The sequence below is a fragment of the Acomys russatus genome, chromosome 14 (assembly GCF_903995435.1).
Source record: "Acomys russatus chromosome 14, mAcoRus1.1, whole genome shotgun sequence".
In the NCBI taxonomy this organism is placed as follows: Eukaryota; Metazoa; Chordata; class Mammalia; order Rodentia; family Muridae; genus Acomys; species Acomys russatus.
In genome coordinates, this window is record NC_067150.1 from 27,827,871 (window position 1) to 28,981,303 (window position 1,153,433).

General features: G+C 45.7%; 10 protein-coding genes and 2 pseudogenes across 21 annotated transcripts; 6 read left to right on the forward strand and 6 right to left on the reverse strand.

Annotated features, from left to right (window-relative positions):
• The first annotated feature begins 74,011 nt into the window (after positions 1 to 74,011).
• LOC127198771 (60S ribosomal protein L10a-like) lies at positions 74,012 to 77,598 on the forward strand (annotated as a pseudogene).
• Positions 77,599 to 139,218: 61,620 nt separating this feature from the next.
• Positions 139,219 to 695,029, forward strand: Kirrel3 (kirre like nephrin family adhesion molecule 3). The gene is made up of 17 exons (XM_051156140.1): positions 139,219 to 139,672; positions 568,380 to 568,457; positions 598,833 to 598,982; positions 604,162 to 604,311; positions 650,669 to 650,826; positions 660,945 to 661,095; positions 666,971 to 667,076; positions 673,081 to 673,229; positions 674,821 to 674,948; positions 675,942 to 676,068; positions 679,670 to 679,770; positions 682,895 to 683,093; positions 684,482 to 684,517; positions 687,639 to 687,746; positions 689,188 to 689,297; positions 693,713 to 693,799; positions 694,390 to 695,029. The coding sequence occupies exons 1-17, from the start codon at positions 139,618 to 139,620 to the stop codon at positions 694,831 to 694,833; spliced, it is 2,337 nt and encodes a 778-aa protein (XP_051012097.1). The 5' UTR covers positions 139,219 to 139,617; the 3' UTR covers positions 694,834 to 695,029.
• Positions 695,030 to 707,277: 12,248 nt separating this feature from the next.
• Positions 707,278 to 750,475, reverse strand: St3gal4 (ST3 beta-galactoside alpha-2,3-sialyltransferase 4). 3 transcript variants are annotated; one of them, XM_051156143.1, is made up of 11 exons: positions 750,310 to 750,475; positions 716,202 to 716,277; positions 715,852 to 715,939; positions 715,364 to 715,444; positions 715,092 to 715,189; positions 714,722 to 714,782; positions 713,959 to 714,054; positions 713,661 to 713,850; positions 712,780 to 712,923; positions 707,765 to 707,908; positions 707,278 to 707,496 (listed from the first exon to the last, which is right to left on the reverse strand). In XM_051156143.1, the coding sequence occupies exons 2-11, from the start codon at positions 716,215 to 716,217 to the stop codon at positions 707,410 to 707,412; spliced, it is 1,005 nt and encodes a 334-aa protein (XP_051012100.1). In that variant the 5' UTR covers positions 716,218 to 716,277; positions 750,310 to 750,475; the 3' UTR covers positions 707,278 to 707,409. The 3 variants fall into 3 exon arrangements, with proteins under 3 accessions (XP_051012100.1, XP_051012098.1, XP_051012099.1); XM_051156141.1 differs by lacking the exon at positions 750,310 to 750,475 and adding an exon at positions 740,475 to 740,632; XM_051156142.1 differs by lacking the exon at positions 750,310 to 750,475 and adding an exon at positions 731,664 to 731,688.
• A 7,504-nt stretch (positions 750,476 to 757,979) lies between these two features.
• On the reverse strand, positions 757,980 to 811,670 carry Dcps (decapping enzyme, scavenger). The gene is made up of 6 exons (XM_051156144.1): positions 811,414 to 811,670; positions 806,041 to 806,215; positions 770,509 to 770,654; positions 763,796 to 763,909; positions 760,147 to 760,257; positions 757,980 to 758,509 (listed from the first exon to the last, which is right to left on the reverse strand). Exons 1-6 carry the CDS (start codon positions 811,609 to 811,611, stop codon positions 758,243 to 758,245), a joined length of 1,011 nt encoding a protein of 336 aa, XP_051012101.1. The 5' UTR covers positions 811,612 to 811,670; the 3' UTR covers positions 757,980 to 758,242.
• LOC127198694 (U3 small nucleolar RNA-interacting protein 2-like) lies at positions 789,227 to 793,253 on the forward strand (annotated as a pseudogene).
• A 9,490-nt stretch (positions 811,671 to 821,160) lies between the features above and the next one.
• Tirap (TIR domain containing adaptor protein) lies at positions 821,161 to 832,699 on the reverse strand. 5 transcript variants are annotated; one of them, XM_051156147.1, is made up of 7 exons: positions 832,604 to 832,699; positions 831,971 to 832,067; positions 825,205 to 825,328; positions 824,957 to 825,017; positions 824,648 to 824,812; positions 822,378 to 823,040; positions 821,161 to 821,616 (listed from the first exon to the last, which is right to left on the reverse strand). In XM_051156147.1, exons 5-7 carry the CDS (start codon positions 824,718 to 824,720, stop codon positions 821,597 to 821,599), a joined length of 756 nt encoding a protein of 251 aa, XP_051012104.1. In that variant the 5' UTR covers positions 824,721 to 824,812; positions 824,957 to 825,017; positions 825,205 to 825,328; positions 831,971 to 832,067; positions 832,604 to 832,699; the 3' UTR covers positions 821,161 to 821,596. The 5 variants fall into 5 exon arrangements, with proteins under 5 accessions (XP_051012104.1, XP_051012106.1, XP_051012102.1 ...); XM_051156149.1 differs by having other exon boundaries at positions 822,405 to 823,040; positions 824,957 to 825,068; XM_051156145.1 differs by having other exon boundaries at positions 824,957 to 825,068.
• Positions 832,700 to 836,553: 3,854 nt separating this feature from the next.
• On the reverse strand, positions 836,554 to 843,795 carry Foxred1 (FAD dependent oxidoreductase domain containing 1). Of its 2 annotated transcripts, none has more exons than XM_051156151.1 (11): positions 843,646 to 843,795; positions 842,745 to 842,965; positions 841,810 to 841,923; positions 841,430 to 841,548; positions 840,460 to 840,554; positions 840,081 to 840,182; positions 838,702 to 838,778; positions 838,200 to 838,360; positions 837,925 to 838,054; positions 837,489 to 837,593; positions 836,554 to 837,257 (listed from the first exon to the last, which is right to left on the reverse strand). In XM_051156151.1, the coding sequence occupies exons 1-11, from the start codon at positions 843,728 to 843,730 to the stop codon at positions 837,003 to 837,005; spliced, it is 1,464 nt and encodes a 487-aa protein (XP_051012108.1). In that variant the 5' UTR covers positions 843,731 to 843,795; the 3' UTR covers positions 836,554 to 837,002. The 2 variants fall into 2 exon arrangements, with proteins under 2 accessions (XP_051012108.1, XP_051012109.1); XM_051156152.1 differs by having other exon boundaries at positions 843,624 to 843,787.
• A 199-nt stretch (positions 843,796 to 843,994) lies between these two features.
• Srpra (SRP receptor subunit alpha) lies at positions 843,995 to 849,203 on the forward strand. Its single transcript, XM_051156150.1, has 14 exons — positions 843,995 to 844,232; positions 844,823 to 844,906; positions 845,187 to 845,350; positions 845,558 to 845,718; positions 845,976 to 846,132; positions 846,250 to 846,403; positions 846,617 to 846,705; positions 846,811 to 846,929; positions 847,049 to 847,135; positions 847,424 to 847,596; positions 847,683 to 847,896; positions 848,384 to 848,547; positions 848,630 to 848,728; positions 848,844 to 849,203. Exons 1-14 carry the CDS (start codon positions 844,116 to 844,118, stop codon positions 848,970 to 848,972), a joined length of 1,911 nt encoding a protein of 636 aa, XP_051012107.1. The 5' UTR covers positions 843,995 to 844,115; the 3' UTR covers positions 848,973 to 849,203.
• A 950-nt stretch (positions 849,204 to 850,153) lies between these two features.
• On the reverse strand, positions 850,154 to 896,810 carry Fam118b (family with sequence similarity 118 member B). 2 transcript variants are annotated; one of them, XM_051156154.1, is made up of 8 exons: positions 896,733 to 896,810; positions 874,062 to 874,148; positions 867,695 to 867,947; positions 857,664 to 857,891; positions 855,705 to 855,833; positions 854,380 to 854,665; positions 850,843 to 850,899; positions 850,154 to 850,641 (listed from the first exon to the last, which is right to left on the reverse strand). In XM_051156154.1, exons 2-8 carry the CDS (start codon positions 874,139 to 874,141, stop codon positions 850,628 to 850,630), a joined length of 1,047 nt encoding a protein of 348 aa, XP_051012111.1. In that variant the 5' UTR covers positions 874,142 to 874,148; positions 896,733 to 896,810; the 3' UTR covers positions 850,154 to 850,627. The 2 variants fall into 2 exon arrangements, with proteins under 2 accessions (XP_051012111.1, XP_051012110.1); XM_051156153.1 differs by having other exon boundaries at positions 850,843 to 850,902.
• A 96-nt stretch (positions 896,811 to 896,906) lies between these two features.
• On the forward strand, positions 896,907 to 906,455 carry Rpusd4 (RNA pseudouridine synthase D4). Its single transcript, XM_051156155.1, has 7 exons — positions 896,907 to 897,095; positions 897,367 to 897,532; positions 899,274 to 899,475; positions 902,098 to 902,191; positions 902,266 to 902,410; positions 903,634 to 903,731; positions 905,609 to 906,455. Exons 1-7 carry the CDS (start codon positions 896,907 to 896,909, stop codon positions 905,846 to 905,848), a joined length of 1,134 nt encoding a protein of 377 aa, XP_051012112.1. The 3' UTR covers positions 905,849 to 906,455.
• A 141,076-nt stretch (positions 906,456 to 1,047,531) lies between these two features.
• Positions 1,047,532 to 1,133,358, forward strand: Cdon (cell adhesion associated, oncogene regulated). 4 transcript variants are annotated; one of them, XM_051156159.1, is made up of 20 exons: positions 1,047,532 to 1,047,698; positions 1,077,589 to 1,077,721; positions 1,078,117 to 1,078,389; positions 1,079,965 to 1,080,111; positions 1,081,165 to 1,081,308; positions 1,082,249 to 1,082,536; positions 1,083,580 to 1,083,849; positions 1,089,957 to 1,090,310; positions 1,096,483 to 1,096,772; positions 1,097,661 to 1,097,835; positions 1,099,983 to 1,100,114; positions 1,103,372 to 1,103,575; positions 1,104,305 to 1,104,486; positions 1,105,642 to 1,105,747; positions 1,110,405 to 1,110,527; positions 1,113,880 to 1,114,101; positions 1,115,988 to 1,116,268; positions 1,119,480 to 1,119,559; positions 1,132,065 to 1,132,324; positions 1,132,965 to 1,133,358. In XM_051156159.1, the coding sequence occupies exons 2-20, from the start codon at positions 1,077,649 to 1,077,651 to the stop codon at positions 1,133,126 to 1,133,128; spliced, it is 3,768 nt and encodes a 1,255-aa protein (XP_051012116.1). In that variant the 5' UTR covers positions 1,047,532 to 1,047,698; positions 1,077,589 to 1,077,648; the 3' UTR covers positions 1,133,129 to 1,133,358. The 4 variants fall into 4 exon arrangements, with proteins under 4 accessions (XP_051012116.1, XP_051012115.1, XP_051012113.1 ...); XM_051156158.1 differs by lacking the exons at positions 1,119,480 to 1,119,559; positions 1,132,065 to 1,132,324; positions 1,132,965 to 1,133,358 and having other exon boundaries at positions 1,047,542 to 1,047,668; positions 1,115,988 to 1,116,642; XM_051156156.1 differs by lacking the exons at positions 1,047,532 to 1,047,698; positions 1,119,480 to 1,119,559; positions 1,132,065 to 1,132,324; positions 1,132,965 to 1,133,358 and adding an exon at positions 1,047,791 to 1,048,704 and having other exon boundaries at positions 1,115,988 to 1,116,642.
• Positions 1,133,359 to 1,137,870: 4,512 nt separating this feature from the next.
• Vsig10l2 (V-set and immunoglobulin domain containing 10 like 2) lies at positions 1,137,871 to 1,147,940 on the reverse strand. The gene is made up of 12 exons (XM_051156803.1): positions 1,147,859 to 1,147,940; positions 1,146,532 to 1,146,882; positions 1,146,014 to 1,146,289; positions 1,144,222 to 1,144,497; positions 1,143,441 to 1,143,689; positions 1,142,598 to 1,142,858; positions 1,140,018 to 1,140,308; positions 1,139,375 to 1,139,671; positions 1,138,588 to 1,138,710; positions 1,138,315 to 1,138,339; positions 1,138,166 to 1,138,218; positions 1,137,871 to 1,138,034 (listed from the first exon to the last, which is right to left on the reverse strand). The coding sequence occupies exons 1-12, from the start codon at positions 1,147,938 to 1,147,940 to the stop codon at positions 1,137,928 to 1,137,930; spliced, it is 2,391 nt and encodes a 796-aa protein (XP_051012760.1). The 3' UTR covers positions 1,137,871 to 1,137,927.
• Positions 1,147,941 to 1,153,433: the final 5,493 nt, after the last annotated feature.

Here is a 1,153,433-nt window from a genome sequence, read left to right on the forward strand (position 1 = left end):
ATTCCTGATTGTTTCATGGTTCTTCTCACTATATATAGTTTATTTTATATATGTGTAATAATATAAATACATATGTAAAAAATTTTTTTAAAACTCTAACTCACCATGTTAGTGTCTCTCAATATATGGACACAGACATGCAGCAGCCCCCAGTTCCCCAGTCCATATGTACAACAGTACATCACAATCTGTTGTCAGCCATAGTTCCTCAAATGACTTCAATGCACAGTAAATCTGAGAGCTAATACTCATCATGTGCAGCGTGCTAACCAGATACCCAGGACAGAACCCTACATGGACCAATTAAATCATAGTCCATAGGAGTGAGTCCCAAGCAATGCCATGATTTTCAGATCTCCTCAGATGGTGCTCATATGCATACAGTGATTGTGAACTCCCGTGTTGGATACATTTAGATTTGCAAACCCAGCTCTCAATTTCTTCTAAGAAAACTTCCACCTACGAGTCAGGAAGTCGTGCAAACAGGGCATGCTGTCAAAGGCCTATGCCATCGCGGTATGGTCACAAAGTCTCCCCAGGCTTTAGACATAACCTCACTCAAAACCCCTGTATTCTAGGCTACCAAAAGCCATTTGTATAGCTACAATTATTCCAGCCATGGTTAAAAATGAGACAGGAATTAAATTAGCTTGCAGTCTCTTTACATGTTTCTAGAGAACATGTCACCTGTCACTCGAAATGAGATGTGCTTCTCCCTCTCTCAGGATGTGGTATAATGAGGTCTCTCTCAGCTATGAATGCAGAAATGTATTTATGGCACAAAAGGAGATTTATGTATTTTCTAAAAATCCTGGCAGCCAATAATAGCCTTGACTGACTCTCTAGGGCTCCAAATGCAACTAGATTGTATTTGGATATAAATCTGGATGCATTGTAATCTTAGTTCTGTTTCTCCCCATTAAAGGCCAGATGGGGCAAAGGGGTTTGGAGGGGGGAAAGAGGTAAAATTATTGATAAAATGCATAAAAATAAAATTGTAAGGCAGGGAAGACCATTTCAGTATAATTTGTGCAAATTCTCAGAGATATGTGTATGCCCAATTCTGGTGACTATGCTAATGAATTCTGAGATAACAAGGATTCTATACAATCACAGCTTGGCGATAACTTATATTTCCCTCCTTAATGTCATGGAAAGATGCAATGTAAATATATTCAGAAAAGGATTTGTCCCAGGGTAAGAAAGAAATTCCAAAACATCTGCAATTAGATATTCCCATTCACCTCTGTCTTTTCAGTATTCTAGAAAGAAATAATAGGAGACTGGAAGGTGAAATCCAGCACATTCCATCCTGGAGTCTGTAATACATGGATGACCTTGGTTCTCCAGCAGACAAGGAGTGAAGACAAAACAAACACATGTGACTCACTCTGGATCTGAGGGTGGCATAGATTCTAACAAGTAATAACAATTATATTATACATATTTAGATAATAATAACATTATTATTACATTATAGTAACAATACTACTAATAATAATAGTTCTGAGAGAAGGTCTGGCAGTGTAGCCTTGGCTGGCCTGAAACTCACAGGATAAACCAGACTGGCCTTAAGCCCATACAAATCTATGTGCCTCTGTCTGCCAATTGCTTGGATTCAAGGCATGTGCCACCATGCCCTGATGAGTAAAATTATTTTAAGTGCTAAATAGGAGTTCAAAAAAAAAGTTAGCGTGCAGCAAAATACATGACAATGTGCTAAGTAAGTAACACAACCACTTAAGGAACTTAGAGGAGGGAGACACATTTGGAGACAGAAGTGAAACTGGAGTTCAAACTACATCTTAAAGGTTCTGGAAAATCCACTCTCAGGAAACCATTGTCCCTCCTCCTCTGCATTCATGGACATGACTTGCGTTAGAAATTAAGCATCTTCCTGGTATTGTTTAGTCGTAACAAATTGTATTCATCACTCACTGGTTAGAACCAGCTGCAGATAGATCCTTGACCATATAGGAGTACAACAGCAAAAAACCAAGACTTGTGGAAGCTGCGTGACAGGAAGCCAAGAGCCATGAGTCCTGACAGAAGACAGCCAACAGCACTGCTGTAAACTCCTATCCTTTTGGATGATAGTGACCTACATTAGTTTTGGCCACTTCCATTTGGGGACTTGACTTTTTTTCTTCAGTGTCCTATAGAGCAAATCCAAGAGTAGCAAAAATGCCCTAAAGACATTTTCCCCAACTAAATTACATGCATTTATTTTTCACCACGGGGGTCAGAATGGAAAAGCTAACAGGCTCCAGAGGGACAGTGCATGCTAATTCCACTCATGTTAAAGGTTCTCTAAAATGCCACTCATGCCCGAAGCACTGATGAGTTTGCGGGTTGCCAGGCACAAGGTATGTTATGCACACTCCCATTGGAACCCATTAGACAGCCTATAGATAGATGGGCGCTGAATAGCCACACGTGCATGCATGCCATTCAAAGGTTTAAAAAAAAAGTTACTCAGCAGTTTCACAGATTCCCCAGCTCTAACAACAAGGCTAATGGCAGCCCATTTGCAATCAAGTACAGTAGATTAGCATGGCACAAAGAGGGCTAAACTGTTTAGTGTAGGGCTCAAAGCTCCCATAGAACTTGCATTCAATTGGAATTAAAGGAAATGATGGGGGGACCTTGTGGCTTATGCTACACGTGCAGCACAGCACACTCATCATGGTGAGTACAGCTCAAACTCCACCCCCACCAACATACATGCACGGAGAGCTTTATAGACGCCCTCCCAAGGGGTTTACAGGGTCTGTGTCCTCTTACACATCAGCAGTATTGTTAAGAACTCAGATTCATTGATACAGGTGCCAGGCTTGGTTTTCCTGCATCTATGGTGCATACAAGGAAACGGATACTTCTCAGTCTATGCATGAACGTGCATATAGATGCATAGGCTTCTGCGTGTATGCGCACACACTACAAACCATGCTGGTGTTAACGTAACTGTCCAGGACTGAATTTTTTTATGTCCTTGAATTCTCTCAGACCTGGGGAAAGCAAAAGATGTCATCACCACAGCATATCTAGACCTGCAATGAAAACAATTGTAAAATCCTGAAAACCGTTTGCATGAAGCATCGTCTAACAAAATTCTTTGAGGGAAATCTAATCCAATTACCCAGGTCTTTTGGAACTAAGAGCAGAAAGTACAGCTTGCCACTGTCTGAGTTTCTACCTATTCTTGCCTAAATCATGGGGTACCAAGGGGGTAGTAGCACAGCACTATGGCAATCGTGGTTAGTGATCTGTTTGCACAATTGTTTCTTCTGTATCTCACTTACTGCCTTAACCTTCAAGAGGACAAAGTTGTGGTTATTACAGATACTCACTGTTTTATTCCCAATGCCTGGAACAGTGCCTGACCTATAGTAGACATTCCATAAATATTTGTTGAATTGAAGGAACAAATTAAGAAGAGAAATGTGTGGGTGTTGTGGTGTGGGAGGAGGTTTAAATGGAGCCACATTGTCGAAGCACTCTGGTCTACAAATAGGAGGCCCAGAGAATACATAGTTGCTGCTTTGCAGGCAAAAGCTGACAGATTGTACTTTCCCACTCCATCTCAATCTTTCTTTAATATGAGCATTATTGCATGGATACAAGGAAAAACTTGAGGCTACATATCTATAAAGAAAAAAGCTTAGTTGGGGTGGTGACATAGGTCTATAATCCTAATATTTATAACAACGAGACATATTGAGGAAGAAGGAATGTAAATTCAAGGCTATGGTGGGGGTATCAACAAAATGAGACACGAACTCTGGTGCCTCATATTTGGCCATGTCCCCTGGAGGGGGAGACCTGGTGGCACTCAGAGGAAGGATAGCAGGCTACCAAGAAGAGACTTGATACCCTATGAGCATATACAGGGGGAGGAAGTCCCCCTCAGTCACAGTCAGAGGGGAGGGGAGTAAGGGGAAAATGGGAGGAAGGGAAGAATGGGAGGATACAGGGATGGGATAACCATTGAGATGTAACAAGAATAAATTAATAAAAATTTTAAAAAATGAGACCCTGACTCAAAAGAAGAGGGATTGGGGAAGAAAAGAGAGAAAAGGAGAGAATGGGAATGGAGGGAGAGGAGAGCAGAAGGGAGATGAGGAAAAGGGGAATGGAAAGAGAAAGGACAGGAGAATGAGGAGGGAAGAGAGGAGGGGAGAAGAAGAGGGAAAGAGAAGGGGAAGGAAGGAAGGAGGAAAGAGGAAAGGGAGGGAGATTTCTTCAGTTCACACTTTTAGGGGCCTGGGTGCATGTCACTGGCATGTGCTTAACTGTGAGGTGTGGGGGGGAGGGGTTCCTCTACCTATATGACCATCATCATGGACGATGGCATAATAGCATAAGACAAAAATATTACACAGTGAGTGACACAGGAAGAATGAATTTGAGATGAGATGAAGGTCATTCTATGACAATTCTCTCTTAAGGGCTAATTTAAGGTCACACCAAAAGCTAGTAATTCCTACCAAGGGCAGTATGCCAATGACCATCTAATAGATCTACCTCTTAAAGGTTCTACCACCTCCCAACATCACCACAAACGAACTCTTGCTAGACACATTTAAACCACAGTCTCACTGCTGCTTTGAACATCAAGGATGAATGCAGGAAGAAGGCTAAGAGATGTTACCTGGCAATAAAGTAAAGGCAGAGCCATCATCCATCTCAGGATAGAATCAGTCTCGTGAAGGATGTATATGTAGGGCACACTTACCACATTTCCCTTATCTGCTCAGTTTCCAGAAGAAATAGGGTAGACCTCATTTGTAGGGGAAAGAGTGGGATAGAGTCCCACCACTATCCTTTGCATGGCATGTAAGGCAAGGCCTGGATTTGACCCAGAAAGCTCTGTGTTTCCCAACTAGTGCCTGCTGGAAACAGCATCCCCAAGATCTAGAACCACAGCCAGCATGACAGAGGAATTCAATGCTGTTTGTTGGTAGCAACTGAGAGGAGGTGAGAAAAGTATGACCAAAGAAGTTACTGAGTAGTGACAGACACAAAACTTTACTTACTGTTTGTTTCCGGTCTTGATAAGGACATAGAGCACGGTCAAGAGTGCAATGACACAAATGGAGAATGGCGATTTCCATGCCAAGCCCAGCCACCTTCTTAAAGTCTGACAGGAAGGATCCAGAGCAGTGCATGCAGTTTCCTTGCACACATGAAGAAATACTACCAAGCCCAATTAGCTCAGCAAATCAGCTAGTGCCTCATAGCATGATATAAGTTACAAAATTATTGACATGGCCTTCACCCTCCACCCCCTCTACAAGAATCCCCAATATCCAATGGCAGCTACTTCACATCTTTTCCCCCCTCCTCTGTTTAATTTCCCCCTGCAAGACCAGCTGCAGCTCAATTGTGGACTACGTAATTCAATAGATTTGCAGATATATCTTGAGTCAATTTTAATTCTATTTAAAGGACAGTCGATAGAGTCATCTCTGGGGCTTTTTCTGAGATGAATTTCATATTCCAAGCACTGAACAGAGTGGAAGGGAGAGATGTAGTTCTCTTTAAAGATACAATGAGTTCAGTTTCTGAAGCGTTCTGTCTCTCCCACTTGTCCATTACAACAAGATTGGGGATCACACTTGTGAAATTATTTACAAAATCTGAATGGATGGTAAAGGGGATATGCGTTTAAGTGGAAAATGCGTAAGTGACCATGGCCTCTTGAGTTTGTCAGAGTGTCGTCAGCAGTTCTTTATCCTTGTGAATGCTATGCACTCCGTTTGGGAGCCACTCTTTGCCTTTCCATAAGGAATCATGGAGCATCAGGAGCAGCTCAGATCCAGCCCCACCATAGAGCCTTCTCCTGTGGTCTTCTATCTTCTCAGAAGTCTGCCGGTGACTTCCCATCAATGTCGCTTCTCTTGGGCATGCACCCGTTTCTTTTTCTTATTTCTGCTGTTAGACAGATTTGCTTTCTTTTCCTACCTCATCTGGGATTTTCTTTGAGGGCAAGATTTATCCACCTTGTTTATTTTAGAGTCTTCTTAGAATAAATAGTCAGACGTGTGAGACGTTGGCTGTATAACAAGCATATCCAAAGATATACTAACCATGCCCAGATTTTCAGTGCCTAACAACAGTGATTCTCTTCATTTGACAGGATGACAAACAGCTGGTACTGACCTGGGGACCTAAGACTGAAGAGGCAGCAGCTTCTTGGAGCCAGCTCTATACAGCCTGTGGTGTATAGCAGAGCAGCAAGAGGTCATGGTGAGGCAACATATCTAAAGCCTCTGTTCTGTCATAACCCATGCCATCTGGTAGGACGAGCCACAAGACCAGGTCCAAAGGCAGTGGTGGGAAGATAAACACTCTGCACTACAAAGCCACATTAAGGTAAAAGTCTCCTGAACTCTGTACCTGCAGATTGTCAGGGCCCTAAGCACTTTGACCTTCTAGGAGGTCTACTGGAGGATCTAGCTCTTCTCAGGAGCTGAAGCATGGCCTTCATTACCTGTCATTGGCTCGGCACAAGTCTGGAAGCTGTCTGAGAGCACGACACAAAAGCAAACGGACATGGCCAAAAAATGATGATCTAAGGCCCTTTTACTCCGTATTCCCCTAGCCCAGTGTGTGCCTACATATGGCAGGAGATGGGGGAGAACAGAGGAGAGAGCAGACAGCCATTGCCGAAATCTCGTTGTACGATTCAGGGGAAAAGTAATCCACTGCAGTCACACCACATCAGTACTAGCAAGAGAATTGTCAGTGGCCTTTAGAAGCGGAGTTCTGCAGATGAAAACAAGATATTTGCTACTTAAGATTTTCATCTGCCCATGCTGCTTTTTCCCCCCACCTAAAGCACTAATCCTCTGCTGGCTACGTCATAACCGCCTCTGCGGCAGGTCTCACTGCAGCATCCAAATACCCACTTGTGGATTCAGGTGGTGAGTGGCCAGCAGGTGTGATTGAAACAGACAAACAACTCTAATCCAGATTTCTCCTGGGCTACAAACAAGAAGAAACAGGAAAGGAAAAACGAATGCTCTAAGGATGGTCCTCTTGCACACGACTGACTTGGCTAAGTACAAGGAAGTCTTCCTACTTGAGCACTGTACTGTAAGTAGATTGGAAAGAGAGGCACACATCTGCTCTTCCTCAACTGGCGCACAGCAGGAACCAGAAGAGGCAAGTCATCCCTGGACAGTCTGTAGGGACTCAACCCACTAGGCACGCCAGGATGCTGCTTCCCAAAGGCCCAATGCTTGTCGTCGGCCCGCAGTGTGCAAAGTGTTATTATTAAAGTACTTACTCCACTGTTGAATTTCATTCCAGCCAGCGTCCAAGTAGGTTTTTAATTGTACAATAAAGTCCATTTGTTTGATGCACAGTCTCAGCTTTCTAAATGGTTCCTATTCCCTCTCATGCACGCTGCTCAGTAATTAGTCAAGTCGATCCCAGCCTTTAGTGCAAATTAACGAGGTTCTACCAGAATGGGCTTCTGAGGTTTTGATGAGACACAAGAATAGCTCTCTCTCCCTTCTCTGACTCCCATGATATATGATCAATTTCTTTAACTCAAAATGCACTTTCAATAGCCCTCTCTTTTCAGAGTCAGCATATCTGCTGTATCTTAGACTTATAAAGGGAGTCTTTGCCAGGGAGTGTGGCTGGAAAAAAAAAAATGAGTGGAAGCAAGTGTTTTCTTGTATACCACTTTGAATAAGAATGGTGACATCTTGAGCAAAGGCAACAATATGGGTAGCAGCCCTAGCCCTCCTCAACCAGTAACAGTATCCTATCAGAGTGGTATGGTGTCCCTTCTCTGCATACTCCTGACATGATAGTATGGGGATAATTAATGTATCAAAACGGAACCTCCTCTCACTGACTGTTCAAACAGTTTGCAGTATGCCCTTGTCAAATGGTTTCTTTTTAATCTCATAGAAACCCCAAGTGAACATTTACTTTCCTATTATGTCTTCGACAGCACTAATAATAGCATTATTTTAAAATATATAGTCAAGGGGACATATTCTCCAGTGTCACCAGGATGGTATATTTGTCTTCTGCTTAATTTGCCCTCACTGTGTATTATTAGGAGTTAACACTGTAGTTTTGTTTAATAACTGGCTTCACCGCCCATGGCTGACTCCAAACTGATCACTCAGGCCTGCTGATGAAAGTCCTAATTCATCCTTGTTAGAGCAATTAGAGGGAAATTGGATAACCGCGGCACTTCTTGCAAAGGTCTATGTGTAGCTATAGCCTATCCCCCAAGAGGTTAAACAAACGCTCACTTTAGCTGCAAGTGAAATAGATACTTACCCTGTAAGTGAGATAGGACCAAATTAATTTAGACTTTAAGAAGTTTTTAAGTGGGAGATGCAACTAGGCTTCCTGTCTCCTTGCTCCCTGCCTTGCTCTGCACATAGCCAGGTTAAGCCTTGCCTGCCATTGGAAATCAATTATGTTTCTTGGCATTTACTGTGGGGACATGAGCCATACTTCAACATGCTAGCTTCAGAGGTCTTTCCACCTTGCCCTTGACAACAGCAACTTGAACACAGAATGCTCATAGGATTACCACACAAACTTACTACATTTTCCTGGTGGGAATTTATTGCTTGACTGATGCATCAGAGGATAACACTTCTTCTGTAGGTAGATTTTTTTAAACCATATTAGGAAAGTATAGGAGGTAAGAAAGGGCATTATGGTGGCTGAGGAGGTTAGGGGGAAAAGGAGAAATGGAAAAAATGGGTGAGATATGAAGGTGATCTGCTGAGAGCAGGATTTGTTTGGTCCCAGAAACCAAAAGAAGAAGAAACAAAAACCCTAAAAAAAAAAAGACCCTAACTTTCCAACCCCTACTCAGATATTTCTGCTAATTTTTCTTAGTCTTGGGTGTGTGATTTAACTTGTTCGGTCTAAATTTTTTTATCTGTGTAATAAGATCCTTGTAATCTTTAAACTCCAGCTGAGTCCCCCAACTAAAATGCTCTTGGCAGTGAGGAACAGAATAAATGGGTTTCTTTGTGTCAAAGCACAGGAAACGCACAGATAAGTGGCTGTTGACCTTGGGTCAGTTTGAAGTCACGCATGTCAGCATCTCTGCAAATCCTTTGGAGGTCTTTTCATCCTGCCTTGGGTGACCACCAAGGCGGCTGCTGTCTCTCCAATGTGATGTGCATGCTCCACATTAGAGAAAAAGGACAAAAAAAGGAAACTTCACTTCCTCGAGCTTTCCTACCAAATTTCTGTCTACATCTCCTTTCTCTGGAAGTTGAACTGGGCACAAAGTATCTGGAAGCCAAGTAATCAGTTTTCCAGCTTGTGAAGGAAATGAGACAGACCAGGAAGGTGCTGAGATGGAAGCTGAGTCAACCTGTACTAGCTACCACACAGTATCTGCAACGTGGTGTTAGATGCTACCTAGCTCTTCCTGCACTTGCTGTCACTTTATGTGCCTTCAAACAAACCCATGATGGGATTGGGTCAGCCTTGATACCCTACAGCCACAGAGGAAAAGAAGTGTCCCCACCACATGAAGCCAGTCCAGACAGGTAATTTGTTTTGCCCAGTCTCTTGCATGCAGCAGTGCTCTGTGCCTGCTGCAGATGAAAAGTGTTTAAACATCAATGTGCAATTACTAATCTCTCCTCCTCCTTTCTTGTCATCTAGAGAGGTTCCAATTTCTCCAGCAGAGTAGTAAGTACAAATAACGTAAGATATTAAAATCCCTTCTGTGTTGATCTAAAGAAATTTGAGAGAGTAGGTCAACTTGGTGAGGCCAAATCTAGTGATGTGGTCAGAATCCAGATGTGGACCTTCATCCACCCAGCTCTGGGGAAGAGGATGAACAGATGAGAGTCTCTGACTGGTACATGGTGGATAGAGCACTGGGTGCTATTATCACATGACTTGGAGCACTCTGACCAAACAAGTTGTTATTGTTGAAAATCCCATAGCTATTGTCAGGCCCCAACCTAGCATCTAGCATTTCCATCTATTTCCTGGCCATGGCCATTACCTTCCTTGTTTAATACCCTATAGTCTGAAGAGCTTCTAAGTAGCCGAGTCCTCCATGGCCTTGAAGACACAATGACAGTGGAAGTGAGCTGAGATGCATGGCTTTTAGAGCTCGGCCACTCTGTGCTGGGATGTGGGACCACATGGTGGGGTTTCTCTCAACAATCTTTTGTTACATTTCTCTCTGGTGCTTCAAAGTGGGAAGAGATTGGGGATCTTCCTGAGCCGCAGCACTTGCAGTCACTTTTGTGCTGTGGCAAATGTGATAATAATAGTGGCGATGGGTTTGCAACAATGCTCTGTGGGCATCATTGTCACCATCATCATTACCACCACCACCATCATTATTGCTATTGTTGACACTAATAGCATTTAACATCCAGGGAGCTCTACCAAAGGGTTGGAGTTCTAAAATGTATACTCTCTTCCCATTGAACATGCATCTTTGAAAAGCCACTGGGATAAGTAACTCATGGAAACCTCAAGAGAAATGGAAAATCTGTGCCTAAAAATTCAAAGAAAGGTCAGGTCAGGAATCGGAGAACCAGAGGGATTAGGCACTTAGGAAATCTAGACCTTATTTGAACACCTTCTCTATAACCCTATCCAAGGCTCCTGTCTTTTTAGGGTTTTAGTTTCCCCAAAGCACTGTTAACTATAAAGAACATAGGATACTCAGATCCCTTCTGCGTCTTAGTCAGACTGAAGAGATAATCATTGCTCTTGAGAAAATCTACATAGAGGTCGATTTGCCAAAGCCAAGTTTGGAGTGTGGTCTGGAGAAACAGTTTTTCTAAAGCAATGGGACCCCAGGCTGTGAGCAATTTTTCCTGCCCTGTAGAAACTGCGTTGTCATTCAAAAGAGAGAAATCAAAGCAATAGAAAGAACTAACACATCAGAACCATCTAGCTGTTCATGGGCTAGAATAGTTCCCTTCTAGCCACACACTTTCAGTCACCACTCAGACACATGGACACTTCGTGACCTTCCCTATGAGGTTTAGAGACTGTGTGAGCATGGCCAGGAGACTTGCCCATGCGTGTATGAGACACAGTATTCCACAGAGCTGTGTGCTTTTTCCCTATCAAAGGGCTGGTATGTTCCATGTTCATAGAACAGGGGACAGTTAGCCCCGTAGTGATGAGTTTGAAGTCCAGCTCCCTTTGCTAAGACCACTTCTCCTCGGTGGGGAGTCCTGGTGGCACTCAGAGAAGGAATAAGAAGGCTACCAAGATAAGACCTGATAGGCTGTGACCAGGGGAAGGAGGTCCCCTTCAGTCACAGACCTAGGGGAGGGGAAAAGGGTGAAAGAGGGAGGGAGGGAGGAACGGGAGGAGACAAGCAAGGGGATGAAAATTTAGATGTAATCTGAATAAGTTAATAAAAAAGAACAAAAAAAACAAACAAACAAAAAAGTTAAGCCATTGAAAAAAAGAAAAAGAAATATGAGCAGTAGGAATCCACCCTAAAATGATTCTTTTTCTTAATCTTTTGAGGATACCCACACATACCATTAACTAAGCCATAGATTCTGTTCCTACTTTCCCAGATTCCTCATTCTTTTGTTGTTGTTGTTGTTGCTGCTGCTGCTGTTGTTGTTAAAGACACCATACTACATTCAGTTGTCGGAGCTCTGCAGTATTCTCTAATCTGTACATTTATCTTCCTTTCCCCAGTTTTCATGACATTGAACATTTTAAGGAATATTGGTCAGATATTTTGTGCATTTATCCTGTGGGGTTTTTTTTTTTTTATGATGGCATTAGAGTTGTAGGTTTGGGCATAAATATCTCAGGAGAGGAAGAGCACACTCCTCATTGGGAAGGAATACGTGATGTCTCCATGACTTCCCACAGAGCACGTCAGAGATGACCTCCTGGGTTGGCAATGCATCACTTCCAATCTTTCTGCACTGTGAGGTGTTACTGTTCCCTTCTCATAGTCTGGTCCTTTACAGGGCATCTCTGGGTCCAACCCACACTTGAAAGCATCGTGTTAAAGCTCCCATAAGGGTATCTGCATAAACCATACATGGTTCTTCTGAAAGAAATACTTGCCTCTTCACCTATTATTCATTTGTATCAATATGAATTGCTAACTGGTGATATTTTTCTTAGTGTATTTCCATTACAGTTATTGGGAGCTCTTTCATGCTGGCTCCTGTGTCCTTTTGATGTGTTTTCACCTCTCTCTTTCCTTCTGTTTTTCCCTTTCCTTTCCCGTCTTATAAATTATTTAGCACGTTTTTGGCTTTCAAACACTAAATTATGCTCTGAGCTCCTATTTCCCAGCCTTGTCTGTACACAGTTTTCCAAAGAACTATGCTCTGTCCATTCAATGTGATATACAGAAAACAAGAGCTGGGTGCTCAGTGCACTCAGTGGTGTGAACTATCCTCCTCTCTCAGCCATGTCAACAGTGCACTCAGTGGTGTGAACTATCCTCCTCTCTCAGCCATGTCAACAGATTAAGCTAGAAACTATATTGAACCCTATCATCGACTTTCCATCCCTGCAAAAATATCTGAGGTGATCAAGTCATACGAAGAAAAAAGGTTGTTCAGCTCATAGCTTTAAGAGTTTCTAATCTACAAGTTGGTGGTCTTGTTTTGGAGTCCCATTGTCATGCACCACACAGGCAATACATAGAACAGAACCACACACCTCATGGACATGATCCGAAAGAAAGAAGTGGAAAGAGTTGGGTGCCCAGCTTTACCCTTTAGTGGCACACCCCAGTGATCTCAGACTTCTCACCCCAGTGATCTGGGATTTCCCGCTAAGCTCCAAAGGGGCTTCCCACTGACCTCCTAAAGGCTCCACCAGCTCCTAGTAGAACCAAGCTGGGACCCAGCCTTTAACACATGGGGCTTTGATGGATGTTTCGGAGACAAACAATAGCAAAAAGTAACCCATACATGCATAGAGAGTTGTAGCCACCTACCTGAACGTGCATATGTGCACCCATACATGTCTGTATATACACACAACAAACAGCAGTGTCTCTTATGTGTGGCACAAATCCAGAATCACAAGGATTCCAGTTTTTTTTTCTATATTTTCTGCTAACTCTTAATTTCTTTCTCTGGCTGTGGAAAGTCTGGCTTCTATTATCCAAAGATCATGATTTACTCAATTTTAACCTCATTTAAAGCTCCCCGCCCCCCCCAATTCTGTAGTCTCAACTGAGTTTCTGTGTTTGAACCTCTCAGTACACGGTACACATCTCCTTCATGATGTCTGAGGAAATATCAAAATGTCTATCGGTGTATTGCCCACCACCCTGACATCACAAGCCACCCAGTGATGCTGTGCTCATGGCTATGTACTGTGCAAGTGTTTCCTGAATAAATGAAAGCAGAAGTAATGAGACTCGCTGATGCCTTAGCTGCCTCTGTAAGTCTACTCCTATGTATGGTCTTCCCTGACTTCTCCCCTACACCCAGGCACATTATTCTGAGTGCTTCTGGCCTTCAAAGCAGTCACCATTGTCTGTTGCTCACTGTCTGTCTTCTTCGCTAGCTGGAAGGACAATAGAGGAAGAGATCAGAGATTTTTGTCTGGTTTCAGTTTGGGGAAATTTTTGTTTGCTATGAGTTTGTGGTGTTGTTTCATTTGTTTGTTTGTTTGTTTACTGGCATCTCCTGCCAATTGGATATATTGCAAAGCAGTCAGCTAGTTTTAAAAGAAATAAGGACTGCATATAAGCAGTCATTAGGGATTATTGGAAGGTCATTGATTTTCTTCTATTTATACAGACTAACTAGGTATGTGGTTTGTGATGTCAGTTTTGATCTAGTTAGATTATTTTACCATACATATGGGCTCGAGCAAAAACAAAAATCAAAAACAAAACAAAACAAAAAAACAAAGGGAAAGACAGAGGAGGGAAGAATGGGAGAAGGAAGGAACAGTACAGAGAGAAGTATGAGGGAAGGAAAGAGAAGGGAGGGTAGAGAGAAAGGCAAAAGATGTAAGGCTAAAATAGCCCGAGTTGGACTTCTGTGAGAAAGTTGTCTTTTAGATGCGGGGAAGATGGCTTGTCTGCTAAGAGCACTTGCTAAACTTGCACAGGAGAGAAGTCTGGCTCCCAGCACCCACCCCAAGCTCCCAATCACCTGGACTTCTAGTTCTAGTGCATCCAATGCCTTCTTCTGGCACCTGGACACACACACACACACACACACACACACACACACACACACACACACACACACCAGATACACCTACTTCACATAGGTGATTTGTAAAGATTTTTGTGCGTGTTGAAAAATGAGAAAGTGTCTATTAAAGGACGTGAGTTTAGAAATACAACAGGGTCCCAGCGAGACCACACACAGCCTGCTTGAGGCTTTCTGCCGTTCCTCTGCAAGGCTTCTCCCACCTTGCCCACAGCCCTGACTGGACAGATGGATATTTATGCTATTTCATGTCCCCTGGTCTTCCTCTATGTTTCTCAGAAAACTAATGGAAAAATACAAATTTTCTAAGTTGCAACTAGCTGGAGACTTACTGTCTAAAATAAAACAGGAAACTATCTGTCGAACGAGAAGACATAAGGTAGGTTGCAGAGAAGTCTGGGATTCACAGAAAACCCTGTTCCTGCTCCCAAATCTTCCAATTTCAGTTTGTTTCATATATCTGTAAGTGGCACCATTTTTAGAACTGAAGTTTTTTTTCTTTCGACTTTCTTCAGTCGAGTTGAGCAGCATTTGTAAAGGCACCATAATAAGACTTCTGCTCCATGCTCCAGTGATGTCCTGCCCAAGTCAAGGTCAGCATCACCTGAGACACTGTTTTGTGTCTGTTTTGGGTTTTGATTTTTGAGGCTGGGTTTCTCTGTGGAGCCTTGGCTGTCCTGGACTTCCTTTGTAGACCAGGCTGGCCTCGAACTCACATTGATCTGCCTGCCTCTGCCTCCTGAGTGCTGAGACTAAAGGTGTGTGCCATCACCCCAGGCTGTTTTTAAAGGCACAGATTCCTGAAAATCATTCCAGACACACTGAGTTGCAGACCCACTGAGCCCTAGAATATGTGTTTTATCAGTTTCCTAGAAGAAGCTCATGACAATAACCCAGAAGTAGACCCACCAAATACATATAACAGAAGGGTAAGCAGGCCATGTTGGCATAGTTTAAACAATATAGACTATTTTTGAGCATTGGATCTTTTAAAAAAACAATAATAATTTTATTTTTTAAGTGCTGGTGACTAAAGCCAGGGCTCGTATAGGATAAGCACACATTCTGTAATATCGTTGATTTACATTCCCACCTGAGTCACTCATAAAGTAATTTTTAGCTATTGTTTTTTAAATATTTACTGTTAATTATGTGTTTTCATGTATACATATGAGTTCAACACCCGCAGAGGCCATAAGAGGGTCTTAAAGCCCCTCGAAAGCTGGAGCTACAGGCTGTTGAGAGCCTCCCCATGTGGGCGCTTGGCACTGACCTTTGTGTTTCCCTGGAGGAGCAGTATGCACTCCTACACACTGAACCTCATATCCAGCTGTAATTCTTAAATATTCCTGTTAAACAAAGGAATGCAAACATCTCCCCCAGAGAGAAACACTGTACATTTACATTATATTCCAGGATGCATGGACCGCATACATACATACATATATGAGCACATGTGATATAGACTAAGAAAAATTCACTTAGAGAGAGTAAAAGGAGATATACTGCATACGCAAGGTGATCTTACAGAAACAAATATCAAATCAACCCTAAAAGTAGTTCCAAATAAACAATAAAAACTATCCTACTCAAAACCTGTTCTTTTCAATCTCATGACCGATGAGTGCAATGAGGTCTTGTGTTTAGAGAATATCCCCAAGTGAATCTGATATTCCTACCACCCAGATCTTAAGCAACTGAAAAATAACAAAACCGCATTTAAAAAAACATCTAAAATTTAGTAAATGTGCCCAAATGATGAGGTGTTACTGACTTTTACGAAACTATTTCAAGCTCTTTGGATAAAAGGAAATATGCTAGTTATGGTGTTTGGCTATCTGGAGTGCCATTAACTTAAAACCTCACAATTTCCCCATTCCCACCACGATTTCCTTACCACTGACTACGTTCCATCCCTCAATTTGAACTCAAGGTTATCTGCTATTATTTTCTCTATAAAGACCAGAGTGGGACTGATTCTGACCATGAATTGTAGACATGTACTATAATCAAGCATTCATGCTCTCCTCCCGCTGTGAGGCACTTCTGACAGATGGGCAACAGTGCCCTTCTCATGTCACATGGCTCCAGAAACCTCCTTACTTGTTAGCTGAGCAAAGTCTAACCAAAGCACTTACCCTGACCTGAACACAGCATCTCCTCACATCCCATCTAAATGCATTCTTGCACTGCGCGCTGTTGGTTCCACGCATCTGGCTACCCGCGTCACTTCATCCTCTTGCCTTTCTTGTTGTGAAGTTCCAAGGCAGCCTCACCTCAGTGAATAAAAATTCTATACAAGAATGCTCAAAATGGTGACTACAGATTGAATTTGTTTCCACCCCCTCTCCAGTACTTTGGGACGCCCTAAACTTACAAAATATTTTAAACTGGAGGAGGTGGGTAACAAAGGAAACACTCATTAAAGTCTGAAGTAATAAATTCATGAATCATTAAAATCTAGACAAGTTTTGCTTGATTTAAAAAAAAAATACAATGAATAAGAATACCTGGGTGTGGTCATTTGAGCGAGAATGAGCGCCGTAAGTGAACATGCTTAAAGTTTTGGTCTCTAGTTCGCAGAACTGTTTGGAAAGGAGTAAGAGGTATGCCTTTGATGGAGAAGGTGTGTCTCTGGGGACTTTGAGGTTTCACATGCCCATGCCAGGCCCAGGGCTTCTCTCTCTAACTCCCCGTGGTTGAGTCTTGAGATGAAAATTCTCAGCTATTACTCCGGCACCTGCCTTCTTCTGCCATGTTCCCCGCCATGATGGTCGTGGACTCTAAATCCCAACAACCTCTTTCTTCTGTAAGTTATCTTGGTCATGGTAACTAAAACACTGGCTGTAATAGCTACTGGATGAGACTTCCTGTGAGACTTGCTGTACCGTCAACAAACACTGTACACCTAGTGTTTTCATTGTTGATCCCAAACAAAACTCAAATCTTAGCTTCTATTATTGACATAGCATCAGCTCTCCTTCATCAGATATTACTATGGCTGCCTTACTTGAGCCCAATCCCAGGGCTTAATGATTAACCAATTTAAAAACCAGCTGACTGAGACTTCGAAAAGCCATCTAGCCTGTGGTGCACAGCTAGTGAGCGTAGGACACACACACTCCTGCCCAAAGCTTCCATCCTAAAGCTCACTTTCTGAATCATCTCATTAACACATTTTGAAGTCTCTGTAAGTAACTTTAAGTCCAGAACTTCATGCAAATCCTCAGGAATCTGGAAGTAGAGTGGTCAGAGTTGCTAAAATGTCATTGTAACTGCCCTGGGATATTGGAAATAAAGGAGTGAATTGCTGGAACTAGCACTGTGGCTTTAGGTTTTGAGAGCAATTCCCCTAAGGATCTTTGTGTTCAACCCTTATAAATATTTCCAGGCCAATTCTTCAGGGACATCACCTGCTCACACCTCTCTTTCATCAAGAGGAGGGTCATTTTGAAAGTTCCAGCCAAAGTGAAGGTACCCTTTGTGAGTTATAGGTCTGAGAAAAATGAACATGTTTTGGTGTGCTGGGGTATTTGTTTTGTTTTGTTTTTAAAAAGTCAAGACCTTTCCCCCCAGCTCCCCCATAAGTCACAAATAGCTTTTCTTTCAAAGTTCAACCTTGTCAGGCCGTTAATCCTCTGTGAGGAAAAACACACCATGATAGGTTTAGAAAGGTTTAGCTTTCAAATAAGGAAGTTATTAACTTTTACATTCCTGTTTGGCTGTTCCTCTGTGGCTATGGAACACTCCTGGGAATTACACACCTGGCCAGAGCTCACTCTGAGGCAAGATGGCCATTTCCTCAGTGAGCTTTTTCTGGCAGCACTGCACGTTCTTCACAGAAGAGATTCCTGGTCATGAGAAGTCACCACAGACAGCAGGGCAGGACAGACAGGGTGGCCCCTGGGAGCCGACTCTGACTCCGCAGATGGGGAGGGTCCAGCCTGAAAGTTGTCAGGCTCTTGTGGATGATGGCTGAAAACTGCTATTCCATAGTAACAAACTGCCCCTAAGTTCTGATATGCATAGCCGTAGATCAGTGTAACTCTCAGCCCTCGTTAGAAAAGATCCCCTTAACAGACACCAACAACTGGTTAACAGGCAGAAAGTAAGACACTAAGGAGTGCTCAGCTCTACGTGGGAAATTTATGCAATACTACATCCTCCCAAGGCTCAGGGATCTGGGCAGAAGATGGGACAAAAATTCGGTAAGAGAAAGAGTGGACATCTGTAGCAAAACGGCACCTGCCAGACCCGCCTACCATTGAACACATGAAGTCATGGCAGCCATGATGCCATGTGGAAGACCTGCATGAGATCAAGCCAAGCAAAATGCCAGAATGGATACGGAAGGGGCTCCTGAAGTGTCCCCCCTGCTGAGGAAATACTGACAGCTGGTGGCTTCTAGAGGAGGAAGAGTTTGTTTTCTTTAAGAATGAGGCCTCTCAATGGCTGCTTCTACTACGGCGGATGGCCCTATACCCATGAGCAAATAGGTAGACTTGGAGATTTTTTTTTAAAGAGCACATCAATTTGGGAAGGAGGTGTGGGAGGAACTGTAGGAAAGGCAGTGGGGTCTTGGATTTGACCAGAGCATATTACTTATACATATGAAATCATTAAGCCATAAAACAAATTCCATCAGTGAAGGTAGTGACCATCCTCACTATTGGAAAATATCACAGCCCTTTCAGAATTATACCTAAACAGAACCGGGCTACAGAACATAACTGTGATCTCAAATATTCCTTGAGCGCATATCTTCCCTTGGTCACATTCCATGAATTAACAAGATGTTGACAGTGGATTTTTTTTTTAAGGTAGCTTTAAGAAAAGCCTTAAAAAGGAAAATGATTTCAAGTAAGAAAGACCTGATATGAAGTCTTCAATATTCCTGAGTGGGTGTAACCCTGAAGTGATGCTGAATAAAAGGGTCAGTCCCTGGATTAGCTCATCCCCATGCTGAGTACCAAGCCTAACAGTACCTTGTTTCCGTAAACACATGAAGAAGCAAGCACCCACCCGTACCTACAGTCCAGTCTTTTGCTGCCCTAATTCCAATGCTTGGAACTTCATCCATTGGCATCACAATCAGAAATGCAGAGACTTAGCCCCATCTAGTCTTTACCAAGCAGTCAGCTGTTTCTGAAGAGAGGCACTGGGTTGGCTTTCCATAACCTCTTTCCACATGTGACCTGATGCCTGTAGGGATGCCTTGACCTATGTGAAGAGCGTCTCTGAAATGCCATGCTCTGACCTCTCAGGATTTTCCTTCCAAGCCATTTGCATAGATGCCCATCTAGGAGGAAGCTCTCCACTTCAGGGCATCCCAACTGTCACGTGAGGAATGTCCCAGCATACTGCTAGGGATGCTCCAGAGCATGTTGTCTGCCTGTGTTCATTTGAGCAGACCTCCTGCTAAGTCTCCATGGCCTTCACAAAGGTCATGGAAATGTTAGAGAAAATGACCACATGAGGCCCGAGGGTATGATTACACAACCATCCTTCTACGGAGGCCTTCTAGCAGCTTCCCTATACTTCCTTTATTTAACTTTTACCACCAGAGTTTTCTTCAAGTCGGAGTCCTGCAGGCTTGACATGCATTCCATGGGTCTTTATTCATATTTGTAGGACTGCTTTAATATTAAAAGAGAAGAGATAGAGAGATTGACATCCAGATTGTCGGCTCATAAAACATTCAAGGGAACTTGGAGATTGTCTGGTTCACCCTTCATATTACTTTATTTTTAAAATTTTATTTGATTGCTTTTATGCTAAAAGGTGTAAGTTCAGTCTGGCCATATAAAGAACCTCAGAAAATGGAGAAAATAAAAAAGAAACTCACTCATCATCTTAATGTCCTATTGTAACTGACATTACCAATTACCCTATTCATATTTTACTCACTTGTAATTGTAATAAACACAGAAGGTTGTTTGTGTCTGTTTTTAAAGTTAGAAGGACAGATGAAGTCACAGGTCACAGAAGCCCTAAACCTAAAATGTATGTAATATCCCCCATTGCAGGTATTTATTTATTTATTTATATTCAAGCTAAGAATGTGTTCTCTCTCTCTCTCTCTCTCTCTCTCTCTCTCTCTCTCTCTCTCTCTCTCTCTCTCTCTCTCTCTGTGTGTGTGTGTGTGTGTGTGTGTGTGTGTGTGTGTCCTCCACTGTGCCATCTCAGAGCCAGTCTCTAGTATGAGATTACTTAGGCTTGTTACCTGCCCATCATCAAATTGTTACCACTGTTCCTTAAACTTGGCTCGGCCTTCTTCCTCATCTGTGAGCCATGTAACGAGACATGTTGACACAGATGCTGGATTCATCGTTGGTCCTCATGCCTTCCGGTTTGCAGATTTGGCCATTGCAAACTCTTATAGGTGACAGAGGGAAAGAGGAGAGTAGGGTCAGGATAGTAATTCTCAGGGTTTCTTCCTGCTTTCTAAGCTAGGGTATGTTGTATCCTTTGGTGAAAGATCTCTCCTCCTTTGCTGGCAGCTCACTCTAAATGCGTTCTCACCAGACAACAGAACTGCTTCTTCCCTGCCCCTTCCTTCACCTAGGTATTAGTTAAGCTACTATTAAGGTGCTGGTGGCTGGACCAGCCTGTGGTTCCCCCACTACCCACACATTGGAAAAAAAAAACCAACCTTTGTAAATAAGCCTTTATAACAGGTTTCGGGACAACATCTGTTTCCTGGCTGGACCCTGACTGGTAGATACCACATGCCTCATCCCGTTTTCATTGAAATGAAATTTGAGTTTTCAAAGGCTCATCATCAAGATTATCTGTTGAATGTGCCCAGGTTTTGAGACTGAAGCTCCTCACAGGATGAAGAATGGGTCAACTAGGAAGAGAGAATCCAGCCGGCATCTGGAGCCTACACTCCAGGGGATGATCTAAGGGCTACCTGGCTTATATTATTTGTAGCTTCCTAAACCACATAAATCTCCATTTATGACTCTCAAGCGGCAACATGGATACCTGAACAATTTCCTGAATCTGGCAAGGGCAGAGCAGACTTCCCCACCCTAGGATGGCCTTGAACCACATCTATAGTTCCCAAATAGTACCTCATTTGGAAGGTAATCAGAAATGTAGATTCCCAAGCCAGGCCCAGGCTCTCTGAATCAACCTTAGATAACATGTATTTGAGGAGCCACTGTGGGTGAACTAGACATAATCTAAACTTGGGGAACCCTACTTTATACAAGGATGCTTGCCCATGGCTTGTCCCACTCAGTCTGGAGGTTACTATGAGAGTCTGGAATTACACTCAGGATGCCACCATTTTGATAACGACAATATTTTTTAAAATGCCCCACAACTTATTATTTATCAAATGAGTTCATACTCTTCACCTGATTCAAAATGCTGTATACCATAGGAAAATAAGCAGGGTTCTTCTGAAGTGTATTAATCGGAAAGTGAATTCTGTCTTTTTGGAAGTTAGTAACCTAGTAGCTAAAAGGCCCAGAATCCTTGTTCATAAAATAAGATTAATAATACTATGTGTCCCCTGTGATTACTGGGGGGTTAAACAAGAACCCCATATGTACAAAGTATTTACACACAACAGTTGCTTAATAAATTCCAGCTATTTTTTTTTTTATAAAGCCTTAAGAGGTAGGGATTAGAATAACTCTTGATAGCTCTCCTCAAACCATGTTTGCCCAGGAACATTAAGTCCACTCCAGACAGGCAAAGGGTCTTTTGCTATTTAAAACTCTATGGAGTCCCCAATGTTGGACTTTGTGTTGGGGACAGACAGAGGTGAATGTGCTGAGAAACTAATAAATCTTAATACCTCATTGTCCCTCTGATATAATCTATTTTTACATCCTCTGAGTAATTCTGTTTGTGACTTTTGCATTCAGTGTTTTGTAGAGGAGGAATCTTCTGAATTGTATACATTTTAGATATTACAAAGTTGTATCCACTCTGTGGATCAATGTAAGGATTTTAGGCTACTCTGGTAGTGTGTAGTCTAACTGTGCTTAGGTTACAATCCCAGGGTATAGAAGAAATCCTGTCTATGAGACTGCTATAACAAAGTTCCATAGGCTAGGTTGCTTATAAAAACAGAAATTGATTCCTTAGGCTACTGGTATGGCTCTATGGTAAAACACTTGCTTAGCACACTCAACGCCCTGAATTCAATCCCCAGCACTGAGAGAAAAAAAGGTTATTTCTCAGTCTGGTGGCCAGAAGTCCAACATCAAAATGCTGGTAGGTTCAGTGACTGGTCAGTCCCTTACAGTACCTACTCAGTGTCCTTGCATAGTGGAAGGAATACAGAGTCTACTTAGGAAGGGAACTAATCTCATTCATATTGCCCCACATGGCCTAATCACCTCTCAAAGGCCTTCCTTAGTATTATCCAAATAGGAGTTAAGTTCCCATATGCAGTAAACACTGAACCCCTACTCAGATCTAGGCAATGGACAGGACATTCTCCACAGCTGTGTGGAGAGCAGGGACTGACTCTGACATGAACTCTGGTGCCCCCTATTTGACCACTTCCCCTTGGTGGAGAGGCCTGATAGCACTCAGAGAAAGGATAAGCAAGCTACCAAGAAGAGACTTGATAGTCTATGACCATATTGTGGGGGAGGAGGTCACCTTTGGTCACAGACCTAGGGGAGGGCAATAGGATGAAAGCAGGAGGGAGAGAGGAACAGGTGGATACAAGTAAGGGGAAAACAATTTAGATGTAATCTGAATAAATTAATTAAATTTAACAAAAAATTTTTTAAAGTTCCCATATTCAAATTTGAGAGGGACATAGACATTGCAAGGAACTTATCTGTACAGTATGTGTTTGATTTTTAACCCTCCCCAACAACCTTACCAAGTAGATGTAAAAAAAGGAGAAGCTGGAATTTTCCAAAAATGTTTAAAGTTGAGAAGTACCTTTTTACAGCAACAGAATATATGTAAGTAAACCCATGAGAAACCAGATCTAATTGCATAAGAGGAACAGTAAATACCAGTTGCCACGACCAATACAGGCAGTAGTAAGTCTAGCACGTTCAGTAAGAATGTGGGTTTGGGAGGACTGGAGAGCTAGCTGATTGCTACTAGTTTTGCTTATCTTTCAGAGGATTTGAGTTCAATTCCCAGCACCCACACAGGTCAGATCATAATCACCTGTCTCCAGGTCCAGAGAACCCTGGGTCCTAGAGAAGCCCTCTTCTGCCTCCTACAGGCAAGCACATGGATGTATATGCACATAGAGATATAAATGAAAGTTTTTTAGGAATGTGATTTTGGGAGGTGGGACAAGCTCTACCTCTAATTTTTTTACCTCTAGCCTCCTTACTAAAGCCTCAATGTTCTCATTTAGAAAATAAGAACTGTGGGCTGTAACTGTAACTCAGTGGCAGGGCATCTGCCTACTAAATTCAAGGCTCTGGGTTAATCTCTAATACTGAAACAAAGAAAGTAAACAAACAAGAGGAGCAATGCTGTCTTGTTGGGTTTTAAAATGGCAAAGTGGAATATTATGTACACCAGTCAGACTTCACACCAGCTCTGCTTGTTCTGGAAACTGTAGCCATGGAATGTCAATCACTGGACCAGAAAAATATCAGGTCACCTCAGTGATAACGGATATATTTTAGTCACCTTCTCGTGCTACTCCCTTGCCCCAGACCTTCTCTCTGCCGTTTCCAATGTATCACTGATAACTATTACAACTTCACAGCTGTCTAAATGTGGACAACATGCCCTAGAACAAAAGACAGAGATTTAAAATTACTTCTTCAAGTTGACAACAAACAGATCTCACCATTGGAACTAAGAAATCTATTCTTAGAGAACACAAATAGTTCATGCTGGCAATCAAAGATTATTCTACCTTATATTTAATTGGTGCCTACTATACACAGGGACATACTTAAAGCACTGGGGAAGTCAAAGGTAAGAGATTTCCCCATTCTGGAAGAGCTTGCAGATTTCTGCAGTGAGGTTTTTGCTGTGAAGTACTATTTAATAGGCGTTATAGGCAAAGGGTACAGCACAGACCAATACGTCATTAGGTTTTGTGCATAGGTTTCCTGGCACTATATCTTCGTGGTGCTATGCTGCACAGAACTGCTTAGCGAGAACAGATACTGCAATGCTGCCTTAACCTATGGGACTAGCATATGAGCTCATGGGTCTGGTGATCCAAGAAGACACCTTGAGAGTATGGGCACCATGAACTGTTCTTGCTGGGTTTGTGAAGAAGAGAAAAATAGGACACAAAGGTGGATGGGTATGAAATGGGGGATGGATCTGGAGGCTTGGAGGGTGGAAATTATCAAAACACATTGCATGAAATTCTCAAAGAACTAATAAAAGAACTGAGGGGAAAAAAAAAAAGGACATTCTGGGAAACACTAGAGCTGAAGAATCACACCAGACACCAGACACACCACAGAATCTCAGATCCAGCTACATTCAGCATATAATAGAAGCTAGCAACAGATGGTAAGGATCTGAGTTAGGAAGTGCCCGGAAAGGTGTTAGTGGAGGTATAGTTAGATGGATCAAATGGTGTGTGGTTATTGACACAGAGGCAAGAAGATCCCATCAAACAGTTATAGAACAACCAGGAGAGGAACAAAGTCAAGAACAATGCAACAGTAAGATGACTCCAGCAGATAAGCAGAAGCAAGGAGAGTGGGGAAAAGAGCACAGGCAATAGTGTAGGGTAGCAGCAAGTCAGGGCTAAGAAGCACTGAAGATGACCAAGCAGAGACCAATGCATCCTTTAGGAAAAGCTTGACAGAAAAGTGAGGACTGGATTGGAGCCTGGGAATTTAGAAAATGGAAGAGCAAGCAAAGGTATCTCATTAATCTCGCAAGAAGTAGTATGTTCATAAAAGAGGTGGCAACTAGGATGCTGGGGCTGAAATATTATAGAGTGAAACATTTTAGTGACAAAGTAGAGGTGACCTGACAGCTTCTGCATGTTTCATCACATTGAGTGACATCTTTTAATGGTTGTAAGTGGTCACGTTGCGTGTGTTACGTTGAAGAGATTGAACACAGCCTAAGTTATTCTCTGCCAGCCTGATGTGGATGAAAAGATGATGAGATCACTAATGGACAGTGATGTAAATTGCCACAGTGAAATATTTCACAGGAAGAACCTGTAAGACTGTGTCAAGCCAGATGGCAGATTCTAGTAAGGCCCCCAAAGTCACCCTGGGGTGGAACTTACCAAGAGGTAGACCTGAAATGCAGCATGCCAATTCCTTGACACTTGGCTGCCAGAGACTTCCCCAAACACTACTCAGTCTGAATTCAAAGCTTTGCAATCCAGAACTCAGACTTTAAACTGCGCCCCATGGTATAGTCTCTGCCGTCTTGTGGACTAATTGGACAAAATCAAGCATGTGCTGTTTGGTGGCTAATTGTTCAGAAGGGGATCAAACTCTATGGGGGTCTGCTGACCTGGGTTTGGCAGTCCCAAGGTGGCTTACTCACTGCTGTTCTTGGGAGCAAGCCTGAACCAAGAAGGCTGCCCAGCATCAGTCACAAGCAGACCTTGCTGCCCCATATGGCGAGCAGCAGATGTTTTCCTCCTTAATTGTTGAATATTTGCAAAGTAGAATGTAAAAGCACTTCTCCCACACAATTAAAGCCAATCAAACCACAGGCCTTGGGAAGAAAGGTGATAGTTGCCACATCCAGGTTCGTTCTGGTGAATGTTTTTCCCTTTCCTGAGTTTATTTGGTCACACATTTATTTGAGTCTCCTTCTTAGCCCATTTTCTGTCCTGGGCTATTTCTTTCCCTAGGAAAACTGGATAGCCATGCACTTATTTACCAAAAACACTATCTTTGCCGAGAAGTGATGGTGCACACCTTTAATCCCAGCACTTAGGAGGCAGAGGCACGTGGATCTCTGTGAATTTGAGGGCAGCCTGGTCTACAGATTGAGTTCCAGGACAGCCAAGGCTACACAGAGAAACCTTGTCTCAAAAAAACCAAAGGAAAAAACAGAGATGGAACACTATCTTCCTTCCTCCTTTCCTTCTAATATCTATCTATCTATCTATCTACCTATCTATCTATCCAGTTCTCTCCTCTATTTATCTATCTATCATCTATCTATTTTTGTATCATCTACCTGTCTATCATTTATCCCCAGTAACTTAGTTTCAATACCCTAATGCAAAACAACATGCTGGATGCAATAAGAGACAAAATAGAAATTCATGTATTTAAACTATAATATCTAACTGCAAGTTGTACCCTTTGGGCTATGCTTGAAGACAAGGAAATTTTTGATAAGCAAACCTAAAAGAGGATTAAAAATAGTATAAGAAAGCAATTGTTAAGAAATTAAAAGTCCTATTCAAGATTCAGTCTCATAAATCAGATTGAAGGCATCAAATGAGTAATTATATGCCATTTATGCCTGAATTATGTGAAGAGATAAATAAACGGATCTTGGATTATTTGCATGGCTGATAAAATAGCAATAACCCTATTTATATTTTGTGGGAAATTTGCACTATCTAAAAGGGCTTCGAAGAATTAACTTGCTTGAAGAACAATGTGCAAAATCAAATTAGAATTTGAATCACACCCACATACAGAAACTCTAATTGTCCTATGAAAGGAGAAAATGGACACATCAACAATTGTTCCTCATTAGACAAGTCCACTTTGCTGTCTGGCCACCCAGCTGGCAGACACACTAATCTTTACACATCTAGACTTGGCAGAAATGAACTATGGCTCATTTTAAATCTCTAAATTTGTTTTGGAAGCATAGATACACACCCATTTGGATGTAATGAGATACGTTCTGAATGATAAATATTGGTTGATTAAAATGTGCAGAGATTCCACTTAATAACTGTTTAACAAAAAAGTATTTGGCTATTGTTAAAGCTTAATAAATGTTTTAAATAATAAATTATCCTGTATTTATGACTAGTTATTAGCTGTCTTACATGTTGTTATCTGCTAACATAGCTCTAGATTTAATGTGGAATTTATCATTGTTGATTTCAACAGTTGTTGCTTAGGCATAGCTCTGTATTTTATTTCTCTGGAGTCTCAAAGTTCATTGCTAATATTAATGATAACTTGTCTCTTTCAGAAGCACAAAAGGCCTCCACCCAAACACAATTGTACCACTGAGCTTCTGCAAGAAACACCTAATCACCTGCAAAATTTACTTAACAGGGTCTGCTGTGGTTCTCTCTCTCTCTCTCTCTCTCTCTCTCTCTCTCTCTCTCTCTCTCTCTCTCTCTCTCTCTCTCTCACACACACACACACACACACACACACACACACACACACACACACACCACAAAACCTCAACTGATTTCCATTTTAGTGATGCTCCAGAAAGTACTGAGGCCTGTGATCGCTGAAGAAGAGGCGCATCTGTTGAGGAGACTTCCTTCATAGCACTCATCCTCCATGTGAACCTGTCTCCTCAGTCCTCCAATAAACATGAGGAGATTGTTCATTTTATAAGGAGGAATCTGAGGTAGCACAGCATGGACTCACAGTACTTGTGTCCCCTGGTGCTAGCTCCTGCCCACCTGTTGGAATATTTTTTTTTTCCCTCTACTTGAACCCTCAGAACAGATCTTGGTTCCTTTAAGAGCCTCCAGTGAAAATTCAATAATTGTCTCTGTGGAAAGTACGAGTTTCCCCTAGTGCAGCGTGATAAATCATGGATAATAATAGCTCTTTCCAAAAGAATCTTTAGGCAGAAGCGAAATCCAGCTGAGAAGGTTGTTCTGAGTCAAAACTAGGACCTGGATCTGTCTCTCTTCTAGCTCTGGGAATGCAGGCACTGAGGCCTTCCTTTGTCACTTCTGTTGACACAGTGCATTATTATTACGATTCAGCTGTTATTCCCTGAATGTCTATATCCCCATCGCCTGTCGTCTGTTTCTTGCCATGCCTTCATTCAACAAACCAACTGTCAACTGTTCACATTTAACTCCTAGCCAGCTGCCCAGATTAAGTTCTGTGCTTTGCCACTGTCAGCACCAAAAGTCAGAACCATGCTTGAGGAAGATGCCTCATACAGCATCTTAGAATGAGTGGAGCAGATGCGAGTTTCTAAATCACCCTCATTTTCACTCCATGGTTGCTGGAATTACTAGAGATGAGATTTTTTTTTCCCCAGACATAATCCTCACAGTATTTGTTTTGTCATTTTCACAGCGTAAAAACAAATTGAACTTTTTATGTCTAGACACAAGGTCCCTCAGAACAACCACTGTTCTAACCACAGCTCTTCATCTTGTACTAGCTGGGACTCTGATTTAATTGCCAGAGCTGTGGAAACCTTTCCAGGAAAGTATATCAATGGCATAACATACTATCCTGGCAATATTTTGGATTCTCAGTAAAGGCCATAACACTCTCTGGAGGGCCTGTTTCCCACTCTTGAGTTACTTGAATCTTGAACATTTATGTCTACAAAATTTTGCCTCTTCCCCTGGGAATAACATCCTGTAATGGAAGAAGTCAAGTCCCAGTGTGAAGCATGCCAATCTGTAAACTAAGTTTCTAAGAGCCCCCCCCCCAAGTCATTGCCTTACCCACAAGTCTGTGCTTTGCTTCTTTTTGATTTATGGTGCAAACCAAATTCATAATTCTATTTTAAACTATCATAAGGCAGATTGTTTCATTTCCTCCTTTAGAGTATAATTATTCCTAATTCCACAATTATTTTGCAAAGTGACAGCACAGTGATTAAGATTGCTCGCTTTTAGCAAATTTTCTTATCACCAAACCCTATAAAAATTTAACTTCCTCCAAAAATTATGACGTTGTTGGGGAGTTTTTATTGGACAGTTTGGGAGACTTGAAAATTCTGTGTGACTAGTCTTCCATACTCTAGCATGTATATAATTATAATTAATTGCTTCTTTCCATATTTCTCCTTTCTCTAGGAGAAAAGATATGGTTTGGGGGAAATAAGAACAGTGGGAAAAGCAGGGAAGGGACCTTTTCTTTGTTAATTGCACAGAGCTCGTGCCTGTCTAGTGTAAAGTCAGCATGTAAATCAGCCATCTTTTCAAAGCCTGGCTCTGAACAGCTGGAATGTGCTATGGGACGTAGGCCAAGGTACAAAGCCATGGCATGGCATTGTTTCAAAACCAGCAATTCATCGCACACACACACACACACACACACACACACACACACACACACACACACACACACACTCAGTGCATTGAACTATCCTAGGGGCTGTAATTATAATCTATGCTCTCCAAGCAGTAGTTGGTAAAAACCTATGCTCTTCGCCTTCTCTAAGCCACAAGTCATGTCTGAAACCTCCAAAATCAGGAAAACTAAGCAGTCCAGTAAGTCAGTCAGTCAATACATCTACCAGGGGCTCCATCACTGTTTGTATACACTTAGCCATTGGAAAATCAAGCTACAAGGCTCAGGAGCCTCACTTCCCTGTCAGTCTGTGGTTGAAGATGAGAGTAGAAATTTAGACACAAGGTTGTATCCAAAGATCATGTGGCTATCAGAAGAACAGATTGGCCTGGTCATTAGGATCTTCGAAACACCGCAACCAAATGGGCTCCTGTTATGAGACAATTGCTGCAGGTTAAAAAGAGGCCCACACTTCCTTGGCCAATCACAAAGGAAGGCTTACAGAAAAATAAGTAACCCTGCATTTGATGGAGATGAGCGAGATTAATAATTCCTTATACTTGGGTCTCTTAATTATCAGAGATTCAATACACTGTGCTTGGCCTTTCCTTCATTATTTCTGACCCTTGCTTCCTGACTTTGGGCAATGGAATTTGGAACTAAAAGCTGGAGAAAGGGCAAAGAGCACAGCCACAAACTATTTCTTGGAGGAAGCACCAGTGACTTTTCCAAAACTCCAGCAAGCCGTCAATGTGAAAATCACTGCCCACTTCTCAGTGTAGGAGACTTACACCACTTCCCCCTTAAAGATGGGCAAAAAGTGCTGCTGTGCATATCATGTGCATTGAAAGTCAACTCTCAAAGTGTGTCCAAGTAAAACTTAAGAAAGGGTCAACGTGCTGAGAGAAGCATTGACAAGCTAACATCTCACTGGTGAATATGGATAAAATCCCTACTGTGTGCCTCAAGTTACTAAAGGAAATGACGGATGTGGCCATTTTTCTTGAGTATTAAAGACTTCTAAGGCAAGATATAAAGCACGATACAAATATACATAAAGTAATGAGGGAAGAAAAATAGGACCACAAAGCGTTGTGCTCATCAGAGTTGGGGTATGGACTCTAACTGTTGTTGAGATCTTTGTGTTCAAGTCAGCCTTGGTAGGAAACAATTGTGGTCCTCTTTTCAGTGACACAAATAAACTGCTGGAAGTGTGCGACAGCTCTCTAGGACTCTGCCTTGACTTCTATTTGCTCGCAAAGACTTCCCGAATGCTTTTTTCTGAAATATGTCCTTAAGATTTGGTCTCCCTTAGATTCCACAAGCCGAAACTTCACAAGGACAAACATATGTCCCAGGAATGGTTGTTGACCCATCAGAGAGACAGGTTGCACCCATGATGTTCTGGAGTGGGCAGATGGTGGCCTGTGGTAGGGAGGGCACCCGTCTTCTTCGGAAATTGATTGCCGCGGTTCTTCCATTAATGAGCCCGAAGATCAAACCGAGAAGCAAAGGTGGAGTGCGTGACTCTCCACTGCCCTCGGCCTCTCACCTCAAGGTTTCGAAGAGGAGCCCCAATGGCCCAGCTGGGCGGGGAGAGGCGTTCCCCCCTGTCTCTCTGTCAAAAAATAAAATAATAATAATAATAATGGTGATGATAGAAAGCCCATTACGGCCAAAGGGTGAAAATAACATTTCCATTCCAAAGTCCATATGAGGCATCAAGACATCTTTCCATAGAAAATGATGAACCTGCACATTGAAAAGTGCAAAGACTGTTTAATCAAAGCCTTTAAGAAGATCAAACCTAATCATAAGATGTTAAAAAAAATATATAAAAGCAGATAAGACGAGCTTTTGGGTGCATGACCAGAATCTAAAACTCAGAAAAGTGCCTTTTAGATTCTTCCACAGCAAAAGAAATATGTCATTTTTTTTCTTCCTCAGCAATTCAATTTATTCACTACAGTGGGTTCGGGATAGAATTTAAACAGCATGGCCAGTCAAACAGCCTGGAGGACCAGGGTGTCCGAGCCAGTACTGCATTCTTCAAAGAGTTTGTTATCGACTATCCCTGCATTTTATATGGGGTGTTTGAGAGACAGAGAGAGAGAGAGAGAGAGAGAGAGAGAGAGAGAGAGAGAGAGAGAGAGAGAGAGAGAATATAAAAAAACTCCACAATTTGTGCCATTAAAAAAAAAAAAAAAAAACAAGTCTAGGCTGAGCAGTCAGGGCACATACCTTTAATTTGAGCACTTGGGGGCAGAGGCAGGGGATCTCTGTGAGTTCAATGCCAGCCTGGTCTACAGGAGAAACCCTGTCTTGGGGAAAGAAAAAAAAAACAAAAGAAAAAAATTCTGAGGACAGTTCAATAGCCATTGTAATGGCTTCTCCATAAACTGTAGGTCTAGGTCTTTACTGTGATTTTTTTCTTTTTTAGCATGTACTTATTTACTTATCTTTGTGTGTTTGTGCATTTTTGTACATGCACAGATGAGATCAGAGTACTACCTTCAGGAGTCCATTCTCTCCTTCCACTTTCTGGATCTTGGGAATCAAATTCAGATCATCAGCTTTAGTGACAAGCTCTTTTCCTCTCTGAGCCATTTTACCAGCCAGTTTCTTCATTGATTTGGCCAAACAAGTATAAGCCACATAGGGTCACCACATAGACAGTGAGACACAAAGAAAGCCCTTAGGCAAGACAACATGAAAACAACACAATAAGGGAAGACTGATGACTAGGTAGACCAAGTTTCAATGCCAAGAGTTTGGCATCTTTTACTATCATTAATATGTCAAACTCATCAAATCCTCTACCCAACTTGTACACACTGCAGGAAATGCAGAGTTAGGATTGTTTAATGCCATTAACAACCAAGCACTTACTGTACACCACATCTAAAGTAGGTGTTTTTCATAAGTTGTATCTATTTCTCTCATCCCTTTGTGGCAGACGCTACCTCAGCTCATTTGGCCTAATTTGTTGAAAGCTCAAATAATTCAATTCCTGCCATAAAGTTAAGGAAAACAAGAACCCATGTCAGGAAAACAAAAATTCTTTTCTTTCAATTACTGGGGACCCATCACTACTTTCAAAAGAAATATCTAGAAATTTTACGGAATAGCAGTTGGGTTTTCATGAGCCTGCTTGTAGTTCATGAAGACACTTAGTAGGTATTTACATTCATACACCCTTAGCCATCTTTCCACCAGTGTCCCTTGGTATCTACCATTCTTCTCTCTCTCACACACACACACACACACACACACACACACACACACACACACACAGTGCCATCCATAAACATCAGTCATGGTCAAGCACTAACACCATCTCACTTCCAGGACAGTCTTGTGTAAAGAGCCAGGGGCTTACGAAGGAGCCCCAGAAGCTCCTCAGTTCCCTCTTGACATCCTCTGTGTCTCAGTACTCTTTTGTAATGCCTTCTTTCTCCATCAAGCTGCCAGAAGACTGCTTCCCAGGCTCCCTTGATGAAGGGCTGCTCTTGTTACTGAGATGTCCATGAGATAATTTTCTGGATCCCTTACATCTGACTAGAAATGGCTCTGTGTACAGTGGAATGGATAGACAAATGCATAAAATGCAATGAAGCATATGTAAAGAATATATATTATCCACAGACATAGGACCTACATTAACAGAACTAACAACTACATCCTAAGATATAAATCTGTGGTAAGGGAAAGAGCAAAACAAACAAATAACAACAAAAATGACAGCCCTGTGAAGCTACTTAAACATCCTAACAAGATAGAAAGAAAGAAAGAAGACAAAATGAACACTCACACAATAGGGAAATAGTCATCAAGTGATAGTGAACCATGATGTAAGGTAGAACACAGACTTTGATGTGTTTACAATTTAACTGAGAAAAATCAATAAACCATAGTTACACAAAAAGAAAAATATTAGAACAAACAACAGAAGACCTCTTTTAAAATGCACTGCCAAGTTTCATGCATCACACAACATTTTCTGCCATATCTGAGAGGAGGGCACTGCTCTGCAGTGGGAGACAAAGGATCTAGAACAAATACTGAGCCCAGACAAGACAAGACAAGCCCAGCAGACACACTGGGCATTGCTCAGTTGAGGAAGCCTGCCACTTCCAAGGAAGGCAGTGAAAACAGTAGTGAGGAGCCTTTGGTGGGAAGGATAGGTTTGTCCTGAGGCCTGAACCCCGAGGAAGATGTGGACCTGAGTAACTGGGAGAGCTATTTCCAGTCTCTTAAGAAACACTCATTTTATGATAAGAAAAGTACATCTGAGAACTCAGGGTGCATTGAAACTTTTAAGAATTCTTTGGGAATTTTAGAGAAGTCAGAAGCCACCTTTAGTCTTCCTATCCTACATACATAACCAAAAGTACTCAGAGATTACGGAGTCAAACCCACAGGAAGCAATAAGCACATTGGAGACCAGGAGAGAGAGAGAGAGAGAGAGAGAGAGAGAGAGAGAGAGAGAGAGAGAGAGAGAGAGAGAGAGAGAGAGAGAGAGAGAGAGAGAGAGAGTTCTGGATTACAGCACATTCAGACACAGTGGCCATCTCAGTGCTACTTGCTGGTCTCCTATCTCAGCAAGGAGGTCTGGCTTAGGCAAAGAAGACTACCCAGGTTTTGTTAGTAGCCTTGTTGCTTTAACACAATCGACACCCATGACTTAATTTAATCCCTACGGCAGCCTTCCATATAGACAGCATCACTACCATTTACTTTATCAAATCAAATCAGCCAATGGGGGTTTGATTCAAGGCCAGATGGTCTAATCTAAGTCCCATTTTCTTCACGTGAAATCATGCTCTGAAATCTAGAACAAAGGTCTTTAAACAGAAGTGACATGAGGATGTCTGGCAGAAAACACTGAGAAAGCAAAATCTGGAAAGTAGAGTTAGGCATCAAGACAGACTAATGGCTTCAGCAATGTCCCGATGACCTATTGGGTCACACTACTTGGTTCAGGACTTGGTTGTTGTTGTTGTTGTTGCTGCTGCTGTTTTCTTTCAGAAAAAAACACTGAAGCAGGGTAGTTTGGTATGTACTTACAGCCACTCCTTTTCTATTGGTCCTTGTGCTTACCACTGTGTTAGAGAGTCAGTCCCAAAGAGGCTACGTCTGTGTCTTTGCTGGTACTTAACTTGGTTGAAAACTTGCTCTTTCTTTGTTTTTCCTCACCTCTAACTTCGGGTCTTGCTTTCATCACTCTCATATTGTCTCCTTTGCTCTCACCAGTACCTTCCCCTTCTTGCTTTGATTTTCTATCAACTTTCCTTTTTAGAGAAAGGAAGAGAACAAAAGATTGAAAATGGGAGCCGCCCTTTGCATCTCCCTGAATGATTCATTATCTGGTTTTTTTTTTTTTTTTTTTCCATTACATTCTTTCAATGAGCTTCACAGGATCTATGGCAACTAGGCACCCCATTTGTGTCAAATGTTCTTTTGATATGTTGACACTGCCTAAATAATCATTGCAGAGCATCTTCATTCTCTTCCGCAGTTTACAAATCTAGTGATTTGGCTTTGAGATGGAAAAAGGAGAAGAAAAAACGAACAGGTTTGCAGTAAGGGAAGACGCAGAGAGAGCATGCATTCATCCACTCCCTAATTTTCTCAGACATCTGTATTCTTTGGGAAGAAGAAGATGTAGGTACTCATCTGTGTACACGTACACACACACACACACACACACACAGAGAGAGAGAGAGAGAGAGAGAGAGAGAGAGAGAGAGAGAGAGAGAGAGAGAGTTGCATAGATGGAAAATCACATTTTAGTGATCAGAGGGCAAGGCGCAGATATGCAAAGTAACATGCTAAGATCATAAAAGCAACTTATAGTTAACTTAGGCCTGGAGTAATGGCACTCTGCTACCAGTACTGCTGTGTTCTTTCGACTGACCCATCGAAAGGTGGAGCTGTGAATCTTCATAACTTCCACTTCTCTGGCCATTTTTGGTTCTATTGTCCGCACACTTGTCTGAAGTCTTCTTGAAGCTATTTCTGTCTTCGGTGTCATGCTCCCAAGCAGAGTCTGAAGCCACTGGGATAGAGGTACATGAGAATGCAGCAGGTTTATTTTTTGTGCTCTCTCAGATCTCTGACCTCTTTCCTGCAGAGGAAGTCAGAGACCTTACCGCTTAGGAGACAAATCTTAAGGTTAGGTGGTCTCTGGGCAAGGTGTGTGTTTGAATTCCCTAAGAAATGAATTATCATTCCTCCCAGAGAAGAAGGCTGGCAGCAGACAGGCTATCAAAGCTCCTCCAGCCCCACTCTGGTCAGGGACACGGGTGCAGCGCTCACATCACAGTCCTTAGCAAGCCTCCAGTTGAGACAAGGCAATGAGTTGTTTCAGCTAGGGACCTCCCCGCCCCCCCACACACACACCACCTGTTTCAGACTTCTTATTAGACCCTGGCAGACCTGGAGCCAAACTGCCCAACAAGGTCTGAAATTCTGGGGAAACAGCCAGCAGAAGCCAGCCAATTGCTTGTCCACATCCAGATCTTGAGATTCAAAACACAGCCCCAAGGGTCTTGACTCGGGCAAGCAGGGCAAGCTCTGGCTTTGTTCTGGAAGGCTTTTCTCTGCCTTTGCCAGCTGCTCAGAATAGAGAGATTTTCAAATTTCTCTTGAAAATCAAAAGTTGAGAAAGGTCTCCTTTTTAATGATCTTGGCCCCCTCCTGTTAATTTCTCAGCAACAGTGGTTTTTTCATCTCACCTCCAGCTCAGTAGAAAAGAGCTTGGCTCTGGTGAAGAAACAGACAGGAGGAAGCAGATAATCAGAATCTCAGGCCCTGGTGCAGGATTCTTCCTACTTAAAGGACAAGATACTAGCTGCCAGAGGGATTTGCATAATTAAAGGAATCTACTAATGCAAAAAAAAAAAAAAAAAAAAAAAAACGGGGGTGATTGTAGATCAGAAAGGCCTTCTAAGGTGTGGAGCAGGGGAAGCGAAGAAGGTGAGGAGTGCTGCCATAAAGAGAAAGTGACAGTCAGAGCCATGGGGAAATGAACTAAACTGTTCCCTTTCTTCTTAAGGAAATTATCATTTCAACTTTGCTCTGTCTTCTGTGTGACCACTTAGAGGAAGGAAGGCTCCCAATCTGCATTTAAATGGAATGATTTCAGGAAGCACAGAATAGGGCATGGGCTTTCAACATCCCACCAGAGCCCCTTAGGGAAAAGGCCTTAGATGCATTAAAATTGACAGCTGCTTCCTATAAATGCAAAGGGCTACACTCTCCCATTTTCCATGGCCCTGATAGGCCATGGGTTTCTGTGATTTAGTTTTGGGGATGGAGACCATGCCCTACCCAACGGAAAAGATCACATCTTACTGTCTGGGTTTCTACTATTCAATTTAATAAAGCTCTTTCCTATATCATTTTGATTTGTTTTTTAAATACGGATGTCCCAGGAAAAAAGGCAAAGCTATAAGGTGCTGTTGTCCATTTACATCTAGATGTGACTAGAGGCTTAAGGAACAGATAGGTTCTCATACCTTGAGCCAATATTTCAAACACACAACTGCCAAGCATGAACTATGCTAGTTTCAGCAACTGCCCCTCTGATCAGGGGAAATAGGAAGTTGCCTGGCTTAAAGATGTTCACGGCGGTCTAGCCATTAAGAACACTAGCTGCTTATCTAGTGGACCTGAGTCCTATTCCTGCCACCCATTGCAGGTGGCTCTTGACTTCAGCCTCAGGATATCCTACATCCTTTTCTGGACCTCATGGATACCCAATTCATGTGAACACACCCCTACAAAGACCACCGTTTACACATAAATAAATAAATACATACATACATACATACATAAATAATGAGACAAATCTTTTAAAAAATGTTCAGAACTGGTGGTTCCCTCCCGCAGGAAAAAGAAGGAAGACTGGAAAAGGGGGTGGGGGTGGGGGGCAGAGGGAGAGACAGCAGGTCATAGGTATGAGAAGACTTATGGAAGAGTGGGAGGAGCCTGAAGGGGAAACCCAGGAGCTCTGAAAATGGCAGGTCCTGTCTCTGATGGATGGCACCCAGTAGGTTTCTGAGGATAAAAGGACCTCTGTGCTTGTCCTTGCTGTCATCAAAAAGAGCAAGGAAAGGGGAAGGAAGCATTACCACACACCAGCATGCTTACCTTCTAGCCATATGATCTGCCACTAAGAGCAAGAGTCAGGGGACCCCTCCCACTGAGATCTTCACACAGGTCGCTTAGTTGGCATGAGAAATGAGCCCTTTCATTAACACTATTTCTAATTAGGACAGGCTTTCAGGTGGGTCAAGGGGCAGATGTCTCTGCCCAAGGCTAGCTGATGGACCTCCCAGCTTGGTTTACCCTGATAATTACCTTGGGGTCTAACATGTAGCTGAGTGTGTTACCTAGGGCAGGGACAGCCCTGCGAACTCCTCTGAAGGTCATCTATATGCAGTGAAGGCAAAGGGTGAGTGGGATGTATGGAGAGAGGTGACGACAAGCAGAGTGAGTCTGTGAGACAGGACCCTGACTAGTACCCATCCTGTCTTCCAGAGACACAAAATACTTTCCCGGGGAAGAGCTGGCCTGATGTTTCTCCCACTGTGGATCATTGACCAGAAGTAATGAAGGCATTCGACAACACAGGTTCCTTGCACTTGTCCCACAGGAAAGGTCTTTAGTTTGATCTTTGAAGATTCTAGTCTCTGGCTTTGTTAGACAGGTCTTAGAATCTTCCATTGGTGTCACAGAGTCTTCCACATGGGAAATTCTGTCTGTCCAGGGACTGTTGTTGGTGATGAGTCTATTTGGGATAGCCCCAAAATGTGACCATGCTTGCCCTGACCTCCTGCTGGGGCCTTACAAGAACTGATCACCTTTCAGTGGGATTTAAGAGGAAGGTACTGGTGGTGCTCAGTAGCCAGGAGGAGCAGCTGCCTGTGAGACAAGATAGAAAGGCTGGAGATCATAGGTATCGGGGAAGGGAAAGGGCTCTTTGTCACTTCGTCTGGTTGAAGTCTATTGGTTGAAACTAACTGAGAAGCAGGAATCCATCTTGTACAGTTAACATTTGCTCTGGAGGTTCTTAACATAGAGATTATATTCCTTTTTTATACAGATATTTAATAGTCACATAGCAATAAACCAGACATAAGGCCTGAATGTATATGATATTGCTTAGGGCCTTATTCCTTCACCCAGACATATTGTGGCTCACAAACAAGACCAATACAGTCTAGGTATTCTGATTGACTTCATTGTCTCTGCCAGGTGAAGCACCAAAAGGCAGGAACATTTGGAGCCTGACAGGTAGCAGTGGAGAAATCCTAAACAGCACAAACAGGAGCAGACAGGAGCAGCAGTCGAAGGTGTTTGTTGAAGGAGAGGAAGCACACATCTGCAGTAGACTGACAGAGTAAAAGACCTTCTGCACAGCAGATGGGGAACTGGGGAATCTAAAATTTCCTATCATTTCCCAGGGGCTGAAGAGTGAAGGCTCTGAAGAGTTTTCCTCTCCTGATAGAGGGTCAGTCAGTCTGAAGGGTGATAGCATGGTTGATGGGCCCACAACTGTTGTGCAATCTGACCTGATCAGGCCTTGTTGAGAGAGGCCATCAACAGTGGGGCCGCTGGCATTTGCTTTAAGCAGCCACTCTCTCATCTCAGTTCAAGGGTGTGAGAAAGAAGCCAGCCATCTTGGAAGTCCACCACCTCCATTAGCTAGCCATGCCTCCTCTCCCTGTTGGTTTGCCTGCAGGGGAAACTGTCCAACTCCTAGTCTCTCAAAGACTATTAACTTTGTTTACAGGGAAGACATCCTATCTCCCGTCATCCCCTGAATCCAGAGGTTTATTTTATCAGCTGGGATCCTATCAGGTGCCTCTCATGAGCCTGATCTCATTTAGGTTCCTTAGCAACCGTTTAAAGACAACAATCACAAACCCACCAAAATCCTATACATGACTGCTGTAAAGACAAAGCAATGTGAATGGGCTTTAAGAAGCTCACAACCGTGCTCCTGGGTGTATCTTACTGTTTTCCTAAGCACGGTCCTTCTTTTAACCCTACTGCTTATAAATTCATGCTAAACACCCTTAAGAACTCCCAACTCCACTACACACTGGCTTGCCCTAAAACCCTATTAATGCCCAGGATCTGGTTTTTACCTGCAATTAGGTCCCAAAATGATTAACAGAATTCTTCAGGCTGCCAGTGATAATGGCAAGCCATGTCTCTATCTCTGTCACCACCAGAGCCTGGAGTAGACCTGCAGGCAGGTAAGGAAGAAGTATGAGATGATCATTTCATATTTTGTGGATTGTTTTTTTAATTTTACCATTGGGACAAGTCAGATCCCAAGAGTCTTCAGGGACAAAAGGTACCACACCCTTGGTCTCCCGGCTTTTTCTACAGATACCTATGGAACCCTTGTTACTCAATTTAGGATGGAAATAAAGGAATTCAGGATTTGGTAAGCTGTGTAGAAGCCACCCTCCACACCTGGGTAGGGAGAAGCAGATGAGGTCCTCTTGAAGTGTCTACTGTAGCTGCCCTGTGTCTTCCTCACTCTCAGGGGCCTAAGGCAAGTTCAGGTTCTGCCAGAAGAATGGTGCCATGTAGGCAAGGGGAGGTATTAGGGAGCAAGCCCTGGGGAAAATGGGACTTCTGAGACTCTTCCTTGGAGAACCAAATGTTTCCAAGGGTGCTTCTCTCATGCACTGTCCACAACTTGAGACAGATATGAGAAGCCCCTTCCTGTGCTTCAGTGGTCAGACCTACTGAGTTGACGTTTGTATTTATTCAGCCATTTATGCTGGGCTCACCTCATGGGTAGATTGATGCAGCCGTATAGGGCGGTTAAAGGAAGACTTGCCTTCTGGAAGCTTCTCATTCCACAAGGGCATGACATTGCCCTGCTGAACCTGAAAGCCAATATTTACAAAGCAAACTCCTGGGGTTCCTGTTTCCTATTAATACATCCTAACACAGAGGCAGGGGTTGAATGGCCCAAGGTCACAAGCCTTGCCAAAGCTAAGATTTGAAACTGGCTCTCTGCCTACAGAGTGTGTGTTTCCAGCTGCCTTCTGAATGCAGGCAGATAAGCAGCTGTGGGTGGAAGGTAGACTCCAGGTGTCAGAAATCACAGTAGGTTAAAAAAAAAGGATGTATCCCTCCTGCTGCCACCATAACTGCCAGATGACTGGAGAGCTGCTTTTCCATGTTCCACCAAAAGCCCTGGCAGCTCTGCTGATCCAGCTTATAGACAGGGACAAAAGACCTTCTGCCGAATCGGCCCCTAGGACCAAAGCAAAGACGAATTTTCCATCTCTGGCTTCTCAGACACAATGTGGGGGTTCTCTGCCTCTTCGGGGTCTGATAAAAGTTTACACTGGCGACGGCTATAAGGACAATGTAGTCAAGGGTCTCAACTCCAAGCCCAGGATACAGGGAGGGAAACTGAGGCTCAGAAACCCGAGGTCAGGTAGAAAGACTTCAGCCCTGGTTCCTAACTTCCCAACCTCAACACTGTTCAGCAGCTGGGAATCTCTGGATCCCTGGGAAGCCTTTCTTCAGAGAGAGAAGCGGTTGGCTTAAGAACATAGCATCTATTAGGTCAAACTAAACCTAAAGATCTAGATCCTGACTGCGGGCCTGGGGTGGTTCTTCATATTTGCCAAATACCAGAACCTGAAAATGCCCATTTAGAAGAAACCTCACCACTGATAGGCTCTCTGGCTTATGCTACCCAGCAGCCTTTATTGAACACACCTTGCAAAACTGGGGTTCTCTGACGAAAGGGTTGTGCTGTATTTGCACTCCTCTTAGGGGTGCTGCTCATCTCTGGGAACATCTGGACAAAACTCCTCTCTCTGTTCTGGTTTTCACCTTGGCTCTCCTCACCCGTATCCAGAAGATATAGTGAGGAGAAATCTGTGTTGAGACCAGTGGACCTGCCTGTGCGGGCTGTATGTAGCCCATGGATGCAAGATTTACTGTGGACACCCTGCGGCCCATAGATGTTTTGAGTGGGGACCCAGAGCCACCTGGGTTTTGAGTCTGGAGAATGCACTTCTGGGGTCACCTCCTTAGTAGACAGGTTCTGTGAACAGTAGTAGGAGCATTACAGAGAAGGCTGTGGTGGCGTTAACATCTCCTACGAGGAGCCAGAGTGATCATTTACCAGCCCTGAGTCTAGGGCCTGACTCAGCACCAGCTCTTTGTTTTATTGTATCCAGTGAAACTTGATCACCCCCAGTGGGGCTTTGCCAGGGAATTGGGGAACCTTCAGGCCCTTGGTTAGGTAAAGATTAAATTGCTGGTGCCAGAAAATGGGAAGTAATGAGCCAGGCTGGTCTCCCATTTACACAAGGCAAAGGCCTCACGAGCGAGGTGGGGGCTTGCATGCAATGAAGAGATAGATCAGATTCTTGGCTGCCAGTGCTTGTTGGACACTTAGGGGCGTGTCCCCTTACCTCTAGGGTTCTGACATTCAAAGGACAGAGCATAGTGTCTTGCTGGGGCTTGGTTTCTTTCTGAGTCGGCACAGTGGGAGGGTGGGAGTGAAGAGGAGATCTGGGGTTTTCGGGAATCTTACCCAAGCATCTTGTGAGCTCTTGTACAGGTGGCAAGTCACTCAATGTTGGCTCCACGCTGGGTCACATTCCTTAGGAACATCTCTACTTCCCTTCAGATAATGCTCAGCAAGAGATTATCCAATCTTTGTTCCCACTCAAGGCTGGGAAGATGGCTGCTCTCTTTAGGGCACATAAATTCTCTCCTTCAAGTATCTCCATCTGAAATGCAAATACAACTAAGGCCAATGCCTCATCAGGCAACACATTAGCCTGGCTTAATAACAATCAACGAGATTTAAAAAAAAAATGAGGCTTAGCATCTGCAATAATGATATTATCTATCATTTATTGAATAATTATTATGAACTAAGTACTATGCTAAGCTCTCTCTCTCTCTCTCTCTCTCTCTCTCTCTCTCTCTAAAAGAAAATCCTTTGTTTCTTTTTTAATCTTCCTAGAGCTAGGGGACTGAGATTCCATGTGTCACTCAACAAGGCTCAGCTGTACCTGAGGTCACATCACAGATTAAAGAATTGTCAAGAGTCCAACCCAGGTGGCGAGGCCACCTTCCCCTTTGGTACAGGTGCTCATGATTTCAGCAGAAGTCGGGGAGAGGGAACACAAGTGTAACAGTGCATATTGTTGTCCAGGTGTCCTTAGAATCCTGTAGCTTCTGAGCCCAACCTAGATTCTGACAAACTCTCTACTTTGTGAAATCTCAAATGACTTATTTGTCACTGACTGTCATTCATGTGAGAGCCAAGCCTCATGAGTGAGTCCCTTCTCTCTCAGGGTCCTTTCAGGGTATCTCCCTTTTGGAAGCCTCCCTGAGCTTTCCCTTCACACCTGTTTAACCATGCTAACACCTGCTCAACTGTGCTCCTGAAGGCAGGGCCTGTGCCCCTCCACTGTTACGTACCCACAGGTTCACGAGCTCTTAACCATTCAGGAAGTGAGTATAGTTACTGACCTAACAATGAGGCCCCGAGTCCAGCAGAGCACAGAACGTACTCAAGAGATGAGCTACATTCCTGCCGTCACAGGACTCAGCTTCATGGTAAATCCCAGAGTCACGATTAGTGCCTCATAAGTTAGGAAGACAGGGAGACAGACTTCCAAAAGAAAAGTACTTGTCACTCTGACTTCCATTGACAACAGTTTCTTGTTGACAACATGATGTTCACATGGACTAGCTTCCAGAAAGCTGAAAGGCTGAGTTGGCCAGTTGTGAAATAAATGCTGAGAGGGCCAGAGCAGGTAGCATTCCTTCTGGAGAGGGTGAAGACTCATTCTGAAGCAGCACCAAAGCCCTGGAGCAGGAGTGAGTTATCCTGGCTCTCCCAGACCAGGGCTCAGAGTCCAGGCAGCTAGCCAGGAGCAGATGAGCCTGTGGGAAGAACCTGATTCATAGAGCCATCCCCTTAGGTCCTGACATTTGCTGCAAAGTAAGAGCCTCCCAACAGCATCCCAGGAAGATACGGGGCAGGTGGTGGAGGCAATCATAGAAGTCTTGTCACTGCTCTAAATATGAACATCCCTGTACACTTTTTTTTCTTTTGTGCTGACCAAAAAAAGAATTCACTCACTCCGCTTGCCCTGTTACCTTCATTTTCATCTTAACATTTGATGCTGTAAAGCAGACATGTTATGTTTCCTTTCTGTAGTTAAACATTTTGACACCTAGGTGGCCTCATTACCAGGTAAGTGGTCACCAGGAAGGAAATAAGATATGCATAATGTTGTGTGAATGAATTTGAGGCAGCGTTCAGCAGTGGCAGGTCTTTTGCTCATCCAGGTTCATCCCTATCTGTCTTTGTGGTATTTTATTTTACAGCAGCTACATGGAAATACAATATAAAAGCAAAACTTGCAAGTATTCAGATTATGTGACATGATAATTTGGTTGACACCCATATGGGTAAGACAAATACATATTTATATCTATATGCATACTGTAAAAATTGTTCCCACACTCAAATTTACCAAAACACCTTACAAAGAGTTACCCTCACACCAGTGGCTGATGGGCATAATAAGGACCTTTACTATCTAATGGGTGAACAAATGTCAAATGAAAAATATAGCGCGTGCGTGCCTCTGTGTGTGGTATGAAATGTGGAACAACAGATACATGCAGAGGCCCGAAGTTAGTATCTGGTGTCTTCTTAAATCACTCACTGTTTTATTTTTGAAATAGGGTTTTTCACTGAACTAAGAGATTACGAATTTGGCTTGCTGGCCAAGAATCCTCCTGCCTATGCCTCCCCAGTGCTGGGATTACATGTGCACACTGTCATGTCTGCCTTTTACATGTATGCTGGCATTAAACTAAGATACGCACACTTGCACAGCAATCACTTTACCAGCTGTGCCATCTTTCTAGCCCTAAATACAACACTGTTAGCTATAGATTCCAGAGTCTACTTTGGATCCACAGAAATTACATTTTTTCCTCCATCTCCCCAAACTCAGGCCCTGGCATCTACCACTCCATTCTCTTCTTCTGTCAGTTCAGTTATTTCAGGTTCCTCATGTGTCAACCTGGCTGGCCTGCAGACTGTCCAGAGACATGGTGACACGTTATTTCCATGTGGCTGTACATGACAGTGTCTCCAGAAACAACATTGGAATCAGTCAGTATAGCTATGGTTTTCATATAAAGAATCTTCAAAAGACTTGGACGTTCAAGGTTTGATCCCCATTTGGTCCCTGTAACTCCTAGTACTACATCCACTCCCAGCATCCTACCAGACCAGTTCTCTTCACCTGGGAGGAGCTGATGATCTTCCATCCTCTCTGTGAATATCAACATACTCCTTCTCCTTCCAACACCAGTGGGTACAAATGCGAATTTGACATTCTGTATGTGGATTCTTCAAAACATGCTCACTGGACTTCCCAAGACCCACTCCTCCCCACTCCCTCTTTCTCTGTACACACACACACACACACACATACACACACACACACACACACACACACATACACACACACACACACACACACATACACACACACACACACATGCACACAAGCACATATGCACACATCCATACACCTCCTAGACCGTGCCACAAATACCAGCTACCACCCTCACCAGCAAGCACCCTGGGTCTCCTTCTGCTAATGGAACATCTCCTTTTCCCTGGTGCCTTCCTCACCTATGTCAGCTTTTGACAACTAGGCAGATATTTTTCAAAGCACTTTTGTTTTTTACTGAACAAAGAAAAAAAAAATGTTCCTGTCATTGTTCAGTGTGCTGTGCCTTCCTCCTATTAGCTCTGCCGAGATGCACCCAAAGAAAAGAAAATACAATTGCGTACAATTAGCAATGGAAATTATTAATAGGAGCAAGAGATTCAATCCATTCTACAAGTAATTCTGCAGTGATTTTGGTAATTGATAGTAATTAAACACTAATTAATTCATTTCCCAAGTAATGTATTTACTTTATTTATGGGTATTCACTTTAATTACACTTGTTTGCATTCCTTGGGTTAAGTAATACAAATTTGCTCTGTTTTCTGAAAATGTTTATTTGGGCTTCTTTAAGCCATTCTTTGAGAACCTGTGGGAGCAGAGACTAATTGCTTTCCATTGCGGTTGGGCACATTGATTTCTCACTTTGGGATGCGATGCTAATGGAAGGTGAGGCTCTGCTGCCTTCCCATTATGGTACTTGGCTCCTCACGCTTAGCATTGGGTTCCTCTGTCTGACAAATGGTTTTTCTGGGTTCATACAGGGAAACGACCCTGACCCTTGGCCTGGGAATAAGGCAACTCTGAGCCTTATTTAGGAATGTATACAGCGACCCTGGGGAGACACTTCAGACTTGTCTGTTCTTGGAACTGAAGGGTTGTAGATTCGTCAGTTTGACTTCCAGATATGGAAGAGAAATGGAAAAAGCCACCTACTCCAGCCCTTGTCTCTGCTGCCGCTGGCTATGTAGCCAACCTTCACATAAGGCCTGAAGGACCCCACCCTCACCATGCAGCTCTCAGCAACTCATCTCTTTGCTGAGCCTAAATCGTTCCCTCTGAGAAGATCTTTCTCCTTGACCTCGCCTCCTTCAACTGCTCGTGAACAGCGCCACAGAGTCTAGGGTTCCTTTCCGGTCCACAGGTCGGCCTATTTGACACTTCACAATTCACAATGTGCGACTAAGCATCCACTATATTTAACCATTCTCAAGAAGGTTTTTATGACTCCTCCACACTGTGTTTGTTAAGGTATGGCCTGCTTTAATCTCCTCTAAAAGATATGAGTGGCCTTGGTCTGACTATCGTAAATGGAACTGACCTCTCTCAGTCACGATTCTGTACCCTTCAACCAACAAGTGAAGTAACTTAGGATTGGACACCTAGCAGGACCAACTCATTTTGAACCACTGGCTCCTGCAAGAAGCAACAGGTGGTGTGCTGCATGCTTCAGAGATCTCCTGTGCATTCTGGGTAGGAGAAAAGTAGAACAGAGACTCAGAGTCATGGAGGAGGTTTGGGAATCCCAGTCAGCCATCAGCTGTGTAAGAAATGGAGTTTTCTTGATCTATTTATCGTGCTTCTTCATTTCTTGTTTATTTTCTTTTTTAAGTTATGTATGTGAGTATTCCTGTGTAGGTATATTCATGTGAGTGACCATCCCCAAGGAGGACAGAAGATGGCATCAGGTCTCCTGGAGCTGGAATTACAGGTGGCTGTGAATCACCCAACATCGGTGCTGGGGTCCCAGCTCTGCCCCTCTGCCACAGCAACAAGTGTCCTTCATAGCTGAGCCACCTCTCCAGCCCTACTTCTTCCCAAGATTGAATATATTGGTGGCACACAAGATGATGGTTTGATATATGCATACCTTGAATAATGATTGTGAAATCAAACTAATTAGCACATTCATGACCGCACATCAATCTCCACATCAAGCCTCTGGACCTTCCCGTATTATAACCAATTGTGCATGTCTTTGGCCCAGCATTTCCCTATGTCTACCATGCTCCAGCCACTAAAACCACCATCTGTTCTCTGCTTCTGTAAGTTATTTTTAATCAATTACTTACTTTATGTGTATAGGTGTTTGGCATGTATGTATATCTATGAACCACTTGAGTGCCTGAAGACAGCATTAGATCTCCTGGAACTGGAGCGATAGGTGGTTGCGAGCCAGTATATGGGTTCTGGGAATCAAACCCATGTCCTTTGGAAAGGCAGCAAGTGCTCCTAAGCACGGAGATACTTCTCGAGCCCCTAAACAATCTGTTATTTTTAAGATTCCACATAAGTAAAGTCCTGTATAACAGTTCTTATTCTGTGTGTGTGTGTGTGTGTGTGTGTGTGTGTGTGTGTGTGTGTGTGTGTGTGTGTTTACTTTAACTCAGTATCCTCTGGGTTTATCAGTGTCATAATAAATGGAAAGAATTTCTTCTTTTTGTGCCTGAACAACATCCTATTATACATATAGCCAACTCCTTTATTTACTCATCCATTGATGAACACTTAATTTTCCTGTTTACATACATAGGAGACCATTATGTGTGTGTGTGTGTGTGTGTGTGTGTATAATATATTTATATTAATTATATCTATAACTACATATGTGTGTGATATTATATATAATCAATCCCATATTTTCCATAACAGATGCAGCAATTTTAACCCCACAAACAGTGTATAAGTGTCCCTTTTCTCTACACCCTCAAAAGCCCTTCTTACCTCTTATCTTCTTGATTAAGCCACTCTAAAGGGTACAAGGTGATATCTCATAGAGATTTTGATTTGCACTTCCCTGGTGCTAAGGGATATTGAGCACTTTTTATATAAACCATATTTTACTCCAGACTACCCAGAAGCAAATTAGTCAGGGGTCAACCACAAATATCTGCATGTGAATTTTGGATTAAAATAAGCCTTCAGTCATGATAAGTTGTCTCGATAGCAATTTGTCCCTGATGTTTCTGCCTTTCTAGTTTTTATCCTGGGGAAAGTAGACCATGGCAGGAGAGCCATTATTTAGGTAAGAAGACACAGAGAAGGGAAGGAAGGACCTGTCCTTTGAGAAGTTCTTAGACTAACCTCTGTGAGAAGTGGATGACAATGATGCAAGACAGACTCATATAAACTCATAATCCCCATAATCCCCAGCCAGGAGGGTCACTTTCCCCACTTTGGAACAGAGGGAAGGCTAACACGTCGAGCTGAAGGCACAATCAGAAGGCGAGTCTTTGTAGCATGCTCCTGCTTCCTTTGCTGGTCCTTGTAGCTACAGTCATCCTGAGCATGAGTCTGAAGCCTCCCCAGAGGAAAACAGTAAGGCACAGGCAAAGGTGAGGTCATGGGCACCAACAAAGAGCTTTCCAGAAGGGCAAGTGCCAGTCAGATGTCACCTCTTGGCACAGAATCCACTGCCAGACCTGACTTCAGGGACTTCGCCTTTGCAAGGAAGGCAGGAAGTGGTGGAAAGAGCCACAGCCTAAACTTTATAGGAATTGGAGTTTGAGATGTCATAAGAACGGTGTTGGAAAATGGGGTGACTCAAAGTCATGGAAGAAATCCATGCCAGTCCTAGAGAACCAGACACTTGTAGAAGATAGCTGATACACAAAAGAGAAGGGCCACCACTCCCTTCCCTGGTTAATGGGGGGTCCGGTGGTGTCTCCTGCGAAGATGACCCTTGATTTCCAACCCTCCTGTCATTGCTGTCTGTTCCTAAGAAACTCTTGTTATTCCACCAAATCGCTCCTGCCTGGCTGCCTTTGGAAACTAGAAAATAAAGGATTTCCAGTTCTGCAGAAGAGAATATTGCAGTAACACTGACGACGTGTCTGCATCTTAATGAAAATCATGTCCACGTGTCTGTGTGTGTACACGCCATCTAGGGATGACAGGCATGTGTGGCTTGCTGTCATCTGCATGTGGCTCAGCATTTGCATCTGCTCATCAGTTTTGGGATCCAGAAAAAGAGCTTTTGATAGAAGAATCCCATTACTAGTCAGCCGGCTGTGAAATACTGTACCTGTGCCATACCTTGTAAATAAAAGCCTGTTTTCTTTCTCTGTATGTATACTCCCCACCCCCTCACTGGCTGCCACAAGGGAAATCAGCTGAGAATTCCTGAAAAAGCCACAGGGGAGGTGCAGAACCCAGGGTTTTGTTTTGTTTTGTTTTGTTTTGTTTTTATGTAGTTTTTGTATGAACTGGAATGAGGTTGAGGAGCAGAAAGTTAAACATGTTTTGTAATTAAGAAAGGAAAGAGGGAAGACAAAGAGGGAAGGAAGGAGGAAGTGACTCCTGCAGATGTGGAGGAGCGTGACCCCAATAAGTCATGCTAACTGAAATAACCAGGACAGGTGTAAGGTACCCAGGACCACAGGTAAAGCAGACTGTCTTCCCTCATCTCATATCCTGTAGTCTTTGAAGGACTAGCATTTGGGAACTGACTGGCGTCACATCCTCTCAGCGATTCCACTTGAGGAGATGGCTCTGAGAGGGTACTGTTAACGAAACTTTAAGAAAACGAGACTCTGAACGGGAAGTGAATCAGAGTGGCAGCCATGGAAGGAGGGTGCTGGCCATTGTTGAAAAGTAATCTCTTAATACATTTGCTGCTAATCATGAGCTTCTGGCCAGGTTTCAGGTAGATCCTCTCTGCATTCAATGTAAGGTAAGTTTTTGATTCATTTTAGATAAGGAGATTTCTGACCCAGAAAAATGGACCAAGTAAATACCCACCATTGAAAGGGAATAATTCAAATTAGCAATTGAGTGACATTTCCACCATTTGGTCTAGGGAGCAAGCCAAAACTTTAGAGCAAATTAAATTTTGTAAACAATAGCCTAATTACTGAAAGGCTCTCATTGCCATGAGAGAGAACTGGGGCAAGCACATGACCCAGTAATTCCCCACTCAGTGAAAGACCACAGCCATGAAGTAAAGCAAACAGTTGAGAATCAGGTGCTCAGTTTCCAACTTAAAGGTTCAATAAATCAATGTAAAAACCAAGAAAATACTTAGTTCAATATATTTGTCCCGATGCATTGATGATTCTGCTTCTTACTGTCTCTCTATGTATGTCTTTATCGAATTTCTTTCATCTCTATTGCTTCTGTAATTCCTGCTCCTCCAAACACCTGGATGAGAGTTGAGTGAATGTGTGTTTGCATATGCTCACATGCTTGTATTCATAGGAGCATACCACTTCCCACCAACAAAGCCAGCTAGCTACCTGTGATGCTTGAGCCTGGCTGTCTCTCTGCACTGGATGCTACTGCCCATCCCACCCCATTCCCACCCCCACTTCCTCCCTTGGTGACTGATGCCCACACTCCCTTGTCTCTTTGTCTTCTCCCAACTGTGGGGAGTTGTCTGTAGTAGCAGGCTAGATCTGTATGTTTTTCCACCTAAATGATGTGCACACACACTGACACCAGCTGCTGATAATACACAGGTGTCTCTTCGTCCTCCTTCCTTTTTTTCCTCTCTTCCTGAACATAGACAGCTATCATCCTACCAGCTCATTAGTCTTTTCTGGGTCTGTTCTCCATTATGCGTTCACTTAGAAGTCACCAACTACCTCTCTCAATATGGTCATCAAGCTTAGCTTCAGTCATGTGATCCTTCCCGGAGTACTGCTCACAATTACCCAATGTCCTGCTGAACTTCTCTAGCCAGATGTTCACGCCAGTGTTACCAACTTCGTATAACACAGAGTGTTTTCCTAGTAGGCGAAATGGCAGGTGCCACCCTCAGCATCATAGACAAACAAAACTGCATACATTCTCCTGCTTTCCATCAAATAAAATGAACTTTCCATATTCCTCCCTCCCTCCCCCCACCCGACCCCCTGTGAACTATGACACTCCTATGGCCTTGTCCCCAAATTTTTCATCCTCCTCCTTTCCACTGTAGTAGATTCACTGTGAATGTTATCATATTGACTTGGTGATATTTTCTTTATCTACTCCTATCAGCATCTAAATTCAAGCCCTCATTATGTTAATCAGCTGTCAGTTATTATGACAAAATACCCAAGATAAATAATGTAAAAAGAATAGAGGGTTATTTTGGCTCACAGTTTCAGAAAAGCCATGTGTACATTTATACATTCAGTGTAGAAGTTAACCTATTCATTTACAATGTGCCCACAGGAAGACCCTTGTGTTTCTGATTGCACGCTCATGTACACCCATGCTGAAAAGGACAATAAAATGAACACTTTGAAGACAGGATCAGTGGCTTCCTCTCCCTCCCTGAGTACTGAAAAACATAGACTTGTCTGATGTTGCTCTGAAGATGCCAGGCCACAGGAAAGTGCTGCTGAGGCTGAAAAGGAAAATCCACAGATAGTAGATAGATACGAAAAGCAGGACCACAGCCAACCTAGGCTTCCAGTGGTGGGGGCTAAGAAAGACCTCCCGAGAATAGGCTTAGAATGAAGAGAACAAAACTCACCCAACCCCAATGTGGCTCAGAAGCGCAAGAAGTCACTTTCCAAGATACACAGCAGCCAACACTGACATGTAGAGAGCTCTCTCTCCTTCTTCCTCTTCTTCCCTCCTTTCATCTGTGTGTGTGTGTGTGTGTGTGTGTGTGTGTATGTGTGTGTGTGTGTGTGTGTGTGTGTGTGTGTGTGCGCACGCGCGCACGCGTTTGGGACCAGGAGGAATATGAGAATGAATGAATGAATGAATTTAGTGCGCCCTGATAAATTCCCCCAGGGATAAAATCCAACGCGTCTGCTTCTCAGAGATAAACAGAAAGCTTTGCTCCTCGGAGGCATGGCCAGTGGCTGAGCACACTAATCTTCTCTGCACCAGGTCCCAGGCACCACAGCAAATGTGTATCAAAAAGAATTTTTTTTTTTTTTAAATTGAGGCAAAGAAGAGAGATTCTTTCTCACTAAAGGCGGTAATGTGAATTCAAATGTTCTTTGCCGTCCGGATGAAAGCAACCAAAACTGATGCTGTTTCAAAAAGAGAGCAGGAGCCCTAGCAGAGGAATAGATTAATTTGGAGGTACTGATGAAGCCCGCTCCCTAGGTAACGGGGTGGGGCTGGGCCAGCTGCCAATGAGCCTGAGCCGAGGCACACTTCCCCTGTGTCATGTGTCCGCCTTTATGAGTGCTTTCCCATCTAGTGTGTCATTTGATCTCCCAAGCACTGCAGTGAGCTGAGGCAGAGAAGCTAGGATTTCACATCCACAGAAGAAGTTAACTGCGGCCCAAAAGATCCCTAGCCAGGATCCATTTCTGTTACTCCAAAACCAGGGCCCCAGGCCAGTGTTCCCCAGCTAAAAAGATAAACATCACCTCCAAGAATATACTGAAAGTCAGTCTTGTTCTTCAAGTGTGGGTGGGCCTGAGCATCTGTATTTGAACTGGTTCCCAGGTGAGTCCAGTGCCACCGGGTTTGGGATCACTCAGTTTTGGAATGCCCAACTATTGATACTGAGTTTGAAAAGATCTTTCCAAAATGTCCAATAACAAATTCTTTCTTTGATAGGACACGGTTTAAACCATTAAGCTGAAGAACAGATGTCACAAGTGGACCCCAGCTAAGATCGAGTGGTTTTCAGCTCCCAGATATATGAGCCAGAGGAAGTGCCACCCAATGGTAGACTCAGTGACCCTGACAGGGCTCTATTCCTTCCCAGGCTTCTGTGGCTACAGCTGTGCAAAATCAGCCTCCCCCCTCAGGTAAAAATGCCCAGAGAAGACCCCTGGTTTGAGTTTGTTTGGCTCTGGTACATCCAAGTCTCCAGAAAAGATCCTCAGTGACCCTCCAGGGCTTACTACAAGAAGGATCTCATTTGTGCCGTCATCACTCCCTGATTTTATTTTCCTTCAAAACTCTCAACCCCAAGGGCCAAGGGGATCAAGGGGATGAGAGAGACTGGTAGAGTGCTCATATTGAAAGCATGAGGGCGTGAATTTGCACCCCAGAACCCACATTGAAAACATCCAGGCATGATGGCTTCTGCTTGTAAACTAACCTCTGGGTAGGAGATGGGTAGAGCTTGAGGCTAGCTGGAAAGCCAACCTATCCTGACTGTTGTTCCAGGCCAGTGAGAGACCCTGTCTCTAAAACAAATGTGCTCAGCACCTGAGGGAGGACAACTGAGGTTACACCACACACCACACACATGCGCGTGCGTGTGCACACACACACACACACACACACACACACACACACACACATGACTTCATACCATCTCACATCACATCACATTTGACACACACAGAATCTTAACACACTTCATCCCAACCTTTGCCCCCTCCTAGGTTAAAAGCCCAGGTAATTGTCATTCTTCTGGTCTCACTTTGCATGTGGGGATGGATGATGCCTAAGGAAAAAGAGTTTTTCACCCAGCATCCTCGAACAGGGTGAAGACTATGCAGGGTGTCCCGTCCTCCCACCGCACACTTCAGTACTGGCTGTAAAGCAGAGGCTTGTGCTCTGGTCCTTCCTCATTAACCAAACGTGTCATCTTAATTTCACCATCTAAAGCAGATTCCTTTGGGATTCTATGTCCTTTCTGGCTTCAAAAACGCCTTTCAGCAACTGTACACATTCCTGAGATGCATGTTTAACACCTTTGAACTAGAATTATCTCTCAGCACTGAGGGAGTTTATAGATAACAGACTCGGTGACAGCCAGATGACACCAAGAAAGTGCAACCGGAATGTGGTAACAGGGAGACAAGAGGTCAGAGATTCCCAAAGCAACAGTGAGGAGTCCCAAAAGATGACCACTGACTCCTGCTAGTTTTGCCAAGGCTAAACTTATTCCTATGTTTTCTCCAACATCCTCAGACTTGCTCTAACATCTTGCCCTGAAGGTCACTAGGCTACAGTAGTACTCCTCCCTTTACACTGTCGCCTTCCTGGGCAATTATCGCTAAGGCTGCAGGGACCGCATGAGGCTGTCTCAAAGGAACCCAATTCAAGCTAGGAGGACTCAGGTCACAGCTTTCAGAGGCCTCAGTGCTGACCAGGCTCCCATCATGCAATCTGCCCTCAGTGGACTCCAGGAGGCCAGGCCTCTATTCCCCTGATCTTCACTCTAAAGTCTCTACCTTGGCCTCCAAGGTAGCCCTAACTGCTCTTTAAAGATTACAAACCTCTAAGAAAAATTAAACCCTCACCAAACAACCTTTAATTTTATCCACTTGCTTTAATGAAGGTTCCGGTGTTAATGACCTCAGAGGCTTTTGTCTGACAGTTCTCCTGCTAACTGAACCCTCAGCTACATCCCCCAGCACTGCAGCCTGGAATCTTGAGTGTTGCCTCTAATCTTATTTTCTATTTCTGGGCTATATTGCATTAGCACCTTTTTATTTCTCCTGGCATGTTTGACAGTGAGTTCAGGCTAGTGAGAATCATCTCTTTGTGCAGGCAAATGGGAATTGCATTGGTTGTTTTAGAATAATGACTTATAGTTAAAATTACCCCCAGGATGTCATAATTACATGGTCTCAGCTTTCTTCTCTGACTAGGCAGAGAAGCTGCACTCAGGTGGTCTGTGGAAAGTTGCTTAGAGTGGAGGGGGGTGTACAGATGTGGAAGGCGTTTCCTCCATAAAAGCAGGCGGATGGGGAACAGGACTAAGTGGCATTCTGTGATGAGGCAGGAAAGAGTCCCTCGTCCTCCTTGATACTCATCCATACAGCAGGTGTATGCATACACTCATCCTGGAGGGCACCAGCCTAGCCAAGGTTGGGATGATTTTCAGGATTCCTGACACTCTCTGGGATTCACAAGCATCTGAAATTCACAGATGAAGCTTGCCTTTAGCCTCACTCATTCAACAGAAGATCTCTGCTAAAAGGCAAATGTGATTTGGAAGGGCTCCCATCATTACCACAAACAACAGGAGCCGGATTAACTTGTGGGTGTTCTGTTGCAGTTACTTTTAGCAATTAAATCGCCATAGCAGTAGGCACATGGTACTGTAGTGGGATTCGGCCCTCGCGGCCACCTGAAAGGACTTCTAATGAGGAAAAGTGCTGTACTCTGCTTGGATACCTCCCAAAGGAGGACCCCTCTGCAGAACTTGGGGCAGGAGAAGATTCAAAATGTTTACTCCTGCTAAGGCAGAAGGGCAAGATCAGGCAGAGGATGAGAGCTCTGATCAAAGAGGGAAGTGATGGTGGCCCCAGAAGAACAGAAGGATACAGGTGCAGTCCACACTGTCAAGGCATATCAAACCAAGAGCCATGCTGTCACCACGACCTGCATTCCCAGGGAATGTTATTCAACTTCTTGATGACTTCATTTCCTCATTTCTAAACATGGGAACCAGCACAGAGTCTAGCATCAAGTATCTGCAGAATCTGAAAGTGAGAACCGGTACTCAGAACAGCACTGGCCTGAGTCTTGCCTTTAAAAGGCAGAGGCAATTAACGCTGTTTTCAGGCAGCTTTTTGTGGGACTTTCCCTCTCTATCCCCAACACATATTTGTCTTGTTCTTTTCCTTTGCAAGAGTCCAAAATGCCATAGTCATCCCTGAGGAAGAAGGTCACGGGGAAGGGATGGAAGCTGAATTGATTGAGTCCCAAGAGACCCCAGTGAAGTGTGATGGGGGAGCCCAGGAGGGTCCCCGGCCCATACTGTTTGTCAAGAAGGTGAAGAAGAGACCAGCCAGTGCCTAGAATAGAGACCAGGTGTGTCGTAAAGATGAGTTTAAAAAAAAAAACATACCTTCTGATCTGTGTAATTATTGCCGCTGGGCCCCAGCACTAGAGAGAAGGCATCTTGCAGACCATCTTCTCTTTGTTTTTCTCTCCATCAGAGAGACCTAAGACTTCCCCAAGGCTTTTAAAACAAAATTACATTTTTTCTCAAAGCAGGCCAGACTCAGCCTTCAGGGATGAGCTGACTCCCAGCCTCCCAGGACTGCAATTGAGGCTGGAGCGGAAGCAAGGGTGCAGTGGGCCTTCTCTGCAAATGACACTAATTAAGATGGGGCTTGCTGGTAAAGCAAATCTACTCCAACTCTTTTGTTAAAACCTTGAATGGTCCCCCAGCGGCTCCCCTTATTCACATGTGGGCTTTTGGAACAACTGTGGAGGCAGCTGTCTGTGGGAAAAAGCACCTTCTTGCTTGATCTGTTGCCCCCATCCCAGATCTGTCACCTCAGCTAATCTGCCACCTGAGAGCCTGACTCAGGTTTTCCATGGCTTCAGGATTGCAATCAGCACCCAAGGTGTGGGCAAAGAGGCCAACGTGATCTCCTGCAAAGATCTCCCTACAGGGTGGGGGGCGAGGAGGCTACGCAAGCTAGCTCTACCTTCTAGGAGTCAGGCTTTCTATTTAGTGTCTTTGTCTGCTGCACTGAACTGCTGTTTGTACACCCTACAAGCTTGGGATACGGAAAGAACGACTGGAAGGGTGCTAAAGAACCTTCAAACCTCAGACCTCGCACAGATAAATTACTATGCCAGGATACAGGAGGGAAAAGTCTGCCTAGCAACACCAGCAGGTCAACAGAAGCCTTGGTGGAGTTGGGGAGCTTCTTTACCTGGCCAGAAGGTCAGTGAACTTCACAGTGAACTTCTCCAGTGACAGTGGATGGACATGTTACCAGAGAAGGCCCTGGATGAGGCTCCTGAGCCTGTTGCTTATTTTTTGAATATTTTAGTTGAGACATGAAAATTTTATCCGCTTACAGGACATGGAGTGATGGCTCCAGACGTATGTACATTGTTTTATGTACCAGTCACAGTAATCCTCTTTCCTCAAGCGTTTATCATTTCTTTGTAGTGAAAGCATCCAAAATTCTTTTGTATGGCTCTTTTGAAGTGCACGACACAATGTCACTATCTGTCGTCACCCTGGTCATAGCACAGCTGAATTCCTATGTGAGAGTAGCCCACTGCCCAATCATTCTCCTATCCCTCTCTCCTCGCTTGTTTTCCTGACCTCTGGCACTCACTTATTTCAGCTTATAGGAGATCTACTTTTTACACCCCACATGTGAATGGGGAAATAAATATAAAGCTTGCCTTTCTGTTCATGGCTTACTTTAGGATGCATAGTGACCCTGAGGCTGGCACTCTTGTGAGGGTCTTCTTAAGCCTCACTTCTCTGTGATGCCACCCTGAGGGCCCCAGGCCACAGGGAATTCTGTATCCCTCTCCAAGGTTGCCAGTGAAGTCTCTCTGGTTCGTCAATGAATTTGCAGATGTCCCTTTCATGTACATAGATGGCTTGGTGTGTCTTTGGGGCTCTTTGCTGTATAGCAAGCATTTCTTTGTGTATGAATGGTTTTGCAGCCCCTAGACTGGGGCCTGATATGATACACTTTTTAGGCTATAACTCAGTTTTTATGAACTGCTTGAGTTGTCCTGGCTCGTTGTTGCAGGCTCTAGCTGTGTGAAGATCCTTGGTGTCTTTATTTCCGAAGATTATTTCTCTCTGACACCCTCCCTATAGATATTGTCTGTTTTGCAATATCACTTTGCAGTTCACAGAAGCACCTGCGCAGGAGGCTCTCCCTGTGCCCTGGTCTCTTGCCCTTTATGGCTCTGAGGTACGCTCCATGTTGCTCTAGTAAAATTCAAAGCCAGGGGGCCTGTAGGGTTGGAAGCTAGTGTTCACATTCTGATTTTTCCTCTTTCCGTGTGTTTTACTCAGGATAGGTAATTTACTACCCTGATCTTCAGTTTAAGCATTCGTTATCCAGATGAAGAACATAATGCATCTGTCTACTAGATCTTGGTGAAGACACACTAAGTACTGTGCTTAGCTGTTGACACACTTTAAGTGCTCAGCAGATGATAGCCCAGGGATAAAAGCGGAGTCACATGAGGGCCACACAAGGAGGTACAGCTTGTGAAGCTGTTTAAGGCATTTGTGCCTTAAAGAGAAGGAATTTTAGACATTAACCCTCAGGCCCCAGAGTCATGTGGGATTAAATGCGAGCTAGACTAGCTCCAAGCCTGATGTCCCAGGACTTCTTAGGGTTCACTTTGTTTCCTAACATGAACTCTAATCCCTCCTGTCTTTTGAAAGCATCATCTTACTCCCACACATACCTCTCTGGAAATGCCCATTGGGACCACGCTTCCTCCTAGGTACCTGCTCTAGGCTGGGGCCCCCTCACACAAGAGAGTAGCATCTGCCTTCTTGGTATCTGAAAGCTGTGCCATGCCACTCTCTAGAGATGGCAGTTTCTTTGCTGATGTTCTGCTGAATGCATTTTTTAAAGACTCCCTTGGTCACTGCTGCCTCCCCCCTTCTCTTTGTGGTTAGATGCAGTGACTAGAATCTCGCACATCCTTACAAGTCAATTTTCCTTTAATGATGATTTTACTTGCTCTGAAGCTTATCAGAAAGGAGAGTTCGCGCACCCGGGGTCTCAGCTTGCCGCTTTCAGTGGGCCAAGGCAGCTGTTCTATAGGCAGTTGCACCTGTTTTGAATGTCATCAATGTAGTGCTATTATGCAAAGCAATTCCTGAGGCAGAAAACCGGAACCAACAGTGAAAGAAACCACATTCTGGATTATAAATCACTTTCCAACCGCCCAGAGGAAGTTCTGTAGGCAAAGGGACCCTGCAGAACTTCTGTTCTTATGTGGAGGGAGAGGAGGGGATCCAGAAGGACACTCTCATGTCTGGGCAAGGAATTGGTGCTGAAGTGGCAGAGAGGGCATTGGCCCAAAGAGACAGGGAAAGGCGTATATTAGACAAGAGCTCCAAAAACAAAACAAAACAAAACAAACAAAACATGCATTTGCTTCTACGGCCATGGCCCACAGCGTTTCCAAAGGATTTAGTGGAAAAATCTGGAAAGGTTCCAACAGGGCTCATCTGAAAATGATTCTAAAATCCTCACCTTTTATTTCAAAATACTTTAGGCTTCTTTTTTTTCCAGAACTAAGGGTAGAGCTCTCAGCCCTGAGTGCAGTGTCCCGCACCAATCTATAAACCCAGTCCCAAAGCATAATTCTGTCCCTTTGAATTAACTTAGTCCCTTAGCAAAGCATGAGGGGTAAATGTTCAGGATCCAGAAAGGAATGGGGACCCCGTCCTGATGGGAACGCTTGGTCTCTTGGCTTCTAGAGTCCAGATGGCACACTGCCTCAACTACCACACTTATAAAATGTATCCAAGCTATTTGATGAGGTGCCAGGCCTTGCAAATTTCTCCGGAAGAAGAGCTTTACTGTTTGTCAAGGCTGACCTCACTCCCTCTGGTTTTACACAAATGTGTGGATTTAGTGTAAAAACAATGAACAGAGACGTAGCTCTGAAAGCAGGCCCTTGGTGTCACTAAAGCGGCAAGCCCTCTTCTGTTTAAGACAAGGCTCAGACTAGACTGGAACCCGTAGACCTAGGCAGAAAGAGCTAACATTTGTTTGGCTGCCCTGGTATGTAAGAAATTTCTGGAAAGTTGGGAGAGAATATTGAGCTGAGGGTTACAGAGGGCAGCAAGAGGTCAAACAAAAGAGAGAAGCAACCCTTGGGCATAAGGTTGCTCTATGACAGGGGTTCTCAGTCTTCCCAATGCTTTGGCTCTTTGATACAGTTAAATACATGTTGTAGTGACCCTACCCATAAAGTTATTTGTTCCTACTTCATAACTGTAATTTTTCATGACATTCCTAATACAAACATCTGTGTTTTCTGATGGTCTTAGGCAACCCCTAATTGAAAGGGTCATCTGACCCTCAAAGGTTCATGACCCACAGATTGAGAACCACTCTTCTGCAGCAAGGGTTAATAATTTGGGTTGCTGCAAGCTATATGTTCCTGTGATAGACAAGGTTAGACCTCTCCTGTGTGTGTGTGGAACTCCTGTCAACCTCCCACCCACAGAGATCTTATTGTAGCCCTACAAAGTGAAATACGGGCCAGGAGACTGAGTGGAAAGCGGAGGTTGGGGAACTGCCTCAGGGAGTGAAGTGTTTGCAGTACAAGGATGGGGGCCTAAGTGCTGATCTGCCTGGGAAAAGCCAGGCACAGCAGCACTTACCTGAAACCCCTGTGCTGGGGAGGTAGAGATAGGCACTGCCTGGGGCTTCCTGAATCTGTGAGAGAATGTCACAAAACAGTAAGGAGAGTGATGGAGCAAGATATGTGACATTGACCTCTGAACACACACACACACACACACACACACACACACACACACACACACACACGAAGCTAAATTAAAGCATACATGCCTAATTGGCATGTCACAAATTTAAGTTATCGGTGCCCTAAAACGCTAGAGGATTTGACAGCAAGCAAGCTTATTATAGTATGGGACAAAGAGAAGAGGGAAATTGACCTGGAGTGCGAATAATTGGCAAAGAAATAGAAGGAATCTAGAAAAATGAATGGCAGAATCAAGTGCGGTGACAAGAATAAACATCACAGCTTCACAGAGTGGGAAGAGCAGGGGTGGGGGCAGGCAGCCTGAGGCCACACACAGAGACACCTTGAATATAGCAGAACACCTGGAGCAGATGACCAAAGCTGTGATGGTGTCACCTTGGAACTTAAAAATTCTAGATCTCTGGTCTCCCCCACCAGCCCTGTGTCTGAGTTACAGGAGATGAACAGGGAACAGAACCCACTCAAAGATTTACCACCCACACCCGTGGGCCTGCTCTGTTGTAGCAAATATTTATCTGAATCAACACTAGAGGGGGTTAGCTGCCAGTGTGTGAACCCGCAGGTGTCTGGGACTAGGGAAGTCCCAGAGCTGTGTATTCCACAGGTGACTCGTGCCTGTGTTTGGTGACAGCTGTGTTTCTTCTGTCCAAATGATAACCATTAGAGTCAACCTGAAAGTCGGGGTGTTACGAAGGTTTCCTGTCTTCATTCCGACATCCCAGTTTCAAAGTACAATAGCATAGGCGTCCCTCTGGATTTCCCAGGGAGAGACTACAGTTATTTACTCATTGGCTTTATTAAAAATGCACCCATTACCTGAATGCCTCTAGGCAACAGCACAAAAATACACTTTCGAAAAGATGAGAATTCAATTAGGCAGAGATGCATATCCACCTTCGGCAAGTAGGCCAGCTGAGAAGTACCCCACCCACCCCCCAACCCCCCCCCAGCCCAAAATCGATGGGAGCCCAAACAAAAGATGCCCCTGCCTACATGCTAGAACATCAGGCACTGCTAAACCAAGAAGCGAGGGGCTGGAAAATATGAGCAACAGCCCATACATAGTTCCAAAAACGGCTCTCAGATCGGGCATTGAGTCTATGATGAGGCTAGGAAATGGGACGGGGTCTCAGGTAACAGAGAGAGAGAAAAACATCCAAGTAGGGACTTTTGAGACGCTTTTAATTAGCTGTCGTGTGTGCTATTTTGACTTTGTGCTTAGCTACAATCTGTAGCGGTTTTGTGAGTCGGCTGAGCCTGTTTCCTGCAGAAATCTTATGAGACAGGCAGTGATTTTTCTAAAACTCAAATCTAATGATGTCACTCTCAGCTAAGAATATACATAGCTCCCCTATCGCTTTAGAACCCAGAACCCCCCCACTATGTGCGACTCTGAGGCCAGACGCTAAGCTATTTCTCTTCCCACCCCTCACCCTATCCCCACTTAGTCACACACATCCCTCTGTAGGTCCTCAAGCTGTGCTGACCTAATCCACATTTTCTAGTCTTTCAAACACGTCTTACATTTGCGTGTCTGGAGTACCATTTAACATAAGGCATGCTGCCGCTGGGACACTGCTGTGGATCACACAAGTGACAGACACCTCTCCTCCCACAACATTTCTCTGCTCTTCCATCCTGAGACAGGTGAGCCTTCCCAAATCCTAAGGAGCCCAATCACACACTATCACACCCTTTGCTGACACTTCTGTCTCTGGCCGAATGTATGTACTCAAAACAGAACCCAGGAGCAAAAAGGCCAGAGCAGAAGGCAGCCTCCCCAAGATACAGCTCTAAGCTGCAAGCTCTTCAAACCACGGCCTCTCCTCTCCTGTAAAAAGGAGCTTATAACCAGAACCTGTCTCAGCCATTTCATTTAAAGACTGAGAGTACAATAAGACTGTACATGGGAAACTCCCAGGTCAGTGTCTCATGCCATGTCCCTGGTCATTGTTGATTGAACTAAGGAAAAGTGCTATAACTAGTGAATTTGACAGTTTACAAGGAAGAGCCTAAGGTCAGAAACAAAGTCACTTGTCCAGGGCTACCCCATTGGTAAGGAAATGGCTGACCCCCACCACCCTCTAACCTTCAGTGTCATCAAAGGCTCTGGAGAGGTAAGACCCCACTCTGTGCCTGGTCTCTATTCAGACAGAAAACCCAAAGCAAAGTGACTTCCTTTACAGAAAAATCACAAACTCTGAGTTCTTCTGCCTTTCTCCACCCTCAGCACCTACAGCAGTGCTTCCTAAATAAAGCCAAACGCTAGAGACATTAATTTTTGATTTGGAAACAAAATGCTATATTTAAAAAAGCAACAGACAGGAAGTTATTATTGCACAGTAATATGGTGCTGTCCAGCCAGTTCTCTGGTTCTTTTTCCTTAGTTTAAAGCTTTTGGAATAAGCCATCTTGCTGGCCCATCCATCTCTAAACCTTTGTGCCACTGTGAAATCAAACAACCATCACACCCTAGAGCAAACATAGTCCTGAGTTGCCAGCTTTTCAGGAGCGTGCAGCTTTCTTGCTTGGTCTGCACTTTAATGGGATCTGGGTACACTGCTGTAGCCCCACTAAGTGAGGTCAGGGTGCTGACGTCAGCTGCACAAAGAAAGCACTCATGCCAAATAAAGGTGGCTCAAGCCTCCTCAGGTTCTGCTGCATTCTTGGGAAGAGGGGGGGCAGTCCTAGATGCAAAGCCTGCAGTTTCTCAACAACCTGAACAGATGTCAGCCTCGCTGCCCACCAGCCCTACAATGGCAATTTTCCTGGGGTAGTAAGCCTGGCAGAAAACCAAGCATCTCCATCAGTGCTACTGCAAGAAACTGATTTTAACTGCCAGCGAGTGACGCCACTAAGAGACAGTTCTCCTGTGGGGATAGCAGCTGTGCTTGCACTAACTGTCTAGGGTGACCTGCCTTCCTCTGAGGCTCCAGCATTCACTCAGCCCCAAAGCTCAGCTCAGAAAGGCCCTCGCTTTCAAGGAAAGAAGCAGTGTTTACCATGGATCATGCTACTGGGAAACTGAGACTTGCTTGACTTGGTAGCAGCTGTGTGCACAAGTGCCATAAACTCCTGAGCAGACTGGTAGATAACCCTCCCTGCTTAGTGCACAGCAAGAATCAACCCTCACATGCTATCTCCCCTGCAGGCTATCCAGTAGGAACCCAGGAGAAAGTCCCAGGGGCCTGCACATAACAACTTCGGTTCCTGGGTGTGGTGGTGCACATCTAGCACTAGGAGAAGCAGAAGTAGGTGGATCTCTGTGAATCCGAGGCCAGCCTGGTCTACAAAGCTAAACCAGAAAAGCCAAGACTACAAAAGAGAAACCCTGTCTCAAAAGACAAACAACTGCAACAACAACAATTTGGGTTCCAGCGGTGCTAAGTGGCTTTCCTCTCCATCACCCGTGCCATCCACGAACTGCTTGGGTTCCAGCGGTGCTAAGTGGCCTTCCTCTCCATCACCCGTGCCATCCACGAACTGCTTGGGTTCCAGCGATGCTAAGTGGCCTTCCTCTCCATCACCCTTGCCATCCACGAACTGCTTGGGTTCCAGCGATGCTAAGTGGCCTTCCTCTCCATCACCCTTGCCATCCACGAACTGCTTGGGTTCCAGCGATGCTAAGTGGCCTTCCTCTCCATCACCTGTGACATCCACTAACTGCTTGGGTTCCAGCGATGCTAAGTGGCCTTCCTCTCCATCACCCTTGCCATCCACGAACTGCTTGGGTTCCAGCGATGCTAAGTGGCCTTCCTCTCCATCACCCGTGCCATCCACTAACTGCTTGGGTTCCAGCGATGCTAAGTCGCCTTCCTCTCCATCACCCTTGCCATCCACGAACTGCTTGGGTTTCCAGCGGTGCTAAGTGGCCTTCCTCTCCATCACCCTTGCCATCCATGAACTGCTTGGGTTCCAGCAGTGCTAAGTGGTTTTCCTCTCCATCACCCTTGCCATCCACGAACTGCTTGGGTTCCAGTGATGCTAAGTGGCCTTCCTCTCCATCACCCGTGCCATCCACGAACTGCAGCACAAACTCAAGCGCTTTCTGTGGAGAGTGAATGGATCCAACCAACAGTATCTGACACCCAGTAAGCTGTGCTCACGGTTCAGCTCTGTTTTCATTCCTTCAGTCTAATGAGCATACGTGGGGGACCCACCAAATGCCTGGAACAACCAGGTCACCAGCAACCTACATGGCTGGAAAACTGCTTTCTCTTTGCCCTTGAGGCACTTCATGTCTTTGGTCAAAATCCTCCAGTGTCTGGGGACCTTCTCCACGGCATAAAAATCTGCCCTGAAGGGGTATGCACATGGACAGTAGTCTCTCAAATCCCCATTTGTTCAAAGTACAAGGCCAGAAATTCAGTGGCCACTTCTGCCTGCAAGGTGAGAGCGACTGGTCCTCCCTCCAGCGCCCAAGATCCTCAGTGTCAATGCTGGCCCCCAAGACTGAGCATCTATCTCCCTTTACCTCAACCCCATATGACTCCTGAGAAGCTGTTTCTAGCCAGGGCCCTTTGCTCACACAGCCATTTCAGTCCAACGACACTGGGACCCCAGCCTATCGGCAAAGTTATCCTTGTCTGGGATAAAGCTACACCAAGACCATCAGCGTCCCCAGATTGGTGCCTGAAAGACCTTGTTGCCAAGTGGACAACAAGGATGAGTCTCCCTCTGAGGCCAGTGCTGTACCTCGGTCTCCTTTTCATCAGATTCAAGGACACTCACTCCCCATCCTCGAGGGAAATCCTTTGGAGTGGAAGGTGCGGCACAGCCTCAGCAAAGTCTACGCTCCTCCAGGGAAGGGGTCCAAATCGCTCATCATTTGGCAGATACTGAGTACATAGTGTTTGCCGGGCACCAGGAGTAAAAAGAATAATAGGAAACATCTCTTCATCCAAAGAGCTGGTGATCCTGCAGGGAGACAAATGTAGATAGCTTACAATACAGTTGGATGGGTCTGATAATAGAAATATGCAGCCGGTGGCTCCTCACTGTGGGTAATTTGTTTAAAATGCTATTCCGTTGCTGACAACCTTTTCATCCTCAGCAATTGCCACTCCATCTTCTCATCTGTTCTCTGGCAATTCCCTGGTTACTTCGGGTTGATCAACTCCCTCACCTGCTACCCCCTTTCCTTTTGCTCCTTGTCCTATTATAAACTCCTATTCATCCTTTAAAACCCTTTTTACAGCTACTCTAACTCCCCTAAGCAGTCCTTATTCTCCATTATTTTTTCCAGTTTTCATATTTCTACTCTTGTACATATTTTTCTATACTCAAGAATATTATTTCTTGCTATAGTGTGGTGGCACACATCTTTAATCCCAGCACTCAGGAGGTAGAAACAACTAGATCTCTAGCAGTTCCAGGCTAGCCTTGGCTACCCAATGATCCCATGCCAGCCGAAGCTACATAGTGAGACCCTGTCTCAAACAAGCAAACAAGAGAATTACTTCCTTATGGCCCAATACAATGTGTCTATTTAACCTTAAGTGTTCATTGAATTGAACTGTGTATAATATACAATAGCAAACCAGGTGAGGTAGTGGACACCTGTAATCCTAGCCTTGGAGGGAAGAGGCCGGATGGTTGAAAGCTGCCGGCCAATTTGGTCTACACAGGAACAATCTAGCGGTGGTGGTGGTGGTGATAGCGGTCAGGTGGTGATAGCGGTAGGGGTTCTAAAAAGAGTGTTGTAGGTTGTAGACATAGCTCCTCCATTAAGAGTGCATGCTGCTCTTATAGTGGACCCACGTTCAGGTCCTAGCACCCGTGTCTTGGGGCTCACAACTCCAGGGCCAGTGGAATCTGATGCCCTTTGCACTTGCATTCACAAACACATATACAGACACACTAATAAAAAACAAAAACATCATTTTAAAGACTAATAAATAGAAAAAAAAAATAGTATAACTACCAATAACCACTATTTTGATCATTTCTGTGAGGCAGGAACTGTGGAAAGTGTTCCACATCCATTTCTCAGGTTTTCCTTTAAACAACATTGAAAACACAAAATGTTACAGATGACTGCTCAAGTAAGTTACACCTGTCCCAAGGTTGTAATAAGTGAATTAGTACTTTCCCTAGACTGCATGGATGTCTGTCTCTCTCTCTCTCTCTCTCTCTCTCTCTCTCTCTCTCTCTCTCTCTCTCTCTCTCTCTCTCTCTCTCTCTCTCTCACACACACACACACACACACACACATATAAACCATCACGGAACCCCACTGACTATTTCTAGGCCTTGGTAGTCTGATGTAGAAGCTCCTTATGAATTGTCACAGTACCTATGTCCACAAAAACATCTGAATCTAGTGTGACTATTGACATGCTTGCTTCTTGCCTTAGACTGTTAATTCCTTCAAGTCAGGGGTGTCTTACCCACATTTTTCCTTTGTTCCAAGTCACTCTCATGGTACCTAGAGAACACTAAGTGGTCAATAAATACATGTGGTAATTGAAGGAAGGAATTAAGAAAGGAGGGATCCAGAAAGAGGAGGAAGGAGAGGTGGAGACAGAGGGGGGTGGAGGGATGCTAGGAGGAAGGGAAGAAAGAAGAGGAGAGAGAAAAAGATAATGTATCCTAGACCAAGTAGGCTATTTAGATAGCAAATCTTCCCAATAAAACCTAAATGCCCTTTAGCCAGGCAAAGGACACCCAGGTATATCAGTGAGCTTTGGGACATCACTTGCTTTGTGTCAAGCACCCTGGCTTCCTGGACTGTTGTTGAATGCCTGGACCCACAGCTATCTGCAGCCAGTCACACTGGCCTCCTGTGCTCTGTTTTGGCAAACAACTGTGGGCAGAACCAATGGAAACCGTGGAAATACTGACTTAATCAGATCTCTCATCTCAGTTTTGTTCCCAGGCTCTGGGAACGTGGGCTTGGCCCTCTCTAGGTTAGTGCTTTCAACACAGGCTCAGTCTTCATGCCTCCCAGACCTCACTCCATGCTGAGTCCATGCACTCAAGCCAGCAAAGCTTTTAGCTCTACATTAGGACTAAAGAAAGGGCAAGGCCAAACCCCAAAGTTGAATTGACCTATGATTTTGGCCTGTAACCTGGAGTGAGCGGGTTCCGAGTATGCAGGGAAGGTAAATAGGAAATGCATCCGCATCTTTTGCTGGATTGTACTTAACAACCATTGTATCCATGGTAAAAACCCTTTCTAGAAAAAGGTCTCCAGATTTATGGGTAGCTATCTAGAGTGTGAAATCTAGCCACCTGTGCTCCCTTCCGGTCATAATTTGCTATCTGGTTTAAAGATCTCATGACAGGAGTTAGCAGCCATGTGACAAAACACATCCTTCTGAAATTCAGAAGGAATTATTAGTGGTGTTTAGTGTTCCTCAAATAGGGGAGGGTCAACAGCAGGCCTTGTGGAGCCCTGTATCTCTGGCCCCATGCTCTCCACTGACAATTACTCTCTGACATCCCAGCATTTCGGTGAGGTATCAATCACCTAGGTCAATCCACTCACCAAAGGGTCCCACTGCCTCCTAGCTGGGGCAATTGCTGCCTAAGAGGAGACCCTGCCCCCTCTCCTTTGGTGAAAAGAGCCTGCACTTCTTCCACTCATAGCTGACTGCTCCCTTCCTCTCTCACCCTGTGAGTCCTGTCACACCTGTGGCCACAAGGCTACAGGAGAATATTCACCTGTCACATCTTATTTTGATACCCTAAGTGTTCCCACCCACCAGGGCTCCTTAGCCAGCAGGAAAGTGATTAGAACCTGTAATTTCTCATAGCGGTTAGCAGGTGACAGGCTCCCATAGCATGGCATCCATATGGCGTCACCCCTTCTGTTGAGCACAATTTTAGGGCAAGATTCATACCGCTTTTCTCTGTGCTCAAAATAGATGCCCAAAATTGGGATAGAATTTACATAAGTTGGCTGAAGAGACTGTGTTCAATTAAAAAGCTTTTGTTGCCAAGGAATTTTTTTAGTTGATACATATGCTCCTTTATTGCAGTCCTCTGAGGAGGAATGATTCTCTCTCTCTTTTTCTCCTCTCTCTCTCTCTCTCTCTCTCTCTCTCTCTCTCTCTCTCTCTATCTCTCTATCTCTATCTCCCACCCGCTCTCTCTCCTTATCTACCTACCCTGAAGGTTGAGCAGACAGGAAGCCCCCTTTCCACACAGAAGTCACAGGGTCCCATGCTATGAAAAGTAGAAGCTGAGGTGCCCTCTTGCCTAGCCTTGACAGGCAAGTCATGAAGTTTTTTTCCAAGTCTGTTCTGGGCCCAGCCGTTAAGAAGACAGGCCATCCTACTTGCAATTACCATAAATTCAATGCAATATGTTTCTAGTTACCCAGATGCAGAAACACGCATATAAAAACTACAAAATGTGCTGGGGGAAAATATTTGGGAAACAGAAAAATATAAAAGGAGGGAAAATTCATTGGTAATTTTACCACTCCTAGAACTTTTAACATTTCTGAGTGTTTCTTCCCAGCCTTTATTAAAACTATGTATATTCACACAAATTTGGATTGCAACATATAAATGCTTTACATCTTGGCATTTTTGCTTAACATTATATCATTACTCTCTGAGCCTTTTTCTATATCAAGCACTTTGCAAGAACATCATTTTTTTAAATGACTGTACTACAAGGTAGCTAAGCCATACTTTACTTGAGATAGTCACTTGTTATTTTAGAACTTGCTGTTCTTATATAGATGTTGGTACAATTAACATCCTCAACTCGTTGCACATGCCTCGGTGACTTTTTCAGGACAGTTTTCCATGGATGTGAGTTGAGGTGCGTATTCCATAGACAAGCTGCCCTGAGCTCTTCACAAGCTTTGAGAATGACTTATCTTATGATTAATGCATGCCTTTTTTTTTGTACAATGCCTGTTTAGCATCAGAAATGAAATCAGTGTTAAAGAACATAACTTGGTGGTGGAGTATTTTCCCAGGAAAAGTTAAACAACCCCGGCTTGGGCATCTGCTGTTTGCGCCTGCTTAGCATCCACCGCCTTCTCTTCTGAGTGAGAATCGACACCTGTTTCTTCTCCCTGCTTCTAGTAGGGGCTCATGACCTTCCCACATAGGAGTAGCCAATCAGATACATGACAAAGGGTCGGCCTTAAATTTGTGTCAGTGTTTCTAGGAAGGGGAGTTTTCTTTCCTCTGCAGTGTCTGAGCAGGTGAAGCAGAAGCCCAGAGATGCTGAGCACCACTTCTATCCTCCATTGCAAAAGACATCCTATCTAAGAATGGAGTCAAGTTGGTGAGAAAGCAGAGCTAAGAGATGAGGACAGATGAGCTCCTAGCAATATTTTCAAACTCTAATCTGCATAGACTAGAGGCTAGCAAAAATACACCACTCCCCATTAAGTTTGCTGTTGTCTGACCTCAAGTGTCCGGCTAAGACAAGTCACTTCACGGATAAAAGCCTTGGCCTCAAAACCTGTGTATTCCACAACACATTGCTGGTACATTATATGGTTGCCTACTATATCCTGCCAAAGGGTTCTGTGCTGAAATGTATAGGTCCTGGCTTCAAGACCCTTAGATCCCAGTAAGGTAATGGGGAAAGAACAAACAACACTGGGAGTCACAACGTGGGATCAAAGAACTAATACAAGTTTCAGAGGGTGGGCCTGTCTGCCTTTCTGAAAAGGAGTGGGTCTAGTTTTACTAGGGAAGACTCAATTTGAACTTAATTCCATGGTACCGTTCAAGGTTGAAGAGTGGCTTGCCAGCCAAGCCACATAGCATGGACTAAAGAGCAGAAGATGAAAGCATTGGGGCAGGTCAGAGTAAGTGCAGAGAGTCCCATGAGAAGTGTCAATAAGATTAACTGAAGAGGAGCCAAACGCAGCCTGCAGTGCTATGATTATGGGCTTGTTATTGTCCTGAATTGCAATTCCCCAGACTTGTAGCCCACTATCATCTCACCTGCTGAAGTGAAGGCTTCCTGAGGCTGGCCACAAGCCCTGTACATCAAGTGTTTAGCATTTTACCCTGTCTTCTTTGGATGGTCCCAAAGAATTTCATTGACCAATCTTAGCATAAGGCTAATTTCACTTTTGGCCTGAACAGGTTCTAACAGACACTGAGAAGCAACATCCTCACCTGGCATTGGCAGCTTCACTTTGGAAGTAGGGCAGTTGAACAAGCAACATAAGTGGTTTGAGACCGCTAAATGACCCACAGTGCTCATCCCTGGCTGCTTTTTATTTTCCCAGAAGGCATTGTTGACCTACCATGCAAGACTGGACAAGGTACCTATTTTGTAAATATGTACCTGTTGCCAAATTTTCGGTGCCGTGAACTAGCCGCCCCTGTTTGCCCCAGCCTTCTCCTGACCTTATTAGGTGTCTCTAACGCAGAGAATACAAGATCTGTGTGCAAAGCTGGGAATCTCCAGGGAGGATTCTCTGGCCCAGACTTCCCCAGCTAGTCCTCATCAACAGAACCATCCAGAATGCTTCAGCAATATACAAACTGCTGGGTCTTTCTTCTGGAAATCCTGACTTAGGAGGTTTGGATCCTATCCCAGAAGTCAGTGTTAAAGCAAATACCTCAAGTTATAGTTTGAGTAAATTTAGGAAGGCCCCGAAACTCAACAGTTATCCTGACTGGAGTGTGTTAATTACCTACAATCATAAGCAACCGTTTCCCTCGAGGAAAAGCAACTCCATCAAGCAGAAAGAGCACTGTCAGGGGAATTGAATATCTTTGACATGAGCACTTGCCAGCTGGGTGACTGCGAACAAATTATATAACCTCCTCGAAGTCATCCTTCCGCCTTTGTGAACTAAGGAAGACATTGCTTGCCTCTTTCCCTCTGAGGAATCCAATTAGATGATGTGTGTAACAGAGTATCATCTACACGAGGAATTTTCAGCGTGCCATCTTGGCTTCAAGCGAAAGCCATGTGACAATGTGCTCAGTGGAGGAGATCGGCCTTGTGACATGTGCCAGCGACTTGTAAACATTAGCACCACAACCCTCCTCCATTGTAACACGCTTCTCCTGCCTTGTGCCAATATACCAAAGCTGGAAGGTCACCTCAATAAACAGCAATTAGCATTTATTGAATGCTTACTCTATTTGACTCAGGATTAATTATTCAGAACCATTAAATTAATCCTCATAACAACTCTCTGGGCTCAGTATTATTTGTATTGCCATTTGTGGAGGGGGAAACTGAGATACGAGAAAGAAAGGAAGAAAGAAAGAAAGAAAGAAAGAAAGAAAGAAAGAAAGAAAGAAAGAAAGAAAGAGCCACAGGTATGAAGGGCACACTTAGCTTGGTACCTCAAAAGTTTCTCAGCAGACCACAGGCCTTCCCATGGTGATAAGAAGTGCCAACAGTAATACAGAGCATATTCAAGGCCTTCGGCTCTTTTTCTTTACATTTCCAGAATACAGAAGCTAACTATTTCCTGTTGGCCACTTCATGGTAGACACTGACTTCCATGCATTTCTGCCTCACCCTGTGAACCCCTTCATGGTTACTGTAGACATTAGAGCTTGGAGCAATATTAGCAGACATTTCATGCCCGAGGCCTCAAACTAAAAGTTTCCAAATGACCCCACAATCTTTACAAGCTTCTGTACTGAGACTAAGCGTACTGCCTACAGAGAAGACGTACACTAGGTGCCTTGCTCTGGTCTACACCTGACCATTTTACATCTGTGTTACCTTCCCAGCCCCCAAAGGGATTTGTGCTTGCTTTTAAAATCCAACATCACCTTTTCCAAGAGTAAACAGATCAGATCGATGAGTTGGATCCCCCCCAAGTCCAAAGCAAGTGCATAGCAGAGTCCACACAGTAGTCTGACACTCAGCTCAGCAACCCCCAAAACATGAGAAAGAGAGGATGAAGAGATAGAGGGACTGGGACACCTCAGAGTCTTCTCCAAGCAGGCCTCTTTACACTCAAAGCCCTGCCCAGCACCCAACAGTGTCTCTGCTCATAGCACCATTGTTCATTGCAGCCCCTGAAAAGAATGAGTGAATGGAAAAAACTAGGCTGCCAGGGCAACTGTGGTGTTTTAGGGAGAGGCAGCCCAAAAGAATACTGAAGACAACTGCTTTCTCTTTGGCCTGGGAAGAAAGAAAAGGCAAGAAGAGCCACACAAAGCTATGCCTCCTGGTCTGCACTCAGGTTGCTGTCTCGGAGTGCCTCGGAGCTCTGGAGAACTTTTAATAGAAATCTGCAGAATGAAATGGGCTACAGCTGTTTGCCTTGATAAATATATTTTATGCTACATGCCTCAGCCCGCCATCTGTTTGCTGATACGAGCACTTCTTCGTGGCAACTAAGGAGAAGTCATCAAAAGGCATAGCAGGAGTGAGGTTCGGAGCAGGTAGATGGGGGCTGAGGAGGGCAAGGCCATGGATTGTGTGCAGGCTGAAAGGGGCCAGCCAGAGATCAAAGAAGATGGGGCCGGGTGCAGAATAGCGAGGCCCACTGCACAAGTCAGCTAATTCACCTACCCAGGAGCTCCTCCATACCTTTCATGTTTCTCTAGCCTCTACAGTTTAAAGATAAGTGAGGATCCAGATTGCGTCAGTGTCCACATCTCAGCCTGTGCTGCCCAGCAAGCACGCCCGTGGGCCTGATCGGAAGAAGCTGCCCACTTACTTCAATCCACGCTGCTTCCTTACACTGACCACCCTGTCTACTAGCTCACCCTCACCTCTTCCTATCTGGGCTAGGTCCTCAGTGGGCACAGAGATGCTCCGTGGCTGGGGGCTCTAGCGGTGATGGGACCTAGTCTTTGACCAAAGCTTCAGAGCCTCAGAGCTGTTACTGAGCAATACGGTTGTGCAGCTCCCCAACCCTACCACCAGTGCTAGAGAAGTCCTCTTCACTTGCTCAGGTTGGACGTGGCTGGGGAAGATGGACCCATTGTTATGGAGTCGCTCAGGCTTAAGTTCCTGCCTGAAAGGAGCAATCGTTAGAAATTTGATCCCTAGTATGGTACTTTTGAGAAGTAGTGGAATCCTTAAGAGATGGGGACTAGTGAGAGACAAGTAGGTGGATGCGGCAACCCTTTGCAAATTGATTAACGGAGTTCTCACAAAATCTGAGTGAGCCTCTGTGAAGGAGTGGATGTGGATCCAAGTTCCCCTGCATTTTACCCACTCCTACCTGTTGTGATGATGCCAGAAGACCCTCACCACACCTAAGCAAATACCAGCATCGTGCTCCTGACTCCAGAGCTGCAGACTAAGACACTTTGCTTTAGCACCTATCTACCCTTGGCGTTGTTTTTATTATAACAACCAAAAAAAGAATTAGAACTCCATTCTAAGAAGCTACAATGCTTTTGTGAATGGAAACATTTTCCTGGATCCTGAACCATCACACCACAAAAACACTGTGCTTGCCATAGAAGCCCGCCTCCTCAGGGACTGGCTTGGGTACCCGAAGATTTCTGCTGATCCAGAGCCTGTGTGAATCAATCCTGCTACTTTCCCTAGAGGAAAATGTGAGAGGCCTGTGTGACTCACCACTGTCCTGAATGGATCCTATTTTCTGGCATCCCATGGGCACATCCAGGCTCTTCTGCCTCCTACCTGCAGCTCTCCTGCCATGTCACTTTGAGAACACAGCCTGCCTGCCAAAATGGAGAAATGGAAGATCCCAAAAAGCAGAGCACAAGAGCAGGGGAGCGCCCAAAGCATCCCTTCTGCTCTTCCCTAAACAGCTGCATCCAAGGGAAGGAAGGTGGGAGCTGTAGCTGATCCTCTTGGCAACACAAAGGCTGCCTACATTCCAGCATCTCCTTCTGCATTCTAATGGAGCTGTGAGCCTCCAAAATGGCTGGGTGAGCAAAGAGTTATGATGTGGGGAGTCAGAAAGAAGCACCCCTCCCAACATTCATGGTTGTGAAGAGAATATGGACACCGTAAACACACCGAAGCAAAAGAACTACTGTGGAGCTGAAAAGGCCACATGCTTCCAAGGACTAATGAGTCAGAAGCAAACCAACCAAGCACCTGCTGCTCAGTGCCACCTCCTCCCAAGGATGCCAGTCGGGTGATGGCTGCTTACATGCTGCGAGATGCTGTGACAGAAGGCACTGAATCGCTGCGTACTGAGTATTGTCCAAGAAACCAAGTGCTTTGGATGAGCATCAGAACTGCTGGCTGCTCGCTACTCAGAGCAGAGCATACTGCAGGCTCCACTGGAGCCCCAGTGCTGGTATTAATAAGTGTTTCCATGGCATTTGTTGGTTTACAAGGATCCTTCCGAACACAACTATCCCAGAAGTGGCAGGACAAAATGTAAATGCATCTGCCTTCCCTTCTGCCTGCCATCATTTGAGGCAGGAGTCCTGGTCTACCATATACCTTGAGAGCCTAGAGCCTTTCTATATTGAAGAGGCCCACACTCACTGTTCTGCCACTCTCCCCTCCACATTTCCAGGCCTGTTCACAACACACTCCATCTGCTTACCCACTTATTCACTCAGTAAACACGTGTTGAGCACTGACTGTGTGCATTACATTTGGCACCAAGATACAGCAGTGATTAAGAGCGAGACAAAGATCTCTTTCCTCGTGGGACTTGAGTAAGATAAGGAGTTAGATAAACAGACAAATATTTAATGCTATAAATAAAAGCGGAGCTGAGTAACTGGCAGAAATAAACAGTGGATTTGATTCTAGATCCAGAAGACAAAGGTTCTTATTTAAGCAAGAGTCTAAGTGGAACGAAGGGTCATGTTGGCCATGCAAAGGCCCTGCGGTGGGATCATAGTGCATGTAGAGAAACAGCAAGCCCAACTAGGACAGGCAGGAACCAGGGAGGGAGAGTGTTGCTATGGCAACATACAGCCAAAAGCCAGAGTGGACCCTCTTCCTGAATACCTGCAATGGACATGTGTCAGGTGGTTCCTGTGACCTTGCCTAGCAGCTGCTCTGCAGTGTCTCTATCAGACATGCTTGTGGATTTTCATCCAAAGTCCATGAAGGCTCCTGGGATTTTTTTTTTCAGATCCCTGTGGCTTCCATTCATTCTCATGCTCTAGCATCCTAGTTTATCTGGATGCCCCCTTTGAAGCCAAATATGTGGCTGAACCTTCCCCTATCCATGCCACGAGCTGGTAAACCACCCAAGTCCTCAGCTGTCCTTGCTTTATTTTCCGTTGGTGGTGCAGCAATCAGATCAGTCTTACTCCGTGACCCATCTTTGAGGAAGGCACACATTCACTTCACAGTCATTGATCCAGTCATTTAACATTCTGTCTGTCTGTCTGTCTGTCTGTCTGTCTGTCTGTCTGTCTCTCTCTCTCTCTCTCTCTCTCTCTCTCTCTCTCTCTCTCTCTCTCTCTCTCTCTCTCTCTCTCTCTCTGCCTGTGAGAGTGCACATGCACAAGCAAGAACAGGTGGAGGTGAACCTCCCCCATTGTTCCTCAGGCACCATCCATTTATTTCTGAAAGACCCAGAGCTCACCAATTTGACTAGACCAGCCTGCCAGTGAGTCTCAAGGGTTTTCCAGTATCTACTTCCTCAGTACTAGAATAAGCCTGTGCTACCATGCATAGCTTTGTACATGGGTGCTGGAGACTGAACTCAAGTCCATGTGCTTGTGAGGCAGGCGTTTTAACAACTGGTCATCTCCCTAGCCACTAATTTATCTTTCTGAAAGAGTTATAACCTACTGCAAACTAGACATTGACTTGGAGGCTGGAGAGAGCCTAGGACATCAGCAAGCCTGTGCACTGAAAGTGGTGATATGAGGAGGAAGTGCCACACAAAAGCACAAGTGCCATAAAAGCAAAGGCAGAAAGCAATGATTGCCTCTTGCTTGAGAAGATGGGAATGCTTTCCAGTGGGGACTAGCATGTCAGTGGGCACTAAAGGATATGTAGGAGTCTACTAAAGACAAAACAGAGAGGAGGTAAGGATAATGCTTCCCACCTTGGTAAAATGTTATCGCCATGAGACATTTGGCAATTCAAAGAGACATTCTGAGTGATATGACTATGGACAAGAATACTGCCTTCCGGTAGACAAAGGTCAAAGGTGGAGTTCAACATCTTATGATGCAGAATATTCCACCCCTCTTAGGGGGATCCTCACTTGGCTTAATATACAGCTGGACACAGAGACCCCATTCGGGTTAAAGAGACCACTGTATAAAGGCATCAACTTGTACATGGGGCAGGCAGGTTGAGAGCCAGTGTGGAACAGCTATGAAAGAAATGGAATCAGAGGGGCAGATGAGGCTGTGGGCTCCATCAGCCAGAGAAGCTTGCTCCCAGACAACAGAGCCAATTAAAGAGAGGCTCAGGTAGGGGGAAGCAACAGCTGGCAATTACTGAGCCTCAGCTTTGCTCAGGGCTGGTGCTTTATGTAACTTCCAGGGGTGGGGAGGGAGGGACAGGGGAGAGAGAAGGAGAGAGAGAGAGAGAGAGAAAGAGAGAGAGAGAGAGAGAGAGAGAGAGAGAGAGAGAGAGGTTGTTTCTGAATTAGAGATCAGAAAACAAGAAGTCAAATCTCAGAAGAGGAAGGAAGACTGTCTGCTGTCTGTTCAAGGTCACCAGAGAATCATCAGCAAAGGATTCTGGTTCAAGTGGAGCTCAGTCTGACTCCTGAGCCAGACACTTGGAGCAGACAGTCAGCCTCTAAGCCTGACCTCAGATGGAGCTGAGAATATACAATGGCCACGATAGAAAGCTCCCCATGGCTACATTACTCTGTAGGAACCTGGCCTATGGGGGCACACAGAGACTGAACCACCAACCAAGGACCAAGCATGGCTAGAATTAGACTCTCTACACATATGTACAGATGTGCAGCTTCGTCAACAGATGGGTCCCCTAACAATGGGAGTAGGGGCCTTCTCTGATCTGTTGCCTGCCTCTAGATCCCTTTCCCTTAGCTGAGCTGCCTGTCCAACCTCAGTTGGAGAGGATGCCATTGGTCCTACTGAGACTTGAGGTGCCAGGGTGGGTTGGTACACCTGGTGGGAGGCAGTCCTCTTCTCTGAGAAAGAGAGTCAAGAATGGGGGAGGGATGTGTGAGAGTGGGACGGGGAGGAGGGGAGGGAGGTGGCTGGGATCAGGCTGTAAAGTGATTAAATAAATAAAAATATAGGCTTAAATCCACTCCTCAACCCCACGTTCTCAGTGTGCATCCTGGGGGTGACCAGAAGCACTGTGATGAGACCAAGACCATGGATACCCCTACATTGACATCAAGGCACTAAAGAAACTTCATAAGAACAAGAAGTTGGTTAAAAAAAAAAAAAAAAACAAAAAAACCCAAAATACTAGCCAAGAAGTATGATGCCTTTTTGGCCTCAGAGTCTCCGGTCAAGCAGATCCTACATATCCTGGGCCCAGGCCTAACCAAGGCTGGCAAGTTCCTTTCTCTGCTGACACACAATAGAAACATGGTGATCAAAGTTGATGAGGTAAAAGTCTATGATCAAGTTCCAGATGAAGAAAGTGCTGTGTCTGGCTGTTGCTGTTGGCCACATGAAGATGACTGATGATGAGCTGTTCTACAACATCCACCTGGCTGTCAATTTCTTGGTGTCCTTGCTCAAGAGGAACTGGTGAAACGTCCAGGCTATGGACATTAAGAGCACTATAGGCAAGCCCCACCATCTGTACTAAGATGCCCCCCAATAAACCTTAGCACCACCATCGCCCCTAAGAAATAAATAAATAAATAAATAAATAAATAAATAAATAAATATTTAAATCAGAAAGAAAAAGAAAAATCCCATGAGTGATCTGAGCACAGCAAAAGCCTGAGGAGGAAGTAGATGCTGGTGACACAAAGTCAGCCAATAATCAGGTGACACTAGTTCTGGGCTTCTACTGCCTGTCAGGGTCTGTGTCTCTATTTCCAGGAAGCATCAGCAGTTGCTGGTCTTTCCATCCTCTTCCTTCCCCTCTCTTCTTTTCTCTCTCCTTCCCTTCCTTCCTCCCCTTCCTTCCCTTCTCTCTCCTTGCCTCCTTCCCCATGCCCCCTTCTCTGCCCTTTTCTTAACTCTCCTCTTCCCTTCTCAACCCTTCCCTTTCCTAGTTTCCCTTCCTCTCTTCCCTTCTCTTTTTTCTGCCCTTCTCCCATTCTTTCCTACTACCTTCCCTCTTTCCTCCCCACTTCTTCCATTTTCTTCTTTTTCTTTTCCTCTGTCTTTGGGTATGTTTTCAAACTAGGATATACTTACCAAACTTGACTCCTTTGCCCTAGCACATATACAGACTGTACTCCCCACCTGCCTTTATAGAGCTGTGACTGAATTCTGGCAATAAATACTGAAAAAAAAAAATAGCATCTATTTCAATGGACCGTGACCTAGGACAAGCTACGATGTGTTCTTCCTGCTCAGTTATCTCATCCTGTGCCTTCCAGATGACACTGTGCAGAGATTTTACTCAGCGGAGGCTCAGGATAGGGGGCATACAGGGTACTCAGTCACAGGAAAGCAGCAGTCAACTCACTTCTTCTACACTGGGCATAGGGTGTGAATGGCCAAGTACTATAAGATTAAACTATTAAGGTTTCCAAGTTGACTTGGAACAGCAGAGAGACTTTCCTGCTGACCCACTGTGGGAAACAGAGAGAAGGCATGTATGTCTCACAGATTTAAGGGCCGCTGCAGGCACAAAATGCTCAAGAAAATGGCTTTGTACACAGAAATTCTAAATCAACAGATTCAGCCTTCCTCTGGCCTGTTCTATGCTCCATGCTCCATGGTCCCCACTGTGCAGTGCTGTTACTGACCCCTTGAGAGCAGACATGCAGACATACAGTTGGGAGGCACATGGAGAAAGGCCTTGCCCCTCTGCCTACCAGTGGCTTCCATGGAAGCCAATGCTTGATGACTTCCTGTGACTGACGTGCAAGAAAGGCTGTCAAGCTGCATCTTCTGACTTGGTTTCTTTCTACTTAAGTCAGATTTGTTTGTAGAGAAGGGAGATTGTTGAGTGGGAAAACAAAGTATATTAAAGGAAGGGAAGGTGTACTGAGAAGAACAGCTCAGATCCATCATGCACTGGACAGCTTTGTCCTTTCTGCACAGGGCTGGTTTCTGACTTCCACAGGCCTTGGGCTACAGGTGGAGGGCTAGAGGTCAGAGAGCAGCCAACTTTCTCAATTTGTCCAAAGACCTACCTAGGAAGCAAGCATCTCACTCACCCCTTCTGTTCAGACCAAATTCCACACGCAGTCATTCTATTTCTCAGGGTCCCTCGTCCCTCTTCTGCCTCTCCACACCATGTCTAGTAGAGTCTCCAGGGCAGAAACACAGCCCTGTAGCAGCCTTGGTGTTCCAGGCTCCTGAGAAGGAGCCACGCTGGCCCCCTGAACACCTCCTGCATTTCCCCTCTTCAAGGTTAACACCATAAAAACACACATCTCCTTGCCTCCGACTCAGCCAATTTCCATGTGGAGTTAACGCTGCTCTCTCTGCCTCTCCTGCTTGGCGTTGCTAAATGCCATTCCCTGTGGCACTCAGTACAAGCCTGCAGGGAGAAAATAACACAGAATTAACCTTGAACATAGGTGTGGGGGTGAACAAAACAACCTTACCAAGACTAGAATAATAAAGGGCCAGTAATCACCCCCTTAATGTTATCTCTCTGGGGGGCCATGTGGGGGGAAAAACCAATGCTGGATTTTTGCCTTTGATAATAGGACTTAGGGCCTGGATTAGTTACTCCCCTTCTTTCCACCCTCATGTCCAGGCAGTGCTGGCAAACATGCCAGCTAAGAAACAGAAATTAGCAGCCTTGGCATCTGTCGCCCAGGAACCAAGCATGGTAGGACAGCCTAGTCAGGAGCCAAAGCTAGCTCCAGGAGCCTGAGACCTTGGCACATATATGTTGGGATTTCAAGGCCAGCCTTCACATGGTTCAGTATAGCTCAGTGGTTTACTGCAAGTCCAACTGACTCCCTTTGCCTTCTCGAATTTCTATTTCATGAGTCTAAACCTTAGAGCAACCTTTAAAGTCAGACACCCTCATTAATGAGACAGTCATGCAAAATCAGATAGTAGAATGGACTCATTTCCAAGAGGCACGTGAACCATATACAGGCTATAAACAGTGAGTGACTCTTAACTCTATGGCCAACTTGTCATGGCTTTGTCCTTCAAGCGTCCTCTCAAAAAGAGAAGCCATAAGCTTCCTTCCTCTCTGGTGTCACCACATGACTGACAGAAACACCCCAATGAGCTAGGAAAAGAAAGGTGGGGTAAAGGTACTTATCAGAAGGCCATTTCCTTCTAAGAGAGTATCACAAGGGTTGCCCAGATGTTGCTGGAGTAACTGGCCAGCCAGCTCTATGTTCTTCATGGCTGCTTTCAGACACCAGACAGCAGGCAAGATCTATCAATGCTGGAGAGAGCTTCTCCAAAGACAACAGGCTAAGTCATCGCATCCACAGTTCTCTGCTCCTCACCTAGTCTGATTCTTCCTCTCCTAGACTCTTAACTAGCTCCTTCAGTCTTAGAGAGTTACCACTCCTGTTTGTTTTGTCCTTGTTTCACCCTTTTTGTATTCGACACAGCCCATTGCCTTCCCAATTACAACTGTGGAAATTCACTTTCTCCTGCGTCTATTTCTGACTTGAGAATGAGCCTGCCATCACCAGCCACTTCAGGTAAGACTCTTCTCTTGTTGCACTCTCCCACATGATCCCACCCAACTCACAGTGTCAACAGCCATCTATGCGCTGAGAGGCCTCAGATCTGTACCATCAATGTTACAGGTTCCAATATCCACACACTCCTCAAACCCTAGGTGGTCTTAAGAATGCTGACTGTCAGCCAGGAAAAAAAAAAAAAGCAAAGAGGAAAGAAAGAAAGAAAGAGTCTGCTTTTGAGTCCTGCAAAGTCTCATAAAATGACAGTTATCTACCAAGAGCCTCCAGCCAGGCACCTAAGGATGGTCAGTTCTTAAGTCCTAAAAATTCTTTATTGTGAATGTATGTGGAACAAAGAACTCATTTTTGATGACCGTTGCCTCTTCATACAGCCTCTTCCCATAGTTTAGGTCCATTTTTCTCCCTTTTAGTAATCAAGTTAAGTTTTTATATAAAAAACAAATTGTAATAAATTTAAATTATTTAAAAATTCAATTAGCATTAGATTAGTATTCAGTTAGTACTAGATCTCATTCTGTAATTTTCAAACAATATTTGCTTTTGTTGATTCCCTCTTCCTCTCTTTCCCTAAGCCCCTAGATCCTCCTTGGACCCTCTGCCCTCGTGGCATCCTTTCCACTTTCATTTCACTTGTGTCTGTTGCCCTCCCTCTATTCTTCAACATCTCTTTTTTTCCGATCTCTTTGCCCTTTCCTAGCTTCATAGCTTGTTCGCATACTCATGCCCACTCACATATACACATATAAACACTGAGAGCTGGGACCAATATAAGAGAACAAACTTGTGATTTTAGTGGTTCTGAGTCCCGGTTCGGGCCTTCCAACTACACCCGTTCTCTTTTTTCTTTTCCTTTCTTCCATTTTTCTTTCTTTCGTCCTTTCTTTCTTACTTTCTTAATTCAATTTAACATTTGTTTCTATTTTATTAAAGATGTTTGTTTTTGTATGTGTGTGTCTGCACACATGTATGCATGTGCACATGCCTATCACCCTAGGAAACTAAAGAGGAGGTCAGATAACCCAGAACTAGAGTTATTGGTGTCCTTGACCTGCCATGTAGATGCTGGGAACTAAAGCCAAGTCATCTACAAGAGCAGCAAATGCTCAAATTCAACTGTAATTTTTTTCTTTACAGCTAAACAAAACTCCAGCTTCTGCTTTTTCTGTACTGGCAATCAAACGCAAGACCTTGCACATAACAGCTCCTCCTCTTTTACATTGGCTTACCAGTAAATGCCTCTGAAGCTACTTCTCAATCTTCCTTACCCTCCTACAGGGTGTTACTACTTGCTGCACACCACTCTTACAGAGTAGCATGAGAAAGCAATGAAAGAATGACAAGGTCTGCCTGGACAGGCCTTTAGCATGTTGGGAGTTTTAACGGGAGCCACATTAGCCTTGGCGTTTATGTCATTTAGGCAGTACTAATGTTTTCCCCAGGAGAGTGACAGCTCCAATTACTCTTAGCAAGAACTGCCCCCATGACTCAGCAGTCAACAGCATACTCCACCCATCGATGCTGGGTTTTTTCTCTCTAGGGATAGGGTCCCTACAGGTGGAAGTTTACCACACAAATCCCCTCTGACTTATTTCTGGTCCATTGGGAAGACAGGAACAATAAAAGATTGGTTAGAAGGGCTTAATGAGCCCTCAGGCTGGTGGTTCAATAGGTTTGTTTTTCTCCTTTCTCTTTTATCTCTCCTCCATCTGCCTGGGAACACTTTTCATGAAGTTTTTCTAGTCCGTACATGAGCTAGTTACTACAGTGCCTTATCCTAAATATCAAAACGCTGTACAGCAACTAGAAAACAATGCATGTAATCTTCATGACTGTGTGCATGCTCAAATATGAAATTTCTAAATGAGACTTCCAGGTCTACTGCTTGTCCATAACAAGAAAGTGGTTGAGTATCTTATCATCTCATGATAAGACATTATGATGCCTTTACTTATAAAACCGACCCCCACAGCTATCATTTTACAAATGGAAATAGTATCTGAATTTTATAAACTCCAGTTCATATTATAAAAAATAAAGGTCATTACAACTGATGATAGTAATGTTATAGATAGATTTTTGAAATTGGTTGGGATGAACTCAAATTATGAAACCAGGTCACTGAAAAGCTGGAAGCAGGGGTAAATTGACAATGGATCGTAAGAAGAGGAAAAGACCCAATGCTGAGTTTGGTGGAGGAGAGGGACTGGCAAGTGACAGTGTGGGAAAGTAAAGTCTCAACTCATGCTGACTTTGAAAGGTACCCTAGGGAGTTTGGACATTTTCTGAAGAGTGTTTTACGGCAGAAGACAATGGTAAAGGTTTCTACTTAAGAAAATCATTTTAATGCATTATGGAAGAGAATAGACTCAAAACACATGAAACCAGAAAGAGACACACAAACTGGCGTAAGACTGTGGTTGTAGGAATTCGTCTTTAATATGACCACTGCCTGGCCAATCAGATGGCCCCACCATGCATTCCAAATGCTATCCAGTCAACAGAACCAACAAATAGTGAGCTGAACACTTAGTGTGGGATGAAGGCCCAAATTGTATCTTGATGTGTACTCTACATGTTAGTGGATTCTGAGGAAGCCAGTGTGCATTCTGATGGCTATGAATCGGGTCTATCTAGCTTAGCATAGAAGATGCTTTCTCCTGCCTTGTGGTAAAGGGATCCACTTCCCTTGTTATCATTCAAGACACATTTTTGTCTATCCTCACATCCATTATAAATTATACTGTATACCTTTGGGTTTGTCTGACTATCTTTGGTTTCTTGGTACCTTGAGTCTTTCTTAGCTGATTATTATACACTGGGCTTTCCCAAGATTCAAAGTGATCCAAGTGAGAGAGGGCAATGGCCAGGGCTGGGATGGTAACAATGGAGATTAAAGAGGGGTGGTTGGATGCACAACTAAATGAACACTGGAATCCAGGGGTTCTCATCTCATCTGAGAAATAGTTATCCAAAATACTGCCCCCAGGAATGTGAACTGGGTCAGCAGATGACATGAACTTCCAACCAGAAGATCTGTTTGATTCACAGCCTTGAAATGTATCAATTAGTTATGACTAGCTACATGAATTGGCTAAGCCACTTAACCGCTCCAAAATCCCAGTTTCCTTATCAATAAGACAGAATAATCACCTGCTTTATCAAGTAGTTGTAGGCTCCAGTCAAATACAATACACAGAATGTTTGTGTATAGTCAAGTACTGCATAACTATTGAACAATGCCACTATTCTTCAGAGACCCAGTCACATCAGACACAAAAGAAATAGACAAAGAGACAGCCATCCATCTTTTCATCCAGGACCTTGCCTGGTGCTTCCTAGGCCCTACCTTGATTTGTAACCACCAGGGCTTTATTTCCATGCGTCCTTAAATTTTATAAAGCCTTTCATCGTGAGAAAACTTCACAAGAATCTTATTAGACACAGCAAAGACCCAAATCAGCACAAAGCTTACATATAAAAGCTATAGCCAAAAAATAAGGCTTTCTCTGGAGGCTCTATATGTGCTTAAATGGCGCGGAGAGCTAAATTGTGAAATTACAAATGAGATGTGGAATGGCATATTTGATTATACAGAGTCATCTGCAATGCCTCATAACACGTAAGAAATCTGAGAGGCTGTTTATCTGGCAGTGAGCCCTGGCAGGGTGTGCAGAAGAGCCCAGGGAGTTCTAACAGGACCTTCATTCCTGCAGCCTGCATCTCACTTTCTCCCTTGATTCTAAAGGTTCACAGAGACATGGAGAGATTTGACTTGATTTATGTGAAAAGAAATGAAAGGATCAGCTCTGTTTCATGGACAAAGAGATAGTGTTATGAAGCAATGGAAAATCATGGTCTCTATTCTCCACCAGTTTACCAAGGGCCTAGGATCACCACATACAGCCCAGAGCTGACAGCGGCTACTTCATTTGCTGAAGATCCCCCCAGTCATTCTGGAAATAAATTCTAGATCCACTGCTTACTAGCCTTGAGGACTTAGCATCCCCTCTGCTGCAAAGAAGAGTTGGTGTCGCATAGTGAAATGACACAGGTGCATAGCCAGCCCCTCCACCCAGCAACCATCCCATAGTTAGCCAAGTGCCTTGAGTTTTGTGGGTGGTGCTATGACAAAAAGATGTGGCAGAAAGACACTCAGTGACCCTTCAGCTGCTGTGAGCTCAAGATGACTTCTGAGTTCTTGATTCAATGTCCCAAGATATACATGAGACAAAAGTATCTTCATAACCCATGAGTTTTGCTTCATTGCTCAAACTAAAGCCAAGAGCAAAAGCAGTAGCTCTCCTCCCATCATCTGTCTCCCACTGGAGCATCCAAAGCCAGACTTTTGGCTTGCCCCTGACCCTGACTTCTCCTCTCTGGTCTCCTAGACCTGCACCAGAGCTTCCTTCTGTAGTGGCATTTCCCTGGAGGTATTGACATGGCTTCAGGCAGGTGTGCGGGAGGCAAGCAGAGGAGAGCAGATTGAGGGGTGTGTCGGGAAGTCCCTGGTCCAGATGCGAAGGCAGAAGGAGAGTTTGTCTCTGTGTTCCATCATCTAGCTCTTAAAAATTCCAGAAGAGGGGCAGGGAACTCCACATCAGGGCAGTGTCTTGCTTCTCCTCCCTCTTACCAGGCCACTGAGGTTGAATCCCTGGAGGTCAGCAGCAAGGTATATTTAAAGCCTTGTGCAGAGAGGTCCACAGCAGCCCTAACTACAAGAATTTATACCCTGCATATAGAGAGCCCAGACAAATCCATCACAGCAGACAAAACACATAATAAATCTGTGTGTGTGTGTGTGTGTGTGTGTGTGTGTGTGTTAGTACAAAGGTGCGCAGAATATGCTGAACAGATAGGATAAGAAGGGAGGTCACTGATGTATTTTAACTTGATTTTGTTTCTTAAGCATGGTTAAATGAATGGGGGCAAAGCATAAAGCAAATATTCTCTCTACATGGACCCTCTTCTTGTTTCCCTCATGCCATAAACCCATTCAAAGAAGACTGTGCCATATATTGCATTCTCTCTCTCTCTCTCTCTCTCTCTCTCTCTCTCTCTCTCTCACACACACACACACACACACACACACACACACACACACACACACACACTTTAGTAACAGCCATCAGTATGGGGAAACACTGTTTATCTACCCTTTTATTAGTGCTTTTGGTAGGAATATACTTCAGGAAACCTCAGTTACGAGATCCCTTGGATAATGAACACAGAATTGTTTTAGGACTTGCCTAACCTCTTACCTAACTCCGTTAGTGGACAGATGCTAAATGGATATCAAGGGATCATCAAGGGATCATACTGCACAGTACTTTGTAGAAGACTCAGGAAAATAAAAATGTATGCACCCTGCACCTACATTCAACCATGAAGCCCCACTGACTTGCTCTGCTGAATTTACCTGCAGTGTTTCCTCTCTCTCCTCTCTCTCTCTCTCTCTCTCTCTCTCTCCATCTCTCCTCCTCCTCTCTCTTCTCTCTCTTCTGCTCTCTCTCTCTTTCGCTCCTCCTCTCTCTCTCTTCTTCCTCGCTCTTCTCTCTCTCTCTCTCTCTCTCTCTCTCTCTCTCTCTCTCTCGCTTGGTGTGTGTGTGTGTGTGTGTGTGTGTGTGTGTGTGTGTGTGTGTGTGTTTCCCTGGTCTGATTCACCCCATAGTCTTGCTCCATGTCCCTTATCTATGTCCACAAAGACCCTGGGTGTACATTTTCACATCAATCTTACCACAAGGTATTAAAAATCATGTGTTTGGGGATCTGTCTTGGACATCAAAATGAAAACAGGGCTTTGTCGCCTTTAAGTGCCTAGGATGTGTCTGTCACCATCAAGGTGTTCAAGAGGCACTGCTGGCCTGCTATGACACATCTTGCGAAGCTATCTGGTGATGTGCCTGCATGTCTCACTGGGCTGGAGGTGGATATACGGGCTTGAGGTCAGGGTGACGTAATTTGGATACTCAAGTGTCTGGCACAGCTCTGGGCACTGTGTTATGAAAAGGAAAAAAAAAATGAGTGAATTTGTGCATGCATAAGCCTTCAGGTTTCCTCCGCATTCTTGAAGGCATTTCCTAATTCTAAAATAATTCTGGTTATAATTGTTATTGTCTGCTCTGTGTGTGCACACAGACAATAAGAACTAGTTCGTTTGGCTAGGGGAAGACGGCTTTCCTGTAGAACAGATGGGAAAAGCTTTCACCTGGGCCTGGAGCATGGCCCTGTGTTTTAGTCAGGGTTTCTATTACTGTGATAAAACATGGTGACTAGATACAACCTGGGGGAGAAAGAGTCTGTTCCATCTTATAGCTTATGCTCCTTCATCCAAGGTAGTTACAGCAGGAATTCAGGACCGGAGCCTGGACGCAAGGTCTGATGCAGGAGCTATGGAAGAGTGCTGCTCACTGGCTTGCTCGCCATGGCTTACTTAACCTGTTTTTTTTTTCTTTTTTGTAGCACCCAGGACCCCCAATCCAGTGATAGCACAAGCTACAGTGATCTGGGCCATCCCACAGGGCAATCTGGTGGAAGCATTGTCTCAACTGAAGTTCTCTCTCCTACAATGTCTCTAGCCTGTGCCAAGCTGTCATAAAACTAGTCAGAACACTATACTTGGGGAGACTGGAGGAAGGGAAAGGATACCCCAGAAGGAAGGGACAGTGGCAGGAAAGGGTAGCCACTCTGGCCTTGGCACTTGTTTTCCCAGTCTGATCTATATGGAAGGGGGACAAATGGGTGTGGCCCCTTTCCTCCTGCTCTTTTCTCTGCATCCACTTCAGGTTTTCAGAGCAAGCATTTCACCTGGCTTGTTCTTTGTGTGAAATTTCTCGTAGCTGAGGATGTTGGGACAGAAGTCAAAGGGTCAATAAGTGAACAAATGTTTTCCCAGGATTAAGTGTTTTCTAGGACTCAAGACTTTTCAAGGCAAAATCAGGAGAATGTCAGGCAAACAAGGATGGGATGGTCACTTTAAGCCTATTAGCCAGATTGAAAAAAAAAAAAAAAGAACGAATAAAAATAACTTGAGACAGCTTTCAGAAAACTCACCCTTCACACATTCTTTATTGTGGGTTCTAGTTTCTGGTTTATTTTCAAATTTGGAAATGGAACCAAACAATTTTGCAACTAAAACACAAAAGTTTCTCCCACCAAGGCGTTTCTTTCCATGACTTCAAAGCTTCTAGGGCTCTGCAGCAGGACAGTCACCACCACAGATTTATAAGCTGTTGCACAGCCACCTTCAGCAGGTAGTACAGAGCATTGCTCTTCCTGGAACTCGTCCTACAGGCCCGGTAACGGAGCAAGCACCTGGCACATATATGGTGCCTGCTCCTGTAGTCAAGTTGACATTCTTGCAGCTCTTGCAGATAGGGAACCTCACCTGAGAGGTTTTCGCTGTTAGACTGCCCTATGGACATGTCTGGGGGCCATTTTCTTCACTGCCAGTTGCCAGGGATGGATTAATTCACTGTGGGTGGTGCCATACATGGGCAGGTAGTAATGGGCTGTCAAGACGCTAACCAGAAGCAGGCCATTAAACAGAACTCCTCCACCCCCTCTCTAGTTCAGTCCCTGTCTCTCTATATGTATACATACAAGATGGCTTCCAGTCTAGTGTTTTTATGGGACTCCTGAGTAATGCCAACAAGTGGGTCTCTGATATTTGTGCCTTTTCTTGAGCTCATTTCTTTCTGCTGATTTTTTTTTTTTTTTTTTTTTTTTTTTTTTTTTTTTTTTTTTTGCCAATTGGGTGTTATGGTTTTGTTTTTATCTTATTATATCTTATTACATTACATCTTTTTAAATGAATGTGTGGGTGGATGGACGGATGGATGGATGGATGGATGGATGAATAAATACCCAACCACTAGGGTAAAGGTTAACAATAGAACTATCACTTATATCTGCTAAGAGAGGGAAAATTGTTTTTCTCCAAAAAAGTGCCAGGCCTCATGTTCAGTAACTGACCAACATACTGGCCTCCACAGTAGTGTGTGTGTGTGTGTGTGTGTGTGTGTGTGTGTGTGTGTGTGTGTGTGTGTGTGTGTGTGTGTTTGGTGTTTTATCTTTTTAGGTGAGAGGGGAATTTGTTTTTTTGGTTTGGGGGCATTTGTTGTTTTATTGGATTGTTGTTGTTGTTGTTGTTGTTGTTGTTGTTGTTGTTGTTTTTTGAGAAAGAACTTAAAAATGGGTAGGTAGAAATGAGGAGGGGATCTGGAAGGACTTGAGGGAGAGAAAGAAAATGATCAAGACACATTTAAATTTTAAAATTGTTTTAAATTACGAAAAGGAAAAAGAAAGTAATAAAGCTGCTTTCTCCTTGCAAACAAAGTAATAATAATAACCATCTATTTTCAGCCCTGTTCTATCCTGAAGGGAAGCTAATTAAGACAGAAAATAAAAACTCCAAAATTGATTCAGGAAGTCCCTGAAACTGACAGGATTCATTCTGCTTAACTCCCATGAAGAAGCTCAGATCATTGATGCTATTTGGAAGAGGCCTTGGCAAACTGAACCACCAAAGTAGGATGCCCCTTAACCAGTAGATATGGCTGCATGTGGCAAGAGTGTCTGAGGCTGCTGCTGTTGTTGAGCAGAAACCTACCCTGTTCCATCATCTTGAGACGCAGATATGCAAGTGATTACTCTGTACGCACAAAGGCCCAGTAGTGTGGCCTTGGAAGCTCTCTGTCACACTCTTGGGTTCAGTGACGGGCCACACAGGTTTCACTAACAGTAGGGTGTAAGTGGAAATGGTTTAGTAATACAATTCAGAGATGAGTGTCTCAAGCCCTCTCTGCTGATTTTGTAGGCCCTGGCACCACTGGGCCATTCAGCTTAAAGCAACTCTAGTTTTGTTCTGTTGAGATTTAAGAAGAGGAATTTCAGCTTAGATTTAGGATAAAGAAGTAATTTATAGATGAACTGATTTCAAAGTTTTACATTTTCTCCAAGTTTTTACTTTTAAAAAATATCATAAAAAGTTTAAAATACAATGGAGTGGAAACTCCTGTGCCTTTCTTTCATTCTGGTTGCTACAATCCTGCCTTATGTGCGTGACATGTCCCCTCTTCAAAACCATTTGAAAATGAACCCTGGATATCTTAACACTTCACTCTTGAAATATTAAATATGTTTTTTTTTCCCCTAAGGAGATCATTATTCCACAGAAGCACAGTGATTTTTGTATTCTCAAGCTTCTTAGCTCCCATGATATTAACACAATAATATTATCTAATGTATTGTTCATATGCAAATTTTTCTAAGTCTTCTTTGTAGCATTGTTTGATCCAGAGTCCAATAAAAAAAATCATTTACTGCATACAATTGTCATTTTCATTAGTCTCTTTAATCTAAAACAATCTCTCTGTTGGGTTTTTTGCTGTTCCTTTGCTTGAGTTCTATTTTTTCTTAATTTTTTAGAATTTTTAAATTATTTTTATTTATATATCTCTACACATGGGTATGTCCATAATTGTGTATGTGCTATCAAGGACAGACATATGGGAGCTCTACAGAGCTGGAGTAAAAAGCAGTTATAGGATTCCCAATGCAGTGTGGGTGTTGGAAACTGAACGTGGGACCTCTGGAAGAGCAGTATGCACTCCTAACGGCTGAGTCATCTCTCCAACTCATTGTTTTCATTTCTTCTAAGGAACTGTACACTGTACCCAGCACAGGATCGCATAAGAACAACTGTCATATAAGCAAATAATACATTCATTTGGTGCTTTTTTGTCTTTCATGGAGTTGATAGTTTTCAATTTGGGACTAGTTTTATTATAGAATGTGCAATAGTCTAAAGTTATGAATTTATTTCTTCATTTTTTGATTTCAACTGCGTACTTATTGTGTAAGTCCCCCCCCCCACTCAGTAGCATCTTCCAAACCACCATAGCAGGGAGTTCCAACTACCTTTCTGTTTCCATACTGGTACACCTCTACATCATGTTGAAGAGTCAGTATCCAGAAATTATGCAATGATTACTTTCTTCAGTAGTTTCCAGGGTGAGACAATGGCAATACCACTTCTGCAAGAGCTTTCTTCCAATGGTGCTACCATCCATGAGGGTCTTTACCTAATCAGTCATTGCAAATGATGGATTTCCTAATAATGTTATTTTTCTCTATGTAAAAAATGATATTCTATAAGGAATACTGCCCCCCTTACACAGACACACACACACACACACACACACACACAGAGAGAGAAAGAGAGAGAGAGAGAGCCCCTTACACAGACACACACACACACACACACACACACACACACACACACACACAGAGAGAGAGAGAGAGAGTGTTTTGTTTTGTTTACAGAGAACAGTATGAAACCAGAAAACTGACATTGACATAATAGGATTAATTCGACCTAACTTAAAACACTTTTAAAGTTTCTCGTATCTCTTTAACTCTCACCTTTTAAAATTGTATTATAATCTGTTGCTATCACTATTCTTTTGGCTGCTCACATTAAGGATGCTCAGCCAGAATACTGCCTTCAAATGTTTCTGAAGTTCTTTGTTTTCCATAGAGTTGTGTTGTAAATTTAATATATGGTTGATTTCTTTTGTTTCATCTTGTGTGCAGCTTTAAGCTCTGTTTTGTATTCATTCCCCTTGATTTGATTTAATTTTATTTTGGCATGCATAAAACAGTCATATGATTTATAAGTCAACATTATATTAAAAGGTCTATGCAGAGAAGTCTCACTCTCAGCCCTATCATGGCCACCCTACTCCTCCATACCCCCAGTAGGCAAGCATTCCAAATAGCTTCTGAGTCAAGCTTTCCACCTTCGTGTAAGTCTCTATAAAAATAGGCAAATGAATACATGTCGGGAGGTATGTTTCTTTATTTCTTCCACTAAAAATGTAGCACGCTACCTGTATTCTTTCACACCTTGCTGTTTGCCCTTAATAACACTTGCTAGAAACCATTGCCTGTCAATTCACAGAGAGCTTCCTCGTTCATTTTTGCATTGTGTGTATGCTGTTGTGAGAATGTTCCAAACTTATTCACAGGTCTATCATAGAAGGGATTTAAGCCTATGCCAATGTTTTCTTACAGTAAATAACGTCTCAATTAAAAAAAACTTATCATAAGTAGTTCACATCTGTGGAGTCCGATCTCAGGGTAAATCTCATCAAGGAAAATTACAAGATTCCCAGAAGAAATGCATAATCTTGCTAGCTATTTTCCTCCATGGAAAATGGCCATTCTACTTACCAGCGATTTATAGGAGTGCCTATTTCTCGGCAACCTCATGAAAACTGAATTCTGCCAAGCCAACAGGTGAAAAAGGAGTGTCTAAAGTACAGTTTTAGTTTGCATTTTCTGAGCAGTAACCTGTGTGTTGTCTCAGTCTTATTTGTATCTATTTTCTGTGAGATGCCTATTTGTATCTATTTTCTGTGAGATGCCTATTTGTTTCTTTTGCTCATATTTCTCTCAGGTTTGAGTGCTTTGATTTACTGATTCCTTAATGACCGTATGTACTAAGAAAATAACAACCTGTAGAAGTACACCACGTGCTTTCTCCAACTTCGTCACTTGTGTTTTGGGTTTGTGCTTTGTCTCACCATGTTTTCAAAAGGGTTGGAATTTTACTAGTTTCAAATTTGGAAGAATTGGAAAGTGTGGGGAGTTTGGAAGGGGAAATGAAGGATCAGGTTTTATTATGATACATTGTATACGTGTATGAAATTCTCAAAAAATGAGTTAGAAAGTAAAATACAACAAAGCAAAAGGAAAGATGATCTATCTTTTCTCGTATTAAACCTGGATCTTGTTTTCTTCCACTACTTGTGTGTGGATTTTTGCTTGTTACTGCTTAATTTTGTTTGTGTGCATGTTTTTATTTTTATTTAAATCTCTGGTCCATTTAGCATTATTTTGGAATTAGGATATGACATGTTTTTGGCTTTTTCCAAGTGGCTGTGCAGGTATCAAAACCTTTAGCTTTTAAAGTCCATCTATGCCCTGGAACTTCAGTTGGGATGCATTCTAGCATGCCACATCTAATGAGGTCTACAGTCAATACCAGGCATGTCAAAACAAAACCAACACGCGCAGAATTTTCTTTCTGTACATGTTCAATATAAACTGCCAATTCAGAAACTCAGAATTTCTAAGCTTGTATGTTTTTGCTTAATTTTGGTTTTATTTTTCCTTGTGTCAGTGCCAATGTAGTCCACTCAAGCCTTGAAGTCATTCTGTAGCAGAGGCCAGCATTGAACTTCTCATCCTCCTGCTTTGACCCCTAAAGTCCTGAGATTATAATCATTTGCCACCACGCCCAATACTTTGTTTTTTGCTGAATATTTTAAACAATACAAGCTAATAGTGAGGCTTCGAGTGAAAATTACATGGCAAAAAGTAAAACCATTGTCTATATCAGATCACAGCCTCTCTACAAGGAACCACACCCTGTCTAGAAGGCTCAACAAGTGGAAGTTTTTGCCTCCAAGACAGATGATCAGAATTTGATCCCAGAAATGCACATGGTGGAAGGAGCTGCCCACCTCTTTCAGCTTCTTCTCTAACCTCCACACAGGCACTGTGGCACATCCATGCCTCCCTGCATAAAAAAGAACAAATAAAAGAAAAATAAAAGCAATTGCTGTGGTTGGTTTCATAGAGATTCATCCATAAGTAAGATATGATTCCTATGCAGAAGGGAGTGGGGAACAGATGAACACAGAGAGAGAGGAGCTTTAAAAAAAGAGAGAAGGATATTAAATATTAATTCATCTACACCAAGGGACTGCTGAAGCACATGTACCCATTATCACAACTTATCATGCCATAGTCGCCCAGGGTTACTATGTACATCATACTGTGTTGATGAAAGGCTGACACTCATAGGGGGCAAAGAAACTTCCAAAGATGTGAGCCAGAATCCAGGTCTGAATCTGCTCTCCCCTCTGTACCACAGGGTGGGCATTCAGGAAGTGTATGCTTGCCTTGTACTGTTGGCCATTTGGAGCACAAGATGCACACTAAGAAGAGTGCGTTCCCCACAATGGCTTGACAGCAGAAACAAAGGGTGTCAAAGGCCTGAATATGAAGCTAACACACCCGGTTATGTTCACATGCTTCTCTGTCAGGAAGCTATGCCGGTAATGGTGGCTCATGCATCGCAGTAAATGCATCCATCCCCAAACATTCGACAAGAGTTTTCTTAAGCAGTACTAGTAGAAGGGGGAAAAAAAATCAAAAGAAGAACAGATTGTGTCAAGTAATGTTAACAGCTATGACTCAAAGACGCACGGGGGCTAGATCTGGTGACTCAGAAAGGTCCATTTCTTAGTCACTTAGCAGTTTCTACTGCACTTTAATCTTTTAGAAAAAGAAGGATTTGCAAAGCTGAGAGGGGAGGCAAAAATAAAGGATGGCAACAGAAGGATTTTGCTTCGCAACAGCAGCTCTCCTGGCAGCATGCAAGGGAAATATAGAGGGGGAAAGCATTGTTATGCTATTCCAGAGAGAGGGCTTTTGAATAGGGAAGTAGATGGGTGTCAATTTCTGTGTATTCAAACATTCAAAACACAGCTCCCTTCTAATAGAAGTCCCCTCTATTGTAGTGGAAATGTGGTTTTTTTTCCCCCTTATCATCTCTAGTAGAGATGCACATGTTAAAAGTAAGAAAGTGCAGCTCCCCTGGAAATGTCATATGCAGTTTTGCTGGAGGTTCAGGGCGATGCTGTTTTAGGACCCACGTCCTTGAATGACTCCACTTCTTGAGATCCTGCAGTGTTTAATTGTGCTGGGGCCCTTCAATGGATGCTTTATTAGGAAACGGTGTAAATCTAGCTCATGAGCAATCCAATGATTCCCACCCCCACCCCCTTCTCACGATTACCCAATTTTCACCACATCCAAAGGAATGTGGAGGCTCTGGGATTTGAGGTTTTCTATCTGTGCTTGACTCTGCGTGCCTTCTCTCTACTCTGCTCACCAACTGCATGTGCATGTCTCTAGCTTTGCAAGCACTCTTATTTTTACCTGGATTCCTACCTGAACAGGAATGCTCATCTGTAGCCAGATGGTCTCATGTGCATGGATTCCCATTTTTGCATCAGTATTGACCCTACTATGAATTCTCATCCTAGCATTAATGCCCGTATTTTCAGAGGTGCCAATTCTTTCACAAACGCCCATCTTTGCATGAATGCACAACCCTGCATAGTTGCCCACGTTTTTGTGGATGGCTACCTGTAAATATACGGCCAGCCTTGCATAAATGTCCATCTTTATGTAGATCTCAGTGTGAATGTATACTTTTATAGGTGCCTATCTTTGCATGAATGCTCAACTTTGCCCAGATGCCCATCTTTGCATGGATGGCCAGGCTGCCGTTAAATACTCATCCTTGTGTGAATTTTATTTTTACATAGACACTTTTGTGTGGATATTATTTTTGCATGAAATGCCCATTTTGCATGTATGCCTATTCCTACATGGATGCCCAAGATTTCATGAATATCCATGTTTGCATGTCTGCCCATCCTTGAATTGATGCCCAGTCTTACACAGATGTGCATCTTTTCATGGTTTCTCATTTTTATTTACATATTCAGTCTTGTGTAAATGCACATCCTTATGTGGATATTATTTTAATATAAATGTCATCTTTCACAGAAGCCCATCTTGTAGATAGCCATTTTACAGGCATGCCCAACTTCGCATGTATGGCTATCCTTGCATGAATGACTATCTTTAGTACCATAGTATACATATACTTAGTATGATAAATAATAATATGGTATACATGCTCGTTCTTGTATGGATCCCACCATTATATATATCCTTCTTTGCATGGATATGAGACCATCAGATAGTTAGTTCCTGAAGGAAAATCTCTAGTCCGGCATCAAACCTTTGACTTCTCAGCTCCTTCCATTAATTCTCCTTTCTCCACTCTTTACATTAAGTGCTTTTAACTGTGACTTTAAGAGTCGAGCCAAGGAAATTACGGCGCCCCGCCCCCCTCAGATTTTCTCATCTCTATAATAAGGAATGTCCCTCTGCTTTTCCTTGCAGGGTTACACCCTCTCACTTAAAAATCCAACTAAAAGTCTGTGATTCAATTTGTTTGTTTGCTTCTTTGTGTGTGTATTCATCTGTCTCTATATGTGTGTGTGTGTGTGTGTGTGTGTGTGTATGAGAGAGAGAGAGAGAGAGAGAGAGAGAGAGAGAGAGAGAGAGAGAGAGAGAGAGAGAATCAGAGGACAATTTGTGGGAATTTGTTCTCTCTGTTTTTTCTCTTCCCACCATGTGCACTCCAGGGATCAAACTCAAGTCATCAGCTTTGGTGGCAAGTGCCTTTACTCACCCCAAGCCATCTTCCTGGCTCCACAAGTGTCCACAATTTATAATAAATTCCCTTGGATTTTGCAAATGTTGAAGGGACTACACTTTTCTCCAATAGCATCAGCTGGCAGATTTAATTGATACCTTGCTATGTGCTGGACAAAGCTAATAGCAGAAGTAAGTGAATTTGTGCAATATATCCTCATCTTGAAGGCACTTCTACATGATTGTTTACATGAGCAGACGGGACGAAATACTTACTAGCCCAATTGCAGACTGAAAAACAGGCTCAGAGAGTCCAATGGTGACTAAGAAAAGGCAGGGCCAAACAATTCGAACACCATTTGGTTAAAAGTTTAAGCATGACGTAGTTACCATACAGCTCTGTGCATGTTCACACATGAGTCCTCTCCCCGATCACCCTCCCCTCCCCCCAGCTATAACCATAATTATGTGTAAGTATGTTTTTCTGGTTTTTTTTCTAAAGTGTTTGTTCTCTCTTCCCTTTAATCATAAGGTCCCTGCGGACAGGATCCCAGAGTGGCTCTGTGGATTTGAGGCTGAAAGTGGTGAGGAAAGTCAAGTACATGCGCAGATCAGGCAGGCAAAGCTGGAGACAGGCTTCAATGTGGAGAGGAGCAACTTTGTCTGAGAGAAGAGCAGGAGGTGGTGGGAGTGGAGGACGGTCGACTCCTCCTCGATTCTTTGCCCGCTTTCTAAGTTTTAGCAGGTTTGGAGTTTCCATCCAGTCAACACAGCACTGAATGAATCAGCTCAGTGCTCTCCAATCCAGCCACACTCCCTCCCCTTGACACGAAAGCCCAGTGCACATGAAAAGCCCCCATAGTGGGCACATAATTATCATCAAGCTGCAAACCCATTTCTCAAGGATCCTTCCCCATTGCTAGAGAGCTGGATTAATCAGCACAGCTCGCAGTGGTTTTGCATCTCTTAATTTACTACCAAACACCCCTTTCTCTCCTGAGAGGAGATGTTTTGTTACGTGTAATTAGACCATGTACGCAATCCTGTGTGGGCCTTGTTATTTTTGCACAGGAGGATTACGGCGCTGTCTCCAGGTGGGGAATGGTGACATGCTGCAGGAACAAAGGTATGCTGTGTGTTCATTTGCAAACCTCTGCCAGCCTGGCGCAAGCTCGGTTAGAGGAGATATTAGGGCTGGAGGCACACACGTGGGCTCAGCTCCTGTGCCTAATTGTCTGGGGCCTGGAGGTGCAGAAGATAATGGCTGAAACATATGCTCTCTACGGCTTCTAAGGTTTTGTGTCTCCTGAGAGCAATGCTGGCAGCAGCTACCACAGAGTGGAATGGCTTGACAGTGACTTCACTGCCTATCCTTCCTCGAACACAGTCTCTCTGTGCGGTGCGACTGGCTCTCAATTCAAAGAACCCTGGGGTGTTTGGTCTTTGGAAAATGAGCATCCTAGAAGGCCTTGAGCCCTGATCCTGGGGTTTTCCATGTGAGTGTCTGCCTCCCTCCTTAACATCCAGCACCATATGAGATGAAACTCTTGAAGTGCCTGACTCCCACAGAAGTAGAGTGAAATACAGCACCGAGGCCCCATCTCTCCTGCTTCCAATGCTCTTCACCAACAGCCTCAGAAAGTCTCTCACAACTCAGGATGCTCTACAGAAGGCTGCTCAGCCTCAGAATCAGTTGGCAGAATGGACACAACTCTTACATTTCTTTTTCCTAAACTGTCCTGACATTCCCAAAGGATGTAGCGGTGAGAACTCCGGGATAGTATTGGTTTCATGAAGGCCTGAGCAGCCTGGCTAGCTGGGAGGAAAAAGATACTTGACACCAACCCCCAGGCCACAGTGAGGAGGCACTGGGTGTGTAGACTATGTTCTGGGTCAGTGCTTTCAGGTGTCTGCTTGTCACCCACCGCTGTGTGACCTTGGCCAAGTCACTCAGCTTCCTCAGCATCCATCCTCTCTGCATCCATGCCTCTGAGGGCGACAATAGCAATACTGTATCTGACTTACCCTCCTGGGGCCTTGGTGAGGATCAAATGTGATAATGGCAGGAAAGAGCTGTGTAAATCGTATTCCAGGGTACAAAGGACAGTCCTTGTTATTAATAATAATGGTTCTTTCAGCTGATTATAACTTTGACCTGGGAGTTGGGTGGGGTTGCTTTTCTCTGATGCTACAACCCTTTGTGAAGAAACTGCACTGAGGAGCTGCCAGCCTGTGCCCTGTCACTCACCAGGGACATCTCAGGAGACAGCAGTTGAAGGTGCTGGAGGAAAGGTGCCACGACACTCTGTCCCTCAGGTTTGACACAGCGTAATTGTTTTGACATATGATGGAATTTGTCCTCTCACAGGTCAGAAAAAAAAGCCCAATACTGATGCTTTTCATCTAATTTCAATTACAGTCATTAAAACCCTTACTACTGAGTCAAACCTTTCCAAAAAGCCATCAACGACAGCCCATTACAGATGAGTTATTTATAGCGGTGCATGTTAATTTTACAGTACCACAGACCGGTGATTCATGGCTTGGCATTAGGGAGAGACATCATTCACGGGCTGAGTGATCCCTGACATGACAAGCATCACTCTGTGTCTCCAAGAGGACAGTTCAAGGCCTCAGGGGCCAGATTCCAGCTATGGCTACAGTGGAGCAGCTGGGCCTCGCCCATCCCAGCCAAGATTGTGTTTGCTGAGGAGGGAAGAAGGTCCCATTTGCTTTAGGATTGGCTAGAGACATCCTGAGAAGTTGGAGACGATCCTTGGCATTGGCCTGAGGTTCAGCTCCTCTTCTCATATTTATAGCTATGAGTGTGAGCAGCCGGTTGACCTCATAGTACTCGCCTCTCCTGCTCAATAACTATGAGGGGATGTCTGATATTCACCTGGACTTGATGGGGGGCGGGGGAAATGATGTCTCTGGAGCCATAGAAAGCCCAGCATCCTTTTATCCAAACTGCTTCAACCTCAAGTTCATAAGTGCCACTTTGGCCGATCAATATTGGGCCTCTTGATTCTTGGTCTATTTGTAGCTGAAATTCTCCCCCTTGATTAAAAATTCACCAGGAGGCAGCCTGATGTGACATTTATGAGTTCCTGGAAGTCCATAAATGTTGAATGTTAGAAATTAGCACCAAGTTGTTTAGATGATAAAAAAGCAATAAGCAAGAAAGCAAAAGGGCTAATATTCAACACTCTGGTGTTTTTTATTGCCTTTCCATGTGGCCTGGTGGCAAAGGGGAAGTAAAACTCCATGCCAAGTCTTCTGCTGAATTTCACCATGACACCAATCCCTACAGCCACCCCTAGTTAGACCCAATGACACTGTCTGGCCATCCTACTTCCTTCCAACTTTGTAGCACTGCGTCAGCTGGTAGCTTGCTCCAAGTCCTTCCTCTATTTTAATGCTGGCCGTGATAACAAAGGCTGACACACTGGGCTCTTTTATCACAACAGCAATAGCTCTGCCAAAAGAGGGGCCATAGATCAACTGGTAGAAATAAATGTATGACCTTGTTATTTTGGAGTTTGCAACGATATGATTGGTTCACATTGTTGCCATGAATAGCTGTTTTCGCATTAGTCTCCGCCCGCATTCTAGCTCTTTCCTGAGTAACGTGTCCCTTATTTTAGTGAGTTTCTTTGATAGAAATTTCTCCCTGTAGATCAAATAAATGACTAACCATGGTTCTGGGAACTTTATACACTTGTAGGCTTTGTATAGTCTTAAGCTGAGGCCAGTGAAGAAACAGAGAAGAGAAAATTAAATGACTGCATCTCCAATCACCCAGCCTGATGGCTGTCCTCCTTCCTCTGCTAATGTCCACACAGAGGGTGGCTTGTATATAGAATATCAATGCTGTCAGGTTGCTGATGAATTTTACAGAATACAGTAGACATTCTTTATGATGCTTATATTGGAAACCAAGAACTCTGGTATTATTATATGCACAGAAGAGAAGTGCAAGGAGAGACCCAAAGCCAAGCCTTCTGGGTTATCCCAAAGCTCTGATGTCTACTAGGTTTGTGACCTCTTTACTCCATCTCTTTCTATACCAATGTCATCTTCTGTGAAAGGGCATCAATGAGAGCACCTTCTTCACAGAATGTGATGAGACTATAAATGAACCACTCTTTGAGGACATTCCCTAGCCCATGGTAAATATATATATATGGTATAGGTCTTTTCTTTTTACTTTAAGAATACCTATAGAATACTCACTGTTCACTGAACACATATTAGACACTGTGGAAGTAGAAAAAACTAGCACAACATTATGCCAGACTTTAAGGACAGTTTTGAGAAGGGGTTAGAATTCTACTCAGATAACATAGCTATTAAGGCTGGTACCTGCTGCATACAGGCTTTGTGTTAACAAATGCACAGGAGATACAGAGATGGGGAGGACTGGGAATCTCCCATGGGAAGCATGTTAGAGGATGCATAGACAATAACTGGCAATCAGCAGAAGGCAATGATAAATGTACTCCGAAGGAGCCTAGAGTCAAACTGTTCCTTTCTGCTCACCAATCCCACCAAGTTCCCTCCACTGGCAAGTCATTGCCCAACTCCTCCTTTACCTGTCTTCCTTCCTTCTTCTTATCCCTTCTTCCATTTGGAAATTGCAGGATCGCCTTTTCTCCTCCATCGATTCCCTCTTACTTCTCTTTCTTGTACTCTCCAAAACAATGTAAGTGTTAAAAAAATAAACCAAATAATGTACAAGGATATAGTGTGAAAATCAGAGTCTTCCTCCTTGGCCTCCTACTCTTTAAAAATAAAGACTGGGTGGTGGTTATACAACATGGTCACAATTTCTTGACACTTCTCTGCGAACATGGATTTCGTAGCCTCTCCATGAATCTGAGGATGCCTCTGACTATGCTGGCCCATGTAGCACTATGGAAAGGATGCTATAGCTTTCAAGAATAATTCATAAAAGGCCATGAAGCAGCCACCTCATTCACCCAGCACTCTTCCTGGGAGCCTCAATTTGATAGCTAAGAAAGTTAGCTTCCCTAACACATTTTCTTTCTGGAAAAGGTATGTTGTGGCCAAGTCAGCCAGCTTCATCTGGCGTGTCTGTAACATTGTAGAAGCACACCACAATTCCCTAGCCACTCTTAATGATAGATATTGTAGATACTTCCAGTTCTGGCAGTATCTACAATACAGCTTTACCCACTCTTTGCCATCTACCTTTATGTATTCCATGGGAACTTCTGCAAGATAAACTGCTAAAAATAAAACTACTGAGCAAAAGTGCAGGTAGGTTTTAAAACATTGCCAAGTGCTGCAAATGCTCAACTAGTTTATGCTTCTGGTGGTCTAGAAGAGTGGAAGTTTCCCTCCAACCTTACCAACACTGAGTATTATCAACCTTTTTAGTATTTCACATCCTGATGTTATCTCTGCCATTGCCGTGATGAGCCCCAGTGTACAAAGTAAAAGCAAGCTGGCCTAAACATAACTTACCCCCAACTCAAATTCAAAGCTGACACACATGTAGAAATGAGGAGTTGGTGAGTACAGTGCATGATGGAGATAACACAAAAGGCCATACTATTAATAGCACAGGTGTCTGAGAGCTCATTTAACATAAAGGTGAGCCACAGCACATCACAGACTTGCCAAGCAAATGTGTCAGGACATAATGAGATTCAGCTCAATGACATTCTGGGAATGGCTGGTGTTATCTGAAGTCCAGAATAACTCAGTTGGGAAAAGACGGATGGGGAACATAAGGAATGCGGGAGAGAAAGAGGGAAGGATGGGAAAGGAAACTCAGTTAATAAAATGCTTGCTGGACGGTTGGATGTAAATGGGACATTTTGCGATGATTGATTTCAACCTAGATGGCTTCAGGAGATGCTCAAAAACAGTGCTTCTCAAATCCTGCCGTTTAACGACATCATCTTGAGTATTCTTTTAGAAAATAGAACTACTTTAACCCCCTCCTCATCTCATCCAAATGTGCACGCACACAATCATTGGAGCTACTGATTCAGCTTGTCTGTGTTTTCATGATCCGATGATTCTGAGACAGAGCAAAGCAAACAAACATTTTCTAGAAAAGAGAAGGTAAGTTTGTAACGCAAGTACACTGAGGACTTATAAATACGGATGCTGGCCTCCACCACCAGACCATGGGTTTCAGGAAGTTTGGGGCTAAAGCTGAGAACTGTTGCCTTTCCATCAGGCTCCCAGGTGACAGAGACCCACATGTTAATGACTTTTGTCATAGCAACAGCAGCAGCAACATCTGGGGACTTCCTGTAAATGCAATGCCACTAGCCTACCTCAGGCCTAATGGATTCTAATCTGTATCTAACAAGATCCCAGGTGACCTGTGTAGACCTTCTAAGTTTGAGAAGTGCTGCCTGCCAGTCCTGCAGGTGACTGTTGAGGAGTCAGGGTGAGGCTGCTGGAGTGGCAGGATGCAGGAATGCCCTCAGAACTAGTATCAGCATAATCATTGATGACATTTGTGATAATAACAAATCCCTCCATTTTATGTGGCTTCACCTTCTTCCACTTAAAAAAAAATAGATGCTGGGTAAGGGGAAATTGCTGTCTGTAGTTGTATATATACCCTTTGATGAGCCCGCTGGGCTCCAATGGGCCAAAACCATGGTCCTGGTTAATCTTGATGGGGCACAGGGCAAAAAGAATAGACATAAAGCTGAGAGAGAGAGAGAGAGAGAGAGAGAGAGAGAGAGAGAGAGAGAGAGAGAGAGAGAGAGAGAGAGAGAGAGAGATCTATGAAGAGGGTGGACAGGAGTGGTAGAAAGGTGGGATGTGAGACTAGTCAGAACACATGGAAAACATGTGAAATTATAAAATTATTGTATTTTGCTATTATTATTTTAAAAGACTGGACTAAATTTGTTTGTTGGCTTGCTCTTTTGTACCTGAGACAAAGTCTCTCTAGGTAGTCCAAGCATGCCTTGAACTCATTATGTAGCCCAGGCTGGCCTTGAACTTTAAACATCATATTGCCTTAGCCTTGAGTCAGAGGATTGTAGGACGGCACCCCCCCCCCCCCGCCCCAACAATGTGTGAGCTTGTTTTTGAGACAAAAAGAGTCTTGTTATACACCCAGGGCTAGCCTTCTGTCTTGTGCCTCTGGCTGGAATAACAGCCACGTACCAGCAGATTCTACTAAAGTCACTGTTTTTCATTCCTCCTTTCTTTCTTGTAACTCTAATTGGTAATTTACATTGCTACAGACTGAATTATATCCATCTACACCTGTATATTGATGTCCTAACTCCCAGTGCCTCAGAACATGAGTTTATGTTTAGATAATGATTTCAATGGGGGTAATTAGAGATGAACACTGAGTTCAAGTGGGGTAGTCCAGAATCCATGCAGACTATTGTTTTACAGGAATGGGAGATTAGAGAGTAAAAAAAAAAATGGCTTAGCAAGTTAAGGGTCCTGCCACCAAGCGTGATGACATGTGTTTAACCCCCAGAACCCTCACACGTTGTCCTCTGACCTTCACTTGTATTACATGGCATGCCCAAACACACACACACACACACACACACACATACACACACACACACACACACACACACACACACACACACATAAGAATAAATAAATAGACAAATAAATAAATAAATTAGAATAAAAATAAAAAAGAACAGGTTAGGACACAGGCTCCCACAGTGCAGGGGAAATGACCTGTGAGACATAGTGAGTGACACAGCAGCCATCTATATGATAAGGAGAGAAGCCACACAAGAGACCAAACTTCGAACTCTTGGAATTGTGATAAAATAAATTCCTCATCTTTAGACGAACCAGTCTGAGGTGCTCACCAAGACAACCTGAGCTGACTCCTGCATACATACCGAGCTTTGGAACTAAATCCAGATCAAACGCTAAGTGCAGAAATCTCACGCTTTATTACAGATCAATCCGCTAGTGTGGCCGGCTGCCCCTGTGGCCAGACTGTCATCAGCACCACTGCTCATGACCTCTAGGCAACACCCATAAATGGTGGACATCTATTCTCCTGATCCATATCCTAGTGCTTAGAACTCCTTGCTTGTCATTCAACACCCATCCCGTCTTCCCCTCTCTGAGCACCATCCCCACTCCTCCAGTCCCATCTTTCCTTTCCACTCCACCAGAATCTAGCTCGAAATGTTTACCTCTGACCTCTGACATCTGGTCGCCTCATTTACAAAACTAGCCAATTGCACTTCTGCTCCCTGGATTGCCTCAGTCTCCTCTACCAGAGAACAGAGGGACATTTGTTATGTTTTTATTTGATTTGTTTTTCCCTCTCATCTGCACTAGAGAACCCTTACAGTGCAAATACAAGTAGAGTAAGGAAGGCAGGGCCCTTCCACTACAGAGCCCTGCTGAGTCTCTGCAACTCCTAGTGTGAAGAAAGCAAAAATCAAGATCTGAGAATCCCTTGGGTAAATGCAGAGACCCAGTCACCAAAACAGAGACACAAGGGCAATTCCTCTTTTAAAAGCCCTAAAGTGAAATAGTCGTTTTTACAAGCAATAAGAACTAGATATTGGGACATTTTTTAGTAGAGCAATCAAGAAAGCACCAAATCAACAGATGTTTAGACGTTTTCTGCCTTATGAGAATACTTTTTTTTTTTCCATATCATGATGGTCTAAGACAGTGGTTCTCAACCTTCCTAATGTGGTGACCCTTTAATACAATTCAACATGTTATGGTAGCCTTTAATGATAAAATTGTTTCATTGCTACAATTACCTTACAATTGTAATTTTGCTGCTTTTATGGATAGTAATGTAAGTATGTGATAGATGATCCCCATGAGAGTTGTGATCCACAAGTTGAGAACTGCTAGTCTTAGACCATGCTTCTTGGCTTTAAATGTGTGTTCATGATACTGAAGGCCTTTGTAACGGGTGGATCCTGAGTCGATGGGTCTGAGGGAAAGCCTGAGAATCTGCATTCTCCAAAAAGTTCCTAGTGGAAACACAACACTTTGTCACTTATTTTGAGTGACAAAGATTCAGCACCATAAGACTGACCACATGGTTTTTAAAGCACCAAATAACAGATGTTTAGACTTCTTCTGACCTATAAGAATATTTTTTTTTCATATCATATCATAACAGAAGTTTGAATACTGACTGTGAAGGTCAATCTCCATTGTCTTCCTGACTGGGTATAAGAATTACCCACTACTCCCACATCTCTGAGTATGTATGTGAGGACATTTCCAGAGCAGTTTAGTTACAAAGGAAAGAGCCACCTTGAGCGTGGCACTATACCATGAACTAAGGCATGGTGTCAGATTGGGTAAAAAAAGAAGAGAGGAAACAGTGAGCTAAGCATCAGCATCCATCACCCCTTTCTGCTTTCTGACTTTGGATGCTTCGTGCTTCTGGCTCTCTTAATCAGAGCCACTGGCACCCTCATAAGGGACTGTATCCCATGCAACTGTGAGCCAACATAAACAGCAAGGAGAAAAGTAACTAACACACAGAATTCTGTTTTGACTGGGTTGTAGGCCACCACCCTCTGTGCAGGGGAGAATTTGAGCGGCCAACACTGATGACATTCACTTAAAATTGACCATCACTTGATCCTTCAAGAGGTAGGTGCCTGTAGGCAAAGACCTGCAATTTGTTGATTAGTATAACAGTCCAGCTTCCTCTCCTGCACCAACATTAATAAAGGGAAACAGATAACTAAGACAACCACGTGCAGAAATATTAGAGCATAACACCTTCACATATCCATGGAGACATACTCAACAACTGGGTAGAAGAGCTCAAGATATTGCCTGCTGGCTCTCAGAAGGCACATAGAGGACATTTCTTTTATTTGGGGGACCCATCAGGAAAGCCATCACAACATCATTTTTATTTCAATGCATTACAGAGTAAAGCTACAAAGCAGTGCTTTCCAACATTATCTGTGCAGTAAAGTCACCTAGAGAGCTTAAAAAAATCGTTGATGTCTAGTCCACAAAATATTGTGATTTAATCAGCCTGGGTTCTGTCCCGGGCTTTGTAAAGACAACCCCCGAGGTGATTGCAATGTGCAAACAAGTCTGAGAATAACTGTTACAGTATATTGATTAAGAGAAAGCAATGAGATAGGAGAAAACTAGTATTCTGAAAGGCTCAAGAGAGCTGCCTCTCAATTGATTGTTAATTTAGTTATTTATTCATGCGTGTATGCAACAAATAATTACTGAGGACAGATTTTTGCAACACTGCTATGTTGGATTCTTATGATTTAAAGAGGAAAATACATAGCCCCTTTCCTGACAGGCCTCTGAATCTAGCAGAAATGGTACAGAGAAGAAAACAGACAAGCAGAGCAGAGGCCTCTGTGAAATAATCACACGTTGCTTGATTACAGGCATGTTCTGAAGAACATGTTTGTTGGTTGATATTGTCATTGTGCACACAACAGAGTGCACTTACACAAACAAAGGGCTACCACAATGTCACTAGTAGTGAAATATCCTTAGGAGACTTTGATTATATATGTGGTCCATAGTTGACCAAAATGCTCTCACACAGCATGTGACTGTTATTCCCTCTGAGTGTCATGAAATACTTGGAGGATAGACACAGAGCCACACAACTTCTGGGCAATCGTGTCTCTCAGGTTCTGGAAATCAGGCAGCAACGCTGGCAGAAAATGCACACTGCATTCATGCACTTTGTTTTCTCCTCCAACAAATATTTGAGGTATCCTGCCTCTATTACTGAGATAGCTGCTGAGTGGCTTACAAATGAAGTGGAGAATCAATAACTCAGGTCTCATGTGCCTTTCGGAATTTTTGAATTGGTTAATAAGAGCAGATGTTGCTTATCTTTACCTGCTTGTCACCCATCCTACCTCTGGGCATCGGTACTTGGAATTTCTGTAGAGAAACAATTCCTCTCTTAGTCCGTGCTGTCCCCAAGGAGAATACTCCTTGGCCGTCTTTGGAGTACCAAATCTTTCTGACTTTCTTTTGGCTTTAGGAATTAAATCCAGATACATGAATGGGCGTGAGACGACTGGATACCATCCTCACTGACAAACAGGGCTAAGGATCAAGCTATTCTGAAGAAGAAAGACAAGAGGCAGACTTCATGACCTCACTGGACTAAACCATGTATGTTCTTCTCTGCTACACAAAGAAAGAAATACTCTGTACAGTCAAATCAATTTAAGGTTCCCTGCTCCACAGTTTTTGCAACCCAAAGTGTCCTAACTACAACACCTAAGATGGATTCATCTGGACTGTTTTCTTTGTGATTGAGGTAAATAAATAAGTCCATTAGTACCCACTCATGCACTGCTCAGCTCCCTGTTTTCTAAAACTACATTTAATATACACCCTGTGCTAATATATCTTCGGGGGTGTAAATGGAATTCTGTAAAGTAAAACGGAGTAAGGGCTCAAGGTGTTCTGCAGGCAGTGATTTACATGATGCTCCAGCCAGTCAGCAGCTGCCAGCCAATGGCTCAAGAGCAGATGGAAAGAAATGTTCCAGGTTGTTCAACTTATCTTCCAGCAAGTGCCTGAGAAAACTTCTGGGTTGGAAGAGACTGCTTGTGGCATCTGACTTTCTGTGTAGTGTTGCTGCAGGAGCGGGAGCTGCAGATGAAGAGGAGGCAACAAACATTTCAAAGGTTGTAGGGCAAGCTGGAGACAGATAGGTAAGCTAAGGCTACCTCTTCACAAGATATTACTGGCCTTTCTCCTAAGCAACTTTTAAAGTGTCCTCTTGTTTCCAGGCGTCCTGGTATTTTTGTGCAAATTCTTGTCATACTGAGCCTTAAAGAATGGAATGTCTTCTTAACTATCCCCAATGCCTCAATTCATACCATTTACTCCTCTAGTCACTGGCCAACTAAAGTGCAGCTGTGTAACAAACACCCAGCTGATGTTCCATGGGCTGAAGCAATTGCCTTCATCCCTAAGTCAGTGCTGAAGGTGACCTGGAAAGGAGTGTTCTAGAAATCTAGGGCAGGATGAAAATTAGGTTATGATGGCACAGATAGTAGCTCAGAATTTGTGATGAAATTTTTCCATGTGTGATCATCTCCAAAAGATTATTTGATCTAATATGTAAGGCTTGCCAAATTTATCTTTTGCATTAGAGGTAATATATTGTAACTAATATCTAAAAGCCATGTATTTATAAAGTGTATATGTTTGAGCTGAAATCCCATAAAATTTTCAAAAACATGTCCCTACTTATATCTAAACACCTTCTCGTTTACCCTGGGAGGAACAAGGGGGATTCTAATTATTTGCCATAATTAAAAATGTAAAAGAGTAAATGTAAATTATGTTCAGAGAGAGAGAGAGAGAGAGAGAGAGAGAGAGAGAGAGAGAGAGAGAGAGAGAGAGAGAGAGATGTCTCAATCCTAAATATACAAAGCTAAGATTAATTCCCTGAGACCACAGGCTAAATCCAAAAGGGTCAATGTGAGCCCAGGAAAGGGCCGATGTATCATCTCTACTCTGCTTGACTCAGGTGACTGCCTTCCTGAGCAAACACTTCAAACAATCCTGTCCAGACACAGGGATGGATCAGGTAGTCCTCTGTATTTCTTGTCTCTGAGCTTACCCTGATTGGACAAGTCCTACTGGCTCTGGACCGTGTTCCTTCCTAGCAACAGAGCTATGGTATCTCTGTAAGTTGGCTGCAGTATACGAAAGGAGACACAACAGCAAGGGGAGGGGTGACTGCCTTGTAAATTGGCAAGGACTTTCACTTGCTTTTCTGCTGGCGCTTTTAAATTCAAGGCTGGTTTTTAATGGTCCGAGAGTCCTATTTCACTACCAACTGACACTCAGTGGAAAAAGTAGAGCATTTGAGGGCAATTCTTTTCCATTTCACCTCTTGTTTAGCATTGCAATTTCCTTGTTAACAAAACAAGATTAGCTGCACTGAGTGTGTAGCCTCCCCCATGCCAAGACCACCAGAATGTTCATAAGCACAATAAATAGGTTAAAAAAAAAAACCTAGCAATCAAGAGACAAATGTAACAACCTGGAATTTCGGGATTTTCCAGCAATCTAATTACAATAGCAGTGAAAGGACATGTACCTAATTAAACTGCCAATCACAGCAAAATGATATGCATCCCATTTATACAAATATTTACTCTCCTGGCTGGAGCCAGACATTTTGGCAGAGAAAGAAGCATCTGGCTATTAAAAAGGAAGTAGGTCACACTTCAGCCAAGTAAACCAACTTTGCCTTCCCTGGAAGCTAAAATGCATCTTACTCCTTTCCCCTCCCCCTAACTTTACTTTTTAAATTTTTCTCAAGGTAAATGTATGTAGTACATATGTGGTTCTGTTTCTTCAAATGGCATACACCCATTTACCCCACACTCCATCTGTTACCAGTCCCTGCAAGACGGCCTTCTCCTCCCAAAGGTATAAGCTATCCTAGCTGCTATCAGCATCACTTGAACTTGCTTGGTTTTCCTCCATATATTTAAATAACAGCCAGCAGAAGGTATTGCTCAGGTGTCTGCTGCCTTTCACTCAGCAGTGGAGTCAACCTTGATGACTTCCCTTTACCCTACCAATTGTTTCCGTTCTCAGGAGCCTCTCAACTCAAGCAGAAAGGCCTCTTTGACTTCCAGAAATGGAATGTTCCCTGGTGCTCTTCCTTGATCTCTGAATGTACAGGTGTCTACCCTTGGCTTCTGGTGGTTGTAGTCACTATTGGTGCTCATGCCTGTGACCTGAGAATTCAGGACACAGAGGCAGGAGAACCAGAAATCCAGGCTGATTCACCATCTGAGGCTACACCCAGTGTGGGCTGAGTGAGAACTTGTCCCATGAGAAATAGTTAAATAAACAAATAAATGGATAGTATACATCACAAACTAGACAAATTTGGAATCCTGGACTTCTCTCTCACTTTCTCCCACTTTGGAAAGTCTTTAGTCATCCACATCTCAGGCAATCCTCAAATTTAGCATTCCTCTTGCTCTGGCTCAAAGCACAGTGTTGTTTTCTCTTCCTTATCCCTTCCATCCTACATCATGCCCATCAGCAAGCCACATGTGCTGGCTTACTTTCAAAGCACAAGCCGACTGTGACCCACCTCACTACCCACCTTGGTCACCTATTCTAGATGGTGTGTTCTCCACAATGATCCCTCTCACCCTGCCCCCACATACTCAAGTGACGATAAACCTTTCTGCTCCTCCTATACCCTTTCCTTTTTACCCTCTGGTTCCTCTTTATTCTGTTTCTATGAGAAAAATCAGGGCTACATGTGGCTTGCATTTTAACTTCTATCCCTGCTTTACAAGATGCATATATAACAATGGTGTGCTGGGGGTGCTTTTGGAAGGTACATGGCTGAGTATTTCTACTTTAACATGCATTACTATACTTTAAACTACCACAGAAAGCCTGAGAGATATTACAGCTTAGATGAAGTCAAACAAATTAGTTTAAGTCAGTTTAAAGTAAAATACTTAATAAATGACGCTTCAGTGTCTGAGGCAGGTAAAAATGTAAGTGGCAGCCAAATGACATGTAAGAAACACAGGATGGACTTTCAAATAAGAAACGTGCTCCATTTTCCTTAAGGGGTGGCTAGCTCTAATGGCCACCCATGGCAGCCCACTTGGGTGGGCCATCCTATCCTTACCATCAATAAACTAATCTCTATGCCCAATTCTTATATGAATTGAATAAGTGCATACTAAAGTAAGCTAGGGCTAACAACCCTTCGTCCTTTTTTGACTCACGCCTCCCTTTTGTCCTTTTCACTGATTAAAGTTTTTAATCCTGAAATGTCTATCATTTTTACTCTTTCCCTTTTAATCTCATTAACATCATCCCAAGCCATGACCCAATTACCTCATACCCAGATCATCATAATGACCTCCTAACTATTCTCCTGACTCCAGCGCAACTCAGTCGCCCCAAAACACAATTTCCATGCTCAAAACCTTCATTAGCTCCCTCTGAACACAGTGTTCATGATCCCTAACCCCGGGCCAATCATTACAAGCTTTTACTAACGGTTGTATGTTAAAAGATGTAGGACTTTTCTTATTTATGCCTCATGACAACAGTATGAGTCAAATACCATAGACTGGGAGCTAAAGTTTGGGAGTCAAGTGATTTGCCGAGAATTGTAACTATGAGAAGCAGAATTCTGAATAAGTAGCCACAGGTCAACATTTCTTCTCTTAAACTGACATCCTCTCCTCTGAGTGTTGACAACTTCACATGTTTTCTCATCACAGACTATCCTTGTGTCCTAGGTTCTATTCTCCTTTCCTTCATTCAAGTAACTCTCATTTCTGTGTCTTGGAACCTTTATTAAAATCCACTGGGTTATGAAGTTCTCACTTTCACCCACAGAAATGCCACCATCTGATACAATGTCCAGAGTGTAGCTATATTTCAGGACTTAATCTAGAGTCACCACTGGAGCAAATAGATACTTTGTCTACCTGACTAAACTGTGCTTGTCCTAGACTCTGGATTGCCCAGCTGCAGTCTTGATAGCAGCTTGACACTGGGCAAATAGGTTGGAAGAAAACAAGCCCACAGCTCAGTCTTACAGAAGAAGGTCTCTTCACCTCTGGATTAAGAACATTTTGGAGTCATGCATGGGGTCTTTTTTTGGCATTTGTTTGTTGGTTTGTTGGTTGGTATGTGCTTGATAGCCATTTGGCAACTACAATAAACAGATTAACTTCCAATCGCACCGATAATTCAGGAAAAAGGGACCAGGTATGAAGCCTGCCCACTGGAGAATTTGACTGACTATGGAACATTTGACTCACTGATTCTTTTTTTCTTCAATTCAACAATTTATTCCTCAAGGCATTATCTACAGAGAAAAGATAGAAAGAAATTTGGTAAACATGCTTTACACTGTCTCTTCTGATCTTTCATGTAGTAAGAATTAACGGGAAATTTAGCCATGATCCTGTCCCTTCCTTTCAGGGATGAGAAAATCAAGACGCTGATCGGTGAAGTGATCCAGCTAAGATCCTGTCATTCAGAACTGACTGATCAAGAATTAGAACCCAGATGCCAGGCAGTGGTGGTGCACGCCTTTAATGCCAGCACATCAGAGGCAGAAGCAGGCAGATTGCTGTGAGTTTGAAGCCAGCCTGGTCTACAAAGAGAGTCCAGGACAGCCAGGGCTACACAGAGAAACCCTGTCTCAAAACAACAAAAAACAAACAAACAAACAAAAAAAAAAAAAAAAAAAAAAAAAAAAAGAGTTAGAACACAGAACTTCAAATATCAAGGTACCTAGCCATTTGACCTTTGTGAGGTTCAGATTTTTTAATATATTTAGGAGGGTAATATCAATGATAGCACCTACTGCAACAGAATAAGATAAAAGCACATTAAAGTCAAGCTCAGTACAATAGTGAGAGAGCATCTCACACATAGTAGGTGCCTACCTGGTGCTCACTTAGGCACTGTCAGCTGACACCCAGGAAGTACTGAGAAAAGACATTTGCTAGGAAGATGACTGAAGTGAACCTCATACCAAATTCCTGAAAGTCTGAAGAAATTAGAAATTAGAGTGGGGACAGGGTAGCAGCAGGAAGGGGAAGGTGTTCAGTGGAAGGAGTGTCTTGGGTGCTTGCTTCTAAAAAGAAAAGGTGTGTGTCAGCACTGTGACTCATGAAAAACACTAATTACATTTTTTATTCTTTTCCTCCTCATAAAACAAGCACACTGCTTTTAGCAATACAGAGCTCTTAGACCCAAGAAAATAATTGCTCAGGTTTCACCTTAATTGCTTTTAAAAGTTGATTTTAAATTTGAAGTTTGGGGTCTGCTTTTCAAGAAGCTAAATAAGTGTTAAAGCCAAATCCTAAATCATGTGGTGACTCCTAGCCTAGAGCAAGGTGGGGGCCTCCCAGCCTCTCTAAGTTAAGATCTCAGACTCCATACTGGCTGGCTGTTTAGCTCAGTGAGTTCATGGTGCCTGCTCCCAGCTGGGACATCACACCCCCAGCTGGCCCTTCACCTGCTGCGACTCTTAGCAAGGCAGTTTTCCTGAGTGCCTCTTCCTGTCCGCATGCTGGAATCTGGCTGTGGATACTGAATGGCCACTGCGATGCTGACATGGAAAAATGCTTGAAGATCTTTCTTTACATAGATCAGGTAGAGATGAAAATACAGAAAATACACAAACACCCTTGTGCTGACTGGACTTAGTATGGCAAGTACCTTTTTTCTGTCTTTTTTGGAAAATAATTAAATAATATGCCTAATGTATTTGAGGGGCTGGAGAGGAGGCATGAGGGCCTGAGTTAAGCACTCCTGTAAAAAGTCAGTACTGGGAGGCAGAAACAAAAGGATCCCCTAGGACTCACTGGTGAGCCAGTTTAGAAAAGCAATGAACTCCAGGCTCAGTGACACAAAATAAGACAGAGAGCAACAGAGGATGGTACCTGATAGCCACCTCTGCCACACACTTGGATGAGTGAACACACACACACACACACACACACACACACACCACACACACCACACACACCACACACACACACCACACACACATACACACACACACACCACACACACATACACACACACACACCACACACACACACACACACACCACACACACACACACACACACGGAAAATGTAACTGAGCCCTTTCCTGTACCGTTTACTCCTCACTTTTTCTCAAAGGCAGCCACCACCTTGAAGTTTTCCCAGGTGGCTATAACAAAACACCACAAACTGGGTGGTGTTGGACAACAATGAGCTCATCAACCGGAAGACGGATAGAATGGAGCCAGCTTGATTAGTTTCTACAAAAGAGAGCTTTTCCTGGCTTGGAGCCAGCCAGATGCCTTCCCTCTGGTTCACACAACCTTGAAAATAATTCTATTTATATCTATATTATTTGTTTTTTGACTGTGTGTTCACAAAAATATGTAAAGGTAATTTGGTCTTGAGTCTTAAAAAGTTATATCTACTTATATACTTTCAAAGTTGCCCTTTTTACTAGTATCATGATCTTGAGATATATTTATGCATTTTCGTCAAGTTCATTTGATTTAACTGCTAATGAGTAATTCTTTATATATGAGAGAACTGCATTTGCTCCATTAATTTATTGATGGACTTTTAGCTTTTATCTAATTTTTGTGATCAGTAATAGGACTGCAGCGAGCATTTCTGATCTCCCTTGATTGGATGCACGTGCAATATTTTCTTAGCCTGCCCATCGGAAAGTCAGCTCCTGGGACATGGCGCGCAGACACTGAGCATCAGTAGATAATGATGAGCTGTTCTCTACACCAGAGCATGCTCCTGCCCCCAGCTTGGCTGGGTCCCTACTCCCTGCTCCCCACTTGATACTCCAAGACTTTTAAATGTTGTCTCTAATTGGAAAGTAATGCAAATGACCTTTCTTAATTTTAACATGCATTTTCTTTTATACCAACAAATTTTCACATTTAAAAATAATTTCTTGGCTGTTTGAATCGCTTCTAGATTTCTTTTCAAGTCCTTTTCCAATTGCTCTTTTCTCATTTTGTTTTGAAAATGCATTTGTAGAAAAATGTTCCTAGGATCTGGCCACAAATCTTTGGTTGAGTGTAAGATACTGGTTTCATTGCTTCTGACCTCTCAGGTTCCACTGGACAGATTCCAGTGCAAATCTGAGGGATGAGGCCTTGTGTTCTGAGTTTCCAGGCTCAGCCGGAACCAAGCAATCGCCGGCCTCTAAGCCACGTGGAGCCGGGGACCAGAAAGCAGCACACTCTAAAGCTCTGAGTTCTAGTGTCAGCGTGACTCTAATTAGCTGAGTGGTCTCAGGTTTCTCTTTTCTCATCCATAAAAATCAGAGAAACCATAACGACCACAAGGGCTTTTTTTTTTTTTTTTTTTAAGTAAAGAACTCAAGATGCATAAAATCGTCAAGCAAATGTTCCACAAGCATGAGCTCTGATTAGCATCAATAACCTAGATATAAGTTCATTGCATTAGTCTGTTCAGGTGGCTATAAAAAAAAAATACCATAAACTAGATGGTTTTAAACAGTAGAAATCAGCACAACCACTGGAAGTCGTATATAAGCGTGCCAGCATGAGTAGTTTCTGGAAGAGGGCTCTCTTCCTGGCTAACAGCCAGCCAGCTGCCTACTCCCTAGGTGTTTCCAAACCCTCTTACTGACCCCAAGGAGAGAAGGAAAGAAATAGTGCGGAAGAGTTCTCTGACGCTGTTGTGTCTCTAAGCCCCACTCTTGAGGCCTCACTTAGCCTTTATCACATTTTGCAAGCTTACTTCACATTAGCCACATTAGGCGATAGGACCCTGACATAGGCATTTGGAAGGACACAACCCAGTCCACAGCAGGTGGGGTAGACCAATGCCCATCATATATTTCCAAACAAACTTAAGTTCCTTTAATGTTCCATTGGTGCCATTAATTTTGTTATCTCTCACTCACTCAATTCAAAGATAATATTGTTATCAAACCAAGGTTTGACCGTTCCTGTGACTGTCACTCGGACGAGACACAATGTGACAGCACCATCTTAAATCTGATTATGTGAAGAGACTAGATGAGCTCCGTCCAATAGAAATTTCTGTCTATAAAATGGACTATATAATCTACCTACCCAGTACTGTCCTCACTAGCCAGATGTGACCACTGAGCACTCAGCCAGTGGTGAATATGACTAAGCATTGTGAACTTTGTTTAACTATGGCTAGAATGTTCTGCCTCTGTGATGTGGGTTAGACTACTGTGTTCCCCAACACACTCCCCTTTATTCACAGAGTCTATGCAAGATGGCACCTTGTGCCTCCCTCTCATACAATGGGACAGATGGAAGAACAAAGGATAAGAAGAGACATTTGGAGCTGACATGGTAACTCCAAGCCTGTGTGATGAAGGAGCTAAGATTTTGGAAGCCAAATAATAGAGGGACTGAGGGACGGTATTGAGGAGGGAAGCCCAGAGCTACAAGAAATGGCCCTGTCCTAGTTATGTCAACTGTCAGCTTGACCACCTGGGAACGGGAGAGCCTCAACTACAGAACTGCCTAGATCAGGTTGGCCTGTGAGCACATCAGTAGGGCATTGTCTTAACTGATGATTGGTGGTGGTGGTGACATTCTCAGAGAGTGGACCTCGGAAATATAAGGAAGCTAGCTGAGCATAAGTCAGTGAACAAGCCAGTGAGTGGGACAGTATATGTGGTATTCTTCCAAGGTTTCTATTTTAGTTCCTGCTTGAGTTCCAGTCCTGTCTTCCTTTAACGATGGGTTGTGACCTGGAAATATAAGTCAAATAAACCCTTTTCCTTCCCTTGCTTCCAGCCAGAGTGCTCTATCATAGCAGCAGGAAAGCAAACTGGAAGAGACTCTGAAGAAAAAGCACAATCCTGACATGTGCCTCAAAGGTCAGGCATTCGGAAAAACATCAAGTTTTTACCTTTCCTATTTCTCTTTTACTTTCAGAAAAATCTATGAAATATTGCGTAAGTACAGAGGACTTCCAGCCTTATGATGGAGAGGTCCCTCTGCAACCACTGTGAAGTAAAACTCAGCATGCCTGAAATGAGAAGAGAAAAAAGCAGCCACTTGTTACTTCAAAAGGTTTCAGCTTTTAAAATGATTTTTGCTGGGTCCAAACAGCAGCAGCTCATAGTGGGAGCTTGCAGGGCTTAGTGCATTCAATCACCAGTCAGGACACACTGGTCCTCTTCTTAGCTCGTCATTTTGCCCTCAGATTCTTTAAGGATAACCAAGGAAGATGGAGAAATGCAAACTCCAGAGCATCTGAAGCCTAGTTCAAGTAAGGAAGGACCTTTGGCCTCCTGGACAGGATGGGTATTCACTGAAGCCTTGATTCTGAGTTATTGGTCAAAGTAGAAGGGAGGGGTCCAAATCTTCTCTGAAAAAGAGCCTCAAAAGTACTAGCTTTTTCATAAGATACACAGAACTTGTTTCTTCTTTATACAGAATTCTTAACAGCAGAAGTAACAGTACACACTAAAATCATCTCTTAACTAATCATATTGAAAACTTCACATAGAAAACTATTAGGACATATTTACATTTCAAGCAGTTATGCTTATGTTATTTTCAACTATCTTCCTGATGAGCTTTCTTTGTGGAGGGGGTTTCAACTTTTCTCCAGTATACATTTATTTATATGTTGACAAAAATAAATATTATAAAAATATGACATCATTATATATTCTGCTTCCATTTTGCAAAACAATTCAATTTCCACTTTTAAATGTTTTTCTTTTTCCTTTTTTATGATATTTTATGAAGATGGCAGTCTCCTGAGAGCTGATTACATAAAGAGGATAATGGAACTTTAATTTTTATTCTTAGTTGACAAATAAAATTGCATATATTTATGGTATATAGAAAGATGCTTTGAGATACATACATCTGTAGTGTGGCTGACTTGAGCCAATTAGCATATCCATTACATCATATACTTATCAATTTTCTGTGGCAAAACACTTAAAGTCAGTTCTCTTAGCACACAATGTATTGTCCTTAACAACAGTCGCAGGGTGTTCAGAATCTTGAGAGCTACTTCTCTCTCCTCAGAACCTCAATTTTCTCCCACTGTCCTTATTCCTTGTCTCACCCCTGCCACTCACACTCCCCAACTTGTACTTATTGCGCTCATGATGGAGACAAATTATTTTTTTAAAAAACTATCTATTGGGGTCAGATCAATGGGCCAAACCCACACTTACTTTTTAGCTCCTAAAACAGCTTCCTATTCTCCCTCTCCTGTTGGCCTTTAACATGCTTGCCCAAAGCCATCAAGCCAGGACTAGATGCTACAGAGCAGGAACAAGAGACCGGGTACATCTTCCTACAACCCCTTAGTCTTGGACCCCGGAGCTCCCTCAAGAGATGTGCCTTTCCAGGGTCTTCATTCCTCCAAGGAGCCACTCAATCAGCCTCCACCCTGCTTCTATCTGCAGATACTTGTGCCTAGAACCCTGAGATTCCTGGGCCTCCTCTGCATCTTACAAGTCGCTGGAGCTTACAAAACAGTATTAGGGTTCAGATTTACTGCAGTGACATGGTCTGGGCACACACTACAGAGACGTGAAGGCCAGAGCACCCAAGTGACTCTTGCAAAGTCTTGTTCTAATCCCATTACTCATTTAACAGACCCAATCCCATGACTTTCCTTCTCTGCACATCCTGACTTCCAGTTTTAAAATAGCAAGAAGAAACAACTCTAAAAGAATGATTGTTAATTGACCCTCATACCCTGACTTACTTGGGGGAAATCTCTTAACCTCTCAGAGTCTGTTCCTCTGCCATCCCAAGGAGATCATAACAGATATGGGCCAGGCCTTGTATTAATAGTGGGATATTTAATAGAAGTGGTGAATATACTGGATCTGTAAAAGAGCCACCTGCAGGCTCAGGTGTTTGCTGAATTTGATTCTTCGTCTCTGTTAAAACTTGCAGCAAGGCGTGAGCTAAAACTGTTTTCTCATCCTCCCCCATCTTCTCACCTAGTCCCAAGAACAACAAATCATAGCAGGCCTAACACCATCCACCGGTGACATTCGAGCATGTCTTGCACCTACAAATTTGAAAGAAAAGAAAAGAAAAAAAGTGTCACTTGGCCAGCAACACAGAAAGACCAGGGCAGAGCTCAGCACCGCCTAGGCACTTTCTGCCTGTCTCCCTCCTTTCCCAGCAGACCCACCTTTGATTGCTTTACAGAGGCACCTGCATGAAGGTGGGTCCCTCAGAGACTCTACACCCTTGGGACCCGTATTTCCTTGCATGCTTTCCAAGGATTCTAATATTTCCTTGCGCTCCCAGGTATCCTCTTTTCTGCACTAAGCTGCAGATCCATAAGCGCTACCAGGCTTGGCATGTAGCCCTCAGCAATCTTGTACCAACCAGCAGAGACAGCTGGAGGAGACACGAGTCACCCGGTCTTACTTTTAAAACCATGTCACTGTGGAGTAAGCAGCTGGACTGTTTTATCTTTGGAAAATGCATGGCTTGTTCCTCTCCACCTCCCATCCACACAGGCTTTGGAAGTAACCGGCCAACGACACACTGGTGAATTTTTCATAGCCATTTCAAAGGATTGTGTAGGGCCCACCAGTGTGCTGGACAGACCTGTGTCCACCTACTGGTGAGAAACAGGAAGAGACCCTCAGACAGAGCTCGGCAGGGGAAGTCTGGCTTTCAGGAGCTGAGGACACCTGCTCCATCATTTAAAGCAAAAGAGAAGCAGATGAAGAAAGCTCTTTCCACAATCAGAGACAGTATGCTTAGGTGGGATTGGTTCTAAATCACCTTTGAATGTGGATGTTTTAGAGAAAATTTCTTTCCCCAAAGAGATAAATTTAAAAAGACTAGGGAAAAAAGGGGAAAAAAAAAAAGGGGAAAAAAAAGAGATAAATTTAAAACATTTGGAAAGTGGGAATATCAAGCTCCCCCGCCCACAAATAATCATAGATTATAAAACTAACCAACCTCACGTTTGACCATGTCCCCTGGAGGGAGAGACCTGGTGGCACTTAGAGGAAGGACAGCAGGTTACCAAGAAGAGACTTGATACCCTATGAGCATATACAGGGGGAGGTAATCCCCCTCAGGAACAGCCATAGGGGAGGGGAATAAGGGGAAAATGGGGGCGGGGGGGAGAATGGGAGGACACAAGGGATGGGATAACCATGGAGATGTAACAAGAATAAATTAAAAAATAAATAAATAAAATAAAACTAACCAATTTTTTAGAGTCTTTTAAATTGATGAAAATGGAAAGAAAGTGCATTTTATAGATGTTTGGCTCCAAAACATCTCCTGTGTGTTTTTCCCTGTGGTTACATACCTATGGCATATAGACAAGGCCCATGCCTGGTCCCAGAGAAGCAAGGAGAAGCAGCTGTTTTTCCCAACACGTATGTTGATATGCAGAAAACAGGACAGCTCTACTCACTGCAAGCTGTCCTATTGAAGCCCTGCTTCCTGTCAATCTTCCTTTTCCCCCCATGAAGCTTTAATTTTTTTTTTTTGCCACAGCGCTTTCTACATTTGAGTTTCCTGCAAACCTCAGGAAATAGACTGAAATTAATATCGTCAGATGCTTCTGAAAGTGCTGGCTTGGCGGCATTGCAGAACGCTTTCCGCTGCCATTTTGGGATTAAAATATACCACTTCTGCCCCATTGTTTGTAAGAGAAATCTGGGGGAAGGAGTGCACGTGAGATTGAAGTGCAGTGAAATGTAGGTTAAGAAACAATTCGAAACAGAGAGCTGACCTTTCAGAAAAAAGTGAAATCAGCAGGTAAGCAAACCAAGAGAGCAAGCCAGAAAAACAACGCCTCCATGGCATCCATCAGTGCGGGGGTCGGGGTTCGGGGAGGAGGGGGGGAGATGGGGGGAACTGAGGCAGAGAAGCCTCGCTCTTGTTCTTAGTGTCTGTGGGCATTTAAAGCTTTGGGTAAGAACAGAGCCTAAAGGACTGACTCGGCAGAGAAGCCCAATGTATCAAAAAGAAAGGAAGCGGCAGCAAGAATTTATTAGAATACGGGTTCAGAATCGTTAATATGTAACAAGGGAACATTCAAATCTTAGCTTTTCTCACATCTCAAATTTCCAGAGGATTCCCATGTCAGGGGTGAGGCTAGCTTATTATATAGTCACTGGAGTCTGATATCAGCTCTACTTTGACCCTGCCTAGCGTTGGCACCGTGGGCAGATCCCTGCTCCTTCACACAACAGTCTTTCTGTCACTCAAGAGAGAGATGACACTTGCCTCTCTTCTCCTTTGTGCAAGGGCATAGCGATGATAAACTTGTAACAACTATATAAACATGCCTTGGGTTCTTGAGGAGGGGACATGTGACATGAATCAAAGTTATTTTTATTATTGTTGCCTTATGCAGCCCTGACTTCCCAAGAGTGTGAGAGAAAGTCACACACTGTTTCTATATCTTATGAAAAAAATCTATTCTAAATTTTTGTAATATCGAAGAATAATCACTCTTTTTGATATTCTTTGTGTTTTATTCACCTTTTGAGTCAGTCAGCTGCAGTTTCTCTGCGCAGCATAGCTTCCACCGGATTGATCTGAGAGACCCATTGATTTCACACCCAGCTCCATTTCCTACATCCACACTCCTCTGGTTCCCCTCACTGTTTTCTGCCTCTCCACGTAGAATAACTGTGTGGCTGGCTGGCTGGCTGGCTTTATACTGTCACTTTGTAACCAGTCCCTATTCTTCCACCTGACACCTCTCCAATACATTGGTCAAGTCAAGACTATGAGGTGGGATGGTCCTTCGGAGACCTCCTACGAAAACCATGGCTTCAACATGAGGATGCTAAGTGAGAGCCCGGATCCACCTGCCCAACAAGGATGAGAGCTAGATTTGCAGTAGCCAGATCCTTCCAGGCCAACTCTAGACTCTTCAGTCTAAGGATGGATGCTCATTAGAGGTAAAGTTCACTCAGTTCAGGTCTGCTCTGTCACTCTCCAGGCTCCAATGACTTCACCATCTGCAATGTAACCTCCAGCATTCAATTTATAGGCTGGTTTAAACAGTTCATTTCTCTCCATCCTCTACACGCACATACACCCCACACCGTGCCAAAAAAAAAAAAAAAAAAAAAAAAAAAAAAAAAAAAAAATGATGACTATGGGTTTCATTTTCTCATAAAATAAAAAATTAGGAAGATGGCACAAGACAGAAGCTGCTGTTCTAGGAAGTGGCCAAAGACCCTGCTTCTTTCTCATTCTTTTTCTGCTCTTCCAAGGACACACGATGCCTGCTCTTCATTAGGCCTCACATTCTACCCAGGAAGATGAAGACAAGAGCTAGAGACACATGGTATGGGCAGCTGAGTCTCTTTATTAAGCATACAGCAGCTTTCTCAGAAACCTTGTCTAGTGGGTATCTACCTCCATGTGAGGGTGCAGTCACATGAGACTTGTGCAGTGGTAAATATACGTGAGGAAGCTGGTAGTTTATATGTATGCATATGTATGTTTTATATAGATATCACCATTCTGAAAAGAAAGTGAGGGCTTTGTTAGTGTGTAACTCGGCCTTCGGTTATGTACAATACTTGATGCAATCTACTTTTAATGAGACAAAGGTCATTTAACCCACACTTTTGATGGTTATAGTCTGTAATCATCTGCACTCATTGTTTATGCTTAGAATAATGTAGCCAGGATGACAGGAGTGCTTGGCAGAGCAAAACCATTCACTTCATGAGCCAAAAAGAAAAGAGGAAAGACCTAAAGTTCCCATAATCCCCTTCCAGGACATTGCTTCAACAACCAAAGGACTTTTCATAATGATACCCACCCCTAAGACTTTAACACATGGGCCCTTAGAGGACATTGCTCCAAACAATTGCAATAAAGATGAAGAAAAGAAAAATGTTTCACAGGCTGTCTCCATCCCATTTACCTCTGAATTGTATTCGGCAGTACTCTGTGGTTCAAACTCTACTGACTTTTTGAGTCCCATTGTCACAGCACCCAGCCACTCCCTGCATCTCAGCTCCTCTATACCCTCCCACACACGACCTATATACAAATCATCACTTCTCTGTTGTCATCCACATCACTGCCCTCTATTTCTGAGATTTTTTTTTTTGTCGACTTGCTTCAGTGTTCATAGTCAGAATCAGCTTCCAACTTTGCTATTCTTCTGGCACATGTTGCATTTGCCTCTGCTGGATCACTTATCCTATCCCAGTTTGAATTAGAATCCCCCACCTCACCTGACTCATTTTGAACAAAGAGCCTCAGAAGAGAAAAAAAATGCAAAGATCACATTGTGCCTGTCACTATACCCAGGGCAAAATTCAAAACTCTGCATGCCAAAGTAAATGAGTAAATGCTTATAATTGTAATCGTTCATTTCTAGTTTGGTTATGTGGCTGATAATGTATCAAAATGCACATCCTCCTGTGTGTCAGCAAAAATGCTGACATTCTCCCATCTCCCTGGAATAGTCTAGCTTTATCCTTAGAGGCAGGGGCCTTGTGTCTGGAATTCGCTGTCAGCCTGTGCTATCTATAGGATCAGGGCTCTGAAGATTCAGTGACAGGTGGCTTACTCTGTATCCTTCTAGCTCCTGTGACACTGAGGTGAAATAGACCGTACTTTCTTTGCCCTTTTTATTTGATCCTGAGCTACATGACACTTGTCCACATATCTCTGCCTTGACCAGTCTTAGTCTCCAGTCTAAATCTCCATTAGAAATGATTATTAACCTGGCTTCCCCACCATCACCACTAAAAGTTTTTTCTCCACCTTCATTTTGCTCTGTGCCCTCTGGTGCTGGCTCCGTGGAATTCAGCTTCAGGCTCCTTTCCTTCTTGCCTTCTGCTCAGATCCAGCCATTAGGAGGCAACAGGAGAGGTGGAAGTACTGGCTGGAAAGAGAGGCGAATGTCTCCTGCATGTTTCCTTCCTCTGGGACAATAGCTCCTGCTGGTGGTCACGTCCCAGTGGGCCTATTCTTAAAAGGCTCAATAACTCTGATCCCTCCCTTTCCCACTTCAGGGTTAGGAGTGATAACAGCTTCCTATTGATTCTGTACCTCTGACAGTGTTCAGAACACTGCCACTCATCCCTTTAACTCTACACAGACCCTCTAAACCAGCAGTTCTCAACCTTCCTTTTAATTCAGTTCCTCATGCTGTGGTGACCGCCCCCCCCCCCCCCCCCCCGCCATAAAATTATTTTCATTGCTACTTCATAGCTGTAATTTTTTCTACTGTTATGTATTGTAATGCAAATATCTGTGTTTTCCAATGGTCTTAGGTGACCCTTTTGAAAGGATAAGTCAGCCTCCAAGGGGGTTGGGACCCATGGATGGAGAACTGCTGCTCTAAACAGTCATCTTATGAGACTTCATTAGAGTCCTATCTGAGTGTGCCTTACCTTTAATAATTATCTATTTCTATTTTATCTGTATGTGTGTGAGTGCATTTATATGTAGCACACGTATGCATGAGCCCACAGAGGTCAGAAGGTGGCATCACTTCCTTTGGAACTGTAGTTACAAGCTGTTGTGAGATGCCTTGTGGGTGCTGGCAACTCACCCCCTGTCTTCTGTACAAGAAATCGTTCTTAAGAGCTGAACCATAATTTCTACAGACCCCAACTACCAAGTACACCATATCTTATGTCAGGAGTCACCCTGACCTCTCTGCCAAGACCACTACAGAGAATCAACTTTGTTTCTTCCACATGCAAAGACTGTCAGTGTTTTGCCAGTAGTTCTCCAGATGTGTTCTCTCTGATAGCTTCCCTAGAAACCCTGGTGTCACTTCCTCTGTGCTCTTCAGGACTTAGTGAACCATCACTGAAGACTTACATGTTCTGCCTGTTTCTCCAGCTACACTAATGTAAATTCTAAGTCAGGTTTATATGTGTAAGACTTTCTCTCTCTCTCTCTCTCTCTCTCTCTCTCTCTCTCTCTCTCTCTCTCTCTCTCTCCCTCCCTCCCTCTCTCTTTTCTCTGTGTGGGTGTGATTGGGTGTACATGCGCATGTGTGCATGTGTGTGCTTGTGTACCACAGCAAGTATGTGAGGGCCTGAGGACAATTTTGGGGAGTTGTTTTTTTTTTGTTTTGTTTTGTTTTGTTTTGTTTTTTGTTTTGTTTTTTCTCCTTTGACCAGGAAGGTCCTAGGAATCAAATTCAGATCATCAGACTTGGGAGCAACTGCCTCTACCTGCTGAACTATCTACCCAGGCTCTGCACCAAGATATTTTGTGTTTCATGCATTCAATCATTAATCTCCTTTACCGATATAAAATCAATGCTACTGAAGTTTTGATTGCTTATGCTTTGGGAGATAAGGAAGGGACAAGATGTCAGGGCTCCGTGGTTAATTGAGTCTAAAACCAAATAAAGCAGAGGGCTTCTCATGACTCAGCCCTCTCCACTGAGGACAGGAACGAGTATGGAGAGCAGATGAGCTTAGGAAAAACTACAGAGACCTTTTTTTTTTTTTTTTTTTTTTCTCTTTCTTTCTGGGTGGCTGAAAAAACAAAGTCATCAGTCACTACATGAGAAGTATCTGAAACTCACTAAAGGCCTGCAGACGGTGGAGGCCTTTCCCCCACTCTCTTTCCTCCCAAACCACCTCACCTTTCTTCCCCCATCTCCTTCCCCTTCCAGGTTTCCTCTCTTCCTCTATTTCCCCCCCCCCCCAACCCCCGCCTCTCTCTCTTTTCCTCCATAGGGGCAGTGCTGGGAAGAACATCACTAAAACACTTGCAATTTTTTTCTTTTGCACATGAAAAACAATCAACAAATATGGACTTGCCAGTGAATAGTTTGAGGTCAGGACTATCTTACTCCCCAAAGCCAACTGATTATTGTCTGTCTAAAAGTTTCAAAAAAAATAATCTTCAGTCAAGTTTCCATTCCCTGTATTTGGACTAGATGTTAAAACCTGAAGGCCCAGTGTGGCTCATATTCTCTCCTCTGCCTTCACCTTCTCCTCCCTGCCCCCTTCCCCTGGGCTGGCCAGCAATTACTGCTACCGTGGGAGCCTGGATCAGATATGAATGAGAGAGGGGAGCCTTCCCTGAGAAAGCAGAGCACAAAAGGAAATGAATGCTTCAATTTCTGTTTCCTCCAGGCATATTAAAGCAGAATATCATTGGGAAAAAAATCTATGAGATGTATTGTTAAATTCAAAGAAGATGTAATTGCAAAATAATACATATTATATGAGACTCCCTTTATGTGCGTGTGTATAGGCACTTATTTTTATATGTGTACAAAAATGCCTAGCAAAAGACTAGAAATGTTCGTAGTAAATTACTAGTAGTGGCTTTCTCTGCAGTTGCATGCAAGGGAAGGTAGGTTTAAAAAAAAGATATTCTCATTGCAATCAATATGCTCCCATAATATTTGATTTTTAAGAAGTGAAAATACTTTTATTACATTTTGCTTATATAACTGCTATGTGGATTCTATCATTGGTAGTAAATCCTCAACATTATTTTAGACCTTTCATTTCTAGTATATTCTACAAGGGGGAAAAAACCTGATTATTCAAAAAAGAAAGTTTAAAAAATTAAAAATTTCTTCTCTTGAAATACATTCCCTGTCATTTCTGGGTGTCATTGTGCTTCCTGATCATGATTTAAAATAGATGGTAATGAATCATCTTCCACAGCAAGTTTGACTCAGGCAAGTAAAAACGCTTCAAAGGAAATCAAAATTAGGAATTAATCTCCTCCGTTACACGATGCCTCTCGCACTCTGCTTCATCATGGTGCTTTGGGAGGATGAGAGGGCAAAGGGTAGCAGGGTCTGACTCAGGTGGGACGAGTTCAGGCTTGAAGCTTGTCCTTTCCTCCTTCAAAGGCCCAGCTGAGGGCAGCTGGAAAACAGCTAAGTGCTTACTTTCCAGAGTTCCTGCCTCCTGGGATCCTTTTTGGCTTCCTGCTGAAGTTTATGCTATCCTCTCACTTTGCTCTCCCTGACTGCAAGGGATCTCTAAGGACACTTGTGTACAGTTTACATTCCTGTATTGCCAGTGGCCACACATAATGCCTGATGCAAAGTTGGTGCTCAGGTGGCTCCATAAATATTTATAGCAAGAACATTTGAATGAAGGCATAAATAGCAGCCAAATCAAATAATGCCTGTTTTTATAGCTTCATACTGAATTGGGAGGTACTTTGCGACAGCGGCCTGTACATCTTGGTTTCTTTTCTTTCTTATTTATTTGTTTGTTTATTTATGTATTTAGGTGACAGGATCTTACAAAGCCAAGGACCAAGGACCTTAAATTTTCTATGTAGCAGTGAATGACCTTGGACTTGTCATCCTCCTGCTTCCCCTTCCCAAGTGCTAGGATTACAGGAACATATCACCATGCTCCAATTACAAGATATGAGCAAGTTGTATACAGGCTTCACACACACACACACACACACACACACACACACACAGAGAGAGAGAGAGAGAGAGAGAGAGAGAGAGAGAGAGAGAGAGAGAGAGAGAGAGACAGAGAGAGAGAGAGAGAGAGAGAGAGAGAGAGAGAGACAGAGAGACAGAGAGAGAGACAGAGAGAGATCTTAGTTTATTTATCAGTCTGCTGTCAAGCATGAAGAACTCTCTTATCTTTTGTTGTAGATAAATCTATTGAAACACACAGGTAAGAAGTTTGGTGGTGGAGATTGGCCGTTTTCTCCCCAAACATTCCAGGTCCAGGCTGCTCTCCAAGGAGCTTTCTGGACTCTTAAGAGTCCAGTGTTTTCCTGCCATGAACTCTTCTCACACGTCAGGCAGCACCCAAAGCTCACTGGGGTCTGTGGCAAGGCCATCTCTGAATTTCATGTAGTTAAAATAGAGACTGGCACTTCCTAAATAGACGGTAATAGCATAATTATTTGAAGGCACCTTATAAGTACATCCCATCCTGCCCCAAGCTTCGTTAGCAACTTCAAATGGAATCTCTAGTTCTGGTCTCCTTCCTTTCCTCTGCTAACACAGTGCCACTAGCCAATGTTGAGCATTCATTAGAACTGGTTGTATTGTATTAAGGGAGAAGCCGCTAGTAGATTCCTCCTAAAGAGCTTAAATCTCTCAGGTGACTGCTGCTACCACATGCTTTAAATCATTTTGCCCAGGTGGGTGAGCATCAGTTCTTTGAGACAGGAAACTTAGAAATCACTGCACAGCCATTTAAACTTCATTAAAGCCTCTTGAGTATTTATCTGAAAGGGACTCCTTGACTTTAGTATACCACTCCAAAGATCCCTCACTGCCATGTGCAATTATTCCTTATTTCCAACTTCCAGTCCCCTGAAAAAGATCTTTACTACTGGTAAGAAAAATCACCACCCATTCCCGCCCCAGAAAGACTCTCTGTGCTTTCCTTGCCTCTTGAGGTGTAATGAACCTCCAAACCCAACAACCTCTGAGGAAGCAGAGAGCAGAGAGCAAACACAGTTGGCTCTGATGGGAGTAGTATGGGAGACTTCAGTCAATAGCATACATCTCCCCCGCCCCTTTGAAAAATAGCTGGACTGAAAGAGCATCCCATCTCAAGAAAGGCAGGGGAGCCATTAGTGAAAGCAAGAAACTCAGCTTTACATCTCATTCGAAAGATGGATTCACTACCTTCCTCCCAGCCCAGGTGGGTGAGTTAGTTCAGAGTGGATTTGTCTGGCCTCACTGAAAACTCCAGTTAGGCAATGAATTATTCCAAGTAAATTAAGTGTATCGATCCCCTCCCCTTCCTGACAGTTTGCAGATATTGCTATCAAATCATGCTCCATGCAAGTGTCAGTTTTTGCTACAGACATCTGAAGGTGGGATCAAATATTCACTTGAGTTTCTCAGCATCTAATAAAAACTCACAGGCATGGCAGGACTTGGGGAGAACAGGCAACACAGCCCCAGGATGAGGTGTCTGTTACGGAAACAGCACATGTGGCTGATGAAAACAGGGTGATGGGTTGGCACCTCCTCATCAAATAACACCTAGTCAAGGTTACGGTTTGTGACTTAACTTTAGCCAATTTTTATACAAGCACACATACCAAAACAAAGCTGGATGAAGGAGCATGGAGATACATTGTGAATATATCCCAGTTCTGGCAAAACAACTGAGTCACATTGTAAGTCACCCCCATCAGCTGCTCTGATTCAGTCTCTTTGAAGGCAAAGACATACATCATTCTAACAAGACACTAAATGGGATGCAATTCTTTGATGTGCATGTAGTTCCTCCTCAATATGGACTGGGTGTTCGTTCCATCCAAAGGAAATTCAAATGAAAATCTAATCTCTGATTGGATGGCAGTAGGATGCAGGACCTTAGATCCATGGGGAGTAATTAGGTCATGAGTGTGGGGCCCACATGGGTGGGGCTAATGAGAAGATGGCCATTGTCAAGCCAGGAAGTAAGGCCTCACCATACACCAGCTCTACAAGCATTTTGGTGTTAGAAGCAGACATAGTGCCAGGCTCCTGAATGGTGAGAAATGTATTTTTGCTGGCAAAGACACCAGTCTATGGTATTAAGCAGTAGCACCCTAGGCTGACTGAGATACCCACCATAATGATCAGACATCCATCTCCAGGTAATAAATCCTTAATCCTCAAAAGGAAAAGAATCTTTTCCTGCCTGACACAGTTGAGATGACTTTTTTTGACCAAAAAACTGTTATATTAAAACTGTTGCATATATTCTAAGAATAGATCATCTAAGGACAAAAGGTCTAGAGATTCTGACCAAGATCTAAGAAATGTAACAATGTTGTGTTTTGTAACACAATGTAACAGTGTTGTGTTTTGTCTATTTTAAAGGCCCTGAGTGTGCAGGGAATACATTTACAGGTGGAAGCATATGATCTGTGAGTTGAATTTGCTTAAAAACAACCCAATAGGATGAAGGAAAACAAAGAAGATACATATAACACGTTCCGATACAACTTCTTTATCGTTGTACTGGGTGATGGCACACAGAAGTGCTCACAACAATAGTCCTCTAACACATCAAGATTATCTGAAAGGATTGTTGAAACACTGAATCAGGAACTCTTATTCTGGCAGGTTAGTGGAGGGCTTCAGGATTCACACTGCAACAAGTTCGCAGGGTGTTGTTAGTGGGGGGGGGGGTTGTTTTTTGTTTCTGTCCCCAAACAAATTCCTGAAAGCAATAACCTAAGGCAGGAAAGGTTTGTTTGGGCTTACAAGTTCAAGGGTCTTATTTCATGCTGGGCAGCTGTGGTGAGGCAGACGGACACGGTGCAAGAAAAGCATTAGCAGAATAGAGCCGCTCTCTCATTAGCAGCAGGAAGGAAGAGAGGAGGGGGCCAGGACAAGACGTGCCCTTTATAGGCAGACCCCCAGTGACTGACATCCTTGAGCAAAGATTTACTTCTTTTTTTTTTTTTTTTTTTTTTTTTACAGTGAAGTAGAGGTGGCAATTTTATATTGAATATGGTTTAACACAGGCTAATAGTAGAAGCTTAAGAGAAAGACAGGCTCCCCGAAGAAAGTTTGACATAACCAAGTGTGTGCTTCTCAAGGGATCATGGGGGAAAGAAAGTGTGAATGCAGGCTCTTCAAAAGGAGGTAAGCAATTAATACTCTTAACACTTGTATGGCACAACATTTTGGTAACCACAGAGTTATGTCTCCGAGGCTTGATGAGAAACATCCCCCGCTACCCATCCCGTCTCTTCAGATGGTTTTAGATGGCCATGGAGAAGCTTGGATGGAATTATAATCCAAGAATATAAACCCAGGAGCCACGGGCTTCCGCAAGGAGTTTAGCACACGCCTTTTCTCTGTAAATGGACTTTCCGGTGTGATTCTTTGAGAATGGTGGATTTCATCTGGGAGAAGAGAAAGGCCTGGAGCAGTTGGTAATTGTGAAAGATCAGAGAATTCCTGCTCTGCTGTTGCTGGAGTCAACCAGACTCCTGACTGGGGAGTGTCTTTCCCAGTTGTCCCTTCTTGTGATTTCCCCGCCTTTCTGGCCTGGTTCTGTATCTCTTGTCACCAGGGGTTTATTAGTTATGTTTGGTGTATGCTGAACTGTAGTGGGTGCTCTTTCTGAATCTATTTAGATAACCCATTTCCGCTTAGTTTGTAAATGTGATTCGTTAACATTGAATTATCTTTGCAACCTCTAAAAAGATTACTGCATCCATGTGTTGATATTTTATTTGGAGCTTGTTTGTTTGTTTGTTCTTTTTTTTTTTTTCCTTTTTTTAATTATTAATTTCTTCAAATTACATCTCAGTTGTTAGCCCATCCCTTGCATCCTCCCATTCCTCCCTCGCTCCCGCTTCCCCCCCCATTCCCCTCCCCTATGTCTGTGACTGAGGGAGACCTCCTCCCCCTGTATATGCTCATAGGGTATCGAGTCTCTTTTTGATGACCTATTATCCTTCCTCTGAGTGCCACCAGGCGTCTCCATCCAAGGGACATGCTCAAATCTTAACGCCTCTCTCACAAATAGCACCACAAACCGGGGAACAGAATAAGAAAACACAAGGCTGTTGAGGAGCATCCCATATTCAAAGCGTAACACACGGATGCAGATGCAGGAGCTCAAGGACTTCCCGTTGAGATTCGCCATATTATACTTACCCTCTAGGTTTATATGATCAAAAAAAGTCAAAAATCAAGTGGAGCTGTACTAAGCTGGTACAAAAAGGCAAGATGCAAGAGGAATTGTCTCTGCTACTGCTGATTTCCGATCTCAGCCAGTCAGCAGCTAAAAAGATGAAGAAGAGACACACAGACTTCAGGAAAACACTGAACCATCAACTCTATTCAAATTGGTTCTAGTGTAGGGAAAATTAATGTTGGTTTTTCTCATTTACTTTGAACCTATGTCTGCATAATTGTTATAGAGTGTGACAGCTTCTGCGCTGGTTTGAAAATGTGTGGTTAAGCAATATGAATAACAGGGGATTCTAGCTCTTTTTATGTGAGTGCTAGACTTGGGTAGTGATTTATACAGACTGATGGCATCACTTCCCACATTTGCCCAAGACTCAGGTTGGGTTCAAAATGTTGTCAGAAGTATTTCTCTCCAACCTTCTCCTACAGTAGACAAATGTGGACTTTTCTGTCTCCAGCTTGCTCAAAAGCCATTGAGTGATGAACGAAGAGAATTTCAAAGCATAGATACTCAATGCGGTGGATATACAAAGGACAGTAGTACTTTGAGCTGACTTTTATTTCCTTTTACACTAACTAGCAAACAATTACGATAGGCCAGACATTGGGTTTTATATACTCTGGGATAGGCAAATACATAGTCAAAAGAAATGGTCCCAAGTCTTGAAGATCTCACATCTAGTTTTTGAAAATGTATAAATATAATTGCAATATAACAGGTGTGTAACAAGAGATTGTAAGGACACTAAAAAAAATCTGTATGAAGACGCTACTTACAACATACATACAAGTAACAGTATAGACCCTGAGCAGGCTATATTTATGTATTTAGTAGTGTGTGTGTGTGTGTGTGTGTGTGTGTGTGTGTGTGTGATAACAACAATGAAAAAAGAAAGGTCATGAGTTTGAAAAAACAGCAAGTAGGTGCATAAGAGAAGGAAGATAAGAAAGGGGGAAACGGTGCAATTATATTATAATCACAAAAGGAAGCCATTCATTATTGGCCAAGGGGAGAAGCAGAGTGGCAACCCTGCAAGCGGCATTTGTTATAGTTTGTATGACTGTCCCCAATGGGCCACTGAGGGTCATACATGGCCATACGCTTTTATAAAGGACCCTGGTCTCTCTTTCTTTCTCTGTTTCCTGGCTCAGGAGGTAAACATTTCTGTTCTGACGCGTGCTTCGGCCATAATGTGCTGCTCACCACTAGTCCAAAAACAATGAAGCCTTTGATCACAGAGCAGAGTCTCTGAGACTGTGAGCTAGGATAATTCCTTTCTCTCTTTGAGTTGATTACCTCAATGTTTTATTGCAATAAAAGAAAGCTGAGTTGCGCAGATTTTTCACCTGATGCAAGGAACACCTACCATTTGCCAAAGGGACAGAATAAAGTGAGGGGGAGAAAAAAAGCATACCAGGCAGAAGAAACAGTACAGCAAACTGTACAGTGTGGATGAGTTCCTTGTTGACTGGAATCAGTGAACTAATTTGGTATGATTAAATTTCAGGTTGCAAAGGAGTATGATGCTGAGACCAGAATGGCATGGTGGCTTGACCTGCCTGATACAGTGCGACATAAAAACGTGTGCTCAGTGTTAAGGACCTGATGGGCTAAATTGTGCCCCTTGGATATTTATGATAAGTAGTACTGTACTTACAGATAGAGCCTTTGGGTAGCAATAAGGACAAATTAGGTCATAAGGTTCAGGTAGCAAAACAGTAGCGTTCATGGCCACATAAGAAAAAAGAAGGTTCTCCCAAATCCAAAGAAAGGCCAAGTGAGTACATTAAAAAAAAAAAAAAAAAAAAAAAAAAAAAAAGCTGGCTACAGAGCAGAAAGGAGACTTTTGTCATAACCTGACTCTGTTTGGCATCTTGGTAATGGACTTCCAGCCCTTCATATCTATGGGGAAAGAACTTTCTGTTGTTCAATTCAGCAGCCAGCAGGCTATTGTTCTAGCCCCCTAGCAGACCAAGTTGGCTACTTTCCACACATTCAAGCCTGAGGAGCTATTACAGAAATGTATTTCAAACAGAGTTAACAGCAGGTTAAACATGGGAGGGGGATATGCATGTCTGGGGGCCACACTACAAGGAGAGGATGTACAGATTCAAGTAGACATGAGAGAAGTTGGGCTGTGAGTTGAGGAGTTTGGGGTGTTGGAATAGGAGCTTCATTGCTAGTGTGTAAATAATAAAGTGGTGTGTGTCTGTGTGTTTAAAATTCTATATTCACATAAACTCAGGCAACTTTGCATATTATAATTTTAATATCTTGTATGTGGAAGTATATCATTTTATTATGTGAGTATGGAAAAGAAAAAAGATTGAGGAAGGGAGAAGGGAGAAAAAGAAAGAAGAAAAAGTTATATAAAACAGAAACTAATTCATAACATAGGCTAAGGTTGGGGTAGCATGAAAATAATAGAGAAAAAGAATAAATGTAGCATAATTTCTCTGACTTTGAATATCAAAAATTAGTCATATAACAGGAATTTCATCTTTGTCTTCCAATATTTTATACATAATTAGCCTATTCATATACACAAAAAGAGCACATGGCATATTCCAAAATGACGCCAGACCTGTTCCAAGCTCTGAATAAAGATGCTGAGGCCTTTTCTCATTGCTGTCCCTGGAGCTTAGATGCAGGTCTTGACCTGTCTACACAGCTACCAATGAGACAAAGCACAGGCACCACCACCTCCTTTTACAATATTCACCCTGTCTTTTCTTCCCTGTAAAGAGTATACTCTTTGGGCCTTTACTGAGAAAGATAATGCCTCTCCCATGTGAACTCAATACCCAGAGCCCTGAACGCATGAGTGTGTCAAAGCTAAACAGGTCTATTGTTCTTAAACGGGGCTGCCAGAGAATCATATTCTTGTGCAGAATGATGCTAAAAAGATAAAAATATCTTTCATTTCTATAGTGCCGTGCATCTTAAAGTGTGTTCCGCATTTCACAAACTATATATAGGCTCAATTCATTACCCATCCCCATAAAATACAGCCAGAGCGTGGCAGGCACATGCCAGATGTTTGACAATGGTCTAATAACAGAACGAGGATGAAGTTAAATTGGATTTAGAAAACAGGAAGCAAGATGTGGGCCACTAGGTAAAGCTTTGTTATTCATTAAGCAGTGTGTGTGGTGTTTCTTGCCTGCTAGAGTGAGAGCAGGGACACAAGTGAACTAGAGTGACATCTTCCCACATGCACGGAGCAGCCAGAGTATCAAAGAAAATATATTTGGCAGTTAAATGTGATTCATGTTAGGATCAAGTGCAAAGTGTTGTGGTCTTCACAGACTTCACAGGAATTCTTTTCCCATCAGCTGCACTGCCATCATCATTCTCGTGTTAATAAAGGGTTTGCATTCAACATAATGATAGGATTTATGGTGAAGAAAATCTATTCTGGAATCCAGAACCCAGATTGCATGTGAGGAGGGGGGGGGGGGGAAGGAGAGGAGGAAAATGCACAGCAAGTTGTGGACCCGGAGTACAATGCATGTGGAGCCACTGAGAGAAAGCTGAAACTCTGAAATCAGAGAAGCCCCAGGAGACTTCATGGGGGCTAATTTCCCAGGAATGTACCGCTGAAATAATCTACCCTAACGCTGATGGCATTGGAGACACTATTGTAAATCTCATAATGCTGACAGCTGTGGCCTCTCAAAAACAGAAGGGTTTTAGGTTTGAGGAGGATCTCAAACATCCATAGTCATTTGGAGTAGTCATTCTGTAAATGAAAGAGACACACCCAAAAAAAGTGTGTGTGTGTGTGTGTGTGTGTGTGTGTGTGTGTGTGTGTGTGTCCAGACCAGAAGATGGTCCAGAAGTGGACATACCCACACAGCTGGACCTAATCTTGGGTGAATCAGGGAGCAGACACCCTGGGCTTTGGAAGATACTCTACAAAACTGCACACCTGGTTCCTCTGGCCCTTTCCACTGCAACAGAGAGACCAACCACAGTGAACAGGGGTTAAGGTCTTATAATCCAGCTACACTGATGTGAGCAAGAAACGTGGCTCAGAGAAATGAAAAAGAAATAGGCTGGAAGATTGTCCCTGTCCAGGTCAGATGGCTGCCACCCAGAGAGGCCTCTATAAACCATTTGGTTTCTGGAAGTGTATATAGTTAGTTTCCAGCCCTTATTAACTTCACCGGCATAGAGAGCCAGCTCACTCTGAACTCCCAGTAGGGACCCCTTCAAAGTGTGTTAAATCTCTGGCAAGAAAGTTTCAACCAAACAGGCAGAATGTGTAACAATCAAAAGACAATACAGTGTATAATGTATCTCTTGCAAAGATGTCATGAGCTGGGAATTCTGTGCTGACTGCCTGACTCTAAAGAATAGCCATTCCCTTTCTTTAGGGGTCCTAAGGATACACATGGGTCCATCAAGTAAGGGTGTGGTGGGAAGCCAGCAGGAAGGAGCAGCAGAGGCTCGGGGCTACAGTATGCCCGCCTCCCCCTATGCCCAACCCCCGTGTCCTGGCATCTTTCAGCCCTGCAGTTTCCTCCAAGTCCTCAGGCAAATCAACTTGATCCAGTCTAGAAAGAATGGTCCTTGATAGACGACCTTCAGGGCAATTTCTGCCTTATTAAAAAGCCAGTAAGGTGTTTTATGGTTTTTCATAGGTATGCACCTGTGCACACCTCTCCCCAAGTAAAGGACAAACTTTCCAAAAAGAGGAAATCATGTATTCTTTCTACAATTCCTTAAAGAACTCAAACCAAGCCTTTGCGGAAAACCCAGGCAATAATCGTTAGTGATTGCAGATGGAGAGCCACAAAGGTCAACCGTAAGGTTGCCACTGGGACCGGAAGAAGCCTGAATCTGTAGGGTCTGTCTGAAGGCCAGCCTGTTCAAGACATAGAGCAACAGTACTCTCCTTTGATTTCAGAAACAAACAAACAAACAAACAAAACCCAAAGGACATGCTGGCTGCCAAAGAACAGGGCTTGGAAGCTATCCCGGTGGAGCTTGACCCTTCTGCAACTTGTTGGCCTGCAAGTAGCAGAACCCAGGGCTAATTGAGATTCTCTGTGGGCACCCAGCTGCGTGCGGCTCTCCCGGAGATCTCCTTCCTGCTTGCCCCGCAGGAAAGTGGAGGTAAGGGATTTTGTTCCTTGGCGCGCTCGAATGGTCTGGGGAAGGGGTCCGAGAGCCTAATGAAGTCCCCCTCCCAGGTTACAAGCCTGGAGAAGAAAGACTGGAGAGGGTGCCACCTGCTGGTGAGGGACCCAGCCTTGTACAGTGGACGCCAAAGAGACCTGTAGTCTGCATATAGGTTGAAAGCTGAATTTGGGCGGCTTCCCAACTTGCTGGTTTTCAGCTGTCTCTTGATAGCTACAAGCCCCGCAGGCTGTGTGCTCTGAAACCCCGACCCATGCATGTCACCCCCTAGATGGTGAGGTTGCCTTCAGGATGGTGCTCGCTCTCCTTGGGCGCGCACTCAGGCTCTAAGGACTCTCCAAGCTTCTCCATCAGGTGGAGCCGTCCTCTCGCCGCCTGCCTCTCTTCTACCTCGCTGCGAACTGCTAGCAGGGCATCCTGCAGCGTCGGGAAGTTAACCGAGCCCGCGGAGGAGGTGAGGCCGCCAGCCTGCGCGGGCGGAGATGGCAGGGCCGCCGTCGGGGCCGGCGCCAGAGCCTGGCAGCCTGTGGGTGCTGCAGGTACCACTCGCGTTCTCTCTGCCCCACGTGGTGGCCGCGGAAGATTGCCGTTGGTTTTCCGGCACTCAGGGCTTAAAAACGCCTCCTGGTCCTTTTATAGGCAGGCAGCTCATTACTTAATCCAAGCCTTTTCTTTTTCTGCGAGAGACTAGAGGCTGAGGTAGAGAGTGAACCGGGTGGATGGGGGGGGGGGGGCGGGTTGAGCTGGGGGGGGGGGGGGGGAGGAATAGACCTGACTGGCTGGAAAAGGGGAGTTCTGCAACCAGCTCTAGAGGTCATGAGGCAGATCTTGGGAACTAGCTCGGAAGCAAAAACGTGATTCTCCCAACCTTGGACTCCCACTCCTCTCTCAAGACTGAGCTTGCCTTCCCTGTGGGATGCGCATACACTGCTATGTGTGTCTGATGTCCGGCTGCGCCTTGCACACTTCACTGGCCTCATGACCCTGTTTATCTAATATTTCCCCCAGAGGGGCTGAATTAAGCAAACCTGGGCCGCAGGCCATTTAGAAGCTTGCAATGAAAATTCACCAACAGCTGTGAGGATAAATCTTTAGTTAAAATATCAAATGCTGCCTGGGCAGGTACATTTCTTCTACATCTTAGCGGGGTTGGTTCGCTGCATGCTTTGGCCTTTGAAGTGGGAGTCAGACCTTTCATCTCCCCTGGCCCTGAATATTTAGTGAAAAACTACTACTATACTATACATACCAAATAATGTACAGCATTATACATACTAAATCCTCACCCTTCGTGTGTTATATGCCATATGCTTCTCGGGATTATTATTCATCCATTTTATGTTTCTGATTTACCTCTTATATTTTATTGCATTATCTCATATGCCAAGCTAATGGACCAAGGCCATACTAATGTTGCTTCTGTGCCTGGCTAATTTGGCTGATGGGATTGCCTCTGTTATTCAGCACCACACACACACACACACACACACACACACACACACACACACCTACCTTTCTTATAGATATCCCTTGGATATGTTCAATACCCTCTAAGAAATGTGGTTAAATAAGCTACAATGTTAAGATTGGAAAAGTCAACAAAGCAGACACCTACTAATTTATGGATCTTTGATGCCAACTGGCGGACATCATCAGCTCGTACCCGTACCTGCTCGGGCACGTATCCCTGCTTCCTTCTTTGTTGTTCATAAATTCTAAGATACATATTTTTTCAGTTAACATCCACATGGAAACTCAAAGTTGGAATGTGTTTTGCAGCCAGCAAAGGCCCCATACCTGTAATACTGATGGAAGGGTAAGAGATTCCTAAAAGGACTCCCTAAGGTCCAAAGACTGCAGAAAGTAATGATTGGTTTTATAATTGAATGTTGAATGGCACACGTTGAGAGAGCATCTTTCATTTTCCTCTTCTCTCCCTTCTGTCCCCTTTCACCCACTCTAGATAACACTCCAGAGTTTTGTGTGTTGCTTTGTAAGATGCTTATAGTGTGTGCCTCATGTGAACCCAACTTCCACTTTGCTCCTAGAGACCTTTCCAGCTGGTCTATTTTACTTTCCCCCATGGTGTGCTTATTCTAGGCATGCCTAAGTGTCTGTCCATCAAGTAAATAGACCTAGATAAATTCATGTTGATGTCCTAGAGGAAATGGAGTTTGATTCAAGTGTGGATTTCATGACAGGTAAAAGACTTGCAGGTTCTTAAGAAACGGTTGCCTATGACCTTGGCCTCTCCTTGGCAATCAGACTCACAGCACCTTTTGGTGAAAAGGCATCCTTAGAGTGATGGAGTGCTCATTAGGGGAGAGGCTCCAAATGCAAAGACAGAGCGCAGCTCCCCGTCCTTGTTAGGAAAGGCACAGACTGGGATAATAATAACAAATAGCTGTGTGTCACAAACCTGCCTGCGTTCGCTCTTGTCCCTGCATTTTGTTTTCTAGGAGCAGTGCAAAGCAAACTAAGATCCAAACAGTCAGGACTTATCAACCCCCACTCCCCCACTCCCCCCCCCCACATATCTACCAACACACACACACACACACACACACACACACACACACACACACACACACCAGGAATGTCCCCCAAATGCAAAGCTTGCTTATCTATTCAACTCTCTTATCCTTGGGCACACACATTAGCCAAGTCCTTGCTGAGGAAAGATGTCCCCCCTCCTGGCCTCTCCCTACTCCCTTATAGCCCAGTTACCAGTCCCTAGTGCAACAGCGAGGCAGGCACATTTTGATGCATGTGCACGAGTCTAATCATCGGTAACTTCACTCCCGTTTAACAACATTACATCTTGTGAAGAAAAAGTCACAGCTCCGCTTGGTTCTCACTAAGCGTTCTGGTCAATAATGGTAACAAAAGCGGAATATCCCTCTGTTTGGGGAAGAGAAGGAAAGCACAGCCTTTCTGCAACCCTCCCGTTTTGCAAAGCGTCCCCCTTTCCAAGTGTTTCCTCTTTAATTATGACCTGTTTCCCCTCCCTCTTCCCCCCGCCCCAGCTTCTGTGAAAGGAGCCCTTCTGTCACTCGTCACTCGCTCGCTTGCTCGCTCGCTCTCTCGCTCGCCGTGGGAGGAGCCCGCCAGAGGAAGCCGTGTGCCTGGGATGCCAAGAGCCAGAGAATGGATCTGCTCCGAGTGGGGACATTGCTGAGGATCCCGGCTTCCCGAGGCGGCTAAAAACAAGCATTTGGTTTTGGCTGCCTGTAGATATCCAGGGACAATAGGAGACCTAAGCGGACCGGAGGAGGGACGGACCGACGAGCAGATAGATGGTCGGCGCGAACCCAGGAGGACCGGCGGGGGAGGCTGAGCACCGCGAGCCCAGCCGCCGCGCTTGAAGAGAAACTAACTGCACGCCCAAGTTGCCCCGCCGGCTGCCCGCGCGCTGAGGAATGAGACCTTTCCAGCTGGATTTGCTCTTCCTCTGCTTCTTCCTCTTCAGTCAAGGTAGGAACCCGGCGCGCCGGAGTTGGAGCAAAGTCGGCGGTGGTGGAGGGCGCAGGAAGCTAAGGGCTGGGAGGTGGGCAGGCTTGGGAACTCGCACTGGCCGCGGGTCTCAAAGCAGGCTCAGAGGCAGTAAATAACGTCGCTTCTTATCGTTCGCAAATGCAACAATATTGTACTGTTGGTTTCCCTTCTGAAGGAAGGGGCTGGGAGAACAGGGAAGGCTGCACTTTCTCCTCTCTGGTCCATGTCCAACTCAAACTCTCCGTTGCAGATGAGTTCTTTATGCACCCGGTATGTTAATTAGGTAGTATCCATGTGGCCAGGCCACGGAACTTCTGGGCGCCCGCTTGTCGTTGCAGCCAGGTTGGGGAAGAGGAGCCTGGCATAGGTGGAGATTTCAGCTCAAATAAGGTCTAACTTGCCAGAGTGTGTTTAAAGCAAATCTACTGTGCGAGCTTTGCATTGCTGCAGAAAAGGATGCGATTATGGAACGTACTGAGGCGGGTATTTACAGTGAGTAGGGGAAAGAAAGCTTGTAAAGAGTTACATTGAATGTCACCCGCTTCCCTGAGCAAGGCTGAATTCTGAATCCTACCAACCACTGGATTCAATGTATGAAATGGAATTTCGCCCCTAGTGCTGATTGCTTCCTTTCTGCAGCCTAGCAGGTGGACTCTCCAGAAAGAACTTTACTACCTCTGGGCTTCTTGCCACTGAGAGCAATGGGGCTGGTCATGGTGGGGGGAGAACTAAGCGCCTACTTAGCTAAAGGCATCAACAGTCACCTGTGGAATTGAGATTGAAGGGGCCAAGTAAACCGGTTCCTTCCCACTCTTTTGGAATGCCAATGCCGCCTCTGCCATCTGAGGCAGCATTTGTGCCAGCCAGCACAGCTCTTGGAGGGACAGGACTCTCAGAAAAATCCACAACGTCCATCTGTTGATTAAATGAAGGGTAAAAGTTTTCGAGAAAGCAGAACATCACCATGGATGGCTGCCTTTGCAAGCAAGCAGCATGTATTCCTTGCTTCTCTTGTCAGGAGAAGACAAATAATAAGTAAAACCAGGCTTCTTTCTGTCTTTGCCTGGTCCCTGTGGTCACTGTAGCTTTCCCCCCTTATCTGTGCAGTTAAAGCTTTGCTGCGGTCATTCCCTCCTGATTAAACTTAAGGGAGTCCTCACGCTACAAGTATGTGTAAAAGCGTGTATAAGCAGGGTTATAATGAGTTCACACACGCATTCATGTTGTTGTGTACATCCGCCCAGGACTCCCTACAGCAACATGAACATAAATAGCGTTTCCACATGTTTGCAAGCTGGGTGAGTAAGAACCATCCCAGAATCCTGCTGTAGAGAGAGGCAAGTTTGGTTATAGTATGGACGGGATGTGTGCACGCTTGCATATAGACACTCCACACACAGACACACTCATATACTGACTCGCATTCTCCTTCACTTCTTAACTAATTCACTTGGGAAGTTTCCTGTAGAGTCCCTGAGGGGAGAAAGGGGACCTTAACACACACACACACACACACACACACACACACACACACACACACACACACTTGCATGGAACTCATGCAAGTTTTTGTCAGTCTTTTTGTATTTTTAGAAGCTTGATCAGTACTTTCTCAGACTGGCATGAGAAGCCCATAGGTGTCTAAGTGCTTCCCTGCCTGCCTGAAGCATTACAGAGTGTATTTTCTACTGTGCTTTTTCCTTTCTCAGTACCAAGCTATTTCTTGACTGCCTCATATGAATCTTTAAATATTTACCTACCAAGGGTAAACGCTCTGTTCCGTCCATTTTTAGCCCTGAGGGCAGTAGGAAGAAACCACAGCCCAGTGCAATTTGTATTATCTCCTTATTCTTGGTGTTCTGAACTTGGCTTGAAATATCCAACAGTGGATGTATTAGTCCATAGAATTCCAAAGCAGGCTCAAGAAGACACTGAAAACAAAGTGGACCCAGGCAATCTAAGTAGCTTCCTGCTCTGAACACTAGGATTCATGAACATAGGAGCATCGCCATACACTTAAGAGGGAAGATATTTGATTGGTTCATTGCAATGTGCTATCAAGATCTTTTTACTTGATTGCCAAACACTTAAAAATTACATGACAATCCATCTACATATTTTTGTGTGCCTGCTCTCATGCTGGGGGTGGGATGTAATAGTGCATGGGTTGGTGTCAGAGGACAACATGCAGAATTAGTTTTCTCCTTCCACCATGGGGTTCCTGGGGGTCACATTCAGTTCATCAGCCTTGGGGGCAAGCCTACTTAGTCATAGAGCCATCTCTCTGCCCTAATACACAGTTTTAAAAATATGGATGTTGTGTGGAGCATTGTAAGTTCCCCCAGAAGATTTTCTTTTATATATATATATATGTACATATATATGTATATATACACACACACACATACATACACACATATATATGTGGGTATATATATATATATACACACACATATACATATGTCATCTCATTGTACCTACTGTTATATACTGGTCAAACTATTAGACACAGCAGATCATGTTTCTAGACAACCCCCACTGTGATTTCCTAACCAAGGAGTGAGGTTGCAACCATAATTGGTGTGCGCGCTCACACACACACTCACACAACCACTCACCTAGACCCTGCCTCCTACACACCAAACCCTCTGGATGCTTTCCCACAGAAATGCATAAAGGGTCAGGACAGTCCTCCAGTCAGAGGGAACAAGCAGTCAGGGGTCTCGTTAGGGCTATATAGGTCATGCTGGTTGCATGACCGCCTGCTACCCAGCACTCATCCCAGTGGGAACCTGTATGTCTTCCTGAAGTTCTGAGAATGCAGTCCCCATGCTCTTTCCCCAGGATCCAGAAAACCCCAGTGTCGTGAAGTTTTCATTAGCATGTGAGTCAATTGCTAAAGCACATCTCAATCATCTTTCCCCTCCAGATTTTTTGACAATGGTTCCACCTTTACTTTGTCCCACAACCCTTAAGAGAGGGCAGAAGTTAATGTCAGTAATGTTCTGTCTCTTTCTCTTGAAAGTTTGGGTTTCTCATGCAGACTGGGATGAGGTATTTCTTGTTAAGGTAGCAGTAGAACGGACAGTCTCCTGTTCCTGTGTGGGTCAGGCCGATGTCTCTGAGTTTGGCTTCTGATAGGGAATGGAGAGCTGCCAGCAGATGCTATTTGTGGCTCTCTCTCTTGCTGGGGATGCCTCTTCCCTCAGCTGTCAGGATGGCCATGCTTTGTATAGAGAAGGATAATGTCACAGCACAATTTGCCTCCCGCAGAGAAACGGTATGTTCTGCCCCTGGGTGGAGAAGAGTCGATTCCCTTGTCATCTGTAAACTTAGAACTTGCTACATTTTCCCCTTTATTATTTGAGTTCACCACAAGTGTTTCCTTCTATGCCCTCCTTAGTCTTCCAGCCTCATTCTGTCTACCCTGCACACGCACACAGCTTAGGTGGCTTTGAAGAAATAGAGTCTCAGCATGACTGAAGACTCCCTGCTTCTCTCACTTCTTAAGTTCCGAGACACTTTGGGCAACGTGCAGTGGTACAGACATGGTGGCTTCTACTGCACATACTCCAGGGAAAGTGTTCCCACCATGTACGGGCATTCCACTCAGTATTCCCAAAGTGTCCTGGCCTGTCCAGTGATGGGATGTTCACAGGATGCCAACTCTGCCCTACCTAGAACGTGTGTTTGCTTTGCCTATGCACCTTGCTCTACTGAACACTTAGGGTAAACACACACACACACACACACACACACACACACACACGCCTTTCCTGTGAGTGCTTTTCCCTAACTGAAGACCAGTCTGAGTCCATTTCCTTAATAGATGCTCTTCTGATGATTGGGACACATCAAAAGGAGAGCCAGGTAGCCATTGGATGGCAGAGTTACAAGACATCCTGAGTCTCCCAGGAAACAGAAGAACATCAGACAGAGTGGACAGAGTGGGTGATGAGAGCTGGCCATGATGCAGGAGCCATCAGGGTGACAGGAAACGTGGAGGGAGAGAAGCCCGTGCAAGAAGCTCGAATTGCCAGGAGCTCTCTTGGGGATGGGAGTGTACAGGAAGAGCTTGGGTAAAGAGCACAAACAAGTCAGGCAGGGCCCCCAAAATGAAGGGGGGAGGGGTTGGTGTAGGGGAGTGGGGGTGGGGGAAGAATCTGAAAAAAGAAACTGGGAGTGAGCCACCCTGGGAAAACTTGTCCTCACCCAAAAATGTCATAGAAGGAACAATAATGTGAGTGATACGGATGGGGCTCCCTGCTGCTGGCACCCCAGTGGCACAGCCTCTAGGGGAGGAAGAACCACTTCTTTTATCTCAAAAGGTCAGAGCACCACTGCCAAGGAGGATGTGTGACCACTCCTTTAGCAAACCTTCTGGGTGGGGGAATGAGGCCCGCCAGTAGGGCATGGGGGTGGCTTCAGTGGTTGCTGCCCAACAGGGAGCCCTCAGATCTATGGGGGAATGAAAAGGAGCTCTCCAGGGGCACAAGAGTGTGTGTGGGGAGTGGGGGGAGGGTCAGCATCTCAGCATGGCACTGAGAGCGCGCCATGGGTACAGGAAGGAGGATCTAGCTCAGAGCATAGCAGCAGTGAGCTAGGCATTGTACCAAGGAGCAGCCCTGCCTGCTGTGTGTGCCTCTGTTGGTGAAAGCCAGGGCCAGCAGGAGATGGGGTGGAGCCAGAGATTAGGCCTGAAGATGCAATTTTTCATTTTTGTTTTGCTCAGTGGGGGTGACTTAGGCAGTATTATAGTGCAGACCCCCAAAAAAAGCACATGAATAATCCCGAGTGAATTCAAGAGATTTCAATAGCAAAATAATAACAATACTAATGATACCTTTGATTTGTGGAATACTTTTCTTCCAAGGAGATAAAAAAAAGATAAACTGTTTTGGAAACAGGAACGAGAAAAATAAAATTGCCTTTAATGGAGGAGTGGAGAGAAGGGCCAAGAATACTTGTTTTAGGGTCTTGGCGGAGATGGTAATGGTGGGAGGAGTGAGGTGCGCATGCACATGATCTCAGCTGCAACCAGTCCTATTCCATGAAAGATGCTGAGATTTCTAGGTGGAAAAACAGTTCAGCCATCTTTAAAATTGGGGTCCAAGAGACAGAGAGGCCCTGAGAGTGACCTGTGCCTATTCCTAGCCATGACCTCATCCATCAGTAGGTAGGCAAAACCATGAGCACGCCTTTATCCAGGGACAGCAAGCCTCACTTCAGTGGTTGTTCTTGCAGCCTCGGGGAGCCATGGTTTTCCCTCAAAGCCAATGAACACCCCAGAATCCTTAGACCCCCCCCCCAGGGTTCAGCTAGGGCTGCTTTGCTAGAGGCTGTCCATTGCCTGGAGTTCCACGAGCCATCACTGATATCTATATACTATCTACCGAAGTACCAGTCAGTGTCCGTGCCTGTGTTCTCACTGCTTCACCTGGGCTGTAAGCGGAATAGGGCTTTATTTCCAGTTAAAGGAATGAAGTGAGAGCCAACTTCACCGGCACATAGCACTATTCCATATGTCATTGTGTGGCATTTTCTTTTCCTAAGGGGAAGTCAGAATTTACCCAGTTAGGTGTGCACATCAAGCGAGAATATAGATGCCTTCTAGATCATTAAAACGCTTCTCTCCCAGGCACACAAGGGATGACAGGCCCACTTTCTACAGAGCTTTAACAGGGAGCACGACAGAGCTTTGACTCCACTTGCACACCACTCCAAACCCACTCTGTGCTATAGAGTGAAAGGTCACGCGTGAAGCCTATGAAGACACCAGCACGCACGTTCATCCAGGTTCTGCTTTCCAGAGCTTAGCATCGAACACCAGGCTTCTCCTTGCCCCCTTCTCTTCTCCCACAGGTAAAGAATGAGTATTCTGGCTGCACACTTCTAGAAGTCAGTAAATGTCAATATTGGATAAGTGTTTCCTTTATATCATGGCAATTTAGCATAAGCTGCTTGGAAACAAATATCTTCCGTAAGCATACAGTGTTTCAGTGAGTACACAGTCAACACCACTATGAGGATTAAATAAATGTCAGCATCCTTTGGGTACACTTGGTAACAAGCATAGACCTTGGAATAGTGGCCAGTGTGGTAGATAATCGTCCAACTCGTTCCTGGCAATACTGGCTAAGACTGTGGCCATACAGACACTTCCTACATACACAGGAAGGTTTCTCCTGGCAACCTAGAAGCCTTACGTGCCCTCCTGCACTCTTCCACATGTACTTCCAGACCTGCCTATGTCTCTAATGTCAAGGTCAAACAAATTTGCCCAACTCTGGCTTTTGGACAGTTGAAACTAAATCCACCAGATTTTTACATGTGTCTGTCTTAGACACGTCAGGCTGAATAGTCTAGGTGGCCTATTCCTTTGAGGAAAAACACCGGATGGCTGTTGCAACTTTAGAGTCTTCTCAACTGATGCTGACATGATGTGAATTAAAAATAGGAGGCCAAAGGCTCTTGGCTTTAACCATTTCACATTCCCCCCAGGAGCTCCGTAGAGTCTGGTGTCTCAGGGGACAAAGCTGATTGCTCCTTGTTTTGTGACATGAAGCTCAGCTCTTGGCCACTCACTCAGGCAGTACTTATTGCAGGCATACTGTGTGGCAGGTGTACAGTGTCAGAGGTTGATATGGAAGTAGGTAGACCATATTTCTGGACAGGAAGCCAACACTTCCACAAAGGTTAAAGGATGGTGCTCTAAGAACAACAGAGACACCCCGGGACATCAGAAAAAGATGTCTAGAGGAGATGCTATGCACGCTTGCTCTTCAAGGATGTATAGGAGCACTCCAGATCACTCCGGAAAGAAGTAGTTCAGGCTGTACCTGGGAGTGTTCACAGACAAGAAGATTGAATACAGCGTGAGGCACTCAGCAGCAGGGGCTAGAATGGGTGTGTCTGAAGTCAGAGAGGAACCCTGGGAAGGGCGAAGCTGGCTGGCTCATGGTTGTGAACAATATGATACATCTTTTAAGGATGGATTGATAGCATGATGTTTAGTAGCTTAGGGTCTGTCATCCTCTCTATATCAGAGCTTTGGGGAATCACTTGTTAGTCTTGGTATTCCCAGTTCCTCCCCGGGGCTGAAAACCTGTAGAATTGAGCAGAAATACACTTACCTCTTTCTAGCTCATCTTCTTTTATGGCTGCTATGTTCAGATATGGGTAAGTGGGCAATAGAAAAACAATAGGGAACCTAGTTAACTGTTGGTCTACCCTCCCAAGCGAAGACTAAGAACGGGTGGTGAAGAGAGCCCAAAGCCCCAGAGGCATGGAATGCTGAGGACACCTGGGCTGTGCGTGGTGGGAGAATATAAAGAATGGTAGTTGACTTTCTCTCTCTCTCTCTGAAGGCTACAGGGATGGAGGGGACACTGAAGAGGGAAGTGAATCAGAAGGAAGGAAGAAGGAAAGTTGTCTGGGGCATTTTGCTGGCAATGCCTTTCTTGTTCTCAAGGGGAGGTAAACTGTAAGCTTTGGGGAAAATAAGGTTACACATTAGATGGATCTACCCAGATGTCAGAAATGCTTCCCAAATCGCCCATGCCAAGGAACCTCTCACTCGGGAATAGAGACTATATTTCAACAGATTTGCCCATGCCTTCTGTGGCCTATCCTCTTCACGAACTGATGGCAGCTATCAGGGAGCTCAATGGAGGACACAAGCCTCAAATGTCCTACAAGAAGTAGTCAGTGACATTTCCAAAGCTGTAGATATCTGAAGGTCCTGTCTGAGGCTGGCCTGTTGAGCAGGACTCTGCTGTGAGCGTCCTCAGAGACAAATTCAGGTCATCAGGAATGCAAAGCCTACTCATAAGAAAGGGGACGTGAGTGTACAAGGTGACCAGGTACCAAACTCTACAGTTCCCAGGATCCTATCTTTTAGCAACAACTGGGTTGTTTTAGATAGTTCTCCCCAGTAGGTAGGTCATGCATTTAAAATCAGTTTGGTACCTAGAAAATTCCTTTGGCCAATGTTCCCGATAATAATAATAGCAATAACTGTTTTCATCAAGGTGGCTGTGATAATTAGCATCTGTGCAAATCTTCAGAAATTACAGAGGTCAATCTGCACAAACAATACCTCATTTTATCACAAGAGCAGTGCAGGCAGGGTTGGATGGCATCAGACCCCCGAAGAGGTGACGTCTGACCAAAGTTCTTTCCGATGCAGTTCACTTCTTTGCGTGTGGGGGTCGATGCTTCTCAGAAAAGCTGGTAGCTTCCAGTTGCTTCAAATCAACATAAACTATGCATGAAAAGTTCAGATGCTTGAACGGAAGAATAACCATGTTCTCCCCCACCCCCACCCCCACTTCCACCCCCACCCACCACCACCCCTCCCTGCACTAGAGATAGAATCCAGGGCCTCACTATACAAATGCTCTCCTACTGCCATCCCTTGCACGTTCATGTAATCCATGGTAATAATCCATGTCCAAGCATAAAACAGGGATTTTAGACCTGTTCCTTAAAAAGATCAGGGAGTTGAGTCCCAGAGCTGACCTTCAGAAGGTAACCCAGACTAGTATCCCCATTTCTTTATAATTCCAGACTCTTGCCAAGTTGGTCTGTCACATTTCTGAAGTTTGCTTTTACCCTAAAGGCTCAAGGTTTCCAGGACACTGGGGCCTGAAAGTAAGTAAGAAGTTACCTCTGCAAATCCTTCTGTCTCTGCCCCACCCCACCTCACCCCCAACTGTACCTTTACATATCTGTAAATCAAGAAGTTGAGGGATCTTTCATAATCAGTTGGTTAAAATACCTTACCTTTTATCATGCTGGTGTCCAGCACACTGATGGATACCTAGAAGTCTGTGCATAAATCAAAACTATCCGATGAAATATAAGGACTGAAGGAAAAAGAGAGGAAAACAGAACCTGTGCTGTCAGGGCACATAAAGATGTTGAGGAGCCCAGCTGCAGTCAAAGGGAAGCTTCAAGTTTATTTAAAGCTATTTCTCCAAGGTAGGCCATGAATGCTCACCAGGTCACTAGGGATGCTGCCAAGAGAAACATCCGCTGGGAAGCCACTCACTCCTGGGCAAGAGACCATTGTGCCCTTCTGTTCTCCAATGCATGTCACTGCCCATTTCTGTCAGTCACCTGCAAGTGTCACAGGTGACTCCACTCTGGTGCAGAGTGACAGTCCACCTGTCACCCTTGGCAATGCTGGGAGCTATGCCAGCCTCGGAATCACATTGGGGCTTAGTTAGCTCTTTGGGGGAAGCAAGCATTCGAGGGACAGAAAGTTAAGTATACATCGGAGTGTTGTACAGGAAGACGCTAGGTCTTGGGCTGCCTTGCTGCCCTATAAGGAGAAACCAGCACTTAATCCCCTAGTGGCTCTGCTCCCTCTACTGTGGGACTTGCACTTTTCTGTGACTCGGTCGTAGATTCTGGGGTCCACTTCATGTTTGCGTTGAACTGTGACTCTTAGGGGAAGCTGGCTTCTGGAGCCATTTTCTTAGACAAGGTGCTGAGCCTTTATGAGGGGCTAGGGTAGAGACCAGAGTTAGCGGAATGTTTGGAGCCTCAGATCAACGCCGGAAGATTGCAGTCCCGAGTTCAGCCTGATGGTGGCAGCAGCCGCGCTTGCAAAGCCCAGGAGTGCGCTCAGAGCAAGATGTAATGGGATGGATGCCCAGTGGTTTTAGGCACAGCAGGGCATCCTGACGCTACACCCTTTTCCCTCATGCCTCCTTCCCCCAGAAGCCAAGCGAAAAGCTGGGAGTGCAAACGCAGAAAGAGCACGATGAAACATTTCTGATAGCAACAGTTCTCCCTCCCAGGGAGAGGCTGGGCTCTGCTCTCCCCAGAGCCCACTAGGTAGCCAAGATAGAATGTTCGGTGGAATTCCTACAGAGAGGCTAGAGCTAGGTGGCTTCAATTAATAATTATCAAAGGGGCTTGGAAGAGCTGCACGAAGGGGAGCGATCAATTTCTGTTCACCAGCATACTAGCATTTTCCTCCAGCGAGGGCTGGTCTTTCTCCTGGATGTATTGAATCTCAACCCTCCCCAAACCAGCACACTTGCTGTCAGTCCTGTGCCCTCTGTCCCTCTTCAAGTTACCAATTGCTTCACATTCAAGAATCAGTATAGGCTATTTCCATGCTGCAAGGGGGCATCTTTATCCCTGGTGTCCCAAGCAACTGTTGCGGTGCATTCTGTTTTCACCTCTGGGAAAAGATACTAAATTCTAGTGGCACCCTTAGAAGAAACTCGCCACCAACTTCAGCTCTTTCCCAGGAAGGTAACAAGGTGCCAGGTGCTAAAAGCAGGTGTCCTGCGCTGTGCAGGACAGATGATAGCAGAGTGTTTGTTGGTGGGCCCACGGACTCCTTGCTGTTGCTCTTTCTATCGATTTCCTGGATCAGTTACTCCTCAGAGTATTTGTATTTGAGCCCCACCCCAGAGTTGGTCCATGAATCACCAACTGAGGTTGTGGAGATAGGCTAAAGGAAAGACACAACCACTGTCAGGGACATACCACAATCTTGCCTGGTGTGCATGACCCAAGTCACTGGTAGCCTTAATGTTGCCTGAAGTCATCAGGTGATATGTGACCATTCTGTAGATATAGGGTGTTAGTGGAATTTCCAGTGAGATTTGCCTAAACCCAAACCACATCCCTCACCTGGCTCACCATCATAGTCCGTTGCTGGTTGCACTGGAATAAGGTGAGCTGCTACCTCCTAAATGTGTCTTTACAACTGCCGTTCCCAGTGTTTAGAGACAGCGAAGTTAGAGAGACAATATATATTTAGTCTTCACAGGAAGATCAAGTGGTGAATGGCAGAGGTCATCTAGAGCATCTTGTGTCAAAGTGGAGAGGGCTTTTGAGTAAAAATGTCAAAGCCTTAATTGAGAACACAGAGCCTTCTAATCCTAGTGTATGCTTTGAGAAGCTGATGAAAATATTAGGTACCCCCTCCTAAATTTAGGTTTGCTGTACCAATAAGACATGTGACCTTGGCCTTGCTGTCCTTCTGGTCCCCCAGTTAGGTCACCTACCACTCATGAGCAAGGTTTACTACTGGTGCTTCGAGAGCTCGCCTTGAAAAGGTGGGCTCGGAAGTGATGAGCAGTGGGGAAAATCAGCCTTGGAATGCTGCTATCTGGTGTTCAGCTGTGCCCTGGAGCCTGTAACTACTGAGTCAGCTGGGCCAGCTGTGGCTAGGTGTCCTTGAGGCCCGGTGACAGGTCCTTTGTTGGGCCTTGCACACTTTCTCTGACTTAGACCCACGGCTTCGAAATGAAGCAGCGATGGCTAAACCCATTTGCTAATGAGGACAGCTGAGGCTTTGCCTGAAGTTCACACAATTGGCAGGTGACAAGACACCAAAATGGCAGCTATGTTCCTGCGTGCAAGACCCCAAGAGCCCCTTCTGCCAGGCCCTTGCGAAGAATAGCAGTCACAATGGTGGTTTGGCAGCTGTGTAAGTGTCGGTGAGCCAGAAAGCCTAGTGTGGCCTGTGATTCTTCTTTGTAACATTGTCTATACTGGCTCGGGGAGAGGTTAGGCTTTTATTAGCTGTATGCTGTGAGAATGGAACTAGTCTATGTAAAAAGGCATTTCAGGACATCAAATCCCTCCTTTTTTTTTTTCCCCAAGTCTGGAATAGTAAAAATGACAGGAGACTATGTGCTTCTGAAATGATTAATAATGGTCATTAAATGGAAATTTAAGAGAGAGAGAGAGAGAGAGAGAGAGAGAGAGAGAGAGAGAGAGAGAGAGAGTGTCTTGGAGCGCAGGAGAGCCTGAATGCCATTCAGCTTACGATTCTCCTCGCTTTGGCTTCAGCAGCTGGCTTACCTGGTGTTAGAAATCACAGTGGAAGTTGGCACGTACCTGCCTAGGCCATGCTTAAAATTGTAATACTGGCTTAAGATAGACACTTATGATAAACTAGCAAAACATGAAAGTTCCTCGAAAGTTTAAAAGCACCTTTAAGATCAAATCAGAAGAAGAATGCATGGTACATAGACGTTGGCATGGAAGACATCAACTTCTGTCATCTTATCCCACAGCGTGAGCCCTTCCCTGGGCCACAGGATCATATCAGCACTGCCTTGTCAGACTGTGGCTGCCCAGGCTCCAAACCCACAAGGACGCCCCAGGCTCGAGCTTTCCTTTGTGTTTACTCTTCAGCAAACCAGGGCAGTGGAATTCACAGATAGAAACCCATGCATTATGGGCAAAATGACTGTTAGAGCTGGTCAGAATCAAGTAGCATTCAGAAACCTCTGTTAGTTTTCTCTTCTGGTCTCCTGCAAAAGAGACAAGCAACCTACCTTTCTCATCAGCAGAAGACATTCTAAGATCAATAATCAAATTCATGCCAAGGAAAATGGAGAAGTTTTGTACTGTTATATAGTTAGGTTTTAGCCCGATTATCCTTTTCTCTCCTGGCATTGATTTTGAACTGATGTGAAATCCATTAGCTTCCTCATTCAGAATTGCAGAGAAAAGGGGATCTAAGAGGTATGGCCATATAGCCCTCTATTTGTAGATATAAACTTAATGTATGTTTTTAGCTAGGAGCTCTTTGATATGTCAGGCCTGCTTAGGACTCTCAGCTTCTCTATCACAGTGCCTTTCAGCATGTTGTCTGCAAGTCAGCTACCTCACCAGTAGCAGCATTTCATGGCAGAAAGAAGATTTCTTAGCCCTCAAACCTCCTAAATCAGAAACTCTGGGGCTTGTCCCAGCAGAATGTGCCTTGATAGCACCCACCCACCCCCGCCCCGACACACAGTGCTGATCTGGACACACGTGACACTGCTTCTCTATTGCTCTGAATCTGGCTTCTGTACCTCTTTCCCTCACTGGCTTTTGCATGAGCACTGCTGACACTGAGCCCACAGAGGTTTGAAAGATGTTTCTAGCCAGAGGATTTAAGGTGACTCGAGGGAGCTACTGCTAATGGTTTTCATATTACATTACCCTCGGGTGATTTGTAGCTAGAGAGGATGGAACGAAGAATTACACTCAGTCCTGAATCTGAGAAACCAAAACTCATGATGAGATCAAGCACAGAGGACTGGGGACATGACGCTTATGTCAGACTGCAATTAGCATTGCTGCCTTCCTCACAGCTTAGAAGAAACGAAGATGCCTTCCTATCAACATGATGTTCAGACCCGTGCCGCCTCCATAGAGCCAGGGCAACTGTGTGGTGATCTGTGCTGACAGGGAAGAACGTAGCTAAGCTCAGGCATAGATTTTCCTCACCTGCACTTTAGAATGCTTATTTTAAACGCAGCACTGTACACTAGAGATGCACGGGTCCAGAAGGGGAGATTTTCTGCTTTGTATAGTGAAGCGGTTCAGAATGTCTATCATAATGCACCATGAGAGTTCTCATTTTATTTTTTAGAAAAAAAAAATCTTCAAGGTCAATACCACCATAGACATTGATATTCATTTCATTGTGAACTGGGATCTGCTAGCTGCTTACTGTTTTATTTTTCAATTCATAAAAAAAAAAAAAAAAATGTTCTCATCACTAGGCCTCTGGGCCTCTTTCTTCAAGTCACCAAAGGAAAATCACATGCCTGAGTTGCTGAATCCACTAGGAGGGTGAGGGGAGCCAGTGATGCTCAAAGGCACTCTTATCCCATTTATCCAGCAATGTGTGTTTTCACTGCCTCACAAAGACCTGGGTATTAAAGCCAGAGTCTCCAGAGCAGTGAAATAGGGAGGTAGTGGGACCTTTAAGAAGAATGGTGTAGTGGGAGGCTTTTGGGTCTCTTTGGGTGTGTCCTTGAGGGAGATCACAAGATGGCGGCCCCTCTATGCTCTTTTACTTCCTGGTGAGGAGGGAAGTAAGGTGAGGAGGAACTGCCCATGCCCCATCCTGATGTGCTGCCTTGCTCGTCATGGACAGGACCCCCTCCCCCAAACCTATAGCCTGAAATATTTTCCTTTATATATCTCAGGTATTTTTCACAGTGGCTGAAAACTGAGAAAAATACTTAAAGATGGCTGAGGAAAGACAAGGGGGAAAGAGGAGAGACAGGTGGACAGGCAAAACACTGAGCAGGCACATGTAGGAGAGAGTCTGGCCAACTCACAGCATTACTTCTCCTGATCCAGACAGGGACCACAAGGCATAACTTACACTCAAAGATGTTTAGAAAAGTCCATAGCCGGGTGTGCAGACATAGAGACCCACAAGAGGTCTGGCTTTAGCACAGGGCCATGAGGCCCATTGGCTTTTAGGAACAAATTCATTCAGGATGGAGTTTTGGACTCCCTGGGTTTATCAAAAGTAGCCTGGGATCACTTTACTCCCCTCCCCAACACTCCCACATCTCTCTCGTACAGCCAGCCACTCAAGCTGCTGCACTCTTCCCTTCCAGAATGCCCCCTCCCCCAGGTAACTCTGGCTAACTCCTGCTATAGATACTAAACTATCCCCACCAAGATGGAAGTTTTCTACACCTTCCTCCCCATAACCAGCTTATGTCCTTCCTGGTTTCCCTTCCAGAGCCCTCAGAAGGCCAGGCCAATCCTCTAGATTTTCTTGGGCTATACCTTTATTGGACTAGGATACATAGTAGGTACTCATCCAATAGTTCCCAGGCAGGAAATGAATCTCACATATCATATGTCAATAACTATGGATGATGCCTTCCTCCTGTGTCACGTGGTAGTCCATTATATAAACAATTAATATCAGTATCAACCAAGACGTACCAGGAAGCTCCTCTCAGGGCAGGCTTTCATTGGGCATCTGGCCACAGATCTTTGCCATGCACAATTTCTATGAAGTGTCAGTCTGTCAACTGATGAAAAACTTTCTGAGAGTCTAAAACTCCCAGTTCAAAGCCTCATCCTCCAAGCATGTAACCCTGGCCCTACACCACTGGCTCTACCTAATGCAGGACTTTGGGCCTGACCCTCCTATGTAAATAGAAATCAGAGCTCCCCTCTTGCCAGCCTCAAATGGTTCTTGTGGCTCTATGAAAATAGTATGTTGGGGCTAGTGATTTGTCACACTGTGAAGGGCTCTCATCACAGGTGAGGTCACTCTGTCTGCATGCTTCCAGATGTGTCAACCTGCTCAGGGTAGTATAGTCTCTTTTGAGGCTAGATTCTGTGTGGCTTTCAGGGGAAAGCAAGGAGGGTTTGTCAAAGCCAAGTTCACAATGATCTCAAGGCATCCATTGTCCACCATAAGGAATTAAATCATTTCCCAGGCTTCTGAAACAGCACCAGGATTGATCTCATGACCTCTAGGGGAAGTGAGGAAAAGTTACTCATAATATTTGCTGAGTCCCCTGCTTGAGAAAAGGAAACCCATCTGAGAAAAGCTGCACAGGAATGGTTTCAGTTTCCTTTCCTTCCCTGCTTTAATAAGCCATGGGAAAGTTATTGGCTTAAAATAACACAAATGATTATCTGACATTTTCAGAGGTGAGCAGTCTCGAAAGGGTCCTGTGGGGCTGCAGTCTGGGTGTTGACAGGGCTTTTTCTTCCTGAGTGCTACAGAGAAGGGGGAAAAAAAACATGAAGAAATCCAGTTTCCTGCCTTTTCCAGCAGACTATCTGCACTCCTTGGCCCGTAGCCCTTCCTCTCATCCTCCCAACTCCCAGCTCGCATTTCACAGCATCCATGGCTCCTGCCTCTCATCCTGGGCCTCCACCTTACAAGGAGCCTTAGTGTTTATAGCAGGCCCAACAGGCTTGACATAATCATGGCCATCTTCTCCTCTAGATCTTTAACTTAATGATGTCCACCAAAATCTCTTTTGTCACAAAGGGTAACCTATTCAGGGTTCAGGGACTAGACATGGAAATCTTTGGGGTCTATTCTTTGTCTACTGCAGGGATCAATGACATAAAGCTGTATGGGCTCTCCTACTCTGGAAAAGCATCCTTCCCTCATGGGAACTCTGCCTCTGTCTCTGTCTCTGTCTCTGTCTCTGTCTCTCTGTCTCTGTCTCTCTCTCTCTCTCTCTCTCTCTCTCTCTCTCTCTCTCAGAGAGAAAGACACCCCTGATCTGCCATTTATACCTATAAATAAAGTACTTGGGGATTATTAAATAAAGGTTGCTGAGTGCGAGATGGTTATTATACTATGAATTGACATAAATTCTGCCTGCATTATTCAATGGAGCCGCTGCTATCATTGGGTTCCGTAGGGGAGAGATTAGGGGCGCATCTATTAGATTCTGTAGTTAAATCACACTAAATGGTTCTTAATAGCAATTGACTTTGCCTTCATTAGCATAGAGCAAGAGAACTCCCCTTTAAAACATCATCTACCCGGGGCCTCCTCCTGTCTTTGGAATAATTGAAGTGAACTAGAGATGCAGTAGCAACAATGGTGCAGGAGAAGGGACAACTGCTCACTGTGGCTTTCTGCATTCAGTCTGCTGCAGGTAGGTAGGGGTTTGCTGCCCACACTTGGACTTTGCCTCCTGGCCTGTGTTTGAGTGTCCGGCTTTTAACTGAGAATCTGGTAAGCGGAAAAGGGCATTTTGATGGACAGGAGGGCTGGAACTGGTGAACAGGTTGGTTTGTCTGCCTTGACTTGGCGATGGAGCATCTCCCAGGACCATCTTGCTCTTTGGAGTCAGTCAATGTCCGTTAGAGCTTTCATGAGGCCTGATTCTCAGTAGAGAGTAAATTTTAGAAAGTTGAAAGTTTAGCTCTCCCCATCCAGGTGCATCAAGGGCGTCAGGTGCTCCAGGTGCAACTGATGCATCAAGCCTCCTTGGGAGGTTTGGGACTGTGAGGCCACTTCTCTGGAAGCTTACACATCAGTTCATTGTGGCTTGCCAAGAGTCAGAGAGATCAACTCTGGCTCCTAAACCTCCCAGAGTCTGCCTCCACTTATCCACAACCCCTCCAACTCTATCTGAAGAGACAGAGAAAGAAACAATCGGTACCTCCTGATAATGTCTTTAAATAGATTTGTAAGGGGTTCAACCTTCAAAGACCCTGTGTCCAGGAAGGGTTATTTTGCCACTAAACAGTCCCAAGTGAGAGCATTAAGGCCAACTCCAGGCCTTGGGGCTTGGGGAATTAAAGGAGAGAGACAAACTCTGAGAATGATTATAATCCCATTATGCACAGCTTCCCCTATTTATTTCTTCATATGGATGAATTTGTATATATTTGCATTTTGTTCTATCTGATAATATGCATAGAATTCAAATTGAAATGACTTGAATAGATTTGAATATTAATGAGGCGTTTAAAGGCTGCCATCCCTGGCAGAGTCCCCAGCAAGGGAATGTGCCAGGCAGAAGCTCGGATCTGTCCTCCAGCACTGCCACCAGAGGCCCAGCAGGCTCAGGGCCAGGAGGCACCCTGAGGAGAGACTGCCTCTGGGGTGGAGCTGGAGGACCCCCCAGCTCCCCAGGCCTGAACTCATGCTGCACTGAAGGGGTCATTGAGAAAAGGCCCTGGAGCATGCGAGCCTGGAGGCCTCAGACATTCAGACCCAGGTTAAACAGCACTGTAAACGGCAAGCTATTTTCCAGACTTACTTCGCTGCTCTCCCTTCAGGGAGTTGGTGGTAGGGGACAGGTTCTTTTCAGAGAGCCTTTCCTCAGTACTCCTAAAAGTGCCGGAGCATCTTCTGGAACACACATGACCCTTCTTCATTACTTTTCAACTAAAAATGCCCATTAGGCTGCATGCTTACAGAGGGTCTGAAGGCCTGGGAGTTCTGCTAGGAAGTCAGCCTATGCCTGTGCCCTGTAACACAGTCAAGCCTATTCTTTGGCCTGTTTCAGTCAAGGGCTAAACCTTAAGAAAAAAAGAGAGAATGGCTTGTGATAATAAAGTCACCAGTACGGTTCAGCTGGCCATTTTCTACTCCATGTGTTTAAAAAAAAAAAAATCAGGGTAATAAGTCATTCCAAGCTGTGGGCCTATGGTACCAGGCTTCAAATATTAAAGTCTTCAAATATTAAAATCAAAAATTGTAGGTCAATCATAGAAGAATATAGTACCATTGTCTTAGGGTTTGTGTCACTGTGAAGAGACACCGTGACCAGGGCAGCACTTATAAATGAAAACATTTCATTGGGGGCTGCTTTAGAGTTTCAGAAGTTTAGTCCATCATCCTTATGGCAAGAAGCATGGTAGCATGCAGGCAGACATGGTGCTGAGAAGGGGCTGAGAGTGCTACATCTTAATCCGCAGGCAACAGAAGGAGACGACTGTGTGCCACATTGCCCATAGTTTGAGCATATGTGACCTCAGAGGCCACCCCAACAGTAACACACTTCCTCCAACAAGGCCACACCTACTTCAACAAGGCCACGCCTACTAACAGTGCCATATTCCCTATGGGTCTATGGAAGCCATTTTATTCAAACCAACACAACCATGTAGTAATTTAAATAGCATTAATGATAGTCTATAGGGAGCTAAATATACCACATTCATTTATAAAAGTTATAGCTTCTTAGGAACCTTTAAATTATGCTATTTTTATACTAACTGGCTCTCATTTAGCGCCAAGTTCATACTCCTAACAGCACTCTGATAGCAAATTTTAAGAGTAACAACAAATATGCACCTGTAGGCCATTCTATTTCTTTCTCGGTGGTGCTCTCTTGTATGCTTCAATGGCTTCCCTGTGGTGTTCTGACAACCAAATTCATGATTTCTTTCCCCATTGTCCTAATTCTGTCACCATATTCCTAATACTCAGCTCTTGGGTGAGAGTCTCTCTCTCCTCCCCGACACCCAGTCATTCTTCCATCATGACACACATTTCTCTGGCTCTTTTCCTTTTCCTTCCATTGCCTGAGTCGACTTCTCATCTTCCTGAGCTGACACAGCATCCCATCCAGTCCCCCTTGTCCCCAAGTCACCCATGACTATGGTCATTCTTCACCACTTGCATCTTCAGAGAACACACGACAGAGTCGCCCTTCTCTTAAGAAGCTCACTTACTACCCTTTGCCTTCCAGAGTAAGGAACCTTGGATCACACCTTCATCCCACGTGGAAGGCCCTCCACCTCTAGGAACAACCACATCCAGCATCCTCTCTTGCTCTCCAAACTCCATCTCCCCAAAAGAGAAATAAATAATTTGCTGTTCCCTGGATGGGGCATGTGCGGCGTCTTTGTTTCTGCTAATCCCTTCAGACTAAAATTGCTTTTCCTCCTCATCCTTTGTTGATGTACTACTTAAACATCAAGGCTCTGCTTAGATGTCCCTTCTTCCACGAAGCTATTTCCTGATTCTTGCTCAGCCATTTTGTTCTTTCTTTTCCCTGGACGATACCATATATATTCTCCTACATCAAATGTCCAACCCCATCCAGCTTCTTGTTTACTTGATGCCTTCCAACTCAACTGAGAGCCCTACAAGGAGAGAAAGTGTTTCAACGTTTATTGTGTCATCTCTGTCAGTGCTCAACACTGCTTGGGTGAATGAATAAACAAACAAGCAAAAGGTTCCAGGATTGTGTATGGCTCCTCCAGTTCTCCCCGGCATTCTCTCTCAGTTACTTTATTCTTTGTTGTGATAAAATACACAACTAAAGCAACTTAAAGAAGAAAGGGTTTATTTTAATTCACAGTTCAAAGCTAGAGTCCATGATGGTGGACAAGTCATTGACAGCATCAGGATCTGCAGGTACCTGGTCTTACTTTCTCCACAGTGAGAAGGAAGCCATGGAGAATACTGTTGCTCCATCCCCTTGCTTCTTTTTTAACATTCAGTTTATGACCCTAGCCCATGAAATGGTGACTCATATTTAAGGCAGGTCTTCCCACCTCAACTAACCTAATCTAGAAAAACCTCTTGCAGACATACCCAGAGCTATGTTTCCATGGTGATCTTATATCCTGTCAGGTTGGCAATCAAGATTAACCATTCTACCCCCTGAAGCACCTGATGCCTTGAAAATACACCAAGGTTACTAAGTACCCTCTAGCCTCTCGGATACTTTTCCTTCTCTGGTGAAAATATCCTTAGCTCAACTTTGTAGTTGAGGAACTGGAATCTCAATGAGGCTAATTTATTTGCCCCACGTTTGGATAGTAGAATAAAAATAAAAGGGTGAGCCTTCTGTCTCCAGTCTAAATTTCCCCAGCCCCCTGGGCTCTTCTGAGTCAGCCCAACAACAGACAGACGCTCACCTTCCCCAGACTCTGAGTCAGGCTTCAGTGCTCCCAGAGAATGAATTCCCTGCGAATCAATCCTGGATGCAGTTATTATTTTATAGGGATGTTGTAAGTTGATAAGGTAGCTGTTATATGCTAATAGCTATTGTAATGTTGTTCTTAAGGCCTATTACTTGTGCCGGTTTGTACTTTAATGTGTGCAAAGGTGATTACAACTTTAATATGAATGTTAAACAGATTAGCTGATTTATATGTAAAATAAATAAATAAATGGAAACTCATACTCTCATTTCTATTCATTTCTCCCTCCCCTTCTTTCTTCCCACTCTGTCCAAAGGCTGATGTGGTCCATCAGGCATTGACAATGGGACAGAAAGAGAGTGTTTGCTGGGTGATAAATAATGGTTATAGATGGGTCTTTTGTAACAGGAAAATTCAGACTTTGTGTTCTTAATAGCTGCTTGTCTGAGAGTTTGTGCTTTTGACTGGATTTTAAGGACTGAGGTTTTGTTTGAGCATTGTGCAGTCTCCCCTCTCCACGACTATGAAATTGTTTCCCACCTCTGGTATGCCACTGATTGCTTAGTATACTCGAGAAAGTTTACCAAACTTTCTGAAAGGCAACCACAGCCCAATGTATGCAGAAGCACAGGACGTAGTCTAGTAAGCAAGTGAGCAGCTCAAGGCAGGCAGGCACTAAGGGACGATGTGTAGAGTTCCTTCTTTGGAGCAGACAGTGGGGATGGTGGCAAGATCTCTTGAGGTAAGCATCCTTGTAAGGCAAACCTCCAGGGATAAACTGAAGTTACATATGCAAATGGGCAGGAAGTGGGATGCAGGAGCATGGAAGGACAAAATGGACTATCATTGCTGGAGTCTGGAAGAAGGAGAGAGTGTAGCCTACTGAAGGAGTGAGGAGTTTGGTGTGTTCCTACTGAGGGACCTGGGAGTCATTGACAGTACCAGAATTTAATTCACTCTGCATAGAAGCCAAAGTCAGGAAGCTTCCTGAGAAAGTAATGGTGTCCTGGATTGATGGCAAAGGAAGCCTTGCAAGGTCACCAGCAGGATTCTCATTAGAAGGCCGTTGCTGCAAAGGATGAAGGGGAAGAAAAGAATGAATGTGGGTTGTTTGCAGAAATTATATAGACAGATCCTAACTGTGCTTTAAACTGATGTTTGTGAAGGAGAGAGAAACACACACACAAAACTTACAAGGAAAGATATGACACACCCCTGAGTGTAGGGAAAAGAATATGTGACCTTCCAAAAAAAAAAGGGTTGGAGAAGAGGATCAGAAGCAATCCTGAGAGAACTGCATTGTTTGTTACCTAAACCTGGTGAATAACAATAAAGTAATGGAGTATGAAAATCTAATGCTGCCGAGTGTCCACTGCAGTGACTTGAACTTCATGTCTGAGTTGGTAGGAGGCTCTTCTGAAGGGGTCACAATGTTGGCAAAGATGCTTGTTCATAGACATACCCAAGAAGCATAGTCCTAGTACAGAAATCCCACAGCGTGGGATGCAACATGGAGAAAAGCTGAGTGGGGACACACACACACACACACACACACACACACACACACACACACGCACGCACGCAGTGGTGGGAGGGTTGAAGTGACTTCTCTCTGATTGTGTCTTAGACTGGTAGACTGGCTGTGGATGCTCTTTGTTTATCCAGAGCATCCATTGGCCCCAGGAGCCAATAACAGAAGGGAGGGCCTTGGAGCTTTGGATGAAGGCTGGAAAGCTCATCCTATTACCATAGAATTCCTGACATATTTTTAATTATCTTAGCAGCAGATTGATGGCTCAGAAAGTTGGAGCGGGGGTTGGGGGGTGCACGGGAGAGGGATCAATAAGACTCTGTTACGTTGGGCTTAAGTCAAACTCTTTTTCACTTTTTCAACAAATATTTATCGAGCACCCAATATGTGCCAGGCATCGTGCCAACAAGGCATAAACTTCTCCACAGACTTGACAGGCATTTAATAGACACTTGAGAGACGTGTGTTGAAGGAATATAGAGATAAATGAATAAGTAGAAATAGACCCTTAGAAAACACATAATAATCCTAGGAATTTGTAATAAAAAAAAAACCAAGGCACTGGGTATGATAAGCTACCTATCCTAGCTTTACAACCATCACTGAAGTCCACAGAAAAGGACAAAGCAAAATGGTCGGTGACATAAGAGAAAAATGCTCTAACATGGCAAATTCAAAAACTAAAGTCTGTTTGGTGCCATATAAGTTATTTTGACTTAGAAGGTAAGAGTGTGGCCTCTGGAGAAACCCAATATGGCTGCACAGATCCCCAGGAGCTCAGGTGTGAAGGTTCCATGCACAAAAGATGAAAGACAAGATACCTAGCAACAGATGAGGACAAAAGAGGAGCAGGTGCCTGTGACAATGGTGCCCAGTGACACGAAGAACCAGAATGAGATAAGGCTAGTAAAAGAAAGAAGAAAAAAAGGGGGGAAAGGGGAATCATGGAAAGTGATGAAAAGGAAATTTTTAGGTTCCAAGAAAGAAGAAAAAGGACAAACAAGCTGCAGATAACTTCTCATATCTCCTTTGCTTTTTTTTTTTTCCCCTCTCTCTCTCTCTTTGGATTTTGTTATTGTTTTGTTTTGTTTCCTACCAATGCTTCTCATAGTTAAGTGAGAATAAGTGTAGTACACACACACACACACACACACACACACACACACACTAATAATAATGATAATAAATGTTTTAAATTATAAATATTTTTAATTAGTACAACAAATTTTAGTTTTAGACCTAATGAAATTATCTCCCAGGATCTTTAAACAATTTGAGGACATGATCTTGGAATTAATAGAATCTGGAAAAAAGAATGCTGTGATTTTTTTTAAAAAAAGTAAAAGTAACAAAAGCAAGGCCATGGTGACACACATCTTAATCCTAGCACTTGAGAGACTGAGGCAGGTGGATCTCTGTGAATTTGAGGCCCACCTGGTCTACAAAGCAGGTTCCAGGACAGCCAGGGTGGTTACAAAGAGGAGCCCTGTCTTGAAAACAAACAAAGGAACTAAAGAACAGTAGACTCTGAGATAGCAGACACATGTACAGTTCCAGAAAAGGCGTCTGTAAGAGACGGCTGATGGTTTGTCCCTACTCAAAATATCATCTATGAGCACTGGAAGCAACCATGGACTCATGAGGAACTAACATCATCTTATAAAGGCAAAAACTGTCATTAATGTACCTCCCCTTTGTGATATTGTGCTGCTCTAAATTTGATAAACACACCTTCTGTCCAGGGTATTTCAGAGTCCTAACTGGGGAGATGGGGAGTTATCCTATTGAAATCTTAACACAAGCCAGCAGTGTGACATACTTACACTGTTTGACTTCCTCTGTAGCAGGTAGTACATTCATACTGAAGATGGTCACACTCTGTGGTGCCTTCCGCTGATGTGCCCACATCTGCAATGGCGGTGTTCCCCTCTGGGAGTAGCATCTTTGAGTCACTTACAGATAAGAATGAACTGGGAAATTTGTCATATGAGAAAAGATAGAATTGCAGGTTCCTTCAGCAGAAAAGATAAAACATAACCTTCCTCCCCCCAGATTTTGAGGATGCTGAGGAACCACTCAGGGCATTTGTTTAAACTAAAGATTCCAGAGATGTCAGTCCCTATAACTATGGAGGGCTTGAGTCATTAATCGTAGGAGGAACCCAGGAAATTGTACTGGAAGGCCAGTCCCAGGGATTCTCACAGCCATGGTGTAAGGACTGGGTGCTTAGAAACACTGGTTTAGAAGAAAGCTGCTGAACTGCCCAGTGATCTCAGCCTGGCTTCCCCAAGTGGCTAAGAAGACAGACTCCTCATCCACAAGCCCTGACCTTGATCATTTCCTACTAAGGGGTGGGTGCGCTGCATCACACTTCCGTATCCCCTCATTTCAAATACACAGTGAGGGTGGAACGCAGTAGGTGGGCAGTAAAAGTCAGGAAAGAAACTGGGAAGAACAAAGGCTTCCTAAAGATGCTGCAGGCCGCCTTGTTAAGCAGCCAGCCTGCCATCCATGCCATCCGTCTTCTTGGGGAGATTGGATAATAAGGTGGCGGAGATGGCAGAAAAGGGGCTTGTTTTCCGGAAGAGAGGTTCAGGGAAGGTGACCTCCAGGACATTACACATTCTTAAAGCTCAGCCGAAGACACTCACATATATTGAGAAATTCTTCCCGAGGTAATAGAGCCAAAGAGATGTAAAAGGCAAAGGACAATGGAGAATAGTGAGTGCTACAGAGAAGAACACGGAACGAATATCAGGACACGAAGAGCCGATCATGTAGGAGGAAGCATGTGATACAGAGGCATTCAGATTTTAGATGCGGCACCTGCAGTGTGTCACATTGCCTGGCATTTAATCTAGCCGTACATGTGCTTTAAGCACCCACCTTGCACAGGCAGGAAGCAGGGTCTGACTTTCCTGCCCCCTCGCCCCCAGAAGTCCATGGGTCTCATTCTTCTAGTTAGGAGAAGTGTGAGAGTCCCACAGTGAGGAACCTTGTCTGTCACGTGTATCACTGTGTTCCTGATGCTCTGAATGGAGCCCAGTGCACAGTGGCATTATCTGTACATATTTGAGCTGGCAAATGAGCAAAAGGGAGAAACTAACATGTGTTGAGGCCCTCCTTGCCAGATACTACAGTATAAAGTTTGTATATGTGTTCCTTTTAATTCTTCTAAACTCTGAAAAAGTATCAGTTTTCTCATTTATGGATGTTTAAGTAGTAATGCATTGAATCACTCCTAAATGGCAAAAGCTGAGGGTTTTTTTTTTTTAACTCAAGTAATTTACCTTCTAAGTCCACATTATGTTTCTCCAACGTACTAGTGTCAATAGCTTCATTTTTCAGATAATTCTTTTACTTAAGATCAGGAGGTGAAAGGACTTCCTTGAGGCCACCGTGTCGTAGTTTGTAAGGGAGTAGGCTCTGGGAGTCAAGTAGCATCTCATTGCAGGTTGCTGATCTTGGACATCCGATGACTAGCTTCTGCTGACCCCACACTCCGACCGCCCACAGGAAGGTCATGTTCCTTGGGCAGCTCTGTATAACTGCATCATGGCACCTGAGGCTAGCTCCGTGTTGGCTGGGTCAGTTAGAACATGGCACTGTGAAACAGATGCTCTCCGTGATGCTGAAACCCTAGCAAGACCCCTCCAGCGTGAAAATGGGCGGAGTGGTACGCCACAGGGCTTTCAGCCTGCTACTCAGAGCTCTGCGACTACGATGCAGATTGACCCCAGCATTCAATTTCTGTCCTCCTTATTTATTCTTTTTTCAAAACTTAGATTTGGCAGCGGAATAAGTTATAAGTCGTATGCTCAGTTATTTTCCACTCTCCCTGGGTCTCGAGCGATGCCTTTAGTCATACAAATACAATTCCCATTGCCTTTGGACTGCATCCTGCTTCAGTGGAAGGGCAAGTAGAACTTAAGGCTATCAACACAATCAGAGCCGCGCATTGCTTTTTTTTCCCTGTCAGCTTTTATGTGGGTGATAGAGAGAGGAAACTGAAAAGGAGGCTGTTTTAGTAAACCCTTGTTTGTTGTTCTGCGCCTACTGCATCACTGCAGGCAAGGAGAGAGGACATTTGATGGGAAGACAAGGGGTGTGTGCATGTGGTACATCAGGTGGGTGGGCACTGTGTCAACCAGGTCCTTAATGGCAAGCAACAGAAGCAACCTGGCTGATATAAATGGAAACAAATATTGGGCAGACCACAGAGCTGCCAGAAGAGCTGAGGGACCAGACTCTGGGTGATTTGATGGTATCCCAAACTACTGTAGGGAGGACGGCTCTGCCAGCTGACTCCAGCATTGGTCACGTCTTAGCCACCAGTGTTTCCATCAGGGATACTCTATTTCTCTGTCTTCTTCTTCTTCTTCTTCTTCTTCTTCTTCTTCTTCTTCTTCTTCTTCTTCTTCTTCTTCTTCTTCTTCTTCACATATACACTTATATTATTCCATGTAAATACAATAAACTACCTATAGCAAAATAACCATGACAACATTGGATATTCCCATGGATGTGCCTGGGAAGTAGAAGGATTATTTGAGGGCATTTTCAGCTTCTACATAGAGCAGAAAGGAGCCAGGACCCCAGCAAGATTAATAGACTGAAGGGTTTCTCTCAGGTGTTGAAAGCCAGAACCACATCTGGAAGATTTGGCATCTTTGGGAGATCTTAGTGTTGACAGGACACCTCTTCTCATCTGTGGAGGAGGTGCATATCTATTATATCCGGAATATTTTTCAGGAAAAAAAAGGGGGTGCCAAGGCATCATGACCACCAGCTCAGCTAGAGTTCTCAGGTACCCAGATGAGAGAAAAAGCCAGAGGAGTTTCCGTGTCCCTTTTGTGCCGCTTTTGCAGCAGCAGCTGGGGTCACAAGCTGGAGGAAGGGCTGCGGCTCTACATCGCTGTTATTCTGTCCGTCTTGAGCTGATCGAATCTCTGGCTTTTCTCTGACCTCACTGAGTTCAGTTTCTGGCTGTGGTGGCCATAGCAAGCAGGTCCTCAGCCCAAGTCACTGGCATCACGCATGGTTGGAAATTCCTTGCAAGAGAATTATTAGAATCTTTAAAAATAGATGCTGTGGGCTTGGGAGGCACTTCCTGAGGCTTCCTGTCCAGCAAAAGTAGTCAGCTTGGCAAGTTCCAGGCCACTGAGAGGCTGCATTTTAAAAACATAACAAAAACAGGTAAACAGCGTCTGAAGATTGTCCTCTACTATGTCCCCACACACCTGCACACATATGGACATGCACATACCGCACACACAATTAATTAATTAAAGGCACCAGAGATAGTCTTGTTGTACCTTGCGCATCCTAGTCAGGCATGCTGTTATGGAACAAAGAGTTTCCCTTTTAAGTTACGAGCAGAATTGCTCTGGTTCCTTTTTAAATGCCTCCCCTCCAAGTCTGATCCTACATTTATGGTTGCACATCTCAGGAAGTAAAAGATTCAGTGACGCCGAAGATCAAATGACAGCGCGGGGGAAAAGAGTGTGTCCAGAGCAGAACATAAAATCCTGCCCAGTCCCCAGCAGCTTCCACATGTCTCATTTTCACACCTAATTGTTACCGCTTGAGAATTTCTGAGCAATTTGTAGCGATCACAATCTTTTAGATAGAGATCAGAGTTCTGAGGTGATAGCTAGGAAAACCAGGGCACCCGAAGCTGCCTCAGCAACCCCTCCTCATTCAAGAATCAGGCAGGTACCTTAATGATTTCTCACGAACGGCGTAACCTTCAAAACATTGCACCTCCTAATGTTTATTCAGTTTTGCTTCTGGAATTTATCTCACTAGAAATGTAAATAATCTTTTCCATTCACAAATAGTCAAAAAAACCCCACCCAAATAAAAATCTTCCTTTGTAAAGGAAGACGACAATAAGGAGCCACTGAGGGAGACAACTAAATAAAAGGGAAGCTAAAAGTGATGTTCAGTCAATGTGTCAAATGCCACATCCTGCAGAACCCTTTGGCACCACTGTCAGAGAGATGACCTCTCTCGATGAGAACCAGCAGAAGGGACCAGAGCTGGGACAGCATGCATTTCTGACAGTGGTTTCCTCAAACCATACACATCTGGTGATCAGTGGACCACTTCAAATCCTCGCTTGCAGAGTTCCTACACGTTCCTTGGCTGCCACTTCAGGACCCAGAAAATATTGCTTTTATAGTAGCAGTGCTCTGATAAATATGCTGCGACCTTTTTCCAGTTCGTGTAATGTTATCTAACCAGGGATGGGGCCAGAATATTCTCCGTTTGTCATTTTACAAGTCAGAAGAAAGCAGTCCAGTCCCACTATCAGTGATCTCAGTGACAATTCAGTAACTGAATAAGCAAAAGGAAAATTTTTTTTAAAAAAACCCAAACTTTTCTGTAGTTTGATACCTAATGAAAATCACTTTTATTTAGGTGATAATATGTTTGCACAGAGTTTTCTAGACTCTGGAGAGCTGGCGATGTGCTTTGGGGGAAAAGGAAGGATAAAGATTTTTACTACTGGTTACTTTACGTTTATTGCGTTCCAATCCTATAGCTTACAACTAGCTGATATAGCTGTCTTGGGTAACCTCACACTTACCTGTCTGTTCACTGTCCAATAAGGAGAACAGGGGAGAACCAAAGTCAGGAAGTCCCCCATAGCGCTCAGTCATATTAAGAGGAGCAAACAGGGTGCAGGCGTGAAAAGCAGAGTATCAGGAATAGAATTGCCTTGCCACTAATGCTGAATATCGTGATGAGGGAATTTTCCTGAAGGGACTTAGGTGGTGTCAGGGAGAGTGCGTTTCCCTACTTAGGCCTGTAAGTGGCAGTGCCAACTTAGAGCAGCTTGGCTGTTCTGTGAACAGTGTGCTCATGGTGGGGGCGGGGGAAGATGAAGGCGGGGTAAAATAGTAATTATACCAAGCGGTCTTGCTTGTATTGTGATACTTTAACGCAGGTGGAGTCTCTCATTTATCAAGTCGGTAGAAAACTGCTCACATCTCCTTATTGGCTTTTCTGGAACTCCCTGCCACATTGCCTTTGCTGGAACTGTCTGCCCCTAAGTGTATGTGTCAGACCTAGCACCTTGTGATAGCACACAGTATGGGAATGGCGGGAGAGGGAGGAACAAACGCCTAGAGATCACCAACTGCCTATTTCCTCTACTCTACACCAGAACCCGGGAAGCACCCATCTCTTGCTTGGAAATGCCATAGAAGTGAGCTGTATGGGCCATGTGGCTCCTTGGTTACGTCCCACACATCGGCCTGCTGTTGAGCTCAGCTGATGGAGCCACTTTTAAAACTACTCACAGACCTTTCTTCCCCAGCCCCATTGTCCTTGAACATGCCCCCTTGTGGGTATTTCTGGTCTTTCTATGAGCCTGATTTATCCTAAACTGACGGGCACCTTTGTCACCTTCCTAGCCTGTCTCTCATCCCCCTCGTCACACCTACCCAGTTCTCCATGTTCTCTTGGCTCTGTAGCTTTCTCCACCTCTCCTGAAGGTCCTCCGGCAGTCTGCACTTAAGTCTGCATTACCTATTTCTGCCCTACCACACAGACCTGCCCAAACCTGCCCCCCGACCCCAGTAAGCCCCCTTCCATGGAAGAGCAATGGCCCTGCAACCTGCCTTATTATTCCCTGTGGCCAAGACGACATTAGGTACAAGATTATGTAGTAATGAATTAAATCAACAATGCCCGACTCCTCATCTCTTGTACCCAACCTTTTTTTTTTTTTTTTTTCACTGACAGTGCCTAGGAGGACTGGGTGGTGGTGGTGCACACCTTTAATCCCTTTAATGCCTTTGAGAGGCAGAAACAAGTGGATCTCTTGAGTTTGAGATCAGCCAGATCTACACAGTGAATTCCAGGATAGCCCTGGCCAGGGCTACACAGAGAGAACCTGTCTCAAAAAATCAAAACAATAAAGAAAAGAAAAGAAGAGAAAGAAAGAAAGAAAGAAAGAAAGAAAGAAAGAAAGAAAGAAAGAAAGAAAGAAAGAAAAGTAAAGTCTGGAAGCACCTCCCTTCTGAGGTCTACTCAAGGGTAAAGCAGGGTTTCAAGACTCTGAAGGGATTGACAGAAACATCTGAAAGGGTTTTTCACATGGGGGAACGAAAGTCTGAGAGGTACAGTCTCATTCCCGGTGTCACACAGCAAACTTGATGTCAGGCTAAAGGTGGGACCTTCTACCTTCTGCCCTGACTCCCATTTCCATGGAAACATCCCTGTGCCTGTGTGTAGTTCCGGATCTGTAGGCTCCCCTGAGAGCCCACTCCAGGAACACATGGCATAAGGGGGCAGTGTAATTGATGGGCTAAATAAACGTAGACTGCCGTGTCGTGTCTTCATCTGAGGGAGGCTTTCTTCGGGAGGGGCTTTACGAGTTTGATGGGGTGCTTGTAAACAGCAGCGATTTGAATAGTTTCTCCAGCACACTGTTAACATTTATATGCGCCCCATTTCATCTGTAATCTGCTTTTACAAGGCGCTGGTGGGCCTTTGATGGCAGCAGCGAATGACCCAGGCGGCTTCCTCCCACATGTTCAAACTGAGAAGGAAATTTGGGAGAATCTAAGGTTCCCGTCTCTGTAAACAACCCAAACCCATCGACTGAAATTGCCCAGCTCCATCCAGACACATGAACTTCTCCTTCTTCTGCCGCTTCCCACCCTCCGCCTTTCATATTTGCCATTACCCTGCTCTGGTTATTGCCCACATCTGGAGTATGGCAGCTGTCCTGTAATGTGCAAGCTGCGGTATGTAATTTGGAGAACTTGAATACAAATATCTGTTAATTAAAAAAAAAAATACAGAAGCGTGTTTGTCAGCTTGTAATTATGTAAAGAGGAGCACCAACTCCCAAACTAATTTAAAAAAAAAAAACAAAAAACAAAAATAACTTTACCAGCGGCTTTACAAAAGATTCCACGGCTCTACATGTAGCTGTTGACTTTCTTCAGAGAATCCCGAAGTTCTTTTGCAAATGCGTGGGAAGTGCTTTAGGGGTGACAGGCGGGGTTAGTAGCATAAGTAGGAAAGCAGGACTGGGGTGACAGGTTTGTGATCTGAGTGTCTTATATGCCTTCAGATGATAAGTGTGACGTGGGTCTTCCCAGCCCACGCACTGTTGACACAGACACCATAACACTGTCATGAAAAGTGCGGGGAGAGGCAGCTTATTTGGCCTCTTCCACTACATGTCAGCAGCGCTCACTCCCTCCTTAGTTGTGACACACCGAAATAATGCCCCGTGGAGCTAAATTGCCCCCAGGTGAGGACTCCTGTCGTTTTCATTTGCTGTATAATATACATGGGTGTAAGTGGACATTTTCTCGTTTGAGTTTATGACCCTGTCTGGGTTACTGGCTTTTCTTCATGTTTGTCTCATCTTGAGCATGGATGTGACAAGTCCCACAATGGCATTTTATGGGGTTGCCATGAAGATCAAATAAAATGTGGAAGATTTTCAAGCTCAGGAAAGGACACGTGGAAGGTGAAGTTTTATCATGGTTACTGTCACAAGATGGACCCTGAAGTGTGATGCTGCACCTGGTCCAGAAAAGCAGCCTGGCGACTTTGACCTTGGTAGCACAGTGGCCTCCAGCTCCCTGGAGAGGCAGTTAGAACTACCTTTGTACATGGCCCAAGAGCACAGAGGAAAGGCCTGCTGCAGAGGAAAAGGCAGAAGGAATATTGTACAGACACAAAAGACAAGGCTAGATGAGGGGCTCAGCCTTCCAGCCCAAGGACACAGGGTATCCAAGCTACTCTGCTACTATTAACTTGTATAAAATGTGGCCTCACATTTTCATATTTTTTCTAGCCCTTTTACCATATCAGAGTATCACATTGTACTCAAAATACAAATTATCATTATTTCTATTTTTATTATTACTTATAAAAACCATTTAGGGGCTAGACAGATGGTTCATCAGCTAGAAGCACTGGCTGCTCTTCCAGAGGACCTGGTTTGATTCCCAGCCCCATATGGTAGCTTACAACCATCTGTAACTCCAGTTCCAGGGGATTCCCATGCCCTCTTCTGGCCTCAGCAGGTACCAGGTATGTATATGCAAACACACATATATAGGCAGGTAAGACACCTATATGCATAAAAAATAATAAAATACAACAATTTCCATAAAAGAGTAAAGAAATGGTTAACTGTCTGGGAAGGCAGGTGATGTCTCAAGAAGATGGCTTCTCAGTGATCTTCTAGCTCAAGAACTCTGGGGTTTCAAGCCGGAGCCTGCCCTTAGTTAGTTAAGATTTGATGCTCAGCATCCATTAATAACCATAGCTACCACTCTTTGAGGACTGTTCTGTCCAGAAGATAAGTTGATCACTGCCCCTTCGTTATCTCAATCTTCTCCACAGTTCCATACAGTGTGTATGTTCCTATTTTACAGATGGGAAAGCAGAAACACACATACTTACGTAACCTGCCTCAGAGCTCATCTGTCAATATGTCAGCAAAGCAAATAAAGAGAAGGGTTTTGGCCTTGCATCTAGACTCAGAGGGTCCAGGGCCATGGAGAGCAGCCGCACTTCACCACAGCGCTGCCCTTTAGGAGAGACAGCTCAACTGTTGGGTGAACCCTTGGGATCTCTTGCTCCACACTCACTCAGCCTCAAGTGTGAAGACTAAAAGGTTCATGACAGTTTGGGAGGTTCTTACCGTGTAGACAATAAAAAAATAAAGACAGGCAGGCGAATCCTACAGGCTGAGTGCTGCGTATACAATCAATACACCCACGATAACAGTTTTTGCAAAAGAGCGCCTCGCTTATTCAGGTCCCCAGGAGACACACACTGCTCTGACAGTCACAGAAATCCTGACTTGCTACAGATCCTTCATCTCCAGCCTGCTTCCCAGCTTTTTTATTTTATATTATTAAATATTAAACCCTGTAAACAGGTTCATTTGGCTGTGTCATACTGCCCATCTGATTAGCCTTTTGTACATATTTCAAGCAGTATTGACATCACTTGTGTCCCTGGACCACAAAGGCAAGCTCCATATCCTACTGTAGGAAGGAACCGCTCCTGCCACAGTAGAGTGTACCAGGACTCCTAAGTTCCCTTTTCAGATCCTGGCATTGGCTCTGCACTTACATCTCTACAAGTCAAATTGTTTCCTTTGAAAGTGAACCCGATAGTCATGCTAAGATTATTCCTTCCCTACATCAGATTTAAAACCTGTCGCAATAATTTTTAACATTCTCAAATTCTGAAAGATGAGCCCTACCCACTCAAGATTTTATTGCGTGAATTTTACAAACCATACATCCCAGCTCCTGACTTGATATCCAGCATGCATCCAATTCCTTCCCCTCCCCCCCCCCCCCGCCCCATCGTTTGCTCTTTCTCTGGAATTGCTCATTATTTCCTAATATTGGATATCCAGAGAAAAACATAATTAGAGCAGCATGGTACATGGGAAAGTAATGTATTCTGAAGTCAGAGGGAAATAAGATCATTGAGCCCGGCTGATGTTTCGATTGTCCAAGGCTCTGTCCTCCCCAATAGCAAAGATAACAGAACCTTGGGAAGCATAATTGCATCGATGCATCCCACTGTGAATGACTTTGGTGTTCTTATTTCAAAATGTTTCTACGTCTCAGCACTCCAGGACCCCACAGTGAAAGACAAGGACTTTCTGAGTATTGGAATCTAGTAACTATTGTTCAAACAGAACAATGGGCCAGGAACTGTTCCCTCCCAGTGACTTTGAACTAACCATTGATGTACTGTCACCTAAGAGTTGAGTACTAATGTTCAAAAGTAAAATGTATGATGTGTGAGCACTCACACCATCCCTCTGAATGACCAATACAGTTGACCAGCCCAAGTAGGTTCGCTGACAATGGGAACTAGATTAACTAAATAAAAGTAGCTCATCAAGTGGGTTTTATTCTTGTGCCAAGGAATTTAATCAAGGCTCCTTCCTGGTAGATCTTTGCTAGTTTCCCTGAAACCCACCCCAAAGCATCTTTATGGCCTATGTTGTGCTTCCTGTGGCCTGGTCAAAATTATTAACTTTTTTTTTTATTCCAAGGATCCAGATGTTGAGTGGGGGAGAGCAACACTTTTACACATCTGGCAGAGGGTGATACACTTTAATGAAGGTTTGGAAAGGACTTTGAACATGAAGTGTTTATATTAATATTGCTTTCCAATGCACTAGGCATTCTACCAGAATGGCATCTTAATCCATGTCACAGCTAATTCATTTTGGAACTGAGTCTACTGTATACAGATTTCAGTGTGTATCGGGGGGGGGGGGGGAGGGGTGGCATCACTGTGAAGATTTCTTTGCCTTGGGGCAAATATTGACTGGGTTTCCATCAATATTTACCTTTTGAGTCAATAAATCTGTGTTGACCTTGATTTTAAAAAGTCGACATTTCCACCAAATCTCAGGGTCTTCCTCATCTGTGCAGTCTGATACCGAATCTGTCACTTAACTCTGTTCTAATAAATCCATATTGACAGGAGTTATGACACAGCTGTTGGCATGCCCTCAGGGGTGAAGTTGCAGGGTGTGTCCCTAGGCATTTGTGTAGAAATGCTGAAGTGAGACTATCATAGTGTTTCTAAAAGAATTTCTCATATTATGTTCTTACAGCACCCCCCCCCCTCCGGGAAGGGGCTTTCTTGAACGTTCTTTCTACTTATTGTAGCATAAAATACCAAGTAGGCAAACTGAGCTGTCAAATAGGACACAGTCAAGAAAGAAGTACTGCCCAACTTGTGTTTGTAGAAATCGGACATCAGGCCTAATCTGGCTACCCTGGGGCCATCACTATGCTCTTCATAGCTAGACCATGCATGGTTCCAAACCACAAATGTCAGATGGGTTTTGCTGGTTTAGAGGCAGATTGTATCACCTGACAATTGTCTGTTTATTGAATAGTTATTGAGAAATTGCTATCTGTCTGATTTTGAAATGCATTATTTTCCCTCTGCACAAATAAAATCCTTCTCTCTTTAGAATCCTATCATGGTCCAACATACTTGCTAGGAGTTGAGAATCTAAAATGGAATAATCAGGCTCCTAATCCTGAGGGGACATCCTAGACACAGTTAAGTGGCATCTTAATTTTTTTCTGTATCTCTAGACACACAACATGTTGTGCACTCACTATTTTCATATCTGCATGGGCATGTCTGGAAATGGCCCATATGAGTCCCTTTCAGCTATCTGCAAACATGCTACAAGCAATATATCTATCATTTCTGGCTACTGGAGTGGTTGTATTGGTTGAAGACATAAGAAACTTGTACCCAATAGTGGGAACTACCCACCTTGGGGGACATATGGAGAAGAAAGGGGACAAGGACAGTTGGGAAATGCCAAATCAATAGCACAGCTGCTGTGTTCATCATATTTTGTCTTTGGGGTTTGAATTTAATTGCTCTCCATATAGATTCTAGTAGAAAGAATGGTTCATCACAAAACATTTTGCTTAGAAATGTTGCACAGATAAACAGATTTCTAGAATAAATATATGTAAAACTCAAAACCCTGTCCTACAGGCCTTTATGATCAATGAGACTTTTTTATGCATTTCCCATTGATTTATCTGCTTTTAATGGGCCCATTTGCAAGCAGCAGTGTATCCAAACTCTCAACGATGGTGTGTGTGTGTGTGTGTGTGTGTGTGTGTGTGTGTGTTTCTGTTTGGTGAAGGATGATAAAGAGAGGCTAGCACTTTATTTCAGGAAGCCTTTAGAAGGCTGACTCTCTCCAGCAACTTCCTATTATTTTATCGGCACTATCAGCAAGTCAAGCCATAAAAACTCATTTTTCATTTGCTTAGATATTTCCAAACAGTTCAGGAAAAAAAAAAATACAAGGATAAGACGAAAAGGAAGGGGCTGCCTCGAGAGTGACACCCAAACTGGGTCCATTCTGTCTGACGTTTTAGCTTCATAGTCAGCTTTCTGTGCATATTTTGCAGGGCATTCTGGGCTGCATCCTTTCCAAACCACAGCCAGCTCAGCAGTTCAGGCTCTGGACTGTTGGCAGCTGCCTGGAACCACGATTCCAATCAAATCCATCTTGATGACTTAGATTAATTGAGCTTCAGGAGTTTTGCTCTGTTCTGGTCCTTTGACCCAAAGCCTTGAGATCCCAGGCAGTGAGTGATCTGACGGCAAACAACTTAAACATACCCACGGGACTCCTTAGGAAGACTGGGCTTGCCTCGGTCCTTGGCTAGATTTCTGAAAACAACAAACAAAAAAGCAAAAACAGACAAACAAACCAACCAGAACCTCTTACAACAGTTCATCCTGGCCCACAGGGGGTCGTTAGATCTTAGCTACCCTGCTTTGTAGAGACTTGTTTGTTTCTGTTTTCCTCACTTCAAATTTAATCAAGGAGAATTTGCCTTTTATTTATTTCTAAAAAACAAATTAACTTCTCATTCTATTTCTTGTCTCCAGAGTCAGGCCAAGGTTTCCTTGTAGCTCTGCCTCCTTCCTGACTCCCCACAGACTTTCAAGCAAACATCATTCATCCATCAATTCATTCCTTCAGAAAATGGCTACTTGTTAGGAATTTGCCATCTGCCAATCTCACACCCTGAGGGTGAAGTGTAGAAGCAATGGGCCCCTGGTCATTCCTATGCAGAACAAATATAGAAACTGACCTCATGAGGTAGGCCTTCATCAACCTGGATGATTAACTCTCTTGACAGGGGGAAGTCAAGAATGGCCTAAGGCTCTGGGAGTGCATATAGGAAGGAAGGTTTAGATTTGAGAGAAGTCAGAAGCAGTATGTGTGTGGTGGTGGTGGGGTCATCTGTTCTAGAACTTCAGTGTTCCAGTGGGTTTAGCAACAGCAGGAGGTATGGCCCAACCCAGGTACCTGAGGAGGAGGTGGCACATTCTCTTATGGGTAGGGAGCAAGACTCCGCTGGGTATTGATGATCTCATTGTCTTCTTCAGAGAAGAGGGCTGAGGAAGACTGGTGAGATACTCAAAGGAAGGATACTATGAGATTGGTATCTCTGGAGTGATCTGGAACTACTGATAAAGGTTGAGACTTTGTGAAATAAGTGATTATTGGAGGGCTGGAGGGATGACTCAGCTGTCAAATGCTAAGACTCACAACCAAGAGAACAAGAATGGTTGTTAGACTCATGGTGGCCAGTGACATGATTGAAGTGCAGTGTGAAGAGTGAAGAGAAAAATTTCAAGAGAAAGACACAAACACACACACACACACACACACACACACACACACACACACACACAAATAATGTTTAGGAGTATGTTCACTTAAGAATGTTCAGATAAATGGAACCAGTTGTGTGTCAGGTTGCAGACAGAAAGACAGACAGACAGACAGATAGGGTAGATGGATAAATAGAAGTTAGAGATTTATTATAAGAAATTGGCTTATAAGTGATTATAGAGACTAAAATACCCAAACTCTGCATTGCTGGAAACTAGAGACGTGGGAGAGCTGATGATGTGGTTCTGTTCTCTGAGCCTTCACTCAAACACCAAGAAGAGCTTTTAGTTATAGTCAAGGAAAGCTGAGAGTCCATGCTCAAGACAGTCTGACAGGAGGATGTCCCTCTGAATGAGGACAAGGAAGGACTGGGAGAAAGGGCTCTCAGTCTTTCTGTTCCACTTCTCCTTTTTGGGCACAGCTCATGCACATTGGGAAGACAGTGTCCTTCAGTCTACTGACTCAAATGCCAATCTCATGGAGAAATAGCCTCACTGAGATACCAAGAAAAAGACTATCTAGATATCTGTGACCTAGTGGAGCCCACACATAACATTAAGCACCACCAGGGCCAGGCAGGGGAGAAAGACAAGATGCAGAAGGTGATTTTAAAAAACAGAAGAAATGTCTCACTTGTGTATAACCATCTGAACCACCTTAGCCACCCTTCCAGGAAGAAGTGTTATATAGGTCTGTGTGTAATTGTGTATGTGTTTTAACATGATGAAGCAGAGAATCTGTGTGAGAGCCACTGTAAGAGACACTGTAGGTGTGCTCTTAAACCATCAAACTTGATGAAAAAGGTAGGGAAGTCCACTGATGAACTGAGAGAAAGAGTAAACATGCCTTTGGGGTAGGAACATGGGCTGATAAGTACAATTATGGCCACCCAAGTCTCAGGATCCTGTCTGTTAACTGCCATCACATATGAGCCCAGGGGCAGAAGGATCCATTGAGCCAGGAAATGGGAGGTGGGGCCAGATGGAAGAGATTCCTACAGATGCTTGGCCAAAGTCAGATGGATAGTATCTCAGTGGAGAGCCAGGCCATGAAAACTCATTTAGGATCTGGCTTCCCCTAGGAACATCCCAGTGCTTCTAGCTTTCTTTGTGCTTGATCAGTGTTCATGATCACACAATTATTCTTTCCTAGTCATACTCCCAGATGTCTCCCAATTTCATTCTTTTTTAACTTTTTATTTATTCTTTGTGAATGTCATATCATGCACCCAAATCCAGATCATCTCCCCATCCCTCCATATCCACTTTCTGCCCCAACAACCTCCCCCACAAAAATAAAGTAAATAAATAAAGACAGAAAAAAAAATCTTGCAGTGGAAGCTGCAGTATGTCACAGTGTGTCACATAGTACACCCTTTTGCCCAAACAGTTTTACTTGCATGCGTGCATTGCAGAGAGTCATTGGTCTGGTTCAAGGCCTCTGGCTTCTGCTCCACTATCACTGTCAATACTAGATCCTCTTGGGGACTCCTCTCTAGTATTCTGCTGTTGCTCTGTATCATGGAGATCCTGCAGCTTTGGTTCTGTAGGACCAACACTTTTATGTGCTCCAGTCCATCACAGATGGAGTAAATGTTGGGGTGGGCCAATTCAAAGCCCTGGATCTGGGCCTGGATAGTAGCTGAGTGGTCAGCCTGTGAGCTCACTTATGCCTGTGTCACCAGGGCCAGCTCTCCTGATTTGCCCAGGTAATGGACAGGGCCAGCTCTTATGCCTACAGCAGCCAGCTCTCCCAATCTTATGTCACCAGAGCTAGCTCTCCAGCACTGCCCTAGTGAGGGTGAGGGGCAGGGCCATCTCTACATAGCCCTAGGATATCAACATGGCCCAGGCCACAGCCCAGAGTAGAGATATTCACATGGCCTTTGGTGGTAACATGGGCCATGAACGTAAACACAGACCTCCACTACTGCAAGGCCACAGACCCACACATGGCCCTCAGTGGCAGCATGGTCCAGGACAACACCATGGTCTCTGGTCTCGCTTTGCCTCTCACATCAGGCTGATGTCCCTCACCATCCTTGCATCTCTAGTTCCACCTCTCTTCACAGTGCACAAACCTTTCTGCTTCTCTTTCTCTCCTATCTCTCCACCACACACTTGTCCATTGTAGTGGTGCCCACCCAGTTGCTATGTGGGGCAAGGCCAGGCTTCTGGGTCTCTTCTACTTGCAGACCCTGGGTAACGTCTGCACTGCCTAGTGAGCCTCATTATTATTATTTTTAAATCCCAAACTGCAGCCGCTAGAAGGAGTCAGCTAGCATTTGTTGAGTGGCCAGCACCATATTCTCAACACACTGTCTCCTGCCAGCTGGCCTTCAAGATGCACCAACAAAACCGCACTGTCAACCCATATAATATATCATAAGAGGCTGCCAGACTTGAGTAACAACAAAAACTTCCCCAGTCTTCATTTGCCTCGTGTGCTGCAAAGTCACATAGCAGCTTCTGGGAACCATGGCACGGCCTACTGAGCAAAGAAGAGATCTGAAATTCTCTGGGATTGTTTTCTGGAAAGCAGTAATGACTGACGCCAAACGTGGGTCTCCATATGTTGACCTAATGATACCCAAGCTTTTACCTACATGCCCTCATGGGCATAGCTCAAGGTAAGTTGGCCTCAGACTGCCTTCTGGTCCTGGCAGAAATCAGTGCTACTCAGACAGAAGCCCCCTGCCCACACCAGAGCCAATCGGGTTTTCTGCTCCTCAGAGACTTCCTTTGTCCAAGACCTTAGGAAATAGTCAGTGGGCCAGCTTTCCTTTGCAGCCTGGGTTTTTCTTTAGGCTGGGAAATCACAAGCTGGTGTGTCCAAAGGCTGTATTCTCAGTATACTGGAGCATCAAGGAGACTCACTCTGAATTCTCACCTTCCCCTGGAAACCTCTGATAAAAAATTAAATAGTAATGCTTGACAACTAAACTCTGATTTGAAAGAATCGCATGTACAATATGTGTAACCTCTGCACATTTCAACTCCCAATCTGAACAAGGAAGAGAACCCCCTGAAAATGAGATGTAATCATCAATTAGCAATGTTCCTCGGGACAGATGGATCTGCAGTGGTGAGCAGTTTTCACCGCCCAGGCAATGGGTGGTTATTCCAGGCAGCAAGAGCATCAGAGGAAGAGGAATGATGAGCTGTCCAGCTTCACAATAAATAGCTGAGGCTGGAAGTTGGAGGACCAGTGTCCATGAAGCACGAGCATCTTCTGTCCTCTCTCTGACTTCATGGGGCTGAGCTCAGGGAATCCATTAGTCAGCATTCGTTTGGCATGTGCTCCAGCACAAAGGTTTTGACTGGGGACCCCAGTAGAGACATGCCACAAGATGGTGACTCTAGCTCCTTCTATGAAGACTTTGTGGGCTGGAACAAGTGCTGGGGAGAATGCTTGCTTGGCATACACAATACCCTAGGTTTGGTCCCTAGCACCACCAAGAAACAGAAGCTGATATCATTCGGTACCCTTCATCCATGTCAAGAACATACCTGAGAGGTATGCGCAGGGGTATAAATTCTTACAGCAACATGTGGGAATCCTGGGTCTGTGTTTCTGTCTTTGTGTCACCAAGAGGGTGACAACTAGAAGTGCCAGGCAGCAGTTGTCAAAAGTGCTTGTAGATCCTTGGTGAGGGGTCGTCGGACCAGAACAGTGCTTTGTGACTTCTTATTATATTTAATGGAAAATTGAAGCACTCGGATATTTCCAAAGTGTAATTTGTTCTGATGGGTAGGCCGACAGTGGATTGGGCTGCTTCACCAGGGAAGAGGCAAAAAATAAATTAAACAAATTAATGACTGTGACGCATTCCAGGGGAAAGAAAATGCAGCTGATAATCCACCCCCACTCTGGTCCCGAACAAAAATCATCATTTTTATTGCAGTCACATCTCCTTGGGCTGCTGATTCTTGTGAGTATTTTTAAAGAAAACTTCCCCTCCAGTCGTTTTCTTTAGCCCAATAAGCACAGTTGCTAATTTTCTCTCATTTGGAGATTTCCCCCCTGGAACCATATGCCATTAAAATGCTTAGACGTGTGGAAATGGACTGATGAAGATATGAGGAGACAGGGAGTTTCAGACGAGGAGAGACTTTGTCAGATGAATGACTCTGACATCAGATTCCTTAACTGAAAGAGAAAGATCCTGTCACCTATGGAAGGGGGGATGGAGGGACTTCCGTCTAATCACTGGGATGGTCCAGCAGTCACTGAGAGAGAGGGATGGAGGAGGGAGGTGTTGTGTCCCTATGCACCTTTCCATACCTCACTTTTAGCAAGTGCGTATAGATTGAGTGAGCAAATGAATGAGTGAGTGAACAAGATGGACAAGTGACTGAAGCAATCAGGGGGCTTGCACACTGGTGGCTGTTCGTAGCCATGACAGCAGAGGGCAAGCCAGAGTGTGCAGGAGGTGAGCTTTGGCATGACTACCTGGTGGTGGCATGGTCTCAGAGCCCCTTGGACCTTTCTTCATAAGGCGTTTCCCATTTCTGTGCAGTTACTCCGTTCATATTTCTATGGTACTCTTCAAAATATTTAAGAACTGATATGTCTGTAGCTCTTACTAATTAAAACATAGAACATCTTATAGCTCTCAGCAATGAAGGCCAGCACCGTGGTTCAGAAGAATAGCCCTGATGGACTCTAACAGGAGAGTGAAGCATTCTGGGAGTACATATCACCTTTGTCTTTCCACTTTGTTAAAGTACCTACCTCAGTGCTATGGGTTAAATCACACTCCTTACTTTAGTCATTGGGCAGAGTAGCCACTCAATAAACACACCCAGCCCTCCTTACTTTTGCATTCTGCACCCACAGACTCAGCCACCCATGGCTAGAAAATGTTTGCCAGGAAACAGTTCTAGCTATAATGAATATGTATGGCTGTTTTCCTCTTGGGCATTATCCCATAAACAATGTAACGATTTCACTAGGATTTAGATTGTTTTAGGTATTACCAGTAACCCAGTCGTGATTCCAAGTGTGTTCGGGGGTGTCTGTAAGCTATAAATGAACTCAAGAACTCCATATGTGATGTAAGCATTGTGGGAGTCCTAAGCCAATCTGCTTTGGGTGCCTAGGAACAGCTGATATGTAGACCAGGGAATGAATGGTATAAAGACAGAATGACTGGGAATGGGGTGAAATGAAACATATCAGGAAATGTTATTGTCCTAAGATACTATCCTACCTAAACTACGGGGTGACTCGTCTTCCCTCTGGGGCCAGATAAGTCTCTCTTAGGACTTGAGTGTGCTGGAAAGGAAGGGCCAGTGCAGACACTGGGTCCACAGGCATCCAGGGCACCATCCTCCAGAGCCTTCTCTGGCTTGGCAAAGTCAATCTGTTAATGCTCTCCAGCCTCCCTCTCTTTGTTAGGGAGCCCAGTGTATTAATTAAAAACTGCAGGCAGCTGTAAGTATCTCCAGAACAAGGATTAAGCCAGCTTTCTGTCAATTGCTTTCAAAGCCATTGCTATTTGCTAGAGCAATGCTTTCTTTAGGGGTTAAAGCAACTTGCTTTTCACTTCTCTGTCTCCTCCATTACCACATAACCCTGCTGCCCCCTTCCCCTGATCGTGCTTCAAATCAACTGCAAAAGGAAGACCATGTGCAAAAGACACAGCAGTCCCCTTCACATAGTCGCACATGTCTTCAAGCAGAGGCAGTGCAGGAGAGCCCCCCGCCTCCCCCCCCCATGGTATTTTTGCCACTCTCTTGCCCTCAGCTGTGTTAAAGTATTATTAGTCAACGCTTAGGTGTGCCAGTGACAGTGAGGAGGGAGGCAGAGTTTCATCCTACATAACCCATTTTTGTTCATTCTTACTTTCACTTCTGTGCCCTAAGAGTTGCTCTCCCTCTGATAGTAAGTGAGTGCCCCAGGACAGAAGGGTGTACCCACCAAGTCAACAGTGGACAAAACACAGGTAGTCCAGCAGGGGTAAGCTAGGGCACCTACAGAGGTGGAGCCTGTCATGGTCGATCTTCAACAAACAATGGCTACTAAGACAAAGTTCCTGCCACGTTCTACTAGAGGGGCCTCGAAGGGCTCTGCCTAGGCTGGAAGACAACACCATGAATCAAGACGTGTTGTTGTCAAGGTTGGTGAAGTTTGGCTTGAAGCCTGCAGTGGAGACAAGCAGGGCCCACGCACTCCATGTCCTTCGCAGGCAATATATAAGCTGGAGGAGGACATGGGGGGTAGGAAGGTGGACATCTACAAAGGCAGGGTGTAATTAAACATCTCAGAGCCCCTAGACGATTTGTAATTTACAGATCTTTCATGTTATCAGCAATGAATATTAATAAAAATCAATACATTCTCTACTGAAGTGATAAATAATCAACAATAATAGCACAAAATCCGTCTGAACTCAACTCTAATGTGACTATAAAGTAAAATGTCAAATCCAAAGCAGGCTTTATTTATTTATTCATTTTTGAGGCCAAATGGGAATGCTCTAGAATTCCTCTCTAATGGTGACTGGAGGCCATTATCCTTCTATGCTTACTTTGATGTCCTCAACACCTCACAGCGCCCTCACTTGGAAGCTTATGGAACTAACTGGATATGAAATAGCCACAGTCCTGAGTGCACACAAGCACTCAATGTGGCAGGCATGTGTCTTGTTGCCATGCTACCCAGCAGAGTACACTGTGAAAACCGCTCCAGCAAAGAAGGCACGGGGACGAGGAGATCTAAATCAGAATAACATAAATAAGCCTGTGGCAGGCGGAGAAACCCAAACATCTAATAACACCAGGGAAAAGTCACTGCAGAATTTATATAAAAACAGTATATCAGAGAAGCCGTTTGAGAGACCTTGGAGAGGCAGAAATCACACACACACACACACACACACACACACACACACACACACACACACACACCATTTCTTGTTTACTACAGTGTGGTTTAAATGTGTAAGAATTACTCTTTTGTGAAGAATTGGAGGTCAATTTGATTATTTGCTGCCACCAATCAATCCTTTTTATCTGACCATCATACTTGTGCTCTCTGCTCCCTCCCTCCTTCCCTCCCCGCCCCTCTGTCTTTGTGTCTTTGTGTATTATATCTGACCTACGTTTGTAATTGTGCATAAACAGTTTCATTGTGATCTGTTCACTCTTGCATCTTTCATCTTCTTTTTTTAGATTTTATTGTCAAACGTCTTTAAGTCATAAACAGACTTTGGGGGAATGACTCAGTAGGCAAAATGCTTTGTGCTCCAACTTGAGGACTGAAGTTCGAGTCTCAGCTCTTACATTAAAGCTTGGGGTAATAGTGTATGTCCTGGGGAGATATTGGAAAGAGGATCTCTAGAGCTTGTATTAAGCTCAAGGTCCAGTAAGAGACTATCTCAAACTATAAAGTGGAAAATGACAGAGAAAGACACCCAGTGTTAACCTTGGGCCCCCATAGCATATAGCTGCACACATAGAGATTTACACATACATATAAGCATGCACATACACAAAGATTAAATAAGTCATAAACAAAATTCCATTTATCCTTCAATCTTCATATTTCCTTTACTTCCTCCAACCCCTTCCAGGATATATAGGATGAGTAACATGGACTAGGTTTTGTTCTTGGTTGGCCCAGTTTGAAGCAGAATTTCTACCCTACTTTCCATTTGCTTGCTCAACTGCTTTTTTCTTCCAGGTAAGCTCATTCATCTAGACTGCGTTAGCATGGCAAGGGTGTCCAAGGAACTTCAGCCAGTCCCCGTGGCTCGATGCAGGAGCAGCTGAGCCAGGCGATCTGTGGCTAGGAGGTTTGCATCTCCTGATTGTATTGACTCCAGTGTCCCATCAGCCAATGACTGTGCAGCTTTTTCAGACATATTGTCTGACCCTAGAGGGCAGTTAGTCATTCTGTAAGGAGAGGGATATGAGCACAAGTTTCACACTGGGGCCTCAGCCTCATCCTAGTGTTCCTAACCTGGTTACATACATGTCTCACTCATCAACAGATCTATACCCGACTTCCAGCAGCAGCTGGCTCCATGGCTTCCTAGAAGCTCGGCACTCTCACGCTGCTTAGTAAGACACCACTGGGCATCTACTGAGTGCCCTCAGTGAACCAGATGCTGCGGGCAATAAACTGGAAAATGTAAAACATGGTTTCTGCCCCTCTGCAGCTTATGTTCTCATTAGAAGAAATTCAGAAATATGAAAATCCATTACTGAACACCCAGAGCATCTCTCTTGATTTGCCACTTTGTTCCCAGTCTTGGCTCTCTTCTGTTTTGTTATAACATAAAGGGCATGGGTGAGCCCTCTCCTCCAGGAGAATCCTTACCAGGGTGTACTGCATCTGTGGCAGGTAGCCAGCCAGCTGCTCCCAGGCAGGTGCTAACATGTGGTTCTTGAATGTTCCTCAAATACCCATGTGTTAAAGGGGCAGTCTCCAATGTGGTTTTCTTGGCACAGGCAGTCATAGGAAGGGATCATTGGAGGCAGACCTTTGACAGAAAGTACATAACTCAGAGCTCCTGTTTTGATTTCTGGGCAATGTGATGGGAAAGTTTTCTCTGCCATACCACCCAGTACCCTTCTCGGTGGCTTAAGATCAACCCAGCCACAGACTGGAACTTCTAAGCATGAACCAATATAAACTCTTTCTCCTCATAAGTTGCTTATCACAAGTATTTTGTTACAGTGATAGAAAACTAACTAACAGAGGACTAAAGGAACACCAAGAAACTTTTTTTCTGAACTAGGTGTGCATCTTTGAATTTTCTCCTACTTGAGAAAATTCTCTGGCCTCCAGGACCATGAATCTTTTCTCTAACTGGTCTAATATCGGCAATTCCCCCTCCTTTGCGAAGGTCAATCTTTGTTCCTAGGTAGGCTTGACTTTCAATCTCTTTAGTCACATTTTAGGTGAAGGAGTTGGCGTGCTGAATACAAATGAGATTCTTGATAGAACACCCTAGCATGCCAAAACTCCTAAGATAAGCATGCAGAAAAGACTCATGCCTTCGCACCCAACCTTCATTCTGTGAGGTGAGACTTGAAGAAGAAGAAGGGAGGGAGAGAAAAAGACAGCGAGGGAAGAAGGGAGGGAGGGAGGGAGGGAGGGAGGCATGGTGTCAAGGAACAGCACTGGTTGGCCAAAGTGTCCCCAGCTATGCCTCACAGAAGGCTATGTCTTCGTGTGTAAGAGGAAAGTGAAAGTGTCTTGAAATATGCCAAGCATGAGTAAGGAAGGACCTATAAACAGAAACAAGAATGAGTGATGAGAAAATCATAGTGAGGGAGCAAGCGTTGTCAGAGCTGGACCATTTATGAGTCATGAAATTAGGTGACTTAATGAGTCCAGATCCCAAAGACCTTAACCACCAAACAATGGCAACAATGGAGGTCAGTGTTGTTATTATGGACATCAGACACCCTTTTATGTTTTAAAGCTGAGAAATAAGCTAATGCTTAGGATGAGAATTGTGGCCAGATGCCTTACATTCCTCTTGGGCCCATTGCCTGATCTATCTTGGACCCCAAACATACTGACATGCAGATTTTCTTGGATTCTTTATTTTGCTTTGGATGTACACAGAGGAGAACTCGATGTGAGCTTGGCTGGCTGGCTGCTCTAAAGGAAAGGGCTGTGTTGCGTATGCATCTGTTGATGCAACTGGTACCAAGACCATCTGTGGGTGGTTCCTGTCATTCTTAGCAGCCTTCCTCTCTTGGAGAATGAAGGCTGCTACATTGAGTCACTTGGTGGCCACCAAAGTTTATTTTCGGAATGTGTCCTAGATACAGCAGGCTTCCCACTCATCAAGCAGAAGAAAATGCCCTTTTGGAAGAGGATCCTTGACAACTCTGTTTCAGCAATCTCTCTTCTGTCAGAGGCTGAATGGGGAGATGCCCAGCCTTTGGTCTCTGCCTGCAAAACAAATTAAGCATCCTGGGGTATGCCCAGTCTGACATGCACCTTCCTGTCACTCCATGCATAGCCATTTCTGTGTTCCAGAAGAATCAGAATACTACAATCTGAGAGCTAGAATGAACCAGAAATTCCAACACGTCATATCACCCCTCTGCAGCAGTTCTAATCTAAAGTCATTCTGCAGAGTCTTACCAGCTTCCCCCATGGAAGACTCACCACCCCACAATGTGGGGAGCAAATCATCACTGTGGAAACACTGAACTATGTATCCAGTGCTTGCTGAAAATCTCTGTGGGTCCAGCTGACTTGTGTCTAAGAACTTGTTTAAATGAATAAATGAATGAGTGAATATGGATAAATAAATGTATAGTATTTGTGTCCATATGCACTAGTAGAGGACCATTTACTAGCTTCAAAGCCTGTTGAAGAATGCTGAATGTTAAGACACAGAACAAAGAATAGCCAACAATTTTGGCCCTTGCTGTGTGCCAGGCACTTTCCTGAAAACTTTCCATGGATTCTTTCATATGTTTTTCACTTGATCCTATATACTCTGTGAAATATGTATTTGTGTGCTTGCAGCCCTTGACAGTGAGTACTCTAGAGATTTTGATGGGCAGCTGGAGGTGCCTTCTTCCTCACATCTCTCCCATATGGAGTCTTGCATTTCTCTTCTCTCTGGCTCCATACTGTTGAACTAACTTGTTGACTCAGCCAGTCACCTTTTCCTCCCATCCAGGCAGAGCAGTCAGCCAGACCAAGTGGGGGCTTTAGCAGGACTTGCGGAGAAGAAAGGGAAACACAGGGAAAGCCTGGAGGAAAGAAACTGAATCTCACTGGTCTGTCAAATGTGTCTTTCTGTCAAATGCATTTTCCTGGTTAATTGTTTCCAATGTCTTAGGAAGCCTGAGTCTTCCAGAGCAATCTTCCTTTTAGCCCTAGAGTGGAGATAACCCACCTCTTAGCATGCTGTATGGTGAGCCAGGGTTTCTACATGGTATTCTACTTTCTTCTGCCTCTCAGCCTAGCGTGGGACCCTGTCTGTGGTTGGGGTTCTCAGTTGCACTGATCTCTCCCATAAAGATTCATACAGTAAGAGAGCTTTTACTTTATTCTGATCTTGAAATTTGACCATTTTTTTACTATCGAGTGTAATTTCAATAATATAGAATTGGTTTCTTATTAAATAATAGGAGAAAGATATCAAGCGTGGTAGGTATTGTACTTTAAGTTGATTACAAAAAGCATTTATTGAGGTTTAGCCACTAGGAAGTGGATAGAAAATCAATTACACGGTAGTTAAGCATCCAATAATATGTGTTTTAATGAACAATTCATATTTAACACCTCTTATGAAATTATGAACTGTGTTGGAGTTTGGGGACAGCCAAGCAGCACTTGGGATATCAGGGCTGACTCTCAAGGAACCTGGCACCATGTTTGATCAAATAGCATCTCAGAGCTTTGGAAAAATGGTGTGTGCGAGCTGGTTCACTGCCCATGCCAGCCTCATGCCTCAGGATTGGCTTCTGGGAGTTTCTCCATACAGACTGAGAAGGAAGCAGAGCCCTTGAATGGGTGGTGCTGTGCTCTAAGACAGCAGCATTCTAGATTTCCTGGGTACACGGCAACTGTAATTCTTCAATAATCTCATCCAATCTGTCACAGCTGCAGAGGCCCCACCCTGCATTGCTGACTACAGTACAGCTGTGGAGGCCCACCCTGCATTGCCAACTACAGTGCCCCCATGTGATGTGTCAGATCCGATCCAGGACTCACTCCCTGGAAGCTGTGTGTGCAATGCACATGTAACTCTGCTCAGTATAATCCAAGCTTCTCCTTTAATGCCACCCCTGAAATCAAATGTGATTTTTCAGGTCAGAAGGAGCTGGAGAGTTTCAGAACCTGCCAAGATCCTCACATTTCCAACCTCACTGAGAGTTGGTCTGGAATTCTCCATCCCTAATTCCATTCTGGGCTCTGTATCATGGGGCTAATAAAATAAAGGAATCCACAGGGTTTTGTTGTGTACTGTATATATTTATCCATGCAGTATAAGTGTGTGTGTGTGTGTATGTGTGTGTGTGTGTGTGTGTGTGTGTGTGTGTGTGTGCACGTGCGCGCGCAGGTGCATAGACATGTGTGTTATTGTGCTTCTGAAAGCCAAAGTATCTTCCTCCATCCATTTTATCTTTTCAGGAAAAATTTCTTACTGAACCTGGAGTTCTGCTGGTTGGCTGGACCTGCTGGCCAGAGATCACTAGAGATCTGCCTATCCCCAACCCAGCCCCAGGACTAGGACTACAGTTGTGTGCTGCCCAGCAAGCCATTTTACATGGGTGCCGGGGATCTGAACTCAGATCCTTGTGCTTAAAGTACAAGCACTTTACTCTGCAAGCAATCTCCTAGCCCCTACTAGCACACAGCTTGTTCTTCTCAAGAGTCCTTCAGCTTATCCAATTCACAGGTATTTGGCAGTTATAGGAGAGGTGAAGGAGAGTGCAAAAGTGGAAGACAAGAAGAAAATAGCTGTGTTCAGATGGCCATCAAAAATGAGAACCAGCAAGCACAGGGAATACAAAATACAAAATGCCCATTCCAAAAGGACCTCCACGGGGAAGGTTGGCCACGAATGGGAAAAGCTGAGGGGGAAAGGGATTGAGGAGTGAATGAGCTATTGATTTAGAAACATTGACTTTGGCTAGCATCAAGACATGAGTCTTGAAACCATGCTGTGGTGTGTCTGAGAATTGGCAGATGGGGTTGGGCCCTTAGTGCCTGGCAGACTGGCCTCCTGGGTCTTTCTGCCACGTGCTTAACTTCTTATACCAACTACCTAGTATAAATCTCTCACATGCTAGTTAACAGGAAATATTGATTGACCAATGTGTGTGTGTCTATGTGATGGTATTCACCTTATATGGTCAATTTGTGAGGATAAATTGAAGAACCTCATGTATTAACTTGTATATAATCAGTACAAAATTAATATAGCAGTTATTATTATTAACTTTGTTATTAGAATATCTAATCACCTGATTTCTGCAGCCATTTAATCTTATTATCTAAGTAATGTCCTTCCTGTCATAGGTGTGGGACATATTTTATGACTTCTTTTCATAGTGACTGACATAAAACATGTTCTCAAGGTATCTCAAGTAAATGAATCAATTAATTCATAGAAATTTACTGTGGGGGAAAAAAACTCATTGAGTGTCTTGCTCTAGCTATAGATTATGTGGACACAACCCATTAGCCCCCTTCTGGCCATGAATAAATAGGTAAGGTAGAATGAAATTTTATTAATGAAGAAGCGGAGGCACAGAAATGTTAGGTACTTTGGGCAAGATGATCCAGCCCATTAATACCATACAGATTTGTAGCCCAGGTCTTGAAAGCCCCAGTTTGGTGACATACTGTATCAACCAAATCTTCCCTTTCAGTGGACAAAGGTGGCTAGCTAGTTTCAAAGCCTCAGTAGCACAGTCTGGCCTGTGCCCACTCATTTTGCAGCCTCAGGGATCTTGAGGCCATTTCATGGGAAGCAATCACAACTGGACACCTATGCTTGAAGTTTTTATGATCGTGGGGATAAAAACACCTATTCTAGAGTTCTGTATTTCCACTTGGAAACCTCAGCAGTTATGCTTACAGCTCATGACCATCTGAATTCCCCCCTGCAACCTCCTTCCAGGGAGAGTAATAGATGCCATAGGCTGTAGAAAGGACTCTTGGCAAAGCCAGATGGAAGGTGGAGAGGGCAATATCATAGTGAAGGACAATGGTGGCTCATCGCTGCTGATTGTGGGTTCTGAAATAGGTTGAAGAAAAAGGATGGTGTGTGTGTGTGTGTGTGTGTGTGTGTGTGTGTGTGTGTGTGTGTAAGCAACAAGAGAAGATAACTGTGGGAAAGGGACTAAACAAAACTGTGAAGTAAGGAAAATGCCTGAAGACATGCATCTTGCCTCATCAAGGCCTCAGGTCAGCAGCTTTTACCAGAGAGGGCTCGACTCATGGTGAGTATTGGATAAATAGATAAACAAACCAATGAAGAAATAGCTAAAGAGACTTTAACAGGCCCCAGGTAATGAATACAGCCATGTCATTGCCCTATTAATCGCAACAAAGTGATGACAAAGCCACTCTTGAAGCACTAGCAGAGGCTTAGAATGCAGAATTTGTGGTCATCAACATGGCGGCCCAACTGGGATACTTCCTCTTTCTTTTTCAGCCATCCCAAGGAAATCAGACCGCTTAAGCACAGGAACTGTGTGAAAGGGAGAACACCTCTTGGGTCTAATGAGGCAATTAGGGTGAGTGTGGGTTAGCAGCATCCCCTGAAGGCACCAGGGAAACCTGAGATCCATTTGCTTACAGCCTGGAGGGACATCTCTAAAGATTTGCTAAATTGCAAGTGCAGATTCAAATGGCACTGAAACTGCTCCAGGCCACATTCTCCTAGGGGCCTTGTGGAGAACAGGGCATGGAGAAAGGCATCTTTGAAAGGCAGTGAACTGGGGCCTGGAACGAAGGTGAGAAAAGAAGCTTCCACACCACCCACAGCCTGGTAGGTGGAATTATTTCCTCCTCTGTGCCAGAGCCATCAGGAGCCCCTGTGTGGTGACTGTCGTTTATAGGCAGCTAAGCATCTAGCCACAGGTGCCAGGACACTGGAGAAGGACGGCGGTGTTTTTTTCCATTGCCAGGACCACAGTGGACAGGAGAGGCTTGGGGGTGGGGTCGGGGCAAGAGTCCAGGCTGAGAACCTATGCACATGTCAAAGCAGTTCTGTCATTGCCAAAGCAAACCCAAAGCGAAGCATAAGGGAGAACCCAAGGCAGATAGAGTCTGTCAGTGAGATTTAATTTGTTTCAGAACTTAGAGAACTGTGGGGCAGGGGCAGCGGCTCTTGATTGGAGTGGACAGCAGCGAGGTAGACAGAATGCGTGTGGCACAGGAGTGATTCATTCCAGATAGGACTGGGGTAAACCAATCCGATAAATCTCTTCATTAGGGTCTTGAATAAAAGGCAAGTGGAAAGAGGGCAGAGCACAGGCTGCAGATTAAATTTGGTCAGAGCCAATATCTGACAATCCCCCATGCTGTTATCCAAATGAAAGCTAATGCAACTATGAATTAGCAGCCCCAGGAGCCATGGAAGAGGGAATTCAATTCACTAAACCGGGCTCTAGCCTAGACTGAGAGAGGAGCCGCAGGGAGTCTGCTATGACTCTCCAAGTAGGCAGGTATCAGGAAGTAGGCAGGTATGGGGAAGAGCTGTACAATGCAAAGCCCTGTGTGCGTCTCTGCTCAAGTCTCAGGGAGTGGGCTGCATGCCTTGTCTTTAGTTGGCAATGGGATGGAAATGCAGACTTTTATGTGCCAATGGCCTGGGAAACCCACCCACACTGAGTGTCGGCAGCCAAGAACCCATACCTGTCCTCTCACCTTCATCTCGCCAACCCTGAGTATCGCTTTCTTCACAGCTTGCTCCATCACTTGAATCAAATAACAGGGAGCCCCAAACACTGAGACTAGTTGCCACCGCCTTACTTTGTTCTGATTTATTTAAATTGGATGGTATTGAAAGTAAGGGGACATAAAGAGTATGTACGACCTTCCATTAGTTACAGAGATCATCCCTTAGTGCTTTCCTTAGAGTATATGCCTGCCCTTGACTCTTGTGGCTGTCGTTCTAAGTCCAGTGACCTTGCAGTCCTGCCCTCTGTCCTGTTCTTCTGCCCAGATGACATGCTTCGTGATGGGCTTGATTTGAATGCATTACTATCCATTTATCTCTGCTGATTTAATCTTGTCCTGAGCATGTCTGTCCTTCCCTGATAATCCGTGGTATGCTGGAAGTATGCCTGGATGCTTCTCATAGGCAAAGCCAGCCATGTGTAGGCTATTCTGTTCCTACAACGCAAAAAGAGGGAGCCTTCTTCTAAGGATGTGGATAATAAGGACATCACATTGTGAGTGGACACACTGAAAAAAACCATGGCATCCTGAGTAGAGGTGGTCCCTTCCTACTGTCCCCAGTCCCACCCCACCCCCACCCCACCAGAGTTTTAACTATAAGCCAGTTGATGAGAAGCAAGAAAGAATGAAGGTGAATGTTTGACCGCAGAAGCTATTCAAGGCCCAGAAGCAGCAGAAAACAATTCTGAGGATCCACAGAGAGTGGACCTCCAGACCAGCCCTGGGTCCTCTCACCCCAGTGAGATCACTCACCACTGAGATCTGTGTGTGCTAGCCTGAGCTCGGGAGTAGAGTCTGGTCTCAGGAGACTGAGTCTGCAGTGGGTAGGAGGCGGAAGTATCTGTGAGTAAGATCTTTTAAAGCTACTCTCCACTGCTGTATTGCCTCCTTAACATGACAAATTGGAGATCCTGCCTTACTCTACTGCCTGCATGTTAATGAGGCAAGTCTTGTAGCTCTGGTAAGGGAAGTTTACAAACAACATGCCTTTGAGGTACTCATGGAAGAAAGAGAAATTGCACAGAACAGCAGCCTAAAGGAAAAAGGCCACTTCTTGCAAGCCCTGGATTCAAGGGGGGACTCTGAAAGGAAAGTGCCCACAGAGTGCCGCCCAGGGGATACAGGGTGAAGGCCAGGACATTCAGACCTCTGAGATCTCATTAGGCTCAAGGACTTCATCTATTAAAATAATAAAGGATACAGCCTACAGCACAATGAATGCTAAGCCACTGCACCTGAGTAACCCTCTGCAGCTTGGAGAACAGATCTGGCCAGTGGGTGGGGCTTTCTCCGAAGGGAACCCCAGTTTTCTGAATCTGGGGTTGGAATAACGACTTGATTTTTTTGATGCCAGGTTGCTGTGTTTATTTGGAGACATGTGGCTAGTGAGAATTTCACCCTTGAGGTACAAGAGATGATGATGATGATGATGATGATGGTGATGATGGTGATGATGGTGATGATGGTGATGATGATGATGATGATGATGGTGATGATGGTGATGATGATGATATTGTGCTAAGTGTGCTGCTTATCATGTACCAGGCATGATGCTAGAGGTATACCATGCATTCCCACTTAATCCTTAGTCCAATATGTGCTTAGTATAACACTTTAAGGGAAAATCAAGGTTGAGAAATGAATAAATTGATCACAGTTACAAAGCTCTTTAGTACAAACATTACTCAATAGGCAAATATGTACTGGATACACTGGAGCATACTATTTTCTAGAGTATTTGAACCAGAGGGGGCTTAGGTATGACATGGCCAAATCTTTCTTAGCCCAGAAAACTGCTTCAAGGCCATGCCACGGGCTGTCGTGTTAAAGTCTGTTTCTCCTAAATTTAGTCCTCTATTGTTTTCCCCTTGGCCCACTTATAACCTCTTTAAATTTCACTTTGGAGTAGTGCAGTATTTTAGTTCTTGGGGAAATTGTTGGTGGCTTCCAGTGAATGGAGTGTGCATTGGAAGGAGAATGTCTAAAAGCTGGATTCTGATCAGGAAAGAATCCACTGAATGACCATACCCATAATAACAGAGATAGCTACCTGGGAGGCCAGCCCTCCTGCTCTGGTGACATCACCCAACTTGGGGCCAGCTACCTCTGAGAAGACTGTAAGAGTTAGAAGTGTCTTGTTCTACTCCTGAAAGCTTTGCTGATCCATCTGAGAAAGAATGACAGAAGGAAAATGATCCTTCTCAGATTTCCATCCATTAGCTCATGGTCTGGGCTAGAGTGCTATCACTGCCGCTGAATTCTCCATGCCAGATTTCATTCTGTAGTCGAGGCTGCTCCAGACTAGCCTTGAGGGAAGTGGAGGGTCACTTCCACCCCTTTTCTCCCCACCCCCATGCCCAGTGCTGGGATTACAGCCATAGACTACTATAGTTCCTGGATCTAGAGAAATAATTTAAATGCATATATGTAAAGACTCTGCTTCTAGAATTTCTGACTCCATTTATACAATGTTTTGGTTGCTTCAGAGATGATTCTGATATTGGTCAGAATTATAGTCACTCCCAAAAGCTTTATTTCTGTCAAGCAAACATGGACTGGACTGCAGAGATGGAAATAGCCCGACCAGTCAAATGAAAGTTCTTGTAGGGGGATCCGTTTACTTGCTTGCTTGCTTGCTTGCTTTGCTGTTTCTAGCACCATAGCTAAAGAGGATTCTTAGGAAGATTCCATCACAAAGGGACATAAGAGAAGTGATATGTACACAAGACTCATTCTTTTCGTGCAGATGAAACATTTAGTCATTACAACTTCTTGTCATACATAAAGGCTCAGTTGAGATAGAATCATGAACATCTAGATAATTCTAGATCAACTGATCCCAATAGCAAGAAGATCAGATTTCCACCAAGCTAGGTAATTATCTGGACAAATACAGTAACTAACTGCAAGCCAAAGCCAACCTCTCAGTAACACAGCCACATGTGAATGCACTGGAACAACCAGTGCCGCAGAAGCAACAGGAGATGTAGGAGCCAGACCCCTAAACATCTCATGACCATTATGGCTTCCTCTGGTGTGTTTGCCTATAAGTACACATGCGTACTCACACACATGCCCTACGTGGAAATGGAGAAAAGTTCCTTCTCTCGGCTGTAGATTTAAATGAAGTCCGGGATAGTGAAGGCCATTTGTAAGGTCTGCTGAGCTAATGGATTCATAATGACTTTTAAAGCTTCACTCGGGTAAGAAATACTGTTCATTTTTTTAATTGCATATAATTATACTTTTTCATAATCTAGGACAGCATAGCAAAAAGTAAATCTACTGGCTTAATTATAAATCTTTTTATTATCTGGAACCCTGCTGAAATAAGAGGACAAAGAAACAACTATTGTTTTTCCAATCTAAGAGAAAGGACTTAAACAGTTCATGTCCTCAGTGTTAAATGCATTAGGTGCTTTTGATGGGGGAACACTAGTTAGTCATACATTCCACACTGCTCTAGGAGGCAATATATAGATGTACTGGGACACTCTGATCTACCAGAATTAGTGCTGCGCCATGGCATGGGGAACCAGACATGGGTGGCCTATTTGAGAAGCTAAGAGTTTTCCATGGTGGGAAAACTTCAGGCTTAAAGGAATCGAGGGTTGATGAATGCAGCGAAGGTGTTGAGAAGTCAAAGAAGATGACGCTCCATGAGCCAAATAAGAGTTCTCATCTTCAGAGTTTTGCCTAATAATTTCTCACCCAGACCCTTAGATGACTTTATAGCTATTCACGCTGCCACTTATGACCCTGGGGAGGGAGACTCACTTCTTAGGAAGGAGCACAGGAGCACAATGCGGCTGTGGGCATTGTCTTTGGAGTAATAAGGTTTGCTGAAATCTCAGTTTCCTGTAAAGTAGAAATGCTGAATCAATCCTACGTAGGACGATAGCGCCATCTCGAAGGATGCTGGGCAAGGTTGATTCTGAACAGTGATGCTGAGGGGACTGAAGGGACACATGCCTCATAAAGGCACCAGCATGATGCCCCTTGAAGGGAGCAGAGCACATGACTGTAATCAGGAGAGGCCCTTCGCAAGAAACCTGGGAGAATAAGGTTGCTGCTGAGTGTACCAGCCACATTTTGTGGAAGGTGCTGAGAACTGTCTTCTTCCTAGCTTTAGGAATCCATGATCTTCTGAAAGGCTCGTCCATCAGTTTTGGATGCTTCAGTATAAGCCAATCAATTATTCAGTCATTGTTGAGGGTGGCAGGGAACCCAGAAGGAAAAACCAATTAAGTTCTTAAAGGTTGAACAACTCATTTGGGTCCAATAGAGATGAATGATGTTGCTGCCCGTCTCAGAGGGAGAGGGGGCTTCTTGTGGAGACACAGCACATTGCAATTAGCATCCTTCATATCCCTTGGAGTAGTTTTGTACCACTCTCCTGTAAATCTAGCCCAACCCACACAACTGCTATAGCAACACAAGTACAAACTACTAAGGCTGCCTTTAGTGTCCCAGCACTACCATAGAGTCTACACCCTGTGCCTGGATACCAATTAATTTCTTCTCACACCAAAGCTTCAGTCCCGGCAGCCACTGGTCTCTGGAGCCTCCTTTTCTTCTCTTCTTACTTCTTCTGGGTCCAAACTGCTGTCCTTGCATCTAGTTCTAATGAGAAGTGTTGTTTGATTTTTAACCCTATCTCCAGTTAACAATTCCCTACATCCTGTAGGTACTGTGAGCTCTTCTGAAAGACACAATGATGATTTATTTTTTAAAGAGCAAAAAGACCATGCTTCTAGAAACTTCTTTTCTGTGGCTTTTAGGATCACAACCACTGTAAACACAAACACAAAAACATTGGAAGTTCGCTATCTAATCTGAATGCCATATGGTAACCCAGGCCTGTTGTGTGGTTTTAGTCGGTGGAGACACAGAACAGCAAGTGCCTCTAGCCTAGGAACAGATCTCATCCCTTAATCCCTCAGAGCACTCAAGGCATGCATGCCTCTAGTTAGCATTCCATTCGCTGTGACCTTCAGCAACAGACTTGACTTTTCTTGACCTCAGTGTTTTCATCTAAAACCAAGGGATAAGGAGAATGCCTCACCTGTAGAGCTGTAAGAATTGGAGGACATAGGGAAGTCAACTGCCCCACCAGTTCAGAGAGAGGCCTGGTGCTCTGGGCTCAGTAGTTGTTACTTCTATTATTAGGCACAGAAACCTGGCTACCAGTCCCTGCTTTTCCTCTCACCGATAGCTTGACCTTCGTTGGGCTGCATAATTTTTTCAGATTTAGTCTTTGCATCTATTAGATAGATGGCTAATATTTTCTGCCTTACCAGTTATGTGTAGGTTTGGCAATAATGAACAGAAAGCCCAACCAAGATGGCTTCAGCAAGCAGAAATCCATTTGTCTCAGCACAGATTCCAAGGAGCTGCCACTTCAGCCAGCCCAGCATCAGGACCCACACCCCCTGGATGCTCTCTTTTTCAGCTTTTCTTACTCATTGATATTCCTTGATGTCCCAGTATGACTGCTCTTCTTTGAAGGTGTCGTTATTGTTCTTGGTGTAGAAAAAGAGGGAGAACTGGGGATAGAGTGTCTGCCTCTTTGTATAAACACACACGCACACATATACACACGCACGCACGTGTGTACTTTCCACACGGCAAATTCTTGCTTTCATCCTGTTGACCAGGACTGAGATGACTGCAGAGGTTATCAGCCAACACTGTCACTTGTACTGACAGAGCTGCTACAAGGATACATGAACTAGTGTGTGTTAAAGTGCTTTGTAAGGACCTAACAAAAGTAAGTTGTTATCCTCACCCACACCCTGTACAAAGGAGAGGCCAGTCAAGTGGCAAGTGATAACTATATGGTTCGGGCCTTTTAACCCACACTGGGATAAACGGAAGGCATTTGGAAGGCGATGGTAGCTTTAGCAGCAGCTGACAGGTCCTGTCTTCTTGTAGGCTAAGCTGGAAGTTATCCTGTTTCACTCTGCTGGAGAGATGATGCTTGGATTGAGTTTGGTTGCTTCAATTGTCTCTGCTTGATGTAACTGGAAGGCTGAAGCCTAGATAAATACAGAGACTCTCTAGGAACAGCAGGAAGTATTCCTGAAAGACTCATTCACCAGTAATGGGATTATGTTAAGCTAATGATAGGTAGTCCTTAATGTGTGCCCTCCCCATTCATGTAGCCTTCTGACATCCTTAATAAGCATCTGCTATTTTTTAACAGCTTTATTGAGGTATAATTTATGTACCACGAAATTCACTGCTTAGTAAATGTACACCATTGTGTGACTATCACTGCAACCCAATTTTAGAACAATCTCATCTCCCCCAAATGATCCTTCATGCCAATTTGAGGACAGCCCCCATTCCCAGGCTTTGCTGCAAATGACAGTCCTATTTTCTACCTCTGTGGCGTTGTCTTTTCTGGACACTTTGTCCCAACGGAGTTGTACAATAATGGAGCTTTGGATCTGCCCTCTTACGCATGATGGGATTTGAGGGTTTGTCCGTGTTATATCGGATAACAGTAGTCTGTTAACATTTGATTGTAGACAAGTATCTGTTACAAAGATTCACCCCATTTTATTTATCCTTTACCAGTTGGAGGACATTTTTGATTTTCCCACTTTACTGCCATTATGCTATGGGCATTTCTGTTCCTGTCTTGGCGGAGATGCATGTTTTCATTTCTCTAGAAACAGAATTGTTGTATATTATGACAGCTTGATGCCTATCATGTTTATAAGCTACCATTTTCATTCCTTCCATCAGTGTTGTGCATTCCCACCTGCACTGCTCCAGAAACACTGATCATCCCAGGTACATCGCATCCTTACCAACAGCTCTTAGGGATCACAGCCATTTTTCTGGGCATGAAGTAGCAACTTGTTGTGGTTTAATCTTATTTCCTTGGTGACTAATGATGTTGAACATTTTCCCCATGTTATTATTCAGTTGGTATATCTTTTGTGATAAGTCTTTTGACTATTTGAAAGTGGACTTGGGGGCTGGGGAGACAGCTCCATTGATGCAATCTTTAATGCACAAGCATGAGGGCCTGAGTTTGGATCCCTCAGAAAAAAAATCTGAAGGTAACAGCACACATCTGTAATCCCAAAGCTGCTACAGTTATATGGGAGGTAGAGACAGGAAGCTTGTAAGCCAGCTAGCTTGTCGATCACAATGGTGAGCAAGAGACTCTGCGGCAAGGTGAACGGTAAAGATAGACACCTAAGGTTGTCCTGTGACCTGCACGCATGCTCTACACTACACCACACACTACACTAACACACAAATCTCTCCCTCCCCTTCCCCCACCTCCCTCTCATACACTCACATATGTGCCACACATACACAGTTAATTAAGTAGATTTCAATTTTTAGAACAGCTTTACATTCACAGCAAAAATCCCCCATGTTGTTGCCCAACCTCCGTCCTGGCAGAGCCCAGAGCCTACTGCTTCTGTTAAGATTAGCTTCTACTTGCTGCTGTGTACACCCTGCATGTTTAGAAAACACATAAAGGACAGGTGACCACCATTAGAGTATCCTACCAAAGCAGTGTCTCTGCCCTGAATCCTCTGAATTCTGCCTATTCATTCTCCCCTCCCCTAAACCCCTACAGATGCTACTGTTTTTACTGCCACCATAGGTTTGCCTTTTCTAGAGTGTCATATACTGTGCAGCCTCTTTAGATTAACTTCTTTTACTCACTAACATGTGCATACATTTCACCCATGCTGTTCTTATGGCTCGATAGATCTGCTTTTGGGGGGGGGGGTTGTTTTGGTGAGGCATTGGCACTGAATAATATTGCATTGTCTGGATAAAATGGTTTGTCATCCATCCATTCATCTACTCAAGGACATCCTAGTTGCTTCCAACTTTTGAAAATTAGGAATAACATCACTCTAAGCAACGATGTGCAGGTCTTTGTATAGACACAATTTTTTTTTTCTGGCTTAGTTGGGTAAATGCCCACAAGCACAGCAGCTGTGTCTTCTGTTACTGACCTCCAAGAGATGGCTTTCCTCATCCTTGCCATCAGTGAGCATCTCCAGTCTCTTATCTGTCAGTGTTCACTTCTGGTGGTATTCTAGATGCTCTTTGTCCAACAACTGTGTAGCTGTGTCTCTTGGTTTATTTTGAAATTCTTTCTTGGCTTATGATGTTGAGATATTTTATTATGCTTATCTGCCCCCTGCTAATTTTCTTTAGGAAATATCCTTAAGATTAGGCACTCGGCCTATTTGTCATTAGGGTATTTGTGTTGTTATTGCTGAGTCTTAGGAGTTCTTTGTCTATTTTGGATAACAATCCTATATCAGATCTCACTTTGGTAACTATTTCCTCTCGTGTTTTGTCTTACCTCCTTCTCTTGACTTTTGCCCAGTTTTAAATTGGGTTATTGGCTTTCTTATTATTGACTTTCAAGAGCTCTTTATAAGCTCTGGGCATGCTATTCATCAAGGATATAATTTACAAAATGATCTCCCAGAGCGTGGCTCGTGTTTTCACTTTCTTAATACAAGTCTTTTTTAAGTGCAAATGATTTTAATCCTGATGACACAGAAAGTCTTGATATGTCCTTTCATAGCTCATGTTTCTAGTATGAATTAAAAGTCTCGAGTACACAATGGTTTTACATTAGAATGTTGATAATGTTAGCTCTTCCATTTTTGTCAGAATCAGTTTTTTGTTTAGTCTGTGGATGCGTAGTGTGACTGGATCTAAACTCATATATTCCCATGCAAATTTCTAAATGAACATCAGACATTAAGAAGACTATTCTTCTTCCCTTACATGCCTAAGCACTTTATTTAAAAATCAGTTAATGGCAAATGCTATAAACATAGGAGTGTATTTCTGAGTAGTAGTTGGTTTTGCCCTATTGACCTATGTGTCTATGATCATGCCAGTACCATACTGTGCAGATTAAAATAGCTTCATGGCCTGTTTTAAAACCAGACAGCATAAGTTTTCAATTTTACTCTTTTTTAGCTTTTGTTCATTTGGCTCTCCTGAGCCCTTTGAATTTCCATATAAATCTTAGGATTAGATTGTCAGCTTCTTAAAACCAATTATCTCAGGGACTGAGATTTTGATAGGACTTGTATTTAATCCAAAGATAATTTAAGAAAAACTGCCATCTTAGCATTTTTCAGTTTTCCTGAATCAGTGTTCATTGTCTCTCTTTTTATTTAGAATTACTTTAATTTCTCTGAGCAACATTTTTAGCGGGAAGTAAAGAAAAATTTCACTCTTTTGCTAAGTTTTTCTCTAGTCTTTTGTTATTTGTATGTTTTGTGAATGGAATTGTTTTCTTAGTTTCTCTTTTGGATCAGTGCTTGTACATGGAATCAAAATTATGCATTTTGCATATTGTCTTACATCTTGTAAACTTGCTGAACTTATTTATTAGGTATAGTGATATTTTTGTAGATTCCTTAGGTGTTTTAATATATATAGATTTTCTACAAATAAAGACAATTTGTCTTCTATCTGCCTTCCAGTCTGGTTGCTAGGCATCTCTTATTGAATTTGAGTTGTTATAAGACACTCTGAAAGAGTGCAGGGAGGGTCCCCAGAGCAGATAATGTGATCATTCTAAGAAGGAAGGGTTTGCAAATTGGGGCTGGGGTGGCCAAAGGGACCAGAGAGTTCCCACTGGGCTGCAATGAGTTTAAGTCTAAGGAACTAACAGAGAGGAGTATGAGAAAGGCAGACACAGACCTGACGCAGGCACCTTGACGAGGACACCGAAGAGGCTGCTGGCCTTTTAGAGCTGTTGAACTATGCCCAATTGTTACTTTGCTCCCTGAAGAAAAATGGTATCTCTTCTTCCCATTAATCTAGATGCTTTTCTTTTAAGCAGGCACAGTCTACCCACTCCTTTCAATGAAGATGGGGTCACAGTGACGCCGGGGAGCCTCGTGTATGTGTGTGAGATCCTATGCCACCACAGCAATAACTCCACATTTAACAAGCCTCCCGCTCTCCAGCGAGATGGCTCTTAAATAACCCCTCATTACTTAATATGCAATGGCTGCTATGGCTCTGTGAGCTGTTATCTGTTTATGTTGACTATTAATAAATTATTAGACCATATCGTGTGGGTTTTAATAACTCCATAGAAAGAGAAGTGTGGCCAGAAGGTGAAATCTCAAGCAATTACAAATTCATAGTTTGAGTGTGGTTTTTTTTCCCCCCTTCTTCTTCTAGTGCACAGAAGCCATTCACTTGCAGGGAAATTAAATACTCAGGCCTTTGCCCTTACTTAGGATTCTGGCCATGCACTGGGAAGGAACTCACAACAGCCCTGGTGGGAGTAGCCTGCTGGGATATCTATAGCAGGGACTGCCCCAGGCACGAGCCTGATGCTTGTTAGGCTCTCTGCCTTGAGTCTCAGCTTTTCCTTATGGACTGAAAACCTCTGTCAGGACAAAAAGGTTGTGGGTAGTCTGTGTGCAGCTAAGCAAGGCTTTAAAATGCATCACTCTAAATCAGCCTTGAAATAGGGCTTCTCAAGTTGGCCTGCTTGACTGCTCCCAGATGAGACCGAGGAAGCTGCCCTGCACCCTCATGCGCATGTCCTTGCTGTTGGAGACAAACAGGCATGAGACCATGTGAGACTAGGATTGAAGTATCACCCTAGGAAGGGGGAACTCCATTGTTATAGCCCTGGGAGGTCTGGCAGAGGCTGAGGGGGTGCCAGATCTCAGCCATAACACAGAAATAGACTCAAATCATTTTGGCATCAGTGTGGTTTTAAAAATCAATACCAAGCCTTTTGATACAGTCTTAATTCTTTTTCTTTTCTTGCTGTCTGTGGAGGGGTTGATAGATTTCCTTCTCCATGTAGCTATGGTAGAAAACATTGATCCTGTCTTTGGCATAGGAGTGCTTTGCTCAACCCTGGCATCCTGGCTGAGGGGCAGCATGCATCTGAAGCTCCCAGAGTACACAACAATACCTCAGTCCATTACATCTTCTGTCAACAAACTTCTCTTTGCTTCAAGGGGGTGGTTTCCACATTACCTATCCCATTGCAACCATCTGGAAACTTGTGGCAATCTGCTCTAGGATGTCAGAAAGGTGAGTGAGTGCAAGTGTCTGCCTACCTATACTCCACTGAGTTTGTGGACAGTAGCACTGCTCAGTATCTCCTTCTTACACTTGTGCCCACAAGTATGTGCAGATGGACCAGCTTCATTCTCTAGGACGGCAATCCTAGAGGGATGAACAGGTGAATAAACAGAAGAAGGCTGTTTAAGATTATCTCAAAGTCTCCCAAATCTGTGTGCCCCTAGACAACAGGGCAATCCCTCTGTGTATCTCCTCTTCCATGTAACTGAATGCTTATGAGGTAATTGGCAGAAAGGAAGAGAGAGTCAGGAGGAGATAGAAAACAGAAGGGAGGGAAGGAGAGGGTGAAGGATGGAGGGAAGGAAAAAGAGAACGGTCATAATGTATTCCAGTCTATTCATTCATTCACTCACTCGTTCAGTCAATCTGATAGGCAGGCATGATGATAGATAGGGTTTGTGATAGAAAGCCAGTGTGGTAGGCAGGCTCCATGTCAGATGCCGGAGACATAGCAGTGCCCAGAAGCAACCCCTTCCTTCTATGAGCTTGCTGACAACCTGAGGAGGCAAGTATCATTTATGCTCACACAACTACGAAACATAGGCTCTATGGTGGGCCAAGCTCTGAGGGTAGGGTGATAACCCCCATGGAGATTCCTAAGAGCAGGTATGCCTATCTTTTCCATATGTGAAAGCATAAATGGACAGAGGGAATAAACCATGCCAAGCTTAGAGGAAAACACCTATGGCATAGTATGGCGATGTTAGGATGACCAGGAGTAAAGGCCTCTGCTGGCCTATGGTGAAATCAAGGCAACATGCATGCCAGTCTTCAGTAGCCTAATAGTCTGGGGCAAGATTATGACACAGTTCTAAGAGAAAGGAGATGCCCTTGATGCAGAGGTGGAGTGTGACCTCTGGTTGCCATGGTATACGATGTGCTAGAGGGGGCATGGAAGAGCACAGGGAGAGGAAGGGAAGTTCCTTGCAGAGGAAGACAACAGGTGAAATGGAGGTTATGACCAAGGGATAGAGAGAACCCAGTAGCCAGCTTTGACCCACTGCAAACTTCCTAGTTAAGGTCTAAGGTTGTGGTAGCAAAGGGCAGAGGACTGGAGCCCAGAAAAACAGATTAGCCATAGACACACATGTTAAGTTGGAAAACCTTTGTGGTCAGGGAAGCACTCTTGCCACAGAATCTTAGTGGGCTTAGGAAGGTGAGGAGGGCTTGCCGAAGATGCTCCTGCAGGGCAGGAGGTAACAGGCATCGGATGTTGTCTTAGGGACCATGCCCAGAGCAGCCTCATTCCAACACACCAAGCACAGTGCTCCCTTGGCAAGGAAGAAACATGCGCATCTCAAATAATGGTGGAGGAGAGGGCTTTGTGAGCACAAAGGGGCTCATTCATGAACTCGCCAAGTTGTGGCTGTTGCCACAGTAACATGTCAAGGGTTTGGCAGATCAGGGAGGGAGGTTAAACACACACACACACACACACACACACACACACACACACACAACTAAAACAAAAACAAAACCCCCTGAGTTACAGTACTCAAAGCAAATTAGGTCACTGTTACGAGTTATTAATTTTAATGCATTAAGAAAAGTGTGTGTGTGGGGGTAGGGAACCAAGGGCTGGTTTTTTTTTTTAACACAGCAAATGGGAAACAGGAAAAAGTACAACAATAATTATGTTGAAAGCAAAGTGAAGTGTTCCATAAAATACAAGAAATGAACAAATTATACACCCCTCCCTCCTCTTCCCTCAAGTGTAGTTAGGAGTTGGTGGGGTGGCTGGGGGTGGGGTGGCTCCCTCACAGCCTTCTGATGCAATTACAAACTCTCATCTTGCTTCTTTGTGTTGTGTCGGTGTTGCTTAAGCCAGACTGAAGCTCAAGGATGAAAAGAAAGCACCACGAGGACCACTTTCTGGGGCAGAGTCATGTTCAGTGTCGCGCTTAGGAGAATGCATACCCCGGTGAGGGGAAACTGGATGCTGTGGACAGATTCTCCGGTGCCTAGGGACTCACAGACAACTCCAGGCATTTTGGTTTTTAGGCCTAGCTGACTCAGTGGGCCACCAGCTTCCCCAGTATAATGTTGTGTCTCTGTCTGCAAAACTGGGTCACGTGCCACTCCAGCTTCTTTGGCTTTTGTTCAAGGCTTCCCCAGGGGATGAAGAATCCCGCTAAGGAAACCTAGGCCTCTCCTCCCAGTCCACCTTTGCGGCCTCTCACTCTCCATCCTTAGGTCTAGTCCAGCCACAGTCCCTGAGCTGCCAAAGAGGCAGGAGCTGTGAGCACTGTGTCTGATTTCTGAGCAATCTTCCCAAAGCCTAGCCCACATCAGGGGATTCCCCAGCTATGCTCTACACATACACACACACACACACACACACACACACACACACACACACACACACATACACACACACACCACACACATACACACACACACACACGTACACTGCCTACATAACAAATTGTGAAGCATTTCTAGCCCAAAGAAATCAGATCCCTTGCCCAATTTTTCTATCCTCTTATCTGGGCATCCTTCCCCCAACCTGTAATGCCGCCAAGGAAATGCCACTATGTTCTGCAAGTCAGAACCTTTGCCCCTTATCGCCCCCCTCTACTGGGAGCCATCCTAGTTCTCTGCTGAACAATCATCTGTCCATCCTCAAGGTCACTGGCATTTTATGCAGAATGGCACTCCCTTCTGTGGGCTCTCTTGAAAAACACCTTGACCATAGTATATATCAGTGGCTCAGGCATCACTACACTCAGCAGCTCCTGACACCTTTGACAAGCTCTGTCCAGCATGGGGAAGCAAGAGGGCACTCAGCAAGCAGTTGTTTTATAGCTTTCCTTGCCTAAATTCTCCACTTATAAATGGGGAAGCTCCCAGGCTTCACCAAAGTCTATTTTAAACTGCAGATGCCCATGCAGCACCCCCTGCCATGTGACTTGGGAATCAGGGTGCTAGAACTTGTACCTGGATAGTCTTCTTGGAAGATGCTCTCTCCAAGGTCACACATCCCAAGAACAGTTTCTCTGAGATTTTGTGAGCACACGAGAGTCTCAAGTGGGTAAAGTGCTTGGCGCATACATGGGTGGTGCTGGAATTTGAGGAGACGAGGCAAGGGGCGCTCATACATGGGTAGTGCTGGAGGCCAGAAGATGGGCCCAGGGGAGTGTGGAAATACTTGAGCCCCTGCTATGTTTTCTACTATGTGGTACCACAGTAGATGGCATGGCCACATTTTCTTGTGCTTCCAGGAAGCAGGGGTTAAAGCAGACCTTTAATTATTTTTCATTTGTTAAAGTGTGTTTTTATTTTTTTCTCTCGCAATAAAGCAGGAAAGGAAGTTGCAAGCCCAGCATGATCTCTTAGAAGCTTGACACATTTCACATCTAGCATTGCAAAATGAAAAGTAATGTGGACTCGTGTGTGTGTGTGTGTGTGTGTGTGTGTGTGTGTGTGTGTGTGTGTGTGTAAATGGACAGTATGTACGCAGACATGAGCATGTCCATGTATCACTGGAAGTCGAGCTAGTGTTTACTGGGTCACCATTGTGTACCAGGTATGCACAGTGTGTGTGCGATGCTTTCACATGCAATCACCTTTCTTCAGCTACCCTTAGTATTTTACAGGCACTATAGGGAAGGGCAGATGTTTTCTCTAAAAGCTAATTTACTTGGTGAGTGGAAGGCTCTGTTTTAATTGATTCTATCTTTCAAGATGCAAGGAACTTGTAATCTCAGCCCAATTGTCAATACTTCGCAGGCCCTCTCCCCCCCAGCCTTTAGCATGCAGATAGGGCAAGCAGAGAGCTGCTGTCACGGCTAAGGATGAAAAAGAAGAGCAGCTCAGGATAATAATCCGCTTTTGATTTTCCCCTTCCTTTCCCTACGCCCTCTCTCAAATCCACTAAAACGAGGGAAAATCCATAGCGATTAGAAAAACTTCTGACCAAGACATCTTTCTCCCTTTCCTTCCATTTCCTCCCCCACTCGCTTTAGTATTCATAAGCTGCCCGAATAGATGAGGTTTCCATAAGGCTTGGCTGTGCATGACGTCCAAACCACAGAATGGGCAAAGTCATGCCTGCTGAAGAATCTGTGATTCCCCTCAGGTGGCTGCCAGGTGGCTTCTGTCACCTTATCCCCTATCTGACAGTCTGACAGCAAGTCACAGGGGTCACCATGGTGCAGTCCAGGGCCATCTACCAAGATAGGGAGAGTATGAGAGTCCCCTAAGTTCCTCCACTGACCACAAGGCCCTTTCTGTGGTCCCCCTGTGTACAGCTACATACCTTGGCAGAGCCTAAGAAGGAAAGCACAAAAAAGACTGGCATGGCTCCAGAGAGACACAGTGAAGGGAACGCGATAAGAAAAATGCTCTGGTATTTCTAGGCCTCAGCATGCTTCACTGAGACGAGGGACTGTCTTAGTCACTGTTCTATTGCTGTGAAGAGACACCATGACCACAGCAACTCTTATGAAGGAAACCATTTAGTTGGGGCTGGCTTCCAGTTTCAGAGGTTTAGTCCATTATCATCATGGTGGGGAGCTTGGCAGCATGGTGCTGGAGAAGTCGGAAGCTGTGAGTTCTACATCTGGGTCCGCAGGCAGCAGGAAGGGAGAGAGAGAGAGACTCTAGGCTTGGCATAGACTTTCAAAACTTCAAAGGGCACCCCCAGTGACACACTCCAACAAGGCCATACTTCCTAATCCTTTCAAATACTGCCACTCCTGGTGACCAAGCATTCAAGCCTATGAGCCTGTGAGAGCCATTTCCGTTCAAACCACAGCAGGAGTATACTAAGTTGGGAATGCTCAATGTTGTCTGGCTTTTCTTTTCCATAGCTGTAGTCACACATTTGGATGCAGGGCAGTATGCATCTCTGACCAGAACACTTCACTCCTGGACACCTGGACCTAGACATTACCTAACAATCTGAGCAGAGAGACCATGGGATGGTACACAAAAGGCAAAGATAAGATTGTATGGGGACATGATACTCTCCACCATTGAGTGGAGAGTGAGATCTGACTCTCACACGAACTCTGGTGCCCCTTTTCTGACCATGTCCCCCGGATGGGGAGACCTGGTGGCACTCAGAGGAAGGATAGCTAGTTACCAAGAAGAGACTTGATATTCTAAGAGCATAGATAGGGGGAGGAGGTCTTCCTCAGTCACAGACATAGGGGAGGGGAGAAGGGGAGAAATGGGAGGGAGGGAAGAATGGGAGGAAACAGGGGAAGGGCTAACAATCGAGATGTAATATGAATAAATTAATAAAAAAAAACTGGAAAAAAAAGATTGTATGGGGAGCAGTGAGGGAAGAGCATTTATACACTTGACCAAGTCATTGTCAGTCATGGATAGGACAGGCAATGCATCCGTACATGGCTGGCAAGTGGAAGGATCCATTTTAATTGATTTTATCTTTCAAGATCGAAGTAGCCTGTAAGCTCAGCTCAAGTGTGCATCTCCGCTGCAGGTTTCACTCCAGTGACAAGCCCTGTTCCCTGAGTTTCACAAGTGGAGGGAGGAGGAAGGAGTGGGTATCTGGTAGGGAAAGGAAGAAGACTCTGTAGTCCTGAGGAAGCTACTGTAGCCTGGAGTAGACACTTGGCCTCTTGGCCCCTGGCCTAGGGAATGGCTAAGCACAGGCAGGAGGGAGAGAGACAACACATCATGACCACAATGCCCTCAGCTTGCCCAGGTACCCATGCCCCCGGAAGTTGTTAGCATCACCTCAGTGAATAATGACTGGCAAGAAATCACAACTTCAAGGGGTAGAGAGCAGGTGGGTCTGAATGAGCTACCTGTCCCTGACATCAGCTCTCCTGCTAAGTTCAGCTGGGATAGCATTTTCTGCTTAATCCACGAACCTCCCAATATTCTCCAGGCAGCTCATGGGACTCTGGTCTGTAGTGCGGGAGAGCCCCTCGGTTCACTGTTCATGCCTAGACTCTGGTCACTGACAGGGGACAGCCCCCTTGTGCTACCTACCACTCTCACTCAGTCAGAACACCTGAATATTAGACCCAGGGCTATCAACATCCTAGGGAATGGTCAAAGACCATCCTGTGAACAGATATGGTGTGGGACAGTGAAGCTACAGCAGAGGAGCTTATCTACCAAACCCTTGGCAAAGCTTTGCAGGAGTCTGTAAGCTCTTTCCTATCTTGTTAAGAAAAAGGTCACACCTCCTTCTAGGGCAAGGGAACCTCCTTTTCCCTTTGCTCTTAGGGCAAAGCTCTCAGGGATGGCTTCCCCCTCCCACTGCCCTCTCTCTTTCACACGCATATACACATGTGCGCAGCACACACACACACACACACACACAGAGAGAGAGAGAGAGAGAGAGAGACTTATAGTGAATAAGCATACTACAGTAAAGTGAGTCGCTCTACTAAACAACCTCTTCCTCAATGAAAAAGAAGCCAGCAGAGTGTTGGGGAGGTGTAGAGGATGCTGGTGACCTCAGATCAGCAGGCAACTGATTGTGTCAGTCAGCACAGTGAATAACAGTAGAGGCCAGAGTGAGCATGGTGCTCATATTTAGAAACGTGTGGATTATAATGGAGCTAATATACTTCTTACCTGTAATTCTTCCACACATCGCCCAAGATTCCTTCCTTCAAGTAAATACTTCTCTGAGGCTGCTTTCTGAAAGGGAGCCAATAGACAGAGAAGAGCAGCCGTGGGTCTAATGTGTGAAGTCAGATACACCCTAATTGCAAATGGACAAACACACACAATGACCAGAGCTAATGGGCATTTATGCTTCCTGCACTCACAGAAATCAAATCCTCTTTAGTGTAGATTCCAATCATTTTTTTTTTCATGAACAAATATTTTTTGAGCACTTAATGAGTGTCTTGCACTATGACATGCGTGTGCGTGAAGAAGGCTTTCTGAAGCTGGGTGTAATCAAGAGAGTGAGACGCTAGTTTATATTGCAAACTGCTCTACTCTCCCTGTAGTATGGAGAGTGGCCAGCTGAACGTGGCTTGTTCTGGGAAACCAAGTGGATACACTCAGCCAGGTGAAAGATGACAGTGGCTTTAACTAGGAAACAGAAGAAATGAAGGCAACCAAGTCAACAGGTATCTGATCAGTCAGCCTAAGATATCTTTGCAAGTATCCTTGCCTAGGGTACCGTGACAGATGCTACATACAGAATGAGGACCAGCAGTCAAATAAGAAGAGTTTAGTGATTGATGGGGTCCCAGGGGATGTGGGATGGGGGAATTCATTGACTACACTATATCCTTCAGTTTGAACAAATGGGGAGATGAAGGAACTGCTCCTGATGCCAGTCAAATGAAAGAAAGAAGGGTTGAAGGGACAAAGAAGAGAATTCTTCATTCGATACACCAAACAAGAACTGACTACAGAGAATTCACATATGGGTGTTGATAAATATGTGGATACGTGGCCTGTGACCCAAGAGAGAAACTTCTCCTAGGATGAAGGGAAGAATCTAAACCAAACCTGGAAGGGATACAGGGAAATGGGAAAATGAGGAGGGATATGCCAGCAGACCAGAAGAAGCCTCCAGAGGAGTAGGCAGATCGAGTGAGCACGCTGTGCGGAAGCCCAGACAAGGAGGACAGTATTTAGTAAGCAAGGGACACCGACACTAATGATGTGTAGGTTTGACCACACATCCAGCAACAAAGTCACTAGCAACCTCAGAGTGTCGTTTAGGAGGAAGGGCAGACATAGACACCAGAATGCTCTGGGTTGTGGGCAGAGCGAGGTCTGGGAAATGAATATAAACTGTAAATAATGCTTTCAGGAAGTTGAAGAGGAGGAAATAAAGAAATAACCACAGAGGCCACTTTGTGGACCAAAGGTGGACTTTTCTGTTGCTGTTGTCACTGCTACCGTTGGATTTTTCTCTTAATTAACTAATCCTATTAAGAAAGTAAAAAGGGTAAAAGTGGTCAGAACAACAGCCCTAAAAGTGGTAAGGAAAGAGTTCTGCAGATAGAATTATTGTCTTTAAGGTAGAGCCCCATGACTGAATACAGATGGCTTTATAAGAAGAAGAAGAGGCTGTAAGAGACACCCATGCTCCCTATCTCTTGAGTGCAGGTGGTGTGGAAGGGCTGAAAATGGGTAGGACACATGACAAATAGAACTCCGATCACAAGAATGGACCCAACAGGATATATACCTGTGAATCCCGGAAATGGATTGTATTAGGACAACTGTCTTGTGCGGTTATGAGTGGAAAAGTGTCATGATACACCGTCTGTGATCTAAGCCAGTGGTATGGCTCAGTCTGAGCCCAGTGGCTGCAGATATAGAAGGACCAGTAGTGTAACTCATCCTGAGGCCACACATCCAGGAAGATAAGTGACAACTATGCACATTCTAGGTGCAAAGTCTGGAGAAACTGTATGTCCAAGGGCAGGGGTAGGGTACCTGAGCTCTAGAGGGAGAGAATTGTTTTTTCTTCTCTGTCATTGGCTCTCTGTGGGATCAGCTAATTGGGTAATGCCCACCAGTGTTGAGGGCAAACTTCCCTATTTAGTCTACAGATCTAGATGCTAGTCTGTTCCTAAAGCATCCTCAGCAACATCCTATTAATGATGCTTTACCAACTGTCTCACCAGCCCTGAGTCTGGTCACACTGACATCTATAAAGTAGCCATCATAAGGCCAACTGAATGCCAGCACCTCTCATCCCAGGATTGGAGAAGTAGGTCGTGATGCAACCTGGACTTTAGTGTGTGTGGGGGCCAGGGGCAGGGGGCATGAGGGTGCCTTGGTGAGTGTTTGTGTTATGAGAACCTGCATAGGTGAAGATTTAGTATGTGTATGGTGGTGATGAGGTTGCATAAGTGAGGATTTGGTGTATATGTGTGTTGTGTGTTGGTTATCTATGTGAGACTGTGTGTGTGTGTGTGTGTGTGTGTGTGTGTGTGTGTGTATGTGTGTGTTATGGTGTGGTGTGGTGTGGCACAGTTCAGTGTGTGCGAGGGGGGCAGGCGCCTAGTCTGAAGTGATAAACCTTAAATGCCCAGGCTGATTAAAGAAGAAAGTATATATACAGAAGTCTGTCTACAGGGTAGGGAGAAAGTAAAGTCAAATAGGGCAACTTTTTGAGAACAAAGAACTGGAGTCAAATTCACAGTGACTAAACTCCAATATACTCCCATGAGTATATTGGCAACACAAATTGGGCTTCTCCTCCTCCTCCTCCTCCTCCTCTTCCTCCTCCTTCTCCTCTGCCTCCTCCTCCTCCTCCTTCTCCTTCTCCTCCTCCTCCTCCCTCACCTCGCCTCGCCCTCCTTCTTCTTCCTCTTTTGGGGGCATTACAAGGATGGGGGCAGACCTAGAAGAACCGAGGATTGAGCGTAATCAGGGTACATGATGTGAAATTCCAAAATAAACAACAACAACAACAACAATAGTTTGGGAAGCAGCCAAGTATTATTGCAAGAGTTAGGTAATGGTGGGCATAAAGTATTAATAAAGCTTCTAAATGGAAGAGAAAAAGCCCCCCAAAAAACCACCAAAACTGAGCAAAGGTAGCAGCTTTTCACAGGACGTCTCATCTGAAAACCCAAACCCACATCAAATGGACCAGAAAGCACACTGCCATAAGGGATTGTTACACACCGGCAGCTTTAGGGCTGCTTTTTGTTCAACAGTGAGGTGATTTGATGGTGCTATGACAGTGTTGGGCATTTGTCTTCATCTGACCACTAGCTCTCATGGAAGGTCAGACACCCCTTACAGTGATGACAAAGTGAGGACATCCTATAGATGAAGTAAATTACAGGGGAGCAGAGCAATGACAAGGTCAGTTAGGAGAATGATCTTGGGAGGGGGTGCCCTATTCCTAACCCATTTACTGTCTAACTCTAGGAAAATAGTTTAATTTTTAAAATCTTTCCTTCATACAAGAGGGAGAATGATAAGTGCTCTGTGGAGTTGGTGTGAAGATTAAACGATAGAATTGGATGACAAAATTAAATGGTATCATTATAAACACATTTAGCAAAATGCCACACATCTAGTAATCTCTCAATAAATGGCATGTAGATTAGCGATAGTACCATTATCGCATATGTTGGAAGTCAAACCAAAGTATATCTCTTTTATCTATATTGTGCTAGCCTGTATGCTTTTAGCTCAGGCTAGTCCCATGCCTCTTCTTCTTACCCCTATGCCCCCTCCAGCTGCAGCTCTTACAGTTTTCTTTCAATACATCAACTCAGAAACTTGTCTGTATCCAGTCTGAAAGCCACGCATGCCTCTGCAGCCATGTTTGTATCAGGAAAAGGGCTTCTCTTCCAGACCACAAAGGCCTCAACTGGCTGCGTGTTCAAAAGAAACAATTGGCAGCGCGGGCACGGGTGCGCATGCGCGCGCACACACACACACAAATAAACAAATAAAAAATAAACAAATAAAACAAAACCCCAGCACGTCCTTGGCCACTGCAGCTTATGTGACAAGAGGGCCCAGCTCCAGCACTGTGTTCTCTAACTGGCGAAGCCGGCTCTCCACTGATGTGTGGCAAGCCTTGGGTGGCAACTCCACATCAAGGACCTAGTTATCAATTATTCTAATTGTCATTCCTAACCATGGCCAGCACAGCCAAGCTTTAAAGTAGTTTCTGTCCTACAGATCTATAAACTTGCCTTTGGCTTATTGAGCCAACCATGCTCATTTAACAGAAGTGATTTTAATTACTCGACAGGAACTTCAGAAAGGGGGAAGTGAGGAGAATACGTGGCTATGATCAGTCTTTAACCAAGGGGCCCATTGTTCTCCTGTCTTAGAAGCAAGGCCGTTAATGAAGGTCCCACCTACCACAGGGCTCTTGCCCACTCATAGCACAAGAGATCCACACTGAGAAATCAGATTTAAGAAAGCAACAAAAGGCCTTAAAGTCTCTAAACAGCCTATATGTTAACCTGGAAAGTACAAAAGAGCAAAAACAAACAAACAACAACAAAAACAAAACACCAACCAACCAAATACACAAATAAAAAACTCAACCTTTTTCCTTTGATTTCTCCCCTTCTTTCTCTTTGTGTAGGAAAAATGTCTTGCAAGCTCATTCCTCACTCCCAGGAATGTGCACAGAGTAGGAAGTCCTTGTAATCAGCCAGGTAATCAGCTGATGGTGGCTACCTGGCATCCAATGCAGAAAAAGATTCTACAAAGTGGCACTCAATTAGTAATGTCTGCATTGGCACAAGGATTAAGAATGAAACATTCTCTGTTTTTATCTGAACCCTGTATCTTATATTTAAAAGAAAGCTCCCAGGAGGCATAGAAATTATCATTTTCGTTCTCTGTAAATGTACCTAATATATGCCATGAATCATTCATGATGACGGTAAAGAATATTTATACAAAAATAGAAGAATTTAACCAGTTAGCTGAAATCTGATGATCACCTCATGCTCTGTAAGCTCACTCATCACCTTGTCAAAGAATAAGCAACTCAGTTTGCAAAGACTTCCTTACACTAAAACTCCTTGAACAGTCTAAAGCACCACAGTAAATATTAGACACAAAATTGTCAAAATAAACGAAAGGGGAAGTTTTGTGGTGTGGCAAATCCTTGTCTTCTGCTGTTAAATCATGTTTATTTGCTTACTTGTAATTCACTGGCTCTCCCCAGCATACAGGTTGCAACTGAGTCCAGCCAAACACAGGCAAAGCAGGGGTGCATCATGATGAGCAAGTGAATGACAAGCATTTCACTGGCATTCCCAACATCCATCTCACTCACTCAAGTCGTGTGTCCTTCATCCACTGGGCCCAGCCTCTCTTCCCTCTGAGAGACATGTATCATGATGGGTCAGACTCATAATTCTGAGAACGTAGAAAACTAGTTTCCCAGGAAGCAATAAACATGCCAAGGATGAGCTCGGAGTCTTACAGAAGCCCAGCTTGCAGAGGTGAGTCACAGGATTTAAATTCTGCCCTGTCACCGTAAGCTGTGTAATCACACATCAAGAGAAACAGGAGTTGAACGTTCATCAGATGCACTGCCAGGCAACTGTACCTGGCACAGCTGGGCTGGAGGAAAAGCAAACCCCTCACTAGTCCACCAGAGTCCCCAGAATCTTCTCCCCAGTGATAAGGAGGAAATAAGTGTGTGTGTGTGTGTGTGTGTGTGTGTGTGTGTGTGTGTGTGTGTGTGTGTGCACGCAAATGAGATTGCAGGAGGCTATGGGTTTTAGTTCACATCTAATTTGGGGCTACACAGGGCTGTGCAGGGAGCACTGTGTGTTGTAGTGTGGTGCAGTTTGGAAAGATTTTTCTGGTTTATAGGTTTGTCTTTATTCTTCTATGTGTTTATTATAACAACATGTATAAAATGGTACACAGTCACCATTCTCAAGTATACAATTCAGTGGTGTTAATTACATGCACAGGATTGTACAAACTCCGGGGCCCCCTAGCTCCAGGATAGTCTCGACATCCCAAAAAGAATTTCTGCTCCCACTAAAGAGTAACTCTTTGGTGGCTCTTAGGAAGAGCTAAGGTTGTTTTTTTCTGTTTTTATAAATTTGACTATTCTAGATGTTGCATTGCATGGATGTGGATTCATAGATTTGTCCTGGTTTGGGTTCACATAATTATCTTCATGGTCCATTCTTACACGATGTGCATGCCAGAATTTCATTTCCTCTTTTGATACCAAATGATATCTGTTGCACTCTATAGGAGGACCACACTTACTACCAGAGAGTAACTGGGAGTCCTGCCTCCCTTTGATTATGGGAGATCAAATGGAAGGAAACGCTGGGTCTCTGGGTCAGGCACATCTTTAAACCTTCATTTCCTTTATAGAGGTGCAGAAATGGGGAAATTGGACCAGCTCACTTCTAATGTCCTCGGCAACTTCAAAATCTAAACCTAACTCCAAACCCAGCTCATCCAAACCTACCTCATCCTGGAGAGCTCTAGGTGGTGATCAATCCACGTTGAAGCATCCTTAATTTACAATATCCTACCGCGTGATCTGCATTCATAGAGGTTTTGTTTGTCATCACCATCCCTGCTTCTCTTCTCCTCCTTTCTCCTTTTCTCTTCCCCTTCTGCTCATTCTTTTCTTCCCCCTTTTCTCCTCCTTCTCTTCCTTGCCTCATTCTCCTCATCTTTCTGCTTCTTCTCGGTGACAGTGGGAATTGAACCCAGGATCCCTCCACACTGAGCTACATCCACAGCTGTTTTACATTTGTTTGTTTGTTACAGTGTCTCACTATGTAGCCCTGGCTGTCCAGGAACTCACTGTATACACCAGGCTGGCCTCGAACTCAGAGACCCACCTCCTTCTGCCTCCCCAGTGGTGGGATTAAACACCATCCCTCCCGGCACTGTTTTACTTTCTAATGAACAGCCTCTTCTGTAATTAGACCACAGAGCTTGTCTTTCTACACTGATGATGAGTTTAGTTCTGTGCTCTGGTCACTGTCTCCAAGAATGTTAGGAACTGTCTGTCTCTTCTGTACACCTTTTGTTCCACACTTGGTAAAGAGATAGTCTTAATGGTTGTTTATCAACCTGGTCCATTGCTTCAATGTCACCTAGGAGCTTTTCAGAAAGAAGATTATTAAAGCTGGATCTACTGAGCCTACACCTTGAGGGAGGAGCTCTACTGCATGCTAAACTGCCAGAAGCACAGATTTGTATAAAAATAGCACTTCCTGAAAACCAGGCAATCTAAAACCTCTACTTTTACTACTGATTAGCCATAAAGTCTTATGTTATACAATGGGCCTCACTGACCTTAAAAATCACCCAAGAATCCCTCTACCTATGTTATGGAATATGGTTGGAACACTATTGATCTGTGAGACTAGAGAGATGGATCCTCAGTTAAAAGCACTGGCTGATCTTCCAGAAAACCAGGTTTAGTTCTAGCATTCACATGGTGGCTCACAACCATTTGTAACTCCAGTCACAGGGGATCTGACACTCCCCTCTTGCTTCTGAGGCCTAGTGTTCCAGTAGTGCACAGACATAGATGCTGGCAGAATCACTTATATACATAAAATAATTTGTAAAAAAAAACATGAATTAGTAAATGTGGAAGTACTGAGAAAAGGTTAAATATGATTTAGATATCACTAGATTATTATTACTTTGTTTATTCCCTCAATAAATACTACACTGTACCAGACACTGGAAAACACTGGGGACAAAGCTTGCAGAGCATAAATGAGACTCTGGTGCTGTGAAGCCTAGATCTAGGTGTGTGTGTGTGTGTGTGTGTGTGTGTGTGTGTGTGTGTGTGTGTGTGTGTGTGTGTTGTGTAAATGGTGATATGAGTTAGCAATATCCAGTTCAGATCTGTCAAAAGAATTAAGAGAATCTGAAATGGATTTGCCTATAAGTAAGATCTAGAATCTCAGATATAAACAGTGCCAGCTGCCAGGAGAGAGGGTATGAAGAGCCTGAAACTGACCTTATCTGGATGAGGGTAGCTGACATGGATGATTGCAACCCCAGGCCTCTCCCACCTTGTAACACTTTGGTTCTATCTTCTTCAGATGACTCAAAGGTTGCAGCTTGCCCTGAGAAAACTGGGTACTACAAAGAGTCAAGTCAAGCATGTAGCTCCTGGACCAGATCTCTACCCTCTGACACACTGGCCCAAAGAGAATAGACAAACAGGTATCAGACTGGTGGATCCAAGACAAATTCTAAGAATTAGAGTTTTAATCCTTAGCCACTATCATGAACAAACAGCTGCCTTTGCTATTTTTTTAAATCCCTTTTGGATCTAGAGCTAAAATTCAATTTCCTAAATTTTGGGAAAAGAAATGAAAAATATGCTTGGGGCAAGGGGGAAGAGTGACTCAGGAGAGTTCTTGGACTTCAAAAACTCTCAAAGATCTTTTAATGATTTAAATGTGAAGGAATCACAAACATACTGATGAAATCACCCTCCCCCCCTTGATATTCACATGGTGCTTACAGATTCTGGAGAGAAGATTCCAGCAATGAAATCTGCTGGGTTTTTTTTTTTTTTTTTTTTTCAAACCTAAAGTATTTGAGATGCCTGGTGAGCTCCAGGATGTAGTAATCATATCTTTTTCCTAACAATCTCTTCTCCCTAAGGCAGGAGAGGAAAGAAAGGCTTAATTAAGGCGCATTGATTTTTAAGGTCTGTCTTAGGAGAGTGTCTAGTATGCAGTGCTGAGTTGTTAGTGATGTTTACATTGACCCACAGATGTGTTGTGAATATACAAAGTTAAAATATTAATTGTCTAATCTTGCATCACTTTTCAACATACACTTGGCAAGACTTGTTGCACACTCAGTAGGAAAACAGTACATTTCCAAGCTGTCACAATATTGAGGTCTCATATGTATTACTTGCTCTGCATAATTAATTGTAAAGTGATAATTTGTACACACAGATATTTTCATTCAAACATGGAAGTGAGTGTCTCGGCATCTTTGCCTCTGGTAGGCAGAAGAAAGAGTGAAGTGGTGTTCATATGCCAACCAGGCACTTGCGAAGCCACTCCTCTCATGGGGCCAGCTGGCAAAGAGGGGGCTGGGGGTGGGATCCCCAAGCTGTACCTGTTCTTAACCTTATCTATCATCTTTAGCATGTATCTGATCGTGAAAGTCATTCTAGTTGCTGTCCTCCTTCCACTGAATTCTAGAGTCCTCTACAGTCTCTGTGTACACTGTACTCCCAAGTTCTAATACCCTCTATACGTCTTCTTGTATTGTGGCCATAAAATTAGAGCAGAAGCCATGGCTCATGATTCATCATCATCCACATTTCTCTGAAGTATTATAGATATGCTAGCATGTCTGGTGTAGACTTGTTAGACTCTCAGTGGTTTACAACATGAAGTGTTTCTATCACACTCATGTCATGAGTAAGTGATGGGACACATGTAACTCTGCCCCGTACCCATTTTATGTGAGGGACCTGTTTGCAGAGCACATCTACCTGACGTACTCTTTCCTCCTGACAAAGAACAGAAATTGACCAAGACAAATCAGACATTTGTGCTCAAAGCTCCTGTTCATATGTGACAGGCATCATGTTCTTTTATAATCCACTGACCTAAGAGACCTGCAAAGCAATGCCCAATACCAACCGGCAGTTGGGAACAAAATATGGCCAACCACAATACTCCTGACCCATGGCACAACATTTAGACACTGTGGGTTTTCTAAGTTGACTATGCAGCCTGGTCATGACTGCCCCCTAAAGGACAAACGTAAGGTGTGACCTACATAGAGTGTCTTCTGTTTGGTCTTCACAAGCATTCCATTCTATTGGTCCACATTGACTGTTCTTCAGTAAGCTCCTGGATGGTGGTTTCTTCCCAAGAAGACTCGAAAGGAACTTCTAAATTCTACAGAAAACACTCATGGAGCTTCAATAACAGGAACAGACTCCAGTTGGCTAAAGCAATACAGAACTGTGCTGGTTAACAGAACCAGAAGTCCAGATTTAGGCACTGTTCAATGCAGGCATTGTCTTAGCCCCTTCCTCCTCCGTGGACTTTTCCCTTTCTCCAAGACAGTCTCTTTCATGGCCATCAGGTAGTGGCCGAGAGCAATTTAGGCAAGATGTTTCTGGCTTTACATCTAATAGGAGCAAACGTGGCTTCTCTTTATGAAGAATAAGTACCAGGTGCCTTTCAGCTACCCTCTCTTGCATGGCTTTGGTCTGAATAGAGACACAGCCTATTCTGAAAGAGTCTCCAAGGGAAATCAGATAGCCCTGAAACCCATCAAGCACATTCAACAAGCTGCCTTGGGCAGTTGTAGAATACTAAGTTAGGGGTGGTTAAGGCCAGAGTTGGATTCTAGATTTCACATCTAACAGGTGTTAATTATGTGTGCATGACTGAGAGCCTCTTTCAGTGAGCTGGTGGCTCCCTAAGGCATCCTTCTCTTGGCTTTTTGAGTGAGAGGTGCACCCCAGATGTCATCACTCATCACCTGGTCTTGTGTCATGAGAATAAAATAGCATCTCTAATTATGCTAATGGATAGGCAGAGGATCCAGGAAAGCTTATCACAGGATCCATTATTGCAACAAGTCCCCTCCCACCCCCAGTTACACTTGACTCACCATGCCAGTGGGAATGAGGGAGAAAGTGGTAATTAGGTGAATGGAGTGGACTGCTTTGTAGTACCACAGGTCGGAGACAGAGGCCCCAGAAACAGAATGCATTGCTACACAGCATGGCTGTTCTTTGGAGAGGAGCAAAGTTCTTCCTTTCCATGCTCACCAACATCATGTTACAAGATAATAGAGAAGACAGACTGCTTCTGTCTCACACTCAGGGAGTGTTGCTTGTTTTGCATGTATCTACAGTGCATCCTTGATTGGAGTGTACAGTATGAAAGGGGTTCAGGCTGGGCCATCAAAGTGCTGGGACTTTTACCAGGACTTTCTGGAAGAGTGTGAGACAGGAAGAAGGAAAGTGATGACTGATGTTAATCTAGGAGAGTAAAGAGTAGGAGATGGTATGGAACAAGGACCATTTCAGGACAGATGTGGTACAGGTAGTCCCTTCAGGGACCGGGCCACATTAGTTTGTCAGGTATGAAATGGGGAGCAACTATTCCCTCCCAGGGAAGATGCTCATGCTGCCTGTTGCTTGTGCTTTCAGCCTACTTTGTCCTCCTAAGAGAAGGTTTGGGCTTTGGACTGGTCTTGCCATAGAGACCTTGCTCCATTTCATCTAGGCCTTCAGACTTGGCCTAGCTCTTGCCATAGGCCCAAACATTGGTTTTTTGCCTCTCTTTTGGCATGCATGTGAGATGAGTAGCCACTCAGGAGGGCTATTGTTAGGCCCTACTGCCTAGTCTCACATCTTATTAGCACACCCACCACCCACCCTGGTCTAGAAGAGGAACACCCTTCCCAACACCCCTTCTCTCTCCTACTGTCCCCTCCTACTCCTGACAAGTTCTAAGGCTCCTCCACCCCTAGATCATTATTCTTAGGAAAAGAAAAGGGGCAACACCAGAAATCTGTGCTGAGCCTCCACCTCTCTGGCTGCCAGTAGCCACAAGGCCATAATTTAATGGCTGGGCAGTTTTAACACAAAGTCCCTGCTTGGTCTCTGCAGCAGAGTACACATTGGATTGGGCCATATGGAGACTTTTCCAGCAGATGCACTGGCGGATTCGCTCTGTCTGAAAAAAAAAAAAAAAATCTCTATTAGTTTTTTTTTTAATTAGACAAATGTCAGTGTTTTATTCAGGGTGGGAAACTGTTTTCTGAGTTTGACAACAATGCCGTTTTCAAAGAATCTCAGTATGGTGACGGCCTTTTCTTTGCAAGCTTCCTTCCCACCTTGTGTCTCCTGCTTAGATAGGCCATGCCTGGAACATAGAATTGGCATACTGTCACCACCAGCACCACCCTCTCTCCTTCTGTCATCCCTTGGAGCTTTATATTTTCTGTTACTCCCCACCTCCCGTACCCTTCTGCCCCATCTCCTTCTGTTCAGAGATACTGCTTCCCCAGAGAAGATAAAATGCAGAAAAGCCATTAGCCTGGGGCAGAGTGTTTGTGAAGCTCACCCTTTCTCCTGCAAATGAAACACATCTTGACTTGCTCTCTGCTAAGCCTGAGGCTTAATCCAGAGTTACCTTTGGGCCCTTCTGCTGCCACAATCAGAGACTAGCTAGCAACGATCTCTCCAGGCTTCATGAGCTTTGAGTTGAGAATTCACTGTACCCTGCTGGGATAAACACCCTGTTTCCTGGGAAGAAGACCATTGTCTTAGCCAGGGTTTTTATTAATGTGGTGAAACACCATGCCCAAAAAAGCAAGTTGGGAAGGAAAGGGTTTATTTGACTTATGCTTCCAGATCATAGTCCATCAATGGAGGAAGTCAGGACAGGAACTCAAGAAACACTAGAACCCAGAGGCAGGAGTTGGTGCAGAGACCATGGAAGGGTACTGCCTAATGGCTTGCTTCCCATGGCTTGCTTAGTCTGCTTTCTTATAGAAGCCAGGACCACGAGCCCAGGGACAGCACCACAGACAATGGGCTGAGCCCGCCCCCCCCCCCCACCCACTGATCACTAATTGAGAAAATACATTACAATTGGATCTCATGGAGACATTTCCTCAACTGAGGCTCCTTCCTCTCTGATGACTCTACCTTGTATCAAGTTGACTCACAAAACCAACCAGTACAGTGTGTTCAGGAAAACACATCAAAATGTTTTATTGACTTTAGACTCCAGCTATCACAGCTGTCTTACTGGCTACCAGGTTTTCAGTCTTTGAGAGACTGGGAAACTGCCCCAATTTCCTTATCCATACAATTGTGATATTATGATTTACTTCATGGGTCTGGTCTAAGAGTTAATGAGTGAGCTTATGAAAATCTCTTAACACGGCATCTGTGCCTTTGAAAGCTATTTGTAAATAGTAGCCAGGGTTTTCATTAGAATGGCCCCACTGGGTCTTACCTTAAGCTTTCCAGATCCTTGCCATGCCTTGTGTTGCATGTACACACCAACTAAGGAGCACTGGTGACAATTTAAAGATTTTTCTGCTTGGCTAAAACAACCAAAAAGGCTTTATGATTCCCCAATTCCCAGATAGACTCATCTGTGCTACAACCAATGTCCCTTGGTTGAACTGTTCCTCTTGTAAACCAAGGTTTCTTTCATCTGATAAGGTATTTATCACATAGCTATACCCTATCTCCTGACCCAGGTACTTACAATCACCTCTTCCAGGAAGGTCTGAGATTTTGTTCTGCAAAGCCCTTTGCCTTTAAGGAGTACAAGATTGAACATTGTGTCAGGTATATGAGAGCTAGGATGCTAAAGAGGAGGGTAACCTGCTTATACACATAGGGCCTAGTCAGGTTTGTTGCTCTGATTTCAGATAGACAATTTAGATGGATTCTAATGACTCTTAAATGTTTCATCTTTTACAACCCCTGAAACTGCTTTGAACCCTTAACAAATTGCCGACTTTCCATCCCTTGCTGGCTGTCATCTTCAGTTAATACAGGGTCCATTAGGACTTGAGAAACTTATTATTGCAATAAAAAAATATATCCTATCCATATCACAGACCATATATCTGAATCTCGCATAACACTCTCCCAGGGATTAATGCATATTTTAGCCAAGTGTTTTATAATGGTGATGTTTTGGCCCCATGCACAGCCATTTCTATGAATACTGTGATGGTGATAGCAAAAGGTCACTACTAAGGTCAAGGCCACCTCTCCAGGCTTTATGGAGGACAAAGGGCTTTTCCCTATCTTCTGCTAGACTTCCTGGGAGACCTCTGGCCAGCTAAAAATGTGACAGATAGTGGAGCCTGGAGTTTCTGTGGCACCTTCAGGAAGCCCACTCTCCATTGTTTCTTTCTTATGTGGTGCAGGGTATGGTGCATTCCTGAGTTCATAACACCAGTTCCTCATCAGAGCCATAGTCTGAGAGCCCATGCTGAGCATGCCCAGAAGAAACGTGTTATTACACTCATTCTTTCAGCACCATGGCTAGCGGGCACTGACTAGGCCAGAAGCAAATAAGCCATACAAGGCTTACTTCAATGAATCCTTGTGCTTTTGACTAGAGAAAATAGCAGGCTCTTGAAGAAGTTCACACCTCTACACACATGCCATTTTCTTGGATACATATTCCTGTTATATCCTATGAAAAATACACCTGAAATCCCCTATTCCTCATGCTCCTATGTCTTCATAGCGTCCATCTACACTGTAATGCATGAGTGAGGCCCTGAGTTCAATCCCCATCCAGCATGGCAAAGCAAAACAAAACAATAACAACCAAGATGCATACTCATGTAAGAAAAGCAAGCAGACAGGATCCCTCCCTTTATGGACTGGCATTCTGATGTTAAGAGGCAGACTCATAAATAAAACCATAGCATGTGTTATCTGTTTGGTATTGATTGGTCTATGGGGAAAAGAGAAAGCAAGCAGGGGGCTTTGAGGGTTTGTGGGTGGCGGTATGAGCTCATGTAAGGTAGTTGTGGAAGATGTCATTGAAAATAAGGTATGCAGATTCACCCTCTTACCAAGAAAGTGAGTCAGAGGAGAGGACATCCTATTGAGACCTTAGGCAAGAGTAGCATGGAAGAATGGGGAAATAGTAGGATCCACAGGGTCCTGGAAACCTACAAGAAGAACTTTATGACAGGCAGATCTGGGTCCTGGGGTCCTCCTCAAACTAAGGCACCAGCCAAGGAGAATATAGGCAGTAAACTTCGAACCCCTACCAAGACCTAGCCGACGAACAGGATATTCTCCACCATTGAGTGGAGAGTGAGATCTGACTTTCACACAAACTCTGGTGCCCCTCTTCTGACCACGTCCCCTGGATGGGGAGGCCTGGCAGCACTCAGAGGAAGGATAGCAAGTTACCAAGAAGAGACTCGATATTCTAAGAGCATAAATAGGGGAGGAGGTCTCCCTCAATCACAGGCATAGGGGATGGGAGAAGGGGGGAAGTGGGAGGGAGGGAAGAATGGGAGGAAACAGGGGAAGGGCTAACAATCGAGATGTAATATGAATAAATTAACAAAAAATGCAATAAAAAAATAAAAAATTTTTCATGATAAAAAAAAGAAAATAAGGTATGCAGTAAAGATCTCAGGGCACTTAGGAACACACAGCACAGCTCATGGGAAAAAGATGAGAAGATACGGTCTGGATGTGGTGGTGAAACTTAGTGCTGTGTGCTTGGAACAGGTGGGAGAAAGGAGAGAGAAGGGCAGCAGAAGGCAGATCTGCTAGCTTTGTGTGTATCACAGTCACACCCATTTTGTTTCTTACTTTTGAGACCTGTGCATCTTCCCTGATAGATCAAGGGAGACATATGCTCAGGTCTGCCGATCAAGACCAGCCCTGAGCCCTGCTACACTTAGTCTCGGGATGCTCTCAGAACAAATTGCAGAGAAGCTGCGTTCTCCTTTTTTCTTCCTTTAATTTTGTTCTCCTGTGCTTTCCAGCTGTCTTTCCAGTCAGAGGTTTCAGGCTAACCCTACATCTGCAGGACATCTTTTTCTTAGCGTTCACTGTTACGTGCTGTGGGAAATGATCTTGCCTTTCAATTTCCTCTCTATCATAACCATCATAAAGTGTTGAGGAAACTATGATACTCTTTGATGAAAGTAATCATAACTATATTTGACACAGATGATTATTTGATAAACTACAGGCCCAGCCTCCTGGCAGGCTGTGCGGTATGTAGGGTGTCTTCACCAGGAATATGGGAGGCACGTGAATCTCAGCGGCACTCATAGAATTCCATCAATGGGGACATTTCCAAGTGGAAGAAGCATAGCTTGGGCTTTGACAGAGCCTCCTTTAGAAATCCAAACATTCGAACAGGGATGATACTGATGCTATTGGTTAGGGTCATTGTGTGATGTTCCATGACATGTGAGCTCATTTGCATGACGAGGGTAATCCAGTAAGAAAAAAAAATCTAAGGAAGCTGAGTGCCCCTTCCTGGGTTTTCTTCCCTTCTATCTTTGGGTATTCATACAATGAGCCTTCTTTAAGGTCTTCTACTGAATAAAATTATTCAGAAGGCAAAATTCAGAGATTCGGCCAAACTATTCTGACTGTAAGTCATGATCCTCCAAAGGTGGAACAGTTCACAACGAAGGACAACAGATGTCCTAGTAGGAAGCAGAAGGCAGCCTGGGACTTTTGGCAGAGAGAAAAGTGTTGGGGACTTAAAGGGCTTATAAATTTTCAGGTTGTAAATTGTTTTATGATACACGAGATTTGCATCTTCTAGTTTTATTACTATTCCTTATTTCTAGTAGGTACGCCCAGCATCATGAAAAGAGATGAAGAAAATAACTACCTTTTTGCTGCAGGAACCCCACCTACTTACTTACTTGAAGAGCAGAGATGGAAATTACTGATCAGGGGCTGGGGAAATAGCTCATTCGGTACTGCTTGCCACCAAAGCACGAGGACCTGAGTTCAAAACCCTGGCAACACAAAAGCTAGTTGTGGCAGCACAGTGTATAATCCCAACATTGGGAACCAGCTAGCCCCCTGAAGCTCAGTGGCTACGCACTTACTGGCCAGATCAACGAACTCCACCTTCAGTGAGAAACCCTGTCGCAAAACAATATGACAGCAGCCATTGCCTTCCACATGCACCTGCATGCATATGTACATGTAACCACCTAAACATGTATGTACATGCACACGTACACACGCATGTACACACGCATGCACACACATACACACACTGTTCAGGAGAAGTAGTGAGATAGTACTTCACGCCCTTTGTCACCTGGCATTGGCTGAAACATGCCTCTTTGAGAGTCATCTTGTATTGATAGGCTCAATTTCTGATGGTATGGCTTACAGTTTTCCAATTTTACCACAGGAAATAAGCTATGAATTCAGCAAGAATCATATACTGAATTTAGAAGGTGGGCTTTTATGAGGATGGTTTTATATATTGTGATCCTCTCTGGAGATGCTAAACAGTGTCAGCAAGCCACTGCTGCCAATCATCGCCATGTCATGACGGGCAACCGTCAGCTCTGCAGCACGCTATGTTGTTCTTCCAGGGTGTGTAGGGGGTCAAGTATGTTACAGGTATTTTCAATTTATAATAGTTCCAAATTACCATAGGTTTATCCATTGTAAGTCAAAGAGTACCTACACTTATGCCTCAGTTTCCCCTTCCTAGCAAAGGACAGAGGGCCTTTCTCTGTATCTGCTACCTTGTAACTAAGCAATCAATACAGGAAAGTGCCTCTGAAGCCGCACAAGGCAGGGTAACTTTGATTTCAGTGACTGGAGATACATCTTTGAATATGCTGCCTCTTGAGTGGTCAGCAGGCAAAAAGGGAACTCGTCAGAGGATCTTCAAAGGCAGTGGGGTGCATGGGGAGAACAGGGAGCCAGTGTCTGAGTGAAGGATTCAGAGAACAGCAGGCTGGGCTAGAGCCACTGCCAAGAATGGCAGCCGAGGGGCTCTGCATACCTCCTAGCCTTGAAGTCGGCCTGGCATTTTGTTCTATAAAGCATCTGCTTCAGCAGATAAAATGGTTTTTGACCCAGAGGCCTGAACTGACAACTTTGTAGACAAACCCCAAGCAGAGCGGCCCTGCCAGTCTCTGGTCTCAGGGCCCCTATGCAGGCACTTTCGTGTACCTCTGTAGCACCAGGAGTGTCACACTGCTGAGTGTGGCTGAAGGAACCGCTGGCGTCGTTCAGGGCCACATTCCCACTCAAGCCATTCCTGGTGTGCTTCTTCGTTCACTGTCAGCACAGACTGACAGGTGTCAGATAGGACTGTTGTCAGGGTGTAGTGTTGGGTGAGAGCTCCAGCTTGCATACCCCTCTGGTATTCTATAGCAGGTTCCTGAACAGACAGAGTAAAAAATGGGTGAGACACCTTTTAGCAAGCTGAACTGCATGCCACTCCAAAGTTCAGGGTAGGCTCTGGATGTGTTTACAGATCATGCATGGAACAGGCCCTGGGCCATAAACAGTGGGTGTAATTAACTAATGGTCTTAGAATCTTGATGAGAAGGACGGTCTGAGAAGTCTTACGTGTTGGAGGTCCCTCTGCTAGACAGATGTGTTGAAGACGTATAAGATTGTTTACATCTCAGGGCTGTTTTCTAAATGAGATGTGAGGTTTCCCCACTGACTCCCAGAAGCCTGTCAGTCAATAACCCTGAACTTTAATCTGCTTTAGGATCACTTCTTTTGCTAGTGCATATGCACCCCTACCTCTCTTTGCCTATGCATGGCAGTGGGTTAGGATGGAGACAAGCCCCGCCTTTGAAAACAGAAGAGTGTGGACCAAGCTTATGTGTCTTCTACAGATGAAGCCAGGTGGCATCAGAGCCTCCTCTGATGGCAATCATTTTCCTTGTGTTATACAGACACCAAGCGTAGTGCTGCCTTTTTTTTTTTTTTTTTTTTTTTTTTTTTTTTTTTTTTTTTTTTTTTTTTTTTTTTCCAAAACCAGAGCACCTCTCAGTCTCTCCCAACTGCCTCTCCCTCCGCAGCATAGCCGCACATCTAAAGGAAGGCCTGTTTTGCCACCCACTGGTTCTGTTGTCGCCGTCACCATAGTCCACAGTCAGTTATTTATCATATACTTTCCTTGGGGCTGTCCTAGGTACAAACCTTCGAAGAACATCTCACAGTTTCTATTCTCTGGGGTCTGAGTGTCTCTAAGGAATCCTGTGGATGCTGGTAGACACAAGGAGAATGCTGCAAATATTTAGTGAAAGCAGCTAAAAACTAGATGAGACAAGATTAAATATGTACATTGTGCGTATCTCCTTCTTGACCTCCTTACCCTGGGCTGTAGCTGTGTTGAACAGTAGCAGGAGACAGATTATTTTCCTGGTGAAGTAAGAAGAGCATTGTAAAACAGATTATTTCCCCTCCTGCTGTCAAAAACATATATTTAAAGCCATCAGTTGGAAGCCATCAACAGCCGAGCTGAGAAGTGTGGCTAAGAAGTTTTAAGGAAATGCTATTAGCGATGACCTCTTATTCATAAGGGATGCTGTGACCACGCAAGGCTGTTACTGCTGTCCTGGAGGAAGTCCCCTTTGATGGCTGCCCTACTCTGACTAGTCTGCTTCGAGTGGGCCATGGAGTAAATATCAAGACACAATTTAACCAGCAACTGTGAGAGCAAATACAAGTTGGGGGGCTCTGGGCCATAAAAATACAGACATTTACCCTGAATGTGGATTTATAGCATCAAGATTTTGCACCAAACAGAGCTTGAAATGGATCGTCTAAAGTCCAACGTCCAAGTGGTAAAAATAGTCCTAAAAACTTTACCTTTGTGTTAATGGGAGGCTTCAAAGGAAAAGGTCCTCTTAGAACAAGGCAGGGTGCTCTGTGCCACCTTTACAAAACCATAGTGGGTGTGAGTTGGAAAAGACCTGTGGGGTCTTAAAGTGCAGCTTCCTCCCTGTGCAGAGATCCTGCCTGAGAATTAGCCCCAGGCCGGTTTTGATATACACCTCTACCAAAGGTGGGTCTACTCCAGAATAGTCGAAGGGACTGCTCTCATTGTTGGGTATGTGAGCCTACCAAGCATAATACTCAAATAACCCGCATCCCTAGAGGGAGCAGTGGAAGGACTTGTGATGTGTGGCATTTTCTTTGATTTAGGACCATCTTCTTATTTTTCCAGCCAGCTACACTTGTTGTTATGTTGACCTATTAAGGTGATTACAGAAAGCGTTGGCGGCCTAGCAGATCTCATTTTCATCATGGCCAGCCTCCTGCGGTTGCAAGCTTCAGAACGTGTCATAAATCCAACAGACTGACCGTGTCCAAGAGCTCAGCAAAGAGGTGGCAGCTTTTTGTTTGTTTGTTTGTTTGTTTCCGCTTAGGCCAGGCTTATGGGTAGTAATAAACTCGGTAGTCAAAGCCAGAAATGTGGTAATAGTGGGGAAAGGAGGAAAAGGAGTAGAAAGGGAAAGCAAAGCCAGAGAACTGCCCAGCTCCCCTGGCTTTGCTGAGTTTCCAAATTCATTAGCAACCTCAATTATTCATTCCCTCCATTTTAATCTCTAATTAAACACTGCCACAGACACTGTATCTACGGAGAGTTGAATGGAAGTGGCCTCTTTTTAATAATTGTGAACCTCTGATCTCTGTATTGTTAACCTGGGGGAAGGGGAGGCTTATTTTAAAACAGGAGAGAATGAAGAGAAGGAAAACTGTGAGTTCTAAAACTTTACAGGAAGTGGTAATTGCAGAAGGATATTATTTTCCCTCCAAATATAGCAAAGATGACTACACAGCTTCCAGCATTTTTCTATACTAATTTCTTAAATCAAAAGCATATTTGCTGACAAGGGAGTGCTTTAACACAGCCATTCTTTTTGGAATAATTAGACAAGCAAAAAAAAATGGGCAGGTACAAATTGTTGCCAAGGAATGATTCTTTTCCCCTTATTTCTCAAGGTTCTTAGGCCCTGGGCTTCCTTTAAAAAATATATTGTTAGGATGAAGTAATGAGAAAAATATAGGCAATGACATTGGAAGGTAACATTTTGCTACCGAGATTTCTTTTTATATAAAGAAAAGACCTTGCTGAGAGATGAGGGCACATTCACAGAGCATCAAAGGGGGTGTGATTAATATATAGGAAGAGGGGAAACAGAATATATAATAGATAGTATGCCTTCCATGATCATAGCCATGGACAAATATTGGCAGGAAGCTGAGTCCTTGTATCCTATCCACTTCCAAGCATACTGCCTGGTAGTTGTTAGCTCTGTTGCTCATCATCTCAATAGGGCGTGAAGCCAGCAGGGGAGTAGTATACACCTGCTCCCTCTGGACTCATGGGAATCAGCACCCACTGGCAGAGAAAGTTCCAAACCAATGGTTGTGAGTCAGGTTCCTATTACCTGGAAGGCCTAATTATTGAGTGCATTCATTCAAATTCCATCCCCAAATTCTTAATGAGTTAGACGAGAAGTGTGTGTTTTTAATTTTTGGGATTATAATTAAAATATTTCTCTCTTCCCTTTCCTCCCTCCAAATCCTTTCATAATCCCCTCCTGACTCTACTTCAAACCTATGGCCTCTTCTTGCTCTTATTGTTATTGCACACATATATGGATATACATATATATTCCTAAATATAATACTTTAAGTCACAAAAATATGAACTTTATACATACACACATATAAATATATGTGCATATATATATATATTTCAAATAGCTAAATTAATTCCACAAAAAGAATCAGATTGAATAAAAGCCAGAATTATAAACAATGGGAAGTGCTCTGCAACAAACATAAAAATTACATTCTATCTGGCCAAGAACAAGGCCTCTTTTATAGATTATCCCAACTCCTTCCCTAGAGTTGGTGCATTTCTGTCAATATGAAAGCTGGGATCCCTTCCTCGGGCCAGTTGATGCTCTCATGAGACCAAAGCCTCGTGTATACTCCAAGCGACCGACACTACTAAAGCGATACTCTGAGGGTCTTTCTGAATGAAAGATGGTGCTCAGGAGAATGCAACCAGAAGGTCCATTGACTATTGCTAAGATTTTCCAGTGTGGCTGTCCCCAAAGCCACCTAGCAAACACTGCAATTGTTTTTTAGTTGAAAACTCTTGTATGACATCAATTCCAGGGAAACTCATTGGCCCTTTTCTATTGGAAGGTAGAAAACCAGTTTTTGAAGTACCCGTCTTGAGTATTCTCAGGAGCACGGATTTGATTGGATATATCAAGTAAGAAAAAAAGGGGTTTCAATCTCTGCCTTCCTGGTGATTATAACCATGTATGGGAGATTAATTACCATCTCCCAACACTGTCAGCGTTGTACATGCTGGCTTATACATCCAAGTCGTGACATAAATACAATAGTGCTATAATTTGTATATAGAATGCTTCCCAAAGGCTGGTGAGTTGAAGGCTTGATATCAAGTTTGTGACATTAGTAGCAAGTGGCAAAACCTTCAGGAGGCAGGACCTAGGAGAAGAAGTTAGGTTATTGGCATTGGCTCTCCATGGGGGGACCTCAGCTCCTTTCTCTCTTTTGCTTTCTGCTACCATTTTGAACAGCTTTGCTTTCCCACTTGCTTCCTGCTATGATGTGCTACATTTCCATGAGCCCAAAATTGACAGGGCCAAATAATCATAGTTGAAATATCGGAAATCATGAGCCACTGTAGACCTTGTCTCCTTTAAAGTTGATCAGCTCAGGTATTTTGTTAGTGGCAGAAAGCTAACATGGAAAATGACTGAAATCACTGATGGGATACCAAGAGCTTCTAGCTGCTGTAAGAGTTTCCCAGAAGGACCACCGTCATCCCATCAGCCTTTGCCCATGTTTCCTCCAGTCAATATCTTCCTTCCTTACTGATCGAACAGTCTCTGTGCTCCCTCTGGCTCTCTGAATTGCCCTCCTGAGAGAATGGGCATTAATTTGCTGAGGCTGTGCAGAATTTTTTTAGACTACCAAGTAACTGTCTCCTCTTAAAGTAGCCCCTGATCCCCAAGGAAAAGGTCACAACTTTTTGCTGCATGGATAAAGATGGTTTCTTTGTCAGCACTTCCAGAGAGAAGGAAAAGGATAAGAGCTGAACTTAAAAACAGTCAAAGCTCGAAGCAGATGCATGAGCTGATTAGAGCCACTATCCCAGAGCGCAGCATCTGGTACCCTGTTTTGGTCTTTACTGGCACCTACTTTAAGTCACTTCTTCTCATCTCTTACCAACTTGCCCTTCTCCCCATAACTAAAAACAAAAAGATGATTACTTGAATGATCTTGAAACTGTTTTGAGCATGTCTTTAAACAGGTGCTATGCTTTCCTTCAAAAGGGACACCCTGGAGGAGCCCCACAGCCCTGAATATATACAATCAATACCTTGCCTGAACCATTGATACCTTGCCCATCAGTTAAATATCATTACAGGAAAGATTTCAACAAGATCAGGGCACATTATACTTTAAAGTTAGACTTTAAAGGATGCCTGTGCTTTGCTGAAAGGCATTAGTAATGGAATTCTTTATCTCTGAGCTTAATTTATTCTGAGGAGAATAGGCCCATTATCTTAAATCTATTTTTTTTCCAACAGAGAAAACAGGCAGGCCTCAGAAGTCCAGCACTTATAAAGAAATCATTGTTTAATTACCTTTTTGTTTAACTCTTTGAGGAAGGGAAAAGGAGAAGGAAGTGACTTCTTAGAAAATAAATAGCATTCCTATTGGACTGCCATTAATAAAGTAGCTTTCTTCTTTTCCTTTTCTCTTTTTTCTTCTTTCAGTCCTTTTTTTTCCTCATGCTTCTTGATTCCATCTCTCAAATGAAGTTAAGGAGACTTTTAAATAGGAGTGCCCTTGAACCCACTTTTGCTGGTGATGAGTGAGTCCAGAGGTTGAAGACTACAGGGCTCACAAACAAAGGGAGATCATGCCAGCATCCCACTACCTGCTGCCAGGTGAATGTGAGCTCTGTGTTTACACACCTACCGTGGCATGTGATCTCTATGCAAATCAGCTGACTTGAGGAGTAAAGAAACAAGTAACCCATGAACCAGCTACATCTTTTACAAAGTACCAAATACCAAGGAATTAATAGGATGACTTGTTGCTTTCCACACTGGCTAACTGAAGACTATCACTGGCCTGGCAGGAGATCAGAGCTCTGAGTAAGTCTCCAAGAAGATGCCATAGCTGTGGGAGCTCTGCTAGCTTGCCCCACCCATACACTCTTGACTGCTTCTTCCAGTTCTAATATGTAAAACTCAACCACTAGGCATCCAAGAGGGTCCCTTGTAAACAAAAATGGTATACTCCGCTGTTGTCAACCTTCAGGGCAGTTGCTTTCCTGGGCCTAGGCTAAAACAACACCCCTATTCCTCCCTTTCACTTGATAGCACCTTTAACCACAGCTATTTCTGGAACCTGATCTAGGATTTGTCTGGCCTGACAAATGACGTGACTTCCAAAGGCTGATCCAGCTCCGAGGAAGTCTCCTCCTACATCGCTACACACAGCTTGAATGGAAAAGAAAAGTGAGCCCTGTTAGAATTCCAGGAACTGGAAGCTAATCAGAGCCCCACATCTGCCTTCCAGCTCCTTTCTGCCTCTGTCAGCAGGATAGGTGACCCTTTCTGTAAATAGTGCCATTATGGGAGATTTGTGTTTAATGGCTACAAGAGCAAATGACTTTGAGGCCCTCTGTTCACTTCTTCTAGGCAATCTGCATGTCTACTAGAAGTGAAAGGCTATAAAGAAGCAAGCACACTCCTGTTTTGGTCAGCTGCTCCTGTTGTTCATTATCCCCGAGTCTGAAAGTCAGTTGCTTCCCAAATCACACAGATAGGGGTATATTTTAATTTTGTACGAGTAGAAGACACACCGTACCCCTCAGTTCTGTTTTCAGTTTAGCTTGGTTTTTGACAAGCCCCCTTCATTCTGGAAGTTATTTATTTGTGGTTGGCTAACTGGCCTTCTACCTTCAGGTAGCCTTTGTCAGCTGCGGCCACAGGGCCCTCTAGAATGAAGAGTTCGCCCCTCCCCCCCAACACCACATCTTTACAGCATTCAGACAAGAAAGGTTTGAGGACAGTTGAAAAGGGGGAAAACTGGACCATAACCATTGACATCACCACTTATCTTGGCACTTACCATGTACTTTGAGTTATGCGCTGTTCTTTTAAGTTGACTATAAACTGGAAAGAACCAAATTAGTCATATTTTTCAGTTTTGACATATTACTTTCACATATATAAAAAATATATACCTTACCCTTACCTCTGGTTCTCAGTTCTATTTCCCTTCTTTATCCACAGGTAACAGATTTAATATGTTTGACAGCTGCCTTTGGGTGTATCCATATATCATTGATATAGCATTGATATGTGATATATATTTATGTATCATTTATGTGAATTTTTTTCAATTAATTTAAGTAATATTGTGCTGCAGCCACAGCACTGAATACTTTTCCCCCTAAGAATTCTCAGGAAGTTCTTACAATTGTTAGACATTGCCCCTACCCTGATCATTATTTCTATTTGTTGCGTCCTCAGAGTTTTATTTATCCACTTCTGTGTGACAGAGATCTCAGTGGTTTCAATTCTTCCCATCCCTATGGACCTACCTGTGTGAAAACCCTAGCACTCGTGTCACCTGAGGAGAGAGATTTCTGTGTCTAAGTGTATTTCCACACATGATTCTATTAAGCACTGCCTGATACACTGGGAAATAACTGGCCACTTTACATTCCCAAAAGTCGTTCACAGGATTCCAGTTTCCCCATATGCTCACGAGTCCCAGGCGCTCCCCACTTTCTAACCCTCACAAACCTGATTGGCACAGAGCAGAGCTCACTGCCATTTTCATTCCCCTCCTTGCTAATAACCTTGATCCTACCTCTTTATTCTCAACTGTCCATATGACAGGAAACAGTGGCATCAGGCACTGGAGTCAGGACACACACTACCTGGCAATGACTGGATTAAAATAACCACATGGATCAGCTAGTGAATCATAGTCCCCACACCAATAGGAGCTGCAACCACACAGTGATCACAGAGAGTCTATGGGAATTCAGTGATGCATGGGGACAACCTGAGCGCCCACCCCCATGCCCCAGCAGAAGGACAAAGCTGCTGGTGCTTCCAGGCCCCGCTGCACTGGGAGGCGCCCTGCATCAGCAGGTCTGTGCAGACTCGTTTGCTTTAACGTTTCTGACAAAGTCGCCCACAAGTGCCATCTTATCAGAGGATCAATTTTATATCAGAGGGTCATTAAATTCTTTTTCATGAGAATAAAATGGGCTTTCTCTGCTGCATGCTGTACTGCTGCTCGGCCGAAACTGGAGATGAAATCAAAGTGGAAGAGATTTAACCAAATTATCCGTCTTCAGAAAATAAGCTCCACTGCAAATGTATTTTTGATGTGGTATTGTGCAACATAGAGAGAAGAAAAATAAAAATACTCTAATGGCCCTGCTATATACAAACAGGAGGAGGCTGTGGCTTTAACTCTCTGTAGGAGCAGCTTTCTCTTGCCCGTCGAAGAGAGGGCAGTTTAGGGAGCTAAGCATTAAGTGATCAAGGTATACAGCTCATGATGGGCTAGATGAGGGCCCAACTGCTATATATCCATGTGTGTTGTGTATGCACGTGGTCATATGTGTGTATTTGTGTGGATGCATACACATGTGTGCTCATGCGCATGGATGCTAAGATCAGCATGAGTATGCTCCTCTGACACCTTGGACTTTTTTTTTTTTTTTTTTTTTTGAGGCAGGGTCTCTCACTGAACTTATTGATTTAGCTGAGCTCCTTACTGAGCACCAGGGATCCACCTATCTTGCTCCCTTCCTGTCCTCAGCTTTGGGGTAACAGACACATACCTCTATTCATGGTAATTTTTTTAACATGGGTATTAGATATCTGAGCACAGCTCCTCATGTTAGGCAGCAGGCACTTGGCCCACAGAACCATGTCTTCAGCCCCAGCTTTGAATTGTCTAGGAAGGTGTAAGTCCTTAACATAAAAGCCTGTGCTGTACTCGGTCTTCTCACCTTCCAAAACGTGTCTCTTCATCTTGAGATATCTTCCTACCCGCAAAAAGCATTCAGCAGGCTCCACCCACCATGGTGGCCCTGTGACCCATTCAGGGCTTTTCTCAAGGAGGCGCACAACCAATTGGACATCGGGGTTTACTGTAGCTATGCAGTTAGTTACAGCCCACATTCATGAACCCTTTTTCTCCCTTCATTTTGATCACATAGCTGGTAGAAAGAGCATGGTATGAAGAGGCCCAGAGAGTTTCCTCAGGATTCCTTAGCTCAGCACAGTATACAAACCCGAAGAGCAAAGTCCATTCCTGCTACATTTGCCCCCATCTTCTTAGGGTCCTTTGACTCTACAAAGTATCTGAGTAACAAAAGAAAGGAGTTAGATGTATCAAAGGAAAAAAAATGGCGCTATCTTTTGAAGCATGTAACATGTGCTTGCGTGTGGTTAGAGGTGGAGATGGGACGAGTAACAAACAAGGAGGACCTATTTGCATAAGGCATAAGTAGGTGCTTCTAGAAATGGAAGCCGCAGTAAGAGTGAGTGAATGCCCAGATGCCCAAGACCGCCATAGGGCATGCCATGGCCTTGCTGCCTCTCATTTGCGGCCGAGCACAGTCTGGATCTCTACAGAAGTAAAGGCCCCATCCAGCTTACTTGGTCTCCTGCACCCTAGACGGTGGTAGGGCGTGGGAAGCTAGGGTTCGCAGTGGAGAACCAGGCAGCCTACCTCCCAGCCCAGAGCCCAGCGCTGGGACATCAGAAGGCACGCACTGGTATGGGCAGGCGGGCTGGTCATTCTGCTCTGTCCTTTCCTCTTTGCAGACTAGCAAAAAGGAGGTTTTGCCTCGGGTAGTCTAGGGTTAGTTTCTTAGGTGTGGAGCTGCCTAACAGTAGATTAGGAGGCTCACGGGGGCCTTTGAGAACGCCTTGCCTCGGATGAATGGGGCCTTGCCTTTCAGAGGTCCGGCTACATTTTATATTTGCCATAAGCCACACATGCGCTCTTTGAGGAGAATGGGAATTAAAAAAAAAAAACTATTTGCAAGATAAGTAAAGAGAAATGTAATCCCTGAGTGGGATGAAGGGTGCTTTGAAATGAATGGGGGATAATCCTTTTGTTGACTATTACAAATGCACTTTATTTCTGCATTATCTGGCTGTGAGCATGTGCCATTCGCTCTAGCAACAAAGCCACTGCAGTTTCTTCTCTTTATGTCATCTTAAGTGTGACTGCAAGTCCTGTTTATTGCCTGGGGTCTGAAGCAGCCAGCTCAATGGGGGCAGCTGGGTCATATGGCCACTGTGGCTCCTGACAGATGGAGCTTTGTACCAAGCTCTGGACAGCAGTAAACAGGAGGTTAGTGGGGTGGCTATGCTGCCATCTAACACCCACCATCACCAGAGGCCATAACCCAACACTCTACAGGCACTTTGAATAGCCAGACTTGTAAGTCTATTCTTGAACAGTCCAGGACCTGTGACTAATGCCTCTCTTTCATGTTTTTGTATTCAGTTCTCTTGAAGGGGGTGGTAGAAAAATTCAGAGGGCTTGTTAGAGAGCATTCATTGGAAATCACTGGGGTAGAGCACATAATTATGTGTGATTGGGGGCAGATCCGTAAATACTAAATAAGAAGGTGGAAATATGCTTGGATGGGGCTGAGTAGATGGTTCTAGAGAGCAAACTTGTGATGGGAATAAGAACCCCTTAACTGAACTCTGATTTTTTTTCTTCCATTCCACCTACACACACACACACACACACACACACACACACACACACACACACACACACTCCTTGACAAGTAAGGTTTTCTCTGAGAAGGCAAGCCTTGTGGAAGCTAGCACTGGGAACAGTCATGGGTTACAACCACTAGGAATGGAGAGTCTCTCTTCCCAGAGGTAGTACCTGAAAATCTCAGGCTTGGGGAGAGCAGTGGAGCTCAGCACATGATTAGCATTCATGAGGCCCTGGGTGCCATCTCTAGCACAGGAAGGAAGGAGAGAGAGAGGAAGAGAGGGAGAGAGGGAAAAAAAGGAGAGATGGAAGTTTCAGTCACCTAATGGTTGGTTTGAAGGGAGGACTCTGGAGCCCCATACCCTACAGACTCTTGGGACCAAACACATTATGAATAATGCTTACATCCACCACTTTGAGCAGCTAAAATGTTGTCAAGAGTGGTACCCAGAGTTTAAGAACTCTATCTTGACCCTGGTGAAGAAAACATCAGTGACAAGGAAAGGCATAAATGCTCATGTTGCTCTCCTTCTCAAGAGTCTCCAGTAGCTTCCCAAGGCAAGGACACAGATGGCACAGTATGATGCGCACATAGACCTCTCCATGGTCCAGCCCCAGCCTGGCTGGCCAGGTACGTCAGCACTACCCTCTCTTGGTCTGTTGGCCATTACTATCTTACTTCGGGGCCCTCATGCTTGCCACTCTTCACCCCAGATCAGCCTTTCTTCCTCTGACTATCTAGTCATTCACCCTCCCCAGAGCATCAGTGCCTCAAGGAGTCCCATGACCCTTCTGAGTAAATAGAGCAAACCAGTCACTTATGCATCATGCATGTCTTTATTATGCTTAACAAATTTAAAGTAAAAACCAGCCCCATAATTAGCTGCTTTCTATGGTCACCCTATACTGCCCTACAAACTCAAGAGGCTAGGATGATGCTTGTCTTATTCCGCACATGTTCCTCTTAGCCCTGGCTAGTCCCAAAACATTACCCAGGGGTGGACAGTCAGAGCAAATAAATGAAATTAAGACCACTTGGCTTCTCTCTCTCTCTCTCTCTCTCTCTCTCTCTCTCTCTCTCTCTCTCTCTCTCTCTCTCTCTCTCTCTGTGTGTGTGTGTGTGTGTGTGTGTGTGTGTGTGTGTGTCTGTCTGTCTGTCTGTCTGTCTGTCTGTCTGTCTGTCTGTCCATCCATCCCATTCATCTCTTAGGTCCTTTAGAAGGAAGGCAGGAAGCTGATTTTTTAATCTAACCCATACCATCCAACAAAGTTATACTATCCAGCTGCACTGAAGGAGCCATCTGCTTCCGGTGTATGAGTCTTACCATCCTCAGACCCATCTTCCTAGTGTAGACAGCCCACCATAAAGTCCACATAAAGTACTGAGTCGCTCATCATCCAGATTAGGTATTTTATAGAAAAACTTGTGGGTTTGCAATCTGCCTCCTGACCACTTACAGTCTAAGGGGGGAGAGGGGCATTGACTCCAGCAGAATAGCCAGAATACATTGTCAGTAGGATTATGTCCTGAATCTGTGGGTGTTCTAGATATTCAGAATATACGCACTTGGGTTACAATAATCAGTACTCTGGTGCTGTGACAAGACACCGCAGGCTGAGTCATTTAAAAGGAATGTGTGCTTAATCGCCTCAAAGTTCTGGAAAACAGGAAATCCTGACACTGACATCCATCAGGTGAGGGTCTTCTCGCTGTATCACAGCCTAGCCCAAGACAAAGCGAGGTGAGACACGGCCAGCAGACCAGCTCCATTTCGCCTCTCTATAAGGACACTAACAACATTGTGGGGCTCCGTGCTCATGGCTTCATCTCATTCTCACAACTTCCCAAATGCTCAGCCCCCGATACTGTTAACTCACGAATCTGATGACTCCGCTTCCCAACACCTGAGCTTCTAGGGGCACACACTGTGCTGGTGTGTTTCTAACAACTTGACACAACTCAATGACCTGGGAAGAGGAAATTTAAATGAGAAAATGCCTCCATCAGAGTGCCTGTAGGCAAGTCTGCAGGTAATTTTCCTGAGTATTATAACTGAGATGCAGGCACAGCCCACTAGGCCCAGTGCTACTCCTGGGCAGGTGGTCCTGGGAGATCCAAGAAAGGAGGCTGAGCAAGCCACAGAGTGCTACCCGGTAAGCAGCATTCCGCCATGGTCTCTGAACCAGTCCTTGCTTCCAAGCTCCTGCCCTAAGTTCCTGCCTTGAGTCCTACCTTGGCTTCCCTCAGTGATGGGTTACAACTGTAAGCTTAAAAAAAAAAAAAAAAAAAAAACCCTTTCCTCACTAAGTGGCTTTTAGCCAGTGTTTTTATCCCAGCAATAGAAAGTAAACCAGGGCATACACCATAGCAGACATTTTTAAAAGAGGGAATGAGCACATTTAAGTATATTTGGAAGTGGGAGATGGAGTTGGAACAACCAGTAGATGACAAAGAGGATGTGGGGCTTGTAAGGCATAGGCAAACAAATACCTCTTGGTAATCCTTAGCTGGGCCTTAGGTAGGATTGGCTGTAGGAGAGTTTAAAACTTCTGGGCTTTCAGGTGCCTGGCTCACTTTTACTGTTAGGGCAGGAGCTCAGCAACAAATTAAGTGAAGTGTCCCAATAAATGCTAATAGGCCCCATGAGGAAGCGGGGGCATTCCCATGCATACCAAATGCACTCATTAGAACCTCTGCCACTATGAAGAATAGCAAAATGACCTTGCAGTCGTTAGGAACTTAAAATGCTATGACTTAAGTTTAGAGAAACACATATTACATTGTAGAACCTAATTAGTGTTACCTTTGCTTAATTGCTGCCTAGCACCAAGCCCGGATGAATAAACGCTTGATGGACATTTGAAGCATCACACATAACCCATCACTATTTTTTAAAGATAGTGAAATTACAGAAGAGCCATTTGAAAAGGTGTTTATCTGAGCTGTTGTGAGTGGTGTGAGGTGGGGGGAGGGGCTGGGCAGTCACAGTGTTTATTTGCATGAATGCTAAATGATGGAATTTTCTCCCGAGAACACAATTTTTCTCCTATCCTTCTTGAATGTGAATGCAGGGATGTCAGACAATGGGGGAAAATTACCGTAGCGCCAAAATCCAACCCCAGCATGAAAACAGCTGCTCAGAGGTATGTATCGCACAGGCAATTAGAATCTTCAGCATTAGCCCAGCACAGCTCTGCAGCGAGGTGTTGGGCAGTACTCTGTGGCCAGGAGCAAGCAGATTTGTTCTCCAGATAAGCGCCACTCATGTCTGTCTTTTGTTAGTGTTTGAGAGTCCAGTGAGCTGCAGGCACTGCCTTGGCACTGGGAGACAATACAAAGCCCCTCTGTCCCATCTCAGTGCTGTAGTTACCAAAGCTCTGGAGACAGAACACAAGCTATGGCACTATCTCTGTACTTGCTACTGAAGATGAAATCAACAACAGAAAGGTTGAGCCTTCCAGCACACCCACTCACTAGCAACACACACACACACACACACACACTACAGAGCATGCCTTACTTCCAGCTGTGCTCAGCATTTGTAATAAGGGTATAAAAAGGAAATCATTTTCTCAGTTGTCATTTTTCTCCTTCTTAAGGGTAAATGATAGCTGATGTTTCAAGGGGGGAAAAATGACTGTACCACACTCAGGGCCCCCAGTTGCATAGATCCTAAATGCTACAGATTAAAATCAGGCCATAAAATTCTATAACCTGGAGCAGCCCTGAAGTCAGCTGAGGGCTGGGGACTCATGTTGGGATCTGAGAGGAACAGAGGTTCTCCAAAACCCCTCAGCTGAGCAGGAAGGAGACAGAGCTGGCACTTTACATATTGAATCCATCCATGCTTTTGAGGGGAAAAACAAGACACTTGCACTACTGAAAACTGCTGGAAGATCACCAAGAGGCCATGGAGATGAAAGAACTTGTGTATCTAGCCTAGAGCCGCAAGAGCACACACTAAGCGAGGACCAGAACCCAGATGGAAGAAAGCCAGCCACCGCCAGCACTCATGATTGGCACAGCACTCACAGCAGCAGGCATCAAACTCTGACCTCATTTTATAGGTTAGCTATCCATAGGTAAGATTCATTTCCTTATACTGGGTTCCAATGACGTGTTCCCTTGAACCATTAGAGGATCACAGATGATCCTTTTGGGGTGTGGCTTGGCTAGGAGGGTCAGAAGGTGCTGTTGCCACTGCTCCAACGTAGCCTGTCTCCCCATGCCCATGCTCTGGAGATAGCAGAACCTGGCAGACAATCTTCTCTGACTGTGCTGGCCAGGGCTGCACTTCAGAATCTAAGCAGCTTCTAGGTGATTGAAGTCTGTGTGTTTCTGCCCCCCCTCATCCTTTCTCATGTATGTAAATGTATGTACAAGTGGGGGCTGGTACACAGGTATGCATGTGCATATGGAAGCCAGAGGTCAATGTCAGGTGCTGTCCACCTTATACTTTTGAGGCAGGGTCTCTCACTGGCCTGAAGCTTGCCAACCAGTCTAAGATCTTACTAGCTAGAGCTACCTCTGCTTCCTCGGTGCTGGGATTAGAAGCGCTCCCCACCACGCCAAGCTTCCTTAATGTGGGTTCTGGGGAGTGAACTCAGCTACAGTGCTTGCATCACAAGCTCTTTTGTCTCTGAGTGACCTATGGAGCCCCATGCATTTCTCTTGATTTCGGGCCACTTGACTCCTTTACAACAGGCTTTTGCTGTCTGTCAGAGGAATGGCTGGCAAGAAAAACTACTACCACACTCCTTCAGCGAAGGACCTCATCTGTCCATGGATAGCGGGGCACTGGAAAAGAGAAATGACATCTTTCCCACATCCCCTCTCCTTTCCCCTTCCTCTCCCTTCTCTCCTGCCCTTCCTCCCAACTGCTCTCTCTGTTCTTGAAAATGCTAAAGATTCAAAAGTGAAAAAAAGGAGCTGCGGATAATTAAAAATTAAATCTTTGTGGCCCCAATGTCTGAAACTCCAGGAAGTCATTATCAGAGTCAGACAGTGATATTTTGATATCCTGGAATCTTTTTGATACAAGGAATAAAGTCCTATGTCATGAGAAGATAGAAAGCCATGCTATTTCCTAATCACCCTTTATAATTTGCAGTGTCTTGGGATGATTTCTCAGATGTTTCCACCATGGCTTATGTACACTTCAAACCCATGTGCCTTTAAATGCAGACGCTCAATGCTGAATTAATGACAGCAGCTTCAAACACCCACCTCACTGGCAGGCTGGAGATCTAAGGACGAACTCAAAGAGGGTGATGGGCCTTTGAAAATCACCATGCACAAACAATAAATCTCATTAAATAAAGTCAGCAGAGTGGGCCCAAAAATGCAGTAGGACATGGGGACATAAAGGGTTTGAGTCAGCCTTAGCATTGACTTTTATCAGGGAATTTTATGGGGCGAGTTGAAGGAAGCCAGCTGTGTTTGGAAAAATCACATGACCCAAATGGAAGCAAAACTGAAGCCAGTGTCAGTAGGATGCAGTGGAGACAAGGTTATCCTTGGCAAGAGAGTGCGCTCCAGGCTAGTGATAGTGTCACAGTTGGCATCGTTAGTGACTCTCACCACAATAGTTTTTATACCAGTTTTGTAGAGTTCAAGGAAGGAAGGGTTTTGAGCAGGGCTGACAAAAGAAGGGCAAAGCACACAAATTAATAGTCATCAGTGTGAGCCACCAGGTCCCAAAATCCTTGGGTGAAATGTGTAGTCACTGTGTCCCACAGAGGCAGACCACCTTCCAAGGTGCCTCTGGCCACAGAGACAGGGGAAGAAACCAAGGTACTGATATTGAGTGGCAAAGAAGTTGAAATGATTCAGTAGAGAGCTGTACAAACACTGGGGGACAGCCATTGCACCAGACATGCATGTGGTATTTCCAGGAAGAAATTGGGTTACTGCCTCTCACATGAGAGATAATATAAAGCCTGGGAGCATGGACAAGGACTGCCAGACATAACAGTATGGGACCAGGCTAACCCAAAGACTCCATGATGACAATGAAGCCCTTGGCTGGCTGCCATTCCTGGTCAGGGGTGAATGGTTCAAGAGCAGCACTCTCTGGAGGCTACTGAGGGAAAGCCAGGTCTCTTTTATGAACTTGCCCAGCCCAATTCCTTCTCTCAATTCTCTCTCTCTCCCCTATCTCAGTTTTCTCCTCCTTCCCTCCCTCCCTTTCCCCAATGACTCTAACTCCATTTTAATGCAAGAATTTAACTACAGAGATTACACTGACCCTTTCCCCAAGAATGAAAGGATGTGGGGTCCTCTACCGGAGATTTATTTGTGATTGTGACTGAGGGTTTATTTAAACTAATTTTATTATTCATGACACAGACAATTTATGCAGTGAATGCAATTAGGGGCTATGATTGGCTGCCACAGCTAAAGGCTAAAAGTGCCACTTCCTTGAATATGCAGGCAAGGAAGGCAAGGAATATTAGAAAAATAATCAGTCGCACCAATGTTTTTATGAAGTGATCCCACAAACCTTCATTTAAAAAAAGCTAATTTAATTTCCCAAACACTCTGCAAAAGATATCTAATTATCCACTTCTAAATTGCTCTCATAATTTTTCCAAAGTTTTCTATTGTTTATACCTTTGTGAGATGTCCCTGTATACAAGTGAAGAAGCTGCCAGATTGATGTACAGGTCCCAGTAAACCCTTTAAGAGGGTCCTCCTGATGCCAAGCACAGGGGCCCTAGTGCAGCCTTTTATGGGTTGAGACACAAGACTGGTTTGTAATGATTTATAATTTTAAGTGGAGAAGAAAGAGAAAGGATTGACTCTTTTTTCTTTTTCTTTCTTTTCCTTTGAAAAGCAATCTTTAGAAAACTATCAGACATAAAATCAAAACAAATCCTGGTGTGTTCAAAGGATGGGGTACTCCTTGGTGCTTGAAGGGGATGAGTTGTAGATGCAGTCAGGTAGAGGTGTCCTGAGAGACAGATGTTAATGACAGAAGCCAGAAAAAAAGGTGTTCATACTTTTTTATAACACTACAGAAAGCACTAGAGAAGCAAACTACAGATAGAAAGTATATTGATTTCCATAGTGAAACAGCTGAAAAAGGCAAAAGAGAGGACCCCTACTTGGATATGAGAAAGGTTTGAAGTTTTGGTCCTGCCCACTAGCTTCATTGGGGTGATGGTTTCCAGAGAGTATGTATACCCACACTGGTCACATTATACAGTATGATGAGGCCTTCTCTGCTTACTCTATGCAGATGTTATACATGCAATACAAGAAAGCAAGATGCACAGTACAGGCATATGTGTAGTCATGAATCCACCCCTGGACACCAATGCTGTCATCCTTGTAGATGTGAAAGAGGAGATGACTATTTTCCTGGGGACTCAGTTATGCCTTGCAATTGTTCTAGGACTCAATGTCTATGGGTCTGAAGTGAGGGATATTTAGTAAACCTCAGTTGGCCCCACAATCTACTAATTTCTTTATTGAACATCTTCTTGGAACCCATAGAATCCTGAAACAAGACATCTTAGGATGTTCTGTGAGGACCTGAAGAAAGCCTAGGCAACATGTCTTATCTTCAGGGAGATGAAACATACGCTGTGTGGTACCTGACGTGGGGCCTATAGTTTAGGCTCTAAAAATGATTAGAAAAGAGAGGAGGAGAGAGGAAAGAAGAGAGAGACAGAGATATAGATACATACAGAGAAATAGAGACAAACAGAGAGAATAGTGTGTGGGGCACACTATGATTATTACTGTTGTAAGAAGAATTTGGAAAGAGCCTTTTAAATCTATAGCACAGCAGGGCAGGCCTGAGATGGAAGACAGAATGACCTCCCTCACTTCAAAGGCACATCTGGTCCCCAAGAGCATCTGGCTCACACCAGACTTTGTGGCTTCCACATAGTCCTCAAACTCTCAGGATTTTCTTCCTATCTTCCTGACAATCAGTTCAGGCCTCTTGATCACACCCCTGTCTCATCCAGTAATGCACTGAACGTGTGTCACATGCCTCCTTGTGGATTTCAAGTGATTTCATGGAATCCCACCATGAGCTTCTCACGTTGGTTCTATGGGGTACATGCAGTAGGTCCTACTGGGATCCCTGATTGTCTGGATCTTGCATTAGCTGGAGAAACGGGGATAAAGCCTTACCTGTTTCCATCCTATCTTCTTCCTTCTTGGAACTCTTCTTACACCCCTATGACGTGGTACCTCTAGTTACTGGTCATAACAAGACTTACATAAAGTCACCTCGCAGTTAAGAAGAGATTATAAATATTTCAAATGCAGCCTTCTGCCCACTAGCCTGATTTCCTGCTCGGTATTTGGTTAATTTCAAACATTACTTGAGCCAGGTGTGTTATCTTTACATTCCTGGACATGTTGGAGACCCTGGTAGAATGGTACAGAAAGGCTGGGAAATGAAAACCCACTCGCCAAATTCCCCCAGATCTCTGTCTCTCCAGGTCCATACTGGCAGTGTTAGATGGATTAGAAAAAAATATAGCTAGCCAAGGGAAAACAATGACCTTTCTGACTTCATGAATTTGAATTTGGGAGCTAAATTGGGTGAGAGAGGAAGACCCTGCTTGGAAAGCTTGCTGACCATGACCATAGCCACGCACATCTTGTTCTCTAATCCCCAAAACGTCTCCTCGCCACCCCACCAGCAAGACCTGCTTGCCTATCAGTCTTAGAATGATAAATGATTACTTGCCCTGTCCTCATAAGCTATGTTCAGAATGGAACCTGGGCAATTATCTTGAGTTTGAGATGTTGCCAGTGACATTATAGCTTAATTATTCATATGCTATCATCTCCAAATTGCCTTCCATAATCTCACATGCAGGTCACTTTGCATGGATTCCTACCTTCACCCTCCCTAGGCCACTCTGCCTTTCCCCAGCCTTCTGGGAGGACAGTCAAGGTGAATGAAGCAAGGTGAGGTAAGGGGCTGATCTCTAACGTATGTGATAACCTTAGGTTTTGACTTTCCTCCTCCCACTAAGAACCATTATCCTTTTTTTCCCCCCCCTTTGAACATTGAAGGTTTCTTTTTTCCCCTGAGGAGACATTTCTAAAACTGATCACCATTGGTGTGTGAATTTTCCTGTCAAAAGTGGGACAGGATAAAGAATGTGACCATTATTCCCTGCCTATAAAAGCAACCTCCTTCCAGCTGTTACTCTGAGAGCAGACTAACCTTCTTGACACCAGATCACCCTGTGCCCTGGCATCCTAGATCCAAGACCAGCCCAAGACTTAAGCCATGGGACCAAGTTGTTGGCAGACTGCAGAACTTGGCTCTCTATCCCAACTGCTCGATAATGCTCTGATTAGCTACTGCAAACTTCAGAGGACCCAGCTAACTAGAATTGAGAGATCAGCAGAGCCTTCATGGAGTTAGATGTGCATACTAATTACTGAATTATCCAACACCTGTTTGGGAGTATAGCAACAGAAATATGGCTTTGTTTCCAAGCAGAAGACCTTTCATTGATGAAGTTTGTCTTTGGTGACCAAAATGGAGCCCACTTCTTGTCTGGTGTCTTTTCCTGGTACTAGTAGGAGTGGAGACCAAGGCATTGATAATGAAACTAGATGATGAAATAGCTATGCAGCCAGATCTCAGGACTGATTCTGAGGGGACAGAATGGGACTGCTGGAAATAGACATTAATGAGAACAGCATCGTCCTGATGGAGGGAGGGACACTCTGCATTGGCCCTTTTAGGTCTATATCTGAACAGCAACATGTTTCTCCATTGTTTGCATCTGGCTCCGTCCCCCGGAACTGGATTGGCACCACCATCTAAAAGCTATTCATGGGTCAAAGCCACTTAGCCTTTTTACTAAGAGTAGAATGAGCCTGCTGCAGGGAGAGAGTGATGGGATGGGAGGAGGGGCAGGGGACATTGTACCCGATCAGGGTTTTGAGCTAGATAAGGGCAAGCAAGCAACAGAACATGAGGTTAAATTGGGAAACAGATGGAGCACGGGAAGAGGTGAAACCTTGCCTTATTCCCATTTCTCATTTTTACCGATAGGTTCAATAACCCAAAATCAGTGAATTCAGGCCAGAGTGAAATCAGAGCTTAGCTTGCACCTCACAAATTTTTTTTAGAGGAGCATTTGTCATCAAATTGAAAGATGACACCTCTGTTTAAAGCTCAAAGAACCTTAGAATTAGACAGTACAGTGGAGTGTGTCTAAGACCTGCAACCTGAGACAGTGCCCATGCCAGTGGCTGCCCTCTGCTGCCCTCAAGGTAGCTCACGCTCTTTTGCTCACAAAAGAGAAAGCTCCCAGTTACCACCTAAGAGCTGCCTGCAAGGAAACTGCAAGGCAGCTTCACTACTGCTGGCTTTTTCTCGGTTGGAACAGTGTTGATGACGGTAATGATAATGAGGTTGGCGGGGACGGTGATAATGATTAATATGATCATCGGCATTCACAGACAATGCAGACAAAACTTAAATAGATCGTGGGTACGCTGAGATTCCGGCATGGTCTAAGTGGGCGCTGTCTTCCCTAGAAACTCCATCCACTTGACAAGTCTATGCCAGAGTATCCATCTCTCGAACACTCTGCATTCCCACGCTGCCATCCCCTTTCCCTGGGAAGGCTGTGCTCATCATAAAGCCAGCATCTACTTAGAAGAAGCCACCGTACTGAGACTCCTTATGTTTCCAACTGACTGCTATGTTTGAGAGCCAGTTAAACTTGACAATGATCTTTTCAGATTTTATACACCTCTGCGTTTGGGGTTTTTCTCATTGTTGACATGTAAAGTTGAGGCCCTGCTTGTCTAAGAATGAAGCACTCTAGTATCCACAGTTATCTATTGGCAACAAATTCTTCTCCCATATGGCAGCCTTTGAAACAACCCTGGTTTCCTTTACCATCCAAGATGAATCTGTGGGCACTCTACTAACTTTAAACTTGCAGAAAGGTTTCAATATGTAAAAACGGCACGACAACATCTTAGCACATTTTTCTTTCACTCATCAGTTATTCACAGAAGGTTGAGTTAAAATTCCTCAAATCCAAATGATGTGACGCTTAGAAAACACTGCTGCATGGACACTATGTAACGTGAAGGTACCTCATTGCCCAGAAAGCACTGTGGGTATATTTTTCAGATACCTACTACCCCTACTCCTCTGCGATGAGTACGGCTGCTTTACATTCCAGATGACTTGACCTTTCCCTCCTCATTAGCCTCTCCAGATAGGTGATGCCATTGCCTTTGAGCTCTCCCACAATCTTGGTAAGTCGTCTTGTCTTTAGGAAGAGACCTCAAAATCTGCCGTGGAGAGGATTGGTTAATTCATCTCCTGAGTCATGGACCTTTCTTTCTTGCACATCTGTTTTATAACCCTGCTGAGTACCATGTTGTCTTACACTTCAGGGAAGTGAGACCTACAGTACTTTTGGGCACATACCTATCCTAGATCTCCCCAACATTTTGCCAGCACTCTCCTAGAGCATTTCCTTAAGGCAGTCCTTCATTCATTTGGCTTGATTGGCTCCCTGTACTTGAACTTTGAACCGAAATTACAATTTTTTCACATGCATGTATTGGGAAACACTTACATTGGGTGAACTATTGCGTAAAAGCGATTTAGGATCCCTTGACATATTCTAGAGAGTGCATCTTCAGCAATAGTCCTAGAGCTGCTGAGCCTAGAGGTTTAACATGGGCTGAGATTGTTTGAGGCGCTCACTGCCATTGACTACCACCACAATAATGAAGTCTTTCTAGGGATGGAGTCACACAAATGAATTTTATATACAACGAAAGCCATGGTGCTAGATACTATTGTCTAACGAGTAGACTTAAGCATGTTTAGTTATTTATTCATGAACCGCTGGTGACTTGTAGAGCCTTGAATTTCAAAAGTATTCTAGGGACCATTGAAGCCATTTGTACACTCTCCCCAGGGAACCAGATAGCCTCCACTTTCATCCTGCTGTAATTGAGAGCTCATGGCTTCCAGAAACTTCCACTGTTGCACTGCTTCAATGATGCTGAAATTCTTTGTGTTAATTCAGAGCTTATTATGTCTTCACTCTCCTTCCCAGTGCTGACCCTGATAAATACATAATTCTTTCATACTACCTGCTTTCTAAATGTGTATGTTTAACTCCAATAAGGCATTTTATTCATTTTTATGAATCTATCATCTGGCCCATTTTAGACTTAGGAATTACAGTCCAAAGTTGTGAGCCTTCTCCTACTTCACAGGAGTCCCATGGTATGACCAGGGAATAGGAGAGTATATCTGCATGGAAGTAAAAGCTAAAAAAAAAAAAAAAAAAAAAAAAAAAAAAAAAAGCGTATGAATGTATCAATGCCATAATAGTGAATTCTTCTTAAAGCATTGAGCGAGATGCCACAGAAATATAACTTTTTGTTAGTTTTTTGTTTTGTTTTGGTTTTTGGTTTTTGAGACAGGGTTTCTCTGTGTTGCCCTGGCCATCCTGGAACTCATTCTGTAGAACAGGCTGGCCTCAAACTCAGAAATCTGTCTGCACCTACCTTCTAAATGCTGGAATTAAAGGTATGCGCCACCACTACCTGGCTTAGAAAAGTAGCTTTTGGAAAACTTGAAGAAAGTATAGGATCTTTCCAGGTAAATAGTGTAGTAAAAGACATTCCAAAGAGAGGTGATGACAGGAGTATATCATAAAAATTATCATGGTAGCCATGTACTTTGGAAGTAATAAAATCCTGGGTGTACAGACCTCATGTAGCTAGAGATATAGGACAGGAAGGTGGCAGAGGGTTAGATGAAATGATAAGATGCAGGGAACAAGCTATAAATACTGGACTACCTAAAGAGCATGCTCTCTTACCTGCATTGCCTTCCCAAGATGCCCCACTTTTCCTCTTTCCTACATCTCATCATCATGCAAGGCATCTCAGCAGTTGTCAAGTACCAGGGTCATTGTGATCATTTCCATGACCCTAGTCATGCTTGAAACTATTTTGGAAACTCCTCCACCCCTTTTCTTTTCCAACCTGGAAACTCCTATCTCCTAATCAGTTGTCATGGAATTTGTCCTCAGGTTCTTTACCTGACTCAGTCCCTTTGGAGAAGTAGGGGCAAGGTAAAGTACAGCCATGGTGTTGCTTTCATGGTAATACCATGCATACCCATAGAAATTGAGCTACTATCCATCAGGATGCATCCCTGCAGTGTCTAAACACTGGGTTCTTATCTGCATTACACTGTCACTGGCTGTCCAATAGGTCAAATTGAGGGAGGTCACAATCTCTGAATTCATGGTCTGTTAAACCAGATACTTCAAAGTTTCTTGCATTTGGGTGAGTTTTACACTTACCACAGAAATGGAAGGCTGTCACTCAACAGGCACCCATTTACCTGCTCAGTAGAGAAATTCCCTCCACTCACTGCAATCAACCGAAATCAACTCTTTGCTATGCTTCAGGCAGTCAGTAATGTCAAAGACTGCCTGATGCCTTTGCAACATTTGTTGCCATCACCAGAGAGCAGGAAAATCATAGAAATAAGACTGTAGAAGAGCAGTGGATTTAGGGAGGGGGTTTCTCCCTGCCTTCGACTTTCTACCGAGATATCTCCAAGTCTTTTCATACCAAGAAGCAGAGCACCTGCCATAGTTACAGGGGTGTGTGTGTGTGTTTTCTTTTTTTTGCAAAGGGCAAGCTGGACGAGCCATTCCAGGATTTCATAATACCAAAGGGCAGATATGTAAGTGTGATTCACACTCAGCTAACCAGGCAGTGGACTATGCAGCATGGGGGAGGGGCGTCTACCCACGAGCTTACTCCCAACTAGTAGCCCCAGTGTATATAAAGCAAAGCTCCACAATGGGTCCCACACTGAAAAGTTCAGCAATCAGAGTCTAGAGGAAAGTGATGCGTGCACCTGTTCACACTTCGGCAGGTGGGTGGCAAATTGTAGATGCATTTGAAAGGATCCTTCAGTGAAAAGTGTCCTCAGAGAAAGTCAAGAGAGCATGAGCTGGGGCAGGCACACACAAAGTTTCCAGTACCAACATCCTCATTTCCTAGATGTGCCAGAGGATACCACAGGATGATAGGAAGTGACACTGCTGGGACTTATTTAGGACTTGCCCCCTTTTCCACCCCAGGAAAGGTCCTGTGTGGGATTCCCGTTTTCCAAGCACTGATCCATTCATTCTGACTCCATTTGCAATTTAAGCAATTTTTCTTCCAAACAAGACTCCTGTTTGGGGGAGGGAGGTGGAGGTTGTTTGTTTACTCTGGATTTTTGTTGTTGTTGTTTGTTTTGTTTTTCAAGACAGGGTTTCTGTGTGGCCTTGGCTGTCCTCAACTCACATTGTAGACCAGGCTGTCCTCAAACTCACAGGGATCCACCTGCCTCTGCCTCCAGAGTGCTGGGGTTAAAGGCATGTGCTACCACCACCACGTGGCAATTTTTTTGGTTTTAAGATTTGCTAGCAGCTTTACGGGAAGCCCATCCAGGCAACTGTAGCAGTGTAGCCTAAGATGTCTCACCTCCATGACCAGGAGGAGCTGTTGCTAAGGGACTGGAGGAAGCCGTTGGCCAAGAGCCTGATCAGAATGCTAGTCTCCTAAGGCCAGCTAATTTCTGGGCTTTATAGTTTGTTTGTTTTTTGTTTTTTGTTTTTTGTTTTTTTCAAATGAGGGCATGTCTCTAGAAGAGCAAAAGAGAACAGATAAAGAAAGTGGGACGGGTAAACAACCCTGAGAAAGGCTTCATTAGCAGATATAAGAATGGATGGGAAAGCCACACACCAGATTCAACCCATCCAAGCCAGTTGGTTCCATTCTAGCTAAGAAAGGATATACCCCTCCTATTAGGTATATTACAGTGACACGGTGATTGGTGGAGGAGAGCAAAGTACTTGTCAGCTGGGTGAGTATTGGCTGTCACTCCTGCTATCAAGCTGCCTGCTTATTTGCGATTTTATTTTCAGATGTGATTGACAGCTGGATGGCTCTGACATTCTCGGCGCAAACATACAGCCTGTTATTATGCTTGCATTAACATTTTGATAAACACACGGTGCAGCATTGGAGAAGTAATTACATGTCATCACTTCAGCGCTTCATCAAAGAAAAGTTTACTGTGTAATTGCGCTGTGATTTACCTATGTAGACTGTGTTACACTCCACAAAAGCTCTCTCTATTTAATAGTTTACATTTACTCTTTAAAATACACAATATCCTTTCCCAGGGGCTTCTTTGGTCTAAAATAAACTTGGCAATATAATTTAGCTTTCCATAAATATACTTAGATATTACTGTGGAGTACTTTTGCATAATAGTTATTTAATGCTAAGCGTAAATATGCTGTGCATTATATTGGCTGAGCTATAAAAAAAAAAAAAAAAAAGGACTTCTGATGACAAGGAAAAACAGGATATTGTTACCTTGGTTTCTACATTAAGGAAAAGGACTTTTGCTCTTATATTTATATCCATGCTTTTCACAATGACATCTAATTTTACAATAAAGTGACTTGAGCTGAAGCGCCTCGCAGTAGAATCTAAAATATTGGTTCTTGTTAGAGTTTAAAGAGCTCTTGTGATGTGCCTCTGAAAGAGGCTTCTGAAGAAAAGCACAAATGATTGCAGGGTACTTGGGAACCGGAGACGAATGAAGGGGTGATTTGACTGACGTTTGCTCGGTGAGATCTGTCTGAACAGCTGGGTATCTAGAAAGTAGAAGGTGATGGGGGGGGGGGGACTGAGCAGTAGCCAACAGTAATTTAAGAGCCCCCAGCAGAATCTCCAGTGACAAATTATATTTTTATGGCTGACGTTGGCAGGGCATTTTGAATTGCTGTGGGCTTTGTGATTATTGATGAGGCAAACCCTTACAGTGGCAGCCCAGGTCAAGTAGGCAAGCCTTTCTAGTATGCTTAAAGATAATGTGAATATTTGGGTGAGTCTCCATTCTAGAAAGAATAGGCAAAGAGGAGGGACAGAAAGGCATAAGGTGGTTGGGAATGCTCTCACTATGGTTCCTAAGGCTTCTCCATAGACACTAAATGTTCCTTCTTAAGTAACTGAGGTGGGCAGAGCTGGGGAGCAGGGGATGGAGCCATAGTGATGAAGTAAGGCTGTGGAGTCCTTGAGGTGTCCTTCACCATTTCTCTAAGCATTCTCTTTACCAAAAGGCCATTCTCTCAAATGACCCACTCAATGCTGCACAGAGGTCAAATGACTGAATCACACAAGTGGAGGTGAATGCCTTGTCATTTTGGGGGGTGGGGGTGGGGAGGGGGAGGGGAGACCTCATATCTGCAGGGAAAGGAGCCTAGCAGTGAGAGAATTAGGACAAATGGAAGAGATCACAGACTGAGCTTGAACATGAAGGTGGAAGCAAGGATAAAGAGAAGGAATGAAAGGATTGCCAGGGGGCAAGGACCATGAACTGAGTCAGGGGACCTGAGTGTCATTTATTCAGCGGGGCACCAGGACCAACGGCAGTCACATCAGCTGCTTCTTCAATTCAGCTGGCAGCTGGGGAGGGGGTAGTTAAAACTTGTATTTCCAGATGTGTATAATGGTTCAATAATTCCACGTTAGTGTATATTAATCCTCCCTGGAAATTGGCATTAACTCAGCTTTAGCACTCGTCTAAATAAACACATCAACTCTGAGAACAGGCGCTCCTTTGCATAACAGCTGCATATGGCATCTGTATCCTGGTTATAGGTTCCCTGTGTGCACTACCTCTGGAACAAGCTCCGTTCCTCCTTAGAATAGTTCCTCCTTTTGCTGTCAGTGCTGGGGGAAAATACAAGATACCATTGTAATTGCCAGTTGGCCTGCAGAGTAATGTCCTGTAATTGACAAAGATTGCTTAGCTGCAGGTAAGAAAGACACACTGATTAGAAAGGATCGTCTTTAATATCGCATTTAACCTGCATTCTTCCTCCGTTTTCTCTTCACCTGAGCCCTGCAAGGGATGTCTTGCTTTTTTTCCCCCCTCCCTTTTCTCATAGAGGGAGAATGAAGAAGGGCAGCAAGGTCCACATGGGGACACTTGGTGACCAACAGTAATTTCATCGATTTGGGAGACTTAAAAGCTTTAACACGAATATATGCTGAACTATCCAAAAACAAAATTTGTTCACCATCACATTTAACGTACCCTTTGACCTGTGGCCCCAGAGGTGCACAAGAATGCTGCCATTTTTCTTCTGTACTTCAAATTACTAGGTCAGATCTTTAGATCTTCATTATTCTTGTTTTTATCCTTTGCTCTGGATTCAGGGTTGTGTAGCTTTTTTTTTTTTCCTTGAGAATCACATTGACTCTCTCTCTCTCTCTCTCTCTCTCTCTCTTTAAGAGAGCTTTAAAAAATTGCTCTGTTAGAAAAAATGCGGGTTAAAAATGCATTTTTCATGTCCTTTCATGCTCTATTGATTTTTTTCCTCTCATTTTTCTTACAAAAGAAAGTTTTAATGCAATTTTAGGGGGGAAACCATCAGCAGTTGTTCTCTTCCCTAGGAGTAAAAATACTGGCCATCTGGCTTATAAATGCAATGTGATGCTATCTAGCCGTTATCCATCTATCTCTTTACCTATCAACTGTCTATCCATTATCTATGTATGTGAGGATTGGAAGTAATATGAAATGCCATCAGTCACCTGTAATACAATTTCCTCACTATGCCCTATTTTACTAGCTATGAAGACTTTTAACTCTTCTCAGTTTACAAAGGTTTAGATAGCCTATAAAGAATTTTGATGCACCCATGAAATAATCTTTCATGTGTCTAAAACATGAATACCATCTAGAGAATGTGTATTTTTAATCTCTCAGTTCCTGTCTGTCTGCCTACTTGTCTGTTTTGTTTGTTTGTTTGTTTCTTTGGAGGGTTAGAAGCTCTTATGGGCAATGGGAAAGTGACAATTGACAGGTCAGAAGTCCAAGCCCCCATGGATTAATCTGAGACCTCACACAAGTTCTTTACACAGCTTGGGATGAAGGCCCCCACTGTGTGTAAAATAAGAAGCATGAGGCCCACTGTGTGTAAGATGAGAAGCACAGGCTGGCTCACTGTGTGTGAGGTGAGAAGCACAGGCTGGCCCACTGTGTGTGAGATGAGAAGCACAGGCTGGCTCACTGTGTGTGAGGTGAGAAGCACAGGCTGGCCCACTGTGTGTGAGATGAGAGAAGCGGGGCAGGTGTGTAAGGGGAAATCCAGGTATGACACTCCATACTGCTTTCTTTCCTTTGCACCGAGAGGCTGTTCTCCCCTGTGTGGATTATATGACTGTGAGATATAGGCTCTCTCTTATTCCATGCTGCTCAGTGTCACTCCTGTGCTGTGTTATTCCTGTCATTTCTGTGGTTTTGTACACCATTCTGTACCCAGAGATATTGCAGTGACAACTCAACCAAGTGGCTTCCCTGTTCAGGTTTTCCTGGCCAGATAAATTTGACAAATGGGGATGATTTTCTAAATAAGTAAAAAAAAAAAAAAAAAAATGCCCACATCTAAATCAATAGATACAGAAATTATTTTATCTCAAACATTCATTTTCTAAGGAAGAGAGTCAGTGCACGCAGGTGTTGGGGGAAGGGCAGGGAAGGAGGTGAATGAAGGTCATCACTGCATAACAAGGTTCTGGTAGGTCACAAGCTGCATGTTCAACCATGATCCCACAATATTATGACTCGGTGACATCATGGGCATAAATAAGCACAGGTGCAATCTATGATGCTCACCAATTACAAAACTGCCCAAGGCCATACCAGACTATATCTCTCAATGGCATGTGGTCCCGCTTTCCACTGTAGGGTTGCTGACCCTCCCAATAGACTGCTTGGGCTTTACAGACCAGATGAGCTGGGCACACGTGTCCATCTGCATTCATGTGTGTCTTGAGAGTAGATACAGGAAGCTCCTGAGGTCTGTACAGAGGAAACCCACTTTTCCTGTCTGAGCCCAGTCCCAGGGAGCCACACAGCTCCTGGCTGACTATCCAGGACAGAGAACTTTTCTCACCAATGGATCCATGCCACTTTCTGTCAACTAGGAAGCGTGACCGAGGTCCTTCTTAATCAGGGGTCTCTTAACGGGGCTGGACATCTGCTTGGCTTCCCTTCTCATTCAACACATCTGCCAGGCCTCCAATGAGCCCAGCAGGGGGTCCCCAGGCCTGCCCTGGCCCAGTGCACACACATAGCTTTTATGCTCGTGCAAACTCAGCAGCAGCTGCTGCTTCTGGCTCTGCCTCCCTTTCTTGGTCCATATTAATCTGAGCCTATTTCATCACATCAGTGTGAGTCCATCTCGAAGGCTTCTGTGATCTTTCATTGGAAGTATCAATTATAATATTTGGGCTTCGTGAAGAATTTATCCATTTCTAAAAAGTTCTCTTTAAAAATATATCTGCCCAGCATGTATTAGGAGCTAAGCACTGACATGGAGGCTGTAGGACGTTGAGCAAACAATGATGCTCTAATGTCTCGAGTGCCCAGCTATGTGTTTGTTACCATTTTGATGGCCTTCTCCTACATTTTAATTTTTTTTTTCTAGTCAATGCCCTTAGCCTTAGAAACTGAGTTCAGGGATCTTGGCATCCAGGAGGGATCCTCCTTACCACATGGCCTCTCTCTCTTTTTTTTTTTTTTTTTTCCATCCACATAAAATTTATTTGGAACAATGGGTTTTAGTACATGACATAATGTTTCATAATAGAAATAAACACAAAACACTTACTCCATGGCTACATATATTTAGGTGTATATATTAACTGATTTATGGTGACACAATTTTTTTTATTAATTTATTCATATTACATCTCGATTGTTAACCCTTCCCTTGTTTCCTCCTATTCCTCCCTCCTTTCCACTTCCCCACATGGCCTCTCTTGAGTCCCACTGTAGCACACCATGGCCCATGAGGAGAACCTGCCAATGCTTATTCTTGGGAGAAAGTATTGTGCCTAATCTCAGTTGCTTGTTAAACAAGTTGTGGGGCCAGAAAGTTCTGAAGGGTAGACAGAAGAACAAACGCACTGTGAAGCGATCACTTCCAACATGAGGTCACCTCTCACACCCCTGCCTGCCCCTCCCATCATCAAAGTCAGGCAGGGCCATGCTGCTCTCACTCCCTCTGGGGAGTCCATGATTTAATTTGTTTCACCTCCAAACCTTTGCCTGTTTCTAATGTCTTATGATATAGGCACAAGTTCTCTCCTGGGATGCCATGTTTCCTCTCAAAGTATTCATTCCATTAATGATCATACTGTGCTATTATGTTTTCCTTGTACTGTTCTATAGATCATTTTTATTATGTAGATACAAACTCTTTGATATTGTAATTGTGAAGTACATATTATGAAGACAAATGCATCGGGCATAATGAGAATGGATTGCCAATGAAAGTGGAAAAGCAAGGAGCAGGGTTTTTTTATTTTTTGTTTTTGTTTTTTAAGTGCTATGCTCTACCCAGAGCACTGCCACTCTGAATGCTCCATAGAAAGGCCCTTGGATAGAAAGAGCTTATTTTTAGTCTAATGTTGATAAAGGCTTGACTTTGGTAGCATCTTAATTATCTGATAAAAGCCAGCCTCCTCTGCCTCGCTCACCTCTAATGTCGAATGCCTTCTGCTGGTATTAAAAATTATTGCCACAGCTCTAGAGAGAAAAGCGAGAGATAGCAGTTGTGTTACATTTCCAAGATGTGAATTAGAGTTTAAAGAGTCACTTGGTTTCGTTTAAACAAATTACAAAAATAATGGGTTGCCCTTAAAAGGTCTGTCTCATATATTGTTATCCATCACTTGTGACACTCCTGTCAGTGTCATTCCTAATATTATGTCTTCCATTAGCTGCTAGAAGAGAAGAGTGATAGCTGGGGGTCCCATTGGTGCTTCTCCACTTTGTCCCTGATTGAAAAACAGAAGGGACTTGAAGGGGACGGCCAGTGAGCCAATGATCCTATGCCCTGGGCACAGGGTCACATATAGAGGGTACACTGAAGAATATGTGAATTGATTAATTGATTGACTGATTGAAATGTTCTTTGCCGTTAGGCAATTTAGAAGCAGAAAAGCACAGGAAGTATGGTTGGCCACGTGACCTTGCTGTAAGATGAAAAGACTGGCCGCTCTGGGAATCTCCAGTCGGCTTCCCCCTTAACGGTTTTTTGTTTGTTTGTTTGTTTGTTTGTTTTCTGAGCCTCTGGAGGCTGCAAGCTACACTGCTATGATTCTAAGCACAGCCAACTGTGCCAGTTTAAGTATTTGAGGAAACATTTTGTAGGGCTGACCCAGTTCCCACATTAAGAAAATAATGTCCAAAAGCCCATATGGCTAATTCCTTCCCAAACTGTTTGTTTGCCATCATGAAGACCTACCCTGAAAATAAAGTGCTGAGGCAACGTTCGGAATCTAAATGGAGCAGAATGCAAATGAGTGTGATAACGGTGAAAAGAACGTTTACTTTGAAAATTCTCGGGGGTGTCACCATCATCGACACAAGCTCCAGCTCCATTGAGTTTTGCAGGATGGACTGATAGCTTCTGCCCTTTGCTTGCGGGCCCTTTACCACTCCATCTGCAGTGTTTGGGCTTCGCCAGTACACCTATCCCGCCTCATGAGCATGCTCAGAGATCTGGGAACCAGGATGTTTTTCTTGCATCTAAATAAAGAGAGTCTTGGACCTCACATTACACCCTGCCCTCTAAGCCATGGCCTGAAATGAAGGGGCCTGAGAAAGCCAGACTGGGATTTCACCTCAAAATCCTGTTTGAGATTCTTGCCAGTTGACAGTAAACAGATGAGAATGAGGTCTGGGTTGATAGTTGATCGTAGAATGTTTGCCTCACATTTACGGGGCCCTAATTTCAATCCTTAGGCCTGCCAAGGGGAAGGGAGAGAAGAAGGGAGGGTGGGAGGAGGGAAGAGAAAGAAGAAGGAGAGAAAGGAAAAATGGGAAGAGCATCTAGAAAATGCTAATCAGGCAGGAACATTTGGGCGAGGCATGCTCCTCTCACCTTGCAACATCTGCTCTGCACAGGAAGGGGGTGTGGCAGTCCAGAGACCTAGACATCAGTAGAGCAATTTTAATGCTAGCACCAGGCTAAGAGGTGGGAATTCTTAAGGAAATTTTCTTTAGCAGGAGAGGGAGAGGTGGGGAGGTGGTCTGGATTGCTTAATTTGTGGCATTGCAGACTGAATTAAACGGGGGGTTTTTTGTTGTTGTTTTTTTTTTTGTTTTTTGTTTTTTTTCTTTTTGGCTTCTCAAGACAGGGCTGCTCTGTGTCGCCCTGGCTATCCTGGATACTCGCTTTGTAGACCAGGCTGGCCTCGAACTCATGGAGATCAGCCTGCTTCTGCTTCCCTGAGTGATGGGATTACAGGCATGTGACACCATGCCTGGCTGAATGAATCTTACAATGTCAGACCACGTGTTCTTTTATACTCAAGAAACCATTCCCCATTCTTTGCTTTTAGAAGCGCTGCCTTCTAATCACACGTGTAGCCACGTTAGAGACTGCTGCTCTACCTGTGAGTGGGACTGGATGGGAGGGGTCTCTTGATGCCTCTCCCTCCTGGGAGCAGCTCCTTGAGCCTGGAGAGGTGTCCTGGAGGCCCTTGCACTCTGTGGCTCTCTCCTAAGCTTTTGGCATATTGAAAAATAATTTTCTATGAGCTGGTAATTACATAAAAATTGCTTTTGCCTAAAAAAAGAATTATGTTTGGATCTTTTGAGCAAAAAAAAAAAAAAAAAAAAAGAAAAGAAAAGAAAAGAAAAGAAAAATGTACAGAGGGAATCATTAATTTTGAATAAAAACAGGTACTTTTCCTGTAGCCAGCAAAGAAGACGAAATGTGAAATTGGTGTTTTCTACAAACAGCTCAGCGTCACTCCCTAATCTGTTTGCTTGATCTATTATCCAGTTGCCTGCAAACTTGAATGTCTTGTTTGGCCTAAATCTGACTTTTATTCTTTTCCCACTCCCTATTTTTTAAGGAGTGTGTTATATGCATAGCTCAGCCTTCATTTGCATCACATTAAAGTAAAACATTTTAAATTTCTTCACAGCAGAAGTAAATCTGACAGACTTTATGAAGCTATTATACCTGCAGGTATTTTATACTTTTAAAATACATTCTTGTCAAGCTATCTTAATTATATTATTATATGTACTTTTGAACTTGTATCCGCTATTCTGTGATATATTACACTTATGACAGAGACGTCCTAAAAAGCTACAATTTATAGCCAAGTTCTTTGGCTGAACAAAGATGTATCTGTTATGGGTTCTGGGGGAGGTTTGTTAATTTCCACGTGGGACTACTGCATAACCATTGTCAGAACCTACTGCTTTAAGTTTCCCATTAAGTTGATTAGAGGAAGCACCTGTGACCTCTGGCCTGTTTAAAACCTTGCATGAGCCAATGAGCACTGGCCCTCACCTAGGCCTGCTTAGGAAGAGGGCTTACTTTCAAATGCTCTTGTCATTCTGGTATTGTTCAGCATGCCAAGAAAATACAGAGCAGACCATATCTAAATGACTTTGTCATTCATATGTGGTACCATCCTGGCAGCACCAGGGCCCATACTCATGAAACTGGAACCCAGGCATGGCTGGCAGCGGTGCGTAGGGGTGGGGGTGGGGCATAAGATGAGAAGAAGCCAAAGAAAGCTGAGCACCATGAGTCTTTCTCAAAGGGGTCAAGGCCTGAACTTCCTTAGGACAGGTGACCATGTAGCTCCTCTCTGGCTAAAGCGCACAACAGGAAAAACGGCAGGCTGGAGCAGCCCAGCCCAGTAGACTGCATGACTGCAGGCCACATTTCCTTTTCTGCTTCCTGATAGCAGGTATCCAGGGGTGCAAATGCCTCATATGGGGACCCAAGGGAATCTTTATTCACCCGTGTTTGGAATGGGTGTGATAAAGGCAGAGCTGATCTCCATTCTGAGTAGTCTGGCCTCATTTACAAACAGTTGGAGAAAAAAACGCCCGCCTTGCTTCTTTCTTCTTGCTTAGGAACACGCAGCCCAAACCTGGAAGTCAGCACAGCGAGTGGAGTGCTCGGCATTCCCTGAGTGGCAGCACACAGCTGTTCGAGGCACAGATTCATTCGAAATGGTCCATTTGGGTGGTTTCGGCCATCATCTGCTTCTTTTATCAAGCAGGCCTTCATGGATGCTCTTGAAGTCTGCCCCTGGCTCCAGAGTCCATACTAGGCCAGCTTCCAGGCCTTGAGTGGGCTTCATGTTTGGAGAAATTAGCTCTTTGTTGCTTGAGGCCAAGCAGCATAGTTCTGGTCCAACCTGTCCCTGCTCAGGGAATATCTGGCGCAGTCTCCAGCACATGTATGGTGTGCTGTGCACAGTGTGATGGCAGCCAGCCTGCTTTTGTTTGCTTCAGACTTTCTCATTTGGTGAGCAGCGTGCCAGTGCCTCCATGGAACATCTATTTTGGCAAATAGGCAGGTGGCAGAGGGTATGCCTGGATGTGCTTAGGGTAAATCTCCTCCTCTGGGTGGCAGGAGATGAGCAGGCCTTGAGGCCTCTTAGAGTTTCTGGACACCTGATCGATGCTACCTTCCCAGATGATCTATGCAAACAGATAGGTGGTTTGGAGGGAGCATCTGTCCATCCAGTTTAGGACCTGCCAAGCCTGGCACCATGCAGGTTTATTGGAGCCAGGAGGGCCCGCCAAGACTATGGTGACATGGACTGGCCAGCAGCCTGCATTCTACTAAGCTGATTGCCTCCTCCAATGTGGCCTCTGATTTATCACAGAAGATTTGCCTTCCAAGAGATTGGCATCTCTAAAGTCCAAACTGGCAACCTTAAGGAGAGCCCTGCGGATCTGGGTAGCAGTTTGGTTGTGACCCATGCATCTCTGAGTGCCAATCATTTGCCTGGATGGGGCCTCTAGCTGGCCTCAGCGCTAGAAACCAGCTTGGCTTAGGTGTCACATTCAGTAATTATACCCTCCCCAGTAGCCAGCTACCTTATGGACCAACAATTGAGTGTGTGGCACAGACAGCTCAGCATTTGGGGATGGCTTCTCAATGCGGCCATGATACTACAGAACGACAAAGGCAGTCCAGACTACCAGAGCATGAAACTGGGGCAGAAAGATCATGGACTGTGGCTGCACATCACAGACAAGAGTCCTACCTCTGTGCATCACACCTGCATTACACATTGATTGGCTCCACACTCACCCCTGTGCATCAGTCAACTGCCCTCAGCCCAGTTTTCAAAGGAGGTGCCAGGCTATACAAAGACCCAGTGAGCCTGAAGGTCTATTAAGGCATGTTTGAAGTGGGTTCTAGAAGGGGTACTCAGGAGACTGAAAGGCCACTCATAGATAAATAAGGCAATGAATGCAGTATGCATTCACACACAGAACCACTGTGGCTTTGGAAACTGACCTTCATTGCTTGGAAAGTAGTGAAAGGAGTAGGGACTAGCTTGCCTTTGTTTGAGGGCGTCGGTGTTCAAGATGACTTACTTAGCGCCATTCTGCACAAGGGATTTACAGTAATGGCCCAGTGTGACACAGCTCCTGCTTTCCAAGTCTTTAAAATACTCTTTGGAAGTGGGCAGAGGAAACAGGTAGATAATCTAAGTACCATGATGAGTGTCCCATGAGAGGGATTCAGTTCACTCCCAGTGGGTGACACCTAAGCTGTTGGGAATACATGGACCTGGTTTACAGTACTCGAGCAGGACCCAGTAGCTCAACTGGGGAGATTTAGCAATTAGAAATATGCCTATCCCTACACTTAATTGACTACAATGTCCTATGTTTGTGCCTGCCTCCAGAAGCAGAGCCAAGCACTTCATACGGAGTGACCCCTGAACACACTGCAGGAGAGTGGGAAGAAAAGCAGAGGATGAAAGCGGCCAGCCCATGGGCAGATCATTATCAACAGGTCACTATCTAGAATCCAGGCTTGACCCAGCTGGGAACAGAGGCCAGAGCCATCCCACAAAGGGCTGAGGAAGCAGTGTCCGTCTGTCATCCCCATCCATGGCTAGCTGGGGACAGCTCTGAGGAGTTAACTCCCCAGAAATTCTGCTTTTCCTAATAGAAAAATAACCCTCAGGCAGAGAGAACTGCCCATGTTTATGATAGCAGCTTCATGGGTTAGATGCCAACCCCCCCGCTCACCTGCCACGTGCCTGTGTTATTCTGCTTCCCCAAAGCCCAAAGCCGCATGTTGAAACCTAACCTCAGAGGTGATAGTATGAGGAGGCAGGGCCTTAAGGAGGTGACTAGCCCTTGAAGGTACAGTCCTAGCAAATGGGATTAATGCCTTTATAAAAGACACCCTTTATGTGTGGCTCCTTCACAACTTCCCGCCATGCAAAGACACAATGAGTAAACACCTGCATGTGAATGAGGAATCACACCTTCACCAGATACCACATCTACCTTGCGCTTGGACTTTATGGCCTCTAGAAAGATCAGAAACACATCCTTCTACTTATAAGGCACCCAGACTGTGGTGTTCTGTGATAGCAGTGCAGAGAGAGAAGAGTTGAACCCTTCTCCGCGGATACAGCAGGACACCAACAGAATCAAGGACCATCGGTGAGTAGACCCTGCTTGTGTCTACCATCCCAGAACATGCTGTACTCTGTCCTTTATCAAATGGTACCTTCCTGGCCAATCCTAAGAAAGCCCATATAGACAACACAGCCTAGGAGCCAGCATGAGTAGAGCAGAGGCCAAATATCCTAGTTGCTGCAGGATGTAACCACCACCAAGCAGGGAGCCAGCTCTTCTTTTTCACTCTCCGCTGCCCATCTCAAAGCCCCAGCAGCCCTCCTTCTCCTGAGCTCTCTGCCCAGCCTCATTGGCGACTCACATCCACCTGCAGAGCCCTTTGCTGCCCCTCCCCCCCCCCCTTGGCCTCTCCTCATCCAGCGCTGCTTTGCTTCGCTCCTCCTGTGTCTTCTTTCAGCTGGAGCCTTGTTACCTTCATGACAGAAAGGTTTTGTTCTCAAGCCCCACGCATGGCCTGCAGTAGTACATGCTTAGCATTCATCCAGGTGGTTTATTTGAAGTGGTGCAGAGTGACATTCCCCTAATGAGGAAATGGTTATGCTCGCCCAGCCCCCCACCCCCACCCCCGCCAGCCCCAGTCTTCCTCCAGAGCTATATTACTTAGGCCTTTCTGTAATGAGAAGAGAGTGCAGATCCCAAGTCTGGGAGCTGTCTGAGCAATCAATGGATGATCAAGTTTATATTGAATGCCTATCGCCTGTCTAGCTCTGAGGTTAGGTGCCGCAGGGGATGCAGACATATAAGACATGCGTGGCCTCCTTGGGGAGTCCACAGTTTTATTGCAGAACTAAACTGAAACCTAAAAATCAATTACCTTAGAAGTAATACAGGACTGAGAGGCAGTAAAAAAAAAAAAAAATAGTGGTTAAAGGATCATAAAGGAGAGAGAGGGAGAAAGAAAGAGGGGGGCAAGGAAACGGAGGGAGGAGACAGACAGATGAGGGCACAAAGTCTGAGTTCAGATGCTGGCAGTGTATTTGCAGCCTGTTGTAGCTGCAACCCCATCCCCCGGAACTAGGAGTTGAACCCAGGGACTCATACATACTCATGACATTCTCTGCCACTGAGTTTACATCCCTAGCCTGGGTGAGGCCTTAAATAAGGGCCTTTCATAATGTTCTACTTGATTTGGGCCCAGGGGTCCCGCTCAAACTAAGGCACCAGCCAAGGACAATACAGGCGGCAAACTTTAAACCCCTTCCCAGATCTAGCCAATGGTCAGAACATTCTCCACAGTTGAGTGGAGAGTGGGATATGACTTTCTCACATACTCTGTGCCTCACATTTGACCATGTCCCCTGGAGGGGGAGACCTGGTGGCACTCAGAGGAAGGACAGCAGGTTACCAAGAAAAGACTTGATACCCTATGAGCATATACAGGGGGAGGTAATCCCCCTCAGGAACAGTCATAGGGGAGGGGAATAATGGGAAAATGGGGGGGGGGAGAATGGGAGGATACAAGGGATGGGATAAACATTGAGACGTAACAAGAATATATTAATAAATAAATAAATAAAAAAGAGTACCCTTAGGAAAAAATAAATAAATAAATAAATAAATAAATAAAGGCCTTATGCATACTAAGCCTCCATCTGTTTCCTTTACCTGGAAATCTTGATAGGCCATCCTGGTGGGGCCGTTGTGAAAGTAAAGGAAGACGACACATAAGCCACTCACTGGTCACCTTGTAAAATTTATTAGAATCATCGTCTAGTGATTTTACCGTTTGTTGTCTCATCATATTCATTGCCGGCTCTAGGGCTGTATGAATAAGTAGGAAAGGCTGGCTTGGTCACAGAGGGTAAAACAGGTAAAGTGAGTGTTCAGTGGATTCTTGAAAAAAGGTTTTGGAGTGGGAGGAAGGAGACACGTTCCAGGCAGAGAGAAGGCCACACAGGAAGCTTGATAGCTGACCCATATAGACTGTGGTACCTAAAGCCACCTGGACCCTCAGGAGGACAGGCGGTCAGAAAGAGTCGTATGGGCCTGCCATCACTAGTGAGCAATGATGGAATCTACCTTGGTACGGGGCTTTTTAGTACTTAAATGGAGCGTGGCATGATAGCGATAAGGTTTGAGGAGGTTAAACGTATCAAGGTTTAGAGTGGATCCAAGTGCAGAGACCTGGGCAGAAAAAGATCTCACGGGCTCTGGAAGAGATGCCTTACACAGCCTAGCTAGGTGAAAATGGAGGCTGGAGCTCTCCATGAGCTCCAAATCATTCTCTGCTCATTGTCTGTCTCCCTCAGCACTGGACAGTCTTTGGCCCCTCGAAAGTGTTTAGGGAAGGACTGAAGCCCAGCCTGCCCTCTTCTCCGTTGCTCTATTAGGTCCTGATGTACAACAGGGCATGCATAATCCCATCTCTTCTTTCTTTGTGTTCAAAGACGGGCTGACATTGGTAAATCACTGCGGCGGGCTTTAAATGATGTATGAAATGAAAAATCCCTTCCCTGTGCATTGGGAGCTCTCTCCGTAGTCAGGGGTTGTCTACTGGGCTGGCTACTGTTTTATTCCACTCAGAGGGGGTAGCTGGAAACTCAGTGGAGGTGAGGGGGTAAGATCAGTAAGAAAAAACAAAAGCAAAATTAAAACCGAAAAGGGAAAAGTATATTAAAATATACATAAGTCCGTCTTATCTTTCAACCTTAATTTTTTTTCTACTGAAGCACTTTAGGAAAAAAATTTAATAGCATGTTAGTTATTTATTTTGTGTATGCATATATATATATATATATATATATATATATATATATATATATATATATATATATATATATATAGAGAGAGAGAGAGAGAGAGAGAGAGAGAGAGAGAGGGTACTCGTGTGCCATGGAGACCAGAAGATAGCTTGTAGGAGTTAATCAAGTCACCAAACTTGAAGACAGACATCTTACCTGCTGAGCCATCTTTTATTTTTTTCTTGCCCTCTTTTATTTTTTCTTTCTGCATTTTATTCTACTCATGTCTATGCTCTCATTCTTTGACATCATCAATAACAACAAAGACTGTGCTGAACCCTCGGGGTCCTGAACAGTTGGGAGTACTTCTCAATGGTTCTCAATGGTCATCTTTAGTTCGACCTTCTCTTTGTGAACTGTTTAGGATGTCCACTGTGATGAAGGTGTGAAAGACTCCCACCGTGGACCAGCTCTCTCACAGCAGCTCCCACTCCAGGGAATTCTGGAAGGGCCCTGCAGGGTGCGGGAGCATAGGGCCTGTTGCAGTAATAACCCAAGTTGGCTGGAAGAAGCCTCCTTATCTATTGCGCGGTACCTCCTGATCACAGACAAAACACATCAATGACCACTCTGCGAATGCCATCGCTACAGAAAGCAGCAGGCGGCCTCCACTCAGAGCAGCCGCTTCTCACATATCAGACTGAGCTACAAATAGACTGAGAGCCTCCTTAGTCTGCAGGGAAGACAAGCTTGATCAATTTGCTTTTAGCCGATGAAATAATCATTGACGTTTAGACGGACTTCTAATCTTGGCTCAGAGCAGTCAAGAGGCATTTTAGCTACAGATGGTAAATGGGTTCATTCAGGGATATATTTACCAATGTGGCCTGGGGGCAGCACAGAAAAATGCTTTGGAATCCAGGAAACAGGCAGGAGCTGGAATGGCCACAATACTGGAGGCAAATCACGTAATTTCATGAGCCTTCTCCCAAAAGCCTCTAGGTAGAACCAGAATTTATGCGCGTGCGCGTGCACGTGTGTGTGTGTGTGTGTGTGTGTGTGTGTGTGTGTGTGTGTGTGTGTGTGTGTGTGTGTAAGGAGGAACCTTTTGAGCTGTGTGCTGGGCTTTGCATGTCTAAGCAAGAATATGCATGTCTTCTGTGACAATGAAAGACAGACAGACAGACAGAGACAGAGAGATACAGACAGACAGAAACAAATCTCTGGACAATATAGAAGATGAGATTCGAGTAAATTCCTAGTCAAGGCTTAGTTTCTTCATGTGAAAATAATAACCCCACTTGCTTGATTTCCCTGGAGAAACAGATGCACAAAAGTCTTCTACGAACTGCAGCGTTCTCTAACTGGGTAGCATGTGCTATCTCACGAGTCCCTCCCTTCAGCCAAGCCATAGAAGCCAACTCGGCCATCAGCAGATTGCCACTGATACAGCCAGATATAAGAGGTGGTTCCAGGAAACTAGTGAGCCTGAAGCCTCTTTTTACTCCATGAGCTTCAGCAGGACAGAGCACAGAGAAAGGAGGCACAGGAGCTTCTCAGAGTCTCACAGAAGCCAGGAGATACCATTTCAAGTGTCTTCAAGAATCTGAGCTACACTGGTTCTGTCCCTCTTCCTTCCTCTAGCTGCACTGCAACACACATGTGCGCATGCACACGTACACACACCAGTTCACATGCATACATATACATGTATGTATATACCTGTACTTACATACAAAGACAAATGCACATCTACGTACACTCATGTGTACATATGAACGTCCACACACACACACACACTTCTGAAGACCCAGATTGGGCTGCACTGTATTTGTTTCTAGGCAGTAGGAAGATTCTGGAAAGCCTGCATAGGATGGCAGATTAAGCAGTCCCCTTACTCTCCCCCAGGTAGTTAGTTCCAAACCAGTAGCTCAGGTGCTGTAGAAACATTTCCATGTCAGCAAGGCTGTAGCAGCAGCAGCTGTCCACAGGAGTTGCTGACAGCCCTTCAGAGGAGAGGAGAGAACAGAACATGGTGGGCCAGTTCCCTAACCATCACACTTCCTAAGCCTTGAATTAGCACCTTGTCATTCACAGCTCTGCTTTCCCAGTGCTGGCTGTCACAGCCACTGCACCAAGTGAGATGCTCAGGCTGTCCTTGGTCAGAGAGCCACAGCTAGCGGACACCGGCAACGCTCCCACTCTGTCTATCTCTTGAGTACCTAGTAGTGCAGACAGGCCTCAAGGGTGTGTACACTGTCAAAGAGATCACTCTGGCAGCTTGCTTCCTCTGACCCTAACCTGTCTTTGGACATCATGGGAGTCCAGAACTGAAGGGACCTTCAACATTGTCCATAGAATAATGAGGCTCAGTGGAGTCGGGTGGAAGGCAGCAGTGACTAGTGGGAGCTGGGAAAGCCAGGTGCCCTGCTTCCTGCAATGCCAGCTCTTGGCCACACCATAGAAAGCATTGACCTTCCTCTTTCATTGGCTCCTCACTGCAAAGAAGAGGTAAAGTACTTCCCATGTGCCCATACAGCTTACATTAGTGTGCCAGGTGTCTGCCCAGATGGGCTCAGATTTATTCAGTGGAAGAAAAGCCACTCCCAGGAGGGATGGAGGTTTTGTCAATACCCACTGCAGAGGGCTGGCTTAATTTCCAGTAAGAGTCAGTGAAGCTGGGAAAATTACTCATTACAATTTTATTGATATTCACTTCACTCTGCAAATGACGTGGGATGGTTCTGACAGGATGTCTTAATGGGACTGGCCGAGAATCCATTTGGGTGGATGTGGGTTAATGGGGCTGAAGAGAAGAGAGGGCTCCACTGCACCAGCCCCATCACCCAAGCCTCTTCTCTGTTGTCAGAAGCAAATAATGCATGCAGAGTGCCCAGCCTGAGGCTGGGCAGGTGGACCAGCTGCTCCATACATGCACAGGTGTCTTCTACACCCCTTCTCCCCATCACCCGAATAGCATGGAAGCTCCTCACTGCTCACTGTGACTCCATTTCTCAGGGGGCACTCACTGCCAGAAAGGGTGGGTGTTGGAAGGTCTCCTTTCAAAGTCCATGTGCCCATGAGCTCTGTCCATGTAAACCAAACCAGCCAGGTACTGAAGGCTTTGAAACAAGTGGTCAGAGGTCATCTGCAGGTGTCACCTGTGGTGGCTCACCAGCTCCCTGATATTGGTGACAGCCTGTTGGATGGGCAATGCCCTGTGTTCTGGCTCCAGAAGTATTCCCACACTCCAGACCCAGGGAGGGAGACAGTTAAGCTTGACTTTCTTTGACTTCCAGTCAAGGCTTGGATCCACCAGCATATATTTGAGTAGAAATTTGTGACTTGTAAAGGCTTTCTTCCTATATTATCCCATTCAGTACTCACTGATAGTCTCTGGGAGAAAAGTAGGCTTGGTGGCTCTCTCTGTCTCTCTGTCTCTGTCTCTCTGTTTCTGTCTGTCTGTCTATCTGTCTCTCCCTCTTTGTGTGTGTGTGTATGTGTGTGTGTGTGTGTGTGTGTTCATGCACAATTATCTTACGTTGGCTATTTCCTTTTGCACAATCAGCCATTCCCCATGCTCCAGCTGCAACCTATACCTCCCAGGATTCCTTGATAACTGGTTTCTATGTAAGTTTATTCAGTGATAGACACTATCTAGGATTGGAGTATAAAGGATAGGAGATGTGAGCTGAAGAAACCTATGTTCCTTCTTGTCAGCTCTGGGTGACTCCTAAAATAATAGTTTTGTCTCCTGGATGGACTAAGGATATCAGTTCCTCCAGGATAGCCTTGGTTCCTGAGTTCCAAAATCACCACCACAGTTCTTTATCTAGCTTTGACAGGCAGCTTCCTGTTGCTAACTTTGGGATGTCTCATCTTCCTGTTATTACCTGAATGCCTCTATGGTCCAGATTACAGCCTCAGTGGTACATTCCCCGAAAATGATATACCCAAGACTCCCCCCCCCCAAAAAAAGGAAATAATTATTCCCAGTGCAATGTAAGAACTGACTATTGTATCATTACTAAAGAACGAAATCTTAAACTTCCAGAACTCCATCTTTTCCTTTAACCATGTTGAGAGCACAGGAAGTGAATACTCTAAACACCATCCATAAACCCAGCGAATCCAGAGTAAAAAGACAGGCAGATCAGGGAGCAAAGGAGGGGGAACAGGTTTGTGCTGGAGCACAGGAAAGGCTTTGCAGATTTAAAAACAAAAACAAACAAACAAACAAATAAACAAAACAAAACAGCCCTTAAGATGGGGGAACATGAACCTATGCCACAGCAGTGAAGGAGATAATTTTGTTCAAAGAATTCAAAAATATATCAAGCAAGTGCTTACTCAGCCTTTAAAGGGTCCCCAGATGCCATTCTGCATCTGCAGCTCTGCTCCTCCCTTGGGGCCACAGAGATTCTCATTCTCTGTCTCTTGGACCAGTGCAGGAGACTCTTATCTGTCCATTCTCCATCTCCATTGTTAGGCAGAATCACAAGGACACACAACCCACCAGGCATTCCTGAATCCAAGGACCCTGGGCCACCTGGCTCTACTGCCGCCTCTCAGCTTGTTCTCTGTGCACACCCACAAAACTGCTAGGTCTTCTTGTTGTGTCATACCTCTTACAGAAGGTAACTTAAAGAAAAAGCCGGTTTACCGTTGGCTCGTGGTTTGTGGGTATAGTCCGGGATGTTGGTTAGAGCAACCTGAGCCTTGGTGACAGAGCTGTGGGACATCAGGTCTGTAGTCAGGAAGGTGCTACTCTTATCCTCTCCTCCTTCCCATTTCTATCCATTCTCGGTTCTAAACCCCACAAAATGGTATCACATTAAGAGTGGGTCTTCCTCCTCAATTATGCCTCCCCAGAAACATTCTCCACCCACAAGCCCAGAGGTATATGTCCACTAGGTGATTCTAAATCCACTGGACAATGAAGACCAACTGTTGGTCAACTTTGGCTCAAGCTCTTCTTCTTCCTGCCCAGAATACTATTTCCCTTCCTCATTCAGTAACTTCTCTCCCACCACTTACTCTTCAATGATTTCACTCCCATAGCTTCTTCAAGTACCTATACCGGAAACATAAATAAAGTCTCCCTTTTCTGTGCTCCCAGACACATTGTCCATCTTTTATTACATTTTTATCAAGATGTACTGTCATGGCACATTCATAAGTTAGTTCTCACACCCTAGAATATTCCAGATTCATGGGTGAGGACTTTTCTTCTGTATTCCCAACATCAACCAACTGGTAGATCATATATGCTCACATGAAAAGGAATCCCGACGTCGGGAACCATCCTCACCATCTTGCTCTCTTTACTTCTTTCCCTGAATTCATTCAATTTACAGTATTAATCAAAAAGGTGTGTCCCCTGGGAAATTGTGTTGAGATTTCTCGAAAGTGCCTGTGAAGCTGGGCGTGGAGACTATCAGGATGCAGATGAAAGGAGCCACAAGGATGCCTGATTTTTGGTTGTTGCTTTCAGGCATTGGCAGGGTGAAGAATGGCAGGCAGGGACTGAGGAAGAAACGTCGAAGGAAAAAAAAATCAGTTTTGAGTTATGTGAAGAGGTTGAAACTGGCCTAGGGTGGTAGACATGACATAGAAGGCCGAAACAGCCACACTTAGTTGAGGTTAGCCCTGCCATGAGCAGTCTCAACCATCAACAGCCCCTTGCTGGGCCTCTGTTCATCCAGGGAGCTAGGGATTGAGGAAGACATGGACTTCAAACTGCCTTTCACAGGCACGCATGCACACATCTACATATATACTCTTATGTTCATGTGCCCGTATACATGCATACACACATATGCACAAAGGAAACACACACACACACACACACACACACACACACACACACACACACTACCTGAATTTGTGTGCTGCTGACCCCCAGTTAGATCAAATCCAAAATTAAAGTGTGTCTTATAGGTAACATATGAAGTCTGTGTCAGGATGGAGAAAAAAGGAGAGAGAGAGAAAGACAGAGAGAGAGAGAGAGAGAGAGAGAGAGAGAGAGAGAGAGAGAGAGAGAGCGCTAGATGCTTAAGAGAGTAGAACTAAAATTACTCTCCTTTGCTGATAATAAACAGAACCCAGAAGCAAACAAGATGCACCTTGCCACATCATCACACACTCCTGCACCTCCCACATCTCTCTTCTCAATATCCCTGATGGATCCATAGAGTGTATTAAGAGGGAAAGTGCATTTGGCAGTGCTGAGGTCTGCTGTGTAAGTCCTATTGCTTCATCGAACCTGATCTCATGATCACAGACTGCAGACAACCTTCCACAGGATGTGCGTTGTCCTGCAAGGTTAATGAGAGAAAAGCTCTGCTGTGAGAATGTTTGGGTGTTTCTCTGTGTGGCTTAAGAGCTGAAATGGACCTCGCCGCTTCTCAACATGGGCGCACAGTCATATTTCTCTGGCTTTCACTCACAAAGCTCCGGGCATGTCTGGCAAGGTGGTCTGTGTGGTAAGTGGAGCACTGGCTAGGTGCCAGTGTGTTAGCGTCGTATGTCTGTTGCTTTCTTTATCTTCATATGAGTGCTGTGTCCTTTGGCTGTCTGGGGACACTGGTGTGGGTTAGTTTCTCTGAGGAGTGTATATAAAGGAATGAGGGGACACCTTTGGAATCTTTCTGGCAGCCTCCCTTCTACTGTGTACAGCCTAATCTAGTGCTAGTCCTATTCCAGGGACCTAGCTGGCCCAGCCTCACCGCAGCAGCCAGGAGAATCACCTCCCACACGTGCCCGCTACCTCCCTTGGAACCCAGCAAAGAGTCATGATGCAAACCTGCTGACTCTGAGGTCCGGAGAACCTGGAAATGCTGCTTCTCCTTTCAACAGAAACTACCAGAAACCACTGAACCAGAGGTTGACCTTGAACAACACAAACGGGCAGAAACGGGCCTCTAGGAGAAACAGGAAGGAGGAAGAGAAACCAAATAGAAACCTGGAAGAAGTCAGGGCACATTTCTGCTCCTGAACCAAGCCACAGGCTCACCTTGATCCTGCGGGGCAGCTCCAGGATGTAAATTACACCCTGGAGTTTATCTGACTTTGGGCAAACATTCATCCTTCTGTGCCAATCCTTGGCTAAATAAATGCGCAGGCATTTCTTATCCTCTGTAAGCTAGGGAAGAAGAGCAAAGCCACAGTCTCAAGCACACGTGTGCCATGATCAGCAGAGAAATGGGGTTAAGAACACCAGAAGCAGAAGAGATGCAGGGAGTGGGAGGAGCACAGCCCCTCTTTGGGTCCTCTAGTCCTTCACTGCTCCATCCCCCTTGGCGTAGGGATAGTACTGCTCTGTATGCCAGGAAGCTGCCAGGTGAATAAAACACAGTCCCAAATGCCAATGATCCTACACAGGTGCTCAAGTTGTTATTAACCTTCCGTTGCCAGGCGAGCAGGACCAGCAGCTTCCTTGCTTCCTGTAGGAGCCCCCACTCAGGTGAGAAACCGAATTCTTAGGTAACATCAAGTGGAGAAGACAAATCTGAATATAAAACCCTATCTTTCAACATTTTATAAAGATATTATGTAATATATATATATATATATATATATATATATATATATATATATATATATATATATATATATATATATATATATATCCACATATACTTAACATTTGGCCTGATAATAGTTATGATCTCGGGCTATTGGAATTCTGGGTGATTTTTTCGGTTTCTCTTTGGGCTTTTCTGATTTCTCTATCATGAGCAAGTGTTGTTTTTCTGTTAAAAATGATACTTTAAAACACCACAGTTTAGAAAGATCAAGTAGTTTAATTAAATACCGTGAGAAAAAAAAAAAAAAACAAATTTAAGGCCATCCTGTTTTCACTTGTTTCCAATTCCTACATTTAGATGCAGAGGCAAAGTCCTGAGGAGATAGGCACTTGCTTTGCTTCATAATTCCTATTCTAGCTGTGTTTTGCATTTTAACAAAGATCTTGTTGGATAGCAGGGCCTAAGTAAAATGAATCCAGTTTCCTTGGTGCAGAATTTCCCAGAAACTTCACTGAATTAAAGTGCATTGTGACCTTCCTGGACACAGGTGACCCACAAAATATCCCCCCAAACGTACCACAAGCATGTCTGGCATCCTTTATCATGGAATATTGGAAGAACTTTAACCCAAACAAGCCTCGAGGCATATCAAGTACAAGACAAATGGGAGGTGGGAGTCTTCAGTGCTCATTAAGGGGATGTTTGGGGACAATCCATAGCTTCCCCATGTTAGCACTTCCTGCACATTCTCACCCCACTTCTACCACCATAACCCAGATTAGGCTCAGCCAACTGAAAAGCCCTGCTGGAGCTCTCAGACTGCACAGCAGTAACACTGGGAGGAGAGAGAGCACAGGTCATCACCCAGAAGTATGGACTTCCCATACCCAGGAGTGGCTAGGGGAGCTACGAAGATTGGAGCCTCCATGCTGCAAGGGCTGCTGGTGAGACTGATAGGCGAGCATGCGCCTGGACCTTCCCACGTCTCCCACAACTGACTGGGCGTAACACTACTGGCCGTAAAGCGGTTCTGAGTTGTAAGCCAGTAAATTTGGAAAGAAAGGTTGCACTCTGAGAGCCATTTCCCCGAGAGCTGCTGTAGCGCTGTGACGATGATAAATGTGTGTCCAAGCTCCTCATCCGACTGCCAGGGAGGATGAAGCCTGCTACTACTCTGCTTCAGGCCCTCAGGCCCTGGCTGAGCATCACTATGCTTCTAACTCCTTGTTTACAACACGGACAGTGCGTAGGGACTAAAATGAATCTCCATCGCTTGTTTTAATGAGGACGACAGCCAGTTATTCCAAGTGGAGATAAAGAGAAATGGAAATCAGAGCAGAGAAGAAGTGGGAACTCTTGTGCAGCGTCGTTGGGAGTGTGCAATGATGCAGTCGCTATGGAAAACAGCATGGCAGTCCCTCAAAAACCTCAACATAGAATTACCATCTCACCTAGCAATTCCACTTCTACATATTTAACCCCAAAGAATTAAAAGCAGGGACTCAGACCGATGTTTGTAGGTCCATGTCCCTAGCAATGCTATTCACAATAGCTAAAAGATGAGAGCAGCTTAAAAATCTATAAATAGACAGATAAACAAATGTTCCACACCATAGAATATTATCTGGTCTTGAAATAGAAGGAAATCCTGACAACGTGAATGTTCTAACACGGATGAGCCTAGAAGACATTATGCCAGATGTAAAAGAACAGATAGAAATGATTCTATCTCTAGGAGGTACCTAGAGTAATCAAATTCCTTGTCAGAAAGTCGGAGTGTGGCTGCCAGGTGCTGGGGACCATGTGTGTGGCAGGGTTATTCTTTATCAGGTGCAGAGTTTCATTTGGGAAAAATGGATGCTTGACAGCAGTGTGGATGCTCTGAACAGCAATGCCCTATACAACTCAACATGATTAAAATAAGAAATTGTATGCACAAGTATGTATCCAGCTCAATCAAAAATATTTATCAAGAATTACAGGCAAAAATAGAAATATTAACTTTCAAAAAAGAAACCAATGGTAGAAGTTGAGGCCATATGTTAATGGAAATTTTTCCTGGTGGGAAAGGGCATCATGGAATATGAAACATGTTTTCCCTTGAGTGATTTAGGAGGGAATGTGCGTGAGAGAAGGTGACATCTGTGAGATGAGGAGATGCAGGTACAATTTTTATTGACGCAGAGGGTTGCATAATTGACCTTGAAGGCCAGTCACCATGTATTCGATTTTGGCTTCACTGAGAATGCAGCTGGCGAGATGGCTCAGCAGTTAAGAGTACTTGCTGCTCTTTCAGGGGACCCATGTTTGACTCCCAGCATCCTCGTCAGGAGGCTCACAATCACCTGTAACTCCAGGCCACCCAGCACCATCAGGTCTCTGAGGTCACCTGCACCCACAGGCACATACCTTCACACATCTTTAAAATGAAAATTAATCTTTTGAAAAATTAAAAAAATAACATCCTGAGGATGTAGCCTTTGTCTCTTAAACATAAAGGGCCTGTATTATTCTACAATGAATTAGAAAAATATTCCTTCCACACAGGTCTAGAGTTTGAGAAGAATAGTCAAGAAAATGTTGATTTAAATTTGTATATCATTTTTGTTCCTTTTTTTGTAGAATTATTTTAGACCATTGTTGTAGCTCCAGAAAAGCATATGCATGGTGACAAAGACTTGGCGGAGGAACAGGTAGATGTGAGTGGCTGTCTTCCGCTAGTGAAGCTGTGGGTGGATGCTTTTTATGCTTTTATTTCTTTTACGGTATCAAATATTGTATTAATAATAAATAAAGTCAACAAAATAGTAAAAAATAACATTTGGGAAAATAAATCTATGAAAAGCATATTAAGACTGACATCGCTTTTTTTTTTCTTACTCATTTAAGACTCAGAAATGAGGAGTGGGTGTGATAAAAAGCTGAGTGTGCCTGCTGCTTATTATAAACAAAGACATTCTCCGTCTATTAGAGACTCAAATTAAGGCCATGAGATAACTTCATGAAATGGCAGTTCAGGGAATCAATAAAACTCCAGTTTGTTTAGAAAGCCAAGTTGCCTATGTGCCAAAATATGTATTTTGCAAATTGCTTCATTTACATTTGAAAAGATCAAACCTTAATTCTTCAAGAAGCTGAGTGCAAGGATTGAGAGACACTGAAAGAACACACACACACACACACACACACACACACACACACACCCCACAACACACACACACAACAGAGAAAGAGAGAGGAGAGAGGCGGGGGGGGGGGGGGGGGGGGGGAGAGAAACTTTAAGCATCTTAGCATCTTTTACAGGTCCTACAATATGCATCTTTAGAATGAAATTGATAGTGTTTAGAAAAACAAACTCTCTTTCCTCTTTGTTGTTGTTGTCTTAAGCTAGAAAAAGCACAACTTGAGCTTCATGAAGTCCTTGTTGCCAGTGCTCTGTTCTGCCTCCACAGGAGTAGCACCCCTCCCGGCCCATGGCGTGTCTGCCTCCACTCACAGGGACACCTGGCAGAGGACCTGGGGGCAATTTCTCCTCCCTAGACCTTCTCTATGTTGGCTCGGTTTTTCAATCCTGCTGAGGACCACATGGCTTCTGCTCAGAGCATCCATGTGCCTTCCAGAACTAGGCAGAGAGGGAAAAGCGAAGGAGCCAGAGCTGAGTGTGCTATCACTAGGCTGAGGGACTCCACGCCTCCATTTCCTTTGAGAAGAAAACACAATGGATGTTCTGAGCTCAGACAAAGCATCTTAAATTTGAGCTAGGATTTTGAATTCATAATTTGCTTCTTCACTGTCACTTGCCCATGATGCCCACATTTGACAGAGAGAACAGAAGTCAGGCTTTGGTGTCACGAAAGCTGGGTCACCCTATCCAATGGCTTATCTTAGAACATGAGTTCCTAGTTGTGGTGAGTACTGGGAAGGCAGGCACACACACACACACACACACACACACACACACACACACATGCACGCACACATGCACACGTGCATGTGCACACACACATAATGCTGTCAGGCACAGACTGAGTACTCAGGAATAGCTGTGCAAATCAAGGTTTTATGCTAGTGGACTTAAGAGAGATTAGATGATTGGTCTCAGGCCAGACAGGTAATAAATAGCAGAGCTGAGATTAAAAAGATTAAAACTGTTATTTTCTGAATGCAACAAGCCCAGGGGTGATCCACCTCCTTCTCTCTGAGGAGCTGTTCTGCATGTAACAGTGGCAAGAGGAAAGCTGTTGGGCTTAGGCAAGGAGGCAGCCTCAGAAAGGCTTTGCACCAACCAGCCCCATCCTCCCCACAGCAAGAGGCCAAGGCCTGCTTTGAAGCTCTGCCTTGCTGAAGCAGCTGAGCTGTCCAGCCTGTTTATTGGAGCCACCTGCCCATGTGGACTTTGATGGTCCTGAGGGAGCCTCAGGAAATGATCCAGCTTTGTGCTGTCCCATCAAAAATGAACAAATAAAGAGCTTGCCTCCTGCCGGGATGTCTTCATTGCTCTCACTAGGGACCTGAGTCCACAATTCGCATCCTGCAGTCTGAACAGGAGAAAGAATACCCTGGGGAGATAGTGTGAGTGGCCTGAATAAAGGCACCTCGGGCCTGGTATGAGGGAGGGATGTAGTCTGGGGCCAAGTGGAGGACATTCCGGATGTTCTGTCTTAAATGCACAGTGTAGCCTGAACTGGAAAGCAGGGTAAGCGCTTACCTTCCATCATGGACAGTCTCGCACACAGTCTAGATGCTTACTTCCCCTTTTAGACCCAGTGGGTGGTAAGTGATACCTTGATCTTTGCTCCAGGATTTTTTTCCCCAATGACTACCAGTATCACAGCTCAGTGAACCCAACACTCAGATAACCAAACCACCGCCCTTTCCTTCAATAGAGCACCTTAGAACACCTCATCTGCATGCACTAGCATGCTAGGCTTGTGTGTGGCCGGATACTGGCAAAATAGTTTGAGATGAAACCACCTCTGTGCAGAATCCTTCTCTTCCCCAAGCTCTATGTCCCAGGAGGCTCACTCATGTTCATCACCATCAGGTGGACAGGCTGCTGGGGGAAGGGGGTGGGGAGGGAGGGTTTCTGCATGGCACTTCCTGGACCAGTGGGGACCACGTGTGCAGAACTCCAGGACTATTCTCTGTTCTGTTTTCTCTCCGCTTCCACTTCCTCTTTGGAAAAGTAGAGATAATAAAAAACAACAAAAAAAAAAAAACAAAATAAAAACCCACTTGACAGGTGGTTGGGAAACTCAAGCGAGACAATGGGACGGGACTAAAACATTTGCAGAAACTCCGAGGGCTGTACAGATCCTGGCTGCTGGATCTGTGTCATGCACCATGTGACTCCTGACAATTCAAGCCCAAGCTGTGCCAGATTGCATGGGCCTCCCCTTTGTCTGGTAGCTAAAGAAAAATGTACTGTCACTCCCTGACAAAAAAATGGATTGTTTGTGGTTGCTATTCACCTCTTATTTTAGAAAGCGAAATGAATAAAACTTATGCAGGTCATGGTCACTAAAGAGCCTTTTCATATCACTTTGGGAGGAGTTGTCAGCTTTGATTTATTAAGTAAAGTTCTGAGACAGGCAGTGGGTGTGTTGTCAATCTCCTGGTAATGGATGGACCTCACACCCAGTTATGCCATTCCTTGATGACTGTGTGCCGCAGCCCTCCGTCTTCGATGGAGTCATGAATTGGAAAAGCAGAACATACACCAAAATGGCCTTAGATCCAGTATGTCCCACTTCCCAGGCCCCTCTACTTTGGGTCTCCCTCAGCTCTCAGTGTTCCTCTACCATTAGGAATGCCACATTTCAGTCTATCCTTTTGTACTTTCCTCTGGTCAGCTACTAGGAAATATTGTAGGGGATTCCAAGTCTGTCTTTTTGTCTGCTTGGCTATCCACCTGTCTAAAGAGATAGGGCAGATAGGAAGACACAAACAGAATAGGCTGCCCCAGAAACTTCATGTTTTTGCCAGTCTTGGTCTCTAGTGCTCGGCACTCCGATGGTGATTTTGTGCCTGTTGGTTGGTAGACAGTTGAGTAAGCTGGAGGAATGCCTTGGGAGGAAGCTAGGTAGCTCAACCCCAAATCCAGGGCATTTCTCCCTGTTAGAACAGACAGGAGACTGAGCGAGCTTTCCCACCCCAACACCTGGCACAAAATCTCTCTTGCTCTAAGTAATTCACAGACGCCTTTACAGCTGGACTCCTTCCAAGTTCCCTTTCACTTGGAGGCAAGATCAAAGCCTATCTCTGGGCCCACACACTTGCCTTTCATGCTGATGGAGACACAGTTTGAACCGCACCAGTGGGTTTTCCATTAGTGTTTCTTCTTGTTTTTGTCTTGCTCAGAAACCATATCTTCCTCCCAGAGAGCAGCTCTGTGACATCTCTTGCTGCTCTGAGCATACAGGATATTGTCCTAAAGGGCAGGAGAGAACAAGGAGACTACCATACAAAAACATGGGCCAGCCCCTTGGCTCAGCTCTGGCTTGTGTGCAGTTAGGCAGGGAGTCTAGGATCAGATGAACTCGGAACTCTCTGGGTCTTCCCAGCACCAAGCAAAGGGCTTGCATTTGCAGATTGAAAAAAATATATATCTGTGATACTTGTTCCTTCTGAACTTGACCCACATTCTCTCCAAATAGAGAGGTCAACTTTAAATCGGACTGAGATGATATCATATGGAGCCATACTTGTGGTCCAGTGCTCTGTCTGTGGTGAGGTCAAAGGGACATTGGCCCTCTGGGATGTATTAGTCCTGATTCTGAAAATAAATGTGTCCTCCTCACTCATAGTGATTACTTGCCCATCACAACCTCTGTGTCTCCATCACCTCTTTGCTTGAATAGGAAGGGTCTGTTTTCTTGTTGTAGGAAGGCCAGAGCCATATCAAGCCATGAAAATCTGAAGATTCTTCTACCTGACAAGGTGCAGACCATCTATTCCAAACTGGGGCTGTGTATTGCAGGGTCTACTCCCAAATGAAAGGAATCCCAAGCAGGTGTTAGGAGATTTAGTGTAAAACAAAGATGGAGAACTTTAATATAATCTGATATTCCAATGCTAAGTGCTAATTACAACAAGAGAGGGGGCAGGATGCTGGCTTTCTCTATTTAAAGCAGTGTTGATGGAAACAATGTATCTTATGGAATCCTTGTATTTGACTCAATCAGTGCTTTTCTTACTGCTTAGATAATTAGATCCTAAAGAAAGTTCATAGATGCTCTTCAGAAATTCATACACACCTAGGAAGCAGCTCAGTGCCAGGTCATAGCTCAGTTAGTAAAGTGCCTGCCTAGTATGTATGAAGCTTGAAGCTCTGGGTTCGATTCCCCAGCACTACATAAAATGGGGATGGTGGTAAATTCTTGTAATCCCAGAATACAAGAGGCAGGTGTAGAAGGTTAAGAAATTCAAAGTCAATCTCAGATACATAGTAAGTTTGGGAACATTCTGGGCTACATAAAAACCTGTCTTAAAAGAGAAAAAAAAAGTTATGTATAGCTGGCTGAGCATAAAGGATCTTGGGGCAGGAGCAGAATGGGCATGACATCATGTGTTAGCCATTTTATCTCAGTCCTTTGCTCCGGACAGAGACTAGGGACAACTCTAGTGTATTCTACTCTTCCAAAACACAATCTCATCAAGGAAACCCCAGCAGGTGTTTTTACCCTGCTCCCCACTTTTCTGTAGAATTCTGTCTTTTCTCCCTAGGTGTAACTTCTTCATTTCTCTAGAACTCAATGGACCTGAGCACACCCAGCCATTCCTCATGCTGCCATACCCTCACTGGACTGAGAGGTTGCCTAGGACTGGTCCAGAGCTGAGGATAAAAAAGAGGAAGACGGCTCCTTTATCCTTTCTTGTTTCAACCCAAAGACCACAGGTATAGCCTTGGTCTTTTCTGTTGAACCTAAGTAGAAAAAAGACAACCAATGGTGTGGTGTAGACATAATAATACTATTGCTGGAGCGAGTTGGTAGAAGTTCAGGAAGACCACTGTCACTGAGAATGAAGAAGGCTGCCTAGACCTGAACATAGCCCTGAGACAAAGATGACAGTATATACTGGAGCTAGTGAGTCTCAGGCTTGTTGCTCCAATCAACTGCAATGCAATGCATATAACATTTCTTTCAATAAAAGAAACATTCATCAAATACTTATGTCACTTGGTACTGGGAACACAAGATCAATAGGAACTTTGCCTTTGAGGGCTCAGTTGTCTTGACAAGCCAGACTTACATGTAAGCAAGCAATAAATTACAGTAGTTCCTCTTTATCTATTGAGGATATATTTTTAGATGTCTCACAGAATCCTGAAGCCATGAATAATAATAAATTTTCTATATATTTTTCCCTATGTATACATACCCATGAAAAGGCTTCATTTATCAATTAGGCATAGTAAGAGATTAACATTAATAAAATAGGTCAATTATAATAATGTACTATAAACACATTTAAGAGTATGAATTTATGTGTATAACTTCTCTTTTAATATGTTTGGACTACAGTTGAGTATGACTAACTGAACTGCAGAAAGTGAAGGCATAGATGGGAGGGGGGGCAACTGTATGGCAGTCTTCCAAGTAGCATAGAAAGACTTATAAAGTAAAGTTTAGCCACAAGAGGGGCTCTGTTCTGAATTGTTCTTCGTGCCCAGAATCATACTAGATACTGAGGAGGCGTGGCAAAAAAGAGGACACAAACCTTGTTCTCATTGGCTTCCAAGACGGTGAACATACCCAGCTCTGCTTGGAAAAAGCAGATTCTCACAGGAAAAGAATTGAGGTTGTATTAGTGAAAGGGGGATGGAAGCTCTGTACATAGGAAACAGAATATACAAAAACACATCAATATGAGAGCAGGGCCTGGAAAAGTTTGAAAACTATTAATTTCTAACTCCAACTACATCTGCTCTTCAACTCAGATGCTCTCTTCTTCTCGGGCTTTGTTTTTTACTTTGTCTTTGTTTTTGCTTGAATGATGAAAAATAACACTGTGTCATAGAGGTGCAGCCTCCAGGGATTAATTGAGGTCTTCTGACTTGACTCTGAGAGCTGGAATGCTCTGGAAAGTTTAGACCAGGATGAGCCAATCTTCATGCCTGAAGATTCTGGTGGAAATCATACACTGTAGCTGGAATCCTAAGTGTCATACAAAGATGCACATGCCAAAGGCCTAGTAGGAGTGGGCCTATAGGAGTTGTGATGAAGTCAGCCTGCTAAGAGGTCTTTGGGGAACTAGGGAATATGCCACTGGAAGGAGTAGTAGGACTCCAAACCCCCCCTCTCTTTCATTTCTTGGCCATGAAGTGAGTGATTTTGCTCCATCACATGTTCAGCACCTGTCCTAATTAGCATTGTCAATTTGACAGAGCCTAGAATAGCCCTGAAAAAAAAAGTCTCAATTAAACAATTACCTTTATCAGGTTGGCCTATAAGCATGTCTATGAGAGATTGTCTTCAGTGTTGATCAACATAGGAGGGCCTACATTGGGAATCTAAGCCCTTGGAGAATGGTGGCCAACACCTTTCTTTGGAAAAGCAGTTCTGGGCTATATAAGAAGTCTGGATGAGCATGAAGCTTAGTGTACCAGAGAGTGAGCTAACAAGCAGCGTTCTTCCATGGTCTCTGATCTTAGTTCCTTCTTGAGTCCTGCATTGATCTCCCTCAAAGATAAGACTATGACTTGGAAATATAAACCGAATAAGTTATTTCTAAGTTGCTTTTGGTCCAAGTGTTTTATCACAGCAAAAGAAAGGAAACCACGACACCATTATAATGTGTTGCCTCCACCTTCTCCAGGCTGAAAAGTTGTCAGTCAACCATGGACTGAAACCTCCAAGCTGTGCACCAAAACAAACTCTTTCACTTTATAAGTTGCTTGCCTCAGGTATTTATTTATGGCGCTTGGAGCTAACACACCATATATAAATCAGGAAGATGCTGGTCTGCATTTCAGTTCATTCTAGAGTTGAAATTTGTATCAACTGTCTGCTTCTACTCAGAGAATGACAAAACTGATAACTTCCCTCGAGCTCTGTGTCTCCACAATTGAGTGAAAAGGCAGCGATTTCCTGTGTCAGTAGACACCGATATAATTTAATCTCCATAATGGATCTCTTTTAAATGTATCACTCTTCCAAGCCAGATTTCTCAGTGTTCATGTCCCTTGTGAGGAGTCAATTTTGTTTCTCTAGCCTTGTTCAATTTCTTTCCTGAAAGCAAGAATGCAGAATGCACTCTGTAAGAAACATAGCAGGAAGATGGTTCATTCTTGTCCACTTAAATATTCATGACAGCTTGCATTTTGGTTCAAAAAGACACTTGTTTATTTAGATAAGATTTAATTTATTCATAATTTACCTAAATTTGCAGGAGCATGCATGTACATTTTAGCGTATAAGTAGCATAATACATAAAACATCGCCAAGGCTTGCAAATTGTACAGTGACAGCAGTGGGATATGCCTGGATGTTTTAGGGAGATAACACATTTTCACCAGAGCAAAGACCTTCACGCAATAGCCTGGGAGTGTGTACCTGTGATATGCTGACTCATCACCATCTTCTTAACCCAAGACAAATTTCTCATTAAAAACAAAATGTACATAATAATATAAAGGGATGTTGAAGAATTGCCTTTTAGAGTCAGTATTGTATTTCTTTCTGTGTGTCCAGAGAGGAGCCATTGCCTTCACTGTTGTATATGGAAAACCCCCTCTCTTCCTTAGGTCTTCCAAATAAACAAAGCAAACTCTTGGGTACCCCTTGTAGCCCCCAAGCTAATTAATGGCAAGCTGACATTCATGTTTGATTAGCCATTCTGCTACACTGTTCACTTGGTGCATGGAAAGACTGTTCTAGACCACCTCATCAGCCTTGTACAACAGGTACCTTCTCTTCAAAAGAGACCAAGTCTGGCCCAGTTCCTCCTTGCTTTGCAGCATCCTGCCCTACCTGTGGCATATGGACTGTGGTGAGGAAATACTCAAGATCTTGCTCAGGGTTGTTTTGGGGGAGCATTTGGAAATTCTTAGAAATAGAAGAAAATTTTCTATTCCTATTGTTTTCTGCATGCTTCTGAGCCTGACATGGTCTTCACCTTGACCCTCTACAAACAAGGAAAAGCTAAGTGGCAGGACCACAAAAAGGACTAAGGCCTGGCCTTTTCGGTTTTGATACACAGCCTCTCTAACCCACGGGGAGCACCGTTTATAGGTTTTGGAGCAGGACTGTGGAAGACGTGAAGCTTAAAGAAAAGGATTTGTTTTGAGTCCTTGCTACCTAAAGGCATTAAAACTTTATAATGCCAAACAAGTCCCGTTTTTCTTTATTTATGGATCATATATTTCCCCCTTTATTACCACTATACATTTTTCCAACCTGACAGCTGATAACACCAAAATTCACAGCTAGAAAAAAAACCCCATTCACCACTCTCCAAGATAATAATTTTAAAGTTAAAGAGAAATGGAAAGAAATGGTGTGTGTGTGTGTGTGTGTGTGTGTGTGTGTGTGTGTGTGTGTGTGTGTGTATGTGTGTATGCAAAACTATCTATCTTTATTTATATCTTCTAAACTGATAAAAAGAATCTTTGTTTTTATTCACCCCCACTGAATACAGATTTGGGGTTTGAAATCATACATTTTGATAAGAGAGGATTCTTTAGGAATATAACCCTTGCACTCCTATAATTCCAGCCCAAGGGAGGCAGAGGCAGGTGGATCTCTGTGAGTTTGAGGCCAGCCTAGACTACAAAGGAAGTACAGGATAGCCAAGGCTACATAGAGAAACCCCGTCTTAAAAAAACAACAACAACAACAACAACACCAAAAAACAAAAGAACATAACCCTTGAGCAACCTTTTGTACCTGTTAACTGTTATCAGGAAAGAAATATCAAAGCATGTCATCTACGTTTCTCCAGAGCTGGTGCAATCTAATTTCAATTTGTCAGATATGGCATGATGGCAAGACTTGTTTTTCCCCTTGATTTATTAGAAATATTTTAAAAGAAGCAGTCTGTCACACAGGTGATTACAGCCAAGCACCTCAAACTTTCTTTTCCTTGGGCTTGCCATGGAAATCCACGGGAAGGGTAAAAACAGCTGAAGAGATATCAGCCACAAAAAGAAGGAGAGAGAGAGAAATCAATGTGCTTTAAACATGATGGCAGGATGGGCTGTTTAAATTGCTTGTGCACATTGATTTAAAGCATGCCCAGTAGAAACCTCTATTATATTAACCACCTTTCCACTTCGTTGCAATCATTGGAGTTGCTATATCTTACTACCTTCAGACAGACGACGTCCAAATATAATGTTGAGTGGGATTTTTTTATTATTGTTATTTGTTGGAGGAATCATGAGCAATGACTTAGAGATCTGGGGACAAGATTAGGAGCATAAATAACATAGATTCTAAATAACCTAAGATAATGATAAATCAACTGTGCACTTACCTGCAGATTATACCTTAAATATATTTCTACAAATGGCAGTTCTTGCCTGCTTTGGGAGTGTCAGGAGACAGGATGTATTCCTGACTACTGCCTGCCTGCGAGTTGATAGGAATGCAAAGCAAGCAGCTGCCCAGTATTCAGTCAAAAAAGCTTCCCATGTGAGAGATAGCACTGGGCTTTGATAAAATCTCCAGTAATCATCAAAAGTTGCTATGGATAACCTCTGCTGGACCACTGACACCTTTGTGACTTTCCTTGGCTCACCCACCTGTTAGGTTAGAGGACCTGGAGCCAGCATTCCCACGCTTGGTAGTTTTGCACCAGAGCGAGTTGCTCAGTGATGGGTAGGCTTGCAACTGTGTTGAAGTCCAGCTCCTTCTAATCTGGACCTGAGATCTGCCTCCCTTCTTCTAGTGTTCCTGGGAATGATACGTGGTACAGAATCTAGTCAATCAGCATCTTAGACTAAATTTTGGCAGAAACTACAAAGACCCAGATACAGCGGCTTCATAGATTTGAGTTCCGATTTTTTGAAATGTCTTAGCAATGTTCGAAACCTTTCTGTTTGGTTGGTTGGTTGGTTTTTTTGTTTGTTTTTTGTTTGTTTGTTTTGTGTGTGTGTGTGTGTGTGTGTGTGTGTGTGTGTGTGTGTGTGTGTGTGTGTGTGTGTGTTGTACTCGGAGAAGAGGAAAGGAATTAATGTTTAGTGAGCATCAGACACAGAGTGTTTTTACGTGCATCACACCTTCCAAGGGTGGCTGGTTACATTAAACCCATTTCACAGTTGAGTTAACTGGGCTTTAGGCAAAGTTGTCATCCAAGGGCACACACCTGCCAAAGATTGAGATTCGATTTGACCTCAAGTGGGTTTTTGCTCCAAATCTCTTTTCCTCTGTGTCATACTACTCCAAAGCTATTGTTTTGTTTACTCACTGAGAATCACAGTAGATTCTGTAAATATATCCAAGTTCACCTGTGCTTAAAGTGCTGAGACTACCAAAACAAAGACCAATCTGCCTGCAAAAGTGGGGGGAGTCTCAGATGTCATCTGGATGCATGGGCTGCTGGACCGGCACAGATGTGGTCTCCATGACCACCAGGCTATCCACAGGATTCCCGGAGGATGTGATCTCAAGCAAGGCTCATGCCTCATTTCCCCAGAGAAATCCACCTTGTGCACAAGGAGGTCATAACCCTTGCATCCACTCACTCTGCAATGGGGTGGGGCGGGGACGCGATCCATGGGAATAAAACAGCACTCTCTCTCTCTCTCTCTCTCTCTCTCTCTCTCTCTCTCTCTCTCTCTCTCTCTCTCTCTCTCTCTCTCTCTCTCTCTCTCTCTCTCTCTCTCTCTTTCTCTCTCTCTCTCTCTCTCTCTCTCTCTCTCTCTCTCTTCTCTCTACAAGTGAAAGGTTGCCTTTTTGTTATCATGTCCTTTCATTCACTGAAGAAAGAAAAGCAACTCCATCCTGGAGGAGCCTCAGACAGACATCTTTAACCAGATTGTCAATGAAGTAAAGACTTTTTGAATTGTTTGGTTTAACTTAAGTTCAGTCAGTCTGTTACCTGCCTGCTGCCTGCTAGGCTCAGATTCTTATCTTGTGCCTTAGAACGCTGGTAGGGGAAACAAAGGCTATTTATCCAGGCTTTGTTGGAGTCAGGATTTACGCCAAGCAAGAACCTTCAAGATACCAGATTTAATAATAGTTATCCTCACAGCACCTTTATTCTTTCCCTAACAAACTCATCTATTCTTGTGTGAATTAAACTATACAGAGACCAACTCACTTCTAACATAAAGTACAAGTCCAGGACAGGTCCCAAAGCCACCCTTTTCCTAGGACCCTCAAGACTCCCCCCCCCCCGAAAGCTACTATATGTGTATTTAGAGTGTGTAACAGAGAAAAATGTTAAAATTGGCTAGAGGAAATAATGTACAGAGCAGAGTCTGCAAAAGAACAGAACACAAAGCTTTGATGATCTTTCTCCTGTCCAGTCAGGGCAAGTTGCTTCCCTGGCATCAGTGATCCCTTGACATCAGCGTGTGACTGACTGTACTCAAAGACTGTTGCCAGCCAGAAAGCTCATCCAAGCCTCAGCACACAGTTTTTAGTGGAGATTTCCCTGTAGAGATGCCTGGATCGATGGCTGAATGACTACCTGTGCTGTTTTTATCCTTCAGTTAAGTAATGTGTTACAACCCCACCTTTACCCTAAATCTCCAAATATGAGCCAAGGTATATGGATCAAAGACAGATAAGATACTACGTCAGTGCTTCTCAGCCTTCCTAATGCTGCGACCCATTAGTACAATTCCTCATGTTGTGGTAACCCCCAGCCATTAAATTATTTCCACTGCTACTTCATAACTGTAATTTTGCTACTCTTATGAATCATAATGTAAATGTCTGTGTTTTCCGATGGCCTTCGGTGACCCCTGTGAAAGGGTCGCTTGACTCCCAAAGAGGTCACTGTCCACAGGTTGAGAACCATTGTACCAGCGACACCAGCAATGGCACTGGCACAGGCCAGAGCCCTTTGGGGACTAGGTTTAATTCTTTATGTCAACCTCCTCTATGCCCTGCCCCTACATGATGTATCCCTCCATGCAGATCTGTGCTCTTGAATGAGTCTCCATGATGCTATGCTTGTTGGTCTCAATTATATTATAAAATGTGAGGCACTGGGACTCATATCTGAATTCTTCTTCTTCCAATACTGTAGAGTAACTGTAGAGTCAAGCATATAGTGTGTATTTATTATGTTTTCATTAGGTTGCATTTTCTCTTTTATGGGAACCTATCTACTCACCCCCCCAAGCCCCCAACCCTCACCCCCACTTCAATTTATAAGAAGCTTGGATCTCTCTAGGTGCTTTTCTTTTCCTTTCTGGCTGACATTTAGTTTATTTTAATGCAGTATCACCCAGACATCCAAGTCAGAGACTGTACACATTTAAATTTTCTTATGTACCTATAAACTGTTTGCCTCTACCAGTGGTCAAAGAAGGGGAGAGACTCACAAGACCCCATTTCTACCTGAAGTAGTTAGTGGCTACTGGGGAGAGTCGGTTTTCTCCAAGAGAGTGGACCCCTGTAGGTTACCTGGACTCCAGTGGCTGGTGTTCCTACATATGCATTACATACAGTCAATACTGATTGACTCAGTGGGTTATTTTGTCTTAAAGAAATAAGGACATGAAGTTGGCAGGGACACATACTGAGGGGGCTTCCTCTCTGGAAGGAGTTGGGAGGAGGCATAGGGCATAGGTACAGTCCCAATACATACATGCATGTATGATATTCTCAAAGAATTCTCAAAGAATAAATAATTTTTAAAAATTGTGACCATGCCAATGGTAGTAATCAGAGAAAATTGTTTTCAAACCCAAAAGGTGTAGACCTCCAGGCAGCCATTCTTTTGTTGTTGTTATTGTTGTCGTTGTTGTTGTTGTTGATGATGATGTTGTTGTTGTTGCTGCTGCTGCTGCGCTGTTGCTGTTGTTTTTCTCTATCTGGTGACATGATTAAAGATAAGTCTCCATTGGAGAACGCAACTCACTGGAGATAATCAAACAGGACTTTGGCGGAGGAAACTCTACTGTAGTTGAAACAGAAATGTTCAAACAAAACTATGGGAAGGCGGAAAGTGGAGGGCCAACTACTGTCAAAGACACAACCAGATGCACCTGTTTCCCTGTTTGTTGTCATGTGGGCGGAGCTGCTATGCTCTAAGCCTGATCAGTGGGAGGCTCTCTCACAAAACAGCAATGATTTGTTCAGTCAGAGCTTCTAATTATGTACCAGCTGTGGACTGCAATGAAGGCGTAGAATAGGGCCCATTCCACCAGCTGTGCATATGACCAAGCAGGCTGACATGACAGGCTCCAAAGTAATGAAGAGGACCTACAAGGACATGGTTGCTGAGACTCTTGCTATAATAATTCTCTTCTTTACAACTTGGAAGAGGGCAGTGGTGGAAGATGGCCAAGAGTTTTAAACCAACAGCATCTCAAAGTAATACTTAGTAATGATGTTCATAATACCCCCAATACTTAGTAACAGTGTTCTCTATACTCCAATACTTAATAACAGTGTTCTTAATACTCCAATACTTAGTAACAGTTTCTCTATACTCTAATACTTAGTAACAGTGTTCCCTATGCTCCAATACTTAGTAACAGCCTTCTTAATGCTCCAATATTCAGCAACTGTGTTGTTATCTGCTGAGTGAACTCATTTCTGATTTTTTTTTTCCTCAATGGCAAATGAATAAGAGGACCTTCAGTATCTCTTGTTGTTCTTTCTACCACTGAAATACCAGAGCCTGGTAAAGAAGATTCTTAGGGCTTCTGAAAAAGAAAGAAACCTCTATGTATTCCTTCTCAGCCAGGTTACTGGGTTAGCCACTTTCTAATTAGCAGTTTCTCCCTGTCTTTGACCCATTCTGGTAGCTGCACTCATCTGAAAGGTAAGCCCTCAAAAGGAATCAAAGAGCAGGTCTGATAGTTCACACCCATAGTCCCAGCCCTCTGGAAGCAAATGTTAGGATTCTGCTCCAGTCTGTCTACCTGTGACATCATTGCTTACCTACCCTGAGAGCGTGGCCCTGCCCAGGGCTTTATATAAAAGGACAAACCCTCCCCATGGTCTCTCTCTCTCTACTCCCCCCTTACTCTCTCTCTCTCTCTCTCTCTCTCTCTCTCTCTCTCTCTCTCTCTCTCTCTCTCCCTCCCTCTCTCTCTCCCTCCCTCCTTCCCTCCCTCCTTTCCTCCCCTCTCCCCTCTCCTCTCCTCTTCTCACCTCTCCCTTTCTCTTCTTACTCTTCCTGTCTCTGTCTTTCTCTGGGGTACCCCTCCTCCTTTCCTTCTTCTCCCCTATGCTCATTTAATAAACCTCATATATTCTAATATCTGGCACCTGGTATCTTATTATCCCTTATATTACATTCTTATATTAATTATAAAAATCGTCATGAGTTCAAGTCTAGTGAGTTCCAGGCTACCCTGGACTATAGAGTGAGACTGTTAAAAATAATATTTCATATCAAACTCCACCTAATCTCTGGGCCATGTGCATTTTGCTGATATCTGTTCCCTGCCTGTTATTTGCAGGTCAGGAGTTGGGATCTCAAAGCCCTAGATCATGGCTCTGGAATTGGAAGGGAGACAGCTCCCATCCACTGTGTAAATCCTGTATTATTGCAGAAAGTGTAATGGTGGCATGTATTTATTTCTAGTGACATACATAATTACACAGTAGAAAAAAAAGAATGAATAGGAAACAAACTTTCTCCTGAAGGCATATGTATGTAGGTGAATTTATTTAGAGACACGGAAACCGAATACATTAGAATTTTCCAGAAAAGGGACTGGGGTAACAATTCAGTCAATAAAGGGACCATGCTAGCCAATTGGTGACCCTTGTCTAAAAAGACAAGGTGAATGAGGAAGGATATCTATCTAGTGTTGACCTCTGTACACACACACACACACACACACACACACACACACACACACACACACACACACACACACTCATGCATGCGGTAGCCCCAAAAGCTAAGAGAGAAGCAGACTTTCAATGGAATAAAGCCTTAAGAAGCAACAGGGTGTCAATTCTTCCTCACAACTCTAGAGTCAGATCTAGGCCAAACTTCATTTTCAGGCAGGTAAAAATCTAATCAGACCTGTACAAACAATGAACAAAGAGAAATGTGAGACTCAACGATGGGGCTGTCTTTGCAAGACTTCAAATCAAGGTGTACTGAACAAGCAAGCACAGGAAGCCCTGCGTGTCAGCAGCCTGTCCTTCCACCTGGAGACACGCAGGGCTTCAGGGCTAAAGGCACAAGGGCAGACATGCTCCCTGTGTGTTATCATGCCACTGGCTGTCAACACAAAGCAATTCTAATTTGCATGTTTCTTCTGTGAGAGGAAACACCCTCATGACTCCCATCCCAGGGCCCTCAGAGTGGAAAGCTGCCACTATTCCGAGGGAGCTGATTAAGTGGGACACACACACACACACACACACACACACACACACACACACACACACGAGTGCACAGCGGGGTGTACGTTTAGCTACAGCCAACACCATGCTGGTGGAAACAGCCACACATAGCTGGCCTCTCTCTGCCAATGGGATATTGTTCATGCAGATCCACAGTGGGCAAACTGGTCCTCAAACTATCCCCAGATCCTAAGCTATGAATTGTTTCAACTTACCTTTGGGTGTGTGGTTTTGTAATATGTGGGTGTGCCTGCCCATCCTTTCAAGGGGGGGGGGGGCGAGTCATTACCTCTGTAAATAAAGCACTTACTTGAGGAAAAGGAAGATAGGACCCCATTAAAGCAAGCTGGCTGTGCCATTTGCAGCAGGGAGGGTGCCACTGTGTGACAAATCACTTCTGTTTGAAATAGTTGGAACGGAGCATCTAGGAGACCAGATAAGAGAACTTGAATGATCCTATTATGAGGCTAACAGCAGTGAGAAGAGTCCATGGACGGCCATACACCGGCACATTCCATTGATTTAAAGGCAGCATGGCAGCCTGAAACGTGAGACTCTCTGCCTGGGATTGCTTCACTGTGAAGCTTTATCATTATTTTAACTTAGCTGGAGCCACACCACAGTGAGGTCTGCTTGAACAAATCCACACTAAAAGGAATATGCTGTCTGTGCACCAAACAGAAACACCAAATCAGGCTCTGTTAGGGCCTTGAAGAATAAGAGCAGAGGGACTGGGTCCAGATCACAAAGGAATCGCTCTCTGTTCCCAGGGCCGCCTCCTGGGCCATGTAGACCCTTTCAGAATCCACTCTGCTCATTAAGATGTTCTCGATTGTGCTAGCCCAGTGCCACCTCTGGGAGGAGAGGACTTTGAAGAGCCCCAGGGAGGATGCATTTTGCAAGAGCAACACTGAAGCACCACACATTTACTTGTACTCAAGGATGAGACACAGCACTGGGTCTCAGAGCAGTTTTGAATATTCCCGGAACCCACTGCCTTGATATTCACTCCTGCCTGGCACCTTCTGAGGGAGAATCTCTGCAACCTGGAGAGGGAACAAGCTGCCTACATGCCCGCCTCCCTAGGGCTCACCGTTGGGTAACAGGTTTATGTTAAAATAATGACAATTTTCATATTGGTTTGTTTATTTTGCCCATAACATTGAGCTCCCACACATGTACTGATTGTGAGAGCCTCTTTCAAAATAAACATATTCTGACCCTTGGCTTTACATTAGCAGCTGCTGGTTACACACATTTAGCACAACACTGAGCTGAAAGGAGAGGCATCTACTCCCAGGGATGACTCACCTATACGTGCCACTGAGCAGGAGATAGCGTGACCTCATTGTTCTATTTGGCTCTCAAGTGGGGCATACCTCATTTCCTCATCTTAAAGGGTGCAGAAATGCTTGATAAGGAAATAACGTTGAATTTTTTCAGAATGTCCGAGGCATAAGTCCTATGAAGCCTATTGCATACAAGGATGTAAGGAGAAATTACTTGGTCAGCTCTGTCCAACCTTTGGCCTGCGGACTGTGTGTGGCTGAAGACAGCGGTGGATGTGCTCCGATGCATCACTGTAAATTATAAAGCATTATGGGATTTTGTTTGGAGTGATGGTTTAGGTTCTTGAGTGTGCGAACTGAAGATAGCAACTTTGTGTGGCAATGCCAAAAGGTGGGTCAAGGGACTGGGCAGATGGTGCAGTGGGTGAAGTGCTTCCTGTGCAGGAATGAGGGCCTCAGTGTGGGTTCCCTATGCCCACATAAAAGCTGTGAATGGTGGCACACCTGTAACGCTTCCCTTGGGTAATAAGGATGAGGAGAAAGGGCAATTTCTGCAGTCACTGGACAGATAGTCTAGCTAAAGTAGGGAAGCCTAGTTCACGAAGAGACCCTGCCTCACAAAATAAGAGGGGAAACAAGAGAGTAAGACACTCAAAGCTATTCTCTTTCCTACACATACACAGAGAGAGAGAGAGAGAGAGAGAGAGACAGAGACAGAGACAGAGACAGAGAGAGAGAGAGAACATATACACATATGAACATGCATATATGTATATATGTATAGGCTATGTATACACATGCATACATAAAAGGTTAACTTGACTAGATGATATATATATGTATATATATATTGACAATAAATAGATAGGTAGATAGATAGATAGATAGATAGATAGATAGATAGATAGATAGATATTTAGATATTTTAATTTGTTTGTTGTCTGGTTATCTGACATAGAGACAATGTCTAAGCAATGTTTTACAAATAAAAAAGGCATTTTCAGATCCTCAGCCATAAGATGAGCTCATCACTGGTTCTTTGGTCATCTCCTATGTTAAGCCACCACTTCAAATTGATTTACAACTCAAAACTGGTGTTTTAATAGAAGGATATTAGAAGCCCCTCAGTCACACAGGTCCACAGCACTTCAAAAACAGACAAGAAAGCAAAAAAGAAATAAAATGTTTTAAGTATTTTGTGTACCCTCTTGCCAGCCTGTAAGTTTGGGGTAGAAGTGATTTGGGGAGACAGTCTATAATCGCTGAATTGACCAAGAAGGGTTGTGTTTACTGTTTCTAATGTGTCTTGGTGACTTCAGAATGATCCGTGAATATTTACTTGAAGAACATGTTTGAAAGAACACCTTTTTTAGGTTGTGTAAAAGTCATCTGGTTAGCACAGGTGGCTATTTTGAACCGAGAGAAGATGGGAGAAGGGAGAAAGAAGGAAGGGAGGGAGGGAAAAAGAGAGTGAAAGAAAGAGATTGACGCTTAAGGTTGAAGTCTGATGTTACCAGAAAGCCCTGAACTTGGTGTGAAATGGCGGGCTTCTCTCCTCAGGGATGCTTCCTTTGCTCTTCCTGACCCCTCACTCTACCTGAGGGATGTCACATAGCCCTTAGGGAAATCACAGGTCCAGCTCCCTCTTAACTAATAAGAACCCAGTCAGCAAGCACCTGGGATTCCTGGAATGCCTCCCTATGCTATGCCCCTCAGCCATGCAGCCAAGGACATTTTCTCACCCTGGATACTCCTATCCTCTCCCCCAAAGTCCTTTATAAGGCTTGTTCAGCCCCAGTAAAATTGAGCTGCTCTCTGGAAACTGAGCCTGGAGTGTTGCCATTTCCGTTTATACTCACGGGGCTTCCAAACTGCCCGTCTGTGCTCCCTTTGCCCTTGTGAACCAATATCAGGGCAGGGAGGGTCACAAGTGAGTACTGACCAAACTCTGCAGAAGAACTGGACTCTAACTTGATTCACTAGCGTTGTTGTGTCCACCACCTTCCTCCTCCAAGAACAGCTCCTTGGTGAAGGTGAGGTTGGTGAAGTAGAGCATTGGTGATCTCTAAATTGTGCCCACTGCAAGAGCTGTCTCCTGCCACGGTTAGATTCTTACCCAGGAACCCAAAGTCAATGACACTGCTCAGGCAGGAGAGGGACTAAGTGACTGTGGCAGTGCCAGGACTCAACTTACCCAAAGTCCGTGCTCCTAACTAATGTGCTGGAGTTCAGCATCTATAACAGCTCAGTGATCACATCCAAAGGGTCCTATAATACGTGAAAGGTATACACAGACCAGCTTTGTCTACTAAGCAACATTCTGGTTATTATAACATTATTTTTTTCCCTCCAACTTTTCTAATAAAGAACCAGGGGTGACAAAATGCATGGAGACCGGGAATCCAGACAGCAGTGACATCAACAGCGATGCCACCACTTGGCACGGGAAATGTGTGGATTGAGATGAAATCATTTCGAGAGCTCACACATTCAGGCGCTATGCTAAGTTAGTTTTGCATCCAGACAGTTAGGCAAAGAGCGCTTCTGGCACTAACACCTCTCTAAATGCTTGCCGGTCCAATCCCTGCTTAGCTCGCTTTTCACAGCCGCGCTAAGATGGAAACACTAAGAGTGCACTGTCACCACCACCAAGCCACCTGTGGAATCCAGGGATGCAAAGGATCAGACCCTCATTTAATTGTAAATGTGAGCTCCTTGCAGTCCAATCTGGAAACCTGTCACTTAGAACTGCTAATGCTAGTCATTGTGGTATGCCTGGGCTGATGGCACCTCGCAACATCTGTTTTCAGTTAAAGTTTCCAACTTGCCTTTGTGAGTACCACCTTGGTAATGATTCAATTCAAGAGGAGGATGGTGGGAAGTGGCAAGTGGGAGCCCAAACAAAATATTATTAATGAATATGTGCAGCTGCTGATGGGACTTGGTAAGAAGCTGCCAGAGCTGGTGACAGAATTCATCTTGTAAAATACGCCTGTGATAAATATCAACTCGGAGTGACTAGCAGCTGTTGGTAATTCACGAACAGCTTCCAGAGAAGCCAGCGGTTTGAGTACAACTAGGGCCAGGTTGATTTGTTTTCTCTCTTTTAAATATTTGGGATCATAATGCGGCCATCGTTGCTATGATCTTGGCTTTCTTTCTGCGCCTTGAGAAGGTTTGTATGTATGGCTAAACAAACAAAATGAGGTAGAAATGTCTGTGTAGTTGGAGAAATGAAGCAGAAACAATAGAAAGGGTCAGGTCAAAACTGACTTCTGCCTTACAGCCTTTCTTGGCAGCGCCAGCCTTCTGGAACCACCTAGGTTCCCATTGCGTGGTCTGACACAGCTGTCCTTCTTGAGTGTTTAATTCATTTTTCTCCTTAATGGTAAAGCTCTTTGTGTTTGTATATTCCATCTTCTAATGACCATAGATACTCTCTAAGAATATCAGTTTCTATTCCTATTTGTGCCATCTTTGCCTCTTGCTCAGTTTCTAGCACCTGGTAGGTCTTTGTTAATGTATGAATATGTAAATTAACAAAGGGAAAAATCTAATGCCTAGGGTGGGGATATACAACCCAAGGGTTTTAAGTAACTGTGGGGCAAATGAGGAAGTAGTTGAAGCACCCAAGAACTCTGAAATTACATCTTATAGACAAACAGTTCCTACTACCTATGAGTTAGATTATACTTTTAAATTATCTATTTATTATCTTAATTGTATGTACCTAAGTGTATGTGTACACGTAAAGTGTGTGCATCATCCTTGGAGGTTAAGAAGTGTGTGTCACAAAGAAAGTTGTTGACCACCAGTGTGAGGTAAGAAATGAGCCTGAGTCCTCTAGAAGAGCAGCGAGACCTCTTAACAGCTGCCCCAGCCCCTGAGCTGGGATCCTTCAGGCCTACTGAATCCAGCTGAGTGAATATTAGTTAAAAAAAAAAAAAAAAAAAAAACATTACACAGGCTCTTTCTGATCAAACTGGACTGATTAGCAAAAGCTATTAATTCATGGCTGCCTCACACGCAAATTCCCTCTCACATCTGTTTCATGTCATGTGACTTTTGCTCTGTGTTCTTAAATGAGGTGCAGGATATCTCTCTTGTCTCAGCAGTCAGTGTCCTGTGACATCTCTCATGGATCCACTTACAAGTTAGCCCAAGCTGGGCTGGACCATAAAACTAAGACTCCCTCTTGCCTCCACCTTAACTGTTCCCTAGCTCAGAGCCTTAGGCAACTCTATGGGGGCTCCTTCTGCCTTCAAGTTGAGCTCCGCCAGAGAGCAGCCACCACAGGGAAGCCACCTCAAACAGTGGTAGAGAAGGAACCCGGAGGTGAACCCTCCAGCTTCCTGTCACCTGAGGATGTGTCTGGAGGCCTTCTGCATACTTCCCGGGAGGTCCAAGAGAGTCACAGCAGTGACCTTACTGACATTTCTCTCCTGCTTGCCTCTCCTTTCTCCCTCTTGCTCTCCTATCCTTTTTCAAGTCTATTTCTGGCTATCTCTCCCCAGTCCACTCCTCTTCTCACCACTGCTGGAAGAGGCACCACACCGCTCTTTCTGATCTTGAAAACTAAATATAAAGAAATCAAATGAAACTCTCAGAACATAGACATCTAAATGGCGGTCCTTTCAAAATCCCTCACGCCAGAGGCTGCCTCTGCTCGAGTATTCTTGAGAGCTCCTGCACCACCTGTCTGCCAGGGTATAGAACGTTAGCGGATAATCCATCACTAGCAGACCAGGTCATTAAGGGCAGGTGACACCTAAGACGGATGCTTCCCTGAAGATCACACCTTCGGTACCCACTTGTCTCCCCAGTACTTCCCCCTGTTCTTTATAAACCATGGTAGACAGCTATGCTCACTGCCTGAATACCATTCCGTGTTAAATCTGCCACATCCTAGGAAATGCAGCACCCTTGTGCAATGACCTTCAAGATCCCTGTGTGGGAAAGAGACAGCAAAGCTCACGGTAGAGAAAGCCACCCCAGCTGAGGCCAGAAGGTCTACTTTATGTGATGGCTTTCCCAGGCACCACCTCTGTCGTTTCACCCCACTACCTTGCCAGCACCTCCTCGGCTTTAGCGGGGAAGTAGTGCCCATTCTACAAGGTAGATGCTGAGATCAGCTGGGACCCTGCACGGCAATGCATGCAGTATACTGTTTAGGAAGCCAGAATCTGTGATGAAGCACTGGGTGTTTAAAACTGCTTCAACTAAATGAGTGTTTACTGCTGTATTTAGTGCTGTACTAAATGTTGCACATTGCTTACTTCATTTAATGCCCATGGTAGTCCTTTGAGGGGAATAATAGTATCTGCATTTACAGAGGAGAAACTAGGACAGAAAACACAAGGAATAGCACTCCCTGGAGGTCACAAAGCATCTAAGATTGAACCCTGCTTGATGTAATTCCTCAGACGCATTGCTCTTTTCACCGCACGAACCATTGGAATACTATGTATTGACAGGAATAGGAGGAAGCAGGACCAGTTCATCCTTTGAGGCAGTTCATGCAAATAGGAGACAGTTGAGGTAGCCATCATTTGGAGCAGTCCTTCTTGTACCCGCAACGCCGTCAGTTTCCTTGGGTGTAAGGAAAAGCAAGAATACATTACCAAAAAAGGGTCCTCAGCTCCAGTGCAGGTACTTTGTGACCTGCCCAACTACTGAATGTTGCTGCTGCACACTGATGTATTAGACAGCCTTTAGAATGAGTTTCAAAGCCGTTTCAAATGAAGCTCCTCTAAAGTGCATTACTATTTTCATCACCCTCCAAGAGGTGATCCTCTAAAGCAAGCCAAATTGCTCAAAGCAAGGAATTCAATAAAACGCCTTCATCTTGGAAGGACTTCAGTAAGTCCTTAATATCTGGGAACTCAGGATGCCCGGATGGTACTTTGCTCCTATGCATTATTGATCTAAATATCAAACAGGAGAGCTGAGAAGTACAGACTAGGCCGAAGGTAGCTGGGGTAGGAAGTACCCCATAAACAGACCAAGGAATCTCCTACAGGCTTACCATAATAATGCCTACAGAAGGAAATGGGGTGGACCCTGCGAGGTAGCCCAAACTTCAAATTAACAGCTCCGGAACTGAAGCCAAACATCTTCTTTTGCAGTAGGATCATAAATGAGATGTCCTCGTGAAGACATGTTGTTTTCAGGGAAGCATCGTAGACACTGTGATAGACACCCGTCGGGTGCCAGCCTAAACATTTGTTTCCTGTCTCTTGGCTTGTTCCTAGAGAAGGGCAGGAACATTGAGATCGGTGGAAATCCCGTAGGTTTCTACCCTGTGGCAGACCAGACACATGGCTTTGGAAGGGAGCCAGCCCTTGTGATTCACACCGTCTCCTGACATATCCAACAGATATTTCCCAGAACATCCAGTCCTGGAAGTTCAAAGGGAAAATAGTGCTTGAAAAAAATTGGAGGAGATTCAGAGGAGAGAAAGAATGATGATCTGAAGGCCAGAGAGGCAAAGGGACCCATTTAATAAGCAGCAGTAAGAGAATCTAGCCATTGGGTGGTTGGAGGATAATGGGGGAAACAGAAGCATCCAGGAAGTCAGCATCATGAGTAAGTAGAGTGTCTCAGGGCTACAGTACATTCATTCTTTTTTTACTCATTCGGCAGGTACCGAGCATCTACAGTGTGCCAGGTAGCTAGGTGGTATAGAGATGCAAAGGTGATGGAGACGAGGCAGAGAGCAGCATCATGCATTCACTATCTAGTGAGAGAAACCAGTGTCAACAATCACACAGAACTAGAGACTCACTTGCCACGGTGACAAATGCTGTGGGTGAGTCTCACATGTGAGACTGTCTAAAAGATGACTAGGAGTTCATCAGGCCCAGGGCAGAGGGCAGGGACTAGGGCTCCCCAGGCCACCCAAATCTCTAGGAGGGTAAGCAACTAGACAACACTAAACTCAACTGGGGAGAATCCAAAAGGAAGATTCTTAGTGAAACAAAATTTCCTCGGTCAAGGCTACAGGATCCAGGAGACAGGGGAAAATGCTGATTGGCTGTATCAACCCAGTAATCCTGTGAAACCCTGAAAAAAGGTCCTTTGCTCCTCTGTGCCCTGTAGGGAACCTCCTTTTGTGCATTGATTTGGAGGAATCAAGAGAGTCATGAAACTTGGGAATAAAAAAACAAAAAACAAAAAAAGAAAATCATGCAATAGGATCGTAGCATTCCCTTTAATAATAAAATATACAACAGATGCAAGAGTAGCAATTACTTGCGACTTTGCCACCTATGGAAATCACAGGCATTTTCACATTGCCTCACTGTTTTTGCAGACATCTCAAAATATTACTCACTTCCTCGCCACTTGAAAGTACGGCAGTTGTTGGAGCGGCGGCGAATATTGCTTGCACGTTAGATGAATAATGAAGCAGGTGTCTTACTACAGCCCAGCCTTAAACATTTTAACAGTTGCAATGCCCTTGCTTTTGTTTGTAATTAAATGTCTTTTGTTTTTACATCTTAAAGCATTGCTGACAGACCGGTCCCCAGACTCACCGGAGTGCCAGTGCCTGTGTGTGGAAGACAAAGACCAACCTCAGATGTGCTTCTTCAGGGCTTGTTCTCTTTCTTTCCTTTGAGACAGGATCTCTCGTGGACCTGGAACTCACCAAAACAGGCTGGCTAGTAAGACCCAAAGGCCTCCCCTGTTATGGGATTACAGGCACTTTCCACCACTGTCCTGGACTCTTAAAAAAAATTGAGTATGAGAATCAAACTCTGGTCCTCCCGCTTGCAAGGCTAGCACTTTACCATCTGAGCCATCTCCCAGCCCTCTAAGCCTAATTTTCAGGGACAGTTTTTTAAAATCCAGGAGCATATTACTCCCTGGACCTGCTCTGAATTCATCCCAGGCTGAGGACTCTTTAGTTCATTTGCAAATTCAGATGGCAGCTTGAAGGATGAGAAGGCTTTTTTGTCTCCCTCCTGCTGGGATGCTCAGAGATGGCTCTGACAGCTAGGTGCCAAGAGGAAACCTGGGCTTCTGTTTCCAGCCATGTCCCCATGGGCAACCCGGGCTGAGCCAGAGTTCACAAGGATTGGCATGAAAAGGGAAAACAATTTGTTCAGGAGCCCTAGAGTCAGACACTCAGCATGCTGAGCTAGTGGGGGTTTTCAGTTTTAATCAGCATCAACTTAATCTTATTTTGAGAGATGCCGAAGAATCCAGAAAAATCTACAGGTAGCTCCAGAAAGTAGGCCCTGCCCCTACACCTGGTCCTGGTCCTGTCTGCTGCTTCCTTTGGTCCTCGGTTCCCTCTTTCTGGCCCTCCTGGAGCCAGCCTGGAAGCAGGTACCTGGCCTGTTCTAGATACAACTGCCAGCATTTGCCCCAAGCTTCACCTGGGCCAACTCAGCAACAGAGCTGTGTCTCTCTTTTTTTACTCTTGTCACATTGGTCGGGGTTCTTTTTTTCTTTCTTTTCTTTTTCTTTTTTCCCTCTGTCTCTGGCTAAATTTCCTCTTGCCCCTACCACTGCCCTCCCCAACACACACACACACACACACAAATCAATTAATCACAGCTAGTTAGATGACAGATAGAACTTGGAGACTGATTGGCCCCTCTGTGTCTAAGACATTATCAGCCTTGTGACAGCAGCAACAAAGCATGCTATCTGTGGCAGAGATCCACCAGTGCAACTGACTAGCCAAGACTCTACTGTCTGAGCTGCTCGAAGCACTTTTGACACCTGAACTCATTTGGGGCCTATTTTGAACCCATTCAAAGTACCTCTGGGTCTTCCCTAGACCCTGATCTCAAGCCAGCCTGCATTTTACTTAGCATTTTCTTCCTGCTTGGAGTTGGGAAAGTGGAGGTACCAAGCCCCAGAACCCTATGCATGTGTGCAGAGCAATGGATGCCCAAAGCTGAAGAAGCCATTTCAGCTGACCCAGTGTCCCCTAGGCTTTGGCTAATATCAATGGTTCTCAACCTTCCTAATGCTGGAACCCTTTAATACTGGTCCTCATAAGGCAGTGACCCTCAACCATAGCACTATTTTTTTGCCACCTTATAACTGTAATTTTGCTGCTGTTATGAATTGTAATGCAAACATCTGTTTTGCCAGTCGTCTTTTGGCGGGTTGCAACTCATAGGTTGAGAACCGCTAGCCTTAGATGGAGCTTTGTGCTTTCATTACAAAAAGTTCAAATAAAGACACTTGGCAAAGTACCTTCTACCTTCAGTAGAAACTCAGGAACTGTTGGCTGAAAGGTTTGGTGGGAGGCATGCTGTGGGCTGAGATGGACAGCTGTGTCATGGCCTCTCATCCCCTGAGTCACCTTTAGTAAGTATAGTCACAGCCACTTTGACATACCTTCCATGAATACATAGGGTCACTGGAGAATCCTGAGTCTGGGCAGACTTTGACCTCTAAGATATAGAAGGTGGAATCTCTGAGACCATCCTGCCTCTACCTTTAAGACGCTGCCCCTGGAAACACTTTCCGGAAGTCCCAGATCTTCTTAATAGAGGTGATGAGAAAGCATCGCAAGCCAGACTCAAGTTCCCATAGCCATCCCAGTGTACTCAGAGCAGGCACATGAATAAATCTAGATTGCCCCTTCACCTGAGACCTGCTGAGTATCTCTGAGTGACCTCAACAGGTGCTGTGTGCAGCAGGAGGCTCAGTGAACCCAGCCTTGTCTGCATTGTTAGCCAACGGCTTGAGAGCTATGTTAATACAATGGTGATTAGAAGTCACTAAGTATTGAGGTTGTTGTTGAGTAACAGCAGAAGACCCCAACACGATGTGAGTGGCAACAGCTACCCAACATCAGACCACTTTCCTTAGAATGACATATAAACTCCCATTAACAGCGATTAGCCAAAGCACGCAAGAGTGGGCCTCCTGGAATCTGTGGCATGTGGCTGTATTACAGGTGTCACTGTCTAGCCTGGGTGCTCCCAGTTTTGTGGTGTCCTTCTTCCTCCAAGAACTGAAGAAGTCACTATATAGGCCATGAACTTGTAGCAGTCCTCCTGCCTCAGCCTTTAGGGTACACAAGTCACCATACCCTAACAAACGACTCTTCCATTCTTAGACTCTCTCCCTGGGCCTACTACTAGGCAGATGTTGGAGTCAGCTGTTGCCCCAAGCCAGCTTCATTTTCTGGTTATGGGCCTTAGAGGGACGGGAAAACTGGCTCTTGGCCACGGTAAGGGGTACAGTTTTGCCACTCAGATAGACTTTGTTGTGACATTCAGGAAGCCAAGGTTCAGAGCTGCAGAGTTGAAGGCCCTGGCTCAGGCCCACATAGGCCATCACATAACCTGTCATAAAGGCATCAAAACCAGCGCGATGCAATCCATCTCCAGGCACAGGATTAGGACTGGCTTGGTTTACCTGCAGTTCTGAGGTAGCCACATCAGCTGTTTCAGAACCTGTTGCTTCATGCTTCAACTCCAAGCCACCTTTGTGACCTTGCTTGGAGCCTAGCTGATGGCTAGTTTCGCCCTCTGCCACCTTTTGCTCAGTGTTCTCGGTCTTGAGGCTATCTTCACGGACCTGCTTTGTGGGAGGACCATATAGTGAATTCCAAGTCAGCCAGAGTTGTATATCAAAAAGAAGTGATTTGAGTCAGTAGCCTGTGCATGTCATATTTGACTGCTACAGAGTTGTCAAGCAGGCCCTGGCAGAGACAGTGAGTACTTCACTATTGTTTTCTCTTCCCTGGGTACACGGGTACAAATCAGACTAACTAGCACCTGCAACATCAACTTTATTATTATTTTTTTTTAATCTGAAAGTGTCTTGGGGAAAAGTTTTTTAAAAAATCAACAGAAATAAAAATATTTGACCAAAAAAAAAAAAAAAAAGAAAAAAAAAAGAACTGAAGAAGTACATACAACAGCTAAAGCAGCAGCGAAGGGTTTTATTCAGAATCAACATGGAAATACAGACTACACTTCCTGCAAGAGAGCAGCAGCCCCTGACTAATTTGCTGAGCGCCTCTAGTTCCAGCCAGTGGCTTCTGGTGAATTGGTTGCTGGGGGCAGGATATGGGTGGTTTCTGTTTATACCGATAGGCATGGGTTATGTAAGCCTTTGTTCATGATGTGTCTGATTTTAATCATGTATACATGACCATACATAGACATAATAGAGGAAATAGGGGTTTCCCCTAACAGTTTGTTCAGAGAGTAGAGGCTGCCTTACTGCACAAGTTCCTAAAAATCCAATCTAAGCTGGATCTCCCTACTGCTGCTAGTTGCAGGGCATGTTTCAGGATTTGTCTGACCACACAAAAAGGAAATTATCAAGATGTCATTAGGGTGTTGCTAGGGTTTTTATGGCAGCGAAACCTGTTGCTTTGGTGATTGGTGTGTATAGTGCATTGCAGATGGCAGTACCAGGATGCTGAGTGTCCCCACAAACCACCTGCCTCACTTGGATTGTAACTGGTGCCACTAGCAAAAAAAAAAAAAAATCCCAAAGCAGTAGCCAAGGCCTCTCACCATGGTTTTCATCCAGTAACCATTGTGTTTGAAGACATGTTACATATCCATGCTATGTGCTCTATAAAATAGCAATGCTGCCGTTCTCATAGCCCTAAGCACATGTCAGTGTTATAATATTTGTATCCTTATCATCTGATTCAGAAAGCAGTCCCACAGACAGCCCTTAGAATCAACCCCATGGGAGAATCAAATGCGGAGGGGGAGGAAAGGAGAGAGAAAATACATGGAGGGACAGCTAAAACTAAGGGCCATTCGAGGGGTTGTACGGAAACCTACTGCGGTTAAAGTTTCCTAAAACATATTATGTATGAACATGATCTAAATGGAATCACCAAATAATGGGGGAGCTCCAACTGGCCATCTCTTGTCACTAAATGAAGGCTCCAGTTCTGGAGATGGGTTATGTCTAGTCAAATTATTGGCCAAGGAGGACCCAGGGAAACCTCCAAACAACCCAAGCTATTGCCAAGGTTACTGATTGCTCTCCACAAGCTGATGGTAAGGCCTCATTGCAGGAGACCACACCTAAACAACCCATTGAACATGGATGAGTCAAGCTGGTGTCTACCCAGCACCTTCACTACTAACTAGTGTTCATGGCGCCAGAAGGTCCTCGGCTCACTACCAAAGGAGAAGGGTAAACACCATCCCAGCTACAAATCTTTCAATCTACAATGGTAGCCTGCTTGAAAAATGTGCTAGGGAGGTAGTAGCACAGAGCTTGTGGGAACATCCAACCAATATCTGATTGGATTTAAGGCCCACTCCATGAGACAGAACCCACCCTCAACACTGCTCGGGTGGCCAAAAACCTGCAACTAAAGAGGCCAGAGACCTAGGGCAAAACCAAATACTATCATTCTGCTAAAGGAAGACAGCAATCAAATGAGTCCTAAAGACATCGAGCTCTACTCATAAATCAGTGGTTTGCTCAGTCATCATCAGATAAGCTTCCTCCTGCAGTAAATAGGAATAAATACTGGGCTCACAGCTGAAGAATGTGCAGAGAGTGAGGGTCCTTGGGACACTAAATGAGATGTCTTCATCAAATCTCTCCCTCCAATGCTCAGGGACCCTGTGGAAAGTAGAAAGTAACAAGGAAACAAGGCCTTCTACACATAGCAGAAGCAATGCACATATGAGCTTACATAGACTACAGGAACATGAACAGAGCCTGTACAGGTGAAGGCCTAATGGGCTCCCAGTGCTGAGGGGGGAAACACACAGAAGCCCCCATCCCTAACCCAGAAGATATCTCCAACTGATAAGCTCTCTTACATGAAAAATTAGTTTTCTGCAACTGAGTCTTCACCTGCTAAACATACTGCTCTTAAGGCCAGGCCAGGCAAAAGATGGCCGGCACGAAACAAAGTCAGTGGGATTTCTGGGCGTTCATTGTCTCATAACACTTGGTCAGAGCTTTTTTTTTTTTTTTTTTTTCCTTACAGATTCTTTGCATAAATATCTTGGTTTCTGGTTTTTATGTTTTTATGGAATTGGTGTGTGTTTCTTGAGCTTTTTCTTTGTCTCTTTTTCTTCTGTTTGTTTTATGCTATTCTGGCTCATTTGATTTTAAATAATAATAATAATTATTATTATTATTAGTCTGTATCCTAATGAGAGAGAGAAAGAAAGGGTATGTATGGACTTAGGTGGGAAAGGAAATTGAGAGGATCTGGGAGGAGTTGGGGGAGGAAAAAACCATAATCAGAATATGCTGGTTTTTTAAAAATCTATTTTCAACGTAAAATTTTTTCTAAAAATAAACCCCATGTAATATGTAAATGAAGGAACAGAGGACTCAGGTCTAACCCAAGACAAGATTACTAATTTAGAAGTGCATTGTCATATTAAATTTAATATTTGCGCAAATCATTTCCTTATTGTTGCTATAACAACTTGCAACAAACTTGGTGACTTAAAATGACAAATATATTAACTTTTTCGTTTGGAGGTTAGAAATATAACACATGTTTAACTGGGCTAACATCATCAAGGTGTTGGTGGGGCAGTGACACTTACAGAGCTTTGAGGATAATTTTTTTCCTTATGACATCCAATTCCTGGAGGTGGCTCCTATTTCTCAGTAGATGACTTTCAACTTCAAAGCCGATGTGGAAGGCGGAAGTGTTTTTCACACAGTGCTACTATCTCAAATTTCTAATTCTCCCTGCAACTTCAATCCACTCCCCGGACAGTAAAACACATTCTTGTGGCCATGGGCACCTTTAAGAGGAAGAAGTTGGCAACTGGTATTTTTCTGCTACGTCTTACATGACAGGAATAATTGCCTTCCTCCATTATGAGTGAGGGGCTGGGAGCCAGGGATGTTGATAGTTAAATCATGTTTTCAAGGTCACAGATAGAACATAACCACCTCTCTTGAAGACAGTGGAGTCCTAGGTTAAAAACGCAGGAGGAATACCCTGGTAAAAGGCTAAGATTTTCTCCCTAAAAAGCTCGGGTGTTATTTGGAAGACAAAGCAAAAGAAGAAAGAAAAAGAGAACAAAAGAAAGAGGAGAGAGAGGAGGAAGAAAAGGAGAAAGAGAGAGTGTTAGAGAGTGGGGGTTGGAGGAGAAGATGGAGGATGGAGCAGGGAGCTTTGTACCAGTCCCTAGAAATGTGCTTTTCTGCCAGCTCTACAGTGGTGAGAGGCAAGGCTGTGGCTTTCCCTTGGCCAGCAGTTTCAGCTTCAACAAAGGGAGGAGGAGCCTAGGCCAGGAAAACTCCCCAGAAACGGCTTGCTCATCTATCCCTAGAATTGAAGAAGGAGCCTTTTCCTGTTCTCTGAGATAAGGGACTCAATGATAAAGGCTTTGTTCACAGCAAAGCTACAAACTGTTACATTAGCTCGTGTGTGTATGTGTGTGTGTGAGAGAGAGAGAGAGACAGACAGACAGACAGAGAAAGAATGTTTTGGAATTATTTAGAAAGACCTTGTGAGGATGTCCCACAGCACACTTCAGTAGCCCGCCCCAGTACAAGACCCTTTCCCTCACTCTACTGTGAGGCCCATGGAAACAGCATCCATAAACCGAGCTTCAAATAAGGCTTCTTAAGTCTGGGGAAACCCTTCAAGTGATTAGCCTTAACCTCCTTTCCATGAATCTCCAGACCTGAGCCATGTATTTCCTATCCCTTTTACCTAAAAGCAGCTTGACAGGACCTTCTACTTCCTACAAGGTGCCTTCATCCCTTCTCTAGTCTTAGGTTTTGTTCATTTTTCCTTTCTGGAAGATGACAAGCCTTTCTGGGTCAGAACCCATGCTGTACACAGAGGTTTGCTTGGCGCCGTCATGAAGTCACCCATAGCATCAGCATCCCAGCCGTTCCCAAGTGTGTCTTCTCGGCAAGTTGGTCAGTTGTTTTCACATGTTCTTGGTGGATTTTTTTATGGTTTGGTTTAGTTTTGTGGTGTTTTGTTTCTCGGTTTTTGTTTTTGAGACAAGGTCTTGATATGTACCTCAACTGGCGTTTACCTCAAGCTCCTCCTGCCTCAGCCTCCTGGAGCTTAGTGTTGCCGGTGCATGCCGGCCTTTCTGCATTTGGCTTTGAAAATTACCATAAAGCTTCATTCAGAAAACTAAGGAACTTATCTAGCACCTATGGCCAGTTTAATACTGAGGCAAACTGAAACTCAGGCCTTCTGCCTCCACTATATGTGGAAACTCCAACTGTGGACTAATGTGCCTCCTAAAGGAAGCAGTCATGTGAATAAAATGAGAGGCTTTCTGGTCACCTGAGCCTTTGTTGCCCCTCCTTCCAGCACCTTCAAGGCTTGCCACATATAGAGGAGTTTGAAAAACAAATGAATGAAAGATTAGATAGGAAGTATTGAAAGCACTCTCAATACATCTGAATCTGGTAATAAGACGACTAGCTTGATTTGCCAGGATCAAGTGGACCCCAAGTGTTCTGGGCCTCCATAGTACGCAGGGACCAGCTCCAAGAGTTCGCAGTGGGCTATGAAGTCTCGGTGAACCACTCTAATATGCAACAATGTTTCAGTGTGGTAGCCTTTAGGAACGTTGATTGCTGTTGTTTCTGAGCCTTCCAAACACTTCTGAGTGCATTGACAGGTTGTCTGAAGGTAAATTCCTTCTCTAAGGCAGGGGCTTGGTCCTTTATCTTATGCCCAGCTGGAAATGTGAGGATGCCTACATCCTCCAGCCCATCTTCCACAAGCTGACATCAGCTCCACCGGGGGACTTCATGCTGCTGTCGTTGTAGGACGAGTTCTGCTGGATGGCTGTAGAAGGGAGTGAGTGCCGTGGGTGATTTGGAGGCAAGCTGGGAGAACAATTTATCACTTCTGTTGGTGGCAAAGAGCAGGAAGACACAGCCTCTGTGGAATGGGTCCACAGTATGTTATGCCTCAAAAATTAATATTCACGTTGCTTTGTCTTGATCAATAGGGTGCAATAACGTCAGGCGGTCGCCCCCTATTTCCCCACCCTTTTTTTCCCCATGTTTCCATGACACCTCTGAAGGAAGAGGTGCTTCCAGTCTTTAAGGCTTCTTGGAGGACAGAGCTGAACCTGGCCAGATTGGCTCAGCATCCAAGGCATGTATCTCTGGAGCACTACCTCTCTCGCTTCTCATTTTCCTCCTTCCCTGGGGCTGGTAGGGTCTAGCTACCTAAAGCCGCTTATGGGTCCTCATCACGCACTTATATCCCATGCACTTTCCCCACTCTCATTAGCCCCAGCATCCTGGCCACTGACTTTATCTAGATCAATTCAACAAGACTTTGAGTACCGTCATGGGCAAGGTGTTATCTGCCCAGCAGGAACAGAGGAGATGGCACCTATGTGTCCCAGCTAAGGAAGTGGAAAGGCTACCAGAATCCCAGCAGAACTTGGAAGATGGAGAACAAGTGAGGCAGACATGAAAACCAAGACAAGAACTTTGTATAGCCCATATAATAAGCAGAAAGGAATGATTCCAATGGCGTAACTGTCCATCAGTGGGGACTTATTTCTCTATAGTACTCCCAGAGACTTTGGATGACTCTGAAGTCTCTTCCTCCAGCACACAGAGCAGCTCCGTACTTACCACTTTAAGAGCACTCATAGTAGAGAGGAGTGGTTCCCATTTCACTGAAGCCCTACAACATTCTAAATGTAGTGTGGATGCGCTTTTATTTCTTATGTGCAAAAGCTCTGTGGAGGCGATGTTATCGTAATTAGGTGAAGATACTGCAGCATAGAGAGATTCTGGATGGGCCACACAGCTAGTAAAGGGCACAGACAGGATTCCAGATTGTTCTACAATCCTTAAAGCCTATTGAGCAGCTCACTCTCTGTCACCCTGCCTCCCCAAAATACAACCTTTCTTCTCTGTTCCTTGTCCTGTATCACTCCCTTGGCCTTTTGATGAACCACATGTGATTACACAGAGCTGGTCTATAATCTGTGCCTTTCCTTCACCCACCTAGCAAAACACTTCATCTGGCTCACGGCTGGCAGCTCCCCTGGATGTGCGGTGTTCTTGGCCCTAGCCATTTAGATGTGCCTCAGGCTGATCTCTGACAGATGCTACTGAGCACCAGAGAGCAGCGCCGCGCCGGTGTCTGCTAAGATGAGACTTCCTTCGACAGTTCCTAAGACCCTAATCAAGATTGATCCACACTTCTGTGGAGCTCAGTGACTGTCCTTAATCAGTGAGGACTCTGAGCCTCTGCTTTTTCTAGGACCACTGATTTGAATGCTGACTGGCTCAGCAAAGGTGCTGAGTAGGAGACGCCCGTAGGGGTGCCAAGGTCTGGGGCCAGGACTCCAGGAGCCTCCTGCCCGTGGGTTACAGTTGGTCCCCATTGTGGCCTATTTCATTCATCCAGATGAAACTGGGGCAGCCAGGCCCACCTGCAAGCGTGGATCTATCATCAGTACCCCCTCCGGGTGGCCTAGAAATAGTCTCACATTCTGGAAGCCTTGAGACAAAGAAAGCAAAGGAGCTCACGGAAACTTGTTCATCTGAGATCTGGCTTGGGTTCAATTTGTCCTTCATTGTGTTGTTCCACGAGTGTCACTTTGCCGTCATTGAGGCTAAAATGGTGCAAACACAAAGCAGCCATCCTGGGCAGGGTCATTGGACCAGTTTTCTGTGGGACCAGCACTTGACTGGTCAGGGAATGGCCCTGCAAGCCTGAAGCTCTTGGCTCCCTGCCATGCTTGGGTCCAGTGCTAAGGGGGTCAGCATGCCTTTGGCCTTTGCTAACTGCCAGAACCACCGCCCTCAGCAGGCTGCATTCACCAGCTTAAAAACCCATTAAGTTCAAGTAAATCCTCATTTCGGTCCTGTTCAGTTGACAGACACAAAAGGGAACCTCACCGGTGTTGTGGGAACTGGTCATCTTCTCTGCTTCCTCTGATCCTGATAAGCTGTTCTATGCACTAGGCTTTGGGGGCCTAGGAGTCCACAGGCTAGCTGCTTCATTTTTGGTTGTGGTTTTGGTTTTTCCTCCTTCCTGTTAATTTCATTAGAGTTGGTTCTTCCGTATTTAGAACACACACACACACACACACACACACACACACACACACACACTTCCATACTCTTTGCCTTATTCCTGTTTTCAGTGCGACTGACTGTCCCTCTCATCCAGAATCCCAATCCCTTTAAATGTTTTTGACTGTGCAGAGAGATGTCCATGTGTTTAAGGAAGCTCTGTCCCCTGCTTCCCTTGGGTGCTGTGCATATGGTTAGAAGGATTGTCTTGCTTGGGCCACGTCTGAAGGCCTTTTCCATAAATGACTTATTTCTCTTCTCTGAGTTTGTTTCCTGGACAATTGATTGTGGTGAGCATCCCACAGCTCCTGCAGCATCTTCAGGCTATTACAACAGAGAGTGCAGACTCTGGAGCACATGAGGGTCTCTAATTCTACTTTCCTGGCGCCAATGACCTCTCCACAGGGCCAGAGAGAGAACGGTTAGAAGGAGGAGGTGACCACCACCACAGGGGCTTTGTGAGCACTTGAGACCTACGCTCTGGTCTCACCTTGAAATTTGGCCCAAGGGATTACAAAATTGACTTTTGCATGGCTAGGCCACACGAGAGCCAGAACTCAGTTTTCCACAGTGAGTGTCTAGCTCTAACATTCTAAACTTTCTAATACACCTCCTTCAGAGTTGAGGCAGAATCCTGAGCACAAAAACATAAAACTCACCCAGCAGTCTATATCGTTGAGACCCTGTCTGTGGTGTCTGCACTCACCCTCCACCAAAATGACTAGAAACTCAGGGAGAAGTCTTTTCCGGAACAGGGAAAGCCAATTTGCCTACTCTCTACACACTTATAGGATAATTGAGCTAGCAGGCATTTTAGTGATAAAGAATAAATGCTATTTACCCACTTTCTAATTTTAACATGTAACACTAGTAATAATTTGCATATTCTATATTTCTAGAAAACTGATTCCTTCTTACAAATCCAATGAGCAATTATTTTTGTACCGTATGTGTTGTTTTTGTATAAACGTTGAAAACTCAGTAATCATTGCTAGAAGGAGCTTCGGCATGTGGACTACAGATACCTAAAAAGAAAAGAGGTCATCTGGCCTTTAATATTCAAAACACACACCAACTTCTCTTCTATGGTGGATGAGCTCAGGTTTGGGTTTTCTGAGGTCTCTTCTAAGCCAGTTGAAACTCTGTAAATGTGTGGTTTTGGTTTATTAAGAGTCAATAAGAGCTGTCTCAGGGAGAAAAGAAAGCAAGCACATTTCATAATAAAAATAATAGCTGCCATTTGTGGAGTGCCTCTCCTGTGCCAAGCAGTATGTGGTTTCAGGGCTGTCCCTATGCATTTGCTCATTGGTTTTATGGGATGGACCCCACTGGAAAGCATGTCTAGAGCTCAGAGAAGCTAACTGTCCATTTCTTTGCTGTTTCTCTCCATCTGAGTCACCTCCAAGACTGTGTTGTATGGTTTTAGACTCACAGTGAGCCTAGGAACCAGTTGGAGCTTCATGTTACCTGTTTAGAAGTAAGCCAACACTGTAAAAATGGGCTTCACTTTTCTTTTTAAAAATTTATATGAGTATTTTGCCTCCTTTTATGTTAGTGTGCCAAGTGGCTGCTGTGCCCATGAAGGCCAGAAGTGGACATCAGATCCTCAGAACTTAAGTTAACAGAGAGTTTTGAGCTACCATGAGGGTTCTAGAAATTGAATCAGGGTCCTCTGGAAGAGCAGCCAGTGCTCTTAACCACTGAGCCCAGCTTTACTTTTCTTAAGGCCTTAAGGCCAAAAGAATCTATGTTGATTTCGGATCCTATAAATGTGAGGCATAGCTTCGGGAAGGGGGTGCTAAAAGAAATCCCCATGGAGATTTTGAATGAAAAGCTTTCGGGTAAGGGCCCTATTACTTACTAACAGTAGAGATACCGTTTGAACTTTATCACCTCCATACACCACACTAGTTGTCTGTGTTCACAGGTCTAAGTAACTAAAGGGTTAATGGTAGACAGGATGAGTAGGAAGATGTGCTCACAAAAAAGCAGGGGAATTCATTCTTCAATCATTTTTTGGATAAATTTGTCTGCCTGCTGTGCACATCGGGTGAACAAAAATCTCAAGATAATATTTTGGTCCCGAATATTTATAACTTTTTAATAAAAAAAATCCTCTTGGCAGTATGGCTTGTGATAAGGAGATGAAGGAGCAACTACCCTAGGAGCGCTACGCTGCAAGGGTCCCAGGTTCCACCAATTTAGTTCCTTCTCGCACACAGATGGTACCAGGTGCTCTGTACTAATGAACGTGTTTTTAATGATTCTGAAGTGAATCCCAGAGTCTTGTTAACGCCTCAGTCACAAAGGAAAAACAAAGCTGCAGATGCCTTCATCTTCGTGAGTCCCAGGTATCTGAAGGCACAGTCCTTGAATCAAGCTATTTTCACCTCAAACAAGTGGCTGAATTATTTTCACTCAATTTCTATACTCCCTTAAAGCCTGGCCATTATTACAAGGAGTGAGTATTATGGCAATGGTGGAAATCAGTTTCTAGGTCTGAACTGAGGAGAAACAGGGCCTGACATGCAGTAAGCCATGCTAAGGACATGGAGAGATGGGCATTAGGACTCATTATGTTCTACAGTGCCATCCCACCAGGCCTGTGGACTGCATCCCATGGTCCCCAGCCAGAACAGAGATGAGTGACTCTGATAGTCCCCTTTTCTTTAGATAGTCTCAATTAACTCAATGGGAAATGGGGAGGCATTGTCCAGACCAGAACAAGACAATTGCCAGACTTGTCTGAAACACACTGATCTACTGCCTTAGCCTGCACCCCAGTGACACAGTGACTCAGCTGCTCATTCCAAGGAAGAAACCTCCTCAACTTCCAGTCTAGTACTTTGAGGACAGAGACCCAACATCAAGGCAGTCTAGGAAAGCCTAGTTACTAAGCCTAATATACCTTGCCTCCAAAATCCATAAATGTGAATCTGGTTGTTGAATAATTGTTTGCATCTACGAAGTGTGTCTGTTTTGTGCCAGGAACCCTGTGAGTACTGAAATGCAGAGTAATGACTCTGTGTGTGTATGTGTGTGTACGTGTGTGTGTGTGTGTGTGTGTGTGTGTGTGTGTGTGTGTGTCCTTACCTTTCTCATAGAAAAGTGCTTAGTGTGCATAATTCTGTGCCCCTGGGCAATAGTTACTGAGGAGCATCTGAGAGATCCTGCACACACGCACACACACACACATGCACACACACACACACACACACACACACACACACACACACACACACACTCAGCTCCATCCTTAGTAGCATCAGCCACATCTACAAAGCAATATTAACAAAGGCCTACTGTGTATACAGAGTTGTCACAAAAGTTCCCCTACTTCCTCAGAAGGGTGAACACGGGCCTCTGACACCCTGCTTCTTATACTTATGATAGAAAGAGTAGGGTAAGTGGTAGCACAAGGCAAAGGGTTTGTTAACTGTGCAGAATCTATTAAGTCTGAACATGAAGATGAACAGTTTTGTTGTACATGAAGTTTGGAAGTTTTGTAGGTCTAAAAAGTATCAGAATTGCTCATATTTACCACTGGGGATAGATGTACACTTCTGTCCATTGGTAGCAGGAGTTCTGGGGTACAACCAAATCTAGATATGCAAAGCACCATTTGGAAGTCTGACTCTGCTTGCTTTTGGAAGCACATTGCTAACATTGTATGCGATGAGAGAAAGCTTAGCTCTCACTGTCTCTGCCTGACACACACCCATCTTTATTTCTTTACTCATCCATGTACTCCATCCACAACTTTTTTATTGAGAACCCTGCATGCCAGGGACTTTGTGAGGTTTTAAGGGACATGGCAGATGCAGTTCCCTACCCTCTTGGATCTTATAGGCCATAACCACATGGACCAGGACTTCCTGGCTCCATAGCAATGCCATCTGGTCAAAGTTTCCCTAGAGGAAGTGGATGGTAGGGAGGAGGAGGAAGAGAGAGCTGAAAAACCTGGAGAAGAGAGGACTTCCCAGAGCAGAAGAAAGAAGACAATGTGGGTTCACACATGGCGACAGCCTTGGAGTTGCCGGCTGGCTGCTTAAGAGTTTAGCTGCAGCCAGAGCCTAGAATAAGGATGGCAACCCTCCCTGCCCAGGGCAGGGACCGCTAGGTGCTCTGAGGTACAGTCAGGGACAGGCAGAGAGGCTGGGTGGCCAGTAGAGTGGAGCAGATGGGGATTGTCAGATGGGCTGCACGGCTCATCAGTGTGCCACCTCCTCCCCGACAGCAGCCAGATGCACAGCAGCAGCACAGCTGTCAAGGGAAGAGCAAGGGGCTTGAAGGGCTTAAGGCAGCCATCGCATCCTCAGAGTTTCAGCCAGGACCTGGACGGAAGGTGGAAGCTGCCCTCTCCACTCGGCCTCCCCGATTAGTTCTGTGTCTCAGACTCAGGAGCCCGTGAGGTCTTCATCTCTTTCAGTTACTCCTCTAAACAGATGTCCATTTTATAGGCCATTCCTAAGCCTTTCCTTAGGAGCCAGTTTCTCCACTTGTCGACACAAATGCCTCTGGCTTCTACAAGCCTCTGGAGCACTCGCGATGATGGCCAGGTAGAGCCAGAGCACAGACAAGCTCTCTGAGCTTCTGGTTTCTCTTTGTTCCCACATTGGGAATGTTTGCAAGCCTCTTATTCTAATGAGAGAACACGGTGCAGATTGGAAATGTGCAGAAATCAGAGATTCTGGAGGACTGATGGGGCTTGAGGGGTTATAGAGAATATTTTTAAATTCCTGTCCAGAAAGAAGGCCTCCCCCAAAGTCCCCGAGCTCTGCAGAAAGCAAACATATGCTAATCAGCACAGTGCGGAGGCTCTGTAAGTTTCCAGGACATAACAAGAAACTTATCACTGTTTTCCGCTGTTGCTGCATATTCCTGGAATCCGTGCTTGCTGGAGAGGCGTGAATGGAAGATTTATTTTGCATTGTTAGACTGTCAAGGCACTCTAGAGCAACAACTTTCAAATGATAACTTCCCAAGCTTACAGAAGTTGTGAATTACATGCTTTTAGTCTAGTGAGAGCGAGAAGCTGACAGTTCTCTCCTTTCCGTCATCCCTCACTCCGCCACTTTGATGCTTGTGTGGCCAGTGACTCCACACGCTGCCCTTCCCAAACCAAACGGGACTGTCATTAAGAATGACAGAAATCTATTTCTAGCTATGAAACAAGCTGAGGGACGGACATGTCATCACAGGAGGAGAACTTTTTCACACCAAAACCCCCAGAGCCCCAGGAAAAAAACATCATTGCCAAAATTCAGAGCATCTCAAGTAAACTGGATGCGAGAAGGGATCCCAGAGGGTCTAAGGAAAGGAGGAGGGATACACCAGAAGAGGGAGGAAGTGATGGGGATACACTAGGGGTGAGAGGCTGTATCAAAGTGCTTTGTCTCTTTTCCATGTTAGCTTGTCACTTGGATCTTGGAGGGGCATAGCTATTCCCTATAGGTAGGAACAATACCAAAGCCTTAAGTGGCGTAGATCCCAGCCAGGGTATTTGCCCTTGACCTGTAAGCGATCTTTATCAAACCCCCTAATTTTTCCAGTTAACATAGAGGAATTGAATCTCATAATTAGTTAGTAAGAAATCTCTCCAATAGGGTAACCTTGCCATGAGGCCGTGGGTCTAAACACAGGGGTGAATACCGGTTCATGTTTTCCTTGCTGCTGGTTTCTCTTAGCATGGGTGTGTTACTCTAATTATTCCACAGGTACTTCAGCTCTACTCACCCACCTCCACCCTTCTGCTAACCTATAGGATTCTTCATGGGCATGCTTTAGTGCCTTATTGGCCTATTCTCTGTACTTCCCAGAATGCATTGCCTCTGGGGTGGCTATTAGATTGGATTAGGGACCCTGATAATAAGACTTGTCTATAGCTCTGTAAATGCCACCCTCCTCACCCCAACCCTCTTGATTTGCTCCTAGCATATATGAACCAGGACTTGTTTTCAGTACCACAAACATCCTGTACTCCTGCACCTCTTAATGAAACTTTGGCTGAAGCCAAACGCTCCAGGTTGTATGATTCTTATTGTAGGCTGCACATGACTGCTGAACAACTGGCCATGCGTTCAAGTTTATTATTTGAGGCCTGAACAGGAGAGCTGGCATTTTGCCTATTTTTCTTTCTCTCCTAAGGCAGAGAACACAGAATAGATGTATTTGTTTGGGGGGGGGAAGAAAAAACAAGAGATTTTTCAAATGGTTCTGAATAAAGGAGAATTGGTTCATTTTGGAACCTCTCGACCTTGACAGTGTCCCTCTAATGCTATATAAACATTTGTTTGGGGTATTTAATAAGCTGCCAGCTGACAAATTGAGGAACTTTTTTTTTTTTCAAGAGCGCCTTATCTTTTCTAGAACCACTGAGATGGCAAAATATGTTCTTCATTTCAACAATCCCCTCTCTATTTGCATGTGGAAATTGGAAAGCAAGTTGTTTTTCTTCGTTTGCATGACAAAACTCAGACCCCAAAATACAATTCAGCATTTAATTTGAGCTAGTTAGAGAGTGCAGAAAAAGGAGCCCAGCCCATTTGGCTCCGTTTTGCTGCTGATGTTTCTGTTGTCACAATTAAAATTGATTTATAAGGCTAAGAACATAAAATACCTTCCACAGCATTGCAGAGAGCCTGGTGGAGTATGAGTCCTCAGGAGGTCACTGGGAGAAAAAAAACCCAAACAAATCCCTGACCATGCCTGTATCTTAGGGCACCAGTGACTCCCACTGTGTCTAGTGGAGGCCCTCAACACAAATGCACACACAGAATTAGAAGGTGGACACTGCTCAGGGGAAAGGATGAAGGCACCAGAGTGACTTTTCAAAAGCTCCCCCACAATCTCAGCTTGCCAAAAAGCAGGTCATGGGGCCTCTAGACAAAGAACGTAAGGCCTTTAATTTTTAACTAAGTGTTCTTTGCTAATGACTCCCCTGTAGGGATGTTTTACTACATTGATGCTGCTTTCTTTTGACTTCTACACTCAGGAGTGGGAGAGTTTGCCAAGCTACCTGCAATTGTTCTCCCTGCCCTCACTAGCAAGGGAGCAACCAGGGGGAAGTGACTCCTGTATGTTCCCAGTCCTCACCAGTTTGGGCAGGCCTTCCTTCCAGTGCTGAGCGAGCAGGGAGTGAACAACTATGCCAAGCATTCAGGAAGTGACCCCAAAATCCTTTCAGAAATGAAATAAAAGACAGCTTTGCAGAATCCAGGTAATGGGTGAGAGGAAAAGACATTCCAAATCGCAGAGACATGCTCAGAGACGTGATGATGGAAATGAACGCAGAGCAACTAGGGACCTGGATGTGACTCTGTGTGACTATGAACAGGCGAGACGTGAGTTTCATGTCACTGAGAGACTCGAGGTGACATTTTTACCTTTCCACATTGAGACCATTTTAAATGTTAATAGTTATCTATGTAATAGGATGGTTAAGTGCATAACTGAGGAGATCTCTGTCACTAAAAGCTATGGGACAGGGTAGATCATCAGTGCCTGAAGAATCTCATTTATCTTCCATAACATCTTTCCCCAGGTATGAGAACAGGCCCCTCACTCCCCCAGCAGCCTCACAGTCCCTGAACTACATTTACCATCTCAGCATCTATAGGTTCCTTTCTCAGATAGGATGTCGAGGTCTTTTTCAGTGGGACTCAGCAGACTAAAAGGAATCAGACTCCTGCAGTGGGCCACCCTGGGGCAGTCAGCACACCGGGCATCCAGGCCACATCCCCTCACAAACATGCTCACGGCCTTGGAAAGTGGAAATTAGCTTCTCAGGATAGAAGCCTCACACTACAGTCGGAAACAGCCATCCTTACGTAGGAATGTTCGTATAGTCCCCCAGGCAAGCAAGGCAATGTTCTTGTAGTCCCTAGCCAATTGTAAGGAGCTGAAGACAGAGAGCACACACTCTCCCTAGGCTCTCTAGTGCTAAGCATCCCTCCACAGTCTGTGAGGAGTGACTGTGGCAAGGAGCTGCCATAGTTGGCCAAATCAAAGACTTTTATAACATAAAAAAAACTTTGTGAGCTCCATGCTATGAAATTATAGACTCTTGGGGCTAGGAAAGTCTAACTCGTCTCCCAGTCCACTCCATTTACAGACATCTCTGCAGGGACAAGATGCTGCTAGCTCATGGCCCCAAGGCTACTTCAGGGCAATGCAAAGCAAAGGATGGGGTGCGGAGGCAATATATTCCTTTTATTACCATCACTATTAGTACTCTTATTATTATTGTGAGCACACGAGGGAGAGAGTATCATTCATGCTTTTATTATCTCCACGAGGCTCATCAAGGCTACAAAATCGAGACAATAGCTGTCCCTGAAGATCTTAGCTGGGCTTTCATCTTACTGATTCCCTCACTTCTCTTGTGTTTTCGCAGTTGGAACTCAAATTCAGATTCAAAGTCTAGATGTTTGTACAACTGCCAGGCAGGTGACTCCTTGGGTGTTTAGCCGAGGTGTGACAGGCTAAGGTGGGTCACAGGACAGCAAAGGATTGTCAGAATGCAGACAGCACTGGGCAAGAAGACAGAGGCTGGGCATCTATAGGACCAGGGAAATCCATTCTAGGATTGGCCCCCCAGCCAAGGCCCTTGTGGAAGGAAAACAGGAACTTGTATGAAGAGGCTAGAAAGAAGGCACTGATAAGGCTTCCTCCCACCTCTCCTTATCCACCTGGCTCTTTGTTCCCCTTTTCTTTACCCCCTTCCCCTTGCATTATTTCTTCCCTCCTTCCCTCCTTCCCTCCCTCCCACCTTCCCTCCCTCCCTCTTATGTTCAAAGGCCTTGATTCTCCCCCTCTTCCTCCCTCCCTTCTTTATTTACCTGTAAATACATATTTGGTATCTGTTATATACTTTGAATGCAAAGCCTTGTAATCGCCTTGGAAATGGATGATCTTCAAGGGACAAGTTGACAGACTGAGGAAGTATTCTTTAATTTGCTCATTAATTAATGAATGGCAACTTGGAGACAGTGTGCATTCAGATCAAGGCTTTCTTCTTCTGAAGGGACACTGCACTTCTCTAAATGCTATGCTCAGATCCAAACCAGATGAGACAGGGCAAGGTTAGTGTGGAGCTGCCCAGACAGGTGCCCTAGGACCTGTGCACAGGATGAGAAGAAACTGCATCTACCCAAGAGGATGCCCAGTAGTCTCATCTCTCTAAACACCCTCGTCATACTTGCTACTGGGCAATAATCTTTTTCCTGACATTCAGTGAGACCTGATTTTTAAAAACTTGTCGTTTTACAGTTTTTTAAACACTTGTCATCAGGACACTGTTTAATGCATTTATTTTGGAAAGCACGGATCTAAATACAGATGGTGTCTGAATGCATTAATGTATAAATATACACATGCATACTGGAGACTATTTCGTTGCAGCTTAAGCCCCACCTACTAGAATGCCTTGGGTTTTATGAATTGCTTTCCTTGAGTAATATGCCAACTGTCTTCAATCCTAATCTCCTTGTCACCTGCCCTCTCTCACAAGCAACTGCCTGGATTCCTCTTCCACTCTGGGAACACGGAATTTAAGGGATCATACAGTCACCCTGAGTACACATGGGGACTATCCTTGGTGTTCTTATTCTCTGTGAGGCTTATTGGAATTGGACAGATGGCCACTGGAAGGTGGTCTTTGACTACTTGTGTTGTGCATGAGTCCTATCAATAACCTTCTTAAATCTGAAATCCCAGCCTCAAAGCACAATTTTTTGAGTTGTTCATCTGCTGCTCGGAATCTGGCATTCTCAGGTTGTGAGTCCAGTCCTGGGGGAAACAAAAAGAGATCATTATATACCTATGCCTTTTCAATTTCTGTTAGTAAATGTTGCTGAAAATGTGATCCATCTATGGCTTTTATGGGGTTTTTTTCCGCCTACAAATGTCCATGAATTTTTAAAAACAAAAAGAGATGACAAATTAAAACTGGAAGGCATATTTCATAGTTTCTTGGCTTTTGTTTTTATTTTTGCTAAAAAATGGTTTCTTCAAAAGATATTTACCCAAATGCCACCTCCAACTCTCCAACCCAAAGCCCATTTGGGGAATCCATTTCAGCCTGACTTCTGGCTCCCTCTAGCATCCACCTATAAGGCAGTAACGGGACTGTTATCCTTGATCTGCCACAAGTAAGAGGAACTTGGCCATAGGAGAGCCTCTGTTCGTTTGTAGACATTTCCCTTCCACCCTTATGTATTTAAGGAGGAAAATTGCCACTGATTTGAACAAAGTAAATTGGCTTGCGCTCCATAATGGGCTTCTCCTTTCTCGCCTCTGCCAGGAAAAGGTCATCTGTAGACTTTTGCTCTGCACACAACTCAGGGATTCTTGACAGCAAGTAAAGAAATCACACACTCCTAAACTGTAATTTCCTCCTCTGATTAAGACCTCAGTGGTCACAGGTTTCTTGGCTGTAGCAAGTTTATTTTCTACTATGTTACTGGCTATTGACTAGGATGTAAATTGTCCCTCACATGCCCTTATTGAAATACAACCAGACACACGCATGGCATTTTGGGGGGCAGGGGACACAGGCAGACAAAGACAGCAAAGCAGAGGCAGAGGCTGCCAAGCAGACACGATATACACATATTTAAAAACATATTAGCAAGCACATATATGCATACAAGCAGGCACACACATACCATACACCATCCCCTTCCTCTGAGTCCGGGCAACTCTTATCTGTGCGCTATCACAAAGGGCCCCTTCACAATTGGATTCCATTATCATCCAGTTGACAATAGATGGAGCTGTATGTGTGACAGTAGCATCCCAGATCCCTGTGGAACTCTTACTCTCGACTGTATCTGGTTGATATCTGGGACAGAATGAGCATAAACAAGCCTAGGACGATTGGTGGAAGCCCCGCTGATGGCACAGCTGACTGCCAGCAACTGCCCAAGGGCTATGTTTGGAAAGTTAACATGACTACGCCGAGTGGGCAGCCTCCTCCCAGCTCTCACACTGCTCCTAATCTGTGGATTGAGTTACTTACAGAGGAATATGAGCATAGCTAGGGTTTACAAGAATTCTCCCAATCCTTTAGGAGGACACAGCCTTTCCTAACATGGCCCTCATGGGCCTAGACCCATCTCCAGGGAGAGCAATGAGGTCTCCATTCCTCTAGACTTCTGCAAGAGCTATGGCCTTATATTGCATTGGTGACCTCAGACTCGTGCTTTGTCCACCTCTGAGAAGCCTTCACACAGGCCTCTGAACAGCAGTTATGGATGACACATTCTTGCAAAGTCCTATGCCGGGTAAGGCTTGTGGGAGCACACGTTGAATTTCACTGGCTGGGCTTGGACACCTCAGACTGAGCTCCTCGGAGAGCCAGGTGTACCCCTCTGGGTCTTTCCACTCTACATAGCACCTGGCATAGTGGCTGGCACTTAATTTTCACACATCCAGCATTTCTGGATTAATGAATGAAGGAATCAATTAGAAAACGCTGCCGTATCCACTTAGGAAGCACCCAGGGAATACAGTTCCTCCTCCTTTCCCCACTCCATGTGGGAGAGGAGCTGACAGGATGAATGTCTTGTTGCTTAGACTGCTCTTGGCCCCCCACACTTCTGCTCCCATGCCTTCCCCCCACTTCTGCTCCCATTTGCCACAGCCACAGCCCACTCACCTGTGGAAAATGGGGCAGTCTTCAGCTCTCTTCTCCCACTGAGGTAGGGCCAAGGCTAAAAGAAGAACCCTAGACAGCCAGGGGCCAGGAGAAATGATCCGTAACAGTATTAAACTGAGTGCCTGGTATCCCTGTGCTATTTACCCACATCATGTTCCACAAGCAAGTGGCAGGCAGAATGTTCTGCCGGTGGAATAAGAGGGATCTGGTTTTAACCCCTTAATCGGCATTTGAGGTATATGAAGTCAGAAAGATAAAATATTTGCTTCTAGGGGGAAAAAAATTCAATGTTTTACTTTTATATGTTTATGCAATGTGTATGTGTGTGTGTGTGTGTGTGTGTGTGTGTGTGTGTGTTTTGCTAGGGATAAAATCTAGAGCTTCATAGATAGCAATCAAGCGTTCTGCCATTTGAGCTACAGCCCAACCCTCAAATTTTATTTTAAACAAGAAGTAACTAAGAATTGGTTTTCTGACAGGTGGACACATGCATGTCTCTTCCTCACTTCTCCTTTCCCACTTTGTAGGGCATATGTTCTTATGATTTTATCTTACAGAGGAGGAGACCTGTCAGGAAACACAGTGTTAGGGGGGATCCCACAGTGGATGAGTTGGCATAGTGAGGATCAGCAGGGTCCCTTGCTGAGGGCCATGTTCTGTCCGTACTCTAACATGGCTCTGATTTCAGTCAGAATGTCTGTCATCTGACTTCCATGTCTTTGGGGTCAATGGCTGATCACCCCACACAGAATTACCTCACAAGTAGGGGAACTTGACTTGGGATCTGTGCACAGAATGTGTACTGTCCCCATTCATGGCTGTCCCCGAGGCTGCAGCACGGTAGCACTTGCAGGGCACTGGAGAAATGTTGGAGCAAATGACTCCATGTAAATGATCTGCCTAGTGTCTCTGAAGACTCTGAAATCATCCATCCACTATAATTCTTAGAAAAGAAAGGTAGTGTATTTAAAGAATATTTTCTATAAAAATTGAAATGGAAGAGGGGTGGAGTTTCTAGTTAATCCTCAATTATGCAGAGTACACTTAGTTAGCCATAAATTTACATACTTTTCAAGCACTCAAGCTAATCAAGGTTTTCCTGGAAATCAGAGAGTCCAATGGGATTGAATTTTTGCAAATATCAGATCTGTGGGCATGCATGCACAAGAGATATTAGCTGTGAAATTAGTGCCCAGTGTTCTGAAAGTCCCTGCCCTCACCAGCCAGCCGCGCATCACACTCCCAGCCAGCAGGCCTCCTGGTAACCACAGAATCCTAAAGCTGAGGTTCAGGAGCAGCCACTCTGCTCTGCATCCCCACAACCCCAACCCAGCTGTACCCCAAATCCTAACTGGTACCTGTGCCATTGTACCTCCCTCATGGTCTGTGAAATGAATAGTCTCGTTCTGTTAGACGCTGGAGTTCTTGCCTGGCCGCAGAGCTGTATTGGTTGTGTCTTAGTCACTAGTGTGACTGCGAAGGTGCCTGGAGCTCATTGTTCCTGAGGTGACGCTGAAGATTGAATAACCACAAATTCTGTGTGCAGGCAGAAAAGAGGGCGGGGTGAGAAGCCTGTCTTAGTTATTTCAGAATTCCAGCACTTTTTTGTGTTCTATATAGGAGGTGTAACGATTTTTTGTTTGTTTGTTTGTTTTTTGTTTTGTTTTGTTTTGTTTTGTTTTATTCCTCAATTGCTGAATCTTAACTGGGGGAAGAAAGCCCTCCCTGGAGGCCTGCGTACCTGCCAGTGGTTCCGCTTGTGCACAGGCCCTAACAAGCTTTTGTTTTTCCCAGTTTCTAGCTTCCCACCTGGATTATTGTAGTGAATCTGTCCCCAGAGCTCCCACAGGTGGCCTAGAGTCCAAATGTGGAGCTGGGGATGCCCAAGAGCTCAGGATCGGCAAGATAAAGACTCTGGCTCAGGTTCTGAGGAGCTTAACTTCATGACTTTTCCACTGGTCTAGGTCTCTTTCCTAGGAGAGTATTATGCCTCCTGATTTAAAAAAAAAAAAAAAAAAATGTTTCTTAGGCAGGAGCTACCTAATTTGTTTTCTCCAAAGAGGTTATCATGCTAAAACCAAGTAAGTGTCCTCTCTGTCAGTCAGAACACAGAACCCAGCAAGGATCAGGGAACTAGAAGGGAAGGACAGCAGTCGCATATCTAAAGATCTGTGTTCCTATTTCAAAAATTTGTGCATCGCCTCTGAGCCCAGGCCATGGCAGATCTACAATCCTAAACTTAGCCCCCATCCGCCACTTTCCCTTCAGCTCTTTAAAGGAGCTTTCAGTGATTCCAGATTCTTTCCAAAGCCTGCCTTCCTACAAGTTGGTTGGTTACGTCTGCTTCTATTTCTGCAGCCTGCTAGAACCAAACCCTGAGCAAGGCCAACAGGGGGTACTTTGAACATTGGACAGCAGCTTAGGAATCTCAGCCAGCCGTAGAGGGAGACTGGACAGACAGAAAGGGAGAATGGAGCTATGGACTTGGCCTCCCCAGCACACTCTGGTACACCAGAGAAGCAGAGTGGGTTCTGTGGGTGTCTGCCTAGGTCTCAATTCCCAGGGAAGTCTTTTCCCTCCACATGGCCATGGTGGGTGTGATATGCCATCACACTGCCCAGTCATCAGGTTTTCCTCACTGTGGGAGAACAGAAATCCAAAGGGCTCCAAAATATTAGCTTCCGTCCTCCTCTCCAGGTGCTCATGAGAGTTGAGAAAAACAGCCCCAGGCATTACTTTGCAGCGTCCATAGGCCTCAGATTGGTGAGTACACGTGGATGAATTCTTTTGAGCAAGTCAGAATGCAATTATTTCATTTTCCTTCCAATTCGGAATTGTTGATGTTTAGAAATAAATTGCTCCCGGTGCTTCTGATTTACAAGGACAAAATGTGAAGGCAGAAAGCAGGTTCAGTGGAGTGATTTGAATTTCCATTACAATTACAGTTCTTTTCAACCATATGATTCTGTGCTTCCCTCGGATGGACGCACCATCCTGGTGCTGACTGTGCTTGGATGCTAATGCTTACACTGCCCGGGGTCCCCTCAGCATCCTCATCACATAGCCCCAGCTGCCACAGGCCACTGGGTAGATTAAACTAAGCTTCCCAGAAGGCCACTAATAAAACTGAAGTGTCCATCAGGGCCAGCTTCTGGGGCTCAACAGAGAGTGGAGGGGTGGTGAGTTCAGCCACATAGGCAGTGGGGGCATGTGGTATCTGCAGAAAGTAGTTTGGGGGACCCCAAACACTGACCAGCAGATTTCTTCCAACCACATAGAACCATGTCAGCAAAGCTAGGAGAATCAAATAATTCTCTCTGCCAGATGTACCCAGCACTGAGTAGCTATGATAGTCACCACAGTGCCAGTAAATAAGACTACTATTGTTAGTTTGTTCTGCACATGAGAAACAGAGTCTTGCTGGAGTCACCAAATGGCAGGGACAAAGGCTAAACTGAAATTAATTCACTCATCAGAACCTAGTTTCCTAGGTCCTGAGTGCTAGGGATCTTTGTGGTCCTCCACCTTGTGGGGCAAGCCCTTTCCTGCTAAACCAGCTTGCCCAGCCCTTTATTTATTTTTTTTTAACTTTTTTAATTCTTTGTGAGAGCCTTTTATTTTTAATGTATAATCAGCTTGTTCTTAATCTCTATCTGGGCCCCAGCCTTCCTCCACCAGTCACCTCTAGCATCTTAAGACAGTGTGTTCCCAGATGGAGCATGGATGCAATAGCAAACACAAAGTAAAAAGCCTGTCCTCCCTGCTCCCAGGATACAGAAGTGTCCCAGTGAAAGGTTAGTCTAAATAACTAATTAAAAGAAGACAGGATAGCAGAGTACCTTATTATTGGCTGAATGAAAAGCGAAATAACCAGACGCGATAATAGTTCGGCATGAAAAACGTGCTGTCATTTTTGATTCATGTTTTTCCTAATCCCCATGTGAGCCTTTGCCTGGAGTGGAAAGGAGCCAGCAATACAGAGGGTGGGCAGGCTGTGGTGGCTGACGTACCCCCACCTAAGAGCTGGCTCTCTCGGGGTACCAGCGGTTTAAGCAGCTCTGTAATTAATGTTTTTAATTAATAAATTTTGTTTCTTGGAGTAGGTTTAGGTGTATAGTTAAAACTGGACTGAAATTGGAGATGAGTCCTCACATCCTCTCCCTCTCCACTGTCCCATCACATTTCACCTGTAAAAAGCATCCTGCGTGAGTGTGGTACTCGTGTTACCACTGGCAAGCCAAGGTCATGCTGTTACCACTAAAAAAAATACAAGTATTGATTAAAGCCCCTACTTGACCTTAGGGTTGATTGGACAAATGTATTAGATAAGAGTGTTTATACAGTATCACGGTGCCATCCCCGTAAAACCCCTGTGGCCCTCTGTTCACATCCCTCTTCCTTCCATTGTCCACTCTCTGACAACAACAACGACAGGTCAGAATGTGACATAGTTGAAATCAATGAGTATTTGTTTGCCTTCGGGAGATTTTAGTACTTCGTTTAGTATTGTGAATCTAGTTTTCTTCAGTGTACTTTGTTAGCTTGGTAGTTCATTAATTTTGGTTGCCAAGTAGCATTCTACTGTATGGACGTACCACAGTTGGTTTATCTATTCTCCTATCGAAGGGCATCTTGGTTGATTCCTGGTTTTTTTACTTACTAATCTTGGGGAAAGCTGCCGCAAGCATTCGTATCAGGGGTGCAAGAAGCAATGCATTTTTCACTGCCTTTGGATGAACACTGAGGCTCTTTGTTGCAGGGTCCTATGATAAGACTATGCTAATTTTATACAAAAGTTTTCCAGTTGTCTTTCAAGTAGTTAGTGCTCATTATCCCATACCCTCACCAGCAATGGGCTTTGAAAAACTTAGGAAACACACAGCTTAAAACGTTTTAACAACCACGCAATTATTTGATACGTTCACATGTATTCTCTCCTTTAATCTCTGCTGCTATCTCTGAGGAAGGTTTTAATAGCCACATTTGATAGATAAGGAAATTAAAGTTCTGAGTGATCCTTTGAAACCCCTAGGATGACCACACACTGCCTGTCAATCAAGCCTGAGTGCCTGAGTTCAATTCCTAGAAGCCATTCAAAGGCAGAAGGAGAAGATCAAGGCCTCAAAAGTTGTCTGCTGACCTCCACGTGTGCACTGTGGCATGTTTGTGCTCTCACACACAAATCAATCAATCAATATTTTAAATCCATTCTCTTAAACATATGTTATTTTCGGATTTTCAAAGAGCCACCGCTGAAGCTCCAGGCCTTGGCAGAGAGTGGCAAGAGGCTGTAAGTATGTCTGGTTGTAGAGTTGCTGGTCCTTACGTAGTCCATACCAGAGCAACCGAGCTTAGTGCATTTCTGTCCATTCTAGCAAACTCCGCTCCATTTGATCACTTCCATTACTCATACTTAATTCTGTCTCCAGTGAAACTGCGTCATCTCAAATTCCTCCCTTCTCCCTCTTAGAAAAGACTTTCTTGACCTGTCACTGGGTCCTCTGACTAATGTCGCCCAATTGACACCAGCCATGGCTATGAGTTTTTCTCTGGACCTTCTGGTGACATCTGAGGCTGGTGTGCCCATTGTCACCCATCTGACTTCCTCTACGTCTGCCTCTTTCTGCCTGATTCATCAGACTCTTGTTTCACCCAAGGAGCTAAGAGGACTGGAAGAGAGCAAGTAAAGCCTTCCTCACCTAGCCCCTTGCCCACACACAGGATGCGCGTTACCTGCTGCATCTGAATGAAACAACCTTTAGCTGTCTCACTAAAAATTCACTTGTGTATTGGGGTAAGCAGGGGTGGGAAGCTAAAACCATATCCCATTACACATGTGGAATACTGAACACTTTGATTTTATTGGATAATACTTGAAACATTAAAAAAGAACAGGTTCAGCCAAAATGTAAGCCAATAGCCAAGTGGCCGTGTGTGCGAACCTATGTAAGAATGGGAACATGTCCACACCACCAACCCTTACTACCCTCCTGTAGCACACAAGAAACTATTTTTATTTCTCTTCTTCTCTTGCACCTTTTCCATGGTCTTATTTCATGTGTATGTACTTACACACAACATTTTAGCTCTGGAACTTTATGAAAATGAATTCAGGCATTATAAAATCTTTTGTAGCCTGCCTTTTATGCTTAGTATTGTATTTAAGATTTATCACATAACTGTCATTCGTAGCAGTGTGTGCATATGCCATCATTTATTTACTTGTTCTCCTATTGCTGGGCAATTAGGTTGTGTTATGCGTTGAATGTGAAATGTTCCCCACAGGCTCAGTACTGAATGTGTGGTGTCCACTTGGTGGCGCTATTGGGGAAAGTTCGGGGAGCTAGAAGATGAGGCTATTTGGAGGAATAAGTCCTTGGAGGTATGCCTTTGGGGGCTATACCTGGTCCCCAGTCTCCTCCTCGCTTTCCGTTTCCAGTCCCCATTAGGGGCACAGTCCCCTCCTTTACACTCTCCAGCCACCATGTTTTTCTGCTTCACAAGGATCTTAGAAGCAGCTAAGCGAGCACAGGCAGGACTCTCTGAAACCATAAGGTGAAGTAAATAATTTCTCTCTCTAAGTTGTTTCTGGCAGACATTTTATCATAGTGATGTACGGACAATAGTAATACTGGTCAGACCCAGCATGGGAGCTGTTATGTAAAGTGCTGCTGAGTATTGCTGCGTAGGTTTGAACATGAGGTCTCATGCCTGGAGGAATCACAGCGTCATTGGGGAAGTAAGGGCCCACAGTCTGATGGAGCAGGATGGTTAAGAACACAGGTTTTGTGGTGCCAGGTTGCCTGCCTCTCATCCGGGCTCTGTCACTGACCAGCTGTGTGCCTTGGAAAGAATCATGAATGTCATGGAGTCTCCATTTTTCCTCACTATAGGATAAGGACGGTGATAGTGTCAGGGTGAAATAAGAGTAGTTTTGCCCACACCATTCATGAGTTCAGCTGCTCCTTAGATGCACCCCCACGGTGTGGCCGTGCACTCCTTTCTATAGCAGAAGTTTGGGTCCAGCCACTCATTTTCAAAAACACGTAATGAACTCGTTTCCTCTGGAATAAAGGTAGGAAAGGGCCACAGATCTGCCTGATACGTGTAATTTTCTGAGTAGCCTATAAAAATCAGGAGTGGCTAGGCTTTCTTTTCTCAAAGCTGGAGCTGAGAGGAAGCTCCCACGAGTGGAGCCCGGTGGCTGTGTCAGCTGGGACCAGTGATGACAAATTGGGGTTTTTATTGTAACACCTGCCCTCTTCTTGGAACGTAATACGAGGACAATTTCCCATCTCATCAGGTCAACAAATACCAATCAGTTGTATGTGCAGGGCCCCAGAACGCACTCTTTTCCCAATGAAAGGCTTCCTAAAAACAGAGCTTTTCTGAGTCACTCGGGCAGCACTCAGGAGATAATTTCTGGTCTTTTGTTAGCAAACATGCCTTTCCCTTTCCCATCCTAACAGAAGAAAAGGGCCATTTAAGGGGTGCTTGTTGTTTTTATTGTTTTCCTCCCAAGAGCTAAGAATTGACCTCCATCTCATTTGCATTCTCATTTGCAACTGCCCCCCCCCCCCCACTGAGTTTATTGTCTTGTTCATATTTTGTAGAAGAGCACAGGTCTTGTCGAAGTAGACACAGTAAGCATTGTTCTTGTCTGGGATGTCCCCATGCGTCATCGGCTCTGCCAGCGGTTGGACTAGGAGACTGCAGAAAAACTAGGTGATGATGGAGGTGGGCATAGGAACAGGGCTGCTGAGAGCAGGGAATACCCACACTAACAGCAGCAGCTGGTTCTCGCCATTGAGTGCCAGTCACTCATCCAGGCCTGGCAAAGCTTAGATCAGGGTTGACCTGACTCTTTCCCATCTCACCTGAGCTCATTTACTCACTGCAGCACATGTTGCTTAGGCTCAGCTAAAGCCAGGGGAGACATAGGCAAAGGCAGAAGGAGAAAGGCAATTGAGCAAGTGGTTGGATATGGGTTTTTTTTTCCCTCTCAATTCCAAATTAAGAATTAACTCCATACTTGGTGGTGTGCTGTTAGAGACTTAGAATATTTCTGTGAGGACTGCCAAGATGGCTCAGTGGATAAAGGCATGGGCTGCCAAGCCTGGGGACCTGAGTTCAATCCCAGAGCCCCTCATAGTGGAAGGAGAGAACTGATTCCTCCTACAAGTTGTCCTCTGGCCGCCATATGTTCGTTGTGGCACCTATGTGCCCACCCCCACATAGATACACAGACAGACAGATAGACAGATGGATGGGTGGGTGAATGGATGGGTGGGTGAATGGATGGATGGTACTTAGGGGGTGGGTTGCTTTTGCCCCTAAGGAGCTCATGGTCACATGGAAGAGACAGATACATATGTTCAACTTTGCTATAGGCTCACATACACCCCATCATGTAGCCATATATGTGGCCTGTATCCCTTCACAGGGATTGGTTGATAGGGTGCCCAGCCTCACCCTCCTAGAGAGGCTTAATACACTTCTTTGTTGATGATAACAGTTATTCAGAATGCTGATTCCCCTACCAATGGAGATCACAGCTTAGGGACTGACATCTCCATAAGAGTTTGTTAGTTCCTGCTTACAATGCAGATGTGACACACTGCTGCCTGGATGACTCCAGGTTGAACTATGACCATTTCCAGGTCCAAACAATCATACCCTTAGATGACAATCACACAGCCTCTGGGGTCACTGACAACAGAGCACTGGTGATGATGGGTCTGGTAAGCCTAACCAAGGCATTATCCCAGGCAGCAAAGAAACCACAGCACACGCTGGAAGAGCAGAGTCTTCTCCTTCCTCAAAGCGGACTTCTCAGAGGCTGCCTTGATGCTGCAAGTGTCTGGCCAGGGAGAGTCACCCTGAAGTGTCTGCATTCACTTGGATCCATTTGGTGGAAAAGTTTGCCGATGTGCAGGGCTCCTGTTAGAAAACCGACCTGTAAGGTAAGGATATGAGCATAGCCCTGTCTCAGGCTCAAAGCCAAAGGCATCCAAGCCCACAGATGTGTAGAGGGCACTTTGCGTACCCTCCCTGAGAAGGACCTCAGACTAGCAACTTGACTCAGTGTTTTATGAGACCAAAATAAATGTCGGAGTGGAGGCTTACAGAGCAGCCGGGAAGAGGGCTTCCACAGGAACAGGAGAGTTAGGAACACTGTCTTCTCTGATTGTGGATTGGTCAGTTTTTGTCCCAATCCTAGCTCCATCGAGTACTGTGCAAGGCAGGATGCTGTCCTGGTGCAGAGCATGGGCTCCCAGGCCTTAAAGCCAAGTTTCCTGTGCTACTGTGAGTTACCTGACCCCTCTCTCTCTACTTAAATGTTCTCATCCAAAGCAGAAATGATAGCGGTAACTGTCCAGCATGGTCATGGGCACACAGCAGGGATCCTTACCTGGAGTACTTAACAAATGAAGCCGGAGGAACACGGAGGGAAGCCGAGTGAGAAGGTACATTGCTGTGGACCCACAAGAGTGCTTCCTCTATGAGGAGCTGAGCCCACTTCCGGCTATAAGAATGGCAAGCTCGGGCGCAAGGCCTGAGCGTAAAGCGTCTGGGCTTTACTGCATAGTGAAACGGGACAGAACTAACAAGAAGAGGGGCAGCCGTATTCTAGAGACTGTCTGCCCATGAAGCACCATCCCACCCACAGAACTGAGGGACTGAACGAACATTTACTTTCATTCGAAATTAATCTTTCCCAGAAAAAAAAATAGTCAGTCATCTCTTTGTTCTAGTGAAAATCAAAACAAAACAAAACAAAAAACGGGATGTGTGTGGGGTGGGGGGGAGGGCGTGGAATATGCCAAGAGTTTGCCTGCCATGTTAGATCTCACTTCCTTCACTTGGGCAGGAAAGGCAATATTAGGGAAGTTCTTCTGGTTTGGGAGTGTGTTTATGCTGCTTTGGGGGTGGGGTATGTTCTACTTGTCTTCAGCATCTGGCCAGGCTTTTACTTACGTTGATAACAAACACTGCCAAGTTACTGCCTCTTGTAATACTCATTGTGCACTCCCCCAGGTAAAGCGGGCTGTTTCTTTGTGGCTCCAAACTACAATACAAAGAATCACAAACTGGGAGTGGGACTGCGAGGGGCTGACAATGCCCACTGGAGGCTGATTAGCTCCACCACCTCATCCTCCTCTCATCCGTTCCTCAGCTGTTCTCTCCTCCGAGCAGCCTCCCCAGCCCAGCTCACAATCCTCCTGAAAACAAGGCTGCCCCCTGTGCTGTCCCTCAGCTTGCATTAATACAGGCAAAAGCCCAAACCCACCATCTTCCATTACCTGTAATGTTTTCCCTCCAGCTTAGACGAAGGTATATGGAAACGGCCATTGCCCTCCCTTCACCCTCCTGCCTCCCATCAGGCACAGAGCCACTGATTTCTTGCTAGAGAAGCCCAGCTCAGTTTGATTTCTACAACTTGCCACCTGTCCAGCGGCTCCAGCACTGTTAGTGACTCAAGCGAGGGTTTCTTTGGGTGCCTGTGAGCTGGAGCAGACCAGCCTCACCAGAGTTCCAGAGTGCTGCCCAAGGACCCCCCAGGGCAGGAATATTGGCAGAGAGCTAAATGGGGCATCTGCTACTTGGCTGCACTCTGTGAGCAGCAAACAAGCCTGAGTTGACCTGTTTTCTTAATCAGACAAAGCTACAGTCACTTTCATAAGAAAAAGACCCCAAAACTGATGCCAGAGGAAGTAGTGTCTGTGTTAGAACTCAGGGTCCCATTCCTTCTCTGGCTGCGTTTCTTTTAATGTTATTAATTTTTATTAAGGTTGTTTTATTATTGATGACCATTATTATGTTTCTCTACAAACATAATAGAACCCTGTTCTACTATTCATATGCTTTGGGAGACAGGACCTGACACAGTTTAAAAATAATTTTTCTATTATAATGTGATATTACCACATCAGTGAAAATTTGGAAACAGAGAAAAGAAAAAAGAATATACCCAGTCCCACCAGTCTAACACAAACACTGTTAGCATTTGGGGGAATCTCCTGTGGGTCTTTATCTTATGTATATTTTAACAGGATAGTAATTATCTCTACTTACATTTTTTATCTTTATTTGTTCACTTAGTATAGTTATCATATGTAATTTCCATATTATGTAATTCTCATAAATGATCATTTTAATGACTCCATCAAGTCTCTGAACCATAATTTATTTAACCATTTCTCAACTGTTGAATATTTTCACTGTTTTTGCAGTTATGCTTATAGGATGTTTTTGTTTGTTTTGGGGCTAGGGTCTTTTGTTTTGTTTTTAGAGGAAACCAACAAAGTCTATTCAAAGTCACTCAGAATTACTGAGTGAAATGGATGACTGTTTTAGAGCTATTGATATGTCCTAAGAGTGGCTTTCTAATCTACAGTCTAGCCTAACATATATATTTGTTAGTGTTTGGAACGTAAACACTTGATGGAGAAGGCAGCAACAAATGAGATTTCTTCTAGCTGCCCATACCGGAAGCCTCAGAAAAACACATACCATAACATTTCTGTGCTAGAGTGAAAAGTAGAAAATTAATTTCATACATAACTCAAAGAGCTTATTCTGCTGTGTGTAGAGGGTGCCATACAGATAGGGACCTGGCTCACTGTCACTGGGCCACAAATAATAATGACAAGCTGCTCTCTGAGGGCAAGGTTTTGGAGAGACACCCTCCCTTTGACCACCATACCCCAAGCCACTGTGCCCATCACCCTTCTGTCCCCATGAGAACTCAGAAGACTGTGCTACAAGTGTTCATCTGCTTTTTCCTTGAGGGCAAATGTGTTTTGAAGACCTTTCCCCACTAAGAACTGCATTCCCTTAGGTCGCTTGACTCTTCTGCAAACAGCTAGGAAGCAGGAGATGTCCTCCAGATTCTGAAAGCCCTGCTCCCGAAGATGACTCTGCTGACCAAATATGAGGTTTTTTTCCCAACACAGTAACCTACCCATTCATAAGGCTTGTGTTTCTGTTTCCAGAAGAAATTAGTTCAGATGCAGAAAAAACTCTAGGCTGAATGTGAGAAAGGGTCAGTTTGGCTTTTGACTGCCACACAGAGCTGTGCAGGTGGTTGAGACTAGGAGTCACATGGGGACAGACACCCAATCTAGGAGCCAAGTGAAGCGTAGCTTGAGGCTGGGTCCACCGCCATAACTTCTCCTCCTCCTCTTCCTCCTCCTCTTCTTCCCCCTCCTCCTCTTGGAGTACCAATTTTAAAATACTTTTTCTTTGAAGATAGCTTCAGATTTGCAAATAATCAAAAATAGTAAAGAGTTCTCATATAATCACATGGGTGTCCATATTGCTAACATCCTACCTGGGTATGGTGCATTTGTCACCATTAAAGAACCAATATTGGTACATTGTTATTAACTTAACTCCATACCTATTGCCATTGCTACTTTTGTTTTTTACATATAGTCTTTGCATTACCTTATTCATGTGTGCCACCCACATGCCTATCTGTTGGTGATAGCCTTGACCTCATAGCCAAGTTGGTGCTTATCTGATTTCCCTACAGAGTTCTCTGTTTGCCCCACTTTTCACACTCCATTTTTTTTAAGGCAATCACTGTGTGACTTGGTCAGACCTGGAGCTCATGTTCTGACCCTTTAGTGGAAGAGTAATTACACAAATCATTTGGAACTTTTGTGCACTGATAGTTTGCTTCCCATTTTTAATGTGTATGTACTGAGGAACGGTACCTGTGGGGGCCAGAAGGGGGCATCAGATCCCCTGGAACTCAGTTTATAGGTAGTTGCTAGCAGCCTGCTGAAAAGTTGGGGTCCTCTGCAAGAGCAGCAAATTCTTTTAACTGTAGAGTTATCTCTCTGGCTCAGTCCTTCATTAAAAAAAAAAAAAAGTATTTATCCAATCATTTATTTAAGCCAAGAAAATAAGTCCATGTGCTGTGAGCATATTATTATGGGGGGGGAGAATCAGGTAGTATTACATTATTTTAGAGCCAACTGCCCCATGTTTAGCCATTGAGAGCTCTTCCCATGGCTTCTTTGTCCCCCTGGAATACTTCATCATTATAGGTCTTTATGCTTTTTCATGGAACATATTACAGGTTAAATTGTCTTCCCCTAACCCAGTGTGTTGAAGTTTCAAACCACGATGCCTCCAAATGTGAATTTGTATGCAAACACCTGCTACAGATGTAACTAGTTCAGATGAAGTCGTAGTGGAATATGGTAGGATGTCAACCCCAAAGCCACTGGTGCCTTTATAGACACACACAGGGAGAAGGTGGTGATGATGGCAGAGACAGAGATGAGGCTTTCCACGAGGAACTTCCAGAGAATGCTAAACATTACTTGAAAACACCCAAAAGTCAGATGAAGAGGGGTAGGATTGCCCCACCCACCCACCCTATAAGTCTCAGGGGAAACAGGGCTCTGCAGACACCTTAATTTTAGTCTTCTATTCTTCCGGACTATGAGAAGATAAACCGCTGCTCTTTCAAGCTGCCTGGTTCTTTGTAATTCACCTTGGGAGACCTTGGGAACAGACAAGGCACTTCTTCACACAGGCGTGTGCCCTGTGTTTCTTACGTCATAAGATGCCCTGGGATCTTCTTATGTACTTCCCGCCACAGTCCCAGAATGCACTCTTCTCGAGGAGCCCTGTTCTTTTCTTTTATAGAGAAAGGTATTAGAAACCAAAATCTGAGGTTTGGGAGGGCTTGTTGCTGTAAGAGTGCTGTTGCTTCCAGGCTTTGTCAGGAGACAGAGCAAGAAAGTACATATGTGCATACTGGCCCTCACACGCCCGCCCACCTCTAAATACTCCCATCTATATTCAGCTAAACATAAGTTCATCCCGATGTCTCCATCTCCAATCCATTACCACATAGATCCTTCTAGCATCCTCTTCTTGCTTTTCTGAAACTTCCCACTCACACCATCTGCCATCCATCCACTTAGTTGGCCAGTTCTGTGCACCTGCATAACAGACAGTATGCTTTCCTAATTTATACGAGTGCTATCTGGTGGCCCAGCAGCACCCCATGTCCATGCACCCAAGCTCCAAGACCTGCACTTTCTCCCCCCTTCCCTAAAACCTAAAGGTCCTCTCACGAAAGAATCTGTTATCAGTTATTGGTATCTTTGTATCAGTCCGGGTAAGCTAGGCTAAGCTGCAGGAACAATGAGACATCAAAGTCTCCATAAGCTTTGCACAGCAAGGCTTTATTTCTCGTTTGCGTGAGAGGCAGTGTGGGCAAGCTTCCCCCACTTTCAGCTTTCTCATTTTGAACTTGTGTCCTCCAGAGTGGGGAGCAGAAAGGAAAGAGAGGGCTGAAGGAAAGCGCAAGCCTGGCTTTTAGAGCCCGGCTTGGAAGTCATTTATATTGCTTCGACAGGCATGCAGTGGTCAGAACAGTGAGTCTTACAGTTTGATCTCAACTTGTACCCAGGCTGAGCATCAGTCCTCTTCCCTGGGGCCCAGGAAAGACAGCCATGTGCCAAGCACATACCCTTGTCTTCATCTCAGTGTGTTAACTTCCCCCAAAAATTATTTTTATTTTAAATCTTAACTTTATAACTAATGGTCTTGCTTTATGATAGAAAAAAATTTGAATATCTGTAGCCAGGGGAGAAAAGAAAGAGAAGTTCAATGGATGTTTTAGTAATCTACCCTTGAGAATCTATATCTAGTTAGTCCCTTCCTTGCTCATGTCTGGTCCTTCCTGATGTTTATTTTTTTTAAAAGCATATTCACAGATGTGCACATGGATGGGGGCCCAATGGCCACTGTGACGTGCTGCAGTGGCAGCTTGTGACGCGTGTGATATCCCGCGTCTTGAGAGCAGTGTCCGGGCCCCCTGCCACTCCCGCCACTGACATGTCCAGCCATTTGGTTTGGGTCAAGACCCGTAGCAGGGCCAAAGATGACATCAAGAAGGTGATGGCAGCCATCTAGAAAATGCAGAAATGGGAGAAGAAATGGGAGACTGTGGGTGACATGTCCCTGAGGATATTCAAATGGGTGCCTATGACAGATAGCAAGGAGGGATTTCGAACTTTATACAAACAAATCGTAGGCCTGGAGAGATGGCTCAGCAGTTTGGAGCACTGGATGCTGTTCCGGAGGACCTGAGTTCAGTTCCTAGCACCCACACCGTGGCTCACGCCCCCCCCCCCCATCTGTAGCTCCAGTTCTAGATCTAATGCCCTGTTCTAGCCTCTTCTGGCACCTAGCCTCTTCTGGCACCTAGCCTCTGCTGGCATTTGCAGTACACAGACATACATGCAAGCAGTGCACCCATACACATAAAATAAAAATTAAAAGAATAAAAAGTAAAAAAATAAAAAGCATATCCATTTGCTGATGCTACCCCAGAACAAGTCCATATCCCCTTTATTCTCCCCCTCAGGTGCTAAATCCAGGTATGTGAGCTCGGTCGTCAGAGGAACCCTTGGCTGCCCTTGAATAATGGACAGGGCAAAGGGACTCAAGAGCCTGTGATGGAGGGCATGCCACAGGGTGTCTGATGCCATTGGGAAACTTAATGCTTTCAATAGCAAAGAAAGGCACCCCATTCTTCTGCGAAGTTAATGTCAGAGGGAACCTCACAAATGAGGCCCAAATAATGTTTTAATGACATAGCAGAAATGCTTATGTAATTTAACATTGGCAAGAAAAAGCATGACACAAAATTGAGTGCACAGTCTGATTTCACTCTCTAATACACTATGCACCAAGAAAGCAGAATATAGCAAAATATTAACAATGTTTTTCTCTGGGTGGTGGGATGATGTGTGGTTTGAATTATCTTAGACTTGTGTGTGTGTGTGTGTGTGTGTGTGTGTGTGTGTGTGTGTGTGAGTGTGTTTCTAAGCTTTCTATAATAAGTATACATGACTTCTGTAATCAGAAAAGGAGTGCTAAGAGAGAAATTGTTTAAAGCATCCAGTCCAGTGCACCTCCTATTGTAGAGATGAGGAAACTAATGGGCAGAGAGATCAGCTGAATTTGTTCAACACTGTGTCATTATTAACTTGAAAGGTCAGAAGCCAAGGCATTCACATAGAGTCGGTTCTTCCCCACAGCTCCCCTGGCAGCTTGACATAGCTGAGCCTTTACCTTATGGGGAATGTCACTCAACTCCCCACCTCATACCACCCACTTACCCTGACCCCAAGATCCCACAGTTGCGAGTGCTTCCCAGAAGCTTGGGAACTCATAACGCTAGCCGAGAAGGAAAAGCAATCTTGTCTTTAGCATCTGCCATCAGCCAGGCATTCTGTTGGAACTCAGTAGGGAAAATGAGATGGCAACAGTGGACAGACACTTATACTCATGGCAAACGGAAACATGAGGCTGTTTCATCCCATTTTGTGGATGGAGAGACCCACGCGCGCTCAGACTGCCAATGGCTTTCTACCTGAGGCCCGTGCATCCTCACCACTAAGCTACCATGTATCTGGCACTAATTAAAAGTCATGGTGTATTAGCTGAATTCTCAGAAGGACCACAACTGCATCCTAATCTTGAGATTGCAGCCAGTTCTCCAACTCAGCCCCAGATCCTCCCATCAGCCTCACCCAGGTGGCTTGTCCTGGGTTCTGAGGTGATGGATCTGTTGGCAGATGTAGACATCTGGGCTCTTCCGAGTCCCTGCTTACCTTTGCACAGGACAGTCCCCAAGCCTGCTGGCCTGTCAGGAAGCTGCTCTGAGAAGATGTATACTGATGAGGAATCTCAGCCCCCAAATTCATTTTTCAAAGAAGCCAAGCAAAGCTGGTGATTTATCCTCTGTCACTCTGATCCCAGCATATGTTCCACATCAGGTAAGTGAGATAGAAGGGATGGTTCAGCAAACATTAAGCTAAAAAGAAACCCTGTCAGGCTTTCCCTCGAAGAGCTGCTTTTTATTTAAAGCCACAAAGTAATTAATTATGTTGGGTAAAAAGCTAAGGCTGTCTCCTCCACCGCCCTTCTCCGTATTCAGCAAGAGATGCTCTCCTGACACAGTCACCGTGCACACGCCCACACTCGCTCTTGGTTGGTGTGGCTCCTACATTTCCTTCTGACTTATCAGCAAACAGGCTCCCCTGTTTTCTTTCAATTGAATTTGACCCCTTGCTGCCTGTCTGTCCCTGTGCTTCTGATTTGGTCCCCTCTCATGCTCTTATATTCTGTCACCTACACACACACACACACACACACACTTTTTTTTTTTTTTGGTTCTAGAAGTACAGGTCTTTCTTCCACACAGAGCATGGGCTTCTTGTCCATCCCTTGTAGAATTGGTGGCAGAGGACTTGTTTCTGTTGATTTGCTTGATCCTAAGAAGGGAATATTATGGTATGTCCTTAGTTCATGAGGTTTGGGAAATCATTTGGTTATGAGAAGTCAATGAAGACTCTAGTATATTTATTACCAACAGTAACAGAACCCTACAGGTGGAAGGAAAGGAGGGAACAAGGGAGGGAAGGCAGCCATCATTTCATTCAGACATGCAGAAAACACTTAGCACCTACTACGTGCCAAGCTTGGAGTCAGGCACTGGGGAGATGGACAGGAGTGAGACAAGGTTCTGGCTGGGGAGACTCCCACACAGACAATAACTACAACACAATGGGAAATGTGCCCCAAATAGTGATTGGGTAAGATTTTCAAAGCTATTCAAGAACAGGATTGCATGGTTTGGGTCAGGCAAGTAGAAGAAACCTACACAGGTTTCCCAAGAGGCACATTTTATAAATAAACAAGGTAGGAAAGGCAGTAAAGGCATTTCAAGGGTGAAGACTATCCCTGTGCTAAAGCATATAGGGGTAAGGGGATGAATCGGTCTGAGTCACCCACTGGCCCTGCATGGCTGGAACATGGGTGAGCATAAACAACTGGAGACCTATAGGAGATGAGGCTGGTCTCTGTACACACGACCCTGGGCCTTCTAGGCTTTACCACGAAGTCCAGTTCTTAGTGTGCCCATGGCGGAGAGCAGCTGAAGATATTTAAGCAAGGCAGGGATGTACTCCAGCTTGTATTTTTGCTAAATCGTTCCAGTACTTGTGTAAATTAGCATATTGGTTTTCTAGGCAGCAAGCTAGAGATGGCTCCAAGGTAAGGCAAAAAGGGCTATCACCACAGCAACAACCATGAGCATGCACAGTAGAGGCACTTCTCCATTTTCTGCCATATTCCAGGTGCTATGTTATGTACTGGTACCTGTGTTTCCTCATGGGTATGTTCCAAAGCATGAAACCAACCGCATGACTCATCACAGCAAAACTGAACTATACACCCCTGTTAGCTGATGGCACAACAAATGGCAGTTCTTCTGTGCTAGAGTTATGGAGATAGGTCATGGGAAGGAGTGAAAGTCGTTTTATATCTTTGTCTAGAAAGCTCTAACAGGAATGCTCTCAATGCAGTGCTGGTAGGATGTCTGTTCATTGGTACAACCATTCTGGAGAGCCTTATGACAGCACTTTTCAAAATCTGCAAAATACGCATTTATTTTGCTCCACCAATTTCTACTAGACAGATTCAAAGTAGGAGAAATTAGAGATCTGTGCAAAGATTTCACTAGAAGGGTATTTATCATAGCACTGTTGTCACAGTAAAATATAAACATAAGACAAGTTCCAACAATTGAGGGCTGCTTTAATACACTACAGCACAACTATACGGCCGTCTGGTTTGCAGCCATTAAATGCTATGGAGTGGAGGTATATTTATAGATATGGAAAGATGTTCACACCGATGGAGCCCCTCTTCAAAGATGCAGCTTAAATAAAAACGGGTGATTGCTATGCAAACATGACTTCAAGACAAATCTCTTAGCCTACCTCTGTGCTAGTTCCCAATATATTTTAAGTGATTAGAAGCTGAGTGCCGAGCAACATGTATAATACAAACTCATTTTAATTAAAGAAAAAATAGATGCACGTGAATCTCATGAATACTGGGCCTCAGCAAGGGTGGAGAGAAGAATGAGCTGTTAAAGACATTTTTCATGGGACAGGGAGATCATTGGGATGAAGTAATTTTATTGTATTCTCTTGCGTCATCTATAGCTTTTCTTTTTTTTTCTACAATGAGCATGTGGGGTTTCTTGTTTTCTTTTGTTTTGTTTTTGTACACTGTGTAGAATTTTTAAACTTATTTTTTTTTTAATTTTTTACAGTTTTTTTACACATAAATACAATATACCACATACAAGAAGAAGAAGAACCACGAAACAATCAGGAATTATATAAATGTTACATTCATAGTATTTTGGTAATTTGGAGCATATGCTTCTTACATGCCAGAAAAAAAAGGGAACAGATTCATTCCAAGAGTCCAGCAGGTTGGCTGCCTCCTGTCGTGCCATTCGTTCAAGCATTGGACCGGATGTGCCTCATGGAAAGGGATACAATTCTTCTACTGAGGGACACTTAGGCTGTTTCCATGTTCTGGCTATTATGAAAAAGGCTGCTATGAACATGGTTGAGCAAAGTTTCTTGTTGTGTGCTGGAGCATCTTCTGGGTATATTCCAAAGAGTGGAATAGCTGGGTCTTGAGGAAGCCCTATTCCCAGTTTTCTGAGATAGCACCAGATAGATTTCCAAAGTGGCTGTACTAACTTTAAACCCCTACCCAGAGCTAGCCAATGGACAGGACATTCTCCACAGTTGAGTGGAGAGTGGGGTATGACTTTCACACATACTCTGTGCCTCATATTTGACCATGTCCCCTGGAGGGGGAGACCTGGTGGCACTCAGAGGAAGGATAGCAGGCTACCAAGAAGAGACTTGATACCCTATGAGCATATAAAGGGAGAGGAAGTCCCCCTCAGGCACAGTCATAGGGGAGGGGAGTAAGGGGAAAATGGGAGGGAGGGAAGAATGGGAGGATACAAGGGATGGAATAACCATTGAAATGTAACAAGAATAAATTAATAAAAAATGCACATTCAAAAAAATAGAGTTGTACACTAAAAAAAAAAAAAAAAAAAAAAAATGACCAGAACTTAGTTCTTGTATTCAGGGAGTTCACAGTCTAACAGAAAGGCTAATCTGAGGTCTAATTATGACCCAGGGTGGGACTTTAACCAGTGCACGGTTAATCTCTTCTGTTGGTGATAAAACTGGACTTGATTTGGTTGCTATGCCTCTGTGCCCCAGGAGCTTACTCCCATATAACAGTGGAGAGAAAACAGTCAGAATGATACGGGGAAAGAGAGCACTGTTCTGGGAGTCACATTACTCAGGAAACCTTTGTAGTCTGAGGAGAAAATCTTGGCCATTGATATATAAGACCCTTCTCTCCCAGGTCCTAACCCTCTTTTCTGCTTCCCCTCCCACTGTTGCCTTCACTAACTCCATATTCCTGCTTCAAACCTGACCTACCACAGTCCCACAGACCTTTAAAAACCTCTCGGTTAGTCTGTTTTCTGTCTCCTTACCTAAAATTTCAGGACACTGAAGCAGATGTGTACTGATGTTCCAGAGGATCCAAGTGCCCACAGCTGTGCTTGGAGCAGTGTTTCCAGAGCCCCTCCCACACCTGAGCCTTCTCCTAGGTGCTGAAAGGTTTGGGAAGGCATTGTGTGCTGTTGCTCTGAGATGGTAGAGAGGATATCTGCGCATCAGATAGCACAATGCCACACACTGGGGTGAGTTAGCAAGAAAGGGGGCCAACATGAGCTCACAGTCCCAGGCCCCAGGTTATACACTGGATGTGGGGGCAAACTTCATGGCTGGCAGAGGCCTGAGGGTATTACACTGCACACAGGAAACGTGCAGTACCCTCTGATCGCTCTCCTTCTAATGCCAGCAGTGTTCTGTACTGGTAAGTTCACCTAATCTCATTGCCTCCACAGGCCCCACCGCTAAACATCATAGTCAACTAAGTGTCCATCCTCTTTTCCTCATGGTAGGGATGCAACCACAGCATATTTCAAGGGGAGACAACTGCATTTCAGTCTTGGCATCCTTGCAACTCAGTTTCTTCGTATGTATTTTCTTTACTCTAAACCAATATTTCTTTATGTCAGTGCTGTTGACACTTTGGACCAGATAATTTGGGGGATGCTATGTATGAGAATGTGTGCACACATCCTTGTTTGTCCTTAATTCACTGCCGCATCTCTGTGGTCACGATAATCAGTAATGTCCCCTGGAGGTCAAAGTTGCCCCAAGTTGAGAGCTGACATAATCACCAACAATGTAACCTGTAAAGGTCACTTAGCATCTCTATGCCCAAGACCTTATCCAGAAAACTAGAACACGGCAGTAGATGAGTGCTGATGTATTGAGGGCTCGGAATGCCCACAGCTATCAACGGAGCAGTATTGTACTAGATGCCAGGGGCTTCAAGAAGGCATTGTGCTCCGGGGTATAGGGGGAGGAAACCTGTCTGTACCAGTTAGCAAGCAATCCATGCAATGCAGGAGTTGTGTGCAGTTCTGTGGCTTTGAGCACCCTGTCATTACAGTACAATTGTTCATATGGCTCAGGACCTATGCAATGAAGATGTTTCTCTCCTAACATGTGAAACTCAGGACGGTGCTTAGAGGACAGTGCTGCTGCCTCCCAACAAGCCACATGGAGGACCTGTGGGTGCAAATCTAACTTTCCATGATCTTGTGAGAAGCCCAGTAGACACCGGGTACTGGACTTTCCCTCTGCTTCAGCACGCAGAGCATGGATACTGGGATACTCCTGGCTGGCTCTGAGTCTCATTGCCCTGGGCTTATCTGGAGATGCTCCCATGGGAGAAAACAGCAACGAGAGGCATTGGTGTGACATCAGATATTCTGTAAGCAAGCCCGCTCCTCTCCAGTCACTGTGAGCTTTAGGCGGCTTGCCCCTGTTGGCCCCACATCTTTGATGTGTTTCAGAGCAGACACACTGAGGGAAGATATTCTGCCACTGGGTCACACTGGTGCCTCTTGTTAAAGAATAACTCTTGTCTCTAGTAAGGGACCTTGGTTCATCTTAAGTGTTGATTCAGCTACCAGTGACACCCATCATAGACCTGCTCTTGCAATCAGCACCCTATATCAACACATCTCTGCCAAGATGTTTTTACAGTACAGTGTGTCACCGCACACAACTCTGATAAGCACCTTTATAAGCTCGGTGTTCTTATTCTGCCAAGAGAGGGCTGTGGTGCACTGCAGTTTCATTGCTTTCTTAAGGCAGACCTCAGCCCCAAGTGTGTGGATCCCTCAGAAACATCCACGTTGTTCCCAGGGCTCAATGCATAGAAGAAACAAACCCAGGGAACAAAGCAGAATTGACTCTGCAGTGACGATGGGAGAAGAGGCATTTTGTGGATAGATGCAGTTTCTGGAGTCCAGGGTCCTGACAGCTGGCAGAGGCTCCTTTGGGAGCCTCCAAAGTTAGGGTCACCAGGTACCCCCTAGGCCAAGCATGACTTCCCTGTAGGGATCTGGGGGAAGTTTCCACATGCTTCCTTGTGCTGGCTCAGCAGCACTACCCCTAATCTGGCCTTGAGTGACATGAGTGACTCTTGCCCACTAGCATGGACGGGTCTCCAGGCAGCCTTTCAGAATTCTTCAAGCTAAAAGAGCAAGGCCATTGTCAGTGTGCCATGGCAAAGAAATGCATGCTTGGCTTCAGGAGACATAAACTCAAGTCCCCATGTCCTTGTCCCCAGCTGGATTCCCGTGTCTATTATTGTACACCTGATTCATAGCTTCACGCTGTGTCCAGGCGTGGCAACACATGCCTGCGATCCAAGCAGTGAGGCGGCAGAGATGGGCAAGTGGAGACTTCAAGGACCTCTTGGGCTACATGGTGAGATGCTCCCTCAACTGTAAAATCCACACCAGTAGCCTATAAATAAGAACAATAATTATGTAATGACAAAAAAAAAAAAAAAAAACCCTTTTGAATACAAATAACAGTTCTACCTCTAAGATCTGAGTGATGCTAAAAGTTGAAGTTATTACATCATTTACCTAAGGCTGTACTCAGTACCTGCTACACAGAAAGCATTGTTCTACTAAAGGCTATGTCTTGAGTACCTACTAATGCATCAAGAATCCTGAATTACCAAGCAGTGAACAAGGACCAAGCTGGTCCGGAACTGGCCTTTTCACACTCACTGGAAAGGTCACATGGAGGAAACGGAAAAGAAGAGTGCAAAGAAAGGCCAGGGCTGCTGTGGAAGGAGAAGGGTGATGAACAGTCCCAGGAGGCATTTCCCGCCTAGGGGTGGGCATCAGCTCCCCATCAAGGAGCTACCAGCCTGCCTCCCTGAACAAAGTTTACTGTACTGGAAATGTCCGTGCTGGCAGGGAAGATATGTAACATGGTGCTTAACTCGGTGGGGCTGGGGAGAATTCCATTTTGCTGCCGGGAACTCACATCTAGCACATCTATCTGAATTTTTAAAATCGATGGACTCCTTAAGTGAGTGCATCTGGCGCACAGCTCCTCGTGCTGGCCTCCCATGGCTTGAATATTCTCTTGCAGAAAAACTAGGAGGTGGAATCCATTGATGTCTAAGAATGGGACGCTGTTCTGTGTTGGTGGTGGGAGGTAGTTGGGGGGGGTGTATTTATTCAGCAGCTTCCCCAGCTGCTTAGGCGAGCTGAAGCCTTGTGGACAGCAGCATGTTGAGCTGTCTCTGTTATTTTATTAGGGCAATCCCTGTTTAGAAGTTCTGGGCCACTGCAGGGGCCCATCCTGGGGTGATGTAGGTTAGAACAGCTTACAGGAATTGTTCAAGACTTGTTAAGGAACAGACAGGAGCATCACCATTAAAAATAGAAGCTTGGGGCAGTGGGCCCTGCAGAGGCCAGGCTGTCAACTCAGTTTCCATTCAGAATGCAGATCCAATAGGCTCAGAAGATGGGCCAGCGCCTGAGAGCACCGTCCTGGAGAAACCCACCAGCCCAGGGGCTCTGCTGTCCACATGAGACTCTTTCCAGCTGCCACTGAGAGAACCTGACAGGAGCCTCCCTTGTTTTGCCTCCATCCTGGAGAGGCACAGGCCCATATGCATGCAGTGGTGGGGTGCAGGAGTATGCGACCCAGTCTGCCAGCATGCCAATCATTTTCACAGAGTGTACACCTGCTATTGGGATGCACATGGACATGCATAGCATCCTTACTGCAGGTTCAGCTGGACCACTTTAATGGCTGTGTCTCTGATGGTACAGTGATCAAAAAGACCACAGAGACCCCAATTCTACTTCCTCAGAGGACCAAGGGACAGGCTTAGGACACTTGAGGGGGTTAACTAAGGTGGCCACTAACAGACTTACTATTCTTGTCCCCTTCTCCTATACATGAGTTCATTCCTGGGGCCTGCTCTCTTACACATGTAGTGTAAGGCGTCAGAGCCTATGTCCCCAGCCTCCATCTCTGCTTTCTATTTCTTCTTCATTGTTTGAGATATATACTTATTCTACACATTTACATGAATATCATGAGTAAATAAATACCCCATGGTTTGAGATCCCCCGAGGCATTTCCTGTTCTTCTCTTTAGGGTTCATTCATTCAGCCCTCAAGGACTCCTGTCATCTCTTCCTTGAGTCAGAGACGATACGCTGCTCTCTCCTAACCTTGTCCTTGTTTTTGATCAGGGCTTTGGGGTGCAGGTAGAAAATAGACATGCAAACAAGCTTCCTGGATCCCTGGGATGTGTTTGGAAGCCTGAAGCTTTGGAAAGTCCTCACAACTATCCACATTAAATTTAGAGACACATAATTTTTTTAACTGTCATCCCTTTGCCTACACTCACTAGACACTGTCTGCCACATTTGGTCTTGGGGGATGGGACAGTGGAGATGGTAAGAGATGTGAGTCCCACCCTCCATGTTATTCACAGGGATAGACCATGAACATAGGTACTAATAATGTATACACACACCTGAACCCTAATGCCCTTCAAGGCAATGATAGAAGCTTGTGACCTTCTCCATGTAGGGAGAACCATGAATGATGTCCTTCAGTCCCACATCTCTGCAGCGATCTGGCATCTAGATCAAACTCTAGATCCTTGAATTAGCTAGATATTTCCAGGAAAACAAGACCAGCAGGGTGTGTGCCCTAACTTGAATCATAAACATCTCCCCCCTTCCCCAACAAAGAGCCATGTGCTAAGAACTGGTTCCTCATCATGGCATTATTGACAGGCAGTAGAGCCTTGGAGGAAAGGAGCATCATGGGAGGCCTTTAGGTCATTGGAGGTGTGCCTAGGCCCTTCTGATTTATGGCATTGCTCCATAGCACATGATATACGTGGTTTTGCCCTAACATGGTGCTATGATGTGCTCCTTAGCCCCTGGGCTAAAATCCATAAGGCTTATTGCTAATAATGAAGTAAAACCTCCAAAACCATGATCCAAGATAAACCTTTTGTCTTTATGGCCTTTATAACAGCTCAGCTATTTGGTTACAGTGATGAAAAGCTGATTAGCACAACATTGTATGTATATATTAGAGAGCTGAGTTTTTTGGGTTTGTTGTTGTTGTTGTTGTTGTTTTTAAGGAAGTGGATGACACAATAGTGGGACCTAGTACGCCTCAAGTCTTACAAGGCAGTCATAGCCTGGAGACTCAGTTCTAATCCAAAGGCTATTTATGGGCAGTATTTCCTCTTGCTCTGGGGAGGTCAGCTTTTTGTTCTATTCTGTCCTGTTCATATCACAGGTGGCTTTCCATATCTACTATCCGTATCCATATCTCACCCAAAAGCAACAAGACAGAGATATTCAGAATGCTTGACCAAGTATTTGGGCACCTCAAACCATCCAAGAGGACAGAAAAGCAATCAATCACAAGTTTATTCAGTGACTTCTTAGAGGACCTCCAGGCCCTTAGATGGTTTCCCAAGGTCAGAGTTCCTCAGTCATTACATGATATGCTTCCCTGCCTCCCCTCAGAATCTGGGTCCTAGTGTTCATAATGTTCATCTGAGGAGCTTCTCCGACAAGCAGCCCCAGGCCACCTGTAAGCATAAGGCTTCTTATGTGTAGTGTGGCTATGACAAAGCCTAACTGTAACCAGCGAGGAAATAGCTACCTGGGAGCTAGAAACACACAGGGAAGGGTGAGACTAGAACACCATGGCTGCAGCCCACAAGGGTGAGTGTGAGGATGACCTCATTCTAGGATGCTACTCTGGCCTGTGCAAAGCATCCAACACTGAAGCAGTGATGGGGAGAGAAGACTATAAAGGATACAGGTGCCTTTGAAAAGCATAAGCTAGCAACTTGTCATCCGCCTCTGCTCTTTCTTGTTCACTGTGTTCACTGCCCCTCCAGCCCCATAAGCCTCACTGCATGACTCGAGGCAGGAGAGGTAGACCACTGCAAGTCCTCAGAACAGCAGCTGTCTCAAAAGTCTGCTAGAAACTTCATCCAGGAACATTCTATTTATTAGAAGCCACCCTTGTTATATACCTCCTCCACCTAAGCCCTGCCTCCTGAAGTCTCCAGAGATGCCAAAACTGGTACCACCATTAAGGACTATGTGTTCAGCATGTAAACCTTTGGGGGAAATTTCATGTTCAATCCATAATTCTTTCCTGCCCTGAATCTTGCCATATTTTGTGTTTTTCACTTGCCTTTTAGCCAGCACTTGGCAATATCATCAAACTCTAGCACCATACACGTCTACTGTTCTAAAACTGACCAGTATTTGGCTAGAGAGATGGTGCAGAGGTTCAGATTATATGTTGCTCTTCCAAAAGACCTGATTTGATTCCCTGCACTCATGTCAGATGGCTAGTAACCACCTGTACCCAGTTGCAGGGTACCCAACACCCTCTCTGGCCTCTGAGGATATGGACTCACATGAAAGAGCAGTGCATGGCAGAAAAACCTGTCCTGCTTCTGCCTGCAAAGCCCAGGGAGCAGAGCAAAGGTGAAATGTACTGCCTCCTATTGATGTATGCAGTGCAGACAGGCTCCCAAACTCTACCTCAGGGGGAGAGTATCGCAAGACAAAGTCTACGAACGCCTGGATTAGCCAGCACCAAATCTATTACTCCACAGGACAACATTTTTGTTTGTTTTTAAAAACAAAGATGTTAGCTTATCATCAGACAGTCTTATATTGGTGCACTTCCATGATTCATCACAGCCGGAGAGAGCCAGTTATTCTTTCAGACAATATTTATTAACTGCCCTGGGGCATCAGCATTATTGCCTCTGACTACACAGCGCTGAATATGGAAGAGCATCTTCCCTGCCCTGGAAGATCCTGCAGCAAGGCTAGGCTGGGAGACCGACAGATGACCAGACAGGCACATAATGAGTGACAGTTTTAAGTACTGCGGGGAAGCAAGCACAGGAGCCTCATCCAGCAGAAAAGATTGTAGGCTCCATAAAGATGTACTTCAAAGTTCAGATTTCATTTCTGCTAACTGGCCTCCAGCAAGTCATTTAACCTCTCTAAACCTCAGTTTCCTCATCTATTTTTTAAGAAGTGAGGGAATAAAACTTCCTTGCCAGGCTGTTTAAGGACGTGCTGCAACATTGGCTGTAAAAGCAGCTAACACGACGTGGTGTGTAATAAATGCATGTTCCTCTTTCCTTAGATGCTGCTGATTTTCTGTTCCCTTTCCAGCCTTGGGGTATAGTGTGGGACTAAGAAAAGAGCTTTTTCCTCACATGCTGTCACTGAGGAAGACACCCAGGGGTTACAGGTTGAAAGCTGAGGCATCATCTATTGCTTGGTGTGTGGCTGGGTGGAAGGACCAGGTCACTCAGAATCTATGCAAAGCAGCCACCTCCATAATTACTTGCAACAAGAGGCATGATGTGCCTTGACTTCCATTTTTTTTAACCATCAAGGCATTTTTAAAGATTCCATTAATTGCCATTTGCAGACGATTATTATCTATTCAGAATCCCCTGATGCAAATGAGCCACCATACGCCTTGCCTGAGCTCTCAGCCCACTCACTGACCCCAAGGGCTCCTGGCCCTCTAGAGACAAAAGGAGAAAAGTGAGTGACTGGCAGGGAAAGGGCAGGAGTCTTGGGTGGAATCCAGATGGCATTTCCAGTGTCAGTGAGTAGTGGGTAAATTGGTGTATGATCTTTCTGGAGTCAAGAGAAGAGAAATGAGGGAAAATGGTAGAGCCTGTTGATGTCTAGAGGTGGCTACAAAGTGAGCCCTTGCGAGACCAGAAGTCCTGAAGCTCTAGGTGCCCTTCCCCAACACAGGCTTCCTACTTGCTCAGGTAGTCACTGTTCCAAGTTGAATCATACTTTACTGGGGCTCTGGGGCCTTGGAGTTAAGAAAAAAGGAGGCTGGGCTCACCCTAAACAGAGTTCAGGCAAGATTTTTAATGAGCTCAGTGAATCCTTCACAGTTTCCATTTCCCAGAATCAGCAGCTTTAGTCTGAAAAAAAAAATATTAAATTGGAATTCCAGAAATAACCAATTTCAGTGTCAAATTGTGTTTTTGTTGAATGACATGATAAAATTCCATATTTGGGCTGTTTCATCTTCCATAGGACATGAGTCGTTCCCTTACCAGCATATCTACGATGTATGTCTGCTCTACCTACCTACTAGTTGCCTAGCAGCCAGAATTCTTATTACCAGTCACGCAGTGTTCATGCCTGTGGGTTCGTGGATCCACCAGTAGTATGACACTGTAGTCTCCATGAAAAGGAGAAGGACGGACACATTACTACCCAGTTTCATAAATGTGGAAATGAAAGGTCAGAAAAGTTAAGCCCATTGCCTGAGACAGACAATACGGCACCTCAGAGAGAATACCCAGAGACACGTTGTCTAATTTCAGAGCTCTAGGTGGAAACCATTGTGCCGTCCTGCCTCTCCCTTGGACTCTGAAATAATGAGTTTATATACTACTTGTTTGTCCTTCATCGGGCCTAGCCCTATGCAAGATGTTCAGGAGACAATTCAAGGTTGTTAAATGAAGGACAGAAAGCAGGAGAGGACTGTAAAGTCTGTCTGTCTATGCATTGCATTGAAGATGAAAATATGAAAAATGCACAAATATCATATGCAAAGCACCCTCTCCCATTCTCCTTAACTGCCTGCGTTCATTGTGCTGCTCTGCAGGAAAGATGAGGTCACATGGCTTTCATTAGGTTGTGCACTCTCCTTCTCCACAGCAATATCTTTCCAGTTATGCCTCACGTTGACTTGAACAGATATTGCAGGATTTGGGGGACTCTGGCTTTTCTTTATTACCTATCAAAATTCCATCCACCCACCAAGATTTGTTTCCATGGAGGCTACCCTGACCACTGGCCCTTAGCAAACTTATTAAGGCCCTACCGTGTCCCAGGCCCTTCACTAGAGGAGACACATGTAAGCAGGTGGTGGCAACGGCTTGAACTTCATGCACTATTAGAGGTATGCTGAAGCATTAGAGCGAGGAAGAGGCAGCGGGGGACAGAACCTGAAGAAGTGGCAGGGAAGGAAGGGAAGAGGTAAATGAGCCGGCATTCAGTGGCTATGCAGAGTGGCAGTTAAAGGTAAGGAAAGGAAGTCCCAGGGGACCACATTATGTAGACACACAGAAATATGTGTATTTAGAAACTCTAAATAGTTACTTTTTAAAAAAACAAAATGGTTATGAAACATGTTGAATGTCTTGTATAATGCCTTTGATGGATCCCTTACAAACGAGAAGCAATCTCAACTCCTTTCCTTGGCTTGTATTGATTTGACGGCCTTCTATACCCAGGCCTACCTTCTGCCCAGATGTGTTCCTGTACCACCTGTCACCCAGGATCTGCAGCTTCAGTCACAACATCCTTGTAGTTGTGCCCGAAGGAAACTAGGCTTGTGTCCACTTCAAGACCTTCACACCTGCTGCTCCATCTACCTGGAACATTTTCTTTACCCTCGTTCCTCCATTTGGAGAGACAGGCTCTCATATTCAGGTCCCAGGCCAAAAGTCACGCTCCTCAAGGGTTTAATCTGACCCTTACACCTAATCTTCCAACCAAGCTCCAGCCACTCTCCATCTCGGGATCTCCTTTCGCTCCTTCCCTTGCCCTTCTCAATGCTTGAGTCTCTCTCTCATCAGTCTTTCTACTTCCGGTCTCCTCTACTCCTTTCAAACCATCCATTCATGAGGCGCCAGCCTGGCTAACTCATTTACAAACTGGAAAACAGTGCTAATATGCACCTGGCATTCAGTAGTTGTGGAATTAAAGGGGCAGGTGGGCGGGCAAGTGGATGATGGATGGATGAGTAGATTGGTAGAATGAGAGGAGGATGAAATGAAAATGGTAGGCTGCTATGGGGAGCTGTATAGTTGTGCGGCTAAGGAGACCTTCAGGGAGCTAATCCCATAAAATGTCATGATTGGGCGCTTCATCCTATAGCCGATGAGGACATTAGAGAAACGGCCATTCTTACCAGTCAAGGGAGCACGCGCTTAGCTTTCTCTTTGATAAGCTTCTGACAGTTGCTTAGGCAACCTTGTCTCCCCATTCAAATTGTCAGCCATGTAACATTAGCCACTTTTTTTTTTTTTTTGGCAAAGAATTCAACATACCCTTTCAGCATCCATTATTTTAGTGGATCCACATGGCAAGTTTCCTCCCTCACACTTCTGTAGCACTGAATTGAAAATATAGGAGGTTCTGAGTAGATATCAAGCGACTGGTGTCTGAGGTAGTCTCTTCCATGAGTAAAAAGAAGGAAGTGTTGTGGTTTGGGCCTGAAATGGCCCCCATTTGGGGATGGTTTTTTTTCCCCAGCTGGTGGTGCTCTTGGGTAGGGGAGGAGCTAGCCACAGGAGGCAGGCCTTTGGATCTTATACCCAACTCCCGCCTCTTACTGTGCTCTCTGCTCCTGGGTCTACCTTCATGCCCTGAGACCTGAGGCCCCCTCATCTTGTTTCCGTTGACTTTCCATGGCATGCCTATCCACATCCACTGCCTTCACACACCCTGGAACACAGGCCCGGTGGTCATGGCTGAGCCAAGAGCTTGATCCTTAATGTCATATTCTCTGTCTCTTGACCCAAAGAAGCCATCAGCATCAGCTTGATACACACTCTCAGTGTCTCCAGGTGCTGTGACTCTTGGACCTACCTGGTGTGTCTAGTAGAAAAAGCAGCAGCAGGCTGGTTATGTGTTCTGCTGTGTGCTGTTAGGCTCCTTTCTCTCCACATTTGCACTTGGCACCACCTCAAAACCCAGTACGCACACTTCCAGTATTGTTCCTTAATGTCTATGCTCAGCAGGAGTTTGACGTGTCCTCTGGGCCTGGCTCATCTTATTGTTGCCTTCAACTGACTCCACATTTGCACTGAATGCACCGCAACTACAAAGCAGCCATCCCCTGTGCAATGCCTGGACCAGTCTCTCATGGTCAAACAGGGCTATTACTTGGTCTTTGACCACAGCTTTGTGCCTTGATTGGACCATACACAAGATGGAGCAATCTCTTTGTCTTACCTCCACAAGGGAGTCCTATGGACTAATTACTGTAGGCAAATCACTTTCATTATCATAATTATCAACAGTACTTTATGATCCCCAGTCAGAGAGATGATCATTAAGTTTTGCAACACCCCATATCCCCCAGCCCAAGGCAGAAAGTTAATTCTGTGCATGCCTGTTGAGATTTCCCAAGCCCCAGCATAGAGCTGTGGTGTATGTATGCTGCCTTTGAGGAGATGATATTGGAATGGCATGTGGAGCTCCACTGGGAGGCACAATGATCTTTCAGATGGATCCCCAAGACCCAAGTGATACTGTCACCTTCTTGAAAATGTGTTATCTGACTTGGGTTACCTGGTTGCTGGCTTGTTTATCTTTTTTTAACAGAACAAAAGAGAAGGAAGATAGCGCCTGCATCTTAGGAGGGGGGAAGAAGAAAGAAAGCAAAACAGCACGTGATTCCTGCCCTGCCCCCTCTCTCCCCAGCTTCCCCCCCCCCCTTCCCTCTGTAGGAGTGAGTGTTCTAATTCTGCAATGCTGTCATTACCGTAATGGGTTTGGCAGGCCCATATTACAGCACTGAGGCTGTCAGGAACGGATGACATGCTGTCTGTTATGAGCTCCTACTGTTCTCAGCCAACCGAGGGCCCAGGAAGACAGGAGGGAGAAGTGAGCGGAGGTAGGGGGAGGGGGACTCCAGCTAGTTCCAACAGCCTAAGAAGAGATGATGGTTCTAACCCACTCACAGCACTACATAGGAAATAGACACCAGGAGAGCTGGCAATAGCATGCGGGGGTGGGGGGAGGGGGACGGCAGCAGGAAACACCAAAGTGAAGTGGTGAACTTGCTACTTGTTAGAGATTAGATTAAGGGTGTCCTCGCAATGTGGCCATGCTGGGCCTACTGAGGGTGATGGGGGGAGGGGGAAGGGCCTCCTTCCCCAGTAGTCAATTGGAGGTGAGAATAATTAGCTGGGAAAAGAAACTGTGAGCTTGAGCCTGGGAGCACTGTAATCACTTCCTTGCTTCTCTTCCAGGCTTTGGAAGGACTGAGTTATATTTACCTCTTCTAGCTGGTGTCAACTTTATGTGTGTGTGTGTGTGTGTGTGTGTGTGTGTGTGTGTGTGTGTGAGGGGGTCACTTCTGAGAGTGCCCGACTCCCTTTGTCTGACCCTTGACCTCATTAAAGTGAGATCGCGTATGAAATTATAGTATTGTGGTCTTAGTGGAACCAGGAGGGAAAGGGCTTTCTTCCATAAAGTAACTGTGGAAGTAAATAATGGTTACCTGGCAATTTTCAGAGTTGCTTATTCTGCAACCAAACATGGGAGGGGATGAGGGGGAAGACCTCCTCCCCGAACCCACCCCCACCGTACTCACCTGCTGAGAGGCCATATTCTAGATATCTGTGACCAGGAGGATCAGAGGCAGGCCTTGTCCTCTGTGAGGGCACCTGGGAAGGTTGTCCTCTGGGGTTGCTAGTCTTGTCTAGATGCCCCTCCTGTCCCCCTGACAGTGTGGCCAAGGTTGAAGTTTTGACACAGGTGATTTCTTTGCAACCTCTGCAGTGTTGGCTGCTGGGGGCCAGCCTGGGCTGGTGGGAGGAAGCGCAGAGCTTCACTCTCTGGCATTTCAGGGAGAGACTGACTCTTATCTACAGGTGTGCTTGAAATGATTTTGACAAGATTCTCCTTTTCATCCCTGGATGACTGCCAGTGATAAGGCCACTGTTTCACAGGTGGTAAAACTGATATCTAGGGAGTGAGAGGGTTTGCAGCATTGTGACTGTGGTTGGACCAGGAGTACTTGATGACATATGAAGCTAGCTTCTCTGCTTCTGTTCTTTTAGCCATAGCTGTCTTGGAAGGTTCCAGATACTTCTAGAGTCTTCTGATAGCTGATGAGTGGTCTTTTGCTCAATCTGTTGGAATATCACAATAGTCCCCTCTTTCACTTACATACTGGGTGTTGCTCAGAATGCCTCAATCCATAGCAAGACCATAGCTCTTGCCTAGCGAAAAGAGCTGCAGTACCTATCGGGAGTGTCCCTAGGCCTAGCACTTGGGTAGTTCATGAAGGACGATCCAAGCCAACAGAGTGGGATTTTGGGGGCTGAGCTAGTGCCAGGAGATCTGCCCCTATGAACATTGAAATAGAATGATAAAAACACCCCTATTTGCAGAGCCTCATAGAGTGACAACGCAGGCCCTAAGTAGCTGCGGCTCTATTCATCTGTGAAACAACATAAAACCAGCATGCAGAACCTACATGATGAGAATGTGTATGCATGTCTCTGAAAAAGTAAGCTGGGGGGGGGGGGGGGGGGGGGGGGAGGGAGGAATCACACGCACACAGACTCGTGGGTTGAGTGGAAAACAGTTTGGGAGATGAAAGCCCAGGTATCAGTGGTTCCCAGTGAGCTGGCAGGAGCCTCAGGATGCAGCACAAGGATGAATAAAGAAGGAAGTGAGACAGATGTGAAAGACACTCGAAGCCAGGCTGGCCTGCTTAGCCTCTGAGATCAGAGGAGAGGGGACCCACTCCGGATGGGGTGTTCCCGGGCTGGAAAAGATCTTTCTTTGCAATCTCTCACTGACCACCCGGCCGCCAAACTCACACTGCTGCCTCTGAGCTCAACAGAAATACACAGAAGCTGCTACGGAGAGAGAGCGGAACTCAGCATAACACAGCCATTTTCCTCTGCCTACACCTAGCTAACAAAGAGGTGGCAAGAGGCAGGACGAATGACAGAACTGACATTTGCCAAGAATGTGCCACTGCCGCTGTCTGCCCACTGACCAGAATGACCTGTCTTCTGATGCCTTTCTTGGAGAAACTGAGTTATGCTTCATTTTGCCCCAGGGTATGTGGGTGAGTCGGTTAGACAGGGGAGACGTTAGCATTTTATTCACTGTGAGCTGAATCCCTTTTAAAGCTCAAATGGCATGCATAATCTTCCCTTAATTAGAGCTTCTGAAATATCACTGGGCATCTGTATAACCCTACCTCTCCTTGCCCTTCCGTGAAGAAAGGAATGATGGGAGAACTTCACCTCAGGTAGGGAGGGGGGCGAGGAGAGGGAGAAAAAAAAGAGAGAGAGAGAGACGCATAAACAGAGGAGGACAGCTCAGGGGGCAGAAGGCAGGGGAGCTTGCTTGGCAGCTGGAAACCAAGTACAGTCTTTAATCAGACAGCCAGTTGCTGTCAAAAGAGTGAGGGCCCAGGAGCTGGAGTTTGCTCTGTGCCTGGAGCCTACTGTGTCAGGTGCCTTGCCAGCAGTCCAGCCCCACCTCTGAGCTTCAAGGGGCTGTTCTATTACTTCACAAGACAGGAAACTGAGGCTCCAAAGCCTGTAAACCTCCCTACATAGAGCATTGTAAAGAAGCTCTAAAAGAAAACAGGCCACAGCCTTGCGCTGATTGAATCCACCTTTGCTCACCTCTTGTATGACCTCACCTTGCTCTACTCTTGCACAGAGGGCACAGTCCAACAGTAAGTTACTATGCTATTCACACAGATTTGTGCAATCTCATTTCTAGGCTCCCCAAAGAAAGGTGTCACTGGACATTTCTGTCAGGCCTCCTACCACCTCCTCCACCGTCTCCTCATCCTACCACCAGGAGCCTGTTCCCACTTAGTGCTGAGAAGTAAGCGAGCATGATGCAAAGTGGCAGGGTGTGGGGATGTGGGGGGGGGGGGGGGGGGGAGCGGGAGGCCCTGATCCATCCTTTAGCATAGATGTGGACCTTTGGTTAATGGATTGAAGGAGCTACCAGAGGCACAAAGCTGGTCATAGATTTGCCGCTCTGTAGGATACTAACACTGGATAGTCTTCTAGAAATTATGTAGTCTCCCTCATTGGACTTGGGGACAAGAGTTGTTCAAGATGACACAGATGTTGAAGGACAGAGCTGGATTGGCTTCCAAACCCTCTGAGGCCCATCTCCTCTATGTCAGACCTTGACACCACAGCTAAAGGTCATAACACAACAGAAGTATCAGGGCCAAATGTGTGTTAGAAAGTTTGGTTGCAAAAGATGACCCCAAACCCGCTGGAGTCTTGTTCTAGATCTTTCTCAGTTTTGAGCCACAAAGAGCCCATTGGGAAGGTTGAGACAAGAGAGTATGACATGAGTTCAAAAAAGGACGCATGTCTCAATCATAAGGATTCTGGAGATGAGCAGCCAAGCAGGACTTCCATCTCTAACCTACAATGGATGTTCTAGATTCCCATTGCCAGGGCCAGATTTCAGTCAGTGGGAAGGCAGAAACAGTGGGAAAGGTCTAGTGCAAAAATTACACACAATCCTACTGCCCACATTCCATTGGCTAGGACTTGCTTATACAACTGCAAGGGAGTCTGGGAAATATAAGCTTACTCTGGGCAGTCATACTTTGCCTATTAATACCTAGAGTGTCTTGTAGTCAATTTTTTTAAAAGGGGAAATGGATATTAAAGAATAGCTATGGCTTTCTTTCTGTTCCTTCCTTCTTTACTCCCTTCTTCCACTCCTTTCTTGCTTCTTCCTATTCTCAGGCTCTTTCTGTCTTTTGTATCAGCATGTATTTTGCCCTGTCTGGAACTCCTGGGTACAATAGTTCTTCCTGTCTCATCCTTGTCTAGAGATATGCTCCATTGCATACCCACCTTGGTGGGCACTATTTCTACTGAACATTACACATCAGGTTTGGAAACCAACCCAGACTCCGTTTCCAGCTAAGTGGTCCCTCTACAGAGTACGCATCAGGAAGTCTGCATAAGGAAAGGCAAATAAGCCAAGATGAACAGCCAGGAGCCCCAGACCAAGTTCAGTTATAGAAAATTCAGAATTGGTTATCAGAAAATGAGATAGAAAACAGGAAGCATCTTCTTGGAAAGGCACCTCCCAAGAGCTTTTATAAGAATGGAGATAAAACTAGTGCAGCCTGGTAAGTGATCCTACCCCCAGAGGCAGAATGGAGCCTACTGGTCTACCTCATAAGATCTGGGGATATACAAAAGCTACATAGTAATTACATTTCTACAAGATGAGTTAAGATTAGCAGTAACTGTGTCCCAAAGCAATAGCAGCACAACCAAATGGGATGCTCTGAGTGTCTTTCTGAATTCTCATTTACTAATCTCAATACCTCAGGGCATTTGCATTCAACTTTCACCTGCAAGCTATGCAAGGAGAGAGGAGGAGAGAGCAGAACTGAAGGTGTCTTGCTTTTCCTCAGCAAAGATAAGACGTGGATACTATACTTTCTTGGTGACTAGCAGGAGATGATTCACTGTGTGCCACAGGCTCCAATGAATCCTAACTCTCCTGAGAAGGCACTTTCTTAAGGTCTTCCCTGGAGAACCACAGAAGTGGGGGATCTAGTAACAGTATTTGCTCAGGAAGAACACAAAAGCCAGATACCTAATCAATACCCTTCTCTTCGGCCTTTCATTATCCCGTAGTCCTCTATGTCCCATTTCTGGCCAGTTTTCCCATTCTTCTCAGACTGATAAAATAGGTGATCAAACCCCAGAAGGTTCTTCAGAAGAAAAAAAAATGGGTTGGAGGAAGTGGGCCACCTTCATACTCATCCTGTGGTCTCCTCATGGCCCAGCGTAGCAGAATGCTCAAAGAAACACCTCCAGCTTCCCACTTGCACTGGTGTGTGACAGCATCCCTTCTAGTGGGCAGTAAGATAAAGCTTTGCCCAACTCTCCCAGGCAAAAATGACCACCTCATTTCTGTTAATAGTAATTCCTAATACATGTGTAACACTTGCTCCCGTACTAGGCATTTTCAAGTCCAGTGTCTCATTTAATCTTCAACAAGTACTATAATTCTATTCTATACTATACTATAGTCATAGCTCTACTTGAAGCCTGTGTGAAGACCTAGGTGTCTCACTAGCAGAACGAGGAGCAAATTTGTTGTTCTGATCTGTTGTTCTCTCAGACTCTGACTTTAGAGCCTGAGAGAAACACTGAAAGCCTCAAAATTGCCATAACTGTCTTAAGCATTGGACAAGTATTTGTTGTTGAACAAATTGGGGACAAGAACAGAAGGCCAATAGGGATAAGGACAGAAATGTGAGGGTACAGGAAGTCTTGGGGGGTCCTTCTGTCTATGTATATAGTCTTGGGATTAGGATAGGGTTGGCACGGAGGGGATTAGTGACAACACATCAAGGCCAGGCGCTTAGACTTCACTTCTATACTACTCTCCCAGCGGCTTCTCCATCATGGCTGTTAGGCTGTTGAAAAGGTCCCCACCCCACCCCACCCCCCCGCCATCTCATTTGTACAACTCGAGGAAGGCAGTTGTAGAGACTCGACTCTATGGTCCTATCTTTGGGCCTGTGATAAAGCAGGACACCATGGCAGAAGAACACAGCCCAGCTGCTCACCTCACCTCACCTCACGCATAGATGCCAAGAAAATGAGAGAAGGGGAGAAGGTGGCGTTTCAATGGTCCCTTCCAGATCACACAGCCAGTGACCTAATTTCTCCTCTTAGTCTCTATCTCCTCAGAGTTCCAGTCTGTCCCCATAGTGCTAACCTGAGCACCAAACTTTTGGCAGATAGGCCTTTGAGGAACTAAGGCCCAAATCTAGAGCTAAACTATAGCGTGTATTGAAGATATTTTTTTCTATCCCCAAAAGAATTAAATCTGTAGTTCCTCACCTTGAAAGACAAATGGTAAGTGCATAGGTTTTTTTTTTTTTTCAGGACAGTACATTTCTTTGAATAGAAGGAAACAAAACGTTAACATTTTCATCCAGGCTTCTTTAGGCCAAAGAAGTACATCCTCTAGCAATATATTTGTGGACATAGCTGTCCTTCTAGAAAGTTCTGTTTAGGAAGCAGACCATGTCCTTGACCAGCATCATAAATATGCTCTAACAATAATCTCCCAATACTTTTCATTTACCACTGACTACTAATAGGGAAAAAAAAAAGAGTCTAGCCTACATCCAGGATATACCCATTGCTCTGCAATGCATACATATGTACTCCAATTCTAAAGATATATATATTTTTTAAAGTACCATCAAAAAATAGGAATAATAGAATTAAAAGATACAATAGCTTCTCTCTGTACCCGCAGAAAGTCAAATGAATTCCTTGAGGTATACTTAACCCACTTGGAAGTTGCACAAGATAGCAGCTGATAAACTCAAAGGAAATAGAATTTTATAAAGCACACATTTTAAATTGTTTTCTTGGTGTTTCCCTTTTCCAAATCAGTGCTCAAACACCTAAGTCCAACAAGCCCCATTCCATTTTTTGAATTAAAAAAAAATAATGACATGTCTTCCTTTATATCTTCCAAAGTGTGTGTGTGTGTGTGTGTGTGTGTGTGTGTGTGTGTTTTCCCTGCTACAGAAGCAGTCTGAGAGAGAAGTTGTCATCTAGCCCCACAGTTATGTAAATCAGATAGTTATTTTTGACACTGTTAAATAATAGTTCTGTGCACCGACGCTGTTTGCCTTCCTTATTGTGCAAGGTCTCAAGTCAGAATTTAGATGTTGGTATGTGCTTAGTATTTTTGGGCTGTGGCAAGCAATTTGTACAGTGTTCTCCATCTATCTTGAAAAGGTGATTAGCTTCTTTGATCAAGGCAAATCAAGCTGTGTGATGAGATGATCAGCTAATATGTGTACACCATCCATACCCTGGGTTGTCCCATATTCGGGTTGGAATTAATGAGATCTGCTTGTATCAGAAATTCATCTGACTTCTCTTTAGATAGTGTGAAAATTACTACCCTACGATAGGATTACTACAAATTACTTGATGCAGAGCAAAAATAGAATCAAAATGTACATGTGACAGTGGCAATACAAAAAAAAAAACATATTACTATAATAAAAATGCCTAAAAGACTAAGACAATGTTTTCAGCCCACTCTAAAAATAGCTAATTGAGAAAGATTCCTTCATGCTAACGTGCTTAATTGCTGGGGCAGTTTTATAGAAAAGCCAGTTAGTTACTGGCTAGTGCTTTGAGAGTCTTAAAAGCCAAAGCCAGGGGCTTGCCTTAAATAACGTCACAGCAGGGGAGCCTTTACCTTCCTGTATGGCTGTACTGGAAGTCTTTCTGGCTAATTAGTGAATCAGTCATTATGCAAATGAGCAACTCCTGATTGGCAACAGCTTGTATCTTTTCTCCACCACCCTTGCAAATGAGGCCAACTGAGTGGTTGTTTGCAGTCTTAATGCAGAATAAGAAAATGATAAAAATCCTACAGATGGGCTCCTTTGGAGATCATGTGGTCTAACATCTCACTTTGCAGATGAGGAAACAGCCCTCAGAGGTTGGAAGTCTTGCCCAGAGTCCCTGACTCAGCTAGGGTAAAACTGAGCTGAATTCCAGGGCTTTCGTTTTTGGTTTGGGGTTGGTTGGTTGGTTTTAACTTGGAAAAGCTTCTATTATTGTGTTTTTTCTGCTGTTTGTTTTTTATCTCAGTTTGTAAATTTGGGATTGTATACACAGAACCTGGAGGTGGAGTGGAGTATAGCAATGGAAAAACGGATAGGATAAAAATGGCACCAGGTCAAGGGTTTTTAAGACCTAAGCTGTTTTGGACTCTGACTTCTTAGTTTCTTTTCTGGGAATTTGGAGCTTTTTCTCAGGGGAAAAAAATCTCTGTGTCTTAGTCCAGTGAGTAAAGCGATGGACGTGACACTCACAAGCCCTTCATCACCTTCCCCACCTGCGTAGGAAATGCCCAGGGCTTCTGTTTTTCCCTAGAGATCTAAGCTGAGGCCAATGTTTTAAGTCAGAAAATGTATATTTTAAACCTCTACACTTCTGAACAGTTGTGGCTGGATCCTTTCTTTCTTCTTTTCTTTTTGTCTTCTTTTTCCAATCCCCTTTGTAATCATCTCAAAGCCAAGTGCTCATTTGCAGCAGAACTTTAAACATTGTGCCTTTATGTAGCACAGCTTTTAATTTTCCTCCCTAACAGAAGTGATTGTTTATGTTGTAAATGCCACATTAGTCTCCATGAAATGGAGATGGAATTGATTTTCATTTCAGAGATTTCACAGCTTGCCCCAGAACTTTATGCTTGATTGCCAATGTTCTGAAATGCACGGGCTTCCGAGAGGCTTAGAAATGATGTGTGTAACACGGCATAGCAAAATGTGAGAAGTGGAGCCACATTTGTCACAGGACAGACCCCTAAGTCTCAGGATGTATCTGGCCAGGAAGTCAAGGAAACCAATGTCCTGAGTGCAGGTGAGGGTGTTGTCAAGAAACAGAGTTCAGTCCAACAGGCATTCAACCCACAGAACCATCAGTTTCCCTGCCCAAGTGTCTGGAGGCTTAGCCACAGGGAGCCTCTTTCCCGAGAACCTATTCAGAGCTTTTCACATCTTGGGAGCAAAAAGAGGTGACATACATCCCTTAAGAAGCTTGCGATGTAGCTGGGGAGAGAAAACACAGGATGCCACCAGAGAATTTGGCAGGGGCAAAAGGATGTGCTCCAAGTTAAATTTTGAACGGGTGCTGCTCAGAGCCAATGAAGGAGATGAGTGCACTGGCACATTGTGAGATGGCATGGGCGGTGGGGGGCAGATGTCAGACTGACCTAAAGGGAAGGTTTTATGCTTGCCTTAACTCCCCCTCTGCCTTTGGATCTGCAGCCCCACCCCCTGGGGGAAACCTGTTGCATTCAGCTGCAAAAGCCAACACTGAGCAGATGGCAACACTCTCTTCCAGGGATGTGAGATAATGCAACTGGCATTCCATGGGCCTGGACCATAATACGTCTGTCCTGGTCTTAGTCAGCTGTTGGCCTAATCATCTAAAGTCCAGGTCTTCCGGAGAACCCAACATGCTTGAGCATGCCCTGTCCTTGAACCCCCAGAAGTCTCTGCAGCTTCAAGAACTCCCCCATAGCTGAAGGTTTCTGAATACAATTGGCATTCCATACAGTGCAATACAGACATTCATTATCTGCCTATGTATCATTTGTCACATCTGACAGACCACTTTCAAGGGTTTCTGTTTAAATAAGGGGTGGGCAGAGCAACATCACCACCGCTCATGGTTTCCATGGCAAGGTTGGGGGTGGATCAGCCTGCTGGAAGACATCAGGGGAATCTCATTTTGAATGATTATCATCATTGTTAATTTGAACATTTCTACTTAATTATGTCTAGCTCCATTGAGTTATAAATATGTATATATTAATGTTAACAATATGAGCTTTATTGGCCAAATACATAATCGGTGATTAAAACAGAAATCTCCTGATGTGTCTGAAACTGCCACCCTAAATGAGTGACACAGTATAAAAGAGCCCCAGTTTTATTGCCAGTCAGTTAATGACACCTTTCCCTCAGCTGGGAGCAACTAGATGTGAGTGCATATTTTTACGAAAGGCTACAAAATTGGAGATTAACACTGACTCTCTCTCTCTCTCTCTCTCTCTCTCTCTCTCTCTCTCTCTCTCTCTCTCTCTCTCTCTCTCTCTCTCTCCCTCCTTCCTTCCTTGCATTCCCTTTCCTCCTCTGCCTTAATGTTAGATAGCAAACACACACACACACAGAGTGAATGTACGGGCAGGCGGGGCGGGGGGAGGTTAGGAAAAAGATGCAATTGCATGGCACAGGAAAGAGTTACATGGAGACAGCAGTCAGACACGTTGTGACAAGGGTAGCTGGAATTAGATCTTGCCAGAAGTTCTCAGCAGGCATAAGGGCAGGGGATGGTGGGGAAGTTGAGACTGTCAGCATGCACTCTTTTTGTATTGCAGGGCCTCCTCTCTGTTTATTCATCCATTCACTCATCCATCCCTCCATTCATTTTGGCACCTTCCAGTGTGGAAGAAGCAGGAGGAGGAGGAGGCCACTCTATCGGCCCCAGTGCTCATTTTGCATCAGAGAGCAGTATTGATTTTTCCACCCATGACTACTGAAATTAGAATTTCTTCATGAAGCAGGGCTCCTTTCTTGTCCTGTTCCTTATCTTTTTAAATATGATTACCTGCACTTCAGGGCTTCATGGCTAAAATTGTAATGAACTTCCCCGCCCACTCTAGTGGAAGGGATCAAGAGAAGCCGCCTGCAGGCCTCTGTTTGTGGCAGGAGGAGGGCAGGCACAGACCTTGGACTAGAATAAATTCTCCTTTGGTTACTTAATGCCCTATCTGTGGGCCACAGACTTATTGACTTCCTGCTAATTTTCTTGCCAGGGTAACTCTTCCAATCAAGATTTAAAACAAACTAAGTTACGAAAGTGCTGGAGATTAAAGCCTAATACTTTTTTTTTTTTAAATATTTGATTAAGATGCCCTTATCTGGATTCTTTGGGCCCAATTTAAACTTCCGCAGAGTTTCCTTAAAGGGCCAGGTCTGTTTGTTTGCAGCACATGCCCGCCTCACACATCTGCCTCTCCTGCTGTGTGTTTGCTCACCAGGAACAAGAAATAGATTATTCCCACTGCATCAACTCTCAGACAGCTGCTCCGTGCAATTTTCTGCACTGTCTTACCATGTAAAAAGAGACCACTCATTTCCAAAGTGGTGATTTGGACTGACCTATATTTTAGGAAACTGCTAGACTCACCGTCAGCTCCTCTCCTTCCATTGTATAGCCCCAAAGCCTTAATAGAGAGTTACTCTTAGGGAGAGAATTGAGGAGCAAACAGCTCAGAAAGAGCCCAGCATGGCCACCTGATGAAGCTTCACAGATCAGGCTCCCTGGTGGCTTTAAAGGTGGTCTTTTCTCTTGCCTCCCCACTCTTGGCTCCTCAGGTGAGTTGGTATCCTTCTGGCCGTCATCTGAAGAAACTTTTGTCTGACATCTAGGCCATGAGCCTGGCAGACACTGGGCATTTGGCTCTTTGCTGTACATGCGCAGTGGAAAGAAAAGTCTCCAAGCTAACACTCAGCTCAGCTGCGTGGTGCGAGCGGAAGTCAGAGAGAGGGGTGCAGGGACCATACAGCCACGGAAGCCAGTTCTATGGAAATCTGGTTTCTGCACCAAACATCTTTATTTTTCCACCAAGTTTTCTTTTAATCCCGCTTTCTATTAAAAGTCTTCTCAAAGCTAATGCAATAAATTTAGATCTGTAGCCAGATGCAGAGCAAAACTTTTGGCAGGAAACACTCCATCAAAAGACATTGCAAATGAAATATGCATTCCCTTGGGGATTATTCTACAGTTTAATTTAATTTGAAATATCAAATTAAATTAATTCAAATGGTTATGCAGTTTCCAGGGAAAGCAGACTTCATTTATGACGTTCCGCCACCAAACTGTTTAGCAGCCATCATGTATCTTAGATTGTTAACTAAGTGATAAATACTGACAGGGCAATGTCCTCCCCTCATTTCCCAGGCCCTGACTTGCATAGAATGTACACAAGCCCTTCCAGCACGATATACCCTCTCCTTGGGCAGCATAAACATCTATTAAGACTATGTGTGTTGAGACAAATATTATCCATAGATCTTTCTATCCACTCCTTCCAAGAAAATAATAAAATACAAGGAGCCTTATGAGGGCCTGGATGCGATGACTCTTATTTTGTAAATGGGAGACAGGTGGCAAAAGATTTATCCAACAAGTTCAATATTTAAAGGTGGCAAAAGATTTATCCAACAAGTTCAATATTTAAAATTTAAAAAAAAAAAAAAAAAAAAAAAAACAGGACAGGAGTCAAGAACTCTGACCTAGGGCTCAGGTTCTCAACCCTCTGTTTCATCAAGTGCTACTGGTAGTTTGTAGCCAGTCTCAAAATTCTTTGCCTCCACTGCTCAAAAATTTAGAAAATTAAGTTGTTATTGAATCAATGAATCAACACAGAATCTGGGAAGCTGAAGAGGAGACCCCCTTCCCAACCTCCCTGTAACTTTCTCTTATTTAATTTTATATCATCATGCTTTTTGTTGTTTGTTTGTTTGTGCTTTTTTTTTCTAAGCAATCCAGAAAAGGGAGCCATCTTTATTCTAGTAGTGCAGGAAGGTCACATCCCATAGTGGTAACCAAAGGATGCTCTGTCAGGGGCTGGAAGGAGCAGCTGCCTGTGGGCTGCAGCAAAGGCCACAGAAGCCTCTGAGAGCTATGATCCAAGTCCTTTTGACTTGAGAGGCATACTCAGGCATGGAAAATTGACAAACAAGAACTTGCTGGGACTTTTATTTTAGGAAATCCTCTTACCTGTTTTTTTCTTTTTTTGGGGGCGGGGGCGACAGGTGGGAGTATAATTAAAGCATTTTCCCCTTCCAGTTCCTCCTTCCAAACCTTTCCATATATTCCTCCTTGTCCTCTCTTTCTCTTTCATTCATTGCCTCTCTTTCTATTAATTTCTATTATTTAATATATATGTGTGCACATGTGTTTACACACATATATGGAATATATTAGGACTAGCTATGGAGCATATATTATAATGTATATATATATACACACATATATATGTATACACACACACACACACACACACACACACACACACACACACACACATCTCCAGCTCAGTCTGTATAATGTTACTTGTTTTCAGTGCTAACCATTTGGTACTGAATAACCACTTGGTGTGTTGTTACCTGGGGAAGACTAATTTTCCCACTCATAGCATTCTTTAGTTGCTTGTAGTTCCTTTTGTAGAGTTGAGGCCTCACGGGGTTTCCCCCTCCACGGTGGCTTGTCTAATTAGTATCATCCTTGTTCAGCCCATGCTTAGGGAGTCATGTTGGTGAGACTTAATGGGTGTAGCTTCTGACATCACTAGGAGACACAATCTCACAGCAAACTCCCTGATCCTCTGGTTCTTATACTCTTCTTCAATATTCCCTGAGGCGTAGGTGCCAGAGTGTTTAGTCAACATATCCATTGGGCCTGGGATTCACAGCTCTGCATTTTGATTGGTTGTGCTTTTCTGTAGTAGTCTCCATCTGCTTCAAAGAGAAGTTACTTTAGCAAAGGCTGAAGGTTTCACTTGTATGTGAAAATATACCAAGTGCAAGCAAGGACTCAGTGAAAACCACCAAAAGTGTATTGGGGAATTAAAACTCCCAGGGTTGACTCTAGGTAAGAGAAATATAGGAGAATGGGGAAATAGAAGGATCCAGAGGGTCCTAGAAACCTACAAGAAGAACATCATGATGGATGGATCTGGACCCAGGGGGTCTGCTCAAACTAGTGCACTAACCAAGGACAATACAAGCAGTAAACCTAGAACCCCTACTCTGTTCTAGCCAATGGACAGGACATTATCCACAGTTATGTGGAGAGTGGGGAATGACTCTGACATGAGCTCTGGTGCTCCATATTTGACCACTTCCCCTTGGTGGGGAGGCCTGGTGGCACTCAGAGAAAGGATAAGCAGGCTACTAAGATGAGACTTGATAGCCTATGACCATATAGTGGGGGAGGAGGTCCCCCTCAGTCATAGACCTAGGGGAGCGGAATAGGGTGAAAGTAGGAGGGAGGGAGGAACAGGAGGATACAAGTGATGGAATAACAATTGAGATGTAATCTGAATAAATCAATAAAATTAAAAAGTAAAACAAACAAACAAACAACTCCCACAGTTGTCTCTGGATCAAGGGGCAGGGAGAATAACAAAAGCCTGACAGGTTAAGGTGGGGATGGCATGTGATCTAGAACAGGCTGGGGACTTGGATCTGTTACACTGTAATAGTTACAGGTTTATTTGACTCAGTCAGAAACTAGATGCCCTTGCCAGAGGCCCTTGGCAGTAGGAGGCAGATAAGGGAAGCAATGTCGTTTCCTGATGAATAGAATGCTGGATTTAGGGAGAAATCCTTCTGGTCACCCGAGCTGAGCCCATTTAGGGGATTGTCAGCGGCACAGCTACTGTGGGGTCCTGCTTTGAACCTAACAGCCAGCTTATCAAATGTGTGCTGTTCCTTGGGTCCATGCTGACCTGAAGAAGGCAGCTCCATCTCCTTCAGATCCCTGAGGAAACATACAGGGCTAGTTCTTCCTTCTCCCACTCTCCTCTTTGGGGATCTGTTTCTTTCCCCTCTATAGTACAGCTAGAAAAATCCATGGATTTGGATTTTTTTCCATCATAAGAAATGGAATTTCCACTTTTTCCCACGCAAATCTTTGGGAGGAGAAAACGATTAGTGATTACAATGTCTGCAGTAGGTGCGATGCCGTTCTGATACTCAGAGACTAGTGAAAAGTCTTTGACTCCTGTGTCAGTTTCCAGGTATAGCGCCCCGGGATCTTATTCTGCCGACATAAAAACGTTATTACGCAATCATCAGTGTTAACACAGTAGTGATAATGTTAGTTCCACAACTACATAATTAACTCATCAGCTACTTAACGTGTAGAATTTCCTTGAACTCAAATAAGACAGATCCCCAGCATCCTAAAACTCTCTTTCCCATTCTGGGGAGAAAGAAGTTCCAAAATTCCAAAAGGACGAATCTCCGAAAGATGATCTCAAAACCCAAGGCCCAGTGATCCTACTTGGCTTGCAGAGAGTGATAAAAGCTGCAGGGTTCTGAGAACCTTCCAGAGCCTGGGGGAATCTTTTCAATGAAGTATCTTCCTCCACTTTCATAACGAAGTGATAGAGATTGCTGCTGTACATATTTTACAAAATTAAAGCAGGGGAGATGGAATAACTGGGCCATGGCCACAGTCAAAGGGGAGTTGGAATTTGAAGCTATGTCATTCTGCCCTAGAGACCACACTCTTACTGCAAATGTTCTGAATTGTGGGTGACATAAAGTGTAGACTGAGAAGCTCGGACTAATGTGTTTTGTTCTTCCCTCACCCTTGCCCACGTTGTCTTTCCATGCTTTTCCTCTTTAGCTTTCTTCTTCCCATCAGTTCCAGATAAACCTTGGAATCTTCTGTTCTACACTCAGAAGAAATCTGAGATAAGAATGCATTCTCAGTGTGTATTGCATAATTACTTGGCACAGCTTTTGAACCAGTGGTCACTCTTGCCCCCTAAGAACTCACCCTCCAAAGTTATTGTGACTCTCCCATCAAACAGTTGCACGTGGAGACAATTATCGCTCTGTGACAAACGCTAACGGAATCAAGTTTACTTGGCTGGCAGAAGAGAAACTGCAGCAGTGTTTTTAAAACAGCTTTCCAGTTCATAACAGAGCTATCGAAACCTTCCCAGCTGCCAGCAAGAACGGAACAGAAGGAAAACGGATTCGTTCAAAGCAATAGACATCCTGATTATGTATAGGAACTTTCTGGCTGTTAGGAGTTATGAGAGGAGAGATAGTCACCGAAGCAGGTTGTCCTTGAAGATCCTCCAGAATGAGCTAGTTGGCTTCCTGGGGTATTGCACTTTGGGGAGTAGACTGAACAAGCTGAGAAGAGAGGTCACCCCACACTAGTCCAAGTGTTCTGTAGGATACATCCAGACCACGTGTGTAGACTCTGGACATGAAGAAAAAGTGTTATCAATTCTCTGGTTGATTCCACAGAACAGACACAACAGAAAATATTTAGTCTAAATAATCCTGATTGATTTCCCTGTCGAAACCACACATGTACACATCCATATGGAGAAACTAGACAAGATCATATTAAGATAACTAACTTAATTGGATTTATAAAAATCTATAAATATGCTTATCTCCTTGGAGAGAGGTTCCCTTCAAATCCAAGCCCTCTCTAGAGGGGGGCAGCGCCATGTGTTTTATTAGCACACTGCTAGGGAGGAGGGTGAGCATGGAGGGACCTGGTTCAGGTGCTGGTGCTGCCTTTTGTCAGCTTGTGCCGTGTGTGGGATATGTCTGCATGCTGTATCTTTCTCTGTAAAAGCAGAAACATTGTACCAACATCCTATATGGAAATGTAAGCCCTCAAATTAGACCAGACTTGTAAATGTCCCCAAAGAAGACTTGGTGCTTCCCCAGTTTAAAAAAAAAAAAAAACAATTCATGGAATGTTTTCCTGCAGCCAGGACCTTATTTCCAAAGAAGACAACAGAGTTCTTTAGCTCTTGGCCCTTGAAACTTCCCTGTAAGCTCTGGGCTCCTGCACTGGGGATCTGTCTATACACCTGTGAGCCCCAACTGATGAACATTTCCCTGGTACCCTTAGGGCCATACTGATGGGAAAGTGCCATGCTACAATACCTGAACCAAGAAATAAAGGCCACAGTCCAGCCCGCAGGTTGCTAGAGTTTCTCTCGTCCATTACTTCACTGTCCATGCCTCCTCAGTAACAACAATTTATTCTGTCCCTACTGTGCACCAGACATGTATCTATTCCATTCATTTTCTTTTCCATGAGCATGATAAACTCCAAAGTGGAGACTGCAAATGCATTCTTCAGATGAGGATCTAGGTAACTGAGGTTTCATAAAGTGGGGAACCTTCATCAAGGGCCACTGGTAGCTGAGGGAAAGCAAGTAAGTGGACACTGGAACCTGGCATGTTTGACATCAAAAGGTGTGGCCCCGGCTTGGTTCCACCCTGTAGAAAATGGTTAATCTGTGATCTCCGGAGTCCTCTGTGGCCCAGATAGAGGAGTGTAAATCTGAAAGCTTCTGAGTCCTGTCAGCCAGACTGAGAACACACAACAGTGGTGTTATAAAAAAAAAAAAGAAAGAAAGAATACAAGTCAATTTCCACATATACCCTCACTGAGTAATATCTTCTGTCCCTTTACAGGCTGGTGTTGGGGCAGGCATTAGAATTTCCTTCTTGGGAAAATACCTGTTGGCTTTTAATTAGGGGCAAGGCCTTTCCCATGGTGCTGGGGTTAGGAACTGAACGGAGTGCTTTGATAAACAAGTTCCTTGAGGTGTGACCTCACTTCCTCTGGCTCTGCTCTTGGAATATAATCATGAGCCATCTGTTAACCTCCTCTCCCTTTGCCTGATCTTCCTGGCTCTCAACAGCAAAGAGCCCCAAGAGAAAAGCCACGCAAATGAGGAGATGAGCTTTCCTTATTGGCACGGAGGGACGGGACAAGCTGAGCAACAGCAGTGAGTGCAGTTTAGAAGAGGTGCGGGAGGGCCCCAGCCAAACACAAGCACCAACAAACGTTCTAGGGATTAGCAGATAAATTGTGTCAGGAGAGAGTGAGAGAAGCAAATGCATGTGGTTGAGAAAGGATAGGCTCTGAGGGAACACACGCAAACAGTATATATGAAGGGGAATCTTGGCTCCAAAGCCTCAGGACATGGTGCCGTCACCCTCAGCTTGGAGCAGAAGACAGACGGCAGAACGGAAGGAGTTCCAAGCTAGGGCCTGCCCGGGGCACCAGGACAAGCTCTGGAGAACAAGGTGGCAGCCACCCCACTGCAGCCTGAAGACCAGAGGAGAGAGAGAGAGAGAGACAGAGAGTAAATGCACCTAGGAGCAGCAGCCAAGGAGGTCAAATAAGATCTGAAGGGTTCTTCCACCTAGGAGTCAATGACCTGAGAAGTAATTACTTGTTCTTGCAAATTGCTTGGTAAATACACTGAGTAAATCAAAGAGGCCAGTTTCAGCCGCTTGCTGGGTAGAGGCCAGTAGACAGAGACTGCAGATTCCGACTACAGCTTGTGCAGGGCCTCCTTTCCCCATGAGAATTTATCAGCCCATCGGATAGCACAGGTGCCCAGTTTAATTCCCAGTTTCTAACACAGAAAGAAGTATCCCCTTTTGTTAGACTGCAGACTGAGCCTGCAGAGGCTTCCAGCTCCCTTCCTCAGCCCTTTCTTCTGCCTCCTCAGGCAGTCCACTTCCTGTCCTTCCTGCCCCACCCTCCCCTCCAACAATATTAATGGCTGCTGCCTGAGTACTTGAGAGGAGCAAGGCCTCTCCTCCACAGAGCCTGTTTAGCGATGGCCCAAAATGCCTGCTGGGAATAATTCTCGCCTTAGGCAAGCGCAAGAATTATTGATGAAATAACCTTTTGGGGCCTGAGTCTGGGTTTTTGCAGATGCAATGGCAAGATTATTGTTTAAGTGGGGACTTGATCAGGCGGTGACCTAGAAAACATTTAGTTCTTTTATTGCTTTCACAGCTTCCTGGGGCGAGCACAGCCTTTCTCACTAGGATGCGGGGCAACTTATTGGGAAAGGGAGTAAAAAGGCACTGGGTGAGACTGGATGATTGTAGGCACACTGCCCAGAAGCCAGGAAGCACCCAGGCAGGGTAAGAGGAAGCCAGACTTCCCCTAGGTCCCCTAAACTAGATCCTGTTCAGAACAATATAGGTTCTGGGGGGCATTTTTACCTTAAAAGATCAACCTCTCTGGGATTCAAGGAACTACAATTGCACTCCTAGGGAAGCTGTTGGTGATGGGACAGACCTGTATAGGGGCCCTTGCACAAGGCATAGCTCACTTGGAAGAATGGAAACTCACCAAAAAAGGCTACATCCAGGCCTCAGGGACAAGAAAAGAAGGTGCCCAGTATCTCTGTTGTATAGCAGAGGCTGGGATGGCTGGGATTTTCCAGCGAAGGGGAGCCACAGAGAGTCTCATCTGCAGACAGACAGATCTGCAGAGAATGGTGCACAGGAGTGTTGTTGTAATTTCCTTTCAGAAGAGTCCTTGCCTCACCCCATTCCTTCATCTGCTCAGTGTGTGCCAAGGGCTTTCTCTACACCAGGCACAATAGATCTGTATTCCAGAGCAAACAAAACTGTCTTTAGACTCACAGAGCTCAAGAGAGATGCACTCCAGGTCACACCAGGTGCCTAATGCCATACAAGGAGAATATCCAAAGCCATTTCTGTGAACACAGCAGCAACAGGAGAGGATGCTGCTTTAGGATACCATGCAAGCAAGCTTTGGAATGATGAAGAGAAGTTTCCTGGCTAGGGAGGGGCAGTCCAGGTAGGCACAGTAGGCTGGAATGGCTTAATGGGTTTTAGAGTGTCCAGTACGGAAGAGCATGAGACTATCAGTTTAGCTTTGTGTTGTGGCCTTGCTACATGCTAGGTCCTGAACTGAGAGCTTTGCTACCACGCTTTAATCCCTCCATAACAATGCAATCATTGTGTGACTTGTCACAGGTCAGAGCTCACCAGGAAGAACATGGATGTGAGGCCCACAGGCCAGGGATGAAGCCAGGCTCTGGTCTCTACGTTATAAGTGGAGTTTGTTCAAAGAAGGGCCAAGAAGCTAGAGAATTAGAAACTACGGCAGCAGAGCTGGCAATCAGTCCAGAGGCCATTGCGATGGGCTCACTCACTTGAGAGAGAAAGAAAGTCAATGAGTAACAAAGCTCAAAGGACTCTGGCTGCTTGACACTGGGCCTTCAAGGCGCATAGTAAGAAATACAAAAGCACCATAAGCTTTTAATCCAAGGCACAACATGCACCTGTCTGGGCTTCAGACCATTCTGTAGCAGTGACAACTAACTAGAGACAGGTAAACCAAAGCAGAGAAGTATCATTTCTGCAGTGAGGATCTACATTCCACTGATTTCGGGGTCCACTGGCCTGAGCCAGAATCTTGAGGGAAGGGGCTGGCGAGTGAAGGTTTGTTATGAGCTCCCTAGAGGGAGTGCCAGCACACTGAGAGCAGAGACAGTGAGTTAAGAGATGGCTAGGATACTGGACACACTCCAGGTTAGAGCTCACAAAAAGCTGGACTTGTGTAGAATGACGGTTACGCACAAGGAGGCAGAACTTACGTATAAAGGTAGCCACCAGGACGTGGTTGAGCAGGAAAGGAGGAGGAGCCCTTGACCCTTCTGAGATTTGAAGGCTGAGGTTGTAGTGGCTGATGATGGCAAGGGCAGAGGCTTAGGGAGACGTGGGAGGTGCTTAGATTTGAAGATTTTGTGGATGGAGCATCTGCAGGACATGCCACTGGAGACGCCTAGCAGTCACTTGCTGCCTGAATGTGTGTCTTGAAAGACGGAGGCAGCTTGGGGCTGGAGATGGGAGTTTGGAAGTTCGGATCTGTGGCTGTCTCCTTCATAGCAGGGTCCTGAGGCGCAGTCCACCCTTCTTCTCTGCACTTCAGAACATAGGGTACAGCTCTGTCTCCCCAAGTGCCTTCTCTGCACCTACTTGTCCACCAACCCCTAGGCTGGTTAAGAGCAAGAACCCAGCACTCAGGATCATATTGCCAACAAATGCCTCAGGTACATATGAGGCTCTTTTTTAAAAAATTGCTGAATAGGGCTGGGTGACAACTTTGCCAGGAAAGTACTTGCAGGTGGAGGACCTGAGTTTGGTTCACAGACCACACATAAGAACCAAAGACTAGTGACATGTGCTGTGGTTCCAGTACACTGGAGAGGCAGAAACAAGGGCATCCCCGGAGCTCACTGGTCAGGCTTGAAGAGAGACATCTCAAAAAACAAAGTGGATGATACCCAAGGAACCATACTCACATCCCAGGTTGACATCTGTCCTCCACATGCACACATGTACACATGCACACAAACTGAATCAATGAATTAGTGAAGGAAAATAAAGAACATAGATAAAATTAAGAAAAATGATATGGCCATAACTTCAAGGGTCATCAACATTTAAAAGGCATGTGGAAGATAGATCTATAAATAAACTAACTAACTTTTATAGCACACAGCTATAATCTCACAATGCTAGATTCTCTAACAAACAATCCAAAGAATAGAAAAAAGAACTTAAGAGACTATGAAGAGTATAGGGGGGAGACGAGGTGGAGTGAAAGAACATAGTGACATGGGAAATAAAGTTATTCAGGAGTAACAGCATAGATTCCAGCATCAGTCGCTACCAAGAGGCCAAGCAGAGCTTCTTTTGGCTGTATCCCACCATTGGGAATGATACCATGATGGCAAGGGTGCAAGAGACTCAGGAGAGTGGAGTAGAAGACAGAAAGAAGAGTAAAAGTAAAAGGAGGAGAGACAAGGACAAAGACCAAGAGATGTTGCCTGGTAAAACATGAAGCTAGAGTCGAGGTGGGGCCAGCAACTCAGCAAGTCTTTCAAATAAATGCCTCAAGGACCTCAGGAGAACCATTTAACCCTTTCAGAGGGCAGAGTGACCAACCTGACTTCCCACTAGACCTCATATTTGAAAGGCCCCACAATCTCTAATATCATCAGACTGGAATCAAACCTTGAATACATAAAACCTTGTGGAAGAAACCACATACAGTGCTAGCAACAGGGACCCTGGGTGGTCAGACCGACCCATCTACCTGAATAATGGTTTTATTGTCTCCTTCATCTCCCCTGGTCTTGTCTTGTTTCGGTGCAAGTATTTGAGAATTCCATGGTAGGGACAAAGGGGCCATAGAAATGGCTGTTCCAAGTGTTTGCAGCCATGCAGCCAGTCATCTGGGAGCAAGTGCTCTCTGGGTTAGTTTTCTTTCTTTTCTTCTTTCTTTCCTTTTGTTTCCCCCATCTTGATCTCACTTCAGTTGCTTCAGTTCATGTGGTCACATTGTAAAATTTCATTTTGATTTTTCTCAGATGTTGAAATGTGAACCAAGTGCTGCTTTTAATGAGCTAGGAGATTGTTTAGACTTCTTTCCCTCCTTTTGAGTTGCGACGCACTGTACTACAAAGCTTCACTTGGAAGCTGCAATTTGAACGCACTATTGTGTGTCGTGGGGATTTTTGCTATGGGTCTGATTCAGAGAGAGTCTCTGAGGGAGAAACCTGGAGAGGAGACGCTGGCTTGGAGGGAGGTCCTCTGTGTTCTCTCAAGTTAAGGGGCAGAGGCAAATGTCTGGGGTGAAAGGAAGCACCTACCAAGGAGCAAGGTCTCCCTCTCCAAACTGCACTTCTAGCCCATAAGACATGACTGTCGGTGGGGATTTCCCACAGACAGGCCTAGCACATCAAACTGGTGTGCTTCAAAACCAGCCTATTGCATCCTCAGTAAGCCAGGGCTGGGACACAGCCAACCTCACTGTACCTGCCTCACAGAACCAACCATCTAGTAGGAAGCAGCAGGCAAAACAATAGTGATGTGGGTATTAGCACTACAAATAATCATGTAAGTGTCCTTCCTTCTCTGTAGCCCCACAGTTTCAGTCACCACTGGTCAACCTATGGTCTAAAATATTAAACATTCTAGAAATGATACGTAAGTCTTAAATCATTCTTACTGTAGTGCATTACCATAACTTCTATTATACTATTTCATGTCACTGTTAATCTCTTATTTCCCAATTTGTAAATTGTGCTTTATCATAGACATGGCTGTAATAGGAAAACATAATACAAACGGGGTTTTGTGTGAGTCACCGGTTCAGAAATCCACTGGGGATTCTAGAATTTGTTCTTTCAGGGCAAGTAGGGTGGCTGATATAATGGATTAGCTGATATTACCAGGTTAGTACTGCTTGACAGGTTCTCTAGCCAGCACCATGGAGCACAGAACAGGGCACCACAGCCCACTGAAAGGCCTAGAAAACTTTGGAGTCTTTTTCCTCAGCCCCATTGGTCCCCATGTTCTTCCTGATAGTCTGAGATTTGATGGTCCGTCCTCCACTCATTCTCCCTCTGTCCCTTGCTCCCTCTCATGTTATCACAACACCTGGCATGTAAATGACCCTCTGCCCTCCCTTCCTCTGGCTTCCCTTCCATGTAGCTTACATATCACTTCCAGGTGAATTTTCCAGAAAGGCAGATTCCCTGTTTGACAGCTGAGTGTTTCATTCAATGAATATTTATAAAATATGTGTGTATGTTTCAAAAAAGAAGCTAAGTTGCTTGTGCCCATTGACTGAAGATGAAATCCCTCTTCATATGTGGTGACCTTTAAAGTCTTCTTCACTCAACATGAGGGCCTTTCCCCAAAGGCCCGCTGTCTGGGATCATCTCCATAAGTAGCCTTTTTATGACTCCCCTCCCCCAAGCGTACCGCTGCTTTGCTGGATCCTCTATCCCTTGTTTTGTTTCCCATTTCTAAGAACACTGCCTGCTGTTCCTGCTTATTAAAATTCTACCTATCTTATAAGTGAGTACATACCACGTGTGTCTTTATGGGTGTGGGTTACCTCACTCAGGATGATTATTCCTAGTACCGTCTATTCGCCTGCAAATTTCATAATTTCTTTGTTTTTAATAGCTGAGTAATATTCCATTGTGTAAATGTACCACAGTTTCTTTATCCATTCTTCAGTTGAGGGCATTTGGTTGTTTCCATATGCTAGCTATTACTGATAAAGCTGCTAGAACATAGTTGAGCAATGTCTTTGTTGTATGGTGGCGCATCATTCGGGTATATGCCCAGGAGTGGTATAGCTGAGTGTTGAGGTAGAACTATTCTCAGTTTTCTGAGAAAGCACCCAACTGATTTCCAAAGTGGTTGCACAGCTTTCATTCCCACCATCAATGGAGGAGTGTTCCCCTTTCTCCACATCCTCTCCAGCATGTGCTGTCACTTAAGATTTTTATCTTAGCCATTCTGGTGTGTCTAAGATGGAATCTCGGAGTCATATTTATTTGCATTTCCCTGGTGACCAGGGACGTTGAGCATTTCTTCAAGTGTTTTTGAGCCATTCAATATTCCTTTGTTGTGAATTCTCTCCATTAGCCACATAATACAGGATAACCACACTACAATGCACAGACCTAAAGAAGCTAAATAACAAGGAGGACCCTAGGGAGGATGCTTAATTCTCATTCAGAAGGGCAAATTGAATAGATATCAGAGGCAGTTGAAGAGAAGGAACAGGATGGGAGCCTATCAAAGAGGTCTTCTGAAAGACTCCATGCAGCTGGAGATTGAAGCAGATGCAGAGACTCACAGACTTTGGAGTAGAGCACAGGGAGTTTTATTGAAGAGTTTGGGGGATAGAAGAACCTGGGGAGGGGGTGGGGGTGGCAGGAGCTCCACAAGGAGACCAATGAAGCCAACACATCTTGGCCAAAGGGGGGTGTGGGTACCCCACACACTGATGCATCAACCAAGGACCATTCATGATGAGGCCCTAGACCCTCTGCTCAGATGTAGCCAATAGGCAGCACAGTCTCCTTGTGGGTCCCATAATATGGGGAGTAGGGGTCACCTCTGACATGGATTCAGGTGCCCACTCATTGATCACTTCCCCTGGTGTGGCAGCCTTGCCAAGGCACAGAGGAAGAGTGTGGCAGGCAGTCCAGATGAGACTTGATTGGCTGAGGTCAGATGATAAGGAAGGAGGGCTCCCCCTTTCTGAGAAACAAGTTGCAGGGGAAAGGGGATGGGGGGAGGGGCTACAATCAGGATGTAAAGTGAACAAATTAAAAAGACAAGAAAACACTCTACCCATCACCAATACTAAGTCTCACTCCATTGTCTCCCAATGAAGCAAAGCAGAAGACCAAAATAGTCTCTTGCTGTGGCTAACTGTCCCCATTGACACTACATGGCCCTGTGTGTCATACATTTGTACATACCTTATACACTTCTGTGGGAATATCTGTCACTGGCAAACATGGCTGTGCTACAGAAACTGTGCTGGGCAACTCGGCCATGTTCATTTAGGTAATAATCACAACTGTAATATGAAGTAGGCCCCATCACTACATCTCCAGAGTCCCGTCAAGAGGTTAGGTGAGATTGCTTGTACTGGGTCATACATCTAGTAAGTGGGAAAGTGAAGAATTCAACCCCAGTGTTGAGGATCTCTTGTGCATCTAATATGACACTACTGTTCATCAGGCAAGAATTCTTCTGTAACCAGGGATGCAGTTATCTTGCAGAGTGCTTTGTGTGCAGTGCACCCTCACAGTTAAATCTCTGCATCTCCAAGATGCGCAGTGATCCCTATGAATGAAAAAGTAAAATTAATGTCTCCGGCTCCTCCTCCAGAGGAGGAGGGCACTTAAAGGGCAAATGTATTGATCTTTACAGCCCTACTAGATGATTCTTATGTGACTAGCTAGCTCCTGTCTACAAACTGAAGCTACAAGAACTAGTATAGCCAGGCTAGACTACAATTGGAAAAACTGGCCACACTAGCCAAAAGACTCGTCTAGGATGATCAGCACGCCTGCCCTCCGCTCCCAACCCATCTCACTGGCTGGATTTATGTTGTCGGCTTTTTGTTTTGTTTTTTGTTTTGTTTTGTTTTTCTCAGCCAGCTCCTCTGATTTTTAGCCTAGCTGAAAGATAAGATGCAGTGCTAACATCAGGCAAGAAACAAGCCCATATCTTTATCTGCCCTGGCTAAAGGGATCTTAAATTGGTTTTCCCAACTCCTCTCTCTGAGGAGGTCTTTACTGATGGCCTCATCTCAGATAAGCTGAGCAGGGGACAGCCCCTGGGCAGCTGACCTAGAAACTCCAAACCACAGAAAACCATGTCTTTGACCTGAAAGTGTCTTGTTATTGGGTTTTGCTTAATGCAGATCCATCATCATTGGGGTCTCCTTTTTGTCTCGTCAGAGAAAAGCCATGTTGCCCAGCAACCTGCATGTCCCTGATGCCCCAACACTGTTTAATCAATACAGTGCTAGCTGCCTAGCCTCTTGTTGAAGTCATATTTGCCTTGGAGTTCCAAACTCCAGCATCTGACGATTTCTTAGCAGCTGGATAAAGTATAAAAGAAAATAAGATTTGGAGTTGAACATCTCTGGATTGACGCCATAGTTCAGCCACATACTGACTGTGTGATGTTGAAAGCCACTTGCCCTCTCTGAACTTCTGTTTCTTCATGCCTGGGTGTGAGAACTTTCATGGAAAATCTCTCTTTCCTTTCAACCCTGAATCCTGTGACCTAGGATGAAAGCTGTTCGTTACTACCCAAGTTCACAGTGATACAGAGACCGAGCTCTGCTTTGTGCTGGACATTTTGTGTTATGTATCCACCTCACTGTGGCATGAAAACCAATCTGGGCCACAGAGAGAGTAGGATACATTCTCTTCCCATGGGTACCCTCTTTTCCCTGGCTTAGATGGTAAAGCTCCCTTGCATACAGACAGACAGCAACTCTCTGGGAAATCGTCAAGAAACACCATCCATATGTTTTTGAGTCATTTACACTGAAACCCATCATAATATTGTTCTTTGAGGATCCATTTACATTTGTTCTAAAGGCTTATTTTAAAGCTTATGCAAATGAACAAGATTAAGGTTGCATTTTGGAAGCTGAAGCTGGAAAATGGGAAGTTCAGTTTAAAGCGGGATGTAAATAGAGCTTCACGTGTGTTCAAAGTCATTCTTCCTTTTTAGCCCAAGTGCCCTTCATTCAACCCCCTGGTGCCCGCAGACCCGCACGATTCCCCACCAACAATCTGATGGAGTTGGAAGTAGTAAGGAGAACAATAGAATGGTAATCCAACTCTGTGGCTCTGTGAGTATGTTCGAGCTGCAGTGGTTTTACTTGGGAGCCACCCAAGACCTCCATGGATCTCAAATACCACCTGCCTTAGAACTGCCTAAGAAGTAGGTCCTTGCACTCTCTGTCCTAGTAACTTGTCATCCTCAAGAACAAAGCTCCAGAATCCCAATCGCTCACAGTCTCTGCACTACAAGGTTTCTCCTCTCCAGCCACACAAAGCTAGAGTATCCTCGTTTCCACCAGCATTTCTCTATCTGCCTCCTAAGCTCGTGCTAAAAGTTCCCGTTCTCCTATAGCTCCAGTATGGGCTCCTTCTTGGGTGTTTTCTTGGAAGATTCATGGTTCATTCATTGGTTACCCTCAGCACACTAAGGTGTGGGGTTCAGTGTCAATCAAAGGTCAGAACCTGCAAAGGTTGGTGTGCTTACCATGTAAATGGATTGGTAGAAAGACACAACAATATTAACTAAGAGGATGAAAAGACCCACAGAGGCTGCATCATGAAAACTATAGGCATTTTTCATATGTGTTTGTGTGTGAATATGAAGGGAGTGCGTGTTGGGGTGTGTGTGGAGACCCGTGGTATCATTTCTCAGGGACCATCCACCTTAGTTTTTAAGACAGGGTCTCTCACTGGCTTGGGACACATCAACCATAGGCTAGGACAGCCTGACTGAATTCATTCATTAGTGATCTGCCTGTCTCTACTTCTCCAGTGCAAGGATTACAAGCACATGGCATCACCAAGCCTGGCCTTTTTGCATGAGTTCTAGAGCTCAAACTCAGGTTTTCATGCCCAGCATTTTACAAACTGATCTCTCCCACCCCAATCGTATGTATCCTAAGGTCTATATGCTTATGTAGGTGACAGTAGCACTATAGGGATCTGAGCTAGAACTTGGGACTGTGTTCCACGGAGTGGGAAAATGATGAAATGGGGACAAAGGGTTCAGCACACACAGAGAAAGAAAAAGGAGGCATAAGGTCCACACATAAGAGAGGACACTGTGTCTTGAACCCCAATTGCCTCTTCCTACCGTTCGAAAGAATAGCCTGCCTTCCATGATGCTGGAGGCAGCTTTCCACCCCAGGCTTGTATTTTGTGCTGAAACCTCTTCTCTGGCCAGGCACTCCTCCTAATCCCACACTCCCCAAAGTAAGCACTGCTCAATGCTACCTCCAGAAGCCCAACACTTGTACCTTGGGGAAGACTTATAGAACAAAATGAGTCTCCTGCTCGGCCTCTTTTATCCAAGGAGCATGACCTCATTTTAAATGTAAATCTAGCCTAGGGGTGTAGTTTAGTGACAGAGCACTTCCCAGGCGAGAGAGCATGATCTTGGGGTTTGATCCTTAGCATCACTAATTAATTAACTAATTAATTAATTAAAATGAATGTAAATCTAGGGAGCATTACCTCTGTGTGCTCCTAACCAAAAAAAAAAGGGGGGGGGCTTGGCTATACCAAAGTGAGAAGTTGCTCTAGAGTTCTAGAGTGTCTTTGTGCACTTTTGTGTTGTGTGTACCAAGCCCTGAGCTTTCCCTTGCTCCACAAAGACATCACATGCTCCCTGCCAGCTTTGGGGCCTTAGATCCTGGGTCAGCCAAAGGCAAGAACGTCTCGTTAGTTTTCACCCCCAAAATAAAAGAAGATGATGCCAGAACACCCAGCTCTGCTGTAGGGACATAGAAAATAGAAGCAAGGTGCTTCCTGGGAGGAAGACATCTGTAGATTGGGTGTATCTGTGTCCCCTGTGCCTCAGGGCGACTCACAGCCACTGAAGGCAGGCCTGGTGCATCCGTGAGAGCTCCCTCCAGATCGCAGACTACTTAAGGAACAAAGGAGGCCATCTCCACTGCGGTTTACATTTCAGTCCTGTTTATAAAATTATATGTAGATTGTCACTTCTTTCCAGTCCCGTCTGCATTCCCTCTCATTAATCATAATAGAACTCCCTTCTGCCGCCTTCATTACCTGATCAAAATGGATGTGGAAAGAAAACAGAACTAGATGCCACTTAAAACAAAAAGAAAAAAAAGCAAAAGAAAAGAAAGACGTGACTTAACTTTTTTCAAAAGGGGAAGGTGGAAAACGCACAGTCTCAATGGATGAGCCAAACTATCCACTTGAGAGAGGCTGGATTTTAAGTGAGTTTTGCTTCCTTTCTGCCCCTGCCCCAACCTCATCCCCTCTAGTGAATTGAGACAAATCTGCAGTTCACCTGGATGGATGATTACATTTCCTCCTCTTGGTTGCAACAATGAAATATTTCTATAATATTAAACCTGTCAAACTGATCAAAGTGCAGTGTCAAAATTTTAAGCATTCCTTCTTGTCCAATGCCCTCAGCTCTGGCAGAATGGAGCACATTTTATTTGCCTGCCCCAAACTCCCTGAGGTTTTTAAAATCTGACGCACATTGTCTCTTCTGTGGCATTCGCTGCATTGCTGTTATAGGTGTCTGCCACTGCTGACACTGATGGCAGGAGTACTCACTCATTCATTGCCTGCCAAGCACGCACACACCTCTGAAAGCTGCTTGCTTTACCATATTCCTGAGTGAGTGAAATAGGAGTGTCAATTGCACATTGTCACTATGTTGTCATGTGGAACCACCCAGCCAGGTGCGGAGCATAGGAGAGGGTCCTCGTTAGCAGGGACTGCTTATGGAACCAGCACACTAAATACATTTTGGCGCCGACTCTCCCAAAGCCTTACTGTCTCCGAATCCCTGTTACTCCGCGTATAAAATCCAAGTCCCACTGATGTCTGTCTGTACATACACACAACATGACACAGACGAACAGGAAGCCCATGACCAGGCCCCAACAAGGTCAGATAAAAATTATTATGACTTGCTTCACGAGATGCAATTCATGAAGTGTGGATCTACACACTGTCAGATGAATCTGACAGAAGAATTCTGCTTTGAAGCCTCATGTGAACTCGGTTGTTTCCATTCTGCCATTTTCTATGTGACCTTGAACAAATGACTTTGTCTTTTTGAAACCTAGCTTCTTCATTGAACAATGGAGACGTCTATCTGCCTTTCGACTGTTAGATCTTAAGAGAATTAAATGAAATATATGTATTATGTATGTGATATACACATGTATTATGTATAACACATACACACACACACACACACACACACACACACACACACACCCTGGAACATAGTAGGTACTCAGTAAACAATAGCTTTATCACTGAGGGTGCCTTCTTTGCAATACTGTCTGGAAAAAAAAAGGAAAACCAGGAGCCCACATCCCAAGAGAAATCACCAGTCTGACACAGGTCTGGCCTGAGAGTGAGGTGAGAGTCTGTCTGCTTCTTTTGGATTTTCATAATCCTCCTTTTTAAGCAGTGGGAAAAAAAAAAAAAAAAAAAAAAAAAAAAAAAAAAAAAAAAAAAAAAAACCTTTCTCTGTTTTTAGTTTTCTGTTCCTAAAACTTGCTAAGGTTAAAATAGTACAGGACATTTCTGGGAAGAATGATGAAGAAAAAGGAGCCAAAGGTGGTGGCGAAGGGGGTGGGGTGGGCGGTAGCTCTGTCAACTTCATTTCTTAACAAATGAGAAGCAGGCTCCAGACTTACAGATTAAGTGCTATTAATTACCACCCAGCAGATATTGAACCACCGTGCTGCGCTCTTAGGAAGAAAGTCAGAAGCTCAACCTGAATACGAAAGACTCCATTAGCACTCTCTATAAGCCCTGCCTCAAAGACAGTCCTTCCACTGTGTGAATTCCAGGGAGACACAGGAAGAGCTAGATGTGGGACATCCTCCACAAACCGCACTTCCTGTGTCTGAGAGTCTAGAGAGAAGAAAGACAGAATGAGATCATGGGTTTAGAGAGCCAGGTAGAGTGAGTGGGGCTCAAGGGGAGATGCCAACATGTGTCCCATAAACATTGAAAGAGATATTGGGTGTTGCTTCTGGACACGGCTTCTAGCTTTACATAGTCCGTATCTACCACATGTAGGAAGATTTGGGCATACAGTTGATCATTGATACCCATGGGGAATGGATTCCCTCTGCAGCTATGAAAATCTGAGGATGCTTATATGACTCCTCCTTGCATGTACTTTAAATGTATCTCTAAATACCCTACAGCGTTTCATACAATGCAATATGTAATCCACTGTGATGTAAACGTAGTGTAAGTGCACACTCAGGACAGAGGTCAAATATTGTAACAAATAAACATGTTGGTCTGTCTTTGGTCAAATCTGTGGGTGTGAAGCCCACAGACATAGAAAGCCAAATGCACTGTAAAATGTCTTGCCTTAGACTAATGTTCTGACTATGTTCCATGCCTAAAGATGCCCTTGCACACCTCAGGGAGAGACTAAATCATGATGAGATTCATGGGTCCTAGCCCTTGGCACTGGGCTATGTTCCCAATGAAGACATTTCTCCAGATACAGTCATCACTGAACAGTAGGGACACTGAGCCTCAGAGACAGTATCATCAAGAATGTCACCCAGACGCCTTCTCTCTCTTCCCAAAGCTGTCCTGGATAATAGTGTCTAGAGGACCAGCCATCTCTGCCCTTCCCTCACTTAGCTCACAATGAGTGCCCAGGGCTTGCTCTGAGCTATGGAACCAGATGCTAATGTCAGGCCATGCTCTGCACTGAAGGTGTGGTCGATAAGTCTTTTTCCAAGACCCGGGCCCCAGCACAATGGCCAGACAGCCACCACTGTCCTTTAGGCCAGCTCCACCAGAGGAAACTTGTACTTCCCCTTCGGCAGGCTTGTCCTACTCCCATTCTATCTGATATCCACAGCAAAAATTAGGAAACATAGGGTTTGACACCTTGGCTTTCACGCCATAAAATCCATATGGAGCACCATTCTGAAGAGACCACTGTCTGCTGTGACACATTTCTAGCTCTAGGATGGCTAGATGATGCCTTTTCACACCTAATGCTTACTAGCACCAGACAAAGGTATATCCCCAGAGGTCTTTCTAGGCTCGAGGGTGAGGGTGGTGATCCCTAGCAGGCTCTGTGCTGTAAGTAAGCAGGACCCTGAAGGATACTGCAGTTTTCTCATCTGTAGAGTTGAGCAGTTGGTGTAGACCTTAGCACTATGACATTAGCAAAGAGACTTTCCTGTTCATTGCAGGATGCTTTATGACAATTTTGGCATCTACTCACCAGAAGCCAGTAGTGAGTACTTCTGTCTGCCCAGTTGTGATAACCTAAGTACCTCCTCACACTATCACACACACTCTTGAGGAAAAATGGCCTCAGTTGTGAACCTGTGGCCCAGGTGATCCTTGGGGAAGGGAGGGTCCTCCCAGCTCCCAGGCTTTAAAGTTGGAAAGTGATATGTGCCCTCACAGCAGCTGGGGTTGAGTCATCATCCATCACCACAGGTGCCAAGCTCTTACATTTACATTTTAGCTTTCTATAACTGGTACAATGGTTTCATCTGTTCGAGTCTCAGTTTGCTTATCTGCAAAGTGGAGGCAGTAATGGCAGTTGTGCTTGGTTGATTGGAACACTAACTGAGGGACCATGTATAAAACTCCCAGCATGTTGAATAGTGCCCCATCTATGCTGCTGTGATTGCCATGACTAGGACTGAAAGTAAACCAACCCATCCACTCCCTCCACAATTCCTCTTGAGATGGAATCCACTCAAATGCAAAGTTTCCAGCAGGTAACACTGTGCAAAGAGAGAAACGAATGGATGCATGAAGCATGTGCTTTGTGCCAGGCACTATGCTAGGCAGTTTTGTAAGATTCCTCAAACTAAATCAGGGCCAATGATGACTGCCAACTGCAAAGACAACTGGTAGACCAACTTGGAACATAGCCACACCAACAAGCCAAGGCAAGGTCTCATAGATACTTGGGTATTTATATGGCACCTTCACAGGAGGAATGATTTCTCTTTCTTTTGCCATTAAATTAAGATGACCAACTGTTGTCTGTGATAAATGCCATCTATAAGGAAGAAGCAATGAGAAAGGAATTTTTAGCGAGATTTGTTCCCTTGCAACGAGTTCATGTCTTCTTTTCTTTTTGGCTCTACCTAAATGGCAATTGACTTCGGCTCATACAGAAAGAGACAAGGAAATAATATCTGTCCTTAAATCTGAGTTACAGGTTTCGATTTCTGCTACTCCCTGATTCCCATTTCTTGGCCTGACAGCTGCCTGTTACCTCCAAAGCTACCTTAGGCAATAAGGCCCAGTTGGCCAGTGCACATCCCTGAGATCACATCCCTGCTATGGCTTGCCTCAAGAGAGGTTTTATTCTTCAGTGGAGTATTGATCTGTCACCAGTTATAGGCCTAGTTTCTATATTAAGTGTCGACAAAGAGTAGGTAAGAGAGGCTACAGACAGGCCACTGGAAGGGCTCCCGTCTTCTCGTCTTGGCCTACTGTCCCTCGGGTCTCTATCACTTCAGGCTTCGGTGGCACTTCCCTGGGATTGTTTTTATCCTGTCTTTGCTGTCACCCCCTTTCTTATTTATCATCCTCCACTTCACGGTCAGCTGATGTAGCCTACAGCCTACCTCCTCGTGTGGCATACTCTAGCTCAGCTTCACAGAAAACATGGAATGACCTTGGGAAAGGCTCGTGGAATGGCAGGCTTACGGGCTGAGCTGAGTCTGCATGTCCCTGTCTGCTCTCCTCCACCCAGGCTACAGGGTACACTCCTCTGTCCTGCAGAAGCTAACTGTAACCCCATGGGAAACCTTTTCTTTCTAATGCCCACCATGAAGCTCCCCACAGCAGGCACTGTAAACACACCAGCCAGGGCACACTGGCTCTGCCCTCCTCACAGCCAGACAGAACCAGATCAGAAGACAATGCCATTCCAGCCACAAACCCCATCCTGCCCCACTTACTATTGTCCTCAAGCAATCCTTTCTGCCTAGGGAAATGTGGTAGTTTGAACAAGAATGCCCTTCATTGGCTCACGTGTTTGAACACTTGGACTCTACTTAGTAGCACTGTTTGGAGGCTTTGGAGGTGTGGCCTGGCTGGGGGAAGTGTGTTGCTGGAAGGGAGAGGCTTTGAGATCTTAGGGCCTTGCCCTGTTTCCAGTTTGCTCTCAACTTCATGTGTTCAGTTCATGATATGAGCCCCCAGCTTCCTGCTTCTATCACTGTGTCTGCTGCTAGTTGACAAACCCCCTCACCATGATGGTGATGAATTCTTATCCTTCTGGATAAGCCCAAATAATCCCTCCCTTCTACAAGTTGCCCGGGTCATGGTCTTTTATCAAAGCAACAGAATAGTAATTACTACAGGAATTCTTTTTCATCCTCCAATAGCCAGTTCCAAAGTCACTTTCCCAATGGAAACATCTCTAACCTGCCCATGATTGTCCACAGTTGCCTGTCTTCAGCATTTCAACCCGTCTATGTTTGTGCATATAATCACACTACCTTCCTTTCTCCTTGACGCATGGTAGTAGGTATGAGATTTCTTAATTGAATGAGTAGATGAATTAAAGCATTGGGTGTGGGGGGGGGGACACCAGAAAGAGGAAGGGGAAAAAAGACAGGGTACGGTAGTATACACTTGTCATCTCGGTGGGGCAGGAAGGTTCAAGAACAAGAGTTCACCTCCAGTTCAAGAACAGACTGATTTATATAAGGACACTGTTTCCTTCACACTACCTGATTCCTTTAATGCATTGCTTCTCAGACTGCAATGGTCAAACAAACCCCATGAGGGGACCCAGTGGCCCCTGGGTAGGGTTATCTAGTGATGTCAGTTTGAGAGGTGGAGTCTGATTTATTCCAAGTTGTACCATATCTGGCCTGATGTCACTGCCCTGCCCTGTGAGCCTCCAGCAAAGCCAAAACACCTCAGCTTCCCTGTGCCAGCTTGCCAAAGCATCTCTTGGTTGCCTTATCTAAGCCCTCCCATTATCACTGCAGGTGGGGGGAGAGGTGGGGACACCAGACACATGCCACAGCTTGTTTACAGCAAGCCTAGGAAAAGAAAAAAGTACAAGTTTAAAAAGAAATGTATCATCAGCTCCTTAGAATCTCACATGGGAGGGAAAGGGGGCTAAAGGAAATTCATAAAATATTAAACGACACTGTGTCAAGACACAGATAGGGGCAGAACAATAATTAAAGTAAACAGCACATCAAAACCTCAGCTAAAACCGTTATTTCAATTGAAAGTAAATGCAGGAACTGATCATGTAGCCTCGTATAAATGTGTTTCCAGGAGCCTTTTAAGAATATTAATGATTATGGGAGTATAATGGCTGAATATCAATGATTGTTTTTACAACAAGTGACAGCTCAGAGGGAAAAGAAAAGAACCCAGATCTTTCCAGAGATGCACACTGGCTTGATCTCCCTAGCACATGCATCCCTTCAGAGGGGCTGGGGGTGGTGACTAAGTATTGGGGCTTAGCACACAGTTTTCTTCCGGAGCAGATGAAAGGCTGTTCAGAGGTGCCTTGCCATGGTTGCGGGCCTCCTCCTCTCAAAACCTATGGAGCTATTACGTGTGCCCCCGGAAGTTGGCAAGCAGACTGTATGCAAGCCTCCTCCTGTAACTTGCCACCATCCACAAAACACTTTCCCATCTTGCCTAAAGCATTCAGAAAAGTTCACACCCCAACACAGAGTGATGCTGTAAAGTGTGAGCTGACTTCTCAACAAAGATGCTTGAAATTATACGTGGGCGTTCTTACCTCCAAGGTCAAATGGTTAGAATACAAGGTAGCTCCAAGCCTAAACTTGGTTTCTTCTGGAGTCACCATGTGAGTGGCTCCCTCCTTAGGCGTGACAGCTTACTGAAAAATCACTTGCAATATCTGTGATGGCAGTGGGAGAACACCTTGCCTGGAGCTTCAAACAAGACACTGAAGTGCTATCCCTGAAGGTGGGGTCCAGCCTACTGCTACCTTCTGATTTGATTCATTTCTGAATAAAATAAGCCCAGGACAAGGCCACCTCTTCTGCCTGCAGCTCCCCGAGGACAGATCTCAAGACTGTCCTTGGAAACAATCTCTACTGCAGCATAAAAGTCACTGTCTTTAGTGGCACCTGCCCCCACCCACACCCCACACCCCCCCACACACCCCCACACCCCCCACCCCCCACCCTCTGCTTTCTTCCAAATGTCTCCAGCATGAAGATGCTGCTGGCCCAATACCAGACTGCCCAAGCCACAGAGACCAGTAATTTAAGGAAAACATTCACTTCCATGGCCTCCCTGTCTCCAGCCACAGGCTACAGCCTTCTTATGTCAGTAACTATACTGGATTGGCTGCTATGAAGCTGGGTAGTCCTAACTTGCTTAGTAGCCATTGCCGAGTCAGCAGACCAAAGAGCTCTGGAGAGATGAGCATATGTCTGGCTCGCTGTCCAGCATCATTTTGCCTTCTCTTGTGAACTTGTTTTCTTGGGGGGACCTCACGAGGACACCTGGCTATTTTGGTGACAGGATCAGGGCACTTCTGCAATCCTGGGCTCAATACACTCATCTACTACGTATTACACAAACTAAAAAAAAAAAAAAAAAAGTACAGTGCTGATAATTTCTTATTAATGATTCTGTTATTCTACTCATCCCTTGTAATTCTCCTCCTCAAATCTCAGCTCAGATTGCCATTCCTGTAGGAATCCTAAATCTCCTAATGGAGCAGATTGTAAAGGCCCGAGGCAGGGCAGCAAGGAGGGGAGATTAATGAGACCCCCACACACCAACTGCTGTGCTTGCCAGAAGCCTGAAGAGAGGCTAGAAGCCCCCTCCCTGCCTGCAATGATTTTCTCACCTTCTGGCAGCTCCTTCTCCTCACTGCTGGGGGCACCATCCCTGGTTGCTTCCTCAAAGACTTGCCTGCATCAAAGTGGCTACTGTTTCCAGTTTTTTCTTTCACAATCCTTTTTGTTCTCTGCTTTTGATCCAGCATATGCTACGGGCCAGGCTCTTGTCTTTCTGCTCGTGAATAAATGGAAACACTTAAGGAGGCAACAGGGCCAAGCGTTTTCCTGTTCTCTCCTAATGAGGAGTCACAGGGACCCCATTACAACCTCTTGGTGTTTTGGGTCTGGCTAGGAGGGTAGATAGTGTGAAAGGCTGGAGACCTAAATCTGGTCCTGGCTTCCTAGAAGCAAAGATGAGCTTTGCCAAAGCCACCTTCTGTATCTGCTCCTCCCCTAGGCCCTGGGTCTGTAAAGATAAACACCATCACGTGTGTGTGACCTCAAGGAATGTTCAGAAGCGTGGGGGGTGGGGGTGGGGAGAGACAGGTGGTAATGGAAGCATAACAAGTAGAAAAGCCTGGAAAGACTGGGTGAGCTCTCATCAGAAGCCACCCCAGGGCGTGGTGTGGAAGACCCTGAGAAAGGGCCATTTGCAACTTGGGAAAGGACCAAGATGCATGCAAGAGCATGAGTCATATAGAGAGCTGTGCTTTGTCTGGTCTTGTGGGAACATGGAGTTGGGGGAGAAGCGAAGGTGGGGGCAGGGAGGTCAGCAAGGCCTCGATGCTGAGAGTCTGGGAAATGGCACTAACTGCTGTATACCAGTTCGTTTGTAGAATAAGAACTATGCCAGAAGGCAATGAACAGAGTGGAGTGAAGGGGAGCCTGCTGTCACAGAGACCAGATCATAAGCCCAAATTTCTTTGCTTGGGTATACGCAGTTGGTGCTTAGCTGTGGAGGAGACTCTCCCGGGATGTCCTGCAGCATCCCCTGGCCTCCAAGCATCTGATGGTAGAGCAGTCATTCAGGTAGGATGCTGGAAAATGCCACAGACCACTGCTAGTACTCTCTGGGGGAGAAAACTCACCCCTGGGTGGAATCTCCAAGATAAGCATCGCTGAAGCTGGGCGTTGGGCAAGTACAAAGATAGGAAGGCAAGGCCAACTGAAGTCAGTTGCAGGAGTTGGGTCAGGGTGGCCCCTGCCTTTTGATGGACACCTAAGGTGTGCTCCACTGGCCAGGTTTGCAGGAACAGTGGACAGACTAAGCCCAAAGAACAAAAGATTCAATAGCTGGGCCCCAGTTGGAAAACTCTCTTGGTAGTGGTGCCTAGAGTTCTGTAGGTCAGAGCAGAGCCAAGGGCCGGGTAAGAGACCCATATGGGAGAATATTCTTGCACACGATCAGAACACCTTCTGGAGACTAGAAGAAGAGGAAGAGGGCTGAGGTGAGAACACAAGATATCAGCATTCAGTGTCTGTGCAGAAGAGGAATTGGCACAGATACCCAGGAGAAATGAAAGCCAGGGGAAGTGTTCCAGAAAGAAGATGGCAAAAGACAGTTTCCAGAAGAATCTATCCAAATGTTGCAGAAGTGGGTTGGGAAGTGGAGGTGGGGGGCGGGGGAAAGTGGAGGCAGAATCTGCTGGATACCTAGAAGGAATAGTTTGGGAGCAGATGGGCTCATGAACAGGAAGATTTGGAAAGGTTAAAAACACTAGACAGACATGCTGCCATGTACACAATATTCCACCACAACTAGGGATTGCCAGGTACCCTCTCTTGAGCCTCAGGCCATATGGTCCTCTGAAGCTCATTAGACAGTAAGCGTTGTGCCCTGGGGCCTGCCTGGGTGGCCATCACCTTCCCTGCCCAAGAGAACAAGTGTTCTGGGCCCTGTGAGTATCCACAAAGCATTCCTCGGCACCCACCTGTAGGATCCCTGACAGCCAGTCTTCTGGGCTCAACAGCAAAACACCAGGGTGCTCCCCTCCTGGTCCAACTGTCAGTCTCATTGTTTACCTGCATGATCCCCTGGCACATTAAGCCTAATCACTCTCTGATGCCATCGAGGAGAAGCACCTATTGACCCATCGATTCACTCGTGTGGCACAGTGAGGATCTGGCTGAGGCTGATTGGCCAGAAAAACTTCCTGTCTTGCTTGCATTATGTCCCTGTGTTTTCTCCCCAGGGCCCGGAGGATGGAACTCAGGCCCTGTGCATATTAGCCACATGCTCTGCTACCAAGCTACATCCCCCACCCCTGCTGATACCATTCATCCCTCACCAGGCTTCACTTGTTCTTTTTTTCCACACTGCACCCCACCATCTCTTTCCTGATTTCCACACTGCACCCCACCATCTCTTTCCTGAAGGAGATTCCTTACTAAAGCAGAATTCTTGTGCTTCTTGGAAGTCGGCTTCCCAAGAAAGACTTAGAAGCCAGGCTCTAGCAGGCCATCCCTTTCTTGTTATTTCTCTGATCCCCACAAAATGTTTTTGTTCTACCTACCAATTCCAGCAACACTAGGGGTGAAGGCAGATGTCCCTCCAGAGGTGAAATGAGAGGGCCAAGGCTCTTGCTTCCTGGCTGGAGGACCTGCTTCCCATGGCCTTGGTTCATTCCACGCCTGCCAGCAAGCATGCCTGACCTCCCAAAGCCACTTCCCCCAATATCTCCTCAGCAGTGCCACAGCTCCTTGCCCAGCAAGCCCGTTTAGCTTCTCATCCTTTAAACCTCTTGGTTTAGACCCTGTTCTCTGAATATAGATAGCATCCTATAAAAGGAGTGGTACCTTCAGCGTAAAGGATTCAAGAAGCAGCTGCAGCCTTGCCCTGCTTGGGTTAGTAGAGGATGGAAGAGAAGCTACAGAATTAATGAAGGAAGCTGAAAGACCCAAAGGTCCAAGTCCCAGGGGATCCTCACTCACTAACCTAGATCGACCCATACCGCTTAAATCCAGCTGCTTTTACTCTACAGATAAGCATTCAGGGCTCGTGTCTTGCTCCCTCTCCTGCACAAAAAGACAAAGCTTTTTTCCAAGTTCCCATCAGTCCTGCATGAGCATGAAGCCAACAGCTGTAGGCACTTGTGGGCAGCCGTGTCCTGTTTATCACCTTGGCTCAGGTGACCAGACCCTACTGAACTCCACGGGATGGGAGCAGACAGGACAAGCACTGGGAATGGATCAGTAAATGAGATGGCAGCAGCCTCTCTAAAAAGCCTGCAGGGGACTAGGGAAAATGTGCCTGTGTGGCGAGGAAATGAGACGTGCCCCTGCACGCCCAAATGGACGCACACACAGCATATGATGACCAAAGCACTGATACCGATAACACCTGTAAGGCATGCTCATCTTATTCTGCAAGTGGCATAACTGAGACTCCCAGCTTTTGCCTTCATGGGACTCCTCCCAGGCTCCACGGCCATCAAGCGGCACTCTGAGTCTGTGCTTCCTAAAGTCCTGGTCACTTCTCAGGTCTGGTAATCATTGGCACAATGGCCCATTCTTTTACACTACTGGCATGGGCTTGCAACATGATGGCCCGGGTGTCCTCCACCTGTGTTAGTGTTTCCAACAATGTGACAAATGCTAGCAGGACCTATTTAAAAGAAGACAGGTGTATTTTGGCTCATATTTTTAACACTTCCGGTCCAGGGTTTCTGCCTCCATCCATTTTTTTTTTTTTTTTTTTTTTTTTTCTGGGCCTGTAGTGAGGCAGGGCATCATGGTAAAACTGTACAGTGAATCATACGATGACAATCAACAAAAAGAAGAGAGGCAGAAAGTGGCCAGACACAAGGTTGCTTTTGAACACACACACACACACACACACACACACACACACACACATATACCACAGTGGCCTAATTTCTTCCACTTAGGTCCCATCCCCTAAAACTCCTCCCGCCCCTCAAAATTTCACTGCCAGCTAGACACTAATCTCCCCACACATCTGGTGGGGCATGCCAGAGCTAAACCATATCATAGCCTGTATAAGTTAGCTTTCCCACTACTGAGATTAAACACTTGAGAGACCAACTTAAGGGAAGAAATTGTGTCAGCTCATGGGTTTAAGGAGTTTAACCTATTGTGGTAAAATATAATGGTTCATTTCAAGGCAGCCAAGAAGCAAAGAAAGGAAAAAATATAGGAAGATGCCAGCTTAAGACAGAGTGCCCAAGACACACTGCCGTCCCATTATCTGTTTCCTCCCCCTGGGTCCTGCCTTTCACCCTTCACCACATCCTAAAACGTCATCACATTATGAATCTATCGGGAATTAACCTATTTGTTACCTCATAGCCCTCATGATCACTAGTGGGCTGTGGAGACTACCTCAGAGGCACACCTAGAAATGCCCTTCTAGATAAATCATTAATCTCATCAAGTGGACAGTTAAAATCATTGATGCCAGTTTTCTGGGACTCTGGTGTATGCCTCCGTATATTGACTGCCTTACATGCTTTTGGGGGATCTAGGCAGCATTACCCTGCTTCTCCCACAGTTCCTGGTGGGTAGGACATGGATAAGGAATGCTCATGTGTGGGACAGCCCCTTTCCAAAGCCTTCCTTGTAGTCCCTCGTCATTGGATTGTGGGACTCAGGGCTTCAGATCCATGTCCTTTAGCCTGCAGAAGTCTTTCCAGGGTCGCTGGGCACTCCCTGAACTGGGAGGTCCTACTTTAGTCCTTTCTTCCTTACAGAGACACTAACTGTCTCAGAAGCAATTGAGAAAATGGATCAAGTGAAGTCGAATCTGATTTTCTTGAGGAAGAAAATCGAATTCTCTACTTGGTGAGGCAGAGAGCGATGAGCAGGAAGAGCATTGGAAATACACAGCTCACCCAGGAACGGAGAGCCAGAGGCCCAAAGGGTGAAGGAGAAAGAGCTGAGAAGCCAGAAATACCAGCAGAGTCAATGCCCACAGCACAGGCAAGCAGCCTTAGCTTTAGGCCTCTGGCTTACACGGATGTCAAGTCTTCCAAATTTAGAACAAACCCAGGGACTTCGATGCATGTCCTCACTGGTTTCAGTCTTAAGCTCTGTAAGCTCCTCAGGTTGAGGCCACCACAAAGTCATTTGGGAAAGTAACACCTTCCCTGAAGAGAAAAGGGGCAGGGAAAGAGCTGAGATTGAGACCCTGGTCCACTGTGTGTGGCCACCCAGGCTGCAATGAGCACCAGCACCCAGCCCAGCCACCAAAGAAGCTGCCTCTTCCGGGGAGCTACCCAAGCACATACCTGTCTTTGCTGTTTCACACTGTCGTTTTGCAAGCAAGATGCAGTAGCTTCTAAGTATCAAGGCCTATGAGAATTCACAAGTAAAGCTGCCTTTAAGGAATTCTTCATTGTCTGGGGAAGGTGGCTATGTAAATTAGCCATGGTGAACTGTGTCCTGGGCTGTACAAAAGTGTGTCTCAAAAGACAAAGCAACTCAGGGAAAGATGAAGCTAGTTGCCTGTGTGGGTGAGTGAGTGATGCTTTTTGTGTTGTTGTTGTTGTTGTTTGGGTTTGTTTTGTTTTTAAGAAAGGGGCATTGAGCCAGATCCTAAAGGATGGGTAGGAGTTTTACGCTAGGAAACTGGGCATGGAATGCCATGGGGAATAGCAGCATAAGCTGAGACAGGGACCCTCAAATGCATATATATGCCCAGAAATGATGCACAGCCCAACCAGGCCTTGTCAGGAGACTAGAAGCTGGGGATAGGGAGAAAAGACAGGTAAGGTGGCCTGGGACTGCTCAAAAACAGACAACTTAAGAAATTTTCATGGCTTTATGAAACCAACAGAAGAGACCCCAGAGAATCCCCAGAAGAAATGCAAGGACATTCCTGAAAGAACATTCTAGAATACATGTGTCAGAGATCGTCCATAGATTGGTGAGGGATTTGAACTTAATGTCTCCCTTTGGTCACTGACTGTCAAAGCTTTAAGGAACTTATGACAGTGGTTGTCACACTGGGTCCCATGGAACAGTATCAGAGACCCACTGTAGGTATCAGGGCTGGGACTGAATGGAGATATTGGGGTTAAGAGTAAAGGGAGGCTTCTTGGCCGGTCTCCCAGGCCCTCCTCCCTGAGCACCAGAGCAGCCCTCTCTTATCTTTGCCTATTTGCTTTGACACATTCAGCAGTGGAGTTGGGTTTTCATTTGGCAACTTTTGCTACCAGAGAAGTGACACCTACTGACCATAGACCAATGGCCTGAGTTTTTGAGGAGGAAAGTGAGGGAGGTAAAGCAAGGTAACTAAATCTCACAGTGAGCTGACAGCTAGATCCCAACCCCTGCTCCCATGTCCTCCACAGGTAGAGCCTGCCTGTGCCTTAGCACAGGCTAGACCAGATACAGGGAGCCACCAACCCCTCCCTCTGCTGACCCTTCCACTAGGGTAAAGCTATAATACCATTCACAACAAACAGGGTGGTCTCCATTTGAATGGCCTAAGGGAAGACATTGAACATGAATGTACACACTCAGGAAGACACAGGAGGCCATCCAGATTTGGAATAAGCTTGGGCAAACTGAGAGGCATGGCAGTGTGCTTGGTGCTGGGCATGCCGCCATGAGGTGTAAGATGTAGCCAGAGAAAACTGATAGGTATGGCGGTGTGCTTGGTGCTGGACATGCTGCCGTGAGATGGAAGATGCAGATGGAGGCAGGACTCTAGGTGAGTGTGAGCACATTTTCCAAGTTATGACGGCTTTCTTTGTGCCCAGCCTCAGCCAGGTAGTCACCAGTGCACAAGACACCATAAAAGGCCCTTTTGTTTTGCTTTGATCCCGTCTGATAGCTGAGTCTGGCACAGGGATCACGTCTTTGATCTCTCACACAGACGGCAAGTCTCGAGCTCACAGAAGCTCCTTGAGTTTAATTCTTAGTGGCATACCCAGCGCCACACTGTCCTCTCCCATACATCACACACTGTCCTGGGTCCTTCTGGCCCGTTGCCTCTGTGGTTAAGATGGACTTGGGAAACAACACCTCTTTCTCTCTCTCTCCTGGCCTCACCTCACCTAAGCCTGGGAAGTGGGGAAAGCCTGCATAAGAAGAGAAGGCTTGGGTTCCTCAAGCAAGTACTTTCTAGATTGACTCTCTTACTTCTCTCAATGTCAGCCTCCTCCTAGGAAAAGCAGGAATGCGTGTGTCTACCTTGGCAACGGGCACACACACTGCCTGGCACTGTAAACAGTAAATGAAGGGCCCATTGACTACTTGCTCGACGACAAAGAGGAATGCAGGAGGCTTGATCCTGTTGTCACTTGAAGTGTGCTAAGGACTCTTGGCACATCAGCAGGGCTCAGACTTGCTTTTTAATCTCAATACACAAACTGGAGCAGAATAGAATGGGAGAAGACTCCAGAAGGAAGGAGGCTAAAGTATAGTCCTGGATTCGTTCCCAGCACGGTCCATTCACAGAACAGCTCGAGAGAGTCCTCCATCCCTCAGGGAGAGAAAGGTTTTGCTCCAGCTGGAAAGATGCAGAGCCCGCCTATTTCAGCAGCAGCAGCAGCCCCTCCCAGAGGCTGCTGGGATCTCTGGAGAGGGTTGATAAGGAGTGACATGGCTCAGAACCTCCAGGGTGTCCATCTGCTAGCTCACTCACTCTGCATCTTGTCCATAAGAGGAATGAACTATGACAACCAGCCTGCCTCTGCATGTGTGTAAGTGTGCCTGTGTTTACACATGTCCTGGACCAGGAGGGGAGGGCTCTCGCTTAGAATGGAGAGTACTACAGTGCTGACTCAAAGAATATAGGCAATTAGCTGACCTCAAAGGAGACAGGAAGGAAGGAATAAGATGGTTCCACAGGAAGCAGTCTTCCTACTGCCACATCAGAAACATGGGGCAGGGGACACAGACTGTGCTGGCCATCTCCAGAAGAAGACTTGATGGCCATGAAGTGCCACAGCCAGGCAAGACAAAGACTTTCAAGAGGTCTCAGCATTTCTCAGGTGATCACACAAGCCCTGTGTCTGCCCATACCTCTGTTCATCAGCACGGAGCTTCACAAGCGCCATCAGATCATAGGGCTAGTTTTTGACAAATGTGATCTCAAATAGAAGAAAATTCCCAGGCGCCTCAGCCTGGGAGAAAACAACGATAGTTTTTTGTTTTTTTGGTTTTTTTTTTTTTAACTTCTCTTGAAGTATTTTGCTGATGGTTAAGCTTGTTACCCAGCAAATCCCAACAAGCATTTGTGAGGATCTCTTTCTCCTCCCCCACCCTTCTCTTCCCCTCCTCCTCCCATCTTCCCTTCTCTTTTCAGATCGCATCATTTATGTAACTCAGCAAAAATTAATTAAGCATCTGTGATAGAATCATGGGCTAGGTACCAGGAATATAAATGAATTAGAGAACTGCTACTCTCGAAGTCTCACAATGCAGAAGGGCAGAGAACGTTCTGTTTGCTCCACTTGGGATCCACGAGGCATCTTTAGTTTGAAAAGCATTAGGGAGATGAGTTCAGGAATGTTTTCTCCCCGGTAAGAAAGCTATGAAGCAAGGACCGGCTTCTGATAGTTTGCAACGCTGCAGGGCAGCTGTATTGGAGGACGAGAGTAGCTCGCTGCAGGGAATGGTGGCTTTGTGTGCAGAGTGGGACGGCAGAGCAGAGTGTTCCCTCCGCTTCTCTGGTTGGCCATTCGCAGCCCCCTCTGAATAGCCCCTACCAGCACAGTGTCCTGGGCTCCACACTGCTCCCTTGGCCTTCTTTTCTCTTCTAGTTAGCCATAGCTACCGCCCAGCATGTCTCTACCAGGAAGACTTGTGGAGGTTTCAGTGAGGAAATCACCTCTGCTCATAGAGACCTACTATGTGCCAGAGTGGCAGGCTTTAGCTAGGTGCTGGGGACAGACAGCAACGATCAAATCAGAAGCCATGCTCATGTGGCTCTCAGTCATCTGCAGATTCTGGGCAAGTACCAAAGATTACCATAGTCCATGATGTGAGCAGCGACACATAGAAAGGTCAGTTTTGTCCTGGGAGACAAAAAAAAACAGCTCCGTGACAGGAGAGATACCTGGAGCTCGCCATCTAGTGGGGGGAAATGAGATTCTGTGTAGAAATCACTGCAATTCAAAGGAACATTAAAACATTGTGAACTCAGAAGGTAGAAGGATCTGTTTAGCCAGGCAATGGGTTACAGTTCTGAACTTCCTAACGCCGCGACCCTTTAATACAGTTCCTCATGATGTGGTGACCCCCCCCCAGCATAAAATTATTCCATTGCTACTTCATATCTATAATTTTGCTACTGTTACGAATCATAATGCAAGTATCTGAAAAGTAATCACCAGGGGGTCGCGACCCACAGGTTGAGAACCGCTGAGCTAGATGTTCAAGGAGTGCAGGATTAAAGGGTGATGCTTCACTGCCTCCTTGCCAGTGGGTAGAATTTGCCACAACCATCACTCCACAGATATTTACTAAGTGGCCCATATGTTATTCTAGTAAGAGAGCAGCCTTGTCATGGTGAAGCTTACATTTTAGTGGAGGTGATAAAAAAATAAATAGAACCAATAAGCTAGAGCATGGGTCAGTAAACTTTTCCTTGGAAGGGCTGGTTAATAAATATTATAGGACCATATGCTTCTCTGATGCAACTACTCAATTTTGCCTTTGTAGTACAGTACAACCATTGAAACACATAAGTAAATAAAACATACAATAAAACTTTATTTGCAAAAACAAAGGGTGGGCTGGCTCTGGTCCACAGATCATAGTTTGCCAACCCAACAGTCAGAAGCACTAAAGGGAAAATAAATGCAAGAAATGTTAGAAGAAGGGCTTGAATTTTAGTAAGGGAAAACATGAGACTTCCTACAGGAAGTGAGCCACACAGGGATCCAGCAGAGTAGCCATCAGGACACGGGGGAAAGCAAGTTTAAACTGTGGAAGCAGCAATGGTGAATCCGCCATGTTCCAAAGCAAACAAGGAAGTGACCACCAGAAAGAGGGAGTTTCCAGGCAGAGAGAACTGGCGTGGAGGACGGATGTGACAGCAGATGCTTGAGGACAACAAAATGCCCTCAGAGCAACTTGACAGGAGTGTGGAATGATAAGATAATGTTACAGATAAAAGAAAAGGCTGGGAAGCGAAAATCCACAGCGTACTGTCCGGGAGCCTCAAGCTCGATGCTGAGGGAGCTCGGACTGGCTCAGAAGGAAGGACTTTCCTGAGAATTCTCTTATGGCCCAAAAGTACACAAATAGTTCAAGGCCCCCAGCAAGCTTTGGCACTGTGAGATGCTGTTCTCTCATCAGCCGTATGGAACTGTCCCAAGTCAGGGACAATGCCCAGGAAACTAAACCCTGTCCCCATCCCCTTTGGTGCACAGACCCCATGCCTGGACCTGGAAGAAAGGGCAGTTAGAAGGCTTCGGGTTCATCCTCTCACTTCTCTCTGCAAGTCCAACGTGAAGCCTTCCCCTTCAGCATACCTCTGTCCTGAGGAGGAACAGGCTCCTTCGGTTGCCGGAGAAGCACCTACTGTGTGCACATAGTGCTAGCTATCTGCCTTGCTTGTCTTCCTTATCCATCATGATTCTTTAAGGAAGGTGGTTTTCCTCTTGTTTTTAGAGGCATGGGAGCTGTGACTGAGTTCCATCAGTGACATTCCCACAAAGTCCGTGAGCACCAGGGCCAAGACCACACCAATCCCAATCTGGACTTGAAGATCTTTCCCAGTCACCGTGATGCTTTCTATTCAGTCTGGCCCGGATAGCACTTTGGCTCCCATGCCAAGGTTTCCTCATTTCATGGCCTTCTCCCTTGTTGGCTCAGCTGGTACCCAATTAGCTTCTTCCTCAGGAATCCCAATTGCTCTTTCCTCACTCAGGCATGTGGCAAGACCCTTCTCCAGACGGTGCTCAACCTTTCACAATGAGATAGTAGATCCTTCTTGGCTGTTCCTCCTGGGAGCTTCGCTCTCCACCTCCTTCCACTCTCTCCCTGGCATCCCCCAACCCTAGCTGACCTGCACCCACTTTGTGTCCCCAGGCAGAGGCCCTCCTTCTCTACCTCCTGTACCAGGGTGCTCATACGCTGTTTTCTGGAGGCCAGTACTGGTGTGTGCATCCCCCTGGGATGTTGTCCTTGATTAGCTATTGATGACTCAGATTCATTCTAGAAGTGTCTCTATCTGAGTGGTGAAGTGTCTTATCTTGCATACAGAATAGGTATAGAAACCAATTTAAACCTTTTGGATTTAAGTTGCAAATAAGTTTCAGTTTGTCACAATCTTCTTTTTCTCTCTCTCTTTTTTAACTCTGTGTGTGTGCGCGTGCGCGCGTGTGTGCGTGCACAACACAGCATGCAAGTGGAGGTAAGAGTTAGTCCTCTCCATCCACCATGTGGGTACCAAGAACCGAACTCCGGTCTCTAGGCTTGGCACCAAGTTCTTTTTTTTTTTTTTTTTTTTTTTTTTTTTTTTTTTTTTTTTTTGGTTTTTTTCAAGACAGGGTTTCTCTGTGTAGCCTTGGCTGTCCTGGACTCACTTTGTAGACCAGGCTGGCCTCGAACTCACAGTGATCCACCTGCCTCTGCCTCCCGAGTGCTGGGATTAAAGGCACGCGCCACCACGCCCGGCCGGGCACCAAGTTCTTTACTCACCCAATGAGCCGTCTCACCAGTTCAATACCGTTCTTATTTGCTTCTGTGTGTATGCCCTGTGACCTAACATATCTTGTTGGGGTCTGATTACTAAGTGCAGTGTTGAACTCCTTCTTGAAGAGATGTGGGGTTTTTCGGGCAGTTACAACTGCCTTCACGAGGGAACCAGGAAGATGCTCTCTTATCATGCCGCCCTCTGTGCCTCCTATTGTGACTGCCTCCTATTGGACCAGGAGATCAAATAAATCAGTGATTCCTGAGACATTTAGTGCCCTTTGTACATATTTATTAGGGGCCTAGTATATTTCTGGTGTTAATACTTCAGTTGTAAACACTGACATATATGGTATAACAATGGACAAAACAAAGACAGTTCCTGCCTTTGGGAAACTTACATTCAGGCTGGACAATATGACCAATTCACAAACAAATGTGATGAGACTAAAAAAAAAAAAAAAAAAAAAAAAAAAAAAAAAACCACAAGACTATACAAAGGATAGCAGGAAGAAAATCCAGGAAAGGCAATATCCTGAGAAGAAGCCTGCTTTGTGGATTTAAGGAACAGCAAGGCCTGTTCAATTAATAGAGAAAATGGAATGGGGAGCAAAAAGAGGAGAAATGTAAGACTAAACCTCATCCCTGAGCGTCAGAGGGTTTGAACGCCAGAGCACACGAAGATTCAGCTTATATGTATAAGGTTGTTCGGGGCTGTAGATTTGAGGAGAGACTCTAGATGACAAAAACAGAAGCATGGCTCCTCCTCCTCCTCTTCCTCCTCCTCCTCCTCTTCCTCCTCCTCCTCCTCTTTCTCCTCCTCCTCTTCCTCTTTCTTTGTGCTCAGACTCAAACTTAAGGTTTTGCATCTGCTAAGCAAGAGCTCTACACTAAGTATGTCCCCAGTCAGGAGAGGCCCTCTTGGGAGCTAAGCGCCCCAATCCTGGTGCAGAATGGTGCTGTTTGGGATCATGTGGCAGCCCACAGAAAAGATGATTCAAAGCAGTTATGAGAGAGAGGGAGAAAGGGGGTGGTGGGGAGGGAGGAAGGGAGGGAGAGAAGGGGGCAAGGGAGGGAGGGAGAAATAATATCTTCTGAGATGATAACCTGAGCAAGAGGAAAAACAATGTTCCTATTGCCTGAGTTGAAGACAATTTTGACAACATCGGGAGAGAGGATTCTGTGGGTATGATACAGGCTGGGAACCAGGAGTGGCTTAAAACAGATTACGAGTCAGATGTTTTGAGACACGTGAGTGTGGATGGGTTAGACATGGCCATGTTGTGTTGATAGTACTTAAAGCCATGGGACTAAGATAACCTAGGTAGACAGAGCAAAGAGCCCTGAGACCCTTCAGCATCAGAGAGCAATAAAGATAGTGAAGAGCCAACAAGAGGGACAGAAGCAAGTCAACCATGAGTAGGCCCAAAAATACCACTTTCCTGTGGGCTATAGGAAGAAAGAGGTCTAACTGGAAGAGTGGATACTATTTGGTATGGTAGCTACCTTTATCATAACTGTGGCCAATATCAGGCAGAACCAACTCAGAGAGAGGGAAGATTGAACTTAGCTCATGATTTCTGAAGTAGCCGTCTGTCACGTGGAAGGGTACAGCCGAGCAAAGCTCTTCACACTAGAGTGGCCAGGAAGCAGAGAAAAGGAATACAAGAAGGGGTCATGACAAGACATAGCCCCCAAGGACATGACCCAAATGCCTCCAACTGTGACCCCACATCCTACTTTTTACCACCTGCCACATGCCAACATATTCCCAATCCATCAAGAGATGAATCCATTCATTCAGTCAAAACCATAACAGACTGCTATGATAAAATGGCGGAGAAAAACAATTTTGAAGGAGTGTCTTTTGGTTCATGGTTTTACTTCATGCTGGGCCTGTGACAAGGCAGAGTGCTGTGCAGAGAGTGTGTAGGAGAAGATAAGTTCTGCCTTCCAGCAGCCGGAAAGCAAAGGGAACGTGAAGAGGACGCCTCATCTCCTCAGAGGGCACCCCCAAGTGACCTAACTTCCTCCTATAGGCCTTACCTCCTTAAGGGCCTACAACCTCTGAAGAGCACCACAAGTTCAGGACCAAGCTTTCAGCTCATGGACTCTGGCGGCCACCTCAGACCCAGCACATAGCAGTGAATGAGACCTTGGCCGTGGGGTCGGCCTAGAAGGAAGCATCCAGCAGAAAGCCTCCTCAGATGACCTTGGGAAAAGCTGTTTCGGTGAGAAATGAGATGAGTCCTGAAGGATGGGCCCAAGGAAAGGTGGCTGAAGCTGACCGTGAGAGGAGAGCCAGCTCCTGTGGGTCCAATGAAAGGGAATGCACAGAAGGTACAGGACAGACAAGCATGGAAGACAATGCCTCCACCTAAAGACTCTATAGCTTCCTTGTGAGGTGATGATTAAGTTAAAGAGCATGGCCATAGCGGTGCTGGCGGGAAAGGGATCAGACCTTTGTCTCTGAGTGGAGGGAAAGTTTAGGACTAAGCATCTCAGGTGGATTTGACCTCCTTCCTCTAGGACAGAAATGCTCCTATAGGGCCATACCAGTGGGAGTGCCAGGCTAGCACAAAGTAGCCCAGAGACCAGGAAGCTCTGTGAGAGAGCAACAAGCAGCTAGACCCATGGATCCCATCTGCCCCTGGTAAACTTGGAAGATTGATTAGTATAGAATTCACAGCTTCTTTATCTTAAATATCGGCTTACCATGCCCACTTCAAATAACTGTGTGAGGACTAAATGAAATCATATAGTAAAGCACTGGAATTATCTCTTGTGAGGATAAGCTGAAATGAAAGCCAACTCCTCCTGCCCTCTCTCCGTCTGTTTGACATCCAGGGTTTCTCTGGGGACCTCTGACTCATCTCTGACTTTGCAATGGCCTTTCGCTCTGATGGCTCCTTAAAGGCCAACTGCAGTGGAAGCAGGACCAGGAGCCGCCAGTGTCCTGAAGCACCCCCTTCCTTAGCTTTCTACCCATGGGTGTGATGAGTCATCTGCGCCTGATGGGGTTTTCTTGTCTGTGCAGCCTCTTGGAGCCGTTTCTGTAATCCCCACCTGTGTGCAGCTAAGATCTTCAAAGAGTTGCTTCCTGCAGAGTGGAGCCCAGCCAGCAAGCTCCATCCCTCCCTCAGAGCTACAGCAGAGGAGAGGTGGATGCCTGGCTACAGCTTCAGGCCACCCAGCCTGCAGGAGCCTGAGGCAGGAGAAGGACCTCTCTCTCTCTCTCTCTCTCTCTCTCTCTCTCTCTCTCTCTCTCTCTCTCTCTCTCTCTCTCTCTCACTCTCCCTCTCTCCCTCTCTCTCTCTCTCTTTCTCTCCCTCTGTCCTTCCCTCCCCCTCCCTCCCCCTCCCTCCCCCTCCCTCCCTCCCTCTCTCCCTCTCTCCCCCCTCCCTCCCTCCCCCTCCCTTCCTCCAGCTCTCCCTCCCCCCCCCTCTCTCTCTTTCTCTCTTTCTTTCTCTCTCTCTCTCCTGACACAGCCTCGAGGCAAACAGCCAAGGAGACAGCCCCATCCCACTGGGTCTTGCAGACCTGCCTCTTTTGTGATGCTACCTGACCCAGGTAGGAGATCACTGAATCCCTGACCCAGAAAGACAGGGCTCTTGTCATAAGGAGAGGGATGTTTTAACTTCCATCCGCGAACCTCCTGAGGAAAAAAATTAAAGTTCTGTCAAAGCAGGTTAGCATATTAGCAATCACGGCTCGGTACCATCTGTATTTGTTCCATTTGCGGCATTTATGACGGTTATCCACATTAATTATTTCTCTCCTAAAGTCCCTTTTAATTTCTGAACACTGTTATTTCAAAGAAAGATGGATATTGGATATGCCACACATCAGCACAGGGTGGCATTACAGCATGCTATTAAATTCAGATGCTGAGGCCCCAGCCGAAATAACTTTGTTATTTGTAATCGCAATAAAACAGTTTATGTTGTGGCTCAAAATGAGAAACAGCATTGGTAGAAGCTCACTTCTTCGTTTGTCAATGACCCCGAATTCACCAAGGAAGACAGAATCTACTTAGGCTGGGGTGGTTGAGCATCCAAGGGACAGCGGTGATGAGGGTGCTGTGAATACACCTCAGTGGGTAGAGACCAGGGTAGCATACTTGAGGCTCTGGGTTGATTCCTCAACACCCCTTAAAACAGGATGGTAGAGACACACAGGTCTATCATGTCATCCCAGCCACTCCAGAGGTAGAAGTGGAGCATGAAGACTCTAAGGTTGCTATGAGGCTCAGGCAGCTCAAAGTCTGCCTGGACTGTGTTACACCTGAGCTCAGAACAACCAAAGGAAAATTAGCCTGAGAGTCCTGAGCAGGACAGAGGGAAGGTGTGTGGAAACAGTTGTTACCAAGCTTGAGGAGAACTGGCAAAGACCAGTTCACAATGAGAACACCCTGAGATCCTGATTCAATAGAGACAGGGTGAAGACCAGAGCATTTCTAGAACTTTCTATTACTGCCGGCTCATATACCCACTTGATGCAGCACCAAGAGGATGGCAATGTACAAACGCCAATCACATATCCGCACACCAGCCTTGGAAGGCACCCCCTATTGCTCTATAAGAAAATAACTAAAATCCCTCCTAATTTCCGGCCATCCGCTCGAACAAAAGGAGTCAGTGGGTTAAATAACCACACGCCAGGAAAGGCAGGCAGCCTTGAATGAAGCCAAAGGGGGTGCTAGAAGGAGAAAAGAAAATGGCGTCTGTGGAGTGAGTTGCCAGAAGTGACATTAGTGCTTCTGAGTTGAGCTAGACTAGGTAAGACCAGATGCCTCCTCAAGATTCCTTCCCGCTCAAGCATGTCTTAGCCTTCCCATTAGCCCATTCACTTGTCAAAAATATTCCGGCCATCTGTGATGCACTGGGCACTTTGCCGGCCTCAAGCCCATTGGTGTTAGTGAGCAGACATGCCTCGGTTGTCAAGGGTGACAGACAGATAACTACAGCACAGAAAGTCCACAGCTGGAAAGGGAAGCAAATCTGCCCTGAGGAACGGGTGGATCCCATTTGGGTGAGGTCCGGGACAAAAATGAAAATCAGTTGACTGGAATCGGCTTACTCTACTGTAGTCTGCCTTGAGCACCCCCAGATGCCCTACATTTTAAAATTCAAGATAGCAAATGATAACTTACTGCTTCAAGTGTCTAGTGCTTAGAGAAACTAGGTTCCTGCTTCTGCTAGAGACATAGCGCCTCCTGGTGGTCGGAGGCCCAAGGTCTCACAGGCTACCGTCTGTCCAGAGTCTCTTCCTCAGGCATGCTCGGTTTAGATAGGAAAGTCCAAAGAGCAAATACAGTCCTGTTTCCATTGGAGGAGGCAGCCTTGAGTCATCCGAAACCTTCATTATACTGAGTTTGAATCCCACCATCCCATCTTGCTTGGCGTTGTGATTTCAGGTGGTTAGTGAAGCTCTCAGAGCAGTTTCAGGTTATTGTATTTGATCTTAGAAAAACAAAAAAGTGACCAAGCAATCCATTTCAGGGCAATGGTGTCAATGAGGAGCTGATAGGAAGATTAAATATGACAACACAATATTAAATATGACAACAAAATAATACCTAGCTTCTGGAAGATCCCGCCACACTGCTTTGTTTTTACCTTAAAGCTTCAAATTCTTTCTTCTCTGCATCCTGCCTCCCCCCCCCCTTCTCTCCCTGCCCCTGTCTAACCCTTACCCCATCCTCTCTTCTCTTGCACAGCTCTTCTTCTTCCCCTCCAGGCTTCCTTGCTTCTTCCCACCTCTGTTCTTTACAGTCAACACACACGTGCGCGCGCACACGCACACACGCACGCACCACACACCTATTCTTTCAATCCACCTCTTTTCTCCACCTTTTTCATCCCCGCCACGTGCCTAAGACCTATCACTGGGTACATTCCGATACTCAGACTATAATTTGCAATGCTGTGCCATGGCAAAGAGGAGCCTTTTTCCATGAGTAGTGAACACTGTGGCTCACTGCCTATTCTTCCAAGGGGCACTGGAAGCTTGTCCGCACGGGTTATGGGTTGCACCGGAGCACGAGTTCCTCCGCCCACCTTTGTCTGTGCTGGTATTTGAACACACTGCCTCCTCTCTAGTCCTTTTGAGGTCTCTGGTATTTGCAACCACTGTCTTTTCGTCCTTGCCTTGCCTATCTTTCCTTTTCTTCTTTCTTCTCACTTCTCTTTTGTATTACTTCACATGCTACGGTCCCTTCCCTCTTGTTTTTGATTTGCACAATGACCCACGTTCCTCCCTATTCCCAAACTGCATTTTCTCAAGCAGCATGCAATAGCTCTTCCCTGTCAGTGTAAAAGCTTTTTCATCTCCATTTGGAGCCATTTGCCCTGATCATGCCTCTCTTGGAGATCACACTGATAAAACCATGTGGTCTTTGGCTGTCAGCAATATCCTAGAAGGACAAGTATGTACTTAGGACGTGCATTTTAATTTGAAGACACCCCTCCTCAAAGGCTAGTGGGTGCAAGCAAAAGCTGCCAATAGGCCCAGCCAGCCCCAGCGGTGCACAGTGCTCTTCCGGAAGGAAACTAAGAAATGCTAAATAGTTGCCTTGGCTACCCCCACAGAACAGATGAGGATGGGATGGACAGGCCAAGGCTGGCTTTCCCAATTGCTTTCTTTCTCAGCTCAGTTCCCTGTGAGGAGGGAAGCAACGGAATTATCTGATGACAAAACAGAAAGCAGCCTGGTTGTCTGGGCATTGTTCCTGGGGTGAAGGGGTAATCGGCTTGTGCGGGGTGTGATTGTGTGCGTGGAGAGTCCCCGTCCATTCAGTTCCACAGGCGGCTGGTGTATGAATTTGAAGCTAAAAAGGGGATTAAACTCAAGTCTGCAGCCTGTGGCTTGAAGCCAGGGAGGGCTAGAAAGAACCCAAACAAACAAAACTCTGCCAACCAGCCAGAGGGAGACTCTTTCTCATGGCAGGACTTGGTACACAGGTCCTGCCTTAGGCAGCTTGGGGATACCCCAAGTTTTATTTAGGCTCTGCTTGGGGCAGGTTCTGAGACAGTAATTCAAAATGTGAGTCATTTGTTGCGGGAGAAATATGGGAAACCCTGCAGAGGAAGGAGAAAGGGGTCGGGAAATGGGCAGAAGGATGTTAACAGATGAGTTTAGCTAGGCACTGGGTACAGCTGCCTCTCAGCCCCGGTGGGAACGTAAAGACTTAAAATAGTCTTTCCCTCTGAAGAAGGATCCACCCGCCCATCGTTTGAGGAGGACAGTTACTCTCTAGTGCCTGTCGCGTGGCTTATACATGAAGCGAGCACACGTCCAGAGCCAGCCAGCCAGCCACCCCGCTACCACCACACCACACCCCTAGAACAATGAATCAGATAGGACCACAGCTACTAGCTGCTTTCTAAAGGTGGTCATGGGGGCCTTGGCCAGTCCTGTGCCCCTGACACACTGCTTTAAAACCCAGGGTCAACCAGCTTTTTTTAAAAATATAAATAAATATTATTAACTTAAAAACTAGAAAGTCTCTCTTATGGCTCTTCTATTCTGTCATTATCATGTGGTGAAGTGGGGAGAAGATGTATAAAGAAAGGCATTGTTGAAGCTTGTGTCCCCTCCTACTGGCTCTGACACCCAAAGCATCAAAGTTCTCACAACCCCAAAAAGTCCACAGAAATGAGTGTGGCTGTGGGTCAATAAAACTCCATTGAGTAAACTCAACAGAGCTGCATTGGGCCCACAGGCTACAGTTGACCCATATCTACTCTAGCCAGATTGACTTATTAGGCCCCCTCAAATACCCTGCTACTCTTATGCCCATCTTTTCAGGAGTTGTTCTCTATCCCATAATTGTCACGGACACCTGGATATTTCCTACTCACCCATTCCTAAGCGCTCAGCCAAATGTCATTACCTGAGGGAAGCCTCACCCACTACCAAGGCAGGTTAGCTTCCCCTGACAGGCCTCCAGACCTTCTGCCTTCTTGAGACCACTTCTCACAGTGGTAATTGCATAATTAATTATGTAATTAGTTATTTGATGCTTTTCTCTCTCTCTCTCTCTCTCTCCAGCATGTCTGCTTCCCTCAGTCACTAAGGCCCATCCTGTGCTTCCTAGTGTCTGCTTCCTACTTTCCCAACCTAACTGCTACAAACAGCACAACCCAGTCTAGACTCTTCATCTCTCCCCAGGACCTCTGCAGCGGCTTCCTCACTCATCTTCCTGGAAGCACCCAGTGGCCCATTTTGCTTTCATGAGAATGCCTGACTTTTAAGAATGGCATCCGAGGCCTAACCACCCCACCCCCCCCACCCCCCACAGCTTTTTCTTCCACACCTAAGCTAATTCCCTTACCTCCAATCATGTCACTCTTCCAACTGTCCTTTACTTTCAAACTCAAAACGCACTCTCAGGCCCCCAGGCCTCTGCAGATGCAATACCTCCTGCCTGGAAATTGAGGATGAAGATAGGAGTGTTACAGTGTTTCCCACCAGTTAGCTTCTGCTTCCTGGGTCTCTGGTCAATTAGCTTGTCTGCATGCTAATTGTCTTTACTTCCCACATCACTCAAGGCCTTTGGCTTTCCAAAGAGGGCACCCAAGACCATTTTTCATCATGTCCCAACTGCTCTAGTCTCAGTTGACCCCAGGGCTTTCCAGATTTTCTGTTTTACACTACATTACAGCTGCCTGTTTGCCTATCTGTTACTCCTACTAAACTCTAACTAAGAACATAGCACCTAACATGTAGCACTGAGAACCTAGCACCCAGCACCAATCTCTTTAGCACCAGGGCAGAGAATAGGACTCATTCAGTAAACAACTACACAAACTCCCGGGACACCTACTATGGTTTCTCTCTGACAACAAGGTAGAAGGGGTTCAGGGCCTCAGATATTACATTTTGTAGGGGGAGCCAGATGAACAAGTGGGGGAGTCTCAGTCAGCATACACTACCTCCTCCCAATGCGTTTATGTCCTGTCAGCCTCTCAGCAGTCACCCACCTCAGACAGCTGCTGTGCCAAGTTCAAAGATCTCACCCACTTCCACTCCTTCTCATGAGCTAACAATGTCACTAGCCGAAAGCATGAACTCTGCAACCCCAGGAGAACAGGGCACCACACTCTCCCTTCACCACCGGCAGGGATACCACCAGAAGGGGTAGTGACCATGGGCTTCCACCTTCTCCTCCCCTTCTTATCCCTAGCAAGCAGAAAACAACTTGCAACTAGACTGCAGCCCCAGAGCTGGAGAGAAGGCCAGGTTGCAGGAAGAACTCCATGGCCTGAGAGATGCTAGCCTTCTGCTATTGATAACAGTACCCAGGCAGAGAGGACTATGAGAGGCCCACCCTTCCCAGCCCCATTTCACTGAGCAAGGCTCACTTAGTATTTGCTTTGGTAAATAAGAACAGCCTGCCCCCGTGTGCACACTCACACCCACACAGGTGCACCCTCCTTCCTTATCTGAAATACTTCCTTCAGGCCATCTGCAGCCAAACATACTATCACTTTTTATGATTGCAGATGATTCACATTCAAACAAACTCACTTGTCAGAGACGCAGCAGGGGAGAAGGCTGCCTAGATGAGAGTCACTGCAGCTCTCTGGTTTTTCCCTCCTCTCCTCTGGTATCTTTCATGTCCGGAGTACCACTGGGAGAAGGTTTTGGCCAGTTGGTAGCTGAAACAGGGATACCAATGCAGGTGTGAAATCATAAGCCTGTAGCACCAGGAGTGGCCTTCTTGAATGCCAGAGACGCATTCTCACTGGAGTTTCAACTTTCAGATTCTCACAAGGCCATTTTCTAACCAAGTGGCTTCTTGTGAATCAATCAGCATCACCTGGAGAAGAGGGCTGTACAAAGAGTGGCTCGCTACCCTGGCCTTTGCTTGCCATAGAGGTTTCAGAGGGATAAAGATGCAGGTTCCCAAAACCCATGACATCACTATCTTATGAAACCAACCCACTCAGCCTACCCCTACTAAAGCAGACTCTCTAACGGATAGGACATAGATCTCAGTGTGTGTGTATGTGTGTGTGTGTGTGTGTGTGTGTGTGTGTTTCTCCTTCACTCCCTCTTTCTTCTCAGATAACCTGATATTAAATCTTTTACTAAACAGTAACCATTGATTTAATAATGTGTTATGTCAACAATTCTCCTTAAATCTGGTTGGCTGCCTGCACAAACATTAGGCAGGATGGAGATCATTACTTTGTAGGAAACCCATCACTCAACTACCCATTTGGCCCCATAAAAAGGTAGAGCAAGGACTTCTCTAAGGACCCCCAGCTCACCGCATTATCTCCCGGGGTTTATCTTGGAAGCCTGGGCAGCCAGAGTGATTGACAATGCTGTGCTTATCTTTATTAGCACAGACCCAGACTTTCCTGGGAACGCAGACCTGGACCACTCAACTTCCAGCCAAGAGGAGGCTGCTGCAGCTCTCCTAGCCACAGGGAAAGGCAACTGAGAGCCTACGCTTCCCTTGTCTGTACTCTGATAAGCATCTTCCTGACAGCCCACAGCCCAGTCGAAACCTGAAGCTGTGAGAAGATCTATCGGGTTGGCACTGTTGCTATGCACTAATTAAAGTTCAATTAATTATTAAAATGGCATTTGTTGAGGTTTAGCAACTTGGAAATAAGATTTGCGTTTGTGGTAGCTGTAGACTTCCGTCATCTAGTCTTAGTAATCAGTTGTGATCCGTTTGATTTGGAATCCCTTTTCTTATTAAATCGAAATCAAACCTTTCTTTGAGACACCTAATTGTAAGTGAAACTAATTTGCTTCCCCTCGGGGCACCAGGGACTCTGAGTCTATGCAAGATGAGGAGACCCCATGTTAGGACAGAAATGGCCCCTCTCCCTGCCAGATATGAGGGGTGATGATAATTCATAGAGAGCATCGATTAGAGAAATGGTCCCCCAAGCGCCCATCTGCACACACGTTAACTGGAGCTTCAAAGGCTGCGTTCCTATCTCATTAGAAATGTCAGCAAACCATGGGTGTCTCCTCCAATGATCCTGAACTGTCTCAGAGTTGCCTTTCCATTCAGGTAACTTCTGGGACTGTGCGGGACTGCAATAGGAGGGAAAGAAGGAAGGATCCTGAGTCACACCTCTGTTCCTCTCGCTTCTCTAGCTCCGAGAAGCCCTGTGAGCTTAACCTCAGGAATCCAGTGAGCATAACTGTTCCTAAACCCCTCCTGGTGGCGAGTGCCTTGATGCTGCAGACAGGTCCTAGGGCAGATGGCCATCAGATGCCTGGCACAGACGCCCTGTAGAATGACTGTAAGCTTAATGGGGGATACAAGAATTGAAACCCCAGATCTGATGCTTAGTATTTGTGACTCCTGGGGATATGTCCTAACATTCATAGCACAGAGTCCCATGTCTCTAATTTAACTGTGACAACAACACCCTCACAGGGTGTTTATAAAGGCCAGAGATAATGAATATGAGGTTCCTGCAAAGCAACCCAGAACCTGATATTTAGAAGATGCTCAACCACTGGGCAGTTGATCTTTTGGGGTTTTTGTTGTTGTTTTGGTTTGGGTTGTTTGTTTGTTTGTTTGTTTGTTTGTTTGTTTTTGTTTTTTGCCTATGGATTATCAAACACCCTCAAATGGTATCAGATAACATAAACACAGAGAAGAACGGAGTGGCCCCATGTGACCAGACCATCACACTCCATGGGCTTCCTGGGAGGGTTCAGAAACTGCTGTATTAACCCCAGATCAGGATAGTATGGGACAGGGAAACAGATTCCAGAGATGCCCTAAAAGAAGAAACCATGAATTCAGGGATCACTGGCTGGAAGGGAGGAGGAAATAAGGTGAGAGTACAAGGAATGAAGCATTTGACAGGAATGGGGGCTTGAAGGTATAGGGACAAGGAAGAAGACAAGGGGAACCTTTCCTAGAAGTCAGGTTGCACTTCAAGCCAGGACCCTCAGCTTGTGTTGGGGATGGTTTTGTGCACTGTGTTTTCAAATGCTGACTTCTGTACCCAGAGAGCTGGTTGCAGTCAGACATTAGCGTTGTTCCTTCTATGGAGCATCTCCTGTCTCAAGGTTGTGTAAAAAGTGTTCACCATCACCTCTGTTTGGTTAATAAAGAGACTAACAGCCTATAGCAGAGAGGAAAGTTAAGGCAAGGCATACGCTCCCAGGGGGAGGGTCCTGGGTTGAGGAGAGAGAATGGAGAAGGTTGCCATGAGGACACAGATGGAGCAGAAGCAGCCAGGGCAAGACTAGTTGGCAGGTAATGGGGCATATGGCTGGGAAGTAGGCCAGGCCAGCACAGTCAGGTTAGAATAGATGAGTATCTCTGCCCCGCTATAGTGCTTGAAGCTTATTAATAAATGTAATAGGTCTCTCTGTGTTGTTATTTAGGCACTGGAACAGGTATAGAAAAAAAACCATTAATTTTACAGGGCTGCTACAAATGTGAAAGAGAAGGTTTAGCACTGCCGACCAAGGAATGCCACACTAAGACTACTGCTCCTGCCTCTATGCATAGGGCCTCTTCAGGACATGATGATTTGTTTCCCAATTATGGCAAGCCGAAACGATATCTGCAGCTGTTCATTATCCTGTGCTAACTAGATGGCGGGGACTCCAGGTCTCATGTACCCTAGGCCAAGGTTTGAGATCCACGGGTAAAGGGCTATCTTGCCTGTCTCTCCTTCCAGCTATTTCTTTTAAAAGGGAAATGGAGCAGACAAGGCAAAAATCTCAGGTCTGTGCTCCCATTTTTCCAAGGGAAACACATAGGATTCCTAAACAGGCCCGGCTTTCTGACTAACCACCTTTGGTGAGTAGGAAATTATCATCCAATCCTGTTTACTCAGATTTTCTGGGCCTTCTCCCATGCTTGATTTCACATACTCATTTTGACTGCTTTAGCTGCAGAACAAACGTTGTAAATTGCTGAGGAGGAAACAGAAGCAGCCTGGGCAGATGGTGGTTTCCTGACTCCTTGACTAGGGTTCTTTTCGCATAGGAGAAGCAGGTGGAAGAGGGAGACTGTTTCTTTCCTGATAATCAGATAGCACAAGGCCCATAGAAGCCCTCCTCTCCCTCAGGGAAATCTGTCCTTCTCCATCCACCAGTCTCCTGTTTTTCTTTTCACTCATTTGCTCAAGTTACCCCCAAGTGACTCTGCAGGTGAGTGAACTGTTGAGAGAGAGAGGGGGGCGGGGTATGTATATGCATGGCCCTCACAGCAGATGAAGAACCTAAAAGCCATGATTAGAAGGAATTCTTCTGGTCCAGGAGACATGGGCCAGATGAAAGAGCTGTTCTACGGTGCTGAGAGGCATGAATGGAGGAGAGATTTACAGATGGGTTAGATTGGAACTGAAATGCACTAAAACCCATTGTGTTGACTCATACCTGTGATCCTGGCACTCAGGAGGCAGAGACAGAAGGATTTCTAGTTGGTAGCCAACCTGGAACAAATAATGAGATTCTTTCTTTAAAAAAATCTTTGAGAATTAATTAATCAGGGCATGTAGCAAAGATAAATGGATTCCCAAACAAAACATCAGTCCCAGAGTAAGTGCTAAGCCAACTTTAAATAAATACATTTGAACAAAAAGATTGATCGATGGAACAAAAAGAGGGTACAGTAATTGATCTAAGTATATATAAGGAGGAGGCCATATATGATAAAGGAGTGTTTCCAAACATCGAGCCACCAACCAATTAACAATCAATGCTCCTGAGCAACAGACTAGGTTATTTAAGGAGAAAAAAAAAAAAAAAACTTAACAAGATTCCCTTTTCAGCTCTCATAGCAAAAACAACTCCCACCTGGATAAAAATGTGACAAATAAAATTATAAATTGAGGAAAAGAAAACTGCATTGTGTGCTCCATGAAACATCCATGCGTTAGTGAATGTACGTACAGCCAAGTGCCAAAGAGCAATCCACATAACACAATGGCAGATGAAGAACTCACTTAATTCTAATTTGACATCGGAGAATTACAACCCAACAAAGAAAGAAAAGGGAATTTTCTTAAGACTCAATAAAGATAAGAGCTCTTACAAGCCATTAGGAAAGTGGACAAAAGACATCCTCCGAAAGGGGGAAATTTTCTTATAAACATATCAAAAGACAAACCACTTCTATTTTCATAGGAGAAAAGTAAAATAAATGATATTTTTGATCTATTAGACAAGATGAAAAGTGTAATTATGTCCTCATGCACTTGTAGATGAGGGAACCTGAAATCAGCCATGTTCAGATACTTTTGGAGAATAAGAGTGAAACAAATGCCCTGAAAGTCTTAAATGTATGTATCAATTGTATCTAAATATACATTTTAATACATATCTAGGTTGCAACACTTGCTCTACAGTGAACACTTACTGCTCTATCTAATATCCATTCTATCACCCTTGCAAAGAACTAGATACAACAATATAAATGTGAGTTTCCCCACAAGTTTGTACTATGCAGTTCTATATTTCCGTGTAACCACCCCAAAATGTAGTAGCTTCCAACAAAATAGTGTTTGCTATCCTTCTGAGCTCCATGGCGAGGCTAAGTTCAGTTGTGGGGGTCATCAGCTCCATGTAATGTGACCTCGTGCTGCAGTCACCCAGACAGAGGCTCTGCTGGGCTGGGAGGCACTACCTGGCCCACTCACACGGCCACATATGGCAGTAGCCCAGCTCACATTTCTCTTTGTGTGCACTGTGGATACTCATCGGGTACCAGCCAGATTCCCAGAGGGAGTGTTCTAAGCACCTGGAAACAAACCAGCAATCCTTAAGTTTTGTCTCCCATGTTTTGTAATGTTGCATGCTTCACATTCCAGCTGTCAGAGTGAGTCTTGGAGATACCGCTGTTCTACAAGAAGAATTATGGGAGAGATGACAAAAACCTGTGTGACCATCAACACTAAGCCACAGGTTGCTCTCTATTTAAACTCAGACATATACATGTATGCATATGTGTTTATGCACATATGCATATATGTATATACACACACATATATTTTTCACTAAGCTTGCAGAATGATCCCTAAAAATAACTGTTTATAAATTTGGCATCAATGAAAAATGAAAAAAGAGCCTGGCATTTTATTGCTGTTTGTATTCTTCCTATGAGTATATATACATACATATATATGTACATTATACATATATATTAACTTTAAAAAGAAATATGTTTTTAAGAAAACCAAACCCATTTATTAAGATATTGCAAGTTTTATTCAGTGGCTCAGGCATAAATTCTCCACCCACATATAGACTGTCATTAGCTTACAAAAGTTCTACCTAGGATTATTCAGCTTTACAATGTTGCCCAAACAATGTACATGTAGCAGAAACTGCACTCCAAATCCTGATCTTTTTTCATGTTTGTGATTTGTGGTGTGATACTGTCTCTTGATGTTGGGCGGCAGCAGCATGTCCTGGACCACAGGAAGACACAGACAGCACCCTTGCATGCACCCAGTTAGGATGCTCTGCAAAGATTTTGCCAACCAATTCCTTTCCCTCTAGTCATGTAGTTCTACCTTCCAAGGAACTGACAGATAGTTTCTAGGAAAGTCATCTGCACCAGGAGGAAGGCCTCCCTTCAGCCCACTCCTCTGTTTAGGATGATACTGTTTCCCTTTGGGTGGTACCCTGGTATGAGCCCTGGTGTCTTCCCTTGGAAAAACCCCATGGCTTATTCATCATTGATTTTTTTTTTTTTTTTTTTTTTGAGACAGCATCTTACCATGCAGCCCTGCCTCTCCTGGAACTTGCTATGTATGCCAAGGTGGCCTCAGGCACACAGTGATCCACTTACCCCGGCCTCTAAAATGCTGAGATTAAAGATAAATGCCGCCATTTCTTGCTGTTTGTCCTTAATTTTGATGTGGTTACTGAGACAAACCTTAGGACTATCTTAGGTACTAGGGCCAAACGTAACTTGCTAAAACACAGAGGCAGAGTTATGGTGGAAACCCAGGTATCAGAGGAGAATAGGACATCCATTTGGCCATATCCTGAGAAAACCAAGATATTCCCCCAAACACCGCCCTGCTTGCGGGTGGCAAGCTAGCTCAAGCCAAAGAGCCACATATATTAGGTACAAGGCATGAGCAGGATGGGCTGGTGGGTCATTAGACTTTCTAAATAGGAAGCTAGAAGCCCTGCAGTCACCAGGGCTGGCTGCTGCAATCTGTTGCAAGCCTCCCATCTCACTTTTTTTTTTTTTTTTTTTTTTTTTTTGCCATACTTCCTCCACTCTCTCCGCACACATGGTCATATGTGTGCATGCATGTGCACATGCAGAGGCCTCCTACAAGCTATTCTGAGCAGGTGTGCTCAATTAACTGTACGGTAAAATAGAACAGTGTGCATGCAGGTGCATGAACATGTGCACCCAGTTGCATGTACTGTATGAGAACCAAATGCCCAGTTTGGGATGGGACATGTAGATACATGGATGGTAGCAGGACTGAAGAGCAGCTTGCTGAGCCTATGTATCACGTGCATGTGTCAGGTTCAAGGTGTAAAGTATGTCAGAAGTGTGAAGGCATATCTGGTGTGTATGTGTGTGTGTGTGTGTGTGCGTGTGTGTGTGTGTGTGTGTGTGTGTGTGTGTGTGTGTGTGTGTGTGTGTGTGTGTGTGTGTGTGTGTGTGTGTGTGTGTGTGTGTGTGTGTGTGTGTGTGTGTGTGTGTGTGTGTGTGTGTGTGTAAGTAGCAGAGAGAGGAATATATTTGGAAGATATAATGGCAACTCTGGAGAGTTAATCCAGATGATCTGAGTGTTGGCTTCATTGTATTTTCCATCTTGAGTGAGGGGGAGCAAAAGCCAGGAGTAGATAATTCCTCAACACACCCACACCTGGCCCTAGCCCTGGCCCTGGCCCTAGCCCTGGCCCTGGCCCTTGAATGGGAGTCACTATCTATGTTGGGGGAAATTCCAAGACAAGAATGGCAAGCTGTGCAATGACCCCTGCCATTGAGAAGGGTTTCTGGCCCAGAATCGCTGGCCCATCAGTCAAAGGGCCCAGATCTATGAGCCCTTCTTCCTGAGCCACTCATTTACAAGAAAACAGATAGCTTTCACACTGACAAAATAAATAAATTAATTAAGACAGACTTCCATGTAGCAGGCTCTGCGTTAGGATCACAGTGCCCACACACCTTCTATGAGTCACCATTGACGAGTTGCTTCTTTTCTCCACTCTCAGCTTTCTAGTCCCTGAAAAAGGGGTAGATGATGCTACCTATACTCTCTAAGATGCCAGGGACAATAAAATGTAAGGGGCTTAGCACAGAGCCTGGCACTAAATAGGTAAGCAATAGTTGGCTAATAAAAATAAATTAATTAAAGAAATAGGGGGAAGCAACCTGTGCCACCGCTGCTGCTGCTACTGCTGCTGTTGGTGATAATGATGATGATGATGATGAAGATGACAATGATGAAGACAATGGTGGTGATGGTGGTGGTGATGATTTAGTCTGAATCTTACAAGGGTACTATGAACAAAACTGCTGGTATAACCCATCAGAATGGCTAAGATCAAAAACTCAAGCGACACCACATGCTGGCGAGGATGTGGGGAGAGAGGAACACTCCTTCATTGCTGGTGGGAATGCAAACTAGTACAGCCACTTTGGAAATCTATCTGGTGCTATCTCAGAAAAATGGGAATAGGGCTTCCTCAAGACCCAGCTATTCCACTCCTTGGAATATACCCAGAAGATGCTCCAGCACACAACAAGAAAATTTGCTCAACCATGTTCATAGCAGCCTTATTCATAATAGCCAGAACATGGAAACAGCCTAAGTGTCCCTCAGTAGAAGAGTGGATAAAGAAACTGTGGTACATATACACTATGGAATACTACTCAGCTATTAAAAACAAGGAATTCCCGAAATTTGTGGATAAATGGATTGAGCTAGAAATGATCATAATGAGTGAGTTAACCCAGAAGCAGAAAGAATCAAATGGTATATACTCACTTATATCTGCATACTAGCCCAAGGGGCATGTCCCACAAAAGCCTTCACTTACCAGGAAACTGGGACAGAGGGGAAGGCATCCTATTGGGACTCTAAATGAGAGACGCATGGGAGAATAGCAAAATAAAAGGATACAGAGGGTTCTAGAAATCTACAAGTAGAACAATATGATAGGCAGATTTGGGCCCAGGGGTCCCACTCAAACTAAGGCACCAGCCAAGGACAATACAGGAGGTAAACTTTAAACCCCTTCCCAGATCTAGCCAATGGTCAGAATATTCTCCACAGTTGAGTGGAGAGTGTGATACGACTTTCTCACGTACTCTGGTGCCTCACATTTGACCATGTCCCCTGGAGGGGGAGACCTGGTGGCACTCAGAGGAAGGACACACAAGTAGCCAAGAAGAGACTTGATACCCTATGAGAATATACAGGGGGACGTAATCCCCCTCAGGAACAGTCATAGGGGAGGGGAATAATGGGAAAATGGGGGGCGGGGGGAGGAATGGGAGGATACAAGGGATGGGATAAACATTGAGATGTAACAAGAATAAATTAATAATAAAAAAATAAAAATAAAAACTGCTGGTATAGCGGTATAGCTCTAGGGAGCCCATTTGACCACAGTGTACCATATACAACCTGCACAGCTGGCACAGCTAGCTTGTAAAGTGGGCCAGACAGGAAACAAGAAGGAAGTGACAAGCCATAATAAGTCCATGTCTCCTGGGTCATCTTGCCATTGCACCTCTTGTCCGAGCACAGCAATGACCAGCTAGACTGATATTTTAGCTTGGAAAAAAATGCAATCCATTCAGCTCCCCATGTGTTCCATATTCACCCAAAATGTCCTCCCTGGCACCCTGAAAAATGAGAGAGAGAGAGAGAGAGAGAGAGAGAGAGAGAGAGAGAGAGAGAGAAACTCCTATCTTTCAGAATCCAGCTAGAAAAGCAAAAAAAAAAAAAAAAAAAAGCGTAAGTGTTACAAGCTTTGGCAAAGAGTCATAACTAGGGTGTGTTCTTTTGTGTAGGCTTGTCCATCCTGGAGACAGCTTGGGCCCAGGGTGGCACACAGGACTCCCTGACTTTCCTTGGGTACAACATGCCTCTTTGTCAATGAGACACATTGAACTATCCCAAGCGCCTGACCTCTAAGACCCCTGTGGCTAGTGTGATTAGTGTGATGCCCCGGCAAGAGGTTGGCAGCACAAAAAAAAAAAAAAAAGGGCAGAAAGCTGCCTCACTTGTGGCAGCATTGCTTGAGGCAAGCTAAAGGCCAATTCATAAGCTAGCATTCTCCACCAAGCAGCCTCCTGTGGTTTTGCTCTAAAAGGACATCAGCACATCTGCTAAGATCAGCAAAAGATTTGCTTCAACGGGACCTCAGCCTAAGGTGGGGACTCTTAACCCTGGGGCGTCCAGGCCTAAGCAGTGTGGCTGCCACCCACAGCCCTGACTCTTTGCACAACCTGTGACGTTTGCAGTGATGATCATAGCAACACGATGTCAGAGATACCTGCATTCTTGCATAGTGTTTCCTTTCTTCAGCTTGCTTCCCAGTACAAGGGTAGTCTTCTACCATCAACAGAGTGTGTCCAAGACAGGCCTGTGCTGACTACCTTACACGCATGTGCCATGATGGAATCCCCACAGCAAGCCTATGAAGTAGGTGATACTTGTCTCCACATACAGATGAGGATAAGACTACGAGACAATGTCCTTATCTGACTTCTGGATGTGACACAGCAAAGCCCCAAACCAAAGTCAGGTGTCTGGCTCCAAGCAAGCCCACACTCACTTTGCTTGTGCATTATATGAGGGCAGAGGAGACTGCTCAGTGGGCCAAGTGCTCGCCTTACAAACCTAAGAACCCATGTAACAAAATGCCAGGATGTCGCCACTTACTTGTAATCCCAACACTGAGAAAGCGAAGGCAAACAGGTCCCTGAGGCTCACCAGCCAGCCAGCCTAACCCCTGAGCTCCAGGCCAATAAGAGAGCATGTCTTAAAAAACAAAGTGTGTGACACCTGAGGAATGACACCACGGTTAACCTCTGGCTAGATGCATGTGCATACATACACATATGCATGCACTCCTGCGCACGCGCGCGCGCGCGCGCGCGCACACACACAATTATACGGGAAAGTTGGTTGTTACTCTGACGTAAAAGTGGGGCCTAAATAAGTTTGCCAAAGCTACCCAGAAGAATGACAAGTCAAGGGCTGAAGAACAGTCACCTATGAGGGAAGGAGAAGCATGACAAGGTCTTGATATGTATAGCTCGGACTGGCCTTAAACTCAGGGTCCTCCCACCTCTGCTTCCCTAGAGCTCGGATTATAGGCATGCACCTCCATGCCAGTTTCATCATATTTTTAGACAAAACGGTACCTTAAAATATGCAATAGCAGCTTTTTAGTGGAACAATATTGTGTTGGAAATGGCTGGAATGGCGTCAACAGTAGTTCAGTTTGCCCGGATATGCTGATGATATCAAACTAAACAAAAATGGGTGAGACACACATTGTTTCCAAGATTTCTTTTCAGGAAACATAAGGAAACACGGAGAAGTTGGGAGGCCTCTTCCTTAGCTGACTGGGATGGTTCCCACCGTCACTGAGAAGACTGTGACTTCTCAGATTTAGCTTGAAGGCATTACAGAGTTGTCTGGGCAAGATCTGGGGAAGGAAGAAAGAGATTCTTGTTGGAAGGAAGAAAGCATCTTTGGGGAGAGTATAGGCATTTGTTCCATTATAAATGGTACTGGGCAGGAAAAGGTTTTTCCAAACCTCAGCAATGAAAATATGGCCTGCCCGTGAAATGGGCTCTCGGAGCTGTCAGCCCACCTCCCCCTTGAGGCCCTGTCTCCTGCTGCTAATGAAGAGCAGGGCTCTGCTGTCCCCTCTCCTCCGCATGCTGGGAAAGCCCTGGCTCAGGACATAAGAGAAGCTACTTTTATAAGGGCCCAACACAAAATGACTCTCCACGGTGCCTTCGGCCTTGGGATGATGGGCCCCAGAGTAAGTCACAGAGGAGAAAGTCATTGGCTCTCAGCGCAGGTGCTGGATCCCTTCTCGCTGCTGCTGCTGCTGCCTTTTCCCAGAAGCCCTTTCCCGGTAGGGTTAATCGTGCCCACCAAGGCCTGGAGAACTCAGGAGCTCATGTTGCTGCCTGAATCACTGATGAGAAATGGGCACACAAACTGATCACCCATGACAGTGACTCATCTAGGAATGTACCAGAAAAACTCCCTTCCCTTTCCTTCCCTACCACACATGCACGCACGCACACACGCACGCACGCACGCACGCACGCACTCACGCTCGCGCTCATGCGCATGCTGTTCATTCAATGCCTGGCTGACTGTGTTACTGAGAAACAAACCTTGATGCTGCAAAGTGATTGAAACCCATTGGGATGACCCCGCTGTGGTTACCTTGTTCAAATAGTCCTTTCATGACAATGCAGTGTCCCTCTGTAAAGGGACACTGACGTATGCGCAGGCTTTCAGAGGCTATTTTAGGATGAATGGGCGGCTGGGCTGGCTTTTGTGGCTTCTCATGAAATAAAATAAATCTGGAGGCCTTAATTCCGGGCTTTGTCTTCATGGCCAGACACAAAGCAAGGAGGATCTAGGACGAGGCAATAACCAGTTTAAAGGGACTGGACTCATTAACCTGACACTGCCGCTGGGCTGAGGGTAGGTAAGATAAACGGCACAGCTGGGAGTAAGATCTCACAGAGATGGATGGCCACCACACCTCAGGCCTCTTCAACGTTGTGGGGCCAGAAGGGATCACAGCAGGAGACCCACTGAAGAGTAGGATGAGTCCACAAAAAAACACAGTGCCTGGGCCCCAGCTCAGCTGCTTCCTGCGTCTTCTCTCAGCCCTCTGAAAATGGTATACACCAGGTATGCTTGGAGCAGAGGGCCAGCCAAAGAGGGAGCTCAGCTGACGCAGGCATAGAGGGAGAGCTAGGGATATGCACGGAGCCCCATGTCATGATCTGGGTTGTCCAGATCTGTTGCTCAGTGTGCTCTAAAATGAGAGGGGGCGGGGAGGGGACTGAAGAGATGGCTCAGCAGCTAAGAGCACCTACTGCCCTTCTGAAGGATCCAAGCGCTCATCTCAAAACCCATTTTGGATGGCTCACAACCATCTGTACCTCCAGGGTACCTCGAGCCCTCTTCCGACCTCCATGAGTACCCACACAGACATATGCACGTAGACATAAATAAAAGGATATCGAGGAGGAGGAGGCTGCAGGGAAGGCCAAAGTAAGCCAACCCAAAAAGTTAAAGGGAGTACATATATCATGGTCACTCTGTTAGGTGATCAAAGGGCTAGAGGGTGTTTACCTCACCGCACTGGACTTTCTCAGGGATATAAATATTCTCAAGATCCTGTGAGCTACTCTGCTGACCCCTTGAATGAGATGGATGAGAGCGAAGGGGTTGTGACTGTAATCAATATTCCTTCATTATAGCTGCAGCAAGGCCAACACTGAATCCAAGATGTGGACATGAGCTCAGCCCCTGGTGAGCAATGCTTCTGCATGTGGCTCCTTGCAAGGCTCTCCATTTATTCCTGAGCACTAGCATGCACTGGGGACAGCACCAGGGGATGGATGGTACAATAATAAGCAAAGAAGACATGTTCCCTGCCCTGGAGGAGCTCACAGTCTAGGGGCAGATATAGACATGTAAGTAGTTCTGATACCATTAAGTGTTTCAACAAATCATCGTGGAAGAGAGAAAGGCGCACGCGAGTGGCTAGCTACTGAATGAAGACAGTCTATGGGGTCTTTGTAAGAGACTGGAGATGCTCTTAAGGGATGAGCCAAGAAGGCAGAGGGAAGAGAAGGATATACTCAAAGGAGGAATGGCATATGTACAACCCCCAAGGCCAGAAGGAGCACAGCACTAGCAGGAATCAGGAGGCACAGTGGGAGCAGTGTTCTTCCCTGACTGAGATCTTCCAGCCAGAGGAAAAGGTAGCCACCAACTGCAACCTTGCCTGATGTCATGGAGCCCATGAGGGCTCTCACACACAGGAGTTTCTTTGATGGGATTTTCGGGGCAGCCCTGGGGGTTCCAGCCCCATTCTACAGATGAGTAATGAGCTTGGGGTAGAAATAACACATTAGCTGCTGTGCTAATGAGGCAGGGGAGGAGGAGGGAGCCACCACAAATTCATAGAGCCCTTCCTCCACTCCAGTGTTGGTCTGGAGGGGGAGGCCATAGGTGGAGAGAGCAGAAGCTAGAGTTGGCCCAGATAGCCTTTTCATTGATCCTAGAAGGAATAAACGCCACCTCGCCACCTCGGGAAGCTAGGTGACTCCCAGTTAGCAAGAAGAGATGACTTAGGAACTGTGTTCTCTTACATACCAGAAAGTGCAAGCTGGAAAGGGAATATTAAGGCACCACCATACTTACTTCTGCCCATTCTGGAAAGTTGAGAGAATGGGAGGAGTCCCTCCAGAGAGGACTTCTCAGGGAGCACGGAAATCATGCCTGCTGGGACTGCCCTGCCTGTGCTCAGAGGAGCACTGTTTCTTGTCCTCAGAGCTCAAGCCATGGAGCCCTCCCTACCTTCCTCATCCTGCAGCCTCTAAGCACAATGAGCTTTTAATGCCTCTTGCATCCATTTCTTTTCTTGTCCACTACTACTTTAGGCCTACACTGCACTAAGAGGCTTCTTTACTTCCTCTGCTTCTCCCTTGTCTCTCATCTGGGTCCACTCAACAGCTGTGATGACATCACTTGACCTAAGGCAAGGCTCTGGCTTCAGTAGGGCATTCCAAGTTCTTAATTAATGTTTGATATATGGAAGTCTTCCGTGGCTTTACAATGGCTATTTGGTGAAGACCATATCCACCTCGCTGGGTCCAGCACTTCATGCAACAAGGCCCTAAGTCACCTTTCCAGCCTGCTCTTCCATGACTCCCTCTCTTAGCCTGTTCTACAGATAACTGAGCAAAGGCTACTCAGTTCTGAGCAGAACGTTTCCCAAATGAGAAATCTCATGACCACCTTCTCCACTCCCTGTAGATCAGCAGTTCTCAGCCTGTGGGGTCACAACCCCTTTGGGAGTCAAACAACCTTTTCACATGGATCACCTAAGACCATCTGTATGTCAGGTATCTACATCATGATACATAACAGTAGCAAAATTACAGTTAACAAGTAACAATGAAAATAAGTTTATGGTTGAGGATCACCACAACATGGAGAGCTAATTAAAAGGTCACAGCATTAGGAAAGTTGAGAACCTCCCATCACCAACATCCTATGGGATGCCTCCTCCGATGAGCCACACTGCCGTCATTCCAGAGAGGTGTGTCACTGTATATGTTTAAGAATGAAGAGAAGGGGCTGAGGAGATAGGTCAGTCAGGGATGTGCTCATCCCACAAGCATAAGGATCTGGGCTTGGTCCCCAGCATCCATGTTTTGAAAAGGATGCATGGTAGCACATGCTTGTATTCTAGTACATGTATGTGTGGTTACCCATGTGTGCACATGAGTGTGCCTGTAACCACACATACATGCACAAGTGTGTGCATGCACAAACACACACACACACACACACACACACACACAAATTTACTTCTTTAAAGTCACAAGCACAAGCTATTTCAGTGCTCTTGTGTCTCGTGTTTATTTATCTGTTAAAAAACAGCAATAACTGTCACCTCATAAAATTGCTGGGATTACATGAGATAATGCATGTGAAAGTGTTTAGCAAGTGGTTGTCTGGAGTTTAACTATGATAATTATCCTACACGTTTAAAAATTATAATTGAGAACACATTTTTTTCCTTCCTTTAGAAGCTCTGAGTCTTCAGTGTCTAGAGAGTAACTATTGGCTACACACGGCCACTGAGCAATGCAAATGTGTCCTATTCCAACTGGTCTGGGTGTAGCGATGGCAGATTTTGAAGGTTTATCATCTCAACAATACTGGAATATCAAATATTTTTATAGTGATTATATATTGAGCTAATGTTGTGGATATGTTAGCTTAAATGAAGCCTAGTAATAAAATAAGTTCACATTTCCTTTTGCTCACTCTGGCTCCTAGGGAATTTTAGATTGCAGATGGGCCTTGCAATGTACTTGTAGTAGACAGCACGACCCTAGAGAATTGGATGCATGCTGTATGCATCTTTTACAGCATCCTCTGGGAACTGTATCAGTATCTGTCCACTGAATTGGGATGCGAGCGAGCGCTCATCTTCATCTGCTTGGCAGTCATGGGAGAAGATAAGCTGTGCTCTTGGCCTGAGTGAGGATAAGCTGGGTGGAGGCTCCAACTATGCCATAAGTTGCAAGGCTTTTCTGGTTAAGCCCAACTCTAGTAAATAGCTCACAGCTCACCATGCCAATGCCACCACACCTCTCAGCCTTCAGGAGACATTCAGGGAAACTGGCTCTTACTCCTTCTTTCTCCTATCACAAACCTCTCCCAGTTAACTTTCCTGAGATGGATTATCTTCCTGAGGAGGAACCTATAGAAGCATCTTAACAGCAGCAGCAGCAGCAGCAGCAGCAGCAGCAGCAGCCTGAGAAAGCCACCCTGTCTATACAACAGGAATATGGGGTTCACTCTGCCTCCGCAGGGGAAAATCAGTGACTTGGGTGGGAAGCTTCTACTGAGCTGCATGACCAAGCCACCTGTCTTCTCTGGGGCTCACTGCCAGGGTATGGAGAAGAGCCAAAGGCTCCCCTGAGCTCAGAGCTGTCCATCACTGCTCAGAGGTCTGGTCAGTGGCACTAGGGAACCCTCTTCAGCCTGCAAGCTGAGCTGTAGTCTATGCCATGGGCATCCATGACCCCTCCCACCTGGCTTCTTTCTTCATTATCACCCAGCCCAAGCTTAGCTAGACACCTGGGACCCACTCCAGACTCTCTCAGACTTACCTATCAGAGCCTATCACCTGGGAACACAAAGCCACTGTCCACCAGACCAAGTCCCGGCCATGGAGTACTAGTCTTTCCAGCAGGATCCGCCCTGACAAGCCCACAGAGGAGAACACCCAAGCTGGAAGACCACATGGACCAACCACTTTGACCCAATGAGAGCATTTGAAGAGATGACATGACTTTTTAAAATAGAGTCATAGAAGGTTTGGGAGAGGGATTTGTCTCTCTAGAGTGTCTTTTCTTCGGGATCTGTGTCAGAGGGTTCTTAAATCTTCAGAAAGCCCTCATCTCTCCGCAACCATGAGAACGTGGTAGCAGCAAGGCACAGTAAAAAACCTGCTGATAGACAGATGGAATGGTGTAATTATACGCAGGAGGGAGAGAGGGAGCGTTTGCTGAAATTATTAGTGTGGGCAGACAATTAGAGGCTTTTCCAGAAGATTACACTTTTCCCTCCCATCTGCGCTCCATTTAGGAGTTTTTACATTCACAATGCTATTTCCTCCTCAGCTGTGCCATTTGCCATTTTGCCCAAATTATTATTGTGCTTGACTTTGCGTTTGTTCAGACTTCACCAACACTGCCGTCTCTCTCTACTTGGCACTTGCCTCGTTCCCCAAGCCGCCCCACACCTCTCCCCTCCTTTCCATCCCTTCTTCCTATGCTTTCCCTCCCGTCCCCAGGTTAACCAAACAAGACCCTCAAATGTGTAGCAAGATGACGGCCACTTGTTTGTAGCACAAGACAGCCTAGTGCACCATCATTGTAGGTGACCATGGCGCTAGGACAGCTCAGAAACCACGAGGGGAAGCCCTGAGCCTGAAAAGAAAAGGTTCCTTTTTTAAAATCATGGCATACTTTTTGCAAATGTTATTGATTAGCATATGCTAATGGTGCACATTGACGGGGTACAGGGTGTACTATTAGTTCAGGGTGATTAGCAATCTCGTCTTCTATCAGTTCCTTCTGTTGGCAGCCTTTACTTTCCAGTCCTCTAGTTCCTAATAAAACATATACTAACTTATGGCGAACTACAGCCACCCACTACACCACATCTCGTCCTCCTCTCTAACTGTGCTTTGATGTCCTTTAGAATCTGTGTCCTGTGGTGAGAGGTGAGAGAGAGAGAGCCCTTGTTCGCTGCCTGTCCAGTTTTACCCGGGTTTCGGTTATTGGGTCTGTTCTTAGCTGAGGGTCTGAAGTTCTCAAGGTCCAGGGTCTCATTCGCCATCACTGTCATTTATCCATGTATCCAGTGGAGAGTTACGGAAAGGATTATATGTCGCCGTAATCTTTAACTCTAAAGAGGCCAAGGACAACCAGCATTGCTCCTGCCACTGAAGGGCTTTCCCGAACTAGTGTCTGTGGAGGTTGCTTTGGCAAGTGGGAATTAGTGTCCTCCTACTACAGACAAAGGAAAAAGAAAGAAAAGAAAAGATTCTGAGAGGTTGGATTGCTTGTTCAAGCTACAGCCATGGCACTGGGTCCTAGATCCTGCTCCACTCAGTGAGCCTCCAAGCTGATGCTCTCTACAGTAAATCCTCTTGCCTAAGAAAACAGAAGAACCCCGCCTTCTTGAAGTTCTATCATATACTGGACAGAGACACACACAAGGAAATGAAGAAGGACTTGAGGAAGGCAGCAGAAGTCACTGAACATAGCTCTATATGCTCCCAAGGAGGAAGTCGCTCTCTAGTACAGTTTCTGTTGCTTTCACAAACTACCTGAGACCAGATAGTTTATAAAACCTAGAGATTTATTTAGCTCATGGCTCTGGATGCTGGGAAGTCCAAGGGCATGCCACTTGGCATCTTACCAAGGGCCCTGATACAGTGTTACAACTAATTGGAGGTTATCACACAGTGAGACAGAGCAAGTATGTTAGCTCAAGTGTCTCTTCCTTGTCTCATAAAATCACTAAAGGCATTCTGGGGACCCCCATCTTCATGACTTCATTTAATCCCAATTATACCCCCAAAGCTCCAACCCCCAAAATATCATTGACATATGAGTTTAGGGATTAAGTTTCTACTATGTGACCCTTGAGGAAAATGTCAAACTATAGCAGCCCTAAGCATTTGTTCTCAAGAGGAATGGGAGGATGCCAGGCAGTTGGAATGGAAACGGGTTTTGAGCAAGGGTAGCAGCACGAAGCAGAAGCTTCAGGTAGGAGCCACCACTGGACATAATCATTTTTTGGCCCTTGTATCTATGTCATCTCATTAAACCCTTGGGCCTACCCTCAAGTGGTTTTCTTCAACACAGATAAAGAAAATGGGGCTAAGGAAAGATACATAATTTTTCTTGAGAATAAAAGGGGAATGCAGAGCCAGAGAAGAAGTCTAGTCACACTTATTCCAGAATGTAGCACTTGTCCTTGGCCTGGTGCTTACCAGTGGGCCAGCCTGCAGTGCATGCAGGAAGGCCTGTATAGCTCTAAGTGGGACTCAGTGCCTTATGCCAACTTGTCAAGGGCCTTAGGGACTACTCATCAGGGCTTGGACCACCTTGGATAACAAAGCATCCTGGTGGATTTTTAGTTATGGCATGATGATCAGTGATGTTTAGCAGTTAAGTGATGTCACAATGAGGATGAAAACTAGCCTAGCAGTCAGGAACTAGGCTACAGTGGAGGTCCAAAAAGCAAGATAGGTGATGCTGTACCCGCTCTGAGGCTAGAGGAGTTTGGAGGAAGATCTGGTACCTGATTAGAGATCTGGGTGAAGGAGGACCAGCAGGAGGCAACAACTCCAAAGAAGTTGTAGTCTGAAGAAGAAAGAAAAAAAATGGATGGCTGCAGTTGTCATTAGCCACTCGAGGGAATCAAGAAGGAGGACCAGGACCAAAGAAAGAAAGGAAGTTTCCCCTCTCTCTGCAAGCCCTCTGTCCTCCCACCCCACACTCCCCACATCTGATTCCCACTCCTGTTTCTCTCAGCACTCCCTCCTCTGTGCTGTTCCCTCTCTTCAACCACTCCCGCTGCCTATTCTATCCCCTTCTGAGTGAGATTCAAACATCCTCCCTTGGGCCCTACTTGTTACTTAGCCTCTTCGGGTCTGTGAATTGTAGTATGTTTATTCTATACTAAGTAGCTAATATCTGCTTATGAGTGAGTACATACCATGTGTGTCTTTCTGGGTTACCTCACTAAGGATTATCTTTTCTAGTTCCATCCATTTGCCTGCACATTTCATGAGTTCCTTGTTTTTAATAGCTGAGTAGTATTCCATTGTGTAAATGGATCAGTTTCTTTATTCATTCTTCAGTTGAGGGGCATCTGGGTTGTTTCCAGTTTCTGGCTATTACAAATAAAACTGCTATGAATATAGTTGAGCAAATGTCCTGTTGCATGGTGGAGCACCTTTGGTTATATTCCCAGGAGTGGTATAGCTGGATCTTGAGGTAGAGTTATTCCCAGTTTTCTGAGACAGCACAAGATTGATTTCCAAAGTACTTTACTTTACAAGTGTGGGCAGGGGCACCTCTGAGACAAGCTGGAGACCTATGACAGGGTAGAATCTTGGGAGGATATGGGGGTGACTCTAGCTGAGACCCCCTAGTGGCAGGTGTCATAGAAGCTGAAGAGGACACCCTCTAACTAGCCAGAACTCCTAGTGGTGGGATGGGGACTCCAACCAAGCCACACAAACTTCTACCCAGAATTTACTCTGCCTGTAAGATGTACAGGGATAAAGATACAACAAGCATTGAGGGAACATGCAACCAGTACCTGGCCCAACCTGAGATCCACACCAACAGAGAGAGCCAACCCCTGACACTATTGACACTCTGCTAAGCTTCCAGTTGGGATCCTAGCATAGCTGTCCTCTGAGAGGCTGCACCCAGCAGCAGATAGAAACAGATGCTGAGACTCATAGCCAAACATTGGGCAGAGCATAGGGAGCCCTCTGGAAGAGTGGGGAGAAAGACAGAAGAACCTGGAGGGAATAGGAACTACACAAGAAGACCAACAGAGCCAATTAACCTGGTCCCAGGAGGCTTGTAGACACTGAGGCACCAACCAAGGACCATTCATGAACTGAATCTAGGCTCCCTACACATATATACCTGATGGGCAGCTTGGTCTACATGTGGGTCCCCTAGTAAAAGGAGTGAGGGCTGTCTCTGACATGGACTCTCTCGCATGCTTTTTAATCACTTCCCCCTAGAGGTACTGCTTTGCCAGGCCACTGAGGAAGAGGATACACTCAGTCCTGATGTGACTGGATTTACTGGGGTGGGTTGATGAGGGTGACGCTCCCCTTTTCTGAGGGCCAGGGGAGGGGGGATAGGAGGAAGAGGGAGGGAAGGTGGGGCCAGGAGAAAAGGAGGGAGGGGCTACAATTAGGATGTAAATTGAATAAATAAATTAATTTAAAAGAAAGAAAGAAAGAAAGAAAGGATAACGGTAATCCAGAAGGAAGCCACAGTCACAGAGGCCTTTGTAGCCCACACCCTTGGGAGGAAGCATGACCAGGAACTGAGAACCCACCATGTATTAGAGGAAACCAAACCCTTTCCCAGCCAAAATTAAAGAGAAAGGAAGGAAGGAAGGGAGGAAGGGAGGGAGGGAGGAAGGAAGGAAGGAAGGAAGGAAGGAAGGAAGGAAGGGAAAGAAAGGTCTTCCTAAGGGTGCGGCTCTCCACCTGTGTCCTGCTGGCATGTCTCTTCGAGAAGTCCAAGTTCTTTCATCCAGATTCCTGTTGTAGTTTCAGGGAGCCCCAGAGATGAGGAAGCCTATGCAGACACACAGAGACAGATGCCCCACTGAGGCACTGACTCAGACTCTGCATCCCAGAACAGGGGCCAGCAAACTACCTCATAAAGCATTCCAGCTGGGCCAGGGCAATCAGTCTCTATTTTAACAGAACGTGAAGAAACAGGAGCAGGGACCAGGGCACAAGGAAGGGACTTAGGACATGTGGAAGAAGCCATTGCCAACTTGACCAGTCAGATAAAACTCAGGTGCATGTGGCTTATTGATGCTCCTGAAAGAAGAAAGACAGACAGACAGAAAGACAGACAGACAGACAGAAAGACAGAAAGAAAGAAAGAAAGAAAGAAAGAAAGAAAGAAAGAAAGAAAGAAAGAAAGAAGAAAGAAAGCCCCCAAAGCTAATCCTGACAGTTTTGGTGTCTCTATGTAAGACAAATTTAAATGATATTTACAAAAAAAAAAAAAAAAAAATCTGGCTTCACTCTAACTCAGGTGACAACCATGCAACAGTGACAATTTACTTTCTTCCCTGATGCTCAGATCCTTTCTGCTCTAATATGTTATAGGTTTTGATTCTTCTGGTCACACATAGAGATCCACAGGAATACTCATGCCAGAGTAGGTGGGGACAATCTTCTGAGAAGGGTCACATGGTAAACATCTTGGTGTTGAGAGTCCCAAGGTCTGTTTTGCCACTACCCTGAAAGCAGCCACAGAGAGTGCACAAACAAGAGGGTGTGGCTATGTTCCAATAAAGCTTTATTTATAGAAACACAGGCCAAGTTTCTCAGGTTTGCTTAACTCTGGAATAGAACAGTAGGCAGTGTGAGCTATGCAACTCATCTTCCAAAGGCAGAGTGGCCTTTCAGCTCTTTGGGAGAAAATGGGGTGGGACTACTGCCCTGCTCTTCCATCCCCCATCCTAGCCAAACCCAGAAGCAAATTGTATGGTTTGAGAGCCTTTGCTGCATTTAAAAGTGAGCGCTTTCACATATAGAACAAATCTTCATTGTCATCATTATTAATAGTCTCTCACTGATAAACTTTTATAGTTTTTTTTTTTTTAATGAGTCATAGAGGTTAGGGAAATACACTCAAGATTGCATTGCTCTGAGTAGAGTCAGATTAAAACTTCAAAGACTTCAAAGGCACACCGTCATCCGCTAACCCCAACATGCAGATTCCTCTTCATCAGAAGGGCTGATCAGTGTCCTTAGGCTAACCACGGGTGCCACTAACCCTACACACAGCCAGGGCTAGATGCTTGATCCAGAGGCTTGAGCCATTACTCTCCACCCTTCCCTTACTCCTTCAGCTGTATTTTTCCCCACTCCCCGTTAAATGCTATGGAGTGTGATGCTGACACAATCAGACAGAATTCCCCAGTCCAGACACAGCCCTCAGCCAGGGGAGACACAACTCTGGCATCTGCTCACTGGGATACAATGGAAAAGTGCAATTCACTTTAAATAGATTCCCATAAATAAGCAATAAAACAGGAACAGCCATTTGCAGTGAGCATTTCCAAGGTTTGATGAGTTAGGAGTTCGGACTGGGGGGAAAACAAAGAGCCTTTTTCATTATTTCCCCATCCCTGCAATTTTCTTTTACTGCCTGATGACTTTGAAAAGGAACAAGTGAATGTGGCTCCCTTAGGGATGGAGCGCCGTGTCCATCGGCTGTGCAACTGCCAAATTGCCCAGGTATTAATTCCAGCGGAATGTCTTTCCTCTACCTCTTCTACCTGTGACTTAGTGCTGTGGCTCTGCGACCTCCTCCTACCATGCACCCAAATATCTGTCTTTAAGTTTCCAGGGTCCTGGAAGAAAAGGGTTGGAAGACCAGGTGTGACCTGGGGCAAGAGGAGAGTAGATTGAGCCCAGATGTTCGGAGCTGAAAAGATGTAGCTCCATGGTGCCTGAAGTGCGGTGCAGCCAGGATAGAGCACAGTGGGAAGTGTCTGCTTCTTCTCAGGTCTTCTCAGATGGCATGTGGAACTTGATCACAGAGTGGCCCTATCTCAATTTCCCTTAACGTGGAAAGCTACAGAGGCTGTCCTCGTAGCTCTCCTCTCACCATGGAAGGAGTACAAGCACAATTTTGCACTTACACACATGCTCAAGTATGCAATACACCATAAGCTTAAAGTTTTCCATGTCATGTCTGTCTTCCACGCTTCTGTGGTCTACTAGCATGGTCTTTATCCTTTATTTCTTTCCTCCCCGCAACCTCCCCAACACAGAGTTTCTCTGTGTAGCCCTGGCTGTCCTGGACTCACTTTGTAGACCAGGATGGCCTCAAACTCACAGCAATCCACCTGCCTCTGCCTCGATGAAGTGCTGGGATTACAGGCATGTACCACCTCACCCATCTCTATCTTTTCTTGGTGATTTTTAAATTCACTCCTCACCTCTCAATGGAAGTTGGTCTACACTGAAACTATCTGTGGGTCCCAGAAAGTGTCCTCCTTCTCTTCTGGTCAGAGTCTTCAGACACTCCTGTCCTCTGACTCCTTACATTAAGTCCTAGCTAAACTCTGCCTCAAACTAAAAATCACTGCAATCAATATCTTATTCCCTGCCCCAACAAATGTCTAGTCACCTTTCCTGTTCCTTTCCTTGAATTCATCATCCCTCTTAGGACTGGTCAGTATGTGTAGAATCCCAGAAGAGCTGTTACACAGTGCAGTTCTCTCCAAGGAATGATACAGGCCAGGCTGCCGGGTCACACAACTTAGCATGTGAATTTACATTCCTTGTTTTGTTTTCAAAGTGGTTATTATTCTGGAATGCTCTATGAAAACAAAAGGCAAAGATTGCATGTACACATGTGCACATACACACACACACAGGAGGAGAAAGAAAAATAGATAGGTAGATAGATAGATAGATACATACATACATACATACATACATAGATACATACATACATACATAGATACATACATACATGCATGCATAGATACATACATACATAGATACATACATACATACATACATACATACATGCATGCATGCATAGATACATACATACATAGATACATACATACATAGATGCATACATACATACATGCATACATGCAATACAGATACATACATACATACATACATACATACATACATAGATACATACATACATACATAGATGCATACATACATACATACATACATAGATGCATGCATACATACATACATACATACATATATACATATAGAGAGAGAGCATTCTCATTTATACTTACAGCATCAATTAGTTATTGCTGAATAAGGAACAATGCCACCCTTGATGACTTAAAAACAAATATTTCTCTTTTTTAATTTAATTTATTTATTCACTTTAGATTCCAATAGTAGCTCCTTCACTTCTTTCCTCCAGGTACCACCCTTCCTCCCTCCCTCTTCCCCCTATCCTCTCTCCCATGCCTCTCAGAAAAGGTGAGTCCCCCACTAGCTCACCCTAGCACATCAAGGTGCATCAGGACTGAGTGCATCCTCTTCCTCGGTGGCCTGGCAAGTCAAAGCCTCTAGGGAGAAGTGATGGAAAAGCAGGCAACAGTGTCCATGTCAGAGACAGGCCCCTCTCCTGTTATTACAGCACCCACATGAAGACCAAGCTACCCATTGAGTACATATGTGTAGTGGGTCTAGGTCTAGATCATGCAGAATTCTTGGTTGGTACTTCAGTCTCTGCAAGCCCTCCTGGGCCCAGGTTAATTGGCTCTGTTGACCTTCTTATGGAAAACAAGCATTTCTTATTGCTCATTTCTCTGCATGAGCTGGATTTTGCTGATGTGAACCAGGTTCCGTGGAATTAGTTGGAGTCATTCATCCAGCACACATTACCCAAGGGTCACCAGGTGGGTGGCCAGCCTAGGATGACATCACATGCCTAGTGTTTGCTGGATTGCTTTTGTGGTGACAGGGTGACTGGACTTTATGATTGTATGTATATCTTTCCTTGTGTTTTTGTAAAGCTGAGTGATAGTCCACTGTGTGTATACGTATGCCACATTTTGTTTATGTAGTCGCCATTGATGGCTAACTAGTTGCTTCCATTTCTTGGAGTTTAGGACTAATGTGACTCTGAACACGAGTGTGCCAATATCACTCCAACACCTTGTTCTGATTAATTCAAATATAATTGCAGCATATTGTAGCAATTCTGTTCTTAATCTTTAGAGGACCCTCCAAACTGTTTTTCATAATAGTTGCGACCATTTTATGGTCTATCAGCACAGAGTCCTGATTACCCTCATATCTCTACAAGGGCTAGCTACATTCTGGGGTTTGTGGTCATGGTCATTCTAATGGGCCATGTTTTGTTGTGGTTGTGATGTGCACTTCAACGACGGTTAGCGATGTCAGACATCTTATCACACGGTCATTGCCACTCTGTATCATCTTTGGAGAAGTGCCCTTTGCCCGTTTTTAATCTGGTTTGTCTAATTTTTTTTTTATTGTTTCATTTATGTGTTTCTTTCACAACTGTAATAACTATCTATTAAATCACCAAACTAGAAACCTAAAGGCTCAACTTTAATCTGTGCAGCATCCTTTCATCTTTTGCCAAGAGAAGCCACTGTCTTGAATCTTACATTTATTGTCAACTTGCTTTCTTTTTTTTTTTTTTCCAAATAAGGTTTTACTACTGTCACGTATATTCCTCTCTGTCTCTCTCTCTCTCTGTCTCTCTCTCTCTCTCTCTCTCTCTCTCTCTCTCTCTCTCTCTCTCTCTCTCTCTCTCTCTGTGTGTGTGTGTGTGTGTGTGTGTGTGTGTGTGTGTGTGTGTTCACACATGTGTAGGTACATCTGTATCTGCTGACTGCAGAGGAGAACATTGTGTGTCTTGCTCTATCACTTTCTACCTTATCCCTGTGGTACACAGTCTCTCACTAAGCCAAGAACACTGACAGCCAACAAGCTCCCAGAAGTCCTCTTGTCCCCACCCCAACACTGCTGTGATTACCGACATACATGTGGTCATACTTATCTTTTTATGTGCCTATTAAAGAAAAGAACTCAGGTCTTCATCCTTGCACAGCAAGTGCTCTCACACTAAGCCTTCTCCCAGTTCCTGACAGGGTCTCACTGTCTATCCTTGCCTGGCCTGAACTCACAGAGTTCCTGCCTCTGCTTTGTGAGTGCAGGGATTAAAGATATATGCACCCATTCCTGGCCCCCTCCATGTATTTTTTTTTTTTTTTTTTTTTAGAAAAAGAATGGTTTTGGTTTGAGTTTTTAACTTTATACAAAGGATATCATGTGGTGTGTATCTTTTGTGACTTGTTTGTTTTGTTTTTTTTTTTCCTCAAATTCTATTATGAGGCTAATCCATATTGCTGCGTGTGGCTATTCTTCATCCAGTTTGAGGTTTATTATTCTATTATATACACACATCATAATATACTTCTCCATTTTCCTGTCAGAGTGCATTTGTATTGGGTTTGCTTCTTACAAATAGCGTCAACACGAGCATTCTCCCATGTGTCAACCAACGTTCCTATGCAAGAGTTGCTCTTGCAAACATTCCCGTGAATAGATTGCTTGAGTTATGAAGTATTCAGATGTTCCATGTCACAAGATGATGCCAAAGTGTCTGTACAATTTCACACACCCACCAGCACAGACAGAAGGTTCTAGAGACCCACGTTCTCCCCAGTGTTGAATCGTCAGGCTTCTTTCTTAACAGCAAAACTGGTGAAGTCAGTATCTCACTTGCCCTTGATACGTCTTTCTCTGATTATTTATGAGGACAGCCATACTCTTCATATGTTTATTGGCCATATGTGTTTCTTTACTCAAATTAAGAATTCTGTTCATTAAAGACATTGCAAAGAAACTGAAAAACAAGTTACAAGTGAAGACAAATTCCTTATCACATACATAGCTGACAAAGTATGCGTGTGAAGAATATTTACAAGGAGAAGATAGACCACTTAATTTTTTAAAAATGGGCAAAAGAAATGACAAGATTTCACAGAAAATCTCCAAGTCGTTACTGTCAGTTGTAAAGATGTGCTGTGTTTATTCCATAAGCTAGCCATACAGGCATGTTTTTCTCAATACTGAATGGAAATATCTTTTTGTGGAGACACAAGCTGTCTTGTTGGGGGTTTTCGTTTATCTGTTTGATTTTTGAGACAGTATCTTGCAATATAACCTAGGATGGCCTCAGTATTGAAATCCCCCTGCCTCGGCCTCAAGAGTGCTAGTCTTACAGCTCTTGCCTGACCATGTCAGGTCACAGCTGTCTAGGCAGTCCTTAGTGCTAGGATTCATCTTATGCTTGCCCCTCTGCTGACTGTTTGATTCATCTGTATCCAGAGAAGGTGCTGACAGGAACAAAATCTTGAAACGAAGATGTGCCTGCAGACAGTTACCGAAAAGCACTCAGATTTCGTGTCCACTAAACCTAAGGGATGAAATAACTGGGACTGGGGAGATGGCTGAACTGTTAAGAGCATGGACTCTTGCACAGGGCCCCAGATCAGTTTCTAGTGCCACATCCAGCGGCTGATGACCACCTGTGCCTCCAGTTCCAGAAAGATCTGATGCTTCAGGCCTACATGAGTGCCTCCACTGACATGCACCCACACCCACACCCACACACGCACAGGCACATAATTAAAAATCAAATGCCTTTAGTCCCAGCACTCAGGAGGCAGAGGCAGGTGGACCTTTGTGAGTTGAGGCCAGCCTGGTCTGCAGACTGAGTTCCAGGACTGACAAAGCTACACAGAGAAACTCTGTTTCAAAAACCAAAATAAATAAACACATAAATACCTAAAATTTTAAAAAGAAAGATGAGATAATTATCTTTCCCAAATAGAAACCAGTAACATTTTCCTAACCACAGTCCTTTCAGAGTAGGAGGTTGAGGATGTCATCACTAGCCTACTCACCAAAAAAGGAAGGACCTAAAATGGTGCTTAGACCAAAGAAAAAAATAAGAATAAAAAAAAAATTATATATATTGCTACTCCCCTACTCAGAACTAATTTCTCTCAAACATTCCCTGGAGCAAAGAAATGGTTAAGCATTTAGACTTCAAAGAACTTCCCTGCTGGAGCAGGAGATACTCCTAAGAAATGAGAAGACAGGGAAAGCTGCCTGCTAACACCCGCATTAAGGAGTGTAGACAGTGGCTGCCGATGATCTCAGATATAAACTGTGCTGAATACTGGGTTCAAACCATCCGTTTTGAAGACATGCCCCTGAAGCAGGGCATGATGGGTGACTCTGGGGAAACATGTCAGACACACACACGACGGCAAAACTTCTTCCCACCCTTGGGGGGGGAAAAAACTACAAGAGGGGAGACTCCACCCAGGAAACGCAGAATGAGATAGGGCGATGCAAATCAGCAGGAGGCGGAGCGCTCACACACCTGTGCCCGCATCACCAAGGAGCTCCCTAAGGTGCGGCTTGCCACTTGCAGGTAACAGCTAGCATCTCCCCACAGGAATCCACTTACCCATCATGGCATCTATTCACTCCCTGTGCAGCCCTGTGAAATCTGACTGGTAGAGTATGCTTTTGTCCTAAGCTGTCATTCCTGTACGGATCCTCCACAGACACTCAGGTGGCCAGAGAGCAGTGAGAGGCAGGGCAGCTAACTAGGTGCACTTACATGAAGGGGGTACAGCAAGGATGAACCTTTCAGTCCAGGACACCAGAGTAGCTCGCTGGGTTTGGATAGGATGATTAGACAGAAGCATGGAGCCTGGCCCTCCTTCACAGCATAGGAAAGTCCCTCACTGCCCTGTGATACACACACACACACACACACACACACACACACACACACAGTGTGGGGGGAGTTCTACACAGTATCCACATACCAAGCCATAAACTATACTAGGAATGCAGGGGGAAATCCCCCCACAATCATTTTCTTGCTTTATCTCCTTCTCTCTCATTTTCCCATTTCTCTTTGGGGCCCAGAGAGCTCAAAAGTAGTTAGTGCTGGATGTTACTGAGCACAAATTTCCTGTGACAGCTATCTTGTCACCTCTAAGTTTTTCAACACTGACAAAGACAAGAACAGAGTTTGTAAAATACACATTTCCTCCATCACAGAAAACTGGCGTGGCAACAGCACTGATAAAATGCACGCCGCCCCTCCTTACAGAGCACTGGCTGCACATCTTCAGAGCAAGCGAGTATCCCATCCTTTATTGTTTAATTATGAGCTGACGCTGTGAAGATAAAGGCCCGACCAATCCAGGGCTCAGGACTGCCAATCATTCTCTGCAGAGAGGCTGAGGCTTACCCGCTCCCTTTCATTATATTTGTTATGATTTTAGTTTGTTCAGCAGTAAATGCAATATTGACATTTAAAACCACGAAAAGGAAAAAAATAATAATAAAAGAAAGAAAAGAAACAGGCAACCAAAACATCATTAGCTTCCAAGATGTGAGCAGTTTCTAACTGGGGGCCATGAGTCCATTTCCACTCTCTTTTTAGATTTTATTCCCCCCCCCCCGCGCCCCTTCCTAACATGTCCACAGAGGCATGTTTTCCAGTCAACAACGTGTCCGCAGTCAATACCTCTTATGTACAGCATGCACGCAACTGTGTTCCAAATGGAAGAGGAAGGCATTGAACGCGCTCAGCCGAGATCGCCTGACTGTGGCCAGAGCTAGGTGAGAAGGCAGCTGGGGAGTGCAAGCCGTGCAAGTGGGAGAGTGAGCTCTGCAGCTCTGTGGGCTGACTTATAAGGCTGGGGATAGCACCAAGCTCTCTAGCTACATCCGTCTTTGGCTCAAATGACTTTCGGCTCTCAGTCCTGACGTGCTAGCAGAGGTGGGAGTTATTCTCAAGGAAAGTTATACATTTCCTTCCCCTTGACATTTTCACAAACAAAACTATTTATCTCTCAAATGTAATCGGGGCCCTGAATACGATTTAGGGGCATTAAAACTTTCATTTTCTTTTCCTGGAGGTTCTGTTACTGGTGAGTAGGGAAGGGGTCTCCCTTGCTGACTGCAGAGCCTGCTCCTCACGCCAGCCCCTCTCCTAGGCCTTGCCCACTGCCATGCTCCACCTCCATCTCTGACTGCCATAATGTATGGTCCTGACCAGCTTTCGCAACAAGCTGTGAGTATCAGATGATAGGGCCTTATAGCACTCATCTTTACACCCCCAACATCCATGACAGGGCTTGGTACTGAGCATATGAAAGGTGGTCTCGGGATAACTTTTTGGGAAATAGTAAAGCCTCTTGGAAGCTAAGAGAAAACCTGCAGTTCCCTCCCCCGCCCCCCCCCCAAGATGTCTTTGAAACCAGCAGCTCTAAAGGACCATGGGGATTCCGGGAGGCTTTTGGTGTGTATTTCTTTGGATTCTCCACAGGAAAGATTCCAGCTGGGTGAGATTGCCGTGTTTTCGGCATTTAATCATCCGAAAGCGAAAATATTTTTAAATATCTTCCGACTAGGTAAATTTGGGGATGTTAAGACTATAAGTGGAGGGGAGAATGTTATGAGTCTAGATGTGTGTGCATGTGCATATGTGTGTGCATGCATATATATGTATGTGCTCATATATGTGCCTGCATCATGTGTATATGTATGAGACTAAGTGTGTGTGTGCGTGCATATTTGTACCTGTGTGTCTGTATGTATGTGCACACAGGCTTGTTATTTCCTTTCTGGCAACTATGTTGAAAACTTTACAAACCAGGAGGGCAAACACACCTGGCCTACTTCCGGGCACCAAGCAAGACTGAGTGACACATTCCATAAGAGCGTGGTAGCCTTCAGTCAGCTCCTTTCTGTCATGGCTCAGAAGCTCACACTTTCCTTAGAAGTGTCTTGAGTCTCTTGAATTCTACTCTCTGGCCAGCCATCTTCTTACCGCTCCAGTAACACCATGCTTCTGAGTGTCATATGTGATAATGGTGTGTGTGGATATTGGCAGTTGATCACATACATAGTATACTTTGCCAGCCTTCCAACAGTTTGGGTCAGAGCCCACCCTTGCAGAGTCCACACCAGCCAGCTCTTAGAAATCCTTTGCCGATCTTGCACTGCATTCCACCCAACCCAAAGTTTTACAGAGCCGGGAAGAAAGCTGTCCCTATAGCCTGCAAATATTTACTGAATATAATCACATGGCCGAATTAATAAAAGACTTAGTACTGTAAAAATCTCGTGATGGTTTTGGGGGTAGGTATCCATGCATAAGAGCCTGCCTCTAGACATGAGCCGTGGGTCAGAAGTCACCTGCAGATAGGCGAGCTATGGCAGAGAAGCTGCAAATGGAGGCAGAGATCCCAGCTGATAATCAGACCAAGAAAGAAGATGGAAACAGAAGGCAGCCTGGCTTCTCATTTCTCATCTGGTTTGTTCAGACCCCTAGCATGATGCCCATGGAGCCAGAGCATGGAATCCCTTCCAAGGGAGTACAGTGGCCTGAGAGTACACACATTCTAGTAAAGAGAGTCTGTCTGGGACCAAGCAGAGGCAGGATCCGCATGAGGGAAGCAGACGCAGCTTTTCTTAGGCACGAGGTGCTCTGTGATAAGCTGACAGGAAGGTGGAAGGTTCGAGAGGTCCAGAGGACTTGCTCTCTGACCTAGGAGGTGTGAAGCATCTTTGGACGTCACTGAATGACGTGCAGGCAACTGCTCAGAACAGCTGCGCTGCTGCCAGCAGCGGGGAGGCATTTGTCCTCACCAGCAAGAGCCCAAAATGAGATGGAAACGACATGTCACAGCATTTTAATCAGCCATTGTATTTTGGAATGTTTTAATTAAGGTTTATCTGTTACCATTATGACTATAATCCAGAGAAGCACCAAGCCTGCCCTGGCAGGGGGAAGAGAGGAGGAATACATGTCACAATTAAAATAATTATTAATTTAATCTCATTAAGTATGGATTATTAATTATTGTTGCTATTCTCATGCACAGGGGGCAAGCCCCTTTCCCGATGGGGCTCATCAGCCCGTGAGGAGGTAGAATGTGCAGCTGTGCTGGAGAACCCACTCCCCCTCTTAGAAGGCAGAGACTTCGCGCCCTCCTTGGAGACTTTACCTTAGGCCTCTACCAGAATGGATCTATGGCTGTACCTTGTACTTGACTAGCACACACAAGGCCCTAGGTTCCTTTCCCACTCTTTCCAAAATCATTGCTTAGTACTGACTGAGAGAGAATCTCCATGTGTGCTTAGTTCATGACACAAGCACCCACCCTGTCCCCCTTTCACTCCCTTGGACAAGGTTAGCTCCGTGTTCTGCTCTCGGGTGCCCAAGCATCCTAGCCCAATCTTTTTGACTCTGGGGTTCTCCCAGATGGCCTCTCGCATTTGGCCATGACTTTGAGGAGGTTTTCTCTGTCCTTCCTCTTTGCGTTTCTCCCAACAAGCACTCTCTCCATCCTAACACCTACAGGGAGTATGTGACTAATATCACTTCAGTATTAGAGGAGGAAGAAGAGGAGAGGGTGGAAGAAGAGGGCTTGAGGAGGGAGAAAAGACAGCATAAAGAAGCCCTTCTTGTCCAGGCTCATTGGTGTCAGGATTGAATTGTCAGCTTCTCCACCCTCCCACACACTGCTGCTGCAATGAGCCAAACCAACCCCTTACCCCCTCCGCACACAAACAGCCCACTCCATCTGTGTGAAATGACTAATGACAGTCAAAGCAAAGCGATTAGGTGGCCTTTACAAGCTTCAGCACCTACCAGCTTTACTATAAGTCACCCTGACATCATAAATGACTTCTCGGAAAATATAAACAAAAGAAGAGGCCACCTCAGAGAGATGAAGTCAATACTAAAACCTTCTCTTTTGTTTGGCCATCAGTGGGTCACATTAGACTGGCCTAGAAAGAGACATTCATCAGAATCATGCAGTGACATAGTAGCCCACAGAATGACCTGCACAGTGGACCTTAATGGCTTCCCAAGCATACCTGAGATACTGGGGTTCTTCTGTGCTGGTGACTTAGAGCCACTTTGGAGGTGACGGGAAGCCAATTAAGTTTAATCAGGAATCTCTGCTTTGATGTGCTTTTGTGTATCTTCTTTGTTTAGTTGCTACTTATAAAAAGGACTTTGCTGCTTAAAGAAAAAGCAGCCCTGAGAGTCCCTGACCTAGTCAACACTTTCTTTTAGAGGGGAGAGGTTGGAGAGCCTTCCCAGAGTCACACAGCAACCTGGTGACAAGAATGGGCATGGGCATGTCACCTGCACACTCTGGTCCATTTTCCACCACAAGACACACACCTTTCCCTTTGTCCCTGTATAGGGAGCCTCCTGGTTGAGGGCTTTGAGTAGCTGTCCAATGCTGGTATCTCCCTGTCTGGAGCATCAGGCTCAGCTGGCCTCACAGCTGTCAGCTGGTTAGACTATACCACACTGAGCTGCCTTACGATGAAGCTGGAAGGCTCAGAGGCCCTTAGCCAAACCTCAGCCTCCTGCTCTCACATCCTGGGAGGCAGCTCTGTAGATGCAGCCCACTGCAGTTCTTGAAAGAGGACCCCAGTAGACTAATGGTAAGCAGACCCACACTTGTCTGAGGTCTGGTCAAGTGTTTCAAACCTGTTGCTTATTTGCATTGGGTTTGTGTTCACCCAGTGAACACAAGAAAAGCTTTTCCTTTCTTTTTAAAATTTACTTTTTGTTTTTTGGGGTTTTTTTTTTTTTTTTTTTGTTAGGTTAGTTAATTTTTTCAGTTTATGTGCATTGGTGTGAGGGTGTCAGATCACCTGGAACTAGAGTTACAGACAGCTGTGAGCTGCCATGTGGGTGCTGGGAATTGAACCTGGGTACTTTAGAAGAGCAGACAGTGCTCTTAAGCACGGAGCCATCTCTCCAGCCCCACCAAAGCTTTTTCAAGTGGAGCTTACTTGGAGACTTGGGTTCCTCACAGACAAGGGCTAAGGGAGCTTCTCAGTTAAAGACACCATCACTTGACTTCCAGCTCCCATGCATTAAGCCCACATCACTACAGCCCCATGGTCCCTCTCTATACAAAGCCCCAGCCCAGCTGGGAGCCCTCTTTAAATGACACACCATTTTTCCCAATCACTTAAGTTCTGCCACAAACCATATTACCTTTTTTGACAATTTCATATGCATGTACTGTGATCATATTCACCCACATCACCCTCTAGTCCTCTTTATATTCCCGCTGGCCCACTTTTCTCAAATAGTCCCCCATTCTGTATTCATGTGTCTCTTATGTATGCCAGGTCTTGTGTGGGTAGCCACAACTGCTGTGTGTTTTACTGAAATGGCCCCGTTACATCCAGTAGACTGTTTTTCAAAACACTCCTCCCCCTTCCCTGACTCTCACAATCTTTCTGTCCCCCTCTTCCATGATATTTCCTGGGCCTTGGAAGAGTTGATATTGATTTCCCATTCAGGGCTGAACACTCAACAGTCACTTAATCTCAGTCTTCTGCCCACTTACAAATCTCTTCTTAACTGGTACCTACTACAAAAGGAAGTTTTTCTGGCTGAGAGTAGCATTAATATAGGGGTATAAACACAAATATCAGAATGCAATTTGACTACATGTCTATTTAGGGAAACAACAGCAGAAATTTCCCCCTTGGGTTTTTTTTTTTTCTTCAAATCTCACCAGTCATAGAGTAAGCCTCTAACAATCAGGAAGCAGTTGGTTACCCCCAAAACGTTCATACCACCATTACACTATTGCATATTGATATTGTAGCAAACGCAGTGTTCACGGCTGAATAAGACAACTGATGATGTTTCTGTCTTCTAGCAGCCTTTATAGTACTTCTGGTGCTTTGAACACAGCCAGCTTCTGTCTCAGTTTCAGTTTGATGTCTTTGTCTGTACCCAAGCAATAGGGTCTTATGATCTAGTTCTGGTGGCAATGGAAATAGCCTATATTGTTTGGGGTAGTTTCTGGGAACTCCCTGGTGAACAACTCATAAGAAAGTCTGATGGCAGCATCAATACCCATACAGGGTTCCTACATTGAAACTCTTCTTTAAATTATATTTTTAATTAACTTATGAAGTAGTAGGTTTCTATATGTTTATTATATATATATATATATATTCAAAGTTTGATTTACCCCCACACACCTTACCTTTCCTCCACCCCCTGCCCTCATCCCTGATTAAACCATTCAACCTCTGGTATTTGTCCCCTAAATTCCCTATCACATATGTCTTACTGTCTGCCCCAAACCTCTTTTTGTCCCTATTTGCTTTTAGATTCTCTACCTCTCCCCACTGTCCTTTCTTCAAGTTCCATCAGCCTAAATGGCAAGACAGTGACATCATAGCATCTGAACGTGAAGCCATTTGCCAGATTTTCCTATCTTCTCTTAGAATCCTGACAATGGCCTCAGGACACAGGGATCATTGGTATTTGTGAGGAGGGCCTGAGGGTAGTGACAGATTAAAGTGAAGCCTACTCAGCCTCCTCCCCATCTCATGAGACACCTGACGCCCTGTCACTCTGGTGCCTCGCTTCTACCCCAAGAGCAGGTATCAGCACCCTCTTTACAGATGAGGAATCTGCTTCAGAGAAGCTGAGTGGACTGTCTAGCATCAACACTCCACTCTAGAAAGAAGAAAGTGTGAGTGAAAGAATGGAGGGAAGGAAGGAGGGCATTCAAGGGATGTTCAGGGAAGAAAGTGGCATACTTTTGTGCCCTGCAGTGCCCACCGATCTAGTGCAGAGAACACAAGGACACACTGTCCACCGGCTCTGTGACCCCATTCTCTCTACTTCCAGATCTTTAGTGTGACCTACCTTTTCAGTGGCTTTGGGTCTGAGAAATATTTTATAGCTTTGCATCAAATAATATATAACATAGAACTTTAAGTTAAGAAACAGCTGCCAAGAGGTTTCTAATCTTGTAATCTAATCTTGACATCTGGCCCCCAATTCCCAAGTAAATGCAATCTTTCTCCGTTCTGGATTATGTATCTTTTCAATACTGAGTGCATGAGGGAAAAAGCAGATTTTTTTTTTTTATTCCATGACTTCATATTTCTAATGTATATTTGATCTCCTCGCAAAATATTTCTTGTCTGTCAAGACTGGAGATTCTGAAAGCAGACTCATCAGGAATATCAATGCAATGTTGTTAGCCTTGAAGGCCTGAAACAGAAGAGCATGGGGGTAGGTTAACTCTATGAAAAAATCAACTCAACTAGCATTGATCGAGCACCTACCGTGGGTGAGAGATGACAATTCGTAAGTCTGAAACATTGATCTCCGGGTTATACTCTGATCTGGTAGGTGAGCGGGTGGGTAGATGTGTGCGCACATGCACACCTGTGCATAAATTCCACGGGCACGAATCCAGGAAAGTTACTGCCCACTCGGCACCCCCCCCCACACACACACACCCATTTTCCCCTAGTGAACTGAAATGAATAAATCCCTATAAACGGCCTTCCCCGTGTGAAACCTTGGAAATAAGTCCTATTTACAAATATTCCACTGGCCCACCTACATCAAGCACCACGCTCCCCTGATGACTCGAGGCAATAACGTGAACAAAGCTCAGAATGATTTATTTCTGCTGACGAATCATCACTCCTCCTGGACAGGTAGGCGAGTGATCAGGCACAGGGCTGCACTTGTTGCTGCTGGGGAATGCCTGCAAATTCCAGGCCAAAAAAAAAAAAAAAAAAATCCCAGGGCTTCTGGCTTTGGATCCTAAAGAGCCTGACCAGGAAAAGAGAAGGTAGCATCCAGACAGGGGACAGCAGCTATCTTTGGGAAGGACCCACCATTATTCTTAGCCATTTGCCACCCAAGAGGGAGATCTAAGTCCCTTTAGTCATCACTGCAGGAAAACGTTTTGACATGAACTCTCATACATCACGGCAGAGGTTAGTTACCAAGACGCACACACTTGCCTTAGCTGGATACATTTACTACCCTTTAAATTATTTCTCAGCCTTGCAAATCTTGCTGTGACAGACAGAGCAAGGAGGGGAGCACTAAGTGTTCCATTTTTTCGTATAATATATTCCAATCCTGTTAGGTCGTGCTGCTGAAGGTAATATTTCTGGCATTCATTTAATGAAATTGACATTGATGAATGGTTAATTATACAAATTACATTCTTATTAAATCCCCTAGAATCAGTGCCTTACATTTTCCTAGCTATGGGCTCCTTACAGTTGATACCTTTTTTTTTGCTTTGCTTTGCTCTGAGTATCTTCTCTGTTGGCTGCTATGGAACTCACTCTGCATATTTTCCCTCCTTTAAGAAACTTTGAAAAGCATTAAAAAAATCCCCTAGTTAAGGCAATTACTGAAGATAAGTTAATCTTCACGGGATGTTTAAGCTCTAGCTCTTGCATATGTTTATTCTGGTTTCTCTCTCCCCTCTAGACAGCTCCTGCCCTGGAGGGGCTGTGGGGAGGGAAGCTTGTCTGTCTCCTGCTGAATAAAAGGTCTGGTGGATCAGGGAGGCTGCAAGGAAAGAGAATTTAGCTGTGTGGCCAAGTCCCTCTGTTGGATGCTACAGATCTGCTATCTATGTATCTTCTGAGGGAAAGTGGAGGAGCCAGGCTAATAGTAAAAGACCAATAAGTGGCACTAAGTAGCCCCTTGAATACTAAGTACCTCGGGCTGGTATGCTCCCAAGAGAGCAGGCTTGGTTTTGCCTTCTCCCTGGGGGGCGTGGAAGGAAGAGTCATGTTCACTGAGTTCGGGGTTTTTTTGTTTGTTTGTTTGTTTGTTTGTTTTTCTGTTACCTGGCTGTTCATAAAGGCAACAGATAGTTACTGAGCAGTTGTTAAGGAGTGAGATCACACTAGGCAACACCAGAAACTGGGGACAGACTCAAAGAGTTGACTCATTTGTGGCAGGAATTTACCATTAATGGACCACTGTCAACCTGGATTGTTTTCTCCAAATGAGAGACAACAGAAATACTCCCTGGAAAAATCAGAGCCAGTTTTCAAGCTCACTTCATTCATCTTTCAAGGTTTCCCAATCTATGGACCAAGATGATTCTTGCTCTGGGTATAAGAGCCATGGGTGGGCTCCAGTGAGCTCCAGAGGCTCAAGTCTAAGGTCTTTTAGCCTGAATTCTCCCTGAACCTTTCTGTCCCATAGCAGGTTCGGTCAGTGGACATCCCATTGCTAGGGTAGGTTAGGCCAGCTTGATTAGTTTCAATGTGAAAATGCACGTGTCTGGTCTGGGCTCCTCAGCAGTGAGCTGTGGCTGGAAATAGCATTCCATATCCAATCACCAGTTAAACTGAGCATCACCTGATTTCAGTGGACCCTTTGGAGAAAGCTCATGGTTTATGCTGAGTACTGTGAAGCCAACCGAGCTCAGAGAAATGGCACGTCTAAGGGTTCCCCTGTTTCTTGAGCGTTTCCAGGGCTTACTGCTCAGTTGACCCATCAAGGAAACTGTAGAGAATAGTGGTTAGTGCTAAGCATTTTGGTTACCACAGAGACCTGGGTTCAAATCTGAGCTCTGCTCTTTCCCAGTATGGGACCTTGCACACACACACACACACACACACACACACACACACACACACACACACACACACACACCTGTGTCCTCATCTAGAAAATGGAGGCAATGATAACACTATCAAAAAAGTATCAGAAGCAGACTGCCCCTCTAGCTACAGCTAAAGCCACAAAGCCATGTATCGCCTCTTCACAAAAGGTCTAAGAGTCAGTCAGGTGGCTTCAGCGTTGCTCTGTCAGCCAAGTGAGATAATCAGCAAGCTAGACCCTTTCAACGTCTTAGGACTCCACCTGTTTCCAGCGCATGTTGTCTTCCCATCCTAACGCTCACAAAGTGGCTGCCAAACTTGAGAGTGCATCCCCGCTAGGAAGGAGCAACCGCTGGCACCAGATAGTCTTTGTGTGGTACCTTGCCTTTTCTTGCCTTTTTCTTTTTTCAAGAAAACCAAGTATCTCCCCCCCCCCACCCCTGCAGAAATCCCTTAGCAGTTTTCTCTATGTGGCTCATTGACCATAACTTGGAAAGATGCCAGCTGTTTGGTAGCAGGCAGGACAGAGACAAATTTAGGAGTGTGTGCTTCAGTTCCCTGCCTTCTTAGAGTGAGGCCACATCTAACCACCACCATTTTTTGCTAATTCTGCTCTGCCAGCCTCTGTATGTGTGTGCACGGCCACACTCCCACCTGAAGGCATGGGGAATGGAATGGATAGGACCGAGCTGTAGAAGTTGCAAGGGTGGGTTGCAGGGTGTTCTTCTGGAGTCTGTTGCATTCTATATGAACAGTCCTTGAGAGGCTATGCCATCCAACCTGCATGAGCTCCCCTCCTGTTCCCCTCCATCACAACCTGGGATGGAAAGTTCTTCTCTAAGTCTTCCCTCAGCCTCTGATTCCATCTCCATCTGGGCCAGAGTCTGCCTGTGCAATCACATAGCACCAGTTTTAATTGTGTAGCCGGGGGGCGGGGGCAGGGGGACGATATGAATCAGGTGCTGTAAGCTCTAAGAGTGAATGTAATAAATAGACTATTAAGTTAACCAAGTTTTCGGCTTCACTAGTGAGAGCTGCCATCTATCTTGTGTGGTTTTCTGCATGCTTCATTACCGCATATAACCATACTGAAAAAAAAAATATGCCTATCCTTTATAATGAGATGATAAGTTCCCATGGTAGTAGGCAGAGTGCCCCCACCCCCATTCTGAGACTCTGTGAGAGAAAGTCAGTGGGTGGTGGTGGGAGGGGGGGATAGATCATCACTCTGTGTCTCAACAGATGATAGTGGGGCAGGATCAGTGATAATAATGTCTTTAATTGTATAGTCCAGAACATCCCTGTAGGTCCAGATGCCTAAGGACACCCTGTCCGCACAATAGAGAAGCACAGAAGAGGGACATTGACTCTGATGGGTGGGTAACTGTGAAGCTGCTCCCAGATGCAGCCCCATCTGCCTTTGACGTGTCCTTTAGCCTCTCTGACCTTGTCTCTCATCTGTAGATAGGGTGAATTAGGACACTCCAGAAAAGCACCCATTATTCTGCACACTACCAGCGCCTTTGCTCCAGAGTCTACAAAACATATTCAGAACAGACAGAGAAATCTATCAGAGTTATGAGAGACCATGTATATTACAGAATTCCTCCACTGAAGTGCCCAGCACAGGAAACACATAGTCAGAAAGTGGATTAGTGGTTGCCCAGGACTAAGGTTGCTGTCTTAGTTCATTTTCTCTTACTATAACAGGATACTTGAGGCTAAGGAGTTTATAAAAACTGAATGTTTATTCAGCTCATGGTTCTGGAGGCCGGAAAGGCTAAAAGCATGGCTCCAGAGGGGACCTCATGCTACTTTAGGTTCTAGCAGAAAGTGGAAAGACCAGTGGCCATGAGGAAACTCAACATGCCGGACTCACGCTGTAATAATTACCCCACCGCAAGAGAGCCTCTACTGACCTAGTCACTGCTTATAGCCCCACGCCCAGGACAGTGGATCAGCAGATGAGTTTCAGAGTAGACAAATGATGTTCAAACGACAGCAGAGGCTAAGTCTAGTAGGGCAGCTAAAGGGTTTTGGGTTTTGGAGAGGTAATAACAAAGCCTCAAATTGACTTGTGGCAGTGACTACACATATTGTGACTACACATTAAATCCCTGGGTTGTGCACTTTCAATTTGTAAATTACTGCAGGAAGTGTATCTTAATGCAGCTGATTTTACAAAAGAGAAAAGAAAAGAAAGAAAGAAAGAAAAGAAAAAGTAATCCAGGCATGTTGACTCAAACAGTTAATTCCAGAACTCAGGAGGCTGAGGCAGAGGAATCACCATGAGTTTGTAGCCAACTTTTGTTATATAGTGAATTCCCAGACACAAAGGAAAAGACAAGGAAAGGAAAGGAAAAAACTACCAGTGCGTGTTAAAATGAAAAAGTTACAGTGGTGAATAGCAGAGCACCTGGCGGCAGGGAATGCACACCTGGGCCACAGCTGCACCTCTGGGTGAGGCAGATAACCTCATGTCTAGGGAAGGAGAGTCCAGGGCCACACCAGAACCCTCTTGATCACTACACTGGCTGAGGGCCTTTCTTCCCACACTGCTAAGGATTAGTCTGTAGGGAACTCACAGCACCAGTCCCTAACACAAAGCTGTGCACCTGCAGGTACAAGTTTGAGAAACTTGGAGAGCTTGGTGAGGGCATTCTCTCGAACCAAACCAGTTATGTGCGGGAGGGGAAGAGGAAGTGCTTCCCTTCTGCCACAGCACATCTGTGACAGGATTCACCACAGGACAGCAGGAGCACTATATCCCACCAGGGGCTGCTTCTCTGTCCCTCCTGCTCCTTGGGTGTGTACTCCAATGGTCCTGTGCTTCTCCCTCCTGGAAGGCTTTTGGCTGGACACTCGCTATGGACAGTCCCTAGTGTGGTCTCCCCACAGTCTCAGTTACATAGAAAACCCACTTCAATACAGTATGTCTCAAGCCTATCCAGCCTTCCTCTCCCTTTCTCCAACTTCTTCATCCTCATGGATCCACCACATAGTAATGAATTAATAAGCAAAGCCAACCCCTTCCCCAATCTTCAAATCTGAAGCATGGATGATAAGACCACTTCCTCTTTCGGCCCCTCCATCAACAGGCTGGGTTGGTCCTGCCTACTGACTCATTTCCTCTCCTCGTCTAGGATTACTGCTATGGATTCCTGAGTGGTCTCTGGGATTCCAATCTCCCCTCGTTAATGCATTACCCAGACCACTGCTAACATGATCATTTTTCAGCTTCAAACAGCTTCCCGTTGCCCATAGAATAAAGTTCAGACTCCTACACCTGGCTTACAAACCCTTGCATGAGTTGACCCTGTTGGTCCGTCTCTTTTTAATCCCTATCTCCACCAGACCAGGCTCCAGCCATCCAGGAAGCAAGCTCTTTGTTCTTCAGAGTGGCAAAGACAGATGGGAGTCATTGGGATGCCTTCATATTACTTGCTGATTAACCCCCTTTGTCCCTATCACTCCCAGGCCCCCAGAGAGAGAAGAATTGTCTAACACTGCTCCCTGCCATCTTCAATACCATCATATCGGACTCCCCTTCCAACATCCCACTCCATCCCTCACCCCATGTGAAAGCAGATGCAAGCCTATGCAAAATGTTTTTTGTTGTAGCCTCAGTCCAAAATGGTAGGCTGTTAAAATATAGAATAGAGCTTTAATTAATAACACGCTCAGTGCATAATCACAGAACAAAACAAGGAAGGTCCGGCCCATTAGATCAAAGCGTGCTGAGTGCTGTGAGCAGCAGAAATCCATTTCTAAAGACTTGAACAGTTGCTGGGAACATAAAAGGTCAGCTCATTGGCTCAGTTGGACTTGATAATATGAGACTAGTGTGTAAATAAAGCCTATGATACGAGGATGATGTGTTCAACAGATAAACGAAGCCAGCAGGGAGACTGCTGATATCATTCATTCCCCATGAAGATCAAAGAGGCTGAGGGAGAGGAGCCTGAGCAGACCTGAGCCCCAGGCTGAGGGTCGCCTACAAGCAATGACCTAGAAAGGGGCCCAGTAGAACCAGGTGCACCTCCTTTTCACACAAGATTGCCCCTTCATATGTTTGCTGATTCACAGGAGCTTGCTGCAGCTGGCTTCCGTTTTCAGGTAGAGCTGAAACATGTTCTGCCATCTCCTCCAGTTGGCTCAACAATGGGGTAGACACGTTTCCATTCTTGCCCAGCTTAGGACACTGAACAAGTGTGCCCACAAAGCACATCAGCTCCTTGGAGCCCTTGACCATCTCTTAGGTCAAAGGTAAAATTAGTCCCCCAAGAAAAAGTGAACTGCAAAGCCCCTTCTGGCCTTTCCTACTAATTCTTTCCGGTGCCCTGACAGGGAAACCTGGAGGAGAAGTGAATCGGTGCTGTTTTCTGAGTCCTTAAGCAGTAGCAGGCTTGTAGGTAAATATTTGTTACTGGAAGATAGGGTCTTCAGGTTAGGAAAAAGAGTGCGCTGGGCAATGGCATCGTGATTCTGAGTTGAACCTGGCAGGTGTCTGAAGCTCTGTCTCCTAAGTGACCTCAGAAACAGCCCTCCTCACACTTGAGCTGGCTGGAACCCTTTTTTTTTTTTTTTTTCCTTCCAGAGCTGAGGACCGAACCCAGAGCCTTGTGCTTGCTAGGCAAGCGCTCTATCACTGAGTTAAATCCCCAACCCCACTGGAACCCTTATATGACACTCTTTTATCTAAATGTCTTCAAAGGAATCAGGACCAAGTAGCACAAAGGTTTGCACATGCATCCAATAAGTACTTGTGATGGCTGAAAACCTGATAGCAGATCTCTTTGCGTGCCTTCAAAACTTCAGTCATCCCGAGATGCAGTTGGAGATTGCTTTGGTCTGAATGTTTGTGCCCTCTGCAAAATGTGTACGCTGAAATCCAATTCCCAATGCCGTGGTGTTAAGAAAGGAAGTACATGGGAGGTGATTAGGTCTCTGTTTCTCTTGAATGACATAAGCTCCCTTGTGAAAGAGGCCTGAGGAAATGGGTTTGTTCCTTCTACCACTTGAGGACACATAAAAAGCACCATGAACGAGTAGCAAGCCTTTAGCAGACACCAAATCTGCTTGCTCCTTGATCTTGGCCGTCAAAACTGTGAGCAATAAATCACCCACTTTAAGGTATTTCGGTATTTCAGCCCAAACTAACACAGGGATAAATCTTTGAAGTCTCTTCTAAGCTACAAAAATCCCAAAATACTCCTCAAAAGCAAATTGCTCTTGGACTGGGAATGTAGCTCGGTGGTAGAGTCCTTTGCCTACCAGGCATGAGGTCCTGGTGATCCCTAGCCATGAAAAATGTAACAACAACAAAAATTGTTCCTGCCTTCTTTCTGGAACATTCTAGCAGAACCATGTGACCTTCTAGTCTTCACATGTAAACCTCTTGTCCACAACTAAAGATACACATGCCCAGCCAGGGCTAAGAGTTCACTCAATATCACAAAGGTAATGACAGAGCCAGGGACAAAAGTATCATCATTCTCAGAGAAGACCTTACAGAGTTAAGAGCCTGCAGGTGTACACCGAGATCCCTTCCCCCGCCCCAGACTCTTGCATTAGATAGGAAGAAACTACATGGCAAGGAGAAAACCCAGTCTACTGTCTCAAGCTTGTTAAAATGCTTCTGTGGGCAGAACAGGAATTTAGGGAGAAGGCTTTCTCAGCATTCCACTCCTATCCACACACACACAGACTCTCCTTGGACTGTGGCGATTCTAAACCCCTCTGCTTTGCTCCAGGAAAGTTCTCAGAGTGTTCATGATGGGTGAGGCTCTGGGCTGCCATTTATTTTTCTCTCTGCAGTTGCTGGGCCAACCCCAATGGCAGGCAATGAATGAAAACACAGATGAGTCTTGAAAACACGTGAAGAAGCAATTATAGATTCATTCCTTTCCCTGCCCCCTCCTCCCTGTTGGCTCCTAAGAATTAGCATAAATTCCTTGGTCAGGAGAAGCTATCAAAATCCCATCCATCTGGATCTAATTTCCAGAGCTTCTGAGCTGCAAAGTGACCAGAGTTAAAGGTCTATACATAAATTTTTCTCTTGCAGTCTGCCAGAACCCAAATTCTGCCTGTAAGCTGTCTGTCCAGGGCAGATAACAGATGGAACTGGCTTGCACTGTGCACACGCAGCACAGCTCTCTCTCTGACCAATGGACTCCATGCCCTTCCCAGCCAGCTGTGGCCTTGAGGCCTTGAACTTCATCTGCCTGACTCTTCTGCTTTGCTCACGTCCTCTGTCTCAGCAAGCTGCCTACAGCTGACTGCCGACCTTGCCCAGGTCTGCTTCTATGGTTGTCCAAGCCTTTGTGGCATCCTTCCCTTTTGCCTTTCCAAATACAATTTCCTTTCTTTAATTGACTAATTTTAATCACTTTAGATACACATGTAATTTATTCTGTTTAATCTCTCCTAGATTCAGGGCTTTTGGTTTTGTTTTGTGGCCCACCTGTGTGACCACTGCATTTGAATTATCCATTGGAGCTATCCGTGAGTACATACCCAAGGGCACTGATTTTCCCTCCCCCATGAGATGGAGGAGGAAGAAACCATTACTGCCTCTAGTTCTTTACCCCAGAGAATGAGGATGAACACAAAAGGGGCAAGGAGACTCTCGCCTTCTTACACTAGTTTTTATAATTTGATAAAGGGCAGACTACTAATAATTGGCCTCTTTAACATTTGAAACTCAACACAAAGAAATCACGGCATTATTCATACAGAAGTGAGAGAAGTAGTTGATGGGTTAGTTGGCTAGTTTGTTAGTTTGGAGGGATAACAAGTCAAGGGAAGAATTAGTTACATAAATCAAGAAAATAATTTCTTCATTCATCTAACTACATAGCAAAGTCCCTAAGTATTGTGAAGCTGTCTTAGTTGTTCTTTGTTTCCTCTTAGCTCTATGCACAAAATAAAGAACATATACCATATACGTGTGTGTTTATGTGTTTGTTCTATTCTATATTATATTAGTTCTTCAACTACTCAGCCCTCACCCTTTCCAGGCCTTTAGCATTAACCACTAGTAGCTGCACTTTCTCCAGTATGATACAGGTGGGGTCGTGTAGTATGTGGTCTTATTCAGACTGGCATCTATCATTTTGCAATGGAGTTATCCATGTTATGGCCTGCCAGCTCTTTTCTTTTTCTTGCTCCATGGTAGTCATCCTATGGGTTTGCCCACCTTTATTTATCTAACTTTGTTACCTGCTGAGGGGCATCTTTGTTGCTTCCAGTTTTTGCTAGCACACGTGAGCTTTCCAATCAGCTGGGCAGATACTCAGGGATGTGGGTGCTTGGTCTCATGGCAAGACTGTGCCTAGCTTGCACAGTGCCTTGCTATGGATGGTGCCTTCCCACCAGCAGTGAGGAGAGGTCCTTGCTTTGCCAGTGCCACCAGCTCTTTGGATTTCAGTTGCTGTAATATGTATATCTCATTGTATTTTTTTAACTTGCATTTCCCTAGTTACAAGTGATGGGGACATCTTTTGTCTCACTTCTTTGCTATCTGCTTATGTTCTTTAGAGCAATGTCATTGGTATCTTCTCCTCATTTTCACATAGGACAGCTTGTTTTCTCACTGTTGAGTTCTTTGTATATTTGGGGCCCAAGTCCTTTTACGGATATCTAACTTATTGATATCAATACTTTTCTCTTTGTCAGTGGTCTCTCTTTTCTGAAGGCAAACACTCTCAAGAGTATTTTCAGCAAAGAACGTTTAGTTTCATAAAATCAAAGTTGCCAACTATTAGTCTTAAGGATCATGGCTTTTATGTTTAAAAATCCATTCCCAAACCCAAGGCCACACAGATTTTATTCCCCTACATTTTTCTTTCGAAAGTATTATAAGTTTCATATTTTACATGTATGTCTACAATTCATCATGAGTTAGGTTTTAATGTGCCATATAAATCTGTGCCTGTTTTCTTTTTTACATTTACATGGCTAATTATTTTTGTTGCCAATACTATCTTTTCTCTATCTAATTGCCTGGCACCTTGGTGTTCTATAACAATTGACCTCACCTGTGTGTGGCTCTCCAGCCTGTTCCACTTGTCTCTCTCTTAGCTCACCAGTACTGTGCTGTCTTGATTCCTGTAGCTTATACTGAGTCTTGAAATCAGATCATATGAATCTTCCAACTTGGTTCTTTCTTAGCATTTTGCTGACTACTCTAGGTCCTTTGCCTTTCTATAAAAAATGTTTGTACTTACTCTGCCAATATCTATAAAACAATTTTCTTGGACTTGTGTTGTGATTATATTGACTCTGTAGATCAGTTGAAAACATAATTCACATTGTAACCAGGTTGGGTCTTCCAATCTCTGAACATAGAGAATTTATCTCCATTTTATTCTTCTCTGCTTTGATGTCTTCTATTAGGGTTTTTAGTTTTTGTTCCCACCTTGAAAGAAAAGAATTAATTGTCCAAAATTGTTCCCTGGCCTTCATATCCTCCACACACCCTGACAGTAACATGTGCACTTCTTCACCCACATCAGACAAACAAGCACAAACTAATAATAGCAAGAATAACAGTTGATTTAAGTTAAAATTTTAAAAGCACAGTAATAGAAAAGCTAACTTCTGAATATCACTTTGTATCTCAGTTTACTACAGCAAGAACTTTTGGTGGACTACATATTTTTATACATTTATTTTTATACGGCTTTTGGTTGTTCTACGTAAATAACCTCTGTGAACAAGAATAGTTGTAATTTCTTTTCCCAATCTTTATTGTCTTTCTACACCACCTAGGGCTCACAGAGCTATACTGAGTAGGATCTGACATCTTCAGTTCCTCCCAGGCTCAGGGCAGAAGCCTTCAGCCTCCTGCCTGGTTTTGTGATGTTAGTTCTGGGTTTTCCTCTTATTAAGTTAAAAAAAAAAAAAGTCTTATATTCCTAATCACTTACCAGCTTTCACTACAAATGGACATTGAACTCATAGAATGTTGGAGTGTTTGCTTGCTTGCTTGCTCGCTCGCTCGTTTGCTGCAGCATTGAACTGCCAGTAATACAGGGCATATATATATTTTTTAGAAGTCAAAAAATATCAGAGAAACTGTTGGAAAGACTAAAGCAGGAACTGAGACAGAAACTGGGGATGACTTAACTTAAAATGGAGGCAGTGGAAGGAAACCAGTTGTAGATACATCTCCAGAGAAAGGGACAACAGGACTTGCTGCCTGTTGAATATGGTGGAAGAAGATAAGACAGACCCCAGGAGACTTTTAGACAAACAGCTTGAATAGCTGGAGGGATCCTGTTTAAACACACTGACTTAGGAAGACTGAGAAAGGCAGCCCAGCAGAGTAAGGATTACCAGTGTCTTTTGGACATCTTACAGTTTTCAGTAGCTATAAGACATCACACACTCACACACACACACACACACACACACACACACACACACACAAAATCAGGAAAGCAGTCGAATCCACAAATCTAGACCTCAGGGGATAGTCCAGGGCCAAATTTATAATTTTAAAAATCATCTGTATCTCAGTGGTAGTTGAAGCCTTAGAATTCCGTGCCATTACCTTGGGAGAAAAAAATATATAAATGGAGAAGAGAGGAAAGCCCAGGAGCCCGCCAGCATTTGCTGGCTGGCTGCGTAATCTGACTCATGGGAGGGCTTGAGTGAGTGAGCCACGCAGAGAGCAAGCATTCTGTATGTGTGGCTGAGATCTGCAGCTGTATACTTGGGAAGATGCATTGCTTCCACCACACCAGGAGCTGAAAATCCGTGGTTAACAGAGCCCTGAAACATCCACTGAAACATTATGAGAGTTTGCTAATGAGGTACAAGGAGGAGGGACTGTGTTCGTGGTTTACTAGGTGGGGCTTATAGCAGAAAGGTGTCTGCAGAGGGAGAAGAGGTGATCCTGTCCAGGAAAGGAGAAAGACAAGCTAAGCATATGAAGCAGCCTGGGGAGAGGAGGCCTCAAGACAGGGAGCATAGATCTCAAGACCCTTATCTTTTCATCTCTACAGTGGATCTAGCAACTCCCTTCATCAGTCAAAAAGGGGAATTTCTGTCCCAAGAAAGGAGAGAAAGGTCCATGTCCCAGAGAAGCAAGGATAGCACAGCCAGACAACTTGAAAGCAGACATTGCCTGCTTAGCTGAGTACTGTCAACACTTTTGCCAGGAGTTGGGACAGGAAGTGCAAGTGACTGAGAACTGAGGCTGACCCCAGAAACTTACTTCTCATTCTCCCAGTACAGGCACCCCACTCCCCCAATACCTGAGGAAGAATTCTTAGCTGCAGTGTAAGGGCTGGGGAGGGGGGTGGTTAAAATGAAACTGGGAGTTATTAAAAGACCAGGTATGCCACTGAGGGCAATTACACAGTTTTTTAAGAACAGCTCCTTAGAGACTTGAGACAGCAAAGGCCACCCCACTACCATGGATGCCGTTGAAATGGGCCTTCTCCCCTGAGGGACAATCTCCAAGCCTGGATACTCAGTCACAGCGAAGGGAAAAGCACTCTGAAGAAAATCATAGTGCAGCCTCCTTCCAAGGCCAGCGCACCAAGGGCTGAATACTTAGTTCCACAAAGCTCTAGTTTTGAATTCTTTGCCTCTAACGTAATGGTAGAGGGCAATGCATAGGAGGCAACTGGGTCCTGAGGAGAGTCTTCATGAGTAGGGTTGCTGCTTATATTTGTCAGCTTTCTAGTAGTATTAGAAAATACATGAGACAAGATAATTATGAAGAAATGGGATTTTTTTTTTTTTTTTTTTTTTTTTGCTCACTGTTTGGGGGACCCATAGGCATAGTGTCTCAGCTCTGCTGAGGGGCCTTTTGGCTGTATTACATCATGGCAGATGGCACGAAAAGAACATATATGAGAGCTATGATCACACCCCAGTACATGAAGATAAAGATAGCTGGGTGGTACCACATACAGGCCTTTACATCAACCCTCTAGTGAGTCCCCGCCCCCTGCCAAGAGTTTTCACATGAACTACTGTAATCTATTCCAAGGGCAGGGTCCCCAGTGAACTACCAGCCACCCACCAAGACCCACCTCTTATATGTTCCATCCTTTCCCAACAGTGCCAGCTTAGATATCAAACCACTGACATGCTGGCCATTAGGGAACAAATTATACATACCTAAGCCAGGGCAGAGATATGTTCTGTCTCTTTCACCAGGTGATGCCACAGCTAGAAGTCACCATCTGTGGGTTTTTATCAAGTCCTGGTCCCACTGTTCCTTTGATCTTAGACTTCTCAGCCTCCAAAATTCTCAAAACGAAAGTTCTGTGTTTTATAGCCAACTCTGTTTATAGCATCTGATCACACGGCGTCCTAAATGAGCTAAGACTCAGGCTCAGGCATCAACAAGGCTCCAAAGTTGTTCAGAGGCAGAGATTCCTTGTGACCCCATAGCCCAACCATTACGGCCACACAGTCCTTCCCCAGCATTATCTGTCTTGTGATTTCTCATGGCTACAGGGGTTCCAAATCAGACGTCTGCCCCAGTCCTCTCCAAAGAAGAGTTTCTCTAAACATCACTGTCTCTGTTTTGCTGTAAAATAACACTAAACACACACACACACACACACACACACACACACACACACACACACACACACACACACGGACGGACGTTGTAAATATCCATGATACTACAAAATGGGTCTCGGAACCCAGGTAGACACCAGTGCAGCTGGGTGGACTATCTGGAAGAGACTCAGGGGCAAAGTAGAAGTTGTTTCAGGCACAGCTCTCTGGGGGAAACTGCTTCTGCAGAGGCGGCCGACCCATCTCTCTCTATTCTCTGCCATTCTTTCTTCCACCTCGCATTGCAAGTCAAAAGTTCACCCTTTAAAAGCCCTGTTTTCCAGGCAATTCTCTTCTGCAAAACTCTGTTAGATGCAGAGGCAGTGTGTGCGAGCAAGCCGACTCTTTCTAAATCCGTGGTATTGCAGCTGCAGCAGCCATCCCTAGGCAGGCAGTTCTGATCCAAAATGTTTATGGGGCAACTTAATACCCACCCATGTATGTGCAGTGCTTCCGAAAGATACTCGTGAGGTGGAAATTGTTTGTGTAGAATCCAAGGGAATAGAAATGGAGTCCGCTTTGATTGAATTCATTAGTGGTACATTCTGGGGTTGTTGGTGTTTTGGATTTTTTTTTTTTTTTTTTTTAACTGTGACTTTCAGCTTTCATAGTCATCCCTTGATATGAATTGTTCTCCATCCTGGAGTCATCCAGACCTTTGTTCTTTTGGTTTTTCTCCCAAAGTGGTATTTCTCTGTGAAATAAATTGGACAAAAAGATGCAAAGCTATTGGCAAATTGAAGTGTCTTGTTCAAAAGGCTTCCTACCTGAGCACTTCCTAGGCTAGACAGTAGCCATGGGAATTGGTAGGACTAGAAGAAGTGAGCCTGAGACTGTCCTCAGAGCCTATCACTCCGCAAGAGTCTCTCAGCAGACGTTAACCCATTCTAGACCCAAAGAGAGCATTGTCACCCCAGCAACACACACAGACCTATACAACTGTGACCAAGACCATAGTAATTTGTTCCTCTGATGGAAGACATCACTGACAACACAAGGGAAAATAGTAAAAGCAGAACCTTCAGCAGAGAGAAAACAGAGCTGTGTTCAACCCACAGAATCAATGTCACTCCACAGAAAGTGAGCCAGGTTGGTGGAAAGAATTGGAAATAGGCAGCATAAATTACTAACACCTTTTCCTGTACCCAAATGTAAGATTATGTCTTCATTGCTTTAGGTGACATGAATAGGTTATATTGTTCAACAAAAGTCACTATTTTTTGTCCCATCTTTGTGAATTCTGAGGGATGTCAACAACCCCAGAGAGCTCCAGAGGTGATGGACCCTCTACCTGCCTTTACAGTTGGTGATGAGCCCACTCCTGTCTTCCTCCCCCCCCCCACCGCTATTCCCCCTGCCCCACCTACCCCCTGTTTCTCGGGTGCTCTCTGATCATACAAGTCTCTACTGGAAGAGGAAGTGATGTCTAGACAGGAGTGAAACCCAAAGCTAGCTCTTACTGATTCAGCAGGGAGATTGGTGAGATCATTTGGAAAAAAAAAAAAAAAATTGGCCTAAATGAGAATTGAGTGCTGGGAATCTATGTTCCCCCGGGTTAACCGAGATCGTATTGCACTTATCTAGTATTGATCTGTGTTTCCTCAGTTTCTGTAATATATGAACCCCAATAAAGAAGTGGCTCTGAATTGAGAGTACGGCCCAGAATCCTTCAAGCAGCATTTCCAAACGAAAATGCCCAGATCATACCTGCAGAATTTCTGATTTCATAACGACAACAATTTACACGGTGCAAATGGTATGGGCCTATGGATGGTATGGGCATCAGCTAAACCCTCATTATAAGTCCCCTCTGTGATCCCCATAGCCTTCCTGGGTAAATTCTATTATAATTCCACTTTACAAATGGAGAAATGACAGACACAAAGAGCAGGAAACCTCCCCCAGGGTCACACTGCTAAATGCTGGAGGCAGGAGGCCAACCCAACTTTCACTTCTGGGTGAAGGGCCTTTGTTGATGGAGATAGAGAACATGCTTTAGGTCATTTAAGTTTCTGTAACAAAAACTCTTAGATCAATGGTTAGTGGATCAGCTTAACTTACCCGTTCCACAGTTTACACCATAAATAAATGCAATTATTGTCAATCAAAGCTGATGTTAATAATAAATAATAATACAGAGAAACCAAGGTTTATGGACATAATTAACTTGCCAAAAAAAAAAAAAAGGCAAATATCTAGTAACGTACAGGGGAGCCAAATTTAAGACAGAGATCCACAGTGACAGCGGATTTTTCACACACAAAATAAATGATGTTTCCATCAGGCCACCACCCCCTTTACATACTAAGTAGATACTGTGGAGTCTAAAAATCAGTAACAACAAAAGCCTCATAACAGATACAGCGGTCAGTTGTAATCCTAACTTGGGACTCTCTAGAGTCACCTGGGGAGAGTCTCCACAGGGAACTGTCTAGGTTATCTTGGCCCATCGCATACTTATGAAGATTTTTTTTAATTGTATTAAATTAGATGGGAAGACTCACCCTGGATGTAGGCAGGAGAACTGCCTGGCTGGGTCCTGAACTGAAGGAAAAGGAGAGAAGGAGCTAAGCGCTGGCAAGCAGACCCGTGCGGGTTTCTCTCCTTTGCGGACTTGACTTTGGCTGTGACGTAGCTGTTTCAACTTCCTGCTGCCTTGACTTCCCCGAAATGACAGACTGTAACCTGAATTTTGTGAGCTAAAATAAATATTCTTGTCCCTGCATTACTTTTGCCGGGGCATTTTATCATAGCAATGGGAGACAAATTAGGGCCCTGAGTCCTTTGGAAACAATAGAAAGTTACTCTCACCACTCTGAAAGCTAGAAGTCTGAGATCTAAGTGAGAGAAGGCTTGATGAGGCGAAGCCATGGCCCCGCCCCACTCCCACTACCACCACCCCTACCACCCCGAAGCTCCCCACCCCATCCCCGACTCCAGGGTTCTTAGCTGGTGTTCTAGCTTGCTTCTCGGTTGCCGTGATCAAACAGTGACCAAAAGCAACTTTGGAAAATCGGTAAGTTCAATAGCATGGAGTATTTCCAACACTGTGGCACCAATACGCTGCCTTGTCAAAGGGCACAGGATAGCTATGGTCCAGCTGCAGTCAAGGATGGAGACCGTTCACTGAGCCATCATTGAGCAAGCCTTCCTGAGCCCTAAAAGAAGTACACATGTTCCCAAGATGTCCCACAAACTGGCTTGAGGTATAGGTAGAGTTCATATAGATGGCAGACCTCTAAGTGGCTCTGCTATAGAAATGTCCCCACGAGCTGAGGCCTAGAATCTTCTGTCCATTTCAGCATCCTCTTTCCCCCTGATGTCCTTCCTCCTGCTCAGACTTCCATGCCACCGCAACAGTCTCTTTTGAAAGATGCAGGTGGGCATGGGTACTTTTCCATGCTGAAAAGATGAAGCCTTCGGACCCTTGAGACCCCTCGTGCCTCACTTTCTACCCCTGCCTGCCTCCTCTCCCACGCTCCCATGCCTGTCACACAGAAGGGGTGGGGCGGGATTCTGGGTGATCTTCTTTGTACTTTTATTCATTCTAGGTAGCAGATGCTGGGAAAGATGATATGACACAGGGGGAAATGCTAATGGCCCCAGCAGAGGTGCACAACCTCACCCCCTGCCCCGCTTCCCCACCACCACCATCCCCATCCTCAGAATGGTAATCGAGTATGAAAGGTGCATTATGGATCGTCTCATTCAACTTGATCTAAACAACCCCAGTATTAATGGAAAATTTAATGAAAAACTAAGCCTTGATTAGGTTGCCATGCGCAATCCCCAGCAATCCCCACAACACACGGAGTCTGGTTAATTTCCCTGATGTCAGGGGCCTGGGCTCAGAAGCATAGACACACACGCAGTCAGGCAAACTCCCTCCAATCCCCAAGCCACCGGCACTCCTCCTCTGGCCAGGCCCTGGGCACTGCAGGATTACACTGTTTCTCTAGGCTCAGGCTGGAGCAAGCGTGGTGGCACTCAGTTGGGGAAAGCCGATTCCTCACCCCTGGCCTTCCTTCTGAGAAACATAGGCAGCTCAAGAGCAGCAAGCAAGCCAGGGGCCGCTGGCTCCAGGGAGTGGTGGGCTCTGAGGCTAGAAATCCAGAGGCTAAAGACGCTGCGCTCTCCTGGGTCACGTGCCACTTCTCTGCGAAGCTGCCGCCCTCAGCTATTTGTACACCTGCTCCCAGGGGGCATTTTAATCATGATAGGCAGACCCTATCCTGTGTAGGAGAAACCACCCTGAGGAACGCCAAGGGCTAAAAGGAAGCAGCAGCCGGCAACTGTCTTGGTAAAGCCCAGCGTGTCGGAGACAGTTTCCCTCGCACATTACTAACGGTTCCCTCATCCCATCCTGTGAATCCTTGTGCTTGAGAATCGCGGTACTTTTTTGCGTGTTTCCTGCCCTACCAAGACAGTATGGCAGACGTGTGCTCTTCCATGGGGAGTGGGTCTGAGTAGAAATATGTGAGGAGAAAAGGAGGGAGGGGTGGAGCATCTACTGAAGAGGTGGACAGAGGGAAATCTTCTACCTAGTAGTCTGCTAGGAAACCTGCTTGAAGCTTGGGTGGTCCAGTCAGTCCTCTCTTACTGCTCTACTCTACAGCTCACTCCTTTGTCAGCCCACACAGTGCTTTGGCACCCCCAGTATTGCCAGTGCATCACATCCATCAGCTTTGTCATAGTGTGGCTGTGTCCCCCACCATGTGGTAAAGGTTTGGTTGCCAGTCTGGTGCTACTGAAAGGTAGTGAAGTCTTTGGGAATCAGGACCTAGGAGAAGGCATTTACTGTCACTGGGGTCACACCGGTGAGGGAGAGGTAGGAGCCTCATCCTAATTACCTCTCTTTGCTTCCCAGCCACTAAGAAGGGGAAGGCTCCCTCGATTGTGCTCCCTCAAATGATAAGGCCAATTAAACCTTTTCTGCTTAAGTTGATTGTCTCAGGCGTTTTGTTACAGTAAAAGATGGCTGAATGCTGCAGGCTTTGGTGCTCTCCAACACTACCACCAACGCCCTTTCCACTTCCATTTTTTTCCTGATTTCTTCTGTAGTCAAGATGCAGATTCCCCAAAGTCACTGACAATTGTTATGGTGATAGCTTTTACTGACAGGGCTGCATTGTTGTTTTTAATGAGTCTTCAAGGTTGCTTCTCACCAGTTGCTAGCAGAAACATTGCTTTGTCACAACCCATATATCTTTAACCAGAAACTACCAGCTTTACCTTTCACACTCTGCTGTAAAAACTACTCAAGCAAAAATCTAACTTATTTATCTCCTAGACTTCCTAATTCTCTTCTTTTTTACTCAACTTTCCTTCTTTCCTTTCTATCCACAACTCACCCATTTACTTCTTCTTCTTCTTTTTTTTTTTTTTTTTTTTTTCCCCTCTCATTTATCTATTTATTTAATCACTTTACAGCCTGGTACCAGCCCCCTCCCTCCTTTCTCCTCAGCCCTACTCTCAAACCCCCTCCTCATATTCCCACCCTCCCTCTTCTTCTCAGAGAACAGGGGCTCCCAAGGGGTACAAACCCACCCTGGGCCCTCATGTTGCAGAAGGACTAAGTGCATCCTCTCCTGTTGAGACCAGACAAGGCAGCCCAGCTAAGGGGAAGGGATCCAGCATCAGGCAACAGAGTCAGAGACAGCTCCTACTCCTGTTGTTAGGGGACTCACATGATGACCAAGATTCATATCAGCTACATATGAGGGGGGTCTAGGTCCAGCCAGTGCATGCTCTTTGGTTGGTGGTTCAGTCTCTGTGAGCTCCCATGGGCCCAGGTTAATTGACTCTGTAGGTCTTCTTGTGATGGCCTTGACCCCTCTATCTCTTTCACCCCTTCCTCCCACTCTTCTACAAAACTCCCTAAGTTCGGCCTATTGTTTGGCTGTGGGTCTCTGCATCTGCTTCCATCCGCTGCTTAATGAAGCCTCTCAGAGGAAAGTTATGCTAGGTTCCTGTCTGCAATCATAGCAGAGTATCTTTAATAGTGTCAGGGGTTGGCTCATTCCCGTGGGGTGGGTCTCAAGTTGGGCCAGTCATTGGTTGGTCATTCCCTTAACTTTGGCTCCAATTTTATCCTTACACTTCTTGTAGGTGAGACAATTTTTGGGTCAAAGGTTTTATGGGTGGGTTGGCATTCCCCTCCCTCCACTGGAAGTCCCACTTGGCTAGGAGGTGGCCACTTCAGGCTCCATATCCTCCACTGCTAGTGTCTCAGCCAGGGTCACCCCCATAGACTCCAGGGAGCCTTCCTGTACCAAAGATGTCACCCACTGAGATCCTTCCCCCAGCACCACCTCATTCCCTACACCTGATTCCCACCCCAACTGCCCCTCCCCACTCCCTCTCCCACCTAGTTTCCTCCTTCCATATACTTCAGATATCTATTTTATTTCCTCTTCTGAGTGAAATTGAAATATCCTTTGGCCCTTTTTGGCTTCTTTGGGTCTGTGGATTGTAGCATGGTTATCCTGCACTTTATGGCTAATATCCACATATGAATGTATACCATGTGTGTCTTTCTAGGTGTGGGTTACCTCAATCAAAATGATCTTCCTAGTTTTATCCATTTGCCTCCAAACTGAACGATGTTTTTGATGTTAATAGCTGAGTAGTGTTCCATGTGTAAATGTACCACAGTTTCTTTATCCATTCTTCAGTTGACATCTAAATTGTTTCCAGATTCTGGCTACTAATGATAAAGTTGCTATGAACATAGTTCAGCAAGTGCCCCTGTGGAATGGAGGAGCATCTTTTGAGTATATGCCCAGAAGATGGTATAGCTGGGGCTTGAGGCAGTACTGTTTCCAACTTTCTGAGAAACTGCCAGATTGATTTCCAAAGTGGTTGTGCAAGTTTGCACTCCCACCAACAATGGAAGAGTATTCTCCTTGCTCCGTATCCTCACCAGCATGTGCTGTCACTTGAGTTTTTTTATCTTAGCCATTCTGATGGGTATAAGATGGAATCTCAGAGTCATGTTGATTTGCATTTCCCTGATGACTAAGGATGTTGAATATTTCTTTGAGTGCTTCTCGACCATTAGAGATTCCTCTGTTGGGAATTCTCGGTTTAGCTCTGTACTCCATTTTTTAATTGGGTTATTTGGCTTGTTGGTACTGAATTTCTTGAGTTCTTTATATACCTTAGATATTAGCCCTCTGTTGGATGTAGGGTTGGTGAAAGTCTTTTCCCAGTCTGTAGGGTTAGGAGGCTTCATAGCATCCTATAAAGACAAGAAGTGTTGCTTCAGAATCTTGGCTTGATCACAGTAGACTGAAATGGAGCCTCCTAGCACTGATGTTCCTCTCACCACCTCCTGGCTTCAGCTTAGCTTTCATTTCCCTTATGCCTAAGATCTTCTGGGTGCTGGGCCAAATGACCCAGGCTGGGTAAGCCAGAATCTTCAGTGGGATATATTAAGCTTTGGGGGCCCTCCTAGGAGAGTCTGATGTGAATCAATGCAAATTACCATATCTAATTCCATACCCAAATCTTCTATAACTGCCCTCAGAACTCACCATGCAATGATGCAGTTCACATCCTCAAGCAGTGACTAGGAAGCAGGTCCAGGGGCTGAGCAGGTACATATGGAGTCAGCTGACCTCTGACTGGTAGAGGATGCACACACACTAAAACTCCTTGAGTACAGTTTAATCCAGAGCATAGATTTTTCTAGCCTTCCTGAGAAATATGCCTCTGAGTCTCATCGCCATCAGCCCAGGTTTTGCATTTCTTATTGTTTGAGACAGAATGCAGAATTGGGAAAGTTCTAGGGGACTTCTTCCTTTCGTCTTGCAAAAGGCATCTGCTCACGAGTCTGTCTGACAATACTATCTGTTGTCTTTGTGATAAACAGCATACAACCAAACAATACTTATCAGAGACCCACATGAGGCATGACCCTCTGTAGCCTGCTATTTATTCCAAGAGACAATGCCTGTGCCATCTGGGAGCTTATGTCATAAGAAAAATGACACCATCTAAAATGTGGTTATATTTTGTGCTTTGTCTTTTTTTTTCCTCTTTTTTTAATTTTTAATTTTTTAAATAATTTATTCAGATTACCTCCCAATTGTTATCCCCTCACTTATATCTTCCCATTCCCCCCTCCCTCCCTCTTTTACCCTATTCCCCTCCTCTAGACCTGTGATGGAAGGTGACCTCCTCCCCCACCATATGATTACGGCCTATCAGGTCTCATCCAGATAGCCTGCTTTCCTCTGAGTGCCACCAGGCCTTCGCACCAAGAGGAAGTGGTCAAATAGGGGGCACTATAGTTTATGTCAGAAGCAATTCCTGCTCTCCACACAACTGTGGAGAATACACTATCCATTGGCTAGATGTGAATAGGGGGTTAAGGTTTACTGCACGCATTGTCCGTGGTTTGTCCAGCAGTTTGGGCAGCACCACCCCCACCCTGGGTCCAGATCTTCCAGCCTTAATGGTCTTCTTGTAGGGTCCCTGGACCCTCTTGATCCTTCTATCTCCCCATTCTTCCATACCACTCTCACCTGGAGTCCCAATAGCGAGTCCTTCTACTCTCATTTCTTGGTTTTGTTGTTTGGTGAGTAGTCTTGTTGTTTGGGATTTTTTGGTTTTGAGTTTTTTGTTGCTATTTTTTTCCCTCAGCATATTTGAGATCTGTTGGAAGTATTACACTATGATGCCCTGAGACAAAAGAATGTGACTAAAGCACACAAACAGAGGTTTCTGTTCAGGGTAGGTTTCTGTAGAAGCTTTGCCCATCCTCGTCTACATAAGTGAGCTCCAGGCCAGACAGAGCTACATAGTGAGACCTTGGGTGATTTCCTAACTGGCCTCAATCTCATCCTCACTATACAGAATCAAATAGAACATATGGCTGTTTGCCTTGTTCCTTGTAGCCTCCAGGAAGGTGTTGATATACAGCCCAAGGAAAGCCACATTGCATCTTTTATTGGTCTGAGGATGGCTTCATCCTTTACTAGCCAAGCCTCATCCTTCTCTGAGTTGTTGTGTGTTCTAGCTGGAGGACAGTTTTACAGTTTACTGACTTGGAAATCAATGTGACATGCCAAACAAGATTGCTTCCCTGGCCTGGGACTGGTTGGATCCTTAAAAGTGTACTCCTCTTCCAAGGGGTGCCCGACTTGATATTCCTCTCTATTTGCTCAGTTCTCTTGGGGCCCTCATATCATTCCAGGCAATGGGTTCCCTGCTTGGCAATGGTCCAAGACACACAGTCAGCTCTCAATTAGCCATGCTAATGGAGAGAGCAGTGGTGCAGAGGATCCAAAGCATCAGATTATCTGAAAATCACTTTTATTGGCTTTAGAACAAAGGCAGTGGTGTGGCACATGTAAGTATGTGTACACAGGAACATGTCCAGTGACAGTGTGCCTTCTGTGGGCTGGCTCTGTGTTTACAATCACTGATGACACATTACTTGGAAGCGAGAGTGAGTGACAAAGGGGAGGAGAAGGCAGTGAAAATACTCCATTGAGAGAGGCAGTGAAAAGAAGAGAGGACCCTGCTGCAGTGGTGCTGTGGACAGCCTCGGCCTCTCTCCTCCCAGATTGCCCCCAAGGTTGACAAGAGTGGGCTATGTGCCTAAGATTCCGGGAGGACCATTGGGAAGTCTCCAAATCATGCTATACAAACTTGTCCCTGCTTGGTAGGAACCCCCAAGCTTCCATTGTCCCTTTCAATACCAGAATGCCACTGGGATATAGAGTTTATTAGGTGCTTTTGCAAGATAAATATTCTACAGCCTTTTGGGGGGGAGGGTTATTGCAAGTTTGGAGTTGACATTGGAGGACCACTTAGTGACATGTGACTCTTGCCATAGAGCAGAATCCCTTTTAATTGCAAATGTCTGAACCTTTCTCAGTTAGTGTAGCTGGGAAGTATGTCCTTTAATTTGCCTTGTTAGCTGCATATCACCCTTTGGAAGAGACGCTAGGGCACTCTGTTTAAAACAGCCATTCGGATCATCTCACTTTTATTTCCTATTGCTGTGCTAGAACGCCCTGACAAAGGCATCTTAAGGGAGAAATGGCTTATTTGGCTCCAGGTTATAATCACTGCAGAGAAGTCAAGGAGGCTAGAACTTGAAGCAGCTAATCCCCTTACATTCAGCAGAAAGCAATGACTTAATGCATGCCTACTCATGCCCTTTTTCTACTCTAAAAGAGTTCAGAATCCCTTGCCAAGGGAATAGTACTACCTATAGTGGGTACATCTTCCCACCTCAATAAACATAGTCAAGATAATCCTCCACATACTCAACCACAGGCTAATCTAATCTAAATAATCCTTCATTGAGACTCTTCTCAGCTGATTCTGCATATGCCAAGCTGTCCATCAAAACTATCACATTGACTAGTCTCCAATATGACTTTGAGAAGTGGCCTGTATGAAGATAAGCATTTGCCTTCTAAGGGCCTCTTTCCCTCCACAGTTCACTATCTTTGGTCCGAACTGACTTGTAGTAGGGACCTAAGGATGCAAATATACAAGGGGAGATGGATGTCAGAGGACTAAGCAAATGCTCAATTACTCAAGCCACTCTAAAAATAGTCAGCAGTTCACAGGCAAACCATGAGTCATCAAGCTGACTAAGATGATACAATAATAATAGCTTCTATTCATTGAGCACTTACTAGGTGGTAAGAATTATGGTAAGTGTTCCACATGGGTCTCCTGATTGAATTCTCTTAATCCTATGAGGTGTTATTCTCAGTTTGAAAAAGCCTATGGAGAAGCTCTCTCAGCCTTTGTGGAGACAATTTTTAAAATAAGAGAAACAAAATAAACAAGCCCAGCATGTTTGAGACTCTTGAGGGAAAGAAAGCATGTAAATCAACTAATTATTAACATTCATGAGTATTTCTATGCAGCCAAGAAGAGGGGCAGGGAATCTGATTTTCTATAGCTCTCTAAGGAGTTTAGGGTAGAATGGTTAGCTAATTGGCCAGTCCAAATAGCTCCTATGATTCCTCTTGATGGATTCCCACCTGCCTCTCCTCCTTGTGTGATAGAACGATAAGGTTAATCCCAAGGTTGTGACCCATGCTCTCAAGCAGAGCTATCAACTGGGAGGGAGCTCTGTGCTCCAATGTTCATGGTAGACAAAGCAGCAAGTCCTATTGCTTATGTGATCAATGACCTTCTAGAACAATCGCTAGGATTCGTAGCCCCATAAAGGATGCCCATCCCAATGTCAGTCTCCAGGCAGAAGCAAATTGATGTGGTAGAGGAGCAGGAGATAGAGTAAAGGCCTAGAAGGGACAAGAAGAGGAAGCTGTTGACAAGGAGCCTCAAAGAAAAGGAAAGAGCTTAACAAGATGCAAAGCCCATTCAGGAGAGCTCTCCAAGTCAGTAATTAAAGTATATCCAGCAATGTAGGGCTGGCAAGGTATAAAAGATCAATAGGTTAAATACTTTATGTTGTTTAATCAGATACTTAGCACAAATCAAATATTACCTTGCTGGGGTTATTAGGCTAAATGAGGGCACTGCTGTGGTGAACATTCATTACCAAGACACCAATGGATCATGAAAATTGCAAGGTACATCCCTGAGTCACCTCCAGCCCTAAGATGAGGAAGAAAGAGCACAGAAAGCCTTTCTCCTTGGGATAGAAGAGAAATCTAAATTTTTTCATAACAATGGCTTAGAAAGTCAGGGTTATGTGCTTCCCTGGAGAATTAAAGAATTAAATATATATATATATATATGTCTCATTAAAGTGAGAATACTTTGTGCACAACTGAGGTAGATGAATTCATCCTTCAGGACCATGGGAAGCACCAATTTGTAGACGGATGACTGATTTTATGTATTACCATGACAGACATGGCTGCACTTGGAACTTGGGCATTCAAGGCATGGCTCCTAAAGAGTCCTTCCCTGGGAAGGGACCCCAGGGCAAGAGAAGCTAACTGGACTCTTCCAGAAGGAGAACATTGACTGAACCACAAGGAGACTGAATAAGGCTCAACAAATGGGCATGTTGTAAAAAACCTTGTAGACAAAACCCCAAATGGCCTCACCAGGATTGACCTTAACCTGATGGAAGTATTTCCTGCCTTTTCCCCATGTCACAGGCAAAGTATATTTGGGATATCACCAAAAGCAAATGGGAAGTAAAATGGAAAGATGTTATGGAACTGTCAAAGTATCATGGGAATAAACCCTGCCTGTGCCCTTGCACAGATGGAACCAGAGCTTTCAGGCACACCTGACACTTCCCACAAGAAGCCCAGATGATTCTCCCTCCCAAGAAGTAACCCCACTGGTCCTCTCTGGGGAGGATTCACACTCTCTCCACCAGTGTCTTCAGTCCCTTACACCATGGCATGTCCAGCCCATCTGCACTTCAGCATTTCCACACTTCCAGGCCTCCCTCCAGATAGGAAAAGGAAGGGACACCGTCCTTCCTACTAAAGAGCACATTCCACTGGGGCTTCTGCCGGCACACACCTTGTGATGCTGTGCCCAGCCTGCCTGCAGGTTTCCCCTGAGCCCCTGGATTGGTTTTCTGGCTTCTACCTTGCAGAAAATGATCCGCTCACTTTGAGGGGCTTTTCTGATGGGCTCTTCAGAGTCTTGGGGTTCCATTAAAGTCCAAAGTGCCTCTACAACCAACGCAGAAGATGAGCAGGAAAGCTGAGGACCCAGCCATCCTGTCCCCTGCTGCCTTGCCCTTCCCTTTTATCAGCTTTGTATGTTGTGATTACATAGCAAATCTTTGAAGAAAAAACTGGATTAAGATCAAGACGTGTTGATGCCAATATTCTGGATATCTAGAGACTTTGATCATAGTATTCATCTTAGTCTGTTCCATCTTGCTATAACAAAATAACACAAATTGAACAATTTATTATGAATCAGATTTAATTCTGACTTTCTGTATCAGAGTGTCAGGCTTGGTTGTCTTGGAGGGCTGCTGTCTGATTCCAAGATGGTGCCTTGTTGCATTTCAGGAATCTGTGCACTCATATGGCAGCAGGATAGCACAAGAGGACACACACCCTCATCAAGCCCTTTTGTAAGGGACCTAATACTACTCAGAGCAGAGCATCCCTTGTAGCCTGATCACCTGGTAATGGCCCCTGTTAACATTGCTACAGTGGTAAACATGGACTTTGGAGAAGACACAGACTAGTATCATTTATTCTACTGCCTTCCTCAAACATGACAAAAGTCTCTATAATTATGACGAAGAACTTTCACAGGCTTGTTGTTTATTGAGGCTTTCCAATATGTTGTCCTTTTTAAAAGCCTTTTGTCTTTAGGAGTTTTTATTATATTTACTTATTTTCATGTGTGCATAGAGGTATGCATGGGACATAGGTGGAAGTCAGAGGAAAAACAACCTGCAAGAGTCGGTTCTCTCCTTTTACCAAATGTGCCATGAATCAAATCCAGACAGTCAGGCTTGCTGAGAGTGCCTTCACCTGCTGAACCATCTCACTAGCTTTGCATTGTCTGATTTCAATCATTTCGCAGATGGCAAAGTGAAGCGCAGATGGAGGAACTGCCCTAAGATCTTAACAGAGAGCCAACAGACATTTCCAACCCTACTAGATAGCATCTCTGACTTCGCACACCTTCACATTCCCTGGGAGGACTTGATGGCTTTCTGGTTTAAGAAACATCTCAATTTTCGCTCCCTGCAGAGCATGGACAATGGTCAGTCTCAGGACAGAGTGGGTTCACAAGAGTTTCCTAGCATGGGGCTCTCCTTTCCACTCATTTCTGGGGGCGTCCTTATTAGCTTCCAGTACCTTTCACCCTCACTCTGTAGACTTCAGGGGTTGTATGACCAGACACTGCCTGAGCAGCGCCAATAATGTAAGAGAAGGGCACACTGTCCTCAAAACAAGGAGTGATGTGTTGAGGTCACCACTGAGGATAGGGCCACATTCTACCAAAGCAAGCAAGATTTCATTCAGGCTTTAGCCACAAAGAAATCTGGGTCATGAAAAGCCTGTGGAAACCGAGCCACAGAGACTCTCTGATACCCAGCCCAGGGCTTCCCTCTGATACTGCTGGCCCCAGCAGGGTCCACCAGCCTTCCTAAGAATGCCAGTCCACACCCTCCTCAGAGTGGCTTCCAGCCCCCGGAGAGATAGCACAGCGGGGAAGGAAGCAAGTTCTGAGGAGAGAGTGCTTGACAAGTGGGGATTTTTCTTTTTTTTCTAAATTCAGTTGTCTGTGGGGAGACCAAAAGAAAGAGAAAGAGCAAGTATGGGCGCTTCGGCAAGTCAGACTTTTCAGGGAAACAAAGGAAGCATTTGTCAGAGCAGAGTACAGAGCCAGCCCATAGAGGATTCAGGCAGTTCATACCTTGGTGAGGCTCTGCCATCACAAGCCCTGACCTAATTGTCAGAGATACTGCTCCTATTGTTTTCCAGATAAAAGCAGGCACCAGCGAAAGCTCTCCTGGGTGACGCTTAACACCAGGAAACATTATCCTGACTGAAGTCACTTATCTCTTTTCCTACCCCTTCCCTAAGCCCCAATCCCACCTTTCTCTCTGCCTCTCACACACCTTCCCAGAGTTGTCAAATCACAAGGCACAAAACAGGACTGGATAGATGACCCGGCCATCATCTGCCCTCAGTGGGCAAGACTCACCCGCCTTCAGTACAGCCTGGGCCAGAGTGAACTAGCAAGTCTTCCATATGTCCTTTACTCATCCCGAAGACGAGGCAAATTGGCAATCTTCTGAAAGCCAAGAAGACAAGGAGTGATGTCTGTGGACTCCTGAATTATATCACCTAATAGATTAATGATACCTCTGGAGGACAAAGGGTAAAACCTCTAAAGAAAAGCATTCTTAAAACATGCATTTTTTTAAGTTAAGAGGTTTTGAGGCAGTGTGGAAGGAAAAGGGGGTATGTACATGTTTAGATATACAAAGCCAGGGGCATGTCAGGGTTGGAGGGGCTCAGACCTCTCACCTGTCATCTTATGGCCACCCCAAGGTGGCCAGGATAAGATTCCCGCACAGATAGACAGGGTGAGGGGATGGAGTAGTCTCTGTCACACTTGATTCTCTTCATTTCTTCATGAACTCTCCTGAAGTTCTTCTGGAAAAAAAATCAATCTGTCTCAATCTTTAGTATTTTAGAGGCATCTCTCTGGAGGAGGAGGAGGGTGAGAAGGAGGAGGAGGAGGAGAAGGAGGAGGAGGGGGAGGAGGAGGAGGAGAAGAAGAAGAAGAAGAAGAAGAAGAAGAAGAAGAAGAAGAAGAAGAAGAAGAAGAAGAAGAAGAAGAAGAAGAAGAAGAAGTAGAAAAGAATGTGTTCCTCATTGAAAATTTCTTTTGGTTAAACTAGCCCAGATCCATCTCCTAGGGGTTGATTCTTCATTCTGTCACTGAATTGGTGAAAGTCCTGGCTACAAGAAAGAAAACTCATTCTCAGCAACTTTTAGCAATAAATCAGTGTCCCCAGTTGGGAAGTTCCCTCCCTGCCCTACTAAACAGCTTAGCCATGAGCCCTCGCTCCTCAGTCTCGTGACGCTGGGTGCAGACATCCAAAACAGTCCAATATCTCAAAGGAGAAATGAGGGAGTCGGCATTTAGAAGCACAGGCTCATGATAGGAAGGTTTGAGGGTGTCAGATTCTAGAATGGAGCGCTATGAGCTCACTCTGGCCAAGGTAGGTTTGTGCCGGGCTTGAAGCGTAAGGCAGTAGAAGATAATACAGTATCTAAAATGTGCCCCTTACCCCACAGAAGCGACACTTCAGGAAGAAACTGTACCAGCTTCCCCTGAAACACACAACAAAATGGGGGCTGTTAGAGGCTTTTAGTTTACTTATTTGATGCAGATGAGTATGGTTATTGTAAAAGTTGACACCAATTGCACAAGAGACTAGAAAAGCAAGAAGCCCCTCCCCTTTCTCTGTCCTACATGCTACTATTTACTCTGGTACCATATCAGGGAAGCCTGGAGACTGGCCTTGGTCTCACCACACCTCACTGGCTTCTCCAACAGTTCTTCCTCATTGTCCTGGCTATACCTCCTCAAAGTCTGCATCCATAGCATTGAGGCCCAGTGTCCATGTGATTTTCAAACAGACCTTCTCCTAAGGATGAACTTAGAATCTGGCCTTTCTAAGAGTAGCACCTGTGGCAACAGGTTTTCTCTCACTGGGGTGATGTTTGGGTTGTTGGGTTTTTGTTTTTGGTTACATCATTCAGTGTCATTTTATATGTACTTCTCTATTGTGGGGATGCTGTGAAGTATCTTTATCTCCATCTTGCACTGGGGTTATGGGATAGCAATTCCTTCCCAAAGTCCAACATCTAGTTATAGACAGAGGAAGGACAAAAGCTTAGTTTTCTGTCAGGGTCCAGCTGGGGGTCCTTCTTCCATCTTGTCCCTGTGCATCCTTCACTGAACTGCCGCATTCTGCTTCCTCTGGAAAGCTTTGCTGGCCCACAGCAGGCCCTGATGCTGTCTGCCCCATTTTGCTGAAGAAAGCTTGCTGTCTGCATCTCTCAGTTGCCTGGTTATTCAATCACCCTCTTGTTTACTTAACTTTTCAGCTATGTACATATATTCTTCACAAGAAAATTATAAACAAGGTGTCTGGCATAAGCTTTATTATACCTGCTCTCTTCCCTCTCCTCCCCCCCGCCCCCACCTCAACAAAACCCAATTAAGAGTGGAGGAGACATTTAACAAATACCGGCTGCTGAATGCATGAATGAATGACTTTTTTAATCAAATATAAATTAAACTGGTGTCTCATGCAACGGCAGAACTTCTTTTCACATTAACCCTTGTGTAGCCTTTCCTAATAGTAGTGGGGGACCATTGGGGTGGCTGGTCCTTGCCTCTCATTCCATGGAGTCCCCCAGGGAAGAAAATGAAAAGGCTTCTGTTTGAGAGTCTGGTGGGATTTCTGGAAAGAGACAACCCAAGGTTAATATTTCAAAGAATTGCCAGGCACAGAGGCATAGTCTGAAAATTCCAGCACTCTAGAGCAGGAGGATGGTGAGTTCAAGGCCAACCTGATCTGCACATGAGTTCTAAGCATCCAGAGCTCCACACTGAGTCCCTGTATCAGTAAGAGTGGTAGGTAGGGATGGGGTCATAATAGCAGGACTGTTATTCTGGGACAGCAGAACTTATTGGAAGCCATGCAAGGCAGGGCTCCCATCAGACACACCCAGGACCTGGCTCCACAACTGGGTAGTTATGGGCAAGTTCCATGAGTTCTTGCGCTTATTCCCTTGACCTCTGGAAACAACAGCCATGTCTACCCCAGAGACCTCTTACCATAAGTGAGATAACGCATGTGAGGAGGTGCCCAACACTTGCTTGGCACTGGTGTGTTCCTAGTTTTGGCATGCTAGGGACTGAACCCAGAGCCTCACACATGCCAGGCACCCACTTTGCCACTGAGTTACATCTTCTTAGCCCTTCCAAACACTGGGAGTGTGCCCAAGGTGTGGCACCTCCTTCCACAGTTTCCACAGAATCCCTAGCTTGCCAGAAGCCTCTACTGCCTTGCTTCCTCCTCATTGTCCTAGCGAGAAAGCTGGCATTCATCACACACAGAGACTACAGGTAGGCTCACAGTCCAGCGGGAGCTAGTACCACATAAATAATAAGAAGATAACAGCAAGGGGATTACAGTCGGGATGTAATGTGAATAAATTATAATAAAAATAAGTAAATAACAGCAAGGTCAGCAAATACCAGAGCCCACTCAAACCTCACTTTCTCTTTGGAAAGGCAGAAATGCTGGCTTGCCTGTGACCTCAGAACCTCGGAGATTTTTTGTCAGAGTCCTCCACACAGATGTGGGCAGCATGAGTGTGCATCCTCCTTCTGACACAGAGCTAACAAACCCCACCTGGTTCATCTTTTCTTCTTGCTCAGCACAAGGTCAAACTCCCCCTTTTTTCCTCATCTTCCAGTTGGCACAATGGCTTCTCCCACCTTCTTTTAAATATCTGAATTCAGAAATGTTAATTAGGGACTTCCCACGACTTTATGGAGGTGTCATGATTAGACCTATTATTACCACCCCAAATGGGAAAATTGAACATCTACTGCTTTATGAACCCTTTATCACAATTAATGCTGTCTCTAAAGCTTCTCATTTATTGGGTTCTGTAGTATAATCATCCCTTATATGTGTTTCAAGACCTTGTACAAGTACAAATAATTTAAACTAATTAGCTTATTATAAAAAAGGAATGAAAACAAATGGCACATGAATGAATTGTGAGGTTTCATATAGAATTAATATCTCCCTAATACCCTCAAATTTGGTAAGTTCATTATGCATCTATAATCAAACCTGATGAATCCCCTAGATAATTCAGAAGTAATTATGCATGAACTCCTGCCACTTATTTTAAAGTGCTACCAAAATAAGAGATTGATCCTCAGGATCCAGTTAGGCTCTCAGATAACTAGCTCTAACCTGACATCTCCTGTCAAGATTGGCCTGGAGAAATGACAGGACTTCCCTTCCCCCCAATGCTCACCGCTCACCACTGACATAGCCTCAGCAGGAGCTCTGTGCAGGACTGGGGGCTGATTCCTCACTGGTGCTGGTTAGTGTGAGAAGTAGGGAGAATGAAGGTGACAGCGGCCACCAGGGCTCCGTGCAACACCACACAAGGTGCCTGGTCACAGGATTCCAAGGATCTTTCTAGGTCCAGTCATAGACTGCTGTATCAAAGGGCCCTCTGTCTCCAGTCTGAAAGGATTATAGCTCCTTCCCGAAGTAACATACCTGTGACTCTAAGGCCCTGTTTTTGTCTGATTCATTCAAGATGGCAAAAAGAATTTTGTACTTTTTGAACTATCACATCTAGCTTTCTTGTAGAATAGCTCCTGTTTCTTTTTAGATACAGTTTCAGATTCATTGTAAATTCCTTGAAGGCCATGATAATGATATTTATTACAAGTAGTGTGTGTGTGTGTGTGTGTGTGTGTGTGTGTGTGTGTGTAAATAGTCAACAAATATTTTTTAAAATGTCTATGTGCTAGTCCTTTGTATATCAGTAAATAAAACAGAAATGCCTGCACATTTGTGGAATTTACATTCTAGTGGAGAAAAACATAAAATAAATAAAGGAAATAAAGTCACGTGAAGGACACCATGGAGACAAAGAAATGTGGAGACCTAGTGCAGAAATAGGTGCGCATTTTAAACCGACTGGCCAGCGCAGAAAAGCTGGCAATGGGGCCATGTCTTGGTAAGGAATAGACATGTGTGTAACTAAAGAGAGAACATCCCAAACAGAAGAATCATAGGTAACCATGGGGCCTGAGCAGTAAGGGCTTGTCTTGTAAGTTTAAGGAACAGCAAAGAAGCGGACGTGACGGAAACAGGGTGAACAGCAGGAAAATGAGAGACCTAGACAGAGAGAGAGGCAAAACCAGGCCTTTCCTCTAAGTGAGGCAGAAAGCTCTGGAGCATTTTGAAGAAATGGCACCATCACAGTTTACATTTTAAATGATCACTCTGCTGTGTTGAGAACAGATAGTAGGAGACGAGGGCAGAAGCAGTGTATATTAGCTACTTTCCTCGTCATTGTGACAAAATCCATGCCAACAGCAACTCAAAGGAGGAAGGGCTCAATTTGGCTCACAGTTTGAGAAGTTACAGTCCATCCTCTCAGGGAAGCTGTGGAGACAGAAGCATGACTACACTACATCCACAGTCAGGAATCGGACTCAGCTTCCTGGTGCTCAGCTTGCCTTCTCCTTTTCCTCCCAGAAGCACATGGCGACAGTGTTAGCCACGTTAACGATAGATCTTCTTCCTTGAGTAATCCTGAGGTCACAACCTAAGAGTCAGTCAGGTTGGCGCAGTTCTCCCTCATCCACAGAGACCAATAAGAAGGTTCAGGCCACAAACCAGGCTAAGGGTCACCGTGAGTGGCCCAAGTCAAAAGCCATGGAGGATCCAAAAGGACCAGATTCCCAAGTTCCTGATAAAGAAAGAGCAGACAGGATTTGCTGACAGATTAGATCTTCTTTGTAAACCAGTCAGCTCCCAGAGGAATAGCTTATAGCTCAGAGGTGCTTGCTGAATGTTTGCTGAACGGCTGGAGCAAACATATGCCTAAATGAAGTACTCAATAATTTGGAGCCCAGCTGGGGGGTGGGGGGGCGTTGGAGTTGAATTTGATTAGAGGAAAAAGAACATGCCAGGTACATCTCAGCTCTCTCCTGGGAACCAGTTTTCTTACCTAGTAGAAACTCATTAAATATTTGTTGAATAAGTGAACAAATGAGTTAATTGTTTAACGTGAGTGTACAAGTCCTGGGACCTTGCTCTGACAACCACCTGAATCCTCAGCAGAGAGGCGTGGAGTCTGGGGCATTCTATTTCTCCAGCCCCTGACAGAGGAGCAGGGGTAACTAAGCCTGTCCTCCCAGTTCTGCAAAATGATATCAGTATGGGGGTCCAGAGAAGTGACTGAACCAGTTGTCTGGCCGCCTCCTGTTTGTCAGGGTGGGAAGATGAGAAATATATTCTAAGTATTTAAATGCCATCATCATTACTAAATTGCTGTAGGAATAAAAATTCAGTTTATACCATTGAGAATCATTAAACTCTCTTCTGAATCTGACGCCAAAATTGAAATAATTGGCTCACCGGTGATACAGCAGAGAGGATAACTGCAGGCCTCGCCGGGAAAGTGCAGCCTCAACATGAAGAATGGGACAGAAGCTTGGGTAGGTGCACCAGTTTTGTTGGCAAAGGGTTGCTGTGTTGCAATTACAATCGACAGCGGTAATCCTGATTAAAAATACTTGGGGCACAAATTGAGAGTCACAGGAAAGTAAATGGATTTTGCAATTAGACAAGAGTTTCAAGAGGCATGGGAATTTCCAAGGGCTGGTGACGATCTGGTGCGAGAGGTCACCTGCAGATCAGACGGCCTGATACCACTAAACAAGAACAAAATAAATAACAGTAATAATAGATGGAGCTACCGTCCAAGAACTAAGATGCACTTTAAATGAAAATCATTACTCATAGATGCTGAACGCGAGCCCAGCCAGGTTCAGTTGCTGACTGGAAGGTAGGAGGGGGCCCGCTGGGCGATCATATCTCTAACCTGCAGATGCTAATGCTGACCTGTGGAGGGTGGGGCGGGTTAATTAGCTGCTGGTTGTAAAGCATTATTGCCTTGCTGAGTATTATTATTTTAATAAAAGAGGCTCATGAAAATGTCCCTGGTGGTAACTCATGAGGAATCATTCTGAGGACAAGAGTTCTCGTACATCACTCTGAGTGCCGCCCATGCATTTGAGTGTCAACAAAAAATTTACTGTTTAAACATAAATCTCTGGAAGAAGTTGAAGTTAATTAAAAAGGTTTAACAGCATATGCATTAGTATTAGCCCTGGCCCTCTTTAGCATGGAAGGAAGGAAAGGAAATAAAACAGGGTATGTGAGGATGCAGTCAGTGTAGGCATTTAATTAGATGTGATCCAAGTAGAGGTCCAGACAGCACCTTATCTGCCATTCGGTGCAAGGGGAGAGAATGGAGGGATACAAAGCCCTCTGGAGAACTGAGAGTGTCTTTAATTAGCAATGGCTCTGAGAGCTTCAGCTGTGGGAGGCTCCTGCCCGATACTGGAGCCCGGGTCCCCACACTCTCTGACTCGTGCCCAGTTATTCATCAGGGTTCATCGTACCACACTTACTTTCCAAGCTGTCCTCTGCCTAAGGTGGAATGCCCTCCACACTGAAGGAGCTGCAGAGACCAGCTTCTCTCTGCCTTAGACAGAGGAAGTCCGCTGTGCCAATCACCAGGATCATGTCCTCAATGCCACAAGAGATCTACGTATTCAGTATTGAGACTGTCATAATTAATCTTCACTGTCATTTATGGGCTCTAGGATCACCATGGAAACAAATCTCCAGATATATTCATGAGAGAGAGATTACCAAGATTAGGTTAATTGAGGTGGGAAGACTAACTCTAAATGTGGGCAGTGGCATTCCACCGGCTGGGTCCCAGGCTGAATGTAAAGAAAAATGTAAGCCAAGCCAAAGCCTTCCTCCTCTTTTCCTCTTCCTTCTCCTCCCTCTTCTTCTTCTTCTTCTTTTTTTTTTTTTTTTTTTTTTTTTTGAGACAGGGTCTCTCTGTGTAGCCTTGGCTGCTCTGGACTTGCTTTGTAGACCAGGCTGGCCTTGAACTCACGGCGATCCACCTGCCTCTGCCTCGCAAGTGCTAGGATTAAAGGCGTGCGCCACCATGCCTGGCTTTATTCTTTTTATTCTTCTTCCTCTTCCTCTTCCTCTTCTCCTCCGTCTCCTGCCATGGTAGGACTTTTTTTTTTTTAAGTGCAAACAGAACTAAGCCTTTCCTGCTTTAATTTGCTCTTAATCCAGCATTTTGTTGCCGCACTGAGACAAGAGATGAGCACAGGCACCATGGCTCAGGATGTTTGACATGCATATTAAAACTAATAGTGGGAGTGGCCCAAGCCTATGATGGCAGGAGAATCAGGAGAGAAAAAAAAATGCCATTGTTTTTTTTTTTTTTTTTTTTTTTAATTCTTGGGCCAGCCTACATAGCTGCATTTCTCTTGACCCATTTGGTACCCCTCCACCCTTTCCCTATATGATGCTTACCCTGTATCGACCTTGTATGAGCTCGAGGACCCTGTGCTCATCCTCCCTCTGTTGTGTGCTGTGGTCAGTGCCAGACATTTTAAGCACTTTTCTTAATTTCTAGTTTTGAAAACTATTGATTATTTCTTTGATAGATTTATTTTGCCCCTCCAACAAAAAAAAATGTCACCTTTTCGAGGTATTAAGAAGGAAATGAATCAGTGGGTCCTATCCAGCACTTTCTCCACATTCACTTCATGCAGGGCTTTTGCCCCTTAATTCTTTAGATCACAGCACGTCCTTCTTCTTCTCGTCTCATCTGCAGGCTTTCTGGGTCACGCCATTCTCCTTCGGGTGTTTACCACTAGCTCTCAGCTCTCCTGACCCTACCCAGTCTATCACCTGCTGCATGCTTGGTGACTTCAGACCCTCCCAAGAGTCTGACCTCTTCAATTCCACCTGTCTCTCAACTCAGAACTACTAAGCAATCCATTGCCAAACTCCCCTTGGGTCCTCACTTGCTCACTCTCTCGTGACCTGCTTTCTAGTTCTCCTTTGGCTTTCCGTTTTCTCGCCTGTTTCTAGTTTTCCACATGCTACTCAGGCTTCAGTGGATCTGAACTTTAGGACCACATATGTGGTCCATCCCATGCCTGAACTTTGGAATTCCCACCATTTTTGCCATTCTCCTTGGTTTTTCCAAAGCCCAATTCAGCGCCTGCTATTCACTGGATCCATTTTAACTTAGCATATAGGTTCCATAGATCCAGATTTATTTTCGCCCTTAGCCCTTTCTTGACTGTGTCCTTGCCAGTGCTTTCTGTGCCCACCCCATGAAGATGCTCCCACCCCATGAAGATGCTCCCACATTCTTGCTCCAAGAGTTAGACTCAGTCCTAGACCACGGGCTTAGTTTCACCTATATTGAGCATCTGCACAAGGGTGTTCTACAAGGTCCCTAAAGTGCCACCCACAACGTAGATTACTTCCCTCTAAAAGCCACTGCATTTTCTCCATGTTTCAAGAACAATGGCCGACTCCCGATGAAGGAGAGATAAACCTGTTTTTTAGGATCCCAAGTGTGGGATGGAATGGTCTTGTGAGAGAATAGGTGAGGTTAATCCACTAGAAGACCAACCACCTCGTGCAGGAGCTTGATTGTTTCCAGCTGAAAAGATCCGTGACCAGACTCTGGGAGGAGATATATAAATGAGCCCAGAACTGGAGGCGGGGGTTTTTTGGAGACTTCAGATGGTTTTGGCTGTTCATGGCTCCACTTCAAGCCCCTCCTAGAGGGAACCGCTTGAGGGAAGGTTTCAGGGCTCCAGCTCCAGCTCCAGCTAAGGTTCCGGGTTCTGGTTACTCAAGGTTCCAGCAGAAGAAATCCTGCTGATTACACCAGGAAAATCGTTCCTCGGAACTGATAGCCTTACGGTTTTGTTATTGTGTTCATTTAATCCTCCTGTTCATATTTTTTCAGTTAGTCAGGTTATGCGTGACTTATGCTCGGTTAATAAGTTGTAATAAAATATATTGGTTAAGAAAATTGAGCCTATATCCCTAGGTGCATCAGTTCTCTCCCTAAATGCTTAAAGTCGCCCTTGATCTTCGCTCTCTGCATTCCGTGGTCACCAGTACATATCAGCTGCTCAGTTTCTTCCTTTCTTCGGCCATTGGCTTTGTTCTGCATCTCCCTTGATCTCCCTGTGATGATCAGTGCCTCTGTGCTCCTCCTCCATCTTCAGTTCTCCACTATGATCCTACCAGCTTAATTGCCACCTGGACCTTCCTACACCTCAGTCTGAAGCCTCTAATGATTCGCTTTGCCCAGCATCCAGTCCTTGTCCCTTGCAAAACAATCAGGGCCTTCTGTGACTGCGCCTCAGCCTCTCCCTCCCGCCCTGTTTCCTCCACACACCTCTCCAGAAGCATGCCTCTCTCTTTCCCATTTCAGCCCTCAAGCTGTTTCTGTCTACACAGCCTTCATCTTTAGACACGAGTCCTCTCTGCTCTACAAGGTCCTCCCTAATACTGTCCTCCCTGTGGGCTTCAGCCTAACCACCAGCACATGATGAGCTTTCCTCCGCCACCACCGGCATTCTTTCACCTACCGTTACTAAGCATCGACTAGGTGCCCAGAGCTTTAATACACATTCTTCTTAATCCCCATGTTAACCCCGAGAAATAGAACACTTTACCATTCTCCTGACAGAACTGAGGGAAGTGAAGCTATGTGTGCAGTGCTACATACGTAGTGAATGGTGGAGCCAGTTTCCCAGCCCAGTTCCTGTGCTGTTCTATTGCTGTTCATTGCTGCGTCTCCTTTGCTTGCATGTGCCTTGTGCTGAATGGAAATGAAGAAAGGAGAGAGAAAAAGAGTGAAGGGGAAAAGGGTATTAGAGCAAGAAGAGGATGAAGGAAGGGAGAAAGGAGGGGACCAGATGCTTTCTCACCGTTCTAGATCATACAGATTCATGGACTCTGAAACTCTGTTTTGTTCACCTTTGAATTCTTTGCCTTGAACCTCACACACAGGAGATGCTTGATAAGGGTTCCCTCCAGGAGCTGAGATCAATAACTGTTTGCTACACAAGCATAAGGACCTGAGTTCAACTCCCAGAACCTACATTAAAACTCAGGTGTCATGGCACATGCTTACAGTTCCATAACAGAGAGGCAGAGATGTAGAGACCGGGGATCCCTGGGGCTCACCAGCCAGCCAGCCTAGCCTAAGAGATGAGCCCCAGGTTCCAAGAAGAAACCCTACCTCAAATGAGAGGATGGATGGCTCTAAGGAATGACACCAGAGATTGACCTCTGACCTCTGACCCACACACACACACACACACACACACACACACACACAAATCTGTGCCTGCATTCACAGATAGATGCACCTGCATACATGAACATGCACATACACACATGTATAATACACACTCTGTTCAGTTGGGTGTGCAACTTAGAGTTTTTTACATACAAAATGTTAGGCCCAGATGGGGAGCAATGATATGTTTTCACTGGACCCTGCCTGCAGAAGACTGTTCCTGGGTCACCCTTCTTTGTTACAACTCCCTGTAGCCTATCCCTTCCTTTTCCCATGGGAAAGTGTCGGTGTCTCTGGGGCTCCTGACTTGCTGTTGACTTGATCTTAGCTTACTCTTTTGGAGTTGGTGGGACCTGGTATAGCCTGAGAGTTTGTTTGGGAAAGGCAGAGTTTACATTTCTGGGTTGTGCATTCACAGGCAGGCAATTTCAGCTCCCGCTGTGTTCCCCTCAGGAATGGAGTGCCTGGTGTGGGCACAACCAGGCATCTCCAACAAGACTTGGCACATGCAGAGCCTCTCAGTGGTCTCAGAAGAGGGAACAGTGAGAACAAATCACCAATCCCAGCGAGACTAGTGAGAAAGAAGTGTGAGGAAGGAACTAGAAGGCAGGAAGGCATCTGTCAAAAATCCATTACTTGATGTGTTAACAAGATTGTTAGGGCCCCCTGCTGTTCTGCTGGTTATAGAGACATGCCCTTTCCACAAGGGCCTGCAGGGGGATCTTTCTGTGAACAGCCCTGCAGAGAGCCAGGCTCCTACCAAAACACCTTAGGACACCTGCCTGCCCACCTCTGCACATTTCAGAGCTTCTTCTCACTGCATGTCTTCCCTGTGTGAGGTGGAGAGAGAGAGAGTCCTTTCACAATTGCCCCCTGGAGCCTTCCTTCTGATAAGTACAAGTAAAGGCTAAGGATGCTCAGATCCAAGCCAGAGGACTGTGGTGGGGGTTGGCAGGTAAAACATGGCTCTAGGTGGAACTGAATTCACTCTGAATTCTCAATACCCTACAAATTAATATGTAAATGCATTTAAATAGAGCAGGAATTTGGCAGTTAAGATCTAAGTTCCTAGTGCACAACAGGGAAATGGAGCTAGCAGTAAGGGTCAGTGGGATATCATGCAGTCCTAAGAGATGTCCCATAGGAAGCCAAGAGGCCCATGTTAAGTGCAGCTTGCAAACGGCTTAGTAAGGCATACCCTGCCAACTGGAACCTTATTTTCCTATAGTACCACATTCTCCTTTCTTATTGTTACAAGAACCAATGATCTCAAATAAATAAATAAATAAAATTTAAAAAGAACCAATGATCTCCTTTTCCTTCAAATCTGTGGATCCGTTATCTTTCAGAGTCCATAATGACATCCTGACCTCGATTCAATGAAGTGACAAATAGCCCTGAAAACACTAAGTGGCTCTTCTGAAATAAGGCCTAAGACAGAGACTGCTAACCCCAGAACTAGGTAAAGGCTTTGCAACCCTCTGGGTAGCTAGTGATGATGGCTGGGGCCAAGGAGACAACAGGAAAAGTGCTGAAAGGTAACTGGCTGGTGGATATATTTTGACACCACAGGCCATGGTGACAGCTTGTATGTGGGTGGGACAGAATGAGAGAAGTCTAAGAGTACTCTAGGGTTGGTGGCCTGAGTCATAGACAGCTTTAAACTCCCATTTACAAAGACAGGCAAGTCTTTGATTCTGGAGTACAGGAGTGTCCCAGAGTGGGTGTAGACTTAGGAGATATCCAAATAAATCTATTGAACTGACAGAAGAGCTGGAGGGTGAGGTGGAGCTCTCTGGCATGAAGACCAAAGACAGAGAAGAGATCACTTACCTGGGAGCATGACCAGAAGAGAAAAACCAGGGCCATTCTTTCACCTGTGCCTCCACCACTCCTTCCCAGACCTAGACCTCCAATCTGGAGGTCTTATAGTTAACCCAGAGACTTGCCGAGAACCTGCATGAAGCAAATCACAGGAGAAGATGCATCTTTGACCCAAAGTCATGTGATTCAGACTAAATGTCACACATATTAACCTGACCAACTGGACCGTCCTAGCCATACTTTCCAGGAACAGGAAGCCCAGGAGGAAAATAAAGACTTCATTCAGAGGCCAAAGTCTTCCCTCAGATCTGCAGGATAATGTGTGCAAGGAGCAGATTGGAATGCTTTGGATGTTGCTAATCCGAACCGACAGTCTGTTTGCAGGTTCCACGGGAGGACTGTGTGTGTGTGTATATGTGTGTGATGCTCAGTCAGTCTTAACATCCTTCTTCCATAAACCAAAATAAGACACCAGGGTTCTCACTTCTCCTCTGTTGATGGACACAACTCAGAGTAGCCCAAGGCGGTCTCCACTTACCAGGACCACTCAGTGGCTGAAAGGAAATGATAAACACAGAAAAGGGAATCGTAAGGCTGTCAGTGGATTTTTTTTTTTTTCTTTAGTCAGTGCAGGGGAAAATAAAACAGCAATGGCTTGGGAAGGTGGGAGATGAATTGTCTTCTCTGAGCACATTCATTTCATATTCATTGTCACAGCACTGATCATAATGAAGTTATTTAGTATTCATGCGGATGTCACATCAAGTTCCTCCATAGATGTTTTACTGTAATTTAGCATAAGTTAATGGATATCTGTATTAAAGTGTTTCCAATTAAGCAGGCGGCCTTTCTATTCTCCAGGCCAGATCGGATTGGATGGCCATGAAGTGTAAGCAAACCGAGCTCCTCAGATCCCAGTCGCAGAGGTCAAACCTGAAATGAGTTTAGCTCCTTCTTGTGTCTATTTCACAAGAATCCTAGGGGCTCAAAAATAACTTTGTAATTGACTGATCCAGACAGATGAGTTGGAAAGTGGGTGATTGATGGGCCCAATATATTTGAAGAAAATCAACACCAGAGAGAATACTAATTGCACAGTTGGGCCAGCTAGCAGAGCAGACACAAAAATAGAGTCGGATTAGCGATCACATCTCCAGCTTCTGGAGCCCTGAGACTTTCCCCACAACTGTCCTGGGATGCAATTGGTGCTTGGTTAGCATCTGTCTTCTGAGCTCTCCTGGATTCAAAGCTGCCACGTTGGAAATGGTTTACTGAGCTCGGCAGAGGTTACTTTTAAAGGCTTAAGGGATTGGGTTCCACTTAAAAAAATACAAACAACTTTTAAATGAGATTTGGTCAAGCAAAGGAACTTTCCTTCCTTTGTGCTTACCCGGAGGTGCAAAAAGAAAAGAACCAAGAAATTCAAATAGAAGTACAAATAGCTGCCTAGACCTCCACTGAAGATAGGGCTGATTTGGTCAATACCGGGTTTCTTTTTTTTTAAATGTTATTGAAAGGTCAGAGTAAGTGGGCTTTGAAGGTAAATCTTATGTGACAGGTGGCCCTCCAGAGCTTAAGTCTCCAGATCCATTAGCACTCATATGTTTCACTTGCCTAGTCTCTGAGATTACTGTGGCATAGCCGCCACAAAGAAGGGGCAGGCTCTGGCAACACAGCCCAAGGGCTCAGATTCCAGTAGGACAAATAGTGATTCCTCTCACATTACTTATAGATCTTAATTCATGTGGGGTGCGGGGGAGGGGGCAGAGAGTCATTAATCTGCTTAGTCTCAAGTCCCGGGGATAGAGTGGCAAATATAATAGAATTTATATCATCTAGTAAAGGAGTTGAGAATTACTCAATATCTAAACATTGCCTTCTACCACTGGGGCCATAGGGAGACAATGGGGTGGTGTTACGGTCACCACCTGGCTCTTAAAGTCCTTGCAAATCCTGGTCCTACATACAGAGGAAACCTTTTCACTAGGGATCCTAGACTAAATTAATTTCATGCCTTCCAGTTGAGGTCCTTCTCAGCAAAGCTGATCCATGATGACCACTGTTGATCATATGAACACAGTGATGAGCACATGTAGAATAAATTAAAGGCAAAGAGGAGAGAATTGGCCATGAAACAATGTGCCAATGTAGCAATACCCTCTAAGACAAAATGGCTGCCCCAGAGTCTGAGTGTCCCAGATTTTTGTTGATGTGACTTCATCCTCATGGTGTTGCCATGTCCTGTGCACCTTCTGTGAGCCCAGGCTGACCTACTGTAGACTCCAAACAACACCATGAACAAGAGAGGAAGTGAGTTCTGGGGCTGCCTAAGGAGGAAGATGACTAGCTGTAGCCAGAGGCCAGACACGAGTTTCCCAGACAGCAAGAGGGGATGAAACAGAGCACCCTCAAACGTTCTGTTCTTTAGAAATGAACAAGGTGATTCTATTCCAGTCTCCAGCATATTTCAGGAAAGTCTCCTCAAGAGGACGTGAGTGGTAAGGAAATCATGTTGACTCAAATCATCCCTCACCCAGAGTGCTGTAAGAAATAACCAACAATGGCCAGTAAGACGGCTCCACAGTCCTGAAGACCTGAGTTTAATCCACAGCACCCAAGGAAAGATGTAAGAGGGTAACTGACTCCAGAAGGCTGTCCCAACCTTCATATGTACACACACAAACACACACACACACACACATCACACACACACACACACACATCACACATCACACCATACATACACACCATTATAAATAAATACAAATCTATAAGAAACACTAATGAAATTTAATGGGTTGTCATTTTTTTTAAAAGAAGGGAAGAAAAAGAATGAAAGCAGCAAGTACAATGGCTAAGAGAAGGAAGGAGATCATTTGGGGGGAGAGGGGAACAGCAGAGGTAAGGGGGAGAAATACGATTAAAAAATACATTACATACATATATGAACATGCCACAATGAAACACATTGTTGTGTATAATTAAATGTGTGCCAAGTTTCGGAAAAAAAAAAAAAAAGACTGGTAACTAGAAAAAGAGGAAGTTACATTCTTAGATTCTGAGAAATTGGAACTAAACAACCCCAAAACAAAGGCAAGTTGTCTTTTTGATCTGAGCTCCCCATTTCCAAAACATTCCAATTCTCCATGAAAGCCTGAGAAGGTAAAGGCAATAGACGAAGGTTGAGTCCACACAGGACAAACAGCTTGGCAGTGAAGAGTGGTGGGTACTGCCTGCTTTCCAACACCCATGCCAGGCAGCTCCCAACCACCCATAACTCCAGCTCCAGGGGACCTACTACTTCTCCTACCCTCATGGGCACCTGCGCTCACATGCATACACCCACGATTGTGGACACATGATTCTTAATTTCTTTTTAAAAAGGATTCTCTAGCTGGGCATGGTGCTGCACAAGTTTAACCCCAGTGCTCAGGGAGGCAGAGACAGACAGATCTCCTTGAGTCCAAGGCCAGCCTGGTCCACAAAGGGAGTCCAGGACTGCTAACTACACAGAGAAACCCTGTCTAGGAGAAAAAAGAAAAAAAGAAAAGAAAAGATTGTCTATTTTGTTGATCCTGGTACCACCCAAGTAACAATGAAAGAAAACTTCAAGGGCAAATTTGCTTTGTTCCTCAGTCTTGAATTCAAGGCTGACTCTTTGAAGAAGCCAGGTAGAGACCTGGTGTCGGGGAGGAAGTATGACGCATGCTAGCTGAACAAGAGGCCAAGAGCCAGAAGATGGCCAAACATCGCTGGCAACGGCCTTCAGAGCATGCAGACAAGAGCAGAAGTGGGTAGGGGAGAATGCAACGTGGTGCACCCTGCTGCTGCTGCTGTTGCTGCTGCTGCTGCTGCTGCTACTGTTGCTGCTACCAATTTCTGAATTTTTTCACTCACTCTGAACTTAGGCAATATGGAAATTAGACCAAGTGAGGTCTTCACCCTCAAAGATATTATTGGCTAAAAACCAACTTGGGTGTGAGTTTTCCAGAGCACACTGAGGGGATACAGGTTCCAGAGTGGGGACAGTAACAGAGGTGAGTCTTGTTGGAGGAGCAGCGACGCTCTACCTCGCCCTCTACCTTTTCTCTCTGCAGCTTCAAGACCAGAGGAAGTAGGGCATATGGAACCTTGGGCTTACCCCCTGTCTATCTTCCTAGTACTTCCATGTGTTACCTCCTTTCCCCTCTCAGTAGTGCCCCAATGTGAGTTTCTTCCCATTGCACTGATACAGCCAATGTCCCTAACACCAAATGGCTCTCTTAAGAGTACACATTACATGGTCAACATGGGGTTCAAATTCAATATCAGTGCACCCAGTCTCCCACTCAGTACCTCCTACTGCTCTTAGGAGGTACAAAGGACTCATCGTAGCCCAGACCAGGACCAGTACAGAAAAAAAAAAAAAAAAAAAAAAAAAAAAAAAAAACGTGTTTAAGTGAATGTTGAGAGAGCCCAGCCTGGTAGGAGTACAGCAAGTAGAGTCAGCAATAGTATAGGAAGGCAGTAAGACAGGAGTATGAATGTAAAAGCTGCCAGACCCGGGAGGCAGGATGAGATCTACGTCAGCCTAACTTGAGGATGAAGCTTTCATAGAGCTGACAACATCCTATCTTTTCCCACCAGAGTTAAGAACATCAAGAGCCCTCAAGAGAATACACTCCAGAGAGAGGTAAAAGAAAGATGCTCAATTCCTGAGCATATCTTATACACTAGGTGCTACCAGCCTGTCTCCTCACTGCATCCTTTAAAATCCTTGAAAGGAGTATTTCCTCCATAGCAAAGAGAGATAATTGGCTCAAGAGTCAAAGTAGCAACAGTAATTGTCCATGCTTAGTGTGTGCCTGATGCACGTCAAGCCTTGGGTCCACCCGAAGCATCCATGGTCTCACAGTTCTAAGAAGAATGTATACCACCTCCATTTTACAAACACAGAAGCAGAAATGCAGTGTTAGGTGATTTTTCTCCCAAGTCCTAAAAATAGCAAACGACAGAGTTGAGTTGTATCCTCACATCTGTCACTCTGAAGTGGGGGACTGGATTTGGGGAACAGACTTTAAATTGAGGACATTTGTGTCTTAGAAGAGTCATTTTCTCCAGCCATAGCTACCCGACCAGTCCCCTCCGCTTGTCCACTGGCCCTTAATGATTCAGCCTTATTGTCCCATTATTCTTTGCTGAAAGCCTGGAGGTGCCCAAACAGCTACTCCTCTAAACAATGACCCTTCTCTGCTCCCACAAAACACAGTGTAACCCCTACGTATAAGCCCTGTGTATATCGCTCTCTTGTACTTGTGACAGTGATTTTCTCTGTGACACTTCCTTTGATGAAAGCACAAAACATCCCCCATGAGCATCTTTAGAGCCAGGCACTCAGCTGATGAAGGCAGCACATGCCCTTCTGTGCCTGCTTAGAGGTGAGTTACCCAGCCTAGCCTCTTGCTGGGACACAAGTTCAAGGTTGAGTCCTACCTACTGAGCAGAGAAACAAAGCTTAGTCTTCAGAAAGTGTTCTTTGTGCTCATGGTCAGATCAGAATGAGTCCTGATCTAGAAGTTGAAGGGCAAACAGAGCCATTTTCCATGAATTGCATCATGTACCCCTCCCTCCCTTTTTTGAGACAGGGTTTCCCTGTGTAACCCTGGCTGTCCTGGAACTCTCTTTGTAGACCAGGCTGCCCTCGAACTCACAGAGATCCACCTGCCTCTGCCTCTCTGAGTGCTTGGACTAAAGGCGTGCACTACCACACCTAGCCCCTTATCTCTCTTGTACAGCAGACCCTCTAGAGAACAGGGGAGCGGTGGTACATAGTAAAAGGAATACCAGCAAGACCACCAAGAAGTCCAGACTTGGGCTATGATTTTGGGTATTAAAAGATACGATTATTTCTAAATGTAGAGCATAGGGTCCAAGCTGGTGGAAGATGGGCATAAAAATGGCTTGTGGATGGAGAACAGTGCTCCACCTTAGTACACTACTTACCAGATATATCATGGGAACCGTTAGCCAGAGAAATTTGATTCTTTTTATCTTTTCCTGAGGAAAAAAAATGCAAACCTTAACCCCTGAGAACTAAACTCGAATCTCCTTCCTTTTGGAATTCTTCCCAGCCTCTCCAATCCAATTCAGGTCTTTCCCCCCTTGAATGCTAGAGAGAATTGTCCCACCCCTCCCCCAAGTTGGCTCCACCTTCCAAGTCCATAAGCTGCCTCTGTTTAATTGTGTCTAGAGATGTCCCAGGCATTGGGGTGGGGGGAGGTATAGCCATCTACCCAGAGGAGCAATCATCTGAGCTACTGTGATGGTGCAGGGTAGGAAGTCACAATGTCTACCTCAGCTGTAGAAGATGGAGAATGGTACATTTGACTGTTATGAAGACTACCTGGAATATTCCACGTGAAGTATACATCGCAGTTTAGATGCTCAACTGGCACCTCTTGGTACCCTCACTGCTAAAGTGAGCTCCAGTCCCACTGGTCCAGAGTCTCTAATGTGTATGGACAGAACAGTATAGAAGACACCTCCTCAGTCTTCCTACAATGCTGTGTCTGGGGAAAGACAACATTTTCACTTCCCACTGTGGTATGGAAGGGAATTAAGCCAGGTCATCAAACCAGAGCTCAGATCAGGAGGGAAGAATTCCCCAGAGAGGGAGTCTTGATTCCTATGGAGTGCAGTTTCTTAAGACATGGAAAGAGGCAGGAAATGGTGTCTGAACACAAACATTACGGCAGGAACATGACCAAACCATGTGAAACAAGATCTCAATCCGTTCTGTCCTCCCTGTCTTTTTCATGTCTACACTGTAGATAAATTGTCAGCACCCAGGTTCTGCCTAACTAAGCATAGTTGCTGGTGCAAAAAATATACACTGATGGAGGATTTAAAGCAAGGCAAAATAATGTTTAAACTGGATTTTTATCAGTGGCCAATAAATGATTTTAAAATTAGGCTCCAACAGGCTGGGCATAGGGAGATAAGTACGGATGAGGTGTTGTCAGTACATTCCCCAACACTGTCCTTGTGCAGCTGAGGGGACTTCTGGGAAAACAAACCCAGGAGCTGTCTGAAGTGTTGATGACATCCCTCTGTAGCCTAGATGCCCAGGGCACCTCGGAGACACAAAGGAGAGGCCCAGATGAATGAAAGGCTTCTTAGAGAGCTGGAAAATAGGGCATGCGGGCTGTGTTCAGGACTGAAAGGAGGTAGAAAGTAAAAGCAGCAGACACGCCCACCTTCACCAGAATGTATGGACCTTGGCACACACTGTAACAGCAACTGCCTCTCAGGTCAGCTTTAAGTGCACATGTCAGATACAGAAGTGTGAGCATGGGTTCAGGCAGGCTTTAATGAGGGCTCTCAATAGCTTGGTCCATACTCCTTCACACCATTGCCTCTTCCTTGGGGCTACTTTTGGGTGGCGGATAGAACAGAAGCTGCAGCAGAAAGGAGGTTGTTAACTGGGAGGGATGAGCAAGTAAAGAGACAAGACAGTAAATGCTTAAAGCTGAGAAGAAGAAGAAGAAGAGGGGAGGGGAGGGGAGGAAGGTGATCTGTGTTATTGCCAATGTGTCAGTCACAATTACTCGCGAGCTAGAAAAGTAATAAAGTTACATTATTCACACATTACGTGGAACAAGCTATTCAATGCCTCTTTCCTCCGAGCCAAATATTGTGATAATTTTAGAGATCATAACTTAATTGAACAATGAATTAATAATCACATGTGTGGACATTTTCCTTTTGTATGTGAACCAAAAAGCCTGGGGTTTTCTTCCCATTCTGTAGGCCACACAGGCATCAGTCGGGGAGGCAAGACACACACTAATTTCTCACCACTCAGAGAGAAGCACACATGAGGCAATCCTTTCTTTCTTTTTTTTTTTTTTCTTTTCTTTTTTTTTCTTAAACTCCAGCTGGTAATATGAGCCCTGGTAAGAGCAGACATGAGGCACCGCTTTAGTTCAGAACTTTTCAAATTGCATGGCCCCAGGACAAAACTCATTAAAAATGCAGATTCCAGACTGGAGGTAGAGCATCCTTGTAGGGAACTCACTAGCATATGCAAAGCCCTGAGCTTGACCCTATGATTGAGATGAAACAAGAGACAGAGAGGGGAAGAAGCTGGGAGGGGGGAATCATAGGCTTCATGTAGCAGTTTTGAGTCAATACCTTTGACAGTAAAGTTTAAGAACTGATGCCAAATGTGAGAACCACTAAGTCCTTTATTTATTATATGTATCTGTGTATGTACTGTGTGTTCACGTGCTCTCATGTGTGTGGGCACATGTGGAAGGGTATGTAGGTGCACATGCACACGCGTGTGTGTGTCTGTGTGTGTGTGTGTGTGTGTGTACATGTGGAGGCCCAAAGTTGCCATTACATTATCTTTCTCCATCTTTCTCCACTCCCTAAACCAGAGGGTTGACAATTCCTTTTAGTCTAGCTAGCCATCTCTGCCCCCCTGAGTGCTGGGATCGTAGGTGTCTGCCACATGTGCCCGCTTTTCCATGAGTTCTGGGAGCCTCAATTCCAGTCTTCACACTTGAAGTCAAGAGTTCAATCCACTGAACCATCTCCTAAGCCTGAGAACCCTGACTTCAGGTATCCAGATGGCTGGGACTTCAGGAGCTACTTGTCTAGACGAGTTGTCCCATTCTGCTGAATCAGAGATGCTCCGGGACCAGGGATAAGCTCCACAGCTCCTGAGCCTGTTCATCTACAAAATAAGAGTAACAGTTCCTGCCTCCTTGCTTGACTGTGGTAAAGATAAAATAAGCTAATGGATTTGAACGTGCTTTGAAAACTACTACGTGCTAACAACAAAAAAAAGGGAGATTGTTATTATGTCAATACAGGGAAAGGCTGTGACAGTGTGACATGTTCCCTCTGCTACAGATGCAAATCATGTCAGGGTGAATTGAGCCACCTGCCCCACCCCACACCTCTCCATTGGCAGCTTCCCTCCTCCTCTCTCTGGCTCTCTAAAGTGCACAGGGCTCTATCTGTTCTGATCAAAGCCAACAGCTTGTGCTTTGCAGGGAAGGGAGGTAAAAATCATCTCCCCGGCCTCTGACTCTGCATAGGCCATCTCAAGGTGCCAGTAACAAGATGCTGGGGTTGGAGACTGCCGGTGCTCATGAGCAAAAAGGTGGGCTCCAACATCTTCCTCCTCACTCTTTGATTCCATTTACTCACGTGCAGAATAGCAATAATGATGAAACACTTCTGGCTGGCGTCAGTGAAGATGAAATAAGATGAAGGTTGCTAATCCTACATGTGAGATTCCCCCCATATGTAGTAGCATGAATGGCCGAGCCAATGACTGATTAGTGACCGTGACCAACTGTACAGACAACTACATAAAGAGTAGAAGAGAAGTACCCCGTCGCCTGACTGACAGCTGGCCTCACTCAGTGAAGTCTCCTCGCACAGTCTCAAAATCAAGTATTCATAGCAAAGAAGGAACAGAAAAAAATAGTGCGAAGGAAAAAAAAGGAGAGGGAGAATCTTATCATTAGCCCCAAAACACTGTTTAAACTCTCCCCAAGATACAGCTGGAGAGAGCAGGCCTCTTAAACACTTGTTAAGTCACTCAACTTCAGGGACCTTATCTAGAAAGCAAAAACAGCACAGTAGCCCAGGTCAAGCCCTTTGGAAAGACAGAAGCCCTCTCTCTCAGCTTGCGCATGCCACACACAGGGGCCTTCTGTTCCTCCTTGCCACACAACACTGAAGAATCCCAAAGACTCCTATTGGCTTTTGTGAAGCAAAGTCACTCACACCATAACAAACTTAGCCATAAATCTGGAAAGGGGACTTTTATCACAGCTCTGCAATCTGTCCCACATCCAAGCTGAAATCCAGGGATCCAAAAACCTCACAGGATACCTCCAGCCACGTGTCTACCATGAAGGGGTGGCCTAAAGATGGTTCAATTGGACTCTCAGCAGAAGACAGAAGATGCTCTTCAACTGGATCATATGGAGAGTTATAATAAAGGAGATGTTTAGAAGGCTGTACAGGAGGAGTAACGCGGGGCTACAGTTAAAACTCTAGGTCCACAGGGTGACAGAAAAAGCAGTCAAAAGAAGGCCAGCATCCTACAGAGAAGCCACCATGACAGGGAGCGTGGACTTCCCTAAGAGACACAGCCTCCTCACTGATCCCACCAGAAGCCTCTGGTGTAAATGTCCTCACAGCGTAGACTCCTGAGGTGCACACAAGGTAGGCATGGACCTGGGGGAGCAAGCAGAAGGCTTTCCAGAAGTAGTCAGTCTCACAATCAATGGCATTGCAGCTGCTCTGATGAACCCCCCCCCCCACACACACACACACACACTCTCTATTTAGCAACTTGGAAAGAAAAGCACCACAGAGGCCCAAGAAACACCCATTTGGCCCAGAAGTCCCTCAGCTGGTCCCCACCTCTCACCCTAGAGTTTCACCCCAGGAAGCTCACAAGGCTGGCAGCTGCCACTCATTCATGAGCACTCTCAAATCCCCACTGTGCTTCCTGAGGGAGGGACATCTGCTGGGCTTGGCCCCCCACAGAGTCCTGGTCTGCCTCTACCCACGTGGGCACGTCCCCTGTCAAAGCAAACTTCCCAAGCTCTCAGGGTGAAAGACATCTCCAAGTGTCCCCAAGAGCAAGTTAATGGAGGGAAAAACTGGCTTTTTGCTGGCCCAGGAGTAAGACTTCCATCATAGAGGGGGACGGAGGGCAGTAGACAAAGGAGAGGGAAGAGGAAAACTGAAAACACAGAAGCATTGTAATTAAAATCTTGAGCCTGCGTTTCCCACCCAGTCAGTCTTGAATCCCTTCGTTAGGATGTGCCCTTTAAATGCTCATTATCGAAGATTTACAAATTGTGTGGGTTTGGCACTTCTGAGGGGCTGCCAGACACAGCCACAGCATCCTCAGCTGCTCAGACTTCACCCAGGACAGACCTGGCACAGGGACAGAGTGATGGAGAAAGCAGCAGAGAGCAGGAACCAGCTCCAGGCAGGAGGCTGCCCTGAACAGACACAGCAAATCCTATACACATGGGGAAGGTGAGGAGAGATAAAAGTTACCCTGCATGCAGGTAGAAAGAATGGCAATGCCAAGTCTTTGCTGGCCGGAAGAGGTCAGAGCCTGCAAGGTCAGGCTCTAGAATAAGACCTATAAAGGGGCAAAGAACAAACTGTTCAGGAAGACTAATTTCACCAATCTCATGAGAGCTGTGAGAAGGGAATAATATAATGGCTTCTCAGCCAACCGACATTGATCAGCTGCCTCCTGTGCACTCTCATGGATGCAGCGATTAGAAACACGGAGTTCAAGATCCAGGCACAAAGGGCTAAGGCACTGGCAGGCCAGGCCAGGGGAGGAGATAGAGTGGGGCTGTTTGAGTGATGCCTCAGGACTGCATCTCTCTGAGCTGTTATCATATTCCTCCTCAGGGAGGAGGTAAGGCTGGCTGGGCCTAACGGAGGGAAGGAGTTGGACCACCACGAGAGGCTAGAGAGCCAGCACTTGATCAAAAAGAGGACAGACGCCACAACTAGGGGACCAGTAGGAAAGTTTGAAAGTGTGAATGAGTTATGTCCTGAGCAACATTGTGGAGCCAAGCTAAAGATTTTTCCTTTATGGGATGCCATTTTGGGGTCTTGCTTCTCAGAACAGCATAAGCTCTTGCCCTGATAAGAACCACTCAGCAGAACTTCCAGGTAGGGTGAGTAGAGACAACTCACGTTTTCACTGGAGCAATCTGAGCCACCCGGGTGGTAGGAGAGACAGATTGAGAAGTGTGTGTCTGGTTCCAGGGTATTTTCCTAACCACACTGCCATCACCCTGTCTTCAAGGAGAAAGAAAGGTTCACCATGCTTGGAGCCAAGCCCTCTACTGGACCCTCAGTTCCTCCTCAGCATCTGACATCCCTTTCACCCTACCAATACCCCATAAAGAGCATTTCTGTCTTGCCCCCCCACACACACACACACTGCTGGTGCCACCTCCCTTCTCCGCACTAATGAGGCAGCAGGTCCCACGCAGGGTCCCAGTGACAGCTGCTCAGAACATGTTTACTGAAGCTGGCCGCTAGACCTGACAAGATGTGTTAATTAGGAGATGATGTACCATGTAGGCGCATTGGCCACGTGGCAGCCGGATGGGCAGCATCAGTCACCATGAGCCAGGGAGCTGCCATGACACTCTTAATTAAGGGAATGCCTGCTCTCATTTCCAGGTGACAGCCTCAGACTTGGTGAAGATGGCACCACTGGTTGTCCCAGCAGGAGCCACCCTGAAGCCTGCCCCAGCAATAAGGTTGGGCTAGCAGGCTGCTTGAGGCATCACAGACAAGATGACAATGCTTCTGTTTGCCTTTCAAAGTTGCTCACAGCCTGGCTTGGATTATTTCTCCTTCCTCTTCTCCCAGCACTGCTGGGCATCCTCTGCTTGCTTCCCCTAACAGTTGCATTCACACCTCCCTTAGTGCTCTGTTTGCTCAGTCCCCAGCCTGAAATCCTTCAGTATACCAAATTTCAATCACAAAGGTAAGATTCTTCTCAAAAAGCTTCTTGCCTACAAAAATGTCATTTTTGTACACACATGCATACACACACACACACACACACACACACACACACACATGGGCAGGGGGTTCAAATTTGTGCTTACCCTTTCAGGGTACCCATCAATAGCTATTGTACCCGGGGCAATGTCACCAGGGAAGCTGTTAAAATCCTAAAAAGATTTCATACTGGCTGATCAGTAGCCTCTACTTCCAGCCCGCCCCTCCCCCCCCACACCCAAGACTGTTTCTTCTTCTTTCTCCAGATGCTTCCCCCAAGAAACTGGTCAATTAAAAACAGTACCTTGCACAAAGGATTCTCTGAGTGTCTACTGTCACCCTTCAGGCTGTCTTTGTAGCTGGCACATATACATGCTTGCCCACGCAGCCCAATGTCTGCCAACGCTGGGCATACAACCTCCTCCATTAGAATGTCGGATGATGGTCCCCAAGATGGAGCTCAATGCACATAGGCTTACGGACACTAATTTCAAGGAGCATGGTGGCAAGGGCTTACCCAGCCTTGTAGACTGCCTCCCAGATACCCAACATGCTGCTAAAGTAAGACTCTGTTTTTCTGACCCTAGTTCTCAATCCCTTGAGGGTCCCAAGACCCAGTTCTATTTAAAAAAAAAAAAAAAAAAAAAAAAAAAAAAAAAAAAAACCACCCTGTATCTCACAGGGCCAATGTGCTTGACCTAAACCCTGAAAAAAAATCCCAACAGGCTTCTGATTCTAGATTGAAGAATCATCTGCAGCATACCTACCTACATGTGCCAAGAGCATTCTTTGAGCATTTCAAATGTATACAATGAAATATGATCATATATACCCCCATTTCTACTAACCCAGCTCTGCCTGGATCTCCCTCAACACATTTTTATTCTAACTCCACATCCTCTTTTTGAGTGACCTACTAAGTTCAGTTAGTGTTACCCATGTGTGTATGTGGGTGTGGCCATCTGCTGGTGTATGAAAACCTACCAGTAGCCATAACCCAAAGAAGAATGATTTTTTTCCCTGCCTCATTGGCCAATAGCACCCCCATAAAGTGGAGATCATCTCTCCCATCTATCAAAGGTTGTGGTTGGCTTGATCTTGAGTAGGTCTTGTGCAGGTAACCACAACAGGTGTGCGTTCATGAAAGCAGTGGTCATTCATGTCCAGGTGGCAGCCCTTCACAGCACTCCTCCGCATCCTTGGGGTCTTTAATTCTGCTTCTTTTTCCTCCATGATCCTTGAGCCTTCCTATGGGTTGTAAAGCTAATAAGATGTCACAATTAGGACTAAGCCCTCAGTATTTTTGAAATGCTGCCCATTTTAAAAAAAAGAAGCCTCTCTGATCAAGATTGAGACCAGCACATGTCTGCAGATTTAAACAGAAATATTTAGAAACTTTACCGTTTAACAAAGTAACAATACAGGTTCTGCCTTAGGACTTACCACTTCCCCATAGTACAAGCATAAAATCTCCTCTTGTTGAGAAGACTTCAAATCCAATTAAAGAGCAGCCAGCAACACTATAACAGTCATGCCACTATTGTACCAGTGGGCACATCTTGGCTGACAGGTCAGTACTGTAAGTAGCATGGAGTGTCCAGTAACAGGTAAAACTATTAATGTCTTCTCTTCTAGCTGCCTGAGCAGCATATTCCAGCATTAGGAGACCTAGCCAGCAGGGTGAAAGATTGCCAGTCAGTTAGAGATCAATTCCTCTATGTCCTGAAGCCAAAGTAAAGACATAACTCTTGACCACAAACATTCAAATGTTTTTGTTTTTTTTTTTTTTTAAAGAAAGAAAAAAAGATACATAGGCAAAGAAATGCAGTGTCATGGGCAAACACGGTGATCGATAACAGGTGGACAGTGTTCTGTAGCCCTACAGAGAAACTGCTCACTTTCTGCCAAGAGTAGCAGGGGTGGTTCTTGGGGGCTAGTGGGATGGATCTGGCTCTTGATGGATGGGTACGGGTTTCCTGAGCTGCAGGTAGGGAGGAGATGGTCCAAACATAAGGAATTGCTGATTTGCAATGTTAGGAAGTTAAACAGACCAGGAACAACAGCAACACACAGAGTGCTGGCAAGCAGGGGGGTGAGGGGGAGAGGGGCAGGATATGCCACTGTGCAGACTCGGGGTAAAGATATAACAGATGCATGTTTATTCTGAGGAGAGATGGGGAAGCTGATGGAGGTCTTCATTCTAGAGAGTGACAAGATCAGATTCATCCTGCAGCGAGATAATGTGAGCAGCAGTGTAGGGAAAGATCGGGCCGCCTGCGGAATTTGACTGAAATGGGGGATTTGTTTGAGAGTAGACGTATTCCTTCCAATTACTGACCCTGAGTGTCTTAGTGAAGCTTTTTAGAAAGAAATATCACCTGCCCTTGGCCATATATTCAAGTGGATTCTAGAAATATTATTGGCAAGTATCAAGAGCAGACCTGGGTATGAAATCCCAAAACCCTACTACTAGCCTAGTCCATGACTACCTGGATGCTTGACCTTAAGCCAGTCCCCTGCCCTCTCCAAAAGCCCTCTGGAATCACATATGCTCCAGCCAAGTGGGAGTGGGATTGGTTAGAGTCACAGTGGTCCTGCTATGCTGTTCTTGCTGCTGTGGACAACAAGGGAGGAAACTTACCCTTTTCCTACAACAGGGCAGAGGCTGAAGGCCCTAGACTTAGCAATAGCTGAGCACCTTTTCCTCGCAGCGGCCCCGTCCTTCAGTCCTCCATGATTGGCCCCAAGTCAAGCATCTTAAGGTCGCCCTGCATTACATCATGACAGATGTTATTGATGCCTGGGAATTACTCAGCCCTTTGAAAAATCACAGCCACAATATTTGTCTCCATTAACATCCATGGCAGCACTTCAGTGAATCAATAAGATACTTAATGCTGAATTACAGGACGTGGAACCTGGGCTTGGTGAGCTTAATCTGTCAGGTGACTAGCCCAGGAGGGTGTTCCTGGCCACTGGGAAGCCACCTGAATGAAAAGGGAAAAAGAGTTTCACACTGTAGAAGCATGCATTTGTTTACCCGCTAGAAATAAATGTCTAATTCTTGCCCTTTCCAAATATAATTGCATTTTAAACACCTGACGGCACTTTTTTCATCTGTCTGGCAAGAGTGATTCATGCTTCCTGTTCTAAGAAAGACCTCGGGTTTTGTTTTTTTCTCCCATGCAGAAATCAGAGAAGAAAAGAATAATCTGGTTAGGGAGAAAACAGACGATCCCAGGCAGGCAAACTTGACCTCGCTCTCTGTCCCCTCTGTTCTCCGCATCAGTGTCGGACTTCTTTACTCCTATTGATTTGAGTCCAAACAGCACTGTCCTTGTTTGTGCCCTGACTTTGTCCCCTGCAGGGATCTCAAAGCACAAAATCCACATTGTCACCAGTGAGGAGGGGCCCTCTTGGCTCCAGGTGGAAGGCAGCATGACAGGCGAGGAGAGGCTGGCTCCTCAGACACCCCATCTTTTCTGTGTCTTCTTCCACTCTGGCCAGTTAGTGCATCAGTTGAATGCAAATAACCACTGACTGTGGGTTCCTTGGTTGAGCCGAGACATCTATCAGCAGTGCCTTTGGAGGTAGGCAGGACAGGCATGCTGTGTTTAGCGGAGGTGTCAGCACATGGGAAGGGGGCTTTTCTATTTGGTCTGTTGGTTTTTCTTGAAGACATAGATCTCTATGTGTGTGTTTGTTTTCCAACTTGATGCTCCTCAGTGACTCTCTCCTACCTAGGTTGTTTAATTTTAAGAAAGAGCTGAGTTGGCGGCCTGTACACAGCCTGTGAGGGTAGGCATCCCTCTCCTTCCTTCCCTACAGGCCTATCAGCTGCGGCCCCATCATGTGTTCCCATTTGCCCGTCCTTACTGATTTCACTCTCCATCGAGATCTACACAGGTACTTTTGTGTCCATTCCAACCATCGCAAACTCTCAGGGTTTTCTCAGCCTCAGATAGAACACGAACGACACTGCCCCTTCCTCCCAAGAACGTGAAATTAGAGTGAAATACAGCAAGTGTAGGTAGGGAAGAGAGCCCCGACGTGCCTTCATATAATGCAGAGTAAGGCTGAATGCTGATTTAAACACTGACCCCAAGGGGCTTGTCTCCGACGCTGCAAGGAAGGGCCAGTTTGCTAGTAAAGCAGTCTGCTCTGCCTTCGGCTTTCCTGCCCATGACATGTCCATAGATCTTCCGCTGTGTGGGTGTATCTGAGAAAAGGAGACTTTAGGCTGTGTCACCTTAGACAAATGACTGCCTATTTCTGTTTTCTTATCCTAAATATGGAATAAAACATTGTTGGGAAAGTCAAGTGATTTTTAGTGGGCAGTTCTTTGTAAATTATAAGTATGATATCCCGGTAATTAATTTGAAGTCTGGCAGCTGAGAGTTGTATTGCTTAGTTTTGAATTGTGGGATTATCTCTAGCTAGCATTGTGACCTGAGGCATGGTAGTCCTCCTGTCCATGCCTAGTGGACAGACCTGGAGCTAAAGGGTTGGTAAGGTGGCTCAATGGTTAAGGACATGCACTTCTCTTCGAGAAGATTCCCTAGCACCCACATCAGGCAGCTCTTAGCTTTCTGGAACTCCAGCCCCAGGAGAATCTATCTGGTGCCCCGGCCTCTGCAATTCTTGAGCACATACCCACACAGAAGCACACATACATACACATAATTTTAAATAATAAAAATAAATATTTTAAAATAAAATGAAGCTGATAATAGTATCTCTCTTAGCAGAGTTGTAATGTAAGTAGTTGGGAGGCTGAGGCTATAAAATTGAAAGTCAAAGCCAACCCTGGCCTATACAGTGATACTTTATATTCAAGTAAGACAAACAGTACCTTCCTATGAGATCTACTGTGGGGATGTGTGGATTTGCTGCTGATGAAGCCCTAGACACATAGGCACAGGCAGTTAGCAGAGTGAGACATGGAGTCAGCACTTCGGTTTGTAGAAACTGAGCCCCCAGCTGTCAAGAATCTAGTCTCCTGCAAAGTGTAATGAAGAGTTAACTGCACCGAGATCTGATTAGGATGAGACACTGTGTCCCTCAGTAACAGCCGGGAGGGCTCTCAGGAGCTGTCCTTCCTCTCCTCTCAAGCCAGACCCCACTCCTTCCCCAACTCCTGCACACCATGACTCTCCTTCCGGCAGACCCAAAATCTTTCTCTAAAGAACGGGGGTTGTCAAGTCAACCTGAGAGAAAATGCATCGCTATTTTTAACAACATTTAGAAAGCACCTCAAAAAGACATATTAAAACATTACCCAGAGGTTCTGTAACTTACTCTGAAAACATCAAGTTCTCCAGAAGCTAGTTCAGCATATAAATAATTGCCATAAACAAAGTACCTTGTGTAAGCCATACACCCCTCAAAAGGGAAGAAAAACAGAAGGGCAGCTGGAATCTCTCGAGCCTCCTCAAACATGCAATTCACTGTGGTCTTCACAGTGCTCACGATCAGAGACTACCACCCCTCCTACACTCCCCAGACTCCACCCATCCTGAGCAACACCATTATCTACAGAAGGTTCGAGAACCGTTGATAACGTATCTTATTTTGTAAAGCACATTAAGACTGGGGGCATGGCAGTGAAACATATCTAAAACTATAGGGTAATATAATAAAATCAATAGGGATTATTAGGAGCAAAGTGTTATATCTGAGGCAATAAGGCTTTGGAAACCCAAGAAAACAATGTTCTTGTAAAGCTGTAACAAATGACTGTGATTTAATCACTAAACAAATAGCATGGCATTCCGATGAGCTTTAGACTTTCATTGTATAAAAACAGGCACATTAGGGATTCATCCAAGATGTTGCCCATGAAGACTCTATCTCAGAGTAGCATCATTTTGACAATTTGTGCTTTTAAATAATCGTGTATTATTTTCTCATAGATCTAATTTCTAAGCCTCTGGCATGCTTCTAAGATACCATTTACTATTAGTCTATCACAGAGTCTCGAGCCTTTGAGCACATGAAGCTGTTTTTCAAAACTTTCTTCCAACTTCAGAGACAAGGCGAAGACTTGGGAATTCCTAGGGGAACTTGATTTTCTTAGCTGTTTTCTCTTCTACTGGGTACTAATTGCAAGACATCCCAATGCCGGTTTAGAACATAGGAAGCCATTTTGCTTGAAGTTCTCATCACCTATTTAAATAACCCAAATCAAAAGGGGCTCTGTGCATCCCCCACTCAGAGCTGTTCTGAATAGTCAAATGAAGATTAAACTCTTGATTTAAGTAGCTACATCTTAGCAGTAATTAACACGTACATCAAATACTTTTTTCCCCTTTGATATGATATGGTACTAGAATTTAAACCCTGATGAAGGTGCCAAAATTAACTGCAATGGGAAATGAATAATAATTCTTTTTCAGATGACTTTGCCCTTTGCATCCGCTATGTTCAAGGTCTTTACCAGGTTCCATCCTTACCCTTAGGAAGTTTGCAAGTCAGTGACACAGGTCAGTTCCCAAAACAATCATTCCAAAAAAAGAAAGGAAAAGTAAAGACATCTCCCTCTGCTCTGCTCTCCAGCCACCTCTCAGTATGGTCTCTCAGAGCTGGGGCAGCTGCCCTTAACAGCTCCTGATCTAAGAAAAAAGCAGAAGTTGTCTCCTTTGGGTTTGGATGATTTATAAGAGGCTAAAGTAGGAATTTTAAGTGGAGTGTGAGTCAGGAAGAAGAGAGAAAGGGTGGGTGAAGGCAGCTGAAGCAGGCAGGATGGGAATAGATGGGGGACCAGAGTGGGACTCATCTGTCACTTCTGCTTTAAAAACCCCTGGATTTAATTTTCTGTCACAATAACACAGGAGGTGGGGTGGGGAGGGTTTACTGAAGACATCTATGGAAGTGTATGGGGTGTGTTGAGCGTCCGTGAACCCAGAAGCCCCACGTTAAGCACATCTGTTCCAATGAAGACGAAGTCTAACATTGTTAACTAATGAGCATCCTTGGAGTGAACAGTCCTTGGGAATCCCGAGCTGATCGAAAATGTGTTTAAGAACTGTACATGGAGGCTCACTCCCGTATTCTTGGCAGGAGGCTCAAGTAGGAGGCCCATGAGTTTTAGGCCAACCTGGACTACATAAGGAGTACAAAGCCAGCCTGTCTCAAGAGCATTCAGTAGTAGGTGCTACATTTTACTAAGGATGGGGCAAACTAGATCAGGCAATTATATGGTGAGTCTAGATATCCCAGGGCCCACTGGAACACCTGTAGTACTTTAGAAAGAAGCCACGGAAATGTCACAGACATAAGCTTCTGCAGTTTATCTTGGCATGGTCAGGTTGGGCTTTTGGTGCAGAGGTCATTACGAGGACCAGATTTGATCAATAGGAGATGGAACAGTAGGCCCAATACTTAAAAATGTCTCCTGCAACCCAGCCTCTACAGAGCATCACTTTTAAGATTTTAATTGCATTATGTCAATTCCTCACCCAAGCCCATCTGATGGCATCCTACCACTTAGGAACAAATCCAAACCCCACAATGGTCGGGGGGCCCTCTACCATCTTGGCTCCTACCCGCCTCCCCATGCTCCTCTCCCACCTCTCTTCCAACATTTCCTAGGTGGTGGTTTTCCAATCCAACTACAATGGCAAACCCACATCTCCTCTCAAAGCTTTGATAGAAACTCTTTCCTCTGCATCAACTCCTCCCCACCGCCAGAGCTTTGGAACATTTGTTCTTCTTGTGCAGGACTCTGCTCAGCTGATAGCTCTCTAACAGGATCTCCACTGACCCTTTAGTCCAAAGCAATCCCTATGGCCAGGCATGCTCTACAACCATCTCCTTTCATCTAGGGCCTTTAACTCTTGCTTATTTGCTGTCATATTTTCTACTGCTTATTTCTCCCACTGGATCAAGATCCAGGAGAACCATGTTTTTGTCTGGCCTGCCAGCTTCTAGACTAGCATCTGATACCTAGTAGACATTTACTACATATTCTGTAGCTGGAAGAATAAATGAAAGAAGAGAGTAATGGTGCTTTAGGTCTTAATCGATGACTTCATCAAGTCGCAGCTGGTACCAGGGCTGCCAGGAAAGGTTCTTTGGATTAATGAGGTAAGGCACGCTAAACAGTAGCTTTCCTATTTGCACACACATGACTTCGGTCACACAGTGAAAAGATCGCCAGCTCTGTTTTGTGTGTGGTTTGAGTTTATACCCCAAGGTATCCTACATGGAAGCTTGGTCCCTTGCGGAATATCTAATGGAGGCAGTAGAGCCTTAAAGGGGAGGGGGTCTTGTGGGAAGACTTTAGGTCATTCAGGGCCGCACTTTTGGAGGGGCCAGTGCATGTTATAGTTTCGATATGAAGTCCCCTTCCTGAAGGCTCATGTGTTTTAGGCTTAATCGCCAACTGCTAACACAGCTGAGACGAGATTGGCTTACTACAGAGCTAACTTCACCAAGTAGGTTAGTTTGCTGATGAGTTCAGAAAGGAAGGGGCTGTTAGGAGGTGGAGACTATTTCTATGAACTAGGCCACTGGGAGGGGTGTGTTTGAAGGAGGTAGCTTGCCCTCCCTTCCTGGCCACCAGGATGTAAGCATGTCTGCTCTACTACCTGCACCCACCATGATGGTTGGCCTCACTATCATCCAGGAACCATGGGACCACGTAATCATGGACTGAAACAATGAGCAGAAATAAGCCTTCTATCCTTCAAATTATTTTTCACAAGTATTTGGTCACAGAAATGAAAAGACTGACTAACACAATATAACTTTCTTGGGATCCTGGTTGGTTCTTGCCAGAGTGGCTGTCATAAAAGCTGCCTTGGTCCTTGATTGCTCCCTAGTTTCCTTCCCTACACTGTAATCTCACAGCTACCCAAGGTCCAGCTGTGACCCTATTCACTGAAGGTCCTCACCAGGCCTCATAGGGCTGCCTGATCTTAGATTGGATTTTTCAACCTCTAAAACTCTGAGTCTCTTTACTTTAAAAAAAGTTGCCAGCTTACTAGTATAATAAAAATATGCTAATATATCCCTTTGGAGTCAGGCGCAGCCAGGTTCAAATCCTAGGCTCGCTAGTTCTTTTTGGTGGGTCTCGGAGAAGTCAGCTCACCATCCCAGGCCTCCAGTTCCATGTCTGAAAAGTGAGAATAACATTGTCTTGATGAGGTACAGGAAACATTTCTGGATACATGTGTTCAGTGTGTTCCACACAGAGTCAGAAACCTAGGAAGGATTCAACAAATAGCCTCTTTAGTTAGGCCTTCATAATTTGGTGCACATCCTATCACATTTGATAAGCAGTCTGATTTGCTAGCAATGTGCACACAAGGAAACCATTTAAAGGGCATCTTTTACTTTCCTGATAAAACAGCATGACTCTTCAAATTCTTTTTGAAAGTAGATCAGTGTAAATTCTGAAAAACACAAATCAAAATGAGTATTCAGCCTTGAGCTTTTTTTTTTTAATGAAACATCAGTTCACCCAAGCTCTAGACATAGTCTCAAATTCTCTGTAGGGAATCTGTTGGTCCTCTCTGCACTATGCCTCCATGAGAAAAGGTGATGCTTTCCCATAGTCTGCCATTTACTTTTAGGGGTGTGGCCACCCCCAAATCCATGTTTGTCTGATGAGAAGAACATCTTTACAGCTCACACCAGCTCAGGTTCTTCTGCCCTGGGGGTGGGGCTTAGCGTGCCAGCAAGTCTACCAACCAGGAGCAATGGCCTCCCCACAGAAGACAGTGAGCCTACAGAGCTGTGAGCCTATGAAAACATTCGCTTAGGTCATCCACTCACTCAGCTTGCCCTAATGGAAGGAGGAGGAGGAGATGGCCTAAGAATAAAATGTAAGCTTTTCAAGGCATGATTAGGCAATATGTGCTCATTTTTATTTCTGAACTTAATCATCGAAAGCCTTATGAGCCTCTTCTTCTTCTCTTGTAAAGCGAAAGTGCTGTCACCAATCCCCTCCCTCATGGGTTTGCTACGAACTGCAGACACCAATTCAAAGGCATCATTCTCAAGTGCCACACCCTCTGTTGAGTAACAACACCCCCCACTACACTCACCCTCGGCCCCTCCAGAAACAGTGTGCCCTAAAACACCTGTAAGCCTAATCAACAAACAGGGGAGCTAGCATTGCCTCTGACTCTATCCTGTCTTCCAGGACAAGCATTCCTGTGGCTCAGAAAGAGCACCATGACCTTCAAGCAGCCAGCCTCATTTTAAAGAAATCACAGTTCCCTCCAGCATCCTCCTCCCTCTATTTTTGTCCTGTCTTTCCCTGGCCCATTCTAGCCTTTCTCCCATCCATTCTCCCAGACCTCCATTTCAGAGTCCTCCTCAGGGCTGCCCGCTAATTGGCAGTGCCATCGCTGTAATATCCCTGCTATGCCTTTAGCTATGCCATCACTTTGATGAAAGATTTCCTTGGAGCAAACTGCTCCCACCCCTCTACTGAGTACCCTGGGCTATCTAGTAATGCGATCACAGTATGTGTGCGTGCAAGGAAAGGAAATGCAACACCATGCTTCCTGGGTGGAATGGCCACGCAGCAATACCCACTACACCCTTTAGAATTTCTTGCTCCATCTTGTCCAGTTGCCAAGGGCATATTACAAAGGTATCTGCTCCCCAGACATGTGACAGAGAGGGCCACCTATATATTACTAGGAAATTGAAACCCACTTTTTGCACACATATCTCTCCAACCTTGCCTGGTGAGACATTGCTTGGCTCAGCTCTGGCTTAGTGAAGGAATGACATGGTTGACCTAAGGGTCTCAGATATATATATATTTGATATTGAAAATTTCATATGTGAGTAAGGTATGGCTATTATGTTATATCATTTCCATCCTTCTCACTCCATCCTCCAACTCCTCCCATGTCTCTTGCACTCCCTTTCAAATTCGTGATCTTACTCTTTAACCATTACTGACACATACGTGTGTGTGTGTGTGTGTGTGTGTGTGTGTGTGTGTGTGTGTACATAAATATAACCTGCTAAGCCCACTTAATATTGCTCATATGTATCTGTTTAGAGCTGACCACATGAGGTGATATAGCTTTCAAAGGCTCATCCATGAAGAAGACTGGTTCTCTTGGAAGCCATTAATTTCTGGCATGTCTTCATCTACGATGAGGCTTTGTGAGATCTTCTCCATCCATGTTGACTCAGTATACTTTTCAAAGCTTGCCAGGGAATTCTAATGCATAGCCAGGATTAAATCCCATCTATTCTCACTTCACAATTCCTTTTGTGCTTGAGGAATCAGTCCAAAGAGTGTCAGCAATTTGCCCAAGGTCACTTAATTACTTGGAAGTGAGAAGGCCAGCTTTCCTGCCTTCTGACTTCCTTTCAAGGATCTTTCACAAAAGTTCTCTGGAAATTAGCATCCTGACTTTGAACTAGAGTCCGAAGTGTGTGCCATTGGATGCAGTAAGGAAAAAATAATAGTTAATCCCTCTATCCCCTAAAACCCAACAAAGTGATTTCTCTCTCTCTCTCTCTCTCTCTCTCTCTCTCTCTCTCTCTCTCTCTCTCTCTCTCTCTCTCGTGTGTGTGTGTGTGTGTGTGTGTGTGTGTGTGTGTGTGTGTGTGTTTACACTAGGGATCGAACCAGGACTACCTGCGTTCTACACTCATGTCTACCTCTCAGCTATACCCCAACCCTACCACCATCTTCCCTTTCTGAGTCTTCTCTGCTCCCATGCCACCCCCACCCTGCAGCCCTGTATCCTGTCCTTAAATGCAGTGTCAAAATGCCAACCACAAAGGGAGACCTCTATTCAGTTTTCAGCCAAAAGAATTACACAGAAAAGAACCTCATCGTAAATCAAAAGCCAAAAGCAATTCTTAAAACCAAATTAAGGCCCTGAGCAGTCAGCAATGCCTCTTTAGAAATCAAGTCATCAGGTTCATTCCTCAGCCAGAGAAAGGCTACAGAAGTGTGGGGGGGGGGGGCGGAAGAGCAACAATATTAAAATTCCAGAAATGTAATCTGAAATAAATAAGTGAAATTTTCTGGCCAAGGTAATGCAGGGGTTTTAGTTCCCAATATGATGGAGCTACTTTACATTTTAATAAATGCACATTGAGAAAATAATATTATTGCTCTGATATTGGGAGATTATTTGTGAACATAAAATATTAGGGCTTGTCGGGAAGGCATTTATTTTCTTTTCCCTTCTTCCTCTGCTGCAATATTCTTTCGCCTAATAGAAGATGATTGTGAAAAATAATTATATCAAACTGTGGCTAACACATACAAAATAAATGGGGGAAAGAATGAAGGTTATCTGGCATTGGATGGGAAACATGAGAAAGGGGAAGTGAGTGGAAGCAGGGGAGGTAATTGTACATCAATCAGATGATTACAGAGTGGGTGGGAAAATTAAGGTGACTGATTGGCTGCTAGGTGTTCTGATCCCAGATGGAAATCAGAACATGGATCGGAACTCATTAGCCAAATTATCTGCTTCCTATATTCATGTGGTAAAGCCAAACACATAGTAGATAGAGGTCTCCGTTTTAGAAAATAGCCTAACCTTATACCATGTGCATGTATGCACCTGTAATCGCACAAGTCACAGCCAATTTTTATGGTGCTTGAACCCCCAAAAAACTTACTTTTAGTAATTTACAAGTTCTGGACAGTTATTGGCAAAGCTGGATAATGGGAAAGCACAGTGGATAAAATATAAGACAGGATCCAAACAGTCTCTTTTCACAGAAATGGACTCACTCTGATCCTGCAGGAGCAAAGCACGCATGCCCGGGAGCTTAAACCTGCAGCTGCTCTGTGAGCACGTGGACAGGCGCCTCACTCCCTCGGAACCTGCATGGTAGTGGGAAGAGACAGTTCACCACACAGACCAAATTGTGTAAATCCAGCAGTAACGATCATAGTGAAGAAAAAGGCCAGGTGACATGAGCATTGAGTGTGACCAGAAAAAGAGTTAGCTTGGTCCCAGTAGGTGGCGCCCTTGAGAGATGACTGGACCATGAGGGCGCTAACTCTCTATTGATGGCATACTCTATTACAGAGTTGACAGCTAGACTGGCTATTAGGACATTAGGCCTGATTGGAGGAAGCAGATCCCTAAGCATACACCTTGAAGGGTCTGTCTTGTCTCCAGATGCTTTCTTTTTCCTCCCTTTACCCTTGGTTTCACTTCCATTCTCATTCTTTTTCTCTCTTGCTCTGCTCCCTGGCTGCCATAAGGTGAGCCATTTTGTTCTACTGTGCACCCTCTGTTTTGAAACTCTCCTTCAAGGCTTATAGCAAGCAAACGTGACTGACAGCTCTAAAACCAGCAACCAAAAACCAATCTCTCTACCTTTTAAGTTGTTTCCACATCATGGGAAATGGGAGTATGTGACAAGCCTGCCAGAGGCAGGATCGGGAGACATCTTTGGAGATGCAGGCCCTGAGGAAGAACCAAGTAGAACAGTGGGTAGTTTCTTTAAAAAAAAAAAAAACCAGCAGTGGCCTGCAGGCAGAAGAAGGGCAAAGCGGTGCATTGTTGGCAGCTTAAGCCAGTAAGCCAAACTCAGACATAAACTTGGCTAGGTCAGATATAAGACAACAGATGGGAGAAAGACAACGCTGACGATCAGGGAGTGCAGAGAAGGCTACTGTGGTCTCAGAAGCCAGAAGGAAAAAAAGGGGGCGGGGGCTGGCTTCTGCCATCTCCTTCACAGATGGTCCAGAGGGCTCCATGTATGTCTGGCTTCGTCCTGCCTTAGAGATATACATCCAAAAGTCAAAACCTCCAAAGCTGGTCCCCAGCCACTTTGCTAAGGCTGCAGCATCTGCATAGTGTTCTTGGCTTTCTGAGAAAACAGCTCTGTCCAAACCTGCACAGGTCAGGGAAACCACTGATGTACACAGTTCCAGTGGCCTTCCAAGGGAAGCAGAGAAAGATGTATCGCAGCAGGTCCCACCCACCCATGTCCTACCTGCAGGCCTAGACCCCAAGGACAAGGGAATGGCCCCTTCAGACTTTCATTATTGGCTCCCCAACCCCTTTGGTCATAGCATCAGGTCATGTGCTTGCAGAGTGCTCCACAAATCACAGCTCCTCTTCAGACTCAGTGAATATGGCATTGGCCATTATCCCTTCTTTTGTACCATGAGGTGGTGGACAAGCCAAGTTAGCCTGTCATTCTTGAGCCTCATTGCTTTGGAAACTGTTCACCAAAATATTCTTGCAGATGGAACATCAGAAGGACCTGACCCCTTGCAACATCCTGAGGATGTTTTGAGGCAAGAGACAGTGTGCCTAATGGCTAACAGCACAGGCTTTGTAAGTAGGTCAGACCCATCTTTGCAACTGAACACATGTGTAACATTGGCCAGTTTACTTAGCTTCACCAAGTCTGTTTCTTCATTAATAAACTGGAATTTATAGCACTACCTTCTAACAACATTGTTCGTTCTGTGGATTCAATTAAGCTCTGTTTATAAAATCCTTATCTCAGCATCTGTTATACAGTAAAGGTTCAGTCGATGTTACCTGCTACTACAGTTTTCGTTAAAAAAACAAACAGCAAAAACTGTCACAGCAGGAAGAGTGGGAACCATGTGTGGGTGGCTTTCAGTCTTGGCTGCATGTTGGGTCAGCCTGGGGCCTGGCACCTCCAGCCGCTCCTCCAACCGATTAAGTCTGCATTTTGGGTCAAGACAGAGTTTTTCAAAGCTCTTTGACATAATTCCACCACGCAGCCAAGGTTGACAGCCACCAGAACAGGACCCACTACCCAGTTCTTTCTAGATCCACTGGTGCTCAGGTTTCTGTAGGTCAGCATACTTCAGAGGTCCCCACAAAGGAGCATTGCACCACGCTGTCACTGAGAGGCTCTCGCAGGTCCGAGCATGCCCAAGCATGGCAAATGTGACACCTGTAGGCTTTACCATTCACCTTTCCCTCTCCCCCTTGCTAAACAGCCTTGGGTGACATTTCTAAAGCTGTCCACCAAGGTCTGTTTGGCCACTTCCCCCTCCTGAAGCTGACCTCCAAGGTCCAACTCTCACAGTATTGGAGTCCAGCAATCAGAGCAATATGCCCAATTAAAATTAGACGCCTCATCCTAAGCTTGGTCCCCTTGTCCCTTTATAAACTACCATTTGCCCGCAAACCATGTCTGTCTTCTCTTTCTCCAGAGGTAAATACTCCCCTCCCCACCCACCGAGCCTCCGCCCCATTTCTCTTCTCCCTTGTCCTCTGCCTGCCATCTCTGTCTCTTATACCCTACCTTTTGTCCCTGTGGCACAAATAAATTTCCTCTGTGCTGGGAACTCGGTCTTGGTGTGTCCTGTACTGACCTGGTCCTTTCAGTCACCTTGCTCTACATTAGGACGTATTTGCTCATTACTCTCCCACTCAGTGCCCCTGCCCTTGCCTTTCATGAAGTAGGTCTTGTTGACATCTCTTCAGTCACTTCAGGTAGGTTGAGGAAGCAAGCCTCGTATACATCCCAAGGCAGGAGTAACTCTGCTTAGTTCTCCATGCTCAGAGTAGTCCCAAAGAAACCATAAGCAATAACTCCCACATCAACAGTGTCCCATTAACCCTCCCACCAATCACAGGGGAAGACACGCAATCAGTTCTCTTGACCAGAGCGTAAGCAGCCTAGAGCCACACAGGTGAAGCTCTTGATTCCATCTGGTTATCAGAAGCTGCCACTGTCCCCATGTCTTCTTGGCATTTGGGGCCTCAGCAGGAAGCACACACCTCCAAGTCAGTGGACAGTCAGCTAAGGCTCCTCAGCTTAGCACCAGTCTGTGTAGCGTTCACCTCGGCCATAACATGAGCTTTATCAGCAAGCTAGCTCTCCCCAATCCACCTAAGGTACCAATTGCCCTCTATTTCTCTTCCACAGCAAATACCCCTCTGGTGTGTATATTTCTGCCACCAACACCCCACCCCAAGTGGTGACTTGTTTCTTTAATAGGATGCAGAGCAAGTCTCTGAGCTGCCTGCCTACAAAATAGGTGGCTGCAGGATTCAATGTGGCCATGCCATCTCCACAGCTTGCTCTCTGTGTTAAGTGTCTCATCCACATGCCAGAAGAAGTCCCAGGTCTAAGGCTCCAACAAACACAGCCAGAGCTGGTTACTAGGAGGCAAGAGGCCCCAGCACTTTGCTTCTAACCAGTCTCTCTTCCCTTATTCCCAGGCCCTACACTGCAGGCAAGGGGCGTGGGGGAAGCTTGGCAGTGTTTGATTGCAGCCTAACCAGGTAGCTAGGTTAGCTCAGGGTGCTTCCCCAAACTCAGAAGCAAAGAGCTTTGAGATTAAAGAAGCCTTTGGGGGAGGGGCGATCCTGCTTACACCTGCCTGGGAAGACACTGGAGGAATGCCAGACAGGCGCCTCCCACGGACAGAGGAAGGGCACCAGAGGCTAACTGTAGCGGAAAAGCAAGGTTAGTGAATTTAATGAGGTGATCTTAGGCAGCTTAATTCTCGAGATAGCCTGGGGCTAGAGGAGGAGCCCTGCTCAGGAAGTCGAAGTTAGGTCTGTACTAATTGGATCCCACAAAGTCTTTTTTTTTTTTTTTTTGAGCCTTGTTTGCACAGCCTGCCAGGTGGGTGGGAGGCTCCTTGTGGTATCTCTAATCTCTCCTTTCCGCTATCCTGACTTTGTCCCTACCTGTCCTGACAGAAGTCTCCACCACACCCACTCACTCCAGCAGCCAGTCTACAATTGGTACACAAGTCAAGCTACCACACACACACTTCTGGATTGGTGAAACCCAGGACTGAGAACAATTGCAGAGACGTGCCCCCTGGACTCTGTTACAAAGCTGAGCAGCTGCCACAGTGCCCAGACTGGTCCTTTTTCCTCCACCACACCACACCACCTCCCCCTACCATGATGACACCCTTGCCTTGCTGCACCTGTGGGCTGCATGCTCTCACTCAATGGTGCTGTTCACCTGTTACCCGGCTAGACTAAATCCTAATAGGAAAAAGAGGAGATCCTGGAGGGAAGTGGCCCAAGAGCGAGTCATGAAGGCCTGAGGTTCTCAACTGGTAAAATGGCTGGCCAAAGAGGTCATGGCTGAAAGGAGGCAGAATTGGAGTGTGGCTTTGACCTTGCCAGCAGAGGCTTTGAGTGTCATGTCTGGGCTCTGAGAGAAGTAAAGGCAATGAACGCCTACATAATTAAGAACAACCAGCAATTAAGAATGGCAATGAGAGTTCTTTGAACCTGGATGCAGGAGCCTGCATGCTCCCAGGGGATGACCCACCTGTGGAGACCTTGCTCCCCCCAGTGGAAGGAGACTGCTATGGCCAGCCAGAGGCCTGCGCCCTACAACAGAAAACAGACCAGATGCCAATCAAACCTGCGGGTTCTGTCCAAAATCATCTATAATTTTGCATTAGGACGAATTCTATGCCTGGCCATTCAGACTTCAGTTTCCTTCTGTGTGAAAGAGACAGCAGCTAATCTCAGCTCGGCTGCTCTGTCACTGACTCATGGAGCGGGCTGCCCGACTCATCCCCATGGCTGAAACCCATAGAGTCCATGGCCTCCTGGAAGGCTCTGGCCCCTCCAAAGCCTCCAGATAAGCCCAGCTGCTGGAGAGACTCTTCTCTCAGTAGGAAATAGGGAAATATTGTTTAATGAGGCTAACGAGAGAGCATGTCATTATAAGTACAGGCCCAGCAGCAGTCAAGCTCCAAAACTGCTCACTTCACCTGGTTAAGTCCCCAGGGCATCCCTACCCCTAGACCCCTTCCTGTCTTCGATCCGTCTGCATTTTTAGAGAAAAAAAAGGGGGCAGCAGGGTTGTAGGGAAGAAGCACGGAGAAAAACAAGCATGGTGTATGTGTGTGTGTGTGTGTGTGTGTGTGTGTGTGTGTGTGTGTGTGTGTGTGTTTTAATGCCTCTACAGAGTTCAAGGGAAATGTCCCCAGAATTATAACCATGTTCTGAGCCCCGCTCCTCTCACAGCTGACTATGAGCCAAGTTACAAATGCTAAAAACCTGGACTGGCTGTCTCTATCCTCCCTCAGAGGCCACCTTGCCTTGCTTCCCACCCTGTGGTGTGTAGGATCTCAGCCGGTATCAGGCCCTACAAAGTGTGGATCCATCTGGGATGTGGCCCAGTGACCACCCTAAGGTAGTGACACATGAGTAGCAGATCCCAGCATATCTGGACTCCCTTTCCCCCAGGGCCCTGTGAAGTCGACGATGGTATTAGTAAAATCTCTAAGCATTTTCTGAGTAGATAATACGTCCTTGAAGTTCATCTGTAAACCCACGTGTTTAATCCGATCAACAACCCAAGGAGATAAGTGTTATCAGTTTCCCATTAGTTTACAGATTAGGAAAGTAAGGCCCAGAGAGTTAGGTTACTTGTCCAGTGTCGCCCAGCATGGGTTTAAACCCAGGCAGCATGGCTACAGAGCCCATGTATGTACATACTACACTAAGCAGTGGCTTATGAAAACTCCTGATACCCATTCTGATTTGATACGTGCTAAGCACTGTTCAGAGCTCTGTCTGCCTCTTGCTGTGAAATGCTCCCAAGAAGCACTGTGAGGCAAACGCATACTCTCCATATTACATGTAGAAAAATGGAGGCTCGGAGAGATGAAATACCTTACCCAAAGTCACAGAGAGAGTGAGTAGTCAACTAGATGCAAAGTCAAACAGGATCTGAAATCTACATGTCTTGGGTCACATGAGAGCCTCCCTGTGTCCTACCCACAGCCATTGAGTGAGTGCCTTCACTTCCCATGCTAAAGAATGAATGAGGAGAACCAGTGATGGCTGCTTCTGCCTGCGCCCCTGATGTGAGTCTGGGAAAGGGGACAATGCTACTGATCTCTGTACTTCACTCTTAGAGGGACTGCTCCTCCCACAGCCCACTCTCTCCAGTGTGTCCTGCTGGCCTCTTCCCGGTATAAGGCAAGGATGCACAGCAGGCCCAGCATGATGTGACATATGGCCAGCAATGGCGATGTAATTATTAAGTGAAACAGACAACTTTCATTAACACAAGTAGACATTATCAAAGCACACTGGTTGTCTCTGAGAAATGGAGTGGCCAGCTCAGGCTTTGAGCAGAGCTTGCCTTGCGTGCTCTGAGATGCAGAGAGTAAGCCTCTCTCCCAGCCTTCAGCAGTTCATCCATCATTTCACCTAAACTGAGCTCCGACGTCTCACTCCACTCCCTTTTCCCAGTGACCACAGGCTCTTCTTTATTGCCCTCTCAGCCATGAATGTGGACCCAGGCTGTCTCTGGCCAGACCAAGATCCTCTGTTATTTCTCACCTCTGCTTGAAGGCACGGTCACCCAATGAGTCCCTGATTGAAGACATTAAATGCAGCACATCGAACCTGGCCAGACACCCGACAATAACTGATGAGGGTTAGGGTTCGGATTACTGGCTGGAGATGTGGGTTGGTGTGACCCCAACTTTTCAACCTACGGGAACACATTACTAGAGACGATTATCTATGGGGACCCCCTTGGAGACGAAGTCAGAGAGTACAGGAGCCATGGCAAGAAGGTAAAAGGACGCCAGAATTGGGAGGACCACCGGGACTACAGTCTTAGGCCACCCTGGTCATACACTACCTCTGACTAGGAGTCTTAGCTGAAGTGCAGATCATAACAATGATCAAACCTGCCACTTTGCAGTTTATAAGATGCTTTTACATATGTTATCGTGTTAGCTCCCCTGGCCAGCCAGCCAGCTCAGCCTGATCTGCCTGTCTTTGGATGGGGAGAGGAGGCTCAAGGGCTAAACCCAGCACAATTAGTGAGCTGTGCTGCAGGATGAACAGTGCTGTATCCCTCCTGATCCACCTCATCTCTATGACTTCTTGTGGTTATGATCCAAAGACCACTGTCTGCCTTGAGAGGAAGCTGTTCTTTGCCACCTTAAGTGCACCACCATGGCCACCACGTGGTCCCCACACCTCTGGCCAAAGTGCTGAATGTGGCCTGCAGCAGGTATTAATAAGACCACTGGCAGAGCTTTTGCCCTTTAGTGTAACACTTATTGGACCCGATCTGCCGTTCCAATATCTGTACCGTACCAAAGGCTAAGTGGGGATCTGCACACACTGGGGCTCTGCAGGCCATCCACTTGATATGGAGCCAACCATGGTGGCTCTTGTTCTCAGTAAGGAATAGAGGAGGGGCTACCCAAGGGCACGTGGTAACCAGGGCTTAGTGAACACTCTAGTTTCAGGAGGCCCAGCCCATCTAGGGGTCTCCATGACCATCCTCACATGGGTTCTCACCCTCATCAGATCTGGGTCTTCATCTTGGGATGAGATGGCCCATGATCATCTACTGAGGAGACGGCACAAAGGTAGACGGGACAACTTAGTCACCTTTCTTGTTCCACCACCTTGCATCTTGCGTTTTGTGGAGAGTGTCAATAGATGTTAATGGGTGACTAGAAAGGAAGAGGACAGAGGAGAGGGCAGGGAGCTAACTAGAGGGCGGGTGGTAAGATTATTCATGCCTCCTGACGTCAGCACTGTGACGCTGACCTTGTCTGGAAGCTCGTCTAAGGAGGGGGCCTGTGCGGTGGGCATTAGCCACAGCCTGGCCTTAAAAGAATATGAAGTCTCAACTCTGCTCTCCCACACTTCCCTTTCCTTTAGCATTCTCACCGAGCCCAGAGCCACCCATCCTCTGGCGGCCAGGGAAAGTGACCACTGTTGAGTCTAGCCCAGGATGTGGCTCTGTGGCATGCTACAGAGCCTAGAAAATCAGTGCGGTCAGCTGCATGCCATCAGTGAAAAATATCATGCCTAGACTCATCTATCTGCACAGTTCCCTCAGTGGCACAAAGGCCCAGGACTCCATTTCTGTTCCTTACAGTTTAGTACTTGGTAGGGAGCTGGAGGGACAGGGACCAGACAGGGCGGTCACTGGGACTGACTAGTGCGCTGTCCTTTTCCTGCTATCACCATCCCACCCTTGTCTCTATTCACAATTGCCCCAGGCCTGTGCCCAGTGCCCCTTCCTTAGACTTGGGGACAACTGTTCCCTCAGTCAATAGGAACAGGGGCTCCTGTCACAGGGGAGAGAGAGAGAGATTTCTCTCCAACTCAGCTGCCAGGAGGCAGTGGGAGTTAGCATGAGTTAGCAGAGTCCCAAGTGTGCAGACACCCCCTGCGGTAGCAAATCCTGGTTGTCCCTTGACTACAATCAACTAAAACTCAAGCATCTGGGCATACTTCTAAGGGATTTTTTTTTTCCTTAGTAAAATTGTTTGAGGTGGGAAAATCCACCCTAGATCTGAGCCACGCCTTCTGGTTGCAGCCTAGGGGTAGGTGGGGGGAGGACATGAAAGAAGGAATCTTTTTCTTTTTGCCTGCTTGCCTTCACTCTTGCTGGCAAGCTCATCTATTCTGCTGCTGATGCACTCCTTCACCGGCATTAGAACCTATTTCTTCAATATTCCAAAGTATTCTAAAGACTCTCTCAAGCATCCAGCCTTGTGGACTGAACAACTATCTTATTCTTGACCATTTCTGTCTGGAGACAGTCATTGTAATCCACCTAATAAATCCTCTTTCAGTATTCACTCTATTAGCTCCGTTCCTCTAGAGAATCCGGGACTAACATCCCTGCAGCATGGCACAGGCCAGCACAAGGAAGTGCATCCTCAAGCCCCTCTAAGTCAGTGGTTCTTAACCTTCCTGATCCTGCGATCCTTTATTAAAACAGTTCCTCGTATTGTGGTGGCCCCTGAAACGAAATTATTTCATTGCTGCTTCATAACTGCAATTTTGCTACTGTTGTGGATTGTAACGTAAATGTCTGGTATACAGGATATCTGATGTGTGACCCCTGTGGGGGTTGCAGCCCACAGGTTGAGGCCCACTGCTGGAAATCAAAGCTCACAGACAGTATCCCATACAGGTGTCCATGTGTTTGTCATTCCTCCAATGAGTTAGTTCCTGTGCCCCCTGAAGACATAACCAAGGGAGAGAGAGGGGCTGCTCCCACTTTGTGCTGTCAATCAAACCTTGACCATGGCTTTGAACTTTTCCAAAGTTGCTCTGGAATGCCTCCCCCCAATTTCTTGCCTGACTCTTGCCCCCCAGACTTTCCCGGACAGCACAGCAAGCTAGGAGAAATGGACATATCCAAGTTATGACTTTGATGTCAAACTGAGGAACTCGAGCTGAATGGCAGAGGCCTGGAGAGATGACCAGTGTTCAGCATAGAGCATGGAGCCACTCCTATGCTTTCTGTAATGGAACTGGGGTCAAATGACAACATCGAAGGCTTGGAAGTTCAAGGACTCAGATCCAGTGCTCACTTTGGTCACTTAATAGCTGTGTGACTTCAGACACAGCACTTGACCTATCTGGGCCTTTCCCTCCTCTGTCTCGGGAGGATGGTAGTGAGGATCAAATGAGGTGATGAGCACGGGCAGGCAGGCACAAGAAGGAGGCCCCTAGCAAGGGCTGTTCTGCCTCATGCAGAATGCAGGAGGCCAGGAGAGGAAATGGAAGCTGGGTTTCTGCACGCACCTCACTCCACTGGTAACATCCTGTACTCAAAGCTCTAACAGTGCTGCCCTCCCTGTGGGAGGCCTTCTGCATACCATGCATCCTTTCCTTGGCCTAAAATTGATCAAAAGGCAAAGGGCGGTGCTGCCACCTTGTACAGCTCCTGGGGACAGCCTTCGCTTTGTGGAGGAAGAGGGAGTCTGTCCTCCTCTCAGTAAACAAGCTCAGCCATTCAATCAGCTCCAGACAGTGTTGATCACACTACATACAGCAAAGGCCTCAGCCCTGCAGAGCCTTGTGTCTCCGGATTTGCCAGGAGACTCAAAGCAACAGCCTTGGGTGACCCTGTTTCATCTCAGATAAGCCTGGGTCCTGAAGCCTCTGCTGCTCACTCCTCTACTCTGCCACCCGACCCTTGTGGGAGGGAGGAGCACTCGAGAGCAGCTCTCTAACTGAGGGAGCCCATGTAGCACCTTTAAGGCAGGGTTCAAGGACAGGGAACGCAGTTCTTGAGAATGTTCCACTGGAGGTGCAGTGGGTGGCACGAAAAACCCACCACAGGAGTGTCTAGTGAGCCAGCAGCACAGGCTGCTGAGGCCTAAACCGGTTGCAGGAGTCAGGGGCCTCCTCTCAGGCTTCTCCCAGGCACCCGGAGAAAAACCGGCTGAGCGGTGAAGGAAAAGCTGGCTCCTGTTTACAGCCATCTATCTCCCATAATTAGCCATTTAGGAAGAAAATAGCCTTCAAATTCAAAGGTAAATTGACTTACATTGGGATAATAACGTTTGATTGAGCACGGGAAGTTCATCTTCAGAGTATGAGAGCAAACAAATTGCTTTTCTTCCCCAGTGCTTGGAAAGAAACAAAATGAAAATGCAGGTGCTCTGGAGCCTCCGTGTGCCAGTGCCTCCTCCGGGCCCTCAGTGGCCCCAGGCTCCAGACACAGGCAAGGGCTTTGGCGGCTGCTCTGTTTCCGTGCAGGTCCTTTGCTGGTCCTTGTTCTGAGGCTCTTAAAATTATACTGCCTCACATCACTGTGGCAATCAGTTATTATTGTCAACAAGAGCATGAAGGGACATCAAATCCCTCCCTTCCACGGAGGCTGTTCCTAAGTGCGCTGCTTTATTGATTCCTCAATTGCGGAGCTTGCTCCCTGCTTTAGCACTGGGGCACCGGCACCAGGGAGGGATGATGGAGTGAGGAAAGATCAAGAGATTGAGATTTTTGGTTCCAGCTGGGTTGGAACTCCTAGGTGATTTCCTTTTGGAGACTGAGCTCCATGAGGGAGGAGATCTGTAGAAGGGAAAGCAGGTGAGCAGTGGCCATTCCAGTGTGGAGACAGAGCTCATGAACTAGGCTAAGGCGGAAAGCCTGAGAGAGAGCGCTACCAGAAGCATGGTCTCGCCAGCCAAGCCCCTTCTGGCACCTTGGATCCTGGCAAAATCCCCCCTTGTATTTGTGTCCCTAACAGAAACCTGGTTGGGTCAATGGAGTCTTGCTTCATCCCTATTCATATCTCTCACTGTGGGTCATAGTAGTAGTAGTGAAAGAACTCAGGCTTTAGAGTCTGTGCGCATGTGCCGGGTCAGGCATGCGCACCTGCTCCACTGCCTGCCAGCTCCCCCAACACTGACAAAACCCTGAGGAAAACAGCTTTTAAAGGAGCAAGGGATTTTCTTTTCTGGCTCCTAGATTTGGATGTTTCAGCTCCTGGTCACTTGACCACATGGTCACATGGTCTAGGAACCCAGGCTGAGTGGAGCAAGATGATGGCAGCCCATGTTAGAGCATACCTGTTCACTTCACCAAGGTCAGAAAGCAGAGGGTGAGGGATACCGCGGGACAACGTCCACCCTCCAAAGGCATGATGCCCCAGGGAGGGAGCACCTTCATGTAGACCCCACCTCATACTGTTTCCATGCCTGCCAGTCACCCATTTGGCTATGATCCATCCGTGGATTGATTCACTCACTGGTCGAGTCAGAACCTTGACAATCCAGTCATCCTAAACAGTGTTCTTCTGGGGACTAAGCCTTCAACATAGGAATCTGGGTATGTGAGGGGCTTGGTATTCTAGATACAAATTCATGACAGTTGTCCTGGCCACTGGCTGGTGGCATGAGAGTTGAAAGAACCCGAGTCCTGATAGGGAGGGGGGAAAAACTCACACAGAAGCGCATTTCTTCTTTGCTAATACAGCCCACAAATCCATCTATTGCTGGGTTGAAATCATCAGCTTATGATAATGCATGTTCCTTATCTCCAGATTTATGTGGGTCAAGAACCTAGATGTGGCTTTAGTGGCCTCCCACTCCCACCTCCTCAGGCTTCAGTGGTAGCACTGGCTGGAGCATGCCTGGGCCAGGGGTGGGTTCCACACCTGCTCTTGTAGCTAAGGGCTGGATTTAGCTCTGTGGATGCCAGAGTGTCACTGTGGCTCACTGCATACCAGCCAATGGCCACCCTCAGTCCCTGCTACAGAGGGAAGACCAAGAGGGGGAGGGTTCCGAGACAAGTTGGAAGCAACGTCTGTTACTTTTGCTCCATCCTGTTAGAGAGAAGCAAGTTACCCAGGCCCGGCTGACTCTCATCAGAAATTAGAGGCTGTAGTTGTACCTTAAATGTCCCCCAAAGACCTTATAGCTTGTCTCCCAAGAGAGGATAACAGAACCTTCCGGAGGTGGAGCCTCACTCTCAGTCTTCTGGTCACTGGCAGACCCTGAAGTGGTCTGTGGGACCCTCGTCTTTTCCTCTTTTCTCTTTCACTTTTCAATCCTGAGAAGGGCCTTGTTCCTCCTTCACAAAATGCTACCATGGGTCCAAGGCTAAGCTAAATGGTCACAGAATGAGACCTCTAAAACCATGGTCTCAAAAACCTGGTCTCTTTAAAACCTGCTTATCTCGAGGGCACCTTTATGGCCAAGGAAAGCTGACCCACTGCAGGGGTTGTGCATGGCACCAGGGTGTTGAACCAGAAGGCAGATTTCTGTGGAATCTGTTGTCATAGGACCTCGGTTAGCCTGTCACATCCAGATTTTAGACTAAGATAGGAACCACCCAGAAGTCTTGGTCTTTAGGAACTCTCAAACCCTGAGCAGTCTCAGCCTCAGAGAACATTGGATGTGGGTGCAAGAATCCAGCTTCTGTACACAAGCTGACCCTGTAGGCAGGTGACTAAAGAGGCTCAAAACAGCCCCGGGTACAGGTTTCACACACACACACACAAAAAAAAAGCCTGGTTCTCAGCACAAGCCTCTGTGTCCCCCACCTGGACTCAGGCAAATGCCAGGAGAGAAAGAGGTGGCATAGAGGTCATGCAAGGGAGTGAGAGACATAAACAGCCTGAGAAGGGCGGGGACCTTTTCATGGGAAGTGTTAAGGGAAAGGAAAGGAAAGAAAGAAGAAAAGAGATGGGAAATGGAATAGCCAGAGCAGCTCAAGGCTCACCTGCCTCTATGCAATGGCCCTACCAGGATCCAAGACACCCAGCAGGGATGGTGCAGCAGAAGACAATGGAAGACGCTGGAAAGCCCTAGAAATAGGGGCCCAGTACAGCTCCCTGGACGTCTTAGCAGATTAATAAGGCTTTTGAGGACTCCCAGAAACGTTTTTGTGAGTCAGAACCTGACAGAGGCCAATGCGGGGTTCTTTGAAGCCTCTTTTGCAGCTGCTTGAAACCACAGACGCAGATGCTCTGTGCCCATGAGGAGGGGGCAAAGCCTGGGCGAGCCAGGAAAAGCTATTGTGTCTCTAGAAAATGGGATCCCACAAGGGGAGTTCATAACAGCCGTGAGCCAGCCATTGAAGCTGGAAGGCAGACACATTCTTAGTTCAAGCACAATGATCTGGCCAGACAATGAGAGGGAAGCAGCCACTTCTCACACACAAAAGCCACGACGGGGCTGAGAACATTCTGGGAAGCCCAGGAGTGGGCTCGCTGGGCAGAACAGGAATATTACTCCTGCTACACTAAAGAAACTGAAACTCAGAGACATTAAGAGCATTGCCCAAAGTCCCTCAAGAGTAAATGGCAATGTGGGTAGTCAATCTGTGTCAGTTTGACATTCAATGATTTATAATAGAGATCCAAAGTAATGGGCAGTAGCCAAAGCAAGGGGAGGGGGAGGGCGTGGGACTAAGTTTTCTCTCACATGACAAGAAGTCTAAGGGTACACTGGAAACTCATCACAAGCTTCCACTCTTGTTACAACCTCACAGTCATAAAATAACAAAAAAAATTAAATGAATGAATGAATTAACTAATTAACTGCTGGGGCTCCAGCTTTCAGGCTGAAAGGAAAACGGGGAGGAAAGCACAGAAGGGGTGCAACTTCTCAGGTAAATGTTGTCTTTAAAGAAGCCCACCCTAATTCTTTATTCTCCCTAGTCACTTTGCTTATTATTATATCTCATTAACCACACTTGCTTTTTCCATGAATCTAGGAGATTCATATTTTGGTAATTGAGGTGTATTGCCACAATAGTATAAATACTCCAGTGGTAAATAGTTGGTAGATAATACTGGAGAGCCAGCTTCAGCCCAAGACTCCAGTCTCCTAAATCTAAATCCAAAGTCCTTTCCGTTCTGATAGTGCCGCCTATGGCCACCAGAGGCAGCACATGGCCCAAGGGCCCCAAACTTAGCACCCCAAGTCTGAGTACACTGAATCATACCCATCTAAGGTTTGAACCCCTCGAGCTGTTGGGCAGGCCAGGTGCCATCTCCCTGGGATGATACACACTCTACTCATGTTCTCGGAGTCTTCTGCTGCCCCAAGGCCTGGGCAGGACTTCTGCACTGTGGTATCACTGCCCAGCGAAGATGGGATGTTGTGGTGGAGGGAGGGCAGTGGTGCCCACTGTAGCCAGAACTGCATTTCCAAATGGTCACATTGACCGGGATCTATAGACAAGGGTAGCGTGTCTAAGAACCAGGATGGTTGTATAGGTTTGTGTTATCTTCCCATGGCACCCCACTGAAACGCACTGTGTTCTTGCCCAGGGACATGTGACTAAGGGCAGCAACATAGGGGGAGCAGGGTGGGGCTTGCCCTTTGAGACCAAAATAGTTTGGATCTATCTCCCACATGATCGAGTGGCAGCACGGTATGACAGAGCTGCCCTTCCCACCAGCCTCCCTTCCCCATCTCCAAATTCCTTCTTGTGACATTTCCAGTTACAAGGCTCTTGTCTCAGAACCTTGACTTTGAATGTCTTTTCATATTGGCCTTGAAGAAGATGGTGTCATCAGTGACCTTTGGAAAAGACCACGGGGGCTTAATTAAAAACTAAACTTGGCCTCTTAATTCAGGGGGTCCTGACGACTCCCTGGCACTGACAAGTGCTCAGGCTTGTCAGCTTACAGGAGGCTCATGGCTCTGCCCTTTAGTGTCCCCAAGCTATGGAGCTATAATGACAGATAGGCTCAGGAACCAGGGCCAGCCACACTGCTGCTGGCAGAAGATGCGCTGGCTACTAAGAGCCAGGCTGCAACAGTGCTGGAGCTGCACAGCATGGGCTTGGAGGGTCCTCCCCTCCTCCTGCATCACACAGCTGCCACATCCAAAGTGAAGATGCATTCTTGCTTTCCTCCGGTGCCTGTGAGGAGGGACAGGACCCAGATGATGCTTTCTTCTGCTTCCCTGCCATACTAACGATAGCCTCAGGCCCGCCCCTCTTGTTCATCCGTAGAGGCCATCAAACTACCCCAGAGGATCAGAAAGAACAGAGTTTCTGTCTTTTTCCCTCTTTCCCACATGTACTTGTTAGGTTCATGGTCTGAGAAATGTGCCACTAAGCAATCTCACTGTCACTCAGGGTGTCACCTATGACCCTCCCTCTCTGTGTATCTATGTGTCTCTGTCTCATATATAATTAACTTGTTTTGTTTGTTTGTTTTATAAGCACAAAAAGCATACACTAAAACTAGGAAATAACTTGTAGTAGGACTGTGGCCAGCAGGAGGTGCTGCGCATGCCACCACGTATGCTGCCAGCCTGGTGGGTATGTTCTTACTGCAAACCTGTGAATGCTGCTTTGTGCTGAGATGTCAGAGACAGGGACAAAGCAATAGACACAGTGTCACCAGGCAAGAATCAGTACCGCTGATCGCTGCTGTACAGGTGTGTGGTCCACTGTGTCTGAAAGTACCTGAGGGACTGTCATGGCCAGGAAAAAAGAACACTGGATGCAGGCATGCAGGTGGCCTGGGAGGGTCTCATGCTCTCAAGAAAGTGTGAAGCATTGGAGACACTTCTATCCATCCTGCATGCCAGTCAACACAGAGCTATCTCCTCCAGATAAGCCTGTCTCCTCTTCCTGGCCATATTTGCTCACTGTGTCCCCAGTGCCGCTATAAACATGGAAAGAATGCCACAGGAGTCAGATCAGCTTTCCCCTTTTAGAAAGAAAGGGTTCAAAAGACAGAATTTCCCCCACTACTAATTGTCCATGAGACCTTAAGCAGGATGCTGGATCTCTCTGGGCCTCAGGGTCTGCCTCTGTAAAATATGGCTGAGATTTGACTTATCTGCCTAAGAGCATTTTCTTTGTTTCCTTTTCACTTCTGAGCATCTAGTCTGTGCTGGACTCTGTTAGGAGTGATGTAAGGCAGCAGGCAAGGGATCATGTTAGGTCTTCATAGGCATGAACCAACCTTGGATATCAGAGTAACAGGACCAGCAGGACTGGTGCTTGAGGTCAGTATCATCCTCTGAGGGGACAGCTTTGCTGTGGGCAGTTCCATGATCCTAGTGTCTTCAGCTTCATGGGGCTCAGGAGCCTCACACAGAGATCACTCCCCATCCTAGATGCTTACAACTGCGTGGAGATTGTGATCACACTTCTGCTCCTATGAGAACCACAAAGCCAACTATGCCTTCCATCAGATGATGCCTGTATGCCTGTGCCAGCCAAGCTCAAGAGGTCAGGAAAGGATGTCCAACACGTGCCCAGCACTGCTGGCCTCTGGGCCTCACATGCTTCAGTGCTCATCAGTATTGCTCATCTCCATGTCCAAAGTGGGCAATATGGCTTGGATGGGAGGCCCCAGGAGACTGAGGGCCAACTGAGTCCCCTTGGAAAGGACACCCTCATAATAGTCTTGAATTTGCCACTAACTAGCTATGATGATGTAGCCAAAGCCCTCAGATTCTCTGAGTCACCTTCCAAGGGTTACACAAGGCGAACTTCATGTGCTGTGTAAATATTTCGCTTAAATCAAAGGCTAAAATTCAAAATATAAAGAGAGAAAGCCAAGACCAGGGTCACCTGCCCTCCTACTCAGCAGCAGCTCCTGTTCCTTCTTGCCCGGATCTCTGCCGGCTCCACCAGGCTGGGACTCTGCCTTGCCAAGGGGCTCAGCCGGAGGCTGGCTCCAGCTCCCCCATCTGGCCACAGGGGTGCCTTCCCCACCACTCCAGTGGGCTAAGAGCCTTGGGAAGAAAAGAGAAAGTCGATGAAGTGGATGTCAAGAGCTCTCCAGCCGGGCTGATAGCCCACAAACCTTGCCACTGTCCCCACAGCTGCAGGAAAACAGTGCCACAGCAGCTGAGGGCACTCTGGCTCCACAAGCGTATGCCTGCCTCTTCAATAAAGGGCATTAAGAGCCTTAGATCTTCTCGCCAGGAAATCCCAAGTGTGCCAGGACCCGGGCAGCTGTAAGATGGCTTCGTTGAACAACTGGATTCTCCTCCTAGGGGTACCGGGGGTACCAGGAGCTACTGGGACTGAGGGCTAAGAAATGTAAGGTGGACAGGCAGCAGAAAACAGCAGGCAATTCCTAAACAAAGCATCCTTCCTCCTCTGGGGGGTTTCATGTGTGTCCTGGAGGGCTGGACAGAGGAGAGGAAATGACTGGGGCTGTGTGTTAAACAATAAGGCTGGCCTTAGAGACATCTCTGCTGGGCCTCACTGGCCACTCCATTGGACCATTCCCCAGGCCTTTGAGATGAAGGCTGGCTATCAGCTATATTATAGCCTCCCTCCCTGGGCAGTGGCTGCCTCGGCATCTCCCCAGTTCCTCATACTCTCTCCAGTTCCTGCATCCCTCTCTAGCTGAGGAAGTCCCACACCATCTTCATCTCCTCCTAGAAAACAGATGTAAAGGAAACAGACCTGTGGCCAGTTATCGGGAGACACTATGCCAGAGCGCAGAAATGACAGAGCCAAGGAACATACATCCTTTGGATCAGAAGTGCAGGGCAGGGCTCTGCAGAGCCCAGCTAAGCCACCTCTGTATTTTTATGAGGCCAGCCAACCAGCAGCACCTACCTCCCAAATGTGGCCTTCAGGAGGGAGCCCCATCACATCACCCGGCACTCTAATGTTATCACAGTCAGAGTGCCCGTTCAAAGGATTGTGGGAATGACTTCCTGCACAGATGTCTGAGAACTGCTGCTCAGAAGTGGGCATCTCAGCTTTTCACAGTCGTAATACCTCTTGAGAACCCTCCCAAAGCTATGGAAACTATGGGCACAACTTCCTAATGCTACATGCACAGCCTCTAAAAATTAAGGAACTACACAAGGCCCGCAGCTCCTGAGTCTAAGCTTACCCAGCCTCCCTCAGGCCCTCATTTCTAGACCACCTCCTGTATTTGGGTCAGCATGGCGTCTGGACATGACCAGATGACTAGCAGGCCAGCAGTTTGTGCCAAACAGATCTTTACAAGTGGGTGACCATTGCCTGTCCTGTCCTTAAAGAGGCAAGCCAGTCTGCCCCACCCACTTAGTATTCCACCTAGCCCTTGGTCGCCGCAGGGAACAACCACCTGGTCCCCAGCCCCCATAGGAATCAGGGTAGGCTAGGGCTTAGGCTCTGGACTGGAAGATAAGTCTGCTGAGTGCTACCAGCTAGAATAAGGGGGAACAGGAGAAATGCCAGTGCCTGCAGCCTCCCAATACAAGTGCTAAATAAAGGTAAACTTCAAGTCTCCAGTTAACAACTGCAGAGCAAGCTCAGTGGTCAGCGTCTCAGTCAATTACAGGGTGGGCTGAAAGGGAACACTCTGAAGAGCTGCCTGACTGATGGCTTGTGTCCCTGTGAGTGACCTACAAAAGACACACCTCGGTCTCTGCGGAGCACCTTGGTCCACAGGGAGCCTGCAGTATGGGCTTCTCCAAAGCCCTGCCTTTTCATGATGGGAGAACCATTCCCACAGGCTGCTTACCTGCACAGGTAGGTCTCAAGCTGTAGCAGTGAAGGCTTTTGTGCAAGCCTCCTCAGGTAGCTGAACCATGACATTGTCCCATCAGCATCACAGGCCCACCGTCCTTCCTGGAAAAGCAGCAGCTGCAGGCCCCTATGGTACCTTCTACCTGAGCTCCGTCTCGTTCTCAGGTTCCTTCCTGGCTCCTGGCTCCAGGCTCCAGCCTTCATATCCCTGAGCATAGAGAAAAGAGACTCACCTCGGATGGTTGCTTGACATCCCTGAAGGCTATAGAGTGAATCTGGAATCACTTGACAGTCAAATTTCAGGTGTCTCTACTGCCTGGTTGTGTGACCTTCACCCCAGTTTTCTCTGCCATATAAGGAAATGATGATACCTGCTCCACCGTGTTATAAGGAATAAAACACCTGAGATGACCTGAAACATCACCAAATCTTGCTGCATCTAAGCCCCACCCAAGGAACCCAAGGAAGCCTACAGAGGGTTCTGGAATTTTGTTTCACTGTCTACCTATGTGTGTGAGCAAGCGCTCAGATACGTTAGGGCCTCTTCTTTGTGATGTCCAAGAGCATGCAGCTCTACCTTTAACTTTGCAGCACCATATGTGGAAGGAGTGCGTTGTGATGAGAGACCAGCAAGAGGCATGGGCCACATGGACCGCAGGAACAGGGAGCAGGCATGAATGCTAATGCAGGCTAATTTTACTGCTTTTAGGACTTGTGGCTTCATAGCCACATGCAAATTACTTAAACTTTCCGATCCTCAGTTTTCGTACTGGTAAGACAGAGTGTGATAAGAAGTAATAAACAGTTTGATGCTGTTGCCACAATCCCAGAGCTAATGCTGCCTGTCGGCACAAACACCAATGAGCAAACATAAGAGTCGAATCTTTAAGCTGTGCTTTATTCAGAGAGACAGGGATCTGGGAAGACAGGGCAGAGGGGTATGGGGGGGGGACTAGCAACCACCCCCAAATTCTCTCCCTGATCTCCAGGAACAAACGTTATCTATCAATAATGCCAAAGTCACGTTGTGTCCCTCTGTTCAGGTGGTCAGCCCTAGATCAAAGAGTCACGGTGTTGGTGTGCCTCTGCTTATCACTTCCCTGGTTTTCCTCGTTATCATCTCTTTGTGTATGCGTGCCCCAGGGTCACTGACTCTTCCATTCCCCACAAGATGCCATCTGGCTTACATCTAGGTTAAAGGCTAACTCGGAACAAACGAATAGTAGTATGAATGTGCTGGGTTATTTGCAGCTTGCACATGCTGACTCCTATCTATGATATGAAGTACAGTTGTGTTCTTCTGGAATCTAACAAAAAATGTACAACTATCTGTCCATCTTGCCTCTATCAATGGGAGTATTTAAAAAGGGACATGAGCTGTCAGGGATATGTTAAGTGACTGAAAAAAAAAATCCATACCTTGCCACTTCCCTCCCCTGGCCTTTGATAGAAATCTTTCTGAATACACCAGATCTTTCTAGCTGTTCTATCACAGTGATAAGGGTTACAGCATCCAGCATTCTATTGCTGTGATAAAATACCTGGATAACCAAGTTCATAGGAGGGACGGTTTGTTGTAACTGGCAGTTTCAGAGATCTCAATTCATTGTGGCTTGTCCTTGTTGCTTTGGGCATCTTGGTGGCTGTTATAGGAGTGCATGATGAAGGAGGCTTGCCCACCCTACAGCACCCAGGAAGCAAAGGGAAAGGACCGTCCACGTCTCAGGCACGCTCCATTTAAGTCAGCTTCCTTCCACTTAGTAGGACTCTCCTCCTAAAGAGTCCAATCAGTCTGGAGACCAAACCTTCAGCACAAGGGCCTCTGAGAGCATTCAGGATCCAAACTCTAGCAGCACCTCAGGGCTGGTGGTAGATCCAGGATGTATAAGCTCTGGAAGAAGAGCATCATCCCTGACTCCTCTCCCACCAGCCCTGACTTCTGCCCTTTCAGCCATGACTCCTCCCTTACCAGCCCTGACTCCTCCCCTACTCTGTCACCCATGAACAGTGGGGACTTTCAGGAGAATAGAGTCGCTGCTGGGAATCTCTAACTGATCAGCCGAAGGAAGTACCAAGAGCCTGCAAGATAATACCCTCCATGTTAGGAACCCATGGGGCCCACTCTACACAGGCTACCTCTCTTCAGAGCCCATGCAGCTTCACCCCACTAGATGCTTGCCTTTTGGGTTAAGGAACACACCCTTGGAATGTGGCTGGTCACTGACATCAAGCCAGTTAGACTTGGACAGCTTAATATTACATTGGTACTCTGGATCACTCACTAATAAGACAAGACCTCAAGGGAACAAGGTAAGGGATAAGGCAAGGCACACAGGACAAATAAATTTTGCTGAGAGACATGGGAATGGTGAAGGAAAGCTGGGGTCTGTCCTGAGCAGCCGGGTGGCAATAGCGAGACAGCTCAGAGGGGGAAGATGTTGCATCCCCCTCAACCCCCCACCCGCGCCCCACCTCTGTGACCAGCACAGCAGCTGCTAGAGGTACAGTTCAGGCTCTCGTTACACTCTCCATCACCTTTCCACTGAGGCTGAAACAGGGACAGATTGCAAGTTTGAAAGCTTGACAGTGGCAGTGATCTTCACGGGCTGGGGCTGTTTTGCCTCCTCCCAGACCCCACTGGATTGAATATCAGGATCTCTTCTGTCGACTCCAACCACTGTGAGCCATAGCTGAGCTGAGTGCTGTCCCTGCAGACACAGCCTAGTGAGAAGCCTGCCCCCAGCTGGTGGTGGCCATTTCTGGAGTCCTTGGGCAAGTTGTAGAGCTGACCAAGCAGCCCATTAGGAGGTGCTGGGGATGGGGAGCAGGAAAGTGACACAGAGACCATTGTAACTGCTAAGGGATATTCCAGATTGAGGGAAGGAACACCCTAGATTTTGCTTGATCTATCTGGCCATTTCTGGGATATGAGCCCACCCCCCTTTGGGGTGTGTGTGTGTGTGTGTGTGTGTGTGTGTGTGTGTGTGTGTACATACACATGTGGAGATCAGAGGACAACTTGTGGGTTCCTCGGGACCTGTCCACTTTGCTTTTGTGAGACTAAGTATCTCACTGGCTTGAGGCTTGGAAACTAAGCTCAGCTGACTGGCCAAAGAAGTCCAAAGATCCAGCTGCCTCCATCTCCCAGTGCTGGGATTACAAGCACACATCACCACACCCAGCTCTTTTTAACGTGGGTTACAAGGAGTTGAACTCAGATCCCCATGCCTCTGTAGCAACTGACTCTGTTCCCAGCCCTGGCCTGAGTTCCAGAAATAAGTTTAAAGAGAGAAGTCCATTTTTAAAAAGCAAAAGTCCATTGGAGTAGTTAAGGTCAAAAGATCATGTGAGATGAGAAAGGCAGGATAATCCTGAGCTGCCCACTCCTAGGACCCTATTTGAGCTTAGTAAGTGCTCAGTGGTTTAAGCCAGAGTCACTGACAATCCTGGTGTTAATGTCAGCATCCTAGGACTGTGGTGTGTCCTGCTATGATCAAACCTAGTCAGAGCCCCATCTTTAGGAGGAGGCTTCTGCTCTTTCCCAGTGAAAGAGGAACTCCCAGGGAGCAACTGTGCTAGGCCCTCATCTCACAATAGTGGATGAGCTCAAACCAAGGGAAGTCTGGCAAGGTGGCAGGATGGAGTGGGTTGAGCTATAGGACACATCCATCAGGCCTATCAAAAGCTAGAAGGTAAGGCCTGCGTCTTTCCCCGGTGGACAGTGTGCACATCATGGGGGACTCAGTGTAACCACAGAAGGTATGCTTACATTTGTAAGCGCAGCATTCTTTCATCAGCACTGACTGTTAAATGAGCCAAGCTTCCTCTGCTCACCGGTCAACGGTTGGATCCAGAATCACCTCCAGGCTGGTGCTCAACTTCCTTGGATGGAAGGGCATATAATTTGCATAGAACATGCATAAATCTTCCCACATACTTGAAATCATCTTTTGTTTACTTATAATACCTAATACAACATAAATCTCATGTAAATGGCTGTTGGAATATATTGTTGAAGGGATAATGACAGGGAAAACATTTGTAATGTGTTCAGAGCAGGTGTGATCTTTTTAAAGGTGCCTTTTATCTGGGGTGGGCAGAACCAGCAGAGGCAAATATAGATGAAGGGTGGATGCAACTCTTCTGAGCAGTTCTTTCCTTGCTTGAATGGGAGAGTAGCTGCTTCCCAGGATGAGTTGAAAAGAGGAAAGGAAGCACTTAGCAAAGTATTTGAGGCAGGTAGCTGGGCAGAGTTCCAGCTCCTCCCCCCTCCCACACACACACCCTGCCCCCCCACTCCCCCATCCACCATCCCTGCTTCCCACCCACCCACCTGTCCACCCCCTTCCCCGCCCCCATCTTACTGAATGGTACCTAGTATAGGAACCTGGGCCTCTGCAGGCTAGTGGGTGGCTGGCTGCCACCATCCTGTCTGCTCCAGCCAGGAACAACATGGGCCGTGCACTGTGGTGTCCAGAGCGAGGAAGGCAGCTGCAGTTGCTGCCTACCCTCCCCAGCACATGTGGCTGCCAGCCCGACCTCCTTCAGCTCTGGAGGATTTGGAGGGCCCTTCATTGGCATGATGTTATTTGTTGTCCCTGTTGTCACAATGAGCAAAAGAGAAATATTGTCTCCTGCTGGAGCCACAGGAGGCTGACATCTCAAGTGGCTGTGGTGCAGGGGTGGCAGCGATTGCTCTGCATTTTGCCTGGTTGTTGGGAAGCAGATAGAGAATTGCACTCGCCAGTGTCCCCAGGATTTGGAGAAACTGTGTCCTGAGGGCTGTGGTTCCCTTGCAGAGTGTGTGCCAGGATCCACACCCCAAGTGCTGCTCTTTCTCATTGCAGCAAGCTTCCACCGGCATGACTGATGCCTTTGGTTTTTCCAGGTTCTCCCCGACTGTGCTCAGTTATCCCCAAGGGGTAGAAGTCAAGCCTCGCTCAAGCCATTTACTCAGTGACATGTATTGTATTTTCATGGGCACCTCCTGACCTTCCAGGCTGGGCTCTAAGTGAAAGGACCGCCGTTGTCTGTCTTACCTTTGATCCAGGCATGCCATCACTAAAGCAAGAGCCCAGTGCATTGTACAGACTGTGATATGCCCTAAACAGGAAACACAATAGGCAAACCAGGAGTATCCTGAGCATGCGTGCTTCATGGGGCTCCAAAGGAAAACTTCACTCTGGGATCCTTTCCACTCCGGGCCTTAGCAAGCCTCCCCAACAGCCTGTTTTTCCAGGGAAGTAGAGGCCCCAAACACCTGTTCCCAGCTCTACCAGCCAGACAACCTTTTTAGTTGGCTCGCACGCTTCTAATTATGCATTTATATAACATGATAGGATATATGTAATATAATGTATATGATCATATTATTTTATACTATTATAAATATAATTATATATAATAAATATGTATAATATATTTCATTTAAGACTCTCTGGTAAAACAATAGCCAAGTGCATTAGTCCCATCTTTGTGGATTGGAAAGACTGAGCTTTGAGAGGCTGAATAACAGAGGCCAAGGTCACACAGACAAAACCTGACCAGGAGTTCAACTTTTCCATGAAGCTTTTAGTCACTCTGCAGTGCCGTTTTCCTATCCCTGACCTCATCCCACCACCACACAAGCTTACAGGCAGGAGCAGCACACCCTCGTCAGAAAGGGTCAGCACCTTGCCTCAGGTCACAAAGCTCGCAAACAGCAGGCCAAGGACTAGCCTCCCATCTGCTCCACAGCTTGGGGCTTCTGGCTTGTCCCAGACCCTGAGGCTTCCTGACAACCTCTTTCCTTGACAGCCCTCCAAAGACAGACCTCCTCCTCTCCCTGCCCAGCCCCAGCTCTTCTTGGAGTCCTTCATTCCTTGCATTCAATCAGCCTCATGAACACTTAAAGAGAAGGGAAAAAGATAGATGGCAATAAGAATTGTGTTCAACTATTTTACTTAAGTCATAATCACTCCTAATCTAAATTTGCTGGGATGTATTACACAACCTAATCATTCACATATATTGTACTGCGGTTTCAATTTAGTAAAAGTAAAAGCCATTCAGAAGGCAGAAATATGTTAAATGAACATCTCACAGATTCCATCCCTCCGTTAGATAAAGCACACAGTGCTCTTTGATTCTGGGCTGGTGCTGCCGGCTTGGGTCTGGTAGATCTCCGGTTCCTTCCAGCACAATCAGAGGCTGCGGGAGTCGGAGCAAAACAAAGATGATCTGGGCTCTAGGGTTGAGGTTGGGGAAGGGATGGAGATTTGATGACATGATAGCTCCATGATTTTCTACTGTGGAGTAGACCCACAAGTTGGTCTACTAGCTCTTCCTGCTCTTAACTTCCCAGCTGTATCTATGACAACCTTCTCTCCAGCTCTGCTTCCCACTGGGTGGGTGTTACCTCGGCTTAATGTCACACACACACACACACACACACACACACACACACACACACACACACACCAGCCTTTGCACATGCTGTGTCTTCAGCATAGCATACTTGGTAGACCGTTCTTTATCTGTCCTTTTCCCCCATCTCTCCTTTGAGTTCCTCCTTAGATATCACACTCCCTTGGAAATGTGAAAGAACAGCAGGCTCTCCCTGTACTTATGGTGGTGCATGGGCCTTTGGTCATTAGAACACTCTTGTCACTATACAGACTGAGTAACCCTTAACCAAAATACTTATAACCGTAAGTGTTTCAGCTTTTCTATTTTTCATGATATTCATCTCATGGACAAGAACCAAATCTAAGCACAAAACTCGTTCATGTTCCATATATATATGCCTTTGCACGCAGCTCTTAGCTAACTTTATGGAATATTTTTAGTACACCTCTATCTTGACCATGATACAAAACATAAGATTAGATGTGGACTTTTCCATCTATGACATCACACTGGTGTTCAAATCCCATTTCCAGTTTTGGAACATTTTGGATTTCAGATTTTTTCAGACTATAGATGCTCAAACTATTACGTTGGTTGGTCTCTCCCACTAAACTGCTGGCTCCCTGAGGCACAGATTCCATATGCTTTGGAAGTGTGGTCCCCACTTATCCATACTATGTGCTCAATCTATGCAGACTGACCTGACCAACCAGCCTTGAGCCTGGACATGTGACTGGCCTTCTCCCCGGACTGCCAGGGTCTGTGCCTGACACCTGCCTCAGCACTCCTTTGGAAGCTTGTCCAGGTGCTGGCCTCCTCTGATTAACTGCCAGCAAGTCCACAGCAGATCAATGGTCATCAGAAGTGACACCATTTGCTAGCTATTGACACAGTGCCAGCCTGTAACTGCAGCTTCAATGTGGCCAGGTGGCAGTACCAAAGTCCCGCAGCTCAGAAGTCACGCTAAGGCTTGAGGCGTTTTAAAAACTGGAGTTGAAGCTGAAGTATACGAGCTCCTACTTCTGCCCTGTATATTTTGGGGGCCTGGAATAAGTTATCAAATTAATCTCATTGAGCCTTGGTTTTAAGTATTATAAAACCAAAAGGATGGCCAGAAAGATGGCTCAGCAGGAGAAGGTGCTTGCTGCCAAGCCCGATGGCCTGAGTTCAATCCCCAGAATCTTTATGGTAGAAGGAGAGAACCAACTCCTACAGGTTGACTTCTGACCTCCATATGTGCACCACAGCACATGTGGGTATACACAGAGAGAGAGAGAGAGAGAGAGAGAGAGAGAGACGATAGATAGGAAGCAGATAGATAGAGAGATAGAGAGATAGAGAGATAGAGAGATAGAGAGATAGATAGATAGATAGATAGATAGATAGATAGATAGATAGATAGAGATAGAAATTTAAAAACCTAAAAGGGGGAGCTTTATTTTGGCCTCACTTTCAGTCCAAGGTTAGTTGGCTTCTTGATTTGGGGCTTGTGGTAGAACGGTAAATCACGGGGGCGGGGGAGGGAGTACGTGGTAGAAGAAGCTGCTTACCTTGTGGCAGCCAGGAAACTGAGATAGAGAAATGAGCAGGGTTCTAATAGCCCTTTCAAGATACAATCCCAATGACCTAACTTCATCCCATTAGGGATGAAGAAACACCATGATCTGGGGCTCAAGCCTTCAACCCATACTCTCTAGGAGACATTTCAGATTCAAGGCCGTAACAGCAGCTATAGCCCACCACCTCTTTCCAATTTTGTAGTAAAGAACTAATGAGAGCTGAAGTCAAGGCTCAACATCCTTCAGGGCAGCAGTGCCCACACAAACAGGGCACCTCACTCTTCAGCACTCCCCAGCTGTGCCCAGGGACAGGATATACAGTGGGAGGCTCCACAGTCCAGCTGCACACTTCCTGCAGAGTAACTGGCTAGGGCAAGATTACCCAGTTACCTCATTACCCCGTGATGGTTTAGGAAAGGCAACTGGCAGCAGGGAGCAATGTAATCCTTAATGACTTTGGCTCTGTGTCTGTCATGAAGAGTGGCCACCATCATCAAGGTCCTCAGATGCCTTTTCTGGGCCAAATGTCTGGCTGTGTTTTCCCAAATGTGCATTGTAATCTGAGCTCATCCCTCATGTTCTGCCGGGGGAGGGACCCTGTGGCTGAGTGATGCTCTCCAATAGAGAGTTTGTTTGCAGGGGGAGGAAGTAAAGAATAATGTTCCTGCTCTGAGCTGCACAGGGAATTAGGAAGGCAGACGGCCATTACTCAGGTTGGAGAACTGCCAAAGCTTATGATATCATATTTATTTGCCAAGAAAAACACCTCCCCCATATCTCTCAGTAAGAGAAAGGAGGTAAAGACCAACTCCAATCAGGATGTGGGTAATGGGTTTAAGACCCACAGCAGAGCTTACCGATAGTGACGCCCATTTGGATTTGTAGAGCACCTTTTAGCAAGATGGAGCCCCAGGATTTGACACACATTCTGGACATATAAACAGACAGGCAAGTGGCAGACACAGATCCCTTTCCTCCCACACTTCTCAGAGGCAGCCTCCTTCTGGCCCTCTTGGCTATTTGGCATGAAGCGGGAAAGCCAGGCAGTTTTCCTATCCAGTCCTTTGCTTCCAAACACTGTTAAGAAAACTGGGGATGGAAACACATCATGTTGATACAGTTCCACAGACGGCCTTGGAATAGGCTACTCTCTTCACAGCACAGCTCATCCCAGTGAATTCCAAATTGTCTAACATATGACAATATTGAAGCAAGTGACCATAACTGGTTTCCTGGCTTATGGATTGTGACCCATGTGTAAGGCGTGTCCTCTGTCCTGCAACTTGAAGGCTGTCACAGTGGGAACCCCTTCTCCCATGTAAATTAAATCCTTTGAGCTTAGCTGCTGTAACCCTTGGGGCAGAGAGAGAGAGAGAAAGGAGCCAGGGGAAAGAGTGACACCTTCCATTCTGAGCACCTTGGTATAAGAGAAAGTGAGATGAGCCCAGTTGAAAGGTGTGGAAAGGCTGGGCCATGCCCATGCAACGTAGGGACAAGAATAAGATGAGTTCGCAGATCACTAGAGTGACTTGGGCCAAGGAGAAGAAAGATACTAGGACCCAGAAAATGAGGAGCAGCATTAACAAGGGCAACTGTCAGATGCCAGGTACAAGCAAGTGCAGAGTGATGGATGGATGTTGGCCATCACTAGATCCAGCAGCGAAGCGGGGCAAGACCCAGCACCCAACTTCTAGAGCCATACAACCACCCTCCTCCTCCACCAAATCATCTATGCTCCCAGGCTCGTGTTTATTGATAGCTCTCCTTGCTGTAGCACGCTGCCCACGCTTCTGCAAGCATGCACAGGGTACGCCGCCGACCGCTGCCACGTATTTCTCAAATTTCGCTCCTGAGGACAGCATTGTGGCAGATACATCATCTCATTTTCCTGGAGGTCCTCAGGGGCAGCCACCAGATTGCACACACTGAATGTCAGCTACATTAAGCTAACACATTCACATCCTTGAAAAAGCCCTATTTACACATAATAAACATGGGGATAGATGCCGGGGAGGAAATAATATAGTATTGATTAAAACAATGCCCTGTAATGTCTTCGGAAAGGCTCCAGTCACTAGCGGCTTCCAAAGCAGGTGGGAGCAGAGGCAGTCTCCCTACCTGGCAGCCCCTAGCCTGCCTTCAACCATCACTCAAAGCTAAGAAGGCAGTTAGTGATCCCACAGGCCATGGGTACAGCGACCACAGCCTACCTAATAGGGTCCTCAGTGCATGCCAGGCACTGTACTAAGTGCTTGGTCTCATTTTATCTCTAGCAGCTTTAGCCCATTTTACAGGGGGAAGAAGCAGGTTTGCCTGAGGAGCTAAGTAAGTGGTGGGCCCGGGATGGGAACCTGGTCTGTCTGACTCGGCAGCACATACGATTTCATTTTGCTGGGTGCCTTTATGTAGTCAGCTCCTATCCTGGTGAATAAGTAAGGGAGAAACACTCTGGTGTGCTAGGCCACGCACAAGACACTGGGGCCTTCCACAGGTTGTCATCTTCGGTTTGAAGGACTTGAGGAGGGGTCTGTGAGCAGCTTGGCCTTGGCCACGATCCCAGCTATCTAGAGTGGGGAGAGCCTACATTTTTTGGCTAACGTGGAGGTTTCAGAGTCTCTGAAATGGGAAAACCTCATTTTAGAATAACAGCCTATTACTCTAAAGCTGTTGGCAAGCCTGGAGCTTAAGCACGTTTTCCTTGGTAACCACACAATTCACTCGGCTCGGGAGGCCACAGTCAGCTGAGGACAGCAGGAGCAACTGGAACCATAGACGGGGTGTGTCAGATGGTGGAGGCTTCAGTTGCACACAGGGGCAGGCTGACCACATCAGAGTAATTTCCCACGATGCTGGTAGCTGCTGTGAGACAGAGGAGAGAGGGGGCCACCTTCTGCTAAGAATAGAAAGTGATGTCCCCGTCCACAGGGAGCAGCTTTGTTCTTCTCCCCCATTTCCTGATTAACTTCATCTCAAAATTAAGGCTAATCCTACTTCCGTGTGTCAGTGCTGTGAGAACTAAAGAGGAAGATGAGTAGGACACAGCACCAAGCTGGGCTGCTGTATAGCTGGCACAAGGTCAAATTGACGCCTTTTAAAAATCTTTTTATGACTAGCCATCGACCTTTGCCGTTCCTGGAGCCTCGGGCCTTCGGAGATTTAGGCCCCCAGATTTCTATTTAGCCCTAGCTCCTGTCCCTGCCCTAGAAGGCACCCACTGGCTTCTCAGGCCGTGCTGCCTGGATTTAGAAGGTAAATGGTCAGATTCTGCATCTGCTAAAATCCTTACTTCACTGGCTTTCGCTTTCTTCTGCCATGGTGGAGGATTTCCACTAACCCTCTGAACCGTGTCTGGATTATTGTTCCCGGCAGCATTAAGGGAGCAAGTTCTGAAACCAACTCACACAAGGCAAAACACAGGAGACAGAAACACAAACCAGGGCTTAGCAGAGTCAGTAAAGGAGCCACTGGGCTGCAGCTGAGTAGATGCAAGCTGCCTAGCAAAAAGCCTGTCCTGGCAGTAGACAGTGGGCACAGGGCCCTGCTTGGTCTATCTTGAACAGGGAAAACAGCCCGAGGAGTACACTTATTTGACAGGCAAAACTGAAACCCAGAGAGACATGGATATTTGGTCAAGATTGCCCAGGAAAACCATGTAGTTCACACAGGGGAAAAAAAAAAAAAAAAAAAAAAAACCCAAGATCAAACTAGCACCAGGAGCTTGGCTGTGGTAGTTGATAGCGGCCGCCAGGCTGACACAATGAGAATCACTTGTGAAGAGTCCTAATGTGTGATCATATGGATCAGGTCAGCCTGTGCATCTATGCATGACGATTGTCCTGATAACTTTAATCGATATGGGAAGACCCAGCCTGTGCAGGTGGCACCATTCTCTAGGTTATATTAAGTGTAGAGAGTAGGCTGCGCGCAAGCTCTTCTGTCCATCTCATTTTCTCTCTGCTTTTGACTGTGGGTGGGGCTAACTGCTTCAGGTTCCTTCCTTGACTTCCCCACAATGAAGGACTGTGGCCTGGAATTGAAAGTGGAATAAACCCTTTCTCCCTAAAGTTGCTTTTGATAGGATGTTTCCCCCCACAGCGACCGAAATGAAACTAATACACTGGCTTTGGGTAGGTTGGCTCCAATCCCTTAGTGAAGCTGTGAGACCCCGAGAGGCTGGCTTAGGCCTGTCTCCTATGTGTGAAAAGCAACTATAATCTCCTGCCACATGCACCAGGACTCTGTGAAGCCAAGACTGGGCTTTTGTACGAATGTCACCCTCCAGAGCCTTGGCTTTATACCCTTCAGGGTCCTTTCTCCCCACCATGAAAACCCCAGTGACTATGTTAGCTGAATGGTCTTCTGCTCAGGATCTAACACTACATCCTGGTTCAAAGAAGAATCTTACCTCCTTTGGCCAATGCTGTGTTACATAATTGACAATAGCTAAGAGGGCAGACATTGAAAGCTCTCACCCCCAGAACATAAGTATATGAGGTAATAGATATATCCATGAGTTTGATTTTAGTCACTCCTCGTTGTATACATCTTACTCACATACATATATATTTCAAGATGAATAAAATGCAACCAGGTTTAAAGCCTCAAAGTGGAGTAAAATCACAGTTGATAATCTAATGAATGAATAGGTGCGCTTAGAGGGTCCAGGTCCCCGGCTTTATCTCAGAGCTTCCATTCACTGTGACCACTATCCTTTCTTTCCAGTCAACAAACTTGTCCCAGGGATAGTCTGAGATCAGGCCAGGCATAGTCAAGGGTTTGGTATTCACAATCACGGCTACTTAACAACAGAACAAAAATTCGAACAATGAGCCGGGCGTGGTGGCGCACGCCTTTAATCCCAGCACTCGGGAGGCAGAGGCAGGAGGATCACTGTGAGTTCGAGGCCAGCCTGGTCTACAAAGTGAGTCCAGGATGGCCAAGGCTACACAGAGAAACCCTGTCTCGAAAAACCAAAAAAAAAAAAAAAAAAAAAAAAAATCGAACAATGGAAATGTTTGCTTACTAAGCATGTGCAAAGACTAAGAGAGGATGACACTGTGGGACAGGTAAAACCAAGTAACAATAGAATCAGGAAATCTGGGGAGAAAGAGAGAGAATGGAAGTAAAATTTAAAAAAACAAAAAAAAAGAGGTCCTCTCAAGCCAGAAGAGTTGAGACTGGGGGACTAGTTCTTCCCTCCTGGCAAAGAGGAAGACAAGAGGGTGTTCCCAGGCCACTCATAGCCCAGTGTAAATGGACTTGCCTGACACCTGGGTAGGACCTGGGTGAGCTAGGGAACTCTCTAGGAGGAGAAATCCCAAGATCCTACTTCTGTGTCCGAGCCTTTCACAGTGTGCTTCCACTTGCCAGACTTCCCTGCATAGATCTAGTCCTGTCTGGTAACCCATTGCCCAGTCCTACCTAAGCTGTGTGACTCAAGCCATTCCTCTTGTCCAGAGCATGGAATCCCCTCCACCTGACTGTTCCTACACAGTCTAGGTGGCCCACCATCCTCCCTCCGCCTCCATGAAGACTCTGGCCAAAGCAGCCATGGTGGCTTTGACTGCCTTTTTGCACACACATCCTGTCTTCCAGACCCTAGGGTCTCTTGAGGGGTAAGATTTGGAGTCGGCTGCATCCTTACTCACTAAGTTTCTCCTGCAACTGGCCCACTGGGCAAAATATATATCTTAAACTGTTCTTGTGGGCCAGGCACAGTGACACCAGCCAAGGACGAGGCTTGGTTTCTATTTTCAAGACCTCACAGCTTGAGAAGAAGAGCATACAAACAGATCATCCTAACTCACTGTTGGATCGAGGCGGGGATTTGAGGGGCAGGGCGGGGATTTGGGGGTCATGGCGATCATCAGGATAACTTGGGAGATCTGCCTAGATCTGAGTGTAAATCCAGATGTGAAGAATAATGGGTCTCTGAGAGAGAGAGAGAGAGAGAGAGAGGGAGAGAGAGAGAGAGAGAGAGAGAGAGAAGGAGGGAGGGAGAGAGAGAGAGAGAGAGAGAGAGAGAGAGAGAGAGAGAGAGAGAGAGAGCTACTGCTTCTCTCTGTGCCTCTGTCTTCCCTGCCACTGTCTTGCCTGTTCTCCTCTTCCACTCATTTTTCACCAGATCCCACGTGTCCATCTCATTCGTAAGAGAATGTAATGGTTAAATTAGAGATGGTTTCTGGGGACACTGAAGGCTCAGCTGAGGAAAGGCCTAGTAAAAAATCTAATAAGTAAGTCAGAGGAATGAATGCTCTGGCAACAAGCAGAAGGATTTAGGAAAATGAGGAGCCATAGTCCCAGACACCTAAGAGAGCCCTAATTGACAGGGCAGCCTGAGTTCTCTGGCCTCAGATGGAATTTAGAAAATTGGATTTTATGCTCACTTGTGTTTGGAAGCTAAGGACTCTTCTCATAGTGAATCCCCAGGCCTCATGCTGGGAGCCCCAAAGCCCACACTACCACCCCCTGCTTTAAATGACCTGCGTACCCTTCAGTTCCATAGATGGCTGTAGGATAAGGGAAAACCCTGCACAGCTATTGAGAAATTCACTCTGGGAGGCCTTCCATGGCCACTGCCTTGTGGAGGTGACTGACACATGGAGGTGCCACATGTTTGACAGAGCATAATGAGCAGAGATTTCATCCATGCCCAGTCCGACTTTTTCTAGCTGGGTGGCCTCAGATGACAGAGGCACCTTGATGGCCCTCAGTAAGTCAGATGAGTAAAAATGCCCATCTCCAGGTGCGGTGACAAGTAGCATGAGGTTGCATGGAAAGGCTCTCACTGGGTAGACATCTGCTCATGGGTGGTCTTCCGCATATGGCTGTCTCCTTACACCTGAAAGTCATCAGGGCCAGACCTGCGTCCTATAAAAGAACCATTTTTTATACCTCCAACAAGACTGAGACAGAAGGAGAAGAAAACAGACTTGGTCAGAAGCACGAAAATCTACTGTTAGATAGAGTATTGTCCAGTTTCCAAGAGCTCTCCAAGGAAGGGAGGCAGATCCTGGGTCCCACCCTGGGGCCTGCATGAGTAATGCAATCCCTCTTTACACACACACACACTCACACACATACACATATGCACACACTCATGCACGCACACACATCTCTAGCCCTCACTACTCACCACGTATGTACACATGAGGAACAAGCCACACTCCACATTCTTATCCCATCTCCCATCACACTGACATTTATACATTATAGCCACACTACCTATGGGGAAGTTGCACCAACATCCAGAGTCACTCCCTCGCCCTTCCAACGCTATGAGTCAGGGAAGTTGCACCAACATCCAGAGTCACTCCCTCGCCCTTCCAACGCTATGAGTCGTCAGGCTCCGCTGGCAGCAAATGTTCATTTCACCTTCCCTCTTTTCTGAGACACCAAAGGACAGTAGGGAATCCAAGGTCTCGAAGGACCAGGGAGTATTTCCTGAGCTGCAAGCATCCAAGGGCTCAAGGGGCCAAGAGACCTTTCTCTTCCAAAGCAGATTTCTGTTGAACTTGACTTTAGCTCTTCAAAAATGAAAACCCCAGGTTGCGAAGTAATGACTTCCCCATCTTTAGAAGGATATAAGGGGAACCTGTGGCTTTCTCAAAACTGCAACAAAGGAGATGTCACTGGATATGACAGTGAAACCAAGCGATGCTGAAGCTCCTTCCATGCAGAGAACCTGAGGCCAGGAGGTCTCCCCTTAGCTGCTTTCCCTGAAATGGCCCTGGAAGGATGATCTGTACAGCGGTTTCTGCAGAACCATGTGCCAGCTAAGGTCCCCTCACTTCCAGGTTAATAGACCCGCACACAGTGAAGCAATAGACTTTCCCAGACCATCTTCCCAAGAGACCTGGCATTCCCCACATCCTGCCCCTGTCCCTGGGCATCTACCCAATTCAGTTCAGAAGTCCAGAGAGTAAGTTTGTTTCAGATGACATTTTGTTAAATTTAGATCCAACCTCACTCAGCTTATTATCCTGAGAAAAACCACCCCAACTACATTCTTAATCCATGTGCCAGGTGCTGGGTTGATATGAAGTGCTGCTCAAGACAAATGTGTTGCTGAGCTATTGGGTGTGTGCTGGTCTCTTGTCTTTCCATTCTGCTTGCAGCACAGCCTGCTAGGATTGGGGATCTCTGGATCCTAGTTAAAATGGGTGAAGCCCCAGACACACAGGCTGAATGACACACACTGTCCTAGTAATGGTCTTTAGTAAAAGCATTTTACATGTGGAGACGCTGAATCCATGGCATGTTAAAAACATGAACAAGTCTTAGATTTTCCTACTGCTAAGTCACAGGTAAAAAAAAAAAAAAAGGCTAAACAAATGCTTTCTAAAGAGGCACTCATTGTCTGGCTTATTCACCACAATATCCAGATCAGCCGGAACTGGCCCAGGGAGACCTCAACAAATGCTGAATGAGGCATGCATGACTGAATAATAGAAAGAACTCAGAGACAAAAATCCTGAATGCCTAGCAGGGGACCTCATAAGACTAATCTGTCCATGCGGTTGACCTGTGGCATATTTCTGTGAGATGACAGATGATGGTAGATAGGATAAAAGTGGGGGTCTGCTCCCAAACCACCAGAGAAATGCTTAGAACTGAGCTCTCACTTTGGCCCCCACAACACTAAAAGGACATATGGTGCCAAGTCATATGGCAATCTGGAGGCCCAGAGAAGGGCTGCCCATTGAGTCCCCACTATGTCTAAGTCCTCACTGCATGCCTAGCAGGTGTCAGGCCCCGTGCATGGACACAAAAATGCAAAGGCAGTGAAAATGGTCCCCACCTCTCAGCCCAGAAGGGTGGAGCCCAAGATAAGAGACCAAGGTCACAACTATGGAACTTTCATAGCAGAGGTCTACATAGTTGGCCCTAATGTTCACATCCATATGGTTCACATCTCTGGATTCTCCAACTGAGAACCAAAAATCTTAGAGGAAAACTACATCTATATGACAGACATGTAGATTATTGTCTTGTTGTTCTATAAGCAATATAGAGTTTACCTAGCATCTAGAGATCATTCAATGAATACAGGAGCATGTGTTATATTACATGTAAATGCTTCAGTTTGAGCAGAGTTTGGTATCCACAGAGGAGCTGTGTCCTGGAACCCACCCCACTATGATACCAAGGTACAACTGGTTACAAAAAAAAAAAAAAAGGCCCACCCATCTACAGGGAAGGGTAAGAGGACTTAGGCCAAGGGGGTTTCCTGGAGGGATCTTGAGGATGTCTACAATGAGGCTTACAAGGAGCATGGACAGCCCATAGGAAGAGAATGAGGACAACAGTACAGAGCTGGCATGTGGGGATACGGTCTCAGAACAATTCACACGACCAGCGCCATGGGGTGAGGGCAAAGAGAAGGCTGGAAATAAAGCTGGCAGGACTGGCAGCTATGCTTGCTCCCAGGATCTGGTACATTTACAGGCTGGGAAAGAAATGGCTCCTGTCCCCAGAGGGGACTATGGACAGATTCCCTCCCTCCTTCCTCTGAACTTCTCCTCCTCTGTTATGCCATGTTGGACCAGTGACTTCTAAGGCTTCTTCCCAGTTCTAACATTAGGTGACATTTCAGACTAACGCCCAAGATCAAATGTGTACACAAGACCAAAGGAATAAGGAAACACGTGGGTCAATCTATTATAAGCAGCCTACAACCTGTATGGGCTAGGCATGCTGGCCAGTATCAGACATACCTGTAAGGCAGCCCCTTGCTTACTGACCCCAGCTCCTCCCTAAGCCCTCAAGGAGGGACATTCCATTTGTCCTTTGGAACCTGTTCTTGAGAGGGTTCATGGCCCCAAGAGATGCTAAAGAAAGAAGCACACAGTAGGGCTGCTAGGCCAGAGGCTAAAGCTGCAATTCCTCTCTCCACATAAGCAGTAGCCCCAACATTCAAGAACTGTAACTTAAATGAAAGCTACAACATTTCCTGCAACCTCGGTTCCCTTAACCATCTTTGTTTTGTAAGCTACAGACTTCAGAAAAGGGGTCTCTGAATGCAAGGAATCTTGCTTGTTTGTTTTGCTAAGCAAGTTGTGGTTAAGCACTAAGGTATTCAGGTCTGCTGTGGTTTGAATGCTCTATCTCCAAAATTCATGTATTGATATCTTGACTCCCAAGATGATGGGGCTCGGAGGACAGGCCTTACTTTTCTTGTAAATGGTGTCTTATAAAAGTGACCCAAGGCAACTTGTCCTTTCCCCCATTTGAGGACACAGAGAAAAGATGCTAACTATGAGCTGGAAGCCAGATGCTGTGTGGCCTTGATCTTATGACAGAACTGGAAGTGTATAGTCCTCTTGCTTACAAATGACTCCACCTATGATCATCTTAGAGCTGTCCAGGTCAGAGAGCAGCAGCATCTCCATCTTCTGAAAGCCACAGCTCTCTGGGCAAAAAGATACATTTATATTGTCAGTATGCAAACTCAGTCGAATCCTCAGGCACAGGATTAGGTCTCATCTTGTTCAGTCTCTGTTCTCTGTGTGAAGAAATTTAGGCTCAGGATAATGACATAACTCCTCTACGTCACACAGCTAAGGACAACAGAGCCAGGTCTTGGAATCCAGGTGGTATCTGTCCCGAGCAAGGGGCCATGAGATATGGTCGGAGAGTCTGGCTCAGAGCTCAGTGTCCATCAGGGGTGATGATTCCATTCTGAGGAAGAGCAGAGAATCCAACAGCAGGCTGGCTGGCCAATTGCTCAGCCTCTGAGTCCCAGCCAGTCTTCAGTTCCTCTGTGCTGCAGTCAAGCTTCCTGAGATGGAGCCAGAAGGGACCTGGACAATGGTTCTGAGAGTCTGTAGCCTCTAACAAACTGTAGGCTGTATCTTGCACTCACACAGAATGCTCCACTAAGGAAAACTGGGGCAAACCTATCAACTTACTGGAACTCAGAGTTGCCCACACCACCACCCCTGTTGTGTGAACAAGGGACTTGGATCTACTGGTGACAAAATTCCACATTCTAGGGAAGGGAGGTTTAATAGCATTTAGAATTCAGGGCCTCATATCAGGCAGATCCAGATTCAAATCTTGGCTGAGTCAAAGTACAGATCAGCTGACATTTAACCTACCCCAGCCTCAATTTCTTCATCTGCACAATCAGAACCATCATGGTACTGCTTAAGGGGGCGTGTTGGTGTCCAGGTTAAATGAGATAATGTACACAAAGGACTGAATGCCATGTCTGGCAACACATTTTATTTATTTACTCTGTGTGTGTGTGTGTGTGTGTGTGTGTGTGTGTGTGTGTGTGTGTGTGTGTGTATCTGTAGACATGTGTATCTGTATGCCATGAAGAATAACTTTTCAGGAGTCGGTCTTTCAAGGAAGCATCTCTATTGTTTCTCCTGCATTGTGTACTCTAAGCTTGCTAGTCTTCAAGCTTCTAGAAGATTCTCCTGTCTCTGCTTCCCATCTTGTCCTGGGCGTGTTCTTCAAACTACCAGCCTTAGCCTCACACTCACATGTAAAGCAGGGAGCTGAGCACAGCAGGTTCTTGGGTGCTGTCAGACTTAGGGTGAGAGCAGCTGCTAGCCACTGAGCTTAGAGCACATTATTCTGGTCCCCACTTTGAACACACCCCTTTCTTTATAATAGCATACTGTTATTTATAACTACTAATTATGGGGTCCTTATAATACATCCAACTTTGGTTTCGTATGTTGGGTAAATGGTAGGTACATGCCCCGTCTCACCTTCGGCTCCTTGTATTGGACATTTCTCAGGACTGTTTGTTTGTTTTTAATTTGTTGCTATTAATCACTGTTGTTGTTGCATATGTTTGTATGGGGTGGTATGTGGGTACATATACACAGCATACATATGGAAGTTAGAAGACAGCTCTGTGGAGTCCGCTCTCTCCTTTGCCTTTGTGTGAGATGGAACTCCAGTGTATTTATCCAATGAGCCACCATACCAGCTGAGGGCTGCTCCATTTTGCACATTAAAAAACACTAAAGGTGGATACCAATGCTCAAGAGCTGATAGGCCATTGGAGGATCTCACCGCTGTATGAGAAGTCCCACAGACTGTCAGCGATGGTCAGTGGCCCAAGTTTCCTGATCTGGCTTCTCTAGGCCTCGAATGCTAAGAGAGACCCTAGTTAGTAGGCCTTAAGCCAGGTAGCTCAGGACTTCCTTCTCAGTAGGCCTTCTAGTTGAATGATTCTCTCTCTTAGACTAGAGTCCCTCATTTCCACCATTCTAGAATCTTCCTGCCTTTAGACCCCGTGCCACCAGTTACCTTCATAGTGCTGTGATTGTCCTCAGTGACCTGGCACGAGATCCCCCTGGAGGGTTCACATGGGCAGAAGCACAGTGGTTCCCACCTCCCATCTCACTGAAAGCCTTGACAGTTCCATAGCTCCTGATCAGGCCTGGAAAACACTTACATGAGCCAAGATATCTTCTGATACTATGTGGCTCTACAAAACAATACTTAAGTTAGCTAAAGATTGTGAGCTCGTGAGTTAGTGCTGCAAGGGTGGAGGAGATGAAGACTGATCATTATCTCTTCAAGGGAATTAAATCTAGGTTGTCAGTTCAGTCTGGAACCCCTTCGCACTGTTACATGTAAGCATGAACACACACATACACACACACACACACACACACACACACACACACACACACACACACACACTCACACACTGAACCTCCCTCAACTTCTGCCCCAGTGGGGATGCTAAGCAGTATAGCCTCTAAATGGACCATTTCTGGTTATTGCAATGCAAGGCTTGTGTAGCCCCTGGTGTGCCCTTCACAATCAGCCTCCTGCTGATTCAGCCCTGTAGGAAGTAAACTTTCACGTTCCTTTTAAGTGGTGTCTGGCTGTTTTGAATCACCCCCCTGGATCTGTTTGAAGACGAGTTCTTAATCAAAACTATCAGGATCTCCTCAACCTCTTTTGTTGAAAGGTTAGCATTAAAGAGGAAAGAGAAGCAATGGGTTGTGAGGCTAGACCTCTAGCTAGTATCTGGAGCTCTGAGGAAAATGGGGGGGATTTATTTTCACCCCGAGCTGGGTGTTCAAATCACAATTGTCCTGTTAGCAGTGGAAAGACTTTGGGCAGGATGTTGAGCCTCCCTGACTTCAACGAACATTCCCAGGAGTTGTGCAGGTTGAAGGGAGACACACTAAACACATCTTCCACTGCAAGGCCCCACTCATGTGTTAGCTCCTAATCATTTCTAGTCACAGCCTGTTTTCCATATTCTCTGATGTGTATTCTAATCACCCAAGAACTTTCTAGAATTAACAGGTCATCAGTGACCAGGATGAAGATCAGAATCAGATCAGAATCCAAACCTTGCCTGGCTTCCCCTATGACCTTCACTCTAACCTTGTCCCAGTTCAGCCCTCTGCTCTCCAGGCCTACTGCAGCCATGAGATGCTATCAGAGGAATCTACATTTGAGGGATTTTTGCTGTTGTTGTTTATTTGAGAAGGCAAAAGAAATATTGAGCTAAAGCCTCCATACACCTACATGGGTAGCTGGATAAATAATTACTAAATAAATAAATAAGGAGAAATAAACAAAGAAAGCCTCCAATGAGCTTGAATTGCTGCCGTGCTGAGCGGTAACTGGCAGATTCAATTTAATTATAAGATACAGAATCGTAATGGAGTGTGCAGGGCTCAGGGAGGCTTTCAGCCATGGCAGGACAGCAGGGAGCCCTGACTGTTCCTTGATGCATTCTAACCTGCTACTGACTGCCTTCCTAGCCCAGTAAGCATGGCGGGCGGGGGGGGGGGGGGGGGGGGGGGGGGGGGGGGGGTGGGAGGCAGCAGCTGCCTCAGCCCTAGAGACTGAGTCTCTCTAAGCTGGGGACCTCTACTCCTGGTGAGGTGGCTCAGATACAGATGCCCTGGAGGACAGGAAGGGCCAGTGGGTGGAGGAGGATAGGAACACACACCCTGCTTTCCCCAAGCCGAGGTAGGCAGTGTGGGTAGACAAGACCCACCCCACAATGCAGCAGCTCTTCCTGGGTAGTTACTGGCATCATTGCCCTCTGTATTGCTTTTCCGAAGAAAAGAAAAAGGTAAGCCCACAGGAGCCTAGTCTGCCATAAGGTCCCTAAAGGCTGACACTCTACAACCAATAGGACAGTTTTTCTTCTACCTTTTCTCCTTCCTTCTCTCTGCCCCCGTGTTTGGTGGCACATGGGGGCTGTGAGTGCAAAGTCTGGGTGTCCTTGCCAGGTTCCAGTGATAAGTTCTTAGGGCCCCTTCTCAGTCTTCTATGGTCGAATTTTATTTGGACCTTATATGGGTGATGAAATGGCTTGTAAGCACATCATCAAGCCACAGCCACACCCCTGCTGATAGCCCACCCTCAGCAGAAGCCTAGGTGCTGTCACGCCTCCTGCACCCCCATTCACTGCCTATCCCACCCCTCAGAAGCTACATTTTCTTCCCCAGGCCCTGAACTCCACCAAATGCTGCTCTGTGCACCCCATCTCCAAGCCGTAATGCCTATAACCATAAGCCAGCACTCTGTTGGTCCCTTCTCCCCCAGGGTTAGGCTGGTCCTCAAGGCAATGTGCTCAATCTCACACTACATCCCAGGAGAAGGGCCTGGGCCTGCACTCTAGAACCAAGCAGGTCTGGGATTAATTCTGGGTCCTCCGTTCCCCAAATGCAAGTTCAGGAGCATTAATCAGTTTCCTGGAACCCCACCTGTGCATTGGAGCTAATGCTCATATCTTCACCAATCTGTATGAAGTTAAATCCACAAACCAAGCTTGTCTTCCAGCATCTCCAGGGGCCTCTGCCTTTCCACAGATCTGGACCACGAAAGACCTGTGGGTAGTGGAAAGGGACCCAGAATGGTGAGGTGGTCACAGGGACATGTAGAGGTGAGATGGGACTTCACAGAGCTACGGACCACCTGCATGCTTAGCTTTTTTAAAATGGTTGGTCATATTAGAAAAAAGAAAAACAGAAGATGTCTCTTTCTGCCTGGCATCCCATCTGTGATTGACAGGATATACTGGGCTGAGACTCCCTGGGGGGCAGGACACACAGCTGGCACGCATCTGGCCCCATTCAAAGTCTGTGACTTTCTCATAGGAAGAGTATAAAAGCCTTCCAGACATGGGGCCCTTGACAGCACCTGTTCCTTACAGGTAAGATGAACTGCTAACAAGCCAGGGGAGAGGGACTGGAATGGCTTCCATGTCTCTCTGTTAAGTTCCCCACAAAGCAAATGACTCACTGGGACTAGAAATCCTGAGTGAGAGACAAGCTGAGGAATCCTTGTATCTGTGATAAAATAAAATAATAAAAAAAACATTGCCTACAAAATTCTTCAACCAACACTATTAAATGCCTCCCACAGAAATTCTACCAGAATCCTACAAAATGAAGATTATGATTTGGTTTATCTGACCACAACACCTACTGGCTTCCTGGTCATGAGGGGGTCATTAATACTTAGCCCTTTGGATCCCCACTTTCCTCTTCCATCAGATAGAAATATCATATAGAGTTTCTGAGGATTGACATAGACAAGTGCATACAAAACAGCCCAAAAAATAATGAACCACAGCCAGGTTACACCAGGCAACTTTGATTATGGCGTCAAATGAAAGTGGGATTGGTCACCACAAAAATAGACAAGGCTTGACTATGTCCAGAACCCAAGGACTAATGTCCTCATTCCAGTGTGTAGAGGGTTATGGTGGACACTCCCTGCCCACAGTCTTTACTGATGGAAAAGCACCACAAAGAAGACACATTCAGAGTCAGATGGCACCTCTGCTGGAATGCAGGCAGTTGACAGAAGGACCCCAGGCAGTGCCGGACAGGAGCTATACAGCCCTGCCAGAGAAGAAGGGGAAAAAGAGCCAGGCATGGTCACAGAGAGCCAGCCCATAGGGCTAAAACTGAGACTCAGCAGGCAGCTGTGTCTAGCAGAGAAGAGCCTGGAGTGCTACGCAGCATGCTCAGAGTGAGGTCAGCCAGACAACACCATGCCAAGTCTCTCGGCTCAGCAGCAGCAGCACGGCTGTGGGTAAATTCCTTGCCTCTCTAAAATGTCAGTTTCTGGGCTGGAGCTATTGCTCAGTAGAAGAGTTTTGCCCTGGTTGTGCAAAGCCCTGGGTTCAATCCCCAGCATGGTGGGACAGGGGAAGGGGGTGTTCTTTATAACTAACAAGAGGCATAACAATGCCTCTTTCTATGATGTACAAAAGCAAAGCAAGATAAGAGGATTGATGAGGTTTAGCAGGTAAACACACTTACTGTATGAAGGGCTGAGTTTAATTCTTGGAGGCCTCAGTAGGACAAAACTGTCACCTAGAAATTGTCCTCTAACCTCCATGTGCATAGTCACACACACACACACACACACACACACACACACAAATTATTATTGTTATTATAAATTAAAAAATACTTTTAAAACAAGATGTGAAGTCCCACGCCAACTGCTGTCATTGTTGGCTGGCTTTTTCCTCCCTGAGATTCATAAGCGTAGGCCAGCAGGGTAGAGATTTGGAGGAGCCAAAGGACTGGTGACCACATGGTCACCCAGACTTCCTCTGAGCACATGGGATGTGGGGCCAATAGCAGAACAGACTATTCTAGACCCACAGCTGGTGGTGAGAAGCTGTTAATAACACTGTCTGCCTCAGCCACACTGTGGATGTGGCTGTGCCAGCTAGCTATGGCACAGCTAGGCAGGCTTAGGAGGGCAGGAACAAGTGAAGGCCATCACTGTCAGTGACTGTTATCCTGTATGAAGCTGCAAGGTTTTGATCAGCAGGTTCTGAGGAAGCAATGATACCTGCAGAAGCAAGTGAGGCTGGGCTGGTAGACTCAGGACTCCCTTGGAATTACCACAAATGAGTGTTGACTCTTCCTACGAGTCAGGAGCTCAGCACAAGATTTTTATATGATCCACTATTTTTAAAAACTCAATGTAAGGCCACAGCTGTTTCAAGTTTCTCTTATAATAATTTAATTGGTATGTAATAGCGTAGTTAATTAAATACAAATCAATAGTTTAAAACAACTAATTGATACTTAATATGAATGGGGAAAAACTTGGTTCTAATATAATTAACCCATATTAAATTAGCTATGAAATAACAATTATGTCTTTACAACAATGTAAAGTTTATGGTTCTTTAATAAACTTAGATTAGCAAGCAGTGAGACTCAAAAATTATGAAACAGGTATTATTGGCCTATTAAACATTTATTATGTGTCCTAGAGGGCTAGGGCCAGGCAACTAGTCAATATGAACAAACCTTTCTTAATCTTCTCCTCGGGTCTCTTTATTATAGGGCTTGATCAGAAAACAGGGAACTTTGCTGATTTATGGGTATCTTAATTGCGTGTGATATGAGTAATTATACTGAAAATAGCACCAGGTAGAAGTGAGGCGGGAAGCTGGAGTTTAGCAGAATGAAGGTGAAAACTTTCCAAACACAAGGCCTGCTGCAATCCCACAGTTGGCAAGGCATCCAGGGACAGAATAGCTATTGGTGGCTATAGATGGCAGTCACCCATGAGAGGCCACTGGGCAGACATAACATTAAGACAGCCCCAGGGCCAGGGCTAGCTTCAGGACTTTTTACCAGAGGACCTCCGGCCATCTCCCAGCCCTCATCTCTCAATTCTCCCTTCCACTCAAGCGGAAGTGACCTGATGTCACCTCATGGCACCGCCTTACTGAGCATTTATTTGTCTTTCATTTTCACAAGTCCAGCAGGAACATTAGACTCCCCAAATCCAACGTGGAGAATGCTCCAACATCTGAAAATTCCTCTCCAAAATGCTTAGAATGTCAAACCTTTTCAGGTTTTGGGGCTCTATGTTAGTAATATTCAAATAAGTAACATCTACACAAATGTTCTCTAAGCCAGAAATTACAAGGTCGGAAGCACTTCTGGCCCCAGGCATTTGGATAAAGGATACTCAACCCATACACGCCTATGGAAACCAATTGGATAATTAGTTTTGCTGGGGTAGGAAGCATGCTTTGTGTGTGGTACTCTCTGAATGTCTGGGGAGTAGACATTACCCCATCAATTTTTTAAAATATGTACTGTCTGTGGAGAGTTGTATTTTTTCTCCACAAGACTTTCACCTTCTAAGCTGAATATAGTTGATTAAAAGTTTATTTCTTGCCAGGTGTGGTGGTGCACGCCTTTAAGCCCAGCACTCAGGAGGCAGAGGCAGGTGGATCTCTGTGAGTTCGAGGCCAGCCTGGTCTACAAAGAGAGTCCAGGACAGCCAGGGCTACACAGAGAAAGCCTGTCTCGAAAAACAAAACAAAAAGTATTTCTTCAGACTAAAACCTCTGCTCAAATTATTACCTGGGTATTTTTCATTTGGAAACTTGATGCCCACAGTACCTCACTGCCCTGTAACAGGGCTCTCTTTGTAACCACAGAAAATCTGATATAGACATAAGGATACTTTGATCTTTGCAGTGAAAGACAATGTGGCCATCTCTGCCTCCTTCCTTGAGCTATAAAGTCCTTTAGTTCCAAAGTTGTGTCCAAGAACCTTTCTCACACTCACTATTTTTCCTTGTTTCCAGAACTTCTAGGCCCTAAGTCTCTCTTGTGATGGGGTCTTTCTAACCCCCTTCAACTTTTCCATCTCGTTCGACTTGTGGCTACCATGCTGACCTGGTAGTTCACCACATGGATTTGGTGAGGTCCTTCCCTCTCGCGTTTCCATTTTCATACCTGCAAGGAGGGTACTTGACCTCCAGACCGGACTCTGATCTTTGCCTCACCGGACTCATGCTTTTCGGGTACTTTATTCTCAGCTCTTTTTACCTTATGTTAGCTTTCTGGCTTTTCATGTAAGCCATGCAAGGGAGATCTCAGGAGCCGTAATTTATAGATGGAAAAAGGAAGCTGAAGCTCAGAGGAGCCCGTGGTGTGCTTCACTGTCGAGAGCCGCATCGCAGTATCAGCCAGCTCGGCTCATTCGGAAGCGTCAGGACCTCCCAGCAACTCCAACCAGGTCCAGCTGGCGTTTCCTCCATATGGTCCAAGGCACCATCTGGGGAATTCGAGCTATTTTCAGCCGTTCTGCTGCTCTCTGTGTTGAGATGGCAAGGATCTGCGGGCTCTGTGTGTCCCCCCTGAGAAGCCTCTGTGTCCTTCTTCCTGTTTCCAGATCTCTGCTGTATTCAGAGAGCAAGAAGGAGTAACAGATGGGAACCCGCCGTCTCTCACCTGGAGCACGGGGGACTCTCCTAGCTGCTCTCACTCTTCCCGGGGCTTAGCTCTGCTGTGTATCATGTATGCTGTGTTAAAGTCCTCTTTAGTGAGTGGGCGGCGGCCTCCTTTCTGCAGCTTAGCGGTTCTAAGGGTTCCCTGAAGGAAAAGGTGCAGACTTCTCTGCTGCCCCAGGATCTGACCTCCACCTGCTTCTCCTCGCTATCTTCCCTCTCCTCCTGAAATCTTCACAGATGCTCCACTTCCTGTTTAGTAGCTTGCACAAAAATGCTGGAGTCAGTTTCAGAAGGAAAAGTGCTAATCTCTTGTTTTCGATTTTGTTTTTTACTAGACTCTATTAATTGTACGAGGTAATGGGTTTCACTCTACCGTTTGCGCGAACATATATAATGTACCTTGATCATAGCATCGTTATCCTCTTCTGCACCCTCCCTCTATAGGTCACTTCCGTCTTCTGGTCATTCCTCTTCTAAAATAATCCCCTTGCTACTTTCACACACATGAGAAAACATGTGATATTTGTCTGCCTGAGTCTAGCTTATTTCACTTAAAGTAATGCTCACCAACCAGCTCAACTGATTTTTCCCACAAGTGACATGATGTCAATCTTCTTCATGGCTGAATAAAATTCCATTGTGTATATGTAATACATGTTCTCAATCCAGTCACCTTTGGTGACCGCCTCAGATGATTCTTTGTCTTGGCTATTGGTGTGCAGATATCGCTGTGGTCTGCTGACTTAGATTCCTTTGACTACAAACCCAAATATGGTAAAACAGGAAAATCTGATATTTTTACTATTAGAAAATGTAGGCGCCTCCATCCTGATTTCCCTAATTGCTGTTCGAGTTCATATCCCTACCAAAAGCATGTAAGTGTTTGAAAAAGTTAGTCTTCAGCAACTGAATGAGATGATAAATATGGCAACATGGCAAAAACTAAGCCTCACATTTGACCATGTCCCCTGGAGGGGGAGACCTGGTGGCACTCAGAGGAAGGACAGCAGGTAGCCAAGAAGAGACTTGATACCCTATGAGAATATATAGGGGGAGGTAATCCCCCTCAGGAACAGTAATAGGGGAGGGGAATAATGGGAAAAAGGGGGGGGGAGGAATGGGAGGATACAAGGGATGGGATAAACATTGAGATGTAACAAGAATAAATTAATAAAAAAAGATAAATAAAAAACAAAACAAAACAAAAAAAAACAGTCTAAGCTTCAAATGAAGCTATTCACTAAAAAAAAAAAACAAAAACAAAAAAAAAAAAAAAAACTAAGTAGCCCACAAATGGAAAATGTTATCATCATATCATCCCAGCTAACATGAGGAGGTAGGCTGGGAAGAAAATAAGAAGTCCTGCTACAAACAGCCATCCATTCATACTCTAGACAACCTTGCAAATGGGAGGGGCAGGAGCTGGTTCCTGCCCACCATTTTCCCCTGTCCTAGTTTGCATTACTTGAGAGCTCCTCAGTCTCTAGATGGAGGGTACCAAATGGAAAGCAAAATTCTCACAACATCCCAGACTGCCTATGAATGTCCCATGATCAATGCTTTCCCATCAGCTGGGACCCAGTGAGTAGTCACGTGACACTCTTCTCTAAGAGTAGCTCTGTGGCCAAACAAAGGGGGGAGGGGTGAAAAGAATCACAGACACTGGAAATAGACAAGTCTCACTGGAAAGCCAGCTCCTCCCCTTCCTGTCTATATGAGTTAGCTAGGGCTACTGTAACAAGTTATCACACAGTGGGTGACCAACACTGAAACAAATGCATTCCCTCAGGATTGCAAAGCTGAAAGCACAAGGTCAAGATGTCAGTGAGTCCTTCTGAAGGCTACTTAGAAGGGGAAGACATATTGAAGATCTCTCCCCCTCTGCCTTAGAAATGGCCATCTTTGTGTTTATATATATATATATATATACATATATATATGTATGTATATCTTGTATGTTTCCTTCAACTTTCGCTTTTATAAGTACACCTGTGATATTGGACTAAGGCCAATCCTTATGACTTCATTTTAATCTGACTACCCCTGCAAAGTCCCAGTCTCCACATAAGATTACACATAGGAATGAGGAATTTGGCAGGGGCTGGGTGGAATAGGACTACAACGTATGAATAGGAGAGGGTATACCCAACTCATCCTGCAAAGCAGTCCTATAGTGCTAACCTCTGGTCTCTGATATTTCCTGGTCTGTTTTGACTTGCAGTATCTACAGTCCTGGTATCCCTAAGAACTAAGCCTGAAACCAGCTCTGAGTTCTAGGGGGAGACCCAGAAAGAGCTAGATCTTTGGCCCTCAAGTGCCATTTTAGTTCTCTAAGCCTTGGTTTCTAACTCCAAAATGGAGGAAATATTTTCTGCCTTTCTTACTTCGCCAAGCTACTGTGAGCATCTAATGAGATAGTAAATATGACAGCATTGTGAAAAAAAATAAGTGCGCCACAAACGGAACGCAGCATCACCGAGTCATTAGGAGAAGTGAGAATAAAGGGATCCAGAGGCTAGAAAGCCCCACCCACAGCCTGTGAGCTGAAGAAACCCACTCCATTTATAAAGCTATCTTTTTTTATTCCCCCCTGGAGAACATCCCACAGTGTTCCCTACTTGTGGAACAGTTCCCTGTTTGGATGAATTACAAGTTTCATTCACTCCACACGCATCCCAACCTAACTTAAATGCATCCTGCTACATCTAAGCCCATCTATCTTCATTCTGATCTGGGTTGGGGAGAACTGCTCGCCCCACCCCTAACGTTTTTGAGCCTGCCCTTTCTTTAAGTCAGCATCTCTCTTGCTCCGTGCTGGGCACTGAGCCTGGTAGTAGGGGCTCAGGACTGGAAAAGGACACTCTGGTCCTTCTGTTGCTCAGAATCCAGAGCCCCAAAGTTCCCAGGATGCCAAGCATCCCTTCTTCCTAAGGAACATGCCTGTTCTGAAACCTGATTCTTTGCACACAGCTCTGATTAAGCCTTTGTCCCCATCTTACTACCCAACTGCAAATGACTTTTAACTTGGCTACGAACAGTCTACTTTAAGCCAAGGCTCCATTCAATCATATTCAATAAAGCCTTTGGAGAATCCAGGTGATTCTGCCACTGATGAAGCCAAACATAACAGCCCACTTGAAGAAGACCCCATATCTTGAGGTCCAAAACTGACATCTGTGTCTTCAGTCTATTGTCCATCTCAGAGATAAGAGAGGGGCGGGTGGACTGGTGGCCACACTGACTCACAGAGAAAGCCTCCTGCTCTCTCTGCCAAGCTGTTCCGTTTCTCCCCTGGTGGTTTTGTTCTTTTGACTTGATGAATGTTTCCCCAACCTCCAAGATTACTTCCTGCTTCTGTCTTGGTCTGTGTATAGCCAGTACCTCTGACAAGGCTCTTTGTCTCAGAAGGGCACCCACATTCATTTCTGTCTCTGCTGCTGTGGGCTTCCACATGTGGATTTGGTGACTTCTGATTTAGCTACACAAATCTCTCCAAAGATTTTTGCATATGACAAGCTAGCTAATCCTCGTGCTACCAGCCCTCCAGCTCACTTACTCTCTAAAGGATCCCAGTGGCTTCTCCCCACTTCTCGGCAGTGACGCCACCAGAAAGCCCTCTCACTTAATAAATTTCTGCACTGTGCTTATTAGCGCCTTGTAATGTAGCCGCCTAAATAATTAAGAATAACCCACACGAGTCAAATTAAATGAGGCAAATACATTGAGAAATTACCTCGTCCTCAATTTCTTTTATTAATCAGAGCTTTAAAAAAAATTTCTTTCCTTGCTCATTTACAAAAATCAAATATAGTCAAGGAGACTCTTGCTTATAATAAGTATATGAGTCCCAAGCCTCTCCTTCACCACTCCCTTGGGAGGTATCCTGGTATGTGACACATAAAATAAGCTAGGTTGAGTTGTAGAGACAAACTCTGTGGACAATCAGATATGGCAGGTCACTCATGCTCTCATCTTTAGATCTGCTTCCCTCACATTCACCTGAAAGTGTGGGGAGCTGCCCAGAAGACAGAGGAAACAGTGACCAAATCCTTCCAGCATCTTCTGCCCTCCTACCTCGATGCTTCCTTAGAGTCCCTCCTAGGCTCAGTCTAGTATCCCAGGCTCCCTCTCTCATTAGAAGCCACCACTGGTGTGCTTTTGGTAGGCCTGAGTCAGTGATAAATATAATAGGAACCTTCAGCACTTATTCTGCGGATGAACACTGCACCTATCATTCTGATGGCTAGGGTCTCTTCCTATTGTCAACACCTGGACTTTAGATGCAAGCTCAGGCAAAAAGCTATTGTTGGCTGAAGCCAGGAGCCTCCGCACAGCCTGTACTTCCACTGGCCCCCTCTCTGCATGCTGCATTTCTGCCTTTTGGAGGTGGCTATTAGAAGGAATCCACAAATATAGTAAGTAAACATCAAAGGGGCTTTGATCCACACGGCCCTCGACAGAACAGGAGCCCCTGAAGAAAGGGCCAAGGCCTCGGCTGGGAGAACTTAACATGTCAATTTGGGTGCCTGAGATGTGAAGCTGTTTGAAGTGAGGGCGGTTTGGCTGCGCCTTCAGATGAGTGAGCAAGCGTGCAGGGGAAGGAAGGGAAGTGGGCCTTTGGAAACAGCACTCTCAGATCTGCCTCTCTGCTCTTCATTGATAGTCAATAAATCCCTTTTTAAAAAATCAGGGGATCAAAGCTGATGACCTCCCTGGGCTGCAGCACCCTGCTAAGCTTTGTTTTTTCCCTAGAGCATGAGCCCCTAAGCTTGACTTATCTGTTCTTGAGGGCCCTTCCTTTCTTTTCATCCCTCTGTCCTCGGAGGCTAGACCTGAGCAGCAGCAAATGGGTGCAGAACATCCTGAGCAGAGGCAGGAGGAGGTATCATCCCACCTCATCTATTCTTTGGTAGCCAAGACACCTGCGGGTGGAGGGCCAAGGGCACATCCATGTTATAGACAGATGTGATGCCACTCAGTAGGAGCCTCCTTCTCTGAGAACCCAGGATGGAAGCAGCCAGGCAGCATAAACCCTGGCTGTAAATTCTGTAGGGGCTACCTGTAGTCATATGCCCTCTAGAACATTATTATGTACCCATTTGCCCAGCTTAGGACAGCTGTCACATTTTTATGGTTTCTTAACAAAGAAGTAGAGATGAGAAGTCAAAGGTATCAAAGGCAGTCAAGTTGAGCCTGAGTTGAGCCTCCATTCCCCAATCTGTGTCAAACAAACAGCAACAGCCCATCTGCTGCCATAAAGCATTGCTGTGGGACCTAAAGATTAAAGTCAATGTGAAGTTGTTTCAGAACACATGAAGTGCCCAAGACAAATCAGGACTAAAAGCCAAATACCAGACCAGGTAGCTTACTTTCTAGTGAGGGAGATAGACTCAAGGCCAGCACTCACACATCATAGAAGCTGCTCCATAAAATGTTCTGCAAGCCATAGTGTCAGGTATTTGCTACCCAGAGTTGCTTTTCTATTTTGGTCTTCTGGGAAAATCGGCATGCCATGAGTCTTTGTGTGCCCCTGTGCTCCGAGTCTACACCCCTCAAGTCCTAGATGCTGCTGCTGACCAGTGCCTGTCCACAGGAATACACAAGAATCAACTACTGCAGAATCCCACCCTTCCAGCAGGTGGAGCACATCCTGCCTTTCTATCTCTGGGTGTCCATTCTCACTATTTTTCTCGGGTCGCCCACTGTGTCTGATCGTGCTGTCCCACTCTGGACACTACCAGGTGTTTTTGTTTAGCTAAGTCTAGCCACAGTCTCAAAGTGACCTGGGCATGGTCCTCAAGTACTAAACTATAAAAAGCCCCTAGAGCCTAGAGTAACAGTTATGAGAATGTATTCTGCGGCCGACCTTTCAAAATCCTGACTCCAACACCAACATCTGTAAATGAGGGTGGTAAAAAATGAAAGGCACAATGTCCTATGTCTCACAAGATGCCGAGAGAACCTAGCAAGAACTTTTAAGTTACGTTATGCCTGGGATATATGTGCTGTAGAGAAATTTTCTAAATAAGCAACCCTGCTTATCCACAGCCCAATGTTAAGGAGTCTCCTCGCTCCTGACCCATTCCCAACTCACCCAACCTATGCTTTCCTTCCAGAGCTTGGCCTCCAGAAGAGAGGATGCTGTCTGGTGCTGGGCTACATGGCCAAGGACAAGTTTCGGAGAATGAATGAAGGTGAGACCCTCCCCGCCCCTCAGGGTTAATACAATGAGGGGAAGGCATGCCTACAATGGTGGTGCAGAGGAACCTGGGTGAGGAACACAAATCAGCTCAGGAAGGAGAGTGGGAGGCTCAACTTGATCTTCATGGTGCTATTTACACAAGGGAGAACAGCTAGTGCCAAAGCACAGGGTGATGATTCAGTGTTTTTCTTTTGCTATGTTCTCTTCCCCCAACATGTCCCTTACTTCCTTTTTCTTTCTTCCATACCTTTGCTTTTCTACCCACTCACCCAGCCCAGTAAAATCTGCTTCTATTATCTTTTTTTTTTTTTTTTTTTTTTTTTTTTTTTTTTTTTGGTTGGTTGGTTTGGTTTGGTTTGGTTTGGTTTGGTTTTTTTTAAGACAGGGTTTCTCTGTGTAGCCTTGGCTGTCCTGGACTCCATTTGTAGACCAGGGTAGCCTTGAATTCACAGCGATCTTCTTGCCTCTGCCTCTCTGAGTGCTGGGATTCCATTATCTTTGTGATCCCACGTTCTCCCTCCTTCTCTTGAATCATTTCTACTTCTTGAATTGACAGCACTGTACAGGGTGCTCAGAAGAATCATACAGAATAAAGCAGTATTATACTCCAAAAGCTTGCCCTTAGAGGTCTGCCTACTTTCCCAACTCCACAGATTGAATTCTGTCTCCCACTCAGAGGTGGTTCTGCCTTCCTCAAACACTGTGCCTTTTCTGAGGTTCACCTATATCCCAGAGGACTTGGGGGAATGTATTGACTTTGACGTGAGGACTGGGATGTGAGAAAATCACTGTCACTTATGGGTCTGCTGTAATAAAGAGCCAATCCTCTCCATCCCCAGCCATCTGTCTCCATGCAGCTAATAACCCTCTTCATCAGATGCCACAAACTGTTTGTCAGGGTTCAAAAGCAGATAAACAATGGCTGGGGATGCCATTTATTCATTAAAGTCAAGCAAATGAAGTCTTGGCTTCTTACCACCAGCCCAGCTTGCCATGAACTCTCCCCACATCAGGGCTCATAGTTCCTGTAGCCTCTTTCCCACTCCAGACAAAAAGAGAGGCTGAACATCCCATCATCTGCCCATGAGTTACACTGTACACAGCCCAGTGCCTTCTCTGCGTGCTCAGCAGCCAACTGTCCTGCTAACTCACCATCCATGACACTCATGCCTCTGTATATGACCCAAGACAGAACCTGAGGCTAGCTAAGGGCCTGCCACCAGAACCCATCAAGATGGCAGTTTTCTAGAAGTTAGATCACCATAAGAACATCCAGAAAGCTCTTATCTCTTACATTCACTGCCTGCCTGTTCAAGAAAGCAGCAGCTTCCAGAAGCCACTTATCATCTATAGGAGCCCCATGGCTGATCACAGCCAGGGGTTGGGGCTGCATACCTTGTGGCAAGCCCATCAGTCTTTCTCGTTGACCTCTCTCTCTCTCTCTCTCTCTCTCTCTCTCTCTCTCTCTCTCTCTCTCTCTCTCTCTCTCTCACACACACACACACACACACACAGAGAGAGAGAGAGAGAGAGAGAGAGAGAGAGAGAGAGAGAGAGAGACCACTTTCTCCACTCTCAACACTGCACCCCAGGAGAGGTAGGCAGTTACTTCTAATTTGTGGGAACTGACAGCATGACTCTGTCCGTGGTGCTGAATAGACATGTTCTCTTGCTAGAGATGCTCATTACAGAAACAGAGGCTAAGCTCCTAGGGATTGGGCAAGCAGAAAAAGTCAGGAACTGGCCTGCATTTGGATCTTGAAGCTCTAGGTGTCTGACATGAGTGTCTAAGTGACAAAGAAAATGAAGGGAGGGGTGCTGAGCAAGCTGGACCAAGATGTGTGATGGGTTACAAGTCTGAACCTACAAAATGGAGACAGGCTAGAGGAGGCCAAGACAGTGGGGTAGAACAAGCCATGTGCAGTGTGTTAGTTCTGGGTCTGGAAAAGTCCACGTCACAATGGGAAGAGGGGAGAAAGATTTTCTTCCAGGCCAGACAGCCTTGTTTTCCCTCTTCTAAAGTTCATGTGCTTGTTTCAGGAAGCAAATGAGAGGCATGTTCTACTCAGAGGCTCTTAAGCCCAACCCATTTGCAGATAAGAAAGCCATCCACAAGCACAGGGACTGTTTTATGGTTTATAATTATCTCATAGCAATACTAAAAATAATTATAACTCCTACATATTAATAATTGAACAGGAATAGTAGCCATGACATAGATCAAGTAACAGAATCCCTGGCCCATGCCAGACAACACACCTTGGTATGATTTAAAGAATTGGTAAAACAGTAAAAAAAAATTAATAATAATTACTGTTTTTCTCCAAGTGGCCAGAATTCATGAGCTATTGAGACAATTAGCTACTTCTTCCATTAGAGATAAAGTGATGATTGCTATATTTCCATTTCAAAATAAAATATAAAAGCCTTGCTCGTGCTGTATTAAAACATATTTGTTTTGTTTAACATCATTTAATAGAGTGTCTGTCACCTAGGGAGAAGCAATCACCTATTTCATTTGTTTCCCTGTTAATTTCATATCTCCTTTTATTTTATTTTCATTCCACCACCACCCCCTCCTCACCACATACCAAAAAGTAACAGACATTTGAGAAGGAGCAAGAGGAAAATAATGAGTGAACAAGAGCTTTATAGATCTGGGCCTTGTCATAAGTTAGAATAATCACAATTGGTGCTGTTAAGCTACACAAAGCAATAAAAAGAAACTGCTATTCAAAGATCATTTAAGGAAGCATTTGGTAGTCAATGAGAGAGCTGCTCTATTTGGGAGTGCCTAATCGCCTCTCAGAGAAAAATCTGTAGCATTCTCAGGAATGGAGGGTGTTTGGTAAATGCTGGTGGTGGAGTGTGGGGCAGGTTCTTTCCTGTTTGGACTCAACAATCTGGTGATCCAATAGAGATACAGGCAGAGATCAGCTGAGGGCAGACAAGGATGGAGCGGATAAAGACAGACAGGGCACAGAATGTCAGTGTTGTCCGGTATCATTGTCTTCGTCTTCTTCAGAACTCGGTGCTTTACAGGAACTGTTGGGAAGAAACTGTTTATTTATTCATCAAACATTCATTGAATATCATAAAAATGATACCCGTTTTTCATAATAAGTGTCAGGCTACATTATAAGTACTGGAGCTGTTAAAGCGAAGAAGATGTAGTGCCTGACCACAAGGAGCTCACAGTAAAATCACAACGCACGTCCCCGTGAAGCATCTTCTCCACAAAGAGCTCTGCCCACACCTCCCTCACCATATGCTCCACCTGGCCAACCAGCCTGCTCTCTTCCCAGTATGTATCACACTTTGTGGTGATGTATCAACCTCCCACTTATGTACCGTTGGCCCCACCTGTGGGAAAGGGAAGACCTCGCATCCATTTCTTCACATCCTAGGCACTTAGCTCAATGACTCACACATAGGGAGAGTCACGGCAAACTACCTAAGTAAATGTTTAATAGAGACTGTGAGTCACAATAGATGAATGTCCAAAGTCACCCGCAGCTATCAGTTCGGTCTTGAGAAGGAAAACAGAGGATTTTATATAATGCATCTCTGGGCTGGCCATGCTTTAACCCCAGAAGTTGGAGCGCAGTGGCTGGAGGATATCTGTGAGTTCTAGGTCAGGCTGGTTTACGTAGCAAGTTCCAGGTCAGCCAGGGCTACATGATAAGTGCCTGATCAGGGTTCTCTCCACATCTTCAGCAGTACCTGAGTTACAGGTTTAGAGGCTTCTTGAGCCCCAGGTAGAGTGGAAGGTCAGGGAGACTGTCCTTGCCCATGGTGTACCAAAGGCAAAACATCTAAACCAAGCATCACAAGTCCCTTAGGAACCAGGAAGTTCTGTGAAGCCCATCTTGAGAAGGGTAGACAAGAGTGTGCTTAAAGGAAAGAGGAGACAAGGAAACCTTGGCATCCCTTCTGTCCAGCCCCTTCCCCCACACTGGGGTGGGTGGGCCGGCACAGATAAGTTTCCTGCACAGAGATGGCCTCTTGAGCCGCAGAGCGGGGCAAACAGCAAACTTCCAAGGCATCCAGAACTGCAGGGTGTGACCGCTTCTCTGTATTCAGTGACAGGAAAGCAGCAGTGGCTCCTGGCTTTGTCTCACTGAACCAGGAAAAGCTACTCAGTGATTGGTACAAATACCTTGTGCTGAATGAAGACTCTGACCTCCTGGAGTGCCCAGGGAAAATGAAACAAGATACCTGGTCCCAAGTCCATTCGCAGACCCTAGGAACACCACCGTGCTAGCTCTGGTTCTATGGACAAGTGCACGTCCACCATAGCTCTTGTCCTCACCTCTCAGCGATGGGGCCATAGAGCCTTCTACAGGGAACATGAAGTTCTTTGTGACAATATAGATGCCTGCTCTTTCTTTAATGAGTATAAGACAACCTTGGTCTACTATCTCCTAAAAGAGATGGTAAGAAAAATATAGCTTCCCCATAGTTGGAGCAAGTATATGGAGCCAAGTGTGGGAGCTTGTCTCCGCAAGATGTTGGGCATCTAGAATTCAACCTTGTCAAACTCGAAGTTGAATAATTTGGATAAGGTCATCTGTAAGGCTCTGTATTGGTTTGTTTTTCTGGTGCTGTGACAAAATGTTGAACAAAAACAACTTGGGGAGGAAAGTGTTTATTTGACTTACAGTTGAGGGAAGCCAGGGCTGGAACACAGGGATGGAAACTGGAGGCAGAAAGCAAAGAGGAGTGCTGCTCACAGCTTGTTCTTTGTGACTTTCTTGGCCTGTCTTCCTATGTATAAGAAAACCCCAGCATCATGTGATGAGGGATGCCGCTTCCCACAGTGAGCTGAGCCCTCCTATATCAATTATTAATCACAAAAAAATATCCCCCACAGGCTTGCCTACAGGCCAAGCTGATCAGGGAAACTCTTCATGTGAAGTTTCACCTTCCCAGGTGACTGTAGTCCATGTCCAGTTGACAGAAACTAACCAGAGAATGTTCTAAATTGTGGTGATGCAAACTCAAATCTGACTTTCAACCCACCACCCACACAATGCTTTCTGGTCCATCCCATAATGTTGGTGATTATGCTCCAAAGGAGTCTGTTTTAAGTTGAGTGGGTTTGCCAACTGCCCCCAAAAGCACTTGGGAGTTTCTTTCTCCTACCTCTCCTTGCAGAGAAGATAGAAGTCGTGGTTGGCTTCAATGCCGCCCAATCTGAAAACTAACTGTATTTCCATTTGTGCAGAGGGGAAACAGAATAGATAGCCTGGGACCTCTGCCCAGAGCCCTGAGCCTAGGAAAGACAAGGCCTGCTAGTGTGGACAGCTCTGGCCAGAAGGCTCCTTGGGGCCAGTTTGGATCATGAAGAGGGCACGCAATCATTTTCCTGAGAGTACTCCTGAGGTGCCTGCCATAGTCCCCTAGACATTGGCTAATACTGTCATTTTGTTAGTTGGTGCTTTGGGGTGCATTTTTTCTTATTCATTTTTCTTGATGATGTGTTTTCCTCCACCAGGGCTACAAAGCTGGTTATTTGTATAATGTCCCTGTTTATTATTTATGGCAAGACTCGGGCTTCCAGAGCACTTTATGATTGTTATTTAATTCACTCAGCATCTTGGAACAAGAGACCAGCTATTTCCATTCTCCTGCCACAATCTGATGGAAGATTCTAGAGCTTTGTCCCAGGCTTATTCCTTTAGCCATCATTCCTACAGAAGACCTGTTTATCCAAAGTCAGAGGGTTCCCTTGGCTGCAGACCATGCCAAATTACTCTATAAACACCCCCTTCCCTTTCACATCCTGGTTTCAATGTATCCTGGGGATTTAACCTTCTAGGTCTCTTCTGGATTTCTCTCTCTCTCTCTCTCTCTCTCTCTCTCTCTCTCTCTCTCTCTCTCTCTCTCTCTCTCTCTCTCTCTCCAACATATGCATCTCCCTACTCTTTGCATGCTAATTCCTTGCTTATCCTCTAAGATCCAATATCATTCTCCACTGAGTTCTCCTCTGACCTGTTCGCCTCAGTGTGTGCTTTTTTAGACGACACCCCTGCCCTCCAGAACTCTTACCTTTGTGTACAGGTGTAAGTTCATATTACAGTTGCCTCACTAATAGCTGCCTGGCCTCTCAGTAGATAAGCCCCATTAGGTCTGTTATATCTCAAGATCCTAACTCAAATGTTTGCACAGAATGGATAACGGCAGAAGAGTAAAGATGGGAGATGTCTCCGGACATGGGTAAAAAGAAACATGAGCATGCACCTGGAAAAGAGGAAACTGCCTCAAGAAAGGCATGTGACTTGCTTAGCATAACACAACCAGGGGGAACGTAGAGGCCAGGACTCAAATCTGAGCAGCACACAATTGACTGGACCATTCAGGGGAAAATGCCTAATTAGATGGGTTAGGGTATGCTTTATAAGAGACAGGCTGCAAGAACCTCTGGGGAAAAGGAAGTGGGTTCTTCACAGTGACGTGAAAGAACATGTAGAAGTCACGCCTGGCCACCCTCACCCCCACCGCTCAGCCCTGTACCAGGCTCAGAAATTATGAGCTGGACAAGCGCTCTGTCCCCAGAAATGCTGCCGTCGACCTGGGAAGAGCAGCCACTCTTCATGCCAGTTGTTTTGATACATATTTCAGTTTAAATATTTCATTTAGCATTGTACCTCGTAAGCCAAACACTGTAGCTTGGGAGTTGGAGAAATCGGGATGCAATTCCAGTCCTGGTCATAACAGGCTTAGAAGTAAATCATCATAGATTTGTGGGGCCAGAAGGGAGCCAAAGGTTATCTAGCTGATGGCTCCTTAAACTTTTTCCACTTGCCCACCTTTTGTTGGAGAAAATTTAATATAAATGTTTAAACTAAACATATAAATGTTTAAACAAAAAAAAAAAAAAAAAAAAAAAGTTTAAGCCAAACATTTATATGACTCCAGGTACATAGGCATGTAAACTAAGCATTTACTGATGATAAATCATAAAGGAATTAATATTTCTTAATCTTTGATACACACATAATTTTACCACTTATTAAAAACAAAGACAAATTTGTACACTAATGAGATGGGTGTTCTTGTTTATTTTTACATAAAGAATTAAATCATGACTAAATATTTGCCGCTGCAGGGTGTGTGTGGAACATGTCCAATGGTTTTCAAATCAGAAATTTGATCTTAAAATTGCCAGTGCTGAGAATTCTGCTTTGCATAAGCACATCATATGATGTGGCAGAAGCACATTTAGTGCACTTCGGAAATTGCTGGAAGTTCTGTCCTAAGCCCAAGCCAAAGTTCATTTCATGTTTTGTTTTGTTTTTTCATAAAACTCAAATTACCAATTTAAATAGCAATTTTTAAGATCAAACATTCAAATTCAGACACACTGCTTTGATACCTACTCGCTAAGGAATGATGGTAGAAAAATACTTAAGCCTGTCTTCCATAATTATGTAGTATGTTTCTGTGAGAGCAAAAACGTTGTATACATAGTAAAAAAAAAATCACCATTTATAACATTTGGTAGCCTCAGAACTGAGCTAAGGCGACTCAGGAAGCATTGGTTGGCACTGTGTGGCATGACAGCATATGTAGTGAAAAGTGCACGTACTGTGCATTCAGAACCCAGGCTGCAGTGAGTATATCTAGGTGATGGGACACAAGTGAGTACTGCCACAAACACCTGATTCACTGAATGTTTGGTTTCAAATTAATTATTTTTTTGTCTTTGCATGCCCAGAAACCTTTCAGTGATACCAATTTCCTATAACCTACACGTACAGCTTATAGCAACTCCCAACGGTGCCATGATCCATAGCTGAATAAGCTGGGATGTAGTCCACATCATCTTTTGATGGCTCAACATCCTTGCCAAGTTCCCCTGGATGGAAAGGCTTCTCAAACACTGTGGATCTGGGCACTTAGGACTGACCACCATTCACCCAGTGCCTCCCTGTTCATAGCACAGTGCCAGCCCCATGGCCTGTGAAGGCGGTCCCTGCTTCCAAGGCTATAAAGTACATAATATTGCAGTACAGTGTCACAGCTGCCTTGACCAAGTATGAATAATCAGATGTAGCCACAGAGAAGAGGACTTCATTCTGGCTGAAAGCCATGCAAGATATATCCAGGGTGGCCTCTTGGAGAACTTGACACTTGGTTGCATTTCTTGAAGAGGCTGTTGCAACCAATGCTTGCATCTTTCTAAAGGATGAGAGACAGGCTCTTTTTTTATTTACTTTATTTCAATTTATTTATGTATTTTATGTATAAGGTACTTTGTCTGCATTTACATATGTATACCAGAAGAGGACATCAGACAGTTCTGAGTTGTCATGTGGGCGCTGGGAATTGAACTCAGGACCTTTGGAAGAGCAGTGAATGCTCTTAACTACTGAGCCATCTCTCCAGCCCCTATGAGATACACACTCTTGTCAAGGCCATGGACGCCTGTCTCCAAGAGTTCTCATCCTGGCATTCCAACTGCACTAAGAAGGGATTGAGCGACCTGGGAAGCAGCAGTTATGGGCAAGGTATAGGGGTCTCCCCCTACACTGTGTCCTAAAAAGACCCCCTCTCTCCTCTCTGCCTCTCTGCCCTCATCTAGTCCCAAAACTCCATCACTGAATTCGCTGAATCCTGAGACCTACGCCCCAGGCCCCTCCCCCTCTGGAGAAAGCAGAGAAGAGTGGAAATAAATGAGGTGCCTAATGACCTGTAGTGCCATAAAGTTTTTAGAGCTGTGCGGCAGAATGAGTAGGTTTGGGTCCGAGATGAATTACCCAGGACTGTTTTTGAAGGGAAGTCAATAAAATCTGATGGCACTTGTACCACCTTCGCAGGGTGGTCATTGCACAGTGCCCGGTCCATCACTCTGGAAGCAGCAATGGGGTACTGTTTTCCCCCTCTACTCCGTCGGCTTCTTCCCTGTGCCTTCCTGGCTGAAATATATTTGTTTCCATGGAAACGGTGTTGTTACTGGTATGGGAGGAGTTTAATGACATTCAAAAGTACCAAATCAAGTCCATTTATATAATGGTTTGAAATACACATAATAGCCTATGGAATACAGGACACGGTGACAGTTCCAGTAACCGCATACCGAGTGTGGGATAAATAGAGCAATGTAACAGTCCCCCGCCCCTGAGTCAAATGGACTAGGAATAACCACAACTCTTAGCAGCAAAGAGTAACACATCTCAACTGCTATTCATGAAAGGATCTCAAAACATGGCACAGGCCACTCCTCTCTTGTGGAGGAAGGATGCTAGGCCAAGGCCCCTCTGCACCTGACAAGATGTGACCCCGAATCAGGTTTTGTAGGTGCAGAGGTGAGGATGTAGCAGTGGATGCTGTCATTCATACAAAGGGACAAGATTCCCATCTAGCGCCCCTTAATCTGCCACTCTGGCTAGCCAGCTCCTCTCACTGCACTGAGAGCTGCACTTGGGTCTGCTTTGAAAGTTCATTGCTGTTTGAGCTGGGGATTTATCAGGGCCGACTGTGTACTCAGAGCAGTGGGAGATGTGGAGGAATAGTCCCCACTTTGCCCAGTTATCCCAGAAGCACATTCAAATGTGTGATCATTTATCTGCAGGAGAAAAGGGTACCAGAGTGACATTTAAAAATGGACATGGGAGGCCAGGCATGGTGGCGCATGCCTTTAATCCCAGCACTCGGGAGGCAGAAGCAGGTGGATCTCTGTGGGTTCGAGGCCAGCCTCATCTACAAAGTGAGTCTAGAACAGCCAAAGCTACACAGAGAAACACTGTCTCAAAAAAAAAAATTGATATGGGAGAATGGAGGCAACACAGGGTATCACCAGGCCTCTTACCACTGTGGCCAACTAAAGCCTAGATTCATGGGAACTCTGGGACAAGCTATAGAGTAGTGGCTCAAAGTCAGGAGACCCAAGGAGAAGGGGACTTACAAACTATCTCTTGAGAGACATGGGTTAGATGTTTGGGCTTCATATGTCTTGAGGTAAGAGGGTTAACTTCCAGCACTGCTTACCTGACTGGTGTGAGTACCCCCCAAACAGAAAGCCCCCAACAGTGAGGTTTTCAGGTACTGGGGATCAGAAACTGTCCTATGGATCCTGAAGTGCTACAGCCTAGAAGACCAAGGGGGCCCAACAGAGCTCCTAACTTCCATCAGAATTTGAGATTCAGGGACAGATGAGTGGCTAGTGACAGAGAAAGGTGGGGTGAGAGACCGAAAGATGTGCGAAGGATGCTCTCTTGGGGCACAACAGTAGGTAAAGCTAGAAGCTCTGACTGCAGCAAAACTAGGGAACTTCAAGAAAGAGAAAGGACCAGAGCGAACCTATGAGGATGTAAGATCAAAACACCAGTCGTATATGCTTTGTATCTGTTATCACCCACCACGACAAAAGTGTCATCCCAATTTTTTAAAAGTCTGATTTTATGTATATGTATGTTTTGCCTGCATGTGTATCTGTACACCACATACATGCCTGCTGCCTGCGGCAGACAGGAGAGGCCATCAGACTCCCTGAAACTGGAGTTAACAGATGGAGAGGCACTAGAGAGCCTCTATGTGAGCGCTCGGAATTGAGCCTGGGTCCTCTAGAGCAACAGTTAGGTTGGGGCCCTTTGGTGGGTCAAATATGAAATATTCTGTATATCAGACAATTACCTTATGATTCATAACAGTAGCAAAATCACAGTTATGAAGTAGCAATAAAAATAATTCTATGATTGGGGGTCACCAGAACGTGAGGAACTGTGGTAAAGGGCCACAGCCCTAGGAAGGTTAGTAACCACTGCTTTAGAAGAACAGAAAGAGCTCTTAATTGCTGAGCCATCATTCCAGCTCCATCCTTATTTTTCTTTAACTCTTATTCACTTTACTGAACTGTATAAACTGCATTCTGATGACTTTAACCCCCTGTCCTCCTCAATCTCAGCCCCACTCCCTCAAATCCCTTTTCCACATTCATGTGTCTAATGTTAGCTTTGTTTTGAGTTTCCCCAAGTTTAGCCAGGATCATCTGTGTGACCGTGGGTCTAGCACTCTCCATGGGAGTCCGGTGGGCTCCTCAGTGGGTTCATGTTGGAGATAGTGACTGTTCTTCTCCCAAAATCCAACAATAGCCAACAGTTCTCCTAGGAAGGGGAAGGCCTAGAAAGTCCCTCCCTGCGCCATGATTGACTGTTGATAGGTTTAGTCTTGTGCAGACCCACTGCAGGCAGCCACAGATACTGTGAAATCATGGCCGCATTGGCTATGCCATACCCAGAAGACAGCACTTCACAGCCCTTCTTCTTATCTCCCCACTCTTACTGTCTTTCAAGCCCCTCTTCCTTGTTGGTCCCTAAGCTTCAGAGAAGGTAGCTGGTGTCTATGTCTCGTTTAAGGCTGAGCACTCAACTGTCGCTTATTCTCAGCATCCTGAACAGGCATACATCTCTCACTTACCACCATTCGTTGCAAAGAGCAGCTTCTCTGATTAAGGCTGGGAGTGGCATTTGTCTATGGTTATGAACATAACTATTTAGGAATTATTTGATGCCATGACAATTTGTTTAAGTAACAATAGTAACTTTATCTTTTGGATTAAGATCTTCTCAGCAATGGAGTGTTGGCTGACTTTACAGTATCAGGTATGGATTCCCTCTTGTGGATCAAGCCTTGAATCTGATTAGAAAGTAGTTAGTTACCCCATAATAGACATACCAATATTGTACCCGTGGGTACATCTTTCCTGGCAAATTGGTATTGTAATTGATAGAGTTGACAGCTGAGTAAAAGCTTTGATTTTTTTTTTTCTTCCAGTATCTTGTACAACATCTTCTAGGACTATGGGAGCCAGCCACCAGGGAGGAAGCTCGGTTCCCACATACTTTATATCTTACAACCAAGGTGTGTGGTATCTTTAGCAATAGGATTTTATCAACCAGTTCTGGTGGACAACAATAAGCAATGGCAAGAGCCTGTATTGTTTGGAGGTCTCTGGGGTCTCCCTAGACAATAATTCATGAGGCAGCACCTCCCACCTGGTACTACGGATCCTGTTATCAACACTTGGCTTTCTGGAGCACCATTATCCAGACATTTGAGATTTCTCTCATACCGTTTGTTTTTTAACTTTTGGGGGGGCGGGTTGTTGTTGTCGTTGTTGTTGTTTTTGGTTTTGTTTTGTTTTGTTTTGTTTGGTTTGGTTTTTTCTGTTTTTGAAACGTGGTTTCTCTGTGTATCCCTGGATGTCCTGGGACTCGCTTTGTAGACCAACCAGGCTGGCCTTGAATTTAAGAGCACTGGGATTAAAGGCATGCTGGGATTAAGGGCCTTCCTCTGCCTTTCAAATGTTGGGATTAAAGCTGTGTGCCACCATGGCCAATCTTAACTTGTGTTTTTTAGTTGGCTTACAAATAAGTGGGTTTCCATTTGGCTTTTTAAATATATATCCTAAGTTTTAATTAACTCTCCCCAACTCATTCTCCTATACCCATTACTGCTTATTTCTACCCCTGAATTCCCTGTCTCTGTTTTTGTATCACCTATTGTTCTGCTGTCCCCATTTTGAGGATGAAAAAACTGGAGCCTAGAAAGATTGGTACATTTACCTAAGGCATATGGCCAGGAAGTGTAGACACACTTTTAAACTCTATTTTAATGGGGTCTCTTATACCTTTATCTCCTTTCCACCAATGCCCCCAGCACTAGGTAGGAAAGAAAGAAGGTTAGTGGGGAAAGGGGGCATTGGTCTCTTTACTATTTCTGTCTTGTTAGGGTCATCAGGTTCTTTGAGGCAATACCAATCTCAGTTGTCAAGACATCCAGCAGTCCAGCAGTAACAAACAGCAAATAAGCCACCAGCCTTCTTCCTCTTCCAACGGATCCTCAAATCATCCATTTCTCTCTCTCTCTCTCTCTCTCTCTCTCTCTCTCTCTCTCTCTCTCTCTCTCTGGGCTCTGATATTTATACCCTCTCAGAGTCCTCAGATTTGAATTATCTGTAGATGGCAAAGATCATGCCCCTCTTCAAGTCACATGAGGCTGTTATCACCTGGCAAAGACACATTCCTGCACAAGGCAATTATAGTTAACAGCTATGGATAAACTAAGGCAGCCTCATATCCCACAATTGGGATTAAAACAAAAACATGTTTACATAACATAGTGGGGTACTTAAAGACACCAAAACTTCCATAACAGAAAGTGCTGTGGCTTCTTATTTTCACTCAGCTTACTTCCACAGGTGATATAATGAGGTGCTGTCCCCATCATCAGGAAGGGTAGATGTGACTAAAAGGGCTGCAGTGTGTCCCTGTGCACTTCCTCCAAGGCTCAGAGCTGCTGCCTCATATCTCTCCACCATGCACTACCCACATACCCTACTCTGATCTTACCCCAGATCAAGTCTTGGCTAACCCAGCCTGGTATTGAGTGAATTCTCTGGGCAGCACTGTCTAGGGTCAGAGAAAGGAAAGGTGCATCCAAGGGGCTTCAACTCTGATGGTCCACAGAAGAAAGCCTCTTCCCCATCCTTACTCTCCTCTCTCCTCCTTTCCCCTGAAAACACAGTAGAGGGATGTGGGCCCACACTCATCCCTGAAGCAGTATTTCTACAGCCTGTTTATTAGTTGGGTTTTTGTTTTGTTTTATTTTATTTGTAAAATATAGCCTCAATGCTTAGACAAGGTAGGTAAAAGCTGAACAATCTCTAATTAAACAGTCTCTTTCTTATTGAATATCTTGGAAACTAATATGCCAAAGGGCACGATGAACCACCAAAAGTGAGAAACAGTTCTCAAACTCACTGTCTATAAAACATCTTTACAAGATGTGTCAAGCTTAGTGTTCCCTTGAAATCCACATTGAGAAATTGTGGTTTAAGGCCCATACCTGCTACTAGCTAGTTGAGTTAGCATTGTCAGACAAGAAAAAAAAATCATTGCTGCCTTGTGAGGACCAGTAAAGTAAGATGGGTGAACACTGCAAATTGTAAGGTATTATACCAACAAGATAGTGTTTTATTTGCATGAAGCAAACACTTCCACAGGTAATGTTTAATTGGGGACTCAAACAAAGAATGTATTTTTAAACATTAGTCCTGCTCTTGATGAGGAATAAAACCTTGACCTTGATCTCTCTTGGAAAACATGTGTTTTCTCATCTGCAAAATGGGTATATTCACAACACCAACTCTCTTTGTTGCATGCATTTGTTTTAGAGATAATATATATATGACAGCTGTGCAGGTGCTTTGGAACAATATAAAGTTCCATAGTACTTACTGTTCCGAGTGGATGCCCCAGTTCATTACCACTTGTGCAGAGGCCAAACAGGAGTGGTGGGAGACAGATGGCCTGTGGGAGAAATTACAATGATGACTATTCTTTAGGGGCCTTACACATACATGTTACCAAGGAGGAAAGCAGGACTATTTCATGAGCAAATAGCAAGTGCAATATTAAGAGGAAGCAGTGTGGCAGAGGCCCCGGTTGTGCTGGAGAGTAACAGTCTGCATGCTATACAAGGTAGCATGTCAGCATGAATGAGTTCAGCCTCCAAGGTCAAGTCAGGAGCTGTCATGGGAGGACTGACAGGAGGCACTCTGCCCTGGGATGTAGGAGAACTAATTTCCCCTCCACATACCAACTGGGTAGCCTTGGGCAAGTCACTAATAAGTCTGTGCCTCCATGCCCACACTATGCAACCCTGACCATCGTGAAGGCCGAATCCGAGGTCAGCTGTTTGAAAGAGGGTTTTGTAATCCACATAAGTGAGAAGTGGCATGGTTCACTTATTCACTCGGCCAATATCGGTTGGCCATCTACTGTGTACCAACCACTACCACCGCAATCCTTAGCCATCATTTACTCTGTTCCACACACTATGTTCATCGCTTTAGACACATCCGCTTGTTTAATGATCACCACAGCCCTAAGGGATAGCTATGCTGACTCCCATTATCCACATGAGAAAAATCAAATTCAGAGGAGAATAACTTGCACAAAGCCATCCAGCCAGTACACTGTAGAAGCCAGCACTGGATCAGCTAGAACTCCAAGCTCCATGCTCAGTGCCTCGCCCTTTTCTGTGCTGCTTCTGCCGAGCCTTACACTTGGGGTGACCCTCCTCTACAACAAAGTAATTTGGGCTCTAATTTCCATCACAATTCAAGACCTCGGCTTCCCAACACCCTAGGCAATGAGCATTGCTCATCTAGAGCAGCCACTGGTTGGGTGAAAACTGAACACCTCCCATAATGCAAAAGTCTTCAGAAAACAGAGTAAGAACAGATGGGAGAGTGGTGGGTTAACTACAGCCAAGTCTTACCCACTCCTGATAGATGTTCCCAGAGGCAAAGCCAAATGACCTTTGGTGCCAGCTCAGAGCTCTTGGCTTCCTCTCATCCCCCATACAGTACAAGGACACAATGCTTCTGCAAATCTCTTCTCTACAGGGCGCTGTAGTATTATCTTGGCTCTCTACTCCTCCAGAGATGAAGAGATTGTTTTAAACCTGCCGCCCCACCAGCTCTGCTCCTAGCTTCCAATGCCATTAAGTTTCATTATAACAAATAAACACCACAATGACATTTATAAGTTACCACTGAGCACAGAAGCACAAATATGAAGCAGATAAACTGCATTTGATCCAAATAATTACTGCAGGCAATATTGGGCTTAGTCTGAGCTGGCAGCCGGCTATGGAGTAATTTATTAGATTGCGTAAGGCAATGTTGTACGTTGAGTTTTTCATTATTGCGTCTCTTCCCCTCTCTGTGGCCTAAATAGGTTATGGGAGTTTAGACAGTGCATGGCCAAACTAAGACAGACTTTGCTCAAGCAGATTAGGGCTGGGAACGCCATCCAAGGTCCAGGGATGGCTGCTTCCCAAGCAACCCCCATACTTGTGAGAGAAGAAAGAACTGAGGTTATGTTAATGCTGCCAGCCAAGGACGGCTCCCTGCCCTCCCACCCACTGGCCCAGATACAGAAAGGGACCCCATGGAGGGAGTCAATGACAGGCTGGATGCATAGCCTGAGTTTCTGCAGCAGACTCTGGCCAAAGGCCTTCCCCATCAAAAGACCCCTCTATAATCCTAGGTGGCCCTGGGCAGTCCCACAGCCCAGTCTCAGACCTATCCTTCTGCAATGAATAAAAGAAAGGAAGCAATCTGCCGCCAACCCTGCAAAACAAAGCAAGGAGAGCTGGCGGCGAGCAACCTCTTCTCTGCCAAACCTGAACTCATAAAGTTTGATTCAAGGGGTTACAATACCTCCTATTCAGCATCCCTCCTGCCCCATTCTCCCAGCCTTAGTAAATTACCCAATAAGCAGCAAGGACCTGTAGTTATTGTGCAGTTAAATGGTATTTGCCCAGTAAATCCTGAGCAGAGTACTCACGGTGATATACAGTAACTAATTACGGACATGAATTCTCTCCCCAAGACGCCAAGTGTTACCAAATATTGCTGCATTTAGGGGAGGAAGTTTCAACGCTGCTCCACTCTCTCCAGTGAAGCCATGAGTAACTCCGCTATAATAGGAGCCGTAAGCATCTCCAGAGGCCCTCCAGCTAGAAAACAGAGATGTCCTGAAAGGCAGACAGGCACTGACCACTCTCCCGAGATGGCAGCCAACAGCAGGCCCCTGGTCCCACGGCCCCAGCACAAGGGTTCAGGTAGGCACCCGCCAGCCCTCCCTGAGTTATAGCAGAACAAATAAGCCGCTCAGCACTGCGGAAGCAGTGATTGCAAAGGCCCACAGCTCCAGCGGTGCAGGGAATGGAAGTCATTAGTCACTAAGCTCAGGACTGAGCTGAGAAAGCTCTCATAGAGGATCAGTTTCCCATCTAAAAATGCACCAGGAAGAAGAGTGGAAGTCGCCATTCCAAGCAGGGCATGATGGAGCACGCCCTTAATCCCAGTACCGAGCAAGTGAGAGCAGGAACATTATGAGTTCAAGGCTGGTCTGAGCTACAAAATGAGATCCTATGGAAAGAGGGAGAAACAGAGAGGGGGGTGCAGGGGAGAAGATAACTTAGTCAGTTAAAAAAGTGCTTGCCATGCAAACATGATGACCTGAGTTTGATCTTGAAAACACATGTCAAAAAGCCAGGTGTGGTAGCCCACTTGTAATCCAAGCACTGAGGAGATTGAGGTAGGAAAGTTCCTGGATATTGAGAGCAGCGGTTCTGTGCGTGATGTTCTTAAAAAAATAAAAAACAAAAATAAAAAAAGGGTAGATGGCATTGGAGGTTGAAAGCTGGCCTCTAGGCATGCACACATATAAAAGGGAAAAATAATAATGTTTATGCCTTATCCTAGGTACAGAGAATGTTCGTCCTGAATTGCTGTGTATGGGGCTCAGCTCAGCCCGAATAGCACATGATGGGAGCATTACCCTGATCTAGAGTTGGAGGGGCTAAAGCAGATGGCCTACCATTGCCACATCTGTTCTTAGAGCACAGCTGCAGCAGTTAGAGAGCACTGTACCCAGGTTCCGCCCTCTAAAGAAGAAAGCCAGGGATCTAGTTCCCTCTGCACTCAGTACAGCTGTGTAAACAAAAGCCGGCAAACCTTAGTGCCATTGGCCGTCACCAGTGACCTTGGACCAGTTATTTTTCTTCTCTGAGCTTCAGGCTCCTCATCCATGAAGTGGGAAAGGCTCTCTGTCTGTCTGTCTGTCTGTCTGTCTGTCTGTCTGTCTGTCTGTCTGTCTGTCCCAGGATAGCTGTGGAAATGGCCAGCCTGGAACTGGGTCTGATCCTATATCCTAGGAGATCCCCATGGCCAGCCAATCTTCTGGGACACCGGATGGCAACCTGGGCCTCCTCGAATGGAAGAACCTAACTCCTACCCTGTGTACCGCCAAAGGCCTGCACATCCTCTCTCATTTTTCCTAAGTGCTTTAAGTATAAAACTTCTCCTTCATACACAAGCTTACAGCAAACTTTTGATGTTTACAAGCTTTAGCTGTTACAAACTAGCTGTGTGTTCCTTGCTGGTGCCTTCTTGGGTAGAAACAAATAATGAAAACCCTCTCCAGGGTGTCAGAGTGAGGGGGAGGAAGACTGAATAGGGTGGCCATTGCTACAGCGGGACAGTTGGCTTTGAGCCTTGGCCTCTCAAGTCTCTGCTTGGGAGGCTGGTGATGAACCCTCCTCCATGGGGCACTGAGAGGATTATTAAGTAAGATCATTTATGAGAATCACTCTGGGAAGCAGAAAGTGTACATACAAAAGTCTACTGTGGCTAATATCCCAGACCAACCAGAAGGCTGGGCCCAGAATCCCAGGGCAGTGACAAGAATCGTTTTTTTTAATTAGGACACATATATAGTCAGCTCTCAATTATCTGTTGGCAAATTATCCCCATTCCTGGCAAATGCTATCACCAAGACTGCTTAATGAAGTCCTCTGTTAACATTTCACAGCTTCTTATTCTGCTCTTATTTGCATGAGGCCCAAAGGGAATGAAAGTCCTTTAAAGGCAAAATCAGTTAATATCCCCAGTCTCTCCTAGGGAAGGTGTGAGCCAGAGAGAGATGACAAGAAGGGAGGGAGAGTATGGCTAACACTCACTTTGGACCAGTACAGAAGTGACACTCTCCACCTAGCCAAGGAGGAGACAGGCAGGGAGCCCCATCATCAGATTGTGAGTTTGCATTTTTAAAAATATATATATATTAAAAATTCCCAAGAAAACAAATCCATTCATATTCAAACAAGAATACCAAAACAATTGCAAAGTGAAAATAAGTGCATTAGCTCAGGCTGTCTGTCCATCATGTGGATTATTCACACAAAGACTAGAAAAGAGTTGGTTGTATTTAAGGAGACACAAGATCATTTGGTGGGTAAAGATGCCTGCTGCCAAGCCTGACTATCAGAGTTTGATTCCTAGAACTCACATGGTAAAAGAGGAGAACTGCCTTCCACAACACACACACACACACACACACACACACACACACACACACACACACACACACACTATATATATATATATATATATATATATATATATATATATATATATATATATAATTTACTGCTGATTTTTAAATTTACATCAGTCTCAATGAGGAAAGGAACTGAGGACAGGCACTAGGATGGTTTACTTGTAGCCAGGACTAAGCACTCATCTCATTAAGTGCCAGATTCAAGCTGTAGTTCTCAATGTAAGGTCAGTACAGAGGAACCAGAGCACCTGCTGCTTAATTCCTGCCTTAGCCAAATTGGTGTTCCAAAGTGCTAGACTTATGCTCCTGTCAGTGGGACATAGCCACGCCACCCTTTAGAACCACTGCAGACCATCTAAACTGAAGCAGGCCCTCTGAGCCTTTGAGCATTGTGGGAGCCAGATCATGGCAAGGACAGGACTTGGTCCTCCAGCCAAGCCTTTGCAGTGCCACATGACATTTCATTGACAAAAGGATTGCAGACAATTTTAAAGATGTATGAAAAACTGTTGACTTTATCCAACACCTTCTCTGTTTAGGTTGGGAGAGAAATGAGGCACACTCAGAAAGAGACAGTAGCTGCTCAAGAATACTGTTAATCTTGAGAGTCTAGAAAGAGTGCGTACCCTGAGCCCAGTGTTGTTTTTTATGTACAGATGCACCTCAGCTGTGATCCACAAACTGCTAGAAGCTCTTATACACAGGTTCCTTGACACCGTGCAAATCTACCATCTCAACCTCTCTAAGCTTGAGTCCAGGAAACTATATTTCAACTTAGTCCCATCGATAATTCTTACATACATAAGACTTTTAGAACCATTCTGAAGGGCAAGGCCTACAGCACTATAAAAATTATTATTTTAAGATGCTTGTTGTTTAAAATATATATTTTTGTTTTTGTTTTTGTTTTTTGTTTTTTCAAGACAGGGTCTCTCTGTGTAGCCTTGGCTGTCCTGGACTCACTTTGTAGACTAGGCTGGCCTCGAACTCACAGCGATCCACCAGCCTCTGCCTCCCAAGTGCTGGGATTAAAGGCATGCGCCACCATGCCCGGCTAAAATATATATTTTTTAGGACACAGATCTTCGCCCAAAACAGCCCAAGAGTCTCTGAGGGTTTGTTTTGACTTCCCTGTGCCTCAAGTTTTATTATTTTCATCTTTAGGGCTTGCAAAAGCAAACATTTGGGTAATTTAGAGCATGCGGCATCAAGGTTGTGAAGAAGGGGCCCAGAAGGGAGTTGGTTATCTAGTGGTCTAGATTCTGCATCTCACAGGTGGTCAAGCCAAGCCTGGGGAATAGCGGTGTCAAGTCCAAAGGCACACAACTATGACATGGTAAAGCAGGACCCTCATGGCACAGATACAGCTTCCTGTTTCCAACCTGTGATCTTTATTAAAAAGAGTTAAAGACGCTGGGCATTATAGGCCAGGCTAATCCATGGCCCAGTCTTAACCTTAGCTCAGTGGCACCCAAACTGATGCTCTGTAAGAAGCAACTCTAAATGTACTTTCTGCCCATGGCCAAGGCCTGCACCCCTATGTGGCATACCAACATAACCCTATCCCTGCATTTCATCCCCACTTTTCTATTGTTCACCACCTTTCTCTATTTGAAGCCACAAAAACCTTAGTTCCAGACAGAGGAACAGAAGTAGGAACCCAGTCTGAGTCCAGTGGCCAAGCAGGAGCAGCCTGGATGCCATCTAGAGTTCTGCTTCATGGCTAGAATGTAGCTCTTCTACACCTCCCACTTTCCCCCCACAGGCTTACACCCCTCTGCCCATCTTCATCCCCTATGGGTGACCTCAGACAGGGATGGATGGGCTCCTTCATGGGCACAGAGGAACCCCATTTGCCACAGCACTTATCAGCATCTTCTTGGCACCCAGGCCTCTGCTGGATCGATGGAGGAGTCCTTCTCCTGTTGCTAATGAGCACAGGACAGGCTCTGGCTAGGGCTGCAATGCTGGTAATCAGCAGCCACAGGATTTATGACGACTTTGGACTCACCCTGCCTTGGTCAGCCCGATTGCTCTTCATTAGAGACCCATAGTGTCCAGGACAACCTTGGCAACTTGTGTCCCGAGGACAGGAGTGTGAGGCCATCAGAATCACAGGCTGTCTGTGCTGCCCTAGCTCCTGCAAGGGATTAGGGAATGAAAAAGGAATAAACTCCATATGTCTGCCCCCTCACTTGGGCCTGGGAAGAGCAGTGGGCATTCCCATGCATACCCAAACAAAACCCTCATGCAGCTTGCAGAACACACCCATGGCACTAGCAAGCTTCTCCTCACCTGCACATCACAAGCAAATTGCCAGTGCCTACAAATGACAAAGCTGGGGTTAAAAGTGACTCAGTATCTCTGTCCCACCAAAAGTCAACCAGAAAGGGACAGTAGGAAAAAGGTCCTGTCTCCAACTGAGTTCTCCCAGCTTCCCTTTCTCCCAAGGAAGATAGGCCTCTTGCTCTCACAGCACAACTCAGAGCCTGTATGAACCCTGGCCAGAGTTAAATATTGATTCCACACAGCTGGCCCCAGCACACCATGACTAAATGAACCTTGGCCCACTTAGATAGATACATCAATATATATAGGGGGCACATACACGCATATACGTGTACATACATATCCACGCATGTCAATATGTGTACAAATTCTCACATAGACACCAAACATTATATATGAAATGAAAGTACAAAGAACTCTTTAGAGAAGGGAAGGCTAAGGAAGAGTAGAGAACAAGAGAGAGTATTGGAGGTGTGAATATGATTGTGGGGTTGGAGAGAGAGAGAGAGAGAGAGAGAGAGAGAGAGAGAGAGAGAGAGAGAGAGAGAGAGAGAGAGAGAGAGAGAGAATGAACCCCTTTGAATGCTGGCTAAAAATAAATTTTAAAGGGGAGAGCTTGGGGGACAGCTTTCTATGCAGGTGTGATTCAATCCCCAACACATATATAAAAAGCCAGGCCTAGCAGTGCGTACTTATAATCCTAGTCCTAGGGAGGCAGAGACAGATGGATCCCTAGGACTCACTGGCCACCAGCCTAGCCTATTTAGCAAGCCCTGGGTCTTAATGAGCACTGTCTCAAAAGTAAGGTGGAGAGTGATTGAAAAAGGTCCTACACATGCTCGCGCTCTCTCTCTCTCTCTCTCTCTCTCTCTCTCTCTCTCTCTCTCTCTCTCTCTCTCTCTCTCTCTCTCTCACACACACACACACACACACACACACACACACACACACATACACACACACACACACACACACACACACACACCTGGGCCAGAACAAGTGTTCAGTAAGTATTTGTGCCTTCTCACTTCCAGATCCATTGTAGTGTAGTGACTCAGCTACACCCAACACACCTTTCTTGTGTGGTTCAGAGCTGTCCCCATCAACACACTTACCACGGGACTGTCTCACCTCAGCCCAGCTTGACCTCTGAAAACAGCAAGAGGATCACCATCACTAATAGCAACGGCCTCCATTTCCCCACCAAATGCTATCACTCCTACCCACAAGTAGATGCTAAACCCATTTTCTTCTTCTTTCTATCAATACAGCTTTAGCTGAGCCCTTATGACAACACAATCTTCCTGATCAGTCTTCCTGTCTTTGGATGATCCTTCTCCATCCATCTTCCCCACCATCATCCTGTGATCTTCTTAAAACTGGGATCTGAGTAAATAGGTCCCAAACCCTTGATGGCGTCTCATTATGTGTAAGTGTCTCCAAATAAATTGAGGTCTAATGCAGTCAGCTCCCCCTACCCTCCCTCCTCATCTCCTATTCTTAGCCCACCCCTCTCTCTGCCACCCCCTCTGGGTTACTGTTCCCTCTGATTATTTTCTTACATATATACTCCGCACACCAGTTCAAAATGAGAATGCTAGCTATCCTTAAAGAATATAGGAGGTTTTGTGTACATTAGACCCCATTCTCGCAAACAATCCACAAGTTTCCAACACAGAAACCAGATCTGGAGAAACTGAGCAATTTTCCCAGGGGGGAGGGTGTCCCAGTTGTCAAGGAGATAACAGAACATAAGCGTGGAATGATATGTCCCTCCCTGGCCACATCCTGACCTCTGGAACTTTGCTTAGATGTTCCACACTCCAGGAGACAAGCCAGCACCACCCTCATCTGGCTTGCCCAGCAGCCACCTGTGCCTCCTTCCTCAGACCTCACTCTGGGCACTAATTCTATGTCACTTCCTACTCCAGCTATGAGCACACGCCTTTGCTTGCTCCAGTTTCTAAGTCCAAGGCCAGTAGAAAGGGCACAGTTCTCTGCCCTCCTACGCAGATGGCTCCTGCCTCTACCTCAGGCACTGAGGCTGCCACAGCCATTATCCCCAACTTAGGTCCACTATAAAAATCAGATTTCTTATTGGTCAGTAAGTAGGATAGGGCATTTGCACCACCCCAATCTGTGGCATCTTGCACAGGTGCTGATGGGTCAAATGGCAGGAAGCAAGCCTCGTGCCACCTGCTGGGACTCTTCCCTTGTGTCTCCCAGTACTGTTCTTGTATCATTAGAAGTCACTGGACCCTGCTCCTCGTCCTCTCCCTGTTTGATTGTCATGACAAGGACCGCTTTCTTTAATCTCTAAAGAGACAATTTACTACATGCTCTGAGCTGAGAGAACACTAGCAATAAATACCTCCGGAGTGAGTATTCTTACGCTTCCTCCAATTGGTCACTAATAAGAACAGATGGCCACATCGGAGCCCTGGCTGTTCTGCTGGCCAGGCACTCTGGGAGCCTCCAGGGCTGGCTAGTAAGAGATGCTCTGACAGAACCAGAAGGGCTCAGCTCTAATCTCTACCTACAGATTGCTAATGGGGCCCAACATCACATTTGTGTGAGTTCCGTTCTCTGCTCGTGACATGAGGTGCTCCGGTAACGGCTTATATAGTCCTGGGATCACAGAGACGTGTGGATGGTGGTAACAAGAGCCATTTATGGATCACTGTGTACACAGGATGATTTACATGCAAGGCCTGCATTCTCATTGCTGTCATCCCCACTGTGGACACCAGGAAACCTAGTTAGGGCTTCTATTGCTATGAAGAGACACCATGACCATAGTAACTCTTATGAAGGAAAATATTTATTTAATAGGGGCTAGCTTACAGTTTCAGAGGCTTAATCCATTATCATCATGGTGGAAGCATGGTGGCATGCAGGCAGACATGGTGCTGGAGAAGGAGCTGAGATCAGCAGGCAACGGGAAGGGATGTCGCACTAGACTTGGCTCCAGCATTTGAGTCCTCAAAGCCTACTGCCTCCTGATGCACTTCCTCCAACAAGGCCACCCTTCCTAATAGTGCCACTCCTTATGAGCCTATGGGGGCCATTTTTATCCAAACAACCACACTGAGGCTCAGAGAAGGTGAGGAGCTTACCTCATTATATAGGTAGTGACAGCGTGGAGTTCTTTTTTAGGACCAGATTGCAGCAATGTCTCTTCTATTGTCCAGGATTTGGAAAAAAATGACAATATTCAGGCACTCTAGGAGGTAGCTGAGGAACCTCACCCGTCATGCCTTTGATATATCTCTTCCTGCCCCAGAATGCATTTCTCCTTCTCTGTTTCCCATATCATAATCCACTCCAGGAAGCTTTTCCATCTCTCCAACTCCCATTTTGAAGTAGGGTTTTCTATTTTTATATATTATCAGTGGTGTATGTGTGTGTGTGTGTGTGTATGTGATAATGGTACACACGTGAAAGTTGGGGGACAACTTTGTAGAGTTAATTCTCTCATTTCCCCTTTATATGGGTTCCTTGCATTGAGCTCAGGCCATTGGGTTTTCATAGCTAGTACCTTTACCTACTGAGCCATCTCACCAGCCTCCTTGAAACGGGGATTTCTTGAAGCCCACACAAACTTTACGTGAGCTCTCTGAGATGGTTGCATGACTCTTTATATCCTAGGGTGACTATCCAGGAACTCTCAGTTGCGTTTTGACACAGGGTAGGCAGGATTTTAGTTGACTGCCACTACCCACGGCCATGGTACTTGTCATATACACATGTCTACAGATCAAAGGTTTTAACAGCAAGAGCAAGCATTCTAGAACCCTGGCTGTCTAGAGTGTTAAAAGCAATGACTACACCCCCCAAAGTGGAGCTGGGTTGACAACACACACCTGCTATTCCTGCATTCAAGAGACAGAGGTAGGAGGATTGCAAGTTCAAGAGTCACATGGACTGCATAAGAAGACCCTGTCTCAAAAGGAAGAAAAAAAATAAGTTTATTAATAAAAGAATAACAGAAACTGTTCAACTGAAGAAGTAAAGCTGGAAGGGCAATTCTGTCTGCTCCCAAGCATGCCACATGTGCATACACCATGGGAGGCGGTGACATGAAGTCAAGGAATCACTTGTAAGCCCCTTGGCCTTGGGTGATCTTGTTGGTGATGTGAGTCCTGGATGGAGGATTAGAACCCGAGTCCAGCCCCTCAGTGGAGTGCTAAGTGAACAGGGCTGCACAGACTCTCAAGTTTGAGTTTACCTGTGATAACCATGCAAACTTGTAAAGTTGGGCAAATCCCTCCATTTTTGTGAGCCTCTGTGTGTTCAGCAACTTTCTGACATATGAAAAATGCCTAAGACAATAAATTTATGAAAACAAAAGGGTTGTTTGGGCTCATGGTTTAGGAGACTCAAGGGCTTGGTCAAGGGGTTCCTTTGCTTCTAGGTCAGCGTCAGGACACAACTATTGACTTCAAGCTAAGAAACAAGCAAGAGAGAAAATCAGAGTCCCACAAGTCCCTCCATGGACACGCCCCCCAAGCTGAAGGGATGTCTCCATGGATAAAGGATGAAGACCTGAGCTTGACTCCTCAAACCCTAGAAAGCAGGATCTCTAGGACACATCTGCACTATTCCTACTGAAAGAGGGGAGGAGACAGGAAACGCCCTGGAAGGTCAAGTGCCAACGAGTCAGGAGTCCACACTGAAAGAGGGGAGGAAACAGGAAACGCCCTGGAAGGTCAAGTACCAATGAGTCAGGAGTCCACAGTGGTGAAGTATAAGGAATCTTCTCTCAAACATGGCTGAAGATGGCAGCAGAGGCGGTCCTCTGACTCCCACATGCACCTACACTTACACACACACACACACACACACACACACACACACCAAAGCATACCCACTATGACTTAAAGACCTCCCAGGAGGTGCTGTCTCTTATTGTGCCACTACCACCTCTTATAAGTATCAAGCTAGGCCTCTGGAGACTGTAGCACTCAGTTCACCTATAAACTACGGTAATGATTGTCACTGTTGTGCATCACAGAGCCATAGTAATGATGGCTGCCATATGTAAGAGAGCCTTGAATACATTCAGGGCCACAGAGCCACCATAAAGGGGGTTTCCCACAAATAACTAAGTAGTTTTCTCTCCTGTGAAGCTGATCCCTTGTGACTGTCCCTTTCCCTTTGTCTCTTACCTTTCCCCTTCTGTGTGGTGTGCTCAGCACAATATTTACCCAGTCAATGGTTTATAACCCAAAAGCTACTTTCCTACAGTTAAACGCAGAACAGGGAACTAACTGGAGGCGGCAAGCTACAAGCATTTAATATGATGTTCACATGCTGTGCCAGGCACTGGAACAGAAAGGCTGTGTGCTTCTGTCCTTCAGGAGATGCGCTGTGGGTCTTTGTTTGTGTTTATCCAGCATTAGATGGATAGTAAGTTTGTAATAATGCAGGCCTGGAATCTCAGCAATCGGGGAGGCAGAGGCAGGCAGATTTCTGTGAGTTTGAAGCCAGCCTGGTCTACAAAGGGAGTCCAGGACAGCCAAGGCTACACAGAAAAACTTTGTCTAGAAACAAACAAACAACAAAGATTTGGAGAAATTGACTGTCCTGGTTGATCTTGTTGGTCACGTGACTGGATTAAGTAGATACTAGGAGGTTAGTAAAGGGCATCTCTGGGTGTGTCCACATGGAAGTTTACTGAGATTGAGGAGAGATGGTGTGGGTGGCACCATCCCATAGGCTGGGGGTCAAAATGGAATGGGAAAAAGGAAGTTAGTTTGCCTAAGGTGGAAAGCAAATGGGAAGCATTTTTAGAGAAAGCGTCTCTCTATCCCTCACACACTGAGTTCCCAGGAACCTACAAACCTCTTGGCTTGATCTTGTACAGATCGTATGAACCATCCATAGCTGCAGTGAGTTCATGTGTGCAGTGGCCACAGCAGGTCCAGAAGACAGCACTTCATGGCACTTCTCCCCATCTCCAAGCTCTAACAGTCTTTCTGTCCCCTGTTTCTATTTCCTAGGCCTTGGAAAGTGGGGGTAAAAGATGATATAGATATAACTCATTTGTGGATGGACACACCACAGTAAATTGCTCTCAACACTCTGCCCAGTTATGAGTCTACATTAGCTGCTTACTGTCGCACAAAAGAAGCTTCTCTGACAACATTGAAAGCAAGGTTGAAATCTGCGGGTACAATCATAAAGATTTAGAAGGCAGTTTGACAACTTGACCATTTAAACAGTTCCCTTTCTGGAGCCTCTGACCTCTTTTGCCATTAGCTTTTGACCGGGTTTACCCTATCAGGTATATTTTCTCTCTGGAGCAGGCCTTGAGTCCAATCAGAAGGCAGTTGGTTAATCTCACAACCATCATGCCACTATTGTACCAGTGAGCACACCTTGCCTGGCAAGTCAATAACTATTAGGTAATTCCATTAAGGCTTTTTCTCCTGTAGCCTTCACAGTACCTTCTAGAATTCCAAAATGTAGCCAGCAAAGACAAAGTTCTCAGTTCAGTTCTGGTTTGATTTCTACAGCCTAAACATGTTGTGTTTTCATAACATCTAATTTTACTATCTAGTCACAACAACAATAGCCTATGCTGCCAGGGAGACCCCATATCCCACACCCGGTACTGAGAAACAAAGTGATTTTAGTGGCCTGAACATAATGTGAAAAACATTAAAATTGACTGAAAAGGAAGACTGTTGGTTGGAGAGTACTGAAATCCCACTCCACTCCCCCAAATGATTGTAGATCATATCCTCTCCCCTTAGAAACATGTTTCTACAGAAAATCTGAGCGGGTTTAAGCACTACCAGGAGGTGACTAATGCCCCTTGTATCTGCCATCGGAACTCTACCTAAGCAGTTCTCTGGCCTCCCCTGATTTGCCCTCCAGCTATTCTTGGGAGGATCTTGTGTCTGCTCCAACTCCTGGCTCTAAGACACTCTCCAATGTGCCCTTGTGACTATTCAGAGTTGACCTCTCCAGTGTTACCTTTGACCTCTCTTCCCAATGTCTCCTACCATCCAACTGGCCTGATTTTCATGATGACCATCCAGAACTTTGCCTCATGCCCAGAAATGGATGCCGAAGCATCTTCAGCAATGCCTCCTGTTCCTTCTACCAAGCATAGAAAGGACGGGGTGCAGTGATGGGCAGTCACCTCCCTCGGAAGCTCCTAATAAGGGATGTTTGGAAGCTCAGGTGCCTCTTCCTTCAGGCTTTTCTCATTACAGCCCAACCTGATAATTTCGCTCTGATCACACAATCTTTGGCTGCTACTGAAGCTGCCTTGACACTATTCTTGAAAAAAAAAAAAAAAAAGATATCAGGATAAAAGGTAAGAGCAAGGAGAGCCGCCTAGAAAAGGTGTCTTCTCTCCTTCTCTTTCCTTCTCCCTCCTCCTCTCTCCCTCACCATCATCTAGTCTTCCTCCTTTTCCCTCTCCTATCTCTTTCTCTCCTCTGCCTCTTCTCCTCCCCTGCCCTCTCCCAGCCTCCTTCCTCCATGACTGGACCCTAATTTTATGGCTCTTCCCTTTACTCCTCTTCCTCTTCTGCCTCATCGTTTCCTCTTTCTTATTTTGGTGCCAGAAAGAGCCTAATTAACAACAGAAGACTTGAAAAGACAGGGTAAAGGAAAAAAAAACCTACTACCCAGAGCTGGTGAAAATACCCTACATAATCTAATTTGTAAAGCTCAAATCACAATAGGGAGAGTTACTCCCACTATTCCAGGCCAATCTGGTTTTTAATGAGACTCCTCAGAGAGGTTGCCAAGATTCCATCAGGCTGTGAGCTCCAGACATGCCTATCTTCCCCACGCTCTGCTGCTCTGGGGGCCACGTGTGCTCCCCTGCACCTCGGCTCTCCCTATGTCCATAGCTTGGTCCTGTGTGGCACAGTAATACAAGTCCAGGTCATCTGTGGTTCTTTGGGAAGGAGGCTCCTGGGGTACCATTCCCTCCCCTGAATACCTGTGTTTTCAGGGCTGGGGTGGGAGAAACTGAAGGTTCAAAACTCAAGTGGGCCTGTCCCAGCCCCAGCTCCACCATTCATTATGTGTGTGACCCTGATTTGTTGTTGTATCTCTCCGACCTGGCTTCTCTGTTATAAAATGGTGGGGGGGGAGGTCCTGCTCTGAAGCATTAGGTTGCCTCTAGGAGGATTATGGGAAGCACTGACTCCAATCCTGCCAGATGGTTAGTGTCAGTGTCCCACTGTCCACTCAGCTGTGACCTCCCAGGAACACAGACGCTGTTACCTCCCCTCTTCAGTGATTTCCCCAACCCCATGCTTTGGGAGCTGCAGGGATCCCAGTTCCGCAGATGAGAACAGCTCTCCATCAGAGACAGAATGAGGCAGGTTCGCAGCGCCCAAGCTGCCACAGACAGCCATTGGCAAACACCTCGGTTCCCAGTCCTGCACAGCTGTCTGCTGATGCTCTGAGGGGTGCTGTTAGCATAGTACCCCCCAGGCATACACCCAACACTGGAAGTACTGAGCAACTCAGCACTGCTCTATTTTGCCCCGCTACTTATGCCAACCTCCCCGTCTCCATGTAGAGACAGTGCCTGCTGTGGTCACGCTGTTAGCAGAATGAAAGGATTCGTGAGCCGATGCGTAAAATCTCAGCACAGAGCTCGGCATCTCACATGTGCGGCAAACTATCTGTTTAATAAAATATGAGCCAACAGCTTCAATGGTTGTGGCATCTTGCTTTGAGGTGTGGATGAACGGCATGAACTTCCAAATTATTTCAAAGGTGGGCAGTGGGGGAGGGCGGGGTGGGCACTGAAAGAGCCAACCCTAGAAAAAGAAGGAGATGGATGTAGGTAAACATGGCCACCAGCTCCTGCCAAGGCCCTACTGGCCACTCAGATTGCCTAGCTTGCCTGGTTGAACTAGAACCATATCACTCCTGAGCAAGTGAGGTAAGATAGGAATCCCACACGGGGAAGGGAGGTGACACGTCCCATGGTAGCCAAGGTTCATCCCCAAAGTCAGCATTGGGGTTGAGTAAGGGGGGAAGGGGGGATGGAGTCTGGAGCCAGCCTCTCAAAGACAGTAACAGGGCTGGAGTTGGGTGCTCGAGACAACCTAGCTCCGATTGTGAAGAGTGAAAGGTACTGCGGACCTCACTGACTGACCACTGTGCTTCTCCCTCCCCAGGCCAAGTCTACTCCTTCAGCCAACAACCCCAGGACCAAGTGGTGGTGTCAGGACAGCCAGTGACACTGCTTTGCGCCATCCCAGAATACGATGGCTTCGTCCTGTGGATCAAAGATGGCTTGGCTCTGGGTGTAGGCAGAGACCTCTCAAGTGAGTATTTCCAGATTCCCCGACCCATACATGAAGGCCCAGTGCCTACAACTGCCTCACCTCATCTGTTCCACTATGGAAACTCCCATAACCCATCCCCGGTGTCATTTGGGGTTCAAATCCCCAGCCAGCCCTGCAACTCTCTAGACTGCAAAGGTCTGACTGTAGATCCAGGGGCCTCTGGCTGTGAGTATTCATCCCACCTCTGGTGGTCAGTCCTGAATCTAGGACAAGATCCATCCGAAAGCCAATGTGATCCCCATGACATCTGGTTTCCAAACACCCATGCTCCTGTTTCTCGGCCTGACATGAATCCTCGTTTATCAAGGCATGTGATCCAGCTCCCCACCCAGGGAGAGAGCCAACGAACTGAAAACTCACAAGAAAAAGCTGCTGCTCCCAGGATTCATCTCATGATGGCAAGAAAAAGACAGGAAGGGTTTATGCTAACTGCCAACCTTGTTCAGCCACCCGGGCAAGCTGCACCATGGGGGCCTCCTGCAGCTGCCACTGGCTGGCACATCAACTCTGTAGTTTGTGCCCGGCCATGTCATTTGGTAACTACTTTACATGGCTACCTCAGAAGCTCATCCAAACACTTTGCCAATCTATCCTCTTCCCTGAGCGTAAAAAATGCAGCCATTCTCGGTCACTTGCCCATTTCATCATTACTCGGCCCTGGGATGGGTAAGCAAGGGGCTGACTGTGGGGCTGATATGCATGATGAAATTCAGAAGGACATATCTGGGTGTCGCTGCCCTTCCATCTGGGAGTGTCGGGGGGTTAGAGGATGGATGAGGAATATGCATTCAACTGGGAAGTAGTTTCACCTCGTTCGTGCTGTACAGCTGCAGGAAAATAAAAAATCAAAGTGCACTCAGAGAAACACTGGGGCTGGGAGATTAATATTTTAAAATGTGAGTTATGTCTTGCCAAAAATGCATATTGAAACATTATAGCAATGGTCAATAGCAGTCACAGGGCCTAATGCTGCAGCCCAGCTGAGCATAGATAAAATATCCAAGAATGTCTCCAAAATATACTGTGCTGCTGTAAAGTTTAAGTGTTATGGGAGCCAGCCAACTTCTGAGATGCTCAGCACTGGTACCCTAGAGAGATGGGAAAACAGCAACAACCTTCCCAAATGAGAATTGCTTATGCTCTGGACAGCCGTGAATCTGGACCAACACCATGACTGATGAAAGGGACTGTCTGGGCTCCTGGTCAGTGATTATCAGCCTTTTGTGGGGTATTGTCTCATCTGGTCAGTGGCCAAGTGAAGGCCACAGGTCACTTGGGACAGATCATAGAGTTTTCATCAAGGCACAGATAATTGCACTCGTTGGTCTGACATTTCATACCCAGTTCTCTAGGATCCAGGAGTCTCTCACTGACACATGAGTGTCTTTCTAGTCAACAAGGCTAAGGTACCGGAAAGACAATGTTTGCCAACACATAACACATTCTCAGGTGCTAAGAAGTACTTCTCAGAGGTCTCATGAATCTATGATTGCCCAGAGAGAGAAAAAGATTATATCCTCTTTTATTTGAAAGGTAAACAGAGTAACGATTGAGTAAAAAAAAAAAAAAAGACTCAACTGTGTTACCAATCTCAATACATGAAATCCTGTATGCTCACTTCCAAAATGGATACCTCCCCTCTACTTCCCTGACATTTGTACTTTCTTCACTGTGTGGTGTATGTGTGTGTTATGCATATGTATATTATCCACGCGTGTGCAGGTGAGTGTGCCTACGGGTATTGTATTAGGGTTTCTATTACTGTGAAGAGACACACTGACCATGGCAACTCTTTAATTGGGGCTGGCTTACAGGTTCAGAGGTTTAGTCTATTATTGTCACCACAGGAAGCACAGTGGCATGTAGGCAGACAGGGTGCTGGAGAAGGAGCTGAGAGTCCTACATCTGAATCCTCAGGCAGCAGGAAGAGAGTGAGACACTGGCTGGAGCATCTGAAACCTCAAAGCCCACCCCCCACGGACATACATACTCCAACAAAGTCACACCTACTCTAACAAGGCCACACCTCCTAAGAGTTCCACTCCCTGTGAGTTTATGGGGGCCGTTTTCATTCAAACCACCATGCACGTCTTTATAGAGCAGGCCAGAGGTCTATGTTGCGTGTCTTTTTCAGTCAGTCTCTACCTATTTTTTTGAGACAGGTTTCCTCACTGAACCTGGAGCCCACCAGTTGGCTGTACTGCCTGGATGGCAAGAAAGCCCCTGGGATTACTGGTCTCTGCCCCTTACCCCCTAACACCACCATGCCCAGCTTTTGGGGTACCAAGGATCTGAACACAGATCTCCAGGTTTGCACAGCAAATGCTTTGCCCACTGAGTCATCTCCTTAGCCCTGCCACTTGTGTTTACATTAACATGTATAGAAGATAGAGGTGGGCATGGTGGCTGATACCTGTAATTTTAGCACTTGAGGAGGTTAGTGCAGCATTGACATAAGTTCAAAGCCGTAGCTACAGAGTAAAGCACATGGCATGCAACAGGCATTTCACGTAGATCATCCTGGTTTAATCTTCACCCATAAGGTGCTAGCATGTCAGTGGTAAGGAAGCTGAGACACAACAAAACTAAAGCACCAGGTAAGTGAGCAAGAAAGAGTAAGCCGGAGTTTGAACCTACACAACATGACTAGAACCTAGACGCTCTGAACCTTTGCCTCTTTTGAGAATAGAAAGCAATGATAGGATGGAAGGAGCTAGAAATTCCTCAGAAGCTCTGCTCCTGTGTATGTTTTCCAAAAGTGCTGCCAATCCTTGAGATAGCATCACAGCTCACTGCCTAATTAGGCAAATACAAACAAACCCATCACTGATGTTTTCCACAGCTCATGAGAGTGAAATCCTGCTGCTGATAGCTTGCAAGACAACAACAACAGAAAAAAAAAAAAAAAAAAACCCACCAGTTCTATCCAAGATGCCTGCAGGGGACAGACCTAATTGCAGAACAGCAGGACAGGAGCTGGGCTGGAGGGCAGGGTGGCCAGCTGCACAGAAGCCAGCAGTGGTTGGCAACCCAGCTTTACCTGCTTGGGCTTACTCCCTTTGCTCCTCAGAAGGCAGGAAAGTGGGTGAGGGGTAGGCAGGGCCCTCCTTGGATGCAGCTGATCTTTGGCAGCATTTCTGTCTGGCCCTGCTCAGCTGAGGAGAACAGCGTCCTTTGGTGTCACAATGAGAACAGTATGGTCTCAGTTGTACAAGTGCCCACAGAACACGCTGCCGGGCCTTTTGGGAGACCGTGGTTCTCCACCTCACTGACCAGGAATAGGCACTGATGGGTCCTGGTGCAGTCACCCCCAGGAAGCCCTGTCCCATCTCTCAACAACCCTTAGCTTATCCAGAGTAGACTCTGAGGAGAGAGGGCAACCGGGGCAGTCATAAGAAGGGGCCCCTGCATAATGCCATGCTGCAAAGGATGTGAGGGAAGCAGAACTCAGGTGAGAGGGTTAGAAGGATGACACCCCGGCTGGACAAACTAAGAGGCCTGGAGCCCAAGACCACGGAGAGAGCAAGGCCCTGTCTGTGGCCATGGCTTCACTCCGTGTTTGCATTCAGCCTGCTGTCCGCAGCAATTGATGAATGATTCATCATCCTCAAACTTTTATTTATCTATTATTCATCGCCAGTGTGTATGTACCGAGGCCCCAAATTCCTAAGTGTCCTGAGTGCCTCCTAAGTGCTTAATCAGGCCCTGGGGCTTGGGGCTGGGAGGTAGGAATACCTAGAAAGGGGCCGCCATGGTTTATGGTGCCCAGCATTCCTAGATGGCCTGGATTCCTAGGTTCCCGTGCTTCCTGGGACAAAACTTCCCTCCTGATCATTTCCAAGTAAATAAACCCCCTCGGCCTCTTTCCTTCCATTTCTCTCTTGCTTGCTCTTCTCTTTGCGGATCTCAGACTCACTTTTCCCCTCCCCTCCCCTGCCCTCTCCCTTCTCCCACGGCTTCTCTCTCTCTCCCTCCTCCTCCCCACCCCCTGTATCCCCTTAGCAAACACTACTGGATATAGGTAGCAGCGTCAGAGAGCAATACCCCCAGTCAGGTCTGCCCACTCAGCATGTCCTATATTTTTGTCTCTAACGCAGGCTCCCTCCATGTTCCTTAGAACTTAGAACCAACAACACACACACACACACACACACACACACACACACACACACACACACACACACACACACACACACCAGCTCACCAGCTCATCCTTGGAAACTCTTGCTTTTATGCTCCTTTACGTTGAGATCAAAGACGTGAGCAAGTGCCAGAAGTCTCCCACTGCTGTACCTTTGCCACCAGAGCCTACCGGACCCCAGCCGTCCCCCAAATTCCATGCCAGCTAAGGAAGTGTTACTCTTCCCTTTTCCTTCTGAAGACCCAATTGGTTTGGGTTTTTATTTGTTTGTTTGTTTGCCCATGAAATACACAAGTAAACCAGGGGAGTCGCCCATAAAGTAAGAAGCTCAATAAAAGAGCCTGAAGGCTGAGGCTCTGTTAGCACATTGAGCTACAGGAAACGAGGGAGCCAATGAAAGGACTCAGCAGGTAAAGGTGCCTTGCCGCTATGCCTGATGACCAGAGGCCAATCCTGGTGACCTGCGTGACAGCGAGAACTGACTTCTACACGTTGTCCTCTGACCTTCGCATGGGTGGCATATCTGTGTTCACACACACACAAAGAAACAAACAAGCAAATAAATGAAAGAAAGGGATTTTTAAAAAAATAAAGAAACAAGAGCTTGAGCTGTTGGGGGTGGACGGCACTGTGAGTTAGGGCAGGGAGCAGAGAGGAAGCTGCTCAGAGGAAGTTTTATTATGAAATGTTTCCACTGTGTTAGTCATCAGAAGGCCACCTAAGGTCAGCTCTGCCCAGGCCAGGCATCAGACACCCTGGCCAACCTACCAGAAAGACCTTTCAGAAGGGAAGAAGTCAGACAGAAAGGCCTCTGCCGGGGCCACTGGCCACTGTTCACTAGATGTCTATTTTCTTTTGCAAGAGAGATTTTTTTTTCTTTTCTTTCTTTCTTTCTTTTTTTTTTTTTTTTTTTTGAGCTATTCTATGCAAAGGGGTCACCGCATCTCCAAATACCCACTGCCTGGAAACTGGCAACAGGACTATTTTGATCTCATTGCTCCCCTGCTTTCTCCCCAGGTTACCCCCAGTACCTGGTGGTGGGGAACCACCTGTCAGGAGAGCATCACTTGAAGATCCTGAGGGCTGAGCTGCAGGATGATGCTGTGTATGAGTGCCAGGCCATCCAGGCTGCCATCCGCTCCCGCCCCGCACGCCTCACAGTCCTGGGTAAGTCACCTGCACACAAGCATGCAGGGATGACATAAGGCCTATAGGAAACACCAGGGACTCGGCTACTGGAGGGTCCTTCTACAAAGCTAGTGGTGGGAGACTTCCCATAGGTGATCATCCCATCTGGCTCCACCCACTTCTGCCCTCCCCTCTCTCGTCCCATTCAAAGGGGGATGGGTAAAGATCCCTCACCTTAGGCAATCATAATGCCACGAGCCTATTACTGTCCTACCCAGTGGGAAATAGGTGAGGGTCCTAAATGCTCTGCAGTATAAAGGGGGCACCTCTGCAGCAGCGGTACAAGCTCAGAAAAGAATGTAGCACAGTCTGAAAGCCCTTTCTTCCAGGGCCTACTTCCAAAGGGGCCAGAAAAGCTCCATATGCCTTGACCCCACCCACCCACCCCTACCTCTTAAAAAAAGAATGAGCCTCTTTTCCTTAAGATTTCCACCCTGTCGCCTCCTTTCTCCGGCCAGGTTTTCCTAAGAAGGCTGCCTTGGGGGAACAGTCCTCTCACATAACTGATAATCACTCACAGTCGCAGAGCAGCTCCCAGCAGCTCTCAAAGCTCCTCCGGCTGGGTCAGGGATTGTCACCCTAGGTGAGAAACTGAGGCCCAGAGAAGCAGAAGGCCTAGGCCAGAGCCTCCCTGCCTGAGCTCTTTGTTCCACCTCCCTGGCCCCCCCAGGGTTGCATCTCTGCCAGGCACATGTGGATGGTGCCTGGGCAGGCCAGAGAGAGAAGGCCCAGCCTGGCCTCGGCTGCCTCCTGGCAGCTTCTATGGAGCTCTGATGACAGGGTCAGCAGCTGGGATGCTGTTCCGCACTCTGAGATGAAATATTTAAGAGCATGTCGGGTTATCTTCAGATCTACATAGCTAGTGTGTGATTCCAAGTGCCACAGCAGACAGGCCACAGAGGACCACTTAGCAACCCAGCCTGGCCTGAGACAGAGAGGGGAGGCTTCAGAACCTCACTCTCCTCCAGCCTGCTCTGCCTGACAGGAAAGGGATGGGGAAGAAATCTTCTGTGGGATAGATGGGCTGGGGGCTGGGGAATGGGGGGATGAAGCCAGGCAGGACATGCTTTACAGGACAGACAGGGACACTACAGGGGGCGGTAGCCATTTTCTTTCCCCCTTGAGATGGAGCTGGGGTCGGAGATAGGGAAGACTTGGGGACCAGATGTCTTTCCTGATCTGGGCATTGACGACAAACTGACAGCACACATCTACCACGTGACGCTCTGGGACCTTCACCTGCAGAAAGCACTCAGCCCCTGTCCTCAGAAAGCCTTCCTCTGCTCCCTCACACCCTCCGTGAGGCTGCCAGAGAACGCTGGAAAGAAAGGACCTAAGCACCGTCCATTCATCCGACATCATGCAGGAGGTAGACAGGACGCTGCCTTGTCCTTGCAATATAAACGATTCACCAGCCAAGCCAGCCACTGAGCTTCCTTTCTACCTCAATTCATCATCAAAGTACACTGTGCTGAAACTCCAAATTATTCTATGTGTTTTACTGATAAGCTTATGGGGAGACTCAGAGAGGCAAAGATATGCACAGGAGGTCAAACAGCTTAATTAACACTTTAAAATCACATTTTCTAACTCCAGACCAATGTTCTTCGCCCAGTCTTCTGGTCCCAAATGCCAGCAGAATGTCATCTGTGCACCTGGTGAAAAGCCAGGCTTCTCAGAACAGGGCCTCGGGATTCAATCTGAACAGATCCAGATTAGTTTTGGGGTCACCTCTAAAAGTCATTCACTCTTCTCTCTGTGTGATTGTCAAGACCTTCGCCTGGCATTGTGCTTAGGGCCCAGGGCTGGGTTTCTGTGGGTCTGGTGTGTGTTCACACCTAGAGGTCAGCTGGAGACTGGGTGGTTATGGAGGGCCCCATCGAGGCACACAGAGAGTTCCCGCAGATGGAAAGGAAGCTCACATCTCCTATATCAGCCATCTTCCTAAGCAAACTGACCTCGGCTATTTCTGCAGGTGAAGAATTCCCACTTTTCCACCCCAGGGAGATCTGAACGCATCTCTTGCCAGTCTTGTAAATCCTCTTTCTAGGGTCCTGGTCCTACCATCCCTAACTGGGAGCCAACCTAGTCACTGGAAAGGGTTCCTGGCCTAGGGAGAGGACAGATACAATGGCTGTTAAGGACCCTAAAGGCTGCTAAAGCCTCTTTCCTTCCCAACCAACCAAGACCTCCCACCTGCTATGCTGTGACATCTCAGCCGAGGAGGAAACTGTCTGGGCCAGTTCCCTCGAGGAAGGCAGCTTTCCCTGTGTTCCAGGAATAGGAGAGCTTCCTAATTTACTCTGTATTTGCCTGAGATAGATTTTTAATTAAATAAAATAAGAGCTTGATTAGAACCTGCAGAAGATGTGAGGGCAGAATCAGATGGTATTCCGGCAAAATCGCAAAGCAAACACTCTGGCTGGAACACAGGGAGGCCCCCGGAGGTCTCCCATCAAAGTGCCAAGTGAGGAGGGCAAATACAAGAGCTTATATAGCCAGCAGATGTGCACTGCTAAAATATGCATCTGCCGGCAGCGTGCTCAAAGAAGCCAGGAGGCCAGCTCTCCAAGCCTGCCTGGCTCCGGGGAGGGCATGGGGACTAACCAGCCCAGAGCCAAGCCTAGAGTCACAGACACATTAATTAGCATTGTGTTTGCAGCACTCAGATGCAATCAGGCAAAAAAGCAACTCTGAGCGGAGCTTTTTCTACCCTGGGAGACAGAGGAGGAAGGAGTCAGAGATGAGGGAAAGGTAAGGGAGTGAATTGAACCCATAAAGGCAAGCACCACAGACAAGTAAGCTATTACAATACCTAGTTATAGTCGGCTTGAGTTCCTTCAGCAATCCAACCAGCTACCAAGGGCTATGCTTAACTTGGCCCATGTCAACACACAGATCGTTCCAAACACACATCAACTCAAGAAGTCATGCTATCCAGGAAAGGACCTCAGACTTAGTCAGCTGTGTGACTCTGACACCATTACTAACCCTCCCAGTTTCCTGGCCTGTAGAATGTGAGGAGATGACTAAACAAATGGCTCTAAGAATTCTTTTTAGCTCCCAAAAGGCCTTATTTCCAGTCAAGAGTCCAATATGCTGTACCAACTATTTTAGGAAAATGGGCCATTCCCCGCTGGAGCCAAGATCCAAGTGGCGCCTGAGGCTGAGAAGGTAACTGATCGTGACAGTTTAGACAGCAGCCCACCTTGAAGCTGCAAGACAAGACCTCCAAAAGTCCCACCAGGCCTTGGGCCAGGCCTCCCTAGGTACCCAGCATTTACACATACCCTTAGCCATCTCTGCAGCAGCTCAGCTGAGATCAGCAGTTCTCGACCTGTGAGATGCAACCCCTTTGGGGGAGGATCAAACGACTGTTTCACAGGGGTCACATATCAGATATCCTGCATATCAGATATTTATATTATGATTCATAACAGTAGCAAAATTACAGTTAGAAAGTAGCAATGAAAATAATTATATGGTTGGGGTCACCACGACATCAGGAACTGTATTAAAGGGTCATAGCATTAGGAAGGTTGAGAACCGCTGACTTAGATGGATGTCACAAGACCCACACACACACACACACATGTGCAGAGCTGTGGAGCAGTAGGAGAAATCCTGGCTGGGGAAAGAGAGTGCTGTCCAACAAAAAAATGTATGACACCCCATCCATGTATGATGGCACCCACACTGTTCCCACATACAGGAGATTCATTCAATGTAGGGCGTCATGACACTTGATCTTCCCAAACAACAGAAGAGTCAGGTAGCAAAGACTTCCACCAAAGAGGAAGTGGAGGCCATGGATTTGGCCAAGAAATCTTTTCTGGATGCTTCTCATTTCTAGATGTTCAACATTCTTCAGTGAGTGAAAGACAAAGCCATCCTTGGCCTGGTGAAGGTTGCATTTAGCCAGGTCCAAGGCAGCTGACAAATGCCAATCAGACTGAGCAAGTAAATGGTGTCATTAGAATGATTGTGGTAACAAACGCCCAGGGCAAAAGTGGAGATGGGGAAGGAGCACCAAAGTGAGAAAAGGAGCTGGATGTCAGTTAGCAATTAAAGGGCTTTGCCCACCGCTCTCCCCATGCCCTCTTCCTCCTGGCTCAGTCCAATACTGACTCCGCTGTCTTTGAGGCTTCCATTAGAAACCAGGTTTCCTAACAAAACACAAGCTCTTTAAGATGGAGACTGAGTCAGTGCAATTAAGGAGAGCATCTTTTACGATGGCCTCAAGCCCCAGATACAGGGAGGGCAAAGAGATGCGTTCAAACCTGTTCTTGCACAGGGTGGGCTCAACTCTAGATTGGCTACTTCTCTTGTTGCTGTGACAAAGTCACAGACAGAAGCAACTGAACTCTGGGAGGGTCTGTTTTAGCCAAGGGCTTTAAGGGGATAATGCACAGCAGCTGGGACCAGTTATTCCAGGGTGTAAGTGGCTCTGGCCAGGTTTCCTCATACTAGCACCGGTCAGAACCAGCAGGAGGGATGAACGCTGATGCTCACCTCTCTTTTTTCCTTCTATCCCCTTTATTGTTTGGCCCACCCTCCCATGGGATGGTGCCACCTACATTCGGGCTGGGTCTTCTCCACTAATTCTGTCTGGAAATACTCTCGCACACACGCCCAGAGGTGTGTCTCCTAGGCGATTCTATATCTAGTCTGGTTGGTAACGATGACTAGCCATCACAAGCTCTTGGGCCTCAATTCCCAAATGACAGCTGGCTACAGAGAGGAGCTGTGACTAGCAGAAGCACTGTCGATCATGGATGGAGAGCGGATACAGTGCAGGAGGATGCCGGCTTCTGGTTGGGACAAGCCCACCCTGAGCTACTTGACATAAAATGACACGAATGTAGGGGTGGTGGAGGCATTTCGGAGAAGTGGGCGAGAATTCATCTCTGTAGAACAGAACCCAGATCCCTGCCGTGGCCCACAAGGTCTCTGAAGTATCTTCCTTCTCTCCAGAATAATCCACTTCCCCATTAGTCCCGACCATCTGCTCTGCTCCTGGTGCCTCTGAGCCTGCCTCCAGCCCTTCCTACAACCCTTCCTCCATCTTCCCTCGGCTAACTCCCGCCCATCTGACAGGATATACTTTAGGCATCACCTCCTCTAGGAAGACTTTCCTGAAGATCACACAGCCTGACTGTTGTCTTCTGTGTTCCTTCTGCCATCTGTAGTCTCCATGACAACAGCATGTTGTATTGAGAGTGGCTTTTTTTTTCTGTCCGCTTCTAACACGGAGCCTGTTAGGAGCAACCGGCAATCTTCATGCCTGGCCTGGGAGTACCCACTGGGCGCTCAATGAATGTTCATTACGGCAATTGAAGCAACAGGGCTTGGCGGCAGCTGGAGGAAGGCTAGTGCAAGCAGAGAGTGGTGCCAAGCTCATAGGAATGGTATATGGTATGGTGTGGCGTGGTGTTGTGTGATATTGTGTTGTGTCGTGTAATGTTAAGTACTGTGTGATATGGTCCTATATGTGCTGTAAGGTGTGATGTTCGTGACGTGGGGTTGTGTTGTACGGTACTGTGCTGGGTTTTGTGGTGTGTGCTATTGGATGGTGTGGTGTGATATGGTATTTTGTGGCACCGTACTGTGTGGCGTGGCGGTGTACGGCGTAGCACTATGTAGCGTGGTTACGTGCAGTGTGATGGAATGTGATTTTGTGTGTGTGGTGCTACATGGTATGGTAGAACGGTATGGTGTTGTGTGCTGTGTGGGTATATACTGTGATACGGAGGTGGCTAGGGCTCCGTTGTGTAGTGTGTGGTGGCATGGTGTGGTGTGGTGTTTTGGGTATTATTTGGAGACCCACAATGACCTCTCATAATTTGGAGGCCAGACTCTGGGATCCAGATTGCCTGCACTTAGAACCCGGCGGCATTCCTTTACCAGCAGTGTAGCCTTGATCGAGTTGCTCATTCCCCTGTGCATATAAAGTGAGAGACATAGCCACAGTGCCTTCATGGTGACCAGAATGATTAAATGGGACAGCATATGCAAGCCTGTCTCAAAACAGTGTCTGATACACAGCAAGACATAAAAGCATATGGCTGTTATTATACTAACTAGTCCAATCACCGCTATTACCGTTCAGTGTCCACAATCACCAGCCAGTAGCCCTCCTTCCCAGAGCACCAGCATCTGGCTTGGAGAAGCTTATTCACAGCAACAGCAGGCAGGAAGCTGGATTCCCGGAGGCCCCTCCCGGGCACATGCACGGAAAACAAGCAGAATTGATTCTTTATCTCCTTATTAAGTCTGTTTAGCCTGGGCTGTGGCCTGGTCTTAGGTGCTGAATCTCATTTAGGCTGTGTGCCTGTTTTCTGCCACATTCATTACCCTCAATCACTACCCCCCCAAATAGGGGCAGCAAACAAGCCAGAGATGGGAGAGGAAAGTGAGAAAAACATCGTTATCTTCCAAAGTTCCATATGGGAGCCAGGTTCAGCTAGTCTGCCCATCTCTTGTACACTCCTCAGGACACCAGGACACTCCCTCTCCTGTTGTGCTCTTCTGGGTGGTCCAGACCACCCCCAGTTGCCCCTCCATTCCCTCCCTTTCAGCCATTACCCACACCCTTCTTACCTAGCCCCTCAGGTGACAAAGTAAACACAAGTAAAAGCTGTGCAGCTGCCAAACTGACTGAAGCATCGTCTTTCTTCTAAATTCAAAGTCTCAGGCTTAGGAGTCAGAGGCGGTAATCTCTGGGATCTGCAAGTGGGTTCCATGCCACCCTGAGCATCTGCACCACAGTTAGTGGGGGCCAGGAGTGATAAGGTCACTCCTGTGTTAAGCGGTGCTGACCTGCAGGGTTGGGTCATTCGGTGACACTTCTCATTTCAGCTTCTTTGGACATGAGGCCTCTCCCTAGCTAGGGCCACCACCGTGGAGAGAAGTGGAGAGGATTCAGGAAACTAAGCTACTCCAAGCAAGGCTCCAGGAGGCCTAGGGAGCCATCAGGGGTTGAGGCAAACATGAAGTCTCCATTCCCTGCCCACATACAGGGCAGATAGAAGAGGCAGGCCACTCCTCTTCTAGATTTGGGAAGCCAGTACCAGGCCTGTACTTCCCAAGTGGCCTGGAAACCTGATGTTGCCTGTGCAGAGCCTCACTGTTTAGAGCTGGAGGTGACATTCCAATGGACCTCCCCTCAGCATCTTGGACTTTCAAAACCAGGACACAGGAAGGCAGGGAGATCCTTGGGAGCCCGATTAGGATCAGCCTCCCACTTGCTCTGAGACTCAAAGAGCCTTAAGTGTCTCCACCCCCATCTCCATGGGACTGAGGTCTACCAGGGCATCCTCCAGGCTGTCCTAAGTATGGCACCACCATACCCAGAGTAGTGGCAATTGTCCAGGTCCACATAGGACAAGGGGCACACCCTGGGACTGAAAATCACACGCTGCTGCCCTCTCCCCTGCCCACCCCTCATACCCACCCCCACTCTGCCACTGCCCAGTGTGAGATATGGGATCAAGGTATATAACAGCTCTGGCTGCCTTCCCCCTGGTAAAGCCAGGACCTGGAAAGATGAAGTGGGAATCCATCCTCACAGTTTACCTGTGATTTCCCCATAACCACTCATGGTACAGTGGTCCACACAAAGGGCATTATTCCCTGAATTCCTCTTCCCTTGCTTCTGAGAGCAAGGATAATATGTCCTTCCGCTGTTTTAGCCAAGCGTGACCCTGTTCGACACGGAGCACGCTCACCCACTCAGCAAGTGTCACACCACAGAGATCTGCAAAAGTCAGAAGTAAATCCTCTGGTGTCTGTATTCGGAGTGAAACCAGCAGCTCCATGAGCACCACAGACCCCTTTCCCTCAACCTTCAGGGATCAAGTGCTTTCAGAAAACCCTGGTCTACCCTACCTGTCATGGTGCTGGTTCGTCTGGCCTGGGTTGCTTCCAATAGCTGGGAAAGCTTCATAAAGCACAAACGAGAGCTAACTGTGTCCTGGTACCCTCTAGACTCCTTGTTCACAATATCCAGATAGCTACTGATCATTTGAAAGGGCTCTTGCTCATGCAGTCGAACCCATCACATGGACACCCTGGTCTCTGGACTAACGCATTGGTATACACACGGGTACATCACTAGTGACCACTTGGAAGAAAAGCACAGGAATGTGGCTAAAAGAAATCAAGTCACTGTGGAAAACGGACTGGCCCTTGTGGGCTAACAAAGGTATCAACTCTTACGCTTTGTCGGCCCCAGAGAAGAAAGGGGCAGATGGAATGAGTGCTGTTTCATCAGCTTGAGTCTGTTTCTCTATTGATTCCCCCAATGATAAATGCAATGCAGAGAAAGAATCACTGCAGGGACTGGGGCAGGGATACCAGGCCACGCATGAATAAATTGCCCCTTTCCTGTCTTGGCATCCCTGGTGTCAGCCCTGAGACTCTGAGCCAGCCCAGGGTATGTCTAGAAAGACTGAGTTGGACAGGGAGCCCTCTAAGGGCTAAAAATAGCTCATCACCGCTCTGCTCTGACCTCAGCCCAGGCCTGAGATGAGGCTTTCATGGCAAATTATGGATTTAAAACTGGCAATGAATCCCCATTACAGCATGAAATGAGAAAGGAAAACGCTGCTCAACAGAAGCCTTTCCCCGGCGGCCAGTGGGCTGAGGGAAGGTGGGGCTTCAGGAAAGGTTTAGAGGCAGTCACACACAACCACACACCCCTCACTCTATGAGAAGACTCATAGAGGTCATAGACAAGGAGACCGGGGACCTGGGAGAGAGGACAGAGCCCCAAGCCTGGTGGGAGGGGGGCAGGGAAGGGGGGGGAGGGCAGGGACAGTATTCCTCCTCGTCACACCAAGCCAGAACACCACAGAGCAGAGGGTGCAATGGCCTGTGGCCAGAAGCCATGTCCAGAACGTGATATATGTTCTTTGTCTTTTTCTGGGGGGCAGGGGGAGTAGGCAGGGAGTGGAATGCAGGTATGTTTATGTGTGGAGCTGTATGCAGAGGTCAGAGGTCAATGCTGAGTGTCTTGCTCCATCACTCTCCAGTTTTTTGTTATTTGTTTGTTGTTGTTTCTTCCAAGTTCTCCCACTGAATTTATACTCACCAACTTAATTAGGCCAGCTAACTATGAGCTCCCAGGGACCCAACTGTTTCTTACTCTTACCTGCCCACCCCAGGTCTGGAGTTACAGATGTGTATGCCCAGCTGTTTATGTGGTTGCTGGAAATCTGATCTCGGGTTCTCAAGCCTACGCAGAACACTTCCCCAACTGAGCCAACTCTCCAGCCTCCAGTGATTAATTTTATGCAGGAAAAAAAAAAAAAAAAAGATGGCATGCTGTGAGTGGAGAGAAAGCTCAATGGCTAAGAACACTTGTCCTTGTAGAGGACCCAAGCTCCCAATCCCGAAATCTACATGGCAGTTTATGACCCTATGTAACTCCAGTTCCAGGAAATGTGGCGCCCTCTTCTGGTCTCTATAGACACCAGGCTTTCACACAATTCACATACATACATGCAGGGGAAAACACTTCTACACATAGCATTTTTAAACTAAAAGATGTCTTGCTGCTTCTTGAGTGCGATGGCCGCAGCTTTGTTCCTGAGCTGCTTCGATTGGTCCAGCCATATGCACGTGGGCGTCTATGATGCCTATACAAGCTTCCCAGAAATCAGTGCAGGCCCTGAAGCTATCTTCCTCATAGCATCCTTATGGGCTCTAGAGATGGCAGACACAAGCAGGAATTCTCTGTTCTACTCCAGCATGCTACCAACACTGTAGATCCGTTGCAGGCCCAGGCTACTCTCAGGTGTCCCTTTGGATACAACCTTCAGCCGTTTATCCTCTCTATGGCACACTGACCTAAGGGCACCAGAAGGATTGTCATCACCTTGAGAATAGACACTTAAGAACAAGTGCAGGGGGCTGAAGAGACGGCTCAGTGCTTTTAAGAGCACTGCCTGCTCTTCCAAAGGATCCGGGTTCAATTCCCAGCACCCACATGGCAGCTCACAATTGTCTGTAACTCCAAGATCTGACACTCTCATACTAAAGCACATTAAAAATTAAATAAAATATTTAAAAAAAAAAAAGAACAAGGGCAGGGAGGATTGAGGGGTCAGTATATCCTGAGAGACACAGACACAGTCCTTGGTATATGCATAAGATAGATACTATATGCACAATTAAAAGAAGGGGGGCCTGGGAAGATGGCTCAGTGGTTAAGTGCTTGCGGCACATGTGTGAGGACCAGAGGTCTGATCTCCAGGACCCACATAAATGCTGAGAGAAAGTGGCATCTCATCAGAAACTCCACCCTCAGAAGGCAGAGATGTGAGATCCCCACAGCAAGTTAGCTAGTAAGACTACTCCTGTCAGTGAGCTCTGTGTTTGCTTGAGGGACCCTGACTCATTGAATATTATAGAAGGGCAGAGAGATCTAGTATGGTTCCCAACATGAACCTCTAGCCTCCAAGTGTACACACACCCACATGTCTGTATACCTACCTATACATGTTTGCCCACACATATACAAACACGTAGGAACAAAATGGAAAAAGAAAGCCCTAAGTGCGGAAGTTTAAGCAGCTACAGAGAAGACCTGAGGGGGGAGAAGCTCCCTCTCAAATATTTGAAGAAGGAAAATAGATTTATTTCACGGAGCTCAAGAACAGAACCAGGCCGTGTAGGATGTGTTTTATCTTAGCAATTAAAACTGAGCCGGGCAGTTGTGGTGCACACCTTTAATCCCAGCACGCAGGAGGCAGAGGCAGGTGGATCCCTGTGAGTTCGAGGCCAGCCTGGTCTACAATGTGAGTCCAGGACAGCCAAGGCTACACAGAGAAACCCTGTCTCAACCAAAACAAAACAAAACATGAGTCTAAGCCCAGTGAAGTGGTAAGCTCTCTGTCTCTTGTAGTATCCAAGCCAACTCTCTGAGTTTCCCACATGCCTGTTTCTAGAAGGATGAAATGAATTAATCCACAGATTCGAGAATCTTATTCTGGGACTGAGCCCCAGGAATTGGGGGGGGGGGGCGGCTGTCTTGAGGTAAGGGTCGGTGTAGAGAAGACCTAGAATCATGTTGACATGCTCCTGTCTAACAAGTGTCTCCACCACACAGTGTGCCATGGCTCTACAGAAAGGACAACCACTGTGGGTGAGTGGAATATTAGCCCAGATCAAAAGCCAGAAAAAATGTAAAGACGTCGTGCTGCTTCCAGGGTGGTAAGCCCTGTCACAAGGGGAGTCACAGACAGTGGAAGCCATTGAATAATAATCAAACCCTGGGTAGCCTGCAAGCCTGTTAACAAAATCTTGGTGTGCCATGTGCAATGGGAAAGTCATGATATGAACCATAAGGATCGATACAAGGGGAGGCAGAGCCTAATATGACCCTTGTAATGCCAACCTCGGCAAAAATAACTCGACAACCAGACAGCATGCTAAAAGGTCCAGGCAATGGCAACAAAATGCAGCCACCTCCCTGGAAGAGTTCCACGGGAATCCAAGTTTGGGTGGCCTCATACATGGTTTAATATGGAGCAGGGAGGGCTTTTCGCCTAGGTGAAAGGTAAGGTGGGACGTGGTGCAGTTGTAACTAGGTGAGTCCAGGATCCCAATAGGAAGAAAAGGTGTGTCCTTGTCAGAGCTGAGAGACCCATGCTAAAGACACTGGGATTCACTCCCAGGAAGGTCTGATCATCATCAGATTACTGATAAGGACAGGATGGGGCCTAGATGCATACCTCCATCTCCAAATCTGTTGCTCCCAGACCTCAGGCAGCTGCCCCTGGATGTATGCCACTGGGCATATCATCTGTCCACAGGAATGGCAGCATGTCAGCTGTTTCTGAGTGGGGAAAAAAAAAAACAAAAACAAAAACCTCCAGTTAGTTCCTCTGATGCCTGCCGGGGTCCCATTAGTCCACATGTGAACATATTTCCTTACCATCTTGCCAACTCTATCAGGCAGTCCCATGTCACCAGAGAGGTTTGGTACCATGCCCAAGCTCACATAAGAAAATTAAAGAGCCAGAATCTGAACCGGCCCTTTCCAAATTCTGCTTACACCCACAGCTGCCTGTCTCCCACATACAACCATGGCCAGTATTAAGGTCTCCTTCCATCTGGCCTCTAGGAACTGCAGAAGCTTGTCAGAACCCTAATGGCATCTCAGGGCCCACAGAGTCAGAGTTTTAGCCTGGACTGAAATTTCCAGAAAGCCCTTCCTGACAGGCCCTGTCCCTCAGTGTCCTTTGGAAGCCAAGTGATCCACTCCTGTGCCACTGAGTCTCACTCATGGCTGCTCCCCTCTCTTCTTGCCTTTATCACTCAAGGCATGGATGCTGCCCCAGCTATGTAGAGTAGGTTTTTCACAGGCCGGAGAAACTCACATGGGTTCCCCCTTTTCAACAGCAATAAACAGCTGAGCCCTACAACACAAGAAGACTGACTTCCGAAACACTCACATTTTCACAAAGCAGGCAAATGTTTATATAAAGGAAGAGCTTCCCATATGTAAATATGTCGGAAGAGGCTGGGAGATCACCTAGGTGGCAGCTCCAGGGGTGATGAGAAGAGAAGGGCGAGGACCACACCTTCTCCAGAATCGCTGGCTCTGCTCTAAAACAAACGCACGTCTCTCATCCTCTGCACACTTTCTCCCACACACACTCACTAGGATGCTGGTGATAACCCATTTTACACATGGGTCAACTGAGGCCAGACTCTGCCTTTCATTGTTCTGCATCCACAAAAGTATCTGAAATCATTGCATGTTGTATGTTGCATGCTTTTTTCTTGTCCTTATTTCCTGAATAATACAATGTAATAGGTGTCCACATGGCAGTTACACTGTATCCATCATCATGGGTGGCCAACAGGGGATATACAGGATATGGGAGGATGTACACAGGATATACATGACTATCATGTCATTTCATGTGATGAACATGAACATCCATGAATTTTGATATCTGAGAAAAATCTTTTGTCAAACATTTCTAATTACTTTGTTCTTTTTGGTGTTGTTGAATTATTTTCATCTCATTTTCAAATTGTTCATTGCCAGTATATAAAAATACAATTGGTTTTATATAGATGGAGTCACATGTCAATAAACTCCTTCATCTGGTAAAAAATGCATTTTATATGCCTGAGCTGCCAAACATCCTCACTTAGGCCCACAGTGCACTGTAGAGTAACAGTCCCTAACCTTCACTAACATGGGCTGTTTGGAAACTATGGCTCGCTGCCCAGCCTCATGAGAGTGTGGAACCACATCCCGGCCCAAGAAAACATGACAACTCAAAATGTAGTTTGCCCTGGATGCATGTTGCTTTCACACCACTATAAAAAAAAAAAAAAAAAAATCATTAGTTGAATCATCATACTGTAAGCCAGGGACCATCTGTAAATGGATCTTGGATCCTGTAACCTTGACAACAATTTTTTTTTTTTTTTTGCTGATCTAATTGTTTCTTCTGAATTCTATAAGGTTTTCTGCTCACAGAATTACTTTGTGTGCACATAAAGACTGTTTAATTTTCTCTTGCTCTGCAGCCTTTTGTCCGTATTGTCCCAGCCATCGCTTCCACTCCAATGCTGAATGCAAGTGGTGAAAACAGACACTCTAGCTTGGTTTCCAAGATTAGAGGAAATCATCTCTCCACACTGTATAATGCCAGCTGTACAGTTTCCATCAGTGCTGCGTCTTAGGTTGAAGCACCCATATGTCCCTACTTTGTTGAGATGGCTTTTTTTTTTTTTATTTAATTTTTAAGTGACATACAAAGCTGTGCATGTCCATGCAGTACAATGTGACACTTCCAAACGGGCATGTGTTAGATAGTGATCAAACAAAGATAATTAGCATATCACCACCTCAAATAGTCAGAATTTCATTGTGGCAAGAGCATTAGAATCCCCTGGTCTAGCTTTCTTAAAATGTGCATGACGTTTTTATGCTAACCATGGTCACCCTACCATGTAACATGACACCAGAACTTATTTGTCCTATCAAATTATAACTCCTCACTAACTGAGTACTCTATTGAGAGTCTTTATCTTAAACAGTGTCAGACTCTGTGACATGCTTTTCTGCTTTCTTAACATGATCATATGGGGTTCCCTATCCCATTAATATGTTCTGTTAATTGGGTTTCATCTGTAAGGGCCTGAAAAATCACACACTCAAATAGTATGTAAAAACAAATAGCATTTATTCCACAGAAACAGCCTGCATGTAGGGGTCAACTACCCATACAAAATGGCAGCAACCCCAAGCAGAGGCTCACAGGCTCTGTTTTTTTTTTTTTTTTTTTTTTTTCCAATTTCAATTTTATAATATTTTAATTTTTTACATATACATTTATATTATTACACATATGTAAAATAAACTACATACAGCAAGAAGAACCATGAAACAATCAGGCATTATATTAATGTTACATTCATAGTATTTTGGCTATTTATATTTGGCAGCCTTAAAGAAAACACTTTCCTATCTTGGTGAGTCTAAAATTTTGAATGTAAATCAATATCTATCATATATCATATCATCTCTATCAACTTAAAACATCTATCTCGCAAGCTCTTTGAAAGGCTTCTGGGGGAACTCTACCTGTGGTTCTAACCGGGATTCACCAGCACCTGTGGAGGCAGGCCAGTGCTCACAGAGGCTGCATGATGCTAGCCATGTCCTTTTAGCAATGTCTGATCCTTACAGCCCCCCTCTTTACTGTTCCATCTCAGATCCTTGAGTGGGGCTTAAGGGCTGATATTGGGATTTTAACACCATGAGCTGAACAGTAGAGCTCCACTTGGGTCATTCCGGCCTTTCACAACTATCCAACAATCCTTAAATTCTCAGGAATACAGCATCCCATTTGGTCACTGGGTGGTGTTTCTTTATGTTGTGGCCATCAGTTTGCTAATACTTTGCTGAGTAGTTTTCATCTATGTTCACAATAGACAACAGCCCCTAGTTTCCTTTTCTTGTAATATCCTAATCTATCTGTAGGATCTGGGTACGTATTGGTCTTGTAGAATGTGTTTCCCTCTTCTATTTTCTGGAAGGTTCCATGAAGGAGTGATTCTACTTGCTAGAATTCATCAGTAAAGTGATCTAAGTCCAGGGCTCTTTTTATGGGATGACTTTCATTATTGACTCAATTTCTCTATTTCATTTGGACAATTCAGACTACTCTATGGAATTTAGCTTTTGTACAAAGCTGTCAATCTTGGAGCCAAATCTCCCACCCCACATTGGAAAAAAAAGCAGAGTCACAGAACAGTTCTTAACAGAGGAACAACAGGATCAGACACATTTGAAAACACACACTCTCATTGAGGACAGATTATAAGGGACAGGGGAAGGAGACCTATGGAGAGGCTGTTATGGTCAGTGAGACCAGGACAGCAGTGGAGGCGGAAAAGAAGGAACACAACTCGTTGCCAAAGTTTCTGCTATGGGTCTTTAAGCTCCATAAAATGAGGTGCAAGATTCAGAATGCTTACAAGCATTTCCGAGACAGGATCTGCATTCTCACCTCCCTAAAATTTGAGAATAATTGTTTGAAATCAGTGTGCTGCTCAGTCCAGGCTGCTGTAGCAAACACCAAGCTGGGGTCGCTTAGTCACTTATTCTGCACAGTTCTGCAGTTGGTCTTCATGCACAGAACAGGGCACCAGCAGGGCCAGGTTCTGCTGAGCAGGTGCTTTAGGTCCCTACTAGTCCTTTCTGGGGGTGTGACCACAGACAGGGATTCTGTCTTCTTTTACCAGGGACACTAATGCTATTGAGAGAATAGTATTCTTATGGCCTCGTTCATCTAACTTGAATTTCCTCCCAAATGCCTTGTCTGCTAACACTATTTCATTGAGGGTTAAAATTTTGGCATCTATCTATGGCCAGACACACCAGATGTCACCTGACTTCAGAAGCTAAGCAGGACTGGACCTGATTAGTACTTGGATTAAAGGGTTTTATTATATGAGTTGGGGTTCGGGGAATCCATAGACATTCCTCCCACAACAGCCAACCTCTGCAGCTTGGGGAAACTGTAGCTTAGAAAAGTTGAATTGCTGCCCCACATCTACCTTGCTAAGTAGATATAAAGCCAGAGTTGCTCAAGAGCTGTGTACACTGCAGTGGGAAATTACCCCATGGGATGTCCACTCAGAACCCCTCTGCCCAGACCAGTGAAACCACTAGCCTCCACTCATGTGCAGAGAGTAGGTACACCAACTTGGGTCCTTTTCTTCTAGCATCTAGCGCCCTCCTGCCTCCCAGCCTAGGATCCTACCTCAGTGTCCATGCCAGCTGCTGTCATCCTTTTCCATTGCCTTGGTCTCTTCAGGATCCAATGGTACCAAACCCAACCCACTCCCAGAAGATCTAAGAGCAGGCCTGTCACCAAGCCAGCTCCCTTTGCACTTGATGGCTCAGCAAAGCAGTCACTTATCTGCCTACGAAAATGGAAGTCTTTGGTTATTATCTATATGGCAATCTTATCTAAACAGATTCAGGTGGCAAGAACAAGGGAGAAAAATAATTAAAGGAGAAGCAGGTGAAATGTTGACATTATTATTACTTAAGTCTGGAAAGCTTTTAGTTTGTGTTTTTATACTTGGTGACACCAATGGGGAGGTGGGGGTCGGTTGGGCCGATTATCTAAGCTGCACACCCGCTCACCCCTCTGCCTCACTACCTATAAATCTTATTAAACAGCTTCCATTGGCAAGACAGAAAAATAATTAAGGCAAAGGTGGGTGAAATGTTGATGTTATTACTGTAATGCAACGGCCCTGTTTAGGTTCTACACCAATAAAATGCAAGGGAAGGAAATTAGTTTACAAGATTACCTTTCTGAGGTGTGAAACGGAGCTTCAGGAAGCAGCGGTCAGAGCAGAGAACAGTGACAGGCCAGGAACATTTCCAACCCTGTGCCTGTCTCTTAGGAGCCTTTAAGCCAACAATTTACCTTTTGACTGTGTTCTGTTTTTTCACAAATCCTTTATTTCCCAATTATTTAGTGACTAGAGACACCACACCAAAAAGGGGAGAGAGAGAGAGAGAGAGAGAGAGAGAGAGAGAGAGAGATTCTCCACTGATCTTAAAAACCTACAACAGAAAACAGTTCTCTGGAGGGGGGAAGGGGGGAGGGCGGGGAAGGGTTTTAACACTCGCTGGGAACTAGGGCTTAATTTAATTTACTTTCCCTCCAAAGTGTGCACATCTAGAGGCACTAACTTCTGACTGCATCCATCTCAGCCTGCCAAGGGGACATGAAGGAGTCATCCAGACAGCCTCAACCTCATACTGACCAGTTTAGAACTGTCTTTCCCAGAGACATGCAGATCGTGTGAGGCAGGTCTCAGTCATATTCTGTACTGTGCAGCAGGGGTTTGCAGCTGAGTCAGGCACCCATAACCTCACTTTCAGAGTGAGGCCCCAAACAGTGAGGCCACTGTTTGAATGGCTGAGGCCAGCTTCATGAGCCACAGCTGGCAACTAGCAGGCCAGAGAGCAAGCTAGGAGATGAGGCTGGTTAGCTCCTAGAGAACCATTAGAGTTTTGGGGTTTTTTTTTTTTTTTTAAACAATTATTGTCAACATCTAAGATTCTGGAGCTTCTGCATGAAAATTCAGTTCTCTGGTTTCTCTTGCAAAGCCTTGGCACGGGTAGGCCCATTTGCCTGCTTGGCAGCCATCATGTTCATGCCAGCTCCCCCACCGGGCAGATGTGACCTTCTAGTCCCCTCCCACCCATCACCATGGCTCACCTTCGCTGCAAGATGCATACATGTCACCAAGTTGAGGTACTACCCCTGATCTCACCCACCCCAGAGGAAAAATTATTCTTCAGAGAGATTGCGTTATAGATGAAGATAAACTGAAAACAGAGTAGCAAAGAGAGCTGAGGGGTGACAGAGACAAGCAGTGCTCTGTTGTGTCAGGGGAGATGGCAAGGGCAGGCTTTAAAGAACTTGTAGGTGAGGCATGAACATGGCTAGAATTTGGACAAATTAATCGAATTGCCATGGGTGTGTGGGCGGGAGGAGTTTCTTCCTGCTAAGAGCCGTTCTCGTTTAAAGAGCCCAGAATTTGGAGCTGAACTTCCTGGACCCACATCCTAGCTGGGAAGTGCTCCGTACAACATATATGTAAGAAGAAGGAGCCAGGAAGAGCTGAGCTGGCGCCCACCTATCTCACGTGAGGCTTCACCTTCCCAGGAAGGAGGAAGAGTGGTCTGTGGAATACACAAGAAGATACAAGCAAGTGCACGTCTGGAAATGTGCATCCACAGATCTGCCTCTCTGTCTCTGTCCATCTCACACACCCCCAGGCAAGCGTCCTTAGCCTCTAAGACTCACCGGGCTCCTCCACTGATGCAAATATGGAAAGAAGTGATGGCTCAGCCATCCACGCTGGCACCAGAGCCAGGCTAGCTCCACAGTTTGCCCACCAAGCTGCCATCCGCGACCTCAGCCACTGCCCTAGGAGACCACAGATGAGCAGAGAAAAGTGAGGGAGGCTCCTACATTTGTGCAAGAAATGTCAAGTAAGACCCAGAGGAAAAGGCAGAGAAAGGCAGATCTGACAGAGCTAAAAGGTAGCAGATACCAGAATTGGAGGTCCTGTGCAAATTCAAGCATGTACACACATGTGTAGACCTGGCAACAACCAGCCCACAATTCAAGATGCTATTCAGCCTCCTGTGATATCCCATAGTTACATGGCTTTCCCCTTTCCTCAGGATTAAAGCCCTAAGGGCACACAAGGTACTTGGCTATCACTGCATCTCTCCATCTCATCTGATACAACACACTTAGTAGGCATCTAACAAAGACCCAGACGATATCTGATTGAACGTGAGTTGGGGAGAAGCTGCTTTCCACCAGCTACCTACTGGCACCGGTGCAAAAGCTTTAGGCCACCTTGATCTCAGGCCCAGCTCCCAAGCCTGTCTCATCATTGCATGCTATTGGCTTGCTGTGGTATGATTAAGTAGCTTTCTACCAGAGGACACAAAGATGCTTAAATCCCACTTAAACCAGCCTTGCCAAGGCCACATGGGCTTTGCAGTACTAAATAAAGCCAGTGCAATGGAGGGGCTGCATTTTAAGTTTAACTAGAGTTAATTCACACTTAAAGAACCATTTGCGGCCAGTGGCTACCACAGTGTAAATCAGCTCATAGCCTTTGGGGAACTCATGGGTGCAGCAGGAAGAAAAGGCTAGACCCCAAGATTTTTTGGTGACAGGTGAGCCTAGGTGCCAGTTAGATGACCTCTGACCCCCTCTGATTTGTTTGAAAACAACATTCACAGGTTATGAGGTTTTGTTTTGGTTTTTTTCCTTTCTTTCTTTTGGTGTTTTAAGACAGGGTTTCTCTGTGCAGCCTCGGCTGTCCTAGAGCTCACTCTGTAGACCAGGCTGACCTCGAACTCACAGAGGTCCTCTTGCCTCTGCCTCCCGAGTGCTGGGATTAAAGGTGTGTCCCAGCCAGGGTATGTGTTTTCTGCGCTCTTATTTTTTTCCCTCTGTGGTGGTGTGGATGTGTTGATCTCATTGACTCCTTTAACCAGAATGTGAGACTAACAGGGACCAACCACTACTGCTGGACCATGTCAGGGGCAGAGGTCTAACTCTACGCCATTCAGAGCCTGTGGGCTGCTTGTTGCCAGGTCTGCACATGTGTGTACGTGTCATTTCTACTGAGGAAAGGTGGGGAGCCTTCAGGAGGTGGCAGCTTATGAACCCTGCCCCAGGTGGGACGAGGAGGACTTGATGGCAAAAAGATAAAAACACACCATAGTGACATGAGCGAAGGCCCAGCTAGCAAAGCGTTTGGCAAAGAGACTTGAGGACATGCAGTGGGGGTTGGGACTAACGGAGAAGCGGAGAATCAGAGGAAACGGCCTTGAGCCATGCTAACAAGTCTGTCTGAGCCCTGCAGGTGGTGGGGAGCCATGGTTGTTGCCTAATGAAGCCTCCTTCAGGATTCAACAGTACCCAGAATGGAGCTGGGGAGGGGGGCGGGGTGCAGGGCCTAGATATAAAGGCCGGAAGTGCTGGCTAATTCGATCCTGGTTACCAGAAGTAGGACAGCCCCAAGTTTGTTCAAATACTTGCTTGAGGCAAGAGCAGGAGGCAGTCCTGAGACAAGGGCACTAAACAGTGGGGGAGAACCCTTCCCTCTGCTTTTGTGAGGAAGCCCTCAGCAGTGCCTTTAACCCGATGGCGGCCAGCAGTGATTCTAGCAGCTAAGTACCCACGCTGTGCTGCGCAGTGTGCTGTTTCTTAGATGTATTGAAAGTTTCCAAGCCTCTGTGTGGAATTGGTGGAAGGGGCTCCGTGGTCACACCATGTAAGAGAGAGAAGACCTCACCCAAGACATATATGGAGCAAGCGTGCCTGACGGGGCCGAGAACCAGAACACGGCACCCGCCAGCTCAGTTCCCTGCACTGCTGTCTCTGGCTCTGCTCTCCTTCACTTGCCATAGGTCAGGGACAGGAGAGAAGGTGGTACCATCCTTGGAGGCCCCTTGCTCCTTGGCACTCAGCATGCCCTGGAGACCATTAGCAGCTCACGGGGAATATTTCACTGAAAACAATTTCTAGTCGCGATCTGTTATAATTACTAATTAGATCTGATTGTAATTATCTTTCGCTGCCATCCTTTACCTGACACACGGGGTAGCGTGATGCCTGGCAACAATTAACGGCAAAGTCTTTCCTGATACACTGGATGATTTGAAATACAATTGCGGGGTCGGGGGTGCGGGGGGAAGAGCCTGGCTTATTAAAGAGAGGCCACTGTTTACCGAGGAATGTTGTGAGCAAATTAGATTAAATTAATGAGGAGAAACTTGGAGAGAGGAGATGGGCTTTTTATTTTTTCCTTTTTCTCTCTCTGCTGGTGACATCATTTGAGGAAAGAAGCTCGACTCCCCTGAATGGTTTCCTTCTGTAACTCACTTCAGGCTTTCAAGGTTTGGTGGCTACCGCCATTCAGGTAGCCCAGTCTAGGCCACTGCGATACAGTGGACCACATAAACAAATGTATTCACTGTGTGGCTTTGACAAGTGGCTTATACTTTCTATGTTTGTGTGAGAGAGAAGATAGATGCCATAGAGAGTTGTCTGCAGGGTCTGTGGGAGGGTGAGGAAAAGTACTGTGTGTGTGTGTGTGTGTGTGTGTGTGTGTGTGTGTGTGTGTGTGTGTGTGTGTGTAAAATGGGCCCACAAACTTTCTTGGGGCAGAGGCCATAGGTATTTTGCAGTCTCTGGGTTCAACCTCAAGACTGACAGAATGATAACAAAAGGGAGAATTGCAATAAGCCCGCACTCCAGACCATTAAGGAGCCTCTCCCTCTCCAAGAACAGCTGCTGCAAAAGGCAGGCCAGCCAAGGCAGCCATCCCCCAGCAGGCACACGCCCTGTGCATGCCGGTGGGTCGTCATCGGTAAATTAAATCAGGGACTTTTCAATTAGTGTTCACTGCGAAGAAGGAAAGCTGGAAGCCTGCCGTGCATCTCAGTGCATCTCAGGGAACATCGGTTCACCTTGCTAACTCCGAGCATCTCCCTTCACAAGAACTCTGTGTGGAATCTGAGCTAAGGTTGAGAAGCAGAGGAAAGATCTGGCCACCCTGGGGATAGGACCACGTGGCCATTGAGTTGTCAAAGTGGTCGCTGTAGCCTGACAGATGTAGGAGAGCCAAATAATTTGTTTCCACCCCCAGATTTCCAGAAAGGCTTGCCTTTGACTCTGTACACTGGTGGCTGCACACAGAAAACCAACCCCTATGTTATTTCAATGAAAAAGAAGACACACCTGTACACATGCACACACATAGAGCCTAACAGAAAGAGAGAGAGGAGAGAGAGATTGATTTTGATTTTTGGCTGGCCTAACTGTGAAATATCCTTGCTGTCACATGCAAGAGGGGGCCAGGGTCATCCCAAAACCCATTTTCTTTGCCTGTCTGGTGCCTATGCTACATCAAAAGCACACCCAGGGCTCCTAGGCAGGATCTGAACCACGCTGAGTAATCTCTCCAACACATACATGGCGTTAAGGTATGTGGTTAGTTCTCTATTGCTGTGATAAAAATACCATGACCAAAGCAACTTATTTTTTAAAAAGCATTTAATTTGGTGCTCACCATTTCCCAGAGTTAGAGTCTGTGACTGTCGTTGTGGGAAGCATGGTAACAGGCAGGCAGGCATGGGGCTTGAGCACCAGCTGTGAGCTCACATGAGGCAGAGAAAGTTAGCTGGAAACAGCAAGTGCTTTCAAAACCTCAGAGCCCACCCCTCAATGAGGTGTCTCCTCCGACAAGGCCACGCCTCCTAATCCTTCCCCCAACAGCTCCACCATCTGGAGACCAAGTACTCAAACATTTGAACCTGTGGGGGCCCTTATTCAAGCCATCATGAGGTGGTTTAACTTCTTACTTGGCTGCTTAGGGCTCCAAAGGTCACGGGCAATTCCCACTTACAAACATCATGGAAGAGGATCCACTGTCTGCAATGCATCTAAACCAGTGTTTTCTCTCAAATTCAGACAAGCCCTTCAGAGAAAGGGAAGGTCTTGCAGAGCAGGGTTTTGTTTCAGCCTTTCTCCCATCAGCCCTCTGAGGATGACCATCCCTGCCCAACCCATTCTAACACGTGATCTGCCTCGGTGATACCCAACCACACTATTATTGTCACCAGTATCCAAACATGAGCATCTGTGAACCCCATGCCTCATGCTTGCCCTCTCAGAGACTGGGATCTTAGGGAAGGCAGAAACAAAGAAAAGATGCCAGGTACCCCAACCTCTACCAGGCTCTGGAGCCAGGGGTTTAAGGCCAGTTAACATGCAAAGGCACCACATTCATCTGTGGCCTTGGCCACCACACTGCCTCCCAAGTTCTTGGGAGCAAACTTACAGAGACAACATGCTCAGAATCATGGATCCCCTAAAAGCCAGACCTGCGGAGGCCTTGAGCACAGCCCAGTAGGGAAGCAGAGCTCCTCCCCTCCACCAGGAGGGTTGTGTTTACCTCAAGACCTGCCCATGTCTGAAGCTCCATGCTCAAACTGCCCACACCAGCCTGGCAGCCTCCCCTTCGAGTGTTCACACATAACTCAGCTTCTTCCACATGGGGCATAACTCCCTCTCCCCATTTCACCTACCAGCTCCACAGGGACCCTTCTGGCCTCAGCCTGCTTCCCCCAGCTTCCCTAGACCCAGGGAGAGCATACACATGCTGTTCCCCATCACAGCACTAGCCACAGTTGCTCTGAGCATCTCTGCTCCACTGGGACAGCATCCTCTGCAGTCCCAGACCATGGCTTTTTGTCCTATATATTTCTATGGCCCAGCATTGCCTAGCCCGCCAGAGTCCTCAGTGAAGATCACTGAACAAATGAATGATCCCTAAGGTCACCCACAAACTAAGGGAACCTTAACTTCTGCAGCAACACCCTGTGTGCTCTGAACCCAACACTGGCCCTATTGGATGGAAAGTGCCAGTAAATCTTGGGAAAGGGACTAAAAGGCTGAACCAGGAAAGATTTCCATCACTCCTTCTAACACCAGCTTCACCTGACCCTGTCCTGTCCCCCTCCTCCTTCACATAACTCTTTATAAGCCTCAGTTTTCCCATCTGAAAAGGATGGGCATATGATAACAGGTGCCCATCCAACAGGGTTACTATGAAACAGGTGCCCATCCAAAATGGGTTGTTATAAAACAGGTGCCCATCCAAAATGGGTTGCTCTGAAACAGGTGAGGCCTGAGCAGAACGTGCTTTATGAACTGGGACTGTGGCTCATAGGCACTGACAGTGTCTCTCTCTGCCTAACTTTCCTCCAGGGATAGCCATTGTGAGAGTAGTCACAGATAAGTACCTGGAAATGCCGCAAAGCAGGGCTTGTTGGTTCCACCTGGCTTCGTTTGGGTTGGTTGACTTGACTTAGCCTGGCTGAGTTTGGTTTTACTCAGTTTAATTCAGATAGCCAGGGTCCCAGCACAGTTGCTGATATATCAGCCGCTAGGCAAGGTATCTTTCTTGGACCCAGCCTTCCTAACTGTACCTTAGAAACAGATATTCCTGCCTGCCTCCTGTTAGAAATGAACAGAGCCACCCTGCATCCTAACAAAACCAAGCTGGAGAACCCCCAAGTGTGGGCCACCATGCTCCCTGATTAATGGCCTTTATTATAATCGTCCTTCATTGGAAAGTAATGAAGAGCAGTGACAGTGTGGTGGATGACAACTGGAACAGTGCCCAGACCAGGGAGACCAGAGAGCTGCACAGCCGCCTCCCAAGCAACTGCCCAAGCATGGCCCCCCAAAGAACACATGTCATTTTGACTGCCAGGACCACCTTAGATGGTGATGCTTGGCTCCAGGAGGACGGCTCTCCAACCAGCCCCTGGCTGCAACCCAAGCATGGCCTGAGCATCTCCCTGAGCTTCATCCTGAGCATCCAAAGGTCTTGCAGCCTCCTCCAGGACTACCAGGTAGATGAGCTAAGACCATGCACGTGAAAGCTATCAGAAGCATAAAATGACAGCTCAATGCACACCAGAGACTGTGGGACAGAGCATGTGCTGTGGCAGCTGAAGAAACCAAGGCCAGGTTAGGGAAAGGCATATTTCCCCTATCATGAAATTAGCAACTAAGGTGCCTATGCTAAGCGCCTATATGCTATCGCCACTCTCAGCAGAAGGAATGCACCAGTAAGTAGAAAAATGTGTCCTCACAACTGCTCCTAATACAAGGAGACAAAAGGGAACCTCCATAAACTCAGACACACATATACACACAAAACAAAAAAACAAAACAAAACAAAAAACAAAAAAAAACCAAGGAGGTGAGAGGGTGCTACAGAGTGCCAGCTTATATGAATAATTGGATAAGCCCTCTCTGAGTAGCCTGACCAAAGACCTGAGGAAACTGAGGGTGAGCCAAGCAAATATTTGGAGAAAGAATGGTCCAGAAAGGCACTTCACAGTACATAGTCCCTGTGGCATGTGTGTGCTTGTCACTTTTCAGGTCACAAGGAGGCCTATGTGAGAGTCACCCATGGGGCTCTGACAGGTCAGAAGTGGTCTCTGAGCTCTCCTTTGTGGTCCTGGTGTAACAGCAACAGGGAGCTGGTCCCAAGCAACGACACTCTGAGGAACACAAGGTCACTTGATGCTTCCTACTGTCAGCATGATGCCACTGTCCCTGGTGTGAGCAGCCAGAAGGGCCCTATAAGAATTCAGCGCTTCCTCAGGAGATGGTCCACCCACACGCGCAGCCTCACACACTGTGTACATGCTAACCCACGCAAGCACTGCCCACATGTCTACACTCACAGTGGTCACTTGCTCTTCGCACACCATGGTCATGCTTATCCATACCCAGTGGGCCTGAGTGCCCGCACACGCTCTGGTCGTAGACAGCCATGGCACACAGCAGTGATAGAGCCTTGAGGACTATGAATAGTGGAGAGAGGGGGTGCTGTGCGTGAGTGATCAGGGCTTTGTGTGGAAGCAACACCAAGGTCTCAACGATGAGCCTTTCCAGAGTCTACCAAGGAGAGCAGAGGCCCTGGGAGTGAGACTCAGAGATGGGGCAGTGTGGAGACCCAGAGTACTCAACACCTCGTGGGACTGGTAGGGTTAGCACGTCTAGGCCTGGGCCTATGGAAGTCTTTTCTCTCTGCCTCCTGGGCCTAACAGGGACCTGATGGGTGAGCTGGGAGCCAGCTGCTATATAGGAAGCCCATCCTTCTTCCCTCACCCTCCCACCCCCTACCCCCTCCCACCCCCCCACCCCCCCCCCCCCCCCTCCGCCATAGCCCAGTTTAGAGCTCACCTCTCCAGGCTCTCCCTAGTCTCCAAAACCCTGTATCCCCAGCGCCCTGACAACTGAGTCTGTAGCCACACACCACTCTCAGGCACAAAATGTACCGCCTGCTGCCTACCATGAAGGTCATTGTCATGCAAATCTTTAAGAAGTCCAAATGAGTGCTAAACCTTCCCATGAACAAGACATCCAACATTTAAACAGAGTCAGGCCACTTGAGGCTGAGCTGAGCCCTAACCAGAGCCTGAGGCAAAAGTAAAACCTTGTGCCCGATATTTTTACATACCTCTTAATAGGTAACTTTTTTCCCCCAAAAGAACATTACGTAGTTTTAAGAATATTGAAACAGTTAAAGTCAGTGTATTAAAATTCACAACCTTATTTTAAGCTTAAATATTTTGTTTACAGAAAAAAAAATTAAATGAACTAGTTCAGGTTTCCTGGCTGGCATGGTTGTGAAACCCATTTGCAGCGGCAATCCCACTTGCTAACCTCCTTCCCACTCAGAACTTCCTGTGTGGCTGTTTCACCGGACCAGACCCCCACCTTCAGCCCCTACACTAACTTCAACTTCCTGCCTTCGCCTAATTGCACTTTTTGGTTGCTGTGTTGTTTTTTGTTTGTTTGTTTTATGTTTTTGTTTTGTTTTGTTTTTGGTGGGGAGGGGGATCCTGTTTTAAAAGTTTGTATTAGGACATTTATCTGCAATCCAGGGGTTTGGGGCATGCCCTTAAACCCTCAAGCTTTGCGCTGGCTTCCCTGATCCAAGCCTCAAGTAGGAGCAGAGAACCCTCACAGCCCTTCAGCCTGAACCAGAAAAGGACCCTGCAGCGGGGGCTGTCCTAGCTGGCAACTGGCGGCCATTGTGTTTGTGCAAATGGGGCATTGAATACCGGAGGCACAGGGGCTTAGGGCGCCAGGAGGACCTGTGATTTCGGCAAATCCCTACTGTCACTGAGTTGTCTCTGGGTCGTGGGAGTTGCTGAAGCCTGCACCAGAACAAACGCCTGTCCCTTGCTGGTCTCTCATGCTCCCCACAAACCACACTATAAGGAAGTCCTGCTTTGTGTCAGACCTCACTCCTGCCCCCACATTTGCTGGGTGTTGTTAGTGTCCTACATGGAGGTCTCTGTTCGGTCTACTTGGTCACCTCTCCAGCAAAAGTGCTGGGGAAGGTCGGGGTGGGAGAGGCTCCAAGCAGGCAGGAAAGAAGCTCATCTCTCCTGCCAGCCCACCAGAGAGCCACCAGAGCGGTGACAACCTACCACTGACAGGCACTGAGGCATAAGCCACAAGCAAGGAAGCTCTGTCTGGAGGCTGTTAATTGAACTTTAAAGTGGAGCCAAGGAAGCCAGGCAGTGGTGGCGCAAGCCTTTAATCTCAGCACTTAGGAGGCAGAGGCAGGCAGATCACTGTGAGTTCGAGGCCAGCCTAGTCTACAAAGAGAGTCCAGGACAGGCAAGGCTACACAGAGAAACCCTGTCTCAAAAAAAAAAAAAAAAAAAAAAAGTGGAGCCAAGGAAACTGTGGGGTAAAGGGGAGGCCTTTTCCATATAGCTGCCTGGCAGAGCCACCAGCAGCCTCAGCCTACATCCTCCATGGCTGCTCACCCTTCCTGGTCCCTCTGCCCACCTCTACCATTTCCTCCTCTACTAACAGCAGCGATATGGGCAAGACCAGACAGAGGCTGACTCAGAGCAAGCCAGTAACTCTAGAAAAGCTGATGATCACCATACAAGTGGACAGGAGCTAAGATGGGCTCTGAGAAGCCACCAAGTCCATGCCCCTGTCGCAGAGTCCTGTTACCTTGTAACATCCAGCTTACCTCCAACAAGCAATAATAAACATAAGTGGCGGGGGGGGGGGGGGGGGGGGGGCTGTAGGGGGGGAGGTTAGGCCTCTCTCCCTCCTGCTGTGTTTCCCACACTACTTGCTACTGTCTAACTTGAGTCTCTTATGCTACATCCTCAGTCCATCCCCCTCCCCCCTAAGGGTGACAAGGAGACTCTACAGAAAACAGCTTCTCTGTATTGAAGGCCATTCAGCTACCAGATGTCCCTCCGTGAGTTAGTTGCTCATCTATTTTATGAGAAAAGTTGAGGCACACATGGGATAGGGAGGGCCTTTTGGCTCAATGAAGGCAAGTAAGAAAATGAAAGTCTGATTCTGAACTCATCCTTTCAAACCCAGAATCTACGCCATGGGAACACCGGTGAGATGGCTACTTGCAGTGGGGATTTAGATGTGCACTGAACTTCCCTGGGCCAGATAGGAGAGGCACACGGAGCTGCGTTAGTCCCAAGCAGGTTCCATGCTGACAGCCAGCCAAGGCCCACTCTACAGCACCAGGAGTCTCTCTGTGAGATGCACGTGGGCAGGTACCCCTTGACACATTACCTGCCAAAGAGAGCAAGCACATCAGGGGAAGGTCAGAGACCAGCGCCCTGATGGGAGCAGGGAGCCATGCCAGGCTTCAGTTTACTCTCAGCCTGCCCAGCTGCTGGAAGGGAAGTGAGCTGCTTCCTGTGGGCCCCACACAGGAGCCCCCACATCTCATGCAACTCTGTGCAAAGCCCCACGCGTACGCGAATGCTCGTGCTCCTTCAGACAGCACTTCCTGCCGTGCCCACTTTGCAGGCACAGACACTCAAGTTCCTAGAACTGACACTCTACCCACAGCCCAAGGAGCAGGAGCTCTGAGCGCTCGGGTCCATATTTGCGACTCAGCATCAAGACAATCCGAGGTGTCCCTCTCTCTCTACTATGAGATGGACACAGAATCCACAGATCTACCTCACTTTCCAAGGGGACACCTGTCAATCTACCCAGGGCAGGCGGCTTGTAGACTCTGCAGCATCTCTGCATGTTTCGTAGCATGTGACCACAATCCTCCCAACCTTAGGCTCAGCTAGAAAGCAGTTCTTCCTGTCTGATCCAAGGCCTACTTCTGGCTTTAAGCCTTGGAGCCCAGATTCGCCATCTGAGTGGAGCCCTAGGAGGCGGAACCATTGCCCAGAAGGGAAGAGGGCAGAGAGAATTGATGGGCACTAACCACGCCCCACTGGGCATTTACATATGCCATCTTCTAGAACCTGCACACCAACCCTTCCCAGTAAGTGGTTCATCTTCTGGCTTCTTGCACCACAGCCAGGCTCAGAGCCACCTGGCCATGGCCACACAACCAGGAACAGTCTGACATTCCAACAATTCTACACCAAGGCCAAAGGCACTCTCACCACTCCCTGACACAACAGCCTAACTTCTGGGGACTGAAAGCCCTGGTAGGGAATAGGCTGGCCAGTCTAGTCACAGCTGCCTGTCTCATGGACAGGCCAATGATAAATGTCTCCTGCACACACCTTTCTGCCTACCACTCTCTTGGATATAGCTGGGGAATGCAAATTAATGATGGGAGTCTGAAACAGGTTCAGAAAGGGAGGCTGCCTTGCTTCTCCTAGTCTTTCTCTCTCCTTTCTGTCTCTCTGTCTCTGTCTCTCTGTCTCTGTCTCTGTTTCTCTCTCTGTCACTCTGTCTCTCTCTCTCTCTTACACACACACACACACACACACACACACACACACACACACCAATTCCAAAGTGAAATTCAAATGATACTTTCATTTGTGGCCGAGTTTGAGTCGTCCATGCCTCTGGCCACAAACGCACTAACAATGTTTGTCATTGGCCCTGCCAGCGCGACCTTAAAATATACCCAATCTAGCATATCCAATCCCAGCATAGAGCCCCTCACCGGCCCCTCCTCAGAGCAGCTCACAGGCAGTTGCCAAGCAACACAATCTCATGTGGACCAATGGGCACAGCGCTTACATCCCAGGCTTGGCATGGTGACCATGTTCTAAATCCAAGCTGAATACTAAGCGCCTGCTCAGTATAGGCTCCAGGTATGACAAGAAGTACAAAGAGAAACAAGAAGGGTGTCCTCTTAGAAGCTTACAGACATGACGCCCCAAACAGTGTGAGGCAGAGACAGCCCTCATACAGCTGAGCCCATGGCTGGGGCACCATGAATGACAACGACATATACACGTGGGCCAGACTGGCCACTGTCTTCCGGTCAGGGACTGGGGGTCAGAGGAGGCATTTGAACAAAACCTGACAGTCACGTAGGTATCCAAAGGTCAGAGTAGGGAGGGAAGGCCCTTCCAGGAAGAAAATATTGCAACGCTTTGTTCCAAGGCCTGAAAGGCATGGCTACAATCTCAAGAAGCGCTCCTGTGGGTCCTCCCCTCACAGGGTGAGGTTGCACACATTCAGTAGGACCAGATGTGGTGGAGCTTAGAGACTGTTAGGAGTGTCCTGGGGCAGGGGGTGGGGGAGGGTGAGGAAGATGCTTGGAAGCTGTAGGGAACTGGTAGCTTAGGAAAAGCTTGAAAAGAGAGGTCTCCTCAAACTCAGGAGTGGCTACCTCCATCCTTCCTGCCCCTCACCCAAATGTCCCGCTCCAGAGGCCTGCACTATCCTAACCCCCAGATGAGAACCAGCCTCCACAAAGTCATCAAGAAGGCTGGAGAGGCAAGAGAAAAACCATCCTTCTCTGTTCACTATCATCAAATTCCTCAGACCCAGAACTGAAATTAAAAACAAACAAAACATAATGGGGGGGGGGGGGGGGCGAGGGGGAGGGGCGCAGTTTGGTTTGTAAACCTCTCTCATGCCCGGGGCTCATCCATGCACACCATATAAACAGGGTGGGATGTGGTATGGTGGGTCACGTCCACAGTCACAGCACTCAAGGAGGCCGAGGTAGGAAGTTCAAGGTCAGCTCAACTACACAGTGAATTTAAAGGCAGCCTGAGCTGAAAGAGAAACAATCAGCTCACCTCACAGTTGTGCCAAGCTACTCCCTGGTGTGAACTGGCATTGTGAAGGATGACAGCAGCTTGGAGACTCATCAGGATCCACTTCCCCGACCCAAGGGCATAAATGTTCAGAGTAAGCCCTCAGAGTGACAGGGAAAGTGGGGGGGGGGGAGGGGAGTGGCATACAGATGTGAGAAAATCCTGGACTTTGCATTAGAATCAGAGTGGGGAACTGCTCATCCATGAAGCCACTAACTAGACAGGTAGGAGACCTCTATCTTGTGGCCTCCACAAGCCCAGGTTGCTTGGCCCCCATTGGGGAGGAATTCGATGGACAGGCACCTGTGCCTAAAAGTAAGAGGGTGAGATTAAAATCCTCTTCCCGAGCTGATGGCTCAGCCAGGTAAAGGCACTTGCCACAAAGCCTGGTGGCCTGAGATTGATCCCCAGGACCCATACTAATTTTTAAATCCTTATTTATTCTCTTTTATCCTCAGCATTACAACAGTCCCACCTTCCTGGGATGTGAGGTGACTAGGAATGAGCCCAACCAGGGCCAGCATCTACTAATGCAAAATAGAATGTCAGTGGAGACACGAGGACAGATAAGGGAACATTTTTCCTATGCAGGCCAGTCTCCTCACCCACCACTGACACCCTACAGCCCACCAGCCCTCCATGGCATCCCGGGCAGATCTGATACAGTCACCATGGCCATTGTCACCAGGTGATTACGTGGCTCCTACCACTGTGTCTGTGCATCTGACTTGAGTTTCCCTGAGAGAACAGCTCACCTGGCCAGGGTGAACAGAGAGTGTTCAAGCACCAGGAGACCTCATATGCAGACCGGCTGGCCATGACCACAGCAAAGAGCAGACTAGCCCCAGCCCTGGCACTCTGTCTGCGTACCTCCCTCACCATGGAAGGTACAGGCTGGCTTTGCCTATGAGCTCACTGAGGCTCCAGAAGGTGAATTTTGTGCAAAATTCCCATCAGACTACGCCTTTTCCTCAACCCCAGCCATGCTCCCCAGGGGTAAACTATCCCCATTAATGCTAGAAATACTAGTTATGGGGCCAGATTGGGAGTCTGTTCCCAGCAAACATGGCTCAGTAGTAGCCATGGAAGAAGTTAGCAGCTACTAACTTCACCCAGTAACCAAGTTCTGCCTCTCCAGGCCTTATTCTGATGCAAAAACACTCTGGTACCCTAGCCACCCCCCTCCCACCTGGAGAGTGGTGAACAACAAATACACACTGGAAAGAAGGATGCTGTCCTCTACCCTGTGCGCCCTACCCCGTGGCCAACACTGTGTGCTCTGCCATCCAGGTTTCTTTTCCCAGAACCGAACTGACGTCCCCCACAGCCAAAGCACCGGAGGTCACCGGGCCACTTCCTGGTTCCATGCTGGATTCTTCCTGTAGACAAAAAGTCCACTTCCATAGCTGGTACCCATGAAGTACAAAGATCAGACCTTCCTGTCCCTGAATAGGATTCCTCTCTGGGTCTCTGAGCATAAGCATCTACTAAGACCTCTCGGCTGCCATCTCGTCCCTCATCTTTGCATCTGGTTCTACTTCTAATGCTCACAGCAGGATCTGCTTCTGAGGCAGGAATAGTGCAGCTGGGAAGAGGCAGAATCACAAGCTCAAGGTCAGCCTGGGCACACAGTGAAGCCCTGAGAATCCTGAAGAAAGGGAGGAGGGAGAGGAGAGTGAGGGAGAGCAGAGTGAGGGCAGGGGAGAAAGGGAACCGGGGAAGAGAATGAAAGAGGGTACCGATTTGGTCCCGGGCCCTCCCAGCTAACCTTCTTCTGCCCTCTGTCTTGGGGTCAAACCTGTGGCAACACTGAAGCAGGCACAGTTTGGTAGCCTCAAAAATGTCCTGCAGCTTCAAAGATTTTGCAGCCTTTTGAAGTCTCCTGTGGCAGCACCCTAAAAGGCTGCGGAGCTGGCCAGCCCACCTGTTAAAAAAAAAAATGCCCTCTCTTTACAGAATGAGGCGCAGCGCCCATGAGCCTCCACAGAGAAATACAGACTCCCGTCACAAAATGCAAGGAGGCCCCGGGAGAGCTCAAAAACACGTCAGGCCAAGCTAGGGGTGAGAATTAAAACCCTGCCTCGTGATGAATTATAAATGCATTTGTTACCCTTTATCAAATCCAGAGAGGCTTGTACTTTGAGGATGAAAGGCATGGATCACAGATAAGGTTTTGGCTCTTTCTTAGGATTTTTGGCGAGCGGTGAATCTGGTAAATTTGCATGAGGTTGAGAAGTACATGGAAGTGGTTTTCTGGGGTTCCCTAAATGAATGCCTGTGGCAGGAGGCCTGAGAATGTATTTCTGTGGTGTCCTTTCGTAGCGCACAGCCATGGGTTTGACTCCTGCCTCCTCCCCACATCTGTCTTTTCCTTGAATGGGTGACCTGCACCCAGTTGGGCCTGACCACCTCTGTGTCCTCCTCATTCCTGGCCACTCTACCGCCTCCTCCTGCTGTCCTTCAACAAGTACGGTTTTATCATGCAAAAGGCAATGTTCCTAGTGTCCTTTTAAAGGACTGTCGTTGCCATGTCTCGTGTTTATTGTTTAAGCCTTTTAATGAGGTGACCCTTTCTCCTGTCCCCTTGGCTTTCTGCAAAGGCTTCCAGGGCTCCAGGCTGTGGGAGGGAAGGTCCCCACCTGGCCTGGTTTTCCTCCTTTCTGAAAGCCACAGCAGTCCTTGGGAGGTGGCTGTTCTGGGTGGGAGGCTGTAGCAAAGCCAACCAGATCAGTTCTGGTTTCTATTTATGGGAGCAATGGGGACTCTGGTCTCAGCCTGGCTTTTGTGGGGCCAGGATGGCTGCCTCGAGGCTTTAAAGCAACTGAAGCAAAACTGCAGCCTCACGCGTGGAGATCCTTGAGCGCCACCATTGGGAGCCGACCAGATTTCCGGCTCCCAATGACCACAGTGTGACTTGCCACAAGTGGGTTGGCCAGTCTCTGCTTCCGTTTTCTCACATGTAAGATGAGGATAGTTCTATAGGATTCCCCACTTGGGGTTGCTGTGAGGATTAAACTGGTCCATGCAAGCACCATAGCAGCCTTCTTCTAGTCAAGCTGAGCAGAAAAACCCTAAAATACTGTCACAGTCAGAAGTAGACAGGAAGCAAGGGTGATGCCCTAGGAGGTTACCAAGGTCACCCAGGAGTTAAGCAGCAGAGAGAAGCCAGCCCCTTCTGCAATATGGTTTAGATGACTCTTGAAGCCCTCTGACGGTCTTAAAGTGTCCCCCATGCCTGCTGCTCTTTTTTGCCCTCCCTATCCAACCCCTCCCTGTTTGTTTGTTTGTTTGTTTGTTTGTTTGTTTGTTTTTTGAGACAGGGTTTCTCTGTGTAGCCTTAACTGTCCTGGACTCACTTTATAGACCAGGCTGGCCTCAAACTCACAGCGATCTGCCTGCCCCTGCCTCCCAAGTGCTGAGATTAAAGGCATGAGCCACCATCGGGGCCCTCCCTCTCTCTTTCACCCTCTCCTTGCTATGCTTTTACTGCCATCACTTCCCCCCAGGGGACAGAAAGTACTCCTCCAAGCCTTTCCACGCTCAACACCCGCCTAACATCCACACACCAGCACCAAGAACTGAACACACATCCGGCCTCCTACGCATGAGCAAGGGCTGTGTGGGTCTGTCTGTGGTTTGCTGTGTCACCCTCTTGGTCCCCCCCTCATTTTCCTCCAGCTTCACAAGCTCCCTCTGATTTGTTTGCTTGCTGAATTAATAAAACAGCCATCTACCCTCAAAATAGCCCCTCCCCCATGAGACAGCTCATGTCTTCTTTTGAGGTTTATTGAAAACACACAGACCATTCCCTGCCTTAATCTGAAAGGGAAGGCAGTGAACTGTTGGCTCTCTGTCTCTGACAGTATCTGTCTCCCTTGGCCCTGCTCCCCAGGCACCCCTACTGCTTCTGCTACCTACTCATTAGCACAGAAGTTGTGTGGGTGCTCTGGAGCAAGTACACACCATTCTTTCTTGAGGTGGGGGTGCTGGACCCAGGACACAGAACAAGATAGTAACAAAACAAGAGACTGAAGCGTTCTCACACATACACAATTACTTATTGAGTAGGCAAGAGCAACACTAAGAAGAGCGCCAATGCACTAAACTCTCACTATGGTGGCAAACTCTGAGGGAAGCCACGTTTATAGACATTGCATTAGCTCATTAATCAGTATACCAATCCTGTGAAACAGACATCCAGCACAGATAACTAGGAAACTGGCCAGTGAGTGATGGAGCCAGCAGCCAGACTCCCTACCTCACCTCCAGCCTCCCTTGCTTACCCCCAGCAGCATAAGGTCCAAACTAAAGTGGACTTCCCAGTGTCCTGAACCTCTGAAGGCAACCTCAGGTGCCTGCTGGTCCAGAGTCTCATCTGTGTTTGGGGCAGAGCTAGGATGCAGCCTCCAGCGCACCATCCTCTAATGCATTCAGCATCACTTCCAGCCGACATCTCATTCTCTCTCCGCCCTCCTGTATTCCCCTCACTCTCCAGGAGATGTGTCTGTGCTACTATGCCACAGACTGGCTGATCGTCAGCTTACTGCCGCTGCAACATATATCAGAAACAATCAACTTGCTCAGAGAAAGGTCTTGGGTTTTGTTCGGTTTCAGGGGGCTTTGTCCATGGTCTGTTGGTCCTGTCACTTTGCCTGTGAATGACACATCATGGTGGGGCAAAACTATTCACCTCAAGCCTAGGAAATGAAAGAGAAAAAGGGAAGAGTCTGGAGCCCTACAGAGCTTTTCTAGAACATTCCTCTGATAACCCAAAGACCTCCTAAGAGTTTTCCACCACCTCCAGTAACAACTAATATAGGGACCAAGCCTCAAGCACCGGGGCATTGGAAAATTCCAGATGCAAGCTTTCCAGACATTGCTTACCCGTGCACTGCCAAGACTGAGAGGTCGGATGGCTATTGCGTGGTCTTAGGGAAGATGAAAGATGGCATGAGTGTTGTGGAAACCGTGAAGTGCTTTGGGTCCAGGAATGGGAAGACTGGCAAGAAGCTCTCCACTGCTGCCTGTGGACAGCTCTGATATTGTATCCTGTGTCCATCCTGGCACCAGACAATCCTTCCAGAGGTCAGGGGAGCACCCCTCTACCCCATCTGTTCTCAGTACCCCATAATCCCTGTGGTCCCACTGCAGCTCTTTGAGTTCCATGTTTTCCTCCTTCCTCTCTGTGATGGTTTCAGTGAGAATGGCCCCTATATATAGGCTTATAGATCTGAATGCTTGTTTCCCAGTTGGTGGAACTGTTTGGGAAGGATTAGGAGGTGTGGCCTTGTGGATGAGACATGTCACAGGGAATGAGTTTCAAGTTTCAAAAGTCCATGCCAGGCTTTCTCCTTTGTGTCTCTCTCTCTCTCTCTCTCTCTCTCTCTCTCTCTCTCTCTCTCTCTCTCTCTCTCTCCCCACCCCACCCCCACCCCCAGTGTGGGCTAGACTGATATGCACTCTCAGCTACTGCTCCAGCACCATACCTGCCTGCTTGCTGCCGTTTCTGCCATGATAAGCATGGCTTTACCCTCTCAAACTCTAAGCAAGCTTCCAATTAAGTGCTCTCTTTTATAAGCTGCCTTGGTCATGGTGTCTCTTCACAGCAATAGAACAGTAACTAAGACATTCCAATTAGATTGCAGAATTAACTTTATGATTACGAATAATAACTAAAAAAAAAGAAAGAAAGAAATTTCTAGACACTAACCATAGCACATCTCATATCCTAAAATGTTCCTTTTATATCCTTCCCAAAATTGTCCTTATGTAGACCAAAGTAGGGGAAGGAAGGGTTAGAAGAGGGGAGAAAGACACCTATATTGCTTAAATCACATAGGTATAATTAACTCATCTACAGGATTGTCAGATAAAATACAGGATACCCTATTAACTGCGCACTTCAAGTGGAGATACTGACATGCTAACACTGAAGTCTACATTTTGGGCATCCTATGAGGAACCTGGCAACCCCAGACATAGTCTAGCTCTGCTACTCATGGGTTTGTGTTGCTGGGCAAGAAACTTAGTTCCTTGCTCTGTTCACTGCTAAGATGTGCATAATTATTGTGTGTGCCTTATATAGCCTTGTTAAGAGAATCAAATGATGTCTTTAAGGGGTCCAGAGGCATACTTGCTGTTCTGTAGGCTACTGTTCACACTATGACCATTTCCCTGTAATTATATCTAAGGCAAAGCACTATGTAGTAGAAGAAATACAAAGAGGTGACAAGACCTCTACTCCAGAGGACTTGAAGTAAGTCCACAGATCATTATCATGGAGATGAGATGAATGTTATGTGTGCAAGAAAGAGGCAAAAGGAAGGTGCTTATGTGCCCAGGAGGGTGCTTTCTTCTGATGCGATAGGGATGGATCAAGGCACAAGGTGACAAGCATCTTCAAAGCATGGGCCTGTCATTCTCTAAGGAGTGGAGACAGAGAACCAAGTGTGCGCAAGGCTCTTCAAGGAGCTCACAGATCAGTGGAGGCAACAGAAGGAAGGTTACAAAGTGCCACAGGTACCTATGGAGATGGCACATGCTCTCGAAGCAGGAGGAAGGAGTAGGTGTTGTGGGGGAGGGGGCCTAAGATAGACAGTTTTTCTGATGGTAACATAAGTCTTAAAGAAAGACCAGGAGTTAAAAAGGCCAAGAGTAGCTTCTGGGCTGATAGACGAAGATTATGGGATCCTGCCGAGGGTAGACTCATGATAAGGACTCTTTCTGGAGAGGGAGCATCACAAAAACAGGCTACAATTGAGAAAGGGCAGCTGTCCAGTTCAACTGAGGCCTCAGAGAAAGAGCTGGAAGTCTTGATGCAGGGCACTGACCATGCCATATGAGCAGATTGCTGTAGTCATCACTTTGGAGTAGTGTAGTGGACAGTTGGGTGGGTTGGAGGTCTTGTGGAAGGGCAAGGAATTACAATCCATACTAGAAGCAGTGACTTCCTAAACCAAGAAGGGCGTGGGCATAGAAAGGGAGAGACAAAGTAGAGCGAGGTTCCAGAGAATTAAGCAGGCTGGCTAGCCATGCAGAATGAAGATGGCGGAACCCAGAAAGGCGGCTGTAGGTATACGGCTGTCTTAGTAACTGAACATTGGGGCCATTTCCCCCAGTAGGATATGGAGAAGGAGGAGCAGGTCTTGCAGCAGAGATAGAAAGTTTGATTCAGACATGCTGAGCTATAAAGTCCAAGAGCAACTAGATCATGACCCTGGGACTAGGCATGTGCCTCACTGGTAGACTGCTTGCCTAGCATGTGTGAAGCCCTCCCCAGCACTGCAGGAAACCTGGCATGGTGGCACACTCTGTATGGGAAGTTTAAGGTCATCCTTGGTTACACAGTGAGTTCAAGGCCAGCCTGGGATACCTGAGACCTTGTTGGGCACGGGGCTCTGAGCTCAGATTCCTGCCTGAGATTTATTTTATCAGCATAAAGATGGTAGCTGAGTAGCCGGGCATGGTGGCACACGCCTTTAATCCCAGCACTCGAGAGGCAGAGGCAGGCAGATCTCTGTGGGTTCAAGGCCAGCCTGGTCTACAAAGTGAGTCCAGGACAGTCAGGGCTGTTATACAGAGAAACCCTGTCTTAAAAAAATGGTAGCTGGGTACACTTTTGAATGCATGATATGGAGCATGAGAAATACCTGGCAAGAGCAAGCCTAGGGAGGGAGCCAAAAAGAAAGCACTAAGGAGGCAGGGAAGATAACTCGGTAGGATAAAAGGCCTGCTATGCAAGCATAAAGACCTGAGTTCAGACCCCAAGCACCCATGTAAAAAGTCAGGTGTCTATAAACCCAAATCTGGGAGAGAAAGAGTGCCAAGGACAGGCAGATCCCAGGCTCTAGCCTAAGCATCAAGCCCTAGGTTCAGTGAGAAAGCCGGCTGGAAAATATAAGGGGGCGGCTGGAGAGGTGGCTCAGCAGTTAAGAGCACTTGTTGCTCTTTTAAAAGAGCAGGGTTCAGTTCCCAGTCCATGACATGGTGGCTCACAACTATCTGTAACTTCAGCTCCAGGGGATCTGATGCCCTCTCAACCTCCACAAGCACCATACACATGTGGTGCACATAAATACATGCAGGCAAATACTCACAACACACACACACACACACACACACACACACACACACACACACACACACGGGGGCGGGGGGCGGCGCAGAGATTCCCAAGGTCAACCAGTCTGAAACTCTCATTGTGAGCAGGCTGGACTGAAATAGCTCCCAGTGCTCTTTCCTACTCTGTCTCCGAGGTGTATGCCACCACACCTAGCCATATATTTTCTTCTTAATGTTTACCAACATTGGAGTTTTTATTTATTTTCTAATTCTCTCTCCAGGACCAGTGATTTGTATCCTAGTGTTTAGAACGGGCCTTGGCACATAGTAGGTTCTCCGTACAAATGTTCTAGGTAAACATTTGGATAGCACTAGAAACCTGCCCTGGACACCAGAGCCACGCTAGCTTGATAGCCTATCTTGCAATTCTGCATATTGGCCAATAGGTGGCGCATCCATGTAAGTGAGGAAAGTAGCAGCTGGCATCGCACATGGGCTCAGAGACTGAGAAGGGAAAAATCACAAAAGTGAACAATCAATGGCTCTGACCTGCAGAAGTCTGCATGCGTTCCCTTAACAGACGTCACTAAAGTACCATGCGCAAGCCTGGGCCGGCCTGTGCTTTCTGAAGCTCTCCGAAATTCAGGTTGTGGCATAGCAGTGAGACGGGAGCAGAGGGGGGCCGGCTGGGGAGACAGGTTCAAGATGAGGGCAGAAGGGCCTGAGGCTAATGAGCAGGGCCGCCACCTAGCTTCAGAGGCGGTCAGCGAGCAGCTCAGACTCTCGGGAATACGTTGTTAATAGTCAACAAACCTCAGTCCCGATTCTGATGCCATTATCTCCAGCTGTGTAATTTTTACCTAAGCAGTTTGCCTCTGGAACTCAGTTTCCTCACCTGTTAAAGGGAGGTCTTAGCAGATCCTACTTGAAAGGACACTGACAATAAAACAAAAAATAGTAGACGCAGTGCCTTTCACATAACCAAAGGTAAGCTTGGCATAATAGCCTGGTAGTTCTTTACAAAGCCCTTTATGCCATAAACCTAATCTTCTTAATAACCCTGCAGGATAAGTATTTTTATTACCCTACTTCCCAGATAAGAGGGCTCAACTTTTCAGGTTGCTTAACTTGTCTGTAATAATAATAAAAAACAAACGAACAAACAAGCTTGTAAAAAAGATGAGTCTGGGCCAAGTTTGCCAGCAAATACACATGGCACACTCTGTCCTGTATTACATATGCTGTCCTGGGTGTAGAGGATCCAGGATGGGCAAAGTTACCTTGTGGGGGCGAGGCAGCAAACACAGACATTGCCATGAGACATGCTAGAGAGTGAGATGGGAGGGTGCCTGGAAGACTACAGAACAGAGACGGAAGTTACTGGGCCCAACTGGAAGACTCTGAAAAGACTGATTGAAGATAGCAGCCTCTTAGCTGGTCCCAAAGGTTGGGTAAGAGCCACCTGGGAGGAAGAGGGGGGCCAGAGAACCTTTACATCCTAAGCTAGAGATGGCATCTCCAGAGGACCATCTCTAAAGCAAGGCCTTGTGACTTTAAAGGGGACAATGAACAGTCGGCCTGTTCTCCAACCTAAGCTAAGAAAGAATGGAGCCGCCAAAGGGACTGAGAAGCCTGGAGCTGCTCCCAGCATCGAGTCCTGCTTCACACCCATTAGTCTGTACTTTCTTTTAATGGCCCCTAGAGCAGTTCTCAAACCCAGATATGCACCAACGTCCAGGCTCTCTAACAAGCTCACGAGTGAAGATGCAGCTTCTGGATACATCCAGGCATAATCCTTAAGTAACTGGGGTCTCATTGTCAGCCCTAAGAGAGGAGTTTTGTCTGGCATTACTCACCATAGGATCCACAGCTCACGACACCAAGCAGGCATGGAAGGACCAGAAGGAGCAAGGGTGGTGGGATGGGCGAGGGCAGTAGCGAACACTGGCTCACCATTGTATAGGACTGCAGCTGAGAGTAAGACAAAGAAGAGTCTGAAGATGTGACTGTTGACCCCAGAGACCTCAGCTGCCCTTCTCCAACTCTGGACAATACTGGATCTCATGGTACAGAGCCAGGCTGCTCCTCAGTGCTTCCCTCAGAGTTGCTGGGGCAGGCGATGGGGTAACCCCTGAAGGAGGAAGTATAGACTGCCAGCAAGCCTGCGTCTCTGAGCTCAGCCTGCAGCTTCTCTCGAGCCTCTAAATCAGGCAAATCAGGTTGCTGCCCCTTCTCTGCTAACATGGCTCATGCCCCCAAGGAGCCAGCCTACGAACCACTTCTAACGCTATACCTCCTCAGTTCTGGTGTCCTTATTTCTAGGAATTTTAGACCAGAAGTTTCTCCACAGCTATCCAGCCAGACCAGGGGAGGACTTTGCCCACCACTCCCTGTAAATGTACCCTGAATGAGCATACACACACACACACACACACACACACACACACACACACACTTACACAGGGTGGGAGGGGAGGTGATGAGGGAAGGAGGGAGGGAGAGAGACAGACAGAGATTATAAAAATATAGAGCTCATAAACCAATGTCTGTGCTTCCTCCCAAGGGGCTCTTGAACTATTGACTCAGCAAGTGCATGGCAGTGCCCTCTGATTTGGGTACCCACCTAGGCACAGCACTGCCGTGAGGACCATGCTACTCAGTCATGAGGAAGATAATATGGGAACTTCAATGGAAAGCCATGAGGCTGTTATTCAGGGTAGCTAGGGCAAGCTTGCCTGAGGAGGCAAGGCTGAAACGGCACCCTCAGTGGACCCTGAGGCAGAGAGGCTGAAGGGCCAGGACCACTCAGGGAAGAAGGAAGATGGGTGGACTGGTGTCTCAGGGGAACCAGGGTTCATGAGTGAAAGTGTTTGTGGGCCACTCCGAGTGCAAATCATGTTTCAAGCACAAGGAGCCCCAGGGGATTTGAGGCACAACAGGGACACAACCCATTCTAGTTTTGTGTAGACCTCTCCATTATAGGATGGAGAATTCACTGCTGCTCAGTTAAAGACTGGCCCTGTCTGTCCATGTCCCCAACACACCCAAAGCCTAATGTCTGTGAGTTCCCCCATGCTGGCTGAAGGCAGGAAGATAGCCTGGCTGGCCTCCCAGCCTTCCTGCTGCCACACAGAGCCTTCTGTGTGACACGGCTGACTCATGAGGCAGTTGTGCCCAGATGGCTGTCTGTAGTGCCAACCGTCTGCACTGACATAGTATCCGAGGAGTTCCTGGAAACCCAGCCAGAAACCCGCTCGGGTGACCAATGGAAGAAAACGTCCTTAGTGTTGTCCCAAGACAGCATCCCTGGACTACTCAGGGGGCTTTGGCCAAGCTGGTAAGTCAAGACCAATGAGTCAACTGAGCTTGGCTCTGTCACTGTGCACCAGGGCAGTGAGTTGACAGCAACCTCAGGATGGGCCGAAAGTCCTCCAACCTAGCCTCAGGCAGCCTTCCAGCCAGCTGACGTTGCGAAGGAAGAAATCTTGGCCGCAAGCTCCAGCTCCAAGTTCAAGGTCATCTCAGGGAGAACTGTAAGGCCGTGTGCTTCCTCACAGCTTCTAGATGCAGAACAACGTAGGGTGAGGTGGGGTGGCTTAACTTATTAACAAGCAGAAGCTTTGCTTCCCTGCATGTGCCTTCTGAATCTACTCCTTTCCTTCTTTGCTTCCTCTCTGGTGACTTTGCTCTCTGGCCTCAGTTTCCTTGTGTCAATGAAGAATTGGACTGCGCGGTGCCTCCCCACCCTATTCCTCCAAAGAGACCCCCCCTTTGTTCTTGGCAGCAGAACTCAAAGTGGGTTCTCAAGGGCTCCCCACCCACACAGAGTGAGAGATAGATGCCTCACAGGGCCCACTGTAGGGCAGGTGCCAGAGAAAGGACACAGCAGCGGGAGAGACCCTAGGTGCTATCCAAACCCTGGGTGATAGGGTCAACTACAAAGAGACAGAACCCCTATGACGGAAACATGTATGGGCGGGTCTGCTCTTCTCTGTTTAAGGAGCCAGCTGCGTGGAGTGTGTTCACTCCAGCTGGCCTTATCTGAAGCAGGCTCAAAACCAGAGACTCTGCTCTGGCTTCCCTCTTCCCCAGGCCTCAGTCCCCCCAACAGTTAATGCAAATTTAGTTCCTGACTGACAACAGGAGCAACACCAAAACAGTCAACTATTTTTATCTCCAGATTAATCACAAAAAGGCTAACGCTTCCACCTTCCTTGTGATTAAAAATTAGGAGACCAAACTCTATCGTGGTTGAGGATAATAACCAATCCTGAGAGAGGATTTATGAATAATGCATCTCCAGGCCTGGGCTTCTCTGAGACTTCCTCTCCTCCCCACATGGCCCTAGCAATGGGCCCCATCTGAATGGTGAGGTAATGAGTGCCCCCCTCCCATCTGAGCTACAGCTGCCAAGAACGGACTGTTGATTTCTATTCAGCCAATGGCCCCCAAACATCCTCCCTCCTCCCCAACCCCACCCTCCCCTCCCCCACCTGCCCCTCCCACCCCCATCTGGTGTGCAGCGAGGCGAAGGCCAATCAATAATGCATGGCTACATGAATAACCAGCATGATAACCACTTATTTGGGAAGATGTAATCAGGACCCATTCTGAGGGTGGATGTTTGTGTGTGTGAATGTGTGTGCGTGCCTAAGAACTCCCACAAACACAGCCCCACTCCCTTTCTCCCTCACTCCCCCCCCCCCATTCCCCTCATCCCCAATCCTGCTCATGCAATCTCCTCAACACAACACCGGTGATGTAGGAGGGAAGGGAAGTACAGGGCCTCCAGTGTGAGTCTAGGAAGAACACACACACATACACACATACACACACACACACACACACACACACACACACACACACACACACACACACATACCTTGATCAGAATATAGAATAGCTCTATGCACCTAAGCCAAAAGCCCAGAGGAAATCTGGTACTCGAATATGGCCACTTTTCCACATGCTGGGGGAAGAATCTTTAAAAGACATGATGCCCAAGATCCAGTTCCCAGCTCTGGGGTCTCATTGATCTGAGAGCATGTGGACAACAGGATTGATCAAACTTCCCCCCAGAAGTTTGCCAGCCAACCCTTGTCTTATTCCAACACATGTCAGTGCTAGAGGGGTTGCTCACGCTCTCTTCCTGAAGACACTGACAAGCAGAAGGGGCACCTGTGCCTTACTGTCATCCTCCGACCAGAACACCCTCTGCCGTCCACATCTCTTGACTCATCACTGCAAGGCAGGGAATGCCAAAAGGACGAAGTGGTCCAGTTATTCTAGTCCCAGCCCAACTGAGGAGTGTGAGCCCCTCTCGTTCTTGAGCATCCAGCACTGGGAGGGGACTGCCACCACTGAGAGCAGGACCACCCAACTTTCCACAGAATACTGCAAAGCCCCAGTGCTCACTGCTGGAGGGGCCCAGCTCATCCCACTGCAGGAAGCTGAAATCCCTTTCATCAGTCACTAGCCACACCCCCACTGATGGAAAGCCCTAATTAGCCCCCCTTTGCTCTCCGGCCACGCCTACACCAAGAAGGCCACAGACTCTAATAAGAGGGTACAGTGGGCACAAGTGGTTGTCTTTGGTGTCCAGCCCATACCCGCCTGTCTCCTCCAGCCTGGCAGCCTTAGGACCCCCTGGAGAGGCCTAGCTTCAGAGCAATGGGCATAGAAGGTTAGATAAGGGCAACTTTCTCCCTGGGCCAGAATCTTTGTGACATCCAGAGCTGGTCTTGGTCTCCACTCCAAAGCCCTACATAGTTAGGGTCCCTTAGGAAATGGTTCTTTGGGGATGTTAAAGCTGAGCCCCAGACTTCTGCTGGAACCAGATAGGCATAGGTGGGGTGACCAGCCTGAAGGCTTGCTGCTTTGAGTACTGGGGTCCTCCTATCTGTTAGAGAAGTCCAGTAGGCTAGGTGAGGCACTGACAGGGGGGAGGAAGGCACGCGAGTTCTGAGCTGCAGCTGGAAGACACTGCACGCCACAAGCATAGGTGTTCACCCAGGGGCAGGATAGACAGTTAGCTTGCCCCTAAAAGCCGATAAGAAGACCTTTGCTTTAGGTCATCAAACCCTAACCACCCACCCACCTACCTGCCCTTCATTCCTGAGAACACGCAAAGTTCCCACCTCTAGTGTGTCAAGGAGTCCCTGAGCCCCCTTCAGCTTCTGGGGCTACCTGGATAGACACTTCAGTAGAAGAGATAGAAGTTCTTCAGATAGTCTCCATGGAGCCCTGCCTGCTCCATGGCATGTGCATGGAGCAATGAAGGCCTCTGGGGAGCTTCAATGTGTCCTGAAGCGGCAGCCTCACAAGAAACTGCGTCCTTAAGTCAAGTCTTGACGTCAAAAAGCTTGCTTACTAAGGAATAATCAGTTCCCACCAGACCTGTCCATCCTGCAGTGTGGTCTGCATGGGAACCAAGGGGGTTCATTGGAACCAGAAGATGTCTGTGGAGGTGCTCCAAGGCATGGGGCTCTGGGTTGGCCCTGTAGAGGTCTTGCTCCATGAGGAAGGGGACAATCCCATGTCCTTCTCTCTTTTGGCACTATGGATATGTGATGGAGCCACCAATCACCAACCACAGTGTTACATGTTACATGCAGTAAACATACATACATCACATACATACATAGAGATAGACGATAGATAGATAGATAGATAGATAGATAGATAGATAGATAGATAGATAGATAGATAGAAAGAATAAAAAAAATCTCAGGACAGGGAGGCTCCTCCTGAGTGGGTATTGATGTACAGGAGCTACTCTGAAGTACAGAGCTCAGAAAAGGCCAGGGGTGCAAACTCTGAAGAGCCAAACACCTGCCTGGTCACCAGTCACCTGCCACCTGCCACCTGTGAGGGAGGGTGCCAGTTCACTCAAGGGCCAAAGGCCCAGCTTCTAGCCCCAATTCTGCCATACATTCACCACGTGACCTTGAACAAGTTTCTTGGTGAGCCTCCATTTCCAGGTCTATGTAATTGGAATGAAAATAATATTTCCCGTGCAAAATTGTTGTGAGAGATGCAGCAAAGCTTGGCAAAAAGAAAAGGAAAAAAAAAATGCTGGGGCTGCATCGATGGTTCAGTTACTAAGATCCGGTGCTACTCTTCCAAGGACCAGAGTGTGGGTCCTGATGCAAACATCAGGCAGCTCACAACTGTCTGTAACTCCAGCTCCAGAGGATCCAATGCCTCTGGTCTCTGTGCATACTGACACTCATGTGTGAGAGCATGCACACACACAACTAAAAATAAAATCTAAAAAGAACAAATAAAAGTAAATCTTTTTTATTTTTAGTTGAAATTAAAGGTCTTGGTATCTCAGTTGCAAAGCACCGCTCCCAGGCCTTTGAAACAAGCTAAGGACACCTGCCCATCATAGCACAGGCTTATTCCTCTAATGACAAGATGAAGAATAGCACATCCTTTTAGTATTACTATCATCGTAATGCAGTGGGTGGCAATCCTTATCAAAGTATAACAATTATTGCTCATTCTCCTCTGCCAATTCAAGCAAAGACCTGCCCCAACATGACCTCTCTACTCCTCTCCCCACAGTGCCACCAGATGACCCCATCATCCTAGGGGGGCCTGTGATCAGCCTCCGGGCAGGGGACCCCCTCAACCTCACCTGCCATGCGGATAATGCCAAGCCTGCAGCTTCTATCATCTGGCTTCGTAAAGGAGAGGTCATCAATGGGGCTACCTACTCCAAGGTGAGCCGGAGGGAGAGAACGGGGGTGGGGGATGGGCAGTGGGACAAAGGAGAAAGGGTCCTGTTAGATGCATGAGGACAAGCTCTGTCTCTCTCCATGTGGACATGCTTCTGAGGCAGTTTCACTTGCCCTGTGATTTTGTTTGCTTGCTTGCTTGCTTAGTTCTCAGGTTGTTTCTTCCAGTAGCCTCCCTTCCTATCCCCTACCCAGGATACAGTTATGGTCAGAAGAGAAGTCTCGGGGCAACAGAAGCCAGGCCTAGGGTTGCCACAATTAATATGTGATCCTCTGAATAACTGCCCTCACTCCCAAAAAAGAAACCCTCCTGTGATTGAACCCTAAGCCCCAAGAGAGTGGAGAAGGAGCCGTTGGAAGGTGGTTGGTTATGTCATGAGGATGGTGCCCTAATGACTGGGATTTGTGCCCTTATAAAAGAGGCCCAGGAGAGACCATGTGCAGACACTGTAAGAGGGTGGCCACTAACGAACAGACCTCTGGTCCTTGATGTACACTCAGTCAGTCTGCCCTGTCTTGGGCTTCCTGGCTTCTGGAACTATAAAAAAAAAAATGTACTTCTGTGATTCTGTTGCTGCCCAGCTTTTAATGTTTTGTTTTAAAAAATAAATAAATAAATAAATAGCCTGAATGGAATAAGATTTATTTCAGAAAATACAATAAGTTAATTTTTAGCATGTTTCTTCCAAGTGTTGCATGACCACACTCACACTAACAAATTATGCATTGTTTATCAGAAGTCCAAGGCTAATAGGTCATCCTGTGTTTTAATTTGCTAAATCTGGACTGCTATGCGATGAGACGCCAGCACAGGGACCAGGAAAGGCTAAAATTTAAGCTTTGCACCCTGAAGTGCCTGCCTCTGGGGCTGCTTTTCTTCAGCTCACACAGTTGTGCCCTGAACTGGCCCCTGTGATGCTCCTTTGCTTTATTTTTTTATTTTTTATTTTTTTATAATGTTTTAACAGCTTGCGGCCTCGAAGATCCTGGGCTGTGAAGGCAGCCCAGGCTAACCAGTACCTGGAAAGAGTTAACAACTTACAATTTACTCTCCAGGCCCTGGAGCATCTGCAGCCCATGCTTACCTTTTTTTCTCCCTCCTGTAGTCCAGAGCAGTAGCCCCAGGACCAGGAATCAGAAACATCAGACCCCAGTACAGCCCTGAGCCTACTAAAGCTATTGAAACTATCCAACCCCAAATCTGGGCAGCCCCTCCCCTCCCAACAAAGCACAGCAGAGGATCATCACACACTACCCACTCCACTCCCAGAGGCTTGGTGTGGTATGGCTTACCCTGCCCCCTCCTATTAGGAACTGTGAATGACAAACCATCTCTGCAATGGCAGTGGCTTCCTCATAGGCTAGCCTCACTGTTCGTGGATGCGGTCAGAAATAACCTGTGCCCCACACCTCCCCAGGAGACTCTTACACACTCCCAGGTAGAGGTTATATCCTGTAGAGCCTTCCAAATGAAGGAGACCTTGGAGGTCCGCTGTCCCACGGAGACAGAAAGCTAGGACCTTGAAGAGAAGTGTCCCCACTGCTCAGCTGTGTTCCAGCAACATCAGGATTAGAGACAAGATCTGTCCCCGAGCTTTTTTTTTTTTTTTTTTTTTTTTTTTTTTTCTTTCTGGGCCTCTCCCCGAACAGGCTCAGCTCCCTATGGGCTCCCAAAAACACCACCAGAGGCTATGTCAGGGCCACAGGCCAAGCAGCCTCCAGGCTCTGAAGTTGGGGTGTAATCTTCCGGGACCCTGACTCGGGGCCCTCAGTTTCAGAAGATGACAAGGTGCAGACTTATTCTTTAGTCCTGATCGCCAGCTGGCTCCTCTCCATGGGTCCTAAAAAGAAGAAATGTCTTTTTCCACTAGCAGAGGATGTGAAGAAAGGCTAGTCCTATTCTACGGGTGGTTCCTTCCCATCCCAACCCAACTCTACTGCCAAAGGCCACCGATCAAAGCTTAGCTTACCACCCAGTTCCTGGGGCTAGATTCCCAAACAAATGGCTTCTCTTGGTCCTGAATCCATCCTAGGAACAATGCTTTCTCTTGGGAAATAAGTTCTCTGCTTACATCCTGGGTGGAGTCGCACTGCGAGAATATCATGAAAGACAAACAGGGGCCAAGGTCATCCAAAGGAGGCTAGGAAGGAAAAGAAGGGCGTTCCTACATCGGCGATGCCTGTCCATCCATAGTCTCTCTGAGGCTGGGCCAGCCTGATCCTCCCAAGATCTCTGAGCAAAAGAGGACATTCCTCATCTCGTGAGGACAGAGGTCAGGGTCTCCCTCAGACCTGTTCCAGGGAAGCCTACTCTGCAGACCATTTTCGCACATGTGATGAAGATGTTTCAGCAAGCCTGGCACTTTGCCTTTCTGGAAAGGAGACCGTGTGCCTGACCTTGCCAAGTTCTACTGCTTTCTGTGACCCCAGGCAACTTATTTCCTGGCCTCAGTTTCCTCCTCAGAACGTAAAAGAGCTGGAAGAGATACTCAGGAAGTGCTTCAGCTGTGACAGGCTGCAGACCCATGGATTGATCAGACCTTAATGTGAGGGGCAGACATGCCTACAAGACAGACGATGGCCCAAGCTGAAGAGCTGTCAGAGTCTGACCCCTTAACCCATCTCCTCCCAGAAGCTCAGCCCAGGCTATTTCTTCTCCAGAACTGCAAAGGCAATTGTCATAAGCCAAACAGTACTTCCATGTTACTTACAAAGGCAGAATAGCTAGGACATCAGAGGGAGGCTGGGAACACACAAGTACACATAACCACTCGTGCAGGGTCCACAGGGAGGTGCCCAGAAAGCAGCTCTAACAGAATTGGACCTAAGGCTTTCAGTATTTGTCATATGTGGTGAGTGTTAAGCCCACTAATACTAAAGCTAGGTGACCTAAATTTGATTTCAGGCTCCACCTCCCTCTAGCCACGTGATCTCAACTTGCCATGTCTGCGACCTATTCTGTAGACTGGGAGCATCATTAGCACCAGGCGTAGGGATGGCTGGGGCCATGACCAAGAAACCTGCCTGACATACTGAGCCTGCAATAAGCACAGCTATTAGGGCCATCACTGGTCCTCTCCATCCTCACACCTGGCCACCTGCATTTCTAGATGCTGTGGCAGTGTCCAAATGGAGCAGTCCCCGGGGTCCTGCAGACTAGCCTTTCATCGTGTCATAATATTGGCTTAATCTTTCTGTCTCGGCTTCCCCAGCTGCAAAACGGGAATGATTGTAATCATGGCCACTTGTTAGGCTCACCGCAGCACTCAAATAAATCACACATCAAAGTTCCTCGTAGGTGAGGAGATGACCCAGCAGGTAAACACACTTGCTGCCGAGCCTGACTACTCAAGCTCCATCCCTAGGCCCCACATGATAGAAAGAGAGAACTGTTTCTTACCCACAAATTGTCCTCTGACCCCTACATGCACACTATGGCATGTGTGCACACAGACAATACACAAACAAACAAATGTAAATTGCTTGTTTTGTTTTATTTTGGGTGGTTTTTTTTTTTTTTCTTTTCTTTCTTTCTTTTTTTTTTTTTTTTTTTTTTTTTTTTTTTTTTTTTTGAGACAGGGTCTCACACTATGTAGCCCTGGCTAGCCTGACCTTTATCTCACAGACCAGGCTGGTCTTGAACTTAGAGAGATCTGCCTGCCTTTGCCTTCCCAGGGCTAGAATTCAAGCTGTGCATCACCATGCCCAACACAAAGACTGTGTATTCATTAATTTTTCTCACTACTGTGACCAAAATACCTGGCAAAAGGTGCTTAAAGAAGGAAGGGTTTTTTTTTTCTGGCTCATGTTTGAGGGTAGGTGTCACTGTGGAGAGAAGGCACAGCAACAGGAGTTTGAGGCTGCCAGTGTTGCTTCCTGTCTACCCAGCATGGACTGCAGAGTTTCCGCTGCGGCCGGGCGGGTACTAGTGAAAGCAGCTTGACCTGTTAACAGCTCTGATGTTGCCTGCCAGGTCTGTTGAAAGAGGAGACTTGGGGGGGGGGGGGAATGAGAGAGGCTGCCTCTCACCCTATCACTTCATGGACACCCTGTCCTGTGAATGGGGTGGGGGGTGGGGAGCTGGAAAACGTCCTTGTTCCTCCTGGGCCTGATACAAGAATGGATGTCGGGCTGGAGAGGTGGCTCAGAGGTTAAGAGCACTAACTGCTCTTCCGAGATCCCGAGTTCAATTCCTGGCAACCAAATGGCGGCTCACAACCATCTGTAATGTGATCTGATGCCCTCTTCTGGCATGTAGGTGTACATGCAGATGGAGCACATATATATATATATATATATATATATATATATATATATATATATATATATATATAATCAATAAATAAATCTTTTAAAAAAAAAAAAAGAATGGATGTCACAGAGAATGTCTGTCTGAAATACCAGCAAATCTACAAACTCCAGGAGGGAGGAACGGGTGATTAAAAAAATGGATGACGAGTATGGGCTTAGGAAAAAAACAAAAAACAAAAAACAAAAGAAACTCCCCTGGGAGCATTCTTCACACCCCTTCTGCTACGGCCCCAGGAAGGGTGATCGACCCACTAGGGACCAGACAGAAGATGGTTTCGTTTTAGGAGATACAGCCTGCCACACCAATTTTTTGTTTTCTCCACTCTCCGGCTGGCTACCACCCTGCTTACTCAAGGGGCTGTCAACCTGCCACCCCTTGGTCCCCGCTGGGCCTGTGCTTAGATGAGCTCCAGAGACCTTGCTCAGGACCGAGATGCTGGCTCACATCCTCCAGGTCCTGACTCTCTGTGGTACACACTGTCTCCTCCAGTCATTCCATCCCATTGCATCCTGTCAAACTTAGGGGGCCCAGGATCTCTACCCTGTTCTGTGTGCGATAGCCACCTGTGCTCACTGTATCTATGAATGACCTCTCTTCTATCCCTAGGGCAGAAGGCTGGGTAAAGGTCTTAAGCAAACGACACTGTGCAGACCTATATTATCTACGCAATTCCAATTCTGTCTGCCTATATGGACTCCTCAAACGTCTTTAAAGGGGGAAGCAGAGAGATAATTTAAAAATTATAAAAAAAAAAAAAAAAAAAGACTCAGCAGGTGGGGGAGGTGGGTGGGGAGGGAGAAGAGAACAGGCCTTGTTGCCAGGCAATCAGGCCTGCTCAAGGCCTCTCCAGGCTGTTTGCATATCAATAAGCAGCCCATATTTAGCACCAGAGTTGGGGCACCCACACTTACTGCCTTCAGGCTGCCCATTTCTTAGGGCTCAGTCTTGCTTTCCTCTGCTCACCAGAGGCCCTGGAAGAGTTGGAAAGATCTGCCACCCACACTGGGCAATTGCCCCAACAGTGCACTCAGCACCCCACCCCCCACCCCCATGCACACTCAGGCCAGTGCTGAGAAACCAGGGCAATAAATGCCAATTTAGTGACCACAGAAATGGATCAGTGGAGCTGGGTGTGCAAACAGGAAGCGGCACAGGAGCCAGTTCTGTTCAGACAGGAACCACCGAGAGCCTCACATAGCCGCTGGAGTCTGTGAGAAAGTTCCTTAGATGCAATTAGTGGGCAGTAGCCTGTGAACACCCACAAACAGAAGTGGGTACATGAATGCAGGGAAGAGGTAGAAATACACTCTTGGAGAACTGTGCTCCAGCACACTCATTCCTGGTCACATGATGTTGTCAATGCAAAAACCACAGCTTTCATTTTAAAGGGAATAAGAGGCAGTTTATTTTGGAACCATTTTGAGCAACTATGGCCCAGGAACATAGATTTAGTTTACTTCAAATTCCATGTACCAGCGTGAAGGAAGTTTCATGAAGTTTTTATAGTTTTACAGAATAAAGACATTCATAAATCAATCCAAGTTTAAAATACATTGGTGGGCCCATCAGAGAGGCAGGTAGAACAAGATCGGGGAAGTTTTCTATAGGCCCCAGATGCTCTCTGAGCTTTTGGGCTGGTGGAAGTTAATGGTCGGCTAAGTTAATAGAGTCCCCACAGAGGTGGGCAAGGAATGGCTCTTCTGGAGGACTGAAAGAAGCCCAAGATAGGGGCTGGAGAGATGACTCAGAGGGTAAGAGTACCGTCTGCTCTTCCGAAGGTCCCGAGTTCAATTCCCAGCAACCACATAGTGGCTTACAACCACCTGTAATGAGATCTAGTGTCTTCTTGTGGGAGGCAAGCACACGTGTGGGCAGAATACTATATAAATAATAAATACATCTTTAAAAAAAAAAAAAAAAGAAGCCCAAGATAAGCAATTAGCACCTGGGCCTGCACCATTCCAACTCTCCCATCATACTGAAATTCTAATGAGTTGATCAGTCTCAGCAGACACAGTTGAGCCTCAGGAATCTTGTTCACAATGCCTATATATTGTATATATGCCCAGACCAATATGGGCTGGATCACTGTAGGCCCTCAGAAGTTGGCATGAAAGTCATATCAATAAGCCTAGAGAACTGGGAGGCTGGGGTTTGGAGCCTGATGCCACATTAGTACCCAGCAAGCTCCAAGGAGGTAGTGAGTCAAGAAACTAGTGACCCTGTTATAATCTGCTCCCCCAAACCCAACCCCTCATTTGCATGCTGGTAAAAGACTCAGCACCTGAAGTGTGCCCCCAGAGACAAACTCAGTGAGGAGAAGAGGAGAGAGAGGTGAAGGGCAGAGGGATGACAGAGGCAGGGAGGGAGGTTTCTGATAGAAGCAGCAAAGGAAAGAATGTCCCACTTGCAAGACACCTTCAAGGCCACCAAGTCTCAAGGCCTCATTTGCATAGGCAAAAAGTGATAGAGGAGACTTTAAAAAAAAAAAAACAAAAAAGGAACAAAGCAAAAGATGAAAGAAGGAAGGAGGGCAGTGGACAAGGGGGAACTGGATGCATGTACTCACCACTCCAAGGACAACACTCAAGATAGGCAGTGGGAAGGAAATCACACTTCATCGAAGGTCAGCTCTGAAAAGATGGAGGGGCCTGTCATCCTGTCATCCTCAGAACTTCGTCTTAGGAAGCACAGGTATGGGGCTGGAGAGATGGCTCAGAGGTTAAGAGCACCGACTGCTCTTCCAAAGGTCATGAGTTCAATTCCCAGCAACCACATGGTGGCTCACAACCATCTATAATGTGATCTGGTGTCCTCTTCTGGCTTGCAGGCAGGATATTGTATACATAATAAATAAAGAAATCTTAAAAAAAAAAAAAAGGAAGCACAGGAGCACAGGTACATGGCAGGGCTTTATAGAGACAGAAAGGAGATACAATGGGACTTTGGGGTGGGGGGGGGGGTGGGGAAAGCTATGCACAGAGCAGGGCCCCGCCCTTGGAACCAGCCCGGACATCCTAGATCTTTAGTGCAAATCTTAACTTCCTGCCATGTAACCCTTGTAGCAGCTTATTTGCTTTGCCAGAGTTGATGCACAGAACCATAAAAAGAAAAACAGTTTTTACAAAACTTTATACAGTTTTACAATTACATCTAAAGATCACCAGACATTGTGGGTTCTACCAGGTGCATTTTTTCTTCAGGATTTTGGGTAAAGAGCAAAGGGAGAGGAAGCAAAAAGGAGCTTTGCCAAGAACCATTTCCAAAGGAGCCACCAAGGCACAGCCGTAGACACCTTCCACCCCTGCAGGCTGGGAGCTTCTGGCTTCCCTCCCCACAGTCAGTCCACAGCTGTATCAGCAGATCTGCCTGAGGGGCCAACAGACACAGCCCTCCTCCCTGGGGCTGCTGCCCTGGCTCTGAGCTCTTTCCCGAGACCTGGAAGCCAGAGCTGGGTACACAGCGGGCCTTCTACAAGGGTGGCTCACTACGAGGGCACTCGCCTTCTCCTCATTTTCCTTTTTGTTTAATGAACACATCTTCCTCTTTCTCTAATTAGGTGGAACAAACAACTTGAACCAGAATTTTTATTTCCCAGAAAAGCACCCGCCTGGACACAGTAAATATGTCATTAATCATCATTCTGAGGCGGAGGAACACGCTGGGCTGGGGAGGAGGGAAAGCAGGCAGAGGGCCTAATTAGAGCTAGGCCTCCCAGCTCCCCTCCCACCTCCATCCTCACAGCTCCTCTCCCACCACCAACTCCAGAGCCCATCAGTTGGAGGGGTTCTTGGCTGAGTCAAACTTATGTAAATGTCCCTCGTTAGCACCTCAGAAAAGCTAAGGAAAGGATATGGAAGAACAATAGTCACCCTGTCCCCTCCCCTCCCCTCCCCTCCCCTCCTCCCCGGCTTCTACCCGGAGGTCTTATTTTCATCCAGGAAATTGTTCTTATTATCGCTTAGCTATTTATAGAGGTGATGAGGTCTACTGAGCAGCCCCAAGCCAGTTTGGTAATAGGGTGCTGGCTGCAGCTCCCTCCCTCCACACACTGGCTTTGGTTTGGGGCTAAATTATACTTCCTCTAACCCTGTTCTGAGAACCTCCAGTTGTACCCCTTGCCCAAAGGCTCACCTGAAGACTGTGGGCTACTAACACTGGCCACTTAGACTGCTGAAACAAGCCACCTCCCTCTTACCAGCCCCTCTGCACATGGTGAGGACCGACACCCCTCCTGCCAGGACAGACCTGTAGTAGAAGGTTTCAAGCCGCGGATCCTAAATCTAGCCAGTTTTACAATTACAGGAGAAAATGCAGGGCTGCGTCTTTGCTCTGTCTTGCTCTAGAATGTTACAGACTAGCTTGACCTACAGTAGGAACCACTTATCCGGAGACTCATACCAGGTACCAGGTTCTATTCATCCCATAGGCCACAAGCTAAGAAGGGCCATGCTGAGCTGCGGGTCTAGAATTCTGGTGGCCTATAAGCTGCTGTCAGATATCTCTTGGTCACTGCGGTGCCACCTGTCATGCCCAGGTCAGGTGCCCATCAGAGCCTGTCCTCAGGGGTACCTACTCTTAAGTATGCCTCCCAGCGCTGCCCAGCAAGTTTACTGGGAGCTCAGCATTCACTTGCAAAATACAGAAAATGCTTCTTCCTAGCACAGCATCACAACTTGGTGCCTAAAGTATTGTTGGGGAAGCCATTGTGGTGGTGCATGCCTTTAATCCCAGCACTTGGGGTGTGGAGGGGCCAAAGGCAGGTGGGTCTCTGTGAGTTCAAGACCAGCTTGGTCTAGAACGTGAGTTCAAGTCAGCTAGGGATACACAAGAACCCTGGGGGTTGTTTGTTTGTTTGTTTGTTTGTTTAAAAAAGCATTGTTGGGATCGAAGAAACTTAACAACTCTGAAGCCACCAAGCTGCCAAACAGGCTGCATGGCTTCAATGATGCAGAAGCCTCCCATTGTCTCTTGTAGCTCCTGGCAGCTCCCAGTGTCCCTTGGTTTGTAGCAGGGGCATGCTAATCTCTGTCTTCATCATTACAGAGGCTGCCAAAGCCTCTCTGTGTCATCTCCTTTGCAGGAAAGGACACTTTCTGAACCCAGCATGGTCTCATCTGCAAAAGAATCTGTTCTAGGTCTGGGGTGGACATGATTGTATAGTGGGGAAGGTCAACCCTTTGTAAATGTGCTACCTTCTACCACTGACTTGGGAATGAGTTTGGGAAAGAGTCCCTGTCCTGATGAGCCTTGCCTGCGTCCTCCCTGGAAGATCTAATGAGATCAGGATGTGCAATGATTTGGGGAGGTGCAGAAGCTTACATAGGGAAACAACCAAAAGTGGGTGCATACAGATTGCTAACACCCCTGCCTGGGCCTGTCCTTAACTCAGTGCTCCTAACCGTGTCACCCTTCCACAGGCTCATTCCTTCTGCCTGATGCAACCCCTCCCCTGGCATGCTGAAAATCCGGAGCGCCACCAACACCAGGGGAAGAACAAATGCCTGGCTTCTGCTAAGCTTTTGGCTTGCAAGGCCAGGCTGTTTTCACACACCGTGGCAGTCTCTATAGTTCCTTTTTTCTCCCACCATCCAGCACTCAGCCAGGCAAGGGCAGTAAGGGAACTCATTCAGTTCTGCATGGAGACTGAAGCCAACGCCACCAAAGCCACCAATGCCACTGACACACACCATCCGCAGCTCACTCTTCTCTGAGCTGTGGTTTCTCTTTCTCCCTCAGGCTATCAGCTCAGTAACACGGCCTTCTATTCCTTCACCACCTCTCTCTCCAGACCCTGCTTCGAGATGGCAAACGTGAGAGCATTGTCAGCACCCTCTTCATCTCCCCAGGAGACGTAGAAAATGGACAAAGTATTGTGTGCCGAGCCACCAACAAAGCCATCCCCGGAGGAAAGGAGACCTCAGTCACCATAGACATCCAGCGTGAGTACCAACCAAGCATGTCTGGCCTGGCCAGGCCCAGGGCTGGAACCAGCCCATGTGAGTGTATGTGCTTGTGTATATACAGGTTGACACACCTGTGCATGTGCACAAAGGTCAGAAGAGGGTGCGGAGTGTCCCTCCTCTGTCAGCTTTCCCTATTCCTTCAAGGCAACCTCTCTCCCTCAACCTGAGTCATATGTTTTCTCTGGTAGGCCAGAAGCCATTAAACCCAATAGGTCTCCTGTCTCTGTCTCCCTTGTGTAAGGGTCTGAAAATGGCTGAAGGAAGACCCCAGACTCATTCTGCAGAAACAGCCTGTACGCAGGAGTCAACCAAAATGGTGGTGACCCAGAGGAGGAGCTCACAGGCTCTTTTAAAGGCTTCTAGGGGACTCCTATCTGTGGCTGTGTGACTCTAACTGTGATTGGCCAGTGCCCAGGGAGGCTATGTGACTCCAGCTTGGATCCTGTCAGTACCTGTGGAGGCTGCATAACTCTAGCCATGTCCTTTTAGCAATGTTTGATCCTTACATTGTTGCCCATGAGCACTGTTCCATCTTAAATCCTTGAGCAGGGTTTAAGGGTTGATATTGGAATTTTAGCACCATGAGTTAAACAGTAGAGATCCAATCAGGGTCACTCTGGTCCTTCACTTGAAACCGGAGTTACAGGTGTGTGTGGATGCCAGCCTGTTATGTGGGTACTGTGATCCCAAATCTCATCCTTGTGATTGCACAGCAAACACTTTTAACTACTGAGCCATCTCACCAGTCCCCTAATGCTGATGGATTTAAAAAAAAAAAAAAAAAAAAAGCAAAAACACTTTCTAACAGCCTTGGCTCATTTAGGGATTTTGGATTCTGTGTTCTACTCAGCTCTCCAGAGTTAAGCTGTCCATTGGAACTGTATCCTGGGGTTCTCAAAGCCTGTTTTAGCAGCCAGAGGGCACCAAGGCTACAGAGAAACACTATCTCAAACACACACACACACACACACACACACACACACACACACACACACACACTCAGTAGAGAGAGGCACTCAGGGCAATACTTCTTCATCCAGGGCCCTGGTCCCACCCTGGGTCTTAGCACCACCCAGCAAAGCCCAGCTCTGGGAAAGAGGTAAGATGCTCATTCAGGGAGGATACAAGTGATGGGATAACAATTGAGTTGTAATCTGAATAAATTAATAAAATTAAATTTTTTTTAAAAAGATGCTTATTCAGCATGTTGTTTAACACTCAAAATGAGTCCATTACCATGAACCGGGTGGCTTTAGACTTGTCACTTCTCTCTGATAATTTGAATTTCTTGCTGATTTGCCGGTGACATCTGAGAACTCCTCCTATTCTAGAGGCAACCAAAGCTGAGAGCTCTCTCACACACACAAGCCAAATCTGGGGAAATGAGGGTGGGAGAGAATACTTATCTAAGTCCCTTGCTTCCTGTCTGTCATTTGTGGCATTGTGACACTGTGGCGCACCTGTCCTCCTGCCCCCTAGCCCTGCTTAGGCAGGTTGCAATGCCAACTATGGAGTCCCACATAAACATAGTTGGTTCCCAAGGACAGAAGGCAGGACCTTGGCAGAGAAAGATGGAGGAAAAATGGCAGTTCTGCTCCAGACCACTGTCCATTGCCCCAAGAAAACCTAGTGAAAAAAAAAAAAAAAGCCATCATAATAGCATCCCATGGACATTCAAATACACCCTTCCTCCAGACCGAAGGCTGGTTGACCTGAACACATGGTTAACAGGGTCCTATGCCTGAAAGGACGCAGGAATGAGGCCAGCATCAGGCTCAGACACAGACTTCAGGTTTCCCAGCTGGGATCCTTCCAAGATAGTACAGAGTAGTGGTCAGGGTCCAATATTCTCCCTAGTTTGAATTTTGGCATTTCCAGTTACTGATTGGCCTCATTAGTGAATTGGTTTGAGCCTTCGTTTCCTCATCAATACATGAAGGGAACCACATCTTTCTCTTAAGGTCCCAGTTAGGATTAAATGACATCATCCATGTCAACCCCTAGCACCTATGCATGACATATTTTGATTAAAGTCTATATTGTGGTTGAAATCCACTGTGGCAGGTGTGTGGTGACCCTTCCCCAGATGTCATCACAGCTGAATCCATTTGACCCAACACTCCATCTCCCCTAGCAGGGAGGTGTTTATGAATACTCCTCCTCCTCCTCCTCCTGTCTTCTCATGCTCACTTGCTCATTCAGTACGCATCCAGCTGTGAGCAGTGGACACCACAGGCTGGATCAGAGCTGCCTTCCCAATCCTGCTCATTTTCTCAGTCAACCAAGAAGTCTCCAAACTCAGCAAAAGCACATTTGTTGTTTGTTTCCCTTGGTCTTTATATGTTACCCAACGGAAGACAAAGCCCCCAGATTGAGTAATAGGGGAGAAAGCGCAGCCCCTCCCTCAAAACCTCACCACATCTGGACTCTGTGTCCAGCTGCCAAGTTTCAAATGGATGTACTATAAAATCACTGAATCATGAAGCTCCTCTCTGCACCCCCACCACCACTTCCCCTGAAAATGCACCTGCCCGTGTACACACACTCGCGTGCTCAAGCACACACACACACACACACACACACACCACAGGTTGCTGATGGAAACACTAACCAACTCTCAGCTGTAACATCTGTTCAATGTGATCTCAGTTCCACCCTCCTGCAATTTATGCATCCGACATCTCAAGTGGGATTAAAATCATGTTTAATAGTTGGGTATGACATAAACTATTTATACCTCTGGAACTTGGCAGAATCCTAGAAACTCACAACCTGCACAATCCTGAGGAGAGGACCAGAAAGAGGGGCATGGCATCCCTGGGTCTAGGGATAGAGATGCAAATGAAAAATGACTGGAGTAGAAGCCCCTGGGTCTTTTCTCCTGAGGCCCTAGGGACTAAGGGTGTTGCAAAGAGTGAGGGAAGACGTAGAAGAGACTGATAGCAGAGGTGTAAGTGAGCATCCAGCAAGTGAGGCCCCAAGAAGGGTCCTCCAGCGGGTCATGGAGCTGGTCCTCCAGCAGGTATGTGCTCCATTCTCTTGCTTCCCAAGGAATTGTCACCAGGGAAAGACCACTAGGTGAAGGAGGATGATCCTTTGGGGAAATGGGGTTTTTTGAACTGGCACCATCATATTGAACAAGAGTTGGATTGAGATCATCAGCCACACACCAGGACTAGATTCCACAGTGCAAGGCTAGCAATGCACAGGGGTCCTGACAGCAATTAGTAAACTCCTCTGGACAAGCTTCTTTATGAGGAGGGATGCTCAGCTTGGCCAGCCTGCCCTGCCCAGAACAGTGAGTCAGCCTTGTCTGCTGGGAAGATGGCTGAAGGACTTGCAGGGAGAGGTGCTGAGTCTACAAAGATGGGAGGGGAGTTCTAATGGTGGTCCCTTGCCACAGATACCTTAGTGAGCCCTTGAATGTTGCTTTGAAATTCGAAATTGAGGTGGATGAAGTACCTACCTGTGTTACTCAGCTTCCTATTATTATAACAAAAACTTGAGACAGAAAAAAGTGAGGTTTTTTTTTTTTTTTTTTTTTTTAGTTTACAGTTTGAAATGATCTACTTCATGATCAGGTGGCCTCATGGCGGGAGTGTGTGCTCAAGAAAAAGCCCTCACTTGAGGGCCAGGGAAGAAGGGAAAAAGAAGAGCCTGGGATCCCACAAGACCTCTGCTAGACTTCCTACTGCCCCGCCCTCCAGTTTCCAACTCCTCCTTATTAATATGTCTCTGAAGACCAAGTCATTAATAACCCATGACCCTGGGGGTGTGAGGAGGCTTAAGTTCCACACTATAGCACCACAAGGTTTGCTATAACCCCAAATACAAAGATACACAGGCCAGCTGCTCCTGTAGCAGATGAGTCACCTCTTTAAGTCTCCCTTCCGGAACTAGGAGACAATGTAGGAAGAACAGACTCTCCATCCCAGGTGGCCACCTGCTGCTCAGAAATGGGCTTCTCTCCTGGCATTTGCAGATATCAACCCAGCTCAGTCCCCATGCCCACACTCAGCACCCAACCTGATCAGCAGCTAACAGAAGACATGGAACAAACAGAGGTTCCGATCCCCAAACTCAGCTCAGTTCACAGCTTGGGCATGACTCTCAGAGCCCTCCTATAGTCTTGAACCAGGAGCCCAGAACACCAGGATAGAGTCATTCCCTGCCGTGTCCCTCACAGACATCCTCTACAGCCTCTGAGGAACTGGCCTCTCGCTGCATTTTCTGAGACTGAGCTGAATCCACAGAAAGGCCTTGTGAACTTCTGGTACCTGGCCACTCATTGCCAGGTCCTGGCCCAGGAGATGAAGGCCAGGGTGCTAGCGAGGCCATGAGGACTCAGCACTCTCTCAGTCAGCCTGGAACTGCACTTTAGCCATGCTTCCTGGCCCTATTGAGGAAAAACCCACTTTAGTTGGTTATCTTACTTTCCCTGCATTCTGGGTGCCAAGGTGCCTGGAAATGCCGAGGCTTGGGAGCTACAGGGAGCATAGCGTCAAGATGAAGCCACACCTCTGAGGGGAGTATGAGGCTGAGAAGGAAAAAGCCAGGCCAACAGGCTATTCCCTGGGCCTAGGTCTGCCCCTCTGCATCTGCCAGGGACCTTCATTTTCTACTAGTTATACCCTTTTATTCTCCCCATGTCTCTCTGCCTGTCTCTTTCTGTCTCTCCGACTCTGTCCCCCAACCCCAGCCCCATTTTCCTGTGATCTTTGTTTCCTGTGCTCTTTGTCGCCAATGCCCTGCTTTTTTTTTTTTTTAAATATTTATTTATTATGTATACAGTGTTCTGCTTGTATGTACACCTGCAGGCCAGGAGAGGGCACCAGATCTCATTGTGGATGGTTGTGAACCACCATGTGGTTTCTGGGGATTGAACTCGTGACCTCTGGAAGAGCAGTCAGTACTCTCTTGACTGCTGAGCCATCTCTCCAGCCCCCCAGTGCCCTGCTTTTGGCACAGTATCTTTGTCTGGGTGTGTGTCTGTGCACAGCTCCATGCCACTCTTTATGCCTCATCCTACCCCCAATCTCTAGTTTCTCCTCTTCCTTCCCTTCTGCAATCCTCAGTGGCTGTGCTTGGGCACCTTTCTGTCTGTCTGTCTGTCTGTCTCTCTCCCACTTCCTCATCTGTGCACCTTTCTCTGCTTCTCCGGGTTCCCTGTCCTTCCCTGTAGTTGTCACTTCTGTCCTATGTTGCATGCTTTGCCGTGCCCACCGCAAGCCCTTCCATGCGGGACTCTCTGTGAGCTCCCCACCTCTCACTTTCCATCTCCTCCACCTCAGACCATTTAGCACTTCGGAGTGTAGCTTCTTATCATGTCAGATGAGAAAACAAGCCGCCCCAGCTCGGGATGCTGAGGGCCTGGTGACACCCAGTCAGGACTCAGTAAGAGATAGATGACTGCGCCGATGAAAGGGTGTAAATGCCACTTTCGAGTTACCAGAGGCCCCACAACTTTTGCATGGAGATAATAAGCAGACATCTCACAGACAGGAAGCTTGTTCTGTGGGCTGAGTACCCTTTACCACCACTCAAGTGGATTGGAAGTTGAAGCGAGGCTGCACACTAGGCTGCACACATCTGAGGCCTGGGAAGCCAGTTCACTCGAGATGGGCGTTCCTTTCAGTTTAGACCCTGAGTCACAGAGGGACCTGCACCCAACACCCTGGGCTATCTAAAGCAGCCACTTTCAAGGAGCAGTCACCTCCTGCTAAGGCCTCCCTCCCTCTCCGGGGAACCTATCACCATGGTCCCTGAGTGATGAGATCCCTGGCTTTGCCCTTCTAATGTCTCCCTGCCCTACTCTTTCCCAAGTTTGTACGTGAATCTCTTCTCCCTGCAGATGCCCCACTTGTCAACATGACCATAGAACCACAGCCGGTGTTGGAGGACAACATCGTCACGTTCCACTGCTCTGCAAAGGCCAACCCAGCTGTCACCCAGTACAGGTGAGCATCACTGTGGTGAAGACAGCTTGGTCTGTCATGTGGGATGTCACACATGGCCACAGTATTGCTTCACAGCAGGTGTCCAAATAGCCTCCTCCCCCTCCCACATGCAGATCCACCTGCTAGCCAAACAGACCCTCTATTTCCTTCAAGCTCACATGTACTCCCTCTGCTAAGGAACCAGGAGTGCCCCTCCTCTTTCAATGGTTTGTTTATTCCATATTTCTGAACAACAGAGCAAGGCTCAGACAAATGTTGAAAATGCTAGCAGAGTGGGTCAGTCAGTGTACTTAGTGCTATAGAGCTGGACGGAGCCCGAAGGGCACCTGGAATCCTGCAGAGCCACCACCTCACCCTGCATCCTCGTCCACAACACTGATAAGGGCATCACTGGTTTTTCACATGCTTGTCTCTGCCTTCTGACTGAATTTCTCAGAGGCAAGAGCTGCAATTTAGTCACTTATGGCTCTCAGCATGCAGTGTACCGCATGGCATAAACTAGGTATTCCTTGCATGCATCTGATCAAATAAGCCTTCAGAGCTGCTCCTCTGGGTGCCTGCTTGCCTGCACATACCACCACACAGCACTCCAGAAACTAAGTGATCTCAGGGATGTCCAAGTACAGGTAATGGATGCGCAGTCCTTTAGATGTTTTTGCAGAAACTTCCAGTAACCCTAACTTCCCACCAGCCTAGGCTTGATGGCAGAGTCCAGGACATCACTTCCACCATGGATACGAGCTGTTAAGCTGCAACTTCTGCAAGTGGCAAGAATGCTAATGGTCCCAGACAAGGAAGGCAATGACTAGGGATGTGGAGGAGAGGGAAGACACGAGGCATGATGCTGCGCAGCCCCAGCAGGTGGAAGAAAGGGCAATGGGCCACAGAGGAAGCCATGGCAGGCTCAGAGTGGACAGGGTGAACTGTGCTGGCTCCCTGCCGTGTGGATAATAGAGCAGCAGTGGGACCAGAAATCAGGAAGGCCTACAACCTCTCTATCCCTCCCTCCTGAGTTAACCCTTGCCACGCTGGAAGCAGGAAGATCAGACAGCCTCTGACATCCACCACAAAGTTTGAGGTGCCTTCCCCCTCAGCCTCCAGAGCCTGGTTTGGCATGGATCTGGCACTATCCAGAAGTGACAAGAAGATGCAGAAGGAACTTTAAAAAAAAAGTGCCTGTCTTTGGGCTTCTAACTGCACCTGCCATCCCTGTACCTTTCTCCTGTCTGCCCCAAGCTCTCAGCACAGGGTCCCTAGATAGATATACTGCTCCCAGGAGACGCTTCAAATGCCAGTTCCTTTCTCATCCATAAGCACCTTCCACCAGACAGGCAGACAGCCTGTCCACTATCCATCACAGCAATCCCCAAAACTCCTCTGGGGCCCCAGAGACAAGGACACTCAACTCCCCCGTTTCTGTGTCACTGCCTGTTATCTGGGGGCCTAGGGATCCCTTGAGCAGAAAGCATGGTAGCACGCCTCAGACAGTCAGCAGCCTTCACCCAAAGGCCTGCAGCCCTCCACCTGCCTTCTGACCTCAGGTAAGAGGGAGCCCAGCTGCTGGGTCTCGCTCAGAAACCCAGGACAACAAAAATAAGAAGAAAGTGTGAGCCTCCACAGGGGTGATGTCACTGTGAAACACATGTGATCAGACATGAACAGCTAGCAAGTCGAGGTGAAGAAAAGATGGTGGCTAGTGGAAATTATTTAAAACCTGCCTTTCTGTTTGATATTTGTATTTCTTCGAGCTAATGACGTAATAAATGCACACATGCAGTTTCCCTAGACTTTGGGTTCTGTAAGACTCCCTCCGTCCCTTCCTCTCCTGCTCTGAAGCATTCTGAATCCTACATGAGCTCCCGGTATAAGAGGAAGAATATGAGCCGGGCAGTGCTGGTACATGCCTTTAATCCCAGCACTCGGGAGGCAGAGGCAGGTGGATCACTGTGAGTTCAAGGCCACCCTGATCTAAAAGGTGAGTCTAGGACAGCCAAGGCTACACAGAGAAACCCTATCTCGGAAAACCAAAAGAAGAAAAGGAGAAGGAGGAAGAGGAGGAGGAGAAGGAGGAGGAGGAAGAGGAGCACCAGGGGTTCAGCTCCCTGCAGATGGTCACTGTTCTTATTTGCTACCAATTCTTCGAGCCTTCTGATTGGCTGAAGGGTCTGCGGTTGTGCAGTACCAACCTGGGCTCGCTGTAGGACTCAAAAGGCCTTCTGGCCCCCAGGAAGAGGTGGGAAAGCTGGGCTGGGCTGTAAAAGCGAGAAGAGGTTTTAGGCTCCTGTTCAGCCCCTTCCCTTCAACAAGGTCTTGTCAGCACCCCACATTCATTTTCCACATAGCGCTAGGACCCAGGAGAAAATGGCTTAAACAAATCTGTAGCATGAGTCCATTGATTTTTTTTTCCCCGCCAAATGACGTTGACAAGATTACAGACATCTTTGCTTCTTTCACTCATTCATCTTGATTGCGTCCTCCCTTGTCTACCTCAGAGGCTGTAATCTCTGAAATTAGACATGTATCCTCTCTCAGCCCTACCCTGAGATAGGACCTGACTGGGCATGGAAGGTGCCACTTCACCGCCTTCAGGAACCCAGGGCCTGGGTTTGTGGACCAGGCTTAAGGGAAACAAGAGATGTTCTGGGCTTTATTCACTGAGGTCTCTGGCAAATATGTGACAGAAGAACACAGTCGCCTAGACAGTGCATGTGGGGCTGTTTGACACACCAACGCACACCTGTGACGTGTTGGGTCTCTCGATTCTGTGATATAAATAATTAATCCTCTTACATTTGTTCAGACCAAATTAGACACTGATTGAAAAGGCTTAAGCTGAAGCAGTTCAAGGAGGAACTGGGAGAGATGGTGGGGATGAGGCGGTGAGGACCAGGCAGAGGAGGCTGAGCCACAAACTGGGGTTGGGGTGCGGGTATGTGGGGAAAGAAGAAATCTGCTCTTTGGTTCTGGACCCTGTGGCCCAAGACTGGAATGAGATAGTCTCATTCCATATGCTTCTGGAAGGGCCTTCAGAGAGCCGTTTGATGTGTGATGGGAGTGAGGGAGGGTGGGGGGAAGATTGGTCAGTCAAGATATGAGCAGAGGGCTCTTAAAGAGCTGAGGTATGAGCCAGGCGTGGTGGCGCACGCCTTTAATCCAGCACTCGGGAGGCAGAGGCAGGTGGATCACTATGAGTTCAAGGCCAGCCTGGTCTACAAAGCAGTCCAGGACAGCCAAGGCTACACAGAGAAACACTGTCTCAAAAAAGAACAAAAATAAAGAGTTGGGGTATGGGTTGCCACCTTTCCAAAAGCCCTGAATTCAGCCTTCTGACATCCAATCCCATAGCCACCTCCCTCCTCCCTCCATGACCCTGAACCAGGACAATCAGAGCATCCTTCCTGCCTTCCCTCCTTGGACGCCCACAGTGTGCATTAGTTTTGATCTCTTCTGAGGCAGAAAACTTCCTGTGGCAAGCTGTATCCTAATTCTTCTTCCCTGTGGCTCCTTTGGGTGCAAAGAGAGGCCAACTTGGCCTGGAAGGTGTAACTGAAGACCTTGGAGTACTGGGTTACAGACCCCAGGGGTTGTGACAATCTGATCCTGGGGAGGTTGGCCCTCCCTAAGCTTCCCAGTAAGGGGCCCATGAACAGAGAGAAGCCTCCATCTTCTCCATGGGAAAACAGCCTGCCTATCTGAGCCAGCACCCCTGGGCACAAACACAGAGCCAGCCCCAGCTTACATGTTACAAGCATCAAGAGCAGAGAATGTTTACCTGGGCGTTTCCTCACTCTCCTCTCAGCTCTCAGCTCCCCCCCCCCCCCCCCCTACAGCCCCCCCTGCCTCCCCCCCCCCCCGACAGCCTCCCACCACTCCTGGAAGGAGTAGAGACTGGACACTGATCTCCAGCTGTGTGTCTGGAGCAGAATTAATCCACCTCAGGCAGGGGCCCGTGCCTGACTATTAAGTCTGGTCATTAAATTAAAGTTAGGAATTGAAACGACTCATGAATAACTCATAATGGTTTGTTGGGAAGCTCCTTAAGCTCTCTGGGAGCTATGGTTCGCTCTGTTGTTAAACTATAATTGTTATTATTAATCGTGTTCTTAATAGTTACTCGATATTAATTCGAGATAACAACCACATGGCGCCAGTCTAGGTGTTCCTTGGGATGTAGAGAAGTGGCTATGTCTCTAGGGGCTAGACAGGCCACACTGAGCCAAGAGCTGGTGGAGAAAGGGGGAAACAATCTGTGTCACCAAGAAAGGGCCAGGAGCAGAGCAAGGAAGAGCAGAGAAGTAGCAGCGGTCAGAGGGAGTGGGGACTCCACGGAATCACCAGAGAGGGACCCCAGAGGCCTCTTCAGCTTGAGAAACAAGCCCAGACAGGTTGCAGACCTAGGAACATGGTTAGAAGTTTTATGTTTTCAAAGAGTGAGTGTTGTGCACACAATAGCTTTAAGCTGAGGAGCTGTAAATGCTTTCCCCTTAGGGATCTGTAATCTACATGTACACAAGCACACAAGCATATATGTGCATACTCACACATGCAATCCCCCAGAGGGACACATGTACACACATGCACATACACCTGCACACATACTAACCCTCACATATACAAGTAAACACATGTACATACACACATGCTCTCATGCCATAGACCGTGGCACTCTCATATTTGTACACATGTAAGTCCTCACATTCACATACATGTACATGCCCATACTTTCACACATTTGCTCACTGGCACTCATGTACAGATGTGTATATACATTCACATACACTTACACACATAAAGACCCCATATATGAACACACAAACACATATTCACATTTTATGTATGTAACTCCTCCATGTCCACATACACATAAGTACATACTCACAAGTGCATACAAGCAAACTTTCATGTGCACACATATATGCACAATCTCACACTTACAGGTGCACGTGCATGCACACACATAGATAACATGCACATATTCAAACTTGCACACATACAAACCCTCTCATGTGCACATATACACACATACATAGGGATATAGGCAATATTCACATGCACACAACACACCCTCAGGTACACATATATACATATAGGCATATATGCATATACTCACAGGAAAACCCTCATGAGCATATGTGCATACATTATGTGCACTTTTGCACATACACACACACTCACACATACCTTTGTGCACATGGCCATCACCTGGTGGCTGATCCAACATGCTGATCACAACCCCAGAACTGAGATCAAGCAAAGCTTAAGGCTTTTCAGTCTCTTCCTTTCAATATGGTACTGATCAGCTCATGAGAGAAATTTCCTCCCCAGTGGACTTCCCCCCCCGCCCCTCAACCAGGGCTAATGAATCTGTGGTCTCAATGTGACAAAGCCATGGGGGAAAGGCAGAGTCAGCAAATAGTAAAAATCAAGTATCTACCTTGGGAGGAAGACTGAAAAGATTTAAAAGAAGATAAGGGCCACAGTGAGGGAGGGACCTGCGCTAAGGCAGGAGCTAGATCAGAGCCAAGAGAGTTGCTGAGTAAGCTAGCATAATGTAGGCGTTCAATAACCAAGTCCTACATTTTCTTACCTTGTCTGGAAGCCAGACTTCGTATAGCCTATTTTGTCTGTGTGTAGGGGGGTGCACACACCAATGTGTGTAACATACATGCACATGTGAGGAATGTGTCATTCGCCCTCTGACGCCATACACTCACCATCCCTCCTTTTCCTTCACGGCCCAGGACAGGGCCCAGAATAGAACTTGGAGCAGTATGGCCATGCTATCTGGTGACTAAGAGTCGGATTAACAAATGACTCGCTCACTATGGAGTGGCCAGCCAGAAAACTCATCCCCAGAATAACCTACTTCTCAAGTGGCCATGGCTCAAGGTGGATCACCATCACCTTGTGGTAACATGCTCATCTCCTCATTTTCTTGAGGGGTAGGTATGTCCAGCTTCCCGTGGGATGCCTTCCCCCCATAGACCTCTGGCCTCCATTGCAGGTGGGCCAAACGGGGTCACATCATCAAGGAGGCATCTGGGGAGCTGTATAGGACAACTGTGGACTACACGTATTTCTCAGAGCCTGTGTCCTGTGAAGTGACCAATGCCCTCGGCAGCACCAACCTTAGCCGCACAGTGGACGTCTACTGTAAGTGTGGGGGCTCGGGGACCCTGGGGGGCAGGCAGTGGGTGGTGGGACCATGGCTAGACTCATCTCCCACAGCACAGTGTACAGTTTGTGTTTACAGCCTCTCCTAGTACCACTTCCATTTAGATCTTTGGTTGCCCCAGGGCCCCAGAGCATCAGAGTGCAGTGACTACTTTCCGTGGACTGGGAGGACTGACCAGCAGGAGCGAAGAGCCAGCATGACTGTTCTAGCACCCTTACATCCTAATCACCTCCCAAGGGCCCTACCTCCTAATATATCTACACAGCATAGGCGTTTGAGGAGGACACACACACACACAGTCCATAAGTATATCTTATTATCCATATTATCAAAACGAAGGAGATGGACACTCAGGGGTGCACAGGGACTACATGTCAGGGTGAGAACCTAGGCCAGGGAATAACTAAATCCATCACCTATACACACACTCCAATGTCCCACTGACTCATGGACAGCTCCATTTTCTCACCAGTGGCCTAACAGATGTGGCCAACCTATTTCTGAGAACTAGCTAGCTGGATGCATTATAAAAAAAAAATTACAAAACCCAGAGTGATGGCACACACCTATAATCCAGGCACTCGAAAGGCTAAACCAGAAGAACTTCCAGGCAGGGCTACATAGTGAGTTCAAGACCAGCCTGGGATACATATCACAAGTACACAAGTATATATATGTGTGTGTGTGTGTGTGTATACATATATGTATACATATATTATACACACACACACACACACACACATATATATATATATATAATTAGCTCACCTACTACCCATTAGTTTTAAAAGCACTTCCACAAACTTGACTTTGACCCTTTTGTCCCACAAAGACTCGGTAGATATATTATCTTACCTGTTACATCTTGAAACTAGTCTCAACCTCCTAGCTCCAGAGTTCAGGCTCTGTGCCCTCAAAGAAGTGCTCCAAGGCCTTCCTGGCCTGCTCTCTGAGTACCTCAGCCATTCTACAGAACAAGGCTTGGCCTACAGGCCAGTGTGTTGGAATAGGGCAGAGAAAGGCTTTCACATACTGAGCAGAGGTGTCAGAAGTGGGACCAGGAGCTAGCCTACTTCTAGAGGACTAAGGAGGGTCTGAGGTGTCTTGGCTAGAAGGCAAGTCCCTAGAAAGACACCCAAGAAGAGTGGACCAGGTCATTTCGAGTCATGGTCCCAATGCCTATGATTTCTGAAGCAGTAGGTTCCCTCCACTTTCTGGAGCCAGATGGGACAAGGACAAAAAGAAGGGGATGAGCACTAAATAGAGGTAGAAGTTGGCCTAAGTGCCTTTGTCTGTGACTGGTACCACCTCCTCTGTAGACCTGAGCAAGGCTGAGCCTGGAGAAGAGGGGTCTTGTCCTCACTTCCAGAGTCCTCCTCCCACGCCTCAGGCCCAGGCTCCTCAGAGAACTGAAACCTAAGGGAGTGGACTGAAGTGGATGGAGGTGCTTAAGTACCCAGCTGCCTCTCTTCCTCCAGTTGGGGTGGGTGAAAATGAGAAGAGAGTAAGACAGCTCCCCAGAGCTCCCCAGCCCCCCTGAGCCCATCTCCTCTTTCCTCCCCATCACAGTTGGTCCCCGAATGACCTCAGAGCCTCAGTCCCTGCTGGTAGATCTGGGATCAGAAGCCATCTTCAGCTGTGCCTGGATCGGCAACCCATCTCTGACCATCGTGTGGATGAAACGGGGTTCTGGTGTGGTAAGTTCTCAGGCCAGGCTCCAGGGTCCTATGGCAGAAATTGGGGCATAGCTAGTAGAGCAGACAGGAGGGCTTTGGGGGAGTCAATCTGTAACAAGCCAGCAGAAAGAGGAGCAGGAACTCGGAGCTCTGCCTGTACCCATGTCACTCTGAACATGCTATGCCTAGGGCAGTTTGCCCTAGCCCTAGAAAGATGTCTAAGTTTTCCCTCAGATAAACTTACCCTTTGTCACTGCATAATGGTGGCACACACCTTTAATCCCGGCACTTGGGAGGCAGAGGCAGGCGGATCTCTGGGAGTCTGCGGCCAGCATGGTCTACAGAGTGAGTTCCATAACAGCCAGTGTTACAAAAAGAAATCCTGCCTCACCCAGAGGAGAGGGGGGAGGGGGAGGGAACAAAACAAACAAACAGAGCCTTAATCTTAGCACAACATTCTGGGGACAGGCAGAAGGACTTCCTTTGCGTAGCCCTTATGTGCTCACAGCTGCAGCAGTGTTTCAGGTGGCGTCGCTGCCCCCCTTAGATGGATGAGCCTCTGAGATAGTAACTGAGCAATTCCATGCAGGTATTTAGTGTCCAAGATTAGGTCAGATCATCACCTCCAGCTATCTCCCAAGGGGACACTAAGAATGACTACGACAGCCTGGATTCAAGGACCCTCCATATTCAGTTGTGGGATAAATTCAGCCACGGGTAGCTGGGAGGTGGCAGGAGGGTACCGTCCTCTCTCTGTATAAAGAGGCCATGAGTCTTTAGTTAGGGAGTCCCACACTCCTGTCACCACCATGCACTACTCCCACAGGCTTGCATCTGGAAGAGGGTCTCAGTGTGAGTGGGAGTCTCCTCTCAAGGCCTTAATGGCACTATCTGTCTCTTAGCTCTCTCTTCTCCTTGGTGTTTACAGAGATGCTGGTGTCTGGGTAGCAATCTATCCCCAGCAGAAGAAGCTTTCCCTTACTTTTTGTGTCTCGTCCTCCTCTGGCCTCCTAGGTCCTGAGCAATGAAAAGACCCTGACCCTCAAATCTGTCCGTCAAGAGGATGCTGGGAAGTACGTGTGCCGGGCTGTGGTGCCCAGGGTAGGCGCTGGGGAGCGAGAGGTGACCTTGACTGTCAACGGTAAGCCCCGCCCCTGCACAAACACCACAGTGGGAATGGGGGATATGGGGGGAATGGGAATGCTGGTATGTTTGTGGACACTCTCCTTTTCAGTACCTTCAAAAAAATCTCAGTCGTGGAGTGTGGTAGGCGATGAATTTTATCCTGGCCAAGAAAAAGAGGTCAGAGGTCACAGGATGACCATATTCCTTTATCTACCTTTTGACCCGCCTGACAAGGCCCATGGAGAGGTTACGGGCTCATCTCTCACTTTTCATGATCAGCCACTTAGCATTGCATTAGGTCTGCTCAGCCAGAGAGACATATCACCGTCCCTAGGGACCAAGCCTACAGGATCCTCCTGAGGTCATGGGACATGTCTTATACACAGCGAACATAACCACGGCAGGAAAGGGTGCTCATAGTGGGAGTTTATTGACAGCTATTCATGAAACACTGAGGGGTTGAGGTATCAGACCACACCTGGATGCTGGGATGGAGGTGGCTATAAGGAAGCTAGAACCAGCTCAAGTCAGACTCAGGAAGACTGGCAGCAAGATGGAAATGTCAAGATCCCTGCACAGTGCACACTTGGGCAATGGTCAGAAATCAGGGCTGCCCATTTATAGGAGTGAGAAACTCTAAGGCCTAAACTTTACCACCACCACCACGAACTGCTACATGCTGGTGGCCAAAGTCTGCCTCAGATCAAAGCCCTGAGCTTCAGGCCTTTATGTGAGGTTTTGGGTAGGGCCTTGGCCTGAGAGCAGGGTGTGAGCCAAGCTCTGGAAATGAACCAAAGTGACTATATCTCAACATAGGAGGCTGCCCATGGACAATCTCATCTATTCCCCTCCTATGCTAGAAAGCCAAGCCCAGCTTGATGCCTCCTCAGCACCCCTCTGCTGCCCCCATTACTCCGTTCCTGCCCAGATGTTCTGCTTCTCCTGGTCTGAGAGGGACAACTGCTGCAGAGAAATGGTCAATCTACTCAGTGTACCCAGACCCCAGAGCATTCACACATCACCTATCCCAGGCAGAACCCAGACTCCCAGGGCCTCCTGCCTTTCCTGTGTGTCCCCAGGATGCCACCAATAAATTGGCACTGCAGGGCTAAAAATAACAGCATCTGATCGCGCCTCAGTATATCCATGGCAACACAGGCTGCAGCCTTTTCCTGCCGCGCCAGTGTCTGACACTCCACTCAGTGCGCCAGGCCACAGTGAAAATCGGCAGCCCTCCCCACTGCCTGCTCTGGGGAGGGCGCTGAGGAGCCAAGCTGCCATACCTGTGGTCAGCTGTGACCCGAAGGCCCGGGACCCTCAGTTACACACATGCTCACCAGAGTCTCCAGCCCTGGAGCTATTAACTGAGCATCCTTGTGTCTAGCGGGAAGGGGTATTGTAAGGAGGAGGTTGGCATTTTTATTATTGCTTTAAGACGTTCAGGCATTTCCTAATGGGAACTTATGACTTTTCGGGGGGGAGGGGCTCGTTCTTTGCTCCTGGGAAAGACACACACACCTCAGAGGAACCCACAGGCATCCAGCCAACATTTATTCTGTCTTCCCGCCCCCTCCCCCCCCCCTTCCTAAGCCTGCTTGCCTTTCCTAAGTTGCTAGCTGGAGAACAACTAAAGAGATGCACAGAAAAAAGGAAACTGGTCCTTACCTATATTCTGCTAGTCACAGGGAGACTGAGGCCTGGATGAAATGACCCAAAGGGAGGAACCTGCCAGCCTACACTAGGGATGGGTCTGTCTGTCCTGCCTGCAATTGGGGAACAGGTGGAGAGGTGGCGAGGCTGATAGGCAGGGGCCTGGGTGTCTAGAATGCAGACATTTCCCATGACGGCCAGTCCAGCGGCCTTGGGAAATGAATTGGCACGGCTATAACCTGAGCTGATACAAAGCAGGTACCAGAAAGAAAGGGGCAATGGGATGCCAATTACCTGCTGCTTCTCTGGGCCTGATTTCCTTTACTTTAGTTTTTTTATTTTCTTTCAAGAAGCCCATAAACGCATATGTATTTGTTGACAGCTTTTAGAGCCCTGTGAACCCCTTGGGGGATTCCTAGTTCCTGGGAAATGAAAGGAAAAGATTTTTATGGTATCATCACTTCTCAGCCCAGCTGCAAAGCATCATCCTGCTTCCATAGGATGTAGAGCTGCTGTGGCTTGGGGCCAAAGGCTTCTGGGAGGTGAGGAACTCTAAGGAGGAAAGCAAGATTCAGCCCAGCTATATCCATTCTGAACTCAGAAGCCATCTCTCCCAATACCTGTTTTCCCCTTGGCTGAGAACTACTCATGGAAAATGCAAATCTGTTTTAATTAAGGTGGTTAATAAACAGCAATTATGTTTGCAGCAATTTTTGTTTTATTCCCAGCATAATTTTGCCTGTTCTCAGGATCTCTCCTTCTTAGCCATCTTTCCTCTGTTCTGAGGTCTAAATCCCAACCATCATCCTAGGGATCGGGGACATGCAAGAAGGTTTCATCCCCGCCCTCAGCATTCAACCAGCCTGGCCCAGCCCAAGTTAGGGGCATTGAAGTGGAAGTGTCAATTAAACAGACTTCACTCCCCATGGCGTCTCTTGGGGTGCTCAATGTGATGAGACTGGCCCTCAGAAGCTGACGGATCTGTCTGTCTGTCTGTCTGTCTGTCTGTCTGTCTGTCTGTCTGTCTGTCTCTCTCTCTCTCTCTCTCTCTCTCTCTCTCTGTCTCTGTCTCTCTGTCACTCTCTCTGTCTCTGTCTCTGTCTCTCTCTCTCTCTGTTTCTCTGTTGCTCTCTCTGTCTCTGTCTGTCTGTCTCTGTCTCTCTGTGTCTGTGTCTCTGTCTCTGTGTCTCTTTGTCTCTCTGTCTCTGTCTGTCTGTCTCTCTCTCTCTGTCTCTCTCTCTCTCTCATACACACACACACACACACACACAGTATGGAATAATACTGGGTCAGGTTTGGAGCTGTGCTTTTGCCTAGCATGACTGAGTATGTAAATGCAGAAAAACAAGATAATAAACTACAAGATCTTCTGAGGCCTGTATAGGATTAAGGCTAGCACACTTACCCTTTGCAGGGTAATTCCCGCCCTTGGTGAAGGAACAGCACTACTTTTTCCTTCTTGGACCGGCAGAGACACCGGTTTCTTAGGCAAGTGTGCCCTCTGCTGGACAACTCAGAAATCGCTTGGATTCCAACAACAGGAAAGCTGGGTGGCATTCCTTCTGTTCTTCCTTGCAGTCTTCTCTGATGCTGGTGCTTGCCTTCCCAAGCTGACCGCCTCCTTTGCAAAGCATTCCCCATCTGCAGATAGAGTTATTCTCTCTCCTCTGAAGCCTGTTAGTACTCTATCTGCACCGCTTCTCACCACCTTTTATTAGTTATTTATGTCTTCTGGGAATTTTGTCTTGGAAGCATTCACTCATGATCCCTGGAGAGGTTTATGACTGAATGCCTAATTTACCTTCAGGTCCCTTATCTCGCACTCTGCCTTGCACGCACACACGAGCCTTCTGTAAATGTTTGCCGAGTGCTTGGATTGGTGAATATACTTCTGATACCCACCAAAGAGGGTGGCAGCTGAGGCTGTGCCCTTCCTGCATCCTAACATGATGTCATCTTCTTGACAGGACCACCTATCATCTCCAGCACACAGACGCAGCATGCCCTTCATGGCGAGAAAGGCCAGATCAAGTGCTTCATCCGGAGCACCCCACCGCCTGACCGCATTGTGAGTGCTCCAGGGAGGGAAGGTGGTGAGGGTATGCACCCGGCATCCAGGGGTCACCTCTTCTAACACCTGAGCACCCCGAAAGCTAGTACAAACCCTGGAGCTTTCTTTTCCTCCATGGTGGGAAAAGATAACTATCTGTGTCCTGAGAATATACTCTGAAGATGAAATAGGAGGAGGCAGCCTCCTGTCTCAGAACAGGCGAGCTTAGGGGTGAACGTACCTCCAAGGCCCAGCATTAATGATTTGGACTGAATAGGCATCCTTCATGCAGAGGGGAAGGCTCTCCTCCTCCTGATGCCCAAGAGGTACTCTGTGCCTTCCAGCTCTAAAATGATCACTGTATTAGCCTTTCTTCCTCCAATCTCTCAGCCTCTAGGGTAGAACAGGCATACCTTACCCCCAGTTCACCCTCATTACACTATGGTGCTTGCATTTTCTTTTAAGGGAGACTTTTTTTTTTGAGACAGGGTTTCTCTGTGTAGCCTTGGCTGTCCTGGACTCACTTTGTAGACTAGGCTGGCCTCGAACTCACAGAGATCCACCTGCCTCTGCCTCCTGAGTGCTGCTATTGAGACTTAATTTTTTTTTTAATTTATTATTATTGTGTGAGTAGCATGTGGAGGCGGAGTGAATGTCATAGTACACGAGTGGAGATCAGATGCAACTCAGGTCATCAGGCTCATGTGGCAAATGCCTTACCCACTAAGCCATCAACACACGAGCCCCACCCCCACCCCCAATCAACCCGAAACGAGTCACTGCTCCAGTATGAAGACAAAGAAAAAGGGCGAGTTTTGTGGAGCTTCTGAGGGAAACTGTTCTTTTAGTAATCGCTGGGCCCTGTGATGGTGTCTTAGTTACTTTGTATCACTGTAACAAAGCACCAAGACCAAAGTAACTTACAAAAGAAAACATTTAATTGGGCTTCCAGTTCAAAGAGTTAGAGTGCCTAATAGCAGACCAAGGGCATAGTAGCAGGAACAGCTGAGGGCTCACATCTTGACATGCAAATAGGAGACAGAGAGCACACTGGGAATGGTGATAGTCGTTTTGAAACCTCAAAGCCCACCCCATCACCACCCTCGGTGACCCACCTACTCCAAGAAGGCCATACTTTCTAATCCTTGCCAAACAGTTCCACCAATGCAGGACATTCAAGCATATGCACCTAGGGGAGCTATTCTCATTCAAACCACCATAGATGGTCTTACTAGAAGACGGCCCAGAGGCCAGCTCTGAAGTGAAACAGTGCTAGAAGGCTGTGACTGAGATGGGTACTGCTCAGATAAGACTGCATGTGTGCTAGAGACACTGCCTGGTACACTAAGACATGGCTAGAGGATTAGTGCTGTTAAATGTTGTCTCAGGCATCTGTTTCATTTGGTGTCTGAAAGATTCACACAAAGTTCCAAATAACTGCACATAGCAACTATTAACCTGTGCCTCCTCGTTCACTCTTTAATTTTTAAATTATAAATATGACTCATGGCCATTGTAAAAGATCCCCTTCAATCACCCTTGAGCATTTTATACCATCTTTTTCTTTATAGATATTTATTTCTAGACTAGTGGTTCTCACTAGGTCCCCTAACGGCACCTGGCAGTGTCTGGAGACCTTTGTGGTTGTCACAATGGTGAAGGGTGCTAACGGGCCTTAGTGAGTAGAGCCAAGGATGCCATTAACAGCCCCACAGCCAGGAAGGATCTGGTCCAGAGTGAGGGAAGCCATGTTTCCTAGCATCGCACAAGGGTGTAGGCATGGTTGACATGATAAAGTTCATGCAAAGTCACCCCTGTAAACAAAGAGTGATGGAGATGATGGAGCACACAATTTCAAACATATTCTGTAGAAAACCAAGTCCCCAGACTAGACGTGATGGGCCACGTCATAACCCCAACAGTGGGAGGTGAAAAGAGGTGGATAAGCAGGTCAAGGTCATCTTCTGTTACATTCAGAGTTGAAGAGCAGTCTGGTGACAACCTGTTAAATTGTTAAAGTCTTCCATCGCTCCAAGGCTCAGCACCGGGGAGCACTGGCAAAGAAGCTCAGATAGGTGGCTATGGGGAGGGCTACACTGCTGCCATAAAAGCTCCTTCTTGGCCTAGAAAATGTTCCTAATGCAGAACTACATAGGGTACCCTTCAGAGAAGGAAACATCCTCTAAACTGTCCCCAACCTGTATGGGTATGCATGTCCATGGTCAGTAGAGCATATGTACATGCATTGTGTCTGTGTGGTATGCACGTGTGCATGTGGTTTGTATGATGCCCACATATAATAGTGTGTGTGTGTGTTAGGGTATATGTGCATCTGCACTGATAATGTGTTCTTGGTGTGTGTGACATGAGTGCACATCGTGTTGTGGTATAGTTATGTGTGCATGGTGGTGGAATTCAGCATCTGATGTGCTATTGGGTGTCATAGCGTGTGTAATTATATGTATCTGAGGTCTATGGATGTGTTGTATGTAGTTTGTGATGTAGGTATAAGGTATGTTTGTACTATGTGGTATGTCATATGGTGTGATGTGCACATGTGGCGTGGCATATGTTTATATGCTGTGATGTGCATGTATCGTGTGGCACACATTTATATGTTGTGATATATATTTATGTGTACCATGGTGCAGACACACATGTGCACTGCTATGTGACGTGGTATATGAATACCTCCGAACACATGGATTGTGTTATGAGCACATGTACAAATGTGTTTGTGGTATGTGTGCTTGTATACATATTTGTGTGTAATGTGTTGCACATGTGTGTTTATTTTTATAGTTTGTGGTATAGTGTGTATACATACTGTGTTTGCACATGTCTGTATGTTTTATGATATGAAGGCACGGGTGTGTTTTTAGTGTGGGGTATATGCGTGTACACATATCACTATGTACACATGTTGGTCATATGTGTTCCTGTATGATAATGTGTTCATGTGGGTTGTTTATATTTGTGACATGTGTTTTTGTAGTGTGTGGCATATGTCTGAAAGTTCATGTATTTGTATTGGTGGGGTATGTGGTAATGACTGTGAACATGAGCCTAGCTATGTCAACATCTTGGAGGGGTGCCGCCACGGTCCTGGTATGGACTCTCATATCCCTGCACAATCTGGCAGGCCTGGTCCTGGAAGGAGAATGTGCTGGAATCAGGGACATCAGGGCGCTACACAGTAGAGACCGTGAGCACCGAGGAGGGCGTCATCTCCACACTGACCATTAGCAACATTGTGCGTGCCGACTTCCAAACCATCTACAACTGTACAGCCTGGAACAGCTTCGGCTCTGACACAGAGATCATCCGACTCAAGGAACAAGGTGAGAACTGTCAGGGTGCCCAAGGGACCAGGGAATGCTGGCCAGATCCAAGGATGGGGCACAGTGTTCTTCCTCACTGCCACACAGCCTCACATAGCCAACCCCTGCACCAAGGAGCATTGGCACCACCAAGGGAGCCAAGACTGCGTTGTGGCCTCTGAGGCTGTTCAGGGTGACCACAAGTGACCTAGGCTGATGGCAGTGATAAGCACTCAATGGCATCCGAAGGCCCTGGCTTCCACACGTTCCACCTTCCCCTGAGGGCTCCGATCTGATGCCCAAGTGCTAGGTTGTGCTTAGACACGCTGAGGAGCCTGGCCCAAACCTGATAGAACAACAGGAGTCCCAAGGATGGGCCAAAGCTAAAGCTGAAGGGCAGCCCTGCCCATGTGAGGGGGTGAGGGCTGGGCTCAGACCACCTGCAAGCCCCAGGACACACCTGGACCACTATATGCTAGAGGAGACTGGCCAGTTCTGGAGCACAGAGCAGCTGGATTTTGAGAGAGAGGAGGAAAGAGGAAGGAAGCTCACCTCAGTGTGATCCATCACTGTGACCCCATATGCCCACTGCCCTAGCTCCTGATCAGATGCTAAGAACTTGGTCTCATGCTAGACGTAGTAGTGAGCGCCTGAACTCTCAGGTATGTAGTAGGCTGAGGTAGCAGGACCACTTCAGCCTACACATTCAAGACCAACCTGGGCAACAGAGCAAGCCCTGGCCTCAGAACAAACAGCAGAACTCCAGTCTCCATGTAAAGTTTTCCAGCTGACTACCAAACAGAGAGATGAGAGCGGGCCCAGAGACTTTCACTCAGGTCCTGGAATAGGCTGCAGGACTTCCCTCTGCTTAGGCAGTGCCACACCATGGGGTTCAGGGGTGGTGTTCAGCAGGCCTGGGCCTCTGGATCAGAGGTTGGAAGCTCAGCAAGAGGTCCCAGACAGACCACAAAGCCTCAGTAAACCATGAGGTGGCCGTGATCATACCAGCAGATCAAAAGTGTCTCCAAACGTCTTCCTAATAGGTGCTACTTTGCATAACGCTTTGCATATAATTTGCATAATACCATCCACCCATCATCCAAACATCCCTGGTCCCCTGTTGCCTACCCTCTTCGTCTTCCCCTGTGCCCTCCTCTAGTAGTCCCACCCACCTCCAAAACCTCCCCTCCAGGTTTGACTTTTCTCTCTGTCCCTCCCCCTGCTCCGGAGGGCCATGTCAGGCTGAATGAACTCAAGTTCAGTTGTAGGAACCTGGATCTATGGAACAGTCCCAAAGACATGACATAGAAGGGAATTCCCCTTCACCCTTCCAGGGGACCAATCCCCTGTCTCGCCCCACCCTGGCCAGCCAGGCCCTGGCTGTGGACGCTTGCTTTATTTCCAAACAGGTTCGGAAATGAAGTCGGGAGCCGGGCTGGAAGCAGGTACGGAAGGAGCCGCTGAGAACTTCCCCCGGGGTTGGAGGGAGGGACTCGGCTAGTAGGGGAGGGGCTCAAAAGGGGCCAGGGAGGCTGCTAAATTCTCTTCCTCCCCACATCAAGGGCTTAGTGCAGTCAGAGCAGTGGGGGAGGGGCTCCCAGCCACTGGTGTCCAGGGACCCCAGACACCTGCCTGATACCACAGCCCAGGGCTCCTTCCTCCCCAGGACACAGCTCTTGCTCCCCCCCACCCTCCCACCCCCCACCCCGCCCACCACCCTTTGTCCTCCGAAGCCCTAGCTCCCATCCCTGCCCTGGCCTCCCTCTACTTCCAGGCCCTCCCCCAACTCTGCCAGCTCAACATTGCTCCCCAGGGGTCTGGGGCCTGTTCCATGCATGCTTGCTGCCTTGCCTCCTCCTTCGCTGCTCCCTGTATCCCTCCCCCCCCCAAACCCCTCCCATGGAAGCATCATCTCATCATCAAGCCAAGGCTGCTGGACACTGCCCCTCCAGGGCTTCCATAGCAAAATGGTCATCAAGCTCCCTCTATGGGTTGATTTGTTCCATCTAGACAACTGTCCCCCTTGAATCTCACTCCCAGGCAGGACACCAGAGAATAGCAGAATCCTACTACTCTGCAGGGCTGGCCAAGGCCTCAGTTCTCTGCCCACACTGGTTGCCTGGCTTCTTTTGCTCCTTTAAGGAGCTACATGTGGAGCCGACAGCCCGTGCTCCCTGTACACGTATGCCCTTCTCAGGACACCAGGCTAGATCACAACGGTGCCCCATCCAGAGGCAGTATGCAAGTTTCTGCCACCTGCATCGTCTGATCTCTTGAAGGCCTGTGGAGGCACTGGCTTGTTCCTGTCTCTATTTCACACTCCTTCCTTCCTTTGGTGGCTAAGACACACACCCCCCCCACACACACCCATGCCCAGTCCCCTTCCTTGAATGGAGAGGAGACTAAGAAAGGCAACCCCTCCTGAGTTCTCCATAAACAAATGCTCTGCCCAGAAAGGAGTAGCCGGAAAAGGTGACCGAAGGCAGATTTCGAGAGGCCAGGAAAGGAAGAGACATATTGGGACCTGGTAAGGGATGCCACCTGGAGTCACCTGCTTCCACAGAGCCCCTCTCCTCTGCCACTGCCAACCCAAGATGCACCCAGCCCCTGCTGTTAACAGGGCAAGAAAATGTGAAATTTTGAGGACACAAGACAGCAGTGACCAGAGTTCTGCTGCCTAGGCTCTCTGAGTTATGGATGAAAGGTTAAAACCCAGGAATGTTAAGAGAGTATGGCTTGGCTCTGACATGAGCTGTGATAACCCTGGGTTTTCCCTAGGAAACTTCTTAGGAATCCCAAGAGCGTTGGACCAAACACAAACCAAGGGACTACAAACCACGGTACTAATGAGGTTTAACCAGCTCAGCTGAGAGCACATTTCTTTTCTCAGTCATGATTTCTGAGCACAACCCCTCACAGTTCCCCTCTCAGTCCTTGGGATTTGCCAATTTTTTTTATCTCCTCTTGGTCACCTCCTGGCCACGAATAGGTAGGTAACAAAAGCATTCATGTGTGAATCTTGCAGTGGTGCGACACTACACTAGATCCCGTCTAGTAGGTGCCCCTCCCCCCAGCTTCATAGCAGCAGCTTGGGAATTTCAGTGTTTCTTTCTCTTCAGTAAACAGGGGGGCAGGGGGACAGAGCACTCACTTAGTATGCATGAAACCCTGAGTTTCATTCCGAAAACAGCAAAAAACAAACAACAAACAAAAACAAACAAACAAAAAAACAGCAATGCTCCAACCACAGCTCCAGAACAGACACCTGGCCTTCTGCAGGTCATCCAAGCTGCCCCGATGACTGTGAGTTGGGACAGGGCTCAGGCTCTCAGAGGAACTGTCTCAGCTACTGACCTCCCCCAACACACAGTAACTAGAACACATACTTAAAAGGGGCTGGATCCCCAACTCTGCTCCAAGACCTTCCCCCACATTCTTTCACTTAAAGCGCATAACAACATTTAAAGCCACACTACTCCATCGGACAGACAAGATGCTCAGAAGTTTGCGATGAAGCAAGGGACACAATGGCAGCCTGGAAGATGCCATGTAACACAGTTCAGGGCTGGGAAGAGGATGAGGAGCCCTGGATTGACCTCGTTCACACACAGTAGCCACACCCACCCTTGAAATAAGTCACTGCACTTCTCTGGGTGTCCAGTGTCTTTACCAAAGGAGAGGCTTGAGTTTGTTATAATGCAATCACACCTGGCCTCAGAATTTCCCAGAGCTGTTCCAGATAGAGTACTCAGGACCTAGAGTCGTGTGCTCAGGGCCCATATGCATCCATAGGAGGGGCAGGGCCTTTTGGGAAAACAGTCATCACCTAGCATTCCTGCCCATTTGGCAAGGATCAGAGACAGACTGGAGAATGAGCAAGGCTGAGGAGTTCTGGGCCCCTTGGGGCTGGAGCAGGTGGTGGATGATGAAGAGCTGGCCTTGAAAGAGGAATGGGGTGTGGAGGGCAAGGAAAAAGAAAGAGCTGTCCTCCTGAGCACTGTGGGAGCTCCCAGCAGGGCGCAGGGGGAAGTTGCCTCAGACCTGAAACCTCTGAGAGCTGGTTGTCTGTGTGTACCCTCCCTGTACCACAGAAACAGGAGGAAGGAAGGAACTAGACAAACAAGGGCAGGAACCATCACCATTTGTTTTTTCAAAGAAAAGTCATGGGCATATGACTCACTAGCCACTGCACCCATAGTAGATCGCTTCTGTAATACTCAAGAGAGCTAAATTAGCCTAGCCTCGCCCAGCATCTCCAGTTTTCCTCTCCCCTGGCTTTCCACCTGTTCTAGCATCTACTCCTTCCCCTGGCTCCTCCCTCCTCTTGACCTACCCTGTGTCCTCTATCCAATCTCAACATTCCTCTCCAGGGCTGACTCCTCCTATTGGACTGTCTGTGCTGCCCAGGCCCCACCAAGGCATTCCCAAGAGGGGCCCACATGGCAGTGGTCTGGCCCCAGTTTGGCAAGGGATGAACCTGGGGGACTGGGTGGGGGTGGGGGCGTCCTAGCAGGACAGTAGTTTTCTTTTTCTCTCTTATCAGCCTTTTCTTTTTCTTTCCTGCAGAGTCTGTGCCAATGGCCGTCATCATTGGGGTGGCCGTAGGAGCTGGTGTGGCCTTCCTCGTCCTAATGGCAACCATTGTGGCCTTCTGCTGTGCCCGTTCCCAGAGAAGTACGGGAGGGAGACCCGGGATCTCAGGGAGGGGGACAGAGAAAAAGGCCAGGCTTAGACTGCCCAGGAGAGCAAGTAAGCAGGAGTATACTGAACAGGGGCCATAACAGTGTTATGAGCTCCTGGGGCAGGGATGGGTGTGATGCATTTATTGTTATGCACCTGGAGGGTGTCTTGGCAGCAAGTGGGAACTCTACTGAGGCTGAACCGAACTCAACCGGCCTCCATCTAGCAGGACAGGCCACTAGTGTTTTGGGTGGGACACATAGCACTGTTATTTGGTGTATATAGAAAACCTCAGAGGGAACAGGGTAATTTGATGCTCTTTGCTCTGCAAAGTCTGCTAGCTTAACCTGAAAAGCAAGTCACCCACGCAGGGTACCAAAGCATGTGACGGGTTGCCCTGGATGGACTTTTAAAGAACTTTCGATTTTGGTAATACAGTTCTAGTCCCAGTACACTCTTAAAGGGTTATATGTACATGGGGCTTCTGGACTGGGCTCAGTTCTGGAGTTATATGTGATTGACAGGAGTAAGGGAAAGAAAGGTACGCGGGCAGAGATAAGTTGAAGACAGAAGTGCAATCTTCTACTCTGTGACCCTGGGCAAGTCGCACGTATTTAAGGCCTCAGCTTCTTCATTTGTGATATGAGAGGGTTAGATGGCATGACTTACGACCTCAACCAGCTCTGAGCTTCTGGGATCAGAATGCAGAGTCACCAGGACAAGTTGTGACCACCTAGCATCCTTCACTTGCTGGAAGGAAGCCACTGACTCACATGCTCTCCACTCCCAGCTGAGCAACCTTAGCATGTTGTGACTACCCAACGAGATGGCCTTGCAACTTCCTTTGCTGCCTCCTCATGAACATGATAGGAGAGCATATTTCAGCAAGATTTGTCAAACAGGCTGCTCCTGTAGCACACCTCTGTGTGCTTCGGGTTGGCTAAGAGGTTTTAATGTCTTTTTAACATTAAAGTTTGAGGTCCTATAAGCAGAGATGTCCCAAGTAGAGATGGACAGAGAGGACTTGTCAAAGGGAGTGGGGACTCAGGGTGACAGAGCCTGGCTAGATGAGGCAGAGGGATGGATGAGAAGGCCCTCTCCAACCACAAGAGATACCGAGGTAGCTGGGCAGCCAGCATGGCCAGCCTTTGAGGCCCAACCAGCCATCAGTAGACCTCTACAGAGGTTCTATAGGTTGTTGGGGGAGGGGGGGCCAGGCGAGATGGGACTGACAGAACTGAAAAGTCAGAGTCTGAGGGGAGGTTAAATCCTGAAGTGGGGTGGGGAAAAGGGTGGCAGCAGGGGGCTGTGGGGCAGTTGACATCTCTTTCCTTAAGATGAGAACTGAGTGGGGTGTTTTGTTTTTTTGGTTGGGTTTTTTGTTTGTTTGTTTTTGTTTTTTGTTTTTGTCTACACTTTCCTATCTTATGTCCAGATCTCAAAGGTGTTGTATCAGCCAAAAATGATATCCGAGTGGAGATTGTTCACAAGGAACCAGCTTCTGGCCGGGAGGCTGAAGATCACACCACCATCAAGCAGCTGATGGTAAGGCTGCTCCCTGTGCCCCACCCCATCCTGACAACAGAGACTTCCTGATGCTCTCCATACTGCGGAGAGGCAGCACATCCAGGCAGACCCCTCTGCCCCTGAAGTGAGCCAGTCATGTACTCAGCCAGTGAGCCAATTTGTGCATCTGTGAAGTGATGTGGGAGATCCAAAGACATCTATGACGCAATTCCTGACCTGGATCCTGACCACTGAGTAGGGAAAGCATCTGTGCTTAAATTTATATGTGCAGCTACATACAATCTTACACACAGGAGGGGGGTATTATAGATACTTGATGTGTTTTTTTTTCCTCTTCCCCCTACACACACACACACACACACACACACACACACACACAAGTGTGCCAGAAGCACCAGTTTCTTCTTGGGAGATGGATGTCCACCGGAAGCAAATGCAAAACTTTTCCAACAGCACCAAGCCGGCTCCTCCTCTTCCTGATCCTCCCTTCAAGGACCAGAGTGGTCCTCACTGTACAGGCAGAAGGCTAGTCAACAGTACCAGAAACTCTGTACAGCACACTATATCGTGGTGGTAATGTCTAGGAACAGTGACAAGAGGGCAAGAAATAAAGGACATGAGCTTCTCTGAGCCCCAGTGACCTTGTCTATGAAATGGATATGCAGGGTCATCATCAGAATTACAGGGGTAACAACCTGAGTACACATGGCGTTCAGTAGAGTTTTCCCTTGACATCTGTGTGGAGTTTGGTCCCCTAATTCCCAGATACACAAATCTGAGGATCTATGAGTCTCTTGTATTAAATGGTATATAACATTTACACAGAAGCTACCCACATCCTTTCCTATCCATAAATCATCTCTACTTATAATATGTAATATAATGTAAATGCTGTGTAAACAATTGCTATACCATATTGTTTAAGGATTAACGGTGAGTAAAATAAGCACATTCGGCACAGGCAGTTTTCCCTAAACATTTTTGATCCATGGTTGGCTGAATCTGCAGTGCAGAATCCAGGAATGCAGAGACCCGCCGCCTGCAAGAGCCCAAGGATGGCTAACTGGTGTGTTGCTCTAAATCCACCCACTAGATGGGGAGCAACTGCTGCCTTATTCATCCCTGGTGGAGGCTCACAATTGTTCGATGACTGGAACTGACTTTTCTCTCTGCTACACTTTCTCTGGTCAATGGATTTTCAAGGTGTGTCAATTCTGCTTGAAAAATACGTCTGAAATGTGTGCCCTACCTCTCCTCCATACGCACTTCCTTAGTTTGGGCCTAGTCATTGCCCCCTGGGCAACTGCAGCAACCCACTAAAGGAACTCGGCTTTGGCCATTTGTCACAATCATCCTCCGTGGCCCTGCAAAAAGTGTCATTCTGAAACACAAATCTGGTGGCCCACGCCTATAACCCCATCACTCAGGAGGCAGAAACAAACAGTAGTATCTCTGTGACCTTGAGGCCCGCCTGAGCTAATTAATAAGACTCTATCTCAAGCTAAAGAAGCTAGGAAATGTAAGTCTGGTCCTGTGACAATCTACTGAAGTCCCACAGTGGCGTCCACATCTTCAGAATGATGTCCAGCTGCCCTACATGTCATCAAGCCCTTTGCTGCAAGGGACCTGCCGATCTTTCCAGTTCCATATTCCAGCCAAACACATCTGGCTTTCCAGACACACCAAGAGCTGGTGATTCCAGGTCCGAGAGTCCTCTCTACATCAAAGACCCACGTCACCTCTCCTTGTTGACCTGTCTGCTGAAGTTCACGTCCTGCAATAAGAATTGGTTCAAATGCCATCCACTCTGAGATTTTCCTCAGCCTGCCCCCTCCTCACACACTGTCGAGCTGTGCACTTTTTGCTGCACTACCCATGAGCCTCTCTGACAGCCAACTGCTGGAAAAGGACGCCTCTTCAGGTACCTGAGAGCTTCTTAAGGGCAAAGGTCATGTATTCCCACCCCCGCCCTGCAGGGGTCCAGGGGGAGCCCTAACACGGTACCTGACAACATGAAGCATTCCTTCACACAGGACGGAAGCCACACCCCATACCTGAGAAGGAATAATGCTACTCAGGCTTCATCAGGTCTGTCCCTCATCCTTAATGGGCTCTTTAGTTCTCTCCCAAGGAAGCATTTCTTCTATCTCAAAGCCATGCCCTCAGGAAGGAAGCAGGTATGTCTGTGTATTTTGGGCCGAGCAGAGGGAGCAATTTGGCAGAAGGGACTTGCTAGTCTCTTCCTTGGGAAGATAGTCGCTGGTCCCCTTCCAGCACACCGGGAGATCGTATACCCTATGATCTGGGAAATACTCCATCATCAACAGGAAGTGCCCTTAGACATTATATCTGGTGGGAAAGAACAACAGCAATCTAGGTGGAACCAGAACATTTACTCGAAAAGTGAAGGGGGAAAAAAATAATAATGCAATTGGTGAGGGAATAACAGGATGAAAGCACACTGGCCTATTCTTTGGGCTTTCCAGACTGAGATGCAAGAGAGACAAACATCCTGCCCCAAAGTGCTGGGTGAGAGCCTGAGCCAGAGTGCCACTGCAGGCGCGGTGCACCTTACGTCTATGGGAGCATCCCTGTGGTCCCCGGTCATCCATATACCCACTGTACACCGTGGAAGCTCCGTCCTGATCTTACACCTAATCCTTATTCAGACTTAGAGCTCAGCCGCTCACTCACTCACAGACACCAAGGACTCACCCTGGCAGCCACATGCATTCTGGCCAGTGACCACAATATGCAAGGTTCTAAAAGCAAGGTGTGGTGGGAATTTGAAGAGAGCAAGATCTTTCCCCTAAGGCTATTTGGCACCTGCCAAGAAAGACTCATTTGAGTCACTGTTGTGAGGAATGGGTGTGGCATACGTTATTAGTCAGTTTCCTGTTGCTATGACAAAATGCTAAGAAAATCAGAGTTGGAATTGGGGGTGGGGGATGGCCCAGTTGAGATGGTGTTTTGACACACAAACGTGAGGACCTGGGTTCAACTCTCTCAGAACTCATGTGAAAAAAGCATGCACCAGCAACCCCAGTCTTGAGGTAGAGACTGGGACAATCCTGTGGGCTCGCTGCCCAGCCAGGCTAGCTAAACTGGTGAGCTCTAGGCTCAGTTAGAAGCCCTATCACAAAAAATAAGATGGAGCATGATTTTAAAAGATGCCCAATTTCAACCTCTGGCCCACATACACATGTGCACAAGCACACACACACACACACACACACACACACACACACACACACACACACCTTACTCACACAGAGCTATACATACAACACACATAAAAAGAAGGAAAAAAAAGGCATAGTGGCTCACACCTTTAATCCCAAGACTCTGGAAGCTGAAGCAGGAGGATTGCCATAAGTCAGCTTGAGCTACAATGTGAGTCGCTCTGTCTCTAAGCAGCAACAACAAAAGCCAGCACTGGGGAGATGACTCAGAAGGTAAGAGCCAGGGGTGCTCAAGCCAGACAACCCGAGTCTGAACCCCAGAACCACAGGGGAAAGAGAACCGACTCCTAAACATTGTCATTTGGTGTCCACACACAGTGTGATATGCATATACATAAGTGCACGTGCTCGCACACATACACAGAGAGACTAACTAATTAATTAAAAATAAAATAAAATAATAAAAGAAGAACAGTTTCTTTTGGACCCTGGTTTCAGTTCATGTTCACTCAGGTCCTGAGGCCTTCAGACCCGAGTCAAGGCAGAACATTGCCGCAACAGAATGCAGCAAAGGAAACTGTCTACCTTATGCTGTCCAGGAAGCAAAAAGAGACAAGAGGGGGCAGGGTTCCACTGGCCTCTTCTAGGGCACAACCTCTAGTGGCCTCACTCCCTGGGGGGGGCGGGTACCAAGCCTTGAACACATGGCCTTTGTGTGATATAGTTCAGATCAAACCAGAGCACCCATGTTACCAGCATCTCAACTGGGACTCCTCCCAACAGCCTGGCCCTGGCTGAAGGACTGCCCTAAGGAGCCTGCTCTACAATGGTGTCACTGTTCAGTCAGTACTTACCAATCTCAGGTATATCTCCCTGGTGGGCTAGAGCTCACTGAATCTTACTATTCACATACAAGACACTTAGTGCAGGGCCTGGCCAGTAGTTTTCAACAAAATATTCAAATGAGACGTCTGGAGAAGATGTCCCTGCCCAGTGGAAGAGCACATGGCCTCACAGTTATACCAATGCTGCATGTACCCGCCCCTTCTGGCTCTCTCCTGGGATGGAGGTTTCCAGAACACAGCTGACATCTGGAGTTGTATCAAGCCTTTCGCCTGCCTTTCTGCAATCCAGGCCATGCAGGGGACACACATGGCAATCCTTGGAGCTCATGTCTTCATCTTCTTCTGGGAGGAGGTGGAGTTGAGCCCACCTTCGATGTACTGAGTAGCCATTTTTTTTGGGTTGCAGATGGATCGGGGTGAATTCCAGCAGGACTCAGTGCTGAAGCAGCTGGAGGTCCTCAAAGAAGAGGAGAAAGAGTTTCAGAACCTGAAGGTAAGAGTAGCCACAGAGGGGCTGAACTATCCCTTACCCAAACAAAGAGCCACAGCAAGCAGAGTGGAAGAGCTCAAGGCCAGCCTGGGGACAGGTGTCACTGTCTAAGAAGAGGGGACAGGCGGAGAGTAGCTGTTCTCCATGCCTCAACACTGAGAAACCAAGTAAAATCTGCATTCCTACAATTCTCCTCTCCCACAGTCTTGTAGCAAATAGATTTTAAAAGTCAGTATTCATGTTCTGGACAAATACACACACACACACACACACACACACACACACAAAAAAAAAAAAAAAACCAATGAAAAGCTGTTTTTCAAATGATCTTGCATTGCCCTGATGTAAACCAGGTCTGGAACACCATCACCTTCCCTCCTGACAAGCAAGCACCTGCCAGGCTCTGCTAGCATCCCTGCCATGCTAACCCTTCCTGTATCCTGGTCAGTACCCTTCCTCCCCAAGCCTTCCTTCCCTCCCTCCGTGACCCCACCCGACACCCCTGTACAAATTAGGACTGGTCAGCCCAGCCTCCTGCCACAGCCAGTGAAGGCTCCCTGGTGACATGCCTCTTGTTCTTCTTGCCTACCCAGGACCCCACCAACGGCTACTACAGTGTCAACACCTTCAAAGAGCACCACTCAACTCCAACCATCTCCCTGTCCAGCTGCCAGCCAGACCTGCGTCCTACAGGCAAACAGCGCGTACCCACAGGCATGTCCTTCACCAACATCTACAGCACCTTGAGCGGGCAGGGCCGCCTCTACGACTATGGACAGAGGTTCGTGTTAGGCATGGGCAGCTCTTCCATCGAGCTTTGTGAGCGGGAGTTTCAGAGGGGCTCCCTTAGCGACAGCAGCTCCTTCCTGGACACGCAGTGTGACAGCAGCGTCAGCAGCAGCGGCAAGCAGGACGGCTACGTGCAATTTGACAAGGCCAGCAAGGCTTCTGCCTCTTCTTCCCATCACTCCCAGTCCTCTTCCCAGAACTCTGACCCCAGTCGACCCCTGCAGCGGCGGATGCAGACTCATGTCTGAGGATCACGCACTGTGGTGGGGATGGGCCAGGGAGGAGGACAGGGCACATTCTCCTTCTCCACAAAGTGGGCCTACTTTGCAGAGGACCCTACTAGAACTGGCTGCCTCTGGAGTGGCCTCGGAGCACCTCTCTTACCTTCCTTCGAAGCTCTGATGAAGCACAAATCTGGCTCCTAGATAGAAAATGAAGAGGACACGGCCGAGTACACAGTGCTCAGGGCTGGATACCTTTGTCTCTTGCACTACCCTGAAGGTCCCTCAACTACCTTGTCCTCCTTACAGGCACTAGGGGCAGCTAGAACTTTGCTTTTATGAAACTGCCGTCCACTCTCCTACATCCTCTTGCTGCCCATAAGCTAGCCCTGGTGCCTCTATATTCCTTACAGCCTTGGGGATTGGAGGACTTTTTCCCAGCACCGAGGTGCTCCAGAGACCCCCCCAGCTTCCCCACTGTGCATAACCCATACCACAGAGAGTGAGGGCTAAGAAATGACCCTGACCAAAGGATCATCTGCCTGGGAGCCCGCCCCACCCCCACCCCCAGTCTGTTCGGTGTTTGTGTCTATATTGTTGAGGTTCTGTTCTTGGATTTGATACCTCTGGGCCTGGTGGTGGGACTGGCCCATCAGAGTCTAGTGTCTTTGGAGCTGAAGAAGGGAAGGAGGGAGAATGTGGATGCCTGGAGAACACCACACCCAACACACCCTGCACCAGGCTGTGCACCTCAGAGCCCTTGCCCTCACGTCACCCCCTGCTTTGTGCTCTCCCTTCCTTCCTTCCTACAGCACAATCAAGCTAATAATATAAGGAGTGTGAGGACTTCTCTGGTCAGGGTTTGTTGGACAGTTGCTGCAGAGGGCTTCCTGGGAGATGTGGATCTGAGGGGGTTGAAATGTAGGCTGGAGGATGAGACAGACTTTTTCAACTGATGAACACAAGGAATAATGATCCATTCTCCAGTAGACAGGACTGTGTGTGCAAAGGGGACAGTTTCTCTGCACCTCTTTCTCCCATCACTCCCCCACGTAAGAATAAACGTTAGGGCCATTACCCGCCCCCCCCCCCAACCAATCTGTTCTGTGCTTTTGTTTCTGCCTGGCTACAGGGAGACCCCATGAGTCCAAGTGCATTGTGGGAACTCAGGGTTTTGGGTTGGTTGGTTGCTTTTGGTGCTGTGCTGCGTTGCTTATTCTTCGCATCAGTTTTTCCCAGGCAGGGATGGTCATTGCTGGGGCTGATTGTGATCATAATAGAACCTGTAGGTTAACTCTCTGCTTGTAAATGAAGTCAGCCACAACAAAAAGCAATAACAACATCAAAAAACCAAAACAACAAACAAAAACAGGTCTCAACCAACCTCAATTTTTGCCAAGTACAGCTAGGTCAATGCTATGACTTTGGGCACTGGCTAGATCCTTCTAGCCTTTATCTAAGTAATATTCTGCAGGGGAGTCTCTGTCCATTTCAGATACAAGAAACAGGCCCTCTTGTTTTGTTTTTTTGAGATGGGTTTCTCTGTGTAGCCTTGGCTGTCCTGGACTTAATTTGTAGACCAGGCTGGCCTCAAACTCATGGCTATCCGCTGAAGCAGGCCCTCTTAAAAGACTATATACTGCCACCAACACTTTAACACTCAAGTATAGGACTCAAAAAAAAAAAAATCTCAGAATATACTTACCTGGGTATATAACTAAACATCATCAGAGCTGACAGGATGGATACATACATTACTGTTCTAGTACAGGGAGTGGGGTTCAAAGGGAACTTTGAAGAACCAATATTGTTCCTATGGTTGGGTGGTCTTCACCAGCTTCTGACTCTTCTTCTGAAACCTTCCTGGAGGTTCTTACCCACCATGAGATTCTTCAAAATCAAATTTGTGCATTTTCCATACTCTGCTTCCTTGGGTGATCCTAACCTTGGATCGTATGCCTAGCTTTTATAGCTACTCCATTCAGAGTAACTTTCTGCTTCCATTCTATTTCCTAATGTTTAAAAGCTCTCTCAGTTCCCTTGATATCATCCTCTGCAGTCCCCAAGGCAGAAGGATTAGAAACCCTTCAGAAATGAAAGTGTGCATTCAAACTCCGCATCCTGCTGTTTGTACCATTCTGTCTTGTCATAGACTTGGGACAATAGACAACATATGGACATAGACAACGATCCATAGATTGTTGACCCCTGTCCTCTCTAGGTTCATCTCAACAAGGCTTCACTCTTCTCATATGCATTTACCCTTTGCCAGTGGGAAACAAAGACCCACGACTACATGTAAACTGCCTTGATGTGCTAGAATAAGGAAGAAGTGATGTAAAAGGATTGTCCATTAATTTCCCCTGATCTTTCCCATTTGGACATGGCAGGATAAGCTACTTCCTAATCCTGACCATAGCTTACTTTGCCTTAGACCCTTGCCCCACTGATCTGTCTGTCTATCTATCTATCTATCTATCTATCTATCTATCTATCTATCTATCATCTCCTTCTCCGCCACCTCACATACACACTGAACTTATAGAGTGGAAACATTCATTCTTTCATGGAACCAGGGACTATGACACAATAACCAGAACAGGAAAGAAAACTGCCCCATGGAACAGAATGGGCCCATCACCCTCCAAGACCTTGACACTCACAGACAAAAAAATTGTCTTATAGAGTTATAAAGGAAGATGAGACAGCACCGAGGTGACCACAATCAGATAGACTGAGTGAAGGCCGTGCCTCAACACAGCAAAAGAAGCAGTCACCCATACAATGTTTGTGAGAGAGCAGAACGTGGACAGAAAAACACAGTGAACGGGAAATTTTTCTGTGGGAGAAGCTCCTTCCACTTCAGGTGTGGGGTGTGAATGGGGGCTCTGGAGCACTGAGAAGGAGCCCCAGTGTGTTCACACACCCCCCAATTATGTCTGGCCTTGCTGACTCTCACAGGAGAGGAGGTAGAGAAAAGATAGGAAAGAGAAGTAGAGGGGGGAGTGGGAAACTCTAAAACCCCTAGAGGGTTTTCTAGTGTAATGAAATGGGTGTCCTACACTTGCATTTTTTGAATTCCAACAATTGGATAAAGCATCCTTATGTGTTTCTTAGAGTTTTTGTTTCTGTTTGTTTGGTGTTTTCTTGTTTATTTTTGAGACAGGGTTTCTCTGTGTAGCCTTGGCTGTCCTGGAACTAGCTCTGTAGACCAGGCTAGCCTTGAATTGACAGAGATCTGCCTGCCTCTGCCTCCCGTGTGCTAAAATTAAAAATGTGTGCCCCTGCCACCCAGCTGCATCCTCACGTTTTTACCTATATGGGAAATAAGGCTTAAAGAAGCCAAAAGACTTGCTCAAGACCACAGAGATAATAGGAAGCAAATGGAAGATTTCGACACACATGCCTGCTAGTGCACAATGCCTCCACGCCACAGTGCAAGCTCAAAGCCACGCTCTCTAGGACCCTGGTGGAAGGAGCTAGCAATAAAGACCACGTGTTACTTAAGAGTGGGCTGGACAAGAAGAAGCCACAGCTCCATCAAGGAGGCTGGCCTTCATCCTCCACCTTAAGTCCCCAGATGACCTGGAAAGCCCACAGACTCCCTGAGAAACAAAGCCATTCTGTGTATCACCACCCTCCGCCGCCCCCCCCCAACTCCCAGGCCAGGATCCAGTTTTCTGATAGCTGGGACTTCATTGTTGGCTCACAGTCACTGGACAGGAGCCCAGTTTCTAATTCTCAGGCTTGCTATCAGTCTGCAAAGGCCAGGGTTCTTTCCATCGCCCTCCAACTTCCACAGAATAGGAAGTGCTCTCGAATGAAGAGCTAAAAATGCCACACCAAATCTATTTCTGAGAAGCCTGTTGAAACAAGTCATTATACAGCCCAGGCCTAGAAACTACCTTTAAGCTTCAGGAATGCAAAGGACTCGAGGAAATGAGAGCAGCAAACTGATGCAGCCCTTGGATGGTTTCTCAGAGCCAAGCTGAGTTAACAGGAAATTCATCCCTCACTTCCTGGTTGGGCAGGAAAATATGCTGGGCATGGTATGTGCAGTTATGGAGCAGGAAGTGAGACAGAAGGGTTCACATCCACCAGTGTGATTACAACGTCCCAGGAATGTGTGATTTGTGATGCTGTCCATCAGGGAGGAAAAAAAAAAATGAAGGGAAGAGCTCTTTACAAACTTTTCCCACAAGACAAACTTCTACTATTTTTTTTTTTCCTTTTTCTTTTGTAGTGTTAAGGATCAAGGCCCTGGCCTTGAGCATACTACGAAAGTACTCTCCTTCTGGCCATACCCCCCTGCTCTCAAACTCTTACTAACTGTACAGATTTTTAAATTTAAAAAAAAAAATCTTAATTCAAATATAAATTATTAAAGGGCCAGTAAGTTTATTAGTGGAAAAAATTAAAATATAAACTTATTTCAAATTTCCCTTTCGATTTCCCTTCCCATTTTGATACAAAGGTCTTTTAAAAGTGTCTTTTTTTTTTTTTTTTTTTTTTTTAGACAAGGTTTCTCTGTGTAGCCTTGGCAGTCCTGAAACTCTGCAGACCAGGCTGGCCTCGAACTCAGAGATCTGCTTGCTTCTGCCTACAGAGTGGTGGAATTAAAGGCATGCACTACCACTGCCAGGCTTTGAAAGCACCTTATCTGGAGTGGTTTGAGAAGCTGCAAGTGCATATCACCCATCAACAGTCAGTTCTAGCATCAAAATCTGCATCAACCGCTGGTAGTCAAGGATAAACAGGTCTCTGCAGATAAAGAGAACTCCAGTCCCCTCTGCTGCCAGGTCACAAACAGGGAAAAAGGAGAAAATGCCACGATGCCATTCTTTCTATACAAAAGGATTGAGCTCCTGGATAAAGAAGTGTTTGCTTCTCTTCCTCCCTCTTGGCTATTCATCCTTGAGACAACTGCCATCATGAAAGCTTTCAGCAAACACCCTGCAGCTTTAATCCTACCACAGCCTTTCCTGAAAGGCCTTTCTTGTAGGATGAGGGTATAACTTAGCGGCAAGGCGCTTGTCTAAACCCAAGGGGCAAAGCCCTGGGTCTGAGCCTCAGAACTTCAAAACAAACAATAAAATAAGTAAACAAATAGCCCTTTGTGAACACACATTCAAAGGATACATCTTTGAGCTGTGGTGTATATCTTTGCTTTTATATACACACGTGCCCCTTATGCCATGGGGGTTAGATGTCACACTTAGCATGTGCCTTCCACTGAGCTATACCAGTAGCTAGTCCTTGCTGTATGTATGCCTCTGCCAACACCTGCCTGCCACTCCTTGTTCCCAGTGCTCTTCTTCAGGACAGTCAGGCCACTCACAGGGCAGGGGGATCCTGAGCCCCTAGTCAAGAGGGTTGGACTCCCTGACAACACCAGACAACACTAGACAAACAAAAGCATCTCTTTCCGCTGTTCCTCGACCTTATGGCCCTTGGCTATATTTTGGAATGCAATGAGGACATCCCAAAAAAATGTTTGTTTGTTTTTTATAATTGTAGTGGGGGCAGTGCTAGTGGTATGTGTGTATAAGGGTGAATCTAAAGAATTAACACCAAAAAAGATTAGAAAATGACGTTGGCAAGGCGCAACTTCATTGGGAGAATGTGAGTCCCGTGAAATCTAGCCCCGGGGCTGGAGAGATGGCTCAGTGGTTAAGAGTGCCTCCTGCTCTTCCAAAGGTCCTGAGTTCAATTCCTAGCAACCACATGGTGGCTCACAACCATCTGTAATGTGATCTGATGCCCTCTTCTGGCCTACAGGTGTACATGCAGACAGAACACTGTATACAAAATAAATAAATAAATAAATAAATAAGAAACCTAGCCCCAATTATGCCAGAGGAAAACATTAGTCCAGATAGGAAGCTGAATTTAGTTGGAAATTCATTCCCCAAGAGCCACTGTCAATTAGGCCAAGAGGATATGAGGGGGACTAAATTAGTGATACCACCTTCTTCATTTTTTTAATTTTTAAAATAGCTTTAAGAACCCCCTCATCCATAAGCCCAAATTTAAGGATCAGGGCTTTGTTGCCTGAGCATTAAGAAACTGAATTCTTGTCAATAAATGGGCACTGAACTTTGCAGAAAGGGGAAAAATATAGACAAGGTGGTAAAAGCTAGAGCAGGATTTTCAAGCAACTGAATTACAAACTTCCTCTGGCTCTTCTCCTATCTACCTCAGACCCACAGAGGAAAGGCCAGCCCAGGACTCCCTACAGGACTCCAACTTCTATTCCTGAGATTCACTTCCTGGGGCAGATGCTTGACAAAGAGAAAATCTCACTTTCAAACAAGCGAAGTGTTAAAGTTCATGGTAGATGTAAAAAATAAGTATTAGAATCCAGGCGTGGTGGCACACGCCTTTAATCCCAGCACTCAGGAGGCAGAGGCAGGTGGATCACTGTGAGTTTGAGGCCAGCCTGGTCTACAAAGGAAGTCTAAGACAGCCAGGGCTACCCAGAGAAACCCTGTCTAGAAAAACCAAAAAGAAAAAGAGAATAATAGATAGTTCTGAAATAGCCAGCTCAGTAATTGCAATTTAGGCCCCCAGGGCTCCTGAGGCATCCCCAGGCCTCCCCAGGCATCCCCCTTTTCTCTCTGCCTGTCTCCACCCAGGTCTGTCCCCCTGTGCCCCCTGTCCTCCCTGTCCCCCCCTAGAGAGGAAGACATGCCCCAGTATTCTTTATACTGTTAGCTCTCCCCAGGAATCTGCTATAAACAAGCAATAACACCTGCCTCCCAGAGTTCACGTTTCCCTAAGCCCTCTGCCAAACACTTCTAACTAGCTCAGCTGCTCTGCCTGCTGTCTTCCTAAGTGGGAAGAAGCTGAGGCTTCCAGGGGATCTGGCCTCCTCCCAAATTTGCCATCTATTGAGTCTCAAGGTCATCTGCCAGTGGTTACTTTTCTTTTCCCTTTCCTTTCCTTTTTGAAACAGGGTCTCATGTAACCGGGACTTGGTCCCAGTCTGGCTACATACCCTGGGATAACCTCAGACTTTGGATTACCATGCCACTACTTCCCGAGTGCTGGAACTGCAGGTGTGTGTGACCACATTTTATTTATGTGATATTGAGAATCTGACCCAGAGCTGTATGTGTGCTAAGCAAGCACTGAACCAACTGTATTACACACACCCCTTACCCCTCTACTTTATTTCTTATTGTCTTGTTTTTCATGCAGGGCCTATCTTTGTTGCCCTATCCTGGAACTGCTATGTAGACCAGGCTGGCCTTGAACTGAGAAACCCACCACCCTCTACTTCCATAGTGCTGGGATTAAAAGTATACACACCATTATATTTGGTCAGGTTATTTCTTGTGCAAAGAAATTCAGAGATCCTAATTGTATAATGTGAGGACATGGCCACTTCAAGGTAAGTCTGAGGGGAAGATTTTTATTATAGATAAAATATATAGTACAGCCAGAAAAAGTAGCAGATTAAACAGGGCCAGTAGAATGGAGAAGGGGAAAGAGAAAAGAGAATGGGAAAGTGCTGGGCAGTAGTGGTGCACAACGGAGGCAGAGGCAGGTGGATCGCTGTGAGTTCAAGGCAGTCTGGTCTACAAAGCGAGTCCAGGACAAGGTTACACAGAGAGATCTTGTCTCGAAAAAGACCAGAGAGAGAGAGAGAGAGAGAGAGAGAGAGAGAGAGAGAGAGAGAGAGAGAGAACACCAAGAAGGCACATGGTCCAAATGGCGGATTATCTAGGAAGGAGAAACTGGGGACAAGGACAGAGAGCCTAGTAAGAAGGGCTGAGAGGAGTCAGGAGCAGCTGTGATGCCTAGAGAGCCTGGGACCAGTGAGTGCTTTGCTATGCTAATAGGCACCAGATAGCCATTTGTCCCTTTTGACCTGACACTGAGCAAAGTTTTCGTTTTTGTTTGCTTTTTGTTCTTGAAAAGAATGGTTTAGGGCCAAAAAAAAAAAAAAAAAAGTAGATTGAACACCCTCCCCTCCCCCCACACTACTTGATTAATAATGGGGTTACATCCTGATACACTTCTTTATTCATGATAAATAGCATAAGTAAAAATATGCATTTAAGACTAGGTGTGGTGACACAATTTGTAATCCTAGCACTAGGAGGACAGCTGTGAGCTCAAGATCAGCGTGGGTTACACCATGAGTACCAGAGCTAGCTTAGGATACACAGCAAGGCCCTGTCTCAAGAAAAAAAAAAATGCAATAATACATGTAGCCACAGCACAGCCCAAAGCAGAGCAGAATGGGTTTCCCCCATGACCACATGAATGGCTAGGTGCTGTGGGTCACTGCCCATGCCCAGCATCAAGGGAATAATGTTTTCCACAGCAACTAGGAAGGTCAAAATTCCACTGAGTGCTTCTTGACTTCACAGTGTAATCCTCATTAGTTGCGGGCCGTCCCCACACACCTCAGACTCTTTTAAGTTGGAAGACAGATCTAATTTCCTAAAACCGCAGCTTGTACAAAACCAAGGTGATTTTGAACTACCAAATCATTTTCTGTAGCTAAAATTAAGATTACAAAAACCATCAGAGGGCTTAGAGGAACGCAACACCAACTACGAAGTTGTGTTTAGGAAGCTACTGTGACATCCACATCCCACCAAAATGGGTGACATCACTTTCCAAACTTTTCCAAGAATCTCTAGAGGTGTCAGACTGTACCGTGAAAAACCACTGCTAGAGAGGGTTTTGCACTAGGTTCGCTGATTAGGCAAAAGCTTCATTTCCCTTTCACTGCCTCAGGCCTCTACTAAGCTTGTGGGTGTGATTCGAGACAGAGGTTTCTCCCCAAGTGGCTTAATTCAGGACGGGGCAAGATTTGGTCCCACAACTCTAACTCACCCGTTCCACACACTCTCCAGCATTTCCCATTACGCAAGGCTGCTTTCCAGTCCCGTTATTTATTACTCACTTTTCAATCCACACAATGTCTTTAAAACCACGGTCCCAGTAGATCTTCAAGATTTCATTGTGAGACACGCATGGGTAATCGGTATTTTCCAGATGGAGAAACAGAGGTTTCTTCGGCTAATTAAATGACACAGCAAGGAGGAGCTGGGTTTTTTTTGTGTGTGCACACTACACTTAACTGTCTCGCAGACAGTATTGTTTCCAAGCGCAACCTTTTTGTAGGCTAGACAGTCTCAAGAGGAAAGCAACTGAATATATACTTATGTCCTCTGAAAGTGTACATCAAAACCTCAAGCAGAGGGGCTGAAAAGATGGCTCAGCAGTTTAGGAGCGGATAGGACCAGAAATCGGGAAGAGGAGGAGCTCACAAGTGCCTGTAACTTCAGCTCAAGGGGGATGCGACGCGTCTGACCTCAGGTATACACGTATAAACCTCACGGGTACATACCAGTCACGGACACATAATTTTAACATAAAACAACTTTTTAAAAAGCAAAACCCTGAAGTAGCTGAAATTAAGACATCATTTAAACGTGATAGATGCGACGCTTCTGACCTATACTCCGCGTCGCCCAGGATGGTGGTCTCAAGCTGGGAGAGCCTCGCCAGGTTTACCCCTGTGAAGGAGGACTTCGTTTGTAGAATCTAATGCAGCAGTGAAGGCGGCTTTAGCGCCCCAGCAGACGGTCTGTTGTACTCTCTGGCCTCCAGGGGAGTGGCGATCATCCCTCCATTCCCCCACTTGGACCTCCCCATCCCCACCCCCACTCCCCGAGAGACCCCTGGGCCCAGTGCTAAGACAGACTTGGGCCGAGGCCACTGTAAAGGATAGAAAGACTCCGAGCAGTCACCATCTCTCCCCCTCCCCCCCCTCCTCGCCGCCGCTCCCCCCCCCCCGCCCGCCTTCTCTCCCTCCCCCCTCAACCCCCGCTGGGGCGGAACCTGCGCTTGCGCCTAATTTAACTCTGCTCAAGGGCACCGGGGATTAGGATGGGCTTTACGGCAAACCAGATGGGGAGGGTTGCAAAGAGGCCCATGAGGTCTTCCTAGACTAGAGTCTAGACTTAAGAGCAGTGGATCTGGATGCTTGTTAGAGTTTGATTCCTGACACCCCCCCCACACACACACACACACACTCAGCAGCACGTGCCTAGGAACCTCCGCTTTCCAGTCACCCCCAGGTAACTGAGATAAGTCGATGCACCTTCTGCCTTTAAGAAGGCCTGAATCGGAACTTGAAGCAGAGTTACCGGCCTCACCTGATGTAAACTCAGTTTTGTGCCCCATTATTTCCTCTTTCCTCTCCTGCAGCCTTTTCAGGGCACGGATTAATCAGTACCAGGCAAGCTGGCAGGCAGTCCGTTCACATCAGTCGGGCTAAAAGCTGCTTTCCCAGAACACTGAAGAACCCCATCCAACAACTCCACATCAAAGCTCCACTCCCAGCCTTGACCCATGCAGGGTATTGCCTCAGCTTGCAAACAGTTTGGAGAGCGCTAGGTCCGTTCCCACCCCCACCCCCACCCCGCCCCGCAAAGAATGGTCTGGGTGGATCGGTGCCCAGATACACACTTCGCTATATATGTGATCCTGAGGGTCTCGCTGTCATCCGAACATTATAAACGCCCCCATCTATGAGAACTTGTGGAGTTGGGAGGGGCAGTGTGACCCAGAGTACTGGCTTCTGGCTCAAGTTTAGGCACGTTCAGTGTATCAAGCGGTGGCCTCAGTCCAGGGCAGCTGGATCGTATGTGCAGACAGTCACTTTAAAAGACCTCAGTTGGAGAAACGGATACTCCCTTTTAGATGGGCAAAACATACATGTCTAGAGGCATTCCCAAGACAAATCCTTGTAAGACAGCTTGCCCCAGTGGGTAGGGAAAAGAGGGGGCCTTCAGAAAATATGGTCCTGCGGCCTTTCAGAATCCACTCGGGCTACACACAGTGCGAGCTGCTCCTTGGGAGTGTTCAGTCAGACCAGGCAGGCCATTCTCTGTACTGTGCCAGTGGTGTCATCCTTTGGTGGTCCAGTAATGTCCAGGATGTGGTGTCATCCTCTTCAGTCCCCCTCCCCACCCCCCTCACCCCTGCTAGCCACTGCCCTTCGGTATATCCCATCCCAGCCTGGCTTGTCTCAAAACCTCAAGTGTGCAGCTCCGTCTGAGAAAGCTAGGCACACAGCTGTGAGTTCCAGTCCCCTAGGGGCAGTTCCAACACTCCCTCCTGGCTCCAGATGTAAAGGAACAGCTGTGGGGGTGGCAGCAGGCCCAGTTGGCAGTAGAGCAAGGCCTGGAAGATGGAGAATGAGGGCCAAAGAGCCAAGCAAATGGCAGGACTGTGAAGATTCAAACGACCCGGGAAAGGAACAGTCTCATTCCCTGGACGGGTGACTGACAGGACTTGCCAAATCCCTCCAGTACTGTCCTCCAGCCCTGCCCACTGCAATCCTGGCAACCTATACTGCTGCACTCATACGACCTTCCACCAGCTCTATTTTATGATTTCCACTTAATTTGAGAAAGGAAACAGCTTTCTCTGTCTGACCCCACCCTGTCCTTAAAACATGCAATTCTCAGCCTAAGGTCTGGGTAACTGAAAACGGAGAAGTCGAGGAAGGATGATGGGTAGGGATGCTGGAGGGATGCTGCCACTTCCATCTGGTACCCTTCACCTCTCCTCCTTTTCTTTGTCCCTGGGGATGTAAGATGGCAGGCTGAGTGTCTGAAGACAGGGCTGATCTGGCCTCTGATTGCTCATATGCTCTGCTAGGATAGTTAATGCTCGCCTCTGCACCATCTCAATTATTTGCTGGAATGACTGTGCCCTGCTGTAATCTCGGGTCTGTATGCCATCACATCCCCAGCAATGTTTTCCCCAGCCTGAAAGGACACAAAGCCTCACAAGTGCTTCCATTTTAGGAAAAAATATTTTAATGGTCTTTTGCAACCTCTTTTCCAGGTGAGGCCCCTTCTAGGTGGAACCCCCTTGTCAGTGCTCTTCCCATGCCTGCTGGGAAAGAGCAACCCTTCGCAGGAGGACACCCTCCCACTCTTGATGCCTCCATCTTCCTGGGAGGCCAGCTCTAGGATTAGGCCTTAACAGGCCAAACAAATGTAAATTTTATTAAAAAGTGGGCAGAACACTGTACTGTGTCCCTTTTGTGAATGCCATGGGACCAGCCCATTGCAGTTTTCTACCCCTTAATTAAATATCATGTTAAATAATCTCTTGGTGCAGGGGCCAGGCGTAGTACACGCCTTTAATCCCAACACTTGGGAGGCCGAGGCAGTTGGATCTCTGTGAGTTCAAGGCCAGCCTGGTCTACATAGTGAGTTCCAGATAAACCAGGGCAACACAGTCAGACCCTGTCTCAAAACAAAACAAAAATTTAAAAAATAAACAAAACCCAAAACAAAACAAAAACAAAAAAACAAAACCTCTTTGTGCTGGCAGAGAGGGGATGCTACAGCAGCAAGACCCCCCCTGCCTTGGCCAGGCTCATGCCTATCTGGATTTGGACTGCACCTAAGTAGCCAGGGGCATAGCCTCTCCTGGGACCTAGCCAGTCCCAAAACACCCTCCCTATTGAGGGTGAGTGCAATTAGGTTGTACTGGCACCAGGTACCCCAAGCCGTAGACAGGGGTCACTCAGATGGCAACAGAAGTGTCCAGCTCTTGTCCAAGTCAGAAGTACGTGAGGTTCTTAACAGCTCCCATCTCCAGCATCCGTTTGATGGCTAAGGCCTCTTGGGAGACATTGTGGCCTGACCCCTGTGGAGACAGTGGAGGAAGTAAATGAGGCACACACCCTCCCATCCCCCAGAAAGGTCTCCCTCCCCTCTCTCCCTGGTCCCACACTTCTTGGGAGTTTTCTTCCTTATGTGGCCTCTCAGAAAGGAGACTGAAGTCAGGTGGCGTCCAGACGCCCAGGTACCACATCCATATCCACTCTGTGCCCCTGTACCTCCCCCCTTACGCAACATCTCTCTAGGCATGTCATCCTAGGCCGTTCACTGGGTTCCCAAACAGGGCTGCTTACCGCCATAGACTTAAGCGTGATCTGTTCATAGTAGTGGATGGTCTGCTTCTTGTTGTAGGCATCTGGGTAGCCGAAGCCAGCTATATGCACTAAGTCGCAGAGGTGTAGGGCCAAGGTGATGGCTAGCAGACCCGTGGTTGGCTTCTGAGGGACAGAGTAGAGGGGCATTTGAAGGAGCCAAAATCCCCTCCTCCTCTACCACCCACCTTATACACACTCAGGTTCAGTGCTCTGCCATGGAAACATCCTTTACCTTACTGTCCAACAGGGTAACTCCGAACCAACTAAGCACCTGAATGGAGTTAATGCAGATAAGAAGGTGGATTTGCTACTCTGGGAAGCTCTCAACTCTCTGTGGTGCTGGAGATAGAACCTGGGCCTCATGTACTCTAAGCAAGTGTTCTACCACTGGTTCATACCCCCTGGCCCTGATTATTAAGTTCTAATTTAGAATTTTAACCTTTGTTTTGTTTTGTGTCGTGTTGTGTTTTTCGAGACAGGGTTTCTCTGTGTAGCCTTGGCTGTCCTGGATTCGCTTGTAGACCAGGCTGGCCTCGAACTCACAAAGATCCACCTGCCCCTGGCTCCCAAGTGCTGGGATTACAGGTGTGCGCCACCATACCTGGCTAGCCATTTATTATATTTATGTGTAAGCGTCTGCTTGAGTTATGTGCATTCTGTGCATGTACGAGCCTCTGAAAGCCAGAAGAAGGCATTGGGTGGCCTGGAACTAGAGATACAGGTGGTGATGAACTAAAGCAAGTACAGAAAACTAAACCCAGGTCTTCTGCCGAGGCAGCAAGTGCCCTGAACTGCCGAGCCATCTCTTCACCTCCTAAGTTTGAAATTTAAATTGCTATGTATCTAGTGGCTACCATGGTTATCTTGTCAACTCGATTAGATTGAGACATACCTAGGAAACGGCTATAGTACACTTCTGGGGGTGTCTGTGAATACTAACAGTAAGGATTAACTGAAGAGCAAAAAAAAAAAAAAAAAAAAGGGTTAACTAAAGGTGGGTGGCACCACCCCATATGTAAGGGACCTGTAGGCATTTCCTCTCTGCTTCTCACATGCCACATGCGAGTGCTCTGCTCCACCATGTCCTCCCCGCCATGGCTAAAACCTCTTTCCATTTGTAAGTTGTTGCTATCAAGGATGAACATCTGGCTGACACAGCACAGTACTAGATAATACAAGTCCACAAAGCTGGGGAAGACCTGAGTCTCCAGTTAGATCAGGGCAGTCAGCATCGCCGTACTACCACCTGCTGCTTGAGTACGTACTATGTGTGAGGCATTGTGCTGCATATGAACATAGTATAATACACCATCTCACTCAGTCACCCTCCAAACACATATGTACAGATACGATTATGAGCCTCATTTTATAAATGAAAAGGCCAGAGTTTGCAAATATAAATGAGCTGTTCAAAGAAAAGCAGAGAGATCTGCCTCCTCCTTGGGCCTGACAGTTCAACACTCACGACCGTGTGATCTTTCATGGGATGGCATACCGCTTCTGTAATACCTTGCCTGCCCCGCTTACGGGCTGCTGTAAGTATCCCATCCCTTCCATCCCCAACTTATCCACAGCAATGGCCAGCCTCATACTCAAACCTCGGAAAGCTTGTCCTCTAACAGGCAGCTTTATAGAACATTTCCCCTGCCCACTCACCCTGAGAGTCACTTCCTGGACTTCCTAAGGCCTCTTCAAGGCCAATTTTCTCCCAGCATCCCTTTCAATTGTCTCTTTCTCTGCATTGCTTCTTGGTAACCCTTCTTTTTCACTGTTGCTACCTTTTGACTTTAAGACGAGATGTCACAAGGCTCTAGCTGGCTTTGAACTTACGAGTAGATGAGGCTAATCTTAAAATCCTATCTCTGCCTCTTAAGTGCTAGGATTCCGTGAATCTACTACGACACTTGGCCTCCCTTGGCACTTAAACCACCCTCTGCTCTCTCTCATCCAGCTTGGGATCCTATCCTGCAGAATCACATGGCCATCACCTCCTTACCAGTTCTGCCCCTTCTCCTGGCTTTCTCTGTATTAAACAAGTATACCACAACTGACCATTCAACCAAGCAGGAAACCAGGAATTACTCATAAACCTCCAATCCTACCTTCAAGACACGGGTGGTAGGAGATGGAATTGTACAGGAACTCATGGTCGCTAGTTTTGTTGGTTTGGGGTTTGTTTGTTTGTTTTTTGAGACAGGGTTTCTCTGTGTAGCCTTGGCTGTCCTAGAACTTACTCTGTAGACCAGGCTGGCCTCAAACTCATAGAAATCCTCCTGCCTCTACTTACCTAGTGCTGGGATTAAAGGTGTGTACGCTGCCTCCACCACCACCACCACCACTGGATGTTTATGTCAACTTGACACAAGCTAGAGTCAACTTAGAGGAAGGGGCATCAATTGAGAAACTGCCCCCAGAAGAGACTGCTGTAGGCAAGCCTGTAGAACATTTTCTTAATTAGTGATTGGTGTGTATGGCCCAGATCATTGTGGGTGGTGTCCCCCTGGAGCTGGTGGTCCTTGGTTCTATGAAAAACCAGGCTGAGCAAGCCATAAGCAGCAAGCCAGTAGGCAGCTCTCCTCCAGCTCCTGACTCCAGCTTCTTGCCCTGCTTGAGTTCCTACCCTGAATTCCTTTGAAAATAAACTCTGATATGGAAGTGTAAGCAAAATAGACCCACTCCTCCCCAACTTGCTTTTGGTCATGGCTTTTCATCACAGCAATAGTAACCCTAACTGAAACAGGACCACCACCACCACCACCCCCCCGGCACCCTCCCCTCTCCCCCCATCCCACTTCTCTCTTATTAATTGCCTTCTCTCACAGGTATGGGAAATATACAAAAAAGGATATTTAAATAATAGTTCATTATTTGACACAGTTCTTATGAGGGGGAAACCACCCTACCAGACTGATCTAATTCCCTAGCCATCTAAATCTGGACGCTGAGATCAGAGATGAAGTCAGATTTGAGCTGTAAGTAGCTTGAAGATAGGAGGGGCGACAGGACAAGGAATGCAGGCAGCCTTCAAGACCTGAGGGTGCCTCTTCACTCACTCCACAGTCTGCAAGAACAAGGGAGCCCTAGTCCTACAAGCACGGAAACCCAACTCTTTCCTCTTAAACAACTTTGAAAGGAAAAAATGCCCACAAAGCCTCCAGACAGGAACTTGGCTCTTATAATCAACTTGGGACACTAAAAAGAACCTACAGGTCTATGAGCCAATGCCAGGGTGTTTTTAAGGCCATTAAACTGACTGCAATTGGGGATCAGTGGAAAACCAGTGCAATGTCAAGGCCATATACAGTCCTTTCTTTTTCCTTCCCACTGTCACAAGCTGGATTCAGATTCTCATCTTCTCTTACTGGCCTCTAAAGCCTTGACACCCTTATCCATGGCATGATAGCGCATGCCTTTAACCCCAGCGCTCAAGAGGCAGAGGCAAGCAGATCTCTTTGAATTCCACGTTAGCCTGGTCTACACAGTGAGAGCCTATCTTAAAAGAAATCCACCTTGCTGCCCTTACCTCCACCTGTACTAGATCAACTTGGTATTGGCAGAGTTATATGTCCACACTAAATGGACTGCCTCCTCCCACTGCAGGCCTAATATACACCATGGTCCCCACAGGACCAATGACAGTACCACTTCAACTATAAAGTTCCCAAGAGTGCTTAGCAGAAGTGTGTCCTGCTCTGTGTTTCTACCACACTTTAACAACTCTAGTGTGAGATGTTGTCACTCCACAGTGTGAACTGCAGCTTACTCTGCTACGCAGTGTCTTCTTTAGAGCAGGCAGCACAGCGTATTCTCTAAGCATGTGTGATCAGGCTCACCACTGGGCAGTCACACTGCAGGCATTCAATGCACGATATTGAATAATATAGATAGTCAAGAATAAACATATCTATTAAAATTTGGCTAATATTAGCTGGGTGTACATGGCAAGATTACCCTAAGTTTGAGGGCAGCCTTTCTTAAGTAAACTAACAAACAGCAGAGGGCAAATGCTGATAGAGCAGCTGTTGTGTTCTAATCTTTATGACTGACACTTTATATTATTATCATCGTAAGTCCTACCATAGCCTTAAGAGGTCAGTACAACTATTATCCCCACTATTCAGGTAAGCAATTGGAATCTCCCAGTGTTGGACCTGACTGGTAACCATAGAAAGTGTCCTGCCAATACCTGCCGGTGACCTCCTTCTGCTGCCTCACATGCCCCCACGAGAGTCTAAGGCACATGGAGACAATAGTTGCAAAGCTACCATATGGGGTAAACCCTGCCAGCTGAAGACTACCAACACACGGAGTGCTGAAATTAAAGCTGTAACTCACGGAACCGACTCCAGCTCCCTAAGCTGGTCTACCGTACCCATGACACGCAACACAGACTGTCGATGCTTAGTCTCCACTCACTCCATCAGATCAATATGTTTCAATGTAATAATGCAGGCTAAAAGTCTACCAGGAGCCTGGCATAGTGGCGCACGCCTTTAGTCCCAGCACTTGGGAGGCAGAGGCAGGCGGATCATTGTGAGTTCGAGGCCAGCCTGGTCTACAAAGTGAGTCTAGGACAGCCAAGGCTACACAGAGAAACCCTATCTAAAAAAAAAAAAAAAAAAGTCTAACAATAACTGCCCTGACTCAAGCTGTTCCTAAAGATAAGTGCCAGTGAGTGTGCCAGCAACTCCTGGCTTACAGATTCTGATTATAACCTGCTGAAAGCATCTTAAACTCCAGCGCCCAAGCCCCAGTCTAGAGCTTTCACTCACTCACTCCTTTCTCCAAAGTCACAGTGTTCATCAAGGCAGCATGCTAAAAAAAAAAAAACAAACAAAACAAAAAAACAAACAAAAAAAAAAACCTCTCTTCAAAGGTCAAGTGCAAGCTGCACCCATTCTCACTCACCCTCTCCTGCTCATGAGTTCCTCTTTGCTTTCCACCATGGCCGCACCCTCCCCCAGCTTGGTCTCACTGTCCCCAGTTTTCATCACCTGCTTGATCTTGCGTGGCTGTTGTATGGGCAGACTCAGGAGCTTGTCGGCTGCAATCTCCATAAAGAAGGGGTTAAGAATCCGGATCTGTTTGGGGTTGACATCCCAGATGAGGGGGGGCTGTTTCCAGAAGCCTTTTCGTACCTATGAGGGTACGGTTAGAAGGGAGAGATGAAAGTAAGACCTATTTCTCAACTCTGACCTAGTTGGTGGTCTTTGGGGGGTGGGGGGGAAGAGGGTGGGATCCCAGTCTAGTTAGATGTCTCAGGAGTGCAGACGCCTCAGAATTGAGGTAAGACTTGTGCCAGAGATGACAGACCAAAGGAGAGGTCAAGGGATTCCCCTTATTAGAAAAGAAAGGTGATAGCATGTGGGGAGTGTGGGGTCTGACCACCACCTGTTTCAGCAACATGCAAGCAACAAGGGACTTGAACCTTAGGCTGTCTACATATGGGCCAAAAAGATGCCGTTATCAGACAGTCCAGCCTTCACCCAGATGGCCCAATGAGGTAGCAGGTTCTTTGTTTCATAGTATGATCATAAGGCACAAAAATGCTCCCTGTTCCAAAGTAATGGCGAGGCAGCTTCCCTGTTCCCAGGTTCCCATACATTCGGACAGTGCTCCCACTCCAGGCAATCCTCCAGCCCTGAGGGCCTCTGGCTGCCACCCCAGCTCCTACAGGCTCTTGAGCTGTAAGGCAGGGCAGCTTATCAGCAGCCCTATAAAACAATGTCCTTGGCGAGAAGCCCAAGGCTCTGGCTGTGGGAAGCCTGGTTCACCCTGTCCCTTCACCTACCCCTTAGGATCACCACGAGGCACTCTGTGGGACGTGAGGCCCTGCCTAGGAGAGCATCCGCATCTCCCACATGTCCCAACTTACTCGCTTCTTATCACTCAAGATGGTCTCAATCCAGTGGAAGTCCATCGCCTTGAAAGCTACCAGGACCAAAAGCGTGTCTGGGTTGTTTTCTATCTTGGGGTCAAAGTGGGCCGACTCTGGGTAAAAGAGACGGATGGTGGTCTTGGAGCCCACGTCTCCCTCATAGCCAGCCACAGGAGCGTTGTTTAGTCTGGGCAAGGGAAAGAATATATCCATTACTGGAGATGCCCAGCCTTCTGACAGCCCCCTGTTTGGGACACCCGGGACCCAGAAAGAAGCAGGACGGATGACCACATACCTGATGACCACATCATACTTGTTGATGATGCTTCCCAGTGAGCTGTTCCGCAACCGGTGACCATTTCCCACCACGACACAGCGCCGGCACTCAAGGCTGCCGTGAGAAGAGCAATGGTGACACCTTCTGCATGCTCTCTGATCTGGACCTGCTTAGGGGCTATCTTGGCTTACTTCTAGGTTCTCCTCAGCCCCTGATCTGCATGGATCAGGCACGCTAAGTGGACCTGCTAATGGCTTTACTGACCCTGCAGTCCTGGACCTCAAAAACAAGCCAAGCATAGCAACGAGATAATGACAAGAGGGAAGGCACACAGACGTACAACAAGAAACTCCAGCACAAGAAGTGTGCAAGGTGGCACACACCTGTATAGCGCCAGAAGAAAAGTCTAGAGTTCAAATCCAGCTTAGGATACATAAAGAAACCCTGTCTCAAAAGGAAAAAGAAAATGAAATGAAAGGCTAGAAAGAAGAGGGGAAGGGAAGGAAAGAGAAACCCTAGGACACAGTTCCCTTGCCTGTTGCCCAGGTCTGTCTGTTGCCATGGCAATACCTTCAGCAGCTTCTGCCTACTCTGGCATCTAGATAGATGCTGCTGTGGTTTTAGAGTACCTATAGCTCCTGGAGACAGGCAGACCAGGGTGGGTCAAATTGGCCACAGTGGACAGAAGGCTGGCTGACATGGCACTACACCACAATGGGTTTGCCCTGGAGCAGGGCGAGATGAAGGTGTCCAGACTACAGTGAGAAGAACACCTCCTTACCTTTGTATGCTCTCAGGTATAGAATAGCTAGTGATGGCCAACACCCGGAGAAGAAGGTCTTCTACAAAAAGGATGAATAGAAGGATCAGTATGAATGAAGACCATGGTCATCAGCATTCCACAGGATGCTCCCATTTCACTCCCCAGATTTTCCATCCTTGACATAGGCACCTGGGCCTGGGCAAAAGAACTCAGGCATGGAGCTTGTGGACTGCAAAATCCAACAACATGGCCCACATGACCACAGTATGAACTTTCCACTTGCTTGGGCAGAACAACTCATTAAGCATAAATTAACCATGTCCTTTAGTCCCATAAAGCAGCTCATAGGCAGCAAGTTGCTATTCCACTGAGCTGAGCAATAACTTACCACTTCCTTTAGTCCCAAAGGGCAACTCATAGGCAGATGGTGTCTTTACCCAGAAATAATCCTTAAGCTGCAGGAAGATGGGCTGTTCTCTAGAATGGCTATACAGGGTAGGGATGAGAAAAAGATTGGTCTGACTGAACAGTGTCAGACCTCTGACTGTATTATGTATTATACCCTTTTCTCAGCTTCCTCTACCATCCAGCCCATTAGCACTGAGGCAAAAACCTTTAATCCTGAGCTCCCCATGCCCTCTTCCATCTTCAGGTGCTTACTTGCCGAAAATCTTAGAGGCCTGCCTCTCTGCCTCACCCTGGAAGCATGGCTCTTTCTTCTCTGCGACGGGAAAATAAAAGCTGGGGAGATAAAGAAGAGTTAGAAGGCCCAGTGAGACTGAGGCCCTGAGGCCAGCATCCCAGGTAGGGCCCAATTCCCCAGTAATGACACAGAGGTCCCAGGGTTCTGGAGGACTTATAGAGTTAGTATCTCCCCAACCCAAGTTCCAGTTTGAGCCCAAAGCATTGAGGGTCCAGATCTTTCTGCCCTAATATTTCCTCTGCGGGAGATTACAGAGGCCACATGGATCCCCACCTCTACCCATCCCCCGCCCCATCCCCCCCTCATGTAAGGACTGTGAGCTAGCAGCTGAAGAAGAGAGGTCATGCCAAGGGTCTCAGAAGCTTTCTGTTTGGCTAGGTACCCTGCCTTTGTATCAGTCCATCTCTGGGAAGAAACGATGGAAGGGCACAGAAAGTGTACTCACAGTTCAATGTACCTATCTTCTCGGGAGATGGAATACCACACCATGACAACAACGAGGACGAGAGCCAGCATGGCCAGGAACTTCCAGCCTGCAAGGCACATGCGCAGAGGAGCTGAACGGAGAGTCAGACAGGGGTGACCCCAGACCTCCTTCTCTTTTACCAATCCTGGGCTCCTCCACCCACTGCACAGCAAACCCAGTCCCTGGCACTCTCCTAACCCTAGCCAAGATGAAGAGAGTGTCCCTGGCTCCCAGTGTGACCCTCTACCATCCCAGATGGGTCCCAATATGCTGCTGAGGATGGCTGCTGGATCCTCCACCAAGCAGGGGAGCCCCTGAACAACACTCACGAGATTTGCTGGTCATGTTTCTCAGCAGATAGCAGGGTTCCTGGGGAGAAGTGTCATCCCGGCTACCTCGGGCCACCTAGGAAGCAGGAGTCCCAGATGTCAGTCTAGGCTCTGCCTACACTCCCACTAGACCTCACCCCTGTCTGCCCCTTTCCTCCTCTAGGAAACACAAAGCCACTCCGTGGGCAGCCAGCCCCAGGTAATCTTCCTCCTGAGCTCTCAGAGAGCAGTGTGAGGGATCTACGTGGAGCCTAGCTATTGGAAGTGGAACCGAGGTCCCAGCCCTCTTTCATTTCCCATGCCAGACTTGCTGACACCAGTCTCTAATATGGATCTCCAGCACTCAGAAGAAGCAGTTTGGGGAACACAAAAGTTAACTGTGCCAAAACTTGATATGTACTATGAAAGTCCTCAAAAAGCCCCCTTCCCAGCCCTTCTAGTCATCAACAGTACAGAGGCCTCACCTCCTAAGATGCACAGTAAAGTGAGTGCAGCAGGGGACAGGTCAGGGAGTCCTGACAGTATGTATGGCTTGGCAAGGACGCAAGGGGTACTTCACACATCAGTGGGCAGAAGCCAGCAAGGTAACTGGGGGAGGTCAGCAAGCAGTGAATTGCTCTATGGGCCAACTCCTCTAGGCGCACACTACTAAGATATGTATGTGGCTCAGCAGCCACAGGAAGATGTACGGATGCCAAGCGCCAGCTTCTTCCACCCTATGTCCCTTCCATCCTGCTCTGTTTCTCCAATGGTCATGAAGAGAAAAATCACGGAGCCAAGCACGGAACCCACACATTCCACAGACATGGGCTCTCATCGGGTGAGTTTTCACATACGGAGCAGGTGACTTACGAAAGGCCAGAAAAGGAAGCACCGGTGTGTACTGAGGACCAGCACAACATCCGAGACTGCCTCTTGGAGGCAGGATCACCATCCGGAGGAAGTGCTGTTTATTACAATCACAGAATTACTAAATCATAAATTATTAAATCATAAATCTATTCTGCATACAAGTCTATTATGGAGTCAAGGCTGTGACTCCAAGTGGGGGATATTTCCCAGATGCCACTATGAGTTCAACAACCATGACCAAAAGCAAAGCAAAACAAAAGAAATTAAAAAACCACCCTAAACAACACCTCCTCCATGTAGAGGAAGTCCCAGACACTTCCTCATAGCTCAGTAATCTTACTGAGCAGCCACCCACAAAACTCTGGAGATGACTCAAGATGGTCTCCCCATTAAAAAAGAAAGAGATCTAGTTTTCTTCTATTGTGTTCTTTCTCTCCCCTTCTTTCCTTCCTTCCTTTCGTGTGTGTGTGTGTGTGTGTGTGTGTGTGTGTGTGTGTGTGTGTGTGTGTGTGTGAGAGAGAGAGAGAGAGAGAGAGAGAGAGAGAGAGAGAGAGAGAGATTTAATAGCCCAGGCTAGCCTACCACTTACTATGTAGCTCAAGCTACGCAAACATGAGTTCCTCTTCCTTCTGCATGCTGAGATTACAGGCAGGTGCCACCACATTCACTCAGCAAAAACAGATTTACAATCATAAATTTCCAGTTAAGTCACCCTTAATAATCCTTAAAGTCTCTCCTGAAAGTGAGCATACCTTCCCTTGCTACCCACAGCAGCCACCAGATCATTCCTCACTACATGGCTCTTCTCCTGCAGCGCTGTCTCCCATGGGTGACATAGTGAGACCCTGTCTCAAAAATTAATTAGTTACTTACTTAATTAAAACCATTAAATGGATGAGTCCTCTTTGAGAAACTTAAGTCAATGCACTGGGGCACATCTTTCTTTCTTGGCACTTCTCTCTTAGCCTTCATGCTTAAAATTATATTAAAATGCCTTAAACAACCTCACCTCTGCTCCCCACCAAAAGTTAGAAACTTAAAGCATTAAATGATTGACATGTTGGGTGACCATGGGATATCACATGTACTTCTCTGACTCTCGTTTTCGGCAGCTGTCAACATAGGAAGTAAACCAACAGATAGATTCCTGCTGCTGCCCAAAACATATTTGTCATCTCAGTGACCTGGGCACAACGGAACCCTTATTAGCAGCATCTTAGGCCTCCTGCACAGCTACAAAATCAGAACTAGGTTTGATCTCGAGCCTACATTTACGTTTGAGAAGCAGTGCTCAGGGAGGAGGCTCTGGATGACTGCTGAACAAGGGAATGGTCTGATGTGAAGGCTACAAGATGTCTCCACAGGCAAAAGTGACTGAGGCCAAGCCTGATGACCTGTGTTCAATACCCATGGCAAGAGGAGAGAACCAACTCTGTCCAGTTGTCCCCTGCCCTCCATATACAAGTTGTCTGTCTGTCTGTCTGTCTCTCTCTCGCTTTCTCCCTCCCTCCCTCCTTCTCTCTGTCTCTGTCTTTCTGTCTCTGTCTTTCTTTCTCTCTCTCTCTCTCTCTCTCTCTCTCTCTCTCTCTCTCTCTCTCTCTCTCTCACACACACACACACACACACACACACACACACACATACACACACCCCAATATACAAAACAAATGAATGTAATAAAACCACTTAAAACTCTTACAGAGTATTTGTCTGTGTCCCATACGAATAAATTCTGGTTCATTGCTTTAGCCCAGCCCTGGAATTTTGTACACAGGACAGGTGATTCTAACATGCAGTCAGTGGAAAACCACCAGATTAAATAGATAGCCTCCAAAGGCGCTTACTTAACCTTTGATGAGGACATTTGATTCCAGGGGTTATGGATGAGGCCTGCCTGAGGATCTGTGGTCTTACCAGCTCCCTTGGGTCCTAGGGACCACACTTGGAGTTGCAAAACTCTGTGCCAAAGTTGTTCATTAACTGCCTCCTCTCCTCTCCTCCTTCCTCCAGATCTTTCCTAAGAGGGAGAGGCTTTCCAGTTGAAGCTGGCTACACAATCCAGTGACCTGGGGGTTTTTAAAACATCTAAATGTCTAGGTCTGGCTCACCATGATTTTTATTAAATTATTTAGAGGCTAGGCATCAGTAGTAAGAAGGAAAACAGACAAACAAACAAACAAACAACAAAGCCCACCTCCTCTATGACTCTAGCATGTAGCCAGAATGGAAAATCCTACAGAGACAGGGTCCAGACACTCTGGCCTTGATCTTTATGGAAGAGTCTGGCAGTCATTGCTAAGTAGCCTGGAGCAGACCCATGTAATGAGACACTTCTCCTTCATTGGCTCCCTTCCCAATGCAGGTCTACACTGGCACATCTTTGTACCAAATCAGAACCAGGACAGTTCTAAAGCAGCCTGGCTAGCCTTAGGGTTTGCTTTAAGATGCCCAACCACAAACTTAAACATGCTGCTTCCTTTCCTTGTTGGGCCTTGGTATGCTTGGGTATCCCAGGGGCACAGGGCTTCTTCTTCTTCTTCTTCTTCTTCTTCTTCTCTTCTTCTTCTTCTTCTTCTTCTTCTTCTTCTTCTTCTTCTTCTTTTTTTTCTTCTTCTTCTTCTTCTTCTTTCTTCTTCTTCTTCTTCTTCTTCTTCTTCTTCTTCTTCTTCTTCTTTTTGAGACAGAATTTCTCTGTGTAGCCTTGGCTGTCCTGGACTCCCTTTGGAGACCAGGCTGGCCTCAAACTCATATCAATCTGCCTGCCTCTGCCTCCCGAGTACTGGGATTAAAGGCATGCGCCACCATGTCCGGCTAGGCACAGAGCTTCTTAGACTGGTTGCTGCAGGACAATCTGTTGAGGGAAGCCTTCAGTGGATGTATCCAGGTCCAAGGCTCAGCAGCCTCTCCTCCTAACCAGCTACCAAGGAGAACTACTCACCCAACAGGCTGGGCAAACCTAGCCCACAGCAGAAAAGCTGTCTGCGCCCTTGGTATTTTGCCATGAACCAAAGTGTCCCTGGCTTAAAATGAACTGATGAGCTTGGCCAGGGGACCCTCACAGTGGCAGCACAAGGGACATAGGAACCTGTAGGAACTGGCACCCAGCCAGTCAGTGCCTGCTATCCAAAAGGAGTCCCCAAGGGCCGAGCAGGGGGTGGGCAGAAGCCCAAGGTTTGCTGAATAGTTCTGTGCCCGTCAGGCCTTGATTTTTTTGTCCCTAAGGATTGTTTGTTTGTTCATTTGTATTGAACCCAAGCCTTTGGCATGCTAGGCCAGCACTCTACCATGGAACCATATCCCTGCCAGCTCTCCATTCTGTAAGAAAAAACAAACTAAAACTACCTGCCTTTCTAACACCTTTAGACTCACCCATCATTTTTTTTCTTTCCAAACTCTACCACCTAGATGAGGGATCCCTCTGTATCCCAGAATCTGGAGCTGCCAAAGGCCCCACCTCTCTGCTCCTCCCATTTCCTTCGGTTCTATCTCTGACACATAAACAAGTCCCATTCAAGTAAACTTCGTGCATTGCATCCCCCTCCTCAGGCTATCCTCGCCTCAGGCTATCCTCCACTTGCCAAACCTCTCTGCTTCCCACTTCTTTACTTCCCACTCCAGTTCTTCCTGAGAAATGAAACACAGCAAACCTTGCTCTGGCTGAGAACACTCCATCCTACTCTTGTGAGCGCTGATGCTGGCACTGCGTAGCCAGGAACCTACACTGTCAGGCCTTGTGCCCTGAAGATACATCAGAGGCATGTATGGTGACTTTTACAGGCAACCTGACAGGACCTAGAACCACCTAGGGCATGTCTACGTGATCTTTCATGTTAGGTTTAATTTACATGGTGGGAAGATCCATTCCAGAGGCATTGCCGTTCCACCGGCCAGCTGTGGCCAAGACAGACTATAAAGGAGGAATGAGCTGGGCATCAGCGTCGAAGACTCCCTGCTTTCCCTGTTTGAGTACAGTGTGACAGCCACCTCTTACCATGGATGCCATGCTTTTCCCACCATGACGTACTGCACACTCAAACTATGAGCCCTTCCTTTAACTGCTAGTGTCAGATATTTTGTCATGGCGACTAGGAAAGAAACTAAATACATTGTGTAGCCATCCCCCAAGCACATTAACAGAACCCAGTTCCTTCCCACAGCACACTTACACACACACACCCACTCTGCCAGGTTTGTCTGCATTAGGATGCCTCATATGGCCAAACATTGGGCAGAGCGCAGGGAGTCTTGTGGAAAAGTGAGGGGGAAGGATAGGAGGACCTGGTGGGGACAAGACTCCACAAGAAGACCAACGGAGCCAAGTAACCAGGGCCCAGAGAGGCTTGTGGAGAATGAAGCACCAACAAAGGACCATGCATGGACTGGAACTAGGCCCCCTACACAGATGTAGGGGGAGATGGAACCTCTAAGGAATGTGTAGGGCTCAACAGTAGAAAACTTGCCTGGCATTCGATTCTCACTACTTTGGGTAGAGAACTCTGCCCTCATGAGTGGGTTAGTGGTTTTACCACAGGAATGGATTCTCTAAGATGGAAATGGAGCCATGATGAAAAGACAAATTCCGAGTCTCAGCCTTCCTCACTCCCACCTTCTGCCCTTCCTTCTGTCTTCAATCCCAAGATGAAACAGCCAGAAGGCCTCAGCTTGGATCCCACACCCTCCGGAACCCTGATCTGAATGAGCATCTATTCTTCATGCAGTATCCAGGCTAGAGAATTTGGTTAGAGCAGCACAGAACAGACTAAGAATGACCTAGTCTTGATAACAAATAACCTGAAAATGTGGACTTACCTTTGGAACTGACGAGAGGGGAGTAGCTAGATGAATCTGTGTGTGTGGGCTGGGAAAAGCACTGCTAAGAGGAACAGAGGTTGGGGTAAGGGCTCAGATTAGAGCTGTGGGGGAAAAGTCTGCACTTTCTTATGGATTCCACAAGTGGTATTAGAAACTAGAGTAAAGATCATCCTAGTAAGAAAGTGGCTAACAACTTGGCTGAATTGTTTGTGCCCTAAACTCCATGGATAACAGAGGGATAAAAGAGGACATTTGGTGGAAGTAAAGGGCTTGGTCACAAAACACTCAGGATGCTGTGTGACTTACCTGTCTACAGTAGACTGTGAGTAGAAATACATGATTTTAAAGTGAAACTGACAATTAAAATAAAACAGAACTTAGGGGTTTGAAGGATTCTCAGCCTTGACTCTGGAGAGAATTAAAAGCATTTTCATGAGATAAAAATGCAGGTGTGGCCAAGTAATCTTTTAATAAGATTATGAAAGAGTGAGATCTGGGCCTATTCACCAGGACAATGAGAGAATGACCCCAAAGGCCTCTTGAAGACTTCTACAGAGGTCCCTCCCATTTCACACCCAGAATGCCAAGAGTGAGAAAAGAAAATAATCAAAAGGGTAGCCAGACCTTGGGGCTTGCTGCCAAGTGCAACATAGGCCTTCACTCCCCCACATTCTTGGGCAGCCTCCTGCTGCCTCAGCCATTACTCTCCAGAACAGCTTGACCCATCCCTCCAGAATCAGCAAGAGACAAGCTGTGGTGATGTTCCCTTGATGCCAGCTCTGTAGATACTGCATATAAGAGCAGTGGGGCATGACTTCCTCTGCTTGTATTTCAAAGGATGTTATGGCAACCTGGGACCAGAGAACAGGCAGAGCCAGGGAGGCAAGGCCCAGCTGAGCTATGCAGTCAGAACACAGCAGAGTCCTAGGAAGACTAGCAGAACCACAGGGTAGGGTGGGACCATCCTCTGGGTGGGGCGGGGCCTTCCATGAGATTCCAAGATTGTTGGGCCACCAGAATGTATCAGTCTGAGAGTTGAGGGCAAGACTCCAACATTCTAGGGCAGGGTGCCTAAGTCCTTCAACGCCTCTACCCACTGTCTAGAGATAGAACAAGGAGTTAGAGAAAGATCATCCTGGAGGGTAAGAGTCAATTGTTTTTCTTGTAGGGTTTGGACCTTCGCAGACAATTATCACTGTCTTCTTACCGATTTCTGCTCTTGCTTATACCACTATTGTTAATTTGGAACAAGCTCGTGTGGTTTCACAGGCTAGTAACTAAATGATTCAAGAGTCAAAACAAACAAACAAACAAAATGCCATGAAAATGAGGAAATATCCAGAATTAAACAAGAGGAGCATTTTTAGTATGCAGCTACAACAGAAACTAGAGGAAAATGTATGAACAAATTCAAATTGGGGGAGGGGAGGAAACTGTAATTAAGTATTCCAGACAAAATATTATTAGTGTGTGCCTGAGATAGAGTGTCACTATGCAGCTCTCGGCTGGCCTGGAACTCACAACGCAGACCAGGCAGGCTTCAAACTCACAATACCCTACTTGCCTCTGCCTCTCAAGTGCTGGGATTAAAAAAAATCACATGATATCACAGCCAGCCCCAAAATATTACTTTAAGCTATAAAGTAAACCATAGAAAGAAAAGAGAAGAAAATATGGTAGATGAAGAAATGAAGAGAAGGAAAAATATAGTATCAGCAAAATCAAACATAACAGTCTATGATTGGACAAATCTGCTTTGAATAGGTCTCTACTCATACTCAATTTCAGAGACCCTAGACTTTGGATTTCTAAGATCCAAGTTGAGAAGTGGGACCTTTAAGGTGTGTTTAGGTTCAGAGAGCCCTTCCCTTATGGAAAGAGTAATGGAAGGAATGGGTGCCTTATTGTGAGAGTAAGTTCCCTATAAGAGAATGAGTCCTTCCATTTTGTAGCACGGGACGAGGCAGCCCCTTCTGCTCACCATAAGCAACCCTGCCTAGAGTGTGTTGTTACAGGGGCATAAAGGAACTAAGACAACATCCCTGTCATCCCTCCCCTGAGTGGCTGAACAACCCCATTCCTGTGACACCCAGCTCAGATGACTCTGCTCTTATGAACTGTCCCGGGTATTTTTAGATAACTTATGTTTTGTTGCCACAAACTATTATACATTGATTTGAGCACCAAACAGATCATAGACTTTTATATCTTATAGCTACTGGCTTGTGTGTCTTGCTCAATTAGAGATTTAGAATGCTTGGATTATATCCCAAAGTGTAATTTCTTATTATAAAATTATTGAGCTTTTATATCTTGCCCATAAAACAATCACTTCTGATCAGGGATGTCTTTGTCTCTAGGCCATACTGTACCAGCTATTTTTTTAAAAAGATTTATTTATTTATTATGTATACAGTATTCTGCCTGTATGCATGCCTGCACACCAGAAGAGAACATTAGATCTTATTATAGATGGTTGTGAGCCACCATGTGGTTGCTGGGAATTGAACTCATGACCTTTGGAAGAGCAGGCAGTGCTCTTAACCTCTGAGCCACTTCTCCAGCCCTGTACCAGCTATTATAGAGAAGATGTTTAACAAAAAAAGTGGTAATACAAAAAAAAAAAGTGGTAATACAAAATTAAATACTGTGTGTGTGTGTGTGTGTGTGTGTGTGTGTGTGTGTGTGTGTGTGTGTTTCTGGGGTTCAAACCCAGGGCCTGACATATGCCAGGCATGCATTTTTATCATTGAGATACATTTGCAGCCCCTGATTTTTAAAGTTGGCCTCATCAGAGAATCTCATAGCAGACAGTGAAGGTGCAGAGGAGACTGCAGAGTGCTCAGCCCTAACTGGTATATCCATATCTCACACCTTCTTCCCAAGGCTCAGGATTCTTGTAGAAGGGTAGAGGAGCCAAAGAAAGTAGATGACAAGACGTCTTGGGAACACAGCAGGCCTGATGCACAATAAACTCAGAGAGATTGTGACAGCATGCATGAGACCTGTGCAAACTCAAGGCAAACCAAATCCCAGCATGAAGAGGTGAGGTAGGCATGAAGTCCCACTTTTAGCCAAGGAGCTATTGATTGGCAACTGACAGCTCCTGGTAGCAGAAGAGTCATTTTTCTTCTCTTTCTGTAGCCACTGGTAAATCAAACACACTCCAGCAGAAATCTGCACACCCAAGAACATATGGATAGTATGAATTGGATTTCATGGGTATTAAAACACACATATACACGAGCGCGTATACACACACACACACATTTGGTGTAGGGAAGGAGGTGTGTACCTGGGAAGAGTTTGGGGGAAAGAGTGAAAAATGATCAAACACATTGTATGAAATTCTCAAAGAACTAATTTTGAAGCAATAAAACAAATTAAACAAAAACTTAAAGATAAAAACAAAGCCAGTCCCACTACTTTGCTGTGGCTGACTTTAAACTCACTATGTAGCCTAGTTTGGCCTGGAACTCCTGACCCTCCTGATTCTGCCACCTGAGCGCTGGACTATGTGTGCATGCCACCATGCGTACATTAAAGATGTTCTGTGTCTCTTAATAGTAACTGAAATGCACAGTTACGACAGGCAGGACCGGGTTCTCTGCACTATTGGTTTTAGGAGCCAGGTAACTCACTGTCACACCATCTTGTGCAATTTGGGATACTTAGCATATTTGGACTGTAACTACTAGACTCCATTGGGACTCCAGACACTGCTAAAAGGCCATTTCAGTATTGTCTACACCCTCTAGATAAAGCACTGTAATGGCTTCCATTGTAGAGACAGACAACTAAGGCAAAAGGCAGTCCACAATACAATAACACACCCAAGTACAACGTTATTGAAGAACTAATTTAGGGTGGAACGTAAACTTCTCTGGGGCTCCACCCTTAGTCTCTCGTAGAGACTGTAGACTCCCACCAATAATGCTAATCATGAAAGAGTATATCACTAGATAAGTATTGGCCATCTGATGCCCTTTGGAACAAGCAGAGAAGTGGGGACCCCTCACACCAAAGTCCTTTAACTGCTTCCAATAGTTATAAAGAACTTCTTAAGCCTTCTTAGGCAACCCTCCCCCAGGAGACACAATTGCTAGTACCCAAAGCCCTCACGTCCTTCTGAAAGCTCTCTAGCATGTTTTCATTACATATGGCCTGCAGACACATAACACTCTACTGATGAGCCAGGTCTCCAGGGCTCTGCACACATGTGGCCTCGCTTCTGAGCCTTTCCCCACACATTTCCCTGCACATGAAGATGAGTCTCCCTAGTGTCAGCTAACCCACAGCAATTCTTCCTAGCTTAGTATTATTGCCAGTATCCCAAGGGGACCTCAGGCGGGACCGAATGTTATGGGATAAATGCAAACCCATGGGCCCTTCATCTAAGTAGAGGGTCAAGCCCCTGGTTCTGCTTTACAGTAATGCCCATTTGATGGCTTGCTTCCCCACACCAACACAGAGCCACATGACCTGTCTCTGCTGACCTCCAGGGACCCACAATGACCAGCCTCTTTCTTCTTCATCATCCAACTCTTCTCTCCTGTGCCTTGCCTTTATGCCGTGGTGAAGGAGGCTAGGCATACACCTTCCTTTGGCCTCTGTACTGGCTATATGCTAGGCAGGGAGGCTTCTGTCTTAGACACAGGCTTGCATATATATGTATTCATCCTGCTCTTCATTTACCTTTCCCACACTTGCCAGCAGCAATCCCCCATACAGGTAATGCTCCTCTACCTGCGGTGATTATCTGTTGTTCTTGTTCCGCTTGCCGCTGTGCCAAGAATAATCAGAAGTGTGTGCTGGGTACACAGTTAGTTCTCAAGACAAATTTGCTGGATTAACAAATGGATCCTTTCATCAGGAATCACCGTCATAATGTAGGTGATACAAGAATAGAAGAAACAGTGAAGACACGTTGGGTCCCCTTGGTGGCACTTGTGGTACAGCCCCCAACAAATGTCCTAGCTGGCTGCCAGTCCCCATCCCTGTGTAGTGTGATCACAGGAAGCCTGGGGTGAGACTTTTCTTCCAGGCTCATTTAGAGACTGCAGAGGACAGAGAAAATGATCAAATGCTTCAAGGGCACCTGTAGAAGGTGGGGCTGTCCTCCAACCCATCCAAGCACAACTGGAAAGGAGGCACACTGCCTTCCCAAAGTAATCACAAGGTTCTCTCCGGTGCTGGCCTTTGGGCTCCATACCCAGCCCAACATCCTAGCCTGGAAGAGCTCTGTGTAGTAACTCTGTATATTCCATCTGATGGGGGGGGGTGGTCTTAATGATTGATACAACACCAAGATATCCATTTGCTGTCTTGCCAGTCACAAGACAGCACAGGGAGCTGCCTGAAAATTATACTTCCAGTATTTGCCTAGAGGGGCAGACATCAAATTCCATGAATTCTCAGGACTAAAATGCTGAAGCCCATGTGACCAAGTGGCCACTCAGGAGGCCATGTCAGGGCCAGGATAAATAAAGGAGAAATGGTTGTCAATAGTGACCTGCCGCAGGTTCCTCCAAGCCAGAGCCCCCTGAGGATAGTTCTCACCCAACACTGCCTACCCAGGAGGCTACAGACACTGGAATCTCAGTGGGCTCACCATCAGCACAGCCAGGCCCTCTCTCCTCTGGCCTCTGGACACCTTATCTGAAAACAGTGGATTATACTAGCCCTAGTCTGGCAACACAATACCAACAAGTCAGGTGGTTTAAAATACTTGTGTCTGGTCACAAGATGGCTCACTGGGTAAAGGTGTTTGCCACCAATACTGATGATCTGAACTTGACCCCCCCTAGAGCCCATATACTAGAGGGAAAGAATCAACTCTTGAAATAAGCTGTCCTTTGCCTTTCACGGGTGCACGTGCATGTGTGCAAACACACATGAAAATGCACAAGTGGAAAATTAATTAGAAGTACTTATGTGGCCAGTCAACAGTGACAAGGTTTCTAAGTGGAAACATCTGCTAACTTCACAGATATACTAATTTTTAAAAAGTAAATATCACCTAATATAGTAATTATACTTTGAAAGTGTAATATTTTGACAATATTACAATATTAAAACTAACTTCTTTATTTTTTTATTTATTTTTTAAATGTGATCCAGGACTTGGGAGGCAAGGTGATCAAGAATTTAAGGTTATCCTCAGCTCTACAGCAGGTCTGAGGCCAGCCTGGGCTACATGAAACCCTTTCTCAAACAAAACAAACAAAGGCTGAAGAGATGGCTCAGTGGCAGGTGCAATTGCCACCAAGCTTGATGACCCGGGTTTGAGTCCCTAGGAACCATGTAGTAGACAAACAGAATCTACTCCTATAAGTTGTTTTCTGACCTCCACGTGTACACTGTTACATATGCATGGATATATGCATGTATGTGCATGCATACACACAATTATAATAAATTAATTTTCTTCCTTCCTTCCTTCCTTCCTTCCTTCCTTCCTTCCTTTCAAGACAGGGCCTCTCTACATAGTCCTGGCTGTCTAGGAACTATTATGTACAGCAGGCTGGCCTCAAATTCACAGAGATCCTCCTGCCTCTACCTGCCAACTGCTGGGATTAATGGTGTGCACCGCTTTTTATTTTACTTTATGTGTATACCCGAGTGTGTGTATGTGCACTATATGCCTGCAGAGACCAGAAGAGAGCATCAGATCCCCTGGGTGGAGTTACAAGCAGTTGTGAGCTGCCCAATATGGGTGCTGGGGACTAAACCTGGGTCCTTTGCAGAAGCATCAAGCACTCTTAACCACTGAGCCATCTGTCTATAGCCCCATTATGGGTGGCTTATGATTATGGCTCCCATTCTATAGAAGAGTACTAGGCTACACAGATCAAGAGCCATTCTAATTGAAATCTGTGACAGAAGACAGTGGTGCCCACCCTTCAGAGCCCACAGGAAACAGGGCATGTAGTTTCCTATGCTCTGCCTTAAAAGAACGGAATAAATGAAATCTGAGATGTTTAGGAATGGTGTCACTGTCACTAATTATTCTGATGTACAGCCAAGGAGTACAGGAATCCCAATGTCCTAAACACATTAGAGTCAAGAAGACCACCTCCCTTGCCCCTGACTCCTCCTCTTCGGCCATTTGGGCCCTGAGTATAGAAGCATAATTCAAGGTGGCATTGTCACCTTGTTCCATAGGCTCTTCTTTGTTCCCCACTCAGCCTCTTTCTCGCTCGCCATCTTGCCCCAATGGCTGCTTTTTGCAAACTTTCCCAGAACCTACCCCATTGCGCAGCCACATTGGGTGGATGGGCAGGTCAGATAGAACTGGCTGAACAGAGCCTTCTGTGCTTTAGGGGCAGGCCATTGGGACTGATCTTGCCCTCTGCCACCGGCAAGCTGAGTGACTTAGGGATGACTTGGCTTCCCTAAGCCTCAGGTCTCTCTGGTTTATAAAAAGAAAATACAGTCCCTCTCACAGTTTCCTCATGGCTGTAAGTACATATCTAAATGATCCCAAGCAAGGCATGTGGAATGCCCATGAATAATACATACTAGCAGCACCCCAAAACTGAGGCCATGTAGCCAGGCAGGTGGTGTACACCTGTAATCCCAGCATCAGGGAAGCTGAGGCAGGAGGATCTCTGTGAGTTCAAGGCCAGCCTGGTCTACAAAGTAAGACCAGGACAGCCAAGGCTACACAGAGAAGCCCTGTCTCAAAAAAAAACAAAAAAACAAAAAAACCAAACCAAACCAAATAAACAAACAAACCAAAACTGAAGCCAGGAGTGAAACAGGAGAGAAATGTGGTTAAAAATATTTTGGAGACAAGGGCTCACTGTGGGGCCTTGGCTGGCCTGGTGGAGCTAACTGGGCTGGGCTGTACTCACAGAGAGCCACCTGCCTCTGCCTTCTAAGTCCTGGGATTAAAGGCCAATGACACCATGCCCATCCTTAACTCTTTTTTTTTTTTAATTGTTTTAATTTTATGTGCCTATGTGTTTTACATGTGTGTCTCTGTACCATGTGCATGCCTGATAGCCACAGAGGCCAGAATTGGGTACCAGAACCTTTGACACTGGAGTTATGGACAGTTGTGAGCTGCCATGTAGATTCTGGGAATCAAACCTAGGTCCTCTAGAAAAAACAGTTAGTACTCTTAATCATTAAGCCACCTCTCCATCCTTGAGTAAAAATATGTTTAATACTATTTTTACCTTGTGTTCTTCCTTTTCGGGGGGAGGGGTGTTTTTGAGGCAGGGTCTTACTATGCAACCCAAGATGTCCATGACCTTTAGATGCTCCTGCCTCAGCTTCCTCTATGCTGCTATTACAGGTCTATAACACTATGTCTAGTACAGGTTCACTATGCCTAGTATGTGGAAAAAGCACAGACAGTAGCATTAAACAGCAGTTCAAGGTCCTTGCACTATGCACATCTAATTGTCCTACTGTCGCTACTAAACGCACCTTCCTTCCACAGTGAGAACAGCTTTGGCTTCATGCTACCCACCCCCAATCCACACAAAATGGGGGCTGGGTAGAGACAGAGGCAGAAGGCAAAGCCAACAGCAGCAGGTTTAGGTGTCAGTTAAGACAGGGCTCAATAGTGTTATACATATAGGATTTGGAATCAGCATTAAGGTCAGACTCCCCTCCCTTCCTGGCCACAGCACCCTCCTAGCTAGTCAGTTGCCAGGAGCCTTCTCACTCCCACATCCGTCTTTGTCACAACAATTCGCTTCAGCTCCAGCGTGGCAGTTATACCACGCTCTCTCTAATGTTCACTAGACCAGCCTCCTCACACCAAACTGAATACCAGGTACATGGTGAGTAACTGACACATTTTAAAATGAACAAATGTCTAAATTATTGTCATTTGGTCACTCAAGCAAATAAGCAAAACAACTATGAGCAGAAAGTTTCATCAAGTTAGAAAATCCCAGATCTCTAAGGCTTGCTAGAGTCCCACACTTGAGCCAACAAGGATGCCTACTCTCTGCCAAATGCCTGTGGCTACTTTCAGAAGGACACCTTTATCGCAAGGCGCCTGTGGTTTCTGCAGACATGGCAGTTGACATATTTTGACTCAACTCAACTACTACCAGTTCCAGAGTGTGCGGAAACACAGCAGAAGCTGAAGACAGCAGACTCTGGGTGGCCCCAGGAAAGATAAAGGCCCACTGGCCCCCCCTTTCCTCTTTCCTCCTCATATGTTCCTCAAGATAGTCAGTCTGGCCCAAAACATCAAGACCCAGCCAAGGGGGGCTCAAAGCACCGGCTGCAGAGAAAAGGCCTATGGACTCTAAAAACTCCTCTGCAGCCACCAACTGGGAACTCAGCCTTGGATTCCTCCTCTGGAAGAGGGGGTGCCAGGTTAAGGAACACCCTTCTAATCCCAGCACCCAGGAGGCAGTGGCAAGCCAGGGATCCACAGTAAGAGCCTGTCTAGTATACTTTTAACCCCAGCACTTGGTGGGCAGAGGCAGGCAGATCTCTAAGAGGTCAAGGCCAGCCTTGTCTATATAGGAAGTTTCATGACAGCAAGGTACATAGTGTTACTCTCTCACAAAACAAAGCAAAGCCGAAAAAACAAACCACCACTTAAAAGACCCAAAACAACAAAATGAGAGCGCCAAGACCAAGCTCCCAGCAGTGTCACGACCTTAAGACATAGTGTGCTATTTAAAGCCACAGTCTCGGTGCTGGACCAGTAGAGAGGAGGCACTTAGCATGGCACCCAGCAGCCCCTGTTGGCTCCAGGTCTGCCCCACTCCAGCAAAGGGAAGGAGCTCAGCCACACCTCCTACCCATTCCCACAGCTGTGCTCACCTGTCTGTTCAGTGGCTGGCTTTGCTGCTGCATCTACAGCACAAGACTACAGCTGCCTGGAGAGACAACAGGGGCACCACTGCCCTGACTCCACCCAGCACTGAGTTCAGATCCACCTATTGGCTCAGATTCCCGGGCACGTTGGTAGGGTGGAGCATGGTGGAGGGGGGCAGGAAGGAGGTAGTCTGAGAGAGCTTTTTTCACTGTCTCCAGGCAGCGCTTGGGGCTCCTGAGTAAAGCTTCTCGCTGGACAGCTGTCTCTCTCCAGAAGAGATCTTTCTAAAGCTGCTGCCTGCCTCCCAGCCGTGCACAGTGCTCAGGATTCGGCCTTCAAATGAGTCACACACAGTGCACATAATCTACAAGTATCAGCAATCCCACAAATTGGAAAGAAACACCAGACCAAAGAAAAACAAAGGGCACGACTGGATCCAACAACTCTATTTCCGGGTATGTACCCAATGGAAGTGAAACCCTGACCTACAAGAGATTTGTGTGCACATTTACAACAGCATTGGTCAGTCACAAGGTCCAAAATGTAGGGGCTACCCAAGTGTCTATGAAAGAGTGAAGCGACCAGCAACATTTGGTACCCATGTTTCATGCAGTACTGTTCGGCCACACCAAAAAAAAAATTCTATCAATTTCTACACAATGGATGGACATTGAGTACAATATGCTAAGAGAAATAATGTAGTCACATTATAAGCAAACACTATGTGATTCTACTTACAGGAGGTACTCAGTAGTCAAAAGTACAGAAACACAAAGTAGAAAAGTGGTTGACGGGATAGGGGTGGGGAGCAGAAAATGAGTTGCTTGGGGGTGTTCAAGGCTTCTACTTCACAAAATGAAGAGTTCTTCAGTTTGATGGTGGAGATGGCTACACACTGAATGTACTTAATGCACTTGAACTACGCACTTATAATTGGTTAAGAAAGGAATTATGGGGTGGGGTCTGGAGAGATGGCTCAGTGGTTAAGAGCACTGTCCGCTCTTCCACATGGCAACTCACAACTGTCTGTAATTCCAGTTCCAATGGCTCTGACACCCTCACACTAAAATAAAATTAAATAAATTATTAAAAAAAAAAAAAAAAAGAAAGAAAGAAAGGAATTAGGGGAATGGCTCATTCCATAAAGTATTTGCTCTGAAACATAAAAATCTGAGTTCACTGTCAGGAGCTCCACAAGGAGACTATCAAGGCTGGCGGATCTGGACGCAGGGGACCTGCACAAACTGATGTACCAACCAAGGACATCGCAAGCAGAAGATCTAGACCCCCTGTTCAGATATAGGCAATGGACAGTGCATTCTTCACAGGGGGAAGTCGGAGAGCAGGGGGACTGCCTCTGACAGGAACTCTGGTACCCTCAATCTGATCACTGCCCCTTAGGAGAGAGGCCCTGTGGGAACACAGAGGAAGGGGATGCAGGCTATCCAGATGAGACCTGATAGGCTGTCCTCAGACAGTGGGGGAGGAGGATCTCACCTGCTATAGGTCTAGGGAAGAGGAATAGAAAGGAAAAGGGAAGGAAGGTGGGACAGGAAGATAAGGGCGAGGGGATTACAATTGGGATGTAATGTAAATCAATTATAATAATAATAAAAAAATTTTAAACCCTGAGTTCAGTCCCTCAAAATCCATGTAAAAATCCAATAGATCAATTTGGATAAACCTAAAAATACATATTTAACTCATGAATGTGGTAGTACACACACAGACAAGCCTGACTGGTGAGCTCCAGACCAATGACAGATTCTATCTCAAAGAGGAAAGGAGGGAAAAGGCAGATAGTGCTTCTGAAGATGACACCCAAAGCTGTCCTCTGGACTCCACATGAATGAACACACACACACACACACACACACACACACACACACACACACACACACACATACTTTAAATTTTTTGTTTGTTTGTTTTGTTTTTCAAGACAGAGTTTCTGTGTAGCCTTGGTTGTCCTGGAATGCTCCTTGTAGACCAGGCTGGCTCAACCTCCCAGAGATCCAGCTGTCTCTGCTGGGATTAAAGGTGTGTGCCACCTGCCCAGCTACACACGTTAAAATTTTTAAGTGATTAAGATAGAAAATATAATGTTACGATTATGCATTCTCCTGTAATAAATCAGGGAGTCAGGTTTGATGGTACATGCTTATAATCCTAGCCTATAATCCTATAATCCTAGTACCTGCCTGAGAAGAGAAGAGCTCAAGACCAGCCTGGGCTACAAAATCAGAACATGTATTTTTAAAAAGAGAAAGGTCAGATGTGATGGTGCATGCCTTTAATCCCAGCACTTGAGAGGCAGAGGCAGGTGGATCTCTATGAGTTTAGGGCCAGCCTGGTCTACAAAGTTACAAAGTGAGTCAAGGATATCCAGGACTACGAGAGAAACCCTGCCTCAAAAAACAAAAGTGGGGGGGGGGGCGGATCAGGGGAATGTGGACCCAGTGACCTGGAATGCAGAATAAATACCAGCATCTTTTCTTACACATGGCTAGCAGTGGAGATGTGAACCAACACAAAAGCTTAGCACCACACTTCACAGTAGAGTGAGACTGAAGCCAGGCACACCTCAAGAGGTGTGCAATTCCATTTCTGGGTATACCCCAGAGTAAACCTCCCCATTCAAGAGCACTGTAACAACAGAACAGAGAAACAAGTACCAGGCAGGGACCTAAGTAAACTGTGCTCTATTCCCACAGTTGAGCACCACTTAAACTGATTAATTAGTTAATTAATCCATGTGGGCCGAGTCAGATAAACCTAGAAACACAAATTTACAAACAGATAAAGTATGGATCACAAAGCAATACTGCTTGTATTGTGTGTGTGTGCATGTGTGTGAGTGTGTGTATGCATGTGTGTGAATTAATGTGTGTAAGTGTAATACCACTTAATCCTTCACTCTTTGTTAAAGGGAAAAGAAATCCTGACATAATATGGGAAAATGTTCACTTTTACTAACTTGATGACTTGGTTGACTAGTGTCCATTTTGTTATGGTTTGTAATTAAGAGGCTGGAGGCTCAGGAGAAAGAACGTTTGCAGAGTATGTGCAAGGCCCCAGGGTTAGCCCTCAGCACTGTGTAAGTAAGCCAGGTATGATGCTTCATGCCTGTTATCTCAGCTCTCAGCACGTGGGAATTGAAAGAACAGAGATCAGAAGTTCAAGGTAATTCTTGGCTCCATAGTGAAGTTTGAGGCTAGCATGGGCTAAATGGGCCCCTACCTCAGGAAAAAAAAAAAAAAAAATCAAAGTAGAACAAGGGCATGAATTACAGATTATGGTGAAGAATATAAACAGGATATATGGGAAGCTCCTCTTCTACATTTAACATGTCAGCCTGGGTAGAGCCCTGCACCAGGGTGGAAACCCCACACTCCAGTGTGGTTGGGGCACCATTTTTTTTTTTTTCACTGATCTTAAGAGAGGTCTGAGGTGGAGTATACGGGAAACGGGGCCCCTTAAGAAGAACTGAAAACCAAGTCAACTTTGTGGGTAAAGATTGGGCAATATTTATCAACATCCTTGTCTCCCTGGAATCTACTGCCAGTTTGCTCTGCGGGGAAGCCTTGTGTTTGCACAGAGACCTGTCTATCAGGGTTCTTAATGGAGCACCTCGATGTAGATATTGCTAGTGCTTTCATAGACAGCTCTCAGTCTACTGCCCATACTGGCATCAAATTCCTCACTTTTTCTTCACTCTTCCTGGGGCTGGAACTATAGGTAGACCCCCACAGCACTGGGCTCCCAGCACTTTGGATATCAGCAAAAAGTGGAAGCGATGTAAATATCTAGCCACACAGTCCTATCTAAACGCATATTGTGACAGAGACTGGAAACCACCACGCAGGTGGCAGTGACTCTAAAGCTGCACATGCTCTGCCATCGAGTGATCCCTAAAGTCCAATATTAGACGCTGAGAAGCAGGTAGAAGAAGTGTCCGATGTATCACCGGACTCGCTTTTAGCAAAGGGTCACGCGCACATGTGGAAAGGATTAAGCTTTGTCACAGGTGAGAACAGTCTTGGCGGGCTTTACCCTTGGGGCACCCCATGAATACCTTGTGACAGACTGAGTAGAGCCATCCTGGGTCTGGAATTCAGGAAACAGACCTGGGAACCCCACCTGGACTATCGTTTTTCTAATGGACCCTCACCAGGAGAAGGAGCCGGTCCTTCCCACATGACTGAAGGAGTTGGAGAAGAGAGAATAACAAAGTCGGCTGCAGAGAGAGCGTGCGGGGGCAGTGGACCAGCTGGACCAGCACGCAGGCCAGAGAGACACCTAAGGACCCGTCCCGTGGAACGGCTACCAGAAGGTTCACTCTTTTGTCCCTTTAACCTTTTTCCTTCTTGTATTAAGCTAGTTGGGTTACATAATAAAGTTTAATTGCTAAGAAACAGAGTCAACACGCACATATACGTATGTCTGCATATGAGTAATTTAATCAGTGGGCTGCAGAAAGCATGAGAGGCAGCACTTCACAGGAACAGGTTTGGAACAGAAGAGACGTTACTCATATTTGGGGAGCTGTTTTTATTTCTTTATTCTTTTATTCCTTTATTCCTTTATTTCTTTATTTTACTAAAGTGGAGGCAGGATCTTACTGTGTTGTCTATTGTGGCCCCAAACTCACAATCCTCCTGCCCCAGCCTCTGAGATGCAAGGACTACAGGTATGAGCCACTATATCCTATATCCACTTGAAACTTGTATGTGGTGTGTGTGTGTGTGTGTGTGTGTGTGTGTGTGTGTGTGTGTGTGTGTCCATCTATCCGCCCATCCACTCATCTGTCTGTGTTTAAGGCAGGCCTCACCCAGCACAGGCTAGCCTCCAAACTCACTATGTAACCGAGGATAGCCTTGAACTCCTGATCCTCCTGTCTCCATCTCCCAAGTACTGCAATTACAGGGGTGCACCACCACACCTGGCACTCAGAAAACCCTTTGGCTATTTAACTTTTTTAAACTGTTGAGTACAATATACTTTTAATTGAAAAAAAAAAAAACTCAGTGGGAAGAAGAGAGAGATAAAATAAATACTAAATACCAAAATTAAGAATACAGTGTCGGAGTCTCACATACCCGGTCCTAAGTTCTGAGTTACGCGTCGGGTTTGAGATTCTAGGGCACAGTTTTTCTGCTGTGTGACTGAGGATGAAAACAGCTCTATGTGGTAGAGTGCCTCAAAGTGGCAAAAGGCAGCGACTGTTAGGATTTTTGCTGAGGTGGAAGCAGCTGATCTTAGTCCAAAGAACACATGTCCGGCTCCTGCCTACCTTGCTCACAGACCTGCTCTTCTTATTCTGCCCTGTGTCCCACTCCAAGGACAGAGACCAACACAAATGCACACTGCGTGCGCGTGTACACACGCATATATACAGGCACACGCGTGCACACACACACACGCGCGCGCGCACGCGCGCGCACACACACTATCCAGGACGGACTAGCCGACCTTCATTCTGCTTGGCAAGCCATATGCTGTGGTGCAGGGATCCTTCCAGATGGAGAGGTTATTTCTGATGTACACAACAGCTCTGCATAGGCAAGCAACATCACACATGACAGCGATGCCTTCTGCAAAAGATCTGGGAGGACAACAGGTCAAGAGCTTGCCAGAGCTCCCTTGGAACAGCTGGCATGGCCACGTTCTCTGTGTTTATCCTTCTGTGTATCGCTTCCTCATGCTCTCACATTCATTAGTGGTTTGGGAGGAACTGACTCCTGCACCTGTTGACCGGCTCTGATGATTCTGATTCTAGGGTACCCCGGAAGTGAGGTCACCACGTAGTCCCATGTAGCAGCCGGAGACCATGAGCAGTCCCTCCCTTACTGACTGCTCAGAAGAGCCGGTCTAGAACAACACATCGTCCCCAGTGCAATGTCTCTAAGCTCCAAGAACGTACAAGGGCTCGGAGAGGTGGTGGTGGTCGTTGCCTTTAACTCCAGCACTCAGGAAGCAGAGGCAGGCAGATCTCTGAGTTTGAGGCCAGCCTGGTCCACAGAGTGAGATCCAAGACAGCCAGGGCTACACTGAGAAACCCTGTCCTGAAGGGGGCTGGAGGAGAGGAGGAGGAGGAGGAGGAGGAGGAGGAGGTTGGGCACAGAGCAGAAACAGAAGCCAACTTGGACCACAGCCTCCTACATCCATAGAACTCTCTTATATACCACCAAGAGCTATAAACAAGACAATAAGCCCACCAAGAGTCTCCACTTAGACAGAGACAGGCATGACAAATAGAAAACGATGAAGGTAATGTTATGATGACTCATATTATGAAGCCACTGACCCAGGGCAGTGGTGCAAAGAGTAACTGGGCAGGCCCTCTGCAATAAAGTTAAAACCATCTATTTAAGAAGCTGGTTTTAACCTGAGATCTATACAGAACAGGGACAGAAAGTTCTGGACTGAGAAAAACACAAAGACCTGCATTTGTCAGATGTAAAGAACAGAAACAAGTCTGGCAGTCAGAGATAGCCAAATGTGGTATTAAGGATGCCACAGGTACCGGGTGACCTAAGACCCTGCACAGGCCTCCTGAGGAGCACTGGGTTGTCTAGATGTCATAAAATGTCAACAGCAGGATATCAGTAAAGGAAGTAAATTCACTTAATTGTTAAACCACTTCACGTGCTCCTGTTTTTGCTCTTATTTACTGATGGCAACTATCCATTTCCTCACGCCAGAGATCACGACCCCACGACCGCACTCACACCGACACCTGCAGCCAAATCTAGACACCACTACTGGGTGAGGGAGATGAGGGAGGTCACCCGACTCTTTCCTCTCTCTCTAAGTGAAGTACCTCTGCCAGTTGTCAGTGCCCAGGCTCTCCGCTATTTCTACCTGACCTTGAACAGACCCTCTTAGCTTAGGTGGCCCAGGCACCAGCCTCCCAGACAGTACCGTTTCACTAAGCAACTTCTTTCAGAGTAATATTCTTTCAGCATTGACTGGCCCTCTCTAGCTCAGACAGAGGCACTCTGACCTACAACGGGACTACATACTAAAATAGCTTCATGATTTGAAAATATTGAAACCCTAAAATGCGTTTGCTATGCATGATCTGTATGTTAAACATTCTATCTTGACAGCCCAGTCTACTGCTAGGGGAGCATTCTTGTTCACCCTGTGACTGTACGGCTAGAAGGAGTTCCACTGCCTGCCCTTTGCCAGCATCAGAGGACAGTCAGTCACCCTGCATATATCTGGCCTGATAAAGAGCAAAATTCAAAGCCATAAATACAGTTTCTACTCAGTGTGTACTGCCTTACATTAGATAGTTGGGGTTTTGTTGTTGTTGTTTTGTTTTTTGTTTGTTGTTGTTTTGGGTTTTGGGTTTTGGGGGGGTGTTTTTTTCAAGACAGGGTTTCTCTGCATATCCTTGGCGGTCCTGGACTCACTTTGTAAACCAGGCTGGCCCTGAACTCACAGCGATCCGCCTGCCTCTGCCTCCTGAGTGCTGGGATTAAAGACGTGTACCACAACCGCCTGACTTGCTTTGTTTTTTTAATCTTTGTGTCTTCACATGTCATTATAAATTTTTTCTTTTACCGTAAATCAAAGCTTTGTAAGTTGGGAACCATCTGTGCTTCCTAAGTCTCCCAGAAGGGACAAGGTAGGGAAACGTGCAGTCCAAGAAGCCCCACAAAGGTGAACAAGGTCTACCCAGAGCTCCGAATCTGCTGCTGCCTGTCAGCTCCTATCTGAGAGTTAAGAGCCCCTTGCCTGATCCAGGCCATTCTGTAGGACTGACTGTATATTCTCTCCTCTCCTCCCCAGAACACCCAGTCAGCTCTAAGTGGACCAGTGGCTCACATTGGCAAGTCAAGAACAAGGAGGTTTCTAGGCAGCCGCAGGGAGTCTTTCTGGGTTCACAGGAAGAACCTAGGGTTACAGGCATAGGGAAGTGTGACAGGCTGGGCTGTAGCAGAGTGGTACGGTGATGTGTGAGCAAAGTGCCTCCTAGGAGGGATGTGAAGGGTGGGGAAGGAAAGGGAAGGCCTCCCCTTCCTATATCAGCTTGTCTCCAGACAAGGAGAGGTTGGAAAGTGTCCCTCTCTGGGCAGTCCATATCAGGAAAATATAGAGGAGCTAGTCAGACACAGACGGACACATATACAGACATACACACAGACACAGACACAGACATACATACAGACACACACACAGACATATATATAGACACACACAGGCATACACACAGACACAAACACACACACAGACAGACAGACAGACACAGACACACACAGAGACATATACACAGACACACACAGGCATACACACAGAAACACACACACACACACACACACACACACACACACACACACACACACACACAAACATGACTTTCCTCAAAGTAAAAGCACATGATGAGGGCAGAAGATCAGCTGGTATGCTGGGTGCTGCTGAAAAACACCAGGCTTTGAAGTCCCCATGCAACAAACGCTCTGGGTCAGCAGGCTGGCTGGTGTTCAGGCTTTCAGAGATGAACTTGGGCCATCTCTTGCCCACCTAGACCCTTGTGGGGACAGTAGAAATGACTGTGTGAGACCCTACAGCACTATCACATCACAGAACCAAGGGACATGGGTGGCCCCTTCCCCAGTCAAGCTTGCTGTACCTCAGCGACACCTACACTGAAACCCTCCATGACAATAACTTGTACATATCTTTCAATGCATTCCAGCCGCTACTGAGAACTCACACAGCAACACAGTGGCCTCCTACATACACACGCATGCTCACAAGCAGCTCTCAGTCTTTCCCCCTTCCCTACCCACTCCACTACCACATACAGCTTCTGAGGTCTGCTGGGCCCCGCTCGCCAGTGCACTCTCTTCCTCCATTCCTTGCTTGGTTTATTGCTCTCTGGTTTCGTCAATTTCAGCGCTGGCTTCTGCTGTTTGTTTGTTTGGCTGAAGGTCCCTAGAGATATCGCCAGAGAGCCTGGAGCTTCCAGAAGCAGGGAGTGGCTACATCTTGCTCTGTGGGGACCTCTGAAAGTTGGATAAAGGGAATCCCTGATCTCCCCCCCCCCACCCCCACCCCACCACCATCCTTCCAAATCGAGCTTCTAAGGGGAAAGAGCACCTCCTGTCATCCTCAGAAGCAGTGAGAAGGGGTTGCCAAAGAGGCTGCTGCCAAGAATACAAACAGAAGGAAGATACAGGGTAGAGGTCATGGAGATCCATTTCAACCGATAGACCCCTTGGTAGTGGTCCCCCACAGTCCTGGGGAAGTCTGTATGCTCATAGCCCTGCCCTCAGTGGAGTTTGCTGTTCAATGGCGAGATCTTCCAGCCTGACACCCACAGGCTGCACTTAGCCAGCATTGTTCAGTCCTGCATCTGATCCTAATCTATGAGGGACTGACTTCTTCTCTGTTCACGGAGCACCAAGCCTAGAAAGCCCTAGGTCCCCTAGGTCAGCCGCCCCCACTTCCGTGCCAACACACCCTGTTCAAATATAGTGTGGGCTCAAGGCTGAGGCTTCAGCATTCACAGGCTCATCCCAGCACCCAGGCCTAGAACCAGGCAGTAAAAGCATTTGACTCCAGCCGGTCAGTGCCTGGGGACTGAGGACAAGAGTCCGGAATCATTCAGTAGGTCTAGGCTATGCCCCACACCCACTTCCCCATGGAGCAGCGGGCCCAGGTGTCATCCTACAGAATACTTCTGGGCAGAGACCCCAGATGAACTGCGGCAGTGCCATGGGTCAAGATACACGTCCAAACCCCAATCTATTAGACCCCAAACCCATGGTCAGGTTAAAAGGTATCTTAGTTAACTAAGATAACTAGTCCTCCTCCCCATACTTTTAGGAACCATACTTTTCTACACATTTTCTACAAGTGAATGGCCCCTGCAACACTTTTTCAGATGCAGAAAAAGCTTTTTAAACGAGAAAGAATAAACAACAACGGGTACCAGAAAAACTGAGAAACTGAGGCACAAAGAACAGAAGAAATACAGGTGATCTAGGATGACCCTCCTCTGGCGAGCAGGCTCCCTGTAAGGCAGGAGAGGCCAGAGGCCCCACGGAATCTCTAGGCCTCTTTTAGTGTTCATTAAATGATCCGGTCCCAGGCTCAAGTCCCCCACCCTACTCCAGCTCGGGCCAGCTCACCTGGCCTTGCTGGCCTGTCAGTCCAGCTGCTCCTGAAAGAGCATATTTTCATCCCTCTTGATTAGGACAGCTGTGCCAATAAGAGAGCAGGGGACAGAGCAGTGGACAGGGCCACAGATGGCACTAACCAGCAGGCTGAGTGGAGTGGGAAGGGGCCTTAGGGTCAGCCTGGCAGGGTACGCAGAAGAGCTGCCTTCCAGTCACTGCAGAAGAAAGCAGCCCAGGGTTCCCGAGGCAGGCCTGGTCCAAGACAACGGAACAGAAGTACAGTGGCGAGAGAAGAAAATGAATCACTTATTTGTGTGTGTGTGTGTGTGTGTGTGTGTGTGTGTGTGTGTGTGTGTGTTTGAGGTGTTTTGTTTTGTTTTTGACAGGGTTACTGTACAGTTCTGGCTGTCCTGGAACTCTCTCTGCAGGTCAGGCTGGCCTCATGGAGATCCACCTGCCTCTGCCTCCTGAGTGCTGGGATTAAAGGTGTGTGCCATTACCACCACTGAACTATATGGCATCTGTTCAGTTAACAGGTTGGGTCAAGGACCAGCTTCTCAGGCCCACTACCAGATGCTACCTGGCCTCACTCTCAAAACAGGTCGCACAGCCCTGTCTTAGCTAATATTGGCTGATTGGATGGGTCCAAAGGGAGGAAGACAACACAGAAAGGAAGAGTGCTAGACCTGAAACTCATCCCCCCGCCTGCCCTACCCATTTCTGGAGTCAGGAAATGGACTGCAATGTCAAAACCTATGTCCTCCCCCCCCCCACCATTCCTCATTCTTCCTCTCAGTGGTCTAACCAGCTCCCCTCTCTCCCAAGCCCCTTCGTGGTGTCTTCTGATCTCCAACTCCACCCTGTCCTGTACCTCCCCTGCCCCCACCCGAGTTACATAAGGGGCCAGAGAACACACAGAGGGATCTTTGTTGTCAAACCAAATCCATACGGAGCCGGAGCCGGAATCAGCCAAGCAGCTGTTCCCCATTCCCTCCGCCTTGGCAGGGTTGAAACCCTGGGCAGGAATCCCCTACCCGCCTCCATTTGGGAAGACAGGGGACAAATACTGCCCCCAGGGCCCCTGGGCAGCTGAATGGGTGGCCGGGGATCAGTCACCACTGTGTGGGACCACAGCAAGGAACCAGCTGGTCTCTAAGAAAGAACAAAGCCACAGTGCAAAGCCCAGGTCCCAAAGACAACAAAGAAGCAGACTCTAGGCCAGGAGCAGAGAACACAGCGTCAGGCTCAAGGCTAGGATTGCAGATCCACACAAGGACTGCATCGCAGCTTCTGCTCACACTCACATGCCCCTAAGCTCTCTTGCACACAGGTAACCTATGTACACACTCACCCACACACTTACAAGCAGACAGTACACACACACACACACACACACACACACACACAGACAGAGAGACAGAGACAGAGACAGAGAAGAGAAGAGAAGAGAAGAGAAGAGAAGAGAAGAGAAGAGAAATGAGAAGAGAGAGGGAGATTTAACATCCCAAGTACAAAAGGTGTTCTTGCTGGCAGGTGCCTGGGCAGAAACCTCTCTGCTCAGGTCAACTTTCTCTAGTAGGTGCCTCTGGGACAAGACTAGGAGCTCTGGAGAGCTGAAAGAGATACAAGAGGGGGCCAGTAGGAGATTCAAAAGGAGAAGAGGCAATGAATCTGGAGAGAAGAGCCCACAATGCTTGTAAGGATAGTCCCCACACGTCATCAACACACGTTCTTCCCCAAATCCCTTGGCTCTTGCCCTCTCAAGTAGGCATGGCCAGGCCAGTCTAGTCCAAGACACTGGGTATTTCCAGACCATTCATTTTAGTTCACCAAGTCCTGGGGCCCACCATGCCCCCAGACAACTAGGAACATGTAAAACAGACGGACTGAAGGAGAAAGGCACATGGGGGGGTGTAGGGGGGTGTCCAGGAGTGAGAAAATCATAGTCACACTTGAGGCTAGCCCTGAACGTTCTTACCCTGCGTCTGGGGAGAGATGCTCTTGTAACATCTTTGGGGAAAGAAAACATTATGGAGCAGTGATACTGGGTACCAGCCAGGTGCTAGTGCTGGGATATGGTGGCAATGGGTTCCCAACCTTCCAGCAGGTGGACACTGATGCGGACCTCTGAGGTCCTTCCAGGGGAAGGAATGTTTATCTCATTTTGCACTGCAATCCCTTGCATGAAGCAGATATTAGTATCTGTACCACAATAAACAAACATTCTACTCTAGAGCCAATCAAAAGCAAGCTCTGCCTGGACTCACTTGGCTAGGCAGAGGACATAGAGGTGGCTCTAGGTCTTGCCCAGCTCAATGCCTTTCTTCTCCAAGGCCAAAAGGCAGGGAGTCTCTCTGGCATAAAAGCAGGCCAGGCAGGCAGCGTTTGTAGAGTACTGCATTCCAGCCAGGCACTGAATGTTATCTGAAGAGCTATCTCATTAAGGAGTGTTAATTTCTTGGAGGTGTAAATACTACTAACAAGGGCTGCTGACGGTAGGAAAGAAGGGACACTATGAGAGCCTACAACCTGTCCCCAGGGACACAAATCCCCTGGCTTCACAGCTCCTCAAGGAGTACAGCCTCTGGCTCAGCCCACACTCAGAGAGGTGCCCTCTCCGGACTCAAGCTCACAGGACTGAGATGTGTACAGAGTGGAGAAGGCAAAGGGACTCAGGAAGCCTTCACAGAACATTAGCTCAAGGTGACATAAAGGACAGAGAAGGCAATTCAGACTGATCATTACTAAAGATGACCAAGCCATGTGGTAAGACTGGGAGCAAAGGCCGAGAGGTGACAAACTCATATGGCACGTTACCAGGAACAGGAGAACACTCGGTGGAGATCAATAGAGGGAGAAGCAAACAAAGAAACCCTCTGTCCCAGTTTTAGGGGAGTTCAGCTGGAACCCCTGTACATAGAAAGGAGGATAAAGCCCTTAGTTTACAGACGCCACCCAACTCAGCGCTCAGCCCCCAAGATGCCAATCTTAAGGAAATAACAAGCTGACACAGGAACAGGAAGTGGTATTTATAAGTAGTGTACGCAGGGACCTGAAAGTTACTAAAAAAGGGTGACATGGCCCATGTTCTCCTTCAGGGACTCCTGCCTGCCTGTGTCTGAGTACAGAACCTTCACCCTTACCCTAGCACAAGATGGGGTTGGGCAATGTGAAGACAAAGTTAGAAAAGACTCATCTACATGTTTCCATTAGCTCCTCAAAGAAATGCTCATCCAGCAATTAATTGCCAGTCATCATTCCAGGCAGTAAGAAAACAGCAATGAGAGGCAGGGTAGTGGCAGATACATTTAGTCCCCGCACTAGAGAGGCAGAGGCGGGCAGATCCATTCCACACTAGGAAACCTCCCTGTCCCTCCCTGTCCATTGAGTCCTTGGTACTGCCCTTGTCAAGGCTGCTGGTGTGCCTCAGTGACCTTCAATGGACATCTTACAGCATGCTTCTCAAGCTTACGAGTGACCATCTGAATGGGCTGAGTGCTACTGTGTGCATTTCATTTTAGAGCAAGGTAAAAGGTGCATCTCCTCTCTGGTTCTGTTACTATCACTTGGGACCAAAGTAACTGTAGTTGTATTTTTCCCATTCCCAGAGCTCCAGGACCCCTCCAGGGTATCCCATCAATAATTCCAAGAATCCTCAACACCTGGGCATGCCCAGTGCAGCATCCCTCCTCTGGGGCAGTGACCTCAAAGGGCAAGACGGGTGAGGGGGGTGTTGGGGAGCCCCTCTGTCACTGAGTCAGCCCAGAACCAGGCATCGGACAGGCAAGGTAATCCTTCCTAAGCACAGACACCACCGCCCAGGAGCAGTTCCCAGGCTCAGACACCAACAGAGCCCCTCCCCTTCCCCACGTGTCTTGCAGTCGCACAAGGAGGACTTCCAGCCTAGTGGGTGGTGGCCGCATTTCCAAGGAATAGGAGGCTGAAGGCAGGCGGGGCAGATGGAAGCAATTACCGGCTCCAAAGAGAAGAGGCGCGCCGCTGGGAGGGGCCAACTGGGAGGGACCAGCTGGGGAGGAGGGAGAGAGTGAGGGAGGGAGGGAGGGAGGGAGGGAGAGCCCTGGCCTGCCCCACTGAAAGGGATGAAAAGCCCAACTCCTGGCTAGACAGACATAGATTCAGGCAGCCTAGAAAGGCCTGGGTTTGTAGTCCCCACTTTGACACCGAATCACTGTGACCTTGACATCTTTCCTTTCCTATCTCTGATGAGACTGGTTAAGACAAGCTCCAGCTTGGAAGTGGAGAAAAACAGGGCTGAAAAGTGCAGGCTTCGGAAACAGGTGAGTTCCAGCTCCACAGTTTATGAGTGGTGTGACCTTGGTAGATTAATTTTCCATCTTTCCTGCCTTGTTTCATTTACAAATGGGCCTCGTTTACAAACAGGATTATGTGAGGTGACACAGAGTGTACTGCCACGCCACCCTTCCCCTCCCTGTTTCTCAGTCTTGCAGTATTAACTCGTGTGTTCTCGAACTCGTGCGCTTACAGCTGGGGACACATACCACAGTGTATATGTGGAGGTCAAAGGACAATCTCAGCCTCTTGTTTGAAACGAGGTCTCTTTGTTGTTCACCACTGCATATGACAAGCTAGCTGGCCCTCAAGCTTCCAGTGACTCTCCTGTCACTATTAGAGCAGTCGGATGACAGAGGCACACTACTCAGACTGGTCTCCCACAAGTCTTGGGGACTCACTTAGGCCCCCTGTGATTAAGCAGCAAGTGCTTTGCCCACCTAATTATTTTTCGAGTCAAAATTTCCTGTAATCCGGACTGGCCTCCAGTTTGCTTTGAATTCCTGGTCCTTCAGCCTCTACCTCTGAAATACTAGGATCACGAGGATGAACCACTATGCCCAGCCCTAAGTCCCTTTTTCATTATAACAGCATGCTTCAATGGGAGAGGACACAGGGTGGGCCATGGGTACCAGTGGCATGGCTACAGCTGCAGTAGAGCTCACACCTGGAAGAAGGTTTGGGTCTAAAGCAGACGTGGCGTGTGTTTTGGCCCAGCCCTTGCAAAATTAGTCCCTGGACTCTTCACGCTGCTTCCCTTCAAAGATGAAAGCAAGACCCTGGTGCCCCTTTACCCCAGAACAGGCCCAAACAGAGCTGTAGGCGGGAGAAAGAGGGGCTATTCTCACGCTCCAGCCACTGTTGGGCTTCCTCACACTCACTGAGCATCTAGTCAGACCCATGCTTCTTTACCTCAGGCTGAGCAGCAGCAGCGCTCTCCTCCCTGTTGGGCCTAGAGCAGACCTGAGGGCTTCAGATTGCAGACAGTCACACCTGCCTTCTGCTTGGCAGCTCTGGGAGTCAGGTGGGAAGAGCTGCACAGCCTGCCATAACCCTTGGGTGGACTTCAGACCAGGCTCTCGTTGAGATTTGCGTACACCTCAAGGCCCCATGTGACCACTACCTCCACCTGCATTAGTCAGACACACCTCAGGACTGCAGAAGGTATGTGTTGGGGGTGGGTGGGGGGGCAAGCACTGAACACTCACACAGAAGTGTTGAAGTTTCTCTGGGAAATGCTGACAGAAGGAGGTGTAGGCTAATGACTACAGCCATGTCCTAGTCATTTCCAGGTGGAAGCTAAAGACTTTGAGTCAAAGCCAAAGGTGGATCCTGAGGTCTAGAGGAAAGAGAAGCAGGAGCTATGCCACACAGCACCAGCTCATCATTGCAGGGAAGTGGCTGGGGGAAGTGCATTGCAGGGAAGTGCTATAGGACTCAACACTGGAGAATGCAACAGGTGGCATGACCCCCACTTTCCCTGCCCTCCAATCTCCTAGTGGCTGTTGCTTGTAGGTTTAGTCTTCAGACCTTCCTAGGGATCCACATCTGTGGTCTTCAACTTGACAGTTTACAACTGCTTAGTATCATCTGAAGTAGAGTGATGTCCTCCCTCCAGTACACGGTGTAAACATTGAACCATGACTCTCTTTCGTCCCAGAAGGGGACTTATCTCTCATCTCTTATCTCTCTCCTTCTCTCTCTCTCTCTAGTCCCAGAAGGAGGTTATTGGAACAGGGCCTCATGTAGCCCAGGTTGGCCCCTCAAGCTCCACATGGAACAGAAGATGACCTCATGCGACCCAAGTGCTGGCATAAGAGCAGGGGTTCTCTCCTTCACTGGGCAATCTTGGGGCAGGTACTCCGAGGAGAGAACAGAGGCATGGAGTAGCCTGCAGAGCAAGGGCAGGTGCCAGCCCAGTGGGGTAACTGCAGACTGACCATGATTCAAGATGGCGCTAAGAAGTAGGACTGACCTCTGCTCCTCCCTACCCATGTTAGAAGGAGGTCCTTCCCAGGATTTCTGATGATTCCAGAAAGGGGCAGATTCTTCCTTCTACCCGGAAAACAAAATCCTATGAGACTAAACCAGCTGGCAGGGTAGAGGGGCCAAGGCACTCATGTGGGTGAGTCACTAGTTCAGGGAAAGGAGTAGGGAAGCAGAGAGAAGAAATCCTAGAAGGGACCAGGGGCTTCCTCTCTGAGCAGCAATCCACTCCCGCGCAAAATATGTCTTTCAGTTTAAAGGCTAAGCAGGCAACTCTAAAATAAATAAATAAATTTTTTTTTTAAAAAAGGACATGTATGAGTGTTTTGCCTGCCTGTGTTTACTTGCACACACATGCATGTGGAAGCTAGAAGAGGATGTGGGTTCCCCTGGAAATGGAATTAGCCACTATATGGGTACTTGAGAATTGGGCCTGGGTCCCCTACAGGACCACCCAGTGCTCTTAACCACTGAGCTCTCTCTCTAGGCCCAGAAGGGGGTTATTAAGACAGGATTTCACGCAGCCCAGGTTGGCCTCAAGCTCCATATGGAACAGAAGGTAACCTTGAACGATCTACCACCAAGTGCTGGCATCTCGTCGTCCCTCCGGAGTGCTGGGGTTATAGGCATGGACCACCACAGCAAGTGTTACAGTGTAGGAGATGAAGCTTAGGGGTTTAGACAGGCAAGCTCCTTACCAGCTGCAACACTGTGTCTGTGCCTCGGCCTCACTGGGATAGCAGCAGGCAACTGTTCTGCCACTGAGCCACACCCCCAATTCCTAACTTACTTTTTTTTTTGGTTTTCAAGACAGCGTTTCTCTGTGTACCCTTGGCTGTCTGGGACTCGCTTTGTAGACCAGGCTGGCCCCGAACTTACAGTGATCCGCCAGCCTCTGCCTCCCAAGTGCTGAAATCAAAGGTGTGTGCCACCACGCCCGGCCCTAACTTACTTTTATGACTTCTGTCTACATCCCTCTCTTTATCTCCATTGTCACTTGGAAGTCTCTGTGGGCTGGTCCCAACTCCTGGCTCACCCTGGAGAGGGGGGATGTGTATGGGGGGCTGTGTGTCCACGGTTCACTTAGAAGCCAAAGATGCCTCTCCCTATGCAATAGGACAGGCCATGAGGGCTGCTCAGAGTAGAGGCAGAGGCCAAATAAGTTTGAGAAAGCTGGGTGGCCGCAGCTTTCTCAGAGAGTATTTGCAGGCCAACTCCCAACAGAGCAAAACATGTCCAGTTATTTCCCAGGCCCTAAGTTACTGGCACCTCCTACCTAGCGCTCTAGAACTGCTTGGAAAAGTAACGCTATAGATGTAGTTTCAATAGCAAACTCACAACCCGCCCTCTATGCCTCTGATTCCTACACACATCAGTTCATTTACGGCCTCCAGGGTAAAGGCCTGGAGGGTCAAGTGGGATCTAAGAACTGGCCCTGCACTACTCTGTGGCACTGTACATTTAGCCTGTAGGCAGCTGTAGCCTTCTAAGCCCGGCCCTCAGGATCCAGCCTGGAGGATGGAAAACGTAGCATATCAAGCTCATAGACCAGAAACGTCTACCCCTCAGACTGGGGATGGCAGTTTTGCCAGACACGTTGGCATCTCGGGGCTGCCCAGAGGTCCCAAGCACTAAGGGCTTCAGAGAGACACCTAGAACAGTCATGACGGCTCTAATTCAACCTACTTAGTCTTATTCCTTCCCACTGTCTACCACCCAGTCAACTTTGAAGCCCAGCTACTTAGGCCCAAAGACCCCCTGAGTCCATGGACACAGCCAGCCTGCGATTGGCAAGCCCATCTTTGGGCTTTGCTCAGCGACCTTGTGACTCCCAACACACAGGCAGACCCTGAAAAGCGTGTCACCTCTAGCAAAGCCAGCTCACATGTCCTGGACTTCAGAGGATGCTAGAGGTGGTGGACACTTGTTTAGCCGGGGCGCTGGAGCGACAGGAGTGGGGGTTAGAAACTTTCTGGAGGATTGTCCTCTTTGCTCACTCTGAGAGAGCAGACAAATCAGGCTTCCCGCGAAAATCTAGTCCAGGAAAAGGGACCCAGCTCCCCAGGGCTGTGGCCACCCCACACCAACCCTGTGCAGCGTGGCGTCCACGTGCCGGGCCCCGACCACCTCCCCGAGCCGTGGCGTGAGGCTGGAGCCCCGCAGCCCCGGCGCTCCCCGCCCTCCGCCGCGGGGCCCCAGAGCCCGGCCGCCGCGTACTCACCCTCACGGGTGGAGCGGGGCGGGGCGAGGTAGATCCGCGCGCAGCTCCGATCCGCTAGGCGCCCCGGCTGGCGGGGCAGCACTGGCGCAGCGGCTCCGCTCGGCCCGGTCCCTGTCCCGGGAGCAGGGCCGGCCTGTGAGCGGGCAAGTCCTCCTGAAGGGGAGGCGGGGGCCAGGGCTCGGGCGGGGGGCGGGGGAAGGGGCCGGACACGCTTGCGCACACGGCCGGGAAGCCGACTGCCGCTAACGCCGTGCAGAAGGGAGGGCTCCGAGGAGGGAGGGCGCGGAGAAAGGAGGGAGCTAAGGAGGGAGGGAGGGCGGGGGAGGAGGGAGGGCGGGGGCGTGAGGCGGCCTGGCGACTGGGGTTGGTGGGGAGGCTTCCGAGGCCTGAAGAGAGGTGATTGGGGTGCGGGAGGCCGGATCCGGTGCGAGCAGGCCCAGGGCAAACGCTGCCTGTGAGTGGCGCAGAGATGAGTATGCCCAACGTAGTGATCCCACACTCTTTTGGGAACAGTAAGGCTCAAGAAAGGCTTCTTTGCTGTCCCCGCGCGGTGGAAAGTGTCCTTTTCTCTCTACAGAAACTGAGGTACGGGAGTGGTAATCCATCCTTCCTTCCTGTTATCCTCTCATCCCCATACAACAGTCAGGTGACCTAAATTCGCGGGCCTTTTTCTCTTCCCTAGGCTGGCCCCCGGGCGCCCCGAACTGCTCCCTCCCTTGCATACCCTGTCTTAACCTCGGATAAGGTCTAAGTTTCCGCTCTTGCTAAAGGCGCCAGGCATCCTGTCTCCAGGGGAAAACCCCTGCAAAAGCCTTTAACCCTGATTCCCTGGGCTCTGAAATTGCCTGGACTGAAGAACAGTCCAGAAAACACCCTGCAGGACAGTCCTTTTCCGTAGTCAGCACACGCTACCCAGTTACCATCGTGAATACCCTGGGGCGCCAAGTAAAGTCCCAGTAGCCAGAGTAAGCTTACACTAGCTAGATGCCGAGAAAAAGAGGGCTTGCGCTGGACTTCCTTCTAGAATCAGGCGGCAAAGGATGTGACTAAGTGCAAAATATGAATAACTGACAGTAAGTGCCCAGGCTTCTAGCGAACTGGCAGTTTAAAGTCATCTTCAGGAGAAGCTGGAGGGCTCACCTGTTGGGAACCTCCAATTCACAAGTTTTTCTCTGTTGGAACAAAATGAAGAGTTGGCCTGGAACTTCTTCCACTAGTGACTATTGCTACCTAAATTACTCCTTGCATAGGCAGAAGCCCTTTGGCAGCTCTCCAAAGCCTAGTTTTATTTGAATGGTTCCTTTGGCCTGTCTGTCACGTATTCATTCAACGAATATTTATTATACATCATGTCCTGATCTGGGGTTGAGCTGGGAATAGAGAATACACTGACGATGTCTCTGTGTTGGGCAAGCCAAAAAGAAACAGATTCACGTTTTTGCAGAAGAAAAACTGCCCCAGGAGAAACAGCAACTGAGATATGTCCAAGCTGACCAAAGAAACAGCCCATCCTCCAAACCTGGTTATGTCTTCACCAAACTGGGTTCAAATACAAGTTCACGATTCTTGCTGAAGGCCACGGAAAAATCCTTCTGCTGTAAAATTGAGCTTAAGCATTAGGGATTTTGTTGGTGGTGGTGGTGGTGGTGGTATTTTTTGCTCTACAAGACCTGAGTTCCAATTCTACCTCTGTTACTAAATAGCTCTCCTTTTCTTACTAAAAAAACAAAACAATGGAAATAACTGAGCTTATTCAAAGGTCTGTTGTTAGCATTGAATGAGACAATGGAGGCAAACTTGTCCTGAAATCACCATATGATTTAGCTATGCTCTTATTAAATACAAAGTATACTTATAAGATGTACTCAGAACCACAAACTCCCAGCCTGATCGTCCACTTTAGGTCACTACATGTTTATAACATTTTCTCTCCATTTTTTGTTCCTTTTTTTTTTTTAAAGACAGTTTCACTGTGTAGCCCAGGCTGACCTCAAACTTGTGATCCTCCTTCCTCAAGATTACAGATGTGCCACCATGTCAGGCTTCCATCCAGTTTCTTAGCAGTACAGACAGTAGTTAAGCAGGAGACCGAGAAGCCCATATGTCTTGAAGCAATTCTAGTACAAAGGCACCCTTTCATCCTAGAGTCTGGGTTCTAGGTCCTTGCTGATCCCATTGCACCCCTTAATAGGACACTACAAGCTGCTTACCAAAAGGCAGGGAGAACACCAGCTGGGAAACCTCAGCTGGGCTGAAGGGAGCCAAGGCATTAGCAGGGAGTCCTACTCAGCTGGCAAGCAATACCACCACCTCCCATGCTTTTGCTCCCTTTTTACCTTTCCTCCTCTCCTGACCGCTGGGACAACCACTGGAACCTCAGAGGGAGAAGACAGACGAGGACGGAGCGTGAGAGGGGGCAGGTGCAACTGGGAAGCCACTGTCCCTGAGGCTCCTCCTGGGCAGGCTACCACCTGACAAATGTGCCTCCCAGATAGCTGGCTCCTGTCCCTCACATGTGCCACGTTCACATCGTGCCTACCAGGAGGAGGGGACAGCAAAATGCCATTTGGGGAAGAAAAAAACCCAATCCAGCGTCTCAGACGCGTTTAAAAATAGCAACCCCAGGATGGTGTTTCAGCTCCTATTTTTATCAGATTTATAATGCTGGACCATGGAGCTGATCTGTTGTTCTCAGGCATCTCAGTAGCAGGAGATACCTCTATTGTAGTGCTAGAAGCCTGCCAGGAGGCCAAGTCTAAAATGCATTCCAAGAACCTCAAGGTTGGAGGGAATCCCAAGGAGTCATTGCATATAGCCCCTGCCTTTCTTTAGGGCCACAATGAATTAGCCACAGTTTGTGGCTTTTTTTCCTTAAAATCTAAGCTGGGTATAGTAGAATACGGCTACAGTCTCAGCACTCAGAAGGCTGAGGCAGTAGCATCATTAAGAGTGCTATGCCAAGCCAGATTATAGACCCTGTCTCAAAAACACTTGGGCATGGTAGTATAACACTAATGCCAGTTAGGATGCTGTTGTCATGACCTAATCACTTCCCAAAGGACCCCCCCACCCCGTCTCTAATACTGTCCCCTGGGGTGTTAGAATATTAACGCACAGAGGCTCTTGCAAGGATCTAGTCCCCAAAAATCTTTCCTTTTAGATCAGTCATGGCAGAAAAGTAGCTAAAATTTACTAATACTATATGCTTACAATTTTTTTTAACGTATGTGTATAGATTGTTTGCCTGCACATATGTCTGTGTACCATGTAAGTGCCTGGTGCCTGTGGAAGTCAGAAGAGGGTGTGGGATCCCCTGGAACTGGAGATACAGATGGTACAAGCTGCCGTGTCAGTGCTGGGAATCAAACCTAGGTACTCCGGAAGACCAGGCAGTACTCTTAACCACTGAGTCGTCTCTCCAGTTCCATAACAAGCCTTTTATTTAATCCTCACAAACCCCCATGGAGTCAGCATGGTTGCCACCCTATTTTATGAGCAAGATGTAAGTTGTTCTAGAGTGTATTTGTTTATGGTCCAGAGTCTGTGCTGGAGCCATCAGCTACTTTGCCTCCCAAGCACTAGAAAGACAGAACATTACCCATTAGGGTTGAAAACACAGTTCAGTTGGTAAAGTACCTTAATCCAGGGACCCATGTTAAAATGTGGAATATCTGTAATCCCAGCACTGAGGAGGCAAAGACAAATGGCTTCCTAGTGGCGATAAAATAATCATTAAGTTCAAGATTCTGCTCTCTTTCCTCCAATTCTCTCTTGAGGAAAAATGCTGGGATGTAGCTTAGTGGAAGAATACTTGCCTAGCATGCATGAATCTATGGGTTCAATCCTTCCAGATCTTAAAAAAAAAAAAAAAAAAAAAGGTATGGGGCCAGAAAGATGGCTTAGCAGTTAAGAACACTGGCTGTTCTTCCAGAGGACTCAGGTTCAATTCCCAGCACTGACACTGTGGCTCACAAGTGTATGTAGTAACTACAGTTATGGGGGATCTGATATCCTTTCTGGCCTCTACGGCCACTGCACACACATGGCACGCAGACATATGTGCAGGAAAAATACCCATACATAGTAAATGCAATTTAAAAATATATATATATATATGAAAAATATGTAAGTACAGACTTTTTCCTTGATTGTCCCTAAACAAAGTAGAATAACAAGGGCTTACACTGCACTGTGTAAGTAATCTAGAGGTGACTCGGAATAAAGGAGGACTTGTCCTGACAATACTACACTACCCGACATACTTCAACATCCAGAGTTTGGGCCTTGAGGTGGGGCGTCCTCTAATTATACTCGCCAGCACACAAAGGTAGAGATTATTCAAATATTCTGGAAAAGGAACTATTACAAGAGAAATATCCTCAAATATTACTTTGTGTGTGATTGTTTCTTGATTTGTTTCTCAATTTAGAGCTCTTTATTCAACAGGGACAGGCAAAATGGAGCTTTCTCTTGGCTTTGCACTGACTGTTTTTTGCTCTATGAGAGGGCTTTGGAGACACAGAGATGGCAAGGAACAACAGCAGCCACATGTCCTTTGTCTCTCACCTCCAACCAGGCTGGGAAGAGCCTAGCACTACAGGCTGAGAGCCCTTTGTGAAAGTATTCCTGATTTATGTGGGAAGGGTGACATCTGCCACTGCCCCAGCATACACGCGAGGATCTCACGGCCAGTGAGGGCTGGCATCTGCACATGCTCAGGAAGGGCTAAGCATAATGTGCGCTGCTCAGGAAGCTCTGTCCCAGGGGACAGGTCATTGAGCTCTCAAGTGACAGAAGGAGGAAAACCTGAGACAGAGGGATGCTTGTCACCCCCACACTGTCCTGGCCTTGGAACTCAGGTACAGTTCTACTCCTGTGCTCACCTCATTGAGTGAATACATTTCTGTAGGCCTAAAGGCAGGAGTTTCAGCCTCCTGGGGCTGACTTTCACCCTGCAGTAAGGCACTGAGAGTCTGTTTATCTATAAAATAGAGGATAAGAGCTCCATGAATGATTTGCTATACAGATATAAACTGTCACAATGCTGATTTGCCCTAATGTTTTGCCCAGTCAGACAGAGCCCCAGGTGTTGGGAAGCCAGAATGCTAAGATTTTTAAAAAAGATTTATTTATTTATTATGTATATAATGCTCTGCCTGCACACCTGCAGGCCAGAACAGGACACATTATAGATTAGATCACATTATAGATGGTTGTGAGCCACCATGTGGTTGCTGGGAATTGAACTCAAGACCTCTGGAAGAGTAGTGCTCTTAACCTCTGAGTCATCTCTCCAGTCTGGGTAAGATGGTCTTACCTTTAAGGTCCTCTCAGTCCAACAGAAAAGGCACCAAGCCAATAAATACAACAGGAATGAAAGAGAGCACGTATGTGAAGCTACCCAGACAAGTCATGCAGGAGAATCTGTCAGTAAGGGCTACCCCATAAAGACATAAAGGGTATTGTTAGGATCTCAACACCACCAGGCTGCAGGCAGGCTGCCTGGCAGGAGACTCAGTGGGATGAGGCACTGGTCTAGGGGGAGAGCTTCCATCACCTTCTTTGGTGGACAGTGCAGAGGACTGGCTAGCTCTGAAGGGACCTTTGCCAGGCCAGAGGCTGGTTCTTCTAAGTATAAGAAAACTACGTAGCCAGGCCTAGAGGAGACCTCTCTGTGACATCAGGTAGGCTTATGTCACTATCCCAGAGGCACCTCCTTGCAGAATAAGCCAAAAGGAAAACAGGAGTGGTTAACAGGTATGTGGGGGGTGGGGCAAGGCAGAAGGTCATCCAGAGCATAGGTTTATGCCCTAGGGAGGAATGAATACCTGGTCTTTCCAGACTTAATTACTGTCCTTCCAACTTTGACACCATGAGCCCTCTAACCTGTCTACATGAATAAGCAGGCTGCTGCCTCCCTGTAGGTTGTATATCGAGCCATTACCCTACCCCACCCCACCCAGACACAGTGAGATTATAGCACATAACACAAAAGTTAGCCTGTGTGTAAGCCTGAACCAACAGGCAGCACAGTTGGGGTGGGGGTTGGGTGGGGCAAAGAGCATGCGATGTGGTAGTGGGGTTGTAATGTCCTGGAGGGAGGCCTCATCTGGTACCTCAGCAGTTCATCTCCCCACAGAGCTCATTCCCCTGAGGCTACAGGGCACATTCAGTGCCATTTGCTTTCAAAGAAGAGGTCACTTTTTTTTTTTTTAACCCTGGTACCTGGAAAAGGAGCAAGTGAGATCCAGGAAGTTGCCCTGCACGCTGAAAACACGATCTCTCTCAGCCTCCTCTATACAAACCCTTGGCATTGGCACACAGCCGTGCCCAGGAGAACATCTGCTTTGTGTTTAGGGAACCACTAGTCTGTGTGGCAGCCAAGAACAGGTCTGGTCTACACTTGTAATACACACACCTGCTTTGGTTACCACCAGAATAACTGCAAGTCCATGGAGTGGCTGGATGCATACGTCAACCTTGGGATGCTTGAAGCACTGCAGAGAAGGCTGGGTTAGGACAGCAGTCATGCCTCAGCTGGACTTGCTGGAGGCTAGAGTGGCCTCAGAGTCTCTGACCACTCACCTTAAACTTCTGCTGTTTTTAAATAGGGAATCTCTTTTTCAGGGGCACCAAGGTCCAAGTGTTCTCCACCATAGGCCGTGTGGGGCCTGGAGCAAGTGACGGGGTTAGGGCCACCACTGAGGGACTCACTGGCAAATATAGCAACTGGGCACTGAATCAAGGCTCTTGGTTCTCAGGCGAAGGTATGCAGGGTCACAGACACCCATCTTCCTCATGCTTCCCTCCCAGTCACTTCAAGGTCCAACATCCTGAGTCTCAGGAGGCAGCTTCCAGAACAGGGCACAGTATCTTTAGCCTTCCCCTGCTCAAGAGTAAACACCAGCTCCATTCTGCAGTATGATATACAGATAGACAATTGTCCTTTGAGCTGGACAGTGACCTCATGGTGCTCCCTGTGGCCCTGTTCTGTGGGACAGTGGCAGATGTCACTCTCCTGAGGTAGGCTCCTGCCAGCTCCATGGCTGGTCATCAGCCTCTGATACCCTGAAGTCCATTCCTGGCCTCAAGATTCTGTGAAGCAAAGTGCTGGTCAGACCCTGGTCGTGAGCCCCTCCACTGCAACCAGGTCATTCTGCCCTGATAGTGTTTTGAACTTCCTGGCTGCCCCATATGAGTTTGTTTTGTCTTTCTGCCTAGATAACAAAATCAAGGACAGGGTTCTGCTGACCAAATTACAGAAGCAAAGGCAGGCTTTGGGGGTTTGCATCATCTGATTCTCAGGAAAACACTCCCAATTCCAGGCATCTATCCATAGTCCCCTCATCAACTATATCAACAGCCTTGACGCACATGCAGGGTGTAACCCTCATTACTGGGGAGGGAAGAAGGAAGTGGCATCTAAGGCCTCCACAGACTATTTCTGGAAATGTTTATGAATTTGGTTTTAAGGATGGGCATTAAAGTGGAGGGAGAGAGAAACATGGCAGTCGAGTTAGAAGGAGTGTGTGGGCAGCTGTGTAGACTTAAGACAAGGAAATCGACAGGTACAAAAAGCATGGGGAGGTGGAAGAAGTCTTCAAACATGCCAGGAAGCTGTGACTCAGTAGCCGTAATGACACCCTGAAACTTTGCACCTTTCCCAAGATGTCCTCAGCAGATCTGCCCACTCACCTTCCCTACCACTTGTCATTTTCCCTACCACCCCACCAGGCTACACCATTAGTTCTCACCAATAAGAAAGTAGTTTATTCTCATGTGAGGAGTAAACCAGTACAAAACACATCTTACTCTTGACCTTTGCTGAAAGGCCACACAACTACAAAATACAGTTTAGGAAAATCCCTCAGAGATAAAGACCAAGGCCACATTACCCCAGGCCTGGCCCACTTGTTCCCCTCTCTTCAGCGACTCAGGTTTGCTGGGTCTTCTGCAGGAGCTGGAGCAGCGGGTCATCCATCCTGAGGGCAAACGTAAGCGTGCGCTGCTGATAGTGCTTGGGGTCACACTCCAGGTTCTCGATCACTTCAGCCAGCAGGTGTGCCCGCTCCACACCTGAGCCGGGGGCCTCGAAGCCCAGGGCAGTAAAGTGCACGTGCAGGTGGTAGTAAGAGGGCAGGTAGTGTAGGTACACGCGCAGACGGTCTCCTGTCACCTGGTAGCGCTTCAGGATGGCTTCCTGGTAAGGAATGACAGTGACAAAAGGGTCATCACCTTGCCAAGGAGCCAGCACCCCAACCTCCGACCTCCCCAACTGGGTCATTACATCCTTGCACCAGTTGGCCTGGGATGGCTACAAACCCTCCAACCAGCTCTCTGCCCTGTCTGTCTTAGATCCTGGTCTCTCTAAGAAACTGGCAAACATGGTGACACAACCAAGCTGAGGCATTCCTCAGTGGAGATGGCCCTGAGTCACTCCGAGGCCCAGAAAACATGGGCTTCTTCCTTTGGCAGTCTAGGAAGTCCCAGCTCCTAAGGTTGGCCCAGGGTCCCAAGACTGGGGACCTGCAGCACCTGAACAATCCTGAAGCAGGCAGTAAGGCTGTGGAGATGGGGCTGTGCTAGCAACTTGGTAAAAGGGACACAGGGAGGGGTTTCAGGAAGGGCCCTCAGACCCCAGCAGAGCTCCTTGCAAAAGAAGAAAGCACTGAAGTTGGCCCTGGCTCCTTTCCCCACGTCCACCTTGCTCAGAGAGCAAGGAAGTGGTTGGAGACAGGAAGTGGTCTACCAACCCCACAGCTCTGTCAGAGGGAAAAAAGACTCGGGCCCCTGTGGGCTCAAAATTTAACCCCAAATCATACTCTGCCTTTGGTGGTACCATTGGAAAACCACAGCAGCAGGGTGGACTGGAGGGTTTTCTGGGATAAGCAGGGCTGATGGGCAGGGTGAGCCGGCAAAACTGCCGGGGCAGGGAAGTGAGACCACGCTGTGCCACTGGGAATACCCAAAGGCTACTTCTTGAGAAACTAGTGGCTCCAAAAAGGAAAAGGCAGAGAAAGGCACCAAGAGGAGAAGGTAGTTAGGGTACAAGGGTATGGGGGGCAGTATCTAGTGTGCACCCCAATACTGTCCTGGAAGGGGAAGAGGGCATCCTGGCTAGGCACCTGTGTGACTCTTGGTCCCTGGCAGGACAGGTGTCTTTACATAATCCAAAAACAACAACAACAACAAAAAAGGCTGAGGCTAAGCTCATACAGTGGTAGCTTCAAAAGGGATCCATCCCAGATAGATCCTGAGGAACCTCGGAGGCAAAGGAAGTGATCTGTTCAAGGACCCTGAGACAGTTAGGACTCAAATGGTGGGCCAGGACCACAGACACAAGCTGCTAGCCACTCTTGTCTCACCCTCTCCTGCCCTGATGGCTCCTTTCCCTGTCTTATAACATCCCAGATAGAAAGAACCTCCAGAGCATTAAGTGCTGCAATATTCAGCCAGCCTTCAGTCTAGGTGAGGAAGGTATGTGCATATATACAAGTCAAAGTCATGTGACCAACATCCAAGGGATTCCTCTGGCACAAGGTGGTTGTCATGAACAAGACGGGTAATTTTGGGATGGGAGGGACCCTGAGGGGTCTACTTGTGGGGTAGAGGGGCATCCTACATGGGACTACAGACAAAGGCAGGGGAGGGCAAGTCTAGGGGCAAGGAAAGATAATTGGAAGTAGAGCTGGAGTGTTGGGCAGGACAAGCTAGGAATCGATATAAAAAAAGACTGAAATCCAGACAGACTTTGAGGAAAGTGAGGGAAAAGACCTGGGCAGGGGACACACTGGAATCTGCTAGAAGCTTGGGTTTCTGCACTGTGAAGCAACTCACTTGTCCTTCCCGGAGAATGTTCCTCAACAGTGGCAGGTGCTCAGGAGTGAGGTCTCGAAGTGATCTGATACCCCGGCGATGGCAAATGGCAATCAAGTACAGGTCATCAAGCTGTGCAGAGATCAAGGGAAAAACAGTGCAGTGCTAGGTTCAGCAAGGAGGCTGCCAGGTAGGGCACTCCTACCCAAAAGGCTAATCCAGGAGACCCTACAGCAGGACTGATGAGCACGTACTATAGCTGTCTGTCTGCCCTGGCTAACAAGGACTAGCTGAAGAACAGGATTTCTTGTGTATTCTTTCTGTTAAAACATCTTAAGGGTCTAGGTATGGTGTTACACATCTGTAATCCCAGCACTCAGGCAGAAAGACTGAGGGTTCAAGGTCACTCTAGGCTACACAGTAAGACCCTGTCTCAAAAAGTAGAAGAAACTGGGAAAGAAAAGAAAGGAAGAAAAAGAAACTACAAACAACAACAACAAAATGCATCATCTGCGAATGTCTTCAGAGTTGACAGGGAGAGATGGAGAAGTTCAGAAAGGGCCAAGCACAGGTCTTTGTCCTGAAGAATTTGCAGCTTAACCCATGGGCATGTCTTTGTGCTGTATGAAACAAAAGCAGGGCAGGTCTCCTTTTCTTTGGTACTGAGGACAGAACCCAGGGTCTTCTGCATGCCCATCACAACTTCTACTACTGAGCTACCTCCCCACGACAAAGTCATCAACACACAAGAGGAAAGGGAGTCCAGCCAGCTAGGTGACCAGAAAGTCCTCTGAGGGAAGGCAGAGGACCTGGGGTGAAGGCTCCGAAAGGCTGGCAGCTCAATGTATGTGGAGTCGAAGGTGCATGCAGGGGTGTGGGGAACCACACAGAGGGAAAGAGTCCCTAGGTCTGTCTTCAATAAGCGCCACCGTTACTGTCAGCTATTTCTCTCTTTTCCTATCTCAGTGGTTCACAGAGAGCCCTTCCTTCCTGTAAATGGCGCCTGGCTGAAAATCTGGAGTCACAACACAGCAAAGAACCAGTGTCAACAAGATCTTGTGCCAGAGAGCAAATGAATTCTTTCTCTTGCCCGGAAACCCCTCCCACACACTCCCTGCTCACCAAACCTTGGCCTTGCTTGGTTATCACATCCATGTGCCAGGCTGTGGAGCCAAGTCCAGAGAGAATCCAGCAGCCCCTAGTCCTGAGGCCTGACCTGCCAGATTCCTCAAGGAGATGATTTGGGAACCATGAGTCATGCAGCCACATCCCCAAGAGTCCTAACTTAAGAACTGGGAATGAGAGTATCCACATGAGGCCTGCTGTCCAAGTGTGTCATTCTCTTTGTGGCAGTCATTCATCCCACCAGAGTTACAAGAATCTGGGCTGTGCCCCAAAACTGCTGTCTGAGCTGTGTCCATCAGGCCTTTCTTTGATCCCAAGCCCTATTTTGGGTCCTCCCTTCAGGTCTTGTGCCCAGGTGGTGTACTTTCACATTAGTAAGTAGTCAAGGGGAAAAAAAGAAAACACAAGTGCTTTATTTTGAGCATATATCTTGGCTGTAGGGTGTGTTACTGTCACAGGACAATCAAAATAAATAAAAGCCTTTATTTTCAGTATCAGGGAGCAAATCCCAAACATCACACCAGATAGTTTCTCTCTGCTCCACTGGCATGGACTGAGGCGTGGAGCCTGGCGCTTAATGTCAGCTCACAGGTTAGGTGAGAAGGAGAAGGAACCATTCTTTGATATTAGACATGATGGAAGGTTTTCTGCAAGTAGCCAAAGATCCTCCTTGCTCAGAAAAATGAGCTGAAAAAGCTAGATAAGGACAGGTGAGGCTTGTGACTCATACTCCATTAGGGGGCTTATCGGTCACCTTAGGGAGACTTTTTTTATAAAAAAGCTGGATGAAAAAAAATCAAAGTAAGTTTTCTGGGACAGCACAAGTATTAGCTTTATCATAGCCTCTAGGGACTCAAAGAAAGGATTCCTGGCCTGAGAACTTTGGGCCAAAAAGCCTATGCTGTACAAACTGAAAATGTGTGTTCATGCATACACATTTATATCCACAATATATAAAAATTACTTCTGGAAGCTAAGATGACGTAACAGTAGTGGCTTCTGAAGAAGGGGGTCTGAGGAATGTGGAGTGAGGAAACCTACTCTTCCTATACTGCCTTTGTATTAGATCTATCTAATGGTACCAACATAAAAGGAACCACAAAAGAACATATAGGTAATCTCTTAATAGAACTGAGGAAGTCAGGTTCGGTGGCACACATCTAGGAAGGCTGGGGATCAGAAGTTTGAGGATAGCCTGGGCTACAGAGCAAAACTTTATCATCAAAGCAAGGAGTAAGAGGAGCATGACTGTGGAAGGCATAACCTCTAGAAAATACTAGATAACCTGCTACATACTTATTGAATGGATGAAATGAATATACCCAGGGCCACCAGTTTGGGGACTATAAATATATACTTTTTTGTTAGTTTTTGGGACAAGGTTTCTCTGTGTAGCCTTGGCGGTCCTGGACTCCCTTTGTAGACCAGGCTGGCCTCAAACTCAGAGATCTGCCTGCTTCTGCCTCCCGGAATGCTGGGATTACACCGTGCCTGGCTAAATACATATTGCAAAGGCTAGAGAGATAGCTCATGACTAGAGCTTTTGCCTAATATGCTTAGCACCTGAGGGTTGATCCTCAGCAGAAAGAGAGAGGAGGAGAGAGAGAGGGAGAACAATATGTTCCTGGGGAAGTGGGGGTGGTGAACAAGACTCAAGGGAGCCAGGAAGGCTCCTCAAAATTGCAGTTTTTCCAGTTTTTTCCATCTCCTTGATCTTTCCTTTGACCCTAACCCCACTACAAGAATCAGAAGCTCAGATATGACCCATCTTACTGCTGGGGAAGCTGCCAACTTCTAAAGGAGCAATGGAGTTCTCTGCTGTCATAAGCCAAGGAGTTGAGGCACTGAATAAAACATGGCACTATTCACACACAACTAAGGAAAGGCTAGGAAGGGCCAACCTTCGCTATCAAGCAAGGTGAAACACTTACCTTGGCTTCTTCACTGCTACTCCTGAAGCAAGGAGTTGCAGCCACTTTCCAAATCCTTTTGCGTCTCACAGAGGACAGGCAATGAACAGGCTGCTGTACTGGTAGGCCAGAAGGGCTCCTGACAGGCCTGGGTCAGATGGTTCATGATTTCTGTTCTCTATGCCATGGGCTCGGGCACATTCAGGGCTGTGTACAAGTCTGTCTACATCTCTCCTCCATCCCTAGACTGTAATCTGCCTGCAGTCATGAACATTTCCATCCTCAACAGTTTCAGAAGGAAGTTCTTCCTGTTCACACTTATTTCCCATGACTAACTAGGCTTTAACTCAGAATTTCCAGGTGGGGGCTGCCTGAGGGGACAGAGAACTTTGCCTACAGCCATGGAGGCAGGCAAACATCACCCCATGATATCTTTTGGCTAAGAGCAGAGCCAGAAAAGGCTTTAGGTTGACCCATGGAAGCAAAAGCAATTGCCATTCCTTGCTGGGTAACAGTAATTAGTGATGTAAGGGAGGCAGGCCTCCAGAGACAGGCCAGCAGCATGGTGGTGGCAGCTCAGAGGCTGCAGTGCCTGGGAGCTTAGAGGCTAGAGTGCTCCCATGCCTGGTCTTTACCTGCTGCTGGTTCCACTTGAGGTCTGGAATGAGGACAAAGCCATCAGAAAGATCTGGGTTCTCGTAAACAATCCGGTCAGCTTCAGCCTTCTTGTCAAGAATGTTATATACCCACTGGAAGGAAAGAAAAGAGTTTATGAAGCCACTTCTACTGACTGGGACCTTCCAAGGGAAATGGTCTAGCTATGAAAGGCCACAAACTCCAGATGGACAATCACTGGCTTTGGAGGACTCTTCATTTCCACCATAGCTGACTCCTGGTTATCACTGTCATTAAACAGGCCTCTGAGCTCAGACACAGCTGGGCCCTTTAGGTTTCTCCTGGTCCATACAGACATATATACCCCACCCTTGCTCCTATATGAACCTCTCCAGGGCCCACCGAGGCAGGGGGAACGCTGTATGTACATGGATCATTTGAGGAGGACAAGAGCACAGGAATTTCTTTCTTTAATGGCAGCCAGCCACAGGGCAGTAAAACCTTTGGTTCTTCTATAGGCCAGTGAGTGTGGAAGAACTGTCGTCACCTGGAGCTGCTTGATATGCTATGTATCAGCAGGCCTTGCTGACAGGCCCTAGAAATCAAAGCAAAACAGGAAGTCACACAGACACAGGGAGTCTCAATGACACTCTCACAAGATTTCCAGCCCTCTTACTACCTTCTGATCAGCAGCTCAGAGTCTTTGGAGGACCCTTCCCCAGACCTGAAGAGACTCCAAGGACATCACTGTATAGTTCCATCTGGGGGCCTCTGTGAGGAAGGCAGGCTCAGGAGCCCAGGTGCCTCTGGTCCTTTGCTATTTCCCCAGCCGTGAGAGCCGATGTGCACCCAGGAGTGCCCCGTATCCAAAACCCAAAGCTGCTGCAAACGGGGTAAAATAAGCAGCTGGGGCCACACCACTACCTCTTCTTCCTCCAATTCAGAAGGAATTCAGCTCATGGACAGAGAAGGGAGGGGGTGACAAGCTTCTCTCTACTCTAAGAAGTACTGACACAGGTGGCGTCCCCAAAGGCCACAGCAGGGGGCTGGCCTGGGGACAGAGAGTAGAGGACTTCCGTGGGGTCCCCATAATTACTCAAGGAGATACTTCAGTCCTGAGGGTTTGCAGACCCCACAACTAGTTTACAGGACAAGCCAGGTCTGCAGAACTTGTAAAGGAACTCGGAAAAAAAAGGGGAGGGGACTCCCTCCTAAACCCCCAGGTTAGGCACAGACCACACCCACACACCTATTTTCACAGACAGATCCTTTATTAAGTGAGGAAGATAGGTAAAGTGGCTGATTTCTGACTCAGGCAGAAAACGGCAATAAATGATTCTGCAGGTGTGATTTTTTTATAAGAGAAAAAAAGGGGAGGCCTGTGTTAGAATGGGCTAGGATGGGGTGGTGTGTTTTAATTAGACATGTTAATTAGGGTAGCCAAAAGGGGGGCTCTTGATTGATGAACTTCAGTCCTTTGATAGCTGACCTTGGTGCTCAACCTTTGGAATGACTCTGGCATAAGAAAGTGTCCAAATTAGGGAACAGACGTTGGTGGCTAGCTTCAGGGATGTAATCTGAGGTTTACAAAGGAGAGGGGAAGGGGAAAGAGGAAGGTCAGCCAACATCATGTTTGTCATGCCTGAGCCTGCTAGAGCCCTTCAACTTGGAGATGGCTTCTTCACAAAGTACCTGTGGCTGAGCCACACACAAGCTAGTGGGCCAAGATTCTTCCAGAAACATTTCCTCTGCCACCAAAGACATCTTTGGGCATGTGCTGCCAGAGGGAAAAGAGCCAGCAAAGCTGATTCAAGGCTCTCAGAAACAGAGGAAAGAGGGAGACCCCCTACTTCTACCATGGAAAGTCCCGGTGCACCTCTGGGACTATCCCTTGCCTAGAGGCACACACTTCCCACTGAAGAGCAGCATGCACTGTGAAGGAGCTCTAGAGCACGACAGCTCCTCAGCTCCACCCTGATTTGCTTCCACCATGGGCAAGCAAGTGAATCCTCTTTCCCAAAACAGCCTCTGTGCATGAGGCTTATGGGGAAGATTTTGACCAGGGCATGCACATAAAAGCACAATCTTGGAGCCTGCTTGAAGGAGGCACCCAAGGAACAGCAACAGTGCAGAGGCAACAATGGGACAGTTTAATGGAGGCAGCCAAATGACTGGAGGCTGAGTGGCCACATGCATATGCGAGGACAGCTAAAGCTGCCCCATAGCTGTGCTGCTCTATGCGCCACAGAAACCTGTTGTGTCATCCCCAATTTGCAGATGAGGAAGAAACAGGAGTGAGGAAGTTCAGGCAAGCTCAAACAATTCCAAGCCCAGGAGCCTCGGCATAGCACGTCCTGCTTCCTAGGAAAGGCCAGGCCAAGGGCAGGAACCTACATCCACAGGAAGTCTCACGGCCAGCAGCCCGGAGAAGACAGGCTGGGATAGCAAAGGGCGAAATTCACACAGAATTCACACGAATCACACAGGGTCAGGGAATGGGAGGACTGCCCTCAAAAGCCAGTCCTGGTAGGCTGTGCTTTCTAGAAGCCATGGAGCTACAGTGTGACACTGGCAATGACTTCTAAGTCCTCTTTCCTCCCTGACCTCCCAGGAGACACCCTGGTCCAGGTCGATGGCCCCTCCCGTTCTTCACTCTACTCACACATCCTGCCCTTCTCCTCTGGCCATTCTGTCCCTCCGGACTATGCCACCCAGGTGTCTGCACAGCACACTCCTTCCCCATTCCTCCGTACTATCTGTGTGTGGTAACGGCAGCTCCACTCGAAATCATTTTTCTCTGCTGGCAACAGCAACGGGTACAGGACAAACGGGATGCCTCTCAGTTCTCACGAACCTAACAGGGAGGAGCTGTGAGTCACAATTTCCAGACAAGGATACCTCGGCTCAGGGATTAAGGGAGATGCCCCACTGCTCTTGGCCAGAAGGATGAGAATCCAAACACTTCGTGATGCAGAAGCTGGATGTGACAACTTGCACATGTACACGTTTAGCCAGATGACCTTGAAGGCTTCAGGTCCAGACACCGCTGCATTTTGTGTCTTTTACTGAACTTTTACTACGAAATTATAAGTACTTCAAATTTGAGGAACCAGACAGAGTAACTTGCTAAGAACCCAGACACTGGAACCAGATAGCCTGTTTCTCTGTCTTGCTTCCAAAAGGCCTGGTGGGAAGAGTTGAGGTAATGCATGTAAAAATGCCTACAGCAGTTCCTGGCACCCAGCATGTGCTCAATAAACCCCAACTGAACATGCCATCTTCTACATAAGCTCCCCTCTCCCAGCGGTCAACATGTTGCCTGTTAAGAAGGCTCCACCCCAGTAGAACCCGGGGTCACCCGACAGTCCTTCCTCTCTGTATCTCCATTCTGAACCCTGTAATCTACTGACGGCTTCCTCCTGAATGGTTCCTTCTGCTTTGGATCCATGTCGGTTTCTAATCCTGCTCTACTTGCACTTGTTAAAATTTGATCTCACCCTTAGAGACATCAGATATTTAGGGCTGGAAAAATGGCTCAAGAGATGAAGCACATGCCACACAAGCAAATAGGCCAACCTGAGTTCAGATCCCTAGGAGCCACATAAAAAAAGCCACTGCTAGTAATCTATCTTAGTGCTCAGGAGACATAGACAGGGAGCTCCCAGGGCAAGCTGGCTAGCCAGGCTGGCTGGATCTGCATGCTCTCAACTTAGTAAATAAGGTGGAGAATGACGGAGGTAGACGTCCAACATCAACCTCTGACCTCCACAAGTATATGACAGAAGAGGATCTCATTATAGATGGTTGTGAGCCACCATGTGGTTACTGGGCCTTGAACTCAGGATCTCTGGAACAACAGCCAGTGCTCTTAACCACTGAGTATCTCTCCAGCCCCAATAGCATACATTTTTAAATGTACATGTGGGACTGTCAAGATGGCTTATAGATAAAGGCACTTTACTACCAAGCTTGATAACCTGAGTCTGATCCCCAAAACCCATAAGAAGTCCTCTTATCTCCACCTGCACACACTATGAATACATGCACACCCACACACTTAACAAAATGGATAAGATGTAAAAAGTTTCATTAAGAAAACAAAATGCACATGCCTCCTTACAGTCCTTGAAGGGCCAGACAGTGGATACAAAACAGAGTCTCTTGCTGCTGTTTTTAAGAATGTCCCCCAAGTGCTTGTGAACTTCCAGTCTCCTGAACACAGTCCACAGACCTCCTCTAGGCCACTCAGGGCTGTTCCCACTGAGCCTCGTGTTGCCAGTGACTAAACACATCAATACTGAACCTTTGGACCTGTTCTTCCCTCTGCCTTGTCTACATATGGTCTAAGACTCAAGGGGAGAAGTCCGTCTCTATGACCCATGTCTGCACCCGTCCCTCTCATCACAGCACTATGTTCACATAGTCCACCCGTGTCATGATCACAACTGCCTATCTGCACATCCTCCACCCGTGTCATGATCACAACTGCCTATCTGCACGTCCATCTTCCCTGAGAGATTTTGGACATTAGCAAGAGCTTGTCAGCTGGGAGTCTCCTTAAAGCCCTTCACAGGGCCTCAAACACAGCAGACAGTCACGAATACAGAGTCGGCTGCCAGTTATGCTAGAAATTTCTGTCAATCAAGATCTGGAAGACAGGAGCTTTGCTGAATTACTTTTGTTTGCAAGTAGACCTGGGTAATGGTTCACAGTAAGGACTCACATCAGCTAGGCAAGGGCTTCTTCTCTCTTGAATCCCAGATATGTACAAACAGCCCCCAAATGGTCCCTCGAGGATCCTATACAGAAGTTATCTAGGAATGGCGAGAGATACTTCTTCTGTACTCAGAAGACAGAACAAATGTCAGGGCATTTTTAAAAAAGAAAGGGGCTGGGGAGTACTTGCCTAGGATCCATGTGCCTACCCCCTCCCCCATGTTGAACCCCAGTATCACATGAACTGAGTGTAGAGACACACATCTGTGGCCCTAGTATCTGGGGGACTGGTGCAGTAGGGGCATCTTCTGCTACAGTGAGTTTGAGGACAGCCTGGGTTACTTGAGACTGCATGATGGTTGGTTTTAATTGTCAACTAAACACAACTTGGTCACCTGGGAAGAGAACGTCTCAATGAAATCCAGCTTGCTAGATCAGGTTGTGGGCACGCCTGTTTGGCAGCATTTCTCAACCTGTGGGTCACAACCCCTTTGGGGGCTGAAGGACCCTTTCACAGGGGTCACATGTCAGATACTCTGCATGCCAGATATTTACTCTATGATCCATTACAGTAGCAAAGTTACAGTTATGAAGTAGCAGTGATGGCCGGGGTCACCACAACACGAAGACCTGCATTAGAGGGTCACAGCGGTAGGAAGGTTGAGAACCACTACTGTAGGGCATTGTCTTAGTTGACTTAGCAGATGTGGAAAGATCCAGCCTGAATGTGGGCGGCCTCATTGCCTGGGTTGGGGCCCTGGACTGAGTAAACGCAGAGAAAGCTGGCTGAGCACTAAGCACATATTCATTGAACTGTGGACGTGGGGTGACCAAGTTGTCTCCGCTCCTGACACTGTATCTTCCCCACAGTCATGAACGGTGGGGAGCTGTGGTTCTGGACTTGTGAGCTAAAATAAGGCCCCACTCCAGGTTGCTCTTTATCAGGATATTTTAATCACAGCAACTGAAATGAAACTAGGACACCCTGTCTCAAATGTTAAAAAGGAGAGAACATAGGCGATCCCGAGCCAAAAGAGCCGAAAGAGCTGAGTGGCAATGACTGCACTTCCTGGTCTTATGCCCTAGGGGGTCAGCACACCACTTTCCCAGGGGAACAGCTTTCTCCAGGCCCTGACAATCTCCCCTTCCTTATTTCTCTCTGTTACACCTGCTAGAACCTCACCTCACACCCGGTGTCCACCTTTCTTCTGAACTCAGGAGGAACGGCTGTAAGCATCCCACATGAGAGTCTCCACCATGTACCCGAATATGGAAAGGGTAGTTAAAAAAAAAAAAAAAAGGCCCAACATGAATGAGCAAGAATGGGAAGGAATCAGTGAGTGCCAGTGAGTGGGCAAGGAAGTGACTCATCAATATGTGTCAATCATATTTAACTGTGAATATCCACATGGGGCCAATTCTGGGCACAGGCTCTAGTTGGCATTGGGCCTAAACCCAAAGAACTGCCAGGATATCTGAGCTAAGCATCCTGCATCTGGCTCCGGCAGAACACTCTGTCATCCTATATACACAGGTCTATACCAAACACACACTGGGGATCATTGTACAGTCTGCTGTGAAAATATGTGAAGGGAGTAAGTGACAGGTAAATTTTTGCTCTAAGACTTGTCTCCTGCATGCTGGAGTGCTACAAGAAAGACTAGGGATACGAGGCTGGATCCGGATCACCTAACCCACCAGAAGGCTTTTACCCATTCATAGATCTTTAGTGAAGAGACAATATAGGGCTATCCCAGAGCAGATAAAAGTTCTCCAGTGGGATGGATTTCTTAGGGTGGCATGCCCAGTACTTCATAAAGGGCCCACAAAGCCTGCCCTGACTGAATAAAATGGCAACCAGCACACACCAAAAGGCTCCATCCATGTTCCATTTTGCAGGCTCACAGTCACACATATTGCTCAGGCCTTCAGGTTAATTGTGTACTATCTCTGGGATGACCCCAACAAGTGCTTGGAAGAAGAGATCAACAGTTCATGAGCCGTGGCAGTTAGTCACCTGGATGCTGAGGCTCTGAGACTCCAGATGGGGTAAGGTGATGCTCCTGTAGTCCTCTCCAGTCTCTCGGATCAGGCGGAGGTCCTGGCGCATGTATTTCTGCAGGTGTTTCTCTGTGGCAGGGTACACCACGGTTGTCTTGACATCTACAATGATACAGCATGGCCTTACTAGTAAGATCATTACCTTCATGAGCTGAGCCACATTCCTGTCAGGACAAAGCTTTTGATGATGACTTTCTGGTCCCTCATGAAATTAACTACAGCCACCCCTGACCTTCATGTTCCAGGCACAGTGACCAAAGGTTTCTTACTTTTTATACGCACATGTCTAGTTATATGGCTTTCTGAATGCAAAGCAGGAATTGGAGCTTGAAGCCCAGTGGCTCCCTTTAGCAGAGGTAGTACAGCATAGATTGGTGGCTCCGTGTGGACTCTGGAGCCAGGTTGTCTGGGCTCAAGGCCTGCCTCTGTCTGCTCCTCATTCACTCTGAGTAGGACTGTCCCCACCACCACCACCACCACCCGGAATTTGGTCCAGTTACTTAAGTTCTGTGTGTGCTAACTTCCCCATCTACCAAATGAAGACAGCAACAGATCTTATGTCATAATACTGGAAGAAGAAGTGTGCTAATTACCCGAGAAGCACTTAGAACAATGTCTTCTGCTTACAAACACTTCAGAAGCACTGGGTGGGGTACTGACGGGATGGCTCAGGGTTAAAGGCCACATGGCCTTGAGTTTAAACCCTGGGACCCACATGGTAGATGGAAAAAAACAACTCTTGCAAGCTGGTCTCTGACCTCAACACATACAATGTGGCAACACAAATAAGTAAACAAAGTGGTAGATGTTGAATCCAGGTTTCTCAGGAGGCGCCATCAATACTTTGGCTTGGATGGCTCTACAGTGTGGTGTCCTGCAGGATCTCTACTGCAGCAGCAGCCTAGCCTGAGCTTGGGTACTAGTGTTCTACAGAACCAGATGTCTGTAGAGATTTCCAAAATGTCCTTTGGAATTTTTAAAGAGTTTTTAGGTTTTAAAAGAAACTTTAGATTTTTAAGAGATCAAATTTTAAAATGTTTGTATTTGTAAAAGCTGTGAGATTTTTTAGTTTGTAAAATATTTCATATTGCAGTGTTACTAATATGTGATCTTGGTGATGAACAAGAAAGGAAAGGTCATAGCTTAACAGTGATGCGTATGTTGTGTGTCAAGTTGACCAGGCATCATTTATGCTAGATAGTTTCCTGTCATCTTGACACAAGTTAGAGTTATCTGAAAGGAGGAAACATCAATTGAGAAAATGCCTCTATAAGATCTGTTTGTAAAGCCAGGTGAGGTGCTCCCAGGTGGAAGGTAATCCCAGAACTCTGGGAGGCAGAGGCAGGTGGATCTCTGTGAGTTTGAGGCCAGCCTGGTCTACAAAGTGAGTCCAGGACAGCCAAGTCTACACAGACAAACCCTGTGTGTGTGTGGGGGGGTGGTGGTAGGGGTTAAGAGTCAGCTGTAGAGCATTTTCTTTTTTTTTATTAATTTATTCATTACATCTCAATTGTTAGCCCATCCCTTGTATCCTCCCATTCCTCCCTCCCTCCCGCTTCCCCCTCTACTCCCCTCCCCTATGTCTGTGACTGAGGGAGACCTCCTCCCCCTGTATATGCTCATAGGGTATCGAGTCTCTTCTTGGTGACCTGTTATCCTTCCTCTGAGTGCCACCAGGCCTCCCCATCCAGGGGACATGGTCAAATATGGGGCACCAGAGTTTGTGTGAAAGTCAGATCTCCTTTTCCACTTAACGGTGAAGAATGTCCTGTCCATCGGCTAGTCTGGGTAGGGATTCGAAGGTTTACTGCCTATATTTTCCTTGGCTGGTGCCATAATCTGAGGAGGACTCCAGGGCCCAGATCCGCCTGTCATACAGTTCCTCTTGTAGTTTTCTTTTTTTTTTTTTTTAATTTAATTTAATTTTTTATTAATTTATTCATATTACATCTCAATTGTTAGCCCTTCCCCTGTTTCCTCCCATTCCTCCCTCCCTCCCACTTCCCCCCTTCTCCCCTCCCCTATGTCTGTGATTGAGGGAGACCTCCTCCCCCTATATATGCTCTTAGACTATCGAGCCTCTTCTTGGTAACTTGCTATCCTTCCTCTGAGTGGCACCAGCCCTCCCCATCCAGGGGACGTGGTCAGAAAAGGGGCACCAGAGTTCGTGTGAGAGTCAGATCTCACTCTCCACTCAATGGTGGAGAATATCCTGTTCATCGGCTAGGTCTTGGTAGGGGTTTGAAGTTTACTGCCTATATTCTCCTTGGCTGGTGCCTTAGTTTGAGGAGGACCCCAGGACCCAGATCTGCCTGTCATAAAGTTCTTCTTGTAGGTTTCCACGACCCTGTGGATCCTACTATTTCCCCATTTTTCCAAGCTACTCTCACCTAAAGTCTCAATAGGATGTCCTCTCCTCTGACCCACTTTCCTGGTAAGTAAAGTTTTTCATGGGACGTATCCCTTGGACTAGTGTTTTGATAGAAGTGAGTATATACTGTTTGTCTCTTTTTGCTTCTGGGTGAACTCACTCATTATGATAATTTCTAGATCAATCCATTTGTCCACAAATTTCGGGAATGCAAACTAGTACAACCACTTTGGAAAGCTATCCTCTTGTAGTTTTCCAGGACCCTCTGGATCCTTCTATTTCCCCATTCTCCCAGTAGAGCATTTTCTTAATTAGTGATTGATGGGGAGGGCCCAGGTGTTACTACCCTGAGATGGTGGTCCTGGGTTCTATAAGAAATCAGGCTGACCAAGCCATGAGGAGCAAGCCAATAAGCAGCACCCTTCATGGCCTTTGCTCCTGCCTCCAGGTTCCTGCTCTGACTTCCTTGGATGAGTGCTGTGGAAGTGTAAAATCCAAATAACTCTTTTCCTCAGCAACGTGTTTTTGGTCATGGTGTTCCATCACAGCATAGCAACACTAAGTAGGACAGTGTTTGTTTATATTTGTGTCTGTTTGTTTCATTGCTATAGTCTCACTCTGTAGCCCAGGCTGGCCTAGACATCACTATGCAGATCAGGCTAGAGTTGAACTTGAGAAGATCCTGTCTTTGTCTCCCAAGTGCTGGAATTACATCCAAGAATAGCAGTTTTAATTAGCAACAAACCCTGAGCCAGGTGTGAAGGTGCTCACACCTTTAATGCCAACACTTGGGAAGCAGACACAGGCCAGGCGATCTCTGTGAGTTTGAGGCCAGGTCTGGGCTACATGGTGAGTTCCAAGACAGCCAGGACTACTACACAGAGAAACCTTGTCTTGGAGGGAGGATCCTGTAATTTTCCTGAGCAGACTATATTCGAATGTTCTGGTCTAGCATCACCTGGCTATAGTTAAGTCCTTCTCACTATTGTCAATAGCATATGGCATAGCTGGTGTTTCTGAAGAGCCCCGCATGCCCCCTCTTGTAGTACTCAGGTATGTTCTTCCATGGACTCCCATTCCATCCATATATCAGCACCCAGCTTCGAACCAGCAGCCTGCACTTTCACAGTGGGTCTGAGGATGCAGACGGTTCTGTTGCACTTTTGTTAATGAGGAAAGCGAGAGGCAGGAATTCAAAGCTCATCCAGTGTGATGCTGGAGACACAGCAGAGGCAAGACTGGAACAAAGGCCGCCTTAGCCTAAAATTGGTACTCTTTCAAGACTGCAGCCCAGTTTTTCTAAAGCCAGGTCAACATAGGCAGGTGACACACCAGTGAGCACAAAACATCCCATCCCAGCAGCTCTGGGACAGGGAGGCAATGTGGGGGAGACCTGAGTTTGGGTTTACCTTTTCTGCTGGGTGACCCTAGGCATATGGCCTCCTAGAGGCTCAGATCCTTTCCTGATACATGGTGACCCCATGTGCTGCCTCTCAGCTTTTGTTAGCATTCAGTAAAGCATGTCCTCCCCTCTGGATCACCAATCAGCCAACTCTCTGCTCCTGACCCTGAAAATAAGGCACAAAATCTCACAACCTTCTGGAACAAAAGACTTGCTTTTCACTCTTCATGACTCTAATAACCAACCTACAGTCAGACACCAAACACATAAATTTCAAAAGACAAGAGACTGCCTGGAACAGCCTGAAGGGCACCACCCTGGAACTTGCAGGGGCTGCAAGAGAAATTGCCAGACACAACATCTGTAATGCAAGGTAGAGGATGAGAATAGAGGTTTGGGGCCAGGTAGCTGGGTGTACACCCTGAGTCTGCATTCACTAGCTATGTGAGCAAGGGCAAGTGGCCAATCCCCTCTGTTGCTTAATTCTCCTTACCTACATAACTTGAGGGTGACGACAGCACTGTCCCTGAAGTGTTGGAATGAGAGCTACAGGAGTTAGTGGGTGGAAGACATTTAGGAACTTTCTCACACTGCTGCACTGACACCAGTGTCTGTCTACCTTTGTTTGTGTTGTGCTGTCAGTTGCCTGAACTGGAGAGAGACGAGCTTTGGCAAGTGAACTCTGTGAAAGTTGGGGAGAGATCCTGGAACAAAGGTGAGGTTGACACTAGAAAACAGCCTGACTCTGCTGGCAGGGGACACATAGCCCTAGGCATATAGCCTGGGGCTCTTGGCTGTTCCAGAGAGCAAGCCCTGGTCTGCCCAGGCTTGTCAGGGATCTGGCTCAGCCACCCAGGGTGCAGGGAGACAGGAATCTTACCAAGCCAGCTCTCTCCTGCCCTCCACCCACCTCAGCACAGAGAAACTCCAGAAGCTTCGACCCTCCTTCCCCAGAAGCCAGTGGAACACTGGCCCCTGCGCACGCGTGCGCGCGCGCGCGCGCGCACACACACACACACACAAACACACACACACACACGCTAATGTGAGGCTAGGGCCTCTTTCCTGCTGCCTCTGCTGCAGCCACAGAGACCCACTATTGGGCCACTGAACACTGCACTGACAAGTGCCCCTCTAGGCTTGGTGTAGCAGTTCCCAGGGCTTCTTTGTTTCCACTGGGTTTCAGGCGAGCTTGGCAGCCTGGTAGGGTTCTATGACCCTCCTTTGTCTATGGTCCCCCCTAACACTATGAGAACAAAAGTCCAAGAAGAGATCTGACTTTTATTTTTACTATTCATCCCTGGCACCTCACATGCAGTGAGCACTCAATAGTAATTACTGTGCAAATGAACGCATGAATTTGGCTTTTTCAGACTTTAAACCTGGAAAGAACATCTGTGTCCCAGATGGAATAAATACTCCCTGATTTAAAAAAAAAAAAAAAAAAAATCAATGTTTCTTTCTCAATGCTGTTTTCCACTGGCAGCCTCCAAACCACCTCCAGAGTCTCACCTGCAGCTGAACTTTGGGAGTGTGGTCAAGAGCTGATGATCAATAAACACAGAACCGTCTGTTAGAAATATGCTGGGAAACAGGAGGCACCTGTGCAAGCTCTGTTTCTCTCACAGGTCAGTCAATGACTACATGGGAAAACAATGCCCTCGCCTCAACCTCACTGCTAAAGCAGACTCCACATCAGTCACAAAGAAACCCCAGCGCCCCAAATCCTGAGAGTATTCCCAACATGAGTGAGTGGCCTAAGGACGCTTCCAAAAGGTCAATGTTAAGGGTGTAATAGTGCATGTCCTGCAGTCCCAGCACTCCGGAGGTGGAGCCAGGGTTTTGAGGCCAGCATGGGCAACGTACAGAGACCATGTCTCAATAAACAAAACAAAACCCAAGATGTTAAAGCTAGGAAAGAGTGGCTGAGGAATTGCTCCAGAAGAGACTAAATGAGTGGAACTGAGGGGGTTTCAGTGGATCCTGTGTGGGACAAAAACCCTGCTTTACACAGGACACTGAAACAGGCACTTAATAATGGGCCTACAGCATGGAACCACTCTACAGAGGCAAGATCTGGGACACGTTCTTCCAGAGGGCTCCCTGCTCATCTGATTTCCAGCACCCAAAGCTGGTGGCTCACAGCTGCCTACAACACCAGCCTCAGGGGGATCTGACATGCGCGCACACACACTTCTTAAAAATAATAAAAAAATAAAATTTAAAACTGAGATTATTCTGAAATGAATAGTTTGTCTATTTTCATACTTGGACCCACTGCAACACTTTATCTTCGTGGAAGGAGAAGCAAAGAGACATAGGAAGTCTTCAATTGTCTTCACCACTTTCCCGTAGGATGTTTTCGTTATTGTTGTCCTTTCACTTGTTTCAAAGTAAGAGCTTAACAAAACAGAAGAGGTGTCAAACACCCTTCTGAACCTTGGCTTGAGTTTCTAATAGACACACCAGACTCAATGTTAAGTCAGTGAGTGCACTGAGTCATTTGCTTCTCACAAACAAAGTGGGCATCATGGCAATCCCCTTTAACACATGGGGGATAGCAGGGACAGACAGAAACGCCTGAGTATTCCTGAGGCTCCTGGCAACATAGCGGCAGCCTTGTCTAGCCACTAGGTGAAACCACTTGGGATCCTTCTCGGCAAACGGCGCCAAGCAAGCAAGTTGGCTGGAGGGAGCACTGGCTCTGCTTGGAATGATCAATACACTGCAGCAGCTTTTCCACCCCAAACCCTTCCTGTTTGTGTAGCTTGGGAAGCAACAAGGAATTCCCCAACCATGCCCTCCTGCCAGCATCCTTTAAAAAGAACACACCAGGACAATCTTAAATTCCCTAAAAGCCCACCATGAACGCTGACAATATAATAAACAACTCCATGGTACTCCTCACAAAGGCTCCTGCCTGTCATGTTTTCTTTATTTTTTTGTTTATTTTCCTGTGTGTGTGTGTGTGTGTGTGTGTTTGAGACAGGGTTTCTCTGTGTAGCCTGGGCTGTCCTGGACTTACTCTGTAGAACAGGCTGGCCTTGAACTCATAGAGATCTGCCTGACTCTGCCTCCCAGAATGCTGGGGATTACAGGCGTGCTGTTATGTTTCTTAAATTTTGCCTTTTATTTTGAACTCAACCTGAATTTGCAGAGGCTGAATGAAGTCAGGTGGTGCTTGCTTTGAAATGTTTCACTCCTCCCTGTGCCCCCAATCTCTAGCCTCATAAAGGCACCACTTAGAACTCCACTCACCACTCTTCTCGTTCCTACCTGCCTTTTGAGGTTTGCCATCACTGCACTGGCCACTCCTCTAGAAGGTAAGACTCACGTCCGACTGGCCATCTACCAAGTGTGCACGCACACACGCCACATGTCTGGCCGCATGCTTCTCAAGCATCATCACAGGTTTTGACAAACTGATATTCAATACTACCATTGTTTTTTCCTTTTTAGTACAATTTCTAATGTTCAAAATTAGTAATTACCTTTTTACCTGGTTAATTTCTGTTAAGATCATGATATCAAGAGTTTGCTCAAGACTCACGAACATATGAACACCTGTTAAAAATATACTAGGGAACAGGAGTCACACATCCAATCTCTGTATCTCCCACAGGCCACTCTATGATTAGCTAGGAAAGCTATACCCCTCCTCAACCTCACTGCTAATGCAGACCACAATTCAGTTACAAGGGAACCCCAGTACACCAAAACCCAGAGCATCTCAAACTCACTTTTCTGTTTACAGAAACCTTCAGACATGTTAAAATTCATCAGGCACATGAGCAGTGATGATGCTTTCCTGGGGCCTCTGCCTAAGCACTACCGTCCTGGTACTGCTTCCCCCTTTTTCTGAAACTGGGCACTGGAAAAGTGATCTTCTGCTTTCATGATTGTTTCCTTTTTTGCTGAAACAGTGGTCTTTAAACTCCAAGTTGTCATTATTTTTGAAATTACTTCTTAGAATTTTCATTAGAAAAATCCACACAAATATTTTCAATTCTTGACAATAACTTACCTAGTAAATCAGTAGGCAGAATTTAAAAGCACATATAATGGAGTACTATTCAGCCATTTAAAAGATAAAACTGCGGGGTGAAGACAGCTTAGGAACCAAGAGCAGATTCTGTTCTTGCAGAGGACTAGTTTGGTTCTCAACACCCATATGAGTTACTTACAGCTGTGCGTAACTCCAGTACCACAGGATTTGATGCCTTCATCTCAATTTCACCAGCAAATATTTATATGCACAAACTCACACTGACATACATACATTCACATAAGTTTAAAAATAAAAATAAGAGGGCTAGAGAGATGGCTCAATGGTTAAGAGCACTGTCTGCTCTTCCAGAGGTCCTGAGTTCAATTCCCAATAACGACATGGGAACCATCTATACCTTCTAATGCCATCTTTTGGCCTACAAGTGTACATGCAGATAGAGCACTCATATACATAAAATAAATAAATAAAATCTTTAAAAATAAAAAGTAAAAATAAGAGGCTGTAGGATGGCTCTGTGAATAGGGTACCTGACGACCTTCCCTCTGGAGTTCTACTCCTGGGACTCCATGGTGGAAGGAGAAAACAAACTAAAAGCTGTCTCGGAGTTTGGAAATACATGTCCTCTGGCAGTGCATATCCACACATATACAAATATATGCACAAAATAAATTTTAATGTATTAAAAATTAAAAACAAAACAAATCTTAAGGGCTGAGTGTGGTGTTTAATCCTGCACTTGGGAGGCAAAGGCAGTTTGTGGCCAGTCTGGTCTACACAGGGATTCCCAGGTCATCCAGGGCTACATAATAATATCTTGGAGGGCGTTGGGGACATAAAACAGGCCCATATATGGCCCTGTAGTAGTGTGCTTAACTAACATGCAAAAGACTGTGGATTCAATGCCTAGCAACACACACACACACACACACACACACACACACACACAGTATAGCACATGCCTATACTCCCAGCTCCTCCAGAGGCTAAGGCAAGAGGATCATCGTGAGTTCTAGGCCAGTCTGGCCGCCATAGCAAGACCCCATTTCAATAAAACAAAAACCAATAAAAGAGATGAAAATCTGTCTTCTGCAGCGAAGTGACATAACTTGAGACCATCTCTGTGGCCAGTCTCACTCCCCAGCCCCAGCAATGGCCCCTTCTTAAGTTACTGAAGTGGAAGGGGACCATTATACAGGACTACCCTCTGAGCCAAACTGCTACCATCTTTAGGGGTTTGGCTAGGCCTGCTCACCAAAGATCATCATAGCTGGGCTTGCCAACTGTCAAGCTCTGTCCTGGAAAGAGGGGGGCAGGGAGTCATGGAACTCTTACCTAAGCATCCAGTCACCCTTCTGACCAGTTGTATGTACGCAATTCTGCCCTAATTACACATGGCCTAGGAGTCTCTGGGAAGGACTCGAGGATATAAATAGGAAAGGAAATGGGGTGGAGTCTCCATCTACATAACCAAGGGTGTGATCATCCATGTTGAGGGTGACTACTTTAAAGTCACCGATGTTCTTGCCTGTACCCCCTCACTGACTGCTGTGTAAGGAAGCCAATAAACTCATTGGTTCCCCCAGAAAGAACTCTGGAAGAACCACACCTTGGCTTGTGACTGTCCGAGGAGAGGATAAATGTTGTTTATGTCTCCCCAAGGGAAGGGAGGAGGAGAAAGAGAATAAGATCAGCATATGTGTGCTGGATAGTTTATGTCAACCTGACACATGCTAGAGTTATCTGTAAGGAGGAAACCTCAATCGAGAAAATGATCCCATAAGAACCAGCCACAGGGCATTTTCTTAATGCCACCCCTGGGCTGGTAGTTCTGGGTTCTATAAGAAGGCAGGCTAAGTAAGCAATGGCGAGTGAGCCAGTAAGCAGCTACCCTTCGTGGCCTCTCCATCAGCTCCTGCCTCCAGGTTCCTGCCCTGTTTGAGTTCCTGTCCTGACTTCCTTCGATGATGAACAGTGCTGTGGAAGTGTAAGCCAAATAAAGCCTTTCCTCCCCAATTTGTTTTTGGTTATGGTGTTTTTATCACAACATTAACCCTAACTAAGATAATACATTATATACATGCGTGAGAATGTCCTAAAGAAGCCTATTATTTTGTCTAATTAACATAGGTTAATACAACTTTCCCCCCTTGACAGTGTCTCACTATATAGCTCTAGATGATCTGGAACCCACTTTGTAGACCAAGCTAGCCCTGAACTCTGTGATCCACCTGCCTCTGGCTAGTATTAAAGGTGTGTACTAGCACTCCAGGTACAAAACAACTTTTAACACCAAAATTGCATTTACCATTAAAATATCCCTGTTTTGAAAAATAGATGGAGCCAGGGGCCATATATAACATCAAAATATCACCACCACCATCATCATCCTGAGAAAACAATCTTGCTATGTGTCCCTGGCAATAAAGGCCAGCCTGGCCTCAACCTTGCAGCAACCCCCTTGCCTCTGGCTTCCAAGTGTTGGGATTACAGGCGTGTGAAACCACATCTGGTAGTTATTCTTGTTGCGCTGCTGTGTTGGAGTGTGAACCCAGACTCTCATGTATGCCAGACAAGAACTCTATCATTGAGTTATACCGCTAACTCAACTCAATGTTTTTAAAGCTGATTTCTATTAGACAGGGGAAGAGAAACTATATTTTGAACAGCTTCCCAGATAAAAGAATTAAAACGCCTCCTGTTACTATTGTTAAAAGTATAAAAACATCTAATGTGTAAACTGGTAATCTTAGCTTATGTTTCTTTTTGCTATATATAAAGCTGCGTATCTTCATCAGCATGTTAAATGTAAACAAGGAACATTTATCAGCCAAAAAAAACCTGACAAAGTTTCCATGTGCAACACAGCCACCTGACTTGTGAGGCCTCCGGCAGAGCCATAGAATTTGTGTATCTAACAAGTTCCCAGGTGGCCTGATGCTGCTGGCCCAGGGACCACACAGGAGAACAACTGGGCAAAAGCACAAACTCAAGTTGCTTCCACAGCGATGGTGCAAGGAGATAAATCTGCAACTTGGAACATCTCAAAATGTCTTTATTCTATTGTCATACTTCAGAAGTTAGCTAAAAAAAATCTAGGATAGAAGGAAACAGAGATGTCTCAGAGGGCAAGCGTGTTTGCTGCCATATCTGATGCTCTGAGTTTCATCCCCAGAATGCACATGGTAGAGGAGAGACTAGACTTCAGAAAACTGTCCTGTCACCCGTACATGTATGCTGTGGCATACCTAAAGCCCTCCTACACAGAAAATACATAAGCAGTGATAATAATAATAAAGTAAAATTTGGGGAGCTCGCTCAGTGGCTGGCTCACATACTGCTCTTGTAGGAGACCAGAGTTTGATTCCCAGCATCCATGTTGGGCAGCTTATAACTACCTGCAACTCCAACTTCAGGGGATCTGATGCCTCTGACCTCTACCAGCACCTGCATTCACATGAACAGATACACACACACACAAAGACACAGATGCACACACATACACTCACACAAAAAAAATTTTTTTCTTTAAAAATTTAAACCTTAAAAAGTTTTAAAAGATCCTGCCCACAACTCCGACAGAACTTCTGCTTTACCAGAGGTGATACCAATACTAGGGACCCCAGGAAAGACACTGCCAAAAGCCCCCAACAGCATCCCATCCCTGGGGATCCATATTCCAGCTGGCCCATAACTCACACAGGAATTCCTGCTTTACCAGAGGCCAGGCTAGAGGCTAGCATAAGAATATAAGCAACAGTGGCCAGAGCCAAGCTATCCTACTACAAGCCCTGGATATTCCAACAGCAGAAGCACAAGAAAATGACCTTAAATCCAAGTTATGAAGATGATAGCAGCCCTTAAAAACAAAGTGAATGCATCCCTTAAAGAACTCAAGGAAAATACAAACAGGAAAATGAACAAAACTGTTCAAGACCTGAAAATAGAAATAGAAGCAACACACACACACACACACACACACACACACACACACACACAGAATCTTGGAGATGGGAAATCTAGGTAAGTGAACAAGAAAAGAACTACAGAGGCAAGCATCACCAACAGACTACAAAAGATGATAGAGAGAATCTCAGATGTAGAAGATACTAGAAGAAATTGATACATCAGTCAGAAAAAATATTAACTCTACAGAGTTCCTGATACAAAACATCCAGGATATCTGGGACACCATGAAAAAAAAAAAAAATCAAACCTAATAATAACAGGAAAAGAAGATTCCCAGCTCAAAGGCCCAGAAAATATTTTCAACAAAATCAAAGGGGAAATTTTTCCTAACCTAAAGAAAGAGGTGTCTATAAACATACAAGAAGCTTGCATGGGGGCTGGAGAGATGGCTCAGGGGTTAAGAACACTGACTGCTCTTCCAGAGGACCTGGGTTCAAATCCCAGCACCCACATGGCAGTTCACAATTGTCTGTAACTCCAAGATCTGACACTCTCACATAGACACATGTAGGCAAAACACCAATGCACATAAAATAAAGGTAAATAAATTTTTTAAAAAAGTTTACACAAACCACATAGATTGGACCAAAAAAGAAAGTCTTCTCACCATGTAATAATAAAAACACTAAATGTACAGAACAAAAAATAATATTAAAAGCTACAAAAAGGCCAAGTAACATATAAAGGCAGACCTATTAGAACTATACCCAGCTTCTCAAGAGATACTCTGAAAGACAGAAAGGCTTAGACAGATATCTTACAGGCTCAAAGAGACCACAGGTGCCTGCCAAGACTACTATACCCAGCAAAACGTTCAATGACCGTAGACAGAGAAAACAAGATATTCCATGACAAAGTCTAATTTAAACAGGATCTGTCCACAATCCAGCCCTATAGAAGGTACTAGAAGGAAAACTCCAACCCAAGGAGGTTAACTACACCCAAGAAAAAATAGAAAATAAATAATTTCACACCAGAAAAACCTAAAGAAGGAAAATGCGTGTGTATGCACAGACACACACACACACACACACACACACACACACACACACACACACACAGTACGCCAACATCAAAATAACAGGAATTAACAATCTTTTGATCATTAATATCTCCCAATTTAAATGGACCCAATTCCCTAATAAGAAGACACAGGTTAACAGAATAGATTAAAAAAAACAGGATCCATCATTATGTTACAACAAGAAACACACATCAACATCAAAGATAGACATTATCTCAGAGTAAAGATTTGGAAAAAGATTTTCCAAGCAAATGGACACAAGAAACAAGCTGATTTATTAATTCTAATATCTAACAAAATAGACTTCCTGCAAAACTTAAATGCAAGAGACAGGGAAGGACACTTCATATTCATCAAAGGAAAAATCCACCAAGATGACTCAAGATATTCAATTCTGAACATCTATGTCCGCAAATGCAAGGGCACCCACATTTGTAAAAGAAGCACTATGAGAACTTAAATCACACATAGAACCCCTCATATTAATAGCTGGAAACTTCAATATCCTATTCTCATCAAAGGACAGGTCAACCAGACAGAAATTAAACAAAGAAAAATTGCAACTAACAGATGTTACGATTCAAATGGATCTATCAGATATCTACAGAACATTTCACCCAAACACAAAAGAATATACCTTCTTTTCAACGCCTCACAGAACCTTCTTCAAAATTGATCACATACTCTGTCACAAAGCAAACCTCAACAGATATAAGAAAACTGAAATAACAAGATAGACAAGCCCTTATATGAACTAACTAAAAGACAGAGAAAGAATATCCAAATTAACAAAGCCAGAAAGGAAAGGAAAAGGGGCATAACAGACACCAAAGAAATTAAAAAAAAAAAAAAAATCATTAGGTCATACTTCAAAAACCTATGCTCCACAAAATTGGACAAATTTCTTGATAGATAACACTTACCAAAGTTAAATCAGATAAATTATTTAAATAGACCCATAACTCCTAAGGAAATAGAAGCAGTCATTATTAAAAGTCCCCCAATGCCCCCATAATAGTCCAGGGCCAGATGGTTTTAGCTCAGAATTCTACCAGATTTTCAAAGAAGAGCTAATACCAATGCTCCTCAAATCATTCCACAAAATAGAAACAGAAGGAATATTGCCAAATTCATTTTTATGAGGCCACAGTCACCCTGTTACCCAAACTACCCAAAGACTCAACAAAGGAAGAGAATTACAGACCAATTTTACTCATGAACATTGATGTAAAAATTCTCAATAAAATACTCACAAATCAAATCAAGTAAGCTACATCCCTGAGATGCAGGGACGGTTCAAAATATGAAAATCTGTCAATGTAATCCACCACATAAACAAACTGAAAGAAAACACATGATCATCTCATAGGATGTTGCAAAAGCCTTTGACAAAATCCAACACCCTTTTATGATAAAAGTCTTGGCGAGATCAGGGATACAAGAGACAGACCTAACCATGATAAAGGCAATATACAGCAAGACAATAGCCAACATCAAATTAAATAGAGAGAAACTTAAAGCAATTCCATTAAAATCAAAGACAAGACAAGGCTGTCCACTCTCTCCACATCTATTCAACATAGTACTTGAAGTTCTAGCTAGAGCAATGACACAACTAAAGGAGATCAAGAGGATACAAATGGGAAAGAAGTAAAAATATTGCTATTTTCAGACGATATAATAGTAGACATAAACGACCCCAAAAATTCTACTAGGGAACTTCTACAGGTGAAAAACACCTTTAGGAAGTGGCTGGGTACTAGATTAACTATTAAAAAAAAAAAAAATCAGTAGCCTTCCTATATACACAGGATAAAAGGGCTGAGAAAGAAATCAGGGAAACAACACCCTTCACAATAGCCACAAAGAATATAAAGTATCTTGGTATAACTCTAACTAAGGAAGTGAAAAACAGGTATGACAAGAACTTCAAGTTTTTGATGAAAAATTGGAGAAGATATCAGAAGATACAAAGATTCGTGGATCGGCAGGAATAACACAGAAAAATGGCCATTTACCAAAAGCAATCTACTGATTCAACGCAATTCCCATCAAAATTCCAACTCAATTCTTTCCAGACCTTGAAAGAATTAATTCTCAACTTCATATGGACAAACAAACAAACAAACCAAAACCCAGGACAGCTAAAACAATCCTGTACAACAGAAGAATTTCTGGAGGTATCACCATCTCTGATTTCAAGCTTTACTACAGAGCTAAAGCAATAAAAAAAACTGCATGGTATTGACATAAAAACGGACAGTTGATCAATGGAATCGAATTGAAGACCCAGAAATAAACCCACACACCTACAGACACTTGATTTTTGAAAGAGCCAAAATCATACAATGGGAAAAAAGAAAGCATCTTCAACAAATGGTGCTGGTCTACCTGGATGTCAGCATATAGAAGGATGCCAATAGGTCCATATCTATCACCATGCACAACACTCAAGCACAAGTAGATCAAAGACTTCAGCATAAAACCAAATATACTGGCACAGGAGAAAACTTCCTGAACAGAACACCAACAGTGCAGGCACAACATCAATTTATACATGAGACCTCATGAAACTAAAAGGCTTCTGTATGGCAAAGGACACCACCAATAGGACAAAACGGCAGCCTACAGAATGGGAAAAAAAAATTCGTCACTAACCTCACATCTGAGCGAGGACAGATTTCCAAAATCCATAAGGAAACCACACATCAACAAACTAAATGGTCCGCTTTTAAAATGGTGTACATATCTAAATAAGATTTTCTCTTGCTCTCTTGGCGGTTTCGAGACAGGGTTTCTCCCCTTGGCTGTCCTGAACTCACTTTGTAGACCAAGCTGGCCTTGAACTCACAGAGATCCTCCTGCTTTTGCCTCCTTGAACACTGGGATTACAGGCCTATGCCACCTTGCCCAGCTTAAACAGAGAACTTTTCACAGAGGAATCTCAAATGGATGAGAAGCACTTAAAGAAATGTTCAACATCCTTAGCTGTCAAGGAAATGAAAATCAAAATAACTCCGCGATTCCACTTTACACCTGTCAAAAAGGCTAAGATAAAAAATACAAGTGGCATCTTGTTCTGGCAAGGATATGGAGCAAGGGGAACACTCTTCCATTACTGGTGGGAATGCAAAATTGTACAGACATTAGGAAATCAATATGGTGGTTTCTTGGAAAACTGGGAATTGATCTATCTCAAAACCCATCTATACTACTCCTGGGCATATACCCAAAGGATACTCCACCATACTACAAGGACATTTGCTCAACTATGGTTACAGCAGCTTGGCTATTACGAAAGTTGTAGTCTTCCTGCAACGTGATGTGCCATAGTTGGTTGATACCCATGGAAAGCCTGCCCTTTTCTGAATAAAGATGGAGGAGGAGGAGATGGGGAGGGCAGAGGGGAGGTAGGGAGAATGAACTGGGAGGACAGGAGGGAGGGAAAACTGCGGTCAGGATGTAAAAAAAAGTAAGTAAGAAAATAAGGTGTGTGTGTGTGTGTGTGTGTGTGTGTGTGTGTGTGTGTGTGTGTGTGTTAAAACCAAAGGAATTCAAAGATGAAAAGCAGTAACCTGGAATCATAAAGCTACTGTTGAGGAGTCCAAGGTCATTTTGATTCTGTTCTGTCACGCAACTTGTTTCTACCTGTTCCCAATGTGCTAATCACACAGTGGGTACTGCACTGAGTTTATTTTCATCCACTAAGATAGCTAACTGATAGGCTTTCCCTTTCTTTTTTTGAGGCTACAGGGGGCTTTAATCTCAGAAGTCATCTTCAGTCCTGAGAAGCTGTCTTGAGTTAACTCTGATTTTTCTTCTGGAATTCTCACTTGGATATTTTACCCTCCTTAATGAAAAATATCCTGGGACTGCTAATGAAGTGTTTTTTCTACCTCTGAGTAGTCCCAACCCTACCCCTAGACACAAAGACAATTGTCACTAAAACCATCAAGCATGGGGTGCCAATGTGACCAGACTGCAAACTGGGGGTGGTTGGTATCGGTCAAAGTGTGGAGAGACCACCACTATGCCTCTCACCATGATGTTTCCTGGGAAGTGGCACATGCAAACCCCACTCCCCTCCCTGCTAGAGGATGATACACAGACTGAAGCCAGCTGTGGCTGGAGAACAGGCCCTGGAGTATGCAGAGTAAAACTGGAAAGGACCGGCTCTAGCTCTCACTGTTCACAGCCACGACTCAACATTTGTGACACCATGCCCCTCCCCCCACTAGTGTGAGCTCATGAGGAGGGAGACTTGGGGTAGAGAAGTTTAGAAGAAGAGCCAAGTGGTTGTGTTTCCAGCCCTCGGGCTCTGGCAGCAGCTCATTATCCACAGAAATGTTCTCGCAGTGGGATGGTCACACTGATGCACCCCAGCTGGACAGCAGCCTACACAGTCCTTTTCTCTATGGCTCCCATGAGCAGGCTGTTGGGGCTCTGGCTAGGATGGTTCCACCTTGACTGCTAAGACCTCGTGGATCTCCTGCAAGGCCTTCTCCTGTAAATCAAGCCACCCCGTCTCCAAGCTGGATACAGAAACCCAACTGCTCTCAGAGGTAGGAGGCAGGGCTCTCCAGAAGAAAGTTAAGAGCAGCTGCTGCCACTTACTGCCAAGGCTAGCTTAGCCAAATCCCCAGGAAAATGCTGCAGCACATGAACATGAAAACACAAACCACAGACAGTCTGCTCTCCTTCCTATACACATGTTCAAACAAAGCTGCCTCCCCAGGCAAGGCCTGGACTTCAGCAGGATGAGGTCATTTCAATGGCTCTGTCTGTGGCTTTTGCTTTCCCTTCATTCTGATGAGCCGGTTTCCACTAATTTCACCCAGATGTGGCCCTTGGGGAAGAGAGAAGCAAGAACAGATCGTGAGTGGAGTGTGTGGCTACGGCTTTAAGAGCCTTCCAGAGCAAGCCAGGTGAGGGAATGCACAAGCCAGCAGGCCCAGCAAGACATTGGGTCACTGGGCTCCTCTAGGAAGCCTACAGGCTGCCCCACCTGCTGGGTCTGTGTTAACAATCCTCTTCTGTAGATGTCCCCTGGCTGTATGGTCAGAGGGCGGAGTGGAGGCTAGCTGTTGGTCACAGGCTCGGGTGAGTTGTCACTGTCCCATACTGTGGGCTGCTGGAAGTATTCATTGGAGGCCTGAAGAGACCAGCATGTGAAGAGTTAACTTGGCTGAGGGTGGGTCCAGATCCTGCCTCTGTGAAAGCACAGGGGAGCCAACTCATCACTCATTGGGAGGCAGAGGCAGGCAGACTGCTGTGAGGCCAGCAGACTGCTGTAAGGCCAGCCTGGTCTACAGAGAGAGTCCAGGACAGCCAGGGCTACACAGAGAAACTCTTGTCTTGAAAAACAAAAAACAAACAAACAAACAAACAGCACTGGGGTGCTGCTGGATACAGAGAAGAGATTGACACTGACTTTAACAGAACCGACCATCAGCAAGCCTGTAGCCAACTCCTCTGTGTCTTAAGTCCAGAAGGGAGCATGTGACAGCACCTGGTAACAAAACCCCTAGGTCTCCTGGTCCCCAGGCAAAAGCAGCAGCTGTGAATGTAGCCACCTGGGGTGGTAGTCTTGGGGGAAAGGAAATAGTGCCATGAGGCAAACAGCTCTCAGAAAAGCTCCACTTTCAGAGAGCTGATCCCCAGTGAGACTAAAAAAACTGCTGAATGACAGCCCTGACCTTAGGGCCAAGAGCCCACCTGCTTCCCCCCCCCCCCCACTCCCCCAGTAGGAAAAAACTATTTTTGGTGCTGAGTACACCAGATCACAAGAGCCGAACACTCCAAAATACAGCACTTCCTTTAGCTTTCCTATTCAAAGAATTTGCTTGGTTCATTCAGAGGAATATGGGTGCAGGTTCTCAACGTAGCACCCCTGAACCTTGATATGGGAAAGAAGGCCAAGGCACAGGATAACTCTCCAGGAGAGGAGCTAGGAATTCTAGGTTGTTACCTACTCAGACATGAGGACTGGAAACAGAACCGGCCACCATCTCGAGTTGTGAGGAGCCATGTGGTGGGACTGGTTGTGGGTAATCAGCCTTTACCCCATGGCAAATGGATAGACCAATTCACAGAGTATTGGGACCTTGTCCCATCTGAGGAAGGCAGAGGGAAAGACCACAGTTCTTCCTGTGGTGGATACTTCTCCGCACCCCAGACCTACTCATTCCTAGAGTGTTCTGAATGCAATGGTTCCTCCAGCATCTTTAAAGAGAGTACTGAAGAGAGAGGCCTTTGCTGTCAAGATGGTTGGTGGAGAGACATGAGTCCAACGATCAGAAGAAGGGACACAGATTTGGGGTCAAGAATCTGAGTTGGGTATCGGGACCTTCCCATCTTCCTTGCAATTATTCTGCTTATTGTCTTCCACTGTCCCTCTCAGGCTAGAAAGCCCTGGCACACTCAGGTCAGAAGCTCTGAAAGCATTGGCAAAGAGCAGAAGAAAACCTGTCCTCTCTATGCAGTGCCACCACCCCTGTAGAACTCATTTCCAGTTAGTTCTGTTAATAAAGCAGTATTGCACAAAGTGAGTTTCCAGGACAGCCAGGGCTGTTAAACAAAGAAACCTTGTCTCAGAAAAACGGGGTGGGTGGGGAGGGGAGAGACAGCAGTTAGGGGGGCATTTCTACCCTGTCTACCTCCAGCCCTCCACATCATTAAACACAGACCATCTGGGAAGAGACTGCACATAGCTGTCCCCAGACCAGGAATCTCCTGCACACAGCCACCTCACTTAATTTAGCACTCACTAATGTATATCCTAGAGCAGCAGCTCTCAAAATGTGGTTTGAAACCCTTTCGGGTGAACGGCCCTTTCGCAGGGGTCTCATATCAGATATCTTGCATATTACAGATTTACACTGCGATTCGTAACAGCAGCAAAATTACAGTTATGAAGTAGCAACAATGGTTGGGATCACCACAGCTTGGGGAACCACATTATTAAAAAGGTTGAGAACCAATGCCCTAGAGGTAGATGTGGGTCATCACAGCTGGAGCACACATGGTTTGGGGCTATGCAATACTTGGTGGTCAACTGATAGGTTCCATCTGACCAGAGTCAAAGGCATGCTGCAAAGGAAGCAACCGAACCTCAGACAGGCTTCTTTTTTTTTTTTTAATTTGTTCCTTTGTCTCACTTGAAGAGTTAGCAACCTAAAAAAAAAAAACTCTCTGTGTGTTTAAGCATCGCATGACTAGTCTCGAAAAACTCACAAATCTAGCCCCACTCCTTTTCTTTTTCCTTTAATGAATGATTGATTGATTGATTGACAGGGTCTCACTATGTATCCTAAGCTGGCCTGGAATTGTTAACCAGGCTTGCCTCAAACTCACAGAGACCCACTCACTTTCCAAGTGCTGGGATCAAAGGCTTGAGCCAGCACGCCCAGTGTACCCCAGTTCTTTCAATACTGATATTCATCTCATTCCTCATCCCAGCCTTTCCTTTTTTGACTTTATACTACTATGAGCATACACATATTCAGTTCTCTTTAAGTACAAGTGGTCATCTGATTCTCCAGGGCCCACATGTGGAGTAGCCCATGACATGCACACAGCATGCTTTACTGACCTCACAGGGTCATTTAGGTTGTTCTTGTTTTGTTCCATCACAAATGATGCTGCAATGAATGCTTTCCACCCCCTTACGCATACAAATGAGCATGTATCTAAGCTAGCTATCAGGAAGTAGAAATGCTAGCTCAAAGGGATGCAGTTCTTACAAAGGTGGGTGTCCGTGGATCTGGTCGTGTCTAATGTTCATCTATACCCACTGCACAGGAGCACCTGGAAATCTGTGCGTGGGAATTAGGGGGATGCTAGGGTCTTGATTCTCTCTGGTGTGCTCTCAATGAGGTGGCCTTCTGTGTGCTATGCTACAGATATCTACAGGGCCCTCAGCCATCAAATGTAGACATATATGGGAGACACTCAACTCCTTTGTAATGGTGACTCTCAGTCATTAAAAAAGCCCATCACGGCAGCCGGGGTTTAGCAGCCATATGAGTTCTCCCACAGCCACAGCAGCACTTTGATGAGCAGCATGTCAACCACCATGGCAGCTCATAAGCTTGTAAGCACAAGCAGGCAAGCTGGCCACCAGGCCAAGCCCGGCCTGGGGCTGGCAAGCGGTGGTGAAAGGTTGACTCTGCTGGGGACAGAGGCAAGTCTAAGGGTGGTGGCAAAATAAATGAAGCGATTTCTAGCGATTCTGAGAGCGAGAGCTTGCCTCTGTGGAAAACAGAAGAGGAGGAGGAGGAGGAGCTGGAGGAAGCTACACTTGGCCAAACTCTACCTTGAATAGCTCTGGAAGCAAGAGAAAGAGAATGCTAGAACTAGTGCATTTGAGGAGAATCAGGTGGTGTGGTGCTTGCTCGAGCAGAGAGGCAGGGTGGAGAAATCAGTGGCAAAGGAGATCTAGGTCCCAGCTCCCAATGACATTCAAGTTTTGCAGGGCCACCAGCTCTCTATCACATGTTCGGTTATCACTCCTGAGGATTATTAAGTGGAGTGTTGTGGAAGCCTTGGTTTATACATAAATATGCTTTTGTTTTAATCCCAGGTGTGGGATTCGGGGGGCTGCTCTAGTTTGTCCACAGCTGCTAACTGCCTACTGAGAGGGCAAGTGATGTTTGTCAGCTGGGAAGTGTCTTGTGTGGTGGGTGTGGTCTTTGCCAACAGGATAAGAGCCAGACTGGGCAAGAAACTGGGGGTTCCCAGAAAGAAGGCTGCTGGTGCTTCCCACGCCCACACCCCCCACCCCACTGCTCCTGGTTACTATTGTGGCAGGATGATGAAAAGAAGTCAGAGATAGCCTTAAAAGAAGTTTTGGACTTGCCTCAAGGAACTGACAGCCCTAAACAGCAGGAAGCAGTTAAGGAAAACTATGTCTCCTCTCCCCACTAACCTTCTTTCTCCCCTACCTGGTGTTGGGGTGTTGAAAGTGATTGGGGTAGAAAAGGGAGAAAGAGATTTAAGAAACCCCAAATAAAAACAGTTGTTTAAAAGTACGCCAAGAGTGGAGTGTAGAGAGTGGGCGGGAGCTGCGTGTGATTCCTCAAACTGAAAAGGGGACCCAGGGCTAGCCTACAGGCCACAGCACCCACATCCTCTGCATGGGCATTTCCTCTGATGGCAAGCACCTTGCCTCTGGCAACTGTAGCAAGCTCATTATAATTTGGAAGGCCCAGAGCTGCCAGCACCTGTACACCTTCATGGGACACCACAGTGCTGTGTCAGGACTGGCCTTCCAAAGAGGTACTCACAAGCTCTACGGCACTTCCTAGGAACACTTTGTGGAATGTAGCAGAAAACTCCTTTGTGGAGACATTTTTGTGCACCCGGATGCTGTGGCTGCATTGCATGTCCTGAGCCGAGAGTGCTGTGTGACACCTAGGGGTTGGGATGGGACTGTGCGTGCGCGCACACGCGCAAACTCCCAGAGGAATCTCAGCTTGTCTTCTATGGCCACCAGTATTCCACTGACTGTATCCATCAAGGAGCGTATGGTGTCAGGTGCGGATGACAGCTCTGTGGTCTTGTGGGGCCTAAGATGTGACCACTTGCCTTCCAGCATGAAGCTCATGGGCTGCATAAGGAGCCAAACCGGAAACAGCCCTTCTGGGCACCGTCTGTGGCAACCCTACTCAATACAGACCATGTGGCCATCACAATGCCTGTGTGCGGCTTTGGCAGTGTGGAGAGGGCGTCCAGCAGCTTGACCTTCTCTGTGACATCTCCTGGTTGGTTTTATTAACAGCCTTAAGTTCTCCAGTGCCGGGGACTTCTTGGGGGCTGGAGTGGGACAGGAGGACAGGCTTGGCCAACGGTGAAGGATCAAAAAGGCTCAGAACTCAGTCTGTATCATCCCACTCCACAGAGTCCCTGCACCCCCTGCTGCTGGCTCCTGACACGCATCCTTATTTAAGTGCTTTCCAGGCCCTGCCCTTCTTTCTGTATTAAAGCCTTCTATTAAAAAAAAAAAAAAAAGCCCACCACTTAGGCCAGGGGTGGTAGCCCACATCTTTAATCCCAGCACTGAGGAGGAAGAGGCAGGCGGATCTCTGTGAGTTGCAAGCCAGCCAGGGCTACATAGTGAGACACTGTCTTTAAAAAGTAAAGAAAGTCCACCGCAATGGCGGTAAAATGATGGCAAGAACAAGAGTGGGAGTCAGGAGGAACGGGACCAGTTCACGTCTTAAAATTGAAGTGGAGTGCAAACGTACAAGACAGCACAGGAGGCAGCTGGCACACGGGCATCGGCAGGCTACGTGGAGAGGTTCATCAGCCCTGTTCAGGGGGTCCAGGAGGGAAGCTAGGTTCTGAGAAACAGCTACTGAGGACAGGAAGGGAAATGAAGCTGAACACTGAGATCAGCTTGAGGGCCGCGTGCAGAACAAGTGCACTAATTGGCTCCATCGTTGTCATATCCCAGGGGAAGCACCTAATGCCAGGTGGAAAGAGGAGGGCTGGCCTCCAAAATATTAAACCGATGGACTAGAGCAGAAGTTGACAAACTTCTATAAAGACCCAGCTGGTAAACACTTCGGGCTTTGTAGGCCAGATCGGGTCTAGAGCTCATACTATTCTTCATTTGGGAGCATGAGCTGACAGTATCACTTGGACTGCAAGAGTCAAGCTCAGTCTGGCAGCCAATAAGCCCCTCTCCCAACCACAGAGTGGCTTCTCACTCAGGGCACAGGCCTGCTGCAGAAAGAGATCAACTCCTTGTGCTGGCAGCTGAAACATCAGCTCTCAAGAATACGCACCCAATGCTTCATTTTAAAGTATGAATGAACTACTGTGCATCACCAGACACTGAGAGAAAACAGAAGCCTGAAGAAGAATGACCAAGATAAACAAGGGAACCAGATCCCAGAGGAATGAAATAGTTTCAGGGTCAGGAGATAATTTAAAAACAACAACTCTAATTAGTGTGTCAGAGAAACCCAACACAATTTAACTTTTCTAAAGCAGGAGCAAGATACTATGAGAACGAAACTGGAGAACCAGAGGAAAGAGCATTTAAAGTATCAATGGCAAATTAATACCTACACTACACCTGAAAGACACAGTGCAGACAATGTATCAAAGTACAATAAGGAAAGACATGGAGAAGGTAAGGCAACTGGAAAGCTCAGTCTTAGAAGTCTGTTCATTAATAGCACACACAAGAACCTAAGTTTGAGTCTAACATGGGGTAGGGGTGTCAAGCAAAAAGAAATGGGTGAAAAGAAATCAAAGAAGTAGGGAGAACAAAATGTGTACAGAGCAGGAGAATGCCCAAAGGCTTCAAACTGAATGGCCTAAGATTACTCAAAACAATAGAAATTTCTACCCAACAAAGGAAACAAAATAAAAACAACCCACCCCAAGGTACCTTCAAATCAATGAGACTCAGGCTGGCACCAGCTATGTTGTCTTTTTGGTTATGAGCCTAGCCTTGACCGTCTGAGCTGTCTCTTCAGCCCTGGCATCAGATAGCTTAACAGTGACACAGACGGCTTGAAATCAACAGGCCAATGTTTTAATGTTTTGAGGGGAAATAAATTCAGTTAGACTAAATCAACCAAAGCAACAACAAAACAGAGGTTTCAGAATTTACCTTCCACACACTCTGAGAAGTTATTTTGTAATTGCTTCACCTAATCAAGAGAGGAAGCAAGAAAGAAAAGATACAGAATTTAGAAGGCACAGTGTGACCTAGGGAAGTTGTGAAAAGAAGCTTCTGGTTGAGAGCTATATAGCATGCCTGCAGCATCAGCTGTCCAGCCTGGAGTAGTAGGAAAGGGCTTTCTGCAAATGGAAGGTGATGCCATGTAGCGAACTGCCAAACTAAAACCACATGTGTGGATCACTTCACGAGCAGGGAGGAAAGACATAGCATTCTTTCAAATACAGTGAAGAGAGGCCTCCACAACACCATGAGAAAAGTAAAAGCTGATTTAAAAAAAAAAAAAAGTGGTTTAGATGTTACTCAGACTAAAAAGAAGTATGATTCAAAGGAACTGCCAGGACCTAGGAAACGAGAATCACTGGACTTGAATATCACAAGCGCTCTACACAGTGTGGTGGTAATTCACTATGAAGGTGGGAAAGAAGCCACAACACTGCACTCTGCTTGAGCATCAGCAAATATTAACATGCCAAAATAAGGCGAGTGCTGTTCAGTGATTTTTTTCAACTTAGAACCAACATTGAGACAAAACATGCAAGATTACCCCAACCTGGCTAGAGATACATATAGCTCAGTGGCAGAGCACTTGCCAAGAATGCTCAAGGCCTCAGTTTCAATGCCTGGTGCTACAAAAAGAATATAAGACCATGTAAGGAAATACACTGGCAATGTGAAGGAACGATACAAGTTTAAAAGACAGTGAGGGAAGTAAGGACATGGTAAAGAGCAGAAGAAATAATAGAACATACTCATATTTTCACCTGATTTGCATTAAAACAAAAACAAGGGCTGGAGAGTTGGCTCAGCAGTTAAGAGCACTGCCTGCTCTTCTAGAGGACCTGGGTTCAATTCCCAGCACCCACATGGCAGCTCACAACTATCTGTAACTCTTGTTCCAGGGGATCCGACACCCTCACACAGACATACGTGCAGTCAAGTCACCAATGTACATAAAATTAAAAATAAATAAATTATTAAGAAAACAAAACAAAATGGCTAGGTTTAATGACACCTAGGGTTTCAAAGGCAGATATATAAAAACTAGGACTGCAGGGAATGAGGAACAAGGAAAAGGAGTTGATACTTTTCTTCTCTTCTTTCTTTTTTTTCCCCCTCTTTTGAGACAGGGTTTCTCTGTGTAGGCCTGGTTGTCCTGGAACTCACTCTATAGACCAGGCTGGCCACAAACTCAGAAATCCACCTGCCTCTGCTTCCTGAGTGCTGGGATTAAAGGCATGTGCCATCAAGCCCAGCGATAATTTACTTTCTTAATGGATCAAGAAAGAATTGAATAATTGAATATTTAGAGTCAATGCTTAGAGGAAGCCACCAGAAGCATGAACCCCAGGAACTTCAGCAGTTTGTTTTTAGATGGTGGTGGTAGTTTTCTTTCTTTTTCAGACAGGGTCTCATTAACACTGATAATGGTATAGTTGCTTCTGAGAAAGGGGGTGGGAAGAGGGTACAGTAGTTAAGGGTCTGTTCACTGCCCACCATAAGCCTCCTGGTGCTATCTGGTTATCTGATGAAGTAATTGCACATCTGACTGACAAATGCCCAACCCTGCCCCAGAGACTTAAACAATTCTGCTGAGCAGTTCAAGTTAAGAGTTATTTACTAATAAAGTCTGACATTTTATTTTATTTCCATTTTGTCACAGACATGAGGATAAGTTGGTTGACAAAGTTCCAGAGACCTCCGACTGTCCAGCATGGTCTCTAGACACTCACAACAGCTATTGAAGCTTTGCTTGACCAAGTTCCAAAAATCTCTGGCTGATCACCACTACCCTTAAATATTATGTATGGTCCAGCGGTAATTTTGTCTAAAAATCTGCCTTTTTCTCCTAAAACTGTCTTTTTTCTTTATTTCTGAGCCCTAATGAGAATCATACAGGAAAAACTTTTTCCCACAGAGAATGCTGAAAGAGAGCATCTGGCCAAAGGCTTGAGACAATGATAGAGTTTTCTGCTATGACTGTGAGCACCTAAGCAGAAACTGCATGAAAGAAAGTTAAGACCTTGACATAACAGTACCTGGCTAGATACTGTTACCTATAGAAAAGTTTTAAAATCTGCTTTGAGAGCAATAGAAGGTGGGCTTGGAACGTCATGCTTTACAGATATTTTACAATAGAGGACCCCTTGCCAGTTAGCCTAGATTTGGATGCAGCACACCTGTTGGTTTGGAACTGGGAATAAGTTGGTTTTGGTTTTGTTTTTTTTTAGTTAGAGAACACTTAGCTCAAACTATGTTGTTATGACAATCTTGTAAACACAATGGCTTTAGCCCAGGGAAATTTATAATTAAACTTTCCCAAGTATTGCTTAAGAAATGATAATTGGGTTATGCTGACCATTGCTTGGATACTGATTGATATTTGCTGTATGCTTTATTGTAGGTTATACAGAACTGTTTGTATTTCCTTGTTAGACTGTTCTCTTTGTCGATTTTTGAATACCCTGTTGATTGTAAAAGATGGAAAAAAGATCATGATGTAATCTGTAATGAAAAAATTGGACTTCATTTTAATAAAATACTGGGGTTGGCTTAAGGAGAATGGCAAGCAAGTAACAGACACGAGAGAACAAGCTGGAGTGAGATGGAACGGCAACAGAGATAGATAGATGAGGAACAGCAAGAGAGAGGGTAGAAAGATGGGTGACAAGCAGGAAGAGAGAAAGAAAGATGGGTGACAACAAGCAAGGAGTCAGACAGCAGGACAGAAACAGAGACAGACAGACAGAAAATAAAGTTCTCCTGGGCTTTAAGACCTTCAGCTTGTACCGCATATGCCTGAGTTTCCAAGAATTTCTTTTTCCGCCATTCCTCAACCTCTCCTCAACAACTAGTTCCTCTAGCTAGTTGTTCAACCAACGGTTGGTTTCCCTTAACCAGCTGGTCGCTGCCTGCTCAATTCTCCCTACCTCAGATCCACCTCTCTTCTTTCCTCTTCACTGTTTCCAAGAGCTGGCCTTTGGGGGCAACATCATTCAACTTGAGACTCTATGGTCTCATATGATAGAGAGACCTTCTTAGGTGGGCAAGCCAGCTTTCTGACTCCACACTTGTCATTCAGAGAAACTGAGTCTCCACAATTCAGTGACTTTCTCTGGTCCCGTCTCATGTTAGACGACCATGGCATGCTGGTAGTGTTTTGGCTGAGACTTGTCTGGCAAGACACTCTCTTGCTGGCCACCGTTCAGATAACTCTTGTCCCTTGGCTCCGCTGCAGTAGAAGGGCTGCCGAGGACATCACAGCAGAGGGGTTGAGAGGCTTGTGCCAGTCTGTGCTGGAGAGGCTCCAACGGACTCGGGCACCCAGGCTGCTTCCAATGGCTGGAGGATCTGTCACAGTGCTTTATTCTGTCAGGGCTGGCATCATCTTGGGGTGCCTTCCAGAATAGCACAGGGCTCCCTTATCTACAGGAGAGAAAATAATCTGGCCTGGTCACTCCTCTGCCTCAGAGAAGAGGAGTCATGCAGAAACAGAAGCCTGATAATGTCCAAAATCTAGAATGTTGAAATTCAACACTTTCACTTTTAGCCACAGTGGGGGTGGGGGTGCAAAACCAAAACCAAGCAAGAATGAGGATGGAGCCATTCTAAAGTGTGGGGAAATATTTTAATCCATTTAGGAAAGGGCCAGTTTTTCTTATCTATTAACTAAGAAACATATGTTCATACCCATAAAAAGCAAGTCTCTGTCTGTCTGTCTGCCTGTCTGTCTGTCTGTCTCTTTCTCACCCCAGCTATCTGTATATGTATGTGTCTCTCTGTGTATGCAGCATGTACCACTTAGAGACTAAAATAAAAAGAATACCTGTAACTTAGAACAAATGGTTAAAGAGGCAGAATGTTACCCAAACTCCTGGGCCCTGCCCCACCATTTTGATTCCAGGATTAATTATTTCTTTCTTGTCCTCCGAGCATTATTACAAACGCACACATGCCTAAACAGCATACTGTTTGGATCTGCTTGTTCATGTCACCTGAAGCACACAGCATGTGTACTTCCTGCTTTCTTGCCCCATGGACACATGCAGCTATATTTCACTCCCACTGCCAGAGAGCTAGTCCCCTGTGGGACTATACTTGGCTCCTGACCTTCTCTACTGCTATTTGGATAATTCTAGTTTTTCCTATCATGAACAGTTAGTTCTTCATGAACAGTTCTGTCAGGGAAACTCTTCTGAGATTAGCCAGTCTTTTAAAATGCTCCTCCCAAACAAATCCTTCCAGAGTTTGAGTTTTGCCTCTGCAAAGAGGACAGAGTAAAACAACTTGGCCTGTGGGTTAAAGTACCGAGTGTTCTAGGCAACCAACAGAGTGCTTCCCAAGATCTCATCCCTCTGCTCCCTGTCCAGGCCTCTCACACAGACTCCTGTCTCCTCCAGTAAACCCGAGATTCCACACCCTGCTTTTATAACAGGTAAACAATCGGCCTTTTTAAAGGCAGTCTGTATTTCTGAGCCACACCTCTCGCCTACTGTCTTCACCCCCTCCCCCTTTCCCTGGGTGAGAAGAAATACAGACCTCAAAGAAAGACTCCATTAACAGGCTATAGGAACCAAGGAGGAGCCAACACAGGCTCTGCCCTATCAGATGGCGCAAGAAGACCAACCACATGAGATACCAACAGGCTGGCTCACGGGCTCTTCGTGTTTGCCACCTACCATGATGGGGCAGGCCACATTTCCTGTGTGATCCATCAAGGATCAGATAATGGGAAAGCTGCAAACGCAGTTAAGCGCCCTCAGAGCTGTACCATATGCCTGCTGTAGTGTTAAGAGTTTTGTACACCTTGCTTATCTCAATGGGTTGGAACCCATGGCATCACTTTAGGTTAACCCAGCATTTCAAAAAGGAAGCAAACAAGACTTGAAACAAGTAGAAAACCACTGGTAATTATATCATAAAGTCATTTTGTTTTGTGTAACTTCTGGTCTACTTATATTCATGTACATTTATTTATATGTGTAAAGGCATAAAATAAAATAATCCCCCTCACTGAGGACAGAGACTGAAAACTGTTGCAAAATACTTCCTTATCTATTTCATAGCCATCCCATCTAGATGGTTCTGTTACTAGCCCAGTTTAACAAAAAAAAAAGCTAAAGTCACTTCTCCAACTTCCTCTGTGTCCACGTCTCAGCCACTGTTCTCACCTGCATTTCCAACACAACAGCCTCCTTTCTGTTCCTCTTTCCTCTCCAGACCACATGCTGTTCTCAAACCTAGAACATTCTCCCCGTATCTTTCTTGGGCTGCTTCCTTCTTAACCGTCAGGTCTCTGCCTGGTCTATGCCCTCCACTTGCAAAGCCCCCTTGGTCCCACAGTCTGGGCAGCTCTCCACCCATGGCCACTGAGACACTGTTTACTTGTTTGTTGTCTGTTTTCCCCCAAAACCCCAAAGAGAACTGACACATGTTGTTTGGACTCACACACTAGACCACTGGAACAGAGCAGAACTTCAGTTGTTAAATGAACAAAGAACGTCCTGGGGCTTTTTCAATGCGCAGTGTCAGGGCCAGGACTCCATGCCTAGTCTGCCTGAGCCAACACTTACACCTTATCCTGTACCATTAGGAAAGTGTCCGCTCTGGGGTAGAACCTAAGTAAGCCTAGTTCCCAGGTCCAGGCTCCTTTTGTGGTGGTACTGGTAGAAGGAACAATGAGAGACTCTCAGAGGCTGCCTCCTCTGGTCAGCTGAGAAGCTGAGGGGAATTAATGAGAGAGGAGACTACACACTCTTATTAGATTTGTTCGGGGTTTTGTTTTGTTTTGTTTTTTGAGGCAAGGTAGGCCTGGCTGTCCTGGACTTGCTTTGTAGACCAGGCTGACCTTGAACTCACAAAGATCTGCCTGCCTCTGCCACCCAAGTGCTGGGATTAAAGAAGTACGCCACCACCACCCTCAGATTTGAACAAGAAGAAAACACTGCCAGGCACTGAAGAAACACCACAGGGAGTCAGCCAAATGCATGGTTTATGCTGAGTCTAGGACAGCAGCCAGCTCAGAAAGAAAGGGGGGAGCTCTCTTACTCAAGTGATATTATGGGAAGGAAGGCTAGAAAAGCAGCCAGAGATCAGCAAAAAACTTCAAAGATACAACTGTGTACTGGGCAAGAGGACTAAGGTTGCAGGAACTTCACTTTAAGGCACATGGGGTAGGCCACAGTGAGCTGTAATCCTCAATCTCAACAGAGGCAGGGCCACACGAGGCTCCAGGTGGAGCCTGACTAGGATGCCCAGAGCTGGAGTGCTAATGGTTGGAATACTTTGGTAACACTGCCACCTTGTGGCTAAGGAATGCCTGTCCCACAGGAAAAGGAATCTTAACCATTACTCTACTTGTACTGCTGACATCTGTTAAAATTGATGTCAGTGGGGCTAGAGAGATGGCTCAGAGCACTGGCTGCTCTTCCAAAAGTCCTGAGTTCAGTTCCCAGCAATCACACGGTAGCTCATAACCATCTATAATGAGATCTGGTGGTCTCTTCTGGCGTGCAGGCATACATGCAGGGAGAATACCGTATACATAATAAGTAAATAAATCTTTACAAAAATTCATGTCTTCAAACATTACTTTTGATGCCTATTTTTTTTTTTTTTTTTTTTTTTTGTAAGTAAGCCAAGCCACTGGGTAATGGGGCAACCTAACTCCAAAACTGTGAGTTGCGGGACTCCAAGCCACCTTAAGTAAAGGGGGTCTCAGTCAAACGGCCAGCCAGCACTGACCATTTTAAATGCTCCACGGATGACATGAAGAAACTATGCAACAATCACAGCTAATTGCCTGGGTTCCTGACGGGCAACCTCAGCTACCTTTGACTATTTCAAATAGCCCATAACAGACCTTTTGCTATTATAACCTTTGCTGAACTCTGCGATCACTTACTCACTAGGCCAGAAAGGGAGCACTTACTCTAGTGACCTAGCAAAAGGAATACATGTGATGGGCACGAACACAAACCTTCATCTGCATGTGAGGTGTGCTTGCCTTTTCCTTCCTTCTCTGGCTGTGAGCAGAAATTCAGTTCACTCAAGTAAACAGAGAGACAATCACCAGCTCCTGAAGGCACACTCACAGGCACAACCATTTCAAAGAGTGTGCACCAGACTTCTTGCCATCACAACCCTCAGTGGGTGTGACATCCTATAACCAGGTCTATTCAGCTAGACAAGGAGCATTTATCCTGATGAGCTTGCAGAGGGACTCTGCTGTGACTGGTACAAAAGAGACAATGCCATGATTCATGGGCACACATACTTTCATTTGCATGATTGAGGCACCATCCCCTTTAGCTATATAAGCAGGCAGGCTAGGAGACACTCTTCTGCCCAATTAGACCCAATAAATATCTTCTCATAAGTGGTCTTTTCTTGCCTCCTTTTGTTAATGCAGCTGAGCTGGCAACACAAAGAGGAGCAACAGACACAGCAGAGCGGCAGCAACCACAGAGGGGTGGAAAGGCAATGGCAGTGACAGCTGAGCAGTCCCGCAAAAACAGCACGGCACTTGGCTGCCTGACGGCGGAAGAAGCAGCTGGGCAGCTCAAGAGTGGACAGAGCAAGAAAAGAAGAGTGAGAGAAACAAGAGGTAGAGAGAAGGGGACTAGAGAGATGGTTAAGAACACTGGCTACTCTTCCAGAGGACTGGGGTTTGTTCCCAGCTCTCACTTGATCCAATTCCAAGGAATCTGATGCCCTCTCCTGGCCTCCAAGGGCACTGAACACACACGGTGCACAGACATATATGCAAGCAAACACTCACATGCATAAAAAAAATAAACTTTTTTTTTTTTTTAAGTAGAGAGAAGACAAGAAGGGGCAGAAGGTGAGAAGGGATAAGAGAGTGTAAGGGGTCAGAGAAGAGAAACTACAGGCTCCGACTGCTGGAAGAGTTCCAGAAAACTGTCAATTCATTAAAACCAACATTCTCAGACACCCTAAGCCAAAAGCTGTAACACTGGCTGGTATTGACACTCACTGAACTAAGGGTCCCTGAGGCCCTGAACAAGGACTGGAACAGTCCATCTGCAAGCCTGTGTGCCCGCTGCCACAGCTCACTGCTGTCAAGCCCTGGGACATACAAAAGCTGATAAAGGCCAGACTCTGTAGCTCAGCTTCTTCTCAACTGCCCATGACTTGTTTTCTTCCCTTTCTTTTTGTCGTGAAGAGGATTAAACCACATGGGTGCAAGCACTCTACAGTTAAGCTACAACCTCAGTGTCCTTTCCCTTTTAAGATAGGGTCTCACTAAGTTGTCCAGGCCAGTCCTTAACTTGCTCTATGGCCCACACAGGCCTTAAGCTTTCGAGCCTTCTGCTTCGGCTTTTCAGGAGCTGGGACTACAGGCCTGTACCCAAAGCCTCCATCCAGGTGGAAAGAATCACAGCATTTGTCTCTTTATCTCTTCATGGCCCTCTTGCCACTGCCTAAACATCTTACTGGACTCTAAAGCAATGGTACTCAGCACTGGGCCCAGCACATCAAAATAGTAATAGTAGCTACAACTAAATAGGTGCTGACTATCTCTGAATAAATCACACACTGTTTGGGTTTTTTGTTTGTTTGTTCATTTGTTTGTTTTGGTTTTCGAGACAGGGTTTCTCTGTGTAGCTTGGCTGTCCCTGGACTCACTTTGTAGAGCAAGCTGGCCTCGAACTCACAGGGATCTGCCTGCCTCTGCCTCCCGAGTGTTGGATTAAAGGTGGGCACCACCACGCCTGGCATAAATCACATACTGTATTCTTGAATTTCACCTATGCAGTACCTATGAAAATTTCAAATACAAACTACAAGTACATTTATTTCGATACCAGCTGGGAGATCTTTGAGAGGCCAAGGACTGAGAAATAATGGCAGGCATCCCCAGGAAACAAAGTGTCTTTTAAGGACCAGTATCTTTCTAATTATTATGTGCATACAACTTGGAGGAAGAGCTGGCTAGCACATGGGCTCCAGTTCTATAGTCTGCAGTAGGGTCTGGGATTCTGTGCCTGAGAAACTCCTACGCAGTGTTCACAGTACCATTCCACAGACCACATTCTGAATGGCAAAAACTTGCACGATGGGCTGAGAAACTATGTCCAGCAGGTCCTATTTGACCTACCGCCTGAGCGAATACCTAGCAAGCTGGAAGAGACACATTAGTTTTTAGAGGGGTGGAGGAAGAGAAGGAATGAGGAGACCATCCGTGCCTCACAAAGCCTAGAGCGTTTACTTTGGTTCTTTATAAAAAAAAAAAAAAGAGTCTGCCAAATTACTATTTATGAAGTCACAGGGACTTCAGGGACAGGATAGTCAAACAGAGGAGAAACACAGGTCAGGCCCTGAAGACAAATGTTATGACTTCCAAATCTCCAGGCCAGGACTAGATAGGGAAGGCAAGCCCACAAAACACAGCACATGTGCTAAAGAGCCAGGGGAAGGAGAGCTCCCACCCCAGGCTCCCAGGTAGGTATGGGTGAGCACAGGGAAAGAGTTATGGAGGCCTGGGCGGCGGGGTGGGAAGGAGCCCTCACCAACTGCCACTATCAATACTCATCCAGGAACAAAACAAAACCAAAAAACCAAATAACAACAACAACAAAAAATGGAGCGCAGTGGCCACTACCACTTATGCACAGTGTCATAGAAGTGCCATGGAGAGGGAGGCAGCTTTGTGAATGCTGCAGTGCTGATCCCAGCAGCAGCAGAACCTTCTGAATTCTGGTTAGGGGTGGAGAAAATAGTGGGAAACGGATGACAGTAATGGTCCAGAGCCTGTAGTCTGGTGGCTTCTGTAAGCCAGGCCTGGCCACAGTGCCTTCTGTCAGGCTTCTGCTGCCTCGTGCCATGGAATAGATTTACTTAAAGGTCAACACTTATGAAAATAAATACAGCTGTCCATTCCATCGACTTAAACCAAAGAATCTGGCTGCCTTTCCGTGAAACGCAGGATCTTGTGCTGTCTGCTCTGAAAGGTTTGTTTGTCTCACATCAAGCGATCACATGTATTTTTCAAAGAACAACAATCGCCCTCAGTTACAGAGCTGTAGGAAATACTATAAAAAGACATTGGGACAGGATATCTGGAGAGCCAAATTGTTCTTAAATGTTAAGGGGTAAATAAGAATACACCGCACAGCTAGGTGTGGTGGGGCACGCCTTTAATCCCAGCACTCGGGAGGCAGAGGCAGGTGGATCTCTGTGAGTTCGAGGCCAGCCTGGCCTACAAAGTGAGTCCAGGACAGCCAAGGCTACACAGAGAAACCCTGTCTCAAAAACAAACAAACAAACAAAAATACACCACACAAGGATGTGACCAAGTCACCATGTGCACAAATGTAATTCTGAAATATCCTGGTTGGAACCATTAAGGTCAACTCATTTCTCTCATGTGTTGCCAACAAAATTTTGACAGATCATGCATTGCTTGGAGCATGGCCCCATATGTTCCTGCCCTACTCAAATTCATCCTGCCTAATCATACCGTTTGTCTCTTCTACCCGGAACTGGGAATCTTCATGAAGTAACTACCTATGCAGTATCCAGCACCCTGCATAGCACGTGGTTTGAGAGTATGGTGAGCAGACGCAGGTAGATCTCTGTGAGTTCAAGGCCAGCCTGGTCTACAAAGGGAGTCAAGAACAGCCAAGGCTACACAGAGAAATGCTGTCTTGTCGGGGGGGGGGGGGGGGCGGGGGGAGTATGGTGAGATCTCAGCCTACTGAAATACTTCATTTTCCTGCCATCTGTTGTGGTAGCCTACCCTGTGCATTGTAGGATGTTTCCCAGCATGCCTATCCTCTACAGATTATAAGTCAGTCAGTAGTGCATGCACAGCCAGTTCTAGCTACCAAAACTGTCTTGAGAGATGGCCAAGCTCTCTGAAGGGAAACACCCTCCCTCTTTAATTTAGAACTACTATACTAAAATTTCCCAGTTTGAAAGAGGGTCTATCCACCACCGCCCATAGTTTCTCCCCACTCCATCCTCCCCACATGCAAGCATGACAGACAACACGTGCTCACCACTCAGATGCCTTGGAGGAAACAGGTTATAGGTGCTGTAAACATCATTGGAGAACTGAAGCTTGAGCTCAGGGCTCCCCGACAGGAGCTGCGCCACGTGTTCGACCTGAAACGGAGTCTTCTCCAGGATCACAACAGCATCCTCTCCATGTGTGTCCCCAGAGTCCTCATTCACCTGCAGGCAGAGATATCATCAGTGCGTGCAAGGGCAGCGTCTGCAGAGCAAAAGGCTTCCGAAGCCTCTGAAACCCTAGCTCTTGGGACTAGGGAGAAAGTTTTGTTAATAAAATGCATTCCGTGCAAGCATGAGGGCCTGAGTGTCCATTTACAGAAGCCATGTAAAAAAGCTGGGAGTGAGAGAAATCCTATCTGGGAAAAAAAAAAAAAAGCTGGGTGTGATGGTGCTACTTAAAAATCCCAGAACTGGGAAGACAAAGATAAGTGGACCCCTGGGGATGCTGGCTAACTAGCCTAGCCTAATTGGCGAGTTCTTCATCAGTGAGAAAGCATGCACCAAAAAGCAATGCAAACAAGCAAAAAAAAAACCAATACCTGAAGTTGACTTCTGGCCTACACACACACACACACACACACACACACACACACACACACACACACAGAATAAAGATAAATAAATAAAAAGAAATCCCAGCACTTGTGACTCCAGGGGCTCTTAAGCCACAGCACCTGTGTTTCTTTCCCTGCGGGCTCCCTTCTGAGGAAGTACAGCACTCTTCTTCTCCCAGAAAAGACACCTTAATCCAAATCCTTGTGAAAATTCTCAGACCTTTCTTCCAAAAGATTCAGTTTTTCAGCTGCCATCTATTTTAGGTTTACAAGACCACTAGAGAAATTAAGTGACTTGTTCAAGGTCACCTGAACAGTGTAACAAATTAGAATCCAAGCATCTCTGCTAACTTCCAGCTGGAAGTCTCTTGGACCTAAAATCTTCAGTAAATGATACATACTGAACACAAAGGGGCTAAGAAAACCAGACAGGACCTAATAAAAGACAGGAGACACAGAGAGACATTGAAGCTACGTCCCCTGATCCTCCCAAATGTGAGCTCTTGCAAGTGGTTCTTGTGTTTGTGGAGGCTAGAAGTCAAGGTGGGGTGTCTTCCTCAATTGCTCTTTACATCGTCGTCGTAGTCATCATCATTATCACAAGAGACAGTATCTCTCAGTGAGCATCATCGTCATCATCATCACTAGAGACAGTATCTCTCACTGAGCATCATCGTCATCATCATCACTAGAGACAGTTTCTCTCACTGAGCATCATCGTCATCATCATCACTAGAGACAGTATCTCTCACTGAGCATCATCGTCATCATCATCACTAGAGACAGTTTCTCTCACTGAGCATCATCGTCATCATCATCACTAGAGACAGTTTCTCTCACTGAGCATCATCGTCATCATCATCACTAGAGACAGTTTCTCTCACTGAGCATCATCGTCATCATCATCACTAGAGACAGTTTCTCTCACTGAGCATCATCGTCATCATCATCACTAGAGACAGTTTCTCTCACTGAGCATCATCGTCATCATCATCACTAGAGACAGTTTCTCTCACTGAGCATCATCGTCATCATCATCACTAGAGACAGTTTCTCTCACTGAGCATCATCGTCATCATCATCACTAGAGACAGTATCTCTCACTGAGCATCATCGTCATCATCATCACTAGAGACAGTATCTCTCACTGAGCATCATCGTCATCATCATCACTAGAGACAGTTTCTCTCACTGAGCATCATCGTCATCATCATCACTAGAGACAGTTTCTCTCACTGAGCATCATCGTCATCATCATCACTAGAGACAGTATCTCTCACTGAGCATCATCGTCATCATCATCACTAGAGACAGTTTCTCTCACTGAGCATCATCGTCATCATCATCACTAGAGACAGTTTCTCTCACTGAGCATCATCGTCATCATCATCACTAGAGACAGTTTCTCTCACTGAGCATCATCGTCATCATCATCACTAGAGACAGTTTCTCTCACTGAGCATCATCGTCATCATCATCACTAGAGACAGTTTCTCTCACTGAGCATCATCGTCATCATCATCACTAGAGACAGTTTCTCTCACTGAGCATCATCGTCATCATCATCACTAGAGACAGTTTCTCTCACTGAGCATCATCGTCATCATCATCACTAGAGACAGTTTCTCTCACTGAGCATCATCGTCATCATCATCACTAGAGACAGTTTCTCTCACTGAGCATCATCGTCATCATCATCACTAGAGACAGTTTCTCTCACTGAGCATCATCGTCATCATCATCACTAGAGACAGTTTCTCTCACTGAGCATCATCGTCATCATCATCACAAGAGACAGTATCTCTCACTGAGCATCATCGTCATCATCATCACTAGAGACAGTTTCTCTCACTGAGCATCATCGTCATCATCATCACTAGAGACAGTTTCTCTCACTGAGCATCATCGTCATCATCATCACTAGAGACAGTTTCTCTCACTGAGCATCATCGTCATCATCATCACTAGAGACAGTATCTCTCACTGAGCATCATCGTCATCATCATCACTAGAGACAGTTTCTCTCACTGAGCATCATCGTCATCATCATCACAAGAGACAGTTTCTCTCACTGAGCATCATCGTCATCATCATCACTAGAGACAGTTTCTCTCACTGAGCATCATCGTCATCATCATCACTAGAGACAGTTTCTCTCACTGAGCATCATCGTCATCATCATCACTAGAGACAGTTTCTCTCACTGAGCATCATCGTCATCATCATCACTAGAGACAGTTTCTCTCACTGAGCATCATCGTCATCATCATCACTAGAGACAGTATCTCTCACTGAGCATCATCGTCATCATCATCACTAGAGACAGTATCTCTCACTGAGCATCATCGTCATCATCATCACTAGAGACAGTTTCTCTCACTGAGCATCATCGTCATCATCATCACTAGAGACAGTTTCTCTCACTGAGCATCATCGTCATCATCATCACTAGAGACAGTATCTCTCACTGAGCATCATCGTCATCATCATCACTAGAGACAGTATCTCTCACTGAGCATCATCGTCATCATCATCACTAGAGACAGTATCTCTCACTGAGCATCATCGTCATCATCATCACTAGAGACAGTTTCTCTCACTGAGCATCATCGTCATCATCATCACTAGAGACAGTTTCTCTCACTGAGCATCATCGTCATCATCATCACTAGAGACAGTATCTCTCACTGAGCATCATCGTCATCATCATCACTAGAGACAGTTTCTCTCACTGAGCATCATCGTCATCATCATCACTAGAGACAGTATCTCTCACTGAGCTTGGAACTCACCAATTCACCCAGTCAATGAGCTCCAGGTATCTGCTTATCCCTCACCCCCACCCCACCCCCAACCCCCATACACTAGGGTTACAGCAGGACACCATCATACCCAGATTTTTACATAGGTTCTGGGAATCCAAACTTAGGTATTCACATTTGTGTTTCAGGTGCTTCTCTGACCGAGCCGTCCCCCTGCCCCAGGAACAACTTCTTGAAATTGCGGGTTTCACTGGCGGAGATCATTACAGAAAACCACAAGGGATCAAACTGCAGAGAATAAGTGACCGTGTGCTATCCAGACCCAATTGGTACAATGCAACTCCTGCATCTAAGGTTCAAGATTCACAGTGGAAGAGAGAATGGAAAGACTCCAAGAGTCACAAGAAGAGGAAGTCTTCTGTGAGGCTGTGTCTCTAGCAATGTCAAAGAAGCTATACCCAAGATGTCTCAGCAACATGGCTGCCTAAATAAGACCTAAACAGGATGGCGCCAACAGACATGCTAACACGAAAGGGAGGAAACCCACGGGGCCTATACCCTAGACTAAGAAGTACAGCAACTAAGAAATGCTGAGAGTAGGCAGCACAGTCTTCCCCACGGAAGAATCCCCAAATCTGTTACCCAACACCACGAGCTCAGCCTGAAATCATAAACAAACTATATTTATATAATTAGGAATATATGTGTGTGTGTATACATATATGTATGTACATACGTATGTGTGTGTGTGTGTATATATATATGCTGTAAAATGTGAGGGTCGTGGAAAAACTAGGCAAGAATAAAAGATATCCCAACACACAAGGAGCAGGAATTAATTCACAGGCAAATGCATAAGGAATGGGAGGTGGTTTTGGCAGTGCTCTCCTGTGCTGCTCTGCACAGCTTTACCATGGTTGTAGATCTAACCACACAGCATTTGCACTTTGTACGGATCATGGTATCAAGCCACGCAGCATCCACAAATCCTGCCTTGAACACCTTGGTTAAGATGCAAGACTTCCATACCTCATGATCTGAAATATTTTCACTGTACATACAAAGTTTTCTTCTGCTCTTAAGTGGCTTGGCCACAGAAAACATAATCCTGCCACTTTATAGTACATGTTAATGCAAAGTAGCATTCTCAGCTCTGTTGTCAAATCAAAATACTGACCAACCCGGAAAAACACTCAAAGTGCTCTCTATCTTGCAGTATTAAATAGTCAAGATCTTATTATCAGCAAGCACATGCATGTCATTAGCATGTAAATTTGCTTACACCAAAGAATTGTTTATAAATTACTTTCTTTATGATTATCAATAACTATTTGATTTGTATACCCATTTTGTATGCCTATATACCCAGGGTTGTGTAAAACATTCTCAGCAGAATGAAGTCACGAGTGGAAGTCTGAAGCCCCGCATTCTAGAGAAACTCAGGTGTCTGCTTTGACTCAGCCTCCTCAGTAGTTTGGGATGATCTCCAGCTCTTCCCTCCGACTAGACAGCTAAGCGCACTGCGTGAGAGGCAGCAGCCTATCTGCCGTCAACAGACATGCTTTGCAGCCCAGGAGACCAAGAACAGGAACTCTCGTCTCCACATCCCAAGCACCTGCCTGGGTCCCTGTCACACGTGAGAGCGCACAGCATGTGGAATGGGTTAACAACTTAGGCTGTGAAGTCTCATAAACCAAGGACCACATTTCACAGTTATCATTTCTAAGGACAGGGCCCGGAGCAAACGTTTGCTGAGTTCCTGGCGTCTTTACACGTAAAATAAAATGATGATGAATGGATTGGGGACTTTAACACGTGGTTTTAAAACTGGCAGATATTTCAAGGGAAGAAGGAAATGGGACAATCAGACCTAGACGTGTGTATTCCTTTAATTCCACAGTAATCGTGTCGCTCCACGCATGTGGTGGTGGTACGCTCCACCTTCCCCGAATAATGGGATAGGTAGTTCCCAATGGAAAAAGTTCCGCTTCTGACCGAAGGTTGGTTCCCTCCTTCCCGCGTGCCCCGAGGTGTTTAGTGGTACCTTCCCATGCAGGAAAATAATTTTGTCCCGCGCAGACTCCCTCAGCACTTTTTGTACTCTAAAGCCGGAGAACGGTAAGCGGACAGGGGCAGAGGTACCATTGCCAACGCCTGCTTCCTTCTCCTCGGTGTTGGGGGTTTCTGCCTCCTCTGCCTCCGGTTCGCGCTTTCTCTTGAGTTGAGGCGCCGTATCCGCCATACTGCCTAGGAAGAGCGGTACCCGCCTGCACGCATGAGCCGCTGCCTACGCCCCTTGCCGTCCTTCCTCACAGCCTGTGAGGGGCTGGACTTCAACACCCGGCATGCTCCGCGCAGGCAAGGCCGCTACTCCATTTCCCGGCATGCTTCGCGTCACAGTCGACTTCTGCAGCCTTTACCCCTGTTTGGGTGGAGGGTCCTCCGATGATCTTTGTGGACTGGCAGATTTCGATCGAATCACTGAGCCCCTGGTCCTGCTGGCAGGCGATGAGGACCTAATGTGGCGGGCTATAGGTGTATGACGGTGAACTACCTCAGCAAACCTCAGCCCAGCGCCTGCTGTGGGAAACCAAAACACCTTGGAGTCAGTATGATGGACACACAGTGTTAAATTGTTAAATTTGTTTTGTTTGACAGGGTTTCTCTGTATAGTCCTGGTTGTCCAGGAACTCGCTCTGTAGAACCAGGCTGGCCTCGAACTCACAGCGATCCGCCTGCCTCTGCCTCCCAAGTGCGAGTATTAATGGCGTGCACCACCATGCCCAGTGGCAACTCCAAATATTATCAAGAACATTGTTCCCTTTAATTTGGCAACTCCAAATATTGTCTGCCAAACGTTATTTTTGTCAATATCAGTGAGTTTTAATTTTTCAAGTAAATGTAATGGGTATGGCACAACTCTTTTTTTTTTTTTTTTTTCAGTTCTTAATATTAACAAGATATAATTTTCTGTATGTTTTAGTAAGTAAAAAGTGTACCATGTTTTAATACTAGATTGAGTTTTGGATAAGAACACGAGCTGGGTATGACTAGTTGTTTTAGAAGTAGAAATACTTTTGGAGAGCTGAGGAAGAACATATGGGAGTGGGGGCTGGGGAACCTGGAAGCTGGTATCGTTATTTGCAAGTTGTCACTTGTCCTCACGCTCCCTCATCTTCTAGGAATATACAATATGAGGTTATCAGTTATGTGTAAGACCAAAAGGAAATGTCCCACAAGGCCAATGGCAGCAAAAAGCCTACTTAGTTACAGGACCTTGTTCTTATGAAAATTTCTGAGCATTTTTCCAACTCACAAAAATGCAAAAAAATGGCCAAACATGGTGACACATGTGTTTAATCCCAGCGCTCCACAGGCAGAGACAGAGAAATTGCTGAGTTCCAGCCAGGGCTACACAATAAGACCCTGTTTCTTGAAACATTCATTAGTTTGGATATTTGTAGCCAAGCAAGGAAGAAACTATAAATTCTAAACAACGTCAAAAATAGTGAGTTAGCACCTTGGTAATCGGTATTGCTTGCTTTCTCTTTCTCTTTAGACAGGGTCGCAGTAGTAGACCTGACCTGGCCTGGCCTCGAGTTCCCTGTGTGTATTAGGCTTGCCTTAAACTCAGATCCTCCTGCCTGTGCCTCCTGGCTTCTGGGATTAAAGACATGTGCCAGCACACCCAGCTCCAACATGTTTTAAAATACGTATATTCCTGTTAGACTTAGAATGCTAATTTTACATAAATCCAAGAATGGCAATCAGTTATATAGGCTTCTTCCAACTTTACTTTGCTGGATTCTTTGATGGGGGGATTTGTATGAGTGTTGTGCCGGGCTTAAATGAAACCCCAGTTAACACTAGGAGCCGATATGGATGTAAACACACAAGGGCCTTTTAATTGTTCAGCTTAAACCGGACCCACACTATCACCGACACAGTGGATCAGAGGTGAGTCCCGAGGACAAGCAGGAAAGAACTTTTTCTAGATTGTAGTGAGTGAGAAAGCAGGTAAGTGGGTTTCTAGCTTGGCAAGCGTCCTATTGATTATTCCTTGAACTGATTGATATTCGTCTGGTACAAGTCTGGTATCAACCCATGAATAATTAACTTCTAAGGAATAACTTTTGAGAGATCCAGAGGAAGCGTTTGGATTTTTAGTACTTTCTTATTTTCCAGCTGATTGGTTACTCTATATCTCTGTGCCAAGTGTATCGTTGTGGGTTTTTCTAGATCCGGAGTTCAAGAGTAGGTCACCCAAATACAGAAATGAAAGTTTTAAGCAAAATGGAGTTACTTTGGTCCCTATGAACACACATGTTCAGTGGGGATTGAACCTTGAACATTTAAGCATGTGCTCAGCCACAGAAATACACCCCAAGTGCTCGAGTGGGCGTCTAACTTCTGGGGACAGAAACCAAGTCAAACGCTTATCAGACTTCACCAGTAGTGCCTAGTGAGTTCCTTGGTCTTGGTACCTCTAGTCCTGGCAGAAAGCAACATTCTGGAGTAGAAAGCTTAAGGGGCCTTTTCTCTCCTTCTTTCTTTCCTTCCTTCCTTCTTTCCTTTCTTCCTTTCTTCTTTCTTTTGGGTTTGTTTTTCTGTGTAGCCCTGAATAGCCTGGAACTCACTCTGTAGACCAGGCTAGCCTTGAACTCACAGAGATCCACCTGCCTCTGCCTCCTGGGTGCTGGGATTAAAGGCGGGAACTGCCACTGCTCAGTGCTGCCACCGCCGCAGTTGCAGCAGCCCCCTGCCACTGCATCCTCCTCCTCCACCACCACCCAGCACCCAGCACTCAGCACCCAACACCCAGCATAAAGGCTTTTTAAAGTTCTGGTTTGGGGCCGCTTTTGAATCCTGCAGTAACTGCGCCCTCTAGTGGATTTAGCCGTTTTAAACGGCTTCTCCTAATCTAACAGACCAATACACTCAGAAAAAAACTGATGTTTCTTAAATTATTTCAGAGACAATTCTAAATCTGGAGCAATTATATATGTGAGGGTTATATTTTGTTTGTGTTTTGGTTCTTTGAAACATGCTAGCTTCAAACTGACCCCAACAGGAGTACAGGCATGCACTAAAATACTTAATTTGTGTTTGGAATATTCATTCATTCGTTCATTCATTCATTGTCTCAATGGGGACAAAAGCTATTTGTAAGAGAAATGATTTGATATATGGGCTGAAACGTTATAAACTCAATCTACAGACAAAGATTAGCTCTGCCACGCATCTCCTTAAGTTTTTTTTTTTTTTTTATTACTTTCCAATCAAAGCCCAATTTTAATTATATAGATTCAAGCCAAAAGGAAAAGAGAGCTGTGCTATCCAGTAAGGGACATAACCCACATTATTGGCCACAGTGCTAAGGTCACAGCCATTGGTTGGCCACCTACACACTAGGGTCTCAGAACCTCTGTGTATCTCCACTAGAAAGATAATCAGAGGAGCATAATGAATAAGACAATACAGGGAAACAAACAAAAGCTGCCCAAATGGGTTCCCTGAAAGTCAAGCCAGAGTTTATTAATAATTTAAACAAGCCAAACTTATGGGCGTGGTAGCATGGGCCTATAATTCCAGCATATGGGAGGCAGAGGCAGGAGGATCATGAGTTGAAGGCTAGCCTGGGATTCATAGAGAGATCCTGTCTCAAACAACAAAACACCAAACACACACACACACACACACACACACACACACACACACACACACACCAACTTTTGTGTTATAAATTCCTAAGCTAAATGAAAAAAATAACGAGCTGGAGAGATGACTCAGTGGTTCAGAGCACTCACTGCTCTTCTGGAGGACCCAGGTTCAATTTCCAGCACTCACATGGCAGCTCACAGTTGTCTGTAACTCCAGCATCTGACATCCTCACCCAGATATACATGCAGGCAATGCACATAAAATAAAAATAAATTATTTTCAAAAAATTGGACCAGCTAGATGGTTCAGCAAGTTAAAAGTGCTTGCCATGTAAGCCTGGTGACCTGAGCTCCATGCCCAGAACCCATGGTAAAGTTGTCTTCTGACCTCCACACATGAGGCATAGCATGGGTACACATGAGCACACACACATGCACATACACACACATTTAGGGATTTCTCCATGCCTAACACTACTTAGCATCCCCCCCCCCCAACGCTGTGATGGCATACCTTCCCCAAGCTGTGGGGACTCCCTCACTCCCCACACCAGTATTTCAGCCCAGAGTGCCTAACCTTATGACCACCCCAAGAGCTATGTAGCCCTTAAGCAGCTGGCCACTAAAATTTAAAGTGGCTTGATGCCAGACCTCCTCCCCACCTCAGGGCAATCACCCCCTCCTTCCTTCCCACCCTGAGGCTGTGAAACTGTCCAGGGTGACTATTCCTGCCTCAGAGGACTCTTTCCTGCTGCCTCCATGGGAGCTGTCTATGGTGTCTATTCCTGCTTCAGCAAACTGCTCAGTGAAAACTGGACACCTTTCCTGCCTCAGAAAGCCTGCTGCCGCTGCCATGGGAGCTATCCATGGTTAACAACAGCCTTTTCTGATTCAGCCTACTGCCTTCACAGTGGACTCTTTGTAAATCTTTGACACATTGTAAAGTTTATTACCCCTCAAGGCAGAAAACTGACCCAACCTCTGCCTGAGACAACTCCAGCAACCCAGCCGCTTCCCTCTCACCCTCACCTCTGTAAACTGCCATCTCCAGCTCCTCAGTAGGGCTCATCCCAGATTATGCTAATTTGGGATGAGAAGTCTGGACAAAAACCCACCAATCCCTGAGCGTCTCCCAGCCTGGGCTTGAAATCCCACCAATCCACACTCAGGAAATCCCTGCCCCCCCCCCAGAAAGCTCCGCCCCCTAAGGGACCCTATATAAAGCTGTGTCTGCCCACTTCTCTGCTGTCTCCTCCTGGGAGCAGAGGCAGCCACTCCTGGATTCATCCCTTCAATAAACCTCTTAAGAGATTTACTACCTGCTGTTATCTTTCACCAGAAGAAGAAGAAAAGGAGGAGGAGGAGGAGGAATGAAGGAACAAGGCTCAGGTTCCAAGGCTCCTCAGTTTCTCAGGACTTAGCGGCAGCCCTTCCCTGGGAGCTACATCATCTCTGTTGAGGAGGCCTCCTCTCAGAACTGTGAGGTTCTTGGGCTCCCGTGTCTCAGGATACCCTTGGGACACAGTCTCACCTCAGGACTGGGATACCTTCCCAGCTCTAGCAGTTGTGGACACCCTTCCAGCTGAGTCCCAGAAGTCAGGACACACAACACTCACAAACAAACAGCAACAGTGTAGAGCAGTCAGTCTGGCCTTACACTTGTGGCTGATCTTCATGCCTCTGCCTCTAGAATGGTGGGATTACAGGTGCACACCATCGTACACAGCTTTGAAAAAAATGTCAGGCTTCTTACCAAATTTCTAGCTGTAGTACCTACTTGAGAAGACGTCTTGATTTGTTTTCTATACTATAGCAAAATACTTGAGCCTAGGTTCTTTGTAAAAAAGTTTATTTGGTTTGGGAAACCAAAGTCCCAGATCAGGTGGCCACACCTGTGCTACCTCTCTTGACATCATAATGGCAATAATATGTGCATGTAAGATCTCATAAAAAGATAGAAAACTAGAGATTTGGGAGCTCAGGAACAGTCTTTCTATAATAACTTGTTCTCATAAAAACTAACAGCAGGTGCCAGTGAGATGGCTCAGAGGTTAAGAACACTGGCTGCTTTTCCAGAGGTCCTCAGCTCAAGTCCCAGCAAGCACAGGGTGGTTCACAGCCATCTATAAAGAACTCTAATGCCTATTCTGGCATGTAGGTGTACACACAGACAGAGCACTCTTATGTTTAAAAATATAAACAAACAAACAACAAATAAAACTAATAGCAACGCAGTAGGAGATTGTAGTAGAGTATTTCCTAAGCATGTACAGGCCCCTGTGTTCTAACCCCAGCCCCACAAGGGAACAATACACAAAGTCCTGCTGCATGATATTTGATTCCATTGTGAACCCTGAGATTGTGAACTGTAAAAACCTGTGTTTAGGCTGGGCGTGGTGGAGCACGCCTTTAATGCCAGAACTTGGAGACAGAGGCAGGTGGATCCTTGTGAGTTCCAGGTCAGCCTGGTCTACAAAGTGAGTCCGGGACAGCCAGGGATACACACAGAGAAACCCTGTCTCGAAAAACAACAACAAAACCCCAAACAAACAAAAGACCAAAAAGACAGTGTGGAAAAGAAGGGCCTTTTGGCTTTTACCTTCTGGGTTGTGAGCTGAGTGGGAAGAGCTTTTTCCCTTCCGGGACATCAGCTGATGCTTTTCTGCCTCTCTGAGCTAGTAGGTTTTCGCTTCAGCATCCGGCTCGAGTCTTTATTAGAAAAACCAAATTGGGCTTTTTTCTTTCTTTCTTTCTTTTTTAACAACAAAGTGCTTCCAAGAACAGCACTGTGATGACCTAACAATCTTCCAGGAGAGTGACTGTTTCAATGAGAATGACCCCCATAGGCTCCTATATTTTAACACTTGGCTCTGATTGGTGGAACTGATTAGGAGGTGTTTACTTTTTGGAAGAGGTGTGTCACTGGGCTTGGGCTTTAAGGTTTTAAAAGATTTGCATTATTCCCAGTTTTTTGGTTTTTTTTTTTTTTGTTGTTTGTTTGTTTTTTTTGTTTTTTTTCCTCCTTTCTTTTCCTCTGCCTCATAGGTCTCAAGGTGTGAGCTCTCAGCTATGGCTCTAGCACCATGCCTGCCTGCCAGCTTGCCTGCCTGCCTGTTACCATGCTCTGTTTTATAGTCAGACTGTAACCTTTTGAAGCTATAAGCCCCCATAGACTCTTCTCTAAGTGTCCTTGGTCATGGTGTCTTATCACAGGAATAGAAAGTAACTAATACAAGTAGTGTGCTGACTACTTTTATATCAACTCAGTGCAAACTAGAGTTATTTTGGAAGAGGGAATTTCAGTCGAAAAAGTGTCCCCACCAGATTGGCTGTGGGCAAGCCTATGGTACATTTTCTTGATTGATGATTGATGTGGAAGGACCTAATCTTACTATGGGTGGTGCCATCCTTGAGTTCTAAAAGAAAGCAACTGAGCAAGCCATATGGAACAAGCCAGTAAATAGCACCCTTCCATGGTCTCTGCATCCATTCCTGCCTCCAGGTTCCTGCCCTGCTTGAGTTCCTGTCCTGACTGATGGATTTACCTGAAAGTAGAAGATGAAACAAACACTTTTCTTTCCAAATGGCTTTCAGTCATGGTGTTTTATCACATCAACAGAAACATTTTAATGTTTGAAGCATTCCCTTAAAGCAGTGTGACATCAATGCCTGAATGGCTGCTGTTCTCAATTCTTTCACAATTGCACTAGAGGTCCTAGGAAGCCCGGAAACCCAGTAAAATAGTCATTTAAATAAGTAACTCAGCACACTACTTAATGTGAGACCAAACAAATTACATATAACCCTTTATGCCACCGAGAGGCATATGTATACATAATTTTAAAACCTCTTTATAGTAGGAAGACAAATATGAAGTGAGGCAGAATAAGTCTAATAAAGGATGAGATTAATAAATATGAAAATATTATACAAATGTATTGAAATACATTCAACAAATGATGTGCTTCTTTATGGATACAAAGGCTGCGTCATAAAAGTACCTGTTCTTCCTAGTCAAATCCATAAGCTGAATATAACTCCAATAAAAATACAGATGGTTTTTCTGTGTAGCCCTGGCTATCCCAGAACTCTCTGTAAACCAGGCTGGCCTCGAAATCACAGCGATCCACCTGCCTCTGCCTCCCAAGTGCTGAGATTAAAGGTGTGTATAGCTTCACGGACAGTGTTTTATGTTATGGTAAAAATGTAACTTTAAAAGGTTCTATGGTCATGATTTAAAAAAAAAAAAAAAAAAACCCTCATGGGGCTAGAGAGATGGCTCAGAGGTTAAGAGCACTGGCTGCTTTTCCAGAGGTCCCGAGTTCAATTCCCAGCAAACCACGTTACCATGTGTGGCAGCTTACAACCATCTATAATGAGATCTTCTGGCAGACAGGCACACATACAGGCCAGATGTTGTATTTATAATAAATAAATAAATCTTAAAAAAAAAATAGACCCTCATGAGTTAGAGGTATGCAACTAAAAATCTAGGGAGAAAGTACCTGGAATTCATTTTAAGGTGATCTTACAACAGTGGTTCTCAACCTTCCTAATGCTGTGATCCTTTAACATAGTTCTTCATGTGGTGACCCCCCAACCATAAAATTATTTTTGTTGCCACTTCATAACTGTAATTTTGCTACCGTTATGACTCACAATGTAAATATCTGATGTGAAGAATGTCTGATATGTGGCCCTTGTGAAGGGGGTCATTGGATCCAAAGGGGTCACGACCCACAGGTTGAGAACTGCTCTAGAAGGACACTCATGAGTGACCCCCTCAACGTGAACACACTTCACAAGCATGTCAAACAAAGGAAACACACGTTGAGATGCAATGTGTATATATAAAAAAAAAGGTAGTCATAAAATTAAATAACATGTTGTCAATGTGCACACACCTATAGAAACTTCATGTAGAAAAGCTCACAATAATCAAAATTCACAATAGTGGCTATTTTTGTTAGGAAACATGAAGGCCTTGGAATTTCAGAACACAAAGGAAACAAGTATGTTGGGAATAAGGTTTTCTTAAGCTATATGGTAGGTACATGAGTGTGCTATAGTATCCTTTAGATATTTGGTATGTAATGAAAAATCATAATTTACAAATAAGCTTTTTTGGGGGGGACTGGAGAGATGGTTCAATGGTTAAGAGCACTGTCTGGTCTTCCAAAGGACCTGGGTTCAATCCCCAGCACCCACATGGCAGCTCACAGCTGTCTGTAACTCCAGTTCCAGGGGATCTGACACCCTCACACCAATGCACATAAAATTAAATAAATTATTTTTAAAATAATTTTTTTTTCCATAAAAGGTCATGTCAAAAAGGAAGAGAAGAGGCTCAAGGTACACACCAGGGGAGGCAATGACATCCAGTTGACTATGTGTCTGTTCTTCCAGGTGATACCTGGTCTCTCCACAGGAATACAGCTAAACACTAGTTTCTCTCTGTTCCACATAGACAGTGACATGAAGCATGGGCTCTGACAGACGTCTGAGGAGGTCCGTGTACCACAGGATCAGTGGGTTTTGACCTGGGTGAAGGAGCCCTGCGCCCTGGCTTTCCTTCTCCCTACTTGTTCAGGCATTCAGAACAGCTTCTAGGTTTGTGTTTTCTTTTTCATTCGGTAGTGCTGGACGTGAACCCAAGCCCTAGGACATGCTAGGCAAGCATTCTACCATGGGCTCCATCTACAGCCCTAGGTATGTGTTTCTAATTTTTAAAAAAGATTTCTTTATGTGCATGATTGTTTTGCCTGAGTGTATATATGTGTTCCACATGTGTGACTGGGGCCCAAGGAGGGCCTGGTCAGAGAAGACATCAGATCTGCTGGAAACAGAGTTATAGGAAAGGTTATGAACCACCATGTGGATCCTGGGAATTGAGCCCTTATCCTCTGTAAAGGCAGTAAGAGTTCTTAACCACTGAGCCATCTCTCTAGCCCCCAGGTTTGCATTTTTAATGACATCTGTCCAATAAGAGAAGTAGGGTTGAATGTGTCTGTCATCCAGCTTTGTGAAGTGAAGTGACGTCTCTGGGAAAAGAGCTGTGGTAGTGTGAGCGTGAAGGACTTGATGCCTGACACCACTTCCCAGCTTCCAAAGGCAACCAGGAAGAGCACTGACTTCCAGCTCATCAATCAGGCCCATCCCTCTTGAGGAGTGGTACCTATTTACCCCAGTGCCTGTTTCTAGGGGAAGAAGACAGCTGTGTGTCAGTTTCCTGTCCCATTAAGCAGCAGACGAGACATTGCTGACCTTCCTGATACCACGATCTCTTGACAACTCCAATTTCTGACTTCCTTGTTGCCTTCCTGGGGGAGTCCCTGGCTTCCTGTTGCCCTTCTTGGGGAATCCCCATCTTCCTCCTGGTCTTCTTGGGGGCGGGTCCCATCTTCTGCCTGGCCATCTTGTAGAGGCCACAGTAATGGAAGCTGGTGGCAATTTGATCCTGTGTCATGTACACGGTGCAGCTCTCTCTGCCTCCTGATGCCTCTACTGGAATCCAAGGCCTGGTGTGAGCTATTTCCAGCTTTTCTCACGAAAACTGGATGTTAAGTGTCAACTTAGTGTCTCCAGATCTGAAAGAGACCAAACAGAATCACAAGGTGTGTCACTCTACCCAAACCCAGCACATCTGTTTCTCCCCTCTTCTGTTTTCATAATGTTTTTGCCCTAGCCGCTACAAAATGCTGTCCCTCCCTTGGTACACTTACAGGGTGCAATTGGTGCCATTTTGCATTGCTGAACTATTGGCACTCCTGCATCTGCCCAGCTCCTGGAACACACCTCTAATCCAACTTTAGAGAGAAACCTATTACTATCACTAATTCTACTTGCTAATTAACGCTAACTGAGGAGTCAGTTTGTGCTGGGCCCTGCCTCTTCTGAATACTTGGCAGGTGCTCATTCTACAGCAATGGAGTCCTAATGAACAATGAAAAACTCAAGGTAACCCCTGTAATCCCAGCCCTCGGGGAGGCAGAGGCAGGCAGATCGATGCGAATTCGAGACCAGCCTGGTCTACAAAGTAAGTCTAGGACAGCCAAGGCTACACAGAGAACCCCTGTCTCAAAAAAAAAAAAAAAAAAAAAAAAAAAAAAAAAAAAAAAAAAAAAAGAAAAGAAAAGAAAAAGAAAGAAAACCAAAAACCAACAAAACAAAACAAAAAACCTCAAGGTTCAGAGGGGCTAAGTAACAAGCCCAGGCGAATTCTCAAATGCTAATGGGTGAAGGTGCCAGGGTACAAATGCAGTCAGAATTCTCCAGAAGCTCTTTTAATCACTAAAGCTACAGAGACTATCTCTGAAAGTCCTACTATGGACACCAGCTGACTCCTCACCCCCTGCCCGGCCCTCTGGTGTCTTACAGCGTATGACAGCCTCCTTGACTTGGTAAAAGCCTCGGTCCTGGCCTCTCTCATCCACATAGCACATGAATCGGAGTTCTGGTGGGTAGGCGGCTCTCGTCAGGCCAGATAGCAGGGGTATGGTGCAACCCTCCGACCCCGGGGCCTCTGTCAGGGCCTGCAGCATCTGGTACTTGCACCAAGGGTCCTGAAGGAAGCCCGGGGTGATGAGTAGCACGCGACAGTGACTACTACTAAGCGCCTGGCAAAGCTCAGAAACGATGGCGCCTCCTGGGGTGGCATCCCGTAGCTGCAGGAAGCAGCGCAGGCTGGCCCTGCAACCCTCCAAGTAGGAGACCAGCTCCTGGGCAGTCTCTAAGTCCTCCTCACTGTGGCACACACAGACGTCGTAGTCTTTGCTCCAGCGGCCACTGCTGCAGCTGCTGTCCACATGTGTTGGTGACGAGGCAGGAGACACTCCTGAACTGCGTCTCGCGGGTGAACTGCCGCTCTGGGGTGAGCTACGGCTTGAGGGTGAGCTGGGGCTTGAGGGTGAGAGGCCATCTTGTGTGGCTGGCTGTGAAGCGTCACTGAGGTGGCTTTCCTGAGAGACTGGCATCTTCTTGGACTTCTTCAACAGAGCCTGCCTGAACCAGTCTACAAGGGAGAAACACTAAGCTGAGACTTGTGGCCTGCCAGCTGAAGCCCCTCCTCCACCAAGGGAAACAGGGCGGGGGAGGGGGGCGGAGTCTGCTAGCTTTACCTTACTCTCAGAGTCCAACCCTGCTGTCTGGCTCATCCCTCAGGTCATGCCTAAGAGTTCCTGCTGTCATTAAAGGTTCCCATTAAAGGTCCTAATACTGAGAGAATTTGAATCCTGTCCAAGTGTTTTACCAACTCAATTAAGAAAGGCAGCTTTAGCCGGGCTGTGGTGGTGCTCACCTTTAATCCCAGCACAGGCAGAGGCAGATCTGTGTGAGTTCGAGGCCAGCCTGGTGTACAAGTGAGTTCCAGGGAAGCCAGGACTACACAGAGAAACCCTATGTTAAACAAACACTCAAACAGAGAAAGAGAAAGGAGAGAGAGAGAGAGAGAGAGAGAGAGGAGCTGAGTGAGGTGTTGGTATGACTAAATCACAGTGTTCAGGGAGGCAGAGGCAGGCAAGCACATCTCTGTGAGTTTGAGTCCAGCCTGTCTACAAAGAAAGGGAGGAAATAAAGAAAGAAAGGCAGCCTTTGTGGGGTTTGTTATTGTATATCTACCCAGGAGGAGACAGTGAAAATGTAAATTATAACAAAGCAATGTAATTCTAAATTAATAATTTAATTCTAAAATAAGCTATAGATGACTCTGTTCTGTTCTAGATCATTTGATATCTGCTCCCCAGAGCCCACTTGAATCAGGAGGCTCTGCACTCACAGGGTAGTCAATTGCCTGAGTGAGTGGACAAAGAACTACAGCTACAGGCAAGGATTAGTCAGGCCCGAATCCTAATGCAGCCCTGAGAGGGGGTGAATCTGGATGAGGATAAGAAGGAAAAGGGCCAGGGAAGATGGGTACAGTGACACATGCCCGTAACCTCAGCATTTGGGAGCTAGAAACAGAGGACCGGAAGTTCAGGGTCAGCCTCAACGACAGTGGCAAGTTCAAGGCAGCTTGGGTTAAACCGAATGAATGACTAAGGGGGAAGGGCCAGGGGACTGACATTTGCTCTGTTGTTCAGGGGTCCAGGGCTAGGAGTCAGAGCTCCCAGGGAACACAGAGCTTGGTACTGCTAAAGTCATCACACTGCTTCCTCTGTGGCCTTAAGCAAATTGGCCCAGATCTCTACTCATCTATAAAATGAAGGCGAACAGAGATGACGCAGAGCCCAGTAAATGGTAAATACCCTATAAGATGGAAAACTCGGCTGTTCTGGAGATTGCTTAATTGTTTCTTCCCTTGTCTCCTCCCTCTGAATGATTCTGGAAAAAAGATTTCTAGGACAAGACACACCATGTTAAGTGCTCAGCCCCCATGCCTTTCAGACCAAGCAGGCCAGATTTAAGGAAACCTGAACCAAAGGCCTGCAGAATCCAGCATGCATACCTTAGGCCGCCCTCCCCATGAAGCTCTGGGTTGTTCCACCAAGCAGCTTTTCCCCTATCACCAGCTTTCTGCCTCTCTTCCCTGAGTTAGGACAAGTCAGTCGTCATGCCCCACCAGTAGATGGGGAATTATTTTCTCCGGAACCAGAGCACAATCAGGAGATAGACTCTACTCACCAGCTATCTTGTCTCGAGGCTTCTTGGACTGAGTTCGAGAGGCTGGGATGGAGGAGGAAGAGGAGGAAGCCATAGTGCAGGCCTCCAAACTAATCCTGGGAGAGCAGGCATCAGGGGAGCAGCAAGGGGCAAGACAGCCTGTCTTAACTTCATGGAACAGCCATCCTGCAAGGCAAGGGGGGAATCACAAAAGCTGTGGTTACCCACCTGGAAGCTCTGCTTTTCTCTTAATCCCTAATGGCTCAGCCTCTGAACAGGCTCACGGGACCAGGGAGATAATCCAGATCTGTGCAGCGTGACCAGACTTACAAAGTATGACCTGAGTAGATGACTGTTCTTTGCTTCACCTGGCCAGGAGTGCATTCGGGCTCTGGGAAAACAGAGGACCAGCAGCTCTTTAGAGGGACTTCCTGTGTCAATGCTGAAATGGGAGAAGGACTGATCATTTGGACAGGTAGGCAAGTGCTGAGCACTAGGAATACTTGAAGCAAGTGTCTTCCTTCATTTCCTCTGTCTGTCTTCCCCTAGCCCCGTCCATTCACTCACCTAGCCCTTACCTGTCAGCTAGGGAAACAATGTCATAAAATGGTGAAGGTTTGCTGACCACCCGCAGATGGAATGGATTTGCACCTCATGCTGACCATAGCCTTCAACAGTCTTTCTAGGCCTTGGTGTCTCCATCTGTGAAATGGGAATACTGTAATGCTAGAAACTGCAACTCAGCATTACCATATGGATAACGTGAATAGCTTATGTAATGTGCTAACACTATCTCCTGTATAAAAACATAGTAAAATGTTGTGGGCTGGCATTTCCTTGACATAGTCAGTTCAGATGTGGTGGCATACACCTGTCATCCCAGGTACACAGGAGGTTGAGATGTTGCATCTATACATTTAGATCAGCCTCAGAAATCTTTTGAGGAGCTGGGCACGGTGGTGCACGCCTGTAACCCCAGCACTCGGCAGGCAGAGGCTAGCGGATCTCTGTGAGTAACCCCAGAAATCAGGAGGCCAGCCCAGTCTACAAAGTGATTCCAGGACAGCCAGGACTATAAAAGAAACCTTGTCCTGAAAACAAAACAAAATGAAAAAGAAGACAATGATGACATCAAAGAAGAAGGAAACAGAGGAGGAGGAAGAGGAGGAAGAGAAGAGGAAGAGGAGGAGGAGGGGGAAGAGGAGGAGGGATAAGGAAGAAGAGGAGGAGGAGGAGGAGGAGGAGGAGGAGGAGGAGGAGGAGGAGGAGGAGAAGAAGAAGAAGAAGAAGAAGAAGAAGAAGAAGAAGAAGAAGAAGAAGAAGAAGAAGAAGAAGAAGAAGAAGAAGAAGAAAATTTTTTGCGACCCTATCTTAAAAGAAAGCAAGCAGCTGCGTGTGGTGGTGCACACCTATAATCCCTGCATTCACAGGATTGGTGCAAGTTTCAGGCTGGCTTGGGCCACAGTGTGAGGCCCTATCTCAAATAATCTAGCTATGAGAGAGAACTTAGTTCTTAGTACTCTTAAATTTGTGTGTGTGTGTGTGTGTGTGTGTGTGAGAGAGAGAGAGAGAGAGAGAGAGAGAGAGAGAGAGGGCGGGGGGGGGGGGGGAGGGGAGGGAGGAGTTTGAGCACAAGTGTGGAAGATAGAGGGCAACTCTTTTGGATGCTGTTTCTCTCCTTCTACCCCAGGTTCTGGGGATCAGACTCAAGTCATCAGGTTTGCACAGCAAGCACTTTTACTCACCGAGCCTTCTTGCCCTAAACGTGAGAGGGATAATAGTGTTCCCCAAACTGATATTTAGTTCAGTGCTATCTCTGATTCCAGAAGGATTTCTGGTTCTTCATTTTGGGGTAGAGGTTAGCAAATTGCCTCAGAATTTGTATAGAAATAGAAAGACCAAGAGTCTTTAGATGGGTGACTTGCTATCGCTTCACATTGCAAGGCTGTTTTAGCTTTACTTTCAGCAAGAAGACTGTGGGGGCAGAGCCTGTGCGGGTGCAGGGGAGTCTTAGCATTCTAGAAGCAATTCTCCAACTGTAGAGAGCTGCGTTCAGGAGAGCTAGGCATAATCAACACAGGGTTGCTTTCTGGCTTTTTTGCTGGACCTGTAGAAGTCGTAACAAAAGTTTCCTCCTAGAATTCACAGAGAAACAAATCTGATGATTAGACACATTGTAATTAGAGGCTTCTAATTTTTAAAAACGTGAGTCTGTTAGATACTAATGAACAAGTGCCATAGTTAAAAAAGCCTTACACTGCAGCAACCACAGAGGCATATGGTGACTGATCTTAATTGTTGGCCTCCTTAGAATGAGAAATGCCAGGAGACTAGTACGGCTCTCTCCTGGGGATATTTGTGAGGGTGTTGATGATAAGAACACACAGTGTTGATGGAATCAATGCATCAACCATGGATTCATAATTTGATGACATGGCAGGGAGGTATGAAGGCTGGAAGTGTAGCCTAGTTGGCTAAAACAGGTCACTGGATGTGTGCCCTTGCAGGTTAGATCTTGCCCTGTGTCCTTCCTGAAATTCCATGTCTCCACTTCATAGCCACCATGACCTGAACTGCTCTGCTCCTCCCCGCTCTCCTCCCCTCCTGTTATTATGAGTCAAATCTTCAGAAACCATGAGCTTCATGTAGCTTTCCTTCTTTAAGTCACTCTCGAAGGCATCTGTCTACTATCACAGAGCAAAAAGAAGAGTGTTGGAGTCAGAGGAGATTCTTGAAAGAGAAAGGCAGTTAGACCATATACGGCGGGACACCTAGAGTGGACTGTCGGTGTCTATATGAGCTTCTTTTCTTCCTTATGCCCTCTGGGCTCTGACAATCTAAGGAAGAGGTGGTAGCTCCATAGTACCTCAGACAGACCATCAGCAGGCACTGAAAGCCTTTCCTGGTCAGGAGCTGCTCTCTCTATATACCTCAGGAAACCATTCAAGATGTCTCTGCCAGGGGCTGAGAGATGGCTCAAGCTTAAGAGCGCCTGCTCCTCCTTCAAGAGAACCCCAGTTTGGTTCCCAGATCCCACATGGGTCACAACCACCTGGAGCTCCACCTGTCTTCCAAGAAGACCCCCCCCCCAACACACACCTCGCATACACTTACGTAGACATCTGCACACCAATAAAACTAAAATACACCTTTAAAATAGTAAATAAAAAGATGTTTTTCTCCCTGGCATAAGACCACTTAACTCTGAGAGGCTCAAAAGATTTTTCTCTATTTTTGTTTTAATATAAAATGTGTTATTTGGCCTTGATACAAACCAGAGATTTGTTCATCCATTCATTTATTTACTTTGGTTTTTCCAGACAGTGTTTCTCTGTGTAATAGCCCAGGCTGTCCTGCTACTTACTTTGTAGATCAGGCTGGCCTCGAACTCAGAGATCCACCTGCCTCTGCCTCCTGGAGTACTGGGACTACAGTCCTGCACCCACCTGCTTTCTCTTGTTGTTGTTGTTGTTGTTGTTGTCTCCTGTCTAGTCCCCTTGCCCCTCCTCTGAAAGCTGAGGACTAAACCTAGCTAGGGCCTTGAGCTTGCTAAGCCAAAGTTCTATCCTTAAGCTAAATCCTCAACCCTCATTTAACTTTAAAACTAATATTCTAAAGTTTGAAAACAACATAAAACTAGTATGGAGACAAAAATTCACACATTGTGATATTTGCTTGAATATAAAGATGTAAAACTTTCATGAAGCTTAGTGATGGAGCACGCACTTAGCATATACAAAGGCCTGCATCAATCCTCAGTGCTGGAAAGAAAAAAGGAGAAGGCGCAGAAGGAAGAGGGTCAAGAAGAGTAGGAGAGAAAGGAAGCAAGCAAGTGTTTCTGAAATAACCTAACCTTTTGACAACACATCCTGATTTTGGGCAACTGCCTTGTTTATTGCTTCAGGAAAAAAAAAAAAAAAAAGGAGGACTGAAGATGTAGCTGGAGTGCTTGCTTAGCATGCATAGATGACACCTAGTACTGTGGAGGTAAGGGGAAGAAGAGAGGCAGAAGAAAAAAAGAGGGGCAGGAGGAGAATTAAGTGAGGTGTTCAATAGTATTTCCACTGGAAACACAGCGGTGGGGGGGGGGGGGGGGGGGGGGGGGGGGGTCGGGGCAGGATATGCCCTTTAAAGTGTAAGCATAGGAAGTAACAGCATCGCTGAAAGAATAATTGTGCAAGATAGTAATAAGTTCCAGTAATCATGTCCTTCCTGGACAAAACCTCGACGACCTTCCTTTTTCATTGTTTGTTCTTCTGCAGTCAAGGCTGCGGAGCAATCACCCAGACATGACTTAACTTTTTCCAAGACGCAGAGTGACAGTCACCACACAGCAAGGCACACACATCAAACAGATAAGATAGTGAATCCAAACTCCCAGCTGGAAAGACTAATCACTAGCTTTGTCTAATCTCTGATTTGCTGGGGCTCATAAGAAGTCCCCTTTTCTTTAAAAAAAATTTACAATGCAAAATGGCATATGCCTCACAAAAACCTGCTTTATAGAAAATGACAGAGATGTCATGGGAAGTTAGCAAAGGAGCGCCCTCAAAAAAAAAAAAAAAAAAGAACCAGTAAGCCGGGCATGGTGGCACATGCCTTTAATCCCAGCACTCAGAGGCACTGGCAGGAAGATCCATGTGAGTTCAAGGCCAGCCTGGTCTAAAAAGTGAGTCTAGGACAGCCAAGGCTACACAGAGAAACTCTGTCTCAAAAAACCAACAAACCAACAAACAACCCTCCCAAAACAAAGCAAAACAAAACAAAACAAAACAAAAGAACCAGCAAGAGAGCTGGGTATGGTGGCACATACCTATAATCCCACTAGGGATTTAGAAAGCAGGAGAAGTGCTTCTAGTCCAAGGCCAGCCTGGGGTACTTACTGAGTTCCAGGCCAGGTTGGACAATAAATTGAAACTCCTCCACAACGAAACAGATTAAATAATACCCCTCCTGCCCCGCCCCCCCCCCCCAAATGAAACAACCTGCAGTAGGGAAAAGCAAAGCAAAATATAAAATTACTTCTGGAGATTCTTATTGGGTGGTTTAGAAGTAAAGCCTAAATTTTATGAGTTTTCTAGAAAATTCTGATACTTGGAAGCATTAGTCTAGATGTTAAACTATAGACATATCTACACTTGATGGGGCTATAAAATATACATGCACACATAAACATACATAAAATACATACATATTATAGTATATATATATTTTTTGAGACAGGGTTTTGCTATGGAGTCTATGCTACATATTTATTTACTTAGTTTTGCACGGAGGGGCTAAGGTGGGATCTTCTATAGCTCAGTCAGGCCTCCAATTCATTCTGGAGCCCAGAGTGACTTTAACCTTCAGATCTTCCTGCCTCCACACTCCCAGTGCTAGGATTACATGCGTGTGCCTGCTCTCCTGGACAGCACTGAACAAGTTAAAATTGCCCATCAAATTTTGTGATTATTTCTGTGAAATAAACTCTAAAACTATTCTCCATACTACATTTTGTAAGTTCTGAAGAATTAAAAAAATGTCAAAAAGTGAGTGTCTTCATGAATAAAAACATCCAGCATTTTAAACTTAAGTATAAAGTAAAAGGTTTTCTGGGTGTTATAGCATCATGGGGAAAATTAATCTCAATCTACATCTCAAACCACAAAAACTAAATTTTAAATGGATATTAGAGACACCTGTGACTAACAAGACAATAAAGCTCTTACAGAAAGATATGTGACATTATTTCTAACTCTGGCGTAGACAAAGCAAAAGAAAACAATTTTTGAGACACAATAGGCCAGGCTGGTCTCAAACTCACAGCTGAAAGTACTCAGGTGTGAACCATTGGTCTGGAAAAAAAAAAGTCAAACGTGATGCAGTCTGTATAAGGGGAAAATGATAAATTGGAAAACATTAATGAGAAGACTTTTGCTCTAAAGCTATCATCAGGAGAGTGGGGAGGCAGTCTACTGAGACAGAGCAAATGTTAAAAAAAACAACAACAACGTGGACCTAACAACTGCCTTAAATCCAAAATATTTCAAAAAAATCCAAAATATTTCAAGAACGCACTGAAACTACTAACAGACACAAATGGGGACGAGAAGACCTGAGCAGTCATTTCACAGAAAGGATATTCAAATGACCAACAGACCAAAAGATGCTCAGTTTACCAGTCCTCAGAGAAATGCAAATCAAAACATCGGGGTATCGCAGCTGTGCAGTCAGCAGAACAGCGGCGAGGAGGACAGTGTTGGAGCTGGATGGGACCAAGAGTGGGGGCGCACACCCTGAGCTGGGAGTGAGCGGTGTGTCTTCTGTCTGTTTGCTTGCTTGCTTGCTTTGTTTTGAGAGATGGGTCTCATAGCCCAGCTTGGCCTTGAACTTAATCTCCTCTCATCTCCACCACAGACTGCTGAGATCACAGGCATCTGCTAGGGTAGCCAGAAAGCACAACTCTTTTTTTTTTTTTTTTAAGATTTATTTATTTATGTTCTGTCTTCCTGTATATCTGCATTACAGAAGAGGGCATCAGATCCTATTATAGATGGTTGTGAGCCACCATGTGGTTGCTGGGAATTGAACTCAGGATCTCTGGAAGAGCAGCTCTTAACTACTGAGCCATCTCTCCAGTCCCACCTTTTTTTTTTTTTTTTAACTTAAAACATGTTAGTTTGTGAGTATGGATGTTCTGCCTGTGTGAACGTCTATGGACCACTTTCATGCCGCATGCCTGTAGAGGCCAGAGAGGGCACTGGACCATCTGGAACTGGAGCCACTAGGTGGGTGCAGAGAGGGAACCAGGGTCCTCCGACAGGGCAGTCAGTGCTCTTAACCACTGAGCTTTTGCTCTAGTTCCAAGCACAACTATTTTGGAAAGCTGATGCTGCACGCTATATAATCAAACTGAGCAGACACACAAAAGTCACACTACTCAAAAGAAGCCAAAGCTGCCGGCCATGGTGGCGCGCGCCTTTGATCCTAGCACTTGGGAGGCAGAGGCAGGCGGATCGCTGTGAGTTCGAGGCCAGCCTGGTCTATAAAGTGAGCCCAGGACAGCCAAGGCGACACAGAGAAACCCTGTCTTGAAAAACGAAGGAGGAGGAGGAGGAGGAGGAGGAGGAGGAGGAGGAGGAGGAGGAGGAGGAGGAGGAGGAGGGAGGAGGAGGAAGAGGAGGAGGAGGAAGAGGAGGACGAGGAGAACGAGGAGGACGAGGAGGACGAGGAGGACGAGGAGGACGAGGAGAAGCCAAAGCTGAAAATAACCGTGTTCACCAGTACTCTGGATAATCTAAACAACAAGAAGTCCATCTTTTTGACAGAACATTATACATCAACAAGCATACACAGACTTACTGTTCTGGATGCAGGTTACACAAGAAAGCCTGTGAAAAGTGGTTCGGTGGGATCTGTGCACTTTTCCGTGTGTCTGTTGTGCATTGTTTCTTAAAGTCTGAAAACAAAGCAGGCAAGGTTTTTTTCTGAGTCATTCTCCGGTAGGTCTGTTCGCTGGAGCACTCCCTACTTCCCTCTCTGGTTGAACCCGGGGGTTTCTAGTTTACCTGCCACCCGGTGGACCTAAGGACCGAATTGTTCCTACTCCCCGCGTCCCTTTGGTACGTGGCAAAGTAGTAGACCCTGGTGGTCGTCCACTAAATGACCCTGGTACCAACTTCCAGTAGGTTCTTCAGACTAAGTAAATTGACATTCTTGCAGAACACTGCCACAGAGTCAAGCCCAGGAGCAGGGGCCAGGTTGTGACCAGGGTAGAGACTTTAGGGAGCCAGAGAGAGCCACTTTGATGTGAAGCTCAGCCGCACTAACAGCCCCGCGCCCGCTTTGGTGCCACGGAAAGGTGGTGGCTTTCGGGGGAGTGCTGGACCCGGGGCTGAAAGGGGCGGGGCAGGGGAGCTGGTGTCCCGGGGGATGGGGGAGCTGACTCCGCTGGGCCCTGCCACCCACCGCCCCGCGTCCACGCCGTCCGCTCACCTACGCGGCCCCGCGCTGCAGGCTCCGCCGGGAAGTGCCCGCGCCCGGGCTCCCGGAAGCTCCTCGGCCACCGCCCTCCGCCCGCACCAGCCACCCTTCTGCCCAGGCCCGCCGTCCGAGCCTAGGGGGCGCTCGCCCGTCCGCGTCGCCCAGGTTTCCCGGCTGCCTGGCCACTGTCCCGCAGCTGAACCCATCCACCAATCCCTGAGCCGGGATTTGTCCTGTGCGAGGGCAAGGGAACTAGAAAACTCCTCCAGCAAGGAAGGCGCAGGCCTTACCTTTTTTCACACGGTGGTGGAAAATAAGGCTCCCCCACCCTCACACCAAACTCTCTCAAAGACGACAGGCCAGCTCCGGAGAGGTCCTTACCTTTATGGTTTAATGCTGACCTGTTGACGCCACCAGACTGGAATCAATCTGGCCAAAAGTGCTTGCCGTCAGGGCAGTGATTTCCAAGTGAAATTTCCACTGCAGTTCTGATGGTACCAAAATAACTGCAAAAAAGGGTGGCTAAGCAAGACCTTGGCAAGTCCTGATGAAATACTTAACTAAGTCCTTTGCCTCCACTTTCTAGAGTTCTTGCTGTGAGCTTTGTGAAACTCCAAAGAAATAATACAGCACTCAGCATTCCCTGCCATAGAAGTGTTATTAAAATACTAACCTTGGGGGGGGGGGTGAAATGCTGCAAGTTGAAGTTTAGTGGGCGGGTAAGGAAGGCCTTATTAGCTGTTAAGTCTGATTTCTTTTTCTCTCCAGCCAGCCAAAACGGATAACTTTTTCTGAGGGAGGCAGTTTATGCTGTGAGGCTGTTCATGCATGATCTTTCTAGGTTTACTCGTCAAGATTACATTCTCTGGTTCCTGGTGTTGTAAGAGATGAATATTCATAAGGAAGGCGCTGTCAACAAGAATTCCTGGAAAGAAGCTGTGCCTGCAAAGAGCGACTGACTGGTTAGAATTGCAGTGAGGTGGAGTGGTTGGAATATTGCCTGTTCTAGAGGTTAACTGCCTTCTCTCAGCTAGCTTCAGCCCCCTGAATAGCCAGCCATTCCTTGAGCAGACCCCTCGCTGCCAAACCCAAAAGCTAAGGACATCATTAGATAACATCGTAGTTTAATAGGAAAGTTTCTCCCATCTTGGGGTAACTGCCTCTTGATGCACCCACCATCCTCTCCCCTCTCCCAGACTGTCCTGGCCTCTCTTTGCAGACCAGGATGGCCTCAAACTCATAGAGATCCTCTTGCCTCTGCCCCCTGAGTCCTGGGATAAAAGGCATGTGCCACCAATGTATTTTACACTTGGCTTGATTTATGACTATGTTTTGTAAAACTTTAAAACATTGTAAGGTACTTCCACATTGAAACATGTAATTTGGAGTAACCTAAGTCTGTGTGCCTGGGTCATGGCCATACTTGAAGTACGGCTCAAGAATAAACCATCTCTTATTCCCTTTAGGGAAAGAGCTGTCCCATCCCCACCCTGTGCTACTCCCATACCCCAGCAGCTGGACACCTAGCCATTGCCCACTTGGTGAATGCTTTTGCTCTTTGGTGAGGACATTTCTGCTTCTCCCAAATGCCTCTTGTAAAAAATAGCCAGGCTCATTTCTGCATTCTGTTAGAAAAGCCTCCCCGCCTCCTCCTTTTTTTTTTTTTTAAAGAGAGGGTCTCCAATAGCCTAGGCTAATCTGAAACTTGTAATTAAAATGACGTTAAACTTTTCTGACCTTTTTGCCTCCAAGTTCTGTGACTACAGGCTTGGGCCACTCTACCTGGCCAGAAAAGCCTTCTAAAAAAATTGAGACTGAAGAGTAGTTAAGAGTATCTGCTACTCTTCCAGAGGACTTGAGTTGATTCCCAGTACCCATATCAGGTGGCTCCCAATTGCCTGTAACTCCAACTTGGGGAAAAGGAATCCGGCTCCCCTCCTCTGGCCTCCACTACCTCCCCAACCCACACACTTAGCATATACTCACAAACAGAGTAAAAAAAATTAACATTATTTTTATTATAAAAATATTAACAAATTTAACATTACGTGCGTAGGTCAGAGGACAGCGTTTGGAAATTGGTTCTCTTCTTCCACCTTGTCCAGGCAGGGTCTCTCTTGTTCTTCCATGCTGTATACGCCTCGCTGGCTGACGCTTCAGCTTCTGAGAAGAGGGCTTGCTCCAGCCCTTCACACGGTTTAAACGGCAAGACAGGTGCAACCATTTGCCCATGGTAGAGGATTCCTTAAGCATTAATTAGTGTGGTCCCTCCTCCCTCCCCCCACCCCTGTCCCCGCCCAAGACAGGGTTTCTCTGTGTAGCCTTGGCTGTTCTCGAATTCTCTTTGTAGACCAGGCTGGCCTTGAACTCACAGGGATATGCCTGCCTCTGCCTCCTGAGCACTGGGATTAAAGGCGTATAGCATCTATTTCTTTGGATCCTTAGCCTGATGGCTGTGGCGAAGTCATTATGGGAAACCTGAAGAGCTACTATCCAGGGTTAACCAATTTCCTGGCCTATCTCTTCAGCAGCCAAAGCCAGTCCACTATGTTCCCGACAAGTCCCTTCTAATCTTGCGGCATTACCTTCTGGTGACTTTTCTATTGCTCACCACCTCATGTTTCCCCCTGGCCCATCTCCTCTCCTGTCCCCACCCCTGTATGAAGTCTACCTCTGTCTTTTACTTTTCATTTGTTCCAAAGGACTTTTGATGAAGCCGTTTCCCAAAGAAGCTCTATACTAGTTCACTATCTTCTGTAGCCTATGCCTTAAACTGCACTCCCTGGCATGTGGTGTTTTATTCTGGTGCCTATTTCTTGGTTTTCATGATTCCATACTATTAAAATTTCTCCTGCCTCACGGGTCACTTCTTCAGAACTCATTTTCTCTAGACATCAGTGGGTCTCTGCACGTGTTTTCTGTGTTGTCTCTAACACTCTGCTCTCCTTTGATGCAGCTGTTCTGTCACCTGACTACAAGCCAAACTGCCCACCCCAATTAGTCCAATCACCCATTACACCTCTCACAGGCACTCTGAGCTTGTACCACGCTGGACCACTCATTTCCCTGTTCTCCCTGTGTCATTTCTATAAGAAACATGGTACCCATCTGGCTGTTTAGCCAGCAACCTGGGAAATACTGACTCCATTTCATGTTGCCACTGTCACACTGTTCCACGTGCTTCCCACCATGACTGTTACCTGCTAAATGGACTGACATGCCCTTTACCTAGAACTTGTTCTCTCCAAGGGAACCAGTGTCTTCCCCCAGCTCCCCTCTTGTGTTGGTGCTGAGGGTCAAAGTCAGGGCCGTCCACGGCTAAGCAAGCACTCCACCACTTGCTGCACCCTTAGCTAGAGGGAGATTTCTAAAAGGAAACTCTGATCATGTTGCTTCCCTATTTAAAACTCTTCTGCTGGGCTGCTGCTGAGATGAAATCCAATCTTGTCAGCGTGGCTCTTCACACCCTGGCTCCTCTTCTTTCCAAAGCTCTATGATCCAGTCAGAATGCCACTTTGAATCCTGCTATAGACTGAATGTTGGTAGCTAGAAGCTGAGGCTTTATAAAAGTTGACTAAATGAACAATCCCATTTCTCTCATCTAGAACCATTGTTCCTGTAGAATGCAGGAACAGGGGATGCTAGCTTGCAAACAAGATGCCTCCCACAGAGGATTTAAGAAACACTCCCAAGAGTATGAGGCTGCCCTTTCTCTCTGTCTCTCTCCCTCCCTTTACCCCCCTTTCTTCCTTTTTCTGAGACGGGGTTTCTCTGTGTAGCCCTGGTTGTCCTGGAACTCACACTGTAGGCCGGGCTGACCTCAAACTCAGAGATCTGCCTGCTTCTGCCTCCACCCCGAGTGCTGGGATTAAAAGTGTGCACCACCACCACCTGGCTGAGGCTGCCTTTTCAATGGCATGATACTTCAAAAGCTTCTATCATAAGAAAAGTAGAAAGAACATAAGACCACAATGAAGAGGTTAATCACATATATATATTGATTGAAGAATAGGTAAACAACAAGTCAATACATTTGGGTCAGGTTATCCTAGGATGCTGTGTGCCTTGGCTCTGGCCAGAGTCAGAGACCCATTTCTCTGCATCAGTACTAGGAAGGAGGCCAATCCTGGGCCCCCTGCCAGGATGCCAACTGAACTATTTTGGATAGCAGCATGAGCCTAAGCTACATTCAGTCCGAGGGTCCCACTTCATCACTTTCCATTGGCCTGGGTCCCTGTACCTGTGCTCATCCCATGTCCAGAGACCTTGGGGAAGAGTGGCCTGGCTTAGAAGATGGTGAGGAAAAGGATGTAGCACTGGCATAGTCCTGGGGAAGACTCGGTCAGTGACTATAGCCAAAGTGAGACAAGGTGACACCCGGGCTGGTGAGGCTCAGAGAAGAGCTGTCACATCAGAGGATGTTGTACTCCTGTAACTTCTCTCCTAAGAAGAAGCGGGTGAAGAGGAAGGGGCTCATGTCGATGGTCTTGAATTGGCCCTCTAGTATCATTTCAGCCACAGCTCGGCCGATGCCAGGTGCATGCTGAAGCCCATGACCACTGAAGCCCGTAGCAAAGTACATGTTGACAACTAGTGGGTGGGGGCCCACCACGCCATTCTGGTCAAAAGTGTTGTAGTCATAATAGCCAGCCCAGGCTTTCTGTACCTGCAGGTGCAAAAGATGCGGAGGTTCTTGGCAAAGCCACAGACATGCTCAACTCACACCCTCCTTGGGTTCATCTACTAAAGGGCTCATGGGATGGATCGATCTAACAGATTCCTTAGCAATCCTTAGGTCGAGGGACCAAGACAGGGCAAAGGGACTAAGATGTCCATTTGTCATCCATCCTGTTTGGTACTCAGACCCTAACAGGAACACTCATTCCCTCTTAGTTACCTTCAGAGTCTTAAAAGATGGCACCCTCTGGACCAAATGGGGCCATACTTTGTTCTGAAAGAAATCATGGTCCACTTCCAGATTTGCTGGGTCTGGTTCTTCTTCCTAAGTGAGACGTGAAGGCAAGGTTTATATACTGCTTGGAATATGAGGGCAAACCAAGATCTGATTGCTATGATCAATCCCTTCAGTGGATTCCAATTCTTTCTTTTTTTTTTTTTTCAAGACAGGGTTTCTCTGTATAGCCTTGGCTGTCCTGGACTCACTTTGTAGACCAGGCTGGCCTTGAACTCACAGCGATCTACGTGCCTCTGCCTCCCAAGTGCTGGGATTAAGGATTCCAATTTTAACCCCAATGACAGCATAGCTCTCTTCCTACCAAAATGCTTGCCTCTTTAATGGCATTGTGTCTATGTCTCCTTGCAACTTAATTTACCTCAGTGGGGCTGTAGCCACCTAGGTAGTTGCTGCCCAATCCTTCCCGTCGGAAATAGACTCCATTGATGTCTGCAACCAACGGTGTCTCCAGACCTGGTCCCTGTGGGCAGTGCCATAAGTGCACATACCTGTCATGATCATGGGAGTTATGACATTGCAGGAGTAACACTCACCAACCCTCTGTCCACACCACACACATGCACACACAGACAAATACATCTTAAAGTTTTGTATCATTTCTTTCTCATCCTCAGCTGTCCTGAGGGTACATACCTTTTCCTTGGCTCCACAGGTAGCTTGGTGCCCTGGAGGGTGCCAGGAAGTCCCTTCCCAATTCCAGCCAGCTCTGCAATTTGCCCAGACCAGGCTCCTGCGGCATTGATCACTATAGCACACTCCACCGGCTGATACTCTAGGCTCTTGTCCATTTTCACCTGTAGGCACCAGAGGGTGAGAGGAAGGAGGATGGGACAGGGATATAGAGCACAATGGACCCTGAGAGTTTTGGTTATTTTTTTTTTTTAAGGGTTTTTTGAGACAGGGTTTCTCTGTGTATCCCTGGACTTGTGAACTCACAGTGATCTGCCTGTCTCTGCCTTCCAAGTGCTGGGATTAAAGGTGTACACCACCACGCCCGGCTAACCCTAAGAAGTTTATTTCCTCCTGAGCCTAACTTTATCAGTACTGAGAAGCGGGCAGAAGACCTACATCTGGGCAGATTATCACCTTTCTTGCCCTCCACTGTAGTAAGGAGCACACTGAACGAGGGACTTACGTGGACATTGTGGATCCTACTCATGACCACCTGCTCCCCACTTGGAGTCTCCATTTGGTTAGATGAAGTGATGAAACCTACAGGAAAGAAATTTAAAAAAATAAGCCTTTCAGGAAGGGTTAGTTCAGTGGTAGAGTAGACGGTTAGCATGCATGAGACTCTGAGTTCTATTCCCAGTGTTCTTATCAACAGACACACAGACACACACACACAATGTTTCCATCAACACACATACACACACACACACACACACACACACACACACACACAGAATATGAATGAATGAATGAATGAATGAATGGTGGCTTGAGTGAGAATGGCCCTGTAGGCTCATATATTTGCATGCCTAGTCCCCAGCTGATGGACTGTTTGGGGAGGATTGGGAGGTGTTCGGAGATGTGTCCTTGTTGGATGAGGTGTGCTTCTGGGCATGGGTTTTGAGGTTTCAAAAACCCACCCTAGGCCCAGTGTGTGTGTCTGTGTGTCTGTGTCTGTCTGTCTTTCTCTCTCTGCCTGCTGCCTGTGGATCAGGATATGGCTCTTAGCCACCTCTCCAGCACCATGCCTGTCTGCTTGTCACCATGTTCCCCACCATAATCATGATGGACTAACTGTCTGAAGCAGTAAGCAAGCCCCCAATTAAATTATTTCTTGCATAAGAGTTGCCTTGGTCATGGTGTCTCTTCAAAGCAATATAACAGTAATTAAGAAACAACAGACACACACACACACACACACACACACACACCTTTAGGAAAATGGAGTCACACTGGTTTTTTTTTTTTTTTGAAAAAAGGGTTCTGGCTCTGGAGAAATGGCTCAGAGGTTGAGAGCACTGGCTGCTCTTCCAGAGGTCCTGAGTTCAAGTCCCAGCAACCACATGGTGGCTCACAACCATCTATAATGTGATCTGATGCCGGCTTCTGGCCTGAAGGTGTACATGCAGACAGAGTATTGTATACAAAATAAATAAATAAATAAATAAATCTTAAAAAAGAAAGAAAGAACAATCCCCCCCCTCAAAAGGTTCCATGTATCACAGACTGGCCTCAGACTTGCTATTTGGTGGAACTTCTGATTCTCCTGCCTGAGGCTCCAGAGTTCAGGGATTACAGGCATGTAGCACTGTGCCAAGTTTCTGTGATTCTGGGGATATAACCTAGGGGGACGGGTCTTAGGGCTCCATGCATGCTAGGCCTGGTTTCTCAAGGAAAGAACACAAGAAGGATGAGTGCTTTCCCACAAACACTCAGTTGAAGAAACCAAAATGAACTTGGCTACACAAGAACAGGGCAGTGTAGTGAGGAAAAAGCTGAGCTGCTTCTAGGCCTTCTTCTGGGTTTAAGACTTAAAGAGAGGGAACAAGACTTGGGACTCACGTGTCACCTCTCCTTGGCAGAAAAAGACTCCCATTGACTGGACCTTTCGACGAAGACCAGAGAGCAGAGACCAAGCATCAAACCAACCTTCATCCTCCAACCCTGAATAAGGAAAAAGAAAACTCATGAACCACTGGGAGCCTCCTTTTCTTACTGTATAGTCCACAAAGTTTTTCGGGGCTTTAGAAGGAGGGAAGGTCATCCTGACCAACTGTACTGGAGTCCCATCATGCTGAAGGACTGGGGAAGGCCCTGTTGCTCAGGAGGAAAGCGGTCCTCCTTCAGTGTGGAGCTGGCACACTGAGACTTGCAACCCTCAGAGCTCTTCACTCCCCCTCTGTAGGGAAAGAAAGCCACGTGCTCTGCAGGTGAGCCTCACCATAAGACGCCAGAGCCACTCCTTCCACGTTTATCCAGGGAAACTTGTTCTGCAGTTGCTCAGGAGACATCAGAGAGACTTTGGCTCCTTCCTGCCTAACAGAAACATGTGCGTCTCAGTTAATGTGTTAAGGAGAGTTTTCAGACAGGAGACAAGGACCCCAACTCCAGGCGAGGGAAGTCCAGCTCACTCAAAGCTCTGCTCTGCCTCAAATGACTCCATCTCTCCTGACTGCTCAACGTGAAGGCTCACTTTTCCTTCTCTACACTGTCTCCCTTCAGTACCCTCAAGTCCTTCTTGCCCCAACCTACTCCACCTCCATTCACAACACGGTGGGGAGCCACGTTCCACTGACTCCTGAAAAACACTTTCTTCTCTGCTGCCTAGTACAACCCTATCTCTCAGATTGATTGTCTTCTCTGGAGCACTTACTGGCTAGGAAATGAAAGTGTCAAGAAACACTCCTATGACCCAGTGTCTAGTGTAAACTGAGTCACAATGCCAGCTTTACTAGGTCTTCTTGCCATAGTTTCCCCACATATAAAATGGGATGCTCTGATTAAATGAGTTGTCATCTTCGAACATTTATCTGATGTACCTAGTGAGATTTATAGCACAGTGGAAGACAGCCTGCGCATAACGGATCACAAAGATGCCCAAATGCAGGCCTCGGACTTTTTCAAACCTACACGCAACCTGCTGCCTCCTTTTATAGATGGGTCACATCAAGTATCTGCATTCCTTTTCTGTGGCTGCTTTTGCACTATAGTGGCAGAGCAGACAGAATGTAACAGAGACAAAAGGACAAGTAAAACCCAATATTTGAATAGACCCATCTTTCTGATAATATGTGCTACTGAAGAGGAGATTCCTGTGACATCACCTTCAGCTTCCCTATTCTTAACTTGGTACAGGGGCTCACTAAGTATGTGAAGCCAAGAAGCAGCTTAGGGCAGTGCTGGGCACCTACCTTTGCATTTTCACATTGTTTTCCAAGGTGGCAGCATCCTTTTCTGAAGCTAGCAAGAGGCAGCCTGAGGGGTTGAACTGGAGGTCGACAGGAGGAGCATCCACCACACCCAAGTACTCCTGTGTGCAAAGAGAAGCTGTTTTCTAAAGAGGCTGACATAAAGGGGGAGCCTCCCTGGCCTTCTCACTACAGCTCCCAGGGTCAGTGGCCCAGATCAGGACCAACCCTTCTCTAGGCACCAACATTGGAAGACAGTCAAGGATCCCAATGGTTTGTTGGCTCTGACAAACTACTTCTTGTTCCCCTTGCAAGCTAGGCTCCTGTTCTTTAAGATAAAGAAGGGGCCTCCACCCCAGCCCTTCAAATCTTACTGTACATACATTTATGTTCCGTAGAAAGTTGATTGAAAAGCGGGAGAGTTGGACATTCTCAGGCACAGAAAATTGTTGCCAAATCCCACCCACAGAATGCCCTGTGGAGGAAGCTCGTGAATACTGTGGAAAAAACAAAACACACACACACAAAAAAAAAAACAACTGAGGTAGACTGTCATGATGTCATTCATAATGGAATCCTGCAATGCAAACTAGCAGTTATACATCTAAACTTAAAAGGGAATCCGTTTTCAAGGAAGGCTGGGTAAACTTGTATGCAAGTCAACCCACAGCTCAAAGCTAAACATAGTGTTTTAAATCATCCATGGAAGATGCACTGAGCAGAGGTCAGTTGTCTTTATAGGGTTGGCCATATTGGAAACCCACGGGTAGGAAGTTAACCTTTGACAGCTAATTTATAAAAACCGGAAGGATGTAATGAAGATAGACATGAGATTTGCACCTAACTGCCAACAGCAAACAAGAACAACAAAGAACTCATAAACAGTTGAGCCTAAAAGAAGACAGCGGCAGCTGTTTGCACTAATAAGTAGCGTGAACACAAGCTGTCTTGGACGGACCTTCAGACATGGAAGTACAATCGCTGTAGAATCTGCTTTTATAAGGAAAAGTCTAGGCAAATGTGCTGAAGCACACCTGTAATCCCAACACTTGGGAGGCTGAGACAGGAAGATGTTGAGTTCAAGGCCAGCCTCAGCTATATAGTTTAAGACCCTGCTACCAAAGAGATTTAAACAACACTGACAAAGCCTCATTCCCCAACCCCCCAACCAAACAATGTTATTGCCAAGGGTCTTCTTTGAGGGAGGAAGAATCTGAGACTATTTCTCAAGCTCCAGAGTCCAAAGCACAGTCCCCGCCCTTCAGAATTCTACAGGCTGTGTCCTCAGTAAGACCACCCTACTACTCCCTGACCTCACCGTGTGGTCCTGTTCCACCACCAGCACCCGAATGGCACCTCGTCTACTCTCCAGCTTCTTCAGCCAGAAGGCCACCGACAGGCCAAGGATCCCACCTCCTACGATGACCACATCTGCCTGTTCTGGGGGCAGGTGGCTGGTGTCATAAAGCACCTCCCACTTCTTTCCAGGCAGGATAGACTCAATCTTCTTCTTAAACTCAGACACCTTTGCATCCCAGTCTGCAGGACACAGTTACAGTTAGCTGGACTTATGTTTCCTTTCCGCATGGTGTGAGCTTGGAGGATGGGCACGGGGAAAAGGTGAGCTGAAGGGACACTTGGGGTTGGCACCTCTCCCATGCCATCCTCCCTCATAAGATCAGCTCACACGCGGCCGTACCGTGGTAACCGTGGTAACTTTGCTGTTTGGTCTTTGCCCCCATCAGGCCCCACTATCATGTATCTTCTGAAGCACTGAAAGAGTCAACTTCCTAAAAATGACACTTTCTATTTCTTGACAAGCTAGATGACTTACATTTACCTCCCGCGGACCTCTCTCCCTCCTGAGCCCCATTCTCGAATATTCAGCTGCACAGTTACCTCCACTCAGGTATCCCAGGCCCAAGGAATCCCTAGAATACTCCACACTGCACAGCCTTCTAAAGCCGGCACCTCCTTAATATTAATTACCACCAGCAAGCATCCATTTATATGGAATTGTCCGCTGAGAAAGTGCCTCCTTAAGATTCATACACCTGCCTTGGCTCTTTTAACGTCTGGCAGGAAAGCCTACCCCTTTCCCTAGCTAACTCCCTGTCCTGCCAGAATGAGGCAGGGTGTCGAATCTTGAAGGTCACACATATGGAGGTTTTGGGCATCCCAGAACCACTTTATATACTCTTTGCTGCCTTCAGCTTTACCCAGAGTAAAGCCTCCTCTGCGTGTGCGTAACCCCCGGTTTGGGAGGCCTGGGCCCAAGCCAAGACGCAGGACTCTGCGAAACATGGCCTTAAAGAGCCCGGTTTCTTGCAGCTTGGTGTCCCCAGGAGGCCGAAGCTGTCTCTCTAGTCATCGCTCCGCGACACAGTGAATTGACGTGAGCACCGATGAGGCAGCAAGGCCCCACCCATCCACGCTATAGGTAGCTAGCGCCCTTGGAGCCTCGCCCATCTATGCTATTGGTTAGCTTTGAGTTTACGTCAGTCCTGCGCGCCGGGGACCGGGAGGGGGAGGGACCCCGGCGGCTAGTAGCGGAAGTGCGGCTGAGCCGGTTTCCGGGGGCTGCTGGTGTGACGTGTCCCGCGCTTGGCGCAGCAGGAAGCGGCGGCGGACGCGGCCCGAGTTCCCGGCGCCGTCCTCCCTCGTCCCCAAGTCTTCTCCCTCTCCCATCATGCTCGACTTCTTCACCATCTTCTCGAAGGGCGGGCTTGTGCTCTGGTGTTTTCAGGGCGTGAGCGACTCGTGCACCGGGCCAGTGAATGCGTTGATTCGTTCCGTACTGCTGCAGGTAGCACCCCCCGCGGGGAAGAACTCCGGGCTGTCCCTTAGACCCAGTCTGTAGACCCCCTTCCATTAATCACCCCGCGCCTTCCGCCCTGCCCTCCTCATACTGGCCGCTTACCGGCCACCCAGACTCAACTTCCTTGCTTGGCATCATAGTATCCCGAAACTTTGCGACGCCCCTAACACCTCCGGTATCTGGGGGCTCTAGCCGTATTCTGGCGTCGTATGGGACTTCATCCTTCCCTCCACTCCTCCGGGCCAGCCTGGTTTTCTGCCGTTTTGAGGCAGGGTGACACTGTGGATGAGAGCACGCCTTTTAGGAACAGTAAAGGATCCACAGCTGCTAGAAGATCTGATCGTTTACCCTCTGCCTCCCACGTGTCACTCTTCTCTCCCAGATTTACCCCTTCACCTAATTGGTGTCTTCTCCCCCCCCCCCCCCCCCCCGCCCCCGCCCCCGGACTGGGATGCTAGAGAGAAATGTCTCAGTACTCCCTCGCTGAGGCCAGGATAATATCTGGTTCTTTTCCGAACATAGTCCAAAGTCTGATTTTTGCTGCGGATAGCCTGAATGCTGTAACACTCTTGTTCCAGGAACGGGGAGGTAACAACTCTTTCACTCATGAGGCCCTCACACTCAAGTATAAACTGGACAACCAGTTTGAGCTGGTGTTTGTGGTAAGTGGGGGGTATGTTAGAAAGACAAGTTATGTTCTCAACAGAATCCCTAGTGATGAACGCAATTAATTGTACTGTGTATGTGATGAAGTAGTAGGGGAAAAAAAAAAAATCAGGAATGTGAAGGGGAGAAAGAAAGCATTTTCTGGGCAAGGTGGAAAGCGTGGTTCCCTCTCGGGACAGGAAAACTTATCTCTGGAGGCCTGAGTTGAGTTGGCCTCCTTCCATTCTGGGCTGACATGTAAGGAGATCTGCTGGCCCTGTTTCCTTCCATAAACAGGTTGGCTTTCAGAAGATCCTCACACTGACCTACGTAGACAAATTGATAGATGATGTGCACCGGCTGTTTCGGGATAAATACCGCACCGAGATACAGCAGCAAAGTGCTTTAAGTCTATTGAATGGCACTTTCGATTTCCAAAATGACTTTCTGCGGCTCCTTCGGTAAGAGGCTTACCCTTCTCAAAATAATGTTTTCTGGTTTGCTGAGTTGCCCTACCTGCAGGTGGCTCAACAGTATTAACATATCGATTCAAAGCTGTCAACATTTGTAGCTCTGGTTTTCCTTTTGATATGTGGGACCTTTTTCTGAAGTCAGATTTGTTTCCAATTGTGTGGGTACAAAGACCAACTATTCTCTGTTCTCTTTAGTGAGGCGGAGGAGAGCAGTAAGATCCGTGCTCCCACTACTATGAAGAAATTTGAAGATTCTGAAAAAGCTAAGAAACCTGTGAAGTCCATGATTGAAACACGGGGGGAAAAGACCAAGGAAAAAGCAAAAAACAACAAAAAAAAGGGGGCCAAAAAGGAAGGTGTGTTTGACCTAACTGAACACGCTAGGGCATGAAAGGTGTTGCGATGGTGCTCCTTCTGTCATAGCTTGCCTCCGTTAACTTGAATGCTTACCACCACCCTGCCATCCTCTTGTGGTCTCCAAGGTGTTTGGTCTAAGTTTGGTCCAAGCCATTATCTGGGTGGTTGGTGTGTGTGTGTGTGTGTGTGTGTGTGTGTGTGTGTGTGTGTGTGTGTGTGTTTTCCCTCCAGTCTCCAGTGAGATTTCTTTTAACAGGTTCGGATGGCCCTTTGGCTACCAGCAAAACAACCCCTGCAGAAAAGTCAGGTCTCCCAGTGGGACCTGAGAATGGAGAACTTTCCAAAGAGGAGCTGATACGCAGAAAGAGAGAGGAGTTCATTCAGAAGCATGGGAAGGGTCTGGACAAATCCAGGTGAACAGTGTCCTGTCTCTGGTGACTGTTAGCCAGCTGCGTTAGAGGCCAGGGAATTCTTTTCTCACATCCTTTCCTGCTTTTCTATATCACCTTTTCTCTTGTGATCTTTTGCAGCAAATCTACAAAGTCAGATATTCCAAAGGAGAAGGGCAAAAAAGCACCGCGGGTGTGGGAACTAGGTGGCTGTGCTAACAAGGAAGTCTTGGATTACAGTACTCCCACCACCAATGGAACCCCAGAGGCAGCTCTGTCTGAAGACATCAACTTGGTAAGAAGCGTAAAGATCAGCGTGGAGGTCACTGTTGACCAGAAATTGGGAGGGAAACAAGAGTTGGAGGGTATACCTGGATTTGAGAGAGGAGTGAACTATATTTAGAATTTCTCCAAGGTCTCAGACAACATTGCCTGGGTACATCCAGGCTTGTCCCCTCAGCTGTTACTACTCCTGATCCCATCTCCTTCCTTTGCTCATGTCTTCCAGATTCGAGGAACGGGGCCTGGGGGGCAACTTCAAGATCTGGATTGCAGCAGCTCAGATGATGAAGGGGCCACTCAAAGCACCAAACCTAGGTAGCAATATTTCAGGTGGGAGGTGGAGACGATGGCTGCAGAATTGATGAGCCATACCTCCTGCCTGCTGGCCTTACATGTGTTTGTGACCTTCTGTGCTTGTAGTGCTACCAAGGGAGCTCTGGGTGGCATGTTCGGGATGCTGAAGGGCCTTGTGGGTTCCAAGAGCTTGAGTCGCGAAGACATGGAATCTGTGCTAGACAAGATGCGTGACCATCTCATTGGTGAGTCTGGAGGACTGGGCTGACCATATGACCATGAGTAATAGAACCACTTTCTAAGCTGTACTTTTGAGAACCCGTCGTTGTTAATGCAGAACCCAAAACTGTCCGTCTCTTCTCAGCTAAGAATGTGGCTGCAGACATTGCTGTCCAGCTCTGTGAATCTGTTGCCAACAAGTTGGAAGGAAAAGTGATGGGGACATTTAGCAGTAAGTATCTCCACAAGACAGTGCACACGCCTTTCACAGGTGATCCAGTCAGGCGGCTTGGTTATGTGCCTTTTGGCAAATAATCTTGATTTCTAAACCTCTATAATAGAACAGACTTTAGGACCTAAAAGGACAGTTAAGCAAACTAATAAAGTACTGGAATAGTATGATCTGAGTCCCGGGGAAGAAACCACGAAACCTAGCATGGTCTTAATTCCATTCGATCGTAAAGATGTTGGGTATCAAGTATGTTTGACTTTCTGACTGAATTCCCAACTCCCTTTTAAGCGGTAACTTCCACAGTCAAGCAAGCGCTACAGGAGTCTCTGGTGCAGATCCTGCAGCCACAGCGTCGTGTAGACATGCTCCGAGATATCATGGATGCCCAACGTCGCCAGCGCCCTTATGTTGTCACCTTCTGTGGTGTTAATGGAGTGGGGAAATCTACTAATCTTGCCAAGGTTAGCTCAGTTCCCCGGCTTGCTTCTACTTTTTCCACTCTGTGTTTTGGAATCATGCTTCATTATGATGATTTTCTTTTTTGCAGATTTCCTTCTGGCTTTTGGAGAATGGCTTCAGTGTCCTCATTGCTGCCTGTGATACATTTCGGGCTGGGGCTGTTGAGCAGCTTCGTACACACACCCGGCGCTTGACTGCCCTCCATCCCCCTGAGAAGCATGGTGGCCGTACGATGGTGCAGTTGTTTGAAAAAGGCTATGGCAAGGATGCTGCCGGCATTGCCATGGAAGCCATTGCCTTTGGTACAGTGTATGGGGAACAAAGGGGCTTGTGTTATTTTCCTTGTATTCCCTGGGAATTTGCACAGATTTAGGCTACTATAAACTTACCACATGGTCCCCAGAGAAGTCAGGGAAAGTTACTTATTTGGGTGATGCTATTGGGTGGTAATGTGTATAAATGAAAGAAAAAAGCTAGTGTATCCTAACCACCAACCTGAATATGGTCACCTTTACCCCACTTCTGTCCTTTCTCTGAATGGTTTTGGTGGTGGCCAAGAATAGGAAAGATTTTTCCTTATGTTACCTTGTAACCAAATCCAGACTTTGGATAAGTAAACAGGATAGGCTTTTCAAATAGGCAGACTTGGACATATCAGGCAGCTGGCAGTGAGCATGAGTGACAGTTGAGTGTCTTCACATAGCCAGAGTCCAAAAGAAATCTTCAAAAGTTGGCAGGGAGTATCAGTGACAGTTGTGTGCTTGGATTTGACTGTGTTTTTCTCTCCAGCACGTAACCAAGGCTTTGATGTTGTGCTGGTGGACACAGCTGGCCGCATGCAAGACAATGCCCCCTTGATGACTGCCCTGGCCAAACTCATTACTGTCAATACACCTGACTTGGTGCTGTTTGTTGGGGAGGCCTTAGTAGGCAATGAAGCCGTGGATCAGCTGGTGAGGGTTTGGAACTAGTTCCCTCCACAACTTAAACTCGGGCAAATTAGATGAGTTCTTATGTTACCATTTCCCTTTTTAGGTCAAGTTCAACAGAGCCTTGGCTGACCATTCTATGGCTCAAACACCTCGGCTCATTGATGGAATTGTTCTTACCAAATTTGACACCATTGATGACAAGGTAAAAATAGATGACGCTGGAGAATGGGACTGGAAGGAGGAATGTACTTTATAAGGATGCTGAGGCATCCAGTCAAACAGTGCTTGAGTTGATTGGCCATCTTCTCTCTCTTCAGGTGGGAGCTGCTATTTCTATGACATACATTACAAGCAAACCCATCGTCTTTGTGGGAACTGGCCAGACCTACTGTGACCTACGCAGTCTCAACGCCAAGGCTGTGGTGGCTGCCCTCATGAAGGCTTAATGTGGCTTTTGCCTAATACCAAATCGCCGCTTGCCCCAAGCCCCTATTCCTATATCAAGAATGTGCTTTAGAGTATGTGAGCAACTTGTCTTCAGTGTGGTACAAAGGCAGAGTGAGGGGAGCTTTGGAGACTTACAGCTCATTCTAACCCTACTCCTTTGTTCAGCCCTACCTCCTCCTTTCTGCAAGGAGGGCCTAATCATGTTACAATCACTGCCCGATGACCCCCCCTGTTCCTACTCAGGCAGCCCCCTCACTCTGCCTACAGACTCCGCAACATAGCTTTGAGCAACGGTTGGGAAACCCAACACCTGGAGTATTGCTAACTAGTGTGATCATAGAGCCATCTGAGATAAGGAGCAGTTTGAGGTCCCAGCTCTATTGGGTTACTTCCAGAGTCAGCTCTGGGTCTTAGTGGCACCTCTCTCTAGAATACACAGCTTTCAGGTCCCTGGTGCCAGGATGACAGCCACCTCACTGTGGCAGTGATGGTGGCCTGTTCTTAATTGCTGCTAATTCTAAATCTGGTGATGAACTTTACACCTGATTATTGCCCCAAAGCATCAGCTGGACCTTGTTACAAATGAATGAAAGGTGAGTACCGGCTTCTCTCAGAGACAAAGGGAGCTGAGTTGCCTTCTAACTTGTCCCTGCTCCCAGAATCCAGATGTAAGCTTTGCATGTTTACCTTCCTGGAAGAAAACCAGTTGTCAGAGGGGTTATCGTTGTCCCAGTGCCCACCCCACCCCTGAGCAGGTCCTGGCTTTTCCTCATCCTCTTCTACAGTGCCTGGTAGACAAGTGCTACGTTGAAGAACACAAACCTCTTGTTAAGACTTGTCTTGTAGTTTGGTGTTCCAGATGTGCTACGAGTGCAATAAGGTGAAGGCTGTCTGCCCAGAGAAATACATAATTTATATGAGAAAATAAATTTCATAAAGAAATTGCCTCTTAGGTTTATATTATTTTATATAGGATTTAAAACTAAAATGCTAACACATACTAGCTGTGTAGTTCTTGGATTTCTTTCTGGCAAGAAGGGCATGAGAAGAACTAATGGTGATCTAAGGGATTGGGCAAGTCCCTGACCTGAGAAAGATCACCCAACTAACACAAAGATAGAAGAATGCAAGTTTCAGGTTTGACAGTAACTCTTGAAAGTAGAGCCAGAGCCCTGGCAAGTAAACGAACAAGCTTTTAATACAGCTCAGTTGTGTAAAATACTGTACACTGTAAAAGATCTAGAAAACTAGAGCTTCAAGTCATGTTTTAAAAAAAGCGATAAGCTCAATTGAAAAACCAAGTAGAGTACAAAACTGCAGCAAGAGCCCACTGACTCCATGACTTCTTGCTTCCCAAGTCCTGCAGAGCTGCAGCCGTAGCCACGAGGCATCACATTGGTCTGCTATGTAGACAAGCATGTCCAGCCTTGGGGTAGGTAGGGGCTGCATTGGGTCCTGAAGTAGACCAGGCAGCAAAGTATCAAACAGCCAGCATGAAGGGAAGGTGCAACAGTGCCACCCCTATTCTACCCCAAGCTTCAACTTGGGGGTATTGGTCCTTCCTGGGAGTTGTGCTGGGTTCCTGTAAGTTTGCTTGTTACACACATCCAGGAAGGCCCCACAGCGTGGTCTAACGGTGATTGCTCCAGCTTGCTCAAGTGCTACAGCCTATGGAAAAACAAAAGGAAGGCAATGAGTTTCATAAAGCGAATCTACACATCTATACCTGCAGGTACTTAAGTCACTTAGTCCTAAGTTTTCAGAAAGCAGATTCAGAGAATCTCTAAATGGGAGAAGCAAATTACGATTCTCTACAATCTGAGTTTTAGGAGATTTTTCTTTTGATTGATAGAATAGGAAGTAGCGTACCTCTTATTTCACCATGTGCTGCAGATGAGCCATTTAGCTGGCCTTCTCTTGCCATCCCTGCTAAAAACAACATTGGTATAGATATTAGGTGAAGAAGCGGAAACTTTTTTTTAAAAACATTTTAATGTGCATGTGGTAAAGTCAGGATATCTTTTTAACATTGGTTCTCTCCACTATGTGGGTAGAACTCAGGTCGCCACACTTGGCAGCAAATGCCTTTACCCACAGCCACTAGGAAAGCTAAAACTATTAATGGCAGAAATGAGAACTAAGGGAAGCTAAGAGCACAGTGTATAACTAAAGACATCTAGGAATGACTCAAGGTGAGGTAAAGAAGCCTTCAGACTGTCCTTTTAAACAGAAGCAGTAGGTTCTTTGTTACAAACTGAATCACCAGACGGGTGCTGGGAGTAGAACCCAGACCCTCTGGAGCAGTCAGCACTTTTACCCAGTGAACTGTCCCTCCAGCCTCCAAACCATTTTATGTAGACAAAACATGGCTGCTTACTCTATTCCCAACGAGTACACATGCAAAGCTAATTTGGACTAAAAATTTTGTGCCTTAGTTTTACTAGCTGTATCTCATGAAGTCAATATACATGTACCAATAAATACAAAGCAAGGCGTGGCGATGCATGTCTATAAACTCATGTCTTAGAGCGAGGACGAAGGATCACGAGTTCAAGGCCAGTCTGGGCCACACAGCTATTTTCAGGCAAATATAGAGCATAGAGTAAAACCCCTATGTTTTTGTCTGTCTTTGCTTTTTTAAAAGGTGCACAAGACTAAGCTTTGCTTAAAACTGGAAAAAATGCATTGGTTAAAGTTATACTAACACAGTTTCTGGTATAGTAATGCTTTACACTTTTCTAGTCCCCTTGATGACTTCTTGGCAGCATGTATAGACTGAGACTTAAAGCATAATTGGTGGAAGATGGGCTTGACTCCTCAAAATGAAGTAAAACTGCTCTGCTAGACTGTAAGTTACCTGACAGGCCATTCCAATAGAGAGCCCCAAGCCCATATGGAAAACCCTTGATTTAAAAATGAATGGAAGAAGAAGGAGGAGAAGGAGAAGGAGAAGGAGAAGAAGAAGAAGAAGAAGAAGAAGAAGAAGAAGAAGAACAAGAAGAACAAGAAGAAGAACAAGAAAAAGCTGCTACTTTTTTTGTTTTTGTTTTTCCCAAGACAGGGTTTCTCCATGTAGACCATGCTGGCCTTGAACTCACAGATCCTCCTGCCTCTGCTTCCCGAGCGCTGAGATGAAAGGGAGAATGGTTTCTTGACTGGCAAGTGTGGAAAGTCATTCTAGAGGGCCTGACAGCTAGTAACTGTCTGTCCCCACACAGCACTCAGGACAGTAACTTAAAAGTGAGTTCAACATAAGGCACTGTTGTCCAGATTTTATTTTACTATAGCTTCTTTTCCTGGTAGAGGATCTCAGTATAGACCAAATCAGCTGTGTATAGCTTGAGTGTGTGTCTCTAGTTTAAAGTGATCAGAGAACATAGAAGAGAAAAAAAAAAAAAAAAAAAAAATCAACCCAGTCAATGTTGGAAACATCAGGCTAAAGGTCTGTTAAACTGAGGGACACCAGATCATTCCATGAAAGAGACAAGTGTGGTGTTGTTTTTCTAAATGTTTTCTATGCCTTTGGAGAAAAGGAGGAGGAGTACATGAAACCTTCAGTGTTCAGTTACAACGACAGCATTTTATTTATCATGTACACAGTGTTCTGCCTGCATGTGTGCCTGCACACCAGAAGAGGGCACCAGATCTCATAGATGATTAAGAGCCACCATGTGGTTTCTGGGAAATTGAACTCAGGACCTCTGGAAGAACAACATCTTAACCTCTGAGCCATCTCTCCAGCCCCTAGAATGACAGCATTTTAAATAACAGACAAGTCTCTTATGTGTAGCCCAGCACTCTCAACAAACCTGCTTCAAGCCTCCCAAGTGCTGGGATTACGGGGACAAGCCACCATGTTTAGTACACTGATTGCTTTTTAAAAATCTTAATCTGTCAAAGCACTGCCGTGACAGAACTCAAGAAATTTTTGCTACATTAGAATTCTACTTGGAGTCATCTGATTCAGAAAATAAATCTTGGAATGACTAGATTTAGGGACATTACATACTAGGTTACTTGTATTAATAATAAAAATATCTATTAAGAAGTTTGAAGCTGGGCTGGAGAGATGACTCAGTAGTTAAGAGGGCTGGCTTATCTTCCAGAGGTCCTGGGTTCAAACCCAACACACACATGGCAGTGTACAGCTGTCTGTACCTCCAGTTCCAGGACTTCTGACACCCCAACACACACATACACCAGTGACTATAATTTTTAAAAAGTTTGAAGCAGAATAGGCAAAGTGGCTATATATTTATAATCACTATACTTGTGAAGTTGAGACAAAAGGATTCAAAGTTTGAGGCCAACCTAGATTACATAGTGAGTCCCTAGAATTGAGAAAAACACCCCCAAACAAACCAACAAACCCAGGTTCTTAACAACAGTCTGTAACAAATAAGAAAATTTCTTTAAATTTGGGTAAATTGTATTGGAGAGTCAGAATAACCAAACAGTGACCTTATTTCCTCCTTAATTCCCCAGTTTTTTGTGGGTTTTTGTTTGTTTGTTTGTTTTGTTTTGTTTTTTGGTTAGTGTTTTGCCCCCCAGCCCCTGCCCGCCCCCAAGCTGGAGGCTTGATATATTGCCGGGGCTGGCTTTGACCTTTTGACCTGCTGAGATTATAGATATGTACCACCATAATTGTTCACACATCTTTAGTTGTATGTGCCAGCACATTTCTTTAGGAAAAGTTTCTTACAGGATAAATTTTATTAGTAGAATTTCTGAAACAAGGTTTCGAAGTTTTTTATATATACATGAAAAACGTTTCCTCATCAACTTATTAGTCAAGGTTAATGGTCATCTGTCTCCATTTTGAAATCTGAATTTTAATTGCATCTCACTTGAACTAAGCATCTTCAATAGTGTTTTTTTTTAAGATTGTGCATGTGTGTGTGTGTGCATGTATGCTCATGGAGGCCAGAAGAGGACTATGACCTGTAGCTGGAGTTACAGGAAGATGTGAGCCTCCTGATTGGGTGCTGGAACTGACCTTGCTGCTTTGGAAGAATAGCAAGTGCTTTTAACAACAAGCCATCTCTCCAGTACCTCAGATTTTTTTACTATGTGGGGGGGGGGGGCATGAATGTGCCACAGCACATGCAGCCATCCAAGGACCACTTTTAGGAGTAGGTTCCTTTTCACAGTAGGTTAAAAGACTGAATACGGGTAGTAGGGCTTAAGGTGCAACAGCTTTTCCCGGCTGAGAAAAGCTGGCCTGAAGATAAAAATCTTTACACGTTTTTCTTTCCTGATTATCAAAATGGCACTTTTGTATGGCCTGAAGAATTGACACTTTCTCCGCGTCCCAAACTGGTCAGACACTGCTCATTACCCACCGTGGTAGTGATTTTATTCATCACAAACAAAAAAAAAAGGGTTGTTGCTATGACTTTCTCTTACCTGATCTACCTCTTGTAGAGATCTCACATGTCAGTCGCTTGAAATATTCTGGGAGATCAGCATAATCATTTCCATAGGAAATGACCTTAATCCCCTTGTCCAGCATGTTTTCTCGAAGCTTCTTGAATTCATCTACATCGCCTCTCCGAACCAGCATGAAATGTTCTAGGTCAGATTTATGCTTGACAGCCTCTAGGAACAGGGCCTGGAAAGTGGTGTCATCCACCGTCCAGCCACAACCCAGGAAAAGAAACGACTTGTTTTCATAGAGCTTCTGAATCTCTCTCTTCAAGGAAAAGAAAACAGCATGTTAATGACACAGAAGACAGACACACGATATGGCTGAAGCAAAAAGGCAATAGTTCCTAACTGCCACATTTAGCAGACTAGTGAGTCACTGATCAAGACTTAAGAGAGAAAGATACTACACGAAAGTTTGATTTCCTAGTTATTACTACTGTGTGATACTTGGTCGAAGATCGTACTCTTCTGAAGGTCTTCTTTCGTTCCATTTGAAGCAAAGTATTTTATGTGGATGATGTGTGCCCAAGAGTGTGCATGCATGCGGAAATCAGAGGACGCCTATGAAGTCATCTCTCTCCTTCCCACCTTTACTTCCAGGGACTGAAGTCAGACTGCAAAGCTTGCACAAGCGCCTAAACCACTGATCCATCATCGTTGGTTCTTCTGGAGGGCCTTTTGTTTGTTTGTTTTTATTTTGTTTTTCCATACAGGGTTTCTCAGTAGCCTTGGCTGTCCTAGACTCAGAGATCCACTTGCCTCTGCCACCCAAGTGTGGGGATTAAAGGCGTGTGCCACCACCGCCTGGCCTTTTGTAGGGTCTTAAAACAGTTTTATCCCATTCACACTAGTCTTGCAGGTTTAATTTTTTATATTTATGTTCTTGGGCAATTAGACAATCAGTATCTTTTCTATTTTCTGGAAAAATGTTGCCAATTTAAACTTTTTATTTTTGAGTATGTAAGTGTATACGTATGCTGTATGTAATATACGGAGGCCAAAAGTTGATGGTGGGAGTTTGTCCATTACTCTCTACTTTATATATTGAGGTAGGTCTCTTATTTGAACCCTAACTTGTAGATTCACCAAATACAGGTAAATACCCACCCTATGATCTGATACTTGAAATAAAGTTTCTTCATTCCCTAGGATGGCATACACATCCAAGAGCTAAGAGACAAAGGAGTAAGGTCTGACTTTCTAGTTGTTTTGAAAAGTAAATGTTCCCCTCTTAATACTTAGAATATGCTTTAAAATGTTTTGGAGAGCGACTTGCAGAGCCCAGCTAGAGCAGTACTACTTACCATAACTTCAGTGTTCCTGAGCACATTCTGATATCCAGCTGGGTGGAGGACAATGCCACTAGGATTGGTATAGACCCCATGGATATGTAACACACTTAGCTTCCGCTTCTCCTGAGCCCACTCCAGGACCTGCACAACACATACACAGCTCGACCAGGATGGCAAGGTGAGCACCTGCTTCAAAGTCACAGTGTGTAAGAGGCTGCCTGAGCTTCACAGCCTCACAGGACAAGAATTTGAAAACCTGATGTGCCCAAGTGCCTATGTTATGACTCAGGAATGATGACAGCAAATCTAGTGACTTCTTTCTCAAAGTCATCATCAGAAATTAGAATTTGTCACCATTTGCAGAATAATAAGGAAAGTTTCTACTTGTGATAGTCCAAGTCCTGGTACAATTCTGCCACCATGCCTACCCTTCCCCACCCCGCCCCATTTATTCCTCTGTATCTCCTCTCCCACAGCCACCAGCTCTCTCTATTGAAGCCCTGGCTCTCCTGGAACTCTAGACCAGGCTGGCCTCAAACTCAAGAGCTCCACCTGCCTCTGCCTCCTGAGTGCTGGGAGGAAAGGTGTGCACCACTATGCCCACTTGTTTTCATTCTTTTTTGGTCATTATTTAGCCCAGGCTGGCCTACAACTTTAAATCTCACCTGGGATTACAGGACTGCACCACCACACCTGGCACAATTCCTAATCTGTAGCATTCCGGCTACTGCCTTGGCAGACAGGCCTGTGGCACTGGGGGAATCATTATTCCATTCAGATCACTCAGATGGGTGTAACTAAGCTGACAAAGGCTGGTTCCAAGGAAACAACAATGACAACTACAGAATCACAGAGCAGGGCAAATGAACTTAAAGGAGTTCTCTCTTCATCAATATCTTTCAAATTTGGGGTGTGTGTGTGTTTGGGAAGGGTGTACCATGGTGCACATGTAGAGGCCAGAGGACAACTTGCAAAAGTCAGATCTCTCCCTCTACCAGTCCTGGGGACTGAACTGAGGTCATTGGGTTTGGTGTTAAGTGTCCACCAAACCATCTCACAGCTCACCTCCATTTTTATTTTTAAAAATTTGAGATAAGATTTCCCTCTTCTTTGTCTTACTGGCTTGGAAGTCCTCAAGTTTGCTTACATAGCTGACCTGTAAGCCCAGGGACTCTGTACTTGTGAGGCAAGCAGTTTACTAAACGAGTCAATGCTCCAGTCCTTCAAACAACTAATCCTACCCTATGGTCAGGCAAAACGGTCAGTACTCATAAGGACAAAAATCTTTGTATTTATTGCATACTGATTTTACCTCAAGAAACAACCAAGCCCAAAAGTGCAAAGAGAAAAAACCAGCTTCCTTTCTCACTGTTACTATTTTTTTCCCCCCGAAACAGGGTTTCTCTGTGTAGCCTACTCTCTTTGTAGACTAGGTTGGCCTCAAACTCACAATGATTCACCTGCCTCTGCCTCCCGAGTGCTGGGATTAAAGGTGTGCACTACCACACCCAGCTCACTGTTACTGTTTTAACTAGAAATAACCCCATAGGTTCACTGTTAAAATGCTGCTCCCCAACTCATGATGCTATTGAGAGGTGGGGCCTTGCCAGTAAAAATAGACACTAGGGGAGAGATTTATGAAGGTTATAATCTGGTCCTAACTCAGGTCCACTTTCCAGCTCTCTGTTCGGCCATGATGTCAACAGCCTCACCAAATGCTCCCACCACCATGAAAGGGAGTCTCTCCACTGTACTCTTCTTACTGTGAGGCCCCAAACTCTCTGAAACAGTGAGCTCAAGTAAGCCTTTCCTATTTTAAGTTGTTTCTGTTGGGTATTTTGGTCACAGCAATGCGAAGAGTAACTAAAACATCTCTGCCACATAAGCACTAACATCCTGAGCAGAAGGCAGCTTTTCTGAGGAAGATACTACCCACTACCCCAAAGAGAAGACTCAGGGTTAACATTTCACCTTTTTCTCATCAGTAAGGTCAAGGGATTCGAGCTGTTTTCCCTGGTCAGCTGCATATAGTTCTAGGAGATTATCAAAATTTGTAGTTAATACTAGGGCTCCATTTTCCATCAGATGGAGAACAGACTGAAGGAGTTGTTTTCCAGAATCTTCCATCTTTGACTCCAGGTCATCAAATACTTCATATAAACAGTCTTTGAAAAATGTGGACCGAACATTACTGGTACGCTGCAGGTGTGGGGGATTTGAAAGACAAAAAACAATTCAAAGTGTTTTGTTAACTTGTTTTAGTTGCAGAATTACAAATATTGAATACCTTAAAATTAAAACATCATTACTGTCATTGTAGTAGGGAAAATAGGATGGTACATGCCAAACACAATGCCTAGCAAACAGTAAACAAGCAATACTACCACATATGATACAAATGAGCACAAGTCTTTTAAATAGAGACATTTTAAAACTGGAGAAACGGTCTTGCTGTGGCCTCTTGGCTGTCCTAGAATTCACTGTGTAGGCCAAGCTGGCCTCACTCTCTCAATGATCTTCCTGTCTCTGCCTCCTAAGTGCTGGGATTATATGTGATAACATGTCCAGTTTCTAAACTGTCATTTTATAGAAGGAAGGAAATGGACAAGACTAAGAGATCAGGACTAATGAGTGAGGATAGAAAGCAAAGTGCCAGCTACCCTCAAATTAGGCCTCTGGTAAGAAGGCAACACTCAGTGCAGTATTATTCCTCTCCTTCATTTTTTAAGAGGGTCTGCTAGTTGAGGTTGGTTTTTTGTTTGTTTGTTTGTTTTTGGCAACCTACACAAACTAGACTGGGAAGACTGACCTAAATTGAGCAAAGCCTCAATCAGATTGCCTATGGCAAGTCTATAGGGCATTTTCTTGATTAATGACTGAAAATGGGAAGGCCCTGCCCATAGGGGGTGGAGGTAGAAGAGCAGTAATACCCTGGGGCAGGTGGTTCTGGGTAGTATAGAAAGCAGGCTGGGGCAAAATGTCCACAACTTTAATCCCAGCACTCGGGTGGTAGATGGAGGAGAATCTCTATGGACTGAAGGCCAGACTGGTGTTCTAAGGTCCAAGACTACATTGACAGACTGTCTAAAAACAAACAAAACAAAACAAAAGCCAATCCACCCAGGCATGGTGGCACACATGTAATCCCAGCACTCAGGGAAGAAGAGGCAGGCAGATCTCTCAGTGCCAGGCCAGCCTGGTCTACATAGTGAGCCAGGACATCCAAGGCTACACAGAGAAACCCTGTCTCAAAAAACCAGACCCAAAACACACACAAATCTAAAACCAAATAACCAAAAAACAAAATACATAAATGAAGGAAGGCAAGGCAGGCAGAGACCGGCTGATGAAGCTGTGAGGAGCAAAGCAGTAAGCAGCACTCCTCCACTCCTCTGCTTCAGTTCCATCCCTGACTTACTTTCCTCCCTGTGTTACTTTTAGTTAGTGTTTTAAGCACAACAATAGAAAACCTAACTAAGACCGAGGGAAAATAGGGAACATGTGGGAAGAACATGCAGCCCATGCTAGCTTTGAACTCATTACACGACTGACTGACACTGGTCTCAAACTAGCCTCAGCCCCCCGTGTGCTAGTTAAAGGTATGCACTGCCACATCCCATTTGGCAACTCTCTTTCTAAGTCTGGATACTTGGCTGCTTACAGGGTTAAGAAACACTTAATGCTTCCTTGTGCTGTTTTCCCCTGATCTTATCCAGCATTTTGTTTATAGGCTTGCTATAACAAACATGTGCTATGTGACAAAATTATGAATGGATTTAAAATAAATTTTACCATTAAAAACTTACATTTTGCTTTTGTTTGTGCTGGGGATGGAACCCAGAGCCTTGGACATGTACTGCTGGGTTATATCCATAGCTATCAATTATTAGAATTACTAAAGTCAGGGACTGGAGAGACGGCTCCATGGTTAAGCTTATGTACAATTCTTGCAGAGGATGCAAGTTTGGTTCCCAGTTCCCAGGCTAGGTGGCTCACAGCTGCCTGTAGCTCTCGTGCCAAACAATTTGGCACCTTCTTCTGGACTCTACAGGCACTTGCACCCACATATACCCAACAAAAAAATAAAATTAACTGGGCTAGAGTGACAGCTAAGTGGCTAAGAGTATTTGCTACTCTTTCAGAGGGCCTGAGTTCAGTTCCCAGAAGCCACATCAGGTGACTCGCAACTACCTATAACTCTAGCTCTAGCGGATCTAACGACCCCTTCTGGCCTCTGCTGACACCAGGTCCACATGTGGTACACATAAAATAAAAATAAAACAATAAAGAATAGAAAAGAAAAAAGAGAACTAGGTGGGTGTAGTGGTACACACTTTCAATCCCAGAACTCAAGAGGCAGAGACAGGCAGATCTTTGTGAGTTTGAAGGCAGAATGGTCTACTTGGTGAGTTCTAGGATAGCCAGGGCAATAATAAATTCTAACCACTAATCAATTTGAAATAAACTATTTAGCATATGGGTTTAATTACCTTCCCAGCTTCATTCAGGGTATATGTAAATAAGATTTGTGCTTCATAATAATGGCACATTTACAGGTGGTCCTGTACAACTGTATCATCTCAGTGATGTCACAGTAATCTTGACTTGTATAAGTGCACCCTGTAAGTTTGCACAGTAGCAAAAAGGCCTAGTAATGTGTTTCTCAAAATGCATACCATTGCTAAGCAATGAATACATCTCTAAGGATTAAGGAAATAATGCCCACTTCAGGTGAGAAGTTGGTTTTATAACCAAGAACATAGTGACCCCTGGGACAAAAGAAATTTGAAGTAAGAAAGAAACTAGGTGAAATGTTTTAACAAACATCTTATCCCTAGGCTATTCTTTTTTTTTTTTTTTTTTTTTTTTTAAGTTTTTTGAGACAGGGTTTCTCTGTGTAGCCTTGGCTGTCCTGGACTCACTTTGTAGACCAGGCTGGCCTCGAACTCACAGTGATCGCCTGCCCCTGCTTCCCAAGTGCTGGGATTAAAGGTGTGCCCCACCACACCCAGCTCCCTAGGCTATTCTTGATGTTATTCAATTAGATCTGCTCAGAGGAAGAATTGCTATGCTGTCCAAGTTGCCACTGAACTCTGAGACTCAAATGATCTTCCTCTCTCAGCATCCAGATAAGCTAGGGCGGCTGGTGCAAACCAGCATGCTTGGTTCCCATGCAAGCTATGAGTTACTGCATATAGCTACCAGGGAGTAAATTTCAAGCTCCCTGGAATAGACAGGTCCTTCTAGGTTCTCTCAAAGCAGCCCCCTATACCTTCCAGGTTTCTTTGTCTATCAAGCATGAAATGCTTAAGTTTCCATGGACTCTTGTAAGCAGATACAGACACACATTTCAGTGTTCCTTTCTCAATGTGTCACACCACACTGTCTTATAAAATAACCATTTTTTTTGGTCATACTTATCAAATAAGTGCTATTTCCAGTGAAAACATTAGAACACAGTTAAAATTATGCATAGCCCTGCTAGAAACAAGCCACATTACCTGGGCTCTGTCCATTATAGGTATATGATGCTCTACTGCACAGCAGAGGGCTCTTACTGGGCCCTGCTGTCAGCAGCTGCAAGGATTCTTTCCTAGTGTGTAAACGGATGGAGTGGTCTATAACTTACATGGCTAAGAATGCAGGTCACGGTCTTCAATGTTTATCTAGTTTCATTACACAATCACATAATTATATCACACTAATGGCACACAGGCAGTCATCAACAGAAGATGCTAATACAACTTAATTAGAAGGCTAACCTGATCAAAAACAGTGAAGAGGGGGCTGGAGAGATAGCTCAGTTATTAAGAGCATTTGCTACTCTCCAAGAGGATGCAGGTGAGGTTTCCAGCATCCAAATGGTAGCTCATAATCATCTCAAACTCCAGTTCCAAGGGATCTGATGCCCTCTTCTGGCCTCCAAGGGCTCCAGGCACACACAAAGTGCACATACATAAGTGCCAGCAAAACTCATAATATATAAAATTTTAAAAAAATCTACCCCCTATCAAGACAGTGATGAGTATGAACTATAGTTACTCAGCTCACTACATACAACAGTCAACCACTACTAAATGCCAGTATCACGTTTATTATTAAGGAAACATAATGCTCCCTGACTTTATAAATTTACACATCTGTTAACCTAACATGCAGCAGCCATTCCCTTTCTTGGACGGAATCCTGCTGATATAACTGCAACCAGATAAAATGACATATATAAGCCTATCAATGCTTTGTTAGCTCCAGGAACAACAGACTATGTATCCATACATGAAAGATTGGTATAGCCCAGGACCATATCCTATCATTTGGATCTTGAATTTACACCACCAAATCCCAAAGTATTAAAGACATGAAAACAAAAGTTGTGCCATTAAGAAAATTGTGGAACCAATTGAGAAGTCCTTCTGTCTTTGGGGGCATATCCTAGAAGGTGACTCTGGGGACCTGGCCTTTCCATTAGCCTTTTTTATCTATGGCTTATAATGTATTTTTGTTATATCACATGCCCCTGTCATGAGGTACTGCCTAACCACAAGCAAAAAGCAATGGGGCTAACTAGCTCTAGAGTGGAACCTCCTCCGACCCCTCTTCTTTTTAGAGGCCAATTAGGTGTTTTGCTCTAGTGACGACACTGATTTAAACACTGTATACAAGAGAATAGTATGGAAAGAGCTCCACAATATACTACTAGGTAAAGCAAACTAGGATAGTATGTATTTTTGTTTTTTGTTTTTTCTTTTTGACTTAGAAGGTGGCAACAGTGAGGGTAAGATAGATACATTTCTGCTTACATCTGCAAAGCTGGAGGGTTACATAACAATATGTGACTGATGACTTAGGGCAGAAAGGAGATGAGACAAATATACCAACAGGAACAAGATATCTTAGTAGATATAAACAGCTACACATCCCTCTGATTTTTGCAGTGTGCACACCAATACTTACTCCAAAAAGCAGAATTATGTTTCAAATTTAATAAAGACAGTGACTGCATAGTAAGAAGCTATTTGTTGTGCTCTGTAACTCCATCTTGTACTTGACCCATGCATATACACAACCATACACACTATATTCCCATACCAGCTTGCTTTCTATGAGCACACGTACAAGAGCCTAGGTAGCCCATGAGTTAGTTAGTCATGGGTGAAGAACATGAGTTGTTTTTGTTGTTACTTTGGTTTTTTTCTATGAAAAGACTAAAACTTGGAAATTTCTTGAGTCACTTGCTTTAGCTACATATCTTTCAGTCCCAGTTCTGTGAGTTATCAAATCTTGTACTGCAATATTAAAAAGACTGGGGATTTATGTTGTGTGTTCTCCTTTGAGATGTGGCCTCACTTACCTAGGCCAGGGTAGCATTGAATGTGTGATCCTCTAGTCTGTCAAATGCTGGGATTCCCGGTATGAACCAACACACTGGGCTTGGAAAGATGCTTTTGTCATTGTGTTGATTTCCTCAGATTTGAAATCAAAGTTTTCGTCTTAGAGCAGGCAACCGCAGAACTAAAGTTCCTGCCAGCGGCCTCTCTAAGCTAAGACAAAGGAATGAAAACATCAACAGGGAGTGCACCAGTCAAAAGGAAATGTCAGACTCCCACTAAGCCTCTAAGAATTCTCCTCTTCTCTTAAACCAGTGCAGTAAATCCCATGCTATTTCACTTTCTTACCCTGTAATTCATCTTTCTAGATGCACATAGAGTAAAAGCAAACCCAAGTGCTCCTGACCCGTCTCCTTCACGGCCATTGACATTTCCACTGCATTTACTTTTAGCACAAGTTTCATTCTTTCAAGTAAAATTGATGTTTGATGAAAAAGGTTGTCCCTCCAGCTCCGATCCAGTCACCTAAGCATTGCTAGTGCCATTTATTCTTCACAAAACACCACGACGTAAGCAATATTTGGTGCTGGGGAATCCAACCTCCCAACCATGCTCTAGGCAGTGTGACAATCCCAGGTCTACTGTGCAAAAAGCACATGTTAAGAGGTCAGTTGATTTGCACAGGATTCCAGTGCATTTAAACAGCAAGGTTTCGCTGATTCTGACAGCCAACCTCTCTGCTTTGAATTCACAATGCTACTTCTCTATTATACGAACCTGGATCAATAGAAAGGGAGAATTAATCATGCCGTGTTACTATTGAGAAATCTAACAAAATTTTTTATACTGACATTTTCCCAAAGACACAAAAATAAACATCTGACTAACTTGAGAAAAGTTCAATCCACAGCACTGCAATAAAAAAAATCAGATAGATAGATAAGACAGACAGACAGACAGACAGAAAGACAGATGAGCACCCCTCCTCACCATGTACCAATCGCCCAATCTCAACAATCATGACACAAGGCCAATCTAGGTGAACCTAAACTCCTAACTACACTGGGTTGTTGGGAGCCAATATCAAAGTATTAAATAATTTTACTTATAGATCCTTCATAATGTTTCCCCTGGGCTGGAAAGACGGCTCAGTGGTTGCACATGTTACTTTTCTAGAGGACCCAGGTTTGATTCCTTTCACCCACATGATAACTCACAACCATCTATAACTCTAGGTCCAGGGGAACCCTCTTGTGGCCTCCATAGGTACCAGCACACACACAAATGTTGCACAGGTATACATGATGCAACACATTCATATACATAAAATAAAAACAAGTATTTTAAAAAATGACCCTTTGATCTATACACCTGATTACTTCTTTCTCGCCCCCCCCCCCCCCCACAAGACAGGGTTTTTCTGTGTAGCCTTGGCTGTCTTGGACTTACTTTGTAGACCAGGCTGTCCTCGAACTCACAGTGATCCACCTGCCTCTGCCTCCCAATTGCTGGGATTAAAGGCGTGCGCCGCCACCGCCCGGGCCATACCTGACTTCTTACTGGCTGTCTATAGACATTCTTTATACATTACACTGACACTCATATGTTAAATCAACTTCTAGGAAAGCTCATACTTCCTCATGGTGCATAATTCTTTTTTATATGCTACAATATGTTTAGATATATCCTAATGAAGATTCTTGCATCAATATTCATAAGAGATAGTGGGAGGTATAATGTCCAATATTGGTAAACCATCACATGTTATTAGGCCTTACTGAGCTGCTTGTTTTGGGAGTGGAGTCTCCCCTACTTCAGACCCAAGCATACTTGTTTCAATGTGTCCTCCAAGGTCTGTGGTAGGTGGGCTAACCTCTATAACTGTGATAGGAAAGAGAATAAACAGCCCAAGAATAAAACAGCATGCCCTTGAGAGTAACCAGGCAGTAAGCCACTTCCAACAGCAGTTACTACTGTTTATCCCATGATGTAAGAGCATCTGCAGTGGGAAAAAGTAGCTGCTAGTCCTGAGCTCAGCCATAGAAAGAAAGCTCGACTTGGACTTAACTTCCCCAGTCTGTTTCTTCTGCATGTTTTGAGTATCTGTGCCTGACCTGATGTTCTCTGTAGCTGCTGCTATTTGTAATTGGAAGCTTCGCCTGAAGAGATACTCTGATCTGCCCCGAACTCTTTCTATTGGAAACTCCAGCTGGCTACATTAAAAAGAGGTTTCCCTTAGTCAGTTTCTGCTGGGATTACAGGCATGTACTACTCTATTTGGATCCCTTAAAAAAATGAATGCTGTTGGGGGATGGAAGGACCCAGAGGGTTCAGGAGCCCAACAAGGAGACCATTATGGATTCAGAGGGTCCTGTACAAACTATTATACCAACCAAGGCCAATGCATGCAGTAAACCTAGACCCTCTGTTCAGATCTAGCCAATAGACAGCTCATTCTCCACAGTTGTGGGAGAGCGGGGACTACCTCTGACAGGAAGTCTGGTATTCCCGGTTTGATCACTTCCCCTTGGTGGGAAAGCTCAGTGGTGCACAAAGGAAGGGGAAGCAGGCTTTCCTGATGAGACCTGATAGGCTGTGGTCATAAGATCAGGGAAGAGGTCCTCTTCTGTCAGAGGTCTAGGGGAGGGGAATAGGGTAGAAGAGGGAGGGAGGGTGGGAATGAGAAGATACAAGCAAGGGGATAACAATCGGGATGTAATCTGAATAAATTATAACAAATTAAAAAGAAAAAAATGAATGTTGGTATTGTTTTTCTTGAGATTTTATTTGATGTGCATGGGTGTTTTATCTTCACACATGCAGTGCAGTGCCCCTGGAGACAAGAAGAGGGCATCATATCCTTAGAACTAGAGTTATAAATGGTACGGGTGCTGTGACCTGAACTTGGATCCTTTGAAAGGACAGCCAGTGCTCTTAAGATTATTTATTTATTGTATATACAGTGCTCTATCTGCATTTACACCTGCAGGCCAGAAGAGGACATGAGATCACATTATAGTTGGTTGTGAGGCACCATGTGGTTGTTGGGAATTGAACTCATGACCTCTGGAAGAACAGTCCATGCTCTTAACCACTAAGCCATCTCTCCAGCCCCCAGCCAGTGCTCCCAACTGTTCAGCTATCTCTCTAGTCCCCATGCCTGGGTTCTTATTAGCCCTCTGTATCTGTTCTAGGGAGAAATGTTTACTCAAACCTATTGCCTTCTTAAAAACAGATTATTCAGTTTATGATCAAATTACTGCCAAATTCAGGTTATAAATCGTTTTCTTCTAAGAATTTTATAACTCTGATAATTAGGTTTGGGATCCACTTTGAATTAATTTTAAATACTGTATAAAGATCTCATTGTCTAGAGAGATGGCTCTGCGGTTAAGAGCACTGGCTGATCTTCCAGGACTGGGGTTTGATCTCCAGCAACCACATAGTGGCTTACTAATAAACAGCAACCAACCCCCATGAATGACCAACAACCATCAACCCCACCTCTCAGTGCCCTAGCATTTACAGACCCTCTGAAAAGTACCCAGAATTCCAAACATTACATTTGTAGAAACTATCTGCAGTTGGCAAATTATGCTTCTGCTAGAGCACAAGGCAAATCATAGTCAGCTGCTGCGGACAGTCTGAAGCAGCCCCATGTCTCCACATCTAGGATTAAAACAAAAGCACATTTAAAAAAATATTTCTGGGCCTGGAAAGATGGCTCAGAGGTTGAGAGCACTGACTGTTCTTCCAGAGGTCCAGAGTTCAATTCCCAGCAACCACATGGTGGCTCACAACCACCTATGATGTGCTCTGATGCTCTCTTCTGGCATGCACAAGTATATTCAGGCAGAATACTGTATAAATAATAAATAAGTCTTTTTTAAAATATATATATTTTTTGGAGACAGGGTTTCTCTGTGTAGCCTTGGTTATCCTGGACTCCCTTTGTAGACCAAATATTGTTATGCATCACAGGCTGGCCTGAAAATCACAGTCCCCTTGCTTTCACTGATGTAATATTTCAAGCTTATATCAATAGCCCTAGCATAAATGAATCCTAAATTTCAAGAAATTTTTATGGTGAAGAAAGAAAGACAATTTTTTTTTTTTTTGGTTTGTTTGTTTTTTTAAATAAGGTTGGGTTGTTAGTTTGATAAAATTCTGTGTGACGATTTTGAGCTACACCCACTAAAAACTAGTTTTGCTTTATTCATTAGACAGTAAGAATGATCTCAGCTTGGCAAGGACATATGCCTATACTCACAGCACCCAGAATGCTGGGATAGGAGAACTGCAAGTCTGTGGCCAGTATGTGATGCACAAAATGCTTTCTCAAAACACAAAAACCAAATCCCAACTTAAACCTAGTATTTCCTTAAAGTCATGGACAACAGGGCATCTTTCATAGTAAACGTAGAAAAAGTAAATTTAAAACGTAGAGAAAGTATGTCAGTAGCTTTGTCTTCACACATATGAAGTCTTCAGCATATCACAGAGAGAAATGGGGCCAGGATGATTATCCTGAACAGGCTCTAAAAACAGATCCTTTTTCAGAAGAGCCCAATGTTACAAACACACAAGCAATAAACAAATATCCCTGCTAGAATAAGCACACTAATCACGGTTTCTGGAGATCTCACATGCTGTGGCACACAGCAGACTACTCACAGGGGACAGTTTCTGAATGAGGTCATGGGCAACATGGACAAGGTTCTTGTCTTCATGGAGACACTTCTGAAACTTTTTGCTTTCCTCGTCCTCTAGAAGATCAAAATCAATAGCAGCATCCAGCAAGGCCTGAATTAACCCCTTCCAGGATTTCAGGGCTGGGACCTGTGGTGCAACTGCAGCACTAATGCCTGTTCCAATCACCAGCACAAGCTCTCGAGGTTTTTTGGTTTTCAAACTTGGAAGCAGCTTCCTGAAAAGAAAAGACACAAGAGGATTGGAGCATCCAGCAGACACGAGGCACATGCGAAGGCATCTGCCACAGATGTAGCTGGCCCTCCCTGATCAACAGCTGTAACTCTTGCTTTGTTTTTTAAACAGGATCTCACTGTTTAGTCTTAGCTGGCCTGGAACTCACTATGTAGACCTGGCTGGCCTTCAACTCACAGAGATCTGCCTGCCTCTTCCTCCCCAGTGCTGGGATTAAAGGCTTTATACATTTAGCTACAAAAATGAGGATTCCAGTTTCTGATATTTCTCCCAAGTAGATTAAATGAAAGACCATATTATTATTCCAGTTCTTTTTGGAAGGCAAGTAATAAACTATTTCAGGAATCCTGGAAAACAATCTTAAAGTCAACTTTTCCTTTATAGTCCTCTCCTGCAAAGAAAACCACAATATTACAACAGACTCAAATGTGCTACAGCTCAAGTTCTGCCAACTAAATTATTCTTTAAGCCAATAGTAATTTCAGAAGGACAGTTGATTTGTTTTCAAAAAGAAAATATTTTCATACAAGTTAAGTTTGATGTTGTTTGTTGAAAAACGTAAAACAACGAAGACAATAAAAAACTATGCCACATTTTTAAAGCAATGATAAAACTCAGCATGAAAGCCAGACCTGGAGACATCTCAGTGTGGCTTTGTTCTAGGTCACTGGGGAAAAGCGCTCAGCAGGCTTCTGAGAACATGAGAGCCTCATGTTTTCTGTCACAACAAAACAGCCTTTCTCACGGCAAGGAGCGCTGTCCTGTTGTGAGACTGCATGAGGACAAATATGCTTCAGCTCCCCTTTCCCTCTGACCATAGTAAATCAGCACTGGCCTCACTGCAAACAGTACAACGAACAGAAAGCATGATCAGTGTTAGACAAGCCCAGGAGAGAGCGAGCGCGCACTGTGAAGCCTTAGGAAACAAGCCTTAGAACCGCCTGTCCTGCTCTCATCTCCTACAGTCAACCATGTAACGAGTAGGAAAACCTGGAAACACAAAGACACTAAAGATAGGCCCATATAGAAAATAGTTTATCTACTGGGAAAAAACTGTTAACAGCTATTAGGAGCACATAATGGAGTGTGTTTTAAAAAGAGGAATCAAGATGATGAATGAAAGTTTGATGTGATGGCCAAAGTCTATAATCCCAGAAGTTGGGAGGTAAAGACAGGAGGATTAGAAATTCAAGGGCAGCTAAGGAAAGCTTGTCTTAAATAAAAACAAAAACAAAAATTAGTAAATGACACATAAATATACAAGCTAATATAAACACCCATAAAATACTTTCACAAAAGGGATTTCAGCAAAAAATGAAAACAAAAATTGCAATTGTGCTTTCTGATGCCACTAAACCACTAAGTAATTTTTTTAAAAACCCAAATGTATATTTAGTTTGTATTTCTGTGTGGGTAGGCACAGCCACAGTGCATGTGTGGAGATCAGAAGATAACTTTTGGAAGTTGTTTTGCTCTTCTCACCATGTTGATCTTTAGCACAGACCGAACTCAGCCCATCAGGCTTAGTGCCATCTGCAGCCATCATGATGGCCCTAATACTTTTAAGGAAAAGTATTAAGATAGAAAGGGAAAATCAAGGAGACACGAGAAGGGAAAAAAGCCTTTCAGTTAAGAATCTGGCTGGGTATCAGAAACTTGGTCACAAATGACAAAGCCAAGATTCCCTATAAACACAATATTCTCTTTTCTAAAAGACATGTCAAACAAGGATGTCAAAAACAACAAATGAACTATACACTTACTTAAATTAGGGGGTTTATAATCTTGAATTTAGATACTAATTATATGCCTCCCCCATACTTAAATCTAAACAAATCACTTCATAAAACTACCTTACAAGTTCATTTATAAAAGGAAGTTCAGGGGAATGGAGAGATGGCTCAGCAGTTAAGAACACTGGCTGCTCTTCCAAAGACCCTGGTTCAATTTCCAGCACTCACATGGCAGCTCACAATTGTAACTCCAATTCCAGAGGATCTGTTACCCTTGCCCAGACATACTTGCAGGTCAAACACCACTGCATATAAAAATAAGTAAGTTCAATAAGAGAAGTAAAATCAGGTCATTTTTAATAGAGTGTATATGCATGTATGTTTGTGTGTATCTGTGCATCTATCTATCTATCAACATATACACATACACATATATTTGTGCTTTTAAGATAGCATCTCGGGTAGCTTGGGAATCCCTTAACTCCTGGTTCTCCTGCCTCCATCTCACAAGTGTGGGAATTAGGGGCATATACCACCTCACTCGGCTCAAACTTTACTAATTTTTAAGCTTTAAGTAATCGTTAGTCCCTGTTGTCAATTATACTCTGAGAAATATAACATTAAAAGCCACAGAATCTTATCAACAGCCATTATAAAGACATCTCAGCACAGTTCTCAAGCGAGTACTGCCCTTTCCCTAAGCAGTCTCTCTTGTAAGCCTCATACTAAACTAAAACCATGTACTGTCCCCTTCTTAATAAGCTCAATAGCTTTGGTTGCCCTGAAATCCTCTCTGCAGCTTTACCTGTACGGAGGTCTCTAAAGTGTAAGGCCTCAGGCTATTGGTAGCCGTGTTGGGCAGTAACTTCCTGCCAGCAGAGTAGGGTAGGACAAGACAACAGCAGACAGCAGACATAAGAAGACAACATAATTTTAGAAGTTCCAGAATAAAACCTAATTTCCTAAGTAGAAGCTCAGGCACATGGTCACGGGTAGGCAGGTGCCACTAAAACTCAACTACAAGTCTGTCTGCACAAAGTCAGCCAGAGGACTCTGCGTTTGAGAACACTGTGCACTGTGCCAGGTGGGAGGGATTAAGGGAGAATTTGTATGAAATCTAAGACCCCCAAACACTAAGAGTTACCCTTTTCTCTGTACCCAGTCCCCATGCATTCAGGGATGGGAGGAGTTCTCTTTGGGGAGAGGGCCATTATGGCAGAGGAGACCCACAGCCTTAGAGGAGTTAGAGGTCAACTGCTGAATTTGCTCCAGGCTTAATGTTCCAAGGAAACTCATCAGCATATTGTGATGATGATTACTGGTTGCCAACCTGGCAGAATCTAGAATCAACTAGGAGAAAAGCCGCTGGAATCTTCTTGATCAGGTTATTCAAAGTGGGAAGACCAACCTTAAATGTGGGTGGCACCTTCTGGTGGCAGCCAGATTTTAAAAAAGAGGTTGGCATTGCCTTCCTGCCTGCTGACAAGTCACTGCTGCACTTCTTCACTGACAGCAGAACCCAGCCCCTTCTGACTGCCAATGTGGACTGAAGAGCCATGTTTTTCCAGGAGTCCCTCAGGCCTTCACCACCAGACTGGGACTGCTGGGAAACTACTGGGTTCTTAGCTTCTCCAATGTGAAGATAACCACTGCTGGACTACCCAGATCACACCACGCAAGCCAATCTAATAGCTTCCCCATACCACATATATATGTAATTCTATCAGTTCTGTTCTTCTATAGAAGCCTGGCTAATATCCCTTGTCACAAAGACTCCTAACTGCTTCTCAGTAGTTTAAATATGAGCAAACTTTGGTCATTTTATTTGCAAAAGGCCCACACAATAACAGGTACATACAAACAAGTTAGCAGGTAGAGAGGAAATTACTCAGGAGGTTAAGGCAGGAAGATCATACTTGCAAACCTGCCTTGGGCTACAGGGTGACAAACAGTCTTCAAAAAACAAAACAGCAACAAGAAAATTAAAGAAAATGAAAAATGTAACAGAAAAACTTAAAAATATGTAAGAAAAAAAAAAAAACCAAGAACTTTAAGAAAGCAAAACTGAAAACAGACAGACAAACAAAACCTCTGAGCCAGGCACAGAGGTACATGTTTGTAATCTAAATACTGAGGAGGCTGGTGCAGGAGGAGAGAGCTGGAGTTCAGGATGAGTCACATACAAAGACCTTGTCACCACCAAACAGAAGAGAGGCGGGGAAAGAGGAACACACTAACGACAGAAGGTTCAACATCTGAACAAGGGTGATACGAAGACAGAAGAATCTTTGGTGGAAGTTTAATATCCGGCTAACACAAGACAATTCAAAATGAAGTTACTAGGAAGTAGTTTGTAGGTGCCATAGTATTTTATTTTGACAAGAAGATAAGGTATTACACAATTTTTTGTTACTGAGAATGATGTGATTTTTGTAAGGTTCTAGTGAGCAAAGGCAAAAGAGATCACACAATTGAAAAACTGGTATTTTGATTTGGATCTGGAACACATTCTGGCAAGGTTCAAGCACAAGCTTGGTTCCCAATGCAGCTGCGTTTGGGGCGAGGTTCTGGAACGTGACCTGATCCAGGGTTCTTACCTTATCAATGGCTAGTCCACTGATGAGTGGGTTCACGATAGGCGGGCCTACTTGGAGATAATCTCAAAGGTGGGACCTGAAGAACATCAGCTGGTCTCTGGCCCCTTCTTCCCGGTTCCGATTCCCAGTAGTCAAAAGGTGAGCAACTCTGTTCTACGTGCCCTTGAATGATATCCTACCTCACGATATAATACTCTAAAAGCAATGGAGCCAGCAGACCATAAGCTAAAAATCTCTGAAATTGGGACCAAATCACCATTTCCTCTTTCATTTTTTTAAAGATTTATTTATTCTGTACATAGTGTTTTGTCTGCATGTATACCAGAAGAGGGCACCAGATCTCATTATAGATGGTTGTGAGCCACCATGTGGTTGCTGGGAATTGAACTCAGGACCTTTGGAAGAACAAGCAGTTGTCTTAACCTCTGCACCATCTCTCCAGCCCCCACCATTTCCTCTTTTAAGCTGAGAATACTTTTCTGTTACCAAAGAAATGAGAGGAACTATCAAAATTCTAAGAAAAAAATTGTTTCCCTTCCGAACAATCTATTCTCAACCATATGATTAAATCAATGTAAGCACACGATGAAGACATTTAGCATCTCTGACAATTGTTTTTCTATGTATTCTTACTAAGGAAGATACCTGAGAGCATGCTTCAGCAACACGGAGTACATTAAAACAAAAAGCAGGAGACTAGCATGGTTGAGTCTAGAGGTAAGAATCCATGAAATCAACTAAACTATCCAGTTTCTAAACCTCTTCCAGCATAGGACAGATTAATTCTTTTGCTAATGTTTGAAGCGGAAAGGACACAGAAAACAAAACAAAAACCCCAAGACAACTTTTAGTAATATGAAGGTTAAAAAAGAAGGCATAAAAGGAAATATAATCACAATGATTTAGGCTGCGCTGCTAGTACTATTTATGGTTTGTTTTGTTTTGATTTTCAAGACAGGGTCTCATTATGCAGCTCTGGTTGTCCTGGAACTTGTTATGTTAGACTAGGCTGGCCTCAAACTCACAGGGATCTGCCTGCCTCTGTCTGTCTCCTGAGTGCTGGGATTAAAAGTGTCATGCTGGGCTTATTAATACTATTTATTTTTTTTAAAGATTTATTTATTATGTATATAGATCTTATTATGATGGTTGTGAACCAACATGTGGTAAATGAGAATTGAACTCATGACCTTTGGAAGAGCAGTCAGTGCTCTTAACTTCTGAGCCATCTCTCCAGCCCTAATACTATGTATAAAGACACAATAATGTAAATATTGAGAATTTGCTGGTCAAATATTGAAACAAACATATTGGAAGATAGAGGTGAAGCCTCTTGAGTAGCAGCAAATGGAGTCCTTATTTTCTATTACCAGAGAGAGTATGTAGCAGTGCACACAGCATTTAAGATGTGTGCTGTCAGGCGCATGGCTGCAGTCTCAGCATCCGAAGCCTGAGGCAAGAGTTCTAGGCCAGCCTGGGCTATGTAGCAAGACCTAGTCTCACAGTCAAAAACAAAACAAAACAGATGTCAAGAGTAGAGGAAACAGAAAATGGTTATCACTGAGGAGTAGGGTGTTATGAGCTTTAAAGTAACAAATTTTAAAACTATGCATATATTTATTACCTTGATAAAAAATTAAACCCAAAGTAAAAATAATTTAGTCTTTAATGAAGGCCATGTTAATTAGTGACACACCTACAATGCAGGGTAAGCACCTCCCACTGATGGTGACTTTCTGTTCCTCTGATTCCCTTTCTCTTGTTTACCTGGGCTTTTTGGTGGGGGGTTCGCCATCATTGAAGGAAATCTTGTCTATATCAGAGGCCTGGCTCCCTGTAGAAGCCATCCAGTTTCTAAAATAGATTAAACATCATGTACCATGATTAGATCTGCAAAGCACACCATTTATAACAGCATATACATTAAGCATTTTAATAAGCCATTTACCCATTAGGGTATTGTGGGGTGTTTTCTGCTTAGCAGAAATCTATTAACTAACAAGCACATCAAACTTAAGAAGTGAAATTAACCCAAGGAAAGTTATCTTGAAATTACAGCTGTGTATCCGTACTCCACACTCCCATACTACTTCTGCTCCTAAGAACCCCATAATACCATCTCCCACCACAAGCAGCATTGTCAGCTCATGTGACATCACTCTGTGGACTTACATAAGGGCTCAGGGACCACTGAGGACATTAAAACCCACAGACGAGTGTGCTAACAGTGCTTAATTACCCACTTACACTTGGCAATACAGTGTGCTCAATGTTAGACATTCTTTGTTGTTAAACACTGTCCTCACAGGCTGCAGACCTGTCTCTCCAAACAAGGAAGAGATTTTAATCAGGCCACTGTGACAAAGCGGCAGGGACACTAGCAAAGACGTGTGAAAGACAACAAACACCAATACAAGACTCACTGAAGATTAGAGTAAGAACTACAATGGAAGTTTTAACTTTAGTAAACTAGTGACATTTAAAGACTGACACTTGCAACTTAAAAAAAAAAGATGTGTGCTTGTGTGTGAGTCTGCATGTATATATACTGGTGTGTCTCGGCGTGTGTGGAGATCAGAGAGTAACTTTCAGGGTGTGGCTCTTCCACCACACGGATGCCAGGGATCAAACTCACTGGCCCAGCAGTAAATTTCACCACTAACAATGTGGAAGAGAATAGGGGAAGAGCTCCGGGTGTTCTCGTGCACTTCTGTCGCTATCAGGACTTTACTATTAGAGAGTTCACCATTTACTAAAGCTGTGTGTTGAATTTTCCTTGTCTTACCTCCATCTTCCATTTCACACAGTGATCTTTCCTTTGATATTATAGCCATCAGGGAACTAGAGGTCATAATATCACAAGCGTTACGACACAGATCACCTTTCTGGTCAAATCTTTGATTCTGATCTCAAGAAAACAAGGCTTGAGAACACAGGTCAATCACCAAATTTGGAAAATCTGGCCTGAACTTTATCATCTGGTGTGACTGTTAAAAAGACACTATAAATTCTTAAAAATAAAGTCAACCTTAAACAAAAGTACCTGTTTCCTGAGAACAGAATCTCTGGGGACAGCTAAATAAAGTCAAGCTTGGTCTTTCTGGACACCGGAGTCTCCGTGAGTGACGGGCGCACGGAGGCGCACTGCCGGCTGCCTTCTCCAAGTGTTCCGTTTCTTAGAGTCTAGAAGCTTTTATTTGCTAACAGTCAGGACTTGACCATTCTTGAAATGTTTTCATCAAATTCTGCCTAACATGTTTTATGGAGAACCAGCAATTCTTAAAAAGGTTATTTCTTTCACACAAACCACAATCTCTCTGTTTCGGAATATGATTTAAAGTAACACTAAGGAAGGCAAACATATTTATGCTCTCTCACCCCTCATAAACATGGTTGTGGAAACCTGTTACCTAAACACAGGTAAAACCATTGAGCACTGACAATGTGTAGTAAATGGAACTTAATGTAAGTTTTGAATCCTGGAATATTCAGATTTTAGTACTTAATTCAAATACTAAGCCAGTTTTGTTTAAATTTAAAAATTAGCCGGACAGTGGTAGTGCAGGCTTTTAATCTCAGCCCTCGGGAGGCAGAGGCAGGCAGAACTCTTGAGTTCAAGGCCAGCCTGGTCTACAGAGCAAGTTCCATGACAGCCAGGGCTACCCAGAGAAACCCTATCTTGAAACAAACAAAAAACAAAAACAAATTTACAAACTCCTGGGCAGTGGTAGCACAGCTCTCGTGGCACAGAGTCAGGCCAATCTCTTTGAATTTGAGGCCAGCCTTTTCTACAAAGAGAGTTCCAGGACAGTCAGGGTTACACAGAGAAACCCTGCCTCAAAAAACCAAAACAACAACAATAAAACCAAAAAGTTTAAAGTCATAGTACCTATCACACAGGTCATGTATGATTTGTAAATATTAGCTCATTTAATTCCTACAACCTTATTGGGTATTATAGATTCAACAACTCTTACCTGAAAATCCAAAATCTAAACTGTTCTAAAACTGAAAACATTTGGACCCCTGATAAAATGCCATCAAGTACAAAATTCCACACCTGACAACCTGTTACAGTAAAAATGCAGGCTCACTAAAAATATTCTACACAACACCATCGGTCTATATGTATATAAAAATAATACCGTGTTTTAGACTAGTGTCTCATTTCCAAGATACCTCATTATATAAACCCAAATATTTAAAAAAACACAAAACAAAACAAAACAAAACCCCATACCCAAAATACTTCTCGTCTCAAACATTTCAGATAAAGGAGTCTCAACCTGCATTATTAACCAACTTTACAGATGAGAAAACTGTGACACAAAATGTTTGGTTCTTAGTAGTCCACGATTTCAAACCACAGCAACTCTGCTTGCAATTCCGTGCTCGCTACACTACTGCTTATTAAAATGTTCTCCAACTTCTCAGTTTTCAGCTTTAAAATATTTCCTTAAGTCCAAAGCTGTTTTTTAAAGTGCTAACATTGTAGCATGCATATTTACTTCACAGTTACTCGGGGCAGAGGTGTGTGCTCTCGCAGCCTACTCACCATCGCCAACCACCAGCCAAACTCTAGACTAGTTCTCCCTTTTTCTCTGGGAAAATGCATCATCAACTCTGCTGCATTCTCATCCTGACCACCAGTGAATCCCTGCTGCTTTTCTCTACAGAGCCTTTCTGAATGCTTTCTTCAGCTGCTGTAGTTTGAGAAATGTAAACACACACAACAGGCTCCGACTGGAATGTTTTAGGTCCTATTACTGAGAAGCTGAATGAAAAGTAATTCTTTATGTCTTAGTCACAGCTATTCATCCTTCTTGTTTATGAATGGACTAATATTTTGCCCTCAGTCAAGGACATGAGCTATGTCCAAGTATATACCACAGTGATTATGTTACTAGATCGTATCTTATTCATTCTGGGGTACTGTTTTCAGGGTGGGAGGATCCCTTTTAGCATTTATCCTAAACAATGTGCAGGGTTGCTAAAGAGCCTCAAAGGTGAGTATGGAAATCTGGTACGGAATTCCTAACAGGCATTAACTAGCCAGCTCACATATGAATTTTGCTGTGTGACTACTATTTGAGCTTTTCAGTGGATTTGCTATGTGTAAAAGGTGAGTGAAGTCTTGAGTGAATGTGAGTTGTAGACACTGGCTCAGCCCCGCCATGTATTTGTCATGGACCCCAATGTCAGAAGACAAGCCTTCCCTAGGTGAGGCTCACTGGCAAAGCCTTTCTGGGGTTTAAGTGCAGATGTTCATAGAACATGCAGAAAATGTCCACTGTAGCTTTCTGCTGTCAGATGTTTATGGCCTGAAGACCTCTTTCCTACAGACTGCTCCAACTGAGACCAACTACGCTTCCCTCCTTGTTCAGCTGTACGGGATAACCCTCCCTCCCTGTTCACAGTGAGATAATAAACATACTGAGCTTTGGCTTCTCCAGAGAGCCTAGGCCATCCAGTCCCAGCTTCTCTTTCTGTGTGTCTGTCCTTTCTTCATTTCCTTTCTGCCCTAGCCAGGTCGATCCCTGGAGCCATGCAGAATGCAGCAGCTATGTAGAGTTAAGTGGCAACCCCTTCCCTACCACAAGTGAACAGAGGCATTTCCTGTGGCAATGTCCTCACTGCTCCAATGAGTGCTAACAAAATATATCGAAATCAAAGTCAGATGCTCAGTGAACACTGAAAAAAGTGATAGGGATGCTGTTAACAAAACTTTCAGGCCAAACATTTCAAATGAGAGAGAACACTTAGCGGGCTTGTAACCCAAGATCTTGAGTGGTAGAGACAGAAGGACCATGAGTTTAAGGCCAGTTTCAGCTACATAGAGAGTTTGAGGGAGGCCGATGTGGCCCACACAAGACCCTCTATTAAAAAAAATTTAAAAGACAGAGCATTTATTCTTTGAAACCTTTCATCCTGGCAGGAAATAGAGTTGGAGATGCAAGATAGCTTTCTGAGAAAACCCCTGAAATAAGGAGGGAAAGAAAGGGAGAGAAAAGGAAGTGATTATCTGGAAGATGGCTAGGTTGGCAGCTAATAACAGAGCTGGGACCTGAAACCACCAGAACCCCAGCAGTTCTTGCTTTCCCAGAATCTTGGAAGCAGCGCAAAGGGCAAACTCTGGCTCTTTTCTGCACTCAGCATTCAGGTAGGTCTCCTAGCTGCTTCCTCCTTTTCTCAGGCTTCCAGCACGCGCACAGCCAACTCAGCCAAGACGCATGCTGCAGGGAACTTGGAAGAGCACCATTCGATAGATGGGCAGATGGAATAAGTCAAGTGGTGGGAAAGTCCAACTTTCTTTTTTTCCCCCGAAAGCAAAGGATTTACCAATAACTAGTGTAAAAGACTGGCACATGGCTTGCAGCAAGATTCTCCATCTTTGTTTATGAAAGATGAAACAGTAACTGGAATAAAGAACACCTTTTCTTTTGCAGCAAAAAAAAAAAAACACAAAAAAGGGTTAACTTTTTATTATTTTTTTTTAAGGGAAATAACTTGAGAAAAACCCAAGCTCCCCTAATTGTGGCTTTTGGACTAATTCCAACACATTTGTGGTTTAGCAGCTGTAGGGGAAGGGAGGACGGAAACGATGCCCAGTTAAGTGAGGTACTACAAAGGAACATTCCACAAGCTTGTTGAAGTGAACACATTCAATATAAAATTGTGCCTGCAGAGTGGATGAATCCTGCCCACGATGTGGACTGCAGCCTTTCCTCTAGTGTGCAAAGCAAGCGCGCTGTGTCCCACTAAGACTTACACGGAGATAGGAGCAATGTGCAGCTGAGCAGGGACTTGAGTCTCTCTCCAAGCCAGGCTTAAAATATTTCCTCTACCCATGGTTAATCTGAGCTCCTACGATTATTCGTAAGCATGCCCGCTGGAAACCTTTGACTTTTGTCAGACACTATCTACAACAAACTCATTTCTTGAAAACTCGTCACTGGTAACATGCTGGTTTAGTGCTGTTGTTCTTTTACCAACATTCACTCACATCCACTGTGAAAAGAGCTCATTATTGGCAATGGCTCTGAAAGACCTTAAGAACTACCAGGCAAACCCCCAAATTCTAGTAAGTCATTTCACTCAAGCCCCACATAAGTCATATTGAAATTTCAGGCTCATGATACTGGGTGTATTTTGTGTATATGGGTGTTTTGTCTGCATGCATATCTGAGCATCATTTATGTGCTGTGCTCTCAGAAGCCAGAGGGTGTCTGATTTCCTGGGACTGGAAACAGTTGTAACTGCCATGTATGTGCTGGGAATTGAACCTAGGTCCTCTATATGAGTAGTCAGTGTTCTTAATCACTGGGCCATCTCTCCAGTCACTTTATCAATTATTTTAAATTATAAGGCCAAAGTGATAGCTCAGTTGATAAAGGCTTCCCTTGCATGCACAAAGTCCTTACTACAATCTTCTGGAGCCCACTTTTTAACAAAGCAGGGTACAACTGGGCATGGTGGCACATGCCTTTAATCCCAGCATTCCGGAGGCAGAGGCAGGTGAATCTCTGTGAGTTCGAGGCCAACCTCAAAAGTGAGGCCAACCTCCAAAGTGAGTCCAGGATAGCCAGGGTCATACAGAGAAACCCTGCCTCGGAAAAAGCAAGGAGTGTGGGGGAAGCAGGGTACTGTGGTATACAATCCCAGGTATATGGGGCATAATAATCCCAGCACTGGAGAGATGGAAAGCAGCAGACCACTGTGGTTTGCTGGCCAGTTAGCCTACGCTGTTTGGCAAGTACCAAGCTAAAGAGAAACCTTGCTTAAAACAAAACCAAGCACAAAGACTTGGCTGAACAATGACAGCCAAGGTTCTCTGGCTTCTATAAACATATATGCACCGAGGAAGGCACAGGCAGGTGGATCTTTGTGAGTTCAAGGCCACCCTGGTCTACAAAGCAAATCCAAAACAGCAAAGGCTACACAAAGAGACCCTGTCTTGAATGGATAAATAAGAAAATAGAATTGATGGTGGACATTCTCATCCTCTGGTATTCATTCCTCTAACTCACCTACCCATTAGTGAAATGCAGTCACACTTATGTCTATTACACAATTCCTCCCACAGAAGGTAAGATCCTCGAAGTAAGGGACTTCTTTCTGTCTGTTTAGTTCATGGATACGTTGTGGAACAGTGCCTGTGAACAGAAACCACTCACATGTTTATCAAGAGAACTACCAGATGAAAGAAGTTGCTCGTGGTTGGAATGACAGGGATTTCTTATGAATCATAAAAAGCATTTCCTCTTCTAAACAGGCATATTAGCAGGTGTCCATAGTTACAGGTGCTTGGAGGATCACTTAAGCCAAGGGGTCTGACATCAACCTGGACAACAGAGAAATATCCCCCCCATCTCAAAGTATGTGTGTGTGTGTATATGTGGGGGGGGGGGGCGCGGAGGATCAAAGAGATAGAATCTATTACTAATTTTAATGCAGCGAATATCGCAGAAGGGTATTTTTATTTTTAAGTGGAACAAATAGAAAAATTATGTACACAAGCAAACCAATACCCGCACAATCATTTTCAGATACTTTAAATGGTCACAGGAGCTAAGGTACTTGGATTCAGCAGGTAAAAGTAGCAGATTCAAGGTATGAAGAACATCATCTATCACTAAATGAACATTGTACATCTAAGTCACTGTACTTGTTATTTGTGTGGGGGCATATGTTTTCTGTTTTGTTTGCATGTGTGTACATGTATGAGTGTGTGCATACTCACATGAAGGTCAGTAGTCAATCTCAGGGGTTGTTCCTCAATCTATCCACCTTGTTCTTTCAGATAAAGCTTCTCACCAGGACCTGTGGTTCAGCTGAGCTGACTGGCTCAATAATCCATCTCTGCCTTCTTAGTGCTGGGATTTTAAATGATGCTTTTGGGGGGAGAGTTGAGACAGAGTTTCTCTGTGTAGCCTTGGCTGTTCTAGACTCACTTTGTAAACCAGACTGGCCTCAAACTCACAATGATCCACCTGCCTTTGCCTCCCAAGAGCTGGGATTAAAGGCACGCATGCACCACCATGTCTGATTTAAATGATGCTTTTTATGTGGTTGATGGGAATTGAACACAGGACTTTATGCTTGCATGGCAATCACTTTACCAACTGAGTTCTCACCCTATCCCCAAATAACCTTATTTTTGCAACTCAAATACCTAGAAATGTAAGCAAAATTTTAAGGATAGGTTCTTTTTATTTTGTTTTAGACTATACATGTTTTCTCATACATACCAGGCTAGCCTTGAACAGTTCAACTGTCTCAGCCTCCCAAGTGCTGGGATCAGACATGAACCATCATGCTTAAATGCCAATGTATTATTTTGTTAATGTCTGTGCATGAGTGTGACAGAACAGGCATGAGTGTGTTGCAGTGTGGTCTGGAGGTCAGAGGACAACCTCAAGTGTCGGCCTCACTTTCCACCGTGTTTTGATATAGTGTCACCCGTTTACAGCTGCAATGCCAGAGCTTTCAGTGATTCTGTCTGCCTCCTGTCTCGCTGTGGGTATGCCAGAATTACAGACACACGCTACTGTGTCTGACTTACATGGGCTCTGGGAATCTTAAGACTGATCCTCATGCTTACAAAACAAACACGTTGTCCACTGAGTCATCACCACAGGCAAGGGTGGTTCCCCACCGCCACCACCAGGACAGGCTTCTCTGTGTAATGCTGGAGGTCCTGGAATGCAGTCCGTAGACCAGGCTGCCCTGGATCTCATGAGATCCATGAGGGATCTCATGAGATCCATGAGGGATTAAAGTGCCCAGCCAGGTGTCCCCCTTTTTTTGGTTCCAAGGATAGATTCTTAAGAGAAGGACTCTTTCTGTCAAGAGACTCAGAGGTACTAGTATTTGGGGGCAAGAAACTAGTGTTTCTTATCTCAAAACAAATTGGATTAAATAAAAGCATTCCATAACTTCTTACCATCATGGTTATAAAGTCCTGGCTCCACTCACCATCAGCTCTTCATCCAGCCTCCTGTCCACTTACTGAGCCTCCTACTAGGAGGCTGCCTGCCCTCCCTCCTTCTCTAAGGGCCTCTGCTATACTTTGACCCTTATTAGTATCTTTTAACACTTTCCATTACTGGTCTCTCCCACAAGAATAACTCTTCTTTCAGGAGGAGGAGTTGTTCTATCATCTTCTTCCTAGGTGAGTTTCTATTACAGTGTTTTACACAACAGAATAAATGTTCAAATATTTTCTGACTCAATGAGTTAAAGTCTAGGAGATAAAATGCTAAGTTTAAATGTTCTAAATGTTAGAACCCAAGATGAATAGGTAAAGTTAGTGTTTTCTTTCATATCAACCAAATAACTGTGAGTAACACTACCAAGCACCACGCCCTTCTAGGTTAAGGTTTTTTTACTACATGAAGAGAAAATAATGCCTGTAATCTCAGTACTCAGGGAGGCAAGAGGCAGATGTATCTCTGTAAGTTTGAGGGCAGCCTGGTCTACAAAGTGATTCCAGGACAGCCAAGGCTACACAGAGAAACCCTGTCTCAGGAGAGGGGGGAAAAAAAGAAAGAAAAAAACAAAAAAAGAAAAGGTCACATAGGCCTTTTGTTGAGAGTCTATCAATGCATGTTATGAAACAGAGCTACATGCACTCAACTCAGCCCATTTCTAACTTGTAGTTGCCTCTGATTATACTCTGTACATGCCTATAGACTTTCAAACAATAATCCCATTAGTTACAATCTGTTGGATTTTCATGTTTAGATATATATGAAGAGTCAGGCATAGCATTAAGACTACTATTATTGCATCCAGCTTACCTCCCCCAAAACACTACATAGCATTTATATTTTGCTCAATACCACTCTCCTCTGAAGAAAGTATGTATCGCAAAAAACCTAGCTAACACAACTGATTAAGTAGCTTGCTACAAATCGCCTGGACTGTTATGCAGTAGTCAGGGGATACTGACTGCAGAGTCAACTTTGTTCAGACATATTGCGATGCCTCAGTACAGTAGACATAGTTAGTATACTGACTTCAAAGTCAATCATGTTTACCCTATGAGCATATACAGGGGGAGGTAATCCCCCTCAGGAACAGTCATAGGGGAGAGGAATAAGGGGAAAAGGGGAGGGAGGGAAGAATGGGAGGACACAAGGGATGGGATAACCATTGAGATGTAACAAGAATAAATTAATAAAAAAAAGAAAGAAAAAAAACCAAAGTCAATCATGTTATGACATAATGACATGTGATATTATCCCAACTGACGAATAAGGCATATGCTATTTTCCTTGGAAAGTCTAGCCTTTGGGGACAGAGGACTGTGAACAAATACTTGTAACAGTTCATGCAAGTTGAGTCCACACACGCTAACACTGAGGAGGCAGCACTTGTGCTCCTGGAACCCTCTATGGGAGATGAAATCCTAAGGACAAAGTCATTGTGACTGTGCTGCTGCTTGGCTTCCTTTACATCCTGAAGCGTCTCTGAATGCCATTCTCAGCTTTCCCTCCTCCCCTCCACCCCATAGGGAATGATCAATCACCCTCTCCTTAGTCTCCAAAGCTCTCCTCTGGCTCACCACATTTCCTCTCTCCCCAACACAGTGTTCATATGATCTAAAGTACCAACTAACTGTTAGAGATGCCTGGCTATGTTTATGCTGTGCTTTGGGCCCATGAGATAAAACTTTTAAGTTCAGGGAGACTAACCTAAACACATATGGTTCTTTGAGACAGACAGTATTTCAAAGTAGAGGTCAAAACAGTTTAACAATTACTGTGTGCCACAGACCCTTGAATGGCAGAGATAATATCTGCATGTTAAGACTATGGGCAATTACCAACCTAAGTATATATTGATTTTTTAAAAAACCATTTTAACAATCCTTTAAGAACAAAAGAATGATTATCCAAAGGTAACCTAATTATGTGACTAAATATGAAATCTTCAACTACCACGATAACCTCTGTAGGACTTTTTTCCCCTAATAATCAACAAAACAAAACAAAAAACAGCTGGACAGTGGTGGTGCACACCTTTAATCCCAGCCATAGGGAGGCAGAGGCAAGTAAATGGTTGTGAGTTGTAGGCCAGCCTGGTCTACAGAGTGAGTCCAGGACAGCCAGGGCTGTTATAGAGAAACTTTGTCTCAGAAATAAATAAATAAATAAATAAATAAGCTGAGCATCTAAAACATTGTTTAGACTAAAATAAAAAGAATCTGAAAGTGCCACAAAAACCAAGAGATTATCATCTCCACAGAGCCCACCAAGTTGTTTTTCGTTGGTTGGTTTTGATTTTTTTGAGACAGGGTTTCTCTGTGTAGCCTTGATGTCCTGGACTCACTCTTCTTGAACTCACAGTGATCTACCTGCCTCTGTCTCCCAAGTGCTGGGATTAAAGGCGTATACCACCAATCCAGCTGAGCCCACCCAGCTCTAAAAGTACTGCTTTGCTGAGCAGGCCACAGCAGTTTCAAAATGGCCTGTGAAAAAAAACCAAAAGGGAAGACATTATCAGGGAGAAGCAGGTTAGGGAAACCTACAAACACCCTGTATATTAAGGCGCTTAGGAGGCCATCGAAGATAAGGAAGGGACTCCCAGGCAGGGGACAACCAGAGGGCAGCTGGCACCTCTCCTGTTCCTTGAAGAACAGATCCCAAGCGCATGCCAGGAAAGAAAAGTTATATAGAAACAGTTACATTGAAAAAGCCAGAGGGCTGGAGAGATGGCTCACTTGGTAAGAGCACTTGCTGCTCTTGTAGAGGACCCAGGTTTGGTTCCCAGCACCCATGTGGTGCTTCATAACCATCCATAGCCCCAGTTCCAGGTCTGATGTCTTCTTTTGATTTCTCTTTCTTTCTTTTCTTATTTTTTGCTTTTTCGAGACAGGGTTTCTCTGTATATCCCTGGCTGTCCTGAACTCACTTTGTAGAGCAGGCTGGTCTCGAACTCACAGAGATCTGCTTGCCTCTGCCTCCAGAGTGCTGGGATTAAAGGCGTGTGCTGCCACGCCCAGCTTCCTTTTGATTTCTAAGGGCATCCAGTATGAACATGGTACATAAACACAAAGGCAAAAACATTCACACACTTTTTTTTTTTTTTTTGGTTTTTGAAGACAGGGTTTCTCTGTGTAGCCTTGGCTGTCCTGGACTCACTTTGTAGATCAGCCTAGCCTCGAACTCACAGTGATCCGCCTGCCTCTGCCTCCCAAGTGCTGGGATTAAAGGTGTGCACCACCACATCCCGCCCTACATAAGTCTTTTAAAAAAGATAGCAAAAAAAGAAAAGCCCTGTTACCCCAATGGAGGTAACTACTGCAGGGTCTGTTTACTGGCCAAAAAGTTTAGTGGGTGCTTGGCACACCTGATAGTTCATGTTCACATCAATTCACAAAGTCCCTTCCTTAGAGTGTCCCTGCTTTGTCCCAGCATGTCCTTACATCCCTTTAAGTATTTTCTTGCCAGTTCTTCCTTCTCCACGGACCTCGGCATCTTAGCAAATTAACCTTTAAAGCCATTCAGTGCCGGGTATGGTTGTGTACACTTTATCCTCAGCACCCAGGAAGTCCAGACAGGTCATCAAAAGGTGGAGGTTGTGGCTGGAAAGATGGCTCAGCAGTTAAGAACATTGCCTACTCTTCCAGGGGACACAAGGTCAACTCCTGGGGCCTATATGGCAGTTTACGACTGTCTATAACCCCAGTACCAGGGGGTCGGATACCTTCCTCTGCACTGCACGCATGTGGTGGACAGAGTCCATAGGTGCAGGCAAAACACTCAAATGATAAAAGTAATGTTCTTAACATTTGGAGGCCAGTTTGTTTTATGCAGCAAGATCCTGTCTTAAATGAACAAATACGATTTACACAGAGCATGAGGTGGTGGTACCTACCTATAATCCCAGCTATAGAGGTAGAAGCAAGAAGGTTCAAGGGCAGCCTGGGCAACTTAGCAAGAATCTTGTTTCTATAAGATGAAGGTGAAAAGGTCTCTGTGGCTCTGCAGTAGAGAACTTATCTAGCATGTGTAAGGCCTTGGGGTTTTGCACTCCATAACTACAGGAACAAAACCAAGAAGTGGCAAGACAGGGCAGCAGTACATTTCTACAGCTGGAGGGGGCTGTAGGGCACCAGGATGAGGGAGCTGGGGAGAAGGCAGCCTAGGACCAGATGTTCTCAGGCTCCATCGCATGGGGGAGAGATGCCTGTGGATTCCGTAACACTGTAACAAAGCACTAACAGTGACAATTAATACCAAGCTTTTCAGCAAGAGTTTAAAAGGCTGACCTACCAAAGAGCCTGAAGATAAAGAAATGAAGCAAACACTTCTGAAAACAGTTAAGGAAGTTTATGGGTAATCTTTGTTTCTCTTTACTATATACACATATCATTGTGCCCACTTCCATGACCCTTAATAAAACTTGTTGACTTTGGCCCTGATGTAATTAATACTCTCTTTCCAAGTACTCCATTAAAATGAGAGAATAATGTTGTAACTATAAAACCAAGACTGGAACGAAAGAGAGAAGACTGCAGAACCCGAGGACTTTGAATAAATGTTTGGAGCTGGGAAACATTTTTAAATGCAGACCTATAGATATAGAGGGATTATCATGGGGTCTTATTCACTGCACCACTCTCTCCACCCACTGCCAAGCCAGAAAACAAGCTCATTTTCTCCACCTCTCAATTCAAAGAGTTAGAGAAAATCAAAATGAAATCTGAAATAACTTGAGTCACAGACAGCCAGGATTGTTAGACTTCCAAAAAAATCATAAGATAAAAGAGTTCATTTGTTTCTCAAATTACTTACTAAGTGTCTACTAAGTGCAAGGCCTTTTTCCACGATGGTCAGTAGAACAGAACAGAACAGAACCACATGCCCTGGTGGAATCCGCAGTAATAGTGAGGGTGAAGCAGGTGAGAAATACTCCTGGAAACAGGGAAGGAAAAAGAAGATGGGCACCTCATGCAGGTATTCTGAAGCCAATCCGAAGGAGGGACGTGCCAATGTGTATCAGAGGCAACAAAATATAGGCTGTTTCCAGGGAAAGTCCTCCAATCACTTGTAGGAAATGGAGCTGAAGCAAAGAAAGATCTGAGAAAAATCTAAAAAACTGCAATGGACCCACTTGCAGCCTATCACATCCATATCACAAGAGTAGACACTGTAAGAAAGAATCAAACTCTGGCCGGGCAGTGGTGGCCCAGGCCTTTAATCCCAGCACTTGGGAGGGAGAAGCAGGCATATCACTGAGTGCAAAGGCCACCCTGGTCTATCAAGTGAGTCTAGGAGAGCCAAGTCTTGTCTTGAAAAACCCAACCCCCCCCCCCAAAAAAAATAAAGAACCAAACCCTGGCATGGTAGCATATACTGGAATTGCCAGCACTTAGGAGGTGGAAGTAGGAGGACGTAAAGCTCAATGATGGATTCAACTACTTAAGTGAGTTCAAGGCCAGCTGAGGCTAGAGGAAAAGGAAGAGGGGCGAGAGGGGTAAGAGGAGAAGAGAAAGAGAGGAGAGGGACCGAAGAAGAGAGTGGGATAGAAAGAGAAAGGGGGAGAGAGGAAAAGCAGAAGAGAGGGGAGAGAGATGGGAGAGGGAGGGAGTGGGGAGAAGGAGGAAGGAGAAGAAGGGAGGGAACAGCAACATGAATCAAAGAGGATGGGAGAAAAATCTGACAGATGCCTTAGAACTGAAGGCATGAATGGGATCCTGTAACATGGCAAGAACACAGAGGCAAGTGCCACTCCATTGTATGCTACCATGAAACTGCATAAGGCCAGGACAGAAAACATGCTCATAGCTTCCAAGTTGGGAGAAAAAGAAACAAGGTCATGTGACAAGAATATGATAGGCTGTCTCTAGAGCAATAACCAATTCCATAAGACAATACAGCAATGCCTCAACATTCTACGGGAGAATTACTTCATTCATTTTGGGATGCTGCTAGAGACAGGAATTCTCTGTGTAGCCTTGGCTACCCTGGACTCCCATTGTAGACCAGGCTGGCCTCGAACTCACAGACATCCGCCTAAGTCTGCCTCCCTGAGTGCTGGGATTACAGGGCTGCACCACTGTGCCTGGCTGCAAACCTTCCATCAAATAAGAAGGGCAGGCTGAACCAAGTCATCCAAATGCTTCTCAGGAAATTACTGGAGTGTGTGCTTCAATAAAACAAGGAAATAAGCCAGAAAAGGACATGGTTCCACACAGGAAGGAGGTGACAGAAAAGTGGGTCCAGGCCAGCAGCTGGGCAGCTGGGAGGATTAGACAGGGCTCTAGCAGAGGGGTGATTCAGTTCAGCTCACAGTGTTACTGGTACATAGGCATACTTGGGGGAGAAAGGCAACAGCAGACAGGTGAGCACTGAAGTGCTGCACAGCGTCTGCTGGCTGCTCCAGGCACTGCATGCCTCTAGAGGACATTTGTTGCTCAGGGGCAGCTGGGGCGTTTTGGGGTAAGGGCAACCTAAACCCTGAGGAGCACAGGGGGAGGGAATTGTATGGCTCAACAGTGAACACTATTTGGGGTAAAGGTGAAGTAGCAATATTTAAAATTGGCCATTATTCTTACTTTTTTTCTTTTCTTTAAGGAGCCTGCCCTTTGTCTGGCACACCCATAAACAAAATGTTAGCTTGGCAAACAGAAGGGAAGGAAACTGACTCCTGGACTCCAAGTTACCAAATCAGAACCTCTACAGAGAGATCTGGCTACTGACTCCTTGCCTGGAAGTCTTACTATGTAGCTCAGTCTGGCCATGAACTCAAGCCACCCTCCTATCTCAACCTCTCAAGTGCTAGGGTAACAGTCTCCCCCCCCCCCCCCCCCCCGCAAGTAACTCTTACCAAGTTTCAGAAATGTTGACAACGTATTGGGATTGGTCAACTGACTGTATCCATTTTTCTAAGTAGTTTAACTGTGCTACCACCTAGTGAGATATGTAACAATGGTACTAGGACAAAGGTGGCAGATGGGCCAGCCATTAACATTGAAAGCATACACAATGATCCACATTTTAATTGTTCTTACTCAAAATTCCTACAAATAGGAAAACGCTGCTCAAGATACACATTTAACTCTCTTAGGGTCTTAACATCTGGCTTTTATCTGACCATGTGGGCTTACACATCCTTAAGTTTCTCTGCTGACAGTCTAAAAACTCTACCTTTCTGGTGTGCGCTCACTCCCCAATAAAAATACCTTAATCTTTACACAAGGTATACATATATTACATTTGCAAATGGTGCAGATCCATGGTGGAGCATTTGCTTAGCACTTGCCAGGCCAAGAGGCGATAGATAATGGTTAGTCCTGAGTAGCAACTTAATTGGCTTAAGAAAAGCCCAAAAAATAGCCGAGCCCCACTGTAATCCTAGCCCTTAGGAGGGAGAAGCAGGAGGATCTCTGTGAGTTCGAGGCCAGTGTGCTCTACAAAGTGAGTCCACGAAAGCCAAGGCTACACAGAGAAACCTTGTCAAAAAAAAAAAAAAAAAAAAAAGCCCCCATTTGAGCATGTCTGTGAGAGGGTTTCCCGAGAACTGGATCCTAAGTGTACTGACCTCATCAGTGAGTCAATCCTTTGTTGGGTCACAGTGCCACAGAATTAACAGTAGGTGGAGAAAGGTAAGAAGTGGGACCTAAGAGGAGGTGGTCACTGGTGGCACGTCCTTGAGAGCTGGATCTTGCTCTGGCCTCTTCCTTCGTATTTCCTAGTCAACCTAACTGCTCCACCAGGCTCCTTCCACCATGATGGACTCACCTCTGGAGCTATGAGCTATAATAAACCTTTCTTCCTTTGAGCTACTGTTCTTGGGTATTTGGTCACCGTGTCACAGAAGTCTAATACAATTGAGACTAACAAAATAGCTAATGCACGCTAGGCACAACACATATTTATCTTGTTGCTTATCACAACTATCTTTTTTTTTTTCTTTTTCTTTTTTTCTGAGACAGGGTTTCTCTGTGTAGCCTTGGCTGTCTTGGAGCTCACTCTGTAGACCAGGCTGGCCTTGAACTCACAGCGATCAGCCTGCCTATAGCTCCCAAGTACTGGGATTAAATGTGTGCACCACCACGCCCAGATACAACAATCTTATTAGGAAGGTATTATTAATTCATTTTACAAATGAAGAATGAGGGTGTGGAGCTTAAATGCTCATCAATGACAAAGTCCCTACCCCAATTTGTTTTCTTTTTGTGTAGGAGTGTTTTGACAGAACATATGTATATGTATCACCTGAGTGCCTGGTGCTCGCAGATATCAGAAGAGGGTGCTGGGTTCCCTGAAACTGGGGCTAGGGATGATTGTGAACTACCATGTGGGTACTGGGAACTGAGCCCGGGTCCACGGCAAGAGCAAGCAGCGCTCTGAATCACTGAGCCGACTGTTGCAATCTATTTTCAAAGCTCCCTACTGTACTAAGTATCAGTTGTTTGCTTTCAATATCATATGGTTGTTTACACTGTCTTCTTCTTTTTTTCTCAAGACAGGGTTTCCCCATGTAGCCCTGGCTGTCCTCTCTCTTTTTGTAGACCAGGCTGGCCTCAAATTCAGTGATCTGCTGCCTCTGCCTCCCAACTGCTGGAATTAAAGGCATGTGCTCAGAGACAAAATTAGGCTAAATTGTGTATTTCATGACTCCTGGTTCAGTTACAAACTATCTGAGAAGTACTTATGCACTTGGTCCTATACTATATGCTGAGACTAGATGACACTCTTTATATACAGGCAGTGTGCTAGGCTTTACAAGAGTGCTTTAATCTCCATTAAGTTAAACCTCAGGTGGCCCAGAAGCAGCTAGCAGAGTTTCAAACACACAGAGTATGTGTATGTAGCTTAATGGACAGGTGCATGTTTAACTCGTGTAAAGACCAAGTGATATAAAATATGCATCTGGGCATGGTGGCTTACACCTGTACTCCTGACACTGAAGAGTCTAAGGCAGGTGGCTCTTGTGTCTGAGAACACCTTGTCTAAAATAAGACCAATGAAATCCAGCTGGGCATGGGGAAGCCTAGCACTCAGGAAGCTAAAGCAAGAGAACCGTCTCAGATTTGAGGATAGCCTGTTACATAGTGACTATAAGGCCCAGCCATGCTAACAGCAAGACCTTAACCTCAATACATAAATAAATTACCACAAAACCAAAAAAAGTCAAAGATTAAATTTTATGAAATTACACAGACTCAAGCCAGTTTGCCTGCCTCCAAATGGCTCTTGGCCACCTTGCACTCTATCATCTGCAAGACTTACAGGCCACCATCTTTTCTGGATCACCACTTTGTATTATTTTCCTAATGAAGAGCATATTAAAAATAGTTTCTCTAGTTAAAATTATATAAGCACAGGCTAACATGTATAAACCACTGACTGTGATTCATATCAACAGAACAAGTGTACAAGATATGCAGCTCCTACTTGGAACATCTCCTCTACTCAGCTGCTAAAAAGAGTAACAGTTTCCTGTTTGGTAACATTAACAAATCCTTTGTTTACAAATGGATAACAAAGTTTTAAATGACTTATCTATGGGATTTGAGTCAGAACCATCTGGGGGGAGGGACACACTGGGTATAGGATAAGATTTGTCCTCTGCTGGCTAATTGTTGAAGCTGGTAGATCCATAGGTGAGAATTTAGCACTTCCCCCATCCCAGCCCCAACACACTTTTCTTTTTTGAGAGGACCTCATGTAGCTTAGATTGGCCTTGCTTTCACAGTGTAGCTGAAGATGACCTTTGACCTCTTACATTCCCCTGCCTCTGATGATCTGAGATGAGAAAACTGGCAAGCCCTGTATCATACCCACTTTACTTCTATTTATTCATTAAAATTTTCATAGTTGAAAAAGAAAAACAGAGTATACAAAAAACTGAAGACAAGCCACGATATTAATACGTCTTGAAATAGATCTGTGAACGGCCCCTGCTCTGATTGCTGTACTTCTCATGCTACAACTATTATTTTTACAATAGAAAGCAGTAAAATTAAAGAAACGCCAATCCCTTGTACAGCATCTTTGATTTTAGGTAGTTTTCTCTTTTCCAAATAGGCAGACCAAGACTTCCCACAGTCTCACATGGTCAAACAAAACAGCGAAACCACTTTTCATCTCTTTATCTGTTACCTGCTATGCATATACTTTTAGAACGCCACTGCACTAGAACAAGAAGGACTAGTTAGTAGAACCCTGGCAAGAATAAACAATAGGAGCATAACCATAGCAAACCAGAGACCAAGCTGAGAAATATCCACGGCACAGGCCCTCTTCACAGTCTGTCAGTTTTCAGTAAGGGCTTTGAATGTGGAAAGTGGTTAGACTACCTAAGGGTAGGGATGCATTTCCTCAGCCTTTGGTGCTACTGGGTTGGTGACTGGACAGACAGAACTCCTAGTTTAGTAGCCTCATGTGGCCCACCTCCAGCATCCTCTAGTGACACAGCTACTGCCTTCCTGCCTCAGGAAATGACAAAGTCCAGGAAGACTAATTTAAACTACACCTTCTGGATCACTCGTAAGGTAGATAAAGGTATGATGCAAAAGAGCAAAGGAATTTTCTTGGAAGTGCTGGTCTGAGACTGGGTGTGGCAGCAGACCTGTAATCCCAGCATTCAGAAGAACAAGAACAAGAGTTCAAGGCTAGTCTAGGTGATAAAGTGAGTTCTAGCATCAACTTCAAAAAATACAAAGGTATGGTGGTTTGAAAACAACTGCCACTATCCACATCTACAACCTACCTTATAAAGTTATAGGATTCTTTTTTTTTTTTTTTTTTTAAAGGGTCTCACTATGTTGGCCTAGAGTTCACTGTGCAAACCCATCAGGCTGGCTTCAAACTCACAGAGATGAACCTGCTTCTGCCTTCTGAGTGCTGGGATTAAAGGTGTGTGCCACCACACCTGACCTAGGAATTCTTTTCTTCTTCTTCTCCTTCTTCTTTTTTAACTATTTATTGGAGGGGATCATATGTGCCATTTGGAGCACATGGAGGTCAGAAGGCAACTTTGTGGTAGGTTTTTTTTCTTTCACCTTTATGGAGGCTTTTGAAAGAAACACTTTTACACATGCTGAGCCACCTCTCCAACCCCCATCCAGGAAACTTAAACACCATCCGAATATCATTCATTAGGTAAACTCCAAAACCAAACATCAGCACAGTACAGTGAAATGGGGGGAGGGGAGACTAGGGAGGAACAAAATCTAGAATCTTTGTGCTGATGCTAAATACATTCAAGGTAAGTCTGAAATAAATTTCATTTGTTAAGTTCAAAAGAGAAGTTCTGAAGTGACATTTGAAAACCTTCAAAGAACAGATAGAGTCGCTTAAAAAGAAAAAAAAATCAACTGTTAAATGATGAAAAAGCAAAACCCATATTACCTGTCAAGTTCATAGCAACTAGTCCCTATATCACCTGGCTCCAAGACCAAACTTTCCAGAAACCACCAGTGAGTTCTTGCTAATCACTTCTCTTAATCTCCCTAAAATTACAGACCAATGCCAAAGTACTTCCTGCTCTTCAGGCAAATGGAATCCCTGGTTAATCTGAAACTGGTAAATCTCTGTTTTGGGGAGCACAATTTTGTATTCTGCAACTAACCAATCTTCCACATATGGTGCTTAAGGTTCATTATTAATCAGTCCTTGTCTATACTTATGAAATACTAAGGCAGCTTCTGTGCTTTTCCATAGGATAGCAAATATATATCTTTAAAACTTTTAAAAAGTTATTACATTGTGTGTGTGCACCTCCCCCACATGTGCTCAAGTGCACACAAACACAGAGGTGAAAGGACAACCTGTGAGAAGTTGTCAGGCTGTCAGGCTTGGTGGCAAGTGCCTTTACAAGCTGAGCCAGCCATCACCTTCTTTATGTAGCTATATAAATAAGCCATGTTTGAATATATCTGTACTCTGTAAAAATGATGACTCTGTAACAGAACAGCCTTCTATTTCCTTCCTTGAGCTGAAAAACATCTTTTGAATAAGAGGTGTCCCTAACCAAGAAAGACAACATGAAACTGGTGAGGGAGTAGAAAAGATAATGCCTGGAACAGCTTTGGATGAATGAGGAAGAGGGCAACCCAGATTTGAAGAACAGCAGGGTGTACATTTATAAACTGTTTTGTTTTGAGACAGTCTCTCCATGTTATGTAGCCCTGGCTGTACTGGAACTTGCTATGTAGACCAGGCCAGTCTCATTCAGAGATCCTCCTGCCTCTGCTCCTTAGGGCTGGGACTAAAGGTATGCACACCACACCCAGCTATAACTCTATTTTAAACTGTGAAATGCCAAGATTCATGGGAGAAGCATTAAGGAAAGTATAACGTTCGAAACCACACGTAGAGATAAACAACAAAACTGAAATCTTTAAATTCTTCCTAGAAAATTTCAGCAAGAAAAATGATAAAAGTCTTCCTCAACACAGTAACTGGTATCCTTATTTTCAGGCATTAGAGAGTGTGCTTTGAGCTAACCTAAAACCAAGAACACAACTTTGTGTCACTGTCAATGACATCTGAGTTGTTTCTTTGTTTCCTGCCACAGAAGATCAATTCTGTAAAAACAAGCGTTATTTCTTGAGCAGTGCAGGTATATACAGGTTTTTACAGACTTTTCCCCAAGCCATAGAGGTCCTATAGCTAGCATAGGCGTGTCATTACTGTAACGGCGTGACTTTAAGTCCTGATGCCCACGTCTTAGGAAAAGGGGCCTTCATATGACCAACAAGCGATGCTCAACACTTTAGTGATGTTAGAACCTGGAACTGGAGCTTATCAGAAAGGTAATCATTCTTTTAGAGTGGAACTTCTCAACTCTTTTTTTAGGTGTTCTTCTTGTGAATGTATTGGCTAGAGGGGGCAGAGACATAGACGAGACACTGCTTCCCACGCAGCTCGATATCCAGATCTTATTACAGAAAGACAGACGAGTCCGCCATTATCTGCCTTCATTCCTCATGTCAAAAACCAACAGAAATATAACACGGCTGACCGTGCTCATAAGCAGGCTGGGAATGGGGTACAGTCTTTAATCCTAGCACTAGGGCAACAGAGGCAGACAAAGCTCTGTGAATTCGTGGCTAGCATGGTCTACAATGTTATATACCTTTAAAACACACAGGCAGGCAAGCAGACAAAATACCCAACCCAACTCAGAAGAAGCACTGCAGCCACATAAATATTTGTGAGCTTACTGTATTAACAGGTTTGGGGATTAAAAAAAAAAAAGTCCTCAGGTAATTCACATCAACAGTAACTGCCAATCATGTATCTTGACTGCATAGTTAGTAATTCATATTCCGAGGACAGTACTGAGTAGGGGGTAAAAGACCTTGGGCCGTGGCCTCACTAAAGATCACCTACATTACAGCAGCCTACCTGGTTTCCCAGATACAAACCCATTTCCTTTCGCCCTGTCCTGCTTTGCATGATCAGATTCCTATCTACAATTCCACTTGCAAGAAATTTCTCAAGAAGCCTCACAGACTCCCAACTATCTATTGCCCCAAGTTTAAATTCTTCAGCTTCTAGTCTTCTAAGGCTATTGACCTGCTCGACTGCTTCACACATAAAGTGGGTTACTGGGCTAATCCTTTTTGGAGGAAGAAGGACCCAAGTCTATCTCAACTAATTATTCTCCAACTGAAAGGCAGCCCCCCACCCCCCCTATCATCAGGGAAGAGTCACTAGCTCTCATGATAGGCGGGTAGCATCAGCTTCCCCAGAAAATGGCATGCGCATCCCCAAGGTGTTTTCGAAATTACCATTCCAAACAGCTGTTCATATTCCCAGCTGTTCTTTGGTGATAGGAGAGTCGTCGTTTGCAGTTGGGGAGTCTCTTGCAGGAAAGGGAGAGAGGGTTCTTTCAAGATATGTATTGAAAAACTAAAGGGGGCAAAAGGGAAAGGGGTCTGTGCTCCGTACTTTCTGCCCTTTTCTTTGGGAAAGGTAGAGAAGATAGAAGAGACTCCAAGAAACGAATTCTCGAGGAAGGACAGAATAAACCCATCGTGCTCTCGAGGTAGTCCATATGGGGTGGGAGTCCTGGATGAAGGAAAAGAACCGTCATCCCCGGGAGAAGGACTGGTTACAAACAAGGCGAAACAAAGGGCTTGGCAGTCGCAAAGTGAGAGGTTGGAATACGAGAGATCCGGGAATCTCCGGAGGGCGAGCAGCAAGAAAATGAGAAGGAACACCATACGTCCCTCCCTGGACCCGCCGAGGATGTGGTTGCTATGAGGGAAGAGGCAGGTGCCGGTGAAGGTTAAGGAGCCAGCTTCGCTTCTAAAGGGCGCGGGGGCGGGGAAGTGTTTTTGAGTGGGGTCGTATCCCCACGTGCGAAACGCTTCCCAGGGCAGTGTTCTCCAAGAACGGAGATCCGGGCCACGCGAAAACCGTTGAGGCACCGGCATTTCCCAGCCCTACCCTGGCGTCCCTACACACTCACCGCGTCTGCTCCAAACGCCACCGCTCCAGCTGCAGCTACCGGCCGGCGCAGCCGCAATGAGCGCGCACCGCCCACGTGACCCGCAGGCGGGTCTACCCATGTGACCAGCAGAGCCCACCCCCTTCTTCCCTCGCTCTCCTTTGAGTGGCGTTTTCTGGCCCCGCCCTTGGCAAGATGGCGGTCCCCGGGTTGAGTACACCTGGTCTCCGGGTCCTAAGTAGGAGTTCGCGTCCCGGCAGAGTGTTCACTCGGTGCTCCAGGCCGTTTTGTTCTAGCGCTACTTCTGCTAGGCCACTGAATGCTCAGAGATTGGCGGAGAAGCTCCGAGCCCAGAAACAAGAGCAAAAGACGAAGAAAGTGCCGGTGAGTCTGCAGAGAACCACAACTCCCAAGAGGCAATGCTGTTAATGGCGTTCCCAGGTGTAGGGTGCTACGGGCAGGTTCAGTGTCCTTATGGACACTTTTGCTTCTGCCAGGCTCAGACCCAAACACCGCGCGGGTATACAGGTGAGACAGTTACCTATGTATGGTCCCAAAGGAAGCATGAGACTAATTCTGCAACATAGCCATCCCCCGCACGAATTTTCACCTAAATCTCACTCATTAAGCTTTATCCAGCCTTCTCTCTCCTTAGGTGCCTACAAACCCTGTACAGCGGAGGGTGCAGGAACTAGTGCGATTCACACAGCAGCTACAGCGAGTTCACCCCAATGTGCTTGCTAAGGAGCTGAGCCGAGGAATTCTCTACCAGGACAAGGACCTTGTGGTCATTAATAAGCCCTACGGCCTCCCTGTCCACGGTAAGAACCACGTGGGCAAAGGACAGAGGCTAGGATTACCTCTGAAGCCTTACTTGTGAGGCACTCTTGAATTCCCGTTAATTAACCTTTAGTATTATCTCGTGTGTATGACTACTGGTAATACAAACCAATGTCCAGTCCCCACTTCCAAATATCTGACAGTGTGCAGCCTCCCATAGGATTATTAAATATTGTTGTTGTTTTCTTTCTTTCTCTCTTTCTCTCTCTCTTTCTTTCTTTTTTCTGAGACAGTTTCTCAGTGTAGCCTTGGCCGTTCTGGACCCAATTTGTAGACCAGGCTGGCCTCAAAGTCACAGAAATCTGCCTGCCTCTGCCTCCCGGAGTGCCGGAGTGCTGGAATTACAGACTTGTGCCATCACGCCCGGCTTTCTACAGGGATTATATTGCAGAGTAATACAAAAAGGTGTTTTCTGGCAGCCTAATGGTTATTTCCCATCAAAACAGGAAAAGGGGGCGGGGGGGGGGGGGGGAAGAGCTGGGTGCCAGTGTGCAGCTGTCATCCCAAGTCTAGGAGAGGCTGAGGCAGGAGCGTCAGGTGTTCAGTCTCGGCAACAGCAAAACCTCGTAGCAAAGTAAGAGAGGTAGAGAAACTAGAACAAACTGGGAAAGAGGGAATAATATATAAGGGGAGGGGAAGGGAGTGGTGTGTATTGGTGTGTTGGACTATACCTAACATGGAACCCCAGAGGGGCTGATGATGTTGAACGGAGTGATGAGAGAGAGCCGAAGTGAGCCAGAATTGATAGGGGAAAAATACATTTGTCAAAGATTTGCAGGGAGAGAGGAAATACTTTATTTTATTTATTCATTTATCTTATTTTCCATTGAGGGTTTCTCTGTGTAGCCTTGGCTATCCTGGACTCCCTTTGTAGACCAGGCTGGCCTTGAATTCATAGTGATCCACCTGCCTCTGCCTCTCTGAGTGCTGGGATTAAAGGTGTGTATCACCACACCCATCTAAAGTAAATGTTTTAGCTAAAAATATTTTAGTTGGAGCAAATAGCTTCATTGGTGGCACTACCTCCTCTTGATTTCCTAGTAGGTTCTTGCCGTACTATTCTTTGGTTGGGTTTTTAGTTGTTGGGGTTATTTATTCTTCTTCTTTTTTTTTTTTTAAAGATACTTATACTTTAATAGCTAACAGAGCAAAGTTGACAAGCTAGGGCTCTGAGGTCAAATGGAGAGTTCCAAGAGTAAAATCCAGGGGTGTCTGCTCTCAGTCCATCAGCTTTGATTGCTTGTTTGTTTGGTTTGTGGTAGTTGTTGTTGTTTTGAGGCAGTCTTTCTGTGTTGCCCTGGCTGTCCTGTAACTAGCTCTGTAGGCTTTGAACTCACGGAGACCCCCGTCTCTGGAGTGCTGCGATTAAAAGCTGTGCCACCATCACGAAGCTAGAGCCCATCATTTTAACCTCTCTGCTCTAATGCCTCCGCAGAGCTTCCCAGCCCCACAGAATCTGAAGAGAAAGCCACAGTGCTTCCCAGACTTGAGTTACTTGTGAGTCCTGCGATGCTTATGAAAATACAAGTTCTGCCTTCATAGTCTGGACTGGGGACCTGAGGCTCATTCTGTAGCTGAGATCTCTGGGCCCAGTAAGATTAGTAATTTCTGCCATGTGTTCCTGGCGCAGCTATAGAAAATGGAAACAATTTATGCAGTAAGGATTGTTCTCTCAAAAAGTTCTTCAGTGAAAACGGCATCTTCTGGCTCCTTCCTTCATAGGTGGCCCTGGAGTCCAGCTCTGCATCAGTGATGTGCTGCCCATCTTGGCAAAGATGCTTCACGGCCACAAGGCAGAGCCTCTGCACCTGTGCCACCGTCTGGACAAGGAAACAACAGGTGTCATGGTGTTGGCTTGGGAGAAGGACATGGCACATGGAGTCAAGGAGTTGTTTAGAACCCGCCAGGTGGAGAAGAAATACTGGTAAGAGGCCCACTGTTGTCTGAGGAGGAATAAATGAAGGCATCTCTTTTATCTGTCATGCTACAGGGACTAGTGATAGAAGGCACTGCGCTAGAACCCAGGAGGAGATAGAATATATGGCAATAGCTTGGTACTTAGCACATTGAGTGATAAAATAATGGTTCTGTGTGTGTGTATGTGATTGTGTGTGCCCATGTGGAAGTCAGAATAGGATGTCAGACTTCTTCCTCTGTCACTCCTTTCTATTTTATTGAGATAGGGTGTCTCACTGAGCCTGGAACTCGCTGATTAGCCAGCTAACCTCCATGATCTGCCAGGCTCTGCCCCTTTGAGCACTGGGTTGCTGGTGTGAACTGCTGTACCTGGGCTTTGCATGGGTCCTAGGATTCCAAGCTCATCGTCATGTGTGTGTAGCCAGCACTTTACCTGCCGAGCCATCTTCTTGGCCTCTATTGGTTGCTTGGTTGGTTTTGATACAGTCTTAGTTTGTAAGTTTGGCTGGTCTGGGACTTACTGCATAGGCAAGGATGGCCTTGAACTCACAGAGATAGGCCTGCCTCTGCCTTCCAAACGCTGGGTAGAAAGGCCGGCACCACTATACCCAGTGTTGTTTTTTTAATAATTTATTTATTTTTATTTTATGTGCATTAGTGTTTTGCTTGCATGTATGTCTATGGACGGGTATCAGATCTTGGAGTTACAGGTAGTTGTGAGCTGCCATGGGGGTGCTAGGAATTGAACCTGGGTCCTTTAGAAGAGCAGTCAGTACTCTTAACTGGTGAGCCATCTTTCCAGCCCCCCAGTGTTGTTTTTTAAATATCTCCTCCCCCACTCTCCCCCCCCCCATGTGTATGTCTATCTGTCTGTCTGTCTGTCTGTCTGTGTGCATTTGGGCACATGCTTGCCACTTCAGATGTGTGAAGTTCAGAGGACCCACTTGGAGTCAATTCTCTCTTTCCGTTATGTGGGTTCCAGAGGTCAAGCATCTTTACCTGCTGTGCCATCTCCATAGCCACCAACTTGTTTTTTGAGACAGAGTCTCATGTAGCCCAGGTGGACCTTGAACCCCTAATCTTCCTGCCTCTATCTTCCGAGTGCCGGAATCACAGGGGTACATCACCACATCCTGGTTCTGTAGCAGGGTTGTGAGAGTATATTCCTTAAAAACAATTGCAGATTTGAAGGCATGCATGTAAAAAAAATTTTAGTATGTTTTTGATATTTTTTTAATTTTGTATCTATATGGGGGTTTTGGTCTGTGCACTACATGCATGCCAGAAGGAGGAATTGAATCCCCTGGTAGTGGAATTACAGATGATGTTAGCCACCGTGTGAGTGCTGGGCATTAACCATCCTCTCAAAGCACACTCAGTCTTCTTAACCGCCAAACTATCTCTCCAGCCTCGTGTTTTAAAATTTTAATACTACTTAAACTGCTCTCCAAAAAAGTTGTGTCAGTTTCAACTCTCACCAGCCATGGTGAATACACACTTCCCCTCTGCCACTCAAAGCATTTTTAAAAAGCCATTCAGGTAGGGGTTTTTTTGTGTGTGTGTTTATTTTCTGTTTGAATTTTCCTTTCTGAGAATAGACTATTTTCCAATTAAATTATTATTTTATATTTGATTTGCAAGTATTATTTTATGCTTTGAATATAGTCTGTTTTGTTTTAGAAATTGTGTAGGAACTTTGTGATCAAAGGAGCCTTTTAGAAGTAGATGTGGGGTCTGGTGAGATGGTTCAGGGGTTAAGACCTCTTGCTGCTCTCTTAGCTATCCTAAGTTTGGATCCCAGCACCCACAACTGTCAGCTCACAACCACTTGTAGCTCCATCACCTGCCTCAGGCCTCTGTGGGCACCTGCATTCATATGACAGATACAGACATACACATACAGAGATAACAATAGTACATTTGTTTCAGAATCTGTATGTCTGTGACCCACCCACAGTGGTTCTCATTCATGTCTGGGGGACTTGGGTTTAGCATCTTTGTCTTTTAAACTTTTCAAAGGCTTCGTGATAAAGCTAGGGGACCTAGCGTGCCTGAGGCCCTGAGTTTGATTCTGACATGAAAATGTAGTAAGTTGCATAAATAACTATAGAATATACGGTCAAATTTAAAGGCTAATGGCATAATTGGGGGAGTCCCCACATGGTTTCATGGTATAGTGCCTAGCCTAAGAGCTGGGTATTTCTACTTAGCTTTAAGTTAAGCGTACTGATTGTAGAATCCTTTGGGGGAAAAATTAAATGAACAGTCATGGATATGTACAATTAAGAGAGAATTAAGGTAATAGTATGCCATATTCCATTCACCTTTTGTTTATAAATGGTTGTGGCTTCTAATTACATACTAGGTGAACAAACATGTGACTGAGTGACATGAGTATAGTAAAAAAAAAAAAAAAAGGCACAGGACTGTCCCTACATATTTGTTAGTCAAAGAAGTCATAGAAACTACAGCCATAACTCAAGTGACCTGTTGTAAATCTCTTTCACATAGACAAGAAGCTGTAAAACTGGTAGTAAAGGTGCTTCGCTGTGAGGTTCTAAGCCCGCACCTTCCAGAAGCCCCTCCCTGGCTCTTGTAGCTCAAGCAGCAATCTGTATGTTGCCCCCAGGGCTGTCACTGTGCGTGTTCCCACGCCCTCGGCAGGAGTCGTGGATATCCCCATTGTGGAGAAGGAAGTGCATGGACAGCAGCAGTATCACAAGGTGGGTCAGCTGCTTCCCTGGGGCAGAGCTTCTGTCTCTCCTTGGGAATCAGACCTTGCTTTCTTTGGCTTCAGATGACGCTGTCCCCAAGCTACCGTATGGAGAATGGGAAAGTGGTGAAGGTGCGAGCCAACCGCGATGCCCATGTTGCTGTAACTCAGTACCAGGTGCTCAGCAGCACTGCCAGCTGTGCCCTCGTGGAGCTGCAGCCTGTTACTGGTGAGCATGCTGTGACCAGGGCCTTGTGCTGGAAGCTTGAGCCACTGATCCTGTGTCAAGGCTGTGGGTATAGCCGACTTGTGTGAGTCTGCGCTTCTGATGCAGATCTGAACCTAGGGCTTCTGTCGGGGTAATTGGGAACTGGAAGACTAGGTGGAATACACTATGTATCCTACACTGGCCTGGAGCTTAGGCTCTTCCTGCCTCAGCCTCCAGGGGCTGGAATTATAGGAAGCTGTGCCCAGCTTCAGGAGAGCACAGTTTGAATAGCTTTATTTAAAGACACATGAAGCATTTCTTTTAAAAACAAAAACAAAAAAAAAAAAAACAAACCACAAGATATCTGAACCAACAATTTTTATTTCTGCACATAAAGGCAGACATTTGAGTCCCTCTCTTTATAGCAATAACCCGGGATGGATGAATGAGAAATAACATGGAATGGGTGTATATGTTAAAAAAAAAAATGCTGTTTTTAGCCATAGAAGAATTATGAAGTTCTGACATGTGCTACATGGATGAATCTTGAAAACATTATGCGAGGTGAAGTAAGCTAGACATAAAGGACAAAGTCTGCGTAGTTTCTCTCCAATAATGTGCTTAGAGCAGTCAGATTTACAGAGAACACAGGATGCTGCTTGCCAAGAACTAGTGGTGAGGGGAGCCAGCGGGGAGAATTACATAGCCACTGTGTAAGTCTGGGTTTTAGTTTGGGAGGATAGGAAATTTCTAACGATGGACGATGCTGATGGCTGCAAACAATGTAATGTAGCTGATGCTGCTGAACTGGGCACTTTAAGTGGCTCGAGTGAGAAATCTAAGTATACTTTGCTGTAATTAAGAAGTCTGGGCCTGGGGAGATGGCTCAGTAGTAGAGCACTTGCCTAGCATACACAAGGCCATTGGTTCAATCCCCAGCACTGTGAAAGAAAGAAACAAAGAAACAAAGGATACAAAGTAATAGTTTATCACTATATAGTAAAATTATTAAAAGGTTAGAGTAACAGTAGACACTAAGGTCATGATAATAGCTATCCAGAGTGTGCGTGTTTATTTCCAAAGCTGGCTGGTACTGCATAGGTTATCGTTTCCTCCATAATTCCTTATTATCATTGGTGATGCCATTTACTGTGCTTTGATTTAATATGACTTGAAGCAGATGTCAGCAGTAGCATCATTTTTACTGCTCCTTCTAAGAGTCTTTTTTTGTTTTTTCTCCTAAGGGATAAAACATCAGCTTCGAGTTCACCTGTCCTTTGGGTTGGATTGCCCAGTCCTTGGTGATCACAAGTACTCAGACTGGAATAGCTTGGCCCCTCAGGTAATACTGGCTGTATAAATTTTCTGTTACTGTGATAAAACAGCATGGCCAAGGCAATTTATACATGCAAGAGTCTATTTTGGCTCCTGTTCCAGAGGGATGAGAGCCCTCATGGTGGGGAAGCACGGCAGCCAGCAGCCAGCATGGTGGCAGGCACTGGTGCCGAGAGCTCATATCTCAGATGCAAGCGGGAAGCAGGAGAACAAACTGGGAGTAGGGGCAAAGCCTTAGGCTCCCAAAGCCTATCCCCAGTGACACGCTTCCTCTAGCAGAGTGGTTCTCAACCTGTGGGCCACCACCATTGGAAACTACACATTTCTAATGGCTTTAGGATCTGAGATACCACTCAGCAAAATCACAGCTACAAAGAAGCAATGAGCCTGGCTAAAATCAAGTAATAAAAAAAGATTTCCCCATGGTTCTTTTTTTTTTTTTTTTTTTTTTTTTTTTTTTTTTTTTGGTTTTTTGAGACAGAGTTTCTCTGTGTAGCCTTGGCTGTCCTGGACTTACTTTGTAGACCAGGCTGACCTTGAACTGACAGCGATCCACCTGCCTCTGCCTCCTGAGCGCTGGGATTAAAGGCGTGCGCCACCACGCCCAGCTCCCCAATGGTTCTTTAGATAGCATGAAAGGCAGCTTTTACCTTGTCAGTTTCCTAACAGTATCCAAGGTTCTATGAAGACAGTAACTACTCTAAAAGTTAGAAGGATGTCTCCATACTTCTGGAGACAATACTTCTTTGTCGTGATCTACTTCAGGGTTTTAACAACAACAACAAAAAAGAATAAAAAGTTAAGTCTTACCAAAACCTTTTTAAATCTTCTAAGTGCTTTGAACAATAATTCCAGAAGCACCCAAAATTATATACGTCGCTATTGTTAAGACACTTATATGTCACGTTTTTCTTGAGAGGCCTCACTCGCTCTGGGGGCCGTCCTCTTCCTACACATGCCCCTCACTCTGTCTTGTTGCCCGTGTTTGTAGACCAGGCTGACCTTGAACTGACAGCGATCCACCTGCCTCTGCATGTTTGTATCTATAGTAAAACCACTTACTAATAACTTCAGTGTTGCTCCAAAACAAAGGAAAGAGAGAAGCACTTGGGAGGTGGATCTGGCGGATCTGTGGGAGTTCACAGCCAACCAGGCCCACATAGTGAGAGCACGTCTCAAAAAAGTCCAGGGGGACTCCGAATTGACACACCAAGGGTGAAGGCATTCATTTATTTATTATCTCAATAATATCTTCTTCAAAACTAAAACCACAAAAACCAAGGTGGGGAGGGGGAAAGCTCTCTCTCTTATTCTGCTAAACAGTACACTGAGTTAAACCACTGGTGGTTTAAAAGAGAAATGCCTCCCCACACAGTCTTGGGCTTTTGAACACTTGGTCCATACTTAGTGCTATTTGAAGAGGTTTAGGTGTGCTAGGGAGTGGTAGTCAACCTTCCTAATGCTGCGACTCCCTAATGTGGTGACCCCCAACAATAAAATTATTTTCATTGCTTCTTTTTTTTTTTTTCTTCCCCAAGATAGGGTTTCTCTGTGTAGCCTTGGCTATCTTGGACTCACTCTGTAGACCAGGCTGGCCTTGAACTCACAGAGATCCGCCCGCCTCTGCCTCCTGAGTGCTGGGATTAAAGGTGTGTGCCACCTCCGCCCGGCTTAGCGCCCATTTCTTAAAAGGCCAGGAAACTGACCAATAGGAGTTTCTCTGGTATGGTTGTATTTTTCTTGCCTAGGTTCTAGCCCTTCCTAGACATGCCCTGTAGCCAGCTAGCCATTACTGGGTCTTCCAGGAGTTAGTACAGGTGCCTTTGCTGGTTGAGACAGCAGTAGTTGGCTGCGCTCATAAGGCTTTGACTTTGCTCTATGTAGAAACTTTCTGCTGGCACACTGAAGAGGCTGGGGCTCCAGCAGTCGAAGGCTCGCTACATCCCACTTCACCTGCACGCCAAGCAGCTCGTCCTGCCTGCTCTGGGCTCCAGAACAGAGGAACTCCTCCTGTCCTGTAAGCTTCCTCACTTCTTTGCACGTTCTCTGCGCCGTCTGGGTTTAGAGATCCCGAATCAGGATCAAAGCCAAGGCAACAAGGCCAGGCATGTAGAGGCACAGTGAAGACTGCTGGGCAGTTTGGCCCCAGAGTGCTGCTGTATTTATTCCGTGGGTTCTGCTAACTTCTCACTTGGTACAGATGACAGAAGAGCCAGGTGGGAGGCGGGGAAGAACCTTGGCCACTTCAGGACTTCTGATGGAGATGAAGTCTTACTTAGGGACAGTTTGGCTGTAATGTGGAAAAGCCTGCTGGAAGTCTCTGCTCCTGCCTTTGCCAAGATGAAAGAGAGCGGGCAGATTGAACCAGTAAAGAGAACCAAGGGATGAAGTCTGTGTCCAGGAACTGTCTTCATCCAACAGGAAGGAAAGCTGCTGAGCTATCAGGAGTGCCTCCTTGGAAAACATGTCTTGGATAAACATGTATCATAGACCCACGGATTTTGTCAACTAGATCGTGGGTGCCACACTGCCCTAGCAATGAACCTGTGAAAGGGTTGTTTAGGCAGGGTAAATGACAGGCAGCTAATATGAGTGAGTGAAGCTGGCAGGGTGGAAGGCAGTGGCTGGGACAGGAGACCAAACACACAAACTGTCTTAAGGGTTATTCACTCCAGTTGACTGTTGCCCTGGGGGCAGATCTACTGTTTTCTTTTAGAGAAGTATGAAACCCAGATAGCTATTTCTGTGAAATCTCCCAACCTGTTGCCATCTAAATAAAAACATTTTAAAATATGTATTTCTTTTTTAATTTTAGGAGAATTGTAATTACATCTTTCCCTTTTCCCTCTCCTCCCTCTAGACATCCTCCTATGTACCCTGTCCTCCCTCCCACTCTTTCACATTCATGACCTCTTTTTTTTAAATTGGTATTTATGTGTATATATGTGCATTCCTAAATATGTAAATACAGCCTGCTAATTCTAAATAAGCTACTTGTATATATGTTTTCAGGGCTTACCTTTTGGTATTGGATAACCAATTGGTGTGCTCTTTCCAGTTTCTCCCAATCTGCATTCCTTAGTTGCCTATAGTTCTTTGTGTCGGGTTAAGGCCTTGTGAGCTTTCTGCTGACCACATTAGCATGTCCACTGGTGTCATCCTTGTTCAGGTCATACTTAGGTGGTAAGACTTCATGGATGCAGCTTCTGACATTTCTTTTTATTTTTTTATGTTCATTGATGTTTGCCTGCATTCATGTATGTCTGTGTGAGGGTGTCAGATCCCCTGGAACTGGAGTCACAGACAATTGTGAGCTGCCATGTAGTTGCTGGGAATTGAACCCAAGACCTCTGGAAGAGCAGCCAGTGTTCCTAACCACTGAGCCATCTCTCCAGCCCCAGCTTCTGACATATCTAAGAGACATGATTTCACAGCAAATGGCCTGACCCTCTTGCCTTTGCAGTCTTTCCTCCCTGTGTTCTACAGTGATCCCTGAGCTTTTGATTGGTTGTGGGTTTCTGTAATGACCTTCATCCCTTCATCGGTTAGAAAGAGAAGTTTCCTTGATGGTGGGTGAGAATACTCATCTGTGGGTGTAAGGACAAATGTTCAGAATGAAGTAAGGATTTATGCTGGTTTTGTAAAGTGGCCAAACAAAAAATTGATGACGCTCAGTGGGGCTGGGGAAAGGCACAAGTAAAAGTGCTGGCTGTGCAGACATGAGGCCCTGAGTTTGACTCCCAGCACCCATGTAAATGCCAGGCACGGTAACAGTAGTGCTGAGGAGGCAGAGATGGATCCCTGAGGCTTGCTGGCTAGGCAGTCCAGTCAAATTGTCAAGTTCCCGATTCTGTGAGAGACCTTGTCTCAAAATAGGTTGAGGAAGATCTGTCATCCTCTGGCCTTGACACGCACCTGCACCCAGAAGTACACAGGCATAGATACATGCACTCACACACACCCTCAGGCAGCTAAGCACATATTTGTAGGTTGAATTTGGTCTTCAGGATTACTAGTCTGAATCTGTTTAAATGTGGGACTTGGGAGATTAGGGAGAGACTTCTTGAAAGTTGTGTTTCACACTTCTGCTGCTTGCGATGCTTGGCTTTGGGTAAGTCGTGACTGGTGACCAGGGTGCTGCCATTTACTGAGTCCTTGCTGTGGACACTGTTCCTGTTCAGCAGGAAGGGGATGGCCAGGCTGAGCACTCCTGCAAGGGGCATTTCACTGGCGTCCTGGTCAGTTGATACACCCAGCTCTTACCTTTCATCTTCATAAGCATTCTTTCACTCAGATACAACTCATAGTTGGAGTGACAGCACATTTGGGAAAGGTCCAGGGCAGCTTTTATGTGCTCTCTCTGTACGGAGTAGCTCCTCCTTAGTTGTGGTTTCTTTTTCAGTGGTTTTAGTTACCTATGTTTAACTTTAGTCTGGACAGGTTAAGTGGAAACTTCTAGAAATAGACAGTTGGTAAGCTTTATGTTACACTCCATTCTGAATACCTGCTTATGCTCCCTGGGTGGTGGGTGTTCCCTTTGTCCTACACGTTGGTGTGACACTACCACTCCCCAGTCGTCACTGTAGTCACGTAGTAGATGTGTTATAAGATCACTTGTCTGTCACCGAGTTTGTTCAACATTTTTTAAAAACCATATTCACTTGTTTTATTATAATATATTGTTATAATTGGTTGTTCTGAAGCCGGCCGTGATGGCATACACCTTTAATCCCAGCACTCAGGCCAGCCTGATCTACACAGTTCCAGGACAGCCAAGGTTACACAGACTCTGTCTCACAAAACACAATCCAAAAAAAGTATGTGTGGTGTGGTGTGTGTGTGTGTGTGTGTGTGTGTGTGTATGGTGAGTGAATGCACACGTGTGTGTGTGTGTGTGTGTGTGTGTGTGTGTATGGTGAGTGAATGCACACGTGTGTGTGTGTGTGTGTGTGTGTGTGTGTGTGAGAGAGAGAGAGAGTATGCGTGCACATGTGTGTGCTATACCAAGTGGATGGAGGTCAGAGGACAACTTGGGTGAGTCAGTTCTCTCATTTCACCATTTGGGATCTGGGGTTGAATTTAGGTTGTCAGGCTTGGTGCCAAGCAGCCTTACTTCCTGATCTGTCTCTCTGGCCTCAGTATCTGTGGTTATGAGCATCCATTTAGAGGCTTGGAGTATTTCTGTTATGGACAGAGGAATTCTAGATTGAAAATGCAACTTTCTAACCCCTTCCCTGTTTTCTTGCAATCTGTTACTCTGCACAGTGAATGTAATAGTCCACCCAAGTGAGGTGACTATATTTGGTTATGTAAAGCTTAGATATTTGAGGTGGTGCACGCCTTTAATCCCAGCACTCGGGAGGTAGAGGCAGGCGGATCGCTGTGAGTTCGAGGCCAGCCTGGTCTACAAAGTGAGTCCAGGACAGCCAAGGCTACACAGAGAAACCCTGTCTCCAAAAACAAAAACAAAAACAAAAAAGCTTAGATATTTGGGATTTTTTTCTGTGGCGAGTATGCCGTGTTTCTTGAGATAAAGAATTTGATATATTGGAACTAGTGACTGACTGGTTTGAGGAATCAGTTGAACAGGAATGTCCTTAAAAGTGGGGACCTAAGGACTGGAGAGATGCCTTGGTGGTTAAGAGCACTGGCTGCTCTTCCAGAGGACCTGAGTTCAATTCTCAGCAATGACATAGTGATTCACAACCATCTATAGTGTGATCTGATGCCCTCTTCTGGCCTGCAGGTGTACGTGAAGATAGAGCGCTCACATAAAATAAATCCTTAAAAAAAAAAAAAAAAAAAAAGGAGAGGGACGCTACAGAGAAGAGCAAATGGAAGATATAAAACTTCACTGGAAAGTGTGGAATGAAAGAGGTAGTGAAGTAGTTTGGGCAAGTGAGCCAAGTGACTGGATTTGTGTCCTCACTGATCCTGCTGGGTGTCTCCTCAATGCGGACTTCATTCCTGAGTGGCCAATTAAGTATTTAGTAGGCTGAGAGTGTCTGGGAATGTTCACAGTTCTCACGAACTTTCTCAAGAATGGGAAAATGTGATTAGTTCCCTGGTGTTCATGGAGATCCTTCCCTAGGCTGGCATGACCTCAGAGCTGGCCTGAGAACCAGCTGCCTTGGCTATCCTGCTCACTGTCACCATGAATGCTACACTGCTATTCTCTTGTCAGCTTGTGAAAAGTAACAGGGTCTCACTATATAGCCGAGATTAGTGTTGAACTCCTGGTCCTCCTGCCTCAGCCTCCTGAGTGTGCTGTTTCAGGTGTGCATCACCATGCCTGGCTTTGTGATGCTTTTAGTCCTTTGGTGTTGGACAAGCAGCTAGTAACTGTATCTGGACCTTTTGGCTGCTTTATTGGGTTCATTTTCCTACCCCCCTATCCCTACAAACCCCCAACACTAGGTAGGAGAGAAAGAAGGATAGAGGGGAAATGGGGTAGATCTCTTTAGACTACTCCTGCAGATTAGGGGCTTTGAGTTCCTTGGGGCAAGTCCAATCTTCATTGTCAGGGTATTTCTAACTAGCAATCTAGCAAATAAGTAGCTGTTGCTGCTGGGTTTTTGTTTTTGTTTTTTGTTTGTTTGTTTGTTTTTTGGTTTTTGTTTTGTTTTGTTTTTTGCTCTGGGATTTTTTATATCCTCTCTAGAGTCCCCAGAATTCCAAAATAAACCCAAAATCACACACTTCCTAGAGCATGAGACAAAGAATAGTTAGCTGCTGTGGACTATCTGAGGCAGCCACATATTCCAACCTGGGATTAAAACAAAAACATACTCACATAACAACTGGTTTTATGTTTTGTTTTTTAAGAAACCAAAATTCTCACTACAAGTAACAGTTGGCACTTTGAGAGTGGTTAACCTACCCTAGAATACTGGGTATCCACATTGGTGCCTGAGGCAGATGCCAATCACTCCACAGACTCTGAAGCCCATGCTAACACCTTCACGATGCTTTCTACCAAAGGGCTGTCTTCATTCCTGTTGCCTGAGTCACAGGATGCCCTAATGACCAGAGACCCTGAACAACTTAGGAAAAGTGTGGGTTTTGATTGGAGGGACAAGGACTGTTTGACTTTTAGCCAGTATGTCATTTGGCCAACTATAGAAAGCATGGGTTTTGCTGGGTGGTTGTTGCGCATGCCTTTAATCCCAGCACATGTGAGGCAGAGGCAGGCTGATCAATGTGAGTTCAAGGCCAGCCTGGTCTACAAAGCAAGTCCAGGGTAGTCAAGGCTACACAGAGAAACCCTGTGTTGAAAAAAAAAAAAGAAAGAAAGCATGGGTTAAAAAAAATAATATTTAAGATAACATTTCTAAATATGAAGTATCCTTTAAGATTAACATTTAAACTTACACCATAAGAAAACCAGATATTGGATAATGTAGTACACTGGTAATTATTGCCATCCAAACAATAGCAGAAGGGAAACCATTGCTGACCAGTACCTTGCCAAGGAAAGGGCTAATGTCTTTAGTTAGGGTCTCTATTGCTCCAATGAAACACCATGACCCAAACGCAAGTTGGGGAGGAAAGGGTTTATTTGGCTCACACTTCCAAATCATAATCCATCATTGGAAGAAGTCAGCACAGGAACTCAAACAGGGCAGGAACCCGGAGGCAGAAGGTGATGCAGAGGCCATGGGAGGAGTGCTGTTTGCTGGCTTGCTCCCCATGGCTTCCCACCCTGCTTTCTTACAGAACCCAGGACGACCAGCCCAGGGTTGGCCTCACCCACAGTGGGCTGGGCTTCCCCCATCAGTCACTACTTAAGAAAATGTCTTACAGCTGGATTTTATGGAGGCATTTTCTCAATTGAGATTCCCTCCTTTCAGATGACTCTAGTTTGTGTTAAGTTGACATAAGAGCAGCCAGCAGAGCTGTGTTCAGAGTGTGGCAGTGAGTCACCGGTCAGGGTGTAGTTTCTGGAATTGCAGGGGCAATCTGGTGTGAGGATGTAAGGATGTACTCTGCTCTGGAAGTGTGGGGAAGATAAGATAGAGTCTTATCTTCTTATCAAAGCCATCAAGCAAAGAACATTTTCTACAGTTGTGAATCCCACACAGTTAGGAATCAGAGCCTGGTGAAGTAGTCTGGAGGGACCCCTGGGTGCCAAAGGCTGCAAGTTGATGGAGTGAGGTGCTCTTAAGAGGAGTCAGCAGACATTCTCTGCAAATGAGCAGGTAGTAACTACAGTACTTTAGACTTGGCAAGTCATAACAGTCCTTGTCACAAACGATTGACCACTCTGTCAAGGAAACCAACAGCAGACAAAATGTAAATAACTGGGTGAGGTTGTGCTCTAGTAAAATTTTATTAGTGGACTCTGGAATATGAAAGGTATGTAATTTCCATGTGTCAGTAAGAGTACTAGGTCAAGCTGCCATCGGAAAATACCACAGATGGGTGGGTCCGATGATGGTCCCCACCTAATGCTTACAGCTGTAGAGGCTGCAGTCCAAGATCAAGGTATGGGCAGGTTTGGTTTCCCTTTGGCCTTCCCTCCTTGTCTTATAGATCGGTGAATGTTTGTCCATGTATGGCCCTGACATCTACACAAACACCACTCACGTTAATCAAAGTGTTGTTGTCCTTATGGCATCATTGACCATAATTATCCCTTTAAGGATCCTTTCTACAAGTATAGTAGAAAGGATCTACTGGGCCTGGGGCTTGTATTTAGTAACTTTTCTCTTGCTGGGATAAAACACTATGGCCAAAAGTGGCCTATAGAAGGAAGAGTTTCTTTTGGCTTACAGTTTCAGAGGATTGGAGTTCAGCATTGTGGAAACTGGTGAGGCACCATGGTATGGTTGAGGGGAAGGTTTTTATTGTAGACATGAGGGAGAGAACAGCCAGAGGCATCTGGAAGAGTCCAGAGCAGAGAAAGTTGTACACTAAACATGGCCAGCAGACTGGGCCTGGCCAGGAGAGAAACAGGAGCAGAATAGAGGGGTCAGGGGACAGCCAGACATGACGACCAAAATAACAGGGTTATGAGGAGAATGAAGAGCTGTGGGGAGGGAAGTGCCTGAGCTGGAGGACGTTTGGGGAAGGTGGAGGGTGAGATTAGCTGAGATGGAGCCAGCAAGCCAGCATGGACTCTGAAATGTCCTGCTGGCCCTGGAGGCCAGCACATGCTTTGGTATGCTAAAAGGCAACACGGATAGTCATTTATCTTTTCTGCCAGTGCTAAAGGAAACTGCTCCTTTGGTAAAGGGGAGCCAGCTTCCCAAGTTCTTGGAGGATGCTGGCTTTAGTCTAACCACCGGAATTTGGGGAAATGGAGTTTCCTTTGGACCTGACAATACTGGCAGGGGCAGCATTGCAGCAGGCAGCTGAGAAATCATGTCTTTAACCATAAGCATAAGGCAGAGAAAGGAACTGAAAGTGGGGCGAGGCTATGAACACCCAAAACCTGTTCTCAATGATATTCTCTCTTTCTTTTTAAAAAGGAGTCATTTATTTATTTATTTTGCATGTAGGCCTGCAGGCCAGAAAAGGTCATTAGATCACATTATAGATGGTTATGAGCCACCATGTAGTTTCTGGGAGTTGAACTCAGGACCTCTGGAAGAGCAGTCAGTGTTCTTAACCTCTGAGCCATCTCTTCAGCCCAGTGATGTACTTTCTTACAGGAAGGCTACACCACCTCCCCATCAACTAGGAAAGAAATATTCAGATGCTCAATCTATGCTTTCAGAGACATTTTCATTCAGACACCACAGGGCTTTAATACATGAATCTGGAGGCAGAGAACATGATTCTGTTGTATAACATTAGGAGTTACTCTTTTGTCATACACACACACACACACACACACACACACACACACACACACACTAGTCTTCACATCCAGTATGTCATAGTTTGCTTTTTGTCATTAGGACAGACCACTCGATTAAGTAAGAGTACAGTACCACTCTTCTTTCAAACTTACACCCACTGAGGGATAAGAAATAAATGACAGCATGGTGCAACAAGAATGCTTCCTTAAACCATCAACGCCTGTGACCAAAAGCAGCTTGGGAAGGAAAGGGTTTATTTCATCTTCTAGCTTACAGGGTACCATCGAGGGAACCTAAGGCAGCAACCCAGAGGCAGAAACCAAAGCAGAGAAACAATCCTTGCAGGCTCATCTTGCTTTCTCATGCAACCCGGGACCACTTGCACAGGGTGACACAGCCGGCTTGCAGTGGGCCGAGCCCTCCTACAGCAATCATTAGTCAAGAAAATGCCCCCCAGGCTTGCTTTTAGTAGGTTGTAAAAACATCACTACGTTTAGTGGTCACATAGCAGAGCAATGTGTTGTTAGCCTCCCAGTGGCTTTGATGGAGGTATCACCTTGATGTGGGTTATGGTGATAATGGCTGCCTCAGTTACCTTCCAGGGATGTGAAGGCTTTCTTGCTGACAGCAATGTCCATATAGTCGTGTGTCTAATGGGTGCTTAAAGGCTTGGCATCTCTTTGCTCGTACTGAATCTGTTTGTTTTGCTGCCTTAACATTTTTGGGCCAGATGCCTGCTCACCTCAGCATGCAGACATGTTAGTCACTTAAGGAAATGTTAGTCCAGCACCAAGACTCCTAAACTGCTCTGCTCTCTTTCCTGCCCTTAAAGGGCAAGGAAGTTTTTGGCTCCTAAGGTCAATGGATTAATTCAATCGTATCCAAAATAAGAGTAACTAAGACGTTATCAGTATTTATGGAGGCGGCACAAGCTTGTGACTACATGCATAGCAACCCTTAGGATAGTCTACTTGGAGATCACAGGAGAGGCAGCCAGAAGTCTCTAGTACTGAAGTGTTTCTCAACATATGCTGCAGTCCTTCCCTCTTGCCTAAGAATAAAAGGGCCAAAGCCGTACTAAGCTAAGATGATCTTTATTGCTGACACCATCTTCTCCTTTTGCTGGCATTCTGGATAAATCTTTTTTTTTTTCTTGCCCCCTGTCCTCAGTTCATTAGACAACTTTTCTATTGGTGAAAAGGAAGAGTTCAGTAACATTTAATCATCTAAAATCACGGTGTCCTTGAATTTGGCAGCAGGCTACAGGTGTTGTGTGTTTGTTCTTGCTATCCATGCTTCTCAAGATACAGGGACAAGAATATGGAACCTAGAAAATACTGCTAATTGCCTTTGATTCAGAGACAGATGGAGTGGGCCCTGGTCTGGCGGGTGTTTGGAGAACTCTTAGGCACTATCCCCCACGACCCATGCAGCAGCCCAAAGGCCAGTCTAGATGCAGGGCATACCAAGGCTGTGTCTTCTTCAACAGACAGGGTTGGACCACCCTGTCGGAGCCTCTCATTGCAGTGTTGGGGGCAGGGAAAGCAATGGAGTCCTTTCTTTCCTGTGTTCCTTTACACCCAGTAAATGGTTTACATGTTTATCTGATCCTCGCTGGATTGGCCTGCTGAGCAGTAGGTCTTGCCGTATAACGTGACATCTGTCATTGTCACATGCGGAGAAGGAGGACCTGTTAGCATGGCTGGGTTGTACAACAAAGGAACTTTGTGACATGACTAGAGTGAGCGTCACCTGCTTAGAGTGTTGATCGATGGCACAACTCACGTAATTCGCGTGCAGAGGTGATTTTTTTGTTCTTTTCTTCCCCTTCAAGCTCTACATGTACATAATCTAAAAGTAGGAAATTATGATGAGAAATGGCAGTCCATTGCTCAAGTAGAGCTTCGGTTTTTAGCTCTTTATGAAACACGAGTCTGTGCCTCCACAATGTTCTCATTCTCAAGAGGCTGGAGGGTAGGTGGTTCACCCTGGGCCCACTTTGGGGTATTTAGGATTTTTGCAGCCTGGGAACACTCAACCTAAGCCCACAAATCAATCCCCTTTCAGCCTTCAAACTACCTGTGTCTTCATATTTGCTAACTGTGTGTCCTGCGCAGGGCTCCTGCCTTGCTTTGATTCAAGAACTTCTGCTGTGCCTTCTCATTTGATTTCTATCTAGACTCCTTGAAGGGTGCTAGGTGGACAGCCTGCTGAGCTCCACGTTCACATCCTGCCTCCTCCTCGTTGGCCTCAGTTGCAGATACAGGTGAGCTTGGAACCCTCCACCTCTGTGCTGATGACAATGACTCTGTCTCTTTCCTTGGTCTCTTGTTGAGTTCTAGATCTCCTTGTTTATCTGCCATGGTCATGTTGCTTAGGGAGCTCCCTGGTGGCTCCCTCACATCATGCAGACTGTATTTTATCACAGAAACAGAGGGAAACTAGGATAGATTGGGCTCACAGATACGGCATGTTTTCTCTCCTTTGGAATCTTGGAGGGGGGCGGGGGAAGACATGAATGAGGACCCCAGGAGGAGAAAAGGGAGACAACATAAGGAAGTGCTGGGAGATGGGTGCAAATCTGATGAAAGCACATCACTTAGTACTCTAGAATCTGAAGAGACATGTTTCTTTAGTTCCAAAAACCATGTTACTGTAGCTGCTTGAATGATCACAGTTAAACCAAAACAGAAGACCTTTACAAAGTGGTCCAGCATTGGCTAGCATGGTCCAACATTGGCTAGCATTCCTGACTTGTTTCTAGTAGATAGGTGAAGGGGGAAGTGCACTAGCACCAGTGTACGTGCGTGGGTGTGTGCGTGCGTGCGTGCGTGTTATGTGTGTGCCTTGTAACTCTTCCCAGAGGAAATTCTCAACAAGTAGTCTTGGAGAAGATTCTGGTTTCAGAAATTTTTGGAGGAGGAGGAGGAGGCTGAGAAAGAGGGGTCCTTCCTTGACTGCTTTCTGTGCTGTGAATATTCATCCAGCTAACATTTCCCCTCAAACTGGTCATTTGGGAAATGGCTTTCTACTCAATCTGGCTGCTTCTGGCTGACATTAGGGAGACAGAAGGCTGTATGGTCTCCATCTTCGCTGATTTTCAGGCATCTCCATGAGAAGATTCCAGATAGATAAAGTGAGATTATCATAGGACCAGAGTGGAGATGTATTGTAAAAGAGAATGTTTCATTAATCTTTATGGTAGAATAAGACTTCATAGCGGATGTAACAATATATTATCACATTTTCTTTCTGTAGTCATCTGCCGATGGGCATCTAAGCTGGTTCTATATCATGGCTGTTAATGGTGCAGGGGTAAACATGGCTGCACGGTGCTTCTGTGATTTGCTACCTGGATTCTTTCAGGTATACTCCCAAGAGTGGTAGAACTGGATTGTATGATAGTTGAATTGTTTTCATTTGAATATTGTTTCAGATTTTTATTTTAATGTGTGTGAGTGTTTTGGCTGCATGTATGTCTATGCACCATGTGCATGCAGTGCCCACAGAGGCCAGAAGGGGACCTAAGATCCCTGAGACTGGAGTTACAGACAGTTGTGAGCTGCCGTGTGTGGGTGCTGGGAATTGATCCCAGGCCATCTAGAAGAGCTGCCAATGCTCTTACCGTCTGGGTATCTTTCCAGCCCCTACTTTTAGTGCTTTGGGGTGTTTTGCTTTGGGTTTGATGGTTTGGGTTCTGTTTGTTTGTTCAGTTTTTGAAGAACCTCCATATTGACTTCCACTCTGAATGCACTAATATACATTCTCACTAGCAATGGGATACATCTTTACCAGCATTTGGTGTTATTGTTGTTGTTTTTCTTTTATTAAAATTATTTTTTTAAAGTTTATTCTTTGATGCTGGGGCTAGAGAGATGGCTCAGTGGTTAAGCGCACTGGTCGCTCTTCCAGAGGACCTAGGTTCAATTCCTAGCACCCACATGGCAGCTCACAACTGTCTGTAACTTCAGTTCCAGGGGCTCCAACACCCTCACACAGACATACATGTAGGCCAATACCTATAAAATAATAATAAATAAATTAGTTTAAAATTTTATTCTTTGAACATTTCATATATGTACATAAGGTATTCTAATCATATTTTCCCAGCATCCCATTCTTCTCTTTACTTCTCACTCCCAACAGCTCCCTCCTTGCACTTTCATGTCTTTTTTTTTTTTTCTCATTTATTACATCCCAGCCACAGTTTGCCCTCCCTTCCCTCCTCCAAGTCCCTCTTCTCTCCCTCCCTCCATCCTCCAGACCCATTCCTACTCTATTTCTCTTCAGAGAAGGGCAGGCCTTCCAGGGACATCGACCAAACACTTTTGTGCAAAAAAAAAAAAAAAAAAAGGGCTCACAATTTGCATTTCACCAATGACCAGCTCTGAGCATCTTCTGTGCATCCATTAGCCACTTACACATCTTACTTGAAAACATCCACTTAAACCTTTTGTTCATCTTGAAGTCTACCTTCTTATTATCAATATGTTCCTTATATACCAGTAGCATGCCGGGTTATACCTTTGCAAGTATTTTCCGCCCTTCTGTAGCTTGTCTTTTCTTTCCCATTGATAGCTTGTAATATGAAAGTGTTCCTGTGTGGATGAGTTTCCTTTGTCTCTTGCCAACTGTGCATTTTCTCAGCAATTGTTAACTAACAGAAACCTGTAGATATTTGCACTTAGAGTTTTAAGGCTTTCTGGCTGCAGCACGGTTAAGTCTCTAATCCCTGTTGAGCTCATTTCCGTGTGTGAGGTAAGAAAGGAGTCTGACTAGGCAGCTGCTCATCCCAAAACCACCTGTGGAGAGAATCTTGTCCCATGGTGTTGTTTTGGCAAGTTTTGTTTGTCTCTCTTTGAAGGTTACAGTGGATCAACTACAAACAATGTCACAGAGTAAGAATTCATTTCACTGTGACATTGTTAGTGACCCGAATTGTATGATATTACCAGCAGATGGCAGTAGTGCCTCATATACTGCCTATTTCTTAGTTCCAACACCCAAAAAGTGGGACTAGGTTTTAACCAAATACCAAATCTCCTCCGCAAATCGTTCTCTGTCTTTCTCACCCTCTTGGTGAACTTGACTTTGGCTACTCTAGTGCTGTGAGTCTTGTTCCTGCCTTATTGGTTTTTAGCTAACTTGAACCTGATTTTTCTGTTCCATGGTGGGGAGGTGAAATTCATAGGGAGAGGCCATGTTTTGGGGGTTGCTGGAGAGGATGTGAAGTAGAATTTGATTCAGACTTAGTGATAAGAGGCTCACGATATGAAAATATGGAGCGTTTGATCCAGCTGTTCTCAACTAACAAAAGGCCTGGCAGGAAGGTGTGCTCACCACGGGCTGCACAGCTTAAGCCAGACATTGAGTCTCTGGCTCTTGGCTAGTTCACTAGGGCTCAGTGTCTAACAAGCTGCCTTCTCTGCCGATCACATGTACTTGTCGGTAGATAAATATGATTTTTGTCTAAGTAATATTGTGTAGATAAATGATTAGTTCATCATTTAGTTAACAGCAGAGGGGGAAAAGGTGACAGATGTGGACGCTTCTGATCCAAGGATGGGTTTGGGTGAGGAAGTGAGTCGGAGAGGAGGCCTGCTCACTCCTTTTGTATTGCTTGCTGGGTGAGGAACTCCTTCCAGGCATGCCTCACTGAGCTGTTCTCCACAGGACATTTGCTGTTCCAAGGGGCCAGTCTGTCAGGGACTTAAAGATCCTCAGCTCTGCAGGCCTCTGCACCTCTCAACTTCTGCATCTATAAGCCTTTGCGTGTGTGTGTGTGTGTGTGTGTGTGTGTGTGTGTGTGTGTGTGTGTGCGCGTGCGCACAAAGACACACACACACACACACACACACACACACCCTTCAGTACTACCTACGCACTTCCTTCTGCAGCTAGTCAGATGGCCCCAGGGCACCCAGAGAAGGCACCGGAAACTCAGCAGTGGAGACAACAGCTTCCCCCCAGCAGAGTCAGTCAGGCTGACTTGAAGCCCGCATCTCCTTTCAGCGCTCTGGGAGCTATTACCACCTGTCCATCAGCGGCACCGAGGAGCCAGGAGTGATGACCTGGACAGTCCGGGCTGTGGGAAGAGGTTCCCCGCTTTGATGTGAGCCACAAGGTCAGGGAGGGAGCAGGAGGTGAGGCGGGGCGCTTCTGAACACAATCTCCCCTTCCACCCCAGGCTTCTGTGGAAGACGCCAGTCTGTCTTCGTCACCCCTTTCATCTCTTGATTATCTGTGACCAGATGCCTCTTCCTTGGCCTCGGGATTGCAGTGTGAGACTCCTGCTTCTAAATCCCCAGCCGGTGCATAGGGGCCAGACCCACCTGCCTAGTTCACATACAGTGGGCATTAAGTGGTACATGGTATGCAGGAAACACTTAAAACCAGAGAAGGCAACTTCTCCTGGGAAGTTCAGGCTCCCAGTGCATGGAGCCGGTGCTCTCTTGCCTTGGGCACTGGGATACTTGACCTCTGCTGTCCTTGACCTCTGCTTCTAACAGGCACCTAGTAGGCCTGATCTCACACCAGCAGTTATAAGGACCTCACCAACTAAAGAGGACTATACCTTCACTGGTAAAGAGAGAACAGGAGTAGGGAGAAAGATGGAAGGACAGATAGGGGAGTGGGAGTCTGGCCCTTTCTCTGAGGTTACGGAAATTTCCCTGATTTTTCTTTTTTTAAAAGATTTATCTTTATTTTTCTGTTTGTGTGTGTGGATTCAAGTATATGTTGTCACATGTGTGTGTGTGTGTGTGTGTGTGTGTGCGCGTGCCCCTGGAGGGGAGGTGTTAGAGCCCCTGAAGCTGGAGTTCACAGGCAGTTGTGAGCTGCCCGACTAGGGTACTAGGGACCTAACTTGAGTTTTCCAGAAGAGCAGAGAGTGCTTTTAAGTGCTGAGCCAACTCTCTAGTACCTCCCTGCCCCCACCTTGAATGTAAACCAAGTTTTCCCTGTCCCCCTCCTTCTATGTCCCAGGAAGAGAAGCCAAGAAGGGAAGAAAACTTAAAGGGCCCATGGTCACAGTGAAGCGTGGCCTCCCATGCTCGCCAAGTCCTGAAATGTTAACAGAAACGAGATTTCAGAATTTGGCATACATTACTTGTTCGGTACATTCTAAATGTATTAGTTTACTAAAAGCTCTCAATAATAGCCATGCAAGGATTATACTATTTCATTGAGGGGAAGCACAAAGCCCAAGGGGGGAGGCAAATGATATCTTAAAACCATGTCCGTATGCAGCAGAACTAGGCTTGGGCTCATGTTGGAATTCTTCTTCTCTACCTGTGTTGCCTTGATAATCCAAGTGTCTTAGGGACTAACAAAGGGTTCTTATGTCTTTCCCACCTTTCTAGATCCCAGCTTGGGGCTGGGTAGGGAGAGCCCTGAGCAAAGATGGAGGTGAGTGACTAGAGCAGGGAGGAGAATCACATCTATCATGGCCACAAGCCAGTTGGGTCTTGGTGTCCATTCTGCTGCTAGCTGGCTCTGTCAAGGTCTCTCCTGGCCTCAAGGTCCTTGTCCATCAAATGGGAGGCAGAGATGGAGGCTATGACCCACATCTCTGGGTAATGTAATCCCTCGGGTCCTTCTGTTTCCTGGACCCTGAGTTTGGTAGCTGAGATTATTTAACTGGGAGGAGGAATGATATCCTCAGCTTTTTGGAGTTCCATAATTCCACCATCTCAGAGAACAGAGCTGAACTTGGTATTTGGACTCAACCAAGACTCCTGACTCCTGGTAAGTTCAGTTTCTAGATAGGGCCCCACATACAAGGTCCTGGTCATTCCGTTCCTGGGTGCCCATCGATTCTCAGCACCCTGAGTTCGCACTGTGGATGACACTCGGGGCTATTACAACAAAGGACCATGTGTGCCGTATCTGTGCGATGTTGTTAATCCTCATTGTTCAGGAAAGAGAAATTTTGGGGATGGGGAAACCTAGTCAGGCATATTGTCCTCTGGCTTTCATCTAGAAAGTGAGGAGGATGTGATGGGGGCTTGTGTACCAAGGGACCTTATTGTCACCCATCTTGAGAGGTGTTCTAAGATTTCCACCAACTCTTCTAGGGAGGACAGGGGTATCAGGGTTAGGTTCTCTGGGGTGTGTCAGTCTTCTGTTTTTCTAGAGTTTTGGGGAGAATACAGAGCAGCCCTAATGGTTTGGGGAAGAATCAAAAGAAACACAAAGGAAAAGGAAGGGGCTCTGCACCCTGCCTCTAGTGAAGGTGGAGCTTAGGATTCAAGGCAGGATGCAATGTGCTTAGTTTGGGACCATATGTGATGCGCATCCAAGCTAGCCTGGGAGGCGGCCCTGAGAATAGGGTTCATCCACCCAAGATGGAGCTGAGGAAGCAAAGGGCCTGGATGACAGATACCAGGCTGAGGCCCTCACTCTGGAAGCAGACAATGTAATGAAGTACCCAGGGTCCCTAACTGTCCTGAGGTTCCTTGAGATGTGTATTTGGGGGCAGGGAGGTAGTCTGAAACTACTACATGGAGAAAGCACTCTGGTCCTGCCTTTATATTCAGAGCCCAGAATACTGGGGCTAAGGGAACCTTTACCCTGAGACTTGACATTAATGTTTTCCCTTTTCTCTGAATGGTGGGATGGAGGAGGGTTGAGGTTGCTATGTCAAACGTGTGATGTTTTTCTTCCCATCCTCCTAAGTACCTAGCATCACTCATCCCCAGACAATTTAGCTGTTATCGGTACCTATTTGGAAGAGGGAAGAAAGAGTCACAGTAAGAAGGAGAGCAGAGGGGACACCAGGGCCTTTGTTCCCCATGCAGGGAGGGACAGAGGTCAGCTTGGCCTCACCATATCTGGCAGGCAGCCCTATGTCTGAGCCACAGAATTAAGCTGTCCTCCCCTCTTCAATATGACTAAAGCCGGGGTGGGCTGTGACAAGAGCTGTCAGTGCTGGTATCTTGTCCCGGTAATCACTGAAAATGCCATACATACAGCTCAACATGCCTGGAGAGGACCGGTGGGAGGAGGGGTAGATAGGAACACAGTCACCTTTGTGCACCTCTTCAGCAAGGGGCTCCATCACTATGCTGCCTGCCCTGTGTGCAGCTGTAAGACTCCAGGCCTGGCACCACACTCGGCTGCACAGTATTATCCCCCCCCAGTGCTCATTGGAGCCAGAACCTGAGCTTCTATGGAAAGCTCACCCTGGAGAAGATTTGGGGGTCTTTCTTCTTCCACTGAAGGCTGCCATCAGAGATGACAGAAGCAAGCTTCAAGGTTAAGCAGGTGACTGCAAATGTCTAAGACTTGTAGCCAGTGAGATGGTTCACTGGGTAAAAGCTCTTGGCATCAAGCCTGATGACCTGACCTACAGGCACATGCACGTGCAAGTGCACACACAAATAAATAACTGCAACAAATGTCTGAGCATTGGATTGGGCAGGACACCTGCTACCTATTCCTGCTGAGCCCCAGCTGGACAGGAACACGAGCCCTGCTTCCATTTGCTTCTGTGCCATATACCTGACAGCCTTGATGAAGCAGGACCCATCTTAAGTTTCCTTTTCCTTCTGCCCATCCAGAAAGTTCTGGGCACTGGGAGCTCTAAGTCCCATGCCTTAGCCCAGTTGTTTTCTAAACCTTCTGGCCAGGTACCTACCCCAGGGTGGGACCAAGGGGATAACCAGGAAGCTGGAGGCAGCCCTCACCCCAGAGTAGGTACCTAACAGCTGAGGGATGCACTGCTCCACTCAGGCAGAAAACCCCATACCTGCAAAAGCTTCGATTCATGCCTCCTCTAATGGCCTCATTATTTTCAGAAAAGTTCCCCATCATCACCTTTCCAGTTTTATCTCTTTCCTCTGCCTGTTCTGAAATCCCACTGGGCTCCAGGCCAGACTCTGGGGCTTTAGGAAAGGGTTGGGGGGCATGTCTCCAGTTGTGCAGTCCCTAGAACATGTAGAAGCCCCAACAGACCTGGTACTTCCCCATGCCTGGAGCTCAGGGTCCTCAGAGTATCTAAAAAAATCCATGGGGCTGGGCGGTGGTGGTGTATGCCTTTTATCCCAGCACTTGGGAGGCAAAGGCAGATGGATCACTGTGAGTTCGAGGCAAGAGTCTACAGAGTGAGTTCCAGGTCAGCCAAGGCAACACAAAGAAACCCTATCGAACCCCCCCCCCCACACAAATTCATGGGGTTACCTTGAGTGCCACACAACCTTGACCCCTCTGCAGTAGTTATCTGAATGGAAAGAGACAAGAGGAGTAACACCATCATTCCTGTATCTCAGGGACTTGCAGTCCATTTGAAAAAACAGAAAACGAAGTGGAGAATTAACCAGTGAGGTGTGGCTTATTGTCTTACCAGTTAACCCTCCATCGAAGTCACCCAGGGCCCAAGTTCTGTGTGGGCTATGTTGGGTGTCCTCTAGGAAAGAGCAGTTCGGTGTGCAGTGTGGGAGGGGAGAATTCAGGGTTTTCTAGGTAGAGATAAGGGAAGGGCACCCCAGAAAAAGGAACAGCACAGTGGGTCTGTCTGCACATGGTTTGATGTTACTACAGTGTGGAGTCTGGGCAGTAATGGTCTGCTGGAGAGGAAGCTAAGGTGACCCTTTTGGCTATGAGGCTCCCCCCTCATCCCAGCTACGTCCCATGCAATCCTGAAAGGAACTTAGGAGAGTCTGCCTGGCGGCTCTTGGGGCCCTTCTTAAAATTTTCAGGGTGCCTCATTTATAGCATCCCACTGGCAGCCCTCTGTCCTATGAGGCTGGCTCTTTGGGGGGCCCTCCCAGCCCTATGATCCAGCCAGCCTATGTCAAGGGTTATTTGTCTGTACTCAGAACCTCAGAAAAAGCGGGCAAGGTTTGGAGCTGTTCTGGGGGCTTTAGCTGGGAGAGTGGGAAAGGAGGCACACTCCTCCGGTCTGATCCCAGAGTCCACAGCTGTCAAGGCTGATCACAGGAGGATGGGCTCGAAAACCTGCTAGTGACAGAACTTCTGTTTACGTTCATTTGCCTCTTGTAATTTCATTCTCTTTCCCTCTCTCCCCTTCCTCCAGTCATCCCTTCTCCTCCTCTCCCTCTTCTGTTCTTTTCCCTCCCCAAGCCCCCCACCTTCACTTCTGTCTGGAAATGTAGTGGTGTTCTTCCTTCCCAGGTCTGCTACTTCAGCATCTCCCTCGGACTGAGTGCTCTTCCCTTCCTGGGGACAGCTTTCTCCTCTTCATCTTTCCCTCCTGTCTTGGGCAAGCACTTCCTGCTGTTAATGCTAGTACCCTCTCCTCCTCTGGGGGGAGGCAGCTCCAGCCCGCCCCCCCCCCAGCCTCCTCTTTACCAGGGAGAGCCCATCTTAGGAGAGGTTCCACTGTAGCTTTTTTGGCATAAGGCTGCTGAGGAAGGTGGCCCACAGTGTCTACAGAACCTGTATGGGTGCTGTGTGATGTGGTTGAGATTTGGGCAGGGACTCTAAGAGAATCATTTGCTCTACTGGCCAGCCTAAAAAAAAAAAAAAAAAAAATTACCCTTTGCCAAAACTATGGTGGGGAATGGCCCCATATTCTCCAGAATGCTGAAGTTGCATTCTATGGAGATTGAGTGCACTGATCTATCCCTCCTTCCCCAAAGCAACAAACTCTAAGGACAGACTGAACCGGGTCTTCGGCTCAGTAGCCCCTCAGCTGAGGCCTCCTGCATGCAAGTATTCACTGGCCCTCTCCAGCTTGTCATCCTGTACTGAGCCCCAGGAGGTAGAGCTGAGGTGGTGATCTGCTGTGGGTTTGGAAGGCTTTGGAGGAGAGAGCATTTCTTTACTCAAGGATCAGGGGAGTGTTTCTACAAGTAGGGCTGATATGGAGTTCTTGGTTGGTTCATGAATTGTTACGGAGACTAAACGGGGTGGTAGGAGAGGACCCATTTGTGCCATCACCCCACCTCATACACGTCTGCAGCTTCCTCTGCACCCTAACGGCAACCTGCAGTTCTTCCTTAGGTCCTGGAGGGGCTATGTGCATCTAGCTGTGCTCTCTTGGAGTTCCTCTGGTCCAGATGCAGTCACTCACCTGTCACTCACAGGTCTGCCTTCCCCAAGCCCACACAGGGCATGCCACCCAAAGCCTCACTAATGGCGTCTTTGCACCAACCCTGCCTTCGCCTGACCTGGCTAACATCCTTCCTTCTGGTCTCAATTCAGTCCTCCCTGGCTTCGTGTGCCACAGGGGCTTCCATGCAGCCCCGGAACTGAAGCCCACACTATCCCCATCAAATGCTAGGAATAAAGGGGAACAGACTTCTCCCAGTAGCTACAGTGTTTCATCCTAAGCTGGATTCTTTCTTGTGAGCTATTTCTGTTGCTCATCATAGCACTTTTTCCTTCATAGACCAAAACGGTCAAAGAAATGAAAAGTCAACATGAGTACATAGCAGGTCATCAGGATCTGGCCTCCTCCAGATGTGTGTGTCTCTCTTGCTCTACAGGACTCTTTGCTGATACCCAAGTTCAAGATGTGCCATGGCTGCCATAGTGCCATGCATTTGTATGCATTTATAAATACTTGAGTTTCATGAACATCTGCTGAGTGCATTCTCTATGCCAGATGTTGGGAATGTTTGGAGGTGGGGACGAGCTTGCCATAGAAAATGTGGGCAGGTGCCTCCATGAGTTCTGCCTGCCTCTGGGCCCCAGAATATCTAATCCAATTCTGTATTGCTGCCCGAGCCCAGCTGAGGAAGGAGGGGCCTGGGCGTGGGGTGTGAATGGTGGGTGATGGGGTGAGGGTGGGTGGGGTGAAGGGAGACCCAGTTTAATGAGGTGACTGCCACTTGTAAATGAACCAGAAGGCGGTGCAGCTTGTGTGAACTTCGACCCCTCCTGTCAGTCTTGCCTTTCATTAAGAGCGGTGGCTCCCTCAGAAGAGACCCACCACAGCCTGGGCCAGAATGCCAGGGCTGGAGTGGAGAGCAGGAGAGTGGGGAGGGGGTGTGGGGTGTGGACTAGCAGTTGGTAGATCTGCTGCCCCTCCATTGTCCCTCACAGGACGTTTGGTAGATAAATGCTGCTCTGGACTTACGAGAAGGTACTTGTGGACCACAAACCTGGAGACCCCCCCAAAACAGATTCCCAGGCCTGTTGTCAATAGTTGGGGTTGAGTCTTGAAAATTAATTTATTTTCAGTTGTGTGAGTGTGTAGTGTGTGTGTGTGTGTGTGTGTGGTGGGTCCATGTATGTGCCCGTGGAGACCAGAGGCTGATGTCTGCTGTCCTCCTCTAGTGCCCTCCATCTTGTTTGACACAGTGTCTCTCACTGAACCCTGAGCTCATCAGTTGGCTAGACAAGCTGGCCAGGGAACCTCTGGGGTCATCTTGTCTTTCTGCCCCCCCCCCCCATAGCAGAGACTACAGGTGTATCCTGCCATGTCATTTTTCATGTAGGTGCTGGGGATCTGAACTTCGGTTCCCCATGCTTATGCACCAAGCACCGTACCCACTGAGCCAGCTAAGATTTTTGTTTGTTTGTTTTTTTAAAAGATTTAGATATTTATTATTATGTATATAGTACTCTACCTGCATGTATACCCACATGCTGGAAGAGGGTATCGGATCATATTAGAGATGGTTGTGAGCCACCATGTGGTTGCTGGGAATTGAACTCAGAACCTTTGGAAGAGCAGTCAGTGCCCTTAACCTCTGAGCCATCTCTCTAGCCCCAAAGTTTTGTTTTTTGTTTTCAAAAGCTCCCATGGTGATTCTTCAATCAGGTCTTGGGTCCAAAAGTGAGACCGACTGGCCTCAGGCTAACTGATGAACTGGGGATGCAGAAAGCCAGCCCTGGCCTCCTGAATGATCTGGTGCCTGATTTGACACTACATGTCCCCATGAGACCCTCCAAATAATCCTGAGTGACAACAGCATTATCAGTATTGCAAAAGGAGATGGAGAGCAAACGGTATGCCGAGAAGAAACAGAACTGAGATATGGAAAGCTTTCCAAGTGACTCTGAAAGTTTTCCTGCCAAACAGTGTCATAGTGTCATAGTTCTCCACCACCACCCCTACACACACACAGACACACACACACACACACACACACACACACACACACACACACACACGGTAGCCATTAACATTCTAGGGTTCCAGTGTTTGTGAACCAAGAAATCATTGTCTCATTCTATTCTAACCGTGGTCCTGGGGCCAGCCATGGACGTTATGATTAAGGACAACGCTCCATGACTGGAGACACCTGGAGTGTTCACAGTGACAAGTGGCAGACAAGCAGCTCTGAGAATAGAAAGTGATGTCCGTTTGCAAGTTCTTGCCTGGCCTTCTGTGGAGGTTTCAGTGAGGTCTGCCCACCAAGGCCTCCTTCTAAAGAGGAGGTGGCTTCAAGCTGCCCACACCCAGAGGTCCAAGCTCTGCAGGATTTGTGGTCTTGTACAATAAGTTGGCACCTTTATTTTAACCATGCCAGGGTTTCATTTATGTAAAACTTACTTACTGAAAAGACTTCTTAGCTGGACACGGCGGTGGGCCTTTAATCTAAAAATTGGGAGGTAGAGGCAAGAAGATCATCACAAGTTCAAGGTTAACCTGGTCTGCATCTCAAGTTTCAGGCCAGGCATGGCTACATAGCAAGACCTTGTTTTGAAAACATAAGAAAAACAAAACAAAACAACCAAATAAACCAAAGCAAGGCCACCCACTCTTTACCAGACACTAGAAATATAAAATAGAATTTTTTATTTTCCTTTTTTCAGGGATTGTGTATTTTTGAGATAAGGTTTTACTCTGTAGTCCAGACTGGCAAGCTTGCACTGATCACCTTACCTCAGCCTCCTGAGTGTTGGGATTACTGTTACTATGTTAAAGGTGTGGTTTGAGAGCTCATCTTAAGGAGAGAGGCCTTATGGAGGGTAGAGGAAAAAAAGTGTTGAGGATTTGGGCAGGATTTTTCAGTCCCTGGGAGAGAAGTCTAAGGGTTGCTGGGACTATTGAGAAATGTTACCTTTGTCCTTAAATAGAATTGCATTGCTTAGTGGGAGCCCGAGGACCCTACTCTCTGAGGATTTCTTTAAGATAAATTAAATTTTTGGGCATATACATTTATATTATTACACATACATAAAATAAACTACATACAACAAGAAGAACCATGAAACAATCAGGAATTATATAATGTTACATTCATGGTGTTCTGGCTAAATATATTTGGCAAGAAGAAAGCATCGTTCCTATCTTGATGAGTCTGAAATTCCGAATGTAAATCAATATCTATCATGTCTCATCTCTATCAACTTAAAATGTATATCTAGACCCAAAAACATCTCATCCCCTAAACAAGTAAGCTTAATTAAAAAGGCTAAACTATCTGGTCTTCAGCCGTATTAGAGACTTAAGAAGGAATAAAACATAATTACCTGAGTTAACCAGAAGTGCAGGTTAGCAGCTTCCAAAATGAAAAAAAAAAAAAAAAAAATGACAGAGCCAGTTCGCTGCCTGAACAGTCACCCTGAAACTCTGTGTGTGTTGGAGCAGCATCATAAGCCTTCTGGCCCAACATAACTGGCAGACATATTTGTGAGGCAGGAACCACCAAGGACCCTCTTACCCTGTCTTTTTGTTTGTTTGTTTGTTTTTTGGCTTTTGGTTTTTATTTTTTGAGACAGGATTTCTCTGTGTAGCATTGGCTATCCTGGACTCAGTTTGTAGACCAGGCTGGCCTCGAACTCACAGCAATCCGCCTGCCTCTGCCTCCCAAGTGCTGGTATTAAAAGCATATGCCACCACAGCCTGGTGGGCTTTCTCACTGTGTCTTGTCAGAGCTTGACCATCGACTCTGCCTGCATCCAAGCTTGCCCACCTTTAGGCAGAATTCTGTCAGTGGGAGAAACGAGGGCAACTTTGCTTTTAATATTTTAGAGATTCTTGCACAACAAGACAGGTCAACCTCTGGCAACACCCAGCCTACATCAAAAAAGATGATGAGCATCAAAGAACCTTCTTATGGAGATGGCTCTCTGAGGGCCTTTAACGAGGTGGGAAGTGAGGCCCAGAGAGAGGCCCAGTCCTACTGGTGTTCACAAGAGAATGAAGCTAGTCGCTGAGAAAGCCGAGAGCTGCTTGCTCCTAGGCTGCCTTGACCATTCTCCTTTGGTTGAGGAGACAGCTAAATGAACCTTACACTTCGTGTGTTGTCTTGTTTTTTAGAATGAAGGCTGAACTCCTCAGTCATGCTAAGATAGCAGCCTTAAAAACAAATCTGTCTGCCCCTGACCAAACCTCTGACCCCATTTGTGGGTCACTCCAACATTGGAGTTCAGGGTCCTAGTGCCAGCTGTTTACACTCTGGAAAGAGAACAGCGATGCATTTCCGGGGAACATGGCAGGCAGGTCTAGGCAGGCACTTCTGGGAGATGGCTGAGTGGCAGAGTGTCACAGAGGGGAAGGGGCTGGGAAGAGCAAAGGCCTAGGGGCTCTGGGTTGTGTTTGGAACAGCTGTTGGCTAACCCAACACCACGCATCTGAGTGGAGATTAAACAAACAGACGGGAAATGAAATCTGACCTGGAAGAGGAGGTGGGAGGAAGCCTGTCCCTCTCATTGTAAGCCAGGAGGGAAATTCAAAGCACCTTCCTCAGAGAGGTTCCCCTAATCCTCAGAGTCCCTCCAGGCCCACCTGAAGGCAGGATTTTGTCTCTGTGGTTTGACTCTCTGGAAAATGTGAGGAAAGAAAACAAACAAACAACTGCTCAAATGCTCTTATGTGCTGCTTTTAGTGGGTTCGGGATCCCAAGTTAATTATTGTTATTCTAGGAAAATAAGCCTGCCTCCTTCTCTTTTTTTTTTCCTTTGGGGAAAAAAAAAACCTTGTGGATTTTAATATATCCGCAAATTTATGCAACCATCACCTTTAACCTTCAATTTTCTTCAGTTTTTTTTTTTTTTTTTTTTTTTTTTTTTTTTTGTGCCTAAAGATGAGCCTATTTTAGAAACGTCACACAAACAGGATCATCTGCTTTCATTTAGCATGATGTTGGAGCACCTGTAAGTACTTCATTTCTTTGGAGTCGTCGCCCACTGGATGGGCGGAAAACGACCAGAGGTTGGAAAGGCTCTACTTTGGGGCCTTCATGAGCAATGCGGCTCTGAACAGTGGTGTGCACATTATCTGTGTGGACCAAGGCTTTCCTGTCTTGGGTCTAAGACTGAATCAATGGGTCACATAAGAAATTGGTTTGCTTTTGGAAAACAGCCTGGTTCTTCCAGAGAAGCTGAACCATTTTACATCCTGATTGTTATCCCCTGGCTCTTATCTTCCCGTTTCCACCCTCCCTCCCTTTTCTGCCCTATACTCCTCCCCTAGACCTTTTATGGCGGGGGGCTCTTTCCCCATTGTCTGGCCACAGCCATAAAGATAGGCTGCATTCCCTTCCTTTGTGTGCCCTCAAAGCCGTCTTTCCAAGGGGCAGTGATCAAATTGTGGGCAAAGAGTGCATGTCAGAGATTCAGCAGAAGTTCCCCCTCCCCCCATGTGGAGAGTCAGCTGTCCATCGGCTACATCTGAGCAGGGAGGCTTGGTTCTCTGCATGCACTGTCTTTGGTTGGTGCATCAGTTTGTGCAGGCTTCCCTGTGTCCAGATCTGTAGGGCTTGATGGTCTTTTCATGGTTGCCAGTGATGCTGAGAATCTTTGGGTGTGCTTGCTGGCCATGTATTCATCCTCTGTAGAAATCTTCATGTGATTTTTAGTTCATTTGCAAATTGTATCATTTATTTTTTTATTATTGTGTCATAAAGATATGCAAGTCCCATAGATACATGAATTGTAAACGTTTTTCCCATTATGCTACTTGTGTTTTCCGGATCTTTGGTGCACAAACATTATTATTATTATTATTATTATTATCATCATCATCATCATCACCACCACCACCACCATCATCATCATCATCACCATTACTTCTTGTTGTTGTTGTTTTGTTTTGTTTTTCAGGCAGGGCATTGCTATGTCACCCTGGCCTAAAACTCAAAATCTTTCTGCGTCAAGCTTCTAAGTGCTGGGTCCATAAGCATGTACTGCCATGGGCAACCAAAGGGTTAAGTGTTCATGAAGCTCAGCTTATCTGAGCTTGCTCTTGTTGCTGGTGCTCTCAGTGCTTAAGGAAATGTTTAGTTCAGAATCACGAAGGGACTCAAGTGTAGCACGGGTGAGGCCCTGGCTTCCATCTTACCATGAGAGAAAGCCCCACAATAATTCCTGTTCCCCCCTAAGGACTGTTTCATTGAAAGGTCATGTAGGCCTAGATGTTGCATTTAGGACTTTGATTCTTGTATATGGCATAAAATAGGAAGCAGTGTCGTATGTCTGCCAGTGGATATTCAGTTGTCCCAGCACCATTTGTTGGAAAACACTTTTTCTCTTTCCACCTTCTTTCTCTCTTCTTATCCCGACTCCAAAGCATTGCCTAAGCCATGTAACTTTGGCCAAGTTAACTATGTCTCAGACTCTTCACTTTTCATTGTAAATATAAGACAGGCATATCTACAGCTGCTGTGTGATAGGACATTCTGTGAAGAATAAATACTTCAGATGATGGAGGAGACCATGAATAAACATGTACGTGCTCCTTGTTCGCATACCCATTTGCTTGGTGCGGTCTCTGTAACTCTCCCCCTCGGCGTTTGATGTGCACACCATTGGAGGTGTACGCCCTTCCATGGGAACTCTTTTGGACTCTTCTTTTGCGAAACAGCTCCCTTTTATATTTTGAGTCATGTGAGGGTAGGCAGCCACTTGCTTTTGTTTGTTTGTGTTTGTTTTTTAAGCATCTCCCATATTGGGAGCACTCTAGGCTCAAGAGCTTTTTTGGTGGGCTAAGACATACTTTGTGGAAATGAGAAGTTTGCACTTGACACTGAGGTTTCTTTTCCCAGATAATTCTAGCTTGTGCCCAGTTGTGGGGGGGGGGGCGGGGAGGAGAGAGAGAAAAGAGAAGAGAAGAGAAGAGAAGAGAAAAGGAGATGTTCACTGTGGATCTCAACTCTACCACACATACCCAATTCAACCTGGCATGGGACCACACATACCCAATTCAACTTGGCATGGGACATTTGTCCCTATGGCGCTTGCCTGTGCCATTCTTTGGAGGCTCAATGGATACTTCTGTTTCCTCTCTTGTGACAGACAGCCTCTAAGGTGACCCATCAGTGGTCCCCATTTGCTGGTATTCACATTTGCACGATTGCCTTCTTGAGTATGGGTATGGTCCCAGACCTCACTTTTATCAAAGATGATGGACTGTCATTTCTTTGCTTACATGATGTGGTGGTTTGAATAAAAATGGCCCCCATAGACCCATAGGGAGTGGCACTATTAGGAAGTATGACCTTATTGGAGTAGGTGTGGTCATGTTGGAGGAAGTGTGTCACGGGGGCAGGCTTGGAGGTCTCAGATGCTGAAGATGTCTCACTCTCTCTTCCTGCTGCCTGACAATTTGGATGTAGAACTCCCAGCTACTTCTCCAACACCATGTCTGCCTACATGCCACTGTGCTTTTCCCCACGACAGTAATGGACTAAACCGCTGAACTGGAAGCCAGCCCCATTTAAATGTTTTCCTTCATAAGAGTTGCCATGGTTATGGTGTCACTTCACAGCAATAGAAGCCTGAACTAAGACACAAGTCAGTACCAGGAGTGGGGTATTGCCGTGATAGGCCAGATCGTGCTTTTGTTTGGAGGAATGTAGACTTTGAGACTTTAGGTTAAGAAAGCAGTGGAATGCTTTTAAGTACTGAAGGTGATTTGAACTGTGGTGGCCCAGCTCAAGACGTTTCAGAAGGAAAGAACATTTGAATGTGGCTAGAGATATTCTGATATTTTAGAGAAGAACATGGCTGCTTTCTGCTCCCCCCTGTCCCCCTCTCCCCCCCCCAAAAAAACCTAAAACAAAAAACTCTGCTTGAGGCTAAATTGAAGAACTAGGAATAAACATCTTTGGCAGAGGACATGTGAAAACAATTTAGCATTGACTGTTGTGTGGCTAACAGTGGCCAGTCTTATGCAGATCTGTAATGAAGAGGAGCAAGCTAAGCAAGGAAAAAAAAAAAAAGTACAGTTCCAGGAGAAAAGGAGCACCAGGAAGTGCAAACAGATTAAAGAAAAGCCTGATGCTAAAGTGGGGAGTGGTGACCTCAGAGAAAAACCCTACCCAGCTAAGCTCTCAACTTGTGAAAAGGAATGAAAGAAAAATGAGAAATGAAATACAGAAAGCTTAGGGGCAGGTGTGGTGCTGTATACCTTCAATCCCAGTATTGGGAAGGCAGAGGCTGGCAGATCTCTGAGTTCAAGGGCAGCCTGGTCTACAGAGTGAGTTTCCAAATAGCCAATATTAGGCAGGGAAAGAAGCCATCAAAATCAGAAAGCTAATGAAAACGTAATTGAATAAGGGGACCATGTTCCAGCCCCACCAAGCAACAGACTTGGCAGCTTTGGCCATTTGGCTCTGGCTTTAGAGTCAAGGATAAAAGAAAGGGGCTATGGAATCTCCTTCCGCACCTAAGGGTAGCCATTGAGGCCAGGCATGTTGTCAGGAATGTCCCTGCATGGAGGCCTAGAGAGGCCATCATGGGAAGCTGTGAAGGTGAAGCCTAGATTGCCTTGGAGACTCCAAATGTCGGAGACGCCAGAGTTGTGAGATACCTGCTGAGGAAAGCTGCTAACGGGGTGTGTAACTAGTGCAAGAGAAAGAAGTGTGTAACAGCTAACAAAACTGAAAGGAGTTGGAGATCTGAAGAGCACTTTGACAGACATGGGTGGAGATGTAGAGTTTGGGAGCTTGCCCAGATGGTCTTTGGTCTTGTTTTGGTTCAGTATTTTTTCACTATGGTCCCGTCCCTCCCTTCTGGAACAGTAATATACATTCTGTGCCACTGTATGTTGGAAGTACATGTTCTGCTTTTCAGTTTTGATTTCACTGGGGATCATAGTTAAGAAATTGCATGAGTCTCAGAAGAGACTTTGAAGCTGGGCATGGTGGTGCACGCCTTTAATCCCAGTTTTTGGGAGGCAGAGGCAGGTGGATCTCTGTGAGTTCGAGGCCAGCCTGGTCTACAAAGTGAGTCCAGGACAGCCAGGCCTGTTAAACAGAGAAACCCTGTCTTTAAAAAAAAAAAAAAAAAAAAAGCCTTGTGGGCTAGGGAGTCGAATACGGTGGTTTGAATAAAAATGGCCTCATAGGATCATAGGGAGTGGCACTATTAGGAGGCATGGCCTTGTTTGAAAAAGTGTGTCACTGGGTGTGGGCCTTGAGGTCTCAGACCCTCAAGGCAGGCCCAGTGTCTCGCTGTCTCTTGCTGCTGCCTATGGATCCAGACGTAGACGTCTCAGCTACCTCTCTAGCACCGTATTTGCCTACATGGCACCATGCCTCTTGCCATGACAATAATGTCCTAAACCTCCAAACTATAAGCCAGCCCCATTTAACTGTCTTCCTTTATAACAGTTGCAGTGGGGGTGAGCAGTGGTGGCACATGCCTTTAATCCCAGCACTTGGAAGGCAGAGGCAGGCAGCTCTCTATGAGTTTGAGTCCATCCTGGTGTACAGCGCGAGTTCCAGCACGGCCAGGGCACTGCTACACAGAGAAACCTTCTCTAGAGAAAACAACAGCAAAGAGTTGCAATGGTCATGGTGTCTCTTCACAGCAATAGAAACCCTATGACACGTGAGATTGTGGCTTACCTCTTGCTAGCTGACTTTCTACTCTTGGTTTTCACACTTTATGAAGCAAGTGAGCATTTTGGGGAGTCAAACAAGGTATAATGAGGGCTGTCTCAGACTGTCAGTCCCCATGGAATGAATCCTGCCAACAATCCTTCTTCACTTGAGCTATAGACAACTCCCTAACTCTAGCCAAAGTTTAACTATATCCTTGTGAGAAGCCTAAATCAAAGCACCCAACCCTGTTGTGCCTCACCTCCTGACCAAGGTAGGCTGGGGCATGACAAACTTATGTTGCTTTGAGCCACATGCACAACAGTAGATAGCCAGTTACCATATTAGTCCACATGGCTTGCGCATGTCCCTGAACAATTTGTGTTCTGAAAGCTTGGCCCCCCAGCATGGTGATGTCCCATGTATTGATTCCTGGGATGGCGAGTTCATGACATCATTGTGAGTCTACAAGCAAGGCAGTTTCACCACACAGACTTCAAGTCAGGACTCATGTAAGACCCAAGTCATGGTGATATGTTCATTTAAAGCAAAGACTCGTGTCTTGTTGTTTGTATCTAAGCATTAAGCCCTCTTTTGCGCACTTGTAGATTTGTAATTACCTCTACATGGGGCATTCCGTGGCAGCACAATAGAAACAGATTGTAGAGTTCCTCAAAAAAGTGTATATCCTGGCCTAAGGGACATCTGTGAGAGAGAGTCTTCTAGTAGCTGAGTTATAGAACCATCCAGATAAATGGGATCATCTGGTCATTCCTAGCGTAGGAAGACAGGAACTGCTCATCTGGTATGGCTTATGGTAACAGGCAAGAGAAAACCATTGGGGCTGGCGAGATGGCTCAGTGGGTTACAGTGCTGGCTATACCAACATGATGACTGAGCCTGATTTCCCAGAACCCACATCAAGGTGGAAAGAGAACCCACCACCCCAAACTGTTTTCTGACCTCCACGTGCACACCATGGCACACCAACCTGCATGCACATCATGCATACAAACAAAATAATAGTAATTAAAATTTTTTTATAGTAGAGAAACAAATTATATTTTATATGTCCCTGTGTCTTTCTGGACAGTACAAACCATTTCATATTCTTTGGCATATAAGCCTGTAGTCAGCAGTCACTCAGCCAGTGTTTGCTGATTCACTAGGTGTAATCCTCCCTAAGTTAAGATTGGTACTAATGAAACATAGCAGATTCCATAAAGGTGGCGGTCACCTATGCTTTAAGGTGGTTTGGCTGAAAGAGTGGATACAGTGTTGTCTCTGTGGAGAAAATTTGTGCTGAGAACATAGAAGGAGGAGTTCAGTCAAGAAAATCCAGGTAGGACATGTCCCAACTTGTCATCAAACCCACAGGGAGACTGCATTTCACATTGACTGGACCCAGAGGCAAACATCAGAATGGTTCTGAAGTGACATCTTGCTGCCTTCCCTGGGTGGCCGATGTTCTTAAGAAAAGGAAACCACGTTGGGTTGTCACATGAGCATCTGCTCACAGGTAAACTTCTCTTATTTCCTTCCTCAGAAATCACAGTTGGATGCAAAAACCTGTTTAGTCTAGGTCTCATTGTGTGGACTAAAAGACAAACCAAACCATTCAAGCAAACAAATAAAACCTCAAGACCCATGGCTGAAGGTATAACATGAGTGGTAGGTTATGTGTGAGGCTCCTGGTTTGATCTCCAACACCAGGAAAGAAGTAAAAACAAAGAACATAAAGTAGCAGCAACAAAGACAAGTTTCAGAAACTTGGGTAGACTCACCCACAGTCACAGTCAGTTGGTTGCAAGAAAGACTAGACCAAGGAAGTACCCAGTCCTACCACTCCCGTGCTCTGCCTCTTGACTGAGACAATTTGCAATCACAGGACCCAACGGTCTATAGCTGTGGATGCCATAGCAGCCAGGAACTTCCCACATTCTGGGGGTGAAGCCTAGCTGAGAACAAACATGGGAGTGTCTGGGATACTGGCCCATCTTCCTTAGAGCCTTCCCTCGAGGCTTTAAGAGTTGGGAGTTCATCAACAGCACGAGGCATCTTGTTTCTATTTTCTCAACTGGGCGGTCCTGGCAGAACTCTGCATTTCCTGTAAAGGAATACGTTTTTAATCTCTGAGCTCAAATTCACTTTAGATGGGAGGTAAGAAAACCGAATCCCTCCAAAGAAGATTCCTTCTTCTTCCTATGTGCCTCTGATGTGCCCAGCAATGAAAAACTAGGAGTTCTGTCTCTGTAGCCTTGAACAGCCTTGGGCAGAGATCCAAGGGTCAGCCAAAGCCCAGGCAAGGTCACAGTCCTTCCCTGAGGTCTTGTTATCATAGCCTTGGACTCCCGATGAAGACCCTGGTGCTCTTAGTGTAGTGCTCCCTGGATCTTAAAAATAATTTTTGCTTACTCCCTGCTCCCCATATTGGGTCTCATATCAAGTCATCTCTTCTAAGATACCCCTGTGCCTCTCTGCTGGGTTTTGAATATGTCCTCCTAAGTTCATGTGCCAAAACCAATAATTGCCAAATTCATATGTTAATGTTTATGGAATTGGGGGGCTTTGGAAAATAATTAGATTAGGGCACAAGACTCTAGCCTCCACAATGGCATTAGAGATGTGCAAAACAAACAAATAAACAAGAGAGAAAGAGGGAAGCCTAAAGTGGCAGTCTAGTCCTGTCTTCCATGTCATAATGTACAAGAAAGCCCTGCCCAGAAGCAGCTGAAGCTGACCCTATGTTCTTTCACTTCCCAGTTTCTAAAAGCATCACACACACACACACACACACACACACACACACACAGAGAGAGAGAGAGAGAGAGAGAGAGAGAGAGAGAGAGAGAGAGAAGAGTGTGTGTTTATGTGTTTTTTTTTTCCCTGCATGTATGTCTGTGCACCATGTGCTTGCCTAGTGTCCACTGAGGCTGGAAGAGGGTATTGCAACCCCTGGGACTGCAGTTATAGGCAGTTGTAAGCCACTGTGTTGGTTCTGGGTCCTCTGGAAGAGCAGCCAGTGCTCTTAGCTGTTGGACGAATGCTTCAGCTGCCTTACTGTGTTTTTGTTTTTGTTTTTAAACAAAATTGTAAATCTTTATAAATTATCCAGTTTCATACATTGTGTTTTAGCATCAGGAAGTTGCTTTGGGTTAGGTGTCCTACGTCACTCTGTGCTCCCCATTCCTAGCCCAGCCACTTGGTCTGTGATCGCTTCCTTGATATGTGTAGTGCTACAGACACCCTTGTAAAAAGTGGGGATGGTGGTATTTGGCAGAGGAGAAATAGGTTCCTTTGTGGTTGCAGATATGTTCCTCAAGGCATCCTGAGCTGGCTCTCATTGTGTGACTAGGAGATCAGGCCTCTCTTTTCTTTCACATAGCATGTGGCACCACTTTGGGTAAGGGCATTCCCAGCAAGAGCCAGCATGAGCCACCAACTGAAATTGCTAATAACTGGAAAAACGGGACTGCTTCAGGTCAGGTGGATAACCACAGCACCCACTGACACCTTGAAGACAGTTTCTTCTTTTTTGCCTTTTTAAAAAACAATTCTTGTTTTGTTTGTTTGTTTGTTTGTTTGTTTGTTCTTCTCAGTGCTGGAGAATTGAACCCAGGGCCTGTGCACTCTAAGCAAGCACTCTACCTTAGAGCTATAACCCGAGCCAGAGAGTTTCTGGTTGTCATGGCAACACCTCAAACATGACCTGACACTGAGCTGGCATTTCATGAATGTTTCATTTGTAATGAAAGACAACATTTGGAGGGCCTGTTCGCAGGGCATTCCTTGTGCAACCTGGTTTTTCTTTGCTGGTCTCCTCCTGCACAGGCTGCTCCTCTTATCTTCCTCTTAAAATGTGACAACAGAACTTAATGTAGTTTTCCTGAGTGATTTGAGTCATGGCTCATAGAAACCACTTTCCCATACATACAGCAGCCTGAGGGTTTAGCAGCTAAAGAAAATAGTAAACTTGTGTGCTTATAATAAAAATACAGGCTTTTCTCCCAGAAATGCCCCTTTGTTTTCCTTCACCCGGTCTTAAAACTCTGCATGCACGCACATGCACACACACACACATATGTATATATATGCATATATGTATGTGTGTGCTCATGTGTGCATACACATGTTTTTGTGAATGAGAGAAAGGGACAATCTATATACAGAGCCTAGCTCATATTACATTTTGTTACATTTCATTTCAACTGGCTTGGCCAAAAATCCAACCCATTGAGCCCAGCAGACCAATGGTGTCTGTAGTTACTCTCATCACCAGGCTGTGTGTTCTATATACTCAACACCCACCAGTGCTGACCTCACCACATTCATCTATCTCTCTTTAATCCTCACCATTTTAGGAAGGCATTTATATGAGCCTTATTATACAGGTTAAGGGACAGGATTAAAGATAAATTTTCCCTAGATTAGGAGAGAAGCAGAGATTTGAATTGAAATCTAGTTCCAATGTACACCGTAACCACTAAAATACATAGCCCTGTGTTTTCATTAGCACCACTAGAAGGATGGGAAGGACAGATCCTGACATTATGCTGGTAAAGAAATAGACATTAAACCAGCAAATGTCAGTCAGGACCCTATTGTGTGACTAACAATATTGTTTTCCTACATATATCTTGACATGCACTGTAATTTTCAAGGAGCCCAAAAATCCAAGAGGTGTGTGTGTGTGTGTGTATGTGAGTGTGTGTCCACACGTGCCACAGCATGTATGTGAAAGTTAGAGGACAATCCACACACTGGTTCTTTTCCATCCCGTGGGTTCCAGGGATCAAAGTCAGTATGTCTGTTCTGGCAGCAGTCGCCCTTGACTGCTGAGCCATCTCAACATAAAGAAATCTTAGAAAACAAACAAACAAAACAAACAAACAAAGAAATCTTAGTGGGTAAGCTGGACACACAGTGGTCAAGTGTGTGTTACCAGGCCTGGCTCTGCCACAGAAGCTCAGACAGACTTCACCTGCTGTTGCCTAGGGTAGGTGCTTCCTGTCCCAGGCCTTGCTGTTCCAGTCAGTCCTGCTGGGGCTCTGAGGCATCTCTCTCTGCCAAAGCAAGTGGATGTTGGAAAGGTTTTAAAAGATGTCACCCTGGACCTTCGAGGTGGCTAGGCAGGTAAAGGATCTTGCTGACAAGTCTGATGACCTGAGGTCAAACCCTAGAATTGACAAGGTAGAAGAAGAGAGTCAACTCCTTCAAGTTATCCTCTGCCTACCACACATGCACTGTGACACTTGTGTCCCATGACACACCTATACTTACATACATACATGGGCACACGCAAGTAAATAGATGTGATAAACAACTGTAAAGATGTCATCCAACCCTCAATGACTTTGAAAGTGAGGGCTGGCCTTGGGAAAATGGTGACTGCCACTGCATTGAGAATAAGTGTATCCTGGGGTCAAAGTTTGTTTCTAGTGCAGGGGTTCCTCCCCACAGTACCAAAATCAAGGACCAAGCGTTCTGGATTCTCCTGTCAGCACACTGAAGCAGTCTCAACCACCCCAAGTAAGAGGGACGAAAGAAGCCAGCTCTTGCTTTGTTCCTTGCAGAACGTGAAGAGTATGGCTGTGTCCTTCTTCTCTGTCCCTCCCAGAGCCGAGACATTTTGAATGTGTCTCTTGTGTGGGATGCTGTCTAGTGTCCATCTTATTTATCCTCACAAAGATGTCTTTTAGCAGAGACAGAACAAGGCCACCTTGCCAGGAAGGAAACTAAAGCTTATATGGCTTTGTCAGTGGGAAAACTTGGCCTGGTTCCTGGCCTAGGATCTTTGCCTGCTCCCACGATCCTTTTGCTTACGCAGTGCCAGGCCTAGAAAGTCAGGTCCTACCTCTTCAGGCCTCAAGGTATGGGATTTCCGCTTGAACCCGGATGAAATATGGAGGGCAGCAAAAGAGCCACCCAGGCGTGAGACGGACTTGAGGAGCTGGCAGTTTTCTTTTTGTGCCACGTGAAATTTTTTCCAAATACGAGGAGCCATCTGTTGATGATGTGAGAATTGGGCAGCTTCCACTCTCATCACCAGCTTGGCAGCAATGGAAAGTAAGTCCAGAAAGAGCCCTTGTGTATCGTAGAGGAAATTCAAGCCGTATGTTTCTCATTCACATACTCTTAAGTCATCAAAATGTTGGTTTTAAAGAGGCTTTTGATGTCCAATTTGATTTCTGCTCTTTTATGGGGGTTGGGAGGGGGAAGTCACGATTCTTTGGCTGTAAATTATCCAGTTTTGGAAAAGCCGGGAGGTGGTTCTCATACTTCAGATCCCAGAAGTCTAGGGAGAAGTCCAGGTCGGGGTCTGCCTTAGGAACAGAGGCATTTGTTCTCTTTCCACAGAATGTGCACCGAGCACCTCATCAGTGCTGAGCAGAGTAACAGGTACCAGGGACCCACATTTCACCTCTGAGGCTCAACCCTAAGCAGCAACCCCATGTGATGAAACTTCACTTTAGAGGAGTTAATAGGCTCAGGGCCACCTATGCAACAGGCACAGTCATGTAGTTAAAAATCAGAATATGGGCTGTTTTGCTGTGGAGCATGTATTCTTAACCTCTCCTACCTGGATGAGGAGGAGGAAAGGGAGGAGGAAGATGAAGAGGAGGGGGTATGGAAGGAGAATTTACCTAAGAAGAGAGGAAGGAAAGACATCTGCACAGAGGAAAGGACACATGAGAAAGTTCAAAGAAGGGAAGAAATCATTGCACGTGGCATATTTCATTTTATGTTTCTATAACAGGATACCTGATGCTGAGCACTTTATCAAGAAAAGGGTTTTATTTAGTTCAAGGTTTTGGAGGATGTGGTGGTTTGAATGAGAATGGTCCCCAAAAGCTCATATATTTGAATGTTGGTATCCAGATAGTGGAACTGTTTAGGACCAGGAGCTGTGGCCTTATTGGAAGAGATAGGTCACTGAGGTGGGTTTTGAAGTTTTAAAAGCCCAAGCCACCTCCTGTTAGCACTCTTTCTCTTTCTTTGCCTTGCAGTTGTCTCAACATGAATGCCTGTCTGCTCCTCACCACCACGGCCATAACTCTGAGACTGTAAACAAGCCCCCACTAAACTCTTTTTATACGTTGCCTTGGTCATGGTGTCTCTTCAGAGCAACAGAAAAGCAACCAATATAGGAACTAAGTCCAAGATTAGCCCTGCGTGCTTGGTCTCCAGCGAGCAGCTTTTCATTTTATTACAACATGGCAGGTGACATCATAGTGAAAACAATGCACTCTCTCTCTCCCCTATCTCTCTCTCTCTCTCTCTCTCTCTCTCTCTCTCTCCTCTCTCTCTCTCTCTCTCTCTCTGTGTGTGTGTGTGTGTGTGTGTGTGTGTTTCTAAGGCTGGCACAGGACTCAAGATCCTCCAACTTTGGCCTCTAACATGCTGGGATTACAGGTGTTTGCCAACACCCCTAGTTATGGCTTTGTCTCTAAAGATTCTGTCTACAAAACCCCAACATTACCGCCCTGATTCATGAGTTTCCAGTACAAGAACTTTTAGAGGACAGATTCAAACTACATCCAAATCATATCAGGGACAAAAAATCAGTGTGGTGGAGGATTAAAAAAAAAAAAAAAAAAGAAGCCAGAAGTGAGACTGGAGAGGCCCAGAATGCCAAGGCCCCAAGGTAAAGGAATGGCTTTTTTTTTTTTTAAAGATTTATTTATTATTATATATACCTGCATGTACACCTAAAGGCCAGAAGAGGGCATCAGATCTCATTATAGGTGGCTTTGAGTCACCATGTGGTTGCTGGGAATTGAACTCAGGACCTCTGGAAGAGCAGTCAGTGCTCTTAACCTCTAAGCCATGTCTCCAGCCCTAAAGGAGTGGTCTTAACCCAAGAGAAGAGGCAGACATGGTTTAACAACTCTCCAGGTGAACATGCTATAGACCCAGAGCTGAGAACCACTGACTAAGGTGGCGCAGGGAAAGCCGTAGGTTTTAGTTTACAGTAGTGCTTCTCAACCAGGGCCATAACCCCTTTGGAGGCCACATACCAAATATCCTGACTATCAGATACATGCATTATGATTCGTAACAGTAATGTAATTACAGTTGTTAAGTAGCAATGAAATAATTGTATGGTTGGGGGGAATCACCATAACATGAGGACCTGTGTTAAAGGGTTGCAGAACTAGGAGGGTTTATAGGTTTGTGGTGCCTTTGCTTACAGAGTGGATAGGGGGAGGAGAGATGTTCGGGATGCAAGAGCTAAAAGTGAGGGATGTCAGCGGAGAAGCCCAGGGGAGGCATCCAGCCAGAGGCTGCCCGGAGGGACTGCTATGTGGGAGCTCTTATTGTACTTCCACCTGATATGTGAGCTTAGCTGGGCCCTGAAGAGTTGCCAACACTTTTAAATCCCGGCGACTTTTCTTCTTATTATCCAAACAGCTTGCTTAGTGTGTTTTCATCACAAGTTGACTAGTGTCACCACACTGAAAGAGGACTGAGTGCCTGCATCTACTAGACAATGTTGAAATGCATTCCTGAAGTGAGTTGGGACTTAAAGGATGGATAGAAGATGAAGAGGGATGGTCATCTAAAATGTGTGTGGAGAACCTGCTGAGCCTAAAGAATGGTGGAAAGTGAAGAATGACAGCAACTGAGGTATACCAGGATGGTGGGAATATGGCTGGAGAAAGAGCGGAGCAGGGAGTAGCCTAGGAGAGCTGTGAAAACCAAGATCCGGATCTTAAGGGCACTACTCCTCAAGCCTGTGATCTCCCTCTCACAGTATCTGGGCATTGCTCTCTCACACCAAGGCTCTTGGGAGTGTTCTCTAATCTCTTGTCTTAAAAAACTACCATATCTCCAGGTGAGAGTGGTATGGGAGAATGGGGAGATAGAAGGAGGGTCCAGGAACCCTACAAGAAGACCATCAAGGCTGGCAGATCTGGACCCAGGGGGATCTTCACAAACTGCGGTACCAACCAAGGACAATGCATGCAGAAAACCTAAACCCCTTAATCAGATCTAGCCAATGGACAGCACATTCTTCACAGTTGTGTGGAGAGTGGGGACTGCCTCTGACATGAACTCTGGTGGCCCTATTTGACAGTTTCCCTTGGTAGGGAGGTCTGGTGGCACTCAGAGGAAGGGGAAGCAGGCTATCTGGATGAGACTTGATAGGTCATGATTATATGGTGAGGGAAGAGGTCCCCTTCTGTCGCAGGTCTAGGAGAGGGGAATAGGGTAAAAGAAGGAGGGAGGGGGGAACAAGAAGATACAAATGAGGGGATAACAATCAGGATATAATCTGAATAAATTATTTTTTTTTTTAAAGAAGGTACCAAAAACCCCACAAAAAAACAAACAAAGAAACAAAAACTCAAAAAAATTTTCCATATCTAAATTGTCCTGGTCACAGGAAAGACTTTACTATGCTTAAAGCATTTACTTATTGATTGATTTTGAGGCAGGGTCTCATGTAGCCAGGACTAGTTTTTGACTTGCTATGTAGCCAATGATAAGTTTTTCTTTTTTCATTTACCTGTTTGCTTATTTTGGGTGACAGGGTCTCATGTAGCCCACGATGGCCTTAAATTCAGTATGTAGCCCAGGATGGCCTTGAATTTCTGATCCTTCTGTCTTCACCTCCCAGTATTGGCTTATGTGGCTTATAAGCTGAGTATTGACCTCAGAACTCTATGCATCTCATGTTAGCACTCCAGCAACTAAGCCATGTTCCCTAGTCTTACTTGAAACATTATAAAGGAGACTTTACCAGGTCACTCTCAACTGGTTCAGGAAGGCATTGTCCCAATTCTTTTCATCCTCAGTTTCAGCCTCTTTTTGTGGATTCTTCAAGGAATGGAAGTTGCCATCATTTCCTGCAACACAAGATCTCTGTGTTCTTAGGCAATTACCAATGAAAACCATGCACTTCAGGATTTGAAGTCTGCAGCCAAGACGAAGAAGAACTGAAAGGCACATTCTTTGACCACAGCGTGTTCATATATGAATGTAAGGAAAGCACAAAAGAAGCCCAGTGAAGGATCTGTGGACACATGTTTTTTATTCCAGGACAGGGGAGGCAGAGGCAGATGGAGCCCAAGTTCAAGGACAGCTTTCTCTTTGGTCTGGGAAACGCATTGCTTCTCAGAGAGTACTACTCATCCCATGGCCCTGCACTTGTTGGTTTCCATGTCTGTCTGTCTGATAATAGATTAAGCTCCTTGAAAAAAAATCACAAGGGAGAGTGTCCCTTCCCCCTCTGTGTGTAACCCTGAGCCCTTCCTCAGGATCTTGCCCATCCCAGGTGTATGGTTAATGTCAGTGAGGTTGACACCTGGCTAGTAAGATAACGAGTTTCCTTAGACGTTCAAAACACACAGGGATTCCTGTGGGCCGGGGGGGGGGGGGGGGGGGGCGAAAGTTTGTCAAGGGCAGTGAAAATGCTTACATAGACGCTTGGTTTCTTGGGATGTAAGAACTAAAATAATGAGGCTGGAAAGTGGTGAGTTGGGGAGGAGACAGGACTCTCGTAATCAATCCCTGTTAATGGCTTGCAGGTGGCAGCCCACAGCCCTGTTCTCCAATATGAAGCACAATGGATTCTCTGGGACAAACAGAGCATGAAAATGTTAAAATCTGAGACCAGGTGCTGGGATCTGGGGACTTTGGTTCATCCTGGGTGTTCTCTTGGGCACTGGAGGACCAGATGATTCGCTGGTTTTTCTAGAGCTCCCAGGACCTTACTCTCCGCTGGAGCCTGTGCCCCTTCTGAGTCAGTCCTTTCCCTCTCACTCAAATTAAAACAACTAATTTTAGACACTTCCTGATTAGTCCTAGCTGGGTCTCATTAGCAGATTGAAAACGGGTTGGAGCCTCAGCTGGAGGAGAAACAACTTTCGTTGGTCCTGGTCTGTTTTCCATCTCCACATTGCTGTTGATGTTGGCTGCCTTGGAACAAAGCAACATGAACTCCTTCCAAAGGAGAGGGGACCACAGGCTGCTGGCTGAGAGCCTGAAGTGATGGCAAGGGGTGAAGGGACACATGTCCAACAGAGTGTGACCACCGTTGGTGGCGGGCACGTGCTTTGTTCATACTACATCTTGAAAGTGCATAGGCATTCATTTTTCATTTATATATTCACTCAACTTTTCAACTTAGCATATACCAGGCTCTCAACTGCCCCCGTACTCCACTTACCATACCCCAGGGTATAAGTACACAGAAGTGTTCAATGAATACTTGCTACTAACCCAGACCTCACAGTCAGGCAAGTGCAATGGACCAGCACATGACCACCAACTTCTGTACTTCGTGTTGAAGTTCAAAAGTGGCATGCTAGAACAGCAACGACAGCATGGTGGAACAGCAACTGGCTTTCATCGAAGGACCTTGTATTTCCTAGCTCACTCAAGAACCCAGCGAACATAGAAGAGGACCACCCAACTTAGTAGGGAGTGGGAAGCAGGGAACAGACAGATCAAGATGGGAGGGTCTTTTAGGCAGATGGAATGCTTGTGTGTTAGTCTTTTTGTCAGCTCAACACAAGCAAGAGTCACCTGTGGAGGAATCTCAGCTGAGGAGCGGCTCTGATCAGATTGGCCTGAGGATAAGTCTGTGAGGAACTGTTTTAATTGATGACTGATGTAGGAAGGCTCAGTCTGTTGTGGGTGGCGCCATTTCTGGGCAGTGGGTCCCAGGCTGATTGAGAAAGCTAGCTGAGCAGAAGCTAAAGGGCAAGGCAGCAAGCAGCATTCCTCCGTGATCTCTGCTTCAACTTCCTCCCGTAAGTTCCTCCCTCCGTTTGCTTCAACAATAGATTTGGAGCTGGAAATGAAAGCCAAGTAAGCCTTGTCCTTGCCTAAGCATTTACCACAGCAACGGAACGCAAACTAGAGCAATGTGTGAAGATGTGAGGGGCAAGCAGAGTGTGGGGATCAATACCTCTCCCTACATTTTTTTTTTCTTGCCATGGAGGAAAAGAGTCATGTAAATATTTTGTAGTTGGTCATGCCTCTTGATGAGAAGGTGTTTCTAACATCTCCAGGGCATCTTAATTGTATTGAAAATGATCTCCAGAAGTTGCTCTCATCCTATTCAATAGGACCACAGATAGGGGCCTGTTAAGACCCTTCCTCTGACTGCCCCTCTCTGTGTGTCTCTCTCTGTCTCTGTCTCTCCCCCCCCCCCCCCCCCCCGCCCCCACCGCCTTTCTTGTTTTCATAACTGGATCTCAGCAATGTTTGTTTCTTTTTTAGTCTACTCCGGATCTCCATTGGCATTGTTTTTCTCCCTCCACTAGCAGCTTGTTTCTTGTAGGGGTAGATCATTTTCATCTTTCTCATCTCTTACTATCCCAGTTATCATGTGACTTTATCTAAGCAGGATGTGTAATCAAGGACAACTCCAACAAATACAAGGTAAACCGGAACCATCCTCAACAGTAGCAGCACCCACCGTCACTACCAGCCTCCTCCTCAGTCACAGGAGCAGCATCTATCTGCACTTGACGGGACACCTCATAAAGCTCAGTACTCCCTTATCCCCTTCTGTGTGACAATCAGGTGCGTGACAATCAGGTGCCAGAATTGGGATTAGTGAAATACATTAATGGAAGACCTAAATGATACTGAGGGGCATAGAGAAGAAGAGACAACGCTAGCTTAATTTGGGTTATTATGGGCTACTTCTGGAACTAATGGAAAGATATTAAGGCTCTACCTAGTCATCTCTAGTCAGATGGCACAAAAAGCATGGCACTCCTGGTTCTCGCTACCACTTTTCAATGACTTGAGTTGCTTTTCAAGACCAACAAAACGTGGCCCTTTCTCTTTATACATCGTTTTTCTTCTCTAGACATCCTTTCTCCTAAATCAGGAGCATAGGAGTTGGGTAGCATGTATCCAGCCAGAGGAGAGAGGACTGTGCCTCCCAAGGAAGCCTCCCTACGCATTGGATTTTGGTGCTATAGAGTGATCCTCTCCAGAGCACTTGAGGCCCAGAGCCCTTCCTTTTTAATGGGAACAAGGGACTCGTAAATACCAATGCCAGACTCCCTTGGAAGCTCCTGGCTCAGCTCTCGCCTCTGGGCTCCCTGCCATAGGAGTGTCTCCTAAACTGCTCCCCCTCCCAGCATCCTCCACAGGCTGACCCCTGGTTGTGTTGTGTGTCCTGGGCCCTAGCCTGCCTGAGTCATCCTCCTGCTTCCAGTGCTATGTATTGGTATCTCTGAGCTAATGGCAGCACGCAGGTCCTTCTGAGACTTGAGTTCAGAGTTGCTAGCCCAGCGTTTGGAGGAGGGTCTAGTACAGAAGAATTTGGTACAGTCCCAGGGAGCCGTGGCTTTGAGCTATGAGGTTATGTGAGGAGGAAAACCTGGAGATGTTCAGTTGTCATCGTCCTATGTCACGTTGCCTGAAGTGTATACTCCAACACCAAGGTTCTACTGCTCCTCTCAGGATGCCAACCCCATGAATTCAAGCCAGCTTTCCAGGATGCGCTCTCTCTCTCCTCTCTCCCTCCCTCCCTCCCTCCCTCCCTCTCTCTCTCTCTCTCTCTCTCTCTCTCTCTCTCTCTCTCTCCAACTCTAAATGACAAGGCTCCTGACCCCTTTCCCCCCCTCCCCCCGTCTTTTCACATCTTCCCTTCCTAGTCAGCCTTGTCCACTCTATAGATTCTGAACAGAGACCGCCAGGTGAGGTCTGTACTGGGCTGAAGGAATCTACCCCATACTTTCAGGAAGAGCTGTCAAGAGAGCTTTGGGGCTTTTAATTAGGAGAGCCAGATGGCCCCTTGCTTTAGTCTCCTACCCCAACCCCCAACCTGGCTTACAAGCTGACTTTAAAGATGGAACCAAGGAAAGAGGGAGAGGAAGAAGGAACGGTTAGCCCCTAACCTTCCCCTTGCACCGTATCTTCTTCCCTCCTTGGGGTTTGGAGAAGGTTTCTGAGAGTGCAGTGTGACCCCTGGGAGTTGGATGAGGAGAAGTCTTCAGCAGGAGCTGAGCCTAGAGACCAGACAACCCCATTCTCCACCTTTGATTAGAAGCAATGGAGTGGGAATAATTGGGGGGCCACAGGGAGCCCTTGGGGCCGATCATGCTGAGCTTGTCTCTTGCAGGGCACCTGGACAAGATTTCCCACCTTGCAGTTCTTCCCACAGAAACGGGACAATACTGCTTTTCCGGCTGCTCTGAGAAGCAGCTGCAGAAAAGGGGTGCATGGTGGCCAGCAGCACTTCACGTTGAGACTGGAGGGGTCCAGGGTTGGGTGGCTCAGATGGACCTAGTGTTCTGCCTTAAGAGTAGCAATGCCTGGCGGGTGGGGTGTGGACTTTGCCTTCAGTGAACCCAGGATGATGTGACAGATGCTGACTGGAGGAAGTTGCTGTGACAAGGACAAGCAGGTCCTAGCAGCTTCCATGGTCTAATTTTGAGGATATCTGCCTCAGGCCATTTCAGAGGAGGCCAGCATCAGTGGACTCAGAAATGTTAGGAGGTGTTTCCACATTCTTCTGACTGATCTGAAGACCCTCCAGGGGTGTCCTCTCCCTGTGATGCTGTCTCCAGATGGATCTATACCTCTTGGGCCTCACTATGTTGACGACCCAATTATTGGGCCCTCTGAGAAATTTTAATTGAGTAGCTGCATTAAAAGCAAAAACTAGAACCTAGGGCTCTGATTAGGGGAGTGTGTGTGTGTGTGTGTGTGTGTGTGTGTGTGTGTGTGTGTGTGTGTACAAGAGAGAGCTCATGTTTGCTTTTCAGTCAGGATTAGACACCCTTTAATTGTGCAGGAAGCAGAGGTCCTGGGGAGGTGGGCACAAATAATGAATCCTTCATTTGTTTTCCCACCAGGCTACCCTTCTGTGCTTTCAGTTTCCTTGCAGGGAAAAGGCTAGGACAAAGGGGCTTAGAGACCTGCTCCAGCCATAGCCCACTGGGGCTCTGCCTACGTTTCAGCAGTGGGAGGCAATCTGTAGCCACAACCAGAGGTAGACATGGTTGTACTCTGTGTGTGTGTGTGTGTGCGCGTGCACACACATGTATAGATCAGACTATGCATAGGTGATAATAAGCACCTATATGGAGGGCTCTTGGCCAGCTATGTACTCCTGGGAGAATATCTTCTGGAAAGTCAGAGATTGCTGAGAGCCCACCTGCTGCCAGGTAGCTAAGCTAGCCATGTGGGTGTGTGATTTCTGAAGCTGGAAGTGTCATCAGTGTCTTTCCAGGAAGGGCACTGTCTGCACCACCCATGCTTTGAAGTTGGGTCTGGCCTTCTCCTAGGACAGTGAACAAGGGATTTCTAGGTTCCATATTCGCCCAGAGTAAAAGATGAAGCACTCTTGCCCATCATCCTGAGGCCTCATGGATATCATTGCTGCTCTTTTTTTCCTCCTATATTCTCCCTTGGGGGGCTGTTGAGACAGGATCTTGCTAGATAGCCTAAGTTGGTCTTGAACCTGCCATCCTTCTGCTTCCTCCCTGAGCTCTGGGGCTATCGGCATCTACCGCCATGCCTGGATAATGCCACCCTCAATATAAGCAGGATGCCCAGAGGCCATAGCTCTTCTGTGTTGTCCTGAATCACCTGGAGTGGGGAAGCGCACTCTGTTAAGTGTCAGCTGGCAGTCAGGTGCCCTTATGCCCAACATTCTACTAGGGAGGAGAGGAGCTTTAGCCAGGGATTTTAAAGTGCAGGACGATTAGAACGTGAGTCATTTCAGGGCCACACAGGTAGCCGCTTCAGGTACAACTGGTTTTGAAAGGAGGTTGGTTTGCCTCCAAAACTGAAGGTTTCCCCCTGGAAAGTGGCATGAAGGCAGCATGGGACCACAGGGATGGAGGATGAGCAGTGGTGAGGAAAGACTGAAGAGGGCTGTGAAGGCACCCTGGTTGGCCATGGCAGTGTGCAGACTGTATCTACGGAGAGCCCCTGCCCGACTCTGTCGAGATCTCAAAAGCTGCTATTTCTGAGCACCACATGTGTGCCAGACCCATTCAAGCTGCTTTACACAGGATCAAATACTTAGAAGAATTGAGCTCCTTCAAAAGTTCAGTTTTCAAAGTTTAAAAATTGTTATTACATATGTATATGTGTATGTATATATGCATTCATATACGTTCCTAAATGTACCCTGCCCAGTCTGGATAATGTTATAAGGAGGAGCACATGGGAGTGTTTGGAGAGGGAAAAGGGAAGGGAAAATGATGTAATTGTATTATGACCTCAAAAATAAGTGAAAAATATTTTAAGATAAAAATAAAATTGTATTTTTTTTTTATTGTGAGTGTGCATATGTGTGCATGTGTGTGAGTGTGGGCAAGTGCCTTGGCACTCGTGTGGAGGTCAGAGGACAACTCTCCAGTGTCAGTTCTCTCCAGTCAGCTATGGGATCCTGGGATGAGCTCAGGTCAATAGGCCCATGTGCAAACACCTCTACCAGCTGAGCCATCTCAATACCCAAGGACTTAGTTCTTTGTCTCAACTACATGAGGAGATGCTAGCACACAGCGGTACTAGTTGACTTATCAGCCTCCAGTCCTCAGCACTGCCCTCTGGCCAGTGCATCCCTGAGGGGGACTGCTCCTGCCTCTATTTCCCTAACAGGGTCTGGAAAACTTAGGAGGGATCATTAAGGGATAAGATCACATCCTCTGGTCCCACAGCCCAGAAGAGATAAGCTTAGTTCTATTGTGTTTGAGACTCACCTTCCTCTTCCAGGCTACCCTGGGACCTGACAGTTGCAAGGTGAGCGAGGTTAGGCATCCCTCAGCACATCACAGCAGGGCTTTAGTTTGGTCTATCCTACAAAAGCAGGGTTGGGATTTTGCCCTTTTGGCCTGGGGTAAGTCATAGTCTGATGGTCTCCTGAGGTCCCTGTCATAACTGCTTGCATCTAACTCTGTTCTCTCTCCTCCTCCCTCTCTCATGGGCCACTCTTTGTTGTTGTTGCTGTTTTTCAAGTCAGGGTTTCTCTGTGTATCCTTGGCTGTCCCAGAACTCACTCTGTAGACCCAGGCTGACCTCAAACTCACAGAGACCCACCTACTTCTGCCTCCTCGGTGCTGGGATTAAAAGTATGTGCCACCACTGCCCAGGTAGGCCACTCTTCCTTGTGCAGCCTTCCAGGCAGGGGCTCTGTTTCAGTCCATCTACCTTAGGAGAGCCCCCCCACCCTCTGAGAGCAGAACAAGGGAGGTGGCCCAGATGGGACACGGGAAGGGAAGGGATGTGCGAGGTTTAGTGTATCACTCTTGGTCACTGGGGCCCTAGAGAACCTCTGCTGCAAGTGATTCATCTCTGGCCTGGTCATTCTCAAACTCTGGGTCCCTCTGCATTTATAATTGGGTCTGATGAGAGACAGTAAGATAGGAGGCCCTTCAGTCTAAAGAAGCGAGGACGCCCAGTAGGGTACTGAGTGACAGACTCTGGAGGAGGTTGGGGCCTGCCTATTCTGTGCAATCTGCACAGATACTCCCTTCCAGCTCTCACAGGAGCCCAGCTTGAACCCACTGCATGCAGGGAGGATGCTGGGCGGGCTCCTTTTGTGCGAACAGTAGTAGGAAAATGCAGCTGGTTGTGTGTAAACTAAAGCTTGTTACCATTCTGGAAGCTTCTGACTCAGGGGCTCACAGGCTGGGAGTGGAGAGCACTGTGAGGAGGTCATGTGTAAGCTGTTACCGCTAGGCCCCAAGCGTTCTGCCCTCTGGCCACCCTCCCTCCACTCTCCAGACCTACCCTGCTGACCTCCCTTCACCCTTGCTGGAGCCCAGACACAGACAGCTGCAGCCACATGGGCCTCTCATTGTGTCCTCTGGGGTTCTGCACAAACACAGCAGGTTGTGGGGCAGGAAGGGGGAGGCAGCGGGCTAGGGTTTAGCTCTTCTCAGGGTGATGTGAAAACACATTAAGGAGACCAGAGGCCACTGGCAGATGTGTCCCTGGGCTGCTCTCCACAGAGTGTCCCTGGGCTGCTCTCCACAGAGTGTGCCTGGGCAGGGATAGATCTGTGCCCAAAGCAGCCCTGTGCTCTGTAGGACCTGAAGACGATGGGACAGCCATGGGGAGAAGCCGGGTATCAGGGCCACTGCAGTGGGATGCTGTGTTCATCTCATCCCAGTACTAAGTAGCTATGTAAACAACATGCAGATTGGCCCGTTATTGTGTCTTAGTCAATAGCCCAGCATTTTTCATCTTTGACCTGAAGCCTTGGTCTCCCTGGATCCCAGTGGGTCACCAGGTGGGGGGTGGGGGGGAGTCTGTTAGCCTTAGACAGAGGGTAGGGAGCGGGGAGTCATCACTTTTCTCACTCAGGAGCTGTCACAAAGAAGGGGCAGCCGAGGGAGAGTGGCGGCTGATAGACCATAGGGGTCCCTTCCAGCGGACCTAGACATTTACTATCTCTGTGTGGTGGGGGCAACAGAGGAGGGAGGCTGTGCTGGGCCTAATGGATAGGCCCTGGCTGTAGCTTCAGTTGCTCTGCTGGAGTCCTGGGCCTAGCTCTTCACTGTGAGGTCAGGCAAGGGCCAAAGAGCTCCTGGGAGCTGGGGAGGGGCTAGTGATAGGCAGGGGGTGTCAGCATCTTTCCTGCTGAGGAGCTGTGGGGAGGGGAAGGGAGAACAGGCTCCATGTAGGAGGGGGACACAGCCAGAGGCCATCTCTTCCTAAAGTGCCCAGCTCCTGTAGCATAGAGTGCAAGTGGAGGGTGGGGACAGGATGTGTTAGGGATAGGAAAGCGAAGCACATAGGGCCTGTCTTGTCACCATCCTGTACCCCACTCTAAACACAATGCACACCTAGCCACCTGTACCTCTCTTACATACCCATATGCACACCTACCACCTTCATACACTTTCATGTACACACACCACACTCAAACACACCCATATATGCATTCACACTCAAATACACTCAGACATAGAAGCAGGTACAAAAAAAAAAAAAAAAAAAAGTAACCTGATTCCACAGAAATTCTGCTACTTGTATCTTGGGTGTATATGGGTGTGGGTGTGGGTGTGCATGAATGTATATTTCTGAGTACGAGTAATGTGCCTTTTCCCACTTGAAACAGTTTCTTCACTGTGTCAAAATGCAGTGCTTAGATGTCTTCCTGTTCAGAGCCCTGGAAAGTTCACTCCATGCTCTATGAGTTCCACACCCCTCCCTCTCTCTGTGAACAAAACTTTAGGGAGGGAACAGTATGGGAGAAATAAATCTCCTCATTCGTGCTCTCCTGGACACAAAACTGGAACCTAGCTTTCTGTCTTTGGAGGCCACTCCCTTATCTCAGTGAGGGTGCAGTGCTGGGTAACACCAGCATATGGCTGACCTGGGGTGGCGAGTGTGTGGGAGATGGCTTGGACTATTGGAAAAGCTGTCACTGTCCTCTCTCTTTCCAGCCAGTGTTGTGGTTCGGTGTGCATCATTTCCCAGCAGCCCCTTGGAAAATCTTGCTCCATCAAAGTGGATACTTAAACTAGAGGAGGGAGGCAGAGGCACCAGCGTTGGGGCAGGGGCCAGCTGACAGCCTGTCGAATGGGCTGCCTCCGCACTTCATAAATTCCCGAGCCCCTTCCTTGGATACCTGGAGTTTGACCTCAGCTCAGGGAGCAGAATTCTTTCTTTGTCTCCTAATAAACATCCTGGGCCATTGCTAGCTTCCAGCTGATCTGTCGCCCCTGTCACCCTGACCCCCACTCTCCCAAGAAATACTTTCTTTTGGGGGAAGTCTCATTAGCCATAGGCTTGGGGCCAAGGCAGGGCTCTGCTGCTCACCTCTGCCCTTATTAGAGCAATCATCTCTGTCTGGCATGATGGCCACGCTTCTGCTTGGATGCTTGTCTGCACACAGGCCCTCTCCTCCCTCCCACAGGCTGTGGGCCTGGGCTGTTTTTGGAGGTCTTTATAAGGCATAATGATGGCAGCTACTGATGGGTGAGATCCAGGACGGTGAGTGTCTCCATCCTACCTCCTCCTCTCGAAAGGCGGCTCCAGTCCTCAGTGCACAGGGACACTGCAGGCCATCTGCTCATGGGAGATGCAGGAACTCAGGGTGTCCTAAGCTATTTATGGAGTACAGAGTTCTGTTTAGTACTTTCCTTATCTCACACTCAGTGCCAACTCTGAGCCAGGTGGGGAAATCTCTGAAGGAAGCTGAGAATATTCTTTGCTGGCCGATTTTCTCAGTGTCATGAATGGGAGACTGGGGTTTTAATTGTTTGTTTCATTTTGTTTTTGTTGTCTGAGACAGGGTTTCTCTGTGTGTCCCTGGATATTCTGGAACTCACTCTGTAGACCAGACTGCCCTTGAATTCAGAGATTCACCTGCCTCTGCCTCCTGAGTGCTGGAATTAGAGGCGTGTGTCACTATCGCCCAGCTGGGTGGCTGGGTTTTAGGCTTCTTTGTGCAGACGCCCTCTCCATTCCTCTGTAGACTTTAATCTGTAAAGCTCAGCACATTTTCTACTTTTTTTCTAGAAACAGTTGTGCGAGGCTTAAGAGTCAGTGATGTGCAGTCAGAGAGTCATAGGTTCAAATCCTGGTGTTGTCTTCTGCTAGCTGGGTAGTGGGAAAAGGGTCTGAACCTCTGAGCTTCTGTTTGTATATGTGGAAAATGGGGATGATGGTCCTGACACTAGCCATACAGTTAGTGAGAACATGTCAAGCCGGGGTGGGGTGCTCATAACACAGTGTTAGCTGTTACTAACTGGAGGCTAAGCAGTGCACATTTGTATGTAGAGTTTGAAAAAGGATTTCTCTTTTCTCTATGGTTCAAGAGCTATGTGCCTTTTCCCCTTGCTCTCATGAAAGGAAATTGCAAAACAGCAAAAAAGTTGGTTTCAGTCGGAGAAGGGTCCTTCTTTAAGAAAGCACACAGGAGACTAGGGGTAAAGCTCTTAGCGGGCTGGAAGCCCTAAGTTTGATTCCTCCAGCGCTGCATAAGTGGGTTGTGGTGGCGCATACTAATAATACAGGAGGCAGAAGCCAGAAGATCAGAAGTTCAAGGTCATTCTGGAATTAAAATGAGGACATGACCACTCCAAGGTGTGGTTGAGGAGAAGGTTTTTATTGTAGATATGAGGGAGAGTACTGCCAGAGGCATCTGGAAGAGTCCAGACTGAAGTGGGCTATGAGATGAGAGAGGAAGAGAAGACAGGGCCAGGAGGACCAAGTAAGAGCCAAGAAAGCCAAGAGACGGAGGAAAAAGAGAGCGTGTGGCAAAATGGCAGGTTTCATAGGAATCAGAAACCAGGGGAAACCAGCCCTTGGGCTGGAGAGGCTTAGGGTAGGGGCATGTCGAGAAGGCCTGAGAGGTGCTGCAGGTACCAAGTGAGCCACCAAGTGAGCCTGGCAGCCAGCATGGGCTTTGGTGTGTTACTAGGCACCATAGTTAGCCATTTGCCCTGAGTTTCTTTGGCACCTGACAATCCACAGCTATACAGCAAACTTGATGCCAGCCTGGGTTATGGGGGGGGTCGTTGTCTCAAAACCAAAGTAAAACTAGAAAGTCGTAGAAAAACACATGCAAGACCCTGATGATAATGGGAATGTGGAGAACAGAAAGCGAGACTACGTGGCCAGTTGTAGCAATGGGTACAGAGATGAGAAGAGTATGTCCCTTTGATTTTTCATCTATGTCTATGTTCTAGCGAACCAATTTTAAAGCAGGCATAGTAGTCAGTCCATACATATCACCCGAGCACTCAGGAGCCTAAAGCAAGAGGATTGCATGTCAGAGGCCAGTATAAACTACACAGTGAGATCTTGTCTCAAAAAAAAAAATCATGGGGCTAGGAGATGATTACAGTCGCTGGCTGGTCTTTCAGAGGACTAGGGTTCAATTCTAGCACCCACATGGCTGCTCAAAACAGAATGTAATTCTTTTGTGGGGGGGGGAGCGTTCAAGACAGGATTTCTCTAATGTTATCTTAGCTGTCCTGGACTTGCTTTGTAGACCAGGCTGGCCTCGAACTCACAGCAATCTGCCTGCCTCTGCCTCTGGAGTGCTGGGATTAAAGGCGTGTGCCACCACACCCGGCTTTGGGATGTAACTCTTATTCCAGGGCAGCGCATGTTTTCTTCTGGCCTCTGTGGGCACTGAGTGATTGTGGTGGTACACATACAAACAATGAAGGCCAAGCATAAAATGAGACTGCAATAAAACTATTGTTACTATTAATTATTATTATTTTAGTTAATCACATTTCTTTGGGACTTTGGCTGGAAGGGAGCCAATGGCCTTGTCACTCATCCTGAATTGGGATTTGTCACAGCTGCCACATCTACAATGCTGCCCGAGTCTGGCAGCAGTAGGAGCAATGTCATGTGCACACCTGAGCTGCCCCAGTGGTGAGGTTGGTGCCACATCTTCCCTGGCCTCAAAATTAGTTCTGGGACTGTCTCCAAATTCAAAGCAGGTAGATCCTGAAAACTTCTGCCTCTGTATTCATAACGGAAGGCAAACAGTGACAGAAAGCTATCACACACAGTGACAACATCTCTCAGCAAGATTGTCAACATTGTTCTATGAATACAACAACCAGATTTTAGCCAGAGAACTTTCTGGAACCACTAAAGAAATGCCAGGTTCTGCAACTGCTGGACTACCATGTTGGTGACCCCACTCTTGTGCCATCACAGATGACCTCAGCAGCAGGCACAGTGGGACACCCAGATGACTGTGTACAGAGGAAAAATGTTCTAATAAAGTATTACCATCTCAGAAACAAAAATAATAAAAATTAAAAAAAAAAAAAAACCCTAAAGTTAGGAGAGTAATGAAGTTCCCCAAGCTTAATGGTAAACCTCCTGGTACTTGATGACAAAAGACTGATTGATTGTAGGTGGGTCCCAAGGAAGAAAAGATAGGCTACCAGGGACTCCAGGGCCCAAGCCCGGGTGTGTGTGTGTGTGTCCTGTGTATCTCATTACAGTCATTTCTGCCGATGGCTACGTTCTGTCTTATCTCACTGACTACCCTGTGGTCCAGACCCAAGCCACCAACAACTGTGTGCTGTAAGTGTGGCAGGCAAGTGTGGCCTCTGCTCTGCGGCCACCTACGATGGAGCCCTCAGGCTGCTATTGCTTTTCCAGCTGGCATTTCTCACTTGTTGTTGTTTTTTTTTCCCCCTGGGCATGTGAATCTCAGCACCCAGGAAACAGAGACAGGAGAATTGTGAGTCAGGCCTTAAACTTAAACACAGACACACACACCTAAAAATAGGGGGAAAAAATCTGTCTTTTCCTCAAGGTGCCACTCACCTCCCACCCATCTGCGAGCCTCTCCAGTTCCTACGCTAATGAGAACCCACCCTCTCACTCAGCTGTCTGCTCACATAATTTGGCCATTCTTCCACTCCATGTCTTTCCTCTTCCATGCTCTATATTATCCCTTTTTGTTTAGATGCCATTTCCTACTTTAGCTCTGAAGAACTAGGGGCAGGACACCTGTTCATAAACATCTGCATGTGCTGGAGCCCTCGCTAAGCACCCAAGCCACTGGCAAGTGAGGAAGCTGCTTTGAGACCTCAGAACCTCCTAGAAAGGAAGTGATATGCCTATTGTTTTTAAACTATCTCTATTATCAGTAGGCCTGGCTAGTGATCAATTAAGACACAGACACTTATTATATTTTAAAATAGCCTTAGTTAACCTGGGGAAGGACAGATATCAATCCTCTAAACTACCTCCCATAGTAGGGCAGGCATTGGATCCCTGCCTCAATCCCATGCCATCTGCTTCCAATAATGTCTATCAAGCTACCTCCCATCCATAATCCCAAATACTTGCTAATGTTCTTCATCTGGGCTGGATTCTCCATCCATGCCACTGGCCATGTGCTTCTCTTCCAGCTAACCCCTAGCGGCCTTCCTCTCCTCTCCTCAAGTCTCTCTCCTTTCTTCTTTCTTGTGGTGGCCTTTTTTCTTCCCAGAATTCCTCTCTCTCCTAGCCCCACCTATCTCCTGCCCTGCCCAGGTGGGATGGCTTTTTATTAGGCAAAAGGTAGGTCACACAGACAACAAGCAGTAATTAGCATCAAAATACATCAGACCATCCCCCAACATATGCCTTGCTTCTTTAAACCACAATTTTTTTATCTGTAAAATGGAGATTGCAATAACGGAACCCACAAGTGGAGATCAGCTAGGCTGAGCTAGAAGTTCTTGCTGTGCTGTAAACCCATTCCGGATACATGCCCCACTCCTCTATGGCTGCACCCCAAGGCAAAGGCTCCCTGCACTGGCCATGCCAGTGAACATCCAGAAAGTGTGGAGATGGAGCCAAAGGCAGGTAGACGAGGCCTTTGGAGAGCACCCATTTCTAAGCAAGTTAATGATACTTGCAGTGCTGACCTCGTGACTTCCCTTCTGTTGTGGTCCATATGTGAAGTGTTCCCCACAGGTCCTTTTATTTTTGTGAACACTTGGTTCCCAGATGGTGGTGCTGTTCTGGAAGGTCATGGGACCTTTAGGAGGTTGAGCCTCACAAGGAAGGTCGAAGGGCAGGCCCTGAAGTTTTATAGCTCAGCCCCACTTCCTGTCCTCTTGCCGACATACTGCTAACGCAGTGCAGGCAGGGTGGCCAGTCACTTCCTCTCCTGCCCTATTTCTTCTCAACTATGATGCACTATATGGCATGACACTCCTCCTCCGATCACTTGCTTCTTGTCCGGTGTCTGATCGCTGCAATAAGAAATTACAGTAACTGGCCTCCTGCTACGCTTTTCTTCAATTTTCACTTATTCTTCCTTTTCTCCTTCTCAAATTGCCTTGGTGTGAAACTGCAGATGGAGCAGGAGTAGGCAGCAAGATCACCTGGATTCAAGGAACATCTGTTTTCTTCATTGACTCTCCCCGTGGCCCCCCACCCCGCCGCTGGCCTATTTTCTGGTCTTGTTCTCAGGAGGAGCTCATGGCTTATGCTGCCTGAGAGGGGGCTTCTTTTAATCCCATTAGTCTTTCCTCCTCACCTCGGCCCCCGAACTCAGTTACTGAGACTCACCAGAGTAAGAACTTTTTGTGCAACATATCACATTTACATTTAATGCCTATCTGATCCATTAATTCAACTCCAACATGACCCTGAGTTGCACTTTCTCCAAGGATTCGGTCACTTCTCTCATAGGATGTTATGGGGCTGGTGATAGCCTTATGGTGTCACTAAGGGTGGAACTAGAGCCATTGTATTGTTCTGCCTTTCTTTTACAGACCTGGAGCAGACAGTAAAATTCCATGGGGCAGTAGAGCCACAGTATGGAGGTGGTAGTCACTGATGGGCTGTGGCGCTCAGCACACGGTTCATCCCCATCGATCCCTGCTTCTGCGTGTCCTGCTCTTATGTGTTCCACAACCCTCAGATCCCGCGGAAGCACCTTCAGATTTATATGGTGCTATTTACTGGCCCTCTGCCAATTAGTGACACTTTGAAATTCCCTTATATGACACACTGCTGGTCTGACAATAAACAAGTCATTAGCTGGGTCGGAGGGCAGCTTCCAGCTGGTTTTGATTCATCGTTTCTGAATGTGGCTCAAGAGGCTCCTTAGGACTCGAGGTCTTCAGTCCAGCCACCAAAGCTCGAGGCAGATGGGGGTCTCTGTGCACCTAGGAGCTGCATCGCTGCATCTGCTAGCTGGGGGAAATATAGATTAGCCACCTGGCCCTCATTGTTGTCTCTTAAGACGGGCTCACAAGACCTTAACAGACTGCACACACAGAGCAGTGAGGAGCAGGGACCAAGGCCAGGTAGAAGGGAGAGGCAAAGGGGGAGGCAAAGGTGACAGAGAAAGGACAAGGGAGAGCAAGAAACTTCACTTCGTGGTTTGGATTGAGAAAAGATGGCAGACACCTGAGTCAGAGGGTCTGGCTAATTATATCCAGTTTATGATCTTGAGTAGTAGCACCAAAGGCTGTTTGACTTGGAAGAGATCTTGGCTATGCACGGGCCAGCTCTGCCTCCATTTTATAGATGCATCATCTGATGCCTGAGAAAAGGGATTTCTTTTCCAAGCTCACCCGGCTCTCCTGAGATCAGACTAGAGGCAGTTATAGCTCTCAGTCCAGACGTTTCCTATAACCTGTAACAAGCTCCTTGGATCCTAAGAGATCGTGATGTGGAAAAGAGCACGGAAGCTACTCTTTGGTCAAGAGTTTGCTGGTTCCATTCCGCCTCTCCTGTCCACCTATAACCTCTCACAATCCCTGGATTGTGGGATTCTGCAGATATTTGAGGGTTACGGTGGGTATCTATGGATGCTTTGTGTTTGAGCAGATAGATAAGGTGACACAGAACTCTGGTCAGCACTACGAGAGAGTGAAAGACTTAGGCAGGCACTTGGATCTGTGTTTCCAAGCACATGAGCTAGAATTGAAAGCACAATGAAGTGAAAGCATGGAGCTGGAAGACGAAATGTTTAGCTCCACAGTTGAAGGCATGGGAACGGTCCCCTGGGAATGTCACATTGACTGTAGCCTAGCTCCTCGTGGCTATGCGGAGGGTCCATGATCTCCAGCCCATAAAAAGCAAATGGCTGGTTTTAAGATGTTTGCAAAAGGGATATGACTTCTGAGAAACCAGCACTGGAAGAGACTAACACTCACAAATGTAGTGTAGTGTCCTCACTAGGACTTTGACTAGAAACAATGTCTTCTGTGAGAAATGGAGGCTCCAGGCTTGAAACATATGTGACTGTAATGTCTGTTCCAAGCTGAGAAATCAATGTAAAAATAGATTCCAGACCAGTAAGACCCGGAGAGTATCAAGAGAAGGAAATGTAAAACTCTTCAAAAGGAATGTGCCCTAGAACAGCATTTTCACAGTAAAAATAATCCCCTTTGAAGTTGCTCTAATAACAAAGAAATTACAAACCACAAGGCAATGGCATGCTGCTAGGAAAAGTCAGCAAGCATATCAGACTAGCTTAATATTCCAATGACATAAAATAATAACCATAGGGTAACTAAAACCACTTTAAAATAATTTAAAAGATCAGAAAAGAAACACTGGAGAAAGGATATTTTGAAAGATAGAGTATATATTTGCAAAAAAAAAAGTAAACAAAAGTCAAATAGAACTTTCTAGAAATTAACATGATTATCACTGAAATAAATTCTACTCAGTGGATGCTTCGGAGAGCAACACTGGAACTTTCTGGGGAAAAAAAAACCTAACAACATAAAAGCTCACTGAGTGTATCAGACCAGGATACAGATTAGAAGATTAGATAAAGTTGAGCAGAGAATTAGTGAACTGAAAGATAGAGAAGAAGAAATTACATCCATTTCAGCACAGAAAGACAAAGAGAGAACATGTGAAAGAGAAGCTAACAGGATTTTAGATGACAAAGAGGGTCCAAGTTACATTTGCAAATAACTGCAGAAGGAAAATAATATAGAGAGTAGTAGAATAGTCATTTAATTTTCCAGGACTGATGGAAAACATTTATCCTTAGGTTAAAAACAATCAAACAAGCAAACAAACAAAAACATTAGAGGTTTTGTGGTGGGTACATAAAAATACATCTGGAATAAAATATGGATTTAAAGAGACAGAACCAGTTATTCTAAGGGATCAAAGCAAAAGGAGAGATTAATTTTGTCCAGGAATATCCTGGAAAATTCATAGAAAACAGAGTTGAAAGTCAAGTAAAAATTTAAGAGTTAGAGAGTATGGTAAAGCAACCGGAATGCCTAAGAAATATAAGGATCCAGTCTGAACTGGTTTTAATTACCTCAACTCTAGATGCCTGTGTGTTAATAAATGTTTGGGGGACCCACTCCTGACTTGCATCTTTACTTCATGCAGGCTCTTTTTGCTGTTCATATTTGGACCTTCTGGCTGCTCATGACTGCAAGGTACAACCCAGCTAGCCGATCCTGAGACCATTCATATAAATCCATCCACAAGTACGCTTTGGAGCCACACTCTCCTAGGAGCCAAGATGAAACTAGCCTACTCAACCTTGCTTTTTCTCTACCTATAGTCGTTTAGGGCAAAGAAACCCCAGCTCCACAGTGACTATCAAGGGCCTGCTTTACAGCATTTGCATCTTGTTAGCGATGTCAGTGGCTCAGAAGGACAGAGAAACCTGGGCATGATAATTGGCTCATGAAAGCTGTAAGTTGCTGGAGGGGGCAGGAGGGTCTAGAGAGCAGAAGGCTTAATGGGAAGCAAATGCTTTAGAAGGGTCTATGGGTACCCTCCCCCAACTCATGCCATTAGCATTCTTCAGACACCTGTAGGCACTTGGCTGGCCAGGGGATGGACTCGCTCCTCCCTGCTGTAGAACAGAAAGGCAAAATTTGGTTCTAATTAAGGGGGCAGGGAGCAGGGGGTGGGTGTGAGACAGGAACAGTTTCTTGAATCTTTTAAGAGCACATAATTCTTTTTTGGGGGGAGAGGGGGGCACAGTTTTCGAAAAATGTGCCTCACCTTATGATTGTGGCATCAGGAAAACAGCACTGGACTTAGACTCTGATGAGCTTGCGGCTGAATGCTAGAGTAGCTAGCTTTGCAGCTATAGAAAAAGCACCAGGGGAGCTGAGAAGATGGGTCAACGGGTAAGGGAGTTGCTGTGCAAGCACAAGGGCCTCAGTTCAGTCCACTTAAAGAGCTGGGCATGGCCTCTGTACATGTAAGCTCAGTGCTGAGGGCAGGGGCAGAGATAGGACGATCACCGAGGCTTGCTGGCCACTAATCTAGATGAAGAACAGCAAGCAACAGGTTATGTGAACAATCCTGTCTCATAGTAATAAGGCAAGACTCATAGAGGTAGATATCTAACGTCCTCTGGCCTTCAAACAGACAAACAGACAGACAGACAGACAGACATGCACACACACAGGTACACATGCACATGAGCATGCACACACATATACACGGAGACAGAGACAGAGAGATAGACAGACAGGGACATGGAGACAGAGACAGACACAGAGGGTCACACAAAGAAACAAAGAAAAAGCAAAATTTCCTCTTCTTTCTAACCTGGAAGAAAAAACAGGGAATAATTCTTACTGAGCAGGGTTCATGTGAGTAATATGTAAGGTAGACAGCTTAAAGACACAGTCGAGCAGAGCGTTTAAGTGGGGGGAAAGAAAGGTATCTTGCTCATCTTTGTGACCCTAGAGGAGTCCGTTGCAGTGCCTCACACTCAAAGTAAACTATTGGTAGATGAGCCCCGAGGCATTGAGCTTTACTGCCTGTCCTGCTGATGGCAAACATGATCAGACCAGAAGCTGGCATGTCACAAAAGAAGACTGAGTCCCTGGAGAGTCATTGATATGGTCACAGTCAGGAGCCATTGGCTAACCAGAGAAGAGACAGTCATGAGTAAGGAAGGCCCTTTGAAGAACTTCATCCAGCACTCAGATGCCCTCTTGTAAGTGTCAGTCTGCACAGGCTCTAAGTCCCAGCCTTATCCAGGGAGAGCATTTCCATGACCCCATTTGTACAGGTGTCACCCACAAAAGTGGGACTGGCTTGCTTGAAGTCTATGTGGCTTTCTGGCTGAGGTCCTTGTCCACCTGCTCTCCAGCTGCCGCTGGTGGAGTCTTGGCGGGTTCTGGCATCTTCCACACATCTTTACTCTGTCTTCACTCCGTAAAACATCTGTAGAGCGCTCTACTGCCGTTTGTTTTCTGTTTGTCTTGGGGATGACACAATCTCCATTCTTCACTTTAATGACTCTTTCTCTTTATTATTATCGCCTCAGCCACTCTGTTTATTTGCTTTTTCTGAACCCCAACCACTTTCCCCTCGGCTTCTCTGGGCCAGCCAGGGCCTGTGCCAGTGCCCTCTACTTCCCTCCCCCAGGAAGGGGGCCAGTCCAAGACCCTGTGCTCCCTGCTGGGAGACTCACTCAAACCAGATGTGCCTTCTTCTTTCTCTCAACGCCCCCCTCCCCAGTTGCCCAGGGATGCAGGGGGTAAGGGAGAGGAGAGGCCCTCCACCCACATCCTGTTCTTTCCCTCTGTTTCCCTGCCCAGCCCTGCTACCCTCTCCAAGGAGTGAGGGATAGCGTGCATGGCAGAGCATCTATTTAGTGCCCTTAGTGGGGTGATACTGCATGGAAAACATATTCCCCAAAGCCTGGTGGGTAGAGGTACTGTCCCTGTTCTGCAGCACAGCTGCCTTGGAAGGCCTTGATGTGGTCCATGCATGACCCTTGACACTAGGCAGCTCACTCTGACCCTGATGGTGTCAAGCCGCCTCTGCCTCCATAATGCCCAACTACCAACATCTTAAACTGTGCCCTGACACTCGCTTTCATCACTGTCCAGGAAAACTGCATTGTCTCTTTGTGGCAGAGGGGCTGGAGGCTTCCTCAGAAGGCCAAGGAAAGAGTTGAAGCCAAATCTCATTAAGAATAATTAGCTTTATATTGGGGCCTGGCTTTGTCCCTGACTAGTCTGACCTACAGTCTGACACCTGGGAACTAACCTCTTCCCAAATAGAGACTGGGTTTTGTCCATATCAGCCAGTGTGGGGCACACTGTGGTTCTGGAACTAGCTATACCACTGGCCACAGCAGGTCACTGACATTTGGTCTCGGGGGTGACCAGTCATTGTGAGAGCTAATGCCACTGCTGGTGCTATGCAAATATCTGACTGTGCAAGGGATGGGGAATGTGGGAGAAACCAAGGAGCAGCCCAGCCTTAGAGATGCTCACGGGTGACAAAGGGCTCCAACTCTGTGACATATCACCTTTGCACCTGTCCAGGATTTGGAACTTGAGCTCTTCCAGTATGGTGGAGGAAGTGGGAAGTGACTAGGAATGTACATTAGGTAAAGGGATTCACTGTCTGAGCCTGAAGTTGCCAGGACCAGTATCACAGACTTGGTAGGAGCTTGCACAGGTTCCAGGAGCTTCCTGCATGACCCACCCGAGAAAGGAGGTAAAGCAGCTTTGAACTGAGCACACAGGCAGACTGCCAGTTATGGCTCTACTCTGCAAACGACTAAGAGAGCCGTTCTCAGTTATCAGGTGGCCTAAGTCCCACCTGGTACTCAGGCTGTGCATTACCCTCAGACATCCTGTGTTAGCTGACAGTCTGGGAGGAGAATCTGAGTCCACATGCTTGAGAAGTCCAGCAGAGGGTTCTGCTATAGGACACCAGGAGATGACTAACTAACCTGTAGGGTGGCCCTGCCTGGGCATGGCATTCTCAGGCCCAGTTGGGGTCTACTTCTTCTCTAGTCCCAGTTACCTACCATCCTTCACCTTGCCACCGTGATTCAGTTTTCTCTGAGGAGTAACAATATGGCTGGGAAAAGCAGGGCAGAGCAGTCGGGTGGCATGGGGGTGTGTGTGCATAACTGAGCTCCCTTTAAGCAGTTTTCAAGACAACTGGGTAGCTCAGCCTCTGACAGGTGAAAGACCCATGGCCCTGGAGTGAGGTCTTCTTGGTCACTGGCCAGGGCACCTTTAATAGCTGACAGGTGGCTCGGGAGGGGCCCATAACTCCTTTCTGGAATGCCCACGGAATGGCACTCAAAGCATTTTGGGGGCTCCTTAGATCAAAAGTCGCCGTCAAAAGATCGCAGTGTCAAAGATGGGCTCTCAGTAAGTAGACCCGTCATCCCTATCTCAGTCTAGACTTGGTTTGCTTTGGCCATTGTAGTGAAAACATGGGGATAACTGCCACTTGCTGGTTAATTAGCTTCCTTGCTCAGGAGTCTCTTCTGAGGACCTATGAGAGTGGCCCTGGAGAGACCAGAGGTAGGAAAAATAGACGCTATCTCCTCACTACCCTGCTGGGGAGAGCAGACAACAGAGAACCAGCAGTCATGATGGGGGAAACAGCTCCCTTAACTGAAGAAGCATACGGTTATCGTCCATGTCAGGGGACACTACTGCGCATGCTCCCAGTCAGCTTCCCCTCTCCTTCATGCATCTGACCAGGCCTGAAGAGCCCTCTGTGGAGGAAGCCAGAGCCCAACTTCTGGCTAAGAGAAGGACAAAGTGCTCAGAATCCAGAGGAGAGGAATGTCAGGCTGAGCTATAAACCCCAAGAAAGCACTACACACATTGAGGTACAGTGGGAAAGCAGCCAGCTCCGGAGAGCTTGGATTGGACATTCACTCTGCACATTTCACAGGGAGAAAGGGCGCGGTGGGGAAAGAAGGGAGGGAGGACGGGAGGATAAAGGAGAGAGAAGGTAGGAGAAAAGAAGGAAAGAGGGCGGATGGAAGGCCAGGAAGAAGAGAGGGAAGGAAAGAAGGGGAGGAGGAGTGGGGTCCCGTTCTGCCGGTCAGGCGGTCAGGCGTTGGATTGTCAGGTGGGCCAGCAAGCCAGTGGAAGGAGCTTGGGGCTGGGAGGGAAGCGGCCAGAGGAGAGCCCAACCCCCTGAAAGCTGCTATTGTTTGAGTCTCTGCTCAGAGAAACCCTGAGTAAAAAGAGCTTGTTAGTGAGGCCCAGGCTGGAGACAAGCTGCTCTCAGAGAGCCAGTGAACCGTGCGAAATGACTTAAACTAACATCCCTGACTGCACTGGGCTGGGACCCAGGAGTCAGGGCCTTGTGCTCATCAGAAATTCATAGAAGGTGCCCTGCGGCTCAGCTTTCTCTGGCCTCCTTGTTCATTGAGCGTTTTTTTTCTCTTTCCAGTCCTGCGGCTCTGAAAGGGAGACAGGAGCTGCCTGATGGGGAAGATCAAGTGGCCTTTGAAAACCCCTCTTAGAGTTTATTAAACCCTGGGGCTAGGGCAGGCCAACCTGGAGGCCTAGCCAGGCCCGGCTCCACCCCCCTCCCCATGGACTTCCCAGAGGGGACCTGGCCTGTTCTCTTGTCCTAACTTGGCAGGCCTGTGCTGGGGGGTGGGGGGTGGGGATGAGGGGGGATCCCCAAACCATCATCTTTTTCAAGGAGGGTTGAGCAGAGACTGGCCATTTCCACAAATGATTACTTAAGACATCTCCATTTCCTGCAGGAACTCTGATAATTAGCTCTCTCAATGGTTTGCTCAAGACACAGAGAGGGCAGGGGAAGGGAAGCCACCGAGGGCCTTTAGGTTAGCTTGCAGCTCCATGACCAAGTAAGGGCAAGGATGAAGCTAAGGAGAGCAAGTCTTGGATTTCTAGGCTCTGGAAGGCCCTGGGAGATGGACACAACAAGATGGCACACTACATGTCAGTCCCCCCACCCACCCACCATCCAGCCCGCCCAATTCTTGGCAGCACCATCCCTATCCTCTGAGGGTAAGTCTGGCCTGTCCCCCACCAGCAGTGGGCTAAACATGGCCGTTCAGCATAGAAGCATGCTTGCAAACCCTGAGGCTTGGAGTCAGCGTAGTTGTACTCTCCATCTTCCACAAATATTAGCTAGGGCACGCTGTGTGTCAGGACACCATACCACACACTGGACGGACAGCAGTCAGTCAAGCAGCGGAGCCATTTTGTTAACGGCAGGTTGTGGAGACCTGCAGGTGTGACTACTCTGTGCTCAACACGTGGTAGCTCATAGCTCCATACCCGGAGGAGCTTCCTCCTTGCCAGGTGACTGGGGCCTGGAGAGGAGTGAGTGGCAGAGCTCAGGGAGAGAACTTTTCTCTGCGGGAAAGTCAGCTGCTTCCATTTGATGACTGTATGTCCTGAGATGCTGAGGACAATTTCTTTTCGAAAGATAATTCTGTTTGTTTAAAAAGTTAAAAGCTCTGGTGAGATGGCTCAGTGAATCAGGTGCTTTGCAAGTCTGACAACCTGAGTTTGATCCCTGGAGGTCAAGTGAAGGTAAAAACAGGAACTCAACTCTACAAAGCTTTCCTTGAACCTCCACAGGTGTGTCATGGTACATGTGAGCACACACAACTCTCTCTCTCTCTCTCTCTCTCTCTCTCTCTCTCTCTCTCTCACACACACCACACACACACACACACACACCACACACCACACACACCACACACACACACACACATATACACACAGATACAAACACACACAGAGATACAAATACACATATACCACAGAGATACGAACATACACACACATAAATACAAATACACAACACACACATACACACAGATACAAATACACATATACCACAGAGATACAAACATACACACACACAAATACAAATACACAACACATACACACACACACACAGCTCTAATGCTACCTACACTCCCCATTGGACACCTCCAGGAGAGGGTGCTGCTTCTTCTCCATCAGCCCTGAATTTGGAATGCAGATCAATCCCTGCCCCCTTTTATGCGTCCCCTTTTAAACAAGTTCAAAGCCCATTACAGCTTTCCTGAAGAGGCTTGTTCTCTACAACTGTAGAGAATAAACAGATGGGAACTGTCTGAAGATATAAAGCTGGAGTTCAAAGCTCTATACGTCAACAGTTCCCGAACTTTGAATAGACTGCGAGGTGTGGGAAATGGCCATATTGTCTCTGAACTACAGACCTCTTCCTCCAGTTAAGGAGGAAGCTGATGTCTTTTAAAGGCCAGGCCCTACCTGGATGCTGAAAATTGGCCCTGCTGTCCAAGGGCCCTGGAAGGATATAGGGTGGATGGTGAAGGGTTTTATTTTCAGAGATAACTATAGAAATCTGGGTTCCTACAGCTGTGATGAGGTTTTTGTTCGTGTATCAACACTCTCCATTTGTGCTCTGTTTCGAAAGATCCTGAGACTGTGTGACTGGCGTTTGCTATCTATTATTCCAAGTGTTATTACTGACTCATGGTGCCAGCTGTGGGCCTCGCCCTAGGGAAAGGGATCTGCACTGTCTGTGCTGTTTTTCCCATTCCTGAACCAAATGAGAAGAACAACAAATACTTGTGCTGGTTGTGTGTGTGTGTGTGTGTGTGTGTGTGTGTGTGTGTGTGTGTGTGTGTGTGTTTCTGAGCCAATCATGAGAGCCAATGATCTGACCACAGGCTGGAATGTTTGGCTTGGGACCTGGGCCCCAAACTTGTTCCATGTGTTCCCTGCAAGCCCCCCTTTGAGGAGGGTGGTTCTCCCAGCTGGTGGAGACTCCCAGGAGAAATCATACCTTTGTGGTTTTCAAGCAGCTCTTTCATAGGATTTCAGTAGTAGTCTTTCCTTCAAGGAACTGTTGCACAGGTGCACACTCAAATACAACAGCCCACAATACAACAGCTGTGGTTAAAGTGGGGCGGGCACAAGGGCCCCACCTGCTGTGAGTTTTCTCCCTCTGCCTTTCCCTGAACTCTGTTGGCATCTACCAACATCTAGTGCTCCATAAAATGCAGCACAGCTACTAATCTATGTTACTTCCTTAGCTATTCTTATTTATTTATTGAAAAGATTCTCACTCTGTAGCCCAGCTGGGCCTCAGATTTACAACAATTCTCTTGCTTTAACTTCCAAGTGCTGAGCCACCATGCCCAGATCTCTGGCTATTTTCAAATTATCTAGCATAAATGAAGAAATTGAAACATGGGACAATATGATTGAACTAACTGAACAAAAATCTGAGTCACCTTTCCAGGTTCACACGCCCCTCATTACCTTGACTGGTTTCCTTAAATTCTCTCTGGTCTCCAGAATCCTGGGCAGTGAATGACTCCTATTTTTGTTTTTGTTTTGTTTTTTAATGCATGTGCCCATTTGCCTATATGAGTTTATGTGTTCCCTGTGTGTGCAGAAACCCATGGGGGCCAGAATAGGGCATTGGATTCCCTGAAACTAGAGTAACAGGCCTTTGTGACCCATCATGTGGGTTCTATAAACTGAACCCAGGTTCTTTGCAAAAGCAATAAGCACTCTCGATCTTTAGCCCCGAAACCTGCTTTTACAATTTTTTAAATTAAAAATATGTTTTTGATCTAGGCATGGTGGTACATGCTTGTGATTCCAGCACTTAAGAGGCTGAGGCAGGAGGATGCATGTGAATTCCTGGCCAGTCTAGGGTACACAGAAAGGCCTTTTCTCTTAGCTTTGCTGCTGCCAGGCCTTAAGAGGAAAATCTTGGTCACAGTATTATCCTGCCCTTTCCTCTTCACGCCAACCATTTAATAGGAACCCCATGTTCTGGCCTTTGGCTTGATTGCTGCCTAGTGTCACCGCCACTCCTTCTGCTCCTCACCCCAGGGTTGCTTGTTCTTGTATGATGGTTCCAGAGTATTCTTTGCATTTGCATGCATGCAATGGGGATAGGCAATCGTTGCCCAGAGATACAGCCTCTGCTCTGTTCTTCCCTCCCTCTCATCTTCCTCATCCTCATCCTTGAATCCTCCTCTTTCTCCCTCCTCTCCTCATAAGCTGTTCTCTGGTGCTTTTCTCCATCCTTGCTGTCTGAACATCACCCACTCCTCCCAGCTCCTCTCCCTTTCTCCCCTGTAGTCACTGGATGGTCTTTCCATCTCAGCTTCATCTTCTATTTTATCAAAAAAAAAAAAAAAAAAAAAAAAAAAAAAAAGCAACAGTCTCCTCCTAGGAGTCTTCCTATAGAAACAGAGAGCTACCTTCCCCCATGTCTCAACTCATTTCTCTTCACTTAGTGCAAAACCCACCAGTACATGGGACTGGGCATCCTGCCAGATGGAGGTGTGTGTGTGTGTGTGTGTGTGTGTGTGTGTGTGTGTGTGCGTGTGTGCGCGCACGGGTGATTTCACTCTGAGCCCCGGGGTCTTCCTGATTTGTTTTGAGGTCTGACTGTCCCCTGCATCAATCCACAGAAACACGCTGTGTGGAGGCAGTGTTTCATGCAAAACTCAAGAAAAAGGGCCCATGTGCTGGGCTGTCCTCCACAAAGGGTCCAAACTACTGTCTGTGCCCAGGACAAGCCAGGATGGGTGGGATAAAGGAATCAGCTTGCCTGTCAGCTGCTTCCTTTTTCACAGACTTCTGGCCTAGAAGAGCAGATCTTCCCCACTCACATCCAAAGGGATCAGTGATGCTAGCTTTCCTGACAGCTCTCTACCTTCTGCCTCATCCCCTTCTTTCCCAAAAGACAGACTGGGGCCGGCTGCAGCTCAGGGCCTGTCAACCAATTCAGTGGGAAGGAAACATTAAACACTCCAAATGCTGCTTATTGGAGCTGGGTAAACTCAGTGCGCCACAGTTTACTTTGCTGTCAGAAACCCCTGAGCTTGCCACAGAGCAGAACCCCAGAGGACAAGGTCTCCCACCATTCCCGCTCCACACCGCCACCCACCAGAAGAGACCCACTCTTCCAGCTCTCCTCAGGCTCTTTTGCATTTCTGTCCCCTCTGGCACTTGTTCTTTTCTTGTCTTCCTCTTTCTTACCTCTACTCTCTCTTCATTTAAACCCTGATCTGTGAGGGCTTGGCACTGGGAAGAGAAGAGCATCTCCTAGGAGAGGGAGTCTAGAGCATATGCAGATGAATTCCAGGCCCCACTTACTCTGTGAAGGCCCTGGGCTGTGTGTCATTGATCTTGTAAGGAGCAGAAATTCAGGCCAAAGTGAGGATCTGGTACCAAGGGGCTTTTGGATAAGAGCGAGGGCGAGCAACTCTGCTCACACATGAGTGTAGGCTTTTCAAGGACTTGAGGCTGTGTGCACTAGGAAAGCAGGGAACCACTGATCCGAGAACCTGCCTCTCAGAAACATACAAGCATCTTCAACAAAAGAGCTCCGGCCTCCCGGAGGGCCTCCCTTAGCCCCCACCTCTCCTAAGAAATCTGTAGCCTGGGCCAAGGTTTTCTTTTTGGCTCCACTTGGAAGTACAAACCTTATGGGCCTGAGATGAAACATATGCTGCTCTGGAATGTGGCTATTAGCCAAGGGTATGTTCAGAGGCCCCTGCAGAATTCTCAGCCATCTGCCTGGGCTTGGACTGGGGATGTGCGACAGAGCATCTGAGGCCAGGAAAGGGCAAAGGAGGCTGAGGTCACCTTCCTCCTCTGCACCCCACTTAACGACCAGTGCATCTTTCAACACTAGATTGGATCTTAATGTATTATACTTCCTCTTTTGGCAAACCCCAAAACCAGATTCAACCTCAGATGCCATGGGCTCTGGTAGCTGGTTCCAAATGGAACAGGTGCTGATTAGTGGGGCATTTTGCACAGTCCTTGAGTGTTATTCATTTCATGCCAAGTGGCACAAACCATTTCCTCTGCCCCTGTCACCTCCCCCCAGGAACCCACAACATTTTCCACTGTCCCTTTCTAGCACCACAGACTGTGCTTGCCAGCCCAGGGCATTTGCTTTGTGTTCCCGTTGCTCTTCCCAGTCCACCTGGACAGCTTCCTGTTAGATGTTAGCCCAGCCTGCCCTCACTGGTGTGGCTGGAGGGCAAGGGTTTGGATCTGTTTTCATGCCCAGAAAGATCATACCCCTTTTTTTTCCCTCTCAACTGGCTGGAAAGCCTCTGACAGGGACTAATTGTGGAGGCTTGGTGGGCTGTCACAGAAGAAAGGTAGCTGGCAGAGACCCCAACAAATGCATGGGCAAATGACTCCAATCTAACGCCTTTCTGAGACATAATGGGTTGTGAACCAGGTAGGAAAGGACAAAGGCGCAGGCTTAGGAAACATTTTACTTATTATTATCTACAATGACATTGTTGTTTTTATATTATGGATAACCTGAGACCTTGAGGAAGAAAAGTGAATCCCCAGGGGGTTCTGTGGGGTGAAGGCCAGAGCTGGATCGGAAACTAGACTTCTGACTGGAAGCTTTTTTCACAGGCCGTTTCTGCAAGTACTCTCTCAGAACCATCACCATTTCCCCCAGAGTGCCGTAAGATGGCAGCTGCTTCAGCAGACCAGCACATCCCCAGCGTTTGCGCTCCAACCTAGTGTTCACTGAGGATGAACGTTAGTGGTCCCTTACGCTAGACCCTGAGCATCATGAGGTTGCAGTAGACACAGCTCTGGGAGGGTACCACTACAGGCTGCTGCATCTAAGAGCAGTTCTCTCCCTCACTCTCGGATGCTGCTTTCTGTTCTGTTTGTATGGTTTGGGTTTGGGTATTCTGGAGACAAGGTTGTATGGAAGCCAGGCTGACATCAAACTCGCTATGTAGCTAGTGTAGCTAGCTGTCTTTCATTTCCCGATCCTTTCTGCATCTACTTCCCAAGTGCTGGGATTACACTTGTGTGCCACTATGCTGGCAGCCCCCTCTATCTTAAACATTTTTTGTTTTTAATAACTTTTTATTTTTGTTTTATTTTACGAGTGTTTTGCCTGCATGTATGTCTGTGTACCACATGCATCCTTGCTATCTTTGGAAAACATGGAAGGGTGTTAGATACTCTGAAATTGGAGTTACAGACGGTTGTGAACCACCATGCAGGTGAGGGGAACCAAACCTGGGTTCTCTGGAAAAGCAGCCGGGACTTTTAACTATTGATCTAGCTTTGTCACCCCTTAAACAGGTTTTTATATTTACTTGCTTGCTTGTTGTGTATGTATGTATATGTATACTCATGTGTGTTGGGGAGGACATGTCACAGGCTTGTGTAGAGGTCAGAGGACGGCTTGTGGGAGTTGGTCCTCTTCTTCTACCCTGTGGGTTCTGGAGATCAGTCTCAAGTTGTGAGTTTTCACAGCAAGGGCCTTTTCCCACGGAGCCGTCTCTCTGGGCCCTTAACTATGCCTTTGCCGTATGTTCTGCTCCTCAACCATGTTTACTTCAACCAGCGATACTCAAAGTCAGTCAGTGCGCTGGCCAGAAACAACTATTCCATGTCTCTGTCTCTGTCTCTGTCTCTGTCTCTGTCTCTCTCTTTCTCTCTTTTCTTTTGATTTTTTTGAGACAGGGTTTCTCTGTGTAGCCTTGACTGTACTGGACTCTTGCAAACCAGGCTGGCTTCGAACTCAGAGATCCGCCTGCCTCTGCCTCCCAAGTGCTGGGATTAAAGGTGTGCGCCACCACACCCGGCCACCATTTTTCTCTCTTAAGAAGTTGAAATAAGCTGGGTGTGGTGGCGCATGCCTTTAATCCCGGCATTTGGGAGGCAGAGGCCGGCAGATCGCTGTGAGTTCAAGGCCAGCTTGGTATACAAAGCAAGTCCAGGACAGCCAAGGCTAACACAGAGAGAGCTTGTCTTAAAAAAACCCAAAAAAAAAAAAAAACCAAAAAAAAAAAAAAAAAAAAAAGTTGAAATAATAAAACACAAACTCTGTAGTCATTTAGTTGTAGGGAGCTAAACTGAACTTGGTTTAAAGCCACACTGATGCCTGGTACTTCATTCATTTGAAGTTACTTTATTGTTGCAATGGTCACGCTCTATATGTGCTTTTGGGAATGGTTTCTGCCCCTTGTGGCCCAAAGCACTTTGACTGGAAGTGATGTGTGTGTGTGTGTGTGTGTGTGTGTGTATCAGAGAGAGAGAGAGAGAGAGAGAGAGAGAGAGAGAGATGAGAGAGAGAGAGAGAGAGAGAGAGAGAGAGAGAGAGAGAGAGAGAGAGAGAGAGAGAGAGAGAGAGAGAAAGTACTTTAGTACAGAACCCAAAGAGGCTCCACTCAAAGGCTGGACAACTCTGGGATGCTTTGCTAAGGCAGAGATGAGACCTCTGGGGTAGAGCATTAGGAATTGATGCTATCCACTGGGATGTTACCAGCAGAGGACAATGCAGCCACTAACAACTGCTCCTTAACTCCATCTTCTTTCAGTAAAAATGCTTAAATGTTGCTGTGGGATAACTCCATTTTCAAAAGCCCATTGTGTCGAGATTCAGATCCCTGAGAAACACTGTAATAAAGGAACCATGTACCTGATGGGGAATAGGCCAGCCTGACCATTACTATAACTAGCATTATTCTGTTCCTGGAAGAGAGATGGGGGAGGGAGAGGGAGGAAGGGGTTGGGAGAGAGAGAGAGAGGAGAGGATCTGAATGAATTTGGGAAACACTGTGGAGGTCACAAGGAAATTAAAACATAGTTGCCAGGACATAAGTTTCAGGGGCCAAAGACATATCCAGCTCTAAGTTAGTTCAAGGATGCAGGCCTAGAAGGAGGCTACTTATGCATGTATATCCCAAAAGAGATGGGCCAGCCCCAGCTCACGACTCCCAGGCACTTTCCCATCTGGAAGACAGAAGTGTATCTTGCAACAAAGCTCCATCTGCCCACCAGATGAATGGTACCTGTAAAAACTTCCCACATCAAGCCTTGTGGGATTAATGCCTCTCCCAGAGCCTGTTGGGAAAATGATCCCAGGACTGCACTTCCCAAAGGACCCAGAGACTCTTGCTTTGAGACAGGGAGTGGGATATCTGATGCTGGTACAGACATCCTGGGAAGGTTGGAGGAAACAAGGTAGGTAACTATGGAATAAAAGCAATCCACAAGCTTGACAATAGATATTCCTTAATTGCCTAGTATTAATGACAGCGACAACCTCCAAACACTTGTGAGAGCCTCCAGTGCGCCAGGCCTCTTACAGACACAACTTCATTTCTTTTTACCGTTCTGCAGTGTGATTCCTTTCCTCATTTTACAGAGGAAGGAACTGCAGCTCCCAGAGGGTATGTTTTCAAAAATCACAGGGTGCCACCAAGCCTGCCACTTCATAGCTGAGTGAAATAGAGCAACCTTCCAGGTATCAGAGGTGGAAAAAGGGAACTGGACCTGAAAGAGAATAAGTAAGCATCAGATTCAATCCTGGTTTCCTGAACTGGGCTGATGGGGACAGAAAAGCTCTGCGTGCAGAGTTGCTGCAAGCACCATGAATATCTTTTTAAATAAGCACGCCAAAGCTTGACTTTCCAAAAATGCATGCCATGCCTTTGAAAGCAGGCCCCTTGGAAAGCTGTGTTCTCTCAGAGCTGCTCTTCGGCAATGGCCTTCAGGGCGCCAAGCACATTCCTTTGAAAATCTTCAGTTGTAGCAAATCTTTCTTTTCATCCTCTGAGGCAGATCTGATTGTTGGGCAAGGTTCCAGGAGTCACTGCAGATTTGGGTGAGTCATCAAATTGGGTCGTCTTATTTGGGGTCCAGATGAGGTATGACCCTAAGGCAGAGGCATGGTGAGAAACGCCATGGGGTACTTGGGACTGAGTTGAGAGATGAGCACAAGAGCCCGGGAGCAACTGAAGTGATTAGACCCTGCAGGGCGAGGTAGGGAAGCCATGAGCAAGATCTAAGGGTTCTTCATAGGGAGAGACGCGATCAAACTCAATCAGGGCATAAGTGGAAACACACATGGTCCCATAAAGTGGCCTGGGAAGGATGCCACATTAATAAAAGGGAAAAATGTAGAAGAATGTGTGAGTGAGAGGGGAGCTGTTAAGAAAATGCAAGTGCCTATAAACTCTACTCTGCAGCCCCCCACCCCAGCCCCAGCCATGGCTCCAACTTGTTTTCATTAGGACTTGAGAAAAGCATTAAGGAAACCAGCCTGCTCTGGAGGCCGCAGAGGATGGAACTAGACTCTCGACTGACGTCTGGTATTCACTGACCATGCATATCCATGCCTGGCCACCCGATTCCACATGACTCTGGGTCTGACTGCCACTTAGACATGGCCCTTGTTATACAGCCCGTTCTCCTGTCCTGCAAGAGAAGAGATTAGAGTGGATTTGGTGGCAGCAAGGACAAGGATTCCTACACCAGGTCATGTGGAAACATGGTTTCTGTTATAGGAGTCACTTCTCCCCACATATGCCTGAATTGGCCCTGGGTTCCAACTGCAGCCAGAGGGTTAGCTCCCAGATGGGACTTTGTGATAGTCAATAGTCAGGAAGCAAGTCCCCACCATAGTTCAAAGGGTAGGAGGACACCTACCTGACATACTGGATGGCTTCCCAGGCATGTGTTGGAGAGACCTAATGAGAGGTGGGAGCTGGGTAGAGACTGATGACAGTTAATAGGCTAGCCATTGGGAGTACTGGGGTTGCTATGGAAATGGAAAAAGACATCTAAGCTTGGGGACAGCTGAGCTCTAGAGGCAGGCAGGACAGGCCTTGCTGAGGTGGAGGGTATTCACTAGCATAAGTATTTGCAACAGTATATGATTATGGGGGACAGTTGTTAAAGACTGCTGTTGATAACCCTGGAATCCATAAAATACCTCTTAAAGGTTCCTGAAAAGTGTGCTATCCTTCTATCCCTGGGCCTGGCTAACATGTGTGAAAAATAGAAGCGTTGGGCCCTGGGTCCCAGGGGTCCTTTCCAATGGGAGAAGTTTGGCTTGTTATGAGACAATGCTGAGCAGCTTTCATTCACCCCCAGCTGCTGGGGCTCTGGTTAGATGGAGACCCGGCTGAGCATCTTTGCTAAGGAATCTTTGCTAAGGCTCAAGGAACGGGAAACCGCTGAATGACCTCCAGTTAATACTGCAATCTGAACAACCCTGAAAGAAGGCTCAGCTGGGGACCTGACAGGGTCTGCATTGTTCAGCTGACAGCTGAGGGCAGCTGCAGGCCTCCCCTGGGTCTCCTTGGGCACTGGGGATCGTGACTAACCTTCAGCCCAGGCTTCCAGACTTCCGGAAGAGATCAGCCAAGTGCCAGTCTGTCTGGAGTGTAACTGACTTGGGCAATAATTGCTGGCTAGTGACAGTCAAGGACACAGGATGTTGGGAGCTCCTCTTCATACCTAAAGGAGGTCCCAGTGACATGCCGTTGAAGGCTGGGGAAAAGGCTGGGTGGAGATGAGGCACAAGGTCCTCTTCGCCTCTTCAGAGGAGCTGGCTAAGGCGTCCTCACTTCCTGCTTAAGGTCCAGATGGCATTGATTGTACAATAGCAGATCACTGCCCACTGAGTTGGAAAACTCTTTTCCCAAGAGGAAATGGAATCAAAAGGTCAAGCTTCGGAGCAAAAGCGACTCCAAAGGTCATCCGGTTTATCAGCCTTCACTCTTTCATCACTTATAATGGATGAAAAAGCGATGGCTCAGATAAACTAGGTTTCCCCAGGAACACAGCGAGCAAGGGGAAAAGCTGGACCCTAATGCGTAGCCCCTCAAATCTGTGCTTCTCATTTGCCTCTCACTTTAAATCTCATTCGCGTGCTGATCACTTCCGGCTGAAGTGTACTTACTCTAATTGTCCCATTCTTGCTCCTTGGCCAGTCGAATAGAGTTAAGCTGTGCAAAGACACCCCTGTTCTTAGTCGCAGGCCCAGAACTTAAAACCCAGAAGGCCCCCAGACTTGAAGACCAGCTGTCAGTCCTAGCCACACGAGGCCACTCGGCTCTTCTTTCTAGAAGCTGAAAGAGAAGACAAGGGCAAAGGGCCAGCATAGGGTAACATAGTATCAGCTGATGTATTTTCATTTGCTAAGTGGGGCCAAAAATTCTGTAACATTCTTGTGAGAAACAGCGAATGTAAAAGTGCTTTGCACCAAAGAATGAGATGAGCAGATCTTAGCTGTTACAGTTGTTGGGGAGTATAAAGGGATTGGGCTGGGCTTGGAGGCTGGAATGTGTTATAGTGGAGACTCCGGTAGGAAATTTGCTATTGAACACATTTCTACTTCCTCTCTGATGTGGTCACACTGGACAATGGGAGCCGAGTGAAGCAGGTTGAAATTCAAGGCCTGGGGTGGAGGCTTAGATTCGTGGCGGAGAGACTTCCGTATGAGCATTTCTAGTCTCTGGCTCTTCCTTAAGAGTCCCCGCCTTTCCTGGAGGGTGCCCCTTATAGCACCAGCACAGCTTGATATTGTGTCAATTGAACAAAGTCCCTCAGAACTGTCTAGGGGAGAAGGAACAGGGAGGAGAAGGGGGCAAGAATGGAGGACTGTCGGCCATAAGACCCATATCCTTCAACCAAAGCCACTTGCAAAGAGACACTAAGCCTAACAGCGTCCTTAGAGTCCTGAAGGCACTTCTCTCCTGACTGAGTTCTAGGCTTGCAGGGCTGTGGCACCTGGGGCACTGATGTAGAGGGCACAGTCTGAGGTATCTAGAGGAAGAAGGCTTCAGGGAAGCAAGCTTTTGCTGTGATCCAGCCTAGAGCAGCAGCTTTCCATAGGTAAGAGCCCTGCTGTGCAGGCTGAGGTCATTTCTGGCAGGGCTCCGCACTCTGTGCAGACGCCAGCAGGTCTGTTTTAATATCTGCAGCAACCACATTCCTAAGCAGGGTGGGTAAAGCCTTTGTGGACAAGACTGCTTTCCATCAGAAACCATTCCAGCTCGCTCAGATCAGATATTTTAGAGAGAGTTATATTTCTTTTTCTTTTTTAAAGGAGGAAAATAAAAATTCAAAGAATGACTAAATGCAGTAAGCAGGGGGCAGGGACCTGGGGTCACAAATGAGAGTAGGAAAGATACAGACAGAAGGTACTAAGAAAAAGCCCTATTTGGAAACTAGCTGTTTAGACCTTTCCTTGGTCTGGATGAGTCTTTCTATTATCATTCACTCATTTACTCATCCATCTATCTGTTCATCTGTCCACTCAGAGTGACTTCCACTCCATATGACATATGCTATGGTAGGAACATAAGGAATTTGTATTTGCTACCCATCATTGTGTAACAAATTACTATAATGTGTGTGTGTATATCTGTGTGTGTGTGTGTGTGTGTGTGTGTGTGTGTGTGTGTGTGTGTATGTGTGCATTGAACCCAGGGCTGTGCACATTCTATCACTGAGTTGATTTTTTTTTTTTTTGAGACGGGTCCTCACCATGCAGCCCAGGTTGGTCTCCAGCTTGCAACTCTTAAGTCTTGTAGAGGTTTCACCTGTGTGCCCTGCCTAACACAGAGTGATTTAAATTACACCCTGGCCAATTTCTGTGGCCCAGGAGTGTAGGTAAAACTTAGCTAGATCCTCTGCCTTAGGATTTCTCACAATGCTGTAATCAAGGCCTCACTTGGCGAAAGACCCATTTCTGAGGTCACCTGGTTATCTGCAGAATTTGGTCTTTGAGGGGCCTCAGCCCTCAGCTTGTGGTTGTTGCCCTGGCTATATAAGCCTCTCCACTATGGCAGCTTGCTCCATTAAAACATTCAAGCTGAGAATGGTAGAGGGAGAGTGTGAGACAGAAAAGAGACAGAGATACAGAGACAGAGACTTAGAGAAATAGAGAGATTATAGAGAGAGACAGAGACAGAAAGAAAGAGACACACACAGAAAGACAGAGACAGAGAGACACACAGGGAGATACAGAAACACAGAGAGCCAGAAGTCTGAGTTGCTCACTGCCTGATGGTGACCTTCAACCTCCATTGTCTTTGTCATGTCCGGCTGGTTAAGTGGCAGGTTCCACTCACACTCAAGGGGATGGGTTATGCAAGGGTGTAAATGCCCAGAGATCGAGACAACCAAGGATCATTTTAGAGACTTCCTGCTCCTCAGGTGCTCAGGTCAGTAATAAATGGCAGTCAGTAACAACGGCAGTTAAAAGGTAATAGTATATTAATAGCCATAGTAATAATGGGACGTCTCAGACATTGATTATTTAAGTGTCAGAAACTATGTATATTCATACAGTTATACATGTAAGCTATGTATATGCACATACATAGTGCATGCTCTAACCCTATCATGCACGTGTACCACGTGTCATGATTATCCTCTTTTTAAGGAGGGGACTCTTAGTGCTGAGTCATTGAGTTGTTTGCACTTCAACTTGTCAGACATCAAAGGATTCTGCCTTTGTTGTGTGGCTCCCAGAAGAACAGCAATGTAGCATGGGAAGTACTGTAACGGTTCCTCTGCGTGGCTCTTCTGAGGGCTTCTCGGAGGCATCGACCTGGAAAGGACACTATATATATATTACACATAACAGCAGCGGAACCTGAGAAGGGATGCAAGGGACGGAAGTGACATGAGCCTTTGCTCTTGAGGAGCCCTTGAAGCTTAAGTGGGGACCCAGCCCCAAGAAGAAGTCTTGGCACTTGCCAGGCCAGCAGCAAGTGCAAGGCGAACAGCTGTTTCAGAGTGCTCTGAGAGGAGCCAGGAAGCCGGTGGCTGTTTAGATTAGTTTTCTAATTGGCCGAGTGTTAGCAAAGCCTCTTGTGTATACAATGGGGATAGTTAATCTTGTCTATTTGTGTATCCACTCATGTTCTGTCACTCTGTGATCGTAGCAGTCTGCCTCTCACTGTCTGGTTAGCCCGTGTGTCTCTGACTTTCTTCATAGTGTTCCCAGCCCCAGCGGACTGCAGAAGGAACCTTAGCAAGAGGAAGATGGCTCAACCACCACCCGCAGCCCATCTTATCTTAGCCAAGCAACCCCTTCTCTCACCTCCAGATGTCTTCTTTCTTGCAGTGGCCCTCCCTCCAGGACACCCACTCCCGTGTCACTGGAACCCATATATTTGCCTAAAATGGCCTTCCATATCACCTCATAGCTTTAGGACAAACCTCAAAACTAGACTCCGTTCTTCCAAATGATAAAGTCAAGCGAAAAGTGTGCAGTGTTGCTCAGCAGTTGCTGCTGAGCCAAACCTTGACACTGGCCCCAGTGATTGGCTGTTGGTCTGGCCTGTGCTGGTCTCCTCTCCCCGACATTCTTCCTGGGGTTTCCCATGCAGGCTCCGCTTCTCTACCATGCTAGCCAGGCTCCCCCTTGCCCACCTTTGCCTGGCTTGCCTAGCTTTTCCATACCTGTCTAGAGCCTATCTCAACTCTATGGAAGGTTTTAGGGAACAGGAGTGGGGTGGGGGAGTGGGGGAGTGAGGCGTGGGGGGCAGGTTCACTGACTCTCCAGATGCCCCAGGTCTGGTTGCTTTGGCTCAAATTCGATTGTAGACAACTTTAGAGCAGGAGGCACAGTCTTCCACCACATTCCAACCCCAGGGACAGAGGAAATGTTTGTGACTTAATGGTTAACGATGAGAGGGAAAATGAAGGCAAGGCTGGGAGGATGCAGAGATAGGCAGGTCTTCTTCTAGAAGCAGTGATGAGCTATGTAGGTCTGAGGAACGTCCTGCCTGTCTCGTTCTTTTTTTTTTTTTTTTTTCCTGAGACAGGGGTTCCCTGTGTAGCCTTGGCTGTCCTGGACTCACTTTGTATAGACTAGGCTAGCCTCGAAGTCACAGTGATCCGCCTGCCTCTGCCTCCCAAGTGTTGGGATTAAAGATGTGCGCCACCACCACCTGGCTGCCTGTCTCATTCTTTCTTCTCCTTCCCTATCTTTCTAGACACTCCTTTCCCTCAAAGTGTCTTGGCCTTCAGATGGCTGCTGTGATTTTCTTCCCCTTCTTAACCCGAACCTTCTGGTCAGAACACCTCATTGTAATCGCTCCCATCTCAGGGGCTCAGGCGGGCACATCACAGTTTTGGAGGAAAGAAGAGTTCTTGTATTTGGAGACACTCATGACAATGACGCAGGAAGAGAGGGCAAAGAAAAGAGCTACTGCTCAGTAACGCTCAACAAAAGGGACCAGTGCAAACAGCTTTGTATATTGGGAGTAGCTTTCAGGCAAGGCTTACCACAATGGAGCAGGTTAGAGACTGTACAGGAAGGGTGAGAGGTGGAGACCTAGCTCTGGAGTAGAGCATCTGCCTGGCATGGTGAGGCCCTGGCTACCTTTTTATTTTGTTTTGGAGATACTCTTGGTATAAGCGTAGGCTGGCTTCAAATTTGTGATCCCCCTGCTTCTGCCTCCCCAACCTCAAAGGTGCTAGGATTACAGGCATGACCCACTATGTCCCGATAAAGGGCCAAGTTTGATCCTTTTCACTGGGAAGAAGAAAAAGAGGAGGAGGAATACAATTAAAAGTTAAAAAGCACTTAGAACCAAGACTTGAGTTCAGACTGTTTGATCCTGAGCCTAAACTTTTATTTTTAATCTCTGATGCCACTGGATATGCTCTCTCTTTCTTTCTCTGTCTCTCTGTCTCTCTCTGTTTCTCTGTCTCTCTGTCTCTGTCTCTCTCTGTTTATCTCGGTCTCTCTCTCTCTGTCTCTCTCTGCCTCTCTCTCTCTCTCTGTCTCTCTTTCTCTCTCTTCTCTCTCTCTCTCTCTCACACACACAGACACACACATGTGTATGTAGGTATATACCGTTTGCCAAGAAAGGTCCAATAAAAATGCCTGTTGTTCCTTCCAGATGGGCCTGGGGTCAGAGGGAACAGCAGAGAGTACAGTTCCCTCCCACTTCTCAAGGAGGGGGCCTGGGGTCTGAGTCGCTTTCCACCTAACCTTTGCTTTGCAGCTTGCAGAAGTGGACAGCTGCTGGCAGGGAGCTGCATTGTTCAGGCCCCAGGCTGTCTTCTTATCTGGGGAGCCTTGATTTACTTTCATCTATCTTATCTCAGTCCCCAGCACTGGTGATGGATTTCACCTTCGGCACTGGCTGGGGAGCCTTGCCAAGAGCACTCCCCATGACACGATGAGAAGAAGACAGCTTTGGCTTCAGCTCTGGGATCCACCCTTAACTTTCTTTCTCCCTTAGCTCAGGTGGAGACAGGAGAACCTTGTTTCTTTAAAAAAAACAAAAAACAAAAAAAAAACAAAACCCAAACCTTTTATTTACTCTTTGAGAGCTTCACATATATAATGTATCTTGATCATATCCACCTCCAATTCACCCCTCCTACTCTCCTGGGACACCCTCCACCATGTTTTCTTCATGTATAATTTTTATATTGCTTTTGGTTTGCAATCTTCTGAGCCCAGCTGGGGCTGCCTGCTGGAATGCTGATGGATGCAGTCTGCAGCTGTTGTGCAGGTGACCATGGCTGCAGTGAGTTCATGAATGCCACGTCCGTGTCGTGAGCAGAAGACAGGATTCTGTGGGACTCCCCTGGATCCTCCAGCTCCTCCCTTCTTTCTGCCCCCTCTTCAATGATGTCCCTTGAGCCTTGGAGTGAGAACACAGGGTTGATAAAGAGTTCCATTTAATGGCTGGAGAGATGGCTCAGCCGTTAAGAGCACACTAGCTGTTCTTCCAAAGGTCCTGAGTTCAATTCCCAGCAACCACATGGTGGCTCACAACCATCTATAATGAGATCTGGCGCCTCCTTCTGGCATGTAGGCACACATGCAGGCAGAGTACTGTATAGATAATAAATAAATAAATCCTTTTTAAAAAGCATTCCGTTTAGAGCTGTGCAACTCACAACACTCACTCCCAGCAGTTTGACCAGTTATGAGTCTCTGCACTGACCCCTGCTCACTGCAGGAAGAGGCTTCTCTGGCCAAGAGTGGGAACAACACTACTTTACGGGTATAAGCATAAATATTAAGAAGTTCCTTTGACAACAAGATGCATTGCTTTTGTGCATTGAAAAGAATGAGGTGGAACACCGCTGCTTACTGAGAATAAATACAGCTGCTTTGCCTGATCCACCCAGCCCTATTTGTATTTGAGATGTGTCAAGGAGACAAGAGAAGAAAAAATAGTATATATGTATTGCTTTCCTATTTGTTGGGACATTCGTGTGTCATTTCTAATTTCATTGTCACAGCTGAAAGGGGAACCGTTGGTATTTCCACACTGCAGATAAAGAAGCAGAGGCACACCAGGGCCATGTGGACAGAAGTGTAGAGTCCTGCGATTTTCCCATCACGGACCAGGTTATTCCTTTAGCGATTGCATTTCCCACACAGCCGCTCACTTTGCACACTTTGAAACAGAAATGTAGCTAAGATCGGAGCAAGCCTTCTGTCCTTTTGCATGTGGGGATTCAAGGGACAGAAGCTGAGCCAGAAGGAAGGGATGTCCTGCTGAGCGAAGGCTCAGGCTGGCTTGAGACAGGAAGTCACACTTAGCAGAGAGGCAGTAAGTCAGCTTTTATGTCCCCTGGCAGGGAATCAGCTGTCACATTCTAGGTGATACCTGGTCCCTTGAGAATGCAAGATGAGTTGCACTTACTGAGGCCTCTTGAGAGCCACACATAGAGCTGAGGAGATCAGCGATCCTGTTTGAATTTCATGAGTTCATAAGGGTTTTGCAAAGTGGGTGCCAAGGCTCAGAAAGATGAGGGAATTTATCTTCTGTCTTCTTGCTGGTAGAAGTGTATGTAAGTCAAGGCCAGGCTAACTGTTCCTTAATATTAGAAAGCTAGAAAAGTTCCTTTTGTATGTGTTGGCTTTCTTTTGTGGTGACAAATACCCAAGAAACACAACTTACAAAGGAGAACTGTTTATTTTGGCTCATGGTTTTAGAGGCTGAGTCAACAGATGATTGGAATCTTTGTGTTAGGCCTGAGGTGAGGCAGGTATCATGGGGGTAGGAGCATCTAGCTTGAGGCTGCTCACCCCATGGTACTCAGGAAGCAGAGAAAAGAAACAAGAGGGAGCAAGATACACCGGGCAACCCCACAGTGACCTACTTGTCCCAACTAAGCCTTATCTCTCACTTTCTACTGTCTCCCAATAATAATATTGTATAACGAAGTCATTAAAGGATGAATCCGTCATTTAGGTCAAAGGTCTCAGGACTCACTACTCTTCACCCATATACCAGTGGCTGGTACCTAAGACCCTAACACATGTGCTTATGAGGGACATTTTATATCCAAACCGTAGCATGTGTACCTGGAGTCGGGAGGAGGTGGATTTCCTTCCAGAAGCTTGAGGAACACTTTTCAGGTTGTAATTTACCTCAATACCTTCTACTGCCTAATCTACCCTGCACGTATTGTAAAGGTTTGAGCATGGGTGTGGGGGTGGGCATGGTGAGCAGAAGGGGTCAGGCTATTTGTCAGAAAGAACTCAGGACGCTTCCTAGCTGGCTGCAGGGTCTGTGTCTCCTTCACCTTTGAGTTACTGGTGGTTAACACTTTGTATGACAAATAACAGAGGATAAACTATGGACTTGAACTGTGGAGGCCTCAAGGTTAAGTTATGGGAACTTACAGCCATAAAAGCTGCTGACTAGTTGCAAATATGCAAATTTATGACTGGGAGATAGTGAGAAAGGAGAACTGGCTCACTAGCTGGAGACCCTGCTGGTAGCTGTTTCAGAAGGCATAGGTTTGTCCTGGGATGCTGGGGAGCTGGGTTCTCAGTTTGGTTGCTCAATGGCTACGGGATTTTCTCTCCTCCTCCTCCTCCTCCTCCTCCTCTCTTCTTCTTCATGAATCCATTCATTTGTCAACTGAAAGCCTGGACCTTCATTCTATGTTCCATTTCAACAACAACATACCATGCGTGTAGTCCCTTGGTTCCCCATCAATAGGTTACTTCAAGACAGATAAAAGTGTCTCTTCTTCTTTCCTTTGTTTTTTAACTGACAGGTAAAAATGGTTCATATTTGTGGGGTGCACGTAACACAATGCTTTGACATATGTATACACTATAGAATGGCTGAATTGAGGTACCTAGCAAACAGATCACTTCACACACTTGGACTTCGGTAAGGCCACCTGAAATCTTCTTTTGAAGCAATTTTCTAGAATATGTTATATTGTTTCTGTCATCACTATAGCTTACAACAGATCTCTTGAACATCTTCCTCCTGTCCTTGGACCTCAATGCCTCCCATCCCCAGCCTTTTGTTAACCATGTCACTCCCTATTTCTAAGGGTTTGGCTTTCCAAATATTCCAAATATAGGGGAGACCGTGCAGCATTCGCCTTCCTGTGCCTGGCATACCAGTCAACACACTGTCCTTCCAGTTCACCCGAGATTGTTTCTGAAAATGGACATGAGGTTCCGCTGCCGCAGGATAAATGAGGAGCAATGCTACCTGGAAACTTTGGCGAAGCTACGTGACCTTGGCCAGATCTTCACAAGCACAAGGGAATGGCTTCTTTTATGCCTTTAACTCACCCCCACTTCCAAGCCCAAGTCTCTTAGTTAGATTCAGTCTACAGAAGCAGCTCTTCCCTGGGGACAAATCAAGGTGGGGAAACAACTGCTCTCATGGGCTATTTTCAACTCCCCAGTGTCCTGGCCATCTCCCACCCAGGCTTAATTTGCGTTATTAATCTGTTATGTCTTTCTTGGTAATTTAACACTTTCAGGCAGTTATGGTTAGATTCTGTTTATTTTTCTAAACCTCATGAGAGCGAGAGAGAGAGAGAGAGAGAGAGAGAGAGAGAGAGAGAGAGAGAGAGAGAGAACGTGCACAGGGAGGAATAGGGGGAGGGGAGCTTTTCTAGAAATATAAACTCAAGACTTAAATGTTCTTCCCCATCTGCAGGACAGCTGTTGTAGAGCCCCATCCAACCCCATAGTTCTAGCATTCCGCTTCAAGGCTCTCTTTCTGGCTCCTATCATCTTTCCTTTGAGAGGATGTAGCCTTGAGATCAAGGCATGGAGAGCTGCCAGTTACTGCCACCTGACATGAAGCCGCATTGCCCTGGCCCCTCTCCACCCTTTCCATGGGTCAAGATGTATGCGGCTCTTTCCTTTTATCTCAGATGATATCATGGAAAGTGAGAGGTGGAAAAGAGACTTCACACTCAGGTGGCAGATGAAGAGGAGCTGGGGGTTCACAGCTAACCATTCCCTAACCCTATTTTTATTTATTTATTTATTTTTTTATTTTTATTTATTTATTTATTTGCTCAATCCTTTGGACCCCTGGGCCTTTGGTAGACTTCTTCTTCTGTAGGAGATTGCTGTGTGTCTCTTCTCTGAGTTCTAGATAGAGTGGTGGAAAGAAATTGCTGTCAACGAGTATCTACTTGATGAATTAATGATAGCTCAGAGAACTGCCTAAAGTTTGAGCAAGATCTGGAAGGAAAAGTCAACATCTTAGCTCACCAGTGTCCTCATGTCTTTTGAGAAAAAAGACAAGTATGGGAGACGCCTAAAGGACCTAGACCTAGAGAGGGAGGTCAGAAGAAAAGGTTAGTTGTCCTTAGCCAATCCAAACTTTCAATTTTTCAGCAGATAGCACAGGAAACTTGAGATGATGATTACCTCCTTGACATCACAGAGTCAAATGAAGAACTAACTATCTTGGTTCTGTATTTTTTTTTTCAATTTTGCTGTTAATTATGAGCATAAATATGTGTCTGTATGTGGGCTTGAGTACATGAGTGCTCTTGTCCGTAGAGGCCAGAGGCCTCCTGGAGCTGGGGTTACAGTCATTGTGAGCTGCCTGATGTGGGTGCTGGCAACTGAACTTGGCCTGCAGCAATAGCAGTCAGTACACTTAACTGCTGAGCCTTCTCTCTAGCCCTCTTGAGTCTTTATTTGTTCCACATATAATGTGGATTCACCTTAAATTCATTAACTTAAAAAAGAGCACCCACTACCTAGCCTTATTTTTGGAACTAAAGAAGCTATCTAAACTTACCTGGAGCCCACTGTTGTTTTGGCATTTTCCTAGTGGCTTCAAGCTGCCCCCTACTTAAACAGGAAGGGTGATTGAAGATAGCAAAGCCAGCCCTTGCCTTGGGATGGCCCATGAGAACCTGAGCTTGGGTTTTTACCTGGGCACCCAAGTCTTACCTCCTAAGAGTGTGTCCCAGTGGTCTGTAGTCTGGACAATTTACACAGCTTTTAGCAGAAGTTTCCAGAACTTGTATGATGACCCAGCGTTGGGAAATTAGCTCGGGTTTTACTCCTTTTATTACAACTTGGGGGATCCTGAATGGGACCCATCAATGCTAAATCCCAGTCTGGGATTTGCTAATGGGAAGGTGCACTTAGGGAAAAATTTAATCCACATGTGCCTGACTCACTGATGTCTAAATCATTCTGAAGTTTGATTCTGGGAATGAGTTGATATGTACTCTGGGTTTTTCCTCAACACTTGGATGGCTACATTAGCCAAGGCTCAATAAATAACAACCCTGAGAGAGAAAATGATGTTTCAAGTAGAGGCATGACCTGCAGGCCCCTCCCTGGGCCTACCTCCAGTCAGGAAGCATGCCAGAACCTACAAATGCAAACCTCTCCCTTCCCCAGGCTCTTCTGCTTTTGGGAGGCTGAACCCTACTGAGGAAAATAACCCTGCCTAGGAGTTGGTGACACCACGGGTTTATGACACCTGGTCTTTGTTGGAGTCTCGAGAAGATACAGTGATTCTATCGCGTGATTCCTGTTTGTCACCCGATGCTATTCTAGACTTTGTTGCTTCCCCAGAGCTTCTGCCTTCTTCTCTCTGCTCCCTTCCACGAGGTACTTCCAAGATGGTGGTGCCCTAATAATTCTCATGAAAATCTCAGTGGCTCAGTATTTCCTGGGGGAGCCAAATCTAAGTAATGGCATTTCAGGCAGAGGTAACATATCATAAAGATCCTGTCTGGGTGGGTGGGGAGGGTGGGGGAACTTGCTATGTCTTTTTTTTTTTTTTTTTTCTTCAAATTATCAGACTCCATTTCTCCTTAGCATATGCATATATTGACAACATTTCATTGCTAAAAAACAACATTACATTTTCTCTCCGGCCAGTTTACTTTTGAGCAAGAGTCTCTAAAGAGGAACCTGCATTTTTTCTTTTCATCTTGTATTCCTCAGTGGTGTGTCATGGGTTGGCACCATCAACAGATGAAGTCATCAGGGAACGAACGTAGTAGCGTTTTTACACCTTTTGTAGTTCTTATCAGTGGCGTTCAACCCTGTTGGCATGCCTTCCACCCTGGTGGGATGCCTTTCTGGATCTTTTTCTTCTACTTTTGGGGATTATGTTCATTCTCTTTGTGCCCCCTGCCTCTACTAGATCCACATACATGGGCTGGGACTTGTAATAGCTGACCCTGACTTTCCAATACTGTTTCCTCTTCTCAGACAACGCAATTGTCCTTTCTGTCTCAGCTGTCCACTCAAGCCCATAGATCCAGATCTGCACTCTAGTCGGCGTCTTTTCTGAATGCCACCTTTAACAGGACTCATTAGGCAAGACCCCTTCTACTGCCTAAACTCACTCATATTAGCGTAAATACCTTTACACACTTTCTGCGAAGACCTCATCTGAGAGAAGGTGCCAATTCTTCCCCAGGCTCTCAACATTCAGTTGTTTACAGTGTCTTGCTCATTTCATTACTGAAGCATCTACCTGCTGTGTCTCAGCCCCAGCCCTGCCTCCTTCCTCGGGTCCTTGCTTCTTGCCTTTGCTCCCTTGATTAAAAACTTTCAGTGGCTTCTCATCATCACAGGAAAGAGGAAGTTTCTTCAACACAGCAGATAAAAATCTTTGATGACTTGGTCCCCATCTAGAATCTCTATGTGTGATTTTACAGAGTTATGGGATTTTTTTTCTTCCATTTGTTTATAAAAGATGAGAGTAAATAGTCCCACAATGCCCAGTTGCAGAACAGAGAGCCAAGGAAGCTAGTAGCTACTCAAGGCAAGAAGCTGAAAGTCTTAGAACAAGAGTGACCAGTGATACGGTCCGAGGCCAAGGCTGACTGTCTAAAGGGCCTTGGAGAGTCACTGATGTGAGTCCTTGTTCAGACTGAAGGAATCGCACCTTCACAGAGGTGGCCGTCACGATAGATGCACTGTCTCAAGAAGATTCAAGCTTGCCTATGATGACAGACTTTCTTCTGCTAGTTCACTCAGTCCTGGGACAACCTATTGTTTGGTTTCTTCCACATTCAGGATGTGTCTTCTACCTCTGTGGCTGTCCTGTATCCCGATAGTATCTAGAAGCATCTTCAGAGCATGTCGAGAAACTGCGCATCTCTCAAGTCAGTCAAGTTGATAATCAACATTAGCCATTGCACCGCCAATTTCTCTCTCCATGCCTGCCTCCCATCTACGCTTCAGTCGCTCTGAATGTCATCACCCTGACTACCAGCAGGTTCTCATGGCTCTTTCTTTGTTTTGCTCCCTCTCTACCTCTGCTGTCCAGAAAAAAACTCCATTCCCCCTTCCAGGATTAGCTCATACCTTATACGCTCCTAGAGATAGTTCTTGATTTCTCAATACAAGCTAGTATAAGCTCTTCTTCCACCTCCCCTGCTGAGCTTAATACTGTGGAAATATTGTAATTTTCTATAACTATTCATTTGAAGCAGGAACCTTTGCCCAGCCCTTAAGATCTAACCTCCTTGAGAGCGATGTTCATATCTTTTCATCTCCAACATAAAGGATAGGGTGTGGCTTAGAATAAACAGTCAATTACTGTTTAATTGGTAATAACGCCAAGCTTTTATTGTACACTTTCCATAAGGCCAGGCCAAGTGCTAAGCACCTTAATATCTACGGTGTCATTTATTTCACACAGCCACAATTACCTTATTATCATTATCCCTGTTTTAAAGATGAGAAAACTGAGGCACAGAGAGGCAAGGTAACACACACATACTCTCTCTCTCTCTCCCTAAAACAGTTTTTTTTTTTTTTTCTTTTTTTCTGTGTATTCTTGGTTGTCCTGGAACCCATTCTATAGACCAAATTGACCTTCAACTCACAACGATCCACCTGCTTCTGCCTCCTGAATGCTGAGAGTGTTTCCCATAGTGCAGAAAGGCTATAAATCCTGAACTGTGAGGACTTTCGGCTATTTTCAGTCACACTGATATGGATTTGGAATAGGGGTTTCTAGGTGGAGGTTGCAGGAGCTGTCCGTCTTATACATTATCTCCACAGCCCACTCCGTATAGTGCTCCCACGGACTTTTACCCATCAACTCGGACCCGGAGGCAGAACTTGGCAAAGTGCTGGAATTCCCAGTTCATCTGATCTTCAGTCCTTTATTAAATCCTTTCTGTGCTGCTGGGGTCCCTTAGGTCTTCCTAGCTCTGTGACCTGGTCTCCTGGCTGTGAATTCTGCATGACTGGTTCCTAGCCAGGCAGACTTGTTAGCAGCAGCATGCTTGATTTTTCGTTCTTGGTGAGCCAGCCGCTGATTGAGCCTCCAGCCCCAGGGAGCAGCCCTGGTCCACACACTCAGCTTGGAAGTGACTTCTCAGGACCCAGTGTCTCAGCGTGCCAGTATCTTGCTGAGTGCTCCTCACACTGAGTGCACACTCTGCTGCCTGCTGACACTGACGGCAGCTCCTGTGACATGCAGCTGGAAATGACAGGGAAGTAAAGCCACTTCCACAAAGGTCCACAGCATCAGTTAGGAAGGACACAGAGGCTGAGAGTCCAAGCTCATCTGTCCCTCTGCTGTCTCCTCACCCCTGGCCTTTCAGTGGCAAGCCTGATTTCTAATGAAATGTCAGGCTGTTGTTAGTTTTTCATCCCTGCAAAGGTACAATGTAAGTAAAAGTAACACTTTATTGACACTACCAGGGAGATAGTACTCTGCTACTGTTATACTAAAAACCACCTGTATTTGAATACAATCCTTTTTTTTTTTTAAAGATTTATTTATTTTATTTATTGCATATGAGTGCTTTCTATCTGCAGAAGAGGGTATCAGATTACGTTCTAGATGGTTGTGAGCTACCATGTGGTTGCTGGGAATTGAACTCAGGACCTCTGGAAGAGCAGGTGATGCCCTTAACCACTGAGCCATCTCTCCAGCCCTGAATACAATCCTTTTTGTCCACAGGTTCTGTGTCCAAAACTTCACCAGCTTCAGACGGAAATTGCATCAGTACTGAATAAAAACATACTTTTTTTTTCCTTCATCACTATTCCCTAAATAATATAGTACAGCAATTATTTATCTAGCATTTGCATCTTATTAAGTAATTAGAAGTAATTTACAAATGATTTAAAGTATATGGGAGGATATGCATAGTTTATATGCAAATACTACTTCAATTTTTTTTTAATGACTTGAGCACCTGAAGATTTTGGTATCTGTTTGGGGCCTGGAACCAATTTCCTATGAGTAGTAAGGGTAGGCTATATTATACTAATATGCCATTATTAGCAAATAAGGCTTGGGCTGCACAAATATGTAGAGGTCAGATTAATCCAGACAGTAAAACTATTTTAAATGGAAATGCTTCAGTTTTGCAAATTAATTTATCATAATGTACTTTCTTACATACAATCTATTTCAACTTAGAAAATATGTTTTCCCCCTTACAATAAAAGGTGTGTGTGTGTGTGTGTGTGTGTGTGTGTGTGTGTGTGTGTGTAAATCATGACATACCTATCAATCACTGTAAGGGCAGCAGTGCTAGTGCCAGGGACATAATATACCACATTTTACTAATCTTTACAGCAATCACAAATTGGAAACAGAAAGAAGAAAAAAAAAAAAAAAAAAAAAAGCAAATTACCAGCACAGCAGCTAATAACAGAAAATCTGAGCTCTGAAACTAGATATTCCTAATGTGAAGGCTTGTACACTGCTCTGCCCAGTGCTGGCCTGTCTGGTTTGCAAACACTGTAAACATTCCACTTATCTTCCTCTGTGCTCTAAACTCCAACACTGAATTAAACACCACCACCACCCCACCTCAGTGATGCTGGATTGGTATAGAACCCTGGGTGCCGTCTCCAGTGCCTCTGGGCTACCACGATTGACTTTCTAGTTGCCCCAGAGTGCAGCCTCTATCTGATTCCCATCTGACCTGCTGGTGGGAGCCTATTGGCACTTAGCTGGTGAACTGTATGTCACAAGAAGCCATCTCTTTCCAGGGAGAAGACAAATGCAGGTCCTGGGAAAGTCCCTGTGCCAGTGGGAACTTGTGGAGAATGTCATCCCAGAGCTAAGTAGAAGACCTCACTCTCTAACTATCATCTCTCGGGGATTTGTCATTTGTAGTCAATGGTTGCTGAGAGAGAGGCACCCTTGTCTGGGCATATGGCTACTAGAAGGTGTGGATAGATAGCCCAGCACCCGTACACATACAAGTAGCACTAGTTGGAGCCAGAAAGATATTAGTACAGAATGAGAAGAGGAAAACATGTCGTTGGGAGGGTGTGGAGACTAGGGTGAACCAGAGGAGGTAATGGTGGATTATACGGTTAAAACATATGAACGTGTGAAATTTTCAAAGAGCTCGTAAAAACATCGTAAATATTTTACTTACTTTTTATTTGTGTGGATACGTGTGTGTGTGTGTGAGTTTATATACAACACATGTGTGCAGGTGCCAGTGTGTCAGGCTTCCTGGAGCTGAACTTCTGGGAGGTTGTAAGCTGCCTGATGTGAGTGCTTGGAACCAAACCTGGGTCCTTTGCAAGAGTAATCATGGCCCTGAACTACTGAGCCATCTCTCCAGCCTTGAAAAATGATGTTATGTAAGGAAAAAAAAATGTGTCTTCCATCTTTATGAATCATGTCCTCTTTCACTCATCCCAGCCACAAAGAGACTCAGAGAAAACGATCCAAAGACCAGTGAGGAAAAGCCTTTTTGTAAAGTGGGAAAGGTTTTACTTGTCTGTAAAGTTTGTGCCTGACTTCTGTAATGTTGCATGCACCTACAGTCTTATTTTGGCTGTCCCTTCAGAATGAATGGTTCTTGGAAGAGAGATGCTGTTCTTTAGGCCCGTCGGCTGCTAGAACAAGCCTGGCTCTGAGGCCTGACTGTGCACCTTGAGGTACCAAGATGTCACACCACCCTGGGAGAAGGTGACAGGCACAGTTTACAGCTTGGAGTCTAGCCTGTTTGAGTCTGGGGCTGTGGGGAGTACCGGGCTGTGTGGAGGGCAGGGAGCAGTCTCCACTTTCAGCTAAGAACATGAGCAAGTGTGTTTTAGTGTGTGTGAGTAAGCGTGCAGGGGCAGTGTTTATTTATTCTGGAAGAGGTTGCTAAGTTGGAGGTGTTTGCCAACAGAGTGCAGCCTGAGTGCTGTTTGTTGATTTAGGGGGACACAGAGAAGGACATAGGGAGAGACAAGTATAGGCTATGGCTGTCTTGTCAGGGGAGGGCACATGCATGAGAGTGGCCAGGGCCATTCCCAGTGTTAGCTCTTGAGGATCTTTAGAGCTCCTGCTGGGCTGGAGTCTCTGGTTCACTTTCTTCACTTACTAACCGCTCTGTGACTGAGATTCTTCCCCTGGAGGGTGGAATTGCCTATTCTCCGCAGGTGGCTGCTCTGTCTTCCCTTCTGGGGACTTGTCTGGCGGCTGAGTGTCTCTGGTTTCCACTCACTCAGTGCCTTGCAGTCAACAAGTTACTCAGCCTCATCAGAGCCTCCCTCCTGGTTCCCTAACTACAGGCTGATGTTGCTTTATTAACGTTTCCTTGGCTACACAGTTTCAAGACAACTCAAAGAGTTGCAGGATAGCTCACTTGGCCTATCATGCCTCAGATTGTAGGTTTAACTTTCAGTACTGGAAGAAAGCAGGGGGAAAAAGGGTGTTTGTAGCTAGATAGCAGCTTCTTTGCACCCCCACGGGACCTGTCAGCACAGATCCAGCTGTCATCTCAGTCCCCTTCCACTCCAGGCCCCAAAGCACTTCCACCCCTTGGCTCAGGCTCAGGCTTTCTAATTGGTGATCTGGTTTTGTTTTCGTAAGACTGAAGCCACTGGCTCTGTAACTTGTCTTCCAGGTTATAGATCAGGCGGATATTCCCTGTCTCCAGGAGAGAGGAGGAGTAAAAGGAGAGAGAGAGAGAGAGAGAGAGAGAGAGAGAGAGAGAGAGAGAGAGAGAGAGAGAGAGAGACACTATATCTCCCTTCAGCCACAGGGCCAGGGGCTGGGACATGTTGAGTCTCAAAGTCAGCCCATCTCAGCTGGGTGGCCCAGGGACTCCCCCAAAGGTTTCTACCTCCCTCTCCCTTCCCTAGGGCCCCAGCAACACGCCTGTGAGTCTCTGAGGGAGTACTGGCTCCCAGACACAGGCTGGCTGGCAGCCAAGGGTGGTGTTCTGGCTCCAGTACCAGCCAGATGGGGTGGCAGGAGAGCTCTGTTAATCCCTCAAGAGAAAGCTCCTTGGCACACAGGAAAAAAAAAAAAAAAAAAAAAAAAAATAGGGCTGGCATCAGCACTGTGCCCCTACCCTAGAGCCATGGAACACCATACCTTAAAGTCTTCTGGCTTCTGAGCAGGCTTTTTGCCTTTGCACTCTGTCTTTACTCTTTAGGGAGCATGGGCTAGGGTCCCTACTGGGCACATAGGAGTAGGGTAGAGAGACTTAGTCGGTCTTCTCATGTTACCGTTTTTACCTTAGCTATTGTCACTTCTTGTTCCTCTCAGAACAAGAGAATTATGAAGCCAGGGAGAAAATGGGCATTTTGACCCCTATAGCCTCGAGACTTCTCTAGCTCTGATTACCTTATAGATGTTTAGAGGGAAAACCTGGGCTCAAGGCTGCCAACTCCTTTTCTTCTTACCCCGTCATCTATCTATCCGACCATGAGGGACACATATGTGCGCGCACACACATATCCGCAGCCAGCCTCCTGCCACGAAGGCTGTCTCTTTTGGTGTCTTATAGAACTAGATGGAATGCTGGAAAAAGTAGCCCCAAGGCCAAAGAGGCGGTGCTCCACCCTGGAGACCTCCTGCTGGCCTCCTTGGAGCCAGGGATGGCTGAGGGGCTCAGGCCCAGTCTTGGCCTGTGTTTTCTTCCCCTGCATGCCTCCCTGGCATGTCACTCGCAAGGGGCTGCCAGCTCCCCCTCCTCTAGGGGTCCTTACTCTAGTTCCAGGTCTGGTAAATATGATTCCTGACCCCAAGCCAATCCCTCCCCGTATTTGGCTGTCACCCGTGTGAAAGGCATCAAGAATTGAGCCATTTCTTTTTCTCTTTCTTTCTTTCTTTCTTTCTTTCTTTCTTTCTTTCTTTTTCTTTCTTTTTCTTCTTCTTTTATTTCCTCTTCCTATCCCTGCCTTGCCTTCACCATCATCCATCACTGTGTGGTACCAAAGAAAGGCTTTGAAGTTTTAGATGAGCGAGGTGTCCTTCACTTTTCCCAACAGCCAAACAAGAAGCACATCTGCCCTGGCTTGGTAACAGCTTGGTACTCCTCAGGGAACTGGTGCCATGAACATCATTAAGGCCTCAAGAGTCATTTAAGGTGAGGGTCTCTTCTGTGCATGTGGTCCTCTGTTACCCAGAGATGGTCAGCAATGAGGGTTCGAGGATGCAACCGTCCTGCTGTGTCTCCTCAGGTCACGACTCGGTTCTGATATTCCACAGGGGAATTCTCCAAGCCAGGCAAGGTCCTCTGGGTCCAGGTGGATCACTCCCAAACCCATTTTTATCACGGATCATTTCACAGAAACTTTCCGCGATGGGAACTCACAGCTGAAGGCGGTTGTTTAGATCGGAAAGTTTGCGTGTAATAGCATCAGTGAGACTGGTCTCCTCACATGAACCTTTGCCTGCAACATCTCCCTGCTTGCTTGGACTGTCCACTCCTCTCTGCCTGAGTCACGAAAGCAGTCAACAAGTTGGACACACAGCTTTGTGATGTGCCAAGTGCTCCCACGTGCACTGTGGCATTTACTCCTCTTAACAGTCTTGCCAGACATGTAATTGTTAGCTCCACCCATCAGAGGCCAGTGCAGAGGCCTCAGGAGGCCACAGGGCCAGATCAGGCAGCCAGGCATCGGGACCTCTAACTTGAGGTCTTCTGTTCTTGCTGTGGAATCTACCAAAAGGAATGTGAACGCTGGGATGTCTATTGGGCAGGAAGGCCTTGACTGAACTGGTTCTTAACAGGGCTTTTAGTGGTTACTTTGGGGGTGGGGTCGGGCAAGGAGCTGGTAGGGTGCCTTCTGAGAACCATGCCTTCTCCTGAGACTCTTTCACCTTCTCAGGTGCAAAGAAGTCACCTCTCTTGGTACATGCCAGGCCAAAGTTTTTTTCCTTTCCCTTTTTCCTATCCTGCCTGAGAGCCTAGCTCTTCCTCTCTTCTCTCTCTCTCTCTCTTCTTTTTTGAGACAGGGTTTCTCTGTATAACAGCCCTGGCTGTCCTGAACTCACTTTTGTAGACCAGGCTGGCCTCAAACTCACAGACATCTGCCTGCCTCTGCCTCCCTGAGTGCTGGGATTACAGTCATGTGCCACCGCGCCCAGCCCTCTCTCCGTTTCCTATTTCTTCCCACTGGATGGTCACGCCCTTGCTATGGGTATGGGAATGGAAGGTACCAACTCGCCTGTGTGGCCTCCTTGTAGTTCTGGATTTTGCTGTAGGCTCTGAAGACCCTGGGGGAAGTTTTCTGTGACCCTGCTTCCTTCTCCTAGATCTAGACTTGGTGATGCAGCGAGAGAGAAACAGAATATACATCTGTATCCTGTGCAAACTCAGCCTCATGCCCTTAGGTTCCCTAAGGCTTTCACTCTGTGGCCTTTAACTCCCCAGACCCAGCCTTTCAGAGAAGGTCCTTGTATGAAAGCCAAGTTTATCCCCAAAATGTGATGGATACATGGGAGGGGGTGGGGTAGGGGAAGTTTTATCCAAAACACATGTTATTTCCACTATTCTAGTTATCTTGGATATTTCCTGCATGTTTGTCACCATGGCAACTGACTCAGCATGAAGTCTTGTTTGCTGGGCCCTGGGGTCCAGCTTGGCGGCCATGTGGTGTCAATTTGGGCCTCTCAATGCATTTCTGTCTCTATGTCTGTCTTCCCAGGCTTAGGTCGTTCTGTCTCTCCCTTTTTGCCTTTGCCTCTGTCTTTCCCTAGCCTTTCTCTGGGTCTTTCCCTTTTCTTCTTTTGGGAAATAGCAGCTTCTGTGTGATGTAGTGTCACAGGTAGAGAGAGTGCCCTTGACTAAGCCTTTGATTAAGCCTGCCCTGGGACACATGAAAGATGGCTTGTGGAGGAAGGGCTTTGTTCAGCTAGCCATGCTACCTCAGGGAAAGGTGGCCTTGGAATTTGAGTGAAGCAGTCCAGAGGGTATGGTTACCTCATCCTACTTCCCTGATGGGTGGATGGAGATCTACTTCTCTGTGACTTCAGCATGGCCAGGAAGGCAAGAAAGAGGCTAGGAGTCAGAGAAGAGGGCAAGCTCCAAGCCTTCATGGGCTTAGGTCTGTAGTCACTCTGGTCTGGCCCCAGGAGCCCCCCATCACTCTCTGTCCCGTCTCAATGGGCATTGGAGTGTGGTAGATCTATGTCAGGCTGCAGTGTCCCTCCGTGAAGCACCAGGCAACAGGAAAGGTGTTGACAATAACAGCATGCAAGGGAGCTGGGCCAGCAGTCTGGAGAAGGCCCTGTGCGCAGACAGAATATAAACAGGCTGCTTCGTGGGAGGCGAGGACGGCTGCTAGCCTTCTCTAATCTAGGTCTCGTCTTTCTCCTTGACTCAAGGCAGGACTGGACAGCTCTTGCCAGCCACATTCTACCAAGTTTCTGGCACCCATGCCCTCTGGGGAGGCCAGTTTAGACCATCTTTCCAGTGTCCACGTTTGCTTTTGTCAGTCTTATCCTGACTCCCCCAACAAGGTAGGCCTGGGGATCGCCAGGAATGCTGGTAGCCTACATAGAGCAGCATCGAAGAAAGAGGGGGAGATGTAGGAAATAGCCCCTGGAACTCAGATCAAGGCACAAAATGTCCTCGGTGCCTGTAATCTCAGCTTAAGGCATGGTGGGGCCCGGCGGCGTGTGAAGTGAAAAGCTTGGCCTAGCCCTGGGTGGACCTGAGAACAGTGTTCTTTGCCCTCCCTTGTGCCTCCATCCCCCAACCCCCATCCCCCACCCACCCCCCGGACAGCATATTGATAGATCTGCCTCTGAGACAGCGCTTTTTCAAGGCAGTCCAACCCAGTGGATAGAACAGATTAGCAAAACAGGAAAGGCAGTTGCACCATGGATCACGGGGTCAGGTAATAGGATACAGAGAGACCCTATGGGCTCTGGGGACCACAGGGAGCAAGAGAAGGGGCTGTTGAAAATTAGGTGGGGTATGGAGAGCATCCAGGCATACCAGAAGGTTGAATGTCTATGCATCCTCAAAATTCCTGTGTTGAAAACCTAATTACCAATGATGTTAAGAGGGAGTAGGCCTTTGGGATGTGACTGTGCCATGGTGGTGGAACCCTCTTGAATAGGATTAGTGCCTTTATAACAGAGGCCTAAGCTAAATGTGGCAGTACAAGACTATAGTCCTAGTACTTGGGGTGTAGAGGCAGGTAGATCAGGAATTTAAGGTTAGCCTCCAGTGACACAGTAAGTTCAAAACCAGAATAGGAACATTGTCCCCAGATTTGAAAAAAATTTTTTTTAATTAAATTAAATAAATGGACTTACCCCAATGGAGGGAGGCAGAAACAGGAGCATCCCTGACACTTATTGGCAAGTCTAGCTTAATCGGTGAGCTTCAGGCCAATGAGAGACTCTGCTTCAAAGGAGATGATGGTGTCCTTAAGGATGATACCCATGTACACACATGTTTATAAGCACACACACACACATACACACACACATTCACACACACACGATAAACAAGTTAACTAATTGATTAATTAGTTAATTACAGAAAGTCAGTGCCAATTCCACAAGGTCATTGTGGAAAACAGACAAGAGATTTCTTGAGAAATTTCTAGAAACAGTGTTTGACAGAAGGTGCTTAATAATAGTTCTCCTTTCCTAAAAAAAAAAAAAAAAAGGTTTCTAGATTTAGGAAAGTTCCAGATCTTGTCTGGGTAACAGCAAGAGGAGGGTGCTGATAGCTGAGGAGAGACACTGGGGTCTCAGATACTGGTCCTTAGAGCAGAGAAAGGTCAGTGGGGTGGGATGTTAGGTGTTGGTTGAGAACACACAGGGCAGCCATAAGTGGGAGGAGTTAGGTAGCATGCTGGAAACCAAGTCACAGGCTTACTGGGTTGGCCTGGCTTTGTCTCCCTGGTGCCTCCAAGTCTGAGTGTGGAGTGGCCACTGGTCCTGGCTATGTGGACATAGATTCTAGAATAGCCCTCTCTCCAGTGCCAAGGATACCCTCAGAGTCAGCGACTCAAGGTTCAAGCAATGGGCTTTAGTCCTTACACTGCCTTACCCAGTGAGCCAGCTGGCCCCAGGAACCTCAGCATCCCTGTTTGACTACGTGAGGGGGAAACAGGTTGTGAGGAGGATGAAGAGATAGGTGCTGAAGAAGAGGGTAGGACCTGGGCGACAAAGTAGGGCAGGGAGGTTTGAGATGGTCACAGAAGCCACCAAAGCTGAGGGCACAGGCATCTTACTCCCCTCACAGTGGGCCACTGAGGACTCTGGAGTGGAATGAGGACATTCTACCACTGCCAGGCTCATAGCCCTCCCCACAGAGACCACAACCGAAGACTCATCTGTCCCATCCACTGACTCAGGCTTTTGGTTGGCTTCCTACCCACACCCTAAAACTGCCCAGTGACCCAGAACAAGAAGGACTGAGACACTCGTGAAGAGGAAGTGGAGGCCCACTCCTCTGGGGCCTTAGCAGCCAAGAGATTATCTAGGTGGAGAGTCCCTTGGACCCAGGGGCACCTCAGGGATGTGGGCTTTGGCAGTGGTAGAGCTCTGACCCCTCCCTCTGCCTTGAGCGTGGCAGGCCACTACTTCTTTTTCACTGACAAGTAACGGGGCATCACTACCACAGAGTGGATGTGTATTTTTGTCCTTTGTGCTGGACGGTGGGTAAGCAGTTGTGGGATCTCATGTGGGCTGAAACAGGGAACAGGGAAACGAAAACAGCCAAGCAGGGCCTTGTGGGACTACAAGAGACCACTGTGGAGAAGGCATGAAAGCAGACAAGCGAGGTGGGGTGGCTGTCATATTATACGGTCAGTCAGGAAACTGAGGCGACAAGATCTATATTCTTTTTAAAATTTAAACTTATTTTAGTTAGCATACACAGTGTGAGGGGTTTTTGTTTGTTTGTTTGTTAATTTTTTTGGTTGGTTTTTTTTTTTTAGACCGGGTTTCTCTGTGTATCCTTGGCTGTCCTGGAACTTGCTCTGTAGACCAGGCTGGCCTCGGACTCAAAGATCTGACTGCCTCTGCCTCCTGATGCTGGGATTAAAGGCATGCACCACCACACCCAGCTCACAGTGTTAGGTTTCCTTATGGTCTTCTCACAAGATTTTTTTTTTTTTTCCCGAGACAGGGTTTCTCTGTGTAGCCTTGGCCATCCTGGACTCACTTTGTAGACCAGGCTGGCCTTGAACTCACAGCGATCTGCCTGCCTCTGCCTCCCTAGTGCTGGGATTAAAGGCGTGCGCCACCACGCCCGGTCAAAGACTTGTTTTTGTTGATGTCCCCGCCCCCTCATTTTCTTCCCCATTCCCTAGACCCCATCTTGCACCGGTCTACAACTCCAACCTCCCTTTCGCTTTCACATCTCATACGTCTTATTTTTCTTCCTCTCCTTTTTTATCACCTCTTTGCTCCTCCTTAGGGTCTCTCTCTAGGTGTGTAAATGGTCTGTGCTCCTCACCACACAAACAAAAACCAGCAACTGTATCTTCGAGATATGCTTTATTTGGAGAACCAGCAATCTAGGAAACCAGAGTAAATCTGCCTCTGCCTTCCTGGGTTCTTTTCTCTTCTTACAGAGAACCAGAACTAACGATAAGTCAATCCAAAGCCTTTTGGCCAGTAGGTGTTGTCTCTGAAATGTCAATCTCTCTCTCTCTCTCTCTCTCTCTCATCTTGCAGACACGAAGACACTCGCTGAGTCTTGCATACATTTAATGTTAACTCAAAACAAACAAACAAAACTCATTAGCAGTCCCTGTGCCCCTATGGGTTTCATAGTGTCTACCCATGGTCATGCTGTTGATGTGCACACCTAGAAACACTGTAATCTGGGCTGTGCACATGAGAGAAAACATGTGGGTTTTTTTTGTCTTTTTGAGTCTTGAGTTACCTCATTGAATTGCAGTTCTGCTCATTTTCCTGAAAATTTCACTTTTCTTTGTAGCTGAATGAAATTCCATAGAAATGCCTGTATTTTTAATTAAAGAAAATGTATCAGTCAGACAATAGTGAAAATAAAGGTATATGTTTTCCCTGTTCCGACGTCAGAAGGTAGTTGTCCCACGAAGGTGTGGGGGTGTTGGATGGGTGCTTTAGATGCTTTCTTGCTCTGCTGAGGGGATGTGCAAACCATATCCAGGCTGAGACTCAGCCAGCTGGGGCCATGCCAGTGACACTGCTTCCAGTTCCAGGCTAGTCTACCCTGTGACCTCCCAGAAATTTGTTTTTGTGATTTTTGAGATAGAGTTGAGTTAAGCAGCCCATGATGTTTTCAGATGTTTGCATCTTTCTATCTCAGCCTCCCTAGTGTTGGGATTCCAGGCCACCACACCCAGTTTATTCCTTGGGTTGAAAGCAACAAGAGTCAGCAAATAAAACAGTAAAAATCCCAGTTAAATTTTAATTATAGATTTTTCAGTGTCCCCTTGTGACTCAAGACATTGTTTTCCTACTGCAGTGAGACAGGTCACTACAGTAGTTAGCACAGACTCCATAGCTTAGACAGCCCTAGGTCAGAAGCTGGTCTATGCTGACTGATCCTGACTCCTTGCTTGGTTTGCAGGTAGGAATAGTGGTGTTAGCAGCACTCTGTATCCCTTTTCACAGGTCTGAGAATATGTCTACTTCTTAGCGTCTTCAAGTTCTTGGGCAAATTCAAGTCCTCGTGGCTATGGGATTGAGGCTTTTGCTTCCTTACTGGCTCTCAGCGAGGGCCGCTCTCAGCTTCTGAGGTCATCCACGGTCCTCACCAAGTGTTTCTCCATTTTAAGCCAATGCCTGAATGTGGAACCTTGACTAGAAAGTCCTATTCATGACTGGAGAGAGAGAGAGGGAAAGGGAGAGGGAGAGAGAGAGGGAGAGAGGGAGGGAGAGAGAGAGAGAGAGAGAGAGTTCTTTGCCTTTGAAGGGATCCTGAGATTAAATTGCACTCAGCTAGATCTTTCTTTTGTCCCCCCAACATAATATAACCACAAAAGCAATGCCAAGAAATAGAAGACATGGGGTCACCTTACAGAATACTAATCATTTTCTGTGTAGTGTCTCCCAACTGAAGATGGCCAAGAATCCCACACGATGGTACCCAGAAGATCGCCCAGGGTCCCCACCCCGACCCTACCCCACTGTGGGCTTTGCTTCATGACCAGGGACAACTCTTGCCTCTTCTCAGCCTTAATTTTCCCCTCAGAGAACTCAGTTCTTTAAAATCCAGAAGTAGGAACCGAGTACCAGCCACTATTTGTGCACAGCACAGATAAGACCTAGTCTAAAGATTAAGACTGAAACATATGGATGTCAAAGACTGACTCAGAAAAAAGTCGGAGCAGGCACTATGACTCCACAAGTAAATGGGCTTGCTGCCCCAGCCTGGTGGCCTGAGTTCAATCCTTGAGACCTGAATGAAGGTGTAACTGACTCTATAATTTATCATCTGACTTCCACACATGTGCAATGGGATGTGTGTTTCCTCCCACCCATCATGTGCACAGATGTACATGATAATAATAAATAAAATTTAAATTAAAAAAAAAAAGTCATAGTGAGGGGTCTGGGGGTGGGAGGAAAACAGATAATCCACATACCAAAGGAGGCAGACTGGCTGGTGCTGGAATGGAGGAGAGATGTTGAGAAAGCTCGTGGGACAGGTAAGCTTGAACAGGCTGTCAAGGACTTGGCTGGGCAAACATTGAGAGGTTTGGATGTAGGCAACAGCATCACAAAGGCCTGGGAAAGGCTGAGGTCCGCCCCGGGAGCAGCTTGTGCAGTATTGAGCGACAGGGACCTGTGTAAAGGAGAATGGGAAGAAAGGAAGAAGAAGAACATGGTAGAAGAAAGATGCAGGGGTAGAAAGACCTGGAAGGAGAGAAAGTCCCCAGGGTGTTCCCTGAGGAACAGAGCTTGTTTGGAAGTGATGCAGCACTCATGGCACCAACAGGAAGGAAGGCTGTGACAAGCAATTACTGAGTAGGACTTTGCCAGCCATCCCTGGCAGTCTCTGGGCTACAGCAGGGTGTCCCAGGAGCCAGTGTGATCTGAGCAGAACAGACAGAAGAGAGCAGACCAATAGCCATCCCCACAGGGCCTCAGAGGTCACTGCCAGGACTGCTGGTATTGTAAAGCGAAACATCAGAAGTTGCCTTTTGAGAAGAGAGTGGACACGATGTGAGTTAAGCACTAAATGGCTGGCTGGGCCTTCTCTGTGCTGGGCAGTGCCTGCAGAATACCAGGGAGCCACAGTGTCAGGTCTCTGCTGGAATGTACTGTGTCCGAGGGGATAAGACAGGTGGAGTAGAGGAGACAGAAGAATCTGGATTCCAGGCTCCTGACACCCCTCCTCAGCATAGAAGTTTGCCTATGTTCTCAGGCACCTTGGCATTGATGAGTTTGCAGATTGAGAAGTTTACGGTGAGGGCTGGCTCACTCTAGAGAGGTGGACAGACAGGGCACAGTGGGAAATAGTATTTGATGTCATTGTTTAAATAACGTAAATAATAGTGGGTTCCTTTAGGTATGTGAGTGATAAGTGCTAATGGGGTTGGAGAAGCAGGAATTAGGGAGCAAGAGATGAACAGGAAGAGGAGGGCATTTGGAAGCCAGGCAATGGCAGGGCTAAGCACAGTGTGTTCCCTACAGTTAGGAGGGTGAGGTCAGCATGAAATCTCAAAAGGAAACCCCAGAAGCCGGAGGACAGGGAGGGGGAGACAGGGCATGGGCAGGTGCCGAGCTCAGCTGGTGGGAAGGCCTCATTTTGAAAAGCATGAACATGAATTGTCTAATTGGAGGTGACAGGGAGAGGGAGAGAGACGAGATGGGGTGGGTGGGAGCGTGACAGCCCTGCTTCCCCCCGCTCGGCTCTTTCCCATCTCCGATTGGGTAGGGAGAGGGTGGGCTGGGGTGGCCCCAGCAGGTGTCCAGGCACTCAGAAGCCCAGGCCTGCAGGCAGGAGGAGTTAGGCTTGCTTTTCCTGAAACCCAATCTTGCAGGCAGCTGTCCCCCCTCTGCCTGGTAGACCTCAGGACATTCCTTTCCAAGGCACCATTCCCACCAGGCTCTAGCCAAGCTGGCTCTAAGGCTAGATCTGGGGGTGGAGGTGGGGGTGGGAGTGCCATTCATGTCATGGGAGCGCCCCCAGATAGAGAGGGAGTGGTAGGATACAGCCTTCAGTGGGGCTGTGCACCCCTTCTCTTCCTACTTAGGGTCTGGCTGGGAGGGGTGCGGGTGGCAGGCCCTCATACAGAGGGATGTGTAGCCTCTTTGGCCTTTCAGCTAATGATGCATAACTTGGACATACCCAGGCTCTGAGTGTCCACAGAGGTAACCACGACAATCGGAGAAGTACTTTCATATTTATTTTTAAAAGCTCACAGGAACCATGTAATTTTTGCAGTGTACTTTCTTACTGCTATAACAAAGCACCCCACAAAATCCACAGAAGAGGGGAAGGGCATATTTGAGCTGACAGTTTGAGGGTATAGTCCACTGTGGAGAGGAAGGCCTGGCACTTGCTGCTGGTCCCACTGTGTCCACAATCATAAGCAGAGATGGGTGAATACTAGCACTTTGTTTGTTTTCTCCTTCTTATTCATTCTGAGACCCCAGCTGCCCACACCCAGGGTAGGTCTTTCCATCTCAGCCAAATTATTCTAGAACCCCTTCTAGACACACTCACGGTTGTGTTTCCACAGCAATGCTATAAACCGAGTCAATCTTAGGTGAAGGCTAAGCATCATAAAGACTGGCTCCCATTCACCCTTGGACTTAAATGCCAGCCATTTAGGACACTTTCCTCCACCTCTTGTGTAAGGCACATTCCCCCTCAAACAGGGCCATGAGGGAGAGTGTAAGACGTAACCAATGATAGGCTGTTGGCAGGATTCAAAGACAGAAGCAAGGGGCATGGACAACAGCATCTACAGGGATGGTACATAGACAGGGCATAGCCCTCCAATCACTATATAGATAGAAAGGGACCGGCCATCTGGTGTTTACTACAAGAACACAGCCACACCTGGACCTTTGGTGGCTGATCTTAGAGGGAGCTGATCACTACTTCCTCCTAAGAGTGAATCCTATTATCAAACCCCAAGCAGAAACAAGAGGGCAGAGAAACTCTATTTGTGCTGTCCTCCAGTTCCAAGAATTGGCCTGGGTACCAACTGAGGATAAAGGTACTGGAGAGACAGAGGGAGCATCCAGCTCACTCCCAAGGCTTTGTGGGATGCTCTTGGCATGCCTATCCACCCCCAGGTTAACTGAATGAATGACATCATCATAGCACTGGAAAGGGTTAGTCAGGCTGGAACCAAATCATCTCCACGTGGAAACAGCGTCAATCTCCTGCCATCAAAACAGCTAAGATCAACAGTTTCCTAGGCCTGGGTAGTAAAACACGAAGCAACAGAGTTAATTGGTAATTAAATGAATTTGGTTTGTTTAGTAAACAACAATTCTTACCATAACTCAGGGAGCTGAGAGTGAGAACAATAAAACGGAGTTCCGGGTGCTGAGAATCTCTGAACCACCTCAGCAGCAGAGAAGAATGGCTCATGCCATGGGGAAGGGGGGTGGTTGGGTATCTTGCTTAACTGAGCCCAGGCCAATGCATGACTGCAGGCCAACAGGCCTCCACTTACAAATGGGTGCCCGGTATCTCCCATCCCATCTGCTCCTAGGAAGCCAGACTGAGCCAAGCAATGCCTACACTGTGGACTTGCCCTGTAACCACCATATCTCAGCATCTTTCTTGGCCACCAGACCTCCTTCCATTTCTCTCTTCAATGATTCTACTTTCTGTTGTGCATCTGCTGAAAGTCCCACAACGGCTTCTAATTTCACTTAGCATACAATCCAGGTTCCCCCAGCAGCCTGTACCCCAGTTCCACTTTAGACTCTGGCTCAGACTGTTTCTTTCTCCTTTGCGTAGGTCCTCTAGCACCCTTGTCTCAGCTTAGGAATGCTTTACCCATGGGCGCCTTCCTGGGGCCTCCTGTCCTGTTCTCTGGGTGGCGGATGTTTTCCCATCTTGCTTATTGCAACTGGAAAACAAAAACAAAACCACTACACCATTAACTAGGGCCCATGTCCAACCTGGACTGCCTTTTTCCCCCTTCTCCGCCGCTGATCCTCAGTAGCCTGCACAGCCTCTATGGAATACACATTTGTTGAGTGAGTGACAAAATTCAAAGGCCTTTCCTGAAATGCCAACAAGTTTGCAAAGAGACAAAGATTGACATGAAGAACTATTCAGAATAATGAACAGAGCAGTCTGCTTGGCTCTGATCCTTAAGGCTTGAGGAATTCAGAGAAAGCAGGAAAGGGGGTGTAGGGAGAAAGTCTGTTTTAGGCTATGTATTTGGGGAGATGGGAGGGAGCAGAGTAGAAAAAGTAACTTTGATCCCGTAGCCATGACAACTAAGGAACCTATGGCAGAGTACCTTCTAAGAGAGGTCCTCATGGTTATAAGAGTTTGGAAACAGATAAACTAAAATCCAGAGAAGTACATTAAGTCACCTGAGGTCACACAGCAGAGCCCACAGTCCAACCAAGCAGGTCAGAAGATGTCACTCCTGGGCCAACAGGGCAGGGCCTTAAATGGGGTGGGGAGGTGCTGAGGGTAGAAAGCATCTTCTCCGTGGCAACACCAAAGCTGCCCTTGTTCTGGCACTGACCTCAGGTCTGAGGATGCCATCAATACCTAACCTATATGCAATTCTGAGCAAGCAGGGAAGTTGGTTTCCCTCAGAGCAGCTGCAAGGCCTTGGAACCAGCCTGAAATTGGACCAGCCTTGGGATCAGGGTCTGGCACGGCTCCGGGCATGTGACTCTGGATGAAGCAGCAGAGCTGTAGCTTATGAATTGTTCTTCCTCTAGAAAGGCCAGCACAGGTAAGGACGGTGGGGTAAGGTAGCGTCAGCCGCTCTGTCTTGGTGAGGTGGGGGGAGGAAGGGGAGGGGGGGGGTCACTCCTGCCGGGCTGACCTCAACTGGGTAATGTGATCAGCCTGTCATGGTTCTGAGCCCTGATTTGGGAAGAACAAAGAGGCCAGGGCCCTCGGCCTCCTCTAGCGTAAGAATGCAGCTGGGGGCCAGGCCGTGACCAATCAGGAATGCAGGTTGGGAGCGCAGCGAATGTGGTTTGTTGAGCAAGGCTTTCATGCATTGATGGGAGTCCAGTTCACAAAGCTGGGCTGACATGCCCCCGCACTTCCAACTTTGATATCCCAGCCCCGCCTTGGGGGGAGCCACACATCCCCAAGCTGTCTGCTCTGCACTGCCCTGCTGTGGCCCTTGCAGTAGAGATGGGGTGGGGTGGAGAGCTCAAAGCCCTGCCCCTCCTCAATCCCACGAATACTCTTAGGAGCCAGCATCCCCTGTCTAGCTATCTCTATCCTGGGAAGTCTTAGAACTAGGGAAAGAAGCGGGCTCCTGCTGAGCCTTGTCTCTATTCTCAGGGCTGGAGGAGATAGATGGATAGACAGGCAGATGCGCCACAGGAGAGGCCGCCAGGCTGCAGACAGCCAGTGCTCTGGGTAGGTCAAAGAAACCTCCCGAGGCCACCACCTCCAGGGAGATGAATAATGTTGGCGTTGCAAGGACCCTGACTCCAGGCATGGACATCTGAATCTTGCTGCATTGCAAGCTCCTGGCCCTTCTGCCCTAAGCCCCAGCATCTCTTCCCCTTACTGTGGGGTCCTTAGGGCTTGCCCCTTCAGCCTTCCCAATTATACCACTCCTCCCTCCCCCTGCTTCCTCCCCAATCCTTCTCTGCTCCTCTCTTCCTGGCTATTAGTGATGATAGAGCTTTACAGGTTAGAAGCCCTGTGAAGTGGGTTCCGTCCTCTCTTCGTATGCAGAAAGGGAGAAGGCGGCATGTAGAGGCTCTGGAGGATGGTGTGTCCCGGATGGAGTGGGATTGGGGAGATGTCAGTGATTAAGGGGGTGAAAGAAGTTCACAAAGTGGGCAGCAGTGAGAGGTTGGAAGATCTGCCCATCTTTCCACCCCCAGTTTCTAACACGGGGCCTGGGGATGTGGTGGTATTTAAGGAACCTCTGTGGCCCACTTGTATGTGTCCACTTTTCAACTCTTTCGCCTTTCCTTTAGGAATGTTTGCTGCCACAAAAGCACCTGGCAGATACAAGGACATATAGATGGTTCTTCCTGATGCCACTTCTGAAAGAGCTTAGCTCTCAGGCTGCAGGTGCAATTTCAGAGAGAGAGAGAGAGAGAGAGAGAGATATGAAGAGTGAGAATGGAGGAAAGGGGCTGCCTCATCGAGACCTCTGGTCTTCTGATAGTTCAGGGGTACTGACAGGATTCAGAAAGAAGGGGTTAAATGGTAGAAAGGAATGGGCTCATCCTCTGATTTCCCCTCTCATAGTCAAAGAAAGTTAGAGCAGAAGGCCCTTACGAAGAAGTTACCTTCTGGTTAAAAACAGACTTTGGCCAGCTGTGTTGGTACATACCTATAATCCCAGCTTTTGGGGTGAAGATTGTGAGTTATAAGCCAGCCTGAGCTATCCAGTGAATTCCAGGCCTCCCTGGGCTATATAGTGAGACCCTGTCCCAATAAAACAAAACAAACAACTGGGCCTGCATGTGGCTTAGTGATAGAGCATTTGCTTAGCATAAATGGGGCTTTGAGTTAGATCATAGCAGCACATAAATAGATAAGTATAAATTAATTAACTTGCTTTAACAAAGATAATGTCCCATCATCAGCTGTTTTTCATGTTGGCTTCATTCTCTTGACCTCTGTCAGCTCTTGGATTTTTGTTATCCTAGGAGTCTAAGGAGAAAAAATTAATTAGGGTGGTGGGATGCATGATGGATCACACATGTAATTCCAGCACTCAGGAGGTAAAGGCAGGAGGATTTCATGAGTGCAAAGCCAGCCTGGACTATATAGAGCATTACAGGCTAGCCTGAGCTACAGTGTGAACCCTTCCTTAAAAGAATAGGAAGGGAAGGGAAGAAAAGGAAAGGAACGGAAAGGAAAGGGAATTTTTTATCCTGAATTTGGTGCAAACATTCCTGGGACAGACTTTGCATCCCACCCTAGGACCAATCAGAATGATCCTGAAAACAGGGTGACCTAGTGACTGTTTGGACTGCAGGTGAAGAAATTCTAAAAGAGGGAAAGTTTCCTCGAGACATTGCCCCAAGAATATTAAGAGCTGGATAATCACCTCAATTTGAGTCTACTACAGAGCCAGTTCACCCCAATGGGACTTGTGTATTAGTTCACTTTCTATTGCTGTGATGACCACCATTACTAAAACCAATATGGGAGTGAAAACTTTTTTTTCTTTTCTTTTTATTGGATCTTTGTGAATTTCACATCATACACCCCAATCCCTCTCATCTTCTCCTCCTCTTGTACCCACCCTCTACCCTTGCACCCTCCCCCAACAACAGAGGAAAAAAATCTCATTAAGGAAGGTGCAGTGTGTCACAGTGTGTCCTACAGCATATCCTTTTGGCCACACTTCCTTGCTTGCAAATGTTCTTTGCAATGACTCGTTGGTCTGGGACAAGGCCTTTCCTACTTCTGTTGATTACTGGAACCTCACTGGGACTCATCTCAGATATCTGGTTGTTGTCTGTATCATGGAGATCCTGTCGTTTTGGATCTGTAGAACCATCCCCTTCATGCATTCCAACAGTTCATTGATGGAGTAGGTGTTGGGGTGGGCCAATTTAAAGCCCTGGATTTAGGCTGGAGAGGTATCTGAACTGGTCAGCCCACCAGCTCTCCCGCTTTCCCACCCTTGGAGCCAGCTCAGAAGCAGCCCGCCTAACCAGGGCCAGCTTTACCCTGCTGCTTAGGTGAGTTGCTGTGCCTGCTCTCCTCAGTGTTGCAGCCAGTGAGGAACATGGCCAGTTCTCCACTCTCATGACCCCCAGAGCCAGCTCTTGTGCCTGCCATAGATGGTGAGGGATGAGGACGTCTTTCCCTTGTCAGAAACACCACCCAGCAGACAAGAGGCAGGGCTGGCTCTCCCACACTCATGCTTTCGGGGCCAGCTCAACTGCAAGCCCCATACCCAAGGCCAGCTCTATTCTGCTGTCCAGATGGGGTGCAGGGACAGCTCTCCCGAGTGCTGCAGCAGGTGACAGTCAGGGCCAGTTCTCCCATTTTGATGACCTCAGGGCAAGCGCTCCTGCTTGCCGTTGGTGGCAGGGGGCAAAGGGGGAATACATCTTTCCCTTGCCCATGTCACTGCAGGTCAGACAAATTGGGGGCCAGATCTCCCACACTTAAGTAGCAGGTTTACTGCATTGCCCAGACAAGATGAAAGGTTTTATTTTTATTTTATAACTGCCAACCACAGTCTATCACTGAATGAAGTCAAGGTAGGAACGTAGGGGAGTTAACTGAAGAAGAGACAATAAAGGGATGCTGCTTACTGGCTTGTTCCCCTCTAGCTTGCTCAACCTGATTTCTTATTAAAAAAAAAAAAAATACCCAGAACCACTTACCCAGAAGTGGTACTGCCAGTCCCCACTGTGGTCTGTGACCTCCAACATTAAGCATTAATCGGGAAAATGTTCCACAGACTTGCCTACTGGCCAACTGATGGAGGTAATTCCTCAGTGAGGTTCCCTCTTCCCAGGCGACTCCAGTTTCTGTCAAAACCTAAGCACCACAGTTTGTAATAATAAACTAGTAGGAAAAAAACAAACAAACAAACAAACAAGCCAATCCACATATATATCCATAGGGAAACAGCTGAAAACATTATGATATCGTTTAGGGATCCTGTGTAGATGTTGAAAAATTAGAGGTACATGTATGTCTGAATAGAAAATAATGTATTAAGTTTAAAAAGTGTGATTCTGACCTGAAGGACACAGAAACTCCATAAGGAGAACAACAGAGCCAACAAATGCGGGCCCAGGGGACCTGTAGAGACTGATGCACCAACCAAGGACCATGCATGGAGAAGACCTAGACGCCCTGCTCAGATATGGTCAGTAGGCAGCACAGTCTCCATGCAAGCCCCATAATATGCGGAGTAGAGGCTCCCTCTGACATGGACCCTGTTGCCCACTCATTGATCACTCCCCTCTCACGGGGCAGCCATGCCAGCCCACAGAGGAAGAGGACGCAGGCAGTAGTCCTGATGAGACTTGATAGGCTGGGGTCAGATGGTAGGGGTGGAGGGCCTCCCCTTTCTGCGGACTAGGTGGAAGGGAGAGGGGGAAGAGGGAGGGATGGTGGGACGGTGAGGATACAAAGGAGGGAGCTACCATCGGAATGTAAGGTGAATAAATTAAAAAGAAACAAGCTTAATATAAAAAAGTGCGCTTCTGAAGTCTACATAGAATAATTTATAGATATCCAAACTTAAAATTCAGTTTATAAGTATGAAAGGTTTTAGAGTCTTAATAATAATTTTTAAACTTTTTAAGACCAAAAGTATGCAGGGGTTGTTTTTCTTTTTCTTTTTCTTTTCTTTCTTTCTTTTTTTTTTTTTTTTGTTTTGTTTTGTGATAAGGTCTCATAATGAAGTCAAGGTGACCTTGTACTCACATCCTTCTGTCTTGGCCTCCCAAGTGTCGGCATTGTAGATATATACTGCCATGGCCAGCCATATGTTACTTTTTTATTTAAAAAAAAAAAAAGAGTGTAGTAAACAGAAAGGGAATCTCAATATCTGTATTTTGGGTAAAGAACATGTAGTACAAAGAAGCTAAATTACCAGCATAAGATCACAGGAAAGGACTCTTCAGAACCTCCTAATGCCTGGAAAGTAGGCTTTCTCTGCGGATATTTTGGTCCAGGTCTAAGCCTGGGGTGGGATGGAAGACCACAGAGGAGTACAGGCCAAGGGGTGGCAGGGGTGTGTCTGTGAGGGAGGAGCAGTGCCTGGAATTGGGGCACAGACTCAGTGTTGGTTTTCTATGTTTTGCTGATGCCGTGGCCACTTCTCATTACTCCTACCCTACAAGCATGCGCTGGCTTGGGAACGCAGAAATCTGAGGGTCAGGAACAGATTAACTCAGGCCCTTGGCAGAAGGGGGAGAAGACTTGGTCTCTTGAAACATGAAAGGGGTTCAGTGACTCCGGGAGGTAATGAGAACTGAAGAGGCTCAGGTCAGAACCAATTAGACTCTCTGTCTGAAATAGGAACCAGTGTCTAACCCAATGGCCCCTTTCCTCTTATTCTGGTCCTGCAGTGCCAGAGAAAGAAAAAGAGAACAGGGCAACCTTTAGGTCGTTGCCTTGTGGAGGCCACGACCATTTGCTTTGGAGGCTGGGAAAGGCCCTGGGTAGGGATGCTGGTGGCCTAGCGGAGCTCCGTCTTGCTCTTTGGTTCTGCTGACACTGAGCTCTAAACAGCCAGGATGGCCTGTGCTAACTCCTCTTGGCTCCAGAGCTTTTATTTTTTGCCAGGCACTGTGAGACCGGGAAGAGGGAGATGGTGGCATTGACAGGCCAGATGCTTGGGGGATTATGGATGGAAGTTCCCAACGTGATCAGATGCTCAGAGGCCCCCTCTCAAAGGAAACAATTCAGGGATTTACATCATCCCGCCAGTCCAATGTGGCTTTGCCTCCATCACCACTTTCGCAATTAGACTTTTCCTGGGTCCTGCTGGGCCTCCTTATCATGAGCCTCCCTCATGAGCCCTTGCTGGAATCCTATCACTTTTTGATCTGATCTCAGCTGCTCTGAAACCAGATGTGAAGGAAATTCCAGTTCCCACATTTTCTGGCAGTGACCTTATGGCATTTTTTTACAGCAGGTGTCTTAAGAAGTCATTCTGGGCTTGAGTTTCCCACCATATAAGAGAGGGCTAGAGAAATGTGTAACTGAAGTAACATCTGCATGCTTCAGCCTGCAGTAGAGCTAAACGTTGGGTCCTTCTCTCCTCTGCTCCTTTAGCCCCATGCCTCAGTTAATGAGGAGAAGAGACTTGCTGAAGGACAAGGCAGTGACTGGGGAGAGATGACCAGAGGGCTGAAGTCGGGGGGGTGGGGGTGGGGGGGGAGTTACTGTGAGAGAAAACAGGAATCTGGCTTCTGACAGTCCCAGAGGCAGGCTATGCCAGGAGAGGAAGCCTGGGGCAGGGGTCCATCTCCACAGTTGCCAGGCGGAAGGATACAAGTCACTGAGACAAGAGCACAGACAAGCCATTGAAGGGGCTAAGTGAGTACACGTTGAGCAGGTTAGAGCTGATGTGTCAGGCATTGGGCTCAACATTTGGTCTTAGGTGTTAAGATATGTAGTAAAGGCTTTGAGGCCTTAGCTATGGCAGAAACAGGCTTTGGAGTCGAGGAAGGTGGGGTTCTTTCACATATCCATAATGATACCCAGAGGAAGAACTCCGGATTCCCACCCCTCACCCCCCAGAAGGCAATCTGAGGCATGTGTTCCAGCTTCATGGCCTGGGAATCACACCTTGTTCCTGTACATCTGCATGTAACTCAGGCACATATTAGACTTCCGGTACTAAAAAGTGTCTGAACCCCTGACACCCCTGGAATCCATGAACAAGGTAAAGTGATAGTTCGTTCAAGAGAGAGGCCCATGGAGAAGAAAAGGCACCTAGTGAGAATGAGGACAAAAGAGTCAACGGATTGGTGATAGAAGGGGCCAAATGGCAGATGACGAGATGATGGAGGAAGATGAGGTCAGGCTAGGTAAAAAGCTGCACCTTAAGTCACCCGTTCCGAGCCCTGATTGTAACCATGTGACTTAACATTTGTTTGCTTCTTTGTGTGCCTCAGTTTTCTTATTTTCAAAAGGAGGTGAAACTTCTGTTCTTGGCCACACTGGGCTGGGACTTAGATCAGTACCTCACTCAGCCACCCTCAGAGGAGCTTAGTGGAGAATTAACAGGGACACACACACACAACTGGACAGTGTGCAAGGGAGTTAGAAACTTGGAAACACTCACTCCAAAGTGAGATGTAAAAGAGGAGGTGGAAAGGTTGGAAGAGTCAGAGGTGATGGATGACTCCGAGGAAACAGTGTCTTCTAGACAAAACAAGACTGACTCACTTACGGACTCACAAGAGACTGTGGCAGCACACACAGGGCCTGCACAGGTTCAAGCTATTCAGGGTCCCGGCACTGAGAGTGGTACGTGGACACTCACCCAGGACATGTAGATTACTTTTTGTGAGGCAGGTCGTCCATGCTCTTGATCCTAGCCCAAGCCCCGTTTGCTACCTGGCTGCTCACCATCTGTTACACTGAGAGCTCAGTTATGCAATTCGATTACATAGACTACACAATGTCCTGAAAAGCAAGAGACATGGTTTAGTGGTTGCTTCTTATGCGGCTAGATCCTCGGCTAATAAGGGCAAAGTCAAAATTAGAACTTGGCTGGGAGTGTGGTCTGTTGCAGGCTCTCCCACAGACAACATTTTCTGCTGGTGTTTAATGTACGAGTGCCTGTGTAGCACACGCAAGCTCCTGGGTTTGATTCTTAGCACTGAAAAATAAATGCCCCAGTGTCATTAAACATACCCCTTCAGGCTTCCCTGAGACAGGGGAAGGTTCCAAATGGGCCACCAAAGCTTTCACAGTAAACCATCCGCCTGGCATAAGGTTAGTACCCGTGTATTTAAAATAGTGTCCAATAGATCATAACAGCTTCACAATTGTTTATCAGCAGCATATTATTGTGTGGGTCTGCTTCTTGGGAGGCGATATGAAAATGTGCAAGTTCAAGCACTGGCTGGAACTTCTGGCCAAAGGTCGCCAAGTGCAAATGCCCTTTAACTTCCTGAAACCTCATTAAAACAAAACAAAAAGGAACTTTAAAAGAGACAGCCGTCACAAAACTCTGGAAGCTAGGAAAGCACGCTTAATAAGAACCATATTAACATGTGCAAACTGACCCAGCCGGCCTGAGAATGTTAAGTCCAAAACTCAGACACGAAGAGCCTGTATTAGGATCTCAGAAGCTCCGAAGACTCAAGCAGTGAAACAGATGCTTTTAGGAAGGGAAAGGGGCAATTACCCCCAAAACCAAGATTGGTTGAATGTTTTCTCAAAATGCAAGTGGACGTCAGGTCCTTTCCAATCCTCCATGTTTCTAAACCTAGAAAAATCTAGACACCCCCCTCCCCTCCTTCTCTAGAGACGATTAAACAGGTCATTTCAGACAACAGACTAGAAGGCACACTGGAGGTATGGGGCTTAGAGAAAATATGGAACTTAATGCAAATTTAAACAGCCAATGCTGAGACTGTGAGTCTTCTACCTCCGAACGGCAGGGGCTACATTTATAACCCACAAGCAGTGGCTAGATAAGGTTTTGATACAGATTAGACTTGATAAAATGGCTGTATCAATTTCCTTCAAGAATTTCCTAAAAAAAAAAAAAAAAAAAAAAAGAATTTCCTGATAGACCACAGTTCGGTGAAAGCAATAGCTGACAAGATCCGTCCTGGTCAGTAGCATAGCTTTGTTGGTATTCTGTCTATAAGCACTTGGACAAGAAACACCAGACATTTGAAAATACCTATAACATAAAAACAAGTTCCTATCAGAAGGTAAAGGCATCTTGGAGAAAGCAGAGACTATGCACGAAGAATAATAAAGCTTATATATGTGTGCTGGCTACTTTTGGTCAACTTGACACTAGCTAGAGGGAGCCTCAATTGAGAACATGCCTCCATCAGGTTGGCCTGTAGGTGAATGTGTAGAGGGCGTTTTCTTTATTAATGATTGATGTAGGTTCATTGTGGGTTGTGCTAATCCTGGGCAGGTGGTCCTGGGCTGTTTTAAAAAGTAAACTGAAAGAGCTCAGAAGAACAAGCCAGCGATCATCATTCCTTCACAGTCTCTGTTCAGTTCCTGCCTTAGCTTCCCTTGACAATGGACTGTAAGGTGGAACATTCATTCCCTTTCCTCTCTAAGTCACTTTTGGTCATGGTCACATCAATAAAAAGCAACTAATACAATATACTTAGAAAAATGTGATATTATTGAGCTAGTGAGATGGATTGGCAGGTAGAGTAAACCTGATGACCAGAAGTGGATCCTAGGAACTCATGATAAAAGGAGAGAATTGACTCCTGAAACATCATCCTTGGACCTCCACACATGTGCTATGTATGGCATGTGTGCACATGCACTGGGACACACACAAAGCAATAAGAAAGTTAAATGTTAAGGAAAGATATTGTATCTGAAAGACAATAGTGAAACGATATTTTTAAAAATTCTCAGGGAAGAAAAGAACAGCATTTGTAAATCAAATATGATAGGAGAGAAAAACTTAAATCAGAATTGAAAACTAAGGTGAGGAAAATTACTCAAGATAAAGGGAAGAGGGCAGGCATGGCATCAGGAGACAGAAGCAGGAGGATCAAGAGTTCGAAGCCAGCCTGGGCTACAGTGTAAAAATGTGTGTATAAGGTGTATGTGTGTGTGTACACAAGAGAGCATCCAATTTACAGGAATTCAAAAATAATAGAGAAGAGAGATATTAAACATAAGCCATTGTATAATCCAAGGAAATTCTCCCATTCTTAAGCAAATGAATTCCCAGGTTAAAAAGGCCCATTGAATGCCCAGCATAATTGACAAAGAAAACAAATTCTGTAGAAACAAAGGTTTACTACTATGGTATTTTAGTAGTAGTAGCGAAGGGAAGATATACAAGATTACAAAGAAAATAATCAGGTTTTTATACGAAGGAATGAGAAGAGCAGAGGACCCTTTCAACACCACTGAAGAACAGACTGGCCACCTATGTTCAAGTTAGAAGTACCTGTTCACCTGAACTCTCTGTTCAATGTGAGCATAGAATGGAGATGTCTTCAGAGATAAACAGTCTTAAAGTTTGTCTTTCTGGGCCTCTGTCTCAGGAACCTACTGTGACAACATCATATATTCAATCAAAAAAGAAGGCATAGTCCCTGGGGAAGAAGACTCCACACAAGAAGGGAGACATAGTTCCTGGAAAATAAGGCTCCATATAAGAGAGGAGGCAGCTCCAGTCAAGTAGCAGAAGTGATCTCAAGCCAGCAACTGTCCAGCTGGTCTCTGGAGCATCCATCCAGCCTGGCCCAGCCACGGATCTGGGAACTGACTCCTCAAGAAAATAAAATGGCCAGAATACCAAAGGCATCTCAGCACTTCAGAGACTTAAGAGCATGTTGCACATTCAATCTAGGCAGATTTTGGGAATAGATTAGTGTCAAGTATACAGGAAGCTAAGCAAATAAACAAAACCAAAATGATTTTCAACCCTAGGAAGAAAAGTTAGAAAGAAAAATAATTACTTTATACACGTGTGAATTACTTGGCTGTGGAGTATGTTTATGTATTCTTGTTAAGGTAAATACTGTTTGTTGATCTAATGAGAATCATGATCTAATTCTACTGGGGAAACTACAGGTTGAGCAGGGACAGGAGGTGTGTGTGGTGAGGTCCAGAGTTTTGGTGAGGCAGAGATAAATCCTCCTCTTCCATATGAGAAACAAAGGAATTCTAAGAAATCAGAAACACTGGAAAATTAAGAACCAGAAGTCTGCTATATAGCATGTGGGCATTATGATAGACTGTAATCCCAGCACTTAGGAGCTCAAGCAAAAGATAGGAAGTTCAGGCCAGCATGTGCCTCCTCAGAGTTAAAAGAGGTGGTAAGGGGAAAGGAAGGAAGGATGTTTTGGTTTAATTTTCAACATAAAAAAAAGCCAACACTTTCCCTTATGTATTTACTGTGATATATATGGCCCCTATTTTAAGTGGTCTCACTTTCAGTAATGATGTTCACTCATCAGTTACCCTCACATAATAGGAACCTCCCAGGTAGCTTACAGGTGATATACCCACCATTAACACAAACTTACTTCCTAGTTTCATACCTTGTCTTAAGATCATGTGATAAAGCAACCTCTAAGAGATTGCTTTCACTTTCCCTTGAAGGTCTTTAGTGAAAGGATCACCTTAGAAAAAGCCATTTCTGACCACTGGCTTTATATACCCTTCAGCCATGTTAGTGGTGTCCCTTGAGATAACGAACTCCATTTGCAAAGGCAGACCATTCAAGAGTGATGTGATTTATTTGGGTCTTGATAATGTCCAGAGGGAAAGGCTGCCAGTCAACTGCCACACACAGCCATAGAAAAGAAATCTAAAAAAAATTCCCTGGAGTACCTAGCTCAGAACTATGCCCTGATGACGCTAGGAGAGAATTAATTCTAAATGTCCTCTTAATTGCTAAATTGACTAATAACCCTAAGTCTTTTTGAGCATGATTACACATCAGGACCCAGCATCCCTTGAGTGTACTCCTGGGCTGTGTCAATTAAGGCGACTCACATCTCCATTCAAAGGCCTCCTCACCCAGTAATGAAAACAAGCATTTCTTTCCCTAGGCCCCAAGAATCAAAAACAGGGCCATCTTTCTTTATCCATGCAATAGCTCTAGTCCACTGGGTCTGCAAGGTTGTTACTATCCTTCTTTTACAAATGAAAGAAAAGGGCTGGAGAGATGGCTCAGTGGTTAAGAGCACTGTTTGTTCTTTGAGAGGTCCTGAGTTCAATTCCCACAACCACATGGTGGCTCACAACCTTCTATAATGTGATCTGATGCCCTCTTCGGGCATGCAGGTGTACATGCAGATAGAGCACTCATATACATAAAATAAATAAATAAATCTTTTAAAACAAACAAACAAAAACAAATGAAAGAAAAGATAAGTGACCTACCAAGGCCTCAAAATCACAAGATGGTGTGACTACCGTAAGGCTCAAGAGTCAGGCTACCTCATCTCATTCTTGGTCATAGATTGCCTTTATAATGCGAGTTACCAGCCGACTCCTTAGCTCATCATCAAATGCCACGGTCTTAGGTAACTGTGAAGAAATGGACAATAAATAGTTCAAGATCCAGCTTTCAAGTTAGGTCTCAGACATTTTCTTCTAGTTAAAGGAAGACCTAATACTTCCCATAATGTCAAACCCAAATTCTCTTTGGTTTCATTTGTTTGTTTGTTTGTATTTCTGAGGCACAGTTTCTCTGTGTAGCCCTGGGTGCCCTGAAACTCACTCTGTAGAGCAGGCTGGCCTTGAACTCTACCTGCCTCTGCCTCCTGAGTGCTGAGATTAAAGATGTGTGCCGCCGCCACCACCTGGCCCCCAAATTCTCTTTGTGCTGAGGAAGACCTTGAACTTCTGGTCTTCCTCATCCTCTACTTCTTCACTTCTGGGACTATAGGTGTGAACCAGCATCCTCTCTTCACTCTGCTGAGGTTCTAACCTAAGGCTTTGTGAATGGTGGCATTCGTATAAGTACTCTGTTAACTGAACTGGGTACCCAGCTAAGGAAAACTTTATTCTTTTTATCTAGTCTGTTATTTAACTAGACACACTGTATATTCACACTAATTACTACTAATTGGCATTGCTAACCAGCCTGTTCTTTATTTTGTCAGTGCTGTGGATCAAACCCAGGGCCATGTGTATGCTTCTCTCCAGCTTTCCCCTCATTCATTTTGGGGGACCTCACTGGCTGCTATGGAGTATCTTCAGAAATTAACTGAAGTAAACTGCATAGAACAAAATTTTAATTGTGTCCTCCTAGAGGCCAGTGCATTTGCTAGGTGAGCAATTAGAACTTTCAAACAGCCCTGGAATTATTGATGCCTTGTTTACTTAGCCAGGATGAGACTGGGGTTTTATTGTTCTTCATTGGCTTTGACTTGAAGGATATGAAAACAGTATAGACCCCTAGTTGCTAATGTTCTAGCAACCTGCTTTTTGATTAACACCATGTGATTCAATGTTCACAGGATTATTTTTTGACCAAAGTGACATAAATGTTTAGAATAATTTAGACATCATAATTTAGAACATCATAATTACAACATAATTAAAGGAACATTTAAAAATTCTTTCACTTGTGCTTTTATACTTTTCATGCTCTCCCTGTTTAAAATTTAAACTGAAAAAAAAAAAAAAAAAAAAACCAAAGAGTAATACCTGCAATAGTGGTATCTATATTTAGACACTCCCGACTTTAGAAATGAAGACACAAGATCAGTTTCTTAGTAAACATTTTCTTTCTCTGAAAGGATTCCCCTAGCTTCTCTCCATGCTGAAGTGCAGTGACCTCTGCACAGCTGAGAACCCTGGTCAGTTACCTGTAAATCAGAAAACCTTAAAATACTGCATGCTCATCTGCTTTCCAAACAGCTATACTTTTTTTTTTAATCAATAAGGGATACTAGTATCCCAGGATCTCTCAATAGAATATAGTATTGAAACATCTGCCTGTTAACATTTATCAAAAGTAACACTTGTGAAAGATTATTTAATGAATGTGGGATTTATTCATTCATACAAGTTTTTAAGTTGTTATAATTTGAAAGGTGGATGCCTAGTTCCAGTCTAATTTGTATTTGCCACAGCAATTCGAGACATTTCAAGACAAACTTGGCACAGTACTGGAGCAAGCCCTGACATTTGCACAAAGGAGCTATCACCCTTTTAGGAAATACGCCCAGGTGTCATCACAAAGCATTGTGGGAATGAGTATTTCTGAACATGGCAAGGATGCTGTGCAGAATATTCTCTGCGTTTGCTCCCTCCAAAGAAGGAAGAAATGAAGCTTCATGTAAAAATCAAGAGTTGATCATTAAAGTCACGATCAGCTAAACTATCAAAGAATAAATTAAAATATATTTTGAAAAGAACACAATCTTGGCCAGCTGATCAGAGTGGTATGTAACTGTGCTCCAGCTACGCACAGAAGACACTCCCTGGGTTCTTCCTTAGCAGTTTTGGGAAAGAGTTAAGAGTGTGTGGAATGGTATCAGATGTGACCAGAATGGAATAGCTCAGTTGACCCTGTCAGGCTCGCTGCCTCTCAGTGGTCTGCACTGATTCATAGGATGCTGGCAACGTGGCAGCATGCACCTGTGTCTGTCTTGCCTGGTGGAGTCTGGACTGCCTATGTATATGGCGGAATGGAGGCACCAGGAAACCAAAGCTTCCCAAAGCGGACCTCCATCGAAGACTGATGGGAGCTGGTTAGCTCTCAACCAAGACTGGCAGAAAGTGGCATGAAAATGCTCCAGCTTGCTTTCCTGGGTTAACCTTGAATCTGTTCCGCACTCGCAGAATTCCTCAACATGAGTGAGCTCTGGTTCTTCGTAGCACTAAGTAGCCAGATACTGCAGTTATGAGAGGCTTGTTTTTCTTCTCCTGCCTTGATTGTTTACTGTTCTACACATTTACTGGAATCAAATCCAAAGCAGACAACTTGTATTTCAACCCTTTTCTCAAGGCCTGCTTTTGGGGGAACCCAAACTAAGATGGGGTGTGCTTGACTGAACTAAAGCAGTGCAAGGCTGCTCTTTTAAGCCCTCTTATTTTGTGCCTTCATAAAATACCCCTTTACTGAGTTGCTTTTTAATGTTAACATCTTCAATTTCCCCTCCTAACCCCACAGTAAACCATAGGAGTCTTATTGCTGTAGGTAGTCCTCCAAAGACATAGTCAGTTTTGCTACTCAGTTCATCGAGAATTTTTTTCTTCTTAAATTTACTGATGTTAACAAAATGGCCTGGCCCCAAAAGTCAGCTTTTTTTTTTTTTTTTTTTCCTGCATCCAGGTGAAAAGAATTACACAGCCTGGCATGGTGGTGCATGCCTATAATCCCAACACTCAGGTAGGCAGAGGCAGGTGGATTGATGTGAGTGGAGGCCAGCCTGGTCTGCAAAGCAAATCCAGGACAGCCAAGGCTACACAGAGAAACCCTGTCTTGAAACACACACACACACACACACACACACACACACACACACACACACACACACAGAGAGAGAGAGAGAGACAGAGACAGAGACACAGAGACAGAGACACAGAGACAGAGAGAGACACAGAGAGACAGAGAGACAGAGACACAGAGAGACAGAGAAAGAGAAAGAGAGCTCCTTCCTTCCCACTCCTCTCTTCCCTCTTACTCTCCCTCTTTCCCCATCTCCCTAGAGATTTGTCTTCTGAAAAGCCCAGAAGCCAAATTGGAGTCTAAAAACAAAGACTAAACGCACTTGTCCCTTGCCCGCGTGTGCTTCTCCTTCTTGCACTCAACTCTGTTTCATGTCTGTTTATTCTGGTTTGATTACTTGTCTCTGTTTCTACCGACCCTGTTTTATTGTACACATCTCTTTGCAAGCTGCTTCAAAGCGTCAGTGGAATTGGTAGGCATGCAAATGAGGCGCTCAATAGGCACTCTTCGAGTGATTGAGACTAGGTGCCACGTCTGAGATATACAGCGACAGAAGATGGAGATGCAGGAACCTTGCCTCTAGAGCATCTTTATATTGATAGGGCGGTGTCTTTTGAACTTTCTGGGTTGTCTAGCTGCTTCTTCAGATGAAGTCTTATAAGGGAGATACAGTGAGCAAATTAAAATACTGCTGCTGCAGCTGAGATGTGTGAGTAAGAGAGAGCACAGGGGACTCTTACCCAGCTCGCCTTCCCACCCACCTTACTCCTTGGTCCTAGCTCCTCAGTCCGATGTCTATAAAAGGGCAGAGGAGAAGTACTGCTTTAAAAACACCTTCAGAGCCATGTCTTTAGCACCATGGCAGCATGGGGGCTACAGCTTACACAAGGCTGTTCTAAAGAGGGACAGACAGTTCACTTGCAGGCTCCTCATCCCAGGCGTGAACCTACAGGTCAAGAACCAGCCTAGGGGCAGGCTCAGTCCTCAGCCACCTGTTGGTTCTTATCTGCCCAGGTTCTCTGTGGCAGAGTGCACCCTACTCTCACATTCCCCTTTAAGCTGTGGAAAGAATGGGCCAGAGGAGGTTTGGGACAGAGGTGACAAGCCAGGGCCTCAGTGGTGGTGGCTAAAGAGGCCTCAGGCAATGCATCTTTTCTGGAAGTACCTGTTCTAAACTTCCATGCCCCAGCCTCTAGCCCGGTGCTGTGTGGCTAATAAGGAAATCTTTTTGACCTAGTCAGTTAAAAGTCCCAGCCCTTTGCCTCATTACTGCCAAGCCTAACACTAAAGAGGTGAACGCTGGCAGCTTTCACTGCCTTCAGCTTGGCAACTGCCCCTCGGGGTCTGTGCCTCAAAGTCCCAGCTCTCAATAGGGCTGTGTTTTCAATCCTGCTTAAACAAAGGGCAGTGGTCTCCCTCCTGGGCTGAGAGCGCTGTTCTCATCTTTCCGTGGGGATTAAGAGCAGCTCTCTTGTTTGGGTGTCACTTTGCCTTTGAACTGCTGGGGCTTCATCTGGTTTCAGGCTCAGCTTCCTGCCAGGAAGTGGATTTACCTGATTTGTTGTTACTCTCTGGGCAGGACGATGAGAGTCCCATTCTCCCCAGTCTCTCTTACTCCCTGCTTTCTCTCCATCCCTCTTTCTGGACAGCTAGAGTTCCCGGCTACCTCCTGTTCCTTACTCAGACAAAAGTGAGGACTTTATAGCTGGGAGAGTCACCCTGTCAAGCTCAGCCTGGGAGCACGGAGGCAAGGAAGATAGCTGTGTCTTTGCTAAAGCTGCTGTAGAAAAGGACACTGCAGAAGGTGGAAGGCTGTGGGTTTTTTTCTCTCAGGGGTCAGAGGGCCATGAAGCAATTCTTGAAAGCTCCAGAAAATGAAAAAGGGATATTATAAGACAGACCTGAATGCAAGTTTAGGGCCCATTGTACCTTACTGCTTTAAATCTGTGCTTGTATATTTAGTGATAGAAGAATTACAGATACAGTTGTGTGTGTGTGTGTGTGTGTGTGTGTGTGTGTGACTGTGCGTGTGTGTATGTGCTGTGCGAGTGTGCATGTGTGTGTGTGTGTGTGTGTGTACAGGAACAGGAAGGAGGCTGAACATCAAGGATTAGGTACACTACCATCCAAGAAGGTGGAAGAGGCAAGGCTCTTCTCGGAGGACAGGCTGTTGTAGTGAGAGTGGATTGAAGCACCGAGAGAAATACCAAGAATATAGGAGGGTGGACGTCGTAACCATGCACAGACGCGCTTGTCCAGTGGCTTCCATGATAACCTATATATTTTTCAAACAACTGGAAAGGATGAGTTCTAGTGAGGCTCCGCAGGGGCTCGAAGTTCAGCAAATCCACTCAGGCCTTATTTGTGCATGCCTTTGTCGATCTCAGGAAGTGGAGCTACAAGGCTGCTCTCTAACCCAAGGAGAGATGCTGTCTTTGAGTCAGAAAGGTGGTGGTGGTGGTGTGTACACATGCTGTTCCCACATTGCTGGGTGGAACAGAAAGTGAACTGCCCCAAATGGAAAAAATCTGAGGTGAGATTAAACCAGATTCAGATGTGCGTGTGTGTGTGTGTGTGTGTGTGTGTGTGTGTGTGTGAGAGAGAGAGAGAGAGAGAGGGTATGAAGGTGAGGATGGGGTCAGGCTAAACACTAAACACTAAGAACAGAAAAGCTGAAGTGAGGGAGAGAGACAACATGAGTGTGCAGACAGAGGCAAGAGAAAACCCCTGTCTAGCTTCAGCTAATGCCACCCTCCAGGGCCTGGCCTTCCTGGCGCGTGGGGTTCCTGGGCCCCAAAGGGCACTGGCTGGGGCCCTGTCTGCTGCTCCCTTCACAAAGCCTGGGTTGTGCTCTTGGCCAGGCTGTGCCTCCCCACCATTAAGGTACTGGCTGAGGCCGCTGCCCTGGGAGCCTCCCTTCCCAGCCAGAGGCCCCAGATTTGTACAAGTGCCAGTAGCTAATGAGGAGCTCATTTGAATCCATGCAAAGTACCAGGGAGCAAGGAGACATGCTAATTAAAGTGATTGCTGTTCTTTAATTAAGCAATAATTCTCCCCAAAGAGGGCATTATCATGCAAATAGAGCCCTCCCGGGTGAGGTAAGGGCTTTGGGCCACAGCTGAGGTCTGTTAATAAGGCCGCTGAGCTTTGGAGGGCAGGGATCCATAATGCCCCTTTGAGCTGGGTGATGGAGCAGGGGAAACAATGTCCCCCGCACCATACTGCCTTTTGTCTCTCTGGGTTTGGCTGTGGAGATCTGGGAGGCAGGGACCCCACATCCCTTGCTTTCCCCCCTTCTCTCTACTCTTGGCCTTCTCTCCAAGAGACACTTTCAGAGCTGTGTGCGGTGGATTTGGAAGAAAATGTCTAGCTTGGTTGGCCCTTCATATAATCAATGGCCCAATTACCAGAGCATCAGAATGGATGGGGGGGGGGGCGGAAGGTGGTATCAAAATGAGATGGGAAAGGTGGCTTGAGGGTCACAAACTTTCAAGGTACCGCAGGAAGATGAGCTCCTTAGAGCCGCTGTAGTAGATCATGAGGACAGCACTACCAATCATCCACGGGGTGACAGTTTGCAAGCTGCTGTCCCTCTCCTCATCTTTAGAACAGACTGTTCATAACTGCTCCCCACTGTTCTGGTGTGGAAAAGTGGGCACCAACACAGTAGGCATTTCAAAGACTCTCAACCTGGGGGTGACATTTTACCCAAGAGGAGGGCTACCAGATGAACTACATACATTTCATTTGCTGAGTTCAACAACCTTATCCCAAGAGTAACATTTAGAGGACTTTTGTCACAACTGGAGGAGTGGGTGCTGCTCACGTCTGGTGGGTGGAGGCCAGTGACACTGCTGAACAGACCATACTCCTCACACTCCAGTCTCCTCGATGATAGTGACCAGCTGACAGATTTTTTTTTTTTTTTTTTTTTTTTTTTACTTAAATACTGCTTGATAAATCTGAGTTGGACTTAAAAGGGCCCTCAAGATGGCTTGGCTTAGTGGGTAAAGACACTTACCATGAAGACTGGTAAAATGTGTTTGATCACTGGGACTTACATATAGAAGGAGACTGGACTACCGTAAAGTTGTCTTTGCCCTCTGCCCCACACACATGCATGGGAGCATGCACACCCCGCATACCATACACAGGCCATCAATAGATGCTTGAAAACACACACAAAGAGGCTATACCTTTTCGTAGCCGGATTACAGTACTGGAGCTCTAAATCCTCTGGCTTTATGGTAATTCTCCTTGCTTATAAACAAGAGTTTAGGTAGTCATTGTGCTTTAATAGCTGAACAAACAGGGGCACAGGAGCTACTGGGAGCCCCAGCACAGGAAGCAGGACAGAGACAAGCTGGAAGGCTGGGAGGCTGGGAGGCTGGGAGGCTGGGAGGCTGGGAGGCTGGAAGGCTGGAAGGTGGGAGAGGTGGATCAGCAGTTAGCTGGACATACTGCTCTTACAGAGGACCTGAGTTCAATCCCCAGCACCAGTATCAGGCAGCTCACACCCATCTGTCACTTGGATTGACAGGGATCACATGCCTCTGGCTGTTGCAGGCATCTGGACTCACATGCACATACCTACACACGGGCAACACAAAAACACACTTGTCAGGGGGAATGCCCAGGTGTGGGTGCAGATGTCTCTCGGCCTGTGGGGTTAAGTGTGCACACATGGAAAAACAACAACAACAACAACAACAACAGAATAAACAAAAGAGGAGTGGTCAAGCAGCTAACACATTCTCAAAATAGCCCATGAGGTGGATATTTTTATTAGGCCCATTTGGAGGATAAAGAATCGAGGCTTGCAGGTTGTAGTGCACACCTTTAATCTCAAGACTCAGGAGGCAGAGGAAGGCAGATCCCTGAGTTCAAGGCCAGCCTGGTCTACAGAGAGAGCTCCAGAACAGCCAGGGCTACATAGAGAAACCCTGTCTCAAGAAACAAAACAAAGCAAAAGCGAAGAATTGAGGCACAGTGAAGGTTAAGCGATTTGCCCTAGGCCATCTACTGAGTGAGATCTCCATGGAGGCAATCGGTAGAGCTGGAGAAGCGACACTGGCCCAGTGTCCATAGACTTAATGTGCTGTCTTCACACAGCCCTCAGAGTCAGGCTCTCAGCCAGAGTGCCCCTGTATCTTCCTAGCTGCTCATCAAGTGTCTAAGTTGTATCTGCCTTTGAGGGACACTCATCCCTGGGCCCTTAGGTTTCTCTACAGACTGCTGGAGGACAAAGGCGGAGAAGGGAGCCACCACCAAGACGATGATTGGCTGGCCTTCTTCATTGCCTCTGTAGTTTCCCTAAGGAGGTTTGGATGGAGTTCCCAGCAGGGCCTTGGCCTTCCCAGCAGCACCACACAAGCATCTGCATCAGGTGGAGCTCCTGCTCAGCTCAGGAGGTGACAAAGGCAAAGTCAGCAAACCTGGGGGGGGGGGGGGGGGAAGCCAACCCTCCTGCTCCCAGATTTCTTGTTCCCCCTTCAGTTTTGTGTTCAGTTACTACAGAGTAAGTGTTTTTTGCATTACATGGAGAGGGAGATAGCATCCCACTAGCCTACCTACAACTTAGCACTGCCTCTAACCACCTCTCTGCATTTGGCAGTGAGGTAAGGACCATGGGGGGAAAAACAGGGCCTGGCTCTGTTTGCAGAGCATTTTCATCAGTCAAAAAGCTGCCAGGCTTGTGAATATTAAATAAACCCTGACTCATGGAGACGTATACCTTGCTTGCTTTGCTGATCGGTGGGGCAACGGAGTTACGTTACTTTACAAGTGACAGCTCTAACATTCTGCAGACTTTCTCAAAACTGTTCTGGCTTTTTCCTGAACAAAGAACAATCCACAAAACCGCCCATGGTTTGCAGTGCATAGGAGTCTGTTTATAGGACCATAGACAGCCCTCTCCTCGGTCAAAAGGGACTCGGTGAGATCACCCACTTAATTGCTTTCCACCTCCAGGTGGGGCTGAGTGGCCCAAAGGCCTTCCGCCAGAGGGTTTAGAAAGAGTGTGGCTCAAGTCTCCGGCCCTTATAGTGAGTTCCCTAAGGGCTAGCTCCGTTTTTTCCATTGCAGAATTTATAAGTGGAGATTGAAATGAGAGCATGGAGCTGCTTTGCCAGGAACAAAGATTTTCAGTGTGTTGCAGCCACTAACCTAAGACACTATAATATAAGCCAGGCTCCCTTCTCCCCAACTCTAATGGGTCCTGAAATGAAGCAAGTCACCCAAGAACAGTAAGAGTACAGCCAACACCAGCACAGCAACTGCTTGAAATTGCTGGGTGTAGGGCAGTGTTCTCTAGCTCACAACAACAACAGGGCATGTACAGGGTGAGAATCCCTTACCTGACATGGTTTTTTGGACCTCTGCGTTTGCATATGCATAATGAGGTCTTGCATATACATAATGAGTTATCTTGTCCATGGGACCCAGGTATAAATATGAAGTTCTTATGTTCTACATACAGCCTGAAGGCAACAACGCTACACAACTTTTAGTATGTCTGCATTTTGATTGTGACCTGTCGTGCAGGATGAGGTGTGGAATTATCCATTCGTAGCCTCACAATGGCAATCAAAAATGTTTAGGGTTTTGGGTCATTTGGCACTTTTGGATTGGAGACAATTAACCTGTACAGTTGTTACTGACCGTTTGTAGGAAGGAAATGACCTGGTTTTCCCTTTTCCTAACACAGGCCCGTTCTGCTCCTCAGCTTCTCTTTGTAGGTTGTCCATCCTACCTTGCCTGTGAACGATGTCTCCAAGCAGCACCAAGGATGCTGCAGCCTTGAGCAAAAAGAAATATTTCTGCAAAGACACCCATTTGGCCACTGCCATTCGTCCTGTCAATTACTGTGGCAAGGCTGTTTCAAGAGTGTTAAGGTGACAGCCCCTGCTTTGCCTTTAAAGCCATTGTCTTCCTTTGCCCTTGGGTTTGCCTTAAGGTGATTTTTACCACAGCATGTCAGTCATAAATTGCAACCCCTCTGTGATGCCCAAAATAACTTCTCCAGAGAACCTTCCTGTGTCATTCATCTTAGTGTGAATTTGATCTTGTTTACTTATAACTCTGTACAATGGAGAGTCTCTTAATTGTTTCATAATTTGATAAGTTGAATAGCTACATATTTAATACATATTGAGTGGCTATGTATGTGGATGCTGGAACTCAACTGCTAGGCTTGAGCCTTGCTCCGCAGCCTAGCTGTGTCCCTGTAGATGACTCAGTCAACCTCTCTGAACTTGGGCCTTCTCATTTCTAAAGTAAAAATAACAAGATGTCTAATTCTCAAAATTCTCAAAAATACAAAGTGTTTGTGAACAATGTCTCTGTGCCTGATACTTAGTAGAAACTCTGAAAGTTTTTCCATTTGCTTGCTTGAGACAGGTTCTTGGTATTTGGTCCAGGCAGGTTTGGAACTCATTATATAGCCCAGACTGGCCTTGAACCTGAAATTTTCCTCTATCTCCTGAGTAGTGGGATTGCAAGTGTAAGCCACTACATCTAGCTAGGTATAAATTTTTAAAATAAAGAAGGTTTATTTATTATTTGTACAGTATTCTGCCTGCATGTACACTTGCATGCCAGAAGATGGCATGAGATCACATTATAGATGGTTGTGAGCCACCATGTTGTTGTTGGGAACTGAACTCTAGACCACTGGAAGAGCAGTCAGTGCTCTTAACCTCTGAGCCATCTCATCAGCCCGCTAGGTATAGATTTATCTCACCAAAAAGAGTAGGTGTGTCTGCCACAAGAGATGATCTTGTTGCCTTCTTAAGGTGTCAAGCTAATGATGAACAGGAAAAATTTGGTAAACTCTTGTCTGAGTATTTGGCTGTTTAAAAAAAAAGTGATGGTGGGAAGATAATATGTGCCGAACCCTCTTTGAACAACAAGAAAATATGACATAAACAAAAGGGCTATAGAAACACTGCATTTTGCTTGACAATATCTTGAACATAATAGATGATTAATAAATGACAATGACTATTATTTTTAATGACTATTTTTAAATGCATATGGATGTTTTGCCTACATGTGTGTTTATGTGCCATATGTGTGCCTGGTGCCTGTGGAGAACTGTATGTAATTGGAGTTACAGTTGTTTGTAAACTGCCATCTGTGTGCTGGAAAAGGAACCCAGGTCTTCTGTGAAAGCAGCTAGTGCTCTTAACTATTGATCTACGTCTCCAGCTCCATGAATAAATTTTTATACTTAAAATTAGTAGCAATTTGACCAAAATTAAGAACTAATGTTGCCGGAGAAGCCAGGAACGGGCACCCTTCTGGCACCATCTGCCCACAGACAGGAATTCAAATGAGGTGAACATCCTAAAGAGGCTCTGGGTTAACATGACGATAAAGCCAGACTTCTGGGTCTGGAAAGGACCATCAAAGTTGTGTACCTGGAGAGACAGACACTAGCATATGAACGAGAAGAGGTAAAGCAGCCCAGAGTGCAGCCAGTCTCCTCTGAGGCATCCTGGTTCACAGAGACAGGGGACTGGACCCGATGGTCTCCTCAAGACCGTCCTCCAAGCCGCGGCTTCTGATGGTTTGGTAAACAATTAAAATCACCTCACTCTGGAACAAAGCCGCATGTCCCAACCTTTAGCATAGGGTTAGCTTCTTTGGAGCTTGGCTCATTACTCCCCTACCTCCATTCCTTCCTTCTAAGGTTAGGGCCCCACTGCCTTCCGGGAAGAATGTTAAGCACATTTTCCCCAGGCACAGCCCTTTAATCAAGGTGGAAGCCCTTTGTGAGGGGCCAAATGAAGCTTGCCTGCAAGAGGAACGAATTGGCTCGGCATTGAGCTCCTAACAAATCCATGAAATGAACACCACACAGGAGTGGGACAGAGGTGGGCGAGGCAGGTGGGAGTCTGAGAAGGAAAGAGGAGCACACGGACAGCCCCTTCTGGGGCCTTCTCTCACCCTTCTCACTCTGGGGCCTTTCACACAGGCAGGGCTGCTCACTTCTGCCCCCAGAGCACTGCTGGTCCTCAGGGAGGCTTTAGGGAGAGCTGTGGATGTACAGTGTCTTTTAAATATAGGCAGCACAGAATGCCAACGAGGTGCTGTGTTCTGAAAGGCAGAGAGATAGAAGGGCCCCATCCAGGGATCTGCTACGGTGTGTAGAATTTACTCCTGCAGTGAACATCTCCTCAGATGCCAGGAGTTCAAGTTGTAAAGCGATTAGCAGTTGTGACACCTCAAGTTCCTTTATGTGAACCGTTTCTGTCAGAAAACAGGCTGAAAATCCTATAGCCAATTCATAGAGCTCTCCTGGAGAAATATTGAGAAATCTTGCTCTATGATGCTCCCTCATTTAAAAAAAAAAAAAAAGTAGACCCTGAATGATGCAAGGAGACAAAGAACGGCACCCATCATGAGGAATGGGTTGGAAGAGACAAAGGGGAGGTTCCTCTTAATCCGTGCCACCCCTTGTAAACTCCCCTATTCAGGTGTCCAGAGTCCATGTGTGCCCATATATGTACTCTGTGCACATGTGTGTGTATGCACATATAGTCTTCTTACTTAACTTCCCTTTCTCTAGCAGGAATGTGAACAGAAAGGATGCATCCCAAGCCACTGTAAAACATTAGTTCATTTGAGTTTCTGTAGCACCTGAGACTTGTGACTTGTGTGATAGCATGTGCCTGTGATCATAGTGCTCAAGAGGGCGAGGGAGGAGGGCCGGGAGTCCAAGGCGAGTCCGGACTATGTATAGTAAGATCAAGTCTCAACACAAGCATGCACAAAAAGTCAACTTAGAAAGGTCGGTTTTCAGCCGGGCGATGGTGGCGCACACTTTTAATCCCAGCACTCTGGAGGCAGAGGCTGGTGGATCTCTACAAAGTGAGTCCAGGATAGCCAAGGCTACACAGAGAAACCGTGTCTTGAAAACAAAACAAAACAAAAAACAAAAACAAAAAACAAAAAAAATAAAGGTCAGTCTTCAAATCAAAATTTGCTCCCTCACAGTCCAAGTCTGGGAGGTCGAAGAATAATACACCAGTTTCAAAGTTGGCACCTTTTATTTCTTCCTTACATGGTGGTAGGACAAAGACAGCCCACTTGAACTTTTCTTAAATAAGAGTACTAATCCTGTTCATCCATTCATGAGACAGTAGAAGACACAACTTCCTGAAGGCTCCACCTCAATGCTATTACATTGGTATTAGGTACCAACATGAATTTGGGGGTGGGGGGACACTAACATTCAACTAACACAGAAGGAGACACTGAGTTGGGGAGTCAATAGCTGCCCTGGCTGCCTGGGTCTTCCACCTTTCCCCCTGGCGAGAGAGCCTGAAGTTCTCGGAGCATCCACTCACTGCCCACTCTTTTCGCGTGCTCTCACCAGCCTCCAGGAGGGCTGTACTGGCAAGAAGGAGGTGTGAAGTTAGCAGTGCAACACTTCCATGTCTCCAGAAGAACATGACTCCAAGAAACTCCATGATTGGACTTACAGTCTCCGGGGAGTCAGTAGGAAGTAAGCAAGCTGTTTAAGGACCTGGTCAGAGAAGAGGAAACAACAAAACTGGGAGGTGATGCGCTATCTGGAGGGGATGGTGCTGGGGAAGACACAGCACCTGGCTTGGAAGGTCTGTTTGCTTTTAAGGCATCTTGGTCCTGATTATTTTCAGGTACCACTAGCTCACAGATGAGGAAATACTTGGTTGAGTAATGTAAAATCAAAATGAATGGTAGAGATTCATAAGATGACCTTGCCTTTTTGTATATGTGTGTGTTCCTTTTGCTTATAAGCACTTAACTAATGCTCACCATGCATCAAGCTTATGCAATCTGCATAACTGCTCTTGAAGTCTATGTCCTCTATGGATTAATATTGCTAAATAGGGCAAACATCCATATTATTAATAGAGACTGATTTTTTTTTTTTTTTAACGCAAGTGATGATGGTGGTAATGGTGGAGCTCGGGCAGTTTTTATTATCAATTTTAAATGTGTTGCTTTATTATTGATAGCATCTGGGCAAAGCAGCACTGTGCTTAGTTCTCAGAACAATTTAGACGGTTGGTTCTCTTTCTCAGGTGAGCTCAATGAAGCACGAAGCACGTAAGGGAATTTGTTCACAGTGCAGTTTAGTGCTCATGACATTCTTTGCTTCTGAACTAAGAAGTGTTCGCCATGATTAAGAAACTGTGGTTGTCCAGACCAAGCAGTGAGTAGCCAGAGCATGTGTCTGGGGTGCCTGCTACACCTGTGTGATACACCTTTCATCCTCAAAGCATGCTGGCAACCTACTGTGGATTTACCCCCGTTCTGCTGACAAGAAACTTGCTTGAGTAAGTACAGTAAATGGTGGGCCCATCAGAAGATATTTGCTACTCCCAGGGCTGGTATGGTCAGAACTGCTTTAGATGGTGGATATCCTGAGGGCCTCTACACTCAAATTCTCTAAGCACAGCGAAGACATCACATCAAAATCCAAAATCATGTTGGCTGAACCTATACTGGGGCCATTGTAACTGTGGAATTTTCTCTGACAATGCCAGACCCTTAGAGACCTTGATGTACTGTGGTTCATTTTCCTTTTGGGAGAGGGAAAAAAAAAAAAAAAAGGAAATTCTACCATAGAGACCGAGTTTGGCCCAAGTCCACATGGCAGACAGGAGGATAATGAGGGAGCTGGGAATAAATTATATCAGACAGGTTTCCCAATTCTCAGCTCGATGCTTTTTCTATGAGACCATCCAGCCTCAAGTAACTCATTCGTTAGCTGCCTATCCTTTGCAAATATGCCCAATTCCTTGCCATTCTTTTTCAAGCTCTTGGCTTTCTTTCATATTTCAGACAGGGGCTCCTTTGCTGAACACTCTGAGTGACATGGAAGGTGGCATCCATGTCTGTTCGGCCCCGGGCTTGGCTAGGGACCTGTCTTTCTGTTTCCTGTAAAACGATCTGCACATTCTTTGCTAGTGCAGAGAAGACGTGGAAAGTCATTTTCTCCGACCTGGTGTATGGGTAAATTAATCTGGCATTACAAACCCATAACAGCGTTAGGTGAGCTGTGTGTAATAGGTTTAGGCACTGAGTCTCCGGAGCTTAGCCTGTTCAGCATAAAAAAGGCCATAGAAATCCCTCTCTCCGTGAAATCCTCCTGCGCACAGTTCAGGAAATGTACAAGACGGTGAGAATACAGTCAACCTATTGGAATTTCTTTTGAAAAGAAGGAGGAGGAAGAGGAGAAGCCGATGGCAGAAGGGAACAGTTGATTGCCAGCTTCTAGCCATGTTAGCAGGGTTATCCTGAAGTCAGGATTCTGCAGTCATTAGTCACTGAATTCCAATGGCTGGGGGTGGGGTGGGGGTGGGGTCAGGTCATTTAATAACATGTCAATATTAAGTTACATCATAAATAATCAGAACTTCCTGCATATTTAATAGGAACTTTGTTGTATAAATTTGGAAACCATCCAAATTGGAGACAAGTGACTTCTGTTATTGTTTAGCCCTCTGGGTCCAGCTTACTGTGGGGTTTCGTTGTTGTTTTGAACTTTGGTACTTTCAGCAAAGACTGAAAAAGAAAGGCCATAAACCAATTGACTTATGGTTATTTTCCCTTCCCCCTTTCTAGCTTTAAATTGATTAATGCTTTTTTTTTTTTTTTTAAATAGAAATAACATCAAGTAAAACCCCAAGTCACAGCCAAGAGCTAAACATGAGAAGTTGTTGTTTAGTTTGTATACTGTTAACAGACTGAATCCATCTGGTGATGATCCCCTCTGACCACACTCGCTTCTGACAGCTGCCACATTCCCGGCATCATTTTGTGGCCCGGAAATATTCTAAAGGCTCAAGGTATCAATCCGAGTTGGCATCAAACGGCAGACAGTAAGATTTGTATTCCTAGTAGATAAGGGTACAAATAACTCAGGTTTCATAAGCCGTAGGATGCAGCACGAATGGAAAGATCCAATTATTCTGATGAGGACTCCAAGAATATTCTTGTGCTCTTACCCGCAATTCAAAGCTCCACCTCTTCTTGCTAACATGTTTTATAACTTCTCCTCCTTTGCTCCAACCACAGGGCCACTCAGGGTCCCTAGCCTTCACCTTTATCTGTCCACACTCCTTGGCTTCTACTGTTACTCCCAGTCCTTCTTCATTGAGAAGTCGCCCCCTTCCCTCCCTGCTTCTTGGTTTAGGCTAAGTTTGCTTTTCTTCTTGCAGTGTTCTTCCTCCACTGAAGTCATTTGCCTGAGACTCAGCTGTGATAGGCATTGGACACACCTACTTCATTTAAACCTTGAAAGACAGGCTACTGGAGTTTGGATCTTGAATGCCCAAGGGCTCACCTATTAGAGGCTTAATCACCAGCCAGTTAGCACCACTGGGACACGCGGGAGCCTTAGGAGGTGGGTCTAGTGGAAAGGAGTTAGGTCATCAGGGGCGAGCCCTTAAAAGGGGCATTGGAACCCCTGCCCCTTCCTTCCTGTCTTTCTCTTGTTTCCCTCCTGCCACAAGAAAAACCATACCCCATGCTCTGATGCAACTGCGCCACCACTGGCCCAAAACAACAGGGCCAAGTGACATGCTTCACTGAAACCCCCAAGATTATGAGGCAGAATCAAAAGTTTCTTGTAGTAACGTATTAATACAAAGTATTAATAAAAGGTATTAATTTCAGATATTTTTGTCTTTGTTTCTCTAACATTTCATGTATCTGTTTTTCCTGCACTAGGTTTATTTCACTTACTTCATCCATATCGTAAATGACAGAATTCCCTTGTTTTTAAAATTCTATTGTGCCAGAGTGGTGGTGTACACCTTTAATCCCAGCCCTCAGGAGTAAGAGATAGGTGGATTTTTGTGAGCTCCAACCCAGCCTGGTCTACATAGTGAGTTCCAGGCAGCCAGCACTACATACTGAGACCTTTTCTCAAAACAGAGACAACAACCAAAGTCAATAAACTTATATATATATATATATATATATATATATATATATATATATACACATATATATATAGTATTATATATATTATTGTATTCTGTTATGCAATATGCCACAGATTTCTTATTCATCTTTGCATTGGTGGACATTTATGTTACTTCCATGTCTCAACTATTATAAGTAATGTTGAAATAAGCATGGAGTGTAGATACCTGACATACTGATTTTAATCCTGTTGGGTGTGTGTGTGTGTGCATGCATGTGGTCACACGTGCATCTCTCTAAAGTAGAATTGCTACGTCATCTAACTGGTATAAATTATTTGTACAAAATGATGGCTTTCATGTGACATTTTCATATACCCCTGTAACATTCCTTAACTATACTCACCCCCATTATATCTTCCTCTGCTTCCCCTCTCTAATTGTCCCCCTTCCACTGTCATGCCACCTTTTCCTCCCTAGATGCCACAAATGAAAGAAAACATGGTATCTACCTTTCTGAATTTGGCATAGTTGATTAACATACTATTCTCCAGATCTACCCATTTTTCTGCAAATGACAAAAAAAAAAAAAAATGTCCATATGGTTTTGTTTAACTTGCACCCTCACCAACAGTGCACAGGCTTTCCTTTTCTTCACATACTTGCCAGCACAGCCATTTGTCATTTTGATAACAAGCACTGAAACAGCTGTGTTGATATCTCGTTGTGGTTTTATTAGCATTTCCCTGATAAGTAGAGGCATTGAGCTTTAAAAAGAAAAAAAATCTTTTGGCCACTCTTATCTCCTCTGAGAAATTTCTGTTTAAGTAATTATTTGTTCATTTTTTACCAGATAATTTGATTTCTTGAGTTCTTTGAATTCCCTATCCATTCTGGATATAGCCTTCTGTCAGGTGTATGGTTGCTAAGAATTCCTTCCGACCTGTAGGCCACTGTCTCTTCATTCTGTTTCCTTTGCTGTGCAGCCGTTTTTCAGCTTGAGGCTATCCTACGTGTCTATTTTTGCTTTGTTTCCTGTGCTTTTGGAAACCAGGAAATCATCTCACATACCAAGGCCATGCAGCTTTTCCTCAGCTTCATCTTCCTTCCACCTTGGTTGTTATTTACGCTGTAGGCTAAGAGTCCAGGTTCAGTCCTCTGTATGTGGGGAGCCACTGTCTGTGACATCACTTGTTGCTGAGTCCTTTTCTAACTGTAAGTTCATAGCACCTTAGTTAAAACCTAATTGGTTATGAGCACCTGGGCTGTTCCCAGGATTTCTGTCCTGTTCCATCGGTTGATGTTTAGCATTTATTGCCACTGTTGTGCTCTTTCAATTACAATACCTTTACATGTATTTTGAAATAAGAGTCTATGGTGTCTCTTGTTTTGCTTTTTGCTAATGATTGGTTAGGCTATGTAGGGTCTTTTTAGTTCTGTAAAAATTAAATTTTTGTTCTACTTTTTGAAAAATGAAATTGGAATTTTCACAGGGATTACACTCATTCTGTGGATCACTTTGGGTACGATGGACAGAGTAATAGTGTAGAGCCTTCTACTCTATGAACATGGATACCTTTCCATTTATTGTGCTATAATTGCCTTCATCAAAGTTTTATAATTTTCCCTGACAGACTTTTCACGTTTGTGATTAAATTTACTATATTTTCTTTTTCATGTTATTATGAATGATATTTTCCTGATTTATTTTTCTGAGAATTCATTGTAGGTAAGTAGAAATGCTATCCATCTTTATGTTATTACTTTAATTTATTATTAATACTTTTGTTGTTGTTGTTGTTGTTATTATTATTATTATTTTTGTGTGTGTGGTTTGTATGAGTGTGGTTATGTGTGTACCACAGTATGGATGTGGAGGTTAGAAGAAAACTTTGAGGAGTCAGTTCTCAGTTCCCTCCTTCAACAGAGAGATCTGGGATTTGAACTCTGGTCATTAGCTTTGCACAGCAACTGCTTTTATCCCCAGAGACACCTGACTAGTACACTATTAATCTTTTAATATTAATTTTGTAAACTTTAACTTTACTTAATTTGTTTATAAGTTCCAACAGGTCTTTGGAATATATACATATAGTTGAAATACATACACACACACACACACACACATATATATATATTGCTATTTATGGTGTGAGATAAGAGTCCAGTTTTCATTCTTCTGCATGTGGATAGCCAGAGTCCCTAACATCACTTGCTGTTGAGTGATGTGTCACCAGCAAACGGATAATTTCCCGTCTTCCTTTCCTATATGCCATGCTCTGTCCTTAGTTGAGACATCTAATACTATATTGAATAGACATGGTAAGAGTATGCATTATTGTCTTGTTCCTTATTGTAGAAAAAAAAGTTCAGTCTGTTATCACTGATTGTGTTAGCAGTGAACTTGTCATATATATTGTTTTGGTGGTCCTCCTATACTTATTATTAAGTTCACAGGTGAGTGTTGGACTTGTCAAATGTTCTTTTTTTTGCATCTGTTAAAATGCTCATGCGGATTTTGTCCTTTACTTTGCCATTATAATGCTTCATAATTGATTTACATCTATGAAGTCATTCTTGCATCTTTACAATACATTTCACTTGATCAGCTGAAGAACTGTGTCCATCAGTTACCTGTAGGCAAGTCTGTGAGGCATTTTCTTGATTGGTGATTGATGTGGAAGGCCCAGCCCACTGTGAGTGGAGTCACCCGCGGGCAGGAGGTCCTAGGACACAGAGCAAGCCATGGGGAGCAAGCCAGTAAGCAACATTCTGCCATGGTCCCTGTTTCAGTTCCTGCCTCTGGGTTCACGTCTTGAGTTCTTTCCCCAACTTCTCTTGATGATAGACTTGACGATGCATAGATGAGGAAAATCTGTGATATCTTTGTTTCTGTGGTTAGTTAGTTTTGTTTAATACAGTGACGTCCATTTCAATCCAGTTTCCCGAAACCCATGCCTGGAGGAAGAGAGACAGTGTTGTTTCTTCTTATGGCTGAATAACCACCACGCCCCACGTGTGTGTGTGTGTGCGTGTGTGTGTGCGCGTACGTGCACATGTGTGTAAGGGGGTCTTGTTTATGCATACATTTGGTATATAGCTATCGTGAATAGTGCTGCACTCACGGGTGCTGTTTTCTCAGTTGTGTGGGTAGATTGCTTTAGGTTTATATCCACTAGTGTATGGCTGCACTGTGTGGTGGTTCTGTTTTAACTCTTCTGAGGAACCTCCACATGTACGTCCCTATCAGCTGAATTTCTACCAGCAGCATGTATGGGTTCTTTCCCCACCCCCACCCCACTTCCTCACCGGCATATTTACTTTCATTTGTCTGTCTTAACCGGCATGAGATGAAATTTCAGTGCAGTTTGGATCTGCAACATTTTTTTTAACAGTCAATGAAAATTTTAATAAAACAATTCGTTTGAAGCTGATCTCAGAAACATTCTCACCGTGGTGAGACATTAATGTACAGTAGGAGGCCAGCCTCCAGGCTCGGATGCCCTAGGTCTGCATGCCAGCTCTGACGCTAACTAGCTGTGCGATCTAGTTAAAGGATCTCCAGTCTTTTATGGAGCTAATATTCAAGCTAATACCTGCCACCTACTAAGAAGTGTCTAAGCAGCACAATGATTCTATCTCGCTTCTGAAGCGGTTGCCAGTATGTTTAGCCTTTATCAGCCAAGTGCTATATTAAGTGCTTTTTGTCCTTCGTCTCAGTTCCCATTAACTCTTAGTATTATCACTGTCCCTGCTTGGCAAACAATGCAATCAAGACTCTGAGAACTCAAGACTCTTTAGCAAAGGCTTTACCAAAGTCAAACGAGAGCGTGAGCGTCACTACTGAGCTGGGTAATGCTCACTCACAGTGCTTGAGACCGGAGGGTCATAAGGTCAAGGCTGCCTAGAGTACACAGTGAGACCCTGTTGCAAAACAAAAGAGAAAACAAACAAATAACAAAACCCAAACTAATGCCCTCAAAAACAAACGAATGAGGTATAATTAGAATTTGATTGTAGTCATTCTTCGATGTCATCTTTGGGGAACCAGTTTTAACGTTTACTTGGTATCAGTCTAGAATTCTTTGGACTCACAATTTTATTTTTTATTTTTTATTTTTTTATGAAAATGTTTTCATTTACTGTTTAGATTTCTTCTTCTCATACCGATCCCCTGGCCTGGAACCCAGCCAGCTTCTAAGCCATCCTGTTGTCTGGTTCTTGAATGTGGGGCACTTTGAAAATGACTAGACCCTGTAAAATGTGGGGAGTCCCCCCCTCCTACTAGATACAGAAGAAGCTTTCTTACCTGGCTGAAGCTAGGTTTCTCAAGGTATCCCCCTTAAGTCAGAGGGTCCATCCCCACTGCATGCTGTGAGGAAGAAATAGCATGTCTCTCAGTGGACTCACAATCTTATCATCTAAAACTCTTCCCGCCTATTTGCTCAGCACCAGGGCTCTTCTCTCAGACTAAATCGTTTGCATTCTTCTTGGTCTTCTTCCCATTCTCCTATCTCTGGAGCCCCATGTCCGCTGACTATATCATTAATGTACTTTAATACTTGGCAACCTTCTGCTTCTGAAATGTAAACTCTGATCATAACAAAGACCTTTTGTTTCATTCCCCCCACCCCCAATGCTGTAATAACTGCTTTTTAACGTGAAAGAAATATCTTTCTCTTTAATCTGCCATTTTCTTCCTGTCTTACATTCTTCCTTAACCTTTTCCAGCTCACAGTTTGGATTCTATGATTGATGATTTAATTATTTTCTTGACGTTCCTCTTCAATGTTCTCTTCCTAACCCCCACCCCCAGCTAAACTCTAAATTTGGACTGCTTTGTTTTCTCTGTCCGAATAGTTAAACTTTGATGAAGAGAATTCACGCAGCCATACGGACCATCACTATAAATTCACAGTCCTCAATGGCAGCCATGACTTCAGTATCAGTCGTTAGTTTTGTGATTGGTTTTCAGACTTTATGTTCCAACTCTTATTGTAATGAATATTCTGAGCTTTTTACACCTTCCTCAGGCATTATTCCCACAGCTTGAGTGCATCAAACAACCTTTACTTTAAGTTCATTAGGGGATTTTTACTTACTGGAGGCTTAATGATCTATCACCAGCTAGAACTTTCTAGACCTCTATATTACTCCTGAGTGGTCTCTTAAACTTTTGTGAGGTAAATGCTATTTTATCCTTGCTGTAGACTGGCTATAGAATGTCCCTTAAAGAATGATAGTAGCATCTTAAAATAGAGATAGGAAAAGAGAGAGAGAGAGACAGAGACACACACACACACACACACACACACACACACACACACAGAGAGAGAGAGAGAGAGAGAGAGAGAGAGAGAGAGAGAGAGAGAGAGAGAGAGAGAGAGAGAGAGAGAGAGAGCCCCCCGTGGCAGGTTTTTGGTCACTGGAGCAAACCTTTAAAGAGACCTCTGGAACCCCAGTGTCTTCACTTTCCAATTATGCTTCTTGGCCTATGAAGTATGCTACCTTGGCACAAGTCCAAAACCATGATGACAGTCAATCATTGGTTGTAACCTCCTGTTGTTGTTACTTTTCTATTGTGACAAAACATCGTGGTCAAGGCAACTTAAAGAAATAATATGCTTATAATTTCAGCGGTTTAGAGACCATGATGGCAGCATGAACAAGAGAGAGCTCACATCTTGATCCACAAACAGGTGGCAGCAAGAAGCACACTTTTTGAATCCTCCAAGCCCAGTGAAGTACCTCTTCCAACAAGACCACACCTTCTAATCTTTCCCAAGCAGTTCCACCAGCTGAGGACCAAGAATTCAAACATACAAGCCTGTGGGGCCCTTCCCATTCAAACCATCCTGGGAACCAAATAAAGTTTCTTCCCTTTTAAAGTTGATTAATTAAGGTATACAACATAGTAACGGAAAGCTGCCTAACACATACTTATCACTTCACTTTTATCTGCAGCTTGGATTTAGCCACCCAGTAGAAACTTGTGCTTGGGGGATCCCCAGTGCTACGATTCGAATGTTAAATGTGTTTCACAGGGTCTTATGTTTGAACCCTTGATCCCTGGGTGGTAGCACTATTTTTCGGAGGTTGGGGAATCCGCTGGGACACTGGCCTAGCTGTCAGAGGTGGATGGAGGTTATGTCTACCTCTGGTTCGGACTCAAGCCTGTGGCCTCTGGATTTGCTAACAGGGCCACTCTGCTATGCCTTTCACTTCGACCCCCCCAATCCCCCAATAACAAACTAAAATCATTTTATATCTTGAGCCAAAATAAATTCTTCCTTTCTCAAGTATTTTGTCACAACAAGGGTAGTAACTAATAGGTTACCCCAAATGCAAAAAGTTAAAAGTTGAACCCGTTGTTGTTTTCATAGCATTTCTGACCTTTTGTGTACATGCTTATGATGATGCTTGGGATTGAACCCAGGGACTTGTGCATGCTGGGTGAGTACAATTTCCAGCCAAAACCCTGTCCTTTTGCAGCTGTTGCTCTCTTCCTAGGTATTTCTAGGTTAGGGAGTGTGACCACCATCCACCGAAGCTAGCAGAGCATTGTCATCCTTGGGTTTTCAGTTCCCAGTGGTCCAAGTAAAAATTTTATCTTGCTCTTGGAATGTGTTCCCACTCCGATTCCCTTATTATTTCAGTCCTAGTTCAGTTTGGATTTGCAACATTTTTTAATAGTCAATGAAAATTTAATAAAACAATTCATTTGAGGTGATCTCAAAAACAATCGTACCATGGTCTATAGCTGTTTTTATTAACAAGGGACCACAGTATGGGTCTTTTGGCTCATGGTTCTGGAGGGTGAGGTCTCAGGGTTTCATCAGGTCCTGAGGTGGCACAAGGGATCGTGTCTCTTTCTTTCTGGTCTCTCCCTGCTGTTAGAGTTACTAGGATAGTATCCAATCCTCACCACCCTGTAAAACCCTCACTTGCAAATACCAGCTGTAATACATTTTCAGCCTTATACCTCACCAAGGGTATTATTGAATCACAACACACAAACCCTTGGGGTACACTCATACCATAGCAAGGAGCTTCCAGAGTCCCTCAGACCTACCCTTGTATCGAGGTTAGATGGTTGCTCTGAATACAATCTGGTCATCTCTCTCTCTCTCCATTCCAATCCCTGCATTGATTCCTTAATGCCTGGAAGTCAGTCCTGTAGTCCCGGTAGCTCAGCTCGTGCTTCTTTCTGCATGGCCTTTGCCAAGTCTTGCCTGGCTCCTTAAGCTTTAGGATAAAAGAGAGCTTGAACTTCCTTCGCGCTGTATTTGGTTTTCTGTTTTCATTTTGTTTTGTTTTGTTTTTGCCTTCTCCCCTTTACCACTGTGCTCCCTGTCCAGACCATCTTTTATCACTCGTAACTGGCTAATTCCTTCTCCCCTCCTAAGGCTAGGCCCAAGAGACACTTCTTTTGGGATTACTTTTTATTCTTATCTTTATTTTTAAAAGAGCCACACTTCCAAACTCTACATGGAGCTGGCTACAATGCCCTTATATGCCATAGCTCATTGCATAGAAGACGCCCCAGTGCACTTGTCTGCTTATGAGATTTTGAGTTCTCCGAAGCTTGAGACATGCAATATTTTTCTATGTACTCCTGTACGGATTGGTGGCATGGAGTAAGTACTTAATAATGTTAGCATACATGGTGAAAAATGAACAAGTGGCTCATTAAAACCATTTTGCGTCTGAGATGATTTGTTCAATTGACAAATAGGCAGTGGAGGAGGAATCCGGCCTATGAGCTTGTGGCTGCCTCTCAAGTTTGACTGTGAGTCACAATGGGCAGAGAGATATTTGAACAGCACTGTTAGATTTAGAGGTGGGAGATGCCTAACGCCAACTGAGTCCCTGAAGAAGCTGGAAGTGTTTGTGGTAGGGTTAGCGTCTAGGGGATGCAGAGGACTCTTTAGAATGCCACCAGACCTCTACTCCGTGTGCACAGCCTTTATTTCAGTTGAGTCTATAGGAAGGTGCCTTTGCTGAATAAATATATTTTTCTATACCTTTCCTGAGTAACTTAAAAATACTGAACAAAGAAGGATAAGACATATTTAAAGCTATTTGTTTTTTTCCTTTCTTATACTGATTTTCTTTCAGAAAGACCCTGCACCCCAACTAAAGCAAAAAGGTAAGGGTGAATTCTTTTGAAGCTCAGTACAGAGTAGCTGTGACCACCAGTATCATTATTACTAAAGCTCCCTTAGAACTTAAACTAATAGTAGTGGCCATGGAGTTAAAAAAAAAAAAAAAAAGTAGTAATTATTATTGTTAAAAGTTACAATCCCAGGATGTGCAATGAGTGGCAGGTACTTCTCACAGAATATCAATAATTACCCTTTTCATACCAACCTCCTATGAATAGGAATTGTTTTCCCCTTTTCTCTTTGAACAACTAATGTTCATTAAGCTCAAATAACTTGGGGAAAGGTCCAGCCGATGAGTTGGGAAGAATTCAGGGCCAAAAGGCAAGATGCTTCCATCAGGCGACACTAAGCCTTTCCTAATGGCTGATCTCTCAGAATTTTGTCACCTACCCCAGAGATGGTAGAGTGGGTGAGCTGGGGAGTCAAAGGAAGCTCCCTAAGGAACTAAACCTTGTGCGTTGTGAAAAGGCAAAGGGACTTGGGTGGGAGCTGGAATTGCAACCGCAGGGTCACCAGGGAAGAGCTATACTGACTGGGTAGCTTCTCAAAAGGTAGGCAGGCGGGGCGGGGCGGGGCGGGGCATGGGCGGGAACCCGGGAACGTGCAGCGGGGTGCACCGGCCAGGAATGCCGCCTCTCCGGGTCGAGCGAAGGTAAGGGGAGAGTAAATGCAGATCTGACGGGCGCCTCCGTGTCTCGCCGTGGCAGCTCGTCCTCACCAGGTGTGCAGCCCGTAGGCTGCCGCTGCACTAGCCCGCGTGGGTGTCGATGCCGAGCAGGCGGACAGGTGGCGCGCGGGCGCCAGCGCGCGGAGCGCTCCCCCTCCCCTCGGCACAGTGGTACAGCCCTGCCCGCCGCTGATCTGGCAGGCTGCGCGCGCACCCCGCGGCGGGGCGCGGGCTGGGGAGCCCTGGCCTCGGCGGGCCCGCCTCCGTCTCCACCGGTGCCCTCCTCCCTCGGCTCTGGTGCCGGGCGTCCGCGCGCTCCACGGGGAGGAGCGCGGCCGCGGGGGCGCGCCCCGGGACTCCGCCCCCCAGCTCCCTTCCAGGAGCTCGGGTGCCCGGCTCGCGCGGCTCGGTACGAGACCGGGACCTCACGCCGCCCCAGCGCCCCCGCCCCGCGTGAGAGGCGCCGCGCCCTCCGGCCGCTCTGCCCGGTGCATGGAGGGGCCCGTTCGGATCGCAGCCGCAGCCGCCGCCGCCGCCAGCGCTCAGGGGGATGACCTGGGGGTGGCTCTTGGAGCCGGCTGCAGCTCAGGAGGTCTGGGGGCTTAGCCACCGCTGCGGAGAGGTGCGGAGGTCCCGAAGCAGGGTCCCCGAGGGTGGCCCGGGGTCGTGAGCTTAGGGCCGCGCGGCTCGGGAGCGGGAGGTCCTGGGGAAGCGGGGACCCGCTTGCCCGCAGAGCCCTGGGGTCTGGGTTGGTTGGGCAGCTGAGGGATGCGCGGCAGCCGGTGCACCGGCGGGTCTTTGGGCTAACAGAACCACCGCACAGGAGGAGGCGGGGTGAGGTGTCAGTGACACGCTGAGATCTTCTTCGGAGATCTGTCGGGGCAGGTGGGATGCAGCGTAGCGGGGAGCAGGGGGCGCCGGCGCTTTTCCCTAGGGAGCCTACTCTGTCGTCCCTCTCAATCCCTGCAGAGTGCCGGGGAGAGACAGTGATTTATGTGTAGGGAGAAGCAAGAGAATTTTCCTGCACAATGTATCTTTCTCCATCTTCACAGACTCAGTAAAGACTTCCCAGCCCCAGGGAGTGTATTTTTCCTTCTCTTCTGTAAAGCTTTCTGTGGCTCGCATTATCATTTACTAAATACTTTAAATACATCGCTATTTATTTCAGCCTGCAGCTTCAGACCTTTGTTGCTTTCTCTCCACTTTTTGGAATTTCAGTAATAAACCACGGAGGGGGATAGATAGACTCCCCTGTTCCTCGATTTTATTGTGCTCCCTAACCCTACCAAATCAGGTGGAAGGCCCTCGAGAAAGGAACTCTCTACGAATGCCTGCCTTTCCTCAAGGGGACCACAGAGGGTGGCAGGTGTTTTAAGGGCAGGCTGTTCCCCAGTTGGACCGTCGAATTTAGGGAACCTCATTAACAGAAAGCCAGCCTTTGTGTCCTAAATCAGACACCTTGGGAAACAGGAGGTTGGGCTAAAAGGTAACGTGAGATTTTGTCTCAGGCCAATGCCAGGAATGATGAAAGAGGCTGTATGAGTTAATTCAGAGTCCACGCTTCACTGATACCATAGCCCTCGGATTCCCAATGGACATTTGGCATAACTCAAGGACTGTCGCCAGAAGTGAGTAGGGGGCTGGAGAAGAGGTGCCTTCATTTCAATATAATTTAGATATTCTGTTACTTTAAAAAAAAAAAAAAAAAAAAAAAAAAACAAACCCACTCTAACTTACCAGTCTATTTTTAGATGAAAATGTGGGATATAGTTAGTTTAACTTTTAGGATAAGAGGAAAGAAAATCTTCAGAACATTTCTGGAAGTTTTAAATTAGTGTTAAACTCGAAAGACTTCTTAGAAACTCGGGCACTGAAAACTGTAGTCTCTGTTACGCACATGTTGAAGTAAGTTGCCACATCCTTTAAGTTAGATGAGAAGGGATGGAGAAAACCTGTTTCATTTTGTAAAGACGTGCCTTGGGCGTGTGTTTGGCAGTGTGCAAAGGAGAAACGTTTATGTTCCTATAAAACACACAAATGTATATTGTTTCACTTTCTTGCAAAAACTCGGATACAGTATTTGGGAAGGCTTTTCTTTGAGTAGTTTAATCACCTAGCAGTTTCTAGAGGTGCTGTTTTATTGTTTGTGTAGTCACTCACTTGGGATGCTTTGATTGACTGCTGTGGTTTCCATCAGCCTCTCCTGTGCAAAGTACTTAAACAGCACTGACTTTCAAGGGGGGGGAAGTACAAAGAACCTGAGGACTTGACGTCCACTGATCTAACTTGTGTAGGTTGCTTCCTGCGAGTCCCTTACTTCTCATGGGTTTTGCAGGTGGCTTGACTCACTTTAAGATAGGACCCTCCCCCATCATCGAGGCATATATAGAGGAGTGCCCAGGAATAGGCACTCGTGTCATACATAGGGCGGTGTTCTACGAGGGTCAGGTAAAATTTAATAACTGGATCTTATTCTTTCCTCTTGTTCCCCCACTTTGTGTGTGTACTCTCAGGCTCTCTAGACAGCTTCTTCCGCTCTTTATTATTTTTTTTTTTTCTATTGCAGTAGGATTTTTCTTCTCTGGAGATGTTCTTTTGTGAACCTGTGGACTAAAGTTTGAGGAACGTTTCTAAGTAAAATACTAGGGAAGTGATTTCAGGGATGGAACACTATCTTTGTGAAATCAGAACTATAAAAAAATAATGAATTGGAAAATTTGTTGTTGTAATGCATGTTATTCGTTAACATCATGTGATCAGCATTCTACTGTGTAGAGGTATAGCCAGAACAGTACAGTTGCCTACGAGATAGGCTTTCTTCCGCTTAATAGTCTTAATGTTTAATACAAACTAATTAAAATAGGAATTTGGAGGCTGGTTGCTAACTGTACTGTTTTGAAAGTTGTTGTTGTTGTTTTTTGTTTTGTTTAGCAATGGGCTATTTTATTTGTTTATTTATGACTGGTGTTTTTTTCCAGAGGGTTTTTTTTTTTACTCATCTACATTGAATTAGAAAATGTTACATTGTTATTATTTACAGTTTTATATTGTATCCAAAGACTCCACATGATACATTTTTTGTTGGTAGGTGGCATGCACCCTCTATGCACAGGAGGGGAGGGCTGTATTTGTTTACTGTTAAAATTAAGAGATACTACACAAGAAAATACTTAATACTGCTTTTTAAATACTGAGTTACTTGAAATGAAAAGCTGTGGGGTTTTTTTCCCCTAAAAAAAAAATCCTTCAAGTTTTCTGTCATTGTTTGTGCACTTTCCCTCCATTGTCAGACTTAAAACATACACTATCATTGTCATCTGTCCCCTGAATAATGGTCCTGAGGTGATATTATTAATGTGGCTTTTTAAAATCAAACTAATTATACTTGCCTAAAAGAGCCACATGTGTGTGATTCTAGCTGCCTGGTGCCTTTTGAGAGCCCTGGAGACAAGCTAGTGAATAGAGCTGAAAATTCATTCTGTATTTGATTAAATGGAACAGACTCGCTGCTCCTTACCCCAGCAGGGGCTGTGAGATCTCTTGATCCCCGAAGCGGCTCCTAGACCCTGGGAATTCCATTAGCGAGCACCTGAGGAATTTCTGCCCTGCAGTGCCTTTTTTTGTATGTGTGTATGTGTATGTGTGGAGAGGGAGTGGAGCTGAGTAGCCATGGGGAGGGGGAGTAGAGGGGGCGGAGAGCAGGCTGCATTAGAAGGCTCCGTATGTTAGCAGATCTAAAAATCAAGGCATGACTTAACAGCTTATCTTGTAAGAGAAAAGCCCAACCCAAAGGCAGCCTGCTAGTGGGGACTTTATTACAGGCAGGGCTGTGGTGGTGTGCTTTTAGCCCTGATCTAACCCTAGCATAAGTGCAGAGAGGCGCTGCTCTGCTCTCCCTCTGCACACAAGCGTGTACACGTTTGCACCCTTGGTAAGTTTTCTTTGAATGATCTTTGGATAAATATGTGAAATTGTATCACAGTGTGCTCTTGCCTGTAAGGGGTGGTGAATCTAGAGCAAAGGCAGGCTTTTATGGCAAGTCAATTGCCTGTACAGAAATAAAATGCTTGTCTGAATAGGCATAATTTAGTTTATAGCTTTATTTCCATGTGCTCTTGTTATGTTTCTTCTTATTATAGAATTTAAATTCATTTCTTCTCTTCTTCCTGTTAACATTTTAAAGAATTTTGTTGGCTTTCTAGTATGTTGAGCCATTGCTCTTCCGACTTGCCAGTAGCCCCAAGTAAATGAAAATATAATTTCCAAAGACATTCTGTACAATCTGTGGAGCAGATTTGTGGAGGAGCATTGGCCTATTCCTTCTGCCCCCTCTTCCTCTACCCTCCGTGTATTTTGGAAACAACTTTTTTTTTTTCCGCAAGAGCACTAACCCAGTTCACTTCTTGTGCACTTCTCACAGCAGATGGGTTGGGGTTTGTGGGTGGTATCCTTAATTGATTTTCATCTTCTGGAAATGTGAGTCACATTCTGAACAGTTTTCAGCTCATGTAGAGCGCAGGGGGCGTGCTTGATGGCTGCTGTGATATAATTTATTGCTAACTAAAATCATGTAGATAGTGCAGTTCTTTTCTGTCCCCACTCCCATGGAGTCCTGTACCGGGGCTCTCCCAGTACAGCACGTGTAGAATATAAAGGGCCCCCTTTGAGACTGTGTTTAATCATGTTCCTCCTTCACCCTGGACATGCCTTCGAAAAAGTAGACTCAGCTGTGACGTCAGCGCCCATTTGACTTCACGGTTTAGTTGCTGTATAATGTTTTGATGGCCAGAGATAATTAAAAAACAAACAAACAAAAAACTCTTTATAGAACACTTTGTCCCGCTGTATGTGAGTTGGAGTGTGGAATAGGAGCTGCAATTCTTGAATGCAAAGGATGTGCCTTTTAATATTCTGCTCATGTTTCCTTGCTTGAAGCTGTGTAGTTGATTTTATTTTTATGTTACTGTGATAGAATGTGCATTAAGGGGTTGACACAGAACTGGCTTTTTAGCTACCCCTCTTGTTGTTTATGTGAACTTGCGCAACGATCTTGACCTAGCCTTGGATCCTTTATCTCTAAAATGGTGACTAAATGGGTAGGATATCTTTCCACTATGGGATTCAATGAGTTAATGAAAGTAAAACATTTGGGAGATAGTAAAGCTTCTATAAATGTTAGCTGCTGTTATTTTTATCGACTCTGCCTGTGCCTGTTAGTGTGTTACTTTAGGGCAAAGTGGTTCCTTTTAAGTTCTAAATAAGGAGGAAGTCTTGGAAGTTCGTAACAATGTGTCCCATGTAATTGCTACAACTTGATCTGTTAAAATTTTCTTAAATTTCCATTTGAAACTTAGAAAGCATTTGGAAACAATGTGTGGAGTCCTTTTCCCATTTAGGCAACGGTGTGCACAAAAGTACACTCCTGTCTGTACACACTGAGCAGCCAAGTGAATAGTCAGGTAAGCATTTACCTGTGCAATCACCAGAAATCCAGTTACGTTCCCTTTGCCTGGGCAGGCTCCCTGGTGTTCCTCCTCAGCCTTAACTTTCCCCATGCAGGCAATATCTGTGCTGGTCAGTTTTGCCATAGAACAATTGTGCATATTCTTGAGCTAGCTGCAATGGAGTCAAACAGTGGCTGCATTCCTGCACAACTCCTTATGCCTGGGCAGTTTACCCATGCTATTGTGTGCAGTACTTACTCATGATTTTAGAGTTGTTACAGAGTCTTTTGTGTGTTTTGAAGTTTATTTTATTGGCATGTGGGATATATGGCCATTGGCAGGAAAAAAATTCTTTACATATTATTAGAATACCAGATCCCAGTGGCTGTTTAGAAAAAAATAACCATGACTTTTTTTTTAAAAATGTAAAACTGAGTTGGAGGTAACTTGGTTACCTTTGTTTCCAATTCTGTATACCAAGATCTCTGATAATATATTGATTTTCTGTTTATTTGTTTTTTAGGAGGTAAGGAAGGGGGCTTCCAGATAGAGAGAAAGGAGTGTATGAGATAGCTTATCGTCCTCACGTTCCAGACTAAGTGCCCCGATCAATGCTTAGAATTGGCAGACATAACCACCAGTTCAACTATAGTGTCCTGCTCATGGAGTTGCAGGTGTAAGTGCCAAGTATTGACGCACACATACATGTGTTTTTGTGTGCAGATACTGTTTTCTGATGAAAAAAAAAAAACTATCAAAAATTGAGGGGAGTAGGGACTGGAGAAATGGCTCAGAAGTTAAGAGCGCTGTCTGTTCTTCTAGAGGTCCTGATTTCAATTCCCAGCAACCACATGGTGGCTCACAACCATCTGTAATGTGATCTGGTGCCCTCTTGTGGCCTGCAGGTAGAGAACTGTATACATATTAATAAAGAAATAAATCTTGGGGGCTGGAGAGATGGCTCAGTGGTTAAGAGCACTGCCTGCTCTTCCAAAGGACCCGGGTTCAATTTCCAGCATCCACATGGCAGCTCACAACTGTCTGTAACTCTAAGTTCTGACAGCCTCACACCAATGCACATTAAAAATTAAAATATTAAAAAAAAAAAAAAAAAGAAATAAATCTTTTAAAAAATTTGAGGGGGAGTAGAGCTAAACTGTTACAGTCTAAGGAGACTTTGAGGAACAAGGCCACATAGTTCTGTTGTGGAAAGGGGTTTTTGCCCACTGTCTGAATAGTCGCTGTACACTGAGACTCTGTTTATTCTCTGAAATTATTTAATATGGGGAATGAAATTTATCTCACAAGCAGTAAAACAAACAAACAAACAAACAAAAAACCCCGAAGTGATAGCAATGGATAGGAAAATTTTCTTTCTCAAAATCTGTAGGGGACTGTAGTTGAGATGAATAGCTTGTCCTATGTTGTAAGAAATGTTGGTTGAAGGTTTTCTGGATGTTTTGCTTGGACATTAGCCATTTTCCCCCCTCAGGAGACGTTGTCTCTTTCAGCATTTGTACGTTTATTAAATCTTTCTATTCATAGCTCCTTGACACAGGTCATTTTTCATAGATAGCCATGGGTAGAAAAGGATCCCCCTTTCTCCCAAGGAGCCTGTGATGACAGGACGAGATGTCTTTAGATGCTGGGGATAGCTGTAGTGGCTATGTGTGACTCTTTTTTTAAAATTGTATTTTAGATTTATTTTATTTTTGGGTTATGAGCACTTTGCTTGCATGTGTGTATGTCCCCTCAGAAGAGGTTTTCAGGTCTTCTGCATCGGAGTTACCGTTGGCTGTGTACTACCATGTGGGTGTTGGCGACAAACCCAGGTCCTCTGCAAGAGCAGCAAGTGCTTGTTTTATGGCTCTCAGCCGTCTCTCCAGCCTGTACCTTTTGTTCTTGTAGGTGCAGATTATGTTCCAAAGAAAAGAGCTGTCCAGCAAATAGAGCCACCTCATGCATGGTCGTGCAGTTCGAAAGGCTGTGGATCTTTCTGGATTGTTCTAATAGTATTTGCCAAGGATGATGTGTAAAGATTCTCATCTGTGGATGAGAGACTAGACCAGTGACCCCTAAGGGATTTGTGCGTGTGCCAAGGTTCCATTAAATAGATTTTCATGGTGTAGCTAGGCCACATACCTGTCATAGCATAATTCCAGAGGAGGAAAATATACCTTGTTTTCAAATCAATACATTTTCCCCAAACTAACCCTGGCTTGAAATTGGAGACTATGTCTACTTGGCCTGCTCTTTAACTTTTAAGTATGATTCCTAATTTATTAGTCACTGTTATGTCAATTATCCTTTCTGTACTTTTTCTTTTTTAATTTTATTGTAAGGGAGAATAGGGAGCCAAATATGGTGGTGTACTCTGTAAGTCAGCCTAGGCTACACAATGAAACACTGTCTTTAAAAACCAAACAAAAAGCTGGCTAGTGGTGGCACACATCTTTAATCCCAGCACTCAGGGAGGCAGAGGCAGGCAGATCTCTGTGAGTTCGAGGCCAGCCTGGTCTACAAAGCCAGACCTGTACAGCCAAGGCTTCACAGAGAAACTCTGTCTGGAAAAACCAAAATCAAAACCAAACAAACAAAAAAGTCGCACCAAACAAAAATGGGGATTTTTAAATGTTTTTTTCCTAAATTTTGTATTTACCAGTATCAGAAATGATGGTACTTGGTAAATATAATATTTCGGTATTTCTGTCAGTCTAGTTATTATTATTTCTTAATTCATAGTCTACAAATGAGGTGTAAAGAGTATCAAATACTCCTCTTGTTTTTCTATCATCTAAATTCAATTTCAAGAGAGACAAAAACTCAGAGCAGGGGAAAAAGCCAGCCCTAGCAATGCAACTACAATAAAACTATCTGGGATTAGTGTGGGACCGTACACAGTTACTCTTAGCTGTGTGCATAACGTCTTCTAAAAAATGGTATTTTGTATTAATAATTGGTGTTTAGAATAGTTGCCGATATTGTGTAGTCCTGAATCATCAAGGTAATTTTTTTTCTGTTAAAAACAAGAAAAGGAAAAGTATATTTAGTTCTTACCACTTTTAATTTAATTTATTATTATCATTAGTGTGTGTGTGTGTGTGTGTGTGTGTGTGTGTGTGTGTGTGTGTGTGTATGGTGTGCAGCGATGAATTCTGGGATGGAAATTTGCTCTCCAGGCTTTAGCTGCCAGCTGTTTGACCCACTGGGCTAGCTCCAGCCCAAGAATGTACTGTTCCATACTTATGTGTGCACATGGCCACCCTCCCTCTTCTGTCCCTGGCAGCAAGCCTTGCTCGTTGTCTTTTCTCTATGATGGTTGCCTTATCTTTTCAGCTTCCATTTAAAAAAACTAGGAAGGGGGTATAAGAAATGTGAGGAGACCCCCCCCTAAAATAAAACCTCTAAAGAAATAAACTTTATAATTCTTTCCTAAGCAGCTACTAACTCACCCCTATGCTCCTGTCTTCCAGGCTGCCCGTCCTTGACCCCCGAGTAAGGATGTTTCTCAACCCTAAATATGATCATGTGCTGTTCCTCTTAAAGTCTCTGACACGTTGAAAAGTTTTCCCTTTATTTTAATCCTGTGTCTTATTTCGATTATGACTGGGTATACAGATGTGAGTGCAAGCAGACAGAAGGAAACATCAGGTCTCCTGGAGCTGGGGTTACAGGTGGTTGTGAGCTGTTTGCCAAGAGCTCTGCAAGAGCAGTGAGTTCCCTTTCCTGGTGACCCATCTCTTCAGCTCCTAAAACTTGTATTTGTTGTACTAAGAATTGAACCATGTCCCCCTCCCCCACCAGGTGAATGTTCTACCACTGAGCTGTGTCCCAGTGCTCAGACCTCCTTTGTGGGTGTGCAGGGTCAGTTGCGTACTTGCTGCTTCGGCTGTCCCCAGGTGTGCATTCTGTGACTGCATCACGCATCAGCCTCTCCTCCTCCTCTTCCTCCTCCTATGTTTGGGCCAGGGTCTCTTGTGTCCTAGGTTGGCTTCAAACTCACCAGTTTCTGATTTTCCTCCCTTTACCTACCCTCAAGTGGTAGAACTTCAGGCATGTGCTCTTAAGCCTGGCCTGTGCCGTTCCAGGAATAGAACTTAGGGCTGTGTGTGTGCGCTAGGCAAGCAGTCTACCAACTGAGCTACCTTCTCAGCTTGAGGTTTCTTTGAGGCTGGGAGCATGACTTTCTTTACATTTTTGTCATGTCATAATTGTGCCAATTATGCTGCCAAACTCATGCTGTAAAGACGGTGTAGATTCTCCCCACCACTACCCATCCTCACCCTACCCGTTATCTAACCCTAAAATGCCTGGAGAACCCTGATGTACATTTGAATTCTTGAGAGGATTGTTGCTAAGACAGGTGCAGGTCAAGGTTTTCCCATTCTAATACGCTTCCTCATGCTATGGTTGGGATATAAAGTGTGCCCTCCACCCTAAATTCATGTGTTGAAGGTTGGATTGAATCGTGAGGAAGCCAACTTTATCAGTGTGTTAATTCATTAATGAGTTCCTGCAGAGTGGGCTGAGAGGAGGCGGGGCCTCGCTGGAGGAATGTAGGTTACTGAGTCATGCCTTTGAGAATGTGGCTTTGGGCCTCTACTTTTCTCTCTCAGCTGCATCCTGACTGCGTTGAGGCCAGCATCCTCCTGTGCCACAGGCATCTACTGCTCTGTTCTGCCTCACGTCGGGCCTGTGGAGGTGGAGCTGGCTACCATGGGCTGAAACCTCTGAAGTCAGGCACCAAAGTGAATCTTCCCCCATTCTTTTCTGAGGGGTTTTGTCTCGGAGGTGAGGAGCACCGTGTTGAGTTTGGTGGAGCACAAGGAGTTGTGGGACACTAGGCTCTTTCCTCTAGATCCTTGAGTGATCTCAACAGACAGTTTCATAAAAATCAAGTGAGATCATGGATTTTTCAATGTCAGGTTCAAGGAAAGGTCACACAGCTCCCGATCATGAAGATTGAAGAACGTTTCAGAAAATAATAAAATACAGGTAAATGTTAAGAGAATAACTACTGGCGCTCTGATGTGTGTCAGTTGTTTTGAACAGTTTAACAGTTTTGTGTATTTAAAGTGTTTTGCTCTGTGTAACATCATTAGTGCCTGGGAGCTGAGGTCATGTTTTGCTCGTGTTTTAACTGGGTATTATTACAGGAGTTCCCTTGGGTGTATAACTAGCAAAAGAAAAAATACATCCTGGCTTCTGTCTATTTGCCAGAGAAATTTCTGACAGTTACTGGGCTTTTGTGGTATCAGAGCAGCAGTAATTAGTAGTCTCTGTTTTATAATAATTTGGTATCTGTCCAGTGAGTAATGTACACACTGCCTGGCCGGAGGTAAAATTGGCAAGGGAAACAAATGTTTAGTGGATAAAACACTACTTTTATCAGGCCACAAGATTACTCTAGTGACATCAGAATTTGGCAGCTCCTTTTTAGTCCAATAAAGAGAAAAAGCATCATGATCTGGGGAAGACATTTCCCCTTGCCCATTTCTTTTGGCTGCTTTTCCTGATGTTTGACTTCAGGGAGTGTGCATAACAAAACAACAACACGGTGAGTCTCGGTAGTAAGAACTGTGGGGTGAGCAGCTTTTCCTTGAACACAAGTGCTTATCACTCACCCATGCCATGGTCCCCATATTCCTGTCATGGTGGAGACTTGGAGGCAGGAGAGTAGCCTTGAGGAACTGTCAGTCATAAAAAGGGGTTCCCCGTCCTGGCTCAACATTATGTACATAGCTCATGACTTGGAAACACTTGTTGAGCATGTGAGAGGATGAGGAGAAGGTGAGGGCTGAGTGCAATGGTGGACATGATCTTCAGTTGTCGGTGTCCTAATCTGAACATTAGTTCCAGTTGACCTTGGGAGTAGAAAATCTCAAGAACGAACTCCTTAATAGATTTAACAACTCATGTGAACCCCTCTGTAGACTTACTACCACGCTGGGCCCATGACTCACTGCATAGGTACATCCTACTGGGTTATTGCTAGTCTATTAGTTTATTATCACAGTATTTTGTGTGTATGTCCCCCTCCCCACACTCTCTGCAGGTATGCGGAAACCATGTCTGGCATGCATGGAGGCAGAGGGCAATTCTTGGGAGTCTATTATCTCCTAATTTTTGGGAGTCCATTATTTCCTTCCTTGTGCAATCTAGGATTGGACTCAGGTCTTTAGGCTGTGTACAAGAACCTCTAGTGGCTGAACTAGTTATTTTTGGGACAGGCTCTGCTCTACAGCCAGGCTAGCCTTTGCCTCGTGGCCGTTCTCCCGCCTTCTCCTGGGTGGTAGGGTTACTGGGGCTCTAGGATTCCATTTTAAAGGAGTTGTTCTAGTCTTCCTTTAAGCCTGGATGCTCAGGCAGAGGGAAGCGCGCCTTGTTCGCTGAGAAGCGCACATTTCTGCAGAGGTGGTGCGGAGAGGGTAGGGTAAGTGTTTTCCTAACTCAGCTCTCTGTATGTACATCTCTTTAACATATTTTTCAAGCTACATTCTGATTGGATTAGCTCCAATTTTTAAGTTGGTGTAGTTTTATTTAGAGTTAATGAAAATAGCACTTTAAAAAGACAACACAAGTCCCCTTTGAGGTTATAACAAAAATAAACAGACCCGTTTTCTCCCCAGTCCTGACTCTAAGCCCCAGTTACCATAATTTATTTTGTATTTTAGTTAGACTTTGCCCTTAAAATAAATTGTATTAGTCTTGCTTTGACTGTCATTGTCTATAGGTCTTTCATATAAATTTCATCATGTATTTGAGCTAAATTATTTTTTCTTAATCTCCTAGCTAGCTGAAGTTAATTTCGAATCATTGTAACACTGGTTGTTAGCCATGGTCTCCTATTAAGCTAGCAAACACAATTGTCATGATTTGTTATTTCTTTTGTGTTTGAGGATGTTTTTTTAAAAAGAACTATTGTCACAGTGGTTAGGCCTTAGAATAATTTCACATTTGTTGCTATGACAGCGGCCACAGTGGGGTTTTAAATTATACAATGCAGCTTGCGGAGGTTTGCTATCAGGCCTTTGTGGCATCAAATGGATTTTAGCTCAGGGATTTGACTATGTGCACATTACTAACGTTAATGGGAATATTTTAGTTAACTCCCAAAGTAGGCTTCCTAAATGTGAACTTTGTGGACGGCCAGACAAATGTGTCCTCCTTGGAAATGATCATAAAAGTAGTTTAAAGGGCCCTCTCTGTGTGTTATTTCTTAGTTTGAGATTTTTTTCTTCCCAACATAGTAGATTACTAGGGAAAAGATAAAGAAGTAGTTAGCCCATAAGCAGAAATGGTAACATTTGGTTAGGTTCTTGTTTTCTTAGCTAGCTGTGTATGTGCACACACACACACACGCACGTACACATACAAACACATGCATGCACACACACACGTGCATACACACACACGTACACACACGCATGCACGCACATACACGTGTACACACATGCACGCACGCACACACGCACACACGCATGTGCACGCACACATATGCACACATACACACTGTGGAGAGCATATTTCATTAGTAGGAATTATAGAGCTTAGCAAGCATGGACTCAAACCAGGAGGTGCCACATACAAAATTCTATAGTTCTTCAACAACCCAGAGTGAGAAACTGTTTTGAGCAGTTCTTGTACAACTATAGTTCTTTTTTCTCTTTGGGTTGAAATGTGAGGTTTTTCTTTGGTGTGTGGGTGGGGGGACTTTAACATTTAGTAGGCAAACAAAGTCCCCATTTGCTTGTAAAGGTTCTTTCTAATTCACTGAGAAATACTAGCGTCTTTTGTGTCTTAATTCACCTAGAGTGAATGCTGTCTGTGCGCTTGGGGAATCTAACAATAAATAATACGGTGACAAAAGAGTGAAGTATTGCTTTTGCAGAGCAAGGCCCTTGTCTTTTGGGGTGCCCTGCAGACTTCTAAGAATGGTGCCTCTAGGAGACTGAGAAAGAGAGGTACTGATCTAGTCTAGTCCTTGCATGCACAGACAGGCCTAGGAGGAGCCCCAGACACCCTGTCCTCAGGCCCCTGCTGAGCAATTACAAACTCTTGTTTTGTGGTCCTTTTTATTCCTTATATAGAATACATTTCTCTTTCCCTGCGTTTCTGATGCTGATCACTTCTTAAGTGACCTCTGCAGAGCCCTTTCTACTCTGCATAGCATTTCACAGTTGTCTTTTTTCTTTCTCTTTACTTATAAGAGCTGTATGAGATAGTGAAGATCCCGTGAGCAAGGGACTCATGAATGCCATCCACTAGCATGGTGTCAGATGCTAAGGTTGGTAATGTCCTTCAAAGTCAGGTGGCCTTTCAAAGTCTCCCTGTTGAGCGCCGAAAAGTGTTATTTAATCTAATTTTAGGTCACATGTGCACCTTTGTATGTACTTAGCAGTAGATTCTGAGTTTTTCTTTTGTCTTTGATAATTCTAAACCACAATTTCTACATTTTGGAGTCGATTGGTCTAATAGAAAACACTGAAGTGAATTTTGCTAAGGTAAACTTGACTCCCTGGTGTCTTGTATTTTATTTCCCCGCCTAGTTACTGGATCCTGGCTTTCTAACCTTTTCCTTTGGAGCAGGGAAAATACCTGGATGCCTACACATTCTTTTACAGCATTATCTAGGTCAAAATTGAAACTTGAAAGACTTTTTCAGTTATAGTAAAAGCAAAAACAAAGGGGACATTTTAGAAGCAAAGTTCATTTTCGTCTTTATATCTAAAATGTGACTGGTGATATTGGGACCAAATTTTTCTTTTTATTTCTTGGTTATGTGAGGGTGGGGTTTTAAGCTTTGTGTGTTTTGGGTTTTTTGTTTTGTTTTGTTTGTTTAATGACTTTGGTCAGTTAACAATTTCTCTTTTGTTTTTTAGCCCAGTAATGCTGGCTAGACAGAAGTCATTGTTGAAGCGTTTCGCCATGTCTACTTCGTGTTATTTTAGTGTAGGTCATCAAAATGCCCACTAACTACTTAGTGACATAGTTTAAAATGGATGGTGGCCAGATTGAGGAGAAAGGGGAAAGTAGGTATCCTTAGGGCTGGAAGCTGCCCCTACTCCTCCATTGGAGAAAGCTGAGTCGTAATCACAGCCCAGTTCAGCTCCCCAGCGAGGTGTGAGGCTGTTTATTTTCACTCCGGAGATGTATATACTGCAGAAAGAAAGCTCTGGCCCAGCTTAACCTAAGCAAAGTCATTACTTATCTGTGATCTGGCAGGCAATTTGATTAAGGCTGACAGAGCTCGTATAACGTCAGAACCAGACCCTCCTGGTGATTGATGACGCTGCTCTGTGAATTTTCAGTTTTTTGTTTTTGTTTTGTTTTGTTTTTTAATTTGAAAAGGAAAAAAAAAAAAAAAAAACCCAAGCAAGAATAGATACTAATCCTGATTTGTATTTGTATAAACTGTATGATATAATTTTATATAGTAGCATGTACTACCATGTATGCTATATTTTAAGTGACAGTTAAAAGGTTTTAGAGCAGTGGTGTCTTGTTTTCTGTCTGCAGGCAGTTTGACTTTATCCTGTTTCTGGTGCTGGGGTAGGCGTGTGCCTTGTGCACGGTCCATTTGTTTTCTCCACTCTGTGTATCCTTAGCCCTTTACCTGTGGTCCCGGTTCCTAGCATAACATCTTTAACATGGGTTGCTCTGATATTATATATTCCTTAGTACCATTGCATTACTCTTTTAAAAAAGACTAATCAAATCAAATCAGTTTGGAAATGTTTGGCTTTTAAGGCGTTTTCAACCCCTTGCTTTCTAAGTGCAAGAAACCAACTTGACCTTTGTAATAGCCTGTCTGAGCCATGGAGTGTGTAGTTGCTGTCTTCCGAGTTGGCTTATGGGTTCCGTGTCTCATTCTCATTGATACAGTGTGACTAGAGTTTGTGAAAAGCTCTACCCGTGGTTTTGGGTGCAGAGTGTTGGGTCCAGCTACCCCCCTACCCCTGCCACTGCCACACACAGACACTCGGCTTGCAGGCTTGCAGGGAAGCACAGTAATTTTTGTAGTGGTATTGAACTTGTGCTCTGGAGAAAACACTGTACCGCAATTCTACCAATGCACAGGCTTTAAGCCACCCATTTGGGGCCTATAAAAGGGAGGATAAAACTTGTCTATATTGCATTTATAGAGTTTCTATAGGGTGGCAGCCTTGTGGCTTTGGAGTTGGGTAGCATTTACAAGATTATTTTAGCTTTTATAATCTTGGGCATGCATATTTTGTATTTTTGAAAATATAGCTCTTGCTTCATCTCCTAACATCATTCTCAACCTGAATTTGTGAAGATGTGTGTGGTAGCCCTACGCCCTCCATCAATAACCCACAGTTACCACTGGGAAGGTGCCATTAAAAACTGACCAAGAAGTACTGACCAAAACAGTTGAGTCTTTCTCTTTTAGCTCTGATCTAAATACAGCATTTTAAAATCTCAGTTTCATACCTACTAATGAAGATGGAGTTTATTTATGTAAATAAATCAACAAATCGATGTTCCCTGTACTGACAGGAAGTAACTAAATCCTCACTTGTAAGTCAGGCTGGCATTGTGACAGATTGTTTAATAAGTATGCTTGGTTTCCCTTAGATATTTACCATGTTCAAGACTGAAAAGCAGTTGTTGGCAAGAAGTAGATGAACCGAACTGATGATTTCAGGATTTACTGTGGTTGGAATTTTGTGCACCAAGTTACCTTCTCCGTGTGTCCTATCTTCACAGCCGCAGAGACCCTTGGCTTGCGAGCTCTTGCTGCTTTGTTCCTTTGACTAAAGTTCATATCTTACTGGAAACCTGGCCATTGTGTGTGATAGAATCCTGCTGTTTAGTCTGTACTGATGACCCCTGCCACACCTGTGTGTATAAAGGTAGCCACACATGCACCAGCTACAAGGCCTTATGAGCAGCCTTGCTGCTGTTGAGCTTTCCTGGTATCCATGGTGGTTCCCCAAAGCCTTCCGGGGACTGTTCTGTCGATCGGTGCGGTTCATGTTCTCTGTGTGTTGCTGAGTCTCTTCTTCGGGCTTAAACGGGCCTCTTGATGACAGTTCCTCTTTAGCCTGTTTTCACTGTGGCCTCTGCATTTTCTTGAGTGCCATATCATATGCTTTGCTACTCGGTTCTCTTGGCACCTGTCTTAAAGTATATGTAATGAAAATGTTGGCTGCGCGTTTTTAACGATTGATAGAGCATAGGTAACTAAACAGTAGCATAAACATAAGTAATGAAGAAAATGTAGGTCCTCACTAGAAGACATAGGTCAGTGGTCAGGTCACAGAACATTAATGCAGGGGGTGGGTGTCTAAAACAGCTCTCTGATAGTGTTTTTACCATTTCTTGTTGGCTTAACAGAGTTTTGTTTTGTTTTGTTTTGTTTTTTAAACATAGGAAACCAGTAGTTTTTCAATCAGAAAACACTGCTGGGGTTCTTGCATCGTAAGTTTGTTCATTTATCAAATGTACAAAGACGTGCTTGGTCATAGCTTTTCCCCGGTTTTGGACTTAAATCAGTCAGTAAAACCGAAGGGAACTGAGTGGTTAATTGGGCCCACTAGAAAAAAAAATTTTTTTTTAAAGCTCTTCGTTATTAGGACTGGTTCATGTATAGGTGAGTGGAAGGGGTTAGGAGTTCTCACATGCTGTCATCCCCAAATAGTCTAGCCTAGGTTCTTCACTTCCTTTGAGGAATAACAGGGCAGATGAAGCGGGGACCCGCACTTTTCCTTTTGTCACTTTTGTTCAGCTACAGTTATTACACATGAGAAGTCAGAATCAAATGAAAGTCAAGGCCACTGTTGAGGAATGAAGGTTGAAAAACCTGAAATTTAAAGCAGTGTGTACAGAGATTGAGTGGGTGGGTGGGGGCTTATGTGAGTTTAATGCAGGGTTGGGTGTGGTCGGTGTACTGCCTTTGACGCTCCAGCTGCCCCAAAGGGTCTAAATGTTTGGCCTATTTGCTGAGAAAGATAATTTTGAAGGTCCAGCATGGGCTTCTGTATGGCTGGTTTTTTGTTAGTGGCAGAGACCTGTTGTCCCGAGGAAAGCAGTGATGCTGACGGGATGAAGGCATGAGTGTCTAGGAGGAAACGGCCACCTGTTTCATAAAGAGTGGTATCAGGCTGTTAGAATATACTGCTTTAAGTCAGTGAAAGCCCAGGTCTTTCGTTGTTTCTTAACATTGATCTTCAAGCCAGCTTGGTTTTTAGTGATAAGCTTGTACTGACCTGGAACAAAATGAAAAACAAAACAAATAGCCAAAACATAAAGTGATTGCTTCTAAAGCTATGCTCATCATGAAATTACTTCCCATTTGCTTTTTTGTCTTGTTTGGGTGAAACAATCATAACAGATAACAGTTCTTAGTTTGAAAAATTAATATTTGGCATTGATACGTAGGCCACTTAGATGGTTTAAGCGTTGCCCCTTTCCTCCTCACTGTCATCATCTTCTGCGGTGCTGAGGATTGAACCCACAGCCATGTTCACGTTAGGCAGCTGTTCTAAGACATCCCGGTATCTCCTTTTTAAATTTGGCTATGAACATCCCAAAGCCTGGGAGGTGCTGGCTGTAGTGTAAATCCAGCAAGTCATCAGCACAGTTGCTGATGGTAGGGTGTGGCTTCTCTGCTATTCTGTAGGTTGGGTGTTTGTCCACATACGAGATGTCCATTAAGTTGGTATGGTGCCTCAGTGTCATGTTTGATTCCTTCTGGCCCCAGGTTTAAGTTGCCTTTTCTCCTTCTCCAGCAGGAACTGGGATACCTCAGCTAGTTTTAATGGCAAGCTGGCGGTCCTGTGTCTGGAGGTTAGGAGGCAAGCTCCTAAAAAGCCGCTCTCTATAAAATAGTTGCTTTTTAGATGTTTTATTAGTACTGCTGCTGGTTATTTTAATTAGCAGTATGTTTTATTTGCACCCTCAGGTCGTTTGAGCCAAGATTGTAATTCAGATAAACAAAACAATATCTGATTTTCTGGAACACCCACACCTGCCATCTGGGCTTCGCCTCTGAGCTGCTTGTGTTGGCAGTGAAGCCACAAGGGGGGCGGGTGTGTGTGTATGTATGTGTGTGTGTGTGAGATCATGTGACGTGATTCCTGGAGAGCTTGGTACCTGAGTACTCCCCCCCCCCTTAATTTTGAAAATGAATGTCACTTGTTTTGATTTCTTTTATTAGCATGTATTAGTCGCATATATTGATGTGGTTCTGGGTGGTATTTCCATACATGCATGTGGCATGCGTGAATCAAATCCAGCTTGCTTTCTTCCATACTAGTAGTTTTCAAATTAGTCGTATTCTTTTATTCGGTAATTTTCTTTTTAAAGATAAGTCCTAAGTCACGAGAAGAACTTTGTTTTCACTGTGTACACATTTCTGACAGTGTTTGCAGAATTCCATGGATACTTTGTTGATGGTTTGGCCCTGAGGTGGTAGGCAGCACTTACAGAACAAGGTTTTACTAGGCAGATTTCTACAAGATTTTTTTGTTTTGTTTTGTTTTTGAGTATAAATTGAAGGGGTTCCCTTCACTTAAGTTCTTACAGTGAAACCATGAACTTCATGTCTCTTACTTAAAAAGTATTCATTATTTGTTTCATGAATAGACACATACACTCTGTCCTGTTCATGGAGGCCCTGCGCTTCAGTGTTAGGGCTAAGGCTTTCATGTCTGTGCCTTCTCTCCCGTTTCTCTCTTTGTCAGTGCAATGATTAGCATTTGCCAAGGATGAGGTGAGATATAATGTAAGAGGTGACAGGTACATGCAGATTTCTGTGTTCTCTCTCTATCTCTCTCTCTCTTTTTTTTTTAAAGTGGAGCAGTTATAGAATGTTAGTTATAGAATTCTAAGGCTGGAAAAATTGTGGAATTTTCCCCCCTCTGCAGAGAGAACACACACCACACTGTTAGGGAATGCTCCCTCTGAACATTTTTTTAAAAAAGTAAATTTAAATCATTTATGTCTGTAGGTGATGTGTGCACGTGGATGGGCATGCTGTGGCATGTGTGTGTCATGAGGTAAGAGGACAGCTGTGTGGTTGGTTGTCTCCTTCCACCCTCAGGAAGGTTCCAGGAGTTGAATACAGGTTGCCGGGCTGTGTAGCAACGACCATTCTCCACTGAGCTAGGTTACTGTTCCCTGCCTGGACATTCTTTTGTTGTCTTGTTTAATAATTTATTTAATTATATTTATTATTTATTTATCAGCCTTGGGTGTAGAATGTGCCCTGAGGATTGAACTCAGGTTGTCAGGTTTGGTGGCAGGTGCCTTTCCCCTCTGAGCCATCTTGCCAATCCCTGCCTCAACATAATTAAGGAAAGGGAAAATAAATATATCAGCTTAGACTACTGACCAAAAATTTTGTTTTAGAATATTTACAAATGAGATTTTTGTCTCTGATTTTTTTTTTAATAATAAAAAACGTCTGAAATTCCACAGATTCTATAAAGGTGTTACTGTGAGAGATGCTGCATTTTAGGAAACAAGGATCTCCATTACCTTCTGTGTTACTGCCCCTTCCCTTACGCATCCTTCTTTTCTGATGTCCCTTGACTATAGACACTTGACGTAATTTAAATATATGCTCAGAGTAGCGTTAAGAGGTGGGCTCTCTGGTGGGTGGTTAGATGGTGTGGAGGCTCTGCCCTCATGAATGCACTAATGCCACCAGGTATGAGCTATCCTGGCCTCTGATGGTGATACCCCTTGCATCTGTTGCTCCCTTGCTTGTCTTTTTTTTGGGGGGGGGCAGGGGAGGGGTCACAGAGTGATACAGCACAAAGGACCCCACCAGATACCACACTGATCTCTTCATCACTGCAAGAACCAAATAGATCCCCTGCTCCTTATAGATTACCCAGTCCTGGGTATTTTGTTATAACAGCAGAAGCAGCCTTTTTGTTGTAAAAATTACTGAAAATTTGTTTTTTTTTTTTTTTTTTTAAGAGCTAAAAATTTTGAAATGTATTATTTGTGTGTATGCACATATGATGTGTTCATGCTGGGCCACACATGTCATGGTGTACGTGCGGAGGTCAGAGAACAACTTTGTGTGGTCTCTTCTCTCCTTGGACCTTTATGTGGGTTCCAGGGACGGATGAAGCTTAAGTTGTCTCTCCTACTCTGGCCCTCTTTGCGGTGCTTAGTCTACAAATTGCAACCCCATTGATACTTGTCCTTAAAATAATGGTTTGCATCAAGAGATGTTGGACAAGTTAAATTATCAATCAAATCTATAGCTTTCTGGCTACTCAAAAACAAAACAAAACAAAACAACTTCGTAAGTTAAAAAAAAATACCCACATTACAAAAACCCTTCATGTTATACATGAAAGTCAATGATGACGAAGTGTCAGAACCCACAAGACTGCTATGTATATGGACATATGAAAGTATATTCTACAGATGTAAGGCAGCCTGACCCAGTAAAATGTATTAGAGGTGGATGGCAATTTTAGAATTATATTTGCTCATATTGCTGTTAACTATTCCAAGAAACTTGGAGTTTGTCATGTACTGTTATAGTATGTTGAAACTTTTTATATTCTTGATTGTTTTTGAAATATTCATAAATGAAACTATTGAATCATGATATTGAACTTGAAACTCTATGGGGTTAAACAGAGGTATAATAATGAGAAATATTTTTATACCTCATTTATACATTGGAGCTGAAAACAACTAATAGAGAATTTTGAGAAAAGTTTTGCACTGAATTGCATCATTGGAAGGTTTGTCTGCCATGTTGGCTCCTGTATCTGTATGTGTCTGTGTGTACACACATATGTCTTGTCTCTGTGTCCAGGCTTATTTCTTTTGGCTGCCCAGTTTATTGGCACCCAGTGTAATGTTACAATGCACTAATAGCCTCTGGTTGGTTTAACTTGAGCCTAACAAAGTTGTCCAGCAAATTATGCCTCATTCCTTGTAGATACGCTGGTCCTGTGTCATTGGTAAATTCTCAGTCTTTTCTGGTTGGACACGTGCTTCATGCTCTGAAGTGCCACGCTTACAAAGACACTGCAAACTTAATTGACCTGTTTTCCTACTTTCTTGTTCACCAGGGCATTGTAGCCTGGTCATTATTTTGTTTTTAACTGCCTGTGATGATGTAAGGTTTTTCTGATGTGCAGGTTCTCCTGCTATGGACTACTGCGGGCTTCTACCTCTGTTTTGACCTATCAGTCATGTTGGGCCCGTTATGTATCCTGGCTAGGTGGTAACCTGTGATTGACTTGTGTGTCAGCTTTTGAATGGACCTGGAAAGCCGCATTATCAGTGCACAGCTGCTCATCCGTGGTAGAATAGCAGGTTTGATGAAGCTGTGTCTGACCTAATTCTCATCACTAAATGGAGTAAGGAAGTCTAGGCTTCTTCAGTTCTTTTGTATAGTTAAGTTTAAAGATGAAATTGAAAACCTGAAACTAAGATCATTATGTTCTAGATTCTAGAAAACTTACAACTCAATAGGTAGAGAGGTGTCAAAGTTACCCCGACAGATCTGTTATTCCTCAACACTGACCTAAGTTTATTTGCAGCAAAGATACTTTTCTGGTTTTCCCCTTCATTTGCTCTCTCATCAGCACTTGACACACACACTCTCTCTCTCTCTCTCTCTCTCTCTCTCTCTCTCTCTCTCTCTCTCTCTCTCTCTCTGTATTAGTATATACTTGATGGAAATTAGTTTCTCCTTAAGTCCCCTCCCCACGTTATTAAAATAAAATCTAAACCCAGTGAGGGTCGTGTTTTTTTAACTGCCAGGGAAATTCTTGGCTCAGAGCATCATTTGGTTTAAGTAAAACTCTGGGCTTTTAAACAGCAATATTAATAGTATTACCTAACCATTTCTTTTTCAACTCTTTCCGAGTTCCTCCTTCTCCTCCCCCATCAAAGAAGGCCAAGTGCCTCATGGCATCAGCACAACACCAGTCTGTTCTAGTTTAGCTGGTTCTTAGCAAACTTAAAAAAACGTCTCTTTGCGCATTTGTTTTGTGGTTACCATAATTCTGTTATTTTTTCCCACGACGCCAGTGCCAACAATAAACTTAAAAATCCACTGAGCGGTGCATTTGTGGCAAGTGTTGACTCTGTAGCATTGCACAGTAATTCCTTGAAATTTGCTGCATTTTTATCTTTTCAGTGATCTTTCCCAAGTTGCTCTTTAGCATTTCACCATTTGTATGCAGCTATGCTCTTAAATATTCATAACCCTCCCCCTTACAGTTCATGGTGGGTGCCGGAATTATCTGGTCTCCACAATTCTGGTTTCCTATGCTCAAGAGCAGGAAGAAGTCATCCATTAGAAAGAGTGGAAAAGGGACTCTTGTGTCTTTTAAAAAACACACACACACACACAAATATTGTGAGCCGAGCCTACCCCTGCACTCAGAGCTTCTTTTGGTGTCTAATTAGGACCACATTGATGCCTGTTGCAGCTGGCTGCCCCTGACTGTTGCCTTTTTTGTACTGTGACCCTTGATCCCTGGGACCTTTCCTGGGGTTAGTCCTAGGCCCTTTCCACTGTGACGGCGCTGGAGTGGCTCATGTGGAGTCGATTATTTCTTTGCTCATTTGGCCTTTTCGGTGCCACCACTCCCACATTACTTCCATTTTCTCCCTCTTCTCTTGTTGGCGCTCAGTGGAAGGAAACACTTTTGCAGGCAGCAGGGTCGCTTGTATGTTTGGCTGGCCCAGCTGAGACACAGGAGAGGTCGGGGAAAGGCTGTAAGATCTGTGGGGGCCCCGGCCTTGAAGGAGAAGCTTGACCTGAGTAGTAGCAAGGTCGTCAGTAAGTGCATGAATGCCACTGTCTGTACACTCATGAGGGAGCTCGCCTCAGTCCTGTGAGGATGACAGGTGCCTCCGCACACCTCCAGGTTGTGCAGCTGGTCACAGAACAAGCACGTCATTGCTGGTTGCCCATGGCCCCTTCACCGGAGGCTTCAGTTTGTTAAGTGTACTTACTCCCCGCCACCCACAGGGATGACAGATGATTAGGTAGCATATTTGTTGTGGCTAAAATGATGGTACCTTCTTTGCTTCTCCTTGCCTCACCCACCTCCAGTCCCTCTTGTAAAATCACTGAAAGAAGAATGCCAGATGTTCTCTCACTTTGGGAGACCTCTTGTACGTAGAGGAGACTCACCAAGCAAAGCCTTTAGTAATTATGAAGGAGTGACGGAGTGACAGTTTGGGCATGTGGGACACGCTTGATAACCTAGGTCGAAGCACCTTTTAAAGGTACATGGGAGGTGTTGTGGGTATGGGGAATTGAGTTTCATTTAGTGACATCTGAGGACCGATTTTACAGCAAGCCTCCCTGGATAATCGGTCTGCCTCCCCTTTGTGAGTTCCTCTGGCAGCAGCTTTTGCTGGGAGCCTTAGTCTTGAATGAGGAGCTTCTTCTTCAGATGGGGTGCCTTCCTCTATTTGGGCCAGCTGTTTGCTGTTGGCCCTCAAATTTCTACCTTGCTCCACAAATCCCTGTTGTGCTGGGCCATCAGCTCCGATAGATCTCCACTTACGTCCTCCTCAGCATCTCCACAGGTGTACCCCGACCCCTGCAACACCTTCCAGACCATAAGCACAAAGCACAAAGGCTCTGCTGTTTCTCATGGATTTCCTGTCTGAGAAAATGCAGACCATCATCTACACAGTCACTTGTCTAAGTAAGAGATGTGGGCAGTCTCTTCAGTTCCTCTTTTTTTTTTTTTTTTCAAAGCAGCCAGGAAACAGGAAGTGGATACACAAATGGGTTCTGGTGAAGTCTGAGAGGAGCATTCTTTTCCAGACCTCGTCCTGTCAGTTTTACCTTTTATATCATTTAAGTATGTTCAGGTCTTAGGGACTTTTAAGTCTGTGACGTTTCAGACAATTTCTCTAGTAAGAGTCTCTCTCTCTTTGACACCAGCCTCCTAACTTGTCTTCAGCCATTTGCCACATGGCAGTATGAATGGCTTTTCAGAGGTGCAGGTCTGAGCATGCCCTCTCCTGTAGAAAATGATGAAAGCCAAATATCTTAATATGATTTATTATCTATATATTTCTTATGCTCTAGTTTCTATGTACCTGTGTAACTTCCCCTTCTGACTATAATAACCCCAGGCTCCAGCCCATATATTTTCTTACACTCTGTGTGTAGATTCTGAGCACACACTGTCTATCCTTTCTGCTTAGCGTCTGTTCCTTCCCTACTTCCCTGTTCCCCGCAGGTCCAGGTGAGGTGAGCCTTCTGCCCTTCCTCCGTCACCTGTGCAGGTGACACTGATTCCATTGCTCGTTGCATCTCTTCGCTGCTCTATACCCTGGAAACCCATCCACTTAGTGAAAGAGGTCGTGATGCTGTGTCAGGCTCCATTTCAATAAATGCCAGCTCTCATGGATAGGAACAAAACATCTGTTGGGCACTGAAAACAGACTTGTAGAGGCCATAGAAAATAGGGGCGATGAAAAAGTTCTTTCGTGCGTTTGTTGTTTTTTGTGATGACTTTTAGCTGTCTTGCATTCAAAGTTCACTTAGAGTTCCAGCAAGAAAAGAGACTCCACTGAAAAATAAAAATGAAACAGAGTCAGGCAGATCTTTGTGAGTTCGAAGCCAGCCTGGTCTACAAAGTGAGTCCAGGACAGCCAAGGCTACACAGAGAAACCCTGCCTCAAAAAAACAAGAACAAAAACAAAAAACAAAACAAAACCCTTAAAAATGGGACAAAGCCTCTAGACAGATTAGGAGAACACTCTTACTGCCTTCCTACTTGGCACTGGTCTACAAAGACCCCTATTTTGGGGGAATATGTAGTCAACATGCAATTCAAAATTTTAACAGGATGTTTCTGACTAAATAAATCATAAGCTGTTGTGTCTTTAAAGATGTAATGCCAAGACATGACTTTTGGAGGGTTTTGCTTTAGCCTTCGAAAAGATATACTGCATAGAAACAAGCTATTCACAAAGCTATTTGACCAAAATCTGCTATCTGAACCTTTGATCCCAGCACTCAGGAGACAGAGGAAGGCGAATCTCTGGTCTACAGATTAAGTCCAGGACAGTCAAGGCTACACAGAGAAACCCTATCCGGTGGTGGTGGTGGGGTTGCAATCTAACCAGTGGCTGTTAGAGAAGTCTGCATTATAATTGCTTCTGCACCCATCATCTGTCACATGACATAATAAGCCCACATGGTAGACACCATATTTTTCTTGATAGCCCAGTGCCTGGTATACATCAAGAAGTGTGCATCAAGAATCTACTGAATGAAAAATACCTTCGTATGCTTTGAACTCATCAATACTTTTTACTTTGTTGTTGTGTGTACAACCCTTTTGTTCTGGTGTCACGTTCATGCTCTTTTTTCAGTTGAGGTGCACCTGCCTTCTGTTCAGGACTCACCCCTCCCTCATCTTTGTACTTCTCACAGTATCCCACCCGAAGCCGTCCTGTGCGCTGACTGACAATTAAAAGGATGCTGCAGGAGAAGGGTTCTGTGAAACGCTTATGTAGAAAATGATGCTAGCTTCCTCTCTAAATTATTTAAACATTCGGAATGAAGACATATTTGACAGGAGACTCAAAGTTGTACATGATCGCTATGCAGGTGGTTAAATGTGGTCTTTTTGTTCGCTTTTGTTTTTTTTTTTTTAATGTCTTGTGTTTGAATTCCCTGATTGTACTCTGTCCTGGATTAATCTGCCAGCACTTACCCAAGATTTCACCCTAAGTGTATTCTAGATTTTAGTTACTGCAGAAAAAATTTTTTTCTCAACAATTGTTAAATGGCACAGTTTGAAATTGATTTGAAAATAGGAATCAGTTCTCTCTTTATTTAAGACCACATTTCATGAAGAATAAGATTCCTTTAAAATGTAAACTAACTTAAAGAATTTTCTATTTTGAAGAACTACACTGATCCCAAAGCTAAGTTTTTGTTCACAGTTAGGAAAAGAGACGGAAGGAGGTTTGGGGAGGGAGGTAATTCAGAAAGACAGCCTTGATCAGCCTTGGGGGAGTTGGGGGTGCTGGGGAGCGGGGTAACTTGGAAAGAGCCTTGATCAGCCTTAGGAAAGCAGAAGCGATGCTTCAAAAACAAAGTAATCAAATCGAAAAACTCAGGAAGGGCTTTCCCCAAAGGGCTGCTCTGGCAACATGTTGAAGAGGGGTTATAAAAGCAGTAAGTTCACAACCTGAACAATGAGTTAAGCAAACATTAGGGAAGTATTTCCTTTCTGAGCTAAGGTGAGGCATGCCTTTAGCCTCCCGCTGCCAGCAGACCGTCTGCCGAGCCCCAGCATGGCACAGGAACTATGGCTGTTGTACACACAAATTGCCTGGGTGGAGGGAAGGGCAAGGCTTAGGACACAGCAGCTCTCCTCTGAACCTCCAGATTGAAGGAGCAGAACCCTGCTTGGTGACACTGTGCCTTTCTTCAGTGTGGAGCAAAGAGCGGACCAGATTTGTAGCTTCTTGTAGCTACTGCCCTTTTTGGTACTCTGCAGTCTGTGGAGTACGCTTAACTACCAGGAGCCTTTCCTGGGAGCACAGCGATTATGAAGCATCTTTTCAGAACTGCAGTGGAGGGGTGTGATCATGTTGGGGTGAACTCCATCTGGACAAACGAAAGTGACAGAAGGATTTTCTCATGGGTGGCCAGTTCCTTCTGAGATGATGAGTTAGAGAAGCCTTAACAGGGTGTGTGTGTGTGTGTGTGTGTGTGTGTGTGTGTGTGTGTGTGTGTGTGTGATGGGAGAGGGAGAAGGAGAGGGGGGAGAGAGAGAATAGTAACTCAAATAGTAGCAAGGATATTGTTTTTGACAAAGATGATACTTTTCTAAATGATTGTGTGGTTTTTTTTTTTTTTTTCTGTGTTGCTCATGGGTCTTCTCTGATTTGTACTGGTCCCACCTTCTGTATGGTGAGTGATGTGTAGTGATGAGATTGTAAGTGGGGTTCCGTTGCTACTCCATTCAAGTCACCTGACCCATAGGTGACATCATCCTCTAACTGGGCTGTGCACAGACAGAAGTCAAGCCGACATAAGTTTACTAAGTGCCTCTTATGGACATAGTTTTTCTCTAACTTCCAAAATCACCTGAGATCATGTTAAAAGTAACCAAATAGCCAGGCCTGATGGGCCAAGCCTGTAATCCAAGCATCAAAGGGGTAGAGGCAGGAGGATCATTTCAAGTTTGAGGCTACCCAGTGAAACCTTATTTAAAAGTGTGAAAGAAGCGCCCAGTAGGCTTTATCGAGGAGGCTTCTGTGCGATCGCATTGAGGTAGAAATAATGAGCTATGACCCGTTAAGAGCAGCTGTAAATTAGGTCATGTGCGAGGGTTAAAGTTCACTGTAAAATCCATGTCATTGCCTTTTAATAAATAAATAGTCGAAGAAAGATTTGGCAAAAGGAAGAATCAGTCCTCCTTGTCCACATTTTCTCAGAAAGTGTCTCCTGTTAACAAGTCATGCGAATGTTTACTTTGCCTTCACCGCTGCTGTTTCTGCTCTTACCCTTAAACTAGGAGAATTCAAATAAACCAAAAGGGTTTTCACACAGCTGACCCCTTCTGCCAGAGTATATGCCGGTACATCTGCTCCCACTTCTTAAAGAGGTCACCAGGGGAAAATGGAAAGCACGTCAGTGGTCTAGATAGCTGGAGTTTGTAAGCTTTCAGGCTGGAGTCTGAGGCGCTGGTGAGCAGATCCCTAAGGCACTGGCTCGCAAGGACCTGGTGCTTTGTTTTATGTTTGTGCCCAGTGTTAAACGTCGTGAGTTTGACCCTTCTTTGTGTAGATGACTGTGTGGATAAACTTCTCGTTTCTCACATGTCCTTACTATAGCCAGGCACTCTGTTTTGTTGTATTCCATAATCAGAGAGTCTGGTCTCCATCCCTGGCCAAGCAGGAGCTCTGGGCAGGATCTGCACAGGTTCTGGACAACCGTGGCCAGCATCATGCCTAGCACAGAGGAAAGGGTTTAGTGCACTTTTGCTGATTTTAAAAAGTAGACACATGAGTGAATAAATGAATGAAGGAACAAATGTAGCTAAAATATACTTAGTTCAGATGTCACTTTTTATTAAATATGATTGCCCACATGGAAATTACATTATATTAAAATAGACCTTTTGTTTTAAGGGATATTATAGAATGCTTTCTTCTAGAAAGTAGAATTTAACAACATTGATTTTAGGGAGGATACACCATGTCACCAGATAAGTTACATGGAAGAGTCAGAGCAAAGTAGAGAGGTGTCTAGGGTTTAGAAGGCAGTTGGCCATATCCGGAGGATACACAGGCATTGTTAAAGTTACTCATTTTATTATCTTGTTCATTGTCCATCTATTCCACTAAAACATATGGGTTAAACATGTCTGTATTATTTATTTCTACTTTTGTAATAGAAATTGCTCCATATCTAGCTCCTAGGATGGTATCTAGTATATTATGAATGTGGAAAAATATTTGTTTCATGAATATGTGATTTTGACATATATTTCTAAATTGTCCTTCAAAAGAACTCACTGGTCCTATCTCCACCTATCAAATATGTGGTGAATTATCTCCATGTGTTTGCCAGTCCTGGGATTTATGGACTTCTTAAACGTTTTTTAAATGAGCTGTGCGGTGGTGGCACACAACTTTAATCCCAGCACTTGGGAGGCAGAGGCAGGCGGATTGCTGTGAGTTCGAGGACAGCCTGGTGTACAAAGTGAGTTTAGGACAACCAAGGCTACACAGAGAAACCCTGTCTCGATAAACCAAAAAAAAAAAAAAAAAAAAAAAAAGTTTTTCTAAATGTACTGTACTGTCTCTCTAGCTTAAAACAGCAACAAAAGCAATGAGAAAAACAGCCATTCCCTCAGGTGACATCGGTCAGAGCTGTTCATCTGTCTGTCGCATTTTCTCCCAGTTTCCCTGCTACATGACAAATTTCGGGAAGTCTTTAACCTTTCTCCCATTGTTGCCTGCCCTGTACACTCCTCCCTTCTGAACTGGTCTTGTTGACATCATCAGCCATCCGCACTCTTCCTTTTGGATAGCAGCTAGCCTTGCTCGGCTGCTCACCCGGTTTGAGACAGCTGACTGCTGCTAGAGAGATCTTTCTCCTGGATTGCATCCCATTTGCTCCTTCTTTCTTTGTATCCCCCTTACCCTTCTCTGTTCAGTCTCTAAAGCTTCTTGTTTGCCAAACATATTTTCCACAGAAAAGGCTGAGATGGTGCCTGACTTTCTTCCATCTGAAATCTACATTTCCAGCTCTGACTTCTCCCTCTGACTCATGTAAGCAACTTTGGACCTCGTGGTAGCAGCAGGATGTCCAGTAGATACCTTGAATGTTTCCCAGGCACACAGATCTGCTCATCCACTCTCCCCTTCTTCACTTTGTATCCTCTCCCCCTCCTCTGGAATTTTCTACTTTACTAAACAGGCATTCTTTACTCTCTTACACCGAAAACCAAGAGTTACCCTTGACCTGTCTCTGCATCTCACACTTCGTCTCCCAGACTCTAATTTCTTTGATTCTGCCTTTAGATGGTGTCCTGAATACAATTATATTTCATTGTCACCCACCGTGCTTTCCTCATCTGTCTCTCAAGGGTTCAGTGTCTCCTGATGGCTCATCCTCTTCCAATCTTTCTTTCTTTCTTTTAAGATTTATTTATTTATTTTATGCATGAGTACTCTATCTGTATGTACACTTGCACATCAGAAGAGGGCATCAGATCCCAATATAAATGGTTGTAAGTCATAATGTGGTTACTGGGAATTGAACTCAGGACCTCCGGAAGAGTAGACAGTGCTCTTATCCCCTGCGCCATCTCTCCAGCCCCTCCTCTTCCATTTTTGATCTGCTCCAGTGTGCTCTCCATCAGCTCTGGGTAGTTCTCCAGTAAAGAGTATCCTTGTCCCCTGGAAGAAGGAATAAACCTGCTAACCCTGGCTTAGTGTCTAGTCTAGGTATGGATTGAGAGGGTAGGGGTCATGAGGAGCCTAAGATAAGGTGTTCAGTTTAAAGATGTCAGTGGCTCTTATAGTTTACGCTTTCTTTCTTTTTGAAATGTTTTCTAGTGAGCTGAGGCCTGGGCTTTCTCTGGAACTCTTCCCTGCCTACTTGTGTAATTGGGCGCTATGCATCCAGACCTCGGACCCTTATGGACACTGTTACATGTTCTTGTGATTCTGTGTTCTTCTGTGAGTTCAGGTAAGAGGAGAATATTGATGGGATTTGGGCTGAAGCCTAAGCTCATCGTAATATTTTTGCTTTATACTTATGTGAATGTGGATATATATGTATTCATTGTATAGCATTTATTACCTGTTAAAAATACTGTAGGGGCCTAGCTGCCTCCTATCACTTGGAGGCAGAGGCAGGAGGGTCTGTGAGTTTGAGACCTTTAAAGATAGACCTATGAATTTTTTATAAGCATTAAGAACTACCACATATAGACACAAGAGACTGCCTCAGTTATGGATGCAGATGAAATGTATTTAATATACCTTTTCTCTGCTTTCTGCCCCTTTCTTTTTCTTTCTTTCTTTCTTTCTTTTTTTTTTTTTTTTTTTTTTTTTTTGCACATGGGAAATGTTCTCTTGTAGACTTGGCGCCTTATTTCATTTCTGAGCCACTCTCTGCTGTCCAGAAGCTTGGTAGACCTGTGGTCCTCCATTGTTCTGCTAAACCTGTTACTGCCCGCATCTCATGGTTGCATAATGGAAAACGATTGGACAGAAGCATGGAACAGATTAAGATTCATCAGGGGACTTTGACTATTCTGTCTCTTAACCCTTCCCTTTCTGGTTGCTACCAGTGCATTGCCAACAATAGCATTGGTGCCATCCTGAGTGGCCCTGCAACAGTGTCAACTGCAGGTGAGTACTTTGAATCTTGTTATCTGATGTTTTTCTTGAGATCTATAGGCTTTCCATTCCTTCCTGCATTTTTTAATAGTGGGAAAAGCTTGGGCACTGATATGGGACATGTAGATATCTGAGGAGTTCTTATCCTATTCGTGCTTTGGCTGCAGGTAGCTGGGGAAAGATATGGAACCCCTGTAGCCCAGCCTAGCAGCGTAGTCTCTAGCCATAGTGTGGAAGTTCTTCTTCTTCTCATACTCACTCCTCGTCTGCTGCTGTCTTCTTCTTCTTCGGTGTCCTTCTTCGCTTCTTCTTCTTATTCCTCCTCCTCATCTTCTCCTCCTACCCCTCCTCCTCTTCCTCTCTTCCTCTTCCTCCCCCTCTTCCTCCTCCTCCTCTTTCTCCTCCTCCTCTTCTTCCTCCTCCTCTTCTTCTTCTTCATTAGCATGGGACAGTTTTATAGTGTGAGTTCTGGGCAATATCTTTGTGATCTTTTAAAGTTGTTAATATCAGTACAGACAAAAAAAAGTTGGCTTTTGACACTCATTTATTTTATGTAGTCCTTTATCTTTCTTTTCCATCTAATTGTTTTATTTCCCTCGATTACCAGGGGGCTTTAATTTATGTAATTTGAACCAGGCTGAAGAAGCAGGCGCGGGGGGGGGGGGGGGGGGGGCTGACTGTAAAGAATGGAATGCGAAGAATTGAACTTATGGAAAATCTGGAATGTGTGGTTTTTCTTAGTGAGTTTGAGCCATCTGCCTTTCAAATGGCGATGGCTTCCAGTAATGGAAAACGGCTTTGCGAGGGCACCCCTATTTACAGAACAAATCTGGATTCCCCTGGAGTAGTGAGTTTGTCATAACTGAGAAGAGTAAATGTTTTTGTAGAGCTGTGACCCGTGCACAGCTCCAAGACACACACTTGGGTTGATTTCCTGGAGGCAGGCAGCTGGCTTCTTTGGGTGGCGGAGATAATAAGGAGCCCGCTCAGTCCTCAGCGAACTGTTTGAACGGAAAGGAATCAGTACCAGCTCAGCATGCCCAGGCTCAGTGGGCTGCTGTGTTTTCTAATGCCCTGGGTTCATTCTCAGAAGCTGTTTTGTTGCAGGGAAAGTGAATTTGAGGAAGACCCCTCTGGCTGGGAAAGAATTTATCTTGACAGAATGGAAATAATTATGCTTCGCAGTTCTCGCTTGTGTTTTGGAGCAGTTTGTTTCCCTTGGTTCCTCAGGCAGTGACTTCCGAAAATTGTGTGCCCTGACTTAGCTGTCAGCCCTCAACTACACACCTCTGCTCCAGCGGCTTTCTCAAATGAAAAAGCTTTATTGCTGGCTGTGGTGTTGCACACTTGTAACCCTAGCAGGTGGGCAGCTGAGGCCGGAGGATCACAAGTTCAAGGCTAGCTTGAGCTACATAATGTTATGCAATGAAACCTGTCCAAAGCAAATAGAAAAACAAAAGAAAACAAAAAGATCCTGCCATCCTGGTGACCAGGATCAGTTGCCACAAAAAGCAGTTCTACAGTGTTTCCAAGCTTTAACGTTGCTTTGCATGGTTTTGCACTCACTTGTTTACTTGTTTGTTTCAGCGCTCGGTGATTTCGATTCACCAACAATGCATGTTATTACTGCAGAAGAGAGAAACACGGGTTTCATTGGCTGCAGGGTACCGGAGAGTAACCCTAAAGCTGAGGTGCGCTATAAGATCCGGGGAAAGTGGCTGAAGTATTCCACAGGTGAGTTGTGCTTGGGATGTGTTCTCCAGGCAGGTGGAGGAAGCTGAGACAGGTGGTTACATTAGACAACTGAATCCAAAAAGTGTGCCCGTCAATTGTCAGTGCCATATTTAAATACCACTTCTTAGAGAAGATGGCCCACAGGGATGTGTATAATTAAGACAATCTGTCCCTTTCTTCCCCTTTATTTCGTAGACGGTATCACACCGGATGTGTATCATATATATTTTTGTTTGTTAGCCATCCCCCCTTTATTTTTAAGATTTATTTATTTATCTTGTATAGTGTTCTGCCTGCATGTGTGCTTGCAGGCCAGAAGAGGTCACCAGATCTCATCATAGATGGTTATAAGCCACTATGTGGTTGCTGGGAATTGAACTCAGGACCTCTGGAAGAGCAACCAGTGCTCTTAACCTTTGAGCCATCTCTCCAGCACCTGTTAGGCATCCCTTTATCTGCCTCCTCGTCCTCTACACTGTAGTGTTAAGTGCATTAGTGTGGGACCTTTGTCTGCCTTCTGCATTGCCATGCCATATGTGCCCAGGCCATGACTGGCTACCCCGTGCGTATCCATTGAGAAACATGGTGAGTAGCCAGTGACTGAACACCACTGCTGAGACTGTAGGCTGAGATGCATCCAGATGGTTCTGTGCTCATTGTGTCTTTGTCCAAATAAGGCTTTTGTGCTTTCTGACTGTGACCGTCTGTTCAAGGCATGTTTTGCTATATGAGCGTGACTGGGCTTGGCTTTGCTTTCTCCTGTATAGTAAAGCTTCTTTGGCTACACGTTTGCTGCTAGTCTTAATGTATAGATCTCAAGTCTCTGTTTGTACTAGTTGAGTTGTGGGGGTCTGCAGGAAGGGGGAGCCTGAAGTTCTGTAGGTGAAGATGACTTTGACCTCCTGACCCTCTTTCTTCTCCCTCCCACATGCCACTACACTCTGGTTTCATGTGGTGGGTGTGGGGGCTGAACCCAGGGCCTTGTGCTAGGCAAGGAGTCCATCAACTGAGCTACATCCCCAGACCCTGACTCTAGCTCTCTACCTTTCCCAGGGAACTACATAATTCTTCCCTCAGGAAATCTTCAGATTCTGAATGTATCCTCAAAGGATAAGGGGTCATACAAATGTGCTGCTTATAATCCTGTCACCAGTGAACTGAAAGTTGAACCCACTGGCCAGAAGCTCCTTGTGAGTCGTAAGTATTTGGGAGGATGATGGTGGACAGTGAAGGGAGAGTCCTCACAAGTCTGGCTCTCGAAGCCTTGGCAAAGGAGAGTTCAGTATGTTTTTCGGTCCTGGTTTTATTTTGTCATGTTTTAACATTAAATTTATTATTATTATTATTATTTTATGCATGTGAATATTTACCTGCATGTATGTCTGTGCGCTGTGTGCACACCTGGTGTGGGCCTTCATGTGAGTGCTCAGAATAGAGTCTGAGTCCTGGAAAAGCAGCCAGAGCCCTAACACAGAGCCATTTGTCCATCAGTGTGCTATCGGGTAGTCCTGTACCTGTTTTTATTTTAGTTTTCAAAGACATTTGTTTTATGTGTATAAGGGTTTTGTTTGCATATATGTATATACACCATGTGTGTGCCTGGTGCCTAAGGAGCGTATCAGATCCACTGGCACTGCATTTGTGGATAAGTCACCAAGTGGATGCTAGGAGCTGAACCGGGGTCCTCTGCAAAAGCAGCAGGTGCTCTTAACTGCCGAGCCCATTTCTTCAGCACCCATTTTTAAAAAAATGTTTCTAGACATAACAGTTTTACCACAGTGGTAAGCAAATTGGTGGTTAACTGTGGAATATGAAATCAAGAGGTAATGTGCTTTTTATCAGATATGACAAAAATCAGGGCTGATTTTGGATTATGGCTGTTGAGCTGAAGTAGAATATAGTAAAGGGGTGGCTTTAGGCTTAAAGACTCTGTTTCCACAATGTAGAAAATCTCCAAAAAATATCACAAAGTATATTTATTTTGAATCTCTGAGAAAAATGACTTCTTCTATGTGTAGGGCCTTGTCACATGAGGGAGAAGTGGGGCCTGCTCCCCGTAATGTACACAGCTCAGCTAAGGGAGGGGGTGGAAGTGAACCATTTTCTAATACCATTTTGTGTTTCCTTCCTCTTCCAGGCCCTTCCTCGGATGGTTTTCACATTCTTCATCCTGCTCTTTCTCAGGCATTAGCTGTCCTCCTTCACAGCGCTGTTACCTTGGAATGTGTGGTGAGTGGGGTCCCAGCCTCCCAAGTGCATTGGCTGAAGGATGGACAGGATGCTCTGTCAGGAAGCAACTGGAGAAGGCTGTACTCTCACCTTGTCACAAGCAGCATCAGCGCAGCAGACTCTGGCAACTATTCCTGTGTTGTGGGCAACAAATCCGGAGATGTGAAACATGTCACTTACACGCTTAATGTGCTGGGTAAGGCCTTACTTACTCATTTCAAATCGAGCCATTCTCCCGGCCTAACTGATGTTTGAAGGACATTTGTGAAGCTAAAAACAAGACACAGGATATCAAGAAATATCCACACCAGTAGCCAGAACAGGGTTCATTTCTGTAAAGGCATGCTGTGTGCACCGTATCTCTGCGTGGCAAAGAACATTTGGCATAGCATGTTCTTGGGGGCCTCATCCTCACTACATGTCAAGCAGGGAGAGTTTAATGTGTGCGTGCACGTGTATTCATAGGTGTTTGAGTATAAAGTGTGTGGATCAACACAAAAAATAAGATTCTAACCAATAGCTACATATTTATTCTGTAGGTTTCTTGATGGCCACAACAGATGGAAAGCTGTAAATAAAGAGCAGAGTTTTCACTGCTCAGTGTTAGAGACAGAGTCTCCATAATTTGTGCATAGTTACCTACACCTGTTTTATTTTATTTTATTTTTTATTTTTTTTATTAATTTATTCTTGTTACATCTCAATGTTTATCCTATCCCTTGTATCTTCCCATTCTTCCCTCCCTCCCATTTTCCCATTATTCCCCTCTCCTATGACTGTTCCTGAGGGGGATTACCTCCCCCTGTATATGCTCATAGGGTATCAAGTCTCTTCTTGGCAACCTGCTGTCTTTCCTCTGAGTGCCACCAGGTCTCCCCCTCCAGGGGACATGGTCAAATGTGAGGCACCAGAGTACGTGAGAAAGACATATCCCACTCTCCACTCAACTGTGGAGAATTTTCTGACTATTGGCTAGCCCAAGGGGCATGTCCCACGAAAGCCTTCACTTACCAGGAAACTGGGACAGAGAGGAGGACATCCTATTGGGACTCTAAATGAGAGAAGCAAGGGAGAATAGTAAAGTAGGAGGATCCAGAGGGTCCTAGAAACCTACAAGTAGAACATTATGATAGGCAGATTTGGGCCCAGGGGTCCCACTCAAACTAAGGCACCAGCCAAGGACAATACAGGCAGTAAACTTTAAACCCCTACCCAGATCTACACCTGCTTTATTTTCAGAGCCTGCATCGATTTCTAAAGGACTGCGCGATCAGAAGGTGTCCCTGGGGGCCACTGTACATTTTTCCTGTGATGTTCATGGGAACCCAGCTCCCAACCGCACCTGGTTTCACAACGCACAGCCTATTCACCCGTCCTCACGACATCTAACTGAAGGGAATGGACTGAAGATCACTGGGGTTACCATGGAAGATTCCGGCCTGTATCAGTGTATAGCAGACAATGGGATCGGATTTATGCAATCTACTGGAAGACTTCAAATTGAACAAGGTGTGCTTTCAGGTCATGTAATCACAGGAAGTTTTACTTCACTGGTAGGCTTTTTCAGTAATTAGAAATTAATTCATGTTCATTGAAAGAAAATACTCTAATCACCATAGAAGAACAGTGTTTGTTTTCTGTGACCTTTTGTAGTGACAGACTGGCATTTCCATGATGGTGCCACGATGGTGCCATTATTCAATCAGGCTCATTTTAAAAATTGTTTTGGGATAGAGAGATGGCCTAGTGGTTCAAAGCCCTTGCTGCTCTTCCAGACCACTTGGGCTCAATTCTCAGCACTGTATGCCAGCTCGCAGCCATCTGTAACTCAGCCTCAGGGGATCTAATGCCCTCTTTGGGCTCTATAGGCACCAGGCACAGAAGTGGCTCAGAGACATACATGCAGACAAAACACCCAAAAAAAAACCAACAAAATTTCAATTAGAAGGTTGCTTCTAGGTTGGAAGTATAGCACAAGCGGAATAGCATGTGTGATTTCCTGGGTGCCTCTAGGCCCTAAGTAATAAACTATTGCAAAACATGCATTTTAAACTGTTGCTACGTAGCTTATACAGTCTCTCTTCCCTCCCCATCCCTAACACCATCCAACAGCCGGCCAAGTCTTTTCGTTAGAACCGACGAGTTTTTATCAGTTTCTTGAATAAACTTTTATGTGCATATACAAGCAGTTATGCACTAAGTGTGCATGTGTATATATGTGTTTTTATTGTCTTTTAAAAACACAAGTGGTGGTAGAATTCTTTCCTTTAAGATTTTTTTACTTAGCCTATAGTTTGGATTTCTTCTCATGTGTTCTGCTGCTTGCTGTTCCATTTTATAGTTGCAGTGATTTGACCAGCATCTGGTTGACAGCTGTTTGAGATGTGATGAGCACCTCAATTATTCCTCACACCATCTCTAAATATAATCCTGCATATAATCTTTAGTGAGTATCTCTCAAAGAAATTCCTAAAAAGTGAACTTGCAGAGTAGACCTACATATGTATAGACATTTTAATAGATATGGTTGAATTTCTCTTCATAATTATCATCAATTCATACTTGGTTGAGCATTTTATATTTTGTGTTTCCTTGCACTCACACAAAGACAAAGCAGCGGGGTCAATTTGTGTGCGCGCACATGTACACACGGAGTCCAGAGGTTTAAGTTGGATGTCTTCCTGAATTCCTTTATGTCTTGAATCTGAATCTCATTGATTGGGCTAAGCTGGCTGGCTAGTGACCTTTGGGGACCTTCTTCCCTGCCCCTCCCCTGCACTGGGCTTGCATACTTGAATACCCAGCTTTTACATCGGTGGTAGAATCCGAACTCAAGCTTGTACCACAGGCACTTTAGCAACTGAGCATCTCCCAACCCACCCTTTGTTTTTGTTTTTGTTTTGTTTTGTTTTTTCCTTCCAGTCTTTGAAATCTTGTGGGGTGGGGTGGGGATAGTTTTTAGTCTGTATCTTTTCCTATGCCTGTGAGACATTTAGATATACTTCTTTACATGTTGACTGTCTCTTGCCCACTTAAACATTTAACTTTGGGGTATTTTCCTTATTGATTTTTAATAGGGAAACTGTTTATGATATGTTATAAAGCTTTCAAAGTTCAGGGCATCAGTGTGAAACAGAACACTTTTTTGACCTTGGTATGACAAATTTAGAAGCTAATAGTAAGCATTTTAAAGAAAATTACCATGCACTTGGAAACAGTAATGACACTTTGAAGTCATAGTGGAGGTTTAACGTACTTTAAGCTGAATGGCAATGAAGAAGTCAAAGGTCAATGTCTTAAGGTTACTGTTGCTGTGATGAAGCACCATGGGCAAAAGCCAATTGGGGAGGAAAGGGTTTCTTTCACTCACAGTTCGTATTAACATTTCATCAAAGGCCGTGAGGGCAGGAACTCAGGCAGAGCAGGAACCTGGAGGCAGGAGCTGATGCAGAGGCCATGAGGGGTGAGGCTTACAGGATTGCTCAGCCTGTCCTCTTAAAGAACTCAGGACCACCAGCCCAGGTGGCGCCACCCACAATTGTCTTGATCCCCGCCCCTGCCCCCCCCCCCCCATCCATCACTACTTAAGAAAATGTCTTACAGCTGGGTCTTATGGAGGCATTTTCTCAATTGAGGTTCCTTACTTTCAGATGACTCTAGTTTGTGTCAAGTTGACATAAGAGCAGCCAGCACAATCAGTCATGTCCTATGGGAAGACGGCCAACATGGAATTTAGGACTTTCATAGCTTTATGTACTTACCAAAGAAAATGAGTAGGGCCGAAAATTACTGAGTAAGTCAAAGGAACGTTAGAGCAGATTCAACGAAAGCAGAAGACAAAACAGAGCCAAAAGCAGAAAACATCTAAGAAAGGTAAAACACAAGATCAATAAGCATAGAAATCTGTTCTTTGTAAAGTCTAATAAAGTGAACCAATCTTTGGCAATATAAACTCTAAGTAAAAAAATCAGGTATAAATGGACAATATTGAGGGGGAAGGAAGTTGTAAGTCTCTAAAAGTAATAAAGTAACTGATGGAACAGTAAATTACAAATATAAACAGAGCTGTGGTGTTAGCCTCCTGCCACTGTGACAGGATACACGAGACGATCCGCCGAACAGGAGAAAGGCTGTATTTTAGCTCATAGCTGCAGACATCATCACTTGGGCCTGTTGCTTTGGGCTTATGGCAGGCAGCACAGTGAGAGCACTGTGGCTGGAGTAAGTCCAGAAGAGATCTGCTTACCTCATGGCTTGGATGCCGAGAGACAGAGGAGCAGGTTCCCAGTCTCTCCTCAAAGGACACAATGCCAGGGACCTCACTTCTTTTCAACTAAGCCCCATCTTGTTGAAATTTCATCATTACTCATTAGCATGGCAGGCTGGTGACCAGGCTTTCAACTCACAGACTTTTGTTGTGGGGACTCCAGATTCAGACTACAACATGAGCAAATTCTAAGGGAAAGTAGAACCTAGCAAGGTTGACTTAAAGTAAATAAAAACCCAAATAGGGTTCCCCCCCCCCCCATGGCTATAGAAGAAATTGAATTAGGAGTTAAGCTTTTCCCACAAAGAAAACACCAGGCCAGTTGGTTTTGTAGATTTTACTAAATTGGTGAGTAATAGACCTTTGCAGATATTATACAACTCTCCCAGAGAAAAGTGGAAAGGGAAACTCCAGTCAGTATAATCTTGAGTCCAAAATCACAGAAGGATAGGATAAGAAATTAAGCTAAAGGCAGGCCTTATTTGTGAACATAGGTTTGAGAATCGCAGCATCAGCAATCCATACGTTTGCCATAAAATGTGGTGTTTACCCTTTTTACTATATAAAGGAAGAAAACAATGATTGTTTCATTATAAGTAGGAAGAATTAGATAAACTATGTAGGACAGTCAGAAAAATAAAAATAGAACTTAATAAAAATCTAACAAGGACTTAGATGAAGCACTTCTTACCATGAAAATGTAAAAGCTACTCTCTTTAAAATTCACTCTGTATCCTTGTATGAGAGACTCCAGTCCACACAGAAAGACACAAAAGAAATTAGAAGGAAATAATCCAAATAGTTATGAATTAATAACCAATATTGCTATTGTACAATATCCAAAGTACTTGCTAGCCTTTGTTTATCATATATTTTCTTATTAAAATACTAATATTTATCAAGACGCTAGGTGAAAACCTAAATAAGCACAAATCCTTTGCCTTCCTATATACCAGCGACAAACAGAAAATACTACTTGAAAGTCACTTTTTAATATTAGTAACAAAGTTATATAGAAAGACACTCTAGGTCATGGGTAGCTAAATTTGGAATTATACATTGATCTGGTCTTTTCACCTCCAGCTGAAATCTTATCAGAACATTTTGAAGACCTTAACCAGGCTTTAATGGCACCTGCCTATGACACCAGTCCTCGGAGGGTAGCGGCAGAGGGATCAGGAGTTTAGGGTCATCCTTTGCTGTAAGTAATTTGAGTCCAGCCTGGACTTGAGAAAATGATTATAAAATGTATAAAGATGATCAGCGGCCCAAGAATAACTAGAGCACTCTAAAGGCATGAGGCACTTGCTGTGAGCACAAGAAGCCAGTAGTAATGTCACAAGTGTTACATGACAGAGACGGACAAAAATATATTCACATGAAAGGACCTGATTGTACACCCCATGGAGAGGACAGCTGTTTCAAGTTTTGACATGAGATAATTATCAAAATGAAAAAGAAAGGAAAATTGAATCTCTAACCCACATAGCACATAAAGATAAATTCACAAGGGAAAGCATTTGAGGAATATACGGGTGTATTTCTATGATCTGTGAGCCAGATGTTTTAGCAAGACATGTAAGGCATTTATGAATGGCACATAAACCTGCCAGGAGATGCCCAGCGCCGTGAGGCCACAGGGACAAGCATGTTACAGCTAGTGAGAGCATTTATACTGATTCACTTGGCAAAAGTTCAGAAACCTGTGAAGATTGAGTGTCCTTGGCTTTATCAGCCATGATAAATAGGTCTGAGAGAAAGAAATATGCTGGAAGAAGTGTCTTCTATGCTGATCAATATTTTATTGTGGCTTCACTTAAAATCCCTCCAGAAAAATACCAGAACCAGAAGAAAAGACTTGGAGCCATTTTGATTTAGAAACGAAACTGGTATTCCTATCCATGGTCAAAAATACTATGTCAGAGTTCACTTAAAATAGATTGTTTTTTTTTTCCCCAAGCTAGGCATGGTGGCACACACCTTTAATCTCAGCACTCGGGGAGGCAGAGACAGGTAGATCTCTGTGAGTTTGAGGATAACCTGGTCTACAAATCAAATCCTGGACAGCCAAGGCTACACAGAGAAACCCTGTCTCAAAAAATTTTTTTTCTCTCTCTCAAGCTTTCTCTAATCATATTTCACTAGATCTGAACGTTTTTCTTGAAGGAGTATTATCTAATTTTATACTTCTTTACCTTTTTCATGTTTTGGTCAGAGGTTCTCTTTGACCTATTCTGTATTTACAGCAGTTGCATAGGCATTGAAAACCTAGTGGAGTCTCAGTAGATTTGTGTGTGTGTGTGTGTGTGTGTGTGTGTGTGTGTGTGTGTGTGTGTGTGTGTATTCCTTTCAGGAGGACAAGAAGTCTAAGTAGGATATTTGAGGAAATTACAACTATGAAAAAGTCTACTTTTTAAAAATTACGTACTACAAGCTGAGTGTGGTATCACATTCCTCTAGTCCCAGCACTTGGGAGGTAGAGACAGGTAGATGCCTGAGTTTAAGGACAGCCTGGTCTACAGAGCAAGTTCTAGGAGATCCAGGGCTACACAGAGAAACCCTGTCTCAAAACTGCCCCCCACAAAAAAATCACACACAACATCCGACACAACTTGGTACTGGAAACCTGAGGGAGTGATGAGGGAATGAAAAAGCAGCAAACACACAGACACACACAGAAAAGCTGCTGTCACGTGGGCTGTGCCCACTCCAATGGAGGGCACCTACAATGCAACAACCTAGCAACTCAGTGCTTTAATCATGGACAGCATAGGAGGAAACGTTCTCTGGACTCAGTAGGAGGAGTTTTCGGGGAGCAGAATCAAGTTGCAGTCATCCAGGAGGACAATGCTGCAGGTTTTTGTTTTTGTTTGTTTTTTACACATTGTCAACACTTGCACAGCACTTTGCCAGTTCCCTTACCTGGGAAGGCTTTGGCAGTTCCTATGGGTTTCAGGCAGTGAGATCCTTCTCAATAACAGACCCAGGACTTCATCACTTCATCTTCCTCTTGCGTGTTTACTCAGGGCTTCTGCTTTTCACAATTAGGTTGGTGTGTGTGTGTGTGTGTGTGTGTAGGTTAGAGGACAACTTATGGAAATTAGTTTTCTTTCAACCATGTGGGATGCAGGGATGGACCCCATGTTGTCAGGCTTGGTGGCAAGTGCCTCGTTTGGCTCTGAAACATCCTGCTTTTTTGTTGTCAGCTTTACAGGGTGAAAGTTGAGAAGTGAGCTAATCAGAAAAGGGATATCTTTGCAGCAGCATTTCTGCATTAGGATGAAATTCTTTTTCAGGGCAGATGCTATCATATTCCTAGTTTTGATTGTTTGGTTTATGTTTTTAATAGACAGTGGACAGAAGCCTGTTATAGTCACTGCACCGGTAAATGTAGAGGTGATGGACGGAGACTTGGTGACTTTGTCATGCAATGCCACGGGAGTTCCTGTCCCAGTCATTCATTGGTACGGCCGCCATGGATTGATAACGAGCCATCCGTCTCAGGTCCTTAGATCCAAATCCCGAAAGTCCTACCTGTTGCGACCTGGGGACGTGGACCTGGAGCCCGTCTACCTCATCATGTCCCGAGCTGGCTCAAGCTCTCTGTCTATACAGTCAGTCACTCAGGAGCATGCTGGGAAATACACTTGTGAAGCTACAAACAAACATGGCACCACACAGTCAGAAGTGCTCCTCACAGTTGGTGAGTTGCTTTTGGCATTATTTTTCCCCTCAGGGGAGGAAAAGATGATTTGAAATGTCATTTTAATGGGTGTATGTTTTTCCTGTGGCAGTGAAACGTTGGGCTGTGTTTGGGGGCACTTTGCTGTATAGGAACCAGATGGGCCTTGCGCTCCGTTTCTCGTTTAACTCTTCTTGGAAATGAACTCAAAATATCATCTGTTTTTGTGATTAATGGCTTTGAGTTTTGAAGAGGCTATTTCCCAGGAGAGGTAATTTCAGAGGGGAGCTTGAGAAATGAGATTCAAAGTTTGAAGGGTTGGCTTGTATTGAGAAAGTAGACTTAGGAGCCTATCAAGTGGCTATATGTTATTATTATTTTTTGTTTTGTTTTGTTTTGTTTTTTGAGACAGGGTTTCTCTATATAGCCTTGGCTGTCCTGGACTTGCTTTATAGACCAGGCTGGACTTGAACTCACAGTGATCCTCCTGCCTCTGCCTCCCCGAGTACTGAGATTAAAGGTGTGTTCCACCGCACCCAGCTATGTTATTTTTCTAATGATATATAGAATGGCATTTGTATCCTGCCATGGTGATGGCTTAGCAATTTCATATGATTTTTGAAGTACTCCCATTCAGACCTTACACCAGTGGCCATGTAGAGCAGCATTCCCCAATGGTAACTGGTTGGTTATCCGTTAGTTGGTTGTCAGTCAGCTGAGTATATTGTTGCGGTGTTTGTCTTCTGAGATACAGGGTATCCAGGACTGCTTTAGCATGGGGACACTGAGGGTCCTGCTCTAGGCACTCTTTATAGGGCGTCATGTGACCTTTTTTCTGCCCAGATCCTCCAATGTCTCTTTTGGCCACAGAGCTCATGGATCAAGGTCAGTGTTTATGCTGGAGTTCGAGGTTTTCTCTGCTGTAATCGTTCCCAGTCCAGGCTTTCATGGGTGTCCTTGCCTGTCCTGTCCTCCATAGATACCCTTAAAGCAGAGGAGGAGCCTTGGGTGGTCTTGGCAGGAGAGTGCTGGTGTTGGAGTTTGGCTGTTAGCATCGCTGTTTGTTTTCTCTCATAAACAAGGAGTCTCTAGCTGTGGGTAAAGCTGGAGGCCAGAAAGAGAGGTGTGGAAAAGGCTGAACTCTCACATGTGCTCTTCGATGCATGTTAGAGGTGGCGCCGTGTGTGGCTTTGCAGTCTAAAGGCTGTGCTGAAGTAATGCTCAATGTGGCAACCAGAGGCCAGTTGCTGAACTCCGCTTGCTCCTGGTCTGTGTCACTAATGTTCTGTTCATAGGATTCATATGCAAGGCTAAGAGGCCAGGGCAGGAAAACTATTACAATGCCGTCTGGTAATAGAAAACATTCCATAAATATAATGTATTAGGTTATGATGATTGCTGTCTAATCATTGGTAAATTATAGCTACTTGTTGTGGTGATGTTTGTGGCAGGAAGAGGTATTTCTGACTTTAATAACCTTAAGAGTTTCAAATTGAAGCAGTTGAGTATTATATAAATTTAGATATATGAATATGTTTGCACACATATGTGTGTGCATTTATGTATACATATTCTACTAGGCAGAGTAAGAGTGGCATGGTTTAGAATTATTAGCTGCTAGCAGGTCTGTAGGAGCTGCTTGGGTGGAATTCAGCAGGCATGATTATTTTATGCAAATGTACAGTAGTACAAGGAGATGTAGATGTTATGGTTATAGCTGATGGAATGAGATGTTTTTCCTTTTGCATTCTAAGTATGAGAAATCCGAAACATTTAAATTTCATAATCCAACTTGCTTAGATTACATCTTCAACATTCTCTTCTGTTTCAGAATCCTGTCCCAATAAATGCTGTTTCCTGTCAGCTACATCTTAGCCACTCGGGCTTTTTTCTATGTCCTGGAAGAATTATTGAGACCCAGCTGAGTTTAGTAAAGCTCAGGCAGTACAGAGTAGAACAGTTCTTTGCATAGAGACCTGAGTCTCTCTAGCCTCATGACCTGTCAGTTACTTTGTTTATTAGGAAGAGGGCTAGCCAGATCTGAAAGCAAGGTACCTCCACCCTCTCCCTTCCTTCCGGAGACCTTGAGCTTTTGAGGTCTTGGATGTACAGTGTTACAGTGTGAGTTGTATCTGTTCCAGACTCTAGTGGGGGCTGGCCCCGTGTGGTGTGGATGTGAGTGGCCACCTTGATCAGGTATAGTTTGTGTTTCATGTTTCATTAGTTTCTGTAGACTCATTAAATTTGTTGACGTTGCTATTTTTTCCCCAATTCAAAAATGATCTATCTTTAAGCTGGGAGAGGGGGTTTGTGCTTATATAAGCAGCAGCTAGGAGACTGATGCAGAAGTATTGATATGAGGTCAAGGCTAGCCCAGACTGTGGAGTAAGAACCTGGTCTCAAAGAACCAAAGCAAAGCAAATCTTCCCTTTAAAAAAAAAAAAAAAAAAAAGACAGGAAGTTGGGTAAGAGGCTGGGGTGGGGGCACTAAGGAGAACTGGAGGGCGGTAGTGATAGACCAGTGTGATCTAAACACAGTGTATAAATGTGTGAAACTTACAAAGAATAAACATTATTTTTAAAATAGAGAAATAGAATTCTACCCACCTAATAGAGTTGCTTTAAAGATAAACTGAGATAGAGATAACATCCATGAACATTTTCTAAAATCTAGAGAGCCCTTAATTTAAGATGATTTTACTTTAAATTTAGGTTTCATAATTTAAAATGTGGTGTGAAAGCAATACATACTCAGCAGAAACAACACTTTGAACTTTGGCCTTTTCCTGGGCTAGCGAGAAGAGCTGTGGTACTCTGACCCCATGCAGAATCAGTGAGCTGCCCCTCCCAGCCAGCCATTCTAGGGGAGGGGACATGGATGCTGCAGTGTGCTGTTGCTAAGTGGCAGCTGATGGAAATTAAATGTACTTTCCGACTTAATATTTTTAATTTATGATGAGTTTATGGTCTATGTAGCTAAGATCTTTAAATAGTATCTCGTATCATTTTGTAATTACCCGAAGTGTGTTACTTGTGGCAGCAGAGATTACTTAGTTCCCCCATTTTAAAAGTTGTGGCAAGCTGCAGGGCACCTGGAGTAACAGAATAGAATTGCGATGCTCTTCCGGTGGACTGGCTGCAAAATAGCATTTTTCCTACACTTCTGTATAAACTGAGGCACGTGATATGGAAACTCTTTTGTGGCTAGATGCCACTTTCCCAGTGGTCAGCTGCCCAGAGGATCCAGGAACTAAGGAAACAAGAGCCCTCCTCCATCGGCCAAGCCACAGCTATCCCTTTAGTTGGAGCCCAGTTTTCAGCAGGACCACCACATCCACCCTGAGTGTGCACTGGGCTCTGACTCACTAGGTAAACATGCTCCTTCCAGGAGCAATATTTTCAAGTTGTCTCAGTGAACTTAGTTTTCTTCTGCACTATTTCACATTAGCTTCTTATTTTCTTTGATGGAGGATGATTCTAGGACATTCTTTCTTATACTAACAAGCACCTGACCTTACACTTTAGTCTGGGTCTTGGTTTTTCATAGATTTCTGACACTTTCCCATTCTTCTCACAGCTCCCCACTAACATTCTTCTACAGCTGTGGTCTTAAGAGTTTTGTAACTCCATCTCCTCATCTGTAAAGCAGGAAGCATCTCCTCTCCACCGGAGAATTAAATGAGATGATCCATATTAAATATCTTATAATTCCTGGACCCCCCAAAAAATGTGCTCAGTAGTTTTGGATAAATGAACCTGTGTTATTTTTACTTTCTATATTCTAATTGTATTCTAAATGCTATTAATAGTTGGTTTTAAGACTTGCTATTTTCTTTTCTTTTTCTTTCTTTCCTTTTCTTTTTCTTTTTCTTTTTCTTTTCTTTTCTTTTTTTTTTTTTTTTTAAAGCTATGGTTTCTCTGTGTAGCCTTGGCTGTCCTGGATTTGCTTTATAGACTAGGCAAGCTGGCCTCGAACTCACAGAGATCTGCCCACCTCTGCCTCCATGATTGAAGACTTGCTATCTTTAGAGTGGCAATGTTTTAAATACTATTTCAATTCCTTGAGGACTTTATACCATTTATTTTGAACATATTTACCCTTCCTTCTCCAGCCATTCATAATGATCCTCCACTTTTCCACCATTTCCCACCCAACCCTGAAGGTTTATTTTTTTATTTTTTTCTTTTTTTCCTATCTAGTCCAGTTTGTGTTGCCCAGCTAGTTTTGGGAGTGGGCCTGCCCTGGTTGACCTACCAGAGACTACATCACTAAAGAAAACTGAATTTTCCTCTCACAGCAGCTACCATGGCAGTAGCTCCTTAGCTAGTGATGGGATTTTGTGCCCACCTTACTTCCTCTATGCTGCAATTTTCTGCTCACGTTATGTCTGCAGTGAACAAACAGAGGGAGAGGAACTCTAGTGCCTAGCTGACGTTCACCTTTTCCTTTTTTCAAAATTGAAAAAAAAAAATTATTTATTTAATCACTTTACAGCTTGATCCCAGCCCCCTCCCTCCTTTCTCCCAGTCCCACCCTCATGCCCCTCCCCTCATTCTCTTCTCTCCTTCTCAGAGAAGGGGAGGCCCTAAGGAATAAGCATATCCTCTCCCACTGAGGCCAGGCTAGGCCGCTCAGCTAGCAGAAAGGGATCCAAAGGCAGGCAACAGAGTCAGAGACAGCCCCTGTTCCCATTGTTAGGGGATACACCCGATGACCAAGTTGCACATCTGCTGTATATGTATAGGGGGTCTACATCCAGCCTACGCTCTTTTGGTTGGTGGTTCAGTCTCTGTGAGCCCCTATGGGCCTAGGTTAGTTGACTCTGTAGGTCTTCTTGTGGTGTCCTTGACCCCTCTAAATGCCTCAACCCTTCCTCCCGCTCTTCCAAAAAACTTCCCATGATCAGCCTATTGTTTGGCTGTGTGTCTCTACATCTGTTTCCATCAGCTGCTGGATGAAGCCTCTCAGAAGACAGTTATGCTAGGCTGGTATCTGCACGCATAGCAGAGTATCATTAGTAGTGTCAGGGATAGACTCTCTCCAGCCCGTGGAATGGTGTTACTCATTTCCGGCATGGGTCTTCCTAATTCAGTAAAACCAGTCTAGAAACTGCCTCATGAACAGGCTCAGAGGTTCTAATCTGTGGAGATTAGAAACCCATCAAGGCGACCCATCATGAGTGGGATGCCTGTTGATGAGTACCTACTGCCCCAAAGATTAGTGACACAGCCCCTTTACTGTTTCATCCCATTCTACCGTGTTCTGCTGGCTACATGTAGCCAGACTGTTCCTTCCTTTGGCTTGCTTGCTTGGGGTCAGTAATTTGTAACTTGGCCATAATCAGAGGACACAGCCAAAGTTGCTTCGCTCTCCTGTGGACTTTTGTGGAAGTAGAATCTCATCTTTATCTCTGTCTGGGCAATCTCTACACAAGACCAGCTGGCACACGCCTGCTGGGCGGCCAAAGCCTAAGAGCGAAAGTGCAAGCAGAAGAACCTGAAGCATAGGCTGAGATTCAGGGCTAGAGGGCACTGTGTAACTGGGAATTCTGGGAAGTCACATTGGAAACCCAGAGGGTGAGAGAACAATGCTGACCGTGAGAACCAAAACCAAACCGAAAAACCACATTTGTTTATTGTGCATCTGGGGAGGGGGCATGCACCACGGTGCACATGTGGAGGTCAGAGGCAACTTGTAGGAGTTGGTTTGAGCCTACACTCTGTGGGTTCTAGAGCTGGAACCTGGGTTGTCAGGCTTGGCCACAGCTGCCTTTGTCCACCGAACCATCTCGCTATCTCTCGTGTTCTTCTCTGTCACTTTGTTCACAGCAGAATGCCTTATCCATTGTGTTAAACTCACCAAGTCTCCTTAAATTGAGTGAGTAAGTTGTTACTGCAAGAACTGAATATTAATACATAGCTAAGTAAAAATGAAAGTCTTTCACTGGTCCTCAACTATTATGTCATGCTACTGGTTTTCCAAACAACCCTGTTGCTCGCCAATGGGCAGACAGATTGAAAATAGAAGTCAAATGTCACTCTGAACCTAACAGTGAAATGATGCTTGTTTTAACATCTTGGATTCAAGCTGTGCTCATAGTGTCAGCATGGACACTGATATTAACTGGACAGAAGATTCTGGAAAAGTAGTCTTCAAGCGGTCTTCCCTTATTCCTCTCTCCCCTTTATGCAGTTCCTTTTGAGACAAATACAAAAGCAGAGTCAGTCACACCTTCTGAAGCGACTCAGAATGATGAACGAGACCCAAGAAATGGTCCAGAGTCGGGCTTGCTGAGCTTGTTTCCAGTGAGGGTGCACCCCGGTGGAATGGGATTGCCAGCGGAGAAAAACGTCTCTGTCCCCGATGCTCCTAACATACTGAGCCCCCCACAGACCCACATGCCAGACACATACAACCTGATGTGGAGGCCAGGGAGGGATGGTGGGCTGCCCATCAATGCCTACTTCGTGAAGTACCGAAAGGTAATGCCTTCCAGTTCATTTTCCCATTTTTTTCCTTAACCCTGTGTATGTGTGAGACATTTGCTTATGTGAGGGTAGAAACTGAGAGTTCCAGAACATGTTTGTCAAGGGTATCCTCACCAGGCATGCTGGATTGACAGATCTTAGGAAACTAGTAAGAGTAATGTATAAATAAATTTTTCCCAAGTTGAAGTCTGAATCCAAAGTAACCATAACATTCTCCCTCACCCCCCATCTGTCCCTCCCTCCCTCCCTCCCTCTCTCCCTCCTTCTCTTTCCACATCTGTCCCTCCCTCCCTCCCTCCCTCCCTCCCTCCCTCCCTCCCTCCCTCTCTCTCTTCTTTCTTCCTTCCCACGCTGTGCTGGGGTATAGAACACAAGGCTTTAAGCTAGGCTAGTGACTACCTCTAGCTCCCATCACTTACCATTTTCTATCAAACCTCATGTTTTAACCCACTGGGCATTAAACTCCACAAACTACTTTGAAAACTGTAATTCTGCCCTTTGATAAGGTTGTAGCATACTCATCCAATAAGGAGTGCCTGCTGGGGCGGGGCCCTTTGGTACCCTCTGTGGCCATTGCACTGTAGCCCGACCTCTCACTAGTACTAGAATCTTAAACAGTGTGGTCATTTATTTTGGTCATGCTTGGACCTGTATGTGTTGATTCTTTGTGTGATATTGTTCCTCTGCAGGCTTGTATTCAAGTAAAATGTAAAAGCTCCTCTCATTTAATGAGGTTAATGCATTTCATAAGACGAAAGGCATTGTATCTCTTCCTCACGATATTAGATCACTTCTGCAGCCTTCTCTAGAGTTAGACGAATGCAAGTTTTTGTGTCACTCCCTGCCCTTCGTCTCTCATTATTCGGGCTTTCTCTTGAGCAGCTGGATGATGGGTCAGGCGCAGCGGGCAGCTGGCACACCGTCCGTGTCCCAGGGAGTGAGAATGAGCTGCATCTAACTGAGCTGGAGCCGTCAAGTCTGTATGAAGTTCTGATGGTGGCTAGAAGCGCAGTTGGTGAAGGACAGCCTGCCATGCTTACCTTCAGGACCAGCAAAGGTGAGTGTCGTCCTCTGTCAAAGAGAGCTGGCTGCTCCATGCCAAGTATTAGTGCTGTCCTCCTGGATAGTAGAAATCCTAAGATGTAAATCCACTATACGTGCATACTGTGCTGCCTTTCCACAACGAGCAGCATTAAAATGGCTGAGGCAGGTAAATCAGAGACATTCAGGCTGAGCTGCAGCTCAGTGGAGCATATACTCTGATGAGGAAGATAAGATGCACACTCAAAGAACAACTCCAGACAAAACTCAATTCCGTTCTGCACTTTATCAGATGCCGACCATACATTGGGCAGTATAGAAAGTAGAGGAAGCTAATCCTCATGGAGCTCATGTTTAAGTGGGAGGAGCATATGCCTAAGGTCTAAGCACTTTAGGGGGTGGTGTTAAGAAAGAAGTAGTTTCAGGCATGGACTGGGAATGTCTGAGTTGGAGTTATTGTAAGTAGGTGACCAGCAATATGCTCAGCATTAAGCATAGGTGTGTAAAGAAGGGAAAGTAGAAAGCACATCAGGGGAAAGAAAGTGCCTAGCAGACAGACTGGTGTGCACCAAGGTGCAAAGAGTGGTGTGCTTAGTGTGCACACCAGGAACACCAAAGGGGCCACAGTAATGGAACAAAGTGTGAAGACTCTGTGTGTGTGTGTGTGTGTGTGTGCGTGCGTGCGTGCGTGCGTGCGTGCGTGCGTGCGTGCGTGCGTGCGTGTGTGTGTGTGCGCGTGTGTGTGTGTGTGCGTGCGTGTGTGCGTGTGTGTGTGCGTGTGCGTGTGTGTGCGTGTGTGTGCGTGCGTGCGTGCGTGCGTGCGCGTGTGTGTGTGTGTGTGTGTGTGTGTGTGTGTGTGTGTGTGTGTGTTAGTGTGCCTCCATCATACAGGACTCAAGGGAGCTTGCCAAGTCTCTGCAGGTGATGCCCAGTGAGCTAGGAGGGTGAGAAGTATTTGGGCTGGAGTTCTGGAGTCAGGAAGAGGGTAGTGTAGGGAAAGACAGAACAACATGCACAGTACTTGTGAGGGGAGTCCAGGCAGAGGAGGCAATGCCGGAGTGGCCCAGATAAAGGGAAATCCTTCAAGGGTGAAGAGCAGGGGGAACCCTAAAGAAGCATGTTCGACCCCAGTGCTGGAAAAGAAGTGGCCTCTGTGGATCGAGAAGGATGCACTCTGTGGCTTTGGGAAAAGACTTTTATCTACCTACTGTCAGGCAGAAATGAGTATTTTCCATTTTAAATGAATCTTCAGCTAAGTTTTCACCACTAGGCCCTAGTTATTTGCAGTCTGACTTGTAACCACTCAATAGCTATTTCAGTTTAAAAACTAGGAAACAACAAAAAAACCAATTTCATTTTTGCTTGTTGAAACATTAAAATTGGTGTGACTTTCTTTTTCCCCCTGTGGAACGACCTTAACAGAAACTCCTTAATTATGAATATTGTGTTGGAATGAATACCTGCAACCAAAAGGAAAATGGGCTAACCAGAACCTTTGCTCATTCCCCATTTGACTGTCCTGCACATGTTGTTGTCTTAGCCAAGGTGCTCGAGAGACTAGAACCAATGCAGGAACATAGACATAGATGCCATACACATAGACAGCAGAGACATAGACATGCAAGGTTCTCTAGAGGAACAGAACCAATGCAAGTACAGAGACAGAGACAGAGACGTAGACAGAGACAGAGAGACAGAGACAACCAGAAAGCGTCCTGAAGAGCTCCTGGTCCTCAGTCAGTCATAGAGACTTGAAACACCAAAAATGAAGAACAGCAGCCAGATGAATCCACTCAGGGAAAAGGGGGAGCCAATTGAACAAATCTGGTCTGCTACCAGGAATATTTGGGGGTGAGTCTTCAGTTCTTCCTGTGAGGCTCCCTGCTCAGGTGATTTTAACTTTGGCAAGCTTACATCAAACCCAACCACCACAGTTGGTTTTTTCCCACATGTCAATTAAAGTAGCACCATGAAGAAAGTCACATGTAGAGTTCTCCTAATAATGCTAGAGAAAGACACAGCGTTTGGTCCTAGTTCCTGACGTCAGCTGAGAGTGAGGTGGGTATTGTGTTTAGACACAGACTCATATCTTTATAGCCAGTTTTTGTTTTATTTTTACTCTATGTATATAAGCTTATTGCTTTTTTAAAAAATACCTTACAGAAAAAATGGCATCATCAAAAAACACCCAGGCATCCTTTCTACCTGTGGGCATCCCTAAGCGGCCTGCTATTTCAGAGACTTCCAACAGCAATTTTGGAGTTGTGCTTCCGGATTCCTCTAGGCATAGTGGAGGTAAAGAATCTTCATCTTGTCTGTTTATGAATGTCACTGTCCTATTTTCCTTCGGGGAGATAGGATAGAATGGGACATTTGTTATATAGGCTATGTTCTATCCTGTATAGCTAGTGTGTGTGTGCGCGCGCGTGCGCAGGCCTGAAGTTGATGTTGGTATCTTCCCCAATCACGCTCCACTATGTTTTCTGAATCAGAGTATCTCACTAGCTTGGAATTGATTCTGGTTAATCTACTTTACTGTCTTGCTAGGTAATCCCTGTCTCTGTTTCCTGAGAGCTGAGGTTACAGGGGCTACCACAGCTACCAGGCTCTTCAGTGAGTTTTGGAGTTCCCGACACTGGTCCACACTTGCCTATCAAGTGATTTACCAGTGGAAGCCATGTCCCTCACATGAGCATTGCTCTTTAAGAGCCCATTTCAAGATTAAACATTAGCAGTCCAGTGCCACAACTGCTATTCAACATGATAAAAGTGTTCTACTACTAAGTCTTTAGCTTTCACAAAGGGTTTTTTTCTTTTCTTTGGCAAGAAAATAATTTGTATTTTAAACCCTGAAAGTTTGATTCTGTGTGTGTGTGTGTGTGTGTGTGTGTGTGTGTGTGTGTGTGTGAGAGAGAGAGAGAGAGAGAGAGAGAGAGAGAGAGAGAGAGAGAGAGAGAGAGAGAGACTAGTTGTCCGAATGTCTATATCACTGATAGATTATTTTGCTGAAAGATTATATGTCATATTTACTTTTATTGCTATATTTAATTAATCTTATGGAATTTAAATGGGGAGTAAAAATTCTTTGGAATGTTCAAATTTCACATTTTATCAACTCTAGCCTAATGGTGTGTGTGTGTGTGTGTGTGTGTGTGTGTGTGTGTGTGTGTAAAATGTTGGGGAATTAAACCTAGGGCCATGTGCATGCTAGGCAGCTGCTATGCCACTGAGCTACATACCCCGCCATCAAGCCACTTTTTGTAATTATGATAAGTAAGACATGTAGGGAACACAACATTTTGCTACAGTGTAAGGAAACGGCTCTTGTTAATTGTCTTAAATGATACACTTAAAAGTGTAATCTTGGCAAGTGAGTAATGACACTTACTGCTTGACAGCTCAAGTTTGGCCTCTGGGATCAACGTGGGGAAAGAAGAGAAATGGCTCTTGTTAGTTGTCCTTTGACCTCCACACATGTCTGTGTCATATGCCTCTCTGCCCACAATAAATAAACAAGCAAGCAAACAAATAAAAAAAATACAGTAAGACATTTTTAAAAATGTAGTCTTTTCCTGAGAGTTATGAAGAGCCCTAGTACTTAAGCTGCAAGGGAGCTAGCCCAGGACCATGAAGGTGGTTTCCCCAGGATGAGGTTCGTTTATTATAGTTGGGGTGTATCGACCCCTAGGATTTCCCCAAACACTGGAAATTCGACTATATAATTTGTTGTGGGAGGGGGGAGGACTGCATTCATGCTTACCCCCTCAAAAAACCCCAGAAGACATAAAGAGGAAGAGGTGCAAAAGAAATATGGAGATAGCACCAGTGAGCGAAGGAGAAGGAGGGTATAGCCGAGGTTAAAGTAATGGAGTCTGCATTGAATGAGAAGGAGACAGCTCAGGTGTGGGCAGCAAGGAACCATTTACAAGATGGATGAGCTATCAAAGACTAGGTGAAGATTATGGATTCAGGTGAAGATTACAAGTTTGGAATTCTCCAAGCTGAAATACGCATATGACATTGTTTGTTTGCTGTTTATGAGGAGGAGAGCACGTCTACTTTCCAGATAAGGAAATAGGCGAGGTTTCAGTGTCACAGACAGTGGTGGAGCTGCTGCCGGAATCCTCGTTTTCCCAGTGCAGCCGCTGTTGCTGCAGAGGCTGACTGTGTCCGTCTCTGTAGACATGCTCTCCTCAGTAACTTTCTTTCCTATTTGACCTGTGGCTTTTGATGAGTTTGAGTCTTGCACAGTCACCCTTGAAAAGTCACTTGGTTTTTCTGTAAGGATCTGCATTAACCTTTCTGCTCATTCTGTTTTCACTGCTGTCTAGTGGAAAGGAATATAGTAAGTATCCCCCACAGTTGCCTGCCAATGCCTTCTTCTGCTTACACCTGGAACCATTTGTTTTGTAAAACACCCTGGCTTTCTGCATTCAAGAACCATGTTCAATGTGACTTCTTTCTTAGGCCTTAGGAGTGAGGGTTGAAGGGATGCTGAAGTGAAGCAAGTTGCGTGAGGAGCGCGGCCTCAGGAGAAACACACGCTTCCTTCCTTAGCGTCTTCACCAATATCATGCCATCGTGGCACAGGTTTTCCTTCCATGTCCGTTTGAAATCTCAGCTGTCTGCACACCAAAAGACCCACTGGCCTGCTGAGAACCAGGTGCCCACAGGACTCACAAGCAGAATGGCAGTTGACTGGGGTGCAGTGAAACTACTTTGTGAGCCCTCCTTAGAGGACTCGCGAAGGAAGTCACTAACAACCAGCAGCTTGCTTATTCCGCGAGGGACGTCGGGCCCCTGATTTAAATGTTTGTGACCTCGCTCTCGAAGTGTCTGCCACAGGGTGTAGTCCTTCTAACCTGTGGCGTGGGTCAACACCTGTGCCTCCACAGTGCTCCCTGCAAGCTATTGGACATGACTCTTTGACCCACTTTTCTGTGCTTGTGTCATCATCCTGTGACACTGTTCCTGTCTTCCTTACATCCTTTCCCTCCCGTGTTACCTTGCTAGTGTTGATTGTTATATTGTATCCCTACACGAGCTCACAGACTGTTTCAAAGAAGCAATTCCTAAAGCCCTGAGGCATATTAAAAGAGGATAATAGTAACAGTATAATAATCAGTAGGTTGTTGGTTTGCTTGACATAATCTGGAAAACATTTCAAATAAGAAAACATTTGTGAGAATTGTTTATATACCACAACTAAAATCAAATAACTACCTGGATACTGCTTTAGCCATAAATCTAAAACAGAATAGCAGAAACTGTCATATTCATTACTTTTCATTCTTTGTGAGTTAATTATCATATCTGTAATCATTTGACTTTTCCTTTTTCCTTCCTTCCAGTTTCCTGTATTTTCTTTCTTGTACATTTGATGTCCCATTAGCTTTTAAAGAGAACAGAGAGGCAGGCTATAATATTAACATGACAAAAATTTTGATGAGGGTCCTTTAGCACAGGGTTTGGGATTTAGCCCTCATTGTGCTTTTAGGTTATTCCTGTCTCTGACACTGTGGCAATAGTAAAATGAATGTTCCAATTTTCAGTTCCAGAGGCCCCAGATCGGCCTACTATCTCTACGGCATCAGAGACCTCTGTCTATGTCACTTGGATTCCCCGGGCAAATGGTGGCTCTCCAATCACTGCCTTTAAGGTGGAGTATAAACGGATGAGGACTAGTGATTGGCTGGTGGCTGCTGAAGATATCCCTCCTTCCAAACTTTCTGTGGAAGTACGTAGTTTAGAACCAGGTAATAATGCTTTGTTGCTGTTGCTGTTAAGGCACAAATGCTTATTTTGAAAATAAAATAGGAAGAAGTGAGTAAGTTATCTGAATTATAACCATCCATAGGCAGTGATTATGTTTTAGTATATTTCTTCCTAGCCTTTTTGTCCTCTGTGTCTTTATATGTCCTGGAAGCTGGTCATAAATACAGTTTTGCATCCCTCGTTTTATGCCTAACTTTGGAAGTATACCATACCATGCTTGACTGCTTTGGTTAGAGGTGGTGGTGGAAACTGAGGCTGAGGCCTTGTGCGTGCTAAGCAAGCACTGTGCCACTGAGGTGCATCCCCACCCCATAACCATCCTTCATTTCTAGATTTTAAATTGTTTCTCCAGTCCCGGTCACCCCAAATCTCAAGGCTATTAAAATAATTATCTGTGAAAGAGAAAAAAAAGTATGAATAAACTTAATCCTTAGGCTCATGACCACTTTTGCTCCTGGAATTTTGAATATACAGTGTAGTAGATGCCTGTGTCTAATTTTGTTGGGGGGTGGGGGGAAGCAGCAGTTTTAGATATGGGTATAACCAAGTAGAATTTTCTAGATGGACAGTCTTCTGGTTATTGTATATGACTGATAAGGAAACTTGCTGTAGGATTTAATGTATTATTTAATTTAATATTTAGATGCACCATAGCATTGTTACAGGGCTTTTATAGTTATAAGTGTTTTGTTTTTGCCCCATCTGTCAAGGCTCAACATACAAATTTAGGGTCATTGCTATCAACCATTATGGTGAGAGTTTTCGGAGCTCGGCATCCCGTCCTTACCAGGTAGCGGGCTTCCCAAATCGTTTTTCCAACCGCCCAATAACTGGACCTCACATCGCATACACAGAGGCTGTCAGTGATACTCAGATTATGCTAAAGTGGACGGTACGTGAGTCAACATCTTATTGATGAGATTTGCTGTCAGTAGCGCAATGCTTTTATGATGTGATACTATAAACTGTTAAGCTTTTAATTGCAGGGAAGTGGAAAGGTCCTGATGTTGGTCTAAAGCACATATTTCAAGAGATAGAACTAAAGTGAAATTATTGTTTCTTCTGTCATTCAAATGTTGTTAACTTAATTAACATTTTGTAATTTGTGGAGGAATCCAGCAACGTGGCTGCTCTAGCAAGGGATCTGGCTGGAATACAGACAATACCCATAGTGCATACCTTTAATCCCAAACAATGAAAGTAAGATTAGTTTATCAAAGGAGGCAGGCATGTTTGAAAGTAATGTCTAATTGAGGGGCAGACAAAGTAACAAATCAGAGAAAAGTTTGACAGATGAGTCAGAGATAGGATACACAGAACTCTCACAAGAACAGAACAGGAAAGAGAGTTGAGTTTGGTGAAGTTCAGTTGAGTTCCTGCAGTCAGTGCAGTTCAGAGGCACTTTTTCCAAGCAGAGCAATTCAGTCCGAAGCCAAAAGAAGCTGGGTTGAATCAGTTATCTGGGAGAGGAGTTTGAGCCAGAGCAGCTGAGTTGAACCAGCCAGTCAGAGTTCAGGAAGAGCTAGAAAGGGTGAGCTTATTTAGCAGTAAGTCTCTGAGGCCGAAAACATTCTAGGCCTAGGTTAGCAGACAAGGCTGGAAGCTGAAGCCTTCAGGGTCCCAGCTTATAGAAGATGAGATTGTACAGAGGTTAGAAGCCTCCAGGCCTAGCCCTAGGGATAAATAGAACAAAGAGAGAAATGCTCTTGGGCTTAGCCCAGGCCATGAATTTGTAAAGCTTGGATAAGGCTTTTGTCTTATCCCCTCATCTGAGGAAATAAAAACATTTACAGTTGACTTGTTCTTTGTAAGCCAGTGTACATTTATTTTTGAAGTAATGAAGTATATGCTGTTTTCTTATTGTTTAGTTCTGTAGTGAGCTAAATTCTCATATAACTCTGAATATCTCTGAATTGGGTTAAAAAAAAAAAAATAGCCACTACGTATACCGCCAAACAAAGCTAGACAGACATTACATACAGATGAAGAAATCTGGGTATTACTTTTATTTTTTTCCCTTTGACAAGTCTTTGCTTCTTTTTTCTAGTATATTCCATCAAGTAACAATAACACTCCCATTCAAGGATTTTATATCTATTACCGGCCAACAGACAGTGACAATGACAGTGATTACAAGAGGGATGTTGTTGAAGGTGAGTCTCTTGGCAGGCTGCAACCCCTCCCTGCAAAAGTGCTTTTATGGGGCGGGGCTAAGCATCATGAACCCGTTGTCACAGGCTAAGGCCCAGTTAGAAAGGAGCTGGCACATGCTGGTAAGTTTGTTCCGTTGAAACTCAAATTCTCCAGCTCTCCCCTTCCCTCCCTCCCTCCCTCCATTCCTCTCTCCCTCCACAGTGCCCTAATTTTTGTTACAGAGGCAGTTATAAAAAGCATGCAGAAGATGACTTGTCAGTAATCCATCTGAAAACAATGCTGACTTTTTTTTTTTCAAGACAGGGTTTCTCTGTGTAGCCTTGGCTATCCTGGACTCACTTTGTAGACCAGGCTGGCCTCAAACTCACAGAGATCCACCTGCCTCTGCTCCTGCCTCCCGAGTGCTGGGATTAAAGGTTTATGCCACCACGCCCAGCTTGACTTTTTTTTTTTTTTTTTTTTTTTTTAATGACTAGTGACCTGAATGTATAAATCAGTTGTGACTTCTTACTAAAGTCTGGCTCAAGCAGTTTGTAGGCCTCTCTACTGGGATAGTCACACCTTAAGCATACTGTGCACTTTTAGAAACGTTGAGAAGTTGAGAGTGTTTTGTTGAGGAAGCATATAGCCCAGGTGTGAAGGGTATTAACACCGCTCCTCTGCTGGACTAGAACTACAGTGAATGATGGCTGCTGTGACCTATGTGGCCTCATCTCCACCCTTATCCTTGCCTTTTGCGTCTTTTCTCATTGGAGATGCTGACAGCAACCTCAGGTCTTTGGTGCAGGGTGGTTCCTGCCACCCACGGTCCCCCTTTGCTAACAGTCTGCATGGCTTTTCTCACTCTTCTCTGTTGGGACTTTGCATGCCTCTTCCTCAGACCAGATCTTCCCTGGAGCCCTGACCAAAATTAAACCCTTTCTGTTTGTTTCATAGCATTTAATCAAAGTATGGATATATGGGTATTTGAAATTACATGTTTCTCTGACTAAACATTTACTTCCTTGGGCATGGGATCTCTGTTGCCCCTGCTGTGTTCCCAGACCCTTCAGTGTGAGGCATTGGTACTGGATAAATCGATGGGCTTGTGAATGGAGGCCACCAAAAGAGCAGTGGGTGCCCATCGATGCCTGGGCTGGAAGTGGCGTGAGAGTTGTGTTCGAACTGATGGACACTTGTGTGGGTGGGGAGATGCTTCAGGCAGACAGGTTCTGAGGAAACAGCATAGAGAAGAACGTTCTGACATGAGTGTCTAGGTTCCCTCACAGGATGATAGGTTCTTTGCGTCTGCAAGCATCAAGTACAAGCCAGATGCCTGGTTCTTGGTAGTATCTGGGTGTGGGAGGAAAACTGCTTCCAAGCTTTCTTTTCAGCCCATGAGTCCGATCTTTTGAAATAGTGAATGTCTTGGTTGGGTGTATAGTTCAGTGGTAGACCACGTGCTTAGTATATGGCAGGTCCTGAGTTCTAGCTTACACACACATATATACATACGTAACACATCCCTGTATATAGAAATACCTAATATAGCAAATCTTGTCAGAAGAGTGCCCCAGGCCTAGGATTTACCGTATGGCTTCCTGCCATTAAATACATACGTTTTTGTATGTATGTACTATGTCATATCAAATATTATATCATTTTGGGGGGTTTTATTTTTAATCCTTATATGTATGAATATTTTAACTGCATGTGTGCATGTGTATCACATGCATGTCTGGTGCCCACAGAAGTCAGAAGACAACGTGAGATCCCCTGGCACTGAAGTTGTGGGCAGTTGTAAGCTGCCATGTGGATACCGGAAGCAAACCAGGTCCTCTACAAAGTGAGCAAGTGCTCCTGGTTACTGAGCATCTTTCCAGCCCCTGTAGGATTTCTTTTAGTATTTATTTATTCAGTGGAGTTACATTTGTGACATAATAAAAAAAAAAAACTTTAGAGTCTGAGTAGGGCAGCTGCACATGCCAATTTTTTTAATGAATGATTGGTTCTTTCTCCTTTTCTGTAATTTTCAGTGGCACACTTATTCTGTGTTCCCAGAAGTCAAGGCAGTAGCCGCTGTGAGGGAGGGAAGCGAGCACAGGGAGCATCAGGAGACCGTGGGGTGCCAGCAGGGCTCTCTTTGGTGGTCTAGACGGCGGTGCTGTGGCTGTTTGGTTTGTGAACACTTCAGTGCGCCATGCACAGTGTGTGTGTGTGGCTCTTCACTTTGCATACTTTCTTTCAATCAAAAGGCTGCTAGAAAATTCAGAAAGATAATTATGACTTCTGCGTTTTGTTCTGCCCAAGTCTTTGTTTTAGTTTAGATGATTTAGAAGAATGAGGGTATCACATTTTATTTTTAAAACTTTTGACATTGGTTAAACATTCGGCATAAGATGATTTTAAACAAAACAGATATGAAGTGGTGTGACTAGCTTTGTCTCTCCCTGTTCCTCACCTTCCTGCTCGCACTCTCTAGGAATCCCCCGTGGGCTAACAGTTTTTAAACTGTGCGCCTTAGCGGAATCTGTGAACTTTTACAACCCCCATGAACTGAGCGTGAGCCTGGGACTCAGAAGAGAGTTGAATGGCACTCCATGCACAGCAGTGCTCACAGAGGGAGTGCCCCCTGGCAAGCGTGTTTATAAATGTATCACACTGAGCAGTTAGATGTTTAAGTGGGATCCACTGTGCTGTGTAATTTGCTTATTCCTTATTTTCAGGTTTATTCATTTGAAATTCTTTCTGCGGTAATTGGAGCTATTGGTCTATTCTCCCCAAACCCAGGGACAAAAATGCTCATTTAAAATGTGTACTTAAATTTTTCCTAAAAGATTCGGTTACTTAATGTGGGTAATTGATGCAGAATTTAGGTCTCTCTCTCTTTTTAATAAATCAATAATAAAGACTACACTAAGAACACGTGCGTTTCTTACATTGTCTGACTCTCTCATTCTTTGCCACATTTAGATAAACTGTAGATGTTCCTCACCTGCCAGTGGTTCTGTGTAGAGTATTTTTTTGTCTTAAGTGGAGCTCCAGACCGATCAGCGTCTAAAGCTCTTTCTGCTCTGCAGCTCTGAGCTTGAGGCTTAGCAGAGGCTGTACGCTCCTTGGTTGGGTTGAGACCCAGCAGTGCACATGCCTATCTTGCTGATCAAATATGCCTTACTTAACAGCCTTCTTCTCTTGGCAGAAAGATTGCTTTTCTTTCAGAAAGATTGGACACGGCAGTGAAATGCAAATCTAAGGTGTATATTGTAATTCCTTTCTCCTAAAAAGCAGCCAGAAGTTTCACCCCACTGTTACCAGTTCTCCACAGTGAGTGCTCTGGGTCCGACAGAGACGCTCTGGGTCCGACAGAGATGCTATGGGTGGGTGTAGAAGCAGAAAAGCCCAAAAGCTGGAGAGACAGATTTAATAAGATGTTTTTGCATTTTAGAAATAGGCCATTCTGGCTTCAACTAGTCCTTTAGTGAAGAAAAAAAAAAAAAAAAAAAAACCCAAAACCAACCCAACCAAACACCCAAAAACAGTCAAATTGAAAAGGGGGAGGGAGGGTCTCTTTATAAGTACATAAAAAAAAGTCTAGAACTCACTGCTGGAGCCTCTCAGAGACACCTGATCTTGGACAAGCAGATTTTCTCCCTTGTAAAATGCCAGTCTGTGTGAACGAGGGGGTTATGCTGGTGACTTGGAAAGGGGCTGGAATGTTCTTGTCTGTGTTGAATTAGAAAGGAGCCTGTGATACTGGTCCTGTCAGCCAAGCAGACTTGACCTACGCATGTGGTGCAGTTTCATGTTTTCTTTTTTTATGTCCCTTTAATTAATTCTTAAATCGGTCAGTGGTATGCTTGGATTTCTAGGAAACATTGGAGACGATCTGAAGAGTCATTTTCTAAAAGGGATTAAGAGTACTTAAAGAGTTAATTAAATCTGGGGAAAGTGTCCCTGTTTATGAAAGTTTGTCACAGGTCCATGAAAGTGAAAACAGAGGGTGATTTACACTGGAGCGCTCAGTTTGGGAGTGTTTCTAAATGAAACGTTGGCTGTGTGCCACAGATAACAGAATCCTAATAGTGGAGACACTTGTGTGGTTCTGAGCCTCTGACTCAAAAGAACAGTGGCCTTGCGGGCAGCGGCTGAGGGTTCCTGTAGCAGAATTTGCTGTCTGTGGATCCTCGGCGGTTCATTAACGTGTTTGATTGTCAGCCCATGATGTCTCCTTGGCAGTGGAAGAAAGTCCTGGGAAAGCCTTTCCTGCAACTGGTCACTTTCTCTGGGTTATGCACTGTTTGCTATCTCATTTGCACTGTGGCTTTTCAGTGGGTGGGCCGAGTGGCTGGACTTGCTGGCCTGAAGTGAGGATTGGAGATGGTTTCCCTCTGTGTGTGTGTGTGTGTGTTTTTATTAGACTAGCCACTAATTCTTAATAAAAACCAGTATTGCTATCAATACATAGATACCCTTTAATTGAGTTTATCTCTTCACCTCTGTTACATAGTACTTAGTGGAATTGCTCTTCATCCATTATTCAGTTAAAAAATAATGAACATAAGCTGTATGAAGTGGTAAGGGATGCTGTAAATCTCAGTCTGCAATTACTGAACGAGCACATTGGTGTCATCAAAGCTGCGTCGTGTCTACAGCTTGTCTCTCATATGTCTTTTCTAGGTTCAAAGCAGTGGCACACAATTGGCCACCTGCAGCCTGAAACCTCTTATGACATTAAGATGCAGTGCTTTAATGAAGGTGGGGAGAGTGAGTTCAGCAACGTGATGATCTGCGAGACTAAAGGTAGGAGAGGCGCGCAAGTTTGTGTTTCTCCCTGGCCAGTTATTAGAATTCCAAACTCCAGGTCACATCTGAGAATTATTGTATATTTCTGTGTGGAAATTTCAACTTTGAATGAGTTCCTACATGCCTGCCTTTAGACTGCACCTATAGAAATACCTTGTGCTGTCTATGTCTAGAGCATTTATATATATATAAAAAATTGTCTACATGAGCTTTAGTGGTGCCCATTATTTTCCATGTGACTATACATAAGTCACTTCTTTTTTCTTACTCTCCATGAAGAGAGTAGAAATACATGCAAGCTACTTTCCATGAAAATTGAAATATCAATAAAACCATTGAAGACTGTACTACACCTGTGTTTCTGTTATGATAATGCTACATCTGAAGACCGGGAACTTTATAAGGAAAGTGGCGGTCGTTAAGCTCACAGCTCTTCAGGTCAAGGGCATGATGCTAGCGTCAGTTCAGCTCTGTGAGGACCTGTGACAGGTGCCATCACAACGATAGGAATGCATACAAGTGGGGCTCATCAGCTGGCAAGCTAGAGAGCCACAAAGCCAGGCCGATGCCAGATCTGTTCTTTTATCAGAGCTCTCATGAGAGCCTCAGCAGTTCCTTCTGAGTCAGGTCTCTAGCAACCGTCCTCTAGGTTCCGTCTCTTGTCTCACCACCTCTTAACATGGCCACACTGGGGACTGAACTAACAGTACATGAAGGCTTTGGGAAATCCACTCAAGCCATGGCAGTCTGCCTAAGGTAGTTTCTTGAATGGCAGGTACATGTACTAGCTACATGTTTACGGCTGTGTTGTAGTAAGTTTAATATAGCGGTCACAGATTCTGAGTTGTCATTCTCAACTCTGCCTGCACACAGAGAATGCCTATAAAAGGATCTTTAAAAGGAGAAAGCACCACATGAGAGTAGAAGAAATGCCTAATCCAGATGTTTATAAAGCAGAAGTGAGAGACTTTATATCACCTTGAGGCTTTTCTCAACTGTCTGTAACACAAACGTCCCTGCTGGGTATCTCTGTTGTCCCAATGCTTGGTAAGAAGTAGGGAACCCACTCTGAAGTCACTTAGGAAGTTCTCTGTCTTCTCTTTCCGCTTTGCCTTCTACTGGGTGTCAGTGGAGCCCTGAATGCAACACTGCTCGTAGCGAGCCAGGGATCTGGCTTTATATGTAGTCATGTTGAAATCTAGTGAGGCCTATTTTTAAGTTCTTCTTTTTCTCCTCCTCCTCCCTCCTCCCTCCTCCTCCTCTCTCCTCTCCTTTTCTTTCATCATCATCATCGTCATCGTCGTCGTCGTCGTCATCGTCATCGCCATCATCCTCATTTTACACAGGGCCTCCTGTATGCCAGACCAGCCATGCACTCAGCATGTTGCTTGGAACGTCCAGTCCTCCTTCCTAAATGCTGAGCTTATAGGCATATACCACCTCATATTCAGGTTGTGTGTCCCTGGGGCTCAAATCCAGGGCTTTGTGTTATGCTGTATCCCCGGGTCTCCGTAATAAGGATCTCTTTAAGAAGGCTTAGTTAGCATGGAAGAAGGAAGTTGCTGAGTATTCAGAGCAGCAGCCATCAGTGTCTGCTACAAGTTGGTTTTTGTTTTGTTTTGTTTTTGAAATTAAGGAAATGAATAAAAACAAGGAAACAAAGACTCGACATTGAATTGCAAAGCCAGGCTTAGTTTCCTCTTATAAATTCTCAGTCATGTGTCTTTCTGCTAAAAATCTCTCCCATTAAATCCACATTAAACATCTGTTCACCTAAGGCTGATCTTGAATTTCACTGGATTAGCATATATCCGAATACCTCTCTGAAGCATCCACTGTAATGGACTCAGGAGGATTTCTTGCTTTGTTTCTAGACTGCTGTGACCTCAGAATAATCAAATGAAATATGTCATCGCTAAACCCAAGACATTAAAAATCTTACCAGGCAGAGCCAGAGAGTGACTGTTCTTGACGAGCACAGCAGTTGGTTCCCAGCACCTATGTTGTGTGAACACACATGCTGTAACTCCAGCTCCACAGGATCACACAATATGAAACAATACTGGTGTAGGGTTGTAGCTCAGAAGGCATCTGCTTAGCATGTAGAAAGTGGAACATTCTATTCCTGGCGCTGCAAAGAAGGAAGAGACTGAGTTTTCTAGTCTTATGGCTGTGTTCAGAATAGCGTACCTCATTATTAGCTGCAGTTTACAGCCAGTAGAAATTTATTGACTGGAGGCTGGGAGGTTACAGCATAATGCTGACAGTCTGGCAGGGGTGTCCAGTGCTCTGTCATAGCATGGTGGAAGAGCAAGTGAATGAGGCCAAACAAAACGGGTCCAAATTCAAAGCTGTTTCCATATGACTAACCCACCCTGTGATAATGATGTTGATCAGTCAGTGGGGATAAAGCCCTTACGGCCTAATCGCCAATTCCACTTCTTAATGTTGTTAGCATGGGGGCTACATTCCTACATGGGTTTGGAGACAGCCAAGCAAACCACAGCACTTTTCGTTACAGCCTTATGATGGAGCTCTTTGTGTCTCCATTTTCTGAACACAGAAACAGATTCATGGAGGTGAAAGTGATGCAAGTGGTAGGGCCCAGTTTATACCTAGGGATCCTGGCTTCAGCGAATGCGCTGTCAGCCACCGTATTCTGCTTACAACAGAGTGGAACTTTATTATGACATTTATAGCAGTCAGAACACGTGACTTGCAGGTGGGAGAATGGGGGTTGTACACACTTGTTAAACAGCACTGTGGTCACAGTTGCCCCCAATACCCATGGAGTAGCTAAGAGGACCGTGGACTCTAGTAGGTGTCATTGGGGATGCTTACAGGACGCATGTGGGCTTTTGGATTATATGGAGTCTCTGTAGTAGTTCAAAGCTGTTTAAAGTTGAGAATTCCTTTTGCACATGGTAGAAAAATAAAACACTAATTCCTAGTCTTACTTGAGGAAACTCTATCACTTAGGATGAGGGTGTTTTGTTTGTTTGTTTTTTGTTTGTTTGTTTGTTTTCTGTCCATAAGTTGAAGTATTTTATTTCAACACTGGGTGTTTTCTGTAAGCACAGTTCGGCAGATCATTATACAGCTGTTTGGGTCAAACCAATTTGTATGTTTCTTGGCTCGTAGAATTTCTCAAAAATTTGTGGACCAAAACTTTGGCAGATCAGAATTTCAAATTTGGATCCCTCTTTGTGACTCATTGGTGGTCAGAGTGTCTCTGTGAGGAGTCTAAACAGACTGGCTTGTGTTCCTAGCCAGACCTCCTTCAGAGAGTCTATTTCGTAAACTCTGCATTCACACTAACTTAATTTTTTAAAAAACATATTTCATCCAGTGAAACGTGTTCCTGGAGCTTCAGAGTATCCCGTGAAAGAGCTGAGTACCCCTCCCAGTCCTTCAGGAAATGGAGGGAATGTGGGGCCTGCGACCAGCCCTGCCAGGACCAGTGATATGCTGTACCTCATCGTTGGCTGTGTGCTTGGTGTTATGGTCCTCATTCTTATGGTTTTCACTGCGCTGTGTTTGTGGAAGAGTCGCCAACAGAACGCCATACAGAGTGAGTCATTTATAAGTATTTCCTTGTATTTTTCTAAAGATGGGTAGAGAAAAATATTGCCAGAATAAATATTGATTCCTAACACTCTCGTGTATTCGTGCCATGGAATGAAAGCTGTGAGATATTCTTCACTCAGGGGAGGTGACTTTTTAGCCATTCATGCTGCCAGCCAAAGCAAGTGGAGCATCAAATTAAATTGCCCAGTAGAAGTAAACACCAAAGCCAAAGCTAAGCATGTCTCTGAGTAAACAGCTGTCTTGGTGCTGGGAAAGCCTGGCTTTCGTGGGCCACCAAAGAGGATGAGTGCTTGAACATCAGTTCTGGAATCGCTGTAGGAATGTCTTCATGCTGGTCCAAGTGTGGGCCACAGGAGGCGGAAGAACTTCCATCTGCCTTGATGGAAAGGAAGGTGGCCACTGCCATTGGGCTTTGTGAGCGGGGATAGCATGGTCCTGCCTCTGTAACTGCTATACCCAAACAACTCGGAAGTTGCGCACTGTCTCCCAAACACATCAACAAGAGGTGTGATTGTAAGGTCGATGATGGTACTGTTTCAATACTAGCAGCCTTCCTTTCCTGTCCCCAACTATTTGAAACACCATAATCAAAGCAAGCAGGGATATCATACTTTGGTGAGGGGAAGACTCTCCTATTTGGACCAAGAATAAGGACATAAAAGAATGTGAGGTGAAAGGAAACCAACCTGACCAATTCCAGGGACCATTGTCTAATTCTCCTCTTTAAGTTAGTAGCTCATGAATACATACACACACACACACACACACACACACACACACATGTATGTATATATGTATACACACACATATATATACATTACATATATATGTATATATATTACAAATATATGCATATATATATCACCTTCTGGAAGGGACATGAATGAATATAAGGCTGCAACGTTTGTGCCACTTGATTGAGTCTTATTCTAAATGGTTCTAATGTGTTACTTAAAATTGTGTGTGTGTGTGTTGAATAGTAAAGCATTGTTCTAGTCATTGGAGCAAGACTGATCTGATAAGAAGCCCTTTTCTTTTGTGATGATAATATCTTTACAAAATAAAAAGTCAACTTGAGAGTGTTTATTCAGCCATTTATGCCACCAGAAGAAACTTAATTGTTTCCTGCTTGTCAGACCCTTTGCTAAACAATGGCGGACAGCTGATGAAATTCTAGGGCCTGCTCTGAAGGAGCACAGATGAGCTAGCGCAGGAGGATGTGCACCTGTGGGGAAAGCGCAGGACAAACCTAGAGAGAAGGCAGCGAGAGCCATGCGTATCGTAGCTTTCCCTAAATGTATCTGGCAGATGTGCCTCTGGAAATTAGAATTTGTTCAAGTGCTTTTAACAAATGGAGCAGAATCACCTTTTTTACCTTTGGTACCTCACACCCTTGGCATGCATGATGACAAGAGGAGCTATTGACTAGCCAGCAAATGGACACACATCATCCTAAAAGTGCTGCTTCCTGCTGTTTAGTGCGTTGGTTTTATACTCATGATTCTGACAGTTGTTTTGAGCCCCTGATGTGCGTGGGAGTCTAAGCACTCCCACTCAACTGTCGCCATTGCTCAGATGCTTTGCGTCTGCACAGTTTATTCCCGTGGGAGTGATTTGTCCCTGGTAAACTTTTCCTTCTATTAGTAGAGTTGGAGTTAACATCCCAAGCTACTAATCTTCACTGTAAAGGCGTAATGGCAACAATTTTACCAAAGCTTTGTGAGGACAGTTCAGCATGTTTTACTTTAGTCTTGTTTGTAGTTTCTTAGTGATTTTGTTAAGAAAAGTTCCCAGCAGGAATTTTTTTTTTTTTTTCCTTCAGTATCTGACCTTGCTTTTCCTCCTGGGCTTGTTTGTTCTTTTTAACAGAATACGATCCTCCAGGATATCTCTACCAGGGGTCCGAGATTAACGGGCAGATGCTAGAGTATGCCACTCTCTCAGGAGCAGCCCGGATCAATGGGAGTGTTCACGGAGGCTTCATCAGCAAAGGCGGCCTCAGCAACGGCTGTTCTCACCTCCACCATAAAGGCCCCAATGGCGTCAGTGGGATCCTGAATGGAAGCATAAACGGAGGGCTTTACTCTGCGCACACAAGCTCGCTAACCAGAACATGTGTGGAGTTTGAGCATGCCCATCATCTGGTGAATGTAAGAGACCTCACTATACGCAATTGCTTCTCTGGGTCTCAGTGTGGCAGGGTGAAAGGACTGGTGAGCGTGCTTGACTTCTTTTACTGTAGACACCTGGTAAGCTGTGTACTTGGGCGTGCTGTGTGTGCCTGGCAGCTCCAGATCCACAGGGATCTGCATCAGTTTTCTGTCATCAGTAATAGCTGCATTTCTCAGCTTTTTCTAGCTTTAATTATTTACCACAAAGTGGAATGCAGTAAAGAACACATTGGAAGTTATTCTTAAGACAAAATGGAAATAGCACTGAGCAAAGACCGGGTCAAATGATTCATATTTGATTTACTTGGAGCTGAGTCTGAGAATGCAAATGCTGTTAAGTCTGACAAATGGAAGAAAGGACTGTGGAAGGAGGTGGGAGCTGCCGCTCCCTGTTGAAGAAGCAGTTCCAGTGTGGTGCCTGCTCTTGTAGTGCACACCGCAGGCTCTGGTGCTGCTTAGCTTCTGGGCCTTTCAGAACACTTGTAAATATAGGTCAAAACTGCCAGATGCTAGGATGTTATTCAGATTTTCTATTCTGTGCTGGAGAGGGAACCTGCAGCTTCTCCTATAGGAGGCAAGTGTTCTGCCACTGCACATCCCACCCCCCCAGCTTTATGAAGACCACACAGAAGATCTCCACAGGCCACCAGGTTATGACTCCTGGCCCATCATGAGTTGGTTTTGCCCACGATTTTTTTTTTTTTTGAACCCTGTAATTTAACAAACTTTTTACATTTTAGAATATTAGCATTCTTCAGTCACAAGGAGTCTGTCGCAAGCCCTTGAAGCTGCCTTTTTTCTGAGACAGACAGCACGGCTTTGTTTTCTGTGATGGGACTAGAATGGCTGACATAGCTGAGACGACGTTGCTTGTGGGGTTCTTGCACAGGGAAGTCTGATTTATTCTTGTCTCGGGCTGGGCATCCATGTTACCTTTTAATCAGGTAATTTGTTTAGTTGATCGCTTTTAAACGTTGGTTTAGTTTTTACTATTATTCTAATTGCAAAGACATTTGCTACAATCTGGAAAAGTTGGTTTTTCATCTTCAGTTTAGTAAAGATATTGAAATCTTAGAGTTACAAAATAAAATGTAGATGTACTTTTTTGGGCTACTTTATTGGGTTCTTATCTCTACCACCCTTCCAACCCTTACTCCACTCTAATTCCTTCCAACCCTGCAACACTAGGAAGGAGAGAAAAGTTAGAGGGGAAGGCGGTATAGACCTCTTTAGACTAATTCTTGTTGATTGGGGGCACGGGATTCCTAAGGGCAAGTCCAAGCTTCATCGTCAGAATATCCAGCAATCCAGAAAACACAACACCAAATGTAGCAGCAGGGGCCAGTAAAAAGGGGGGTGGCATGGCACAGGGCTTTCCAGTTTGTGCCCTTTTTAGAGTACAAGACAATCATAGTTAATGGCTGTGATCAAGCTGAAGCAGCCCCATATCCCACGCCTGGGATTAAAACAAAAACATATTCACATAATATAACTGGGCTGGAGAGATGGCTCAGAGGTTAACAGCACAGGCTGTTCTTCCAGAGGTCCTGAGTTCAATTCCCAGCAACCACATGGTGACTTACAACCATCTATAATGAGATCTGGTGCCCTCTTCTGGTGTGCAGGCATACATGCATGAAGAACGCTGTATACATAATAAATAAATCTTTAAAAAAAAAACAAATCAAGCAAACAAACAAACAAGAAACCAAAACTCATTGCAATAAAACTTTTATGTGCATTTGTATCATAAAGCTTAAAAAAAAAAAAAAAAAAGGTATGGCTTTTGTGTAACTGAATTTTTGTACATTCCACAAAGTATCGTTACCAAAAGCCAATAATTTCATTATTTTGTGGAGCAATTCATGGCCTGCCTTCAGACTTTCGAAATGTTTTTGTCACCATTCTTAGTCCACCCCTAGTCCCAGTCAAGGAAGCTGACAGAGAAGGCATTCAACTTGAAACAGCACTGCTGTTTGTATAAGAAGGAGCCGTAGGACAGATGCTTCCAACACAGAACTCTGGCTTTGCAGAACTGACATGCCCCAGTAGGAGCACAGCTCTAGAAGTTGTCATCTGTGATTCTAAACTTTTCACTTTCTTATTCTTCTGCAAGGGAAGAAATAAAGAAGTTAAAAATCTTAGTAGTGGCCGTGGAAACGGCTGATTTGGCTTTAACAAGTTCAGCAGCTCTCACAACCAAGATCCTTTTTTCTGAACTTGTGGAGTTTGCCCACATGGACTGAGTGTAGCCTAGGAGGTTCTCACTCTGTTTTCCTAACCATTCCTGTTGTTAGGTGGATCAGGGTTACCGAGTGGCATTTCTAGTCTTGGTTTGCATAGGTTCTGGCTGTTGTTGTAAGATAAACGAAATGGAAACTGTTCTAGCAAAAGCAAGTGCCTGAACCTTTGCCAGCCCTGCCGGCCTGCTTGCGGTTTGGGTGCGCTGTCACAGCCCCTCCCGTCCTTCAAGTTCAACTCTGCCGTTTTCCTTCAGAACGCAGAGCTCTGGTTCTAAGGCCAGTCAGCCTTTAACTTCCTGTTTGCCGTTCTGTATGTCAAGCGAGCATTTTACAATGAAGTATGTGTTAATCTGGGCATTTTCCTTAATTGCTGAGCAGTTTCCGCCAAAAGCAACACCAGAATATTAATATTCCCTCCAAGTCATTGCTGGCTGAGCGTCTACTCCATCTGGAAAAATATGACGTTTTAAAACTTCAGTACAGTGAACAGACCTAATCGAAATAATTACAGGGAAATGAAGATGGGTTGATCTTGTGACATCATTCCCCCACATTTCACACCCCGTCTCTCTAACTGGCATCACATAAGCTTTTTCCATGACTGCCAGAAAAGAAAACACGAGTAGGCACTTACAATGTATAATATATTTTAAGGCATAAATTTGAAAGACTAAAAGGAAGTGACTAACCTCCCTCCATTTATTTGCCTTTTTCCAGTACAGAGGTACTTTGAAAAATGTGGCAGCTCGGCTTTAAGGGTGTAGTGTGACCTTGTGTGCGGGGCTCGCTTGTGAATAAGTAAAGAGCATTAATTACATTGCTCAGGCAGTGTGTGAAAACATACCACACATCCATTTGGGGTCGATATGTGTTTGTCATTATTCACAAATGGTGTCTGGCCCCTTCAGCTTCTCTTTTTCTTTCTCCTTGAACATTGTCCTGAGCAGGGTGGAGGAGTGTACACAGCAGTCCCCCAGGTTGACCCGCTGGAATGCATCAATTGCCGGAACTGCCGGAACAACAATAGGTATGTCAACGTGTGCCCAGTGACATCGCTGTGACCGCTCTGTGCTGCTGCTGTGCTGTTTTCCTACAGTTAACCTCTGACAACAAGCGCTGCCACCCTCAGTGTAAGGCTGCTGCTGACTATATATATATATATCTCCTTTCTTTGTTTGTTGCCTTTCTGTGCCTCAGTTTCTTTAGCCATCTAGTGACCATACCAATGGCTTTGCTTCACAACAGTGTTGTGGAAGGGTGGGGTTCTTCTCTGTATATAGTTTTTGTCTCTTCCCATTTCTTACTTTTATGTCTGTGTGTGAGGATAAATGCAATTGACCATGCTCAAGCAGTAAGCAAAACAAAACCAAACCGTCTCCTGTCTAGACAGTAGTTCTTCCATAATAATGTTGCTGAAATTTTCCTACTAGATTATGAAGTGCTTCCTCTTTCTTCCTTCCTTCCTTTCTTTCTTTCTTTTTCTTTCTTTCTTTCTTAAAATCTTAAGGTACTTAAGAAGAAAATTTTTACTTGAGCCATGGTGGTGTATGCCTTTAGTCCCAGCACTCAGTAGGCAGAGGCAGGTGAGCTCTATGAGTTCAAGGCTAGCCTGGTCTACATAGTGAGTTCCAGAACAGCCTGGCTACATAGACTCAAAACAAACCAGAAACAACAAAATTTTTGCATATATGTGGGAGTATGCACGTGTGTATACACATGAGTGTGAGTATGGATACATGTTTGTACATGTGGAACTTAAAGAGTAACATAGAAAAATAGGCATGGGTTACATGTCTATAATCTTAGTAACTTGTCCCAAAATTTGGGAGCCGTGATCAGAATTACAAATTAAAGAACAGCTTGGACTACATAGTAAAACCCTATCTCAAACACAAGCAAACAGAAATTCAACTCTGATACACTAAATAGCAGAAAGCTTTCATATTATTTCCTATATATGTTAATTGTTAATCACAAAGAAATAGCAGACATTTGGGTAAGAATCTTGATGTTTAGCTGGGCCTGATAGTTCAAGCCTTTAATCCTAGGTACTTCAGAGGCTGAGGCAGAATTCTAGGTTCAAGGCCACCCTGGTGTGGGGGTGGGGCCTCTAAGTTCTTTCATGTACTTCTGTATATATCAAAAGGATTATTGAAGTTGCATCAGAAATCTTACTTCTTTCCCTTACAATGGTATTGAGTTACATGGTCCTGAAAAGTCCATCCCGCCATGGAAATTCTCTAACTAGAAAACTTAGTACAGAAGGTCCCAGAGTGTAGCTTGAAGTTTGGATCATCCAGTGTCAAGAAGGGTTCAATCTATAGCTTTTAAAAACTATTATTATTTTCAATCTGTAGCTTTTAAATGAAGTAAAAGGTTAAGAGTTTTTCCTGGGAATTAGTGATGCCAGAAAGATCTAGTCAACCATCAATCTGAAGAGCGTCTTTTCAAGGTGCAAGCTGGGTATGCACGGGAATGAAAGCAAGCCTGGACTACATAGCAAGACCTGTCTCAGAAAACAAAAGGCACATTGTTCTAGAAATTCTCAGAGCAGAGCAATAAATCATTGCTACATTTTGTTATTTAGCTACTTGGTAAAGGCTTATATATTAGCAAGAGCTGTCTGCCTGTTTTGTGTACTAAGAGTTTATATATTTCAAGTGTATAATACTCATTTTGAAAATGTTCATACAAAAGCCACATTTTTGCTCAGAGTTGTCACAGCCTCACAATTTGTTAAGAAAACATGTGAAAGAACTTGTAAATCCAGGTGTGGTGGCTCTTGCCAGTAATGCCGCATTGGGAGGCAGAGATGGTCGGATTGCATGGGTCTAAGGCCAGCTTGGGCTACCAAGCAATACTGTTTCTCCAAAAACTACAGAGGAAGTTCCTGAAGCTGGCTCCCACACGTGGTGAGAAATCAGGTGGGTTTTGCGTCTTGTGTCATCCTCCGTGGTTCTTGTAGTCGTTACAGATCTCAACTCTCCTTATGCCTTAGAGTGCTCTAACAAGGGGATCTTCTAAGGATAAGTAGTCCCATGCTTTGCCACTGCTTACCCCTGTGATCTTGGACGTTTATATAGTATCTCAGAGTTAGCATGCTTCTCTAAAAAGTGAAGGAGTGTTCTGAGTAGTGGAAGACTTGTCTGAACACAGTATAATATAGAATTTAATAAATGTCTTTATGACAAGATTCCATCTCAGTGCCAAAACAAATCCCATTTCTTTAAGAGAATTTAAATGACCTCTGCCAACTTCAGTTTGGCTATTTGTATGAGCATCTTAATAAAGTTTTTGTGGCTTTATTATAACCTATAATTGTGTTTCTGTTGATTTTGAGGTTAATAGTGTTCTGCAGTCAAGTTTGTTTCATTGTTGTCTGGAAACAGATGAATTTTCTTCTGCTGTGTTTTCCCCCTTTGACTTAAATATTCTTCCTGCATGAAAACCTGATTATTTAGGGCAACATACACAGGCACACAGATACACACACACACACACACACACACACACACACACACACACAGAGGGGGGGGCGGGAGGAGAGAGAGAGAGAGAGAGAGAGAGATTTGTATGAATGAGCACCTATCCTCGTCTCTCAGAGACTAGAATCATTAAACTTGCCATTTCTAATGTTGTGATCTAGAATGGGTGTCTGGTTTGTGAGCTTAACACTGCTGTGACGGACACCTAAGAGGAACAATTTTAAAGGAGACAAGCCTTGTGTCACAGACCTAAAATACCAGCAACTCAATAGTCTAAGGCAGGAGAATTAAAAGTTTGAGCCTGCCTGAAATACAGAGCGAGTTCAAGGCCAACTTGGACAATTTAGTGATACCTTATCTTCAGAAAAACAGAACAAAACAAAACCCAGAGGACTGGGGGCATAGCTCAGTGGTGGGTGACTTGCTTAGTGTGTGCAAAGCCCTGAATTAAAGTGGGGAAGTGTGTGTCTGGACTCACAGTTTCAGGTTTCTACTCACCATCACTTGACACCATTGCTCCTGGGCTGTGTTGGCTGCAGAACACCATGAAAGAAGATGTACTGGAGCTAAGTAGCTCTCATAGTAGACAGGAAGCAGGAAGCAACTCCTTTCATGGTAGACAGGAAGCAGGAAGAAGCTAATGAACTTCCTGCTCCTTCCCTGTAATGGCAGTCAGGCCTCTTCAGCCTATTGGATGGTGCCCCCCCCCCCCATATTCAAGTCTTCCCCTTCAGTTGATCCTTTGGCTACACCCTGACAGACACACCAGAGTGAGCTTTAATAGTGCCCTAGGGTGTCTCCATCCAGTCAGATCGACATCAAGATTGACCACAGTGGTTCCCCAGATCCTTTAAAATGCCAAAATCTTGTTATCAGCTGTAATGCTGAGAGATATGCCACCAATTGTTTCCTTCTGAAATACGCAAATTTCTAGTAAATTTACCTCTCTATCCTATCAGTGTCACTAACGGTATGTTTTCATCTCCCAGTCCGTACCGAATACGTGAAGAGAAATGATTTCATCTAAGTTGTATGAGGGTTGTGGGTAGGAGTTGAGCTTGAGCTCTCCAGTCAAAACTCACTTAACTGCACACAGTCCAGGCACTGAAATAGGTTCTGAAGTGTCACAAGAATAGTCCAGGAAAATGAGAGGACAGTGCCTACACAGGAATAATGGTGTTCTGTAGCGTGCATTGGAATCACCTGGAGTATTTGTGAAATCACAAACGATTGGAAAAATCTGCCCAGGAGTTTGCATTTCTAATGAGTTTCCAAGTGATGCCAGTGCCGGTGGCCTGGGGCCGTGGGTGGAGAGCCCGTAGCTGACGAAGTGTAAGTAGAGAGTAATAAGATTCAAAATTGAAAAGCTGGCCAGTTGTTGCTCACCCTTCATGAATCCTTTCCTAGAGAGTAAGGTTGGCTCTGTTGACCGACGTAACTGGAGTACTACTGATGTCAAAAGATTGGGGACAGATGGGGTGTGGTGATGCATGCCTTAATCCCAGCACTCCAGAGACAGAGGCAGGAGGATCTCTGTGAGTTTGAGACCAGCCTGGTCTACTTAGTGAGTCCAGGACAGCCAGGGCTACATAAAGACACCCAGACTCAAACAAACAACAAACAAAAAGCAGCAACAACAACAGCAAAATTGGAATTGAGTAAGAGGGAAGGTACCTCTAGCGGTCTGGGGAGGAAATGTGACATCCCAGGGCGTGCAAATGAGTGCCTGCCCTCTTATGTTCTCTTAACTGAAAAGTAAAACTGGTTCAGGATTTTAGTGAGTGGAGAGAGGCCTGTTGAATGCAGCCTTGCAGGGAGTCAGTCCCTTTCACTGAAAATGAAATTGAGAAAACATTGGGCTGTTCAGCACCCCTTCCACTGGAGACACAACTGAGAAAGCATTGTGCTGCTCGACTTTTTAAGAGACAAACAGATTGTAATCAAATAAATCAAATTCTCTCTGTCTCTCGCTTCTCAATTCAGATACAACGGTACAGTTCTGGATATGCAATCAAACGTGGTTCGTTAGCTGCTTGGCTAGTTTAATGGGAAGGAATTGACATTAAATTGGGCCTATTTGCCATCAGTCTAGATAATTTGTAAGAGAGAGTAGAGAAGACCCTCACTGATGGAATTCACAGATGAGTGAATAGCGGTCCCATCAGGAAAGAATGAGAGATTAACTCTAAGGGTCCTAGAGAGACTGGAAATGGGCAGGAAGTAAAAATCAGCCTGGAAGAATGTCTATAATTCATCTGGGGAAAGAAAAAGAAGCCCAGGCCAAATGGCTGATAATCAAGAGAAAGAAAGCCACTGGGGATAGTGCCTAGAAAATCAGCTATTCCAGGTGGCTGCCAAGTTTTTGTGTAGTGATAATCCTAAATGTCTGTATGTTCTCGGCCTGGGGCTGCCCTTCCACAACTGATGTCAGATGTGCTCGGATGCGAATGGGACGCAGGCACCGAGCGGGGATATTAAGTTATAATAGGAGTCTCCAGCGAGGGTTTGATGGACCCAGGTGGTGGTTAATTATCTAGCATACTTAAACTCGTCCTCTTAGCAGGCCATTTTTCATAACCCAATCCCTCTCGTATTTCTGACCACTTAGTAACTTCAGAACTACCCATAATGCCAGAGAAAGAAAGCACGAAAACCCAAGGTTCAGCTAGTCTTTCACCTATGGTCATCTATCCACTTTGAGCACAACAAAACCAGCCTTGTGTTGTTTGTTTGGTTTAGATTTGCTTTTATTGTATTTTGTTCATATGTAACATGTTTTTTGTGCCACATGCTTCTCCGGAAGCCAGAAGAGGGTGTTGGAGTGCCTGGAGTTAGCGGCCATTGCGAGCCGTCAGATTTGATGCTGGAAACTGAACAGCAACGATGTTCTTCTTCCTCTTCCTCCTCCTCCTCGCCACCGCCTTCTTCTTCTTCTTCTTCTTCTTCTTCTTCTTCTTTCTTCTTCTTCTTCTTCTTCTTCTTCTTCGCTTCTTCTCTTTTCTTTTCTTCTTCTTCTTCTTCTTTCTCTTTCTTCTTCTTCTTCTCTTCTTCTTCTCTCTTCTCTTCTTCTTCTTCTTCTTCTTCTTCTTCTTCTTCTTCTTCTTCTTCTTCTTCTTCTTCTTCTTCAGCAGCAATGTTTGTAACCTCTGGTACATCTCTAATTGCTCAAAACTTTTTTGGAAAAGTTATATACCTCTCCCAATTTGCCTCTTATTTCTAATATGAAGACTGAGAGCCTGTTGTTATGGAGTATTGCTTTTGGTCTTCAAATTATGAACTGCTTGTGGGTCTGTTTGCCCTATTCACGAATGTACTTCATTATTTATTGTCTCTCAGCACTTATTGTCACCTTTTGTGTAAAAGTAGCTGATAACTTGAGTTCTAAAGAAAGTCCCACCATGACGCTGTGGTTATCACAGAACCTAACAGCATAAGCAGTGAGAATGTATGACCAGCATGGCCCTGGAGGAGGGTCATCAGGGTTCTGATGGACAGCAACTCCTCTGCTCCCACAATCAAGGAGTAGTATAGCAAATAAGAGAGCGAGGAGCAATAAGAGGAGGAAACAGCAAAGATGAACTAAATACAAAGCAAATGTCACCAAGATATTACTGCAGAAGTTTTCAGAGCACATTTGTAAAAATAAATGTTAAATATTCAAGTGACGCGTGGATCCTTACTCTTTGCCTTCAAGGATAATTGAGAAAAAGAACCTAGCTGGCTTAGTGGTAGAATATTTGCCTAGCATTATGAGGTCCTGGGTTCAATCCTCAGTACTGCCAAAAATGTTAGGGAAGTTTATGTAAAACTTGTCCCGTCCTCTGGTCACAGTACCTATCATAATTCTGCTTAATTATATTCAACCATGTAACCAGAAATGAAATTCTTATTTAGAAAACATTTGTATAACTTAGAGAAATAACCAAATTATGTTTAATTAACTCTTAACCGTCCCTGGCCTCCCCAGCTGCATACTTACACTACTGTTGAGTTCTCCTTTTTATTCCATTTTGCTGTTCAGATTGGTGGCTACAGAGTATTTAATTATTTTGTGATTCCTACAATAGTCATTTTTCTGCCTCACAAATTGACAGGTAAAAAGGCTATCCTTGTAAACTGAGGAGTCCTAGATCACCTGAGCTCCTACAGAATAATCCAGACTTTGTATATGATGGGATGCTCAGAGTTCCAGTCACTTGGTATTGATAAAACTAAAACAAGGAGTGTCACTGGGCTGGAGGCAGCTCTATAGAAACATCAACGTTACAGTCTCTCTCTAGACACTTCATCTGACGGTTGTGGAGCCACAGACTTTAGAAGTTACTGAGTTGTATGAATGGTAAAGTGCCTTCAAAGAGGCTCAGTGACTGTTCTGTTTGTTTTCACTCTGGAGGTTTGGTCTCCTGATTTACATATTCGCAGATATTCTGTGGTTATGGCCTTGGAAAATGTCTGAGAGCGTTGTCAGTGATGACTCACTTCCTCATGCTGTCCCTGATCACATTGGGAAGAGAGGTCACATCTGGCTATGGACCATATGCTTTTATCTCCACATGCCCGGCCCTAGTCCAAGCTGTTTTCCCACTGACACAGACATCTGGAAGTGCACTAACAGGGAGGCGATGCAGTCGCTCACATTTGGTTAGCTAAGTGGTTAATTACTGAGTCTGAGTTAAGACTCAATGTACTAGAAATTTTTTAAATCAGTGTGGTTTATCATGTGAAATATGGGTCACAGCTACTTTACAAATATAAATGATACTATTGTCCACCCGACTCTAATGAGGGAGAGGGTATGGTTCAAAATGGAGTGTGTGGCTTTCTGCTCTGATTACTTGAAAAACAGATGCCAAAGAATGCGCAGTAGGAAGCTGTACTTGTTTCTGCTAAGAATCTGCCATTTTTAAATGTCTTTAATATGTGCCTTTGTTGCATTAACCTTTGTTGCATTAACATCAAAGGCCATGCCTATAGAAGCTGGCCCTTGCTCTTCTGTCTCGCTGGTCCCTGGTCCTGCCCCATGAATATAACTTCGCGCCACTCCGGCAGCTGTTCTTTAGAAATCATGACGTTGAAAAGCCCTTAGACTTCACTCAGAAATCCCATCTACAACTTGCCGTAAGTTAAGGAACAGCACAGGAGAAGAGAAAACCAAAGCAAGGAAGAAGGCCTCTGCTTTCCGGTGAGTCCTGGCATTTTGTTATTTCAACATGATAAAATCTATTCACACTTAGCACTGTGGATTAATTTTATTTGTAATGTTTATATTTACAAGGGCCTGCCTTGGTTCCCCCCCCCCCCCGCCCATTCTGGCAAGTATGCTTCAGCTTAGAAGAATTTTATTTTACTCTGAAGTCAACAGATATTAGAAAAAGTATCTAGCCAACAAGTCAATACTGAACAAGGACAGATGTGACGCAACCAGCAAAAGAGTAATTGCACTAGGTCCTCCTGCCCTAATATCCATGTTGTACCTCGTGTTAGGTATGGGCCTCAAGAAGAGACTTGTAGTAATGAACCTAATGTTGTTCTTAATTGCTTGCTTGAGAAAAGGTATATACAAAAGCCTAGTTCTCTATGCTAATAATTTTTATTTATTCTACATTTTTAAAAGTCCTACTGTACATAATTTACTATGTGTTTGGCACTGGGTGTTATGACTAAATCCAGAGTCAAGTATGCATTAGAATTCATAGAAGAGGTTGGCAAGATAGGCCTAGGAGGTAAAGATGCCTGCCCGGCAACCTAAGTTCAGTTCCCAGAGTCCATACGGTGGAAGGAGAGAACCAACTCTAGCAAGCTGTCATTTGACCTCTACATGTGCACACTGTGGTACATGTGTATCCATGTACATACAGAGACACACAGACACACACACACACACACACACACCAAACTAAACAAACAAATACATAAGAATTCATCCTACACAGAGAAACCGTGTCTTGGAGAGAGAGAGAGAGAGAGAGAGAGAGAGAGAGAGAGAGAGAGAGAGAGAGAGAGAGAGAGAGAGAAGAAATCATCCTACTTTCCAGATAGCACAAATACTTTAGATCAGTTTCACTCCATTTCTTCTTGTGTTTTATGATCTTTCTATGTTTTTGTTCTAAAATAGTTAAGATTCTCCAAGACTTCATAATTGAAGCAGAATCAGCTCTAAATTTCTACACTGCCCTTCTGTTGCTACTTGTTCATGTCTGTACTTTCTTCTGTCTTTTGTCACTCACTTTCCTTCAGCCTGGAGACCTTCACTACCTCAATACTGTCACTGTCTACCAGAGGTCGGAAAAGGGGTCAGATCTCTCTGAACCGCTGTGAGCCACCATGTGGGTGCTGGGGACTGAACTCAGGTTCTCTGCAAGGGCAACAGGTGCTGCTAACTACTGAGCCATCTCTCCATCCCCAGTTTACTTTCTCTCATTCTTGTTTAATACTTGGTAGTATATTTTTTTTTCCTGTGGAAGTCATATAAACAGAAAGGATTTACTGTTGTCTTTAGCCGTACAGTTAGATGAGAGCCAAATCACTTGATGACTAGCTAAAGTTGAACTGATGTGATGCTGAGCTTTAGGCTTTGTAAAAAAAAAAAAAAAAAAAAAAAAAAAAAAAAACTAGTCTACAGGTTGGGATATGGCTCAGCAAGTAAGAGTGCTTGCCACCCAGGCATGAGGACCCGAGTTCAGATCCCTAGCACCCATATAAAAGCTGGACACATCTTCAAGTGTACTTTGACCCCAGTGCTGTGCAGGGTGGATGCAGGAGGATCATTGTAGTTTGCTGGCTGCCAGTGTAGCTCCAGATTCAAGGAGAATCCTTGTCTCCAAAGAAAAGGTGGACAGTGGTAGAGCAGGTGCCAGGCTTCTGCGTGCACACAGGGCCAGAGGGACCGCACAGACACCTGAATGCACACCACACACATGCCACACACTCTCACATAAGACACAATTTTTAAGGGTCTGATGCTGTTTCACTCTTAATTTTATGATGTAGCCCTTTTGAGGATCCCAATGAAAAGCCTATGTGTGTTTCCCAGGTCTCTTTGAACTCCAGTTTTGTCTTTCTAGCCCCAGCGATGCCTCCAGAAGTTCAGCTCAGGTTCTTAGCTTTTCAGTTCTTGATCTTGCAGAATTTCATCTGCACTCAGTTGAGCAGGTATCTCAGGAGCAAAGGAAGGAGAAGGGTGAGGTTCACGGTCACCCGCCCCCCCCCCCCACACCCTTAGCCTCGCAGGTACTTCAGTAACTCCCAGTGCCTTGGATGCATCAGAAGCACAATTCCTCCATCCTTTTAGTAGTTCTCAGCAGGGTAGATACCGTGATATAAACTAAGTGCCCAGAAGCCAGGAGCCTGGAGTTTACACTGTAAGAAATAACTTCCCACAAGCCGCAGTAGCCTTGCTGATTGCCCTGACTGGATATATGTCTGAGTTTTTGAGATTCCCCAGTTCCGTTATTGATACTAATGCCAGGTGCTCAGCTCTGAAGTCAGTGGAGCTTGATACAACCTGGGACGTACATGCAGCAGCAGCTGCCTCACACCATGGTCCTCCGCTAAGCCTGGGGTCTTTTGTGCTTCCTCCTGCATCCCAACATTAGGTTGCAACTAATTGTTTGCTTCTTAGTCTCCTCCTCTGCAAGGCTGGGAACAGGGCCTCTGCTGTTTTACCTTGTCATTCCCAGGGCCTCCCACAGACCTTAGCCGTAGGAGGGTTCCTCTGCAGGAGAGTATTAATGGAGACCCGTTTATTCACTAAATTCTCTCTAATAGAGAGATTTCCTCCCCACTTGACGTCACCCATGTTTTACCATATTCAGAGTCTGTGGGTGTCATATATTGACTCCACAGCGGGACTCTGGGATACACTGAGTATGAGAGTGGGAGCAGCTAACAACATAATGCAGTGTGGGAGGGAGACAGTGGTCATGTGAACACTGTTAAAAACATAGCAAAGAGAACAAGTCAGAATTAATACCTTCCTCCTTTGAGATGTGACGTGTCCAAGCTAGGGTGGGCTCTGGTTCTGATGTGAGTGTGGTCATGTCTATCTGTTGCTCCTTCATTTAGACCTGGCTGAAGATCTGCATGGAAAAACGGGGGTCATATCCATATATTTTTGCTATATTACCAAAAGTTAAAAATAGATCCCTGGTGTCTGAACTCCATTAACTGCATAGTTAGTGTGTGTGTGTGTGTGTTGAAAAAAAATTGGTCTTGCTCAAGTTGATAGCTGGATTTACTGACAGGTTTCTGGTTCTTTTTCAGACTCGTCTGTGTCTTCTTGCTCACAGTGGTCTTTCCAGTGGCTTGAACTAGCAGAACTGGACTCCTTTCCTATTTTTTGTTCCACAGTCCTGCTGCCCCCTCATGTGTAAAAGATGGAAATAAAGAATTTTGTTCTTAAAAAAAAAAAAAAAAGAATTTTGTTCTTTATTCTCTCAAATGACTTATTTCTAGCATATACCTGTTGGCATCTGTGTTTTTCCTGTCTGCCTTACATAAAAAACCCAATGCTATCATTTTCAAACTTTTCTCAGTCCCAATTTTAAAAATTAAAAAAAAAAAAGTACCAATAACAAAAGAACAGCTCAATCTTCAACAGCTGGCAGTGATAAAATGTAGACAATTTAACAATACTGGGGAGTAACCACTGCAGGAAGAAACTAAACTAGAACCCATGCCTTCAAAGGCACTCTGAGTTTCACCTGAAGGCTTTCTCTAGTCTTGGGATAGGGCCCAAGAAAGAATATGTCAGAAGACTGAAGTCAAAGGCAGCAAAATCAATCAGAAAACGTGAGGAGAAATCAAGTTTGAAAAAAGAATTGCTGTACATCCAAGGAAACAGGTGCTTCGTGGGGAGATACAGGAAGATGGTAGAAGCAGATCCTGAGATGGCCCAAGCATTATGTTAGCAAACAGTGGCATTAAGCAGATACTATAATTATGTTCAAAGACTTACAGGAAATAAATACTCAGGAAATGAACATATGGATGTTTCATCTGAGAAAAATCCAAATAGAAACTTCAGGTCTGAAAAAGCACAGTATGTTAAATGGAAAATGTGCAGGGCTAGTGTGATGGCAATTGGAAGAGACAACAGCAAAATCAAAGGACCAGAAAAGTCTGAAAAGTTAGCTGGAGGCAGGGAATACAAGTAGAATGGAATTTAAATGAAATGTTCAGTACTGGTGAATTCATTCTACAATGGAAAAAAACAAACTTAAGATTCCTGGCTTCCAGATGGCAAGTCTATACGGTTTCCTGCAGCTCTGAAAGAGAAGCCGCCTGCCATGGATAATAGTTCTGTCACGTGACAGGATCTAGAAGCACCTCTGAGCATGGCCTTGAGGGAGTTCTTGGACTAGGCTAACTGAAGTGGAAACCCACCCTGAATGCGGGATGGAGTCAGTCCCCGACTGAAGAAAAAGAAGAAAGCAAATGGAACACCAGCTTGACTGACTGCAGATGCAGTGCACCCAGCTACCTCCTGCCGCCGAACCGTCCACACCATAGATACCCTTGAACTTGGACCTAGAGTAAATCTTTCCTTCCTTAAGTGGCTTTTATTGGGGATTTTGTCATAGCAATGAGTAAAGGAGCCAACATACCACTTGAATTCATAGCCGTGTGGTTTTATTTTTTTATATTGACCATCACGAGGTCGGTTCTCTTGTGTGGCCATGAGTCTATGCTTTCTCTCCTTTTTCTCCCTCATTTCTTGCAGTAGCTGGTGGGTTTGTTGTTGTTGTTGTGTTTGTTTGCTTGCTTCTGTGTGTTGTATTCAGGAACTAGTCAATGAAATGGGAGATGCCTTGTTCAGTGGACTAAAGGGAAGTGTGTGGGTTGGGTTAGCATAGAAGATTCTGTCCTAATGTGGCTTGCCTTTGCTGCATTGTACACTATAACTTTAATTTTCAGAGTCTTGGCATTTCAAATCCTAATGAGTTAATTAGTTATTTTTTAAGCATAATCCTTAAGGGTTAGTGAATATAAAAATATTCATTATATTTAAAACTAAGCTTATTTTAATCCTTGGCTTAAACTCTGCAGGTGTTTCACCAAAGCCAACAGTCCCCTTCCTGTGGTCCCGGTGGTAGCCTCTTATCCTCAGGATGGTCTGGAAATGAGACCCCTCACTACCATGAATGTACCTGTGTGTCCAGCTTCCCCAGTTCCTGATTGTGGCCACATACGTGAGGAGAGCATCAAGGACAGTGTGGTACCAACACCTACCCAGCACACTTGCTGTCAGGACAATATAAGTGACATCAATTCTGATTCCACAGAAGACACAGCGGAGTTCAACAGAGGTACAGGGAGGCGTTTTACTCCTTAAGTTTCTGGTCTCTGGTGGCCTGAGAGCTGTATCACTAAGTTTTCTGTGGTTGGCTCACCGACAGCTTAGGAGACTGAGTGGGAGTTTTGGGAACTTGAAGAAAGGGTATGGATACATAAGAGATTCTTGGAACTTCTGTCGTTACATCCTTCGTCCCAGACTGTCTCCCATCCAGATACTAGGCAAAGCTGACCCTGCTTAGCTTCTGAGATCAGATGAGATCCAACACATTCAGGATGGTGTAACAGCAGATGGCTCAGGTTGCTAGTTCCAGTGCATTAGGGGAAGTTATCCAAACAGGTGTGGGCTCAGTAGTACAGGGCAGAATGCTTCCTGGGACAATGCGTCTTGCGAGCATGTCTCCTAGAGTTGGCTGTAGGGACTACAATCTTTCTTTAATGTCCTCTTTTAGGGGCTCCTAAGGACAGTCATTTTAATCTCCAATTCTCTGGAGAGTTTGCTTTTTAAAATGTGCTTTCTTCCTCAGATCCAACCCAAACCTAAGTGGGTCTTACTTCTGCGTTTCTTTATTATTCAACATACTGTTTTCAGAAACAGCTATGTGCAGACCATTTATTAGTCTATAATGTACTCACATCTCCCTGTTTTTTCAGGAGATAGCAGCGGCCATTCAGAAGCAGAGGACAAAGTTTTAAGTTGGAATCCCCTTATTTTGTCACCTGTCTTGGAGGACTGCACTGAGAAGACAGCATGGGCTCCCCCTGCCCCTCCTCTAGACGGGCTGTCAGCGGTCCTTCCGCAAGCCCAGGAGACCTGAGGAAGTATACAGGCCTCTTTGTGTTCCCACTGCAAGTCAGCAGCTGTACAGGACAGGCCTGGGGGACAAACTGTGTGAAGGACATTAATTCAAATCAGAGAAAAATCATTATTTATTTTTTGTAGTAGTAATGTCATGAATGTATCTTAAGATGTGTGCCCTTTTATATTATTTATGCCTTACGTTTTTCCCTTTTCCATTTCTTCCTCCCCCTCCATAGGAAACCCCCCCCCCCTTCCTGTTTTTTAAATAGTTTTCAGTCATCTAGAGAGCAGAGGGGTCATTCTGCATTTCCCAGAACCTTCAATGGCAGTAGAACTTGTGCTAGGTCCCATCTTCTGGCCTATTCAGTTGTGGGGAAGAGAGTTACCCAAGCCATTTCTAGATGGAAAACTGCTGTGTATCCCATGCTGTCAGACTTTCTAGGAACATTTAGAAATCCAACTGTAGTTGTGATCATATGTTTTTATAATAGCAAAACCAACTGACAGATTTTATGGCTGCCTTCCAGAAAAGTACTAATACTGACTTATTTTCTCTCTGTACCTGAGTACAAATAATAATCAACTAGCCAGTGTTATGAACACGGAAGCATGTAAGGTTTGGTTAGATTATTGTATTATGTGGAAAGGGAACCAGGTTCAGATAGAAAATTAATGCCTTTGTGGTCCACTGCTTTAATTACGCTAATTTACAAGATGGTCACCACGGGTTCTTTGCACTGTCTGCAAGGGTATGAACAAAATAAAACTTCAAGGTGATAGCTTGAAGAGAAAGCTATTACAACCCTTAGAAGGAAGGGACGGGGCTAAAGGGACCCACTTAAGTGACGTTCTGCATTGGGTTCCATAATGCTCATGGTGCTGCACCATTTGAAGATAGTAATTTTTGTCTCTTCCAACATGAACAATATTCTGGAAGATACGAGTGAGCATGTGGCAGTCAGCCTTCTGCCACTATGGCAAAATAGCTGAGATGATTAACGTATAAGGAAGAAAGTTTCTCTGGGCTCCCAGGTTTAGAAGTTTTATTCTGTGGTCAGATGGGCCTATAGCTCTGGGCCTGTGTTGAGGGAGCCCATTGTAGTGGGTGTGCATGGTGGAGCGAAATAGCTTACACTATAAGCCATAGGCGGGGACAGGAAGAAGAGGAAGAGCACCCGTACAAGACCCCTCTGAGAGCTTGCCTTCAGCGATCTGAGTACCTTGCACTCGTCCCCTGTTCAAGATCTACCACTCCCTAAACATGCTGCCGTGGGAATCAGGCCTTCAGTACACAGGCCTTTGAAAACAGTATCCAAAACTGCAGCAGAGTGTCAGGAAAGCCTTGGTGTGAGGAAAGGGCTCGGAGGGGGGGTGGGGGGGGCGTTGTGAACAGTTTTTCTGGCAGCCATCATTGTGAACAGTAACTTGGGCTTTGTTCGGCAGGGCCCATGCTCACAGTTAACTGTCTGTGCATCTCTTAGCTTGAGCCAGGCCCTGATGGATAGCTGCTCTCTTTTTGGATGGGGTATCCCTTAGTGGGGGAGAAACAGAAAATTATTCTCTCTATGTGGAATCAGACAATTCTAGGATCCATTTTTGTTTTAGTTTCCCACAAATTGCAATGAAAGAGAATAAGATACTCTGCCAACCAACTCTATATAAATTTGTCAGTATTCCCTTACATAATGTCTGTATCTTTTATAAATAGAGCCGTTAGTGGAAATGTGCTGTTTCAGCAGGACCACTACACAAGAGTTACTCCTGTAGAATGCAGTGAGTAGAATTCCATAGCTGGGTAGCGGGGTGCTGTAGAAACGAGTTCTATGATCCTGGGGTTCATGTCCGTAATATAAGAGATCTGCAGTTAGTTTTGGAGGCAGCCAACTGTAGCCTTACATCTGTGACTTGCAAAGGACGAAGTCCTAGCACACGCGACATAGAGACATACTATGTGTTCTGCCAGTTGAGTTAGAGTGAAGCTGTCTTGGAGGGGCGTTTAGGAAAGCAGGAAGCAGATGTCTGTGGCCACTCAGTCAGTTGTTCGCTGTGACTCGTGAAACACAGGTGTGTTGGGCATGAGCCTTCAGTCAGAACTGCTTTTAAAGATTGAATTTGACATGGGGCTTGCCCATGAGGGAGAGAAAATGACTTTACCTTTAGGGCAATCTCCTCGTGGACTGCTTTATTTATGATTAGTAACGCTGTTTTAAGTGTTATCCCTTTTATTGTATTTTATTTATAAAAATGGCTTTATATATTGAGATATATAAATATAAATATAAATCTATATAATTGCCTTTATATTTAGAAATTTGAATTCTCCTTACTGTGAGTTTCTCTGAGCTTTTGTGCCCTGCACGGTCACCAGAATGGTCCTGGTGAGTGTCCCTTCCCCAGGAATCGAGGCCATAGGAAAATGTGGGGGCAGCACACGCTTGTGGAGGCACTACTGTGTATTAAGTTCCCTGCTTGTTTGTGCTGTCTCATCCAACACTTCCCTCCCCCAACGCCCACCCCCAAACCCCACCCCCACAACAAATAGAGTAGGCGTGAAATTCCCAGCTTGTGAGTGAGCTAGAGCCTGCACTGGAGCCCGCTTACCCGATCCATCACCTGTGCCCCCATTTACCTGCCTTGTGGAAGTGTTAAGGTTTGACTCTCCATGGTGCCAGTCCACCCCTGCTGCACACACTCTCTGTGAGGCTCTGACTGCAGCTGACAGGCCTTCCCTCTGCCCACCCTCACCCCAAACTGGCAGAGCTCCTTGGCAAGTCCTGCATATTCAGGAGCCTCTCCTTGACACCCCGCCCTTACCCTCACCCCACTCCTACCCTCTCCCACCCCCATAGAGGTTTGACCTTCAACTGGTTTCAGTAACCATGAAGTTGGTAGGGCCTCTTCATGGTTTTGGGTGACTCTTAGAAGTAAACTTAGCCCAGTCCTAGTCAATCACGTCACCTCTCCCTGGCTGTGTTCTTTAATTATGTGCTGACTCTGGTGACAGGTGCTATACAGGGTATAGGTTAATTGTGGCGCTCTGAACTGTCGAAGTGATCTCATTGTCAAATGGTGTTTGCCGGGTGGGTTCTCTTTGTATAGACTGTGTCTCTGAAGACCAAGGCATCATACCAAGGCTGATTATGTCACTTCTCCCCACCAGCATCACTGCTGCCAAGAAACTGTGTGGAATTGCCCTTTACCTGTATTGCTTGCTCTTACAGCCTTGACCCTGAGGCGCGTGTTCTGTACTATATTGAAAAATATGTTTTATGTTCCTTAAAGTTGTGATATAATGTTTGAAATTGTACATACTCTAAGTGATGTAGTTTTGGCTGGTTTTATTTGGTTGATATGATTTTATATTGAATGCTGCTTTCACACACAGTAGCCTGTGAAGAGGCGCACTCACACACTCCGGGGTGCACAAGGCTTGCGACTAGGGCGTGTAATTGTCCTATTTGGAAACTTTTCAGGATCTCTACTGTGTTGCTCTGCGAGTCCCTGTGAGCACCCAAGGGCCCCGGCCACCTCTCCCTTGTTGGGAGGGAGGAGGATCACGGACAGCTAGCTGTCTGCTGGGGGAGTCTAAGGAACCCCACAGGGAGCTTAGCCTGAGGCAGATGGGAGGATGGGAAAGAAGCAAGGCGAGAGGAGGTTCTTCTTCCTCTCAGGATCCTTGGAGCATACTCTCCAGGATGGGATGTGGCACCTCCAAAGAAACTTGCTTTACTGCCTTAAAGAGTGGAAGCCCCTCATCTTCCCTGACCGAAAAACAACAGAATCCCGTCTGTCGGGTGTGGCCACTTTGTATTTAATTTCCCATACTTAAATAAACCACTTTTAGCTCTTGGGCCCCCGTCCTGAGGACTGTGAGGAAAGCTGAAACCCCTCCTAATAAAGGCTAAGCGTGAGAGAACCAAAGACACTTCTTAGGTTTCTCCCCAGTTTTCTGTCTCCTGTCAGGCGCCACTTTCCGTCTTGCTGGCAGAATCAGCCCTTGGCTCTGTCGCTGTTTGTTCTCATCTGGGTCCTGTGCAAAGCAGCTCTGATCCCTGCTTCTCCCAGTCAGACAAACAAGCACTCGCTTGTGTTTCACCCAGTGACTCACACTGGCAGCTGTCAAAAGTGTGACTTTGGACCAGCCTCTGTTCTCTGTCAGCCAGCTCCCCCAGGCCCGGTGGCTGGAGTGAGTGTTGCTGAATACCTCTGCTGGCACGGATTCCAGGAGGCTGACCAATGCAGGGCCAGCAATGCTCCTAAGCTGCATTTGAACAAAAGGAACTCATACCTAGGCACCCGGTTCTTCCTGCCAATAAAACATGGCCTGAGCAGGCAACCAGCTCTCAAGCTGTAATTGAGTAGCTCTGCTAGACATTAGCTATAATTGGGTTAGGGGTTGCTCAATCCAGTGCCTTTTTTTCTTCTCTCTCTCTTCCCCTCTCTCCCTCCTTCCCTCCCTCATTCCCTCTGTCTCTCTCTCTCTCTCTCTCTCTCTCTCTCTCTCTCTCTCTCTCTCTCTCAGTGAGCTCTTGGTTCCTTGGTATCAGAGACATTCCCTGTACAATTCCCAGTTGCTCTCAGATATCTTCCATGGTCTCTCCAGTTGTGTATTTTCCCTCTATATGCCACAAACTGGACCAGGGTTTCTTCTTTCATGTGGGGCACTGCAACTGGACCATTTATCACTTTCAAATCCGGATATTGAATTGGTGTCTGGGTGTTGGATGGGGAAGGGAGAGGTGCCTCCTTGGTTTTAGGACCAAAGTCTGATGGGATCGTTCCACCCTACCTGTCTTCCCTCAGCCTATTGCACCTTCATTGACCTGACGGTGTTGCAGTCACTGTGATGGTAACATTCACTGGAGCATCAGTGGATCCTTGTACAGGCTCTGAACTTGAGGTGGTAGTTGCTGTTTCAGTGCCTAGAAAGAGCACAAGTGGACAGAGGAGCGAGTGGGGATGCCGAGGCTGCTCTCAGGCGGCAAGACAGATCACACAACAAGTATGGAAACCAGTAGTGGGCTCTACAGTCATTGGCACAGATGGTGCCTACCTGCTGGTACCTCAGTGCTATCCCTGGAGCCTCTCTCTTGCTGCCCGTGATCCCTGAGGTGAGGAAGGGAGAGGGATGTTAGGGGTGTCGGTACCTTCTTTTCCGGTTGTGAAAAGTCTGGACCCGAGAAAGATAAGCTGTACACTCACATGGGAGCAAGCAGCCGGCTGATGCCTATGGAAAGAAATGAAAGAACATTGTTTGACCAATGCAGAGTGGACCCCAGGAAAATAACCCTCCCCTTCATAATGGTCTCCATTTAAGGTCTCAGGAGCCTGAGGGGAGTGGCCCTTGTGCCTGGGCCTGGCTGGGGTCTTGTCTCTCAAAAGATGACATGACAGCAAAGAAAAAGGTCTAGATTCTCCTTTGGGTAGGTCAACCCTATGGAGTCAAGCAGCCCATCAGTTCAAATTCCCACTCACAGGGGAAAGTGTGTGGGTGCCGGGCAGCATACTGGAACACCAACAGAGAGGCCACCAATGCCACCACCACTCCTGTGCCTGCAGCACCCAGCACAGCTGGGTAGGCATTGAAGGCAGGGTCCACTATGAGGTGAGAGCAAGAACTGTATTAATTAGCCCCATCAATGAAATTTGGCAACACAGGGCAACTTTGCCTCACATGTTACGCTGATGGTTCCCAGTGCATCCCAAAGGCTCTGTTGCCTTTTGTGGGGGACCCTAGGGAATGTGAAGTTCAGCTCTTTCCCATTGAAAGAGGCGTCCTGGCTCCCTGGTGCTGATGGTTTGCATCTCCAGCCATATCCTCAGTTCTGGCAGAAGATACATAAGACTATTACTTATATTGGCATCTTGGGGCTGAAGGAACTAGGCCATAAAATAAGGAATTCCCAGGACAGAGGGAGCAACAGGAAGCTGAGCCCTCCTAATCCTCGAGAGGTGAGACTGAGGCACAGAATGGGCTCCTCTTATACCCTCAGCATCCTATTCTTCTTCCAGTTTCTTCTGATCGAAACTGGGTCAGGGATCTGCTCCTATGCCTGGGGCCTCCTGAGCTGCCCAGGTAGAGCTAGGAAAGAGCAACAGTAAAGGATGATTAGGATGCATCCATAGATAGGCTAAGGGAACCATCGGATGGAAGCCAAAGAGTGGAGCAGGGTACCCTGTGAAGGGGAGGATAGGCCAGGTTGCAGTTCTTGGGGGAGCAGGGCAGGGGGAGGCAAGTTCCTCCCTGTTGCCAGCCCAGCACCTGGTGTCTTCACCTCCGAAGGGTATCCTGCAGTATGGTGATTCATAGCCAGGATGCGGAAGGCATAAAGGACCCCTGGGTCCAACCCTCCCAGACGCAGGTCCCTGCTCTCTGGCTCGATGTCACTGGCTGCTACCTCCCAAGCACCAGCTTCAGAGCTTGGGACACTGGCCCTCTGCTGCACCAGAAAGCCCGTCAGGTTCCCAGGGCCATGGGTGGCCCACTGCAGCTGCACCTCTCTCCGCTGTCGCCTGTAGGTCAGGCGGCTGATGGTGACGTTGGGAGGGGCCGGATACCCTGGAGGTGAGTGAAGATGGAGACACATTCAGGCATCTGCCTTGCAATGGCTGCGCGGCTGTCTCCTGTGGCTAGACAGCCTGCAGAGATGAGAGACAGGATGGTGTGTGTATCCCTGAGTATCTCTAATCTCCATTTTCTCATTGACCAAATGAGGGAACATGGAGTTCTATGTTCCTATATTTAAGATTACATCCATAGGTTCATTCTTATCCCATCCGAGCCATGCTTTAGAAGGTGCCCAAATTTTGGAGAAGGTAAGTTTTAGAGCTTTCTGCAAAGCCCTGTGCAGCCATTGGCCACCTATGTCCCTTGCCACCGGAGCACACACATCTTTTACACTCACTCAGGATCTCCAGCAGCACACTCCGGCTGCTACTGCCTAAGGCGTTGCGGGCCACACATTGGTAGGTGCCCCTGTGGTGTGCTGGGTCAGCGTCACGGACTTGAAGGTGCAGGTGGGTTCCCTCAGAGTGGAGCACGAATCCGTAAGTATTTCCTCCCAACTGCTGTTGCTGGGGTCCCAGCCAGAGGAGCTGAGCAGGTGGCGTGCCCCGCTGGAGAGCACAACCCAGCCAGGCCTCTTCTCCCTCCAGCACTGACACTCGGGGTGCAGCCACTGCCAGCTGTGGGGCTTCTGCAGAGAGAGAAGATGGAGGCTGAGTAAGCAGCTGTCCCAGCTGTCAGGAAGGTGGTGGCCCGAGCGAACAGACCCCTCCAGGGTCTGCCGGTCATTGCAGTGTTCCTGGATGTTCTTCCACCTTTCCATCCTAGCCTCTGCTACTTCGAGCAGGGATTGTGCTTGTTATATGTAATAACTAAAGGCAGTAAGATATAAGGTGATAAGGTATAAGAAGGTACCTGGCAACAGATATTATGTTGTAGAGGAGTTTATTAAGTGAGTATGGGGGGAGAAGGAAAGGGGGGAAGGGTTACCTGAGAGAGAGAGAGAGAGAGAGAGAGAGAGAGAGAGAGAGAGAGAGAGCGCATGTGTGTGAAGGGTCTGTGCTTTTATATGGCCCAGGGCAGGGTCACACCCCCATGGCAGGTAAGCAACGACAACACAAGTAGGCAGACTGAAGCAGAATCCTAACATTCCTACCTTTTCCTTTAATTAAAAACTGAGGAACACTGGATTGTTTTTTAGATAAGGTAAGTTAAAGTATATAAATGTAGATGAGGGAGAAAAGAGAGAAAAAAGCAATAGCAACAAAATGTCCAAATGATATGGTGAAGAAGAAGGAAAAGTTTTGTCCTGAAAGTTCAAGGTAGAGGGCAGGCTATGTCAGCCATGTGCTGCAGTAGACAGAGACTGAGGAGTGCTGGGAGAACCTTGATCTGTTTGTCCCGGGCCTGGAGCACAGCATTTCAGCCTTTTGTAAATGGATAAGGGATGAAGTAATCGTCTTAACTACTTCCTACTGACAGTAGGGCAGTGATAGGGGGTTTAAAGGGCTGAAATGTTGGCCAGGTTTCAGAAGGCCAGGCTGTTGCCTTTGCTGTCCAGGGTCTGAACGTCTGCAGCTGGGAAGGGCAATGCAGGTCCAGCTAGGAGGAACAGTGCAGGTCCAGTACCTAGCAATGGGCTCTGCTTCAACAAATCTCTTACAACGGAAGTTCTGAAACTGAGTAATCAGGAAGGAAATATTTTAAGCCGAGGGCGTCCTTAAAGCCCACTAAAGCATGCTTGTCCCAGACTTTGGAAGGTGAGTGGGAAATCGTTTTTGTAAGACTTGTTGCACATGCTAGCTCCTGTTCTCTTTCCAGACATCCCAGATCTTTCACTATTGAAATTTTTTTTTTCACTTGTTCATAGACTGAGAAGGGGGAGGGCGAAGACAAAAGAAGGAACCAAACTGTAGATAAATCAAGGGACACAGGTAGAGATATCTTTGATACTTGGATCATCGAAAGGCAAGCATATAGTCAGGCACCTCTCTTATGTAAATACAAGTTGAGAAAAGTAGTTTTGTCCCCACACCATTCAGTACTGCCCAATGATGTCCATTGCCAACGATAGCCACATGTGACCACTGAGCACTTGAAATGAGGCCTGGACACTTTGAGATGTATGGTAACTTATAAATATGCCGTATTTTCAAGATAGGGTAAAAAAAAACGTTAAGTAACTCATAAATAACATTGTTACATTGGAAAGAATTTTAGCTATATTAAATTAAATGCCTTACCTCTTTCTTACTTTTTAAAAATATGGCAACAAAAATTACATATAGCTTATATTATATTTTATATGTCTTGACCTTGACCAACCTCTCTCATTTATGGCTTGAAAGAGGGGTGGCTGGCAAGATGGCTCTGTGTAAAGGAGCTTGCCAGCAAGACTGACAACCTAGTGCTCTAATGCCCTCTTCTGGCACGCAAATGAACACGCAGATAAATAAATAAATCTTTAAAAAAAGAAAGAAAAGAAAAGAAAAAGAAAAAAAGATTTTTAAAAAGGGGGTGGGGTGGAGAGATGGCTCAGAGGTTAAGAGCACTGTCTGTTCTTCCAAAGGTCCTGAGTTCAGTTCTCAGCAACCACATGGTGGCTCACAACCATCTACAATGAGATCTGGTGCCCTCTTCCGGCCTCCAGGCACACCTGCAGGCAGAACACTGTATAAATAATAAATAAATAAATCTTAAAAAAAAAAAAAAAAAAAAAAAGACTGACAACCTGCACATGTATGGAGTCCCCAGAATCACATGGTAGAAGGAGAAGATTGACTCCCACACATTGTCCCCTGACTTCCACAGGCACAGTGTGGTAAGAGTGTACACACACACACACACACACCAGTCTCTCTCTTGACTCACTGCTTTTGCAGCCCTACATGCCCACCTCCAGAGCCCCTAGAGCTCCTAATCCTGGTTCTGAAGGGCTTCCCCTGCCCAAACCCCAGAACCGTGACTAGGCCCTTCTCACCCAGCCTTAGCTGGCAGGAGGTGCCAGGGGCCCTGAGTGGGTGAGAGCCCTGACAGATGAACTCTCTGCCCTCCAGATCACTGTGAGCCTGCAGGAGGTAGACAGCTGGCGAAGGACTCATGTCTCCCGGGGACTGCTGATGTCTGTCCAGCCAGCTCAGAGCTGCAGGAGGTTCACCTCCTGGCCACTCACAGCTCAGCATGATGAACTGGTCACTGACTGTGGCTGTGGCCCAACAGGTAGGGTTCCCAGGAGGTTCCCCTGGAAAGGAGTGATAGGATCGGTGTGAGGAAAGGCTTTGGTAGGCTCACCTCTCCCCAGCTTATTCCTTTTAGTCAACTCTCATTCCTTTTCATTTATCCAGGGCTGACCGTGTGGTGTAGCAGTACAAAGGTGGGAACAGACACTAAGCAGCTACTATATAACTTGGTGAGTACTAGCTTATAGGTAGAAAACAAACAGTCTGGGGCCTTTGGTGTGGGGGGAGGGGCGGTCTTTGAAGACAGAATCACACTGGAACTCTGGCTTGGGCATGGGTGTACAGAGCAGGCTCCGTTGGCAGAGAGAGCTCTGAAGGTCTGTTTCCAGAACATGCAATAGGCAGAGCAGAATGTGAGGTTGAGGGTGTCCCAGGCTAGCGCTTTAAGCGGGAAGTGAGGAGGCAGAGTACAAAATGGACAGGAAGCACAGCACTAAATGGTACCATCTCCTTGTTCCCCGAAATGTCTGGGAGTCAGAAGTCCAGAGCTTAATCCCAGACCCCAGGTCCCTTTAGATGTCCCCTGGTTCATACCCACACTGCCTGGAATACCAACTTCCTGGGCGTTACCTGTGTCTACTTACAGAGAGTGACCCTGCAGAAGATGGGCATAACCAAGGTTGGGTGCTGTCCTGTGCAGGTGAAGGTGCTGCCATTTGGAAGTCCGGTGGCTGTATAACTCCAGGTGATATTGCTGGGGGCAGTCGGACCAACCCCGTGGGGCCCTTCCCAGTGAAGTTGGGCATTTGGAAAACCCCCAGACCAGGTGCATAGCAGGGTCACACCCCCAAGGGTGGGGAGCACAGCACAGGAGGGCCGTCCCTCAGGAGGATCTGGGTAGAGAGGTGGGTGAGATGGAGCTGACGCAGCTCCCTTGCCAGTGCCCGGCAGGCCTGGCCCAGGTGGAGGTATGGACAACTTGGGTGACATAGAAGAGAGAAACAGGCAAGAGAGGGTTGGCAAAGAAAATGCTAAGCCTTCAGGTCCAGGAAGAAGGGGCTAAGGGGTAAGCAGTTCAGAGCACCTGTGGAATCCCAGAGGCCCCCATGAAAGGCCCTTCCTTGGTTTTCATCTTTGCCCCTGGGCATCTGACCTCACTGTCATTGCAGCCACCCCTGTCTGTGCCTCAGTCCAGGCCTTGAGACCATGGGAATAGCAACTTTGGGAGGGGACTGTGGAAAGCCAGCAGCATCCCCTCTCCTAGCCTCTTCCCATGGTCTCCCTTAGCCTTTCCCTACTTCTCCAGACACCCCCTTCTCCCACTGCCAACAAGTTTGACATCAGGCCCCTCCGGTGACTAGAAGCTGCCCGAGAGCGTGCCTGAATAAGCTCCAGATTTGGGTGCTTTCCCCAGCCACCACTCACAGTAGATGATGAGCTGGACAGTGGTCTGTGTGTGGGTGTCTAGGTGTCTGTTCTGGGCCAGGCAGGTATACAGGCCTGTGTGGGTGCGGCTGGCACTGGCAATGATGTAGGTGGACCCAATGTGGACCTGGGAGTCATCGCGGAACCACACATAGTGACTAGGCGGATTGGATGCGGCCAGGCAGCTCAGGATCACCTCCTCCCTCTCCCGGGCCCAGAAGCCATCCTCTGTGAATCCCAGGGGTTCCACGGTGATCACAGGCTTGTCTGGACCATCTGGGGGACAAGGAGGGTCCATCTCACCTCTCCATCCTTTGTCTTTTCGTTCGCTCTATTCTCTTCACCCATTCCAGGAGCGGGCACACAGAGGCTGTCTGTAAGCCCTGTGCTGGAGCCGCCAGTCACTCCGAGACTGGGAAGGGTGGGTCAGTCATAGGCGCAGTGCCGTGCACAGTGGGCAAGACTGCTGGTGGCCGGAGTCTCATACCATGAAAACTGAGCTTGGATTGCAGAGTTGGGCTGAAGCAGGGAGCCTACCAGGCATGTGAGAACGAGATCCGGGACTGAGGGATTACCTGAGGAATGGCTGCTCACTCCAGACTCCAAAGGGAAGAAAACACGGTAGGACAACATTCTGGGCATAAACCCTATTCATTTTGTTGGGTGCTTGTTTTCCCCTCTCCTGAGCTCCAAACATGGTTCCCCCCACTCCTGCCATTCTCTCCAAGTCCCAGAGAGGATGGAAGTCTCTGCCTGCCTCCACTCCATTTCCATTTCTTTCCCCAGACATCCCGCTCACGTGATTGCTCCTTGTCTGCAGTCTGTAATCCCCACCCACTACTAGTTTATGACTGATAGGGCGCCATCTGCCCCTGCTCCTTAAAACCTCTGAACCACTGGGCAAGGCAACACACCCTTGAATATCAAGAGGTAGAGGCAGGAGGACCAGAATTAGCAGGAGGAGCAGGAGCTCAAGTCCAGCCTGGGCTACATAGTGAGTCTGAGGCCAGTCTAGACCAAAACAAAAAACAAAACAAACAAACAACAAACAAAAAAACTCTCTAGACTACTGCTCTATAGATGCGTGGGGCCACTGTATTTAAATTCGGATTGTCAAATCTTAGTTAAAACAAAACAAAACAAAACAAATTTAATCAAATGAATCACACTAGTTTTTACTTTAATATGTATGTTATCCAAATATATCCAGAATAGCTACTCAATTTAAAAGTTACTGCTGTGCTATTTTGTTTTTTCTTACTCCAAGTAAGTTTTCAAAATCACGGGTGCATTTTTCCCCTTATTAGCAGAGCTCAAATTGGTCACGTTCTCAAGTGATCAAAGACACAGGCGTGGCCTCCGTACTGGACACTGGAGCAACTTTGTTTTCCTTCAGCCTTTACCTTCTGGCTTCTAACTGGCCCTGCACTCTCAGCCTCAACTTTTGGGCCAGCTTGCTCTCCGCTCTGCTCGATGGGCCTCCTCCCTGGTCCCCAAGGATTCTGCTGATCAGCTGGAATCCTACATCTTCAACCCAAAGACCAACTTTCCCAGCCACTCCCCAGGTTGTAAGTAAGCTCATGAATATGAGTAGACGCCCCTTTTCCTGGGAAAAAGCACTCATGACTTTCAAACCTTGGCACCAGAAACCTATTAGGCCCCAGTAGTAAAACCACCCTCTATTGTTTGCCTTTTGGAGTCTCTGGAGGGCTGGATCACACTTGTGAAATAATTTGGGGGAGTTCTGACATTGGATAGGTAGGGGACAGTCAGTGTCCCAAGTCCAACTCACAGATGACATCCAGGAAGACTCCATCGCTGCTCAGCTGGTTGACCGCATTGCTGACATTGCATGTGTACCAGCCCAGGTGCGTCCGGCTGACTGGATCCAGCTGGAGCCTGGGCTCTGAAAGGTCCACCAGGACCTCGCCAGGGCCTTGGGGTGTGTGATGGTGCCAGGAGAAGGTCAATGGCTCTGTGCCCTCTCTCACAACACATGTGGCCACCACGGAGACTCCCTCTACTGGGGATGGATCATTCAGTTGCACCCGAGGCTTGGACACTGGCACTGACCAGAGGACAGAGAAGCCTTGGGTTTGTCACATAGACCAGTGTTCAATTGCTCTGACCCTGCTATCCATGGGCTTGTCTGGCACTTGATGGGGAACGTCCCTTCCTCCAAATCCCAGGTTTCCTCACTCCCAGAAAGAGTTACCCTTTAAATCTGGGACCCACCGCATGCAAAGAAAGGGATACAAAACAGCCGGTATCTCAGCCTAAGGCTGGCGACAACCAGACTTGGTGCCTCACCCAGCACGTTGAGGGTGAGGTACAAGTAGGTGGTGTGGACCTGGCCACCAGACACGAGCAGGGTCTGGCATAGGAAGTGGCCACAGGCACCCTCTTGGAGTTCCTCTATCACCAGGCTGTTGTTCCTCAGACTCACAAGCCCCAGGGCTGATGCCCCGGACTCTATCCTTGAAGAGGCTCCATGTATGACTGCCACAGGCTGAAGAACCAGAGAACCCAGTGGCGTGAAGCTCCAGAGGACAGCCACGGGGACAGGCCCAGGTCTGCAGTCTAGCTCCACAGAGCTACCCCGCACTCCTTGGATAGACAAAGCCTCCTCCCTGGGGGTGTTGGAGGTTGGGTGGGGTTGGCCTGGAAACACAAGAGACAACCATGATGTCTATGTTGCTCTGGATTCCAGGGTGCACTCCATCCCATTTCCTGGAGCCAGTTTCTTGTTCTGTAGGCCCAGGCAGCCTAGCGGTCTTCAATGAAACTGCAGGGCTTTTTATGGAGCTAGTGGACCAGAGATGGTCCCTGAGGGAGCCTGTGTATGTGGTTCCCTGTTTAGATGCTAACTGACATGGAGGGGCATCCTAGAGCAGAGTTTCTCCTCCCCACCTCCTGCCAGCCTGCCTTCCCCCACATCTATTCATCAAGCCATCTGCTGAAAGTACAAACTTACGGGCTCCATCTCAGACTAATAAGTAGAAATCCCATAGTTTGAGAAGTGGTCAGGGACCAGGAGTCTGTTTGTTTGTTTGTTTGTTTGTTTTTAAGAGCTATTGTATTTATCTGTGTGCATGCATGGATGTGTACACATGTGTCTGTGTGAGTATATGTGCACTTGTGTGTATGCAGGTGCACATGCAGAACCCAGAGAAGGGTATTGGATTCCTCAGAGCTGGAGATACAGGTTCTTGCAGAGACGCCTAGCTTCTTACATGGGCCCTGGGATCTACAGTGGGCTCCTCATGAGTGCTTAACCACTGACCTACTTCTCCATCTCCAAGACAGGGTTTTCAACAAGCATCCTAAGGTCAGTCAGATTAGGTGGATGACAGTGGCAATCCTGAGGTCACAAGAGAGCCACACAGGGCCTGGAGGTTTCTCTGTAAGGGTTCCAGACTAGGACTCCCACTTCCTCCTATTCTGTCCCAGGGCAGAGGAGAGCAGCTGTTAGCCGTCCACCCAGTTCCTTCGATTTGTCAACTAATAATGGAGCAGCACTTTAGTATTGTATCTGGTGCATGCTAATGAAATGATATGAATGGATGCCATTAAATGACTATGTGAGTGCAGAAGGAGAAGGAATGGTGGGATGGAGAAAGGTCTGAGTGCCACTCACCTGAGGCCCCTGGGCGCAGAAGGCAGAAGAGCATCAGCAGCCGGCAGCTGAACGGTCTCTGATGGGCACTCAGACCCACCATGGCTCCATCAGGGCACCCGAGGCTCCTGCCTAACTCCTGAATCCCCTCTCTTGAGGGCACAGGAGTCCTGGGAGGATGGGGCTCAGGCTCAGGTTGCCAAGCTCAGCCCTCCTGACACCCTGCTCTCCTCTTACCCTCACTGCCCTGATAACTCATGAATCATTTACCTGACAATTCACTCTATCCATAGTGTAGGGTTAGGAGGGGCCGGGCTGGTGGAGGGGACCATGGCCCCTTGCCTTTCCAACTGAATGGTATCGGAGAGCGTCACTGAATATGGTGGGGAATAAGGCCTCCAGCCCTGTTCCAGCCAAGTGCTCAACACTGACCTTCCAAGGAAGGGCACTGAAGGTTCAACACATTGATGAAGGGCCTTCATCTCTTCTTGGGTCGTCCCCGCATTCTGTGGGAAGAGAAGAGGTGTAGGAGGAGGAGTCAAGCATAAGTGAAGGACTATGGGATTTCAGAAAGTTTCCAGCGACTTGGAAATTTGGTGACTTTGGTAACTTCATAGACAAACAGGATTATAGTATAAATTATAATACGTTGTGAATACTGCATGAAACTTTATATTGGTATATTGTGGACATTTAGATTTTGGCAATGTCCTGGTTCTTGATTTGGGTATGGTCATAGTTCATAAAGCCTTAAATATTCGCTTTGTTTATCACACATGTGTACACATGAACATGTACACATATACATGTGAGCCATGCCTAGCATGCTGTAAGTGGACAGTTTGTGCTCCTGACTGGATTTGCCTCATGAAGTGTGGCATCTGGAACTGGAGTAGACCTCAGCATTTTCTCCAGGGTTCTCTCATTTCCCCTTCTTGTGTGTCTCCTGTCATGTCCTTCTGCCTTCTCAGTCTTTGAATGACAGTCTGAGATGGGGTCAGAATTTCCATCCTCTGTGGCAGGGTTGTGGGGGGGGAGGGCGGGGGTGAGATTCCTGGAGCCCAGAGAAAAGGGGGATCTGATGTCTGGTGTCAGGTTCTGGTGACAGGATCACAGTCCAGGTGAGTGCTGGGCAGGCACTTCTTGGTCCAGAGATGGTCTTTGTGGTACAGTGACCTCTGTCATTTTGCCCTAGGACAGTAGCCCAGGGAACAGACTCTGTCTTCTCCCCTAACCCACGGCTAAGGTCTCCTGTGCCCTCTTGGGATCTCTTGAGTCCTTCATCTCCTCAGCTCACGTGGAGAACAGAATAGTAGGCGGTTCTTGAGACTCAGATTCCAGCTATGTAGTGGAGACAGGTATGCCTGGTTCTAGAGACCAGATTTTCTGGATCACTCATTTCGATCTCTGTGTTTCTTAAAAGTGGTCTCTTCAGAACCCCTTAGATGCTGGGGAGCTTGCTCAGTGTTTGGGCACTTGCCATGCAAGCCTGAGGACTGGAGTTTGGATGCCCAGAACCCTCATAAATATCATATGGGCATGGCAGCCCACCTGTAATTCCAACATCAGAAGGCAAAGGCAGGGGCATCACCCAGAGCAAGCTGGCTAGTGAGATGGGCCCTGAGTTTGATGAGAGATTCTGCCTCATTGACTAAGGTGGGAGAGTGACTGAGGGGTATTCTTGACATCAATCTTAGGCATCCACATGCACAGGTATGCCCCCTACTTGTGTGCTTCCCTCCCCCCAAAAAATTGTACACACATGCAAATGGGAAGAGAAAAACAATTAGATGTGCTTTGGGGCATAGAGTGGAGGATGTTGTTCTGCCTCTCCCTCAAAGTATTCAGTAGCCTGTCTCTGGGGGGAAGATGCAGAACTGAGGCAGAGTGGATCAGGAACCTTTTACAGGATGTTCCTGTCTCTGAGAAGGGCTCATGCTTCCCCAGAAGTGACTCCATGCTGCCTTCAGAATTAGCCCCAGTATCTTTTTCTGCTCTCGGGGCACCAGGAACATAGAAGACCCAGGTGAGCTTCTGAGGGAGCGCATGTTTTAAATCTGTTTTGTTTGGGTTTCTTAGACCTCTGTCTTTCTTCTCCACCCCAATCCCTTCCAACACCCCAACACCGGGTAGAAGAAAATGAAGGTTAGAAGGGAAGAGAGGGCAGAGTTCTCCCTAGCTACTTCCTGCTGCTTAGGTTGTTGGGTTCTTTGGGGGCAGGTCCAATCTTCATGTCAGGCTGTCTCCAACTTCTCATCACACTACATCAACAGCCACCAGGAGCAGCAGCGAGCGTCCTTCCTTCTCGGAAGCCCCAGTCTCTCTCTAGGCTCTGGAATTTATTCCCACTCCAGAGTCCTCAGAATTAAACTATCTGCAGTTGGCCAAGAGCCCTCTCAGAGCCCGCATGAGGCAAATAGTCTGCTGCTATGGACACTCTGAATCAGCCCGTATCACACATCTGGGATTAAAACAAAACATGTTTACATAACATAACTGAGTTTTTAAAGACACCAAAACTTTCCATTACACTTCTCAATTCACACATTAAAGGGAAAAAAGGGGAGGGGGACACCTCAAGAGAGAAAGTCAGGGAAAGAGACATATTCATCAGTTTTCTCCAAGGAAATAGAGCCAGTAGGATGTGTGTGCATATAGCAAGAGGCATTTTATTTTATTTTATTTTATTTTATTTTATTTTATTTTATTTTATTTTATTTTATTTTATTTTATTTTATTTTATTTTGTCTTATGCTGGGGCTGCCACACATGCTAGACAAGCGCTTGACCACTGAACCACACCCCAACCCATTAGGAAGAGGTTTGTCGTAGGGACTCAGTTCATGTGGTTCTGTGGACTGATAAACTGTTGTACCCAAGAGAGTTGGTTTTCCACTTGGGAGTCTGGAAGGCAGCAAAAGATGAATGGCATAGATGTTTTCAACAACCCCATGAAAAAGTTCTACTAGGCACGTTTTCCAAATGAGCTCAAATTCTGCCCACTTTTGTTTTTCATGTGCCACATAGCTCTCCAGTTCTGGCTGTTTTCCAGTGTGTCTCTGTCCATTCTGGCAAGCCAGCGGTCTGCAGGACGGCTGAATCCTTTTCTTCCGAGGGGAGTACTCACAGTTCCTCCAGCTGGATACAGTGTGAGGGTGCTGTTGCTCCCGTTAGGAAAGGACTGCACCGCTACATCTCGAGCCCTTCCCCAGGCCCATGAGGAAGGCTGGGAAGACCTTTTTACATCTGAGAGGACATGGTTCTTCAAGCACTTTGTTGTTTCTCTTAACTATGTATTAGCATGAATGACACAGGTTCCCTCCTACTGCCGCCCACTCCACCCTCTGCCCTGCCACAGGCAGTAGCTACAGCACACTGGCAGCTTGTTAAACTCAGGACTGGGTAACTCTTGTCCTGTGACCTCTTATCTCATACTCACCTCTCTGCCTCTTAGAGACAACTGCAGACTCGTCCTTTTGGGCTGTGTGCTTTGACAAAGCTCTCTGGCCTGTTGTAATCATCTTAGGACTTGACTTTGCAGTTTCAGGGCTTTACAGAGAAGCAGAATATGGCAGGATGTGGACAGCTGGGACAGAGGAAGCAGAGGTTTCTGGGAGCTGATAGCTTTTTCATGTGTACCTTTTGGAGGCCAACATGAGCCCCTGGGGACACACCAGCAGGAGATGAGCTGAAGAACTGGAGAGGACACGGGTCAGAGGCTGCGCAGTCAGCATAACCTTGCTGTGCTCACAATGGAGAGAGAGAGAAGGAAAAGAGGGACAGAGGACCAGCCAGGGTCACTGATCAGCCACTGTATAAACTGCACCTTGGAGACCAGAGAGGAAATGAAGGAGGCCCTAGCTATAGGGGCGGGAAAAGGCAGATGAGCAGGTCAGGGGAAGAAGGCAGGACAGAGAAGTCGACGTGTGACAGGAGCTAGCACACCTGCTGGGGCTATGGGAAAGGAGGTCTTGTTTCTGGTGTCAGCAGTGCCTGGAAATTAATAACCTCCCACCTGCTTCACCATTTCCAGGACCTCTTCACACCAGGCCTTCTCTGGGCCACTTCTTTGTAAAGCCTTCCCTTTCTCTGTTTCCTAATCGGTTTAAAAATTATAAGGCTGTTGGGAACCCAGTGTTAGAGAGTATATTTAGCTTTTGCAATGTTTTATGTTTTGTCCTAGGTAAAACACACACACACACACACACACACTCACACATACACACACACACACACACACACACACATTTTACTTATGCAACTGAGTCTGTAACATAGGATTAATCATTTATTAGATAATATCCGAAAATTATTGTTAATTTGATTATGTGAAGTAATACTTTCAGGAATATACATTTCTATTGTAAGACAAATACTATTCATTGATGAAATATATTAATGTATTTGATATACCTTAAAATACATGCGCAAAAGGCAAATCAATGATGCCTCAGCTGTGTGTCCAGTTTACACTGCCACAGGGATTAGGAACACAAGGTAACACTTTCCTAAGTTTTTAAAAGTCTGAGTTTGTGGAGCCAGGCATGTTGGCGCACTCCTTTAATCCCAGGACTCGGGAGGCAGAGGCAGGCGGATCGCTGTGAGTTCGAGGCCAGCCTGGTCTACAAAGTGAGTCCAGGATGGCCAAGGCTACACAGAGAAACCCTGTCTCGAAAAAGCAAAAAAAAAAAAAAGAAAAAAAATTAGAAAAGCAAAAGTCTGAGTTTGTGGAATAGGTGTGTGAGGTGCGTTGGGGGAGAGTAAGGAGCAAGGCCTGTGGGGATGGTTAGAGCAGAGCAGAGATGAGGAGATTTTCTTCTTCTGAGGCCAGGAGGCACCCAGAAGAGGATGGTCCTGAGGAAGGCAGGCCATGGCCATGGGACAGAGAAGTGAATGCCATCCTCAGTGCACAGGTCCCACCCCAGGCCAGGGATGATGAAAATGTCCACAGCCTGGATGGAGGGGGCGGGGTTAGAGGCTTTTCCCTAACCCAGGCCTCCCAGGGTCTTAGTCTATGATGGAAGAGCAGAGATGGTCCCTTAGAAAGAGCAGTTCTGGGACTGGAACATTTAAGAACAATGTGCTGGCTGGCTGGTGGTGTTGTACGCCTTGAATCCCAGCACTTGGGAGAGAAAGGCAGGTGGATCTCTGAATTTGAGGCCAGCCTTGTATACAGAGTGAGTTCCAGGACAGCCAAGGCTATACAGAGAAACCCTGTCCTGAAAAGCCAAAACAAATAAACAAACCAACCAACCAACCAAACAAAACAACACCAAAACAAAACAAAAAAGGTCAAGGAGCTGGAAGGTTTGTGTGTCTGGCAAGGGCTGCTCTCTGTTTCCAAGACTGAGCCTTGATACTTCCGCTCTGGAGGGGATGAGTACCATGTCCTAATGTGGTAGAAGGCAAGAGAGCAGAAAGGGATGCTCTCCCTTCACCAAACTGCTTTATAAGGACACCAACCCCATTCCCAATGAAGGAGTCCTAAGCACTTCTTAAAGGCCCATCCCCTAATAATATTGCCCCAGCAACATATAACTTTGGAGACTGCTTCAAAGTATAGAAACGAACCACCTAGATTCTGGCAGACACTGGA

Excerpts from the sequence above, each read along its gene's own strand:
- Srpra (XM_051156150.1), top strand. The coding sequence starts at position 844,116 with ATGCTCGACTTCTTCACCATCTTCTCGAAGGGCGGGCTTGTGCTCTGG. Across the intron at positions 846,404-846,616 it reads TGTCTGAAGACATCAACTTG|ATTCGAGGAACGGGGCCTGG; the intron begins GTAAGAAGCGTA and ends CATGTCTTCCAG. Across the intron at positions 848,548-848,629 it reads ATGAAGCCGTGGATCAGCTG|GTCAAGTTCAACAGAGCCTT; the intron begins GTGAGGGTTTGG and ends TTCCCTTTTTAG.
- Kirrel3 (XM_051156140.1), top strand. The coding sequence starts at position 139,618 with ATGAGACCTTTCCAGCTGGATTTGCTCTTCCTCTGCTTCTTCCTCTTC. Across the intron at positions 568,458-598,832 it reads GTTTCGGAGAATGAATGAAG|GCCAAGTCTACTCCTTCAGC; the intron begins GTGAGACCCTCC and ends CTCCCTCCCCAG. Across the intron at positions 598,983-604,161 it reads TGTAGGCAGAGACCTCTCAA|GTTACCCCCAGTACCTGGTG; the intron begins GTGAGTATTTCC and ends CTTTCTCCCCAG.
- Fam118b (XM_051156153.1), bottom strand. The coding sequence starts at position 874,141 with ATGGCTTCTACAGGGAGCCAGGCCTCTGATATAGACAAGATTTCCTTC. Across the intron at positions 867,948-874,061 it reads CCCCCCACCAAAAAGCCCAG|GAAGCTGCTTCCAAGTTTGA; the intron begins GTAAACAAGAGA and ends TTTTCTTTTCAG. Across the intron at positions 854,666-855,704 it reads TCAGGAACACTGAAGTTATG|AGAGAGATTCAGAAGCTCTA; the intron begins GTAAGTAGTACT and ends TTTTCCTTGAAG.
- St3gal4 (XM_051156141.1), bottom strand. The coding sequence starts at position 740,525 with ATGGAGGAAGAGAGTGCACTGGCGAGCGGGGCCCAGCAGACCTCAGAA. Across the intron at positions 715,940-716,201 it reads AAACATGACCAGCAAATCTC|GCTGGAAGTTCCTGGCCATG; the intron begins GTGAGTGTTGTT and ends TGTGCCTTGCAG. Across the intron at positions 707,497-707,764 it reads TCACGCTTAAGTCTATGGCG|GGGTCAGGCCACAATGTCTC; the intron begins GTAAGCAGCCCT and ends CTGTCTCCACAG.
- Cdon (XM_051156159.1), top strand. The coding sequence starts at position 1,077,649 with ATGCATCCAGACCTCGGACCCTTATGGACACTGTTACATGTTCTTGTG. Across the intron at positions 1,081,309-1,082,248 it reads CCAGAAGCTCCTTGTGAGTC|GCCCTTCCTCGGATGGTTTT; the intron begins GTAAGTATTTGG and ends TTCCTCTTCCAG. Across the intron at positions 1,104,487-1,105,641 it reads AGATTATGCTAAAGTGGACG|TATATTCCATCAAGTAACAA; the intron begins GTACGTGAGTCA and ends TCTTTTTTCTAG.
- Dcps (XM_051156144.1), bottom strand. The coding sequence starts at position 811,611 with ATGGCGGATACGGCGCCTCAACTCAAGAGAAAGCGCGAACCGGAGGCA. Across the intron at positions 806,216-811,413 it reads TTATTTTCCTGCATGGGAAG|GTGAATGAGGACTCTGGGGA; the intron begins GTACCACTAAAC and ends CTCTGCCTGCAG. Across the intron at positions 758,510-760,146 it reads ACATTCTCCGGGAAGGACAA|GAAGCCATCCTGAAGCGCTA; the intron begins GTGAGTTGCTTC and ends ATTCCTTACCAG.
- Foxred1 (XM_051156151.1), bottom strand. The coding sequence starts at position 843,730 with ATGTTTCGCAGAGTCCTGCGTCTTGGCTTGGGCCCAGGCCTCCCAAAC. Across the intron at positions 840,183-840,459 it reads AGTGGCTCTGGCGTCTTATG|GGTTGGAGGATGAAGGTTGG; the intron begins GTGAGGCTCACC and ends TTCCTTATTCAG. Across the intron at positions 838,361-838,701 it reads GTAGGATCCACAATGTCCAC|GTGAAAATGGACAAGAGCCT; the intron begins GTAAGTCCCTCG and ends TGGTGCCTACAG.
- Rpusd4 (XM_051156155.1), top strand. The coding sequence starts at position 896,907 with ATGGCGGTCCCCGGGTTGAGTACACCTGGTCTCCGGGTCCTAAGTAGG. Across the intron at positions 897,096-897,366 it reads AAAAGACGAAGAAAGTGCCG|GTGCCTACAAACCCTGTACA; the intron begins GTGAGTCTGCAG and ends CTCTCTCCTTAG. Across the intron at positions 903,732-905,608 it reads GGAATAGCTTGGCCCCTCAG|AAACTTTCTGCTGGCACACT; the intron begins GTAATACTGGCT and ends TGCTCTATGTAG.
- Tirap (XM_051156148.1), bottom strand. The coding sequence starts at position 824,720 with ATGGCTTCCTCCTCTTCCTCCTCCATCCCAGCCTCTCGAACTCAGTCC. Across the intron at positions 823,041-824,647 it reads GCCTCGAGACAAGATAGCTG|ACTGGTTCAGGCAGGCTCTG; the intron begins GTGAGTAGAGTC and ends TCTCCCTTGTAG. Across the intron at positions 821,617-822,377 it reads ACCAGAGGGCCGGGCAGGGG|ATCTGGAGACACTAAGTTGA; the intron begins GTGAGGAGTCAG and ends GGTCTCTTTCAG.
- Vsig10l2 (XM_051156803.1), bottom strand. The coding sequence starts at position 1,147,940 with ATGGTGGGTCTGAGTGCCCATCAGAGACCGTTCAGCTGCCGGCTGCTG. Across the intron at positions 1,146,290-1,146,531 it reads CCTCACCCTCAACGTGCTGG|TGCCAGTGTCCAAGCCTCGG; the intron begins GTGAGGCACCAA and ends TCCTCTGGTCAG. Across the intron at positions 1,143,690-1,144,221 it reads TGTCCAGCTCATCATCTACT|ATCCTCCTGAGGGACGGCCC; the intron begins GTGAGTGGTGGC and ends CTCTCTACCCAG.